At 38.8% G+C, this 1,153,433-nt stretch overlaps 1 protein-coding gene and 3 pseudogenes across 1 annotated transcript; 3 read left to right on the top strand and 1 right to left on the bottom strand.

The window, feature by feature from the left end:
* Nucleotides 1–154,449: 154,449 nt before the first annotated feature.
* On the bottom strand, nt 154,450–172,755 carry SLC10A2 (solute carrier family 10 member 2). The gene is made up of 6 exons (XM_062195258.1): nt 172,376–172,755; nt 165,342–165,460; nt 160,128–160,216; nt 158,906–159,081; nt 157,259–157,416; nt 154,450–154,571 (listed from the first exon to the last, which is right to left on the bottom strand). Exons 1-6 carry the CDS (start codon nt 172,753–172,755, stop codon nt 154,450–154,452), a joined length of 1,044 nt encoding a protein of 347 aa, XP_062051242.1.
* Nucleotides 159,974–160,067, top strand: LOC133762593 (U2 spliceosomal RNA; annotated as a pseudogene).
* An 18,851-nt stretch (nt 172,756–191,606) lies between the features above and the next one.
* LOC133762666 (small nucleolar RNA SNORA40) lies at nt 191,607–191,722 on the top strand (annotated as a pseudogene).
* Nucleotides 191,723–259,426: 67,704 nt separating this feature from the next.
* LOC133762586 (GTP-binding nuclear protein Ran-like) lies at nt 259,427–263,574 on the top strand (annotated as a pseudogene).
* Nucleotides 263,575–1,153,433: the final 889,859 nt, after the last annotated feature.

The following is a 1,153,433-nucleotide window of genomic DNA, read 5'->3' as shown; positions in this document are numbered from 1 at the left end:
TGGAGACCTTCAGCGAATGGGTAGAGGAGAGACATGAATGACATGGTCAGGGAAAAACAGAATCTTTTAATTATTTCAGGGATTGGCACTGTGGCATGGCAGATTAAGCTGCCGCCTGCAATTCTAGCATCCTATGTAAGTGCTGATTCTACTCCTGGCTGCTCCACTTCCGATCCAGCTCCCTGCTAATGCATCTGGGAAAGCAGTAGAGGATGGCCCAAGTATTTTGGTCCCTGCCACCCATGTAGGAGACCAGGATGGAGTTCCAGGCTCCTGGCTTCTGCCTAGCCCAGCCCTGGCTGTTGCAACCATATGGAGAGTGATTGAGTAGATAGAAGGCTAGTGGTCTCCCCCCACCCCCACCATTGTGTGTGTGTGTGTGTTAAGCAGATAAATAAATCCTTTAAAAACGATTATTTTGGTGCAAACACAAAGAGATTATTTTGGTGAAATACAAAGAGGGGTCTTGAAAAATTCATGGAAAATGCCTATTATGAAAAAAATTAGGTGTAGATTTCAAATTCTTTGCACCAAAATAACATTGTCTTTTAATTCCATTTCCACAAACATTTCAAAGTGTGTGCAAACAAAGCAGTGACCGATGTCCTGAGGGGAGCCTGGTCCTCAGCTCTGGGACAGTGAGGCTTCATGGAGAAGTGACTGTGGCTGGCAAAGGTGGGGAAGGAGGAGGGCAGGGAGGAGAGATGGACAGGGAAAACAGTGTGATCTGTGGGAACTGCTCACAGGGCGAGTTGTGGCTTCTCATAGCCATTGCAGAAATATCAACCACATCCATGGAACACTCACTGCTTGGGCTCTGTTTTAGAGATTTCCTCCTGAATCTTCTGGTACTTCAAGAGGCAAGAGCCCACAATTTACATATGAAGAGTTGCAGCTCAGTGGGATTAAGAACATCCCTAAATTATACACACAAGTCAGGAGGGAAATCTCAATCTTTATGGCAACCAAATCTTGCACTCTTTTGTGGGGTATTAGCGTGTGTATTTTTCTACTCTAATCCTTCCAAGAAAATCCTGAATTTGCATTATATTCTAGATAATTTGGAGCTATCCAAGTCAGTGAAAATTGTCTTTTCCTCCTGAGCACAAAAGTTAGCTTAAGTTAGGCTCTTGAGATGTACCCGGGAAGATAACTCCTTTTCATGCACTCCTTGATGAGCATGGCTTTGTGAATTAAATAAATTGTTCTTTGTGAGGAATATTGGACATACTAGAATAACTAAAGATACATGGTGATCTTAAAACAGCCAGTGTCGGAGACACAGAAGACCCTCTTGTAATAAAAGAAGTGTCCAGCTGGAGGCCAAAGCTGTTCCTTTTTTTCTTGAAGGATGGCTCAGGAAGAACAAAGTGAATGAAGTGCAAGATGTCCTCAGGCGACCTGTCAGCAGAGAAGGCCAAGGGGGTGGAGCTGAACTTTAGAATATCATCCGATATGTTTGTGCCGGGGCCCTGTGAATGATGCTGATGTTTGTAGGCCTGTTACTGGGTGGTAACGCTTAGTGCATCAGCAGAGAGTTAATCCTTGGGGTGAAGTGAGGACACCGGTTCCTGGAAACCAACTTTCAGCAGTCTCTCAAGTCAAGAGTGTTTATTGGCCCAGGTAGCACAGCCTTTTAAAGCAAAGGGGCAAAGGGGCTCTGCACAGGAAGCTGCCAGGCCACAGCATCTCCCAACGACAAAGTGCTCGTCTCAGCAGAAATGGCCATTGGCGTCCACAAGCCTGAGATTGACGTGATGACAGGCACCTGGCTTCAGGGACATTGCTACTGCAGAGTGAGCCTCACTCTCTGGCTGAAGTGCTTGGCAGGTGACAGACAGCTGATGCAGGACCAGGCAGCTCACGTGCTCCTGTGACGTTAGAGGTCCAGAGGACAGTGCTGGCTGCCCCTGGGGAGCGATGGTGAGGCCGAGCGGCCAGGGAATGTTCCAGAATTGTGAGGAAGAAAGACAAAGTACTTAAAACATCTGGTGAGAAATAGTCGCTCTGGCTAGTCACAGCTTCAAAGGCAGAAAGGCAAGAAAGGCAACCCTAGCTGTCTGATCTTATCTCATAAATCCTGGTCGACCAAAAAAACCCAAAGGCTGCCCACAGTTCTCTCTACCGTGCAAGTACTGATATGGAGTTTCAAAAATGCAAGAAGTCGAAGGCAGCGTCTGAGGACAAGTGAGCTTGCATGCAAATAATCCCTCTGGGATTAAACGCTCGCTTTCATTCTGCCTTATGTGCCTGTCAACTAGGTGAGCGTCTACAGGAGTGGGTGTCATTGCTGCAGAGCTCCCAGAGTTAAAATCCAAGTCTGAAGTTCCATACTGTGCCACTGGGAGGCCCCAGCAAGCTGCAGAGTTCCCAATAAACAACCGAAAATAAGAGAAATAATTTAAACAGGTGACTGGAATTAGGAAAGGTGATCGAGATGCATCAGAAGCCGCAAGGGGTAAATACACAGCAGTGTACCGTGATAAATGTGAGGCGCCATCCTCCTTAATTAGGGATTGTTGAAATTCCACCCTTGCCTCAGCACTGTGCATGCATTACCAAAGAAACTCCCCGAGAAAGGGACAAATAAGGGCTGGTTTCCAGTTCTTTGAACTCTCTGCAGGCATTCATTTGGGTGCCTGTGAATGAGGGTGCCTGAGCCTGTGTGTGCACAGGAGACTGTGTGTGCACAGGAGACAGCACTGCAATGGGAAGAGAGGTTTTGATTCTTAATGAAAATCTGGTCAGACTGGTCAGGCTTCAATGTCTTGAAATGTAGTGGTTTGCAAACTTGAGTGTGCATCAGTTTCACCTGGCAGTTTTGCTAAACCATGAGCTGCTGAGGCCTGATTAAGTAGGTCCAGGATAGTGCCCAAGGATTTGCCTGGCCCCAGACTCCCAGGTGGTGCTGATCCTGGCCTAGGGCTCACAGTTGGAGACCTACTGTTGTTGTAGGTCACACCTCAACCTTCAGAGCCCCGCATGTGCGACTGGGGCATCTTGGTGTGTAAGAGAGAAGCCTCCATGCTATCCTACTGAGTCCTCGCTCATTTCGTCTGCTGTATTTGCGTATTCACAGCTTTAAAATGCACCTGCCTCCTGGAAGGAGCACGCTTCCCCAGAAGGCCTTCCAAGAACCACCACCTAGGTAAATTCCTGTGGGCTCCATCATTCCGGGTTTCTGGGAGGATAATTTTGTAAAAAAACATTATTTAAAAGGTAGAGGGATGGGGGAGGGGGGAGACAGAGACAGAGAGACACACAGAGAGAATCTTCCATCCACTGGTCACTCTGCAAAAGGCCATCACAGCCAGGACTAGGCAAGGCCAAAGCCAGGAGCCAGGAATGCTATCCTGTTCTCACGTGGGTGGCAGGGGTCCAGGCACTTGGGCCATTTTCCATTGCTGTCCCAGGCCCATCAACAGGAAGCGGGGTTGGAAGTAGAGCAGCCTGGACTCAAACTGGCACTCCGATACGGGATGCTGATGTTGGAAATGGTGGCTTAACCCACTGTGCCACAATACTGTCCCCGGAAGACTATTTTATTCAACGTGGCATGATACAAGCTAGTTTTTCCTTGCATGTTAAGCGTGGTTATACGTAGTCTATGAAGTGAGGATGAAGTGAGAAAAATTGTGCAGAGATTATTCTAGAGTCAAAGACTTAGAATCCTTATTTGAGGACCCTGACTAGGAAGTGCTTGTACATGATTAAAGAATAGAAAGAGATAAAGTTTGGTTTTATTGTTACAGTATTTAACAGCTCTATATTCTGACAGGCTCTCAATTAAAACCATGTGTCGATGCTTCTAGTACTGGAGATTTGACCCCTAACCTCCACAGGGTCTTTGGAGGGAAGGTTTTTGTATTCACAAATAGCTACAGTGTTGGGGGTAGGATTTGTGGTGGTACAAAGGAGTTTGTCATGGCTGGGGTGCAGGTGTGCGGGAGTTCAACCAGCAGTTCTTGATTTTGTTGCTGTAGAGGTGTCCCCTGGGCAAGTGCTCTGTGTGTCACCCACCTTTGCCACCTGCTGGCTGAGCTGAAAGATGGTTGGCATTGCTGAGTTGTTTGTTGTTGTTGTTACTGTGGCAGTGGGGTCTGGTGATTTTTCTTTTCAAACTTGTGATGAATTAGAGTCATATTCTTTCATGAGGTTGGCATCACAATACTTCCCATTATATTATTTCGACAAAGTAACTTTAAAAGCTGGAACCCATCACCATAATTGAATTAAATAATTTAAAATAAATTAGGAAGTTCTGGAAGTGAGAGTGAAGGGAAGTGTTCATTTTTTCCCTAATATGAGCACATAATCATCAGAGTGGAATATGCTGGTTTACTTATTTGAAAGGGGGAGAGGGGGAGAGGGGGAGAGGAGGGGAGGGGGGGAGAGGAGGAGAGAGAGAGAGAGAGAGGGAGGGAGAGGAGGAGGGGGGGAGGAGGAGGGAGAGAGAGGGGAGGGAGAGGGGGAGAGGGGGAGAGGGGGAGACGGGGAGGGGGAGATGGGGAGGGGGAGGGGGGGAGGGAGAGGGAGAGGGAGAAACTCTCTCAGGGAGAGTTCATTGCCCAAATGGCTGCATCAGCCCAGCTGAGCTTGGCTGAAGCTGAAAGTCGAGAACTTATTCCCATGTGTGTAGCAAGGAATCCAGTACTTGGGCCAGCATTTGCTGTCTCCAAGGGTGTGCGTTAGCAGGAGGCTATAATCAGGAGTGGAGCTGGGACTTGCATTCAGGCACTCTGATATGGGGTGGGGGTATCCCAAGTGGGGTCTTACCCACTACTCCAAATACCACCCTCACTCGCAAACATGCTCTGTTAGAGTGGTGCTTCTCATCTCTGCTCTCGAACATAACATCCTGTGAAACATGGTAGAATACCTTTTCCTGGTCCTGCCTCAGTTCATCGAATTAAAACTGTGAGAGGCTAGGATGGGTACCTTTTGGTGCAGAAATCAGTGTTTTTAAAGTTCTCCACAAGATTCTTTGGGATGGCTGTTTGGGAGGAAATACTGGTTTAAAGTATGGGACTAATCTCGTCAGCCTTTCTCTTTGTGGTTCTCACTGTACTTTTTGTGGCTTGTGATTTAGAGAAACACTTATGAATACCCAAGTTTCCTCATCACAGGTAATGGCTAAATAGAGCATGTTCCACGTGAAAGACTCCAACTGTATTGAAACCGACCTCAGCCACATCCTAGAACACAATTCCCTGTGTGCTCATTCACTACATTTGTTTTTCGGGGAAAGAAAACACTGCTCACCCTGGCACAAAAGTATTAATCAATCTGATAAGAATCACAGTATTACCACATTAAGCACAAACTATGTCCTTTGCCCAGTGAGCTACAGCATCACTGTTTTCCAAGAACCCAAGAAGTTCAGCCTCTCAGAACAGGACTTCCGCCTTTCACAGAGCAGTGGTCAGATTCTGCTTAGGAAGTTGGTGGGAGTGAAAGCATGTCGAGGGAACCCGGGAGAGTAATTGCACAAGTCTGCAGCAACGACATACTCCAGGTTCTCGCTGTTTGCACAGCGTTTATTTTCATTCTCTGTCTTCATCAAGAAACTGGATGGAGGACAAAACCCGACAACAAAGCTCAACAATAGAAGAAAAGAGCTCTGTACAGAAAGGCACGTGGAAAGGTTCTCCTGTTATTTCTTTACATGTGAATCTACAGTTACCTCAAAATGCAAAGTAAAAAAAAAAGTTGTGGGTGTGCAAGTGTTCAGACACAGTTGTTTGCATGTGATGCACCCAGAGCTTCATATTCTTCGCCTTTCCAAGCTGCCCTCTGTCTCTGTGTGTGTCTAGAGTGCATAAAGAAAGTATTCCGACAGAGCAGGGACAGGCTCATTCCCAGCACAGGCAGTTGGGCTGTTGTGTGACCTGACACGTTTCTGATCACAGCTGCCCTGCACTGAGGAGTTTCTTTGAGCCCGGGGCCATTGTTGAGCAGCTGATCTTCATTATTCCATTACAACAATCTTGTGAGCGAAATAACGTTATTCCACTTTACAGATTAGGCAATTAAATCTTAGTGAGGTTAAAAGATTTGCCTAAGCCTAAGCCTAATATTGAGACTCATGCTCTCATGGTTTCATGGGCAACCCAATCTGTAAAGTAATGGAAATTGTGTAGACTGGCTTCAAATCAGGTATTTTTGATTTACTTGCAACAGTGTTGTAGAGTTGATCATGGCCAAGACAGAGTGCATTCTTTCTGAACATGCATGACCACCTTACTGATGGAACACAGGCACTGCATAGACACTGTAGCAACCAAGAAGTGCTCTTCCTAGGTGTCTGACTTTAGTTGGTCCATAGGAAAGCAGTATTGGAATTCATCGACGTCATTGTCTGGGTCTATCAAGTGTGGGATTTCCTGTGGAAATTCCTGCCCTCTGTAAACTCAGTTATTTGCTTTGCAAGGTCAGACTCCAATGTTTCCCTCTTAGTGAATGGTGAAATTACTGAAGCCACCCAAGGACTGGGTAATAGGTAACAGAAAATAGTCATCCCGAAAGGAGCTGGGAAATTTCAGGTTAAAGGTCAGGAGGGGATGCAAGCTTTATATGTGGCATTAGGCATTTTCCTGTGTTCGTAGAGTCATTTAGGGAATTAGAGGACCACATTCAGTGTTTTCTTAAAATCACTTATTTTTTTTTCCCCAGAAAGTTCAAGTTAAGTCACAGTAATAAATATGCTTTGGAGCATTCCTTCTAGAAAGAAATCTTACTTGCCACTCACAGCCTGATCATTTTCAAAATAATACAGAACCAAAGACAGCCATACTGACCTTTAGAGCTGGCACTTTTCATTTGAGTTGAATTTCCTAGTTCTGTTTATATTTCACTATTGAAGTAAATATGAAAGTAGTGTAAAAATATTACACTTCTCTCTCTCTCTCTCTCTCCCACCCTCCCTCTCTCTCTCTCTAAGATTACGAACAAATTGGCATGCTCTAGTCTCCCTAGAGAGCAGAAGATTATGTTAGTCCTTTGGGGATCTACTCTGGATTGATGGGAACTCCAGAGGCTTGCTTGGTCCTACAGAACATGTTGGAGGACCCCCCTGGACAGTTGGCACTGTTCCGATTGGGTGGGTAGTGTTTTTTCACTATGTGTAGGTCCTTATTCCTTGCAGACAGCAGAGATGGTTGACTCTCATTGGGAGCCCCAGGAGCCCTTGCCACCGTTCTCAGGATCTGTGCTCAGAGTCCATGTCCCTGCAGATACCCATGAGAGACACATTTATATTGGCAATGTAGCTTCTAAACAGATCATAGCACCCCTACCCCACCAAAATGTCCCCGAGGAAGGACTTTTATTTCTTAGAAAGGTTTTTATTTATTTTTACTGATTTGAGAGACAAATTGAGATTCCATCCTCTGGTTTACTTTCCAAATGCCTGCAAAACCAGGGGCTAGACCCCAAGGACCCACGACCCAGGAACACAATCCAGATCTCCCACATGGGCAACAGGGGCCCAACTGCTTGAACCAACACTGCTGCTTCCCAGGATCTGCATTGGAGGCAGAGCTGTCAATCAAACCCTGATATGAGATGTGGGCATCTTAACCACTATGCTAAATATCTGAACATCAACACAGCCCCCCCGTGCAACCAAGATTTTTGTTTTTTAACTCCTTTCAAAGAAGTTACTTCTTTTGGTCTATCAGCTTGCCATACTCTCATTTCAGGCTGTTTCAAGTCCTTTGTGGGAATAAGCACATGCAGGTGAGACCTTAAGTTTACTTGTTTTTGTTCTCACTATCCTAAAGTCAATCAAATAAAAATGGCCACTTGATAAAAAATGTTTAAGAGACATAGTTTCTCTCCTTTGTTGGCTGATATCTGCACACATGCCATTTTTTAAATTTTAATTTTTATTAGGAGCAAGATTTTTGCTACATTGAATGGTGTCCATATTTTTCTTTTCTCTTTCCTTTGATAGCAATTTAAAGATGAATTCCCTAGGTTTTTGTGCCTTATCATTTTGATGATTTCCAGCTTTGAACTGGCTTAAACAGGGAGTTCTGTTGGCATTCTTGTTTTATTTACTGAAGAAATACATAAAGACACTAATAAGCTGATTTGGAATTTGAAAGCCCATCAGCAAAATAACCAGGCAGCTGTGATTAGATGTCAAGAAATCTGTTGCCTTGGGAGTTAGATCCTTAAAATGGTTTGTGCAGGGCTCAGGAAGAGGAGATTGTTTACAGCTAACAAATCTCACCCAGACAGAAAGGAGTTGGAGACGGCATTGTCTTCTGTTCAGAAAGGCTCTGCATGGTGCTCAGTTCCGTGTGTCTCTTTTCTGTTTTCTTCAAAGCCTTTCTGTTTGCAAGAGAGTTCATTGGAATAAAAGCCTTCTTGAAAGTTAAGGCAAAATACAAATGCCAGGGCTCATTCACGTGGAATTCAGGTTTGCTCGTGCTTCCTGCTGTCTTTGGTTTCCATGATAAATCTAAGAGAGACAAAAACCAAAACCTAGTTTTTGTGGAAGTGGTGGAGATTCTGGTCTATTTGATTAGCTGCCCTGAGAGGTGTCACAGGAAATACAGTAAGAAAAATCATGGTCTTCACTGTGTGTTACACATGCACACGATTTAGTAATTCAGTTTGGGTTACACATTCAAGTCAACAAAGCAAAAATGAAGGTACTCTTCATAAATAAAGATTTACAGAGATAGACCCTCAATATTTGGAAAACAAGACCAGAATATATGGTTCTTGCATGAGAACAGCATGAATGAATTAAAATGAGAACCTCATTAAAATGTTTCCTGACTTTCCTGTGTTGACATTTGTAACATAAACATTGTTAATGCACATTTTATCCTTAATTTCCTGGAATTTGTGAGAGAAAAGAGAAAGTAAGGACATAGCATAAAACCTTTGCTAGAATCAGTTAGGAAGTAGTAAAGGTTTTACTGTTTAGTTTTTAATACAGATTAAAAACCAAATGAACTAGCTTATTGTGCAAAAAACATATTTAAGCTACTTATAACTTTTTAAAAATACTTTCTCCTTTTGGAATTGAGTAAAACTCCTGCATAGTACAGGGCTGGTGAGTTCAGTGTAAAATTGAAAAATTTACCTGGTTTTGAGTATTTAAAGTGCCCGAGGGGAAGCTTGGGAAAATGTGATTCAGGTACATTTTGCAAGGGGAAGTGACTATTAGCATAGCTATGTCCATCCATCTGTCCATGCATTTGAAAGTATGTGCCCTGGGAGCCAAAGGCAAAATGAATAATGTACAGGTCTGGATCCCACAGCCTGAGGCAGAAGCAGCAAAACTCTTCAAGGCCAAGGCAGTGGGAGGGGCTGGCTCTTGGCCCAGAGGAGCCATCTCACATTGCCATGGAAGGCGGTTGGTTCACCTTTCTATTATTGTTCATTGTTTCTGGACCTTGAGTAATTGCACAGGCACTGGAGTTCAAAGTGTAATAGGGAAACCATTAGGTGAGATGACATTGAGTTTGCATTGAAGGTTGGGAAGTTAAGAGTGGATGAGTGTGGGGCTTGAGCACTGAAATGCATTTTGCTCCTTAATTCCAATGTAGCAAAGACACAGAAACACAAACTACACCTTTGTGAAATTGCAATTTTTTTGGTAACATTTGTTTGAAATATTTATTTATTTGAAAGGCAGAGTTACAGAGAGGCAGAGGCAGAGAGAAGTCTTCCATCCACTGGTTCACTCTCCAAATGCTGAGCCGGTCAGAATCCAGGAAACAGGAGCCTCCTCCAGGTCTCCCACATGGGTGCTAGGGCCCAAGGACTTGAGCCATCTTCTGCTGCTTTCCCAGGCCATAGCAGAGAGCTGGATTGGAAGTGGAGCGGCTTGGTTCTCGAACTGGTGCCCATATGGGATGCTGACACTGCAGGCGGCAGCTTTACCAGCTATGCCACAGTGCTGGCCCCTGAAATTGCAATGTTTTAACAGGATACTTTCCTTGATTTCTATGTGACTCTTCTGGGTTAAAGTATTTCTTGGTATTCTCTGATGCAGTTAGGAAACATGCAGCTTGCTTGTGCCTTTCAGCGATAGGAGTTCAACATAGTGACGAAAATATTCAGGCTATTTTGAGCACCAAGTGTCTTTTTTTTCTGGAGTTAGAAATAGAGGGCTAGTGTTTTTCACATAGCCATTTCATCACCCACTGGGGTGTACCAGCCTGAATCCTCCCAGTTATCTTCCTGGTCATCTTCCCTCCAGACATGCAGATCATCTCTTCATCAGGGTTAATTTCATCTTCTAAGCACTTTTTTTTTAACTTTTATTTAATGAATATAAATTTCCAAAGTACAGTTTATGGATTACAATGGCCTCCCCCCCCCAATAACTTCCCTCCCACCTGCAACCCTCCCCTTTCCCGCTCCCTCTCCCCTTCCATTCACATCAAGATTCATTTTCAATTCTCTTTATATACAGAAGATCAGTTTAGTATATAATAAGTAAAGATTTCAACAGTTTGCCCCCACATAGCAACACAAAGTGAAAAAATACTGTTGGAGTACTAGCTATAGCATTAAATAACAGTGTACAGTACATTAAAGACAGAGGTCCTACATGATATTTTTTAAAAATTGATTTTCTATACAATTTCCAATTTAACACCAGGTTTTGTTTTTTTTTTCATTTTCAATTATCTTTATATACAGAAGATTGATTCAGTATATGCTAAGTAAAGATTTCATCAGTTTCAACCCACACAGAAACACAAAGTGTAAAAATACTGTTTTAGTACTAGTTATAGCATCACTTCACATTGTACAACACATTTAAGGACAGATCCCACATGAGACATAAGTACACAGTGACTCCTGTTGTTGATTTAACAATTTGACACTCTTGTTTATGGCATCAGGAATCTCCCTAGGCTCTAGTCATGAGCTGCCAAGGCTATGGAAGCCTTTAGGGTTTGCCGACTTTGATCTTATCCCGATAGGGTCATAGTCAAAGTGGAAGTTCTCTCCTCCCTTCAGAGAAAGATACCTCCTTCTTTGATGGCCCTGTTCTTCCCACTGGGATCTCACTCGCAGAGATCTTTCATTTAGGTTTTTTTTTTTTTTTTTTTTTTTTTTTTTTGCCGGAGTGCCTTGGCTTTCCATGCCTCAAATACTCTCCTGGGCTCTTCAGCCATATCCGAATGCCTTAAGGGCTGATTCTGAGGCCAGAGTGCTATTTAGGACATGTGCCATTCTATGAGTCTGCTGCTAAGCACTTTTCTTAAAGCAGCTGTCAAACACTTTCTCTGACTTTATATTTTGTTTATTCCAACTCATTTTTCCACACTGCTATTTTTAATTAAAAACTTAATTTAAAACATTAAAAAAATTGACAATTAAAAAATTATATACATTTATCATGTGTAACATGTTATTTTGAAATATGTATACATTATAAAATAGCTAAATTTAACTAATTAACATGCACTACCATGCATGCTTGTTTTCGTGTATAGTAAGAATATTTAAAATCTACTCTCAGCAATTTTCAAGAAGTTGTTATTAACTACAGTTACTGTGTACAATATATCTCTTGACTCTATTCCTTCTGTCTAACTGAAATTTTGTGTCCTTTGACCAACATCTCTATAACCACTGTTTTTTGTTTGAAAAATAAACCTACCCTGTTTATCAGGAAGCATTCGTCCATACATAGCTTCTAGGAGGACACTCAAGGAGTGAATGAGGAAGGCAGGCAACACTGCTTTGCTGATCAGATCAAATTGTCCTCCCAAACCATCTGATCGACTCACTCCCCTTCTCGAAACTCACTCGTGGTCCCTGGGCCTACTGGCTGGCATCCAAACTCATATTCCGGGTGGAACATGGGCCCTGGTCAGCCTTTCTTGCACATGTTTTCTTAGTCCACATTTCTCTGTCCTTCCACCCTTTCTGCCTCTGGTCTTCTCTACCATTTCTTTCCCTTATCAACCTGACACTCAGCTACTTACTCTTTGTCCAGTGCATCCTGTTCTCTCATGGCCCACTGTCTGTTGTGCTTTCTACTCTCATCCTGGAATGCCGTGAAAAGACATTCTGTCTCCCACCTTGGTTCCCTGCTCAACCTATGAAGACACAGCTCCAATGACCCCCACTTCAAGGACTCCCTAGAGCCAGTAACCACCTCCCTGTTTTTCCAGGGTATAGCCTGGCATGGCTGTTTCATGCTGCTCTCTTTTTGTTCTGATCTCAGCCTTTTCAGCTAAACTGAACTCTCTTTGAAGCAGAGGTCTTTTGTTTTGTTTTGTTTTGTTTATTTATTTTTTTTTATTGTTGTGCTTAAGTGCTGAGCACAGGGTTTGGCATACCATAAGTGTCAATAATTGTTTGTCAACTGAATAAATGATAGTGTGTCATTTCTCCAGGTATTATATATATTTTTCCATTTTGCTCCAGGTACATTAACCTTGGATTTTAATAGAGAGCATCCATTTGCCTTAATGAAATGAACTTGGTTAGTTGCTGTACAGTCTACTTTTCTAGCCTTTAGATGATCACCTCCAGTCATTTATCAACTCTTTTTATATAACAAGCAGTTGCTGACCATTTTTAACGTTAGATGTTGCACTAACCATTGAGAATAAAAAATATGAGTGGGCCAGATAACCTCAGCAGCTCATCTAGGAACCCTTCTTGGAAGGGAAAAGAAGACTAAAGAGAATGTATTTGTCTTCCATGGCAGTTGCGCCTCTTCAGGCATTTTGTTTCTGGGTTACTCTTTCAATTTCTACAAAAACTTGAGTGAGTTGAGGGCAGGACCGCCTGACATATCGATCTAGTTATAAATGGTCCTAAAAGGTCCCTCTTGGCTTTGGCTAATGTCTGGTCTTAGGCATCTCTGCAAGGCTGCATTTCTGGGTCAACCATTTCTAGGTTATTTTCTCCCACGGGAATGTTTTAAAAACCCAGAAAAGAGGCATTCTGAAGGAATGCAAAGGTGGAAAGTGTTTTTTGTTTAATTTTAAACTCATTGCTCTTCTTGGGAACACCCAGAGTGCAGACTGACATCCTGATAACTCTTGTTTATCTGTCGGGATTTTGTTAACCCATTGGTCACCCCCTTTCATATCCCTGTCTGCTCAGACTTCAAAAAAGGATTGGCATCTGAGTTAAGCAAAAGGCAGGAGTGCGTTTTGTCAGGTGGCAGAATGCCAACATCCCTCAGCCTTCTGTTGTCTTGTGAGTGACGCCAAGTCATCTGGCGGCTACTTGTAGCAGAGGGAAGGATTATTAATGGTTCCCTGGTAATTCTCCCAAGGATTTTTCAAACTCATGCCTTAAAGTAACTATGATAAAGATATAAGAATCACAAACACAAGGGCACTTAGCAGAATTAATATTCTGCAAAGACCAAAGTTTTGCACAGGTCTTATTTCATGTATTTTCACACTGCTCCCTCATGAGTTGTGAGGTAGGGAGGATGAATTTATGGAGAGGCGAGGCAAAGACAAATGATAACATCTTTCCACAGCCACTGGGCAACCCAGGATGCACAGTAATGAGTATGAGCAGTGTGCACTCTGAGGCAAAGTAGAGCAAAATGCTGACTGGGCATTTGTCTTGATTAGATTTATAATATTACAGGGAGAGCTTGAAAGTGGGAAAGCATGATGGGAAGAGGTGGGGTAATACCGGGAGAGGATGGGGAGACCTATTTATGGCTGTTCTGTGGTCATAACTCAGCTGCTGAGCTGACCTGCCTCAATACTCTAGTTTGACAGCCTGGGAGAATCAATTCTTCCTTAATCCACCTTCTAGGCCCAGCTGAGGTGGCAGGAACAGAGCAGCTCCACGCAGATCCAATAAGTTCACGTCCAGAGGCGAAAGGGTAATTCGTTCTGCCTGTTCACTCCATCACTGATCTTGCTGTTCGACCCATGCCTGGGGTACCAATTAGTGCTAATTGCTGCCGATGGTGGTGAAAGATTCTGGTGAGGGGTCTCCGCTAAGAAGGAGGCCGAGACCCCTAACTCATTTCATGTAGAGTATGCCCATGAGACCAGGTACTTTGGGATAGACAACACTTCACTGGAAAAAAGACCATCATTACCAAGAGTGCAGGCTGGTCTCATTACAGTCAACTAACAGCTACTGCAAAGCTCACTGTGATTAATTTTCCCAGAAAGAGGAATTTTGCCATTGCTTCTCCAGATCTTAACTTTGATGTGGAAGGATCCAAGAGTATATCCCCAAAGTAAGAGTCAATCTAATTATATCTGGGGTAAAAATTCACTGTTTCAACTCCATCTAGCAAAGCAGCAGGAGATCTTTATGCCCCGTGAAATAAATTTTCAACAGATGTGCTATAATGTGTCAAAGTTTCCTGAACGAAGTTGAGTGAGTAAGCATTGCTTTTAAGATCTTTCAATTTGATGGACGAGAAAATATCAGCGTAGAGAAGTAGGTCTCCTTATATCATTGCAATTAGCAATGTGATTGTGAGTGGAAAAATTCTCTCAAAAGATTGGTGGTCCTGGTGTCATATTTTAAAATTAATACAAAAAGAGCTGCTTTGTAGGAGGCAAGAGAAAGTTGGGAGTTTTCTAATTTGAACATAATACTCTTGAAAGAGGCAGTAGGTTTCCGAGACATATCTAAAGTAGTCAGAGGTAGCTTCCACAATTGCCAACTGCTGGTTATAAATAGCTTTCCCTTTTGAAACGCAGCCTCATCTTTCAAATTGCTACTTTCTTAAGAAAAAAAATCCTGAATGTCTTTCAGCACTCACCAGCTGTTCCAGATGTTATGATTACACATCTAGTACCATACTCTGAACTAGAAATATATACAGGAGCTTGACTTCTAACCTCTTTAGTAAAGTAACATCATAAATCGTCTTATTTACTCCTTAGTTATGTTCTAGAAGTGCTTTTAAGTGGTTTTAAAGGGGATGCATAACTTGATACTCATTTTTCCATGAAACCTATTATGACTAATAGTAAACTTCAATCTCAAGACTGTAACCTAGTCCATTAGAACTTATTCCAGACTTTTTACTTATATTGAAAAATCATAAGCTACACCATTGTTCTCCTATTTATAAAAACAAAGAGAAAATAAATAAATTAACTGGCAAGTATGTTTTAAAGTGGGACTTGAAAGAGTTTGACTAGAGACCGATTTGGGGGATATTCTGGAAAGATCTGAGTGTTTTCAGACTGAAAGATCAAACAGTTCCTGTCCTGGGCACCAGATGGTGCTATGAGACCAGAACTCGGTGTGGAGACCCACAGTCGTGGTGGCTGGGGCAGCAGCAGTAGTTTCTGGGTAGATGGAGAAATCAGGCAGAAAGTGTGTAGCTGCTCAGCTTTCATTTTTGCTGCATATCTCCAAACAATTTTCCATCTCAAACATTCATCAGCCAGTGTGATGGTTTAAAATTCAACTCTAATGATGACATTTCTTGCTCATAACTCTGTATGATGGCTTTCCAGCATGTGTAGAATCAACTTCAGTCCCCTGGTGCACAAAGCCCTTCAGGAGCTGGTGCAAATCTACTTGTCTGACGCTGTTTCAGACTACCTTCCTCCCACCCCCAAACTGCTACATTGCAGTCAAACAGCCTTTTGGTACTTCTTGAAAGAGCAAAGCTTGCTCCCTCAGAGCCATTACAGTAATTATTCCGTTTGCCTAAAGCTGTTACTCCTGCTTTCAAGGGGTGCAAATCTCATCCTTCAAACCTCAGCTCAACATCACTGTGGAGGAAGCTTCTAGATTGGATGGTCTCCATTGTGTCACTTTAATTTTCCAACCAAGGCTTACTCATGATTGCTCTCTCTTTCCCTTTTTTTTTTGTCTATCTGTCTTTCCATCTATCCATCCATCCATCCATCTCTCAATCTTTCATCTATCTATATGATAGGTGATCTGTCTGTTGTCAGTTCCTCTGCACTTGAGTACAAACCACACAAGAACAGAACTTTTTAGCATTCGCTGTCATTCATGTCATCACCAGGACAGTGGCTATTGTATATAGAATGAACGAGTGGGTATTTGAGATATTCATAAGTTAGGCATTTGTAGCCCATAGAATACCAATGCTTGAAATATTGTTGTAATAAAACTTTCCATAATTTATTTAAGGTTTTTTATTTACCGGACTTTCACTGAACAGCCACTAAGCACCAGGCATTGTGATGGATACTAGAAATAATCCAGAATGAATGCTGGAAATGAAAGTTATGTTTTGGAAGCTGAGTCTTTCTAAGGGCTTTTAACATATTATCTGATTTAGTACTTATAACAGTGTTTTGAGCAAGTGATTTCATGTCTAATTCTGTTACACAAACTAGAAATATGAATTTAGGGGCTTTTTTTTTAAAGTTTTATTTATTTGAGAGAAAAAGATACAAAGGGAGGGAGAGACAGGTCTTCCATCTGCTAGTCCACTCCCCAAGTGGCTGCAATGGCTAGAGCTAAGTTGATCTGAAGCCAGGAGCCAGAAGCTTCTTCTATGCCTCCCATGTAGGAGCAGTGGCTCAAGCACTTCAGCCATCTTCCACTGCTTGCCCAGGCTAAAAGCCACAGTGCTATCCCCCAAGGGCTGGCATTTTGACACAGTGGATAAAGCTGCTGCCTGTGAAGCTGGCATCCCATAGGGTGCCAGTTTGGGTCCCGGCTGCTCCACTTCCAATTCAGATCTTTGCTAATGGCCTGGGAAGAAAAGGAGGTCTCTCATGTGGGAGACCTGGGTGAAGCTCCTGGCTTCTGGCTTTGGGCTGGATCAACCCCAGCTGTTGGGGTCATTTGGGGAGTGAACTAGCGGTATTTCATGAAGAAGGAAATCAAACTCAGAAGGAAGCAGCGCCTGTAAGAAAAAAGGGTATACTCTATGTCAACAGCCTGAGCTGTTAACTAAACAACAATGATGACAATGACACAATCTCCCAGGTGCAGCCCAGTATCTGCATCTCAAACACCCTGCTCCCTTCCTCAGGTCTGATAACATTTGCATCCATAAAGTCCTTTGTTTCAGACCTTCAAGAGAAGTTTTTCTATTTACATCCAAAAAGCCCTTTGTTCCAAGAGGAGCAGAGGTGGGGAAGCAAGACCCATCTCCTTAAAACCCCCAGCCTCTTCACATGGGGTATATCCTAAGGGAGGTGTGAACCTCCTAGGGGAAGGCACTCTGTTGACTTTCATTACTTGGCTGGCCTGGGAATAGGAGGTTCACACCTCCCTTAGGATATACCCCATGTGAAGAGATAGATAGGCCTGGGCCTCTTAACTTACAAGGCCTAAAGCCCACCAGATTATTATCAAACCCCTTCTATCAGGTTCTATTTGCCTCTCAATCAGAAAAATTACTTGTAGCTTAGACAGCACCTTTCTTAGCTCCTCTAATAATGACTCTGTCCTTTGTTCTAGGCCCTGTCTAGTGCACTTGGGCCTCATTCCTTTATAATCATAACCTCTACCACCAATGGCTCTACTCCCAACCTGTGTGTACTGATGGTCCTCTTCCCCACTTAATGCTGTATAATTGTTCAAACCTGGTAAATGCCACTCTTAGGATCATTGGTTACTATCCTCACTCTTTTATGACCTTGTCTAAATATGATCAGAGTCGGCAAACTTGGAAGGCTTCCATAGCCTTGGCAACTCATGACGACAGCCTAGGATGGTTACTGGCGCCATAAACTAGAGTGTCAATTTGTTGGGTCAACAACAGGAGCCACTGTGCACTTGCTCCTCATGTGGGATCTCTGTCCTTAATGTGCTGTACATTTTCATTTAATGCTGTAACTAGTACTCAAACAGTATGTTTCACTTTGTGTTTCTATGTGGGTGCAAAATGTTGAAATCTTTATACTAAACTAATCTTCTGTATATAAAGAGAATTGAAAATGAATCTTGATGCAAATGGAAGGGGAGAGGGAGCGGGAGAGGGGAGGGTTGCAGGTGGGAGGGAAGTTATGGGAGGGGGAAGCCATTGTAATCCATAAGCTGTACACTGGAAATTTATATTCATTAAATAAAAGTTAAAAAAAAAAAAAACCCAGCCTCAACTGGACTGCGCGCTCAGCTCTCTGCATCTTTGCTGAGCCGCCCGCCTGGCCTGGCGTACTCTCCACTCACCCATGCAGCCCCGCTCTCCCCCAGTCTGAGGGACTGGGCACTCTCTCTCAGGTCCTGTCTGGAGAGGTGCCCATCCGTCCTTACAGATGTTCCTTCCTAATAAACCTTGCTATTTTACCTCCCACTAAAAAAAAAAAAAAAAAAAAAAAAAAAAAAAAAAAAAAAAAAAATCAGGATGGAACTAAGTTGCTGCTGTGGTAGATAGGTGCTTAGCATAGCATGTAAGATGCCACTTGGGACAAGCGCATCCCACATGAGTGCCTGAGTTGTCTTGGCTCTGCTCTCAGTTCCAGCTTCCTGCTAATGCAGACTCTAGGAGGTGAAATGGCTCAAGCAGTCAGGTCCCTGATACCTGCATGGGAAACCTGGATTGAGTTTCTACCTCCTGGTTTCAGCCTGGCTCAGCCCAGCTGTTGTGGGCATTTAGTGAGTGACTCAGCAGGTGTCTCTTAGTCTGTCTGACACCCAAATAAATAGATTAAAAAATAAATTACTGCACAGCCATAATATATATTATATGAAGGGGTACCTAAACTTAAATCAATCTAAAGTCATCTGAGGTTAGAAATTTTAATTATTTTTGTACTTTAAATATTCTTTTGACTATGCTGACATAGCAAACCCTGAAATTTCAGAGGGGCTGTGTTTAAAAAGATGACTCAGCAGTCCAAGCTTCTATTTTATGATATCACTGCCTCTAACACATGGCTGCTTTGTGCACTGCTAGTGGGGTAGAGAGCCAGGAAGATCAGCATGTGGTGGCCAGGCTTGGTCGTGGAGGACATCATTTGTATCCTCATCCTTTGCTTAGTACGATTCCTACCATTCCAACCTCACCGCCTATTTTTGTGTCTTAAAATGAGGAAAGTTTATTAAAGCACTAAAACACAAAACACTAAATGAATAGAAAGAGGATTTATAGCTTCCAAAGGAGTATAGAAAAGGAGAACTGGATGAAACCAATAGAAAGCCAAAAGGGAGAAAAAAAGAATCGAAAAAGAATGAAAAGGCAGCATTAAATACGATAGCAGAAGTAAGCACAATAAATACAGTTACATTAAATTTACCACTTATATTCAGAGATTATCAGAATGGATGAAAATTTCTTTATGGTCAAATAGCAAAAATAAAAAAAAAAATGGGCAAGCAGTTGAGGCATGGGTTGGGATACCTGCATACCATAAGAGTGCCTGGGTTTGAATTTTGGATCTTCCTACTAATACACACTCTTGGAGGCAAGAGATGATGTCTGAAGTAGTTGGGTTCCTGCCATCCATGTGGGAGACCTGGATTAAGTTCCCAGTCGCTGGCTTTGCCTTGGCCCGTCCTGTCTCTTGAGGACATTTGGGAAGTGAACTAGCAGATGGCAGATCTCTGTCTTTGTCAAATATCACTGTGTCTCATCCTTTCAAATAAGATGAAACTAACTAAATAAAAGTTTTAAAAAAACTTAAAAAACTCTAGCAAGCAATAGGTAGTTTACAAGAAACATAGCTAGAAAATGGAAGGTGCAAATAAATAAAGAAGAAAAAGAAAAAGAAACAATATGCCAGCTAAGTACTAACCAGAAGAAAGGCAGTGTAACTGTTTTGAGACATAGCAACATGGGTCTTAAGCCATAAAAGGACTATTAAGAATGAAAAAAATCACTACAACTTTATAAAAGAAATAATTAAGGAGGAAAATATAAGAACGTAACAAGTGTAAATTTGTAATCTCCTAAAAATGCAGCTTATTTTTAAACAACCAAAATTGATAAAATTACAAGGTAAAACTGACAAATCCACCATGACGGTGAGAAGTTTTTATCTCACTTCTGACAGTAATAGATCATGCAAAATAAAAATTGGTAATGTTATCATGAATCTGAGCAACTAATTAAAATATTTGATCCATTTTACCTGTCCAGAATCTGCTTCAAATGTAAGTATGCATATTTAGCAGGATTCTGCTTTCAGTTCTTCAGAGAGGAAGAGACTCCTGGCAAAAAAAGCATCCATGGGTTAAAAGGAAAGAATTGGAAAAAGTAATAAGATTGTCCACTTACAGAATATGGGGGTGGGGGAGGGGAAAACGTTGAGCTAAAAATGAACAAAGCCGACCAGGTGGGTAGTAACACCTTGCCTGCTGAGAATAAACAGGAGTGAAGAGGAAATTGGTGTGGAGTGGAGGGTGGAGTTCAGGTGGGATGGTCTGAATTAGGAGTGCAGTTCAAGGAGAAAGTCTAACTTCAGCTCTGTGGGCTTGTGTTGCTTGAGAATCTTCCAGCACACCTGACCTTCCACACAGACTTGATCAATACTAACATGGTGGATTCATCTCTGTTTAATAGCTCTTTGTTAATGCAAATGTTACATGATGAGTCGGGTAATACTTGGGAGTTCATGCTGAAGTAGCTAATTTTACTAATTGTTAAAAAATATTTACTATTAATGGACCAGAGTACTTTCATAGGTAAGAGCTTTTTCTTTCCAGTGGGTTATAGAAATAACTATTGATTTTTTGGAGGTAACCTATGCCATGAATCTGATAACAAAATGATAATTGCTCTCAGAGTAAGGAGTTTATATGTTCTTCCAAAATATGCTATCTATTATGATTTCCACAGCAATGCCAGGAGGTAGATTAGATAAGACTGATTATTATACCCATTTTGCAGATGCAGAAACTGAGAGTCAAATCAGACAACTGTATCCTTTGATCTTCAAGCCTATGTTGGTTTTCTAATTCAGACTTTTAGGATGAAAGGTTAAAAGAAAGACTAGTCACGTTCCATTTTCCTTTGGTGTTTGGCTCATGTGATTTGTTGTCTTAGGCTTACTATTTTATTGTCTGTATTTATGCAGAGAAGTTTTTATGCTGGAGTTTGTTTTACACATGTGGAGACATTTTTACACACGCTTTTCATTTACGTTTTTCCTATGCTGTTTTTAGTCTCTTCTCCTCCTCCTGACTTTCCCCCACTGTAATGGAAGTAAACATAAGAACTACAATTACTGGGTGTATTCTGTTCTCTGGACCAACAGTGCACATGTCCAATTTTCTGGAGAAATGGTCATTAATTCTTAACAAGGTTTAGAACCTATCAAAACTAAGAACCACTACAGAGAGAGAAGGGAATTGCAGTGAGAGAAAAATGTTTTAAACTATTACTAGGATTTTATTTTCCATTTCCACTCTTCCTTTGCAATTACCTGCTTTTATTTGTGGACCAGGGTGTCAGCTAAAATCGCAGAAACTGAGAGAAGAAGTTTCCACAATTTTGCCATTTCCGTTTGGAAGCAAACGATGCCTGGACACAAAATTTCTCTATAGTTAACCAAAAGGAAAATGGTCCTAACACTCCATACTGTTGTTGAAATTTCTGGAGTGAAATACAGATTGTACAAATTCATTCTTCTACAGGGTGAAATGAATGATAATAGCTATCATATTTGTTCTTTTATTTAGAATTTTCAAAAGCTACTCCCCTTCATTGGAATTAGCGCCTACAGATGCTAAAGAGCTCTGAAGTGGTTTCGGTTCCTTTCGGTCTCTGGGCCTTGGTCCTTGCTCTCCTCTCAGTTTCACATCTTCTCTCCTAAATCTCACTTTCCAGACTCATTCTGTCTCTCAAGACTCCCTTCGGGAAGGCAGCTCTTGACTCACCCCAGTCAGATAGGATCACGTTTAGTCTTCTTGCTTAAACTGTGTGATCCTGAAGCACGAGACCACATTTCTCACTCTCTAAGAAAACACTATGTAGCACTTTGCACAGTGTCTGGCATAAAAGGGAGCTAATGCACATTTTATTTTGTAAAATTTCACGTCAGTAAGTATCAATAGAAAATACGTAATTCTTACAAGTCTTTTCACCCCAAGATTTCTGAAAATGCATACATAAAAATGAGTGAATGATGGGAGGAAGAATGAATGCCACTTCAGCGTATGAGAGATTTGGTTGTGTTGCTATTGAGAGGACAGTCTTGAGATGCTGTGTCAGTTGAGTTTTGAAAACAGTTCCCACCAGACCACACAGCATCTCTTGTGCTGGCTTCACATTCTTATTTCTGAATGAGACCTGAACACAGTAAACCCTTGTTTGCAACAGAGAATCCACTTGCCATTCACCCACATTGGCTCATCAAACGGTTATTGACTAGTTCATTGAGGGCCTGTTAGGTGTGAGACACGGCTCTCTGCATTCAGAACTACAGAACAAAACAGGGAAGAAGCTTTTCTCACCAAGTTTACATTCTACTGCAAGGAGATCAAATAGGAAATGTCAATACAAGTAAATGCTACATGTTGTGGGAAAGAAAAAAAAAAAGAGAGTAAGCTCAGGAGCTTTGGGGTTCTGGGGAAGAGCGGTGTGCTTTGCTTTCAAATAGGGTGGACAAACGAGGCTCCTCTGAGAAGGTAGCGATGGAAGGAAGATGGAGGGCAAGCTAGCCATGAAGACCCCTGGGAGAAGAGCCCTGTGAGCTGAGCGAGAGTTGGGGTAAAGGACCCCAAGTGACCAGTGGGGCTGGAGCCGAGAGGAAGTGGGGAGAATAATAGGGCATGACTTGGTGGGGATTCTGGTGAGGGCAGATCCTGTAGGACTTGTTAAGCCATTTTGAGGATTTTGGTTTTTCTTCTGGGTGGAGGAAGCAGAGGAAGGAAGTCACTTGGGTCAGCAATTTTAAAGGCCCCCTCTGGCTGGCGTGCTGAGGATGGAGCAGGGGCCAGCAATGGTGGCAGGAAGAGGTGGGAGAGACCGCAGTGAGCCAGTGGCAGGTGAAGGAGGCCACAGTGGGGCAATGAGAAATGGCTCGACATAGAAATTATCCCCAGGTTTGGCTCAGAAGCTATGATTAATGGTGTTTTTAAACTAATCCTGGTTAAATGTGACCTTAAACTCCTAAGTTTAAACTCAGGAATGTTTTCAAAATGTATCCATAAAAGCATTAACAATAATGAGAATTTGTAAGGTTTTGGGACAACAATAAGGCATATATCCCATTTAGGTTAATATCTTGATTTTTAAGTGGGAGTCCTCTTCCTGTAAGAATTGCTGTTGATTTACTATCCATACCATAAACATAAGGTCATTTTGGTTGTATTGTATCAACCATGTGGAGGGAAAACTTCCTGGATTTGATTGAGAAGCATTGTATCTAACTAATTTATTGAGGAGTTTGAAGGAGTAATGTGTTAGGGATAATCCTTAAACTTTCTGAATAGTTCTAGCCAATTTTATGTACTATAAGCTAATCAAAAACGAATATCTTGGGGTAGGAAATATTTTAAAAATAAAACAGTAGGATAAATGAAATTTTTTCTAAGTTGAGGAATCTCAAGTATAGTGATTTTCATGGACTGTATGGTAAAGGATAATTTCTAGGAAAAATAGGAAAGCATTTTTCATGTGGATAATAAGCTGACAACTCATTAACTAAGAAGCTTATGTCTATGGAAAATATTAGGGAGATAATTTTTTTTTTGTGGATGATAACTTCTTAGTTTGGCATAAAAGATGAAGACACTTGGATACTTTTGAGATTGAACATTAAGGAAGACCAACAAGTTTCTTCTTGGTTAACTCACACAGAAAACTTTTAAGTTCAAATTCACTTGTTCTCCTTTTGTGCTTCTTATCTTGGAGAACTACCTCATCTTTCACCCACTGTCCAATCAAAGGATGAGTACTCGGGCAGCCACTGCAGCTAGCCAGGCCCTTTGGGCTAATTTCTCATCCTTTCTACCCTTTCTTTAATATTACCACTCCCACCTTCCTAGCTGCCACTTCTCTTCTGAAAAGTTTCTGAGCCTCCTGCCACATTTCACTGCCTCCAATCTAGCCCCAGCTTCGGCTGTCTTTCTCCCTATTACCAAAGTAAGAGTTCTTAACTACAAATATGAATATGCCAATTTCCTCTTCACATCTCTCGTAGCTTCCATTGCCTTTCATATAGAAGCCAAGAGCTGTCACATGTCACTGGAAGTCTCTGTTATCTGGTTCTTGTCTACCTCGTTCTCCACCTCTTTCTTACCACTCCTTTCTTTGAACTACATTCCCTCATCCAAGGACTAGTGCACAGTTCCCGTGTGTCTCAGAGCAATCACAACGCCTTTGTGCCTGCTACAATTTCCCTTTCGTGCTCATCACGTGCTCAGACCATTCCCACTCATTCCTGGCAGCCTGGAAGTCACAGCCTCTGGAAAGTCTTCCTCGACTCCTTCTGCCTTAAGTACCATTTCTGTATGTTTCCATAGCATTGTATGTGTATTGTTCTCGTCACAAGAAATTGCATTGTTACTATTGTTGGAAAAATTGTTTTAGTCTCTCACTTCCCTATTCCCTTAAACTTTAGTAAGTTTCTGGTACACAAAATGTGTCTAATAAATGTTTCATTAAAGAACAAACTCAGATCTTCCATGACACATCCCTGTGTATCATTATTAGACATGTCTTTTTTTTTTTTTAAGATTTATTTATTTGAAAATCAGAGTTAGAGAGGGAGAGACAGAGAGACAGAGATCTTCCATCCACTGGTTCACACCCCAAATGGCTGTAACAACCCAGGCTGTGCCAGACTGAAGCCAGGAGCCAGGAGCTTTCTCCAGGACTCCAATGTGGGTGCAGGAGCCTAAGCACTTTGGCCATCTTCTGCTTTCCCAGGAAAATTAGCAGGGAGCTGGATGGGAAGTGGAGCAGCTGGGACTCTAACTGGCTCTCATATGGGATGCCAGTGTCACAGATGGCTATTTAACCTGGCATGTCACAACACTGGTCCCTGTTGGACACATCTTTATTCTCAGTACAGTAGGTTGAATCTACTTGTGGAAATGCTATTTTTATGTGATAGTATTTTACACAGGTGGCTGAATAGACCAAAGTCCCCCTCAGTACTTACATTATATTCTACTGAATGCCATTAACATTTCCACATTTTTGTTTTGCTTTCTTTCATCTTCATTTGGAATGTAAATATTTTATAAAAAATATTATAATACAAAAATTCCAAATTTGTGTTACAAGACGGAAGTGTGAATCAACTTGTGTTTCCACATGAGGAATCCTTGGGAGTCATTGTTTACAATGACCCAATTTAAATGGTTTTGAAAGAAGAGAGGCAAAGGCAAATTCTTGTTTTCATTCCTTCGCTTTGTCAGCCTGTGTGAATAGTTACTATGAGCTTCTTGGCCTTGGGACCAATACCAGTGCCATAGTGTTTTTTAAGAGTTAATTCCTTGGACATCTCAAGATGCTGTGGAAATGCTCTGTAATGTGTGCTGTCCTGTGGAGCCCATCACATGTAACCCTTTTGCCATGACACTGCAGCAGAAACAGGGCCTGTTTTATGTCATGCTTCCTTTGCTCTCCATGTGTTTCAGACCCTACATGGCTGTAATCCCTCTCAAGCTTATGTGACAGCATTCATATTCGAAAGTGGGTCAGTCCACTGTGGCCAAATGAGCAACGCGGGAGATTGAGGTTAGCCCAGATGGATAGGCCCAAGGAGAAAGGGCTATGGTTGGAATGAGGCTAGAAAAGTCTGGCATTATGCAGAATTCTGGACCTAAAACTTTACAGGCAGGTGGGAGAAAACGTCATTGGAGCTGGATATAGCATTATAGCGTGGAGAACACGCAGAAAGATTAACCGCTTCGATAAAGCACTGTACTGAGCCCTTTTATCCAGGGCAATCCAGATATATTTAGCTGGCCCTGTTCCAGGTAGAGACATATTGGCCTAAGAGGGCTGTTTTTTTTTTTTTTTTTTTTTTTTTTTTTTTCAGTCAGGGAGAATCCAGTTCCCTTCAAAGGAAAGGCCTCCCCGTGTGTGGCTCTGCTCCTTTAGTAGTCAGAAGAACACAAAACCCATACTCCTGCTGGGCTGGGCGTTCTTTGTGGAGGAGATACTTATTCTATAGGAGGTGGTTGTTTTAGTTGGGGCAAAATTCTCATTTTTCCACTTGCTCAGATGTCCTCTCCGAGACCAAGTCACCCTTTGGAACGAAGGGAGAGACGTGGCCAGAAGGCCTCTTGGTACCGCTTTTCCACAACTCTTTCCATGTACTTTCATATGAGTCTGCTGACGCATGGGTTTCATTAAATCAAAAGCCTTTAATGACTTCTTATTGTCTGTATGATAAATTCCAAATCCCTAGGCTTATATTTAACACCTTTTATTGTCTGGCCCTAACTTTATCCCCTCTCCCGCCCCGGCAAGTCTAAAGCTCACTGAAGCAGGCATTCTTACTGTTTGGTGAATCCTCTCCAGCAATTCTTGGCTTTGTGATTTTGTCCATCCTACTGTCATCCACTGAGAATGCCCCTTCATCCTTCTCCACTTGCACAAAACCCAGAGGACAAATGCTCAAATCCTGCCTGCTCCATCCTGTACTCCTGTGCAACCTGTTGGGCTTTTGTTTACCAGATGCCCGAGTTTGGTGATTTCTGGTGAGAAAACAGAATACCAAGGTTTGATGTGAATGAACTACATTTTCCAGAGGTAGGCTGTCTAAACGTCCTCCAAAAAATACATGCCTTTAAGTCATTTCTCTTTGCCGTTTTGAGTACCAAGTGTCTTCCTCTCTCAATATGTACTTGCTCAAGATCCACTAGACAGATTTTTGCACCATCTCCTCTGAGCAGACTTTGGAGACTCGTGGTGGTATGCTCTCTGGGCACTCTCAGTGTCTTGAGTACAGGAGATTCGCAGTAACTTGTAACTATCGGTTTTTGAGTTTTTGTTTCAAATGTACAGATGCTCCTTATGCAAGTCTGGCCTCAGGGCACTTGACTATCAACAAAAGTAGGGCAATTAGTGAATACGGAAAGGCACATGCAATAGAGATTCTGAGCATAACGATGGGAATGTTTCACACTCTAACCCTTGAATTGCTACATTAAGCTCAAAGATTCAAGACAGAGGGTCTTGGTGGTGAGGGCCGGGAAAAGTGGGTTGGCATGGTGGTAGAAAAGTCCTCTTGTAAATAGATTTAGTTTAAATATCCAGGCCTGTTGTAATACACACTCCACCTACAGAGCCCACATATGAGTAATGGGAACTGACTAACTTTTCAAAACGTTGAGACAGTTGGACTTTGGTCTGGTGGGGTCAGAAGCATCCGAATAGTCTGAGACGTTCTGAAGGCGCTGTGGAAGTGCTCGCGTTGATGCAGCAAATGTTCTGTAGATAATATCTTCCTGCAGAGTTACATCAGATGGAAATCGAGCTGGGTATTTTCTTAGCATCTTGGGCCACAGTACCCTGTTGTGTTTAACTCAAAACTCTTTAAGCCATAATGGAAGGCCCTTAATGGATCATTTGGCATATGTGGTGATGCTTACATGAAACAAACTTCTAAAAAATTTAAACTAAACCTTTTAGAACTTCCCACAAGGGAGCACAGATGTGTTGAAAGGTAATATAATTTGTGGCATCAGAAGCCTGTTGTTAGTCTCTTTAGAAAGCATTCTTCTTTTCCCGACTTCATTTTCTTTTTTATTTCAAAAGAAAATTTATTATTTCATTAAACCAAATATTTTAGCATGCATTTATTTTTTTTCCAGAAATCACATGCAAAGGTAATAGGCTCTTATGATTTCCATCCGGCACAAGTTGCATGCAGGTTTTCTCATCCATTATTTTTATAGGAAAAGCTATATTTAGGCAGAGGTGATGATGTAGTGGGGAAGACAGGCTGAGATATTAAAGTTAATTTACATTTTAAGAAATGTGTATTGCCTAAACTAAAAATTTGAAAGATTTTTTTAAAGATTTATTTATTTACTTACTTGAGAGGTAGAGTTACAGAGAAAGGGAGAGACAGAGAGAAAGGCCTTCTATCTGCTGTTTCACTCCCCAAATGGTCACAAATACCAGAGCTGGGCCGAAGCCAGGAGCCAGGAGCTTCTTCCAGGTCTCCCATATAAGTGCAGGGCCCCAAGCACTTGAGCCATCCCCCGCTGCTTTCACAGGCCATAGCAGGGAGCTAGATCGGAAGAGGAACAGCCGAGACACGAACTGGTGCCCATATGGGATACCATCACCGCAGGCAGAGACTTAGCCTACTGTGCCACAGCACGGGCCCCTGAGAGAGATTTTTATTCAGAATTGCTAACTTCAATAATTTGCTTTTTAAAATATAATCTTATCCTGACTTGATTAATTTGGAAAATTAGCATTTTGTGTTATGCATGTATCCAAGGTATTTATTTCACAGAGACAAAATTGATAGAATTCTCTTTTTTGTTATTTTGCCCTATAAATTCAAAAGAATTTAGCAAGCAAAGTGTCTAGCATGATCCTCTCTTTCTTTTTGTACAAATGAGTTTTGATGACTCTGGGGCCATACAGGCTTAAATTGAAGACAAAATACAACCAAGCCTCTTCCTGTAAAATTTTTAATGGTCCCTTTAAGTGATTGTAGCTGCAGTTATAAGGAATATTATGGTTCATTTTTTCATTTGATCATATATACACAGCAATTTATTTCCTATACAATCTGGATACATAACTCAGTAATTATGACTCAGCTACCCAAAAATATTTGGGCTATGTGAATTAAAAACTGTTCATAATAACCTTGTATTTCTTTCTAAAAACCTATAAAAAGGAATGATTGCTTTTCAGAGAGGCAAAGGATTGTCCGGGAGCCCCAAGGGGGAAAGTATCTGTCCTCTTGGCTTTGCTGGGACACATCCATCTGCTGCCTCTGTTCTCAGCTGTCTGTGGTTGCAAGCAAACAGGCTCATGTTCAGCTTCTGTAGGGAGGCCCACACTTGTCACCTGTAGCATGAATCAAGGCTTCTGACATGAAGCTCAGTTCCATTCATAGAGGATCAAGGTTGGAACTCTTTATTAGAGTTATTGGATTCAAGTTTTACAGCCAGAGAGCTCAGTGATTCTTCACATATCTTTTTGTTTAAAATATACATAATATATTTTAAGTCTGTGATTCAGAGCAAGTTTTCTTGGTAGAGCTTATGCTTTAATTGCCTCAACCACTTTTTTTCTTCCTTCCTTCCTTCCTTCCTTCCTTCCTTCCTTCCTTCCTTTCTCTCTCTCTCTCTCTCTCTCTTTCTTTCTTCCTTCCTTCCTTCCTTCCTTCCTTCCTTCCTTCCTTCCTTCCTTCCTTCCTTCCTTCCTTTCTCTCTCTCTCTCTCTCTCTCTCTCTTTCTTCCTTCCTTCCTTCCTTCCTTCCTTCCTTCCTTCCTTCCTTCCTTCCTTCCTTCCTTCCTTCCTTCCTTCCTTCCTTCCTTTCTTTCTTTCTTTCTTTCTTTCTTTCTTTCTTTCTTTCTTTCTTTCTTTCGAATAAGTAATGCTTAGTCCTTGCATGATGCGTGCAAAACACCTTTCAGATACATGATGAACGCCTTTAATCCTCACAGTGACTCTGTGATGGATATGGTGACCATTCCTGGTTCACAGATGGCTAAGTCACATGCCTAAGGTGACAGAGCTAGAAGGGAGCAGAGCTGCCCTGGAGTCCGTCCCCTGAGCCCTGACCTCTGCTGCGTTACACCACACACACAGATGGCCCCCTGCACCACTGACTGCATGGAACTTCAGGCCACCCCGCAGGGTGCTCTTCCACAGTGATTCAGCAGTCCCAGGAGAAACGCCACAGCCCCATGATACCCCATGATACCCCATGATACCCCATGATACCCCATGATACCCCATGATGCCATCTCCCCCTCACCCCTGATAGTCCAGTCATAGGAGAGGTCGGGATTGGCGCTCTCATCCCTCTGTGCCTCCAGATCCCCTTCAATGGGAGGTCTCTTTGTGCCTTAATCATAAGATACTCTCTTAGTCTTTTTCAGGCTTTTCAGTCATTTTTCAGCTACCAGAGCTAGTTCAGCTTTTATCTCTTTGGGCCTTGGCCTCCTTCTGGCAAAGCCAAGCACAAAGGCTTTGACCACATCCTTCCACTTTTCCACTTGATCATGGCCCTCTTGTCAGTGTCCAGCCCGATCTGAGTCCTTTTGGACGGAATACTGGATTTGACTTCTGGCTCAAAAGGCCCTGGAGGCTGATAATTCTGGAAGGTAAATATGGTCCCAGGTCCTAGGCCCTCCCCTAATGAAACCCTATAGAACAATAGGAAGCTGACCACCCTTTGTTCTGTGACTTGTACCTTCTTAGATGGGTCAGCCCATCTGTTGTAATAGTTCTCACATGGGCTGGCACCGTGGATCACTTGGTTAAACCTCTACCTGTGGCACCGGCGTCCCATATGGGTGCTGGGTTCTAGTTCCGGTTGCTCCTCTTCCAATCCAGCTCTCTGCTATGGCCTGGGAGTGCAGTGGAGGATGGCCCAAGTGCTTGGGCCCTACATCCGCATGGGAGACCAGGAGGAAGCACCTGGCTCCTGGCTTCGGATCGGCATAGCTCTGGCTGTGGTGGCCATTTGAGGGGTGAGCCAATGGAAGGAAGACCTTTCTCTCCTCTCTCTCACTGTCAAAAAAAAAAAAAAAAAAAGAAAAAAAAAAAAAAAGAAATAGCTTCGCCATGAAGTCAAAAGCAGGAGCCAGGAATGAGTCATATTAGGTACACATAAGGGTGTTTCAGAATGCAATCTTCAAAATACAGACATATCACTAGGAAGAGCTATCAGTGCTTACATTGGAAAAACATGGGTATTTATAAGAATCTGACCAAAATTATAAGAACAAAAGGAAAAAATAAAAAAGCTCAAAACATTAAAATGAGAGAATATTAATTTCATACTAAACATAGCTCTCATAAACTTGTGGCTATACAACATTACGATTTCCATATGAGCTGGAAATACTAAATGGTTAATAGTTTCCTCAGTGATTTCTGTCTTGTTATGGCTTCTCCAGTCAATGGTAATAGTTTTGGCAAAATGAAATAACAATATATTTCTATAACCATAAAAATCTACAATAGGTATTTAGCCTGGTTTTGGTATTACACAATAGATATATTAATTTCATATGTAAACTGAGGATAAGAAAAAGTAAAAATCCAGTTTATTAGCCAAGTGTGTGGTATAACAAAGTTTTTAAACATCTTGAAACATTCTTATGGTCAGTACCCTTATGTGTACCTAATATGACTCATTCCTGGCTCCTGCTTTTGACTTCATGGCGAAGCAAAATTTATTAATAATTGCAGGAAAAGAAAAGGAAATGGACATCTTGTATCAAACAAGCCACCATGTGGAACCCCTTGTCTAAAGTAGAGTGGGCACTCGGACCTGCTCATCTATGCCAACTACAGGACAGATCAGGCAGAAACAAAAGGTGCCCAGTAACAGGGAGAGGGTAGGATGTCAGCCTTCTCAGGGGCTGGCTGTGTGATGGGGATTTGTGTGGTCTCATAGCATGACTGCCGAAGCAACTGGAATAATCTCAAATTTTCTATTTTCCTTCTTGCACTGGTAGTGTAGGGTCATAGCTTGAACAAACAGGAAGAGAATAAATAAATGATCAACTGCAAAGTTTTTTAGGAGTGTTTGAATATTGTCTGTCAAAAAAGTTACCTTGGCTGAAGAGGTTTGGGTTTATTTTTTTCTTTGCCACTTTCCTAAGTGCATTCAGTAAAGATACTTCGCGTTTTTGCTGCTTTGTGGTTATTGCTGAGTGTTTACTTGTGGACGCGAGTGCATTATGAGGAGGCAACTTTTTACAAGTAATTTGAAAAGTGAGACGAACACAATTCTGTAAAATGAAGCACACAGTTGTCAAGGATGGTTGACCTCTGACTTCTGCCTGAATTGCTTCACTATCGAATTGAACGTAAACTTCTTTTGTCAACAGACGAAATGAAGTGAAAAAGAATCTGCATACCACATGTTGGTTCTCAGGAAGAAAGAAACACTCTTCTGCTAGTGCGGTCTCACAGGGGGTTATGCCTTGTATTTTTACCAAAGTTCTTGAAAATGAAATTTGCTTAAGAGCCATCATAAATATTCCTCTTCTACATGATAAAGGGTTTTTGGGCAAATTCATAAATTGCTATAGAAGGGAGGTTTGAATCTATTTGCTGGCACTTTAAAATAAGAAATTAGGTGCATACCATAAGTGCAGCTGTGCAAGAAACTGCCATCTATCTCAACCTGAATTTATTTTATCCAGTTCCTATCTGGAAGGCTTTTTTTCCCCCAGTGCAATTTATTAAGCAAACAGGCCTGATGTTGGTACTTTTGACAGATTACAAGAACAAAGGGCTTTGCGTTGGGGCTTTCATGGGTCTCATAAGCAGACAATCCTAACAAATCCTGCATAGCCAGTCTTTTGATTCTCCCTCATCACTTTAGCCTATCCCAGTTGGTTCTGGTCACCTCAGGAGACTGGCTGCTTGTGAATTTTCCTGTTGCTGTTTGCATTTCCTCTTTAGTATTAAAGCCAATCAGTTTCTCATTATCCAGAGGATCCAGTTTTGGCATTTTAATTTTAGCCAGAATTTTCAGAGTCTCTGTTACAAGGTGCTAACTGTTTTTAAATATCAGTTTTAAGAACAAAGGAAGGAAACTTTTTATATCGTTGCTGTCTAATAATAACATATAAAACATGTTGAAATAAAGCTGTGGTCATTATGACGTTGAGTCTTATTAATACATTATTTTGTTATTAGCATACTTCTTTGTAAAATAGCATTCTAAGAAAGTTTCAAACAATTTAGGGAATCTTTATTTTTCCTTTTTAAAAATTTTATTTTAGGTATACAAATTTCATGTATTTTATATATAGAGATATATAGAGAACATAGTGATACTTTCCATCCTACCCTCCCTCCTGCCCATGATCCCACTCTCTCCTATTCCCATTCTTATTCTTTCACAAAGATCTATTTTCAGTTAACTTTATACTCATAAGATTAACTCTACACTAAGTAAAGAGTTCAACAAATAGTATGAAGAAGAAAAAAAATACTGCTATTCAGCCCAGTTGAGACAAGGGCTGTTCAAAATAATCACATCTCAAAGTGTCAATTTCACTCCTATAGATTACCTTTTTTTTTAAGATTTTATTTATTTATTTGATAGGTAGAGTTACAGACAATGAGAGAGAGACAGAGAGAAAGGTCTTCCTTCCATTGGTTCACTCCCCAAATGGCCGCAACGGCCAGAGCTGTGCCGATCCGAAGCCAGGAACCAGGTGCCTCTTCCCAGGACTTGGGCCATCTTCTACTGCTATCCCAGGCCACAGCAGAGAGCTGGACTGGAAGAGGAGCAACTGGGACTAGAACTGGCACCCATATGGGATGCCAGCGCCACAGGCGGAGCATTCACCTAGTATGCTATGGTGCTGGCCCCCTATAGATTACCTTTTAGGTACTCTATTAGTTACCACAAATCAAAGAGAACATACAGTATTTATCTTTTTGGGACTGGCTTATTTCACTAAGTATAATGTTTTCCAGTTGCATTCATTTTGTTGCAAATGACAGGATTTCTTTCTTTTTTTTTTTTTTTTTTTTTTTTTTTACAGCTAAGTAGTACTTCATAGTGTATATATACCATAATTTCTTTATCCAGTCATCAGTTGATGGACATCTGGGTAGATTCCATATCTTAGCTATTGTGAAGTGAGCTGTAATAAACATGGGGGTACATATAACTCTTTCTTATGCTGATTTCATTTCATTTGGGTAAATTCCCAGGAATGGGATGACTGGGTATATGGTAGGTCTGTATTCAGATTTCTGAGGTATCTCCATACTGTCTTCCACAGTGGTTGTACTGTGGAAGTTTATATTTCCACCAACAGTGGATCAGGGTACCTTTTCTCCATGTCCTCATCAGCATTTGTATATTGTTGATTTACGTATGAGAGCCATTCTAACTGGGGTGAGATGAAACCTCATTGTGGTTTTGATTTGCATTTCCCTGATGGCTAGTGATCCTGAGCATATCTGTTGGCCATTTGCATTTTCTCTTTTGAAAAATGTCTGTTCAAGTCCTTTGACTTAACTGGATTTTTTGTTGTTGTTGAGTTTCTTGATCTCTTCATAGATTCCAATTATTAATCCTTTCTCAGTTGCATAGTTAAAAATAATTTGTCCTGTTCTGTTGGTTGCCTCTTCACTTTGCTATGAGTTTCTTTTGTTATGCGGAAGCTTCTCCACTTGATGTAATTCCATTTGTCAATTTTGGCTTTGATTGCCTGTGCTTCTGAGGTATTTTCCAAGAAGTCATTGCCTACACCATTGTCTTGCAGAGTTTCCCCAATGTTCTCAAGTAATCTGATGGTATTGGTTCATAGATTTAGATTTTTTGAGTGGATTTTTGTGTAAGGTATAAGGTAGGCATCTTGCCCCATACTTTTGCATGTGGAGATTCAGTTTTCCCAGCACCACTTGTTGAAGAGACTGTCCTTGCTCAAGTGATTGATTTTAGCTCCTTTGTCAAAAATATGTTGGTTATAGATGAGTGGATTGATTTCTGGAGTTTCCATTTTGTTCTGTTGGTCTATACATGTTTATTTTGCCAGTACCAGCTCTTTTGATTATAAATGCCCTGCAGTATTTCTTAAAATCTAGGGTTGTAATGCCTCTGGCTCTGTTTTTGTTATATAAGATTGCTTTAGCTATTTGGGGTCTGTTATGTTTCCATATGAATTTCAGCACATTTTTTAGATCTGAGAAGAGTGACATTGTTATTTGGATTGGGATTGCATTGAATCTTTCAATTGCTTTGGGTGGTATGGACATTTTGATAACAATTCTTCTAATCCATTAACATGGAAGATTTTTTTCCTTCTTATATTTCTTTCTTTAATGTTTTATAATTTTCATCATATAGATCTTTGATATCTCTGGTTACATTGATTCCAAGGTATTTAATTTTTTTTTGCAGCTATTGTGATTTGGATTATCTCAGAAGTTCATTCTCAGCCTGGCATTGTCTGTATATATAAGGGCTATTGATTTTTGTGTGTTACTTTTATATCAGGCCACTTTACCAAACTCTCTTAGTGAAATCTTTTGAATCCTCTCTATATAGAATCAGGTCATCCGCAAATAGGGATAGTTTAACTTCCTCCTTTCCAATTTGTATCCTTTTGATTTCTTTTTCTTTCCTATTGGCTTTGGCTAAGCCTTCCAGGATTTTAATTATTCCCCTCCTTATTATTATCTTTCTTTTAAAATTTCTCCCTGGCTCTTTTTTTAAAAATTTTATTTTATTTATTTGAAAGGCAGAATTACAGAGAGGCAAAGGCAGAGAGAAAAGAGAGGTCTTCCATCTGCTGGTTCACTCCCCAGATGGCATCCATGGCTAGAGCTGTGCTGATCCAAAGCCAGGAGCCAGGAGCTTCCTTCTGGTCTCTCATGCAGGAATAAGGACCCAAGGACTTGGGCCATCTTCAACTGCTTTCCCAGCCTGTAGCAGAGAGCTTGATTGGAAGTGGAGCAGCCAAGACTTGAACCGTTGCCCATATGGGATGCCAACACTATAGGCAGTGGCTTTACCTGCTATGCCACAGCACTGGCCCCTCCTCATGACTCTTTGGTCTCATACTTCCTCTGCAACTATTTTATTTATTTATATATAGGAGGCAGATTTCATATATTTTGTATATACAGTTTTAAGAACATAATAATGACACTTTTTTCCTCCCCCTTCCTCACACCTCCTTCCTTGCTTACTTTTTGTTTAATTTTTACAATACATACTTTCAATTTACTTTATAATCACAAGCTTAATCCACTACTAAATAGTCAACAAGTAGTAAGTAGAAATATCACTATTCCTCAGGAGACTAGAAGGCAGCTGTAAATAATAATAAAATCTCAATATGTCAATTTTACTCAATTATGTTATAATTTTTTGTACTCTATATTGTAGTTACCAAAATCAGAAAGAACATGATATTTGTCTTTTTGGGACTGGCTTATTTCATTAAGAATAATGGCCTCCAATTGCATCCATTTTGTTTTGAAAGACAGGAATTATTCTTTTTTATGACAGGGTAGTATTCCAGTGAGTATATATTCCAAATTTTATTTATCGAGTTATCAGTTGATGGACATCTGGATTGATTCCAAATCTAAGTTATTATGAATTGAGCTGGGGGGTACAGATAACTCTTTCTTTTTTTTTTTTAAAGAATTGTTTTAATTTATTTAAAATAGTTACAGAGAGAGATAGATCCAGAGAGAGAGAGAGAGAGCAAGGTCTTCCATTCTCTGGTTCACTCCCCAAATGACCACAATGGCCAGAGCTGAGCTGATCCGAAGCCAGGAGCTTCTTCTGGGTTTCCCATGAGGGTGCAGGGGCCCAAGGACTTGGGCCATCTTCCTCTGCTTTCCCAGGCCATAGCAGAGAGTTGGCTTGAAAGTGGAGCAGTCAGGACTCGAACCAGTGCCCATATGCGATGCTGGCCCTGCAGGCCAGGGCTTTAACCCACTGCACAACAGCTCCAGCCCCAGATAACACTTTCATATGATTTCCTTTCCTCTGAGTAAATTTCTAAGGGTGGGATAGTTGAGTCCTGCAGTAGGCCAATTTTCAGATTTCTTTTTTTTTTTTAACTTTTGTTTAATGAATATAAATTTCCAAAGTACAGCTTATGGATTACAATGGCTCCCCCCCCATAACTTCCCTCCCACCTGCAACCCTCCCCTTTCCCACTCGCTCTCCCCTTCCATTCACATCAAGATTCATTTTCAATTCTCTTTATATACAGAAGATCAGTTTAGTATATAATAAGTAAAGATTTCAACAGTTTGCCCCCACATAGCAATACAAAGTGAAAAAATACTATTGGAGTACTAGCTATAGCATTAAATAACAGTATACAGCACATTAAAGACAGAGATCCTACATGATATTTTTTAAAAATTGATTAATTTTCTATGCAATTTCCAATTTAACACCAGGTTTTTTTTTTTCATTTTCAATTATCTTTATATACAGAAGATCGATTCAGTATATACTAAGTAAAGATTTCATCAATTTGCACCCACACAGAAACACAAAGTGTAAAAATACTGTTTTAGTACTAGTTATAGCATCACTTCACATTGTACAACACATTTAAGGACAGATCCCACATGAGACATAAGTACACAGTGACTCCTGTTGTTGATTTAACAATTTGACACTCTTGTTTATGGCATCAGGAATCTCCCTAGGCTCTAGTCATGAGCTGCCAAGGCTATGGAAGCCTTTAGGGTTTGCCGACTTTGATCTTATCCCGATAGGGTCATAGTCAAAGTGGAAGTTCTCTCCTCCCTTCAGAGAAAGGTACCTCCTTCTTTGATGGCCCTGTTCTTCCCACTGGGATCTCACTCGTAGAGATCTTTCATTTAGGTCTTCTTTATTTATTTTTTTTTTTTGCCGGAGTGTCTTGGCTTTCCATGCCTCAAATACTCTCATGGGCTCTTGAGCCATATCCGAATGCCTTAAGGGCTGATTCTGAGGCCAGAGTGCTATTTAGGACATGTGCCATTCTATGAGTCTGCTGTTAAACTTCTTAACATTTCTGTGTCCTATAAGTTTGATGTGTGTTTAATCTTCATTTGTTTCTAAGAATCCTTTGATTTCCCTTTTGGTTTCTTCTATGACCTACTGTTCATTAAGAAGCATGTTGTTGTCTCCATGTGTTTGCATATTTTCTGGAGTTTTTTTTTTTTTTACATTATTAATTTCCAGCTTCATTCCACTGTGGTCAGAAAAGATATATGTTATGATTTCAGTTTTCTTTGAAATTCTTGAGATTTGTTTTATGGCCTGGCATATAGTCTATCCCAGATAATGTTCTATGCATTTATGAAAAGAATGCATGTTCTGTAGCTGTGGGATACAGGTATCAATTAGATCTATTTGAACAACAGTGTAGATTAGCCCTGCGTATTGATTTCTTTGTCTAGTTGAGCTGTCCGTTAGTGAAAATGGGGGGTGTTGGAGTCCCCCATTTTTATTGTACTGGAGTATATGTCTCCCTTTATGTCCATTAACATTTGCTTTAAATAGCCAGGTGCCCTAGAATTGGGTACACATCCATTTACTGTAGCTCATCACCCTGTTGAATTGGTCCCTTTATCATTACATAATGCCCTTCTTGCCTCATAACAGTTTTGTCTTAAAGTCTATTTTGTCTGATATTAGGACAGATACTCCTGCTCATTTTTGGTTTCCATTAGCATGGAATATCTTTTTTCCATCCTTTCACTTTCAATCTGTGTGTATCTTTGTTGGTGAGGTCTTTTACTTTTGGGCAGCCAGGAGCGTCATCCAGGTCTCCCATATGGGTGGCAGGGGCCCAAATACTTGGACCATATTCTGCTGCTTTTCCTAGGCTATTAGCAGGGAACTGGATTGGAGGTGCAACAGCTGGGATATGAACTAGTGCCCGTATGAGATGCCAGCATCGCAGGCAGCAGCTTTACTTACTATGCCACAATGCTGACTCTCAGATAAGAAAGATTAAAATAAAAAACTAATGAAAAAAACTCAAGTGCTTTCTAATTCATATTACTAGATAAAATATATACAAATAAATGACAAAATATATATTTTTTAAAAAGAACATAGGAAAGCAATCTGTGAATGTAACTTCTCACTTGGTATTCAGTGGTCAGAAGGCCCAATTTTAAACTTCCTTTTCAACATCAATCTATATAAAGATGTTTGGATTTCTGTATGACTTATTTGAGGAAGTTCATGTTATAATTTCTTACATTTTATAAATTTGGTTTCTAAATGAGTCAGGTTTTGATTTTTTGACCTGTGTTCCTAATGATATATCTATTTTTTTTTTGACAGGCAGAGTGGATAGTGAGAGAGAGAGACAGAGAGAAAGGTCTTCCTTTTTGCCGTTGGTTCACCCTCCAATGGCCGCCGCGGTAGGCTCGCTGCGGCCGGTGCACCGCGCTGATCCGATGGCAGGAGCCAGGTGCTTCTCCTGGTCTCCCATGGGGTGCAGGGCCCAAGCACTTGGGCCATCCTCCACTATACTCCCTGGCCACAGCAGAGAGCTGGCCTGGAAGAGGGGCAACCGGGCCTAATGATATATCTATCTACTGTGTAGAAGCATATTGTGGACTCAGGATGATGATAAGACATGAACATGACAGTCTGATGGGACACGGCTATGTCAGGCCATTTTCTGTCACTACAACACAATACCTGACACTGGGCCCTTTTTAAAAAATAAGGATTATTTAGTTCACAGTTTTGGAGCCTGGAAGTCCAGGATCAGGTTGTGCCACATGCTTGGACTGTGGTTGGGCCCACATGGCAGGTGGCATCACAACAGCAAGTGCATAGAGAGATGAGAGCTTATGGCAGGACGGGAAGCCAGAGAAATTCCTCAGTAGGGCTTGCTAGTCTGTAACAACCACTCTCCCAGGAATTAAAGTTCCATCACCCTATTGTGGCACTGGGGCCAATCCCTCAGCACATGAACCCTTGGGATACAAAGCACACTTAAATCATAGTACCAGCCTTTGGGCTTCAGGACAGGTCAGCAGGCATTCTTGTGTTTCCTGTTGGAATATGTAACTCAGGAAGAAATCAATGGGACACTGAAGTTATGGGGGAAAAGCAAATGGCTTCCCATCCCCCCTTGATGGCTACAGCTGCTTCATCCTGGGTCAGCAGGATTTCACAGTGACACAGGAAATATTTTATGTATCAGGCTAGACACAACCACTGGTTAGGTTGCCTGCTGTGCTTCTGCTTGTGGCTAAAGCTCAAAGTGCTCATTCTTTTCTAATTCTGCTGTCCCCTACTGGAGATGATCCAGGCTGATCCTCAGCAGAGCCTCAGATCCTTAGGGGCAATTTCATCTGAGAACGAAGGTTCTGATGGGGCTGAGTGCTGGTGGTGCATTGTGGAGACAAGTGGTCCCCAGGGCCTGTGACTCAAAGAATTTGGTGAGTCAGAATGGGGGCTTCCAGCAAACATTAACTGGGTACCCACCCACTTATTATAGGACTGGGAGACAATGGTGGATGGCACATATCCCTTATATAGCATGAATTCTTCTTCTGGAAGTTAGCATAATCACATAAGGGCTGTGCCACGGAGGGACATTTTTTGCCCGAGAGAGTCATACAAAATCTTTAGAATGGATAACTTACTTACCTACTTTTTTTTTGATTAACATGTAGTACTTGTACATTTCTATAGAGTTCACTACAATATTTCAGCACATGTATACTGTATAAACTGATCAAATCAGATGATTAGCATTTTCATTTCCTTTTCTTTATGTTTGGAGTCTCTGAAAGCCTGTCTTTTAGATCTTTATGAAGTTTGTGTTATATTGAAGTGAACTATGGTTTTCCCTCTCTGTAGGGGAACTCTAGAACTTATTACTTCCTTGTTTTGATACTCATTAAAATAGTTAAGTTCTGAGATGGTATTTGTGGCATGAGGGGTTCACCACACGAGGAAACACAAGAATGAGAGCAAATGACATGGACATTACTGTTTGTGCTTCGTGCAAAAGCATGTGTCATGAGTATACATGATACATTTGTGGACTTACATTTGCAAGCTGGTGTAGCTGCTGTGTAAGTATGTTGGAGGAAGGAGTATGAAAGGAGGGTGGGAGTGGGAGTTGATGTTGGAGTGTGAAGACAATTCTGCCTGGAAAGCATGGGGAACTGTTAAGCTGGAGGATGGCATGATCACGTATCCATTTGGATGAGCTAACTCTGTTCATCTCCGAGGATGGATTAAAACTGGAGAGAGCCTGATAACGGGAGGGCAATTACAAAGCAGGTGGATGACTGGTACAGAAGGCCTGAGCCAGCAGCATGATATCAAATTGAGATAATGGATTTACCATAAAATTCTGAGTTAGAAGCAAGTGAGCCAAAAAAGAGAGGTTGACTCTAAAGTCTTGAACTTAAGTATCTGGGAGATGGTTGTGTCTTTAACAAAAGAGAATGTAGGCAGGGAGCAGCTTGGATTAGTGTGGAGATAGGATTCCCAACTGTAGAGCCCCTTTTATGGCTCAGTGCAGACCCAGAGCCTTCATTTCCGGGATCTGAGCCTGTCCTGGCATCATCACTGTGATCAACAGAGTGCAGAAGACAGCAGTTTTTCTGTTCAATGGATAAAGTCAGCATAGAGAAAGGAAGTTTTTGTTTTTCCCAATAGAACCATATTTGTTTTTAAATTCTAGACTTACAGAAAATTGAGAAGATAGAACAGAAATTTTCCATATTCTGTGTACCCAATTTCTTCTATTATCAACATCGAAATGACTATGGTGTATTTGTTTTTTTTTTTAAACTTTTATTTAGTAAATACAAATTTCCAAAGTACAGTTTATGAATTACAATGGCTTCCCCCCCATAACTTCTCTCCCACTTGTACCCCTCCCATCTCCCGCTCCCTCTCCCATTCCATTCACATCAAGATTCATTTTCAATTCTCTTTATATACAGAAGATCAATTTAGTATATATTAAGTAAAATTTCATCAGTTTGCACCCACACAGAACATAATGTGTAAAATACTGTTTCAGTACCAGTTATACCATTATTTCACATTGGACAACACATTAAGGACAGAGATCACACATGAGGAATAAGTACACAGTGACTCTTGTTGTTGACTTAACAATTTGACACTCTTGTTTATGGTGTCAGGAATCTCCCTAGGCTCTAGTCATGAGTTGCCAAGGCTATGGAAGCCTTTTGAGTTCACTGACTATGATCTTATTTAGACAAGGTCATAGTCAAAGTGGAAGTTCTTTCCTCCCTTCAGAGAAAGGTACCTCCTTTGATGACCCGTTCTTTCCACTGGGATCTCACTCGCAGAGATCTTTCATTTAGGTCTTCTTTCTTTCTTTCTTTTTTTTTTTTTTTTTAGCAGAGTGTCTTGGCTTTCCATGCCTCAAATACTCTCCTGGGCTCTTCAGCCATATCCGAATGCCTTAAGGGCTGATTCTGAGGCCAGAGTGCTGTTAAGGACATCTGCCATTCTATGAGTCTGCTGTGTATCCTGCTTCCCATGTTGGATCGTTCTCTCCCTTTTTGATTCTATCAGTCAGTATAAGCAGACACTAGTCTTGTTTGTATGATCCCTTTGACTCTTAGACCTATCAGTGTGTTCAGTTGTGAACTGAAGATGATCACTTGGACTAGTGAGATGGCATTGGTACATGTCACCTTGATGGGATTGAATTGGAATCCCCTGGCATGTTTCCAAGTCTGATTGAGCATGCCCCAAATTGTACATCTCTTCCCTCTCTTATTCCCACTCTTATATTTAACAGGGATCACTTTTCAGTTAAATTTAAACACCTAAGAATGATTGTGTATTAATTACAGAGTTCAACCAATAGTATTAAGTAGAACAAAAAAATACTAAAATGATAAAGTATTAAATTGTACATCAACAGTCAGGACAAGGGCTGATCAAGTCACTGTTTCTCACAGTGTCCATTTCACTTCAACAGGTTTCCTTTTTGGTGCTTGGTTAGTTGTCACTGATCAGGGAGAACATATGATATTTGTCCCTTTGGGACTGGCTTAATTCACTCAGCATGATGTTTTCCAGATTCTTCCATTTTGTTGCAAATGACCGGATTTCATTGTTTTTTACTGCTGTATAGTATTCTATAGAGTACATGTCCCATAATTTCTTTATCCAGTCTACTGTTGATGGGCATTTGGGTTGGTTCCAGGTCTTAGCTATTGTGAATTGAGCTGCAATAAACATTAAGGTGCAGACAACTTTTTTGTTTGCCAATTTAATTTCCTTTGGGTAAATTCCAAGGAGTGGGATGGCTGGGTTGTATGGTAGGGTTATATTCAGGTTTCTGAGGAATCTCCAGACTGACTTCCATAGTGGCTTTACCAGGTTGCATTCCCCCCAACAGTGGGTTAGTGTCCCTTTTCCCCCACATCCTTGCTAGCATCTGTTGTTGGTAGATTTCTGAATGTGAGCCATTCTAACCGGGGTGAGGTGAAACCTCATTGTGGTTTTGATTTGCATTTCCCTGATTGCTAGTGATCTTGAACATTTTTTCATGTGTCTGTTGGCCACTTGGATTTCCTCTTTGGAAAAATGTCTATTGAGGTCCTTGGCCCATCTCTTAAGTGGGTTGTTTGTTTTGATGTTGTGGAGTTTCTTGATCTCTTTGTAGATTCTGGTTATTAACCCTTTATCTGTAGTATAGTTTGCCAATATTTTTTCCCATTCTGTCGGTTTCCTATTCACTTTCCTGACTGTTTCTTTTGAAGTACAGAAACTTCTCAATTTGATGCAATCCCAAATGTTAATTTTGGCTTTGACTGCCTGTGCTTCTGGGGTTTTTTCCAAGAAGTCTTTTCCAGTACCTATATCTTGCAGGGTTTCTCCAATGTTCTCTAATAATTTGATGGTGTTGGGTCACAGATTTAAGTCTTTAATCCATGTTGAGTGGATTTTTGTGTAAAGTGAAAGGTAGGGGTCTTGCTTCATGCTTCTGCACGTGGAAATCCAGTTTTCCCAGCACCATTTATTGAATAGACTGTCCTTACTCCAGGGATTGGTTTTGGATCCTTGATCAAATATAAGTTAGCTGTAGATGTTTGGATTGATTTCTGGTGTTTCTATTCCATTCCATTGGTCTATCCATCTGTTTCTGTACCAGTACCACGCTGTTTTGATAACAACTGCCCTGTGGCATGTTCTGAAATCTGGTATTGTGATGCCTCCAGCTTTGTGTTTGTTGTACAAGATTGCTTTAACTATCTGAGGTCTCCTGTGTCTCCATACGAATTTCAGCATCATTTTTTCCAGATCTGAGAAGAATGCCTTTGGTATTTTGATTGGTATCGCATTGAATCTATAAATTGCTTTTGGGAGAATGGACATTTTGGTGATGTTGATTCTTCCAATCCATGAGCATGGAAGATTTTTCTGTTTTTTGGTACACTCTTCTATTTCTTTCTTTAAGATTTTGTAATTTTCATCGTAGAGATCTTTAACATCCTTGGTTAAGTTTATTCCAAAGTATTTGATTGTTTTTGTAGCTATTGTGAGTGGGATTGATTTTAGAAGTTCTTTCTTAGCCATGGCATTGCCTGTGTATACAAAAGCTGTTGATTTTTGTGCATTGATTTTATATCCTGCTACTTTGCCAAACTCTTCTATGAGTTCCAATAGTCTCTTAGTAGAGTTCTTTGGATCCCCTAAATAAAGAATCATATCGTCTGCAAAGAGGGATAGTTTGAGTTCTTCCTTCCCAATTTGTATCCCTTTAATTTCCTTTTCTTGCCTAATAGCTCTGGCTAAGACTTCCAGAACTATATTGAATAGCAGTGGTGAGAGTGGGCATCCCTGTCTGGTACCAGATCTCAGCGGAAATGCTTCCAACTTTTCCCCATTCAATAGGATGCTGGCTGTGGGTTTTTCATAAATTGCTTTGATTGTATTGAGGAATGTTCCTTCTATACCCAGTTTGCTTAGAGTTTTCATCATGAAAGGGTGTTGTATTTTATCAAATGCTTTCTCTGCGTCTATTGAGAGAATCATATGGTTTTCCTTCTGCAGTCTATTAATGTGGTATATCACATTGATTGTTTTGTGAACATTGGCCTGTCCCTGCATTCCCCACCACTTGGTCCGGGTGGATGATCTTTCTGATGTGTTGTTGGATTCTATTGGCCAGAATTGTATTGAGGATTTTTGCATCTATGTTCATCAGGGATATTGGTCTGTAATTCTCTTTCAATGCTATATCTTTTTCCGGCTTAGGAATCAAGGTGATGCTGGCTTCATAGAAAGAATTTGGGAGGATTCCCTCTTTTTTGATTATTCTGAATAGTTTGAGAAGAATTGGAGTTAGTTCTTTAAATGTCTGGTAGAATTTGGCAGTGAATCCATCTGGTTCTGGGCTTTTCTTTGTTGGGAGGGCCTTTATTACTGTTTCAATTTCTGTTTCGGTTATGCGTCTGTTTAGGTTTTCTATGTCTTCCTGGTTCAATTTAGGTAGGTTGCATGTGTTCAGGAATCTATCCATTTCTGATAGATTTCCCTATTTGCTGGCATACAAGTCTTTGTAGTAATTTCTGATGATTCTTTTTATTTCTGTGGTGTCTGTTGTTACGTTTCCTTTTTCATCTCTGACTGTATGGATTTGGGTCTTTTCTTTTTTTAGTTAGTTGGGCCAATGGGGTGTCAATTTTGTTTATTTTTCAAAAAACCAGCTCCTCGTTTGGCTGATTTTTTTGTAATTTTTTTTTTTTTTGGATTCAATCCTGTTGATTTCTTCTCTGATTTTAATTATTTCTCTTCTCCTACTAGATTTGGGTTTGGTTTGCTGCGGATTTTCTAGATCCTTGAGATGAATTAAAAGCTCATTTATTTGGTGCCTTTCCAATTTCTTGATGTAGGAACCTATTGCTATAAACTTTTCTCTTAACACTGCTTTTGCTGTATCCCATAAGTTTTGGTATGTTGTGCTGTTATCCTCATTTACTTCCAGAAACTTTTTGCTTTCTCTTTTTATTTCTTCTATGATCCAATGTTCATTCAGGAGCATGTTGTTCAATCTCCATGTGTTTGCATATGCTCTAGGCATTCCTGAGTTGCTAATTTCCAATTTCATTCCCCTATGGTATGACAAGCACATCGTATGATTCTAATTCTTTTGAATTTGCTGAGACTTGCTTTATGGCCTAGTATGTGGTCAGTCCTAGAGTAGGTTCCATGTACTGCTGAGAAGAATGTAAATTCTTTATGTGTAGGATGAAAAGTTCTATAGATATCTGTTAGATCCATTTGGGCTATAGTGTCGTTTAAATCTACTGTCTCCTTGTTGATCTTCTGTCCTGTTGATCTATTTCTGAGAGTGGAGTATTGAAGTCCCCCAGTACTATTGTTTTGGAGTCTAAGTCTCCCTTTAAGTCCCTTAACAAGTCTTTTAAATAAACCGGTGCCCTGTAATTAGGTGCATATGCATTGATAATCATTATATCTTCCTGTTGAATGGATCCCTTAATCATTATATAGTGTCCCCTTTGTCTCTCTTAACAGTTTTTGTGTTAAAGTTTATTTTGTCTGATATTAAGATGGCTATGCCCGCTCTTTTTTCATTTCTGTTGGCATGGTATATCTTTTTCCAGCCTTTCACTTTCAGTCTGTATGCATCTTTGTTGGAAAGATGTGTTTCTTGTAAGCAGCAAATAGATGGGTTTTGTTCCTTAACCCAATCAATCTATGTCTTTTAACTGGACAGTTGAGGCCATTAATGTTCAATGTGACTATTGATAAGTAGTAATTTCTTCTATTATCTGATATTATCAACACTGAAATGACTATGGTGTATTTGTTATAATTGATGAGCCAATGTTAATACATTGTTGTAACTAGAGTATATAGTATATAGTTATTCAGACTTCCTTAGTTTTTACCTAATGCCCTGTTTCTGTCCCGAATCTCATCTTGGATTCTACTTTACATTGAGTCATCGTGTCTCCTTATGCTCCTTCAGGCTGAAAGAGTTATTATCAGATTTCCTTTGTTTGGTTCACCTCCACAGTTTTGAGGAGGATGGGTCAAGTACTACGTTTCAGTAGGTTTTGCCTGATAATTTCCTCATAATTAGACTGGGGTGATAGGATTTGGGAAGATCATGGAGGTGAAGTGTGATTCTTATCATATTATCTCAAGGATACATACTGTTAACATGATCTATAATAATTAGTGTTAACCTAATCAGCTGGATGAGGTGATGTTTGTCAGATTTGTCCACTGAAAATTTACTCTAAAAATCCCTTTTCCATTTTGTACTCTTTGGAAATAGTCACTATATGCGGGCTGTAGTTAAGGACTGGGGATTTGTGCTCCATGTCCTTAGAGTAGAATAACTTTATCTATTATCTGCATAAGATATTTGTCTCATTTTCATTTATTCAATTATATACATCATATGGACTCGGATATTTAGTTGATACTTTGAGTTATGTTATAATACCTGTTATATGTTTTGTTGTTCACATTGCTTCAATTTTGGCCACTGGCAACACTTTCAGTTGACTCCTGAACCAGGAATGAATAGTTTTAAGCATACCATGTCTCAATGCCATAGTCTGTGCTTGAGTTATAGTTGGAAAAAATCTGTTTGAGGAAGGTATGGGAAATGGGATAGCAGATGTTGGAAGGTCCAGAGTTCAATGCTTAGCAATTAATTGGAAGATCCTCTGCATTCTTAAGCATGGAAAGGACATGATGACTAGTATGTTGGAAAATTACTTTGAAAGTCCCATTAATTGCACAATCTCACTGATTCATTCATTTACCAAACTTTTATGGAGACCTTATTTTATCACCTGCATTGTAGAGGAGGAACATGATGGAGAATGAGAGCTAACATTTACTGCACATGTGCCTGGTACATGGCAGTTTACATACTCAATTTGTGTAAGTCTATCAACCTAATGAGATCGATATTGTTTTCAACATTTTATAGGTGGTACCACTGAGTTTGTTTGTCCTGGGAGAAGCCAGAAGTTATGTGGAAAGTCTAACTATCTTGAGAATATCATGCTGTGTGGGAGCCCATGCTAAACAAATGTAGACATTTGGCCAGTTATCTTAACACAGGTGTCAGAAGTGTAAATGAAGAAACCTGATTATTCCAGTCCCCACCAACATCTACCTTCAATCGCATGTGAGTTTCTGAGTAAGAACCAGATAACTGATGACAGTTAACACATGAGAAATAATCCACAGAGTTTGGGGATAGTTTGCAGCAATACCTAACTGTAACTCTAGCAAACAAGGGTATTAATTCTCTGCACTGCCCTCTTTCAGTAGCATCTACTGTTCCTATAAAGATCCTAGACTGAGGCAAAGAATATGGGGGACCATTACATTAATTTGTTGAGAGTTCTATGGTGGCCTGGCTTGAGTTGGGTTCTCTTCTTTTTTTTAGAGATTTATATATTTATTTTGAAAATGAGAGTTACAGAGAGAGAAGGAGAAAGATATAGTGATACAGAGATATAGAGATACTCATAGAGACAGACAGATAGATAGAGAGCCTCTACCCACTAGTTCATTCCCCAGATGGTCTCAACAGCAATTACTGGTCCAGACTCAAGCTAGAAGCTTCATCTGGGTCTCTCTCATGGATGGCAGGGGCCCCAAATACTTGGGCCATCTTCTGCTTTTCCCAGGACATTAGCAGGGAGCTGGACCAGAAGTGGAACAGCTGGGACACAAATGGGCATCCAGATTGGGACTTTATTTACTTCACCATGATACTGGTTCCAAGTTGGGTTATTTATGGGCAAGAAGAAGCAGATTTGCATATAATCTTACAAAAGCTTACATTACAGTAGAGTAAAAATTGCACTCCATCATTATAGAGTGGAACATCATTGTAGAGTGAAGTTTGTTATCAAATAGTATTAAGTTGGTGGTTGCTTTCTCAATTTCTGGTTGTCTGACCTTGGGCAAATACTTTAACTGATTCTCAGCTTTAAAGTGGAGATGATTTGGTGATAATAATTGTTCCAATGGTACAATTATAGGTGCTCAGTTAAGGTTTTCTCATAGTTTTCTAAGCATATTTCTATTATAATGCTGTTACATTGCATTAGAATTTTATTTATAGTCTGTCTCCGTAGACTCTCAGCTTTGTTAGGAAACCCAGTTTATATTAAATATTTCTTATTCTTGTTGATTAGCACAGCACGCAGAGTTCATTCCAATAGCTGTTGAATGAAAGAAGGAATTGATGAACCAGTAAGTAAAGCGTCATTGTTTTGGAGGAATGAAAGAAGGGCAAAAAAAAAAAAAAATTCAGTGGTAATTAGCCTATTTGGTTAGGCATTTGGAAATTCCATTAGTTAAAAGAAAAAAAAAACTAAAGGGAGAAAGAATGAATTCTAAGACTAACAGGAATTTGTTGGTAGTGAAAAACATGTAATATTTGGTCGAGAAAGAGATCTGGCCAAGAAGAAAGTTTGAGGAGTGTTTGTAAGCTTCACATAAAGTTTGTAAGGGAGAAATGGGTGCTGATCTCTAGAGTTGGTGGGGTGAGTGGAGACAAATGTGTACATACACAAAACATCTGTTTTATCCCCTAAAGGGATATTTGGAGCAAGGTAGGATATATTACACTGCATAATGCCTTAAGAACTCATTTATCTACTCATTCTATCATCAAAGTCATTTAGTATATTGCAGGAACCATGATTGGCATGGGAATACCAGGGTGATACAAACATATAGTGCTCCTCCCTTATCAAGCTGATAGGTAAAAGGGAAGACAGACATTGAATGAAATGTCAAAAAGATAAACATGTGATCACTCATTAAAAAACATCTTGTGGAGGGAAAGTATAGAGGCTGCTCATTTTCCACCAATGTCCATTCTGTACACCTTAATAACAACAATCTCCATCTTAATATTGGAGTGCTGGAGTTTTAGCTGAGAACATAATCAAACACCTATCATCTCTTGGCAGCTTTTACAAGTGACTGAGTTCTGGCCAATGAGATGTAAGCAGAAGATGGTGATGATAATGACTTCTTTTACAGTGTGCCCTAAAAAAGAATCATTGTTCTTCCTTTGCCTTTACCTCTTCCTGATGGAGGCAAAATGGTGAGAACTGAAACAGAAGCTTTGCATCCCAAGATGGAAGGCACATATTGAAGACAGGAATGCTTCCCATGTAGTCTTGAATTAATGGATTAAAATGTAGAATGCACTTCCATCTTATTTAGCCTTATTGTGTTTTTGGATGTCTTTAACATTGCTGCTTACCTCGTATCTTAACTAGTATAGGAAACTATGAAAAAGAATGTATTAGTTTACTCAGACTGTCATACAAAAATACCACTGACTGAGTGGTTCTAAATCACAGAAATTTATTTTATTACAATTATGGAGACTGTAATTCTGAACTCAAGTTATCAATATAGTCAGATTCTCATCAGGACTCTTTTCAGTCAAGCATGTTTTTTGTCCTGTGTCCTCACATGTTTGGGGTTGGGGGCGGAGAACAGACTAGCTCCCAATGGCCTTTTCTTATAAGAGCATGGCCTCATTTAACCTCTCCAAAGTCCCATATCGAAATATCATCACACTGAGGGTTAGCTTCAACATATGATTTTTTTGAGACACAACTCAGTCTATAGCAGAGGGTATGAGTGGGCACAGTTTAAATGGGAGTGGAAGGTCAGAGAAATCTCCCTGAAGAAGTATCTTTGAAGCTGAATGATGAAATATTTGGAGGAAAATCTTCCAGGCAGAAGGAAAAGCATCTATGGGAAAAAGGGAAAGAATTTGTTATTTCTGAAGACCAGAAAGTATTAATAGTGAGTGTAAGGAAAAGTAGGGGAGAAATGGTCAAGAATAATCTCAAATAAAATAGGAATTTGCTAAAGGATTTTAAGGAATTGATAACATAGTCTGATTTGCATAATTAAAATATTGTAAATATTCCTTTAGCTCCACTATAGTGAAGGGAGAAAGAAGGAATGTGGGAGATGATTTAGCCTACCCTGGAGGTAGAGCTGAAAGTACAAAGAAATGATGGATTTGAATACTATTTTGCAGGTAGAATTTCTAGGTCTTTTTTGTGTATAGGAGGTATATTAGGAACCGGAAAGGTATACTTCAGATGATATTCCCAGTTTGCAAGAGACTAAAGGAGGCAAAGAATTGGAAAAGAAAGACCAAGAATTTCATTTTTTTCAAATATGTTATGTTAAAAAGAGCCAGAAATCTAGGGTTCAAATCCTATTTTTGTCAGTGATCATCTGTTACAATTTTACAGACAAAGAAAATCAGGTTCAGAGAATGTGAATCTAATCAGGCTACTTCAGAAGGTTCATGGGAAAGTGGAGTTAGAAGACATATTTATTTTTGTGCAAAAATAAAAAATTTTGAAATCTGTATGTGTTTTTTTTCATCATACATATTTTACTTGAAACTTTTGAAGACCCTCTACCCCATAAATTCAGCATTTTGAACTTAAAATCCAGGGAGGTAACCATGGACTGTGAAGACGGATGACTGATTAGGTTATCTCATTACTGGGAAACCTTGAAAAAGTCATTTAAACCATTAGAACTTTAGATTTCTCTTGTGAAGAAAAATTAGAGGACTTATCAAGTGGATTAAAAATGATAACTTCTACAAAGAACCTACTAAAATATATGGCACAGTGAGTGATCATTCAATATATATCCTTTTTATATTGTTCCAAGTTGTTTTCTAGTTGTAACTGACACTGGGCATTGTATCTGTATAAATATAATTTAAGCATATGTTTATGCTCAAAAACCCAGAAAAAGAAGAGATGGAGAGACAACTTCAGGCTGCTTTGCCTGGACCATTGTAATCACATTAGGCCCTTGTTCTTTCTTGGTCCAAATGCCCAAGCCAGGAGATGAGTCCATGAGGGACAGTGGACTTGGGCCCTGTAACTCATTGGTCAACCTGTTCTATATTGAAATTTTCCAGAATGTAAAGGTTGTTCTAGAAAAGTTGTTATCAAGTACTAACAGTGAAATCTGAAAGCAGTTTCAACAGATGTCAGTGCCATTGATTTTTTTTTTAAACTTTTTTTTTTTTTTTTTTTTTATAGAAACTCCATCCACCTTCCTCGAATCTGGAGCCATTTGTGCAATGTACTGTGGGGAAGTGGTTTGAGCCTAAAGCAAGAACCGTATTCTCAGAGTAAAATGACTGAGTGATCAAATAGGAAACTTTTTGGCTGAGGTATTAGGACTAGAACTCAGTAAGTGCCTAAGGTATATCATGGATATTTGATGAAAGTACCTGGTCATCACTGTGATTTTTAAATTCATCCAGTGACCTGGAAATTCTGAAAGATGGTTTTAAAGAGACTTATTTTCTTTCTTTCTTTATTTTTAATGTCAGAGTGTTCCTTTTGAAAAATTACCCACAGGCAGTCTTTCATGTAACAAGGGAAGTGGAGGCAGATCCTGAGGTAACTGAACATTTATCTGGACTTTGGTGAGAGACCCTGTCTCCTTGGTACTTTGGGAAGACGTGGGGGTGCTTTTGTAGTTTAGATCGAAATCTTCTGAAGTTCAACACAAGAGGAATCATGGGAATTTGCTTACATAAGGGTATAATTTTATTCTTTTGGAAATCAGCATTTTTCCTTTTATAGAGTTTTGTCCATATCAGATTATTGTAATGAATTCCTTCAACTTCTCCTTAGGCATTTTTTCCTGTACCTGCCAACAGTGAGGGCTGAGTTTTGTTTGTGCTTGGGACCCCATTCTCTCTCATTCCCAGTGCTGGGTTTTAGCCAGGCTCAAACAGAAAGCCAGCCATTCTGTGGCCACAGGTTCTCATCACTTGAGGGGTGAGATGCGTGGAGCAGAAAACTGTTTGTTATTTACTATTTTAATTTTTTAAAGCAAGAGTAACTGAACAAATTGCAAAGAATGAGAACACAATTAAATTGTGCTGAAGAGAAAAATCTATTCTTTAAACTTTTGGACTTGTATTTCATACAAGTAAATCATCTATAGGTTAAAATAATTATAAAACTTGGAATTTATCCAGTTGTGTAGTGGCTAATTACAAAATTGCTTTGCTTAATTATGTGGTATTTTATAGAAGGGCATTTTTAACCTTTGTCACTGGTGCCAAGTGGAAGGAGACACAGCCCTTCCTGATATGTCATAACTCTAATTACATTTAAAATTTATTTAGAAGCAATTCATTTTTAAAGACTTTCTCCAGTTTGTGTATTTTTTTTAAGCAGGTAAAATCTGCCAAAGTAAATTAGTTTGTGGTAACAAAAGCAAAACAAGAACAAGTGCTTGTTAATAATCTAGCTCACTACTCATGTTTCCTGAGGTCCAGCTCTGGCTAACAGACACAACAAGTTTACTCCCAAAGCATGAGGTAAGGCCTTATATGATCAAATGGGTAATTAGAGTAGATTGGAGGATGTAGGAGTACACCTTAAACATCAGAGATAAAGCACCATCTTTAAAAAGAAGATCAAAGTGGACACCAAGTCCGGAAGATCCTTTGCAAAAATTACCCTTCTGTATTATTGTTGGAAGTGACTTTCGCTGACATTCACTGAAGTCCATGCACGTACTCATGATAGATTAAACAGTTAAACCACTGCATTGATTCATCCGACATGATAATTGGATGACTTATGTGCAAAGCCACGTGAAACCCATTACTGTAGCTAGTGTCTTTTCTGATTCTTCTGTCTTTGAAATGCTACTACAAAAGGAATACTTTCAAAAGAAAAGTCATGATACCTTGTGTGTTTTGTCTGGGGTCAGGGTTATTTAAAATTAATAGACATAGAAAATGTATTAAAATTTCTAAAGGTTTTAAAATGTAAATTTAACCAAATTCGCACTGTTAACTAAATTTGAACATCTCTTGAGCACTTCATAAGTGAGGTACAGGGCTAGACAGAGTGGGTGGGGCCAAGAAGAATAAAATACAGTCTTTGTCCTTGAGAAGTCTTTGGTCCAATGTGAAAAGTAATATATGCACATCTATGATGTCATGAGGGCTGTAGGAGTCAGAGGCAAGATGCGAAGTGAGCAGGCAGGCAAGGGGAAGTGCTTTGTCCAGGGCATCAGGAAAGTCTTGTGGGGACAATTTGAGTCAGACCTTGATGGGGAAGTGTTAGGAGTACACAGATCATGGTAGAGCCTTCTCCATGGGCAATGCTGTAGACAATGGCTGGAGGGTGGAGTGCACTGATGTTTAAGGAACAGTAAGCATTTCAGTGTAGCTCTGCTGACTGATGCCTGAGGGTGGTCATTGCAAGTGTGGAGGAAAAGGGACAGGATAAAAAGGGACGTTCAAATGATCTGAAAATGGAGATCTGAGTTTATAGTCCTCCTACTCATTAACCATATGTTGTGGTTTCCTTGTGTCCTTTGTAATTGTGGAGGAGCCACAGAGCCTGGATGAGGGTGGCAGCAGGGGAATGAGAGACATTACCGTGGACTGAGATATTTTATTCATGTTTATTCATGTTTGTTTCCAAGGTACCTTCACAAGTTAATTTGAGGAATAAACCAATAGCAACTTGATGAATGGATGAATAATTGAATCCCATTTTGTAGAGCAGTCAATTTTGCCCCATTCTCCCCATATAGATGATCAATTATTTGAAGTTGGGACTCATTTACTTTTTCATTATGAAAGATGATATAAGACTAATATGCACAAATAACTTGGGACTATGTGTAGCAAGAATTCTTTGTACATGCAAATAGGGGAAGAGGACATTGTAGGTGAGGATCCTCCTGGCCACACCAAGCCCATGAACATAGGGACACATAGTCATTCTGAGATAGAGAAGGGAAATTTGCCTATGTAGTTCGCACTTCTCTCTCTTTTTTTTTTTTTTTAAATTTCAGCACAAGTTTCTCATTCATCAGCATGGCATTTTAAATAACAAAATAATTTGTTAAAATCTAGAGGATTATGTGAAATAAATACTACTTTACATAAGAAGCTCTAAGTTGAAATAAATGAATACTGTAAAACTTTATGCATGATTTTACTAAAGAAAAAGTATAACAATAAATCTGCTTGCTTTTCAATTTAAGTATAAAATCTATGTAAACAGAATATTATCTCTATGTTTGCTTCACTATTGAATTTGACTCTAATCCTTACAATTTTAGGAATTTTGCAATTAGTGAAACATTTCTTTTGCATTTTCTCTATTTTTCTAATGATTTGTTTTGCATCTGAACTAACTAGATTATTGGTAGACAATTTCATAGGAATCAGTAAATGTACCTGAAATTGTATGATACAGTTATCACATCAATTACAGGATCAAAATTGATTAATTGACTCAATAAATATTGATTGAATTTCTGCATGAAAAACTGCTAAGGTTGAGGGATTTGATGGTAGGTTTACCATGTGGTGATGAGTTATAATCTCTGTTCTCAAAACAGGGACAGCACCCAGGTGTCTTCCTTTCGAAATACTTCCAAATATTTTTGGCACATAGAACTTTTAAATTGGGAAATAGCAATTTTCCCTCCACCTTTAAGAAACTAATGTTTATATTTTTGTAACTTTATTAACTAATTGATTTTTAGTTCATGAAGTTGTGTATATTTATGGTATATAATTTTTAGAGTTTTGAACTGTATAAGATTTTAAAAAGCTAGTGCACTTGGGCCTCATTCCTTTGTAATCATAACCTCTACTCTACCACCAATGGCTCTACTCCCAACCTGTGTGTACTGATGGTCCTCTTCCCCACTTAATGCTGTATAATTGTTCAGACCTGGTAAATGCCACTCTTAGGATCATTGGTTACTATCCTCACCCTGTCTTTTATGACCTTGTCTAAATATGATCAGAGTCGGGGAACTTGGAAGGCTTCCATAGCCTTGGCAACTCATGACGACAGCCTAGGGTGGTTACTGGTGCCATAAACTAGAGTGTCAATTTGTTGGGTCAACAACAGGAGCCACTGTGCGCTTGCTCCTGATGTGGGATCTCTGTCCTTAATGTACTGTACATTTTGATTTAATGCTATAACTAGTACTCAAACAGTATGTTTCACTTTGTGTTTCTATGTGGGTGCAAACTGTTGAAATCTTTACTTAATGTATACTAAATTGATCTTCTGTATATAAAGAGAATTGAAAATGAATCTTAATGTGAATGGAAGGGGAGAGGGAGCGGGAGAGGGGAGGGTTGCGGGTGGGAGGGAAATTATGGGAAGGGGAAGCCATTGTAATCCATAGCTGTATACTGGAAATTTATATTCATTAAATAAAAGTTAAATAAAAAAAAGCTAATTAACATATTTATCTCTTTACCAAACTTACCTTTCTTGTAGTAAGGGTGTTAAAAATTTATTCTTTCAGCAAATTTGGAGTATACATTAATATTAAATATAGTCATGTGCAACAGAAGAAATAACTAAAACTTATTCCTCCAGTTAACAGAACTCCATACCTTTTGATGAACATCTTCCTTTCCCCCATCAGTCTGGTAAACTTTCTACTCTTTGATTCTGAAAGACAGGCTTTTTAGGATGCCACATACATATAAAAGAAATCATATAGAATCTCTCTTTCTGTGCCTGGCTTATTTCACATAGTGTTCTCTAGTTCCATCCATGTTATCAAAAATAGCAGAGTTCACTACTTAGTAAAGTCTGTAGAGTATCCCATTGTGTATCCCATTGTGTATTAGTCAGTTTTTAGTCTTTTGAGGAGCTTCCATGCTCTTTTCCATACTGGCTACATAAATTTAAATTTCAGTCAAAAGTGTCACCATCCTCACTGGCATTTGCTGTCATTCATCTTTTTGATATTAGCCCTTCTAACAGGTGTGATGTGATATCTCATTACAGTTTTTTGATTCGAATTTATTTGTCTGATGAGTAGACAGGTTGGGAATTTTTTCATATATCTTTTGGCCATTCATTTATCTTCTTTTCTATTACTTTTAAATTTTTTAATATATACAGAACAGATTTCATGAATTTCATAGGTGATTCCAAGAATACAGTACTTTCTTCCCTTTGTTTTCTTGCAATTTAGTTATTTGAGTTTCCTTATGTATTTTGATAATAACCTCTTATCAGATGTGATTTGTAAATATTTTTAAAAAATTCTTGGAAAAATGGAATAAAACAAATTTACTTTGGTATAAATAATTTTGAAATCTATGCATAGTTTTTTCAAAATATGATGTTTCTATGAACTTTTTAAAGAGCCCCTCACTTTTTCTCCCAATTTGTGGGCTATCTCTTCACTCTTTATTGTTTCCTTTGCTATGCAGTAAATGTTTGGCTGGTGCACATTCAAATTGTCTATTCTTGCTTTTGTCACCTATTCTTTTGGAGTATCATTCAAGAAATCACTACTGAAACCAATGTCATGGAGCTTTTATCCTATAATTTCTTCCAATAGTTTTATAGTTTCAGGTCTTACATTTAAGTCTTTTATCCATTTTAAGTTGATTTTTGTGTAAGGGACTAATGTGAATGTGAATATCCAGTTGTCCTAAAGCCTTAAAATTGGGAAGACTATTTACATTTTTATTTTAGAGTGTGCTTATAATAATGATTAAACCATTGTTTCAGCTATAACAAGACCAACAACAAAATTGTTATCAATTTTTTTCTTCCTAGGATTCCTAATTGTTTTTGTTATAGAGTTAAAATAACTTGTATAATGTTTCCATAATAAATACATATGATATATTTTCATAATATATCTTTCCACATTAAAATAATGTGTGCTGCACTGTATTTTCAATAGCCTAGAGTGTAATAAAATTCTAAGTGCATTCTTTGGCAAAGTAAATGTATGAATTACACAGGGCAATCCTCAAAACTTCTTTGTTCTATTGTACTACAACTCTGTAAGTGTTTTTCAGTATCACATATTTGATATTGCAACAGTTTAGTCAACTAGAGATTAGGTGTATGACTTAAATGTAACTCTGCAGTTAATGGAATGATTTGTTATTTTGTAGGTCATTGATGAAGAGAACAGATGCACATGAGCCTCTAAGTATTGCACTTTCTCTAGGTTGTCAAGGTCTAGGACCATAGAATCCTCATCCCATGGACATATTTTCAAAGCACATCTAGTCAGAGATTAATTTTATTCAATTATAATTTCATTTGTTTTCTTATTATTCTATAGTGACTTTTAAGTGAATTAGACAGGCATTACTCATCTCAGGAACAGAACAATGGTTCTGGGAAATGTGTATCAGGGTTCCCCAAACAAGAGTTATCTGATCAGATTAGCTTGGGCTAGACTGGGCTAGGTTGCATGTTAGCTTTCAAAATACATATTGACACATTAAAATATCCAGAAGGGCCCCAGTTAAAAAAAAAATTGAACTTAGCTTGCAGTTAATAAACTAACTTAATCATACAAGGAAAGTCTATTTTTCTTGGCATAACAGTTAGCACTACACTATTAAAAAACTTGAGTTTTTCTTTGATACCAGTTTGGGAAGTGCTACATTAGCTAATTCAGTCTGTGGCTAATACTGTAAAAAAGCTTAATCCAAAATTGAATATATTGATTTAGTTTCATGACTGTCTGAAAAAAAACAAGACAAAACAGATGTTAATGATGATCTGGCTACTCTGTTCTACTGGACTTTTTCTAAGTGCATTATGTTGTGACACCTCCATGCCCTTCTATGTATGGTTTTCTTTGTCTCTCGAAAACCATTATGATTAATTTACACATGCCGATGAGTCTTAGCTCAGTTAGGTGTCAGGACCCACCTGAACCCATCTAAATATCAGGAACTGTGAAGATTCTGAGATATACCTGTTTGCAAGGTAATGCTTTAGCCTGTCATAGTTCCAGGATGCTGGTTGAAGAGGTGACACTCCTGGGCAGGAGACAAAGGACTTTCCTACTCTCTGCCTAGCAAGCAGCATGTGCTTCGAGTACATGTGTGTTCCTCTTGTCCACCTGGGCCAACGCAGAGATGTCATGGATGCTGCTCATGTAGTTGAGGAACAATGAGTTTAGGAAACTTAGTCTTTTATAATGAATAGGCTGCAAGCAAACTTGCTTAAGTTTTGCCCTGCAGGGAAACATCTGTATTATATTAGACAGCAAACATTTCTACCCTCTGCCCCAGAAGAAGACACCATGATATACTCCATCTGTTCCCTGTACAAATATCCTTGATCAGAAAGGGTTGACCACATCTCTGCTCAGAAGACATGCAAAATGGGAAAGACTTAGGGCTAAAATCTAGTTGCTGACTAGGTGTTGTCCTTTGAGTTACCATATCCACCTGTCTGTTCTATGATTATTGATCTTTCTGAAATGGTCCAAGTCTTGGTTTTCTCAATGGGATGTACCTTTCTTTCTGTATTTATTCCACCCACCTGAATATCACAGAGTCGGTATTTGGTAGTTTTGGGGATACAAATTGTTGTCTTCTAACATATTTTGAATCAGTGTTCAAGTTTATTGCCAGTTGCCCTAGGAGAAGGAACAGAGGAAAGGAATATGCAGGCTTTCACTAAAAGCCTCAAATGGCTTCAGTTACTGAGGGAGAAAATTTTCCTTTAATATATTACCACCTGTGCTGCAATAATATTAATGGAGGTTGCAGGACTTAACAACCTGGAACTGTTAAGACAGGGAAGGCCCATAGCCACTGGAGAGCTGGAAGCCAAATAGAAAAAGTGTTGGAGAAAGTGGTGACAACAGCAACTGTGTGAGGGACAGAACGAGCCTGGCAGGCAGCCATAATATCAGACAACATGCCGGAAGCCTTCGGGCCACGAGTCTCCTGTTTAGGGGTTTTCTGGCCACAAAAAATGGGAAAAGGAAAAAGGTACAGCATTTGGGAAGAAATAGATAGCTTGTCTGTTGAGAGAACACCAAGTAAATAAATATATAAACATTTAAAAATTTTTATATTTATTTATTGAGAGGCAGATAGATAGATAGAAAGTGGGTGGGGGGATCTTTCATCCACTCCTCAAATGCCAGCATGGGTCAGGTCAAAGCTGGGAGTTGGAATCTTAGTCTAGATCTCCCACCAGTATGGCAGGAACACAGTCACTTGAGCCATAACTGCTGCCTCCCATGGTCTGCATTAATAGGAAGCTGGAGTCAGGAGCTTGAGTAGGATATCAAACCCAGGCACTCTGATACGGGACATGGCCGTTTCAACCACATCTTAACTGCTACAGATATATACCCCCTATAGATATAAACTTTGAAGGAAAAGTTGGAGTGTTGGGAAAAGAGCCCCTAATCAGGCTTCTCAAAGGGTAGTTCACAGTTCAGCAATGGACTGTCTTGGGGCCATGCAGAGATGGTACAGAAATGGGGAACTCGTGTTTAGAAACTTCCACAGCAATTTGACAGCAATATGCCCATTACATCTAACAATTGAAGCCTTTGGCCGTTACATTGTATGTGCTTGCTTTTGTATTAAAACTTTCCAATAATTAGATTTTTTATGGTATTTTACAAAATTATGTTTTTTTTTTTTTTTTTTTTTTTTTTTTTACTAAGTTTTGATCAGGAAACTACTTGGTCTTCAGTTCAAATAGTTTGAGAAGACAGCTGTAGGTGAGGGGATTTCAGAAGGGGGTGGTAATAGTGTACTAGGCTTTTCTGTTTACCCTAATTTCTTGGCCAGAGGTGGGTGATTGAATAGAAGAGGTGATGCTAGAGACTCTAAGCTAGAATGATGATGCCCCTTGTACCCAAAAAGGATGGAAAGAGCCTGGACTGAGGTAGCAAGCAAGCGAGATGGAGAGAAAAGGAAGGGTTAGAAGGCCAGTAACAGCTAACTTATCAAAGCACCTTTTGGGTACCAGGCATAGTCTAAGTGCCTTCCATACATCTCACTAAGTTCTTCAACAACTCAGCAAGGTAGTACCATTTTTATGGTCACACAGCTAGTACGTGGTAGGGGTGAAACTTGAATCCAAGCAGTACAGCTCTTAAGCATGGAGTTATATTCCTAGGCAAAAATCATTGTGACTTCATGATGAATTATCTGAGTGAAAGGAAAACAACATTAAAGAGGAACCTCAGGTTTGTGTCCTGTCTCACCTGGTTGTTGGTGCTGACAGTTTCAACACTGCAGACAGAGGAAGAAGTACATAGACTTTGGCAAGAGGCCCAAAAGGTGATGAGCTTATCCACAGATACTTAACGTTTGCTGAATCAAATAGAAGAAATGGAATTAACTGAATTTGATTATTACAAAGCCCTTTAAAAATAAAAGGACTATGACATGATAGGCAGTTTGCCAAGGGCTTTAACATAATTCTTTACCACAATGCATTAGGCTGGCAGGTTGCATATGGATGGATAAGTGAAAAGGAAAATTTGGAAATGACCACATTGTTTCCACCAGTCTGGATGATTGGGAGCATATCAAGAAAAATTTTTTTTAAAAGGGAATAGATTTTCCTAGGGAAGTGGTAGAGAATATAAAAAATTCACTGAATGCCTGTTTGTTAATTGCTGAAAGTACATTATCTTGTTTAAATCCCCAAAACTCCATGAAATATTTATTATTACTTTATCATAATTAGAAGGAAGTCATCCTCAGAGATGTTAAGTAACTTGACCAGAATCTCACAATAAGTAGAATTGAAACTCACAATAGGTAGAAACCTAGTTTTCTAGATCCACTATGGCACACTGTCTATTATGATAAATATCATCATCCACGGAAACTTGGGGTTTGGTAGGACACTGCATAGAGATGTTTAGCAGGCAGTTGGAAGTAGGGTAGGAGATCAGAGTTTGAAATAAAGTCCTTGGAGTGTGGGGGGCTGATTGCATGATGACCTCAACATTCATGCAATTTGATGGGGGAGTTTGTACCTTGACTCTGGCTTGGCCAATGGGGTAGTACAAAATGTGAGTGAGCAGGGCTTGAGCATTCAGAACATGGGCACTAGATTCAGTCTTTTTGCTCTGGGGACCCTGAGCAGCCTTGGGAACAAGACCAGCCTAGCTACTGGATAACCGATCCATGACCTGGTTGCCTCTGTGGTTCCAGCTTTAGCTAGCTAAGTCCCAGAAGTGAGGCACCCAGTGGGACTGACAGCTGACTGCAAGCATGAATAAGCTCAGCCCAGTATTCCAGAAGAACTGCTCTGCTGGTCCCATACAAACTTCCTGACCCATAGAATTCAGTTAGACAAGTAGATGGTTGATGTTCTAAGCCTTCATAATGTGGGTGATTTGTCATGCATGCAGCAACAAATCACCAGTGCAGAAAGCCACTGCATAAATGGGACAGTTGTAGACTGCAAAACTGACAATGAGGGAAATCAACAGAGAGAAGTATTGAGATTTGAATAATTTATTGTTTCTTTTATATAATTTCACTTATTTTAAAACAACTTCAAACTCACACAAAATTGCAAGAACCGTTCAAAGAAAACTAGTTATTTTCCTCCTCATCTTTTTACTTCTTCCTCCTCTCCTCTTTTTTCTTCCTGAATCATTTAGTGCTCATAATTCCCAAGTATGACCTTCAAAGTCAGAAGATTAACATCAATCCATTACTGTCATCTAATCATCAGAACCTACTGAAATGTGCCAGTTGTTCTAACAATGCCTGTTGGAAAACAATGACCTAGTTCAGATTCATATTTTTTTTTTAAGATCTTTATTTGTTTGAGAGGTAGAGTTGAAGACAGAGAGAGGGAGAGACAGAAAGGTCTTCATCCACTGGCTCACTCTCCAAATGGCTGCAATAGCCAGAGCTGGGCTGATCTGAAGCCAGGTGCCAGAAACTTCTTCCCAGTCTCTCACATGGGTGCAGGGGCCCAAGAACTTGGCCTATCCTCTACTGCTTTCCCAGGCTATTAGCAGCGAGCTGGATCCGAAGAGGCACAACCAAGACAGGACTGGCGCCCATATGGATACCAGTGCCACAGGAGGAGGATAACCTATTATGTCAGTGCTGGCCCCTGTTTCTTGAAATCACAAAACCCACTCCAACCTCAGGGCCTTTGCATTCCCCTCTGCCTGGATGCCCCCTCTCTGCAGCCTTCACAAGGTTGGCTTTTTCTGGTCAATTAGGTCTTAACAGTCCCCACAGGCTATGCTCCTTGTAAGGCCTGTACTGATAAAATGATTGTCTCTCTCTCTCTCTTTTTAAATAAAGATATATTTATTTGAAAATCAGAGTTGGAGAGAGAGAGAGAGAGAGAGAGAGAGAATCTTCCATCTGTTGTTTCACTCTTCAAACGGCCACATTAGCTGGGTCTGGGCCAGGCCAAAGCCAGGAGTCAGTAGATTCATCCAAGTATCCCGTGTGGGTGGCAGATCCCTAAGCACCTGAGCCATCCTTCATTACTGTCCCAGGCCATTAGCAGGGAGCTGGATCAGAAGAGGAACAGCTGGGACATGAACTAGCACCCATATGGGATGCTGGCACTACAGATGTTGACCTAGCCTGCCACACCACAGCGCCGGCCCCAGATTCATATCTTCCGGTTGTCTTGCTCTTGTTTCTGTACTTCATTGTGGAAACATTTTTAAAAGGATTTATTTATTCATTTGAAAGTAGAGGGAGAGAGAGAGAGAGAGAGAATCGTCCATCCACTGGTTCACTCCCTACATGGCTGTAGCAATCAGAACTGGTCCAGACTGAAGCCTGAAATTCCTTCTAGATCTGCATGGGTGGCAGGGACCCACGCAATTGAACTATAATCCGCTGCTTTCTCAGGCACATGAAGAGCTGGTTCACAAGTGGATCAGCCAGGACTCAAGCAGCACTCCAGTGTGGTGTGCTGGGGTAACACCTGGAAGCTTAACCAATTATACCCCAAGGCTTGCTCCTGTGCAATCATGTTTGAGCCTTTTAAGGTTGGCCCCTTGGAAACATTTTCGAGCCTTTCATACCCCTGACTCTTGAAGAATGGAGACAATTACTTGTAGTATATTTGTCAATGTGTGCTTGTCCCATGTTTTCTTATAATTAGATTCAGGCTATTCAATGTTGAGGAGGATATCATGGAAGTGTTGCTGTCTTCCTTTTATCCTATCGAGTGGTGAATGATTAATATTGTTCAAACACTAGTACGCATGTTAATTAGTTGATTAGTGTTGTTACCTTCTACACTGCAATTATTTTGTCATTTGTAAAGAATAAAGTATTTTCTGGTGAGAACTTTGAAATAATGGAAGCAACCCATTTCTTATATATATATATATTTCTTATATATATATTTCTTATATATATATTCTTATATATATATTTATTTCAGTTGAATTCATGTTTTTCTTTCTGTCTAATGGGTTGCAATGCATTATTATCATTATTCATTTTGATGCTGAAATTGTCACTAATTTGGCTGGTAAGAGTTCCTTCAAGCTGGCTTATCTTCTTTGAAATGACTCCTTTCTTTGAAAACGTCATTGCTGTCAAAATTTCCCATCCTTCATCATAGAATCAGCAATTTCTTTGAGGATCCTTTAGTGGAGAATGGTATCTAGAAGACAGGACATGGGTACTGCTTGTGCTCATTGCTCCTGGAATGTTACACCTTATAGGCTTTCTCAATAGATAGCACCTGGCACTAACGCGCACACACACACACACACATACATACATACATATACAAGCACATATAAATACCAACATAATATATATCCAGGTGTGAAAAACATGTTAATAGCAGCACCCCAATTCCAATCCAGTGTCAATTTTACAGTGTTTAGTTTTCTCCCTTTGCCCATTTGTATCCCTCTTCTCAGTGAGAAACATGGCTCCCCTCACCCTTCATGTCTTCGTGTATCTGATCCTCCTGTGTACAGAGATCTGTCACTGCTACAGTTTCCTGATTCCTGTGGACAGCCTCCTCCCCATACCCAGTCCCACATCTGTGCCAACTCACCCATGCCCTCACTTCATATTTGTGACCCATATTAGGCCACTGTGGTTCCCTCTCCTCTGGCTCTGTCCCTTTCACCTCCTGCTAAGGGCACAGGACTAAAATGGTGTGAAAGGGAAGAAGAGGATCTAGATTGGTTAAAAGCTGCAAAGACGGGAAGAAAACTCATGAAAAACAGCAGAGCTATTGTCCTCTGCAGGAGAGTTCACATGGGAATTTGATGAGACTAATCAGTAACAACATCTTGAAAATAGTAGTATCCCAAACAAATGCAAACAGAGCCACACCACAGACTGTTTATCAGAAAGGAACTAGAGTATTTCCTAGGGCTCAATTAAAGGGAAAAACTGATCTGAGGGTTAGTAGCTGCAGGCCATCCCCTGGCTACTCTCCACCAGGTCAAGGGTCCAGGGAAAGGTGCTGTTCTAGTGACCTCACAGAACCCCCACTTTGGATCTGGGCTCTTTCCCCTTTCTCCCTCCACCCCAATAAACACAGATTAAAAAGAACTCTGGCATGCCAGTGATGAGCTGAAAGTTAGACTATTTTGCCAGGTGTTTTTAGAAGATAAACACTCTTCGGATTTCAGGAAACAGTGATATATTCTCTCTCTCTCTTTTGTAAATGCCTCTCTCTCTCTCTTTCTCTCTCTCTCTTGTAAATGCCTCTCTCTCTCTCTCTCTCTCTCTTTTGTAAATGCTATTGAAGTAAATCATTTCCAGAACGGAGGTAGGGGAATGGTATTGATCAGGGAAGTGGGAATTATTTTTCTCTTCAAGTTTCTTGGGAGGTTATCATCTCTTTGGCTTTTGTCCCACGCCTTCCTTACCTGAATGGCTGGTGCCTTATCACTTCCACTGGTATAATTCGCCAGTATTTTCAGGTGCCTCATAAAACTCTTCTGGGCTGATGACACCCCCTATGAATACACGGCACTTTTATTACTATTTAGTAATGTTTTCGAGGATTGGGTTAAGTATTGGAAGTGATCCTACAGTCTCCTAATCTGATCAAAGAACAAAAGCAAGTGTAGGGAGAACCTGCTGGAAACAAGAGATGGCTTCTGTGATTCTTTGTGCTCATTCAAGAATTACCAGTGGATTTCAGGAAGCTTCATGGAACTTCATTACCAGGAGGTAGCTGTGTGTGCTAAAAAAAAGAACAACTGGGTGATGGGGCTGGGAGGGGCAGAATGGGGGGCCCGAGAGAGAGGCAAAAGTGTGTTGGTTTGGCTTTTACCAATAGAGTTTGCTTAATAATATTTTACTATACTTGTTAGGTTCTTATTGCTCTCAAACTTCCATATTCATTTTATTCTCCTTATCTCACCTTCAATTAAGAAAAAGCAGGAGAGTTAGAGATAATTAATTTTCAGTTAATGTCTACATCTTGAAACATATCCCACTTTTCTCCAGATATCTAATGATTAGGCTTCAGTAATTACATTTGGAGATTCCTGCAGCAGAGATGGGAGTCAGCTGTGTATTTGGTCACAGGTTGTGTGCATCATTGTGGAGTCTTTCTCCATATGTTCTAACTGCAGGCTCTCTCCTCTAACAGTAACTCACAGAAAAACAATGGCTGCTCCAACAAAAGTGTTAATGATATTTCACCTTCCTCTGGGACCCTTAGAATGTGCTGAATCTCTTCCTAGGTCTAAGCAAATCATATTAACATGAAGTAAATGCAGAGTATGCTACACCTGATGGTAGCCACTCAGTCTGGTTGTGGTCGATGCCAGTGCTGTAGCTCCTTCCAGAAGCCATGAGGGGCATTCGTAGCTTAACTTCTTTCCATCAAATCTGGACAGGATCAAAGGAGGGGTGTCCCTATTAAGATGGCCCAGTGAATATAATTCAACTTGTAGTTATTGATGATTGAATCTATAGGAATATTTTCCCCCTTTTTTTCATTAAAATTGGGAATGGCCGTGGGTGAATTAAGCCGCTCAGAGAGCCTGTAGGAATTCATTGATAAGTGCAACTTTGTAGGTAAATTCTCTTTTCCCTGCCAGCAGGCAGGTGTTGGTTGGAAACTACTGGACAAAGTGGGAGCTGTATCTTTCCAAAAAGCTTTGAGCATAAATAAAATATAATTTCCTTTGTTCTTCCTCCCTGTTATTACCTAATGTAGAGCAATGGTTCTCAAACCTTAATGTGTATGTTTTACCTGGGGATCTTGTTAAACTATGCCTTCTTATTCTAATAAACCTGTGATGAGGCCTGAGGTTCTATATTTCTAACCAGCTCCTAGTTGATGCTAATACCATGGACCACATTTGAGGGAGAAAAAGCCAGGGCAGGCATTCTCAAAATATGGTTGCTAGGCAGCATCAATGGCATCACCTAATAACTTGTTAGAAGTTCAAATACCAGGGACTGAGGCTGGGATCTCTTTGATAGTTAGAATAACCTCTCAAATACATCATTTCCTTATCCTTAGATCTTATAAATATATTACATGAAACAGTACTTTTCTGGTAACTAAAGTTTATGGACTTTTAAGATAGGAAGATTATTCCTATTTGGTGGGCCCCATTTAATCACAGTAAATCCATAGAAGTGGAGAACGTTCTCTGGGTGGAGTCAGAGATGTAGCAATAGGAAAAGTCAAGGAGCTCCCAAGTGTGAGAGGAAACAGGCTTGATGGAAATAGCTTTATGGAAAACAAGAGTCGGAATGTGGCAGCCTCTAGGAGTAAAGACTAGCCATTGACAAACAGCAAGGAAATGGGGACCTAAGCCTTATACTCCCAAGGAACTGAATTGAGGCAGCAATCTACATGAGTTCAGAGGCAGATTCCTCCTAAAATCCCTCAGAAAGCACATGGCCCCACTGACACCTTAATTTCAGCCTTGAGAGTGTCTAAGCCAACGACCCAGTAGAGATGTGCTGTTCTGAGCCTTCTGACATGTAGAACTGTTGGACAAACATGCTGTGTTTCTTTAAGCCACTATATCTGCAGTGATTAGTTGCAATAGCAATAGGAAACTAATAGACTGACTGGACCAGAAAATCTGTGCACAGAGCCCAGCAATGTGTTCTAATAAGCTCTGCACGTTGTTGTGACACATGATGTATAAAGAGCTTGCTTTGGAGTTCGACATAAAGAGTCTGACACTTACTAGCTGTTACAGCACTGACAAGTCTTGCTAACATTTTTAGTTTTTCTCATTTGCAAAATGGGATTAGTAAAAGACTGATGTGAGCTTTTGATTAGAATCTGGTAGAATATTTAACATTTGTAGTGTAGGTCCTCAAATGTTACCTTCTTTTCTTTTCATAACTTACTTTCATGGAAACACAGTAAATACTAACAACTTTGATGATTCTCATGTAAGCTTTCTGAGATTTAGTGCTTACAACTTGACCTTGGTCGTCATTGAGTAAATACATCCTGGGAAAGACAAACAGAATTGCAGGAATGAGAGAAAGGTCTAATTTATGAGCAATTGCCCTGCTCGGCTTAATTGCTACTCTTCAAAACGAGAACAATGACTATACATCCTTTGTTTTCAGGAAAAATTCAACACTGGATATAGAACATTTTGTTCTGACTGTGACCTTTTAATCATTGCAAGAGTATAGTTTGGTTCTTGACATTGTGTGGTCTTGGCAGTGGGACCACAAAAGCTATGTTGCATCTACAATGTGCACCTTTTTGAGAATGCAATGTACTAATTCTAATTCGCTTGTCTACTGGAGTGCTTTAATACTCATTAATTTTTAAAATTTCAAGTGTATTTTCTTTCAATTGTGTCCACCAGTGAGCTGAAAATGTTTACTAATTCTTTCCTCTTATCCACTCTGCATGGTGAGCTGCTTCCTCTGAAGATTATATATTCTTCTCCTCAGTGATCCCTAGAGCCATTCCTTTCTGACCATCAATCACTGTGTGATGAAATTTGTTGATCGGGTTTATTTTGCAAATGATGCAGTTTGCAAAGTCCCAGGTTCATAGTCATTTCCATTGCTGTCTAGACGAGACTAAAACTCACCATCAATCAACACTTCCAGATTAATTTTTCCCTCTCTGAAATAAAAAAAAAAGTGAATTAAGAGTTAAATTAGGTTTCCTGGCTTATGTATTTATTAATCAATCAACCTTCCACATAATACTAAATTAATGTTTATGGAACAATATCCGCATACTGAGTTCTGTGTCTGCCAGCTTGAAAATAGTGCTGTGCCGAAGCAAGATTCTATCTGCTGTGAACATTTTTATAATGAGCTGTAGCCCCAGAAACACTGAAATCCATTTAAGTGACCTGAGTAATCTCTCAGAGAAAATTAAATGGGTGAAAGATCATGAGTAAGAAGTAAATATATATTTAAATAGCATCAACATGACATCTCTTCTTCACTGTGTCATTTTTTCTTTTACTAACATAAAACCACTTCTGGGTTATTTGGAAAGGGTTTGGAGAGCGAGTTCTAGAACTTGCATTCGTCCCTTAAATATGCACAGAGTCTACAAACCCTGTGTCCAGATGACATTTTTTATTATTTGTCTTAAATCTCTTTCGTGCCCAGAGAATGATGTTGAATATCCTTTTATGTCTAACAAGATTTGCTTTTCTCTGACAATGGGGGTACAGAGTGCGTTTAGTTAGCTAAGGTGTAGTCAGCATTGATATCACTTGGGAGCTTGTTGGAAGGCTAAATCTCAGATCCTATGTCTTCTGAACGAGAATCTGTATTTTAACAAAGTCCTGGATAATTTGTGTGTACCATAAACTGTGAGAACTACTGGGGTTAAAAAAATGCCTGGGAGGTGAAGATGTGGGGCCCATGGGGAGAGTCAAGAATGGAGGTGGTGGAGATCGGCACTGGACAGCAATGTGCGCCTCCCTAGCCTGCTTGTCCACAAGCACAGGGGGTGGAGACACATTGCTTATTTGCTTTTGTCTTTTATCCTGGTGTTCAGTAGAGTGCATGAGTCAAGCACATGAGTAGATTTGAGGGTATCTTTTATACTGGTGCACTGACAATTTATGTGATTTGCATTCCATTCCCTAAGTGGTACCTTCAGATTTTTAGTTGTGACCTTCAAAGAGAAGCAGTGCAGGGTCGTGGAAAACCTGAGGATTTGATCGCTACCAGAGCTAGACTGACTCTAACTCTGATAATAGAATATGTATTGATTCTGATGACAGTCTCCTTATATGTAAAACAGGTAGCTCAGCCGCATCCATCCCAGATGACTGCATGAAATGATGCAAGAAGCTCCAAGTTCAATGATCAGTACAAACGAGGTATTTTCAGAAGTGTGTAATTGCTTCTTCTTTCATACTGACCACTCATCCAACCATGTACCCAGACTGTTCCTATTTCCACTTAGATATAAATACATGTTTGTGTCTATGCATCTGCCTACCAACCAACCTGCCTGCATATGTTATCTATTTAACTTTTTTCTTCCTTCTGCCTATACTTTCCTTCTGTCTTCCCATATCAGTAATAATTTTCTGTCTTTTCATTAAGCGTGCCACTATCACTATTTCTACTCCCCTTTGCATGCTGGCAAATGAAGACATTGAGGCAAGTCAAGGCACTTGGGAAAAGGTGTTCCAAACAGCTGAGTCTGCAAGGTATTGAGAAATACATTATTATGTTGTTTGTATGGTGTCTAGCCTCATGGATCGGTAATTTACTTCCTCCTAGAAGATGGCTAGCCCTCTCAGAGCCCATTTTACCCCTTTCAACATGTTCTTGGGAATCCTCTGGCCAAATAAGATGGGCATTGGCCTAAATTATATGAGGTCTTTCTTGCATTTTTCTTCCCCAGCCTGATTCCTGGTCTCCTGATACTTCTGTCATAGTGTTAGGGAGCAGGGTGAGCCTCAGATTGGGCTTTTGTTGGAATTTAGGTTCTTAACACACCCATAAAAATACTGGATTCTTGGTTCCCTCTTTTCTACTCTGGGTACTTTATCGAAGAGTGAGGAGAACACATTCCATGAGCTTAGGTTTGCACAGGGATGACTCTTGAGCCAGCGTGTCTTCAGATAATTGGTACCGCGGATACTGGCGTTGAGAGAATGAAATTCTGATGCTGAGACTGATCCTGCATATGAACTGGAATTATTCCCTGCTGGGCCAAATTGCTCATTTATCTTGTACGTGACAAAAAATCGGCTCTAGCATATGGTTTCACCTTTTATAGGGAAGAAAAGTCATTTTAATTGCTAGTTAAGACTGCTGGGTTACTTTAATGTGCAGGCTTTTTATTAACTGTGATCTATTTCATTTAAAGCAGCAATAAATGAGATTTGGTGTTAGCCTTCCAATTATTAAATTTCACAGGCACTGTTAAGAGACTTGAGGTCACCCTTCTGAGACTCTGAACTGTTTAAATATAAGGGCTTAACATACTTGAAATGTAGGCAGAAGGGTCACACATAGTAGGTCTTCATAAATGTTTGAAAAGCTGAAAAGGTGTTACGTGCCTTAGCCTATCTAGATTTCCCTTTGATTATCTTGTTCACAGCGATGCATTGTAAGATGAACTTTTCCTTCATTAAGTCTCTCAAACTGAAACATATGTGGCAGCAGTTGCTTAAAATACCTACTTCAGGTACTGAAACTGTGTATTTGCTTAGATTTAGTCCAGCCTAGTCCCTTATTCTACTCTTACCTGAGTGAAGTCAGGCGAAGCAGTGGCTACTTCCAATAGTGCGCCCACTGTGGAATAGAGAGTAAATGGGCTTTTAGTTTATGGGGAGTAAGTCTTCTTGACTTATCTTAGAAAAGAGAGAATATGCTTTGATGAAAAGAATGCAAGCTAGAATCTTTTTGACCTCTATTCTTATCCAAATTCTACTTGTCACTGAATTATGGCCTACAGCAGGTCTCTTACCTCAATAGATCACAATGATTTTACCCACAAAATGTGAGGCTGGAGATGAGAATATTGTTTACGTCCATTAAGTCTCTAAATCTCATTCCTTTTCATTTAACAGTCAGGCATCAGAACCTGGAGTCTCATTTTGGCTTTATCTCCAACTTGCTATGTAACCCTGCCCTGATATTCTAGGTCATCAGACTAAAGTTTTGTGGGAGATAATCCAGTAATTTAGCCTTGAAATTGTTGCTTGAACACATTTTTAAAAACCATGAGAATCCTGTTTAGTGTAGCTACACATCATGGGATCACCGGAAGATGTACCACCTGCTTCCTTCCACTGGCTCAGAGACAATGGTTGAATGTTAGACATTGTGCTAACGTGTTTTGATGTGTTTGCTCCTTTGAGGACATGGAGGTACCTTGACCTATTCACCCCAATTAAGGACACAGAGCAGTTGTAGTGTTTTCTTTCTTTGATTTTGTCCCTTGCTGTCAGTTGTCACTTTTTTGGCTGTTGGAATACAGGTCATTAAGCTTAAAATCAATAACTTTATACATCCTACTAAGCCCACAGCCTCTGACATGAGGGTGACTCCATTTCTTTCTCTTTGGAGTGAAGTCCGTAAACTTCTTGACAATTTTCCTTGCAATGTACAGGCCTTGGTTGATGGCAATGACTTGCACGTCTAGCGTTTCCAGAAATCTAATTAATCTAAGTAAAAGTTAAAGAGGAAATCTTTTATATGAATGCATGCAAGTATATATTCAGTAATACATGGCTTCCAATAAATGAAAGAAGCATGTTTAAAATATCTTTTAAAACCCACAATGCTCAGCATACTGTATGTAGGAGGGAGCCAATAAATTTTGTTAAAATGCAATCTGAGGCCGGCGCCGCGGCTCAATAGGCTAATCCTCTGCCTTGCAGTGCCAGCACACCGGGTTCTAGTCCTGTTCGGGGCACCGATCCTGTCCCGGTTGCCCCTCTTCCAGGCCAGCTCTCTGCTGTGGCCAGGGAGTACAGTGGAGGATGGCCCAAGTGCTTGGGCCCTGCACCCCATGAGAGACCAGGAGAAGCACCTGGCTCCTGCCATCGGATCAGCGCGGTGCGCTGGCAGCAGCACGCCTACTGCGGCGGCCATTGGAGGGTGAACCAACGGCAAAAGGAAGACCTTTCTCTCTGTCTCTCTCTCTCACTGTCCACTCTGCCTGTCCAAAAAAAAAAAAAAATGCAATCTGAACCTGATTGTGTGGATTATAAGCAATTCACATATATTAGATGGTCATTTTTGTGTATTTTAAAGGCAAATCTATCTTCTGTGAGTCCTCAGGCCTCTTGGAGTTTTGGGTACAAATGGGGGCATTTTAACAGTAATGAGCAAATTTCACTTGTCCCAAAGGCTCATGTAGGACTTCAGATACTTCAGGAACTCCCTAGCTGTGCTTACAAGCTTGTATGTCACTGGCAGATGCTCACCCAAGCCCTTGACTTTAACAAGGTTTCACTGTAGTTTGCAGGTAATCACCATCTCTTGCAGGATGGGAAGCAATGGAGCCTGGAGGTGAGTGGTGCTGCCTTGCATTTTACCATGAAGTCCAATGGCTACTGCTCTCTCGTTCCTGTCTCTTTCATGCCCACCTTTATTTTTAAAGACTTTTTGCTTGGGTAGAGGGAAGAGAAAGTGTTTGCAAGTGCTTTGTGTGAAAAAGCTCTTTTGGTTCTCATCCCCTCCTCCCAACATACCCTCTCGCTTCAGGCCTCAATCACTTATTTACTGTGGGATAAATTGGGAGGCAGGGCCAAGTGAGAGAACCTTTTATGCTCAGACTCCTCCTAGGCCAAGATTTTCCTGCTGTGACATATTCACAAGTTTCACAGCTGAGAATACTAACCCTAATATGCACACATACACACACAGACACACATACACACAGACACGGCAATTGATAATAGAACATACTCTTTTATTTTTTACAAGTTTCATTGTATTTATTTGAAAGGCAGAGAGAGAAAAAGAGAGTCCCTCCATCTACTGGTTTACCCCCAAATGGCCACAATGAACAAGATTGGGCCAGGCCAAAGCCAGGTAGGAGCCAGGAATTTCTTCCAGGTCTTCCGCATGGGTGCAGGAGCCCAAGCACCTGGGCCATCTTCTACTGCCCACCCAGGTGCATTAGCAAGGTGCTGGTTTGGAAGTGGAGCAGCCAGGACTTGAATCGGCATCCACATGGGAGGCTGGCATGGCAGGTGGCTGCTTCACCTGATATGCCACAATGCCAGCCCAACCATGGTCTTTTCATTCCACCTGGAATATGGTTGAAAGGCCAAAGACTAACTCCTCTTGAGTTTCATTCCTCAGCTGTGTAGAAAGTGTCTCTGTTATGCTTCCATTTTGTACAATAGTATTTTGTAGTATCTCAAAAGTAAAGCCAAAATGTTAGTGGAAGGTGAATGTGAGTGTGTGTGCACGTTCTGTTTTCCACAGCTGTCATCTGCTTTGCAAAGATGTTCTTAAAAGGTGCAGATAAGCCCAAGGCACTGCCCATGATACACTTAGGCACTTAGCCTTGAGTCATTCTCAGAATGACCTTCTCAAATCCAATAAACAGTAGCTCTGTGACTATTTTATTACATGCTGTGATGCTCACAGTCATAAGTGGTTACCCTGAACTTTGGCCCCTTTTTGGTTTTTAAAGTTATGAATCAATGAACTTGAAGTGACATATATAGAGAGAGTCTGCTTTAACCTGCTCCTAAATGGTTTCCTTCTGCACGGTGTCCTGAACCAAAGTATGAACTTATTCCACAAAGTAGATATATCCCTGATGTAACTAGTGGAGAATAAAAGAGAGTAAGGAAGAATAAAGCCCAGGAGTCATATTTCAGATAGATTTCTTTAGTTCTTTTGAAAACACTAGGATCTTGTAATAGTGGGTGACACTCTAAAATAACCCTGAAATTGTCTGATTGTTATGGAGTTCTATCAATCAAACATTCAACCAACCAACCAACAAATCAATCAATTGGTTAAGCAGTAAGGAGATATTTGAATAGCTATTGTATGTACAGGATCATTTGATTATATTGCAGATGAATGCATCTATTTATGTATCTGACAAATGCTTACTAACTGCCGTCTTCGTATTGATAAGGCATAATAAGCTAGGTATTTCCAACACTACAAGGCACAGATAGCACTATTAAGGAGCTCCTAGTCTTGTCAAAGGAGTCAGACAAGTAAATGCATGGTGAAAACCCATGATAAAAATATAATATTGAAATTTTCTGGGTAGTGAAATTCACTCATTCATTTACTCATTCAAGTTTTGCTTATGTTCTAGACATTGTGCTAGAGTCTAGCAACACCAGTGTTGTAACAAGACAGAGCAAGCCACTGGCTTTATGGAATTTATATTTTCACAAGGGAGAAGGCATTCAACAAACAAATGCATTAAGTAAATGCATTTGAATAAATAAATATCACAAAATTGTGGTAAATGCTATGGAGGAAAGCAGGAGGATTTTTGAGAATCTGTGGTAAAGGTCCCTTAGAGGTACTTAGAAGCATTTGGTGAACAAGCAAATAGCTTTGCTTTGAGCTGCTATCTATTCACTAGGTAATATGTGCAGCTGTGAGTAGATCCCAAAAGCATTAAAGAATGGTGGATCCATTGAAAGGTCTAGTTCAGCTGCATACCTCCACACAGTGTGGTGGGAAGGGAGATGGTATAGGAATTAGTTGATCTGTTGTTCAGTTTTGGCTTGGATACCAATAACATTACAACATTATTTAACATTCCTGTTACCCAGTTTTCTCATTTGTAGTCAGAGAGATGTGGACTGATGATCTGTAAAACCCTGTCAAGCTATAAAATTCTACAGTGCCAGCAGTTTAAATAATTCCCTTTTAGCAGAGGGCTCATTTCTACATTGAGACAAAATACGTACATATGCTTGGTAATTCCTAGAACATTCTATAATATAATTGTTGCAAGGATTAAGCTGTGCTGAGTATTATGAAGACCACCTGCCCTATGCAGTTTGTAGGTCTACCTACTTTGTAAAGTGCGGGTGGAGGAATCACCAGTGTACCACATACACTTCCACATTTATCTAAATCTGAAAAAAATAACCATGAAGGTGCCAGGGCTGGGACTGAAAAAAAGTGTAAGAAGTGGCAGAGTCCTGAGCAAGTACTGTCATGAAACAGAAGATCGCAGAGGCCTCTCCCGCTTGAGTGGCTTCTGAGCCCTGGTGACTTCTGAATGCTGGGAGGTTGACTGTACTCTGCTCATGGCTTCCATATTCCACCCACTCTTCTTTAAGTGAATGCTGGCTGGTATTTAGGGCAAGCTGGAGGGTTAATTATAGTCCACAACAGTGATTTAATCCTGCATTAGGTAAAGACGCTGTACAGGCTGTGGAACACTTGACTTATGCAAATATGACCTTACACAGATTGTTCTATGGGGCCCATAATAACCTTTTAGAGATGGAAATTTTCATTGTGGGCAGAAACACACAGTTCCGCTGTGTATGGATGACTGCTGTGAAGCCAGGGTGCTGGGCAGGCAGCAGCCACCACAAGCAGAGGCTTTAGCCCTGGCTTTCAAGTTTTTCTGTTTTCCTATGGGTTTTTGCTATGGCTGCATGCGTTATGAGTATTTTACTATTATTTGTGTTGTTATCCCTTTTATTGCATTCTTACTGTGGCTAAATGGAAACCAGGTAAAAGCAAGGGGGTATATTAGAAGAAAAAAAAGTTTAAAGGGACTTAGAATTGCCAAAACCTTTATTCCATTGTGTGTAGATTTCATTTGGCTACTTTAACATTGAAAAGTATTGTGCATAAAAGCATGTACATAAAAAAAGCACATAAAGTTTTCTGCACACGGTACAATGCTTAGGAGTTTATATTCTGGATATAGACAGATGGGATTCTGAATTTTTGCCTCTTCTTAGCTATTTGACCTTTGTCAAGTTGCTTAATTCCTCCTACTTCCAGTTTCTCGTCTGTAAAGTGGGTGTGATGATCCCAGCCCCTGGTAAGATTGTCCTAAAGATTAAATGAGATAATGACACATGCAAAGTGTTTAAGTATCTGCCTAGTACTTCCAGAGGCCAGGAATTCAAAAGTAAATTTCACTCCTCAACTTGCAGGTGCTGTTTCTGTTTCATAAGCAGTTTCTGCTTTGATATCACTATGGACCTCTTCTTTTTTATTGGAGTACTTACAAAAGCAGGATTTAATAGGAAAAGCTGGCAGTACTGTGGATGAAGGAAAACCAGGAGAAAAAGAAAGCTAGGCATCAGAAGCAATGGGTGGCAGGCCTATTAATGGCTGATCTGTACGGTGATCTGCCCTCAAGGAGACCCAACAGGCCAGTCCACTGCAGTGGCTTTCAATGTGGTAAGTCTGGGCTTCAGCAGAAGTCAGCTTGTGAAGAGCCCTGGCAGCTCTGCCAAGAGTTGGGTCACTGGAAATGGACCTGCCCTGGAGTCGAAGGATGCCCAGGTCAGAGCCACAGATCTTATTGGCTCCAAGCTGAAAAGCCCTTCACTCAGCCCAACTTCCAAAGTGACCACTGCAGCTGAGGGGATGGTCAAGTAGGGTCAGCAACATTGCAGGCAGAACTGTAAATTTCTTGTTAGAGATGCCCCCTGCCTTTACCTGGCCAGCTCTCCTCCCAGGCCAGCCAAGTAATGAAAGTCAACAGAGTGCCTTCCCCTAGGAGGTTCACACCTCCCTTAGGATATACGCCATGTGAAGAGATAGATAGGTCTGGGCCTCTTAACTTACAAGGCCTAAAGCCCACCAGATTATTATCAAGCCCCTTCTATCAGGTTCTATTTGCCTCTCAATCAGAAAACTTAATTGTAGCTTAGACAACACCTTTCTTAGCTCCTCTAATAATGACTCTGTCCTTTGTTCTAGACCCTGTCTAGTACACTTGGGCCTCATTCCTTTGTAATCATAACCTCTACTCTACCACCAATGGCTCTACTCCCAACCTATGTGTACTGATGGTCCTCTTCCCCACTTAATGCTGTATAATTGTTCAGACCTGGTAAATGCCACTCTTAGGATCATTGGTTACTATCCTCACCCTGTCTTTTATGACCTTGTCTAAATATGATCAGAGTCGGGGAACTTGGAAGGCTTCCATAGCCTTGGCAACTCATGACGACAGCCTAGGGTGGTTACTGGTGCCATAAACTAGAGTGTCAATTTGTTGGGTCAACAACAGGAGCCACTGTGCGCTTGCTCCTGATGTGGGATCTCTGTCCTTAATGTACTGTACATTTTGATTTAATGCTATAACTAGTACTCAAACAGTATGTTTCACTTTGTGTTTCTATGTGGGTGCAAACTGTTGAAATCTTTACTTAATATATACTAAATTGATCTTCTTTATATAAAGAGAATTGAAAATTAATTTTAATGTGAATGGAAGGGGAGAGGGAGCGGGAGAGGGGAGGGTTGCGGGTGGGAGGGAAATTATGGGAAGGGGAAGCCATTGTAATCCATAAGCTGTATACTGGAAATTTATATTCATTAAATAAAAGTTAAAAAAAAAAATGTGTGCTAAACATTCAAATTGGTGGCTGGAGCCCAGTTACTTGGGCCATGATCTACTGCTTCCCAAGATTCACACTAGCAGAAAACAGGAACCAGGAGTGGGACACCAATCCCTAATCCTAATTTTCAATTCTAGTTTTCCATGACCTGGTTTGGAATACCCTTGTATGCATTGGAGTCAGACACGTCTCACAGGACAGCCTGGGAGCAAAGCTGGCACAGAAAGAGATTGTGGATGCTGGTCCCTGAGATGAAACCCAGCACTGGAGGTCCTAGGCTTTCACCTTGTGAGATCTTTGCAACAGAATAATCATGGATCTTAATGGCTTAGAGTTGCCTGAGGCTCTCCTTCCACTATGTGAGTCTGCATTTTTATTTTCTTGACTTTCAGGTGCTTCTGGGTTCTCCCAAATGGACTGCATACATTCCTGTTCTGCTTTCTTTTATTTCGAGTACACCTGGGACCTTGGAAAGTGCCCTTACCAAGGCTAGTGAATCAAAGGCTTTATTTATCTACAGTTGCCAAATATCCATCTTTGTGCAGAGGGTGCACTGGCAGGACCTCTGTGTAGTGAGTTGACACTGCCTCATCTGTGCCTCCGTCCCAGAACTCCATCAGTCCATCTTTATTTACAAAACAAAGAATTTATTTTGTTGTGGTTAGAACACTGAACATAACATCTATCCTCTTGACAAAATTTTAAGTGTGCAACACAGTGTTGTTAACAATAGGCACAATGTTGTACAGCAGCTTCCTGTAACTTGTTCATCTTTGTACCTGTTAAACAGCAGGTGTTCAACTTTAGACTTGTCCCACAGCACATCTGCATTTCCCTTACCTGCAGTCTTTGGTAACTGCCATTCTACTTTCCATTTCTATGAATTTCACTGTTTTAGATACCTCATATAAATGGAATCATGCAGTACCTGCCCCTGTGTAGCCACGGCTAACCTTGTACACGCTGTCAATGGCTCAGATCAGCTGGGATTTTTCAATCTGTCAGCCCAGCTCACTGCTTAGAACATAGGAGGATTCGTAATGCATGCTTTTCTGTAACAGGATTGTGGTTAAATATACATATTTATCAATGAAATCAATTCATGGATCAATATTAAAGAGTAAACAGTAATATATGACAATAATAAGCATCACATTCATTTGTGGAGGGAAATACATGCCAGGCACCGTGCTGACAACAACCTTGGAGCAGAGGCACTATGTTCTTTGTTTTATAGACCAGTAACATTTTAAAGTTTGGAGAACAGCCAGAGAGATAACAATATTGCTGCAATTGAGCTCATGCCTTGGAGATCATGGAATTATTGGTAACTGTTACTCTCCTTCCTTTATGGTCCCCAGCTCAGAGGGATACATGAGCAGATCACCAGTGTTGCCAGCTGGGCCAGCTTTTCTCTCAGAACCTAGGTCATTTGATCATTTATGTTTGGTCTTTACGTTGTGAGTAACATGTATTTTAGATGTTCCTATGTTTTAAAGCACAAACCCCTGCACAGGTGCTTTTCAAAATTAATTCAGTTTACTGAGATGCATTCCTGATTCTTAAGCATATTTCCTTGTTCAACCATTACAATTTGATTTACTGCTGAATTTGGATGAATCAACTGTTTTCTTAGAGTAAGAATTTTTGCTTCTTGTCCCTTAAGCAAGGCCCTTGTAAGACAAACTAGATGCTCTTTGGTGGAAGGGTGGTGAGATTATTCTAGAGTGCTTTCACTGAAAATGTGTCTCGCCTTCTTTCCCTAGTGTTCTTTTTCTCTCCATTATATTTTGGGGAGCACCAATCCCATTAGTAATAAAAATCCTCACGAAGAATGTTTGTGGTCAGAATAGCTCTAAGGGAAAATTCTCCAAGAAACATCACAACATTTCAAAGCCATGAAGAGGGCAGCATTATTGGAATTCACCTTGTATCCTTCAACAGTATATAAGTAGAAAGACTTTTGCTTCTTAATTTTAGATCAGAAGATGTTATTAGTAGTGAATTTTCAAAATCAACTCAAGTGTATTTGGTGTCATTAATTTCATGCTGATTTTTAGTGCTTTATAAAAAATTGCTCTGAACTATGGGCCTGTGAAGAAAATTCATGGACAGATGTTCTGAGTAAGTTCAGAGACATTAGGTTTCAAATACTTGGCTCAGGAATAGGCACACCTTTTAATTACACTAAACTATGGTAGGTCAACATTTCAAGGTCTATCTGAATTGTGTGTTACTTTGAGCACTGTCATCACTCTAAGGACTGTTGCCGACCTTGAGGGAAGAGAGTTCACCACGAATAGCAATTCAGCAATTGGCCATGTCACGAAATAACTGGAGGGAGTGTGTGTGTGTGTGTGTGTGTTGGGGGGGTGGCTTAAAAATGTGAAGTTAGTGATTCCATGCAAATATTCCTTGGCCTTTATGTTTCTTTTGCAAGGTGGTATAGGTGTGCACCCAGCCATCCATGTTTCCTTTCTTCTTCCCTTGGTTTCCATCTAGGGAAGTTGTATTAGGATGTGTCTTTTATTGTGTCATCTAGACTGGCTAATACTGGTATGAAACATGTCAGATTTGTGTCTATTGCATAACAGACAGCTAAGAGTGTTGGTTGAATTGATTTAACCCCAATTTAATTGGGCTCACTCTCCAACTTGGAAATGCAACTGCACATAGAAGCTTATGATACAATTTTTCCTGTTTTACTTTTTAAATTTTTTTCTAAAAAAACCTTCTTTTTCTAGGATAAAGAAATTATCTTTAGTATAGAGAATTATTCACTTTTTTTAAGGCACAAAATAATATTTTATTTAGCTTCCTACTAGTACTAAGAAATACTCTGCTAAAACTCTGGGTTATGAGTATGTCTTTAAGTAATGTGTAGAGTACCATGGAACGTGTACCCCTGTAGTTGCTAGTGAAGGGGGATAGGCAGTCAGGGCAAAAGTGGGGGCAAAGATTGCCTGCCTGCCACAGGCCTGGTCTCTTCTGGGCCCCCTGACACAGTGTCCCATCTCTGTTTATCTTCCCACAGAAGCGCCCACGAGAGCTCTCTCAATTTCAGCCTCACCTCTCTGACAGGGCATCTGCGAAGAGACTCGTAAGAATTCCTGCCAAGTAAGCTACTGCATGCAAAGTGGTGTATGAATATGTAACAGCAGCCATTATCGGTTGCTCCCCGTCTTTGGAAGGAATCATTTCATTCACTGTGGAGAGAATGAGGGGCAATTTGAGATGGCCTGAGGTAAGTGGCATTTCATATATTGCCAATCAAATTAACCTTGAACCTTTCTCTGCGACTTATAATTCTTCTTCTTCTTTCTCTATCATGGAAAATTAAGATGATGTGTATAAAACCACTTTTCACTCTGCAGTATTGCACTTCATCCTCCCTCCCCTCCCCAGGGAGGAGGGGGAGGAGCAGTTCTGGGCATCAATCAAACTGATTGAGACTTAGAGTGGGGAAAAGAGAGACTCTAACAGACAAGATGGCTCATCAGCTTCATCACAGTAATTGTTCCTCCCAGCTTCTTTCCCTCCGGCACTTGGTCTGCAAATCCAGCCTGATGTGAGTTAAGAAGTGTGATCTCAAATCACATCTGCCAAACATGAACTTGAGAGATTTTACAGGAGAGTGGATCCATGCTATTCTGTCTCCTGATTCTCACACCTGCAATTTGAATCTTTGCTCCATGGTGGGTCTCCTCACAGCTCCTGGTGGAATTTTCCTCTATCCGAGCAGAAAGCTGTCTTTGTGTAAGTGTGTGCAGTGGTAGACTATTTAGTCTGCACAGTTTGTAAGCAATCACTTAGTAGTTGTGCACATTTTCAATAAAATTGTAGAGACACTTGGAGCCGGCGCTGTGGCACAGTGGGTTAATGCCCTGGCCTGAAGTGTTAGCACCCCATATGGGCACTGGTTCAAGACCTGGATGCTCTACTTCTGATCTTTCTGCTATGGCCTGGGAAAGCAGTAGAAGATGGCCCAGGTCCTTGGGTTCTGTACCCGCATGGGAGACCTGGAAGAATCTCTTGGCTCCTGGCTTTGGATCAGCACAGCTCCTGCCATTGCGGTCATCTGGGGAGTGAACCATCGGATGGAAAACCTCTCTCTCACTCACTCTCTCTCTCTCTCTCTCTGTAACTCTGACTTTCAAATAAATAAATAAATAAATATTTAAGAAAATTGTAGAGATGCTCACATACACACAACTGCTGTGGCCAGATAGTTTCCTTTTTCAGTCTTATCCCCCCAGATACAATAGGCATATAAGAAGTCTATGGTTTTTAGACAGTCTTAGGCTTAAATAGTATCTACTGGTTTGAATTACAGGTTTTTTTTTTTTATTTTTGACAGGCAGAGTGGACAGTGAGAGAGAGAGAGACAGAGAGAAAGGTCTTCCTTTACGTTGGTTCACCATCCAATGGCTGCTGCGGCCAGCGCACTGCAGCCAGTGCACGTGCTGATCCAAAGCCAGGAGCCAGGTGCTTCTCCGGGTCTCCCAAGGGGTGCAGGGTCCAAGGACTTGGGCCATCCTCCACTGCACTCCCGGGCCACAGCAGAGAGCTGGCCTGGAAGAGGAGCAACCGGGACAGAATCTGGTGCCCCTACCGGGACTAGAACCTGGTGTGCCGGCGCCGCAAGGCAGAGGATTAGTCTATTGAGCCGCAGCACCGGCCTTGAATTAAAGTTTTACTCCAATTTTACTTGCTTCCTCCAAACTCCCATTCCATAATTTTTTAAAAATATTTATTTATTTATTTGAAAGAGTTACACACAGAGAGATAGTCAGAGAGAGAGAGAGAGAAAGAGAGAGAGAGAGAGAGAGAGAGAGAGAGAGAGAAAGAGAGAGAGGTCTTTTATTTGCTGGTTCACTCCCCAATTGGCCATAAGGGCTGGAGCTGTACCAAAGCCAGGAGTCAAGAGCTTCTTCCAGGTCTCCCCTGCAGGTGCAGGGGCCCAAGGATTTGGGCCATCTTCCAGTGCTTTCCCAGGCCATAGCAGAGAGCTGCATCAGAAGTGGAGCAGCTGGGACTCGAACTGGTGCCCATATGGGATGCCAGCACTGCAGGTGGTGGCTTTACCCACTATGCCACAGTGCTGGACCCCTCCCATCCCATTATTTATACTCTTTCTACCTGGACTATTCCTACCCTCAGCAACCCTGCTCTCATAGAACCTTATTATAGAAGCTCAAGACATGGTACAATGCCATGCACTGCTGTTCTTGTTGTTTTCTCATTCCTGCACCAATGCCAGTGATTTTTTTTTCTTTTTGAACCTTAATAGCACTTTGTAGCTACTTCGTGGCACTTACTCTATCACATTTTGTAGGACAGCTGCACGGTTCCTGTTTTCCCTGTTAGTCTAAAGTTTAAGATCTGTGCAGGAGAGAGCAGTGACTGATTACTCACATGCTTCCCAGCTTGTGGCAGAAGGATTTAAGAAGGTTTCTAAAACTTTACAGCAAAATAAAATAAATTGAAAATAGATGTAAAAATTAAGGCCACATGATTTTTTTTGTATCTGGACAGTATCTAGACAGGGGTGGCATGATGAGAGCCTCTAGATGGAGGACTGAGGATGGAGAACCTCCCAAGCCTGCCTTACTCACTATACCACAGCGCCGGCCCCATCTTCCTCTGCTTTCCTAGGTGCACTAGGTGGATTGGAAGCAGGGCAGCCAGGACTTGAATAGGTGCTCTGATATGGGATGATGGTGTCAAAAGCTGCAGCATAGCCAGCAGTACCACTATTTTGACCCTGAGAGCCAATTCTTGTTTGGGAAATGGTTTGGATACATATGTAAAAGTGGTACCAGTAAGATGTTTGGTGTGTGTTGGAGACTTGGAGAGAGAGAGAGAGAGAGAGAGAGAGAGAGAGAGAGGGAGAAGGAGAAGGAGAGGGAGAGGGAGAGAGAGGGAGAGAGAGAGAGAGATAAAGCGAGAGCGAGAGCGAGAGCGAGAGTTATTGATTTGTTACTGGATTAGGGTTGACTTGACTGTTGCTGACGACCGCACACTTCCTGGTTACTCTTTCCAAGACTGAGGACTACCAGAATGAAGAAAGTACCCGAGATGGTAGTTTTCTTTAAGTAAATATTTCCTATGTCATAATTCTTGCCCTCTGAGTAGGGGTTCATTAAAACTAAATGACTGTATAATATGTTGTCCAAACTGGCACAAGACGCAGACTGAATGGTGACAGTGTTTTTCAAGCCAGGGTATCAAGTGTCCTCTTGATAGTGACTGTCATCGCTGTGGGCAGCAATCAAAAGACCAATGTGAGAACTGAATTTTTATATCAAACTGAAACATTGTAGGTTTACCTTCAGTTGCTTTTGTAAAAGCTATTTACAAAAAAAAAAAAAAAAAAAAAAAAAGCACAACCTCTCAGAATTACTAGATACTATCTGGTACTCCACATATTAGGTGCACCTGCTTGTTTTCCTGCCGTGTTTCCAGATGCCCATAGGATGGCCAAATGACCTCATTGACTTTGGACGGCCTTCCTCTGTGATATCCTTTTTCCTCTTGCCTTCACTCTGAACAATGGCTTATGCGGGCTTTCCCATCACCCTATTTCTTCGCATTGCCATTTCAGGGACATTGGATTATGACAAGTGTTGCTTTAATCTATGGCTGTGTTCTCTGTTGCTGTTCTTCTGCCAGATACAATTTAACAGGGCTTGGCTGATGTTGATTAAAGTAACCAAAAAGCCAGAAGCAGAAGAGCCTAGTTTCAGTGCTCATAAGGAAAATTAATAACAACAGTGCATTAGAATCCATTAGTTTGGTTTGGGTAGAATAGGCTGCTATAAGGGTGGCAATTTGAATGGCAGGTTTTTCTAATGAAAAAAAAAAAAAAAAAGTTTTCCCCCTATGTTCCCTAAAGCTTCACGCACATTGACAAAGAGAAATATAGAGTTATTTATCTTGAAAATCCAGGCTGAACACTTTTACTACCAACGACTAAAATTATACTGTCCTGAATCACCTGTATTGAAGGCTCACATTGATTAGATCCCCTGAATTATTGCCTAAATCTTTAGTTCATTTATCTAGTGTAGAAAATAATGCAGAGGTGCTCTGTAATCTCACTCTCGACTGGGTGAATAATACTTCTCAGAGTTTCCAGTCTCAAAATGTAAGCCCCCTTTTACGAGCAAAGAGTGACAGCAATAGCAGTCAGAAACCTAAAGAATTACTTCGGAAACCAAGAATGTGCCACTTTTTTTGTATGATTAAAATTTTGAAGCTAGAAACATTATCTTAACATTTGAAAGTGAGCTATGAATGACTGGAACTCAGGAACTCACTGTTCTTTTATTGTCATTGTTGCTTAGCAAAGGGGAGGCAGCTAATTTGATGGCTTACATGAATGCAAACAGTAAACACATAAATAAGTTTTACAGTATATAATAATCTGTAAATGGATACTGATTTACTGTGAAAACAATTATCCCTGTACAACATGTTTCATAGGTTTATTGTGGTTGCCTCAGATCAAGGATCAAATCTGATTACATAAGAGATATGCACAGTTTGCTTGGACAAATATCACCTGAATCGGAGTTTCGCTGACTACTCCGTTGGTTGATAATAGGCGTTTTAGAAACACGTCAAAGAAGCAGAGAGAAGGGCTCTGCCAGCATTTTCTCTTAGCAATGGTAAAGATAAGAACTGGCAGGAGGAACCTGTCCCTTTACACAGTATGTCTGGAGAGCTCCAGCAAGGCATAATGATTTTTTGTGCATTCGTTTTAAGAAGCCAAGTGCTCTGAACATTGCATGCTCAATTCATAATCAGTTTTCACATTTTCCATTACTCAGAGGAAACGGGAAGCCTGGATTTTAGATATAAATAATCAAAAATGGTTATTCACTTTTCATATGTTGCTGTTGATGCTTGGTTAATATTGCACACACAGGGAAGGCCTCAGGATGGAGGGCGGAAATGGTTGAGTGGGTGATGTCAGCGAAAAGCTGCTGCCTTCATTGGGGAGAAATATTGTCAAGGACTTCATTATTTGGTCAAAAGTGTAATCATTTCTTTATCTCCATGGCCCTAATTCCAATTCTGTATCAGTGTGGACAAGGACTAACTCCAAAATGATAATATTTTTATTTCCCTTATTTATTCTGTTTGGTAAATTTGGGCGCATTAATTCTTTTACCCTGAGAAGTTTTCTCCTTTTATATAATTATAAAGGGGTTGCACACTTTTTATATTGTTTCTTCTTCAGTTGCGTAGGACTCCTTACTAACACAATATCACAGAAAAACACTGAACTTCAAATAGAAATTTCAATCAAGGAAACAAACTTTAATTTAGACTCTGGCTGCTCATTCTCCCAACAAATGCTTACCATATCTTTTTTAAGCACTTATCTTCTCTGATGAGATAATAAGAGGAAAAATTTGGGATCACTTCCCTGAGGAGCTTAACCTCTAATAAGCAAGAAAATTGTAGAAGCCGTGCAAGTCACCATGATGGAGGGATGGAATTCTAGACAAGAGGCACACAAACAAACTTACATGATTTTGGGCACTGTTTCTTTCCAGGTGGGCAGGAGAGATTTGTGGAGGAGATACTGTTTTAAAAAGTATTTGGGAGCCAGGCTGGTGCTGTGGTATAGCAGGTAGAGCTGCCACCTGTAGTGCCAGCATCCCAGTTGGGTGCCACTTCAAGTCCTGGCTGCTGCACTTCAGATCCAGCTCTCTGCTATGGCATGGGAAAGCAGTGGAAGATGGCCCAAGTCCGTGGGCTCCTGCACCTGCGTGGGAGACCAGGAAGAAGCTCCTGGTTCCTGGCTTTGGACGGCACAGCTCTGGCTGTTGTGGCCACTTGGGGAGTGGGCCAGCGGTTGGAAAACCTTTCTCTCTCTCTCTCTCTCTCTCTCTCTCTCTCTCTCTCTCCGCCTCTGCCTCTGCCTCTCTGTAACTCTGGCTTTCAAATAAATAAGTAAGTATCTTAAAAAAAAAAAAAGTATTTGAGAGGCAGAGAAAGAGAGGGAACTATCCATTGATTCATCTCCCATCTGTTGTTTCAGTTCCCAAATGCCCTCAAATCAGGAGGAACTGAGTCGGGATCTCATGTGGGTGGCAGGGACCCGGCCATTTAATTTTCCACTGCTGCCTCCTAGGGTCTCCATTACTAGGAAGCTGGCACCAGGAGTGGACCTGGAACTTGAATCCAGCACTCTGATACAGGACCTGTACATATATATTTTTAAAGATTTATTTATTTTTTACTTGAGAGTCAGAGTTACACCAAGAGAGGAGAGGCAGAGAGAGAGAAAGAGACGAAGAGAGAAGTCTTCCATCTGATGGTTCACTCCCCAATTGGCCACAACAGCCAGAGTGCGCCCATCTGAAGCCAGGATCCAGGAGCTTCTTCCAGGTCTCCCACGTGGGTGCAGGGGCCCAAGCACTTGGGCCATCCTCCACTACTATCCCAGGCCACAGCAGAGAGCTGGATCAGAAGTGGAGCAGCCAGGACTAGAATTGGCACCCATATGGGATGCCGGTGTCTCAAGTCAGGACATTAACTTGCTGCGCCACAGCTCTGGCCCCAGGACCTGTACATCTTAAATGATTGCTTAATCACTAGCCTATGTTCAATGCCCACCTGAGATATTTATTCTCTGTCTTAAATATATTTAGAATTTAAATATTTGGCTATCGATCAGTCATATAAGATTACTTAAAGGATCATGGAAAATGTAAATAAAAGATAATTTTGTTGCAAAAACTTTTGAAACCCATACTTATATATTTGAGGGTCTTCAAAAAATTCTTGAAAAATGTGTATTGTAGAAAAACTGCATGGATTTCAAAAACATTTTTGTACCAAAACAAACTTACCTTTTAATTTTTAATTAACATTTTCTGTGAACTAACTTTCTTTTAAAAAAATATTTATTTTATTTATTTGAAAGAGTTACAGAGAGAGGTAGAGACACAGAGAGGTTTTCAATCCGCTGGTTCACTCCCCAGATGGCTACAATGGCCGGAGCTGCGCTGATTTGAAGCCAGGAGCCAGGAGCTTCTTCTGGGCCTCCCACGTGGGTGCAGGGGTCCAAGGACTTGGGCCATCTTCTACTGCCTTCCCAGGTCATAGCAGAGAGCTGGATAGGAAGAGGAGCAGCTGAGTCTAGAACCAACACCCATATGGGATGCCAGCGCTTCAGGCCAGGGCTTTAACTCACTGTGCCACAGCGCCGGCCCCATCTGTGAACTTTCTTTAGTATTCTTGGAGTTGTTGATTCGGTATTGTATTATTAGTTATTGCTGCATAACAAATTAAATCTCCGCCCCCGCAAAGGGTGGCTCAAAACAACAAGCAGTTATTGTGTTGCAGTTTCTGTCCGGACACAGAAGCAGCTCAGCTGGGGATCCTGCTCAGGTGTTTCATGAAGTTGCAGCCAAGCAGCTTGCCCAGGGCTGCAGTCATCTGAAGGACAGAAAGAGGTGGCAGGAGCTTGGTGCAGACGGACCACTCTCATGGCTCTGGCAGGAGGCCTCTGTGTTTACTATGTGGGCCTATCCACAGGAATGCCTGAGTGTCCTCAGAGTGTGGCAGCTCCCAGAGCTGGCAGTTCAAGAGGAGGGAGTGGGGAGGGGAGACGGAGAAAGGCAGCACCTTGCTATGAAGCAGTTTTGACAATATTTTCATCAGTCTGCTTCACTTTATTCATTGGGAAGTGAGCTATTAAGTCGATTCCACATTCAACAGGAGGGAAATTGAATCCTCTCCCTCAAAGAGGGAGATCTTAGAGAATTTGTGGATGTATCTCTAAAACCTTGGTGGGGTTGGAGGAGATGATGGAAGAACTGTCAGCCGGAGGGAGGGAGCTGGTCATGGTAAAGGACAATACATGGAGATTTGTGCTAAATACTTGGGAACCCAGTTTGCAGGGTCTCATGCTAAGATAATAGCAGGAAATAAGACAGGAAATCTAGAGAGAGGGGATTTAGACTCAACAGGACCTGACCGGGAATCTTGTAAGGCTTTTGAGCAGGATGGAGGCATAATCAGAGTTCTGCTTTAGAGAGATGTGTAGCACCAGTGAGAATCTGGCCTTGGCAATGTGGTGGGATTGGAAGAGGGGACCAGGGACGGGGGCATTCTAATAATCAGGGGCGTGGATAAGGAGGGGCAGAGTTGGAGAATGGTTCCAAAACGAATGTTGCTCTCCTTCTTTCAGACTCTACACGGGAAAAATCTACAAAGATTAATACACTTGTATGTGTGTGACCCAGCTGTTAATGGAATCTGCTTGTGTTTTAGATGCTGTTCTTTCAGAGCTTTTGGTGACTGGTGAATTAAGCTGTAAGCTTGATGCATGACAGAAGTTCCTGTTGTGCTAATTGAGGGCAGTTTGTCCCTAGGATGGAAATTGCCCCTAATACCCACAGAGCACATTTCTGAGACTGCTTCGAGACAGTAGGAAGAGACGGAAGTCCTTGTTAGGATGAAGCTCTCTGAACTTGGAATTCTTCCTGGCAAAATTGCTACCCTTACTTCCTTTGTTACCAGCATCTCCTTTACTAGGCATGATGTTGTTTTCTTATTGGGCAAAATGTTCATTTACTCGCCTTTATAGAGTCATGTGCTTCCATTTGCAATACAAAACTGCCTGGGCTTCTTTTGCAGGTAACCCAGGTAAACCAGGTCACTGAAAAGCTAGAGACATAATTCTAACATGGACTCCTTGACTTACCCTTTTCTCTAGGAACTCAAGATCCCCAGTCTGTGTGCTAATTTTCCCCCCAACCCTCTTATAGGAATTCATGGTCTCCATTGTGGGTTGAGCATGAGTGTGTTTTCTTACCAACTTGGCTGCAATCTCACAGAATGTTCAAACCAATGTTTTGTGCATTCTTTTAACTGAGGTTGGGAGGTTTGTGCCCAATACATTGTGGGCACTTAACAAATTCCCAGTTGTAGAATGCCATTTAGAGGAGACTGGTCCCATTTATTATATCTTCTCAACACATTCATCCTTTTACAGGTACTTAATTCTTTCCCCCTTTACCTCTAAACTCCAACTGCAGTTTAAAGCAAGGGTTGTAATCTATGGCATCTGCCTCCCTCCTTTATCCTGTCCACTTTTTTAATGCTACTTAATAACTAGATGAAAGCATTAAGTGATATTTCATCTCCCCAATGTCCATTTACATGTGGGTTGATTTAAATGGCAGTAATGTGATGTCCTGGAAATATCTGTGATTCTGAATATATTTAGTTTTTCTTTGCATTTTAATGTTATCAGGGAGTTACTGCAATATAAACCATTGCTCATTTATTAGCACTCCCAATATTTATCATAGATGGATCTTAGAGTTGCATCAAAGTTTAGCAGTGGAATAAAACCCTTTTTTATACTGCTGTTTTTGTTGGTGCTGCTTACCCTCATTGAAGCATTCTGGATTCCTCAAAATATCTTCCAACTCTTAGAACGTCAGTAGATACAAGTTAGAGGCATGTAGAATGTGATCTTGGTACACCATTTTTGCTTAGGTCGTTAAACAGGGAAGTTGTACATTACCATGAATAACATGTTACATTATCAGGGGATCAGAGAGCCTTCTAGCCCAACTCCATCATTTCACTTGTGAAAAGAGCTGTGTGTGTCACAGGGGTATTGGCGTGGTTTCTCAGGGATTCATGACCAAGTCCTAAGGGGTCATCCATGCCTTAAACTGAGTTTCCCAGATCCAGTACTCTATCCAATAAAAACACATAAAAGAACAACTTGGCTCTCATGAATCTCTCTAACCCTCCTCTTCCTAAGTCAAAGAATCTAACACCAAACCAAACCAAGATGATAGACCTGAGCTTGCTAGTTTCTTTCATTTTGTAAGTCATCAGCTTTCACAGAAGAGGTAGAATTTGAAAATGGCTTCCTTCTATGCCTGTTTCTTACCAAGCAGAGAATACCAAAGGCCCTTTATTGAATAATCTTATTTGAGAGAAATCATCTAAACTAATATAGAGTACAGCAATGAACACAAACACTTAAGTTACTAGAAATGTTGGAATGTCTTTCAGGTACAAACATAAAATACAAATTCAAAATCAAGTATTTTGGAATCATTGCTAATATTTTAAATGATTAATTCTAGAGGTACTAGGCATATTTTATAGAGAGCTGTGCTTTCCAGTTGTTTCGAAGAGAGAAGAATGAGGAGGAGGAGAGAGAGGGGGTGGATAAGAAAGACTAAAAGGAGACAGTTTTCTACATGTAGAGTCACAACTGAACAATTATAAATAATATATTGTTCTGTCATGGATTTTACAGAAATCATAGTGGAGTGGGTATTTCTGAGGAGGGTAGCAACTTGGACATGATATACAGAGGTTTAGCAATAGGTCTACAGGTTTGTAGTTAAGAATAGAATTCCTGGCCAGCTCCGCGGCTCACTAGGCTAATCCTCCGCCTTGCGGCGTCGGCACACCGGGTTCTAGTCCCGGTCGGGGCACCGGATTCTGTCCCGGTTGCCCCTCTTCCAGGCCAGCTCTCTGCTGTGGCCAGGGAGTGCAGTGGAGGATGGCCCAAGTCCTTGGGCCCTGCACCCGCATGGGAAACCAGGAGAAGCACCTGGCTCCTGCCATCAGATCAGCGCAGTGCGCCAGCTGCAGCATGCCAGCCGCGGCGGCCATTGGAGGGTGAACCAACGACAAAAAGGAAGACCTTTCTCTCTGTCTCTCTCTCTCACTGTCCACTCTACCTGTCAAAAAAAATAAAAAAAGAAGAATAGAATTCCTGAAATGCAAACTAATAAGTTTGAACATTATTGTTTGAGCAGGGACAATCAGAGGGTATAGGGGTAGAAATACTTGAAGGCTAGAGGGATATGAGCACAGTATCAGTGACAGGCAAAAGGTTTGGCTCTGTGTTACAGAGAATTCACAGCATAGACTTGAAAAAGGAAAAATGCAATATTACTGAATTTATAGCTGCAATGGTTGACAAGGGATTCCAAGGCCTGCTGTTCACTAATTCACCATTTTAGTGCCTGAAAGTGTCCCTGGTACATAGTAGCTACTGGATAGGTATTTATAGAATAGATAGATAAACCAGGCATTTGTGGCAGCAATAGGGAGGGCTAGAGAAATCTGATAATATTATGGACATGGGAGAGACAAATTTTCAAATAAGAACAAGTGCAAAGCTAAAGAAGAGTCTTAACTTGAATGTGGCCAAGTTGATGAATTGAGCTGAATTGTACTAGGAGCTGATGGTGTTGGAGGGCAAGGACATTGGAGTCTGCACAGACAACATCTGGAGGACTGAGAAGCAGCCTCACACAGTCCTGTTTTCTTTCAGTGTCAGTTCTGGAGCCCATAGATACTTTGATATTTGTGTGCTTCAGCTGAGCGTCAGAACCAAAGACCTTGAGGTCCTCTGAAGATTCATTCCCCAAGATGCTATAACCTCTGGCACAGTGCTCACATTCCAAGAAGTGCTTAATGTTTAACATGCTGCTGACTTCCTTAATCACCTTCAACATTAGAATCCCGTGCCTTGTCAGATAAGCCATTTTAGCACATAGCAAATGAGATGGAATAGTCCAGTCTTTAGTCTTTAGTGCTGATTCAAGATCTTCCACCATATTCAAATGTCCCGTTCCTTGCCCAGGGTGGAAGTTGGAAAAATGTTGTGTGAATATCGATTTACTGTCTCATCCTGAAATTCTGAAATCCAGTCTCTGATAGGCTTGATGTGAGTTGTATTCTGTGGTTAGTTATATAAGCTTGTGTTGTGGCTGTTTGGAAATACTTTAAACAACCTCCTTAAAAAAAACCCTCAAAGTTCTATGCTATAAAAATATTCTAAGTAATGTGCAAAACAGACATCATCACTCCATCTTTGAGTTTTAGTTTATTACTGAATCTGTCCCCCGAGGTGAGGATTGAGGTCAGGGATGGAGTACAGCTCAATTTCTGTTATTTACATTATGGAGTAAAAGAAAATGGTGCTTTTAACATTTTGTCATGTCTGTTTTTATGCAACTTCATAAATACAGAAACATTGAAATGCTTGTGTCAAATTATCTATGTCAGCATGTTCTGCTTTATTTCCAGATAAAGATAGATTTTAAAAAGAGCCTCTTATCTCCCTTAGGAAACAGAAGTTTCCGGAACCTGCCTCTAATTTTCACTCTCTGTTATGGAAGCTCTGTAGACTTTCTGATTCAGGATCTCGTATTCTTGCTGGAGCTGATTGGATTACCAAAAGTCATGTGTTGTTTAATCAGTCTTGAGCAGGGTTGGCCCCTGTTGTATAGAATAGTCCTTAGACATCACCTTCTCTACTGCAGAAGGGTTTGAAGTAATGAGTTAGCAATGTGCACAAAGTGCTATGCTGCATTAGCAACAAACTGTACCTCCTATATGTTGCTGGGAGTGGTCTACCCTGTCAGTATAATTTACAGCACTCTGTGATAAGATCTCGTAATTGTCCATCTTACCAACACCATCTCATCTAGTATTGATGGAGTGGGTGTAGTGAGGACAGTGGAATCTCCACTTGAAACATCTGTGCTTGTTAAGTTACACGAACGGAGAACTTGAGATCACTGGCCAGGTTTTATTGTAAATAAAAAATGAAATATGAATGTTACACCCTAAATGATCACTAGTGTGTTTTGTTGTTGGTAGTTGGTATTTATACCACATAATGGGGACGGCAAGGCCTCAGTATATCTAATCCATTGCTTTAAGTTGCCAAGGGCCAAATGCACACTAAGCCAGGCAGCTCTGAGCCTCATCTTGCTGTGAACTGGCATCTGATGAAGCCCCCTGGTGGAGGTTTTATTGGATTCTGGTGCTAGTTCTTTCCTCAGGCCCAGTCAACAAAGACAACCGTACTTTTTTTTTTTTTTTTTTTGACAGGCAGAGTGGACAGTGAGAGAGAGAGACAGAGAGAAAGGTCTTCCTTTGCCGTTGGTTCACCCTCCAATGGCCGCCGCGGGTGGCGCGCTGCGGCCAGCGCACCGCGCTGATCCGAAGGCAGGAGCCAGGTGCTTCTCCTGGTCTCCCATGGGGTGCAGGGCCCAAGCTCTTGGGCCATCCTCCACTGCACTCCCTGGCCACAGCAGAGAGCTGGCCTGGAAGAGGGGCAACCGGGATAGAATCCGGTGCCCCGACCGGGACTAGAACCTGGTGTGCCGGCGCCGCAAGGCGGAGGATTAGCCTAGTGAGCCGCGGCGCCGGCCAAGACAACCGTACTTTAAACAGGGACAGCAGCTTACCTGCTTTAAGGAGTAAAAACCCCTGGTCTTCCAAAGTAGTTCATTTCTTTTTTTTTTTTCTTTTTTATTAGGCAGAGTTAGTGAGAGATAGAGAGAGATAGAGAGAAAGGTCTTCCTTCCGTTGGTTCACCCCTCAAATGGCTGCTATGGCTTGTGCACTGCGCTGATCCAAAGCCAGGAGCCAGGTGCTTCCTCCTGGTCTCCCATGCAGGTGCAGGGGCCCAAGCATTTGGGCCATCCTCCACTGTCTTCCGGGGCCATAGCAGAGAGCTGGACTGGAAGAGGAGCAACTGGGATTAGAACTGGTGCCCATATGGGATGCCAGTGCCACAGGTGGAGGATTAACCAAGTGAGCCATGGCGCTGGCCCCAAGTAGTTCATTTCTAATGGAGGGGTGAGAGTTGGACTAGAAGGGTCAGGTGGTTCCATCCTTTCAGGCCTACACAGGCTGGGTGGACTGGAGTCAGTGGATGTTAACTCGATCCTGCAGCAGGCTCCTCGGGCACACAGAAGCCCTGAAGTAGGTTTCTGGTGGTGTAAATAACCCTCAGAAGTTCTTTTGAGGAAATTGCGTTGTCAAGCCTTATTCTCAACTGGATTTATAATTCTGAGCTAAACCAGAACTGAATAAACTTCCAGAGACTGGAAAAATGTACATAACATGAGGAAAACTTTGGGAAAATGTTCAATAATCAGTGAATTTCATTTGGACGTATTCAGTCCTACCATGAAAAGACTCACAAAATTGTGTAGTATAAGTTGTGAAAGGCTTTGAAATTTAGCAGGTGTCTGACTTGCTTGTCCATATGGGTTATCTCTGCCTGTATTTTCCTTTAGCCAAGATTTTTTATAACCTCTTGGAGACAAAAGTTGCCTTATAGACAGCTGATAAGAACTTGGTTGAAAATTCCTTTTCAGAAAACTGAAAACTGTTGTTGGTTTTATGCAATTGATTATTGTCCCCATGGATACTACTAATTTTTCACTACGTGTAAAATAATTTTGGCATTTTATTTGGCTATGCATTTATCTCTATATCTATGGATATGTCATCTTGTATTTCAGTTGTGTCAGTTCTTATTATATACTGGATACAAATCCTTCGTGTTCTGTATGATTTGCATGTACTTTTTCCTGTTGCATGGTTTGTCATCTCATTTTTTGGTAAATATTTATTTATTTATTTGAAAGGCAGAGAGTTACAAAGAGGCAGAGGCAGAGAGAGATGTTCCACTAGTTCACTCCCCAAATGCTGCAACAGCCCGAGCTGCACTGATCTGAAGCCAGGAGCCAGGAGCTTCTTCTGGCTTTTCCATGTGGGTGCAGGGGCCCAAGGACTTGGACCTTCTTCTACTGCTTTCTCAGGCCAAAGTACATAGCTGGATTGGAAGTGGAGCCGCTGGGACTCAAACCGGTGCCCATATAGGATGCCGGCACTGCAGGTGGCAGCTTTACCTGCTATGCCACAGCGCTGGCCCCTCATTTCATTTTCTAAATGATATTGTTTGAAGTGCCAATGATTTTAATGTTAATGAAAGTTATTTTATAGTTTTATTGGTGTCATATCTGAGAGCTCTTTGCCTAACTTAATGTCATAAATATTTTCTCACCTGCTTTTAAAGCTTTGTAATGTTTACTTCTTTATGTAGGTCTATGATCCATTTTGAGTTAATGCTTCAATGGTGGGATTCCATTCTCAACAAAGTATTTATCTAGAATAAACCCAAAGTGTGGTTTAACCTCTTTTAAAAGTTAATATACTTAAAAAAGTTTAGTACACACTTTATCCTTTCAAATTGCAGCCTCATTTGCTTATTGGACATGGCCTTTTATTGACTTTTTCTCAAGTTTGATTTCGAAGGTTTTGGTTTTGTTCTAAACTGCATAAACATAAATTAAAGTCATATTCAAGCAGGCCAGAGACTCCTGCCTGATGCAAATGAAAAGACTGTTTGAGGTGTCTTAAAAAATAATGCTCTCTGGTTCCTTTTAAGTTAGTTTCTTTTAAAGAGCTTAGACTACCTTTGAGTGAATTGGATAGCTTCTCTTCTTTAGAAGACAGAAAACCTAGTATGTATTTAACTTTTATTATCGTGAACTGGGAGTGCCCTGGAAAGACAGAAAATAAACCTAATTATGGCCAGAAGGGCCACAGATTAGTATTCTAAAACCAAGCTTACTACACATTCCACAATATGTAATTGGGCCACAAAAATAATGTAACAAGTGTTTGTCCCATTAAAATGTTGACTTTCTAGCTTATTCAAAAGGGTGCTTAATCCTGCTTCTAAGGAGGTGTGGTGTGGGCGTATTGCTGACATTTTTCTTGGAGAGAGGTAAGTTAGTATTTACATCCACTTATGAGGTTGACTAGGCTGAAATGTTGTGAGCAGGAGAAGTATGGGTTCTTGGATGTTCACTTGGTTTTATGAGGCACAGCAATGCTTTATGGAGACTCTTGGCCCTGCCTGTGGTTATAGCTTGGCTCATTTCTCAGGGAACAGCAATGGTTTTCTCGTCATGTAAGAACACTCATTAGGCTCCACAGTTTTCAGAAGACCTGTCAACTCTACCCTCAGCATGGATGCTCAGGCACAGAGGTTTGAGCTTAATGAATAACATAGACTGTCAAGGCAGAGTGGTCATGCGATATTTTTTAGAAATTCCATTGGGGGAATTTTTGAAGAATATGCAGTACACCTTGAAGTCCAGCACGTGACATCCCATCAGCAGAGGCCTCCTACTGCTGGCATTCTGCAGAATTGCTTTGCTAGGATGCTGGCCTGGCCCTCTCAGGCTGTCCTGATGGCCACTGGAGAGGAGAGCTGTTTGAAGGTACAACCATGTCAGCTGTAGGAATGTAGCTGAATGTCTCGCTTAGTGTGAAGCAAAACCTTTTCCACATCCCTTGTGTTTTTCTCCAGCTTCCCACAGCCAGAATTGCTCCTCATTTCTCAGGAGATGAAGCAGGTCCCCAGGCTGTGATCTGCCCTCATCTACAGCTGCAGTTCTCCAATCCTATTAATTAAAGAGTGATTTTCTCCAAAGAGATTCTCTCTTTTTGTGACTTATTGATGTGGAGTTACTCTCCCACTTTGTTGCTGTACTTGGAGGGAAGAGGGATAATTTCCTTCTTTGCTTTACTTTTAAGATTTGTGTAAAAACACGTTGTATTTTTTTATTATCAAATATGCCTTGGCTAAACAGGCAAGTTAATTTTTTTTAAAAAGCAACTTATATATTTATTCACTTATTTATTTATGTATTTGTTGGTGGGAGAGTGAGAGGGAGAGGGAGAGAGAGAGGGAGAGACACAGAGAGAAAGAGACAGACAGACAGACAGACATACCATATGTCCTGACTCATTCTCCACTTGGCTGCAATGACTGGGACCAAGCTGAGAGCAGAAAGCCCCATCTGAGTCTCCCACATGGGTGACAGAAACCTGATTCCTTGAACCACCGCTGCTGTGTCCCAGGGCCTGCACTAGCAGGAAGCAGGAGTCAGGAACCAGTTAGCAACTGAACCTAGATTTCCAATATGGGATGAAGATATCTTTACTCCTATGCTAAATGCTCACTCTGTAAGTTGTTTCTTAAAATCATGTTACAATTTTTTTCACTGAGAAGAAGTTTTTCAAAATACATAAGCCATTACATGTCATTGTGTATAAATGTTAGGTTCATAGACTGTCTACTGAGGTCTTTTTTATTTATTTTCCTTTTATTTGAAAGGCAGAGAGGGGAGAGAGAGGCACAGAGAGATCTTCCATCCATTGGTTCACTTCTCAAATGTCCATAAGGGCCAGGACAAGGACAAGCTGAAGCCAGGAGACCGGAACTTAATCCAGGTTTCCCACTTGGGTGGCAGGGAGCCTAGTGCTGGAACCATCACAGCTGCATTCTATGATGCACATTGGCAGGAAGCTGGACTCAGAAGCAGAGCCTTGACTTGACCCAGGCATTCCAATGTGGCATGTGAGTGTCCCAAGAGACACCTAAACTGCTGTACAAAATGCCTGCTCCCATTGTCTTGTATTACACAACTTCATCAGATATCAAGACTTTTTTCATGTGATATAACTATGTGTTTTTTACTTTTTTGTTTATCATCTGATCAGCTTATATTTTGAGAAGTAGGCTTACATTTTTATGCACCCAAGTTCATCTTTTCCTTTGTGATTTTTTGTGTTTCTTTTATGCTAGTTATGTTTGTATGCATTTTAAAATACATTTTCTACCTGAAGGTTCAAAAATGGTGATGTAACTTTTTACTGGGCTTATTCCATAAACAGACATAGTAGAGTGATTATATGCAAAAATGCAAAGTAAATATTTCTTGACCTATTGATAAATTATATATGATTAATCTATGGAGTTTACATTTCCCTAAAAGATAGACTGCCAAACTGATCAGAAGCAAAATATTCATTTGCATCAGCATTTTCTTTTGGACTCTTGCAAAGAGCTTTTTAAAAATTATGCTTTTGGAAGGAGGTACCTTTCTCTGAAGGGAGGAGAGAACTTCCACTTTGACTATGACCCTAGCGGAATAAGATCAAAGTCGGCGAACCCTAAAGGCTTCCATAGCCTTGGCAACTCATGACTAGAGCCTAGGGAGATTACTGATGCCATAAACAAGAGTGTCAAATTGTTAAGTCAACAATAGGAATCACTGTGTACTTACATCTCATGTGGGATCTGTCCTTAATGTGTTGTCTAATGTGAAGTGATGCTATAACTAGTACTAAAACAGTATTTTTACACTTTGTGTTTCTGTGTGGGTGCAAATTGATGAAATCTTTACTTAGTATATTCTGAATCGACCTTCTGTATATAAAGATAATTGAAAATGAAAAAAAAACCTGGTGTTAAATTGGAAATTGCATAGAAAATTAATTATTAAAAAATATGTAAGATCTCTGCCTTTAATGTGCTGTACACTGTTATTTAATGCTATAACTAGTACTCCAACAGTATTTTTTCACTTTGTGTTGCTATGTGGGGGCAAACTGTTGAAATCTTTACTTAATATATACTAAACTGATTTTCTGTATATAAAGAGAATTGAAAATGAATCTTGATGTGAATGGAAGGGGAGAGCGAGTGGGAAAGGGGAGGGTTGTGGGTGGGAGGGAAGTTATGGGGGGGGAGCCATTGTAATCCATAAGCTGTACTTTGGAAATTTATATTCATTAAATAAAAGTTAAATAAAAAAATTATGCTTTTGTATAACATTAACAGAAAACTACTACTTTATCCATATTCTTGGTTGCATAAGGTAAAACTCTTTGTCACGTCTTTCAACTTGCCTGGCTTACCAGAAATCACATCTCACTTGTATTGAGCCTCTTGTGTCCAGCTTTGCCACATGAAGCATCTGGCAGAGAAACCGGAAAGGATTAAATCGTAACATGACTTCACATCTACTGAATATATTTCAGTCAATTTTTGCGCATGACTGTGTGACTATTGAGCCAGTTAGTATTGCATTCGTGGTCCTGGAAGACTAACTCCCGGAGAGGAGAGAAATCCTAAAATTTAGATGGAAGACTAAAGTCTTAACAGAGTTATGAGAACTTTGAGAGGCAGGTTAGGAAGGAACGAATCACTAAGAAGCCAGGAGTGGAGAAAATGTGTTTCACAATTTTGTTTTTGCTTATTTTGGTATACTATTTAAATGCAAAAGAACTATAGTTTTACAAATATTAAGGTCATTACTTCACATCGTATCTTAATAAAGCATGCGGGCAGTGTATGCTGATATACATATTGTGATAAATAGAAATATATGGCAAAATCAATATGTCATTTTTCCTACTATTGATTACTTGATCATAATAACCTCTGAGTTTGAGAAGTGACTCATCACAAAACTTAGAGAAGTTCTGTGCTTTAGCTTTCCCATAGCTGTATGATCCTGAACTTCCTACCTGGATTTGACCTGCCCATTCTAGGTAGCTGCTACAGTGTGAAAGACCTTTCCATGTTCAATCTGTTGACGCTGATGGGACTAGTTCACTTAAATGCCTTACATCACAAATTTGGTTCTTGTACTCTTGCCAGTTTTTTATTACCTGCTTGCATCCAGAGGCCACCTAACTGGGATTTGGCCTTTGGTTTTCCTCTGTGGTCTCAGGGACATTGCCAGCTCCCAGTTAAGACCTCCCTTCAGGCAAGAGGCATCCAAGGCATCAGAGAAGAGGCAGGGTTTTCTCAACATCTTAAGGCTATCTCTGGGCCTTGAGGATGGCACCACTGAGCAACTCCTATTCTATTGTGTCTTCTTGTAGGCCTGACTCCAACTTGCCATCAGGGGCATACTGTTGAAGAGCAAAGGAGACATCTTGGATATTTCATGAGGGGTCAGTCACTCCTACACCTTATTCTGAGAATGAGCTGGAGTTCTGCAAAGGGAAGACCCAAAATAGAAAGTGGGGCAGGTCTGGTTTTCCTCGCAGTAATCCACTCCACTTGCCCATGCCATATATTATAAAATGTTCTCTGGAAATCTTCCAAGTGAAAGAAGAGACTGTCCCTGTAGCCTTGAGTTTCCCAGTCACCTTTCTTATTGTTGCCTCTATCTCACTTTACCTGATGCACCAAGACCCTGCCATTTACCTTGGCTCTGGTGGTTGCTTGACGAAAAAGGGAACCAGTAACTGGTGCAGGATGCACTGCACTCCTGGTCATGTGGCACAGGCAATCCAATAGGAACAGTGCTTCTCATGAAGAGATTAGTGGATTCTAACCCATGAGGCTGTCCCCCAGGTGTCTTACTGAAACACAATGTTTTGCCATGCAATTGTGGACTGGAGGTGGTAGCAGGGGTGGTATGTGAAACAATGCCTTCCAACAGCAACTTCTCTCACTCCAGTCTTCATCAAGTTATGCTACCTAAAGGATCTTTCTTTTTTAAGATTTACTTATTTGTTTGAAAGAATTTCAGAGAGAGATGAAGAGGCAGATGGAGAGACAGAGAGAGAGAGAGAGAAGGAGAGAGAGCTCTTCTATCCTCTGGTTCACACCCAAGATAGCTTCAGTGGTTGGAGATATGCCAGGCTGAAGCCAGGAGGTAGGAGCTTCATCCAGGTCTCTCAAACTAGCACCCATATGGGATGCTATTGTCACAGGTAGTGACTAACTGCTATGCCACAATGCCGGCCCCAGGTCTTTTTACCTTGTGTTCTGAACATATGCAGTAGTTGTTACTTCCTGGATCAGTATATTTTGAATCTAATCCATTCATTCATTCTCCTATTATTTCTGCTATATTGTACTAGATAGTTTTCAAGGTCACAAAAATATACGAATATTGCCTTAATCTCGTCCTTTCCCTGCTGTAAAGTCAGAGCCAGCTCCTGGACCTGCATTGGGTTCGAGCTCCAGGTCTTCCCAAGGTTCAAGCAGACTTGATTAAAGAGTCCAATCAGGTGTTTATGAGGTGTTCGTGTTGCTCTGGTTTGGGGAGGAGTCCAGGGGCCACTTTATTTCTGCAGGAGGGGTGCTTCGGAGAGGACAATGACTTACAGATGATCTTTGCCGAGATGTGCACAGGGCTTAGGCTTTCTCCTGGTGAAACTTGAGAGCCAAGAACATTCACTCCATCTTCCTCAGTGCGTCTGCCACCTCAGCCCGTGGATGATTTATGTAAAAGCCTTTTGTTGTTCCTCATAATATCATAGAACATTAAACCTGGGGAGAGAACGGGAAAGAATAACAAGGAGACTTCACGCTGAGATACTGAGAACACTCGCCTGCCTCCTCGACCTTCACCCAACTCCGATTTTTTTCCCTACGGGGTGTGTACTTTCCCAGTCTTTCTACAGAAAATAAAATATATGGTGCTCCCTGGGGTACAGTTACTATTAGGAAAGCAAATAACTGAAGGGGACCTCAGATTCAGACAAGATTATGTAAATACTTCCCAAAAGACCTGCCTCACTGAGGAGCGAGGACTAGAAGAAGATATTTTGCATGAAACACGCTTTGTGGGTCTGCAGGGTGTTCTCGCACAAACACCTGCCCCGTCTCAGCCTGTGTTGGGCAGCTCCTCTCTGCCATGCAGAGCACATCCCTGAATACTTGTGATGGTGGAAAGGCTTCCTTAGATCTCTTTACCGTCATCGCTAGGACCTCAGTTCTGCCCGAGAAATCCATTTTATTTTTACTCAACAGTAATTTATTGAGCAGCTACTTCGCTCCAGCTTAGTGCATTTGTGCATTTCCAATGCAAGGCTTTTTTCTCATTATGGTTTACGGACAGGTATAAAGTGAATGTGGAAATAGTGCTGATGTTTACAACTGAATTACCAATGCTGAGATAAGAGGGTTCTTAAGTATCAAATGGACACTTAGTTCAATAGTTTGACAAAATACTTGGGTGAAGTAGATGAGTAGATGTAAGTGCTCATGTAGCTTGAAGAAGTAACGTTGCTCCAAATAGAGACAAAGGCATTGATCATGGAATAGCAGACTCATCATTTCCCAGAGGAGTTGTTAATGTATAGTGGTCAACATCTCTCCAGAACCATGGTCAATATTTTCTAACGCATCTTTTCTGAGGTGTGTGGCATTCTCATGAGGTCAATTACATAGTTCCCTACAATGAAGGCACCATAGCGTAAGATTTGTGGGTGCCCCCATAAAGGAAGTCTACTGTGAGAAAGGTGTCAAAGTCAGGTTTAAATGTTTCTGAAGAGGTCATTTGTTGATTTGTTCATCTCTGTTCTCCAGTTGTTTGGAGTTCTCCTCATAAGCAGAAGATAAAGTGGCAGATCCTGGATATTAAGAGAATGTGGCTCACCGGCAGCACTTCTGAGACTTGCAAGCATCTGAGATTGTACAGGAACAATGACTGGATTTGCCTGTCTACCGTGGATTAGTCTCAGAAGACCTTAGGACTAATGGCTTCCAATCCAGCGCAGTTCATCCTTCATTCCTTGGCTAATGTTGATTGATGACAGCCAGGAAATTGTCACTGCAGGGAATCTTGAAGAACATAGGTGCAGATTCTCCTTGTATTGCCTTACTTATCTCTGTTCTTAGAGATAAGACTGAGAAGGACAGGAAGTATCTTGGTTCTTCACCTTTCCTTATGAAATGATGGACTTGGAGGGATTCTTACTGTCTGAGTCATGCTGAGCAATGTTCTGTAGCTGGCAAGATGTCAGCTTGATAAGCAAGCCCCTTGTTGTTCAGTCTGGGCTTCCTATTTTGTATTTATGACCATGTGAGAAAACTTGATCAGCTCATTTTCTTTCCTAATGTACAATACTAGTGCCTATGTTGTGAAATGTATGAGAAGCAGTACTTTATGGAGTGAGAAATCTGTGAACCAGAGACCACAGTGCTTGCAGGCCTGCTCCTGTGCTGTTGGGAGTGCTAAGAGAGGGGGACACGATGGAAGTGAGCTCATTGATAGGAAAGACTAAGTCAGCAACCACTTTATAGGAAGGCAATTGAAGGTCTTCATTGACATCCCAGAGACTGAAAGCCATTCTTACATTCCAGCACCTCTGTCACCCACAGAAAAATGGCAGTTAAAAGGCAAGATGTGCATATCAGAAAAAACTAAGATTAAGAATCAGAAAATCTGAATTTTAATCCGTTTTTTTTTTTTATTTACTGGGTATGTTCTTGAACAAGTGACATCACCTCTAATATATTTTTAAAGACTTATTTACTTATTTGAAAGGCAGAGTTACAGAAGTGGAGGCATAGAGAGAGAGAAAGGTCTTCCATCTGCATTGGCCAGAGTTGTGCAGATCCGAAGCCAGGAGCCAGGAGCCAGGAGCTTCTTCCATGTCTCCCATGCAGGTGCAGGGGCCCAAGGACGTAGGCCATCTTCTGCTTTCCCAGGCCATAGCAGAGAGCTGGATTGGAAGTGGAGCAGCCGGGACTCAAACCGGCACCCATATGGGATGCTGGCACGGCAGTGCCGGCCCCATCACCTCTAATATTGACATCTATTTCACAGGTTTTTGTAAGCATTAAATATATGTGCACTACTTTTGTGTAAAATAGAATATCCTACAAAAGGTCATGGATATTCGTTTTCTCCACAACAACAGTCGTGATAGATCAAGAGTCTTTGAGGTAGATGTAGTCTTAGTGAGCAATGAAAGTGTCTGTTCTCTTAGGAGGCTATTTTGTTTAGACCACAAAGAAACACCAGCCCTCTCTCAAACACTCTAAGCTGCTCAGTGTGTCGGCATTGTGCAAAGCTCTGTTTAATACCAGCGCTGCACAAGCTGTGTACAGCGAGCCCAAGAGCTGGGTTTCAAAGCAGCCCCACTGAAACCACAAATATTCATCTTGGTCAGGACCAGGCAAAAGTATGCATGTGAAAACCACTGCAAAGAAGTGAATTAAGGAAGTTCCCCAGTTTAGGAGCTGACATGTTCAAAATAAGGTTGAAAAGTTACTGTGTCAAAGCAAGTCCTGGGCTGCTCACATGGACCCGTAATTCCAGGGCTAGTGCCTCTGCCTGCTTTGGGTGGGTCGCCAGGTATTTGACATCAGATTCAAGATTAGGTAAATTGGAGGCTATAGCATTTCCAACAATTGGATCTCACAGTTTCCATCTTCATGCCATCCTACCTAAAGTGAAAGAAATTTTTTTTTCGGTATCATTTGATATTTCATGCTTATAGGACCACATTGGTTCCCTCAGCTACTGGCTGGGATCCATCTTTTAGTGGAAATTATACTAATGTAAGATGAATAAGGAACATCTCATTTTTCACCTATTACCCTTCTTGGTACACGTACTTTAGTGATCTGATTTCAGGATAAGGCTGTCTTCATTTATTTTTGCATCCCTGGATTCAGTGAGTTGGGATAACTCTGGCAAAAAACCCTAGATGTCCAAGAGGCAAGATTAGTCCTTTCACATGTCAGTGTGTCTCCTACTTCCACCATATGCCACCATCTTCCTTTCTTTTCTGGGCCTATAGAATAGCCTAATAAGGAGAGCATACTGTGATCTTAGTTAGAAGGGAGTAATGTCAACTATTGTGCATTACTCCACTAAATAGTAACTTTCTTCTCTTAACACACGGAGGTAATTGTGTGTCTCCTTGAGAGAAAGTTTGTTTTTTTTCCAGCCAGGCTTCTGTGTTTAGCTTTAGCATTTCTTTCACAGCAGCCCCCCTGCCTTCCACTATTAAGTAGAAATCCCAGCCATGGCGTTCAACAAAGAAGTGGCAAGCCTCCAAGAAATATATTTCCTACAAATACACAGCTGAGAACATTAAAAATTGGGTAGGTCTGGTTTATGTTTGGTTCACCTCTGAATGTCTCATGTATAACTTTACAGTTGAATGGGCCAGTGACAATTCAGTGAAATCACTCAAGAACTCTGGGATCAGTGTTCCAACATCCAGCACTTTAGTCTTTGTCTTGTGTGATAGCTCAGGGTTTGCTGACAGAAGACAACGCAGAACAGGGACCATGCTGAGGACAGTTTGCACTGTCTTCAATCATTTGGTGAAAGCTCAGGAGGATTTGTTCAAATTCAGCTCAATAAAAATCCTCCACTTCAGCACCTCGTCCAGGCAGTATGAGAACCAGATGGGCCTGTGCACACTGCCTGATGGCTACTGACTGATGCAGACAGTCGGAATTCGGCACATCTGTGCCGTGACATCAGGGAACGCCAGGGCCCTTCATTTTGCTCCATAGACCACACTAGAGCATTTGCCCCTAATTCATATAAGAATGAAAACTGTCATTCAAAAGGCACCTTGTCCGAAGCATTTGCAAATTAATTTGTTAATGAAACATTACATCAGGGTAGCACTTTACAGTTTACAAAGTGCTTTCATTTCCTCATTTAATCCTTAAAATAACCTTGTGAAATAGGCAGGGCTGTTGAAAGAAGCTAAACAGTGGAGGAAAAAAAGCCAGTGTGCTACTATTCATGCCTGTGAATGTTTGCTGGTAACTTAACTACAGACTAGCACTGAATTGTAGCAAAATACACAATAGAGCTGTGGCCCTAGAATATGTTTCTTCCTAAAGGGATTATCCTTCTCGTTACCTAATTTATAAGGCACTTGTATTCTCAGACTTCTCCATTTCTGTCCCCATAACTAGACAGAAGAATAAATGACCTTGTCCCTTGCAAGTGGAGTGAAGAGTGGGAGAAGACTTTGAATTGCAGGTTATAACACAATGTTTAGAAGACCATTTAAAAATTGTTTACTTATTCAGAAGGCACAGTTACAAAGGGACACACACACAAACACACACACACAGATCTGCTGGTTTATTCCCCAAATGGCCACAACATCCAGATCTGGGCCAGGCTGAAGCCAAGAGCCAGGAACTCTATCCTGGTCTTCCATGTGGGTAGCAGGGACCCAAGTATTTGGGCCATTATCTGCTGCCTTCCCAGGCACATCAGTAGGGAGCTGGATTGGAAGCAGACTAGCAGGGACTTGTACTGGTACTTCAATATGGGATGCATTCAAAGAAGATCGTTTTTGAAATCTTGGAATATTATATCAATTTTGAAAATTATATACATGTTTATTTCTGCTATTCAATTTTGGGCACAATTGGCAAACTACGAAAATATGCCATATTTATATGCAGCTCTGTACCCAGGCTCAGAGACTCAGATTATAAGACCTCTTCACAACGTTCATGGAAAATAATGTGCATTAGGAAAAAAAAAACCCTGCATGGACCCTAAAAATCTTTTTGCAACCAAACTTATCTTCTAATTCTATTTTTCCACAAACTGTTTGAAGTTTCCTCCTATTTAGGATGTCCTTATTGTTCAAACAAGAGTCATTTCCTTTGTTTTTCTTACCCCTCAAGTGTTCAATGCTAATGATAGTAGAGTGACATTCGGATGGATTTTTCATTAGGTTGTTTGGGTCTTTATCATTAAGGTGTCTGTGCTGATAATATGGCCATTGTAGTAGTTAATGGCTGGCCAGTGTCTCCGTGGAGAAAAAAACACAGGTCTGCCGACTCTGATGATTTCAGTGCAGTTTTTGTGAATCAGTAGCCTAAACTGGGCCTTCTTCTCACCTCCCAACAAGTGAATATGGTAAAATATCTCTTCTCACAATACCTTAGCATACAGAATCCAAATACCTTTGCAACGGAACTGCAGACTTTTGTCGTCTGCCCCACCCCAAATGTCTCTTCATTTTGCGCCACATCCGCTTTTCTCCTCTCCAGTACTTGAGTCTGTGTATCTCTGAACATGAGAGAGTCTCACATCCCTGCATCCATCCATCTGTGCCTTCCGTGCTCTCCAATAGTCTCCTGCACTGCTAGTGAGAACGGGAAAACACTCCGCCTTCCAGTGTGGTTCCGGCTTCACTTATTTCTGTTCATGTCTTCCTGATATCCTGATGCAGGCTGAGAGTGGCCTTCAGGATGTCCTCTCCATACATATATATCTCACTGCAGTACCAATCATATTTTTCTTGCTTGTCTGTCTGCATCCTTGGCAGATTATAAAATATTTAAAAGTAGGAGCCATTGGTCATTGTGTCTGGAGCAGTGGGAGTACTGAGATGAGGATGGGGGTAGTGAATGAAGGACCCTGAAATTCTGCAGCGGCCATTTTCAAGTTGTTCTTTTAGATGCCACCCCAAAACATCAGCCAAGGGGGGAAAACACTTTTTCTTCTTTCTTCTCTTTAAGTTGCATAATATATTATTTTGAAAACTATAATCTTTTTTTATTTTTATTTTTTTAATTATTATTAAACTTTTATTTAATGAATATAAATTTCCAAAGTACAGCTTATGGGTTACAATGGCTTCCCCCCTCCCATAACTTCCCTCCCACCCTCAACCCTCCCCTTTCCCGCTCCCTCTCCCCTTCCAATCACATCAAGATTCATTTTCAATTCTCTTTATATACAGAAGATCAGTTTAGTATATATTAGGAAAAGATTTCAACAGTTTGCCCCCATATAGCAACACAAAGTGAAAAAAATACTGTTGGAGTACTAGTTATAGCATTAAATAAGAGTGTACAGCACATTAAAGACAGAGATCCTACATAATATTATTTTAAAAAATTAATTAATTTTCTATGCCATTTAAGTCAGCAACAGAAGTCACTGTGTACTTACACCCCATGTGGGATCTGTCCTTAATGTGTTGTCTAATGTGCAGTGATGCTATAACTAGTACTGAAAAAGTATTTTTACACTTTGTGTTTCTGCGTGGGTACAAACTGATGAGATCTTTACTAATTATATACTGAATCGATCTTCTGTATATAAAGATAATTGGAAATGAAAAAAAAAAACCTGGTGTTAAATTGGAAATGGCATAGAAAATTATAATCTTAAATATAACATTCTTAAAAAGTGATTTGGCAGAGCCGGCACTGTGGCGTAGTGGGTAAAGCTGCTGCCTGCAGTGCCAGCATCCCATATGGGTGCCAGTTTGAGTCCCGGCTGCTCCACTTCCAATCCAGCTCTCTGCTATGGCCTGGGAAAGCAGTAGAAGATGGCACAAGTCCTTGGGCCCCTGCACCCATGTGGGAGACCTGGAAGAAGATCCTGGCTCCTGGCTTCAGTCTGGCACAGCTCTGGCTGTTGCAGCCAACTGGCGAGAGAACCAGCAGATGGAAGAACTCTCCTCTGCCTCTCCTTCTCTATCTGTGTAACTCTGACTTTCAAATAAATAAATATATCTTTAAAAAAAAGTGATTTGGCTTCTAATTTGGTTTTACTAAAAGCAATATTTTGCTGAAATGCCATTAGGAATGTCATATATGAATAAAACCCCAAAAGCATAGGCAAGAAAAGCAAAATTAGACAAATGGAATTATACAAAAATCAGAAGCTTCTGCACAGCAAGGGAAACAAGCCGTAGAGTGAAGAGACATCTGACAGAATGGGAGAAAGTATTTGCATACTACTTATCCCTCAAAGGATTAATATTCAGAATATATCAGCAGCAACAACAAAAAACCCCACAAACAATCCAGTTAAGAAATACTTGTCAAGAGAAGAAATACAAATGTCCATAAAGTATGCACAGGTGTACACACACACACACACAGCTGGGTGGGGATGTACATTATTGCAGCCACTATAGAAAATAGTACAGAGATGTCTTTGAAAACTAGAAACGGAGCTGCTGTATGATCCAGCAATCACACTAATGGGTTTATACCCCCAAAGACATTGTACTGAAGGGTTACGTGCTCCACCACGTTCAAAGCAGCACTGTTTACGAAAACCAAATTAAGGATTTTGAGTTTGGCTACCTTAAATGAAAACAATAAGATAACTAGTAAAGATGGGCAGTGTGATCATCCAGGACTGACAAACACATGTAAAGCAACATAGTCTGCCTCAGTAAACTATTGGAAACCAAATGACCTAATGTCAGTCAAATTAAAGAAGAGACTTAATTTGTGTATTCAGTAATGGCACTGAATGTAAACACTGTGTGTTTACATTTTCACTTCTTATTTCTTGGCAGTAAATAAAATTTCAAGGCTATGAAATTAGTTTGAGATTGTATAGCTTTTTTAGTCTTAGTTATACCCAGAGATTTTTGTGTAATATGCACCGAAAGTGTCAGTGGAAACAAAACCTCCAGGCAAATATGTTGATTCTTATTGTTATGAAGAATGATTGTATATGAATGCATTTGGTTAATAGGAATATTTTTCAAGTTATACTCTCTAGAATCTTTGAGTTTCCAAATATGGTTCCCTGAGAACTCTGCCTTAGGACATTTATATATTTGTACAGTTTGTTCCCTCATTGTTCCAGGGTTGGTCTGTGGCTCATGTGAACTATGGGATGCAATAGGAGAGACACTGTGTTGTTTCTGAGTCTCTCTCTTAAGAGATCGTCAGTTTGTGTTCCCTCCCTCTTGGTACAGAAGCTTTTTGAGACACCTGCACCATGGTAGGAAGTCTGGCTTATTTTGCTGAAGAGACCATGTACAAAGCCGGAGCCTTTAGACAGAGGGACAGAAGCCTGGTCTCCCAGTTCCCATTAAGCTTCCAGATGACTCCAGCCTTAGGTGACATCCAATTACAGCCTCAGTAAAGACTCCAGGAGAGACCATCACAAGAATCCCCTGGTCGATTGGTCACTAAATTGTGAGAGGCAGTAAATAATTACTGTTTTTTGTTTTTTTAAAGAAAGTAAGATAACTTGCTATGTAGCAGTAGATAACCAAAATAGTACTAATATATAAAAAATATACCATAAAATCTCTGATCAAGAAAATTCTTAAAAAGTAATTGGGTTTTTGGCTTCCCAGAGGACTCAAATTGCTATTGGGGAGAATGAGGCTGTTAGAAACCCAGTTCATCTGATTTAAGGTAGAGCTTGTATTGCAAAAACCCAATGACTTGTTTCTTTTTTTTTTCTTTTTTTGACAGGCAGAGTGGATAGTGAGAGAGAGAGAGAGAGACAGAGAGAAAGGTCTTCCTTTTTGCCGTTGGTTCACCCTCCAATGGCCGCTGCGGCTGGCGCATCTCACTGATCTGAAGCCAGGAGCCAGGTGCTTCTCCTGGTCTCCCATGCGGGTGCAGGGCCCAAACACTTGGGCCATCCTCCACTGCCTTCCTGGGCCATAGCAGAGAGCTGGCCTGGAAGAGGGGCAACTGGGACAGAATCCGGCATCCCAACTGGGACTAGAACCCGGTGTGCTGGCGCCACAAGGCGGAGGATTAGCCTGTTAAGCCCCGGCACCGGCAATGACTTGTTTTTAAGAGTTCTGAAGAACCCTCAAATGACCTGTATATTTCAGGCATCAATGATCAGTCAGGCACTGCTCCCTTCCATCCCGCCCAGTAGATTGGCCTAAGAAGTCAAAATCAAGTCTGTTTGACCATGTTTTGTGTTTCTTAGCCCTCATCCTTACAGACACATTCTTCTTTCCTTCTTCTAATGTTCACAGTCTAAGTCTTTGTCAGAAATAAAAGGAATGGAAGTAAGGATAAGGATACCAAAACCATGATTCTGCAAACAGATTGAACCTGCAAAACACAGGGTGGGATGGATGGATGACCAAACAAGAAAGGGAAAAGAAAAGCATAATTAAGATGAATTGGCTCTTTCTTGAATTGCAGATAGTTTCTTAGTTCTTATCATTTTGGCTTTATACTTATACAACTCCTCATAATTTTCAAAGCCTTTTCACTTGCAGTAAGTCATTTGATTCTTTTAACAATTCTGTTAAGTAGGCAGAGCATTATTCCTCCTGCTTTAGAAACTGCATTGAAAAATTCCTTGCGTTTTATGGGTGCTTTATGGTCGTGAAAATTGTTTGCATATTATTTGTAGGACATTTATAAATGGTCACCTGATTGATTTTTTTTCTCCTTCAGGTTACTGTGAAGTTAAAAAGTGATCAATGCTATTGATCAATGCTATTCTAAGGCCTGACTGAAATTTATTGAAGTGTTCATTCATTCTTCATTTTTTTTGTCTCTTCAATAAAACAATATATAAAAGTGTTACCAGCATAGTTATTCTGGTTCAGCCATGGGACTGAGGGAGCAACTTCCCTTGATTTGTCCCTTATTTTCTCCTACATCATCCTGCAACAAACCCTGAGGTCCTTTTGTAGAACTAGAGTAATACAAAAGCAGGCGTTTGTACTTATTTATTAATTTTTAGAAGATTTATTTGTTTTTCATCTACTTGAAAGGCAGAGAGAGAGGGGGGAGAGGGAGAGGGAAAGAGAAGGAGAGAGAGAGATTGATCTTCCATCACTGATCCGCTACACAACTGTCCTGCAACAGCATGGGTGGGGTCCGGCTGAGCCAGGACTACGGAACTCAGTCCAGGTGTCCTGTGTGAGTGGCACATGAGCCATCACCTACTCTCTCCCAGCTGGCATTAGCAGAAAGCTGATGGGAAGCAGAGTTGCTAGAATTCAAACCAGCACTCCGTGAGAGTGTGCCAAGTGGCAGCTTAACCCTCTGTGCCTTAATGCCTGCCCCTGCATTTTTGATTTAATATTAAACTTGGACAACCAAGAAGCCTCAAGTCTTCTTCCAGCCAACACTACTCACTTCCAATCCAACCTAGCTCTTCCTTTTGTCTCTATGGACTTTCTGTTGGCTAAAGCTCCTACTAGATGTCATTTAAGATTCTTGTGGACCTATTTGTACACATGGTGTATTTGGTCAGGATCAGCAGGGCCATTCTTATATTTTCTCATCTATTTTTATTTACACCCATCCATTATTCCATTCACTTACCACCCACTCATGCATTTTCATATTCATATACTCTCCACCTATGCACTTACCTCCCATCCATCCACCCATCCATCCATTTTCCATTTGCCTATCTTTGTTGGAAGTAACAAAAATGGAAGGAAGGATAAGATACACAAGATTATGGAATATAACTATCCATTGATCCAACCATCTGTTCATCTATCTATCCATCCATCCAGCAAACAATATAAAGTAGCTGCTCTCATAAAGCCTAAATATCATGAATAAACTATAATTCTTTAAAAAAGATAAATTTATCTATTTGAAAGGCAGAATTACACAGAGGCAGAGAGAGAGAGGAAAAAGAGAGAGAGAGAAAGAGAAACCTTCCATCCCTTGGTGCACTCCCCAAATGCTGCAATGGCTAGAGCTAGGCTGATCCAGAGCAAGGAGCCAGGAGCTTCTTCTGGGTCTCCCATGTCGGGGCAGGGGTCCAAGGACTTAGGCCATCCTCCACTGCCTTCCCAGGCCATAGCAGAGAGCTGCATTGGAAGTGGAGCAGCCGGGACTCAAATCAGTACCCATATGGGTTGCTGGCAGTTCAGGTGGTGGTCCCAACAGCATGCCACAGTGCCAGCCTCTGTGTAAACTGTAATTCTTAGTAAATTATGAAGTAATACATAGGCAGGCATGTTGCTTTACTGGGTAGAATTGTTCACATGAAAGAAATAGCTTCAAGTTTTTACCAGTGGTTGAGTCATGATATTTCCACTTTCCAGGACGTCTGTGAGGACTCAAGAGATAAAACACTAAAGAGTCTTGCTTAGAGTTCTTTGAAGAAAGATGCCAGTGGAACAAAGAACTAATGCTCTCAGTAACTTACATTTATGGCCCTAAAGCAAAAACTAAAGCTGATAATTCAAGTCCAGAGTATGAAATTCCGTAATGATCCTCCAGAGAGGAAGAAATGGAAGCAAAGTTGTGCCAAAAGTAAAATATTATAGTTAAAAAATAGATAATTATTTTTGGCTGTGCTAGTTTTTCTTGGTCTGTCCCTAAGAACGAGGATAGTTGACCATTATTGGTTGACAGGAAGCAAGGGAAGCAAGCTGCCGAATTTACAAGTTGCCTTTTAAAGTGAGTTTTACAGCATGGGGAACTGGAGTAGTTTGTCTACTGCTCACAATCACCATTGAAAGTCGGATACTTAGACCTGTTGGAGAAAGGCTAGGAAATGAAGTAGTATTTTAGGCTCAGATTCAGGAAAGAAACTACCCAGACTCTGGATGTAATGTCTGATAGGAAACAGCATATTCCCTTGCTACTTGTGGAAATGCCACTTGATAATGAGTTCTGACCCAGTTTCTTTCCTCGTAGCAGTATAATAATGTAAATCACTGGGGATATATTCTGATGCTTAAAATAATTTTTCTAGATTAAACCAAAGTAGCCTCCTTAATCTGACCTAGCCTTATACAGCATCCCTTTCTCACAGAACACATTACTCAAGATTACATAGTGATCCTGACTCACAAACTATGACATCAACTTTGAAATCAGTGGTATTTTAGGGTTTGGGGAGACTTTTTCTAGATATGCTACACGGTCATGAAATTTCTACTTATATGTAATTTGTAGAATATTTATATACATGCACTTGGGTTAAGTTTTTTCATGCTCAAATTACTTTCAAGTTAAAATATGACCAATGTCATTGATTACTGCTATTGTAAGATCTGTTAGAAAACTGTTTAAGTTTTCATTCATTTATTCTTCACTGTTTTTGTTTTTTTCCAAATAGCAGAAGGGTAAATAGGACAGAAGTGCTCAGCGTTCACACAGTATGAACAATGGAAAATCCTTGCTGTTCTGTTTTTCATAAGCTGCTTTTCAGAATGTGCAATGAGATTACCATTTATGTGAGGGCTGCAAGGTCAAATTTCAGAAACAGTCTCCAGTTTTATAAGATCCATTTGGAAGAACGTATTTGAAAGGACAACAGTGCAAATGGGGGATGTCATCAGAACCAGTGGAATATTGTAGACAATGATTGGATTTGAAGTCAAGGGGAGTTTACTGTTATTACCTGTACTGCTTAGTCCAATCGCCACCTTTCCGAATCTCCTTTTCCTTAGTCTAAAAGGAAAGTGGTGGGGCTGGCGCTGTGGTGCAGCAGGTTAACACCCTGGCCTGAAGTGCCGACATCCCATATGGCTGCCAGTTTGAGTCCTGGCTGCTCCACTTCCAATCCAGCGCTCTGCTGTGGACTGGGAAAGCAGTAGAAGATGGCCCAAGTCCTTAGGCTCCTGCACCCACGTGGAAGACCTGGAAGAAGCTCCTGGCTTTGGATGGGCACAGCTCCGGCATATGCGGCCAACTGGGGAGTAAACCGGCGGATGGAAGACCTCTCTCTCTCTCTCTCTGTAACTCTTCAAATAAATAAATATAAAAAAAAAGTCAAGTGGTGATTAAACAGGCTGGAAAGAGCACGAATTCCTGGTTTGAGGATGCATAACACTGATGAATCAATTTATTTTCTCTTTGGTTTATCACGAAAGCAGCAGAAAAAGGAGATACCCAACACTGAGGACAGGAGAGTGTACTAGGTCTCTGATGTCATGCCCTTGTCCCCTAGGGACCACTGCAGAAATCAGAAGTCTCCTCTCTTCCCTTCTGCTTGGGCAGCATTGTGAGTGCCGCTCTGCCAGCACTGTTTTCTCTGGTTCTTCGGCTGTCTTCCAGTCTGCATCACAGTGGCTTTTGGCTCTTCCCTTCTACCTACCTGATGGATGCTGGGGTTCTTTAGAGACCTGGTATCATTTTTGTCTCAGGTTTCACCCCTCCCTCTGTAAGTTCACCTTTTCATGATCTCCCACCATTGTCCATGGAAATGCAGAAGATATTCATGTTAATCTCTAGCCTATACCTATAGCCTTGATGTCCTAATGGGAAACTATGTTAATATCTTTTAAGAAATCAGAATTTGTTCAGTTCAAACTCAATCACAAAACTCAATCCTCCTCAAACATATTCTATGTCAGTGAATGCAACCTTCCTTGCCTCCTTCTCTGAAGCCAGGAGTTTGGAAGTCACCCCTGGTTTCTCATTGCTTCTTTTAAAATTATTTTTATTGTATTCTTTTTAAACAGAAACATTATACTGTTACCTTTAATATTTTTATTTGTTTAGAAGAGAAAGAGAAACACACAGATACACACACAGAGACAGAACTATCTTCTGATTTATATTCTTGCAATATCTCAATATCTGGGTCTGGGCCAGGCCAAAGTCAGGAGCCTGGAACTCAGTCTGGTTCTCCCATGTGGATAGCAGGGATCCAGCTCCTTGAGCCATCTTAGGCTGCCTTCTATGGTGCACACTAGTGGAAATCTGAATAAGAAGAGGAGCTGGGACACCAACCTTTTGTTTTTTTTTTTTAAAGATTAATTTTATTCATTTGAAAAGCAGAGCTAGAGAGAGAGCCTGAGTGAGTGAGAGAGCAAGAGAGGGAGAGAGAGAGAGAAACTTCCAGCCACTTGTTCACTCCCCAAGTGGCTACAAGGGTCAGGGCTAGGCTAGGCAGAAGCCAGGAGCCAGGAGCTTCTTCTGGGTCTCCTATGTGGGTGTAGAGGTCCAAGTACTTGATCCATCTTCTGATGCTTTCCCAGGTGCATTAGCAGAGAGCTGGATTGGAAGTAGAACAGCTGGGACTCAAACTGGTACCCATATGGGATACTGGAGTCACAGGCAGTGGCTTTACCAGCTATGTCACAATGTCGGCTCCATCCTCTGCTTTTTTTTTTTTGTTATCAAATAATTATTGTAACAATCACAGGTAGACACTATTAATATTTGTTTGTAGGTGGTCAGCTTTTTTAAAAAAAAAACTAATAATTACTTTTATGAGAGGCAGAGAGAGAGAGAGAAAGCAAAAGAAACCAAGCTCCCATCTGCTGGTTCACTCCCCTGTGGCCCAGGAAACGCCATCCAGATCTCCCACGTGGGTGGAAGGAACCCCACCAGCTGAGCTATGACCCTGCCTTCCAGGGTCTGTATCATCAGGAAGCTGGAATCAGGAGCTTGGGTTGGGCCCTGAATCCAGTCACTCCAGGATAGGCTATGGCATCTTAATCACCAGGCCAAACTGCTGCCTCCTCTCTAGTTCTATTCAGTCGGATTAGCTCTGCTTTCATCCTAGTGATTACTCAATTCATCCTGCAATGATCTTTGAAATGTTCCAGTTAGATCATGTGATTTCCTTGTCCCGAATGCTGCCATACCTTTCCATTACCTAAGGGTGAAGTCTTAATTCCTTTGTAGGAAATACCAGACTCTCTGTGGCTGGACTGTCACTTCTTCTATCATTGTCCCCTGACAACTCTTGTGTAACTGATGCTCCAACCCTGGCAAAGTAGTCTCAGCTCCCTGACCTTAGTGCTTTCCATCTCACTTCTGAGCCTCTTTAATTGTCCTTGTGCACTTGCTGTCTTAAATGCTGTTATTCCTTTATCACCATGCTGGATTTTTCAACTTCAAAACTCAACCTCTGCATCTCCTTCTTAGGCTGCAATTCCCCAAGGCTGGAATTTCTGCCTTGTTCCAGCCCTTCTGAAGTGCTTCTTCTGTCAAAGCACTTGTCCCACTCTCCTGTAGCTGCTTGTTAATTTTTCTATCCCTTTGCTGGACCTTAAGTGAGCCCCTTGATGGCAGGGCTGTCCTCACATCTGTTCGTGCCTAGCCCCAGGTATATTGCCTGGCACACAGAAGGGGCTAAATCGTGCTTTAAGGAAGTGAATATGTCAATTAAAAGTGATTGTATTCAGTAAAATATCAATGGGGCATTGCTTGCCCTGTTGCTTTACACCTGTGTTATTCCTCATGTTTTGTGTGCGATACAGGAACCACCTGTACTGGAAGTTTGTGAGAAAAAGCTGAGTTGTCATTTTCAAATCTCCATCTGTATTACTCCGAGTTCTTCAGAAAAGCAGACATGGTAGGGTGTAGATTGTAAATAGGAGAAATTTATTCTGATAATTGGCTCACATGGTCATGGAGGTTATAAAGTCCAGCAATGTGCCATCTGCAAAGTTGAGAACCTTAGAAACTGGTGAGGTGTGGTTCAATCTGAGTCTGAAAGCCAGAGGCCCAGGCGATCTGATGGTGTAAGTTCAAGTCCAAGTCCAAATGCCTGAGAACCAGGAGTGTTGATGTCTGAGGGTGGAGCTCCCAGCTCAAATAGAACTTAACCTTGCTCCACCATTTTGTCCTATCCAGGACCTCAAAGGATTGAAGTGCACCCACACTGGTGAGAGCGGATTTTCTTTACTGAGCCACATGCTGAATCTAGAATGCTCTTCCTGGGTCACCCTCACAGACACACCCAGTGACAAAGTTTTCCCAGCAAACTGGGCATCCCTCTGGCCCATCAAGATGACACGTAAAATTAATCATCACACCTCATCACTAGCAAAGCAAGCCTTCAGCTTTTGAAGAGTGAATGAATGTTAGATGACTAAGAAGGAAGCTGGTAGAAAAGCCATGAGCTAGGGTCGGCGCTGTGGCGCAGTGGGTTAACGCCCTGGCCTGAAGCGCCGGCATCCCATGTGGCTGCCAGTTTGAGTCCTGGCTGCTCCACTTCCAATCCAGCTCTCTGCTGTGGCCTGGGAAAGCAGTGGAAGATGGCCCAAGTCCTTAGGCTCCTGCACCCACGTGGAAGACCTGGAAGAAGCTCCTGGCTCCTGGCTTCGGATGGGCACAGCTCTGGACATTGCGGCCAATTGGGGAGTGAACCAGCAGATGGAAGACCTCTCTCTCTGCCTCTCCTCGCTCTATGTTACTCTGACTTTCATATAAATAAATGAATCTTTAAATTAAAAAAAAGCCATGAGCTGGCAGCAGCCTCAAGAGTCTATAGTCAGTTCCCTGTCCTGGTGTGACTGCAGATGAGACTTTATTAGAAGAAATTTAGCCTCTGTGTATTCGACAGCTTATCTGCTGATGCAATGGTACCTGAGAGGTTGAGAAGGTGGACACCAAAATGTAGGAGGAGAAGTGAAAGTAATGAGTAGTAGGGGTTTTGGTTATTTCAGCACTGATCATAAAAAAAACTGCTGGAAGTGGTGTTGTTTCAACAGATGTTGATGAGCACAGACGGAGGGAGATAGATGTTCACAAGGTATGTAGATCAGCACTTATTAGGCTCAGTTTGAGTGAGTTTTTAAGAGGAGTGTGATGGGGCTCTCTGGAAAGCTGTGGGAGAGCCCTTTCCCAGGGCACCGAGAGCACAGAAAGTCCTCAGAGTAGGGATGGCTTTCCTGGATCTCTTCAAACACAATTAGGTGAATCTGAAATCACATTTTAAACTCTCACAACGCCTTGACATCAGAAAGCCATGAATAAATAAAATTACAAAATCAAACGCAATTCAAAGGGATTCTGAGTGATAATGCCTTCTGTGATAAATGCTGCAGGAAAGGAAACTGTGTGATAAAACATATCATTTCAATTTTCTCCTCAGGGATTTCATAACCATATGCTTTTATGTAGAAAAATACAGTTAAAGAAAGCTCTTCCCCTGAGACTCCCGAATCCCTGGTGGGTGTTCACCGTGGGCCTGGGCACAGAGGGTGTCTGTGTGAACTGACTCATTTCCTGAAGACATTCTGCGGGGCTCTCTTCTCCCCGCCAAGGGATTGCCATTTGTAGAAGATGCTGCCTCCAGGGAATGTGTTCCTGGGTAAGGTATATTTGTAAGAAGTTCAAGTTAAATTACAAATACATTACCAGGGACAAGTAGCATATTAACTCAATGATAGCATTAAGATTTCCATGCAAAATTTCCCCAAATGCATTTCACTGAACATTATTTCTGAGAAGCATTATGTAAGCACAGGGATCGGTGGCCTGACAAACTTGCACATCCTGGGTTAAATGGGAACAAATTCTTCTTGTTCTGACTCTCCTTTGCTCTTTCTCTCCCTTTCTTCCCCCTCCTCCTCCTGGGAGGGAGAGGGAGAGAGGGCAAAGCAGAGAGAGGGACAGAGGGAAAGAGGAGAGAGTGAGAAAAAAAAGAGGGGGAGAGGGAGAGGGAGGAAGAGAGGGAGATGGAAGGGGAGAGAGAGAGAGAGGTAAAGAGAGGCAGAAGGAGAGATAGAGTTCTCCCGTTTGCTATTTCCTGCCCCAAATACCTTCAGTGGCTGGGGATGGGCCAGGCCTAAGCTGGTAATCTGGAACTCAGTCCAGGTGTCCCACATGGGTGGCATGGACCTGACTACTTGAGCTGTCACCTACTGTCTCCCAGAGTCTACATTTGCAGGAAGCTGGAACTGGAAATCAGAGCCCTGACTCAAACCTAGATACGCTGATGTGAAGTGAGTGTCTGAAGCAGTAGGCCAAATGCTTGCTCCTGAAGTTTTAATTTCTTTTTTCTTAAAGATTTATTTATTTATTTGAAAGTCAGAGTTGCACAGAGAGGAGAGGCAGGGAGAGAGAGAGAGAGGTCTTCCATCTGCTGGTTCATTCCTCAATTGGCCACAATGGCCGGAGCTGCGCTGATCCGAAGCCAGGAGCCAGGAGATTCTTCCAGGTCTCCCATGAGGGTGCAGGGGCCCAAGCACTTGCACCATATCCCACTGCTTTCCCAGTGGAAAGCAGAGAGCTGGATTAGAAGTGGAGCAGCCAGGTCTTGAATCGGTGCCCATATGGGATGCTGGCGCTTCTGGGCAGGCTGCTGTACCACAGTGCTGACCCTGAAAAGTTTTAATTTCTAAAGGTTACTGTACCACTGGCCCTGGGTACTTAATAGTAACAATATAGAAGAGTACTTCAAGAAAGTTCATGGAAAATGGAATTAAAATATATTTCTTGTGGTACAAATATTTAAAAAGCCATGAGTTGTTTTTCATAATACTCGTTTTCCATGAATTCTTTGAAAAGCCCTCCTATGTCTGGCCTAGTAATCCTTAAGTTTGCATGGTGGTATCTTTGAAATTCTCCAATTATTCACAAATGCTCTCTCACCTCTTCGCAAAAAAACTTATAAGAGAAAAATGAGGTAGTGTTTTGTTATTTATTCTTATCTTGTTAGATGTGAAAGCAATGGTAAGGCAACTCTCTTGGAAACTGTGAATTTAGAGATAGGACATGAAATTCAGCCAAAAGTGAACACAGTTCTTCTCACTCCCAATCTTTGGCTAACCCATGAGTAACAACTTGATGCTCAATATTAATAATGAAGCGCATGATCATGATACTAGTTCATGAGTTTCCTAGTTTGAACAATTCAGCAGGCTTGTTCCAAGTCCCTCATCCATTTTTTAAAACAGACAAGCAGTGAAAGCTAAAATTAGGAGTCAAGTTGGTTCTTCCTTCTTCTTTATCCCTAATCACCAGGAACTTGTATTTCAGAAATGTCCATCAGTTTTGCTTTCTCATTTCCAGTCTCATTGTGGTCTCCAATCATCGCTTTCATTACACTTCACAAAGACTGTTGAAACAGCTTCCTAGCCTACTTCTCTGCTTTCTGCTTCGTTCCTTTTCATGCCACTCTGCATATGATTACCAGGACACCACCCCATGATACCTCTTTCTCTTTGTCTCTTTTCCTCAGAACCCACTGCATTTAGCCTAATCTCTCTGCCAGACTTTGAGACTTTTTGGATATGGGGTTTGTCTTATCTCTCGTTGCTGCTGTAACAAAATACTATTGACTGGGTGGCTTAAACAACAGAAATTTATTCTCACAGTTCTAGGGATTGGGAAGTTCAAGATCAAGGTGACAGCAGGGCTGGTTTCACTCTGAGATTTCTTCTGTTGGCTCGTAAGTGCTACCATCTTGCTATGTGCTAGAATGACTTCTCTCTCTTTTTTTTTTTGACAGGCAGAGTGGATAGTGAGAGAGAGACAGAGAGAAAGGTCTTCCTTTTTGCCGTTGGTTCACCCTCCAATGGCCGCCGCGGACGGCGCATCTCGCTGATCCGAAGCCAGGAGCCAGGTGCTTCTCCTGGTCTCCCTTGCGGGTGCAGGGCCCAAACACTTGGGCTATCCTCCACTGCCTTCCTGGGCCATAGCAGAGAGCTGGCCTGGAAGAGGGGCAACCGGGACAGAATCTGGCGCCCCAACCGGGACTAGAACCCGGTGTGCTGGCGCCGCAAAGCGGAGGATTAGCCTGTTAGGTGCTGGCCTAGAATGACTTCTTTATGTATGCTTAATGAGGGGCAGGGGGTGAAGGAGAGGGGCATGGAGTGGGGGAGGGAGATGGATATGGAGAAAAGAGAGGAGAATGCATTCATTGAAAGATCTCTGGTGTTTTTTCTTATAAGGGCACTTATCCCATCAGACTGGAGTCTCATTCTCATCTAACCCTAATTTCTTCTGAAATACCAATACACTGGGTTTTAGGACTTCAACTTCATGAAGTGCAGTGGTGGGGCACAAACATTTACTCTGGAACATACTTTTCTAAACTTCCAGGTATAATTTGTTACTTCTTGGCGTGGCCTCTCATCTCTATTTTTCTTACTGCCAGTACTCTTCCATCATACACAGCGTGCTCTACCTGTATGTTTTTGCATCACCAGCCTTTTCCCTCCCTGAATTCCTTTCCCTTGCCTCCTACACAGATGACTTTACTTCCTTATACTTTTTCAAATGGAGTAGATCCTTTAAGGTTCACCTCAAATTGCACTTGTTCCAAAGAACACTTTCTAATCTCCAAGTCATACAAATATCTTCTTTCTTGGGACTCTTATAGTTATAGCCCACCATAATTTAGCACTTAATTATTAGTTAATTCTTTTATAATGTTAATGGAAACATCTTGTTGGGTTTGTACTCTACAGAGTACTTATATATCCATAATCTCATGTGATATCCTCAAAATCAGTGAGGTAGTAAGTATTATAATTTCCATTTTACATAGAAGAAAATGGAGGCTCAATAATATTGAATGACTCACTGCTGATTATAAAACCAGTAGCTTAGGACACAGACACAGCTGTCTGAGACTCATAGTCCATCCTCTCTTATTCCATTTATGAACCTTCATGTGAGTTTTCTCCTTTCTCACTTATTCTGATTTAGGTTATCTTGTATCTCTATAGAATAGATTTAAGTTTTTTGGGGAGAGAGGACAGAAACAAATACAATGAATTTCCCTGAAGGAGTTCAAATTATTCCAGTTGTATTTCTTTATATTAAATCATATGCTAGGTGATTCTATGATAAGTAGTAGAGGATCCATTTAATAAATGCACAAACTTCCAGCAATAATGATTTTAATGTCTGAATTCTATCTACTAGATTAGGCAATTCCTCTCATTTTTTTCTTAAGTTAAAAGTGCTAATCAGAATCTCTTGGCAAAAGAATGCATCTATTCAACCATGGAATACAAAAATTTTCTCTTGTCATAATTGAAACACATAGATTTATCTTCTTTAGGGCTTCAAAAGAATATTTTGGCCTCCCATACTGAAGATGAACTCTGAAGTTGTAGCCACTAGGTGGGAGTGAGGGAGTGTGAAATAATTTAATAGTGGAAACTCACCAGCCCACCTGACCCCAACTGGTCCAGACATTAGTAAGTAGAAACCTCTTACAAATTCTTTTAGAGTGATACCAAATCAGAAACATTTAACGCACATTGAAAAAGCCAAATTAAGAATCAAGTTCAGACATATAGAGGTGTGATATCTACAGTCAGAGCCAAGTTAGAAAAGGTTTAGTCCTTTAAATGGCCAAATTAAACAAGGCACAATTGAGGCTAACTCATCCCTCTAGGCACTTATAAACCTACTTGTGGGAACTTTTGAAAATGAAGTTAGCACCAATTGTGTCTTATTTTCCTTGGCCATTTAATGGGCTAACCCTTTAGGAATTTGGCTCTGAATGGAGATATCACACTTTTGTGCGTCTGACCTCTTCCTTCAACTTTCAAATTTTTTTTGTATATACATAGAATTAAAAGAATCAGATATAGTGTTACATAATTAAGTTTAATAAGAGTGAAGGACAAAAACAAAATATGAAAAAAGAACATAATGTGCTGAAATAACAAAGAAATTCGACTACCCAGGACATACTGCTTTCTTTCTGGTCTGCTTCAAAATTAGAGGTTGTGTTGGGTAGCACTGGTCAAAATCAACAAAGAAGCTGCTTGGAGGAATTCCCAGATCAAGTCTCATTCATTCACTGCCAATACACACATAAGCAAGTGTGCTTGAAAGGGACAGCAAAGTACATGGACATGATATAGCATGAGTAAAGAGACACACAGCAGACAGACAACGTCTAGTGTCCTTAGTGTTTGAAGCTAGTTGATTGTGTGTCGTCACTGTAGAGCTGGCAGTTTGGGGCTCTATGCATAGGGCGGGAAAGAGAATGTTGAGAACATGATGAAAAATTGCTTTCAAGGGTGTTTTTCTATTATGATGCTCTGTGTTGTACCTGTCAACAAACTTCCCTTGCTTGAAGTCCGTAAATTTAAGCACCGCTGATTTGCCAATGCAGTGTTGGTTGCATAGATTATCAAGGAAAAGTTTCACTTGATTAACTTGTAGATATTTCTTGCAATGCTGTAAAGAAGGCACCTCTACTGAAATCCTTTCTGCACCCAGTTCTGAGTCACTATCCCAAGAGACCTCTTTTTAAGATAAATTTATGTGGAAAACTCCATTTTGTTTTATGGCCAATAACCACCTAACCAAACTTTACCATTCCTTTAAGAAGGCATTTGGTTGAAACGTAAGTGAAGGTGCATTTTTACCCTGATATCTTCCTGATTTAGGTCCTGCATATTGCTATTCCTTCCTTTTAACATTCACATTTTCCCAGCATTGCTATACATATGTGGGAAATGGCCTCAACAGCTCTTTATGATCTGATTTAAAGTTTTGTCTTGGAGTTGATGATTCAAAACTCGTGAAAGATATTAACTATTGTCAGACATTAAGATTCAATACACTGCATTCAGAAAAAGGACACTATAAATATATACATTTTAATCTGCACTCGGTTCTTACTGTTGTGCAGCTAAGGATAATTTTCTAAAAATTTTGTTGGCATATTTTTATTTGGCAGTTTCATGCTGAGGTAAGTGTTGGCAAATGAACAAACAGCTTCTGTTCCAGCTTCTTTATGGTTCCATTCCAGCTCAATCACAGGACTCTGGCTTAATTTGAAAAGCTTCTGCTGGCTCCATTAATTCTGCCCAGGGGGACCCCTGTGGGGGCAAGTTAGGCCTGTGACTGCTCTGTTGATCTGTCCCCATTGAGCAACTGTCTTGGAAATCTATTTTTCTTTCACAAGATTTTTTGGATCTATCTATCACTGAAATTCCTGGGAGCAAGACACCATGTTGTGTTTGGATGAGTCATTGTTTTTTCTTTGTATGTGTGATTTTTTTTTTTTTTCACTTAGAAGATTGGGTGTAGCTTGGCTAAGCATCTGTTCTACTGGACTCTATTCCCTAGGACTTATCTATAAAAATCAAAGACTTCTTTGAAGTGGCTCATGCTATTAAATGATGATACTTTTGCTTTTCTTTTTCCAAAAACCATCAGAGGTTTTAAAAATTTAATTTTATTAATTGATAATTAAACATTGTACATGTTTGTTGTATACAAGATGATGTCTTGAATTATGTACACATGGAGGGTTACTCAGTGGATCTAATTAACATAGTTATTACCTCACATCCTTAACATCTTTTGCAATGAGGAACTTAGAACCTACTCTGAAAGAGATTTTCAAAATATAATACACTATTATTAACTACAGTCACCATGTCATAAAACACATCTTGCTTATTCCTTCTATTACATAGGAATTTTACATCCTTTGACCAACATCTCCCTGAACGCCCAACCACCCAGCCACTGCTAACCGTTATTCTACTTTCTTTTTTTGACAGGCAGAGTTAGACAGTGAGAGAGAGAGAGGGAGAGAGAGAGAAAGGTCTTCCTTTTTCTGTTGGTTTACTCCCCAAGCGGTCGCTAAGGCGGGTGCGTTACAGCAGGCGTGCTGCGCAGATCTAAAGCCAGGAGCCAGGTGCTTCCTCCTGGTCTCCCATGCGGGTGTAGGGCCCAAGCACTTGGGCCATCCTCCACTGCACTCCCTGGGCCACAGCAGAGAGCTGGCCTGGAAGAGAAGCAACCGGGACAGAATCTGGCACCCTGACCGGGACTAGAACCTGGGGTGCCGGCGCTGCAGGTGGAGGATTAGCCTAGTGAGCCGCGGAGCCGCCACCATTATTCTACTTTCTATGTCTGTGAGTTCAACATTTTTTTTTAAAGATTCTACATATAAGTGAGATGATGTGATATTTGTTTTCGTGTGTATGGCTTACTTCATTTATAATACCCTCTACATTCATCTACATTGTTCTTTTTAAGACTGAACAGTATTACACTGTGAAAATGTACCACATTTTCTTTCTTTCTTTCTTTCTTTTTTTTGACAGGCAGAGTGGACAGTAGAGGGAGACAGAGTGAAAGGTCTTCCTTTTTGCCGTTGGTTCACCCTCCAATGGCCGCTGCGGTAGGCGTGCTGTGGCCGGCGCACCACGCTGTTCCGATGGCAGAAGCCAGGTGCTTCTCCTGGTCTCCCATGCAGGTGCAGGGCCCAAGGACTTGGGCCATCCTCCACTGCACTCCCTGGCCACAGCAGAGAGCTGGCCTGGAAGAGGGGCAACCGGGACAGAATCCGGTGCCCCGACCCGGACTAGAACCCGGTGTGCCAGCGCCGCAAGGCGGAGGATTAGCCTACTGAGCCGCGGCGCCGGCTACCACATTTTCTTTATCCAGTCACCTATTGATGGACATCTATGTTGATTCCATTGTGAATAATGCTACAAAAGAGCATTATTCCTTGGCTTTCCTCCTATCAATTGATGTAATATGAACCCCATAACACAGGAAAAGAGCAAACAAATCAAAATGGCAGTGTAGACTCACAACAGAGGAAGCAGAACCCAAAAATTTGGCTATGCATAGGGGAGAGAGAGGATCTAATCAGTTTCTCTCCAACTTGGCACTGAGTCATTATTATCAACCACATCCATGCAATCAATTCCCATGATCAATCCAGGTCTTTCCAAATACTGAGAGAGTGCCATTGTGTTAGACTTGACTAACCATGAACTCTATATCCATTTTGGCAATTCTTTATGGTCCCAGTCAGTTGGTCTCATCCCAGTCAATTGAATGGGAGTTGAATATCTTTCTTTGATATACTGACTTCATTTCCTTGGGAAATACATGCAATAGTGAAATTTCAGGATCATATAGCAGTTCTATTTCTAAATTTTTTTAAGGAAACTTCATATTGTTTACCATAATGCCTGTAATAATTTACAATTAATATCCACCAGCAGTACACAAGGGTTCTCATTTCTCCACATTGTAACTAACACATATTTTTAGCCATTCTAGTTGATGTGAGTTGTTATCTCATTGTGATTTTAATTTGCATCTCTCTATTCAATAATTATGTTAAACATTTTTATTTGTTTGCCTTTTACATTTTTTTCTTCTGAGAAATATTTACTTAGGTCTTTTGACTATTTTTAAAATGGGTTATTTGTTTTAATTGGGTTGTTTCTTGCTATTGAGTTGAGTTCTTGTATATATTTTTGAACATTAGTCCATCATCATATGTATAGTTTGCAAATAATTTCTTGCATTCTATTGGTTGTCTCTTTGCTCCATTGATGGTTTCCAGGGATGTGCATACTGTTTATTTTGTATTTTTTTAAATATATATTTTATTTATCTGAAAAACAGAATGACAGAGAGAGGGAGACAGAGAGATAAAAACATCTTCCATTCTCCATTTTATTCCCAAATTGGCTACAACTTGTTGGGGCAGAACAGACTGAAGCCAGGCACCTACAACTCTATCTGGGTATCCCATATGGGTGGCAGAGGCCCAAGTAATTGGGCCATTTTCCACTGCTTTTCCAGATGCTTTAGTAGAAAGCTGTATCAAAAGAAGAGTAGCTATGACTTGAATCAGCACTCTGCTATGGGATGCCAGCATTGCAAGTGGCGGCTTTATCCTCTGATCCACAATGCCCAATCCAATTTGTTTTTCTAGTTCTTTAAGGTATGAAGTTAGATCGTTTACTTGAGATTGCTCTTCTTTTTTGATGTAGACATTTTTTTAAAGACTTATTTGTTCATTTGAATGTCAGAGTTACACAGAGAGAGGAGAGGCGCAGAGAGAGAGAGAGAGAGAGAGAGAGATCTTCCATCTGATGGTTCACTCCACAACTGACCACAATGGCCGCAGCTGCACCCATCTGAAGCCAGGAGCCAGGAGCTTCTTCTGGGTCTCCCACGTGGGTGCAGGGGCCTAAGGACTTGGGCCATCTTCCACTGCTTTCCCAGGCCACAGCAGAGAGCTGGATTGGAAGTGAAGCAGCTGGGTCTCCAACTGGAGCCCATATGGGATGCTGGAGCTTCTGGCCAGGGCGTTAACCCGCTACACCACAGAGCCAGCCCCGATGTAGACATTTATTGTCATATACTATCTTCTTAGAACTGTATTTGCTGAATCCTGTAAATTTTCATATATGGTATTTCCATATTTTTTGTATCAAGAAATTTTTACTTTCTCTTTTAACTTCTTCATTTACCTGTTGGTTATGCTTGAGGAGCATATGCTTAATTTCCATGTATTTGTAAATTTTCCAAAATTCCTCCTCTTTTTTCAAATTTCATGCCATTTTGGTTGGCAGTGTTACTTGATATGATTTCAATTTTTAAAAAATTTGTTGAAACTTGTTTTGTGGCTCAACATGTGATATAGCCTAGTGTATTACATGTGCATTGGAGAAGAAAGTGTATTCTAAGCCCGAGTTGTGGCACAGTGTGTTAAGCCACCACCTATGGTGATAACATCCCATATCTGAGGGCTGGGTCAAGTCTTGGCTGCTCTGCTCCCAGTCCAGTTCCCAGATAATGCTCCTGGAGAGGCAATGGAAGAAGGCTCAACTACTTGAGCTCCTGCCACTTACATTGAAGACTACGTGGAGTTCCAGACTCTTGGCTTTGGTCTGGCCCAGCCCCAGCTGCTGCAGCCATTTGGCGAGTGAACCAGAGGATGGAAGATCTCTCCCCACTCTGCCCCGACACGTGGCTATTTATATCATCAAATAAATAAAATAAATCTGCATGCTGAACTGTGATCTTTCTACTTTTTACTTGTTGTCTCTTTTTCCATACTTTTCAAAATAATTTTAAAAAACTAACAAAAATGTTTAGCCCACTTCCTTCCACATTGTACCTCTTTTGGGTCATTAGTCACATCTTTAATCAATTACTACAACATTATTGTTTTCAATAATGTGGTCTTTTAAACCTTCATACTAAAGGCTAATGATATCTCCACTGCTCTTACATTATTAGATTATTCTGAATTTGTATACTTTTACCAGTGAGCTTTATATTTTTATGTTTTTATGCTACTAATTAGCATCTTTCCTTTCAGCTTGAAGAATTTTTTCTTCTAGGATACATTTAGTGATTGACTCCCTCAGTTTTTATCAGGTATTTTATATGTATCATACCACTCTGCTGGCCTACAAAATTTCCACTGAAAATCTGCTGCTAGCATTAGTGAAACTTTAAATGTTGTAGTCCACCCTCAATATCTGTAATTTCCACATCCACAGATTTAGTCAATGGCAAATCTTTGATTTTTGCATCTACTGAAACATGAATAGACTTTTTTTAAATTTTCATATAAGCCATAGTATAACAAGTTTTAATATAACATTTATATTGATTAGGTGTTATAAGTAAGCTAGAGATGATTTAAAGCATGTAGGGGATGTGCAAGGGTTATGTGTTTGCAAAAACCATGCTGTTTTCAGGTTTTGGTACTCAAGAAAGGTTCTGGAACCAATCCTTTGCCGATTTGCTCCTTTGCTGATTTTAGAATCTTCTCATTGTCTTTGACTTTTGACAGTTTTTTTTTTTAATAGTGTTTGCTACTTTAGTCTTATTGTGATTGAGTATTATTGTAGACTTTTAGTCTTGTATGAACATTTTTATATCTTTCTCCAGATTTGGAATATTTTTTGCTATTATTTCTTTAAAGGAGTTTCTGCCATTGTGTTTCCTCTTCCTCTTGAATACCTTTAACTGGAACATTTGCTGTTTTTGAAGCTTCTCATAAATCCTGTGAGCTTTTGTCATTCTTTTTCATTCTTTCTTATTTTTCCCTAACTGTATCCAAATAACCTGTGCCCAGAGTCTTCTGATCATTTCTGCTGTTGATGCTCTGTATTGTGCCTTCATTTCATTTATTCTCTTTTCCAGCTCTGAATTTTTCCTTAAAATAATTTCAAACTGTCTGTTAAAATCTATTTTTGGTTACTTATTATTTTCCTGATTTCATTGAATTATCTTTCTGTACTTTTTTGAGGTTTACTGTGCTTCCTTAAACTTTTATTCTGAAATCCTTAACAGGAAATTCACGTATCTCCACATTTATGGATCAGACACAGGGAGAGGTTTGTTTTCTTTTTAGCAGTGTTCTATTTGTTAAGTTTTTCATGTTTCTTGTCTTTTTTTTTTCTTTTCTTCTCCTCCTCCTCCTCCTCTTTTTCCTCTTCCTTCTTTTGTTGTATATGTGTGTGTATTGATGTTTATACAATGCAGAAGGTGAAACAGGGACTGACTAGGACTGTGGAGGACTTTGAGCCCAAGTCTGCAGGGGCCAGCCAGGTACTTGGATGGGCCTAATGCTCTAGTCAAACCTGGAGCATGAGTCCATGGAGGTTGGCCAGCGTCTGGGGAGATCTGGGTCCTGGATCAGAAATGTGGACCTGGATACTCAGTCTGTGAGGGCTGGCCAGGTTTGAAATCTACTGGGACAGGTCAAAATCCTAGGTCTGTTGGAATGTGGGCTGACAGGGGCTGAACTTGGCCTGAGGCTTGTGTCCACTGGTTCTGGGTCAGTGCCTGAAACCAGGAGTACCAATCTGGTGCTGGTGCAGGGCCAAAGCCTGGAGCCAGGTGGATAAACCTGGTTCAGGCTTGTATAAAACTTGGGTCACATTCTTAGGCTGCAGGGGCTGGCCTAGAGCCTGTATTGTGGAGATAGAACTAAGGTGGAAGCTTGATGAAGAAGTTCTCAGAGCCTGGCTTGGTGTTGGTACAGGGCTAAATAGAACTCTAGCCTGAGGCTGTGGGGCCCAGTCTGGTGTCAAGAACCTTAGACTTGGGCAGGCCTGGAGCCCGAGAGGTAAGCCTAAAGAGATGAAGATCCTAGAGCCAGCAGTGTCAGCATGGCATGGGCTAGTCTACCAGGTAGTCATGGAATCTGGGTATGTAAGATTCTGCATGTGGCTGAGGCAGTTTTAGAGGCTCAGACAAAAAAATGGCTTAGAGCTTGGAGCCACAAGGGCTGACCTGCTGATGGAGTAGGCCTAAAGTCTGGGGCCATGAGGACTAGCTTAGTGATGCAGGTGGTATAGAGCCTGGGGCTGCTAGAGTCAGCATGGTGGTGGAGCTGTCCAGCTATGAAGTCTATACTGCAGGCTATGGGATCTTGCCTGACATGAGGATAGTCCTGGAGGTAGAGTCTATGGCAATCAGTTCAGAGTTGGCTCACAGAGACTGACCAAATGCCACTGGGATTTACTGGGGTGGGTCTGGTGTTGGGGTGTAAGGCAACATTCAGTGCTCACTTCCCTTTCCTTCCCCAAGCAGAGTTTATCTCTGTCAAAGCTGTGCAGTCTGAGCTTGGTGGAGAGGTAACAATTGCAATGTAATCCTGAATCTTTTCTTATTTTTGTGCTATACCCAGGTGCTATACCCATTGTTGTGCATGGATAGTTGTTGAAATCAATGTTTCGGTGAGGGGAGAATGGGTGCTGGAAGGTCTTATGACACCATAGTGCTGATGTCTTCCCACACAATTTTTCTTTTTTTAAAATTTTATTTAAGGAATACAAATTTAATATACTCATATATACAGATTTAGAAACATAGTGATACTTCCCACCCTGCCGTCCCTCTCACCCATGCTCCCAATTTTCCTCCTCCTTCCTCTCCTAGTCCATCTCTTAATTTTTACAATGATATACTTTCAGTTTATTTTATACTCATAAGATTAACCCTACATTAAGTAAAGTGTTCAACAAATAGTAAGAAGAAAAATATTCTTCAACAATAGCGACAAGGGCTGTAAGCAATCATTGAAGCTGAGAATTTCAATTTCGCTTCTGTATTTTACATATTTGTGATCTACTAGTTACCATAGTTTAGGGAAAACATATATTTGTCTTTTGGGACTGGTCACTAAGTATAATGGTTTCCAGTTGCATCCATTTTGTTGCAAAAGACAGGATTTCAGGTTTTTAAATTTTTTTTTTTAAAGCTGAGTAGTATTCCATAGTGTATATATACCATAATTTCTTTATTCAGACATCAGTTGATGGACATCTGGATTGATTCCATATCTTAGCTATTGTGAATGGAGGAGCAATAAACATGGGGGGTAAAGATAACTGTTTCGTATGCTGATTTCATTTCCTTTGGATAAATTCTCAGGAGTTGGATTGCTAGTTCAAGTGGTATATCTATTTCAGCTTTCTGAGTTATCTCAGTACTGTCTTCCACAACAGCTGTACTACAATTGCTGTAGTAGTTACATTCCTACCAACAGTGGATTAGAGTACCTGTTTCCCCATATCCTCATCAGCACTTATCACTTGTTGATTTCTGTATGACAGCAATTCTAATGAGGTGAAACCTCATTGTGGTTTTGATTTGCATTTCCCTGATGGCTAGTAATCCTGAGCATTTTTTCATGTGTCGGTTGGCCATTAGAATTTCCTCTTTTGAAAAATGCCTGTTTAAGTCCTTTGCCAATTTCTTAACTGGATTGTTTGCTTTGTTGTTGTTCAGTTTCTTGAGTTCTTTATAGATTCTGTATATTAATCCTTTATCACATCCATAGTTAGCAAGGATCTTTGGTTTCTCTTCATAGTGAAACCATTTAGTATGTTAAAATGTATACTAACAGAGAATTTTAGAATACTGGAATATTTCCTCAAGTAGAGAGATGAGAAATTAAAGATAAATTTATGCATTCACCAGATATTAATTATGTAGCTGCTTTGTGAAAAATGCATAATAAATGCATATTTCCTGAGGACATTTATATTTTATTTTATTTTATTTTTTTTTCAACTTTTATTTAATGAATATAAATTTCCAGTATACAGCTTATGGATTACAATGGCTTCCCCTTCCCATAATTTCCCTCCCACCCGCAACCCTCCCCTCTCCCGCTCCCTCTCCCCTTCCATTCACATTAAGATTCATTTTCAATTCTCTTTATATACAGAAGATCAATTTAGTATAAAGATTTCAACAGTTTGCACCCACATAGAAACACAAAGTGAAACATACTGTTTGAGTACTAGTTATAGCGTTAAGTCAAAATGTACAGTACATTAAGGACAGAGATCCCACATCAGGAGCAAGCGCACAGTGGCTCCTGTTGTTGACCCAACAAATTGACATTCTAGTTTATGGCACCAGTAACCACCCTAGGCTGTCGTCATGAGTTGCCAAGGCTATGGAAGCCTTCCAAGTTTGCCGACTCTGATCATATTTAGACAAGGTCATAAAAGACAGGGTGAGGATAGTAACCAATGATCCTAAGAGTGGCATTTACCAGGTTTGAACAATTATACAGCATTAAGTGGGGAAGAGGACCATCAGTACACACAGGTTGGGAGTAGAGCCATTGGTGGTAGAGTAGAGGTTATGATTACAAAGGAATGAGGCCCAAGTGCACTAGACAGGGTCTAGAACAAAGGACAGAGTCATTATTAGAGGAGCTAAGAAAGGTGCTGTCTAAGCTACAATTAAGTTTTCTGATTGAGAGGCAAATGGAACCTGATAGAAGGGGCTTGATAATAATCTGGTGGGCTTTAGGCCTTGTAAGTTAAGAGGCCCAGACCTATCTATCTCTTCACATGGGGTATATCCTAAGGGAGGTGTGAACTTCCTAGGGGAAGGCACTCTGTTGACTTTCATTACTTGGCTGGCCTGGGAGGAGAGCTGGCCAGGTAAAGGCAGGTGGCATCTCTAACAAGAAATTTACAGTTCTGCCTGCAATGTTGCTGACCCTACTTGACCATACCCTCAGCTGCAGTGGTCACTTTGGAAGTTGGGCTGAGTGAAGGGCTTTTCAGCTTGGAGCCAATAAGATCTGTGGCTCTGACCTGGGCATCCTTCGACTCCAGGGCAGGTCCATTTCCAGTGATCCAACTCTTGGCAGAGCTGCCAGGGCTCTTCACAAGCTGACTTCTGCTGAAGCCCAGACTTACCACATTGAAAGCCACTGCAGTGGACTGGCCTGTTGGGTCTCCTTGAGGGCAGATCACCGTACAGATCAGCCATTAATAGGCCTGCCACCCATTGCTTCTGATGCCTAGCTTTCTTTTCCTCCTGGTTTGTGTTAAAGCAGACCAGAGGATGCAAGTCAAGGGAGTGCCCATGTCCCATCTCTAATCTTCGGTGGCCTGAACTACAAGTCTATAGTCACAGGCATGTTCTGTAGTAGTTTTTCTAAGGTAGACAATGCCCATGAGGAAAATTATATTCTCACTTTAAAACTTTCTTTCCCTTTGGTCTGAAAGGGAGGTTTTTTTTTCTTCTACTTACTGTATACTTCACTGATGGCGATGTGAATCTAGCTATGAGATTATTATTTAAGTTCTTATTTTGGCTATGCTATTACAGAAAAATGTTAGCCATCTCTTATAAGGTCTAAAGATTAAATTGTGTGTCCTACAGATTCCTTCATAATAGAATTAGTTCCCTACCTTGAAGAGAATAGAGAAATGAAAGAACAAGTTGGGCTTAGAATAGAGAAATGAGGGAGCAAGTCCTAGATCGCTTGCTGACAATAGCAATATTACATGAATACTTAGCAAACCGTTTCAACCCTTAGATAAGAACTTAATAAAACATTTACCAGAAGGTCCAATGCCTTCTATAAATTTTAAGAATCATGTATTTGAAAATACCTCTTAAATATCTAACATGGTGTAGTTTGTTTAACCAGTAAACTTAAGCACAACCATATAAAATGTTTTTAGTTTCTTTCTACCAACAAGTTTAAAACATATGATACACAGATTCAGGTCACACAAATTAAAATGTATCTTTGATTGATTTTAGCAGCTTAAATTTATGGACAATCTTATCTAAAAGCCATTTAAAATAAAACTCTTAATAAAATTTCCCCATGTGGACATACAATATGTACGCACATATAACATAGCATAATAGACCAATATCAAAATCCAAAATATCTGGTTGAACTAAGATTCCTTAAAATCATGACATAACATAGACCAAATTTGATCATTGTTACAAGGTGATTATTCAAGTCTTTGAAAATAAGCACATAGTTAAATAACCCATAGCTCTTAATAAAAATTCAGCTGTTTTTGAACAATTAGAATTTAACAGACATCAAGAGAACATAATAGATTACTTTAACACATTGCTCTAACAGTGCATCAGAGTTTAATTCTATGTCAAAGAGAAATTGAGCTTCCTGTGATCTTTTGCTGTGAGGTTTCCTTCCTTTACCTTCTTTCATATTGGTGACCATGTTTCTGTGTTTCTGTGTGTAACACATCTTTAAGCATCTTTTGCAGGGCAGGATGAGTGGCAACAAATTCTTTCAGTTTCTGTTTGCTATGAAAAGTCTTAATTTCACCTTCATTCACAAATGAGAGCTTTGCAGGATATAGTATTCTGGGCTGGCAGTTTTTCTCTCTTAGTACCTGGGCTATGTCTCGCCATTCCCTTCTAGCTTGTAGGGTTTCTGATGAGAAGTCTGCTGTGAGTCTAATTGGAGATCCTCTGAGAGTAATTTGACGTTTCTCTCTTGCACCTTTTAGAATCTTTTCTTTATGTTTCACTGTGGTGAGTTTGATTATGACGTGTCGTGGTGAGGATCTCTTTTGGTCATGTTTATTAGGGGTTCTATAAGCTTCCTATACTAAGATGCCTCTTTGCTTCTCCAAACCTGGGAAATTTTCTGCTAGTATCTCACTGAAAATGCCTTCTAATCCTTTCTCCCTCTCCATGCCTTCAGGTACTCCTAGAACCCGGATGTTCGGTTTTTTAATAGTATCCTGTAGATTCCCGACAATATTTTTTAGATTTCTAATTTCTTCTTCTTTTCTTTGGTTTGATTGTTTCCTTTCCTGTTCTCTGTCTTCTAAGTCTGATATTTTAGAATGATCTGGATATTGCATGAGGTTGATTGGAATGTCCTGTATTTGAGAGAACATTGTTGCTGAAACCATGTGTAAAAGGATTTCCTGGGAGAAATGAATGACTCTATCACATGAATTTGAAAGAAGAAGTCTTGATTTAGTAGTGACAGAGCCAAAAGAATATTTTCTAGCAAACAATAGTGAAATAGTTTAAAAAGGAATAAATCAAATATGCCTTTATAGCATAAAGGCTTTGACTAATTGACTTGACCTAAAATAGTATGTATGGTGTCTTGGAAAATGTGGTGAATTAGATAATGATGTTGGGGAGGCAATAATACTGAATATCATAGCTAAGAAGTCAGTTGGACAGCATCAAATGGTTGAAGGGTTAATTTGAACTTTTTCGTATGTTTAGACCTATCTTCTGGAATGATAAGGCTTTCCTTTTTGATTTGTGAATAAGATTATCTTAGTTAAGGGTCACAAATTTGAAAGAGAATATGTAGTATCCCAAAGAAAGGCAAATGTTCTACTCCCGGTACCTAGTGTAGTACCTGGAATATAATGTCGGCTCAATAAATAAGAAATATTCAGGCAGAAGATAAGTCCAGAGTAAGTTCATTTCCTCACCACCCTGAGCATTTATTGCATACATTCATTGTTGATCATCAATTCCACTTTCTCTGAATAATCACCACTCTTTATATTTTGAAAGCTTGCTCTTAATCAATTCATAAAATCTGAGAAACTTTCCTAAATAGAAACACTCCATCTGAACTGCAGTAAACAAGATGTTAAAGCTTGTGTAATGGAAAAATGGAAAACAAATTACGCATAGGAACTGTGTGCAATGACTAAGAGAGGGAAAAAATGACAATTTGTAGCCTTCTCCTGCTTCTTTAATTGTTTTGGCATATGTGAGTATCAGAATCACGCAGGCATAGGAACTTCCGTACACCAGAAGATGCCATGGGGCTGCTCAGGTGTCTTTTTGGTATTCCTCTGCATTGTAGAATAGACTTGAAGCAAAAAACAATAAGTTTTAGATTTGAAATTACTGAAGGTGTTTTTGAACTTTGCAATGGAAGCAAGTGTCGTGGGGTTAAAGACTGACCAAGTCTGCAGTGAACCATAAAATTATCTCTAAACCAGGATTGTGTTCATCAGCAAGCTTGGACACCTACCAGGGACTACAAAGTAATATTTGATCATCAAGACTGCTTGTGGTATCATTTGTTTGGGTTTTTAAACTGAACATAAATGTTTCCTTTCCTTTGTTTTTATTGCCTTTCTATACTTTTTTCTTTATGAGTTTGAAAGAAAAGCTCCAGAAAACCATAATGATAAGAGCCAATAAATTTGCCAAAGAGTTTAATGGAACAGTTAAGATTTCTTAAACATAAATTTAAAAAATTCTCCTTGCCACCATCAGGGCTGTTCTGGTTATGGATGGTAGAAGGGGGCTGTTATGATGACCACCATATCACTACCATTCCAACTGCACTATTGACAGTAGGAGAGGAAGCCCACATCTACAAATGCGGCAACTGGGGCAGATGGACATTAATATACAGAAACCAAGGTCACATTGCCCTGCTAGTAAATGGAAAAGCCATGATTTGAGACTAAGTTTTTCTGTCTAGGCTTTTATAATATATGCATGAAACAGATACTTATTGAATTCCCAGATTTTTTAAAATTATATATGAATATACATAATCCTGCTATTCTTGGTGGTTGTGTCACACAATGTAAGACATATGCTGCTTGCTCTTCAGAGACTTTATACTCTTGTCATTGAGACAAGAAATGTTTTAACAAAAACCTTTCAATGGGGCTGGTGCTCTGATGTAGAAGGCCAAGCTCTGCCTGGCTCCTGGCTTCAGATCAATTGAGCTCTGGCCATTGCGGCCATCTAGGGAGTGAACCAGCAGGTGAAAGACTTATCTTTCTGTCTCTCCCTCTCTGTGTCTATAACTCTACCTACTAAATAAATAAAATCTTAAAAAAGCCATCAAAGTACTAGGCAATGAATAAGACGTGAAGACTTAACGGGATCTCTACACAGGAAAGTCAAGAAAAGTGTTTATTGTAATTGAAGTAGCCTTGTGGTTTTGGCCAAATTAGTTGTCTTTTTAAAAATCAAACATGCTGGCTGGCACCGCGGCTCAATAGGCTAATCCTCTGCCTGTGGTGCCAGCACACTGGGTTCTAGTCCCAGTCAGGGCACCGGATTCTGTCCAGGTCGCTCCTCTTCCCGTCCAAAGGTCTGCTGTGGCCCGGGAAGTGCAGTGGAGGATGGCCAAAGTCCTTGGGTCCTGCACCCTCATGGGAGACCAGGAGAAGCACCTGGCTCCTGGCTTCGGATCAGCACAGTGCGCTGGCCGCAGCGGCCATTGGGGGGTGAACCAACGGAAAAAGGAAGACCTTTCTCTCTGTCTCTCTCTCACTGTCCACTCTGCCTGTAAAAAAAAATAAATAACAAATAAAAATCAAATATGCTGTCATTCTTCCAGGACCCACAAGTCTACTCAAGGAGGCAAGACCTAGCATTTGCACAAATGTAGCTCTGCAGGATTTCAGAAAAGACTGATAGCATCAGGGATGGCTCTCCAGAAAGGTGGGGCTTGAGTCAGGGACTTTGAAAGAAAGGGAGAGAGACAAGAGGGAGATGGACCAGGCCACAGGAATTGTTCATAGAAAGGCTTGGAGCCAAGTCTCTGTGAGGAATGGTAGTAAAATATTGCATGGGTTGGCTTACTATTATCTAGGTTTTCCTAGGAAGTAGTACAGAATAAGAATAGAAACATAATGACCCACAGTGCACAGCTGGCGGGAACAGGGAAGCAGACTGTAGGAAAGGAGAAGACGGACAATTCGCCTCCTGGAATTGCCTGGGGTTGGCTCTGTTCACATATTCTTGCTTTGTCCAAGTTCTTTTCTTAAAAAAACTTTTGTTTTATTATGAGGCAACAAAGCCAAATGAATGTTGAAATAATTATCTAAAGAACAAGGTATACAAATTGAAGAATTATTTTCATTATAGCAGGGTATTTCCTGAGATGAAAAAAAGTGAGCTATTTCCTTTATTATTTTTAATACTTTACTAAATGCCCGCTAGTCTTTGGAGGATCAAACATGAGCTCTGATCTTCAGTCATTCTTCTTATCTTTGAAACTTATCTGATAAAAGCATTTTCAGCTTTTGAGTTGCAGGAACAAGCATTCTTAATAAAATTATATGGTACTTTCTTTGATATCTGATTTCTTCTGACATTACTATTACTGGATGCTTTTAAAAAACAGATTGTACAGATATTTTATTCTTAAGTACATAAAGAAACTTCAAATAAAATAGACATTTATTGTATAAGAACAGGAGCGAGTATATACTATTTTCCCGCTTCAATTGACTAATAGTAAGCAAAGTTAGTAGGCCAATTCTGGACATTTCAGAAAGCAATAATAAAAAAGTAAAATGATCTATTTCCAAATGTAATATTTTTCTCCATCTCATAGCTATAACTGGGAGCATTTAGGAAATTCTACATACAAACGTCCTCTTGAGATGTATGCTCCATGTGAATAAATTGGTATGGAAAGTGTAGTTTTTCTCTCCTCTCAGGAGCCTGTTATGTGTAGCTTTTGTTCTACTTTCAAGTTAGTTTCCTTTTGATTGTTCAAGGAAGTATATGAAGCTAAAAAGAAGTATATAGTCAAATAATTACTCGTTTAAATCACTGAAGTCAGACAAGCAAAGACCTTAAAGAAGTAGGCCCTTCAGGATTATCTAAATCTTGGTGAGGGAAAAAATACATGTACTAAGAAGTGGTGAAGTGACGCTGTGGATGAGGATGCCCAAAATTGTTACTATTATTTAAACAATGTTACAGGAATTCAGAGAAGATATGAGGTCCATGAGGGGTACAAATCATTCTGGACAAATATTCATAGAAGTAATTGCGCAACCTGTTCATGTGTGATAGCAAGAGAGGTGCTTTTCAGAGTTAGGGAGACTTGAGTCTGGCCTGGTCAGGGGTGGCTACCTGGAGTAGTATGGTAGCTTGGAAATAGTGGGTGAAGTTAGAGTCAGGGGCTGGCGTTGTGGCATGGGGGGTTAATTCCGTATCTGATTTGAGTCACTGTCACTCTGCTTCTGATCCGGTTTCCTGCTCCTATGTGTGTTGAGGCCGTGGAACACGGCTCATACTTGGGCCCCTGCCACCCAGGTGGGAGAACAGGATGCAGTTCCTGGCTCCTGGCTTCTGCCTGACACAGACCTGGCTATTGCAGCCATCTGGGTAATGAACCAGTGGATGGTTGATCTCCTGCTCTTACTGTCTCTCCTCCTTCTGTCTCTTTTACTCTGCCTTTCAAATGAGAAATGGATGAGAATGAGAATGAATGAATGAATCAGTCTTTAAAATACGCTGGGGTAAGACTTGAAGTTTAGGTTCAGACATTTTGGAACGGGGATGGCCATAGTAAACTCAGCATCTCAGGCACAGTGTAGGATACATCTACCCATCAATTAGTTACCTTAATAGTTCATTGAACAAATGGTACTGGACTCCTAGTGTTTGTCACACACACTGTCAAGTGTTCCGTGTCCAGGATTTTAGGGGGAAGAAAGACTAGAACAAGAGGAACTAAGAGGCTGATGTATTTGTCCAGACAGGAGAAAATAAGGATCAGTAGTGGAAGATGGTGATGGAGATGAAGAAGAGGGGTTGTGTTTGGATGCTTTCATATTAACATGAAGCTGGTCATTTTAAGTGATTAACTACAGGGCACAAAGGAAACGTAGAAGATAGCTGTTGATTTTTGATGAGATGACTGAGAGAATTCTATTGGTAGAAAGAATGGAAGTAGGTAAGAATCCAAGTTTTGTATGAAGATGAAGTATCAATTTATTTATTTTTTAAAGATTTATTTGAGTTACACAGAGAGAGAAGGAGAGGGGAGTGGAGAGGGAGAGGGAGAGGGAGAGGGAGAGGGAGAGAGAGAGAGAGAGAGAGAGAGAGAGAGGTAGGTCTTCCATCCGCTGGTTTACTCCCCAATTAGCTGCAATGGCTGGGGCTGGGCCAATCAGAAGCCAGAAGCCAGGAGCCAGGAGCATCCTTGGGGTCTCCCACAAGGGTGGCAGGGGCCCAAGGACTTGGACCATCTTCTACTGCTTTCCCTGGCCATAGTAGAGAACTGGATTGGAAGTGGAGCAACCAGGACTCGAACCAGTGCCCATATGGGATGCTGGCACTGCAGGTGGTGGCTTTACCTGCTATGCCACAGCATTGGCCCCAGGTATCACTTTAAAGTAGCAGCACTCTATGTTCAAATAGAGATGTGGGGTCAAAGCCGAAATGAAAAATCAGAGTTGGAATTCTGGGTATTAGAGGAATTAACTGTATAAAGTTAAACCTACTACTGAGTCTAACTTGAAGAGACAGAATATTTTCCATGGTAAAAGATCCAAGAAAAAATACTGGAGATCTTCATATCTGGTATGGGCAGACCATGGAAAGATGAAGACATAAGAAATAGAGAAATTGGAGGAAAATGGGACAAGCAGAAGGATTCATATGCTGAGATTTTCATATATCTGTGATATATAAATATTATTGAGTGCCTACTGTTAGGTGCTATTTTAGTATTTTTTGAGACTTATTTATTTGAAAATCAGAGTTACACACACACACACCAAAAAAAAAAAAAAAAAAGAGAGAGAGAGGAGGGGAGAGGAGGGGAGAGGAGAGGGGAAAAGGGGGGAGGGAAAGTGAGGAGAGGAGAGGAGAGGAAGATCTCTCATCTGGTGGTTTGCTCCCTGGATGGCCCCAATGGCCAACTTGGGCTAGGTCAAAGCCAGGAGCCAGGAGCCAGGAGCTTCATCCAGGTCTCCCATTTGGTGGCAGGCCATCTTTTGCTGCTTTTCCCAGGCAGTTAGCATGGAGCTTCATCAGAAGGGGAGCAACCAGGACACAAACCAGAGCCCATGTAGGATGATGGCAGTGCAGGCGGTGGCTTTACCTGCTATGCTACAATGCTTTTTAGGTATTGTTTTCATAGAATTGACTATAAAAATCTCTGACCTCATGTAGTAGATGAAACTATAGTTCCATGCAATACAACACACATTTTAATTAACTGACATGCAATATGTTATAAAGATTAAGAATAAGGGTGTAACCCACAAATAATATAAAAATGTTTTTAAATGTAATATTTCCCCCTTACCCTCTTAGGTTTATGACTCAATGATAACAATGACAATAAAAGATAGTCATAAAAAGGAGATAAGATGAAGTGTGGAATGAAGAGAGCTTTAGATGTATGACAGATGTATATCATCATCATCAGATACAATATAGTTTCTTTACAAGACTATAAAATGTGCAAGTCCTTGAAAAAGAGGGTTGTGGAGGGGTGGGGCAGGATGAGGCACTTAAGACATTACCTTGGGGAGTGTAGCTGCTGAGTCTGTTTTAACTACTAACCTTGGCCTTTTCTGGATTGTCAGAAGAGTGTGTAATAGATAAAGGAAATCAAGCTTCGGTAGGACAGACAACACCTCCAAATGGTAATCAAGTGTTCCCTCCTTTGTAATTCTACAGTTTGCATTTGGGAGAATAGTGTTGTTTGTCAATGAAAATATGGCAAATATCAGAATGCTCTTTATACTTACTAGACACGTGACCTGGCGGGCACATGCATGCATGTGCCAGTGCACCCACACAGAGGCAAAACCACCCAATTTGCCCTTTGGTTACTGACATCATCACTTGTAATTCTTTTCAAGGAATTTATGATAATTTTGTTGTGATCACTCTGATCCCAGAGTAAATATTCGTTTAAATAGGAGGCATTTTGTATGAATAGCAAGGTATAACTGTAAATGGGCTGCTGGTGTGTATGTGTGTATCCACTGCGTACTTTGTGTTATGAAATAATATATGGTAGGGCTATTATTTGTTTTAAAAGTCAGAAATAAGCTAGGTGGCATGGAAAAGAAAGAAAGGCAGTTTCAGTCTTTCAAAGACCTATAATACTTTAGAATGTCTATTATTCAATGAGTATACATCAAACACAATTGATTTGCCAGGCATGGAGAAGGAGAAAGAAAACTAACAAGACAAGTCTTTGGGAAGCAGAAAAAGACTGTGCAGAAAAAACAACTATGGAGGTTAGAGGAGACAGAGGATAATAAGGAGATAACTAAATCTAAAAACTAATTTACAGCATCTTACCTGATATAGCAGTATATGGCAGGTAAGATAAAGTGATTTCCTTAGAGATATTGTTCGTGCTGGATGAGTGATTTTCTTCTTACCTCCTTGGCTGTAGGGAGATGGGTGGAGATTCTCCATAAGTGAGGCTGGATTAAGGAGCAACTTCAAGAATAGAATATTGTTGATTGGCCTGGGGAAGGCATCAGTGTTTAGATTGAGGGAATTTCTCATGGTGAAGAGCAGGCTCTTCACTGGAAGAAGAAAGAGATAAAATTTCATAGTACGGCTGGAGATGCAGGGGCTAGGAATATTTTGGCAGATAATATAATGTGGAATTTAGAGATCAAAGGTAGTAAAACTCCTTATAATGTCGGATTTATCAGTAGCCCTTTATCTTAAAAGAATTAACACTTAGATTATAAAGTTAATCATATTATGTTACTGCAGAATTTTGGAGAACATCATTTGAGACAGCACATTAAAATTCCCTGACATAATGAGTATATTAGTTTAGGATTCTAGCAAGGGCTAATGAATAAATATAACATTTCAGTACATTCCCAAGAACCTACTCTAGATTCACTTGATAAACCAGATAAGCTTACTGTTAATGGTTTTGTTCTGGTTGACTGGGTTAATAATGTGTGCTAAAAACATGCCTAATGCATATTTATTCAAAAGTCTTAGACGAATCTGAGTGATGACTCTATGTGCTGTTGGAAACCTAATGTAACAAATACAAATTTGAAAGAAAAGCTATTATTAGACATTAGAATTACATAATTTTCATTTTTTTTGCTATCTTTCTGCCCCCACCTAATTGCTATATGGTGGGACTTCATTTTCATTACAATAGATATATAGTGTAATTATCCTTTAAAAGAATTTGTATATTTGGAGAGAACTAGTCAAATTATTATAATCATGTTGTGTGCAAAATGAAATATTTCCAACACAAATCTCAAGAGTAACTATTGGAAAATAAAAAAAAGTAATTCCTATTCTCTGTATCTGCAACTTATGTTTATTGCTTTGAATTTAAATCTATAGGGGAAGATTCTTTTGGCATGACAATGAGCAACATTTTTTATAATCTGAGGGTCAATATATTGAATTTCACAAGTATGAATTAAGCTTCTTTTTTTTTCTTTTCTTTTTTCTTGACAGTCAGAGTGGATAGTGAGAGAGAGAGACAGAGAGAAAGGTCTTCCTTTTTGCCGTTGGTTCACCCCCCAATGGCCGCTGCGGCCGGCTCATCGCGCTGATCCGAAGCCAGGAGCCAGGTGCTTTTCCTGGTCTCCCATGCGGGTGCAGGGCCCAAGCACTTGGGCCATCCTCCACTGCCTTCCCGGGCCATAGCAGAGAGCTGGCCTGGAAGAGGGGCAACCGGGATAGAATCCGGCGCCCCGACCGGGACTAGAACCTGGTGTGCCGGCGCCGCAAGGCGGAGGATTAGCCTGTTAAGCCACGGCGCCGGCCCGAATTAAGCTTCTTTTATGATAATGAGAGAAATGGCAAATTAAAGCTATCAGCCTTACCACTATGGGCTTTCCACATTTTTGTACCTCAAGTAAAATTCTATGTGGAACAATTGTGTCTCGACCTTTCCCCTACTTTAGGTTTTTTTTTTTTTTTTGTCCACCGTCAATGATTCCATGAGTGTTTGCGTGAGTACTAAGACAAATAACTGAGACAAATCCATTTACAGTGATCATCAGGTCTGAAAGTTAGGAATGCTCCTGCTTGTGAGAGGAATATGTCTATGTAAGAGCAGTTTAAGTTAGCGGGTGTTTATTTTACTCAGGTGTCAGGAAGCCTAGAGACAAATGGCTGTTGGCATCGGACAGCTATTGGCATGGCTCCAGCCACTCAACCCTTCAGGGCTGGTCTCTGTGCTGTTCTGTTCCTGCCCTCATGGTCACTACTGCAGCACCAGACAACTATTTGTCTTTTTTTTTTTTTTTTTAAGATTTATTTTATTTATTTGAAATACAGAGTTACAGAGAGAGGTAGAGACAGAGAGAGAGGTCTTCCATCCGCTGGTTCACTTTCTAGATGTCCGCAATGGCCGAAACTGTGCTGATCCCAAGCCAGGAGTCAGGAGCTTCTTCTGGGCCTCCCACGTGGGTGCAGGAACCCAAGCACTTGGACCATCTTCCACTGCCTTCCCAGGCCACAGCAGAGAGCTGGATCAGAAGTGGAGCAGCCGGGACTAGAACCGGCGCCCATATGGGATGCAGGTGCTTTAGGCCAGGGCTTTAAGCCACTGCGCCACAGTGCTGGCCCCACAACTATTTGTCTTTAAGGTGGAAGGACAAGTGGGAAGGAGCGATGTCAGATGCATCCATTACTGTTATGGAACATTGACAGAAAGTACCGAAGACTGAGTAGGCTTCCCCTGAAGAGGTTCCTGCCTCTGTGTAACTGTCTAGATCTTTGTCACATGGTCACATAGCTGTGGGTGAAGGTGGAAACATGAACTTTAGTTGAGATGGGAATGGCAGAAGTGAACTGGAAATGAGCATTGGATTAACTGGATAATAGTGTTTGCCAGGCCTGCAAAGCCTGTGTTTTACTGATTAGGAGTAGGTGCCCTAGAAGCAGTGGGAAGAAAATACAGATTACAGGGGTTTGTCAGGGTTTCCTCTTTCCTTCCACCTATGTTTACCAAGACTGGGATATTGGTGCAAGGGGACCCATGTAAATCCTTGAGCATACACTTATTGTTTTTTTTTTTTTTCCCACTTGATTTTATTTAGTTCTCATCTATCATATAATTATAAGGAAAAACACTGGATAATCAACCCACAACCTTATTTCTTTAAATATATATTTTCATGCCCATCATTTGCATGATTAAAATAAAGACAGTTCCAGTATATGTTTTCACTTAACACTATTTCATCACCCTTTCTTCTCACTGTCTCATTTTGTTCTTAATGAATGTCTGTGTTGTCTTTATTGATCCCTTTAAAGGATTGAAATTAGTGCTATAGTTTAGTAGCCTTGGCTTTTATGAGACATAAAAGAGACTTCAGGCTCACTCTAGAAAAAGAAAGAAAGTTTTAAAAACTCCCCTGGTTGAGAAGAGTGTAATGATGATGACTTAAGAATCAGCCAGTCAGATGAAAACCTTGCTGGTTCAACAGGCAAGTAATCTTTGTATGTAAATATCCAAGTTGCTACTTATAAAATTTTATTTATTTAATTTTTTTTTACTTATTTGAAAAGCAGAGAGATGGAGACAATGAGAACCCTTCCATAAACTGGCTTATTCCCCAAATGCCTGTAATGTCCAGGGATGGATCAGGCTGAAGCTGGGAGAAAGGAACTCAGTCAGGTTCTCCCACATAAGTGGCAGGAACCCAAGTACTTAGACCATCACCTGCTGCTTCCCAGGATGCAGAAACTGGAATGGAGAGCAGAGCTGGGACTCAAATCCCAAATATGGGATGTGAGTATCTCAAGTGTTGACTTAGCCACTGCACCAAACATCCACAACCCAAATTACTGTTTTAAATTTTATATACTGATAGTATCTCTCTTATTCTGCATACACACATACACTTGATTGTATTTTATTCCCATGAAAGACAATGATTATCCTTTAGAATGAGCTCTGTCCTATAACTTGGTAACAGGCTTTTGAATATAATATTAGCAAGTTACTGGAAGGCTACATGGTTGAAATTTAGGAAAAAATGGAAATTTTATTCGATATCTTCAAAAGATTTTTTTTTATTTATTTGACAGGTAGAGTTATAGACAGAGAGACAGAGAGTTATAGACAGTGACAGAGAGAGACAGAGAGAAAGGTCTTCCTTCCGTTGGTTCACTCCCCAATGGCCGCCATGGCCGGCACTGCGCCGATCCAAAGCCAGGAGCCAGGTGCTTCTTTCTGGTCTCCCATGCAGGTGCAGGAGCCCAAGCACTTGGGCCATCCTCCATTGCCCTCCTGGGCCACAGCAGAGAGCTGGATTGGAAGAAGAGCAACTGGGACAGAACCCGGTGTCCATATGGGATGCCAGTGAGCATCACAGGTGGAGGATTAACCAAGTGAGCCACAGCACCAGCCCCAAAAGAATTTTTAATACCTGTGTACGCCTTATATATTTTTCAATGATATTTATCATTTTTCACCATAAGATTAAATAATTTCAGGTTCCAATTTGGATAAAAGTTGTAAATACAGCTTTTAAAATACTGAAATCCTAAAATTAAGCTATTAGACCACTTACTTTTAACTGTATTCAATGGAATCTTGTGCCTCTTAGACAAAAAATACTCATTGTCTATTTAGAAAAAAAAAAACAAGGAAATTCTGCTTTCATATTTAGGATTTGTCATCATTTTTCTTTTTTCTTGAATTTATATTTTAATTCCTTTTCACTATGGAATGTAATGACATATTCATGAAAATTTTGACATTTCATGTATGTGTGGATGAAGAGTGCATAGTTTATAGTGCTGTGGTCAATAGGACAGAATGTAGAATTCTTGTGATCACGTTTTGCTCACTTATCAGATGAGTGTCACTGGAAAAGCCAGTTAACCTCTCTCAGCTATAAAAGGCTGGGGAGATGTTCCATGTTCCTGTTGTTGTTGTGAGGGCTAATGAGCTTAATATGTAAATAACTTAGAAGAAAGCCTGGAATGCTGGAAGCATTAGGTGAAGTTTGCTGTTATTGTTAGATTGAGGAAGTTTTCAACATCTATTTAACATCTGTTTTGTTCCTTTTTGGTTTTTATAGACTTAAGTGCTGATAAACTTTGTTTACAAAAAGAGGTAGATGATAACGGGAGGACTTTTGATACATATTGCCACTCAAATTTGAACTCCTTGCAAGTTACACCCAAAAATAATAAAAATAAATCACATAGTGGTCTGACATCAAAGGTTTTTTTTTAAATGTAAAAATTGACAACTTGATGGGATCCTTTTTCAGTTTTATTGAAAACAAAGAGTTGGAAATACCCATCTTTCAAAAGATTTCTGTAACTGCAGTCATTCACTGTTTCAATTTCTGGGAAGTAGGCTACCAAAAGATTTACTCGACATATCAAATAGCTCTTAGAGCCTGTTATTCTTCCACTCAGAGCCTCCAAATTTAATTCAGTGTTCTCAGAAAGGGTTGAGAAAATACAAATGTTGGATACATTTCCCTGTTACATCTTGGTCAATAAACTATCCATCAGTTTTATAATGGTAAAATTTACATAAAATAAGATTCATTAATTTTAAATATACAGTTCTATTATTTTTGGAAAATGGATAAAGTTGCGTAAAAACCATGAAAGTCATGATCTAGATGGTTTCCATTACCCAAAATGTTTCCTTATACCTTTGTGCTGTCAAGCCCCTCCTAGATGTTTGGCTTCTGATTGGCTTTCTGTTACTATGATTTTACTTGTAGATATATTGAGTATATACCTAAGAGTGAGATTTCTGGGTTCTATGTTTACTGTGTATTTAACTATAAAAAGATGATGAATTTTAATTTTTTAGAAAAATTATTTGAGAAAAAAAGAGCGAGCTTCCATTTGCTGGTTCACTCTCTAAATGCCTACTATGACTGGGACTGGGCTGGGGCCAAAGCTGAGAACTGAAAACTGAGTCCGGGTCTCCCACATGATGGGAAGACTTCAGTGTTTGAGCCATCATTGCTGTCTTTTAGGGTCTGCATTGTGGGAGGTCCCAATCAGTAACCAGAGCTAGGAACTGAACCCAGATTCTAATATGGACGGCAGCCATCTTAACTGGTAGGGCTGAAAGGCTGCTCTACTAAAGTGTTTTCAAAAGTGGCTATGCTACAATCTATAAACATTGCTATATACATTCCAGTCCTCCCTACTACCAGCATTTTTTCGTGTTAGCTATTTCACTGGACATGTGTTGGTAACTTATTGTGGTTTACTTTACATTGATCTATTATTGAGCATCTTTTGGTGTTGTTGAGGATAGATTTTCAAAATGTTTTTGCTTAGTGTACATTACTTGTCCATTTTTATAGGGTACAGTACAATATTCCCACCCATGCATACAGTATAAACTAATCAAGTCAGGTAATTAGCATTTCCATTTCCTTTTCATTATGTTTGGAACCTATGGCTCCCTTTTTCTAGTTTTCTATACAGTCTCTACTACATTCTTATTTATTTATTTATTTGAATGAATAAAATTACAGAGAGAAAGGGAGAAACACACACAGAGAGGGCTTCCGTCTGCTGATTTACTCCCTAAATGGCCTCAATGGCCAGGACTGAGCCAGGTAGAAGCCAGGAGCCAGGAGCTTCCCCCAGATCTCCCATGTGGGTGCAAGGGCCTAAGGACTTGGGACATCTTCCTCTGCCTTCCCACACATTAGCAGGGACCTGGATCAGAAGTGAAGCAGCTGGGAATTGAACCAGCACCCATTTGGGATGCCTGTATTGCAGGCAGCAGCTTAACCCGCTTTGGCACAATGCGGACTCTCTACCGCATTCCTACTGACTGTAGTCACCACACTGTGCTGAGGACACTCAGACTTAGTACTTCCAAAGGTAGACACCTCCTTGCCATTGGCATGACCTTATGGCTTTATTTTCCATTCTTTACTGAAGCATGTATAAAATTTCTTTTGCTCTTTTTTTTAACTGGATTGCTGGACTTATTATTGACTTTTTTTTTTATTTTTATTTTTTTTTGACAGGCAGAGTGGACAGTGAGAGAGAGAGACAGAGAGAAAGGTCTTCCTTTTGCCGTTGGTTAACCCTCCAATGGCTGCCACGGCTGGCGTGCAGCAGCTGGCGCACCGCGCTGATCCGAAGGCAGGAGCCAGGTGCTTATCCTGGCCTCCCGTAGGGTGTAGGACCCAAGCACCTGGGCCATCCTCCACTGCACTCCCGGGCCACAACAGAGAGCTGGCCTGGAAGAGGGACAACCGGGACAGAATCCGGTGCCCCGACCGGGACTAGAACCCGGTGTGCCGGTGCCGCAAGGTGGAGGGTTAGCCTATTGAGCCATGGCGCTGGCCTGTTATTGACTTTTTTTTTTTTAATTATTTTTTATTTTTTTATTTTTTTATTTTTGACAGGCAGAGTGGATAGTGAGAGAGAGACAGAGAGAAAGGTCTTCCTTTTGCCGTTGGTTCACCCTCCAATGGCCGCCGCGGTAGCGCGCTGCGGCCGGCGCACCGCGCTGATCCGATGGCAGGAGCCAGGTGCTTATCCTGGTCTCCCATGGGGTGCAGGGCCCAAGGACTTGGGCCATCCTCCACTGCACTCCCTGGCCACAGCAGAGAGCTGGCCTGGAAGAGGGGCAACCGGGACAGGATCGGTGCCCCGACCGGGACTAGAACCCGGTGTGCTGTTATTGACTTTTAAGAGTTCTTCATGCTTTAGAGCAATTATTTTATAGTATTCCTTTTATATGATTATGTTTTAAATATGGACTTAAATTTTGACAATGCAGATTGAGCTCACCTAATTTATAAAAAATGACCTTTATGTCACCTAAGTGGCAAAGCAAGAGCCATTGTGAAACCAGTCAGCCAAATTAGACTTTCTTTCTGTCAGAAAGATATATCTGTTCTAATTTTCAATTCTAAAACATACCTGAATATGGGTCCCTCTGTGTTGACAGCATTACATCGGAGTTCAAATTCTAAGAGAGTTAGAGAAAATGCTGACATTTGCCATGGTGTGTTATCTCCTAGCGGGGAAAACGGTGTGTGCTCTTCCAGTGTTTCAAACCAGCATTTCTATGTTTGTGTTCATAGGATCACCCCTTAGGGTGTTGCTGTGTCTGGGTAAATAAGTGGGGATGGAGTGCTGACTTCACATTGATAAAGATTCTCTTCATGTTCATGGAGACTCTTTTCAAACCCAGCCCCCTTTCTAGAATTTTTCTGTTCCAAATATTGCCACACAGGGCAATAAACTATTTCTAAATTCTTAAATAAATATGCATATAATAGGTAATGAAGTTTCTCTCAGATATCAAGAGTTGTTTGGTGTTAAAATATCTTTCTCCCCTGTCCAATGAACTATAGTAATAACAGAAATGAAGAGAATAAGTGGAGAAACTCATCATGAAGGAGTAAAAGAGGAGAAATTAAGACAACTCAATTTCTGGTCATTTCAGGCAGGGCAGTTTTGGGAAAAGACACATGTAGAAATTGAAGCATGGAAATTGATTTGTTATTTATGCGTGCACATCCCTTGGATGATCTCAAGGACTCCCATATCACAGTGTGATGACTTGTTCTAAACATATATGTGTTTGTTTTTTTTTAAGATTTTATTTATTTATTTGAGAGGTAGAATTACAGACAGTGAGAGGGAGAGGCAGAGAAAAAGTTCTTCTATTCACTAGTTCACTCCCCAAATGGCCACCACGGCCAGAGCTAGACCGATCTGAAACCAGGAGCCGTGAGCTAGGAACTTCTTCCAGGTCTCCTATGCGGATGCAGAGGCCCAAGCACCTGGGCCATCTTCTGTTCTCTCAGGCCACACCAGAGGGCTGAATTGGAAGAGGAGCAACTGAGACTAGAACTGGCACCCTTATGGGATGCTGGCACCACAAGTGGAAGCTTAACCTACTTTGCGCCACAGTGCTGGCCCCGAGATGTGGTTTTTGAAGAGATAAAGACTTGAAGAACAATGCAATATCAAATATTCTGAAGGTGATAAATAGTTTCCTGCTGGAAGAGTAAGAGTTTCCTAGTTGGAGAACACAGTGATGACTTCAAGGAGTCAAATGAAGTTAATAACCTGAATGTCTTCCAGTCACACTGTTTTTAATTTTAATGCTTGACCTCCCTATCTGAAGTCTCTCTGTCTCTCTCCCTCCCTCCCTCCATCCTTCTCCCTCTCTCTCCTTCACTTTATTTTAGAAGATGGTGGCTTTATTTATATGTACATAAAATACTCTTATTATTTAAATCAACTATCATTACACTATTTAAATTTTTGTTGATTAATGTTTCCCCTGTATGATTTTCTTAGGGAAATCCTCAATCAATATCAGTAGGAGACATAATTGTTCAAGTATTTAATTAAGAGTTTCTTTCAGGCACTATTCAAAGGATAATTTAGCATCTGAGAAATTCCACCTTTCTCTCAGATTGAACAGTGAGGAAATCTGGGCAATAGTCATAAAGAAAGATGCAAAACCACTAAAATTATAAAAATTATCTTCATTTATTCAAGCCTTTAAAATATTCATTTTCCATGATACAGAGGCAATAAAATACATAATTTAATCAGATTTTCAAGCTCATTTAAAAATAGAGAGCTGTCATTTTAGAAAGCTCAGCTATTTTTTTTCCCTCTAGCACATTAGGGAAAAAACACAACTCACAAGATACCACATTTGTACAAAAGCCGAATTCTGTCTCACTTATCTTGATCAACAGGGAGAGAAAACCTGCTGCTGCAGCTGCTGGCATCCGGGTCCTTGATTTTGGGTGTGTTGAAATTATGATATGAATTCAGAATGTGTCTTTACTGCACTTGTCTGTTTTCTGTTTGATGAAGAAAGTGTAGGGCGTACTAAACAGATAGACTGAGTGTCTTCCTTTCACGTCATTGGAAGCATATTCTTTAATATTTCCTAAGAAGAAAATCTGTTCTTCCTTTTCCCCATAACCCCTTAAAAAATCCCTTGTCCACTTTAGTATATTTGTCAGATGCTATGAAAATGTGGGAACTTATTCAATTGTAAATGTGAACCTGTTGTAAAAAAATACTACAACTTTTAAAAGCAGAACACCTCATCCCTCTATTAGAAGAGCAAAGTTGAGTTCTCATTGCTGGAATGCTAATTTGTATCAACAAGGTTTAAAATGAGGTCACCTAAACGCAAAAAATCTTTTGGAACCAAAACATTTGAAAGGCAATCTATGAGACAATGAAAATACCCAAATGGAAAATGGAACTAAGCTACTAATTACTGGGTTAAGAATATGCATGCATTTTGTTGCAGAATGTGATAAAGAAAGTTAAATTAGATCTCATAGTGGAAAGTCCAACACCTGAACAATTATTTCCCTGGGCACCCATAAAACCTGATGCTACTGGTCAGACCCTCTTTGCTTCCAATGGTTATATCTACTCACATCATCCAAAGAACTCAGTTAGCAGTGTCCTTGCCACTTTGGGCTCTGGGACATGCCCTCTCCTTTAAATACTGTTTGATATTCTTCTTTTGATTCCTTCCTGAGTTGATTCTTATTATAGCTACTGACTATTGCACATCTAACTAATTCCAGTGAAACATTTCAACTAGGGTTTTGTTATTTGTGCTTTTCTATGCACTTCCCATTTTGTACCACTGAATTAATTCATCCAGTAGTCTTGATGCTTCTCCCAATACTTCTATTATCTTTGCTCCTCCTGTCACCTCCCTGTTCATGCTTCCTATGACCTGAATAGCAGTCATAATAGCTAACATGGACCTATTTCACACAGGCAAAACTTGAGGAACTCCCTCTCCATGGATCGATGGGCTCTGCAAAATTCAAACTGTTCAAAAGAATTCTGTTTTTCCTTGAGAGATGTGATGGCCATAGTGGATCCTGAGGTAGAGCAGTGGAGGTACACTATCCTTGATGAGTTATGAACCTGATTCTAATTTAGGTTTTGAATTCTGTATAGTAACACTGTTCATTCTTTTTTGTTTTTTGGGCTGCCATTAAAGAGAGATTTTTTTAAATATAGGAAGTCAGATATTTGGCCATGTTTTTCCATAGACTTATATAAATATAAATAAGCTGCAAAGTTTTTAAAATAATGATTAAAATGGCAGTGGAAGGCATTTATGTCCATATTTTACAGTTATAAATACTGGAGAAAAATCTTGATTATATAATCATTAATCATATCTGTTTTAATATACAAAAAGTCAGGTGCTCATTGCTGGGTTATGAGAGTCTGAATAAGAATTCAGTTTAGGTGTTACAAGGTTCCCAGTATCAGATTTATTCTTAGAATATTTTGGGGAATACAAGGCAATTTCAAAAATAGTGTGGAAAATGAAATTAAAGATGTTTATTTTGGCATGAAACTTTTGAAATCCACACATAATTTTTTCCAGAATATTCATGTTCCATGAACTTTTTGAAGACCCCTTGTATGTCAATGACAGGGTACTTATAAATACAGTCAGAACTCCATAGTTGTGGGTTCTGCACCTGTGGATACAACCAACCCAGGACTGAAAATATTTTAAGAAAAAAGTGCATATGTATCAAACATATACAAGCTTTCCTTTTCCTTGTCATTATCCCCTAAACAATACAGTATAACAACTATTTACACAGAATTTACATTGTAATATGTATTAGAAGTGATTTAGAGATGACTTAAAATATATGGGACGTTACATATGAATACTGTGACATTTTATGAAAGGGACTTGAGCATCAGTACATTTTCATACCACTGGAGGGATGGGGAGAGTGTCCTAGCACCAATCCCCCATGGATGACTATATATATGTGGAACATATACAGAAACATATATATGTGGAACATAAACATATATATGTGGAACATAAACAGAAACAGTGTTTGCCACCTTCAGGAATCGGACTGTCAGTGACTTTGTCCTCAAACCAATATATAGAGTCAATAGTGATTGAATTTTTACTTCAACTTTTTCCTACTATCCTACCAAAACAAATAATTAAATACATTATATCTTAATAATATTCTGTGCAGTTTTTCTTTGTCCATGTGGTGTCTACTTTCACTCTGGTTGAAATCCTCCATTCATCTGATGAAACGATGACTCCGGCTCTGTTTTGGTGTCTTTGATGTCTGGAAATTCTGCATCATTTTTCCCATAACATTTCCTATATGCGACATATACTAGGAAATAATACACAACAGGTTAAGTAAACTCCATAATGATAAACTGCAAAATTACTTTGGAGAGTGATTATAATATACTACCCATAAAGCAGTTAACATTTTCTGTAGACTGAAAGCCACATAGAGAAAGCAATCACCCTCAGTGCTGCGACCACTCATGTCATGCAGAATGACTGCACTTCAGGAAGATCCAGTGGAAAACTCTGGGGATGTTTGTTCAGGGCAATCACGTGACTTCAAGCATCCAGCCCTGCATGTGGTACTTGACAACAAGAACTATTTTTTTCTGTATCTACCACATCCCAGTTAATGTACTAGTCTTCAAGAATACACTACATGCTATGGTCAGTGTAAGGACCTTGGTGAGCTGGTCCTTTGGGAAGGACTTGGAGGAGAATATAACACTCCTGGCCTCCCCTTGCCTTCAGTCACTCATTCCTTTTGTAGGAACAGCCCTGGCTGATTGGTGTTCAGCTGTCCTCTCCTCTGTGGAACTGCTAATCTCTGGTAACAACCTTCGCTCAGCTTATTTTTGAGGCCATGTGACTAGGACTGGCTCTGCCCTGCAACAGAACACTGGACGTTTATGAGGTGTGTGTGTGTGTGTGTGCGCCTGCACATGTGTGAGGCAGTAGAGAGGGGGTGGTGTTAGCAAGACCATTTAGTTGTATACTCAAGCCTTATTTTCTAATTGAGTTTTATGTGTAATAAAAGTGCTATTTTGTTATTTAAATATCACTTTTTTTCTTCTACCTCTTTTTGATTCCAAAGTCAGTAATGGAACAGAAGGTATTATTTACTGGACCCTTCAAATTCCAATACATCACCTATCAAATTGCAATAATACATTATCTATCTGTTCGGGCAATTGTAAATTTTAAATGATATAAAATTAAATATCTAGCACAGCCCATGGAGAGTCATTGCGACACACAGCAGAGAGAGTGTCCTGCTTCAAAGATCTTAAATAGTAAAGAAATTAAATAATAAAGAAAGCAAGAGGCAGGGTGGGAGCATGGGCCAGTGGGAGGGTAGAGTGGAAAGTATCACTGTGCTCCTATATCTGAATATATGAAACACATGAAATTTGTTTACCTTATATAAATAATTTTTTTAAAAAAACTCAAGACCTGTATCTTTTTAGAATTCATCCCTGCACTCCTAGTCATATGAGTTTCAAAGCCACTGAACCACACTGTTGAATTCAATTAAGCCTCTGTCAATTTAATGATCTGACACTTAATAAAATCTGTTCTGAACTGTGTCTCCCTCAACTTATATTTATGCCAATGGTTTTATTTAACCAAACTATGCATCTTATCTGTGCATTTTTAACCTTTCCTTACTGCTTCCTTCCTTCCTTCTTCTCTTTGGTCCAAAAAATATTTAGTTTTGTAATTTATGTTTCAAGATATTCTATACACTTAATGAAGATGCCTTCTTTGTTTTCACATTTACTGATAAAATGTGGGAAAGTACATGACCAATTCTAGAGCTCCCTTTTTCTCATTCCTTTAAGTTGATGTTCTGTTAGCCAATCTCTTGTGGGTTAATTGTTCAGCTAGTGCAGTTACCTAACTGTTCTATCAGCCAGTCTATTTTATCTGATTTGTCTAGAACACATAAGCTAATTATTTAGAAAAATTTACCAATGTGCCATATTAGAGGGATGCCCATATAATACAATAAGTTTATTAAATAAGCAGATGTGATTATTAGGCCATGTATCTATGCCTCCTAGTCCTCTGATAAATCAATGGGTGTTTTTGTTGATCCAGAATTTCCTGTTCTAGAAAGGAGGCCTCTGATTTGAGAATGGCAGCCCAGACAGTAGTGCACAGGGCTTTGGGACCCTCAGGCCAGAGGAGATCCCACTGCAGCTAAATAGAAAATAAAAGTCTACCCTTGGCATTTTGTAACTTAGTTTTGTCATTCACCTCCACTTTACATCTCCCATTAAAATGCCAAAGTAGCTTCTTTATAAAAAGATAAATTTTAAAAATAGAAGTTAAACATCATCAGCTCCTGGAAAGCAAAATGTAGGGGAAATATTCAAGTAGGTAAAAACCAGTGGGACCAAATGCGAGAGGATCAAAACTTTCTGCTACAGCAGAAAAAAATTAAGGGTCAGATGAACCACCCTGGTGCTTTAAATCAAGAATTTTTTTCCTTAAATTTCTTGCTGAGTATTTAAAAAAGATTATGTGTGTGTGTGTGTGTATGAATGTGTCTATATATACATATCTGCCGTATCACTTAGCCTAAGTATCCTTTGTGTACCACTTTTCTGAGAAGCATGCTAAATTTACAAAACTCATCATTACAATGTTTTGCAAAAAATCACCACATCCTGAGTTCCTTGGAAGCATTGGGAAGGCACAAAATACAATGGTCCTAACAGGTCGCTATGCCTCTCTGATTCTTGCAGGAAAGAAAGTCAGTGGAGAAAGTTGGCCTTCCCTGTTTTTTACTGAAAGAGAATCTTCAATAGGACCTTTTGGTAAAATTATGATCTTTCCGCCAGCATTGAGAAATCATTGTGATAATATGGGTGACTTTTCTCTCATATTCATTTGTACAATTCACTGCCAAGAACAAAGAATTTTAAAACTTGCTATTTTAGCAAGTCCAGGATTTCTCAAAGAAGAACATCATAATACAATGTGATCGGCACTAATCCTTACTTCCTAAGAAGATTGCTGCGAAGGCGATCTGGAAGATGCTGTAAATGAGCGGGAAGGTGAACACATAAGTAAGATCCTCGGGGCTGAAGGAGAGCTGCACGATTGTCGAGCACAGCTGTGTGTTCTGCATCCCTGTTTCCAAAGCAACTGTTCGGCACCTGCAAGAAATGTTCAGAGAACAGACGTTTCAGATCACTGTTTTATTTTGTTATTGGAGAACCTTAAAAGCAGATGGAAGGAGAGTAAGGACCTATGTGTAGGAGTTTTGTCTTTGCTGTTAATGTACATATATAATAAATCTTCAACAAATAACTTTCTATTGGACAATATACATTATAGAGCAATATATAAGTATAAACATCATCTATACATAATATGAACATATTTAACATATGCATATACCAGGAACAGACTCATTTATAGTAGTGTGGCATACATGGCAAAGGCTCCATCCTTTTCAGTTATGTCCTTGGGTAAAGCACAGAGGAAGGGCTCAGAAAATATTCAAGATATAGATTGTTATAGTTGCCCTGTTGTTAAATTAGTTTTGTTCTGATTAATTTCTGATTTAAAAATCTGCAGGGTAAAAATCACTTTCTATGTTCTACAGATGAGAAAGCTTGGAGAGAGTGGGTGGCTGGCCTGAGCCCCACAGTCGATAAATGGCAGCGTTAGAATGCAAGCCCAGATCTATGCTAAGCATTGTGCTTTTGTTGTGCCCAGTGCCGCACTTGTATTTCCTGGCATCATACGTGCACCATTTCCTCTACCTGCTTTTCTCTGCCTGTTGACTTAGATGGATTAGTGGGAGAGAAAATGTTTTTACCCAGTGCCAAATCCATAAATGCTAAACTCATTCTAATATTCAGCACTTTTGTGTGACGACTTTATCCTGTTGCTGCCTGGGAGAACCCTCCGATATTACAAGACCAACCTCATCAGCAGTTTTCTGAAATTCATTCTGCTTGGAGAGTAAGAATACATAACAATGGAAGTGCCTGACCTGCACTGGATAGGGAATGGTCCAGAAAAATTTGAGCAAAAACAGGCAGTCAGTATTTTCTTTTTTGGTGACTTACATCATTTAAGAATGAATGAAGCTACTTAGAATAACATACTCAGGAATTGAGTGAAGATGATTAAACATGAAGGATTTTGTCATCGGTATATATAATCATTATTGGTTGAGTCTACCCCCCACCATCACCCCAACTACATTTATTGAAGTCCTTAGCCTCTGGTATCTCAGAATGTGACCCCAAGTGGAATAGGGTCAGTGAAAATGTCATCCATTAAGGTGAGGTCATAAGGGTGTGTGTTAATCCAATATGACAGGTGTTCTTCCAGGAGGGGAAATCTTGACGCAGAAACAGGTGTGCACAGAAGGAAGATGATGAAGAGATTCAGGGACATGATGGCCTTCTACAACCAAGGAGAATGTGCTACAGTAGGTCTTTCCACAGAGCCCTCAGACAGAACCAATCCCGGAGCACTTTTATTCTGATTTGTGGTCTCTGAAACTGTGAAATAATACATTTCAGTTGTTTAGCCACATAGTTTGTGGTACATTGTTATGGCAGCTCGCGACATCAATATAACAGCTGTTACAATTGAGAATTCCCAATATGGTTTACCCAAGTACCATACCTGTACCATGGCTGACCAGCTATTCTAGCCAAAAAAAAGCCCAGGGAGTAACCAGCCATGGGAAATATCGTCCCTATAATCCACAGCTTGGGTTCGATGATCCAGGCACTTTGGTACAATATTCCTCCTACCACAGCTATGAGCACAATAAGGATTGCACCTGCAATGGATCCAACCTAGAAAAAAAGGTATAAATGAGCACAGCAATCCTGTGTCAAAGCAAATGCAAATATGTTTGTCAGAGATGCAGTCTTGGGGGTCTCTTTTCCCTCAGGGAAGTATAATGAAACTGGCTAGGTACTGAGCTCCCTGGGAATATTGGTGTTTGTCCCATGTTTTCATTTTGAAGAAAACCACAGGACACGGAGCTTCCTTGCTCAACTGGCCTGAAGAAGATTTTCTAGCTTGAAAATGATTCATGTCAGAGAGAAAGCAAACTCATTGTAAGTGACTAGAAGACTGGACTTCCAGATGGAACATTGCCTAATCTGTCTCCTTTGGTTGATCATGAACCTTTCTGAATCTTAGTTTCTCTGCTCACAGTTGGGGATAAAATCTTGTCCAGCCACATTTTCTAACTGTTTTAATAATAAGAAAATGGGTTTAGTACTCAATAAGAGTTTAACAGGCAAATGCAAACATAAGCCACTATTGTTATTTTTTCCTTTTCCCACTTTAAATATATTGAGACACTGTAAGTTTGCCCAGAGAAGCACAGAAGAGCAGCCAGCTTATTCTGCCCCCTGAGCAGCAGAATCTGTCTGTACCATCTCTTCCAGGTCCACACTATCCAGACTATAGCTGGTGAAAGGCAATGGATGCTTACTTTGTAAACAGCATCCACCAATTGCCAGGCACTGAACTGGCCATATGGTCACCGAAGTAAGCAAGATAAGTTCTTTTTCTACCACCGTTGCCTTGATGTATTTTATAACAGAAATTCAGCAAGCAGAGAGAATAGCAATGTGCTTTGAGTGTAGAACAAAGTTTTCTAGAAATTGGCCCTATGGGAGAGGGGACTGAGTGACAACCTCAAGCCCACATGCAAGTTAATAATATAATGAGAATATCACTTGTTGGCCTTTTGGCTAAGATCAAGTGCAGCATATGTTCTTATCAGTTTGGTATAATGAGAATAAAATAATTTAGTAGATGAACAATTGTGTCATTTCAATTCTCACTGTTGGGTGCAACCATGTGGCTCATAGCATGGAAGACTTACTTTAAGTATGATCTTTGCCTTTTGGGGCCACTTGTGATTAACAAACATTCCAATGGAAACAGGAACAACAAGAGCGACCAAGGAAGTACCTATAGATGGCAGAAAGACAACTTGGATCAACAGAACATGCAGCACCAGAAAGAGAACAACCAGAGTAAGCAGCCTGAAGAAGACTTAGGTCATATTTCAATCTTCCTTCTGAAAACACAAAGAATACAGAATTAAATGTACACATATGCACATACACATGTATGCACACATGGACACAGCACACACACATATACACACACATACATACATACTCTACTTGTTTACTTACCCACTCAAGTAAATAATTTAATATTACAGATAGAAAATTGGAAATATAAATCCTTTCCCTAAATCCTAATGCTGCCAGAATCCTTTAGTTTCAGTTTTCCAGAATCTTGGCTACTTTGGTCTATTGGATCTTTATATTCTAGAAAAAAATAACTTGCTAAAGTGTGTGTGTGTGTGTATGTTCCACTCATAGTCATAGATAATATTTTATATCTGTATTTTACTTCCTGGTAGTACAAATAAGAGAAGTATTTTAGATTTTCTTAAAATAAAAGAAATCAAATATTGCAAGTTAACTCAAGATCTCCAGGCATTCTGAAGGCTAATGACTTCCAGTTAGAGCCAACTTCAGCTATTCACATCTAGAGCAGAGAGGTTAGAGAAGAGGGTGGAAAATCATGCTTTAAATTTTCTGTGAGATGATATATTTGGCGACCTCTCATGTAATTATAATTCTTTGTAGTAGTGTGCTCACCCAGCCAGATAAGAGAATCATACTTCAATTTCACTGTGTTAAATTTACTGCCATTCTTGTGACATATGGTTTGTTTCTCCTTACTATTTAATCCACATTTGTCCAACAGCTGCTTTTATATAAAGTAGCACCAACAGCTTCTAACATCTCATGGGCTGTTTCTTTTTCAAACATCCTTTTAAAGCAGTAAGAGAAAGTGAAATTGAATAATGAAATTCTCAGAGTGGATGTTGCCTAGTATTGCGTAAATTGACCTAGGGCTGGAAACACATTCACAAGAACATGAATGTTAATTTAAAATGAATGCAATAATGATAAAAATATAATTTCTTTGTAGCCTTCTAACTGCTTGGAAAAACAAAGGTCTGCAAATACTTTTGCCCAGAAATTACTTGGTGAAATTCAGTAATGGCTAAAGAAATCAAGAGCAGGAGAAGAAAAAGACGGACGGGAGGGAGTAAAGAGAAAATGATGGAATGAGGATATGGGAAATGCCCTGATTCACTGGTTAGATGCTCTAGAGAGAGCTCCTTTGAGTGTCCTTGCCTCCAGCTATTTTGCGAAGAGACTTCCTTTGTTGCATGCCTAGACCATTTTCCAAATTTTGTGCAGTTTGCAAGCCTTAAATTAAAACCATCTTGACACAGTTAGTTTTTCTTGTGCTAGCTTAAGTGTGGGTGCAAATACTATACTTTGGACATAGTGTGGTAAACTTTGGTCATATGTTCTTTACTTGATGGATCTCTGGGGCTCTTCTTGTTCAGGGTCCCTGCCTTTTAGGGGCAGCTCAAGACAACAGGATGAATGTGCAAGCAGGATGCTGGCCAACATCTGAAATCTTTTCCTCTCCTGAGCAGAGGAGGCCATGTGAAGTTTCCTGGGATTTAGAGCTGCCTGGGAAAGGCAGCCCTGGTTCCTGCAGGTAGAAGTGGGATATGGTCAGTCTCTTCTCAGTGTGCCAGGGGACTGGACTGGCTCTCTTCTTCACCCAGGCTCAATGTGCTTTATTTATTCCTCATTCAAGGAGACTTCTAAAAGTTCATGGAAAATGAAATTATAACATTATGTGCATTTTCCCATGAACTTTATGAAGACCATTTCTATGCCCATGCTTTTTTTTTTAAAGATTTATTTATTTATTCGAAAGGCAGAGCTACAGAGAGGCAGAGGCAGAGAAAGTGAGAGAGGTCTTCCATCCGCTGGTTCACTCCCCAGATGGCCACAATGGCTGGAGCTGAGCCAATTCGAAGCCAAGAGCCAGGAGATTATTCCAGGTCTCCCACATGGGTGCAGGGGCCCAAGGACTTGGGCCATCCTCTACTGCTTTCCCAGGCCATAGCAGAGAGCTATATCAGAAGTGGAGCAGCTGGGACTTGGAGCAGCTGGCCTATATATGGGATGCTGACATTGCAGGCACGGCTTTACCTGCTATGCCACAGCACCAGCCCCTGCCCATGCTTTCTATGTAAAATTCTGGTTAATGCAGATGAAAAAGCATCTGCTCACAGTTCAACCATTGGAACTGTCACTTGGTGGGTAGTCAAATTTGCACAGTGGGTATAGGAGGAAAAAAAGAAAGAAAGAAAAATGAGCATGAAGGAGAGTGGTGAGCAGATTCATGTGGGCAAGTGGAGCCAGATAGGCTTGGAGGAGACCTTGCTTTGTTCACAGACTGGGGAAGCTGTGTAAATCATTGAACCCCTCTGAGCTTGTGTTCGCCTATTGGTAAAATGGGCAGAGGAGTGAAAAATTGTGTCTGTCTCACAGAGTTGTCGTGAGAATTAAATGATGGCATGGTTATGTTCTTGGAGTGAGACACTCACAAATGTGAGGTCGAAAGGCATAGGTACATTGACTCACTACAGCATTTTTTAGTAGTTCTAGCTGTGCAGTGGCTTCCTCTGTACAGGTATCAGCATTGAGGGAACTCTCCATGTATGTACTGAACCATCAGAGCATGCTGGGCACCAGGTGGAAGCTGTTCCATACACAACCCCTGCCCACAGAACAGGGTAGAGAGCTGACCAGTGAGCTGCTTCCAGCTCTGCAGAGGTGGCAAACAGATTAAAGAGTTAGCCTGAGCCTCTGTTTCCTCATTTATAAAATGGTGATAATGTCTTCTGAAGCAATCAGCTTACATGTATTTTCTACGTGAAAAAAAATTAGGAAAAGCAACAGCCAAAAGTTAGGTTGGGGAATGGGCCTGGACAAACATTATGGTAGACAAGCAGGGTTAATGTCTTTGCTTTTTAAACTCCTCTCTACTCTTATTTCTTTTCTCTCTTTTTTTTTAAGATTTCATTTATTTATTTGACAGGTAGTTACAGACAGTGAGAGAGACAGAGAGAAAGGTGTTCCTTCTGTTGGTTCACTCCCCAAATGGCTGCTACGGCCAGAGCTGCGCCAATCGGAAGCCAGGAGCCAGGTGCTTCTTCCTGGTCTCCCATGTGGGTGCAGGGGCCCAAGGACTTGTGCCATCCTCCACTGCTTTCCCAGGCCACAACAGAGAACTGGATTAGAAGAGGAATAACCGGGACTAGAACTGGCACCCATATGGGATGTTGGCATCACAGGCGGAGGATTAACCTAGTGCGCCACAGCGCCAGCCCCTTTTCTTTTTCTTTCCTTTTCTTCCTTGACTTCTTTTTTTCTTAAACTTTTATTTAATGAATATAAATTTCCAAAGTACAGCTTATGGATTACAATGGCTCCCCCTACCCCATAACTTCCCTCCCACCCGCAACTCTCCCCTTTCCCGCTCCCTCTTCTCTTCCATTCACATCAAGATTCATTTTCAATTCTCTTTATATACAGAAGATCAGTTTAGTATATATTAAGTAAAGATTTCAACAGTTTGCTCTCACATAGCAACACAAAGTGAAAAAATACTGTTGGAGTACTAGTTATAGCATTAAATCACAACATGCAGCACATTAAGGACAGAGATCCTACATATTTTTTTTAAAAAATTGATTAATTTTCTATGCAATTTCTAATTTAACACCAAGTTTTTTTTTTTTTTCATTTTCAATTATCTTTATATACAGAAGATCAATTCGGTATATACTAAGTAAAGATTTCATCAGTTTGCACCCACACAGAAAAACAAGGTGTAAAAATACTGTTTAAGTACTAGTTATAGCATTACTTCACTTGACTTCTTTTTTTTAATTTTTGATAGGTAGAGTTATAGACAGTGAGAGAGACAGAGAGAAAGGTCTTCCTTCTGTTGGTTCACTCCCCAAATGGCTGCAATGGCCAGAGCTGCGCCGATCCGAAGCCAGGAGCCAGGTGCTTCCTCCTGGTCTCCCGTGCAGGTGCAGGAATGATAGGAATGCAGGAGAGAGAAGAATTGGAAACTTTGCAGTACAGTTCCTCCCCAATTAACTTCCACAAAGTCTATCCTCATTTAATTGTATAGATCCTGATTCATATTCAATTGCAGAAATCATCTTAGAAGTGCAAGTGCATTTAATCCAGTTCCCCACCCTTCTGAGCCACTGCTTGGCCTTTACTTACTTCCCCCTTTCAGTAGGAAACATAGACCTTTTGAACATAGCTAATCAACAAGACACTTGTGTCTGGTGCCAGCTTAAAGACTCTTTAGCATGTAATGTAGTTGGTTATTGGTACTGATACATTATGTCACTACATTTTCCCATTTATTATGGTAATTCTATGAGAAAGCATGCTTTGAGTAGTCCAGGAACTCCCTTGTCTTTCCCTTGACCCATATGCACAACTTAATGTTCCACCATCATCTGTTCTCCCAGAGATAGAAAAGAAGCTCCTTTGGGATAGGGATGAACAATGGGAGTTGAAATGAGTGGAGACATACTAGCAAATTTGACTTCCAGGGCAGGAAATATAGACTGTGCCATTAATTCATATTTTGAATCAAGATGTGGCACAGAGTTGAGGTTAACAAAAATATGTTTCATCTGGTGGTTTCCCACTGTGACACCTGTGATTGCTTACTAGGTAGTCTATTTTGAAATCACTATCTAAATATTTTTGCATTTCTCCCAAATTTAGTATCTGAGAACAAACTCCTGCTAGATAGACTCACTACACTGTGGGGTGAGGTCAAGATAGAGGCCTCAGGCACCAGCAGCCTAAGCCTCCATGTTAAACTTCTGGGGGTATGTGTAGGAGGATGGATCCCTTAAGTTGGGTCTTCTTCCTGGTGATTGAATTGAGGAAAAATCATGTTCTCCCATCTTTTCAAAGCTTGGAATTTACATTCTGTAAATAATCATACAAATACAGGGGTGACTTTGTAAGGGAATTCTGATCAAGTGAAAACTTTAACTTGTGTAAAAGTTAAGTAATGGTTGCTCAAGAGCCTGGTCTGAGATCCTGGCAGAGAATACGCAGAGTTAGAGGGTTATGTTCGACAGTCTTTTAGAGGAATGACTTACCTATGTTATCATAAGGAATTATAATGGTCCCAGAGTCCACCCACATTTTGGTGTAGACATAAAGGCATAGCGGCATCATTCCGAGGGCAAGCAATGTGGAGCAGGTGGTCATGCTGACGCTGAAAGGAAATGGGCAGGTTGATGCATCCACCTGTTTTTCTAGGGGAGCAGCTGTTTCATTTTCAAAGCATGATTAGAAAGTCCTACAAGAGCCTTTCTCAACCAGTACATCATCTGTCTGATGGACAGAAATACACGGACACCTAAGTTTGTGCAGGGCCTGGCTTGGGGCAAAAGATACCATATTTGGTGCCTTTCTACTTTGCCTTGTGCCATCCTTCCCTCCTCATTGTTCTCAAGAATCAAAGATGGCTGATGATGTAAAGACGGTTTAAATTGTTAAACAAGGTACAAATACCACTTTCGAACCTTCATCAGAGAATAACAAATGCATTTGCATAGGCCAAGACTCCAGGAGACTTCATACATATATCTGTGCTGGTATGAGAGGAATGATCCTGGGTTCTTATAAAACACGTATCTGAGGGAATAGGCCACAGTGTGTTTTCATAAGGCACACAACTATTACCCAATTGTGATGGCTTGAGAAGAGAGGAAACTGATTTAAAAAAGAAGAAGAAAAATCATCAGAAGACAAGGTGGGCTTGGATTTTTAGGAGTGAGGAAGAAACATGTTCAGAAGACCCCAGGGCCTGATGTTTTTCCCACTGTTAACATTGGTATTTTAGTGAGGCAGTCTGTTTGATGGGTAGAGTTTGGCCTTTGATACGGAGGGCTCAATATCAAGTTATGCTATGACTGTGGGTAGAAGAGATTTTGGGGAGTGGGTCTTGTTGCTCCTCTTCAGAATTTCCTGTGCACCAGGGCACACTCTCTACTTATGTGTCAGAGTAGTTTAAAGACTGGCTTCTCAATCCATACACTGTCTGGTTCAGATGCAGACCATACCATTTACTTTGTGGCTTTGGGCAATTTACGTGCCTTCTGTTTGTCGGTTTCTGATAAAAAATGAAGATAATAACTGTCAGTAGGTACCAGATAGGCCAAGAGGGCTAAATGAGCCAATGGCATGTGGTACTTAGAACAATGCAAGGTACTTCTTAAGAGCCAGTTGCTATGATTATTTCTATAGCCAAGAGTGCATGTGTTTTGTAAGTGATGCTACAATATATATGGAACCAGGGAAGTTAGAGTGGTTTTTCTGAAAGGCCCTTTTCCCAATAGCTGTGGCTTTGAGAAGATCACACTAATAATTTCCTTAGGGTATTATTATGTGTGTACTTGAAGGGCAGTACTAAATTTTACACTTCCAGCAAACAACAACAACAAGAACTGTACATTACATTAAGGAAAACAGTTGAAAGGAAAGAATGCTGTTTGAATGCATCTGACTAACTTTGCACAGTTTTGGCAAAATAAAGGGTGGGGGGCACACATTCTCAAAGAGCTTAGCTTCCCTAATAGTCACTTTTTAAAAAAAATTTTAAAATTTCATTTAAAATGGGTTTTATGGTTTTAAATAAAAATGTTTGTGTTAGTAGATCTTAAATCATGTAACAGTAGCGAATGCTGAGATGTATTTATAATACCTTCAAAGATTTGCAGCCTATTATGGTCATGATTAACTTACGTTAGATATAAAATAGTTTGCAAAGGCAGAGTCTTATGCCAGAAAAATTAGTTAATTTTTATTAATCATGCTTTGTCCTATTTATAACTAAAGTACTGAAATTTGTAAAATGAGATTTTTTTTCTTCCTCCTTCCCTTCCTTTGCTATCTTATCTTTAATTTTTAAAATATATTATAATGGTTTTAAAATTTCCCTATAATAAAACTATTTTTATACCTATGTGTCCAATATGCTTTCTATAGTAAGGATGGGTCCTTATCTGAATCACGGTGAAGAGGAGGCTGAGAATTTTTTGTTGTTACTGTGAGAGTAGAAGGAAGTCAGTTTCTCTGCTTTCAAATGTCCTAATTCTAATTCTGAATTATTGCTAAGACCTTTTGAAGTTACGTCATTGTTTTGAATTTGATGAGAGCAGTTTCTTAGAGACCATGCGAAGTGATAATGTGGGAGCTGGAGAAGGAGGTGGTTTAAATCTAATGAGCACTCTTGCTGGTAAGATGCTACCGAGGAATGACAGAATAGGTGGCTGCAAGTCATGGCGGGAACTAACAAAGGATCAGCGTCAAACCTCTCAACAGATAAGGAATTTAGTGAGCAAGATAAGGGAATAAATGAGCAAAAAGTTTTTTTATGTGAAAAAATATGAAGTTCTATAAGGGATATAAATGTCAGAAATACTACCATGAATTATATAATGAGAGTAAGTGCTAATATATAAGACCATAAAAATACTTTGCTTTTTATTCTTGGCTTTAGCTTTATTATCTGCCAAGGGGAATTATTTTTGTGTTTGGGAATCAAAGAGGACAAAAATGAAAAATTAGTGAATATTGTGAATTTCAGTGAAATTAGTGATAAGCAATGCAAACGGCTGTAATCATATTAGAAGTGAAACGCCCACTTTGGAAGATTAACAGATGTATATGTAGGTGGTACTAGCTGTGGGAGAAATGAAAAGAGAAATAATGTAGAGCAAAGTTGAGGGCTTGGATGGCATAAGTGGGTAGATGTGGATTCCAATTCTAACTCTGATATCCACTGATTCAATGAACTTGGGTAAGATCAGGAACCCTAAATTTATCTGTGAAGTGCAGAAACCAGTAATACCAACCTTTGAAGGATTAAATAAAGCACAACGCATGGCACATGATGGTGTTTAATAAATTTTAGCATTAATTTTAATTAACTAATGCCACATGAGAGAAACAAAGCAAGCTTGGTTCCTTTGAGAAGAAAGACAAGAGTCAAATAGGGTTAAGCTAGTTCTTTCAGAGCAGAAGAGAGATGGAAGTTCATGTGGTTGAAATGGGAGGAATTGCTTTGAATTTGTGATACACCAGAAGAATGTGGATCTTGAGAATAACTGAAATATCAGTGAACACTGAACTGGAAGATGGAAAATGTAACAGTATTTGGGTAAAGAACAAAAAATATTGCAGGAAATTCTAAAAAATAGGCAATCTAGGAAATAATAAGAAGACATTGCAGAGAGTAGGTTCTAGTGAGAGAATTGGTGAATTATTCTAAGAAAAGTCAGTGAAAGGAAACTGAGAAGTCCTTGCATGGCATAGAGAAATCAGGGGATACAGCAGATGCAAAGGAGGTGGAAAATCTGTGTTCCTTATGCTCTGGGCTTTGGCCACCAGGATATTCACCTGCAAAGTGTCTTCCTGTCTCCCTGACACTTTGGTGCCCATGGCACTGGTACATATCATGCCTAAAGCATTGCTTCAACTTGGGTGACTGCACTGATCAGATTCACAAATGACAACTGGCTGATTGTGATTAGAGAATGAGCTGAAATATCACTTGCTGTATTTCAATGTGCAAGGGAAACTATCTATTGTTATTATGATTTTTAAAGTCACTAGAGATTATAAAATTCAGTGAGTTCCCAGATTCAGAAGAAATGATATATTTTGGAACCATGTCCAGGAAAATGAAAGTCAGGTGGAGTCATTTTTCTAACACTGTAAGAGCTCAACTGGTGAAGGTTTCTCCGCATAAATTATCATGTTTTGATTATCATTTTCAGAGGTCAAGTGGAAAGGGAAAAGATAAAAGTCAGTCTATGAGTACAGAATTAGAAATACAAATGGTTGATAGACTTGTACTTAAATTACCATAAGACTTGAGTTATTCAATACTCACTGTAGAAGAATAGAAAATTTTGGAAAACTGATACACAGTAGCTAAACTTTTGTTCCCCTAATTTGCTTTAAAGAAATATTTGAACAGTTTCATCTGAACATGTGCAATGCATAAAGTCATCTTCTTACATAGTGGCATAATTCAATGATTAAAGGTCTACTGTAATAAACATTACTATGCTAAAATGTGATGACGTCCTCTAGGCTGTTTATGGAGTTGTTTGTCTATAGAATAAGCAATGGGAAATGCCATGCTTTGTAAGTTGCTTTCTTGGTAGTACAGGCATTTCGGTTGTCTTTCCTGCTGCTGCAGGATATAGGCTTCCCTCTCTAGTACCTGCTTTCTCCCTCATTTCTTGTTTAGGGCCCTGTGCACTGGGGAACAGAACAAGAGAGCTTAATATTTAGGAAAGGTGAACAGGTCTGGCAGAAGGATGTTTATGAAATTAAGTGGGATTTGTTTCAGCTGTGCAGGGTTTGATTGGATCTTAACTGTGTTCTGAATGGGTGAGAGTTCTAGAAAAGTGACCATCAGACTGCATAGATGTTGGTGTTATTCATACTTCACAAGACAAGGGGGATGTTTGGAGTGTATCTTGTGAAACTAAAGTTGAATTTTTCAATGCTGTATGTACATTTGAGGGCATGTATGGACTTGTTGAAGGGTTCATTTCTACTATTTCAGCTGGAACCTTTCTACAAAGTTTATATCCTACTTTTGGTTCTTATTTATTTAAAAAGTAATTTTTTGTGATGGGTATATAGGTAGACAGATTATATAATCATCTCTTATTTCAAGATAAATAAGATTTCTTTAAAACCGTAGAAAAGTATGACTTGGATCTTGCAGATTTAGGTTGTAGCCTGCAGATGAAAGTTTATTGAAATATGGTCAAACACCATAACATCACACATACTTTTGCTATCTTATGAAATGATTCATGTGTGGCATTATGTTGAGGTGCAAGTTTCTTGCGTGTTGTTTAAAAGCTACAGATATTATATAAAAGCTGTTCATTGAAGGTCTGTTTCATTCATTTCCTTCTGTTTAGTAGGTACTAGCTCTCAAAATTCTTGCTGTGTGCCTGGGTTCAGGTAGCGCTAACTTGAAGTCTAAAAAGAACTTACTGCTATATTGCGGTTCACAGATTATCTAAACCTGAAGAGAACTTGCCTCCAGAAATTTCCTGGGAAATATATTGCAAGGTAGAAGCTATATTTTCTTATGTGAAAAATAAATAATATGAAGGTATAAGGGTACTCCATGAAACCCATCATAAATTGTATTTAAAGATGAATTCATTTTGGTGAAAAATTTTTGAAATATATGCATAGTTGTTTCTTAATACCCATTTTAATGGACTTTATAAAATGTGTTTATTTGAGACGCAGAGGAACACAGAGGGAAAAGAAAGAGAGAAAGAGATAAAGAAGGAGAGAAAGAAGCAGAGAAAGAGAGAGAGCCAGAGTATGAAAACCAGAGAGAGACATCAGAGACAGAAGGAACACCCATCCTCTGATTCATTCCCCAGACGCTTACAGAGTCTGGAGCTGAAGCCAGAAGCTAGGAACTCAACGCGAGTTTCCCACCTGGATGTCAGGATTCCAATTATTTGATCCATCCCTGCTACCTCCTAGGTTCTGGAGTCAAGAGGCAGGGCTCATATCGAAACATTCTGATATGGGACTCAGTTGTCTTAACTGACATCTTAACCATGAGATCAAGCACGTGCCCTTTTTCATGAACTTTTGGAAGACCCCTACTATAAGAGGATTTCAAATTTTTGCCCCCAAATAAACTGATTTTTAAATTCCAATTTCCATGATTTTTTTTTTTAGATTTATTTATTTATATCAAAGAATTACACACAGAGAGAAAGAAGCCGAGAGAGAGAGAGGTCTTCCATCTGCTGGCTCACTCCCTAGTTGGCTGCAACTGCTGAAGCTGTGCCGAACTGAAGCCAGGAGCCAGGAGCTTCCTCTGGGTCTCCCATGCAGGTGCAGGGGCCCAAGCACTTGGGCCATCTTGTACTGCTTTCTCAGGCCATAGCAGAGAGCTGAATCAGAAGCATAGCAGCCGGGACTCATACCCACACTCATGTGGGATGCTGGCACTACAGGTGGTGGTTTACCCATTATTCCACAATGCTGGCCCCAGTTTCCATGAACTTTTGAAGTGCTCTTGTATAAGGAGTATAGTTTTGTGACTTTTGCCCAAAGCTCCTGGAGAAATCAGAACCACTTGAGATGAAACAGAAAGTCCCTAATTGCTCACTAGACACTTGATCAATCCAGTGCTTACATTTCTACACATTGAACTTTTCTCCTTTGCACAGAGTAGCTGGGGATGAACAGAGCTGATTGTCTACTGGACAGCATTTAATGAGTATATGTTGCATTAATACCTGGATGGTTGGCAGAAATGCACACCTTTTATAGGAAATGAGGACGTGAGGTAAGGAAAAAGGCATTTGTCTATTCAACTTTCAGAATTAAAATTCTCAGTCTAGTCACATCAACACTGCTGCTTATTTCTATTAGTTTTTTCCCCCAGTGCTAGTTCAGGCTGGCACGAGATGAATTGGGCAATCATTACATTTAGATTACTCAGTGGGAAGTGGAGAAACCATTTTCTGTTTATCTTATAGCAAAGTAAGCATAATTTTAAAAGAAGTTGTTGCGGGTTTTTCCCCCCTTTCTCTGCCAGTGAAAGTAAAGCAAATTTAAGACTTTTTCTTTAGGTTTTATTCTTAGGAAATGTTTGCCCAAATAACTTGCTGTGTTTATGGTGCTGGCTGTTGTTTTACCTTAGGTTCCAATGTAGGATGAATAGTCTAATTCCATGATTCATTAATAGCTCTCACCATAAAAATAAAGTATTTTTTTTTTTCTGATACCAACAGGGCAGGCTTTCTCAGCTGTAGCTTGTGGGTTGGAAAATAGGTATTTTTTTTTTTTATAATGCTCTGAATTGTTTTCAAGAGAAAATCAGTAATCACACAACTCTTTGTGAGCTATTAGATTTAAAACCACAAACACTACATATAAGCCTCACGTTCTCATAGCTAACAGCTGTGGTGGGAAGTGTGCGGACGCCTTCTTTCCTGTTTCATTCATGACCGAGTCCCACCTTTGACCCACGGCAGCTTAGATGGGCACTAACAAGTCTGCACAGGCTTCAGAAAAGCTTAAGCCAACACCAGTGCAATAGCTGCAAGTGCCGAGAACTTACCTCAAGTCCATGTCTCCATCGACCCAATAGGCCAGGATGTTGGAGGCCGTTCCTCCAGGGCAGCATCCCATGATGAGCACCACCACGGCCTGGATGGGCATGATGCCAAAGGCCACCGCTAGGACAAATCCCGTGAGGGGCATGATCCCAAACTGGCAGAGGAAGCCGATGAAGATGCCCCATGGCCGCTTTATGTGCCCCAGGAATTTCTTGATTTCCACATTGCAACCCATGGAGAACATGACCAGAGCCAGAAGGATGGTCAGCACGGTACTCAGAACCACGCTGAGGATGGCATTGAAATTGCTCTCAGGTGCCACACAGGATGCACCTTCACAAATTGTTGCGTTGGCCAAGCAGCTCGCTGTCAAATTGCTCATTGCTGGGTTTCCTGTTCAAATGGTGGCGTCTGCAGAAGCCTGGTGCCCTGGTCCTGATGCTATTGCCAGCCAAGAAAAGTAACACTCACTTCCACCACGGCAAACTTTTAAACCCTTTCTAAACATGTGTCACTTGGTGTCTCTTTCAAAAGCCACCTTAGAGAAGCAATAAAAAACAATAAATGCTAGAATGTCAGTTTCAAGAGGGACTATTACAACACAGCATAAATAATGAATCACAGAAGTCCAGCAAAATTACTGGTCCAGACAGAAAGTTATAATTAATCATTTATTGGCATGGTAATGAACTATGCCACATAAAAATAGCCCTGTTAATGTTTAATGCCAGGAGGGTTTGTGGAATAATTTGCATTGTGACACTTAAAATCAACTCTGAAAACTATTGAATGTTGTAGGCGCTGAGGTTTACAGAGCATATTGTTCCCTCATCTCTCATTAAATAGGGAGAATTGGGTTCCTGAAAAGTTGAATGCGCTGTCCCAAGTTATATTGTAAATTAGATGTCAGATACCAAACTGGAACGCAGACCATCACTTTCCTATTTTTTGACTGTTTTGTTCCGTTTTCTCATATTGGTCCACGGTGCTCATAAAAAAATACGTGAGCTGGAGAAACTTTCAGGAGTTTGGTGCAAGCCTGTGAGAGAGTAACATTAGTGGGATAGAATGTTTCCTAGTGGAAAACACAGAACTTGTAGCGCCACCCTCAATTACATGCACATGCAATTATGCAAGCGTTGCCATAGCAACAAAGTGCTTTATGGAGACAATACAATTATTTAGAGGATGAACCTCAGAGGATTAGGTCAAAGTGACAGGATCTCTTTGTGCTTAGAGTCAGGAATGAGAACTTTTCTTGTGGGAGAGGGGCTCTCAGGGAGATTGATTGTTGTAAATGTCAAATATTCAAACTCGTTATAAGCAGAACATTGTAGTTAGGTGTGTAGGGAAGACAAAAAAGTGGGAGATGAGAAATTGTCCTGTTTTCAGGAGTTTACAAACCAATTATTGAGTGAGAACTCAGCACAGGAATAAAATTGAGAATTTCTAATGATTCACAATTTGTAGGCCAAATTCTAATTTATTGTTCACTTCAATCAAACTAAGTAGGAATAGCATCCCCACATTACAGGTGAGGAATTGAAGGTTGAGAAAATGAAGTGCACTAGGCAAGGTTACGCAGCTGGAAACCAGAAATAACTAGAAATACTGGAACTTGGCCTTGTGATTCTCCGCAGAAGATAGTCAGTTTGACTCGATGGAGATGTGGCACAAAACCTTAGAACAGAGCTTTTGAAAACTCAGCATGCAGAAGAATCTCTAGGCCTGGGCAATATGCGGCTTCTGCCTCTGGAAACCCGGAGTGGGCTTTGATTTTTTTATTTTTTATTTTTTTGACAGGCAGAGTGAACAGTGAGAGAGAGAGACAGAAAGGTCTTCCTTTTGCCGTTGGTTCACCCTCCAATGGCTGCCGCGGCCGGCACACCGCGCTGATCCGAAGCCAGGAGCCAGGTGCTTCTCCTGGTCTCCCATGGGGTGCAGGGCCCAAGGACTTGGGCCATCCTCCACTGCCTTCCCAGGCCACAGCAGAGAGCTGGCCTGGAAGAGGGGCAACTGGGACAGAATCCGGTGCCCCGACCAGGACTAGAACCCGGCGTGCCGGCGCCGCAAGGCGGAGGATTAGCCTAGTGAGCCACGGCGCCGGCATGATTTTTTTCTAACAAGCTCAGAATTGACGCTGCCACTGCTGATCCTGGTACTATGAGTTCAAAGCGTGTGGCTGTCATTGTGACAATTGTACCCACCCTGGTGGAAGATAACTTAGTGGTCACAATTGAAAGCAGACTTGCAGAATGTCTCCATGTGGGGAAATTCACCGTTTTTGTAATTTGAGTCAACATGAGCTGCGGCTGATTGAGTGGGCCACTGGGCACAGGAGTGAAGAGACTTAACTGTCCCAGTTACTGGGTGCCTAGAGATGTCCTTTTAATCTGAGATAGAGCTACTGAGGAAAATCCAAGTCCTGTTCCTCAAGGGCTGACAGTAATATGCACTCACTGTGGATGCAGCTGCTGACCCACCCTTCTTGCTGTCATTTTGCACAGCCTGTCTTTTATGGCACAGGGGCAGGGCTGGGGGTACAGGGCTTGCTGGTCACACTGGACTGGCTGCCTGCCAATCCTCCAGTCCCTCCGGCTGCCCTCTCCACCCCAACAGTTAAATGATTAGCAGGGTAATTCCCAAAGAGGCCTCTGCCCCTATTCCTGGCCCTGGAATGACTTGTCCCTGCCCTGCTAGACTCTTCAAACATCTCCTGGGATTGGCCTCTGGGTTACTTCTTCCTCAGGTGCCAGCCAGCCAGCTCCTGGTGCAGGTGAGCCCAAGGCTCCCCCTGCTGCTGTACCTTAAGGCTGTCAGGCTTGATATGTTCAGGCTGTCAGGCCATGTTCTCCATGGGATGCAATGCAGAAATCAAGATGTTCCTAGGGCACAGAAAGTGGCCATGGAACCTCTTCATGGCTTCCTCTGCCAGTTTGGAATCATGCCCTTTATGGGATTTGTCCTATTGGTAGCCTTTGGCATCATGCCCATCCAGGCCACGGTGGTGCTCCTCAGTGGCTGCTGCCCTGGGAGAATGGCCTCCAACATCCTGGCCTATTGGATTGATGGTGACATGGACTTGAGGTAAATTCTTGACACCTCCAACTATTGTCTCCCAAAGCTGGGTAAGGCAGATGTGTGTGTAATGAGGATCAGTTTTCTCCCTCTCAGCCCAGATTTCATTAACCTCAAACATTAGATGAAAGCCAGAAAGCTCACCTAGGGCCTTACAGCAAAGCACATATTTATTTCACTAGGTCTTGCCTGCAAAGAAAAATTTGAACCCTGCAGATCAGAAGGATTTGCCTTTTGAAATTTCTCTAAAATTGAGGAAGGTACAGGACACGGCCAACACACAGGACTCAGAAAAACTCAGCAAAGGTTGGCCAGGGCAAGCTTCATCCTTGGTTGGGGCTGTGCTTGTTGCTGGACTGACCAGGTGTAATCCACACTTAGCCCTTTGCCCACAGAGCTGGATGCAGGGAAGAGGAAGCAAAGAGAAGAGAAAGCAGGTTCAGAACAAAGCTCTTCTCAAATTTCAGTTGACTTGCTAAGGAGATTTTAGGCTCCCAGGGGCAGAATGCTTTGCATATAGACAACTTGCAAATGAGCAGTCTGTTTGACTAGACAGAGTGCTACAGTTATGGTTAAAAAAATGTGCCAATGCATTTCTAATTTTCACATTGTTTTTACATAAATTTGCACATTGGGCTCCAGAGGCCTCCTATTCAAGTATTGGAATGATTCACAATTAATTAGTGTCCTTAACTTCAGCTACATCCAGGCATTGAAAATATCTGAATATCTGAATACATAAAAGTCATGTTCTTTATTTATAACATGGAATCTGGGGGCAGATGTATTCCAGTGGTAGTTGGAAAGTTGGAGCTTAATTTTTCCTTGTTGCCTTTCTCAGTCTTTCTGCTCTGTTTCTTCATGCACTGGGTTCAGAGTTAGGTAATCCCAAGAAACCAGTGGGGATGCAGACACTGTGGTTTAATTTGAGCTCTGAGGCTTCCCTCTGGCTCCCACGTATCAGTTTGGAGAACTAAGGTTTCAACAGCTCCTGTGTTTGCCCTGAAGTCCAAGTGCTACAAAATGAGCTTTCTATCTTCTGTTATGTTCCCTGGGCAAGGTGCTGTTCAGGTCAACAGCCATCTGGGATTTGAGAGATTCTGTTCAACACTTGATTCTGACTGAAATGATCTCCCTCGCCTTTCTCTTTAGTTTCTTACTATGGTTAGGGTTGTTTGGAATCTTCCCTGACCCTCTTTGAAGCAAAAACACCCTGGGGAGAATATTTATGAGTTAAAGGTAAAAGGCAGCATGATATTCGGGAGAGAAAGAAAGCATAGAGAAGGATCTAGAAATAATTGAATAGGGGGCCAGCACTGTGGCGTAGTGGGTAAAACCCCACCTGAAATGCCCATATCCCATATGGGTGTTGGTTTGAGTCCCAGCTGCTCCACTTCTCCACTTTCAGTCCAGCTCCCTGCTACAAATGTGCTTGAGAAAGCAGCAGAAGATGACGCAGGTCCTTGGACTCCTGCCACCTCTGTAGGAGACCCAGAAGCTCTCCTGGCTATTGGCTTCTGGCTTCTGCCTGGCTGAGCCCTGGCTGCTGTGGCCATTTGTTGAGTGAACCAGCAGATGGAATCTCTCTCTCTCCCTCTCTCCCTCCCTTTTTCTCCCCCTATAACTCTGCCTTTCAAATAAATAATGTAAAAATCTAAAAAAACATATAACTGATAGGATAAAGTTCTGGATTTGATATTAGAAGACCTGAATTCCAGGTCAACTTACTTTGAAAATACTGTGCAGACTACAGAGGTTTTCATGAATGAATGTGAATTCTACGTCAAGGTCTGGACCATGGTTCAACTGCTTCAGAAAATTATTAAATATAAATGATGCCATCGCTCCAGTCCTAGTATTAAGGCAAACAGGAAGAGAGATAGGAGCCCAAGTGTGAGAGAAGACGAGAATGGGAGTTCATGAGGAAGCAGCCTGGAGGTCTGGAGAGCAGGCTGATGCTTGCACATTAAAACATGCTTCCCGATACCATTCCAGGGGAGGTCTTGTGCTTCAGAGAATTTCCTGCCGGATACCATTCCAAGTAAGGGGGCCCATGCCCTGGAAACTTCTTGCCCAACAACATTCCAGAGGAGAAAGGAGTAGGAAAATCAGTGGGAAGACAATCACCCTTTCCCCATAAAACCTCCCATCTGCACACAGACAAGGCACTTGGTCCTCTGCAAAGCTTCCTCCCTGGTCTCTCAAGTGTAACCCTCATTAACCTTCACCGGCTTGCTTACTGGTGATATCTTTCTCTCGTCAGAATTATTTCCTATGGAGAGACAAGGGCTGACAACCTTTCAGTCTTATTGGTAACAAACCATGACATAATAAAATACTGTTTGGTTAATCAATTCTAGATAAGTCTTCAAGCAAATCCTCTTGATAGAAGGCAACCTTTGTGTGCTTTCGGGTTCACTGGTAATATGATCGTAAAGTAGGAAATTAATTCATGTGTTTGTTAATGTTGTCTGACACTCTTGACGAAATATTTGTTAGTTACATTTTTGACTTGGCATTTGGAGCCTGCATGAGTAAATAACTTCATGGGAAGCCATGGCCAATCTTGAAGTAGACTGACTATGTCTCTGTTCATTGTGTCTCACTTCCCTCTGATGCAAATCTATAGTCACACCTGTGGAAATGAACTTGCAGTGCTTCCAGTAGAAGGAACATGGCCAGTTGCCAAGTGAGGGTGTCAAGCTGTGGGAATTGCTTTGGCTAAGTAAATAACAGTGATGCTGCCTCCAAGCAGAAACTCTTAGAGCCGTTGTGTGTTTGTTCCTCACCTCCTGATTCTTCTGTCATTGCTGTGAGAATGGAAGACCCTGGGTAGAAGCAGCTCCTTAGTCTGTTTCTGGGATGAGAAGACATTTGGAAAAAAGCCACAGTGACCCATGGGCAATAGGAGATTGTTTTGGAAGCCATTGAGAACTTGGGGACTTACTACAATCTAGTAAAGCTGACTGTTACTTATCTATTGTGATTTTTCAAATGAGTTAGACAAGCACTTCCTATGAGCTTTTAGGAATTATCTCTGTTAAGGGTTGATTGTGTCCCCACAAAATCATGTATTGTAGCTCTAATTCCCAGCACCCCATAATGTATGCTCATTTGGAGGTAAGTTCATTAAAAAGGTGATTAAGCTCAATGAGGCCATTAGGTGTCCTCACAGAAGAGCATACTTGGATGTTGTGAGAGACAAGCAGAGATGCCAGCACATAGCACACAGAGGAAAGACCTCGGGAGGACACATGAGAACATTGCTGTCTGTAAGCCAAGAGAGGCCTCGGCAGAAACCAAACCTGTTGACACTGTTCTTGAGCCATTCTGGTAACAGCACTGATGTGGAACAAATATTAAGTGACTCAAAAATCCCACTTTGTCACCAATTTCTTATTGCCAGTAGGTAGAGGGGATGTGCAGAATTTTCATTCTTACTCAGTTTGTGACCTTCCTTCCCCAACCACACCATTTCCCCTGGCAAATTTCCCATGGCCTGGCAGCAAAGGAAATTGTTGAAACTTTGATCTCTGATCTCAGAGAAATGTACTCCCATATGACTTAAGGTGGACCAGGCAAGCTATTTAAATAGCACCTCTAATATTCACCTTGATCTGATCTATTTAGCAGATATTCCCTAAAAACTCGACTTACCTTCCTCACATCTACAGTTTCATAGCAGGAGCCAGTGCTTAGTCCGATGTCACTCATGTTATTAACAACTCTTCCCTCTTACAGATTGCTTCTCAAGACCCTCTACCACTTTCTTCACCAGGCACATCACCATATATCCCAAGGGCGACCCTCATCACCTCCCCACTACTGCCCCACCCTAACGTCAGCATCCATCATCTGAACTGCAGCCCCTCCCTCCTGTCTCTTGATCTAATCCCATATCTGGTATCCACGAAGCAATCCTCCATAACAGAAACAAGAAACAGCAAATCTAATCACTAGGTGATGCCATTACCCATTCAAATGCCCCACTATGTTTCCAGTACAACAGAATGAGGCCCCAGCTGTTGTGTTGTTGAAGGCCCTGATCAGTCTGCCCCTGTCCGTCTGATCTTCCTCACTCTTGCTCCAGTCGTTCTGGGATCCTCGTTGTTCCAGATAAAACAGCTTCGTTTCTGCCTTAGGATTTGGTACTTGTTGCTGCCTTGCCCAGGATACATGAATTCTCTCAGTTCATTTGTCTTCAAGCACGATTCCTCAGAGATTTCCTGATGACCTTGTTTTACAAAGAGCCCTTGCCCCCGGTTGAATCCCTCTTCGTGTTCCTTGAAATCCTCTCTTCTCCTGGGAGTCACTTGTACATTTATTTCTCTACTCATTACCATCAGTTTCAACTGTATGGTTTCCTATAGCTGCTGTTAACAAAGTACCACAAGTGGGGTGGCATACACAATGGAGAGCCTTCAAGTGTCTTTCTCTCTATGTCCAAATTTCCCCTTTTGATAAGCATGCAGTTGTATCAGATTAGGTCTCACTATAACAATCCCGTCGTAGCTTGATTACCTTTGAAGACCCTATTTCCAAATATGGCACATTCTGAGGTGCTAGACATTAAATTAAGCTTCAAGCAGGCGTGTAGGGAGTGGGGAGACAAAGTTCAACCCAGAACATCACCTCTATAATTCCTTCTCATTACTCTGTTTGGCTCCAGAAAACTGTCAGGTTGGCAGTGCGTGCTGACCACATGAGTGGTAACTTTCTCCTGCTCGTTCAGTTAGGCCCTTGCTTAATGCCCTGGACTAGGTGTGAGAACCCTTCCAGTGGAGGTTACCATGGCCAACGTGCGGATATGGCTGTCCCTGTCCTGATCATGTCAATCATCTCCAGGCTTTCTTCTTGCCTCACCTTCAGGGATGTCGTTTGATTAGCATGACTTTCACTCAGTAATGAGAGGGTCCTGCTGAGTAACTTTCTCTCACCATCTCCAGCCTCAGACTTATTGTCAGCCCCAGCCTCACAAACTCTTCATGATAGTTTCTCTCTGATCTCTGCTTCCACTCTAACAATGCCTGGATTGTCATTATCTCTCTTGGATCCCAAGGAGTGAGGGTGTGTGGACCTGGTTATGTCCACCACAGCTCAACATCACATCCATGGCAGAGGAACTTTCTGGCTCACTAGGCCTGTGGGGGTTCTGGGCCTTGGCCATGGCACATCAGTCATGTCAGGAGGCCCATGTCCAATGACACTTTGAAAAACAAAGTTTAAGGTGACAATCTTTCCATGCCTTCCCTATGAGCTTGCTAGAGCTGTCATAATAAAGTACCATAGCCTGGGAGACCTAATAGAGATTTATCTTCTCATAGTTCTGAAGGCTTGAGGTCTAAGGCCAAGGTGCCATCCAGTTTGGTGTTTCCTGAAGCCTCCTCACTGTGTCCTCACCTGGTCTTTTCTCTGATGTCTTCCTCATCTTACAAGGACACTAGTCCCTGTGAGTTCATATTAGCATAATTATATCTTTAAAGACTTTATCTTCAACTATAGTTGCCTTCTCAGGCACTAGGCTTTAGGGCTTCACTATTAGATTTATGAGGGATGCTTTTCAGCCCATGCACATTTTATATTAGCACATTTGCCATTGCCATAATACCAGAAGCCAAATAACTTATAAAGAAAAGAGGTTTATTTAGCTCAAAGTTCTGGAGGCTGAAGAACATGGTACCAGTTTCTGTGCAACTCTGGTAAGAGCCTATGGTTTGGCATGTCAAGGTTGAAGGAGCACATCTGAGAGTGATCTCATTGTGAGATAGGATCCAAGAAAGCAGAGAAGGGCCAGAATTGACCTCATAAGAACCTATGCCAGAGAGAACTAACTCACGTTGTGAGACCAGAATTAATCCCTTCCAAAGATAGCATCCCTGATGACCTAAATAATGTTGCTCTAAGCCCTACCTGTTAACGGTTCTATCACCCCTTCACAGTGCCACATTGCAATACATGGACTCCTGGAGGACACACTCAAACACTGTGCAAACCACAGTACCTCCCAAAACACGAAGAGTGGGATTCTGATCACATAACTTTCTAAGCTGCAGGGGCAGCTGATAGAGTGGAGGGAGTCACAGTGGATTTGTGCCCCATCATTGCCCTCATTTTCAAATTTTTGACTTTGTTTCCCCTTTGGGTTCCATACGTCCCTCCCATATTCCTCATATTCTACCTTCCTTGGAAACCTCCAGCTTGAGGGAAAACTGAGACAAGTAGATAGACAATCTTCCTTTACTTTCCCCAGCATTTATGAAACAGGAGTCTTTTCAAAGGGAACTTTGTTAAACACTAACAGAAAAGGAGATAAAGATAGTGAAGTATAGGGAAGTGAAACCAGAATGGTTGTCTAGGGTTTGAGAATGCAAGAGAGGTTCTTAGGCTGGGGAGAGATTTTGAAGTGGGAGGATAGGTCAAGGATGGAGTCTCGAAAATTATAATGTGTGAAGGAATTTGTATTTCTTTCATTACAAGGGTTTTGATCATAGCAGTGGAATGAATGGAGGATCAGAAATGGATCAGAAACACTAAAGTGAGGAACAAAGTGTTATGAGAATTATGACATGGACAATGAGGGCAGTGAGCAAATTGAATTAAAGTAGATTTTTATTGAGAAACTGAGACCCCCGCTTGCCTGGAGGGGTACCCAAGAGAGTGCTCCATCAAGGACTGGGGATTGGGAGGTTATTTAGGAATGCATATTAATTGATCAATTCTTCTATGTGGTGGGGGGGGTCTGTTTTGCTTTTTTTTTTTTAATGATTTATGTATTTATTTATTTGAGAGGCAGAATGTCTCGCTTACTGAACAGTTAACAAACCTTACCTTGCCAACCACTTGAGACATGACATTTTAGGACATGTTGCTTTGTGGTGTATTCTGGTCAGTAACCTATGGGTATGTGAGCCTTTTTGTTCTGTAACGATCAACCTTTTGATTTTCTTGGGGTAATGTCTTTTGTCTAATAAGAACATGGTGGGTTTCATACAAACACCTGGTCCCACATTCCCACAGGGGCTCTTCCTAACTGCCCATTAACCCTTCTAATCCCACACAAGAAGGCACTGGATAACTAGTTGCCTTGTAATACAGAGAGTCAAAAACAGATTTTAATTTCAAGTTTCAATGTCATAAGTCTACCTCATCTTTGATGTAGCATCAGAAAACAAACCTGGGGTGAAAAGCGTAAGGTGAATAATTTCTTTGTACACGTTAAATATTAGTTACTTTGAGGACACATGGATAGAAATGACTCAGTAAGCAGTGAGTAATTTATTTTTTAAATTTAACATTATAGTAATTTTTATAACTGATATTTATAATAAAGAATTTAATTTTTTTAATTAAACTTTTATTTAATGAATATAAATTTCCAAAGTACAGCTTATGGGTTACAATGGCTTCCCCCTCCCAAAACTTCCCTCCCACCCACAACCCTCCCCCCTCCCGCTCCCTCTCCCCTTCCAATCACATCATGATTCATTTTCAATTCTCTTTATATACAAAAGATCAGTTTAGTATATATTAGGTAAAGATTTCAACAGTTTGCCCCCATATAGCAACACAAAGTGAAAAAAAAAATACTGTTGGAGTACTAGTTATAGCATTAAATAAGAGTATACAGCACATTAAAGACAGAGATCCTACATAATATTTTTTTAAAAATTAATTAATTTTCTATGCCATTTCCAATTTAACACCAGGTTTTGTTTTTTTTTTTTTTCATTTCCAATTCTCTTTATATACAGAAGATAGATTCAGTATATAATTAGTAAAGATCTCATCAGTTTGTACCCACGCAGAAACACAAAGTGTAAAAATACTGTTTCAGTACTAGTTATAGCATCACTGCACATTAGACAACACATTAAGGACAGTTCCCACATGGGATGTAAGTACACAGTGACTTCTGTTGCTGACTTAACAATTTGACACTCCTGTTCATGGCGTCAGTAATCTCCCTAGGCTCTAGTCATGAGTTGCCAAGGCTATGGAAGCCTTTAGGATTTGCCAACTTTGATATTATCCCGATAGGGTCATAGTCAAAGTGGAAGTTCTCTCCTCCCTTCACAGAAAGGTACCTCCTTCTTTGATGGCCCTGTTCTTTCCACTGGGATCTCACTAAAAGAGATCTTTCATTTAGGTCTTCTTCTTTTTTTCTTTTCCATGGTATCTTGGCTTTCCATGCCTACAATACTCTCATGGGGTCTTCAGCCAGATCCGAATGCCTTAAGGGCTGATTCTGAGGCCAGAGTGTTGTTTAGGACATCTGCCATTCTATGAGTCTGCTGTGTATCCCACTTCCCATGTTGGATCTTTCTCTCCCTTTTTGATTCTCTCAGTTAGTATTAGCAGACACTTGTCTTGTTTGTGTGATCAGAGGGTGAGCAATTGTCCAAATATCAGTCACGAGAAATAACATTTTTTGTTATTAAGTGTACATTGATTCAGAGTCGCCCAATGTAGATAAACAGAGAAAGATAAGATCTTTGTTTCTGTGTAGAAAGGGATGATTACAAAATTGGGATTACGTTATGCTCACTCTTTTATAAATTAGATGTACTGAAATATCAGTTTAACATAAAAATATAGAATTAAAGGAATTATAGAATGTAAGATAAATATTGTGAAGTTATCATGGAAAACACAATATGGTCAAGGTATTTAAACATATACTGAATTTTGTGCAATGTTGACTCCCTAGCAATGAAAGGTGGGGAAACCAATATTCTCCTATTTCCTTCCTCCCTCCCTGACTTCTGTATTCCAAATTATAGTCATACACAGATATTGAGCAGTTACATATAATGAGGCAGGAGCCTAGTCAGGAGACAGACAGAAAATAAAATAAATATCAAATAAATATCACAATAATGTAGTAAATAAAAAAATAGGAACAGCTGAAAGCAGAGGGAAGAGTGATGAGGAATAGTACCTGGAGTAGGAGTGAGATGAAGGATTTTCTCCTAATTAATTATCAAGGCAAGCTAGGAGATGGGTTGAGACCGTTACTCAATCCAACATCCAGGTACAGGAAAGCCAGGTCAGATCCTGAGGGTGTGCCTGGCCATTCTAGGACCAATGGAGAGAGGACTGAGTAAAGGGAGTAACAGGAAAGAAGAGCAAGCGGGAGGGTGGAAGTACCTATGGAGTAGGGCGTGGGGTCCAGGCATGGCAAAGACTTTGGCTAGTGCCCTAAGTGACATGGGAGCCATTATAGTGGAGATTTTTTTCTCATTGGTATTATAATAAATACATTCTGCTTTTATAGCAAGAATTTTTTCAGATGTTTAGTGTTTTAAATGCATTTGGTACTTACTGTCTACCCTTTCATAATACTGTTTTAGTTTTGCAATATTATGAAACAAAACACCTGGAAACTTAAAGATTTAGAACAGCATCCATGAATCTTCTCCCATGATTATGAGGAGTGGCTGGGTTTCTTACTGCACCCCTTGTGGCACAAAGGGGTTGCATTCGTCAGGCTGGAACATCTAAGGTGGTACCCACGTGCTGGTCCTTGATGTTGCCTCTGCCTGGAAGCTCAGCTGGAGCAATTGCCAGCAGCAGCTGCACATGGCCTCTCTAAGAGGCTGGCATATCACAAGAGAGGATTTCATGTATGTAGAAGCAAAAGTTGCCAGTCCACTTAAAGTCTGGGTCTCAACTGGTACAGCACCATTTCTGCTATAGTTTCAGAGTAGAAGGAAGAAAACTCCAACTTTCTTTGAGAAAAACCAAAGAAGACATATGACCAATTGTAATTCACCACACATGACTTTTGTATTTTTGAGGACTTTTTTTTCTTAATTTCCTTCTTTTTAATGATGTGTGTTCTGATTAGTTTCATCTGGAATGGGTTTTGTATTCCCTGGCTCTTTCCTGTTTGAGAAGGTATCTTTTTTTTTTTTTTTAAGATTTTATTTATTTACTTGAGAGGTAGAGTTAGTGAGTGGGAAAGACAGAGAGAAAGGTCTTCCATCCACTGGTTCACCCCTCAATTGGCCACAACAGCTGGAGCTGGGCCAATCCGAAGCCAGGAGTCTGGAGATTCTTCTGGGTCTCAGGTCTCACTCTTGGGTGCAGGGGCCCAAGCATGTGAGCCATCTTCTGCTGCTTTCCCAGGCCACAGCAGAGAGCTGGATCTGAAGAGGAGCGGCCGGGACTAGAACCAGCACCTAGATGGGATGCCTGCATCACAGGCGGCTGCCCCACCCGCCACGCCTCACCTCCTAAGCGCCATGCCAATGCCTCAGGTGGAGGATTAATCTACTATGCCACAGTGCCAGCCTGAGAAGGTATCTTTTCATCTTCTTAATCAAACAACAACTTGAGAGGTAAAAATATTCTTGCTTCATAGTATTGCCTCTGACCTTTACAGACATTATTGTGTTATGTCTGGGCACTGAATGTTGTTTGGGAAAAGTCAGCGACTGACTTTTTTTAATGTTTTTTTTATGTTTCTCCTCATAAGCAGTATTTTTTCCTGTTTGTGTACTTGAAGAATTTAGTCTTTGCATTGAAGTTCAGGAAGCTAATCAGAACAGGTCTCTGGGGTGATCACACTACATCAACGTACATTTTGTTTTCATCAAGAAAATTTTCTTATTTTCTGTGTTTAGATATTTTTCCTATTTTAGCTTCTTTTTTTTTTTTTTTAAGATTTGTTGGAAAGACAGAGTTACAGAGAGAGAGAGAGAGAGAGAGATCCTCCATTCTGCTAGCTCACTCACCAAATGGCCACAACGGCCAGGGCTGCCAGGACTCCAGGTCTCCCATGTAGGTGCAGGAGCCCAAGCACTTGGGCCATCTTCTACTGCTTTCCCAGTTCATAGCAGGGAGCTGGATTGGAAGTGGAACAGCTGGGACTCCAACTGGTGCCCATATGGGATGCCCGTACTGCAGGTGGCGGCTTCATCTGCTACACCACAGTGTCGACCCCCTATTTTAGCTTTTATATTTGAGGAAAATCAAGTGTCTTATCTGGATTACTTATGTTGGCGCTTTATCTATGTTACCTATTATCTAATTTAAGAGCAACCTTGGGCGAGTGCTGCCCTACAGTAGGATAAGCTGCCACTTGGGATGCCTGCTCCCATATTGGAGTACCCGAGACCAAGTCCTGCTTTGGCTGCCAATCCAGCTCTCTGCTAATGTGCCTTGGAGGCAGCAGGTGACTGTTTAAGTACTTGGGCCCCTGCCACACATTGTGTCACCCAGATGGAATTGCTGTCTCCTGGCTTTCAGCTGGCCCAGCTTTGGCTATTGCAGGTATTTGGAGGAGTGAACCAGCTGATGGAAGTTCTCTCTCTGTCTCTTTCTTTCTGTCACTCTGCCTTTCAAATAAATAAAAATAAACATAAACTTTAAAAAAGAGAAATCTATCCCTCCTTCCCTTTGTATTTTTTTTTTTTTGACAGGCAGAGTGGATAGTGAGAGAGAGACAGAGAGAAAGGTCTTCCTTTTTGCCATTGGTTCACCCTCCAATGGCCACTGCGGCCAGCGCATCTCGCTGATCCGAAGCCAGGAGCCAGGTGCTTCTCCTGGTCTCCCATGGGGTGCAGGGCCCAAGCACTTGGGCCATCCTCCACTGCCTTCCTGGGCCATAGCAGAGAGCTGGCCTGGAAGAGGGGCAACCGGGATAGAATCCGGCGCCCCAACTGGGACTAGAACCCGGTGTGCCGGCGCCACAAGGCGGAGGATTAGCCTGTTAAGCCACGGCGCCAGCCGTCCCTTTGTATTTATAATGATTATCTCGAGTCTTGAATGTATCTGACTCCTTATCATTTCAAAATTATTTCTTGCTCTGGAAATGATACATTGTTTACTTAATTCTACAATATCCATTTTCATTTAATTCTATACTTTTGCTATTAATCTGTTACATGTTACTTCATTAGATTTATTTTTAACTGTTCTCATGTGAAAAGTGCTCAGAAAGAATTTCCTTCATTGACTGAGTTAGTTTCCGTCCAGACTAGGTTCTTTAGTGTCTTGAAAGCACTGTTTCTTTCCTTTCTCTTCATTTGACTTCCATTTTTTTCTATATACTTTCCTTTTTCCTCCTTCCATATCTTTTGCTTTTTTGGATGTAATATCAATTCTGATTTTATTCATGTTTGTATATGAATTATCAGGAGTGCATGTTTTATATTTCGTCAAACAATTCCACTGACTTTAAGTTTTTGGTCATTTATCTGGCATATTTTTCTTTACTTTTCTGAATGATAGTTTTAGAGCTGAAATTGTATTCTATTAAATTTTTTGTGACCCTTAGTACAGAGCAGAATTTGTCTAGTGTTGTGTGTTCCAATAGTGAGGATTAGTGTACTTTTCAGATTTGATGAATACCTTACCTTTAGCAGAATTTGTCCTTGGAATTGGGGAACACGCATTCTACGATTCTAATGTGTATACCCTGACTCAGCTCCAAGAAGTTCTCACTCTTATATTCATCTTTTCTCTTTCATTGAGAAGATCTGAACAGAAAAAGTACAAGCAATCACATCAGCTGGCTGGATTCCATGTTCTAGGATATTGACTCTAATTATCATGGGAGAGTGGATGGTGAATGATAGATGGGCTTAGGAGCCTTGCTGGGACAAAATCTAGGATGTTCTTTGATTTAGCTTTGACATTATGTGTTGAAATTCTTTGCTTTTATGTGTCTCAATTCCTGCTCCCAGAATTTTTTTTTTGGTAGGAGGAAGACATGTTGGAGTTTACTATTTTTTGAGGCAAAGTGTCATATTTTAAGGTCTGTAGAATTTCTAAAGCACATTAATTTTTCTCTTGACTATGAGTCCCAATTTTGTGTTTCTTTGCATGTTTAGGTGTTGCTTTCTGTAGTGTGTACTGGAAATGGTTCATTACATCTTGCAGAGACTCTGGTCATGGACTAGCCCACTAAAGGTTATTGCTGATTGTCCAGCAGGGAGTTAAATTACTAGTTATTATATTGACTTTTTTTAGGTTTAGTTTTTCACTTTATGAGGATGAACTTTCTGATTTCACACTTGTTTTTTCACAGACTCTTAGTACTGAAACATGGGTTTTGTTCCTAAGGCACGGCCCTTCTTAGATACTGCTGGAAAACCTATGGTGTTTATTAAACCCCTCAAATTTGAACAAACTTGAATCTAAACTTTGTTTCACTGGAGGTGGGCAGAAGCTAAAATCGCTGATCAGACATCCCAGCTCTTTCTATTTGGGGTCTCCTCTGCATATGAGCTCTCCAGGGATCAGCCAAGGATTGGAAGGGAAATTAAATGCACAAATAGAGGGTATCTCTATATGTGCTTCCTCCTGGGATTTCTCCGACAGCCCACAGATGTGCTAGCAGATCTAGACTCCCTTCTCTCAGACCTCAAGCACATGTGGCTTTCTGCTTTATTCCACCCACTGTGCTGCATGAGTTGATAGCAGTCTTCAAGGGAAAAGCTTTGCAATGATAGATCTCACCCAGAGTGGTTCCTTTTATGATGAGCCAGATTCCTTTTGGTGTCTTCCTGCCTTTGCTGGCAATTCATTACCTTCAAGCAGCACCATTTAATGTTTTGTCTAGAATCTATCTGACTGATACCTGCAGGAGTATGAGTTTATTATAAGCCACTCTGCCGTGACTGGAACCAGTCCTATAAGATTTTTGCTCACTGAAAATGCAAAAAAGAGGAAAAGCATATGGTTTTGGGGATACATGCTTAGGCAGCAACATTTTAGAGAAAGCAATGAAGTGGTTACCTTGAAAATCATGTCATCTTTGAATAGAGGAAGGGAGCAAATGCTGGGATGGGGGTCCATAGAAGGCACCCTGGGCTGCTGCAGATGTTCTATGAAACTTGAGTGGTACTTATGAGAGTGTTCACTTTATTAAAGGTTAACCAAAAGTATGTTTTTAATGCATTTTTATTTTTAGGCAATATATACTAAAATTTAAAAAAACAGTTTAAAGGAAAACTGGAATCACTTTTTAATCACTAAAATCTGACCCATTTCAACATAATGTGGGAGTGCATTCAGTATTTTAGACCATCTACAAAAAGTGTACTTTAAAAATTCTATCTTCTTTCTGATGATTACATTTTAATGTTTTTACTTTAAAACAGAAAACTGTGTGATTTTATTTTGTATAAAATAATGGAGTATTTAAATATATGTAATCACTAAATGTGATATCTCACATAGTTGTTATTTTTGTAGTAAGAGGGCATAGTATCCACTTTCTTTAATATGTTTCAAGAATATAATATATACTCATCAACTATAGTAATCTTGCTGTACAATAGATCTCTTGAAATTTATTCCTCCTGCCTTTAATTGTGTAACTTTTTAACCAACATTTCCCCATTATTTTTTCCCATCTACTATCACCATTCTACTCTACTTTTATGATATAAACCTTTTTAGATTCTAACTATATGTATAAATGAAGTCATGTGGTATTTGTCTTCCTGTGTCTGGCTTATTTCACTCCACATAGTCCTACAAGATTATTCATGTTGTTGCAAAAGACAGACTTTTATTTTTAATGGGTGAATAGAATTCCATTGTGTGCATGTGTGCATGTGGGTGTGTACATCAAATGGTAATAATGCTATAATGAACAAGAGAGTTCAGATCTCTTCAAGATATTGATTCCACTTCCTTTGGAAATGTAGCTAGTGAAGGGGTTGCAGGATTAGATGGTAGTTCTGCTTTTCATTTTTTGAGGAATTTTTATACTGTGTTCTATGATGGTGGTACTAATTTACATTCCCACCAGCATTGTGTGAGTTTTCCTTGCTTTATACCCTTGCCAACATTTGTTTTCTTCTTTTTGATAACAGCCCTTCTATCTGGGGTGAGGTAATATTTCATTGTGCCTTTAATTTGTGTTTCACTGATAGTTAAACATTTTTGCATAAACCTATTGGCCATTTGTATGTCTCCTTTTGGAAAACATCCATGAAGTTCTTTTGCCTGTTAATTTTATTTTTTCAACCTAGAAACCTTTTATTTAAGGTATACAAACTTGATGCATTTCAGATATACAAATTTAGGAACATAGTGATTCTTCTCATTCAATGAAATTAATTTAAATATGTCTTTTTTATACCGTTAGAGTTTATTTGTTCTGAAAATTTGTATTACTTACATCTAATGTGATTTAGTATATATTTGAATTTAAACCTTTAATTTACCAAATGCTTTCTATTTGAATACATTTTTGATGTTTCCTTTTTCTTTTTTGCCTTGTTTTGGATTTATAATTTTCTATGATTATGTTTTCCTGGAGTGTTGCTTGGGAGTTTTAAAACTGTTACTAGTGTTGGTATTATTTTAATTGTTTAGAAGTTACAACATGCATCCCTAACAAACTGCTATCAAATAACATTGTTGATACTTTTGTCTAAATCTCAGATAGTACAAGCAACCCCCATCCTGACCTCTGCCACTGTTATTGCGGATTTTATGTCTTTTATATAAATGAAATATAATTTTCATCTGCCAGTCAGTATTCATTACATTTATCCAAATTAGCATTAGTGTTAGTATCGTTCAGCATCCCTTTTGGATTTTTTTTTGAAGAGAATGCTGTAAAATTCTATTTTGACGGTGATTTACTTTTAGCAGTTTGGAATTACAATCACATTTTCTTCTGAATTCAGGAATTAGCTGAAGGCTCATTGCAGCTCTTTGAAAGTTCATCTCTTCTCCCCTCTGGCTGATTTATTTATTTCTTTGCTCTGTGTATTTGGTTTTCAGTATTTTACATAATATGTTTACATAACATACACTTGCAGTTTTGTTTATCTTGCTTGACTTCATAGTGATTTTAAATGTTTTGTTCAGAATCTTTTCTCGGTTTTGTCAAGCTGTCAGCCTTGCCTCTGTTGATGTTGCCGCTGACCCTTTCTGCCTCAGACACAGACTGACTTCCACACTCTCTGTGCCTTTTGAGTAGTGTACTTTCTCATATTTTGTCCATGGTATTTTTTTACATCCTTTATTCTGAATCTGTTCTTCTGGTCTATCTACCAGTTCACCAATTCTCTTTTCATTCAACTCTATTTCAATATTGTAGCTTTTGCTTTTAAAATTTTCTTTAGTTTTAGATTCTCCAGTTTTCTGATGAAAATATGTTTTGTCTGTGGTCTTGTTGAATACAGTAAGTATACTTCTTTTAAAATATAGACTCTCCTTTTTCAGATAGTGCAAAAAAAAAAATGCTCTTTTCACCCAGAGCTCATTGTTCAGTATGAGTTTTGATTCATATTAGAAGGAATATTGTGATAAAAGAAAAAATATATATACAGTCTCCAGTACTGGAATTATGGCTTAGATTTCCCTGCGCGCCCTCCACCCCACCCCACTCCCCTCACTGGGTTTCACTTGTGTTCTGTTTCCTGGAGCTCTCTCTGATTTTTCGTTATGTACCAGTCCCAAACATCGTCTTCCACTCCTCAGCTATGCAGCAGAGCCTCTCTGTCTTCCAGAATTCGAAGACTAAACCTTATGTGAGTGTGTGGAGGGAATGGCCTCCCTCTTTTCTTGTATCTCCTTGGGTGTCTGCATTTCCTGTCTAATCCGGCTTCTTTTATCTCCAAGCAGGTCTCCTTAAAAGGGTTATACATCTTTAGTCTCCTGGAACTCTGGTCAAAAATGCTTATTCTGCCTTAACTTTGGTACTTTTATTTGATGAATAATCAAATATTCCTGTTTTGGTTTTACTTTCTTTTATCTCTTCTTTAATTATTAATACATTTATGTGAATTAAATTCTGTTCGGGAACTTATCAATTTGGAATTTGAAGTTTATGTGCAAGATGTCTTCTGAAGATATGATCGTCTGTTGTGCTTGGTACTATCACCTCAAACTTCAGAATGTAGTTTGAATGTGTAGTTTATTGCTGTCTGCTTTATTTCTGTTACTCTGCCCATTGTATTATGTTCCAGGCTCATCTGGTCCCTAAGTAGTGTGGGTGTCATTGTATTTAGAATTTACCTTACCCATCCACCTTAATTTTTTTCAAGATTTTTTTAAAAGATTTATTTACTTATTTGAAAGTCAGAGTTACACAGAGAAGGAGAGGGAGAGGGAGAGGGAGAGGGAGAGGGAGAGGGAGAGGGAGAAGAGAGAGAGAGGGAGAGAGAGAGAGAGAGGTCTCCATCCACTGGTTCACTTGCCAAATGTCTACAACAGCTGGAGCTGTGCCAGTCTGAAGACAGGAGCCAGGAGCTTCTTCCAGGTCTCCCACATAGGTTCAGGGGCCCAAGGACTTGGGCCATATTGTAATTCAAGATTTCTTTACTTATTTGAAAGGCAGAGTTACAGAGAGAGTGAGTAAGAGAGAGAGAGAGAAAGAGAGAGAGAGAGAGAGAGAGAGAGAGAGAGAGAGAGAGAGAGAGAGAGAGAGAGAGATCTGCCAATGTACTCCCCAAATAGCCTCAATGGCTGGAGCTGGGACAACCGCCAGGAGCCAGGAACCTCCTCCAGGTTTCCCATGCAGGTGCAGGGGCCCAATGATTTGTGCCATCCTCCACTGCCTTCCCAGACCACAGCAAAGAGCCTGACTGGAAGTGGAACAGCCGGGACTTGAACAAGCACCCACATGGAATGCTGGCGCTGCAGATAGCAGCCTCACTTGCCATGCTACAGTGCCAGCCCAGCACATTAATTTTTTTTTAAGATTTATTTATTTCAGAGTCAGCGTTACAAGAAAGGGAGACACACACACACACACACACACACACACTCACACACATACCCATACAGATAGAGAGAGAGAGAGAGATCTTCTATCCACTGGTTCACTCCCCAAAGGGTATGCAATGGCCAGCTCTGGGCCAGGATGAAGCCAGGAGCCTAGAACTCCTACATGGGTGCAGGGGGTCCAAGGACTTGGGGTATCTTCTGCTGCTTTCCCAGGTGCATTAACAGGGAGCTGGATCGGAAGTAGAGCATCCAGTATTTGAACCAACACCCAAATGGGATGCTGGTTTTGCAGGAGGCAGCTCAGCCCCCTGTACCACAATGTGGGCCGTTATTTGATGGAAGTGGAGTTTGCTATCACACAGCATGAGGCATACTCCATTTCCTCTCATCAAACTACTCTCCCTTTAACCTCAAAAGTGAACTCTTCCAGGAAGCTTAATTTCAACCTAGCAATTGATGGGAAATAGGAGATGGGCACAGAAGCTTCTCACTCTCATTTTGAGTTGATTCTCTCTTCATACTATGAGCTCTTCCAGTAAACTTGTTTTTAAAGTATATTGACATGAACAAACCACTGAAAGAAAAGTTAGTTATCAAAGTTCCCAAGAATAGACATCAGAGAAGTATGAGAAATAAGTTAACATAATTTAATGTTATGAAGAGCAAATATTTTAATTTTCATATATTAAATGTATAAAATATTGTCACTATTGTCAACCTTTCTGGTATTTGGGACATGTTAATTGAACCTAATTATAGAGTGAGTGAAGCTGATGATGTTATGTGGGAAAGCCTTGTTTAAAAACATTCTTGAGTTGTGGTAAATGTATAATTTCAAAAATCAATGGGTGTCAATTCCCATAAAGAGTTATGAGGTACCACAATTCACTCACACATGGGCTTGATTTTCCTATGGCATATCTCATTTCCACAGACAGCAGCTCTCATTGATCTGGAAGTCATCCATCAGAATGCCCTTCTCTGTTTCTGTGAACCTATTAGAGCAGAGCTTCTTGGATGTGGTAAAAATTCCAAAAATCTTCACAACATCTTGAGGAATATTAATCTGGAATTTTGGACTGTCTGGAAAGTTGTTGTAGCCCTAATAAATGTTTAAATATTTAACTGTAACTTATTCCATCTGTGTCCCTGAGAGTTGTGTTAACATTTGATAATTATCAAGAACATTTTGAATTTTTGTTGCATGTGTGGCAGAATAACTTTTGAGATATTAACTTTTTGCTTTTGCTGTCAGAATTCATCTTTATTCTGAACAGTTGGCTCCTTTTTGGTTTCTATAGCTCAGGAAGTGCTAAGAGGATTGCATAGCTAAGCAGGAACCAGGGCAAGGTCTCCCCATGCGTATCTTAACTTCTGCTCTGCTGGAGCCACGTAGCTGGAGTTGATCAGATTCCTAAAGGCTGACACTTTAAACAGCTTACAAAGTAGTGGTATATGATCTGCAGTGACAAATTATTAATTGCAAGAAGAAAATTTATTTCCAGTGTCTCAATCTACATGGCTCCTTTGCAGTGTTAGGATACCTTACAGACACCCCAAATTTTGTTTGTTGATATGGACAAAAGTGAAACAGGTAATCGGGAAGACTGTCTATCTGTACCCTGCTCCCCCCACTGCCCCCAACTCCAAGTCTATGGAAAATTCAGGGAAATGTTTTGCCTTCCAGATACCCCAATTCTAGAGCTTCCTGGAGAAAGCAGAGTATCTGTCCTAGAGTATTACTTTATTTTGAGTGATATTGATTAATTTCTCTGCTTTGCATTTGCTTTTCTTTGGCCCCTTCCCAAGAATTCCCTGGATGTTTAAATATTATTCCTTCAGAATGATAATGCTATTGATTATTCATTGATATTCTCAATATCCAGTTAAGTATTTTTTTGGCTTATAGGACTTTCTTTTTCAGAGTTTTACCTAGAAATATCTTTATTGAGACTTTTGCAGCAGAGCTGTTTTTTACTTGACGTGTTTATTTCATTAATTTAATTTAATTTAATCTCGAGTTTTTGGTGGGCATTATATAACTCTATGAATTATGTTTATAAGTTAATAGGTACATAAAAATATGCACAGATGTTTTATGTCAACTACCCCAAAATAATACCCCCTACCATGAAATATCTAAGTTCCTTGTTCAAATGAAGAGAGAAAGAAAATCACTTATTTGAAATGTAAATTGTCTGAGTCATTGACAGGCTTTCTTGAATGAAATCTTGAAATAAAAATGGGAAACAATTATTGGGAGGAATCAACATTCCCTGTCTAAAAGTACTAGGTGGGTGATAACTGGACTGGCTTATTGGGGTCTTAAGCCTGCCTGAGGCTGGCCCCTGACCAGCAGGGGACAGCACAGGCCCTCCCCAACATGGCGAACGGGAGAGGTAAGGTTGACGGGTGATGAACACACCACAAGCACCCGTGAGTTCTGTCGAAGCAGGAACTACTTTATTGAGGAAGTGTACAGGCTTATAAAGCTTGCAAAAGACATGCGCAGTAGGGGAGCCAATCAGCGGAAAGGTCATGCAGGCATGGGTGGACCACGCACAGGGGCATCTCGAGCAAAGTATAGGGATCACACACTGTCCACGTGTCTGGAACTAAAACGGACCTATCCCTGCCGGTGGTCTGATCTTCTGTAGCTTAACCGCAGTAGACGCAGACACGCCCCTCGAACATCCGCCAGGTGCTATATGGTAATGGAGAATTTAGGCAATGCCCAACACTGGCTATTGTCTTTGAAGGACTGTACAGAAAGAAGTACAGTGAGGCTTGGCCTTGCCTTGCTCATCACAGAAGCCAGCCGAGGTTGTCCCCAGCTATCTCTGAACACTTTGAAGAGCTACTGCAGAGAGGCCAGAATTGGAACAGGCCATTGAAAACAATAGAAAGCAATATGGTTAAGTAAGAAAACCTTGGGATTCTTCAAAAGATGAAAGAATTATCAAATAATCAAGAAATTCTACTTTTGGGTGTATTTCTAGAAGAATCAGAAAAAAAAAAATGTTGAAGAAAGAGTCATTACAGCTGTGTTCACAATAGCCAGGGGTTAGAACCAACTTAAATGTCCATCGACTGACATATGCATGAAGAAAATGTGGTGACTCCACAAAACAGAAAAATGCTCAGCCTTAAACCAGAAGGAAATCCTGTCAACATGCGTACTGAAGACATGTTACAGAATGAAACAAGCCAATCACAAAAAAGACAAATATTGCATACAAAACATGTGCCAGTAGGTAGTGTCTAAAGTAGTCAAACCCTTAAAAATGGAAAGCAGAAAGGTGATGGCCATGGGCTGGCGGCAGAAATGGGTCACTGCTATTCAGTGGGTACAGAGTTTCAGTCTTACAAGATGAACAAGCCCTAGAAATCTGTTGCACAGCAATGTGAATATACTTAACACTATTGAACTGTGCACTGACCAATAAGTTGGTTGGTAAATTTGATGTTCTGCATTTTTTACCAGTTACAAAAAGAAGGTTGTTGATCCTATAGCTGATTCCCACCGGAGCAATGCAGGGGCACCTGCTGCCCTCCATCAAAGTGCTGCTATCCCATGGACCCCCACACCTGTTCCTGACCTGCTCTTATTCTATTTGAGTTTCTCTATCCATGGTTCCTAGTTCACTGAGGCACACTCCATGAGTATCCAAATTTTCTTTCAAGCAGTTGGAAGGCAAAGAAGGGACAGAAGAAGAAGGAGACGACAGCTTTGTTGGAAAAGGGGGAAAGAGGTGTTTTCAAAGCCCTTCTCTGATCTTGGCTTCACTTTCTTGTTCTTTGTCTTTAAGCAATCCTACTGTAGATTTTTGGGTAGTAACATAGTCTGTGAAGTTCTAGAAAATACTGTACAGTCACCTATATTCAAACTGGAACTGACCAGATCCTCAACATCATACTACACCATATTAAAATGGGATAGAATGACCTTTAAAAATCTTTCAAACTCTAAGATTTTATTATCTGCTCCCAAATCTATTTATCTTTTATTGTTACAAATACAGGCCTTTGTGACATGTTTACTCAAGATGTCTCTGTAGACATTTTATATTTTTCTAAATGTTATACAATTATCAATTATATATGAACTTCATATTAATTTACATATATGACATTTACCCTCAAATAAGAGTATTTTATAGATTTTGGATATTTTGAGTCACTTGATTTATATGAGGAATTAAACAAAATTTGCTACAAGTTCCCGTTTCTGTTTATCTTCTGAGTCTGAAGATGAAAGAGGCAATAGATTGTATTTATTTATTTTTTTTGACAGGCAGAGTGGACAGTGAGAGAGACAGACTGAAAGGTCTTCCTTTACCGGTGGTTCACCCTCCAATGGCCACTGCGGCCGGCGCACCGTGCCGATCCGAAGCCTGGAGCCAGGTGCCTCTCCTGGTCTCCTATGCGGGTGCAGGGCCCAAGCGTTTGGGCCATCTTCCACTGCACTCCCGGGCCACAGCAGAGAGCTGGGCTGGAAGAGGGGCAACTGGGACAGAATCCGGTGCCCCGACTGGGACTAGAACCCGATGTGGCGGCACTGCAAGGCAGAGGATTAGCCTAGTGAGCCGCAGCGCCGGCCTAGATTGTATTTTATAGTTAAACAACTTTCTAAAAAGACTGATAGAGTCTTTATTTTCTTGTCTGTATATCATCTAGGGACAAACAGATCCTCCTTAACAGTTTTACTTATTTTTTCTCCATTTTTTTTCTATTTTAAAAAATGTTTATTTATTTTTACCTACATGAAAGGCAAAGTAGAAGAGACATATAGATAGATCAATCGATTGATAGATCTTCCATTTTCTGTTTTACATCCCAAATGCCCTTAAGAGCCAAGGCTGGGCCAAGATGAAGCCAGAGCCTAGAACACCATCTGGGTCTGCAACATTGGTGGTAAGGGCCCAAGAACTTGTAGCATATGCTGCCTCCTAGGATGTATTAACAGGAAGCTGGGTGGGAAACAGAGGTGCTAGAACTTATTGGTACTCTAATATGGCTTGCAGGCATCCCAAGTTTCACTTTAACTCACTGTGCCACAACACTCTCATATTTCATTTTTTTTTACAAAGATTTATTTGGGGCCATATTGTGGCATAGTGGGTAAATGCTGGCATTCCAGATGGGCACTGGTTTTTGTCCTGAATGCTCCACTTCTAATCCAGCTCTGTGCTAAAAGCCTGGGAAAGCAGCAGAAGATAGCTCAAGTGCTTAGGCCCCTGCGCCCACATGGGAGACCCAGTTGAAGATCCTGGCTCCTGACTTCAGCCTGGCCCAGACCTGGCTGCTGTGGCCATTTAGAGAGTGAACCAGTGGATAGTAGGTCTTTCTCTCTGTGTGTCTCTTCCTGTTTCCCTGTCTCTCTGTTTCTGTCTCTCTCTTTTTCTCTGTTTCTTCTCCTCACCCCCCCAATCTTCCCTTCAAATATACACATATATACATACATACACATATATCTTTTTAAAAGATTCGCTTGTTTATATTTATTAGAAAGCCAGAGTGACAGAGAGATGGAGAGGCAGAGAAACAAAGATTTTCCACCTACTGATTCATTCCCCACATACTCACTACAGCCAGGATTGGGCCAAGCTGAAGCCAGGAGCCATGAACTCTATTCTGGTCTCCCACGTGGGTGGCAAGGGCTCAAGTATTGAGTCGTCTTCTGTGGTCTCCCAGGCACATGACCAGGAAGCTGGATTTGAATCAGAGTAGCCAGGACTGGAACTAGCACTCTGATACAGAATGCGTCACAAGCAGCCATTTAACCTGCTGCAAAACAACATCAGCCCCTATGTGTTTTTCTCAACACTGTAATTTATTAGCAAAGATTGTTCTACACTAATCTAGTTCTAACATAATGCATTAACCTAAGTGGGACTTAAGCACTGAGGGCAAACCACAACAATCTGTGTTATTCCAAGCAAGACAAATATTTCGTGAAGATGAAAATCTCTTTATGGGCACTATCAATTTTTTATCTCTTCCCAGAGTAAAAATTGTTTTTATTTGGTTCCTACTGGTATTCTTGGTAGCTGAAAATTAAATCATGGCATATTTGTAGAAGTCTCATCTGTCAAGAAGTGAGAACAAGGGAGTATCCTATTTAGGGAATGGGGGTTTGGAGTGCTTCTAGATGAGTTTCTTTAGGAGTTAAGTATCTTCATTCTACACAAATGGAAAAATGGGAACTTTACACATTCTTCAACAGCCTCACACAGGATATATTTCAGAAGTAACTAGTACTTTAGAATAGTCAGCTCAGCATTCTTCGGTTTATAGTTTTGTATGTGTTGAATGAAATAAATCTGGTCTAAAACAGTCTCCACACTTAGCTAAGTTTGGTTCAAAGCAGACTCCGTACCAAGTAAGGTGTCATTTCGCTTGATGTATAGACAAATTGTAACCTGACTGAAGAGTGTACACTTACAGCCAAGCAACTGAGCTGAGTCTCAGCAAGACACAATGGCTGAGCTTTTAGCCAACTGGGGGCTGAAAGCTGCCAAAACATGACCAAGTTAAGTAAACACCAACTGTGTGTAGCCAATCAGGTTGCTTCTTCATGTCACTTCTTTTTCTCTGGTTATAAATATAACCTGCACAGTTGATTAGGTGGGGAATTCTGAAACATCTTTGGTCTTCTTTATTTTTTTTACATTAAATTTTATTTTTTTCCTCCAAATAAAACTTTTATTTAAGGAATGCAAACTTCATGCATTTCATAAGTACAACTTTAGGAATATAGTGATTCTTTCCACCTTACCTACCCTCATACCTATTCTTCCACCCCTCCTCCTTCCTCTCCCATTCCCAGTCCCATTCTCCACTAAGATCCATTTTTGACTAGCTTTATACGCAGAAGACCAACTCTATACTAAGTAAAGTGTTCAACAATTTGCACACACACAAAAAACCCAAAAGAAAGAAACAAAACTGCTCCTCAACCGTTGAGACAAGGGCTATTCAAAGTTATTGCATCTGGAAGTTAATTTCACTTTTTTTTTTTTTAGAAACTTAACTAACTTTAAAGAAACACCCAAGAATGATACATCTTTTGCAAACACTTAGACCTAAGTATAATACAACTCTTTGTGGGCAGAGGTCCTAAATGGGAAGTTAGTGCACAGTGACTCTTGTTGATAATTTAACTTCTGTGATCATCTGAGGTTCTTGACTTGAGCTGCCTATGCTGCTTGTCATGGTCCAATGGAGCTCCTCAGGGCCAGCCTGGGGAGCTCAGGGGCTGAGCGGGATGATGAGTGTCGGCGGCAAAGGAATCACACCGGAGCCGGGAGATCAGTCAATGCCCAGGGCGCAGCTGGGTTCTCAAGGGGGGAAAAGCTTCTATAGATACAAAAAGGGGGCTGTCCAAGGCACAAGGGAACCGAGCCAAGCAGCTGAAGGGTCAGGCAGGACACGAGCCGGACACGCCCTCAAGGGCCTATCATAGCCGAGGACACATACTGTTCATGAGTACGGAAGTCTCCTGTCAGGCTAGGTACCTCCCCCAGGGGCCATCTTGGATTGTTAGAAATGCTGAGTCACTGGAATGTGGAAGTGTGGCAAACGAAGCGAAGGCTTAGTGGTCTTGTTTCCTTTTCATTTGGAGCCCCCTACATGCCTAGGCTATGGAAGCCTTTTGAATCCACAGACTCCATCAGTAGTTAGACAAAGCCATAAGAAAAATTGAAGTTCTCTCCTCCCTTCAGAGAAAAATACCTCCTTCTTTGATGACCGCTTTTTTCCCCTGAGGTCTCACCCACCGAAGTCCTTCATGTAGGACATTTTTTGCTACAATGTCTTGGCTTTACTGCCTGAAATGCTCTCATGGGCTTTTCAGCCAGACCAGAATGACTTAAGGGCTGATTCTGAGGTCAGAGTGCTTTTTAAAGCAACTGTCATTCTGAGTCTGCTGTGTGGACTGCTTCCCATGTTGCAGCATTCACTCCTTTTTAATTCTATCTATCTATTATTATCAGACACTTAATGCTATCCATATGATCACTTTAGCACTTAAGAGAGTATTTTTACCATCCTTCTTACGGGGATTTGGGGTCCTATGGTGAGTTTTAAAACTGTACCCTTAATAGAAAGTCTGTGGTAATGTATGCAGAACTACACAGCTTTACAGTTACAAACATCATATACTTTAAAATAACAACTTTAGGAACACGGTGATTCTTCCCACTGTGCCCATCTTCCCACCCCTCTTCCTCCTCCCTCACTTATTCCCACTCTTATTTTTGCTGATATTTCTTTTCAATTGACATAATACACATATGTTTAACTCTATATTAAATAAAGAGTTCAACAAATAGTATTAAAAAAACTGTTTCTTAACAGTCAAGACAAGGACTGTTCAAGCCATTGCTTCTCAAAGTGTCAATTTCACTTCTACAGATTGCCTTTTAGGTGCTCTGTTAGTTGTCACAGGTCAGGGAGAACATATGATATTTGTCCCTTTGGGACTGACTTATTTCACTAAGTATGATATCAGGTAGCAGATTTAGATCTTTAATTCATTTTGAGTGGATTTTTGTGTAAGATGTAAGGTAGAGGTCTTGATTCATACTTCTGCATGTGGAAATTAAGTTTTTCTAGCACCAGCACCATTTGTTGAAGAGAATGTCCTTACTTCAGGGATTCATTTTAGCTTCTTTGTCAAATATAAGTTGCTTATAGATGCTTGGATTGATTTCTGGCATTTCTATTCTGTTCCATTGGTCTATCCATATGTTTTTGTACCAGTACCAGGCTGTTTTGATTATAACAGTAGTATATCTTTAAATCTTATATTGTGATGCCTCTGGCTTTGTTTTTGTTGTATAAGATTTCTTTAGTTATTCATGATATCTTGTTTTTCCATATGAATTTCAGTATCATTTTTTCTATATCCGAGAAGAACATACTTGGTATTTTGATTGGTTGAATCTGTAAATTGCCTTTGGAAGCATGGGGATTTTGATGATATTGATTTTTCCAATCCATGGATATGGAAGATTTTTTCCATTTTTTAATCTTCTTCTTTTTCTTTTTAATGTTTTGTAATTCTCATCTTAGAGATCTTTGACATCCTTGGTTAAATTTATTCCAAGGTATTTGATTTTTTTGTTGCTATTGTGAATGAGATTGATCCTAGAAGTTCTTTCTCAGCAGTGGCATTGTCTATGTATACAAAGGCTATTGATTTTTATATTTTGATTTTATATCCTGATACTTTACCAAAATCTTCTATGAGTTCCAATAGTCTCTTGATGGAGACTTTTGGATCCCCTATATATAGAATCATGTCATCTGCAAATAGAGATAGTTTGACTTCTTCCTTCTCAAATTGTATCCCTTTGATTTCTTTTTCTTGCCTAATGGATTTGGCTAAAATTTCCAGGACTATATTGAAAAGCAATTGTGGGGGTGGGCATCTTTGTCTGGTTCCAGATCTCAGTGAGAATGCTTCCAACTTCTCCCCATTCAATAGGATTTGGGTTTGTCACAGATTGCCTTGATTTGTTAGGAATGTTCCTTCTATACCCAATTTGCTTAGAGTTTTCATCATGAATTGGTGTTTTTTTTTAAAGATTTATTTATTTATTTGAAAGGCAGTTACAGAGAAGAAGAGGCAGAGAGAATGAGTGTGAGAGATAGAGAGAGAGAGAGATCTTCCTTCCACTGGTTCACTCCTCAAAAGGTTGCAATGGCTTGAGCCAGGCGTATCTGAACCTGGGAGCCAAGAGCTTCTTCTGAGTCTCCCACGTGAGTTCAGGATTCCAAGGATTTGGGCCATATTCTTTCTGTTTTCTCAGGTTATTAGTAGAGAGCTGGATTGGAAATAAAGCAGCTGGGACTCAAACTGGTGCCTATATGGGATGCCGGCACTATAGGCAGTGGTTTTACCCACTATGCTACAGCACTGGTCCCATGGTGTTATATTTTATTGAATACTTTCTCTTATCTATTGAGATAATCATATGGTTTTTGTTCATGTGATACATCACATTGATTGATTTGTGAATGTTGAACCATCCTTGCATACCAGGGATAAATCCCACTTGGTCTGGGTGAATGATCTTCCTGATATGTGGTTGGATTCAATTGGCTAGAATTTTATTGAGGATTTTTGTGTCTGTGTTCATCAGAGAAATTGGTCTGTGGTTCTCTTTCTCAGTTGCATCATTTTCAGGGTTAGCAATTAAGGTGATGCTGGCTTCATAGAAAGAATTTGGGAGGATTCCTTCCCTTTCAATTATTTTTAATAGCTTGAGAAGAAGAATTGGATTTAGTTCTTTAAATGTCTGGTAGAATACAGCAGTAAAGCCATATAGTCCTGGGCTTTTCTTTGTTGGGAGGATTGTTTTTACTGATTCAATTTCCTTCTTGGTTATGGGTCTGCTTAGGTTTTCTATGTCTTCATGGCTCAATTTAGGTAGGTTGTATATATCCAGGAATCTATCTATTTCTTCTAGGTTTCCTCGTTTGTTGGCGTACAGCTCTTCGTAGTAATTTCTAATGATTATTTTTATTTCTGTGGCATCTGTTGTTACATTTCCTTTTTCATCTTTAATTTCATTGATTTGGGTCTTCTCTCTCCATTTTTTGGTTAGTTTGGCCAATGATGTATCAGTTTTGTTTATTTTTTCAAAAAATCAGCTCTTCATTTTGCTGATATTTTGCATTTTTTTGTTAGTTTCAATTGTGTTTTTTCTCTAATTTCAATTATTTCTTTTCTCTTACTAGTTTTGGGTTTTGTTTGCTGTTGTTTTTCTAGATTCTTGAGATACATTGATAGTTTATCTGGTACCTTTCCAATTTCTTAATGTAAGCACCAATTGCTATAAAATTTCCTCTTAACACAACTTTTGCTGTGTCCCATAAGTTTTGTTGTATTGTCATCTTCATTTGCTTCCAGAAATTTTTTGATTTCTTTTTTCATTTCTTTAGCAGCCCACTGTTTGTTCAGGAGCATATTACTCAGTATCCATGGGCTTGTATATGTTCTAGAGACTCCAGAGTTGCTGATTTCCAGCTTCATTGAATTTTGGTCAGAGAAGGTGCATGGTATGATTTCGATTTTTTTTTGGAATTGCTGAGACTTGTTTTATGGCTTAGCATGTGATCAATGTTAGAAAAAGTTCCATGCACTAGTGAGAAGAATGTGTATTTTGCAACTGTAAGATGAAAAGTTCTGTACATATCTGTTAGGTCCATTTGGTTTATATTATTTATTAACTCTATTATTTCTTTGCTGATTCTCTATCTGGTTGATCCGTCTGTTGCTGAAAGTGGGGTATTGAAGTCCCCCATTACTATCGTATTTGAGTGTATGTCTCCCTTTAGATTCATCAACATTTCTTTTAACTAGCTAGGCACCCTGTGATTAGATGCATATACATTTATAATAGTTACATCTTCCTGTTGAATTGATCCATTCATCATTACATAGTGCCCTTCTTTATCTCTGTTAACAGTTTTTGTGTTAAAATCTATTTTGTTGGACATTAGGATGGCTACACCAGCTCTTTTTTGGTTTCTGTTAGCATGGAATATCTTTTTCTATCCTTTAACTTTCAGTCTGCATATTTCTTTATTGGTGAGATGTATTTCTTGTAGGCAGCAAATAGATGGGTTTTGTTTTTTAACCTATTCATCCCGTATGTGTCTTTTAACTGGAGAGTTGAGGTCATTTACATTCAAGGTGACTATTGATAAGTAATGACTTTGTGCTACCATTTTTCCATAAATATTCCTATTTTTTTATTTTGGATTTCCTTTGTACTTTTACTAGGAGATTTTCTGCCTTCACATTCTTTTGTAGTGATCGCCATGTTTATGTGTTTCTGTGTGCAGCACTTCCTTAAGCCTTTTTGCAAGGCTGGATGAGTGGTGACAAATTCTTTCAATTTCTGTTTGCCATGGAAGGTCTTTATTTCACCTTCATTCATAAATGAGAGCTTTGCAGGGTATAGTATTCTGGGCTGACAGTCTTATTTCTCTTAAGACTTCAAACATATCTCACCATTCTCTCCTAGCCAGTAGGCTTTATGATGAAAAATCCACTGTGAGTCTAATTGGAGATACTCTGAAAATAATCTGGCATTTCTCTCATGACATGTTAGAATCTTTCCTAAATAAATCTTTAAAAAAAGATTTATTTATTTATTTGAAAATCAGAGTTACATAGAGAGAGAAAGAGAAACAGAGAGACAGAGAGAGAGAGGTCTTCCATCCACTGGTTCACTCCCCAGTTGGCCACAATGGCCAGAGCTGCACTGATCCAAAGCCAGGAGCCTGGAGCTTCTTCTGGGTTTCCCACACAGTTGCAGGGGCCCAAGGACTTGAGCCATCTTCCATGCTTTCCCAGGCCACAGCAGAGAGCTGGATTGGGAGTGGAGAAGCCAGGACACAAATCAGTACCCACATGGGATGCTGGCACTACAGGTGGCAGCCTTACCTGCTATGCCACAGTGCTGGCCCCTAGAATCTTTTCTTTATGTTTTACTGTGGAGAGTTTGATTACAGTATGTCATGGTGAAGATATTTTCTGGTCATGTCTATTAGCAGTTCTATGTACTTCCTGTATTGAACATCCCTTTCTCCAAATTAGGGAAGTTTTCTGTTATTATTTCACTAAAAAGGCTTTCTCTCTTTTCATGCCTTCAGGAACTCCTAGAACCCATATGTTGTATTGTTTGATAGTATCCTCTAGATTCCCAATAGTGTTTTTTAGTTTTCTAATTTCTTCTTCTTGTTTTTTATATAATGTCCTGCAATTTAACTTCTAAGTTGGATACTCTCTCTTCTGCTCACCTATTCTGTTGTTAAGGCTTTTTACTGCATTTTATATTTTTGTTATTGAATTCTTCAAGATTTCATTTTGCTTTCTCTCTCTTTTTTTTAAAGATTTATTCATTTGTTTATTTTATTTTTTTTAACTTTTATTTAATGAATATAAATTTCCAGTGTACAGCTTATGGATTACAATGGCTTCCCCCTCCCATAACTTCCTTCCCACCCGCAACCCTCCCCTCTCCCTCTCCCTCTCCCCCTCCATTTGCATCAAGATTCATTTTCAATTCTCTTTATATACAGAAGATCAATTTAGTATAAAGATTTCAACAGTTTGCACCCACATAGAAACACAAAGTGAAACATACTGTTTGAGTACTAGTTACAGCATTAAATCAAAATGTATAGCACATTAAGGACAGAGATCCCACATGAGGAGCAAGTGCACAGTGGCTCCTGTTGTTGACCCAACAAATTGACACTCTAGTTTATGGCGCCAGTAACCACCCTACGCTGTCGTCATGAGTTGCCAAGGCTATGGAAGCCTTCCAAGTTTGCCGACTCTGATCATATTTAGACAAGGTCATAAAAGACAGGGTGAGGATAGTAACCAATGATCCTAAGAGTGACATTTACCAGGTTTGAACAATTATACAGCATTAAGTGGGGAAGAGGACCATCAGTACACACAGGTTGGGAGTAGAGCCATTGGTGGTAGAGTAGAGGTTATGATTACAAAGGAATGAGGCCCGAGTGTGCTAGACAGGGCCTAAAACAAAGGACAGAGTCATTATTAGAGGAGCTAAGAAAAGTGATGTCTAAGCTACAATTAAGTTTTCTGATTGAGAGGCAAATAGAACCTGATAGAAGGGGCTTGATAATAATCTGGTGGGCTTTAGGCCTTGTAAGTTAAGAGGCCCAGACCTATCTATCTCTTCACATGGGGTATATCCTAAGGGAGATGTGAACCTCCTAGGGGAAGACACTCTGTTGACTTTCATTACTTGGCTGGCCTGGGAGGAGAGCTGGCCAGGTAAAGGCAGGGGCCATCTCTAACAAGAAATTTACAGTTCTGCCTGCAATGATGCTGACCCTATTTGACCATACCCTCAGCTGCAGTGGTCACTTTGGAAGTTGGGCTGAGTGAAGGGCTTTTCAGCTTAGAGCCAATAAGATCTGTGGCTCTGACCTGGGCATCCTTCAACTCCAGGGCAGGTCCATTTCCAGTGATCCAACTCTTGGCAGAGCTGTCAGGGCTCGTCACAAGCTGACTTCTGATGAAGCCCAGGCTTACCACATTGAAAGCCACTGCAGTGGACTGGCCTGTTGGGTCTCCTTGAGGGCAGATCACTGTATAGATCAGCCATTAATAGGCCTGCCACCCATTGCTTCTGATGCCGAGCTTTCTTTTCCTCCTGGTTTGTGTTAAAGCAGACCAGAGGATGCAAGTCAAGGGAGTGCCCAAGTCCCATCTCTAATCTTCGGTGGCCTGAACTACAAGTCTATAGTCACAGGCATATTCTGTAGTAGTTTTTCTAAAGTAGACAATGCCCATGAGGAAAATTATATTCTCACTTTAAAACTTTCTTTCCCTTTGGTCTGAAAGGGAGGTTTTTTCTACTTACTGTATACTTCGCTGATGGCGAAGTGAATCTAGCTATGAGATTATTAGTTAAGTTCTTATTTTGGCTATGCTATTACAGAAAAATGATAGCCATCTCTTTTATAAGGTCTAAAGATTAAATTGTGCGTCCTACAGATTCCTTTATAATAGAATTAGTTTCCTACCTTGAAGAGAATAGAGAAATGAAAGAACAAGTTGGGCTTAGAATAGAGAAATGAGGGAGCAAGTCCTAGATCGCTTGCTGACAATAGCAATATCACATGAATACTTAGCAAACCGTTTCAACCATTAGATAACAACTTAAGAAAACATTTACCAGAAGGTCCAATGCCTTCTATAAATTTTAAGAATCATGTATTTGGAAACACCTCTTAAATATCTAACATGGTGTAGTTTGTTTAACCCGTAAACTTAAGCACAACCATCTAAAATGTTTTTAGTTTCTTTCTACCAACATGTTTAAAACATATGATACACAGATTCAGGTCACACAAATTAAAATGTATCTTTGATTGATTTTAGCAGCTTGAATTTATGGACAATCTTATCTATAAGCCATTTAAAATAAAACTCTTAATAAAATTTCCCCAGGTGGACATACAATATGTACACACATATAACATAGCATAATAGACCAATATAGCAATTTTAATAATAGCTTTTAAAATCTTTTACTCTTTTTGTAGATTGCCAATTGATTTGAATTGCTTTTTGTTTTTAGTAAACTCAGTTAACCATACTTTCTCTCAGTTGGTACTGTTAATACATTATTGGCTTCATCTGTTTACAGAGCCATCCCAAAGTACTGAATACAATAGAAGTGGCTGGAAAAAGTCCATAGGAACCTATAGGAGGACAGCTAAACACAGAACCAACAACGCTTTAGTTTTATGAGCAGCAAATCATATATAACTGTGGATGACAAAAGACTTTAAGTCGCCATGTTTAAAATTATAAACTCATCAATCAACAAGAGGCACTTGCTTACTTCACAGTATTTTTGAAAGCACCTGTAGGATTTTACAAGTATTTAACCCTGTAGGCTTCTGGGGCTTTCTCATTAAGATAACTATCATGTCTAGTAACACAAGATCATTAGACTTTTTAATTCTCAAACATTTGTATTAATAGCATTTTCCATTATAGAAACTTAAAGTTTGGTACCACATCACATCTTGACAGTCCTTCTAATATAATCCAAATAGACTGATTAGTTGGTGTCTCTATAAGATGAGAGACATAGGTCCTTCGATTTTTTCAGTTGGGTCCAAACTGGAAAAACCAAAGTCCAGGATTTAGTGGAAATTTTAGAGACCAGATTGTTTGAAACTTTGATGTTTTGAATGCCTGTCAAGAATGCCAAGAAGGCTCAAAATCCAAAATATCTGGTTGAAATAAGATTCCTTAAAATCATGACATAACATAGACCAAATTTGATCATTGTTACAAGGTGCTTATTCAAATTTTTGAAAAAAGCACATATTTAAATAACCCATAGCTCTTAATAGAAATTCAGCTGTTTTTGAACAATTAGAATTTAACAGACATCAAGAGAACACAATTTCATGGGAGAAATTTTTGTTCATGTGATGTACGGATTTCATTCATTTGTGCTTTGCTTCTGATTACATCTAAGTAATCCTAAGATCAGTTTTTTGAATTCCATTTCTGGCACTCTTCATTCTCTTCATTTTCACAATCTAGTCTTGAAGTACTGTATTCTTTTGGAGGAATCGTGTTGTTTTCCTTATTCTTGTTTCTTGAATTGGTGTGTTTATTATTTGGCACTTGTGGTGCTGGTTGTTGATTTCTTCTTCTTCTTTTTTTTTTTTGTGGCTTTTATCTTTGGACTATGTCTGTGTGTATTAGTGGAGTTTCTGCTTTCAGTGGATACCTTGAGGTATGTTGTGGGTGTGTCCAGGGAGCTCTGTTCAGTGCTCCAGGGTGAAGGGAGTTGTTAAGGTAACACCCAGGTTGGGTGTGGTAAATCTCTCTTTCTCTTTTTTTTTTAATCAGAGGGGAAGTTTGTTCTGATCTGTTGATGTAGACTCAGCTTACTTCTCTCTTTGAAGGACACCAGTGCCTGGGTGCTAGCCCTAGTGGGTATAATAGTTGTCCACGCTTTCACAAGGACCACACAAAGCATCTGTGCAGTCCTTGGTATAAGAAGATTCTCCAGCAATGTCCCTCACCAGAGAATCAGGGAGCCCTGAGCATGTGGAGCCTCAAACAATGACTGCCCAAAGTATTTTAGGGTGTTTTATCTTATTTTAAATCCAGAATAATGAACTCTGTATCCAGTTCTTGGTAAAAGTTTTCATAGCTCTGCTTTATCTACAATTCAATCTACTTTTTCCGGAAGTAACCAGGTCCAAAATGGTGCCTGCTCTCTATTGGCTTGTTACAGGGCACTGTTGCAGGGTGATTGGGGGAAAGAGAAACGTGCCCCCCCCTTTCTTCTCTAGTTTGGCAGGTACACTATCCCCCACAGGGCTTCAAGCCGATTCCCTCCAGGCTTTTTGTGCACTGGCTTGGGCTGCTGCAGTCTAGTTGTACCTCACTCTCCAAAGCTGGTACAGAGACTCTTGGCTGCTGGGTCTTAATTTGTGTGTGTCCACATCCTCCATGTAGGTCCACTGTGTTCCTCTAATTTGTGTGGCATTTCCTCTGCCATTTTCTCCCTAATCTTTCCCTGAGACGCACTCCTCACTTTTTTTTTTTTTTTTTAATTTTTGACAGGCAGAGTGGACAGTGAGAGAGAGAGAGACAGAGAGAAAGGTCTTCCTTTGCCGTTGGTTCACCCTCTAATGGCCGCCGCGGTAGCGCGCTGCGGCCGGCGCACCGCGCTGATCCGATGGCAGGAGCCAGGTGCTTCTTCTGGTCTCCCATGGGGTGCAGGGCCCAAACACTTGGGCCATCCTCCACTGCACTCCCTGGCCACAGCAGAGAGCTGGCCTGGAAGAGGGGCAACCGGGACAGGATCGGTGCCCCGACCGGGACTAGAACCCGGTGTGCCGGCGCCGCAAGGCGGAGGATTAGCCTAGTGAGCCGCGGCGCCGGCCACTTTTTTTTTTTTTTTTTTTTTTTAAGATTTAATGATTTATTTGAAAGTCAGAGTTACCCAAAGAGAGAAAGAGGTGCAGAGAAATAGAGGGTTCTTCCTTCCTCTGGTTCACTCCCCAATTGGCTGCAATGGCCAGAGTTGGGCTGATCCGAAGCCAAGAGCCAGGAGCTTCTTCCAGGTCTCCCACGCAGGTGCAGAGGCCCAAGGACTTGTGCCATCTTCTACTGCTTTCCCAGGCCATAGCAGAGAACTGGATCAGAAGTGGAGCTGCCAGTACTCGAACTGGAACCTATATGGGATGCTGGCACTGGAGGTGTGGCTTTAGCCACTATGCCACAGCATCGCTCTACTTTTTAAAAACTATCTTCTCCTAGATTAGAAAAGTAAGCTCCCCCCTTACTCCACCATATTAATCTAGCTTTGTATTGTTTTAGAATCTCTTCCAGTAAACTTTGTCAAATTGAAATGTCCTCAGTTTTTCTTTTCTTATCTTTCCCATGTTAGCTTTCCTGTAAATTTCTTATTGGTTTTGAATCTCAATTTCATCTCTAGTACTCACTGGACTCAGGGCAAGTTAATAGAACCATTTCATACCTTTGTTTCCTCTTCCATAAAATGAATCCTTTTTGGTTCGTGAAAACTGTGTGAGGGTTACATGACTGGGATAGCACATGGAGCAGTCTGTCACATTTAGTATGTTGGAAGAGGCACAATTTCTCACTTTGGTAAAAGTGAAACTAACCAAATCCAGTCCTGAGGTTATCTTTGTAATTACCTAAGTAAAGGACAAATGAATGGAATAAAAGCTTTTGTAACACTACAAAAGGTGGGAGAAATTATAAAGCAAACTATAAGCCAAGTTCTGCATCAGGAGAGTTGAGAAGGAAGAGATGTAGGCCCAAGTGTGGACATATGGTGCAATTAGGTAGGGGATGAGAAGGATTGAGAGCCAGCAGCTCTACATGGAGGCTATTACAGGGAACTTCCAAGGTTCTCTGTGCATCTCTGTTTCTCATGACAGGTGGTACCCTGCATCATTATTGCCTACCTCCAAGACCAACTTCTGTCTTTCAGTTGTTCAGCTCTTTGTTTTATGCTCAATGTCCCACAAAATTGCTGGAGGATAATGAGAGGGGCCCTGAGAAGTAAGACTAAATAAGACCCTGGAGATAAGAGACCAAATAAACTTCATCTTGAACATTAACTTTTCCCCTAATCAGACTTCTTCATTTCACAGCCTCTTGCCTGCATGTTCAGATAGGATGTGGTACCCAGCACTGACAGCCCAGGTGCACCCCCATTCCAGCTAGCCTTGGCATTAAAAAATTCCATCTAAAATGCCCTTTTTTTTGAAATCCTGTTGAGAAGAGGAGCAAAGCTTTATTAGGCAGACAAAAAGCTCCCAGGAGCAGGAGGAGCTGGTGAAAAGAAACGAAGCCACAGAGGGCTCACAGTCTAAGGGTATTTATGATGCTCCTGGGGTTGGCTTCTACAGGCAGATGGGGCTGAGACTGACTGGTTTTACTGTTGTTACTGAATTTCAGATAGCTAATGAATCATTTTAAAAATAATTATATCCCAAATATTGCATGAAATACACTTTTCGTAAAAATTATTCATTATTTATTTGAAATTAAAGCTTATCTAGATGTCCTGTGTTTCTGGCTGCTAAATATGGCAATCTCAATTGAAGGAATAGGAAACAGAAGAAATTTTAAGACAAACAAATGCCAAGAGAAAATATGAGTGCATGTTGCTCTTAAGTCAATTTAAATCCTTGAGCAGAAATGTCTGAATGGAGAATTGGGAGGAAGACAATGCATAAAATGGTACCTCTTTTTCCTTACTTTTTTCTTTAGGAAAATATGTGTATGATTTATGAGTACCCTCTCCCCAACCTATTCTGTTTTTACATCCTCCAGTATAAATGAGGTAAAGGACAAAGTGTTTCCAAGACACTTAGCCTTTTGGTCATTGAACCTGTGAAGTTACCTCACATGCCACTGTCTGCAAAACAGAGAGGTATAAAGTGAGTCACAATAAGCATATATTTAGGCATTTCAAATGGCTTTATTGAAGCTCTTCAGTGTAGAAATTGATCAAATTGCTTTCTTTAGATAAGTCAGCCCTGGACTTTGACAGGTGCTGTGTAAGTTATTTGGATGTCTTCCCGTTGCTCTTTCAATTTGCTTATTATAAAAGACAGCTTAGATAACTCTCCCAATGTCAGCATTTCTTTTGTTCATTTTCCACTGATTTGGTATATCAATGCTTTTTAAAGAATTTGAAAGTAACCAAAAAGAATTCATTGTTCTTATCTTTATCACGTTGTCTGTATTAAATATCCTATGTTCATTATAGCATGTTAGGTTCTGAAGGCCTTATAAAAATCTATTTAAACGGAGCCAAGATGGCGGAAGAGTGAGGGCACGCACCAACAGTCCAGGAAAAGATAGTTTAACAAAAGTGGAGTTACTGTACCCTCAGGAAGAGACTCAGAAAAAAAAAACTGCAGAGGAAACTCTTCCAGATCTAGTGGATGTGACACAGAAGACCTACGGGGAGAGCAAGGTGGCCCACTGCTGTGCCGAGCCACACCGCGGGAGCAGAGCTGTGAGATCGGAGCCGCAAGAGTGGGGAACCCAGCGAGCCCAGCCACAGAAGCCCAGCCACAGAATTTGAGCCCCCGTGCTGGAAGGAAATGTAATCCGAGACATTGGCCGGGAAGGTTAGAGCGTGGTCTGATTCCCATGGAGGGGGGTGGGGAGGACTGCACCAGGCTGACTGGAGGAGAGAAAAAAAAGCAAACAAACAAGGGGAACCGGAAGGGTCACTAGCATCTCTCTCCACTCACCTTACAAAGTCGAGCAAGACAAAGAGCAGGCACCATTTTACATATGTAAAACAAACTCCGTAACCTAGGCAACCCGGTGAGCTGTGTGGAATTTCTTCCCAACTGAGTCTAAAAAAAAAAAAAGAGAGAGAGAGAGAGAGAGAGCAAGAGAGCAAGCCAGAGAACAATCTAGGTGAGTCACCTTGGGCACACCCTTAACCCTGAAGAACCAAACAGAGCTCTTTGGCCACAGCTCCAAGATGCCAAACAAACGTAGAAACCAAGGTAACAAGAGCAAGGAAGACACTATGATGCCCCCAAATGAAAAAGACACCCCAATTCAAGATTATGAAGATGATGAGATAGAAGAAATGCAAGAAGCAGATCTCAAAAAATTGGTAAGATCATTAAGAAGTTCTCAAAAACAAATTCTTGAACTACAGAAATCCTTAGTGGAAAAGATAGAAAATCTCTCTCATGAAAATGAAATATTAAGGAGGAATCAAAATGAAATGAAACAACTAGTAGAACAAGAAACTGTGATAGTGACGAGAAACCATAATGAAATGAAGAATTCAATAGATCAAATGACAAACACATTAGAGAGCCCTAAAAACAGAATGGGTGAAGCAGACGAGAGAATATCGGACTTAGAAGACAGAGAACAGGAAAGGAAACAGGCAAATCAAAGAAAAGAATAGGAAATTAGAAATCTAAAAAATATTGTCAGGAATCTACAGGATACTATTGAAAAACCGAACATTCGAGTCCTAGGAGTTCCTGAAGGCATGGAGAGGGAGAAAGGATTAGAAGGCCTTTTTAGTGAGATACTAGCAGAAAATTTCCCAGGTTTGGAGAAGGACAGAGGCATCTAAGTACAGGAAGCTTAAAGAACCCCTAATAAAAATGACCAAAAGAGATCCTCACCACAACACATTGAATTAAACTCACCACAGTGAAACATAAAGAAAAGATCTTAAAATGTGCAAGAGAGGCCGGCACCGCGGCTCAATAGGCTAATCCTCCGCCTTGCGGCGCCAGCACACTGGGTTCTAGTCCTGGTCGGGGCACCGATCCTGTCCCGGTTGCCCCTCTTCTAGGCCAGCTCTCTGCTGTGGCCAGGGAGTGCAGTGGAGGATGGCCCAAGTGTTTGGGCCCTGCACCCCATGGGAAACCAGGAGAAGCACCTGGCTCCTGCCATCGGATCAGCACGGTGCGCCGGCCGCAGCGCGCCTACCGCGGCGGCCATTGGAGGGTGAACCAATGGCAAAGGAAGACCTTTCTCTCTGTCTCTCTCTCTCACTGTCCACTCTGCCTGTCAAAAATTAAAAAAAAAATGTGCAAGAGAGAAACGTCAGACCACCCTCAGAGGATCCCCAATTAGACTCACAGCTGACTTCTCATCAGAAACCCTACAAGCAAGGAGGGCATGGTGAGATATAGCCCAGGTACTAAGAGAGAAAAACTGCTGGCCCAGAATATTATATCCTGCAAAACTCTCATTTGTGAATGAAGGTGAAAGAAAGACCTTTCATAGCAAACCGAAATTGAAAGAATTCGTCGCCACTCGTCCAGCCCTGCAAAAGATGCTTAAAGATGTGGTACATGCAGAAACACAGAAACACGGTCATCAATATGAAAGAAGGTAAAGGAAGGAAACCTCACAGCGAAAGATCACAGGAAACCCAAAAATGGTAGGGCAAAGTTACTACTTATCAATAGTCACATTAAATGTTAAAGGCCTGAACAATCCAGTTAAAAGACACCGAGTGGCTGATTGGGTTAAGGAACAAAACCCATCTTTTTGCTGCTTACAAGAAACACAGCTGTCCAACAAAATGCACACAGACTGAAAGTGAAAGGCTGGAAAAAGATATACCATGCCAACAGAAATGAAAAAAGATCAGGCGTAGCCATCTTAATATCAGATAACATAAATTTTACCACAAAAACTATTAGGAGAGACAAAGAAGGGCACTATATAATGATTAAGGGATCCATTCAACAGGAAGATATAACGATTATCAATGTATATGCACCTAATTACAGGGCACCGGTTTATTTAAAAGACTTGTTAAGGGACTTAAAGGGAGACTTAGACACCAATACAATAGTACTGGGGAACTTCAATACTCCAGTCTCAGAGATAGACAGATCAACAGGACAGAAGGTCAACAAGGAGACAGTAGATTTAAACAACACTATAGCCCAAATGGACCTAACAGATATCTACAGAACTTTTCATCCTACACAGAAAGCAGTTACATTCTTCTCAGCAGTACATGGAACCTTCTCTAGGATTGACCACATACTAGGCCATAAAGCAAGTCTCAGCAAATTCAAAAGAATTAGAATCATACCATGCAGCTTCTCAGACCATAAAGGAATGAAGTTGGAAAATAGCAACTTGGGAATCCCTAGAGCACGTGCAAACACATGGAGACTGAATAACATGCTCCTGAATGAACAATGGGTCACAGAAGAAATTAAAAGAGAAATCAAAAATTTTCTGGAAGTAAATGAGGATAACAGCACATCATACCAAAACTTAAGGAATACAGCAAAAGCAGTGTTAAGAGGAAAGTTTATATCAATAGGTGCCTACATCAAGAAATTGGAAAGGCACCAAATAGATGATCTTTCAGTTCATCTCAAGGATCTAGAAAATCAGCAGCAAACCAGACCCAAAGCTAGTAGGAGAAGAGAAATAATTAAAATCAGAGAAGAAATCAACAGGATTGAATCCAAAAAAAAAATTACAAAAAATCAGCCAAACGAGGAGCTGGTTTTTTGAAAAAATAAACATAATTGACACCCCATTGACCCAACTAACTAAAAAAAGAAGAGAAAAGACCCAAATCAATAGGATCAAGGATGAAAAGGGAAACATAACAACAGACACAACAGAAATAAAAAGAATCATCAGAAATTACTACAAGGACTTGTATGCCAGCAAACAGGGAAATCTATCAGAAATGGATAGATTCCTGGACACATACAACCTACCTAAATTGAACCAGGAAGACATAGGAAACCTAAACTGACCCATACAGAGGCAGAAATTGAAACAGTAATAAAGGCCCTCCCAACAAAGAAAAGCCCAGGACCAGATGGATTCACTGCCGAATTCTATCAGACATTTAAAGAAGAATTAACTCCAATTCTCCTCAAACTATTCAGAGCAATCTAAAAAGAGGGAATTCTCCCAAATTCTTTCTATGAAGCTAGCATCACCTTAATTCCTAGGCCAGAAAAAGATGCAGCATTGAAAGACAATTACAGACCAATATCCCTGATGAACATAGAGCAAAAATACTCAATAAAATTCTGGCCAATAGAATGCAACATCACATTAGAAAGATCATCCACCCAGACCAAGTGGGATTTATCCCTGGTATGCAGGGATGGTTCAGTGTTCGCAAAACAATCAAAGTGATACACCACATTAACAGACTGCAGAAGAAAAACCATATGATTCTCTCAAAAGACGCAGAGAAAGCATTTGATAAAATACAACACACTTTCATGATGAAAACCCTAAACAAACTGGGTATAGAAGGAACATTCCTCAATACAATCAAAGCAATTTATGAAAAACCCACGGCAAGTATCCTATTGAATGGGGAAAGTTAGAAGCATTTCCACTGAGATCTGGTACCAGACAGGGATGAATACTCTCACCAATGCTCTTCAATATAGTTCTGGAAGTCTTAGCCAGAGCTATTAGGCAAGAAAAAGAAATTAAAGGGATACAAATTGGGAAGGAAGAACTCAAACTATCCCTCTTTGCAGATGATATGATTATTTAGGGGACCCAAAGAACTCTACTAAGAGACTACTGGAACTCACAGAAGAGTTTGGCAAAGTAGCAGGATATAAAATCAATGCACAAAAATCAACAATCCCATCAAGGTGGCATGTACCAATGCCATCTCACTAGTCCAAGTGATCAATTTCAGTTCACAATTGATGGCTCTGATAGGTCTAAAAGTCAAAGGGATCACACAAAGAAGACAAGTGTCCGCTAATATTAACTGATAGAATCAAAAAGGGAGAGAATGATCCAACATGGGAAGTGGGATACACAGCAGACTCATAGAATGGCAGATGCCCTAAACAGCACTCTGGCCTCAGAATCAGCCCTTAAGGCATTCGGATCTGGCTGAAGAGCCCATGAGAGTATTGTAGGCATGGAAAGCCAAGACACCATGGAAAAGAAAAAAAAAAAGAAGAAGACCTAAATGAAAGATTTCTGCGAGTGAGATCCCAGTGGAAAGAATGGGGCCATCAAAGAAGGAGGTACCTTTCTCTGAAGGGAGGAGAGAACTTCCACTTTGACCATGACCCTGTCTGAATAAGATCGAAGTCATCAAACTCTAAAGGCTTCCATAGCCTTGGCAACTCATGACTAGAGCCTAGGGAGATTACTGAAGCCATAAACAGGAGTGTCAAATTGTTAAGTCAGCAACAGGAGTCTACTGTGTACTTACATCTCATGTGGGATCTGTCCTTAATGTGTTGTCTAATGTGAAGTGATGCTAAAACTAGTACTGAAACAGTATTTTTACACTTTGTCTTTCTGTGTCGGTGCAAACTGATGAAATCTTTACTAATTATATACTGAATCGATCTTCTGTATATAAAGATAATTGGAAATGCAAAAAAAAAACCTGGTGTTAAATTGGAAATGGCATAGAAAATTAATTAATTTTTAAAAAAATATTATGTAGGATCTCTGTCTTTAATGTGCTGTTCACTCCTATTTAATGCTATAACTAGTACTCCAACAGTATTTTTTTCACTTTATGTTGCTATATGGGGCAAACTGTTGAAATATTTACTTAATATATACTAAACTGATTTTTCTGTATATAAAGAGAATTGAAAATGAATCTTGATGTGAATGGAAGGGGAGAGGGAGCGGGAAAGGGGAGGGTTGCAGGTGGGAGGGAAGTTATGGGAGGAGGGAAGCCATTGTAATCCATAAGCTGTACTTTGGAAATTTATATTCATTAAATAAAAGTTTAATAAATGAAAAAAAATCAACAGCCTTTGTATACACAAAAAATGCTGCGGCCGAGGAAGAACTTCTAAGTTCAACCCAATTCTCAATAGCTACAAAAACAACCAAATACCTTGGAATAAACTTAACCAAGGACATTAAAGATCTCTACAATGAAAATTACAAAACCTTAAAGAAAGAAATAGAAGAGAATACCAAAAAATGGAAAAATTTCCATGCTCATGGATTGGAAGAATCACCATCATCAAAATGTCCATTCTCCCAAAAGCAATTTACAGATTCAATGCAATACCAATCAAAATACCAAAGGCATTCTTCTCACATCTGGAAAAAATGATGCTGAAATTCATATGGAGACACAGGAGACCTTGAATAGCTAAAGCAATCTTGAACAGCAAACACAAAGCTGGAGGCATCACAATACCAGATTTCAGGACATACTACAGGGCAGTTGTTATCAAAAGAGCATGGTACTGGTACGGAAACAGATGGATAGACCAATGGAACAGAATAGAAACACCAGAAATCAATCCAAACATCTACAGCCAACTCATATTTGATCAAGTATCCAAAACTAATCCCTGGAGTAAGGACAGTCTATTCAATAAATGGTGCTGGGAAAACTGGATTTCCACATGCAGAATCATGAAGCAAGATCCCTACCTTTCACCTTACATGAAAATTCACTCAACATGGATTAAAGACTTAAATCTATGACCCAACACCATCAAATTATTAGAGAGCATTGGAGAAACCCTGCAGGATATAGGCACAGGTAAAGACTTCTTGGAAAAAACCCCGGAATCACAGGCAGTCAAAGCAAAATTAACTATTGGGATTGCATCAAACTGATAAGTTTCTGTACTGCAATAGAAACAGTCAGGAAAGTGAATAGGAAACCAACAGAATGGGAAAAAATATTTGCAAACTACGCAACAGATAAAGGGTTGATAACCAGAATCTACAAAGAAATCAAGAAACTCCACAACATCAAAACAAACAACCCACTTAAGAGATGGACCAAAGACCTCAACAGACATCTTTCCAAAGAGGAAATCCAAATGGCCAACAGACACATGAAAAAATGTTCAAGATCACTAGCAATCAGAGAAATGCAAATCAAAACCACAATGAGGTTTCACCTCACCCCGGTGAGAATGGCTCACACTCAGAAATCTACCAACAATAGATGCTGGAGAGGATGTGGGGAAAAAGGGACACTAACCCACTGTTGGTGGGAATGCAAACTGGTTAAGACACTATGGAAGTCAGTCTGGAGATTCCTCAGAAACCTGAACATAACCCTACCATACAACCCAGCGATCCCACTCCTTGGAATTTACCCAAAGGAAATTAAATTGGCAATCAAGCTGTCTGAATCTTAATGTTTATTGCAGCTCAATTCACAATAGCTAAGACCTGGAACCAACCCAAATGCCCATCAACAGTAGACTGGATAAAGAAACTATGGGACATGTACTCTATAGAATACTATACAGCAGTCAAAAACAATGAAATCTGGTCATTTGCAACAAGATGGAGGAATCTGGAAAACATCATGCTGAGTGAATTAAGCCAGTCCCAAAGAGACAAATATCATTTGTTTTCCCTGATTGGTGACAACTAACTGAACACCAAAGGGGAAATCTGTGGAAGTGAAATGGACACTATGAGAAACAGTGACTTGATCAGCTCTTGTGCTATCTGTTGATGTACAATGTAATACTTTATCCTTTTTAGTATTTGTTGTTGTTGTTGTTCTAGTACTAGTGGTTGAGCTCTGTAATTAACACACAATTATTCTTAGGTGTTTAAATCTTAACTGAAAAGTGATCCCGGTTAAATATAAGAATGAGAAAAACAGAGGGAGGAGATGTACAATTGGGGACATGCTCAATCGGACTTGCCCCAAATTATGGAGTTAGAAATGTGCCAGGGGATTCCAATACAATCCCATCAAGGTGGCATGCACCAATGCCATCTCACTAGTCCAAGTGATCAATTTCAGTTCACAATTGATCACACTGATAGATCTAAAAGTCAAAGGGATCACACAAACAAGACAAGTGTCTGCTAATACTAACTGATAAAACCAAAAAAGGGAGAGAAGTATCCTACATGGGAAGGGGGAGACACAGCAGACTGATAGAATGGCAGATGTCCTATATAGCACTCTGGCCTCAGAATCAGCCCTTAAGGCATTTGGATCTGGCTGAAGAGCCTATGAGAGTATTTTAGGCATGGAAAGCCAAGACACTCTGGAAAAAAAAAAAGAAGAAGAAGAAGAAGAAGAAGACCTAAATGGAGGATCTCAGCAAGTGTGATCCCAGTAAAAGAACAGGGCCTTCAAGGTAGGAGGTACCTTTCTCTGAAGGGAGTAGAGAATTTCCACTTTGACTATGACCCTGTCGGAATGAGATCGAAGTCGGCAAACCTTAAAGGCTTCCATAGCCTCGGCAGCTCATGACTAGAGCCTAGGGAGATTACTGACGCCATAAACAAGATTGTCAAATTGTTAAGTCAGCAACAGGAGTCACTGTGTACTTACGTCCCATGTGGGATCTGTCCTTAATGGGTTGTCCAATGTGAAGTAATGATATTGCTAGTACTAAAACAGTATTTTTATAGTTTGTGTTTATGTGTGGGTGCAAACTGATGAAATGTTTACTTAGTATATACTGAATCGATCTTCTGTATATAAAGATAATTGAAAATGAAAAAAAAAAAACCCTTGAAAATTAATCAATGTTTTTAAAAAAATATCATGCAGGATCTCTGTCATTAATGTGCTGTACACTGTTATTTAATGCTATAACTAGTACTCCAACAGTATTTTTTCACTTTGTGTTGCTATGTGAGGGCAAACTGTTGAAATCTTTATATATACTAAACTGATTTTCTGTATATAAAGAGAATTGAAAATGAATCTTGATGTGAATGGAAGGGGAGAGGGAGTGGGAAAGGGGAGGTTTGCGGGTGGGAGTGAAGTTATGGAAGTTATGGGGGGGAAGCCATTGTAATCCATAAGCTGTACTTTGGAAATTTATATTCATTAATTAAAAGATAAAAAAATCTTTAAACAAGAATAGTATGTTCCTCCAGGTGCTCCTGTTGAAAAATAAGACAAAATATTTGAACTATTTATTAAATTAACAGCCACCGGCTTCGTACTTAAAATATTGACTACAAAGTCACAGTGTCCTAATGACAGTAAATCTTTTCATTGTTCCCACCTTTTAACTTTTAGACCTGAAGGCATTGAAAAGGCACAGATTCTGAAACCAGAAACCACAGATATCATGAACAAGGTGTGAGGAACATAAAGAGATATTTATTTATTATCAGTATTCATCACTTTTTATTATTAAACCTAATGCCATTATTCTGCATTTGTTAAGTGAATTATTTACAATGAGAGAGAACACTAAACTCACGGAGCTCATCTCAATCCATTTTCTGCTGCTATAATAGAATACCACAGTCTGGGTAATTTATAAGGAAAATAAATTTGTCTCCCAATTCTGGAGGCTGGAGAGTCTAGTGTCACTTTGTGGAGCCCTGGTGAGGGCTTCTTGCTGATTCATAACATGGCAAATTGTAAAAAGACAAGTGAGCATGTGCAACGGAAAAAGCATGAAGGGAAGACTCGCTTTTCTGACAAGGCATTCCCATTACAGCAATGTTAATCCACTCATGAGTCTCTGCACTCATGGCCCAATCACTTCTTTTCAGGCTCACCTTCCAACATTGTTGCATTAAAGATTACATTTTCTAACACATGGGTCTGGGGATACATTCAAAGCACAGCAGGAATGAAAAACTCTTTTAGAGATAAAACAAGGAATAATTGAGATGTACCATCCCAAAGGATGATAGTGCAATTTTGTTTCTAAGCTTTATATTATTATTTCAGTGGATCCATAGCCTGGCATGTTATGCTGACACCTGAGAACATGAAATACTGGTGGAGTCCCATTTGGAAATATTAAAAACAGTGTGGTTCTCCATTTCTCTCTCTCTCTCTCTCTCTCTCTCTCTCTCTCTCTCTCACACTTTCCCTCTCTCTCTTTCTCCCTCTCTGGTTTTTCAATACATAGATACAACCTACTGAGAATATTGGCAATTATATGGAACAAAAGAGGAAAATATTGGGTTGATATAATTGGTACTATTTGAAAAATAAATAAAATTAAATTTAAATAAATACAGATCAAAGGATATTTCTCTATCATAAATGTTCAATTCAGTTTGAAAAATGTTTCTTCAATGCTTTTGGTATGCCAAACTCAGAATGACAGGTGATATAGTGAAACAGTCTTTATCCTCAAGGTGAGCATGGTTTGATGGTGGCAACAACAAAAAAAAATTCAATCTGCAGATGATTAGCACATAGAGAAGAATGTGATTAGGGCCCAAGGAGGGGTGCCTTCAGCGCTGAGGGGTTTGATGGAGAAGAGATTAGATCTTACTGTGAGAGTGGGTGGATATGATGATTGTGGTCAGAAAGGAAGTAGAATTTGATGTGGAAAATGAGTAAAAGTTTGGGAGAACTGGGAAGAGAAGTTCCTCGTAGAAAAGCTATTGTGCATCTCTGAGTCAGATTCACCTTGCTGGAGTCTATAGTATGTGTAAGCAGTCAGCACAGATGGGGCCAGAAAGTTAGGTTGTGGCGAAACATCAACTTCCACAGGACCTTGAATGTGCAGTTCCTACTTTACATGGCAGGCCATAGGCAACCACTGAAGATCTGAGTGTAAACAAGATGAACGTGGCATTGATTTGAAAGACTTGGAAGCTTTTACAACCCAAGTTAGAGGTAATAGGCCCTGAAGGTTGGTGGTGCTAACAGTGGAGATGAGGAGAGCCAAGGGCACGAGCTGTGTTACAGCTGACTGCTGTCAATCAGAGGCCTGGCTAGACTGAGCCAATCAACACTCTGTTTCTTCTGGATTTGGGTGTGTCTCATTTCTTCCTCCATTCCTAGCTGGCCCAAGAAAGGGAAATAGGAATATAGCACGTGCAAAGGTTGCCATCTAGTTGAGGGCAAATTTTCTGTCCATTCAAATGCAATGAAAGTAGCATTTAAAAATATTATTAATTTCTCTTTAATCCACAAAATTATGCAAAAAAGACAGCTCAAAGAAGCTTCAAAAGTGCATTATGCTGATTTCCCCAGGGCTGCTTAATCCGCCTTTTCCAAGCACATGCTCCTGAACAGCTCCCTCCGGGTACACAGGTACCTGCTTGTCCTAGTTTCCTTATTTTGCCAAGGGTGTTTGAGGGTAGGCATCCCACAAAGTTACCTACAATAGCCAGGAGAGATTGGAGCCAGAGGACAAATACAATAGCATGGCAATAGGGAGTTTGAAAGAAAAGCCACAGAACCAGGGATAAGTCCAAAGTCAGCCAATGAGGGGAATATTATTGATGAAACTGATCGAGATAAGCACGTCTAGGACTGAGATATCTGGAACATGAGCTTGCTGAATGGCAGGCTTTTAGTAATAATAATACCTAATCCTTGTTGAGTATACACCATGTAGTACAAAATTTCAGTTATTATAAAATGAAATGTTTTCTTTCTCCCTGATGGAGATATTGAATCTGAGGATGACCCAGGTCTGCTGCACTTCAGCTCTGCTTGCTTTTCAATATATGAACATAATCAGTTATTCTGCCAACTCCATGAGGTGGGATCTCTCATATTCCACTTCTTCTTTTTTTAACTTTTATTTAATGAATATAAATTTCCACTGTACAGCTTATGGATTACAATGGCTTCCCCCTCCCATAACTTCCCCCCCACCAGCAACCCTCCCCTCTCCCGCTCCCTCTCCCCTTCCATTTGCATCAAGATTCATTTTCAATTCTCTTTATATACAGAAGATCAATTTAGTATAAAGATTGCAACAGTTTGCACCCACATAGAAACACAAAGTGAAACATACTGTTGGAATACTACTTATAGCATTAAATCACAATGTACAGCACATTAAGGACAGAGATCCCACTTGAGGAGCAAGTGCACAGTGGCTCCTGTTGTTGACCCAACAAATTGACACTCTAGTTTATGGCGCCAGTAACCACCCTAGGCTGTCGTCATGAGTTGCCAAGGCTATGGAAGCCTTCCAAGTTTGCCGACTCTGATCATATTTAGACAAGGTCATAAAAGACAGGGTGAGGATAGTAACCAATGATCCTAAGAGTGGCATTAACCAGGTTTGAACAATTATACAAAATGTAGTGGGGAAGAGGACCATCAGTACACACAGGTTGGGAGTAGAGCCATTGGTGGTAGAGTAGAGGTTATGATTACAAAGGAATGAGGCCCAAGTGCACTAGACAGGGCCTAGAACAAAGGACAGAGTCATTATTAGAGGAGCTAAGAAAGGTGCTGTCTAAGCTACAATTAAGTTTTCTGATTGAGAGGCAAATAGAACCTGATAGAAGGGGCTTGATAATAATCTGGTGGGCTTTAGGCCTTGTAAATTCAGAGGCCCAGGCCTATCTATCTCTTCACATGGGGTATATCCTAAGGGAGGTGTGAACCACCTGAGGAAAGGCACCCTGATGACTTTCATTAATTAGCTGGCCTGGGAGGAGAGCTGGCCAGGTAAAGGCAGGGGCCATCTCTAACAAGAAATTTACAGTTCTGCCTTCAATATTGCTGACCCTACGTGGCCATCCCCTCAGCTGCAGTGGTCACTTTGGAAGTTGGGCTGAGTGAAGGGCTTTTCAGCTTAGAGCCAAAAAGATCTGTGGCTCTGACCTGGGCATCCTTCGACTCCAGGGCAGGTCCATTTCCAGTGATCCAACTCTTGGCAGAGCTGCCAGGGCTCTTCACAAGCTGACTTCTGCTGAAGCCCAGGCTTACCACATTGAAAGCTACTACAGTGGACTGGCCTGTTGGGTCTCCTTGAGGGCAGATCGCTGTACAGATCAGCCATTAATAGGCCTGCCACTCATTGCTTCTGATGCCGAGCTTTCTTTTCCTCCTGGTTTGTGTTAAAGCAGACCAGAGGATGCAAGTCAAGGGAGTGCCCGTGTCCCATCTCTAATCTTCGGTGGCCTGAACTACAAGTCTATAGTCACAGGCATGTTCTGTAGTAGTTTTTCTAAGGTAGACAATGCCCATGAGGAAAATTATATTCTCACTTTAAAACTTTCTTTCCCTTTGGTCTGAAAGGGAGGTTTTTTCTACTTACTGTATACTTCGCTGATGGCGAAGTGAATCTAGCTATGAGATTATTATTTAAGTTCTTATTTTGGCTATGCTATTACAGAAAAATGTTAGCCATCTCTTTTATAAGGTCTAAAGATTAAATTGTGCATCCTACAGATTCCTTTATAATAGAATTAGTTTCCTACCTTGAAGAGAATAGAGAAATGAAAGAACAAGTTGGGCTTAGAATAGAGAAATGAGGGAGCAAGTCCTAGATCGCTTGCTGACAATAGCAATATTACATGAATACTTAGCAAACCGTTTCAACCATTAGATAACAACTTAAGAAAACATTTACCAGAAGGTCCAATGCCTTCTATAAATTTTAAGAATCATGTATTTGGAAACACCTCTTAAATATCTAACATGGTGTAGTTTGTTTAACCAGTAAACTTAAGCACAGCCATCTAAAATGTTTTTAGTTTCTTTCTACCAACACGTTTAAAACATATGATACACAGATTCAGGTCACACAAATTAAAATGTATCTTTGATTGATTTTAGCAGCTTGAATTTATGGACAATCTTATCTATAAGCCATTTAAAATAAAACTCTTAATAAAATTTCCCCAGGTGGACATACAATATGTACACACATATAACATAGCATAATAGACCAATATAGCAATTTTAATAATAGCTTTTAAAATCTTTAACTCTTTTTGTAGATTGCCAATTGATTTGAATTGCTTTTTCTTTTTAGTAACCTCAGTTAACCATACTTTCTCTCAGTTGGTATTTTTAATACATTGTTGGCTTCATCTGTTTACAGAGCCATCCCAAAATACTGAATACAATAGAAGTGGCTGGAAAAAGTCCATAGGAACCTATAGGAGGACAGCTAAACACAGAACCAACAACGCTTTAGTTTTATGAGCAGCACATCATATATAACTATGGATGACAAAAGACTTTAAGTCGCCATGTTTAAAATTATGAACTCATCAACCAACAAGAGGCACTTGCTTACTTCACAGTATTTTTGAAAGCACCTGTAGGATTTTACAAGTATTTAACCCTTTAGTCCTCTGGGGCTTTCTCATTAAGATAACTATCATGTCTAGTAACACAAGATCATTAGACTTTTTAATTCTCAAACATTTGTATTAATAGCATTTTCCATTATAGAAACTTAAAATTTAGTACCACGTCACATCTTGACAGTCCTTCTAATATAATCCAAATAGCCTGATTAGTTGGTGTCTCTATAAGATGAGAGACATAGGTCCTTCGATTTTTTCAGTTGGGCCCAAACGGGAAAAACCAAAGTCCAGGATTTACTGGAAATTTTAGAGACCAGATTGTTTGAAACTTTGATGTTTTGAATGCCTGTCAAGAATGCCAAGAAGGCTCAAAATCCAAAATATCTGGTTGAAATAAGATTCCTTAAAATCATGACATAACATAGACCAAATTTGATCATTGTTACAAGGTGATTATTCAAATCTTTGAAAATAAGCACATATTTAAATAACCCATAGCTCTTAATAAAAATTCAGCTGTTTTTGAACAATTAGAATTTAACAGACATCAAGAGAACATAATAGATTACTTTAACACATTGATTTAACAGAGCATCAGAGTTTAATTCTATGTCAAAGAGAAATTGAGCTTCCTGTGATCTTTTGCTGTGAGGTTTCCTTCCTTTACCTTCTTTCATATTGGTGACCATGTTTCTGTGTTTCTGTGTGTAACACATCTTTAAGCATCTTTTGCAGGGCAGGATGAGTGGCAACAAATTCTTTCAGTTTCTGTTTGCTATGAAAAGTCTTAATTTCACCTTCATTCACAAATGAGAGCTTTGCCGGATATAGTATTCTGGGCTGGCAGTTTTTCTCTATTAGTAGTTGGGCTATGTCTCGCCATTCCCTTCTAGCTTGTAGGGTTTCTGATGAGAAGTCTGCTGTGAGTCTAATTGGAGATCCTCTGAGAGTAATCTGACGTTTCTCTCTTGCACATTTTAGGATCTTTTCTTTATGTTTCACTGTGGTGAGTTTGATTACAACATGTCGTGGTGAGGATCTCTTTTGGTCATGTTTATTAGGGGTTCTATAAGCTTCCTGTACTTAGATGCCTCTGTCCTTCTCCAAACCTGGGAAATTTTCTGCTGGTATCTCACTGAAAATGCCTTCTAATCCTTTCTCCCTCTCCAGGCCTTCAGGAACTCCTAGAACCCGAATGTTCGGATTTTCAATAGTATCCTGTAGATTACCGACAATATTTTTTAGATTTCTAATTTCTTCTTCTTTTCTTTGGTTTGCCTGTTTCCTTTCCTGTTTTCTGTCCTCTAAGTCTGATATTCTCTCTTCTGCTTCGCCCATTCTGTTTTTAAGGCTCTCTAATGTGTTTGTCATTTGATCTATTGAATTCTTCATTTCATTATGGTTTCTCGTCACTATCACAGTTTCTTTTTCTACTAGTTGTTTCATTTCATTTTGATTCCTCCTTAATATTTCATTTTCACGAGAGAGATTTTCTATCTTGTCCATTAAGGATTCCTGTAGTTCAAGAATTTGTTTTTGAGAACTTAATGTTCTTATCAATTTTTTGAGATCTGCTTCTTGCATTTCTTCTATCTCATCATCTTCATAATCGTAAATTGGGGTGTCTTTTTCATTTGGGGGCATCAGTGTCTTCCTTGTTCTTGTTAGCTTGGTTTTTGCGTTTGTTGTTTGGCATGTTGGAGATATTTGGTTTCTTCACTGTGGGGTTTTTTCTTGTTACACTATGGCTCTATATTAAGTGGACTGTCTGCTTTCAGTGGAGCCTTAGAGGCTTGAGATGAGTGTGGACTGAGAGCTGTGTTTGGTTTCTCAGGGTTGAGGGTGTGTCAAAGATGACACTCCCAGGTTAGGTGTGGTAAATCTCTCTTTCTTTTTTTGATTCAAAAGGGAAGTAATTCTGCACAGCTGAACGTAATTGGAGGTAGTTAGCAGGCAAATGATATACCCACAGGAGCCAGAGATCGGAAGCTCTTTCCCAAGGACCACACAGGGAATCTCTGCTGCCCTCAGTGTGGGCTCCAATTCTCCTGCAGTCTCCCACTGGGTTGCTAAATTAGATGCTATTCTCCTGTTATTTCACCCCTCCCCCCAGAGTCAGGTGTTTCTGCTAGGCTCAGGGCCGGTGCAGACCTGAGGTCGCCCTGCTTATGACGTATGTCCAAAATGGCGCCTGCTTTGTCTTGCTCGCCTTTGAGAGGTGAGCGGAGAGAGAGAAACTTGTGTCCGTATCGGTCACCTTTTTTTTATTTTTTTCCTCTCTCTCTTCTAAGCCTTCTCTTTCCGCTTGCCCGCTGGTGTCTTGGGCTATTGAGGTTTGGCTCACCTCGTGTACCAGCGCTGGTGTGTTGATTCTGCCGCTGGTGTCCCGAACTTGGGCTCCCACGCTCTCCACGCAGGTCCACTGTGAATCACTAGTTCCAGAAGAGTTTCCTCTGCTGTTTCATCCCCTACTCTTCCTTGACCCTGCAGTATCTCTACTTATATTAAACTGTCTCTCCCCCGGACTAATAGTGTGCTCCCTGCCTATTCCGCCATCTTGCCGCTCTCCTCATATTCCACTTCTAAAGTGAAGAATGTCAGGCAGAGGATGTAAAGTGACTTGCTCCAGGTCATATAGCCTGAAAGTGTAGAAGTTAGGATTCAGTTGGTAAAGGAAAATAGGAAAAGATAAAATCATGAAGATAAGTTTCTAGGAAAGTTAAAAATAGTAAAGCCAGTGTTTCAATATTACAATCATAAAAGTGTAGGGAAAATGTGCACTTGAATGTTATCTAAGACTTACTGGATTAGCATAAATGAATGACACTTAGATTAGGTACTTGAAACATTAACAATCAGTCTCCAAAACAATTTTTTTGCACAAACCATATGCACAAAAATGTTAAAATTGGAATAAGAAGTCTTTGGTGCAAATTTGTTAAGCCTTGTTACTTTGTAGGCCTTGTTGCTTTGGTTGAAATCATACATAATACATGCATAATAGAGATTTATTTTTGCTCTTCCCATTCCCACATGGCTAGATTTTGCATGTAGCTCTGTAATGGGAGCACATACAGTTGTCTCTGTGATAGATGGGCTCTCAACTATTAGGCATTTGTTTGGGAGCACATTCAAGATCTAGGGCACACCACACGTGGAGGCCTCGCACATCCCTCTGAGTCAGCTCTGTGAGGGCAAAGTGTTCATTACAGACACAGAGTTGGAAGAGAGTCTGCTGACAAAATGTGTCTGGGGAGCAACGTGCTGAGCTGGAGGGGGGCTCTGCTCCTCCAGGAACATAGAGTGATCCTGTTGCTTGGCCAGAAGTAATTGTCAAGTCGTCTTTTGGTCCTTTGAGGGAACATGTTGGATTCTCTCCCTGATAAGCCAGAAACTCTGATCTAGTTTCCAGAGGGCCAGGCATGTCAAGACACAATTCACTACCTTGTGGAGGGAATGGGGAGTCAAATCAGAGTGGAGTACAATGTCTTTCAACAGTGAGCACTGTGTAAGCATTTTGTTGAGTGTATGTTAGCTTGCTGTTGACTTTCCATAGAATATAGCTGTTGTAAACACAATTTTTTTTATGTAAGACAAGCTGCTTTATTTTCTTAAAACACACACTGGGTGGTGATTTTGTCCTTTTCGATGATGTGGATGATGACCCCCATGCCTGACACTGTGTCCTGGTCCACCACGTTCAGCGTGGTTTGGGAGATGGTTTCAAATGGGGTTCCGGGTCCATGTCGGGCTCCCGAGGGAGCCAGGTAGAGTCCACTCTGCAGAAGCACATGTGTCCTCTTCCTTAGCCTGTGAATAGATCCACAAGGCAGACTGTGTCAGTTCTTACGGTGAATTGTGACGTAACGTTTCCACGAACATCAAACTTGCATTATCTTTTCCTATGAACATTAAAACATTAAAAATGCATCCCCAAACTGTGACCATCTCCCACTGTTCCCATGGGGTGGTGCTGTGTTTTCCCCCCTGCAACCTTCTCTAAGTTTAATCCCGGTGTGGCAATTCTTGCTGCTGCTGTCATCCAGCTCACCAGGAATCAAGGGGCAACCTGGTTTACGGAAGGGGTGAAGGAAGTTACTGGTCAATGCTAATCCTCATCACACAAATGGAAGGTATTGCTGGTGCAGAGGTGAGGTTTATATGGATGAAGTGCACATGTTGAATAGGAAATTGTTCCAGCAATTTAGAATGAATAAGGCTCTTAAGATTCCAGATTTGTCACCACTCTCTCTCCCCCGTGTCCTTTGTTCTAGGCACCTTTTCAGTACAAGCTTAGCATCATGCTTATTACAAAGTGGTTATGTGGGTTGGAAATGATGAAGAAACTTTCAAAAATTTATGGAAAACCAGAATGAAAAGATAATGCAAGTTTCCCATAAACATTTGAAATAACCTCATATTTAATGGTCCACTTCACAATACTCTTGATTTAAGGACATGTCACTTAGAGTTGCCACTACATGAAATTTTTTCCATCTGTTCTTATACCTGGGTATGCAATTCATTTTTAAAAAAATAGATTTCATTATTTACTTGAAAGTCAGAGTTACAGAGAGAGACAGAGAGATGGATAGACAAAGAATTTTCATCTGCTGGTTCACTGCTCAAATGGCCACAATAGCTGGGGCTGGGTCAGACTGAGGCCAGGAGGCAGGGGCTTTACCTTGGTCTCCCACATGGGTGCAGGGGCCAAAGCACTTCCCTAGGTGCATTAGCAGGGAGCTGGATCAGAAGTGGAACAGCCAGGACTCAAACTGGTACCTACATGGGATGCTAGCACCACAGGTGGCAGCTTTACCTGCTATGCCACAGTGCTGGCCTCCTGCAATTAATTCTTATTTATTTGTTTGGAGAATGAATACTCATTTTTGAGTATAATAAGTTCTTTGCAGTTCTTCTAGTTCACCTATTTTTGAGTCTCCTCTGCTTATTAGCTTTTTATGTATAAGCATGAGCAGTAGAAATAGAAGAATATCAATTTTATATCATTAAAGTGTGGTAGATGTTGTAAAGAGAAAAAGAAAGGAAAAGTTTTTGGAGGGCAGGATAGTCGCCTGCTCATTAATTTTAATTATGTTGTTACCTATTAGAGCAAATAATTAAAAGCTGGTTGTTTGTAGGAACTTAACAAGAGACATAAAAAAACTTTAGTGAGTGGCTAACCACCAAAGTCTATCTTGATGTATATGCAAGCTAGTCACTTTAATACTAATACTACTACTAATAATAATGTATCTGAAGTTGTAGTTGTGACCACAAAAGTTTTAAGTTTATTTTTCATAAAAAGGTTAATTCTTTGAATAGCTAAAGGAATAAATCTTAAAGTAGAAAACCTATGACATCTCATTGGGCATGCAGGATAGCGGCTTCACTAAGATTGTGATGTGATAAAGATTCACTTCATTTTTTACCAAGCTTGAAAGGATTGACAAAGTACAGGAAGAAAATAGTTAAGCATAAATGCTTAATCTGACATGCTAATATCAGGTGAAAGACACAAATTACTTATCACCATTTAGGAACAGAGGAAAACATATTCAAGTTATATGATCTTGAAATGACAAGATTATATTCATAGTTACAGGACACAATAGCAATAAGCAAAGAGCTATTGGTTGGTTAATGGTTTGTTTAGATGTATTTTTTGTTTTGATTTAGAAAACATTTGTTGAACATCTACTGTGCTAAGGCACTACAGTATAGAAATTCTTCATTCAATAACTTATTTGATTCTTGTAATAATCTTGCAATTACTGACAAAAGGGAACTTTTATTTTTGTAAACATTCATTACCAATAGTAGATGTAGTGAGGTGTAGATCAAATGATAGGATGTTGATGATAAAGTATAGATATAGATCTGAGAAAGAAAATTAACATTTAGGATTGCGTCAAATTGAGAAGTTCTTCTACTTCAAAAGAAAGTCAGGAAAGTGAAGGGGCAACTGACAGAATGGGAAAAAATATTTGCAAACTATACTACAGATAAAGGGTTGATAACCAGAATCTACAAGGAAATCAAGAAAATCCACAACAACAAAACAAACAACCCACTTAAGAGATGGGCCAAGGACCTCAATAGAGATTTTCCAAAAGAGGAAATCCAAGTGGCCAACAGACACATGAAAAAATGTTCAAGATCACTAGCAATCAGAGAAATGCAAATCAAAACCACAATGAGGTTTCACCTCACCCCGGTTAGAATGGTTCACACTCAGAAATCTACCAACAATAGATGCTGGAGAGGATGTGGGGAAAAAGGGACACTAACCCACTGTTGGTGGGAATGCAAACTGGTTAAGCCACTATGGAAGTCAGTCTGGAGATTCCTCAGAAACCTGAACATAACCCTACCATACAACCCAGCGATCCCACTCCTTGGAATTTACCCAAAGGAAATTAAATTGGCAAATAAAAAAGCCATCTGCACATTAATGTTTATTGCAGCTGAATTCACAATAGCTAAGACCTGGAACCAACCCAAATGCCCAACAACAGTAGACTGGATAAAGAAATTATGGGACATGTACTCCATAAAATACTATACAGCAGTAAGAAACAATGAAACCCGGTCATTTGCAACAAGATGGAGGAATCTGGAAAACATCATGCTGAGTGAATTAAGCCAGTCCCAAAGAGACAAATATCAATTGTTTTCCCTGATCGGTGACAACTGAGCACCAAAGGGGAAACCTGTGGAAGTGAAATGGACACTATAAGAAACAATGACCTGATCAGCTCTTGTGCTGACTGTTGATGTACAATGTAATACTTTATCCTTTTTAGTATTTGTTGTTGTTGTTGTTCTAGTACTAGTGGTTGAACTCAGTAATTAACACACAATTATTCTAAGGTGTTTAAATTTTAACTGAAAAGTGATCCCGGTTAAATATAAGAATGAGAAAAAGAGAGGGAGGAGATGTACAATTTGGGACATGCTCAATCGGACTTGCCTCAAATGGGGGAGTTCGAAATGTGCCAGGGGATTCCAATACAATCCCATCAAGGTGGCATGTACCAATGCCATCTCATTAGTCCAAGTGATCAATTTCAGTACACAATTGATGACTCTGATAGGTCTAAGAGTAAAAGGGATCACACAAACAAGACAAGTGTCTGCTAATACTAACTGAGAGAATCAAAAAGGGAGAGAATGATCCAACATGGGAAGCGGGATGCACAGCAGACTGATAGAATGGCAGATGTCCTAAACAGCACTCTGGCTTCAGAATCAGCCCTTAAGGCATTCGGATCTGGCTGAAGAGCCCATGAGAGTATTGTAGGCATGGAAAGCCAAGACACCATGGAAAAGAAAAAAAAAAAAAAGAAGAAGACCTAAATGAAAGATCTCTGCGAGTGAGACCCCAGTGGAAAGAACAGGGCCATCAAAGAAGGAGGTACCTTTCTCCGAATGGAGGAGAGAACTTCCACTTTGACCATGACCCTATCGGAATAAGATCAAAGTTGGCGAACTTTAAAGGATTCCATAGCCTTGGCAACTCATGACTAGAGCCTAGGGAGATTACTGGCGCCATAAACAAGATTGTCAAATTGTTAAGTCAGCAACAGGAGTCTACTGTGTACTTACATCTCATGTGGGATCTGTCCTTAATGTGTTGTCTAATGTGAAGTGATGCTAAAACTAGTACTGAAACAGTATTTTTTACACTTTGTGTTTCTGTGTGGGTGCAAACTGATGAAATCTTTACTAAGTATATACAGAATCTATCTTCTGTATATAAAGATAATTGGAAATGGAAAAAAACCTGGTGTTAAATTGGAAATGGCATAGAAAATTAATTAATTTTTAAAAAACCTCATGTAGGATCTCTGTCTTTAATGTGCTGTACACTGTTATTTAATGCTATAACTAGTACTCCAACAGTATTTTTTCACTTTGTGTTGCTATGTGGGGGCAAACTGTTGAAATCTTTACTTAATATATACTAAACTGATCTTCTGTATATAAAGAGAATTGAAAATGAATCTTGATGTGAATGGAAGGGGAGAGGGAGTGGGAAAGGGGAGGACTGCGGGTGGGAGGGAAGTTATGGGAGGGGGAAGCCACTGTAATCCATAAGCTGTACTTTGGAAATTTATATTCATAAAAGTTTAATAAAAAAACAAGTGAGGTGGAAAAAACACGAACAGTGAATGCAAGTCCATGTCACATGGAGAATTTTGCGTGTAGGGGCAGGTGGTATGGTGCAGCAGGATGACTTGCTGGTTTTCACACCCATATCCTCTAGCAGAGTGCTTGGGATTGAGTCCAACCTCTGCTTCTGACTCAGCTTTCTGCTAATGTGCATCCTGGAAAGTAGCAATTAATGGCTGAAGTATTTGGGTCCCTGCCGTCCACACTGGAGGTCTGGATGGAGTTCCTGGCTTCTGGCTTCCTGATTCAGTCTGGCTTAAACTTGACTGTTGTGAGCATTTGGGGAGTGACATAGCAGATAAGAGATGTCTCTGTCCCTTTCTGTCTCTTTCTATCATTCTTCCTTTCAAATCAACAAAAATAAATAAATTACACCTAAAAATAACTTTGTACATAAAAGGCAAGTAAGCAAAGTATCAGGACTGGCAAATTATCCATTGTGTATTCCTAGTAACCTAAATTTGAGAATGGAAAAGTGGTGAAATCTCTTCTATTTGTGTCTCTATAAAGGCAGATTAAGTGAGAGTGTGGGGATAACAACATATTACATATCAAGTATTGCTTACATTCTATCAGTGTTACTGTGATTCAGATATTAGTTTGGGTGGCCCTAGAGGTCCATATGTGGAAGGCATGTCTCAAGGTTGGGACTTGGTGGAACTTTTAAGAGTTGTGGTCTAGTGGGAGGTCTGCAGGTCAGTGAGTGTGTGCCTTTGGAAGATGATCCAAGTACTGCATCCTTTTCTCCCTATATCAGGATCTGGATGGAATTCCATGTTTCTAGCTTTGGCCTAGCCATTGTGGCCACGGGGGAGTGAACCAGCGGATGACAGATCTCTCTGTGTTTGCCTCTCTCTTTCTCTGTCTCTAACTCTGCCTTTCAAATAGATAAATAGTTTTTAAAACGAAAAGGTTGTTCTTACAGGAGTACTGTTCTAAAAGCCTGAGTTTGGGCATAGCCTTTCTTTGCTTTCTGGCTCACCATGTGATTCCTCCTCTGCATTCAGTCAGCCATTGCCATCTGCTGAGATCAGAGAGACCAAACCATAGGAACTGTCTGAGTGTGGACTTGAACCTCTAGATCTGAGAGCCAAAATAAACCCCTTTACATTGTAACATTACCTTGTCCAGGTATTTCATTATAGGGATAAAAATGACTAGTACATGTTATCTGATTTGTATAGGTCTGCCAAGGAAAGAAGTTCACACTTTTCCTGCTTTTTACTAATTTTGTTGGACTTGAGATATAATCTAGTTCAAAGTATTGAAGTCAAGAATCATGTAAAGAAATACATAGGAATAAAGGTAGATTTATCTGATTAGCATTAAGCCACACAGTTCCATATCTGAAGGAAGCAGAAGCAATGATGGGAAAACAAGGTCAATAAAACATAAAGCTGAGGCAATTTGCTAATACACATCTGGAATTCCCAAGGCCAGAGTCAGGAGAGAGGATACATCACATATATCAATTCAATGAACACTTCTTATCAATGCTAATTACCTGCCAAGAATTTTGCCAGATTTCAAGTTCTATAAATATGAAGGATAAATGTTCTTGACCTTTATATGGTCTAGTGGAATACTGTAGATTAATTTTTAAAATGAGTATAATGCAAATGACCTATTATATAGTGAATGTATATGGAAATGCATAAGAACTCTAACCATGAAAGAATAAGTGATATGAGACTCATCCCCTTCTATGATCCATTATAATGTTGGGCATTACATAGGGAATAACTGTTTTCAGATATTTGATAACAGGCAGCTCATTCTCCTGATGCATCAGGAAGAAAAGCTAATGATGCAGATCCTATGGTTGCCTCAGATTTCTGCCTGAAAGTACTTTATGGACCATGGTGGGAGAACACAAGTAGAGCATAGCAATTATACTGAGCTGAGAAGATGGAGGAAGAGAAAACTGACATGTGCAGGCAAGAGTACTGGATAGAGGGGAGCTACTCAGAGAGCTACAGAATGCAAATGGTGTCCCGATGAACTTGGGATGACCCCCGCTCTTCATATGCCTAGGATTAATTTGTACAAGGCTGAGCCAGATATAACTACCATGGGGCTGTAGCTGAATAAATCCCAGGCCTGAAACAGCACTGGGAGATAATGGACATGTTGGACAGCAAGACCTTCTTGAGTACCCAAAGCGTTCAGTTGAGACTATAGAAAATCAGGTTTGGTAGAGGTTCTGGAAGGTCAGACCTAAGTAGCAGATCTCAAGTAGCCACATAGCAAAGGCTACTCCAGGCCAACTGTATTGAAGCACAAAAATAAGTGTCTAAAGGATCAAGCTGATATCCAATTGAATGCCTAACCAGAGAAACCTAGGACTCTTTAAAGGAGACAGCAAAGTATAACAATGCAACATTTGCAATATCATTATTATCTTACTAAAAATTAATAGACATGCAAAGAAGCAGAAAAGATGTGACCCATATTTAGGGGGAAGACACATCAACAGAAATAGACTTGGAAATAGATGTAATTAAAAAATAAGGAATTTAAAGTTCAAATATAAAAAACATTTTCAAAGGATAACACTAAGCCAAAAACTCAACAAAGCTATGATGATCTGCAGTGTCATCAACCAGTCTAAAATTGTTGTAGTTCCATAGTTGTGAGAACACAAAATTAATTGAAAAAATTGTTTATATTTTTCTAAACTTGATAAAGTTCTTGTAAGCATAGCTCCAATAAGCTTAACAAAGTTTAAAAAGGATAAATAGATACACATACAAATATACACTCCAAGAAATATCATAATTAAATTACTTTATAACTATAAAAAGCTAAACTTTAAATGAAAGAGAAAAATACATTGCACAGATGAGAACAAAGTTAAAAGCAGCACTGATTTCTCAAATGAAATGATGCAAGACAGATTTAGTCAACACCCCCTTGAACAGGAAATGCAAAAATCCTTAACAAAATACCAACAAATTGAGTTGAGCAAATATATAAAAAGGATAATGCATCCTAACAAAATAGGGTTTTCTTGGACTGCATTGTTGGTTTAATGTTTGGAAATACATTGATGTAATTATTTGTAATCAGACAAAATACTTGAATAAGCACTTTATACAAGACAATATGTGAACTGCCAAGAATGATAAGAAGAAATGGCTGGCATCATTAGTTATCAGGGAAATACAAATGAGAGCTACAATAAAATACCACTTTCTATCATTTAGGGTGGTGACAAATAGTAATACTCTCAACAATAGAAGTCACTGATGGTGTGGAATACTGGAAATCACACTTGCTGGTGGGAAAACAGAGAGTAACTTGGTGGTATCTTATATACCTGCCATATTAACTAGAAATTCCACACAAAGAGAAATGAAAATATATGTCCATATGTATGGAAACACTCATGATAGACAAAAGATGGAAACAGCCCAATGGCCACATACAGATGAAGCTACACACAAAGTGTGGGACGTCCACACAATGGAATACTACTCAATAAAAAGGAATGAGCTAATGATGGATTTAACAATATGGATCAATCTGAAAAACATTAAACAAAAGAAGCCATAAAAATTAAAAATATACTGTGGGATTTGATTTATACAAACTTACATGAAGAGCCTTCCAAAAGTTCATGGAAAATTTATTTGATCTTCTGATTCCATTTTCCCAAGACATTTTGAATCTTCCCCATGGGTCAGGAAAAACCGAACTCTAGAGACAGAAAGCGAAAAAGCAATTGCTTTAGGTGGGAGGAGAGTAAGCTTGACTGGACAAGGACACCCGGGGTCCTGTCAGAGGTGATGAATGTGTTCTGTGCTTTGCATGTGGTAGTGGTTACAATGGTATATGTATTTGTCAAAATGTATCAAACTTTACACATAAAATGGGTATATTCCTATTGAATGTAAATTATATCTCAACAGGCTTGGTTTAAAAAAAGCAGTGATCTATAGGGGAAATCATAAATTCATCATGGAATCATAAATTAGTTCAACATTTTTAAGAATGGAATACATTATCTTGAATGCCTCAATTATTTTTATGGAGTCCCATAAACATACAGTAAGAAAAATAATGAGATCTGTCTGGACAGTTGTTGAAGATATGTGAAATATAAAAGTTGTAAACAGTGTATTATAATAACAGTAGACTGAAATGTATTAAGCAGCTATAATGTCATACATGTTAAGTGCTTTGAAATAATATTATTTCATTAATTATAAGAAATCTATTTTTTTTTTGACAAGCAGAGTGGACAGTGAGAGAGAGAGACAGAGAGAAAGGTCCTTCTTTGCCATTCACCCTCCAATGGCCGCCGCGACTGGCGCACTGCGCTGGTCCGAAGCCAGGAGCCAGGTGTTTCTCCTGGTCTCCCATGCGGATACAGGGCCCAAGGACTTGGGCCATCCTCCACTGCACTCCTGGGCCATAGCAGAGAGCTGGCCTGGAAGAGGGGCAACCGGGATAGAATCCAGGGCCCCAGAGGTTATTTTTTGAGTTTATTTTCCAAATTTCTGAGAGCACATAAAGTCTGCTACTGTTTTCTGTGGGCTGAACTGTTGCAAATCTGCATCTCTGCAGTTTGTATGTTGAAGTTATAACTTCCAAAGTGATTATAATTGTAGGTGGGATCCGGAAGGAGATAACTGAGGTCGTAAGGGTGGGACCAGGATCTCATAGGTGTACTGTTCTTAAATGAAGAGACATCAGAGCTTCCCTCCCTTCTCTCTCTCGCTCTTGCTGTTGCTCTCTCATTTCCTCTGACCCCAACTCCCTTCCCTTTGAGGACACAGTAAGAAGGCAGCCATCTGCAATTCAGGAAGAGAGCCTTAGGCACAAACTGGGAATTAAGTCAGTTAGCACTTTGATCTCTGACTCCCAGAGTCCAGAACTGTGAAAGTTTTGTGGTGTTTAAGCCACCCAGTTTATAGTATTTTCTTATGACCAGAGCAGATTAAGATACCACTACATCAGTCTCACATAGAACTTACAGTTTCTTCTTTCTCTGCTTGGTTTTCTTTTCTTTTTTTAATTTATTTGACAGGTATAGTTATAGACAGAGAGAGAGGAGACAGAGAGAAAGGTCTACCTTCCGTTGGTTCACTACCCAAATGGCTGCTATGGCTGGCGCTGGGCCAATCCGAAGCCAGGAGCCAGGTGCTTCTTCCAGGTCTCCCATGTGGGTGCAGGGGCCCAAACATATGGGCCATGCTCCACTGCCTTCCCAGGCCACAGCAGCGAGCTGGACTGGAAGATGAGCAGCTGGGACTAGAACCTGGTGCCCATATGGGATGTCTGCACTGCAGGAGGAGGATTAGTCAAGTGAGCCATGGCGCTGGCCCCCTCTCTGCTTGGTTTTCAATGGTGATATGTTAATTATAAACATTTGTGGGTTAACAGTGATGTTTTAATGCTTGTATGCATTTGTAAGTTAGAATCATCTTGCATTTACCATTCTGTTCCTGGAAACTTTTGAATCTTTAACATCTGATAGGCACTGTGGAAAACTGTTAACCTAAATTTACTTCCCTACATTTACTACTTACAGTAACTGGAAAATGGGGATTTTTTTTTTCATTCATGTCAGTTCTGTTTCAGGAAACTGAGGATGAGGGTGATTCAGTAAATATTGAAAGGGAAACCAAGAAGCAGAATGAAGTCCACTGCATCCAAACTCTATACTTTCAGCTGCCATGCAACTGAATCACAACTACAAATCCAAATCTTGGCACCAGCCTTTCATTGTGTGCCACGTACTTGCAGCTGCTGATGCAGTTTCTCTTCTGTTGTGCTTGGAGTTGATCGTTTGGTGCAGGCTGTGGGGTCTGCTTAGAGGGATGCTGAAGATAGGGGTCATTGCTGTGATTGTCCGTTGGCCAAGCTCCCTAGGTATAAGCGCCTGCCCATGCAACCCCTGACAGTCTTGTGACAGAGTGGCTAGCAGTGTGGGACAGCCATTTGCTGTGGAGTGCATGTCAGTTCCATAAATACTATCACCTGTGCAAAGCCTTGGTGAGCTATTAACCAAACTGTTGTATCTTTAAGGGCAGCCCATGGAGCACACAGGGACCCGTATAGCTCAATCTTGACTTACAGAACAAGCACTCTTTGGGTAGAATCCAAGTTAGCCTGGCTCAAAATGAATCACAGGACCACCAATCTGGGAGGAAAAGGGCTTTGCAGTGTAGAGACTTTTCAGTGTAGAGGCTGTGAAGTCTGTGGCCTGTGACCTTCCAACAATTGCATGTACACTTCTGAATGAATGTACCTACATGTATTTTCATTTATTTCTTCTTAAAGCTGTCTGAGAAAGTCGAGTCCTCTTTTATAAGAGTCGTGGGCTTCTACTTATCATAGCTGAGTGCAGCTTCTGTCTGCCTAGCTGTCACTGGCGGGTAGCAGCTGCAAGTCCTGATCACAGACAGTTAAAGGGATGCAAACTTACTTTCTGTTGGGATCAGAAAAGGCTGATATTTTAAGGCTAAAAACAGTGACAAACACAGGCCTGCAGGGTTCCTGCCCCCTGGTGGTTCACATTCTCTCGTGTCATAGACCAAATGTGGCAACATGCGGACTCAGCCTTTACTGTGTGTTTAAAGTACGTCATACCATGTTGTACATACTAACATATTACACACACACACACACACATACGCAGATGCACTTAGGAAATGATGAGGTTATGGCATCTTCTTCACCTCTTCTACAGGTTTCAAATTGGCCCAATAATTTTCTGGGTATTCTACCCTGCCCGGCGAATCTGATGACACGGTGAATATTGGCAAAGGGCAAGGATATGAACTAACCAAGGTGGAGTCACTTTGCAAGGGTGGGATGGAGCCCGGCGGCCTCCGCCATTGACGTTTTTCACTTGCTAGGCAGGGTCCGCCCCCACTCAGAGCTGAGCGTTTCCTGAGCCCTGCTGTGTCTGTGGGAGCAAGCTCTGTACACCGCCTGTAGTAGCTGTTTCTCATCTGGACAATCTGTAGCTTGAGCAATGTGTCCTGATGGTGTCTGAGAAGGCCAATCAAGTGCTGGCCGGGGGCTAAGTGGGAGGAAGCTGCAATGTACAAGGTGAGTCTTCGGAGACTCTGAAAAACCCATTAACGCAGAAGTTATTAATGTCTTTTTTTATGCAGTTACAGTGCAGAGGCAGACCCCAAAGAAACCAATCCACATTATGAAACGTTTCACTGAAATCCATTTTTAAAAATAGGAGAATGCTAAAAATGGAGTATTGAGGTGGGAGCTGAGGACGTGCCCAGCCTCCTCGGCCAGTCGTAGATTTTCTAAAGGGTAAAAGGAAATTCTCCTTTGAGCCTTCACTCTGAGGCAGAGAAATAGAACGAAGTCTCTCCCTGTAAATTTTCATTACCTTTTTTATTCTGTTTTGCTCAGATTTTATTTTCTTCTGTTCTCTCTTATGTCTTTTTTTTTTTTTTTTGACAGGCAGAGTTAGAGAGAGATACAGAGAGAAAGGTCTTCTTTCCATAGGTTCACCCCCCAAATGGTCGCTACGGCCGGCGCTGCGCTGATCCGAAACTAGGAGCCAGGTGCTTCCTCCTGGTCTCCCATGAGGGTGCAGGGCCCAAGGACCTGGGCCATCCTCCACTGCACTCCCGGGCCACAGCAGAGAGCTGGACTGGAAGAGGGGCAACCGGGACAGAATCTGGCGCCCCGACTGGGACTAGAACCCAGGGTGCCAGCGCCGAAGGCGGAGGATTAGCCTAGTGAGCCGCAGCGCCAGCCTCTCTTATGTCTTAATATTTCTTATTCTTAATATCTGTGGGACTCTGTTAACTTGAACTTAACTTTAAAACTACCGAATTATAAACACTTCATTAGGTGGAGATGTGACAAGTAGTCAGGTGGGTTTCTCTGAGAGTGATGGAATTACTGGCCCCATACATATGATGCCTCTTACCTATTAGCAAAAGGGAGTGGACTTTGATAATCTTTTCCTCTAAAGGATGACCACTGTGTATTTAATTTTCGTTAGGCTAAGAGCTCTTTGTAAACAGAAGCTGGGGCTGGTTCATTTTTATATCCCTTCCTCATAGCACAGACCTGATACCCAGGAGTGATCAATAAGTGCTTGTCAGGTGAATAAATTCTACATCCATTAACACTATAGTTCAACCATTACACAGAGGCTGACTTCCCTTTGTTAAAACTTCTGCAAGATACTGGGTCTATAGAGACTAACATGACATGGTCCTCTCCTTCAATGTCCCCAGCGTCTGTCTGAAGGGGTCACAAGGAAGGGGGAGCCCTTTCTTCTGCTGATGGGGTCAGGGAGAAGGAGTAACTCATGGCAGGTGTTCAGATGGACTGGGCCTGAAGGCTGTACAGAGACAAGGCAGCAGGAGCTCTGGCAGGGGGCATGAAGCTGCCTTGCCAACATTGCTTGTGATCATGGCAAGGAAGCTGCTGAGGACTAACGCTGTGACTGTGGGTGCGTGTGTGTCTCAGAGAAGGGTGTGAGGATCCTCTGACCATGAACCTGACACCCCAGCAGGTACTGAGCACCATGTGAGTAGGTTTCTAACGTTCTCTGGGCCCTTTCTCTAATGGTTCATCAGCCCCTCGACATGCACCCTGGCTGGGTGTACCTTTTGCTGTGGGAGGAGATCAGACCAGAATTTAGTGCAGAGACTTTGATAAACCATTAACAGTGTTCACTTATTCAAAGGGGCCATGGGAATCACCCATCCGTTTGAACACTGCAGTAATTCCTTCTTTGACCTTCATTTGAAAACCATTGCTGTGTATTCGGTATCTTTTCCCTTTACCTAGCTGGTTACCTTGCTTCACACTCCAGTTTGGTTTTGCCCTCTTGCCTTTGTTTCTACCTTTCTTTCTCTTTAACTTTTTTCCCCAGATACAGAAAAAAAAAAAAAAGAAATTTCCCTTTGGTTACAACTGAATTTAAAACACAGTTATGAGAGAGATTATTTTTAATAGTTTGAGCTGTGCTGCAGAATTTAAAGAAGATATTTCTGACTCATTTGAATTTTATACTTTATTAAGATGGGTTTTAACCTTTTGTTGTGAATCTGATAAAAGCTGCTCCCACGCCTGCTCAGTCTCTGTGCGGTTTCATCTAATGACAGGAAAGCATCTCTGTAAATACACCCAGGGAACACAGGTGAGGAGCCTTTTGCACAGCCAGGAGTCAAAGGCGGGCCAGGGAGTGGGAGACTGCCCATGCACGTGTTGAGTTTGTTGGAGGCATGCCTGCTTTCCTTCGTTCTCTTCTGCTTTTTCTAACTCTCCTCCTCCACCTCCAAGCCTCACACAGTGGTGGTGATGGTGGGGGAATAAGTTGCAGCTTTGTCAGCTGTTCAGTTGGAAACAGCCACACACGGGTGCAACCCTGTATGCTCCCCAGGGAAGGGCTGAAGCCCCTGCCGCAAGCCACTCAGCTGGGAAAGGAATCCCGCAGATTCAGGCTGCAGGGAAGATGCAAACCTGATGCTGGGCTTCCAGAGAGAAAAGGAGTAGTCTTAAAACACGAGCAAGAGTACAGCTGTGGGTACGGCTTCCCACTGAACCCTTTTCGTTTTATGACATATCCTAAGCCTCCTGCTTTACATCTTACAGGCTGTTGAGCTGGAGATCGTGGGTTCTACCTCCTGCCCCGACAAGCTGAGGCGGCTGAGGTGGACATGTGTTTGCTGGCTTTGGCAGCCAGTAGTGAGCGTGTCACATAGATGGGATTCAGCTCCTGGGAATTTAGATGGGGAGGTGAGCTAGGGGCCAGGGCCTGACGAAATGTGCCAGCGTGGGTGCCACTGTGTGTGTGCGTGGCTCACTCATTAGCCCAGCTCTCCCTGCCTGCGCTAAGGACTCACGGAGCTTTTTTGCTTCTCCATTTTTAAACCTTCAAGTAAAAATTGACAAGTGAAGACACTAAAATAGCACCAACCTTACTCAAACATCTGGTTCATCCGGAGGACTTTTTGGAAATAAAAATAACTTTCTTAAGAGGTAAAGAGTTTCGTTTTGAAACTCCAACATGGCAGCTATCAGTAACACTTGCGTTGCTCCTCCTCATGTTCGAGCTAAAGCCAACAGGAAAGCAAGCCATTGCTCTTCAAAGAACATCCTGGCTCTACTCCTTCTCATGAGGCATACTACAAGGACTGCACAGTGTTTCAGAAAAGAAACTTTTCCCCCTTTGTTAACCTAGGAAATGATAGGGTTTGTTCCTATTCTCTAAGTTCTCTTTTTTTGTTTTATTTTTTAAATGAATTAAGGGTTGTCCCATGCAGACTTGTAGCAAATGATCCTCATAGGCCTACATGCAGCCTTGTTTGGGGTTATGGAGGCCCCTCCCTCGGGTACTGTGGCTAGACTGTGGGCCATGGAAGAAATTAAGGCTACTCTGATGCTCCCTGCTATGCCACCTGCAAGTTCGGAATGAGAGATCATCAGTTTGATTGGTCACAGGTTCTCTTCTCGGTAAATTGCCTTCATTCGCGAATCTTCACTACTCTTGGTATAAGCATCAGCACACCAGCCATTTGATAGGAACTACTGTTGAATGGGAAATAACGTCTCCCGCTCCCGCTCTGCTCTGTCTCTCAGGATGGCGTTGGGAGGTCTCCTGCTTTTAGCCCAGGTAGGCATGAGCATTAATTTCCTATGCTGCTGTAAGAACTGGTGCCGGAATCCAGATTTAGAGAGGGTGGCACTTTTTTTTTTTTTTTTTTTTTTTTTTTTTTTTAGGAAGAATTATAGCAAGAAGGCCAAAGGGAACATAGAAGAACACTGCAACAGTGACAGAGGTCAGCAAAAAAGGGCCTTTCTCTCTCTGTGTGTCATAAGATTTATTTTTTATTTATTTGAAAGGCAGAGTTACAGAGAGAGGCAGAGAGAGAATCTTGCATCCACTGGTTCACTACCCAAATGGCCACAACTGCCAGGGCTGGGCCAGGCAAAAACCAGGAGATAGGAGCTTCTGTCAGGATCTCACATGGGAGCAGGGGCCCAAGCACTGCTTTCCCAGGCACATTAGCAGGGAGCTGGATCAGAAGTGGAGCAACTGGGTCTTGAACTGGCGCCCATATGGGATGCCAGCATTGCAGGTGGAGGCTTAACCCACTACGCCACGAATGCCGGCCCCAAGGGCTTTCCTCTTTTAAGAGACTATAAGCAACCTAAAGAGAACCAGGCATATGAAAGGGGTGAGGAGGAGGATGGCATGACAGAACAGATTAGGGAACCTTTTTATCCCCAGATTATCTTCTTCTAAGATCATTATTGAGGCGTGGTGTGCTGCCCTCTGGTTGAGGGTGTTAATATTTCAGGTGCTTAGGGATGGAGAGAAGCTCAGCTGAAGTTTGCTTCACATGCATTTTTTTATTTTTTTAAAAATTTTAAAGTGTAAGTTATACAAGTTTCATGTTTTGCATATATATAGCTTTAGGAACACAGTGATACTTCCCACTCTATCCTCCCTCCCACCCACATTCCAACCCTTCTTCCTCCTCCCTCTCCCATTTGCACTCTTAATTTTTACAAAGATCTACTTTCAGTTTACTTAGTGATGGTAAAGTTCACATGCATTTTGTTCCATTTGACAATACACAAAACATCTCAGCTAATCATTTACAAGGTGGAGGTGGGAACTTGAAAGCCAGTGCCCGGCCTTGCCACAGGCAGGCTGGAATGTGGCCCCGTGTTTTCATCTAAGTCATAAGAGGAAGAGTTAATTCCCAGCAGTGAGTCATTTCCCAGCATGCAGAATCATGAAAGTATTTTTCTTTTCTCTAGGGTTTCCAAGTCTCAGGTAAAGTTCGATGTTGGCAGTAGCTTGAAACCTCACAGACTCAGCAGCTAACAGTCCTGGAAGTCAGAAATGGGTGCTCCTGGGGCCGGCGCCGCGGCTCAATAGGCTAATCCTCCGCCTTGCGGCACCGGCACATCGGGTTCTAGTCCCGGTTGGGGCGCCGGATTCTATCCCGGTTGCCCCTCTTCCAGGCCAGCTCTCTGCTATGGCCCAGGAGTGCAGTGGAGGATGGCCCAAGTGCTTGGGCCCTGCATCCCATGGGAGACCAGGAGAAGCTCCTGGCTTCGGTTCAGTGCGGTGCGCCGGCCGCAGCGGCCATTGGGGGTTGAACCAACGGAAAAGGAAGACCTTTCTCTCTCTCTCTCTCACTGTCCACTCTGCCTGTCAAAAAAAAAAAAAAAAAAAAGAAAAAAAAAGAAATGGGTTCTCCTGGGTTAGGATCCAGGAGGTGGCAGGTGGTAGGACTGTGCTCTTCGCTGCTGTAGGGGACAATCTGCTTATTTATGTTCTCTAACGTGGAGAGACTGTTGCACTCCTTGGCCTGTGGCTCCTTCTCATCTTCAAAGCCCTGATGGCCAACCGAGTGTTCCTCTCAGGGATTACCCTCCCACTGACTTTTCTGCCTTGGCTTTCCACCCTTAACGGCCCTTGTGATTATATTAAGGCCACCTGGATTATCCTCGCTACAGCTGAGTAGCAACCTTATCTAATTCCCTTTCACCACCTAAGGTAACACATAGGCTCTGGGAATTAGAACTTGGATGTCTAATGGCTATTATCCTGCTTACTATTGAAGATATTCTGAATAATTCAAGCAAAATAGAAAGAACTTTCATGACAAACATTGCTTTTTGAGTACATAGATTTTTTTTCTCTTAAACTCTGTCATTTCAAATCCTTTCCATGCTCTTAAGATTTCTTAAAGATCCAAAGAGCTTTTGTTCATGTGGGCTACATCTATTGCTATTTACTGCAGTAGGAATTAAAATGGAAAATATTGGCACTATTTATTTTCTCAATCATTTTAAAAGGTCTAAAATAAATGCATATATTAATATGAATAACAAGATTGTTAAGAATAACCATATTATAAAAATTGAGTGAAAAAGTAGAATCACTTAACATTTTTGAAATCCTTTAAATGTCTGTTTTTGACAGAAGAAAGCTGGATTGTGTACTTGATTCTGTAGTTGATCTACTGCAATGTGCTGCATGGGTTAAAACAGATGAAGGATATCCAGCCTCTTACAAATGTGTGGTTGGAAAATGAGGGAATATTTCAATAGTTTTCATAGATAGCTTGAATGTACTTCTTTGACACTACACCCAAATGTGACAGGTGAGACAAGTGGCAATTTTTAAAAGGTCATTTGCAACGTGGAATCTGAAAACACATCAGTGAGATTTTTGTAGTCTATTGCTTTAAACCCAGGGGTCTTGCACTTTGAATAGTTCTTTTATCCATGAACGAGTTTCATAATACCGTCCTTTATTAATTTGTAAAATGTTGGCTCAAGAATCATGAAGATCTTCTAAATCTTGTCACATTTTAAAGTACACCAAAGAAAAAACAAACCCCACATTTGTCAATGTCATTATTAATTTCATCAAATAAACCTGTAAATATTTGAAGTTCCTAGTGATGAAACAAAATTTCTAAATTTCCATTTTTTAAATCTTGAAGGATCAAAGTTTATCACTGGCAAACATGTTTTGTTTGTGTTGACATTTGCACTGATGTTGCAAAAGCAAGGATGAATAAACCTGCTTCCTTTGTACCAGTCAAGGGAATGACAGCAAAGTGTCCTACATATCATTATATTCTTTCTGCTCCACACTAACGGTAAAAGCTAAGAAATAAACAGAAACCAACTTCTCTTAAATAGATCCAAAGGAAGCAACAGAAATCATTCATCTTGTTACATGTCAACCTTTTAGCACATTTAAAAACTATTTTGTGATGAAATGACAAGTAGGTATATGAGGGTACTTCAAAAGCTTTTCTGGAAAGTAGAATTAAAGGGTAAGTTAATTTGATACAAAAATGTTGAAATCCATGCATATTTCACATCTTTTAAAAAATTCTTTTTAAAAAATTCTAAAATTTTTTATTTCTTTATTTGAAAGAGAAACAGAGATCTCCAGTCATGATTCACTCTTTTTAATTTATTTTTTAAGGAATACAAATTTCGTAAGTACAACTTTGGGAATATAGTTATTCTTCCCACCATACCTGCCCTACAACACTCCCACCCCTCCTCCTCCTCCCTCTCCCCTTCTCAGTGTCATTCTCCATTAAGATTAATTTTCAATTAACTTTGTTCACAGAAGACAAACTCTATACTAAGTAAAGATTTCAACAATTTGCACACACATGCACACACACACACATGGTTTGAGAGCAAGTATCACATTTAACTCATAATACAACTCAGAGGTCCTGCATGGAGAGTTAGTGCACAGTGACTCCTGTAGCTAATTTAACAATTAATACTCTTATGTATGAAGTCAGTGACCACCTGAGGCTCTTGACATCAGCTGTCTAGGGTATGGAAACATTTTGAATCCACAAACTCCTTTCAGTATTTAGACAAGGCCATAAACAAAGTGGAAGTTCTTTCCTCCCTTCAGAGAAAAGTACATCCTTCTTTGATAGCCACTTCTTTCTTTTGGGATGTCACTCGCACAGATCCTTCATGTAGAATATTTTTTGCCACAGTGTCTTGGCTGTCTAGGCATGAAATTCTCTCAGACTTTTCAGCCAGGCCAGGAAGACTTTAGGGCTGATTCTGAGGTCAGAGTGTTACTTAAAGCAATTATCTTTCTATGAGTCTGCTGTGTGGACTGCCTTCCCATGTTGGAACATTCTCGACTTTTTAATTCTATCTACTATAACTATCCCACACTTGATCCTATTTATATGGTCATTTTTAACACTTAATTGTATCTATATGTTCAATTTAACACTCAAAATAATCACTTTAACACTAAAGATGACATTTTTATCATCAAGCTTATTGGGATTTGGAGTCCCATGACAAGTTTTTAAACTGTACCCTTAAAAGTTAGTTCTTAGGAATGTATGCAGAACTATACAGCTTTACAAGCTCCCTCCTTCCTTCTCTTATTTCCACTCTTATTTATTACTGAGATCCATCCTCAACTGACTTTATTCACATATGATTAATTCTATGTTAAGAGTTCAACAAATAGTATGAAGAGAAAAAATGAAAAAAACAAACAAAAAATAAACAGTCAAGACAAGGGAAGCTCAAGTCATCCCCTCTTGAAGTGTCAATTTCACTTCTGCAGATTTTGTTTTAGGTTCTCTATTCATTCTTGCAGATCAAGGAGAACATATGATATTTGTCCCTTTGGGGCTGGCTTATTTCACTAAGTATGATGTTTTCCAGATTCATCCATTGTGCAAATGACTTTTTCTTCCTTTCCTTTCCTTTCCTTTCCTTTCCTTTCCTTTCCTTTCCTTTCCTTTCCTTTCCTTTCCTTTCCTTTCCTTTCCTTTCCTTCCTTCTTTCTTTCTCTGCTATGTTGTCTTCCATAGTATACATATCCCATAATTGCTTTATTCAGTCTTCAGTTGATGGGCATTTAGGTTGGTTCCATGTCTTAGCTATTGTGAATTGAGCTGCAATACACATAGGGGTGCAGATAACTCTTCTATTTACTGATTTCATTTCCCTTGGGTGAATTCCCAGGAGTGGGATGGCTGGGTCATATGGTAGGTCTATATTCAGATTTCTGAGATATCTCCATACTGTCCTCCAAAGTGGCTTTACCAGTCTGCAGTCCCACCAAGAGTTGGTTAGGGTACCTTTTTTCCCCACAAGCTTGCCAGTTCTATACCAAGTAAAGATTTCAGCAATTTGCACACACACACACAAAACTGTTTGAGAGCAAGTATCACTTTTAAATTTCATAATACAACTCATTGAAGACAGAGGTCCTGCATGGGGAGTTTGTGCACAGTGACTCCTGTAGTTGTTGTTTGTTGATTTCTGTATGAAAGCCATTCTAACTGGGGTGAGGTGAAATCTCATTGTGGTTTTGATTTGCATTTCCCTAACAGCTAGTGATCCTGAACATTTTTTCATGTGTCTATTGGTCATTTGGATTTCCTCTTTTGAAAAATATCTGTTTAAGTTCTGCCCATCACTTAACTGAGTTGTTTGTTTTGTTGTAGAGTTTCTTGATCTCTTTGTATATTCTGGATATTAATCTTTTATCAGTTACATAGTTTGCAAATAATTTCTCCCATTCTGTCGGTTGTCTCTTCACTTTCCTGTTTCTTTCGCAGTACAGAAACTTCTCAATTTGATGTAATCCCATTTTTGAATTTTGGCTTTGACTGCCTGTGCCTCTGGGGTCTTTTCCAAGAACCCTTTGCCAAGTCTTGCAGGGTTTCCCCAATGTTCTCTAATAATTTGATGGTGTTGTGTCATAGATTTAGATCTTTAATCAATTTTGAGTGGATTTTTGTGTAAGGTAGGTATCTTGCTTCATACTTCTGCATGTGGAAATCTAGTTTTCCCAGCACCATTTGTTGAAGAGATTGTCATTGCTCCAGGAATTGTTTTTAGCTCCTTGGTCAAATATAAGTTGGTTATATATACTTTTATTGATTTCTGGTGATTCTGTTTATTTGAAAGACAGAGTTTTATATATATATATGGATGTTCCATTCACTGGCTCATTCTACAAATGGCTACAACTGCCAGGGCTGGGCCAAGTCAGAGCTAGAAGCAAGGAACTCCATCTGGGTCTCCTACATAGGTAACAGGAGCCCAAGTACTTGGGGGTATCTTCTGTTGCTTTCCAGGGCACACTAGCAGAGAGCTGGATCAGAAGTAGAACAGTCAGGACTCAAACAGGCATGCATTTCAGATACTGTTATTTCAGGCTGTGGCTTAGCCTGCTGTGCCACAACACTGGCCACTTCCACGGACTTCTTGAAGACCACTTATATGCCTAGATTTCAACATTTTCTTGCACTGAAATAAATTAACATTCCCCACCTCCCAACTCCCCTCACCACACTGGAGAAAGACAGTGCTCCCATCTGCTGGTTCGCTTCCCAAATGCCTGCAACAGCTGAAGCTGGCTGGCAATTCAGGTTCACTTCTTTCATGTGAATGGCAGGGACCAAACTACTTGAGCCATGACCTGCTACCTCCCAGGGTCCACGTTAGTGGGAAGTTGGAATCAGAGCAGAACCAGGAACACCCACGCAACCTGCTAATCAACGTGGGTGTTCTAATTGGCATCTTAAATGCTAGGTAAACCATTGTTCTGAACTTGTCTTTTAATTAAATTTCCATGAACTTTTCAAATACTGTCACATTATACTTCTGTTACGTAGCAAAATATGATGTTTATTTGCAAGAAAAGGCCTGTGCCTATGTTTGAGTTCTGAACTGAATTACCACTTGTGGAGTAATATTTTTACTTGAAAAAATTGTGGAAAGTAAAGCCACAGTTTTCAAACCTGAGTATTTTGCAGAAATTTTCTTGAAAATGAAGGAAATGAGCTGGACTGGACACTTTAAGGTAAACAGCAAACAATGAAAAAGGCAAACAATATTTTAGCATTATTCATATTATGAAAATAGTTTTGGCCTATGGACCACTGAAAGTTCTTGTGAACTTCCTGGGTTGCCACAGGCATTTTATGCAAACCTCTAACAAAATTTTATCTACAGAAGTAGCTAAGAATGTTATCTTTGCTTATATTAATGTAAAAATATTTATCAGATTATCTAGACATCAGAGTATCTTTCTTATGAAAGAAGACAGGACGTAGGCAAGTTGTGTTTGGGAATTTGGGATCAGCAAGATTTGGAGAACAAACGAGTACCGCAATACCAAAAACTCTCTTCCACAATTAAGATCCAGGCTGAAGGCAGCAGGTTTCTTGCAGAGTTGAAAGGAACAGAAAGTATTTATGACAGGAAATGTTCATCATTGCTCACAGGACATTGGCATGGCCTAAAGGACTGGAATCATTGAACATCTCCTTACTCACATGAATAGGAAATTGGCTCTACTTTATAATTGCGTGATGAAGGTTGGATGAAATAATGCTGCTAATTGGACCAGTGCAGGGTGGATGTTGCAGAAGGCTATTGTTTGTATAACTTCACAAGCTTTTGCTTTTTGGCCTGGCCAACATTCATTATTGCTCCGAGAAGTTGTGCTGTGTAGAACGCAGAAGTTGGGGTTTATTCTCCACCTTCAACCCTGTCTGACTCACACTCTTGGAGTTGCTCCATCATGGCTCACCCTGCATTCCCTCAGCCCTAGGGAGCGAGAAATGTACACTTCAGGGCTCCCTTACAGATGGGGTCTGCTCCCTGGATCCAGAATCAGAGCACACTCCTGGGTAAAGAGCCCATTGCCTGCAGGAAGCCAACATCTTCCTAAGTCAATGTGTTTCCTAACTCTCAGATAAAGGTCAGATTTCTCCTTTAACTGCTCTACTTTTGGTGATAACGATAGAATCTTGAGTCCTACTTTAAAGATTGCCAGTGATGAGTACACTGCGCCTACTGCTCGCCATACCTACCAAACCGCAAGGCACATGGCACATGTCCTCTGCTTTTAAGCTCCCAGATTCTCTTTGAGGCAGCTGTCATGACACCCGTTCAACAGATGGAAGCCGAGGTTCTGCAGCAATGGTGGGGGCATTCAGGCCGCATGGCCAGTTTTGAGGAAAGCTGAGTTCAACTCATAGTCTTTTACAATATGCTCCCATCTTTCCACTGATTAGCATGGTGTTGGTGTTTTCTTCAACAACTTAGTAAAGTCACGAAGGAAACAAGTTTCTTTGCATATTGCACTTTTAATTTTTGTTTGAGGCTTCCTCACATCATTTCTGAGCAGAGAGGCTCAAATTCTTAGCAGATTGAGAAATACGGTTTCCCCACAACAGTTGTGTCACCATCTAGGCACACACACAACTTAGTGTCTCAGACGTTGGTGATGTCTTGAGGGTGCTGTTGTGGCCGCCCAGGTGTGGGTTCACGGACAGCACATTTACTCTGCCAGTCTGTCCTGGGTCAGTGAGGAGGAGGCAGTGGTCGGCTCTGGCCTCAGACTTAGTGATGCCCTTGATCGAGGCTCATGATACCATGAGTCTGTGAGAACTGAAAGATCATATGCTTGATGGAGTGGAAAAAGGATTACTGAAGCATATTCCTGGGTGAACATGAGTTTGAAAGCCTGACCGAAGGCTTCTCTATGCTGAAGCTTCTGTGAAGATCTAGATTATCTTAATAAAAAAAAGTTCTCAGTCTAACAGACCCTTTTCTTTTTTGTACTCAACATCCATGTAGCCTCCTGACAATGCTTGCAATGAACTCTTGGATCCTGCCAGCCCTAGCCACAAAACTGATTTTGCTCTGGCCAGTCTATCCAGAAGTTGAATTCTACCCACGTCAAGCAAAAATCTGATATAGCCCAGAGGGAGTTTATTTATTGCAGCAGCCAGGTGTTTGGGTCCCCATGCCTTTTCATGAGCCAGAAAAACAGTATTTGTCTATTTGTCTCTCCTCAACTAATCTGAAATTCTTCAGGCATGATCTGTAGCTGCTGAGTCTTAATGTTTCCTTTCAAACTTTAATCAGCTACCCGAGGCAGATGTGTTTGTCTCCTGTGTGTCTCTCGTCATTTATAAGTGCCAGTTTGTAGTTTTAATATCATCTGAAATGTCAAGGCTCTGGCTTGATTCTAATTTTAGTTCCTTTCTATCTTTCTTCCATTGTTTATAAAAATGGCATAAACCCTCCCTGCTCACTAAGGATATGCCAAGCATTTGCCACATTTATCTTAATGTTCTGAGTTCATCTGCTCCTTTAAAGATGTTTGATTTTTTTTCTTTAATCTTCAAGGAGATTACGTTATCACCCAGAGGCATGCGGTTGGCTCCTATGAGCAGGCATAGGGTGAGCAGGAATGTTCTGTGGACTTCCTAGGCTTCCCCATTTCTTGGCATTGTGGAGCCATGTTCTCACAATTTAATAAGTGACTGGGCTTACCCAATGATGTGATCGGCTTGCAAGGGCCTTGGTCAAACAGTGTTTCATTTCCTCTTCGAGCATGAAGTGTGGGCAGGTCCCATGGTTCTCTGATGATCCTGTGCCCCAGCCTCCACCTGAATTTCTGTGCCCTCTACCTTTCCTTATGGCTTTTGTCTTCCCATTGACCACCTCAAGGTTGTAAGATAATAGCCTTAGCCTTTTTTTTTAAATTAAACTTTTATTTAATGAATATAAATTTCCAAAGTACAGCTTATGGGTTACAATGGGTTCCCCCTCCCAAAATTTCCCTCCCACCCACACCCCTCCCCTTTCCTGCTCCCTCTCCCCTTCCAATCACATCATGATTCATTTTCAATTCTCTTTATATACAGAAGATCAGTTTAGTATATATTAGGTAACGATTTCAACAGTTTGCCCCCATATAGCAACACAAAGTGAAAAGAAATACTGTTGGAGTACTAGTTATAGCATTAAATAAGAGTGTACAGTACATTAAAGACAGAGATCTTATTTTTTTTAAAAAAAATTAATTTTCTATGCCATTTCCAATTTGACACCAGGTTTTTCCTTTTTTCATTAAAATATATATTTATTTATTTGAGAGGCAGAGTTAGAGAAAGACAGAGAGAGAGGTCTTCCATCTGGTGGTTCACTCACCAGATGGTCACAATAGCTTGAGCTGGGCCAATCCAAAGCCAGGAGCCTGGAGCCAGGAGCCTCCCCTGGGCTCCACAGGTGGATGCAGGGGCCCAGGGGCCTGAATATCTGGTATATCTTCCCCTGTTTTCTCAGGCCATCATCAGGGAGCTGGATTGGAAATGGAGCAGCTGACACTTGAACCAGTCCCTGTATGGGATGCTGGTGCCACAGGTGAAATCTTAACCTACTACTCCACAGTACCAGCTCCAAGTCTTAGCTTTAGATTAATAGCCATTCTCCTGGTTGGAATAAGGGCCAATGTCTGCCCTCTACAGAGGTTGTCTGCTTTTTTTTTTTTTTTCTTATTTGGGTGAGTCTGGTTTTCTGTCCACTTCACAAGAGCCAGAACCATCCTCTGGCCCTGCCAACCATCCTCACACTTCTGCCCCTATCATGAGAACAGCAAAAGAAGCATTTCCTGTAGGACTTGGAGGTGTCCTGAACCAAACTGAGATTCTCCCATAAGCAAAAGGGGAAGTGTTTGCTGTATGACAGATCTTAAGTTAGTGTTTTAAGACACTGAGCTTAACACAATTCTCTTCTGAGTCCAGTCGCCATTCTTTCTTTCCTCTGGCTTGCCTGAAGCTGGGTTGGTGTTGTAAGTTTTATTATGTGCTTCCTTGGAATCTCAGTGTTTCTCTAGGTAACCCCATACCATTTCACATTCAGAATCATTAATTAGTTGCAGGTACCTAGAGACAAAAATCTCAGGTGTCTCGACTCTATCTTCAAGGCTGGGTGCCTTGATTATATGCACAGTTCTTCCTTTCAAGACCTGAGACACACTCACGCTGCCTTGTCCCCATGAGTCTCCTAGTTTCCCAGCCCGTGTTTCCTGTTGAGCCTCAATATTTGCATTCTTGTGAGATTTACTCCCTTAGACCCTCAGCTAGTCTGCCACCTGTTCTGAAGTCCGTTTTGTATGTTAGACCATTAGAAAGTTCTCTGCCCCATAACCAATACCTCTCAGAGAGGCTCAGAAGCTTTAAGCTTTGGTCCTCAGTGCAGATCCCAGAAGGCAGACCTCATGCCAGGTGTTTTCTGTATTAAGTGCATAAACCCTGAATGCACTCTAACCACATTCTCTTCACTTAATGTATTTGAATTGCCAGGGGGACCTAGGGAGAGGCTCAAATGGAGGATTTTCCCTCTAGTCATTGCTTCTCTTCTGGAATGACCTGTAGTCAGGAGGGGGCCTGATGCAATCATTTGGACAGGAAATCTGAACTAGTCATTTTCTTCCCAAGCGGAATGACTGTTGTGTGGGAACTTAGGATTCTGGAGCTACCATTGGTGAAATGCCTGTGTTTTGCACATGAGGGTGACTTATTTTGAAGGCTGAGTTATTAGAAGTCATCAGGAGCAGATTGAGACCAGGAGGCCAAGTGTCTGCGTGCCTGGTCACAGGGATTTCACCCTCCATTACTTTTTAGTGGGGAGATTTTACCATTCTATGCATGTCTGCTTCACCTAGCAAGGCTGGACTCACCAAGAAGTCTGTCTGACAGAAAGTGCAAAGGGTGGCTTTGAGATACCAGCCCTGGGCACCAACAGATAGAATGGAAACAGCATCTGCGAAGACACAGAAGGGTCACAACTAAATATTTTTGCATTTTCTGTTATGTTGAGAGTTTTAGCCTCCCCTTCATCTGCACTTGAAAAGTATCTTGTTGTTGCATATCATATCTTTGCAATGGCTTTATATAATTAACCTGGAAGAGAAAAAAGGTGAGTGATTTCAAAGGGGATTCAGAAATACATTTAATTCACCTTGGTAACTGACTTTATTTAATGCAAAAATCTTCCATGTATGTAGATATCAATCACGCCACAGAATTTCTTAATTGTACTTTACTCTTGAGTGCAATAAAAGCATCAGCATTGTACAACTTAATGATATGATTCCAAGGCTTTACTGGGAGTTACTGGACAGGTCCTATGCTATAGACAATGTATTTAAGAGATATTCCCCTGCCCTGTGCCCTCCAAGTTTTTATTTATTTGGCACTGGGTGTGTGCCAGACATTGGAATTTTTGAAAGGTAACAGAGAAAACAAGAGCAACAACCAGTGAAGCCAACGTGTAGTTAGGGTAGCTATGAACATTTCCAGTGTCCATCAAATCATTACTTAAATTTGATCAGTTTTTATGAGATTTAGTAAACAATATACCTCTGTGTGAAATGCCAAGCATAGGCCACTTAGTGTGACTTATATGAATGTATTCTTATGATATCCATGATAAATGTAGATCTTGTATTCAGTGATATCTGTTCTGCAGTCATGGTTTTATTTTTAGGACAAAACTAATCAACTCCACAGAGGGAAAGCTGACTGAGCATAGGAAAAGGAGGTGGTCAGATTCCACATCTCATTAAATGACCCAAATCATTACTTAACAAAAGTAATTGGTTCTGTGGCAGTCTATGATCATTTTCTCTCAACATCCATGTTCTCTTCTTTAATCGTAGAATTTTAAATGCAAGCTGGGAATAAGAACTAAATTCCCTAAGTTCTTTCCCAGCTGGTGTGGCCATGTAATTAATCTGGCCAAGGTGCTGTTAGCGGCACTGGGATAGGCATCTCCCTGGAAGGTTCCTCAAAGGAGGGAGGGTGTACTCTGCCCTTTGCTCGCCCTGTGACTCCTTGGGGACACACATGTGGCTAGAGCTTTATCAGTAAGGTCATTGCCAAGTAGGGGGGATGTCTGGTTTCCAAATGATGTGGCGCCTTCATACTTAGTAGTCTGCTGTATGAAAGGGAGACATTATTTCTTGCTCAAGCCACTCTGTCTCACTAAATTAAACTGAATTCCTCACCTTCTATAATGTAAGTGAAAGTGTTAGTTCTAGTTAGGAGGGAATGTCCAGGAAAGAATGTCTGTTTGAGTCCATAGATGCATCCTGGAGAAAGTTCATGGTTCTGTAAAGGCCAATTATACACGGTTGGTACTTTTGCAGAGTCCCTATCCTTCATCCATACTCCATTCTGTTTTGATGTATTTTGGTTTTCCTGGTTTTCTTACTATGTACTCTTCCCGTTTAGGTAGGCTTTAATCAAAGTTGGTAAAATCAAGAGGCAGAAGAGCTGATGAAATTTTCTGCTTCAAGTAGGTAAAATCACTTTTCTAGGTACCTCAGCCACCACCTCCTATAGGCCCATCCCAGCAAAGTGTGTACAAAGAATAAAATTATCAAATGGATTGGAACTGAAAATGAATGAAAAGTATTCTTTCAAACTAGATCCAGCATGTGAATTGCTAAATTGAGTTGGCCATAGGGGTTTTGAACTGATAACAATGGCATAGTGGCTTTTATAAGATATAAAAATGAATATTGAAATCCAAAGTACACAGAAACAGAACCAAATTCAGAAGATACCTGGAGGACATGATGTTAAGTGAAATAAGCCAGACATAGACAGACAAATACCACAGGCTGTAATATGTGTAGAATCTAAAAAAAGTTGGAATCACAGACATAGAGAGAATATTAGCTACCAGAGGTTATAAGGACAAGGGTTGGGAAGATGTTGGTCAAAGAATACAAAATTTCAGGAAGATAAAGAGAAAAATTTCAAGTAATCATTTATTATTATTATTATTTTTGCATGTCTTCATTGTTTGATTAATGGACTGGCTGGGAGGGGCAGGCACTCAGCTTTGGTTAGTCAGAAACTCCCATTAACTGTGTACAAAATATGAATGTTACAAAAATCACATAGAAGGCACTGCCAGGAATGCAACAAGTTATTGTATTCTTAAATTATCTTGAGAATAGATTTTAAGTGCTCTCAAGCATGTTCACATGCATACACACACACACACAATGTGAAGCAATGCATATGTCAATGAGCTCACTTTAGCCATCTTCAAATGTATATAAAATTCAAAACACTGTGCTGTACACAATAAACATGTATGGTTTTTGTCAAAATAAATAAATAAGTAAAACTTTAAAAAAATACAATGAAATGACCTAAAAGAGTATGACAGGAAAACACTCACATGCATCCTCAGGTCAGTCATGGTCTGTACTACCATCAGCATGTTCTTTCCACCTATGTCATTTCTCCTGGCCACCATGGAACTTGGTCATGTGCACACTCTGTGTAGAAATACTAGATGGGCTAATGTAATACAGAAAATGTCTCAGAACTTATAAAATGACTGGAACCAATAGAGAGTATTTGATAACAGCAGAAATGTGTTTAAAAAAATAGAAATAAGGAGAGCAGCAAGATGGCAGAATAGGAAGGGAGCACGCTGATAGTTCGGGAAGAGACAGTTTAATAAAAGTGGAGATACTGCAGGTTCAAGGAAGAGTAGGGGAAGAAACAGCAGAGAAAACTCTTCCGGAACTAGTGATTCACAGTGGACCTGCATGGACAGCGTGGGAGCCCATGGTTCAGGACACCAGTGGCTGAATCAACACCTCCCGTTTTCAAAAACAAATGCTTGAGCTAAAGAATTCCTTACTGGACAGGATAGAAAATCTCCTTCAAGAAAATGAAATCTTAAGGAGGAATCAAAATGAAATGCAGAAACTAGTAGAACAGGAAAGTGTGATAGTGAAGAGAAATCAAAATGAAATGAAGAACTCAATAGATCAAATGACAAACACATTAGAGAGCCTTAAAAACAGAGTCAGTGAAGCAGAAGAGAGAATATCGGACTTAGAAGACAGAGCACAGGAAAGTATACAGTCAAACCACAGAAAAGAAGAGGAAATTAGAAATCTAAAAAATATTGTTGGGAATCTACGGGATACTATTAAAAAACCGAACATTTGGGTTCTAGGAGTTCCTGAAGGCATGGAGAGAGAGAAAGGATTAGAAGGCCTTTTTAGTGAGATACTTGCAGAGAACTTTCCGGGTTTGGAGAAGTACAGAGGCATCCTAGTACAGGAAGCTCATAGAACCCCTAATAAACATGACCAAAAGAGATCCTCACCACGACACGTTGTAATTAAACTCACCACAGTGAAACACAAAGAAAAGATTCTCAAATGTGCAAGAGAGAAACGTCAGATTACTCTCAGAGGATCTCCAATTAGACTCACAGCAGACTTCTCATCAGAAACCCTACAAGCTAGAAGGGAATGGCAAGACATAGCCCAGGTACTAAGAGAGAAAAACTGCCAGCCCAGAATATTATATCCTGCAAAGCTCTCATTTGTGAATTAAGGTGATATAAAGACCTTTCATAGCAAACAGAAATTGAAAGAATTTGTCGCCACTTGTCCAGCCCTGCAAAAGATGCTTAAAGATGTGTTACACACAGAAACACAGAAACACGGCCATCAATATGAAAGAAGGTAAAGGAAGGAAACCTCACAGCAAAATATCACAGGAAACTCAAAGCATATATTAGAAAATATCTTTGGCAAATGGCAGGGCAAAGTTACTCCTTCTCAATAGTCACATTGAATGTTAATGGCCTGAACTGTCCAGTTAAAAGACACCGAGTGGCTGATTAGGTTAAGGAACAAAACCCATCTTTTTGCTGCTTACAAGAAACACATCTTTCCAACAAAATGCACACAGACTGAAAGTGAAAGGCTGGAAAAGATATACCATACCACTTTGTGTTTCTGTGTGGGTGCAAACTATGAAATCTTTGCTTAATATATACTAAATCAATCCTTTGTATATAAAGAGAATTGAAAATGAACCTTGATGTGAATGGAATGGGAGAGGGATCTGGAGATAGGATGGGGGTGAGTGGGAGGTAAGTTATGGGGGGGAAAACCATTGTAATCCATAAACTGTACTTTGGAAATTTATATTTACTAAATAAAAAAATTTAAAAAAAAGAAAAATAGAAATAAAATAATTTGTTCTCATCTTGGAGAAAGGAAATGTAAGAGTCGATCATCTCAAAGCATCTGCTGACAAAACGACCCAAAGAGAGCTGAATAAAACAGTCTTAATTAAGACTCATCAAAGACTTCCAAATTTACATTAAATAAAGTGATTTGGGAGACTGCATATATTAGAAGAAAAAAATTTAAAAACATTTTGCTATGAATTGAGATTAAAAATTCCAAGTGATTAATCAAATCACTTTGACTATGATCAATTCACATTATTTTCATTGAGTCAAACCAGTGTCTAATGCAATTTATTACAGAGAATAGTTAGAAGGCAGCAGAAAGTATTTTATTGACCTAACCAGATGTGTTTAGCTTATTTCTTGAAAATGTATAGTAAACCAAAAATTTCTTCTAATTTTTAGGTACTGAAAATTAGAGTAATGATTAATTAGATTGGGACTTTGTCTCTGTAGTAAAAGATTATCTTGAAAATAGGTGGAAATAATGAAGTTTCTATTTTAAGAAATATTCTCCCCCAAAGCAATCTTACTTTACTGGGAATAGATAAGCAAATTTTGATATTATTCCCTTCAGATTTCTAAAGAGGAGTGAACTCATGAAAATAAAGAAGTTTCAGTTTAAGCTATCAACTAAGGAAGAGATGAGACTAACATGCTTGAGATGAAATCCAAGCCCATCAGTTGCATCATGGGCTTTATTTTACCAAAGTGATCAGCATGATTTATTCCCTATGTCTTATTAAGAGACTGAAGCTAATTGAGTCTGTTATATACATTTGAAAACTTGAGGTCCATGATTCAGCATGACGGCCATGTAGCAGATCCTTTGCTTACTTTTATGTTTTAGCTTCCTGTGAAATAAAAGATGATATACAATGACAATAAGTTGGTTTGTCTTTCTAAAGAGATAAAAGCAGATCATATTATGCAATAATAAACAGACATGAATTCATGAATAACTGGTTAATTCGCACTGTGTGAAAAATTGAGTGGAAAACATTGCAATACCTCACTCCTTTAAAAGTCAAATGACAGGGACCTTTTTCAAATCTTAAAAAAATAAATAAAAAACCCAAATCCTGTGAGTCTATCAACTTGTCTTTACATATTGTCTATACAATGAGACCATATACCAAAGTTTTTCTTAGTAGGTATTTCAAATGTTACCTGCAGGATTTGCTTTCCAAATTTGTAAACGTATTAAAAAATGTTCTAAACAATCAGTTATTTATATCTCAATATAATTCTTTGTAATTGACTATACAGAGAAAAGAAAATAAAAATAAATAAACTCGATTGAAAATAGAGTTTAAAAATTTACAGTAGATAGTCACTAATCTTAAAGATGGCTCATGGAGACGCTTCTGGAAGAAAACGCGATGGCCGTGCAGGGGAAGCACCCAGTGCAGGTCATCTGGATCTGGTCAGCCACGCTGGGACCGGCAAACTACATTCTTTTTTTTTTTTTTTTTTTTTTTTTTGGACAGGCAGAGTGGATAGTGAGAGAGAGACAGAGAGAAAGGTCTTCCTTTGTCGTTGGTTCACCCTCCAATGGCCGCTGCGGCCGGTGCATCGTGCTGATCCGAAGCCAGGAGCCAGGTGCTTCTCCTGGTCTCCTATGCGGGTGCAGGGCCCAAGCACTTGGGCCATCCTCCACTGCCTTCCCGGGCCATAGCAGAGGGCTGGACTGGAAGAGTGGCAACCAGGACAGAATCCGGCGCCCCAACCGGTACTAGAACCCAGTGTGCCGGCGCCGCAGGTGGAGGATTAGCCTGTTAAGCCACCGGCGCCGGCCCAAGCTACATTCTTGAAGCTGCACCTGACTGGCGAGTTCGAGAAGTATGTAGCCACGCTGGGCGTTGACGCCCACCCGCTCGTGTTCCACACCAACCAGGGCCCCATCAGGGTCTGGGACCCGGCCTGCGGGATGGCTACTACATCCAGGCCCAGTGTGCCATCGCATTGTTTGATGTGACATCCAGAGTTACCTACAGGAGCGTGGCTAACTGGTGTGCGTGTGTGAAACATCCCCATCGTGCAGGGTGCCACAAAGTGGATATTAAGGACAGGAAAGGTAAGGGCAAAGTCCATCTTCTGTACTATGATACGTCTGCCAAAAGTAGCTACAACTCTGAAAAGCCCTTCCTCTGGCTGGCTGGAAAGCTCACTGGAGACCCAGCTTGGGGTTTGTTGCCTTGCCCGCTATAGCCCCACCAGAGGTGGCCATGGACCCAAGAGGTGACTCAGACAACTGCTCTCCCAGATAAGGATGAGGATCTGGGAGTGAGTGAAGCTGGGGCTTATAGGCCACTGTGCTGTGATGTCGGTGGTGCTGCCTGAGTGCCACTGTTGCTAGCTTGCTAAGCGGACCAGAGCTTCATCTCTGGAGTGAATATGGCAGTCATGTTTTTGGACCTCTGCACATTTAGCTGTTTTAGATTGCAGCTGTTTTCTCTCAAGTTTCAAATACAAGGCTGCCAACAGTCACAGCACAGTATTCGGTGGTGGAATCTTGTTTGTTACTGTCATTCCCATTCCTTTGTGTTGAGAATCAAAATGAAGTTGGATTTCAAATATCTAAGCAAGCAAACTCATCCCTTGTTTATAAACATTTTAAAATCACTGGAATTGGAAAGCTGATGCCATGTAATGTCTAAATTAGGTTTGCTGTTACTACTGGTTAATTGGAAATCTATAATTTCTCCTTATGTCTACTTTGTGTGTTTGAGTCATGTCACGAACTAGGTATGACAGACGATGAGTTGAGAGGTATAAGTGTTACTACAGTTCATTTTGGCCAGGTGGTGTCCCTTGGGGAAGACCTGTCAGAATAAGTGATGCATGATTTGCACATACGAATAGCTAGTTTAAGGGTATAGTTGCTTTTATGGCAAAGTTAACCATTTTTTAATGTAGATCTTCAAATTTGGACAGTGTGGTTGAAAATGGCAGCTTGAGGGAGTTCCCATCTATTAAAAATGAAAATAAAAAAATGGTTCAGATGCACTGGCTCCCTTAAATTTAGACAGTAATTGTAGTAACACTATTAGAACAACGGAGTCATTTATAACTGGAGTCACAGAGATCTTCTAGTTCAACCCCTCATTCTAGTTAAGTTAAATAAAAGGTAATGTTAACATTAGTGTTCTTCATTTGTATTGATAACTGCTTATGACCCAAATTTTGAGAAACTGAGAAAAGAATAAAGAAGAAAATTCTCAGAATCTCAGCACTTCATGATGCCAAATTTTTTCTTATCTCATTCTCTTTTTCCCTCTACTCCAATTCACTTCTACTTTTCCAAATTATTCTCCAGAAAATTAACACTTCCACTGTCAGTGAATCAACTTATCATGACTTTGCAAATATAACACTGATGATGTTGACAAATGTAATATGTGAAGACTAGTATTTGATAGCATAACACATACTTTCATTCCTAATCATGATCCTCTCCCCCTAATATTTAGTCATTCAAATTTTCTCTTTCATGAATTTCTGGTTATTTGCTTTTTCATTGGCCACTGGGATCTTAGTATTCTTCTAATTCAGTTTGTAATTGTCATGCATTGCATATAATATTTTTCTATAACTGAAAACATTTTCATTGACAGCTCATTTTATTATTGTGGCAAGCACATCCTCTTTTATTGTTCTTTATCAAATATTTTAGTAGTCATCATGTTTATATTCTTTTAAATTTTTGTATTCTTAAAATTCTTTTTTTTAAGTTTTAAGCTTAAGATTTTAATAGGAATTATGTTCAAGATATTTATTGAGTTGCAAAGAATCAACGCCCCTTTTCTGACATACAGATATCTATAAGTATAGAATGCTTATTAAAGCAACCCAGTGTCTATCTGATTTCAGTAGATTATAAATTTGCAATTATTTCATTTAGGACTTTTGCATGTATATATATGTACAGAAATACATAAGATTGACCTTTAGTTTCTGTTTTGTTCATTATCAAACTTTGTTTATTAGAGTTATGGTAGACTCACAAGATAAATTGCTTTAGAGACCTTATCCTGGGTGTTGAAAAGATGTATAAGTGACTGGAATGATCTAGCATGTTAAAGGTTGAAATAATTCACCTGCATGCCCAGACACATACTTGGAAGTAGTATTTCCCTCATGCATTCTTTGATTTTAGACACATTAAGGTTTTCTACTGCCTTAAAACTCTTATTTCTTTGAAATATGCCAGATTCTTAACATGAAATTACATAAAATGTTTATATTTATAACATTTTATTGATTTGGCATTTCTTTTATTTAACTTATTCCCTAAGAAGCAACTACTATATTAATACATCTTAATTTTATTTGGAACACTTTGTGTTTCCATATCAATTATGGGAGTATTTGTTTCTGTGAAAAATGTCACTGGTATTTTGATATAGATTGCATTGAATCTGTAGATCATTTTTAGTAGTATGCACATTTTAGCCAGGTTAATTCTACCAATCCATGAACATGGAATATTTATTCATTTTTTTTTCGTGTCCTCCTCAGTTTCTTTCATCAGTGCTTTATAGTTTCTATTGTAGAATTCTTTCACCTTCTTAGTTAAATTTGCTTCTGGGTGTTTTACCATATTTTTATTTTGTAGCTCATCTAGATGGAATTGTTTTCATGATTTCCTTTTCAGCTCATTTGTTATTCAGCTCATTTGGGAATGGTAGTGATTTTTTGTGTGTTTTCACTTATATGCAGAAGCAAAAATGTGGGTCTAACAGAAGTAGAAGGTAGAGTAGTAGCCACCCAAAACTGGGAAGGATGTGTGTTTGGGGGTATGGGGTGAGGGTGGTTCATGAGGACATGAGTGCATCTGGCTGGACAGGAGGAGCATCTTACAGTGTTCAAGAGTACAGTAACCTAACTGTGATTATTTCTTAATTGCTAATATCAATGATTTCCCAACGTAAAAAGTGATCAATTATGGTGATGGATATGCCACTTAGTTTGGTGTATTTATTATTATATACGTGTATTAAAATATTGTACTGTATCTTTTTATGATTTTATTTATTTACTTGAGAGGCAGAGTTACAGACAGAGAGAAGTAGAGACAAAAACAAATGTCTTCCATCCACTGGTTCACTCCCCAAATGGGTGTAATGGCTGGAGTTGGGCTGACCTGAAGTCAGGACCCACGAGCTTCTTCCTGGTCTTCCATGTGGGTGCAGGGGCCCAAGCACTTAGTCCATCATCCAGTGCTTTCCCAGGCCATAGGCAGAAAGCTAAATCAGAAAAGGAAGGGCTGAGACACAAACGTGCACGTATGTGGGATGCTGGCACCACAGGCAGTAGATTAGCTTACTATACCATGGCGCCGGCCCCTACACAGTATCTCATAAGTGTGGACAATTATTAGCTATCAATAAACATAAAATAATAAAGACATGTTCACTTTGTTTTTTTATGCACTGATTTCTCATTTTATTTGCACACAGATTTATTATATATAGTTTTTTACATTAATTTTTAATTTTCTACTCATACATTTATATTTTTACTATTTTAAACTATTAAATCACATATTAATATCTTTCTATCTTTAAAATATTATATATAATATATTCTTACATTTTAAACATTCCTTTGGTGGCAGTATTTTTATCTATTAAGTATTTGAATAATTTTAACTATTTTATTGAATAATTTTAATACTTTTTTGTATTATATGTATATATTTTTTATATTTTAGTTTTATATTCAAATATCTGACCACTATAATGTCTATCCTTATAATTATGAAATATTTTTTGATCAAGTTTTAGATCAATTTTCTGTCATTGATTTTTCTGTAGAATGCAAAACTTGATTATCTTGAATTTATTAATTACATTATATAATTCTTTTTGTGTTTTTTTTAAAAATATTTTACTTATTTATTTGAGAGATAAAGTTAACAGAGATGGGGAGAGACAGAGAGAAAAGTCTTCCATCTGCTGCTTTACTCCCCAAATGGCTGCAAAGGCCAGAGCTGAGCTGATCTGAAGGCAGAACCAGGAGCTTCTTCCAGATCTCTCACACTTGTGGACCATCTTCCACTGCTTTCCCAGACCAGAAGCAGAGAGCTGGATCAGAAGAGGAGCAGCTGGAACAGGAACGGGGGTCCATACAGGATGCTGGTGCCATAGGGTGCTGAGATTAACCTACTATGCCACAGTGCTGGCCCCAATTCTGCATGTTTTTTAATCTGTTGGATCTATGATGTATGGATATTGCTATACTAAAAGGGTTCACTGGGGCCAGCACTGTAGTAATATAATTTTAGTTTTTGTTCATTATTCCATTTTTAATGAAGATTTATAATTTTAAAATATATAAGTATATACAGTTATATTTAATATTTAACTATGACATTATATTATATGGCATGTGAATTTATTGCCTAGTTGGCTTAATTATAGAATAAATTTATGTGATTGATACAGTGTGATGATTTGACTTTTAAATTTTAATACATTTGATATTGAATACTTATTTTGGCATTAGTGCTCTTTTAGTTGCTGTTTACTTCATATCTTGTATATCCTTTTACTTTTTTATTTCTTTACTTTTGATATATTTGACATCACGTAACTTTAGCCCAAAAATGAAATGAAACTTAATTAAAACAAAAAATAGTCAAGGGGCTAGTGCTGTGGCATAGTGGGTAAAGTCACCGCCTGCAGGGTTGGCATCCCATATGGGCACTGGCTTGTGTCCTGGCTGCTCCACTTCCTACCCAGCTCTCTTCTATGGCCTGGGAAAGCAGGAGAAGATGGCCCAAGTCCTTGGCCCTTGCACCCACACGGGAGACCAGGAAGAAGCTTGTGAATCCTGGCTTCAGATTGGCGCAGCTCCAGCTATTGTGGCCATCTGGGGACTGAACAGCGGATAGAAGACCTCTCTTTCTGTCTTCACTTCTGTAACTCTGCCTTTCAAATAAGTAAATAAATAAATATTTTTAAAAATTAGTCAAATCCACAAATCTCTGTGCTTTAATATAATATATTTAAGTCGTTAAGTTATTCTGCTTATCTTGTAGAATTCTTGAAAGGTTAAATGAAATAATAATAATCTCTCAATAAACATTTAGTGAAGGCCACATATTCTAGCTCTGAGGGATAAACTTCCAGGCTAAAATGCCAGTTCTAACACTTTTTGTCTGTGAGCAACTTACTGTATCTTTCTGATCTTCAATGTCATCGCTTAAAAATGGGACCAATAATAGCATATACATCATAGAATGTATTTTGGGGGTGGGGAGAGAGAGGGACAGACAGACAGACATACCTGCCTAGAACCTGCCATAGAGCGAGTGTTAAATAAATATTGGCTATTTTTATTCTTTGCAGATCATGAGTCTTTTTCATTCTGTAGTGATTTGGAGAACAGATATGCTTCCTGTTTTTAAATATACTGGCAATTACCCATGAAATTTTTAAAGAAACACAGTGCAATCTAAATTTTTTTTTTGAGGTTATACCAACCTGGATTTATTTATTTATTTATTTTTTAAACTTTTATTTAATGAATATAAATTTCCAGTGTACAGTTTATGGATTACAATGGCTTCCCCCCCCATAACTTCCCTCCCACCCGCAACCCTCCCCTCTCCCGCTCCCTCTCCCCTTCCATTCACATCAAGATTCATTTTCAATTCTCTTTATATACAGAAGATCAATTTAGTATAAAGATTTCAACAGTTTGCACCCACATAGAAACACAAAGTGAAACATACTGTCTGAGTACTAGTTATAGCATTAAATCACAATGTACAGCACATTAAGGACAGAGATCCCACATGAGGAGCAAGTGCACAGTGGCTCCTGTTGTTGACCCAACAAATTGACACTCTAGTTTATGGCGCCAGTAACCATCCTAGGCTGTCGTCATGAGTTGCCAAGGCTATGGAAGCCTTCCAAGTTTGCCGACTCTGATCATATTTAGACAAGGTCATAAAAGACAGAGTGAGGATAGTAACCAATGATCCTAAGAGTGGCATTTACCAGGTTTGAACAATTATACAGCATTAAGTGGGGAAGAGGACCATCAGTACACACATGTTGGGAGTAGAGCCATTGGTGGTAGAGTAGAGGTTATGATTACAAAGGAATGAGGCCCAAGTGCACTAGACAGGGCCTAGAACAAAGGACAGAGTCATTATTAGAGGAGCTAAGAAAGGCGCTGTCTAAGCTACAATTAAGTTTTCTGATTGAGAGGCAAATAGAACCTGATAGAAGGGGCTTGATAATAATCTGGTGGGCTTTAGGCCTTGTAAATTCAGAGGCCCAGACCTATCAATCTCTTCACATGGGGTATATCCTAAGGGAGGTGTGAACCTCCTAGGGGAAGGCACTCTGTTGACTTTCATTACTTGGCTGGCCTGGGAGGAGAGCTGGCCAGGTAAAGGCAGGTGGCATCTCTAACAAGAAATTTACAGTTCTGCCTTCAATGTTGCTGACCCTACTTGACCATCCCCTCAGCTGCAGTGGTCACTTTGGAAGTTGGGCTGAGTGAAGGGCTTTTCAGCTTAGAGCCAATAAGATCTGTGGCTCTGACCTGGGCATCCTTCGACTCCAGGGCAGGTCCATTTCCAGTGATCCAACTCTTGGCAGAACTGCCAGGGCTCTTCACAAGCTGACTTCTGCTGAAGCCCAGGCTTACCACATTGAAAGCCACTGCAGTGGACTGGCCTGTTGGGTCTCCTTGAGGGCAGATCACTGTACAGATCAGCCATTAATAGGCCTGCCACCCATTGCTTCTGATGCCGAGCTTTCTTTTCCTCCTGGTTTGTGTTAAAGCAGACCAGAGGATGCAAGTCAAGGGAGTGCCCGTGTCCCATCTCTAATCTTTGGTGGCCTGAACTACAAGTCTATAGTCACAGGCATGTTCTGTAGTAGTTTTTCTAAGGTAGACAATGCCCATGAGGAAAATTATATTCTCACTTTAAAACTTTCTTTCCCTTTGGTCTGAAAGGGAGGATTTTTCTACTTACTGTATACTTCGCTGATGGCGAAGTGAATCTAGCTATGAGATTATTATTTAAGTTCTTATTTTGGCTATGCTATTGCAGAAAAATGTTAGCCATCTCTTTTATAAGGCCTAAAGATTAAATTGTGCATCCTACAGATTCCTTCATAATAGAATTAGTTTCCTACCTTGAAGAGAATAGAGAAATGAAAGAACAAGTTGGGCTTAGAATAGAGAAATGAGGGAGCAAGTCCTAGATCGTTTGCTGACAATAGCAATATCACATGAATACTTAGCAAACCGTTTCAACCATTAGATAACAACTTAAGAAAACATTTACCAGAAAGTCCAATGCCTTCTATAAATTTTAAGAATCATGTATTTGAAAACACCTCTTAAATATCTAACATGGTGTAGTTTGTCTAGCCAGTAAACTTAAGCACAACCGTCTAAAATGTTTTTAGTTTCTTTCTACCAACAAGTCTAAAACATATGATACACAGATTCAGGTCCCACAAATTAAAATGTATCTTTGATTGATTTTAGCAGCTTAAATTTATGAACAATCTTATCTATAAGCCATTTAAAATAAAACTCTTAATAAAATTTCCCCATTGGACATACAATATGTACACACATATAATATAGCATAATAGACCAATATAGCAATTTTAATAATAGCTTTTAAAATCTTTAACTCTTTTTGTAGATTGCCAATTGATTTGAATTGCTTTTTCTTTTTAGTAACCTCAGTTAACCATACTTTCTCTCAGTTGGTACTGTTAATACATTATTGGCTTCATCTGTTTACAGAGCCATCCCAAAGTACTGAATACAATAAAAGTGGCTGGAAAAAGTCCATAGGAACCTATAGGAGGACAGCTAAACACAGAACCAACAACGCTTTAGTTTTATGAGCAGCACATCATATATAACTGTGGATGACAAAAGACTTTAAGTCGCCATGTTTAAAATTATAAACTCATCAACCAACAAGAGGCACTTGCTTACTTCACAGTATTTTTGAAAGCACCTGTAGGATTTTACAAGTATTTAACCCTTTAAGCCTCTGGGGCTTTCTCATTAAGATAACTATCATGTCTAGTAACACAAGATCATTAGACTTTTTAATTCTCAAACATTTGTATTAATAGCATTTTCCATTATAGAAACTTAAAGTCTGGTACCACATCACATCTTGACAGTCCTTCTAATATAATCCAAATAGACTGATTAGTTGGTGTCTCTATAAGATGAGAGACATAGGTCCTTCGATTTTTTCAGTTGGGCCCAAACTGGAAAAACCAAAGTCCAGGATTTACTGGAAATTTTAGAGACCAGATTGTTTGAAACTTTGATTTTTTGAATGCCTGTCAAGAATGCCAAGAAGGCTCAAAATCCAAAATATCTGGTTGAAATAAGATTTCTTCAAATCATGACATAACATAGACCAAATTTGATCATTGTTACAAGGTACTTATTCAAATCTTTGAAAAAAGCACATATTTAAATAACCCATAGCTCTTAATAAAAATTCAGCTGTTTTTGAACAATTAGAATTTAACAGACATCAAGAGAACATAATAGATTACTTTAACACATTGCTTTACCAGAGCATCAGAGTTTAATTCTATGTCAAAGAGAAATTGAGCTTCCTGTGATCTTTTGCTGTGAGGTTTCCTTCCTTTACCTTCTTTCATATTGGTGACCATGTTTCTGTGTTTCTGTGTGTAAGACATCTTTAAGCATCTTTTGCAGGGCAGGATGAGTGGCAACAAATTCTTTCAGTTTCTGTTTGCTATGAAAAGTCTTAATTTCACCTTCATTCACAAATGAGAGCTTTGCAGGATATAGTATTCTGGGCTGGCAGTTTTTCTCTCTTAGTACCTGGGCTATGTCTCGCCATTCCCTTCTAGCTTGTAGGGTTTCTGATGAGAAGTCTGCTGTGAGTCTAATTGGAGATCCTCTAAGAGTGATCTGACGTTTCTCTCTTGCACCTTTTAGGATCTTTTCTTTCTGTTTCACTGTGGTGAGTTTGATTACAACATGTCGTGGTGAGGATCTCTTTTGGTCATGTTTATTAGGGGTTCTATAAGCTTCCTGTACTTAGATGCCTCTGTCCTTCTCCAAACCTGGGAAATTTTCTGCTAGTATCTCACTGAAAATGCCTTCTAATCCTTTCTCCCTCTCCATGCCTTCAGGAACTCCTAGAACCCGAATGTTGGGTTTTTTAATAGTATCCTGTATATTCCTGACAATATTTTTTAGATTTCTAATTTCTTCTTCTTTTCTTTGGTTTGCCTGTTTCCTTTCCTGTTCTCTGTCTTCTAAGTCTGATATTCTCTCTTCTGCTTCGCCCATTCTGTTTTTAAGGCTCTCTAATGTGTTTGTCATTTGATCTATTGAACTCTTCATTTCATTATGATTTCTCGTCACTATCAGAATTTCTTGTTCCACTAGTTGTTTCATTTCATTTTGATTCCTCCTTAATATTTCACTTTCACGAGAGAGATTTTCTATCTTGTCCATGAAGGATTTCTGTAGTTCAAGAATTTGTTTTTGAGAACTTCTTAATGTTCTTATCAATTTTTTGAGATCTGCTTCTTGCATTTCTTCGATCTCATCATCTTCATAATCTTGAATTGGGGTGTCTTTTTCATTTGGGGGCGTCATAGTTTCTTCCTTGTTCTTGTTAGCTTGGTTTTTGCGTTTGTTGTTTGGCATGTTGGAGATATTTGGTTTCTTCACTGTGGTGTTTTTTCTTGTTACACTATGGCTCTATATTAAGTGGACAGTCTGCTTTCGGTGGAGCCTTAGAGGCTTGAGATGAGTGTGGCCCAAGAGCTGTGTTTGGTTCCTCAGGGTTGAGGGTGTGTCAAAGATGACACTCCCAGGTTAGGTGTGGTAAATCTCTCTTTCTGTTTTTGATTTAAAAGGGAAGTAATTCCTCACAGCTGAAAGTAATTGGAGGTAGTTAGCAGGCGAATGATATACCCACAGGAGCCAGAGATCAGAAGCTCTTTCCCAAGGACCACACAGGGAATCTGTGCTGCCCTCAGTGTGGGCTCCAATTCTCCTGCAGTCTCCCACTGGGTTGCCAAGTTAGATGCTAATCTCCTGTTATTTCACCCCTCCCCCCAGAGTCAGGTTTTTCTGCTAGGCTCAGGGCCGGTGCAGACCTGAGGTCGCCCTGCTTATGACGTATGTCCAAAATGGCGCCTGCTCTGTCTTGCTCGCCTTTGAGAGGTGAGCGGAGAGAGAGAAACTTGTGTCCGTATCAGTCACTTTTTTTTTTTCTCTCTCTTCTAGTTAGCCTGGTGAACTTTTCCCCACGGAGTTTCAAGCCTCGTTCCCTCTAGCCTCCTCTTTCCGCTTGCCTGCTGGTATCTCGGGCTATGGAGGTTCGGCTCACCTCGCGTTCCAGCGCTGGTGCGTTGAGTCTGCCGCTGGTGTCCCGAACTTGGGCTCCCACACTCTCCACGCAGGTCCACTGTGAATCACTAGTTCCGGAAGAGTTTCCTCTGCTGTTTCATCCCCTACTCTTCCTTGACCCTGCAGTATCTCCACTTATATTAAACTTTCTGTCCCCCCGGACTAAGTGTGCTTCCTGCCTATTCCGCCATCTTCCCCCCCGCCCAGAAAAAAGTACCTGAACCAAAGCATCATAGAAGCCCTGTTGCAGCTTCTTTGCATCCCCCATACCCAGCCTCGCGGCCGCAGTGCTCTCCACCGATGTCCATGTGGTCTGCGCCTTCAGAACTGGCCAACCCAGCACCCCCTTCTTTGCAGCCCCGGACTTTTCCCAGCTCTGGGAGCTCCCTCATTTCCATCCACCCGTAGACTCCCTTCCTCTACCTGGTTTACCTCTGCCGTTCTGGCTCCTACTTCCCTAATGCTAATTATCTACTATTTTTTTTTTTTTTTTGACAGGCAGAGTGGACAGTGAGAGAGAGAGACAGAGAGAAAGGTCTTCCTTTGCCATTGGTTCACCCTCCAATGGCCGCCGCGGCTGGTGCACTGCGCTTGATCTGAAGGCAGGAGCCAGGTGCTTCTCCTGGTCTCCCATGGGGTGCAGGGCCCAAGGACTTGGGCCATCCTCCACTGCCTTCCTGGGCCACAGCAGAGAGCTGGCCTGGAAAAGGGGCAACCAGGACACAATCCGGCGCCCCGACCAGGACTAGAACCTAGTGTGCTGGCGCCGCTAGGCGGAGGATTAGCCTGTTGAGCCACGGCACCGGCCCTAAATTTTTCTAATTATCAATAAGCAACAGTATAATAACTTCTTATTCTACACCATGTAAAACTCACCTCAGCACATTTTTTAGCAAACTTTCAGGTTAGGTTATCATTTTTATAATAAATCTGTATTTTATTGGTTCATATTTTTAGTAACTACAGATATTTTTACATTTTATCTTATTATTTAAAAGCAAATTTAAAAATTTTATTTTATGTATGAAAAATGCTTAGAAATGTAGCTATTTGTTTAATTGTGCTTTGTGCCCTGGCTCAGTTTTTTTTTTTTTCTTTATGTAGTACCCTTCATCTTTATGGTTTTCTAATTTTCACTAAATTCTTGGTGATCTGAAATATAGTCTGACATCTTTCTTCAGGTAATCTACATGAAAATTATTCTTAGTGTCCAATATCTGAAAAAATATCTTTCCTTCAATTTATATATGAGCAGCTAGTTTAGTGTAGGGAATTCTTTTTTTTTTTCCTCTATTTTTTATATGAAGTCTATTCCAGTGGGGAAGAAATATGAGGTTAACGGCCAGTGCTGCAGCTTACTAGGCTAATCCTCCACCTGCGGTGCCGGCACATGGGGTTCTAGTCCCGGTCGGGGTGCTGGATTCTGTCCCGGTTGCTCCTCTTCCAGTCCAGCTCTCTGCTGTGGCCCGGGAGTGCAGTGGAGGATGGCCCAAGTGCCTGGGCCCTGCACCCGCATGGGAGACCAGGAGAAGCACCTGGCTCCTGGCTTCGGATCAGCATGGTGTGCCATGGCTGCCGGAGCGGCCACTGTGGGGTGAACCAATGGAAAAGGAAGACCTTTCTCTCTCTCTCACTGTCCACTCTGCCTGTCAATATATATATATATATATATATATATATATATATATGAGGTTAACATGATTTTTTTATATTTCTGAAAGCTAGAATTCGTTTTTCTTCATTTTTGAATTTTAACATTTCTGTTGAGTTTTATATTCTCTTCCTGGGATAAGGTGAACTCTTAGGATCTACAGATGCAGTTAAATTTTTCATCTCAGGATTTGTTTTGTTCCCTTGTTGCTTTTCTTTCCATTTTTATCATTTACTCCTAATAGTTGCATTCTGAAGAAAGAGTTCTTCCTTCAGTGGAAACTAAATAAATGTAAGTGATTCTCTTTAAAGATGCCTACCTTTGGATTTTAATTCTACTTTTGCAGTTTCAGAGCAAACTTTTCTGAGCTCAGATTGAATTTCAGCCTTTGCATTTCATCATGTCTTGATCTCTTTTTTAGGGCAGTATTACTTTTTTTTCAATGGAATCTATGAATTCTTGTGTATTTTTGAGAAAATGGAAAAGTATTTTCCTAAAAATTATGCTTTCCCATGTAGTGAATATTTTTCAGAGATATGACTCCTTGATGTCACAAGACAGTTGACATGCCCCCTCTGTATGCAATAATAAAAACACAAGGAAAATGAGGACTTAGTGCTTGTTCTTTTCTACTCAAGAAGGCCTGGGTCTTGTTTTGTTTTTGAAAAGGAACACGTGATTTCCTTTGGCTGATCTCAGTGTCCACTTAGATGCTTGTTGAAAACCTGTTTCAGAACAAGCACAGAATGTGTTATTAAAAGTACAATTTATCCAGTAAAGATCTTCTAGACTTACATGAACTCTTCTCTCAGTTTGTAACTTCAGTGATGAGATTGAGAAATTCTGTCTCTACAATACCAGTGACAGACTGATTCTTTTGTAATCAGAAGCATTTATATGAACATATAGATTTTCTGATAAGTGGGTTTTCTTTTTTTAACTTTTATTTAATAATTATAAATTTTCAAAGTACAACTTTTGGATTATAGCGGTTCCTCCCCCCCCCCATTACCACCCTCCCACCCGCAAGCCATCCCATCTCCTACTCCTTCTCCCATCCCATTCTTCATTAAGATTCATTTTTAATTATCTTTATATACAGAAGATCAACTTAGTATATATTAAGTAAAGATTTCAACAGTTTGCACCCACACAGACGCACAAAGTATAAAGTACTGTTTGAATACTAATTTTACTATTAATTCGCATAGTACAACACATTAAGGACAGAGGGTTCTGTTGATGCCTCCAAGTGTACTCTCCAAACATAATAAATTGGAAAGGCTGAATATGCAGACAATTGCTAGAGTTCATATAACAACAGTTCTGCAATGGCCAGCCCAGGAAACCAGCTCATTCTCTACAGTAGCCTGTCCCTAAAACGATCCGCTGCTAGTAGGTCAGAAATGAAGAAGTCAGAGTACTGTCTCTAGCAAGCAATGCAGGAATCTCTCCAATAATCTCTGTAATGATCAAACCCAAATGGCCAGAAACTCATTAATAACTGACAGATTATCTCTTTTTTGTCTGTGTTATCAAGGTAGGACCATCCAGAGAAAGCCAAATGTACCCCTTAGTTGACCATGTAGAAAACCCTGCTTCTAGTTAACCCCTTTACATCCTTCCCATGTCTAAAGCCTCCAATCAAATATCCAGACCTTTCCTTTTTTTTTTTATTAAACTTTTATTTAATGAATATAAATTTCCAAAGTACAGCTTATGGGTTACAATGGCTTCCCCCTCCCAAAACTTCCCTCCCACCCACAACCCTCCCCTTTCCCGCTCCCTCTCCCCTTCCAATCACATCATGATTCATTTTCAATTCTCTTTATATACAAAAGATCAGTTTAGTATATATTAGGTAACAATTTCAACAGTTTGCCCCCATATAACAACACAAAATGAAAAAAAAAATACTGTATTTGTAGCATTAAATAGGAGTGAACAGCACATTAAAGGCAGAGATCCTACATAATATTTTTTTAAAAATTAATTAATTTTCTATGCCATTTCCAATTTAACACCAGGTTTTTTTTTTTCATTTCCAATTATCTTTATATACAGAAGATCTATTCAGTATATAATTAGTAAAGATCTCATCAGTTTGTACCCACGCAGAAACACAAAGTGTAAAAATACTGCTTCAGTACTAGTTATAGCATTACTGCACATTAGACAACACATTAAGGACAGATCCCACATGGGATGTAAGTACACAGTGACTCCTATTGCTGACTTAACAATTTGACACTCCTGTTCATGGCGTCAGTAATCTCCCTAGGCTCTAGTCATGAGTTGCCAGGGCTATGGAAGCCTTTAGGGTTCGCTGACTTTGATCTTATTCAGACAGGGTCACAGTCAAAGTGGAAGTTCTCTCCTCCCTTCAGAGAAAGGTACCTCCTTCTTTGATGGCCCCGTTCTTTCCACTGGGATCTCACTAACAGAGATCTTTCATTTAGGTCTTCTTATTTTTTTCTTTTCCATGGTATCTTGGCTTTCCATGCCTACAATACTCTCATGGGCTCTTCAGCCAGATCCGAATGCCTTAAGGGCTGATTCTGAGGCCAGAGTGTTGTTTAGGACATCTGCCATTCTATGAGTCTGCTGTGTATCCCACTTCCCATGCTGGATCTTTCTCTCCCTTTTTGATTCTATCAGTTAGTATTAGCAGACACTTGTCTTGTTTGTGTGATCCCTTTGACTCTTAGACCTATCCAAGCCATCGAATGTGAACTGAAATTGATCACTTGGACTAATGAGATGGCATTGGTACATGCCACCTTGATGGAATTGTATTGGAATCCCCTGGCACATTTCTAACTCCATCATTTGGGGCAAGACTGATTGTGCATGTCCCAAATTGCTCATCTCCTCCCTCTCTTTTTCCACTCTGAAATTTAACAGGGATCACTTTTCAGTTAAAATTTAAACACCTAAGAACAATTGTGTGTTATTTACAGAGTTCAACCACTAGTACTAGAACAACCACAACAACAAATACTAAAAAGGATAAAGTATTACATTGTACATCTAGAGTCAGGACAAAAGCTGATCAGGTCATTGTTTCTTATAGTGTCCATTTCACTTCAACAGGTTTCCCCTTTGGTGCTCAGTTGTCACCGATCAGGGAAAACAATTGATATTTTTCTGTTTGGGACTGGCTTAATTCACTCAGCATGATGTTTTCCAGATCCCTCCATCTTGTTGCAAATGACTGGGTTTCATTGTTCCTTACTGCTGTATAGTATTCTATGGAGTACATGTCCCATAATTTCTTTATCCAGTCTACTGTTGATGGGCATTTGGGTTGGTTCCAGGTCTTAGCTATTGTGAATTGAGCTGCAATAAACATTAAGGTGCAGATGGCTTTTTTATTTGCCAATTTAATTTCCTTTGGGTAAATTCCAAGGAGTGGGATGGCTGGGTTGTATGGCAGGGTTATGTTCAGGTTTCTGAGGAATCTCCAGACTGACTTCCATAGTGGCTTAACCAGTTTGCATTCCCACCAACAGTGGGTTAGTGTCCCTTTTTCCCCACATCCTCTCCAGCATCTATTGTTGGTAGATTTCTGGATGTGAGCCATTCTCACCGGGGTGAGGTGAAACCTCATTGTGGTTTTGATTTGCATTTCTCTGATTGCTAGTGATCTTGAACATTTTTTCATGTGTCTGTTGGCCATTTGGATTTCCTCTTTTGAAAAATGTCTATTGAGGTCCTTGGCCCATCTCTTCAGTGGGTTGTTTGTTCTGTTGTTGTGGATTTTCTTGATTTCTTTGTAGATTCTGGTTATCAATCCTTTATCTGTAGTATAGTTTGCAAATATTTTTCCCATTCTGTCGGTTGCCCCTTCACTTTCCTGACTGTTTCTTTTGAAGTAGAGAAACATCTCAACTTGATGCAATCCCAAATGTTAATTTTGGTTTTGACTGCCTGTGCTCCTGGGGTCTTTTCCAAGAAGTCTTTGCCTGTGCCTATATCTTGCAGGGTTTCTCCAATGCTCTCTAATAATTTGATGGTTTCGGGTCGTAGATTTAAGTCATTAATCCAAGTTGAGTAATTTTTTTGTGTAAGGTGATAGGTATGGGTCTTGCTTCAAGCTTCTACACATGGAAATCCAATTTTCCCAGCACCATTTATTGAATAGGCTGTCCTTATTCCAGGGATTAGTTTTGGATCTTTGATCAAATATAAGTTGGCTGTAGATGTTTGGATTGATTTCTGGTGTTTCTATTCTGTTCCATTGGTTTATCCATCTGTTTCTGTACCAGTACCATGCTGTTTTTTTTTTATTAAACTTTTATTTAATGAATATAAATTTCCAAAGTATAGTTTATGGGTTACAATGGCTTCCCCCCTCCCATAACTTCCCTCCCGCCCGCAACCCTCCCCCCTCCCGCTCCCTTTCCCCTTCCATTCATGTAAAGATTCATTTTCAATTCTCTTTGTATACAGAAGATCAGTTTAGTATATATTAGGTAAAGATTTCAACATTTTGCCCATATAGCAACATCAAGTGAAAAAACTACCATTGGATTACTAATTATAGCATTAAATAGAAATGTACAGCACATTAAAGACAGAGATCCTACATAATTTTTTTTTCAAAATAATTAATTTTCTATGCCATTTCCAATTTAACACCAGGTTGTTTTTTTTTTTTTCATTTCCAATTCTCTTTATATACAGAAGATCACTTCAGTATATAATTAGCAAAGACCTCATCAGTCTGCGCCCACACAGAAACGCAAAGTATAAAAATACTGTTTCAGTACCAGTCATAGCATCACATGGCTTTATACGACACATTAGGGACAGATCCCACATTGGGTGTAAGTACACAGTGACTCCTGTTGCTGTCTTAACAATTTGACACTCCTGTTCATGGCGTCAGTAATCTCCCTGGGCTCTAGTCATGAGTTGCCAGGGCTATGGAAGCCTTTAGAGTTCGCTGACTTTGATCTTATTCCGATAGGGTCATAGTCAAAGTGGAGGTTCTCTCCTCCCTTCGGAGAAGGGTACCTCCTTCTTTGATGGCCCCGTTCTTTCCACTGGGATCTCACTCACAGAGATCATTCATTTAGGTCTTTTTTTTTTCCATGATATCTTGGCTTTCCATGCCTGCTATACTCTCATGGGCTCTTCAGCCAGATCTGAATGCCTTGAGGGCTGATTCTGAGGCCGGAGTGTTGTTTAGGACATCTGCCATTCTATGAGACTGCTGTGTATCCCACTTCCTATGTTGGATCTTTCTCTCCCTTTTTGATTCTATCAGTTAGTATTAGCAGATACTTGCCTTGTTTGTGTGATCTCTTTGACTCTTAGACCTATCAGAGCTATCAATTGTGAGCTGAAATTGATCACTTGGACTAGTGCGATGGCATTGGTACATGCCATCTTGATGGAATTGTGTTGGAATCCCCTGCACATTTCTAACTCCACCATTTGCAGCCAGTCCGATTGAGCATGTTCCTAATTGTTCATCTCCTCCCTCTCTTTTTCCACTCTTAGATTGAACAGGGATCACTTTTCAGTTAAAATTTAAACACCTGAGAATAATTGTGTGTTAATTACTGAGTTCAACCAATCGTACTAGAACAACAACAACAACAACAAATACTAAAAAGATGGAGTATTACATTGTACATCTAAAGTCAGGACAGGAGCTGATCAGTTCATTGTTGCTTATAGTGTCCATTTCACTTAACAGGTTTTCTCTTTGGCGCTCAGTTGTCACCGATCAGGGAAAACAATTGATATTTTTCTGTTTGGGACTGGCTTAATTCACTCAGCATGATGTTTTCCAGATCCCTCCATCTTGTTGCAAATGACTGGGTTTCATTGTTCCTTACTGCTGTATAGTATTCTATGGAGTACATGTCCCATAATTTCTTTATCCAGTCTACTGTTGATGGGCATTTGGGTTGGTTCCAGGTCTTAGCTATTGTGAATGAGCTGCAATAAACATTAAGGTGCAGATGGCTTTTTTATTTGCCAATTTAATTTCCTTTGGGTAAATTCCAAGGAGTGGGGTGGCTGGGTTGTATGGCAGGGTTATGTTCAGGTTTCTGAGGAATCTCCAGACAGACTTCCATAGTGGCTTAACCAGTTTGCATTCCCACCAACAGTGGGTTAGTGTCCCTTTTTCCCCACATCCTCTTCAGCATCTATTGTTGGTAGATTTCTGAATGTGAGCTATTCTCACTGGGGTGAGATGGAACCTCATTGTGGTTTTGATTTGCATTTCTCTGATTGCTAGTGATCTTGAACATTTTTTCATGTGTCTGTTGGCCATTTGGATTTCCTCTTTTGAAAAATGTCTATTGAGGTCCTTGGCCCATCTCTTCAGTGGGTTGTTTGTTTTGTTGTTGTGGATTTTCTTGATTTCTTTGTAGATTCTGGTTATCAATCCTTTATCTGTAGTATAGTTTGCGAATATTTTTTCCCATTCTGTTGGTTGCCTCTTCACTTTCCTGACTGTTTCTTTCGAAGTAGAGAAACGTCTCAATTTGATGCAATCCCAAATGTTAATTTTGGTTTTGACTGCCTGTGCTGTTGGAGTATTTTCCAGGAAGTCTTTGCCTGTGCCTATATCTTGCAGGGTTTCTCCAATGCTCTCTAATAATTTGATGGTTTCGGGTCGTAGATTTAAGTCTTTAATCCATGTTGAGTGAATTTTTGTGTAAGGTGATAGGTATGGGTCTTGCTTCAAGCTTCTGCATGTGGAAATCCAATTTTTCCAGCACCATTTATTGAATAGACTGTCCTTATTCCAGGGATTAGATTTGGATCTTTGGTCAAATATAAGTTGGCTGTAGATGTTTGGATTGATTTCTGGTGTTTCTATTCTGTTCCATTGGTCTATCCATCTGTTTCTGTACCAGTACCATGCTGTTTTGATAACAACTGCCCTGTAGTATGTCCTAAAATCAGGTATTGTGATGCCTCCGGCTTTGTTTTTGTTGTACAGGATTGCTTTGGCTATTCGAGGTCTTCTGTGTCTCCATATGAATTTCAGCATCATTTTTTCTAGATCTGAGAAGAAGGTCTTCGGGATCTTGATGGGTATTGCATTGAATGTATAAATTGCTTTTGGGAGGATAGACATTTTGATGATATTGATTCTTCCAATCCATGAGCATGGAAGATTTCTCCATTTTTTGGTATCCTCTTCTATTTCTTTCTGTAAGGTTTTGTAGTTATCATCGTAGAGATCTTTAACGTCCTTGGTTAAGTTTATTCCAAGGTATTTGTTTTTGTAGCTATTGTGAATGGGATTGATTTTAGAAGTTCTTCCTCAGCCGTGGCATTGCCTGTGTATACAAAGGCTGTTGATTTTTGTGCATTGATTTTATATCCTGCTACTTTGCCAAACTCTTCGATGAGTTCCAGCAGTCTCTTAGTAGAGTTCTTTGGGTCCCCTAAATAAAGAATCATATCATCTGCAAAGAGGGATAGTTTGAGTTCGTCCTTCCCGATTTGTATCCCTTTAATTTCTTTTTCTTGCCTAATAGCTCTGGCCAAAACTTCCAGAACTATATTGAATAGCAGTGGTGAGAGAGGGCATCCCTGTCTGGTACCAGATTTCAGTGGAAATGCTTCCAACTTTTCCCCATTCAATAGGATGTTGGCCGTGGGTTTTTCATAAATTGCTTTGATTGTATTGAGGAATGTTCCTTCCATACCCAGTTTGCTTAGAGTTTTCATCATGAAAGGGTGTTGTATTTTATCAAATGCTTTCTCTGCGTCTATTGAGAGAATCATATGGTTTTTCTTCTACAGTCTGTTAATGTAGTGTATTACGTTGATTGTTTTGCGAATGTTGAACCATCCCTGCATACCGGGGATGAATCCCAGTTGGTCTGGGTGGATGATCTTTCTGATGTGTTGTTGCATTCTATTGGCCAGAATTTTATTGAGAATTTTTGCATCTATGTTCATCAGGGATATTGGTCTGTAATTCTCTTTCAATGTTGCGTCTCTTTCTGGCTTAGGAATTAAGGTGATGGTGGCTTCATAGAAAGAATTTGGGAGGATTCCCTCTTTTTCGATTGCTCTGAATAGTTTGAGAAGAACTGGAGTTAGTTCTTCTCTAAATGTCTGGTAGAACTCAGCAGTGAATCCATCTGGCCCTGGGCTTTTCTTTGTTGGGAGGGCCTTTATTACTGTTTCAATTTCTGTGTCAGTTATTGGTCTGTTTAGGTTTTCTATGTCTTCCTGGCTCAATTTAGGGAGGTTGTATGTGTCCAAGAATCTGTCCATTTCTGATAGATTTCCCTGTTTGCTGGCATACAAGTCCTTGTAGTAATTTCTGATGATTCTTTTTATTTCTGTGGCGTCTGTTGTTATGTTTCCTTTTTCATCTCTGATCCTATTGATTTGGGTCTTTTCTCTTCTTTTTTTAGTGAGTTGGGCCAATGGGGTGTCAATCTTGTTTATTTTTTCAAAAAACCAGCTCCTCGTTTGGCTGATTTTTTGTAATGTTTTTTTGGATTCAATCCTGTTGATTTCTTCTTTGATTTTAATTATTTCCCTTCTTCTACTGGGTTTGGGTTTGGTTTGCTGCAGATTTTCTAGATCCTTGAGATGGCTTGAAAGCTCATCTATTTGGTGCCTTTCCAATTTCTTGATGTAGGCACCTATTGATATAAACTTTCCTCTTAACACTGCTTTTGTTGTATCCCATAGGTTTTGGTATGTTGTGCTATTATCCTCATTTACTTCCAGAAAATTTTTGATTTCTCTTTTAATTTCTTCTATGACCCATTGTTCATTCAGGAGCATGTTGTTCAATCTCCATGTGTTTGCACGTGCTCTAGGGATTCCTGAGTTGCCAATTTCCAATTTCATTCCTTTGTGGTCTGAGAAGCTGCATGGTATGATTCTAATTCTCTTGAATTTGCTGAGACTTGCTTTATGGCCTAGTATGTGGTCAATCCTAGAGAGGGTTCCATGTACTGCTGAGAAGAATGTAAAGTCCTTAGATGTAGGATGAAATGTTCTGTAGATGTCTGTTAGATCCTTTTGGGCTATAGTGTCATTTAAATCTGCTGTCTCCTTGTTGATCTTCTGTCCTGTTGATCTGTCTATCTCTGAGAGTGGAGTATTGAAGTCCCCCAGTACTATTGTATTGGGGTCTAAGTCTCCCTTTAAGTCCCTTAACAAGTCTTTTAAATAAGCTGGTGCCCTGTAATTAGGTGCATATACGTTGATAATCGTTATATCTTCCTGTTGAATGGATCCCTTAATCATTATATAGTGCCCCTCTTTGTCTCTCCTAACAGTTTTTGTGGTAAAGTTTATGTTGTCCGATATTAAGATGGCTACGCCCGCTCTCTTTTCATTTCTGTTGGCGTGGTATATCTTTTTCCAGCCTTTCACTCTCAGCTTGTATGGATCATTGTTGGATAGATGGGTTTCTTGTAAGCAGCAAAAAGATGGGTTTTGTTCCTTAACCCAATCGGCCAATCGGTGTCTTTTAACTGGACAGTTCAAGCCATTAACATTCAATGTGACTATTGAGAAGGAGTAACTTTGCCCTGCCATTTGCCAAAGATATTTTCTAATATCTGGTTTGAAATTCCTGTGATCTTTTGCTCTGAGGTTTCCTTCCTTTACCTTCTTTCATATTGGTGACCGTGTTTCTGTGTTTCTGTATGTAACACATCTTTAAGCATCTTTTGCAGGGCTGGACGAGTGGCGACAAATTCTTTCAATTTCTGTTTGCTGTGAAAGGTCTTAATTTCACCTTCATTCACAAATGAGAGCTTTGCAGGATATAATATTCTGGGCTGGCAGTTTTTCTCTCTTAGTACTTGGGCTATATCTCGCCATTCTCTCCTGGCTTGTAGGGTTTCTGATGAGAAGTCAGCTGTAAGTCTAATTGGAGATCCTCTGAGAGTAATCTGGCATTTCTCTCTTGCACATTTTAGGATCTTTTCTTTGTGTTTCACTGTGGTGAGTTTGATTACAATGTGTTGTGGTGAGGATCTCTTTTGATCATGTTTATTAGGGGTTCTCTGAGCTTCCTGTACTAGGATGTCTCTGTCCTTCTCCAAACCTGGGAAATTTTCTGCTAGTATCTCACTAAAAAGGCCTTCTAATCCTTTCTCCCTTTCCATGCCTTCAGGAACTCCTAGAACCCGAATGTTGGGTTTTAATAGTATCCTGTAGATTCCTGACAGTATTTTTTAGATTTCTGATTTCTTCTTCTTTTCTTTGATTTGACTGTTTCCTTTCCTGTTCTCTGTCTTCTAATTCCGATATTCTCTCTTCTGCTTCATCCATTCTGTTTTTAAGGCTCTCTAATGTGTTTGCCATTTGATCTATTGAGTTCTTCATTTCATTGAGGTTTTTTGCCAGTATCGCAGTTTCCTGTTCCACTAATTTTTTCATTTCATTTTGATTCCTCCTTAATATTTCATTTTCACGGGAGAGATTTTCTATCTTGTCCATTAAGGATTTCTGTAGTTCAAGAATTTGTTTTTGAGAACTTCTTAATGTTCTTATGAATTTTTTGAAATCTGCTTCTTGCATTTGCTCTATCTCTTCATCTTCATAATCTTGCATTGGCATGTCTTGTTCACTTGGGGGCGTCATAGTGCCTTCCTTGTTCTTGGTACCTCCGCTTCTATGTTTCTTGCTTGGCATGTTAGAGATAATTTGTGGTGTTTTTGTTTTTGTTTTTTTTTTTCTCTCATTATACTATGCCTCTAAGTGAGCTGTCTGTTTTGTTGGAGCCTTAGGGGCTGTGATGGGTGTGGCCAGAGAGCTATGCTTGTTTCTTGAGGTTTAAGGCTGTGTAAAAAGTGACTCTCCCAGATTACTTGCTCCTTGCTGGGATGCTCTCTCTCTCTCTCTCTTTTTTTTTTTTTTTTCTTTTGACTCAGTTGGGAGTGGAGTTGAGGGTAGTTGAAATCTAGCCTCTGTGAGTATTCGTTTGATCTACCCCTGGGACCATACACAGAGTTTATGCAGCCCTCAATGTGTTCTCCAGTTTCGCTAAAGATACTGAGTTTGGCTGCGCTTTACATATGTAAAATCGCGGTGCTTTTGTTTTGCTTGGTGAGTGAAGGGAGAGGCCTCTGTTCCCCCTCCCCCCAATGTCTCGGACTTCTCAGGTCTTTGTCTTACCGTCCTCCGTTCCCGCGCTGGCGAGATTCTGTGGCTCTGGCTCCTCTCCCGCCGCTGCTGCTCGGCTCGTCTCGGTTGGTTTTCCAAGCGGTGGGTTCCCTGTAAGTCCTCTGTGTCTCATCCACAAGATCCGGAAGCGTTTCCTCTGCAGTTTTTTTTCTTGAGTCTTTTCCTGAGGCTACAGTAATTCCACTTTTATGAAAGTTTATTTTCCCAAACTAAGGCACACGTCCTCACTATCCGCCATCTTGGCTCCGCCCCGATCATTTGCCCAGTACCATGCTGTTTTGATAGCAACTGCCCTGTAGTATGCCCTGAAATCTGGGATTGTGATGCCTCCGGCTTTGTTTTTGTTGTACAAGATTGCTTTGGCTATTCGAGGTCTTCTGTGTCTCCATATGAATTTCAGCATCATTTTTTCCAGATCTGAGAAGAATGTCTTCGGTATCTTGATTGGTATTGCATTGAATGTATAAATTGCTTTTGGGAGAATAGACATTTTGATGATATTGATTCTTCCAGTCCATGAGCATGGAAGATTTCTCCATTTTTTTGGTATCCTCTTCTATTTCTTTCTGTAAGGTTTTGTAGTTTTCATCGTAGAGATCTTTAACGTCCTTGGTTAAGTTTATTCCAAGGTATTTGATTGTTTTTGTAGCTATTATGAATGGGATTGATTTTAGAAGTTCTTCCTCAGCCGTGGCATTGCCTGTGTATACAAAGGCTGTTGATTTTTGTGCATTGATTTTATATCCTGCTACTTTGCCAAACTCTTCGATGAGTTCCAGCAGTCTCTTAGTAGAGTTCTTTGGGTCCCCTAAATAAAGAATCATATCATCTGCAAAGAGGGATAGTTTGAGTTCGTCCTTCCCGATTTGTATCCCTTTAATTTCTTTTTCTTGCCTAATAGCTCTGGCCAAAACTTCCAGAACTATATTGAATAGCAGTGGTGAGAGAGGGCATCCCTGTCTGGTACCAGATCTCAGCGGAAATGCTTCCAACTTTTCCCCATTCAATAGGATGTTGGCCGTGGGTTTTTCATAAATTGCTTTGATTGTATTGAGGAATGTTCCTTCCATACCCAGTTTGCTTAGAGTTTTCATCATGAAAGGGTGTTGTATTTTATCAAATGCTTTCTCTGCGTCTATTGAGAGAATCATATGGTTTTTCTTCTGCAGTCTGTTAATGTAGTGTATTACGTTGATTGTTTTGCGGACGTTGAACCATCCTTGCATACCAAGGATAAATCCCACTTGGTCTGGGTGGATGATCTTTCTGATGTGTTGTTGCATTCTATTGGCCAGAATTTTATTGAGGATTTTTGCATCTATGTTCATCAGGGCTATTGGTCTGTAATTCTCTTTCAATGCTGCATCTTTTTCCGGCTTAGGAATTAAGGTGATGCTGGCTTCATAGAAAGAATTTGGGAGGATTCCCTCTTTTTCGATTGTTCTGCATAGTTTGAGAAGAATTGGAGTTAGTTCTTCTCTAAATGTCTGGTAGAACTCAGCAGTGAATCCATCTGGTCCTGGGCTTTTCTTTGTTGGGAGGGCCTTTATTACTGTTTCAATTTCTGTGTCAGTTATTGGTCTGTTTAGGTTTTCTATGTCTTCCTGGCTCAATTTAGGGAGGTTGTATGTGTCCAAGAATCTGTCCATTTCTGATAGATTTCCCTGTTTGCTGGCATACAAGTCCTTGTAGTAATTTCTGATGATTCTTTTTATTTCTGTGGCGTCTGTTGTTATGTTTCCTTTTTCATCTCTGATCCTATTGATTTGGGTCTTTTCTCTTCTTTTTTTAGTGAGTTGGGCCAATGGGGTGTCAATTTTGTTTATTTTTTCAAAAAACCAGCTCCTCGTTTGGCTGATTTTTTGTAATGTTTTTTTTTGGATTCAATCCTGTTGATTTCTTCTTTGATTTTAATTATTTCCCTTCTTCTACTGGCTTTGGGTTTGGTTTGCTGCAGATTTTCTAGATCCTTGAGATGACCTGAAAGCTCATGTATTTGGTGCCTCTCCAATTTCTTGATGTAGGCACCCATTGATATAAATTTTCCTCTTAACACTGCTTTTGTTGTATCCCATAGGTTTTGGTATGTTGTGCTGTTATCCTCATTTACTTCCAGAAAATTTTTGATTTCTCTTTTAATTTCTTCTATGACCCATTGTTCGTTCAGGAGCATGTTGTTCAATCTCCATGTGTTTGCACGTGCTCTGGGGATTCCCGAGTTGCTAATTTCCAATTTCATTCCTTTGTGGTCTGAGAAGTTGCATGGTATGATTCTAATTCTCTTGAATTTGCTGAGACTTGCTTTATGGCCTAGTATGTGGTCAATCCTAGAGAAGGTTCCATGTACTGCTGAGAAGAATGTAAAGTCCTTAGATGTAGGATGAAATGTTCTGTAGATATCTGTTAGATCCATTTGGGCTATAGTGTCATTTAAATCTGCTGTCTCCTTGTTGATCTTCTGTCCTGTTGATCTGTCTATCTCTGAGAGTGGAGTATTGAAGTCCCCCAGTACTATTGTATTGGGGTCTAAGTCTCCCTTTAAGTCCCTTAACAAGTCTTTTAAATAAGCTGGTGCCCTGTGATTAGGTGCATATACATTGATAATCATTATATCTTCCTGTTGAATGGATCCCTTAATCATTAAATAGTGCCCCTCTTTGTCTCTCCTAACAGTTTTTGTGGTAAAGTTTATGTTGTCCGATATTAAGATGGCTACGCCCGCTCTCTTTTCATTTCTGTTGGCATGGTATATCTTTTTCCAGCCTTTCACTCTCAGTCTGTGTGCATATTTATTGGAAAGATGGGTTTCTTGTAAGCAGCAAAAGGATGGGTTTTGTTCCTTAACCCAATCAGCCATTCGGTGTCTTTTAACTGGACAGTTCAAGCCATTAACATTTAATGTGACTATTGAGAAGGAGTAACTTTGCCCTGCCATTTGCCAAAGGTATTTTCTAATATATGCTTTGAGTTTCCTGTGATCTTTTGCTGTGAGGTTTCCTTCCTTTACCTTCTTTCATATTGGTGACCGTGTTTCTGTGTTTCTGTATGTAACACATCTTTAAGCATCTTTTGCAGGGCTGGACGAGTGGCGACAAATTCTTTCAATTTCTGTTTGCTGTGAAAGGTCTTAATTTCACCTTCATTCACAAATGAGAGCTTTGCAGGATATAATATTCTGGGCTGGCAGTTTTTCTCTCTTAGTACTTGGGCTATATCTCGCCATTCTCTCCTGGCTTGTAGGGTTTCTGATGAGAAGTCAGCTGTGAGTCTAATTGGAGATCCTCTGAGAGTAATCTGGCATTTCTCTCTTGCACATTTTAGGATCTTTTCTTTGTGTTTCACTGTGGTGAGTTTGATTACAATGTGTTGTGGTGAGGATCTCTTTTGATCATGTTTATTAGGGGTTCTATGAGCTTCCTGTACTAGGATGTCTCTGTCCTTCTCCAAACCTGGGAAATTTTCTGCTAGTATCTCACTAAAAAGGCCTTCTTTTTTTAATTGTAAATGGAGATATTTATTACAACAAAAATAAGATTGTGACCCCAAAATGATGAATATTCTTCACACTGTGGTCTAAGTCCAAATTTCATCTGCTGGCAGAACAGATGGTTTGCTGGTCTCCTGGGGCTAAGCTCTGAGGTCATGAGTAATACCCTGAAAGTCAAAAAATGAGGACCAGATAAACTGTTGCAATCCTCAGTTCTGACGATTTGTAAACAATGCGTTGGTAATAACTGTAGTTTCTGAGTTGAAGTCAGTGTGAAATGTGCCAGGTCATTCCAGGACTTCTTAAATCAATCAGCAACTGCTTGAGGCCAGTACCTCTGCCCAAGTGGGCAGGTTCCTGGGGTCAGCTACTGGCTTTTTAGTACAGGGGAGATTTGTGTAGTTTTATTCGCATCATGGCTAGAACTCACCACAGGCCTTCGTCATAGCAATGTGTCTGGATTTCAAGTTCCTCCACAAACTATAATGAGAGGAAGGAATCTAAGTAATAGAGAACTCAACATTAATTGGATTAAGAAGAATTGTGTCACTAAATAAGTCAGAAAACCTCACTAATTAGTATATTATTCTCAATGGGTAAAAATACTGTCAGATTTTCTTTTATTTTTTAAAAAGACTTTTACTTTATTCAAGAGGTAGAGCTGCAGACAGAGGCAGAGACAGAAAGAAAGGTCTTCCATCTGCTGGTTCACTCTCCATACGGCTGTAATGGCAAGAGCTGAGCTAATCTGAAGCCAGGAGCCAGGAGCTTCTTCCAGGTCTCCCATGTGGGTGCAGGGGTCCAAGCACTTGAGTCATCTTCTACTGCTTTCTTGGGCCTGGATCAGAAAAGAAGCAGCTGGAATATGAACCGGCACCCATATGGGATGCCAGCGCTACAGGCAGAAGCTTAGCCTATTATGCCACAGTGCCGGCCCCTGGATTTTCTTTTATTGTTTTATTTAGGAAAGGAGGGAGAGAGGGAGACAGAGAAAGAGACAGAGTGCTCCCATCCACTGATTCACTCTCCAGATGCCTGCAATGGCCAGAGTTGGCTGAGGGCCAGAGCCAGGAGCCAAGAATGCAATCCAGGTCTCCCACAGGCTGGCAGGAATCCAGTGAATTGAGCCATAACCACTGCCTCCAGGATCTGCATTGGTGGGAAGCTTGAGTCTGGAATTAGAACTGGGAATCGAAGCACTCCAGGATGGGACATGGGCCTCTTGAGTGCTGGGCTGAACATGCAGTCCCAGGATTCCTGATAATGAGAGTACATTTTCCTGGGGCAAATGGATGTTTCTCAGTTCCTGGAAATTTTTTCCTCCTCTTAATATAAATGCTTTATCTTACTGCATTACATCTATCTCTGTAAACCACCATAGGTAACTTTTTAGACCATGGTGAGAAAACAGAGGGAATGAATGAGTGACATTTTAAAAATCTATGTTAAGGATTGCATTAATGATCTAATTTGAGTTAATGAAAACATGGCAGGGTCCTATAAGTAGATCATTTTGATGTGGTAAAGAGCAGGTACTTTCTGGGGAGGGGTCTCTTGATTGACAGGTAGCTGAACGTGACAACACAAAGCAAAGGAGTTGCGGCTTCCAGCTCAAGAATTTAGATTTATCTAACTAATCTTTACCACATTAAAAAGGCCTTCTAATCCTTTCTCCCTTTCCATGCCTTCAGGAACTCCTAGAACCCGAATGTTGGTTTTTTTAATAGTATCCTGTAGATTCCTGACAGTATTTTTTAGATTTCTGATTTCTTCTTCTTTTCTTTGATTTGACTGTTTCCTTTCCTGTTCTCTGTCATCTAATTCCGATATTCTCTCTTCTGCTTCATCCATTCTGTTTTTAAGGCTCTCTAATGTGTTTGCCATTTGATCTATTGAGTTCTTCATTTCATTATGATTTCTCATCACTATCACAGTTTCTTGTTCTACTAGTTGTTTCATTTCATTTTGATTCCTCCTTAATATTTCATTTTCACGGGAGAGATTTTCTATCTTGTCCATTAAGGATTTCTGTAGTTCAAGAATTTGTTTTTGAGAACTTCTTAATGTTCTTATCAATTTTTTGAGATCTGCTTCTTGCATTTCCTCTATCTCTTCATCTTCATAATCTTGCATTGGCGTGTCTTGTTCACTTGGGGGCATCGTAGTGTCTTCCTTGCTCTTGTTACCTCAGCTTCTATGTTTGTTGTTTGGCATGTTGGAGATAATTTATGTTTTTTTTTTTTTTTTTGCTGTGGTGTTTTTTTTTCTCCTTATACTATGCCTCTAAGTGAGCTGTCTGCTTTGTTGGATCCTTAGGGGCTTTGATGGGTGTGGCCAGAGAGCTATGCTTGATTCTTCAGGTTTAAGGCTGTGCAAAGAGCGACTCTCCCAGATTGCTCACTCCCTTGCTCCTTGCTGGATTGCTCTCTCTTTTTTTTTTTTTTTGACTCAGTTGGGAGTGGAGTTGAGGGTAGTTGAAATCTGGCCTCTGTGAGTATTCGTTTGATCTACCCCTGGGACCACACAAAGAGTTTATGCAGCCCTCAATGTGTTCTCGAGTTTCGCTAAAGTTACTGAGTTTGGCTGCGCTTTACATATGTAAAATCGCGGTGCTCTTTGTTTTGCTTGGTGAGTGAAGGGAGAGGCCTCTGTTCCCCCCCCCCCCAATGTCTTACCCTTCTCCGTTGGTTCCCGCGCTGGCGAGATTCTGTGGCTCTGGCTCGTCTCCCGCCGCTCGGCTCGTCTCGGTTGGTTTTCCACGCGGTGGGCTCCCTGTAAGTCCTCTGTGTCACATCCACTAGATCCGGAAGCGTTTCCTCTGCAGTTTTTTTCTTGAGTCTTTTCCTGAGGCTACAGTAATTCCACTTTTATGAAACTTTATTTTCCCAAACTAAGGCACACATCCTCACCATCCGCCATCTTGGCTCCGCCCCCTCCTTTTCTTTTTCCAGTATAAAGCTCTCCTACTTCTCTTCCTGCCTGAGTTTCTCTCTGGTGCAAGTGAAAGTCATTGACTCCCTTGGAGTAGAAGGCTCTGAATGACCTTTTATTGTTGTCTTTTGGTTGGTATTCACTTACTTCCACAACTTATACTGTCTTCTTGTCCACCAGGCTTTAGAACATCCAGAAATTTCAGAACACCTGTTAAAAGGGACTGCTAATATGTGTATGGCAAACATAGTGCAGGTGGTAGCCACATGGAGGATCTAACTTTTACAATCTATGAAGTAGTGCCTGGATGTAGTGAGGCTTGGTGGCTGCAAATGTCTCCCCCTACCCCACCTCTTTTTTTTTTTTAAGTTTTGCATATTCTCTAACTCCAAGCTGGTGACAGGAAGGCAGAAAATGGGGCCATGGTTTGACCCCTTCCTACATCATCTAACCAGGGTGCAGTGTTCTGTTTGAGAGAACAATGTAAATCTAGGCTGGAAGTGGTTGACCCATCTCACACAATGTTTTACAAGTTGGAAATCCCTCCCAAACTTCATAAATGATTTGTTATTATTCTTCATTTCCTGGAATAGCACACACTAAATTTTTCTATTTTCATAACTATTTTAATGGGAGACATATGAAGAACCCAGGAATTGCTACACAAATGCTATCTTAACCCAGAATCATGTACAACTTACTCCTTTTAGGAATGGAGAAGCTGGGGCTTAGATCTCTTGATTCCTTGTTCATTCTATCCTCCAATGTTTGTTTTTTAATTGTTTTTCCATAATTTATCATATTCCTGTTTGGAATGAGCTTAGAAAATTTTCTCCTCTACATAATTGTTCTATACTCTTGGACAAGTTATTTAATATTTTTAAGCCTTAAGTTTGTCATAAAAAAGGGTGGTTGCTAATAAGATGTGAAGGAAATAAACATGTCAGAAGCCATTTTAGGTACTTTAATATATATCATTATGTATTATTTTTAATCCTCTTTAAAACCCAATGAGACCAAGATGGTTAGCACCCCTAATCCACAGGTAAAAAAACTAAAGTTCAGAGAGGTGGAATGATGTGTCCAAGGTCATACATCTGATAAGTGGTAGAGCTAGGACTTGAAACCAGACAGTCTTAATCAAGACTTGCTTTAAAAATCATAGCACAGTTTTCTAGACCACAGTTTTTTATTGTGCTAAAACCTGGCTATAACTAAATTTGGAAGATGCTGTGGGACAAAGCTAGCTAGGTGAAAATACCTACCTGAATACATGGTTCTTCCCAGTATTGAGAGTATCTAAGGAGGTTCTAGTAGTTCCATTGGCAAAGTGTCCATGATGGGGAACTAATGCTGTTGATGTGGCCCAATGCGACTGTTCAGGGGCACAATTTTCAATGGTGGCATGACTTTGGGAAATCTTTATTTCTACAGTTTTCTGAAGAATGTTTAACTCCAAAATAACCCTATGTGGTTTAAAACATTTCCATTTGCTGTAGGGAGGAATCTGGTAGTTCTGCCTCATATCCAGTACAGACAATCTGAGGGCTATAAAAGGCCTGGAGAGTAGTTTATGCTTTCCTCTTAAGTTTTCTGTTTGATTCCTGTTCCCTTCTCATGTTTTGGGATGTGGTGAAGAGGGCTTTATGGGACTCTGTATAGTTTTCTAAGGTCATAGTCAATGGCAGAATATGAAACAATTCAGCAGTGGAACTTTCTTATTTCTTTTGACTGTCTAGCATTTGATTTCCCTATGTTTAGGGAATTCCTTTTATAATGAGTGTCTGTGGAGGAGAGCCAGCTTCCTTTTGTAAAAGCAAAACTACCACACTTTCCCATCATGGTGCTGCTGTGATAATTAATCAATGTTGTATATGAGAAATACTCAGATGGGAGCTGGATGCGCAGACCCTCCCCAAAAATACTTGTCCTCATAATTCAGATTTTGTCAGGCACAGCATTACATTGGACCTAGGGGAGTCCAAGTTACGAAGCAGAGATCAGCTTTTACATAGTAGGCATTTCATCTTCTGAGTTTGAATTTGGAAGCTGGAAACACAGAATTTTGAGTCATTTTCCTTTCTTCTTCCTGTCCACTGTAAATTAAAGCTCTATCTGTGTGTTGTTAGTCTTTTTAGTATCAAACTATGCATGGTAATTCCAATGTGCACCTAAGCTAATACTCTCAACACATAATTGATACAAATAATGTTAAGAAAGAAACTTAGGCACTGGCAGGTATAAATGGCAGTAGTTTGCATAAGCTGATGCTTACAGGATACATGCTCCAGGACAGCAAGTTTGGAGGCTGGAGGTATCTGTTCTCCAATGAGACTTCTACCTCTCCAGGTAAGAGGTTGGCCACCACTACATCAAGAATCACTTCACTGATCCAGTCATTTTGCATTGACTCTTCCTCCTCCTCTTTCTTGGCTTCTTTCATATGTTATGTTTTCTGATAAGCTTTAGCACACAGAATCAATCCTCTGTCTTGAAGTAACTGACTAGATGTTGGAGAACAAAGCCCTTGGGAATTACCATAGATCATGCAGCTCTGTACTAAAGAAATATGCCATTCACTTTGTCCCCACCTTGTAAGACTCACAAATCGAGGGTAAAGGTACAGGGGATTAGGTAGAGCCAAGGAGAGGGCAAAGATACATGGTGATTCTGTGGGCCAAGCCCTTCACCTGTATTTTCTGATTTAAGCCCATCGAATGAGGAAAGCGCTGTCACTGTTTTGTATTGCAGGCAACGAAAGCTTAGGGGGTTATGCAACTTGCATAATTTGAACCAATTACTACACAAAATACTAGGGTTCAGACTCAAGTTGGTCTGACTTTAAATCAAGACATCCTTCTGCAACCCTTCCATGTATCTTGCCATTTTTAATAGCCTCCATTTAACAGTCTCTAAGTCTCCATTCCTCTCCAATTGAGCAGTAAGACAAATGGGGAAGGATTAAACTATTTTGGACTTAGAAGGTTTCAGAATGCAAATTACTGCCTATCATTTTCTGTCAGGGGTGGACATTCAAGTCCACTCCTGGGTGGTTGTGTTCTCTACATAAGTCTGGAAGGCTATTCATACCTTGTTCAAGGCTGTAGAGCATCACTTCCCATCACTTCCCATTGACATGATGAGATTAAACCATTATCAGGTGAAACCACATGCTATTCCAATTCACAATATTTCTGCTTTCAAATGACTTCTCTGGAGGAAAAGGGGCCATAAATCCCCTAAATAAATAATAATAAATGTTCTGGTCTGTGTCTGTATCACAGAGAGATTACTTTGGCATGCTGGCACTTAGCAAATGAGAAATGTCAAAACAAATAAACTGCTTAATCCATATTGGATCATGACAAATTGATTTGGAAATCCTGTTTTCTCCTATCAGGTGCTGCTTCTGAGATGGATTGTTTCACATTTTTATATGGGCTTTGAGGCCTTTGACTCATGGTATTGAGAATAGAAAGGCAATTTAGCAGTTCTAGAAGGTATCTGACAAAATGCTTTAAAAAAAGTTTTTATCATCCTTTTCCTGAATTGATGTTTTATGTCACCCTTGTACACAGCCCATGGTTAAATCAGCTTCGTATGCTGGGCAAAACACTCTAAGTATCTGTAACTATTTCCATCAAATTCCTTGTTATTATTTCATCCTGGATATCTATAAAGAAATATATGCTCCAAAATTTGACAAAATTCTAATGAGTTTAGTGGCTGTCATTCAATTACTGCTGAAAAGATTCTTAACAAATTAACGCATTTGAAAAGAATTAGTAGGAGGTTATTACCTTCCCTATCAAATTAAGACTTTTAATATTTATGATCATGATTTTATTTTCTTAGTCGGTTACTCTTCCTCAACAATACTATTAATGTACTTCTCTTCACAAAAACTCACGGCAATAGCCTAAAGCAGATGCTATTGTTGCTACACTAGAGATGAGGGAACAGATATGCAGATTAAGTAGCTTTCCCAAGGTCACAGGTGATGAGTGACAGCACCTGGATTTGAACCAGGCTGTCTGATCAGGGAGACCATGCTGTGTTTGCTTATTAAGCGGAAGAAGGAAGCTCTAAATTCTCTTCTGAGTGCAAATCTGAGGGAGCTTTTTAAGGTTCATGGGGAATGGAATTAGAAGTATGCATTTCTTTTGTTCCAAAGTTTTTCTTTGTTCAACAAAATTTATTGGAAAATTCATATTATGAAAAACTTCCTGGATCTCAATTTTCCTACACCAAAATAAAGTCACACTTTTAATTTTGTTTTCCTTTTGAAATACCCCTGTGTGCTTACCCGACTTTTACTTTGTCAATTTAAAGTAAGTTCAGAGCATTACAAATACTTTGTAATTTTCTTTTTCCCTTCTTTGTTTTTTTTTTTTTTTTTTTGGACAGGCAGAGTTAGACAGTGAGAGAGAGAAAGGTCTTCCTTTTTCCATTGGTTCACCCCACAAATGGCTGCTACAGCTGGCGCGCTGTAGCACCAAAGCCAGGAGCCAGGTGCTTCCTCCTGGTCTTCCATGTGGATGCAGGGCCCAGGCACTTGGGCCATCCTCCACTGCCTTCCTGGGCCACAGCAGAGAGCTGGACTGGAAGAGGAGCAACCGGGACAGAATCCGACGCCCTGACTGGGACTAGAACCCGGGGTGCTGGTGCCGCAGGTGGAGGATTAGCCAAGTGAGCCGTGGCACTAGCCTGGAGGCATTTTCAATGCAGGTATTATTTCAAGAACTGCAATGGCATTGGTAAATCCCCACAACCAGGCAGTATTAATGAGGGGGACTGGCAGTTATTGATCTGGGAGTTGGGGCTCTACTCTGTCCTTCCTTCTCATTCCCAGATCATGAGCTGTGAAACATAACAATAGTGAGAGCTATTACTCCTTTACCCTGCCTTATGTGCAGCTTGTCTCAGTCCACTGTATTCCTGATCGTGGCAGCTATCCTGGGATGGTAAGGTGGAGTGTTCACACCAACATCCCGTGGGAGACTGGACTGCCATTGACAATGTTTAATAGGAACAACAGTCCATGCCAGAGCTTGTCAACCAGGGTCTGAAGACCAAGTGTTGTACAAAAATTAATGGGTTTACTTTGGTCAGTGGAGTACTTTACTTTGCACAAATAAGATGCCAATGTTTAAACAGTGGAAGGTTTTACACACTCAAATCTTGTGAAACATCAGAAGATCTGACAACTCTAGGTTCTCAACCACAAATGCCAACAATGGGTTGGATATGAAGGCAGCTACCCTGCTTTGATGAATTGTTAATTGTTTGATTTTCCGCAGTCCCAACCATGCACCATTTTCTTATAGTGCACCTCACACCCAATTCACCCATTTTATGTATTAAGGGAATTGTTGAGCTTGTGGTTCTGATTATGCAAATTGTTGTTGTGATGAGTAACTATTTCATGCTTGATCAATTTCACCTAACATAATTAGATTTTTTTAAAAATATGAGAGAGTGGAAGGAACATGGATATTGGAATCAGCCTTCTCTGGATTCCAATTTGTACCTTGTAAATTTCCAGTTATACAACTTTGGACAAGTTCCTTCTTTTCTTTTACCATTGGCTTCTTTTTGTATAAAACTGGAAAAATATAACCTGAAACAGAATGAGGAGTGCATGTTTTGCACCCAACAGATGTCATGTTTTCTCAAAATTTGCTGCTCCTTGTGTTATTAAACAACCTGGAAGGACAAAGATGAGTAACACTTGGACTTGCTCTGAACAATTTCACAGTCTGGTGAGGGGGACAGTTTTCCTTTATTGGTGATGCTAACTTTGATCATTAACTGAGAATGGCTTCTGCCAGGTTTCTCCACTATTGAGTTACTATTTTCCCTTTTGCAATTAGTAAATAGTTTGCTGAGAGATATTTTGAACTATTGCAGATATGGTAATTCCCATTGACCTTCACACAATAATTTTAGGATTTATAAACTCTTTTTTTTCTTCTTGCCTGAACAAATTACTATTATGATGGCTTTCAAGACAACATCTGACCAAGGTGTATGAAGCCAGAGAAAATAATCAGTATTTTCCCAAAATGAGCCTGGAAAGACTTTTTTTTTCATTTTCCTTTTCTTCTTTTTTTGGCTCCTCTATATTGTAGGGCATCACTGTCACTATCCCAGCACTGAAAGTAATTCAATCTGCCACTTGTCTTGGCACTGCTTTCTCATTTAATGACTGAGGATCAGGTCTAGAAAGATCCTGTCCTCTAGCAGTGCTGGTGTAGGGAGAGGAAGACCTGGGGTCTTTTATGATTGGACATGGTGCACTGACTTCCATCAAGAATGTACATGGGAAGGCAGGCCTTATAAAAGCTGCACAAACACATGGAACATCTCACACTGGCATGCCAGTGGCACTCCTTTAAAGTCCTCTTAAGAATAAAATCTCACATCTTTTTCAAGAATTAAGTCCCTTTATCAATTTTGTAAAGAACAAAAATAAATTACTTTATAAATATTGAACATTATGATGAGCATTTTTAAAAAAAAAGATTTATTTATTTATTTGAAAGTCAGAGTTACACAGAGAGAGGAGAGGCAGAGAGAGAGAGAGAGAGAGAGGTCTTCCATTGCTGGTTCACTCCACAATTCACCGCAATGGCTAGAGCTGCGCTGATCCGAAGCCAGGAACCAGGAGCTTCTTCCAGGTCTCCTACACAGGTGCAGGGACCCAAGGACTTGGGCCATCTTCTACTGCTTTCCCAGGCCATAGCAGAAAGCTGGATTGGAAGTGGAGCAGCCAGGTCTTGAACTGGCGCGCCCATATGGGATGCCAGAGCTTCAAGACAGGGTGTTAACCTGCTGTGCCACAGCGCCAGCCTTGGGCATTTTTGAAGTTAATAATTTGTGTGCTGGTATATAATCACTCTTAGAAAATATATGAAAGAATTCTGCATGAGGTATAACTGAAAATAAATACAGTAGAGGGCAAGAATATTATTTTTGTATATGTTCTGCCAATTTCTAAGTAGGAAATTTCTCTGGTCCTGTTTTCCTATTATAAAAATGATAAAATTCGGCCAGCACCGAGGCTCACTTGGTTAATTCTCCACCTGTGGTGCTGGCATCCCATTTGGTCACCAGGTTCTAGTCCCAGCTGCTCCTCTTCCAGTCCAGCTCTCTGCTGTGGCCCGGGAAGGCAGTGGAGGATGGCCCAAGTGCTTGGGCGCCTGCACCCACATGGGAGACCAGGGAGAAGCACCTGGCTCCTGGCTTCGGATTGGCGCAGCACCAGCTGTAGCGGCCATTTGGGGAGTGAACCAATGAAGGAAGACCTTTCTCTCTGTTTCTCTCTCTTACTGTCTATAACTCTACTTGTCAAATAAATTAAAAAAAAATTCGGTAAACAAGAAAAAATAATTTCCACAGTTTTACTTTGGTTATCAATGTATATTTAATGTTATTTTGTTTTTATAATGTATAATTTAATGCCTTTCAATGATACTGCACATACAATTTTCACTTTACATTATTATTATTATGAATCACATAATCTTTAATATCTGCATAAAATTTAATTGAATTCATATAGCATAGTTTCTTACCTACTTTTCTATTTTTGGATATATGTCTTGATATGTGTGCTAATTACAAAAAATTCTATAGTGAACATTGTTTTGTGTCATGATTTTGTGAATTTAATAATTTTAAGCTAAGGAAGCGGTATTTCACCTGAAAAGATGGAACACATTCTAAGAAACTTTTATATGTATGATGGCATTGATTTCCAACATCCTTGGGCCATTTTACATTGCCAATGGTAATGTATTAGTCTGTTAATTTAGTAGAGTTAAAATCATGCTTTTAGTATATTAAAAAAAAACTTCTCTTTAATTGGAAATATTTATGGTATTGATTTTGAAGACTTAAACATTTCTCTTATGCTTTCCCATGAAAAATGCAGCTTTTACTTGTTTGGCTCTCAGTGTTTTCCTTAGAAATGTGTTTGAGGTCTTTATAAAACTTAGATACTTCTACTCTCAGCTTATGGCTGCAAAATAATTTTAGTATAGATGGGGCCATTTTGGTCAGATTCACAGAAATTTGCAACTCTCCAATGCCTCCACTTAGGAATCTCCAAAGTAGTACCTAAATTATATTTGAATCATCCCATGGGAGTTTAACTCTTGCTTTTCTGATCACAAACTCAAAACCTGACCTGGAATGTGGACTCTGAGTGGAACAGAGGCTACACCTTTTGTCTCAAGCCTTTCAGTTCCCCTTAAGTACTCATGTCTCCAAATAAAAGACTTCCCTCACTCATGAAGCAAAACTGCTAACCACATCGATGGGCATAAACAAATATCATGATCAGGGCAATGGCTAGTACCAACCATGTTAAAGCATAATTGTCTACAACCATCAGTCCTTTTTCTTTCTTACCATCTAAAAAAAAAGAAGGCTTTGTTCCTTTTGCTTCTTGACATTGTTTGTGCTGATATTTTTGAGGGGTAAAGGCAAACTTTAAGACATTGCAGTGGAACTAAAATGGTGACAGAAAGAGAGTTGAGGAAACATACACAGCACAGAAAATGTGAGCTTGGAGTGGAGAGAATTTAGATGAACTGAGCCAAAGAGGTAAGGAACCCAGCTTGGACTGGAATTTAGGAGCATAAGGAGAGCTCCTGTGAGCTGTGGGAAACTGAAGACTGTGGACTGTGGATGACTTACCAATTCTAGATGGCTTCTGTCCCACAACCCCCTCCAGTGTGCATTTCTTTTTCCACCTCCGTCGTCAGAACTTCTCTTCCTTACAGTGAACCGCATTGATGTTCCTTGAATTAGGGGGATATATCTTCTCCCACCACAGAGGTGGATTTGCAAATCCAAAAGGGCCAATCACAGAGCTCTGAGATGAACAGCTGCAATGACCATGAGCTTGTAGTACGCGGTGGCCATCGGCCATCGTTGCCAAACCCTGGTAAAGATTATCTGATGTTAAAGGGAAGAGGGAGTGGGAGAGGGGTGGGTTGCAGGTGGGAGGGAAGTTATGCGGGGTGGGGGGGGAAAGCCATTGTAATCCATAAACTGTACTTTGGAAATTTATATTCATTAAATAAAAGTTTAAAAAAAATAATGAGGTAGCTATGCCAAATCCAATAGGTAGCTGAGCCAGGTGACAGAGGAAGCCCCAGGGTCCTAATGTCACCATTAGAGTCACCAAATTCAGCCATGAGGGAAGCAGGTCCACCCGGGTCTTTGAAAAAATAAAATCTGCATTTTCTTATTCTAATTTGATTTAGTCTCCAAAACTTGTAATCAGCAGGGTCCTATCTACCCCAGGTGAGAAATTAAGTGATAGTGCAGATAGTCATAGAAATTCTACTCTGCATCTGTGCTGGCACCTCACCTTCAAGGTATCCTCAAGCAGCTTCAGTAACATTCAGATTCTTGTTCAAGGCTTTTCAGAATTGGGTTTACATCTATTCTCTTATATTATTAAATAATTGTATTTTGTGTGGTGTGTGGTGATATAAAGGAAGAGAGAGAGAGGCAGCCTGCATCCACTGATTCACTCCCAAAATGCTCACAATGGTCAGGGTTGGGCTGAGGCTGAAGCCATCAGCCAGGAATTCAACCCAGGTCTCTGACATGGGTGGCAGGAATGCAATTACTTGCATGATCACCTCTGTCACATAGTCTACATGGGTGGGAAACTGGATCAGGAGCTGGAGCCTGGAATTGCACCCAGACACTCCAATGTGAGATGAGGGTGTCTTCACCATTATGCTAAAAATCCTCTGTGGCTTTCCATCTCTTCTGAATGGATGAGAGGCAGAGTTATACAGTGAGAGAGACAGAGAGAAAGGTCTTCCTTCCATTGGTTCACTCCCCAAATGGTTGCTACGGCCAGCGCGCTGCGCCGATCCGAAGCCAGGCATCAGGTGCTTCCTCCTGGTCTCCCACGCGGGTGCAGGGCCCAAGCACTTGGGCCATCCTCCACTGCTTTCCCGGGCTACAGCAGAGAGCTGGACTGGGAGAGGAGCAACTGGGACAGAATCCGGCGCCCCAACCGGGACTAGAACCTGGGGTGCCAGCGCTGCAGATGGAGGATTACCCTAGTGAGCCATGGCGCCGGCCCTGAATGATCTTTAAGGATAGAGCAGGGAGCTTCTTCAGGATAAAGAAGTGGAAAAATGTTTCTGTATTTGTGGCCTTTGGGCCATAGTTCAGCCAGCTGGAAGTACCTAAAAACATTAACTCTTACAGCAAGGATCTTTCCCAACATTATTTGTGTATTGTATTCCAAAGAGGTTTGAGGGGCCTAATAAGATTGAACATCATAAAAAGAACAATTGCTTTGAAAAACAGGATCTGATGATTTAGATATTTCCAGACAGCAGAAATCTGTTCTTATTTATTACTACCCATTGAATATAGCTTTATGTTTTCTGGAAGCTATAGGCAAAAGGGAGTCATCAGAGTCTATTTGTCTGGCTCACTGGATTTAGCTACACAATGGTACTGTATATTATGCTCTTCAAGTAGTAGAATCTTTACATTTTTGTTTATTTTCATTGCATTTGGAAGGCAGAGAGAGATAGGAGATAGAGAAACTGAGTATGAGCTACTCATCCACTAATTTATTCTCCAAATGCCTATAGCAGCCAAGGCTGGGCCAGGCCAAAGCCAGAAGCTCAATCCAGGTCTCCCACATGGGTGTGAGGGATCCGAATGTTTCAGCCATCACCTGATGCCACCCAAGATGAGCATTAGTTGGAATCTGGAATTGGAAGTAGAGCTGAGACTCAAAACTGGCACTATCATATGTGATGCAGGTGCCCCAAGAAGAATCTTAACCATCGTGCAGGTTCTGAGAAGACTAGCATGCACAATGTTTGTCTAATGTTCTTGGGCTCATCACCCGCAGAAATTCAGAGAAGGAAGTAGGATTGGGCAGAAAGAGAAATCAGGCTGCAATGTCATCTCAGTGAGACCTTAGGCAATTCTATGGGGAGTTCTGGAGCTTGAGTGACCGTCAGAGCTATCCTGAATGGGAATCACCCTGGGAAGGAGTCGTACCTTAGATGAAACTGTTCTTTTCAGCCAAAGCAATCCCAAAGAAGGCTAATCTCCCACCCCAGGGCTGTCCACCAGCAACAACCCCTGTGCCTTCAGGAAACTGTGGGCTTCTCATCATGGCCTCTGCTGCAAACTATATCTCACATATAGTTTTGCAAGGAAACAATGGAAACCTACAAACCTGAAATGAGCCACTGTGGTTTCTAATGTGCTGTAAGTGTGGGAGGCATCCCAGGTATATATATTGACAGGCAGTTCTTTCCACGAGTCTCCTATAGCCATTTGGAAAACTCAGTACTTTCCAAAGCATGAACTAAACACTTCTGAGTTCCTGCAATGCCAACCTTTACTTCTTCATAGTTTGATCACCTCACCCTCAAGGGTACTATAATTATTTTTTAGCTGGCTTCTTTACCTCCCAAGTAGACTATAAACTTCATGGGGTTTGGAACTCTTGTTTTAAGTCATCTTTTATTCCTTAAAAAGGATTTACACAGGGTTGAACACAAAGTAGATACTTAGTAAGGTGGTGGGACTAAATGAGTGGTAAGAGAATTGAGGGTGATGTAAAAATAATAGCAAATTAATATCAAGAAATAATTTTGACTCCACCCTCAAAGTATACGTAAGAGATGAATAAATCCCTATCCTCCCAGCCACTACCCAGAGCCATGCCTGGACTGTCGTTCCTGGATTGCCTCCCAAGTGTCTTCCTATTATTGTCATTGGACCCCTGCAGGTCTCAACAGAGCAGTGAGACCAGCCCTGTTGAGAGGCGAGTCATAAAGCCTTCCCCTCCTAGTGAATGTCTCATATGGTGCCTGATTTCTTTCAGAAAAACCAATATTTTACCTACATTTCCACATGGCTCCCCTCTTCTTCCTTAAACTGTTTTCTTGTTCCTACTTTGACCATTTATTTAAAGTTGCAAAAGCCCCCAACACTTACAACTCCTTTTACACTGTGCTGTTTTTTTTTCAGTAACCATGACAAGCCATATAACAACTTGCTGTAATGTCTTAATCAGCGCTTACTAGAATGTAAATCCTGCAAGGGAGAACTTTGTTGTCTAGTGTCTGGAACTGTGTTTAGTTCAGTAAATATTGTTGAGTGATTAAATGACTGTATGATGGTTTCTGTTTAGAGTTCAGTGATGGGGCAGGTTTCCACTTGAGTACAAAATAGAAGAAAAATGAAGCAATCTGGGAGATGGAGAATTCTCTGGCAAGGTTGCCTGTGAACACTATCGGTCAGGACGCCTGTGCCCTATACATATGCCTCGTGTCTAATTCATCTGCCGTGGGGCTTCTCTGCTTCATGGCTGGTGGGTGGGGAGCTTCCACCCTTCTGACCCAGTCCTGTTCTTACAGTGCAAAGCAGAACAGTGGCCTTTAGGTATTAGTATGCTCACATGCCACAGACATCAGCAGGCAGAAAGGTGTGAATTTTTCTGTTAGCTTTTTAATTGTAAACTCACAGCAGGGACTGGTGGGTTGTTTCTGCCCATGTCTGCTGCCATACCCCATGCTCTCCTGGCTGAGAGGGGAAATAGAAGCCGGAGGCTGCTTGAAGCCACACAGTGGGCATGGAACACTGGCAGGAGCAGTGCATCTACTTAGGAGCTGCTTATGTTAGAGACCTGGGTGCACTGTTCCTTTGCTGCCTTTGTTGCGCAGAGCATCTCATCCTAATTTGTCCCTCCATCTCTTCTATGTCTCATTTTCTGAGTGCTTCTCTCTGTTCCTGGTAAGGTAAACACAGCAGCCCAGGTGAGGCCTGATGCTTGCCAGAGGACTCCAGGGCACAGGGAACATGTGTGAGGAGGGTGCCTAGGCTCTACCAGTAGTCTCTGAAAGGAAACAGGTCTGCTCTGGTTTGAGGCTCAGGAAGACCCTGGAATCCCCGTTGGTAGTCCCTGGTCCTGTTACATTTTCCATTTTCATTGTCTTGTAGGCTGTGCGTTAACCCCAAGGGGGCATTGCAGAGAGCTAGAAGAGCCTGATGGGAGTGAGGACGCCCTGACCTGCTCCTCTGCTCTTCTGCTAAAAGCTGGCGAGGGCGCAGTAAGCAAAAATCAGCTGCCTTAAAGACCTGCCTTGCTAAGAGATGAGTTCTTTGTTCAGGTTTATCCTCAACCGGCATAAATGGAATTGCGGAGAATGAAGTAATGGTATTCTATTGTGCCCTGTCCAGAGTAACCAAGAAAATAATTTATAACCACTTGTTATTTTTATTCTGCTCTTCAAATTGAATGTGGAGATGATCAGCATTGTTAGGCTTCACCTAAACCTGGCTTTGTGTCACTTTTTTTTTTCTCAGAAACTCCAAGATTTTTATAAATTTGATTTACAAATTTAAAGTTGATTGTAAGGGGACTGGACAGGTATGGACAGCAAACAACAACATACGCTCAGGTGCATTTTTGAGCTGTTGCTCAGGCTGGAGGTTTTGTTCTCATAAGAGGACATTTCAGCTGGGCATTTTGCTGCCATGCAAGGAAATGACCTCACACATTGAGCTGCCCCTGTTCTTGTGGGACAATCCATTTGGGGGTGCTAAGAACACTTCTGATGGGCTGAGAAAGGAAAAAAAAGTCATCCTGAACCTTCCTGGTCTACATGAGTCACATATCAAGTGGACTCCGTGGCTGGCCTTTGAATAAAAAACAGATCAAGCAGCTCATTCCGGCAGTGGGAGGTCTCACTGAGTGTGAGCCAGGGCCACAGCTCAGTTGAAAGAGAGAGGATGTTAAGGTTGATATGGGTGCTCTAGGTTAATGTGAACTGAACAGCTTCATCTGGAGGCTGAGGGGTCATGGTAGATGGGGCGCTGCATGAAGGTGGAGAAGCCAGAGGCTGGAGGGAACGCTGAGAGTGACAGGCGGAGCCAGTGAGCTTGGTCAGAGGCCCACGCCTCAGGTAGAGCTAACTGTTCTCTGTTAGAGGAGAAGAGAAGCAAACACTCAGGGCTCAGCTGCAGAAAGCTCCATGCACCAGCTCCCTGCCCTCCTTAATGCAGGAGACATTGCAAACAAACACACAAACAAAAAGTGGACAATCACCTGTGTGTTTCACAGGGCATTTGCAGCCGTTAGGCTATTTGTAAACTTATGCCAATCATACTTTTAGTGAGTGAGTGAGTGAGTGAGTAGAACAATGTACTCTTTCTTGAAATTTGCTAACAGAATTGGTCATACATATTCTGAGCACATGCATGAAAAATAGTGACTATGTGATGTGATGAATATATTCATTAGCTTGCAAGGATAATCATCTCACAATGAACCTGTATGTTAAAGCATCGTATTTTACGCCTCAAATATATATAATTTTTTAAGATTTAATTATTTATTTGAAAGTCAAAGTTACACAGGAGAGAAGGAGAGGCAGAGAGAGAGAGAGGTCTTCCATCTGCTGGTTCACTCCCCAAATGGCTGCAACAGCCAGAGCTGTGCCAATCTGAAGCCAGGCGCCAGGAGCTTCTTCCGGGTCTCCTACATGGTGCAAAGGCTTAAGGATTTGGGCCATCTTGTACTGCTTTCTCAGGCCATAGCAGAGAGCTGGATCGGAAGTGGATCAGCTGGGACCTGAACCAGCACCCACCTGGGATGCTGGCACTGCAGGCAGTGGTTTTATCCACTATGCTACAGTGCCGGCCTCAATACATATAATTTTTATTTGTCAATTTTGCCCCTATAAGACTGGAACAAAATCTTAATACTAAAATATTTTGCTGGATGCTTTGTTGTTGGGGTATTGCCCTTCACGATGCTGGCTTTATCCTTAGGTGAGACTCAGTGTTGTCCTCGTGATTCCAGTTAAGATGATGTGACACGGGAAAATTCTTTCCCTTCACACCTGCTGCTTATGTTTGATGTCCTCATTCTCTGTTCTAATGCTGTATTAAAAATCAAAACTTAGAGAACCATCAATGCAGATGCTGGTTCATTTTGTTCAGCTATCAGGTGAGAACTCAAATTGTCTATGGGAAGAAGGTCACACACTCCCATCCTCCTCTGACCTTTTACCTAAGACTTAATGTTTAATCAACCATAGCTAAATTCATGTCAAAAAGTAACAAATTGGAGGGTGGAGTTCTTTTGCAAGCCTATTATGTTCTCTATTGGGTGTGTGACAATCTCAGCATCTCTGGTTTTGAAATTGAAGCCCATTGCAGGGATGCTCTGAGAGCCAAACAGGGTAATGCTCCCCTACCCAAATTTCCACCAAATCTTTCCTACATAGGACTTAAAAAAATTCGTGGATATATGGAATTAAAAGATAAGCCTATTAGGTGCAAAGATCTTAAATACATGCATAGTTACTTTTTTGGAATACACATTTCCACAAACTTCTTCAAGAACCTTGTATATATAGATTTCAAAATTTTTTGCACCAAAATAAACAGGTCTTTTAATTCCATTTGTCCACAAACATTTTAAGGTACCCTCATGTATCTTGCAATTATTTGGAACATTTGTTTTAAAAAGTTATACTTGATCAAAAAAAATCACTGTTGCCTGAAAATTGATTCTACATTAACATTTGGTCTTTGCAAAAATTCCCATGGCTTTGCTATTATGATTTGCATTTTAAAGATGACAGAATCAAGACCCAGAGGGTTCACTTTGCAGAGGTCACAACACTGGTGAGTGGCCTCCCTGTCAGTGTTCTCCACAGGCTCAGATGTAAGGGAAGAAGGCTCTGTGAGGACTCACTTGGAAGTTCAGACACCGTCACTCATGTCTGTTGCTCATAAAGGAACCCTGACTTTTGCTGATATCTTCCTTCACCACCTTGGTGTTGGTCATGATTATCAGATTTCTACCCCTGTGCTCAACAACTTTCATCAAATGTTGATCAGAGTCCACTAGAAGTCTGCTTAAACCCCCAAAACAAGGCTGTGGGGTTAGAGGGGGAATGGCACAGGCTTTGCAGGGATGACAGAAAGCAAATGATAAACCATACACTGATCTTCAGTCTTGGGAATACTGAGTCTTCTGTAGATGAGCACGATAGAATTTATGGGGACAAAAGAGTGCTGGAAGCACACCGGGAGAAGGGAATGAGGGAGCTACCAGGCAGACAGAAGAGCTGGGGGAGGGAACTGCAGAAGCAGATCCAAAAGCTTCCATTTCTCTGGCTGTGAACAGCTATTTTCTATTCTGTTCTTACTATAGAATTATTAATTCTTCCAGCAACTCTGAAAAAGTCGTGACTATGAACATGTGTTGATGATACAGAGGAGAAAGGTGAATTCTAAAAACTTACATAGCTCCCTGAGGTCCACTGCGCGGGGGTGGGGGGATGTTGCCAGCAGCTGGGAGCCCTGGAGCTGGTGGTCCCAGTGGTAGAGCTATCAGCAGCCCCGATAGCTCTTAGGCAGCACAGCCGTTAACACTGCTGCAGTGGTGTCCAGAATTCACACCGTCCTTTTTACTGCAAATCTAGTTTAGACTGCTTGTTAGCCCCAAATTGGATCCCCATGCTCACTTTTCTTTCTTGCTAGAGGCCTGATTATCACTGGTCCCTTTCCTCTGTAGAACTCATAGAATTCACTTGGCCTTGTCAGCTCCCCACCTGGCACATCCGACTTGTTCCCCTAAGACAAGTGCTCAGAGCCTCCTATTCTAACACAAGAGCTCTAACTGCAGTAGCATCATAGGCAGGGAGAGACTTGCAAACATGCCTGGGGGAGCTCTTGAGCTTAGGACACACTGTGTAGTAGGGATCCTAGATTGAGGGTAATGACCAGTTTGTGAAAACAATGACCCACCTGCTCCTGAGCCCCCTGCTGGGTACTACATCTGCTTAACATCCTTTATTTCTCACTGCGTGGGCTTGAAGGCAGGCTGGGACCATCGTAACTGGGTGGCTGTTAATAGCCTCTTTTAGAGAGACTTTTCTGTGTCTTTGCTGGAAGGTTATGCTTAGTTGAATTCCATAAAGCTTATTTCTTAAGTTTGAGATTAGACTATTCTAAATGTTCTTTATGAACATCTTACTACAAAACAATAGTAAACAGTGCTTAAAATGTCTAAAGGATATAATTCAACAGATGGAGGTCACATGTAAATGTCTTTCCATACCCTTGTGTAGATTCCATAGGGCAACAAACTCCTTCAGGCTCCAAGTTCAACTTTACAATTTTTAATTCAGAGGTTTTTGTATACCTCATTTGGGTTACAAGGTCTCAATGCCTAAGGGAGAAAAAAAATATTGTCAGTTGATCAGGAATCCCCAAATCATAGCTCTGTGGCAGCATTTATGCCTGGCTTGTCATTGATTTATTATTCATTAAGTGCTTCATTATACCAGGTAACAGGGTGACCCTGTATTGACTAAAACAGATGACGGGCCTGGTTGCATTGAATCTATATTTTAGTGGAGGGACACAGATAAAAAGACAAACAGTTACTTAACAAAAGGTTAATTTCAGATAGCAAAAAGTAATATGAAGAAAATTGGATTGTGTGATGAAACCTGTTTATAGCTGGGGGCAGGGAACTCTACCTTAGGAAAATTGATTAGGGAAGGCTGTTAACTGTGCTGACTGTTAATACCTGAATGACCAGGAAAAGCCAACCTCGTGAAAGTAGCAAAGAGGGGTGATCTAGGCAGAGAAAATGCAAAGGGCCTGAGGTCGGAGTAGATTTTGTGATTCTAAGAAACAGAAGGGCTCATGTGGCTTAGTGAAGCATAGTGAGTAGGGGAATTTGGGGAAAGATGAGGTAGAAGAGGAGGCTGGGCACAAATTGGTACCCTAATAAGGAGTTTGAATTTTATTCTGCATGAGGTAGGAAGCCAATGGAAGGTAGTTTATGTTTTTTGTTTGTTTTGTTTTCTGCAGGGGACTGATACACTTTGCAAAAGGTTGTAGGGCAGTAAAAGTGGAAGTAGAGCCATGTGTCAGGAGGTTAAAGATGTTCAGCTAAGCTAGGATGATTGTCCTTGGACAAGAGAGGAAGCAGTGGAGATGAGGAAAAGTGGGTAGAGTCCAGCTCTATTTCAGAAGTTGCTAATGTCATTTACTGATGGGATTGCATGTGGGGATTAGAGGACGGGGCAGGAGGTGATGGGGAAGACTCCTATGATTTTGACTTGAGAACTGGGTGGACAACTAGTGGTTCCACTTACTGAAAGGCAGAATACGGAGTGTTGACTTGAGCTGCATTTCAATGGTGGTTGTGAGATTATATCAGATATCATAGCAGAAGTGAAATGATCAAAAGGGAGCAGAGAAGAGGCTTTTGGAGACGTAAGTGATGAACTAGTGAGAGTGTTGTCATAGAAACCAGCAGACAGTGTTCCCAGCAGGGAGATGTAGTGGGTTGAATCAGGTGTCTATAGTTAGGAATATCCTAACTGGAAGAGTGACTACCAGACCCTCTCACACGGGATCTCTGTTCTTGGTTTGGTGAGTTTATGGAAAGAATAGAAATGTAACTGGTCTCAGTGGTACAGTAGGATAGTAGAAATAGCAGGAATCATGAGTCCTTACTTGAGGCTATACCGTGAAGAGATGCGTAGGCATGGCTGGGGAAGATACCCACATGGTCTTGTTAAGGGTAGGCGAGAGTCATAGTACATTTGTGCTTTAAAGGGTAAGTTCTGGCAGCAAGGGAGCATGTGTGGATGCAGAGGAGACTGGAGCTTGGATAATTCCCAATGGTAGCTGGGCAGAGAGTTTGTGAAGGTGTGTGAGGGTAGGGTCTAGAGCACCAATGCAGGGGTAGATTTTGATCCAATGTGGATGCTTGTCCCAGGCTATCAAGGTTGAAGGCAGAGCAGAAACATAGACATGAAGAGGCTGATCAGCTTGGTGTGAAAATGAGTGAATTCCTCCCAAGCCTCTTATTTTCCCAATATTACAACATAAGAAACAAATCTACAGATGGAAGCAACTGCAGAAAAAATTTGCAGAAATTATTCTGTTACACATGCAATGGGGCTTAGGGAGCAGGTTTGTTGCTTGAAGTGAGTTAGCCATCAGCTCTCTGGAATGAGCTATGGCCCTGGGTCCCTACGTAACTGAGGACTTAAGCAAGGGTATCTTATTAGACATCAACACCTACTGGCAACATCCGGGCATTGCAGTTCAGGGGTGCCAGATATGAATGGTTCAACAATTCATGTTTCGCAAAGATAAAATCCAAACTGTATCTCAAGACCCCATATCTGGAGCTAGCCTCCTCTTTTCCCTCAGCTCTTCTGAACATTTTTAGGAATTTTAGCATCAGGAGGTAGCTGAGGAGAAACCCTAAAAATGAGAAAGACACCAAAGGGAAGTGATAATAATTAAGGAACTGCTTTTTTTTGGCTGATTTCTTGGAAAAATATATTCTTTGAGAATAAAGTTTACATTTTATAATTAGATCTGTTAGCTAGTAGAACTTTTCAGGAATATAGATAAATCCAAGGGCCTTGATCTGTTAGTTATTCTGATGGGCCTATTGCTTCAACTTCTGCGCAGCTGACTTTCATTGCTTCAGTCTACTTCCCCACAATTGTCCAGGCAAGAAAGGAAGAAATTAGGGTCTCTGTTTCTAACTCTAACACCTGGATGGTCCTTAGCATCTCTTAAATCTGTGTCACCTTCCCTTTCCTTCTCTCCTGTTTGCTGGGCATTACAGCAGTTGTACCAGATAGTTCTGTGTCTAGTCATGCCTGCTCCACTAGTCATGCCTGCTCCACATCCCTGTCCCCTTCACTTACCTCTTCAGTTCCATTTCTTGTTTCTCTTCCACAAAGCACAAGGTTTAGCTTAACCAAACCACTTATCACTTTATGAATTCTTAATATCTCTCACTTTCATGACTGGCACACCCTTGAAATACTCTTTATTTTTAATTAATTCATCAATCAAATAATCCATCAATTAACTATTGAACTTTATAATTTATATTATTTTGATTTATTATATAAATTTATACATGTTATTTCATACTATATTTTTTAATATTTATACTACTTGTTTACTTCATTTGCCTTTAAATTTTTAAATTTTAATTTAATTTAATTTTTATTTTTATTACTACAAAGAGAACAGATTTCATGTATTTTGTATGTACAATTCAAAGAAGATAACCTACTCCCTTCTCCCTCCCTCAATCTTCTTCCTTCTTCCCTCATTTCTTTTTAAAAAAATTTTAAAAGATTTATTTATTTGAAAAACAGAGTCACAGAGAGAGGGAGAGAGAGAAAGATATTCCATCTACTGGTTTACTGTGCAAACAGCTGCAACACCCAAGACCTGGACAGATCAAAGCCAGGATCCAGGAGCTCCATCTGTATCTCCACTTGGGTAGCAGGGCCCCAAGAACCAGGACCATCCTCCACTGCCTTCCCAGTTGCATCAGCAGGGAGCCAGATCAGAAGTGAAGCAGCCAGGACTAGAAGTATTGCCCATATGGGAAGCCAGCATTGCAGGTGGTGGCTACACCCACTACCCCACACAATGCCGCCACCTTTTTTCTTTAATTTTGCAAAACACACATTCAATCTACTCTATCATCACAGGCTTAATTCACCACTAGTTATAATAGTCAACAAAAAAGTAGGCAGACCATTGTTCCACAGGAGTATTAACAAGGGCTAAAACAACAATCATATCACACGATGTCTGTTTCATTTCTATACATTTTTATATTCTATGTTAACTGCTACATATCAGATAATATGTGATATTTGTTTTTTTGGGATTAGTTTATTTCACTAAGCATAATGATTTCTAGAAGCAACCATTTTGTTGCAAAACCAGGATTTCATTGTTTTTATGGCTGAATAATATTCTATAGTGTGTATTTATCACATTTTCTTTGTCCAGTCATCAGTTGAACATCTGGGTTGATTCCCTTTCTTAGCCATTATGGATTGAGCTACAATAAACATGGAGGTACAAGTAACTCTTTCATATGATGATTTCATTTCATTTGGGTAAATTCCCAGGAATAGGATGGCTGGGTCATGTGTGGTAGATCTATTTTCAGATTTCTAAGGAATCTCCATACTGTCTTCCATAATGGTTGTACTAGTTTCCATTCCCACCAACAATGTATTATAGTACCTTTTCCCCTACATCCCCACCGGCATTTATTAGTTTTTGATTTTTGGATGCAGCCATTCTAACTGGGTGAGGTAAAATCTCATTGTGGTTTTTATTTGCATTTCTCTGATGGCAAGTGATCCTGAGCATTCTTTCCTGTCTGTCAGTCATTTGAATTTCATCCTTTGAAAACTGACTGTTCATGTCCTTTGTCTATTTCTTAATTGGATTACTTGTTTTGTTGTTGTGTTTTTTGAACTCTTGTTAGATTCTGGATATCAATCCTTTATCAGTTGTGTAGTTTGCAAATATTTTCTCCCATTTTGATGATTTATTTTATTGAGTATTTCCTTTGTAGTGCAGAAGCTTCTAGCTTGATGTAAATCCATTTGTCTATTTTTGCTTTTATTGCCTTTGCTTCTAGAGTTTTTTCCAAGAAGTCTTTGCCTATGCCAAAGTTTCTCCTATGTTTTCTCTAGTAATTTGATGGCTTAAGGCCATAGATTCAGATCCTTGATTCATTTTGAATTGATTTTTGTATGAAGTGTAAGATAGGGGTCTTGTTTCGTATTTCTGCATGTATAGATCCAATTTTTCCAGTACCATTTGTTGAAGAGACTCTAGAGATTTATTTAAGCTTGTTTGTCAAAGATTAGTTGGTTGTAGATACATGGATTAATTTCTGGGGTTTCTATTTTTTTCCATGTCTTTTTTTTTCAACATCAGGCTGTTTTGATAGTAACTTCTCTGAAGTATGTCTTGAAATCTGGTATTGCAATACCTCCAGTTTTGTTTTTGTTGTTTAAGATTGATTTAGCTATTCAGGGTCTTTGTGTTGCCATATGAATTTTAGCATCATTTTTTTTTGTAGATCTGAGAATATCCTTGGAATTTTGATTGGGATCTCATTGAATCTCTTAATTTTTTTGTTTAGTATGGACATTTTGATGATATTAATTCTTCCAATCCACAAACATGGAAGATTTTTCCATTTTTTGGTATCTTCTATTTCCTTCTTTAATATTTTATAATTTTCATTGTAAAGATATTTGACTTCCTTGGTTAAATTTATTATAATGTATTTAAATTTTTTGAAGCTATTGTGTATGGGACTGATCTTACAAGTTCTTTCTCAGCCATGGCATTGTTTGTGTATACACAATCTATTGATTTTTGTGTGCATGTATTGATTTTATATCCTCCAACTTTACCAAATTCTCTTATGAATTCCAACAGTTCCCTAGTAGAATCTTTTGGTTTCTCTCTATATAGGATCGTGTCATCTGCAAACAGGGATAATTTGACTTCTTGCTTTCCAATTTGTATCCCTTTGATTTCTTTTTCTTGCCTAATGGCTCTGGCTAAAACTTCCAGATCTATATTGAATAGAGGTGGTGAAAGTGGGCATCCTTGTCTGGTTCCAGATCTTAGCAGAATGCTTCCATCTTTTCCCCATTCAATAAGATGCTGGCTGTGAGCTTGTCATATATTGCCTTGGTTATATTGAGGAATGTTCTTTCTATACTCAATTTGCTTAGGGTTTTTTTTTTTATCATGAAAGGATGTATTTTATCAAATACTTTCTCTGCTTCTACTGAGATAACCATATGGTTTCTATTCTACAGTTTGTTAATGTGATGTGTCACATTGATTGATTTGCATATGGCAAATCATTTCTGCATACCAGTGATAAATCCCACTTGGTCAAAGTGAATGATCTTTCTGACATATTGTTGGATTCGATTAGCTAGTATTTTGTTGAGGACTTTTGCATCTGTGTTCATTAGGGATATTGGTATAGAGTTTTCTTTCCTTATTGTATCTTTTTCTGGTTTTGAAATTAAGGTGATTCTGTCCTCAAAGAAGGAGTTTGAGAGTACTCTCTCCCTTGGTTTTGAATAGCTGGAGAAGAATTGGAATTAGTTTTTCCTTAAAAATCTTGTAGAATTCAGCAGTGAAACTATCCAGTCCTGGACTTTGTTGGAAGTTCTTCATTATGGTTTCCATATCTGTCTTGGTTATTGATCTATTTAGGTTTTCTATGTCTTTATGACTCCATTTTGATAGATTGTATATGTCCAGAATGTATCTATTTCATGAAAATTTTGCAGTTAATTGGCTTATTGCTCTTTGTATTAGTGTCTGATTATTCTTTTTATTTCTGTGGTATCTGTTTTAACATACCCTTTTTAATCTCTGATTTTAATAATTTGGGTCTTCTCCCTGCCCCCCTTTTTGAATACTTGTGCCAATGGTGTATCAATTTTGTTAATTTTTCCCAAAAAACAGCTCTTCATTTCACTAATCTTTTGTATTGTTTTTTCCCAATTTTGTTTATTTCTTCCCTAATTTTAATTATTTCTTTCCTGCTACTCATTTTGGGTTCGGTTTGTCCTCATTTTTCTAGATCCTTGAGATGCATAGTTAGATCATTTATTTGATGCCTTTCCCTCTTAACACTGCTTTTGCTTCATCTCGTAGGTTTTGATATGTTGTATTGTTATTCTCTTCATTTCCAACAATTTTTCAAGATTTATTTTATTTATTTGAAAAGTAGAGTTACTGAGAGAGGAGAGAAAGATAGGGGTATTCCATCCACTGGTTCTCTCCCCAAATAGCCACAATGGTCAGAGCTGGGACATTCTGAAGCCAATAGCCAGGAGCTTCTTCTGGATCTCCCACATGAGAACAGGGTTCCAAGCACTCGGGCTTTCCTCTACTGCATTCCCAGGTGCATTAGCAGCGTGCATGGTTGGAAGTGGAGCAGTCAAGACTCAAACGGGTGCCCATATGGGATGCCCACACAGCTGGCAGTGTCTTAACCTGCTACACTACGATACTAGCCTCTCCAGTAATTTTTTGTTTCCCTTTTTACCTCTTCTGTGACCCACTGATCATTCAGTAACATGTTGTTCCATCTCCATGTGTTTGCATATTTTCCTGAGTTTCTTAAATTGTTAATTTCTGGTTTCACTCTGTGTATCAGAAAAGATGCATGGAATGATTTCAAATTTTTGTTTATTGATTTGTTGAGACTTGCTTTATGGCCTATCCTAGAGGAAGTTTCATGACCTGATGAAAAGAATGTGTATTCTGCAGCTGTGGGATGAAAGGTCCTGGATTCATTTGATCCATAGTATAGGTTAGCTCTGTTGATTTTTTTTCTAATGCATTGTTTCAGGAACTGAAGTGGGGAAGCCAGGAGGGCCCTTGTTTTTTTCTAAGGTCCAGAAAGAATGAGATACTTAGGTACCTCTATGACCTTTCCTCTGATGTAGCAGCCTTGGTAGGGTCTTTCGTGTGCTCTCAGGTAAATATCACAACCATTCCTCAGTGCCTGGTGCATAGTATGTACCTGTTGACTCGCTAACTTGAGAAACCTGGGATCTGTATCTCAGGGGACTCTGCATCTCTGTCCCAGACAGATGTGCAGTGTGGCTGACTAGTAAATGCTGATTTCACAAATGCAAGAATGAATGAAGGAATGTTTGAACACTCTTTCCCTCTATTTTTAGTGGCTTAAAAATGACAGTATTTTTAATGACCCATTTATTCAGGCTTCCAGATAGCCTGCTATAAAAGCAGAGGCATATGATCAAGGGATCAGGGGTCAGATTAAATGGAATGTTAAAAGTTCCTCTCCGTTCCCTCTTGGTAATAGACCCATGGATATGGAGGGTTATCCAAGGGGATGAAGCTGACAAGAGAGCTAATGCAATCCTAGGCTGCATTATAGAGAGAAGAATGGCATCCTGCTCACAGAAGATAATAAGCTCCCTGCACTTGGCACTTGCAAACCCACACCAGCAGGACTGTGATTCATTCTGGGTGCCTTATTGAGGCTGAGAAGCACCTTCGTGACACCCATCTAAAGAGGTCGATGGATAATGAACCCTGTCTTACATAAGCAATGGCTGAAGGTACTGCAGATGTTCAGTGGTAAAAGAGACATCAGCACAGAAACAGGTCTATTTTGAGGCCTATTATGTGGAAAAGGAATTAAAAGTATTCAGCCTTCAGTGCCAGGCTTTTTACACAGAAATTGCCCACAGAGTAGCGTTCAGCTAATTATAAGTAAGAATGTTTTAACAAGTGGAATGGGATGCCTTTTGTAGTATTGAGTTTCTCAATGGTGACAGTGTGCAAGAAGACTGTCTTAGTAGATAGATAAGCTCAAGAGATCAAAGATTCTGCTGTTCCATGTTAGTGACATTTTCATCATCTCCAAAAGGGACTCAGGAAAAAATGGAATTTAGGTACATTAGAACAATTGGGTGATGGAGAAAGACATTCCTGAATGACAGTGATGTTCACGCGTAGATCCATTTTGGGAAGTCTCAATGGAAGATTAACTTGAAAAATGATCTAGATAATCATTTACTAAACTAATTAGCTACATTTGTTTGAAATAAGAAGAAGCAAAACGGCAGCTTTTATTGCCTCTGGTTTTACTTATGATTTTCCATATTGTTTGGCAATTTTGAGCCTGGGAATATTTTAAGCAAGAAAACAATGGTATTATCAATGAACAGAACAGAAAGGGCACAGGAGTGATTAATGCTTTATCAATTCATCGACTGTATGCTAGCAAAACACTTTAAAGAATGTGATTGCAACATCTTACTGAATCCAAAACAATTTCTGATTTCTAAAAATTATGCTCTTATTCTAAAAAGAAATCTGGATACTAAATTCATTTTATATTTCAACTCAATGTGGACATTCAAACATTCAAATATTTTTGAATGTCCAGAGGTTTTTTTCTTTTGAGTAATTTTCATCCATTAGATGGCATTCATGCAGACAATTTTATTTTGACAAATCGGTATATTTATCTTTTATTTTGCTATTAGGCTATGCAAATCCAAACTCTGGGTTTTTTAGATTGCCTATATTCTGTTTGCTTGTTGCATGCATGCAAATTCCATTATCATTAATAAAAGTTATAGGATGAAGCATATACTCATTAGTGTCTTAATGCATCTCTCAAGGTCATCCTAAGGTACAGAGGTTTAATGAGTATCTAATGAAAACTCCAGTATCACTGATTAAGAATATCTATCATAGTTGTGATATGGGTATCACAGTCTAACAGAGAGAAGCTAGTAAAACATTTTAGCACCAAATAGCCTCTTTTGTTATTAATCATATATGTAAAAAACAATTTATGTTGACAAAGTTATAACCTTTAATTCGCTAATTTGATAAGTAATTCATCACAATTTAAATTTTCATGCAGTATGTGACACTTTTGTGATAAATAATGTGACTGGAAAAAATCTTGAGTCATGTTTCAAAATAGAACTTTCATATAGATTGTAAATCTGCCTGCATAAAATTAAGAGTAGAATTTTTGTTATTGCTTTGAAGAAAAATCTAGAATGGAAGAATCAATGATCTGTTATATGGTGGGAGTGAAGTCAGGCCAGGTAATTCAGATCAACGTAGTCTTTCTGGACATAGTTTCCAAATTGTAAATCCTAAGGAAGAGAAAAAAAAACGTTTCTAATTGTAGAAGACAGTCTGAAAGCCCCAACTAATGGTTTACTTGAAGCTTTTGATCTAATTTGCCAGGCTAAAACAATTCAACTAAAATACAAATTGAAATTGTTTAAATAGCATCCTCAGTACCTTTGCATATTTTCAGCTAAACAAATTTTTGACATCTCCTTTGTTCTTGACTAGCAATGATTCCCAGGGTGACTGTTGCTTTTTAAAGCACTTACTGAAAACTTTCTTTCCCATAGAATTGATTGGTTAATGAGCCTCCTCTTACACAATGTGATGGTGGTAGTAATGATCAAATGAGGTAATATATGTAAAAGTGCCTTATAGCTGTTAAAGTCTTTATAGTTATGTAATTCGTTTTTGTTGGATATCAGTGAAAGTGGTCTATAAAATGAATAGCTTCTGAATGAGAATTTGGTAGGTTGTAATACATGTATGGAATGGTCAGCGTCTACCCATCTATTAAGTAGTATTCCAATGCTTGATGGTTTTTTCTCTCTCTTTCCTTTTTCTCTCTCTTGTCACTTTTTCTTTATCTCTTTCTGTCTCTCTCACTCATATACCCACACACACACATTTCAACCAAGTTTTCATTTTTATGTATATTTACTACACCTAGGTCTAAATGCCACAGAGTTGGAGCTGTTTGGTGATATATACATGTGTACGTGTGTGTGTGTGTGTGGGGGGAGACAGAGAGAGCGAGCTTCCATGTGCTGGTTCACTCCCCAATTGGCCACAATGGCCGGAGCTGCACCCATCCAAAGCCAGGAACCAGAAGCTTCCTCCAGGTCTCCCATGTGGGTACAGGGGCCCAAGGACTTGGGCCATCTTCTACTGCTTTTCCAGGCCATAGAAGAGAGCTGGATTGGAAGTGGAGCAGCTGGAACTTGAACCGGCACCCATATGGGATCCTGGCACTGCAGGCAGTGGCTTTACCCACTATGCCACAGCACCGGCCCCACCATATCCTTTCTAGAGCAGAAAACAAAGAAAGTAAAGTGTGTGGGGGGAGGTTCTTCAGTATAATGCATGGGATGGGAAATAGGGAAAATCCAGAGCAAGTGTCTGTATGCTCAAATAGAAAAGTGTGATTAATAGATCCTATAAGGAAAGGTGATATTATTTTCATTTATGCCATTTACTTTATTGTTTTATTTATGAACTGTCTTGGTCAGGGTTGGATGTTATAACAAAGCACCATGAACTGGATAGCTTATAAACAGCTGCAATCCATGACACTTCTAGAGGCTGGGAAGTTCCAGATTAATGTGTTGGCAGATTTGGTGTCCCTAACCAAATCCCTTTTCCTGGTTCGTAAGTGGCCAACTTCTAATTGTATCCTCACAGTGGAAAGGATAGAACTCTCTGTGGTTTTGTAATGGCACTACCACCATTCATGTGGGCTACTCCCTCATGACCTGATCACTTATCCTAGGCCCCACCTCCCAATTTCAGCTTAATGGGAATTAAGATTTCAAGGTATGAATTTGGGGCTAAAGAGTCACAAATATTCATTCAGTCTGTGACCTCAAGCATCATGAACATGAAGGAGCTTTAGAATAAACCATGGAATCTCACTGAATATCACCGAATTTCTTTTTGGGAAATACAATTTTACCTTCGTTATAGTGAGAGACTTCTGGCATACTCACCATAGCAGCAAAGCATTTGATTATTTTAATCTCACTTTTTTATTTTCTTGTAAGGGGTAAACAGTTTCAAGATGGAAAAGAGGGAAGAAAAGGAAGCAGATGCCTAAATGAATCATAACTGTATCATTACTGCCTGTAATGATTTTGATATGTATTTTAAAGCATATGGGATTTAGTACATCTTTCAAGTTGACATGTACATAAACCATTTATAGCTGTAACCTATTTTAACCTCTTTTAGATTAAATGGCTGGATAAATCTTGAAGATACCATATGCCCTGAGACAGATAAATGTGTTGGAGAAGTAAAGTAACTGCTAAACTTCATGTCAAAAATTGCACATCAAAAATTGCATAAAGCATGAATGGCTTAATTCATGTTTACAATGTTTCCATGGGTAGAAAAATAGAAACCTTGGTGAGAATACAGAGTAGGGGGGTGATGCTTTACCTGTAGAAGTCACAGGATATCCTTCATATCAAAGCTAGAACCAGTCTGCTCTTTTTTCAAATAACATTGTGATTATATTTTAACATAGACATTATCTTTATTTAACAATTAAAAATATTTCTTTATTTATTTGAAAGGCAAAGTTACAGAGAGAAGGGGAGAGACAGAGATCTTCTATCTGTTGGTTCACTTCCCAAATGGCAGCAAGACCCATGACTAAACCAGGTTGAAGCCAGAAGTCTAGAAATCCAAATAGATCTCCCCCATGAGTGCAGAGGTCTAAGAACTTGGGCGATCTTCTGCTACTTTCCCAGGAGCATTAGCAGGGAGCTGGACCAGAAGTGGGGCAGCTGGCATTTGAACTGGTACTCCTATGGAATGCCAGAAAGGCAGTTGGCAACTTAACCCCTGGCACCACAATGCTGGCCCCTGAACTTTAATTTTAAGAGCAGTTTTAGGTTCATAGCAAAATTGAGAGGAAGGAATAGATATTTCCCACATGATTCCAGCTCCTACATGTGCACAGCCTCCCCCACTTATGAACTTTGTACACCAGAGTGGCCCATTTGTTATGACGGATGAGCATACCTTGGCAAATTATTATCACGCAGAGTCCGCAGGGGGTGTGGACAAACCATAACGGCATTTATCTACCATTCCAGTATCATCCAGAACAGCGTCCCTGTGCTAAGAATCCTCTGTGGTCTACCTATTTAGCCTACTCTTTCCCCTGGGATTACTTTTCAAGTCAATTATTTATTTGAACATTTATTAAAGAAACTGACCCAGATAAGTTCATAGCTGATGAAATGCAAGAGTTAATTATAAAGCTTTTCCAGCCAGTGACTTTTATAGCTGATAACCCTGTCTGCACATCTGCTTGGTCATTTACACTACCTTTAATAGTTCTGAGTACTTGGCATTTTGCCCTAGAAATGTTACGGAAATCATATCCAGATTTTTGAAAGCAAATCTGTTAGGATCAGCATTTATCTGAAAAAAGTCTCAAAGAAATGATTCAGTCTGTGATTTTAAAAGTTAATATGTTAGCGAGAGATGGAGGCCTTAAAAACATTAATTTGTAGACCAGGTGTAATGGGATAAGTTCTGTGAAATGAGAAGCTTAGGTCAAAATTTCAACCTCTACTACCTGGAGGCTGTTGCCACACAGATAATGTTGTATGGTCCCAGCTGCTAAGAGAATTCATAAAGTGACAGGGATAAGAGGAAAAGTTCAGTCTTTTTAAGGAATTACTGGTTTCCCAATACATTTAGTAAAATCAGAATTAGTATCATTAATGATGGATGAATGACAGATGTGTGTTAGTGCAAATCCTTACAACTTTTCCTAATTCTCTGTTCTTCTTTTCTGTATACCATGAGCAACATTCTTGTTAAATCATATTTAATACACAAAATTATTTTCCTTCTTAAGCTACTGCCAGAATATGTTTTCTATTTAATATCACAGTAATCAATGAAAAAAATGAGAATTGCAGGAAATTTGTCTTTTAACATTCTTTTTTTTCTTGCTCATTGACTTAAAAAATAACTAAATTGAGTAATCCTGTAGGAAATCAGTCCCTATCCGGTATTTAGCTTGTTTATCTTGCTCATATATTTGAACAACTTCATAAGAATTTCACAGCTGTGCAAACACATGCGATACAATAAAACAAAGCATACATAAAATACTTTAACATATACATACATATATAAAACAAAGATAGGAAAGTAAGATGAGTTTATGAGGAAATTAGTCCATAAAAATGCATGTGCAGAGTGTGCTCGCCTAGTGAAGTTGAGCTAAAACCTCTGAGTTTCCATAAAAATAAAAATAAACACAAAATCCTCTCAGCTACAGATTTTTTCTGTCCCCAAGCTATGGGCTCACGACAAACATCACCTGCTGGTGTCTGTTGAGGACACCGATATCTATGGACAGCTTCCTGAGCCCCTGTCTTGCACCAGGTGCTTTGAATCTGGTGTTTCAATTCTCATAATAACTTTTGAAGGAAATATTGTCATCCTCCTTTACCCAAATGAAGCTATGGAGCCCTAGAGAGTTTGTATAACTTATGCAAAGTCATAGGAGCAGTAAGCTGTGGGGTGGCTGTTTGAATGCAAGTTTCCCAGAGGTCAAGGTGCATGCTTTACCTTCCACACCGTTCCTGTATTCCACATACGTTTTTTACATATTCAGTTGTGTGAAGGTTGTGATTATGTTTATAAATTCACGTATTCAGACCTCAGTGACTATTTTATGGAGGACTCAATTGCTTGGGTATCAATTCCTGTGTCTAATTTTGGGCAGCAATTATTTTTCCTCCAACAATTTTTCTGAGATTAAAGAAATGAATCAGCAAATTTCCAGGAAGGACTGAAATATTCCAAACACTGAGTGCTTGAGTGTAGGTGAGAGTTGGTATGGATATTTGATCCTTAAATTTTTCAATATTATGAAGCTTAAAGTTCTGGCTAACTCCTAAGTATGGAGAAATAATAAAATATTAAAATAACACTTAAGTTAAAAAATAGAAGAACTATCATGAAGCAGTATAAAATTAATTGACACATGAATAATATAGCTCGTAACTTCTAGAAGATTTCAAATAGAGGAGACACCACTTCTGTGCAGCTGATTGGGAAAGGCTTAAGGAAGGTAGCAGAATTTTTAAGATCCTGTCTCCAATCAAACATTTGTTTGTTTTTTGTTTTCATTTATAAAAGTTCAACAGAAAACTACATGATGAATCCACACTCAAGAAATGACATTCAAAATATTAGACTGTGACCTTTTAGAAGATTTCCAATAAATGAAAGTAGGGTGCATTGATTTTTTATGTTTGCAATTTGCAAGTTATTGTTTTGAGGTCTATTGACACATAGTAGAGAAACCATTGTGCTTAGCAGCTGGAAGACATGGACAAATCCAAAGACACCTGTTGGGACACAGTGAAAGAGAATTTTCCTCAGTGAATAGCTAAGAAATTGAAGAATGGAAACTATCATCAATTTTTCTGTGTATGCCTATTAGGGCAAATGAATCCAGTTTAAAATTTAGTTCCTGATTCAGGATTCTGAACTTGGAAAGGGCTGGACCACTTAGTAGGTTGTTGTCCTTGTGAAACCCATTTCAGTCATTATGTGGTTGTCTTTTGACATGACGTAGTTCATATTTCTGTTATAATGAGAGTAGCACATTTTGATCCTTTTTACTTAATAAAATGAGCAGCTATTTCATAGATTAATTCCCATGCTGTTAACACCTCATAAATTACCATGTATTTAGGATGAGATCAGCTTGCTTGATTAGTTCTCACCTCTTTTCCAGTCCATGCTTGAACACCTACATCAGACAGGCATCTGAAAATTCACCTTTTCTGCATTCTTAAACTTTCTGTTACTTTAAGCTGGTAGCAGACTGAGGCCACCATGGATTTCTTTTTTTTTTTTTTAAATTCAGACATTTAATTAGATTCTCAGAAGTTTTCTATTCATATGGAATCATACATGTCTGGTTTGATTATATGTTTTATTTTTTGAGAGATTTCCAGAATAAAGTGATGATAGATAGCCCATGACCTGGTCAGGTGAATTCACTGGGCTCCAGGAAGATGCTCCGAGGGGAAAAAATGACCAGGAAAGGACAAGAAGTCTGAAGAGAAGCATTGGTCTTCCTTTTATTGTTCTCAGATGAACTGAGAATATTAAAAAGTCAATTAGATAGAAATATGAATCGCTATTTCTTTCGCTTCACGTTAGACAAATCTTATTTATCTTCCAGGGCCAACCTCATGACACTTTCTGGGGCCCATGTTGGCTTCAGATACAGCAGTATTGGCTCATGCTGCCCACATTCTGTATACACATCTTTTTTTTTTTTTTTTTTTTTTTTTTGGACAGGCAGAGTGGACAGTAGAGGGAGACAGAGAGAAAGGTCTTCCTTTTTGCCGTTGGTTCACCCTCCAATGGCTGCCGTGGTAGGCGTGCTGCAGCCAGCGCACCGCGCTGTTCCAATGGCAGGAGCCAGGTGCTTATCCTGGTCTCCCAATGGGGTGCAGGGCCCAAGCACTTGGGCCATCCTCCACTGCACTCCCTGGCCACAGCAGAGAGCTGGCCTGGAAGGGGGGCAACCGGGACAGGATCGGTGCCCCAACCGGGACTAGAACCCGGTGTGCCGGCGCCGCAAGGCGGAGGATTAGCCTACTGAGCCGCGGCGCCGGCTTGTATACACATCTTTCTTTAGCTCCCTTTCCCACTGCCCTTTGCACTAACAAAATAGCATAACAAAAATATTTTCTGATTTACTTTCTTTCTTATCAGATTGTTTGTTTTGTGAAGAAATGTTCTTTGTCTCTTTTATTTACTACTTTATCCCCATTTCTAAGAACAGTTGTCAGGTACATGGTAGACGTGCAGTGGCACTTGTTGTGAATAAATGGTTGTCCACATCCTTCTTCAAACCACATTATCATCACTCTCACAATCTCCCAACTTTGTGATTGGTTTTAAAGTAAAGTCGGGCTTTCATGAAAGTACTGTTCACTGTTTCCCCCTCTTTCTGCTTCACTTTTGAGTATCACTTAGCTGGAGTGTGAGCCAGGTTCACCACCCAGCAAACCCATGTCAGGAATACACAAGGAAGACTACAGTGAGACTGATGTTTGGGTATACCACGAAACTCTCCTGATGCTTTCCTGTGGATGCTCATGCTCTAGACTGTAGTGAGATGTTCAGATGTTCCAATTCCTAATTTATAACTGAATTGCATGTTCTATGAGGGCAGAGGTGATGCCAGATATGAGTGTGTTTGTGTGTGTGTTTGTGTGTGTGTTCACGTGCATACACACATATATGCTACTATAGTTCATCATAAGTGGAGGACATATTTGATGCTGAAGAAGCATCTGTAGATGGAAATAGTATAATAAATGAATGGATTTTTAGAGCAACATGTCTTAAGTTTTGCTAAATAAGTACATATTTAGAGGGCTATGAATGCCTGCAGTTTATAAAATTTTGATTTGAATATTTCTGAGCCATATTTTGTCATGCATATTTAGCAAAGAATGCTGCAGAGAAACACACTCTACAAATGGAAGAATCTGAAGTCATATTAGAGCTGAAGTTCTGCAGCATTGGCTATTCTGTTGATCTTTAAGTGACAGTGCAATGACAAAATAATTGGAGTATATCTCAATTTAAATTACCTTTAGCTTATTGATATTCACATTGAAAAACCAAAATTAGGCATTTATTTCATGTTTAAATAAGGGAATTGTGGCAACAATATCATATTTTGGAAAATTTGTAGCTAAAGACATTTTTAGTTTGTTTTTAACAAAATAGTAATTTTCACATAATTTATTTTTGGATTTGTTTGTTTTGTTTTTTGTTTTGTTTTGTTTTTTATGCTTTAATTTAATGAATATAAATTTCCAAAGTACAGCTTATGAATTACAATGGCTCCCCCCCCCATAACTTCCTTCCCACCCGCAATCCTCCCCCTTTCCCGCTCTCTCTCCCCTTCCATTCACATCAAGATTCATTTTCAATTCTCTTTATATACAGAAAATCAGTTTAGTATATATAAAGTAAAGATTTCAACAGTTTGCCCTCACATAGCAGCACAAAGTGAAAATACTGTTGGAGTACTAGTTATAGCATTAAATCACAGTGTACAGCACATTGATGACAGAGATCCTACATGATATTTTTTTAAAAAATTGATTAATTTTCTATGTAATTTCCAATTTAACACCAAGTTTTTTTTTCATTTTCAATTATCTTTATATACAGGAGATCGATTCAGTATATACTAAGTAAAGATTTCATCAGTTTGCACCCATGCAGAAACACAAAGTGTAAAAATACTGTTTTAGTACTAGTTATAGCATTACTTCACATTGGACAACCCATTAAGGACAGATCCCACATGGGACGTGAGTACACAGTGGCTCTTGATGTTGATTTAACAATTTAATACTCCTGTTCATGGCGCCAGTAATCTCCCTAGGCTCTAGTCATGAGTTGCCGAGGCTATGGAAGCCTTTAGGGTTCGCCGACTTCCATCTGGCCTCAGAATCAGCCCTTAAGGCATTCGGATCTGGCTGAAGAGCCCATGAGAGTATTTTAGGCATGGGAAGCCAAGACACTCTGGAAAAAAAGAAGAAGACCTAAATGAAAGATCTCAGCGAGTGAGATCCCAGTGGAAAGAACGGGGCCATCAAAGAAGGAGGTACCTTTCTCTGAAGGGAAGAGAGAACTTCCACTTTGACTATGACCCTGTCAGAATAAGATCGAAGTCAGCGAACCCTATTTTTGGATTTTTTAAAATGGAAACCTAGGGGACTGTGTTGCAGCATAGCAGGTAAGGCCTCTGCCTGTGACACTGGCATCCAGTATGGGTGCTGGTTCATGTCCCAGCTGCTCTGCTTCCAATCCAGCTCCCTCCTGAAGACCTGGGAAAAGCAGTGGAGGACGGCCCAGGTGTTTGGACCCCTCAACCCAGGTGGGAGACCTAGAGAAGCTCCTGGCTCCTGGCTACAGCCTGACCCAGTGCTTGCAGTTGCAGCCATCTGGGAAGTGAACCACTGGATGAATTCTCGTTCTCTCTCTCTCTTTGCAACTCTATCTTTCCAATAAATAAATAATTCTTTTAAAAAAAAAAGAAATCTATACTTGACCTAAAATCAATGACATTAGCAGATAAGAGCATTATACACTGGCCAACGCTGCGTCTCACTAGGCTAATCCTCCGCCTAGTGGCACCGGCACACCAGGTTCTAGTCCCGGTCAGTTTGCCGGATTCTGTCCCGGTTGTCCCTCTTCCAGGCCAGCTCTCTGCTATGGCTGGGAGTACAGTGGAGGATGGCCCAAGTGCTTGGGCCCTGCACCCGCATGGGAGACCAGGAGAAGCACCTGGCTCCTGGCTTCGGATCAGCGTGGTGCACCGGCTGCAGCGGCCATTGGAGGGTGAACCAACGGCAAAGGAAGACCTTTCTGTCTGTCTCTCTCTCTCACACTGTCCACTCTGCCTGTGGGGTGGGTGGGGGGAAGAGCATTATACATTTTTAGGTGTCTTCTTCTATACTTTTTAAATGGGCAGCTCAAATTGCATTACAACCCCTTCAGTCATTTACTAAGTATTTCTATGCATTTCTATAAAGTGTTATCTTGTCACTCACATTTACCAGAAAGCCACTGACCCAATTAGAAGCCCAGGTGCTGAGATATGTTTAGCAGTACATCTTGGGTGTGCTGAGATTGGAAGGACTTAACTCTCTCCAATGGAACCCTCTTACTTCTACAGGTTTTTTCTTTGTATCAAATGAGGGATTCTAACTGATCCCCTCATGAATGTGTGGATATTTACAGAAAGAGTAGCCTGGTAAGCCATGACACTGTGTTATTAGATGCTTGGGGCAAGTTGTGACTTGGAATTTAAAAAGAGAAGAGGTAAAATACAGCTTTACTTGTACACCAAGGTCCCCCTGTATGACCTTGTCTTGAGTGTCCTTGACAAATTCTATCCATTATATTTTCCAGTTTTATGTTCAACTTGCAGCAGAAAAATAAGGTATAGTACAATATTCCTTAAAAAGCTATTTATAGGAAATGAAAGGGTTTTGTGGTAAATTTATTTGGAAAACGATCGAGTAAATAAAATCAATTTTTTCCTGTGAAAATTTGGAAAACGCTGGGACATTTTCCAGCCAGCATCATGGAAATCTAAGCTGTATTCTCTGTAGTTTAGCTGTAGAGATTGGGTCAATTAATGCAGTGTGCCAGAGTGTCATGTGTAGGCTCCTATCTTTTGCTGCTGCTCTTGTAATGAAATAATCTCATGATGCAAAGCATCACACTTGGACAATGGTGGGCACTGTCAGAATATCAGTCTCCACCTTCTTTTACCTTTTTGTCCAAGAATGTCAGACCAGTACTAATCAAAATTTCATATTTTATAATTTTATTTTTTATTCATTGGTCTTCAGACATTTACAAAGAATTCTTACAGGCAATATTTAAGCAGAAATATTTCCATCCTTTCCCATCATGCACTTGATTAGTGTAAATGCCTCTGTTTATTTCCTGTGAAGTGTTTTTATATGAACTTATTTGTATGAGTGTTAATATTTAAATGATATGGTAATAGTTCAATATAAAAGGGAATGGTAGATTTGAAGTGTGTTTAGATGATAATTATTTGTCTTAATGTTAATTACTTGGATCATATGCAAATTTGAAATAGAATATTAAATAGATGATATTCAAATTTATTTAATGTATGCTGTAGGTTACTCCAAGATCTAATTTTTCTCTTCTTTAAAATCCAACTTTTTACGATTGCAGCAAGCTTAAAGTTTTCATGTATCTTGTCTGGTCATCTGAAATGAAAATTGGGTTCCCAAGGCATGCATATGTTTGTTTCTTAAAGCTCATTTTTAAAGAAAAATTGAGCTCAATGATTATAATAAGTGACGTTTATGAACATTTGATCAGAACTAAAGAATTCTGCAAAATAACAGTTGCACAGAGAGAAAGACTTAAATTTTCTTTTTAGTCACTCCCCCAAATGCCCATAGCAGCCAGGATTGGGCCAGGCCAAAGCCAGGAGATAGTTTATTCTGGGTCTTACATGTTGGGAGGACAGACCCAAGTTCTTGAGTGATACTGCTGCTTCTCACAGTGCCCATTAGCAGAAAGTTAGGTGAAGATTGAAGCTTGGAGTTGAACTTTGGCAGTGTGATATGGGATACAGACATCCCAAGCGGTGATGCCTGCACCAAGTGCTGCATTTTGGTGTAGTTTTTTGTTTGTTTAAATGTTTATGGTATCTCTGGGAGTTTTATGGGTAATACAATGTACATTCTTTGGGGGGCCAATCTAAGCAAAGAATCAGATAAGGAGATTTGGAGATGATGACACTCTATTGTGTTTTGACCTTAAGTTTCTCCCCTTCAATATTAGTTCCCTTTAGAGGTGTTGTTTCCAACTGTATTTTTAAGTGTTCCAGGCACAGTAAGGGGAAAACACCCCTGAATCTTACTGACAGCACTGCAAGAGCATTGGCACAGACTCAGAATAATGAGATGTGTACTCTCTTGATAAAGAGCAGCTTCCAGAAACGTTTCTCAGCTCATTGCACACAATTGTTGACATTTTGCCATTGAAATCCTTTTAATGTTGTAGCCTTTTGAAATGTGTGTAAAGGCTTTGCTTCACATTAAAGTAGATGAGACTATAAGGAGAAACTAAAAATAAAATCTTTCAAAGCATGCTTGGTATTGTAGGGATTTATAGTGGTATCACAACATCCATGGATCATTGAGCAAAAATTTGTGAATAAGAAAGCACATTCTTACTCAGAGAGTTCCAAAGAAACTGTCTAAAGCTGGATAAAAAAAATGCACTGGTGGAACTCAATAGATTTGGACTAAGCACCACAGCCATGGGATGTGTGAGATTTACTATTGGTTTTGGCTCTGTAAGGTGATGTCAGTGGGCTACAGCGTACAACCAAATCTGTCAAATCACTTTGGTTTGATGTGGCCAGTTGTCCCATACACAGCTGTGAGAGTTTGTTTGAACTTTCTGTCCCACAGTTTCTAAGAGCAATGGCTAAGGAAAAAAAAAAATCAAGAATCCAGGAAGAACCTCTTGATATGGTACTCATAGGATACAGATACTGATACAGATTCCAGTTTTCTTTCTTTAGTTTCTTTTCTTTATTTTTCTTTTCTTTAGTTTATTCTAATACTTTTTTTATTAAACTTTTATTTAATGAATATAAATTTCCAAAGTATAGCTTATGGGTTACAATGGCTTCCCCCCTCCCATAACTTCCCTCCCGCCTGCAACCCTCCCCTTTCCCGCTCCCTTTCCCCTTCCATTCATGTAAAGATTCATTTTCAATTCTCTTTGTATACAGAAGATCAGTTTAGTATATATTAGGTAAAGATTTCAACATTTTGCTCATATAGCAACATAGAGTGAAAAAACTACATTGGATTACTAATTATAGCATTAAATAGCAATGTACAGCACATTCAAGACAGAGATCCTACATAATTTTTTTCAAATTAATTAATTTTCTATGCCATTTCCATTTTAACACCAGGTTGTTTTTTTTCATTTCCAATTCTCTTTATATACAGAAGATCACTTCAGTATGTAATTAGTAAAGACCTCATCAGTTTGTGCCCACACAGAAACGCAAAGTATAAAAATACTGTTTCAGTACTAGTTATAGCATCACTTTGCTTTAGACGACACATTAGGGACAGATCCCACATGGGATGTAAGTACACAGTGACTCCTGTTGCTGATTTAACAATTTGACACTCCTGTTCATGGTGTCAGTAATCTCCCTAGGCTCTAGTCATGAGTTGCCAGGGCTATGGAAGCCTTTAGAGTTCGCTGACCTTGATCTTATTCCGATAGGGTTATAGTCAAAGTGGAAGTTCTCTCCTCCCTTCGGAGAAGGGTACCTCCTTCTTTGATGGCCCCGTTCTTTCCACTGGGATCTCACTCACAGAGATCATTCATTTAGGTCTTTTTTTTTTTTTTTCCATGATATCTTGGCTTTCCATGCCTGCTATACTCTCATGGGCTCTTCAGCCAGATCCGAATGCCTTGAGGGCTGTTTCTGAGGCCAGAGTGTTGTTTAGGACATCTGCCATTCTATGAGTCTGCTGTGTATCCCACTTCCCATGTTGGATCTTTCTCTCCCTTTTTGATTCTTCTTACTGTAATACTTAAATATTTTATTCATTTTATTTTATTCTTAAATGTCTTCCTCTCTCTCTCTCTCCCTCTCCCTCCCTCTTCCTTCCTTCCTTCCTTCCTTCCTTCCTTCCTTCCTTCCTTCCTTCCTTTCCAGTTTACCCATTTATTTGAAAGCCAGATTTACAGAGAAGCAGAGGCAGGGAGACCAGAGAGGTCTCCAGAGAGGTCTTTCCCGCCACTGGTTCACTTCCCAAATGGTTACAACGGTGGCTGAACCTGTGCCAATCTGGAGCCAGGAGTTTTCTCCGTTTCTCTTCTTTAAAATCCAAACATTTTAAGATTTCAGCAAGCTTTAAATTTTCATGTATCTTGTCTGGTCATCTGATGTTAAATTCCCATGGGTGCAGGGGCCCAAGGACCTGACTTCCACTGCTTTCCCAGGCCATAGCAGAGAGCTGGATAGGAAGTGGAGCACCCAGGACCCAAACTGGTGCCTTTAAGGGATGCCAGCACTGCAAGCAGTGGCTTTACCTGCTATGCCACAGCTCCAGCCCCTAAATGAGAAAGAGAGAGAAAGAGATCTTTCATCTGCAGGTTCACTCCCCAAATGCATACAAAAGCTGAGACTGGGACAAGCCAAATTCAGGAGCCCTGAACTCCATCCAAGGTGCCGATTTATGTGGCAGGAACTCCAGTACTTGGGCCATTACCTACTGTTCCCAAGGCACCTTGGTAAAAAGTTGGATTAGGAACATGAAGTAGCCAGGACTCACTCTAACCAGGCACTCTGGAATGGGATGCGGATGGCCCAAGCAGTGGTTTACCCTGGTATGCCACAGAGCCAGCCTCTGATTTTGTTTTAATGTGAAGTGTTAGGCATAAACTCAATTTCGTTTTTTAGTTTTTGGCAGCAGTCTCTTTGAAATCCACTTCTCTTACTGATTTAAAATAATATCTTCAAAATACACTGAATTCTTGTACATACTTGTGCCTAGTTTAGAACTTCCTATTGCATTCCATTGATCTCTCTGTTCATGTACTAGTACCACACATTTTACATTATTGACCTTTCAAAAATATATTTTAATATCTAAGAAAGGTAGTTACCTCTCACTGCAATTATTTCTCAGAGTTTCTTTGGATGCCCTTTTTTATTTTTAACAAATTTTCTACATGGTATGTAAAATCAGCATATCTCATTCTAAGTAAAATCCTGTTGGTATTTTAATTGGAATTACATTTAACTCAAAAATATTAAGAAGATTTGAATTTCTTCTTCTTTAGCCATTTAAAATATTCTTCACATGAACTGTGCACATATTTTGTTAACAGTATAATCTCTTTCTATCTAGGCGAATCAGTATATTAGGGTTAAATCCTACCTCTTCTAAAACTTCCCCCTTTAAGCCTTCTATTCTAGGAGAAACTTTTCCTTCAACCATGGGAATAGGCTTATGAATACTTCAAAAATTAGAGAAAATGGAATTAAAATGTTTATTTTGGTGCAAAGTTTTTTGAAATATGCATAATTTTTCATAATACAGATCTAATCTTTCTCTTATTTTCCATAAAATTTGAAGACTGATTGACAGAAGGGCTGTGAACCTTTTGCAGTGAAGCATCAACTGGGGCATTTTCCATTCAAATAGCCTGTCACTTCTCCCTTGTAGGTGGTCTTAGACAACTCACACAGACTAAGCGCCAATTCTCTCACTATACCTGTTTGCATCTCTTACTTCATAGGACATCTCAGACCCTAATATGACCTTGTCCAAAGAGTGAATGCCCTGTGACTTCTTTCTCTGAAGACATATTTGCCCATACCAACACTGATATAGTACACTAATGAATTGTCTGCTATAGCTCCCTTATCCCCCAATCAGTCTTCTCTACCCCAGACTCATTTGTTTCCACTTTTCAACATCCCATTTTTATTTCTTAGTCTACATCATGGTTTCTCATCTCAGCATTAGTGACATTTGGGACTCCTTCTATGGTGACCCTGTCCTGTGCATTATAGATTTTTAGCAGTGTCCTTGGCTTCTACCCACTAGAGGACATACCACCCTTCCCCAGCTTATCAATCAAAACTGTCCCCAGGATGATAAAATCATTGCAACTGGGGTGCTACTGTTGTATACACCTCCTCTAGAACCCACTGCTTGTCTTTGTTCATTGTCTGCAGAGCTTTAACTTTGACCTGCCTGTCTCCTACTGGCCACACCAGCTCTCTGGGGTTTCCCATTCCCTGAGTCAGGAAAACTTCAAGTCTCTAACTGTGAGATCACCCTTTCCCCTTGGCAACTCCAGAATCCGTGGGGACCCCTGGCATTAATGTATAGCATCCTTGAGCCTGCTAGGTGGTGCCTTGAGCAATTATCATGCTTCATGTCCTGACTTGCAGCTGGGTTTCCCAAGTGCAAGCTAGGATCAAAATAACACTGAGGAAACCTTGTAGGGATGCATGTGTGTGTGCGCATGCGTGTGTGTGTGTGTGTGTTTATGTGTAAAAGACAGGGGAGAATGCTGATTCAATGTAATTTCTTGGCAAAGAACACATATTACAGATCTATTCATTGTTAAATCTTAAGCCTGTGTTCTTCTTTGTAAATAACTTTGGGTTTCCAATGGAATTTAATAGGAACAATAGAGGAAGGGCAGAGACCTCTGAGATGTTTTCTCCCTGTCCCTGCACTCATTCATTCAACACCCTGACAGCATTTTCATTCCATACCCCTCTCTCTCAGTTGGCAGCTTTTTCTTGCAGCCTTTCTAATTATATTCTGAAGTCTTTTACAGCTCTTTATTTGTCTTGTTTTTCTAGGCTGGTTACAACCTAAAATATATTTTCCACCTGCGTTTTACTGTGTTTGCTTTTGCCACTTAATAATATTTGTTGTGCACTGATTATTTTTCAAGATTTTCCCCTGTGGGAGACAGGCTTCTTACCGTCTGCTGCGTTCAGATGACCGTGCCTTTAACGCTCCTGCTGTTTCTTTTGTCTCTTTGACAAATTTAGAGCAGCAGTTTGGAATATTTAGTGTGCTGTTTCTCACTGAAGTTAAAAAGAAAATGTCTCTGTGAACCTGCCTTTTAAGGTTCACCGTGCATCAGCATTTTCTAAACAGGTTCTCTCCTGGGTAGAGGCAGCCGTGGGTGGTGCCCCACTTTCTCTGAGATAAAAATGTCTTTGAGAGACTTCTTAATTCTCCTCTGTTAATTCTCCCCTGATGCCATGACTTGGGATGGCCTGAGAGATTTTAGCACGTTCTCTCTCTCCCTCTCTCACATGCACACGTGCACACACACACACACGATATGGCATAGGAATGCAGGGCTCTAAATGCACAACCAGGACTCCTCATTTTGGAGGATCGTCTGTTCTAAAGGCTGTGGAGCAGCTGTGACTGAGACGCCAGAAGTCAAAGTACCTGAAGCTTTGTCTGTATAATCTGCTGCTGCTCTGACTCATCCTGACGTCCTCACGCTGGCCGAGCTGCACGGTGATAATTCAGCGGCAGGCCATCAGGCTTGGAGACCATCGGAATGCATGTTTCACATGGTTTCCCTGCAGCAGAGCGATCATTTGGGAGGCACACGTTCCTTGATACAAAACTGTAGGATCCAGAGCTTAGCAGCAGGTCTCAGTCCTTTAGGAGAGAGAGGGACGTACACAAGGTGATGAGGTTACAAGGTGCTGATGTGGTTGTGTTGAGCTCTGCCTCCATCCCTCTCTCTCCTGCCTTGTCCGTGTGGTCGCTGCCCTGGTTGGTGTGCATGGAGATCGCTGATAGGTACGGCAAAGATGGATACAGTGCAAAATCTGGGACCAACACTCTCACAGTAGTGTGCTGAAGTCAGTTCTCACTAGCTTGAGAAAGCCAGACATAAAAATTTTCAGGAATTCCATGAGTTGCTTGTCAAATGCAGACGTTATTGTAAATCAAATTACAATCCTGCCTTTCTTATGGAAGTGCATCTGGACAAGCATTGTTGGATTATTTCACTGCCGTGAAGATATTCTAAAAAGCACTTACACAAACCTAGATGGAAGAGGTCTGACTCATTGAGGCCCCTTGGAGCCATCAAGAGACTCAGCAAACAGATGTGTGAGGCTGCTGTAGGTATAGCACAGCACATTGTTTTTCAGTTTTTTTTTTATTTGTAGGAGTATACTGTAAAATGACAAGAAAAAGTGTGGTCTAGTAAATAGTATATCAAGTATATAAAGTCATTTATCGTCATTATCAAGTGTAATGTACTGTCTGGAATTGTATTGCTGTCCTTTTATATGACTGGCAGCACTGTAGATATGGTTCATCAGCATCACCACAACCTCATGAGTAATGCATTGTGCTGTGAGGTTTTAACAGCTACAACATCACTGGAGGAAAGCAATTTTCCAGCTCTGTTACAGTCTTAGGGGACCACCATTGTATACTGAATGTGGTCTGTCATTGACTGAAGTGTCGGTGGGAGGCACAGGACTCAATATAAGCTTCCTGATGAAATAAGTAACATTACGACAAAGGTAACAAATACTAAAATGCATCATGTTCTGGTCGAGTAAGTATATTTAACTACTATATATGTTTTAGGATACTTCTATTTCTTGTACCTTTACACAAGAAATATTACGTAATGGTATGCTGCCATACATCTCTCCCCATTCCCTAAGCAGTGATGTCTCACTGATAACCTGAAATTGGCCATGGAGGCTGTATTTATTCAATGGAAATCATTAGTTTAAGTCAGACTTCTCTACACTCAACGCAATCTTCTTCCCCTACAGTTGCTTGTTAAACACTTCTCAGCACAACAGTGGAAACTTTTTGGTGTTTTATAAAAGGAAAGGTGTGATAGAAATGATCTTGTTAATAAATAGAAGTACAAGTACTATTTGTGATGATTTCTATTAGTCCATATATGACATAACAATGTCAGACTAAAAAAATAGTTAATTCTTTGAGGTTAGGACCAAAATATTGAGACCCCTAGGTATTGGAACAGAGACCCGGTTACTGAATAGTTTCCTTGAATTGAATAAAATTGAAAATAAAATGTTATAATCGCAAAGAAATGAGGGGAGGGGAGAGAGCAAGAGGAGAAATGAGTGGATGTTGGAGTAAAGGGATGAATTCTGAGAAATTAGAAACGTGCAGGATCTATTTCAATATGCACATACCCATCTCTTCTCCTGGGAAATTACTTTAAGCCACTAATATTGGATAATGTAGAGTCCTTGAGAATGAGGAGCTATTTAAACTTTAGTGTCTTTAGGTTAATAAAACATAAGGCAATGGAAGGATCTCACTGCGTGCCAAAGGAGCTGGGGGATGTAGTGACAGACCAAGAGACTTCACAGTGGACTGTGTCAACAGAAAATGTCCCTCCATTCTAAAGCCCATCAGGAAACAAGAATTCAAAGCCATCAGCAGGGAGCACCTGTTGGGAGTTTATGAAAACTCCAGATCCTTTGTCCCTCTGAGGCATCCCTTTTTGGTGAGAAGGTGACCAATACAAACAAAAGGTAGCAGAGCTTCGGAAAGGCAGTCCAGAGTGGCCGGTGAGTATCTCACAGTTTACTTGCCCCATGCTGGTGCAGTCCATAAGGGCATTATTTTCCCCCAGTCCTTATGGACTCTCCTAATCTGAAACACTCTCATAGGGCTTTTAATTTTCCAACAAGCAGTAGAATGTTCTGTCTTCCACTTTCAAATCACATTCTATGCCAGTGACCTAGAAATGACAGAAATGTCCTTGTGAATTGTGCTCTTTTTTTTAAAAAAATCTATTTCAAGAGAACATTCTAATTCAGGAGATAGAAATCCCCAAGAGCTGCAGTTTTTGGCTGAAAGAACTCCATTATCTTTCAAGTGAGACTTTGAGTGTCAAGAACTAAAATTCTGAAACTCTTAGCTCTCCAAATCTTGGTTCATTGTTAATTTTTTGACCAAATGTGGTATCTTCAAAGTCCATTATACACTTCTCTATGCCATTGATTCTCAAAACTCAAGCATGCTGCAGAATCACCCAAAGAGGTTGTTAAAAACAGACTGCTGGGATCCACTCTCAGAGTCTCTGGTTCATAGGTCTGGACAGAAAACTGGTTACTGAATAGTTTCCTTGAGTTAAGTAAAAGATAAAAATAGATATAGAAGATGTACTTCTACCAAGTTCTCCAATTATCGTGATTTTGCTGGTCTGGGGCCACAGTTTGATAACACAGACACTGGTAGAAGGCTGTACTTTAAAGGTTATTCCTTTTTGGAAAGGAGAAATGGAGATAAGAAAACAGGGAGCAAGGGAGGTAATTGAGAAAAGTGGATCTGAGGGCACAATGCTGTGAAGAATTGAACTGGCCATGAAGGGCCTGGGGATCAGAGAGTCTGGCCAAGGACTGAACACTCAGGTGCCATGGAGAAGCTATGAGCTGGCTGGAGCAAGACTCCTTCCCAACTGCTTTCAGGTGTGGGCATAATTAATGGGCACCATGAGGCTCAGCACCAGGCCTGCCAGCTTCGAAGCTCTAGGCTAGTGTTCCTCATGCTGGTTGTGCTTTAGAACCACCCAGAGAGCTTTAAAACTACCTGTGTAGCTTTTACTACAGACCCACCCTGAAGCAGTTGAAGTAACTTCTAAGGCTGCAGTGTGGGCAGTGGATGTTTTGAAAAATATATGCAAGGCCCTACTCAGAGATTCTGACTTAATTTGAGGACTATTTTGAAAAAAAAAAAAAAAACACTATCTATAGTTTTTGAAGTTGACATGGGTGATTCTAATGTGGTTATAGGGTAGAAAAACAGCTATATGGAAACAAACTCCATGAAGCCAAGAACTTTGGTCTCTGCCATATGTGATCCTGGGACAGTGCCTGGCACTGAGCATTTTTTCAATAAATGTGTGTTGTGTAATTTGGACACTTATGAAACTAGGACACTGGCAAAACAACTTGAGACTTAACTTGGGATGTTTCCCACTATGACTGGGTCATATATGGAGAGAGGCAGAAAAATGAGTTACCCTGGAATGTATGACCCTTGTAACTCTCTTTCATTTACACCACAGCCTACTGCCTTCAGGACAAATGTGATCCACTGCCTGTCTTTGCGCAGCTTTAAAATAGAGAACAGATGAAAAAAAGTAGTATTATTCTTGAAAGTCAATTTTTCAGCCTTTATATATAAGGCTTTATTAGAAAACAGCCATGCCCCCTTTAAATTAATTCCATGCTCATTCATTTTCATACTTTGTATGGCTACTTTTGTGCTACAATAGCATGGAGTAGTGTGCCAGTCCTTATGGCCTGTAAAGTAAAAAAAAAAAAAAAAAAAAAATTACCAGGCCATTTACAGTAAGTTTCTGATTCCTGATTTAGAGGATAAGTCTTCCTATGAATGCAGTAGTTAAAATAGAACATTGAGAAGTCTAGGATGCTTGCCAGCAGAGTTTTTTTTTTTTTTTTCAAGCATAAAGGACAAGATTATTGCTACCTTAACAGGGTCCCAGTAGATCTGTTTGCAAGGTTTACTGCATCACTTTTTTTTCTTATATTAAATTGGGGAACATTAAAATCTTTGGAGCAAAGATAATGTGTAGTTTACAAATTCATGGTCTTTTGGGGACTCTTTAGTTTATCAAGAAACACTGGAGATGTTTCTGAGTTCTGCTTTTTGATTTGGAAAGATGCTCGGAGAACTGCTTCCAGACAGCAAAGACGCCTCTCCCTCCCCTGTTTCTTCCCTTGCCTCCTGCTCTACACGTGGGCAGTGAGGGATGGTGATGGCACAGAGGCAACAGATAACACGCTGTGGTTTATAGGCTACCACTGAGTACTTTGCAGGTCATCATTCCAAACACCTCGAACGCCTGGAGGCTTCAGGCCTTTCGTCTGTGGAGCAAATTAAATCCAAAAGCCACTTTGGATGAATTCCAGTTTCTGAGATTATTCCTGGTATTTTAGAAATTTTTCCGTCATTTTCCTCAATTCCTCCAATGCCGTTTTGGAATATTTCAGCTACTCACGATTAGCTGCTCTGGGTTCTTGCCTGTCTACAGACTATCTTTCACACACTCTTTAGACTTCTTCCACCTGAAGAAATCCTGAGGACTTCCCAAACATTTGCACATCTGAGCACAGAGATGAACCCAATAGATGGCTCAGGATCCCAGGATTGAGGGGAAGGGGTCAATATTTAAGCTCATCTGTAATATGCCACACCTTTGAGAAGCTCTGACCCATGGGACTAACCAGTGAATAATACAGGCTTAATGTTCCCCTCTGCTTTTCCAGACCTTAACCAGGCTTCTTCCAGATGATAGGACCATGAACTTCCTTTCCTTGGGGAATTTAGTTAGAAAATTTGCAGCTGTGAATTCTTTCTTTGCCCCTTTTTAGATGTAAATCACCTACATCCCAGCAATCTCTTTCTCTAGGACTAGGAGCCATTCTGTTGAAATGTAGTCATCAGGAGGGTAGGACCCTCCCAGTCCATGAGGGGGAGGGTAGGAGCCTAACTTCTGTAACAGTCAATTGGCAAACTCAAATGGCCCAATCACAGTGCCCGGCCTCGCCTCCCCTCAATGCCCCCTAGCAGTTTTCCACAGCCCACCTCAGCACTGAAAGACTCTCCCAATTCAGGGTTCGAGCAGTTGATTTCCATCCCTGGCCCTGTTGTAATAGCCTGGATCCCCACTGAAGCCTTGGCGAATCAAGGCTTCCTACCTGTTCAATTTGCCTTTGGATCAGTTACCTTGGTGTTGTGGGGTGAATTGTCTCCCATGTTAAAGTCCTAGTATCTGGATGCGATCTTATTTGGAAGTAGGACTTTGCAGCTATCAAGTTAAGAGGAGGCCATACTGAATCCAACATGACTGTATATCCTTATAAGAAGAGGAGTGGACACACAGAGACAGACATTCACACATGGAGAAGGTCACATGAGGGAGAGATTGGCATGATACTGCTGCAAGACAAGCAATGCCTGGGGCTGCTAGAAGCCAAGAAGGGATTCTTTGGAGCCTTGATTCCTAACTTCTGGTTTCCAGGACTTTGAAAGGGTACATGTCTGATGTTTTGAATTCACCCAGCCCCAGGTTCTTTTGCATGACAGCTGTAGAAAACTAACACACTTTGGATCGACACTTAGATCAGCCTGTCTCTCATTGCAGTTTCATCTTGTGTCACTTCCTATCAGCACCCCGTGCTCGGATACTAAATTCCACACTGTTCATGCTCCCACTTCCATGCTCTTCCTTACACAGGTCTATTTGCCTAGAGAGCTTCAGTCCTGCCCACCAATGTGAAGTTTGGCAAAGTCCCACTTGTCTTCTCAAAGATAAAAATGACCTCCTCTGGAGCCCTCCACTAATCTCCCAGGCAGAGAGTGTTGACCTGTCTGCCTATCAGACACCACTTTTTAAATATGCTGTAAAAATATCAAAACACCAAAGGAATATTAACCATTTAAGAAAAGTCCAAAATATCAGCATGGAGGGTGATCAGTTATAAACTCTTCCAAGGTAAAATATCCTATACTGTTCCCTCTAGTTTACTAAAGGACAATAATGTGCAAGAAAGGCTTTCAGTATATTTTGAGTTTTTAATAAAAGGCCCTAAACTGAGGAACTAAGAACTTAGATTTGCTTGCTTTTTGTTTGTATCCAGAGAAACAGAATTGATCATGAAACGACCTCATGCCTGTTCTTCAGGTTCCCAGCATTCCATAATGACCAAGCCTCTGCTATCGGAGGACACAATCATTTTATCTTCTCTTAAATGATAGAGGTGGAAGGGACAAAATAATGAGCATCTGATTGTTTTGAAGACTGTCATTGTCGGCCTCAAAATGCCATAGGTAACCACTCAGGATCTTCTCTTTGCTTCCCTGAACTCTCCAAGAAACCCAATGCCATCTCCATGGTGGAGGCTTCAGAACCTGAGTCTTTAGAATCCTGGCTGGACATTCCCAGCCCTGAAGATTCATATTCCTCCCTGCTTCCCTTCTAGTAATTCCATTCCCTCCTCCCGAGGAACTGCCCATTTCCCACTTTCCGTGATCCTAACAAGTGCCTCATCTAACACACAATGTGTGCCTCCTTCCTTGCACCCCACTTGTGGGCCCCAGCTTCCAGTCATCCATGACCAGCCGCCGAGCCTATCCTGGCCTGTCCTACCCATGCCTCTAGGAGAAACTTGTTGTGGTGCCACTGATACCATCCTGAGGTTTCATTTTGCATTTTCTTCCTAAAGGGTGTTGTGCACAAATAAATCACATTGGTATTTCTTTTCAGTCATATCTTAATATCAGTAGTGATTAGACAATTTAAAATCTAATAGAACTTTCCCGTATGAATCAGGGAAGATATATCACAGTGAAATCTCGGAGTCTGTAGGAAGAAGGAGGGAACGCTTCACTCTCACTACTGAGTCAGCAGATAATAGTAATTTTCTGTGTCCTCATAATAGATACTTGAGAATAATTACTGACAGCCTGCGGAGAATTCATCAACTTCGGGTACCAAATAATAAGTTATACTATCGTGGTAACTGTGTGAATTAAGTCAGGAATTCAAAGAATACTGATGAGGTCTCCTGCATGCTCCCCCAAGAAAAGCCAATCTGCATAATTGATGCCACAGGTAGAAAAACATTTTTCTATGATGACATCCTAAATCAAATCGTCTTTAAGAAGTGAGAGGTGCATGATCACTGGAAACTAACAGTGGCCGTGTGGGACAGCAGGAACAGCATCCCTAATTCTCTGGCACAGGAGACAGTGCTGGTGTTTGCTTTCCAAACTCTGGCATACCACATTCCAATGGGTAGCCCCAGTAGTCTGAAAGAGATGGACTGGGGAAGGGCAGCATGGGGGGTGGGCAGTGGGAGGACTGCAATGAGGGCAGGGACGATGCCTGATGAGTGACCAAGCCCCAGAGCAGGGAGATCTGATAGCTGAAGGTATGGCTTTTTCATTTGTATAAGGGAGTCTCAGAGTTATGGTGGAAAAATATACAGGTTTACTTTAAAAAGCTTGTGATAAATGCATGTTATGAAAAAACTGCATTGATTTTCAAAATTTTTTTGTACCAAATTAAGCTTATCGTTTTAGAAAAATTATTTGTGTTTGTGTGTGTGAGAGAGAGAGAGAGAGAGAGAGAAAGAGAGAGAGAGGAAGGGAGAGAGGGAGAGAGAGAGAAAAGGAGAGGGAGAGGGGGAGAGAAAGAGAGAGAGAAAAGAGAGAGGGAGAGAGAACTCCCACCCACTGGCTCATTCTGCAAATGCCCTCAAAGGCCAGCTCTGGGCACGGCTTGAGTCAGGAGCTAGGAGCCAGGAACTTAATTTGGCTCTTCCATATGCATGGCAGAAACCCAACTACTTGAACCATCACTGCATTAGCAAGAAACTGCATTAGCAAGAAACTGGAGGACCTAGAGCCAGCACTCAAACCCAGTACTCCCATTTGGGACACAGGTGTCTTAGCTTCTAGACCAAATGCCTTCCCCTTCTGCAAATTTCTTTTCTTTTTTTATTTGACAGATAGAGTTAGACAGTGAGAGAGAGAGACAGAGAGAAAGGTCTTCCTTTCGTTGCTTCACACCCCAAATGGCCGCTATGGCCAGAACTATGCTGATCTGAAGCCAGGAGCCAGGTGCTTCCTCCTGGTCTCCCATGTGGGTGCAGGGCCCAAGCACCTGGGCCATTCTCCACTGCCTTCCCGGGCCACATCAGAGAGCTGGACTGGAAGAGGAGCAACTGGTTTGGAACCCGGTGCCCATATGGGATGCTGGTGCCGCAGGTGGAGGATTAACCAAGTGAATCACAACACTGGCCCTCCCAAACTTATCTTTTAAACTATTTTTTCTATGAATTTTGTTCAAAGTACCTTTATATATGTTTTTCTATTTATTGATTTTTTTACTGATATAAAAAGAACAGATTTCAAGTAGTTCATGGATACAATTCTAAGAATAGGCTGATAATTCCCTCCATCCCTCCTTGCTTCCCTCCACCTTCTTTTCTTTCTTTTTTTTTAATTTTTGAAATAACATTTTAAATTTTCTTTATAATCACAGGTTTAATGCTCCACATGTAAAGAATTCAACAAGTAAAAAGTAGAAGGAGCACTGTTGAGCAGGAATATAGACAAGTGCTATAAACAATAATCAAATCCCAAGCCATCGATTTCACTCATATGTTTGTATTTGTGTGTATATGTACTGTATATATTAGCTATCACAAATCAGAGAAAATATTTGAGATTTGTCTTTTGTGGTCTGGCTTATTTTACTAAGCATAATGCTCTCCAGCTACATCTGTTTTGTTGCAAAAGACAGGATTTCATTCTTTTTTATGGCTCAATACTCTTCCTTTGTGTATATGTGCACCATATTTTCTATGACAAGTGGATGTTGCACAAGTGAAATCCATTTTGTATCCTACCCTGAGCTTTGAAATGTAGTATGCACTTTTGTAATCTTTCCATTCAGATCTGGAGACTGAGCCAAGCTTAGATCTGAGGTCGAGGGTGCAGATTCTTGCTCTTTTGGCTGCATTGCTGCACATCTTCCGTCTCAGCCTGTCTGGCTTGGGGAGGCTGCCTTGTAGGAACAGGACCAACAGCATCCAGGACCTCTTGGGTCTGGCTGGCTTTGGCCAATGAGAAGCCCTGTGAGGGATCAGAGAGGGAGACGTGATAGTGCTTGAACTCTATTACTTAGGAATCCTCGGGTACCCTCAGGCTGACTGTGTCCCTTCAGCTCCAGAATTCCCTCTCTGTGTGTCCCACCTTCCAGGGCCCCTCGCTGAGCTACCCTCACAATCTGCATACCTTGGACTGCGAACAGCTTCTCAGCTCTGCTTAGTCTTGAGTCCTGCACTCCAGTGTGGTATCCCAGCACTCTGCCGCCATGTTTGGAAGAGATCTTTTTTTTTTTTTTTTAATATTTCATTTATTTGAGTGTTAGAGTTGCAGACAGTGAGAGGGAGAGACAGAGAGAAAGGTCCTCCTTCCGTTGGTTCACTCCCCAAATGGCCGCAATGGCCGGAGCTGTGCTGATCCGAAGCCAGGAACCAGGAGCTTCTTCCGGGTCTCCCACGTGGGTGCAGGGGCCCAAGGTCTTAGGCCATCCTGCACTGCTTTCCCGGGCCATAGCAGAGAGCTGGACTGGAAGTGGAGCATCCAGGACTAGAACTGGCACCCATATGGGATGCTGATGCTGCAGGCAGAGGATTAACCTACTGCGCCACGGCACCAGCCCCAGTGGAAAAGATCTTTTGTTAAACCCTCCTTGAGTTGAGTGAGTGAGCTCTTGGTGTCTAGTCTCAGGGATTCTGACTGATGCGGGCTTTAGGATCTTTATCTTCTTTAGTTTGTTTCTCGCTTGCTCTGATTGTTTATTCTTCATTGTCTGCTTTCTCCTTGCCCATGGAAGGTTAATGTTCTCCTTATGAATCTGAGCTTGGATCTTTGTTACTGTCTGACTCCACCTCCTTCACTCTGTGTGCCATGTCCATTACCAGAGACATTTCAGGGCTCACACATCTGCAGGGATCCAGAAACTCGGAGGCTCTCCCCATGGAAGCTATAAATGCACCTCAGTGTTCTCACTCATTGCTTGCATGCCCTTGTTTTCTGGTATGAGGTTTGCATCCTGACTGAGTTAAGTGCACACAGTTACAGGATTTTCTTTTCACCACCAGCCCATCTTCCTTCTCTGTATTCTGTTCTCGTATTATTTTTTTCCAATTCAGCCTCTGAGATCTGACATTTCTTTTCCATTTCCTTGAATACAAAAAACATATGTCTGGCAGCCAAGAACATTGTCTAAGCACACAAGTTTTACTACCTTTGAGGTTGGTATTTATTGATTTTCATCCTCATGTGTATCCATTATCACTGAACTCCCACCCCACCCCCATATCAATCATAGATGTTCAGAATAGAGAAAGAAGCCTTAGAGTAAGATGTAAGTGGGTGATGGTTCAGGGGGAGAAATGGGCAACCCTGCCCTATAGCATGGTAAAAAAACCTCATTTGCTTGGAAATATTTCCTAATCGTATCTGCTGCTAGATCAGATATTTATTAAGAGCCCCATTAACAACTTAAGAATCATGAAGTGTGGGGGTTTTGCCCACACAAGATGGGCCATGGAATTTCTATAGTTTCTCTCTTATCTTCCACATAATTGTCATCTCTAAGATGAGTCCTATAAATAGAGCATGTCACTGTAGGGTCCTGTTTTTAGACAAGGCAGGGAGCAGAAGGGTAAGAAAGTCCATCTCCAACCCAGATACCTGGTTGTCCGTTACTCCCCAGTGTCACCCTCTTGGTATTGACATACACTCAAACAGTGTTGGACACCTAACTTTTCAAATACAAGAGAAAGACGTTGTTGATTCTTCTTGTCCTTTGCCTTTCACTGCTTGTTCCCCCAGACACTTTCTATCGGTTCCATCCTGGAAGATATCAGTTTTACAAGGTACATTTCTCAAGTTCACAACACTATGTTTTATAGGTTATGGTTTATGAATCTTTGTAAATTTTGATGTGGTACTTCCCTTTCTTGAGCTGTTTGGAGCAAAAGCCAGTCTTGTTAATATTCACAGACTGGGAGAAAGGGGCCCTATCTTCTTGATGATTACATCTTAAATAGCTTGCATACTACTTGGCTCAAGGGAATTGTAAAAAAAAAAAGTTGCAACAGTCAAACAGGCAATGAAGTCTTTATTCAAAACTGCTGCAATAAAGGTGAGAGATTACAGCTCTGATGAAACAAAAGGTGGGGGGTTTTAAGTACTGGGGAAAGTGTGGGAGAAGGGGCTAGAGGACAGACAGGAAAGGAAGCTGGGCAACATGATTAGACAACTTGTGTTTGCTAATTGGTATTGCTGTAAGGTAGCCTCCTACCCTCCTACACAGACTGGGGCCCTATCCAGAGAGGGGCCCTATTTTCTTGATTACCTTTCAAAGACTTCCTTGAGAAAGACATTGCTGGGCTGTGCAAGATTTACATATCAAAGAAGCTAAGAGAAATTTATAATTGCTAATGTAAAATAAATGGCCTAGGAAAAGGAAGGTCAGGGGCCTTGAAGACATTCTAGAACTTGATCAAACCAAGGCCTTTTCACTCAGAACTTCTTGGTGATCCAGTGACGTGGGCACGATCGTGCTCATTTCAAAGTTCTAGAAAATCTAGTGTGTGCGGTGCAGGGATTGGGAAGGCATTGCTGTTTTATTTCTTAGGCCAAATATTTCCAGGCAGTTTTTAAAATTACTATCGCGGAGAGCAAACATGAATCCTCTGCATTTTTCCTAAAGTGAAATGAGGCTTTTTCGTGTGTGCGAGATCAAGCAGGATGTCTGTCCTCCCAATCACCTGGAGCAGTGTTTGTTCAGTGGATGTTCAATGAATATTTGCTTTTGCAGTCAAATGCGAAAATCTGGCTCCCTTCCATAAGACCCAGCAAACAAATGCAGGCTCCTTTAGAATGGACTCTTCACATAATGGAAAACACCTGGGTCTCAGGCGCGTCGTTTGGGTTGGAGTTCTGGTTGTGTTACTTCATAATTATAGGTACCCTGGCAAGTCACATAAACTCTCTTAGCCTTTGTTTCATTATCTCTAAAATGAAGCTGCTGCCGATTTCAGGAAGGCTGCTGCAAGGATTAAATGAGCTGTTGCTTACCAAAGTACCCTGTCAATCTCAGTGCATGGCACGGAGGTGGCTTGTTGTCCTTTCTGCATGGTTGGTCATATTTCTCTTTCAGCAGTGCTGCATTTATAGGTGAGTGGGATAAAGGTAGCCATGGAGAGCTCTGTGTGTTGCCTCCCAGCCTTTTGATTTGTAATAATGAACCCTCATTATGTTTTTGTATAAACTTGTTCTGCTTCAGTACTTTATTGTGTGCCTTTGTTTCTGCTTAATTGTTTTATTTTTCATGACACTTTGGTTTGATTCAGAGAGGAAGGCATTTCTTTGTTTATCTAATTATTTAATTAAGTCACCCTACAGTGTGGTTAAAGCCAGTCCCTCTGGGTGCTAAATAAGAGAATCTAATCACACTGCAAAGCCCTAGGCAGAAGCTGTGTTGGGTGTGAGCTTGGTTCTATTGGCAGATGTGAGTGCTATTTATCTGAGTCAGTTGGTATTTGAAGTCAGCACTATGGTCAAACATCTGGATGCATTGTTTTAGACTGTTGAAAATAAGGCTGTAGATTTAATTCCTCTTTTCATTAGAGCCTATTCTTCTCTACCTGAAGCTATATGTACCACTAAAATAGGTACCTCTTATTATTTAGGACTTTAGACTTTTCAAGTCTGAAGGACGTGACCACCCACAGAAGTGTTCCTGGATGAAGAAATGAAAAGGGAACCTGGCATGACTTAGATCAAGCAGCTAGAAAACCACGGAGCTCCAAAGCAGCTGGGAGGCTGTTACTACCACAGGGATATGTAAATAATTTAAAAAGAAATGGGGGCTGGTGCTGTGGAATAGTAGGCTAAGCTTCTGCTAGAGATGCCAGCATCCCATATGGGTGCTGGTTCATGTCCCATGGGCTCCTCTTCCGATCCAGCTCTCTGCTGTGGCCTGGAAAAGCAGTGGAAGTGGTCCAAGTGCTTGGGTTCCTGCACCTGTGTGGGAGATCTGGAAGAAGCTCTTGGCTCCTAGCTTCAGATCAGTGCAGCTCCAGCCATTGCAATTATGTGTGGAGTGAACCAGTGGATGGAAGAAATCTGTCTCTCTCTGTCTCTACCTCTCTCTTTCAAATAAATAAAACAAATCTTTTAAAAAGATATTAATACAACATTTTCAGATTGTAAAATGATAATTACCAGAAGCTGAGCAAGGGGAAGGATTGGGAGATGTTGACTGAAGGATTTCAACCACAGGAAGCGTAACTGCTGGACATCATTGCACAGCATGGTAGCTATAGCTAATAATAAATATTATACTGCATAGTTGCAAGTTGCTAAGAGAGGAGATAGTCGCTTAGTAAGCTGTTATCTTTGCTTTAAGAATGATGATGCTTTAGGTATTTTTTTTCCTTTTTTTTAAATTTTTTTTTATTTTTGACAGGCAGAGTGGACAGTGAGAGAGAGAGACAGACAGAGAGAAAGGTCTTCCTTTGCCATTGGTTCACCCTCTAATGGCCGCCGCGGTAGCGCGCTGCGGCCGGCGCACCGCGCTGTTCCAATGGCAGGAGTCAGGTGCTTATCCTGGTCTCCCATGGGGTGCAGAGCCCAAACACTTGGGCCATCCTCCACTGCACTCCCTGGCCATAGCAGAGAGCTGGCCTGGAAGAGGGGCAACCGGGACAGGATCGGTGCCCCGACCGGGACTAGAACCCAGTGTGCCGGCGCCGCAAGGCGGAGGATTAGCCTGTTGAGCCACGGCGCCGGCCGTTTTAGGTATATTTTAAAGGATGAACAATTAAGGGTATGTACCCATAACTGTTCAGTTTTGGACATGTAGACCTGAGAGTCTCCATATCAATACGCGCGTAACTGTTTGAGAGGTTTGTCTCAAGTGAGCTGCTGCTGCTGGTACTTTAGGCTAATTTAGGTTAGCAGGAACTCCTTCTGTGGCTCCCTCATGGGTAGCAGGTGCCCAAACACTTGAGCCATCTTCTGCTGCCTTACAACACATATTAGTATGAAGCTGGATTGGAAGCAGAGTAGCAGGACTCCAACGGAGATTCTGATAGGAGATGCTGCTGTCACAAGTGGCAGCTTAACCAGCTGTGCCATGACACTGACCCCAAGTGATGTGTTCTAACGCTAGATAAGCACATGCTGTGGGTCATTTGTCACTTGTTCTTCAAAATAACGCATATTTTTTCCATGACTCTTACCTATATTTGGCAGTTAGTGTACCTAGTTTACTGTTGTCAGAAGGGCTCTATTCATACATTTAACTGGGCAGCTCTTGGGTCAATCAGCATCTACCAAATGAGTACCCTATGCCTTAGGAAGGCATTGAAGGAAATGAAAATAAAAACAACCACAACAACAGCAACAGCCACAAAAAACCCAGAAGTTGATTAAGACCCGACTTCCTTACCATGGGCTCAGAACAGAAACAGCATGGGGACATTGCCTCCTGCCTGCATTCTTCTAAGAATGTTTGGCTACTTCTACCTGCTACAAGTGTGGATAATTTCCAAGTCTAAGGTATGACATTCAAAGCTGTACATGATTTGATTTATGCCCTCCCTTTCAAAGCTTATCACCTATCATATGAGTTATTTTCCAGTCGCACTGGGCTCTTTGCCATCTTTCTTTTAACATCTCCTTTTCTCAAACTCATCTTCTCTTCAAACTTCATATACCACATTCTCCAAATTATTTTTACCTTGAAGTTTTCTACAACATGCTCCAGTAGATCAGCAACTCCATAGTTCAGACCCTCTATAATGCCCCATATTAATTTACCTATAATTAGTCATTTGTGGATATCATTATCTCTGTTCTGTAGATTAAAAGTTCCAGAGAAGGAACTAGGAGGAGGAAATACATCTGTTTCTTTTACTATCTAGTACAGAAACTTGCAAATAGTGGATTTGTCAAGAGTAATTTTATATGTTCACTGAATTCCATTGTAATTTTTTCTTCTTGGGCACATAGGAAAATTATATTTTTAGCTTTCCTTGCAATAAGGTTGGGGCTTGGTGTTTGAACGTCAGCCAGTGAGAAATCAATAAAGTGTGGGTAACTACTTCTTGGCTGGGTTATTGATGATTTCTTCTCTTTCTTTAACAACCTCAGAGACCATGAGATGAAGATGGTTCTGTAAATAGATGGAAGGAATTTGGGTCTATGTGTTAGTGCTGGAAGAAGATCTGCCCATGAGAACTTATCACTAGACTATAACATGGTGAAAATGCATCTTGTTGTGTTCAATTGCTGAGATTTTAAGGTTTATTTATTATGTTGCTTTTACTAAACTATCCTGACAAATAACCTATAAGCTCTTGGAGGGCAGGGACAATGCCTACCTGTTCCAATGTTGTATCCTGATCACTTAACCCTATGTCCACAGCATAGTGTGACCTCAATGAATATATATTAAATGAATGCGTAGATTAAATATTTGTCAAATCTTAGGATATCTCTGTATTTCTTCCTATGAAGACCAATGTCGAGTTCTCATACTCTGAAAACAAAGTAAAAAAAAAATTTACCTAATAACAAGAAAGCTTCTCTTTCATGGCATAGATATTAAGGCATATTTAGTTTTCTTTTATGGAAAAGTCTATTACTGAAGATCCCATTAGATGATTTTTTCATGATCCTGCTGCTAACCTATGATTAGAATCAGGAGACCCTGGGTTGTGGGGGATAAGGTTCTAAAAGAAGATTAAATATAATTTTTTAAATAACCACTTAACTGACTGTAATAGGGATAATGAATTGCTAGTAAGGAAGGAATGCAGCCAAGAGAGAAAAGCTAGGAATTAAAGCAGGAGAAGACAGTTGATATCGGTTCAGTGCTTTCTAGATGCCAGACCTTCCTTCTGGCCCTTCACAACTCCTGGCTCCCCATACTCCCCACAAAAGCAATGTGAGGAGGTTGTAAGCACATGTACCTTATGGGGACATGGGAAAACTGGCACTCAGATGGTGTGAGTAAGGTCCTCAGTGCCACACACCTAGTCAAATGTAGAATGGGGTTTGAACTTAGGTCCATCTGCCTTAACATCCATTCATGTTTTTTTCAAGTATGCCATTTGACTCAAATTATACCAAATGAATATTAAACAAAAACTGAGCTATCTGCTGTGACCCTGAGACTTTAACTTGTGATGAAACACAACCTCAGAGTACCCAAGACCCAGAGAAGTGACCTCTGGGTGTCTTCCTCCTGCCCTCTGTGACATTTTGTGCCTTTTTACCTATTTCTTCCTTTTTTTATTCCTGAGATATGCTCCTAAGTATCTGGTTATGTTTGTGTGCTGGATCTTACACTGGCCTCTTGGGCTGGATGACAGGTTGAGTATATGCTGTTGGTCTTCCTCAACTCAGCACCTTACATGGATTTACTATGGGTAACTGCCACTCTTTTCTTGGTTCTGAGCCATGGGACCCACACTTAGCTTGGGTCTGCTTAGTTTTAACTTCCTAGGGTCAATTCTAGTTTTTATGACAGTATCATACAACATCTAATTAATTAATCTATTAGTTAAATTATGTATTAATACGTGTACCGAAGAGAAAATAATGAAGAGACACAATCCTTTACTTTTGGAAACTTGGAGTTCAGTGAAACATACGAAAATGCATTATGTTTAAAGAATTTCCATGCATATTATCTGATATACAACCCCTGGGGTATTGTTTTTATATGAGCAAATTGAAACACAGACTGGTTTTCCCAACTTGCTCTCCTTAATATAATAATTAAATGGGAAAAACATGTATTTGAATGCAGGCCCTCTTATTGCAAATATCTCACTTCTTCCGAAACACAACATTACCTTTGTGAAAAAGCAGTTTTCTGCGATATCTGAAAGATTAATCTGCTTCTTGTTGCTATTTGTAATGTCAGAGAGTAGACACATACATTTACAATGATAAGGCTAAAAAGGATTAATTTGGCACAATACAAGTGTTACCTTGATAAAGGCTCTGTGATGTATGAAGATGCTGGGAAATCTTGAGATGTGCCGCAGTTATACAGGGCAGATTTTTAATTCTGTAAAAATCTGTGGATTTTTATTTTCACAGACCTCAGAGGAAGATGTCGAGATTTTGAGGCTGCTTCCCCAGTAGTAATTGTGGTTACTGGAATGTTAATGTTCTTGCAGACATTTTTATTTTCATTCACCAAGATAAAGGAAGAGTAACTGGGCTTTTATTGCGCTCACAGGGAGCCTGGCTTCTGTCTTACAATGTCTCTTGTTCACATCTTTCACTGTTCTTTTTCCTTTTCCTCCCTTCCCCGTCTTAATATCCACTGCCCCTTCATATACGTGGGGTCATTTTGTGATTACTGGCAAGTAGTTTTTATCTACTGCTGGCTGTGTTTTGATGGAGAGGGAGGGATTGTCTTTAATTATGCTGGCGATGGACAGTGAGGCCATCTGTTGGACCTAGGAGGAATGTACTGTCACCAGCAACATTTCTAGACCACACACACAAAAACCTGAGTAATGAAAGTATCTAGTCCTTGGGCTATGTGCAACCTAATGTTAATTAGAGAATGATCTGGGGATGCCACAGTGTTAGTTTGGTTAAGCTTTATTCTTTTCATTTAGAAAATAATGGCTCTTCTTGTTGACTAAATGCTTTTTTAAAGTGACAATGAGAGGCATAGTTTAGTTCTTATATTAACCAGAGTATAAGTATCCCGACTTATACCCACGTGTGAAGGATAAACTTAGAGCTATGTCTTCAAATGGGAAACATTTTCAACAAGTGTGTTAGTTGGGTTCATATATTCTGCTTGTGTTTAAATCTAGGTGATGCTCAAACTTCAGGTTAAATAAAATGGCTTGGGTTGCTGGTGAAAATGTGTATTTCTGGATATTGTACTTTAGTAGGTCCAGGTGGACTCCAGGAATCAGCACTTGGTCATTCTGAAGCTGATGTTCTGCCCTAAGTATTATCTTTCTGGGGGCAGGTTTGAATGGCTCGTTAAACATTGTGGAGGCCTACACACCACGTGTATGATTCAGCAGGTTTGGGTCAGGGGCCAATGTCTTGCTTCTTATCAAGTTCCCGGGTGAGGCTGCTGCTGCTTTTTGAGATCCCACTTTGAGAACCATTACTCTAGGGTATTCCTGCTGTGACCTCTTGTAAGTTGGGAAAGAGCTGGACAGCGACAACACTGAGTAGTCAACTCCTCACTGTGAGGAAGCATGCGTGCCTCAGTCTACAGTTTGTTGCACGGTGAGTCATACAAGACACAGACTTCTTTTTAGGTAATGAATTACTGTTTACAATTGGACTTCATACTGGACCCTCATTAGAAAAATCACTCATTTTCATGGCACACATTTGATATTGTATATCTATAAGGGGTAATACAGAGACTGCCCATGCCCGCTTTCAAGCTATCTATTTAACCTGATATTATTTTTTTAAAAAACAAATAACATCAAATTATCTACTTTTTTTTAAAGATGTATTTATTTATTTGAAAGTCAGAGTTACACAGAGAGAGAAGGAGAGGCAGAGAGAGAAAGAGAGAGAGAGAGATCTTCTATCCTCTGGTTCACTCCCCGATTGGCAGCAATGGCCAGAGCTGTGCTGATCCAAAGCCAGGAGCCAGGAACTTTTTCCGGGACTCCCACGTGGGTGCAGAGGCCCAAAGACTTGGGCCATCTTCCACTGCTTTTCCAGGCCATAGCAGAGAGCTGGATCAGAAGTGGAGCAGCCAGGACTTAAACCGGTGCCCATATGGGATGCTGGCACTGTAGGCGGTGGCCTTACCTGCTGCACCACAGCCCCGGCCCCAAATTACCTACTTGAACAGGAGATGCAATTCAAAGCTTCATCAGGTCTTATTAATATAAGGTGAACAAATTTCATGTACTTCATGCATACAGATTTAGGAGCATTTTGATACTTCCTACTCATAGTTTTTGTTTTTTAATTTTTGTTCATTTTAGAGGGGGAGTGGGAAAGGGCGGGGAAAAGTGGGGGAGAGAGGGAGAGAGAGAATGAGAAATGATTGTCTCATCACTGGTTCACTCACCGAATGCCTGGCAATGCTCAGTGGCTGGTAGCCCAGACCAAGAGTCTGTGCCTCAATCCAGGTCTCTCACGTGGGTGGCTGGGACCCCAACCACTCGGTCCATCACTTATGCCTCTGCACATTAGTAGGAAGTGGAATTGAGAGCAGAACTGGGCCTCGAACTCAGGCACTCCACTTTAAGATGTGCTGTCTTAACCTCTAGGCCAATCACTGCCCCTGAAGTACTGTTTTGAGAGACTAGTCATATGTAATGTGATAGGCAGTTAGGCTGAAAAGAGAGCTATTTACATTGGCATATCTACACTATGTATCAATTACTGAATATTTTATATATATTAATTAATTATTCTCTACCAACCAATTGCTTCCTTTATGTAGGCAGTCTGCTGATATTCTCACTATTTCACAAATCAGCTAGTCTGATATTAACTGGAATTGTTTGGTTCAATCTTATACTTAAAAGTGACTACAAGACTTACTTTTCCTATCATTAGCCTTAGAGCATTAAGGTTTATTTGAAAGACTGATACTTGTGAGATTCTGCTGCTGCTCACTCTGATGTGAATTTTCTCTCATATGGATGTAGTTGAGTAACTTTTAAACAGCAAAAATAATGACTTCAGAGATTTCATGATGTGGAATAAAAAATAAGAGGAAAAGCATCCATTCACTTTTCTCACTTATTATTTTCCTCTGCAAATTTATCATAGAATGAATGAGAGTTTCAAAGGTGAATAGCAGAAAGCACAAGCAGTCTGGATGATTTGTAAGGTCTAAAAAAAAGTGGAGGAAGAGATTACCAAATAGTACAAAACAGCCTTGTAAGTCAAGAGCTGAAACACTGAATCACAAAACTTACATATGAAGTTGTTTGTCATCTATCCATAACAACATGAAGCTGAACTATTTAGAGTAGGTTTTCTTTTTTAATTCTTAAATATTTTTCCTGCTTTACTTTGCAATTCTATAAAGAGAGGAAGATGTAAAATTATGCTAATTTTTACAAATTTTTTAATGAAATTTTAACCTCTGTTATATACTAATTGCAGTAAATATTTTGCTTTTGTGTTGAGGATACATATTGAAATCCAAGCCTTCTGTTTTTAATGAGGCCTACAACAAAATTGTAGCCTTTAGGTTATCATACTCTATTATACCAGATAAGAAAGAGAAGGAAAAAAAAAAAAAAACTTAAGAAGAATTGATGGTAATTGGACCCGGTCTGGATTGGAAAGGGCAATTATCATTTCTCACTAATTCTCTTCCTCCTACATGAAGTTCATTTGCACGACCTTCTGCCATTTTTGCTTGATGACAAAGGGTACCCTGTGCTTGGCCTGAGTGTACCCCAGTTAGTCTTGTCAGAGAAGTGTTCCAGCAGATCCTGCATTGCAGCCACAATCAGAAATCAATGCATGTGCAGACAAAATTATGTTTACTCTCAAGCAAACAGGCACTTTTATTTGTCCCGTTGTACGCTGGGGCTTAGGGACCAGTACAAGAACATGCAGATTCAGATGGGTCAGAGAGCAACTCGGAGCCATTTGTGAGCTTATATCTCCTTTACTCACAGTGGTGGTGAGAAATGCGTGAGGAACAGCCACTTACCCCCAAGGGTGGAGCCACAGCAGGTGTCCGCCTTTGTGACCATGGCAGTTGGACACACACACAGAGACATCTACACACAGCCACACATGCACACACATCCATATGCAGCCACATGTAGCCACACACAGCCACACAAGGCCACGTGCAGACACTCATCAACATCTAGCTATGGCCTACAGTTGCTTATATGAGCTTGTAGACAATAGTGATGCAGAGCCAAACCATTCTATAACTGGGTTGTGGGCAGCTATCCAAGCAGGGGCACCTGTTCATTACCATGGCACTGGTTACCACAGAGAGGCAGAGATATGGGAGCAGTGATGAGGGGGCAAGGTGGGGCAAAAGGTATGGGAACTTGATAACTTCACCTTCCCAAGTTCATCTCCGCTACACCCATTGTGTTCTAAGCCTGGACACACACAAATAAGAATTGGATACTGACTTTTCCAAAAGTCAAAGCAAGAATACTAATGGCAATTGTATTTCAGAAATCTCCCCTACAATGAATATTACTTTTTAAAATAAAGTATGTACTTAAAAGTTAGCTATGAGAGGTAGAGCACACAATGGTTGGTAGGGGTAGATCCTTCATTGTGGTTCCGCTGCTCCAGAACCCATTATTTGTGGGAGTTGAATATGGAAGTGGATGGGGTCTGCAAGAGTTCCTCATGGAAAAGAAAACAGTTAATTTTAACTTTCAAATGTTGGCCATCCTTCATGGTAGAGAGCAACAGCCTGGTTTTGTCCAAAAGGAATGGTGATTTCTATTCTATAAAATACAATCATATATGTAGGTAGTTTAACACTGCACTTACCTGGGCTGTTCCGGTTAAAGTTCTATTTTAGTCCAAATTGCCTGCTTTGGGAACAAGGATGTTTTTCTCTGGGGGTAATTACAGCGTAATCTCAGCACCATCTGCTTGCCTTATGTTTGTGGATGGCTCAAAGGAGATAGTTTCAAGAGAGACCTGGAAAAGTAGCATTTCAGGAGGGAGGAAATGAAGATAACTGAAAAGAAGGTAATAATTAGGGAATTAAAGAGGAAAAGCATATGGCATTGAATGTATAACTCAGAATCCAGCATCATAGACCCTTTTCCCAACTGGGGTTTCCCCAGAAGTAAGAACCAAGAGCAATCCAAGGCTACAACTGAGAGTGGCCAATTAACTTGAAGGAACCTCCAGAGAGAAGTAGGGAAGAGGAATAGCATATGGGGTTCATTTGTGATTTAGTGGTGAAGAAGTAGCCCCAGGCTAGGTGCAACCAGCAGAATCTTGTTTTCCAAGTTCTAAGATGAAACTAAGAGGAAAGCCTGAGTACCCAGGAGAATTTTCATGCAGTCATCGTTCATTTAAAAAACATGCTTAACACCTCCTAAGCAGGATGTATTTCACCAGGCTGTTAAAGCTGATATGCTGATGTGTATGTTACCGTTCTTCCCCTTGGGGACTTTATGATGCAACAGAGAAGCACGGGAAATAAGATGTGTGCATGTCCACATAACTACCATCCACAGCACATAAGTGCCACATTAGGGAGACAAAGTGCTGGGGGATTTCACGGAGGTGCAAGTTAATTCATGTGAGGGCATGAGGGGAAGCTTAGTGGAGGATGTGGAATTTGAGTGGGAACTGTGTGAATGGATAGGATTTAGCTGAAGCCTGCCTAATGTGGATGTGGGAGTTAACGCAGAGATTCAGGGACCTGAAGCAGAATGGTCCAGGATCTTAATATTTATCTGATAAGACAATATTTATACAGATATTTTTCACACTTTAACTACATCTGAAATTGATTCTGCATTCCTGGGAGATTAAGCCACACTTGAAAAAATGTGCACAATCAACCTCCAGAGGAACTCTAACTTTAACATATGTTAATCCTGCTCCTGCAGCTGTGGCCCCAAAATAGAAACTTAGCAAGAATTATTTTTCTCATTTCTTTAATTCTCTTGAATGGCTTGAATCACAAAAGTCACTGATGTTGTCAGATTCCTTCCACTTTGGCTCAGGTTGGGGTCTTTTCTGTTGTCACCCTGGACCTCCTGCTCTGTGGGACTTAGTCCATGTCTTACTCTCTCAGTGTCAATTTCTGAATCTATACAAGGGGAACACTTGAATCTATCCTATTTCCATTGTCATGAAACAAATTATAACTCCCTATAATATTTGAGACTAGTATAGGAAACAAGGTAATTTTTCATGAAGACAAATTATTTGGTGACTTTTTAAGAGGGAAAACATTGAAATTACCATTGTCAGTACAGCAAAATCATATTTACCTATAAAATATTCATTGAAATGTATTTCTCTTTTAATTTTGATGCCTATACCCAGGTGCCCCATCCAAGTGCAGGTCTCCTTCCTGCACAGTTCCTCCCCTGACATTCTCCAAGTCTGACAGCAGCAGAAACTGATAGGATCAACTGAGGTGTGAATTATGTTTAATTAAAACCTATCACTTGGAAGTAAGTGAAAGAACATTTAACCTTTGCTCATTCCGCCTCAACTACTCCTGGCTTCCTACTGCTCCATTCCAAAGGACGAGCCCGCTGCTGTTGGCCTGAGCAGACCACCAGTGGTCCCTCAGCATCCGTGAGTTAATTCTCAAGGGGCACATTCCAGGGCCAGTGTCGCAGAAGTCTCATCTCTCACTGATCTCTGTTATTGTGCAGGTGTGCACTGTATGTATGAGAGGCCACAGTCCCACCCTTCCATCCTCTGAGGGCTTCGTCCTTTTATGAACACTCGGCTGCCCCACAACAGAATGGGCACTCACGTTTCACTGTCATATGTAGTGGTATTAACTGAGGATAGTAGTCATGAACTCTGCCAACTTTTTTTAAAAGACTAATTTTTTATTTGAAAGGCAGAGTTACACACACACACACACACACAGAGAGAGAGAGAGAGAGAGAGAGAGAGAGACTGAGATCTATCTATCTATCTATCTATCTATCGAGAGACCTGCCTTCAGCTGGTTCACTCCCCCAATGGCCAGGAGGGCTGGGCCAGCCCAAAGCAGGAGTCTGGAACTCCATCTGGGTCTCCCATGTAGGTAGCAGGGATGCAAAACTCAGGTCATCTTCCACTGCTTTCCCAGGTGCTTTAGCAGGGGATCTGGATCAGAATTGGAGCTACTGGGATTTGAACAGGCACCCATATGTGATGTTGGCATTGCAGGGGATGGCTTAACTGCACCACAGGGCTGGCCACCTCTCTCAATCTTTTTAACTGAATTATGAACTGACTTTTTAGTTGGCAAGTCTGCCAAGAAAGTGCTGTTTAGAAGATGGTGGAGCTGAGCTGAGAAAGTCCATTACCTGAGTCGGTGAAATCAGTGGTCAACCAATGGGGAGACATGAACCATGGGTAAGTGGGGATGGTGGTGAGCTAATCAAGTGGGAAGCCTGTTTTAACTGTTGGGAAGTTAGAAAGAGAAGAGAGTAATTGAAACATGAACAGGTGTTAATAAGAGAAATGATTTCTTTAGGATTAAATTGAGTAATGGTTATTTAACTCAGATATCCTCTGCAGATAAGTTGGCACACTTATCTGTGTCGAGAATGTGCCAAAAGTTTATAGACATGCTAGAAAATTTTGTATGTATGGAGATGGAAATGAACTTTTCCATTTTCTTCTATCAGGTTGCCTCTGAATATCATTGTGACTCTCCTAGTTATTCAAGGCACTTCAGGTCCTTTCTCCTTTGCTTCTCCCTCAGACCTACTTACTAAATCCTGTTAACTCTGTCTCAGAGGTGCCTTTCCTGGCCTTTGACGTCTTCCTTTCCTCACTTGCTGGTCTATTACAGTAATGTCCTAATGGTCTCATCTCTAGAGGTGCTTCGTGCCACTTCTTACACAACACACAGTTGGCAATCTTCTTGATGCCACATTGATTATTTACTCACATGCTCCAAATCTTTCAGTGATTTTTTTCACTTTCTTTAGAATAACAGCAATTCTACAAGTGGAACGTTAAGTTGTTTTTGATCTTGTTTCAATATGTTCTGTCTACTGTGGCTTCCATTTCTCCTCTTCTTCATGAATCGTCTCTGGTCGCTAAACCCATCCCTCATGTTTCTCACTTTTGTTGGTCCTCTTTCAGCTAGCCTGTCATTCTCCTTTCAAGCTCTCCCTCTGTTCTATCCAAATTATCAAACCTGTTTTTCAGTTCAAGTGTCATATTCTCTGTGAAGTATTTCCCATATTAAGTGCTAGATTGAAATTAATCTCTGCCTCTTCTGAACTCCAAACCATTTTATTTACTATTCTCTTGCTTTAGTTCTTTTGAAATGCATGTTTTATTATGTTTAATTTTAAAAATTTGTTTGAGAGGGAGAGATAGAGAGCTCTTATCTGCAGGTTCACTCCCCAAATAACTGCAGTGACTTATCTTTGGCAATAGCTGGGATACCAGAACGCAATCCAGGTCTCCTAGATGGGTATAGTGGGAACCCAATTACTTGAACCATCAGCACTGCCTCCCAAGATCTCAATAGTAGGAAACAGGAGTCAGAAGCTAGATCTAGAAATCAAATACAGATACTCTTATATGGGACACAGGTGTCCCGATCACACATTAAGAGCTAAACCAAATGCCCACATGGGATATATTTGATAACACCTTGCAGGACTGAAACATCAGTCAGGTTAGGATTATATTCTGCTCATTTTTGTAACCACTGTACTCTTATTGTAGTGCTTTGACCATGGGCACTGTACAAGAAATACCATTTGAATGAATGCATAAGTTAATGAAATAAAGAAAGAATATCCAGACCTGCATCTATGTGTGTTAGAATTTTACCATTCATATTTCTTGGGGAGCACAGTTTTCTGTAACTATGTCTGGCTCCGTGCTTTATAGAATCATGAGAGATGCAAACAAACATGACAGGATGTTTGAGTTACACTTAGAAAGAGCTGAAAGGGAATCTTGTACTTCTAAATTGTTTGATCTGGGAGGAAGTTATTGTTAAAGCCCCTTCTGGAAAGGTATAGGACTATACGATGATTCACACAGAAGATCGATGCACGCCATGGAACTCAGTATTTTAGAAGCTGTTTTCAGGGAATTGAGCCAGTAGGCACACGTTATGCCTGCACTTCCATAAGGCTGCACATTCTGTTTCCTTGTGTTTTTGCTTATCCACTTACCCAGTTCACAGAAAAGTGATTTTCTCTGGTAGCTAAATTAAGACACTAAAATTTGCTCAGAAAGAAAAATGGTAGCATTCTTTAAGTAGGTTTTGTAATTCGTTCAATGTTCCCTGCATCCCTATCAAAGCTTAGGATTCGACATCTTTTTCTTACTGATGCTGTCAGAATATAAGCTGTCCAATGATTTTGGAGAAGAGCAAGCAGCTTATCATGGGGAATATCATGTCCTTTATGGGACTGGGGGTTTGGGAAAGCTTAAAAGGGGAAGAGCAAATTCTAGATATCATACTGGTATGAAAGAATGGGATTTCAGAGTGGGTGCCCAAGTAGAATGCTTTAGGAAGCTATAATAATTCAATAAATACAAGTTAATGGGGCTATATGGAAGTAAAAGAGTATTCTGAAATAACTGGATGGAAGAAATATAACGTAGAAAATGGACTAAGCTCGGAAAAGTTAAGTATGTTGGTTAAGTTCTGCTGAAGGCAGCCACTCTCTGTACTTCCACTGGTAGAACCATTCCAAGTTGGCAGGCCAGTTGAAGATGACAGTGAGCACCTACTGACACAGAGCCATGGCAGCTTTGTAAGACATGGTGGCAGACTACAGAGGGGGCACTTCTGCCATGGAGACAGGGTGACCCATGCTGAGGGAGGGGGCGGGAATAATTAAAAAGTAGTCTCACGGGCAGCAAGAGAGTGAATATAGAAGGAAATGTGTGTACTGGATACTTCTAGAAGGTGTCTCAGGTGGGAATTGGTCCTCTTGCATAGTCTCGGTGAATGAGCTAGTGACTCCAGGGGTGGAATGCCTGCGTGCTGTTTCCTAAAACTTAACTGAAGCCCTCAGTTGAAGAACTGCTTTAACCTCCAGCATCCCTGTGTGTTTAATTAGTAAGAAGTCAAGAGAGGTGATATTTTGAGGGGGGATAGCCCAGCTCCAGGAATAAAATAGGGTCATTGTTATTTGGTAGGAACGAAATTGTCCTTTCCAGGAATGCTTTATCTTCTGGTAGAGAAGCAATTGCTCTCAAAAGCTCTGGTGATGATCATAATGCCATTCGGCACACCACACCTGGAATTGCTTTGGCAATTTACCGACAAGTGTGCGTGGGACTCAGAGTACCTGCTTCTGTTCTGTTAGGCTGGGCCCCAGAGGAGAGGTGTCCTGAAAGGAAGTCCTGTGATGGCAGCATTCTCATCGAATAGCCAGGGTTGTTCTCACCTGCACGTGTGTGGCTACTGGTAGGTGTGTAGGTGGGAGAGTGAGCCTCGGTGTACATGTAGGTGTGTTTGTGTGTGTGTATGCATGGAAGTTTCTCTGTGCATGTTTCTATATATGTAAGGTTGGTGATTATAAAGGGGAGAAATGTGGTTTATGCTCACCATGGATTGGATGAAAGGAAAGTGTACACAGATGATTCCATTGTAATACTTTTGGTTACCCAGTAGTGAATTGTTTCTGTTTGTTGTAAACACATTTATTGTTCCTCTAATCTGAGGTTCTGCATAAATTATTGTAATGCCTTTATATATGAGATGAAGGACAGTAAAATGATATTAATAGAATTTACAGTGTAGATAATTCCAAACATAGTATTGTCTTCAGTACCTGTGTAGGCTGATTTACTTAAGACAAAGTTTGGTTTCAGTTGTAAATATTACAAAATATCTATGAACTTAAAAATGAATTCTTCAGAAGCAAAATGCTACTGAGTTTTAGAAGTGTGATGGTGGAGTTTGGCAAGCTCACCCCTGCAGAACACATTGCATTGTGGCATTACACATCATTTCCAGATATCTTCGCTTTATGATCTTCATTTTGAATGATTTGATGGTTCAGAGGTGTGGTAATAGATATGAATTTTATTTTGACAAGTGGAAGAAGGCATTTAGATGCGGGTGTGTGTGCACTGTGAAATGATTAGAAATTATTATGGGGTAGAAAATTTGTGATTGAGTTTGAATGATAGAATCTATTTAAAAATATGCAGAGCTGTTAGCTTTCAAAATACTTTTGCAGTCAAAAGAAATCAAAATTCATTTCAGTGATTCATATTTTATTTTTGAAATAAGCCATAGTTATTTTATTATTTTTTAAAGAGATGACTTAATGACAACCATGACTCAAAGAGGAAGGAGTCATCTGGAAATTACGGTGAGATGGTGACATTCTTCAAGATGGAATTATGAAAAACCGGTTGTTTATCTTTCAATTAATTTTTTTTAATTTTATGTGTTAGAGGGTGAATGAGTAAGAGACAGATGGCAAAGGCCCAATGACTCGCAGAGCAGGCTTCACATTTTAGATGAAAAATAAAAAATTTGGAAGGCTAATTTAATCTTCCCTACCTACTTCTTGTGTTTTCTCACATGACTGCTGTACAGAACAACTGCAAAGGGCTTATTTATAAAACCAAAATTTGGAGTAGGAAGAGGGAACCCTTTCATTACTTAGACTGACTCCTAAGATAGACTCCTGTTTGTTTTCTAATTTCTGGGATTGCAATCACCTGTCTTTTTTTTTTTTTTTTTTTAAGATGTATGTACTTATTTGTAAGGCAGAGTTACAGAGGGAGGGAGAGAGAGAGAGCGAGAGAAAGAGAGAGAATGTCTGTCTTCCATCTGCTGGTTTGCTCCCCGGATGAATGGCTGTGATGACTGGAGCTGGTCTGACCGGAAGCCAGGAACCAGGAGCTTCTTCCAGGTCTCCCATGTGGGTGCAGGGGCCCAAAGACTTGGTGCATTTTCTACTGCTTTCCCAGGCCATAGCTAGACATGGAGCAGCCAAGACTCCCCAGAATGGGATGCTGGCCCTGCAGGTAGCGGCTTTACCTGCTATGCCACAGTGCCAGCCCCAGAATCATCTGTTTTTACAATGATTTCACAAGCATTCAGTTGCAGATTCAATGAAAGGAGTTTTAAACTGTTGTTTTCGGCATTATGGAACATAATATGAAAGGAGCAAAGAATGAAGATGATAAAACGTTTGGAGCCTGGAATTTCCCTTTTGAGTGACCTTGAATTCCAGCGTTAGCTACTGTGGAAGAAGGGATAGGATTATTCACTGCAGCTTGGTAATACATGCTCCTTTTTGCTAGGGAATTCATTGGAGGAGGCTCATTTTGTGCAGGTCATAGAGAAGTCAGTCTGGACATTGGCACTTGCTATTTATAGAGCAGGTGATTTTCCTGTGGAGGCCTCGCTGGTGCCCATAACGGAAGTGAATGACTTTGCGCTAAAAGGTTCAAAACCCTCACAGTCATTCTAGGAAGAAATGAACACTCTGAATTCCTGCCCTCTCCCTGCTCCTGAAAAGGATGCCATTAACTAGGTAGGGCTAGTTGGCCCCCTGGAGCAGATGTTTGTAATTTGGGTTTCAAAGACTATTATCAAAGATAATAGCAACCCTCTGAGTCACCTGGGTAGCTCTGTGTCTTCACAGAAGAAATTTGGGACTGAAGAAAATTGCATGAAAGGAATCCATGCAATTCTCCCTTCAAGGAGAAGTAGAACCTTGGGTATCCTGAAGTCCAGGACCACGCGGAACGGCACGGAAGGTGGAGGTGGGCCGCCTTGGCGTCTGTCCAGTGTTCTGAGACAGCAGCACTTGTTTTGGCCTGAAAGACATTCAGTGTCACAGGAGAGATGCCAGAAAGGAGAGATGCCTTTCTCCTCATGGGGTGCTCTTACCTGTCCTTGTGAGTCAGTCCCGCTTCTCCGCTTCTCCATGAAAATGACCTATCATTGAAAGATTAATGTCACCGAGTATAAAGCGCCATGCTGTTTATGACAGGGCAGCTTTCTGCAAAGGTCCCTGACACCCAGGAGGGAAGTGCTATGGGGCTGAAATACGAAAAGAGGCATAGAAAGTCAAAAGACATATGCCAGCCATGTGCCTCACAAAGAACAACCCCTTTGTGTTTGCAGGATGGTCATTCACTATCAACCTCACAACAACTGGGATTTGATGACAGTTTGATGCTGGTCTAAGGAGAACATGAATCTTAGTACAGGTTGGAATTCATGATTTGCTGAATTTGCGTAAAACTGGTTAGAGCTCTCCAACCATAAAAGCTGAAATGTATTCCCAAGAAGTAGTGAGAGTCATTATCCTAATAATACAGCATGTTAATAATTTACTGCTCCAGAGAAAATGATCAAAAAATGATTCTGGGGCCCCAGGAGCTCTGTATTGAAAAATATTTGTGTAGAAAAACTACACATGTACTTTCAAAAATAAGATGTTATTGAAACACCCTTCCTAATGGAATTATTTTTTTTGATGCTCAATAAGTCATGAATAATATTTAAAAAGCAGAAAACATACTTCTTTTATAGTCTTTGCAAATCCAGTTGAATAGTAAGCTTTCCTTAAGCTGTATTTACAAAAAATCATACTAGTTTTCAACTTGATATGGTGGATTTATTTCTATGCAATTGGAAAATCGACTTTTGCACTCCTGAGGGCATTTTTTAGTAAATTGGATTTCATAAATTCATTATTTTTCAATAAAATGTATAACTAATGGTATTAAAGTTTTTCTACACCTACTGCCTTTTATTTTTGTTTGAAGTAGATAGGGGTTTGTGGGCTGATTTTTAGGAAAAGTCAACTAGAAAATACTCTAAAATTAGGATCTCACATTCTCCAGTAGGGGGCAAGAAAGTTCTACATATAAAATTGTGAATTTTTTTCTACTTGTATCTTTGGAAACCAATTAATTCCTGAATTGTGAATACTAAGCATAATAGGGAAAAATATATTCAAATTCATTAAATATAATCTTTTCCGTATATCAGAGAGCTATTAAGCATGATCTTTAACTGCTCAGAGAATCCCTCTGGGAGAGACCAATCAATTTGGGAATTTGGGGAAGGACAGGAGAATAGGATGCCTTGGTGAAGATGTCTTGTCTGCACTCCAGTAAACACATCCCAAACGCTCTGCAATGATGCTCCCTCCCCCAATAAAACAAAACAAACCAAGAAAGAAAGATCTGCCCTGTTACAATGCCCGGTATGTTGTAAGACACTTGCTGTACTTGCACACGCAGGCACAGTCGCTCAAGCAGCCTCATCTATGGCGCTGCTTATTGTGTACGTCAGTGCAGAGCCCAGGCTCTTTATGTCATGGGTAATGAGCTCACATACACGTTGGCCAAAGAAAGTGAGACAATCAATGACTCATAATTGATCCAAGCTGTAAACCTGCTAGTGTTGTGCTGGCATTTTCTCATCATCCATAGAATTCTCCCAGACAAATTTCTATACTCAACCTGGAATTTCTTAATAGATACTTTTTTAAAGACCACTGATTCAAATTCATTTTCCTGTTCCATTCCCCTCCCCTACGTTCTTAATTTTGATGGTTTGTCTTTTACTGTAGTTTTCATAGGAGAAATTATCTTTAAAATCACACAAATTTACCACATGATACATTTGGTGTAAATAGTAAAAATATATAGTCAAAGATAATATTTGGAAAACCATAATTATTGCGTTTAAAGTATTGGCAATCATTTTGGTTTTTTATAACATCTAAAAGGAAACAGAATACCTTACCACTGCTTCTTGGTTTGTATAATATTTATTAGCTATGTAAGTCAATGGCTTCCACATGAATAGACTGTGTTCACTTGGTTACTTGAGGACCAGATGGCTATCTGAACATAAACTGAGATACTTAGAGGGAGACATTTAAGGGACTGTGATATAAAACCTGTGGCAAAGTTGTCTGAATCAGGTAAGTGGCTTCCCAAAGGACAGTGTCATATTCTATAATCTCTTCCTTGGGAATAGACTCGTTTGTTTATAAGACAATTGCATTTTGTATGATTTACACAGTCACTGAAATGGAATATTAAATTCAACTTCCTCTTAGAAGTAGTTTCTTTTAGTATGCTTGTTTCATTTGGAATGCAAACGTAGAAGATCCAATTTAGGGAAAAGGCGCTTGGCGTATTAGAGTAACGGTCAATATCCTCTACCTCTCAGGAAGCTTCTGCAAAACAAGTAAGCACGGCTGTCAGACAAAGCAAGGAATCAGTTTATATGCATTTGGGAAATTATTGGGCTTTTGTGGAAACTCACTCATCTACTTTTTCTCTTATTGCTTTTATTTTTTGAAGTATTTGCTTTGTTCTATTTCTCCTTTTCCAGGCAAGGTTTTGAGTGGCTCTTAGTCAGCCATCTGCGGCAGGGTCACTTTGAAATGCTTGTCATTGGCCATTCCTGGACCTGTTTTCCTCTCCAACTTAAATTTTATGACATTTTTCTTGCCAGCTAGAAAAATAGGATATATGGATTTAAGGAAGAAACACAAGGACTGTTCAGTTTATTTTAGTTAAAATACCATTCATATAAAAAAGACAATTGAAGTGGTTTCTCACAGAGCTCTGCAGCAGACAGGAACTTATTTTTACTTATTCTCATCTGTGAGCTTGAATTCCTTCCCTTATTTGAGAAAAAAGGAAAAGGAAATGTTTTTTGAGTAGCACATAGACCATATTTTAAAAAAGATTTACTTATTTATTTGAAAGGGAGGGAGAGAGAGACGAGAGAGAGAGAGAGAGAGAGAGAGAGAGAGAAAGAGGAAGATTATGAATGATCTTTCATCTGCGGGTTCACTTCCCAAATGACTGCAATGGTAGGGGCAGGGCCAGGCTGAAATCAGAAGCCAGGAATTGCATCTGAGTCTCCAACAGGATGGTAAGGGCCCAAGTGTTTGGGCCATCTTCCACGGGCTGCCCAGATACATTAGCAGCGAGCTGGATTGCATTTGGAGCAGCATGGAACCAGTACTAAAATATGGATGCAAGAGGCAATATAACTTGCTGTGCCACAATGCTGGCCTCCAAAGATAACATTTTATTTATTTTTAAAAAAAATTTTAAGATTTTATTTATTTGAGAGGTAGAGTTACAGTGAGAGGGAGAGACAGAGAGAAAGGTCTTCCTTCCGTTGGTTCATTCCCCAGATGGCTGCAACGGCTGGAACTGTGCTGATCCAAAGCCAGGAGCCAGAAGCTTCTTCCCCATCTCCCACGTGGGTGCAGGGGCCCAAGCACTTGGACCATCTTCCACTGCTTTCCCAGGCCATAGCAGAGAGCTGGATTGGAAGAGGGGCAGCCAGGACTAGAACTGGTGCACATATGGGATGCCGGCACCGCAGGTGGAGGATTAACCTACTGCACCACAGTGCCGACCCCTGAAGATCATATTTTAAACCATCTTTCTTAATTTCCTTTTTAGAAAGGACTTTCTATACACACATCAAACTGAACCTTAAAAATATCCTCATGTAAATAAGTAAGGTCTTGCATACTCCAAAGAGGGAAACACCTTGAAAACTGATTGCAGTAATAAAGAAGGAGGAGATGTACAATTTGGGACATCCTCAATCGGACTTGCCCCAAATGGTGGAGTTAGGAATGGGCCAGGGTATTCCAATACAATCCCATCAAGGTTGCATGTACCAATGCCATCTCACTAGTCCAAGTGATCAATTTCAGTTCACAGTTGATCACACTGATAGGTCTAAGAGTCAAAGGGATCACACAAACAAGACTAGTGTCTGCGAATACTAACTGATAGAATCAAAAAGGGAGAGAAAGATCCAGCATGGGAAGTGGGATACACAGCAGACTCATAGAATGGCAGATGTCCTAATAGCACTCTGGCCTCAGAATCAGCCCTTAAGGCATTCAGATCTGGCTGAAGAGCCCATGAGAGTATTTTAGGCATGGGAAGCCAAGACGCTCTGGAAAAAAAAAACAAAAACAAAAACAAAAACAAAAAAAAACACACCTAAATAAAAGACCTCTTCAAGTGAGATCCCAGTGGAAAGAATGGGGCCATCAAAGAAGGAGGTACCTTTCTATGAAGGGAGGAGAGAACGTCCACTTTGACTATGACCCTGTCTGAATAAGATCGAAGTCGGCGAACTCAAAAGGCTTCCATAGCCTTGGCAACTCATGACTAGAGCCTAGGGAGATTTCTGACGCCATAAACAAGAGTGTCAAATTGTTAAGTCAAAAACAGGAGTCACTGTGTACTTACTCCTCATGTGGGATCTGTCCTTAATGTGTTGTCCAATGTAAAGTAATGCTATAACTAGTACTGAAACAGTATTTTACACTCTGTGTTTCTGTGTGGGTGCAAACTGATGAAATCTTTCCTTAATATATACTAAATCGATCTTCTGTATATAAAGATAATTGAAAATGAATCTTGATGTGAATGGAATGGGAGAGGGAGCGGGAGATGGGAGGGGTGCGAGTGGGAGGGAAGTAATGGGGGGGGGGAGCCATTGTAATCCATAAACTGTACTTTGGAAATTTACATTTACTAAATAAAAGTTAGAAAAAAAATCTCCCCACATGTCATTTTATATAACACATTAAAAGTAGTTACTTTCAAATAAGGTTTTCCTTCACATAATGTTAGAATATGAAGAAACCATTACATTCAGAAGAAAAATGTTTTATATTTATTTTGTTCAGCTTTTTAAAAAGTAACCAGATCCAAAGATCTTGTGAACTTAAAATTTTAAAGGGTGGTGTTTAATTTTCAGATAAGGGAATCAGTAGGCTTTGTTACAACAGCAGTGCTTGTCTACATGGTTACACAAAGTAAAACAGGAAGATCAGACTAACATTTAAAGCACACACCCTCGTAAATCCAGGAGTTGATCCTGGTGCCTCATTTGGAAAGCCTGAACCGTAGAGTCTCATTTGGAAGTATTGGCTTGTGGAGCAGGAGTCCTGCTACTGCATGAGAACAAATCTCTCATGAAAACAAGTCTTTGTGGACCCCAGGTGGAGTGAGCCAGAGGAAACTGCAGAAACTTCTTCCTGGTCCAGCCTTTGCTTTATTTTGCAAGAGGGTCTGCCAAGAAATGGTGTAGGGAAATGGAAGCTGTTGTGACAAGTTCCGTTAGTAGGCAATGTGAATTTCAGAGGATGGAAGACACCTAGATGGTTTGCATTTAAGCAACTGGTTTCAGTTGGTATCTGAATCAATAGGCAGGGGGAGCCCATTGTGTACACTCTCAAAATACGCTACTCGAACCTCATATTTTCTCTCTGTCACGGTTTTCTCCTGGCATTTGTTCTAGAAAGGATAATTCACTATTTATGGCATGCAGAATTTATTAACGTTTGTCACTCCTCTGAAATTTTTAATCAGCAACAGCATGTATTACAGGGCAACAACGTGCAACTGTCATGCGTGTCATTTTGCAGTAGTTTCGTATCTGTGACACTTTTATAAAGACCATAAATGTTAATAGTTTGGACACCAGAAAATACACTCTTGATTGGTTATGCACCCTGCCCTTCCGTGGACTCCTCCGAGTGCTAACAGAAACCCGTTTTCAATAGTTTCTGTTCATTTCTATTTGGCTAATATACATGCTTGCTTTGGTTTGCCATCTATCCAGCAGAACAGCCCACTGAGGCAGATCCTGTGTGATATGACCTATGTGGGTCTAGAACAAGGGACTTTTCTGTGCAGACCAAGGACTTGACTGGGTGCTGTTGTGGTCAGCACTTCTTAAAGCACAGTTACTTTGGCGTTGGATACATTTAGAATTTTAAAGTGAAAGTTTCCCATTTTCTTGCAGTATCCAAGATTTTGCATCTTTCAACACTGCCCCTTTCTCGATAAAATGCCTAGAGACATTTTATTTACATTTTGGAGACTATCTACAAGATGGTCTACAAGATGTTCAAAATGTAATGATATGAATTTTAGAACAAAGAACAGGCAAGTAGAAATGGGCTTTCAGCTTCAGAGCAACCCCCAAATCCCTGGTGTTGGTAAGAGCAAATGAAAACTGTCTCTTGGTTTTGGGCCACTTGGAGACAGGCCCAGACACAAAAGTATCAGTCATTTATAAAATGATTCTTTTCTTCTTAACTTTGATTGGACTAGAAAGAGGAAGGCAGTATAAAATCTAACATAAAAACGCTTCCAAGGAACAGGGCCCAAGGGATAACACTAGGTCCAGTGACCTCCACACCATTTAGGGACCAACTGGGATGAAGAGATGTTCAACTCAATAAAAAGAATATTTATCTCCCAAATGAGCTTTCTTAGGGGCTCTAAAGTTTCTTGTCCCTGGAAGACCAGTTGGTCCCCGGGGAACCATGTGTTAGAAACTGTGAGCTGTATTGCAGCTCAGGCATCCTTTTAGTCATCACAGTCAATGTTCCTATACTTGTGCAGAGGTGGGAAGCAGCGCTGTTGGTGAGACACAGGTATTTCCTGTGTCTTACTGTGATGGATTAGAAACCACGCAGACAGCCTAGGAAATGATATGAACATGCAGAACTGCATCCATGGTCCACAACCATTCCTGAAGATAGAAGTGCCTTCTCCTTTTCCCTTGCCTTCATTCTCCTTTCTCTCAGTTCAAATTCTCCCCCAAATACTAAGAAGTCAGTGTTATTTCTCACCAGGGACAAAATGGGTCAATCACTCTTCCAGGGGTGTCTCTGGTTCATTAATAGCTGTGCTCCAGGGGGAAAGTAATTAAGGTAGCAAAAAAAAAAAAAACACATAAAAACCTACCTCCTCCCCCCCCCCCCCAACCAGCAGAAGAGTTTTATGAGGAGTTGACTCTGTGGAATACCTGAGATTTCCAAAGCTGCCAATCTGGCTGGTCTTCAACAGTAAATTTCTAAAATTTAAAAAGAGGAAAAATACCCAACCTGCCAAATATCTCTGTATCATCAATAAAATCAAATAAAGTGATTTTTTCCTGAATATTGGCACCTGAGGAGAAGAGCACACTGATTGCTTTAAACTTATCACAGATTCCTTTAAAATGCTTTATCCCAGGTATATTTTACTCTTTAAATATTTTATTAAGAATGATCAAATATTTCCTATTAAGAAATTGACCTTTTGGCTAAATTAATCATTCATATTTTAAGGATCAGAGATCATGGCAACTTTGGAGCCAATTTTTTTCCAAGCATGGTAGAGGTCTAGTGAAAGTGAATTGGAATGTTATATATATGAGTACTGTTTTATTGGAACAAAGTTTTCCTACTTTTGGATATTGATGTAATATTTATATATTTTCCAAGAAGTATTCACAGAGAACTCAATCTGGAATGTTGACAATGAAAATAAAATAAGGAAAATAAAAATTTGACTTTCATATGAGAAGGAACCAAAGTAAAGTTATCAATGAAAAAGTGTAAGTACTATAAAAAGGCAATCCAAAAAAATGAGCTATTCTCCAAAACACACAGTGGAGAAGGTGTTTCTAATGGCCATTTAATGAGGAATAAGTTGCTGAAACTCCAGTTATTGCAGTGTTCACTAGACGGAAATGAAAACGTGGAGCTAAAAGTAAAATATCATTTGATTAACTACAACTTCAAAATCAAATTTAAAAACTGTAACATTATAAACAGAATGGGTAAAATAACTAAGTTCAAAAGGTTTTTGGGACTCATACTTGATTAGTAGTCATATGCTCTTAATATGTGGACTTAATATCCACAGGGCAAAGCCAGTTCTGTTTGTGTCCTTTTCTAGATGGTTGAGTGAATTCAAGCATACAGACTGTGAAGTGTGTGGATGGCTTTGTAACTGATCACATCTGAAGCTTGTAATGATGGTTCTCAAAGCAAATCATGCGGTTCTCATTGTAAGAACCTTTTCTTTCACTACAAGTTGATGTACAAAGTATACGCTTACATGAATTTACTTCAGTCATTTAAATAATAATGTATTTGAAGGTACATGCAATCACCTCTTTTTTAAGATTCATTTATTTATTTGAAAGGCAGAGTTACAGAGAGGCAGACATGGTTTATATATATATATATGTGTGTGTGTGTGTGTGTGTGTATATATATAGACAGAGAGAGAGAGAGAGAGAGAGAATCAGTCTTCCATCTGCTGGTTCACTCCCCAGATGGCTGCAATGGCTAGAGCTGGGCTGATCTAAAGCCAGGAGCCAACAGCTTCATAATGGTCTCCCATGTGGGTGCAGGAGCCCAAGCACTGGGCCATCTTCTACTGCTTTCCTAGGTCTTACAGAGAGCTGGATTGGAAGTAGAGCAGCTGAGACTCAAACAGGTGCCCATATGGGATGCTGGCACTGCAGGTGGTGGCTTTACCTGCTACACCACAGCGCCAGCCCCACCTCTTTTATTTTATATCTTAAATAATGAACTCTGCTGGTGCAAAGTTCAGGTGATGACTCATCCACCCATGGGGACTGAGAACAGCAAGAGAGTGACAGCCCAGAAAGGTTAGTGTCTGGGGTGATATGGATCACTGATTTGTAAAATAATCACATACAGCTCTCCCATTGATTCATTCACTTCCTAACCCTTAGCCTGGCCTCTGATGATCACAGTGGAATCACATAGAGGTTGAAGCTCTGAAGTGTTTACAGGAACTAGAGAATACTTCTGACCCTGAACTTGTGCCTGACTCAGAGATGGCACTATATGTACCCAGAATGTGATGAGGATGTGAGGATTCTTGTCAATAAAGGAGAGCTGAGGAACAGAAACAGTTTTCATAGAGTAGCTCAATGCTTATAGAATCAGGCTTGGGAAAATACAGGTATAGGAATACTGCAGAACTAATTATGTAGGAGAGAAGAGCATGCAGGTGGAAGAACCTGAACATCAGGTCAGGAGGCATGCGCTGGGGCTCATGTTTAAACATTTAAGCACTATGTGTGCTTGGTTATTATCATTATTTAAAAAATTATTTGAAAGGCAAACACACACACACACACACACAGAGAGAGAGAGAGAGAGAGAGAGAGAGAGAGAGAGGAACTAGAAGACTGAGAAATCTTATATCAGCTAGTTCATTACCCAAATGCCTGCAATAGCTAGGGCTGGACCAGATCGAAGCCAGCACCTAGAACTCAACCATAGTTTCCCTCATGGGTGCCAGGGACTCTTGCTGCCTCCCGGAAAGTGCATTAGCAGGAAACTGGATTGAAAGTGGAGTCAGGACTCCCACCAGGCACTCTACTGTCATCTCAAGCTGCAGCTTTGCTGCTGATCCTAATGCCTACCCCTTTGGCTTCTCTTTTAAGACAATTTACTTGGACAAGAGCAGTGGCTTGTGTTCTGTCACGTCATGGCAATATTTATTGAATCTCACAGGGACTTTGTACCATGCCAAGTGCTCTCTCTGAGAGAATCATTTAATTCTGTCACTCATCCTTGCAGGAAATATTATGATTTCACTCCACAGTTGAAAATACTGGGCTCTGGAAAGCTGGAAATATTTACCCAGGGCTAGTAATTGGTAGAGTTGGGCTGGAATGTGTCCGTTGTGAGTGGATAACCAACCCTCAACATGTTAATTTATAATGTGGCACTGGAACTGCATCACACACAAACACTTAATCATCTTAGCATTGTCTATTTTGCCTGCACAATAGTTTTTACTAAGTGCATTGATACCTTCCTGTGTTTGAAGTTTAACCATACCATTGCTAATTTAATCCTACTACTGCCATATCTATTTTTCCCCTTTTGGGAGGTTTAAGTAAATTTATTTAAAAATGAGTAAAGCATTTTATTTCAATCCAAAGACATGTGTAACTTGTGTCTACTGTAGCATAAATCCACCAGGGCTGGCTGTACTCTTTTTCTTTCTTGTTTAGTTTTTGATATGTTTTCAGAGCTTATAACAATGTCTAGATATATGCAAAGTAGGAGCTGGAAAATATTTTTGAACAAAGACAACAAATATCTCAGAATATAATTTTAAATAGTTTTACTTTAAGAAATCCTACCAAGTAACACAACCACACTCTACTCATCATTTCAGGCAGAGAATATATTTGAAGTCAGAATTAAGTTTGCATCCACCTCTATGGCCTAATTGGTACGAGCATGATTATCTAGTTCAGTTCTGAATTTAATTTTTTTCATCTTCCTTTGTTTGTACCTAAGATTTTTGTTCTGAAATGTACATGACACAATTTAATAAGATAGAGAGAACACTTAGTGCTTGACACACAGTGGTGAAAAATATTTGTTTCTCTTCTTTCTTTTAGGACTTCATGACAAGTCTGCTTATAATGTACCAATACTGACATTTTAAAATGTCTGGACAAACTATAACAGAATTATGTCATTGAGATGGGAAAAATTCTCATTTGTTTTAACAAAATGCATTATCCCAGGTGGAATAATGCATTTTCTATTAAAAAACAGGATGTTTAGATTCCAACCTAGAAGAGCAGTAGCTGTTCTTTTGTTGGAAGGTTTTGTAAACTGTATTACTTTTGTCTTCATTTTGTTTGACTTCACCCAACAGACAGTCTAAACATAAACAAAAGGAAACCATTTAAAAAAATCATATGTAACCATCAACATCTGAGAACACTAAAATTTCTTGGTTTTAATTCTTTATATTCTCATTCCTTGCAGCCGCTTACCTTGTCATTCCCTCTTCATGATTTGAAATGACCACTGTGCCTATGCAAAATTGCTTCTGGGAGCTTCCCAATGTTTATCCCATATTGTGTTACAATTACTTTTGGCATCTAGAGGCAAAATTTGCCTCTCAACCTAGACTTAACATTTTTCAATCCTCTGCCTTTGAAACAACATATTGGCAGATTGTTTGTTCTTATCTGAAGTTCTGGGAGTTCCCTGGAGTTTTAAAATGTACTTTTTCTCATAAGCCTCATGTGGAAGCTTCTGCTTTATTTCATCTCCTCCACATGCTTCTTGCTTTCTGTTGCAGAATGAATTCCTCACTGCTGTAGCTTGCTGCTTACTCCAGGCTGCAAGCAGGCTAGTCATGTCTACTGCACCGTGGTCAGACTCTCAAAGCTCTAATCCTGCTAACATCTATCACCTCAGTGAGACGGCCTGGATGTTGTCCCTGGAAATACCCCATGGCCTCAGTGTTGAGCAGCAGAGGTAAACACTCAGAGAGAGGGGTCTTTCACATTTCCATTCAGTGTTTGCGAACCTCCCAACCCGGTATTTGTGTTTGTGGGGTATCAGGACTGTAGGGCAGGTAAAGACTTCCCCAAGGTCTAGAGCCTGCTTTGCCTGTGGAGTGGGGAGCAATGGTTCTGAAGCTCAAGGGACTTTGCACAGGTGGGCTCTGATTAGATATTAAGGGAGAAATGTTAACAAAAGTGACATGGGAACACGCTATGCAGTTAGATGCACCGGCAAGGCACTCTGCCGCCTGGCACTCTGCTCTGAGTATGTCCTCAGCACCTCTGCTTTCCCCAGCATAAAAGGGGAGACTTGAGATTGGCTTCTCTGTTTCGAACTCCAGGACCATCTACAGGATCACTTTTGGTTATTGCACACAAATGCCAAAGTACTCTTGGGAAAAGTGTGAACTTCAGTGTAAAACAATACTGTTAGTGTCCATAGTGTGTGGCAATGACTCTATGGGAGCTATTTTCCCACCCTGTGGGACGCCTACACCTGACAGCAAGGCAAGAACACTCCCCGACTGTACACATACAAATTCTGTCCAATGGATACAGTTCGATTGGCTTCCCTCCCTTGACTGTAGAACATGCCACATTTGTCTCTGTTTGCACATTCATGTCAATGTGTTGATCTTTAAATACAGATTTAGTATCCCTTATCTGAAGTGCTTGGCACCAGAAGTGATTTGATCTTTCATTTTCTTGTATTTTGGATTATTTGAATATATATAATGAAATATGTTGGACATGGAACCCAAGTTTAAACACAAAATTCATTTCTGTTTCATAGACACCTTATATACATAGGCTGAAAGTAATTCTATACATTTTTAATTTTGTGCAGGAAAAAAAATCTTATGGCATGAAATTTCTTACAGTACTATGTACTATGTTGCTTCTCAAAAAGTTTTGGGTTTTTGGAGCATTTCTGATTTTTGGATTAAGGTTTCTCAACCTGTATACTTTTAAAATTTACTATTTCTCCTTTAAATTGGTGGTTATAGCTTCCTAATATCTTCACTCATGACTTAGAACATTTAATAGCATGGATTCATATTATTCAATGTCTTATCTACAAAGCAGCATCTTTTTTATTTTCTGTTCCCTGTGTGATTTATTTGCACATGAAGAAAGATTTCATTGACAATACAGATTTTCTTTTGAAACTGTGGGTGCATTTTCTGCCATATTTCCTTAGATTGAAGTCTGTCCAGACCTGGTGTTAATGGCCACAGCTCTGCTTGTATCTATTCCTGCTGCACCATGGTGTCTCCCACTGTTGGCTCTTGCACATGCATGGCTTGCACTCTTCCTTCTGGGCCCCCATCCATCCCATTCATTTTCCTAGTAGGTCTGGGGTTACCCTTGGTGGGGAGAGGCCCAAAGCGACAGAGCTTCCTTTGCTCACATTAGTGCAGAATAAGGTAGAGTTCTGAGGTATATGTGGGTTTGAGTGAGTGATATTTCTCAACATGGATCTCTTTCCTATGAGACCCACATTCTTCCATTTACCACAAGAACTACCATGTTTGCTACAAGAACTAACATGGTAGCATCCTGCATCTTAGTTGTCTATACTACATTTAGAATTCTCCTGGGAGAACGCAGCAGTGGCATTGCACAGAGCAAGGATAGTCTTGTCTTGCCGGGTCTGAGATGCTATCCCTACACCACATACTGCCCTAAATCCTGCCCTTGCTCTTCCATTGCTGACAATTGGGTGACAGACCCTTTGTTATTTGTCATGTATGGTTGCCATTCTGTGCTGCTGCAATGACTTCTTGTGATACACACAGGTAGATACAGATTTGTTTTTATATGTTCATCTCATTTACTTCTCTCTTATTTATAGCTACTTCTCATATGCTTAATTACAAAGATAATAATAGTGGTTGGTCTTCATCATTATAGCAATGTCCCAACTGGTTTTTATTGCTTTTATGCCTTTTTAGCTTTTCAAATATGTTATCTCTACTGTGGCTATAATGACCTTTCTAGAACATAAACATAATCAATGACTTTTCTCTAGTTTTAACACAGAAACAAAATCATATGACAATCAGGATAAAAGATACTTCATGTTTTGTTCTCCACTTTGCTCTCAGGTGCGTCTCCATTACAGTTATTTATTTCCAACTCTCCTGACTGCCAAGCTTTCATGCCCTATACTAGATTGTACTTTCTGTGCAGAATGCTTGTATACTCTTTCTCCACCCATTTTTGGCAACTTTGTATTCCATCTAGAATTTACTTCCTTTAAGAAATATTCTCTTGGAGCTGGGGCTGTGGCGTAGTGCATTAAGCTGTAGCATAGTGGGTTATGCTGCCTCTTGCAATGCCTGCATCCCAAATAGGTGCTGGTTCGAGTCCCAGCTACTCCACTTTTGATCCAGCTCCTTGCTAATGCTCCAGGCAGTGCAGCAGAAGATTGATCAAGTGCTTGGGACCCTGCATCCATGTGGGAGACCCGGAGGAGGCTCCTGGCTCCTGGCTTTGGCCTTGCCCATCCCCAGGCTGTTGTGGCCATTTGGGAAGTGAATCAGCAGATGGAAGATCTTTCTGTCTCTCCCTCTCTCTTTCTGTCACTCTGCATTTCAAATAAATAAAATAAGTCTTAAAAAAGGAATGTTTTCTGATCCATAAACTTATGAAATTGCCTTACATGTTGTGACAGAGCTTCTTATACTCTCAACAAAATTTTGTCATAGGATATGACATCAAATGGGCATTTTAAGTGTGTCTCTTGTTCATTGTTGTAGCTCCAGCATCTATTAGGAACTCTAAGTAGTATTTTAAAACCATGTAACTTCCCATTATCAAACATTTTACCGCGTGTGTGCATCAGACATTTTTGTTGAACTAGGTTACTTTATCTTGTTAAATTCAATGAAATTAGTTTTTGTTTTATTTTTAAAGGATGATGAAGTTGAAGCTTGAAGAATTTAAATAATTTACTCTTATTTCTGTTAACTGGTCCAAAATTGGACTTGAGTCTGGGTTTGATTATTCTGAAAGCCCGTGATCTTTATCACCACAGCTGACAGGGCAATTTATTGAGATCCCAAGTTACCAGTCCCATTTATTTAAATTTAGTTCCACTGGATCATAGTGCAATTCTACTCAGATACCTTCTGTGTTAGTTTCCTGTTGCTGCAGTGAGAAATGACCACAAGCAAAGTGGCTGAAAACAATGCACTTTATTGGTTTCTGGCAGGCTAGGAGGCTAGTTTGGGTCTTATTGGGCTAAAACCACAGTGTGGGCAGAGCTGTGTCCCTTCTGGACACTGCTGGGGAGATTCATCCCTCTTTCTTTGCCTGTCTCCCTATTTCACTTTAAAGGACCCTGTGATTACTCTGCATCCTTTGGATCATCCAGGGTGATCTCCCTACTGTTTGAAACCTTGATTTCCTTTTGCCATGCAATCTAACATAGTCACTGGACCTAGGGACTAGAAGGGGGCATATCTTTGTAGGAAGATGAGTGGGGACAGGACTCTACTCACTACGTGTGCATACAGCATTATTAGGCTTTGCCTCTCCACATCTTTGATGAAGTTAAAGAATGAGACAACAAAGATGATAGAAATGGGTATGGACCAGTGAACCATACAAGGCTTAGAGAGGGAAAAATACTTTAGTTTGAATGTTTAGTGTTCCAAGTGTTGATCAAATTTTATGGCCTGACAGCACTGTATGTGACACTAATGAAAACACTAGCAGGCACATACAGCTTTAATAGGAAGCTTTGCAAACTGATTCTGTCATCTGCAATCCAGGCATTCTGTCCCAGGGAAGCTAACACATCCCTGCCCTGAGGATTCTTAGGCTGCCCTGATGGACAAAGGCTCAGCAGCTCCCTTCCTTGTCTCATCATAAGATGAAATCTGCCAAGATCCCAGAATTCCCTTTTTTCTGTCAGATAAAATAGCATTTCATTTGCTTATATACCCTCTTTCTTGGGCCATTGCCATCACTGAGTTGTTCTTTCTAGAGGTTTCACTCTAGAATTCATCTTTAGATGGGCAGAAATCCTTGATTTTTTGTTTGTTTTGCTTGTATTTGAAATCATGTCTTTTACAATGACTTTAACGTAACGAAACTTCAAGCATTCAGTATTTCTAGTTTAACTTTCACAGAGAAAATTACTTGTCTTTTCCCATGGGGCATTTCCTTCATTGGGCACTTCTTTTGACCTCTCTCTGGCTATAGGGATCACATACTTTTTAATAACCTCGTTCCACCAATGCCCTAGGGCATTGTACATTTAGATTCCCTCCAGACACTTGTTCTCACCTTTATCAGGGAGATCTATTATTTTTCCCAGAATCTGCCTTGAGCATTAACTGGTGGGTGATCCTTTATATTTTCCCACTCTCCTAGGATTTGCGTGAATTCCTTTCCCATCCTCCAGGCCTCTCACATCTGAGATACTGGCCTTCCCCACCCAGGGACTTCCCCAGGAAATCTTTTTCTTCTATTCCCTTAAATTCTATCTCTTTGGACTCTTCTGACAGTTTTCACCACCATTCTTAATAAATTTGTTGGGATTTATATTCTTTACTTCAATGAAGAATTACTTCTTCAAAGTCTGGCAGAAGACCAGGCGAATGGAAAGTGCACAGTGTACAACATTTGCCCATGAATGATATTTCCACTTCTACACAGGTCCCTTTCCAGGCACAAACAGTGCAGTTCTGCTTAGAAGTCTGTATCGTATTTCACTCAAAGAACTTCCACAAATGAGGGAAACAACTAAAACCCAGCATCTTTTGAAATCCATCTTTCCTCTTTGTTTTCAGAGGTGAGGGATACTAAATGGCATCCAGTACCAGTAACGTACAAATTACTTACAAAAAACTTACAAATCACTGTAGATTGTGTAAAAACCAATGGGGTGGGGCCAACATGAAGTTTTTAGTGTCAGACATAGCAGAACAACCAGCCTTTGGGAGAAGTGGAGAAAGGTTTTGGGCAAATTATCTCTGTCCTTTTCTGCATTGTGGGTAATGCTGTAGGAAGGAGCAATGAGTTCCTGGTTGGTAACTGGAGGCATTGGGCATTTTTGTGCCTTTATATGCTGATTATTTTGCCATTGTAATACTAAATCTATCAAAACATTGTAGGACCTGGTAAATAGAATAAATTATATTAGTGGATGATATTATTCTCATTTGGCTTAATTTATAAGTGATTTATAAGTGTATTGAAAGTATTTATAAGTGATTGAAAGAAAGCTTGACTCTTGCTAAGATATATAATCAAAATCCAAGAAATTGATTCAGAGGTAACTTAAAAAAATCCTTGAATCCGAGGTGCCTTGATTTTCACTTCCAGTAGTTTAATATTAATTTTCTTGGTCCTACTACAACTGCATTAAAGTGAACTTTAGAGTAATAAAATTAGAGAAAAGAAAATAAATGATGGAAGTTTATAAGGAAATAGGGGATTCTATGCTTCTTGGTTGGAACTCAAATCCTGCATGTTTTCATATAATTTATATTGTTAATTTTGCAAGTGTTGATCTCTCTTAAAGGGATTTGATTTCTTTATGAAAATGAGTGCTCAAGTTCTGAAACATTAAAGGCTCATTTTCCAAAAAAAAATTCTATAATAAATACTGTTTTAATTTTTAGGAAAATACACTACTAGAAAGAATGATTATTTCATAGGACAAGGAAACTTTAAATTTGGATTCACCATGAAGGAAAAATGTGTTAGCTCTCTGCACCCACTCTCATTGTTGAAGGAGATCATTGGAAAATGGGAAATTGGAAACCCTCAACTTTGGCTCCACTGTCAATTGTTTAGTCATAAACCTATTGTTTATTAATTAACTCAATCCAAGTCTCTCAGTGAGCACTTTTTCCAGTTAGCGACTTAGAAACATATGGGGTATTAATAGGGAGTTGATTAAATGAATATTTCTTAAGCTGGTCATGACTCTTCTGAGTTGAGTTTCTCTGGATTTAAAGTGGACAGCTTAAATCCCAGCAGGAGTGAATTTCTCAAGTGAAAGAAAGGCATTTATTAGACCAGTTACCAGTGCGCTGGCTGTGAATCACTCGTTTCCTGCAGGGGTTCATAAACCCTTTGTTGAGGACCTGTGGAACCAGGCCTGAGGTCCAAGCTCCCTGGGACTTTGTTCCCAGCTCTCCTGAAGCTCCTGTCGCACAATCAGAACTGTGGCTTAGTCCTCAGTCCTGAAATTGCTTTCATCAGACCACATTGTGGGCCTTTCCCCTTGAAACACTACCTCAGTATGTGAGTTCCTTGACATTCCACTGGTGTCTTCAAGAGAAACTGGGTTGACTTTAGCATTTGGTATTTGAGAATATGGCTTCCTTCTTCTCTGTGTTGATTCCTTACTTATTCCCTCTGTCCATTTCTTTTCCACTTTTTCTGCTTTGTTCCTCACTCAGTCTACTTTCTGTCCATTGCTTTCAGTGTATGCCATCATACATTTTTCTTTTATTTTAAAGCATTCATAAAATCATGTACTTCTCTAGGCATTGGAATGAACCCCAGGTGCTCAAATATCACTTAGCCCTACCCCACCCTTGATGGATGATTGGCTTCTATCCCATCCTTGTTTATCTATTTCCTGTTTCAATGCTTTCATAGATGGGGATTTATTATCTCATAAAGCATCTACTCTTCTTTGGGGAAGTAACATAACTCCTTTCTTTTCCTAGTATTTCTTCCCATGACCTGGTTTCTATTATTTTTTCTGTCTCTGGTGAAAGCCTGTGATGGAACCCATGCCATACTTTCATTCTCTCTTTGTCCTCATGGACTATTTTGTTTCCACAGGTATGGGTCACTTTATAGGGTGCCAGAAATTTCCTCTTTATTTCCTTCTTTTGCTAGTACTGAGACACTTCAGAATGCTCATGAACCAAGAAAAGTGAAAGATAAGTTATTTTGGTGCAAGGATTTTTTTCAATTCCATGCATAATTTTTGCATGATACTGAGTTTCCATTAACTTTTTGAAGACCTCTCATGCACATGCATTCACATTTTTTTGGTACCAAAATAAACTTCTAATTCCTTTGAATTATGCAATTATCTACATCTCATGTTAACTCTTTCTTTTTTAAAAAGCTATTTATTTCCTTCTTCTGTTTGTCCAACTAAAGTTAATGTTTCTTTCTGGGAATTTTAATCACTCAAAGTTCTCTAAATACAAAATCTATGAATAAAATTTTCTAGAAAAACTTTTTTGTGCTCTTCTGGCTACTAATTGATTGATTACTTTCCTCTGGTCTTGAGTGATTCTTTGATGATGGGAATACTTCTTTAGAGTAAAGGGTTGAGCCTTGTGTACATTCATCAGACATCTATTTAGTATAAATCTAGCCAAGCCATACACATCTCCAGGAATGCTTTTCCTTCCTTCCTCCATTTGCTCATTCATTCACATAAACATTATTAGTGTCTTTTTAAACAGAGACACAAATATTTTCAGTCCCAGAAGGGTAGTTTTGGGTGGTAATAACTCAAGCCTCATTTAAAAATATTGAATATGCTTAATACTTGTATATTAAACTATAGGCTACTGAAAATAGTGACAGTTTTGTTCCTGTTTGCAGCTTCCAGGATTTAATGTTGTGACTGACATCAATAAGCAATTGTTGAATATGAATGGCTGAAATGATAGGCCTCAAAATATGCTTGATTGAATCAATAGTCATTCTTATGTAGCTAAAGTCTATGAGCATAGCTAAATGGAAATATTGATGACAAATACCATTTATCCTGGAAAAGATATTTGATAATAATCGGAATTGGCAAAAAGCCAACAAATCATATTTTCTTAGTTACTGCCCAAATAATATGATATCTGCTTTACAAGTTCTTTCTGTGGAGAGGGAATGAAGATTTTATTAATGCTCTGGATAATGGGGAAGATGAACTGTCCAAGCATCCTGCTGTAGTTACCACAGACAGCTTTTCAACTGCTTCTGAGGCAGGCTTATCCGATCTGAAATTAAATCACATTCTCATGGATTTTCTTTTGCTTAGTTTTTCTGAAGCTCAAGAATTTTGGATCAATAAAGTATAAATATCTGGTTGATATAGATGCCAATGTCACATTTGGTATCTTTTGTTGGAAGCCCCATGTTTTCACATCAGTCTAACTTATTTTATGCCTCAACTTCAATGCTTAAATCCTCATTATAGTATGCATTTGGGTGTATGAAAGAATTTTGATATTTTGTTTATTGTAAGAAGTGTCATTTTAATTTTTGTGTCAAAAGAGTTTGTATTAAGGCTCTCGTAGAATCACATATGATCTTGGTCCTTTTAGAACTTTTGTTTTTGTGAATTAAATTGTTAAACTGCAGAGGAACCTAACCTTCAGCAATAGAGAGAGAATATTACATGCTTACTCAGAAGTTAAATTATGCTAAAAATACCAAAGAGGAAAAATTATCCTTTTGAGAATCAAGCATAATATGCTGAGAGTTTGATGTATGCTAGGCAGTGTGCTAACCATGCTATTATTTTTTTTTTTCAACAGTTCCATGCAGTATGGCCTTCTGCCTTCATTTTATGGCATTCAAAGAAGGCAAACAACCTACCCAAGATAACAGATCCCCTGAGGCAGGGCTAGAATTCCAACTTGGGGGTCTGTCCTACTCCAATCAAAGAGTAAATTCTTAAACAGGAGCCATATTTCATGAGGGAGGATGTAGAAAGAACTAAGGGTTCTACGAACTTAGATGAGAAAACATTTGCATGCTTGTTTTCACTCATTTATAACTGAAATTGAATGTAGTCTTTAATTATCAGTGATTACAGACTCATCGCAGAAATAGCAGCAGCATCTGTAGACTTTATCACCTGTAGAAATCATGGTGCTGTTCTATCACAATTTGGTTGTTGCAGATATCTTGTCATTTCTTTTTTTGTGATCATATAAATTATAGTCATTTCTTCCTAACACATTGGCATATATATTTCAAATATAATATGTATGTTTCAATAAAATTATTTTCCCTTGAAGTTTTGCATATTTTATTTTTGTTTCATATTCATTACACAAATTTATTGTATTTCTATTATATTTATAATATCTAATGCATTTAAAATCATTATCCTGAAATAAGTCTATTAGTCCAAAAATTCATTATTCCAAACCTTATAGCCCTGTTCTAAAGTTTTACATACCTAAATGTAGAGCATCAGTCTAATGATTTACACACAAGCCAACTTAGCTACAGTTGGATTCAGTTTAGTGTCAGGAAAGGAGGAGCTAAAGCGCTTCTAGAACATTCAATGCATCTATTATTTTTGAACACATGTGTATTTGCACAACACTGAAGGGATTATGTTTTCATTTCCTTCCAGGTATGATATCCAGACACAGATTTGGTTATCATAGGCCAGTACCAATTGGATGAAGGTTTTTTTTCTTTCTTTTCTTCTGGTTTTGAGTTATGATCAAGTTATTAATGAATCTTTGTTCTAGTGAGTCCTAATTATAAACATCCGCCTGAGGCTTCCAATGGGGCTGACCTGTATCTGGATCTGGGCTTTCTCATCTGAGTTGAGTTTACCAGGCATAAACCAAAGTGAAGATCCCAGGAACTTGCTAGTATTTTCCTAAAGTCATATTGGTTTCATTCAGTAAAGTAGTGTGGACCTATTTTCTTGTATTTGTAGGTTTCTGAATCCATTGATGAGCATCGATTAGAGGTTTATTTAATAAGACTACTAAATGCTAGACATCTTTTAGGTACTAGAGATATGGGGAAGATGACACCTAGGAGATCTTTGAGAACATTAAGACAGTTCATTAAATTATTACTCACTCAGTAACAGTATTCCTGCATAACCTTATGATCGTGCTCAGATTCCGAAATGTTCCCAGTCAGTGGGACTACAAAGCTTAGAAGCCTAGACTTCTCTTTGATGCTCACTCAGGAAGATGTCCATATTTCATCCAAATGCTTCCATCTCAAAGTTAGTAGATTGACTTCTGGTCTGTATCAGGGCAAATTTAGCTGAAGCAGTTTAAGGGTGCATTGAAAAGTGTGGGTCTGAAATAGTGAAAAAACCTATGTATGATTTGTTCTCAGTAGACTGCCACAGTGGGAATCAGGTGTGTGCATCTTTATGGGTATCGTTACATCAGAGTCAAACACTAAACTTGTGGAGGGCAGGACATGTGGATTGGCTGGGATGTTTAATTCCCTGTCTGCCTCTAACTGCTTCTGTGACCTTGAGAATGATAAAGTCAATTAACCTTGCCAGCTCTCAGATTTCTCATTTTTAAAGTGATGGGATCGGATTATGAATTTTAAGTATCTCCTCCAACTTTAAAATTTTATGTTTTTGAGGCATCACAACTGTAGTAAGGCCTTAAATTTACTTGTCATGGATGTTGAGAAGTTAAAGCTTCATTTCATAAACATCTGTTCCATGGAGTATTATCTTTGAATTTTACATCGTAATTGAAAAGTAATTGATTTGGAATGTTCCTGTTGAAGCAAGATTGACTGGTTACTACCATAAATTGAAATAGCTTTGTACTCTATCACTTAGGGATCAATATTTCAGCCAAACCAAACAGAATAGTATAAAAATATTTTGCTACATTTTTCTCCATATAACATAAATATTTCTGAATACATAATTATTTTGTACTAATTATTAGATAAAAAGTAATGATAGAATTGAAGGCCTTTACAATGATCCTGTAATTTTGCATAATATATGTGCTTTATCATGTATAATAGTAAATATTAGGTTTTCTTTATTGTTGGGTAATGGCTAATTTCTTTCTCACAGTTTGTTATTAGAATATTGTGTTACTATGTACTACTAAGATTAGCAAATGGTTTTATGTGAAACCAAGTGAAAATGATGACTGCTGTAAATTAAATGTTGACACTACCACCTGTTGACAAGGCTCTGTTTTAGCACAGTACTTTCTGGAATGTCACTGAGAAAGTTGTCAGGCAAGGCATGAGCTTTCTGTCTGTGCATTTGCCCACAGGCTTCAGTGATATAAATCTAAAACAGAATGTATGTGTGAAGTTCTACTGTCACTCTTGGAATGGAGGCTTTAAAGGGGACCCACTAGCCTGCAGTAATTCTATATGAGGCAGTACTATCAGGTAAGAATAACTATGCATAGTTTGATGACACACATGATTTGAGTTTGTTTTCTAACCAAATTTCGTTTTTGTTCATGATTGACATGAGCAACAGACTCTTTGAAAAGTCTTAAAACATGTTTTTCCCCTCAAGGTAAAATTTGAAAGACTGAAGCAACAATGATAATTATAACTCATTCCTTCTTGGGCATACTATCAAAATCAAAACGGTAATAGATGCATTTTATAAACTATCTGACTTTTCTGTTTTCATCTTTAGTAGAATTTACATTGGGCTAAACCCTTGGAAATGCTCCTACCCTTATTCTGAGGAGAAAAGTAGGGAGAAGGAAATAGGTTTATCTTTAGCAGTTATGTTAACTCAGTTTGTAAATATACTTTGAGAACCTGCTAATAGGTGACTTGACAGCTGCGAAGTCCTACATAAACTGGTGGCTATTAAACTTATAAACAACTATGATAAATTCCAAAGCCCACATTTGATAGTTTTTTTTTTTTTTTTGGCTGTGTATTGAAAAGAGATGAACCTCAAGGAAGTGTGTGAACTTGCCCTCCATTTCTCTGATATAAGATCTAGACCAAGATATATGGAGAAATTTTTGATTTGAGAAAATTGATATGCAAATCATATCAGAGATCTGATACCAAAAATCAACCTTACTTGTTTTTTATATAAATGTAGATTTTTTTCTAGGAATCAGACTCTCCTGGGAATTTTTCAGGGCTTCTCATTTACACAGGCATTTTGCTTTATCATTTGCTGTAATCAGTACGAAAACAGAGTCCTGATTTACCTCCCTTCCTTACATTTTCCTAGAAAAACTGGTGAGAATGCTTGTATTTGTGATGAGAGAGGGTCACCTATTTCCATTTTGGAATTTTTTTTTATCAACTGTCAGTTGTTTGGGATTTAATGATAATGCTTTTTAATTACAGTAAATAGATGGCATGTCTGCAGAATTAGAAGAGGGATCCACCTGTCCTGACAATGTTTTGTGACTCTGGGATGTGTGGTGGTGGCTTGTGAGTGACAATAGATAAAGGTGGAGCAGCCTGTGGCTAGCTGGTCTCAGATGTTTATCTGCTTGTAATTCACCTGTCTATTTGGTAAGCTTCCTCCTTTAAGTGTTAGTCTGCTTGTAACTCACCCATCTTTTCATGCAGTGAGTACTTCCAAGGGGCTTCCCTTTCCATGCCCAGGAAACCTGTAGACTCATCACACACCTGTCAATATCCCAGATCACAAGCAGTCCAATTCTGGATAGGAGCCAGGGTCATGCCTGTCATGAAGAGTAGACAAGGAGGTATCTGTCTTCCTCATGCAGTACTATCAGCAGCAGACAACCAACTGAGAAGAAAAGTAAAAGCCAATTGATTGATTTTTTTAATCAGACCAAAGAAATCATTCTTGTTATTTTTCTAATGATCTTTGTTGTATATTTTGTCTGTCTCTGAAAAAATATAGCACTGCCTAATACTACTGTTAAACCTACCAGATAATTTTTGAAAAGTAGATACTAAGAGTTAGCATTTAGATTGGAAATATGTTCTATACATTCCACATTTCAAGTAGAAATGCATGTCTCAAAAGAACACAAGGGATGTTCCAATCGTGTGTGTTTACTTCATTAGATATTGAGACAAAGACGCTGAACTGTAAACACTGAATTCTTGGTTCTGTCCTCTTGATGTATTTCCTTAAGGGTTGATTTCTTCTTGGATAATAGATCAGAGTTTACTGCTGTTCTTATGAGTTGTTGTGTTCTTTGATAATGAAACAGGGCTTAAAATGTAGAAATATTTGGTATATTATTTTAAACTGAATCTTTAAATAATAGTTCAATAAAAATGTGATGCATTCAGTGGGCTCTCTCCCATAGGAAGTCACTGACTTAAAAGTTTTGGAAAAGGCTTCTTTTGTTTAAAAAAAGATTTATTTATTTGACAGTCAGAGTTACAGTGAGAGAGGGAGCTTGTCCATCTACTGGTTTGCTCCACAACTGGCCACAATGGCCAAGGCTGGGCCTGGCCAGGAGCCTGAAACTCCATCTGGGTTTCCCATGTAGGTAGCAGGGTCCCAAGTACTTAGGCCATTTTGCACTGCTTTCTCAGGAGCATCAGCAGGGAGATGGATTGGAAGTGGAGCAGCTGGGACTTCAAGTGGCACTTGTATGGGATGCTAGTGACACAGGCAGCTGCTAAACCTGGTGCTCCACAATGCTTGCCCCTGCACAGGGATCCATAAGCATCAAACTATTAGCATTTCAATATTCATCACCTTTATTAGGTAACAAGTAAATTTACAGTACAACAGATTCAAATGATGCTTTTACATTCTGAGAGCACTTTAGATGAACCAGTTTACCTGGTCACTCAACAGATACAAAGCATGTGCTATTTGCATACAATGGCAGTTTTGATAATCATTGAAGGGCGAAGAAAGGTGTTACACTGGAAACCTTTCTTGGTTTCTCTCTCACAGGCTGTCAATTTAGAGATCTGAGTAACTGTGACAAGACAGGCAATGCCAAAATGCTCTGAGAAGGATTCTCATCAAATAGGCCAACTTCAGAACAGTTCCAGGGTGTTGCCAAACTTGAGAACAGATACTGAGGTCAGGTGAGAAGTGGATATACTTTCACATACCTGTGTCACCGGAGCATCTCATCATTATGCAGATGTTTGAATGGGCTTGTTTCGGGTACAGCCTGAAACCCTGAATTTCTAACAAGTTCTACAATGGTGTTGGTTCATGGCCCATACTTTGAAAAGCAGAGGCTATTAAAGAATTGTTGGTGGAGGTAAGTCTGTAGTGGGTTGAATGTGCCCAATAACCAATTCATTATCAAGAAGAGGATAAATGAATGTGGCATATAAAGTACAGGTTTTAGAATTTATGTCAATACTTTCTATTCTCATTTGGAAGATGAAATGTAAAAAAAAATTCAAAATTTATCCACCTGTGTAGCAGCACAGAAGTTGAACATTTAACTTTCATATAATCGTCCATTTTCATAAAAGTGCCCCTTTACAACTACGTGATGACTTTCACTATTTGAATGTGAATTGGTAGGAAAACATTCAAGAAATGCTACATACAATGTAGTTTGTTAATGCAGTTCTGTGCATACTTCATTCCTAACTCATCCCAAGAGGTTATCATCATTCTTGTCCTACTTTGGATTTGTTTCATCCACAATTCCCATTGAATCCCCTGAGACCAGGGAGATTTACTTATATAGATATGGTGGCCATAGAAGAGAAGAGAACTACACAAGCCACACAGGAATTAGACCCACAACCTCGGTCTCATTTACACAATGCTCAGCTCAACTCAGCTAACAACCCTCACATTTGTAGCTGCCCAGGCTAAGGGAGATGAATGTCTCTTCTCTCTTCCTGCAGTTACTGAAGATGTTTCAAATGGTCCCAGGGGGCTATAGAGATGCATTTGCCTAGAGTATCTGCCAGGTTAGCCTAGAGTTTGAGATTTGTTGATGTCAAATGACAGCCTTACTCTGGTAAATCAAAGAACCTTTTTGGACAGCATTCCCTGTCAGCTAGGTAACTGGGGATTGAAATCTTGCAAGAGTTATAGTACAGTCCTGACATATCTTTGTAAAACATATACAGCTGTGTGTCCTGTCTTCCGTGTACTTACAACCCAGGTGAAGTAATGAAAAAAATATGAATGTGGCCAGGACATACATTTCTCATTACCAAATTATCTATAAAGATGTTTGGCTAATACAATTGCATACATTTCCTTCTCACAGCTAACCTACCATGGCTTCCTAAAGCCTCATTTTCTGAAGTTGCTGCAATGGCCAGAATATCTGTTTGACTTTGGATAGAAGGACATCGGGTCACCATCAATGATTTTTTTTCTAATGATTCCCTAAGTGAGTATTCTGCACGGGCATTACCTGCTGGATTATATACTTTGTACAAAAATTTTACTGAAAATTATTGTTTTCTTAATCATTTTTCTGTCAGGCCAAATGAACAACTGGGGTTTATCAGATAGAACTAGATATTTACTAATGATTTTTGGTAGACCATGTATTTTTTTAAAGCATAAAACTGGACAATCAAGCTGTCATTATATACATGTGGTATTATTTTATGCACAACAGACTACTAAGGTAAAAGTTTTCATTAAAATAGAAACTTTTTAAATAATCATAGGGAATAAAATTAAATGGAATAAGTCTGAAGTAACTCAAGTCAACCAAAACGGCTTTAGTGCTGTTTTTCTCATTTTCCTCTGCCCCATCACCTGAAGAGGATAAAATTCTTGGGAGTGTATTGGCAGAGCCTGAGTGGATTGGAGCCTGCCTGCCCCTCCTTGTCAGCCTAACTGCATGGCACCTGAGCAGTCCGGCACCATTCGCTGCTCCCAGCCTCTGCTTCAGGCCTCCCCTTCTGAGATGTTTATCCCTTTCCTTTTATTTTTTTTTAAAAATTCACTCATTAATATTTATTTATTTATATATATTTATCTATTTTGAAAATCAGAGATACAGAAAAAGAGAGGGAGAGAAAGAGATATCTTTGATCCTCTGATTCACTCCTTACATGGCTGTAACAGCCAGGGATGAGCCATGCCAATGAAGGCCAGCAGCCAGGAGCTTCTTCTGGGTCTCCCAGTTATGTTGCAGGGGCCCAAAAACTTGGGCCATCTCATGCTGCTTTTCCAGGGCTGTTAGCAGGGATCTGGATAGGAAATGGAGCAGCCAGAACGCAAGCTGGTGCCCATATGGGTTACGAGTGCTGCAGGTGGCAGTTCTACCTGCTACATGACAATGCTGGCCCCTAACCCTCTCATTTTTCTAAACAATGGGTTCTCAACCGTGGGACAAAAGAGATTTTGCAGTAGATGATTCTCTGATGTGGCTGGCTATCCTGTGCATTTTTAGCTGCATCCCTGGCTTTTCTAATGAGGAGACACCAGTAATAATCCTCCCCTTATAATAACCCCAAATGCCTCTAGACGTTGCCAACTGTCTCAAGGGGCCAAGTTACCCCCAACAAGAACCCTTCCTTTAAGTTCTTTTTATTCCCCAAGTTCAAGTATCATCTACTCTAGGATGCTTTTCTTGATCATACAGACTAGTCCATGATGATTTTATGGGAAATACATCCAACAAGAGATACTCATGGTGAAAAATGAAATAACAGAACTCCAGAGAACAAGACAATTATGGTCCATATTTATTTCTTTCCTAGCTCCTCTCTTCTTTTTAGAGGTATTCACTACTTTTAGCAACAGGTGCTTTTCACAGCCATTTCCGACCATCAGAAGGCTATAAAGTGCTATCTTATGGTTTGAATTTACTTCCCTTTCACTGCTACTGAATTTGAGCAAGTTTCGATACATTTTCTCGCCATTTAAATTTTCTACTTTTGTATTGTCTGTTAGTTTCTTTAATGCAATTTTACCTTGTTATTTTTCATTGAAATCCATATTCACTTTATAGTTATAAATCCTTTGCTTGAATAATGTTGCCAAAATTTGCAAAATATTGCAGATTCTTCTCTCAGCCCATATGTGTTTGTTGTATACAAGTACATAGTACAAAATAACAAGCTTTTCTTTCATGGACTCTAGATAGATCTCATATTTTCTTTAGAAAATCTTTTGCTATGCAGACATAAGCATCCTATTTTTTTTCCTAATGCATTTATAGATTTCTCCCATTAGTGAACTTATAGTGAAAAATAAGGTTTAACTTTTTCCTCCCTCTGTTTCCAGTGATAGCTCTATTAGTTTAGCCTAGTATAAGCTGCAATAACAACCAACCAACCCTGAATTTCAGTGACTTACAACTTCCTAGGTTGGCTAAAGCTGTGCTCCATGTCCTTTTTGTGCTAGACTCAAGTATTAGCCTTTACCTGGGACAAGCAGAGGGAAAAGAGAAATGGTAGGTTTACACCTTGGCTATTAATCAGCTTTTCAATGCTGTAACTTAAATACCTGAGCGTGGCTCAACAGGCTAATCCTCCGCCTTGCGGCGCCGGCACACCGGGTTCTAGTCCCGGTCGGGGCACCGATCCTGTCCCGGTTGCCCCTCTTCCAGGCCAGCTCTCTGCTGTGGCCAGGGAGTGCAGTGGAGGATGGCCCAAGTGTTTGGGCTCTGCACCCCATGGGAGACCAGGATAAGCACCTGGTTCCTGCCATCGGAACAGCGCGGTGCGCCGGCCGCAGCGCGCTACCGCGGCGGCCATTGGAGGGTGAACCAACGGCAAGGGAAGACCTTTCTCTCTGTCTCTCTCTCTCTCACTGTCCACTCTGCCTGTCAAAAAAAAAAAAAAAAAAAAAAAAAAGAAAGGAAAGATTTATTTTTGTTCATGGGTTTGGAGGTTCCCAGTCCTAGATCAAGTGACACCATTAGTCTGGTGTCTGATGAGGAAAGTGGTTGCTAGAACCACTTGGAAGAATCACACGGTGAGCTGGGAAGGACAGAGATGGAGCACACCCATCCTCCATGTCCTGTCTCATTATAAAGCCACCATGATCCAATCTCTTTCAAAGCCCTATCTTCGGACATCATAATTAGATTAAATTTTGTCCTTAACCCATTAACCTAAGATGCTAGAGATCAGTCTCTTTTGTTAATCAAGATTTATTTATCTGAAAGGCAATGTTACAGATAAAGAGAAACAGAGACAAGAGAGAGAAATTTTCCATCTGCTAGCTTGCTGCAATGGCAAGAGTGGGGCAGGTCTGAAGCCAGGAGCCAGGAGCTTCTTCCCACAAGGGTGCAAGGGCCCAAGCATTTCGGCCATGTTCCACTGCTTTCCCAAGCCCAATAGCAGGGAGCTGGACCAGAAATGGAGCAGCCAGGACTCAAACCGACGTCTATATGGGATGCCTGTGTCACAGAGTCTTAACCCACCAAACCAAAACTCTGGCCCCAGGGATCAGTCTCTTAACTCATGGGCCTTGGGGAGATACCAAAATTATTATCAAAAAGATAACAAATATTAATCCTTTTGCTCAAATGTGGCAAATTACTTCCAATTATATTTTATTGCAGAAAAATAATCCATGAATGTAACATGTTATTCTTAAGAGATAGAACCTGGAGTAAGTGAGTTCAGAAGGGATAGTGAATATCTCAACAATAGTAAAATCTGACAAAATAATCAATTTCTTTGACACTATTAATGGAATATTTCCTTAAATTTCCATTGATTGCTGTAGCACTTACCTGGAATTAGCTTATGTTATTTTGTATTAATATTATTCATCCATTTTAAAGTATATTCTCTTCACAACTAGTACAGTCCTTGAGAAAAAGGACTATCTCCTGTTGGGATTATAACAGTTATTCACTGATGTTCAGGAATTTGGAGAGTAATGGTTGAGCCAATGCTGAAGGTGCATGTAAATGTGTACAGTTAGTTCAACTGCTATGCAGCCCAGCCACCGTGTTGTAGATGGATGGATTTTTCTCTTTTAACTTTTATCTGAATCTCATATTCAGCAAAATTGAGTCTCAAATATAACAAAATTTATGGGAAAAATAGAATTGGGGTATGCTACCCAAAACATATATGCAATAACTTGAATATACTGAGAAGAATATTTTACTAGGTGTATTAATTATAAAGAAATAGCAAAAGTTTTTGAAAAGATTTATTTATTTATCTGAGAGAGTTATAGTGAGAGAGGAAGAGACAGAGATCTTCCATCTGCTGGTTCATTCTTCAGATGGCTACAATGGCCAGGGTTGGGCCAGATCAAAGCAGGAGCTTTATCCTGGTGGGTGGGGGACCCAAGTACTTGGGCTATCTTCTGCTACTTTTCCCAGGCTATGAGCAGAGAGCTGGATTGGAAGTGGAACATTCAGGATTCACAATGGTGTCCATATGGGATGCTGGTGTTGTAGGTGGCAGCTTTACCTGCAATGCCACAATGCCGGCCCTGAGAAATATCAAAGTTTTAATACATACAAAAACACTAAGGTGCATACACAAGCCTTGATTCTAAAGTGCAGAATAACGGAAGGGAGTATGAGTATGTATTTAGCCTGCTGAATTTGTGACAGACACCAAAAACAAAATAAATGGGGCAGGTGGTAAAGCAAGCCACCTTGGACTTGGTTGTAATCTATGACTGCTTCTTTCATCTGGATGTGTGCTTTGTGATTGGCTGCTTCTATTTGGTGTTCATAAACATGAGAAAGTTAAGAAAACTGCTTGCAAGGCAATGTAAAGTCTTTGTTATCTTGACATCATTCCCCTTTTTACCATTTGTGTATGAGCTAATTTGCATTATAGTGACAAACTACATTCAGAAACATGGATGAGTTTGAAAAACATAATGCTGAGATGAAAAGGTAAGAAACAGCAGGGAATTTATTGCACAATACTACTCATGTAAATTAAAAACACAAACAGAGCACTACATATTTTCTAAAGATGCACACTTATTTAAAGGTCTGTTTCATGCACATTAGAGGAGGTAGCTGTCTAGGGGGATGGAGTGGAATTGAGATGAGGATCCAGCCAAGGGAATAAACACAAAGCTAAACAAGGGAGGAGGAATTTAGCAGCTATCGAAGAACACAATGCACCACATACAACAGCATATAATTAACTCGACTGCTGAACCTGAGAAGAGAAATATCACCCGTCTGTTGCTAGTGGTTAGATACTGAAGACGATAGTTGACACACAGTCCGGCTAGCTCACCTCTTGTCTGTTTGATTGGTGGTTATCATTAAAAGGAATTTCTAGTGCATTCCAATTTCCTCAAGATTTTTCTGGGTTAGAGATTCTAATGAATGGCTTTACAATTAAACTGCAGATGCTTCTGGGATGTGGTTTCCTGGGCCCTGTGATGATGTCTGCTCTGGTTACCAGGTATCCATGGGCAGGATGTGTGCATTCTCCCTGGATATGAGTTACTCTTTTCCTTGAAATTTGTCTGACAGTGCATCACACAAGATGTGCTTGTTTCTCTCATCCTGAAAATCTTCTCCTTCGCCATGCTTCTCTACTCAGTCAGCAGCTTAGTCTGCTTCCTGCTTCTCATGACAAAACATATGGAAGGTTCTGTGTTCACATACTCAGTTTGGAACTTTCTCTCCAAGAGTGCAAGAATGTATTACTTTATTTATTGCACCATCCACAGTGTCTGTCATTGTGCATGACAGGCAGTAGATGATCAGTACATGAACAACTGAATTGATGAAAGTCTTTTCTTTCCTTTGCTTTGCTTTCTCTCTCTCTCTCTCTCTCTTTCTTTCTAAGATTTATTTATTTATTTGAAAGTCAGAGTCACAGAGAGGCAGAGGCAGAGAGAGAGAGAGAGAGAGAGAGAGAGAGAGAGAGACATCTTTTTTTTTTGACAGGTAGAGTGGACAGTGAGAGAGACAGACAGAAAGGTCTTCCTTTTCCATTGTTCACCTCCCCAATGGCCACTGCGGCCAGTGTGCTGCGGCCGGTGCACCTCGCTGATCCGAAGCCAGGAGCCAGGTGCTTCTCCTGGTCTCCCATGCGGGTGCAGGGCCCAAGCACTTGGGCCATCCTCCACTGCACTTCCGGGCCACAGCAGAGAGCTGGACTGGAAGAGGAGCAACTGGGACAGAATCTGGCGCCCCGACTGGGACTAGAACCCAGTGTGCCGGCACTGCGGGTGGAGGATTAGCCTATTGAGCCACAGCGCTGGCCCGAGAGACACCTTCTATCCACTGGTTCACTCCCCAAATGGTCACGACAGTTAGAGCTGGGCTGCTCCAAAGTTAGCATCTGAGGCCAGGAGCCAGGAGTTTCTTCTGGATCTCTCATGTGAGTGCAGGGGCCCAATGATTTGGACCATCTTCTACTGCTTTCCCAGGCTGTATCAGAGAGCTGGATCAGAAGTGGAGCAACCAAGATTACTAACTGGCACCCATATAGGATGCCTGCCCTGCTGGCAGTGGCCTTACCTGCTACACCACAGCACCCGCCCCAAAAGTCATTCTTTCAACTTCTACTCTACTTCACTATCTTCTAGTACATTATGGTTAAAAAATTTCTCCCTGAACATACTGAAGCTGCCATATTTAATAGCACAAATTTTCTATTTGGCCAATTGGATGCTATTTCTTTTGGCTACACTTAACTTTTTTCTATAGTTTTGACTAAGTGGTTTATTCATTTCTTAAAATTCCACTATTCCTTGGGCTTCTAGGACCCCAGCCCATTCTAATTCTTCCAATAGGATTCTGACATTTCTTTTTGCTTGCCTTTTTCTGAACTTCTTCCTTCATTAATACTTCAAATATTAATGATTGCCAATTCTTCCTACTCATTATTCAGCCTATTGACTCTGCTGGTGTCTTATAAATATACAATGGCAGTCTTTCGGAAATACCAGACCCATATTTCCAGAGATTTATGACATTCCTTTCATTGAATGTTTCATAGCCATTTCAATATTAGTGCTTTCTAAATTATACAAACTCCTCTGCCTAAACTAAATTACTTGCCTCTTCTCCTGAATTTTCTTGGTCCAGGATCACTTCAAGCATCTTGTCTTCCAAACTGTATATGCTGGTTGTTGGCTGGCTCTTTTCCTTCCTCCATCTTTTCCTTAATTAGGCATGAAGATGTGTCCATTGGACTTAAGATATGTCCCTCAGGTCTGGCCTTTATTCTTTATTCCCACTGCCAGCATCTTTGCCGTGTTTCAGCATTTCCTTTCTGAATTATCTTTTCTTTGTGCTACTACTAAAATTATACCCTGAAAATGTAAATATGAACCCTATTATAAACCCTAATCTTTTTCAGATTACTCCATCCTAAAGTTCAAACTAGTTATATATTAGACTTAAAAATTTGGGCCTATCCTTTTCCCCCAATCTCATTACCTGTCTTTCCTCAGTTTACTTTAATTTTTTTTAACTTTTATTTAGTAAATATAATTTTCCAAAGTACAGTTTCTGGATTACAATGGCTTTCCCCCCCCCCCCCCATAACTTCCCTCCCACTTGCAACCCTCCCATCTCCCCCTCCCTCTCGCATTCCATTCACATCAAGATTCATTTTCAATTATCTTTATACACAGAAGATTGGTTTAGTATATATTAAGTAAAGATTTTATCAGTTTGCACCCACACAGAACATAAAGTGTAAAATACTGTTTGAGTACATCCTTCCTTCACCTTAAATACTTTTTTCTAGAATTTTTTATTGGCTTGAGTTGATGATCAAGAAGGATCTCTTCTGATAAAAGTTCACAGTTATAAAATTGTCTTTTGAGAAAGGGTTTATACCTTCATTTTGCCTATTTGAATTTTCGTATCTAGAAGAATGGCCTTAATTCATTTTCTCTTGTCTACCTTGATGTATGCTGTATCCACCATCCTTCCATATCTGTCATAAATCCTATATAGTTGAATATCAAGTGGAAACATTAAAGTGGACAAACTATTAAATTTTATACTATATTGAAATCTACAAAGTTATATAAGTACACAAAAGATTATAAATACAGCTTTTCCTTAAATGCTACTCTTGAGAAGAGTTATTTTGATGCTCCAATTTTCTTTAGTGCCTGGAGTCAGTAGGCCTGGTAAACACAGCTGGTAGACACAGAACTTATACATTTGGAACTAAATAATTTGGAGCTGGGGATGTTTATACCTTCTGGCAATGCTGTGCACATGAGAATTCTCACTCTGGTCTAAACTCACAATGGACATCTCAGAAGCCAATGTGTATGTGTCAATTAGGATGTCATAGTAGTGTCATATGAACAGAGTTTAGTTCACCTAAAACCATATTCTGTGGTTTTTAGAATAATACATAAATGAGAGGTAACTCACATTGCATTTCCATATGCCAAATGTATCAGTCATATTCCTGATTTACTTATCCTTTCTCTCAGAATGTCCCATATTCATATATCTAAAGAATTAGATAGGAAACTGATTTACAAATATCCAATGAGAGGTTCCTGTCTTTGTATTTTTTCTTTTATGCATCATTGTACAGTCAATACAGCTGGAAGCATTGATTTTGCACGTGGAAATCTAATTATGTTACCTTATGTTTAAAAGTACCACTTTTTTCTGAGGTTGACCTAGGATTAGACTCCTGAGGGAGTATGTATAATTATAACTGAAACACAAAAATCATATATAATATAGGTGCCATGTGAGCTTGGCTGAACCCACATGCCAGGAACTCAATCCATATCTTCCACATGTGTGGTGGGAACCCAGTTATGTGGGCTATCCCTGCTGCCTGCTAGGGTTTACACTGGCAGAAAGTAGAGTCAGGAGCTGGGGCCCTATACTATGATGTAGGACACGGGTGTCTTAGCCAGCAGGTTAACTGCAAGGCTAAAGATCCCCCTAAATGCCTTGTAGCCAAATGCTCTACCTCGGTAATCGGATAAGGATAATTTCATTCTGTAGCTCTTGCTTATTGGGTTCAGGCCCCTCTGTATTTATGGCTTCACAGGGCTGTATGTTCAATTTCTACCTCTACTATGAAGGAGTAGAGATATCTGCCCAGGATATGTGTGTCTTCCTCAGAACTGTCTTTAGGAACAGTTTGCTGCCATGTTGGGAGGGAACAGGGGCTCTAGGAGTAAGCTTTGATCAGTGCCTCCCATTTGCCCAAACGCAGAAACACAGAGTTCAAGCATGTATAGCCAGCATGGCACTACTAATAGCTATTACCTTAATAACTGTACAACACTGGAATAATACATTTTTTTCATTGTGAATTAAAAATGGCAGTGTACTGGCTTTGATGTTGTCAGAATGAAATCTACATTACCAAAATTTTGTGAACCAGAAGATTAATTATATTTGTACAACCTTTTTTCTTAACTAGTCACTAACAAATTGTAGAAGTGCATAGTCTTGTTTGGGAAATAATTTGGGGTTATTATCTCAAATGGAGTGCTGCTAATTTTGTTGGTCTAGTCAATGTGCTGATTGCAATACTTCTTAATTCTACTTTATCTTTCAGAAAAGAAATAATATTAAAGTCTTTAGAAAATAAAACCAAACATTGCTTAACTGTTAGAATAACCTTCAGTGAGCCAAGATTCCTATGCATAAATCCACTGCATTATATTTGGTTTGATTTTTAAAAACAATATCAGCGTTAACTGACAATATAATGAAGAGTTTGCAAGAAGTACTTTGGACTTATTTTTCCTTTTCCCTTTTCTATTTGTTTCAGAGTTAGAGTTAGGCTCAGTTTTTGTGTAATATTTAGTTTAAGTCCCTTCTTGCTGAGCAGGGCCAAAAGTAGACTGGCCCTGCTTATTAAGGAGTAAGTTCTCACTTGGGCAATTGACCAAACTTGACTGCAGTGGTATCAATTGTAGGTATATTATTGTATTCATTTTACTAAAGGGCATGTCACTTTGTCTTCCTCTAGGAATTTTTAGCAAGTGGTTAAAAATAACCTTTAAGAAAGGTTATATTACTGCTGAGGCCTAGCCAAACCTTTGGGTGGAAATCTGCATCCATCAACCTCAGATCTGTCAAAGTGAGTCCAGTGAGCAGTTCAGTAGACATAAGGTTGAATTCAAATGTCACTGCACCATGTTTTGTAAAAAACGGGCTGGCCGAGGTAACCTTTACGTGCCAACATTCCGTTTTGTAGTTTGAAAGACCAGCAAAACCTAGTCCACAAAATTATTCAGTATTAGAACCAAACTTGAGTGCCAAGACAGGTTCAAATTTTAATTTTGAAATTATCAACTTTGGCCAAAGATGAGCATGTATCTAATTACTTCTTACATTTTCATTCAATCTTAACTGACAACAATATTTTAGGACTGAATAATATTGACTGTTCGTCAAGAAGGTGTTAGTGTAGCAATTGTAGAAAAAGCTGTTTAACTCTTCATTAGTTACTTGTTTCTGTAAAATATACTCCCGAATTTTATAGTTATTTTTTTTGGACAGGCAGAGTTAGACAGAGAGAGAAAGACAGAGAGAAAGGTCTTCCATTTTTCGTTGGTTCACCCCTCAAATGGTCACTATGGCTGGCGCACTGCGCCAATCCGAAGCCAGGAGCCAGGTGCTTCCTCCTGGTCTCCCTTGCAGGTGCAGGGCCCAAGAACTTGGGCCATCCTCCACTGCCTTCCCGGGCCACAGCAGTGAGCTGGACTGGAAGAGGAGCAACCGGGACAGAATCCGGCATCCTGACCGGGACTAGAACCTGGGGTGCTGGCGCTGCAGGCGGAGGATTAGCCAAGTGAGCCACAGCACTGGCCGCACATTCTATAGTTTTGAACCATGCCTATCAAATTCCCAAAAGTTAGCATCTAAACCTAGTGAAAATTATAAAGCAAAGTTAGCAATTAATCATTATCAAATAGTTGATAATGAAGAGTATTCACTTTGAAATTAATTGAAGAATACCTGTTGCGTTTTAAATTATTACAGAGAAAGAATAAATGAGTAAAAAGAAATAAACAAAAAACAAAAGACAGAGATGAGCCTGTTTTCACATGTTGGTGGAAAAAATAGTTCAGCGAACATCTGTTATTCATATTGTGTGCGGAACTATTTGTAGGTTGGTTCTAATTGAATGGTGCACAAAACCAAATAATCACTTTAGTGATATTCTACCTAAGTATGCTGAAATGCTTAAAAAATAGATGTCCATAGAGAATAGCAGCCATCATTTTATTCATCTGTCTTAAAATCCAAAGGGGTTTAGCAAAGTGTTGACTAGTTTTGTTTCTACATTTATCTTTCTCTTACTGATTATCTCAGAATATACATATGGAACATACACGTGCCTTGAATGCTTTGGACATATGGGATAGTGGAACATTTCTTAGTGGGAGGGAGAAAACCATTGCCTGCATGACTGTCTTCGTGTGTTTAAGTGCCATCTTGCTGGGACTAGGAATAGGATACTCATGTCCTGCCAAGATTGTCTTTGTGACTATTGATTCCTTTTCTTCTCTTATGCCCTTTTCTAGGTAATTTCATTTACTCTTTTGGCTTAAACTACCATCTATTTAATGAGGAGTCCCCAGATAATCCCATCCTTTCTATCAGTCTTCTGTCTCAAGACTGCCATAGGCTCTATTTATGGCATATCTCCTGTCATGTGTTCTTTCTCTTTTAGGAAACTTGATCTCTTATTTTCAGCTTCAGGACCATTTTAGATAACTGAGGAATATTTGGGAGGGAATATAGCGCTATCTGTGTTAAGTTAAGAAGGTGTGTGTAGCACATCAGCTGTATGACCTGGCTGTTCACAAAATCTGAGATCATCTAAGACTACATCTTCCCATTCATCTCATCATAAGTGGTCAATTATTTTTCTGCTTTTACTTTCCTCACTTTTTAAAAAGATTTATTTATTTACTTATTTGAAAGGCAGAGTTATAGAGGCAGAGGCAAGAGAGAGAGAGAGAGAGAGAGAGAGAGAGGTCTTCTGGTTCACTCCCCAGATGGCCACAATAGCCAGAGCTGTGCCAATCTGAAGCCAGCAGCCAGGAGCTTCTTCCAGGTCTCCCAGGTGGGTGCAGGGACCCAAGGACTTGGGCCATTTTCCACTGCTTTCCCAGCCATAGCATAGAGCTGGATCAGAAGTGGAGTGGCTGGATCTTGAACTGGCACCCACATGGGATGCTGGTACTGCAGACGGTGGCTTTACCAGCTACACCACAGCACCAGTCCCATTTTACCAACAGTGAATAAATACAGAAATTTTCCCATTTATTAATGACTGTTAAGACTCAAATAATTTGAGTTCCCCTTACCTGAACAAATGGACTATTTAATACTCATCCAATAGTAATAGTTAACTTGATTAAAAATAGCTTAAAGCAAAATACTTAGTAGAATATAAACAACTGTTGTATAACAGGAGTTGGCAAACCCTGCCATGTAGGCAAAATACTTTCTGGTTAGTGTTTTATTTTACAACATGAAAGATAAAAATGAGTTTATATATATTTTTAAAGATTTATTTTTTTTATTTATTTGAAAGAGTTACAGAGAGAGGTAGGGACAGAGAAAGAGGTCTTCTGTCCGCTGGTTCAATCCACAATTGGCCGCAACAGCCAGAGCTGTGCCAATCCGAAGCCAGGAGCCAGGAGCTTCCTCTGGGTCCCCCACATGGATACAGGGGCCCAAGGATTTGGGCCATCCTCCACTGTTTTTCCAGGCCATCGCAGAAAGCTGGATCAGAAGAGGAGCAGCCGGGACTAGAACCGGCACCCATATAGGACGCTGGCGCTTTAGGCCTGGGCTTTAACCCACTGCGCCACAGTGCCAGCACAGGCTCTGAGTTTATATTTTTTAAAGGTTGAGAAGAGGACACATGTGTACATTCACAAAGAAAATTCTGAAATGGGGATAATATCTGATGTGGCCCATAAAGTCTAAAATCTGTACTATCTGACCATTCACAGGAAATTGTGCTGACCCCTGTTGTACTAGAATAAGTATCTAGAGGTCACAATTGAAATAGCTACTTGATATTCTGTTACCAACTCTTATAAATAATCTAAACTGGTCCTGGAGAAGGTAGTAAATAAAATTAAACTTGTTCAAATATTTTGTACTTTGTTTCTAAATAATGACGATTATAGTAATACTCTTTACATTTCATCTTCTAATTTAGTGGAATGAACTAAACTTGCAGTGAACATATGAATCATATTGAAACCGTATTCTATAGATAGCTGTAAAAACTTGAAAGATGAATGAAAGATATTTAAGGTAACTAAGCAATTTCAAAATGAATTAAACACCACATGGGCTGATTTCAAAGTGAACAAAAAATCCATTATGTTATCACTGAAAGACATCATGAATGTGCTTTGGGATATGATCACCAATCAGTTCAATAATTAATTAATTTAATCCGTATACATTTAAGTAGTATGTAATTTTTTCTTTTGCCAGAAATTATAGCAAGGTGCTTAATGCCAAGGTTGTGAGATACACACAAAACTGTTCGTGGTGAAATGAGATCATTGCTCTAAGAGAGAGATGTATTAGGTGGAACAGTAGGAAAAAACGGGAAAGGTTAGCTTTCCTGGGTGTTTCCATGCAAGATGATGCTTAAGCTGGCTCTTAAATGATGAATAGGAATTAACCATATGGAGCGGTGTGGGAAATGCAGGAGAATACTGGCAAAATGAATAACATACCTAGAGCAGCCAGAGCAAAAGCATGTGAATCCCAGCAGGGTGGGTTGTACAGCATGTGTTCTGTTTTTTTTGTTTTTTGGTTTTTTTTAAGATTTTATTTATTTATTTGTAGGGTAGAGTTACAGAGAGAGGGAAAGACAGAGAGAAAGGTCTTCCATCTTCTGGTTCACTCCCCAAATAGCCATAAAGGTTAGAGCTAGGCTGATATGAAGGCAGGAGCCAGGAGCTTCTTCTGGGTCTCCCACATGGATGTAGGAGCCCAACCACTTGGGCCATCTTCCACTGCCTTCTCAGGCCATAAGTAGAGCAATGGATAGGAATAGAAGAACTAAGAGAACTTTTCCTTAATGGTCTAAGCAAAGGCTGTTCTTTGTTACTGCTTCTCGAAGGTGATTTTACTTTTTTTTTCTTTCCTCCTCTTTTCCTTTAATTCTTCCCCCTTCTTTCCTTTTTGAAACTTAATTGTCTTTAAAGAACAACCCAAGGATGATACATCTTTTGTGAGCTCTTAGACTTAACTGTACCTTATAAGACATCATAAAATCCTCCATTTAATACGCTGGAAGGAAATGATTCTTGAGATCAAATCTCATGATATAACTCTTTGTGGACAGAAATCCTTCATGGAAAGTTAGTGCACAGTGACTCTTGCTGTTTAATAAATAACACTCTTATCTATGACATCAGTGATCACCCAATGCTCTTGACATGAGCTGTCTCAGCTATGGAAGCCTTTTGGAAACACTAGCTTCACAAGGCCATATGCAAAGTAGAAGTTCTCTTCTGCCTTCAGAGAAAAGTACCTCCTTCTTTGGTGGCCATTCCTTTCCACCGGGGTCTCACCCACAGGGTCCTTTATGTAAGATATTTTTTCCAGAGTGTCATGATTTTCCATGCCTAAAATATTCCCCCCCTGGGTCTTCTAGCCAGACTGGAATGACTTAAGGGCTGATTCTGAGGTCAGGGTTCTACTTAAAGCTATTGTCATTCTATGAGTCTGCTGTATGGATTGCTTCCCATGTTGGAAGCACTCTGTAGTTTCCTTGCTGATTTTCTGTCTGATTGTTCTGTCCATTGTTGAAAGTGAGGTATAGAAATCCCCCATTACTATTGTATTTGAGTCTATGTCTCTCTTTTAATCCCTTAACATTTCTTTTAAATAGCCAGGTGTCCTGTAATTAGGTGCATATACATTTATAATAGTTACAACTTCTTGTTGAATTGATCCCTTAATCATTATATGTGGTGGAATGAGAAGGCCATGCCAAGATGGCCACTGGCAACAGAAACTGCCTGGCAACAGGCTGTGATTGGATGGTTTCAGAAACCACTTGACAGCAGAGTCTGCCTGGCAACAGTCTGTGATTGGATGGCTTCAGAAACTGCCTGGCAACAGGGTGTGATTGGTTAGGGCATAGACTGCCCCTTGACCGGATTGGCTGTCTTGGCTAAATAAGCTGCTATACCAACTGAAATAAACGAGTCTATAGGCTGCTTGCCTCAGGCCTGCTTTCACCCGACTCCTGGGATCTGTGTGGTGACTCCACACATCTTGCCCCCACCACACTCCTCCTCCCAGAAACAAATCCACAGCAACAATTATATAGTGTCCTTTGTTTCTTTTAATAGTTTTTGTGTTAAAGTCTATTTTGTCTGATGTTAGGATGGCTACAACAGCTCTTTTTTGGTTTCTGTTAGCATGGATTATCTTTTTCCATCCTTTCACTTTCAGTCTGCATGCACCTTTGTGAGATGTTTTTCTTGTAGGCAGCAAATAGATAGGTTTTCTTTTTTAATCCATTCAGCCAGTCTGTGTCTTTTAATTGGTGAGTTGAGAACATTTACATTCAGGGTAAGTATTGTTAAGTAATGACTTTGCCCTGCCATATTTCTGTTAGTAGTCTTATTTTTTACTTTGAGTTTCTCTTGTACTTTTACTGGGTGATTTTCTGCCTCCATTTTTCATAGTGACATTCCACTTTCTGTGTTTCTATATGTAGCACATCCTTGTGCATCTTTTGTAGGGCTGAGTGGGTGGTTATAAATTCTTTAAATTTCTGATTATTATGGAAGATCTTTACATCACTTTAATTCATAAATGAGAGCTTTGCAGAGTACAGTATTCTGGGTTCACAGTTTTTTTTCTCTAAGGACCTGGAGAATATCTCCTCATTCTCTCCTAGCCTGTAGGGTTTCTGATGAGAAGTCCTCTGTGGGTCTAATTGGTGTTCCTCTGAATGTGATCTGGAGTTTCTTTTGTGCACACTTCAGAATTTTTTTTTTTTATGTTTTACTGTGGAGAGTTTTATTACAATGTGTCATGGTGAAGATCTTTTCTGGTCATGTCTATTGGAAGTTCTGTGTGCTTCATGTACTTGGATATTCCTTTCTTTGAATTTGAAAAGTTTTCTGTTATTATTTCATTAAAAAGACTCCTATCCTTTCTCTCTTTCCATATCTTCAGGAACGCCTGGCACCCATATGTTGGGTCTTTTGATAGTATCTTGCAGATCCCCAACAGTGTTTTTTAGTTTTCTAGTTTCTTCTTTTTTTTTGGTATGACTGTAAGATTTGTAGACATTTGTCTTCTAATTTGATATTCTTTTATCTGTCTCACCTATTCTGTTGCTAAAACTTTCCACTGCATTTTTATTTGATCTATAGAGTTCTTCATTTTTAGTATTTCATTCTGAATTATCTTTAATATCTCAATTTCATGGGAAAAATTTTCATTTAGTTTGTGAATTTGCATTTGATTGCTTCTAAGTAATCTGATGATTAATTTTCTGAATTCTGTTTCTGGCGTATACTGAATGTCTTAATCTTCGTCTTCTACTATTGAAGTGTTGTAGAGTTCCTTTGGGGGCTCATAGTGTGACTTCAACATTTGTGTGGCTTAGTGAGAGGTCTATACTTTCAGATAGTACCAGGAGGTGTGTGGTAGGTGTGGCTTTGTTGCCCTTTTCAGTATTCCAGGGTGGAACAAGTATCCAAGTAAGGCCCCCCATTGGGCTTTGTAGCTCTCCTCTGGTTATCTGGATGGAGGAAGGTGTTCACCTCTGTTGGTGTGACCTGCTCTTCTCCTCACAGCTGTGGGATGCTGTGGTGTTAATCCCTGATGCTTTCAGTACTAGTTCAGACTACCTAATGAACTACTCCTTTGATCTGTGGTGACTTTCCTGTGAACATGGTTCCCTCTGTTGTGAGCTGCTATAGGTCTGTAGGTTGCAGGTGTGTGTGTGTGTGAAGCCCCTGCCTATTGGGGCCCAGCTCACTTCTCAATGGTGGTGGGCAGGCATGATTGGCGGGGCTCCCCCTTGCCATATCGCTTGCATGATGGGGGAAGGAGTTCTTCTGAATTGTTTTATTCCTTGCTATTTGGGTGGAGGGTGAAGCATCCCCTGATATTGTGGGGCAGGGGCATGAAAGGCAGAGGCAGACCACCTCCTGCTGGTCCGCTAGGGCAGGCATTCTCAGAAGCAGCTCACTAAGCACTCACTCCTGCAGTTATCTTCAGCTCCACAGACCAATGGATTCCTCTCAAACCTGGTTTGCTGGGGCCAGCGCTCTCCTCTCCAGGTCAGAGCCTTAGATGTTTTGTGCTTTGTTTTGTTTTGTTTTCCCTTATTCACTCTTTTGGTGGGAACCTGGACCATTTCTGGTGTTCTCAATGGGTTTCCTGCTGTGATTCCCTATGGCTTTACCTCAGTCATGTAGTTTCAACCCTTTTTAAATATTAATTTTGCCCCATGTGATTTGGACCATCCTGTTGCTGTTCTGCCATCTTGGAAAACCTCATTTAATTCTAACATACACTTAGCATGAGAACAAAACACAGCACATCACATAGGAAAACCCAGAAAAATACTTCCAATAGTGGTTTTTCTTTTAAGATATTACTGTTATTTGTAAAATTAAATATACTCATCTCCACAGAGCCTTCTGTACTATTTGTATAGAGTGCTAAGGTTTTACCCATACCAACATATTTCACTAGGTGGAATTTTCTGCATTTGCAAAGTAATGCAATATTGTACTCAGCAGTCCAGCAAGGGGCTGACACTGTGGGATATGTACTCCGTAGAATACTGCACAGCAGTGAAAATAAATGAAATCCAGTCATTTGCAACAAAATGGAGGAATCTGGAAAACATCATGCTGAGTGAAATAAGCCCACTCTTATTTTTTACATTGATTTATTTTCAGTATACTTAATGATTATATAGTTAACCCTACTCTAAGTAAAATAGTTCAACAAATAGTATGAAGAAAAAAAAACACTATTCCTCCACAGAAGAGACAAGGGCTGTAAACAACCATAGATTCTCAAATGTATATTTCACTCCAATACATTACATTTCAGGTACTCTATTAGTTACCTTGGATCAGGGAAAACATGGTATCTGTCTTTTTAGGACTGGATCACCTCATTAAGTATAATGGTTTCCACTTTCAACTATCTTGTTGCAAAAGACAGGATTTCTTTTTTTTTTTAATAGCTGAGTATTACTCCATAGTTTTTATATACCAGAATTTCTTTATCTAGTCAACAGTTGATGGACATCTGGGTTGATGCCATGTTTTAGCTTTTGTGAACTGAGCTGCAATGAACATGGGAGTACAAATAACTCTTTCATATACTGATTTCTTTTGGTTTGGGTAAATTCTCAGGAATGGAATGGCTGGGTCATAAGATAGATCTCTATTCAGATTTCTGAGGTATCTCCACACTGTCTTCCACAGTGACTGTACCAGTTTACATTCCCACCATCAGTGGTTACCCACATCCTTACTAGCACTTGTTGCTTGTTGATTTCTGTATGACAGACATTCTAGATAAACATTTTATTTACCTAAGGGGAAGGAGGGAAATGAATACAGAAAGGTCTCCCAATCTCTGTTTATCCCCAAATATTTACAGAGACTGGAGCTCAGCCAAGCAGAAGCCAAGAGCCTTAAACTCAATCCTGGTCTCCCATGTGTGTGGCAGGGACCCAATCACTTCAGCCATCAGCAGTTCCTCTCATAGTGCATATTAGCAGGAAGATGGAGTCAGGATCTGGAGCTAGATATTGAACCCAGGCATTCCAATGTGGCATGCAGACATTTCAACTGGTAGGCTTAACACACAATAAAGATATTTATTGTTAACTATTGAATACTTCAGACAACTCGAATATTCAGTCATGTAACTGCCTGAATACTAGTGAGCTTGCTTCTTCCTCTTCCAAGGTTGCAGTATGTGCAAGTAGACACATGGTCTATGTTACAATGGATCACCTGTATACTAAATCCCACCTTCGGTTGTGTGAACACTGCTAGAGAGGATAGCAAGTCCAGTGCTGTAGGCAGCCTGAACTCACCCTCAAGGATTCACTGCCACTTAGTGGAGTGACAGATGAGTGCCATTGCCCTCTCTGCTTCCCCCTGGCTTTTCCATATCCTTTGGGTCTGTGACCCACTGAGCTGAGGAGCAATTAAATCCTGTGCTTGCTGGGTTCCATGTCTGAACACCTTGATGATCCAAGTCCAAGTGTCTTGTCCCAGACTCTCTTTTCAGAGAGAAAAAAATGGTTGAAAAAACGGTGTTTCCACTCAAGTGGAAGCTCAAGTTCTGAAGGAACACTCCAGAAATTTCTGTAGAACACACCAGTGCACTGCTGTCCTGATGTTTTCCAAATGGCTCTGAACAGATCCTAAAGAACAGACAGCCACATCTTTCCTTAGAAGTTGTGGCACCGTTTCAGTGTGGAATGGAGAGCAAGGCAGGACTTTGCACTGCTCTCAGGGTGACAGTCAGTGAGGCTTCACGAAGTAAAGCCATCTGGGGCAACGTGGCTCTGTCAACTGCGACTTTGCAGGCAGAGCAGCAGATTATTTTTATTGGAAGGCAGTAAACTCCAAATACCATCATTACAGGCTTTCTCCCGGCCCCTTCTCAAGCTTTCATTATTATTGCACAGCAGCCTCAGCAATCGTATTTGTCAACACCGTGGGGAGAACCGTGCAACCTGTTGGTGGACTCAGTAAATTGGGATTTGTCTTGTGAATACTGATGTTTTTGAAAGCTTTGTCCTGGCAGCTTGGGAAGAACCTGCCGTTCAGAATGACATTTCGTTCTGTTTATTGTGATTAGTTTTTGCAGTAGAATTTTAAAAGTGTAATTGCTTTTGTAGTCTGAGGAAGAAAGGGGCACTAGGCTATGTTTAGAGATGTATATGATTGGTGAGCAGGTTTGAGAAGTTAAGGATAGTGAGATTTAAAAAAATGATAGTGTATACATTTAGATACATGAACTTGTTTATCACAAAACTTTTTAAAAGGCCATGTAGAAAATAAAATTTGAAAATTAGGTGATATTAAAATATGCTAGAGAAGACCACGGTGCCTGGGTGCTGATCAATTGATTGTAAGGGAAATTGGAGACCATGGTTCCAATGTTTGGACATAAAGTAAACAGCTCATGGGGATAAATCAGTAAGTCAAGCAATACAATTCAAAATTGATGGTGCATTTATGTTAACTAGTCATGTGCATATAGAACTGTTATAATGTCTAAGAAAATAGTAGAATATGCTAACACACATCAAGATAAGAATGTTCTATGTGTGTAATATGGGTCAGATCCTCATCTCAGGTGATTAATTTTCTTTATAACAAAGAAAATATTTGGAAAGAAGATCAGGACCTATTCTTCTACTTCCTCATTTTTTAGCTCATTCAAAGATGTTTACTCTGCATCTGCTCTATGCAAGATCCTGTTTTAGACACTCATGGAGTAGGTTTGAGCAACTACATCTTTATTTCACAAAGTTTATAATCTAGAGAAGCAGGCAAACAATAAATATGATAAATAATATTTATATAATTCAGGTAGTAGTGTGTTCAATGAAAATAAGAGTCAGACACTACTAAGTGACTAGGGGATGGTGTTTAGCATGAGGGAGAACATGTGATGATCTAAGAGTGATGATCATTACAGGAGTAAGATACCCAACGAATGAAGGGAACTGGAAGCCAGGGAATAAGGAGTTTTGGGTCTTCATGGGAATCAGGGAGCTCATCCATTATGATGGGAGGTTTACTTTTGATGGGTGTCATCTGAATTCGGCCACTAACTGATTTTAAAGAACTGTCTGTTGTGGATGTGCTTAGACTAAAGTTTATGTGCGTGTACATGTCTATCAGGAATAGGAAGTCCTTTGAAAATGCCACTACAATGGTGCATATGAAAGATTTTGAAGACATGGAGGAGGATGGAGATAGGAAAACAGTGGAGATAGGGAAAGTGGCTGGTCCAAAAAAATACGAGATGGGAGAGCATACCAGATGCTAATATATTGGAAGTCAACTGTGAAGAAAAGGGGATTCAAGGATCACTCTCACGTTTTTCACTTGAATTACAGAGATGACATATGAGTTACAGAGATGAAAAAAAAAAGTCAGGAGAAGTAGATGGTGGTGAAAGGATTCAAGATTTTTTTTTTTTTTGGTACCCCAGAAGTGTTAAATTATGTATGTTTATAAGCTATTATAAAAATATAAGTATTGTGAAAAATGATTCTCAGGGGCAGATGGTGTAGACTTTAAGTGTATATAGATTCTGGAGCCAGAATGCTTGGATCAGGCAACTCATGGTGCTCCATGGTGCTCATCTATGAAAGGAAGATTATAACAGTGCCTACCTCGGGAATTAAATGATAGGTAATGGTAAAGCCCTAGAATGTGTCTAGCACAAGCTAAGCTCTTGAAACATGTATTTAGATTTTTTGTTGTGGTAAATCTACTGATATTACCAAGAAGTTTTGTAGTTGATCCTATGAGATGACTTCTATGCAGACATGAAATTGATTATAGTTGCTGAGGACGAGCAAGAGATTTCAAGGTTTTAGTTCAAGATTTTTATCCCTAATGTGACACAGAATGTTTGACAAAACACTGGACTCCAGAATTTATATATACTTCTCTCCTTGTTCTTCCACTCCTAAAAGTGGACAAAGGGGAACTGGGTCCCATCTCTACTGAACGTTTATCATTTGTCCTTGGATTGAACTACATCAGTGGGAACACAGTTCTTTGAAACTGACTAATGCAATACAAGAATTCCCTTAATTAGAAAATATTTCACAGGAAAATTCTGGGAAAAGAAGCCTTTCCATCATATTTTAGTAGTCTTATGAATTTCATGGCTTCTCCCTGAAGCAATCACTTACTGGCAAAAATCTATAATCCCTGGGCTATATTTTAAGCTATCTCTATTTAATGATTCCTTTCATTGTGGCTCAAATTCATTTTATTGACTTCATTTGGCATTTCCATAAGATAATATAATATACTAACACTTTGTTGTGACAGTACCTAATGGTAGCCAATAAAGCTTTATATTATTTGAAATTATGACTCAACATGACGAGAAAATAATAAGAGGTAAACAGATTTAATAATCCAGTTGCATAAAATGACTATTCAAATAACTGATAGATTTTACTGTCATAAAACTAGATAATTTCAGACTTGGAAAATACTATTAAGTTCATCTACTAGTCCTAACACCTATATGTTTATAACCTTCATGAAAAATAAGGTTAAAGAAATCTAGAGAGATAAAGTGACTTGCCCAAAGTCGCACTGGCAGTTTTAATCTGCAAAGCAAAGTGATCTCCAGTAGAAATTGGCTAATGGGAAAATGATTAGTCAGAGATTCCAAAGCAATTTTTGATATCATTGTAAAATGGTTAGGAATCTGATAACCCAGCTTCAAATATTTACCACTTGGGGCAATTAAGATATTTAATATTTCTGTTTCTTTCCTGCAAAATGTGGTTGAGAATACTACTTGGTAAACCTTGTTTGGTTTTTTAATCTATTATTTCTTTTGAACTTATTTGGAGATGCAGAAGTCAAAAGAAGGCACTTTCTTGTTTTTTTTTTTTTAAGATTTATTTATTTATTTGAAAGTCAGATACTGAGAGAGAAGTGGGGAGAGAGAAAGAGAGAGTGAGCGAGCAAGCGGAAGAGCTCTTCCATCCACTGATTCACTACCTAAATGGCCATAACAAATAGGCTGGAGAAGGCTGAAACCAGGAGCCAGGAGCTTCCTCCAGGTCTCCATGTGGGTAGCAGGGGCCCAAGCACTTGGGCTATCCTCTGGTGCTTTCCCAGCTGCGTTAGCAGGAAGTTGGATTGGAAGTGGAGCAACTGGGACTCAAAGCAGCTCCCATATGGGATAGCAGAACTGCAGGCCAGGTCTTAACTTTTACACCACAGCATTTGTTCCAGAAGAGGGAATTTTCAACCCTTTACAAAATAAAGGTCAAATTTCCATTGGTGGTGTGGCTATTCCTTAGATGAAGCATGCACAGTACATGGCCATCCTGTAGTATTTCAGAAACATTATGCTGGATTTTATTATGTTCACAGATATTTTTAATGGTTAGACCATATTTATGTCATCTAACTTAATTAAATCATAGAGTGTCCTTGTAGATAGAAAGCATTACACATTAAAAAATATCTTTCAATGCATACATTCAATTAGGAATAATATGTAATTGAAAGAGAAACAGAGATAATTCTTTTTGGGCTTTCTTCCTCCTCACTTTAAGAAACTGGAATAATTGTTCCCAGAAGTCACTACACTGTGAAGCCCGGACTGTCATCCTTTGATGTGTCTTTCCAATAGTAAGATCAAATAGTTTCCATAATTGCATTTGGTAATTTTGGAGTCATTATTTTTGTTGTTAATATTTTCTGCACTCAAAAAAATTCTAGGTCAACAAGTCACTGTGTACAGAAGTAGCAGCATGATAAAAGTGAGGAAAGAATGAGAATGTGTTCAATTACCTTTGTTTGTGGATACCCTGGGCCTTACCTCAATTTCCTAAAATGCACAACCCCAATAACAGAATTTGAAAATTATTTTACACATGTTATTAAAGAACTTGTTTCATGATCTACGTCTAATTACAGTGAATAGTCTTGGTGGTCATGCTGAAGTCTAGAAAGCATTATTAGGGAGCACTCTAATATTCACTTGAAAGAATTTGTGAAAGTACAAGAAAATGCACTTGAGCTTGATATAGTTTGTAACAAATTTCCTCTGGTGTTATTGTGAGCCATTGCTAATGGTTTTCCCAGGTATTTAGGATTTCATGTTTAAATTATTTGAATGCATACAAAAGTAAAAGCCTGCAATTAATTATTATTTTTGAAAATATGACTCATTATAACTTGGGCCATTTAGCTGCTACGCAGTTTGCATATTAACTTTCAGGTGATGGTTACAAGAGGGGCCCCCATATATCTTGCGGAAGAGTTATTTACGGCAGGATAGGTCTTGCTCAGCAAGTTTTCAGGGCAGTCCTGTCTGAAGGCAGGCAGAGGGTGGAGGTGATAGTCTCTGGTTCTCAGCAGCTTTGTGGATCAGAGGACTTTCAGTTGGGGTCAATCTTGTGGCAGCAGCTGTGACAAGCCACTGGCCAGATGGCCAAATTGAACTGAGGCAAAGCCTCCATTAGCATCCAGATTAGTCATATCTGTTATGCCCAGTATTACACACCCTATAATCATTCCTGTTTGGCCTCTCTGTATCTAAATACAGTATACCCCCCCCCCCCCGACCTATTTTATTTCACTCCTGTTGGATAGTTGTCCTTGTCATGCATGTGGCCTTCTGACTTAGGACCAGGTTCTTGTGGAGCAAGAGGAGAGGAAGCCAGACCTGTTTCTCCCTTAGTTAAAAGGCTAAAACTGGGGAAGCCAACAGTTGTCAGCTTTGAGTGGTGGAAATCATTTCTTTACGTGGTGCCTCAGCAGTTTCTTGAGAATTTCATAGTGATGGAATAAAAATACAAAAATTGTAGTTTTTAAGAAGACTTTTAACCTCTAGGAATTCATCCAAAGAATGAATTATGTATGTTCCAAGAATTTAAACACAAACAAGTTCATGACAGTGTTATTTAATACAAACTAATGGGGAACAACTAAGTGTCTATTCAATTCACTTATTCATTCAGAAATACACATTGAGCCGCTGGTCTGTAACATATACTCTTTATTTTCTAATCAATGATAAGTTGATTAAGTAAAAATGATAGTTTACACAATGAAATATTTCAAAGCTATTAATAGTGCTGAGAATATTCAATAATATGGCAAGATGACGATGAACTATGAGTGTAAGGGAAAAAGTAGGTACTATAAAAGGATGTAACTTTTGAGGCTTGATGTTTTAAAGTGTGATACTATGAATTGCTATTAATTTCCTAATGAAAAAGATAAAACAATATACTTTATTTCCAAACAGCTAGCTAGCTCGCTCTCTCTCTCTCTCTGTCACACACACATGCACACACATACACTCAAACACACACACACATCAACCAAGTTGAATAGCCATGTATTTGGAACTTCTAAAGGAAAGGACAAATTCAGCAAGCATTTATTGAGCTCCTACTGTGTGCTGCCTGTGCAAGATGCTGGGATGCATTAGTAGTGCCTTTGAGGATCTTTGGTTATGCTCAGTTGCAAAAGGATATGCGTATAACGGCTGTAGCATCCCTGGATTCATAAGTAAATCCTATCACTTGTTGTACAGTCTAAGGCAAAGGCTGGTGTATTGCTCCATTCGTTTTCACAAAAAACCTAACTTTCCTGGATATTATGCAATCATTTTATTGTATCTTCTCTGCTTTCTTTTACTTTACTCAAACTTGACTTTATGGTGGTGAATCGTTTGGTGATATTGAGTTCTTTTGTCTCGCTCAAGTTTTCAGACTTTGCTCGCTTTGATACCTGTGAAGCTACTTGAAGATCTTCTTGAGTGATACTGGTAGCATTAAATGCTGGTGGTTAAAAGAGCTAGAAAGGGGGAAGGGGAATTTTACAAAAACTCAAGGATAGTCTTTGAGGAGTTGGCAATGATTCTCTGGATTTCAGATACATTTTTGTATATATCACGTTAGATTTTTCTGTTTTTTTTTTTTTAAAGATGTATGTATTTATTTGAAAGGCAGATTTACAGAACGAGAGGGGGCGGGGGTCTTCCATCTGCTGGTTCACTCCCCAATTGGCTGCAATGGCCGGAGCTACAATGATCCAAAGCCAGGAGCCAGGAGCTTCCTCCAGGTCTCCCATGCGGGTGTGGGGCCCAGGGACTTGGGCCATCTTCTACTGCTTTCCCAGGCCATAGCAGAGAGCTGGATTGGAAGTGGAGCATCTGGGTTTTGAACTTGCGTTAACCCACTGTGCCACAGCGCCAGCCTGGACTGACATATTGATTTACATTTTTATGACCAGCACAAGAAACTCTGTACAATTTCTTCATGCTCCAAATCCTACGAAGACGAAAGAAAGAAGTCACTTCAATACTCAGGGTGCTCAACCTCAAATCCTCTTGTTCTCTCTCTCTCTAAAGATTTATTTATTTACTTATTTGAAAGGTAAAGTGTGTGAGAGAGAGAGAGAGAGAGAGAGAGAGATTGATTTTCCATCTTCTGGTTCACTCCCCAAACGGCTGCAACAGCTGGGGCTGGGCCAGGCTGAGAAGCAGGAGCCAGGAGCATCTTCCAGGTCTCCTACATGGGTGCAGGGGCTCAAGCACTTGGGGCCACCTTCAGCTGCTTACCCAGGCACAACCAGAACTAGAACTCGCACCCTTATGGGATGCCAGTGTTGCAGGTGGCAGCTTAAACTGCTATGCCACAATGTTGAACCCCTCTTACTCGCTCGCTCGCTCGCTCTCTCTCTCACACACACACACTCTCTTTCTTATTGACAAGTTCTTGCTTTCACTTGTTCAAATTATTCAGTTTCTGCCTCGCCGCCAATTCAAGCTAAGCATCTCCCCGCTTTTTCTGTCTTTAAACCGAGTTTCTAGTTTGGATTGCTCTGGGATTGGGGATTTGGATGTGCTCTTATCGGGGTCAGTGCCCCTAGAAACAGTCTCATCATGTGTTTTCTTTCTAAGTGATGCCATCAGCCTTCCTAGATGTGTGGGCATGGTTTATACTAGGTTTTGCCATCATGTAGTACCTGTTTCCCTCTTCGGACACTTCTTCCTCCATGTTCGCCTCCCTGGCACCAGCTCTAATTGATGTTATGCCCTGAGGACTTAATTGGGCCACCCCTCATGCCTGAGAGTGGTGTCTCTTTCTACCCACCAACCTCAGTATGGCAGAGTTAATTTCAGGTTTTATTGTCTTCTAGCCAGTCTTTTATAAATATCTTGTATTTGGGAAATATGCTCATTCTGTTCTTTTATATTACTGAATTTCCTAATGAAGCAACCAAAAATGGAATAATTTTATCCACTCTTATAATACAAACCAATAAATAATCATATAAATTATTGTATGTATTAAGTCATACAAATGATTATAAACTACAAATAAACAACCCAGCATCAAACAAGGCATTGATAGGATAGGCTTAAGATTATCAGGTTTTGGTGAGAAGAAAAGAGCTAAAGAGAGAATGAGTATAAACTGTTACCTAGTCCTAGATGTATCCATTTTCTAGGCCACAATAATTCTATATAACCAACAATCATAACATCTCAGTGGGAATATGTTGTAGATACTTATTTTTTTTTTTTATCTTAAGCCTGTACTTGAAGGTGTCTGTATGGCTTTGCTGATGTTGTATACACTCTTTTTCATGTCTGAACCCATCCTGTCTGGGATGAATGAGACACATGTCTGTTCCATGTATGTTCTTCAGTAGGATAGTCTATGTATGATCTCAAAGTGAATGCGGAGAATCAAAAGTGAGGAAGTCAAGACATGTAAGTCTCTGCTTATAAATTTATTGCTGTCCCATTGATCAAATGTCATGGACATGTCTAGGGATAGCATTGCCAACGAAGGTGTGCAACTATTGGGAACATCAGTATGTTGTTGGTAAGGCAACTGTGCTTAGGTACTGCAGTGGATAGGACAATGCATTTATTAGGGAAGAAGAGAGGAAGATGTATTGCTCAGACACAAAAAGTAATTTTATATAACAGATTCCCTAAGGAATTTGATGATTTTTCTGAAATCTCCCATTATTGTATCCAACTCTTATGATATGAAGTAGGGAAGAGTTGATATTGCAGCCTTGAGTCTGGTTGGATGGGGTACACTTTCAAGATAGAGGGTAATTTGCTTTAGTCAAAATCTACTGATTTCAATGCTGATCATGTCTAAGAAACATCCACACAACATCTAGACTGATATTTGACCAAATAATTGGGTGCCATGCCTAGCCAAGTGGACATGTAAAATTAACTGTTATATTCCAATATATGGTTCTACATTCTGGTTTTTACTATAATAAATAAATGAAAATAATGTTCCTGGTCAATCTGTATACATTTTAAACAAGTTTATTATACTGATTAGAAGAGGGAATCAAGGGTTCAGTTATGTAAAGCATGTTTACTGATGATGAGGATGAAGTGGTATCTAAGAGTCTAACTCTGTGGCATGGGTTCTAGCTCAGGGGGACTTCACTCTGCCTGTTTATGTCTCCATTATTTTCTGCACAGTCGCTCATGGTGTGGCACTAACAGTGGAGCCAAGGCATTCAAGAATGGATGTCCAGAGGCTGATGGTCTAGGAATGGGTAGATAAACATCAACAGCTCTAGAAGGCAGAGGTTTCTCTCACAGTCTCAGACTCAATTTAAGGCTTTCAAGGACTGAAAGTTCATATTAGAGATTGTGGTTATTTTCATTATTATTATTATTTTTTTTGACAGGCAGAGTGGATAGTGAGAGAGAGAGACAAAGAAAGGTCTTCCTTTTTGCCGCCGCGGCCAGCCCATTGTGCTGATCCAAAGCCAGGAGCCAGATGCTTCTCCTGGTCTCCCATGTGGGTGCAGGGCCCAAGCACTTGGGCCATCCTCCACTGCCTTCCTGGGCCATAGCAGAGAGCTGGCCTGGAAGAGGGGCAACCGGGATAGAATCCAGCGCCCCATCTGGGACTAGATCCCGGTGTGCCGGTGCTGCAAGGTGAAGGATTAGCCTGTTAAGCCACAGTGCAGGCCTATTTTTTGTTCTTCACAGTCTTCTGATGATGTTGATACTATTAATATAACCAGTTTTAATTAAAGAAACTGAGTCTTAGAGAAGGAAAGGAACTTGAAAAGTAGTATCCTGGTCCCAGAATATGAGTGCTATCCTTTCCCTTGCCAGGAAATGTGAGGCTGATAAAACCTGGTATTGGAGGAATTCTGGCTGTTGTGATTTCATAGTGGCCTTAAGAACCGACATATAGGCCAACACCTTGGTGTTTTGGGTTAAGTTGCCACCTGCAGTGCCAGCATCCCATATGGGCACCGATTTGAGTTACAGCTGCTCCACTTCCAATCCAGTTCTCTGCTATGGCCTGGGAAAATAGTAGAAGATAGCCCAAGTCCTTGGGCCCCTGCACCCATGTGGGAGACCGGGAAGAAGCACCTGGCTCCTGGCTTCAGATCGTAGCAGCTCCAGCTGTTGTGGCCAGTTGGGAAGTGAACCAGCGATGGAAGACCTCTCTCTCTCTCTCTCTCTCTCTCTCTCTCTCTCTCTCCCTATCTCTCTCTCTCTCTCTCTTTTTCTCTGCCTTTCCTTCTCTCTCTCTAACTCTGACTTTCAAATAAAATAAATAATTCTTTAAAAAAAAAAAAAAGAACTGACTTTCACACTGAGAGTTGTAATGACCAAAGAGCATTGAGATCTGAGGAAGCGTACATTCTGGTTGATTATCAAATATTTAGATATTATACCATTATCTTGTTGGAAAAACACGTGGAGGTGTGTCTCTGAGGGGAAAAATCAGTGTGTACTTGCCATTATTGGGGTAACAATGAAAAGTGACAAGTTTGAAAGTAAACGTTTGAGTGACACATGTCCTTGAAGTACCATGATAACATGGAGATAAATTAAAGAATTATGGAATATTAGTGCAGGAAGGGACCTCTGAGACTATCTAATACAACCTCTTTAATTTATAGGTGAGGAAGCTGATTCCTGCACAGATTGTGTTCAACATTTTTCAGTCAGTTCTATCCAATATTGCATTGATATAAACTAGTAATTTTACACTGAGAATATGACTTCAGTGAACATATATCTTTGAATTTTTTGGACAATGTCATTTTAAAATCTACTGTTTTCTCAAATCTATTGATGTGTTCTGGACACTCATATTTCAGGACTCAAACTATATCCCCAATTCCATATTTCACTATCAGAAGTGGCACAAGGGTTCCAACTCAGACTTTTTGTTCCAACAGTTTTGGGTATGGAAAATATGTTCACCATAATCATGATTGAGTGTGCTTGTTTCCAGGCCAATGGAGAAAGATGAGTCATAATTTTATTTCTCAAGGTGTTTTTGCTATTTTCATGGCACTTTTAATCTTGTTCCCCTTGGCTTCCTCTTCTCTGCCTTTGCATTCTTTGGTTACTGCCTTTGTTTTACACCACTAGGACTTTGCTTATCTCTATTGGTAGGATATCCAGGAATTGGGAAGGTGTATTAACAAGCCATGTTGAGCAATATAGGTGTTAGAGTTTGTAGAAGGAAGTAACCTACAATGTGAGCACAATTAATTGGGAGGCGTTATTAGATTTATCTATAACAATGTCCTAATTAGTACCCACATAGCTGCTTGGGTAATATATGGTCCTTAATAACTGAATTAAGTGATATATTTATTTGATGGAAAAAATAGAATCCAAGAATAATTTTTTATCAATATGCATTTTCCATGAACTTTGAAATCTTTTTTTGCACCAAAATAAACTTACATTTTAAATCTACTTTTCATGGACTTTTTGAGCTAAACTTAAAGAGGCAGAATTCAAATTCATCTTAGAAATCATTACTGTTTTGCACCCCATGGGAGACCAGGAGAAGCACCTGGCTCCTGCCTTCAGATCAGCGCGGTGCGCCAGCCGCAGCGCGACAGCCGTGGCGGCCATTGCAGGGTGAACCAACGGCAAAAGGAAGACCTTTCTTTCTGTCTCTCTCTCTCTCACTGTCCACTCTGCCTGTCAAAAAAAAATCATTACTGTTTAACTTTTCCAGCAAAAATAACAAAAAATAAAAAGACAACTTCCTTGGGAGAGAACCACAATAATAACATCATATTCTAGGAATCTCCAGATGTGTATAGCCAGTACACATTTAATATTGTAACAAAGACTGCTGGTGACTCCTGTTAATTCTACTTTATAGATAAAGTTAAACCTAGGATAATTATCAAGTATATCAAAAGCTGCATGGTGTTTTTTTGGGGCAAATATACAGACCGTGGCACTACATTTTGGATTCTCTTCCTTCTTTTTTTCTCAGAAAAAAAAAAATCACCCTCCTCACCTACCAACACCAGCAGAAGGGAAGAAGCATGCTGCTGCAGGCAGTAATCAGAAGGGCTTCCCCAGGATAAATGGAGCCATTGCGAGAATCCATCACTACTGTATTGAACTCTTTCTTCATTAGAGTTGAGCCAGTGGCAGACGGTTCTCCCCCAGTAACACATCTCTGAATTGGAGAATAGGTTTTCTACAAGAGTGAGAGATCTGTAATCAAGGAAATCGTTTATCTTTCTTCCTTCTTCTAGAAGCTCTGTGCCATTTAGTTACATGACTGGTAGTTTATCTTGGGTGATTCTCATTCCTTCCCCCACAGAACAGCTTAATCCAGCATCGTTTTCACAACTTCCAGTCTGTGGCAGGCTCTTGAGATTTTGTGCACATGCTTAAGCTCTATATGAATGAAATTTCTTGGCTGATGTCCTATTAATGAAACCCAGAAGTATAAAGTTTCTAAGCCACTAAAGGTAATCATCACGTTTCTCTTGTTCCTACAGGACTGGTGTGCTATTTCTGCCAGCTGTCAATGAAGGAGACAAGGAAGATCATATAACTTACCACATCGAGGGAAAAAAAAAAGTCAGTAGAGGTAAAAGAAAGAATGGAAGGGACCGAGGTTACCATTCTATTGAGATGGGGGAATGTTTGGAGGAGGATATACACCACCGCCTCAAGGTTATTCCGCTAGCCAGAAGCTTCTTGTTGTTGATTAGCACAGGAATGAGTGAGCTCAAGATCATATTCAAACCTTAGGTGACCTAATTCACAGCTCTGATTTCATCCAGTTTTTCATAAGTAGTATTTTCTTATACAAGAGGGATCCTCGCTGAAGAACATGAATGAAACTGTAAAAATCAAGCTTTAGTATTAGGAAAGCATCCCAGAACAAATGTTTGGCCAACAACTGCTCTGACAGAACAACTTTTTATACAAAACCAGCACACGTTCTATTTTGGAATTCACTGGAGTTGTTTTATAGAGGAATGATGAATAGTCCCAGATTTCATTCACGAATCTGCCTTTCAGAATTATGACACGGAGTAGGTCACTTGAATTCACAGGGTCTCCATCTTTTCCTCTGCAATGTGGGGATAATGAACTAAGTGTATAAAAATCACTCAGTGAATCTCCTCTCCCTGTTCTGTGCAGCTCTTGTTAAATCTTTAGCTTATGGAGTTCCTAGGAGGATTGAGTGGACTTCTATATACTAAAGTACTTTATAAATATAAATTCTTACACATATGTAAGCTATTAATATGGTTATATCCTTTTTGTATGTGTGTGCCCACGTGCAGGTGTGTGCAAATACATATGTATGAGATACGGAGACAGTATGTACTGCTATATGTGTTTGTCTGTTTGGTTTCCTGTCCCATGTATGAGAGTACTTAATGCAATGTGAAAAAGCAAGCAATGCCATATCTAATATTTTTAAATAATCAATTCCATTTAAACCACAGACTCACAGGAGAATTACATCAGTCTCCTGGAGGCTGCAATGTGGCTCTGGGTGAGATTGGATCTGCCACTCTGAACCTCTAAGCTGAGCAAATGTGCGTGTGTGTTTTAATGGGTTTCCATGGTGGGTTGACCTTTCCAGTACGTAGGTGAGCCGACTTCAGTTCCTGGATCTGAAACCTTCTGAGGCATGCTTGGCCCGGAGGGTAGAAGGTATTTTCTAATCAATAACACTTCAAGTCAGCAAAAACCTACATAAGCTGAATTTTGCAAAATCTTATAACACTTTGTGACAAAGTCATTTATGAATGTTCTATAGCATTTAAAAGGCTCTTTGTGTACCCTGTAAGAATTCCAAGCAATGAATTTTGCTTAGTTTTTAAGGGGGAGAAAAGTCTTCCATTTAATTTTTAAAGGAGTACATGAATAAATTTCATTCGGCTTTAGTTGGCAACATCTGTTGTTTATTTCAGAGTTGGAATCATGAAATGTTAGATCTACCAGGGGCCTTAGAGACTTTGAGTCCAGTGGTTTTTGAACTGGGCTTTGCAGAGCCCTAGAAGTCTTTGGAGGTACCTCTGGGGTCCCCATAGGCAGGGACAGATGGTTTGCTGGTTGGAAGAGTTCCAAAACCATGAACCCATGCAATTAGAGCAGCATCATTTGAAAATGATTCATCTATTCAAGTTCCCCCATTCTCCCATCTTTTAGAAAACTGACAAATCACCTATATACTCTGAATCCTTTATTTTATCATTGAGGATTTAAGGCTTCAAGAGCAATGGTTTTTAAGATTGTGAAGAATAGTAGGCAAGTAGAATCCAGGTATATTTGCTCTTATTTTAGTATTATTTCAACTGAAGAAGAGAGTTATAGGTAAAGGAGAACAAGCAAGTCTTATTTTTCATTTAAAGACAGGGAAAGTGCTCATGAATGGATGTTTAGGTATTCCATACAGACTTACTTATTTATTTGTTGAGTAAACTGGGCAATTCCCATGGGGGAATACAGGAAAAGAAGACCCAATTTGTGTCAGAGGAAAACAAAGAAACAACTATTTATTATACTACACAAGACACAAAAATGGACAGGATAAAGAAAACTTCAAGTTCAGCACTACGTTTAAGTGTTGTTTAATTTTTGTGGCATTTTACTATAGTGAAGCAAAATTGTTCACATTCAACATCTTGACAATTCGAGGGGGGATTGACTGTGAGAAACTCAAGAAACTGGGGTGATCCCAATGGGCTAGAACAATGGGATAAAGAGGGAGAGAATATGTTGAGGGATGGAGGCAGATCCAGTACTCTTGTGTGCTTTATAAGCATAATGAAGTGTTTACATCAAAATCTTGAAGCTGATGAAGGACAGTTGAAGGGCCCTAAACATGGGAATGGTATGGTTTCTCTTTTAAAATATGGTCCATCTTGCTACCATGTGGAGAATAATTATGGATGTCAGTAATTGAAACAGAGATTTGGTTTAGCAGACCTTGCAATACAATGGGTGAGACAATTGCCTAGTAAAGTTCAGTGGTTAGATGTATATCGGAGAAGGTGACCAGATTCAACATACAATTTGTAATAGAACTTGCTCATGTTTAAATACACATAGCAAAGAAAAGGGAGGGTTCAGAGATGGATTGGGGATTTTTGGTTTAAACAACATGCTAATTGTGGTGACTTGGGAGGCATGGCAAATCCTAACAGAACAGCTTGGCCATGCTAATTTTGAGATGCTTATTGGATCTCCAGATGGAGGAAGCGTCTCGTCTTTTGTAGTCCAGAGTCTGGATTTAACACGTTATAGACTCATATTTGAAGAGAGTTACTCCTGAATACTTTCTTTCAGTCATGAAAAGTTTAACTTTATTATCTAAGAATTTTGAGATGGGAATGACTGATGGGAATAATTGGAAAAGAAAGCAATTTGGCATTGTCAATTTCAGAGGAAAGTAAGGCAGCATGTGGGATACAGGGGGAAGATGTTTGTGATGTAACCTTGGGTAAAGGAAAGGGTGCAGGATGCTGAGGGAAAGTAGATGTGGGCCTTGATACTCTTGCAGGGAGAAGAGAGCAAAGATGCATAAGAGGGACTGACATGATTTCGGCTGAGTCCTCCCTTCTCTGGAGAGGTTCAATGGCATCCCATTCTAAGTATCAATTATCGGTAGTTTAAATAAGAGTACTTCCACTTAGTATTTTCCTAACTCAAGTATTGAAGTGATTCTGTACCTATGACTATAGCAGGATACAAGAAGTAGAGGAAACATTCTAGACAGATACCTTCAGAAGATACTGGATATTTGGGTTGGAAACAGACATTCTATGATAATGCAGAATAAAAGACAAAAGAGTGGAAAATATATTGTTGGAGATAAAGGGAATAAAGATTCTGAACATTTTCTAACAAACAAGGGGTTGTGCCTATATAGGAAATTCATCATATTTGTTGTTAATGTTTTTTTAAAGAACTCTGTTGAATTAAACATTTGGGCTATCTGCTATGCTTTTTATGCAGTGTAGAGTTGGGATTTCTCTGTTCTTAAGAACGTTACTCTCCAGTCAGGATGACACTGACTTAAAATGTTCACACACAAATATTTTATAAAAATTATAATTTATAATCATGCTATAAAGAATAATAGTATACATTGAAGAAGAAAATAATGGGAAACAACTCATTTGAGGGACGAAATGTCATTTGGGATAAAAGGCAAAATTGGGCTTGTGCACACATTGTATTCTTGTATCTTTGTCAGTGTTTACATTGATTGCCTGAAGTAGATAAGAGAATGAGGGAAATCATGCTCCTTCCCTGACCTATCATGGCATCAATCTACTGTTCTGTCTGCTCTGAATTGTCTCCATTGGAACCTGTCTATTGGAGAAAAATACTGCTCCTATTTTATAGCAATGGCCAATGTATAAAAGTGGAGAAAGAACATGAGTCAATGAGTGGCTTTCCTACAGAAACTACTATTCAAATACATTACATTCCCTGGAAGTAGAGAGAATGTTTGAGTTTGCTGTAGTCCTTTTCCAAGCACACATTATCACCACTAAGCCACCGTCAACACAACTTCTCTTCCTAATTTATCAGATTATCTAATTTTCACTTGCAGAAAGCAGAGGAATAAAGACTATTGGGTTTTCTTTATGGCTACTGCTGCTCCATTATCATGACCAACTAACAAATATATGATTTGGGGAAAACAAAAGCAACATCATCTCAGTTGGTTAGTGTCTCTTGGGAATTTATTTTAGCACTTTCAGAGTTTCTTCATGCCAATTTTTCCACGTATATAAATAATGTTAGCATGATTTTTTTTCTAAATAACAAAGGAGAAAAGTAATGCAGATTCAGATGTAACCTGGGAATAATATGATTTCCCTATTTAACATGTTAACCATTTCCAGTATTTCAAACAGAGGCAATTTTTCAATGAAAATAGAATTTTCCTATATGTTTATTCAGAGTAAGTTGAGACAAGTATTCCTGGGAGGTATACAAACTTCTATATTTTCATACTCTAAAGACTTTTCTGGCCTTGTCCAATCTCCCTTCCCCCACAAAGCGAGAATTATTTTCCTGTTTTCAGACATTGCTAAAACATTTTATTTACTTTTCTTGTAATGACTTTGGTGAGTGAGTCATACATCAAACTTAATCATCAAGCCTCAGAAAATGAACAAGGACTGAAAAACACATACAAGGGGGAATGATTTGACCTTACTAATTATGAAGAGGAAGCTTGGTGCAGGTGTCTTCCTGTAGTTAAGGGCAATGCTCCTGAGGACATGAGTGCATTGCATGTTACAATGTGTTTCTACTCAAAAGACAGTTTGCGGAAAGTGAAAACACCCTGTGCACAGCTCAGTACTTATTCTAAAATATAGTTGGATGTTGATAATCACCTACATGTCGAGATAGTGTATGTTGTGTTTGATGCTGGTATAGGCAGTTTAATTGGCCTCCATAGAATTTGAGCTAGCAGGGGAGGAGAAAAGCAAATAGGAGGCTTAGCAACAGTATTCATCTGGAAGGAATGCGGAGTATTTTGTTTTCTAGGATCAAAGCAGCTCTGGTTTGAAAATTAAAATACATGTACACAGTATACACACACATGGACACTAAAACAAACATCTAATTTTGAAAAAGGCATAATAATTAAAGCCAAGCCAACAAAAATCTTCAATTATAAAGATTGATCCTTCCCACCAGTGAGCTGTTCTTATGGTACTAGTAATTGGGAGGAAATCCAAGGCCCTAACTAAACTGGGACGCTTCCCTGGAATGGCCATTAAGTATTCATGATCCTTCTCACTCCACTGAAGCTGTTCTTGTCAGAATCTCTGATGACCACATTCGTGCTAAATCTACTGTCAGTTTTCAGTCTATGTCTTACTATCCCTATCAGCAGCACTGACACAGCTCATCACTGTCTCCTTTCTGGAATTCATTCTTCGCTTGGCTTCCAGGAACACATGCCCTCTTGGGCTTTCCTCTCCATGACTGGCTTCTCCTTCTCTTGTCTCCTTTACTGATGCTTCTCTATCTTTCTTTTGTTTTTCTTTTCTTCTTATTCTTTTTCTTTTTCTTCTTCTTTTTTTGAAGATTTATTTATTTATTTGAAAGGCAGAGTTACAGAGGCAGAGGCAGAGAGAGAGGTCTTCCATCCACTGTTTCACACCCCAAATGGCCACAACAGCCAGAGCTGAGCAGATCAGAAGCCAGGAACTTCTCCCAAGTCTCCCACGAGTCATCTTCTACTGTTTTTCCAGGCCATAGCAGAGAGCTGGATTGGAAGTAGAGCGACTGGGACTTGAACTGGCACCCATAAGGGATGCTGGCACTGCAGGTGATGGCTTTATCAGCTATGCCACAGCACCAGCCCATCCTCATATTTCTTATTACCTAATTTGGGAAGCTCTCAGTTATTCTGTCCTTGGGTCTCTCCTCACTACTTAGACTCTTTATTTTTATTTTTTAAAGATATTATTTGTTTATTTGAGAGGCAGAGTTAGAGAGAGAGAGAGAGAGATATAATGAGAGAGAGAGAGAGAGAGAGAGAGATAAAGAGAGAGGGAGAGAAAGAGAGATTCCATCTGTTGGTTCATGCCCCGAATGGCCACACAGACTGGAGCTGGGCTGAACTGAAGCCATGAGCTGGGAGCTTCCTCTGGACCTCTCACATGGGTGCAGAGGCCCAAGCACTTGGGCCATTCTCTGCTGCCTTCCAAGGCCATTAGCGGAGAGCTGAATCAGAAGTGGAGCAGCAGGGACACAAATAGCACCCAAATGGGATGCTGGCACTGCAGGTGGAGTCTTCGCCTACTACACCACAGTGCAGGCCCCACTGCGTAAGACTCTTTTGGTGGTCTCATCCAGCCTCATGGATATAAGTAATCCATATGTTGAGGGCTCCCTGATTTTTCTATCCAGCGCCAATGTACCCCCAGGATTTCTGAGTTCTTTGACAAACTGCCTCTTCAAGATTTCCACTTATCCCATGAGGCTCTTCAGTTTAGGTTAAAAACAGATTTTAGCTTTCCATCCCCCGACCCTATCCTGCTCTTCCTGCAGCCCTTCCATCTCACCTGCTAGCAACTCCCTGCTGCCAGCTGCTCTGGATAAAAACTTTGCAGGATCCTTAGTTGCTCCCTATGTTTCATACCCCATATCCTGATCAGTTTGGGATGCTATAAGAAATTACCATAGACTAAGTGTTTTGCCAACAGCAGAAATTTATTGTAGAAATCCGAGATCAGGGTGCCAGCTTGGTCGGGTTCCTGTTGCAGGTTTCACATTGTGGACTTCTTGTTAGAGAATAGGACACTAAACCTATAGGAGCTTACATTTCCAAGCCCTTACCCCAGAATATCATTGAAGGGACACAAATATTCAGTCTGCAATACCCCACACTTAATTTGTAAACAAATCCTATGAACTGTACCTGAGAATAGATCCAGACTCCAACTCATTCAAACACCATTACTCTTATTACATGGTCCGTGTCACTCTCATGTCTAGACAGGATTATTATTGTGGCCATCTTCTCCTCCTCCCCCTCCTCATCCTTCTTTTTACAACTTACTCATTTATTTGAAAGGCAGAGTTACAGAGAGGCAGAGGCAGAGAGAGAGAAGTCTTCCATCCACTGATTCACTCCCCACATGGCCACAATGGCTGGAGCTGAGCCAATCCGAAGCCAGGAGCCAGGAGTTTCTTCTGAGTCTCCCAAGTGAGTGCAGGGGCCCAAGGACCTGATGTACCTTCTGCTGCTTTCCCTGGCCATAGCAGAGAGCTGGATCAGAAGTGGAGCAGCCAGGGCTTGAACCAGCACCCATATGCAATGCTGACGCTGCAGGTGGCTTTACCCACTTCGCCACAGTGCCGGCCCCTACTATGGCCTTCTAATTGTAGAAGGCTGCAGTTTTCCCCTTCTTCCACACTTACTTCCAGCAGTTTATCTGGAACATACTGCCTAAGTGGTTTGTTTTTAAAATGAGTAGTTGGCAACCCTCTATTCAAAACCCTCAAGGATTTTCACATTCTCCCAGAAAAATCAAAGTCTTTACAAGGCTCCTCTCCAATTCCACTGCTAATAACTCCCTCCTTGTGCCTGCCAGGCTAAACCGCAGTGGTATTCATTTGTATATATGTGATTAATATGTATATATAATATATATTATTATATTTATCATATATTTTATATAGTATGCAATTATATATTTTGCATATTACTTATTATATTTATATATTATTTATATGATATATATATATATATATATATGGAATTGGGTCACTTGACAATGAAAGCTGAAAAGTCCCATGGTCGCCATCTACAAGGTGATGGCCCAAGAGATGATGGTGTAATTCACTCTGAGTCTGAAGGTCTGAGAACTGGGGCAGCTGATGGTGTAAGCTAGACTTACGTGAATTTTCCCTCCATCCACCTTTTGTTCTTTTCAGGCTGTTAGCAGGTTGGATAATGCCTGTACACCATGAGGAGAACCATTTATTTTACTGAGTTCACCGATTCATATCCTTACACCTCACAGACACATCCAGAAATAATGTTTAACCAAGTACAAGGGATTACAACCCAGTTGGGCTAATATACAAAATGAATCATTACAGTATGCATGTAAAGCTTTCTAGCACAAAATATAAAGTTAAGTACTTTAGTAAGACAGATGAAATGAAGCCTCAGCACTGGAGTCAGGATTTCACTGAGTCATAGGCTGTAGCTAGGATCAGTCTTCTGCTTTGTGTTAGCTCTTTGAACTTGGTTGAATTACTTGACTTTTGATTTATAGATTAGGATTGATGATGATGATGGTGATGATTTTCTCATAGGTTTGTCGAGATTGAAAGAGGCCATGTATGCAAAGGACTTACAGTACGGTTGGCTCATCCCCCAATCTCAAATAGAAACTTAATGCAGTAAGAGAATTTGTGTGTCCAGAGGAACTCCTGTGGGGACTATTTTTCTTTATTTTTTTTATATGATGTGACAGGATACATTTTTTAAAAAGATGAGAAATATGTAAGTAATTGTGGCAAAGAAAATTGAGAGTTAATTTTTTGGCTCAGTTTGACTTTTGCAGTAACCGCATTACTGTATGTCTTCCATGTGAATTCTCTTTGACTAGAAAGGCAGACCTGCATGTATATTTTTGATGAATGGGGCAATATACTAGATTGAAAAACAAAATCAAGTTTGTTTTTATAAATTGATTTGATTGTTAATATCCTCTGAGGACTTAGACTGCAAAAATACATCAGGATTATAGAGATTCTACTAAGAAACAAAATTGAGCTCCTTAATCAGCTATAAATCTACCACTTTGCTGTTAGCCACCGAAACAATGAGCGCCCCTTCTTTTCTAACCGGATCATTAGAAGATGTGCCTATGCTTGTGCAACACATTGAATTTTTCATATTCTGGATCATTTCTTTTGATTAGTCTCATCAAATTCCATTTTCAAGACAAAGAGGTATGCTATTTTCTATATTTTTTCAACATCTTCATCTCTGCTTCTGGATTTTCAAGTATTTGATTTCCCTTCAATTATTGTAAAATAGTCACCTAACTTAAATGTTTCATCTGGTATGTAAGGTAATTGTTATAAATCCTAAAATTTCTTCTACAATATATTCCTTCTGAGGAATTCATAAGCAGTTTTAAAATGTGTCATTTTTAAATTAACAAAATGATTAATAATTATCTCCTGTTATTTAAATAATTATCTCCTGTTATGTATTCTTAGCACAATTTTTTTTGACAAGCAGAGTGGATAGTGAGAGAGAGAGAGAGAGAGAGAGAGAGAGACAGAGAGCAAGGTCTTCCTTTTTTTCCGTTGGTTCACCCCCCAATGGCCGCTGCGGCAGGCACACCATGCTTATCTGTAGCCAGGAGCCAGGTGTTTCTCCTGGTCTCCCTTGCGGGTGCAGGGCCCAAGCACTTGGACCGTCCTCCATTGCACTCCCTGGCCATAGCAGAGAGCTGGACTGGAAGAGGGGCAACCGGGACAGAATCTGGTGCCCCGACTGGGACTAGAACCTGGGGTGCCGGCGCTGCAGGCAGAGGATTAGCCTATTGAGCTGCGGTGCTGGCCTCTTAGCACAATTTTTAAAAGGTATGGAGATATTTGAACCCAACTGATGAACGAAATGCATTTGTAGAATCATTGATAGCATTAACAAATTGTCCACTTTCTTGAACCATATATAAAAGGGCTAGTTTGAATAAGTCTCCTCAGTGTTCTTCTATTACTTGGAGTCCAAGTCACTCTTGATCATCTCATCCTGTTCTTCCCATCATAACACTTACCGAAATGTGAGTTGTTTAATGTTGCAGCTTCCCTGGAATGTGAGTTTCATGAGAGCAGGAACTCTATCTGTCCCATTCTCAGCATCAAAAAGTATAGCTCACATTGGCAAGAAGCTTAAAAAATATGTGCTCAGTGAGCTGAAATTGATGAAATTCAGATTTAGTTAAATATTAGTTTGTAAGTGCAACACTGGACAGCTGTTATCATTGGTGAATCATTTTGCTTGACCTGTAGAAAGTAAATAGTGTAGTTTAGTTGTACCAAGTTTTCAGGAGCCAGGAGAAGATAGGTTGAGAATATTTCAGATCAGGTATTTGATCAGTGATATTCTAGTAAATCAGCATTTTGTGATGAGGCATACAGAGGAGGCCAAGCCCAGACAAGGTGAATTGAGACTTCTGTCTCCTTGTCAATGTTATAGCAAAAGAATTAATTTGTGTTGACCACGTGCTGAAATTCTCTGTGTTTGTGACCATTATTACTGACTTCGTAATAAGAATAGTTAATGGAGAAACAGAATTGGCTACTCACTTTCACTTCCCACATACCACCACAATTTATCCAAGCATAATTTTTTCTTGAATCATTGAAAGTTTTTGATAAAATTTGAATTTGTTGCACAAAGATAGTTGCCTGAAAGGAAGTAATGAAGCATATACAGACTGAAATACTGTTTAGAAAGTAGATAGAACAATGCAAACAGATTTACATTAGGCTTAGCTTTCCAGGAGTTTACAAAGAAGAGACTGATTATTTATTTTTAAAGATTTATTTATTTATTTATTTGAAAAGTGGAGTTACAGATGCAGAGAGAGAGACAGAGGGGGAGAGAGAGAGAGAGAGAGAGACAGAGAGACAGAGAGAGAGGGAGAGGTCTTCCATCCACTGGTTCAATCCCCAAGTGGCTGCAAGGGCCAGAGCTGTGCTGATCCAAAGCCAGAAGCCTGGAGCTTCTTCTAGGTCTCCCATGTGGGTGCAGGGGCCCAAGGACTGGGCCATCTTCTACTCTCTCTAAGGCCATAGCAAAGAGCTGGATCGGAAGTACAACAGCCAGCACGCAAATCAGTGTTCATATGGGATGGTGGCACTGCAGGCAGCAGCTTTCCTCGGTATGCCACAGCGCCAACCCTGAAGAGACTGATTATTATGGGAGAAATGTGGAGTGTGCAGTGTAAGACCATCAGAGGCTTAACATGCACAGGATTCTGATGAATCTTGGTGCCAGGGATCTCTCTGCTTTACCTTCCTTACCTGGGAACCTTGGGTGTAGCTGACCATTTCAAGTCTGTCTATGCTTACAGATGTTGCTTACTGTTTCCTTTTAACATAGGCACCCATGTTCTCCTCAGCCTGGAGCAGAGGAGAGGAGGAGGCTGAGAACACAGCTAGGGAGCAGCAACCATGGCAAGAACAAAGGTTTCTGATTGAGGAAAACCAGATTTTCATTTCAATTCCACAAACTGAATGGTACCTGTCACTTTTTTTTCCCCCTGAGCTAGACTTCTTCATTTGCTAAATGGCAAGTCTAGTGACTATGTATACTGCAGATGTGTTACGTATATCATCTCCTTAGTCCTCCCAATCGCCTCATGGGATGGGTTTTTGATGTATTGCCTTGACTAGGATTTGTTTGATCCCATGTCACCCAGGGTTCCCTCTCCCATGTGTTCTGGTTAAGGAGGACCATGAGTGATACTCTCCCTTTCCTGAGAGCGAGAGGGTAGAGAGAGGGGCAAGTATTTTATAGCATGTGTGCCTCCTTTCAGTTATTCAATCAGAGAGCAATTTGCTGCTGTGATGGCATTTTGCAGATGCAATTAATGTGTCCAATCAATTGGCTTCTTGCAAATTAAAAAGAAGATTATACCGGGTGGGCCTGACTTAGCGAGTTGGAATATCTTTAATAAAAGAGGGTTTTAAAAAGTTTATTTAAGGTATACAAGTTTCATGTCTTTCATATGTACAGATTTAGGAACATAGTGATACTTCCAACCTACCCTCCCTCCTGTCCATGCTCCAACCCCTCTTCCATTCCCATTCTTAATTTTTACAAAGATCTGCTTGCAGTTTATACTCATAAAGTTAGCCTCACACTAAGTAAAGAGTTCAACAAATAGTATGTAGATAAAAACATCATTCCCCAACAATAGAGACAAGGGCTGTAAACAATCATCAAATTTCAAAATGTTCATTTCACTCCAATTCATCACATTTTAGGCACTCTAATAGTTACCACAGATCAGGGAAAACATATGATATCTGGCTTTCTGGGACTGGCTTATTTCACTAAGTGTAATGGTTTCCAGTTTCATCCATTTTGTTGCAAAGACAGGACTTCATTTTGCTTTTCTTTTTACTGCTGAGTAGTATTCCATTTAGTTCCTCTTCCTTGAGCTCAAAAATTCTGCTATGGATTTCGGTGTTGAATGTTTCCCAAAGGACCATACATTAAAGGCTGGGTCCAAGGTGGAACTATTAGGAGGTGTGGAGTGGGAAGCCCTGGGGCCTTAGGGGCATGCCATTGGAGGGGATTTCTCTGCATGGGTTGTTAGAAAAGCCAGGGGTATGTCCCCACATACTGTCTTTCTCTCTCTGCTTCCTGGCCCATCATTTGGTTGTTCACCTACATTGCATTGTTTGCCATGGGGCTTTCTAAAGAACCTTTATCATGCCATTTGGACTTTCAGGTCCCAAAACTGAATGAAGTAAACCTTTCTTTCCTTCATCGGTAGCTTGTCCCAGGTATTTCATTGTAGTAACAGAGTCTGACTAGTCCAGATCCCAGATGGCTGCCGAATCTACAGTTGTTCTCTGTTCTCCCTACATCGTTTTCCTTAAGTAAGGAACATGTGGATAGTAGACCACCTGTGAGTGGATAGTAGGCCTTAGCCCCTGCCCATGAGGCTTCAGCTGGTCATTACTTGCCTGACTGCCACCCCAGGGACTTCACACTTGCTTAGTAAGCCCTACTATGGTTGAGGATAGTTCTTATCATTGCTTTACATTGAGCCTTTGCTGCTACACCCCATCAAGAAGATAATATTTTCAACACTATTATGGATGGAGAGTTAACTATGTCACCCTGAGTTTTGCAGTTAGTAAACTCCAGAGCCTGGAGCCTCAGACTTTAGGCTCCACTGCCTAGGATCCCAGTGACTACCCAGTTGTCCTGAAAAGGTCTTAGAAGATCAAGCAAGAAAACAGACCAGATTCCTGAAGGCAGGCATCGTGTTATTCTGCTTATGCCTGTGGTCTCATCTCTTAGGAGTCTGGCATGTGTTGCTATTTGTTGTTGAAGGAATGGATACATGAAAAGTGCAAAGTGCCAATCACATGTAGGTGTTATCATTACAGATGACAATATTTCAGTTTTCTTGAGATCTAATAAAATCACACTTAGACACAGCACTTTTTGCATGCTTAGGGGAAAAACTTTTTAAACAAATTTTCCTTTAGCTCAGTAATATCGATGGAAATATAATGATTCACAATGTTGTCTCAGCATATAAAATAGCAAGCCCAATAGTAGGCCCTGTGTGTGTCCCCAAAATGTCATTTAGGATGTATAGATAAGATCTAATGCCTGGGAGGCTTAGTTCAAATTTTGAGCATCCAAGGTGGGCAAGACTTGATATTTGACACTGAGGGAGCTCCAAGGAGGGTGAGGTCCCTGCCCCAGAGGGATTTACATCCTAGGTAAGACAGGATAGCATACCTGAAATGAGCAGAGCAGACAGGCCAGAGCGAAGTGCAGTGTGCTTTTGTGTAAATATATGGATGGATTTTATATACTTTTAATGGAGAAACTTTTTTTAAAAGATTTATTTATTTATTTGAAAGGCATAGTTACAGAGAGACAGAAGCAGAGAGAGAGAGGTCTTCCGTCTGCTGGTTCACTCCCCAGATGGCTGCAACAGCGAAGGCTGGGCCAGGCTGAAGCCAGGAGCCAGGAGTTTCTTCTGGGTCCCCCATGTGGGTACAGGGGCCCAAGGACTTGGGCCATCCTCTGCTGCTTTCTCAGGCCATAGCAGAGAGCTGGATCAGAAGTGGAGCAGCTGGGACTCAAACTGGTGCCTATATGGGATGTCAGCACTGGAGGTGGCAGCTTTATCCACTAAGCCACAGCACCAGTCCCACAACTGGGTTTTAATAGATTAAAATAGCAAATTTTTATTAAGACAGGGATTTTGCTTTTTAAATTTACTTCTGTATCTCCAGGATCTAGGCCATGTATGGCAGATAGTAAGAAATTAAAATGATAAAGTTTTAGAGGAGTTTAAAAGAACAGTTTGTCAGGAAGAAGGGCAGTGAACATGCTAGACAGAGTGATGTATGGAAAACTCCTGAATCTTCAAATGCCCTTGAACTCAAGTGCTAACAGTTCTCTGTTGTACAATATTGGATTTACCAGGGTTGTGTTCAAAGTCAAATTCTGATTCTGAAATATATCATTTCCTGAAGAAAGAATTCTAGCCTTAGGCTGTGAGGTTCAAGCTATTTTACCAAAGAGGTTTCCCTAAAGTGTAACATGAATTTCTCCTATAACTCTAAAGAGCAGGCACAATGGCAAGGCCTGACTTCAGGGATTCTTCTAGAGGTACCTTTGCTCCTGCTTGATTGTTTCTCACAAGGCCCTAATTACCTGGGAAGCTTTCAAGCCCTTCCAAGGGACTCGAAGATCATTGGGGATTTGAAAACAGCTCTAATGGCAGAGATTGGAATGCGGCACCAGGGTGCTCTGGGCAGAGGATTTCTGTGGAAAGTTGTCTCACTGCTTCTTTCCAAATTAAATATTCTCCTGTGCTCTCCAGGTCCAGGGTAGGCCCTTATTTCTGCGTGAGCATGGGTACAAACCCAGCAGGGTGAGGTGGTGCTGCTTGTTGGGGCAGAGAACTTTGGGACTTTGATTTCATTTTGTTTGGACAGCCAGATCCATCTTACTGCCTTCCTGTTCTTTGTTTTCCGTCCCTGTCTTAGGGCGTTAATTAGACTCCCTCTCACCTTACTCCGAGAGAGAGTCTGTCTGAAAGTTCAGGGCTGCCAGCAGAAATCTGTCATCAAGCAGCACCAGCATGATACTAGGAAAATACCAATAAGCGCATTCAACAAAAGAGAAGTTAAGAGGCAATAAGACACATTTCTTAGATAGGGACCATTTCACTGCAAATCCACTTTAATATCCTCCAGGTTACACTTGACTTGTGCATATAAAGCATGTGGAAAGCAGAAGGGAAAGTTAATAATTCAGAGAACCAAATGTGACAATGTTTTCATGATTGATCAATTGTTCTGTTGGGTTAAGAATAAATTGGAATTGCTAAAATTTTAATTTAGCCAGCTAGACACACATTTTGTTAAGAAACAAAAGACCTTGTTTATTAATGACCTATAAAAATGACCTTGTTTATCAATGATCTATAAAGGATCAAAGAGAAAGATGTAAGGAAAGATGAAGGTACTTACAGTCCTGGCTGATAGACAGAAAAGGAATCATTGGCTGGTCTCAAGCAAGCTATTTAACCTTTCTGTGACTCAAATTATCCAAACTTTGAAATGGCAAACCTGTTATTATCAAAAGAATTTTCTAAGTATCCAGCTACCTATGGTGCTGGGATGTGAAAAAGGAAAAAAAAAATAGAAAAGAGAAACTTCCAGAAAACATGAACAGTTATAAAGACCTGGCTAAATTCAGTGTATTTAAAAAAGAGGTCATGCATTAATGCACATAGTTTTACTTATTTTTCTTCAAGAATTAGTGAAAGTTATTTTTTAGGTGGAAATTAGAATATCTTGTTAGATTTAAATCCAAAAGATATATATATATGTATATATATATATATATATATATATATGATCTATGAACATCTTCACTGGCTCTAATTTGGTAAAAATTCCAATGTGTTGGGCTCACTGAGTGCTTTCTGCATGCCAAAAGCTATGGGCACTTCAGGTTTGTTGATTATTTAATCTCCAAATTGACTTTATGGAGGAGGTTTTATTAGTTCTTTACAGTCAAGGAACCAAAGTACAGAGAAAGTTCATAGCATAGCCAAATTCCACATGGAAGTCAGTTCCAAGGCAGGTTTGGCTGATTCTACAACCTGAACTCCTTTTATTATCTTCACCTTCTGCACTCTGGAAAAGTGGCTCTACAGCATTACCAATAGCTGGCACGCAGGTGACTGATGACAGCAGCACACCTGTGAGCTGTGCTGTCCATTGCACCCCCCACCTGCTTGTCTGGAGGAGGGCTACAAGGCGCTTGCCGGGGTCAGAAGTTGACCCTCAGTTTGGCCACCTTGAATGGGAATAGAAGCAGCAAAGCTATACAAGGGACCTCAGGAAGGTCATGGAACATGCCTACCCTAGTAAACTGAGGCTGGAAATCTGGACCACCATCAGACAGACACAACCTGAGGAGAACTGTGGTTTTGATGGACTTGGAACAAAGTTTTCCAGGTCACCTGTCTGCGTTGATGAAAATCCCTTCATGAAAACAGGCTCTTCCCTCCCAGACACTCTCCTTATTTGCTGCCACAGCAATGAGCTGTCTTGAGGAGGAGGGAATAGACACTTAGGAGATGTTGGAGAAAATGAGTCCTTAGGTTGAGAATAATGAGGGTGAGCTCTGGGCAGAGTTCTCAGAACTTTGTTTTATTTGTCTTGTTCTTCTCCAAGCCATGCTTCACCTAACAAAGCATGTGTAGCTTATTAGACATCTAATTCCAGCGAACCCAGGCTTAAATACTCTTTATATCACCTCTGGCTATATTGAAAAGGAAGTTAGGCCATGATAAGAGACAAGAGAGAGAGATAAGACCCCTGAGGAGGACAAATGCCCTAATCTCTGTTTACTGCAAACCGTGTTCCAGTTCCTATAGGTATTGGCATGTCAGTGCAGTCATCCAGATTCTCTGTTCCCCATAGGTATAGACAAGTCTGGGTAGGTGTCCTAATCTTGGTTCTGTTCAACCATTGCCCTGCTTAAGCTCCCCATAAGCAAGGTCTCAAGGTCTTCATGTGTGGTCCTCAATCCTGCAGGCTGCATCGAACCCACCAATGCTGTAACTGTTAATGCATGATGCTGATGAGCCTATAAATATTGTAAGGAACCTGGATCGGATGCCCAGTCTTGGGAAATGCTTCCACTGGGCCCACCAGTGTTAACAAACTGCTTCTGCTGATCCTCCAGCCAGCCTCTGGTGCCTGTTTGAACTAAAGGGATTTCTACAGTCTAGCTTTCTGTAACAATAAGACTTTGAGCAAATTACTTTAAGATTCTGAATCTCGATTTATGCAAGTATATATTCCTAAATGGGAATAACTCATTGGATTATTTGAAGATATAAACTTTATATCACATGTCATGCACTTTGCCTGGTACTATTATGGTAAATACCTTGTAAGTGTTAGGTTATTTTCCATTTTTTAGCTCATCTAAAACATTTTGTCTCAAAAAGGTGGGTGAATTTCACATATGCTGCCAACAATGCAAACATCTTGGATTGACATGAAGACTAAGCTGTTGAAGGTGAGCAGAAACCAGCAAGCAAACACAGCAATGAAAGAAATGAGCCATTCTAGCCATCAGTTGAGGAGGAAGAAGAAACGTTACAAGAGATTTTTAAGCACAGGTAAGAATGGTGCACTGTGTGGAGTCCTTAAAAGGTTGCGTAGCATGTGAATTGATTTTAGTGAAGTCATACAGACTGTGGGATATAATTATACAAGGTCACAAGAGGGGTAGGACAGAAGCCAGATCTCGAAAATATCTGAGAACCAAACAAATGAGAATGGAGATAGGGAAGAGAGGAGCAGGCAGAAGTTCATCTTCTATCCAAGATATCAAGGATAGAATTCCAGGAACCTGGACAGGAACATCTTCATTCCACTAATCTGTAATTGTAATTTCCTGTAAATAAAACTTGGATAACAAGCTCTATAGTATTAGCAGTAACCCTGATTGGTCAGTCACAGACACCACAAGCACTTTTAAAATCATTTACTGTTATTGCTGGAATTGTATTTCTTATTCTCATTATGACTCTAAAAGTAGGGCAGTTACTAGAGCTGCCACTAGCTTTGTGAGTTAGTTCATTAATCATGAAGTACATGAGGTTCCATGAAGGAGGAATAGTGACAAGGTGGTCTGATTTATGTGAAATTAATATAAAAAAGTGGAGAAAGTATACTCTCAGGGTGAAGCTACAGGGGAAACTGCAGTGGAAGATCCTGTGAAAGCATCAGAAATGGTCCAAATCTGTGCAGAGATTTTCAGACACGCAGCAAGGTAGAGAGAGACAACAGAAAACCCAGCAGCTTGGATCCAGGAAAGAAGTCTCCTGCCCTGGAAAACCAGGTGAGATCAGCCTCCACAGGCCTGCACTGCCACTTATACAGCAGGAAGGAGAGCTTAGTAAACTGTACCTTTCTGAGTCTGGTTGGGATTTCTCAGGACAGCAGGGTGACTGCACACCCAGGATGGGGAGGGTTTTGAGGGGAAGCAATGTATCTCTCTTTCTCCCCTGCAGTGGTGGTTGGAGGGCTGGTACCATTTTTGGAATTAGGCACGTAGTGGCCACACAAGATTATGTGCATGTACCCAGCAGTTGGTGGGGTCTCCCTCTACCCTGTCATCAGGGGCACCCACAACAGTGAAGGAGCAGCTGACAGACAGTCTCCATGGTGCTGGCTGCACTCAACTGGCAATGAGAAGGGAGGGGATCCATCCCTACAGAAGAGAAGTGCTTCCTGTGGGACTTTCCTATGTGTCTAGCACAATTATGAAGTGAGCAGGGCTGCAGCTATAGGTATTGTGCGTCCCTGTGACCCAGAGATCTTTGCATAGAGAAAACCCCTCATACCCTATTGGCATTGAATCTGGTTGGGAGGACCGGACTTGATTCATTGAGCTGGAACACATGTGGACATAGGCCCTGGGGCAGCCTCAGTCCCCCTGCTGTCAGGATGCTAGTGGGGCAGAGTGGTTTCGCTTGTACTCCTTGACCCTGAGAACCATGTTTGCTAAGACTGAGAAAACACTGTGATTATGTGAGAGGAGGCAGGGTGTAGCAGGGTTCTGGGCAATCACAGAGTGCTGCAGTGCACTCTCAGAGCTCCTTGGTCACCTAGAACAGCTCATAGTGGAGGGAACCGTGTTCACAGGAGGGGCTGTGCAGATCATATGTGTGGTTCCTACAGTGGTTCAGTTGAGTGTTGAACACAATGGGGGCTAACTGCTGGGCACACCTCAGCTTGGAGGGGGAGTGGGTTGCACCAACAGAGGTGACCATTCCTCTCCATCCAGTTAACTAGAGGAAAGCTACCATGCCAACTTGGGTGTTACCCCAGATACTTGCCCTATCCTGGAGCACTGACCAGAATTCCCTGGTCACACCCACCACACACCTTTTAGTATTCACTGAAAGTGAAGACATTCCACTAAGCCACAGAGGAATAGTTCAAAGATAAAAAACCATCAGAGGGGAAAAAACATTCTACAAATGCCTAAAAATAAATGCAAAAATTCAAAAAACAAGAATGAGGAAGACATTATGACCTCTGAAAAGGAGTACAACATTTCAATATTAGAATGTGAAGATTAAGAGATTGAGGAAAAGCCAGAAATTGAATTCAAAGAATTAATCATAGGATTACTCAAAAGTAGTCAGAAGCAAATCCACAAACAAAAGAAACCCACATATGATATGAATGAAAAATTTTCCCATGAAATTGAGATTTTAAAGAGAAATAAAAATGAAATCCTAGAAGTAAAGTACTCAATAGACCAAATAAAAAATGCCATAGAAAGCCTTAACAACAGAGTTGGTGAAGCAGAAGAAAGAATATCTGAGCTAGAAGACAAATCTCCGGAAATTTTACAGTCAGACCAAAAACAACAAGAAGAAATTAGAAAACTTAAAAATTTTATCAGTGTTGGAGATATATGGGATACTATGAAATGACCCAACACAAGTCTCATGAGTACCTGAAGGAGTGGAAAAAAGGAAGGGAATAGAAGGCCTACTTTGTGAACTAATTACCGAAAACTTCCCTAACTTGGAGAAATAAAGGAAAGTCCAAGTATATAGGACTCCTAACAGATATGACCAGAAAAGATCTTCACCATGACACACTATAGTCAACCTTTGCACAGTAAAGCTAAAATGTGCATGTGAGAAATGCCAGATTACCTTTAGAGGAGCTCCAATTAGACTGACAGCTGACTTCTCATCAGAAACCCTACAGACTTGAAGACACTGGCAAGATATAGCCCAAATCTTAAGAGAAAAAAAAATTGCCAACCCAGAATACTACACCTTGAAAAGATCTCATTTACAAATGAAGATGAAATAAAGACTTTACATAACAAACAGAAATTGAAAGAATTTGTCACCATGAAGCCAGCCTTACAAAAGATGCTAAAGGATGTGCTGCACACAGAAACCCATAAAGAAACCCACCATCATGAAAGAATGTGAAGACAGAAAATCCTTCAGTAAAAGTACAAAAGAAATACAAAGGATATGATAAAGATATTCATGGAAAAGTGGCAAAAATCCTCAACAAAATACTAGCCAATAAAATCCAACAACACATCAGAAAGATCATTCACCCAGACCAAGAGGTATTTCCTACTGGTATGCAAGGATGGTTCAACATCTGAAAATCAATAAACATGATTAATCACATTAAGAAGCTGATGACCAAAAAACATATGACTATCTCAATATATGTAGAGAAAGCATTTGGCAAAATTCAACACCATTTTATGATGAAAATCTTAATCAAATTGGGTACAGAAAGGACATTTTTCAATATAATCTAAGCAATTTATAATAAAGGCACAGCTGCGGCCGGCGCCACAGCTCAATAGGCTAATTCTCCACCTAGTGGAGCCGGCACACCAGGTTCTAGTCCCGGTCGGGGTGCCGGATTCTGTCCCGGTTGCCCCTCTTCCAGGCCAGCTCTCTGCTGTGGCCCGGGAGTGCAGTGGAGGATGGCCCAAGTCCTTGGGCCCTGCACCTGCATGGGAGACCAGGAGAAGCACCTGGCTCCTGCCTTCAGATCAGCGTGGTGTGCTGGCCGCAGCACGCTGGCTGCGGCGGCCATTGGAAGGTGAACCAATGGCAAAAGGAAGACCTTTCTCTCTGTCTCTCTCACTCCCTGCCCACTCTGCCTGTCAAAAAAATTAAAATAAAATAAAATAAAATAAAATAAAATAAAATAAAATAAAATAAAAAAAATAAAGGCACAGCCAGAATCCTACCAAATGGGAAAAAATTGGAGGCATTCCCATTAAGATCCAGAACCAGACAAGAATGCCCACTCTCAACATTGCTATTTAATATAATCCTGGAAGATTTAACCGGAGCCATCAGGCAAGAAAAAAAAAATCAAAGGGATACAAAAAGGGAAGGAAGAAGTTAAACTATCCCTATTTGCTAATGACATGATTCTACATATAAGGAACCCACAGACTCCACTGAGAAATTATTGGAACGGATAAAAGAGTTTGGTATAGCACGTTATAAAATCAACAAATCAATACCCTTTGTATACACAGACAATGCCATAGCTGAGAAAGAATTTCTAAGACCAACCCCATGAACAATAGCTACAAAAATTTAAATACCTTGCAATAAATTTAACCAAGGACTTCAAAGATCTCTACTATGAAAATTATAAAACATTAAAGAAAAAATATAGGAAGACATAAAAATGTGGAAAAATCTTACATGTTCATGATTGGAAAACTCAATATCATCAAAATGTCCATACTACTGAAAGCAGTTTACAGATTAATGAGATATCAGTCAGAATACCAACAATATTCTTCTCAGATATAGAAAACATGATGCTAAAATTCATATGGAAACACAAGAGACCTTGAATAGTTACAGAAATCTTTTTTTTTTTTTTGACGGGCAGAGTGGACAGTGAGAGAGAGAGACAGAGAGAAAGGTCTTCCTTTTGTCGTTGGTTCACCCTCAAATGTCCAATGCGGCTGGCGCGCTGTGTCCCGCACACCGTGCTGATCCGAAGGCAGGAGCCAGGTGCTTATCCTGGTCTCCCATGGGGTGCAGGGCCCAAGGACTTGGGCCATCCTCCACTGCACTCCCGGGCCACAGCAGAGAGCTGGCCTGGAAGAGGGGCAACCAGGACAGAATCCGGCGCCCCAACTGGGACTAGAACCCAGTGTGCCGGTGCCGCAAGGTGGAGGATTAGCCTATTGAGCCGCGGCACTGGCCAGAAATCTTAAACAATAGAAACAAATCTGGAGGCCACAGTACCAGACTTCAAGACATACCAATTGGCAGTTATAATCAAAACAGCCTGGTAGTGGCACCAAAACAGATGTGTAGACCAATGGAGCAGAATAAAAATCCCAGAAATAAATCCACACATCTACAATCAACTTGTCTTTGACAAAGGAGCAAAAATCAACTCCTGGAGTATAGGCAGTCTCTTCAACAAATGGTGATGGGAAAACTGGATCTCCACAAGCAAAAGTATGAAGCAAGACCACTACCTCACACCTTATATAAAAATCCACTTAAAATGGATCAGAGACCTAAATGTACAATGTGCTACCATCAAATCACTAGAGAATATTAGGAAAATCCCTCAAGACTTGCCAAAACTGACAAGTGGAATGACATCAAACTTAGAAGCTTCTGCACTACAAAAGAAATACTCAGCAAAGTGTAGAGTCAGCCAACAGAATGGGAGAAAATATTTGCAAACAATGCAACTGACAAAGGATTAACTGTCAGAATCTATAAAAAAACTCAAGAAACTCACCATCAACAAAACAATCCAATTAAGAAATGAGCAAAGGACCCGAACAAGCATTTTTTAAGAGAGGAATTTCAATTGGCCAATAGACACATGAAAATAATTCTCAGGATCATACCCATCATGGAAATGAAAATCAAAACCACAATGAGGTTTTACCTCACCTGCATTATTATGACTCATAGACAGAAATCAACAAACAACATTTGCTGGTCTCTGATCTGTGGTATCTAACAGAGTACTTAAAATGTAATCTATAGAAGTAAAACTGACATGTTGAGATGCAATGATTTTGAACAGCACTTGCCTTGACTGTCAGGGAACAATGTTTTCCCTGTTTGTTTTTGTTCTTTTCTTCTTTCTTTTTTTAAAAGATTTATTTATTTGTTTGGAAGGAAGAGTTACAGAGAGGCAGAGGCAGAGGCAGAGAGAGAGAGAGAGAGAGAGAGAGAGAGAGAGAGAGAAAGTCTTCCATCTGCTGGTTCACTCCCCAGATGGCTGCAACTGCCAGAGCTGTGCCCATCTGAAGCTTCCTCTGGGACTCCCATGTTGGTGCAAGGGCCCAAGGACTTGAGCATCCTCTGCTGCTTTCTGAGGCCATAGCAGAGAGCTCGATCAGAAGTGGAGTAGCTGGGTCTCAAACTGGTGCCCATATGGGATGCTGGCACTGCAGGCGGCTGCCTTACCCACTATGCCACAGTGCTGGCCCCAGGAGGTATAGTTTTAATGGAGACTGAGAACTGGATCAGAGTAAAGGCTTAGGAATTATAAAAATTTAGAATAGCCATTGAGAAGTATGGAAGAAAGTGCTGACTTGGGACATAAACTAGGCTTCCTGAGTTAAGTAGAGTGATATTTGACCAGGTTCAGTCGTCAAGAGTTACATGACACTTGATTCACAGCCCACTGAAAATTCTCCTTCATGTGGTTATTATAACTTTCAATCAGCCTCCTTGGTCACATGTTATGTACCATTCCTCCTAACCCAGTTCCCCTGATCTCTCAGTGATTGGATCACTCCCCTCTCTTGTGCCCCTTCTATGGCATTTATAAATCCTGTGGCTGCTGAACTCTTGCGCATCCATGGGAGGTACTACGTTTTGTCCAGTTTCAACTTTTTCTAATGACTGTTATGATACTCAGTAAAGGACAAATTCCTTTCTATTTAGGTGGAGAAATCCAAATAATGGAAATGAAATCTCTTTTTTCTTGTTGGTTTAGCCATTGAGCACTTTGCAGGGGGTATATCAGTGACAGAGCAAACAGGACTGAGCCAAAGTGCTCATATTTCATTCTTTTTTAGTTTCCTGGGTCCTTTTTCTTAGTCACATGTGGGCCATCACTGCCAGTGCTGGGATGTGTCCTCAAGAGGAAGGGATTGCAGGTGAAGAAGCCCAAGGATTGTCATCTGTCTCTTCCTAGGGCTCTAGAGTACACACAGGGGACTCAGGGCTGCACTTGATTCTAGTTGTCTCACTTTATCATCTACTGTGGTTTAAATGGCCCCTTCAAAACTCATTTACTTGCCACAGAATTAAGTTGTTAGACCTTCATGATGTGCCAAAATCATCAGGGCTCTGCCCTCAAAAATGATGAATGCCTTAATGTTGGAGTGGGCTCCTGATAAAAGATAGGAGTGTCTTGATTTTTCTTCCTGTGTTGGATGTGCTCACTTGTCCTTCTGTCATGTTATCATGCATCAGGAGGGCCCTTAGCAGATGCCAACACCATACTCTTTTTCCCAGCCTCCAGCAGTGTGAAAAATAAATTTCTTTTCTCTATAGATTACCCGGTCTGTGGTATTCTGTTATTGCAACAGAAATGGACTGAGACATTATCCATGGGAAATTTCCTGCTTCTGAGCACCAATCTGGTTGTTTATCTCTCCAGTGCTGTGCTCTGCTTTGATCAATTTTCTCAATTCATGTTTGTTTCATGGATAAATATGGGGCAACAATCATAGGACATGAGTTACTGTGTGTCCATGTGGCACACATGGAAAATGGTAAAGAATTGCCTAATTAATTTTTTTTAATTTAGTGAATATAAATTTCCAAAGTACAGCTCATGGATTACAAAGGCTTCCCCCCCCACAACTTCCCCCCACCCGCAACCCTCCCCCCCCCACTCGCTCTCCCCTTCCATTCCCATCAAGATTCATTTTCAATTCTCTTTATATATAGAAAATCAGTTTAGTATATATATAGATTTCAACAGTTTGTCCTCCCATAGCAACACAAAGTGAAAAAATACTGTTGGAGTACTAGTTATAGCATTAAATAACAGTGTACATCACATTAATGACCGAGATTCTGCAAGATATTTTTTTTTAAAAAAACATTGATTATTTTTCTATGTAATTTCCAATTTAAAACCAAGGTTTTTTTTTTTTCATTTTCAATTATCTTTATATACAGAAGATCGATTAATTTTATCTATGGAGAAATTCAAACTGGAAACTGAAAAAAAAAAAAACCTTTCCATGTTGTTATTGTCTATTTTGAAAAACAGATCTATGAATTTTTCACCATTTTTTTCTGTGAAAGTGTATTGTGATTTGTCAACTATTCTCTCAAAAAACCAGCAATAGAAACTATATTCCCTAATTAGGTTTAGAGGAAAAAAGAAAAATAACGAAAAGTGCCATATGTTCAGTTTGCTATTAAAAATCTGTACTGGTGCATTGAAAAGCAATCACACTTTAGAAAACATGAGTATACATATTTCTAAGCTTAAAGACAAGGAGCCATATTAAAGAGGTTGCATTTCTAACCTGTGAGGATGTAGACTTTTATAATGCATTCAATAACTTAGGAAAGGTGAGAGGGTACCATCTATGTTTTATCACAATTACAGGCCGGCGCTGTGGCTCAACAGGCTAATCCTCCGCCTTGCGGCGCCAGCACACTGGGTTCTAGTCCCGGTCGGGGTGCCGGATTCTGTCCCGGTTGCCCCTCTTCCAGGCCAGCTCTCTGCTGTGGCCTGGGAGTGCAGTGGAGGATGGCCCAAGTCCTTGGGCCCTGCACCTGCATGGGAGACCAGGAGAAGCACTTGGCTCCTGGCTTCAGATCAGCGTGGTGCACCTGCCTCAGTGTGCTGGCTGTGGTGGCCATTGGAGGGTGAACCAACGGCAAAGGAAGACCTTTCTCTCTGTCTCTCTCTCTCTCTCTCTCACTGTCCACTCTGCCTGTCAAAAAAAAAAAAAAAAAGATCACAATTACAACAGTCACTGGATTTCTTCTAGGGGGCCCACAATTTGTGAGGTATGCAAATCCCATGCAGTTTCAAACTTCCAGAGTGAACCATTGACAAGCTTCAAAGCATTAGCTCTATTTTGGTCTACACCCCCCCCCCCACTTCCACCCCCATCTTTAACACCTCCTTCTTAGGGAAAAAACCAGGTGGGAGGAACTCCTGAGTTGCTGGATTATTTTGAATGGCACGAGCTTGTCTCCCCTGTTCAATGTCATTGCAAATTCAACAAAAACGTTGGACTTTCCCAATACTCCCAGCTTCTGAAACTGTGTCCGATCTATCATGCCCACAATTTAGAGCAGCCTGGGTGTTATTCCTCTATCTCAGTGTTCAGTTTAAAATCTTGTACTCAGTTACTCAGGGGAAGATCCAGGGAGTTAAGGTAAGCTGTAACCATTCCCACCTCACAAATGGCCTGTGAACTCTGAGCCCAGACTACAGTCCTTGTCAGATCCCTATCATCTTTCCTTGGCTGATCTCACCTCCTTTTCTCAGAGGTCACTTAAGACCGTCCAGATCCATAGTATAGCTAACTGTTCAGAATGAACACTCAAGGGCTTATGCCCTGCTTCTCAAGAAGCATTGCAGGCATTCACAGGCCCACTTATCCACCACGTCTGCAGTGGCCATGCTCTCAGTTCATAATGTGCAGATGAGCCCAATGCAAGCAAGGGACCTGCAGTTAACAGATTCCCCCCCTAAAAGATGTGTAGGGGCTTTTCACACAATGTTCCAAGATTATAAAGGAGAGAGATAGCCCTTTCCTCATTCTCCAACAGTTAGACCTGGACTTTCCATGACTTAAGTCTATATTTATGAATTCTAAGTTTGCTCTTAGAAAGCACTGCCCACTCAAACATTATACCCTGAGTGTCACTGTCCAGTATGGTAGGTGCTGTCCACATGTGCATGGAGCACTTGAGATGTGACTAATGTGAGTGAGGAAATGACTTTTCAACTCTGATTTAACTTTATTTAATTTAAATTTAAGTAGCCACATATTTTGGACCATGCGGTTTTAGACTTTAGCTATCATTTTATTTCATGGTTGTTTTAAATAGCTAGAAGCAGCGGGTAAACCATGTTGAAAATACTTATGCAAAGTCATGGTAATAATTCTTGCCCAAATACTAATCAATGTCTTTTATTTATAAGACTACATGGGTTTCCAATTTCAGGTGATAAACCAAATGCCAGGTTTCCTTTCTCTCCTTCTCCCGCATGCATTCCACAACCCATTCCTCACCAAATCCATGACAAACACAACATAGAGTTAGCAGTAGGAGTACAATCATAGCAACAGACAAAATAGGATGGAGGGCAATAATCAAAAAACTCAAGAAATTTAAATTTTCTTGAATTCTTATAACAAATGTATGTAAATGTATTGAGGGACAAAATGGGATGAAGAAGCAAAGGCTCAGAGTGGGATAGTGAAAGTGGTGGAAGCTAATGAAAAACTCCTGAGAAGAGAATCTCTAGACTTGAGATCCACCAGCCGTGTGATATGGGAGTGAGATGGCTGGAAAATACGGAGTTGCTTCAAACTTTACCTACTGAATCGTTTCCCTGATATCCCCATCTCAGAGCAAAGTGACTGGCAATTTCAGGCTTTATCTTTGGACAGACACCTAGAGAGCTTCCGTTTAAACCATCTCTCCAAATCAAATATATTTCATGAGAACAAGGCTTGCTAGTGTGAGATGGGCAGCCCAGATTAGAACCTCCTAGAGCTTGCTATATTCATTCCTCAGAACATAACTGGCTGTTGGCCTGTCCACCTAGCCTTCAGCCCACTTGCTCATATTAACAGTTTCCGGTCAGGTTGCTACTTAAAGAAAAGACCAGCAAGAAAACACAGAGATTCATGATGGAGGAAATAGACATTGACAGTCATCAACCACTATGAAAAAAGAAGAGTATGGAAAAATAAACAGGACAAAAACTAAGAAGGAAGCAAAGAAAATTGGGAGATGGGTCAAAAGTTTTAAGATATTATTGTTTATTTTATAAAACCTCCAATCATCCTCAGTGGAATCATGGAAATATCAAATTTAAAGAATAATCACAGAATACTATGAAATGGGAACAATTAAGGGCACAAGACTCTCTTTAAAATTAAAAAACATGTTTGCTAAAATAAAAAATAGGATTACTAAACAGGATGGCTAGTGGGCATAGTTGAACCCCATGCAAAAATCAGCCCAAATAACTTATATAGTATAGCATATATTAGAGAAAGATCAAAAGCATACTGGGCTAATTTATAGGGAAGGATCAATGTCTGATAAATATGAGTTCCAGAAAGAAAGAACAAGAAATGAAAACAAAAACTCTGGGCAGTAAATTAAAGAAATAACAAAATCCATTTCATGGAGTATGGTCCACACCTCTAAATTAAGATTATAAATCAATACTGCAGGAATGAAGGAAATAAGAAATATCCCAAAATGACATAGTCCAAACAGGCTATAAAGTAAAATATGGCATGGATCTCATAGCTGACAAATCTTCAGCTGTGAGAAGCCATTGATTTCTAGGCTTACGTGTCCTGTGAGGCAGGGGAAGGATGCACATTGACTTCTGCCCAGCATGGCTCCTCAGGGGAGTAGTATTTACTACAAAGTCTAAATTCTTGCTAATTTAACTTGAATGCTTCACCTACAGTCAAGGTTCACATGTCAACTATGATTTCAAAACAGAATATAAATATTATTGATCTTAATCATGTAACACTTTGTTAAGAAGGGAGTGGTGAATCAGGCAAGTGGGAGGAAAGGGCTCTCTCCATAGTGTTCTGTTTATAGGCTAAGTACCCAAGTGACAGTGCTCACCATTGGTGGAACAGTAAGTAGCAGTAGAAACATGTTATTTGATTTTACAAATGGAGTTACTAGAGTCATAACATAATACAATTGTCACAAACTGGAGGGAAAAAAAATTATTGAGAAGGGTTATCAGAGTTAAATTCACAGCTTCCATGCTCTGGAGTCAAGAGGGAATGTCAATAGAATTATTGTTGTACTATTTACACTTATGAATGTAATAAAAGAAAAAATACAAAATCCCACTAGAAATTACTGAGTCCCAAGAGTAAAGGAGCGAATGAGGGGTGAAATGACGAGGACTGAGTTTCTTCTAAGCACCTCTATTAGTTTTCCTTTTCACCATGTTCACATGCTGCTTGGTTTAAAGCAAGTACACAGCGTGGATGCCTTCAACTTTTGGGGAGCACCTGACATCTTTGACTCCATTTTAACTATCTAAGGAAATGGTGTGGATCAATGGATATAACCCGTGAAGGTTTTGGATCATTTAGTCAATTAAAATGATATGGGTCTTGATACCTGAGTACAAGAAAAAATAGGCTAATACATTAAGTGATAAATGAGCAAGAAGTTTACATAAAGAGAATAATAAAGCTTAAACTTTTAATTTATGTTCAGTTGGCTGAACTAATTATATAATTTAAGTTCACATCATTAAATTTAAAGAGTTGTACTATAAATATTCCAAGCCATAAAAAACTCAATGATATTGCCTTTTCAATGGGTAAACAGGGCCATAATTTTTAAATGTTTTAATCTAGAAATGTCACACAATAGCTTTGGTAGGAAATGAAGGCTGTAGACAGCTATCAACCAAATTTTACAGCTGTCAAATTATACTCCTAGGTGTCTCCCATTGTCTTACGCAATGTGTCTTATTTATGTTGACCCAGGGAGCCAATGTTGGACTTCTGTCTTCTGTTCTTGGCTTTTGGTCTTGTTAGCCATTATGCTCCACTTTGCCTGTTATGTCCATTGGCTGTCCGGTCCTGATCGTTTTCTTTGTCTCCACAAGTCACAAGTATCCAGACTGATGCACTTGAAACGCACACATTTACTGAGTAATTACATTGTATCTGTGTAGGGCCAAGCAGTATCACTTATAGACATTGCCAACCACCCAGCAGTTGCTAATTGCTTTACTTACGTGTACTACTAAATATTATTAATCTGATCAACCTAAGGAAGAAGCAGTATCTGCAAGTGCTGTCTCATTCAGTCACATGATGGTTATGAGACAGAGCTAAGATTTGAACCCAGAAATTTAGAGTCTGTTTTGAATGTTTTCTCTCATGCATCATAGCCTCTTGCAAATCATCCATGTGTATGGATAATTTCTCTTTCCATGTGTTGGCAGTTATGTGCAGGAGGGGAAGATATTTCTCAATTCTGTGTCTCTCGGTCACAAGGGAAATGGAGCCAATTCATATTCCAGAGAGTAAGCAAATTGTGTTTGTAATTGTGTAGAAGCAGGTAGTTTGATGAAGTGGAGATTCATGGCTTTCGGTCACACAGGCCTTTCCCTGCAGTTTGGAGGAAGCCACGTTGCTTCTCTGAATTTCAATGTCCTGGGATCTACAACAGGAGAGATGAGTGTGGCAGTGACCAGGAGCCCGGCTGCCCTGTGCCTGTCAGGAGTGGATGCTCCATTAGTACAGCCCTCCTTCTGCCTTCATTCCCTCCCACCGTGTTCCCGATGAGTCACTTTTGTCTGCTTGGAGAAAAGATACTGATTTCTCCTACACTTAGTGTGAGTTCCACCTTGAGCTATTTTGCTTTTAATTATTTCTCTCTGTTCCCTTGTCTCATTTCCTGTGTAATTAAAACGGTTGTGGCTGTTTGTTTCTTACTGTTTTTCATCCACGCTGTAACACTCAGTGAGGCCTGAGTTGGGTCTGCATAGCCCAGGGAAAATCCAGGGGGCCCCTCCCTGTCTCCTTCAACTCCCCTATCTCAGACAGGCCTTCGTGTTCCCTCGCACGCGGCAGCCCGTGGTGACATGAGTGAGTGCCCCTGTACACTTTGCAGCGTGTCTCTGCTTATCACCGACAGAGTCAGCCGGCCCATCGCTCTTCCTGTCTTAGCGGTTCTCACGAGCAGACACTTGTTAACCTTGACAGCGTCTCACAGCAGTCGTAGCCAGCAAAAGGGTGTCCTTCAGTGTGTGCTTGCTGGCTCTGCACAGGGATTGAATAAGCCCATATCCGGGTCAACATTCTCACTTCAAATCCAGAAATTCGGCACCATGCCTTTCTTTTAATAAGCTACAATGAGCACCGTCTTTCAGGAGGCTGGTGCCTTTTTCCCTGCAGAATTTCTCATGTCGGATTCAATGTAATTTGCACTACTCAGTTTCAGTGGTATTTCTTAAATGGCAGCATCTCGACATGGGGGAATTTTTAAATTATTTCTGAAAGACTCATAATGTTTTCTGTGACAACAAAGTCAGAGGGAGGTATTTGCAGCAGTATATGCCCAGGCTAACTTAAGCGTATGGTGGGTTACACAATCTAATGTCTACCCCCAGAACTACTTTTGCATAGGAGCAGCTCAAATTCATTCATCCCTCACCCTGTGAGTGCTATGCTTTCTAGGCACTGGGAAACCTACTAAGTGAACTTAGTAGACAAGATCCCTACCCTCATATCCCGGAGAGACAGACTAATGTGTCACTAAACAATATGCATTGTATTGCAGTAAATTCTAGGAAGAGAAGGAAGGAAAGGCAATGGCTCATTTCTGACTGCTTTGATAGCAAATAACCAGAATTTTGGTGGCTTCCAACAACAGAAATGTATTCTTTCACTGTTCTGGACACCTTCAGTCCCAAATCAAGGAGCCAGAAAGGCCGGAGCTCCAACCCCTGTCTGTGGGGGAGGAAGTAGCCTGGCCTCTCACAGTTTCTGTGGCTCCAGGAGTTCTTTGGCTCGTCTCACCAATGCTCTGCCCTTTCTCCCATGGCCTTCCCTTCCTTATAAGGACACTTGTCATTGGATTTAGAAAACCCCTCAGGGCATGATGGTTTCATTTCAATACCCTCAATTTTGTTACCTCTACAAAAACCCTTTTGCATTTACAGTTCTTGGGATGTGGATGTATCTATCTGGGAGTCACCACTCAACCCACAACAGGTAGGGAATTAGAGACCAGTGAGAGCAGTGTGATCAAGGGAGGACTTTCTGTAGGGGAGATGTGCGCAGAAACACTAACTCAGGGACTGAATCCTATGCACAATGGGTCTTCAATAAGCTCATGGAAAAAGCATAGTGTGAAAAACTGGCCTTGACCTGCCCCCCCTCATTGTGGCCATATTGGGGGAGTGAACCAGTGGGTGGAAATTCTCTGTGTCTCTCCTTCCCTGACTTTCAAATAAAATATCTTTTTTTTTAAAAAAAAATAAAGATATACAAAGATAAAGTGGAATTAATGGAGGGAGAATGGAAGGAGATTGGAGGTTGGAGAAGTACTCCTGTATCAGAGCACAGTTTTGGGCCATTGTGTGCCCAGACACTGATATTTTTCTACAATGTCCCCTATTACTATGAGCTCAGCACTGTAGCTGTTCCCTGGTGTCCTCAATCACTGTGTTGAAGTTTTCTGGCTCTCAAGAGGTGATTAATGTCATGTGGCTGCTTTTGCTCCTAGCATCAGGGGTCTTTGATGCAGCTTCCTGTCTGCCCAGTCCTCCCATGGCCCACTGGGACCATTAGTTATCTGGTGGAGAGAGAACAGTAAGATCTACTACCTCCTCACCCCACCTCTTCCTGTTCCTGCCAGGTCTCCTGTGCTGGTCTGGATCCTGGGTGCTCACCAAAATGCTTCAGACAGTCCGAGATTCCTCCTCATTTTACAGTGAGATGATCTTTTCTTCTCGAGATGCCCATTGGTTTTTCACCGATTTCAAGTTGTGTCGGTAAGCCCCCATCATGCAGTAAGGCAGTGCTAGTTTTCCCGCTTTGCTGGCTTCTCAGCTAGGAGGCCACGTTCGTTATTTTTCTGTAACTTCCTCATGTCACCAGCAATGAGATTCCTGGGGCTGAGATGTACCACTCACTCCAGGGTACGTGGAGAATTTCAAAGACCAAGGTCGTCCATCACTGGGCCTTGTGGGAGTGCTGGAAGTGCAAAGGCTGTCTGGGCCACACAAGCTGCTTCCCAGTGCTCTCCAAGCAGGGTTCACAGGGAGGATTTACCATGGGTGAGGAAGAAAGAGTCTGTTGGGTGACATCCGTCATGTATTACCAAGCATGTGGCTCCCATGAGCACAGAACGGAGAGAGGAGAAAATGTAATACGCACCACCTGTTTGGGTTGTTAAATGGAGCTGCTTTTATTTTGTGGCTTCAAAATGTATCTATCATCCTAATTAAAATCACCCTGGGTATTAGATTAAATTGAAGTAAATAAGTGAAGTAAATTTATTTTATGTCTCGCCAATCAACCATGTGTAGGAATAAGTGGAGAGCCCCCCTCACCCCAGAACATTTTTTTCTCTTGATTTCGACCTGGGCTCTCAGACTTTTTATTACCCAGGACGCTGGAAGTGAATAGAATTGAATGCATTCTTTTTTGCATTTGTTTTAGTTTTTCACTCTTCTATCAGTGAAAAGATAATAATTATCAGGTCAACATAAATCTTCTCCTAAGCCTTCAACAAAGGCAATGAAGCAATTTTTTCTTAATGTATTATGGAATATCATCAAAGAAAGGTTGTCCAAAGGTGACTCTGAACAAGAAAAATATGTTCTCATTAATGGTTGTATGACCTTGGGAAACATTCGATGAAAATGGACTTTCATTGCTTCTGTTTAGCTGGCCAAACTGGTATCTATTCTTGCTCCCATAACTTCTGAGCAAGCCACTCAGCTGGAACCCTTTCTCATGACAGCGCAGTTCTGGCCTCTGCCTCCTGTGCCTCGGGAGAAAGGATTTGGGCACACTGGTTCAACTGCCAGGGACTGGTAAGCAGTCAAGGTATCCTTCTAGACCCCAGAGGTAAAAACAGCTCTGGAAATGTTAGCATATCCTCTTTATGGTGGAACTGTTCAAAAGAAAAATAATGGAATAAGTCATTTGATGCAGCCACTTTTTTCCAAGTCCAACTTCAAAATTATATCACTCAATCACTTGTTTTTTTCTTCTACATGAAACCAGGACTGGACCATTTTGGAGCGATGTACAGTGTCTGGAATTGGGAATTGTTTTCTTGCTTTTCTCCATCAATATGAGAACTGAACACTTTTCCTAATTGAAATAAAATAGCGACCTGTTGTGTAATCTGCATGAAAATGTAGCAGAGGCAAATTGCAGCCATTGGTAATTAGGAGACCAATCCTGGACCAACTCTAGCACCCCAGCCTGGCCCCAGCCTGTGCAATTTGGAAGTAATGCAGATTCCAGCTGGAGCAGGGAACATTTTCATCCACTGAGCAGCAGGGGAGAGAATTTAAAATTTCACATATTTTTTATGGTAGAATTTACAACTCAAAGCATTAATTGGAAGGAAAAATGTGGTTGTTCTCCTGAAGAGTCACACACAGTTGCATTGTTGGTTCCCTCTCACATGAAGCCAGAGGATTGTTTAAAGCAAAGCAAGGCAGAGGAGAGAATAACAACAGGACAATGCAATCCTTATGCTATTGATGCCATTACACTCTCTATTTTAACTGTTGAAAAACATTTTAAATTTTTTAAAAAGCACATTTACAAGTTAGAAGCCATAGTCGGCAAACATAATTTAGCAGGTTTCTCTGCAAGGACATAAAAAGGTCAAAAAGAATACCAGAACCATGACAGATTGCTGGGAAGTTTGCCTTGAACACTAGTCTGAAAGGCCTGTAACAGTTCCCATCTGTTCAGTGCACACTTGAGGAGTCCAGGAGCCTAAACAGTAGCAAGAAATTACCTGTGATGACACGGTCTTTCTGGTGATGGCTGTTTAATTTTAACTATGCTGTTTGGGGACCAAAATTTTTTTTTCATAAATATTTAATTTGCCCTTCTTTCTGGTTGAGATATCTACACATACATATGACAGCTGGGCATTAAAATCTATTTTCAATTTTATTTGGAATTCAATTGAACTGTTGGGTATATTTTGGTCTGATGTACACAGTAACACTGAGATGGGAAATTAGAAGTGATAGTGGGAGACATGGGTTTTTGAGCTGGAAACTTCTTAGGCAGCAGTGATGTACTGGCATATCCTTTACAAACACCAATGGAAAGAAAATGGAAATATGTTCTGAGGTGTGCAGTCACCAGGAATGTGCTACACATATTTGAAAAATCATTGCTTATATGGTTAGGTGCCATTATCTTGAAAAATTTAATAGCTTGCAGTTTGGACTTCTTTCATTCTTTAATTGCTTTTTTTAAAAAGCTATGAGACACTATTTCAACTGCATGTTGTTTCTGTTTGATAATGTTTTAAGGCTGTGTAACTTAAGTAAAGATGACTTTAGTTTTCTCTGGAAACTGGCTCTTGGCTCATCTTCTTTATTTTTCTGGGTATGAATAGAAATCAAAGACCCAGAACCATTGCCTGGCAGAGAAGCATGCTGGTACAAGAGGCTAAATGAACTAGGGTCTTCTTACTCTTTCTCTAGTGCTATATTAATAGACAACATGACAGGTAAATATTGTTAGGTTGGTTAGGTTCCATCAGTTCTGTAAGAATTCATTTTGAATCATTAGACATTTGAAAGCATTGCTACATTGTTTTAAATTAAGGCTATCTGGGTAAACATACAGCGGTAGAAAAGACTAATAGAATACCTAAAAGGTAATCTATAAAAGTGAAATGGACACTTTGAGATGCGATGACTTTGAACAACCCTTGTCTTGACTGTTGAGGAACAATTTTTTTTTTTCATACTATTTGTTGAACTCTTTACTTTGTATAGAGTTAACCTTCTGTGTATAAAGTTAATTGAAAATGATCCTAGTAAAAGATAAGAATGGGAATATGAGAGGAAGGAAGAAGGGTGGAGTGTGGGTGGGAGGGTAGGTATGGTGGGAAGAATCACTATGTTTGTTAAGTTGTGTTAGGAAAAGAGTTGTGCATTGGTGACTCTTCACAGGGGGCACCAAAAATGTTAGAAAAGGAGCACAGAATAGAGAGGAGGCAGTATATAAATCTACAGCCAGACCGAATTTATTCAGAGAAAATAAATTTGTAGAGGTGGATGACCAATTGCCAGCATGCACATTGTTGGAACACATGACAGAAGGCTCTGACCCCAGGGGCCAGGCTTTTTTATATTTTAGGAGGGCTAGAGATGGGGCTGGGGGAGGGGGCAGCAGATGAAGGTGAATTTCTGGAACTGGTCTTTCAGGTGGCCTTGCAAGGCCTGGGGAACCTGGGGAAATATTCGGGGACATGAAGGTGATAGGGTGTGAGACCCAATTGAGATTCAAGGGAAAAAAATAAATTCCAATGTTTATGTCTCTTTTGGGCAATGAGCGAGAATGGCTGAGGCTTACGTCTTTGTTCCATCAAGTTGTATTTACGAAATTCATGAAGTCTGTATATCTTAGATAAAAGGTTTCTGGGGAAAAAAAAAAAAGGAAAGGTGTTACTTTGCCCATTATCACTCATTTTTCATTTTGTTAATAACAAAATACGATTTCTCTTTTCCATGCTTTTTGCTTCATGAGAAGATACTTGCTTTCCAGAAGATGACATTTTATAGGAAAAGTACAATTAATTAACATTGCACAAATATTGGACTATCGTCAGAAACACTGCTGTTAAAATTTCCAGAAGACTGTGAAGTCATTGTTTAAAAACTCACTTATTCTAGTAGAAATAAAAGGACTAGGGAAGACCAGGATTTATTAATTCTAGCTATAAGAAGAATTATCCAATAAATATTTGCTTGGGAATCTGACTCTAAGAATATTTGGTGAAAATGTGCCTAGAGTTCCTTAATGAAGAAAGCTAAACAAAAAACAATAATAAAATATCCAAGCCATGTTTTAGAGGATTTCAAAAGTTCATGTAGAATGCTTATTATGAAAAAATGATGCATGAATTTCAAATTTTAAAAGCAAAATAAACATCTTTCCATATCATTTTCCTCAAACTTTTTTAAGTTTGTATATGTTGCTTTTTAAATTTTTTAGTTGGATTCAGAAAGTCTCTTTCAAGAGACAGGGAGTAGCTCTTTGATTTTTTCCAGTGATTAAACATAAGTTTCACAAAAATGTGAGGTCATAGATGAGATTAAAAATATCTAATAGAAGAGAAGGGGAAAAGTGGTTAAATATTAATACAAGCTATGCTGTCATCATTGAATTAGTCAATGATTTGGTTGCAAATGAAACCTGAGCTCCTCTTTGGTGAATGTTTGGGGGATGTGTTTGCCAATCGAATGGAAACATATGTGACTGAGTCTCAGTTCCAGTGACAACAGGTCATAAGCACCACAGGAACTTGCGTTCCCTCTCTCATTTGGCTTCTTTCTGTAGGTTGACTTCTTTTTTAAGATCGGGCCTCCACTGTAGTGAATAGAAATATGAATACTTGACATTCACCATCTCTATTACCAGACAGAATGGTACTCCTAGTTTTTGTTTCCATATTCAAAGTCACAGAGGGGCTGACACCGTGGCACACACCAGGAAGAGGCTCCTGGCTCCTGGCTTTGGATTGGCGTAGCTCTGGCCATTGTGACCATTTAGGGGATGAACCATTGGATGGAGGACCTTTCTTTCTGTCCCTCTCTCTCTCTCACTGTCTGTAACTCTACCTGTTGAATAAAAAAAAAAAAAAGTCACACAGAAGGGTTGATTCATTGAGATTGCATCCAGTGCATGTTCCCAAACCAATCAACTCTTGCCTGGGGGATGAGTTCTGTAATAAGCCCATGAAGCCTACTGGCCAATCCCAGGATCCACCACTGTGGCTGGGGGAAGGAGGTTTAAGGTAATTTCAGCTAACAGACCTCATACTGATGCAGGCTTTATTGCTCTTTATGTATAGTGCTCTTTCTTATGGAAGATTACTATTTGTTGGTAATATTTAAAAAAAAAAAAAAGGGAACCTAAGTAATGAAAACAGTTTAGAAGAGACCATAATATAGTTTGTGAATACAAGTAAGGAAATATTAGGGAACATAAACATAATTAGAGACTGGACATAAAATAGCCACATAACAAGAAATCTAAATGTCTTCCTCTGACAGCACATACAAGACCTGGGCTTCTTCTACCTGCCTGGAGCTCTGGGTTGTAAGTGCCTCCCCCTAGACGGGAGATGAGCTGATGCTTCTGGGGTTCTGGAGATTGCATCTTTTCCCATTATTCTGGCTGTGATTCACCGAGAAGTGCTGCAGGGCAGGTGACCAGAAGGGATTAGCAATGGCTGTTTTGGAGTCAGAAAAGATGAGACAGCTTTCAAAGACATCTCAGAGTCCTGTTATCTACAACAGCTTTGGAGGGAAAATTTGAAGTTGATTGTTTAATAAAATTCATTGGATGAAACAGTTTGCCCATTGTTTTGCTAATCAATCAAGCGCATAATTATGTCCCTTCATAATAGCTATATAAAAATTCACTCAGCATTCTTTTAAGTGGAGACTTTCATAAAAATTTAAAAAGGTATTTAGGAATGTCTTGTTTTTTGCCTACACTTAGCACCCCCTTTAAATATATTCTTGTATTTCCAATAGATGTATGAACTAAATACCTATAATGCTGATAAACTTAAGCATGGTATTACTGATGGTCACAAGTCTCAGAGTGTGTGTTACACACACTGGTTACTAAATCATCTGAGTCCAGTGAGGCAGGACACACCATGCACAAGTTAAGTGAATGGGTTTGCTGTCTCCATAGGCAACATTTGTTGTGATTTGATTGTCCACAGCTTAGAAAGTTGCGTAGGGCTGATGGAGTCCCATTGTTGAGTAGCCCTCTTATACTGTAGATGAGGAATTCCAAAGATAGCCTCCTTGCATGGTATATCTCTCAGGTCCAGGGCATCCTGTTCTAGGGCAGGCACTGGGACGGAGCCTGGGCTGCTCTGGCCAGCTCCCCATTTAGCTGATGGCGTTTCATTCCTAGCACATTCTGTGGTTATTCTTGAGAAATACAAAGAAAGAGTGGGAGAACTGAGTTGACTTGAGGCTTCCCAGAAAACTTACATCACAGCAATGTCATATTATGTAAATCAACTAGCCAGAGAGAAATAGTAGGATTTCCATCTTTGATGTACCTATTCAATCAATGTTTATCACACACCTACAAAGTGCATGGTTCTGGGTTAATGGTGTAAACAAAAACTATAGCTAACATGAAGGAGCTCTTATTGTAGTGACACATGTATGTATAGGACTGTAGTACAGATGGCTACATACTGTAATGTGGTTTACAGATATATGGGAATATGGAAAAGAAAACAAGAAGAAAACTCCTGAAAATTTTCTGTTATTCAAAAGACAGCTGTTCTTTAAGACGCATGTTAATGACATGGTGCTTATGTCCATTCGTCCATTGCATGATAGTACAAAATGGAAAGTCTGAATGGCAGTCAAAACTGCAATTTCATAGACCTTTAGCAATATGTGAAAATCTCATTGAGTGCTGGGAACAGAGTAGAATGTAGAAACTGAGGCACATTTTAAACTTCCACATTCCTCAGAGCTTTGTAATTTTCCTCCCTTGCTCTTAGAAAGTGAATTGTCACTCCATGACCAAAGCTTAAGTAGATGTTTGGTAATTTCAGTGTAACTATTAAAGCACTTCCATTACAGGGCCTCCATTGATAACATCAATGGATCCAGGGCTTGATTCTGGTTTTAAGTTTAAATAAATGATTCCAACAAACCATGTATAGGAGATGAGGCTGAGTTATAATAGGGACATTTCTCACATTATCTGGTCAATGCTGAAGGCATACCAAGTAACTCAAGAATTGTTCATTACATTGTGATTTAATGCTATAACTAGTACTCAAACAATATTTTACACTTTGTGTTTCTGTGTGGGTGCAAACTGTTGAAAGCTTTACTTAATATATGCTAAATTGATCTTCTGATTATAAAGATAATTGAAAATGAATCTCGATGTGAATGGAAGGGGAGAGGGAGTGGGAGAGGGGAGAGTTGTGGGTGGAGGGAAGTTATGGGGGGGGGGGAAGCTATTGTAATCCATAAGCTGTACTTTGGAAATTTATATTCATTAAATAAAAGTTAAAAAAAATATATTTTCTTTCTAATTAAGTAGAAAAGTGGAAAGGCAAATGGCTTTATTCAGATATATTCGACATCACTGATACACATACATATAAATATACTGTTTTTTTTTTTTTTATTTTTTGGCAGGCAGAGTGGACAGTGAGAGAGAGAGACAGAGAGAAAGGTCTTCCTTTTGCCGTTGGTTCACCCTCCAATGGCCGTAGCGGCCGGCACTCTGAGGCCTGTGCATCGCGCTGATCCGAAGCCAGGAGCCAGGTGCTTCTCCTGGTCTCCCATGGGGTTCAGGGCCCAAGGACTTCGGCCATCCTCCACTGCCTTCCCGGGCCATAGCAGAGAGCTGGCCTGGAAGAGGGGCAACCGGGATAGAATCCGGCGCCCCAACTGGGACTAGAACCCGGTGTGCCGGCGCCGCAAGGCGGAGGATTAGCCTATTGAGCCGTGACGCCGGCCTATACTGTTATATTTTAAATCTTCTATATTTTCATTTAGGCTATAATGACAGCCTATGATAGGCATTTGTAGTTATGTTTGCACTATGATAACTTGGGGAAAAAAGCTAAATGAAAACTTGTAAAAGGATAAGACCTTCTTAGGCCTCCAATAAATTATTTAGGCAATGAGAAAAAAGATATTCTTAGAAAATGAAACCACTGGGGCAGCACTGTAGTGTAGTGAGTAAAGCTGCCTCCTGCAGTGCCTGCATCCCATATGGACACTGGTTGGAGTCCTGGCTGCTCCACTTCTGATCCGGCTCACTGCTATGGCCTGGGAAAGCAGTGGAAGATGACCCAACCCCTTGGGCCCCTGAACCCACAAGAGAGACATGGAAGAAGCTCCTGGTTCCTGACTTTGGATTGGCCCAACTCTGGCCATTGAGACCATTTAGGGAGTGAACCAGCTGATGGAAGACTCTCTCTTTTTCTCTCTCTGCCTCCATAACTCCACCTTTCAAATAAATAATAAATCTTTTAAAATAAAGAAATCCTTGAGACCTCTTACATGCAAAGTTAGCTGTTTAACACATCACGTAGAACTGTATCTTCATTCTTGACATCCAGTTTTGAGTCAAGTGCAGGTAATGATGGTAATATTACAGATAATGACAGGTTTCTACTGTCTTATTTCAAAATCTTTTTCCTTTTAATGTGTCTTTGTAATTGACTTTGAAATAATGTGCATTGCAATTGGCATAATCATAAAAATTATCAACAAACAATAACAAAACAAAAAAAGTGTTTATGAGCAACAATAGAGCAAAATGTTGATTGATGAGGTAGTACTCATACACTTTATTGTATATTATGCAGCACTGTGTGCCTTCAGTTGCCAGGGATTCTGTATTCTTGGATTCAAAGATATAACCCTCCCCCAAACTGCATCAGTTCTGAATAGGTACAGACTTTTTTTATTGCCCTTATCTCCTAAGCCATACAGTATAACAACTTTGTACATAGTTTCTCCATCATATTAGGTATTATAAGTAATCAAGAGATTACTGTATTTAAAGTCTTCAGGAAGATGTATATAGATTGTATGCAAATACTAAGCCATTTTACATAAGGGATTTGAACATGAGAATTTTGGTATCACAGGGGATCCTGGTACCAATCCTCCATAGTACCCAGGGACAACTGCTTTATATTATGTTGCATTGTGTTCTGTCTCCAACTTGGTTGGAGAGAGAAAAATGAAGTGGTAATGATAGCATTAGGAGGAGGGTAAGCTGGCTGATGGGGTATGCAAGACAGCCCAGATAGCAGAGCTGAGCTCACCTCACAAAACCTAAGGGCAAGGGTTGGGATGGATTAGTGATGTCTTCTGCAGTGCTCTGGGGTGTGGCAGTACTTGAGAAACTCCTTTGTCCTTCCTTTCAGTGTCATTCCTGGCTTCATCATTTCCTTGGAATGTGTGCTCCCATATAAACCTAAACAAGAAAGTTGAAATTCTAAACCCAGGAGATACCTACTGCCCTGCACCAAGACAGATTCTTGAAATAGGCAAAGTGCTTCAGTTTTGTTTTTTGACCTTCACCTATAACTCCAAATGTAATTAAATTTTCTTAAATATGAGATCAACTTATCAATGAAAGCAAATCCTTTTATCTTGTAATAATTCAGTTTCTCATTCTGGATCTCCGTGGCCTGTCACAAAGGCCTGATTGCAGCCATCACTCACTGAATATTATGGTGTCCCCCTTGGTGTCCAGGTCAGATTTAATAAATGTTCTTTTCTCTCATTGCCTTGTTTTAAGATTTTAGAGCCATCACCTCTTGTGGATACTCAATGACTCCTTTTCTTCCAGCGCCTTAAGATCCATTTAAAGATTTATATGATAGCACGATTACAATCTATTTGTTATGCTGATGATTTTTATACAACATATACCTTTTGTGAGACACAAAAGGCTGGAGGGTTTGAATTTATTTTCCTCCCTTAAGAGAAAAGCTGGCTTTTGGTAAGTGTTGGCCAATATTTTATCCTTGCAACACTGATCAAAGGCCACATAATTTTTATTTTAATTCAGTCCTTTGTGACTGAGACAAGATTTAGAGTGGGGTAGATGTGTCCTCAAAAGCCAGAACATGCATGAGTTTTCCCGCTTGTGACTATGGATCTGTTTTGCTGCCCAAAATGGAAGGAGAACTCTGGTCTTCCTATCACTTTTCTGTTTTGGGAGATTTTCTATTTTTTTATTAATAGTAACTTGAGCCATGAGGTAATAACTATATGTTTAATTTTAAACATATGTGGAAACTGAAATACCCATTGTGAAAAAAAATTTTGAAAATGTCATTTAGTTGATTATTTTTCCTACTGAAACAGACAGCCCAATTATATAGTCATCTTTAGTTAGCTAATTATTACCTGTACAACTTCCAGAAAAATTCAATGACCCCTCTTGAAATGGAAGGTGGTTTAATCTTCTTCAATCAGTTTGTTGTTTAGTACAAGCACGGAAAATCCCAAACGAGGAAGATTATTTTGGTTACCATTATTTTTCTATTTATAACAAGTTTGAATGCTGTGAATTACTACTATTCTGGAGAAACTGATTTTTTAATCTTGTTGAACAGGAATAGTCCAGCTTTTTCCAGAAAGTTCAGCTAAGGTCACCCTCCATTCATTCTGTGTTTCCTCTGAGTCAGGCACCTTGTCAAGTCAAGGGAATAAAAGATGAATATGAAAGATCCGTGCTCATGAGGCTAATAGTTTTGTCAGGGAAATGAAAATAGCAACAGAAATGTCTACAACAAATGGAAACACGTAGAATGAGAGCTATGGCCATTGGTGTGATGGGATGAGGGGAACCCTTCGCTTCATATGGAGTATCGTTCAAAGAGGGCTGGAATCTCTGGAGGAAGATCCTGAGCCACACCTGGAAGCTGAGGAATTGGTTAAGACACAGGAAGAGAGCACAATAGCAGAGGCACAGAGCCAGGAGCCACGGCCCATGGGAATGAGATGATATTGCTCTCAGTATTTAAATCACAAGAGCGGAAGTAGTAGATGAGTCTAGACCTGTGGGTGGGGTCAGGCTGTGGAGGTCCTCGAGTGCCATATGGGAACAATTGATGAAATCCAAGAAGGAACGTCATGTGATCAGATTTGCATTCTGGAAAAAATGTGTTGCTGGTGGTTTTATGCAAGCTGAGTTTCAAAGGAGAAAGACGATAGTTAGGATCCAAATGAGGATTTATATTTCAGTACTATAGTGATGAAAGAGGTCCTATATTTTATTGGCAAGCTCTGGTAATTGACTAGGTGTTGGGTAAGAGAGAGGAATGATGATACTAACAATGTTAGTTAACATTAACAGTATTATGCTTCAAGCTCTGGGACAAGTCGAATGAAGAGAATGCCTTCGTCCCTTCTTTTGTTCCTTACTTACCTTTCATTTGTTTTGTCTTTTTGAGTTTATGATCCACCACAGAGACAAATAAATGCATGGATTTTTACATTTAACATTATGACACATTTATACTAAGGTACGCTATAAGATCTCAGAGAAGTAAGTCTTTTTGACAGATGCTTTAAAATGGTCTACATAAGATCACATTTAGTAAGTAAATATGTTACTTGCTCATTATGGCAACTGATATTTTCTTAATCAAACCCCATAGACAGCTGTCATTATTTAAATAGAGGTTTATATGTTGATAATGGCTGAAATCAATGTTTATATAGAGGTGACCTATATGGTAAAGTTTCAAACTGACTCACTTTTTCCCAACTCACACAAGCACTTGCCCATACACCTGCCGATGAGATTTATCTTTGTCACCAGTGTCCCATCAGACACTTGAGGAGTTTCATCAATGTCAGCCAAGAGCCATTTGTAGCATTGAATGAGTACAACTTTGAAGCTAGACCTCATGTAATTCAGTTTTTGCAGAGCTGGAAATGTGCGCAGGATAGATGGCAGAGCTCAATTATGAGACGTACAGGGTGACTGCAAACAGGGCAGGAAAGGGATTCTCTAAGGACATCCTGGAAGCCAATTGCCTGCAATGCAGCACAGCCTATGGCTGTTATGGAACAAAAGCAGCAAATAAAGCTTAGGCATAGCAATGAGAGGTGAGGCAGTAAAGAGGTTGCAATGACTTGGAAGAAATAGGAAATTATGAAGGCACTTCACAAAGTGTGCAAAAATTGAAATTAAAAGGTCCATTTATTTGCATGCAAAAATATTGAAATCCATATATTTGAGAGGTCTTCATAAAGTTCTTGGAAAATGTGTATTTTGTAAACACTGCATGTTGGTTTTCACACAGTTGTGACTTGGCTGGTGTTGTGTAGCATTCAAGATGAAATATATTTCCTCTTGCCATAGCTATGTTAACATCTTAGTATATTTACACCTCTTAAAATCACAAATTTGAAATGATACATTTTCTTACACATTGTTTGTTGGTGGTTTATAAAGAATTTCTTTGGTTAATGCTATTTTCAATTAAAACAAAAATTCAAAATATGGGGTAACTGAACTAATTTTCAAAACGTGATTTTACAGGCAAAAATAAGCCTGGACATAAAGGAACAAAAGATAGCATTTTTTCTTATTCTCATCATAAAATTTCCATAAAATGGCATATCTCCATTTGTTTAGAATGGACAAGAAAGTTAAATAAAACAAGACAAAAATTTCCTGCACAAGCTGTTCTTTCACAGCGGCTCCGTGGCAGCATGAGATGAGGCCTCACAATTCCTCTAGGATCTCTCCACGAGGAGCAGGGAGATCTGTGTCTCTTCTAGCTTTTACCTCTGCGACCACAGCCATTCATTATGGTCTTGAGGCTTGAGTTCTTCCATTGGTAAAATGGGATTGACAAAGCACTGTCTCACTGGTTGGTGGTGAGGTTTAAATGAGTTGGTGTTTATGCCTTGCACATGAAAATAACAACTACATACATATTGGTTAGTATTGGGTATAATATGGTAATATGACTGTTCTAGCTATTCTAGAGTTGAGCATTATTCTATACAGCAGAGTTTCAGTCTATACTATTCCAAAAGGCAGAAAATTCCATGTAGCCCAGAATGAATGTTTATGTCTTGATAAGTGATGCAGAGAAGATTAAAATATTATAAATAAATAAATATAAATAAATAAAGCAATCACTAATTAGTTTGCTGTTGAGACTATGAACTTTCAGGAACCTAGGAAGAGACTTTATTTGTTTTTTGTTGTTGGTGTTTGGTACCATACTCTGCTACGTATAAATGATTGAAGAAAATTAATTACACTTGTGATGTGCATCCCAGTGTAAAATGAATGCATTTTAGTTTTAGAAAATGCATCATGAAGTGATGACTTTTAATACAAAGCTTGTACTCCCCCCCCCCCCCAACTACAAATTCCTTGGCAGAAATGCAGGCATGCCATTTTATTTTCAGTTTATCTTCTGGTATTAGAAGCCATGAGTGCTACTGATACAATCATAGAACATTTTTAATAGCAGAAAAGAAAAACCAGGAGTGGGTTAAGCTAGCCATTAATATTGTATCTGTGGCCACTCATTTTTTTCCTCTGAAAAGCAAATAATCCATTTTAAAGCCTGTGGCTACCTGACCAAAGGGTTTCATTATCCCACGATTATTATGAGAATTTGGATAGCTCCATAAATCCAGACACTGAAATGTGTCTGAAAGTGATTTCAAAGGAAGGCTTTTTTTTTTTTTTTTTTTTTTCTGGATTCAGTGTCCGATTTATCTGTAGGATGAGCATTTACAATAGTTGCTTAGGAAAGTATATCTTCATTGGTGATGTCCACCAGAAAGATGAAAAGGAATTCTGTAATCACCAAGTCATGCCACTGATGAATAGAGAAATTTTCTTCAATAAATGAAATTGTTAGACTGGTGTTTTATATCTTTTCTTTACTTCTATGCTTTCTTGTGTATGATTTCAGGGCAGAGGATCAAATTGGGAGAAGCGAGCAAGACACTAAATTTAGGTTTGGATCAAATGGAAACATTTATTAGGTTTTTTAAAAAAACATTTTGGATTTTATGTTATTGTGATGAACTGCAGTTTCAGGTTTTATAATAAACAACTTCTGATTTTTCAGCGGTATGTCTAGAAGAGAACTATGTAGGAAGGAGAGGTCTACATGCTTTTTTTAAAAAAAGTGATTTGGGAGCCAAAGGAACTGTTTTTGCTTATTGTAAGGAAATGTTTCACCCAGTTTTAGACTTCAGCTGCACATGAGGTAGAGATTTTTCTTTCATCCTTGTGGTCTAGCACACACTGAGGTTCCTGCTGTCTCTATAATATTTTCTATCTATGCACACCTAAACAAGAGTGTCTACTGGCTCCACCTGTTAGACATTAGCATGAAACCAGGTGCTTTTTACATTTGTAGCAATGATCAGAGTTCCAAATTAATTTCTGTTATTTTGTAATGAGTATATATTTTGTTCACTAAAGTGTAAAAATCTGTGCAGAGCTGTGTTCCATTTTGTTACCCATCACCAGCACCTCACACAAAAATACACACAGAAACTCTCCTAAAATAATGACTGATTATTAACAAAGAAATGTCACTTGCCCTGAAGACTGCTGTGAATTTTCCTGCAAACCAATAATAAGTCTGAAATTATATTAAGTACTGACTTCTACAGAAAGATCCCTAAAATGAGCAGTAGAATATTCTAAAAGAATAAATCCCACTCCCTTGAAATAGTATATGCATTTAAAAAACAACTGATCGAATTAGAATGTGTTTTAAGAAGAAAGGTCCAGAACTCATCAGATGACTGTTTCCTCATGGACATGCACAATTCTTTAAAGCATTAGTGTTCCATAGTTTGCATAACTTCTTAGACTGACGCTGAACCACTTTATTTTTTTTAAACTTTTATTTAATAAACATAAATTTCAAAAGTACAACTTTTGGGTTATAGAGGCTTTCCCCCCCACAACTTCCCTCCCAGTGGACACTGAACCACTTTAAAAGCCATTGTCCTTCCTAATGGCTTTTAAGTTCCCACCTCACCAGCCTCCTCTACTCCTCAGCTCCTTGGAGTAGCAGGAGCCTGGTAATTAGTGTTTTATGTTTCCAAGTGAGCTAAGACAGTGAACACACCACGGTGGTGGGGCTAACTGAGTCTAAGGAAGTTGTTACAAGTTCAATATCTTAGCAAATGATTATGGTTGCAATAGCATGACTGTTCTACTCTGTGTCTCATGACATTTAAGTATCATCTTCCTTTTGCCTCTATGTCAGTGCTTCTTTGAGAGGGCTGCATATTTAGAGAACAAAGCTGGTTTCTTTAAAATAATTTCATCTATGTCATAGTTAGTGAACTCAGATTTATTGTTTGCTGTAGTTGGCAAGAAAACAATACAGTTTTGCGGTCAAATCTCCTTATTTGTTTGTCTGGGATTTGCCTTTACTGCTCCCATATTTCTATCTAGAAATACATCACCTGTGGTATCTTGAGTGTTTACATTTATTCTTTCTATCTTCCCTTTTAACATCTTAGTTAAGAATAGGATTTTAATGAAAGCAAGAGACCAGTTTGGGAATCACTGTTAGAAATTCAGGGGGCAGGGTGACCATGCTGGACTGAAATCTCAGACCCTCAGGTAACAAAGCCTTAGGAATGACTCTTCCTGTAGAGTTCAATCCTGTTAGCAATGGTGCTTTTCAGATCAGTCCTGCAGGAAGAAGGAACATCAATCTGCAGTGATGTTTGAATTTCTCCCTAAGCTTCATGCATTTTGGTAGTTTCCCTATAGCTGATTCCTCAGGTGACCAAACAGGCTTAATCCCTTGTTCTTTCCTGTAGCATTTGATGATCAGAGTGGTGCTCTGCTTCCCATATTGCAATGATAGAGCCATGAGCACCAGTTCACTATTCTACCAGGGCCCGTGACACCCCACAACAGCTCCATATGCATTGAGAGGCCAGATAGTATAGGGGAACTGATTTCTTCATTCCACATCTAGTAAGCATTTTCTTGGTTCAATTCTCTGTCAGATGTTATAACACAAAGAAGTACAAGGGTACTTCCAAAAGTTCATGGAAATTGGAAATAAGAAATAAGTTTATTTTCTCAAGAAAAATTTGCAAAAAACTATAAACCCATGCAAAAGTTTTCTATAGTATATATTTTCCACAAAGGTTTTTGAAGACATCTCATATGCATATGTGAATTTTGAATTTTTCTGTGCCCTAACAAACTTACCATTATATCAATTTTCCATGTTTTTTTTTTTTAAGTATTCTTGAATAATCCACCTACTGCAACACAGGCAGTCCATAGCAGGGCTGAGTCGTTGGTCTTAATGGGTAGACTCTGAGATCATAACGATTGGTCTGATTGTGAACTTGGGCAGATCAAATGTCCTCTCTGGGCCTCAATGTCCTCAGATGGGGAGATACTGGTCATACCTGAGTCATAGGGCTGGTGTGAGGATTTAATCAGCTAGAACACATGAATTACATTGTTCAGTAAATGCTCCCATTATTATAATTGTCAGGCTATACTGTTTTTCAAGCTTATCTTTCATTTTATATGCATGCTTATCTTTTTATAATTTTTATTTATAATATTTATATTTATATTATAAATTTATCATATCCTCTTGCCCACAGTGTCCAAAAACCCTATAGTATTTTTTGGTTTCTAATCTCCTATACTAAATTCATTCTGTTTTCCAGAGTCCAGGAAACAAGTTGTCTTCTTGTAATGACAACTCAGAAACTATTCCCTTGAGAAAATGGTTTTGTTTTGCATTTTTTGGTGTTGCCAGGATTGCAGGGAATGTGAACCCATTATGCTGGTGAGTAGACGCAGGGAAAGGATTGTGATTTGGACTTGTTAATGTTCCCCAATGTCTAGCATTGTGCTGTCCACAAAGCAGGTGTTCTTTAAACATAGAATAATTTTAAAGTATCTGTTACCTCCTGGGTGGTCTTTCCTATCTATAAAGAGGAAGAGGAAGTCTTCTAAATAGCTTAGGACATCTAAAGATAAATCAATGAGAATTAAAGAAGGAAGACTGAGCCCCAATTTTTCATTTCTTTTTTTTTTTTTTTTGGACAGGCAGAGTGGACAGTGAGAGAGAGACAGAGAGAAAGGTCTTCCTTTGCCGTTGGTTCACCCTCTAATGGCCGCCGCGGTAGTGCGTTGCGGCCGGCGCACCGCGCTGTTCCGATGGCAGGAGCCAGGTGCTTCTCCTGGTCTCCCATGGGGTGCAGAGCCCAAACACTTGGGCCATCCTCCACTGCACTCCCTGGCCACAGCAGAGAGCTGGCCTGGAAGAGGGGCAACCGGGACAGGATCGGTGCCCCGACCGGGACTAGAACCCGGTGTGCCGGCGCCGCAAGGCGGAGGATTAGCCTGTTGAGCCACGGCGCCGGCCCAATTTTTCATTTCAAATCTCAGTAAAATTGATTTGGAAATCGTGTGAATATCAGAGTGGTCCAGTTAGATGGGATGGGTAGCTGCTAAGTTAATATGATTTCTTTCATCCTTCTCACCTCATGCTTCCCACCGGGGCAAACTTACATTAGCAATGTTCTCAACAACAAGTTTCTGCGAGACCTAATTCTGTGCCTTGTTGGTGTCTTCTTTGTGTGCACCTCCATGCTGGCCCATGTGATTGCAGCAAGAGCAACTCAGTGTCAGGCAACCCAGCAGAGGTCTACTGGGGCGTCAGTGAGGTTCCAGAAGCTTTGCTGGAGCATTGTTGATCCACCGGCATATTTGTCAAGAAACACCTGAAAGAATGGGTGAACCAGATGTCCTCTGAGAAAACTATCATCTACTTTTCCTTGAATTGTGATGACTCATTAGTGAAGGTGGTACATTTTCAGGTTGCTCTGGGAGGAAATTGGGCTCAAGTATAGCTATGGTGTCTTCATGATGCTAAGGAGCTCACTAAAGACCTTATTCAGAAATTTATCTATAATATTTCACTTCAATGCTTTTAACAGACACACAAAATTGTGCATATTTATGGGGTATGATGGCGTGTTTTGCTGTATTATGTAACGTCCAGTCAGGGTAAATACATCAATCTCCTCAAACACGTAACATTTCTTTATGGCTAAAAATATACAAAATGCCATTTTCTAACTTTTTACTTTTTGATAGAAGTGGACAGTATATCACATTATCTAGCAGGGATGAGGAATCTTTTTCCTGCCAAAGGCCATAATTCATGTTATAAAATTATCAAAATTATCCACTTAAAAATTAGCCTGCTTTAGATTTATTGAATTTCGAGTCTGAACCGTGATTACCTTGGCCGGGCTGGACCAAATGGTTTTGACTCAGATCCAGTTTGAATTTGACTCCAGCCAGCATCAGGCCACCTCACCAGACAGGTGGGAAAGTGGACTGCTTTTGCTTCTGTTTTTTGGGGAATCTCACTCTCCTCCACAACAGTTCTCTCACTCTCAGGAACACCAGGTCCCTGTCAGCCAGTTAACAGTGGTTAGCATGGCAGCTTCCAGTCTTAAGACTCATGGGTTAGGCTTGCTGATTAGACTGGGGCAATCCTCTGGAGCTGAGAATCTATTCTAACACCTTCCCTCCCACCCTCCAAGACACATACAACCTCCCTCTCTGTTTCTCTCTCTCTTGGGTTGGCCCTGACACTACTGAGTAATTCTGGCTAGGGAACACCTCCATGTTTTACAAAGATTTGGCTGGACCCCCGTCCCTGACAAGCCCGTGTGGGTTGTGGGTGTTAGGCTGTGAAGCACACTTCCTACAGAGAATGACACCACTAAGACTGCGCATGGTTTGCAGTGGGGCCATGGGCTCTGTGCCCCAGTGCCCCAATGAATGTTTTCTTAATTCCAGACTCTGATAAGATCTGTCTCTTTTTCTGAGTGCTACACTCCTCTAGATGCTCTCTTTACTCTGCCAAACCTCCTTAATTCTTACGAACTCAAATTCCTGGTCTGGTTAGTCAGCATTTCCCTAGACATCTGTTTAGTTCTGGGTCAGAGTTTAGGTATCCCTTTTGCAGACAGGCAGCCTTTTCCATTTAGACTCCTCATTAGGTGTAGCTCTCATGACCTGAATTTGTGGAGACAGGTCCTCCAGCATGTTCTCTGGTCTCTCCTTCCTTCCTTCTCAGATCTCTCCCTCTTTTGGGTACACCTATGTCAGGTCCATCCCATGTAGTCAATACTCGTGAAGTAGTACACTGGGGAGACTTTATTCCCCCACCATGCTCCCTTATCCCTTCAACCTGCCTAGTCACCAACTGAAGCAGTGTCTAGAACTGGTGCCCTCCCTCCAAACTTTAACTCAAGACATCTTTTGTTAAGGCTCTTGTTGTGAAGACTCATTGTTGAAATCAGGCCCATAAGATACAACTCAAGGTTAAGAGGTGTAGAGCAACTAAAAGGCAATCTTATATATTTGACCAGGCAGAGGATGAGTTCTCACATGTCGCCAGTGAAGAGAACTGCCCACTCTCTGCATGTGCTGTTCTGACAAATGTATACTCTAAGTTATAGGCATGGAAGGCTAAGCTAACATGGATAGTATAGACTAGTCCCACCTGTGCCTTTCTCCCATCCCTGTGGACTCAGTGCATGTCTGGGTGTGGCAGGCAGTGAGAGAGTTTTAAGAGATGTTTCAAACTCAGAAAGGATAAGACTGAGGGATGCTTCTGTTTTTAGCTCCTCATTCCAGATGGGAAAGAAGCCATCTACAGTATGCATTCTCCTAGAATGCATCCGTAGACATTAGGATTCTTTTGACCCCTAGAGCTTAAAGAAAAAAAAAAATCTGATCTTTTTTCTGCACCACCACCTGGTCTAGTTACAAGCTAGAAGATGGATTAAGTTAGCCTAAGTGAGTTGAGATTCTTTATGTTCAGGTTTTCTTTGTGCTAAATTATCCCTGATAGATGAGAGGCCACAAGAAAATCCTCCCTCTTTCATAGAATGCTTGAAGGTGACTTTAAAGAAATATACTCCATTAGATCCTGACTCTGTAGAGGGAAAGCCAATTTTAAAAGATGGATTCTTAACCCAAGATGCTCCAGATATTAGGAGAAAGCTCCAGAGAGTTGCAGTGAGACCCAAGAGTACCCTAGATGACCTCTTAAAAGTGGCATCTTATAACAGAGATCAGGACGGGATCAAATAGCATAGCAAAAGGATAGGAGAGATGTGTTCCTGGTGATATCTCAGCTCCAGTGAGAGCCCTAGGGACCTTCCAATTGCTTTCACTGCAAAGGCAGTGGACACTTCACCAAGGACTATGGAAATGGAGTCCCAGGACTATGTCCAATTTGCAGAGGAGATTGGAGATTTAACTGCCCTTGAAGGGCAAGTATGCTGGGGTCAGGCATTTCTGATAGAGATTCTATGTGGGAATGAAGAGGCCCACAGTGCTCCTTCCAGGCTCTGGTGGTAGATCTGATCAGAACTCAGGAGCCCTGGGTAGTTCTCCTAGTGGAAGGAAAGACTACAAATTTCCTTTTGGACACAGGAGCAACTTTCTCTGTTCTTCATTCTAGCTTTGTTCGCCTCTCCTCTCACACTGTGACCATAAAGAGTGTCTCAGAAACCCCCCTGAGTTAGATATTTCACACAACCTTTGAGCTGTGTCTGGAATGGTATAATATTTACTCACTCATTTTGACCATACCAGAGAGCCCAACAACTTTACTAGGTAGAGACCTGCTGGCCCAGATGAAGACCACAGTTCTTATAGTTTCTGTGGAGACTTTGTGCCTCCCTCTGACAGAGACAGATATTAGTCCTGAAGTTTGGAGTGTACAAGAAAAAGTTTGTCAGGCTATAACGACTCAGTCTGTCCAGGTTCATCTTAAAGATCTGTCCCCCTCTCCCCATGAGAGACAGTGTCCATTAAAACTGGACATTTGAAAAGGACTAAGAGCCATAGCAGACAGTCTCCAGGTGCAGGGACTTTTACAGCCATGCACTTGTCCCTGCACCACTCCAGTTGTAGAGGCTGAAAAGCCAAATGGAGAATGGAACTCTTCCCCATTAATGATGCAGCAGTGCCTATATATCTGTGGTTCCTAATCCCAAAACCTTGCTATATTGCTTACTGCTACTCTCCATCTCACATCTAAATACTTTCTTGTACGAAGACAAAATCTCCCTTTCAGCCAGTCTGTTGGCCACACTCATGCAGGAGGAGCATCTTAAAAGAGGCCTAGACCAACTTACTCTCTCAAGTTCTCACCCTAGGCCCTTCTGCTTTTGGCTTGCCTGATTGGCCAGCTGCTGTTCGTTTCCCCCTTCCCTTCATCTCAAATGTCAGGAAATGTGTGGAGGAGGATGTTGCATCTGTTCAGCAGCCATGACCTAGAACTTGACCTCAGTTGGCCCTCCATAGCCAAGGATGACATGTGTCTCATTTTCCCTACCTCTTTAGTCACCATTTGAGAAGACACTAGCAAGAACTGGTAATAACATGGTTTGTTTTAAAATGGTGGTTTTTTTTTTTTTTTTTTTTTTTTTTTTTTTTTGAATAACTGACCAGACTCCTTGCAGGGCCATGTTTTCTAATTACTCGCTTGAGTTTTTTCCTGGACTAACAAAAGTGGGCACCCTGGCTGCTCTGACTCAAAAGGGTTCACATTTTTTTTTACTTGCTAAATTATAGACATTTCTCTGCCCACTCATTAAAGATTCCTTTGTTGTCTGATTGTCCATAAAGGCTTTGTTAAGGCGTAGAACTCTCTGATTGATTGTGAGTGTCCTAAAAAGTATAAAGGTCTGTAAAACCCTGTTATACTTCCTAAGATGCTATAACCTGTTGAGTTGTTATTGTAAATCATGACCAGTTTAAATCTTTTGCCACCCACAAAGTGATTCTCAAAACATTTGTGTATGTATTTTAACAAGGCATCATGGGGACTATGTTTGAATGTCTTATCTTGTGGGCTAAATATTTTCCTGAGATTCCTAGGGCTTGTAACATGTTGGTAAAGTATAATTGTATAAAAATCCTTTACCAGTTTCCTACCTGGATTCAAAAACTGCTTTAGCATTTTCAAGGTTCAAAACTACCTTAAAGGAATTATGTGTTGAAATTCTGTACGTTCTTTTAAAAGATTATTTTTCTTAATTTAGAGCTGTTGAGGATTGTTTACGATATGAATTGAAGGAACCAATAAACAGGAAACAAATTTGTGGAGAAAACTAAAAGCATGAGAGTATTTCTTGGTAAAGAATGCTAAAAGAAATTTTGGATAAAAAGGATTTTTGATAGAAAGAGGAACTGAAAGAAGAAGCATATTGTAGGAAGACTGTGGAAGTCAAATGCTGTGCAACATCAGTTTGAATGAGATTAGAAGGAGATTACTTTAAAAGTTAGCTCTTTTTAAAAGACAGCAGTGTTACCTGATTATGTACCTATTTGTTCCATTATGTAACTGTCCTAAGTGATAGGTTTATATGCTGATATTGCATGCTAATCTTTTCAATTAAAGTCTTTCTATGCTTTGTAACTGACGTAGGTAACATGTTTTTATGGATCTCAGAGAAGTTTCATATGTTTTCTGTTGTCTTTATTGAGTTTAATTGCTTTAAAAATTTGAGTCGTAAGGTAGTTAACTTTTATCTACTTTGAATAGGTCTGGTCCACAGCTTTGGCTAAAATGCTCAGGATTAACTTACTTTGATCAAATGGTTTAACTCTCCTACATTTCTTCTATATCCAAAGTTCTAAATCTGCATCTTTGACCTTGAAGCTTCCAGTTGGCTCACTGGAACTCTCAAAAGATGAGGCTCTCAATTGGGAGAGATAATAACTGTCTTGCAATGCTTTATGTTATCCAGAACTAAACAACTAGAAGCTATCAACCTCCAGGTGATACTCCAGACAATGCCCCTGAAGAAATCTGCATTCTACCAGCTCTGCTGCTGTCCCTCAATGACATCCCTTTTCAGCATGAAGCAGCCAGAGCAGTCATCACCCTCATATCCCTAATAGCAGGTAGGGTCCATTCTCAGTGGGGGTGGTGGTGGTGGTGTGACGAGGTAGATGAACTAACAGGTGGTTAGGTCAGGTCCCTATTGGAATGAGGAAAGGTGAAGTAAGTCCCTTTAAGAGTGGACAAGATGATTACTTCTGCACAGAAAATGCCTTTTAGTGAGAAAAAATTAATGATCCTTACCCTTCTGAGTTTCCAGTTTTATCATGAGAATAGCAAGACTCACCCTTGTGATGGCTTTTTTATTTTATCGTGAGCAGGCTAGGCAGGGTTTCAGTTCTGGCCTTCTGATGGGTTTTGTCCTCATGCTCTGGTTGATTGTTAGCTGCGATTCTGTTCCTCCCCTGAACTGTTCTTAAAAGCCAGCACCTTGACAAGTTCTCAGATCTTCTCTTAGAACCCCCTCCTGATGATGCAGCAGGAGGTTTCTGACATAAATAGATCTTGCTTTGCTCACTGTCCTGTCCACCTGGAAATTCTTCTGAGTGAAACAAGAACCGAGGTCCCCGTCTTCATCACCATTTTCCTGTAATGATTTGATGGGCCTTTCATAGCCCATGGGATGAATGTTCCCCACCCATGTGTTGTCACACTATTGTGCAATAGAACCCCAGAACATCTTACTTCTGTCTGCAGTAACTTAGTATCTGTTATCTAATCTTTGTCCAATCCTCACTCTCCTTCCCCCCACATCAAGCCTCTTCTAATCAACACTATACTTTTCTATGAGATCACCTCTTTTTAGATGCCACATTTGAGTGAGATTCTGCTGCACTTGTCTTTCTGTGCTCGCTTTGTTTCACTGACATAAAGATTTCCAGTTTCATTCCTGTTGTTGCAAATGACAAGTTTTGTTCTTTTTCTGGCTGATTGGTATTCCATTAGGTAGATGTACCACATTTTCCTCATTTACTCATCAGTGGATAGACACGTAGGTATTACATGACTTGGGTATTGTATATAGTACTCCAATAAACATCGGAATGCAGATGTCTCCAGTGTTCTAAGTAGGCCAGGATGCTGCTTAAACAATTATTTTAAATTTGCTCTGGTGAATAGATAAATTGGCCACTGAAAGTCCAAAGATTTTAATCTATATAGCATGGGTAAAATATTTTTATGCTAAAACACTTTTAAGGTACATACAAATGTTTACAACTCATGGCTTCCTTGAAAATGATTTAAAAATTAATGTTGAAGTAGCAAAATGTTACCTGGTTAAATGGATTGTTATATCTGTCCTAAATGATGAACATCAGCCAATAATTTCATTCTTAAAACATTTGATAATGAACTATTTTCATTTGTAATGAATCAGTTAGCAGGATCATTTATATGTCCTGAATCCTTTGATTATAAAACATAAAACATAATAATATGTGTATAAAATATGATATGGCAATTTTATTTTCTTTGTAGCATGGTCATTTTTGACATATTCAAGATAGTATAGATTAAGGACCAAGTTCAAAAGAAAAGAAACAAGGCTTTCAGAATTCATCAATTGAAAATTTAGTTGCTTGGTAAGAAGATCCTTCCAGTTTGGACTCTCAGCAGCAAATTGAGGATCGTGTGCCATTCATGAGTTACTAGTCTAGATCTAGGCTAAGAACATGTAGCTTAATCCATAAAAGATTCCTCCCTACAAAGTCAAAGGCCAAAGAAAGATCAATAAAAATTCAGTCATTGATTCAGTCAATATTTATTGTAAACATATTAGAGGCAAGGTTCTGTTCTATTTATGGAATACTTACTGTGAGCACAGTAGTAAGAGAGACAGAAGTGCACATTTAACATCTGCTTTTTGCTCAAGTTAACAATGGCTTGAACTACATAGACTGAGTGTTTTTCGTTTGTTCAAGGTGCAAATGTTTATTTAAGGCACTCTGATAGGTGCCAGGGATATCCTGTAGAATAAGAAAGATAGAAGTCTTGTCAACTGGTGTTGAAGACAAATTACAGATAAGTAAATGTAAATGCGTACCCAATTGCAAATTTATTCAAGTGTTGGGAACAGTGTTTTGCAATGGAAATAAGGTGGGGGAGGGCATGTGAGTCACTGCAAAAATAAGGTTATTGAGAAATCCCTGCCTGAGAGAATAATCTTGAAGCTGAGATTCAAGGCTGAGAAGGAGACAGCCATGTGAGCATCCCAGAAAGACAGCAAATCCAGTGAGAAGCTGTTCAGGCAAATGGAATGGGAAACATGTTTCCAGATCTGGTGGGAAAAGGCGATGGGAGCTGCTTATACTTTCAATGTATCATATCTGAAGTATGGAGAATGGATCGGAGAAGGCAGTGTGGAAAACTCAAGACAAGGGAAAGAAGGAGAGGTGAGGATGTCAGTTGTAATAAGGTGGTATTAGCTTTTGTAAGACAGAGTGGTGATCTGGACTATAGAGGTGGCATGGATATGGCAAGAAATGCACAGAGGATGTTTGTTGAAGGCAGAATGGCTAGGTTTAACATAGCATTATGTGTGGGAGGTGAGGAAAAGTCAAGAATCAAGTATGCCAATATATAATCCCCTAAGTGAGTGGTGGCATAGTGAGTGAGGTGTAGAAGACCCCTCAACTTTGCAGAGAAATGATGATTGGTGTTGAGATGATCACAGTCATTGGGGATTTTCACAAATTCCGATCCTTTTTCATTGTTTCAGACACATGATAGGCTTGCATATCACATACTTACTAAGTCACACAGGGCTGAAACAAAGCCTCTTGCAATGCCTTTGATGCAGATACTACTAATATATTAGGTCCTAGTCTATCACAGTCTCCTAGCCTTTCTCCCTTAAAGTTTCCTTTCAGTGTTTTTCTAATATTAAGTCACTAAATTGAGGGTGTGGTGTGGTCAGCCCTGGTAGGTCTCTGCACATATGACTTATAATGTCGTTTCTCTCTCTTAGAAAGACTACTTTGATGTTTGGTCTTGTATCAAAGATAATCTTTTCCAGGAACCATGGGGCCCAAGCAAAAAGTAACTACCACCTGCATGCAAACTCCACATGGACTGGAGTCCACTTTTCCATTATGAAAATTTCCTAAGGAACATGCTATCACTGACCAATTGATGAGGGCCACTAGTATTACAGATCAACCATGGACTTGGATATGAGCTGAATGTACACCCGTAAACCCCAACTTCATTCTACAAGAATCTCACTTTGCACCCTTAAGAAGTTTTGTATGAAGCCACAGCTGCCCAGCTCCTTGCTCCACACTTTACAATAAATATCTACTTTCATTCACCCCTGTGGTGTCAAATGATTGGTATTCTGTGTGTCTGAGTGAATGAAACTGTTACGGTAGCTAGGTAGACATTAGCCTATGTGTGTAAGAAGGGCCTAAGAAAATGGGAAGTTTTTGAAGAAAATGTAAACTTTTGCGTGTTGGAATGAGGAAAATTTAGAAGCAAGCCTAACCAGCAGTTAGATATCTGAAGTATTGCTGTTGTCCAATAACCTTGTTAGGTGGGTTCCAGCCTCTTCCTGGGGTCAGCCTAGGTGAATTTTCCCCTCCCTGTACCAAGGAGGCTTTTAGGTCCAATTACACTGTGCTGACAAGGTCCTGGGAGGATTTTTTGGAAGTCTACACCCAGAAAACCCTCCACCAAGCAATTTCCCAGAAGAGGAAGGAGGGAGGAGAAATGGGGAGATCTATACTCAGAGCCATAAAAACTGGAGTCCGAATACAGACTGTGTGCTCAGCTCTTTCCTGAGATGCCCAATTGGTCTATCAGGTTTAATTATCTTCATTAAACTTTGCTGTCTCACCGGTCACTACTCCCAGTTTCTTATCTCAATTCTTGTATGCAGATGAGATCTTCTGAGTAGCCACCTCTAGCAATAAACCCAGTTGGGGGTGGGGGATCCATAACTCTTCTAATCAGTTTTTGGGACATCTTGTAATGTGGCCAAATGACCTGCCTTGGTGAACTGAATGGGAATGGAGGTGTGCCATTTCTGGATGGAGGCTCTAAAAATCAATGAAATCTTCAATATCATCTTTTTTTAGTCAACAATCAGTTGGATATAAAATTCTGGAAATTTCAGAAGAAAATTGAACCAGAAATTTAAATGTAGAAACCAACAGCTTTCCATGGTATCTAAAATAGTTTGAGATTGCTTTGGCAAAGATAGAAAGAGAAGAGAGGGATTAAGCTGTAAGAAACTCCTTTATTTACATAAGAGTAGACAAGTTGGGATTGTTGAGGAACAGTGCAAGATTTGGAAGAAAATCTGGAGAAAAAGCTTCTTTGCCTAAACAAAATGCTGTGTATTAAGTGGCTTAAAGAACAGCATTTTGGGGGCTATGCTCTGGCACAGCAGGTTAAAGCCCTGGCCTGAAGCACCGGCATCCCATATGGGTGCCTGTTTGAGACCCGGCTGCGTCACTTCTGATCCAGCTCTCTGCTATGGCCTGGGAAGGCAGTAGAAGATGGCCCAAGTCCATGGGCCCTGCACCCACGTGGGAGACCCAGAAGAAGCTCCTGGCTCCTGGCTTCGGATTGGTGAAGCTCCGCCCGCTGCAGCTGATTGGGGAATGAACTAGTGGATGGAAGACCTCTCTCTCTCTCTGCCTCTCCTTTCTCTGTGTACTCTGACTTTCAAATAAATAAATAACAGCCTTTGTATACACAGGCAATGCCATGGCTGAGGAAGAACTTCTAAAATCAATCCCTTTCACAATAGCTACAAAAACAATCAAATACCTTGGAATAAACTTAACCAAAGACGTTAAAGATCTCTACGATGAAAACTACAAAACCTTACAGAAAGAAATAGAAGAGGATACCAAAAAATGGAGAAATCTTCCATGCTCATGGATTGGAAGAATCAATATCATCAAAATGTCTATTCTCCCAAAAGCAATTTATACATTCAATGCAATACCCATCAAGATCCCGAAGACCTTCTTCTCAGATCTGGAAAAAATGATGCTGAAATTCATATGGAGACACAGAAGACCTCGAATAGCCAAAGCAATCCTGTACAACAAAAACAAAGCCGGAGGCATCACAATACCTGATTTTAGGACATACTACAGGGCAGTTGTTATCAAAACAGCATGGTACTGGTACAGAAACAGATGGATAGACCAATGGAACAGAATAGAAACACCAGAAATCAATCCAAACATCTACAGCCAACTTATATTTGACCAAAGATCCAAATCTAATCCCTGGAATAAGGACAGTCTATTCAATAAATGGTGCTGGGAAAATTGGATTTCCACATGCAGAAGCTTGAAGCAAGACCCATACCTATCACCTTACACAAAAATTCACTCAACATGGATTAAAGACTTAAATCTACGACCCGAAACCATCAAATTATTAGAGAGCATTGGAGAAACCCTGCAAGATATAGGCACAGGCAAAGACTTCCTGGAAAATACTCCAACAGCACAGGCAGTCAAAACCAAAATTAACATTTGGGATTGCATCAAATTGAGAAGTTTCTGTACTTCAAAAGAAACAGTCAGGAAAGTGAAGAGGCAACCAACAGAATGGGAAAAAATATTCGCAAACTATACTACAGATAAAGGATTGATAACCAGAATCTACAAAGAAATCAAGAAAATCCACAACAACAAAACAAACAACCCACTTAAGAGATGGGCCAAGGACCTCAATAGACATTTTTCGAAAGAGGAAATCCAAATGGCCAACAGACACATGAAAAAATGTTCAAGATCACTAGCAATCAGAGAAATGCAAATCAAAACCACAATGAGATTCCATCTCACCCTGGTGAGAATGGCTCACATTCAGAAATCTACCAACAACAGATGCTGGAGAGGATGTGGGGAAAAAGGGACACTAACCCACTGTTGGTGGGAATGCAAACTGGTTAAGCCACTATGGAAGTCTGTCTGGAGATTCCTCAGAAACCTGAACATAACCCTACCATACAACCCAACCATCCCACTCCTTGGAATTTACCCAAAGGAAATTAATTTGGCAAATAAAAAAGCCATCTGCACCTTAATGTTTATTGCAGCTCAATTCACAATAGCTAAGACCTGGAACCAACCCAAATGCCCATCAACAGTAGACTGGATAAAGAAATTATGGGACATGTACTCCATAGAATACTATACAGCAGTAAGAAACAACGAAACCCAGTCATTTGCAACAAGATGGAGCAATCTGGAAAACATCATGCTGAGTGAATTAAGCCAGTCCCAAAGAGAAAAATATCATTTGTTTTCCCTGATTGGTGACAACTGAGCACCAAAGGGGAAACCTGTTAAGTGAAATGGACACTATAAGCAACAATAAACTGATCAACTCCTGTCCTGTCTTTAGATGTACAATGTAATACTTTATCCCTTTTAGTATTTGTTGTTGTTGTTGTTCTAGTACTATTGGTTGAACTCAGTAATTAACACACAATTATTCTTAGGTGTTTAAATTTTAACTGAAAAGTGATCCCTGTTAAATCTAAGAGTGGAAAATGAGAGGGAGGAGATGAACAATTTGGAACATGCTCAATCGGACTGGCCGCAAATGGTGGAGTTAGAAATGTGCCAGGGGATTCCAACACAATCCCATCAAGATGGCATGTACCAATGCCATCGCACTAGTCTAAGTGATCAATTTCAGCTCACAATTGATAGCTCTGATAGGTCTAAGAGTCAAAGAGATCACACAAACAAGACAAGTATCTGCTAATACTAACTGATAGAATCAAAAAGGGAGAGAAAGATCCAACATGGGAAGTGGGATACACAGCAGACTCATAGGATGGCAGATGTCCTAAACAACACTCTGGCCTCAGAATCAGCCCTCAAGGCATTCAGATCTGGCTGAAGAGCCCATGAGAGTATAGCAGGTATGGAAAGCCAAGATATCATGGAAAAAAAAAAAAAGACCTAAATGAATGATCTCTGTGAGTGAGATCCCAGTGGAAAGAACGGGGCCATCAAACAAGGAGGTACCCTTCTCCGAAGGGAGGAGAGAACCTCCACTTTGACTATGACCCTATCGGAATAAGATCAAAGTCAGCGAACTCTAAAGGCTTCCATAGCCCTGGCAACTCATGACTAGAGCCTAGGGAGATTACTGACGCCATGAACAGGAGTGTCAAATTGTTAAATCAGCAACAGGAGTCACTGTGTACTTACACCCCATGTGGGATCTGTCCCTAATGTGTCGTCTAAAGCGAAGTGATGCTATAACTAGTACTGAAACAGTATTTTTATACTTTGCGTTTCTGTGTGGGCACAAACTGATGAGGTCTTTACTAATTATATACTGAAGTGATCTTCTGTATATAAAGAGAATTGGAAATGAAAAAAAAAAAACAACCTGGTGTTAAAATGGAAATGACATAGAAAATTAATTAATTTGAAAAAAAAATTATGTAGGATCTCTGTCTTTAATGTGCTGTACATTGCTATTTAATGCTATAATTAGTAATCCAATGGTAGTTTTTTCACTTTATGTTGCTATATGGGCAAAATGTTGAAATCTTTACCTAATATATACTAAACTGATCTTCTGTATACAAAGAGAATTGAAAATGAATCTTTACATGAATGGAAGGGGAAAGGGAGCGGGAAAGGGGAGGGTTGCGGGCGGGAGGGAAGTTATGGGAGGGGGGAAGCCATTGTAACCCATAAGCTATACTTTGGAAATTTATATTCATTAAATAAAAGTTTAATAAAAAAATAAATCTTTAAAAAAAAACCAGCATTTTCTTATTTCACAGTTCTGGAGGCTAGATGTCCAATGAGAAGGTGCCAGCATGGTTGGGTTTGGGTTGAAATCTTTCTTTCTGGCTTAGAGATGACTACTTTGTTCTAAGATAATCTGTCCTCTGAAAATGTGGAGGGGGAGAGGGAGAAGGAAGCGGGCTCTTTGATATTTCATTATAAGAACACCAATCTTATTTGATCAAGTCCTACTCTTATATCCGTTTTTTTTAGAAAAAGAATTATTTTACTTATTTGAAAGAATTACAGAGAGTTAGAGCCAGAGAGAGAGAGAGAGGTCTTCCATTCCATTGATTCACTCTCTAAATGATCACAATGGCAGAGCTGAGCTGACCCAAAGCCAGGAGCCAGGAGCTTCTTACAGGTCTCCCACGTGGGTGCAGGGGCCAAAGGGCTTGGGCCATCTTCCACTGCTTTCCCAGGCCATAGCAGAGAGCTGGATTGGAAGAGGAGCAGGGACTTGAACCTGTGCCCACATGAGATGTCGGTGCTGCAGGCTGAGGCTTTAACCCGTTGTGCCACAGTGCTGCCCCCCCTTATGTCCTTTTAAAACCTTAATTGCCTCCTTAATGAACTCATCTCCAAATACAACCATACTGGGTATTAGGGCTTCAACACATGAGTTTTCAAGGCACATATTCAGTATAGAAAACTGGCATAGAGGAATCCTTGATGAGAAAGTGATACAGGAAGCAAGGATCAGTCAACTGTTTCAGTGCTGCTTGTGTGTAGTAAAATAAGGACTGTTTATTGGATTTGGAAACACATAGGTGAATGATGGCCTTGGAACAATCAGTTTAGTTGGAATGGTAAGGAAAAAAATCCAGGTAGAAATAAGTCAAAAAGTAAGAGTCAAGAGATTAATGATTAGGCAATGTTTAAAAACATAGCCCTTGGGGCTGGCACTGTGGGGTAGTGGGGAAGGCTGCCACCTGCAGTGCTGGCATCCCATATGGCCACCAGTTTGAGTCACGGATGCTCCACTTCCAATCCAGAACTCTTCTATGGCCTGGGAAAACAGTGGAAGATGACCCAAGTCCTGAGGCCTCTGTACCCACCTGGGAGACCCAGAAGAAGCTCCTGGCCCCTGGCTTCGGATCGGCAAGCTCCGGCCATTGTGCTCAATTGGGGAGTGAACTCTCTCTGCTTCTCCTCTCTCTGCATAACTCTTTCAAATAAATAAATAAATCTTTAAAAAAATAAAAAGATAGCCCTTAACAAGAGGCAGAGATGTGGAAGTATATGAAGGTTGAAAAATCAAGGGAATGATTCATGCTTTTTATCCTTGTTGATCATGTGTAAAAGGTTGCTTATTAGAAAAGAAAGCTCAAATAACCAGTGATTAAACATCCAGGAGAGAGAAAGAGTCACTCCAGGAAACTCCTTCAAAGACTGAGTAAACAGATCCTTCCTCACTGGTTAAGAAAAATGGTGCTTCCTTGGGGCCGGTGCTGTCGTGCAGTGGGTTGGCGCAATGGCCTAAAGTACCAGCATCTCATATGGGCGCTGGTTCAAGACCCGGCTGCTCCACTTCCAATCCAGCTCTCTGGAATGGCCTGGGAAAGCAGTGGAGGATGGCCCAAATCCTTGAGCCCATGCACCCACTTGAGAGAAGTTCCTGGCTTCAGATTCGCGTAGCTCCGGCCGTAGCGGCCAATTGGGTAGTGAACCATCGGATGAAAGACCTCTCTCTCTCTCTTTCTCTTTGCCTTTCCTCTCTCTGTGTAAATCTGGTTTTCAAATAAATGAATAGATCTTTAAAAAGAAGAAAAAAGATGCTTCCTCCATTTTCACAAAGGGAAAGAATGAAAGTGTGGGTGAAAGTGCAGGAATCAGGAACATTACATTTCTCTCAGGGTTGTCTCATGAAGTAGGAAGAGATGTGCAGAGCAGAAAGGAGGGGGGCAGATCTGAGGAGTGAGAAAATGAGAGGAGACAGTCTCTCCAAGGAGCGGAATGTATTTTCATCATAGAAAATAAATACTGAAGCAAAACTATACAAAATTTATCCACTTGAACAGAACATGAGTATTTTTCTAAACATGAAAGATGTATCAGGGAGACAAAGGAATGAGAAAAGAGCGATTTTACTAATGTTATTGGGAAATGCATCTGGACACTTAGCTGGAGTTGAATCTCTTTTTTTCTAACTTTTTTCAGCAGTTCTCAACTGTACCAGTTTGAACATAGAGAAGTCAATGTGTTATCATTTTAATGCTTGCTTTCTATTTCCAAGTGACAATGATGGAGGCACAAAAGAGGATTGGATGTGTTTACAATGGATAGAACATAATGGCGGATTCTGAATTTTAGCCAAAAGAAGAAAAGTATAATAGAAAATGGGAGAGGGGAAGAGAAAATGCAGAGATCACTAGGTTGTGAATCCTCAAGATGTTGGTGACTTACTGCCATGATCATACTCGTACTAGGATTTGAATAGTAGAAATTAGTAAGATAACTAAAATTTTGATTTTGACAGTGGATCTATTTCAGTGTAGGGCAAATATCAAGTAACTCTCAGATGTAGAAATTAAATAGACTTAGTAAACAAAATAGCTGGTCTATAATTGTGGCCTGGAAGATGACTGACCTTTTAAAAGACAGAGTAAACCGTGGGTCTACATGCATGCAGAATTAATAAAGTTCCCTGAAAAAGCAAAAAATAATTTCAAAGTAAATTTTTCTTCTGACAATATTTAAATCAACAGTGTATGATAGTAGACTGTACCAAGTTGTTGATCTTTTTTTTTAAAAGACTAGGTTTCCAGACTTCTACCACCATATTTAGAAGATTAATTAAGTAAGTAAGCACTTACCCAAGTATGTATCTATTACAGAATCTTCTGGTCTGTCTTAATTTCTCCTTCAGCATTGCAGAAACCTGTAAGAAACTTAAATTTCAAAAGATCTTGGATGGATACTTCCAAATTTTGTTTTACATGACACCTTAAAGATTTGATTGGGTTGTCATCAAGTCAACCTAGTTTTAGGAAACTTCTGTTTGTATTTGCAATTAAAAACTGAGTATAGGGCATGTTGTGGTGAAAAAGGTTAAGCCACAGCTTGGGACACCTTATCAGAGTGCCAGTTTGTGTCCTGGCTACTCTACTTTGGACCCAGCTTCCTGTAAAAGATGAAGGCTCAAATGCTTGGGCCCCGTCACCAATGTTGGAGTTCTGGGCTCCTGGTTTATCTTTGACCCAGTCCTGGGTATTGTGGACATTTTGTGGAGGAAGCTGGCAGTTTGAAGATCTCCTTCTATTTGCCTCTATTTCTGTTTCACACTTTTCCTTTCATTAGCTGCAAATAGACATTAAAAAAGTAACACTGATTATGAGTTAGCCTCAATCTGCTTTTGGAAAATAGATGAGGAAATTCACACTTGGGACATATGAGGCAGTTAGAACATTGCTCAGTCCAAATGGGGAGTTCCCCAGACAGATTCAAATGTTCCTGATTTGTCTTTCCTCTTTGTTGCTCTTGTTCTGAGAGAGATTCTTTCTTTACTGTCTTAGAATTTAGCCTTAGCTCATTTTAGGGCATCCAAATCTCAGAGCCTTGCAGAAATAGAAGTCCATGCTGGCATGGATGGTTTTCAGAATATTTTACTTTAGCCTAAAAGAATGTTCTACTTTAACTTAGCAATTTCTGGATGTGCCAAACCTCCTGCATACCACCCTCCATTAGTTTCCAAGCTAATGGGTCTCTATCATCAGATATTGGAGGTTTCTTAGCTTAGTACTATGAAGTCTCCCCTTCTGGCTCCTTGGCCACTGAAGTTAAGCATCATATTATTCTTTGATCCTGTGAAATGCATTATAATATCATGTCTTTGAGAAATCTAGATTTTTAGTAAAAACATTTGTCTATATTCAGAATCATTTGCCTTTTTCTCTTTCTTACTTTGGCAAAAGTAAAAATGGATTGCTTATCTTTATCTTTGTCAGCCTTTGGAAAACTCCTGAGCTGCGTGGTGTAAGTGGGAGAAATCTCTTCTTGACAGATTTGATTCCATCTCCTGGCAAGCAGTGTGTAATTTGTCATAATGTTCACTTCCTTCTACTGAGATGCATGGTACATTTCAACACATGGTCTCCATTCCATGACCTTTTAAACTTAAATTGTCTATTCCACAGAAGAGCTAATTTTTGTGGAGTACTGAACTAAAAAGTTTGCATCAGTCAGATGAAATACTAACAGGAGCTGAAGAATGAATGGAATGTTTTCAGAAAATAGTATTAGAAATAGGCACATGAATTAAAAAGCTATGAATAAACTCATTTATAAACATGGCAATATAACATTGTATTGGGTATAGCACGTCTGGAAATAATTTTAGATATCATTGTAGTTATAACCTTATGTGTCTTACCATAATTAGAATTCAATATCTGGGGGAAAAATGGTCAGTTCTCTCTTGTTTTCACCCTGGAAATAAGTGGCCCGGTGCTGGTCAACACACACTAAAAGACTAAAGAAATGTGGCCTTTTTCCAGCGGCAGAACGATGCATTGAATGACAGAAGGGACAAACAGCCCCTGAGCAAGACGTGCTATTGTGTTAGATAAAGTGTTATGTCAGAAAAGAGTACCCCACCAACAAACAACAATAAAACTAAGAGACTAGCAGAATGCAATTGCATGAAGGATTCATAAAAGTCCTAAATCCTGCATTTTAACCAATTCATAATTTGGAGATTAGTTTCCTCATAATGGTATCTAATTTTCTTCTCAAAGCAGTAAGCTATTAACTTATACAGTGTCAGTCATTTTCCTATCCACCAAGAGTTTTTGTCAAGACAATTTCTCATGAGAACTGAGAAGGGTCTTTATTTTTATTCAAAGGGCTTTCCCTATGTAAATTTATGATATATGAATTAAATGATATTTAAGATAAAAGGAAATTTCCAGAGCTTACAAAACAGACCCTATGACAATACTATTTAGTCACAAATTACTTAACAGTCTGTGTTCTGAGAAGTGAGAAGTGTTGTTACACGGCTTCATCTTCATGCAAACATCCTACAGTGTACTTACACCAACTGTGATGGCCATGATACCACTCAGCCATAAAAATCCTGTGAAACCACCATTGTACAGTCACCATTATTGACTGAAATGTTATTATGTGGCACATGACAGTATCTTAGTGTTCTGGTTCTGACCATGTGGTAAGACCAAAATGTTCTAAATTTATTCTCCATAAAGAATATCTACTGAAAATAGATCTTTGAAAAGAATAAGAATAGGAATAGGAGAGGGAGGTGGAAGAAATTTGGGAGCATGGGTGGGAGGGAGGAGAGGGTGGAGAGAATCACTGTGTTCCTCAATTTGTATATATGAAATGCATGAAGTTTGTATACCTTAAGTAAAAGGTTTCTAGGTTAAAAAAAAAGAATATCTCGAAGTAGTTTCTAATTATGTTGTTACAGAAATTCTACAAAATTATATAAAATAAAAAACATAGTTTAAGGTGCATAGGCAAGTTCACTAAATATGTGTCCAAAATATATTAATATGTATAATAAAGGATATTCCTAGGATTCAACACTTAAAATTGAGCTGAAAACTGCATAGTAGGCAAATTGATATTTCCGTTGTTTCTGGTTTAGCTACACAGAGATAGATGATAAAGTCTGACCCTGTAGAAGATGAAGGTAAGAACTTGGGTTTCTTCACTCAAAGAACTATATGTGTAAGGCAAGATGCAATTGGAATAAAATAACCGATCTCTGGAAAGGAGAGATATTAAGGAAATTCGGCTCCCTTAGTCCTAGAACCAAGAGAAAAATTAATATATTAATAAAAATTTCTTCCTCCTTTGGGTATGAGGTTTAAATTGACTATAATTGCATGGCTTAGGAAGCCCCAAACGAAGGATTAATTTAAATGACTTCTAGGTTGAGAGTGCCTTGGGGCAGCCAATAGAAGCAAGCAAAACTTTGAAAGAAGAAACCCTCAACCTAGGGGCCCAAAGATTACCACTGATTAAACTCAGTTAGCTATAAATTCATAATCTTTAATTGTATAATGCATAATTAAAGGAGCTGTCACACATGAGGCCAGCAGAAACCACAAACTGCAGAATTAGATCAGTAAAGGGTCATATTTTGGGCAGTGCACACATCGAGAGATAACTGTTTGAAAATAAATACCAACTTAAGGAGCAAGAATTAGAACCCTAAACTGGGAGCACAGTTTCACAGAGGGCCCAGATAGTGAACCAAAACTAGGGTTCATCTTCAAATAGCCGGGAGAACGTGCTTAACTAAGCAAGCTAGAACTGAATTTCACAAGATTGCCCAGCACCTCCAAACTGGGAGCCCTGTGGAGGTGGCAGGAAGGGGAGGAAGGGCTCTGGGCATGGCAGATATGAGTCACCTGAACATTAACAATGGCCACAAATCACTACTTACTAATGTGCAACTGAAGGTGGAGGTCACTGGATTATAAATCCCTATGTAAGAATTGACATTGGATCAAGCAAAGAGAAAAGTGACATTTTCTCCTATATCCTTTGAAACTTAGCAAATACTTTGTTTTGATTTTCTTTTTTCCACAATTCCTTTCATCCCCCACCCCCAGATCAATAGCTGAACAGTATAAAGAGAATCTATTTTTGTCAGGAATTTGGAAATTCAAAATCAGAGGAAAATATATTTTCATAAATAAGGATGCATCTTCTGGAGGATGTAACCCCAGAGACTGTATTTACCACTGTAGAGCGTTAAAGTAAATGCTGTAAATGGATTCAGGCATTGTGTTCGTGAATATTGGCTGAGTTAGAGATGAGTGAGTTTTAACAGATAACCTTTGATAGTATTAAGTTATATAGACTTTTTAAAGGGGTACAGAAAAGGGCAGGGGAAAACCCATTAAAAGTAGATCGATAGGGGCAGTTGTTGTGGCAAAGTGGGTTAATGCCCTGGACTGAAGTGTTGGCATCCCATATGGGCACCGGTTCAAGACCTGGCTGCTCCACTTCTGATCCCGCTCTCTGCTATGGCCTGGGAAAACAGTAGAAGATGGCCCAAGTGCTTGGGCTTCTGCACCCACGTGGGAAACCTGGAAGAAGCTCCTGGCTCCTGGCTTTGGATCCTGGCGCAGCTCCAGCCGTTGCAGCCAACTGGGGAGTGAACCAGCGGATGGAAGACTCTCTCTCTCTCTCTCTGCTTTTCCTCTTTCTGTGTAACTCTCCTTTCAAATAAATAAATAAATCTTTTTTAAAAATAGCAGACTTTCTGGATCTAAATTCAGACCCCCCCATTTCAGAGAGAGAGAGAGAGAGAGAGAGAGAGAGAGAGATCTGCCTCGCCTCTCTCTGTGTAACTCTTTCAATCTTAAAAAAAAGCAGATCAATAAAATCAAATGTATTTCAAAATATTCTCATACAAAGATTTCCTGTCTGTGAGATAACACCATGTTGCTAAATAAGAAGAAGAAAGAAGGAGAAGGAGAAGAAAATGAGAGACATGTAACCCTGTTAATATTCTTTTTCCATCCAGGAAAATGAACTTGGATGGGAGGAAGCGTTTTCGGGCAGTACTGAGAGTAACTGAGCAGCACTGGGAGACATGCTGAATGGTGATCCAATCAAATTACTTAGATTAAAAACCATGAAAAGAATTTCACACTGTGTCTGGCTAAACAAACAGTCTTTCAAGTGCAGGATCTTAAATGTGCTGAGATTTCTTTTTTTCTGGTCTCTTTTCACTGTCTTGCTTCAGTGAGTGTGCTACCTGGAGGAGTGAAAGGTATTGTTGATGACAGTTCCTTAAGTGGAGGAAGAACAATGAATGGCATGTATGTGTTGAATGCTGAGTCTGGGGAGATAGTGAAGAATCAGTTTTTAATGACTTGGTATATTTGAAAAGCATGTATTTCTATGTACATTCCCACAGAAGCTTTGATTTTCATAACTTTATTCTTTCATTTATTTATTTAGAAAGTGTTAAAGCTGGAGATCCTGTAATAGATGCCCATACATGAACATCAGTCATTCTGTAGGAATGCCTTGAATGTAAAGTTTGTATTTCCCCAGGTACATTTTTTTCCCTCACGTATGGGGTGCATAATAATTTTTCATGTTTTCAAGTTTATGACTAAAAAACTCTTTAAAGCATAGTCTTGGGCCGGTGCCGCTGCTCAATAGGCTAATTCTCCGCCTGTGGCGCCGGCACCCCAGGTTCTGGTCCCAGTCGGGGCGCCGGATTCTGTCCTGGTTGCTCCTCTTCCAGTCAAGCTCTCTGCTGTGGCCTGGGCGTGCAGTGGAGGATGGCCCACCTGCACCCGCATGGGAGACCAGGAGAAGCACCTGGCTCCTGGCTTCGGATCAGTGTGGTACGCCAGCCGCAGCCGCCATTGGAGGGTGAACCAACAGAAAAGGAAAACCTTTCTCTCTGTCTCTCTTTCTCTCTCACTATCCACTCTGCCTGTCAAAAAAAAAAAAAAAAAAGCATGGTCTTGGGATATGTTTCCTCTTGCTACACTTGGCTAGCAGGCGCTCTGCCTCCTGCCCTTCTGCTTCTTGGCATTAAGCTCGTCTCTGTTCTCCTCAACTTCATATAGGATCTCCAGGAAGACACCATTATTCACAAAAAAGCAAAGAGGGAGAACCTTCTTCTTGAGTTGAACCTTTGGACAAAATGGACAGTGTGGAGGTCAAGTTCAGGAGAATGGACAAAACCGACCTGGTCATCAGGCCAGAACATGGGGGATGTCTGTATCCTTCTGGCACTGGCATTCATCATAGACTGAGATGCATTGTTGTGGTACCATGCAAGGATGAAATCCCACATCCAGTAATATCCAATGAAGACAACACGTTTTCCAAGAGGAAACAGAGAAGTATAAGGCTAGGATTTTTTTCTTCTGAAACACTGGGAAGACAACAAGAACGGCAGCACATGTTCCCCTCATTAGGCATTTGTTCCTGGAGATTGTGGGGCTTGGGCTGTATGGGCTGCCGTTTGCCCAAGTGGTGACGGAATGGTGGTGTTGGATGCATTGTCTCCACAAACTAGAAGAAAAGCAAATACTAAATGCAGATATTTTAATCAAGAATGTTAGCCCTGAAAGACAAGCATGAAGCTAACAAACCAAAGCAAAACAAAAGACTGCTTTTGGTTATGTTTTTCCAGTTGTCATAGTGGCTAAAATGTTAATAATCACCAAGAGAGGAGGCATAAAATTGAAAAAAAAAAAAAAAACTCCCCCACTAAAAAAACCACCTGGTTTCCAAGTATTAATATTCTTTTCTTCCTTCCAAACCTCCTCTTTCCAGCACGGGAGGAAGTTTAAAAGTCCAGATGGATTTAAAGCTAAAGATTTTCCCTTACAATAAAATTGGTTACCTTATAAAAATCAACAGATCTTGAGATTGCAAAAGGTTTTTCTAGTATATCCGTTTATAGCTATAAATGTCTGAGTCTCAACTGCTATCCACTTAGGACCTATGTTCTTTTTATTATCACTTTTTTTTTAAATTTCTAATTTTTATTGATATTTTCTATTAGGCCTGTGGGTTATTCAGGAATACAATTCAATTTACAGTATATTTTCCTATCTTCTTACTATTATTATTTGTTATTAATTCCTTACTTAATATGCTATGGCACATATATATTCTGTGTTTGATTTCAATCTCAAGCTCTGTTGAGACTAGCTTTATAGATCTATATATGTTTTGCTTCATTGCATCTGCATTTGGAAATTACATCGATAATGCACTTGCTCTATGCAGGATTTCATAAAAGTCTACTGAGTTATGTTGCTTAAATATTTTATATCCTTATGAAATTGATTTTTATTTGATTTCTTAGCAGTTACACAGAGACTGTTAAAATATCCCACTATGACAATTGCTTTTTCTATTTTTTCTTTTACAATTTCTGATCATTTGAAAATATTTTAACATTATGTTATTAGTTTCATGGGCATTTAGAAATTTTATATCTTCTGGATGAATTGATACTTTTATGAGTATTATTTGCCCTTCCTTATTTCTGTTTCTTGCCTTAAAGTATGAAATATTAGCAAAACTAACATCAGGTTTCCTTTGGTCAGTGTTTGTATGGTTCATATTTTTTCATTCCTTTACAATTTTCTGTTTTCTTAAGTATAAGGCATGCTCTTTGCATGTAGCACATGTTTGATGATTGCTTTATATCCAGTCTGATAAGGTGGACTATTTTGAATTGTAAAATTTTTATGTGGCTCCTGTTATATTTGAAATAAAATCTTCCATTGTATTATTTAGTTTCTTTTCACATGTTCTATATTTAATTTTACTTTCTTTCTTGACTTAGGTCAATCAAATTTCTTCTTCCTCAATCCGTTTCTTTTTCTTTTAGATAGTTACATATCATTTGATTACTTTTTACTGTCTACCCTAGAGTTGACAATTTAAATCTGATTAATAACCTTGACTTTTCATATATAATATAAATAAGTACATTAGCTACTTCTGAAAATATGAAACTCAAAACATGTAAGTACATTAAACCTTTCATTTTTATTTTTCTCTCATATATTTTTATTTTTAAACACTTATGTCCCTAAATCATATTTTATCATCTAATGTTATCAATATTGAAATTAGTTTTGCACATATTTGCTCTTTGATTTTACATTGATCTTTATTTTTTCCTTTATTTTTATGCTTTACTCAGAGATTATATCCTTTGTGCATAAAGTCACTTTTAGTACATCTTTAGTTGTGGACCTACTGGGAAAGACTTTTCTCAATTTTGTGAACCATTGTCCTGATGCAACCTCTATTTTTTATTGATATTTCCAAAGATATATGACTCAAAGTGGGCATTTATTTTTTCCTAAAGTTTACATGTATTACTTTGTTTTTCTGCAGGATTAATCTCTGCTATGGTTAATTTTGTGTGTGAACTTGCCTGAGCCAGGGACTGCCCAGTTAGCTAGTAGAACAACACAGCTGAATGTTTCTGTGGGGGTGTCACTGGTGAAAATTAACATTTGAGTTAGTACACAGTAAAGCAAATCTCCCTTGTCAACCTGCACAGGCAGCAGCCAATCCAGTGAGTGCTTTTATGGGACAAAAAGGAGGAAGAAGCATGAATTTGCCACCTCTACTTGAGCTGAGGTCTCCATTTTCTTCTGCCCTTAGTCACTGGCACTCTGGGTTTCTGAGCATTCACACAAGGACTTGCATCATTGGCTCCCCTGGTTCTAGGGTCCCTGTGTATGGATTGGAGCTACTCTGCCAGCATCCTGGGCTCCCATCTTACACATGCAAGGTTGTAGGATTTCTCAGCCTCCATTAGTGCTTGAGTCAGTCCCTTATGGTTCTAATTCTCTGGAGAATCCTAATGCACCTGCTCCCTCTTTGATTCTTTCTGAAGAACATGAGTTTCGCATTATTTTTCCTCCTTTGAAGATAATGTTTTTTAGTTGCTGTTGTTCTTGGTGTTCCTAATGTTTATCTTTGATTTAAAAATATTTGTTATGAAATGTTTAGGCAAAGTTGTGTGTGTGTGCTTGTGTGTGTGTACTCTTCTGGAGGGTTACTGCATTTCTTGAATTGATGGGTTGATCTTTCATTAATTTTGGGAGATTCTCATTCAGTATCTCTTCACATATTGATTGTGCCCCTATCTATCTCTGTAATAAACACAATCTGTATTTTTTGGATATGCTTCATTTGTTTATAAGCTTCTTTTATTAATTTTATAACATTTTATCACTTTATCATCAGCCTTTTGATCTGAAATTCAGAATTTCTACCTACCTTTTAGTTTCAGTTTCAATCAACTGCATTTAGTAGGGTTAGACATCACTGGGGTCTTAGCTTTAGTTCCTGCATTTTCAGCAGTAGAATTTTATTTATTTATTTTTTTAAAGTTTTTTTTTGTAAAGATTTATTTAATTTATTTGAAAGACAGAGTCACAGAGAGGTAGAGACAGAGAGAGAGGTCTTCCATCCACTGGTTCACTCCCCAGATGGCTGCAATGGCCAGAGCTGCGCCAATCCAAAGCCAGGAGCCAGGAGCTTCTTCTGGGTCTCCCACGTGGGTGCAAGGCCCATGGACTTGGGCCATCTTCCACTGCTTTTCCAGGACATAGCACAGAGCTGGATCGGAAGAGGAGCAGCCGGGACTAGAACTGGCACCCATATGGGAATGCCAGCGCTTCAGGCCAGGGCTTTAACCCGCTGTGCCAGAGCGCCGGCCCCTCAGCAATAGAATTTTAAACTGATTTTCCAATTATTTCAGGTCCTGGTGAACTTCTCCGTTTTCCCTTTTATCTTACTGAGTGTATTAATCACAGATAAAGTACATGTCTGATAACTCTAATGTCTGGAAAACTTATAGATGTATTTCTAATGTTTATGTTTTCTCCTGGTTCTGTTTTGATTAATAATGTTTTGTTATTGCTGGAAGTTGTGTATTTAAAACATTGTCACAGTTCTGGATGATGTTATCCCATTCCAAAAAAAATTTCCTTGAGCTCCCAGCAGACAGGCAAAGTAGAAGAAAATTGCTTTAATTACATGATGGATTGAGCTGATTTAGGTTTGGTTTTCAATCTTAGTAACGTCTGTTCTATTTCTTGTTAGCCTTAATTCTTAAGGTATAATGCTTTGGGGGTGTCAGTTGAAATCTTGAGGTGTTCACTAGGCGTCCCTCCAGCTTGGTTGGCCTGAAACTCCAGTTATATTTCCTCGGCATCTGGGAGTAGTTATTCTTAGGTCTCAGCCTGACAACAGAGACTTCTAGCCTCCTGTGTCTTGGTCCTTCAGAATCTGGCAAACCTTACAACTCTGATGCTATCGAATGGGCTAATATAATCTTACACACTTTTCTTCTAGTTTGAAGGGGGAGAATCCATCTGCTATAAACTACTGCATCAAACCTTGGAGTAGTAGCTTGTGTTTGCATTTAAATGTGTGTATAAATGTGAATGTGTAGGTGTGTGGCCTGCAGTCATCAGGTGCTTAGCTGACAACAAACTGGACCTCCCTGCTGCCCCTTCAGCCTCACCTGACCAAGTTTTGAGCCATGCGTTATAAGTAGAAATACCCCCACAGCAGGCAACGGGGAACTTCCTAACCAAAAGGCTCCTCTTCTCCTTCAGGCTGGCCTCCAGACCTGTAGATGAAAGCACCCAGTGGGCTCATCTGGGACCAACATCTCACTGGGGGAAGATGCACTGGTGGGGACCCAGGTGCTGTGCCCTGGCAGGGTGGAGTCACCATCCAGCCCTGGGTGCTCACCTACAAACTAAGCTCTCTCTCTCTGTCTCTCTCCCTCCCTCCCTCTCTCTCTACCTCTCCCCCACCCCCCCACCCCACCTCCATGCAGTCTTCCCTTGCCTTCCCATATTTACATTTTCTGCTACTTCCTATATTTTATGGAAATACTACAGCACTAAATTCTAAAACATAACCTTTCCTTCTCCCCAGTATACCTTTCTTTTCTCAATTTTTTTTTGTATTTTTAAGTTTACTGAAGCTTCATGAAATATTTACCTGTAAACATAAATATTCCTCCTTATAATACTCATAACTTTTTCCTGTTTCAACTATCTTACTCTTCCTTGGATTTACTTTTTGTTTTGTTTGAATTTTTTTCCAAATATTGTTATGGCTTAAAAATCTCCTAGTCCTTTTATATAAAAAAATCTTTGAATAGGGGCTGGTACTGTGGCCCAGGGTTTAAGCTGCATCTTGTGACACTGACACCCCTTATCAGATTGCCGGTTCCAGTGTCAGCCACTCTGCTTCCCATCCAGCTTCCCATTAAAGTAAGATGTCTCAAGAGCTTGGGCTCCTGACACCCATGTAGCAGACTAGGATGGAGTTTCTGGCTCCTGGCTTTGGCTTGGCCCTGACCTGGATGTTGTGGCCATTTGGGGAATAAACTAGTGAATAGAAGTTCTATCTTTTTCTTTCTCTCTCTGTTGCTCTGCCTTTCAAATAAATAAACATTTAAAAAAATATTTTAATATTTTCACAGTTGAGTCCTAGTTTGGATATATATATATAAAATTTTGGTCAAAATATTTCCCCTCAGAAATGTGATAATACTGTTACATTTCTTCAAATGTGTCATTTTGTTAATGAGAAATTTAGTGCCAATTTGATCTTTATTCTTTTTTAGATACTGTCTATTTTTTTCCAAAATGGAAAGTTTACATTTTTTTTTAAAGCTAGGTAAAATTCAAATACCATAAAATTACTTTCAAGTATAAATCAGTGTTTTTATATATTTTAGTATATATAATTTAGATGATACAAATGCATAAGATATCTCTATCATATTTTTAGAATATTTAGTGCTTTCATAGGGTTGTGTAATTACTTCTGCTATTTCCAGAATATTTTTCTCACTCCAAAAAAGAAACCCTGTACTCATTTGAAGTCACTCCCTGTCCCTCTCTTCTTTCAGCTCCTGGAAACTGCTAAGGGAGTTTGATGTAAAGATTGCCTATTCTGGGTTTGCGATATTTGTGGAAGCTGCAATATATAGCCGTTTGTGTCTGGCTTCTTTCAGTTAGCATTACTGTTTCCAAGATCTGTGTAAGCTGTGTATCAGTTCCTCTTCCTACCGCTTTCGTTTATTCATCCATAGGTGGACGTTTGGGTTATTTCTACTTTTTGGCCAGTATGGCTAATCCTGCTAAAAACTTCTCTGCATAAGTTCTACGTAGAGATATCTTTCCAGTTCTCTAGAGCACATGCCTCACAATGGAATCACTGGGTCAAATGGCGACTTTATGTTTCTTCCTGAAGCTCTGCCAGACGGTTTTCCAAGTTCTTTGGACCATTTTACATGCCCAGAACAATCTGTGCATATTAAAATCTTCACATGCTTGACAACACTTGCAATGATCCAGATTTTGATTATCGCTATCCTAATGTGTGTGAAGTGATATCTAATTGTGCCTTTGATTCATTTCTTTTTTTTTTTTTTTTTTTGACAGGCAGAGTGGACAGCAAGAGAGAGAGACAGAGAGAAAGGTCTTCCTTTTCCATTGGTTCACCCCCCAATGGCCGCTGTGTCCAGCGTGCTTCGTCTGGCGCACCGCGCCAATCCAAAGCCAGGAGCCAGGTGCTTCCTCCTGGTCTCCCATGGGATGCAGGGCCCAAGCACTTGGGCCATCCTCCACTGCACTCTCGGGCCACAGCAGAGAGCTGCACTGGAAGAGGAGCAACCGGGACAGAATCTGGCGCCCCGAGCGGGACTGGAACCTGGTGTGCTGGAGCCACAGGCGGAGGATTAGCCTATTGAGCCGCAGCGCCGGCCTTTGATTCATTTTTTTAAGGACTAAGGATTCTGGGCATCTTTTGAGATACCTATTGGTCATTTGTACATTTGAATGGTTTTCTATTCAAATCATTTTTCCAATAGTTGTCATTTTAAAGTTGAATTTTGGAAGTTTGTTGTATATTCTGGATAGCAGGCCTTTGTTACGTATGTATGGATATGATTTTTTTTCCTTTTTATGAGTTATCTTTTCACTTTATTGATAGATTCAGAAGCTTAAAAAAAGCCCCATTTACCTATTTTTTCCTCTCTTTGATGTGCTTTTGGTGTCATACCTAAGAGATCACTGCCAAACCAGACTTCATGAAGAATGGCCTCCACTGACTTCTTACTCTTCTCTAGTGTTATCTATAAATTTTAGGTTATGGAAGTATTCAGAGAGAATTTTATGTGTTATAAGATAGGGGTCAAATTTCACTTATTTGCATATAATCACCTAGTTATTCTTGCATAATTTATTGAAAAGATAAATCCTTTCCTATTGTCTTGGCATCTTTATCAAAAAGCAATTTGCCATACATGTCATGATTCATATTTGGGTTCTAGACGATGTCTCATTCATCATTATTTCAGTACCACACAGTCTTTATGACGATAATTTTGCATTAGTTTTCAAAATCAAGAAGTGCATATCTCCCAAATTTATACTTCTTTTTCAAAATTGTTTCAGAAATTCTGGGTTTGTTGATTTCCATATTAGTTTTAGAACCAGCTTGTCTTTTTGTGCAAAAAAGTCACTGTGATTTAGATAAAGATTGTGTTGATTATGTTGGTTAATTGAGGGAGTATTTCTGTTGTAACAATGTCTTCCAACCCATAAACATGGGATATATTACTTTTTCATTAAAAAAACCACATTTATTTATTCATTTAGAGAGCAGAGTGACACAGAGAGATGTGTAGAAGGAGTCTTCTACATGCAATGGCTGGATCTATGAAACATTAAAGCCAGCAGCAGGGACTCATCCAGTTGTCTGGGTGGTAGGGGCCCAAGTACTGGGAACATCATTTGCTGCCTCCCAGTTGCATTAGTAGGAATTTTGGATCAGAAGTGCAGTAGCTGGGACTCGAGCTAGTACTCTGACATGAGATACTAGTATCATGAGTGGTGGCTCCTAACCCAGTGCACCACAATACAAGGCTCCCAAATATTTTATATCTATTGTAATGGAGTTATTTTCTTAATTTCATTTTCAGATTATCCATTGCAATTGTATATGAGTACTGTTGATTTTCAAATCATTTTATATTTTGTAATTCTTTTGAACTTGTTTCTTATCTCAAGTGTACTTTTGTGAACTCTTCAGGATTTTCTAAATGCAAGGTGAAGTGCTCAACCACTATAGATAAATTTATTTTATTTTACCCAATCCAGATGCTCCTAATGTTTTTTTCATTGCCTGATTCTCTTGGCTATTTGGGAAAAATTTAAGGTATTTTTCTTTCTCCTCATACTTCTATAATTTACCAATATATGTTTAATTGTAGTGTCTGTTGGGGGGGCTGAAACCAGTCTTCTCTCACTGAGTATTTGGACATCACACGTTTTGAGCATTTCATCAACTTTCAGTTGTTTCATTTTCTTTGTATTTTACTATATTGCTTGTATTTGTTAGCTGCCTTCTCTGCAATTCCCCCAGACATATATTAAATCTTGAAACACATATTTCTCTTAAGCTTCTTTATTTTTTTCTCAGACTTTGCCTCTCTTTGTCCTTTGTTCTTGCTTCTACTTTAGAATTGATCTTCAGCTCTGTGTGAGCTGTTAATTCTGTTCATCTATTAAGTTTGTATATTGTGGTTTTTATTTTGCATTACCAACAGCTCTGATTTTTTTCTCTGCATAGCAATCTGTTTTCAATGGCTTTGAAGTCCTTTATAATATCTTTAAAATATTAATTATAATCATATGAAAGATTTATTTTGATTCTTATAATTTTTAGATTTGTTATATATTGAGTTATGCAGATATTTTATTTGCTTTATTTCCATTCATCCTTCAAATAAGAGTTTAGCTTAAGCAAAAATAATAACTGGAAGTGTATTTCCTCAGATGAAGGGAATTAGTTTTACCTGTCAGTGAAAATAGCTTTGTACCATTTTCTCTTTCGGGGCCACTCTAGGGACATGGGGGCTTGTGTCCATGTAGGGTTTCCTGTTTATATTCTGGAGGGGGCAGATTCAGAGAGCAGTGAGGTCTTTGGGGCTTCACATGCAGCGGCTAGGGGAGTCAGACCAACACTGGCGTCCTCCATAAAGAGAGACTTGGTATCGGCTCACCTGTCACACCCTTGTGCTGCCAACCACCACTTCTCTGCCTATGACTCCTTCTCATAGCTCTATGATGCCAATTGGGAGGTTGTTCCAAGACTTTGTCAGAAAATGCCTGTTTTGGAAAATATTTGCTCTCTTGCCTCTCTGGAGATTTTAGGTTTACTTGGGCTTTGCTATCAACCTGTTCTCATTTGCTTTATTTCTTTCAAAAACTATACTTGTGGTTTCTTGCACAATATTATTTGGTTTTACTACACTCTGATGAATTTGTTTCATCATAAACATATATATTATCTTCATATATATTTGTCATTGAATGGAATCTTTATTTGGGGAAGAAGTAATATTGACATCTTAAATTGATGGAATACCCTCCTTAATTATTCCTGGTGTTCTATTCCACGGTGTTGTGAATATAAGGAACAGTAATGCAATGACTGTTTCAACATGTGGATAGTATCATCTTCCTTAAAATGCACTTTTCTCTGTGTGCTACTGAACACAGTTGTATTGAAGGGCCTATGTAGAAGTTTTACCACTACGTTTTAATTGAAAACTCATTTCCCATAAAAAAGAAGCTTTTTTTTTTTTGAACGTGACATTGAAATAAACATTTTATCAGAAAATACTAAATCATATCAAAGTCTGTCTGGTTTTACAGACACAAAAAAGCAAGATTCTCTTCAAACTTTTTAATTATATGATGAGAGAGAGACAGAGAGAGAAACTTGTCTAATGCTGAAGTAGATTTTCATTTACTATTTTATACACAGAAAAAATTAAAAGATACATAATTATGATTCCAATTGCATTCTTTATGCTGTAGCTAGTCATAATTTAAAATAAAGTTTGTATGAGAGAATACAATTTTGTATTGCACTAAGAGCTGACGAGTGATGTGCTAAGGTAGAAGTCCAATTTAAAGGCAGGATTACAATGGCTCTAAGGATCAACTAATGGTGACTCTTCATGAAATGTGTGTCACTACATATAAAAAGTCATGTTTTTCATAAGACTTCTTCTTCCAAAAGTCTTCCATCTTCCCATTTCTTTTGGTATTCAAATGGAGTGGTTTGAGAAACTCCGTTCGCAGCTGCTAAGCCATAGGAAGAGCTGTTTCTTCATTTCTTTCTGGGGTCATGAGTGGAGAAGGGATGGACGTTTCCCCCTCCTGCTCCCATGAGTACAAATACGCAGTGCTTGGTTTTTTTTTCCTGCTGTTTTCTGGTTTCTAATGTTTCTCTTTGCAGCATGATGTTAACCCTTGGCCCTTGAAATTTTCCCACATGTGTGACAAACTGCTATTAATGTTGGACTATATTACTGAGGTGCTATTTTATTGAAGTTTTGGGCACTAAAGAGGTTATCACATATGAAAACAAAACCCAAAAAAGGAGCAGTGGGATGGGCTTTGTGGTGGGGTGGTAAAACCTCTGGTTGGAGAGTCTGTATCCTGGATCAGAGTGTCTGATTCAAGACTTAGCTATTCTGCTTCCAATTTTGCTTCCTGCAGATGCACCTTAGAAAGCATTGGATAGTGGCTCAAGTACTTGGGTTCCTGCCACACACGTAGGAGACCTGGATGGTGTTTCTGGCTTCTGACTCTTGGCTTTGGTTTAGCCTATCCTGGCTTTGCACATCTGAGGGGTGAACTAGTAAATAGAATTGTTTCTCTCTCTTTCCCTTCTTTTCAAATAAATAAGTAAAACAAAGGAATAATAAATTTAACCTAAACCATATTGAAAACACAACCAAACAAATTATATGTTATTATTTAATTGACACTTTAATTTCTAATCTTCCTCTCTCAGGTAAAAGTCCAATATTGAGATCTTTCATTCCCTCTATTTTCTCTTGATTTTTTTCATATTAAATACTGTTGAATTCTTGTTCCTTTATGTCATAGTTTTAAAACATTTCCAAGGAGGGACTCATAGGAGAAAACATACATACACACAAATACTCACACATGTAATGTTTAGAATAGCCAACACCATGGAACCCAATGTCCCATCTTCTCAGTTGCTGTCATTCTTCCTAGCTTCAGTACCAGACCATGAGTGAAATGTCCCACCAACCATCTGACTCTAACCACTCATAGACTTTTTTTTTAAGATTTATTTATTTATTTTGAAAGTTAGAGTTACACACAGAAAGAGAGGGAGAGGGGGAGTGGGAGGGGAGGGGGAGGGGGATGGGGAGTAGCCAGAGCTGCGCTGATCCGAAGCCAGGAACCAGGAACCTCCCCTGGGTCTCCCATGTGGGTGCAGGGGCCCAAGGACTTGGGCCATCTTCCATTGCTTTCCCAGGCCATAGCTGGATTGGAAGTGGAGCAGCCGAGACACAAACCAATGCCCATATGGGATGCTGGCACTGCAGACAGCGGATTTACCCCCTACACCACAGTGCTGGCCCCCACTCATAGACTTTTAAGAAGACCTTCTTCCATGAGTACAGTTAACCTCACATTTCTAAGCAATGTAAATTATTTTTTTTGATCATTGTTTTGAGTATTTATTATGCAGCAGCAGAGAACTGGAACACTTTATTATGCAAAGATAATTTATTATTTTTTTAAAGTTCTTTTTTCTAAGTTATGCCCAGTGAGATACTTCATTTTTCTTACAGAAAGGCTGATGAATAGGTTGCCCTCAATAAACAAGCCTCAGGTTTCTGAATGTGTGTTCTCTACAGATGCCCAACAACCCTCCCCTTCCTGCTCCCCTCCCCTCCCCTCCCCCCTCCCCTTCTCTCTCCTTTCCCCTCCCCCCCCTCTCCCCTCCCCTCCCCTCTTTTCCCCTCCCATCCCCTCCCATTTCCTTCCCTTCTTTCACAGATACTCAATCACATGCATGTGTTCAAGGACTGTGAGTAACCAGTACTATAATTGTACTAATATAATCAGTGCATTGTGATATCCTATATTATAACTATATCTTTTAACTAAACATTCTCTTAAGTTTTATTCCTCCAGTTGCTTAAGGGTGTGATACCAACCAGACAGGGACAAACCAAGATGTACTCTTATTTATGTACTTAAGGAACACTGTTATTCTTTGAGTTATTTTTTTATTATGAGTGCATCATTTCCATGTTGGGTAAAGATACAGAAGTATATTCTACTGAGGAATAAAAATAATATATATATATTTTTTCTTTTCTCTCTTTCCTTCCTTTGTCTCTCTTCCCTTCTTTCTCCTCCCTTTTGTCCTCTCCCCTCCCTTCTCTCCTCCTCTCTCCCTCTTTGTTTTCCTAAGTAATATTGTTTATTCCTTCCTGTTACAAATGTCTCTGATTTTGAGAGGAAAAACACTTTTTTAAAAACTTTTAGGTATATAAAATAGGAACAAAAACAGTTTTAAAAAAATTCCTAAAAAACATGCTTTATGGATTCCAACTACCTGAACGACCAGATTCATAGTAATGTGTTAAGTGAATTCCTATATCAATGATCATCTAGTTTTCATAAAAGCATATTTTTCTGACATGAGGTTACAAAATATGTGGTAAAAAAAGAGTCCCGATAATTTAGTTCCTGAACTGACTTAGAACAAAGTTTGGAACATTTATCTTTTTAAGGTTTTTTTTTTTTTTTTGACAGGCAGTGTGGACAGTGAGAGAGAGAAACAGAGAGAAAGGTCTTCTTCTTCTTCTTCTTTTTTTTTTTTTGACAGGCAGAGTGGACAGTGAGAGAGAGAGAGAGAGACAGAGAGAAAGGTCTTCCTTTGCCGTTGGTTCACCCTCCAATGGCCACCGCGGCCAGTGCGCTGCACTGATCCAAAGGCAGGAGCCAGGTGATTCTCCTGGTCTCCCATGGGGTGCAGGGCCCAAGGACTTGGCCACCCTCCACTGCACTCCTGGGCCATAGCAGAGCTTCTGACATATGCTGAGCCATATTTTAGAATAACTCTGGTTACATGTTTAAATTCAAGCAAATAACATTTTTCTCACCTGAAACTATAGTGATCAGAAAACTACAGAAATTGATGTGGAACAAGTGAAACAATGACTAATGAGTGAATATTCAGAAGCTTGTTTGGAGGTGATCATCTTGCCTCTCAGGTCTGTGAATGACAGTCAGTAGCTCTTGCTTCCCTGGAATAGACCAATCACTGCTGATCCTGCCTCAAACTATGAAGACATTTTCCACTTGCGAGGTCATTTTATTACCTGTGTCCTTGAACATAACTTGTAATTACACCTTTCTCTCAGTACTGAAAAACACTGCTGTAATTAACTGAAGAAGAAAATCAATGCCTGTTTACTCCAGGGATGGAGAATAATGATTCACTTCATAATTTCCCAGTTCTTAGTACCATCTCTTTCCTTTCACAGAAGAGCAAGATCACAGAAATAAAAATGGAAACTCCCAGCTGAGCTGTCTCTTACCTTAATCATTTGTCCATTCCATTTCTCTCCTTGCTTTCCTTAATATTAACTGATGCCTTGGTTTGTCTGCAAAAAGCTTTTTTTCTTTTCTTTTTACTCCACTTTTGCTTCATTACTGTTGTCATGCCCATGGCTTTGAAAAACAAAGCTTGCACAGGGTTGCCTAATAAAAATAAACTCCCTTTTATTTCTAAATTTGCTGCAGGTTCTTAATTACTATCAAGCCCACTCCACAGCACTACAATGAATCAGTGTGGGGTGTAGTGGACAGGCTAATAATCCTTTCATTGGTCCTTTTCACCGATGAAAATGACTGACTGAATTCTGTGAAGATCGATCCTGTGAAATCCTTGTATTGGATATTCACTTTGGCATTTAAATAGTAATCCTAAATATTATATATAATAATACAGGGGGAATACAAGGGATCACCCTTGTGTTTTCAAACTCACATGACTCTTAAAACCATATATGATATACATAGGCATCTCAGATATATCTCTGTTGTCTTTTAAATGTCTATGCCTTGCATAGAAGTTGTCACCACTTGGGTATAGGTCAGCAGCCTCATGTGCCACCTTGTATGAAGCAAGGAGTGGATCGCAAGATGCATGTATGTAGACACTGTGATAACTGCTGTCCAACTCTGAAAAAATTAGCCCAGCCTGTGCCTATAACAATTAAGCTTGGGTATTCAAAATTCAAAACCTCAGTATCTACTTGGATAGAATTCTCACATTTTGGGTTGATTATTATCTTGTTCCTTTACAAAAGAGTAAGAGGAAAAGAGGAAATTTCTGATGCTGATTATATTAATCTGAGACAGTGGGAAAGAAAGGGAGAAAGATTTTTTTTTTTAACTAGTTGATGTTCTTGTCAGGACTGGAAAGTCTTTTTTTAATATTTATTTATGTATTTATTGGAAAGTCAGAGGTACAGAAAAAGAGGAAGAGACAGACAGAGGGAGGGAGATCTTCCATCTGCTGGTTCACTTTCCAAATACCAACAATAGCCATGGCTGGGCCAGGTCCAAGAGCCAAGAGCTTCATCTGGGTCTCCTACATGGATGGCAGGGGCTCAAGTATTGGATCATCTGTTGCTTTTCTCAGGCCTTTAACAGGGAGCTAGATTGGAAGTTTAGCAGCTGGGATGTGAACTGGCACCCATATAGGATGTTGGCATCCCACGCAGTGGCTTTACCGACTGTGCTACAATGCCGGCCCCTAAAGTCTTAAACCTATAGAGCTGACCAGTAGGCTGCAGATTCAGGAAAGTGTTCGTGTTGTCATCTTGAGTCAAAATTTCCAAATAAGACCAGAAACTCAGGCAGAGTTTCAGTGCTGCGGTCTTGATAATACTTCCTTCTACTTCTAGAAATCTGAGTCTGTGCCCTGAAAGCTTTCAAGTGGTTGTAGAGCAATCTGCTTTACCTAGAGTCTACTGATTTAAATATTAATCACATCTGAAATATGTCTTCACAGCAACGTCTAGAGTAGATTTTGACCAAACTACTGGGAATTACATCCTGGCCAAGTTCACCCCCAAAGTGAGGCATCTCACTGATCTTTATACAAAAAATGTAAACCCCCCTAGAGATGTGCATGATATTTAATACTTTTGCTGAAAAAGTATGCCATAGGGTTTTTTGAATTCCAAACTGAATTTTAAAAATTCCCTCTATTGGCCCAAGTCCTTGGGCCCCTGCATGTGCATGGGAAACCTGGAGAAGTCTCCTGGCTCCTGGCTTCACATGCACAACTCTGGCCATTGTGGCCATTTGAAGAGTGAACCAGCGGATGGAAAACTTCTCTCTCTCTCTCTCTGTCTCTCTGTCTGTCTCTCTCTCTCTCTCTGACACTGCCTCTCTGTAACTCTGCATTTCAAATAAATAAATCTTTAAAAATTAAGTTATAAACTTTAATTTTTAAGTCCACTTGTCTTTGTACCCTCTCTACTAGAAATAGTTAATAGATGACTTAACCAGCTCCTATTAAATTAAAATGCTTCTGCAAGCAAGTTTTAAAATGATCCTCTAATATATGATGTCTACATTTCATGAATGACACTATTTACTTGGTTTGCAATTTGCTTATAAACTAGTGGGCTTAGAGTTTTTTAAAACATGGTTTTATTACAATATAATTCACATATGATTGCCTATTTTACCTGAATGCTCCAATGGATTTTTATCTACTTTAACTGAATGCTCCAATGGATTTTAGCACTTTCAAAGAGTTGTGTTATCATCAATATGATCAATTTTGGAACATTTTCATTACCTGACAAGAAACAATTTGCCCTTATCCATCACTTCACATTTCAAGTCCCCTTCCTCATAGCCTAGGCCAACACTAATGTATTTTCTGTCTCTTGGATTGCTTAAAACTTTGGAGTTTTCAAACAAAATCATCCAATATGTGGCCTTTTGTAACTTGTAAGATGCAGTTTTAAAGTTCCAACTTTTTTTTTTTTTTTTTTTGACAGGCAGAGGGGATAGTGAGAGAGAGAGAGACAGAGAGAAAGGTCTTCCTTTTTGCCATTGGTTCACCCTCCAATGGCCACTGAGGCCAGCACATCTCTCTGATCCGAAGCCAGGAGCCAGGTGCTTCTCCTGGTCTCCCATGCGGGTGCAGGGCCCAAGTACTTGGGCCATCCTCCACTGCCTTCCTGGGCCATAGCAGAGAGCTGGCCTGGAAGAGGGGCAACCGGGACAGAATCCGGCGTCCCAACCGGGACTAGAACCTGGTGTGCCAGCGCCGCAAGGTGGAGGATTAGCCTGTTAAGCCACGGCGCTGGCCAAGTTCCAACTTTCTTAACTCCACAAAATAAAGAGAATTCTAATGGGCTGACTGAGAAAGATTGTTAGTTTCAAGTGATCATTGGTCAGTTTTTTTTTTTTTTAAACAACTCCTTTCACTCACAATAACCCCCATTAGGATGTGATTTTATTTATTTATGTTGTGTCATAGTTATTTATTTATTTATTTGACAGAGTTAGACAGTGAGAGAGAGAGACAGAGAAAGATCTTCCTTCCATTGGTTCACCCCCCAAATGGCCACTACAGCTGGAGCTACACTGATCTGAAGCCAGAAGCCAGGTGCTTCCTCCAGGTCTCCCATGCAGGTGCAGGGCCCAAGCACTTGGGCCATCATCCACTGCCTTCCCAGACTACAGCAGAGAGCTGGTCTGGAAGAGGAGCAACCGGGACTAGAACCCCGTGCCCATATGGGATGCCGACGCTGCAGACGGAGGATTAACCAAGTGAGCCATTGTGCCTGCCCTGTATCTTAGTTTTAACAGGATTTTGAGTTGTGCCCTGGTTTTTGAATGCTGAAGTAAGAGTCAATTTTCAGGAACAGTCATTTTCCTTCATAATCTCAGTGCCCTGCTTCTCCTGAGAACTGGACAGGGTTTGACACCCTCCTGATGACAAAGCCACATTGCCTGCCCCAGCACTTCGAGGCCCTTCCGCTCTGCTGTGACTTGTGCTTGCTCAATTCCCAAGCTTCTACTTCGGCAGCTGCTTCTGGAATGCCCATTTCCACCTTAAACTACTTAAATTATGATTCTGTTATATATAAAATTTGTCTCAATTATTTATTATCCATGATATCCTAGAATTTCCTCTATATTATCCTATTTTGTGTTACATGTTTTCACCTATACATTATTCAAAAGTGATTGTCAATAATATTTGATAAGATCTAGGATCTATTTACAGTTATTTTCCATATATTCAAATGAAATTTTTATTTAGATATGATATTTAGAAAAATATTTTCCATAACCTTGCAGTCATAATTTTCTATTAAATGTAGATATTTGTTTATTTATTTTTAAAATATTTATTTATTTGTTGAAAGGCAGAGTTAGAGGGAGAGACAGAGAGGCAGATTTTCAACATGCTAGTTCACTCCTTAAATGTCCACAGCAGCTGGGGCTGGACCAGACTGAAGCTAAGAGTCAGGAACTTCATCTGGGTCTCCCACGTGGCTGTAGGGGTCCTAGCACTTAGGCCATCTTCTGCTGATTTCCCAGGTGCATTAGCAGGAAGCTGGATCGGAACTGAGGCAGACTTGAACAGTTGTCCATATGGGATGCCTGTATTGCAGGCAGTGGCTTAACTTACTGGACCACAACACCAGCCCCTATTTGTAGACATTTAAAAATAAAATATGAGAGTAAAGTATCAAAGGACTAATTACTATTATATTAAGCAATTAAAAAAATTTGTTGTCCAACCATGTAGATACAATTAGGGAGTGATATTTGTTTTTCCACAATCCATGCATTCTTTTTTGAAGAGGATGGTTGTTGAAAATCTAGGCAGGTTCTAATAATTTTCCTACACCTTACTACTGGGAAGCATTATTTCTAGTTATATTGTGTGAGTCAGCCAGTAGCAAGAAAACAAACACTGATGTTAGTGGTAACTGGTGTCTAGGGTGTTACCAGGAGAGTGGCATGGAGGACGTTTATGTGGCTGACTCTGATTTAAGGACAGAGCTATCTGTGCGTTGATAATTGCACTTATCAAAGAACATGTATTAATTGTTTTACTCATAGGCAGTTATAAGAGTGGATATAGAGGATATAGATTTCCTTCATTAACTTCTCTGTTCACATGTATATTCGCTTTGTCACTCACTTATGAGCGCCTATTTTTGTCCTAGGATCTACTGTTGGTGTTGAGAGGACCATGATGAATAGACAGGATTTGCCTGCATAAAAACTCTCATAGGCAAGGCAGACTTCAGCCCAATATTCAGACTAATGATTAGAAAATGATACCTTCTGTAGGCACTGAAAGTGGAGCACATGCTACTGTTCAACTTCTTAGACAAAGGAGATATCACAACAAATTCTAGCTTTAAGGGACTGAATGTTCTTTGCTTTATTTTTCAAATATTACCAGCTGGCAGAGTAAAACAACATTCTCTCCACATTTCAGCATCATATTGACAAATGCCCAATCAAATATGTTGACAATTTTGCTTTAACTGACCTGTTTTAAAGATTTAGCATTGCTGCCAGGAAAACCGGAACAGGGCACAGGGGGATGGAAGGCAGTGAGAGGCATTTCAAAATTTATCAAGATGGGAGAGGCTTAGCTGCAATTCTTGATAAAAATGAAAGACCTGTCCCGTATTCTATTGTTCTGTGGTCAGAGGCACAGATTCAGCTCTTAGGAATCAGCTACAGAGCATGTCTTTGGACTAGTGAAGGGTTCATCTGTCCTGGCTTGGTTCAGAGGGAGAAGGGGCCAGGCAGGACCCTCTGTAAGGCCCTCTGTTATGTGAAGAATGCTCAACCTGATCTGCTTCTTTGAGCTCAGACCAGTGACTTTTTAGTATAATGCATGCAGCACCATAGTGGTAAATGAACATTATACATTATTTACAGAGCTTAATCATTGAGGATATGCCATTGTGTTCTCTAATGACGTAAGCATTAAAAGCTTACTAAAAACTACCTAGTTTCCATCTCTTATCACACCTTTACACCTTTCTCCAGAGGTAACCACATGCTGAACATTTCTCCGATTCTTCTCTTGCTTAAAAAGCTCATCACTGCATATGGTGCCGTCCCCAAACCCTTGCTTCGTGCATTTGTTTCTGAGTGAGTCTTAAAGAGCCCAGCTCTTTCTCTCAGTGCTGCCACTCTCCCATTCTCATAGAATGGGGAAGGACAAGAGGATGACACTAAAGCTAAATCTTTAAAATGGGAATGTAACTTGGAAAAGGAAGTTGTGAGGACCTGTTCAGGATCCTGGGACTACATAGGACACAGGATGGTGCAGAGTGTAAAAGGGCCATGAGAGACAAGAGATCATGAAATTAATATTTTAGAGTTTTGGCTGCCAAGACAATAAAAGGGAAAATCAGGATGAGGTGGTGGGAAATGCTGTGGGCTCTGTCACTAGGCAGACGTAGGTTTGACTGTCAGCTTTTATAGTTAGCAGCTGGAGGACTCTGAGACTTTAACTTGCCTTTCTGTACTTCTGTTTCCTTCCTGGGAAGTTAAAGTGGAAATGCTTCTGTGGCAGGTTGTGAGGTGTGAGGACCTCTCAACTGGCCAGGCTTCAATGAATGATAGTTTCTTTTCCTCATTGCAACATTCACTTAAACATAAAGCTTCAGGCATTGCTTTTCTCTCTTTCCATTTCTTTTAAAGAGTGCATGCTTTGTCTTGCATTGGCTATATTTGAGAATTTGCACTACCAGACCACATTCCAGAATTGTATCCAATTCTTTCTTCTATACCAAAATTTCTCCCAAATCTTAGAATTTTTCAGCTACTCTGTCATCATGCCACTTAGCTTAGTTAGCCCCCTCGGCATTTTTGCTTATGTCTCAAAAATAAAATTTGAGTGTTCTCTTATGTCATAAGTACCTACAGCAATTTTGTTTAGAGTCTCCACGCTCCAGCTAAGCTAGACAAGCACAGCAATGTCAGGAAGGGCCGATGCGTCCACACTCACATCGATTCTGCTGGGACCAACTGTCTGGAAGAAACCTACTCACACCTCTTCCTGTCACTCACAGTGTCTCAGGGATGCTGTGCATGTGACCTGCAGGACCCTGGCTACACACCCTTGTGCTGTGTTTTATGGAGAACTCACATTTAGTCCTGCGGCTAGGGGTGCCTCTGGTACATACAATCGCATGCTGTGAGTTAATATATTGACCTCATGGGTGACTGAATAATGTGGATATTTGAGATTCAGAGGAGGATGTGAATCTGACACAAAGAATGATTATTGCTTCCTGCAACAAGAGCTGCATTAGCAGGAGAGAAGTGATAACAGGGTGATGTGTCAGAAAAACATTGGCAGGAGCAAGGGAGAATATAAAGTTCTCCTTAATACATTTTCTTATACGGAGTTGCACTTGTTTCAGCAAATTCTTCCAAAAAAATTGGTGGATGACAAATTTTGTGGGTAAAATGTCAATATTGATCAAAATGTTAGAAAGTGCTATTCTCTTCCAGGACATATGCTATTGATTTATTTTATTGAGTTTCTCAGGTCTATTAGGACTATTCCTCAGTGGGTGTTTTACATCTGAAAGCACAATTAAAATCCATTTATAATATCTGTTCAAATAAAACATCTGCAGATAACAGCCACAGAATTACCCTTCCCAAGCCAGCTTTTGATGAAGGACACATAATTTTGCATGTGCACATGTGCGGCTTCTCTCACTTAGGCACCTGGGAGATGGCTGAACATCGGTTGCCAAGTGTGAGGGCAGCAGGGAGGATGCTAGGTTTTCACATAAAGGTCAAAGGAAATTGTTTTGGAAACCTTAGGGATCTTTAAAGCAGTTTTCTAAGACAGAAGTTTCTTACTGTAGGTGGTCCAGGGCTTATTGAAGATTATAGGACACTAAAGGATGGTACCCTTGTATAAACCTACTTCATTTATTGAAAGGAGGATGTTGCTTAGAGAATAGATTCACTGTAGATGGCAAAAACCTGAAGACACAGGAATCTAGGAAATTAAGAGTTCCAAGTGATCTATTCCAAGCCACACTCAGGACATCTGGGGGAAGGTATTTGCAGGCCACACTTGCCTTGAGGCTGTGTTCATGTGATGGAAAGTAGGTGGTAAATTCTTCATCTGTGTCCAGAACTGAGTGCTCCCACTATGCTGACCCTGAACTATCTCCACGGATGTCTTGAATAGGTAATTGCTAAATTTCATGGGAAGATGAAAAAGTTTAGAAAACGTGAACTGAATCAAGAGAGAAGGGAGAAGCAATGAGCGGCTACTACAGGACACAGCACGGATAGGGGACTTACTCCTTTTAAAAGCATTGACAAATGACAAGTAAGTGATCAATGCTGAAGCACTGGTGCAATTTCTCTTCTTTATTTTCTATCAATATTAGTGCAAAAAGCACAGCCCGAGACCAGGAGGTGGAAGAACTAGGTGCTAGTCCTAGCCCTCACTCAATATCTAGGTTTCTTCATTTGTCTCATCTGTTGTTGGAAAGCTCAAATATAGGAGTCAATATTTTTAGTGTAAAAGCAGTTTCTTAAGCCTTATGAAAAAGTTATATGTTTGAAAGGCTGGTAAATATCATGAATGTGAACTAAATAATTCTGCACCAATTGGCTGGTTAATTGATGGGATACTGACCCGTGTCTGAGCTGTGAAGGCAAGCCATCACTCCTCCAGATCCTGAGAATGAGTGAGTCAATGTGGCCTTGGTCATATGGATGGGCTGAATAGCTATAAAACTGTCCAGTATGTTCATAATTAATTTCTGCCAATCAAATTCAACTCAGACCTTATGGTAGAGAATGAGACACCTAGAAACTCTGGGAGTCAGAGAAAGAAAATAAATCCACCATAATGATCAGTAACTTCTAATCTGTTTTAGGATTGGAATTATTTTTCTTAAGTTAGATAGTGAATCACAATAGGAAATAAAAAATGTGACTAATCATATTAATGTTACTAATATTTTCTTCAGACTCAAGTCATAATCTCTGTGAGGTTTTGTAGATTTTTTTAGAATTTTTAGTCCTCAGAGCATGGAAGTTCCAGCATGGATTTGGCTTTGACTCTGAATTCTCCTGGGCTTTCTGTTTTAGGTCACATTTCCCATCAATCATGTCACTTGCTGGGACCCTCCCCTTCTGTCCCTTTCTTTATACATTGTCTCCTATTTCAAGTATTTCTTACTTCTGGCCAAAATGACATATTGCATTATTTTACTAAGTGTTGTGATCTTAGGAGATGCATGATTTTAACAACCAAATAGACAAATTACCTCCTAAAAATCTGCTATTTAAAAATGAATCTCAAGGAAGCTCACTATGTGGTTTGAGTTAATCATTGAATAAATAGGCTTTTTATTTTATTCTTCTTTGATTATTATACTTCTGAATTGATGCCATTAAATTAGAATTTCCCTTCCTTGAATGGACTCCATCTTGAATGGTGAGCCAATTATTATGAAACATTTAACTTGATGAAGATACACCACCATTGCCATTTACACATTTGTTTTCAAAGCATGAAATTGTATGTACATATTAGTGATTTTGCGGCATGCACTTGACTTTCTAAAGGCATATTTGTTCAAAGACTCAATACAAATGAAATAAAACTGCTTCAGTTCTACCAAGTATCAAAAAAATTTCCAATCAAATTCCATTTTTATAGTTGTGTATTAAAATTATGTTCATTTAACTGCTAGTTTACTGGAGGAAACATTAAGATGATTATTATTCCCAAAGCAACAATTGTTGAAAATTCTTAATTCACCATGAACCTTGTGCTCTTCATATTTACTAAAGGAAACAGCTCTGTGAAGTGGGCATATATTACTATGCTAATTTTCAGTTGAGGATTTGAAGCTTGATATGCTTAGAAACTTGCACAAAATCACACATATCACAAGGGAGAGATAGAAGGTTGAAAGCAGCTACCCAGACCACATTTTCTGAAACCAGTATTCTACCCTTGCTCTTGATCCAGGGAATCACAGTGACACTTTTTGGGAAGTGCAGATTGTCAGGAAGGGTGACAGTTGATGGGGTGCTTCTGAGGAATCTCTCAGGCTTAATAGAAATCCATATGTCTTGTCACCCTAATCTCAGTATCTGGCTGAACTACTGACTCAGTGTCTTGTATTTTAAGCATCATAGGTGACTAATAAATATACCATAAATGAGTGGGATTGTTCATTTTTCCATTTTTTTATTAATGTAAAGAGGACAGATTTTTATGCCTTCCATAGGTACAGTTCCAAGAAGAAACCAATACTTCCTTCACATACCTGCTTCCCCCCAGTCTCCTGCCCTCCATCCCTTTTCTTATTCAGTGTTTACAAAGATGTAATTTTAACCCACACTGTAATCACATGATTAATCTGCCACTATTCATAATATTAAACAAGCAAAAAGTAGGAAGACCAAAGTTCCACAGGAGTGTAACAAGGGCTAAAAATGACAATCATATCCCAAAATGGCCATTTCATCGCTTTATGTTTTTTTGGTCTTCTATATATTAACTGACACATCAGAGAAAACATATGATATTTGTCTTTTTGAGACTTGTTATTTCACTAAGCATAATAGTTTCCAGTTATATACATTTTATTGCAAAATACAGGACTCCAATCTTTTTCATGGCTGAGTAGTATTCCTATTTATCTATCTATCTACCTATATCTATATATTTTCTTTTATATATTTTTTATATATTTTCTTTATTTAGTCATCCATTGATGGACTTCTGGGTTGATTCCATATCAGCAATTGTGAATATGGTGGTGCAAATGCCTTTCCTATGCTGATTTCATTTATTTTGGTTAAATTCCCAAGAGTGGGATGGATGTATCATATGGTAGATCTATTTTCAGATTTCTGAGGAATTTCCATACTGTCTTCCATAATGGTTTTACTAGTCACATTCCACCAAAGTGGATTAAGGTACATTTTTCCCCACATCCTTACCAACATTTTTGTTTTTTGGAGATAGCCATTCTAACTGAGTTGAGGTGAAACATCATTATGAGTTTTATTTGCACTTTCCTAATGGCTAGTGATCCTGGACATTTTTTCCTGTGTCTATAGGCCATTTGCATTTCATCCTGTGAAAATTGCTGGTTCATATCCCTTTTCCCATTTATTAACTGGATTGTTTTGCTTGGTTGATTTTCTTGAGCTTTTCATTGATCTTCATTAATCCTTTATTGGCTGCATAACTTGCATATATTTTTGACCATTCTGTCAGTTGCCACTTCACTTTGCTGGGTGTTTTCCTTTGCTGTACAGACGATTCTTAGCATGGTGTGATCCCATTGGTCTATTTTTGTGTCTGTTATCTGTGCTTCTGGGTTTTTTTCCAGGATGCCTTTGCATATGCTAATGCCTTGCAGAGTTTCCCTGATGTTTTCCTTTGGTAATTTGATGATATCAGATTATAGATTTAGATCCTTGATTCATTTAGTGGGGATTTTTGTATAAGGTGTAAGATAGGGTCTTGCTTCATACTTCTGCATGTGTAGATCTAATTTTCCTAGCACTATTTGTTGAGGACACTCTCTTTTCTTTAGGGACTGATTTAAGCTTGTTTATCAAAGACTACTGGTTGTAGATATGGGGATTGATTTCTGGGGTTCCTATTCTGTTCCATTGGTCTACGTGTCTCTTTTTTGTACTGGCACTAGGTTGTTTTGATTATAACTGTCCTGTAATATTTCTTGAAGTCTGATATTGTGATGCCTCTGGCTTTGTTTCTGTTGTTAAGATTGCTTTAGCTATTTGGGGTCTCTTGTGTTTTCATATGAATTTTAGCATCATTTTTTTTTCTAGATCTGGGAAGAATGTCATAGATATTTTGATTGGGATCATATAGAATATGTAAATTTACTTGGATGGTATAGACACTTTAATGGTATTAATTCTCCAATACATGAACATGGAAGATTTTTCAATTATTTTGATGTCTTCTATTTCTTTTTAAAAATGTTTTATAATTTCAACTGTAATGATAGTTTACATCTTGGCTAAATTTATTTCAAGATATTTAAGATCTTTTGTAGCTCTTATGAATGGTATTGTTTTTCACAAGTTCTTTCTCAGTCATGGCATTGTTTGTATATACAAAGGCTACTGGTTTTTTGTTTGTTGATTTTATATCCCACAGCTTTACCAAACTTTATTATTAGTTCCAGCAGTCTCTTACTGGAGTTTTTTGTTTGCCTATATATAGAAATCATGCCATTTGCAATTAGGGATAATTTGACTTCCTCCTTTTTAATTTGTATCCCTTTCATTTCTTTTACTTGTATTTTCAACATCCATAGGTGATTAATAACTATGTAATAAGTGAGTAGAAATGTTCTTTAAAAATTCACTTCCTTAATGCATATTTTCTTAAAAAAGATTTCTAGAGAAACCAAATCTTGTATCCAGCTTTTATTCTTTAAATTGACAATATCTCTGTTGACCTGGTCACAGAGAGTGTTCAGATGTTTGATTTGTTTGTCTTAAGAAATTCACTTTTCCTCTGGCAGGAAGAAGTTGTCTCATTCTAAAACAGAGATAAACTATTCAAATTAATTCTGATTGGCTCACAATGCTACAAAAACTGAAAAAAGGGGAAAGAGAGCCTGTGGGATTATTCACTCTGATTGTGGCAAGAAGCATTGTAGGTTGTCAAAAATTGTAATTTTAACTGAAAAGTGACATATAAATGTATTGATATAGTACTGAACAGATCTGACATCTGTAGTGTGAGTCTCCATTTATATTCTCACTGGATTAAGAAGCTGTATCACTTTATTAGTGGAAGGCACACTTGTCATACGCCAGTTTAAGTGGTATGGCTTCTTTAATAAGCCTTTAATATTTCACTTTTATGCCTAGGATTTTCCAGATAAAATTCTCCCAGCATGTGAAATCTCAGGGGACACATCTCAAATACTGAGAAAGTTGGCAATGACTATTTCTGTCTTGTGGTGTAGATTTAAAACAGTTAGGCCTTGCATGGACTTTGGGGAAAATATAGCCCATTTATTTAATGGATTAAGAAATTGAGACCTAGCAGGGCCAAATGACACCCTGTGGCCCACCAGCATGTTCACAGGACAAATAGACCCTGAACTGAGTGAGACTGAGGACAGAACTGGCAGTATTGGGTTTATTTTGAGTGAACTTCATGTTACTTGAAATACAAATGATTAGCCTTTACCTTGAAAGAACATTTAGAACTATTATTGAAAATATATGATTGACAATGTCTATTTAAATGAAAATGATAAACAATATTCTGGAGAGCTGGAGAGCCATAGTGATGATTTGTTCCGATGTAAACCTTTTCCATTCATGACTCAAGTAGAACATAGTCAGCAATAATTGGTTCAAGCCTCAGAGAATATTTTGCTTAGTCCATTCTGGCTAGTATAAGAAAATATCCTTGAATTGGCCAGCTAACATACAACAGCAGCTTATTTCTTAGAGACCTAGACATTGGGAAGTCCATGGTCAAGCTGCCTAACAGTGAATTTGATGTCTGGTGAAGACCCATTTGTCCGGTTCATTGATAGCACTTTCTAGCTCTGTCCTCTCATGGTAGAGGGGCAAAGTTGCTCTCAGGTAGCTTTTTTATAAGAGCCCCAGTCCCAGTCATGAGGGCTCCACCCTCAAGAATTAAGTACCTCCCAGTGGCCCCACCTCCTGATAGCATATCATTGGGGGTTAGGATTTCAACCCATGAATTATAAGGAGACACAAATATTCAGATTATAACATTTTTAATCTGGGGAAAATTAATGATTTCTTCTGTATCTTACTTTAATTATCTCTAAAGTAGTTTCAGAAGCTGTTCTCTTTCACACTAAAATGATTATTGCAAAAATGCCATGATTAAAGTGTCTAAAGCAGGACACTTTGAAGAGGGCATCAAGGAAGTTTTCTCATTGTCATGTAAATTCTCCTGCCAGAGAGGAGAAAGAAGAGCATAACATGGACACTTGGAGGCTTGAGAGAAGGGGAGAGAAGGGGAGAACAAAGTCATACTCAAAACCTGAAAATGCATTTCAAATTTTGAGGTCAAAAAAAGTAGAACAAGAGAACAAATAATGGGAAAATAGTAAAAGTAGTAAGGGTTTTAAGTCATTAAAAATAAAATTTCAAACTTTATAAGGATAGTAGAAAATGTTTTAATTTCTTAAAAAAAGAATGAACAATCTCTCTCTCTCTCTCTCTCTCTCTTTCTCTGTGTGTGTGATTCTGTGTTCTTTAGTTACTGACAGAGAGCTCTCATTCACTGCTTCACTCTCCAAATACTCCCTCCCAATAGACGGGGCAGGGCCAAGCGGAATCTGGGAGCCAGGACCTCAACCAGATCTTCTGTGTTGGTGGTGGGGACCCAAGCACTTGAAACATAACTTCTCAGGGTCTGTTAGAGCTAGAGCTGGGAATTGAATGCTGACACTCCAGCGTGGAAAAATGTTTGCCTTAACCACTATGCCAAACTGTTATCCCTCATTCAGATTCTTAAACAGGCACTTTCATTTTTTAGCAAAACATTGATCTCAAGGCAGATTTATTTATTTTTTAAAGATTTATTTATTATTTATTTGAAAGGTGGAATTGAGAGTCAGGGAGAGACAGACAGATTACTCTGCAAAAAGCTGCAATAGCCAGGGCTGGGCCAAGCAGAAGCCAGGAGCCTAGAACTCCATCCAGGTCTCTCAGGTGGGTAGCAAGGGCCCAAGGGTGATCCTCTGCTACCTTCCCAGGCACACTGGCAGGTAACTGCATTGAAAGTGGAGTAGCAAGGACTTGAACCAGCGCCCTTATGGGATGCAGGCATTGCAGGTGGTGGCTTAACACACTGTTCCACAATGACAGCCCCTCAAGGAGTATTTATAATAGAGGTACATACATAAGTGTCCATAAGTTGACTTTTGTCAGGGAATCATTGATTAGAGAGCCCGTGGAGATGACACAGAGACGTGTTAGCAATCATGGATGCCCAGCATGAAAGCATACAATAGAAGCTGCAGGAGTAGGCAGCTTATGATTGATTTGTGAAAGACATTTTTGAAGAAGAAAATGAAAATGGATGGCTGAAAGTGCTATGTAACAGCAGCATGGTGAACACCGTTATTTACAAATAAAATGGTTTCTAGCGACAACATATGGCATATTTAAAAGACATTGAACAACTACATCAACTAACAAACTGCATAACTTTAGATGTAGGCTAGGGGATAAAAATAAGTGGAAGATTTTGGCTAAAGGAAATTGGAATTAAAAACCTGTTCCGAAACTTCTCCCAGGGAGTGCCTGAAGACATACTGGTTGTCGGCAGTGAATGCAGAGCAAGTCCTCCTACCTCAATACTGGAGGTGGGAGATGAAGACGTACAGAAGCACACACTGATTTATGAAGTTTGTGCTATCATGGAGAGAAAGGATAACTCACTGGTTTATACTGAGAATACAATAAATGGAGCAGGGCTAAACTGCCATTTGAGATATCCACACACCAAACTGCAGTGCCTGGTTTTGTGTCCCTGCCTAGATATCCAATCCAGCTTCTTGATATTACACACCAGTGAGGCAGCTGCTAATAGCTCTCATACTTGGGTCTCTGTCACTTGAATGGGAGCCTCAGATGGAGTTTTGGGCTCCTGGCTTTGGCTTGACCCAATCTGGCTATTGTGGGCACTTGGGGAAGTGAATCACTGGATGGGAGATTTCTTTCTCTGTCATTCTACCTTTCAAACAAACAAACAAAACTTTAAAAAAAGAATAGAATTTAAGGGATAATCAGGAGTGAGTGTACTTGAAAGAAAGAACTTTCCATACTAATAGGCATTTATTGATCATCAATTATTTTTGTGAAACTGCAAAATACTTACAATGGGTTGCTTAATCTTTAGGATCACTCTACAGGTAGGATTTATTGTTTTCTTGCATTACAGATAAGGCTTAGTCTCAGCAAAATCAACTAATTCATTTAATATCATGTGAGAAAGGCAGGCCAGGGGACTGGATGTTGACCTAATGTCTTTGAATCCACAATGTGTATTATAACCAAGTATATTAGTTCAGGTTTTCTACACTGACGCTATTACGGAGGCCAACAAGCCCCATGAACTACCATCTACAAGCTGGCGACTCAGAGAAGCTGGTGGTTTAATTCAGTCTGAGTCTGAAACGCTGAGAACTGTGGGACCCGTGGCCAAGGGCAGATGAGGAAATTTGCCTTTTTTTCCACTTTTTTTTTTTATTTATTTTTGACAGGCAGAGTGGACAGTGAGAGAGAGAGAGAGAGACAGAGAGAAAGGTCTTCCTTTGCCGTTGGTTCACCCTCTAATGGCCGCCGGGGTAGCGCTGCGGCCGGCGCACCGCGCTGTTCCAATGGCAGGAGCCAGGTGCTTCTCCTGGTCTCCCATGGGGTGCAGAGCCCAAACACTTGGGCCATCCTCCACTGCACTCCCTGGCCACAGCAGAGAGCTGGCCTGGAAGAGGGGCAACCGGGACAGGATCGGTGCCCCGACCGGGACTAGAACCCGGTGTGCCGGCGCCGCAAGGCGGAGGATTAGCCTGTTGAGCCACGGCGCCGGCCTTTTTTTCCACTTTTTGGTTCTGTTTGGCTCTACATAAATTGGATGATGTTCAGCCACACCAGGGAGGGTTATGGTGTTGTCTTTACTCAAGCTACCAATTCAAAATTAGTTGCTTCTGGAGACATAGTCACAGACTCATCTGGAAATATTTTACCAGCTACCTGGGAATCCCTTAGCCCAGTCAAGTCAATGCTTAGAATTACCCATCACAAGTCCCTGGGAGATGGTGCAGAACAGTGGTAAAGAACACAGACTTGGAAGCCAGACGGCCTGAAGTTTACCAGCTGCGTGGCTCTGCAAGTTGGTGGACCCCTCTTAAAAACAGTTTCTTGCCTCATCATTTACTCAAGATGAATACCAGCTGTGGCTATATTAGGAAAAGCAGGTGAAAGGTCGAAAAGAAAAGGTATGTGTCCATTTGTCATCATTCGCTTGCTGCAAACCACTGGACTGGCCATTGAACAAGATTTCACCAGTCTCCTCACATGGCACTTCCCCTATCAGTCCCTAACACACTTGTGTCTGACTCCCACTGCTGACGACTTTGTCTGCCCCCAGGAACTCCTCACTTTGACTTTTGGTTACATTCCAAATGCATCTTTGATTCCGCCTCTTCCCCTCCCCCCACACCAAATTCTCAAAATATCTCTTATGTTGCTGAAATAAAATCTCAAAACACCCAAATTAGCTCATTACATCAGGCCTTTTACATTCTCACCCATGTTTCTTAGAAGTTCTCCGCACACGCTTCCCACTCTTGCTCACCTGGCCCTTTCGAGCTTTGTTTATTCTCTCTGTGGATTGGGCAATCCTGTTTCTGCTTTGGACATACCTTTCAGGACCTCTTGTAAACTTGTGTGTACTTCACAGCATTTTCCTGCTCTGAGTCCTCTTCCTCTTTAGCTTTGGAGAGATTATTTTGACACTTTAGTGTTTACAGAATAAGGCCTGTAGCTTTTAATTCTATTTCATACTTTGCTGTCTCTTCAAGCATAATAATCATAAACACTGGAGCATGAAGAAGCTATTGCTTTGCCAGCAGGGGCTGTGTAACAACATGATGTAGGATAAAGGATAATCTTCAAAATTAACAAAAAAACACATAAAGAATGTGACATAATCAGAGAAAAAAATCAGCAAGTCATCAAGATTTGTAAAATTAGTTGAACACACGTGGTCAGCTGAAGGAAGCCTTCAGTGGCTGGAGGGTTGAAGATGATCCCCAATCATAGGTGATCCATATTCAGAGGGGGGGTTCCCTTTCATTCCTTAGAGGCTCCAAGAGAGAAAGCAGATTGCTGTGGTGCTACCAAAAGCACTCTGTTTCAAGAAAAGCCGTTAGAAATAATCTTTGTCACATGTATGAGAACTTTAGTCACAGGTAAATTACAGTCAATGCACAGAGGATGGGTCAAGCAATGAACAAGGTGTGGATTCATCCTACGTGTAATGGGGGAGTTCCTACAGTACCACTGCTTCCACAGAGATACCAGCAGTTGTACCGATGGGAGAGACATTGCTTCTGTTGGTTTTGTCTTCCTGGGCTCCCAGGGTAAAACTGTCACACCAGCGTGGGTATTTTCTGCACCTTTCCCATTCCACCATAACAATCTTCTGATCCATCACCAGGCAGGCAGGTGACACAAGATTCCCCCTGAAAGATCATCGTGAAATGTAGTGGGCAGCAGAATGACATTTGTGAGGTCTCTGCTGCCCCTCACATGAGCATGAGAAATACATTTGAGAGTTATCTCCATATCTGGGCACTACAAGATGAATGTTCTGAGGAGAATGTTGTGGCATGACAGGAAAAGCTGGTCCCAGCAGGGACTGACAAAATAAAAGTTACATATGAGACGAAGTCTTTGGGATTTTCCTGCAGAAAGGGGAAGATAATATCCATACCATATGCCGTGGGGATTCACTTGAGAAGAAAATATACAGCAAATTGAATTGGGGGAAATTGTTCCTTGCCAGGAAAAAAAAAATGTTGATATTGTGGCATGGAAATTCAAGAACTTGTTTACCGTAGCAGTTTGCTTTGGAAGGAAGAAATCTAAAGAAGGGTAAACAAATCCAAGGGTGGGTTGGGTGAGTAAAAACCCTTAGTGGGAGAAATATTTGAAAACGATGGAGGAAAGGCAGCAAGGGATGGCGACAAAGCAGACAATTTAGGAATGAAATCTGCCCTTGAAGCTGAGAGAATGTCTGTGGAGGTACACGAGGGAGCAAGAAACCACTTGAATAACAGATTAACAAACAGTTAAGAAAAAGTACAACAAAGGACATGGGACAGTGGCCGCAGGTGAACTTGCGGGACAGCAGGCTCTGAGGCAGACGCCATCTTGGTGCAAGGCCTGTATTCCTGACATTATTTGGCTTAAAAAAATATTGCTTACAAGCAGGTACTAGAAAAAGTTGTTGCAATTTGTAAGGCATATACGGTTAATTGATTTTATATACTTAATTGAATACAATCGTAGGAAAAAACAGGTAAGAATTACTGAAAGGACTTGCTATATAAATTAGTGCTAGGGTTTTGTCTTTCTTTTAAATTTTAAGTATATGTAATTTTAACAAATGTTTCCAGCTATACACAGAAAAGTAATTTCCAGGGAAGCACAGGTTAGATCTGGTAGGATGATGCTCTGTATAAATCATTCTAGGGAGTGTTCATCATCTGTCCTTGCCCAGGCTCTGTCTGCCACGCTGTAATTACTCAGAAAATGTTCCTCCCGCTTAAAGGCTGATAGGAGTTTCATAATTCTATGTCCATATTATGATAAAAAGAGAAAGGTAAGATTTGTGAAACAGATGCTGCACATGAAAATAGAAGAAATTTTAAAATTTATTTTAATGTTACAGGAATAGGCCCGAGCACATTGATAGGCGATGTTTACTTTTATATGACTCTACACTCAGATTTCTTTTCCTTTAACTCACATACTCAACAATTTTTAAGCCCTCACTCTTTCAAAAAAGAATGTAATTGACTGTGAGAGTTACAGAGAGAAAAGGAGAAACAGAGAGAGAGATCTTCCATCTGGTGGCTCACTCCCCAGATAGTTGCAATGGCCAGGGCTGGGCCAGGCTGAAGCCAGGAGCCAGGAGCTTCATCTGGGTTTCCCATGTGTGTTCAGGGGCCCAAGCACTTGAGCCATCTTCCACTGCTTTCCTGTGCACATTAGTAAGGAGCTGGATTGGAAATGGAGCACCCAGGACTCAAACTGGTGACCATAAAGGATGTGGATACTGAAGGCAGCAGCTTAAGCTGCTACACTACAACACTGGCCCCAATTAGTTTTTCTACCCCTTTGCCAGACCTTAAGTAAGCCTCAATGGTGGGGCTGTCCTCACCTCTGTTTGTCCCTAGCCCCAGGTATATTGCCTGGCACAGAGTAGGGGCTAAATCATGCTTTAAAAAAGTGAATATGTCAAATACGTGACAGTAAAATATCAATGGGACATTGCTTGGCCTGATGCTTTACACATGTGTAATTCCCATGTTGGCACTGCAGGCGGTGACTTTGTTGGCTATGCTACAACACCAGCCCTGGGCTCTCACTTAAAAAAAAAAAAAGTATTTAAATATTTGAAAGGGGGTGGGGTGGGGAATGAGCGAGTGAGAGGGCGAGCAAGAGACAAAGAGAGAGAGAAACTTTCATCTGCTGCTTCACTCCCCCAGTGGCCGCAGTGGCTAGGGCTGAGCTAGGCTGAAGCCAGGAGCCAGGAACTCCATCTGGGTCCCCTAAGTGGGTGGCAAGGGCCCAAGCTCTTTAGCTAGCCAGCATTGTTTTCCCACGCACATCAGCAGGGAGCTGGATCTGCAGTGGGACAGCTGGGGCTTCAACAGGCACCTGTGTGGGATACTGGCTTTGCAGTTAGCACAACCTGTTATGTCACTGTGCTGGCATTGGCCAGAACTGATTGATGTGAAAATGGGAAAAAAAATGAATTGGAGAATTGAAGGCCAGTCCTGGGGAGGCCACTGAAGGCAGAAGTGGGAGTCAGGCAATTTGTAGAGAGGGCCTGGCTGAACCACAGACTGCCAAGACGAAAACTTCCGCTAACCAACTGTGTCAAATGAACGATGATAGATATTGATGCTAATGGTCTATTTTACAACATTTCACTTACAAAATGCTTTTATATGTATGTTCACCGATGTTCATCCCCTCCAGGTAATTGCAGGCAGTCACTGCTCATCTTCCTTTCAGAAAGGTAGAGAACCTTTAAATTAGGTACCTAACATCAATCCCATGCATAGTAAGAAGTACAGCTTAGAGTGGAACCCAAGTCATCTGATCAGAAGCCTATCAATACCCTTCCCTGTCAGATTTTCTCCCCCAAATCTAGACATACAAAGCTTCACCATTTAGAGAGTCATCCTGACATGTAGGATTTCACTGTGGCCAGTTGGGGTGATAATATTGTCGTCGAGGGGAGCACTGCTAACAATTACAATCCGGTCTATATGACCCTATTTGCAGGGAAGTGGAGAGAAAAGAGAAGGTGAATAGATGTCTCACACAGGTGCATAGAAATCAGAGGATCATCTGAGCACAATATTTAGTTTTTGAACATATTGTCATTTATTTTGCTAAGAAGTTGAGTTGGCTGATGAATCTATGCAGTATGGAAACTAATAAATAATAAAATAATAAAAATAAAAGGCCGATATACTACAGATGAGTGAATCCACATATTCCTAATGTATATAAAAGTAACAGATTTGAAAGTAATGCTTGGGGGATAAACATTCAATGAATATATTGGCAGTGGCATTTATTATTTTTGAAACAATAAATATTTGGACCATTGATGACAGAGAAAAAAGCCAATTTTTGCAAGATTATGATTGAATATACAGAGCACTCATAGTTCAATATCAATAAATATGTAGACAGATTTATTTTTTTGAGAAAATCATAATGGTAAAAAAATTAAAATTGTAGCCATATTCAAAGGCAATTCTAAAGAAGTAAATACATGATTTAGGGTAGAAAACATTTTCAGAGCAAATATGTCTATAAGGAATTATGAAAGGGAGCTAATCGCCCTCTCTTTGGAGTAAAAGCAACAAGATTAAATCTGTTTGGAATTCCATTACTGTACAGGACTGGCTTAGGAGAGTCAGTTCAAAGAGTGGCTGGGAAACTGTCTACTTCATCCTCCCCTGCAGGCCAGAGCCATGGGAGGAAGACAAGCCAGTGTTTGATATTGCACAGCCTTCTTGAGTTAAAAGGCAGGTGGCTGTGTTTAAACACACAACCTTGCACAGGTTGCACCAAAATTCCCTCCAGGAGAGAGGACGCCAGCCACCCCCTTGTTCATCAATTCTGTGGGCTAGGGAGCAAGCAGCCTTCCTCTGCCTGTGTTCCTGGAAGATGCCTGGATTTCTACACACTCCTCTTTTCTCCTGTTCTCAATAGCAGTGAGAATTGGGCCACTTGTAAACTTGAAAACTCAGCTCATTTCTAATAAGTTCAAGTTTTATGATTTAGAAAACTTTTTATCAGTAAATAAAGGTCACCCATCTGGCAGCCATGTGTCTTTTTGGCTCAGCTCTGGTTTTCGACACTATGTTATAAAAATATTACAGTCTACTATGACATTAGCAGAGTGTGACATCTGGGCTTATACAAAACATAAGAGTTGGCAGGGGGGCTAATTTCCCTTCTGAAAAATTGCCACGCAGAAAGGGACAGAGGACAGCCCAATGGCTGATAATATAGCCATGGACTTTGCTGCTCGTCAGCCAGGCTGGCCAGCAAGCTTAGTAGCATCCTCCACATGCCGGCTGGGAAAGGGGCAGGAGGTCTAATTACTCCAGCGGCTCCTGTTAAAGGATTGCTTAGGGGTCTTTGAGACAAGAACTATTTTGGTGCAAGGGAAAAATGCTATCTTCCTGCAGGGCTAGGTGGTCACACATTCAAGAATTGAGAGAAACTGCCTCAGAAAATGCTGTAGGTTGAACAGTAAGAAAGCTGGGCAGCTTTTCAGTGGGTTTAGATGCTAGAGTATTTACTTTGGGAGTTGAAAAAAATGTATAATTCTGGCACCGCTTTTTGGAGGTAATTTCTTTTATTAAATTCCCTTTTGTATGACGCCTTATATGAATTCAAGACAAATGCCATATTTATTTTTGCCCCCTAGGCTGTCTGGATAAATGTTAATACACCATACTCTCAAAGATATCAAGTCACTTACAAAAGAATGCAGGTGGGCCTGGACTGTGGCATAGTGGGTAAAGCTACCACCTGCAGTGCTAGCATCCCATATGGGTGCCGGTTCAAGTCCCTGCAGCTCCACTTCCTATCCAGCTTTCTGCTATGGCCTGGGAAAACAGTAGAAGATGGCTCAAGTCCTTGGGCCCTTGCACCTTCATGGGAGACCTGGAAGAATTTCCTGGCTTCTGGCTTTGGACTGGTGCAGCTTCTGCCATTGCGGCCAACTGGGGAGTGAACTAGCAGATGGAACACTTCTCTCTCTCTCTCTGTCTTTCAAATAAATAATCTTTACAAAATAATATATATGCAAATGAAAAGAGAGAAGCTCAAATTTAAAGAAAATTTCTTTCCTCATTTCTGAGCGCTCAATTCTTGTGAAGATTCAGGCATTCTTACTGGCTTTTGGTACTTCCACAGGTAGGAAATGTGTAACAATTCTGCAATTTTTTTTTTAACAAGGGGATGAAAGAATCCCTATGCTTTAAGGAGTTTTGGTATCTAAAACTCTAATGTCTCTTCAGGGGAAACCAGGAAGAATATTGCTTGATGAGCCATTTAGTTTGTCAAAACCAGGAAAGCCCTAAGTGTGAGCTGCTTCCTTGTGGCGGCTGGGAATCGGCCTGGGGAGTATGGGGGCAGCATGGTGTTGTCCCTTGTTTCAGGCCAGTAATGGAGCCAAGACCAAACTTGCTCCCTGCCCTGCCATCCATACCCGTCCTTATTCAGAGTTGAGACAGTGCATTGTTGCCGGTCTCCTTGCCGGGGAGCAGCTTTCTCCGGGACCTACACAGACAGATTATCCAGGAAGAAAAGAACAAGGGGTGCCAGCCCCTGCCCTGAGCCAGGGCACCTTGGGGGCTCATCTCAGAACAAAGGGAGAGCACAGGCTTCCCACATTCCCAGTTTCATTGGAGGAACTCCTAGCAGGATGAGAAGAGATTAGCTGACAAGCCTGGTCAGTGAGGCAACTGGTGAGCAGGACTGGAGGGCAGGTCCCTGGGCTCCTCCCCATTAGCTAATTGCTGCTACCCAACCCGCTGCTGGCTTATCATTTGTTAGTTTCCCCAGACTCAATCATTTCCATTCCAGTCGCGGAGAATGACTGTGTGCTTCTGGAATTTATGGGTGTGATTCCTGGGGTCAGGAAGGGATCCAGGCACCCGGGTGGTTTGCACTTTCTTTTAGTAGTTCTGTCTCTGTGAGTTTGCTGCATAAAGAGCCTCGTAACCCCTCAGTCGTTTTGCTGTTACAGACAGACAGCACTTTTGTGACCGACCAGGGAGGCTGTGAGCTGTAATGGGCACCTTCGCTGAGGGGTTGCACTGCCTGCCGTTGGATGTGCCCGTTCTTGCTGCTCTTCCGCACTTAATGTTTCCCTTCTCCCTCAGGAGGTCCTCAGGTCGGAGCAGGACCCTGTCAGGACTCTGAGGGGCTCAGCTGGACAGGAGGCAACCCCAGGGTGCTCAGGGAACGTGGAGACTCCCACAGAAATGACTCGTGTTCACCATCTGGATTCTCCTGCTCCGTATCCAGAGCCCCAGGCAGCTCTAGGGTTGCTCTGCTAACAGGCAAGTTCTGGACTGCCTGTCTCGGTGCTTTAAGTGAATAGCCTCTCCCTGAACCTCTTCTGTAGCCATGAGGTTTGAACCTGAGGTTCACGAACAAATTGGGAGTTGAGTCAGTGGTTTACAAGTGGTAGCATTGTATGTTACAGGTGACACACACCTGAATTACATCCAGCCCTTCCCTCTTTCTTTTTATTGAGATATGATCTACACACCACACAATTCACAGCTTTTAGTACATTCACAAGGTTAGGCTGTTGTCATCAATCCAGAACATTTTTATCACCTGGAAAAGAAACCCATGACCGTTAAGCATCATTACCTATTCCCCTTTATCTTGCTGCCCTGGCAGCTAGCAATTTACTTTCTGTCTCCATAAACTTGCCTGTTCTGGAAATTATAAGTAACTGAACTCACATAATCTGTGGCCTTTGTGTCTGACTTCCTTCATATAATGTAAGTTTTTCAAGGTCCACCCATGTTGTAGCATGTGTGAGAATGTTCTTTTTATGGCTGAATAGTATTCCTTTGAATGTAGATACCCTAAGTTTTCTCTCATCCATCTGTTGTTGGATAACTGGGTTATTTCTATTTGGGGAGTATAAAAATAATGCTGCTAGACCATACAATTTCCATTTTATCTTCTCTAGTCATTTTTTTTTTATGTTCTTAGGACACAAGACTGGTTTCTTGCCTTCTTATTTCATGTATGTATTTATTGAGAATTAGTGTATATTGTAGAAAGAATATGGACTTTTTAGGAAGCACTATGTAATTCTGTGGAATATCCAATTCTGCTATCTAATATTTTTGTCTACATTTTGCTATCTATAAAATGAGAGATACTACAACATTTTACAAGCACAGTATGGTCTAGGTGAGACATGAATTCTCTAATAAGTAAATATAAATTCTTTGTTTATTAGCCTTTATTTAATTTTCTTCAGGTTTAACCACCCAGAGTTTATCCTTCTTTTTCCCTAGTATGATCCAGAGACCAGAGGCTCACATTAGCTTTGCCAGAGGAACTGCACTGCCCCACGGGGACCTTAGATGGTCTGAGTTGCTTTCTGGATTGAATCCTGCAAGAATAATGCCGTGTGAGTGAGGCCTTATACTGAGATTTCTCAGGGACCTAGCTGTTTCTAGTCCCTGGTGCCAGCCCAGCCACAGGAGACTTCTCCCTGGGCCTGGACTCCTACCTGGGCCTGGACTCCTAGATACTTTGCTTCCTCTCCAACCCATCTCTGATTTGAGCAAGCTCAGAGTATTTTGTAGTCTGAAACTGAATTCAGAGACAATGAAAGGAAGAAATTAACATATATTAAAAAAGGTTTTTCTTCTCTTCTCTTCTCTTCTCTTCTCTTCTCTTCTCTTCTCTTCTCTTCTCTTCTCTTCTCTTCCCTCTCTCCTCTCCTCTCCTCTCCTCTCCTCTCCTCTCCTCTCCTCTCCTCTCCTCTCCTCTCCTCTTCTTTCTTTCATTTTTTGGCCATGGAAGGTGGGTGAGGGTAGAACTATACCCAATGCTCTGCAAATATTGTTACATTTCATTTTCACCAGGATCCTGTAAGGAAAGCACCCCTTGCCCACAATGGGAAAATGAAAACTCAGAGAGGTCAACTAATTAGTTAAGGTGGGTATAGATAATAAGAGGCAGATTTGGGATCTGATCTTGGGTAAGCTTCATGTACAGACTCCATTCTATAACACCATAAGCTTTGGATCTGTGAGCCACAGCTCATCCCATGACTGCACTCCATACAATAAGACAATTTCTTCAGTTTTCCCAGGTTATACTGTGGATAAAATGCACACTCCCAAATCTTGGTGGTTTACAGCAGTAGAAGTTTATTTTTATTCATATTCAGGGTTGGCCAAAATCTACTCTTCTTATCTTCATTTGGGTTTGTACTGAGGGAGCAAGTCCTATTTGGGAGTTACCATTCTTGACGCTTAAGGAAAAGAAGCAAGGTAGAACCATATCATGGCTCTTTAAGTTCTGCTTTGCTATACAATACTTCATGTCTGCTTAACTACATTTGCTCAAGCTCATCATGCAACCAAACCCTAAGTCAATGTTGTGTGACTTACAGTCATCCCAAATTTCCCACTCTGGGCTGGGGAACTGTAGAAAGATAGTGAATATGATATCCAAATGATGCCATCTAGCACATATGAATTTCACATTATCATGCTCATAGTAGAATTTATGAAGCCATGACTCATGGACCTCTCCTTACCTTGGTAGCTTCTCTCTTTGGGTCTCTCTTGCTGCCTCTTCCTCTCCTTCTGGTGAGTCTAGATATCAGGGTGTCCTAGGATGCTTTCCATGCTCTACTCTGTCTCTGCACTCAAACTCCAGATGACCTCATCCCAGCATGGCTTTAATTACCATCAATGTACTGATAACTGTTTATAATTTATCTTTCAAGCCTGCCCTCTCTGGGATCCAACTGTCTTATCACCACTTGGAATTCTAATATGCAGCTCAAGTGTAATGCATTCAGAATGGAACTTCTGATTCCCACCTATCCCCACCCAGCTGGCAGTCTTCCATGTTACAGTAAATGGCACTGCCCTCCACACAGTTACCCAAAACAGAAATCTAGATTCCCTCCCTCCTACTTCACATCCATCATCAGCACACATTACTTATATCCTTCAGATAGTTCCAAAAATGTCATTTCCCTTGGATACCATGCACTAACTCAAACCATTATTATCTTTCACTATGATTACTACAGTAGTTAACTGACTTTTGTACTCCTTTTATTTCATTCCTGTAGCTCACACCTCACGTGGTAGACAAATGAGCTTATAATAGCATCAATGAGGTTAGGCCTTTTCCTTTGCTAAAAGTCTTCTGTTGATTACCTTTTCACTTTGTTGAGTGTTTCTTTTGCTGGGCAGAAGTTTCTTAGCTTCATACAATCCCATTTACCTATTTTTGCTTTGTCTTTGCCTGAGACAATATCTTACAGTATTTTCCTTTAGCAATTTCATGGTTTCACGACTTAGGTTTAGGTCCTAGATCTATTGTGAGTTGATTTTCATATAGAGTGTAAAGTAGGGCCCTTGTTTTATGTTTCTGAATGGGGAGATCTAATTTTCCCAACATGCTTATTGAAGAGACTGTTCTTTCTTCATGGAGTGATTTTGTTTTATTTGTCAAGGATTAGTTGGTTGTAGATGTGTGGATTAATTTCTGAGGTTTCTAATCTGTTCTGATGGTCCATGTGCTGATTTCTGTGGCAGGCCAGGATGTTTTGATTATAACTGCCCTACAATAAGTCTTGAAATATGGTATTGCAATGCCTCTGGCTTTGTTTTTATTGTTTGATTGCTTTAATTATTCAAGGTTTATTCTGTTTCCATGTGAGTTTTTGGGTCATTATTTTCTAGATTTAAGAAGAATATCCTTGGTATTTTTAAACTTTATTTTTATTAATATAAAGAGGACAGATTTTATGTATTTAAAATTAGTATGTCTAAGAAATAACCCCACTTTCCTTCCCCCTCCTCTCCTTAACCCCTCCTTCCCTCCCTTTCTTTTCATTAATTTTTGCAAAGACATAATTTTAATCTACTCTAGAATCACAGATTTATGGGATGGCATTGAATCCGTAAATTGCTTTGGGTAGTATGGACACTTTGATAATGTTAATTCTTCTGTTCCATGAACATAGTAGATTATTCTTTTTTGTTGTTTTCTTCTATTTCTTTCATTAATGTTTTGTGATATTCATGGTAGAGCTCAGTCCCATCCTTGGTTAAATTTATCCCAGGGTATTTACATTGTTTGAAGCTATTGTGCATGCTACTTATTTTTCTTTCTTATCAATGGCATTGTTGGTTTGAACAGCCAACTGGAAGAATGGGAGAAAATATTTGCAAACTATACATATGATAAAGGATTAATATCCAGGATATATAAGGAGCTCCAGTAACTCAACAACAATACAACAAGTAGTCCAGTTAAGAAATGGGCTAAGCTTGTCTCTTTTGTTCAGGAGCAGTGGTTTTTTTCCATACTATTTGTTGAACTCTTTACTTAGTGTAGGGTTAACTTTATGAGTATTAAGTAAACAGAAAATAGATCTTTGTAAAAATTAAGAGTTGTAATAGGAGAGAGAGGAGGAGGAAGGGTGGGCATGTGGGCATAAGGGAGGTAGAGTAGGAAGTATCACTATGTTTCTAAATCTATGTATATAAAATACATGAAGTTGTATAACCTAAGCAAAATAAAATAAAATGGGCTAAAGATATAAAATGGTATTTTTCCAAGAATAAAATACAAATGGCCAACAGATACAAGAAAATCTGCTCAGGAACCTTAGCCATCGGGGAAATGCAAATCAAAATCATGATGAGGTTTCACCTCAACCCAGTTGAATGGTTATCATCCAAAAGTCCAAAACAAATGTTGAGGAGGATGTGAGGAAAAGGTGCCTTAATATACTGTTGGTGGGAATGCAAAGACAGTATGGAGATTCCTCAGAAATCTGAAAATAGATCTGCTGTATGATCTAGTCATTCCACTCCTGGGAATTTACCCATAGGAAATGAAATCAGCATATGAAAAAGCTATCTGTATCCTCCTATTTCAAGCAGCTTAATGCACATTAATTAAGATATGGAATCAACCCAGGTATCCATCAACTGTTAACTGGATAAAGAAAGTGTGAAATACTAACTTGGCTATAAAAAAGAATGAAATCCCATTTTTTCACAATAAAATGGAGGTGTAATTGTGACCATTATGCTTAGTGAAATAAGCCAGGCCCCAGAAGACAAATATATTTTCTCTGATTTTTGGTAACTAATATATAGAGTACAAAAATTATGTACATGAATGAAATAAAATTCTTAAGATATAATTATTTTTATAGCTCTTGTCTACACCCTTGAGGAACAGTGATTTTTCTACTTATTTGTTGTTGAATTTGTTGAATTCTTTACTTAATGTAAGATTAAGCTTGTGATTATAAAGTGAATTGAGAGTATGTCAACGTAAAAATTAAAGGAAAAATAATGAAAAGAAAAGTGCAGGGAGGGTGGGAGGAAAGGAGGAAGGGTGGCATGGGAAATATCATTATGCTCCTAAATATATATATATATATATATGAGATACAGTTATATGAATGTATAATATTTATTTAATATATAAATAATACAATATATAAAATAAATATATATTATATTCATACAAATATATATTTATCTATATAAATAAATATTAAAAATTAACTCTGAAGATTCAACGTCACACTTAGAAAAAAATTCCAAGAGCCATGTCATAGTTAACCACGCCCTGCATGGTCTTGTAAGTGCTCACTGTACTAGCTGAACAGTGTTCCCCAAAAGTCTGCTTATCTGGAGCCTCAGAAGGTGATCCTGCTTGGAAATAGATTTCTTAGTTATATTAACATGAGTTCTTGAGGCTTTCATTGTGGCTTAGTAGGGTGAGCCTCCACCTGTGGTGGAGCCAGTTTGTGTCCTGGCTGCTTCTCTTCCAATCCAGCTCCCTGCTAATGTACCTGGGAAATCAGTGGAGGAGGCCCAAGTGCTTGGACTCCTCTACTCACGTGGGAGACCTGGAAGAAACTCCTGGCTCCTAGCTTTAGATAGCCCCAGCTCCAGGCTTTGGGACCATTTGGGGAGTGAACCAGTGAGTGGAAGAAATTAATTAAAAGTATAAGTTCCTGCTGGGTTGACAGAGGTTCCTAATCTTATGTGTCTGGTGACTTTATAAGAGAATGGACACACAGAAGAGACACACAGAGAATACCACATAAAGCTGGAAGCAGGGATGAGAGAAACACAGCTATAAGGCAGGGAACACTAAAGGCTGTTAGCAACCACCGGCAGTTAAGAGAGGCATGAAACAGATCCTTATCCACGGCCTCTAGAAGGAACCTGCTCTATAGACACCTTGACTGCAGATTTTACCTTCTAAACCCTGGAAGAATAACTTTGTTTTGTTCTTTTAAAAAAATTTTAAGCTGTGATTATAAAATAAACCGAAATTATGTCATTGTAAAAATTAAAGGAAAAGTAAGGAAGGAGGAGGGATGGTAGGAGTGTGGGTGGGATGGAGGATAGGGTGGGAAGTATCATCACATTCTTAAATTTGTAATATGAAATACATGAAACTTATTCACCTTATATAAATAGCATTTTTGAAATTAAACAAATTTAAATGTAATTAAGAAAGTAATAGCTTGCCATTGAGAAATACATCCATATGTAATCTATAATGCATATACATGCATCAACATCAAGACAGCTTGAAAATGAGATAATCTATTCAAAAATATTTTAAAATATGAATGAGAGGATATGGTAGAATCAGTAAATTAATAAAATACAAAAAATATTTGTAAAGTTAGCAGTTGGTCAAGAGATAAGTTTTTATCTGGAAAATCATGACATTTTGAACTTTATGAAGAACACACTTTACTATAAGTGCTGAGTATTGTTACTACTGGCTGTTGTTAGTACTGGAAATTAACATGATTTTATCCTGTTAGATATTCTAGAAACTATTTAAAAGGCTAAACGTTGGGGTTGGTGATGGCCAACTAGTGGTCTGTGGTGCTAGCATCCCATGTAGGCACTAGTTTGAGTCTTGGCTGTTCCACTTCCAAACCAGCTCCCCACTAATGGACTGGGAAAGAAGTGGAAGATGGCCCAAAGGCTTGGGCTCCTGGACCCATGTGGGAGACCTAGAAGCTTTGGATTGCCCCAACTTCAGCTGCCAAAGAAATTAATAAGTGTAAAACAAGATAATGAGTTCAATATTTTTAAAATATTTACTTTGTACCTTGCACTGTGCATAAAACCCTTTCTGAAATTTGGAGCACAAAGTAGGAAAATAGAAACTCTGTATTCTCAAGTAGTTTATATTATAATCAATGCAATCTCTATTTTGCCATGTTTTCATTTCTTAGTTCATTCCAACATCAGTTGAGTTGCTTTTTATTTGTTAAAACCAACAGTTAGAATTTTTTAAGGATTTATTTATTTATTTGAGAGGCAGAGTTATGGAGAGAGATAGGTCTTCCCTCCTCTGGTTCACTCCCCAAATGGCCACAACAGCCGAAGTTGAGGCAATCCAAAGCTTCTTCTAGGTCTCCCACATGGGTCTAGGAGCCCAAGCCTTTGGGCCATCTTCCACTCCTTTCCCAGTCCATTAGTGGGGAGCTGGTTTGGAAGTGGAACAGCCAAGACTCAAACTGGTGCCTACATGGGATGCCAGCACCACAGGCCACTAGTTGGCCATCACTAACCCCAACATTTAGCCTTTTTTTTTAAATTTTTTTTAACATTTAGCCTTATAAATAGCAATTTTTAAAAATTAAAAGAATGAAAAATTTAGTTTTCTTCAACTCATAACCATTTTTATATTTTAGAAATTTAATAGATGAATGGATTTCAAATCCCAAAAGAACTTTGCTAGTTTTTACTTTTTCATGTGCTTTGGGACCCAATGAGGAGAAGAAATTCAAACCCTTGAACAAGACTGGACTTTGGAACAAGAGGAAGGCCAATTCGGTATCCCTGCCTGGTCAGGGATGGAATGAGGTGGGAAGAGGAGATTGTATGGTTTCCTAGGGTTGACACAGCAAATTAATACAAGATGGGTGGCTTCAAACAACAAAGCATCACACTGTCACAATACATACATAAATTTTTATCAAGTTAAATGTTAAAAAATAAAATTTTTGATTAAATTGAGCTCTGGGATATAACAATGATACTTTTTTTTACAGTTGTCATCCATTTCTATACCTAATAAATTGAAATAAGGAGGCAGGTCTGTTTTAAGCATCCTTACATAGTGAGATTAAGTTGGTTCCAACTGCAGTTTGAATATAATGAGGGATGTGTATAGAAGGGAGAATATTACTGAGTTCATGACTTTCTCTTGGATCTGTTTTCTTACCTTTAAAAGTCGATGGTAGGGGCCAGCGCTGTGGTGCAACGAGTTAAAACCCCAGCCTGCAGCATTGGCATCCCATATGGGCGCCAGTTTGAGTCCCAGCTACTCCATTTCCGATCCATCTCTCTGATATGGACTGGGAAAGCAGTAGTAGATGACCTAAGTGCTTGGGCCCCGGTCATCGCATGGGAGACCTGGAAGAAATTCCTGGCTCCTAGCTTTTGATCAGCTCATCTTTGGCCGTTGTGGTCAACTGGGGAGTGAAACAGCAGATGGAAAACCTCTCTGTCTCTCTGGCTCTACTTCTCTCTGTAACTCTGTCTTTCAAATAAATAAAATAAATCTTTAAAAAAGTTGATGGTAACAGATCCCTCCTACGGTGGCTGTGTGACAGAGACAGAGGGCATCCATGCCATGGCCTCAGTGGGGATCTTTCCTGTGAAGATGGTGAGGGTGGTCAGCATTTTCAGAGTTCATCACTGGAAGAAATTTTCAAAATATATCATTTTGAAAAAAATACTTTTCACAGTATTTCTGAATTTGAAAGAGTGTTGGTGGAGAATCTTGTAATTCTCTAATGTGTGTTAAAGTCTAGATATGAAGATGCTGAAACTCCAAGACAGAGATGGCCTCAAGCTGAGTTCATCAGCACTGGTCACTAATTGCACAGAGTTATGATTTAGAAAAAGAATATTCATGTGGTTCCCAACATTGGCCCTCATTTCTCCTGCTTGATCACTCCTGGCTATGGCATTTGTCAGTTTCCAGGGTGAAAATAAATGGGAAATGAACATATGAAACAACTGTATATTATTTGTGTTTTCCAATGCATACTTAATGTGATCTAGGTTAACTAATTTAACAAACTGCTTATAGTTCTCCTTTCAACAGTATGTGTGGTTATTCTCATGAAATCTTTCAACATTTTTAAGTCAAAGATCCCTTTAAAGTGTTACAGAGCTAAATGTCAAAACCTAGTTCCACTTGACTATTCCAGCTCAGTATCTGGTCTACCAAACAATGAATTGTACCATCATGGTAAAGCAGGACTTTCAGGGGCTGGCCTTGTGTCACAGCTGGTTTAGCTGCCGCCAGTGAAGCCTGGCTTTGGCCTGGACTAACCCTGGCCATTTGGCCACTTGGGGAGTGAACCAGCAGATGGATGATCTCTCTGTTTCTCTAACTCTGCCTTTAAAATAAGTAAATAATTTTTTAAAAAGAAGGACTTATAGTATAGCCTGTCCTCTCATTTAAAGAGCCAAAAAATTAGCCTCTGTTGGGTGGGGTGACACTATTTTATTGGCTTCCATATCCACACCTCCCTGAACGCTGAGTCTCGCGTGGTGGTGCTTCTGTGAGGGTTTCTCAGGCTCCTGAAGCCCTGGATTCTTTGGCTTCAGCACACTAGCACTTCTTGCTGAGGGGATCCCAAGTTTGAACTTGCATTTCAGAAGGGGTGAGTCAATGTGAACAAATTGACGGAGCTCCCAGGTGATTCAGTTCGGCAATATTTTGTGTTCTCTAGATGAAGAGTCACACATTCAGATTCTTGATGCTAATGAGCACTAATATGGTCATGTTCATGCTTATACCGGAACTGTAACTTAATTTTTATTTATTTTAATTATTTTTTTTTTATTTTTTAGAGAGAAAGAAAACCAGACACATACATATGCACACACACACGTAGAGAGAGAGAGAGAGAGAGAGAGAGAGAGAGAGATAAAGCGAGTGAGCTTTCATCTTCTGGTTCACTCCCTAAATCCCTGAGGTGGCAGGGGAGAGGAGTGGCAAAGCCAGGAGGCAGCAGTTTGATCCAGGTCTCCCATGTGTGTGGCAGGAATCCAATTATTTGTTTCCCAGAATTTGCATTAGCAGAAAGTTGGAGCCCGGAGTCATAGCTGGGAATTGAGCATAGGTACTCCAACATGGGGCTTGGTCTGAATGCGAGCCCTAGAACTGTGTCTTTGAATCTATCACAACAATACCTTCACTCTTTCTTTTTAATTTGTTTACCACAGCAACTGGATATGACTTCACCTCCTTTAACTGACATGGAACTACACTTGCCTTGTGATGGGTTGCCACTAAATCTAAGCTCAGGATCAGATTGCTTCTAAAGTGGCTCTGAATCTGTAGCTCCTATCAGACATAACTGTTTATAAATACGCAGGGTCCTTTTCCCACCTGTCAAGAACCATGGATCCAGTGTCTGCAGGTGTCTATCTATTCACCAGGGTTTCTGAACACCCATGTACTGAAGTATCCTAGAGCAGCCAAGAGCAAAGTGAGGTTCTTTTCACTGGTGTCTTTGAGAGCAGGGTGCTAATGCCCTGCAGTGTACAGCAAAGAACTACACAAATGAGATGGAGAAAAGCTAGGATTTTCAAGATGAAAAGTGTTTTGAAACAACTAGGCGTAATAATAAATTCTTTGTAAAAAAGTGTTTCACCAGATTTTAAAACTGGAACATGTGAAATTGCAGAATTATTTTTATTATAAATCTACTACCTCTGGGGCCCCCTTGATGGAAATGATGTAGCATGCATTCTCCTGGGGGAATGACGGATTCTCACATCTATAAAGCTCCATTTCCCATTATGGAATAGGAAGCAACCCCTCAGGCATCAAGCCTCCAGAGGGCAAATTTCCTTTGCTTTCCATCTCTGTGTTCTGTTTCCCTTACCACCTTGCTTGCTAAATTTTTCTGAATTCTACTTATAAAATGAGCTTAAGCAAACTTGATTCAGGAAGCTCAATTTAAAATAAGATATGTTATATGCTCAAAAGCTTAAAATTTAAAGACAAGTTTGAGAAATGCTGAAGTAAGTCAACATCTTTCTTCTTCATTATTGTGATTTTAGCATTTTGGTTTGTTGTGTTTTTTGTAGCTGATAGAAAAGATTTTAGATATTTCTTTATTGAATTGATAATATTCATTTTAAAGATAAGAACAGAAGTGTCATATTTGATTGACTTGTGAGGTAGTTGTCCTTGTTAAGCCACAAACATGTCTCAAAATTCCATTTTGCCAAAATGGTTCCAAATTCTCAAAGTAGATCACAATAAACATTGACATAAACATTCAAGTGAATTTGTAGTATGAATTCATTTTGCAGTTCTGTATATTTCTTCTCTTCTGGTAATTGGGCTATTATTATTTTTTTAGAAAATTAAAACATATTCAGGATGTGTTAGAATTTGTTTACCCTGATCTTACATCATATAAAAAATAAACTCAAAATGAGTTAAAAACTTACTCAAGATTGGAACCACGATGGTGGCTGAATAAGAGGCTCTGGTGACCACCTCCCTTCGGTGACACCAGTGTGAACAACTGTACACACACCAAGTCACATTCACAACAGCTACAAAAGCCAGGTGGGAGACCACAGTGCCTTCTCTTATTATAATCATAAAAAAGTCACACTGAAGAAAGCATGAAGGAAAGGGTCGCCTGGTGTCTCCCTCCCCCGTTACCAAGGTGGGTGGTGGAGAGAGATGGCTCCCGCTGGGAGATGGAGAACAATGTGAATCCCAGTGTCAAATTCAGTGAGAATAACTGAATAATACCCCCAGGCCCATACCCTTGGAGTAAATACTTAGAGCTTTCAGAGCCAGGAGGCTTCTGCTATTTCTCCCCCAATCACTGAAAAGAAGCAAAACTCCAGCTTTGCAAAGAGGCCAGGAAGAACTTAGGTCCTTGGCTTGGAGCTCAGATCCCAGTCTGTTGGATTGAAATCGAGCAGCTGATAAAGCCTAAGGTTTCTACCCTGGCCAGTGCTCACAGAATGAGCCCAGCATCATGCACAAACCTGCACTCCAGGGGGTCAGATTCATTATGGTGGACTTGCCAGACTCATTTGGGTATTGTAAGCATATCTGCTTGTAGGAACCAGGTGTGACCAGCCTGTGGCCAGTCTAGATGTCCAGGGGGCAACCCTAATCACTCTCCTCCAACCCTGGGCAGACAGCAAGGGGCCATGGAACTGCATTATGGGATTCAGTACTGAGCTGTTAATGCCCAATGCTAGCTTGATCCTCACAGTTTCCGTCATGAGGCAAGTACCTGTGACCAGTCTTTGTAATTGTCCCAGTATCAGGCAGTGACCTGTTCCCTGCTGAGACAGACTTCTTTTTGGCATGTGTCACTACTATCCTCTTGTAAATATAGTGTGCACAATCAAGATTACACAGACCTTGGTGACTGTGAGAGCCAGATGTGACTTACCTACAGCCTACCTGAGGAGTCTGAGCATCTACTTCTATCATATCTCCTATAGTCTTGGGCAGACAGCAAGGAAGAACAGAATTGTTTTGGGACTCGGTGTCAGCCTATTAAAAACTAGCATTGAGCAGATCCTAAGGTACCTGTATTCAGGTCAGTTCCTGCAAAGAGTCTTGGCACCTGTTTCAGTACCCAGTGGAATTCTTCATCCCCAGTTGGGCAATCTATAACACTTCAGATAACATCACCAGGAGCACATAGGTGTGGCATTTGGCATAAACTTGCCTCAGCAGCAGACCATAGAGGGTGAGCTTTGATCTTACACCAAGTTGCATTGGTCTTGGTTGGGTGAGTGATCTGGGTTTGCCTAGCATATGTGATTCATGGACACTGGACAAGGAGTGTGAGTGCACCACCAGGAGGGACCCTGCCAATATGGACTATTCCCTTTGTAACTACTTATCCAAGTCATGCTGAATAACATATTAACTGTAGCTTAGGGACAGATTTGAGTCTGGGAAGTGTTTTAAGACATATCAACAGTGAATCTGGGGCAAATGTAATGCACTGTGGTATCTAGTGCTGAAATAGCAGAAGTATCCATTGAATCAGAGAAAATAAACAAACTGCTTAGAATATTTAGAAAGATAGCTAGATTATTGTAACTAATCATTCAATGAATGGATGATGTCATAGATCAACAAGCATCAAGACTTTCCAGGTAAACACGACACCACCTCAGGAAACCAACCACCTTGGAACTCCAATTTCAAAATGCCTGGATGAAGGTTTCAAATAGTTGTTTAGGGGCCAGTAGTGTGGCATAGTATGTAAAGCCACTTCCTGAAGTGCCGACATCCCATATGGGTGCTGAGTTGAGTCCTGGCTGCTCCTCTTCCGATCCAGCTCCTGGTTGTGGCTTGAGAAGGCAGTGGAGGATGGCCCAGGTCCTTGGGCCCCTGCACCTGCATAGAAGACCAAGAAGAAGCTCCTGGCTCCTGGCTTTGGATTAGGACAGCTCTGGCCATTGCAGCCAATTGGAGAGTAGACTGGTGGATGGAGGACCTCTCTCTCTCTTCCTCACTCTCCTCTCTCTCTCTCTCTTTTTCTCTCTCTTTCTCTCCCTCACCTTCTCTCTGTGTAACTCTGCCTTTTGAATAAATAAATGAATTTTAAAAAAGTTATTTAAAGAAAATTTGATAAAATTCAAGAGAAGGCAGAAAAATGATACAATATTCTAGCACTGAGAAATTTGATTGAAAGAAATAAATTACAAAATTAAACAGAAACCCTCTGACTAAAAAGTATACAAATTGAAATGAAAAATATAATGGAAATCATCATTAGCAGAATAGAACAAATAGAAGAATCAGTGAGCTTGAAGACAATTTATTTGACAATAGATGATTAGAGGAGAAAAATGGAAAAAAAGGAACCAAGAAAAATGACAAAAGCTTACACAAAATATAGGATAGCAAGAAAAGAGCAAATATTTGAGTAATTTGGATTCAAGAGGGACTACAGAATGTCAAAAGGGATGACAATATATTCAAGGAGATAATGATGATAATTTTCAAATGAAGAAAAAGATACAATGATCAAGTCAAAGGTCACCAGTCAGACCAATTCAGTGTAGTCTAGTTTAAGACAGAATATTCATGCTCTAAAGGTTAAGGACAGAGAGATGATTCCCAACTTTGCAAGAGAAAAGAGAAATGAGGCAAATTAACATATAAAAGGGTCCCAGACTTCTTTAGAAAAACCATACAGGTCGGTATATAGTGGGAAGAAAAGTTCATAGCAGTGAAGAAAAAAAAAAAATCCCAGCTGGGAATGATACATCTAACAAAAGTATCCTTTAGATATGAGTGGAAGATAAAGACATTGTAGATCACAAAACAAGTATCAATACATTTAAAAGATAGAAATCACATAGAGTTTATTTTCAGACCACAAAGCAATAAAACTAAAAATCAACAAAAAGAAAAATTTCAGAAACTGAAAAAATACAACAAAATTCATTACGGAAGTAGAACTAAGAAGGAAATTTAGAGCAATCAATATCTGCATCCAAAAAAAGAAAAGAATCTCTAATTACTTATCAATGCACATGAAAAATGAGAAAAACACACCAAAAGCAAAAACTCACAGAAATAAAGAGTCAATGAAACTCAGAGCACAGATAAATGATTTAGAGACTAAAATAAAATAAATATCAATGAACAGAAGAGATGGTTCTTTAAAAAGGTAAACAAAGCTTATAGACCTTTAGCTAGACAAACCAGGAAAATAAAAAGGAGTATTCAAATACCCAGAATCGGAAATGAAAATGGAAAATGGAGACATTATAACCTATACCAGAGAGATGCAAAAGAATATTAGAGATGATTATGAACAATTATATGGCAACAAAATCAATAACTTTGAAGAAATGGAAAAGTTGTTGACAAGGTAGAATCATGAAAAAATAGTGCTTTTGCCAAAAAATAAAAATGCTTCTACACAAAAAGGGAAACAATCAACAGAATGAAAAGGAAAGTTGCAAGTGAGATAATATTTGGCAAAGTTACACCTGATAAGAATTTAATAAAAATATACAATGAACTCTAACAAATCAATAGCAGAACAAATGCAACAAAACAAGGCAAACCACAATTAATCCAATTAAAATGGGCTAAGGATCCTAATAGATATTTTTTAAGGAAAATATACAATTGGAAACAGGTATGTGAAAAGCTGCTCAATGTCTCCAGTTACTGGGGACATGCAAATTAGAACGGCAGTGGCACATCACCTCATACCTATTAGAAAGGCTATCACCAACAAGATGAAAGGTAGTAAATGGTGTTGTAAACATGGAGAAATGGGAAAACTGCTGGGCTGTGTGCAGTGTCAACTAGTATTGCCATTATGGGAAACAACATGGAACTTTCTCAAAAGTTAAAAATAGACACTGTTGATGAGAATAGAAACTTGTACAATCATTACAGAGATTCCTCAGAAATCTGAAAATAGAGCTATCATATGACCCAGCTCTTCCTACTTATAGGAATTTACCTAAAGGAAATGAAACCAGTTTATTGAAGCTCAATTCACAATACCTAAGATGAAATCAACCAAAATGTCCATCAACTGATGACTAAATAAATAAAAATTTGGCATATATATATATATATATATATATATATAACACTCTGCCATAAAAAGTTATGCAATTTTGTCATTCATAACAAAATGGGTGCAATTGGAACAATTATGCCTACAGAAATAAACCAATCCACAAAAGACAAATATATGTTTTCTCTGATTTCTAGTAATTAATATATAGAGCACAAAAATTGTAATGTATTTGAGTGAAATTGACATCTTGAGATTTGATTATTGTTTATAGCCATTGTCTATTCTCCTTATTTATTAATTTTTTAGAATATTTAATTATTTATTTGAAAGGCAGAATTACAGAGAGGCAGAGGCACAGAGAGAGAGAGGTCTTTCATCTGCTGGTTCACTCCTCAGATGACCACAACAGCCAGAGCTGTGCCATTCCGAAGCCAGGAGCCAGAAGCTTGCTCCAGGTCTCCCACATGGATGCAGGGGCCGAAGCACTTGAGCCATCTTCTACTGCTTTCCCATGCTGGCAGAGAGCTGGATCAGAAGTGGAACAGCTGGGACTCAAACCAGCACCCATATGGATGCTGGCACTGCAGGTGGATGCCTTACCCCGCTATGCCACAGTGCCGGCCCCTATATACTACTTTTTAAATTCTTTGTTAATTGGAGAATTAAGCTTGTGCTTATAAGGTTAGTTGAAAGTACGTCTCCATAAAAATTAAAATTAAGAAAAGAAGTTAGGTGAAAGCTGGGAGGGTAGGAAGCATCATTATATTTTTAAAAACTGTGTATATGAAATACGTGAAGTCTGTTCTCCTTATGTAAATAAACAAAATATAAACATAAATTAAAATAATAAATAACATAAAATAAGATAAATAAAAAGAACTTCCATTTGGTCCAAAAATACTACTAAGAGATTTTGCATCCAAAGAAAGTGAAATTAGTGTGTCAAAGAGCCATCTGCACTCTGGTGTTCTTTGCAGTGTTATTCACAGTAGTCAGTGTATGAAAGCAAACCTCATGTCCATCAATAGATGAATGCATAAAGAACATGAAGAATATATACACAATGTATGGTGCCTCCAGCTTTGTGTTTTATGTTTTTCTCAACATTGCTTTAGCCATTTAAGATCTTTTATGTTTCCATACAAATTTTTGGCTTTTTTTTCTATTTCTGTGAGGAACACCGTTGGAATTTTTACATTGCATTAAATCTGTAGATTAGTTTGTGTAGTAAGGGCATTTTAATAATATTGATTCAATCTATGAACATGGATATCTTTCCATTCCTATCCCTTAGTAATGCTGTATAGTTTTCAGTATACAAGTAATTTATGTGTTACTGTTGTTTGAAATGGCATTTTTTAAAATTTCTGTTTTTGGCTAAATCTTTGTTAGTATATGAAATCACTACTTTTTTGTATACTGATTTTTATTAGTTTTAAACCATATTTTGGTGGAGTCTGTAGGGTTTTCTTTATGTAAGACCAAGTCTTCTGCAAACAAGGACATTTTAACTTCTTCCTTTACAATTTGAGTGCTTTTTATTTACTTATTTTCCCTCCTAATTTCTCTGGCTAGAATTGTCAGTATTATATTGAATAGAATTGGCAAGTGTTAGTGTTCAGATATTTTTTTAACTTGAATGTAGTGATGGTTTTTAGTGTGAATGCATATGTCAATATACACTAAATCACAAATATTGAATATATTCAGTTTTTTGTTCATCAATTTTATCTCAGTGAAGGTGCTAACAAATTATTTGTTAAGAAATTAATTATAAGAATGAAAAAAGTTGGCTAGGGGACAATCTCACCAATCTTCTGAATTCATAGGCATTATGGGTTCACATTTATACACAAGTAAAGCGTTGCAATCACCAGAGTTCCTTTATCCCTTAGTTGAAACTAAGGCCCTTCTGAGAATTTCCTTTGGTCAGCAGGTCAGTAAGGGCTCCAGGATACTCACAAAAATGAGATTTTGAGATACTCCAGGGGTCGAGAAAGGTGGGGCTTTGTGGTCTGAAGTTAGCAAATGTTGTTGAGGCTAATAACACAGAATCAAAATGGTTTCTAGTATTTGGTCAACAATTAAGGACCTATTGTTTTTCAGGAGGCTATAATGTTCTTCCTCTTAGCTATAAGCATTTAATGTTTTCTGGTTTGATAGGGGATGCATGGACACTTCTGTGTCTTGGGAGGCAATTTTGAATGTATTTTCACACTGCACAGCTTAGTAATGGTTATATCTCTTATTCTAGAGACCATAATTTAATATTAAAGTATTATTACAATATCAAAGCTAGTAGATAATGATAGCAATGATGGAAGTGCTAATGATAACAATGGTGATGATGCCAATGAAGTTATGTTAACTTATCTATGGACCCCCGAGTAATTGGTTTTGGTATCAGGATTGTATGGAGAATGTGTAAAAAGAAACTTACTCAAGTGGTGGTATTGGGTGCACCTGGGGACCCTGACACTGATAATACCAGTGTCTAGCACTACCTTTGAAACATGACACAGAGAATCACACTCTCTGAGGACAAAGGAGTGATTGTTTCCAAGCCACATTTATCTCTTAATAACATAAAAGATCATATGAGTGTGATTCTCTAGTCCCTCATTTTGTCCCAATGACTTTACTCTTCTTTCCTGAGCCCTTTTATCTCTCTAAACGTGTACAGTGATTTCCAAATATCTTTAGCATATATAATCCCATTTGACCTCAACGTCTGTGCAGTTTTTAATCAAATTGTAATTCAAACTCAGAATTCTTTCCACTTTACCATGGGAGCATCCTCCAGTTTGGATTGGCAAACTGCTACATATTTTACTTAGATCTGGATTGGACAGTTAGTTACCTTAAAATTCTTCACATCTCTATGTTTTGATCTTTTTCTTACTCAAAAGTATAATTCTAGAGTTCTGCATACACATATATGAAAACTTAGTGAACTGAGATACGGTGTTTTGGGTTGAAACTGAATCTCTTCACCATAATTCGTATATATTTCAATGGTGCATCTATTGTAAATTAACTGATACATTTTTAAGAATGAAGAAAAATCAAAATAATTTCCTTTCAAGGAATTAAAATATTACCAACTAAATTTTTGACCTAGTCTTAAACCAACCCTAGCCCCATTCATTCTACTTTTCATTTTATGAACACTCTAGAGATTGTAACTCTCTCAACCAGTCCAGAGATAGGGGGTCCCAAGGGTTCCTTTGGATACCTTCTCATGCTTTGGAAGCATGATTCATGTTGCTAAACTTCAAATTGTTGTTTCATCATGTGCCTCGCAAAACATTACCTTATCCTGTGACTCACTATTGTCCGCTGGAGGTTACCTCAGATGTAAATTATTTCATGCTGGCAGTGTGTGCAAGAGGCTCTGACTTTGGTAATTTTTCTCAATTTGCTCAAGCAGTTTATAAAGGCCCAGATGGAAATGAACATATTGAACACTTAAAAATAAATCTTTGTATTGTTTATGCAGGAAGTAAGACTCACTTCTTATTACACAGAGAAGGTTGTTTCCCTTCCTATTAGAAGTTCCAAATGAAATAAAATCTTGGACCTCTGCATTTCCCTGCAGTAGTTAAGCTGATACAGCAGATCCTTTGGTTTTAATTATTTATGGATGAACCATGTGCAATGCCTGCCAAAGGTAGCAAAGGGAAAATAATGGCTAGAACTACACAGCTGACCTTGAATCCAGCTCTGATTGAAATTAATTACCCAAAGTCTTAAAATCTCAGCTTCATACATTGTTGTTATCGTCCTTCTCTTGTGATAATGAATAGTCCCATTGTCTTACCATAATCTTTGCTTAGCACAAGTATTTATTTCACAGTATTTTGTACATCTGATCTTTAAAGCGAAAACAGTATTAATTGACTTGTTTTTTTTTTTCTGATTTCTGCATATTGTATTGCCCTAAAGTCCAGCCCTTGACATTCCATTAAGACCAACTGTTATTTTATGGAATAATTGTAAAAATTAGCTCAACTTTGGGCTGACCTTTAAGACATTTCTCTACTCAGAAGGTACAGACAGATCATCCCTTATCATTTTTTTGTTTCCATGTTATAAATATATATACATTTGATGTGAGCAACTGGATAAGGGAAATTATTATTCTTGTACATTATAATTAGTTGTCAGTCTTCCAAGGAGAGAGTGTTTGGTGAGTACAGGGATGGTGCTAACTCATGAATATATAATTCAGTCTCTACAAATACTGGCTTTGAAGGTGCAATGATTTCTTCTATTAATTTGAAAGGCTTACTTAGCTTTTATATACTTGAATTTCAACAGCGATGTTGCCTCCAGCATTCCAGGTGCTGCTCCCCACAGTCACTGGACCAGTGCATGCTTGGGATAGTATCATTGGTGGCTTGGGGCAAAGGTTCCATGATAGGAAACTTCACTGACAGAAAAACGAAAACTGCCACACTGGAATGCTGAGAGAATTCATTTATAATAAACAGTAATTAAACAGGGATTATTAGGGTGGCACATTTACGATGTGAAAGTAGAAATTGTGTCAACACCTTATAAAGCCCAGAAAGTAATTCAACTGAAACATTTGCTCTGGGCTGAAGAACAAGGCTCTATTTTAGGAAGAAGTAGGTTTGTTGCTTGTTGTATTGAAAAGCTCTTCGTAACAGTCTTTGGTTTCAGGCAATAAGCACAGCTTTTCCAAGGTTTAATATCATATATGAGTACTATGGCGTCAAAGAGCCTGTTCATTCATTATCAAACCTTTCTCCAAACCAGCACAGCTTTCTTTGTAAGTTATAATTAAAACATGCATACTATGCATACTAACTTAATTCCTGTTTTGTGCATACAGATTTCATGTGAGATGACTGAACTTAATAATCATTGTTGGGAAGTTCATATCTCTTTTTGCCTTTTTCATCTATCATGGCCCTTTGCTTCATTTTTCTACCTCCTGGCCTCACCTATCATTGGAGCTGATTGCCTATACCTCAGACAAAAAATTAAGCATCCCCTGATGCTTAATATTTGTTTAACCACTCCCATTCTTTTCCTGGAGAACTTCATTAAAACTCAGCTCTTCTCTGTTTTAGCTTCTCAGAGTTGACTTGATGAATGACTGTCTTCTGATTTACTAATGGACAAAGGTATAAAGAATGCCTGCTTTTCAATATATCAACATTTATCTGAATTTGTGGAAATATTTCTTTTTAATAAAATGAATCTCTTTAGTTACAATTACAACAGGGTAAGAAAAGGAGACCAACAAAATGATTACTAAGTAGGGTGTAGTTGGAAGGTTATGTCAGATATGCTTGTTTGCTTCTTTCATACTATGCTTTCTAATTGGACATTTTACAATACTGATGCATTAGACTTAACCTATAAGGATAAAATAAGATTCATTTGTGAATGACTTCAGAAAAGAAAAGGGATAGGTGAAAGATGGAAGGGTGTAACAGAGAGGACAATATATCTGTCAAAGCCCCAACACCCATTTTCTAGATTTTATTTTGAATTTAAAGAATATTTCGCTCTCTTACTGTTAAAACACTGCCTACGTAAGAGAACTATTAATCACATAAAGGTCAAATTTCCCCTTAGTTCATATTCATATATCCTTTCTATATTCAAGCAACTCTATAGTAGTGATACAGAGATGAATAAGAAAGAGAATCAATCTTCAAAAAGTCTGTAGAAAGACAAGCAAGTACCGCTGGATTTGTTATTCCAAAATTCCATATTATGCCTTATTAAATAAATAAGATTTAAGTAGCTTTAACTATAAATTAATTGGACATTCATCCTAAATAAATGTCTTGTGCACAGATAATCCTTGATGATTGTTGGCACTTAGTTTCTCTCTGATGTTTCCTTGGTACAAATTGTTTCCTATAAGAGAAAAAATTCCACAGGAGCCAAAAGGCTGATTCATGCAGAGAGAAGACGTAAGCCTGTCTTTCTTGCCATCTCCTGAACAGTGCATTTATGTTTCAATGCCCACCGAATGGCTGTTTTGTCTAGGAAAAGCCAGCTGGGCCTGCCTGAAAACAGAAAAGTTGATCGGCAGGTGTATTTATGGGGGATGGAGATTTAATATTTGTCAAATTTTTTGGAAAAAGAAAATTAGTATGTGGTGCATAGAGGCCTATTGTGGGAAAATAAATAGGCTTGCTATCAGATGTTCCCCCAAGAAACAGTGCAAAGGAAGCAAAGAACAGAATAGCGCATCAATAGCAAAGGAGGATATGTGAGGGAACAGGTGCATAAACATTTCGAAATATTTGGAAACATTGAGAGTGAAGAGCTTGGTCAAGGTAACTTAAAAGGCCAAATAGACTTTGTAATTGAAGGACCCCTTGCTGTTTGCTTTCTCTATTAAGTACTATTTGTGGTACACGCAGCAATGTTCCCAGGATCTGTCTTCAAATTAATATTGAAGATCGAAAAATTTCGTATTCACTTACAAATATTAAAATTTTCCCTATAATAGTCTTTCTAAGTAGATTCTGTCTGTGATGCCCAGAAAAATGCATTTGCTAGGATTCTTAGTTGGAGTCTTTACAAAGATAAACAGAATTCTGACATCATTCCTTGTCAGCTCTTCTACAAATAATGTTCGTCAGGATTCCTAATGATAAAGGTATCTTTAACACAATACTTACACATGTGCATTGTTTACTTATGAGAGTGTAACTCACAGTGTAGTGTGGTGAAAATTGCCTAAATTTGAAAGTCAGATAGATCAACATTCAAATCCAGATTCAGTAAGTCACTAACTATATAACCTTCATTGCCTGCCATAATAGACACACTTGTGATGTTTCCATTCCATTTTTCCTTGGCAAACTAAGAATAATTGCATGACTTCCTTCTTCATGATGCTGGATTGCCGGCTCCTGCAATGTACTTGAACCACTGTTTACACAAACTTCTTTCCCTGAAAATTGCAGCCAGCAAATTAATTCAGTTACTGTTCAGAATAAATATTCAGGTAAGTTCTACTGTGTCAATTTTGTAATTTACCAGAAACTCAAAGGGATTAACTAAGATTGCCCTTGAGCATGTTGTATTGCTATCAAAACTCAGAATCAACAACTTTATTACTGTAAGAAGCAATGCCCACCTGCTGGGTAAAGAGAAAAAAGAAGAAAGCAATTTATTCACACATAAGTAATCTTTTCCTTTACTAAAAATCTGTTATTACTAGCAATTCCCTTAGTATAGTCCATATTCTTCATTACATCATTCTCATGCTTACGAAAATTTTACTGGGTTTTACTTCACTGTTTATTGGCTTTCTATACTTAAATGTTTCTGAATAACACTTCAGGAAACTGGTATATATTAATAAAGTACAAAATACTAAGATAATGTAAAATAAATGTTTTTTCAGTGACACCATTTTAAGCATTATACACACACACACACACACACTTGAGTTACAGATAAAGTATAAAAGGAAGTTGAGTGCTATCAACTAACAACCAGACATATAAATTTTTATGTGTGAATCTTCTTGCTACAGGCCTAGATTTCCCAAACAACAAATAAAAATAAGGAGTCAAGACCATATAAAAAATTGAAAAACTCCTGAGTAGTTTTACAATGTAAATGAAATAAAAGATGATTAATATTTGTTCAACCTCCATTCATAATTAAAAGCTCATCTATCGTGTTTATGAGCCTGAAGAAGGAAATCCATTTAACCATAAGATTCCTTGTTCTAATTGAACTACATTGCTTTTTTAGATTATCATTCTTTAACATACTAGCATTCATGATTTTATTCAGAGTACAATATCAAATCTATAGCTATCTCTCCCCTCTTATAATTTTATCTAAAGAAACACTAATTGAAATTCACACAAAAGGCCAGCGCCGCTGTGGCTCACTAGGCTAATCCCCCACCTGTGGTGCCAGCACCCCAGGTTCTAGTCCCAGTTGGGGCGCTGGTTCTGTCCCGATTGCTCCTCTTCCAGTCCAGCTCTCTGCTGTGGCCCGGGAAGGCAGTGAAGGATGGCCCAAGTCCTTGGGCCCTGCACCCGCATGGGAGACCAGGAGGAAGCACCTGGCTCCTGGCTTCAGATCAGCGCAGTGTGCCGGCCGTGGCGGCCATTTTGGTGGTGAACCAACGGAAGGAAGACCTTTCTCTCTGTCTCTCTCTTTTACTGTCTAACTCTGCCTGTCAAAAAAAAAAAATTCACACAATAAAAAGAATTAATATAATTTGCCACAAGACACCATTAATTGTAAATACACTCTTTACAACTTAAATTGATGACCAAGTTTTCTTCTTTATATTTTAAGCCACAGACTTATGCAAATTAGGGTAGGGTGGGAAGTTTCATTATGCTCCTACATCTGCATATATGACATACATGAAATTTGTTCACCCTGTATAAATAAAGCAGTACTTTAAAAAAATCACATTCTACTTGGTGTGGCCACTGTGGCAACTGAATATTACTATAGTATGATTCGAATTCTGAAGAAATGATCATGGTTGTTAGGAAGAGCACTGATTTCTCAGTTGTCTTTGATCTAAAAGATAGCATCCTCTGAAAGGACAATATACGACTATATATCAAGTTAGTCATATATCCATTCACTCATCCATCCATCCAACCATCCTTCAACACACAATGAATTTTTCCATGGATCTCTGTCTATGACAATAGTCTGTTGAGTGACTACTGCATGTTGGAAAATGAGCCAAGGACTACCATTATAAAGATGCATAAAATAAAGTCCCTAATTTTAATTTGCTTAGGATTTATGAAAAAGAGTAGGCATGCTTACACCTAAAACATGCCTACATATTGCTAAAAAATACTACATACTGAGGTCCAAGTCCTATCTCTTATCTTAATATCTATGTGGTTCTGGACAAGTTACATAATTTGGGAGGCAGCACTGTAGCACAGAGGGTTATGCTATTGCCTATAATATCAGTATCCCATACAGTGCTAATTCTAGTCTTGGCTACTTCACTTCCAATCCAGCTCCCCGCTACTATGCCTGGGGAAGCAGCTGAAGATGGCCCAAGTAATCACATGGGAGACCTGGATAAAGCTCCTTGCTCCTGGCTTTGGTCTGGCTCAGCCTTGGTTATTGGGGAATGAATTAATGGATGGAAGATCTCTCTCTCCCTCTCCACCTCTCTCTCTCCTGTACTCTCTTTCCCCCTCTCCCTCTCCCATTCTCTAACTCCGCCTTTCATAGAAATAAAGAAATCTTTTAAAAAGATGCATAATTTTACTGAGCCCCAATCTCCTCATTTATAGTGCCACAGAGAAGTATGATGTTCTTGAGAAAAACCTTAGAAACAGCAAATAAATGTATTAGTTCTTTGGGGCTAAATATGTAAGAAACCAGAAAGCAACAGAACTGTTGACATATTAAAGGGATTTTGAAGTTAACTGATGACTGTAGGGGATGAAGGAGTACAGGACAGAGGGTTATAATACACAAAACTTGGGCTCATCTTTCTGAGCGAAAGGATAATTTAAACAAAGGCTGTTTGAAATGGCTGAACCACAGGGTATATTGTGGCAGTGGGAAATGGGGGTGGCTGGATCACAGAGGAATTTGTTAACATACTGAGACATTTGGACTTGAGCTTGAATACCAGCATTTCTCAGACTTAGAATAGCGCTTATGACTTCCATTGTTCACTACAATTATTTTTATCATATTCTTACATATGTATACATACAAACCAAAGCAGAAATTTCTTACACTGAAAGTTATTATATAACCAAAACTAAATTTCTAAGTTAAAACAAATAGAACTATAAAAGCATCATGGTTTGAAGTTGGAAGGATGTTGCTTTTTTTTTTAATTAAAACACTGCTTTGAGTGAATATGATCTTGGTTGCTTTGGTGCAGGTTGTTTGATGTTGGTATGCCTATGCCAACACTAATATGTACCATGTTATGGCTTAATTATCTCAGTACATTTCTCTGTTTAAATCATAAGGAAATCTTTCTTTGTTTATACACCACAGAAAGATGATATTTTGATTTAAGACGTTAAGTTCCCCTATATTCTTTTTGTATCTTAGTCACAGCAATGAATTTGTTGCTGCTGGTTGATAATGAGACAATTAATCCCAAAAGCAATGCAGATGCTGAATCCTTGTGGCACTGCCTGGTCATTGTTATCATCTGGAATATGCTTATATTTAAGCTTTGGATTCTCATTGGAAAATGAACTATTTGTAATTGCATAAAGAAGCCCAGGACCCCTGAAACTATGGCCATAGAAATACCTCTTAGAAATATTGCCAGAGATAACAAAGCAAGCACTGAAGAGCTGAAAACAAACGAGAAATGTGAAAGAGATTTTTTTTAAAGATGAGTCTGTGAACATTTAAAAAACTTAAAGCATGCTAGGAAAAGATGAAAAATTTGTAGTAGTCATGGGAATCTGGAGGAAAATACATATTTCAGATAAGGGTATATTTGACAGAATTTGGTCTCAGACTTGATGTAGGAGGTAAAAGAAATTGAAAACTCAAAGATTATTCTCATATTTCTAACGTGGTTGCCTGGGTGGTAGGGGATGCCATTGGCAAATGGAGAGAATGTTGCAGACATAGCAGGCAGTGGGTGGAAAACAATGAGATTGGTTTTGGATAGATTCCATTTGAAATGCAACAGCTGTGATGGAGTAGACAATCAGAAACATGAGCCTGGAGCTTAGGGCAAGAAACTAGGCTGTGGATAGCGGAGAGCAGAGCTGTGGTTGTTGTGGCTTTGAACTTGTATGAGACTCCTACATTGAGAGCATCAGGCATTAGAAAAAATCCAAATACGGTCTCCCAGTGGGTAGTGACACTTCACCATGGGCAGATGGAGGAAAAGCTTTGAGAGGAGGTTGTGGAAGGCCAGAGAGATGAGAAGACAAAAGAGAGCAGGGTGTCACTGAAGTTCCTGAAATGTCTTACCTGAGTCACTGCAGCTGCCTAATAAATTATCCATCCTGCTTCGAGTGTGGCTGTCCTCAAATCCGTTTACCTCTCCGATGCCACAGTGAACATAAGCCGACTGTTTTTCTCCTTTGTAATCTAATGTTTATTGGATATTCATGGTTTTCTACTTGTATTTAACTTGTGGTCCTCTACAAGTGATGAGTTTTCAGCTATGTATATGTTGGAAAACATAGTTTAAATAGGGATTACTTAGCATATTTGCAATGCAAGACTCTCAATAGAACCATGGTTCCTTGACTCCTACATGCTTTCAATTTTTGAGTGCCTCAAGTCACAGCCCTAAACCCTCTTCTTAATTCTCTTCCATGATGATCAATACACTGGTAATTTTCTTTCTATCTATCTATCTATCTATCTATCTATCTATCATCTATCATCCTTAGTTCTAAAGGTTATATTCAGCTACCTATTTTCACTCCCTGCTTGGTCTCATATTGATTATTGCAATTCTGAATTTCCTTATTCTCCAAACTGGTTTATTGCTAACTAGGAACATCTGAGTAAGACAAATATTTGAAAATAATGTTTGATGGTTATTCTACTCTCACCCCCGATGTTGTTAAAACGTCAGCTAATTCTTAACAATATATCCTTAATTTAAAAATTTCTTTCCTCCTAGTCCCCAGTAGCTATCACCTAGATTCTATATTAGTCAGGAGATATAGATGATAGATAGATGATAGATAGATAGATAGATAGATAGATAATAGATATAATATGGAATTGCTCATACAAGTCTGACAAGTCCCAAGATCTTTAGTTGCCAAACTGGAGACGTGGGAGAGTTTTTGGTATGGTTCCAGTCTATGTCAAAAAGTCTGAGAACAAGGAGAGTTGATGGTATAATTTGCAGTGAGTCTGAGTCCAACGGCAGGAAAAAATCAATGTCTGTTCTTGAAAACAGTCAGGCAGAGAGTGAATTCATGCTTCCTCTGAATTTTGTTCTATTCAGGCTTTCAATGGATGGGATGAGACCAACCTTCATGGGGGAAATGCAATCTGCTTTGTCTACTGATCCAAATGTTCATGTAATCCAGAAATATCCACATAGACATACCCAGAAATATGCTGAATCAAATATCCTGTGGCCATGTAAACTTGACATATAAATTTAACTATTACAGATGCTCCTCCATTCCACAATTTTCATTGCTTTGTGACCTAGTGTTCACACAGTTATTTGAATGATATTCTAAAATGAATTCAGATCATATCATTCTTCTCCCTGCAACTCTCTAATAACTTCCCAGGGCCTAATAATAAAATTCAAACTCCTTACCACAATGCCTAGGACCCTATAAGAAAGTTCTGACATCATTGGATGTCTTGCTACTCATTGTAGTCTAGTTACATTGGCCTCCTCTGTTTTCTGCCACTTGTATGTTTCTTAAGTAGGCAAAGCATTCTGCTGTCCTTGGGCCTTCAACTAGTTCTTTCCTTCTATCTCATCTCTTAGTTTTGCACAATTAGCTTCTCATTACTCTACTCCAGGCTCAGCTGAAATATCATCTCCTTGGATACAGCTCCTATAGCCATAACCATACCTGGAGCATCATTCTGGTCTTAGTCTAGTCACTCAGTTATATCAGTTTATAATTCTATGCATTCTGGCAGGATAGAGGAAGAAATGTCCCCACAAGCTGGGGAGTCTGGAGAGCCATGGAAGCTTATGGACAATGTTGCCTAAGTACTTCTTAACAATGTGGCTAATTATCAAACATTTCTGAGTCTCTGTCTTCTCACTGAAAATGAGGAAATTATTATTTCACAGCTGTAGTGAGAATTAAGTGGATACAAACATGAAAAACATGGACCATGCTCAAATCCTAACACATAATAAAATTTTAATTCCTTTTCCAACACCCGCATAGCTACTCCTTTGCTCTTTTTGCTGGGGAACTGTCAGGAGTAGGGTATGGTAGATAACACAAGGACCATAGCTGATATCTTGGCTCAGTCCCATTCTCTGATTTCTTACAAGTATAAACATTAACATGGGTTCAGGCAATTGGCCTTGCAGGTAAGGTGTATGATTTCCATATTGAATACCTGTATTCAATTCCCAGCATCGGTTCCTGACTGCAGCTTCCTGCTAATGTAGACCTGCTTGGCAATGGTGATAGTGGTTGGATCCCTGACATTCATGTGGAAGAGACCTGGATTGTGTTCTCAGTCCCGTCTTTGAACTTGGCCTGACTCTAGTCATTGCAGGTTTGTGGGGAGTGGGTAGGCAGATACGAGTTCTCTCTCTATATATTTCTCTATTCCTTTCTGCTTCTCAGATTGAAAAAAGAAAGAAAAGAAAAAATAACTGAATATCCTGGGGCATTGGCCATTGAGGCAATGAGGAGGTTTTGAAAACCATTCAGTGTGCACAGTGTTCTACTGATAACCTCTGCCAACACCTGGCAGAAGACCCCAACAGTAATGCATCTGGAACTACGAGACAAAATATCAGAGGGATCTTTGCCAGTTCTCCTTCAGGTTCCACAGAGGACTGTTGTGTTGTCCCTTGGATTTGCTGTGTCCTGACTTTGCAGTTCTGTAAGCATGACCCTAAACCACCAGAAACTCTGCTTTTAGACTGACTAGGTCTAATTGGACCACTGTTTGCAAATGCTAAACCAAAGGTCATCAAATCACAAACCTGTGGGCTACATCTGGCTACAATCCTGATTATGTAAACAAAATGTTATTGGAAAACAGCCACATTCATTCATTTATGTATTGTCTAAAGCTGCTCTCACACGCTAAGGGCAGAGACACCATATGGTTTACAAAGCTGTAACTATTTACTATTTGGTCCTTTACAGTAACGCTTCCCAGACCACGTGTTATTACATACACAACCCTTCGTATTGCCCTCTTTTAAACAACAAACCGTGTGTTGAGTACTTACGGGATGTCAGTTCCTACTTCCCTGTCACCCAGAGTAGGGCAGGGAATCAAGAAAACTCCTATCCTCAAAGAGCGCACAGTCTATCTCAATACTCCCAGGAAATGAATGGAGATAAACTTCTCTCACTCACCCTCTATTACTGGTCTCCACTCAGAGAATAACATTGAGGAAAGTAGCAATTAACAGAAATGTGTTTCATACACAAGTCCTCCAAATCTCCACTTAAAATTTGCCCTAATTCATGTTCCCCTGGCAGAGAAGTTTCCATGGTAGGAATAACTCTTACAAAGAGGAAGAATACCCTCTCCTTCCCTTGCCCTAGATTCTTGACTCCAGCATGACTGTTAAGTCTGCGGGCTAAGTTAGACTTTGAAATTTCAAAGACTTTTCTTATTTAAGACAATTTGCTCATTAAAATTAAAAAGTTTCTTCTTTCCATGAAACCTTTCATGTTTGATTATAAAGTCTCTAAGTTATATTGAGCATCAAGTGTTGCTTATAAACTTGGAAATATGTAAAGTGTTCTCTATTTTGTTCAACTATAGGGGTAGCATACTGGAGCTTCCAAGCAGCAAAAAATAGTAATTGGGATGTGGTTGCACTGGCAGCAGGGTTCAAACAAAGCTTTTTCCCCAGCTAGCAAGATGTGCATGAATGTAAATTATCATGCAAATGGGGCTCAGGTTACAGAATTATGGTTGTTCCTTTATTTACACCAAAAAGACATAGCAGAAGAGGCATGGGTTGATGGATCAACTCAGCCTCAACAAAATGATAAATTTGTTTGCTTTAAAATAATTCAATCTATGACAATGAAAAGCAAAAAATAAACAATGTTATGATATCTTGCTGTTTTTAAACTGCTTACCATGGATCTCCACACCTCAAGTTGAAAGGCACAAGAATTTAAGAGTTTTTTTTTATTTAAATCATCATTACCCAATTTATTTATGAATAGAATTTTAATGCAAAAGAAAATAACAAGAGAATTTGATAATGTTATATGTGAAAAGTAGTGCATTTGATAACTTGCCCAGTTGTTAAATAAAATATGTGAAATGAGAGGGCTTTCAAGAATTAAATATATGATGATATTGGAACCAAACCCCTAAACAATTCCTTGAATGCATATGCTAGAACATCAGGCCCTAGTCTCTCATCGTCTCCCAACCTCTCTCTCTCAGGTTTAAAGTTTCCTTGCTCTGCTTTCAGTAAAATTAACTCACTGAATTGAGGGAGTGGTGCAACTGGCCTTGAACTCACGAGGTCATTTATTTCCCCTATGGGTGTCATCTTGATGTTTGGTCTTGTCTCAAGGGGTTTCTTTTTCAGGAACTTCAAGCCCTAAATGAAAAGTAACTGCCATTTGCATGTAGCCCCCAGACTGACTAAAGCTTCCTTTGCCATCATCCAAATTCCTTAAAGGGGGTCTCTGTTGAGGTGCCACAGGTTGAGCTAATTCCCTGACACCAGCATCCCATATTGGAGTGCTGGTTTGAGTCTTGGCTTCTCTGCTTCCTATCCAGCTTCCTGGCAGTGTGCCTGGGAAGGCACAGGAAGTGACCGAAGTGCTTGGGTCCTTGCCAGCCACATGGAGATCAGGATGGAGTTCTTGGTTCCTGGTTTCAGCCTGGCCCACACCTGGCTGTTAGGGCCATTTTAGGAGTAAACCAGCAGATGAAAGGTTTCTCTCTGTCTCTCCCTCTCTGTCACTCTGCCTTTCAAATAAATTAATTAATTAACAATAAATAAATTCTCTCTGTTTTTGCTGAACAAAGGGAGGTCACAAGCACCACTGACCAACCAAGGACTTGGAGCTGAGCTGAAATACACCTCTTAACTCCAACTGCAATTTATAAAACATTCACACTGGGGCCAGCATGGTGACGTAGGAGGTGAAGCCTCCAACTGTATCATTTTCATCCCATTCGGGCTCCAGGGAGTCCCAGCTGATCCACATCTGACCCCTACTAATGAACTGGGAAAAGCAGTGGAAGAAGGCCCAAGTGTTTGAGCCCCTGCACTCATGTGAGAGATCTGGAGGAAGCTCCTTGCTCCTGGCCTTGGCCTGGCCCAGCGCTGGTTATTGCGGCTATCCAGGGAATGAACCAGCAGACAGAAAATCTCATTTTCTCTTTCTCCTTATCTCTAAGTCAGATTTTCAAATATATAAATAAATCTTAAAAAAAAGAACCTTCACCCCAAACCCCTCACAGAACCCAGGAATTAAGATGTAGCTATTGGGGTCCTTGCTCTCTGTTTGCAATAATACTGACTTTCTTTCACCACCCTAGTGTTAGTAATTAGTTTGCTCCATGTCAAGTATGTGAACCAAAACTTCTGGCCTTTATAAAAATGCCTCCAACAAGTTTTGGGGATGTCCTACATTTGATCTTAGCCAAAAGGCTGAGAAGTGATAGGGAGTGTTCTATATTAATATATAATTCTACTTGCTTACTTTTAATTGTGCATTATTTGTTTTCTTTCCTTCACTAAATTTAGAGATTTCTTACCTTCATTTTCACATTGAAATATTTTATTATTGTTTACTTTTATTTTTCAAATTTCTTATGTATTACAAGGACTTAAATGAACTTAAGTATTCATTTTTGCTCAAATGTTTTATGATCAATGAAAAACATTCAATTTGATAGAAATTATTACACAGGAGATGGGACAAAGGTGGTAGAGTGAAAGTCACTCCTTCCACCTTTGAGTCTTGTGTAGACTCCACCTTTGAGTCTTGTGTAGACGCTGCATCCTCTACTGACTTTGACCTCTCTGATCTCAGATGTCCTTCACTTTCCCTCTCAAGGTCTGCACTGTTCCAACAAGTGACTTACGACTCAGCATCTCTGATTTTCAGTCCAGGGCCCTGCTGGCTACACTGACCTCATCTCACTCGGTGAGAAGTCACAGGACATACAAGGATCTTGGTTGTGCTGGCTGTGAGAGCAGCCCTCCCGCTCTCTTCTCCCTGGGGTACATCTTCCTTTAGGCATTCATGCGTGCCTTTGAGGCCCGCCATACTCATTGATGCAATCACTTTGACACAGAGGAATTTTCTCTCTTACCCCCTTTCTGCTAATATATCAACTTTCTATTTCTTCCCCGCACTTTTGACTGAGGGCTGACAACTGTGGTGAGGCCAACAACAATTATGACGATAGTGCCTATCATCCCTGACACAGTGACAAATCATGGACATTCATAAAGTTCTCTTAACCTCATAATCTCTTGTAAGGTGGGTATTACTAGACCAATTTAGAGTTCGTGAAGCTGAGGCTTAGGAAACGGGTTTTCTCAAATTTCCTGGTGAGGCTCTTCAGAGTCTCAGTCTAGCTCAGTTCTGGGCTCATATCTTTGTGCTGTGCTACTCTGTTTCATTTTCCTACTTTATCCTCTTCCTTCAACATTTTCGTGGACATTCTGAGTTTTTAACCCTGAGTTCTGTATCCATTCCTCTGGCTTAGAGAAATCTCAGCACTCCAATCTTCATGATCTCGTGTTCTTTTTTTTAAGTCTCTGCCCCAGCCCACAGAAAGCTGAATTCTTATCTCCTTTTCTCTCCTCTTCTTTTCCTCCTTCCTTCCTTCCTCCCTCCCTCCCTCTCTCCCTCCCTCCCTCCCTTCCTTCCTTTCTTCTTTCATTCTTTCTTCTTGTTAGAGAAAGAGAGAAAGAGAGAGTCTTTCATTTGCTGGTTCACTCTTCAAATGCTCCAATGGCTGGGGCTGCACCAGGCCAAAACCTGGAGCCTGAAGCTCAACAGTCATCCCCATGTGTGATGGGGGCTCACGTTTTTGAGCGATTGTCTGCTGTCCTCTGAGGTGCTCAGTGACGTGAAGCAGGAATCAGGAGTAGAACCAAGATGAAGAATTTAGGGACTCCAATATGGAATGTGGACATCCTAACTGATGTCTTAACATCCAGGCCAGGCACTAAGCACTAATTGTGGTTTTCTTTAATCTTTATACTCTTTGCTTCTCTGACTTCAAGCTGTTTTGTTGAAAGTTCCCAAAGTTTCATTCTGTCTGTTGTATTCTCTTCCTTTTCTACTTTTCTTCTTTCCTATTTTACTGTGCTTCAGTTGTTTATATCCATTTCTGTTATCCTCAAATATGAGTACAATATCTCATTTTATAGATGAGGAGACAGTTTTATAAAATGACTAAGAAATGTCCTTAAGTCCTCATAGCTGGTGTTAAAATTGGTGGAGCTGAGTTTAATCTAGTTCATGAAGTTTCTACCTCATCACACTGGTTAAAAAAAAAAGAATTATACTAATTATTTTGTCTGGCATCATGACACATTGAGGGTATTTCAAGCAAATTATGTTGGAGGCAATTAGGTTTGGTTTGGTTTGGTGATTTCATTGGGAGAGATGAAGAATGAACCTGGGACTCCAAAGCCAATAACAAGGTGATTGCAAAACTGCTGGAGTGTTCCTCCAAACACAGCTGTCTTAATGTGTGCAGTGTCTGGGGTTCTATTGCTGTGACCTCCCGCCGAATCTTACAACTGTTGTTAGCTATAAACTCCCTAACTTTCTCTCAAAGTAGTGGATAATGGATCTTTTCCTTTAAACTTCTCTTGATGCAGCCCTGATCATAAAAAGCAGTCCCAAATGAAAAAGGGAAGGATGGGGCAGTTAATGTTAAACTTAACATTAATTTGTCTGATAACAAACTTTCAATTTACTTAAAAAAAGACAGGGAGTGAGGAGGAAAGGATCCTTATGTTCTTAGAATTGTATCTCTGAAATACATGAAATCGGTTCTCTTTATATTATTAAAAATACCAAAAAAATCAAGTTAGGACAAGATCATGCTCAGCCAGCAAGTTTGTTGGTTTTTCACTCTATTCTCTGGTTCACCTGGCAGTGAGCAGTTTTGTCTAGGTGGGGGAGCGACCAGCAGGAGGAAAAGTGCTTTGTCCTCTCTTTCTATAAATTTAAGCCTGTTTCCTCTTGTCCTTTCTCAGGGGTAAGCTTATATTTCCATTTTAAATATGAGCTCCCAAAGGACATTACCCATGCCATTGTTACTTAACTGCATGCTCTTTTCTCCAGTGTGATGCTGTGCTCACATAACTGATCTATGGTCACAGGAAGAAAATGACGAAAACTGCATTCCAGTGACCATGCACTAATATTTTATAGGCCACTGTAATGAAAGGTTTGATCACTAGTGTAAATCATACCTGGAACATACATAACCTGAGGTCTGTATTGACAATGCTGTGAGTATATCATATAACACTAGGCGTTTGATCTGAACTCCCCTAATTGGGGTTTTGTGATAATTAACCGGAGCAGCAAAACATTTACTTCTGAAATGAGGACATTTATAGCCAAGAAATTGATAGTATAAACCAAGGCACAGGGGCATGTTTCACTTCTTTGTGCAGCTTTATAGAAGTAGATTATACTGTTGTAAATCCATGCTAATGACCACATACGTATTTTAAAACAAGGAAAAGTTCAGCCTGAATTTGAATTCTGAAGTCACAGTATTTATAATACATGAAAGCAATTAAAATGTACTTCTTTGTTAGTTACTGGTTATGAAAACACTCATGTAAATTCACTTTGCTGTGATTTTGTGCAAATTAGTGAGATTGTACATCTTTTAGTTTTTTCCCCTCCTTTCCTTTCTTCTTTTGTGCCTGTATGATGCTTTCTTTTCTCTACTTTTCTTCCTTATATAAATGAATTTCAACTAAAGCCATTTTAGTATACTAGACAATTTCTTTTTGCAAATCTTTGAAATTAGATGGTGGATCAGTTTGAGCCCATGTATTCATGTATGGATCATCTCGGAGAGAGAGTACCTTCACTTTTTCCCTTATCCTATGCATTCTCTATAGAAAGCACAATTCACTTTGGTTTCCTGACATAGCTCAGCGGAAGACACCTTTTTCTCTGGTTTAGGGATTTTTATTCTCCAAACCCTGGGGGGTTAAAAACTTACCTTCACTGATTAACCAAGAAATGAGTAACTGCGTGCCTGGAGAGAGGTGGTGGTAGAGTTATGTACATGTTAAATGAATTCTGATTTTATGAAATTCATTTGCATAATTGGAAGAATGCATATGCGTTGCATAAAATACTTCTTTAGGGTATGTTGCTAATCTTCATAATTTCTACAATTTTGTTTCTATGAATGTCTAATAGATTTTCTCTGTTTTTTCTCTCCCCTCCCCCACAGTTTTTAATGGGTGGTTCTAATTCATTTGTGCTAAATTAAACCTCAGAAGATAAAAATAGCTTTCTCAGCAAAGAATGGTCTTCTTGCCAGGAAAATGCAGTTTGCCTCCTTGCTTGTACCAGTGACCTCCCTATCGGGCACCATTGGACAAAGGTCACCCCAGCTGGCAAGTGCATTTAGTTGACTGATGAGGGCCGGGCATCCTGGAATGCTCCTGTGGCAGAGCGCTTAATGAGGCTGGAGTGTGTTAGTAACACACTAGACTAACTGTCTATTCTTCCCCCTCTGCACTTTCCTAACTACAGTATTGTTGTCTAGTCAGACACAGAAGACAACCCTATACAACAGAAAACTAAAGGAAATTAGGCCAAATGTGGGCAGCAGAAGCAAACAAGGAACTGACAAATAGCTGGCATTGACTGACATCCACCAAGGGGGCTCTGGACTCATGATTCTCTTTGTGTCAGACCACAAATCTGGTTTTCAGTCTTGGTCTCACCCATACCCTTCTGAGAAAGCCCGCAGGGAGCCAAATACGACTGTTTTCTTTCCTTGGATGTACAGCATGCTTCGCTTGAATACCATGTGAGTATTTCTGGCTCTGTAATCTGATTAAAGGAATGCTCATAGGTGTTTAAGAAAATTTCACACACAAAAAAAAGTCTAAATGGGAGTGTGGACAGAGCACAGGCATCAGAGTTGGGAAAGATTAGCCTGGCTTATCCCTCTATCATTTACTGGCACTAGGGCAAGGAGAGTCATTGGCTCTCATTTCAGGATTCATGTGATACAATTGTTGATAGTTGTCACAAAAAACACAAAACCCAGCAACAATCAACAAACAACTAAAAAACAATGACTGTTGGAGTGTGCTGTTTATTTGTCTCCTTTCTAGTTCTCAGGATGTCTGCAGGATAATACTGTTATTGCCATTTTACCCACAAATAATAAGTCTCAATAACTTGCTCAAGACCTCCCAGAGTTTGTCTTTAGTGTTTGTTGAAATGGCTAAAAGAAGCAAACAAGTGTGTAACTCTGAAAGAGAAAGTCGGAAGACGATGGCCAGTTTTCAATTCTTCCCTAGTGTTTTGCTTCCCCACAGCTTTTGAACAGCATCCAAGTTTGCTGAAGAAATAATTCTACTTTGCATTTTATGTCCCTTCTTACACTTTTCCCCCCTGGTAAGGAAATAACATGTAGACAGTCTTTGCAGTTAAAGTTTTCATCTCCAATTATCACCTCTAGGCCCATGGCACTGATCAGAGAATCAGTGGTTTCCAAGACTTATTTTCAAGAGAACTATGTTGTCTTGCATACTTCCATGAGAACTGTGTGTTGTAGTCATGGGACCTATTAGCAGCAGACCAAATGAAATTTAGCCGAGAAGGAATCCATTTCCTAATACCCACAGCCCAGTTAAGACAACTACAGGCCTCCTGAGACTCTCTGCAAGTTCAACAGTACTTTCCTAAGATGTCTAGAAGCCTAGAATCACCTAGGATAGGTTTCAAAATACATATTCTAGGCTCCTTCCCTAGACCTACTCTGTCAGAATCCCCAGGAGGAGCAGGGCAGTCTTAACTGAGACCCTCAGCCAATTCCGCTCTCTCCCATTTGAGATTCATGACTCATGGTGAGGGTCGGCTTGGTTGGGGGGTGTCCTGTTGTGGGGAGGATGTTGATAGAATAACCGGTAAGAAATGTCATATGTTGCACTCGAAGAATGGATGTGACTTTCTTTTTTTTTGACAGGCAGAGTGGACAGTGAGAGAGAGACAGAGAGAAAGGTCTTCCTTTTGCCGTTGGTTCACCCTCCAATGGCCGCCGTGGTAGGCGTGCTGCGGCCGGCGCACCGCGCTGATCCCAAGGCAGGAGCCAGGTGCTTCTCCTGATCTCCCATGGGGTGCAGGGCCCAAGGACTTGGGCCATCCTCCACTGCACTCCCTGGCCACAGCAGAGAGCTGGCCTGGAAGAGGGGAAACCAGGACAGGATCGGTGCCCCGACCGGGACTAGAACCCGGTGTGCTGGCGCCGCAAGGCGGAGGATTAGCCTAGTGAGCTGCGGCGCCGGCTATGACTTTCTAAGTATATGTGTTACCAGAGATGCAAAGGATCCTTGTTTTCGCACAAGGAAGAATTCAGGCATGAGACAGAGAGCAGTGGAAAGCAAAATAGCAAGGCTTATTAGGGTAGGGACATCTGTAAGAATGGCTGGGCACCTCTCCAGACAGAACCTGAGAGAGAGAGTGCACAATTCACATTTAGGTTGGGATTTATAAGGGGATGAGTCCTGTCTTCCTGCCTTTTCTCTCCCCTTCTCCTTCTTCTCCCTAACAAAGGATTTGTTGGGTGTAAATACGGAAACTTCCGTTCTGAGTTTTCCCCCTGAAGTTATCAGACAGGGGAAGCCTGGCTGGCGTTGTCCCACCTTAGAGGAAGGATGGTTATCAGGCCAGGTAGAAGGGGCAGGACCCCCCGGAAGGCCGTCAGGATCCAGGCAGGACTTAAGTGCAGATACTGGGCTGCTGCTGGAAGGTTATAGGGTAGAAGGGGCAGGACTCCCTGGAAGGTCATCACGATCTGGGTGGGACTTTGAAGTGCAGATACTAGGCTTCTGGAGCTTCCGCAGTGGGTGCTGGTCTTCAGGCCTTTCTCATACACACATAGGCTCAATTTCTCACTTCCTACCTAACATATGGATCTGAACTGTTCAGTTCTGCAGTTAGGTTTGATATTTAGAGGACAGCGGATATGAGTTTTCTACTGTGGAGCTGTTCATTCAACCACGCCTGCAAGTGGTAACAATACATCTGGCAGCTGCACATTCTGTTGTGTAGTCCTTCTCTTCTGTGGCCTAGTTCTTGCTTATCTGTAAGCAGCAGTGGCTATGAAAATTGTTCTAAAAAATTCTACTCTGAGGTTTGTTTTTTGTTTTCATTTATTTGGAACACAGAGAGATAGGAATATATATCAGCTGCTGGGTTTCTCCCCAAAACTGCTGGTTTTCTCCTAATGGCAGGAGCCAGAAATTCAATCAAGGTCTCGGTGGCAGGAACACAAATAGTTAAGCCATCACTGCCTTCCAGGGTCTGACTAGCAGGACACTGGAGCCAGAATAGATATTGAAGCAGGTGCTATGAGGAGGGATGCAGGCATCTGAACTGACTAGATGCCCACCCTTCATCTAGTTTTGATGTTTGCTATTGATGCTTTTATGCCCTTACTCTCGGTTTTAATGCAGATACTACTTTGCTCACTTGAAGACTTGAAGCAATTATTCAAAATTATAATCATTGCTGGAAGAATGAGGACACAACAGAGTGAGACTTATAAAATCCCTTCAGCTCTTTTACTTGATGTTAAAAAAATCTTGTGAAGTTGATCAGATTATTCATCAAATGCAGCGATTTTTTTCATTGTTTCTGCCTCTGGTATTTGTTGTTGTTCCTTGGTTACTCTGACGAGATCATATCTGATAAGCCCAGAATTGGGCTTTCTCTGTCACTGATATATGAGAAATGCTGTCCTTTTTACTAAGACTTGTATTTTATATTATAAATCCATCCTACTTATATTTAGCACTTGTTTGGATATATTTAACTTATCAACCCAGAAAATCAGTCCTTAGGAATGGACCATTTTACTCTAGTGCTTCCTTTGGGGTCTCTTTAAGATCTTGTTCTATATTATAATGGCATATTCATTTTCTCCCTAGTGATACATATGTATGTGTGAGTATATATATATATATATATATTTATACATATATATACATATATACATACATATTTTTAATGGTAGAAAGTGTCAGTGGATTGTCCCTATGTTAATACAGCTTTTAATACAGCTACTAAACCTTTGGAGGCATTTTCAATACTGAGAGTGATCTTATTTCTAATATTAAAAATCTTCATTGTTCTCATAGTAGCTTAAAAGCCCTGTTCATTTCTGTTGAGCTTTAAAATAATTTGCACCACTAGCAAACTAATTCTATCTCAATTTTATTCTTACCTAATGTTATTGCATTGTCATTTACATTGGAGCCAGTTTTCATACACAGAATAATTTCTTAGAGTGTCTTTAAGTTTTCTCAGATCCATTACCTTGTGCCCAGTGTCTCTCTGAAGCTGGATCTTCTACTGAGATCACGTTCTGCCTAATCTGATATGTGAGCAAGTGCGGTCAGCCTTATTCTGGCCTTGGCTGTAGAAGCGCCCATATGATATTCTACTCTCACTCTCAGCATCAGTGTTGGCTAGATACATAAAACTAGCAAAGTCTGAGGCTTACTGATAGTGTCATTACAAGATGAACACATGGGCAGGTTAGGACTTGGGGTCTTAAGGGACATTGTGGCCGCCCACCCACCACATGCACTGAACTGGTGTGTTAGCAACAGGTAAACTTTGTTGTAAGAAGTCACTCAACTTTTGGCCATTTTGTTTCAGGGATTAACCTTCTTAACAAATACAAGTATACAAGTGATTGTCTTCTTGTTGAGTGTAGTCACAACACTCCTTGGTGTGGCAGTCTACTCCATTGGCAATGATATAAAATAACTAATTTGTGCCTGTTGGTGACATCAGTATAAAAGGGATAATGTTTTAACAAACTGATGTTGTGAGTTTAAATTGTAAAATCTTTCTGAAAAGCATTGTTATCCCAAAACCAATGGACTCATTAATGTCCATTCCCTGTGACCCAGCAATTTTTCTTATGGAATTTTCCTAAAAGACATATGAAGGAGCTTTTTAAAAGATGACTCAAAATATGACATCAGTATTTCATCATTTTAATTAAAATTAGAGAATTATTAACACTCTGAAAGTACAATAGACAATTGGTTAAATAAATTGTAGTATCCTTAAGATGTACTAATAGAGAGTTGAAACTCTCACTGCATCTGAGTATACCTAACAGAGTTGTTTGAAAAACAATAGGTATAATATGTGTAGAATATTATCGTACTGGAAATAAATGTGTCAATATACCAATGACTTTGATTCTGTGTTATAATAAGCTTTTTTCTGATTACCAAGCCCTAAAGATGAGCAGAAATTTCTTTTGTAATTTAAAAACTATTAAAATGTAAAAATATGTATCTTTTTATGTATCAACCAATTTATATCATTTGGAAAATACATTGAACCTTAAGAAACTATGTGTTCATTGTGCTATGAATTAACTTTTACCCAGATCATAATAAACCAGCTGTACCACACGGATTGGATATCCACACCATTACATTTATCTTTCATGAGGACTGAGTTTTAAAATCAATGCTTTAGGGGAAAATGGCACATTGATAAAATTGCCCTCAAAAATTCCTTAGGAAATTGATGTATAGAACAAGATTTTGCCCATTTTTTTTCCCAAAATTACATCAAATCCCATCCTTCAGCTGCGTGACTGATTTACTTCTATTTAGGGACCCTTGGGGAGCAAGCAGATCCTAATGCAAGAGACAATAAGAGATCAGCTAGGGCACCAGAATACTCCATCTTACTCCCATTCAAGACAAGCACTTACTGAGTCCCGGGGTGGCTAGAGTCATCGCATCACCTCCTTTCACTCCCTCTCTCCAGGCAAGCACACAGAGCAGAATCATCAACGATTACATGCACATGTGTTTTGACTTCATTGAGCTGTTTTCAGTCTCTCCTCTGTTAAGGTGAAACCTGCATTAACTTGACAATATTTTTGGTCTTAGTTTAGTTTGTGAAAAATGTGTTTGGCTGGCCTCTGCTAGTTGAAAGCATGCATTTTTAAAGAGACTCTATGACCTTTTTTCAGAACAAGAAGTCACTTTTGGAATTCAAAATTGCAAAGAGGTAGCATCATTCTTGCTAAGACTTTGGTATTAGGGATATTTATGATACTTTAAAACCTTTCATTCTGTCTCCACAACTTATTTTTTTCTGATCTAATATGGCCTCTGACTGACATAACTAAAATTAGAAGGAATTTCAGGTGAATACTCATCAGAATATTTTAGAATTATCTGCACATGCATTCAAGTTCATGCATGAAGTCCCCCTTTTTTTAAATGAAGAACGATTTGCAAAGTGTTTAATGAGGTGTCAGACCTGGGGACACAATACAACCTCCTGTGATTTCACACCCATATTATATGCATTTTGTATGGAGAAAATGAAAGTTTCCAGCTGCTGTTGCATAAGATGCAGAAGTCCCCACTACACATATAAATGAGATTTCCCTTCACATGGAAGAGATTAGGGCCACATCTGCTGCAGTTTAGTTGACGGACAAGGGGTAGGTGGTGTCAAGAATCATGATCCACTGGAGCCCAGTTAAAAGAACAGGAGGCCACCACCCAGGGAGGGAATGGGTTTGCACAGTTCTTATGGGACACCCCTCACTTTGGTTCATTCAATAAGATGAATCATTACACAATTTCTGCTCGCAAACTGAGTCATGATGTTTGTGTACAAATGGCATTGGTATCTACTTGCTGATTTGATGGAAGCCATCAATTGCAATGTGTGATAGTTATCAAATTTATCAAAGGAACAAAGTATTGCTATTTGCCACTGTAGGCCTACAGCATGGGGACTTACTAGTTTCCACAGGAAGTGACAGCTGAAATGTGTGTGGGTGAATTACCAAGACCCCCCAGCAGAGGGGATGAGGGTATTGTTCTGAACCCCAAACCAATATTACAGTGAGATCTGTCACACTAGTATAAAAGAGGACATTGTTTTAAAAGTTGCACATATATGATAGCAAAGCAGCTATTTTCTACAGGGAATTTTAGGTTAAACACAATAGTAAAGGCATGAACACAATCATCACAAGTCATTTTGATGTTCTAAATGATATTTAGCTTTGGCCTTTATACAATAACCCTCTTTAACCTTTCACAAAAAGCATTGGTCTGACTGTTTTTGGCTTCATTGTCATTAACCCTTGACCTTGTGATTTCCTCTATAATTTGGAGTTTTGGCTTTTAAAACCTTGGATCTCCATGCAATGTTTTTAGCATAGCATAGAATTATTAATACAACATAAACTCAAACTGATTGAGGTTTGCCATAATGAGAAAGCTAAGGTCATTCCAATTTTCATTTTTTGTCAAAATCTTTTTTGTTTGTTTTAATTGTGATGCATCTTGTTATCACTTTGGATGTTGTGGCATTCTTTCAGTTGACTGGTCTATCATTTGATGGTTCAAAGTTTCAGGGGTCTGTCTTTTCAGGATTGAAAATTGATGGCCATGGCAGAGCTTAAGCACTTGAAATATCTATCTTGTGGGTAATGACGATGATGATTATCAGCAGTGATAAGTTTACTTTGGGGATGCTACCTTCTTTTCATTTTATCTCTATTTTCTGCCTTGAAATTGCTTTTGATTATAAGTTTATAAGCAATGATTGCTATGAGTTTTTCTTTAAAAACCTCTAGGGTAACATTTTGGCTCAAAACTCTTCCACCTTAATTAGTTTGCTGAAACATTAATCCATGTATTCAGTGCTAGAGGACTCAACTTCCATAATTGTTCATAGGCCTCCAAACCATCTGTAGGCTTTAGAATTAATATAGTGTCTGGCCACTAGATTAATTTAAGGAATGTAGTGTGTAATGAGAAAGCCCTCAGTAAAATAGGAATTGTACTTTATGATTCTGAAAGGTAGCATTTTGAATTAACTGAATACGGGTTTATCACTCTTAAGCAGTTCCTAAGACCATTTGTTTCAATCTGATTGTCCTCTAAAACTTCTCACTCTGTCTCCTTTCTGTTGTTACTTCTGTATACAAATTTCAGGTATTTCAAATCTGGACTATTGTTTCCTACTTAAAGATATATATATTTCTTTTCCTTTTATAAAGTTACATGCAGGAAAATAACAAGTGTTTTTCTGGAATAGCTTTTTCAATTTCACACTACAGGTACAGATAACATGTTCAATGCCACCCAACTGAGCATATTCCCAGTCTTTCCTATGTGTCCCAGTGGCAAGATTTTCAAGGCAGGTCCTTGACCAGTACCAGCGTGTTATCTTATATTACAGCTTCTTGGTGCTGTGCAGGAGGGATTCATGGGCATATGTGAATACATCACCCCCAGAAATTCAATGACATTCTGTTTCCTCTTCCCTGATGGTGCAAACAATTCCTAAGCTGCCCTTGTTTCCTAGCATGGGCATGATTCCTAGAACAGGCATGATTCCATCCTCTGGAGTATTGGATGACCTGGAGATGTCCTAACTGCAGGCTCTGGGTCACTAGACATTTGCGCAGAGCCTTCTCTGGGTTTCTCACTCCATGACCAAGGGTGAGAAAACAGGTGGCTCAGAATAGAGCCCTCCATAGTGTGGGGACGTAGTTCCAAGACCACGGGCCTTTCACATTATGCTGACACCACTACTACCTGGAAGTGTATGCACAGGAACATGCGACATGTAAACGAGACTTTTAAAATGATCAGCCTTATATATGAGATCAGGTTCTGTTCAGCAGATTGACCTGTAGTGTGATGATATTGGGGAGTAGTAGAACCTTTAAGAGGTGAACACTAGTGGCAGTCCATCAGGTCATCAGGGAGATAAATCTCAAAACAGATTTTGATTAGTCCTTGTGACAGAGTTGGTGTGAAAGAACAGGACGGGTCCTTCCTCCTTTCTCTGGCTTCCTGCCTTGCTCTGTGTTTTCTCCTCAAACATGTTCTTGTCATGATGCACCCATTATGTGGTGATGAAGCCAGAAGGGTCACTGGCAGCATATCTGACTTGCAATCCCCTTAGTGGGGGCTAAATAAATGTCCTTTCTTTACAAAGTACCCAACCTCAGATATTTCGTTGTGCCAATAGACAATGGACTCACACACATGGGCCTGCAAGGAGAGGAGATTTTCAAGCTGAGAATATGTGAGAAGTCCCTGAAATAGAAATAGGTGGGTCAACAACTCAGAAAGCAAAGCAGGGTGGTTAATTTTGTTGTAAAGGTAGGGAAAGGGGTATGTGATTGGCATAGTGATCAAAATGGTTAGGATGCCTGAATTCCAGATCAGAGGTCTGGGTTTTAGTTCAGGTTCTGTTGCTGATTCCAGCTTCCTGATAACGTGCACATGAGGAGGCAGAAGGTGAAGGCTCAGTTGGTTGGAGCCCTGCCACTCACATGGGAGAACTGGATTTAACTCCTGGTTCTTGTCTTCAGCCTGGTGCAGTCCTAGCTGTAGTGGTCACTGGGGAGTAAACCAGTGGAAAGGATCATTTTCTTCCTCTCCTCTCCTCTCTTTCTCTCTCTCTCTGCTCTATCATATATCAATCAATCAATATTAGAAAGAAAAGTAGGAAGGAGCCAAATGAGGATTTTGAATTTTACCTGAAGTACATTGGAACAAATGCAAAGTTTCAGAAAGGTGATGGCATTATTAGAATAGTCTTTGCATAGCCCTATATTTTCAGGTGAACAGAGAATATAGCCTGAACTAGGGTGTACAATGCAGATGGAGGGGCCAGCACTGTGGCATAGGGGTAAAGCTGCCACCTGCAGTGCTGGCATCCCATATGTGTGCTGGTTCGAGTCCTGGCTGCTCCACTTCTGATCCAGCTCTCTGCTCTGGCCTGGGAAAGCAGTAGAAGATGGCCCAGGTTTTTGGGCCCCTGCACCTGTTTGGGAGACTGGAAGAAGCTCTTGGCTCCTGGCTTCGGATCAGCACAGCTCTGGTCGTTTTGGCCATCTGGGGAGTGAACCAGCAGATGGAAGACCCCCCTCTCTCTCTCTGCCTCTGTGTATCTGTAACTCTGACTTTCAAATAAGTAACCTTAAAAATAAAGAATGCAGATGGAGAAAAATTGCAGATTTGTAGATTCAGTAAGAGTCTGTAACAAACTGAAGGCAAAAGAACAAATAAAATTTCCTCCAAGTATCTGGCACACCCAACTGGTTTGCTGATGGTTATTGCAGGAGAGTCAGTATTTACAAGAATATTAGAGTTTCAATTTTGAACAGAATAACTTTCATATAATTGGACATCCAATGGAAATGTCATATGTTAGCTGAGTAAACCGACAGAGCTCTGAAGTGTGGTTTGGTTTGATGGCATGGAATAATACAGAAAGGAATATGCAAGAGTTCGTGACATTCACTGTCTGAAAGAATAGATTTGAGTCCAGGAACTACCTTAAAAAATCACCACTTTCTAAGATCTAGAAGGATAAGGAAATTCCATAAAGATGGGACCAATGCCAAAATTACACATCATGGGAAGTAAGAGAACGCTTCACCAAATAGAAAATGGGAGCTCCCTATAATCCTGATACATCAAGTAAAAATCAGAAACAGAAGTTGTTCATTAAATATAGCAATAGAGATGTCACTAGTGATTTGAGGTTTTGTGGGTTGGTGGTGCTGCTAGAGATTGTATTCAAGAGAAGGAAAACCTGAATGAGTAAAGCAGCATAAATACCATCTGTAAAACTGACTTTCTCCTGATCTTGATTATGGAGAAAGGAAAGAAAGCCATAGCTACAGTAGACTATGATATCCAAGGGAAGATATATTTTATTTTTGCTTTATTTTGTGAGAAAAACAAGGCACATTTTAATATTGGTGAGAATTATATAATCCTCAACATAAGCTAGAAGCTTAGACTATTCAATGGATGGTTTACACAAGAAAGAATCTAGCCTGTGGTGGTGGGAGAGCGTGGCTGTTGTAGAACGTAGGCATCGGTTTCACATAGGAAGTCATAGCACCTGAAGGCCAGAGTGTCTGGGGCACTTCTGTGGAGACACTGAAGCAGACAGGAACCAAAGCCCAGGAAAGTGGGCAGAGGAGGACTGAGAGCCAGGCAGAAGTCATCTCTGTGCGGGAGGAAGTGTCCTACACCTGCCAGTCATGAGGAGCTGAGAGGCACCCTCATTTTAACACAATTTTACTAAACTCACCATACACTCGAGTTAAGGGAAAAGAAACCCATGGGTGATCCTGTGCCTGGCTGGAAGACTGCCTGCCTTGCCTATGCAGGAGGTCAAGAGGGCATGGCATACCATGTCCTCTGGGAAAAACCCTGATTGAGGACTCCGCACACTGAGACCCCCATAGGATCTGACTGCTGGCAAGCGGCAGGGGCCAGGCACATTTCCACCAACCCCTCTTCCTGTTAAGGGGCCTCATAATTGTCAGCTAAATAAACAGCTCCCGATGTGGCCTAGACCCATAAGACCACGTGGGAGGCCTCGTGGGCTATGTGACCTTCAAGCTGATTGGAGAAGCATAACGGTGCCAATATCGGTTTTATCCTATAGAATTAGTGTTTCTACCCTGAGCTACCTACTCCCCTACTCCCCTTTGCCTGCCCTATAAAAACTTTTGCCTAACTGCTAATAAGTGGACATGTTCACTGAAACTGTCTCCAGTGCTTCGTGTTGAAGAACACTGTTGCCCACCATCCTGACAGTGTGGGCCTCGCAGGACGAGGCCCACAAAAGCCCACTGCTCTTGAATACTTATCTGTTCTGACTCTCTGGTCTGTGATCATTACATTTCTTGAATGTAGAATTGTGTTATGACATCATGACTATGAACGAAAATTGGAGTATTTTAAATTTCAGAATTGTGAATAGTTTGGAATTTCTTGGGGCCTGAGCCAGCCCTCCATCGATTGCCTTTTCTGTGACTTACTGATCCCTGATATTAAGGCTCCTATCATATATTCTGCATGACCATGGCTTTTCTTGCTGAAGAAAGCAAATACTGGGGCAACTCTGTTCTGTGTCATGAATTCAGATCCTTTAAGGAAGCCATCTCTACTCTAAACACGGAGGTTGTGTTTGGACTGAGGCACAGTTTTAAGGCATCTGCTATGTAAAAGAATGAGCACAAAGCTTTGGCACTGTTGCCTCATGTACTTAATACACAGATTTGCTGTCTGGTTTTGGATCTATTACAATGAAATGAGACTACTGATAATTGAGGAAGAGATATTTATGCAACTTTATAATTATAATTACAATTGCAAAAACAAGAAACATTGCACAAATGTCTCATACGGTAATAATTCCAAGACTTAATTTGGAGTGGCTTTTCCTTATTTGCCCAATAAATTCTATTTAATTATTTGCTAGAGCATTAAACTTCCAAAGGGAGCTATGCATGATCTCCACCTGTTTTAAATACTATGTGTCTCAATTACAAACTTACCCTTGTGGAATGTTAGAGTCACAGAATTCATGTTAAAGGTAATGTTTAACTGGAAAACACATCAGTTAAATTTTTCTTTTCAATTTTATGTTAAATTCTTATATGCTGGCACTTTGTATGCCATTAATAGAAACTAGAATTCTATTATTTTTTCAGAGTTCATTTTCTTTTTCAGTACCATGAAATAGCAAACTGAACTTGACCCCAAACCAGCTCTCAGTTTCAAACTGGATATGAAAGTCATTTAAGAATCCTGTGTGAGTCGATTTCATTAAAAAGGAGAAACACTTAAAATTTAAGTCTTTTTTGAGTTGCTTAGACCTATATTCAGTGATGTAGCCTTGATATACACAGACTAGGATAATCAGAGCAGCTACAGAGGGCAACAACCTCCTTGTATCGATATTGCGTTTCACCTCCTCAAACACTGACCTGCTATATTTACAATCACATTTATTGCCAAATATGCTGCAAAGGGGACAGATGGTTACTGGTTCCCCCACAGGTATGTGCATATTTCTGACCCAGTCAAAATTGAACAAGAAATAAAGTTTGACTGGGATCCTGCAACTAGTAAAATAGTCTATAAATGTATAATTGTGTTTGTAATTTAAAATATGTCTTAGTTACACAATAAATGTAGGGAGGAGGGAAAGTGGTTACTTTGAAGTAAAAATGTGACCACAAAAGGCAGGGAAATGTCCAAGATGATGTGGTGACTGCTCTGTTTGGAGCCTGGTGGGGAGGGCAACTGGCATCAACACTTGTCTGCAGCAATAATAGGACAAAGGGGAAGAATGCCAGCAACTAAATAGGGTTTTGCTTCCAGATACTCCTGCCTGACAGTGTACAAGTAATATGCCACAGAAAATTTAAGAATACTAATACATCTTGAGATACTTCACCAAAAGTAAAAAATATGTGAATACGATCATAAATTAAAGAAAGATGCCTCATTTTGGGAATATAATTTACAATTCCAAGTCATCAATACAGATTTTGATTTGAAATATATGTATAATTTTAAAATTATTTTATTTGTTGTATGTACGTATATGATATATTTTATGCTAGGCCTTGTGCTACTCAACAAAAATGTGACCTTGAATAAAAATCTTTTCAATTAGGAAACTCAGTTCAGTGTGAAGACAGACACTAAAAGTTAATATTACAAGCACTTGAGGGTTAACCCACAATAAGAATAATTTTTTTCCTCTCTTTTTTCTTGAAGTTCTTCTCTCTCTCTCTCTCTCTCTCCATCTCTTTCTAATTCAAGATTTCCTGTTATGGAAAGATGAATGTCTTTTCCATATGGAACGATGATTGACCATTTCCACAATGGTCAATTTAGGGAGCTGCAACTGAAAACTATAAACTGAGTGGCTTGTAAACCGAGTCTGGTGGGAAGAACTGATAGGGCACCAGGTGCTGATGACTGTGGGAGGCTTGTGTGCTGGGATTGTGAAAGCATTGAGGCTGTGTGGGAGGGCTCGACGTGTAGCTGGGACTTTGGGCAGTCACTGTGGAAAACTCCACATGCTCAGGGCTCCTTGATTCCGTGGTGAGGGACACTGCTGCAGAATCTGCACTTGCCCCGAGGACTGCACATATCCTTTGTGTGGTTGTTGTGGCAGCGCAGATGAGTATCATACCCACTGGGGATAGTGCCCAGGAACTGGTCTCCTTTGAGGAGTGCAAGTGAGCTATCTATGCCAACATAGATCTGCTGGGAAAAAAAAGGAGGAGATATACCAAGCCAAATCTGGGTGTCACCTTAGATAGTCCCTTCACCCTGGAACACTGAATAGAGCTCCTGGGCAGCACCCACCACATAAATGTAAGTATCTCTGAAAAAGCAGACACTCCACTAATCCAGGGAGGCATAGTCCAAAGATAAAAGGAACAACAGCAAAAAAACAAAGAAGTAACCAATGAATGTCTCCACAAACGCCAAATAATAAATACACCAATTCAAGAAACAAGAATAAGGAAGATAACATGATGTCCCCAAAAGAACCCAACACTTCAATACTAGATTATGAAGATGAAGAGACTGAGAAATTCCATAAATGGAATTCAAAAAATTGATTGTAAGATTACTTATTCAGAAGCAAATGTACAAACTAATGAAATTTGTACATGACTTGAAAGAAAATTCCTCTCACAAAATTGAGATCTTAAAGAGAAATCCAAATGAAATGAATTCAATTGAACAAATAAAAATTGCAGTGGAAAGCCTTTTAAAACAGATTCAGTGAAGAACAAGAAAGAATAGCTGACTTAGAAGACAAATCATAGTCAGACCAAAAACAACAAGAAAAAATTAGAAAACTAAAAAACACTATTGGAAATCTACATGATACTATCAAATGACCCAACATGTGGGTTCTAGGAGTTCCTGAAGGCATGGAAAGAGAGGAAGGATTAAAGGCCTTTTTTTCTGAAATAATAACAGAAAAGTTCTCTTATTTGGAAAAAGAAAGGGACATCCAAGTATAAGAAACACATAAAACTCCTAATAGACATGACCAGAAAAGATCTTCACTGGGAGTTTATAAGCAAACTCTGCACAGTAAAACATAAGGAAAAGATTCTAAAATGTGCATGAGAGAAATGCCAGATTACTTTCAGAGGATTTCCAATTAGACTCGCACTTGACTTCTCATCAGAAACTCTACAGGTTAGGAGAGAATTGTGAAATATATTCCAAGTCTTAAGAGGGAAGAAAAAAACTGTCAACACATAATACTGCGTTTTCAAAACTCTCATTTATGAATGAAGGTGAAATAATGATCTTCCATAACAAGCAGAAATTGAAAGAATTTATCACAGCCTATCTAGCCTTGCAAAAAAATGCTTAAGGATGTGATGCACACAGAAACACAGAACATAAGTATCACTATGGAGAAGGTAAAGGCAGAAAATCACCCTGTAAAAGTACACAGGGAATCCAAAGTAAAAAAAAAAAAAAAAAAGGACTATTTGTGGAAAAATGACAAGGCAAAGATGTTATTCATCAATAATAACCTTGAATGTAAATGGCCTCAAATCTCAAGTTAAAAGACACAGGTTGGCTGAATAGATTAAAAGAAAAAACTCATTTATTTGCTGCCTACAAGAAACACATCTCATCAACAAAAATGCATGCAGACTGAAAGTGAAAGGATGGAAAAAGACATTCCATGCTAACAGAAACCAAAAAGAGCTGGTATAACCATCCTAATATCAGACAAAAGACTTTAACACAAAAATTGTTAAAAGTGACAAAGAAGGGCACTATGTAATGATTAAGGGATCAAATCAACAGGAAGATGTATCTATTATAAAAGTATGTGCACCTAATTGCAGGGCACTTGGCTGTTTAAAAGAAATGTTAAAGAATCTAAAGGGAGACATAGACTCAAATACAATAGCAATGGGGGATTTCCATACCCTACTTTCAGTAAAGGACAGATCAACCAGACAGAAAATTAGCAAGAAACAGCAGAGTTAATCAACACTATAGACCACATGGACCGAACAGATATCTACAGAATTTTCCATCCTATAGCTGCAGAAGCACATTCTTAGCAGTGCAGGGAACTTTCTCTAAGAATGACCACATAAATGCCATAAAACAGGTAGAATCTACAAACTGTTTTCAGAAGTATTCTTTCAATCCATGAACATGGAAATTTTTCCATTGTTTTGTATCTTCTATTTCTTGAACCATTCATCATATTTGGGATGGCCTTGTCTCAGGTGGCATTTTAACCTGCTGTCCCACAACACTGGACCCACAATACATTATATTCTAGAAAAAAGTTGAGAGTTGATATAGCATCCTTGCACCAATAATAGTAATTATTTAAGGTAATCTATTTGTTAAATAACTATTTTGACTATTCCACAATGCATACTAGCAAAAATCATATTGTTCATGTATGATTTATGTCAATATAAAAATGAATAGATAACAATATATATATTTTAAAGACATTGTTAGAAAAATGAGAAGATAAGTATAGAAAACAAAGGAGAAAAAAAACAGACTGACCATACCAACTGTTGATGATAATATGGAGCAACTGGAACTCTCATATGCTGCTAGCAGGAATGTAAAATGTTGCAAATATTTTGGAAATCAATGTAATTATTTCTAAAAATTAAATATACATCTATTATATGAACTTGTCTTATTAGTCCTAGGAATTTATTCAAGAGAAATAAAAGCATATGTTCATACATGGGCTTTTACATAATTATTCATATCACTTTATTTTTTTGTGTGTGTTTTCATTATTTATTTGACAGGTAGAGTTATAGACAGAGAGACATAGAGAAAGATCTTCCTTCCATTGGTTCACTCCCCAAATGGCCTCTATGGCCAGCACTGTGCCGATCCAAAGCCAGGAGCAAGGAGCTTCTTCCTGGTCTCCCATGCTGGTGCAGGGGCCCAAGCACTTGGGCCATCCTCCACTGCCTTCCTGGGCCACAGCAGAGAGCAGGACTGGAAGAGGAACAACCTGTACTAGAATCAATGCCCATATGGGATGCCGGCGCCGCAGGCGGAGGATTAACCAAGTGAACCATGGCGCCGGCCCCAGCACTTTCTTTTTACTATAGACCCAAACTGAAAAGAACCAAAGTGTTTATCAAAAAGTGAATGAATAAATAGATTGGAATTTATTCATCCAGTAGATGATACACAACTGCAATAATGAACAACTACTGCTAGATCAACCAATATGATTGAGTTCACAAATTACTATTCTGACTGAGAGAAGATAGAAAAATATGTGATTATGACTTATTTTTCAATAACTCTAGAAAATATAGACTAATTTATAGTTCCAGTATATTAATATTTGCCAGGGGATGGTGTGGCATACTTCATAGATGACTTTCTTTGTTTTTATGATTTTACAGGTGTCTATACCTCTTTCTTGTTTGTCAATTATGTACCACTAAAATGGAGGGAAAAGGACATGGAAAGGTTTATTTTTGTCTTCAAGTTTATAGGGTTTCATTTTAATATTGCAGATGGGGCCAGCTCTGTGTGCATAGCGGGTTAAGCCACCACCTGCTGCACTGGTATCCCATATAGGTACAAGTTCAAGTCCCAGCTGCTCCACTTCTGATCCAGGTCTCTGCTAATGTGCCTGGGAAAGCAATGGAAGATAGCCCAAGGACTCTGTCCCTGCACCCATGTGAGAGATCCAGAAGAAGTTCTTGGCTTTGGACTCCCACAGCCCTGGCTGTTGTGGCTATTTCAGGAGTGAACCAGCACATGGAAGATCTCTCTCTATCTCTGTATCTCTCCCTTTCAAATAAATAAATAAATCTTTAATAAAAGAATTGTAGACTTAAAATCACTTTGTCATATTAGTTGATATCGATTTATTTGGATTTAAGGAGGAGAAGGTGTGTAGATAAACTATCAACAAGGGGATTATAGTCTTAATCTAATAATTCACATAAGAAGGGATGAGATGTGAGCTCTGAGAAACTCAGTGATATGGACGGAATGTGCTAAGCACAATATCTAGAGCTAGGAGAGCTAGAATTAAATCCTGTCACTCCCCAACTTCCTGACTTTTGAAATAGTTTATTTCCTTGGTAAAGTTTCTTCATCTGGAAAAAGTGCATACTGATTTAAGTATTAGATTAGCAGTAATAATATTATTAGCTACTAATTTGAGTATTAAAGGAAATAACATGGATGGGGTAGTTATTCAAAACTAGGGTGGTGTATGTTATATTTGCTTACTCTGTCACTTAGTTTAAGTCAAATAAGAGCTGTTTACACCATTACATATTCTCAGGCAGAATGAAGAGAACATCCATATTGTTGGTGAATGGGCATGCAGGTTCAGCTGTACATGATGAAAGTAGTTCTGGAGATTGGTAGCTCAAGAAACTCCATACAATTAACATCAGTCATCTATTCTCAAAAATGGCTAAGATACCACAATCCTTGTGTGTTTTACCTTAATGAAAAAGGAAAAAAAAATTAGGTCAATAAAATACACAGAGTTTCTTAAAAACCAGTGCAATATTAAAATCATACAATTGACTCAGGCACGGCTGCTTCTCGTGTGTGATTAAGTCTCTCTCCCAGTCCTGCAAATCTCAAGCAATGTGACCCTTGTGCAACCAGCTATGTGGCCCAAATATCCATACAACATATTTTTGTCATCATTTTTCTTTTTCTGCCAAATTGTTCTACCTTATTCTCTGTATGAAAACCCCAAGTTTGGGATCTTATGGGAAGATGGAGCTACCCATGTCCTCCAACAGCAGAGGAAGTGAAGCCAGAAAAGGAGCATGAAGAAAGGCAACTCGAAATGTGTGGGAAATTGGTTTGAAAACAGGGATTATTTGTCTACGTTGCTAAGGTTCCACCCTCCAGGACGGCTCGGCCCATGCACAGAGACAAGGGAGACTCACTGTGCACTTGAAGCTTTACAGACATTCACTCATTTGCTTCCCAGCTCTCTCTCATGAGGTGGTTTTCATTATCCACATTTTACAACTAAGGAAACTGAGATTGAATATTGGCCCAAGACTACACAGCTAGGAATCTGGAGAATACTTATCCAACTCACAATTTTATTTAGTACAAAATTCACAATCTTAACCTATATTGTATGTGGGTTTGGGTGCATGAATCAGTTGGGTGGGCATAAATTTTGGTATGTGTACTTCAGGAAAAATGCACAATATGTAAATACATATATATATATATATATAGTAACAAAGAATATAATCCTGTTGTTTATTTCATTTGTCTATAAAATCAAAATAGTAAAATTCCAGAGATAATAGGAAATTGGGTCCCAATGCTATCATCAAATGTTGTTTAAAATTTTTGGCATGTGCTTTAGCATAGCCTCAGTCAAGTCTTTAGTAAAAATTATTGAAGTGTTTCATTCAATAATTTATCATAGTCCCCATTTTCTAAAAGCTTTCACTCTATACAAATAATAAATAGATTGAATACATTATCCTATTTAAAATGTTTAAAATTCCCTACACATCCCATATATATTTCCTTCTATGTAAATGCTGTAAAATATATTGAAAAATATATTTATTGTTGTAATAAAAACATACTATGTGGTCTGGAGTTTGAAAAACAGTTTTTGCAAATGTTTTTTACAGAAGCACTAGGAATATAGCATGCAATACATTATCTGAATATCATAGGCTTTTGTAGGTCATGTTTATTCAAGATAATCTAAAATAGGCTACTGTATGCATTTTATTTTCAAAGAGAGATTTGGAGCAGATCTCTTTATAAACTCAATAATGGAATCTGCTAAGGATTTGATTGAATGTGTTTAGCTCTAGGTAAAATGGAATCATTACCATAACAACGGTATCATTCCAGAATGATAATCCAAAATGTAATTAACATTCCTCTTTTGTTGTTTCAGGGTCAACATGGTGGCCTAGCAGCCCCACAATCCATCTTCTTATGCTAAACATTCATAGAGTAGATTGATATGGCCTTTGGCCTTGTTCTCTGAGCTGGATCTGAATTTTGGTGGTTAGAGGCAGGGAAATTAATGAGTCCACCATTCTACTGCATTCCCTTCTCCCCCCTTTAAGTGGTAATTATTGTGACACCATTCATGTTATTATGGTTAAGCATTTCCATTAGAAATCCGTCTTTCTTCTGAGATTAATACTTCATCCATAAATTCTACAAGTTTAAATTAGAAGGAATTATGTACATTAGTAACACTGAAACTATAAGCTTGCAAGAAAAAATTGAAAAACAGTAAAAACCTGGCTGTAAAGTAGTGTAGTATTAGTTGGGCACTGAAAAGTTCCAGAGAATGTTATTCACTTAGAGCTATGACATAATTCCAAGTTTCTTACTTTTTTCAACAAATTAAGTAGCCCAGCAAAGAAACTACAGCTGTGACAGACTAAAAGCTAATCTGTGAGTAAGTACTTTAGAAATAATATGTTAAAATTATCGATGACAGAGTCTTATAGGAAACTTTTCTAAGGAGTTGAATACTATATGTGACAGACAAAGCAGGGTAGATGCTACCCAAGGTGATAGTATCAGAGCTGATCATTAAAACACGGGAAGCTCACATCGCATCATAGGTGAGTGAGAAATCCCTGCAGAGTTCATCTCTCTTTCATGCTTTGGTTCCTTTACTTGTAACCAAGGGAGTAAAGGTCTCCTTTTTAGCGGGGGCTATGCAGCTGACAAGGTGCATCAATTGCTCTGAACTGTGAGAATTAACTAGATATGTTTATTTAGAGATTAATCCTTCTATCATGACAGATGGTCTGCCTAATATGGTGCCTTCTATTTTTTTTTTTTTTTAGAGCATAATTTTTGGCTTTCTTGTTTTCATTTAGGCCATGATACCAGGTGTTCTGAAATTCCACTAAGAGTAGTAGTAAAGAATTAATTTTAAGCTTTTTATTTTTTGTAATTGAAGAGAATTCAGTTGAACCATGCTATGGAGGCCATTATTAGGAGGATCTGTCAAACAAAAACTGTAATATTTTGCATAGCTCATCTTTGTTTTGCTATTTGGTTATAAATTCTTACTTAGCTTTTGGGTTTATATATTGTGTTCCCAACTGAAAATGTAAATAAGTTTTAGTTCCATTTGTTTTGCAGCTGGAAATGTGTTTTTCAGCCAAGAACAAAGGGTTGGATCCCAAGGGGAGGAGGGTGAGAAGGCCTGAGATCCGAGCTGTGCTGGGATCCATGGAATCCCAGAGACCTGTTTCCCTGGACAGTGTACCTGGACATTCATCAGCAACTGCCATCCCAAGGGTGAACACCTGAACTCCGATGGAATACTAACTGCTCCCTGCAATGCCTGGGGCTGGAGCAGTGACAGGAATGGGCCAGGAAAGAAGGTGAAAATCGTGACTCTTTATGCTTCAGATCTCTGGGGCTGAGCCTCAGCCTCAGTACATTGCATGCCTGGGAATTGTCCTGTTTCTGGAGCAAATAACTGAATACATAAACGATTGTCTTTCCACACGCATTTTTTCATTTGATCTGACAGCAGGCTCTCTTGAATTTTTATTTCAACAAATATTATCAAGCACCAAGAAGACTGACAAAAATGACCAAGAAAACATCTCTGACACTAAATAGGCGTTTTTAAGGGTGTCATCATTTTGGAGACAAATACAGGTGCATAGAATTGGAAATACGGCTACATCTGACTCTGTGGGGAAACTGGAGGTTAGTGATGGAAGGGTGTAAGTGCCCCTTAACACAGAGTGCAAAGCCTAGTGAGACTGACACTGGCGGTATAGGAGCTGCACTTTGAAAATCAACACTGGAAGAAAACTTGCATTTAGAGAAAAATAAATGGGTGGTTATATGTCCCATAGGACAGACCAGATGGGGGGTACGAAGGAAATATCATAGCCTCTTTAATTTTCATGTGAGCTTCCAAAAGTTTCTATTTTTATCTATGCTGAACAACCATGATGTATTGAAACAGTTTTATCTGTAGAAGACATACCAAATGATCTATGTTTGTATGATTGAGTATATGCTTAATGTTTTACTAATAGGGGTTAATGCTAAATGCACAAATGAGGAGTGTGGAGAGGCCTGGGCTAGTCCAGGGAGCAGGCAGGGCATAGATTGCACTTCATTTTTCAGATGAAGGCACAGAGATTCTGAGATACCAACTGATTGGCCCAGGTTCGCAAAGCTGAGGCCCGGAAGCAGACCTTTGACTCCAAGCAGAGTGCTCCTTCTTTCCCTCTGTGCCTTAGGCACTTGGCCAGAGAACAGAGCCATAAAACAAGTCAGAGTAGAAGGGGAAACCCTGACTACAAATGCACTTTCCTCTGACCTCTCGTAAAACAATCAGAAAAGGAGGGTTGCAAGAGCCAGATTGTCTTACACGAGCATCTCATTTGAGATAAAACCTTCCTTGCTGCTGTCGTTCATCACCTTACCCCTTCCCTTCCTCTAGGAATCCCTGGTGACAGAGCCACCACACGCTGTTTTTATCTGTGTTGCAGCTATCTCAAGATCAAATAGTATTTTTCACAGAACTGCCATGTGGTAACATGGTAGGGAATGCACACAAAGTCGATCGTGGGGCCACAGTGTATGTCTTAGTAGCCTATAAGCATGTAGGGGACACTCGGATGGCCTCCACACATCTTATGGTGCCAGCTTGAGCTGGGAATATGGCTAGTTAGGACTTCATAGTAACAAAAGATCCAAGTCCTACACTGGGGATAAGGAGAGGAGAAGGACAGAGACGCATTGCCCAAGGACGTACATGCTTTGTTAGCTGTCTTGCAAACAAAGGGATCTCATTTGAAACTTTAGTAAGTCACCTCCTGTATCCGTCCCTGAGCTGTACTGTTCTTGCCTGCCCAGTGTATGAAAAGTAAGAGCGCACGTCACCTTAACGAATGTTTAAGAACTCTGTCTAGAATGTGTGCATGTTCCCTCCCTTACCAGAACGACCGGCTTTGTTGTTTTTGTTTCCTCCTGTGTTCTGCAGGGACTGGGCATTTGCACTTGTGAGGACCCGGGTCCTTGGAAGGGCTGGTGTGGCACTGCTGACAGGGTGCTGCTCATACAGCACACTTTCACATGTCCCTTTCCTTTGCCTGTGGGATCCTTGACTATCTCACCACCCTGAGTATGAATCACTCTAATAATTTGTCCCTGTAGCTTGATTGACTCAGTAACTCATTACTCACTTTTCTAATTATTAATTTTAGCAAGCAAGCCCTGCCTAACACCTACTAAGGGTCACTGTGAGATGTGTGGGAGAAAAAAAAATAAATGCCATCCTCACCCACCAAGAGACCCCAAACTCTTGGGAGGCAGCTGATCAAGGAATCACTGTCAAGTGGGGTGCAGAATGGCATGGAATTGAAGCAGTGATGGAGAGGAGCTCTTTCTAGTTCAGATGCAGCATGTGTTAGCAGTGGGAGACAGTGCATCTACACCTGATCTTAGCCAAAAGGCCGAGAAGCGATGAGACTGTACTTCTGAAAGGCTTGTTGGTCTTTGGCAACACCAGAAGATGAAAAATGTCATCTACTGTAGATAGGTCTACATTTTATATAAATATTTACCTAAGTAGATGCATAAGCAATACTTTGAATGCAAACATGTATGTGCCTGTTTGTGTACACATAAGGGTATTTCAAAAATCTCATGTAGGGGTTGACATTGTGGCATATTGGGCAAAGCCACCACCTGGGATGCTGGCATCCTATGTGGGCACCAGTTCAAGCCCCAGTTGCTCTACTTACAAACCAGCTCTCAGCTAATGACCTGGGAAAAGTGGTGGAAGATGGCCCAAGAGCTTGGGTCCTTGCCACCCATGTGGGAGACCTGGGAAAATCTTCTACCTCCTGGTTCCTGGCTCCTCTTGCTCCTGCTTTCAGCCTGCCCAGCCCGTCATTGTGGCCATCTGAGGAGTGAACCAGTAGATGAAATTCTCTCTTTGTCTCTCTCTCTCTCTCTCTCTCTCAGTCTTTCCCTCTTTCTCTCTGCAATTATGACTTTCCAAATAAATAAGTAAATCTTCAAAAACAAGACAGAACAAAACCCAAAGCAAGAGGTTCATGGAAATGGAATTAAAAGATAAGTTCATTTTTGTACAAACATTTTTTTGAAATTCATGCTTACAAGGGGGTCTTCAAAAAGTTCATGTAAAATGTATATTATATAAAAAAACTACACGTGGACTTCAAAATTTCTTGCATCAAAACAAACTTATCTTTTAATTCTATTATTCCACAAACCTTTTGAAGTATCATCAAATTTGTGCACATATAAATATACACATTAACATATATGGATGTGAACACACATATAAGCACATTATTATATACTTATATGTATACATATAAAACCTACTTTATATTTTTGCGATATAAACATTTAACATAACATCTACTCTCACAGTGACTTTTAAGCATAAACTACAGCAGCATTAGCAAAGTTCACTGTACTGAATAAAAATATAATTAAAATTTGTTTATCTTGTATACCTGAAACTTTGCAATGTTAACCATCACCTCTTATTATAACCTCCCCTCAGGCCCTGGCAACCTCTGGTCTACTCTCCGCTTCCATGAGTAACTATTTTCCACTGAACGTACAAATGAGATCACACAGTATTTGTTTTCCTGCATCTGGCTTCTTTCACTTAGCATAAGGTCTTCCAGGGTCATCTATGTCACTGCAAATACTTTTCCCTTTATTTTCCTTCACAACTATCTTGAGATAATATTTCCATTTAAAATGAGTCAATTAAAACTTACAAATTTTAAGAGTTTGCCTAAGTTACTCTGAGTGCTCATAGTTCTGACTCCAGAGCCAACAATATTTCTGAAAATACTTCCTGAAGAAGAAGCCACACTGCCTGGTTCCCAGAACTTCACAGTAGATGCTTTAACTGAGGATACGGGAAAGAAGCACAGCTGTAGTCTTTCAGGCTTCCTTGGGTTCCTTTGGCTATGAGACACTGGCTGTCTCCTTTCTTGTGCTGCAATTTTAATTCCCTTCCCAGGAGCTCGTCTCTCAGTGAGAAAGTACCAGCCCCCCAGATAACAAGATAATAAAAGTACCAGCCCCCCAGATAACAAGAAGGGACTGCCCAGATAACAGATGTTTCCTTGTTACTCTTTTTCTCTCATGGTGTTTGGTTCCTACACAGTCCAGTTTCAAACATTAGGAAATAACATTTGAATTTCAAGAGGGCAAGTCCCATACTACGGTATAAGTTGCTTGGTGGCTATGAATCCGACATTTTGGAAAACCATTTTCATGGACCATGCTGGAAACCAACAGGATCTGCAACCAAAGGACATTGTCTGGGTTTTGGAGATTAAATGCTCTCCCGGGCAGGATATTTGAGAAGTCCTTGACTTGAGAGGGCAGGAAAGGAGAGGCATAGTGGGCATCAAAGCACTTTCCATTTTCCCAGGCTGTGGAGGCTACAGGTCTTTCCAGGACTGAGAGGGCACAAGCATACCTCACGGCACCTCGGACACCAAACAGTCACCATCCCATAAGGCCTGCCACATGCCTGAGTTTTCAGCCTTGAGCATTTGGGGATGTGCAATGTTCAAGTTGGTGAAAGACACTCTCCACACCTGAAGTCCTGACACCTCAGAGCAAAGTCTCAGAGCCTGGACTGACCCACCCAGATGGGCAGTTGCAAGTAAAATGCAAGAAGCCAACAAGGGACATCTTCTCTGGCTGTTCACAGAAGGATCAGTGAGAGCACCCTGGTCTTGTGGGAGGCAGGCCATGAATCTCTCCCATGGGTTTCTGTATGTGCAGGCTGATCTCCCAACCTGTCTCACGGGAGCAAATGCAGATTTATCTCCAGCTCCTCTTGATATTTCCTCCAGTCTCTGGTTTTTCAAGGTACTTCTTCCTTGCAGAAGCCTCCTTCCTCTTCTTCCTCCTTTTCCATATGCTCCATCACCACAGGTTTTGAGGATCTAATTGTTCAACAATTACAGTGTTTTCCCTAGATAGAAGGAAAGGCTTTTTCTGCAAATACTGGGGGATATCACAAAGTTTGTTGAAAATGGAGTTAAAAGATAAGTTTATTTTAATGCAAGAAATTTTTGAAATCCATAAATAAGCAGTTAATAATAAACATATTGTTTGAACTTTCTTATCCTCATGAACTGCTATTTAATTATCTTCCCCAGGAACAGTCTGCTATTGTAGTCTTTGCTGTTCTCTCTTTCTCTCTTTTTTTGAGATAACATATTTTTAATTCACATTGGAGTCAAAAGCTTAATGCTCCACTAAATAAAAGCTCAACAAATAAAAAGGACCAATAGTTCAGCATGAATATAGATAAGGGTTCTAAACAATAATTGAATGAAAAGATATTCAACTTCATGCATATAAAATAAATTTTAAAACAGCTTTGTATCATTAAAACTATGTGGTATATAACTCTTAATTTGTTTAACAGAGATCTAAGACAAAATTGACAATAGATTTGCAGCAAATATGACACACACAGAAATTTTGGAGATGAAAACTTCAATTAATGAAATAAAAAAATACAAATCAGAGCTTCTATGAGCTTTGGAAGGTCCTCTGTATTACCAAGAGTTGGGAGAATGGGAAGGGAAGAAGCATTTTCATTTTCATTTATTTTATATCTTACTTTGTTTACTTATATTTTAAACAAAGAGAAAAAATCAAGGTACCACATTGTCCTATTAAAACATTATTCAGGCCGGCGCCTCGGCTCACTAGGTTAATCCTCCACCTGTGGCACCGGCACACGGGGTTCTAGTCCCGGTCGGGGCGCCGGATCCTGTCCCGGTTGCCCCTCTTCCAGGCCAGCCCTCTGCTGTGGCCTGGGAGTGCAGTGGAGGATGGCCCAAGTGCTTGGGCCCTGCACCCGCATAGGAGACCAGGAGAAGCGCCTGGCTCCTGGCTTCAGATCAGCGCGGTGCGCAGGCTGCAGCACGGCAGCCGTTGGAGGGTGACCCAACGGCAAAGGAAGACCTTTCTCTCTGTCTCTCTCTCTCACTGTCCACTCTGCCTGTCAAAAAAAAAAATCATATTACCTGTTAGAAATTAACTCTAAAATAACCTACATAATATGATAATTGATGGTAAAAATTAAACAAACAAAAGATCAATCAAGTAAATCAACTTCATTGTTGTTTTACCTGTGGAATATCTGTGTCTTCTAGAGGAAGGTGAGCATCATGTCCTGTGTGAGGCCAAAGTACCTACCACATACCTCTGTTTTTACATCTGTCACAGTGTTTTGCATTTGCTTATTTTCATGTATGTTGCCCACACTCACTTTCAAATTCCTTGAGAGTAGGGGTACTAATGCATTCACTATTGGTATACTTATCGATGGATAGGACATTAGAGGTTAGGACATTAGAGATTGCATTCATTGAAGACAATTATTTGAAGACCATAAAAATATGTCCGGCTCATTCAAAGTTAATTTAGCTTCTAATATGTATGAGGTAGATGACATTATTTCATTTCCCAAACTTACCAGATTAGGAAATTCTTGGTATTTAATCAGCTTGTCAACTTTGCCACATTGCTTAAAACAAAAAAACCCTAGCTTTTGTTTTAGCCATGACGTGATATAGAAAGGCCCAGTGACCACCATCATCATTTAGCAAAGTGAACTGTGGTAGTTTCTGTAACTGCTAGGCTCCAGACTCATCTGGAAATAGACGTTTCTGTAACTGCTAGGCACAGATTCATCTGGAAATGAATGAAAGCAAGGTAGCAGCTCTTAGTATGCTTAGAGTATCCAAAATCTATGCTTTCATGTGCAACTATGGTAAGTGGTAGACATTAAAAGAAGTGGGATATTTTCATATGAACTGCGTCGTCATGTGGGTTTGTGGAAATAGCAATTGTATTCATTTATGGAATTTGCCATAACACAGGAAAAAATTTCTTCCTCTTAATTTTTAAGAAATTGCTTTAGTGACAAAGTGGGATATTATGGAAAGCAATATTTAAACTGAGGAGACTGTCAGACTCAATATCTTTGGTAACACTTAGTGAAGTTTTCCTTCTCTTAAATCAGAAAATTACTATTAGCTGACAAAGGAAAAAATAACAATATGCATTAGCTATTAACCTATTACCAAATCATAATATTTATTTGACAGGGGCCAGAAAATCAAGTTCTAAGTGTTATGCCTAATTTTTTAAAAAAATCTGTGAGGACAATATATGTGCATGCAGTTCACATCTCAGTACTGCATTTACAAGAACATGCCTGTCATGATAATGAGCTTTTGCCACTGCTCAGACCCAGTGACAACTGGATCCACAAACAGCAGTTCATCAATTGATTGCAGGTGTTTCCCCTTGGAAAATAAAAACTGCATGTACATACCAAGAGGTGAGTGAAAGTCGATTTTCAACAGCCACACAATCTGTGAGTTAAAAAATATAACTTTGGGAAACAGGTTTTCTTTCTACTTTGTTCATATATAAATATATTCTGTTTACAAAATTCCAGTCCAAAGACATAAACAGTAATGGAGATTCATATATTGAAAATTAACTACAACATACCTAGAAAGGAACAAAACCTTTTTTTCCTACTTCAGAGCAAATAAAAATCTCAAAATATTACCTGTTAGTATCCATTATTATCCTTGTGGAGGCCAGTTACATGTCATTGCATTCCCATTTCTAAGTTCCTGACTGAAATATTTCCCAGCATCCATAAAAGAACAATTTGATAAAAAAATGCCCAATTTCAACTTAAGAAGCTATAAGTAATATACATTATATTACATTCAACAAGCTCAGGATTTACTTTTATATTTTTATTTTATTTAGCTTCTCAATAGATGTTTGAGACAGTCAAGTCTCACTGCCCCCTCCCTCCCCCTGCCGCCACGGGTGACTTTTCTCCAGGCAAACATCATCAGACTTTTAGTGAAGATCCTCTCTTTCTTCCTCCTTGAGCTCTCTGGATTTGTCCGTCCCCACGGTGCTCAGCTGTAGATGCTTCCACTGTCTGTGTCTTCCATCAGTATTCTCCACACCACAGTCCCACTGTCGGAGTCTCAGTTAGTAGGCCAGGAAGTTTAATGTTAAATATTGAAACTCTTTCCTTTGAAAAAAAAATGTACACATAGTGGACTATTTCTGAGTGGTGATTTGAATGTTCATTGATAAATTTACAAATATATTCATGTTGAATTACCGGTTGGTAACCCAGAATCCTAGCAGTCAATCCCACTAATGCCTCTAGTTTCCTGTTATATCCAAGATTCTAGATATCTAGATTCCAGTTATATCTAGTTTCTAGTTATATCTAAGAACTATGCACATAAAAGCTACTTAGAAGATATCTCAATGTTCTGAAATGTACCTGTTACTGTTGCTGCCCCTTGATTTTTTTCTAGAACAGGGATTCTCATCTTCAGCACCATGGACATCTCAGGCCAGGTTATACTTAATTAGACGATTGTCTTGTGCACTGTATGATGTTTTGCACTCTGCAAACTAGATGCCAGAATCAGCCTTTCCCCCAGTCCCAGAGCTGTCTACTCCAAACAGTTTCTAGGTACAAAAACCGTCTTCAGGTTAGAATCACTGCTTTAAGGACTTGAGGAAGGAAAATGTTTTGCTTTCCTCTGTATGTGCACATTACAGTAAGTTTACAGTAAATGGCAATGGAAAAAATCACACACACAAAAATTCCTACTCTCATTTCCTCCTCTGGCACATTTTGGGGATGATGCCAGTTTGAGAGAAAGAACATTGTGCATTTTGACCAGGAGATGGATTATAATTGCTATTTTTCTCACTATTTCTGTGATTTTGAACATGTTTCTTAAACTCTAATAACTCTGCTTTCCTCACTCATGAGCTGGGAACTGTGACAGTATGGAGTCTCTGTTCTATGTAATGCAGAGGTTGTATGCTACCTATTCTACACACATTTATTTTAAGAACACAGACTGATAACTGAAACTAATATCAAGACTTTGTAACTTTCTGTAGAGATACATGTGCTATCTGTTCGTTCCTCTTGTCTGCCAGTCCCTTGCATTTCCATCCCCTGATAAGCCCAATTTTAAACCCATTTTTCCCAAAAGTAGTTTCCTGATTAAGTTGACCCTTGTTCCAAACTGTGTAACTTTCTCTTTGGAATTTTCCTCAGAGCAGTTTATGAGTCATCCAAGGAAATAAGTCTCATTACTTCGTAATCACACCTCATTTGGGACCCCAAATAGAATTACATAGCTTGATCACTCACTTAATTTACTTGTTTTGGCTCTAAATGACTTCCACTGTTTCCCCAACCAAAATCAATGTTCAAAGATGAGAACCTGCTATCTTAGATTGTGTTTCAGGCTCTAAAGACAATGACTGAGGAGAAATTTCGTATGGATTTAAGACAGAGAACTTTGTGAGATTGAACATGTTGTAATGAAAACCTTGCTTTCAATGTGTATAGTGATCATTTGAGTTTAGCTTTTGCTTAAAAAGTCTATCCCACAGTTTTTTGTACATTGGATATGTTTGTGTGAAGCTATTTATTCTTAAACTGCAGCTTCCATCTTCAAATGTATTACCCCTCTCTTCTGTTTGCCCTCTTGCCTTTTCCATCTCCATGGTTAATTCAACACCATCTTCATCTGTGCTTTCTCTTATACACTTCAATAGGACCAAAGTGAAATCTCCATCCTTCATTTTCTTGGATGATCTGTTGTTAATACAATATCCGAAGGGTCCCCTTTAGGCAAATTGTTCAGCAATGTCAGTCCTCTACTCAAACCATTTTGCAAAGACCCAAAGTATAGAGATCCACTCCATCTGCCCGTATCTCTGTTTCCTACCTACTTCACTTTCAGACGAAATCGGGAGTGTTCAGGGTGGTATGGCCGTAGACCCTGCTTCACTTTCTGTAACACCCATTTCCCTTGAAATTCCGAGCACCAACTTCTTGATATTTGCCAAACATTCCACAAATTGATCTGGACATTGCCTGGAGTCTTTTTTTGAGATACTCCCAATGATAAGTCTTTCAACGTCTTCAGCTATTTCCAAATACCACCTTTTCTCTGGAGGCCACCCTAGCCCCTCTGTTTAAAATTACAGCCTGTGCCCTCCACAACGCTCTTTACCTGCACTCCCAGTGCTCAAAATTTCTGCCCTCCAACTTCTGTGGCACTGATTTTCTTCCCTTATATAATCTAAATATTATTATAATTCAGTTATTACTTTCTTTTTTTTTAAAGATTTATTTATTTATTTGAAAGTCAGAGTTACACAGAGAGGAGAGGCAGAGTGAGAGAGAGAGAGGTCTTCCATCCAATGGCTCACTCCCCAATTGGCTACAAAGGCTGGAGCTGTGTCGATCTGAAGCCAGGAGCCAGGAGCCTCCTCCGGGTCTCCCATGTAGGTATAGGGGCCCAAGGACTTGGGCCATTCTGCACTGCTTTTCCAGGCCACAGCTGAGAGCTGGATTAGATGTGGAGCAGCCGGGTGCCAAACAGGCACCCATATGGGATGCTGTCGCCCCAGGCCAGGGAGACACTGCGCCACAGCACAGGTCCCTTGGTAATGGTAGTTACTTTCTTATTGTCTGTTTTCTAGGACAATATGTACTCCATAACAAAAGGGAATTATTTCTCTTTCTGTTCTGTTCTCTGATGTATCCCAAGGACTAGACTCAATCTCAACCCATACTATGAGTTCAGAGAATATTTTTAAATGAGCAGCAATTATATTTCCATAGAGTTGCCTCCTTGATGACAGAACCTATGTCTTTGCATAAACTCAAATTTGCCTGAGGTTAGATACTGCCCTGTTGTGCTCCTAACTTGTATGGAACAATTAGAGCATATTTACACTTGGAGAAGTCGCTCAATAGATGCTTTCCAGATGATAAACATTTACCAAGCAGTCTTTTCAAAGTCCTTTTCAGTGTGGCATTGTCTATAATTAGACCACTTTCAGAACATTGAGTAAAAGTGAAATAGACGTATACATATGGCAAAGTGTCCTGGATAATGTAATGTTTCTCCGTTTCCTTTATTGACTAGCAATTATCACAATAGAAATGTCATTGCAACAATATGTACCATTGGCATATGGAAACATTGGTGCAAAAAGCTTGAAATTATAAACATTTTCCACAGAATTATTCGACAACTTCCTCATAAAAGGGAGTTAAACAAATTACCTCCATAAGCAAGAAAATTAGGGAATCGATGGAGCAAAGCTTGAATATGCAAAAAGTAGTAGAAAATTGGGATACAATTTTGTCAAATTTGGGTAACACTAGCTAAAAAAGAGGCAATTGGGAGGTACGGGGAGCGCGCACAAGCCTTGCTAATCAATAAGACCCCAGGAGAGGTGGGAGAGGGAAGCTGTGAGCTGAAAACAGAGTCAAATGCACAATTTCTTAACTTTACTGAGAACAATCAGAAACAGATACTTTTTCAATAGTTCAGTTTGAAGGCTTTAAATTTTCATTCAAAAGATCTTTTGAAAAAAGCTATTCCAGAAGTGAATAAATAATCTGTTTCTAGCTTGATCCAATCCCTCTCTGCATTCTGTCTCCCAGACCCACAGGTAATCTCTTTGTACCACTTCCAGTAGATCAACCCATCCATTTTTTCATATATCTACACATGCATGTATAGGTGTGTGTGTGCATAAACGTATACACATAGAAATACGCATGCATATGTTTATATTTGGATAAGTATATATGTGTGTGTGTGCATAAACGTATACACATAGAAATACGAATGCATATGTTTATATTTGGATAAGTATATATGTGTGTGTGTGCATAAACGTATACACATAGAAATACGCATGCATATGTTTATATTTGGATAAGTATATATGTGTGTGTGTGCATAAACGTATACACATAGAAATACGCATGCATATGTTTATATTTGGATAAGTATATATGTGTGTGTGTGCATAAACGTATACACATAGAAATATGCATGCATACGTTTATATTTGGATAAGTATAGTGTATCGTAAATATTGACTTAGAGATCTTGTTTTCTCTAATTTTGTGTTTTAAAGATCTGTACTGGATATTATCTATAAATCTACCTCATTCTTAATAATGGCTATATAATATTCCAAAAAAGTAACCATCAAAAAGTTTTGATTATTCAAATGTGGAAAGATATTTCAATTTCTTTTCATATTTAGAATTTGCAAGCAATGCACAGTGAATATTTCTCTGTATGTATTTGTGCAAGTGTGCCAGTGCTTCTGTAGGACTGACTTTTGAAAAATGCAACTGCCGGATCAACCAGAATATGGATTTTACACTTGATGGCTACTGTTAAATTACCTTCATAAAATTTTTTTTCCAATTAAGGTTCCCATCAAAAGTGAGTTCCTATTTCCTCATTTTCTCACCAAGACTATATTTTATCCATTATTTACAAATTTCCCATGCGTGAGTTCTGGTTGTTTTGGGGTACTTTAGGTTTCAATTATTTGGTATTAGAGTTTTCTTGTATACCTGAAGAATAAATTCTTCATAATGAGAAATTTAGGTTAGTGCTAGTTAGCTCTGACTATGTGTATTAGAATTGCTTGGGCCCTTGTGTTTCTGTTTACTTTGTTTTGGTTGTGATGTCTAACCATGTCTGCAGAAATGTAAATTTAATTGTTCTGATGACGGAGCTGAAGAAAATTACCCCCCCTCCCCTTACTTCCCATGTCTTGGTGTTAGGGACATCACTTTGGGAGCCCATGTATTATTCTAGTGTCTGTTCAAACCATCTGAGCTGTACTGGGAGTTGGGTATAGATCTACTGTGCACCCCTAGGTGGGAAGTGACCCATGTCTGTTTGCATGGTGTGATTCAGGTTACCTCACTTGGCTAGATTACCTCCTCTATGTCACAGTTTATATTTACTGTGTAAGCAGCAAAGGAAACATAAGAATTTTATTTTTGAACTATATATCTATAAATACATAATATATAAATATAATATATATATAAATATATAAATATATAAATATATATATATATAATGTAAAATCAAGTACTGTGTTTTGGATTCAGAATCAAGATTCCAGGTTCTATCACAGGGTCGAGGATACTTATACAGGCAGCTACATGGCAAAGGCAATAAATTCCATGGCTCTTTGCCACTCTGCAGTTACTACCCTTCTCTTGAAATGACAAATAGGCCAGCGCCGTGGCTTAACAGGCTAATCCTCCGCCTTGCGGCACCGGCACACTGGGTTCTAGTCCCGGTTGGGGTGCCGGATTCTATCCCGGTTGCCCCTCTTCCAGGCCAGCTCTCTGCTATGGCCCGGGAAGGCAGTGGAGGATGGCCCAAGTGCTTGGGTCCTGCACCCACATGGGAGACCAGGAGAAGTACCTGGCTCCTGGCTTCGGATCAGCGAGATGCGCCAGCCGCAGTGGCCATTGGGGGGTGAACCAACGGCAAAAAGGAAGACCTTTCTCTCTGTCTTTCTCTCTCACTATCCACTCTGCCTGTCAAAAAAAATGCGATTTTCCTACATACATTTATTTATTTATTTTGCTAATCTGTTAAGGATTTTAGAGCTGATGAAGTGACATATTTTTGTTGAAGGAGTGACATCTTCTTCATATAGTGTGCAGACACTTTTATTAGTCACTTACATCTTGAAGTGTTTTTATTCATTCAGTGTATGTTGGGGAGATTTCACCAAGGGATCTGAGTTAAAAATTTCCCATACAAATGTGAACATTACAGGGTATCTTTTGGAAAGCCATGCATTCTAAAAATCATTATAATGATGTGTTTCTAGCCATATTGCAGGTCTCAGATGAGTCTCTATTTTTTGACTTTTTTATTCGTTGAGCCTATGTAATAAATATTATTAAATACAAATATATAATGCAAGCTAGTATCAAACTCACCCTATTGTTTGCCAGGAAATTTAGGTCAGGAGCTGCTGCATGCTTCTTGAATTGTTTTAATTTAACAAAGCAAATGTCCTCTGTGTGTGAGGATGATGGGAGGCATGACTCATTTCAAGAGCGTGCTGGGCACCTGTGAGATATGACACCCGGAGAACAGGATGCCAGGGTAGGGATTTCAAATGATATTTTCAAATGGTTTTCTGACTGTGTGAGCACACTTTTCTTGGATCATGTAATAAGAAGATTTTTTTTTTTTTTTGCCAGGTAGAGCTAGACAGTGAGAGAGAGACCAAGAGAGAGTTATAGACAGTGAGAGAGAGACAAAGAGAAAGGTCTTCCTTCCACTGGTTCACTCCCCTAATGGCTGCTACAGCTGGCGCTGCGCCGATCTGAAGCCAAGAGCCAGGTGCTTACTCCTGGTCTCCCTTATCAGTACAGGAGCCCAAGCACTTGGGCCATCCTCCACTGCCCTCCCAGGCCACAGCAGAGAGCTGGACTGGAAGAGAAGCAACCAGGACTAATACCCGGCACCCCAACCGGGACTAGAACCCTATGGCATCTGGGGGCCAGCGCTGTGGCTCATTTGGTTAATCCTCTGCCTGTGGCGTCAGCATCCCATATGGACACCAGGTTGCTCCTCTTCCAGTCCAGCTCCCTGCTGTGGCCCAGGAAGGCACTAGAGGTTGGCCCAAGTGCTTAGGCCCCTGCACCCGCATGGGAGACCAGGAGGAGGCACCTGGTTCCTGGCTTCGGATCGGCACAGCGCGCCAGCCAAAGCAGCCATTTGGGAGGTGAACCAATGGAGGGAAGACCTTTCTCTCTGTCTCTCTCTCTGACTGTCTAACTCTGCCTGTCAAAAATAAATAAATAAATAAATAAATAAAAACTATCTTGTTTGGAAAAAAACAATACAGCATCTACAAAATGAGTAGATCTTTTATAAAGATGTTGGTCTCATATGACTTTTCTGCAATATCACAAAACAAAAAAAGCCAATCACACTATACAAGAAATTCACTTTATTACTTTGACAACTTGACTCTCAGTAGAGATAGCCCTTTTTGATTTTAAGATGTGTCTTGGATTTAGAGATTTATATTGTTTCGGTAATTCTTAACAATAACACTTGTTTTATTCTTAATCTTGAAGAATAATACATTCAATCTCTATAAACAGATTAAGTGAACTGATGGATCAATCATAGCAATATATCTACTTCCTGTAGAATGATAACACTTGTAAATAGAACCCTAATCTTACCATGATCTGACTTTCTAAATCCAGTATACTGTTTCTGTAATTGCAGCAGGAGCCGGGCACACACAGCAGCTCTGCAGCTCTCAGTGCTGAGCGACACCTCGCCAGCCCATGGTGCTGATTAAATACAGCAGTTCTGGGTTCAGTGTCAGCTGTGTTCTAACCCTCATCCCATTCTTCACTACCTGTGTGTTCTCAAGGGAGCCATCATGCCTCTGATGCACTTCTGTAGGATAAAGCTACCTGACTTAGGATGAGGAGTAAGTGAGATGTTCCTGGGGCCAAAGCTGTCATACTGCCACGTGTGGAGTAGGCCCTGGGTAAACACACTTTCCTTCCTCTCTTAATTTCCTAAAACACAGAATCCTCATTTTCCTTTTCTATTGTTTCTTAGATTCTAAGCAACTCTAGTAGCTAATGTTTCTTTTTTCTTCCTTTTTTTTTTTTTTTTTTTTTGACAGGCAGAGTTAGACAGTGAGAGAGAGAGAGAGACAAAGAGAAAGGTCTTCCTTTTTCCGTTGGTTCACCCCCCAAGTGGCCACTACAGCTGGCATGTTGCGGCCAGCATACTGCGCTGATCCGAAGCCAGGAGCCAGGTGCTTCTTCCTGGTCTCCCATGCGGGTGCAGGGCCCAAGGACCTGGGCCATCCTCCCCTGCCTTCCCGGGCCACAGCAGAGAGCTGGACTGGAAGAGGAGCAACCGGGACAGAATTCGGCACCCCAACCGGGACTAGAACCCGGGGTGCTGGCGCCGCAGCTGGAGGATTAGCCTAGGGAGCCGCAGTGCCAGCCTATAGCTAATGTTTCTTAAGCACTCATATATCTTTTGTCTTATAGCTGCTTCCAAGTCCATATTCTTAGAAAGTAATATATACATATGTGTGTGTGTGTGTGTATACAGAGAGAGAGAGGAGATCTCATCCTCTAGCTCACTCCTCGAGTATCTCCAATGACCAGCTAGGGCTAAAACCGAGAGCCCGAAACCCAACCCAACTCTTCCACTTGGGAGACAGGAACTCAACTACTTGAGCCACCATCATTGCCTCCCAGTGACTACATTGGCAGGAAGCTGGAATCAGGCACCAGATTCAGGCGTCTTAACTGGCATCTTAACTTCTGGACCAAGTGCTTGCCCCTGTTGTGGTACAGCGTGGTTAATCTGTCCTTTGGGGTTCTGTCATCACATTTTAGAGTGCCTGATTGGAGTCAGCGCTACTGTGCTTTGAATCCAGCTTACTGCTGAAGCATACCCTGGGAGGTAGCAGCTGATGGCTCAAGTAGCAGATTCTCTGTCGCCCAAGTCGGAGACCTGGATGGAGGTTCTGGCTCCCAGCTTTGGCCTGCCCCGTTCTTTTCTGTTGTGGAAATTTGGGGAGTAGGCCAAGAGATGAGATCTCTCTTTTTCTTTCCCTCTCGCTCTCTCTCATATCATTGTGCCTATCAAATAAGTAAAAATAAATTAAGTGACTTTTAAAAAGTAAGATTACTGAGGTGAAAGGATGGGTAATCGACCCTATATCTTGTGCCATTAATCATTAGTTCATAATACTATTAATAAGTCAGGCTTAGAAATATCTATTACTAATTCCCTGTATCTGAAGTTTTAAGAGCTAAATGACAGCCTAGGCCTCGGAGGACTTGATCAGATTTATCTAAAATTGCTTGATCCATATTAAAAAAAGCCACATTCTCCTGTAAACAACATAGCAAAATAAATGAACTGTTTTATGAAATGCTTTTTGAGCCATGTTTTATTTGATGAATATTAAAAAACTCAATTATTGAATAATTATTATGTGTTCGATTCTTCACTGGCCCTTTTATGCTGCTGTTGTTGTTGTCAAAATGATTTATTTATTTACGTTTGACAAATACAAATTGTGTATATTTCTGGTGTAAAACATGCATGTTTCATTTATGTATACGTGGTGGAATGTTTAAATCAAGTAAATTAGCATACACATTAAGCTACATACTTTTTTGGTGATGAGAATACTTAAAATCTTTCCTTTTAATTTTATATATATTTTTTTCTTTTTAGTTACTTTTTAACAGGTTCAATATAGCAATTTTATACAGTATGCAATCTTAGCAATTTTAAATTGTAATTATAGTCACTGTGGTGTAAATAGATCATGAACATATTACTCTGTTGTAACTGAAATCTTGTATCTGTTGACCAACAATTCCCCAATCTCTTACCCTGCAGACCCTGGAAACTACTATCCAACTCTGTTTCCATGAGTCTGACTTTAGATGCACATCTCAGGGAGATTAAGTGGTACCCACCTTTCTGCATTTGGGCTGTTTCAGTAATGTGATGCCATCCAGGTCCATCCACATTGATCAGAGAGCTTTGCCTGCTTCAGCTCCCGTGACTGGCAGATCAGTGTTGATTGGCAGACCAGCCTTATGGGAGAATTATTATCATTCCTGAATCTTATGGAGGGAAACCGAAGGTTGCAGAAAGGGAGAATCTGACCTAAGAGCTTGTAGTTACTCAGTGCATTTCCAGGCTCACCCAGGCCTGCTCCTCTGTACAATCTGGGTTCGTATTTCTGTGGGCCCTTTGAGCACGGTGCTATGTACACTTCTTCCTTCTTTTTACTAAGTTCTGGGATATCATAGAGAGTTTTAGATAATTACTAATGCCTTGCTCATCACTTAAAAAACTAGGTGAGTAATGCAGTGTTTTAATTGGGGTGCAGATACATTTGGTTGTCATAACTGAGATGTGGAGAGGGGCTACTCCTGACACATAGGAGGGAAACAGTGGTCGAGGATGCTGGTTACATCCCAGAATGTACAAGAAACCCTTCTCACCCCCCACCTCCTGCAACAAGAAATAACTGCCTTGTCCAAATGTCAATAGTACTGAGGCACAGAAATCCTGCTCTAGAAAATGACATTTTTTTCATTTCCTGAAAACAACATTTTTAATCTAAAAAACATAACAGAGTCTGGAGATAATATATTACTAAATGAACTTTGAATGCTGGAACATGTTTTTGTTTCTTTTCTGTCTGAGAAAATAATAATATAAATCCTATCTTAGTTTTTACATTCAGTGGCTATTTTTACAGGTAAATAATTTTCATCAATTAAATTATAAGAACATTAATTATGAAATTGTGAACCATAACTAAACTTTGATTAGTAGAGATTCAATTTACCCAATTACCTTATAATTGTGCTTTTGTGTATTTTGAAAATGTGTTTGGTGAAGTGAGACTGCAACTACAACTGAGATGTGCAGGATTATCTTTTTCTTCTGTACATATGTGAAAACTAAAAATTCTAAGTACATTTCTCATTGTGTATATCTAGTCATTAATTCACTTTCCATCTCAAGAACTTAGAAATTGAAAGAAATGAAAAAGAAATATTCCTAAGACCATGATAATTTGGTCTTTTCCTATAATAATTTTAATTCTAATAAATTCAATTCATTTGTCCTCTTTATCAATTTTATGGAGACAAAATCCCTGCAGAGTTCGTATTTCCTAATCTCTCCTCCCTTTTCGTCAGTGACTTGGAAGCAGGTATTGCAGACACTTGACATTTTAAAGCTGCTCTTTGGCTAATGGGATCCAGGAGGAGGCCTGCTCCTTGCGTCCTCAGAGTTGGTGGAATGTCCCGGCTTGCTTCCTTCCGCCTACACCGTGTAATCAGCTCAGGAATAGTTTTGCTAAGGGAGGCAGATGTCTTTCCCAAGCAAAGAAGAAAATTAGAAAGTAACAAAGTGGCATGAAATATATTTTCACAGAGGTAAAACTAAAAGCATGCAACCAAACAGCTTCTGATAGAAAGCTTAAAAAATGAATCTTTTATTTTTTAAAGCAAACTACTTATGGTACAAATAGACAGTGTATGTTATGACAGTGTAGGCTGTCAACCCAAGAAAATATATAATGTAAGCTTTATGAAGAACATGCTGCATTTATGAAATAAAAGCTTTCTTTTTTGAGAGCTCTATGGTCTAAAAGCCACATATTTTCAATGTTGAATTGTGTATTTGTTTAGAAAAGCATCCATTTTTATCATTCCTATGTATTTCTATGTTTAGTTAAAAAGCCATTTATTATTTATGGTAAGAAAGTGACTAAATTCACCCATCCATCAAACACTGAAAAATAAAAGCATGAATGGAATTTTTGTTACCCCGTCAACTTTTTCAGTTAAGAATTGGGGTTGCCTTCACCATATAGTCACTCCAAAGATGAAAAAGCTATGTATCCAATCAAGACCAAGACCCAAGCCCTCACTGAAGCAACAGTGACATGAGCATTGTTATGACACTGCCTTCCAGGAAATCTTCCTCTGCCACATTTTCATTTATTCTTTAACATTTATTAAAGCACTTCTATAGGTCTGGTATCACCTTATGCCTCAGGATTCAGTGTAGACAATGATTGAAAAGACAGGATCCTTGTTCTTAGGGCATTCTTAAGGTAGAGTGATGTGGAACGGGAAAGCTAACCCCCTTGCAATAGATGTTCCCGAAGAGCAGACAGGTGCTGCAGCATCTTGGGAGTGTTACGGGGAAGAGTCACATGTGTCCTGAAAGGCTAGATCTCTCTGCATAAAGACGAGAAGGAGACTAAAAGAGGAGGAGCGCGGAAGCTCAGGCAGAGGGGAAATTACAAGCGATGAGAGAAATCGTAGATGGTCCAGGTAACTGTGAGAAGCTGGACACTGGAGTTCAAGGTCAAGCTGAGAGGTTTGCTGGGACAAATCAGCAAGGGCTTGTTCACCACCCCATATTATTTGTGCTTATTCTGTGGCTGATGTGTGTCATTGTAGAAGCCGTGTAGGGAGTCTGGTACTTTGGGAAGAAGACTGGCTACAGCACAATGTTGATGTGTGAGAGTGGCTCAAGGAGGCACGTTCCTCAGCTGTGCAATAACTAGCCCAGGGATGACTGAGGCCTGAAGTGAGTGATGGTGGCAGATGAGAAAAAATGGACAGATACACAATAGTCACAAAGGGAGAGTTCAGAAGGTTTGGACATTGGTTAAAAGTTATTGTTGAAAAAAGAGGTAAAAAAAAATCTATCCATGCATTAAACAGCTGGATAGATAATGATATCTTGTTTCCACAGGGAATATAGAAATGAGAGCTTATTTTGAGGAAAAGACCACCGTCTTTCCACTTAGCAATGTAACTTTATATCTCCATTTTAGTCAGGTAGATTGTCCAATAAAAAGCTGAATAAAATAATCTGATCCATAGGAGAACATGGATTGGACAAATGTATTGGAAGTTTAAACATAGTTAATGATGTGGTGAGGCCACAGGACTAACTGCTTGTTGTGTGATGGAGAGGAGAAAGTAGGAGAGGTTTAGAAGTTTGGGAACTTCTTATCTAATTGTTTTTGTTTCAATGTTTCTCCAAGAGAAGATGGGATTTCTGAAAGTACTTAAGTGGATTGAGGTGGGAAAGTAGGTGTGAGTTCAGCCCAAAGTTAATTTAACTGACAGTTCTGTATGTGCAGTTGTGCTAATGATCAAAATTAGCCAAAATGAAAGCAAGTTATCCAGATTCAAAGAAATGAAAAATAGTTGCTTGCTAGATAGTATCTCTGTCTCTCTTTCACACACACACACAGGATTCCCAAATTGTCAAACTACTTTTTTCACTTGCTGCTGGCCACACACACAGACACACACACATGCACACACATTCCCAAATTGTCAAGTAGTTTTTTCATTTGCTGCTTGCTGCCATTCTAACTTACCCCTGTCTATTGGAAAATTCCAGAAAGCATCCTAACTGACTTCTGTAGCCTTAATTGCAGAAAACTTACTAAATTTTCTTCTTTTTAAGACACTATATCCCTCCCCTTCCTCAAATTAAAGATAAAATTTTGGTCCCAGTCAACATTCTGACAAAAATTTAAACACACAAAGACATTGAAATGCAATTTTAAAAATAAGGGAGGAACTAAATGAAAAACTTCATTTCTGTACAAAGAATTAGAAGTGCATAAGTATAATTATCAAGGTTGGGGAAGCAAGTTTATGTAGTTGAGTTTTTTTTCTGAATGTTAATATAGATTTCCATTAAAACCATCTAATTTAACAGTTAAAGTTGGACAGTTTGTGCCAACTTCTGGCTTTTGAGGATAAATGGCCAGTTGCTAGCACCCAGTGATGATGTTGATTTTACTAGAGTTTAAACAAGCACTTGAATGCAAAGCTTCTTAGACACAGAACCTCAGATTCTATTTCTGTTCTCTTGAGCTCAGGATGACAACAATGATAAACTGTGTCACACTGTGAGGCAGCTTAGGTTGAAAACAATCTTCCACCAGGGACAGTAACACAACTTTAAGTTCATACTCTGGTAAAACACTCACAGGTGTACAATGGTCTCTTCTTTTTCCTTCTTGTCTTGTGTGATTGTTCAATTTCATAAAATCCTTAAGTAGAGAGCTAAAAAAAATTCATCTTTTTCTACATAGAGATTAGGTTTTCTACTTTTTACAAATATTTATATACATCTGTTTAGATGTGTTTATTTATATCATGTACATTTGTAGCAGTATATTTTTTAAAAATCATTCAATTTAAAGAGGTAGTAGAAAATAAATGGATGGGGATTTTCAAGATATGGATGGGATAAATTGTGGATGTAGAGAAACTACACACACTTGAATAAATGATAGTTTTCTTTTGAAACTGGACAATTAAACATCCATGCATAGTTCTATCTGTAGATATAGAGTAGTGGTTAGCATGTTACCAAGATTATTTTTCTTAAAAGAGCTAATACTTTCCTTTACTATCTTAAGAAGTAGACATTTGGCATAAATCTGATCACCTGCCCACTTGTAAGGAAGCCTGTTTTTTTGGTCAAAGTAAACAAAATTGGTCCCTGTCAAGGGAAAATGAAATGACTTTTCAATTTTCACCATTACATATCTTGCTTGCAATCATGTAAACTGGTAGACTCTCCTGGGGTCTGATTGGCACCTTAGCTGAATTCCTTCTCTAAGTACCCTCATATTTATGGAGCAGTGCCAGAGAGCTCTAGAACACTGGAACCCCCACGTGGAGCTCAAAGCACGGCTACTTAGCACAGGGCCATTTCATAAACTGTAGGTTCCTCAGCCAGGTACCCTCAAGGTCTTCAAGGCACACCCTGGTTTCTCTGTGCACCTTTGGAACAGGCAGGGATATAAATGCCTTCTGCTGCTCCCTGACTGCTGCTTATTCATTCATTGATTCACTTCTTCTTCCAGGAATTTACTGAGCTCTGTGAGGTTTATAAAGAAATAAAATGCTTGGGTCTTACTCTCTGAGAATTAAAAATCATGTTCAGCTAGTATGTGGGGATAGGAATTTTGGGTGTCAGAATGAGTTTTATTTTAATAATTTAATAATAATGATCAATAGCCATAAATATTAGAAAAAAACAAAAGGATGAGGTGTAAAGGGGAAAGATCATACTGAGAAGTTTACATGAAATAGAAATTTATGAAAAAGGCATGTGCTATGGGCCAGATTTTGTTCCCTACCTATTCCTTATGCTGAAGTCCTAACCTCAGTGTCTTAGAATGGAACATATATGGAGACAGGAACTTTATGTAAACAATGAAGGTAAAATGAAGTCATTAGGATTTTTCTTAATCCAATTAAGAGTGTCCTTTTCAGAACGGGACACTTGGATTTAGACACTCACAAAAGCATGATGATATAGAGACTAAGGAAGAAGATGCCCATGTACAAGTCAAGGAGAGAGGTCTTTCTCTAGGAAACCAACTTGGACATTTCTAGATTTTGGACTTCTAACTTTAAACACTGAAGAAATAAGCCTCTGTTGTTTAAGTCACCCAGTGAATAATGCTTTGTCAGAGCAGCTCCAATAAGTTCATACAGCATAAAACCAGGGAAGCCAGTCAAAAGTATTTAGTGGGCAATTAATTTAAATTTATCACTATGGTAAATATTGTGTAGTAGAAATTGATTCTTTCTGATCTTAAACTGGTTACACTTCATTTTTCTGATGAATAAAATCATACAGTAAGAACTAGAAGAACACATACACATAGGGGGAACTCAAGTCCAGTAGGAAATAGCATTTATGATGGTTAGATAGGAATAAAGAAATGCGAGAGAAGCCAGCACTGTGGTGCAGTGGGTTAAACCATGGCCTGCAGTGCAGGCATCCCATATGGGCACTGGTTCGAGTCCTGGCTGCACCGCTTCTAATCCAGCTTCTTGCTAATATGCCTTGGAAAGCAGCAGAGGATGACACAAGTCCTTGTGCCCTTTTGGCCTGGCCCAGCCCCAGTTGTTGCTATCATTTGAGGAGTGAACCATCAGATGGAAAACCTCTCTCTCTGTCTCTCCGTTCTCTCTCTCTCTCTCTCTTTCTCTCTCTCTCTCTCTTTGTAACTCTGTCTTTCAAATAATAACATAAATCTAAAAAATAAGAATTGGGAGAATCTCAGTAATTGTAATGATGACAATGACAATAGCAGTTGCTTTATAAGAGAATTTTATTTCTGTTCTATTTGAGGACCAGAACCATAGAGAAGCTGTCTTTTGTTCAGCTGGAATTTTTAACACAAATTTATCTGTGTTCTAACCTGAAGTTCACAGACCGAAGGGACACAGTGTAGGCACTTGTTCTTAAGATGTGGCAGACAGTTTCAAAGAGCTCACCAGCCCCAAGAAAAGTCAGCTCTGCTCCCAGGTGCTCACCAATGCTCCTTAGCAGACACTGGGTTTTACTGCTTACTGAGAATTCAGAAATCCCTACTAGCCCATCAGGGTGCAAGTTACTCCTGGAGACTTGTGAGTATTTAGGCCTAAATAGATGAATCAGGCCTAAATAGGAGGAGTATTTCAGATCATTAGGAAGTTGTCCTTCTGCTTCCACTAAGCTCATCCAGTCACTTTGAGAGGAACACACAGCAGACCTTTCCTTTACCTAACAGTTCCGAAACAGGAGGAAGGAATTTGTTGCAAAGGTCTTCACAAGGTCACAGCCAAATATATGAACTAGGCAGGAGGACCACATGTGAATTTGCATAAAAATATGCCTCCAATTTGCATCTAAATGCATCTTAATCTGCATAAAAGTCTATTATTATGCCTTTAGAGTATAAATTTTATAATTGTTCTTCTTTAGAGCTGTCATTTAGCTTTTGTGCCTTGTGCACCCACCCCCATCCTGCCCTCCATTCTTCAAATGATCTCTTCATTCTCAAACATGCCTTCTTTTGTGACTCCACCACACTGTAATGGAGGTGCTGGCACTTTTACCCAAGGAGTTCATGTGGAAGCATCCTCTATTCTTCTGCCTTATCATAAAATCTACTACACACTCTTTTTCCCTCTTTCTATCTAGTGTTCACCCTCTTCAAGGATTGTTAAGTCCATCGCTGTTAAAACGAAGTTGTTCCAGACAGTTAGGCAAAGAAGTGTTTATTTAAGACTATTGCCAAAATGGAGAGAGGTTGAACTTAACTTCCTTGAAACAAAAGATGGGAAAATTTTTAAGCTCTACCATGAGGTAGTGGAATAGTGCTTGAGGGCATTAGGCGGGGGCAGAGTTGGTCAACAGTTATCAGGTCTGAATTTGTCAGTCAGTATTGGTGGAAATCAGGTTCTAACTCTCCGAAGAGACTGGGTCATAGAGGCTCTATCTTTCTTGATGATTACATTTCAAAAGGATGCCTCTCCGGTCCTTGAGAAGGTCATTGCTGGGAAATGACTTATGTTTAAAAGAGGCAGAGCAAGAATATGCAATCACATATTTCCTAAAGGATGGTTTTTCTACAAGAAGGAAGGTCATCAGCCTCAGAGGAAAGCTGACTAAAGTTTAGTTAAACTGAAGGGAATGTTGAGTCAATTTGTGGCAGACCAATAGCAGGCCAAGTAATAATTACATATGCACCCATCTAGCCTCTTCTCTACTGCCTCCTCTCTTTAGCAACCCTAATATGAAGAGCTTTCTTCATTTATGTTGTTCATGTAGAGGGAAGAAAAAAAGTAACAGACGGGACTTGCGCTGGGAAGGGGTAGAGCTCAGAGCAAGTAGCTGCTCTTCAATTCAATGTAAAGGGAAGGCTAGTTTTTCAAGAGTCTCCAGTCAATGAACTGAAATTCAGAGACTCGCTCATTTTTGTATAGGATAATGCATTCGCAATTACAGGGTGTACATTTGCTTGCTTGCACCTTCTGGAGAAATATCAAGACTATGCCCGATGTCAGTAAGGGTGATCCATCATAAACTGGACCACTGCCTATTCCTCCCAGTCTCTCTGTGCTCCACTTCTAAGATATCCTCTTTCATTCGTTTGCCTTAAAAATTTGCCACTCCCATAGCTTCTCTTTTTGAGACAGAGAGAGAGAGAAGTCATTGTTTCATTATTATTTTATATTCTATTTGCTTCTTACAAAGTCACACATACATTTATTCTTCTGTATACATGGGTGATTTGTAAATCTAATTTACTTTCTGAATTTATATTCTTAATTCTTGTCTGTAGAACAAAAGATTGGCAGGGTGCTTCTCTGTCCTTGGCTCTGTGAACATCACAACACCCATTTCTAACTGTGAAGACATCTAAGGATCAACACTGGATTATATTTTGTGAATAATTAAGTTCTATATCAACTTTATTACTTCTTTCCCCACAAATGTGAGCTTTTGATGGAACAGAGTGACTATAATATATGCTAAGGGTGACAATAGGCAGCTCAAAGTATATAAAAGAAAACACTTTCACCTCAGTTGTTGGAATGGTTCTGAAATGCTTTGTTTGTTTTTGAATATGTGATACTGTTAATTTCTTTTGGTGAAATGAAACATAGACTTAAAAGGGGTTATCAGAGGCTAAATGCTGTCACTCAGCCTCTGTGCTGATATTTCGGGCATTGTTCCAACTGATCATAATCTGAGAGATAATGACTCTAGTTCTGTTTTTCCCAGCTGTTCTTACTAGTGGGAACAGCTGCCATTGTTACACCTGTAAATTGCACGCTTGGCAGGACTTGTGATAGACTCTGAAAATGTATTTTGTTGGGGAGCTTCTTTTTCTGCATGCAAAGGTATGCTCAGATTGGAAACAGGGGCAACTCCATCGTGTCTAGTTGACATTAACAGTGCCTAGGAGAAATCAGAGGGACTCATTTGCACTAAAGACACATCACCTTGAATTTTCCCTTTTCTTTGCTTGAATGAATCACTTGTGTTATACTTATTTGAATAATTTTTCAGTACATGAATAAAGAACATCAAGGATAAATGTGGGTGATGGAGCCCACAGTCCATTGATATGTTATGAGATGCAAGATTGAAGTTAGAATTTCCTGCTACTTTTGGTGGATGATGGTTCCTCATTAGGAATTCATCTTCTCTCACCTGGGTCCCCTTGTGCCCAATGCCAAACTTGGAAAGACAGCTGGACTTGATTAGAGGCTCATACACAAAACGGCTTTCCCTAGGTGGAGCCTGTCGGCAGCACTAGGACTGAACCAGTAGCTTTGGCCTCATTAACATTGTGTTCTACCAGTTGGCTCTGAGAAAAAGTTAATGTTCATCATGGAATGATATTTTTGAATGATCAAAATAAAATAAAATGGATTTGAATCACAGTGTGTTTTTAATCTGAGTAGTACAGTATGCAAAGAATCTTCAAATTTCCTGGATCATAAATCATAAAATGGTACCATCCATCTCACCAGATGTCAGCACCATCACGTTATGGGTTGTGGTTACCTTACCATGGGGTTTTCTTTAAATTATCATTATTTTTTAAATAGATAAATATTTTGCCAGAGACTGTGTTTTAAACCTTTTGTTTAGCTAGATTTGAAAAATCATTCAAAAATTCCTTTTTTGAGAATACTTTTATAGCATAGAATCTTGAATGGACACTGTTTATAAAAGTTAAAGTGCTCCAAACTCAATAAATGTGGACATTGTCCAGGATTCCTCTCCCTTTTTGTTTTCTGTCCTAGAACTTTAGCCTTGAGACAAGACTCAAAATCCAGCTTTGGAATGTTTTCTAAATGTCAATCTTCTATACATTCACTGGCAGGATTTCCAATTTGCATAAATACTTCATTTTATCAAATTGTAAGATACATCTCTTATCAACTATATTATTTCTTAAAGTGGTTTTCCCATTTGACTTTTCAGTTTCTGCTCATGAAGCTCCTTTTGCTCAATCAGCCACATTTTAAATCTAGGCCATGATTGCTTGTCAGCTTCTCTCACTAGACTGCATGTGCCTTGGATACCAGAATTGTCATTCTTTATTCTCTCTTGCCTGGTACAGGCCTTGCCACACTATAGTTGTTGAATAAACATATTTTCAATAAATGAATATACACCTATTTTAGCCTTTGCTTGCTCTGGTACCCTTCTATTGATTAAAGAAATTGAATACAAGATCAAAAACTTTAAATGCAAAATCAAAATTAGTAAAAAGATATGGAATTAAAAGTCTTTCATTTACATTCTCCATCTGCACAGCCCTCCCTCCCTCAAAGTGCACATGAGAACCAGGTTGTCAGTTTCTTATCCCTCCATCCGGAGTTTAGCTTTCCATGGGCAAATATACACATGTATTTTCTGTATATTCCTCTTTCCTTTTGCATGCCACATGTGGTATGTGTAGCATATCTCACACCTTACTCATAAATCTCGATCCTTATTATAAATATCTCATAAAGAAGTAGTCCTACATTAGAATACAGTTCTTTTACTTTAAAGCTGTATCACACTGCATTGTGAGGAGTCACCATCATTTATCAACCATTGGGCTGTTTCCTGTTGATAGACATAAAGGGTGCTTCGGTGAGAAACCTTGTAACACTTCACATTCGTGCAGGTGAATTCCCAGTATGTAGTTTCTGCGACCAGATTCAGAGTGATGCCATTGTCAAATTGCCCTACAGAAGAGTGGTACAGATTTACCCCAGGAATGTCTGAAATTATGTGCTTCCCTATAACTTCATAATGGGTCAGATATCCAAATATAGCTTGTTGTTTTTCATACATATTGCGGAAAACTTTATGCAAACACAATTTTATTTAGCATTTTATGCATTGCAGGTAAGGCAGAACTCCCTTTCATGTATTTAAGGATCCATTACATTTTCCTTCTTTTTAAATCTTTTAATTTATTTTACTTTATTTGAAAGGCAGACAGACAAATAGAAAATCTTATATCCACTAGCTCACTCCTCAGATGACGGGAACTGGGAACTCAATCTGGGTCTCTCACAAGGGAGACAGGGACCCAGCTACCCAAGATGCAAGACAGCAGGAAATTGAAATCAGAAGCTGTGCCAGGATTTGAACTCTGAAGCTCTGATTTTGGGGTAGAGACATCCCAAGCAGCATCTTAACTGCTGCACTAAATGTCTACCCTTGTATTTTCTTCCTTGCTGTTTGTTTATAAACTTGCTACTGGGTTTGGAGATCATTTTTTATTATTTGAATAACCCAGGCATGGCCTTTGTGGTAAATTTGAACAACCTCTCTGACCCTTTTTACGGTTTTTTGAAAGTTAATTGCAATTAGGTTGACTTGGTTTGGGTGAACTTTATCCATGCGTGAAGTTTTTATTTCTATGTCATGAAATTCATAGAACTTTCCCATTGAGTTTATCAAACTCTTCATTTGAGTTTTGAGTATTAAAGACTTTTCCTACTTTATTATGAAAGGATGCATTACATTTTATTGTAATAATTTAATGGCTTACTTATGCCACATATACACTTTTTTAAAAAGATTTATTTATTTGAATGTCAGTTACACACACACAGAGAGAAGGAAAGGCAGAGAGGAAGAGAGAGGTCTTCCATCCACTGGTTCACTCCCCAAATGGCCACAGTGGGCAGAGCTACACCAATATGAAGCTAGAAGCAAGGAGCTTCTCCCAGGTCTCCCATTAGGGTGCAGGGGCCCAAGGACTGGGGCCATCTTCTACTACCTTCCCAGGCCATAGCAGAGAGCTGAATCAGAAGTGGAGCAGCAGTGACTTGAACCAGCGCCCGTATGGGATGCTGGCACGGCAGGTGGCAGCTTTACCCACTATGCCAAAGCGCTACCCCACGTATGCACTTTAAATCACTGGAAGCTTATCATAGGGTAGATTGTATCATATGGATTCAACTTTGCACATTTATTTCCAAATCTCTTCTTAATTTTTCTGAACATACATTGAACAGTCCCTGTCCATTGATTTCTTGAAGTAGAAACAATCTTTGGTTTATACTAAATTCTATTTTTTAAATTGGGATTATTCTAGGTATTTTAGAGTTTGAATTGTCTTTACTTACACATCAATAGTACATGACTACTATTGATACCCATTACTGATATATGCATTTATCAAGTAAAACCAGTATTATCAGTGGCTCATCTTTTAAAATTTCTTCACTACATTATTCATTTCTCCATATCAATGTACAACTACTGGTCTACCTATAAATATGGTATTTTTTGAATTTATTTAGTACATGCCAAATTAGCAGATAAATTAATAGATAATTCATTTGTGCATAATATTGAGACATCTCAGGAACACAGTATATCTTTCTTTTAGTTTAATTCTTTTTTAGATTTATTTATTTATTTATTATAAACACTTTAATTTAGTAAATATAATTTTCCAAAGTACAGTTTATGGATTACAATGACTTCCCCCCCATAACTTCCCTCCCACCTGCAACCCTCCCATCTCCCACTCCCTCTCCCATTCCATTCACATCAAGATTCATTTTCAATTATCTTTATATACGAAAGATCAATTTAGTATATATTAAGTAAAGATTTCATCAGTTTGCACCACACAGAACATAAAGTGTAAAATACTGTTTGAGTACTAGTTATAGCATTAATTCACATTGTACAACACATTAAGGACAGAGAATCCCACATGAGGAGCAAGTACACAGTGACTCCTGTTGTTGACTTAACAATTTGACACTCTTATTTATGGCATCAGAATCTCCCTAGGCTCTAGTCATGAGTTTCAAAGGCTATGGAAGCCTCTTGAGTTCACTGACTTCAATCTTATTTAGGCAAGTCATAGTCAAAGTGGAAGTTCTCTCCTCCCTTCAGAGAAAGGTACCTCCTTCTTTGATGGCCCATTTTTTCCTACTGGGATCTCACTCAGAGACCTTTCATTGAGGTTTTTTTTTTGTTTTGTTTTGTTTTGTTTTGTTTTTCCCAGAGTGTCTTGGCTTTCCATGCCTAAAATACTCTCATGGGCTCTTCAGCCAGATCTGAATGCCTTAAGGGCTGATTCTGAGGCCAGAGTGCTGTTTAGGGCATCTGCCATTCTATGAGTCTGCTGTGTATCCCACTTCTCATGTTGGATTGTTCACTCCCTTTTTTATTCTATCAGTTAGTATTAGCAGACACTAGTCTTGTTTGTGTGATCCCTTTGACTCTTAGACCTATCAGTGTGATCAATTGTGACCTGAAATTGATCACTTGGACTAGTGAGATTGCATTGGTACATGCAATCTTGAAGGGATTGTATTGGAATCCCCTGGCACATTTCTAACTCTACCATTTGAGGCAAGTCCAATTGAGCATGCAACTAACCAACCACAAAAAAGGAAACCTGTTGAAGTGAAAGGGACACTATGAGAAACAATGACTTGATCAGCCCTTGTCCTGACTGTTGATGGACAATTTAATACTTTATTCCTTTTAGTATTTTTTTTGTTCTAGTTAATACTATTGGTTGAACTCTGTAATTAACACACATTTATTCTTAGGTGTTGAAATTTAACTGAAAAGTGATCCCTGTTAAATATAAGAGTGGGAATAAGAGAGGGAGCAGAGGTACAATTTGGGACATGCTCAATCGGACTTGCCTCAAATGGTGGAGTTTAATTCTTAATATTTATATTTCAGTGTCATTTAAAGTTTTTTCAATAAATTTCATACAAGTATTATTAAATTTATTCTTGGTGGTTTATAATAGTAATGTTTTAATATAGGATATTTCTAGCTGGCTATTGTTTGTGCATATAAAAACAACAGATATCTTTATATTAATCTTGTTTTCTGAAATCTTTATGAAGTCATTTATTGTTTGCAGTTTTTTAATTATTCTTTAGTGTTTTTACATGTACAAAAATCAGGTAAATAATTTCAATTCTTTCTTGTATATTTTTAAAACTGTATTTCTTATTTATTTTGATTTGTTTTTGCCTAGTTCCTCATTTATGACATTTAATGATGGCCTTCACAGTGGTTATGCTTAATTTCTTCCTGGCTTTAGTGAATGTATTAGTCAGCTTTTCATTATTACAACTGAAATACCCAAGACAAGGTCGTTGGAAAGGAAAGTTTTGTTCTGGTTTATGGTATGAGAATTCACAGTCCAGGATCAGATGGTCCCATCGGTCTGGCATTGGTTGGAAGCTGGCAATGGTGGAGGATGTGTGGGGAGAAGATAACAAGGTGAGCTAGGAGGCAGACAGAAGCCAGGCTGAACATGGCTGAAATAACCAACATCTGGTGAGCACCTCCTTCTGAGGGCAAGCCCCAATGACAAAAACCTTCCCATTAGGCTCACTTCCTAATGTCCACAATTACAACTAGACTCCACCCTAATCCATGAGCCATGAGCACGAATCTATTCACTGTTATCAGACGATGCTGGAGTTCAAACATCAGCATGGGTTTGAACAACCAAGTCCTGTTCAATCTGTGACGGGGGTTGTCTCTGGTTTCTTATCCAAGCACTTTGTTGAATTTTTGGTTAGATTGAACTATCTACGTATCTCTGTACCTCTGTCTCTGTCTTTGTCTCTGTTTCTCTGTATGCATATGTGCAAATGTGTATGCATTTATATATGAACTATGGTTTAGCATCTATGTAGTTCTATTTCATACTTGTGTCAGTTTGGGTCCTCACAGAACTAGACATTCAGAAAGAATTATATATGCTATGGATTTGTTGCAGGAAATGCTTGAGAAGGAATAAAGGGCTAAGAGCAGGAATATGTCAAAGAGGTTTCTCACTGCACTGTAGGATAACACCCATCACATGAGAAAGGAAGGAGGATTTGACAGGAAGAACCTCAGACCCCGGGGCTACTTGGAGAAAGTCTGGACATGATGACTGAGTTTCTCAAAGTAGAATTATGTGACTGGATCTTCACTAATGTCCTTTCTGCTGTCTCTCATTGATTGGGAAGTTTGGTCTTGGTATGCACAGTGGTCACCCGCTCTGTGCAATATTTCTAGAGGCAGTACTGAGAAGTGCATTTGTATAATTTCATACTTCTAGTTTACTGCTTACATCTGTTTATGGTTTATGTGGAATATTTGCATTTCCACATTCAGGGAAAGCTGTAGTTTTCCTTATGGAGGATGGAGTTCTATGGGATTTTAGAGCTCAAGCAACTGTCATGTTGATATTCGAACCATACATCTTGTGATAGATATGTTTCCTTCTTACTAATGCACACTTAAAGTTCAAAAACTGGAATAGACAGCTTAAATAGAAACTTCTATATATAAAGTTATGGAATGTTGCAGTAATGTCTTACAACTTTTTCAGTAACAGAACAGCAAGAAGGAGAAAAAGTACAAATATTTCTTTAGGGCTTCAGGGTGATAGAAGCATTTATATTTTAAAATCTGAGAGGCAGTTTAGAATAGAGAAAACATGAACTTTGGAGTCACAAAAACCTTGGTCCTGAACCTAGTTCTTACCATAAATTATTTAACACATGGGACCCTCAGTACTCCTTCTTTGGATACACATAAAGAAGTCATTTCCCAGGATCCCTTGCAGTGGGTATGATCTCGGGACTGAATTTTTTCCAGTAGAGTAGTAAGGAGTGAAAGTGCTGCACATCACTCCAAGTCTGCCATAGAAGAATTCAATATGAGATTCCCCTCCCTCTACCTGCAGCAGATAATGATGGAGCAGGAGGAAATGCAGAGCCGTAAGATGTGAGGAGCCCCTGCTGCAGGAAGGCTGCCATTCAACCATAATCCCACTCAGAGCACATTAGGTTGAGTCATTCATTTCCTGGGCCTCTTTATTACTTAGGGCGCAGATACATGATCTGGTGAGAACTCACGCTAATGCATTAGAATATTTAATTCATAATACATGCTCAATAAATATTGCTTCCTATTCTCACTGGTGGCATGCCCACAAGGAACTTAAAAATGTATTTTACAAATAATAGAAAAAATATTTAAGCAATCTAAATTCAGTCTGTTTATGGGAACTAATCAAACCACAAGCCAATTCTTATTAATTTATTGTTTTATAGCATATTACTATTCACCTTCAGAGCAATAGCAACACAGGAACTATGAAGCTGAAATATTTTCACAGTTGACCGAGATGTGGCAGGATGATCACTTAGGTATATATGTAGGATTTCAAGAAACCTTCATGCCACAGGTATGGATGGTTCTACAATAATAACATAGAAATAGTGTTTTGTAGCTGATCTTTTACTGAGTCATCTCTGAGGACAAGCTACACTGTGGTAGCTTTTAGGACTAGATAATATCTGTACGAGATCAAAATCAGCAATATTAAAAACATGTTTTGAGTAACTTTAAGCTTGTATGCTTTACACTATATGACATTGGCAAAAGACATATAATTACACACTCTAATTATAGGAGTAAGAAGTTACGGGATTCTATTGCACAACAGGCTGAATACAGATAATGATAATTTACTATATATTTCTTTATCAAAAGAAAAACAGGAGATAGAATTTGAGATGTTTTTGCAATAAAAAATTAAATGTTTGAGAAGATAGATGTATTTACCCTGATTGGACTTATTATTTGGTACTCTATAAATACATAGACTTTTACATGTCTGTTAATTTTTTAGTAAAAAAATGGAGGTAACAAAGATTTCCAAATCATAAGCTGTACTATGAACTCTAACTCTTGCTTCTGATGTTAACTCTAACTCAACTCTTGACTGTCTGTGTGCAGCTGAGTATTTGTGCACAACTACACAAAATAACAGAGTAGAATTCATGTCCGGGTTGGGAGAAGGCAATTTACACATGTAATATCATTTAAGCCTCGTGCTAGCCCTTTGAAATAGGCATTTCCCACCATTTGTAATCTGTGTAAATGAGGTTCAGTGAAGGTAAATAATAAATACAGGCAATGGGCCCAAGAGTACAAAGTTAAGCTCAGATTTGATTAAAAATCTGACTGTTCTTAAATCCATGTTTCTTCCACAAGACAACACTAATTTATCTGGGATTATTTCTACATGTTGGAGTGTATCCCACCAAACAACTGAGGTTTACCATTTGAAAACCTGAATTTTTAATGATTCATTACTAAGATAACCTTTCTAAAACTCGAGCCTGTCTTAAGATGGATTATTGTCCTGCAAATCTCTTGAGGTGTTACAAGGGGGCAGTGCTGTCATCACAGAAAGCCAAAGCCCTTTAATTGCTTCATTGGAACAAAGTCTATAATGGCTAGCCTTGGTCACAGTTCCCACATTTGTTAATTTTGGGAAAGGCAGGAAGTGCCATGCACTTCCCAAGTCTCATTTTCTAGTCAACAGTCACTGCTTCCACAGAAGTGCTCACTTTGTTTAGACACAAAAATTACCAATGTCCTAAAATACCTAAACTGATTTCTGCTACTGCCATTTACTAACTGTGGGTTTTTAAAAATTATACTTAATAAAATATAATTTTGACAAATGTGGCCATGAATACCTTTCTCATAGGACTGCTGTGTCAATGCAATGGATGCATTAAAATGTGTTTTGGAATCTCTAAACCAATGTGTAAAACAAGCATTTTTTCCACTAAGAACAAAGATTTCAATCTTAAGATAATGTGAACTTCATCTCACATCATTGAGTAGTTCAGTCATCTATTTTACACATGGCTGAACTTCTAGTGTAGCATATTCATCCACTATTTGTTTTGGTTGCATGGGGCCAGGTAAAGCAATGATTAGGATATGGTGTGTTCCCAAAAGAAAGGTTCATGGGTTGGAGGCTTAGCCAACAATTTTGAGAGGTGTTGGAACTTCCAAGAGGCAGTGCCTAATGAAGGTGGTTAGGTCAAGTGGGAACCACCTTCAAAAGAGTTTATTCCCATCTTGAAGGAGTGGGTTAAATCTCTTGGGGCTGGAGTGGTTACCGAGAGGAGTTTTTTTTTTTTTTTTTTTTTTTTTTTTTTTTAAGGTCTATTTATTTATTTGAATGGCAGATATTCAGAGAGAGGGAGGGAGGGAGAAAGGGAGGGAAGGAGAGAGAGAGGGAGAGAGAGAGAGAGAATCTTTTATCTGCTAATCTGCTAGTTCACTCCCCAAAATAGCTGCAACAGCCAGGACTGGGCCATGCTGAATCCAGGAGTCAGGAGCTTCTTCCAGGTCTCCCAGGTGGGTGTAGGGGCCCCAGCATTTATGCCATCTTCTGCTGCTTTCTCAGGTGCAGTGGCAGGGAGCTGGATTGAAGCTGCAGCAGCTCCTATATGGGATGCTGGCCCTGCAGCCAGAGGCTTAGCCTCCTATGCCATCCCCACTTCCTGTCTTTCCATGTGACGTCTCTCTCTTGCACATACTCCTAACCTGTGACGCTGTCCTCCATGTCATGATGCAGCATGGGGTTCTTACCAGGTGCCGATGACCAATGTTGAATTTTCCTGAACAAATATTATTCTTTTATTTCATCCTCAGCAATTTTGTTGTAGCAACACTAAGACAGGGTGTATTTTGGTTATGTTTGCACGTCAATGTGTGTGTGTATGTGTGTGGGTGCGTGCATGTGCTGTGTCAAATACTGGCAGAAGCACCCTTATCTTCGATTTTTATCTACATATTTGTAATTTGAAGATACCCTTTTGACTTTTCTTTCAATGCAACAAGAGATTCTTCCTTTAAGAGTCTTTTCTTTAGCTGCCTTTTCCATCTTCTAGCTGTTGAATTCTACTTTCTGGGCTTTGCATTGACTCACGAGCCTTCTCCAGCACTGAAACTCTGATTCCACGGCTGTCTGTTGAACAGCTTCCAGGTTTCCCCTGTGCTTTTGAAGTTTGTGGGCACAGCTGACTGAGTCAAATCGGAGAAGCGATGAAGGATGCCCCAGCAGTTTATATATGTATTTTCAAATAGTTGATCATTGTCACTTCACAATAAAAGTTTAATCTCAATACTATATTTAGGTTAAATGAAAGTTTTTTTTTAAATTTAAAAATAATTTAAAATCAGTGATCACCTAGCCATTTTGACAGTGGATATCTAGGTATGCAGAAGATAATTACAGATTTTTTTTTTAATATAACGTGATGGGATGAGTATTGTGGTGGAGTGGGTTAAACCAACACTTGTGATGTGGCGTCTGGTATAGGGGTGCTGGTTCACGTTGCAGCAGCTCTGCTAATAATCCAGCTCGCTGCTCACGCTCCTGCGAAGACAGCTCAAGAGGCCCATGGACTTGTGTTGCTACTCACATAAGAAATCAAGAGAGAGTTCCTGGCTCCTGGCTTCAGCCTGGGTCACCTCTGGATGTTGGGGTATTTGGGAGTGAACGAACAGATGGAATATTCACTTCCCTCTCTCTCCCTCTTTTTCACTTTGTCTCTCAATATCTGTCATTCTGCCTTTCAAACCAATAAATATCTATTTATAAATAAATTAAAAATACAACATGAAGTTTTAGGAACAGAAAATTGGGGAGAAGTTTTTTAACACAAAAGGCAATGTGAGTAATGTCACAATCAAATGCTTGTATTTATGGGAGTTCTCCTTATGGCCAGATGGATAAATTATTAGCAATAAATACATTTCAATCTATAGAATAATGAACAGATAGATAGATAGAGTTTGGATAGAATTTGGCTGGAATATGTGTGTGTGTGTACACACACTCTCCTACATGTATGCTTGCATACATATGTACACATATACACACGTATAGACCCACATATTATAAAATATAGTATTCATTAACTTCATGTTCTCAATACCATGACATATACCTATGGAGATAACTATCGTGGCAATGTTTTGCGCAATAGATATGTTTTCATTGTATTCTAACTTTTGAAGTCCTTATCAGTTCTTACAGAAGGTTCTATTTCAGACAGAGAAATGCTGGCTAGCCAGCTCAGGGTATAAAGGGCAGCTCATCAGGCTTTTCATGCTGGCACACCTGCTGTGGAAGCTTCTGTCACCCTAAAACCAAGCTCTGAGAGCCACTTGTGTGGAGCCAAGCCATACGCTAGAGGCATGTATCAGAAGGCACATTCTGCATCTTCACATGCCAACATGACGGAACTTCAATATTAATGTCCCAAAGACTGAGCTGGATCCACAGGGGCAGCCGAGTAAGAGACAGAGGGCAAAAAGGGTGTGTTCAGAACCTCTATGAGAGTTAGGTGTTCCCACTGACTGGCCAAAATGAGGATAAGAGGCTGTAGACCAGTGATGACAGACCTCAATACAATACATTTGCAGCCTGATGGTAACTTCTAGAATCTCTGAATGTAGTAAGCTTAAGGATGATTATCCCAAATCTAAGGACAGTGAATTGAACCAAAGTTAAGCTAAGTTTCCTTTACATTTTGCACTATAATCAGCAAAAGAGAGGTTTTGTATTAAAAGTTTAAATATTGCAGATTTTGAATCAAGACACAGTTCCATTGAATTTTGTAATAACGTTAATTTTTGGCATTTAAATATTGTCATTCTGTTTTGCCTAATAAATTAAAAGAAAAACAATCTCTGAAGGGAAAATTAATCCATCTGACCATGTTCAAGTATACATGCAGAATATTTTTAAAGTTATAAGAAGCTGGTCTTTTAATGGGAACAAAGTACTTAATAAGGGTAAATGCTGTGACCCTCTCCCTTTAGTGCTGGCATCCCATATGGGTGCCAGTTTGAGTCCCAGCTGCTCCACTTCTGATCCAGCTCTCTGCTATGTCCTGGGAAGGCAGCAGAAGATGGCCCAAGTGTTTGGGCTCCTTCACCCATGTGGGAGACTTGGAAGAAGCTACTGGCTTCAGATAGGCGCAGCTCTGGTTGATGTGGCCATTTGGGGTGTGAACCAGCAGATAAAAATAGCTTTCCCCCTGCTTGTAATATCTACCCCTCAAATAAGTAAATAAAAACTTTTTTTAAAAAAAGTTCATAATGGTTTAGATACTAAATTGTACGTTATCAGACCCTTGTAAAAGGAGAACTGAGGTCACCTAGAGTGGGTTTGCTACAGGGTGTTCTCTGTCTTGGACCTGCACACAGGACTTTCTGAATGTTTGGAAGTGGTGAATAGAACATAGTTCTCCTTCCAAGAAATGTGATAGGAGATGAATAACAATTTGTCAGTAGATTCCTTTTATAAATTAGGAACCCGCTTTTGTATAAGAACTGGACCCACAGACAAGAGCTACTGCTCCACGGCTGCCCTCACACGGCACCCTCAGGGCCCTCGTGCCAGAACGTACCTCCTGTGCCTACTCATTGTTGCTGGGCGTTCACTTCAAGCAGCACTGGGGAGTGTTTTGTTCAGTGAGCATTTTATTTGTTCTAAGTATTTACTTACGTACATTTTGTTCTTTCCGAAAGAAAGAGGTCAGAGGATTCAAGAGCTTTTTTTCTAGTTCCGCTGATGTTGATGTTTTCCAGGCCAAACGCAGGAAATTTAGATTCTGTTTTAATTGCTGTTTTTGGCAGCCTCTCATGATAACAGGTGTGTTATCTTAAAAGATGGCCATGTTTTCTGTTTGTCTCGAGCTGCTTTGAGATCCCTTGAACCAGTAGAATATTTGTAATTCCTTACTTGCAAATCATTAATATATGCGGAGTATTCACGTTGCTAATTAGTCCACAAGAAGGTTAAATTATGAATAACACATATCACAGAACCTGAGGTGGTGTATATTATAAACCCACCTGATTGCCTTTTTCATTTTGATTGCTGGAAAATCAGTTATTTCCTGGAAGTTAATCAGATGCCACAGAGGTTCTCACTTTAGTTCCAGTTATCTTGCTTATTATTTTTGATTCATAAAAGATTCATTATTACCATAAGAATTTTTCAGATTTCATTGTTGGGGAAGTTAACAAAGTCAGACTTAGCCACACACCTCTTCATCTTAAGCAAGCCATAAGCAATGGGATTCTTAAATGCTATTTAATTAACAAGATATTCATAAATTACAATTTACTACATACTCTTATAATTTATTGCACACTATTCCAATTTTTGCATGTAAATCTCAACTAGGCAAATACAATTATATGAGAAAATATAGAGGCTTCTCTCCTTGTCATCCCCAGAGGCATTAATATCCCCCAGGAGAGTCATGTTGAATCTTTGATTTTCAGTATGACTCAGATCAACAGGCATTTATCAAAATTCTACCTGTCCTTAATTTTATTATTTTTATTTTTCTTCCATTTCTACGTCTCTGATCACTTTTGTAGCAGTTCCTTTAGCTGACTTTACATATGACCACTTTTTCCTCAATTTTTGTTAGGATAAAATACATATAACAAAACATCTGCAAATTTAACCAATTTTGGTGTATGATTCAGTGTTATTAAATACATTCATGTGTGCAACCATCGCCAAACATCCATCTCCAGAATTCTTTTGATCTCATAAAACTGGAATTCCGTACGCATTAAACAACTCCTTATTTCCCCCTCTCCCTAGTCCCTAATAATCATCATTCTTTCTGTTTTATTTTAACTTCTTTTGGTATCTCCTATATGTAGTTTCATACAATATTTGTCTTTTTATGTCTTAATTAGCATAATGTCGCCAAGACTTCTCCAGAGTACCATATACAAAGATTTCCTTCCTCTGTGAGGAAATTCCACTCCCTATCTATCTATATTTGTATCTACCTACATCCGCGTCTGTATCTGTATCTGCATAGCCCATTGTTTTAATCCATTCACCTGTTGCTTCCACATTTGCCTGATCACATGCTGTGGCTGTATCTAATTGTGTGAGGAAGCACCATCCTGTTGTGCACAGCAGCCACATTCCTGTTGTCAGCAATCCTTCACATCCTTGACAACTGTGCTATTTTCTGTTTTGTTTTTGTTTTTGTTTTGGATAGAGTGAGGTGGTATCTCCTCACAGGTGTTTTTTTTTTTTTCATTTGCCTAATAATTAGTGATATATATATATATATTTTTTTTGACATGCAGAGTGGATAGTGAGAGAGAGAGACAGAGAGAAAGGTCTTCCTTTTTGCCGTTGGTTCACTCTCCAATGGCTGCCGCGGCCGGCGCATCTCGCTGATCCGAAGCCAGGAGCCAGGTGCTTCTCCCGGTCTCCCACACAGGTACAGAGCCCAAGGACTTGGGCCATCCTCCACTGTCTTCCCGGGCCATAGCAGAGAGCTGGCCTGGAAGAGGGGCAACCGGGATAGAATCCGGCGCCCCAACCGGGACTAGAACCCGATGTGCCGGCGCCTCAAGGCGGAGGATTAGCCTGTTAAGCCACGGCACCGGCCATTAGTGATAATATTATTTATGTGCATTTGTATATCTTCTTTGAAGAAATATATTTTACAATCTTTGGACCATTTTTGCATTTATGTTTTTTTGTAGGGAGGAGTTATAGGAGTTATCTATTAATATTATTCCTTAAAATTAATATATTAATCCCTTAGCAAATAGATTTGCAAATGTGTTCTCCCAGTGTGGTGTTAGTATTTTTAATGTATAATATTTCTTTGTTTCCTTTGGTGTGAAAATGTGACTATTTTTAAATATTTCTTTGTGTGTGTGTATGTGTGTGTCAGAAGACAGAGAAAGAGAGAGAGGGGGATTTCACTTCAATATTCTTGTTCTTTGGTTTTCCATATTCCTTGTAGTTAACTACTCTCCTGGTATTAAATACTATTCTTATGATGTCGACACCCTAAACACAAATGTACAATGATCTGAATGTATATGCCTATGTGTCTATAAGCTCCATTTCTCTATTCACATAATTACTAAATACCTTAAATACATATCTTTCATAAGTGTCAAAATCTCAAAGTAGTTCTAATATGGGCACACTGATGGGAAAATGTTTTCAGTGCTTTTCTTGTATCATGACCACAGTATTAGAAGGTAGAAGATTGGGACAAAGTGTACCCTCTTTCATACAATGACATTTGTGACAGGTGAGTGACTCACAGGTGACTATGACAGGTATGTTTGAATGGCTACCTATTGTTTCTCATCCTCCATGCTAACTGACTTAGTATATCTGTTGGATCAGTATGTCCTTGGCTCAGTACCCTTTGTGCAAATAAATTTAGATACTTTCATTTTAGCATGGATTGAAAGGATGTCTACTGTGAATTGATATTGAATATCTTCGAGTATCAAGGGCTAACAAGCATACAGTCTGTCTTAAAGTTGCAGCAGATTACTATTTCAGTAGATGAACTCCTTGTGTGCTTCCATATTTCTTTTTTATATATTATATGGCTGTTTATGAGAATAAATTTGATATTTTAAATGTCCCTAAAATATTTGTCAAAACATGTGTTTTTGTGTTAGGTGGTTTGAGAATTAATGTGACTTACACAGTATCTTTGATGACACAAAACAGCAAACCATATCTGGACCTCCTTTACCATCTTTCTTTCTCAAATTTAAATTTACTCTTGAAAATCCAGCCCCAGAGGCCTACTTGTATGAAGCTCCGCACAGCTTTATCACAAAGAATAAGCTACTCTGTTTTCTGTGTGCCCACAGGCTGTGAGTAGAACTCTAATCGCTCTTTTTCCAAAATTCCTCTCTTAATATTGTGTACAAAATAACCTAAACAAAACTAGAGGGCATTGTGTTGAGTGAAATAAGCCAGGTGCACACAGGCAAGAACTTCATCATCTCACTTACATGTGGAATTAAAAAAAAAAATTGGACTCGTGGATGTGGGGTGTGGGATGGTTGGGGAGGGACTGCAGAGATGTTGGTCAGAGGATAGAAAAGTCCATTAGAAAGGATGGGTACATCTCAAAGATCTATTGCTCAATACAGTGACTATAATCATATATTACCTTCTTGAAAATTGCTATTGAGTAAATGTTAAGTGTTCTCATTACAAAAAAAAATGATGTGTGTGAGGTAAAACTTGTATTAGCTTAATTTAGTCATTCCACAACATATCTGTATTTCAAGGCATCATGTTTACAGGATAAATATATACAATTGTTTGTCAATTAAAACAAATAAAAGTATGCAAATCTCTTATTGATACACAACTATTTATGCATATTTTGTATTAGTATAAAGAGAACAGAATTAATGTGTTTCCTAGATATAATTTAAAGAACAAAACAAATAGGTTATATTTTTATTTTTAAAAGATATTATTTTATTTGAGAGGTAGAGTTACAAACAGTGACAGGAAAAGACAGAAAGGTCTTCCTTCCCTTAGTTCACTCCCCAAATGTCCGCAATGGCCGGAAACACTTGGACCAAACTGCTTTCCTAGGCCAAGCAGAAAGTTGGATTGGAAGAGGAGCAGCCTGGATTAGAACCGGCACCCATATGGCAGGCAGAGGATTAACCTACTGTGCCACAGTGCTAGCCCCACAAATAAGTTATTAAAAAGAAATAGATGTAGTCTGCTGAAGTTCATTCCTAAATTCCACAACTTTGCTAGAGTTTTCACTGTAGTAGTGCTGGAATGCTAGAAGTCTATTTTACACAGTATATTTGAAATGAAAATAGTTTTACTATTGAAAATCATGTCTATATTTTTAAAACTTTATTTTTCCATGTACATTCATCTGTGAATGGGGGCTGCAATTTTTTTTTTTTGACAGGCAGAGTTAGACAGTAAGAGAGAGAGACAGAGAGAAAGGTCTTCCTTTTTCTGTTGGTTCACCCCCCAAATGGCCGCCACTGCTGACCCACTGCGCCGATCCGAAGCCAGGAGCCAGGTGCTTCCTCCTGGTCTCCCATGCAGGTGCAGGGCCCAAGGACCTGGGCCATCCTCCACTGCACTCCAGGCCACAGCAGAGAGCTGGACTGGAAAAGGAGCAACCAGGACAGAATTCGGCGCCCCAACCAGGACTAGAACCCTGGGTGCCTGCGCCCTAGGTGGAGGATTAGCCTAGTGAGCTGTGGTGCCGGCCCAGAGGTTGTGATTTTGTAAACAGTATATGAGATGTATCCATTTTTTAAGATAAAAAGATATATTGTGAATTTTTAAGGCACATAATCAGAGGCTTTTTAAGTGTTTGCAATTGATACAATTGAAAAAGATAAGAAATAGCATTATATCATGTATCACTGAGATTTTCTAGATTTTATTATTTGCAATAAATAGGATCACTTAATGAAGAGAATTTGGGAAATGTCTATTTGCAGTCCTTTCATTTCATGAAATATTAGTCTTTACCATACAGCTTTGTTTTTCAAGACATTTTGCTTCACAATTTACAGACTGCCTGATTCATCATACTTTCCATTTGATTGAAAAAAAAATCATAGAGGTATAGAACATTAGGAGTCCAAGAAAGATTGTGTGTTTAGAGCTATAGACACTTACCAGGTGACAAGGAAAGATAAGATGAAGTGATACATTTTCATAGTTTTCTTTAAGTAGATAATTAGCTTACTTAGAGTTAACAGGTGAACATTCATTGTGCCCAAACTAAAATCAATTTTATGATGAATTCAAACATCGTATGCATAAATAATTATTAGTTAAGCAATGATAGATATCTTTGAAATAGCTAAAAATAATTTTCATGGGAAAGCACTTTGAGCCACTGAGAGTTATTTTCCCCTTATATAAATGCTAGAAAAACAAATGTAGATGAAAGGCAAATCTCAGGGCTATAATCAACATACTGAAAAAACTGTCCAAATTCTAGAACCCCTGAAGGACAGTGTAGCTATGAACACACTTCTGAACCACTGGGTGAAACAGTAACAGCATGTAGAATTAAAGTTGGAAGGAATATACATATTTCTTGAAGTTATTTTCAGATATTCCTTAGTGGAACCAGTTTCCTTCTCAAGTTGAAGAACCATTAGGAACCTTTAAAAGTCGCAAGTCTAATAAAGTTTTGTCAGGATATATAACTTTTTCAATTGGCTGGGTAAAGAGATAGAAATAACTTCATTTGCAGTTAAATACATGTATATCTCTAAATGCCAATTAGCAGGGCCCGTTGACTCTCAGTGATCCATCCTTTAATGAAATCATAAATGTTTCTTTCTGTGGAGCTATCCTGCACACGTCCCTAGAGGGCAGCAAAAGAATCACCAGACGGATCTTGGAAGTCTGCCATCGTCCACCTGCGGCAATAAGGCTGACTTCCTGGAGCAGCAGTGGACAGGTGCAGCAGGAACGCGCAGGGCATCTGGCTTACACATCATGTACTGTGTACATATGGAGAACTGTCAAGCCATAATTAATATAAAGGCATATTATTTCATTATATGTTGGAGTTCCCATGTCCCCAGAGCAGAACCCATCACCATGTCTTCTGAAATTTAGCTCTTTGATATCCTGAATAATGCTGAGCCAAAGGACAACTTTTATAATTGCTGTGTTCTTGCAGCTCTATAGAAGCCTATTAAAAATAACATTTGAATTTAAAAATAATTTTATATTAGTTATTTAAGATTTAAAAATTCTTAAGAAAGTTCACAGTTTTAAGAAAATATTGTTGGGAGTAAGCTCTAGAACATTAACCTTAGTTGTCCCAAACAAATTCAGTGAGACAGAAAACAATAAATAAACACATTTCAGGAAATATCTATGATAAATACAGTATAGAAAAATATTTTAAAAGAAAAGCAATTTATTAAAGCTGATTCTTCTTATCAATTATTTTTAATTATAAAATAATGTCTTTATGCCACTTTTTTTTAATACTGCTTATCTAACAATGCAGATAAAATATCTTATCTGGCTTTTTAGTTCCACCTCCTTCGATGATAAATCCAAAATCCTCAATTAAAAAAAGTAAATGTCCATTACTAGAGTTTTTCCATAGGAATTAGGTGGTGGCATTGTGACATAGCAACTAAAGGTGCAGCCTGAAATGCCAGCATCCCGTATGGACACCAGTTCATGGCCCAGGTAATCCATTTGCCATCCACATCCCTATTAGTATGCCTGGGAAAGCAGCAGAGGATGGCCCAAGTACTTGGACCCCTGCACCCACTTAGGAGACCCAGAAGAATCTCTGTGCTCCTGGTTTCAACCAGGCCCAGCACTGCTGGTTGTGGCCTTTCAATGGGTGAAACAGCAGATGGAAGATCTCAATCTCTGTATCTCCCTCTCTGTAACTCTGCCTTTCAAATAAAGAAATTCATCTTGGCTGGGGCCGGCTCACTAGGCTAATCCTCTACCTGCTGCTCCGGCACCCTGGGTTCTGGGCTGAGTTGGAGCACTGGACTCTGTCCCGGTTGATCCTCTTCCAGTCCAGCTCTCTGCTGTGGCCCGGGAGTGCAGTGGAGGATGGCCCAAGTGCTTGGGCCCTGCACCTGCATGGGAGACCAGGAGAAGCACCTGGCTCCTGGCTTTGGAACGGCACAGCGCGCCAGCCGTAGCAGCCATTTGGGGGGTGAACCAATGGAAGGAAGACTTTTCTCTCTGTCTCTCTCTCTCACTGTCTAACTCTGCCTGTCAAAAAAAAAAAAAAAAAAAAAAAGAAATGATAGATGAAACATCATGACTGAGTGAACTGTTTAAGCAGATAAGTTTTCGGACAAACACAGATTTTTAAAATCGGTCTTGCTTGTGTAAGGGCACTTTGCAACTATTGCTCTATTAAAAGTGTGAGAGTCTAATTTATCTTTACTAAAAATTGGATTTTTACTAAAAATTGAATTTTACTAAATTTTACTTAGATATGTGTGGAAATATTAGACAATGGAAGGAGACGACAGTCAAACTGGCCTTTGTGGGGAGGAAATGGAAGATTACTATACTCATGAAATTCTTGTTAGAAGCAACATTGAGTAGAAAACTATGAGCAAAGCAGCCGTATATGTTGTACAGGGGCTAGAGGGGCAGCATTCTGGATAACAACAAAAAATATGAAGGTACTTCAGAAAGTTAGTGAAAAATTGAATTAACAAGTTTATCTTGGTGCAAGACATTTTGAGACATATGCATTTTTTATATATTATGGCTTTTCCACCAGCTTTTTTTTTTTTTTTTTGGAAAATCTCTGTATGGAAGACAAACATAAGAGATACAACAAATCCATACTATATATTACTCAAAAATGTGTCAGAATAAATTAAAAAGAAACATTTAAAGATATTACAGAAAAAAAGACCTGAGATATAGGGAATTTGAAACCATTCTCCAGACCCCAGCAAAAACTGAAAATGGTCAATTTCAGAAAGTACCTGGGAAAGTAACCAAATTCAACAGCTGGAAAAAGGACCCCACATGTATTTACAGAGGTCAAAAATGAGCAGAGGGAAATATCAGGCCATGTTAGAGTTCTCTACAGCAATATTCAGTGTCAGACTACAGGAGTGCTTTGTCTAGAAAACTTCCAGAGGAAGCTATAATTATTAAATTATATACTAAGTCTCAGCAATCCAAAAATCCTTAGAAATACATAATTTCTAAGAGATTAAAATATTTAAGAGAATTAAAAATCTACCTGATGCCAATTTAAATCATCCAAGATACCCATCAAAGTCAAATAGTGGAGCCATATGAATTGACTAACAGTGCTCTCAAAATCTGTCTGCACTTAGAGTTGAAATTTCCACCCTACCAGCAATGGCAGTATTTCCTCTGGAGGATTTAAAAGCCTTCTATTTCTGATTAACCTTCTCCCTGCCATTCCTCTTCACATCTGAGGCAGAGCTGACACACTCCTGAGAATTTTGACTGAAGTCTGAAAGGGACATGGGCCCTGGGCAGAGGAAAGGACCAGCCGGGGAGAACTTGATCACCAGCTCTAAGGGGGCCCTTTTTTCTTGCAGGGGACTAGCTACATTGGAGAAAGACGACCTTCCAGACAAGTGGGCCTCAGCTCCTTGGAGGAGGCCCTTTTACTGGAGGTTTAGGTAATCTCAGACGAGTTATGACCTCCTGGAGCAGGACAGACCTCCACATACTCCCCTCCCCCACTCTGACATACTCGCTCTCTCTGGTACTGCAGGAAACAGGCAACAATTGATCTCCAATTGTAGACCAGAGGGGAGAAAATACTCAGATAGCAAATAAAAATGTCTACACAGAATCATTGTTAGATATAAGCGTGGTTAGAAGAAATGGGCCAGAGGCCAGCGCCACGGCTCACTTGGCTAATCCTCCGTCTTGCAGCGCTGGCACACTGGGTTCTAGTCCCGGTCGGGGCGCTGGATTCTGTCCCAGTTGCCCCTCTTCCAGGCCAGCTCTCTGCTATGGCCTGGGAAGGCAGTGGAGGATGGCCCAAGTGCGTGGGCCCTGCACCCCATGGGAGACCAGCAGAAGCACCTGGCTCCTGCCTTTGGATCAGCGCAATGAGCCGGCCGCAGCGGCCATTGGAGGGTGAACCAACGGCAAAGGAAGACCTTTCTCTCTGTCTCTCTCTCTCTCTCTCACTGTCCACTCTGCCTGTCAAAAAAAAAAAAAAAAAAAAAAAGAAGAAGAAGAAGAAGAAATGAGCCAGAAACTATGAGAAGATTCTACAGTCAAGACAGACAGAAGGGAAAGGAAGGAGAGGGAAGAGAAGGAATGGAGACAGTAAGACTTGCCCTAAAAAAAAGAAGGAAAAGATAGCCTGAGAAACAGATCATATGCTTGTGCAGTGCATTATATAAATTAATGAATAAAAATCCACAGACATTAAGGTGCAAAAATCAAACAAAAATCCACAATGAGTGTAAGTGATACATCTAAAATTAAAACTGCATCATTACAGATATATTCATTTGGATCTGCAGAAACAGAATAGAAACAAGAATTAATTAAGAATTAATGCATAGAACAGCTTGAAGCTCAGGAGAAATATCGAAAAGAGAAAAGACAAATGAAGATTCCTAGGACGCCTAGAGGAACAAACAGCTCTTAGAACCAAAGACATCACTCAGGCCCAGATGTTTCCAGGATAAGAGAGGCAATAGAGGATGTATATATAACTTAGAGGGAAAGAGAAGTGATGCTAACATCTTATGCAAAGGAAAGCTGTTGCTGGAATATCAAGTATAAAGGCATTTTCAAACAGGATTCCTTATATGCCAATTAAGGGAGCAACTGCATAATCAAATACAATCAATCCATAGATGAGCAAAAAAAGAAATCCTGAAAATATTTGTATAAAATCTACTGATGTTTAGAATTAAACTCATTAAATAAAGGAACAAAATTACTAATCTGAACTAAATATAAATGCAATAAAACATGACAAAGATAAAAATAAGCAATAAAAATAGGCAAGTGGGGAAGGGGAGGTAGAAGGAAATATATGACTATAAAAATCTCATTTATAAAGCTTGAGATCAATCTCACAGTAGTTAAAATATAATCATGTGTGTTAAATAAAGCCATACTAATTGCAAACTCAAAACAGATATCAGACTCTCTTCAATCTTAAAGAGATTTCTAAGGAAATAATATCTTGTATGGTGGAAAAATGCTTCAGTGAAGTTCGAAAATCTTTTCAGTACCTGTTGAGTTTGGATTCAATTAAAATTGAATTTAATATATTTTAAGTATGTTTCCTCTAATCGTATTATGATCAATCTTTTCTTTTCTCTGCTTTACAGCCTCCCCATTATTAATGATCAATATGTTTCTCCCTCCATATGTGTCAGATCATCACTCACAGCTAGGTGGGAGGATTTTGTGCTTTGTTGTTTGTCTCTCATTTTATAGCCTTATACTTTTAAAGAGTGCATATTATTTTGATAAATCAACACACTCTTTTCCAAAAACGTATTAGAAAACACCCCAAAGTAGATAAATGAGGAAAAATATGCAGATAATGAAAAAGCTAGGAATCATGAATACTTTATGAACACAAGTGTGATAGGTGAAGTTTAACCTCGTTGAAAGCAGAATGAAGATACCACATTTTTTTAAAATGCAGGAGGAGATAGTTCAGCACTTCTAATAATCTTCAAAAGAAGTACCGTGGTAATAGATGACTGTACAGACAAAATCAAGTGAGTCCTGAGAGTTCAAATTATACAACTTTCCAAAAATAGTCTGGAATTTCCAAAATGTGCACATGGTTTTTCACTTTTACCTCTGCAACTCACTTTGAGAATAAATCCACAAAATTAAAGTGAAATGTAGGCAAAAATTAATATTCAAAGAGGCTCATCTTTGCATTACTTATGATATAAACAAGTAGATGCATCCAATTATTCCCCAGAGAAACATGCAAATAGATCATATTATGCATTAATGATATAGTGCTATATGGACACCAAAAATTAATTTGGTTTCAACAATTTTTAAATAATTGAAAAAGATTTTCTTTTTTTCTTTAAATATTTTATTTATTTATTTGAGAGGTAGAATTACAGACAGTGAGAGGGAGAAACATAGAGAAAGGTCTTCTGTTCGTTGGTTCACTCCCCAATGGCTGCAAAGGTCGGAGCTGCGCCTATCTGAAGCCAGGAGCCAGGAGATTCTTCCAGGTCTCTCATGCAGGTGCAGGGGCCCAACCACTTGGGCCATCTTCTACTGCTTTCCCAGGCCACAGCAGAGAGCTGGACTGGAGGAGGAGCAGCCAGGACTAGAACTGGCGCCTCAGGCAGAGGATTAACCCACTGCGCCACAGCGCTGGCCCAGAAAAAGATTTTCACATTCAAAATTATCAGTATGATAAATTGCAAAATATGTCCTTTATAAATGTGTTTGGATGTGGAGCTCGAATTTAGCATGTCAGTAAATTACAATGCTTTATTCTGGATTATTTGATTATGAACATCTATTTTTACACTTATAATTTCTCTATGGAATTTGGAAATAATTTACAAAATTTTCACCATGATCTTTATTATGTTACTAATCAATAATGAAATTTTTAGCTAGATAAAGTCTGACATTTTATTATTTTTACATGTTATATGAATGTTTTGCAATGAAAAATAATTTATGTAATGATTATGCCTAGTACTTAATATTCTGTATTGGAATATTTCTTTTCTTACATTCATTTCTGATGATCTGTTTGTGTCTACAATGATCTTGTACCGTTTTGAGTCTTGCTAAATTTTTACAGTGTTAGTGAAAAATCTTACAATTTAATTATGCTAGGTATGTAGCAACTGAAGACTAAGAACTTGGTGAAAATGAAGTGAAATTTTTTTAGTGAAACATTGCTTAACGAGTTTAATTATTTCAAAACAAAACTAAGTTCAAAATGAGGAAGTAACAGTCCAGCAGGTAAACAACTATTCTCAGTGAAAAAGTACCACGTTTCTCTTTCCTTTATAGGAAACTGTAAAATTTGTCACTCTTTTCCTTGATAAAGTGATTATTATGGTTCTTTTTATCTACTGACCTTGCAGGGATGCTGTGAGGATTAATGAGATCATTCCTATAAAGAATTTGAGTTCCTTAGAGATGAGAGATATAAAAATGTTATTATTACCCTGTCATTCATATATTAGCTTGCTCACTCTTTCAGGACCTGAAGGTAGAATCAAAAAGAAACAAATTTTGTTCCACAGTGAGAAATATTTAACGAGAATTTTCTCACTTTTTTTCTGTATTTAAAACCTGAGTTTCCCAGAGCTTGATATATTAAATTCATTACAAAGACTTTTTGCATACTAGTATGGTGTCTTTTATGTATAAATATGCTTGACTTTAGGCAAAATTGAAAGTGAAATCAGATGTGTATTATTTTCATTTGTACTAAATGATATCCGCTACTTTTGACTGGATTAATGTATATTCATAATTATACAATCAAGGTTTAACATTATGCCGTTAAAAAACATCCATGCATCTATGATCACAGTTCAATTAAATTATAAGTTCAGTTCTATGTTTTCTAAGATTTTCATTAGCTCTTTTTCAAAGTCGCCTTTTACTTTTATTTTTTATTTTTTATTTTTTTTTATTTTTTTTTGACAGGCAGAGCGGACAGTGAGAGACAGAGACAGAGAGAAAGGTCCTCCCTTTGCCGCCGGTTCACCCTCCAATGGCCGCCGCGGTAGGCGCGCTGCGGCCGGCGCACCGCGCTGATCCGATGGCAGGAGCCAGGTGCTTATCCTGGTCTCCCATGGGGTGCAGGGCCCAAGGACCTGGGCCATCCTCCACTGCACTCCCTGGCCACAGCAGAGAGCTGGCCTGGAAGAGGGGCAACCGGGACAGGATCGGTGCCCTGACCGGGACTAGAACCCGGTGTGCCGGCGCCGCTAGGCGGAGGATTAGCCTATTGAGCCGCGGCGCCTTTTACTTTTATGTGTTCAAGAGATAATAACAGAAGTAGAATGATCAGTCAGCTTTAAGAACTTAAACATAAATTTTTATAAAGACAAAGAAAGTATTAATATCTGCATTATAGATCATTCATTGAGGCTGAATTATAGTTTTTTCAAGTGTTCAACACCATTCTTTAACCTTACAAATATATGTGTAAGTATATTCACACTCTGCCGTTCTAGGGAGCCCATCAAATGCAAATACTCTTCTGAATTGTATGCAATTCTCAGCTTGTCCGAAATTTTATCTAATTCTCTGTGATTGATTTTAGACTTCACAACCTATGAAAGATGCAAATCAATTACTAATTTCTGAATCAATGATTAAGATCAGGTTTCAATATGCTATTCTAATTTTAAATTTCCATATATATTTATTAGCTTGCATTCTGTTTTTTTCTTTTGATATTTGTATGAATTTGACTTACAGGATATACTCATGGGTTTCTTTTTAATTCAGCATGCTATAATCCATTGTCACAAGTATTCTTATACACTTAAACTGTCTTAATTTTATAAGTATGAGGTCCCACAAGGGAATTTTTATTTTTGTCATAATTTGGGGATTTAACTTTTATATTCTAAATGATTTGTTTTTATAAAATTTATTGCTAACACTAAATTTTTTTTCACATTCATTATTAGCTTTAGTAAAACTGTGAGACTAACAAAATGGGATTGCTATTTTTAAAGAGAAACATTTTCCACACTTTCAAATTCTAATATTAACAAACCTTGAACATAATTTCCATCCAACATTTATATTACTACCAATAATATCTAACTCATATTTTTAAATTATCAAGAGTTCTATTATACAAAAACAAATCAATGTTTTTATTTCTTTTTTGCTTTATTTTTCAACAGTTTTATAAGGTGCTTGAAACTTCGGATTTTTTTTCTCAGTATCAGTTACTTGGCTTGTGGTATATTTTTCATGCAATTTCTTTTTATTTTGATTCAATAGTTTCTGAACGTTCATGCTTGTGATGTTATAGAGAATGCCAAAAATGCATATCAACTTTGATTTCTTTTGAGGTTTTGTGTTTTTCCCCTAAAATAATCTTAATGAGCTATAATTTATATACAATAAAATACACACATTTTAAAAGAATTGTTTGATGAATTTTAACAAATTAACATATCCAGATAATCAACACTAAAATAAGGTTCACAGGGTTTCCTTCACTCCACATAATTTTAGCAATACCTCTTTGCAATGAGTTTTACACCCACCACTAGGAATTCCTAGTTTCTATCACTAAAAACTAGTTTTGCCTTTTCTAGAATTTATGTGAATATACCCACACAACATGTACTTCTCTCAGTATAATTTTCTATATGTTTATGTTGGTAAGAATATTTGTAGTTTATTCTTCTTTTGTTGTCAACTAGCATTTCAATGTGAGTATATCACAAGCTGTTTATCCACAATTCATTTATGGACATTTAAGTTATGTCTAGCTTTGGCTACCATGAATAGAAATGTTGTGAATGTTTGTGTACTAGTCTCTGTGTGGTTATACATTCTCATTCCTTTCAGTAAAACAGCTAGAGCCAGAATTACTGAATTCCATGGTAAGTGGATGCTTAACTTCATGAGAAACAGTTTCTAAAATACTTGTATGCTTTTACATTCTTAATGCATGACAATTTCTGTTGCTAGACTTATTCCTAGGAATTTGTTCTTAGTATTATAATGTTTTTCAAGCTATTGAATATAGAAACGTTTTAATTTGCATCAGTGTGATGAATAACATTTTTTTTTTTTGACAGGCAGAGTGGACAGTGAGAGAGAGAGACAGAGAGAAAGGTCTTACTTTTGCCGCTGGTTCACCCTCCAATGGCTGCCGCGGCCGGTGTGCAGCGGCCAGCGCCCCACGCTGATCTGAAGCCAGGGGTCAGGTGCTTCTCCTGATCTCCCATGGGGTGCAGGGACCAAGCACTTGGCCCATCCTCCACTGCACTCCCGGGCCACAGCAGAGAGCTGGCCTGGAAGAGGGGCAACCAGGACAGAATCCGGTGCCCCGACTGGGACTAGAACCCTGTGTGCCGGCACCGCAAGGCAGAGGATTAGCCTATTGAGCCGCGCCGGCCGAATAATAACATTTTAAGTGCTCATTAGCTACTTATGTTTTATTTTATACAATTACCATTCAAATATTTTAAAATTACTTATTTATTTATTCAAGAGGCTAAGAGGCAGAGACAAACAGAGAGAGTGCTCCCATTCACTGATTTTTTTCCCAAATGGCTAAAATAGTTGGGACTGGGGTGGGGCCAAGCTCAGAGCAGTGAACCCTCTATGTGGGTGTGGGGAATTCTGTTACTTGTACCATCACTGCTGCCTCCCAGGGACTGTTCTGGTGGGTAGCTGGACTCAGGAGAGACAGAGCCTGGAATCAAACCAAGGTCTTTCCAAGTGGTGTGGGCATCTTCACCACCAGACTAAATGCCACCCGCCTAAGCACAGCTCACTGATTGCAGTGGTCACTTCATGTTAAACTTAGCTATTAACCTCTCTCTAAAAACTGTTTAAACAGAATTCTAAAGTCTTGATTGTAGTATTTCCAGTATATGTCCATTCAAAATATTTTTAATGTCCACTATAATTTCCTTTTTGGTTGATAAGTGCTTTAGAAAGTTTTGTTTCCAAATACATAAAACTTTTATATTTTCAGAAATGCTCCACACGACAGTCAAAATTTAGTATATCCTCCTTACGTGCAATTTTCTCCCTACGCGCTTTAGATTAGGCTTGTTGATCCTTGTGACAGTCACAAAGTTATTGCCTCTTCATTCCAAATCTACCATCTTTGCCCCTGGAATATTCTTCTGTTAACAACTGGTATTAAACTCTATCAATAGCTACATGGACAGGGGCTTAAACTCTATTAGTAGAGGCATGGGGAAGAGCTCTTCCTCCTGGTTCTAGAGAGGCCCTCTGAACTGACTCCTGTGTTGTGTGTGGGCTGTGCAGAGGGCCGCCTGTTCACATAGTAGCTTTCCTGCATGGAGCTTCCTCTGGAGGTTTTACAACAAGGTCTGTGGGAGGGCACCTCCTGGAAACTGGCTCTTCCTGAAAGTTCAGACAAAAGTTGCCCAATGAGTTCTGCCAGTATGGCACCCACCACCCTCTTTTGTCATTCAGCAAACTTTGTGGTCTGCCCACCAAGGTCTTAAACACGTCTGGGGAAGCAGGGCAGGGGAGGGCGTGTCTTTTAAAATCTTTCTTTCTTTATTATTGTGTTTCATTCCTAGAAGTGAAGGGTGCTATGTTCTTTAATTTTATCCATTATAACTCTATAACTTATAGTTCATAACTATTAATACATAAAGGAAGTCCCTGTTCAAATTGCTGTGAGATTTATGTCTCCTTATTGCGCGCTAATACAATAATGCTGTTCTAATAGATAATTTGCTATGATCTACTCGCTTCATCTTAGGAAGGCAAATTACAATTTCATACTCTAATGAAGGTTTGTACTACATTCATTGGACTTTCAATACTTGCTAAATATATCTTAAGACAATAAGATTTAAAGAATATATAGTTAAATGTTTTTTCTTGTTCTGGTTAATGGTTTCTTTTTTATTATTATATAGACCGACATTATATTTTATATAATTTTATCCTAAAATTTAGTTAATCTGATATTGATAACTATATATACTTGTTTAGCATTTACCTCATATATGCATTTGTGCTTTATCTTCAGAACATTCTATGCCTTGATACTTTACAGGATCCTTTGTGTTCTGTTGAATATATTTTAATATTTTTTTTAGTTTGGAAATTTTAATCATGATCTCTAACTTTAGTAGTACAGAGTATAAAATAATCTAAGTTCATTAATACTTTTATCTTATTTTAAACAACAAAAGAATCATTATTTTAATTTTAATTATTTTTCTCAAATTATAAACCACTGAAATTTATTTTACTTATAATATTTCCTGTGTCAGATGTACTGATTAGACAACTTCTAGGATTGTTATGGATGATGAGTTTATGTATATGTTACTTACATATCAAAAAATAGTTAACAGTTATTTGTCATTGAGTTTATCTTTAAATGAGTGGTCGTTGGAGGAATTCATTACAGTGCTTTTAATAAACTACATGCTGGGACAAAACTACAGCTTAGAGGATAAGATACTGGTTAACATTCCCATGTCCCAGATGGCGTACCGACATTCCAATATCAGCTCCTATACTTGATTCCAGCTTCCTGAAAATGCTGTCTCTGAGAGGGAGAGGTGATAGTCTAATTAATAGAGTTCTGCCATCCCCATAGGCGATCTGGATTGTGTTCCTGGCTCCCAGCTTTGGCCCTCAGCCCACTCTTGGGTATTTCATGCATTTGGGGAGTGAACCAGCAGGTGATACCTCCTTTTCGCTCCCCCATTTGTAAAGAATGTTTTTAAAAAACATTCCATGATCATATTTGTTTTAAATTGGACAACATTATAGTCATTATAAGAATATAAAAGAGGGCTGGAATGCAAGAAGACTAATTGTGCAGACTATTTATGGAGACAGAGGTAAAAATATTAGAGTTTCAAGTTAATGGAGTGATAATAGACTTAAAATGGGAAGGGACAAAAATCCAAGATATATGGGAACTAAATTGGCTCCAATAATTGCATGTTATTCAAAGAGTTATGGTCAAAGAGTTACATGTGGTTGTGGAAAAGACAAGAATGGAACATGATTTCCAGGTTACGGGTTCGTTTTCCTAGACAGAGGGAATTGGCGTGGAGATTAGAATGGATACACTAAACGGGCACATTCCTAAAGTTGTTTGTGGTGTGTTTGGGACATCCAGATGGAAAGATCCAAAAGCGAATCAGATATTTAGTTGGAGGAGTGATGTTGACTGGAGTCACAGACTTAGGATCCTTCCTGTGGAAGGGGGTGAGGGTAATGTAAACTGTGCATATCTGGGAGACACTCACTGGGCTGTGGGTGTTGCCATCTGCAGCTCCCTTCTTGAATGAGAGACGGATCAGAGAGGAGCTGGACTTCAGGTGGACCTGCTCATTCTGGGGTTAAGGGTATCACCTTGGCGGCTCTGCTTTACAGTTTGGAAATTTTAGGAAATGGGGCTTTGGGAACATGCAATCCCTTTAAAGGCTGGTTTTTCTTATGCTCTCATCATTTTTTTTTTCTTGTCTTTTTGGTCTTGACTCTCAATATGCTCCAAGTTGTAAAAGGCAAGTTTTTCTGTATATTTTATAGCATTTTTATCAAGAAATACTCTTCTATATCAGTGAGAAAAATGTTTCAAAGAAGATTTTTTTAACAATAAATATAAAATGATAGTGATTTTAGACTCATTTAAGTTTCCAAGTACTGTAAAGAAAACTGTAAAATTTAAAATGAAGAAATCAGATATTCAGATCTTCTGACTGTAGTAATTTCTCACCTTTCACTTACTCAGAAAGCTTCCTGTAATTTAAGTTTTTGCCAAGCACATGTCTTTCAACTACCAACTTTCACACCTACAATATGATCCAGATGGAGAATTTATGCTGCTTGAATACTGAGGCAGATCTATACCACATTACACAGTAACAGCATTCAAGACAGCATTTAGTTTGATATGAAGCTGAAAAGTTTAACAAAATTCTCTTTTTCCTCACATGTCTTAGTCCTGAGGCAAAGCTGGCCAGAACCGGAATCAGAACTTGCTTATTTGCTCTTCAGGGAATTTACAACATCCCATTTTCTGAATCTTGTTTGGAAGCGCTTTTTTTTTAAAGATTGATATTTATTTATTTATTTGACAGGTAGAGTAAGACAGTGAGAGAGACAGAGAGAAAGGTCTTCCATCCAATGGTTCACCCCCCAAATGGCCACAATGGCTGGAGCTACACTGATCTGAAGCCAGGAGCCAGGTGCTTCCTCCTGGACTCCCATGTAGGTTCGGGGGCCCAAGCACTTGGGCCATCCTCTACTGCCCTCCCGGGCCACAGCAGAGAGCTGGACTAGAAGAGGAGCAAGCGGGACTAGAACCCGGCGCCCATATGGGATGCTGGTGCCACAGGCGGAGGATTAACCAATTGAGCCACAAAGCCAGCCCCGGAAAGGTTATTTTTTGAAGATAGAACTTTTCGTTGGGGAAAATGTCTGAGGTCTACCAGCTACAAGGGTCACAGGGTACATCAATTAGGCAGATCCTAGAGCCTTCACATGCATTTCGGCTTCTACAGCTAATGCCACCATTTTTCTATGTTTAAGAATGAATTTGAAGGCCGGCACCGCGGCTCACTAGGCTAATCCTCTGCCTGAGGCGCCAGCACACCAGGTTCTAGTCCCGGTTGGGACGCCGGATTCTGTCCCTGTTGCCCCTCTTCCAGGCCAGCTCTCTGCTGTGGCCCGGGAGTGCAGTGGAGGATGGCCAAGTCCTTGGTCCCTGAACCCGCATGGGAGATCAGGAGAAGCACCTGGCTCCTGGCTTTGGATCAGCACATTGCAGCCATAGGAGGGTGAACCAACGGTAAAGGAAGACCTTTCTCTCTGTCTCTCTCTCTCTCACTGTCTAACTCTGCCTGTCAAAAAAAAAAAAAAAAAAAGAATTTGAAGATGCCCTTCTTTTCTGTTGGCCTTAATGTTTCAATCTATTTACCTATTTGAAAGACAGAGGGGAGAGAGGTGAGAAGAGTGAGACACACAGAGAAATATCTTTCATCTGTTCTTTCACTGGTCAAACGGCCTAAAACTGCAGGGTGTAAGAAGGGGATGGTGGATGGGTAACTGGACTGAAGACTTGCGCTAATGACTTTATATGCAAATTTTGCTTTTCTAAGAAAAGGTTTACTTACTTATAGAGTAGAATGGTGAGTGATGGCAAGAGATATCTTCCATCTGCTGTTTCACGTCCTAAATGGCCACAGTAACTGGGGCTAGGCCAGGTGGAAGCCCAGAGTTAAGATCTTCGTTAGGGTCTCCCCCATAGGTTGCAGAAATTCAAGTACTTGAAAAATATCTATTTTTGGAATTCATATAGTGAAGATATGAATGTCAGTACTCTAAAATATATGAATAACAAATATCACTTTTTCTTTTCCCTAACCCATGTTAGTTTCAATTCATAGAATATATTCCTATGTTCACTCTGATAGAATGTCTTACTGAAAGCATTCTCAGGGAAAAGGAATTTGATCTTTTTTAGGAGCTCTTTTCTTACCTATATTTTCATAATGATTTCTATATATATATTTTTAATTTATTTGACAGATAGTTAGTGAGAGAGAGAGACAGAGAGAAAGGCCTTCCTTCCATTGGTTCACCCCCCCCCCCCAAAATGGCTGCTACGGCCAGCACTGCACCCATCTGAAGCCAGGAGCCAGGTTCTTCTCCTGGTCTCCCAAGTGAGTGCAGGGGCCCAAGCACTTGGGCCATTCTCCACTGCCCTCCTGGGCCACAGCAGAGAGCTGGACTGGAAGAGGAGCAGCCGGGACTAGAACCCAGCACCCATATGGGATTCCGGTGCTGCAGGTGGAAGATTAGGCAAGTGAGCCACGGCATCGGCCCTCTGTATGTAATTTTTTTTTTTTTTTTTTGACAGGCAGAGTGGATAGTGAGAGAGAGAGACAGAGAGAAAGATCTTCCTTTGCCGTTGGTTCACCCTCCAATGGCCGCCGCAGCCGGCGCATCGTGCTGATCTGAAGCCAGGAGCCAGGTGCTTCTCCTGGTCTCCCATGCGGATGCAGGGCCCAAGAACTTGGGCCATCCTGTACTGCTTTCCCGGTCCATAGCAGAGAGCTGGCCTGGAAGAGGGGCAACTGGGATAGAATCTGGCACCCCAACTGGGACTAGAACCTGGTGTGCCGGCGCCACAAGGCAGAGGATTAGCCTGTTAAGCCACGGCGCCGGCCCTGTATGTAATTTAAAAAAAAAAAAAAATTTTGACAGGCAGAGCAGACAGTGAGAGAGAGAGACAGAGAGAAAGGTCTTCCTTTAGCGTTGGTTCACCCCCTAATGGCCGCTGCGGCCGGCACACTGCGGCTGGCGCAACGCGCTGATCCGAAGCCAGGAGCCAGGTGCCTCTCCTGTCTCCCATGCGGGTGCAGGGCCCAAGGACTTGGCCATCCTCCACTGTACTCCAGGGCCACAGCAGAGAGCTGGCCTGGAAGAGGAGCAACCGGGACAGAATCCGGCGCCCCGACCGGGACTAGAACCCGGTGTGCCGGTGCCGCAGGTGGAGGATTAGCCTATTGAGCCGCGGTGCTGGCCTGTATGTTATTAAAACAAAATTATTCCTGGTGGAGAAACCCTCCTACATTTCTGGTCATTTTTGTATGATTGTACAAATAAAATGTCTTCTGTTATAAAGAAAATTATTTTAAATATGATATCATATTATCTTCCAGCATGGTCTTTTAATACCCAGAAGGCCTTTTCTACTTAAAACCAATATGCTAAGCCAAATAGTAAACAAGTAGTCAAAATGTAATTTTTATTGTTTAGTGGCTATAAAGTTTCAATTGAGGCAAATGAAGACAATTCTATATGTAGATGATAATAATGGTTATACAAAAATATGAATGTACTTAGTGTCATGGAAATATTCACTAAAATGATTGAGAGATAAAGGACGTAACTTTCAAAAAAAAGTCTTAGATGTTTTCACAGCAAATTATCAGATACAATTAAGGTAAATGTCATTTTAATAAGGTTTTACAGAATAGTAAAAAAGAGAAACCATTGCACATCCATTTCATGAAGCTATGAGATATTTGATACTCCAATGAGATGAAGTGTTTTCAAAGATGACTAATTATAGAATGCTCTCATTTACTGACGTAAGTGTAAAGAGTAAAATAGACTTTTTCAAGTATTTGAGTTTCTGCGACCCATGTAGGAGACCCTAATGAAGTGTAGGAAACAGATAATCCTTTGTTAACAAGTCAAGTGTGCTCCACAGTTCAAAGGATATATAAACACCAGAGTCATTGATGCGATTTTCTATAGTTATAAAGGATAAAACCATTTGATGAGGCCAACACATACTATCAAATCTCCAAATACTTATAATTTAAAAAAAATGCAGACCAAATCTTAACCAATGAAGGAGAATATCTTACCACAATAACCAATACCTTCCCAGAACTTAGAGATAACACGGTGCTTCCCTTGAAACACTGGAGACGTTCTGGTTAAAACTGAGATCAAGATAAGCATGTCTGCAATCAGTACTTTGCTATAATATTCCCATGCAGACCTCATTCAGAGAAAAATAATAAAATAAAATAAAATATGTAATCTCTGACAATAGAAGAAAATCTATTTTCACAAGTGATATAAATTTGACCTTGAACCCTACAAAATCTCACAAAATCTCAAGTAAGTAACCTGGAGTCGGCATTGTGGAACAACGTGTTAAAGCGTCTGTTTATGATGCCAGCATCCATATCAGAGGACTAGTTCAAGTCTCTGTTGCTTCACTTCTAATCCAGCTCCTTGGGAATGTGCCTGGGAAGGCAGCAGAAGATAGCTCAAGTTCTTGGTTCCTTGGCACATGGGAGACCCAGATGGGGTTTCTGGATTCTGGCTTTGCCTTGAACTAGCCCCAATCATTGTGGCCATTTGGGAAGTGAAACTGTGAATGGAAGATGTCTCTCTATCCCTGCTCCCAGCCTGCATCACTCTGCTTTTCAAATATAATAAATAAATATGCACAAGTAATTAATATAAGTAATCAGTTGATTAGGTTTTCTGAGTATACAGTCATTCCCCAAATCCCAGCAGTTTGATTTACTTGACTTTGATGAAAAAATATAATAATACAATCACTGTTTTTCATTGCAAATACAACATTAAATAGATTATACAAAATATTCAACACTTTATTATAAAGTATACTTTGTGGAGGTTGACATTGTAATGCAAGGGGTTAAGCTACTACCTGCAACATCAGAATCCCATATGGTCACTGGCTTGAGTCCTGGCTGCTCCTCTTCAGATTAAGCACCCTGCTCATGCACCTGGAAAAACAGCTGAAGATGGCCCAAGTCTCTAGGTCCTTGCATCCATGTGGGAGACATGGATGAAGCTCCTGGCTCCTGGCTTTGACCTGAACCAGACCTGTTTGTTGTGGCCATTTGGGGAATGAACCAATGGATGGAAGATCTCTCTTTACGAATATCTCTCCCTCTCTTGCTCTGTAACCCAGCTTTCAAATAAATAAAATACAACCTACTAAAATATACTTTATGTTAGATTATTTTGCCCAATTATATGATAATGTGAGCACAAGTAAGGTAGGCAAAGGGACCAGTGAAAAACAGGTATTTGTTTATATATTTATATGTATATATGCACATATGTATGCATGTATTTATATACATATATGTATATATATATATATATATATATATATATATATATATAACCTCCAAATTAATTGAAAGCACAAAGCCTGCACATGGAGATTTGTATATAGTTGCCAAAACTTGGATGTCCAAATCTATAAATAAATTGTGATACATTCACACAATGGATTACTATTCAGGGCTTCTAAAAGTGGAGTTATTAAGACATGAAAAACACATGAGGGCAACTTAAATGCATATTGTTAAGTGAAAAATGTCAGTCTGCAAGGGCTACATACTCTTTGATTCCAACTATGCAATCTATGATATTCTAGAAAAAGCAAAGCTATGGAGACATGAAAGCATCAATACTTTGCAGGGATTCATGAGAGTGAGGGATGAGTGGATAGAGAACAGAGGATTTGAAGGAAAAGAAAAGTACTCTATATACTACTACAGTGATGAGCATATCTCATTTTACATTTTTCCACATCCATAGAATGCAGAATCAGGTTGATAGTGCCATGTAAATGCAGACTTAACCAATGCAAACATACCACTCTGGAGGGGGATTCTGATAGTGGGGAGTACTATAAGTGTGCCAGGGCAGAGGGTATATGGTAAATCTCAGTATTGTATGCTTAGTTTTCAGTGACTTTAAAACAGACCAACAAAAATAGAGTCTATTTTCAAATTAGCCATTAGAAAAGCAGGGATTTTCCACATATACTAAGTAAGTGAATACTAAATGAATTAATCCATTAATTCCCAAGTTTTAAATTCTGAAACTATTTAAATTTAGTTGGTATCCATGCATTAAAGTAGGTTGGAAATAATAATCTAGAACTTATATATGATATTATTATCATTAAGAATATTATGCGCCGGTGCCACTGCTCAATAGGCTAATCCTCCTCCATTCTAGTCCCGGTCAGGGCACCGGATTCTGTCCCGGTTGCCCCTCTTCCAGGTCAGCTCTCTGCTGTGGCCCGGGAGGGCAGTGGAGGATGGCCCAAGTCCTTGGGCCCTGCACCCCATGGGAGACCAGGAGAAGCACCTGGCTCCTGCCTTCAGATCAGCGCGGTGCGCCGGCCACAGTGCGCCAGCCACGGCGGCCATTGGAGGGTGAACCAACGGCAAAGGAAGACCTTTTTCTCTGTCTCTCTCTCCCTCACTTTCCACTCTGCCTGTCCAAAAAAAAAAAAAATATTATGCTAGGGGCCAACACTGTGGCATGGCAGGTAAAGCCGCCACCTGCAGTGCCTGCATCCCATAAGGGAGCCGGTTCATGTCCTGGCTGCTCCACTTCCAATCCAGTGCTCTGCTATGGCCTGGGAAAGCAGTAGAAGATGGCCCAAGCCCTTGGGCCCCTGCACCCATGTGGGAGACCCGGAAGAAGCTCCTGGCTCCTGGCTTCAGATAGGCGCAGTTCCGGCCATTATGGTCATTTGGGGGAGTAAACCAGCCAATGGAAGATTCTCTCTCTCTCTCTCTCTCTCTCTCTCTCTCTCTCTCTCTGCTTCTCCTTCTCTCTCTGTGTAGCTCCAACTTTCAAGTAAATAAGTAAATCTTAAAAAAAAGAATATTATCCTACAAACAGACACTGGGACAATATAGTATCCTTTCTCTCGCTTTCTCTTTCACACACACACACATACACTGTTTTATAAATATGAATTTGGGCAAATATGAGATCCTCTTATATATAACATAATATACAAAAAACAGACTTTCATGACCTGTTCAACAATTATTTTTGGAGTAAAGGAACAAAACACATGAATCGGAGGGCTACATTATATTTTTGACAAGATGTTGTCGGTTTCATATGTCATGGCTTGCTTTGACATCGTTGTTGTTCTTATTTGAGACAAGTATGCCTTCTGATGTCAAATCTGATATCTTGGACAGCAGTACATCCAGGAACACTATGCTATCTTTTTCCTGATGGTTTCTCATGGTGCCATTTTAATTATGCTGAGCACATGTCTCTTGAAGTGCAACACATTTTTGAGAACTTTCTTGTCTTTGTTCAGAAATTTGTGAATAATTCACACATTTACAGTACACATATCTAACATTTGAGTTATAAAACAGGCCAATGCCATTTTTAGCTCAAATGATGGGGCAAGAATTGTTTAGGAAGTACGAAAACACAAGTGACAACTTGTCAACAAAGAACCACAAGTAGCAGGACCCTAGAGTTTGTCAGACAGCTGTGCAGTGGGCTACGCATTCCTATGCAGTATACATTGTCCCAGCGTCTGATTCGTGGGACAGCTATTTTTGAACACTGATAATTTGAAATACAATTGCATTCCTCTAAATAAAATTACAACCTATTTTTAGAGAATACTTTCATGAAAGCATTTCATACATTACATGTAAGTAATGGAATCTTTTTTTCAGTTGAACATTTGGTAAAAGTAAATTTGCAATTGCGGTTTGCTATTTTCATAATGATTTTAAAATAATTTTGAATGCTCTAATCATTCATCTAGTACTTTTCTTGAAAGAATATAACTCATTTAACTCATATAACTTTAAAATCATATTTATTTCAAAGTTACTATAAACAGTTATTCATTGCTCAATTAGATTTTATAGGTGTCATATATATGTATGTATGTATATATATATATATGATGGAACATAATAGGTTTATATTATCTAATTCATGGTATTTGTGATTTCAACTGTTTCTTGAGAAATATCTCAGCAATACATCTTAGTTACATTGAGATAATTCACCATTCGAGGGGAATGTACAGCTTTAGAACTTTTGTTCAACTTTAAGGACTAACGTCTTAGACCTTTAATCTTTTATTTGGAATGTCTATCATTTTTGAAAAGACACCTCCATAGATGGATACTTTTTCTTTTGGGACATGATGATGAAGGAAACCTGACATTTATTATCAGTTGGCAAAAGGACAGCTCTGTTGAACAGCAGATGAAGTTCACTGATAAATCTAAATATCTTTTCACCACATTTTGGACTGTTTTTCTTTAGTTATTTTTCTTAGCCCTGCAGCAAGCAAAGGAAATTATTTGTAATGCCATTAAAATGTTCTTCACACTTCAAGTGCAAATGCTTATTTGTTCTTAGTGTTTCTCTGAACTCAACAATTGTCTGAAAATAACATCTGGCATGTTTTTCCAGAGAAAGGTTAGCAGAGAATGGGCTCAAAGCACAGACATAAAATTCTTTTCTCTGCAGTCTATACTTTGGGAAACAGTTTAAAGTAGTTGAAGTACTCAAAAAAGTGCATGGCAATGACAGCCTACTTTAATGTGTCTTGCTTCTTGAAGTTTGTTTAACCAGTGTGCATTACTGAATGATGGTGTTTTTTCCTTAAAACATCAAGAGAAATGTAATCTTCCAGAACAAACTACTCTTTAGCTTTTGAACTTTTTATTCTTCAGTAACTGTCAAACTTCTTCGTCAAAGCTGTAAACAATCACTTTCCTTATTACATATGGAAAATTGCACTTTTGATGGGCTTTATTTCTGCAGAATTTTCAGTAAGTTGAATTAATTTTATTGAGGAATTATTCCATCATAAAAGACATTTTACTTAAGATTTGGAGACTAGTATTTAGGGAAATGCAATGTTCATTATAATAGTTGAACTGTTTTTCAAGTGATATGGGATGATATACATCTCCTGGAGAATTGCAACTAACTGCAATAATTTTATATAACATGAGTTAATACAAGTGTATGCGCTAAAAGCTTCTAAGTTTTAATGATTTTGGCCTCTTTTTTTTTTTAAACAGTAATTAAATCAATACAAGTTGTCTTAGATTTTGAAGTATATTACCCACATTTGTCTGAGCTTTCATTAAAGAAATTACTATGTTAGCTTTGTTTCACAATATGAACATCCCAGAACTTGTTTTGACTGATCTGTAGCACTCTCAAACTCACATTCAATAAATTGGCTCAAAAAAGACTTTCTCAAATCATTTGTAACTCTTTAATTTTATGTTACTATACTGGACTAAAATCTTCACTGGGTAAGTATCTATTTTATGTTATTTTAATAATTTAAAAATAAGTTGAAAACAAGAATGCAAGAACCCAAAAGTAATATATATGAAAGAGTATACTTCATCAGCATCATCCACGCTAGCTCTGCTCTAATTAACACTGCCAGCTTTCAAAGAAAAAAAAATTATATTGATTATGAATGAGTTCAAGTCCAAATAGCAATAACAACCACAGCACACACACACATGTGCACATGCACACCCAGACAAACTACAGTTTTTATGAATTAATTATCAGGGATTTATTTTCATTTATTTTACTTATTTTTTCTTATAAAACACATTTTCAAATAACAAGGGTTTCTCTCATATTGCAGGAGAGCTTAGACACTTTTAAGGCCAGTGACCTAGTAATTTGAATGGAATGTTTTTAATGAGCACAAGGTATATATTGAGCAAGGTACTTTTGTTTCCAATACTCATGTTTACCTTTGTATATCCCCTTTTAAATGGCTTTAGTAGAATTATTCCCCAGAAGTATATTCTACATCTTATGTGTTTGAATCAGTCACATTTATACTTAGAAGTGGTGTCAAAGAATGAAAACACGTCTTCAAGTCCTTTGGTGAGAAGGTGACACATGATGATGCTAGGGAATCATTTTTGGGTTGCCATTTTTATGTATGCCACTTTGTACTCCTCTTTTGATTTGTCTTTAGGGACTAAAGTTATTAATTAACTTTGTGAAGAATTCAGTCTGATTTTCTGACAATAAATGTAGAACATCAGTACCAAAGACAAAGTCTTTTGTTTCTTTCTCTTCCATTATTCTTTTAAATTCTCATTAACTTGTGTTAAATTGAAAATTAGAGGAAACGTAAGAAATCAATCTATGTAATTTGGTAGACAGAGAAAGAATTTTGAATTGAAACTCAAAATTGAGTTGCTATCATGTCAATTTGTGTTCCTGTTGACTGATACAAGTATGAAATATAGCATATATTTCTCCAATTCATTAAAATAGCAATAAACAGAATTAAATCTTATAAGTATTTTTTTTTAAAAATCTGCTTTTTTAAAAATTTGACAGATAGAGTTAGACGGTGAGAGAGAGAGACAGAGAGGAAAGGTCTTCCTTCCATTGGTTCACTCCCCAAATGGCCGGTGCTATGCCAATCCAAAGCCAGGAGCCAGGTGCTTCTTCCTGGTATCCAATGTGGGTGCAGGGGCCCAAGCACCTGGGGCATCCTCCACTGCCCTCCCGGGCCACAGCAGAGAGCTGGACTGGAAGAGGAGCAGCTGGGACTAGAACCCGGTGCCCAAATGGGATGCCAGCGCCGCAAGAGGAGGATTAACCAAGTGAGCCACGGTGCCGGCCCCAAATCTTATAAATATTAACTATCTTAATTAGTGTTTAAAAATGATAGTTAACTAACAAAACCATTTCTCAGTAGGCTGTCTTTACCCACTTATATTTTTAGCTTTATATTCAACTATTTACATTTGCACCCAGTTTGTTACTTGACAAACTCTGTAATAGGGAATATATTAATGCTGAATCTTAGATTTTGGCCTAATGACTAGCTTTGTTGATTTTTTCTTTCTTCTAGAATGTCTAAAATTCAATTTCTCTCTCTTTCTCTCACTGCATATATATGTATGTGCACGCATATGTATGCATTTATGTGTGTATATATAGATATTATTTTACCATATCCAGAGTAAAAACATTTGAGGTGTAATGTATATTCTTATTTTTATATCTTTCAAAACAAACTATCTCATGTATCAGTAATTATCACGTTTTTTGTAGTTATGTCTTTTGTTGATGAATTCATTAAAATATTTATATTAGAATATTGATATACTATAGCATTTATTAGAAAATTGTGTAAGGACCATCAAGTAAAATATAAGCCGTTGAAGCAATCTAAGTTTAAGAACTATCCTTTTGTGATAGAATGTCTCAAAATAACAAATTTACTCCCTTATTAAAAGTTTCAGGGTACAGAACAGCATTACCAATCTCGTGTCCATTGCTCTAGAGCAATTATCTGGAGTGTGCTTTGTGACTGACACACTACACTCACTGAAGAGCAACTTCCACTTCTCTGCTCTCAGTCCCTGGCTGCCAACACTCTGCCTTCTGCTTCCGTGAGCTGACAGCTTCAGACACTTCCTGTGAGGGGAATCCTGCAGTTACTTGTACTTCAGTGACTAGTGTATTTCATTGGGCATAGTAGTCCCAAGATTCATCCATAGCATGAGACAGATTTTTTTTTTTCATTTTTAAGACTGAATAATATTCTCTGCATATACATAACACATATTCATTATCCATTAATCCAGTGAGGACAAATTTAGCCTTCAGGGTGTTTCCCTTTTGAAGAACAGCATTAAGCTAAACTGTGAAAGGGAGGGACATTCATAAGAGTTCATTGAATGTATTTGCCTTAATAGGACAGTCATAAGAATTATTGAAAACTTACTTTGTGTTTGCTAGTGTTCCAGACATTGAGCAAAACAGAATGAAATGAAAAGTTAAATTCTCCTTTACAGAATTTTTTAATAAACACACATCAGATATATATATATATGTATATATATATAATTTATATTAAAATAAATATAAAGAAAAAGAACAAAATAAAATAAAAAATACTTTTAGAGTTTGAATTAAAGTGACTTAATGGGGCCCTAAAAAGGTTAACAGGCAAGGTAATGTATGCTGTACAGTTCTTTATACAATTGTGAATTTGCAGTGTTAAGTAGCAGGACAACTGCTTATGAAGTTGTTCTTCCATGGTGAGAAGAAAAACTGTGTCACCAGCATGGGTAAGGTGCTCATCTTTGTATTTCCTATTAGAAGAATTCTCTTGTTTTAAACTAATATGAACTAAATAAAACTTTCACGAGAAAATACTTTCAACCCTTCACCATATATGTTGGCTGCTCAGAATATGGCACACTACAAGTGATTCCATGGATATGAGTTGAAGTGTATGCATGGTAGAGTGAGAAGGAGATTTCTGCACTTCCACACTTAAAAAACAAATTTCGCAAAAAATGAAATGGAACTTTTCCAAGGTGACAAGTTGTGAGAGCCTTCTTTTAACAAGTAGGACTGACTTTCCTTTTCTCCTGAGATTTCCCTGAATTGCTTACACATCATTTTGTGGTTTGGGACAAATAATGAGCCAAATGTTTGAGAAATTCTGCTGTCATACACCCTTTGTGGCTTTTAATTCCTCTTTTCAAAGTTGGAGGTCTTGAAACAGTCGTATCTTAACAAATTCCTATCCCTGCTCCTTTGGGTCGATTTAGCTTTGACCACCACTATTTCCTTCAGTGTTACCACTGGGTTTTCTGACATCATTCGATAAATGTGTGTGTGTGTGCATATGTGTGTGTGTCTACATCTATCCCACAATTTGCACAGACTGCAATTTTTAAATAAACAGAATTAGAATTCTACCTTAGCCCTACACTAGTTTAATTTCTCAATGATACAGTCATTTGTACTTTAAAATCATGATGACCTCACAAATCACTTGCAAAAAAAAAAAATACATAGGAGAGTTGTAATCCTCTAAGAAAATAAACAACCTCAGTAATTCATTATGTCATAAAACTTTGGTATTTATTGTTCTAAAATGATTCTTTTTGCATCTACAGAATATTTTAGGATCATTATTGCAACATTGTTATCATTAATTGGTTCACTTACTGGACAGTTAAATATGCCCATGTAAATATCTATACCTCCACATTAGTATTATGGAGTGTTTTTACTTCAAAATTCTTTTGGAACATTTACTGTACATAATTTTATTTTTTCTTAGTAAACAATTAACAATAACATAATGTTAACTTTTCTTAATAAACAATCAACAGTAAGGTATGTGTTTGCCTCTGATTATAAAGATCAATAACACTTCTCCAAAGAAGAAAAGCAAATGGCCAATAAGTACATGAAGAATGCTGAGCATCACTAACTTTCAAAACAACAGTGAGATGCCATCCTACCTCAGTTAGAATGACAGTCATCAAAAATAGAGAAATAGCAAATGTGGTGAATATTTGGATAAAAGGGAACTCTTAATCACTCACTGTTAATGTGAATGCAAAATATCATCACCACTATAAGGATAGTATGCTGTTTCCTAAAATAAAAACCATTGTAACCCATAGGCTATACTTTGGAAATTTATATTCATTAAATAAAAGTTTAATAAAAAAATAAAGTTCAGATAAAAACATCAAAAAAAAGTCATAATTTTGAATTTTCTTTGAAGAACAAAAGTCACAAATAGGTTGGCAGAAGGAGATATGTCTCATGTGCCAAGTCAGGCAGTACTAACCACAGGTAGACTTTCATTCAGCTTCAACCTGCCAGCAGCTGTGGGCTGTTGACGCTTTGTCTCATGTTCAGCCTTTTCCATGTGGAGTTTTATAAGCTGATTCAAACAGTGCTGTCACTAAGCATTCGTGGATGGAAAGGTGAGCATCACGCTAAGTCTGTTAGATTAGCTTCACGTTGTGTCTGCTGCTAGTGAGGCTCATCCTAGCTGGCCCCAGAAGTGTGCTGACACAGTACCCCACAATATGTGTTCTCTAGGATCTTCTCACAGAGCAAGGCATAACACATCATCAAGAGCATTCCTGGGTGCTCTGGCAAAAACAATTCATCTTCATGACAACTCACCAAGGACCAGGGATAAACTCTGTGTTTGGACCTCTTTAGAAAATCCTGGTGGAGAAGCTTTTGAAGAATGCAAGCTTTGTAAGTGACCTTACTCATGAGTTTACATTAATTTGGCTATTCAATAGGAAAATTACGTTAGAATGTTTTCGAGTGTCCATGTTACAGTATCAAAACTTCAAGAAGGAACAAGGAAAGAAAGCCCAGAAAACTATTAATGTGTCCCTTCAGCTTTTTGTTTCACAGAAGCTGGTGTGGAAACCTAACACATATCACACGTAAGTGTGTTTTAACAGGATTCTGTAAATAAATAACAATGCTTACGATGAAAAAGAAAGGAAGCAAAAACATTCCTTATTAAGGAAGACGGAGAATTCTGTTGTCACCAAGATATTGTCTACATTTAATTACTTTTATCTTCCTTCCATGGTAAAAACATCCTTGTTTAAAGGGATTCATGTTTAAATCCAAGTGTCACCATTTAGTGTCATCTCTCCAAAGGTGTGCTTTGACATGTGACATTATCAAGAAGAGTTGTTTTACAGAGGTGGAACTAACAACCTATATGTGTAATGCATACTTTTTTTTCTAAACTCTTTTAAACACTTCTTTTTTTCACTGGATTGGAATAATTTAGTTGTGGTGTGCCTCCATGTAGCTTTCTTCATGTTTTTTGGGGTAAGAGTTTCTTGTCATTTTCTGATCTCAGGATTATGATTTTTTAAAAATTGGATTTGGGAATTTTTCAGACATTAATTTATTTGAATACTTTCTTGTCTCATTTTTCACCTTGGAACTCCAAATTTATGTACATTTGGTCACTGGAAATTGTCTCACAGCTCATTGATGCTCTGGTTATTTCATTTAGTCTTGTCTCCTTTAAGGGCTCTATTTTGTGAGTATTGTGTTGCTATGTCATTGTGATAGGAATTACACAGGCCTTCCCCCAAATTGTCCACATTCTGAACACAGGAATTTAAATATATTATCTTACATGGCAGAGGTATTAAGGTTGAAACGAGAATTAATATCACTATTTTGATTATGAAAATAGAGAGATTGTCTTGGTTTATCGGGTGGGACTGAGTTAATCACATGAGGTTTTGAAAGTAGAAAAATAAAGTCTTGCAATGTGACATGAACTTGATTCACCTTTTCTAGCTTTGTACATGATTGAAGGGACTCATGTACCAAGAAATGAGGACAGCATCAATAAGCTAGAAAGAGCTAAGGATTAGGTTCTCTTCCAAAACATTCTTAAGAAATACAGCTCATTAAGTATCTTGATTATACTCCAATAAAACCTGTTAGGCTGTAGATCATAAACATGTTTATGTCACTCAGTTTGGGTAATTAATCATCACGATAATGTCAAACCAAGTAAAGTCATTGCCTTTACTAATTTTTCTTCTGCTCTGTTGAATTTGCCAGCAGACCATCCAGTGTGGTATTCATGCTAGCTATTGTAGTTCATAGTGCATAAGTTCAATCTGATTCTTTTTACACCATCATATCTCTATTTAAATAAATTTTATTTCTTGTGTATTCCCTTCTTTAAAGTTTTTTGCTTTACTTTTATTTATTTGAAAGGCAGATTGAGGAAGAAGAAGATGGCTAGGGAAAGGGAGAGTCAGAGACAGAGGCAAAAGGAGAGCGATATCGTCCTTCCATTGGTTCATTCCCCAAACACTTGCAACAGCTGGGGCTGGGCTATGCCAAAGCTAGGAGCCAAGAACTCAATTCAGGTTTCCCATAGAGGTGGTGAGTGGCAGGGGATGGGGAATAGACTTGATTCCAGACGCTTCAATTGGGGATGCAGGTGTTCCAAGCTATACCCCAATGCTCACCTGTCCCTCTTCTGTCCTCATCAGCACACATGATACAATGGTACAACTGTCTTAATGTTGTTGGCTACTGATTGTATTTTCTCTGCCATTAATGCAACTGTCTCAATGGGCTGATTTTTATGAATATCCATTGTAAGATATCTTGTGATATCTAGTTGGTTGCTGAATAACATGAATGCCTTGTGATGCTGTACATATGCTAGAAATTCTACAGCTGTGTATTAGATCCAGTTAAATTACTTGGAAACAATTTGCTTCTTTCACATCTTCCTTTGAAGATTTGTTAGATGAGATCTGTTCTTCATTATCTACAGGTCTAATTGCTTGGGAAGACCCTTACTCTGGCTATTGAATCCAAGCTCTGTTACCACTAGCTCCATTTGAGCCCCAGACACTATTCCCTTTCATGATTTCTGTGTTTCTTTCCTTGATCTCAAGTAGTCTGCTCACATCAATGCATCTGTGAGGAAGACTATCTTCAGGTCTCTGATGACCCTGACAGCTCTGTTCCAATTGACTTTTTTGTGATCCATGGAATCTTATGGCTTTGATCTGTTTTCCTTCCCTGAACATTGGCCTGAAACTTTTTTGAAACGTTAAATAGGAGCAATGTTAGGGCTTACTTTGTTCATTTCTCATTTCTCAAACATCATGGCCCTTCCTTCCTTGCTATCTAAGTCCTGAGGGCTGTTGTTTAACATATTTTGTTTTCATATTTAGTTGTCTCAAGTGGGTGGATAAATCTGCTGCTACTCTATCTTGCCTGCAACCAGAGATCTCACAGGATATTTTGGTGCACATCTTCTCCATCCTTTTTCTACATATTTATACTTAGACATTTTTCTTTTTTCAAATTGCTCTTTACACATAAAATATGAGAACATTTTGTTCTTTTTACAAAGACTTCCTATTATTCTGACTTTTGGAAATGAATATCTTTCTAAATGTCTCATTTTGTACCTCTCCGATTATTTCCTAAAATTAAATAACAAAACTGACTTAATATTTTATTTTCTTTTTTAAAGATTTTTTAAAATTTATTTTAAAGGTGGAGTTACAAGAAGAGAGAGAGAGAGAGAGAGAGAGAGAGAGAGAGAGAGAGAATGAGGAAAATAAATCTTCCATCTGCTAGTTCACTCCAAAAGGGCTGCAACAGCCAGAGTTGGGCCAGATGGAAGCCAGGAGCCAGAAGCTTCTTTTTGGGTCTCCCATGTGGGTACAGAGTCCCAAAACTTGGGCCATCCTCTGCTGCTTTCCTAGGCACATTAGCAGAGAGTTGGATCAGAAGCAGAACTGTCAGGACTCAGACTGGCTCCCCTGTGAGGTGCCGCCGTTGCAAGTGGCAGCTTTACCTGCTATGCCACAATGCCGGCCCCTTGACTTAACATTTTAAAGCAATTTGTTTTCTAACTGACCCGCCCAACCAACATATCTCTCTTATTTTCTAAGCTTGTTGTAAATATTAGAGTTTTCTAAACAACAATCTGATAAAAAAAATTTTAACCACTAGTTTGTGTTACTTAGATATTACTAAGGTAGAATTAACACAGTATGCTTATTAATATTTGTGAACATTATAATGGCTTTCTTCACATCTTTCTGTGTATGTTTATTATCCTTTCTTGATGAGTTATAAAATATTCTAAATTTTTAAACAAAATATCTTGCTTATATTTGTGTTATTTTTAGAATTTGAGGAGTTGGTGCCAGCATTGTAGTGTAGCAGGTTAAGCTGCCACTTGCAAGGCCAGCATCTCATATAGTTGCTGGTTCATGTCCTGTCTTCTACATTTCCAATCAAGCTCCTCGCTAATGTGCCTGGGAAAGCTGCAGAAAATGGCCCAAGTGCTTCGGTCCCTGTACCCGTGTGGAAACCTGGAAGATGTTCCTGGCATCTAGCTTTGGCTTGGCTCAGCCTGGCAGTTGTGGCCATCTGGGGCGTGAACCAGCACATGGAAGATCTCTCTCTCTCTCTCTCTTTCTCTCTCCTCAATCACCTTTTTCTTTGTGTTATGGCTTTGTTCAAAATGCCATTCAGAGAAGTAGATGAGCAGAGGCACTTTGGCATTTAGTTGTGCTATTATATTTCCATAATCCATTGAGATTGTTTTCTTGATATATAATATATAATGATGATCTAGTTGTATATTTTATGCAAGTAGTCAACTGTTTCAATGCATTTTAATACATTTAATTATGCTATATGGTATAGTCTTCAAAGGATACATTTGAAGTAGACAAAGTAGACAAAGTAATAGTGATACTAATGCACACAAAGTATAAACTATTTTTCTATAATATGTGTAGAATCATTGTTGTATTTATGTGTTACTCTACAATATCACATAAGATAAAAGGCACTATTCACAGATTTTTGTATGGTTGTTTATAACCAGAAGTAATATACTACTGTTTCCTTAAGAATTGCTAGGATTAGTGGATTTTCTATGCCTAGGACCAATGTAATCTCTGGAACTATAATCAGGTGCCTATAGGATCAAAAGATACTCGTTGGTAGCAGGGTGAGAGTCTAAGATTCAGCTGGATAAAAAGAGGCCTTTATACAGATCAGTAGGGCTTAAATGCACACCAGCACAATCTCAGGCACTGTTATTATTCATTATTTCACGAAAAAGTCCCCAGATGCATTCAGTGATGCAGATTAGCAAAGCATCTCCCTTCTTCTCTTCATGGATATTATTAATAAATTGAAATCTTTGACTCAAAGAATTGGACTGTTCTTCATTTAAATAATCTCTACCTTGTATCAAAGGTATCTAATTTAGAGTTAAGAATGGTATTGTGACGTAGTTGGTTTCTGTTCCCATGTATATTATTTTATGCATTAAAATATTTTGAGATGAGATTCATAGAATTTTCAGACTATCACAAAATCTGATAATAATCCTTAGCAAATGTAGATCATTTTCAAATATTTTTGCCACTTATTTTATGATTCTGAAAGTACATGATATGGTTCCTTAGTTAATATATAATAAAAAACTTAATGCTAGTGGATGATTAATTACTGTCAGTATAGGTTGTATTAATTTCTTATTGTTACCATTATAAAAAAATTAGTGTCTCAGCATAACAAGAATTTAGTATCTTTGGGGCCTGATGATCAGAATTAAAATTTATCTCACTGGACCATTGCTAAGGTGTGGACAGAATCAGTTCCTTCTCATGACCCTAGGAGAGAATCCCATTCTCCTGCCTAGTCCAGTTTCCAGGAGGTTGCTGCACTCTTTAGCAGGTGGCTCATGTAGCAACTGGAAAACCAGAAGCTGAGCTCTCTGTCCCTGTAAGTGCTTTTGCCATATGTCTCTGTTTTTTTCTTTTTCATTTGCCTTCTGGCTGTCCTCTTATAAAGGATCTTTATGATTACAATGGGCCCACATAGTTAATCCAGGATTATTTCTGGATCTCAGGATGCTTAATATGCCCTAGTAGTTCAGAGGCTATGATCTACATCCAAGCACCTGAGTGCGACACCAGGCTCCAGCTCCTGAATCTAGCTTCCTGGGCCAGCGCCGTGTCTCACTTGGTTAATCCTCCACCTGCAGCGCGGGCATCCCATATGGGCACCAAGTTCTAGTCCCGGTTGCTCCTCTTCCAGTCAAGCTCTCTGCTGTGGCCCGGGAGGGCAGTGGAGGATGGCCCAAGTGCTTAGGTCCCTGCACCTGCATGGGAGACCAGGAAGAAGCACCTGGCACCTGGCTTCGGATTGGTGCAGTTCTGGCTGTGGCAGCCATTTAGGGAGTGAACCAATGGAAGGAAGACCTCTCTCTCTGTCTCTCTGTCTGTAACTCTACCTCTCAAATAAATAAACAAACAAACAAACAAAAAAACCACTGACTCCAGTTTCTTGACAATGCAGACCCTGGGAGACAGCAGGTAGTGGCTCAAGTAGTTGGTTTCCTAGCTTTGATATGGGAGACCTAGATTCAATGCTTTGGCCAGCCCTGGCCATTGGAGGCATTGGGTGACTGAACTATAAAATAGAACCTCTCTATCTAACTACCCAGCCTCCCACAGGGAGAAAAATAATTCCTTTAATCACATATGCCAAGTCCCTCGTGCCATGTACACAGGTTCTGGGGACTAAGGTATGGGAATTTTTGGGTGTCATTATTTGGTCTAACGAATCAATCATACGAATTCCAGCAATGAAATAAAAAATAATGGGGAAAAATCTGTAACTGAAAGAAGCAAATACCCAACTTTGTCCCTAAGCAGAGCCCCCCAGTGCCCATGTTCTCATCTCCCAGGCCAAGTGTGATGTAGAGTGTGTGGATAGTAATTCTGTTATTTACCGTTTCTGTCTCTCTTCCTCTTTTCCCTCAGAACTGTGGATCTGCAGTGAGGTCATGGATCTGGATTTTCAACACGTGACCCTGGTGGTCCAGACAGATTACCCGTGAAATAGGTCTCCAGTTTGTGTAACTGCTAAGGAAGGGTGCCTTGAAAGTTAGAATGATCCTGCCTCTGATGGGCGGGATTGATTCTAAAAGTGAGGATGAGTTCAAATATATCTTGTACATTTATATATCACTAAAATGCACAATTATGAAGTTAATGTAGCTTGTAGCACACATCTGTGAGTTGAAAAAATTTCAAAGAAAAGACACAGAACAGTGTGAACTGGAAGAAGTCTTCTCAGGAAATGTGCAGACTTCGATTTACTTTTTGTTTTGTTTGTTATAACGCATTGGATGCTTTTTCTGTGAAAAGGAGGCTGAGATTCCTAAAACGGGTCTTTACCAGAAATACAGCTGCTGTGATAAGCTCGTTTTTTGGTCCTCCATTTCTGTAATGTTTGAAAGAGTGAAAAATCTGATTTACATAGAAGGCATACATTGCATTTCTTCTACAGCAGTTCTCTTATCAGAAAAACTGAGGCAAAAGTGTCCCCCACTTCGCTTGCTAATTTCTTCCCTCTGTTCTCACCTGTCTGGTTCTCCTCACCTGTCAGACGCTGCTTAATAACACCCCAAAGAAGCTAATGATACAATACGTGTTAGTGGGACTTCTATACAGATGCCCTTGTGATTTTTGTTTATGTATTGCCCACTTGAAGACTGAGGTCTCTATAATTCCCAGGGTGAAGCCATTTTAAATGTGACCAAATGTAGTAGAATCACTGCGGTGAATTGTACAGTGATACTGTTTTAAACACATTGATTGTTAACTGCTATTTTACATATGGGCACAGACTATGGCTTTTTCAAATAGGCTATTTTTTCATCCACTTGCTTTCTACTGACATTTTATATTGCATTTTAACTATTTCAGTAGCTTACATATTCATTGATTTTCTTCAAGAAACATTTCTTTATTTTCTACTGCAACCCGGGCACTCTCAGATCTTGCACCTAAGAAGCATACTGACTTATTCAGAATGGACAAATAAATACAAGGGCACTAGGAATGTTTGCAGAAAGTAAGCATGGTCTTTTTATTCCATTTTTCATGACTTTTTGAAGTGCCTTCCTATGGGACTATATCATGGCATTATTATTTATGCTATGCTACAAAGAAGTCCTGGGTTGTGTTCAGTTCTTAGTACAAGTACTTAGCCCTTTTTTTCAGAGAGTTATTGAAGGCTTGTTTGAAGAGATGGAATCTTAAGTTGTTTTCTGAATAATGAGTCAATTGAATGTAGACTACTGGGGGTATGAAGAAATCATTCCAAGGTGAGAATTTGGTCTGTACAAAGACACAGAGGTGAGATAATGCAGTACCACAGGGGTGTAGCAAAAAATGACTGGTAACTGAGTGAATGAATGAGAAAGATTATTTAGATGGATAAGTTAAGCAGGCACAATATACCATTGAATTTTAAGAGATGGTCAATTGTAGTGAATAATACTTATGAAAATGAAGCATGTAGGGAGCTGTACTAGCTAAGAGAAGAAAGGTTGGTGGATTAATCATAGTCATTGAAGTAGCTGTAGAAGTGGAGAGAAATGGAGATATTGGATTTTCTGATGTGGAGAGAGACACATATTCTGAGAGTTGCTACAGAGAGTAAGAGAACCTGAAGGAAAACTCCTGGCTTCTACTCTTGGGCTGAAGATAATGTTGCTGTTTATTGAGATAGGGGTACAAGACAGGGAGAAAATTGAGGATGAAATCAGAGTGAAGATGATCCCAATGCCTGAATTCATAGCCAAAAAGTTATTCATTTCTCTCCTGTAACATTTACAACCACTTTATATATATAACCAGTGTGCACATGGACTGTAAAACAAATTCCCAATTAGCAAGATCCCTATGATTTGAGATTTTAAAAAGGTTATTCTTACAAGAATGCACTATTGTAATCAATATGTGTTAGGAAAGAATTAACACTCAGCATCAGTGCTTCTCCCCATTTATAAATATGATAGTGCAGAAGTCTCTTCAATACAATGTGCTCATATATTTTGGGTATATACCCAATAGTGGGATTGCTGGATTATGCATCAATTCTAATTCTAGTTTTTTTTTTTTAAGAAATCTCCATATTTTTGCCCAGAGTGACTGCAATAATTTACGTACCCATCAACAGTATATAAGAGTTCCCCTTTCTCCACATCCTCACCAGCATTTGCTATCTCTCTTTTGGATAATATTCTGACAGGAGTAATGTAATATCTCATCATGATTTTGATTTGCATTTCAATGATAATTAGTGATTTTAAGCACTTTTAAAATATATTTGTTGATAGTTTGTATTACATCTTTTTTATGTAGTAGTATATTTTTAACTTTTATTTAATAAATATAAATTTCCAAAGTACAGCTTATGGATTACAATTGCTTCCCCCCCCCCCCATAACTTCCCTCCCACCCGCAACACTCCCATCTCCCGCTCCCTCTCCCATTCCATTCAAATCAAGATTCATTTTCAATTATCTATATATACAGAAGATCAGTTTAGTATAAATTAAGTAAAGATTTCAACAGCTTGCACCCACAAAGAAACATAAAGTGTAAAATACTGTTTGTGTACTAGTTATAGCATTAATTCACATTGTACAACACATTAAGGACAGAGATCCTACATGAGGAGTAAGTGCATAGTGACTCCTGTTGTTGACTTAGCAAATTGACACTCTTGTTTATGGAATCAGTAATCTCCTTAGGCTCTTGTCATGAGTTGCCAAGGATATGGAGGCTTTTTGAGTTCGCCAACTCTGATCTTATTTAGACAAGGTCATAGTCAAAGTGGAAGTTCTCTCCTCCCTTCAGAGAAAGGTACCTCCTTCTTTGATGGCCCGTTCTTTGTACTGGGATCTCACTTGTAGAGATCTTGCATTTAGTTTTTTTTTTTTTTTTTTTTTTTTTTTTTTGCCAGAGTGTCTTGGCTTTCCATGCCTAAAATACTCTCATGGGCTCTTAAGCCAGATCCAAATGCCTTAAGGGATAATTCTGAGGCCAGAGTGCTGTTTAGGGCAACTGCCATTCTATGAGTCTGCTGTGCATCCCACTTCCCATGTTGGATCATTCTCTCCTTCTTAATTCTATCAGGTAGTATTAGCAGACACTAGTCTTATTTATGTGATCTCTTTGACTCTTAGACCTATCATTATGATCAATTGTGAACTGAAATTGATCACTAGCACTAGTGAGATGGCATTGGCACATGCCACCTTAATGGGATTGAATTGGAATCCCCTGGCACCTTTCTAACTCTACCGTTTGGGGCAAGTCTGATTGAGCATGTCCCAAATTGTACATCTTCTCCCTCTCTTATTCCCACTCTTATATTTAACAGAGATCACTTTTCAGTTAAATTTAAACAGCTAAGAATAATTGTGTGTTAATTATAGAGTTCAAACAATAGTATTATGTAGAACAAAAAATACTAAAAGAGATAAACTATTAAGTTGTTCATTAACAGTCAGTTCAAGGGCTGATCAAGTCATTGTTTCTCATAGTGTCCATTTCACTTCAATGGGTTTCCTTTTTGGTATTTCTTCTTTTGAGAACTGTCCATGGAGATACATTGCACATTTCTTAACTGGAATGGTTGTTTTGTTGTTGTTGCTGAGTTTTTTGAGTTGTTGAAATTCATGCTATTTATCCTTTGTAAGAGAGATGGCTTGCAGGTATTTTCCCAATATGTTGGGTGTCTCTTCACTCTATTGATCATTTACTTTGCTGTGTAAAATCTTCTGAGTTTGATATAGTCCCATTTGTTTAGTTTTGCTTTTCTTACCTGTGCTTTGAGGATCTTGTCCAAGAAGTCTTCCCCTATGCCAATGTCTTGGAGCATTTCTCCTATGTTTGCTTCAAGCAATTTTGTAGTCTCAGGTATTAAATTTAGGTCTTTGATCCATCTTGAATTGATTTTTGTATATGGTGAGAAGTAGGGATTTAATTTCATTCTTTTATATATATGCATCCAGTGTGCCATGCACCATTTTGAAAAGGTGATCATTTTCTCAATGTGTGGTCAGGACACTCTTACAAAAATCAGTTGACTGTATGCATGAAGATTAATTTCTGAACTCTTTATTTTATTCCACTGATATGTGTGTGAGTTTTTAATGCCAGAAGCATGCTGATATAATTACTATATTTTTGTAGTATTCTTTGAAGTTAGGTATTTTGAGGCTTCCAGTCTGCCTTTAGGATTGTTTTCCTAATTCTGTGAAAAAAAAAAGCCATTAGTATTTTAATAGAGATTGCATTGAATCTGTAGACTGCTTTTGGTAGTGTAGACCTTTTAATGATATTCATTCTTCCCATCCATGAGCAAGGAATATTTTTTTCATTTATTTGTGTCCTTGATGATTTCATTCATCAATGTTTCCTAATTTTATTCCTTAGTGGTGTAAGAAGATTCAAGGTGTGGTGTTAATCTTTGAAAATTTACTGAGACTTGATTTGTGGCCTAGTATATAGTCTATTCTAGAAAATGTTCCATTTTCTCATGAGAAGAATTTGTATTCAGTAGCTGTTGGGTGAAATGTAGTGTAAATACGTTATGTCTATTTGACCAATATTCTGCTTAAAATCTGGTATATCTTTGTAGATTTTCTGTCTGGATGATCTGTCCATTGATGAAGTGAGATGTTAAATATCCCCTATTATTATTTTATTGGAGTCTTTTGGAGTCTATCTCTCATTATAGATCTAATAGTATTTGCTGTATATATCTGAGTGGCCTTATGTTGAATATGTATATATATTTATGGTTGTCATATTTTCTCACTGATTTGATCCTTTTATCAATTTTTATTTAAAGTCTCTTCTATCTGGTATGAGGATCATACTTCTCATTTTTGGTTTCTGTTTGGTGCAGTTCTTCACTTTCTGTCTATGTGTATCTTTATTGTGTGAATTGAGTCTCTTATAGGCAGTGTATTGCTGGATCTTGTTTTTTTTTTTTTTTTATCCATTCAACCAACCTAGGTCTTTTGGTTGGGGAATTTGGTCCATTTACATCCATGGTTAGCACTGACATATAACAACTAACACCTTCCATTTTGTTGATTGGTTACTCATTTAACCTGCTGTGTTAGTGAATTTAGAAGTGTCATGGGTTTCATGAAGTTTACTTCTGATATAAGACTTAACTTAAGAATGTCTTGTAAGGCTAGTTTGGAAGTGATGAATTATTAAGTTTTTGCTTATCAGAAAATACATTATTCACATCACTTCTGAAAGACAACTTTGGTAGATAGAACATTCTTAATTGGAAGTTTTTTTTTTTTTAAGACTTTGAATATATCATCCTATTTTCTTCTGCCCTGTAGAATTTTTGGTGAGAAGTTTGCTATTAGTCTAATTGATTTTCCTTTAAATGTAACTTGACAGTTTTCTGTTACTGATTTATGATTCTCTCCTTGTCCATATATTTTGAGAATTTGACTACAATATTCCACGGAGAAGATCTTTTTCGGTTGGGTATACCTGAGGTCCTTTGAGGTTCCTGCATATGGATGTCCATGTCTCAAGACTTGGGAACTTTTCAATAATTATTTCATTTAGTAGGTTCTCAACAATATTTTTCTTCTCTTCTCCTATGGAAATCATTATAAAATGAATATTTGGTTGTTTATTGGTGTCTCATATTTCACATAGGCTTTCTTCATTCATTTTAATTATTTTATCTTTAGTTTTGTTTGATTGGGTTATTTTGTAAGTCTCTTATTTGAAATCAGAAATTCATTTTTTTATTTTGAGAGTTTTATTTTTTAAATTTTACTTAATCTTTAACAGATTCAGTATGGTATATTGTGCTGTTGAAGCTCTCAATCTTATTCTATATTTCATTAATTAAAATTTTCATCTATAAAATTAGTTTGGTTCATCTGAACTGTTTCTACCTACTTAGTGAACTTTTTCCTTCATGTCACCCTGTGTTTTTATCATTTCTAACTGTATTCTATTGCATCATATTGAGTTTCCTTACAGTCATTATCTTGAATTCTATTTCTGGGACTTCAAAGATTTCCTCAGATCAAGGTCTACTTCTGGAGCACTATTGTGTCCTTTTGGAGGTATGATGCTCTTGCTTCTTCATGTTTCTGTTGTTTCTACATTGACACCTGCCAATCTGGTGTCATAGTCTTACTATGGAGTAGGTTATATTGGAAAATAATTTATTTTATAGATGGAGTGCAGGGCATCACTTAGCTTGTTGCTTTGGTTTTGATTCTAGGTGAGCCCAGAAGTGTAACCTCTGAACAATTTCTTTTGTTCCAATCAATGTTGACTGTGTCTATAAGTGACACAGTAGTCTATTATGCAGTAGGAATAGCAGCGTGACTTTGAATGTGGGCTTCCTGGGGTGTGTGTCTTCAGTCCTCAGAGAGAGTTAGGTATCAGTCACACTAGGCATTATGAAAGCCTGGGGTCATTCTTGGTGCCTAAGGACACAGAGGGAGCTGGATCCCTGTCTCACTGCAAGCCAGAGTGATACTATGGCTTGTCACACCAAGAACTGTGGCTCTAGGGTGTGTGATGTGGATAGGACCTTCCCAAGGCCCTGCTATGATAGTGTGACTGGCTCTGGGGTTTATCGCATCACATCAAAACACTAGTCCCAGGGCTGGGTGATGTGAACTGAACTCTGATCCCATCCTGGAGGTTGACTATAAGGTATATAAGATTTTGCAATGGCAGGTATATGTCCAGAGGTGGAATGCAGAGGTCCTTCCCTAGGTCACAGTAAGGAAGAAATCAGTGCAGATTGTTATAATCCTGATGTTGCAGGATACAATGAGGTCATTATACAGATCTGCCAGTGTGGGAGCCGGGTGTTACAGAAGATGGAATGCACCTGCCTGAAACAGTGATGAAGACAGAAGACTTCAGATACCACAAATCAGTGTAAATTAATGCAGAGATTCTAATACCAACGTGAACAATCCGAGCTCTGCAAGGCACAGAAGGAGCTGGCCCCAGGTCTCACACAGCCTGCAAGGATGGTGCTGGGACTTTGGCCCTATTCCTAGCAATGTGAGCTAGGAGGTGTAGAGAGGCCCTCATCAGGGTGTGCCTCAATTTTTTATGAGCTGCTGGTGTTAGCCCCAAGAAGCTAAGGATAACTCCTGGATCATAAAGAGAGAGTGAGCACAGTTTTGTGCTTACTGCAAAAAGTCCCACAGTTGCAGAGGCAGGTGGTCTGCTCTCCACCCTGTATATTGCCCTGACTCTGGCTCTGGTCACTTCTGGCAGTGGTGTGTCTCTGCTTGTTGTCTTCAGAGTCAGATTTCAGCCATGACTCTAACACTGCGGACTAGCTGGTCTGGTGCTTTAGGGAGGGGGATGGGGAGTGAGCACACGTGGCTTCCTTTTTCAGAGTAAAGAAGTTGCTTAGACCCCAGTGAGCTCCACTGGCTGGGCTTGAAGTCAGAGGTGGACTGTGGAACTGTCCTGCAGTAAAGGCTGCTGGTGGTGAGGAGCTGCAGCAACTCGTCTTGGGGAGATGGTGTCTTCCAACTGGCAGCCAGCTGCGTAGATGCAGGGCTGGCTGGCAGCATGGCTGTTCGCTTTCCTGAGTCTCTGTCCTGTTCTGTCACTTCTCCACGGTAAATTTCTCTCAATCCGTCTCCTGGAGATATGGCCCTTCCTTTGACTTTCTGGTACCATGTTGTGGCTGAGGTCAGCGTGGCTTCTCACTATTCAGTCATCATGGATCCACGTTTGCCATTTCTTACAACCAAGCTCTTCCCTAATTTCAAATCCCAGTTTTGTTGTTGTTTTTCCTCTGTGCTTTGCCTGGGATTTTTTTTTTCTTCCCTTCAATATCTTCTTTCTTCCATTTTTCTAACTCAGAGTTCAGGAAACATTGTTGACATGAAGGGACCGATGTTGATATCTCTTCTTTGCAGATGACGTGGTCTGTGTTCTGAATTTTCAATCCTGTCATTGTACTGCACAATCAGCCATAGGCAGTACATTAAATGAAGGGATGGGGCTGTGGCCATCACAACTTAATTCACAAAAACAGAAACAGGAATAATTTGGCCCATGGGCTGTATTTTGCTGACCCATCCATTAACTCAAAATAATGGTAAAATGTTATATCACTTCTTTATCTTATTCATTGTTAAATCCCACCTAGATCTGTTCATGTAGACACACACAGATTGCTGTTCACAGTTTTCTATTTTTGAGAGTTTCACATTGCTTCTACATTCCTGTACAGAAACACTTTACCAATTTTATGTTTTCATTTTTTTCAAAAGAGATTTATTTATTTATTGAAATACAGAGTTACAGAGAGAGAGAGGGAGAAGAGAGAGGTCTCCTATCCACTGGTTCACTCCCCAGATGGCCACAACAGCTGGGGCTGGGCCAGGCCAAAGCCAGGATTCAGGAACCAGGAGCTTCTTCCTGGTCTCCAACATGGGTAACAGGGGCCCAAGCACTTGGGCCATCTTCTACTGCTTTTCCTTAGCCAGGAGCAGATTGGGAAGTGAAGAAGCTGGGACATGAACCAGCACCCATATGGGGTGCTGACCTTACAGGCAGCGACTTTACCAGATACACCATAGCGCTGGTGCACAATTTTATATTTTCTATACCAGAGAGAATGTACCTTAGCCCTGGCTTCAATTCATTTTTCTCCTCTGTGCAGATTTTCTTTGCTCTAATTTTTTTAAATTTAAGTTCTCTGTAGATGGGGTGAGGAAGGGAATGTAGCTGAGGACACTGAGGGTATCAGAAATATTTCCTTTTTATGTTTTCTCCATGTGTTTATTGATTATATGTTAATGATCGTTATTTTTATAGCCTGGATAAAATGTAACATGAAGATTTCAGATTATCTGAAAGATTTGGCCAGTGCTCTAGGTAGATGGTCACCCATTTTACCTTTTGACAAACTGATAAATCTAATGGTGCCATTTCTCAGCAGTCAGAAGAAACCCAATATTTGTTGGAGCTGTCTCTCAGAGAACCTAAGATTTCTGACCTCAGAAAATCTGCCTTTGGTTGCACTGCTCCAGCTACATGCAACCAAAGCATAAAATACCTAAACATTAATAGAATTATAAAACTACCTGGAATGGCAGTCATGCTGTTAAATTTTGTATTCATTTCATTGTGATTCTGACAATAACTTTCATATATAAACCCCTTATCAGTCAACAAAATGTCTTTTAAAATTGAGCCTCACTCAAGATTTCCACCAAGCTATGAACTCAGAAGTAATTGTTATTTTTTCTGTTTTAGTTGAATAAACTAAGAAAAATAAAAGAAAGTGACTAGATTAATATTAATCTAAATTAATCATGCAATTGTAGTGAAATGCAATTCCTTCAAGTATATATATATATATATATATATATATATATATATATAGGATAAAAATACAATATGTAAGTGACATCATTTGCACAAAGATTTATTAGAAAATATATAATAGAATGTTTCTATATGTGTGGTCTAGGAAATGCTAAGGTAAAAACTTTCAATCAGTAGACTGATTGAAACAGTAAAGACTTTCAACCAGTAGAATGACCTTAATACATATACCAGATAAGTTAAAGATGAAAATTTGAACAGGATAGAAAAAAATTGCACACATAAAAAGCTCATTGCTCTTTTTTATCAATTATCTTATACATCTTGTTATTGTCTTTTGATTAATAAAGTTTACAGTGTTGTCACAGGAGAGTGTTTAAGGAAACTTACAAATTCAGTGTAGTTATCATCAGTATTTGTACTGACATACTCATTACAAAGAAAAACACAAGAAAACCTTAATATCTAAAAAAAAATTAAAAGTTCTCAAAGTTTTACCTGAAGAAGTTTCTCTTGTTACTCTTTGATCATATGTGGGGAGTTCTCTCAAGATGGTCCCTTTCACTAAAATAATATTTTATTTAAGAGCTGATTTTTAAATTCTGTCTAGATAGTTGTATTCATATTCTGTTCTTCACATTTTGTCAAATCTATATATTTTTTAAGAGATTTAATTATTTTATTTGAAAGTCAGAGTTGTGAGGCAGAAGCAGAGAGAGAGAGAGAGAGAGAGAGAGAGAGAAAGAGGTCTGCAATCTGTTGGTTCACTTCCCAGATGGCTGCAACGGCTAGAGCTGCGCCGATCCAAAACCAGGATCCAGGAGCTTCTTCTGGGTCCCCATGCAGGTGTAGGGGCCCAAGCTCTTGGACCATCTTCTACTGCTTTCCCAGGCCATAGCAGAGAGCTGGATCAGAAGTGGAGCAACCGGAGGCCAGCGCCACGGCTCACTAGGCTAATCCTCCGCCTTGCGGCGCCGGCACACCGGGTTCTAGTCCCAGTCGGGGCACCGGATTCTGTCCCGGATGCCCCTCTTCCAGGCCAGCTCTCTGCTGTGGCCAGGGAGTGCAGTGGAGGATGGCCCAAGTGCTTGGTCCCTGCACCCCATGGGAGACCAGGAGAAGCACCTGGCTCCTGGCTTTGGATCAGTGTGGTACGCCGGTCCGCGGCGGCCATGGGAGGGTGAACCAACGGCAAAAGGAAGACCTTTCTCTCTGTCTCTCTCTCTCTCTCACTGTCCACTCTGCCTGTCCAAAAAAAAAAAAAAAAAAAAGAAGTGGAGCAGCCGGGACTGGAACTAGTGTGCATATGGGATATATGGGATGCTGACACAGCAGGTAGTGGCTTTACCTGCTATGCCACAGCGCTGGCCCCATAAAGTAGTTTTAATTATCTCCAGTAGGCTAGAGATTTTCAAATGTCTCTTTCCAAACTGCTACTCATTTGAACTTTAAAATCTTACTCCTAGTTACCAGTTGGGTGTATGCCTCCACATTTAGGTTCCTAAACCTTACTGTGTGGAAGATGGAGTCATTCTCCTGGTTTCCAATTTAGAACTTTTCATTCATTTGTACTTATGTAAAGGAGCTGCCCAGCATCTGTCACGAGTTGAGCTGTGTCTCCTTAAAGTTCGTATCTACCCAGAACCAAAGAGTGTGGCCTTGCTTGACAATAATGTCTCTGTAGATGTGATTAGGAGCACCCTAGGCAGCTGGCTCTGGGAATGTCTCAGCCACTCTGTGGAAGAGACAAGCTAGCAGCACAGTGTGAATCCTCTGCAACCTGTGACTGTGGCCAGCCTGAGTGTTGAGTCTGTGGGGACTTTATTGCTGCATGAGAGGGTTCATGGTGTAGCTGGGTCTCTGGACAATTGCTGTGAGTGGCTCTATACACCCAGAGCTCCCTGATTGCTTGAGTCATTGCAGTGGGATCCATGCTCACACTGAGGGCTGCACAGATCCTTTACTGAGTTCATGTGGCAGCGTGGATGACTATTGAACCCATTGTGGGCTAACACCTGGGAATTGATCACCTTGGAAGAGAGGAGGTAAGGGTGTGATTAGGCCAACAGAGGCTACCCCACCCCCTTCTCCTAACAACAGATCTACTATGCCCAACTTGGTGTCATCTGGATACTCACTCCACCTTGGAGTACTCACCAGAGATCCCTGGCCACACCCAGGACACACCTCTGGGTACTCACAGAAAGAGAAAACGTTCCACTAAGGCACAAAGGCATAGATCAAAAGACAAAAGCAATTAGAGGAAAAAAAAAAAACAAATAAATATATCCACAAACACCTAAAAATAAACAGAAATTTAAGAAACAAGATTAAGGAAGAAAACATGATCCTCCTCCCCCCAGAAAAAGGAACACAACAGCACTGCAATATAAGAATGTGAAGATGAAGAGCCTGAAATGGAATTCACAAGATTCATCATAGGCTTACTCAGAAGCAATGAGAAGCAAATCCATGAATTAAAGAAATCCATAGCTGAAATGAATAAAAATTCCTCCATGAAATTGAGATTTTAAAGAGAAATCAAAGTGAAATATTAGAAATGAAGAACTCGGTAAGTCAAATAAAATATGTGGTGGAGAGGGGTTCCAAGATGGCAGAATATGGATAAGACAGTCCAAACCACACAGGGCTAAATTAATAGTTTAAAAAGGTTGGAACTACATGCCTGACATAATGCAGTGGGGAATTCCCAGTGGGAAACCCAGCAAGAAAAACAGAAACAGTCCAGGTTCGCACTGAAAGAGGGAATAAGAAAACAAACAAACAAAAACAGAATAGCAGAGGTCTGACCTGAAGAGAAGAGTGCTGGCCCCAGTGGACCAGATTAGAGGGGAATCCATGGGTCATGGAGCTGCGGATAGCAGTGGGAGGGAGTGCTTGGTGAATTGTTTCTCAAGTTCAACAAGGGGGGGGGGGGATAAATGAACAAATAGGGAGGCGATACACCTCCCTCTCCCTCCCTCCACCCTGCAGGACCAGCAGGCCACAGTCCTTTGTTTGGATTATTTTTTCCTTCTATTTTTGGACACAGGTAGGTGGCTTGGGCAACAGGAAGCCATGCCTATCAAAAGCTCGTGCCCAACCATCATCGAGAAGTGAGCTGGGCTCCAGTAGGCAGAGGCTCTGCAAACTCATCCACAACCCATAGACCTACAGCAGCTCACAACAGAGGGAACCGTGCTCACGGGAGAATCACCACAGATAAAGGGAGCAGTTCATTAAGCAGTCCAAACTAGTGTTGAAAACACCAGGGACTAACAGCAGACATCCCACAGCTCTGAGAAGGATGAGTCACACCAACAGAAGTGAACAACCTCCTCCATCCAGATATCCAGAGGAGAGCTACAAAGCCCCACGGGGGCCTTACCTTGGATACTTGCTCCATCCTGGAATACTGAACATAGCAACCGGGACACACCTACCACATGCCTCCTGGTACTCATTGAAAGTATACACGTCCCAGTAAACCACACAAATGCCTAAAAACAAAGGAAGGAACTTAGATAAGAACAAGGAAGACACTATGAGCCCCCCAAAGAACCTTACAACACTTCAATAGTAGAAGGTGAAAATGAAAAGATTGAGTATATTCAGGAAATGGAATTCAGGAAATTAATCATCAGATTACTTAGAAGCAACCAAAAAGCTGGCGCCGCGGCTCAACAGGCTAATCCTCCGCCTTGTGGCACCGGCACACAGGGTTCTGGTTCCAGTCGGGGCGACGGATTCTGTCCCGGTTGCCTCTCTTCCAGGCCAGCTCTCTGCTGTGGCCAGGGAGTGCAGTGGAGGATGGCCCAAGTCCTTGGGCCCTGCACCCCATGGGAGACAAGAAGAGGCACCTGACTCCTGCCATCGGATCAGCGCAATGCGCTGGCCGCAGCGTGCCAGCCGCAGTGGCCATTTGAGGGTGAACCAACGGCAAAGGAAGACCTTTCTCTCTGTCTCTCTCTCTCACTGTCCACTCTGCCTGTCAAAAAAAAAAAAAAAGAAGCAACCAAAAGCAAATTCATGAACTAAATGAATTTTTTCCCATGAAATTGAGATATTAAAGAGAAATCAGTATGAAATATTAGAAAAGAAGAACTCTATAGATTAAATACAAAATGCAATGAAAAGTCTTAGCAACAGAGTAGGTGAGGCAGAAGAAAGAATATCAGAACTAGAAGACAAATGTCTGGAAATTTTATAGTCAGACCAAAGGAGAAGAAAGAAGAAGAAAGAAGAAGAAAGAAGAAGAAAGAAGAAGAAGAAGAAGAAGAAGAAGAAGAAGAAGAAGAAGAAGAAGAAGAAGAAGAAGAAGAAGAAGAAATTGGAAACCTAAAAAACACTGTTGGAGACCTACAAGATACTATCAAACTACCCAACAAACGGGTGCTAGAAGTTCCTAAAGATGTTAAAAGATATAAAGGATCAGAAAGCCTTTTTAATGAAATAATAACAAACAACTTACCCAGTTTGGAGAAACAAAGGGACATCCAAGTGCAGGAAGCACAGAGAACTCCCAATAGACATGACCAAAATAAGATCTTCATCATGACACATTGTAGTAAAACTCTCCACAGTAAAACACAAAGATTCTAAAATGTGCATGAGAGAAATGACAGACCACCTTCAGAGGAACCCCAATTGGACTTACAGAGAACTTCTCAGCAGAAACCCTGCAGGCTAAATAATGAGATATATCCCAGGTCCTTAGAGAAAAAAACATGTCAATCTAGAATACTTTACCCTGCAAAGCTCTTATTCGTGAACGAAGGTGAAACAAAGATCTTCTATAACAATCAGAAATTGAAAGAATTTGTAATCACCTGCACAGCCCTACAAAAGAAGCTCAAGGATGTGCTACACACAAAAACAGAAATATCATCATGACTACGAAAGAAAGTAAGTGAAGGCAGAAAATAGCCCAGTGAAATACAAAGGAAATCCAAAGTAAAAAAAAAAAAAAAAAAAAAAAAAAAAAAAGGACCACTAACAGAAATATGGCAGGGCAAAGTCACATTTGTGATAGCAGCCTTAGGAGAACAGCTCACTGTTTGTTCCCATGGCCACTAACTCTCATTTGTTGTGAGAATGGTTGCTAATTTCTTTTGTCCTTACCTCTGAAATGACGCTTGAATGAGTTCTCTTCATCTCTACTCAAGTTTTGGCGACAGTCTCTTGGAGAGTTCTTACTATTCCTGCCCTCATATGCGCTGTTGCAGATTTTTTGAAAATTATGTGTTTTGCTTAAAAACAGCAATAGAAGCTTGAAAAGTAGGGTCTTGGCTGTTTTCACCATAAATAAGTGTTAAATATTTGAGAATATAGAAACATTTATTCTGAATGGACATTACATAATGCAATGTATACATAAATTAAAAATCACATACTATCAAATACATATATAAAATTTTTATACGTCCACTAATTTTTTTAAAATATTTATTTTATTTATTTGAAAGACAGAGTTAGAGAGAGAGGTAGAAACAGAGAGAGCGGTCATCCATCAGCTGGTTCACTCTCCAGATGGCTGCAATGGCTAGAGCTGTGCCCATCTGAAGCCAGGAGCCAGGAGCTTCTTCTGGGTCTCCCACGCGAGTATAGGGGCCCAAGGACTTCAGCCATCTTCCACTGCTTTCCCAGGCCATAGCAGAGAGCTGAATCAGAAGAGGAATAGCCAGGACTAGAACCAGTGCCCATATGGGATGCTGGTGCTTTAGGCCAGGGCGTTAACCCACTGCCCTGTAGTGCCAGCAACCCCCCCCCCCAGTATTTTTTAAAATAAAAATGTTTTAAAAGCACATTTCTTGTATGGGTTTATAGTGAGTAATTACTATATTCCCATTGCTGTGCTAGTGCTTTGCCTGTATTAAAGTTAAAACAACAAAGCATGGAAGAGATGTTCTATTAATATCATGATTCACATAGTGCAGAGGAGGAAAATGAGACATCAGAGGGTTAAGTAACTAACCAATATCATATAACTACAAGCATCTAAAAAAGGTACAAAATGGGATACATTATTTAGAGTCTGATATCTAGCCAACAAAATTATTTCTCAAGATTTTGCTCACGCCTACAGCTTTTTGTCCCCCAGTGTTACCAGAAATCAGCAATTTGTTTCTTAAAATCCAGATTAAGTTCCACCACACTCCATTGTGTGTTTTGTTTACTTCTCTATGATTTCTCAACACAGTGCCAAGTTCATGAATGGGACTCAATATGTTTTAATTGAATGAGTGATTGATGGCTACTGCAGTAAATCCTTGCCCGAAGCAAGGATTGTCAGAGGTGCAGCCTTTGTCCTTTCTGCTCCTAGATGGTCATGATCTGGTCCTATCATATGTCTGCCACGTTTCAGTGTAACTTATCCTTTTCCTTCATGTTTGGATTCTGATAAAAACAAGGACCTTAGCTTCTTCATCCTTGCATATTCATGAACACAGTGAGTACTTAATGTATTAGGTAAATGCATTCAGGTAATACACACAATATTATTTGTTTTATCGTTTTCTGTTAATTTTTTTTTGGTATATTTTAGGGTATTCATCTAACCATGTTTTCTTGAAATCAAATCTAAGTAGTTGTCATAGATTTTCCTTTTATCATTAACTTCTCCTTAAGAACATCATTTTTAATGTTTTTGTGTCTGACTAATGGGAAAGATTGTCCAGCAATTTCCTATCCTTGTAATGTACTTGACAGGTTTTAGTTATCGGGTTTATGCTGGTCTCATGGAATGAACTAGTAGAACTTTTGTTTTGTTTTGTTTCATTTTTTTGACAGGCAGAGTGGACAGTGAGAAAGAGAGACAGAGAGTAAGGTCTTCCTTTTCCATTGGTTCACCCCCAATGGCCGCTGCGGGCAACACGCTGTGCTGATCCAAAGCCAGAAGCCAGGTGCTTCCTCCTGGTCTCCCACGCAGGTGCAGGGCCCAAGGAGTTGGGCCATCCTCCACTGTACTCCCGGTCCACAGCAGAGAGCTGGACTGGAAGAAGAGCAACAAGGACAAAATCCAGCACCCTGACTGGGACTAGAACCAGGTGTGCCAGCGCCGCAGGTGGAGGATTAGCCTATTGAGTCGCTTTAAATTGTTTTTTAACTCATATGCATTTTGTTGTGCATGTTTGTGGTTTATAACATGAAGTTATGGCATACATGTGGATAGTAAAATGGTTAGCAAATTGAAGCAAATGAACATATCCACCATCTCACAGCTACATTTTTATAAGAGCATCTAGAATCTACTCCATTAATAAAAATCCTGAATACGATTTAATGAACTATAAGCCTTATTCTGCACATTAGAACTCCTAATTTATTTATAGCACATATTTACTACTTTGTTACCTTTCACCTACATTTTCCCACTTCCTACACCCACCCCAGGTGGCTGTTGTTTCTTTTTCTTCATTTTATAGTACCATCTGATACTTCATTTTTTCATGTTAATATGATATTAATACAAAGAGAATAGGTTAGATGTAGTTTTAGTTACAATTCTAAGGTTATAGTGATGTTTTATTCCTTTCTCCCTCCTTCACAAAGATGGTTTTGACAGCTCTGTCATAATTACACTGGCTATAATTAGATTATTAAATTGGAAAGTTCGGCTATTTAGTTCAGAATTTTGTTTATAAAAAGGTGAAGTCGTGTGGATGGTAACACCTTCATTGTGATTTTGTGGGGTGGAAGACAGAATAGGATATAATATAACAGAATAAAACAACAGAGAATGAGGCAAGAGGAGACTGCCCCAGAACTGAGCATAAGGAACTCTGGGTCAGTTTTCATCTTTGACTCTCATTTAAATTAAACTTAGTGTGGGTGAAGACTGCATCACACTTGTCATTTTATTTTCTGTACTCTTTACAGAACTTCTCACATAGAAGAGGCTCAATACATGTTTAATGAATGCAGTAAGAACATTTAGTACAATTCTTTTATCACTCTAAATCCTAAGGAATTGAAATTCCCACTATAATGTGATAGAACTGGGTCATTAGCAGGTCCACAACTGGGCCACCTTCATCTGAGAGCCAATACTTGTAGATGTTTTATGCCAAAGTAGGATGTCTGGACTGTTGATTTAACAACAGCAGTGACAATGTAAACACACACTTCTGAAAGTATTTGGCATGTATGCACATCTCAATCTACATAAACAAGCTGATGATATGCAACCCAAACATTTTGAGTTATTGTGTGTGTGTGTGTGTGTAGAGACAGGCAGAGAACCTGTAGTTGTTCTTATCTGTTGAACTTGTTACCAAATCTTGGGATTAACATTATTTTTCTTCAAAGGACTTAACTGCTTTTAAAGGGAGCATTAGCAAACAGTCACTGAGTAGCCATCTCTGGTTTTCCTTGTGAATCAACGACAGTGTATTTTCAGAGTTCTTTAAACAATGAGATAAAGTGACCTGTGTAAAAGAAACACTGTACCAGAGACCAGGGAAAAGAGGTAAGAAAGAGGTAAGCAAAGCATTTTGTTGTTATAAATTAAACATAGATGCCTCAGAGCCCTGAATGATGACCCTCGTAGGCCAAGGTCTCCAGTGGATGAAGGCAGCAGGTGCACTGTCAGTCTTACAGCCTGTGCGGCTTCTCCTCTTTGTCTGCTTTAATGCAAACTTTATCTTTTAATGAGATCTCAGCCATTAGAAATCTTTTCAGGTTGTGCTAAGGTTTAAGTTCTTTAGGCATGTTCCCTTTTGATTACTTTGGCCTCTATCAGCATATTGGATTTTAAGTATTACAGGGATAACTCTCAGTTAACTGTGAATTATACCACCTCTACCAGTGAATTACACAGGCTTATGAAGGTACCAAAAGCTGCAGAAGTTCCCAGTAGTTCACTTAGTTTGGATGGGCATTCAAAAGGAAAATTAGAGAAAGTAGCATGTGTAAGGTACATGAGGGTACCATTTCCCGAACCCCTAAACACACAAGCTGGTGTGTAAATGCATGCTCTATCTCTCTTTCACACACACACACACACACACACACTGCCTACAAACTAAATGTGACTTCTGACTTCTGTGTCTGCTTAGCAAATGGAAAGTGCTATGGAGACCAGTACTGGGTTTGCATGGTGGTGGCGGGGAGATTAGACATTTCAAGGTCCAGTTTATTATGAGGTTAGAACATTTATCAATCACGAGGTTTTGTTCTGTTATACTCATTTTTGATAATCAATTTGATTTTATTACAATATCAAATAACATCATTTGAAAACCTGTCTCAGATAAGACTAGACAACTTCAAAGAATTTCTTCAGATACTGTCCCTTTTATCAGCCTTCTACACAGAGCGGCACACATCAGATAGGAGCTTTCCTTGAGTATCTTTCCCTGTCACCTGTTCCTGCTGTATGAGACTGAAATTCAGACCTCAGGTTTACTTGCATCATATGTCCTATTTGGCATTTTTGTTGAATGGTTCATGATTTGTTATACACCCTGGAGTCAAACACAGATACCAGCCCCCAGGAAGCTCTGGAAACTCTTCCAAGTCTTAGCATTTTCTGAATGATCACATTTGGAGTCTAATAGCAGCTTCTCAACTTTTTATCATTTTTTAGGCATTTATCAGTAAATTGAACTATACTAGGCCAACTTCTCCAACCTGGCTCCATGAAAACTATATAACGATGCCCAAAACTCCTTTAAGGATGATAAGATCACAAGCACCTCTTTTTGCTTACCAGCTTCCCAAGGTCAATTTTATTGGTAATTTCACACAGCAGACTTAAAATAGCCTCACAAAACATACAATATGAATGGAAAGAGAATTCTAAGCCTGATGAGTTTGAGAGGTATCCCCTAAAGTGTACCAATGGAGTATGCTATCACTGCTCAGAGATACAATTGCATTTTAGCATATGGAGGACATAATGAGTGTTCTCATGAATTTTAAATCTTGCTTTGTAAATTTATTAAGTTGCCTAATTCCATTTTTCAGTCATAATCTACCTATATATGGTTGAATTCATATCACAGAATTTAGGGAATGTTGGCAAAAACTATTTTCAAATTTGACATAGCAGATAAACTATTAAAATATTGTTTTATGCAATTGTTCTATTGTCTTAGAGAACATGTTTACTGGTGAAAATGGTATATTGTGTTATGTGATTCCATGAGGTACTACTATTCCACAAGAGTCAAAGTAGAAAAGTGAATTAGAACAATGAGACTGTGTGTTGGAAGATTGAAAGGCAGAATACAGCAATAGTGTTGCATATAGCTCTAGATATAACAAGTCCATGGAGTTGTGCTCAGCTTCCACTCCCTGCAATCAGGAGACTTCCAGAGAAACATTCTGCTTCATGGGTAGCCTAATTAGCACAGCTCATGAGCTATACTTAAACTGATCTAACAAAAGAGTTTCCTGAAAAATCGTATGTGAGAATATAGCCTATATGAGAGAATTAAATCAGTGTTCACCTGTTGGTATGGGATAGAAATATTCTTTCTGGAAAATGCAATGCAGTGACTATCCACAGGATGGGAAATACAAAGATAGCAAGGGCACATTCAGCAAAATTGTAAACACAACTTCCAGGAATGAAGCAGGCTTGGGGATGATGACAAACTGAATACAGAGAAGAGACAAAACTGTGTCTTTGGACCCAGCATGGTAAAATTACCTATCTATAAGGATTAGGGTCTTTTTTTTCTGATTAGTATAAATGTCTGAATGAAGCCTGCCAGTGCTGTTGAGGATGTATTGTTCAGTAAACTCTCAGGGGCTCTGCTACTCCCAGTTCACTTACTCTGCCACTCCCATGCTGTCATCCCTTGAGTTGGTCTCTCCTAATCATGGTCAAAGGTAGTTACAGTCAGAACACATTTCTAGGGACTGGCATTGTGGCACAGAGGGTTAAATCACTGCCTGTAAGGTCTGTATCCTATATAGAAATGGAGCACCAGATCAAGTCCTGGCTACTCTACTTCTGAGCCAGCAGCTCCCTGATAATGCATCCTGGGAAACAGCAGATAATGGCTCAAGTGCATGGGCACCTGCCATGCCCCATGGGAGACTCAGAATACATGGCTTCAGCCTGGCCTAACTTCAGCTGTTGCAAGCATTTGGTGAGTGAAACATCAGATGAAAGATTTTCTCTTCCTCTCTCACTCTGCTTTCCAAATAAATAGAAATAAATAATAAACAAAACAATGCGTTTTTGGAAAGGTAATGGGGAATAGAGAATGAAGACACAAGAGAAAAGTGCATGGCAGCAATCTTTTAAGGGATGTTTTCTAGGGGCAGACACACAATGCTTTTACTTCCATCCTGTGTCATAGGACATAGTCATAATACCCTGTTGGGATGCAAGTTAGATGATGAAATGTAACCTTTATTCTTGGATGCCACATATCCAGCTAGAATTTTTACCACGTGGAAGAAGGGGGGTTATCTTGGTTGTTTGAAAGTCCATTGGGTCATTTACTCTCCCTATCCAATTATTGTTTCCACCTTACATTCCAGGCCATCTGGATAATGTGCAGTTCTTGGTTATCACAGCATATGAATTCTCATTATTGGTCAATTACCTACAAATGTAAATAAAAGTCCTTTGCTATCACCACTTGCAATACACATTTATGGAGTAAGAACAGGATAACCCCTATTACAAATTCACCCCCGGAGATGGAGTCACTGTTCCTTGCACTCATCATATAGATCATTTAGAGATAGATTAGTGAACATTTCATTTTTGGTAGTGGAATGCTATTGTTGACCTCTGGCTGCCTATGCTTCTGCAGCCTGGAAGTTTGCTTGCTCCCTTGTCCTCGGAAAACACTGGTTCACACTTCTGAGAGATTTTTCTGCTACCGTGTGCTCTACATCCACATCTAAAGTGCATGTGGGAATCTATATCATATTATTATATTAGAACTAACAGCTTCCTCAATGTGGCTTTGGAGATTCAGAGTTTTGTTTTTTCAAATATTTATTTATTTATTTGAAGTCAGAGTTAGAGAGAGAGAGAAAGAAAGAAAGAGGAAAGAGAGATCTTACGTCTGCTGGTTCACTTCCCAGATGGCCGCAATGGCCAAGGCTGAGCCAGGTCAAATCCAAGAGTTTCAATCTGGTCTCCTATGTGAGTACAGTGGCCCAAATACTTGTGTAATCGTCTGCTACTTTTCTCAGGCCATGAACAGGGAACTGGCTCAGATGTGGAGCAGCCAGGACTCAAACTGGTGCCCATATGGGATGCCAGCATTGCAGGAAATGGCTTCACTTGCTGTGCCACAATGCCAGCCCCTAGAGGTTGTGTTAGAGTTGAACAAATATTTGCATGCCAGGCTGCCCTGTTCTTTCGAAATATAATTTCTTCTCACATTTAGCAGACATCAATGAATTTCTCCTGGTAAGTTCCCAAATAGGTGGTCTAAAACACAGTTCTTAGGCTTAAGTCATATATTTTATGTTTCTATTGTTTTGCTCAGTCTCCTTCACTACCTCCACCAACAGAATGTGAGAGAAACTGGGGTTTTGCTATTTGGAGACTTCGATAATCATCCTGGCAGCACTATTGGCTGACCACATCCTCTATCACAGAACCTGAGTTCATGTCCCATCTCCACTCTGATTCCAGCTTCCTGCTAGTGCACTGGGAGGCAGTAGGTGATGGATAAAGTAGTCGAGTCACTGCCACACTCATGAGAGACCTGCACTTAGTTTGCTGGAACTTGGCTTCAACCTGGTCCATCCCTGGTAGTTACAGGCTCTTGGAAAGTGAACCAGTAAATGGACAGTGACTCTGTCATCTCTCTGTCCTTTGGCTTTTCAAATAAAATGAAATATAATATTTTAGAGAAGATAAATAAATTGCAGACACTCAGACATAGAATTTTGGACCCTCCTAATTATGGCTAATAGCATTTTTCACTTCTTTTGTGGATTTCAAACTTTAATTCAAGCTCATCAGGTCCCAACCAGTTTGTAATCTTTCCATCCTGAATTCTTGCCCAGAGGACTTTAAGGTTGCTCATTAAGCACTCACAATTTCTTGTAAGTAGATAAATGATCTGTATCTACAGATCTGTGTATTTCTCTGCCTCTGGCTCTATAACTACACATCACTTTATTTCTACACACATAAAAATCTCCTATGGGTTCTACTTTCTTGGTTGATGTTCTTTTAAGGGCGTCTCAAAATAGAGGCTTGAGTGGGAAAACAACTCTAATCTGAGTCTGTGGCTGGCTGACACCCACTGTCTAGCAGAGAACTCTTAATGGAAGACACTCAGAAAAGCTCTGGCCTCAGTCTCCTACTGAGGCTGCTATTTTAGAGCCACAGAAGGTAACTCTTCCAGCTTCAGAAACAGGAGTTCATCTTTTCAGATTTGCAAGGCCCCGGATTACTAGACTCCTGTCAACCTGCCGACTCACACTCACCCATAACTGTGTACAGACTGGCTGCACAGAAAATACTCATCTCTCCTTTGGGCTCTGCAAAAAGCAGCCAATAGAAATCAATAATCTGAATTTTTCACAGCCTTTTCCTTAATGTTGCCAATCCAGTTGACAGGTGAGTTGCTTTTAAGAAACAGCAGGGGATACTTTAACCAATGTTTGGTTTCAGGTATAATAAGCTTTCAGGCTACATTCACGCAGATCAAGAAATATCCTATTTTACCAGTTCCATTAAGCAGATGATGTACGTTTAGGTCTTTACTTTTCATTTGAGAGATAGAGCTTTCTTCAGGTGATTCACACCCCAAATGCCTGTGACAACAAAGGCTGGGTCAGGGCTGAAGCCAGAAGTGAGGAACTCAATGCACATCTCCCGTACAGATTCTATTACTTGAGCCATCACCACTGTCTCCCAAGGTCTTTATTAGCAGGAAGATGGAGTCAAGAGATGGCACTTGGGATTGAATCCAGACTCTCTGATGTGTGATTCTGGTGTCATACCCACTGGACTAAATTACCACTGTCAGGTCTTAAGTTGTTTTGGTCTTGTGTTTTGGATGTTTAGTGGTAATCTGTGTCAAGACTGCATGGGGTCAGAGATTCAGGACATATTATTATTATTATTATTAATTTTATGATATTCTTTCCACAGGTTATCTCATGATCTGACATGGCTGTTGGCTCCAGTCATTGAATCCCATTCGTGACAGAAAAAATAAAGAGTCCAAAGGAAGGGAACAGCTTTTCTTTTAAATACACTTCCTAGAAACGGGTTAATTCTTTGCTGTTACACATTGGGGAAGCCATTTGAGTGTCACAGGTCCAATGAAGTGATGAGTAGTTGTTATAGGAGCAGAAACTAGGAGTTCTTGTGTAGTTTCACCCACGTCAGCACAGGTATCTCAACACGAAAAAAGTCAAAATGTGTATGCAATTCTACTCTCCTTGAGGTAGTATCTTTTATGTTTGTATCCTCGAATTGAGGATATTTAAGAAAACAAAATTGTTGCTGGCTTTCATTTTTGGGTAGACATTATCATTGTTTCTGTTGTTTCAGATCACTAGGAGATTAAAAAAGTAAAGAGAAAGGAAATTTGAATTTCAACATCACTTTGAGGCTCAGTGGTGAGAAAGAAAGGTCACTTATATATAAAACTGTTTACATCTGACTTCCCATGGGGAAGCTGTGAGCCAAACAAGAGAATGATTAGACCAAATTGGAACCTAATGTTAATGCTTCTTGTTAGAATGAAAAGGATCAATTCAGGATATCTGGAGGCCACTGAGAATTCCTTCTATGTATGGCTAAACAGCCTTTTCTGAAAGGACAAGTTAAGTAAATTGAATTGGCACTTTCAAACTTGCCTGGCATCAGTAAGTTTCAACAAGCACAGTTTCAGCTTGAACTGGAGATTTGCTATGTGGCCCTAAAGAACAGACTCACCCACAAAGAACCAAGCGCAGTGGTCAGATGAAGAAGTGATTGGGCTCACAGAGCTTGCTGAATTGGTACAGCCCAGTATGATTTCACTTTTATGAAGTACCGTGAATTGCCAGCATATACATTAAATCCAGCTATTTTCTCATAGCATGGTGAATTTAATATCCAGAAATTTCATCCATTGCAAAACACCAAGATAATACTAGATAAATATAAAAAGGCAGAAAAACATGAGAAATGTTTAAATATCTCAAAATAAGATGAGGAAGTGCTTATCTACAGAAATGAACTAGCGTTAAGTAGAGGGTATGGAACAATAACTAATACCTGCTGATGAGAATTTCCATATTAATCACCTTCACTCAAGATATAGATGATCAACTTAAGTTGACAAGTTTGAGATCCTTGAATAAAGCTTAGATAGTTATATGTGTAGTGCAAGTTTACATAATCTGACTCTCCTTACAATACAAAATGGTAGATATGTTTGCTTGCTTTGGTTTGGGGCTAGACTATGAAAAATAAGATTTCTTGGGGCTCGCGCTGTTGGGTAGTAGGTTAAGCCTCACCTGAGGTGCTGGCATCCCATATGGGTGCCAATTGAACTCCCAGCTACTCTACTTCTTCTTTTTTTTTTTTAAAGATTTATTTATTTATTTATTTGACAGGTAGAGTTACAGACAGTGAGAGAGAGAAACAGAGAGAAAGGTCTTCCTTCCGTTGGTTCACTCCCCAAATGGCTGCAATGGCCGGAGCTGCACCAATCCGAAGCCAGGAGCCAGGAGCTTCTTCGGGGTCTCCTATGTGGGTGCAGGGGCCAAAGGACTTGGGCCATCCTCTACTGCTATCCCAGGCCATAGCAGAGAGCTGGATGGGAAGAGGAGCAGCCGGGACTAGAACCAGCGCCCATATGAGATGCCGGCACTGCAGGCAGAGGATTAACTTACTGCGCCACCACGCTGGACCCTGCCCCACTTCTGATCCAGCTCCCTGCTAATGGCCTGGGAAAGCAATGGAACATGGCTCAACTGGTTGGGCCCTTGCACCCATGTGGGAGACCCGGAAGAAGCTTTTGGCTTCAGATTGGCCGAGCTCCAGTCGTTGCAGCCATTTGAGGAGTGAACCAGCAGATGGAATACCTCTTTCTCTGTCTCTTCTTCTCTCTGTAACTCTGCCTCTAAAATAAATAAATACTTTTTTAAACAAAAACAGCAGTGGCTGAGACAGGATGATGTCTTCTTGGCAGTACTGGTAGTAGTTGTGGGGAGACAGCAACTTTCGTCTTGTGGCTCTTGTTTAAGCACGTGATCCAGTGATTCTAGCAGAGGGAAAAAGCTGCAGCCCACACTGACTTTGAGCCTGGCTGTGAGATGGCTGGGCAACCACAAAGGATGCTGAGGGGCCTGCAGCCTCCCAGGAGCAAAACACCTAGGCAGAGCTATGGCAGGGAACACCTGCCTCTCTCCATTGACTAAACAAGATGGGAGGACAGAGAGAAACCTGTGCACCTAGTGACCTTGAGAGCCTCTCGCGCAGAGACCGTGGTGACTCAGTGGTTATATGAGAAGGTACAGGGTGTGGCAGGGTCTCTAGGCAATAACTGGGTGCAGCAGCACACACGCATAGCTCCTTGGCTGTCTAGAGCAGGTCATTGCAATGAGAATCTTGCTCAGAGTGAAGATGACACAGATCATTCCTGTGGTTCATATGGTGGTGTGGAACACACTGGTGGCTAATACCTCGGCATTGAGGTCTACCAAACCCGACTTGGGTGTTACACCCCACCCCAGAGCACTGGCCAGAGCTCCCTGGCTGCCACTACAACACACTTTTTGGTATTCACTGAAAATGCAGACATTCCACTAACCCACAGAGACATAGCTCAAAGATAAAAATCATCAGAGGAAAAAAACAAAAATCCACTCCACAAAAGCCTAAAAATAAATGCATTAATTCAAGAAATAAGAATAAGGAAGACATCATGAACCCCTAAAGGAACACAACAGCATTTCAATATTAGGTTGTGAAGAGGAAGAGTTTAAAGAAATGCCAGAAATGGAATTCAAAATATTGATCATAGGATGACTCAAAAGCAATCATAAGCAACCCATAAACTAAAGAAAAGCATACATGACATGAATAAAATTCTTTCCCATGAGATAGGGATTTTAAAGAGAATCAAAATGAAATATTAGAAATGTGGTGGAAAGCCTTAACAGCAGACTTGGTGAGGTAGAAGAAAGAATATCTGAACTAGAAGAAAAATAGTTGAAAATATTCCAGTAAGACAAAAAAAGAAAAAAAGAAAAGAAAGAAAAAGAAAATAGAAATCTTAGAAGCAGTTTTGGAAATATATGGGATACTATCCAATGATTCAACATATGGGTCTTAGGCATTCCTGAAGGTGTGGAAAAAGAGAAGGAACTAGAAGGCTTATTTAATGAAATAATTACAGAAAACTTCCCAATTTGGAGAAAGAGATGTCCAATTACAGGAAGCACATAGAACTCCTAAGAGACATGACCAGGAAAGATCTTTACCACAACACACTGTAGTCAAACTTTCCACAGGAAAACTTAAATAAAAGATTCTAAAATGTGTACTAGAGAAATGCCAGATTACTTTCAGAGGATCTCTAATTAGATTCACAGCTGACTTTTCATCAGAAACTCTACAGGATAGGAGAGATTGGTGAGATATATTCCAAGTCTTAAGAGAAAAAACTGTCAACACAGTATACTGTACCTTTCAAAGCTCTGATTTATGAATGAAAGTGAAACAAAGACTTCCATAGCAAACAGAACTTGAAAGAATTTGTAACCACTCATCCAGCCTTACAAGAGATGCTTCAGGGTGTGCTACACACAGAAACAGAAAGATAGCCACCATTATGCCAGAATGTGAAGGTCGAAAATCCTCAAGCAAACCTACAAAAGAAATCCAAATAAAAATAGGAATATTTTGGAAAAGTGACAGGGCCAAATTGTTACCTATCAGTAGTTAACTTGAATGCAAATAGCCTTAACCCCCTGGTTAAAAGATACAAACTAGCTGAACGGATTAAAAAACAAGACCCATCTCTTTGCTACTTACAAGAAACATCTCACCAACAAAGATACACACAGTCTGAAAGTGAAAGGATGGAAAAAGATATTCTATGCTAATGGAAAGCAAAAAAGGGCAGGTGCTATCATCCTAATATCAGAAAAAAACAGACTTTAACACAAAAACTTAGAGACAAAGAACACTATGTAATGATTAAGGGATCGATTCAACAGGAAGATGTGACTTTAATAAATATATATACAAACAACTACAGGGCATCTGGATAATTTAAAATAAATGTTAATGGATCTAAAGGAAGATATATACCTCAATACAATAGGAATGGAGTAATTCAACAACACACTTTCATCAACAGACCATCAACTAGACAGAAAATCAATAAATGAACAGCTGAACTGTTTAACACTATAGACCAAATGAAGCTGATACCTACAGAACTTTTCATCCCACAGTTGCAGAATACACTTCTTCTCATCAGTGCATGGAACTTCTCTGGGATAAGCCATATGCTAGGTCATAAAGCTAATCTCAGCGAATTAAAAAAATTGCAATCATACCGAGCATCTTCTCTGACCACAATGGAATGGAACTGAAAATCAACAACTCAGAAATCTCTAGAACATATGCAAACATGGAGACTGTACAACATGCTCCTAATGAGCATGTCACAGAAGAAATCAAAAGAGAAATAAAAAAATAATTGTGGAAATAATGAAAACAATACATAATATCAAAACTTATGGGATATAGCAAAAGCAGTGTTAAGAGGAAAGTGCCTACATGAAGGAATTTGAAAGGAACCAAATAAATGAACTATCAGTGCATCTTAAAGACCTAGAAAAACAACAAGACACCAAACCTAAAATTAGTAGGAGAAAAGAAATAATTAAAATCAGAGAAGAAATAAACAAATTCAAAAACAAAAAAATGTAAAAATCAGTGACATGAAGGGCTAGTTGTTTGAAAAAATAAGCTTTATATGCCATTAGCTCAACTAAAAAAAAAAAAAAAAAAAAGAAGAGCCAAATCAATAAAACTCAGAGATGAAAAAGGAAATGTAACAACAGAGACCACAGAAATAAAAAGAATCATCAGGAATTACTACAAAGAGCTGTATGCCAACAAACTGGGAAACTTAGAAGAAATGGACAGATTCTTGGACACATAAAGTCTGCCAAAATTGAGTCACAAAGACATAGAAAATCTAAAAAGATCAATATCTAAGATGGAGATTGAATCAGTAATAAAGACCCTCCCAGCAAAGAAAAATCTCAGCTCCTGATGGCTTCACTGCTGAAATAGACCATGTGTTAAAAGAGGGATTAATCCAATTCTCAAGCTACTCAAAATAATTGAAAGGGAAGGAATCCTCACAAACTCTGCATCACCTTAATTTTCTAAGCCAGAAAAGGTCACAATAGAGAAAGAGAACTATATACCAATATCCCTGATGAACATAGATGCAAAATTATCGACAAAGATTAGCTAATCAAATCCAACAACAAATGAGAAAGATCATTCACCTGGACCAAGTGGGATTTATCCATGGGACACAGGGATTGTAAATATCAATAATTCAATCAATGCAATACATCACATTAACAAACTGAAGAAAAAAAATATATAGTTATCTCAATAGAGACAGAGAAAGCATTTAATAGAAATACAACATCCTTTCATGATGAAAACCTTAAGAAAATTGAGTATATAAGGAACATTCTCTAACAAAACAAGGCAATTTATGACAACCTACTGCCAAATCCTATTGAATGAGGAAAAGCTAGAAGCATTCCCCCTAATATACAGACACAGAAAAGTATGCCCACTATCATTATTGATATTTGTTATAGTCTTGGAAGTCATAGCCAGAGACACTAGCTAAGAAAAAGAGATGGGCCAAGGACCTCAATAGACATTTTTCAAAAGAGGAAATCCAAATGGCCAACAGGCACATGAAAAAATATTCAGGATCACTAGCAATCAGAGAAATGCACCTTAATGTTTATTGCAGCTCCATTCACAATAGCTAAGACCTGGAATCAAGCTAAATGCCCACCAACAGTAGACTGGATAAAGAAATTATGGGACATGTACTCTATAGAATTCTATGCAGCAGTAAAAACCAGTGAAACCCGGTCATTCACAACAAAATGGAGGAATCTGGAAAAAATCATGCTGATGAAATAAGCCAGTCCCAAAGGGACAAATATCATATGTTCTCTCTGATCGGTGACAACTAACCAAGCACCAAAAAGGAAACATGTTGAAGTAAAATGGACACCACGAGAAACAATGACTTGATCAGCCCTTGTCCTGACTATTGAATAACTTAATACTTTATCTCTTTTAGCATGTTTTGTCCTACTTAATACTATTGGTTGAACTCTTTAATTAATACACAATTATTCTTAAGTGTTGAAATTTAACCTAAAAGTGATTCTTGTTAAATATAATAGTGGGAATAAGAGAAGGAGTAGATGTACAATTTGGGACATGCTCAATTGGACTTGCCCCAAATGGTAACATTAGAAACATGCCAGGGGATTCCAATTCAATCCCATTAAGGTGGCATGTACCAATGCCATCTCACTAGTCCAAGTTCAGTTCACAATTGATCATAATGATAGGACTAAGAGTCAAAGGGATCACATAAACAAGACTAGTGTCTGCTAATACTAACTGATAGAATAAAAAAGGAGAGAACAATCCAACAGGGGAAGTGGGAGACACAGCAGTCTCATAGAATGGTAGATGTCCTAAACAGCACTCTGGCCTCAGAATCAGCCCTTAAGGCATTCAGATCTGGCTGAAGAGCCCATGAGAGTATTTTAGGCATGGAAAGCCAAGACTCTCTGGCAAAAAAAAGACCTAAATGAAAGATCTCTGCGAGCGGGATCCCAGTGGAAAGAATGGGCCATCAAAGAAGGAAGTACCTTTCTCTGAAGGGAGGAGAGAACTTCCACTTTGACTATGACCTTGTCTAAATAAGATCAGAGTTGGCGAACTCAAAAAGCCTCCATAGCCTTGGCAACTCATGACAAGAGCCTAGGGTGATTACTGACACCATAAACAAGAGTGTCAATTGCTAAGTCAACAACAGGACCACTGTGCACTTACTCCCCATGTGGGATCTGTCCTTAATGTGTTGTACATTGTGAATTAATGCAATAACTAGTACTCAAACAGTATTTTACACTTTGTGTTTCTGTATGGGTGCAAACTGTTGAAATCTTTACTTAATATATACTAAATTGATCTTCTGAATGTAAAGATAATTGAAAATGAATCTTCATTTGAATGGAATGGAGAGGAATGGGAGTGAAGTTATGGGGGGGGAGAGATGTCTTCCATCCGATGGCTCACTCCCCAGTTGGTTGTAACAGCCGAAACTGTGCCAATCTGAAGCCAGGAGTGAGGAGCTTTTTCCAGGTCTCCCATGTGGGTTCAGGGGCCCAAGGATTTGGGCCATCTTCTACTGCTTTCCCAGGCCATAGCAGAGAGCTGGACTGGAAATGGAGCAGCCTGGTCTTGAACTGGCACCCATAAGGATGCTGGCTCTTCAGGCCAGGGTGTTAACCAGCTGTGCCACAGCGTCGGCCCCTAAATTAAAAAAAAATAAAAAAAAAAACAAGAATAAAGCTAGAGATCTCACCAAAAAAGAAGGTAACTTTAGAATCTCATATACATATTTATATATTAGAAATAAGACAAAATTGAACAAAAACTGTTAATCATATAAAGAGATTGAAGTAAAATAAAGAATATGTCCTTCTTAATCTAATTTTCATATTTTATTTATACAAATTTAATATGAGTTGAATGGAATTTAGGCCATTTTCATATGTGGGTTTTTTCTATTTTTGAAAAAAGAGATTTATTTATGGGCCGACATTCTGGCACAGTAGATATCAACTGCCTGCAACGCTAGCATGCCATATGGGTGCTGGCTGGTATACCAGCTGCTCTACTTCTGATCCAGCTCCTTATTGATGGCCTGGTTAAAGAAGTGGAACATGGCCCAAGTGTTTGGGTTCTGCCATCCACATGGGTGCCTGAAATGAAGCTCCTGGCTTCTGATTGCAGCCTGTTTCAGCCCTGGCTGTTGCAGCCATTTGGGGGAGTGAACCAGGGGATGCAAGAATCTCATTTTCTCTCTCTTTCTCTCTCTCCTTCTTTTCTCCCTCTCTCTGTCACTTTTTCAAATAAATTAATTAAATAATTTATTTAATTAATTGAAAGGCAGAATGAATGGGAGAGAGGGCAAGAGACAAAGAATGAGAGAGATCTTCCATCTGGTGGTTCATTTCCCAAATGGCTACAACATCCAGAAACGGGCCATGCTGAAATCCAGAACCAGGAAATCTGGCCGTGGACTCACATGGATAACTGCTGTACAAGTACTTGGATCACCTTCTATTGCCTTCCTGGGTGCATTAGCAAGAAGCTTGATCAGAAGCAGAGTAGTTGGGACTTAAACCAGTACTTCACTGTGGAATGGCACCATGGCAATCAGCTTAACCCACAGCACCACAATCCAGCCCACATAATGTGGGATATTTTCTAATGTTCACAGCAAGCCTTTTTTAATCTGTATAATTTCTTCCATATTGTAGGGGAATAAACATAATTTGTTTAACATTGACACAGTCATCTAAGTTGCTGTAATAATTAATATTGTGAAGAGGAATGAAACTTCTTGGATTTTCATATCATTCTCTGCAATTTTATAATAATGATTGAAAAGGCAAGGTGAGGGGGAAATACGGATGCCATATGAAATATTTTCAGCCAGCACTGCTTGTAAGTTCACAACATTGTAGAATCTGTCATTTCTGCTACAAGAGGAAGGGGAGGAGGACTTGGGGCTTGGTGCTGCATGCAAGGTCAGCCGGAATGGTACACAAAAAGGGAAGCTAGAGTTGTGCAGGGAAAGTTTGGATAATGCAAGAAGAGAACTTGTCTAGTAGGCTGGGCTGTCCTGGGGCAGCTTGACTGTGGCTTTCAAACCATTGCCTGAAGCTGTCAATTAGCGGCCTGAAGGGATCAGCCGACACTGTCAGTTAGCAGCCTGCACTGTCTCATGGCTGGTGGTGGGAGCTGTCCAATAATGGCTTGTCTGGGGGCTGTCAATCAGGGACTTGCACAAGGTGCAGAAGGTTGGGGATGGGGAGGCACTGTCCAACAGCAGTTGTACTGGGGCTGTCAGAAGTCAGCTCCCTTCCCCAGCTACTTACATTCCAACAACAGTTGGACCAAATCAAAGCCAGGAGGCAGAAACTCAATCCAGGTCTCTATGTGGGTGACAAGGACACAACTCCTTGAGCTGTCACCACTGCCATCCACAGTACACATTAACAGGAAGCTGGGAATGAAGTTGGGACTGGAACACAGGAATCCCAATGTTGGATTTGGGCATTCCAAGCACCATCTTAGCCGCTACCTCAAATGCCTGTCTCTGAAGACCATTTTATAGTTGTGGTAGTGAGGTCCTAATTTTTACAGTTTTGATATCTTGCTAAAAACAACTAAATGATTGTTTAAAATGATTAATTCCACTCTGGGCTAATACGATCAGTAAACAAAAAGTGGAAAGAGTGCAGTTTGTTTTTAAATTGATATGTACATACTCTGAGAGTGTAAAATTAAACACTAGGGTCCATTGTTTTCAGGTTTTCATCATTTTACTAAAAATCTTACCATTTGTATTATCGCTATGTACTATATTTGGATAAAAATCAGGGAAGTGTAACAGGTTTGTATTTAAATCAGGAACATTTTCAAACTTACAACACATCCAGCTTAAGTAGATAGTATGTGTCTAAATTGCAGGGAGTTAAATGATGAAATTATATGGCCCATGTATTAGAAAACACAGGGTGCAGTTTCACAGGTATTCTCGCCCATGTTACTAATGAAGCAATTTGCTTGGCGTCCATTCCCATTTCACTTGCTGTCATCACGATTATAGAACGCCCCTGAAGGGTCGCTGTGGATTAGCACCCTGTCTTTGCAGAGATCCCACTTAAAGGAGAAGGGTTTTTATTTCTGCCTGGGTGATGCCACAGGTGAAACTCATTCAACAAGAAGAGTATTCTCTAATGTTTTCATTAAGCAGTTATCATCGAGAAAGACAAATGTGGAAACATCCTGAGCTGAAACACTCTATTCACATGGCTCTGAAGCATTCTTAACACAGGAATGGAGTACAACTGAGCCACCATCCCCGGGGCAGAAAGCAAATGACGGCATATAAGCAATCAGAAATAGGCAAACCTGGGAGTGTTGACACTTAAGGAAAAGGACTGTTGTGCATCCACCACTCATATATTTCCCTCTGAGCACCTTACCTGGGGGAGATCTTGTACTGCTTCTTACTAATAGAAAAGCAATGGCCATACTGGTATTATTTCCCCCTTTCTCTTCCTCTTCCCATATCTCCTTTTCTACGTTTTTATATAACTCATATCTGTTTTATGTCTGCTTTAGAAGAAGGTAGTGAAAAATACAAGTCACACAATGTGGCACTCATCTCAGGAAATGGAACATTAACAACAGATGTCAGAAGTACAGAACTTTTTTTAAATGAAAGAGCTATTTAGTCATACAAGTAATTTACATCATCTCTAAAATACATTCGGTGTTGTGTATAAACTGTAAATTTTCATTGTTCCTGGACACAGGCATTTACTTGGAGTGTCACCAATCATCTCAACCTTGGTTTACATGTGGCAAGGAAGGAGACAGTAGGAAGATGCAGTTCCCATAGGAAATTGCCTCCCACAGAGGTACTTCACTGATGCTTTTGTAGCAAGGGTGAGGAGAGGGCTCAGGCTGTGACGAAGGAGTTTGCAGCATGTAACAACTTCTATCTTTACGTATTGCATGTTCAAAAGCCTGACTCTAACTTGATTCTTGCAGCTTAAACTGCTCCTTGTCTGTGGTTGTCTGGTCCCTCTGAGCACGCATTCCAAGATAAGCTGTCCTGGAGCATCCTCTGGAAAGGAATCTGAAGCAAATAAACTGTTATAGAGTCTCTGCCTGTGTTCATGTGCCCCACGTTGTCTAAATACTAGTCTTAGTTACATAATCAACAGAAATAAATAATGTCAGTGTAATAGAATCTCCAGTAGCAACACATGAGTGAAATGACAGATCTATAACATAATAACAAATAGTTATTGGACACTTTCCAGGGACTAAACACTGGTATTAGCTGTCTACATTAATCATGCCATTTAATTGTTGGTCTTTAAAAGAAACACTATGTAGTAGTGTTAATTTAATATTTATTTTCATTTCCTTGAAAGGCTAAGGGACACACAGACACAGACACAAACACACAGGCAACACACAGAGATCTTCCATCTGCTGGTACATTGGTCCCCTCCCCAGTACCTGCTAGGACTGAGCCAAGTAAAAGCTAGAAACCAGGAACTCCATCTAGGTCTCCACATGGGTTGCAGGATACATTAGCAGGAACCTGAACTGGAAGCAGAGATGCTGTTGTGTCTGTTGATCACAGTAAATTGCAGCGAATAAACAGTTCAGAGCAGTTTCAGACCTAGAAAATGAATTGTAAGCAGAGCTCATGCCTTTAACCATATGCCAAATACAGGCAGTGACTGAATCAAGTATTTGGATCTGGCCTCCAAGGGGGATTTGCAATCAATTTCACGTTCTTTGGAGAGCAACTGCAGCCACTAATCAGAGGGCATGCATTTGCAACATTAGGAAGGAAGGAAATAGCCTTTTTGGTCTCAAAAAGCAAGTGCATAAATAAGTTTAGCATAATAAATAACAATTTTAAAAGTAAGAGCATATATAAGATGGTATGTTGTTCATTCCTTTGTCTCCTTGACTTAAAACCAAAAGCATGATTTCCTAGTTCATGTTCTAAACACTTATCAGCTGAAAAGTTCTTTAATATGCCCACGAATGGAAATATTTCTCCATCTAAAACATTAAAGAAAACCTTTGGTAACAGATGCAATTCATTATTAAGGTTAGAAAAAAAATCTCAAATAAATTGATGTGTGTTTATGGAATACATATTAAAATATTTAATAATCAATAATTCTTCAGAATATGATCAATCAGGATGGACTTTTGCTATAAACACCATGAGTGAATTTATGAATTGGGCAGATTTTTAAACAATTAGATGTGTGTATTTGTGTAGATGTTACAGACCCAGTTGTGTTACCCTCTCACAACATGCACACACCAAATTTATGTATTAAAGCTTTATCCCTCAGTGTGACTCTCCCTGGGGCAGAGCCCTTACGATGTAATTAAGGTTAAGTGAGTTCATAGATTGGAGCTCTATTCTAATAGAACTGGTATCCTCATAAGAACAGGAGATGCCATGAGTCCCTTCATACAAGGCAAGAGTATCTGATGACACAGGAATATGCTAAAAGCCAGCCATTGATCTACATGCTAAAAGGGGCAGCCTCATGAGAAAGCAACTTTGCTGGTCTCTTGAGCTTGGACTTCTTGTCTGCTGAGTGGTGGGAAAATAAAATTTTGTTGTTTGAGCCATCAGTCTGTGGTGTTCTGCTATGGCAGCCCTAGTAGATTTATATAGTGAGAATAATTATTTATGTTTAAATGATTTTTTAACTTCCATTTTCAAAATCAAAATAATACATGAAAAGAATAGATGTAGTGAAACAATTGCATCTTTTAGAGTAGTAAGATAATAACAACCTAAGAATGGCCCTCACTTCGTAGAGGCAACCAATTTATAGTATTTTAAATATTCATCTTGGCAGGTAGCTTCATATTTGTAAGTAAACTATTTTTATTCAGTGCAGAATAAGGAGCTCTCATAAAAATACAAGACACAAGTTGAACACATCATTTCTACTTGTATCTCTTTAACAATCTTGTAATCACAAAGCTCTATCAATGGCAATGGAAACTCTGAAGAGTACATGTATTAAATCCTTATTACACGGGTGACAATGTAATCAGATAAAATTTTGAGAAGTGAAAGTTTCCACTACTGGAAGGGAGAAAAATAAAAAATGAATATTATTTAAAAGTTAGTGGTGACAACTACAAGAGCCAAGAGCTGTGAGGTGGACCTTTCACATTTTAGCATGTAAATTTTTCACTTAATTTTGCTAATTGATACCAAACTGTGATTTTGATACTAATTGTACTTGATGTCCATGTCAAGAATGTTTTCACCTTATGGCTTCTTTGATATTTAGTTGGTTTACTTGTTTTTTAAAGATTTATAGATTTATTCGAAAGAGTTACACAGAGAGAGAAGGAGAGGTGGAGAGAGAGAGGTCTTCCAACTGCTGGTTCACTTCTCAATTGGCCACCATGTCAGGAGCTGTACTCATCCAAAGCCAGGAGCTTCCTCTGGGTTTTCCTACTCTAATGCAGGGGTCCAAGGACTTGGGCCATTTTCCACTGCTTTCTCAGGCCATAGGACAGAGCTGGATCAGAAGTGGAATGGCCAGGACTTGAACCAGCACCCATATGGGATGCTGGCACTGCAGGCGGCAGCTTTACCTGCCAAGCCACGGCACAGGCCCCTACTCATTTGATTGTAAAGCTCCTCTGGGGTAGATTAGTTGCCAGCCTCATTAGTTGTAAAAGAAAGGGACTGGCTCAACTCTTTTCTTCATACCTGTTCGGACAGGTCCTCCCTTTCAAGATTTAGGGGCCGTCGCCGTGGCTTAACAGGCTAATCCTCCGCCTTGCGGCACCGGCACACCGGGTTCTAGTCCCGGTTGGGGCGCCGGATTCTATCCCAGTTGCCCCTCTTCCAGGCCAGCTCTCTGCTATGGCCCGGGAAGGCAGTGGAGGATGGCCCAGGTGCTTGGGCCCTGCACCCGCATGGGAGACCAGAAAAAGCACCTGGCTCCTGGCTTCAGATCAGCGTGATGTGCCGGCCGTAGCGGCCATTGGAGGGTGAACCAGCGGCAAAAAGGAAGACCTTTCTCTCTGTCTCTCTCTCACTATCCACTCTGCCTGTCAAAAAAATAAATTAAAAAAAAAAAAGATTTAGGAAGAATTTTTACTCTAAAATAATCCGATGCCTCTGCTTTTTGAACAATCCTTGATGCCAGGGTTGAGTTGGCTGTTTTCTGGACTTTCTATAGTTTTTTTTTTTTTTTTCCAATATCTGGGTATGGCTTATGATTAGCTTTCTCCTAATCCTTAAGTTATGCATCTGCTTTTTAGCAGCCAAAACTCAGTGCAATTGATTTCTCTCCTGCTCTCTTTGTCCATGTAGGTTTCTGACTAAAAAACCCCTTTATTCTATTTTTAGCAGTTTTTTTAATACCTGACAGAGAACTATTGTTATGTATCTTGGTAGCAGATAGAAATAATAGAGTACAGAAAGTATAAGACAGATTGCTCTCTGGTCTTCTTCCTAGTAAAATCAGACAAGGGAGAATAGCGTAATTGAAACCTAAGGAAAATATATTCATTTCTGCATGACAAAGATATTGCATTTTTGACCCTAAACATCTTCCTTTTCATATTGCTGTGTCTATGTAATTTGGTTGCAAAACTATGTAAACATAAAGGAGTTGGGATGCTGACCTAAATAGAGTGGGTAGGCAGATACTTTGACTCTTACAGTGCTGAATCCCTCAAGCAATAGTTTATCTGCTGTTGGTATGATGAGCTGTAGCAAGGAAAACCAGGAGGTACAGGTTATGCAGGCTTAGGAGAAGAGTCTTGAAGACATTTATAAGCAAAATCTGCCTGGTGGGGCTTACATCATGGCATTACTGGTGGAGCTCACAGTAAGAAGGCAGAATGCCTGGTGAATATTGGTAAGTGGTTCTGAGAATTCTTGGGTATGGAATTCAGGGTCTATCAAGGGCAAAAGGTAGACCCATACCTAAGATTTATGATTAAGAATCTTCACTTGTGACAAGCTACTGATTTCTAGAAAAAAAAATGCTAGGGATACAAATATTTGAAAATCTTATAAAGCTAACAACTGTTATTCCTAATGGAATAAAAGATAAGGTGCATTTTGATATTAAATAAACCTGAGGACTTGCAGATGAACCCAAAGGGATCAGGTAGTTAGTGCAGAATTTCAGTCACTAAATATGCAATGTAAGAATTAGACTTTAGAAAGATTATGGGTGATGCGGCTAGTTCTGTGGTTTGGTGGTTGAGGCTGTCACCTGCAGTGCTGGCATCCCATATGGGCACTGGTTCGAGACCCAGCTGCTCCACTTTCAATCCAGCTCTCTGCTGTGGTTTTTGGAAAGCAGTAGAGGGAGACCCAGAAGAAGCTCCTGGCTCCTGGCTTTGGATTGGCCCAGCTCAGGCTGTTGCAGCCAGTTGGGGAGTGAACCAGTAGATGGGAAGATCTCTCTCTCTCTCTCTCTCTCTCTCTCTTTCTCTCTCTCTCTGCCTCTCTATAAGTCTGACTTTCAAATAAATAAATAAATCATTAAAAAGAGAAAACAAATAATGGGTGAATAGCCTGTGACTAAATCAGCACCTTGTGTTTGTTTATGTTGGTAGTGTGGGTGATTCTGTGACTGCCTGCCTAGCCCATGAAGAAGTTTAGCCTGACTGTAGACCAGCAGCAGGAGTCCCAGGAACATTTCCCCCACCCCTGCCTTGTGCCAATCAGGTAAACTGCTCCTAGGTATGGCCCATCAGGAAGGCTCCTAGCCTACGTGACCTTCAAGCTGATTGAAGAAGCATAGTGATGAAAATATTGTCTTCAAACTATAGAATTAGTATTGCCCTGAATTAGCTACCCCCCCTCATCTTGCCCTTTAAAAGGTGAGCTTGGTTGTTAATAAAGCAGCAATATTCACCAAAACTTGTCTCCGGTGCTTCTTGTTGAAGAACACAGTCGCCCCACCATGCAGACAGTATACGGGCCTTGCGGGTCCAATCTGCATGGTAGTAAGTTCTAAACTGATCCTGAAGCACCAAGGTCTAGCACTAAGCTACATAAAAATAGGGCTGGTCCAGAGTTTAAGAAGCTAATTTACAGGTTTGCATTTTGTTGACTCAGTCATAGAAATTATACAGTGTCTGAGGGTTAGCCTTAAGAAAATGATACACGTTCCATTTCTCTTGAAACCCCCTCATTGTTGCCTGTGCCTTTGGCTACAATGTGTCATTGCCATCACTACTTCACAAAACTCCAGGAGCATAAAGACCACATTCTTTAGGTTATATAAAATGTAATGTGGTAGGGCCTCTGGATCTGCCGGAGATGGCTGCGACAGGACTGTCTCAGTTCTTAAAGAGCCAGATTAGCAGCACTTTTCTCATGAGAGCCAATAAACATCAAAGAGCAAAGAAGGGTTTGATGCTAATAGACTTTCATGGAGAATGAAGCAGATGTAGCACAATTTTCTCCTTTTCTGCACCTCACAATGGGCACAAGACAGATTTTCTCTCAAATTCCCTTCATTATGGCCCTTCATCTCTATTTTCGTAGCCACTTTCTTGGTAAAGACACTCATTCTCTTTCCTTATTGTGTTACTTGAAATGACTTCTGTGTTATCTCCGTATTTCAAACTCATCCTCACTGTGGTATGAGAGCTATGAGCCTGAAAGCTGAATATAACTATGTTGTTACTCCAGTGCTAAAGACATTTTAGTGGCTTACTGTGTGATAGATCTATATTCAGCATCGCGTCATATGGTACATTTCACAATCTGTTTCATACCTACCTTTCTAAACTTCCCAACCAACTCTTATCCTACGATATCTTTAACGTCCATGAATATCCATTGGTCTTGAAAATATTCAAACCTCTCAATGTAGCAGTCTCCATCCTATGCCTTTGATGTCCCTGGTCCATTCCATGAATCAGAAAGCAAGCTTTTCTACACAGGGAAAAATCTGAGAAGAGACAAGGGAAGGCAAGTTTCCTACTTGATACTGTTTAGAAAGAAGTGTTTGTTTTTTTTCTTAATTCCCCTGCTTAAAACTCTAAGCATTTTTTTCATACCAGTTTGAAATAAATCTCTGGCTGAGATATGGTACATGTCAGAACTAGAATAGTTTCTCCCTGCCTCTAAATTCCCTGTACCCTATCCAGACAGATAGATTGCAAATTTTGAAGAAATAAATTACTGCAGTGGATAAAGTCAAAGTAAAAGCAGAGACATAAAAATTAATTAAGTTAATTAGAAGTCTCCGTGGAAAGATGAGAGTAGGGTTGAAGCACAGGTAAGAGATAAGCGCTGGCAGGTTGTTTTGCAAAGGAATGATCTTTGAATTGACTTGCTTGTTACGGTAGCCATAATATACCTTTGATACCCTGTATCTTCGAAAGGACACATTGCAAGAAAGAGATGCATGAGAAAGCTTCAGTCTATGCAAACTCCTAGCAGCTAAAATACTTGGTTTGGCAAAATATTTCAATTAATTGCATTGCTTATATTGCTTTTACTTTGAAGATGAAATTGAGACTTGAAAAACAACACAAATGTGAAAGTATTTCAAAAAATTTGTGGAAAAGTGACATTAAAAGATGAACTAGTTTTGGAGAAAAAAGTATTTGAAATCTATGTATACTAGGTATCTTCAAAAGGTTCATGGAAAATATGTATCATGCCTTGGGGGATAATTATCCACTTTCTAAGAAGATCTCTTTTTCAGAGCTTACTTCAAGGTTGGGCCTGAGCCTCCAAGTAGTGGAGGTGGTTGGGAACCCAAGTAAATAAGCCAGCATGCTCACCCTCATTTGCTGAAGGTTTCAGCTGCACAGCCTCCCCTCTTCTCCAGAGAAGATTCCTGGCGCCTGCTCCTGGGAGGTCACAGCCAACCTTGTTGTCTCCTCCACCTCCATTTGCCCTTGTGTCTGGGATGTCTTGCAGTCCAGGATGGACAGGCTATTAGGGGGTTCAAAGCACCATCCCCTTTTCTTCCTGTTGGAAACAGTGCTTCATTAGTTAATTTCTGAGCTCCCTGTGGACCAGGCCAATGACCCACAGTCTCAATAAGTCTTGTACCCCCAAATCTCCACTTTCCATAGGTTCTAAGACATTCTATGTGCTGCTATATCTATCAAATCAGTGCATTTGATCTCATAGGATATCAGGGTGTACTTGTTCCAGACTTCTTATGTTTCTGGTTTGGAAAGTTTCAGTTAAAGGCCAATAACACAAAAAACAGGACTAATTGGACAAATTCATAATTAGACATGAAGGAGCTGTTGGATATATAAAGAAACCTGAAGTTTCAAATCTTTTTTTTTTTTAAATTTTATTTAAGGGATACAAACTTCATGTACATGGTGACTCCCCCCCACCTCCTCCCACCCATACTCCCACCCTCTTTTCTCCTCCCTCTACCTTTCCCATTCTTATCTTTTACAAAGATCAATTTTCAGTTAATTTTATACTCATAAGGTTAACTCTACACTAAGAGAGTTTATTGGATAATATGAGGAAAACAGAAAAAAAAGAGAACAAAAGCAAGCAATCAAGCAAAAGAAAACCATTGTTTCTTGACAGCCCGGACAAAGGCTGTTCAAAATCATTGCATCTCAGGGTGTCTTAATCTACATTGAATGAGAATAGGAGTAGAGCTCAAAATAAGCTCTGCAGTCTAAGAGCATCAAACAGGCACTTAATTTTTTTTTGAGATTTTATTTATTTATTTGATAGGTAGAGTTACAGCAATGAGAGAGAGAGAGACAAATCATCCTTCCGTTGGTTCACTCCCCAGATGGCCACAACAGCCAGAGCTGCGCCGATCTGAAGCCAGGAGCCAGGTGCATCTTCCTGGTCTCCCATACGGGTGCAGGGGTCCAAGTACTTGGACCATCTTCTACTGCTTTTCCAGGCCACAGCAGAGAGCTGGACTGGAAGAGGAGCAACCGGGACTAGAACTGGCACCTATATGGGATGCTGGCTCAGCAGGCGGAAGATTAACGTAGTGTGCCATGGTTCCAGCCCCAAAACAGGCACTTTAAACACATGGATATGTTTCTACTGTTACTACATCAGCAAAAACAGTGGGGGCTGCAAATAATCTAGTACAGCTGAAACAGGGTTAGTAACGCTAGAATCTATTGGAAAGCATCTTTTCAAAGCCACCAAGGCAATTAGAGATGGCTGTTGAAAACTTGGCAGTCATAATAAGGAAATGGTACAAAGGAATCACTTTCAGAGGGAAACATCAGGAAGACTAGGTGCAGTGCCAATAGAATTACTGGGCATGTCTTGAGGTGACCTAATTCATGAAGGCAGGTGTTGCTTGTTCCCCCAGAGAACATTCGTGAGAGATATCAGACTCCAAGGAAGGAACAAGGAGGACAAACCACATTTAAAATGGAAGCTTCTGTCAGCATGGAATTTCTACCAAGAAAGTTTAGTCTGTAGCTAACCATGAAGGAAATAATAGGGCAAAATCCTGTAAAAGACAAAAAAGAGATAAGCAGCCTATTGGATTAAAACACACTAAAGAGGCATGACAAAAAATATCAGGATTCTTTATTGGATCTTGGATTGACAAAAGAAATAAGCCAAAAAATAAAACAGCTCAAAAGGATGATATAGGAACATTTGGGGAACATTTACTGCGTTCTGTGTTAGTAACAGTATAAAATTAACATTGGCAGTCTTAACTAAGATCTTTATATTGTGGATGTTTAGAAATTTCTCATAAAGGCTACATACTGTAGTATTGTGGTGTGGAATGTCATTATGCCTACAAATCATTCTCAAATGTGTCAGCAAGAAACAACAAAAATGTACACATAGAGAGAAAAAGGCAATGTAGCAAGTAACTAAAAATTGCTAAGTCCAGGAGAGGAGTAATAGCTGTTCATTGTGTTTCTTTTTCAACACTCCATAGTGCTCACATTGATCACTATTAAATGCTGTGATAAAATTCATTGCTTGACTTGGAAAATACGTTTTTTGTCTGTTTATTTCATGAGAAAGAAAGCTTTCGGGAAAGCAGAAGGCTGAGAGGCAGGCCTGGGTGGGAGGCATTCTGATGGGAGAACAACTTAAGGGTGCAGTTTTCCTGTGCAGAAGGAGAAGGTGGGAAAGACGATGTGAACCATGGGTACTGTTGGCAGAGTCCCAGAACTTTGTAATCCTGTACATTTCGCTATGGGAGAGCCTAGAAATAAATCAGCAAGAGACATGTGTGGGCCAGAAAGCAAAGACAATATAGTAACCAAGCCAGGTATTCAAATACTACAAATGGTGCTTGCCCTGTATCATGTATGAAAGGAAAACAGCAAATAAAAAAAATTATTAAAAAATTAAAATAAAAAAGTAAATCCAGTGAAAAAGTCAGAAACAGCTGAAAATAGACTCCAGTGCTGCTGGGAATGCTGTATGTAGACCCTGTTATCTGGCAGCTACCAGGGTAATTTAATGACCATCACTGGACCCCTAGAGTTGCAGCTTCCAGGAAATTGAGGGTGTCTTCAGCTCTTAATGGAGGATGATTCTTCCTCAGTTACACAGGCATGAGTTTGGGGAAAGCAGACATCACAGGGCTGGGAGGCAATGGCAGTTAATGTAAAGTCAACCACTGAGAAGCCTTTGCCCAAAGGGAGTGTGGACCAGGCTGTCACTACACATTTTTTGATAGAAGTTGACTTTTAATATCTTTAGACTTTAAAGTTGAGATTTTAAACTTGAATTTTGACCTATAAAAGGAAAATCAATTAATTTGAGCAGATATTATTTTTCCATTAATAAAATAAAGCTTTATTTTTTAACATTACTTATTTGTATTTATTTGAAAGGTAGAGAGAAAGGAGAGATAGACAGACAGAGACCAAGATCTTCCATCCACTGGTTTGCTCCTCCAATGCCCACAAAAGCCAGACTTAGAAGATCTGAAGCCAGGAACCAGGAACTCATTCTAGGTCTCCAAGTGGGTGCCAGGGTCCTAAGTACTTGATCCTTCTCAGGTGTGCACCAGCTGGAAGCTGGAATTAGAAGCAGAGCTCGAATTTGATTCTAGGCACTTCAATGTGGGATATGGGTTTCCCAAGCCATGTCTGAACTGCTGTCCCAAATGTCCATCGTGAACATTATGTTTAAATTAAGACATCTCTATGTTAATTCACTTGAACTTTTGGCTAACTTGGTGAAATATATGGGATAGATTGTGAATAATTTGGCACAGACATTGGAATAGAGGGTAAATCTTCAACCTTCAGGTGAAATATGGCCATGGAGTAAATTAATATCCTTCGCTGACCAACTTTAAGGCTTTGTGAGCAAATGATATTAGACATCTGCTGGTCCCATGAGCAGACGCACAAGGAAGGATGTGGAACTGAAAAAGTACTTCTTCCTTTCCTATACAAAACTGTTTAACATTTAAAAGAAAGACTTCATGTTCATCCACAGATCTATTAGGCCTCTCCACTGACATTCGAGTAAATGAAAAGTTGTTACACAGATTTTTCTTGTGTGTGTGAAGTATTTATTTGTTTATTTTATTTGAAAGAGAGAGGGACAAAGAGAAAGATATTTCCAGTTTGCTGGTTCAATTTCTGCAAAGGCCCACAACCACTGGCCTTCCAAATCTGTATCCAGAAACTCAACCTAGGTCTTCCATGTGGATGGCAGGGACCAAACTACTTTAGCCATCCCTTCTTGCTCCCCAGAATGCATATTAACAGGAAGCTGAAATTGGGAGAAGATTTAGGATTTGAATTCAGGCATTCTGGTATAGGATTAGGTCATCCCAAGCAGTCTGTTAACCACTGTGTCAAATGCCTGCCACAGCAGGTTCTTAAATGACCAAATCAGGGTGAAGTGATTGCTTTCCTCACTACTATACTTGCAAGGAGTTCTTCTGCAAGAAACTCTTTCCATGCATAGTCTGCAGTGAAAGCTTGCCTTGGGATTAGGACACCAGTGAAATTCTCTTGATTCCTGTGGCCAATTTCTCTTCTAAGAACCATGTTTATTTAATTAAATAGGTAGAGTACTGCCTGCTTATTTAAAATAAACAAACAAACAAACAAACAAATTCCACTGTGCTCCAGATGGAAAGCAAGCAGTCAATGATAAAATAGATTTAAGTGGCTTGTTCCTTTCTTCTTATTTGCAGCCCTAGCTCGGGGGATTTTTCATTTGCAAGAACTTTAAGATAGTTTCTCAGTCAAATCTTTCATTTTTTGGCTACCTCCATGGGTTTAATGAATTTGCTGTGATCCAGGGGCACTGAAGTCATTTCCCTAGAGCTGGCATTTGACTCTGATGTTGCTTCAACAGGCTCAAAATGAGATCAGGGAATGTGAATTCAACTCTGCTGTTCAGTTGCATGTCTCTTGCTATGTGTTTCCTTCAAGTGTCTCTTGCTGTTGGGAGGAAGCTTTCCCTCTCTGATCATCGGCCCCTTCTCTGAGGTTCCGTATATTCCACGGCTGGTTTAACAAAGCCTGTGGCTGATTTCAGTGGACAGTGAATCAAAAGCTGAAGAAAGCTAACCAAAGGTTTGGCTCGCTTCTCCACTCTTCCATTCCTAAGCAGAGGAAGAAAAGTAATTTGTTTATTTTCAGATTAGCAAATTTGGAGAAGAAAACATTTTTATGCTTCTTTTAAATCTTATTTTAGATGAACGTGGTGCAGACAGAGTACATTTTTAATCTGATGTTCACCACGTTGTTAGTTCAGTGAGGAGTGAGGTGTGACTGCTTGTTGGCAGGGGAGAATTAGTGAACCAGATAGTGATTTTAGACTCAACTATGCTTCCGAGCAGATCAACAGTGATAATGGTATTCCTAATCTGGCTCATTCATGCATTTTCAGATTTTATTATTTCTGAACATGGGGAGGAAGGAATTTGCCCCTCAAGGATCTTAGCAAGTGGAGTTCAGTGTCCATGTAAAGTTCTTTTTGTCTCCTTGTGCAACACCTTTAAGCCTGGTAATGGGTTGGGGGAAGGTCTTTAACAGTGTCAATTAGAGATGTTGGGGATAACTGCAAAAGGACTGTCTCCTTAGGGACCACATGGACTAATCTGACAACGTGCACATCCATGCTGCAAGAAGAATGTTGGAAAGAAATGTCAGGTTTAAAGTGGGGTAAAAGTGGACTAACACCCTACCACTAGTTAGTTAATAAATGAGTTTCCTTTGGGTCAGGAGACATCACTGGGCTTGATCATTTGGGCCTCAGTATTGTTACCTTACTGTACAAAAGGGAAAACAGATTAGGAAGAAGAGGTCTTGGCAGATATGCATGTATTTTTTTCATATCCAAATACTCCAGAAATGAACATTTGTCATCATCATTGACACAGACTTTTCTTCCTGAGTGATACCTAAAATAATAATGTCTCTTTCCACTTGCTAGGCTGTCTCTAACATAGCTCATTTAATCTTTGCCTCCTGGTAGTTATGCCTTTGTGTCTGGGCTCCTTGAGTGTAGACTACAACTCAAGGTACAGTTTTAAAAAGTGATGATTTCAGGGCTGGCATGGTGGTGCAGGGGGTAAAGTTGTCACCTATGATGCTGGTATCCCATATGGGTATTGGCTAGTGTCCCGGCTGCTCCACTTTCTATCCAGCTCCCTGATAATGTCCTGGGAAAAGCAGTGGAAGATGGCCCAAGTACTTCTGTCCCTGCTGTCCACATGGGAGGCCTGGAAGAAGCTCCTGGTTCCAGCCTGGCCCAGCCCTGGCTGCTGTGGTCATTTGGAGGTTGAATCAGCAGACGGATGCCCTGTCTGTTTCTGTATCTCTGACTTTTAAATAAATAAATAAATCATTTTAAAAATGAGAGTCTCGGCTGGCACCGTGGCTCACTTGGGTAATCTTCCTCCTGCGGCGCCGGCACCTCAGGTTCTAGTCCCAGTTGGGGCACCGGCTTCTGTCCTGGTCGCTCCTCTTCCAGTCCAGCTCTCTGCTGTGGCCCAGGAGGGCAGCAGAGGATGGCCCAAGTGCTTGGGTCTCTGCACCTGCATGGGAGACCAGGAGGAAGTACCCAGCTTCTGGCTTCAGATCAGCATAGCACCGGCCGTGGCGGTCATTAGGGGAGTGAACCAATGGAAAGGAAGACCTTTCTCTCTGTCTCTCTCTCACTGTCTATAACTCTATAACTCTCTCTGTCTCTCTCACTGACTAACTCTGCCTGGCAAAAACAAAATAAAAGAAAAGAAAAGAAAACAAAACAAAACAAACTGAGAGTCTCTATTGTTTTTTTTTTTTTTTCTTCTTTTTTTCTTAGGTTGCTTTTTTGGTGCAAATCACTTCCATATGATACAGCTCTGGGTAGACACTCACCTGGAAGAGGATGAGACTGGCTAGCAACCATGTGAGTGGTTCTGCTCCCAGTTGACCCTTCAGCTAAGAGCACATCCTGGCTGGCAGATGGTGCAACCGTATGGAGACACCTAACAGTATGCTACAGCAAAATGCCACAGACTGGGTCCCTCAAGCACAGAAGTTTGTTTTATCACGCTTTTGGAGGCTTGAAGCCCAACATCAAGGAAATTGCAGGGCTGGTTTCTTCTAGATGTTCCTCCTTGGTTTGCAGGTGGTCTTCTTGCTGTTTCTTCACATGGTTGTCACTCCTTGCATACATTTCTGATGTCTCCTCCTCTTGTGAAATCACATCAGTCACACGGAAGGAGGCCCACCTGAATGGACGCATTCGAACTTGATCATCTCCTTAGTTATCCTGTCCCTAAATAAAGTCACAATCTGAGGTATTGGAGCTTAGGGCTTCAGCATAAAGAATTTGTAACAAGACATACATTATTTTATAGCAGGTATCCAATTAGGTCTGGATTTCAGATTCACAGACATCTTGCTACTATTCCTCATTTTAACTATGGAGGTTATAAGTAAAATTGTAAATTATGAAATGTGGGGATATTTGTTATGTAACAAACGGTGACTTTAACAATAGATGGAATTTATGTTGTTGAAATAAAGAATCTAGGGTCCAGCACCGTAGCTCACTTGGTTAATCCTCTGTGGCACCAGCATCCCATATGGGCGCCAGGTTCTAGTCCCAGTGGCTCCTCTTCCAGTCCAGCTCTCTGCTGTGGCCCAGGAAGGCAGTGGAGGATAGCCCAGGTGCTTGGGCTCCTGCATCCGCAGGGAAGACCAGGAGGAAGCCCCTGGCTCCTGGCTTTGGATAGGTGCAGCGCGCTGGCCATGGTGGCCATTTTAGGGATGAACCAACGGAAGGAAGACCTTTCTGTCTCTCTCACTGTGTAACTCTTCCTGTCAAATAAAAAATAATAATAATCCAGGTTTCCTGATGATCTCCTCATATGCTCTCTTCTGACTTGAAGCAAAAGGGAAACTCCCCTCCAAGCCCCTCCTTTAGAATAGAGTGATTTCACTCATCACTAACAATTACCAACTACTAATTCTTGTAACAACTCTCAAAAAATAACTTGTATTTTCAGTCTTCAAACATTTATATATTTGGTGCAATTCATGAAATTTTGTGGATCAGGTCCTTGAAAACATTTGTTAAACATCTCCTAAAAATTATATTGCTAGATCATATGGTAGTTCTTTTTATAATTTTTTGAGAAACTTCCATACTGTTTTCTGCATTGGCTGAACTAAGTTAGACTCTCACCAGCAGTGTTCCATTTTTTCCATTTCTTCACATCACATGTTATCTTTTCTGTTTTTGATAATAGACAATCTTTCTATACAGAGTTTATATCTCATTGTGGTTTTGATTTACATTTCCCAGATGCCAAACATTTTTTCATGTACCTGTTGACCATTTGCATGTTTTCTTTGAGAAATGTCTATTTGGATCAGCTGATCGTTTTAAAAATATAATTGTTTGTATGATATTGAGTTGTTTAAGTCCTTTATGTGTTTCAGCTATTAACACCCTTTCAGATACATAGTTTGCAAACATTTTCTTACATTCTGGAGGTTATTGTTGATTGTTTCTTTGGCTGTGCAAGAAGTCTTTCGTTTGGTGAAATTGCATTTGTCTATTTTTGCTTTTATTCCCTATGCCTCGTGGGCTGATTCAGAAAATATCTGCTTCTTCCCATATCCTTCAGTGAGTTTCCTATATATTCTTCTTAGTAGTTTTGAAGTTTCTTGTATCTCATAAGTCTCTAATCCACCTCGAGTAGATTTTTGTGAAAGGTAGAATGTAAGGATCTACTTTCATTCTTCTACACGTGGATAACTAGTATTTCTAGGTATATAACCAAGGGAAATGCAAGCTTCTTGTGAGGGAGACATTTGCATGCCTATCTTTATTGCAGCATTTTTCACAGTAATCATGAAATGGAAAGAACCCAAGTGTCCATCAACAAGTAGATGGATAAAAAATCTGATACATATACACAGCAGAATATTACTCACTTATAAATAAGACAGAATCTTATCATTTCCAACAATATGGATGAAACTGGATGCCAGCAAGTTAAGTGAAATTAGCCACAGACAAAAATATAAATATCATGTGATCTCACTCATTTGTAGAGTCTAAGAAACAGTTGATCTCATGGGAGTTATAAGTATCATTGTGACTCTCAGAGTTAGAAGGTAAATGGAAAGGGAGGCAGTGAGAAATCTTGACTGATGGGTGCTAGGTTAGAGCTAGGTATGATGGAGAAGTTCTGGGCTTCTAATGCACAGTATGGTGATGATAGATAATGCTAATTCATTGTATATTTCTCTATAAATAAAAGAGAAGAGAATATTTTGTATGTTTTCACTATAAAGAGATGTTAAATGCTAGAAAAGAAAATATATTTAACAAGACTAAACTTTACACAAGGTATACATATAAATATCTATATTTTTAATATCCTTATAAAATATTTTAAATGAAAAATGAAAGCAGTTGTATTATGGGATGGACCTCATTATGAAATGGAATATTTATGTTGTTGAACACTTAACTAAAATTAATCTAATGTTCTGTTGTGATCTTCATTATATTAACTCTGTTATTGTCCAATTAATGGGTATGTACAAAGTATAAAGTTATGTAATATGTAATTCAGACTCAATAAAGACTTCTTTAGGTTGATTTTGCAATTACTGTATTGTGTTGTCAATTTTGCCTCTATAATCTGAACTTCTAGCACAGAGTTATGCACAAAATGAGTTCCAAAATCTATGGACAACAACTTTGATATTAGTCCTAAGGATACAATATTGCTTCTGTTCTCCAAATTCTAGTGTGTCATCATACTCTGCATTTTGCAGCTGTTAATGCTAGTCTTCTTTTTTTTTTTTATTTTTGACAGGCAGAGTGGACAGTGAGAGGGAGACAGAGAGAAAGGTCTTCCTTTTGCCGTTGGTTCACCCTCCAGTGGCTGCCGCGGTAGCGCACTGTGGCCGGCGCACCGCGCTGATCCGATGGCAGGAGCCAGGTGCTTCTCCTGGTCTCCCAAGGGGTGCAGGGCCCAAGCACTTGGGCCATCCTCCATTGCACTCCCTGGCCACAGCAGAGAGCTGGCCTGGAAGAGGGGCAACCGGGACAGGATCGGTGCCCCGACCGGGACTAGAACCCGGTGTGCCGGCGCCGCAAGGCGGAGGATTAGCCTAGTGAGCTGCGGCACCGGCTTATTAATGCTAGTCTTCTATTTCATATCACACATAATAGACTCCTATCACTTCCAAACTCTTCATTTTGTGCTACTACGTCAGTTCCCTTTACTGGTACAGTGTAAATATTTGCAACACCCCTTCATATAATTTGCTTTAAGCTTAGTTCAATGTTAGGAATAGTCTGTCACAAGTTTTCTCACATCAAAGCTGAGATAACATAACCCTAGAATGTCCATGGATAATTGTGAAGTCAAGGAGCGGTAGACCAAAATATAAACAAAAATAAACAACAAAAGAATAATAGGGAAAATAAACCACAAACAAATGACAAAGGAAAGCAAAGTTTGCAAATCTATACCTATATCTCTATCATTTGTCTATCATCTAACTATCTATTTTGCTATTTTTTGTGGGTGTGGTTGGTTGTTTCTCCTAGTCCAGGCTCCACTCATCGTACCAAGGAGATAGAAGGGGATAGTAACCTCAACTCATTGATGAACTGTTCTAGTGAAATTGGGGAAAGAAAATTATTGTGAAGGTGCTGAGTAGCTGAAAATATTAGCATGGAACATATTAACAGCTGTAATGTAATATCTTCCTCTAGTTAATTAATTGTAATGCAGAAAATAATATAGTCTCTCTAAATCACGTTTTCCATAATATTTCGTAGGATTCAGTATACAACAAAGACTTTCTATTATCAAATCAGCATCAGAACTCTGTTGGCACTTTCATAAATTTTTATTTTGCTCTTTCTTGCACTTTGCAAAACTTCACTTGATCTGTGGCAATAAGAAAATAACTGAGGGTAGTGAAAAGACAAGACATGGTCCTTAAAATCAGCATGATAGAGAAAATATCATGGATGGTGAGAGATTCACTTTATATAAGAAAGTCTTTTATTCAATTTTTTCTTCTAGATTAAAATTTTGATACACTCATAATACATGACAATAATAGATTTCCATTCTGGCTAGAGTGAGAAAGCTGAGACGATGGAAGAAAAAAAAAAAAACAGGGTTCAGATTAATAGAAGATGACAATTTGAGCAAACAGGAGGTGGCAGTCCTGCTGGTTCCATGGCTCAGTGACTGCGACAGGCAATTAAGGACCAGAGCCAGCCGGATGCAATGGGAGGCGGCAGCGGATCACCGAGTGCTTCCCGGCTCCTCTGCTGCTTCTATCATTCATATTGTTTGCAGAGACAAACAAACGCTAATGCATGCTCTACCACACAGAGCTAGGTTAGGAAGAAGGGGAGAGGAGTCAGTCATGAGACCAGAGAAATCCCAGTTCAATGAAAAAGGAGGACAGTCTGCCCACTGCACAGCATAAAGAAAGGGAAGAAGATGATCAAACTACTTAACAGAAGATTTAACTTTTTTTCATGACCTCATAGAATCTGAAGCAATTTCTAGACATTATCAGGCATTCCATCACATAAACCATAAGTTGCTTTTCTACCTGTGTAGCAGTTAGATAGACTTTTCCTCTAATTTGTACCTTAGTTCTGCCTCAAACATAAGCACATACAAATAGAAAAATGTCCATAAAAATAACTGTTTTCTTACTAATATGCCCATTTCATTAAAAATGTAACATTTTATGGCCGGCGCCGTGGCTTAACAGGCTAATCCTCCGCCTTGCGGCGCCGGCACACAGGGTTCTAGTCCCGGTTGGGGCACTGGATTCTGTCCCGGTTGCCCCTCTTCCAGGCCAGCTCTCTGCTATGGCCCGGGAAGGCAGTGGAGGATGGCCCAAGTGCTTGGGCCCTGCACCACATGGGAGACCAGGAGAAGCACCTGGCTCCTGGCTTCGGATCAGTGAGATGCGCCGGCCGCAGCGGCCATTGGAGGGTGAACCAGCGGCAAAAAGGAAGACCTTTCTCTCTGTCTCTCTCTCACTATCCATTCTGCCTGTCAAAAAAAATAAATAAATGAAAATTTAAAAAGTAACATTTTATATTTGTAGAGAGATGAACTTGAAACAATGGCAGTTATTGCAGTCATCTGTGTAAATTTAACTGCATAGCAATCTATTGCTGTTTTTGCATAACATTGTTTGTTTCACGATGCCTGTAGTTCTGCATGTTCATCTATGTACTCAATCCCACTAAATGGGCAAAGAAATGAACAATGCAACTGGTAAGCAGTCTATCAGTCAAGAAAATTCATAATTTTTCCATATACACATGGGTGCATCAATCACACACTGCATTCTCAAACTCAAATTCAACTTATTCAAATCAGACAATGCTTGAATACTTTTCACAAAAGTGAAATAACATACTACACACCAACATGCAACAATTTAAATATAAGTATGGATAGTGCAAGCTGTCAGACAAGATCAGTAGTTGGTCTTATTGATATGTTTTCTATAACCAGCAGAATTTATAAAACTTAAAAAAGCAGAACTCATTTCTTATAAAAGAAATATCAAAATTCTGGACACAATATTTGCCAGGTATGCAATGTGCAAGGAAGATAATATAAGATTGCTATTACGTTGAACATATGCATTCAGGACTCATCCACTGGAAAAATGTGCTACCATTCCACATTTTCATGATGTTGAAGCAGATGTTTCTGAACATTCATTTAGACACTGAGTATAATGAAATGAAAATATAGAAACATTTACTCAAATGCAACAATCTGCAAAAACACAAGCAGTAGAGACATATTTAAATAAATCTGCACACATTTATTTCTCTACATGAACATTATGGGATTATGGAATTTGGGATTTCAGTCCAAGACAATTTGGGTGTCAAGCATTAAAAATGTCCATCTTACAGCCCTACAGTCACATCTACTTTTTTTTTTTGGACAGGCAGAGTGGATAGTGAGAGAAAGAGAGACAGAGAGAAAGGTCTTCCTTTTTGCCATTGGTTCACCCTCCAATGGCCGCTGTGGCCAGCGCATCTCGCTGATCCAAAGCCAGGAGCCAGGTGCTTCTGCTAGTCTCCCATGCGGGTGCAGAGCCCAAGGACTGGGCCATCCTCCACTGCCATCCCAGGCCATAGAAGAGAGCTGGCCTGGAAGAGGGGCAACCGGGATAGAATCCGGTGCCCCAACTGGGACTAGAACCCGGTATGCTGGCGCCGCAAGGCAGAGGATTACCCTGTTAAGCCACGGCGCCGGCCGTCACATCTACTTTTTATAAAAGTTTATGCATCTAGCATTTTGATTAATCTTATCACTGAACTAAATCCCAAATTATTTTTTAGTGTTCCCAATAAATAAACAACTTACTTTTATTTATTTATTATTTATTATTTTATTTTTTACTTTTAAAGAATGGATGAGGAGCTAGCACTGTGGTAGAGTTGGTAAAGCTGTTGCCTCCAGTGCTGGCATTGCATATGGGTGCCAGTTCAAGTCCTGGCTGCTCCACTTCCGATCCTACTGGGAAAGCAGTAGAAGATGGCCCAAGTCCTTGGGCCCTTGCACCCATGTGGAAGACCCTGAAGAGGCTCCTGGCTTCTAGCTTCAGGTCAAAGCAGCTCTGGCCGTTGCAGCCAACTGGGGAGTGAACCAGTGGGTGGAAGACCTGTCACTCTCTCTGCCTCTCCTTCTCTCTGTGTGTAACTCTGACTTTCAAATAAATGAATCTTTAACAAAAAGAATGGATGAGAAGTACTTTTAAAGATAATGACAATAATGTATTTTACATTTTTATGACAATGAAAACTGAAAATTCAAACTATTTTGAATCCTAATGCTAACACTGATATAATAAGCTTCTCAGTATTCTAACCCACATTCAGATAACATGCTTCCGTTAAACCAAGTTTGAATTTCTCTTATGGTCTAGAGATGAGTTTCCTGAAACAACAGACAAAGGGTAAAAAAGACATGTTATTTTCCCACTTGGAGTCCACAGTATAATAAAAGAAATTAAAGCAAAGCACATAGCTGATAAAATAGAGGAATATTCATAGCATAATGAAAAGAAAAAAGTAGGAGTTGATTAGGGAGAAAAATTCCCAGATAAACCTCCTCATTTTCATGAATTTATTAGTCTAAGTTATGTAGTGCAACTGTTCTTCAGAATACAACTAAAAATGCTCGATAAAATGTAAGATGTAGATTCTTAAAGCACCAGAAAAGGAATAACATTGAAAGAAACTTTCGTGTGAAATTAAAGCATCATGAAGAATCTACAGGGATAACTAGATCACGATGGCTATGTTTGTCCTGGTGGATTTCCCAGGCCTGGATAAAACTGATTCTGCATCTAGAAAGTTTCATGGGAGACAGGGGTGACTCTTCAAGTTGAACATTATTCAGAGACCCCCTTGGAATTAACTTTGGGAGGTAAAAGGCATATCAATAGGATCAGAATAAAAAAAAATAGAAAGAGAAAACTTTAAGGGAATTTATTCTGAGGCAAACCAAGGCAGCAGAAAAATACAAAAGAAGACTGAGAGCAAAACTATAAAATGAACTTTGGAAATAAAATCCCCAAACATAATCAATGGAAATTCCAAAATAATTTTAAGTGATTCTGGATAAGGATTGTTTACATACATAGTTATTTTTTAAATGAAGCCAAAGAATTAGGTACTTCAAGTATGAACCAAAAATATAATCTCCAAACACTACTGATATTAGAAGTATGACACACACATTTATTAAATATATATGCTTATGATGTATAATAATAAGAAAGACCAAACTGTAAATCTTCTCAGGGAAAAAAGTATTGGAAAGAAAAAAAATATATACTCAGCAGATTGGAAATAAAACCAAATAATTGTATGAAAATTTAAAATCCAACAATTTAAATGGAAACAAAATTGAATCATTGACCTAAATATCATAATAAACAGTTAAAAAGAGAATTGGGTAACTAGAAACCTGATCAAAACACAATTACAGAAGGAAAAATAAAGTTAGGGACTATAAAAGAAGGATTGAAAGACAAGAGCCATAGAGTGAAAATGTCCAGAATATATCTGATGTTAGTACTAGAAGTAGAGGAAGAGGAGGATAAGGAGGAAGAAGAGGAAGAAAAAGAAGAGGAGAGTGGAAAAGGTAATGTTTAAAGAGAAAAAGCCATGACAGTGCTGTGGCATAGTGGGTAAAGTCACTGCCTGCAGTGCCGGCATCCCACATGGGCGCCAGTTTGAGTTCTGGCTGCCCCACTTCTAATCCAGCTCTCTGCTATGGCCTGGGAAAGCAATAGAAGATGGCCCAAGTTCTTGGGCCCTTGCACCCATGTGGAAGACCCGGAAGAAGCTCCTAGCTCCTGGCTTCAGATCAGTGCAGCTCTGGCCATTGTGGTCAATTGGAGAGTGAACCAGCAGATGGAGGACTTTTCTCTCTCTCTCTCTCTCTCTCTCTAGCTCTCTTGCTCTCTCGCTCTCACTCTCTCTTCTTCTCTCTGCCTATCCTTCTCTCTATATGTAACTCTAACTTTCAAATAAATAAATAAATATATCTTAAAAAACAAAAAGAGGAAAAGCCAGTCCCGACTGTGGCTTCATAGACAAAGCCTTCGCATGCAACACTAGCATGCCACATTGATGCCAGTTTGTGTTCCAGCTGCTCCTCTTCTGAGCCAGCTCTCTCCTTATGGCCTAGGAAAGCAGTAGAGGATGGCTCAAGTGCTTGGGCCCCTGCACCCATGTGGAAAACCTGGAAGAAGGTCCTGGCTACTGGCTTTGGATCGCCTCATCTCTTGTCAGCCATTGTGGCCACGGAGTGAACCAGTGAATGGAAGATCATTCCGTCTCTCCCTCTCTCTGTCTGTAACTCTACCTCTCAAATAAATAAATAAAATCCTTAAAAAGTAAAGAGAAAAAGCCTCCAGGATCTATAAAATGCTTAAAAAACTTAGCAATGAGGAAACAGTTAAGAAATGGGCAAAGGACTTGAACAGGCATTGCTTAAATTAAGAAACTCAAATGGCCAACAAACACTTGAAAATATTCTTAGGGTCATTGTCTATCAAGAAAATGCAAATAAGACTACCATGAGGATTCACCTCATTGAAGTTAGAATGGCTCTCATACAGAAATAAGCAAGCAATAAATGCTGGTGAGGATGTGGGATAAAAGGTACCCTAATCCACTGTTGTTGTAAATGTAAACTAGTATAGCCATTGTGGAAGATAGTATGGAGATACCTCATAAAGTTGAAAATGTATATATATATATATATGTGTGTGTGTGTGTGTGTGTGTGTGTGTGTGTGACCAAGCCATCCCACTCCTTAGAATTTACCTTAGGAGTATAAAATAGATTGAGAGTAGATCCTTGTAAAAAAAAAATTAAAATAGGGAAAGGTAAAGGAAGAAGGATGGAGGATGGTGTAGCATGTGAGGAAGATACAAGATCATACATATTTTTCTATATATCCATCACAATGCCTAACATAAAGAATGACCTTCCAACATGTTATATATTGTTGCTGTTTTTATTTATTTCTTCATCCACAACGTAGCAACATCTTCTAAACTTGAACTGAGTGGGTATATGTGTGTAGTGTGTGTGTGTGTGTGTGTAGCTGAATTGTGTTTATCTATTTCCTGGTAACGAGAGTCTGACTGCCTTGCCATGAAGAGTTCCCAGCTCACCTGCCACTGCCACTCACAATGGTTACTTACATTGTGCTACAGCTGTGTGGTCATTTCATTATGAAGGAAGGTATCATATAATAAGAGAGGATTCTCAAGCACATCATTCCTTCACTGTCAGACTGTCTACTTTTGGCTGTCCACCCACCCATCCCACTCCTATCTCGCTTCTTCCTGCCTTCTGTGGACACAGATAGTGCTAGGATTACAAAGGCCCATTATTCACTGAGCCAATGTATTGTTTTCAGCTATTATCTCTCCTGTCTTATCAGTAGAATGGCTGTATGGGTCCCTAAATTATTTTCCTTCCCAGCCTCTATGAAGCCATGCTTTCAGCTCACTCCTCAAAATTTGCGATCTTCTTTGACAATTCTCTTTTTTCTTGGAGTTTGATAAATCTATTCTTTTCAGAAATTTGTCCCAGATCCTCTTCTCTTATAAGCTTACACCCGTCTCCATACACAATCTCGGCTTTTGCAAATATCTGCAAATTATTATATATGAGATAAACATAACTTTAAAACAATAGCTTGGGGATTTTAGACCAGGGTATTGCTGCCCTTGAAATTCCTGGTTCCTGGTTTCACTGTGGCTTCTAAGTCACGAGTCCAGACTCACGCAGTGATGTCAACCGGTATCAAAATCTAGGGCATACGAGCATTACTGAGCATATCATAACTTTGCACAAAGATGTACAAGGTACACAAAGCTTCTTTGTAATCACTTATTGTTGCTCATATGTTTAAAATGTGCATTTTAGTTAGAGCTGGGGACAGTGGGTATAACACTTAAAATTGGTGATTTGCAAGCATCTTAGGAATTTTTACTTCACGTTTTCTTTCTTGCAGTCTATATTTTTAACAAATACGATTTTGTTATTTTTTTCTCCATATTTTTATCCTGTGTAGGATTTTACATATAGGCTTATGGCCTCCTTTGAAGCAACCTGTGTCCCTCAAACATTTGCAGCTCTCTTGTGGAGAGTGGCATTTGTTTTTTGCCATTTGGCGTCGTGATTGCTGAGAAATGACTCACCACATGCGGCATTTGGGAAAATACGTTGGTGTCACACCTGAATTTCACGACCTAAAATATCTGCTCCAGATCCCACAGTCAGACACAAGTTTCTTTGCCAAATACTAGCACTTTAATGATGCCCTGGTTTCCTTGACACTTCTGTGGTCCCTTACAGAGGCATGCTGAAATTTCTAGTCTCAGAATTCTGGTCTTTGTTCTGGGACTGGCAGAATGTAGGACTCCTAAGGTTTAGGCCAATTTGGTGTGACTGGGGTTGGGTTGATGCTCTATTCCCATACCTGGCCCATCACCTAGCAGCCTCTCCTGTTTCTCTCTCCCCAGGAGGTATTTCTACTATGAGGACACAAGTTCCCAGAGCCTTTCTTCTCTGTCTTCTTTGCTCTCACTCTCCCTGGCTTGGGAATAACTCCACTTCTTCTTTGCAGTAAACATAAGCCCCTTTTCTTCTCCAGTGTTCGTTCTCAGACTCTGGGGGCACAATGGTATTCTAAACGATTATCTCTGACTCTCAAGATCAAAATTACTCATCCATCTTTGTGATACTCTAAAAATACTTTTCAGATCATTTTGATATGCGAGAGCAATAGGGTCCGAGAAGAGAAGAGAAGAGAAGAGAAGAAAAGAGAAGAGAAGAGAAGAGGGGACAGTGTCTCCTCTCCACGGGTGCTGTGCTCAGTAATGTTCCTGGAACAGCATTCTGCCCCAGCCTCCGGTTTCTTACTTATTTGTGTTTTGGCCCTTTCATGGCAAGACTTGCTGCTCTCACATGAGCTAAGTGGAGCCCCTCCATCAGATGTCAGAACATCTCCTCTTCGAGGTCCTAAATTCTGGTACCAAATTCTCTCCTTTTGTTCCTAAGCACTAAGGTTGGTGGCTGCTTCCTGCAATTAATGCCTCAGGTTCTTTGGTGCCCCTTTGAGCCCTTTGTGTCCTACATCCCTGCATCACTATTTCCCTAGGTAATTTCCTTCTGTTGAAATATAGACTGTGCCTTCTCCTTTTCTAGCTGGAAAGGATTCCAGTTGATTAGAGAAGCACGTGATGGGTTAAGTAGCAGTCACCAGAGATGTCCAGGACCTCTGACTTTGTAATTTACATCTAAGAGGGAAATGAAGGCTCCAGGTAGAACTAACGTTGGCAGTCAGCTAACCTTGAGATGAGGAGACTAGCTTGGTTTATCCTGGTGGTTCCCAATTTATCACACAGGTATATGAAAGTGAAAGATGAGAGCAAATAGAAAGTGGAGCTTCGAAAAGGACTACAGAAGGAAGGCTCAGAGAGGTGCAGCATTGCTGACCTTGAAAATAAAAGAGGTTGTGAGCCAGGGAATAAGGGCCAATGCTACAAGTTGGAAAGGACAGGAAGCAGGTCTTCCCCTAGAGCCCCAAGATACAAATGCAACTCTGCTGACATGTTGATTTTTGGTTCCTGAGACCCATGTTGGACTTAGAAAGCACACAACTGTGTGATAATAAGTTTGCATTCTTTTCAGCCACTGAATATGGTTATTTGTTGCCACAGCAATAGAAAATCAATTAAATGATTTATTGCATAAAGACTGGCAAAATTATATCCATTAGAACTCCTAGTTTTTATTATAACACTATCTTCTGGAATTCAGATGATTATCCATAATTTCCCAATAGATACATGTGCCTCAGTTACTGAAGCAGGCATTTCAAAGTTAGCATCTAGAAACAGAATTTGTCTTAGTTACCCCTAAGGCTGGTTCATTTCCTACGTTCCTGATCTTATTCATTTTTCCATACCAGCAATCCAGACATCAGTTTGAACCTTCTCCGTTCCTTTATAAAAGTAAGATATATTTATTTTAAAGGATTTCTTTCTGAAAGAGAGAGAATAATCTCTCATCCTCTAATTCACTCCCCAGTGGTTCAGCAAGCAGTGGCTGGCCCAGGCTTAAACTGAGTTAGTAACTCCATCTGCGAGTTTCATGTGAATGGTAGGGAAACAAGTACTTTCATCCTTATTCAGGCCTTCCTAATAGCATCAGCAGGAAGCTGGAGCAGATGTGGAGTAGCCATGACTTGAACCAGGAACTGCAATAAAGTATGAGCGCTCCCAAGCAGCTTCTTAAGTTGTTGCACCATAACACCCACCTTTATCCAATCTTTGTTTCCTTTCTATTTCAACCAATTACCAATTTTGTTGAGTTTTCTTCTTTATAATTGTTTTTTGCTTATTTCTGCCATTAGTGCCATTCCTGTAACTTAGGTCACCATGATCTTGGCAACAATCTCTGAATTTAATCTCTTCACCTGATCTTTCTTAATTACAGTTCTATCAGGAAACTTTGCCTTTTTTAAAAAAAAATATTTATTTGTAAGGCAGAGAAAGAGAGAAAGAGAGACAGAGAGAGAGAGAAGATTCACTGATTCGCTTCCCAAATAGTTGCAATGGCTATGGGTGTGCCAGGTGGAAAACAGGAGCCCAGAGCTTCATCCAGATGTCCCATGTAGGTGCAGGGGCCCAAGAACTTGAGCATTCCTTCACTGCTCTCCCAGAGACATTAGCAGGGAGCTGGAATGGAAGTGGAGCAGCCAAGTCTCAAACTGGCACCCATATGAGATGTGGGCATTGCAGGCAGTGGCTTAACCCGCTATGCCACAATGTTAGTCCCCTCTCCCTTCTTTTTTCTAGACAAATATCTATTATCCACTAGTTTCCAACTCTTAAGTCATTTTCTCCATTAAGACTTTCTTGACTTACCAGGTTTGATTTAATTTTCTCTTTGCATGTTTCTACAGCATCCCCTTAATCTTGTTTACTCAATGAACTTGAATTGTTATTCTTTTCTACTACCTTGTGAACTTCACAAGGATACTCCTCATCTTCATATCTCTAATATTCAGTGTGGTGTCTGGTGCTAAAGAGACACTAATAAATATTTGCTACTGTGTGAATCAATGGAAGAGTGAGTGTCTTGTAATGTATGTAATTACACTCAACAAGTGAAATAAAGAGGAGCTCCATTATCACTTATGATTACAGTAACAAATGGCACCATCTGTCTTCTTGCCTATGTAATATTAAAAACAGTCACCATTCAAAAACTACGGTGGGTAATGACCACATTGGCTTTCAATTGTTGTGTAACTGGCAATAGTCCAAATTTCCAATAACACTGGTACAAGAATAATAATAGACTAAATTTATAAATGAAGATTGCATTGTCAATGAGGCACCAATTATAATCCAAAATACAATCTACATGTATTAAAAAGTCAATGAAATAACAAACAAGAAATCCATGAATGAAGGAGATACCATTGTTTCCTTAGCAACTTAAAATAGCATAAGTTTTATAATATATGCAATTTATTGATGTCCCATGGCTGACATAGTGAACTTCCATAATCTTAATGGCTTCAAATAACAGAAATTTATTCTCTAAAGGCTTAGTAGGTCAGAAGCCTGGAATCAAAAATGTCAGCTGGGTTGGTTCTTCCTGTGTGTTCTTAGGGAGAAACCATTCTATACCTCAATCCTGGCTATTAGTTCTTGCAACCTGTTGCTAGTTTTCCTTGGTTTATAGATGAATCGCTCCAATCTATGCTGATGTCTTCACATCTCCTTTTCTCTTGTGCTTCTGTCATTTCCTCTTCTTCTTAGGACACCAGTCATTGGATTTAAGGCCTGACTTTAATCATGATTTTTTTTTTTTTCTTGACAGGTAGTGTGGACAGTGAGAGAGAGAGACAGAGAGAAAGGTCTTCCTTTTCCATTGGTTTACTCCCCAATGGCCGCTCGGGCGGCCTGCTGCGGCCGGTGCACCGCGCCAATCCAAAGCCAGGAGCCAGGTGCTTCTCCATGAGGGTGCAGGGCCCAAGGACTTGGACCATCCTCCACTGCACTCCCGGGCCACAGCAGAGAGCTGGCCTGGAAGAGGGGCAACCGGGACAGAATCCGGCACACTGACCGGAACTAGAACCTAGTATGCTGCTGCTGCAGGTGGAGGATTAGCCTATTGAGCCGTGGCACCAGCCTTTTAATCATCAATTACTTCACCTCCAAATCCTTAGCTAGGTTACCTCTGCAATGACTGTTTCCAAGGAAGTCTGCATTCTGATGGTCCAGAAAATTATAAATTGTGTAGGGACAATAGTCAATGCATTACACAATGATCTCTAATTCTTCACACTTTTCAATTTATTTTATATGAAATTTCTGAAAGTCCTGAAATGACATTAGAAATAATTACTCATTTTTAAATAAAGTTCAAATGGTACTAAAGTGCTTCAAAACATCATGGGAAATGGAATTAAGGTGTAAGTTTATTTTAGTTCAGTTTTTTCTTTAAATACATAGTGTATTTTGGTACAACTTTTTTTCAAAGCCATGACTGATGTTTTTATGAACTTTTTGAGGACACCTGAAAATGTATGAATTTCAAAAATTTTTTGCACCAAGATAAATTTATCTTTTAATTCCATTTCTATGAACTTTTTGGAGTAGGTTGTTTATATGCTTTGGTTGAGACAACTTAACATCTCCTGGACTTCAATTTATGTTGTGGAAGATGGGAATGATTACTTCCCTATTTTCTTGTAACTTTAAAATGTTTCTCCCTACAACCTAACTGGGTAATTAAATTCAATTGATTTTTTCAATAGTGAAAAGGATTTATTTTCTAAATTATTTTGTGTTTGTGGAATAGTCCCTAGTATTTGTTACTATTTTCACATTAGAAAGATTTTGATCACATATAAATCTGGAATTAAATGAAACTTATAGATTAGCAATTAATAAAACACTTTCACATTCAAGCTGAGTGGAAGAGCCTTTAAGTACAGTATTATTTAAATGCTGGCTGAGATACTTTTTTAAGTTTTTATTTAATGGATGCATTTTTTTCATAGATGCAACTTTCAGAATATAGTGGTTGGGTTATAAAAATTAGCAGCATCATGTTCATATTTACTAACAAAGATATTCTCTGTTGAATTGTGTATTTAGAGATATGCAAATTCACTCTCAGTTCTAAAGGGATAGACAGTTTTGTAATGCATGTTTATCAGTAAAAATCTGGATATAGTGGTGAATACAGATATTCCTTACTCCATGAGTAGAAGACAAATCAATATTACATACATGATTTTTTCTAGGAATTATGGATTTTGGAGACTTAATTTGTTTGTTATTGCACTCCTTTTGTTATGAATCTCAAATGTTTCATGCGTGTTTTGGTGAAAATCAGGCCTTCTTTATATATTCAATGGGGTTCAGTCTGGAAACATTATTTCCAATATTTTCAACCCAGTCCTCTTCACATCGCAAGCTTTCGGATCATTTTGTAGACTATCTCTTATTTCTAATACCAAATTGAAGTGTACAGAGGTTAAAAAAAATCCAAGAAACAGTTTCTTTTGATTTACAGATGCTGTAGCTCACCTCATTAAAACATTAAAAAATGGGAAACTAATGCTGTAAATTTTTCCTGTCATTTAAAAATGTATTTAGATTAATTAAATTAATTCATGTGTTGTTAATGATTTAAAATTGTCTTACTTTACTATCATGTAAGATAATAAGAAAATATTTATAAATACACTGAAGATTGTTGGAACTGAAACAGTGAATCTTGACATCAAGCACAGTATGAAAGTTGGCATAGCATTGTGGGTGACAGCTACACCACTGTCTTGTTGACCACCATGGTTCCAAGTCTGGAGCCCCCAGCAGACGTGATGCCCTATGTGGATCCTGATCCATCACCTTCTTTTTTTTTTTTAATTTTTGACAGGCAGAGTGGACAGTGAGAGAGAGACAGAGAGAAAGGTCTTCCTTTTGCCGTTGGTTCACCCTCCAATGGCCGCCGCGGCTGGCGCGCTGCGGCCGGCTCACCGCGCCGATCTGATGGCAGGAGCCAGGTGCTTCTCCTGGTCTCCCATGGGGTGCAGGGCCCAAGGACTTGGGCCATCCTCCACTGCACTCCCTGGCCACAGCAGAGAGCTGGCCTGGAAGAGGGGCAATCGGGACAGGATCGGTGCCCCGACCGGGACTAGAACCCGGTGTGCCGGCGCCGCAAGGCGGAGGATTAGCCTACTGAGCCACGGCGCCGGCTCTGATCCATCACCTTCTAAAGATGATCTCATAAACTAGTACAGGATGTCTTCTTTGAGATCTAATATTTACAGTTTCAGTAAATTTGAAGCATTGAAATTATGCACAATATTTTCTCTAATTACAATGGAATTCATGGGGAATTCAATAGCATCAGGAAATTAGAAAAATTCACAAATGTGTGGAAATCAAAAATTCAAGAAAGAAAGAGTGAGAAAGTTCATTTAAATAACTTAAGTACATATAATAATACATATTTGGACCAAGGAGGAGTCCTTTCTGTGTGATTACACAGCCGAAGGAGTTACAAGAATGCTGTAAGTTTCTAACATACCTTTGGGAAAAAAATGATATTTTGTGTATGATCAGCCTCATTAGAGATAAAGAATAGAGAAGATAATGTTTCCTCAAAGAAAAATAGATAGATATTAGAGAAAAATTTCATATCAACAATACAGTTAAAATAGCAAGCAAATAAATTTTAGCAAATGTTAGAATTCAAGCAATATATAGATGTTTCAAAGAAGGATGAAGACAGTAAAAAAAAAGAAACCTTGATGACAAAAAATTGAAACTTTTGAAATAAGAGGTATCTTTAAATGGTTAACCTAGCAGGCTGGGCACAATAATAAAACATATTATTGAATGATACATTGAACAAATAATTTTCTAGAACACAAAATAAAATATGTGGAGAAAGTCTATATATAAAAGCTAACCTGAAATGTAAGGTCCAAACTTCAAGCTCCCAGCACTGGCCTAGGTATTCGGGAGGTAGACCACGGAAAACATTGTGCCCAGAAGGTATACTAAAAAACAAAACAAAACAAAACAAAACACCACAGGAATTTTTAGATAGTAAAGCACCACTATGTGCTTTACAAAATAGCAAAAATACCAATAAATCTACAAATCTAACATAAATCTCCAAGCTGCAAGAAAAATACCTAAGAACATTTTTTAAGTCAGAAGGAAGAAGCAGATTGATTGCAAAAAAATAAGAAACATTTGCACCAGATTTTTTATCAGCAAGAGTGGATTTGTACAAGTGGAACAAAGATTTCAAAGGGCTGAAGGAAATCAAATTCTCAAGATCAACTCCAATGCTGTTTAAAAAGTGAGAGTGAAGTTAAGGCATTTTTGGGGAAAAAAAAAAAAAAACAAGCTGAGGGAAGATGACCACTTCACTTTAAACTACTATCATAATTGGCAAAGAAGAAAAAAATAATGTTCTTAGAGGCAAGGATGGAATGTCAAAGGAACAGTAAACAATTGGTATATCTAAGTACATTTTAATTAATGTGAAGAATTCTCAGTTCCGGGAGCACTAATTGCCTAAAGGACATTGGAAATGTGTTAGGACTTTGTCAGCTGTTAAAATGATGGCAGGATGCTTCTTGTGTTTTATTCAGCAATACACAGGACACTTTTTAAAGCAATGATCCATTCCAGATGGGAGTCATACCCCTGTAAGAGTCACTGTTGTAAGTAATAACAGTTATATTACTTATAAACCTAACAACTTAGCTTGCAAATGTAACCTTCAAGTGAAATTTCAAAATCAGTAATGTGGGAAAAAGGTGGGTACACAGCCATAGTTTATTCTTGCCTGAGATGAGCAGAGCACACATGTAGAGGACCACATTTTCCTGTGTCTCACAGCATCCCAACATTCGGATTTCACATCCCAGGCTAATTCGGAGGAATCCTGCCATGGAGCTAGATAGTGGCACTGAAGATGAGTTTGGGGGCATAGATGTTGCTGGGTAGATGGTGCTGCTTTGTCTTCGCACAAGAGAAAAAGAGAAGCAGCCACATAATAAATGTTTTTAACTTCTTATTTACTTACTTTTAAGATTTATTTATTTATTTATTTGAAAGACAGAGTTATAGAGAGGCAGAGGCAGAGAGAGTGAGAGAGGTCTTCCATCACTGGTTCACTCCCCAAATGACTGCATTGGCTGGACCTGGGCTGATCCAAAGCCAGGAGACAGGAGCTTCTTCCAGGTCTCCCACATGGGTGCAGGGGCCCAAGGACTTGTGTCATCTTCTACTGCTTTTCCAGGGCATAGCAGAGAGCTGGATTAGAAGTGCAGCAGCTGGGACTCAAACTGGCAACTATATAGGATGCCAGCACTACAGGCTATGCGATGGAGCCGGCCTCAACACATAATAAACTTTAACAGTAAATACATAAATAAGGGATGATGACTTCTGGGTGTTGGTAACACAATGTCATTTTCTTCCTTGTTCCACTATGTTTTAATATTTCCATGTGAGAGATGTAAACAAAGGCATAAATAAATATTGAAACTAATATGGAATCTGGTATTTACCAAAAATAATCCCATTTATAACTTCTGTGATTGGTTATCAATGGGAATGGGCAAAGCAAAGTATAGAAGAAAGTATAGAAGAAAGGACATGAAAAATAAAATTTGTAAAAATGTAAGAACATAAAGACAGTGTGCCTAAATGGACAGAAATATTGAACCTTTTTGAATTAACACTTGGAATCCTCTGTTAGCTGCTGGTGGTTCTCGGCATTGTTTAATTGTTGTTGCAAAAACTCCATCTCTTCCGTTGTTTGCACGTGCCCTGTTCTTTGCGTCTATATCTATTCTCATCATTTATAAGGACATTTGACATTGGATTTAGTATCTCTCTGGATCTTTAACTTAATTAAATCTGAAAGATCTCTTTTCCAAATGTCACATTCACAAATTCTAGGACACAGGCATATCAATTTGAAGACCATTATTCAACTCACTTTGATAACAACTTCTTTTCCATTTTATAATAACCAAGCCTGATCTAATTACCTAGGTGCAATTGACTGGGCCTCTCAAGTCTAGCTGAAGATAAATGACTCAGCAGTGACCAATCACATGATTGCACCCCTCTGACCACAGTGATGATAGATTCATGTGGCTTAAATCTTCTATGCATAGGGTTGCATGTCTATGCCATGAGTAGAAAAAGAAGCTAATGCCTGAAAATGGAAAAAATTCAGAAAAATTATTCAAAACTTCTCATTGCATGGGCCAAGTTCCCAAACCCATTGCTTGTTTAAATCCCTAGCTTTGCTGTGCCAGCATTTATTTTAAATGTTTTTTGATGTTTCTCAAGCTTTAAAAAGAAAAGATGCTTGAGTGTTGACTTTTCATTGTAATTGATCTGTTAAATACGCACAGTGGGCATTTTATACAGAAGTGTGTATGTTATAGTTTCAAATTGTTCTCTGCTTTAGGCAAAGGTTTTGTATTTAATTATAAAATAAGTGCATTTAGTTATTTAAGTCTGGGAATAATCTTACAACAATAAATATAATTTGATTGAACAAAAGGGAAAATTAAACTAAATAATATCACTACAGTAAAATGATCAGAAGCATGGAATTCAGCTAAAACCATGGCATTTAATTTCACACTAGAAATCATGTAAGTACAGTTAAATGTAGAGCAGAGTGATTATATGATCAGCAATAAAGCAAAATATGTCTGTTTGCCTTTAAGGTCTATAATGGGACTTATAGACTGAAACATTGAATTTCTGGGTGAAAATATCTCAGCCTAGGTAACTGAGACATGAATCTACTTGAATATGTAGTAGAATTAAAGTATCTCTGAAGCCTGAGGAAACGTCCTGGAATGAAATAACAACCACTGTGTGTGGAATAGAGAATGTTTCAGTCTAAAATGAATTTTTAGTAAGCTTTCTCTCATCATTTCAGGAGGAGCTCGTAAGCGATGTGAAAACTGGAAAAGACTGGGCAGCATACACGCTTACATCACTGCTCTCTCCCATCACTCATAACACAAAGCTAACTGTCACTGCAGCCAGAGCATGGATTAATGCATAACTTTCTGTGGCCTGACATTCCCATCTATCTTCAACTGTCCTGCAAGCCTGAGGCGGCTGAATGGAAGATCGCCTGGAAATGATGCAACTCACTCATGCCATGAAGAACCTCTTATCCAGAGCGCATTTGACCAGAGCCCCAGGGCTCTTTTGAATTAAAGAGGAGAAAAAATAAATAAATAAGTAAGTAAACTAGAAAATGATGGAGTGGGACACATAAGACTTATAGACCGTATTGGATTTCAGAAGCCATTGTTAGTGTTTCAGTTTGGATGGTGGATTCCAAAGCCATATTTACTGGAATCATATGCTGAAATGTTCCTCATCACTTGGTACACTTAAAAGACAAAAAAGTTTATGAGAATGAAATTAACATTTGAAAAGGAATTCTTTTATTTTCTCAAAAATATCCCTCCACTGTATTTCATTTCATTTCTGCTGAGTCTAAACAGTGTACAATGGTAGGCTGATTTGGTTGTTTTTTCATATCTGATGCTCAATTTCCTATCTTGAAGATACCAAAACTGTTATACACCTATTATATATATATATATATATATATAAGGTATATTATATATGTGTGTATATATAATACATATTTATATTTATATAGCACAAAGTGAATTCCTGTTTCAACATCTTGTAACAGACGTTATTGATGGTGAAAATTGAAATCTGGACTTGTTTTCAACATGATACTTTCTGGATACATAACTGACTTGAGCTCTTGATCTTCCTTGAATTTCTGAGTTCTAAAGATCCACTCTCTTCATTGCAACTCTGAGAAATTCAGAACATAAGTACACACAATAATAGTTTTGCTAGATTTGATGACTCCCAGGTTACCCACCCCCCCATGTATTTATTTCATTAAGACTATTCAGGGAGTGGAGAGGAGTTTCAAGATGGCCATATAGCGAAGGCCAGTGTTTGCCTCCTCCTCTACCAAGATGTTCTAAAGCAGCTGTTTCTAGAGGTGAGTACACCAGGTGGAGAACCAAGGGCAGTAGGAATGAAGTGGGAATACAAAGGGACATTGATAGCAGGCACAGAAGCTTGGAGAGAGGAGAAAGAGGAAGACGGCCAATCCCAGTGGTTTCTGAGTCCCGAGGGCTGGGGGATTCCCTATTATGGGGGAGCAAGAAAGCTTAAATTTAGCACAGACTTCTCACCCAGGCGATACTCCCCAGAGAGGTGCCCAGCTGTCATAAACCGGCAACTCAGTGAGGAGCACTCCCTGGATGATATAGGAATTTAAGGCTCCTGGACTTCGAAGGGGAGAACTACATGCTTACCTCATCCATTTCTCAGAGCACAGACTACAGTGGTGGTGGTGATGGTGAGGGTCACTATCTTAAGAGGGAAGCTGCTCACAAAGAGTTCTTGTCGGTCATTTTTCCAGGGGCTTCAGAGACATTCCTGTGCTGTAACAGCTTATACTGAGCCCTACAGGTCCAGCTGGTTCCAGCTGGGCAGCTACAGATCCAGAGACCAGGTCCAAAAAACACTCTGTGCTGTGCCATACAATGGGGGTAGGGCAGCTGGAATAGCCCCTAGGACTCCTCCCCTACCCACTTGACAATTCATTGCAGCTTGCACTGTCTGCTCACTCTGACTTGTAAATCAATTAGTTCACCTTGGCACAGGGAAAATATGGGACTTGGAACATACCAGTTGGCTCCAATATCCTCTTCCCCAGTGACCATAGTCAGAAATGCTCAACCGTACCCCATCTCAGAAGTCACTCTGGACTCTTACTCCAGCCACAAACAGTAGCCAGATCTCCCTAGCTTCACCCAGTGCACAGTCCTAGAGCTCAGATATAGGCCTTAGGTGTGTCACATTGTGCAGCAACACCTTGCTAACCATGACTTCCAACAGGTCTATTTGTATAGAGCCTAACACAGTGAAATATCCAAGGCTTGCTGGGATCTCTGACCTAGATAATCCACACTTGGCCAAACCCAGCATGGGGCTCAGCACTCCAGACTCCAGCCACTCCCACAGAAGCTGCCAGAGTTTGGGTACTATTTCTCATTCTATGCTCAGGCCTAAGCTAACTGCACTCAACCCAAACCAGTAAGCAGCACAGGAGAATGGCCTCAGACAGCTTTGTTCTGCTGGTATAGAAGCCGAAGTCACTCACGTCTACAGCCATTCACTCAGATAACATCTGTGGGCCCCATATCCTCCACCCAATGTTAGTGCTGCTCTTGGGGCTCTGGATCAGGGTAGCAGTTAGGAGTCTCTAAATCCACTCAGATCCTAGAGCCAGTACTGACTTCTTAACTGCCATGCCTGACTTGGATACCGGCCGAGAATTCACATGCCAGAAATATCCACAACACTGGGAAAGCTGGCTCCCAACACGTAAGAAGCAGACAATGCTAGTCCATCCTTGAGAGACATCTGGAGACCTGTATAACAGGAATTGCAGTGACCACACTGAGTCACAAGAACAGCACAGATCTTTACTATGGATACCATCAGATACAGTGAATAAAGGCATAGGGAGCTGATATTACAAAATCTAACCAGAACTAAAGATAAAGCACTCCACCAAACCCATTTCTGGGAAGAAAGCCTACAGTCAACAAAAACCACACTCCAGAAGTGACAGAAGCAAGACATCCCCAGATGTGCAAAAACCAAAGTAGGAACAAAAGGAATATGGACACTGAAGGCAATATCATGCACCAAAAGCAACACAATGATGCATTCCTATTGCAATAAGAAGAAAGGGAGATTGATGAAATCTTTGTAAAATAATTCCAAAGAATGATTATAAGGTTACTCAAAAATATGAACAAAAAAAACCAAAAAACCAAGCTAAATGAAATTAGAAGAAATAGATAGATTTCTGTATTCATATAATTTACCAAACCTGAGCAATGAGGATATATAAAACCTGTAGATAAATAGTCAAGGCTGAGACTGAATCAGTATCAACAACAACAACAAAAAGCATGATGGCTTCACTGATGAAATCAACCAAACTGAAAATAGATATACCATAAAACCCAGCAATCCCACTCCTGGGAATTTACCCAAGGGAAATGAAATCAACATATAAAAGAGTGATCTGTACCTCCATGTTCATTGTAGCTCAATTCACAATAACTAAGATATGGAATTGACCTGGATGTCCATTAACTGGATAAAGAAATTATGGTATTTATACACTATGGAATACTACTCAGCAAGAAAAAAAAAAGAAATCCTGTCTTTTACAACAAATTGAATGCAACATTTTATTTAGTGAAATAAGCCAGTCTCAAAAAGACAAATACCATACATTTTCCCAGATCTGTGGTAACTAATAGAGTACAAAAATTTAATGCAGAAGTAAAATTGACATTTTGAGATTCAATGTTTGTTTACAGCTCTTGTCTCTCTGTTTAGACACACTGTTTTTTTTTTCTTTCTATTTGTTGAACTCTTTACATAGTGTAGGGTTAATCTTATGAGTATAAAATGAACTGAAAGTAAATAATTGTGAAAATTAACAGTGGGTATAGGAGGTAAAGGAGGAGGAGCAGTGGGAAGATGGTTGGGAGGGAGGGTGGGGGAGAAGTATCACTGTGTTCTTAAATCTGTATTTAAGAAATACAAAAAAAACTGTGCATTGTAAATAAAGTGAAAATAATAATAATAAAATAAAACATTTTAAAACTAAAAAAAAAAAAAAAGAAAGAAATCAACCAAACTTTTAATGAAGACTTAATCCCAATTCTGCTTAAATTATTCAAAACAATTGAAGAGGAGAAAACTCCTCCAAACTCATTCTATGAGCTAGCATTGTTAATTCCAAAATCAAATATACAACAAAAAGAAGACCATATCCCAAGAGATACCAATATCCCTAATGCACATAGATTTAAAAAATGCTCACCAAAGTGCTTGGAAATGGAAGCCAACAACTCATCAAAAAAAATAATCCATGCTGCCCCACGGATGCAGGAATGGCTGATCACATGCAAATCAATAACATGATACATCACATCAATAAAATGAAGGCTAAAACCCTGTGATTACCTCAGTAGACACAGAGAAAACATTTGATAAAACACAGCATCCTTTCATGATTAATAACCTTAAAAATTGGTTGTAGAAGGAACATACTTCAACATAATCAGTACTTGACGATATTTGACAAACCCACAGAATGGAGAAAGGCCACTAAGATCAGGAACCAGGCAATAATGCCCATTCTCACCATTACTATTAAATATTATTCTGGAAGTATTAGTCACAGCGATCAGGCAAGAAAAAGAAATCAAAGTGATACAAATTAGAAAGGAGGAAGTCAAATTATTCCTGTTTGCACATGACATAATCCTTTATAGAGGGTTACCAGAAGACTCTATCATGAGGGTTGTAGGATATAAAATCAACACACAAAAATTAACAGCATTCGAACATAGACAATGCCATGGCTGATAAAAACTTGTAAGATTAGCCCCATTCAGAACAACTAAAAATTAAATTTCTTGGAATAAATTTAACCATGGATATGAAAGACCTCTACAATAAAAATTATAAAAGTTTAAAGAAAGAAATAGAAGACACACAATAAATGGAGAAAGTCTTCCATGTTCATGGATTGGAAGAATTATATCATCAAAATGTCCATTCTACGCAAAGCAATTTATACTTTCAAGGCAACTCCAATGAAAATTTCAAGGACATATTTCACAGAACTAGAAAAAAAAAAGCTATCTTGAAATTCATACAGAAATACAAAAGACCCTTAAAAGCCAAAGCAACCTTAAACAATAAAGCAAAGCTGGAGGCATCACAATATCTGATTTCAAGAGATAATTCTACAATTCTATATCTAGAGATATATAGGGCCAGCACTGTGGCATAACGGGTGAGGTTGCAGCCTGCAGTGTCGGCATCCCATGTGTGCACAGGTTTGAGAACCGATTGTTCCACTTCTGATCCAGCTCTCTGATATGGCCTGGAAAAGCAGTACAAGTGGCCCATGTACTTGGGCCCCTGCACCCATGTGGGAGACCTGGAGGAAGTCCCTGGTTCCTGGCTTCAGGTCAGCACAGCTCAGGTTGTTGTGGCCATTTGGGGAGTGAACCAGTGAATGGAAGACTTCTCCCTCTCTGCCTTTGCCTCTGCCTCTCTGTAACTCTGCCTTTTAAATAAATAAATAAATCTTTAATAAGAGAGAGAGAGAGAGAGAGAGAGAGAGAGAGTAGAGTGATATCAAAATAGCCTGATACTGGCATAAAAATAAGCATGTAGAGCAATGGAAGTGAATAGAAATCTCAGAAATTCACCTATATATCCACACTCTAGTAACCTTTGCCAAATGAGCTAAAATAAATCCTCAACAAATGGTTTCAGGAAAGTTGGATTTCTATGTGCAGAATTTTGAAACAAGACCATTATCTTATACCCAATACAAAAATCAACTTAAAATGGATCAAGGATATAAACTTAAAACCTGAAACCAGAAAACTACTAGAGTTAAACAGGACATATGCTGCAAGACATTAGCCTAGGCAAAGACTTCTTGGGCAAGACACCAGAAGTAAAGGCAATGAAAGGAAAAATAGACAAATTGGATTACATCAAACTAAAAAGCTTTGCACAGAAAAGGAAGCAATTAACAAAGTGAAGAGGAAACAGACAGAATGGGAGAAAATGTTTGCAAACTATGCATCTGATAAAATTAAATCCAAAATACATAAGGAGCTCAAGAAACTCAACCACAACAGAGCAATCAATCCAGTTAAGGAATGGGCTAAAGATATGAACAGACACTTTTCAAAGGATGAAATGCAAATGGTCATAGACATATGTAAAAGTGTTCAAGATCAGTAATCATGAAGGAAATGCAAATAAAAAACACAATGAGGTAACTCCTTATTTCAGTTAGAATAGCTATTATCCAAATATTAAAAAACAAAAAAAATCTGGCAATGTTATAGAGAAAAAGGTATCCTAATACAGTGTGGATTGGGGTTCTCATTGGTACAACTATTGTGGAAAACAGTATGTAGAGTCATTAGAATACTAAAAATAAATCTACCATATGATCGGGTATCCCACTCCTGGGAATATATCCAAAGGGAATAAAATCAGCACATGAAATGGTTGCCTTCACTTTCATGCTTATAACAGCTCAATTCATGATAGGAAAGATATGGAATCAACTTAGATGTCCATCAACTGATGATCAAATAAAGGAAATATTTTATATATATATACACATATATATATATGAAGAAATATTACTTGGCCATAAAAATTAATGAAATGCTGATATTTTCAACAAATGAATGGAACTGGGGGTCATTATGATATGAGGAATAAGTCAAACACAAAAAGACAAACACTATGTATTTTCTCTTGTGAAAGTTAATATTGAATACAAAATTGTGTGGATGTCACATCATTTGGTATGTAGGTATAAATATTACTTCATTGAGTCATACTATGTAAATAACAATATGCCTCTATCCTCAATATCATTCTCATGAATCCCTCACTTCATGATTTAAATATATCCATTTTTTTAAAGATAGTTTGTGTATGTAATGTCAACATTTGAGATGCATGTAGAAAAATTTAAAATTGTTAAAATTCTTACAATATTTAAACTCAGAAATCTGAAAATAGACCTACCAAATTACCTCAGCAATCCCACTCCTGGAAATTTACCCAAACAAAATGAAATCAACATATGAAAGTGTTATCTGTAACTCCATGCTAATTATAGCTCAATTCACAATAGCTAAGATAGAGAATTAATACGGATATTCATCAATTGAGGATTGGATAGAGAAGTTATGGTTTATACACAATATAGAATAATACTGACTGGTTAAAAAAAAAAGAAGAAAATTCTGTTTTTGCAACAAAATGGTTACAACTGGAAACCATTATACTTAGTGAAGTAAGCCAGTCCCCAAAATACAGATAACATATATTTTCCCTGATCTGTGGTAACTAATAGGGTACCTAAAATGTAATGTATAGAATTCAAATTGATATTTTTAGATTCAATGATTTTGAACAGCATTTGTCTCTTCTGTTGAGGAACAGTGTTTTATTTTTCTTCATATTATGTGTTGAACTCTTTACTTACTATATGGTTAATCTTATCAGCATAAAGTGAACTGAAAATAGATCTTTGTAAAAATTAAGGGTTAGGATCATGGGCAGGAGGGTGGGTAGGGCAGAAAGTATCATTATGTTTCTAGATATGTATATATGAAATACATGGAATTTGTATAGCTTAAATAATTTTTTAAAAAGCTAAAGAAATAAACATAATTTTTAAAAAGTCTGTGTTCATTCCATACACTAAGCACAGTTAGAAAAGCAAGAACGAGAAAGCAAAACACAATAAGTCTGTTCTGGAGGAACTGAGAATTGCCTGGCGGTATGATGTTTTGAGTGTGGACAGAGACTCTGTAATGACCTCCTTCAGGAGTTACCTTACAAATGAGATAATTGAATCTGAGAGATATCCAGCCACATATGATGAATGTGGCACCACCAAAGAGTTAGACATTAAATCTCACTGATGTGCTTTACAATTTTCCACAGATAATACAGTGATAACCACAGAGGGGATAGGAAGAAGAAAGGGAGCACGGCAAAGCACAAATTATGCATGCACAGTTAAGGGAAGAATATGTGTCGCACAGGGTGCTGCCTATCAAGGGGTTGCATGCACGTGAATTGGCCAAGAAATTGAAAGCAACTCCAATCATGGGATATCCCTATGCTTTAGTCCATGGATGGAGACGAAAAGAATGTATCTAGGAGATATTAAGGAGACCTACATGAATATAGTGATTTTGTCGTCTGCATATATGAGTTTATCATGGAAAATAGACAAGCCAAAATGTATTTGAAAGTCCTTTGACATTCAACCAGAAACCGTGTCTAAGAGAATTACAGAATTCATACAATTTTCGGAGTGTATGTTTAGTTGTGCACACTTGTTTAAAAATTAAGTAGAAAAGCTGAATATAGAAGTCAACTATGCAGATGTATTCAGTTTGAGAGAGTGGAATGTCCTTCTGAGAAAAACAGTGAATAAAAAATATCATATTAAAAACTAGGGAGCAGTGTGCTATAAAGCAGGTTAAACTGTTTTTTTGCGATGTCAGCATCTCAGAGTGCTCACTGGAATCCTAGCTATCCTGTTTCAGATATGGCTTCCTGCTAATGTGCCTGGGAAGGCAGCAAATGATGCCCCAAGTGATTTGGCTCCTGTTGCTCATATGGGAGACTCACGTGGAGTCCTTGTATCTTAGCTTTGGCCTGGTCCAGCCCTGACCGCTGGGACCATTTGTGGAATGAAAAACTAGATGGAAGAATCTCTCTCTCTCTCTCTCTCTCTCTCTCCCCCTCTCCCTCTCCCTCTTTCTCTCTCTCGCTCTCTCTCTCCCCAAATCTTTCTGATGCTCTGCCTTTCAAATAAATAAATATAAAAAATTTTGATACCTCAACACATTCAACTACATAAGCATTTAAAACTTTTGTGTGTAAAAAAACCTTCAAATTCAGCAAAAAGAAGTCCATTTCAGAGATGTTGAGAGTTGAAAATGAGAATCATGCCCACTCAAGCAAAGCAAATAGAAAAATAACAACTTCTTTGAACCATATAGAGAACTGAGGTGCAAGGACAAAGACCTACCTCCAAATTTGTGTAAGAATACCCTCAAATCTGGACTAAGACAATTGCCCTCACGCAGAAACACTGGGGCATTTGTTTGTCTGAAATAGATTCTGCTGAATTCCATAGAAGCTGGTAATAAGATTCATTGAGAAATACAAAAAAAAAAAATTGCCAAATACACAGCATGTTGTACTGTAAGAGCATGAAGTGACTGGAGCCTCTAGACATAAGGCATTCATATATTGCTAGCGACACTCGCTTCTGCAAACCCACCAGGGCCTCACGAGAAGATGGGGCAGAATCCCCGGTGTCTGGATGAAGAAGGGATCAGGAGCCCACACGGATTTCCGAGTCAGGCAGATGTATAAAATGACCAGCAGGATTTGTCTTCCATCTGCTGTGCGCGCTCTACATAACCCCTGGGAATAGGAACATGATGCATTTTACTCCTGTTATTAGGTTGCGTTCTGTGACACAGTTGTCCCTAAAACATGGAGATCATTTTGGCAGGACTGACTCAACCACAGAACGCTTTGTAAGGGGGAAGCTTCTTTGTTCAGAGAAACTCAAATTCTGATTTGATACACTGGCTTTGTGGGTGAAAGGTGGCACAGGCTGGAAATGTGTCTTCAAAGGATCGAGGCCTGATCTCGGCTCACAGCCAACAAGAGAAAGCGGGCCACGGTCCTGCAACTATAGGAGCTGGATTCTCCAGACAAGAATGAACCTGGCAATAAATTCTTATATGGAGCCTCCAGACGAGAACTTAGTAAGCAACAAAATTCATGATAGCTTGTTGCATGTTTGTAGATACATACACATCCTAATGGAATTCTCCTTTAGATTTTGAGAGAGAAAGGGAAATACTCTAGTCTTGGGATAGCTACATCTGCTATCACAGTGCCTGGGCTCCACTCCCAATTTCTACTTCCTGCTAATGTGATTTCTGGGAGGCAGATGGTGATGACTTACATTCTTGGGTCCTTACCACTCACATGGGAAATCCGGATTGAATTTCCAGCTCATGTCTTCAGCTTGATCCAGTCTTGACCATTGTGGACATTTGGGGAACAGAAGCAGCAGATGGGAGTTTCTCTTTCTCTCTCTCTCTCTCTCTCTCTCTCTCTCTCTCTCTCTCTCTCTCCCTGCCTTTCAAATAAATGAAAAATTAATTAAAATAAATAATCCAAAACATTACCACTTTAATGTGCTAGTGGAAAACTGTAGCAGCTCAGGGAGAGAGAAACGGGACAACAAAGAAACAAAGAGAACAACAGGGCCAAGAATACCTGCTAGGTCCAGTGTTCCAACTGGGTGAGGGGTGGGGTCATTTGAGGAGGTAATATCTTAGAGACTCAGCATCACAGTGGTTCCTGCCTGAGGCCTAGTCTACAGCTCTGTGTGTGTGTGTTGCCTCCAGGTCCCCACCATGCTAGCCAAGTGTAGAGTCAGATGTAGTGAAATACAGCTGCAAGATTCTCCCTGGGAAGCAACACAGAGGAAATTCAAGAAGGAAGATCCCAAGCCAAGGAGGGGGGCAGACATTATAAAACCACTCTTACAAAGTAGAACACAACATAACAAACAAGGAACATAAGAGGTTTTTGAAGTCTTCATTGTATTGAGGGTAACCACAGTGACAAAAACTTCAAAATCACCCCTAGCTCTATGTAGATGAACAAAAATCCATGCATGAAAATGTGTTCCCCTTTCTTTACTATACTGTACTGTACAGTATATACTGTACAATTGGCAGGTCTCAGCAATGAATGAAGATACATAAAAAAGCCAACAAGCACATTCTTGAAACATTTTACTAAGTTGGCAGGTGTTTATTTCCACAGTTAAGACACTGGTTCATATGCCCACATCCCATATTGGAATACATGAGTTCAACATCCAGGTCTGGCTCCTGACTCCAGCCTCCTTCCAGTGCAGAACCTGGGAGGGAGGGCAGGGTGATAGTTCATTCTCTTGGGTTCTTGACACCCACATGGGAGGCCTAGACAGAGATTCTGGTCACAGCTTCAGTTTTGGCTCATTCTAGGTTGCTATAGACATTTGGAGAATGAACCAGTAGATAGGAATTCTTTCTCTTTGTTTCTATTTATCTCCATCTCAAATAAATAAATACAAATTTAAAAAAGAAACACTGTTTAAGAGTGATTAAGTGAATTATAAGTATAAATATACATTTACATATTATGAAATCTTTGAAAGTATCATGTTTGCAAGATTAGCAAGATGTCAAAGTCTGATCACAGTGCTGTTAGGTTCTGTGATTGAGCTATGTCCACTAATTCAATTTGAAATCTTGAAAGATACGATATGGTGCCTCAAGTCTGTAAACCTTAAAAAGTTATTTATTTAATAAGAACTGATTTCCAGGACAATTCCAAAGAAAAATGGTCACTAATCAGGACCAGAGAAGATCATAGAAAGCTAGATAAAAAGCATTTCAACTGAAGAACAAAATCGGGCAGGCTATTCTACCATTGAATGATCAGTTCACAGCCAGGGCAGATCCAAGGTGTTTCAGATCTTAATTTCAGAAAGGATTTGATTCAGTGCCATATTAATCTTCATCAAAGCAGTGACTTTTGAATTGGAATTTGAAATAGATAACACCAATAAGTAGGATTCTTGTGTCATATATAGATTATGAATCATATATTAAAAAATCCAAATTTATTACTTTAAGTTACATATGGAGATTTGTCACTATGTTAAAAATTGGCAAGAAAATTACTTGGAAGATGTTTGATAAGTACCAAACTACATACCTAATGAGGAAAACAGTCCATTTGTAATTGGGCCAGTCTAGGGAAGGAAGAATTTGCCCAGATTGAATGAAAGCTTTCTTAATAATAAATAACATAATTTCATAAAATGAAATAAAATAGTTAGCATTAATGATTCTTCAGTTGAGAAGAAAGACTTTTTTGGAAACAAATACAGGGGTAGTTTTGGATAGAATTTATTGAATGTAAGTCATGGATAAATGAATTTAAGTATTATTAGTAAACAAACTGTCTCATATACAATGTTTGGTTTGTATTTTGAACTCATATTACAATATTATAAATTTCAAATAAATTATTTTCTTGTACTTAGCTGTTATATCTGCCCATTTACCACAGGGCTGGACTGCAGTCGGCAAATTTTTATATTGTGTAGTACTCAAAAAATTAAAATGTTATTTAATAAAAAATATGAAAAAATATTCTGACATTTTAAAACTTTCCAGATAATTAATATTAAAAGTACTTTTTATTCTCATTGACAATTCTTGACAGAATCAACATTTAATAGGATGGAGAGTAAATAAGAAATTATCATTTGAAGCCATTGGAATTATTTTGGACAAGAAGAACTTTCAAAATGAAAAAGTTATTATAGTGACAGCATATGTGTGTATACTCATTAATTGTAGGCTAAACATAAAGATTAAAAACTGTAGCTTTAAGGTTCTACATGCATATGTACAGTTTTTTAAAGGATATCTATATTGAAGAAGAAAGTTTCTTCCATTTCAGTTTTTTGCTATATGATAAATCATTTAGTATCATTAATTTTCTTAGATGATGTAATAGTTACAACGAGGAACTCGTGAATATATTATGTGTAAATTTATTATTGTCTCCTTTAATCATTCACATAGCTGGAGATATCTCTAAAAGGCAGGATGGAGCAAAAATTAATTTTCATATGTCTAATGCTACAACATAAGACTATGATGCTTGCATTCACTGAAGTTCTGGAAAAATTGAGAGATTCATACATTCTATTGCCAAAGAATAAAAAAAAAATCATGCTACATATGATTATACAGGATGATGTCGTATGACTACAAAAAGCAGATCCAGACAAGGTTTTAAAAAGAATGAAAAGCATGATTCACTTACATGGTTTATACTTACTTTTCTTTGGAAAATGGAGATAGGCAGAATGCAATTTAAAAGTCACTTTATCTTTATTACATATGCAATTGTTTGTTGTTTCACTATCTTTGGGAAGTGAAGATGTACAAATGACATTTATGATGGACTGAAAATCATCCTTCTTTTGATGACAAAAGTAATTTCTTTTTTTTTTATAGATCCAGTATTGAAACACTGTAGACAAATATTTGAAACAACAATGTTTACATAATAGTTACTATAGTCCTCCATTCTAAATGCTACATCTGCTCAAAATGTTTCAATATACCTGGCTACACAGGAATCAATATTGAGCACTAAAAGACAAAATCAACATATATTTGGTGGTTTCATTGTTGATAAGTTATCTATCTCCTATTACCACAGCTGTGATCTCTACAAGTGTGTGAGTTAACAATTTTTATGGTAACAATAAACATTTCTCTCAGAATTTTGTCTTTTTCCACTGAAGCCTCATAGATTCCTTTTCTGCTCATCTGTCATTTTCCTTATGCAGAGCTCTTCGTCAATCTTCTTCCTTCTGTAATCTTCATTCCTGCTTATTTGCAGGGGATGAGAGCCTTATTCAAACCTGTACAAAACCCCTCATTCCAGACTTGATAAACCTTTTCCAAGAAATTGTTCTCACCAGCATGTATACGTTTAGCACAGATATCCAGAATTGTGTGTTGTTTTTGTTTCCATATTTATAATATCAGTGTATGATTCTTATTTAATGACTTATCTTTGCCTTAAATGATCTTTCAAAGAACAAAAACTTGATGCTCTTCTCCAGATACATATCTTCAGTTGTTTCTTTAGTCTTTTATTTGACATGGCATTTGAAATACCTAATGCAACTTGTGTTTTTACATCCCATCAGAACTACTTTGTCTCGCTTATATACCACTGTTAAGTGAGGAATGGGAAAAGGGTAACACTTTTATATGTTTGCATTTATACTTTAGATACTTTCATATAAATACACACAGAGATAGATAGAAGAGAGGGAGAGAGAGCTTGTAAGATCTTACCACTAAAAAAGCCTAAAACAAAAAATGAATTTTCACAGATAATTGAAAGAAAATAGTATTCACCAAGAGGTTTGTGATTTCTGTCACACTATTCCAAATGAGGGATCTGTGTGAGAGTCAATATCAGGGAAGAAAATCAGTTTCAACCCCTGGATGACTCTATGAGTATGTCACTGAAGCAAGCTAACTTTTGCCCAAGTGCATGCAAAAACAAGGAGTTTGATTCAAATTGTTGATTGAGCCTTTCCCTGGCTCTTTAGCACGCTTTCTGGGGGACTTTGAGAATTTATCATAATTATTATGAGTTGTTTTCAAAATCTGGATCTGGAATGAGCACGCAGAATCACTTATCTACTAAGATGGATGTTACTGACAAACAAGCTCTCTCGTACAGTCAAAGGATTTCCATTAGGTCTCTATTTCTCCTGATGAAATTGAGTGCTATGTGTGCAATCAGAGATAAATGCACCAAGTCGAAGTCCTTGGTAACGTCCTTAGAGTAGCAAATGTGCTTCATGTGGCACTTAAATCTTTATTACAGTCACCATTTTCATACAACAAAACCCTAAATAAACAGAATCAGCAGTTTGCTAAAAAGAGGCACAATACTCACTGAAGATTCATGCTTTAAAACTTGCTTAGAAATGTCCTTGATAAGTGGAATTCAGAGAGAGTTTGTGTATGGATGATATTTGAATTGGGAGAGATTCTTAACCAATTACTACAATGTGACGCAGCCATGTATTTTACACATAGCAATTTTTTGCTACAGTACTTTTGGTATAATATGAGCTTTTAATTTTGAAAGTACCATGTCAAAAGTTTATCCTTTTCATTTGCTTTCATTTGTTTTTCTTTGATTATTATTTTGAAGACACTGGTTTCCGTAATCCATCTTCAACATTTCACCAAATGTAATCGTGATGCAGCAGAGATATAATTATATTTGTGCTGATGGTGCAGTGGTGCCCGTTACTTTTTAGTGATAGGACTTGAAGGGTTGCTGTTGATGGATGTAGGGTGCTGCTGAGAAGTGTTACTCTAAGAATCAAAAGTGAAAACCTATGAACTAAGACTGGGAAAGCCCAAGTCTCCATTCTAACAGAAGCAGCAGAACAGTGTGTTTAGGCTGTGCACAAAAGTATCCTACTGACAAACACAATCTGCATGTGTCCCAAGAGTCATTCTTCTGCTGATGACAAATAATGATTAAGAAGAGCTTATGTGTATGAAAGGTGGCTGAATGCATTATAAAAAGTGGAATCTGTGAATTGTGTTGTGGAGGAAAGAAACTGCTGTTAATTTTGCTAAACTTTGCTGTTACCAAATGTTTTTAAAAGATCAGGAACAAATTCAAATTCCACACTTCATCTAGGAATTTATTTTAGATCTTTTATTTTCAAAAAGTCACCATATGGGGCAGCATTTGGTGCAGAAGTTAAGGCTCACTTAGGATACCCACATCTCACATTTGGGGAGTGCCTCCATCAGAGCCCTGGCTCCATTTCTGATTTCCACATCCAGTTAATGTGCACCCTGCAAAGCAGCAGTGTTGGCACAAGTAGTTGAATCCCTGCCACTCTTGTGAGTTCTGCATGGCTTGACCTCAGCTCTATGGACTCTTAGGGAATGAACCAACAGAAGGAAATATCTGTCTATGTCTCTATCTTGCTGCCTTTCACATAAAAAATGAAAATAAAAGTTTCCATACATTAGGATATACTTTAAAATTTTGTTTTATTTAAGGGAATATAAATATATACTTAGAATTTTATCTATGAACTATAATGAACCTGTTCTTTTTGCATTATCAGATTAACACGAAAAAGTATCAGATGGCACAAAATAAATATATAGAGAAATAGGTTTCATTTGGAAGACAAGTATTCTTATGTAGAAAGTGCATTATTTAACAAAATAAATGTTCATTTTCATATATGTGAAGAATTAACACCAAGCCAAACAAGATCCTATATCTCAAAGTTGAAGCCTTTATCATTTACAAACCACTTTTTATAAAAATTTATTTATTTATTTGAAAGTCAGAGTTACACAGAGAGAGGAGAGGCAGAGAGAGAGAGAGAGAGAGAGAGAGAGGTCTTCCATCCGCTGGTTCACTTCCCAATTGGCCACAAAGGCCAGAACTGTGACAATCCGAAGCCAGGAGCCAGGAGCTTCTTCTGGGTCTCTCATGGGGGTGGGGGGGTGGGGGGGTGCAGGGGCCCAAAGACTTGGGCTAGCTTCTGCTTTCCCAGGTCATAGCAGAGAGCTCAATCTGAAGTGGAGCATCCAGGTCTTGAACCAGCGTCCATATGGGATGCTGGCGGGTTTTAACCCACTGCATCACAGCTCCAGCTCCTACAAACCACTTTTAATCACTCTGCCAATGTGACACTTTCATTGCTTTTCAGTATAATTAAAATAATTGGAAAGATAAAATTTTGCCAGCTTCTATTTTATGTAAATATATTAAATAAATATTATTTTCCTTTCTAAATAAATATGGGAATTTCTGATCTTCAGATAAAGGTAGACTGAATATTTTTCTTTTCCTTTCTAATCATGATTATGCTTTATATTTCATATTAGTAGTATCATTATTCAGTATTTCTCTACTATTTACTATTAATAAGATATTTTAGGATGAATTAGGTGATTTAGGTAAATTCAACATTAATATGAATAATGTTGTAACTTAGGCTTCAAAAATATTTTTTCTTCTGAGTATTTCAAGCTCTTTAGGAAAGTTGTTGTTGTTGTTGTTGTTGTTGTTGTTTTTCTTTTTTTGCTCTGTGTAGGATTTCCTGAAGTTAGAAATGCCTTAAGGGTTGCCTATCTCATCCAATTCACCTGTTTCAATGCAGTTTTCACCTAACCATTGTACACTGTAGTGCATGTCACCTTCCTGAGCATCTGTGTTCAGTCTCAAATTACACCACTGTTACGACAAAACATAATAATCAAGTATTATTACTTTTCTTAGATCTTCAACATTCAAATAGATTCATAATATTTATAATGAGTGAAACAGTTGTTAGTGTAGTAATTAAGAAATGTTATCTCATTTTATTTATATCATTATCTACCATTAAATTCCTTATTTTTTTGTAAAGTAATCAAATGTGTAAACCAGGGATTTACCAATCAGATTCACATGTCAAGCAGTATTTAAATGCAAGATATGCATTTTATTTGCTGAATATTTTAATGTTCTACCAGTATCTCTCATTTTTATAGAGGAGATAGATGAATATCAATTAAACATAATATAGTGGTCATATTTCAAAAATCATTTGCCATGTTACACTCTACCAAAATCAGATAATTCTTTAATAATCTCTCAGTTCTCTTGACTTCCCATTTACATAAATAGAATACTTTGGTATAGAGTAAATTGTAGTTGATCACTTTTTGTAGACATCTTGACAATTGTTACCCTCTTTTCTAGACTTTAGTAATTTTAGTAAATTACTGATGACAGGAGACATTTCATGGTGCTATTTTATAAATATTGTATGGGAAATTACTTTGATGCAATGGTATTCTTCAACTATCCTACCAACTAAATTATCTTAAATACTGAGAAAAAAAAATATTGTGCACCTAATGGGTATGCTTAGATCTCATGATTTGTTAACTTATTAACTTAAATTGTATGTTATGTCTTTTTTTAATTTTTTCAGGTTTTATATATTTACACTTATCAATTTCCTCAGTAGATTAATTCCAAATATAAAACCATTAATAGAATTGATATTTAATAGGTTGATTATTTAAAAATTATAGCAACTATTTTCCAGTGCTGTGTTCATGTCAAGACATGATAAAATAAAGACTCATAATTTGTTTTTTTAACATAATTTTTATTTATTATTTTGAAATATCATATTTTAATTTCTTTTTTTCATTTTTTAAAAAAAATATATAAGGTATACAAGTTTCATGTATTTCATATATTCAGATTTAGGAACATAGTTATATTTCCCATCCTACCCTCCCTCCTGCCCACATTTCAAAACTTCTTCCTTCCTCTCCTATTTCTTCTCTTAATTTTTACAAAGATCTATTTTCAGCTTAGTTTATACTCATAAAGTTAACTGTACACTAAGTAAAGAGTTCAACAGATAATATGAAGAAAAAAACACTGTTCCTCAACAGTAGAGACAAAGGCTCTAAACAATCATTGATTCTCATGTCTATTTCACTCCCATACATTGCCTTTTAGGTCTCTATTAGTTACCCCAGATCAGGGAAAACATATGATAGCTGTCTTTTGAGAACTGGCTTATTTCACTAAGTATAACGGTTTCCATTTGCATTAGCTTTATTGCAAAAGACAGGATTTCTTTCTTTTCTTTTTTTTTTTTTTTACATCTGACCATCTTATAGCTGACTAGTACTCCATTGCATATATATAATATAATTTCTTTATTCAGTAATTATTTAATGGGCAATTGGCTTGATTCCGTAACTTAGGTATTGTGAATTCAGCTGCTATAGCCATGGGGGTACAGGTAAATCTTTTTTATGTGCTGATTTCATTTTGGTTGGGTGAATTCCCAGTAGTGGGATGACTGGATCATATTGCAGCTCTACTGTATGATATGTCTTTAAAGATTATTTGAGCACCAAAAGATAGAGCTACCAGTCCAGGGGCAGCTTGACAATAACTTCATCTTTCCATTATCTTTTATTTTTATACGACATATAAAAATATGTCTTGTTCTTTTTTTGATGTTATTTTAAGATGTAATCTTATTGCCAATACTTATCAGTTTTTCAGAACTATATGTTTCATAAGGAACATGCTTCTTCTTTACACATGTTTTAAAAATTCCTCTGACCCTTGCCCATGTCTCAAACACTTTTTAATTATCTTTAAGCTGAAGGTTTGTTGTGCATGTGATATACTTCATTTGTTTTCATATCTTCTATAGCAAAATTGATCATTCTTTATATGTTAAAATATGTTTATCAACCAACAAAAATATTAATAACATATTTAAAATAAATATTATCTGTCTCAATTTGTGTATTATTGGGAAAATTTTAAAACTGTACAAAATGCAAGACAGAGGAGTGCTGTAGTTTGTTAAAAGACAACAAAGAGGGGCCAGCGCTGTGGTATTGCAGGTAAAGCCACTGACTGAAGTGCTGGCATCACATATGGGTGCTCTTTCAATTTCTGGCTTCTTCACTTCCAATCCAGCTCTCTGCTGTGGCTTGAGAAAGCAATGGAAGATGGCCCAAGTCCTTTGTCCCCTGCATCCACGTGGACGATCTGAAAGAAGCTCCTGTTCCTGGCTTCAGATGGGCCCAACTCCAGCTGTTGTGGCCATTTGAGGAGAGAATTAACAAATGGAAGACCTCTCTCTTTCTCTCTTTCTCTCTCTGCTTCTGACTCTCTGTAACTCTTCCTGTCAAATAAATAAATAAATAAATAAACAAATCTTTAAAAATTATAGCAGAGAAAATGAAGTAAACCCTCAATCATCATTCACTTCTTCATTTACATCAGTGTCTATACTTAAATGTACTACAAAAAATATTGGTTAAGTAAATAAATAAGATTTAATTTGAGAAGCAAAAATAATTAGATCACAAGAGAGTCTTTCTAACTTTTCTAAATGAATTTCTTTCATGAGTGGTGAATATTATCCCAGTCCTTTGCAATACATATATGAAAGCATTGAGCTTCAGTTAAGATTTCTTGAGTGGTCATAGAAAATGTAGAATAATATTCCTTAAAAGAGACAAAATCATAGACAGACAAGTGTGTTTGATAATCAAATAATAAAAATCTAGAATGGATGAAAGTGTTTTGTGTTGAGAGTTTAGTAGCAAAATTCAATCATTTTGAATGAACACTGCTTAAAATCAATTAATATCATTGTTAGAATTTTTAAAATGGCAACTTATGAGGGGAAAGTAACAGTAGGCACAAACTTGCTTAGGTTACAAATAAGTAATTAATTGAATGTCCTTGGTATCCTGTGATCAAGGAGGATAAATATGAACTAAATTTTAGCATACTTTGGTTGATATTTAATAGACAATGTCCATCTGCAAAATGGTCAGTGGAAAGCAATCTTTGGTGTTATAGAATTAAGTTTTATTAAGTACCTGAATAATGCAGAGAAGTTAACTTCTCTGCTACACACACACACACACACACACAAACGCACACACATATCACATATTTGCAGAGAATAGAAGCCACAATGAGTGGATAGGTTGTCCAGGCCAAATTAAACTGAGTGTTCATTACTGGACATTATGTTAGGGGAAGGACTTTGAAATCTGCACATGATTTAGAAGAGGGCACCTGGAAGGTTAAGGTTAAAGTGTGTGTTCTTTTTTAACAAAATTATTACTACAAAGAGAACAGATTTCATGTATTTTATAGGTACAATTCTAAGAAGATAACCATACTTCCCTCTCTTCCTCCCCAATCCCCCAATCCTCCCCCTTCTTTCCTTCTTTTCTTAATTTTTGCAAAAACTTAATTTTAATCTACTCTGTAATCACAGGTTTATTGTACCACTAACTACAATATGCAATGGGTAAAAAATGTCAATCAAATAATCAAATCTTCAAGCTGTTAAAGAGATCATGAGGGAAAAGGAACAACTGCAAAACAGTCTATAACACTGGCTTTTTAAAAACAAACAATTAAAAATACACATGTAGCCCAATGGAACAGAAGAGAAACTCCAGAAATCAATCCATACACCTATAACTAACTCAACCTAAATATAGGGGCTAAAATGAATCCATGGTAATGGGCATTCTGTTCAATGAATGATGCTAAGAAAAGTGGATCTCCATATGCAAAAGTGTGAAACAAGACCCCCTCATACATACAGCTTACATTTTATATAAAAACAACTGAAAATGGATCAAGGATCTAAATCTTTGACTTGATACCATCAAATTAATAGAGCAAAACAATGGGAAATTCTGCAAGACATTGACTTTGGCATTGGCATTGGCATAGGACTTCATGGAAAAGAACCCAGAAACATAGGCAATCAAAGCCAAAATTGACAAATGGGATTACTGCAAGCTGAGAAGTTTCTGCACTGCAAAGGAAATACTCAGCAAAGTGAAGAGGCAACCTAGAAAATGAGAGAAAATATGTGCAAATATGAAACTGATAAAGGATGTATATCCAGAACCTATAAAGAGCTCAAGAAACTCAACAACAGCAGAATAATTGATCCAGTTAAGAAAAGGGCAGAGTATTCCAAAATGGCTGACTAGGGAATGACATACTGCACTAAGAGACTGATAAGTAGTAAAAAAAAAAACAAAGCAAAACAAAATTGTGGGAGATTCACTCTCAGGGGAGAATTGGAGAGAAAACCATAATGGAAATCCTACAAGAAGAGGTGGAATGCCAAGGATCTGTGTGGAGGGTGCAGACATACAGCATCCAACACAGACACAACAAACAATTGCAGCAGCCCAGAACCAGCAGCTTGGAGACAGAGATGAGTGGTACTGCAGCAACCCATGGTGATATTGCCAGAGGAACAGTGTGCCTTGAGTCTGGCCTTGAAACCTGAGAGCTAGTGGTTGTTAGTGGTTGCCTGCAGACCAAGTGGTAGTAGAGGGGGCATGTTTATCTCACTCCAACAACCCACAACAATGCCCGCTGCCTGGCTGAGAACTGTCTGTGTGGTTTTTACAGTGGTGTGGATAAGTGATGAACACACTGGGAGCTAACACTTAGGCATTGCTCAGCTTGGAAGAGGTGAGGTTGGGGGACCATTCCTCCCCTTCTGGTAACAAAAGATCTGCTACTCCCAACTTGAGTGTTATATTGGATACTCCACCCACCCTGGAGAACTGAACAGAGCTCCCTGACCACACACCACACAGCTCTTGGTATTCACTGAAGGTGCAGACATTCCACTAAGGCACGGAGGCATAACTCAAAGATAAAGGCCATTAGAGAAAAAAAAAATTAACTCCACAAATGCCTAAAAATAAATGCAGAAATTCAAGAAACAAGAATAAGGAAGATACCATGACTCCCTCAAAGGATCTCAACATTTCAATATTAGAATGTGAAGATCAAGAGATTGAGAAATGCCAGACATGGAATTCAAAAAAACTAACCATAGGATTACTCAAAAGCAGTTGGAAGCAAATGCACAAACTGAAGAAAACCATATATGACATGAATGAAATTTTTCCCATTGAATTGAGGTTTTAAAGAGAATCAAAATTAAATATTAAGAATGAAGAATTCAGTCAATCAAATAACAAAATATGGTAGAGCGCCTTAACAGCAGTTTTGGTGAGGCCAAAGAAAGAATATCCAAGCTTGAAAATAAGTCTTTGGATTAGCCTATTTTTTTGACAGGCAGAGTGGACAGTGAGAGAGAGAGACAGAGAGAAAGGTCTTCCTTTGCCGTTGGTTCACCCTCCAATGGCCGATGCGGCCAGCGCACCACGCTGATCCAAAGGCAGGAGCCAGGTGCTTCTCCTGGTCTCCCATGGGGTGCAGGGCCCAAGAACTTGGGCCATCCTCCACTGCACTCCCGGGCCACAGCAGAGAGCTGGCCTGGAAGAGGGCAACCAGGGAAAATAAGTCTTTGGAAATCTTTCAGTCACACACACACACACACACACACAAATAAAGTAGTTAACAGTGTTGGAGATATATGGGATACTATATAAAAAATGTGGTTCTTAGGAGTTCCTGAAGGTATGGATAGAGAGAATGGGCTAGAAGCCCTATTTAGTGAAATAGTTTCAGTAAACGTCTCCAGTAGGGAGAAAGAAAAGGATGTCCAAGTATAGGGAGCACATAAAACTCTTAATAGAAATTACCAGAAAAGATCTTCAACATGACACATTGTAGTCAAACCTTCCACAGTAAAACATAAAGAAATTCTAAAATGTGTAAGAGAAACATCAGAATACTTCAGAGGTTCTCCAGTTAGACTCTCCAATTAGTTTATGATTTCTCATCAGAAACCCTATAGGGTAGAAGAGGCAGCCAACAGAATGAGGAAAATATTTGAAAACTATGCAAAGGTTAAAGGCTTAACACCCAGAATCTAGAAAGAGCTCAAGAAATTCCACAACAGTAAATCAAACAATCCAGTTAAGAAAAAGGCAAAGGACTTGAAGAGGCTTTTTTTTCAAAGAAGAAATTCAAATGGCCAATAGACACTTGAAAAAATGCTCAGGATCACTAGCCATCAGGAAATGAAAATCAAAGCCATATAAGGTTTCACCTCACTCCAGTTAGAATGGATTTCATTCAGAAATCAACAACCAATGCTGGCAAGGATGTAGGAAAAAAAAAAAAAACCAACACATACTTGAATACACTGTTGGTAGCAACATAAACTGCTGCAGCCCCAGTAGAAGACAGCACAAAGATACCTCAGATATATGAATATAGACTAAGGTATGACCCAGCCATCTCACCCCTTGGAATTTACCCAAACCAAAAGAAATCAACATCTGAAAGAATTATCAGAACCCCAATGCTCATTGCAATTCAATTCACAATAGCTAAGATATGGCACAAACCCAGATGTCCACGAACTATTGACTGGATAAATAAATTATTACATATATGCACTTTGGAGTAGTAATCAGATGTAAAAACAAAACAAGTAAATTCTGTCTTTTGCAACAATCTGAAAACAACTGGAAGCCTATATGCTTAGTGAAATAAGGCATTCCCAAAATGGCAGATACTGTATGTTTTCCCTGATGTATGGTAACTAATACAGTAACTCAAAGGTAGTATTTTGAAATAAAAAAGGACATTTTGAGATTCAGTGTTCCTTAAAATCCATCGTCTCTTCTGCTGAGGAACAGTGTTTTCTTCTTTATGCTATTTGTTGAACTTTTATGTAGTGTAGGGTTAACTTTACAATCATTAAGTAAACTGAAAATAGACCTTTGTAAAAACTAAGAGTGTAAATGGAAGAGGGATGAAAAATAAGGGATTGACCATGAGCTAGATGAAGGCTAGGGTGGGAATTATCACTATGTTTCTAAATCTATATATATGAAAAGCATGAAGTGTATAACTCAAATAAAATTTTAAAAAGGAAATAAAAAAGAAAAGGGCAAAGGACTTGAATGGGCATTTTTCCAAAGAGGAAATCCAATTGGCCAACAGACACATGAAAAACTACTCAGGATTACTAGCCATCAGGGAAATGCAAATAAAAACCACAATGAGGGTTCACCTCACCCCAATTAGAATGACTCTTATATAGAAATCAACAAACAATAAATGCTGACAAGGATGAGGGGGAAAAGGTACTTTAATCCACTGCTATGGGGATGTAACCTAGTTCATCCATTCTGGAAGAGAGTATGGAGATACCTCAGAAAGCTGAAAATAGATACTCCATATGACCCAGCAATCCCACTCTTGTGAATTTAACCAAACAAATGAAATAAGCATATTAAAATGTTATCTGTACTCTCTTGTTTATTTTAGCTCCATTCACAATAACTAAGATATGAAATCAATCCAGACCCAAATGTCCATCAATTAGTGACTGGATAAAGAAATACTAGTATATGTGTGTGTGTGTGAGATAGACAGTATACACACACACAGTTTTCCTCAGCCATAAAGAGAATGAAATCCTGTCTTTTGCAACAAAATGGATGCACCTGGAAACTATTATACTTAGTGAAATAAGCCAGTCCCAAAAAGACAAATATCAAATGGTTTCCTCAGTGTGTAGTAACTAATAGAGTATCAAAAATGTAATGTATATGAAAGGAATTGGTATTTTGAGATTCAGTGACTGTTTAGAGCCCTCATCTCTACTGTTGAGGAGCTGTGTTTTTCTTCTTACTATTCATTGAAGTCTTTACTTAGTTTAGATTATAGAGTAAACTTAATTTACATCATTGAAAAAAATTAATGCAGGGAATAAGAGTGGAAAGAGGAGAAATTGTGGGAACAAGGGAGGGCAGGAGGTTAGAGTGGGAAATGTCACTATGTTCCTAAATCCATATATTGAGATACATGAAATTTGTATACCTTAAAATAAAAAAAAAATTAATTGTAGTTGAGAGACAGAAAAAGAGATGGAGGGAGGGGGAGAGACAGAGAAAGAGAAAGAAAGAGAGAGAGAGAGAAAGTCTCACATCTGATTGACGACTCCCAAAATGCCTGCAACTACTATGGCTGGGCCAGGCTGAAGCCAGTGTCCAGGACTCAATCTGGTTTCTCAGGTAACAGGGACCCAAGGAGTTTGGCCATCACCTGCTACTTCCCAGTTCACACGTAGTAGGAAGCCACAGTTTGGAGTGGAGCTGGGGGTTTTAACAAGGGACTCTGATGTGAGGTACAGGTGTCTGAAGAGGTGAATTAACTGTTACTTCAATTTGCACCCAAGGCTTTTTTATTTTGACATTTTCAGAACATTCACATTTATAGTGGTTATGGATATCTTTGAATTAATATTTATCATATTTTGGATTGTTTTGAAAAAACACTTTTGTTCCTTATTTGCCATTCTTTTATTACTTGTCATATTTTAATTGAGAAGCTTATATGATTTATTCAAAATTCTCTTTTATCATGTTTATTTTGTCTTTGCTTAATGTTTTTAATATTAAGAGAGCATATTTCATGAATTTCATAAGTAATTTCTAAAAAGACATCACATATGCCTCCCTCCATCTCTCACTCCATTAATTCACCCCTTCCTCTCATTTTTCTTTCCATTTTTGCAAAATGTGATTTCAATCCTATCCATAATCACAGGCTAAATTCACCAATAAACATAATATTCAACAAGTAAAAAAAATAGTAAGAACACAATTCCATAGGAGTAAAATAAGGGCAAAATTAATGATAAAATCAAAAGATGTCAAATTCATCACTATCTATTTTTTATTTTATGTAGTAATTATCACATAGGAGAGAAAACATATGACATTTTTATTCTGGGGACTGGTGTATTTCACTGACAAAATGGTTTCCAGTTGTTTCCATTTTGTTTCAAATGGCTGGATTGCATTCCTTTTATGTAGTGTATACTTACCACATTTTATTAATCCATGTATCAGTTGATGGGCATTTGAGTCAATTCTACATCTTAGCTACTGTGATTGAGTTGCAATAAATATAGGGGTACAAAGAATTCTTACACCTGATATTTCATTTCAGTTGGGTAAATTCCCAGGAATGGGATGGCTGAGTAAAATGGTAGATATATTTTCAAATTTCTGAGTAATTGCCATAAGTATCTTCCATAACTATTGTACCAGTTTATATTTCCACCAATAGTGGATTAAGGTACTTTTTTACCCACACCCTCACCAGCATTTATTGTTTGTTGATTTCTGTATGAGAGCCATTCTAACTGGGTGACATGAACCATCACTGTGATTGGATTTACAATTCCCTGCTGGCTAGTGATCCTGAGAATTCTGTCATGTATCTGTTGCCATTTGTATTTCATCCTTTGAAAAATACATGTTCATGTTCTTTGCCTGTTTCTTAACTGGGTTATTTCTTTTATTGTTGTTGAGGTTCTTGAACTCTTTATAAATCCTGGACATTAATCCTTTAACAGCTGCATAGTTTGAAAATACTTTTTCCCATTCTGTTGATTGCCAGTTCACTTTGTTGAGTGTTTCCTTTGCTTTGCAGAAGCTTCTTAGCTTGATATAATCCCTTATATCTATTTTTGCTTTTATTGTCTGTGTTTCTGAGGTCTATGCCAAGAAGTCATTGCCTATGTCAATGTCTTGTGGTATACCTTATGTTTCTCTCTAATCATTGATGACATGAAGTCACAAATTTAGATCTTTGCTCTATTTTGAGGTAATTTTTATATAGGATGTAAGATAAAGGGTCTTGTTTCATATTTCTAAATTTATAAATCCAATTTTTCCTGAAACATTTGTTGAAGAGGCCTTCCTTTCTCTAGAGATGGATTTCCATTCACTTGTGAAAGATTTGGTGATAGTAGCTGTGTGGATTAATTTTTGGAGCTTCACTCTGTTGCAATGGTCTGCATGTCTATTTTTTAGAGCCAGTACCAGTATGTTATAACTATCTGGCAGTATGTCTTGAAAGCTGGTCTTGTGATAGATCTGACTTTTTGTTGTTTAAGATTGCTTTAGTTATCTGTGTTTTCTTGTTTTTCCATATGAAGTTTAGCATTGTGTTTTTCTAGATCTGAGAAGAATATCATCGGTAATTTGATTGGGATTCCATTAAATCTATAAATTCCTTTTGGTAGTATGAACGTTTTGATGCTATTAAGTCTTTTATTTTTTCCTTAATATTTTGTAATTTTCATTATAGAGTTTATTCACATTCTTGGTTAAATTTATTCCAAGTTATTTAAGTATTTGTAGGTGTTGTGAATGGGACTGAGCTTAAAAGTTGTTTCTCAGCCATGGCACTGCTTGTGTAAGCAAACAATATTGATTTTCTCTGTTCATTTTACATATCCTGTAAATTTACCACACTCTCTTTTGAATTCCAAAAGTTTCTTGGTGAAATTTTTTGTTCCCTTATATAAAGGACCTTGTCATTTGTAAAAAGTGATAATTGAGTTCCTACTTTCCAATTTGTATCTCTTTGTTTTCGTTTTGTTGCCTAATTGCTCTGGATAAATCTTCCAAAATTATATTGAATAACAATAGTCAACATGGGCAAACTTTCTAGTTTTGGATATTAGGGGATATGCTTCCAAATTTTCTCTACTCAATAAGATGCTAGCTGTGGTTTACCATATATTTCTTTGATCTTGTTGAAAAATATACATTCTATGGCCAGTGCCGCTGCTCACTAGGCTAATCCTCTGCCCAGCGGTGCCTGCACACCCGGTTCTAGTCCCAGTTAGGGTGCCGGATTCTGTCCCGGTTGCCCCTCTTCCAGGACAGCTCTCTACTGTGGCCCGGGGGTGCAGTGGAGGATGGCCCAAGTCCTTGGGCCCTGCACATGCATGGGAGACCAGGAGAAGCACCTGGCTCCTTCCTTCGGATCAGCACGGTGCGCCGGCTGCAGTGCGCTGGCCGCAACGGCCATTGGAGGGTGAACCAACGGCAAAAAGGAAGACCTTTCTCTCTGTCTCTCTCTCACTGTCCACTCTGACTGTCAAAAAAAGAAAAAAGAAAGAAAGAAAAATATACATTCTATACCCGATTTGCTTAAAGCTTTTATCATGAAATGATGTTATATTTAATCAAATTATTTCTCCTCATTTATTGAGAAGATGATATAGTTTTTTTCTTCAATTTGTGTTGTGTCACTTTTACATATTTGCATATGTTGAATTATCCCTGAATACCTGGGATAACTTCCACTTTGGGTGAATGATCTTTGTGAAGCATCGTTGGATTTGATTAGCTAGTATGTTGTTGAGGATTTTTGCATCTACATTCATCAGAGATATTGGTATATAGTTCTTATTGTTTATCTTTTCCTGGTTTGGGGATTAAAATAATGCTGGCCTCATAGAAGAAAGTTGGAAGGACTCCCTCTCTTTCAATTGTTTTGAATATTTTGAGAAGAATTGGAATTTTTTCTTATTTATAAGTTTGATAGAATTTATCAGTGGAGCCTTCCATCCATGGGTTTTTCATGTTGGGAATGTGTTTATTACTGTTTAGACCTCCATGTTGTTTATTTGCCTATTTTTTTCTATATCTTCACTACTCAATTCTGTTAAATTGTATGTTAAAATGTATTTCTTCTAGATTTTCCATTTGTTGGCCTATAGCTCTTTGTAATAACTCCTAATGACTCTTTTTACTGATGTGATATCTAATACCTCCATTTCCATCTGATTTATTATGTTATTAATGTTATTTATTTTTTCAAAAATGACAGTTCTTAATTTTACTGATCATTTGTATCATTTTTATTTCAAATTTATTTCTTCTCTAATGATAATTATTTCTTAACTCCTATTAATTTTGGGGTAAATTTGTTATTGTTTTTCTAGGTCCTTGAGACACATTGTTAGATCATTTATTTGGTTCTTTTCCAAATTTTTTGTGTATGCAGTAATTGCTATAAAATTTCCTCTTAACACTGTTTTTGCTTTTGTAAATTTTGATTTGTTGTGTTTCATCTTCATTCATTTCCAGGAATATTTTAATTTTCCTTTTGATTTGTTCTATGACCTGCTGTTGTTTCAGGAGTGTGTTGCTCAGTATCCATGTGTTTATATATTCCCTAAAGTTTTTTAATTTGTTAATTTCCAGCTTCATTCCCTTGTAGTCAGAAAAAGTACATGGCATGATTTATATATATATTTTTTTGCATTTGTTGAGACTTGTAGGTAGCCTAGCCTATGCTCTATGTTCAAGAAAATTTCCTGCCCTGATGAAAATAGTGTGTATTCTGCAGCCGTGGGATGAAATGTTCTGTAGATATCAGTTAGGAACACTTGGTACATACTGCAGATTAGCTGCTTTACTTCTTTGTCTAATTAGTCTATCTAGTGATGAAAATGGATTTTGAAATCTCATTATTTTTGTATTGGAATCATGTCTCCTTTTAGATCAATAACATTTTGCTTTAAATAGACAGGTGCCCTGGAATTAGGTGCATATATATTTACTATAGTCACATCTTTCTGGTGAATTGACCCCTTAATCATTACATGATGCCCTTCATTGTCTCTTGTAACAGTATTTTTGCGTGCGTGTGTGTGTTAAAGTCTAATTTGTCTGATATCATGATGGCTACTCATGTTCACTTTTTCTTTCTGTTAGAACAGAATATTTTTCCATCCTTTCATATTCAACCAGTAGGTATCTTTGTTGATGAGGTTAATATCTTGTAGGAAGTAATTAGAAGGTTTTTGTTTTTTAACCCATTCATCCAGTATGTATTTTGATTGAGACATTTATGCCACATATGATGAGTTTATTATCAATAAATAATGACTTGGTCCTGTCATTTCCCCATAAATATTCCTATTGCTTGCTTTGAATTTCCTTTGTCCTTTTACTAGGAATTTTTCTGCCTTTACATTCTCCCAGGATGAGTACTATCCTTCTGTTTCTGTGTGTAGCACATCTTTAAGTATTATTTTTAAGGCTGTAAGAGTGGTGACAAATTCAATTTCTATTCATTTTGGAAGGTCCTTATTTCACTTTCTTTTAGAAATCAGAGCTTTGATGGTGCAGTATTCTATGTTGACATATATTTTTCTTTAGGATTTGGACTGTATTTCTTCATTCTCTCGTAGCCTCTGTGGTTCGCAATGAGAAATAAGTAGTCAATCTAATTGGAGATTCTCTGAAGGTATCCTGACATTTCTATCATGAACACTTTCTTATACTTTCTCTATGTTTTACTTTTAAAAGTTTGGCAATAATGTGTTGTGGTTATGTGTCATGTCTATTAGGAGTTTTATGTGCCTCCTGTACTTAGATGCCCGTATTATTCTCCAAATTAGAGTTTTCTGCTCTCATTTCACTGAATAGGTCTTCTAATCCATTGTCCCTTTCCACACTTCCAGGAACTTCTATGACACATATATTAGGTCGTTTGATAGTATCCCATAAATCTTGAACACTGTTTTTGGTTTTCCAAATTTTTTCTTCATTTTTCCTGACTGAGGTGTTTCCAAGAATTTTTCTTCTAATTTGAATGTTCTTTCTTCTACCTTATGGACTCTACTGTTAAGGCATCCCATTGTATTTTGTTTTACATATTGAATTCTTTATTTCTAACATTTCAGTTTGATTTATCTTCAAAATATACCTCCCAGCAAAATCTTTCATCTATATCATGTATGGATTTCTTTAGCTCGTGTATTTCTTCTCTATGTTTTTTTTTTTTTTTTTGACAAGCAGAGTTAGACAGTGAGAGAGAGAGAGAGACAGAAAGAAAGGTCTTCCTTCCTTTGGTTCACCCCCCAAATGGTTGCTATGGCCTGCACACTGCGTCAATCCGAAGCCAGGAGCCAGGTGCTTCCTCCTGGTCTCCCACGCGGGGGCAGGGACCCAAGCACCTGGGCCATCCTCCACTGCCTTCCTGGGCCACAGCATAGAGCTGGACTGGAGCAACCAGGACTTGAACCCGGGGTGCCGGCACTGCAGGCAGAGGATTAGCCTAGTGAGCCATGGCACTGGACTCTTCTCTATGTTTTTGAGTAATCTTATTATCATCACTTTGAATTCCTTTTCAGGCATTTGATCAATCTCTTTGTCTTCACATTCTAATACTGAAGTGCTGTTGTGTTATTTTTTATGGTGATATAGTCTTCCTTTATCCTATTTCTTCTATTTCTGCATTTATTTTTAGGCATTTCTGAAGACCCTTCGTTTTCTCCTCTGAAGTCTTTTTTCTTTGAAATATGCCTCTTTGGCTTTGTGGAATGCCTGCTCCTTTGATGAATAACCAGAGGCATGTGCTTTCTGGGGCCAGGGAACTCAGCCAGTGCTTGACAGTGGTACAAGAGTGCAGAGTGGCACCCATGTTGGGCATGGTAGATCTTCACTATTAAGGCTGGAAATGGTGTGATCAAGCCAGCTGGTGTGATCACAGTCTCACCCCCTTCTGCCTGCCAATGTGCACGAACTGTGCAGGGTGAGCCCACAGTGATTACACACCCCACCCATGCAGAAGCACAAATAGCACGAAGGACCTGCGTGTTCCTCAGTGCAAGCATGGAACCTTCTGATATGACCCATCCCTGGCATTCAGGAAACCCTGAACCTCTGATGCCAGACTCAGGGAGGGCTCAAAGCAAGTCTCAGCCATACCCCATGTACTATTGCACAGTCTTGGAAATCTCACAGTCACAGCAAAGAGTGTTCCTACAACCACAGGAGCAGGGGATCCACTCACAGTTCTGTGAGCTCCCCCACCCACCTGTGGAGTAAGCCATGTCATGAGCCAGCTGCCCACCCAATAGAAGTTGGTTGGTGCTCTGCCCTGGCAAGATGAGTCCCAACACACTGATAGAGTGAGGGGCAAAGAGCACTTCAGAGGCCTGAATGCGCACCCCACTCCCTACAGACTCTCAGGTCAGTAGGGACCATGGATTTATCTCCCCCCACCCAAAATCCTCTTTTGTTTTAGGCCACATCACCCTTCACTCACCTTAATAAAATGGAGCTTGCTCCCTTCTAAAAGCTGGGTACCCTTGTGGAAGATGGGAAGAAAACAACGTGCTCTCCCTTCCTGTTCCAGGCAGGAATAAAAGTCGGTAATGTTTGCAAGGTTCTCCCTCAGGCAATATCATCAGTGACCTAGGCTGCTGGAGGTTTCTCTCACCTTGCTCCAAGAAGATGGTATCTCATCCAGCCTCTGGCTGCAGAGTTGATGGTGTTGCATTCATTGCTAGGGTGTCCTGCTCACTGCTCTGGGACTCTACCATGTCCACTACTCCACAGCACCTCTCTGCTTGCTGTGGAATTTCCACCGCAAACTTCTCTCCAACTGTCCCTGGGAATACAGCTCCTCCCTTTTTTTCTGTTGTCTTTTCATGGTAGAAATCAGAATACCTTTTCCTTATTCAGCCATATCTATTTTCAAAACCCAGTCAGTGGTGTCCCAAGATTTTACAACATATATTATTAAGTAACCTAAGTCTACTTTTAAGTAATACCATTGTTTTCCTTTCACATTATTACTCATTTCATTTGTCCATTATTTACAATAAACAAACACATTTTAACCATTATTGCTTTGCACAGTTATCTTTTTTAAGGATATTAATTTAATTTTATTTATATTTTCTTCTACCCTCTTTCTTTTATTATGGAGTTCTAAGGTTTTTTGCCTATAATTTTTTCTTCTAATAGCATGTCTGCTAGCAACGAATTTCTCAAGGTTTAGTTATTTGAGGAAGTATCAACTTGCCTTTCACTTTTGAATTCTATGTACTTCCTTGTGAACGATGTAGAATGCTTCTTTCAACACTTTAAAATTTTCTCACCAATTTCTTCTTGCTTGTTTTTAGCTGAAAATTTCACTACAATTATTCTTGTCTTTCTATGGGTTTCATGGTGTTTTTACTCTTGTGCTACTTTCCTTTAGTGTTCTTCTTTTCAGTTTTCTAATTTTGGTGTTTATCTGTGGAATGTAGGTGTTATTAGTTTTGAGAAGTTCCCATTGAGTAGTACTTGAAGCGTTTCTTATCCATTTTCTCTTCTTTCTCCTTTGATATTCTAGTTAAGTTAAATTGCTACATTCATATCAGTTCATGAAGTATTTATTTAACTGTTTTCAGGTTTCCTGATTTTTTCCTCAGCCATGTAGACTCTACTGATGGATTTATCAAAAGTATTCTTCATTGCCTTTACTTTGTTTTTGCTTCTAGCATGCCCCTTCTTTGTCAGTTTCCATTTCTCTATTTATGTTACCCACCTTTCTTGCACACTGTGTTCTTTTTCCTTTAGAGCTATTAACATGTCATTCATTGTTATTTTAAATTCACAGGTTGATAATTTCAATATCTTAGTCATATCTGAATTTTATTTTCATTACTAGTTTGTGTTTTCCAGACTGTTCTTTTGTTGGTTTACTTTGTTTCTTTTGGAATATATTTGAATTTTTTTTTTTTTTTGTGGTTCAAAGCCAGACATGTGGTGTTGGGTGATATATCTTAAGGTAAATTGCCATTTTGTGTGCACATGCTTATTAACATACTGGAAGTAGGCATGTATTCAATGTTATGCATAGTTATAGGCACTTCCTGTATCTCTAGCATCCTTGTTTTGGTCCATTGGCTAGGCTTTGAGACTTTACTATGCAGTTTTTTTAGTGTCTGTGTTTGACAGATATTTTAGAAATGATCCATTGACATTAATTTGTAGCATTGTTTGTGGCAGAGGAGTGTTCTGTAATCATCTGATGGAAATTAAATGCTTTGGTGGGCTTCTGGCTTGCTTCTCTGGCTTTTATAAATGTTATGTCTCTCAGGGGCATAGCTTTCCTCCAGTCCTTATACCTTTCCTAGATGTAGCATTCACAATTTGTTCATTAGAAGTCCCGTCCCGTCTGAATGATGGTTCTTACTTGATACAGGGAGGTTGGAGGGAGCTGGCATGGGGGAAATCTTCATCTCTGGCTGAGATAAAATTTCAGAATTCCATTCTGGGGAATGCTTTACCTTGGAAAGAAGGCCTTATTACTGAGAAATTTCTGGTTGAGTTTTATTATATTTGCTGTTCACTTCCTTGCCAGGGTCAGGCAAGATTCTTTCTTAGATCTTCACTATCCATGCTCCTGAGGTTCTACAGCCCAAGCCCCTGAGAGTGTAGTGATCTCTAAGGCTGAGGTTCTGAGGAGTTGTTTACTCATAGGTTAGTATACACTCAATCACCAGAAAATCTCAAAATTATTATTTGAGTACTCCTACCAATTTGGATCTAATGACTTCTGCTCCAGGTGAGCAAATCATGACTGCTGTATTACTAACAAGGCATATTGAATACGTTGGAATTAAAAACTCGAGATATAAGATGCACTTGTGAATTGTTCCTTGAAATCGATGTGTCTTCAACTGAATTATGTACTCCATAAGAGCAAAACTAACCATTATTCCTCTTAATATTATCCAAACATTTCATTAGGAGTCTCACATTGACTAAATGTTTGATGTACTTTTGATTGATGTGTATCTTGAAATCAGTTATTGACGATAACTAGGATTTCTGTTTGTTATTTTTATTTACTTGAAAGGTAGAGTTACAGAGAGAGGCAGACAGACAATGAGAGAGAAAGAGAGAGAGAGGGAGAGATGTTATCTGCTGGTTCACTCCCCAAATGGTCACGGTGGCCAAGGCTGCGCCAGGACTAAGCCAGGAGCCCAGAGCTTCTTCAGGGTCTCCCATGTGGTTGCACAGGCCCAAGAACTGGCTTTCTCAGGATCATTAGTGGGGAGTTGTATTAAAAGTATAACAACCAGATCTCAAACCAGTGCCAATAAGGGATGGTGGTGTTGCAGGTGGAGGCTTAACCTGCTACTCCACAACACCACTCCCACTCCCTAGGATCCCTGTTTTAAGGAACCTGTAGTGATCACAAAGACAATCTTGAGTGCTACGAAAATCATCTCATTAGAGCTTACTGATTATGAAGCAATATCACTACTCTTAAATCAATGCACTGTTTTGATTACAGTATGAGATGGGTAAGGATTATTGTTTTCAGTTAGTCAGTGAATTAGGATAGAATTTTTACTTCATTTTAATGAAAGTTAAAGTTTAATAATAGTAAAAGGTAAGAATGACTTGCCAGTTTAACGTATCTTCTAAGTAGAAGAGTTTATAATGATGAGGTCAAAGTTGTCACTAGTAACTGAATCCTTTCCACACATCCACAGTCACAATTATTTATGATTAATCATTTTACCTCTATTGTCATCTATTGCCTTTTACATATTTCAAAGTGGAAATACATTGAACAAATCAATATTACATACTTACAATTTGATGAGATCCGAGGTGATATCTTACATTCAGATTTATGGCCTATTTTCTACAGAGATGCTTAGATAGTCACTTATGAGAATCAATGGGAACATATGGTAAGGTACTTAGTGATTTCCAGAACCTCTCAGCACTTTGTTTTAAAGACTAGGTTTTTAAGACAGATTAGCTGCAGTGTTTTCAGGAAACATTAAATAATTCAGCAGATATTAATCTAACCTTTAAAGTCTTTTACACAAATTATAAGATGCACTCTATTTTCTTTTGGATCATCTTTCATTAGTTAATTTTCAATGTATGCTATGATACATACATTTTTTTTTTATTTTTTGACAAGCAGAGTGGACAGTGAGAGGGAGACAGAGAGAAAGGTCTTCCTTTGCCGTTGGGTCAACCTCCAATGGCTGTCGCAGCTGGCGCGCTGTGGCGGGCACACTGCACTGATCCGAAGGCAGGAGCCAGGTGCTTCTCCTGGTCTCCCATGGGGCGCAGGGCCCAAGCACTTGGGCCATCCTCCACTGCCTTCCCGGGCCATAGCAGAGAGCTGGCTTGGAAGAGGGGCAACCGGGACAGAATCCGGCGCCCCGACCAGGACTAGAACCCGGTGTGCCGGCGCAACAAGGCAGAGGATTAGCCTAGTGAGCCACGGCGCCGGCCTATGATAAATACCTTACATTATTATATAATATATATATATATATATATTTTATAGACAAAATAAACCTTCGAGCTTCTACTTTGTTTTTTCTAACTTTTGTCAATTATAAGGAATATTTTCATTAGCAGTATTTAAATGCCTTTTATGTTTTGCATTTTTTAAAAATTTATGTATTTTTAAAAATTTATGTATGTTATGTACATAACTTGAGAGAGAGAGAGAGAGATGGAAAATCACCCATCTGTTGCTTCATTCCCTTAATACCCAACATATTCCTTCTGGGCCAGGCTGAATCCAGGAGCCAGGAACTTCTTCTGGGTCTCCCATGTGGATGGCAGGGCCCAATCACTTGGACCATTATTTATTGTGTTCTCATGAATAGAATCAAGAAGCTGGTTCAGAAGTGAATTGTCTGGAACTCAAATCAGAACTCCAATATAGGATTCTAGATGTGCCACAATTCCAACCCTTATATTGTTCATTTTTGCTTAGTCATGGACATAATGAAGACAGGCAGAAATATTAAATTGTTATTAGTGTTTGTTTAATCTGTGATTTCAGCATATAACTCCATTTATCCTAGAAGAAACCTACCGATTTCTTGTCATCTATGTATATACTTGTGTATCAATCAGTAGACAGAACATATTATTTTACCATGTCTTCATCAGTTTCTGTAGTTGAAATGGCATGAATAATGTATCTGTAAATGTAGTTCAAATTCAGCCTATGTACTAAAAGTGAATCTCAAATCTCTCTTATGGTATTTTTATGTTGAAAAAAAATCAAAACACATAATAATATTCCTGTCTCCAAATTTTTTCCTGTTATAAAATGTGATTTTATACCTATGACCTCAAGTAGTACGTTCTATAAATGGATTTAAGATGACTCCTGTTTTACAGTGGGCCTAAAGTACATTTGACCATGACCTTCAGGCAGAAGTCCCATATGACAATCTCTGTTTCATCAGGGCATTGTCTTCTTCATTCGAATTACACAAATACTTTCTCTTTTTTATGTGATGAAATTCAGTTTAAATGAACAAAATTCCATTTTGGTCAACTAAATTTCCTTATATTCCTATAGAATGTAATGAATGTAGTTGATAATTGAAAGTTACTAAACTATTTCCCATTACTTAGAATTTTGTAGGAACATATAATATGGTCAACTTATGCCAAGATTTTTTAATATTTTTATGTAAAGAATTAAATAAATATATTAGTAGTAGTATTAATGTGTTTTTTTTAATATTATGGATAATCTGTAGAATACATGGAGGGCAGGCATTAGGAATTTCCAATGGTAGATTTCGTGAACATTTTTTAAAAGCCCTTCTCTGTAGGAAGTTTCACACAGAATTTCACATTAGCTTTTGCAATACATCATATCATGAGAGAGTTTAGCCAAAGAAGATGAGAATACAGTTCCTATAAACACAACCGGAAATTATCTCAAAGTCCTTTAAAACCTGTTTGGAATCCCAAACCTCTGTTATATTGTATTTGACCTTGGAAACAGAAGGAAAATAATATTTTAGAGACGACCTCAAAGCCTTCCTGTGTTGGGGCCAATTTCAGGCCCCACAGAGCGACTGTTGCCACAGGTGCAGATGGTGCATCGCTCACACCTCGTCAGCCCTGAGATCTGTTCAACACATGTTTGCACGTGCTGCACCAACACCAGCCCTCAGAGACACATAGAGAACCCAAATATTTTTACGGTAAAGATTATATTTTTTGGAAATACAAGTTGTCTAATATGTTATTTCAATGAATGGAATTTTAAAGTAATGATTCATTTTATATAGCATAAAGAGAGTTTATGTCATCTCAAAGGAGATATTTAGGGTGTACAGCAGTTTATAACTAAAACTGAAGAATATGAATAATCCCCAAATTACAGTAGATTTATTCTGCATGTTTAAGTATTATTTAAGCAATATTTCATGAAATTGTAGAGACATGCACATTCCCTTAAATTTATATGATGTCTAAGATTTTCACTTAATGCTTCTGTGATCAAATTCATCTTTCATGTTTATTTTTCTTAAATAAAATTACCTTCTTATAGGAAAACAGAAGATAGAAAAGTAAAATCCTCATGTTCATTACTTAGCTTAAACCTAGCTGCTGTGATTACCTCCAGAAGTCAACACATTGCAGTCCATTCCCAGCTCATGTAATAACCCCGAACAGGTGTTCCTGGCTTGCTGATGGCTTTTTCCATGTGTTCATCCAGAGCTTTAACTTCCTGGCATCTTCTAGCACCACCCCCTTCTGCATGCAGCTGGCAGTGGAGGGGAGAGAATTCCAGGGGCAAATTTTCTTGATGAAAGTGACAGACACATTCTTGCTTAGACCCCTTTGGCAAAATCTCAAGTTGTAATCATGACAAGTGGCAGGTGAAGTAATTCTCTGGCTTGGTATCACGGGCTTGTGACAATCAGAAGATGAGGGAAAGCCCACATTTTGGTAAGCACCTGGCCATCCTCACCACATTCTGTGGTGTGAACATCCTCATTTGTAGCCTGGGATATGCTGGAGCCAGTTCATTCCAGCTCCCAAGACATGTTGCTGAATTCTCAAGAATTTGTGAGCCAGTCATGAAACATAGCCACTATTAATTTTTTGAAGATTTATTTATTTGAACTCAGAGTTACAGAGAGATGGAGATCTTCTACCTACTAATTCACTCCCCAGATGGCCTTAACAGCCAGGATTGGGTCAGGCTAAAGCCAGGAGCCAGAAGCCTCATTAGGGACTCTCATGTGGGTAGCATGGGCCCAAACACTTGGGCCATCCTCTGCTGTTTTCTCAGGTGTATTAGCAGGGAGCTGGATTGGAAGTGGAGCAGCCAGGACTTTAACCGGTTGCCATGTGGGATGCCAGCATCACAGGCGGCAGCTTTACCTACTATGCCACATATATCAGCTCCAGCTTTTATTAGAATTAAATTATATAAATTATATTTATATTAAAAACAAATATAGTAGGTAATCAAAACCTTTACTCCTAATTATTTTACTACGTCTTACTATTATGCTTTTGAGAGTCCTTGCCTGGATCCTTTCTCTGTGTTGGAAACACCATGTAGTGGCCAGCTGCTGGGCAGCTCTTCTCGACTCCACTCAGTGACACACAGTGATGACTTCCTTGGATTGGCTGTGGCACAGGTGTTTCTTTTTCTTTTTTTCCCCATATTTGACAGGTAGAGTTACAGACAGTGAGAGAGAGAGAGAGAGAGAGAGAGAGAGAGAGAAAGGTCTTCCTTTGCCGTTGGTTCACTCCCTAATTGGCCTCCATGGCCGGTGCTGCACTGATCTGAAGCCAGGAGCCAGGTGCTTCCTCCTGGTCTCCCATGCAGGTGCAGGGACCCAAGCACTTGGGCCATCCTCCACTGCACTCCCGGGCCACAGCAGAGAGCTGGACTGGAAGAGGAGCAACCGGGACTAGTACCCGGCACCCTTATGGGATGCTTGTGACGTGATCGGGGGATTAACCAAGTGAGCCACAGCGCTGGCTGTGGCATAGGTGTTTCTAACATGGGACATAAAAACTAAAAACCACAGGGTACTACAAATCAGTGATTCTTGTTTTCGGTTTTGAGCAGCCAGTTGTTAAACATTTGCCAGTACACATTGCTGTGTACAATCTTTCAGATTTATCAATGTCAATATCTCAGTCATTTTGTTTACTTCTATATTTGCCTATATTAGTATCTATCTATCCATCCAATTATCATCTATCTATTTTTATATCTATGTTGAACACTGTATTAAAATACATATAACAGGGCAGGGCTAGTGGTAAGGACATTGGTTAAAACATACATGTCCCACATTGGGGTACATGGGTTCGATTCCCATCTCTAGCTATTAATTTTAGCTTCCAGTTACTGTGTTCTCTGTCCATCCTCAGCTATTTCAGGCATTTGGGGTGTGAAGTAGCAGATGGGAGTTATTTTTTTTCTTCCTTTCTCTCTCTGCCTCTAAAATAGACTAAAATAATAAAATAAATCAATAAATCAATAAAATGCATGTACTTCATAAACTGCTTTTGGTAAATGACATGATTTAGACATTTTCTTGACAGTTGATCAGCATTGCCATATTGAATGACAACATAGTTTCCATTGCTGGTTAGTGAATTCTCTAGTGTTAGAAAACTGGAATGCACCAGATGTAAGATATGAGGGAGGTTTATTATTTAAGGATTTAAGTAAGTGGGTTGTGATATGTATGTATTTAGATCCTTTAAGTTCTATTTAGGTAAAGAAAAACATTTAAGCATATTTGAAAAAACTGGCATTTTAATCTACTTGTTTAACTTTGTGTTGTTTTAAGTCTAAATCAATCTTTTTTTTTTTTTTGGTGAAAATGTAATGTGTGAATTGAGTTGGGATTTTAGTGCAAAATATGTCCTAAAAGACAAGGACTTACATAAAATTTATAAATAGTATCTAGCTAATATCTTCATATGGATTATGTAATAGAATTATATTATTTGAATAAAGGAAGCTAAAATTACTACTAACTTTATTTTTAGTAGTAGTAAACGTATTAGAAAAACTATAATTACACACGTAACTTGCATCATATTTTTATTGGATAAAACTTTAGATTGTGAGTGTTGGCTTTCATTCTTTATGTGTTTCTTACAAATAAAATTAACAATTATAATTACTCTTAATTAATGAGCTATTTTCCTATTAGCAGTCCATTGGGCACAGAAATCTTTTGCAGCTCCAGGCTTGGATTTGCCCTATGTGGGTTGCCAGGATGTGTGCCTCCTCTTCTGTTCTGGTCTTGGCAGTTCTATTGGACTGATCGACATCTGCTCTCAAGGACACAGTCAAAAGGGAAACACACATAGCTCCCTAAGAGTGTTAAAGGGTCTAAAAGTTTTTGATGACTCCTAAATTCTTTGCTTTGTCAATATTTTCATTTCTGCAGAGCTGGGATATTGCCATTCACTTGATGCCTGAAGTTATTCCTTGGTCTACCAAGCTTAAAGTGCTTCCATTAGGCAGGCAAGCAAGATGGGGGTGATTCTATCAACTTTTGACCTAGTTAACTACTGCCATAGCAAGATGATTTTATATCATGAGGTATTATTACCAAAGAATAAAATATGTCATAAAACAATTGCAAAAATAAATCTCCATTGTTTCTTTAGGCTGCTTACCAGGGTCATGTCCTGGTTACAATGAACAGGCTATTATGACACAGAAAAATAAATAGGATGTTTCAGTCGTTTCAATTCCTAAGTGCCATTCATGCTGCTGGGTGTGAATTTGTAGATCATTGTGTGTGTACATTTCTCAAATCACTGTTCTTTACTAGTCTACTAATTGGAAATAAGTCTTTTATTATATTGTGTTTTTCATTCTTTTATAGTATTTCTGGTGCTACAAATATTTCAATTTGTTAGTTACTGACATTTTTCTCTTACATAGTCTATTTACAGTTTCATCTTTTTTCAACTTGAAGCATATATCCTGATTTTTAGAATATACAGTTTATACTAAATGTATTATATACTTATTCAAACAAATTGAACATTTTTTATATTTTAGGAATTTTGTTATTGCACCTTGTTATCTTGCACCTCTTAACTCACTTACATAATAGTATATATTTAGCAGGGAATCAGCAGCTGCAGTTTAGGCTATAGAAGCTAAATGCTCAACAGTAATTAAAAATAATAAATAATAGAACGTGAAATTTCTTTTTTTTTTTTTTGGGACAGGCAGAGTGAATAGTGAGAGAGAGAGACAGAGAGAAAGGTCTTCCTTTGTGAAATTTCTTAATGGATGTAGCAACTTTGAAATTACTGTTTTCCCCTTTCCAATCTCATGTACATGAGTGAGACACTGAGTGAGAAAAAGAAAGCAGCAGAACACTAGTGTGATTGTTTCCTTTACATATCAAGGAAGAACATGAGCTGGAAAACCCTTAACGTGGAAGGCTGAACCAAAACGTTCTGTGTAGAAAACGTGCGCCTGATGGCACAAAGTGTTTTCCGGTCTTGGCTCCACTGAAAATCAGAAACAAGGTCTGGAGCCAGAAGTGGACCAGGGGATAACCACAGGGGATTCGATGACGGTACCAATGGGATCTGAGTGTGTCCTTGACATAGTGCACCTTCCACATTTAGATCTTGGCAAGGGAGCATTACTGAGAACATCTGGAGGAAGAAAGAGCCCCTCCAACAGCACTAGGTCCACCGCCAGTGGCCCTGGTGTCAGACATTCCAGTCGTGAGAATGTGGGCACTGTCATGCAGTTAAGATGATGCTTCTTTGTCAGTGGTTCATTCCTACCATACCTGGGAAGCATTCAAAACTACCTGAAACCAATGAGAGCAGTGGTAAGAAACCCCTCAATTTTTGCTGAATATGTACTCCAAAGTGCTGGCATCAATCATGAGGTGACAGTAATGTTGAATTGGCAAGAGCAGGTTTTCATTCGTTGTTTTCTACATTTGTGGCTCAGATGATGAAGTTATTTTCAGCCTGATAATTAATTCCCATTCAGTAGGCCATTTGTCACTGTTTCCCCAAAAGAGAAGATAACTTTTCCCTCTTCTTGAAATTATAGCAAAACATACTGAGATGTATTCACACTTATTTCCTTTTCATTCATTTTAACTGGTGCTCTTTGGATTTTGTTATTGTGAAGTCTTCTTTGGTTCAACTCTCCTTCTATTTTATTACTACTTGTCTTTTAACTTTTTGTTATTTTTAACTTGAATTTTGGTTGTGTATATTTTCTAACCTCTTGTTGGATAATGTGACATCAGTGCTATGACCAGTATAAAATATGAGTATAATGAATAGTTTTTATACACCATAAAATTTATGATGATTGAAGTTACTCAACTTAGTAGTGTCTCACTTCTCTCATATCTAAAACAGGTCTAACTTAAGAGTTTATTTCATAAAATTTTATAATTTCATCTAGTGATAGTTGTATTACATCTGATTTCCTCAAATGCTCCATCTTTGAACCGTGTCCAGTGATAATTATGTCTTTGTGCATGCTTACAGGAAAACCTTCTTTTTGCAGCACTGAGATTTAAGCTAGCTAACCCACTTTCCACTCAACTCTCAGTTAAAACATTTCTTCCTTAAATAGCTTCCCCACATACTCTCCCCAGGTCAATATTAAATTATGCTGGGTCAGTCTTCGTATTCTCTGCATTACAGTTTGTAATTTTCCTTTATGGTATTTATACCAGTATGAAACTAAATAATCATTTGTTTGGTAATTATGAAGCCAGAGTCATGTCTTGTTTTACTGAATACATCTTTGGTTGAGGACATTGCCTGATGTGGAAGACTTATTGAATTAATTTGTGGAATGAACAAGTCCCTGTTCAAATATTTAACCAGGACACGTATTTAATTTTTAAATGTATTTTGAGAAATCAGCATGTGAATTTTTCACTGGCATATAGAATGGGCTGTGAGGAAAGCTGTTGAAAAGGAGAAAATTGCAGCCACGGCTTCATCTGGGGTTTGCCAATGGAGGTACAGAAGTGGCTTCATTATGGCTGACTCTTGAGCTATTTTGGTGCTTCCTCTGCATTTACTGTGACAATCCAAGGTACTCAGGAAACAGCACTCATTCTCTGCCAGGATACTTCAAAATTATGTGGAAGACAGAATGAAAACATGTTTATTTTGGGGTAAAATATTGAAATCTACATACAGTCTTTATGATATGCATTTCACATAAACTCCTTGAAGAATTCCCATATTAAGGTATACATCTCAGTCATGAACTCTCTGCTCTCATGAACTAATTATCTACCCAAGGGCCCACCTCTTCACGCCATCAACTTGGGGGTTAGGATTTCGACCTCTGACATTCATGGGGACATACAAACATTCATACAGTACCAGATGGCCAAGTATAGTTTTGGTTGCTCCAACAGGCTATTTGAAACTGAGTAGTTTATAAGCAAAAGTGGTCCATTGTGGATCAATGTTTCCAGATTCTAGGAAGTTCAAAATCAGGCAGTTGCATCTGATGAGGGCCTGTTCTATGCCCCATCATGGTGGGAAAGCAACGGGAAGAGGGGACATGTGAAAGACAGATGGCAGCCTTGCTTTAAACAACTCATTCTCACAGAAACTCATCTAGTCCTGAAAGAGTGAGAACTCAGCCCCATGGAAAAAGGCATTTGTCTATGCATGAGGGCTCTGTCCCCATGAACCAAAATTTCTCCCTAGCTGCATTGAGGAATTAGGGTTCCAACACACTCAAACCATCTCACCTGGGTTCACACTTAAACCATAGCACCTCAGTTTTCTTCATGAGTTCAGTGTAATCATAGGGTCTTTAAAACTGAGAAGTGAGAGAGTCGGCACTTTAGAGAAAACAACTCAGCATGGAAGTAGAGGTTAGAGAAGACAGAGGATACCATGCTGTTGGCTCTATATCTGGAAGAAGGGCACAGGAGTCATGGAGCATCGGTGACTCCCACACGCTGAAAAAATCCTGGAAATAGAGTCTAATCTATAGTGTCCAAAAATAATATGGCAACGTAGACTCGTTTTAGATTTCTATCTCCAAAACCATATAAATCTCTATGGCTTGAAAACACAAATTTTGTGGTTATTTATTACATCAGAAACAGGAAATAAATACCCTTACAATCAAATAAGTGTATATTGAATGGGATCAGTATTCCAGTTGATTCCAAAAGTTCCATGAATAATGTTTAAAATATAATACCCTAAATATTTGGCATCAGGGATACAAAGTAGATAGATTAAGAGGAAGAAAAAATTCTTTCAAAGATCTGACAGTGGATGGACATAGCAGTATCATGGAGTGTGGTGGTGCTTTGGGATCAAGGAGGGGCCACTAGTCCCTAGGTGGGTAGGATGTGGGCTGGGAAGTACAGAGTAACACTATGGATTGGGGCAGGTTTTAGTGAGTAGCATGTGTAAAGTCACCAAGACCTGAACCATCATCCAGTGTGCAAGGAATTATGCAGCCTATCTGTCTTATTGATTTTGGTCTCTGATGAGACTAGAGAACTTGATAGCGGTACTTGTATATTTTTTGTGTCCTTTGTTATAGGTGATAAGGAATGGCGTGAATATTTTCACAGAGGGGAGGAACAAAAGTTCATTTTATGTATTAGTGGACCTTCACCATCAAGAATGCCTGAAGTAAGGAAAACTGCTTTGAACGCTATTGTCACTGCATAAATCATGGACAATGAATGTCTACATCAAAGAACTAGCAGTGATAACAATGAGAAAGGGACAGCTTTGAGAATTAACAGATGAACTCTGGAAACTGATTATTAGTAAGACATTGATGAGAGTATAAGGTAATAGTTTTCTGGGTTGCATAAACTGGTGAATCCATCATATGAATTTGAGATTCATCAGATTTAGAGAGGAATATATAAGGGAAATAATTATTCAATTTTTAAATAATTCAGCTCTGTTAGGGGATAATTAATATACTTTGAAAATTCATATTCTTCATGAGTACCATTTGATGTTTGGACAATCCATACACTCCTGAAGCTTTCACCACTACTAAGGCAATTGAGACATCAAACACCTACAAGAATTTGTTTATGTCTCTTGTTTGTTTTTGATAGCATTTAACATGAGATCGTTCCTCTTAAGTTTAAGGTGCATAATAGTATTGTATGCTGTAAGTACCATACTGTCAAAGGATCTTGAGATGTAAGAGATTCAGTGTATGACATTCTCAGATTTAAATGTCCACTGGATATTCAAGTGAAGATAGTTGATGAGCAGTTATATAAGGTGTCATCTAAACATTCATGGGGAATGAGTATTATGTAAAACTAACATAAATTTCAAAATTTTTGCATGGAAGTAATTTAACTTTTAATTCCATTTCAAATGAACTTTTCTAAGAATTATTATAGATATATCTGAATTTTTGTGGATTTATGATAGAAATCACAGCTAAAAATTTTTGGTATAATAAAAATATGAAAATGGATGAAATTGCCTAAAGAAAAATAGACATTGAAAGAATAGCAGAGGGTAAAAGAAATACAGCCACAAATTCCAACATTCATTGCATGGAGAAGAAAAGAAGCCCTTAATGTAGAACATTTAAGAGAAGAGGACTAGAATGAAGATCAAAGGTCTGTAAATCATCATTGTATAAATAAAGAGTATAAACTGTTCCAGTAAGATATAAATTTATAGATAGTGAGACCAAGGATGACTTTGCTTATGAATGGTGTCAGTGGTTGGTGTAAGTAGAAGTCATGAGGCAAAGGACTGGACAGTGTTTGTAAATTTGAGGAAATTCTTAGAGGAATTGTGATCTGTTCTGTCGGAACTATTCTGAGAAAAAAAGTAGTGTTCCTGTCAGTGAGAGGCATGATCAAAGGAGGTGATTTGCTTCCTTCCTTCCTTCCTTCCTTCCTTCCTCTCTTTTTTTATTTTTCCTAATTGAGAGTATTTAAATAGAGTAATAAGAAATGATCAACAGAAAAACCAAACAAACTCAGAATGTGTGAAAGCAAATTACACAGAGGAAGGAGAAGAATAGAAAACACGTTTACAGAAGGACTGAGAGTCACTGTCATAAGAGCGACGTCATTATGTGAAAACAGGAAAGAAGACAGGGTTTTTTTGTTGTTGCTGCTGTTGCTCTTTTTTTTTTTCTCATGGGTGATGGCAGGAGGTGGGGACAGTATGCAACTGAGTTCTTCAATTTTACCTACCAAGAAGGAAATAGATTAGATTAGTACCGGGTAAATAGAGACTTAACTTAAAAAAAAAAAAAAAAGGAAATGAAAGTATTATGGTATGACAATAGTGTCGTGAGGTTGGAGATGAAAATACAGTTACCCCACCAGTGGAATATATTGTGGAAATCATCTGAAAAAAGAGAAGAGCAAATTTTGAGATTGCTTCCACAAATTAGCTTTGCAGAGTGTTTGCACCAGGATTAGACTTCACTTCATGTAACAGAAGAATCTATGGTAATGCTCGCAAGAGTGTTCTGATTGAGAGGACCATGTGGTGTGATGTTTCTCACTGCAATGGTGAGTGTGAAGAAATTTCAGGAGATTTAGCCTTGAGACATCTGGAAGAGGCTATTTCTCTATGAACTCCCATCTGGGTTCTATGAAATATGCATCTTTAAGTCAACAAGATCTTCAATGATCAGAAAATTGAACTTAAATTAGACTATAACAAAAGAAATGCAGACCATGAAAAAGAAAATGCCACTGTTCTCTAATCTTGCAGTAGACTTTTTGTGTCATCTTGCCTGTCATCATATTTTCAAATGGGACTGTGATTAATAAGAACACATCCAAATAGGAGTGGTGATAATGGTGAACAGTTCTAGGAAGAAAATGCTAGGGATGTTCAGTACAGAAAATATCTGGAGAAAATGATTAGCTACCTGATTATATTAGCCTGCTGATACATGACCTTAATTGGATATAGTCCCTATTGGTCAAAAGGAAACAGTCATAACCAGAGGATATAAATTGCACTGATTCAGGTTTAAACATAAAAGGGAAACTTCTGGCATTTGATATGACTTCAGTATTGAATGAGTTTATTTCTGAATTTGCTAACTTATTGGAATAGGAATATATCAGGTGGAGTCCTTTGAATATCAATCAGAAATACATTGTGCTATGGAAATGCTTCTAAAATGGATAGTAAGATAAGCTAAAATTCTGTTGAAATTATTTTCTACTTCTCTCCAAAGTTCTAAGTGATCCGATCATTCTCTACAAAATCCTCTTAAAATTAGCTTAACCTATTAATGTCTTCATAAGTGTGCTATAAAAACATGAGTTTGGGCCGGCGCCGCGGCTTACTATGTTAATCCTCAGCCTGCGGCTCCAGCGCCCCGGGTTCTAGTCCCGGTTGGGGTGCCGGATTCTGTCCTGGTTGCTCCTCTTCCAGTCCATCTCTACTGTGGCCTGGGAGTGCAGTGGAGGATAGCCCAAGTTCTTGGGCCCTGCACCTGCATGGGAGACCAGGAGAAAGCACCTGGCTCCTGGCTTCGGATTGGTGCAGTGCGCTGGCCGCAATGCACCAGCCTTAGCGGCCACTTGGGGGGTGAACCAACAGAAAAAGGAAGACTTTTCTCTCTGTATCTCTCTCTCTCACTGTCTTACTCTTGCCTGTCAAAAAAAAATTAGATTGGAAATTCAGAAATACAAGTTCTAGTGATGATTTTCATTTAATAAATTAAATATTTGGGCAAATTTTTAAAACTGTCTTTATATCATTTCTGTTTTATTTAATTAGTGACATGAAGGTCTTGGTAAGGAAAATTAATATCTGAGAAAAAACCCCTTCATTCTAATGAATTCTACTTCACTAGTAGAAACAATCATTTTGACAAATTGATTTTTTATTTGACATTGACATAATTAATATAAAGAAGAAAATACAAATGAGTATATAAAAGTTATTTGCTTGCTTTTCCTCTTTGAATTATTAACCTTTCAAAGATAAATAAATGTCTTATACATAGTTTCCTAGCAGTACTTAACACAGTAATAGAACTTTAATAAATGTTCTTTCAGTTAATATGACTGAGGACCTGTCCCATATACACACGCATATAGAGTAGATGGTGAAATAAATTCAGTTAAGGAACTCTGAAGATTTTTGTTTGTTTGGGGCAGGAGGGAAAAGGAACTCCCAGTGGTATTTAAATTTAGATAAGAATAATATAGTATGGGTGGAGAAAATTTTGTTGAGCTAAATGGTCACACGAGCCCACACATATGGATGGTGGACCGCTGTGTCAGCTATGCTTTAGATCAAATAATGTCCGCTCCTCAAGGTGGGTAAATGCCTCCTGAGTCCCAGTCCTGAAATTTACACTAAAACATGAAGGGTGCACTTACTGGATAGCAGCGTTGAATATTGGACAGAATATTGAGCTTAGAATGAGATATTGCTAGACTCTGGATTCCTTACTTACAACACATGATTTAAAACACAGAAATGCAATGCTGTAGAAGTCAGTTTCCTAGTCTAACCAATGATCTTTCCTGGAATTGCTTTTGGATTAAAATGAGATAATGCAGGTAAACTCACCCAGCTTAGTGTCTAACACACACTCTATACTCATTGTGTCATCTAGGGACAATGAGATCAATGACAAACTTTAACTCACAGGATTTAAGGGTTGGATTGTGACTCTGAGACCCTAAACTTTATAGAGAGCCCTGGAACCTGTGAAAATGGCTTGAGATACAGATGTGTTTCAGAATATAAATCAGTGCTTAAAAATATGATTTCTTTCATCTCTTGCTATAATACATATGAATGCTTTTTCAGTTTTATTGAACAATTTGTTCTGATTTTTGCTATATATATATTACATTTTCCCTTGAGGCCATTAAGTGAGAGAAATGCTATGAATACATTATGGTCAGTTTATCATTTTCTCTTTATTGCCTAATACAATTCTTTTCTACCAGAACAGTCAGATCATCTATTTTAAATGTTGTTTAAACATTTTCTTTTGCAGTTTTTTCCCTAAATTTATTTGAATTATCAATGGCAAGTTTTTAACAGAGTACTTGAAATTTTCGATCCTTGGTATATATCTAAGTGGTCTTTAGAGCAATTCCACAGTATTTAATCTCTCAAGTTCTATATTTCTTCCATTTGAATTATGAATGTTAGATATCATTATAATTTGTCTACAGGACCCATAATTCTTTGCACAATTAATTCTCAAAATTTTCATCATGTGATTTAAGATTGATATCATAGTTTTCACAGATACATTTTACACTTTAGGACAATGTGTGTCTACTCCATAAGTGGCAAATATGCTTTGAGAACCCCTCTACTTTCCACTTTATCAAAAAATATGGTAGAGAGGACAGAAATCTGTCCTGCATTTCTTTTAAGAAAAATAATACTACTTGAGAAATTGATTCTTCCCATTCATGTTTTCTTTTTCAGGTTTAACGCTTGGAGTACCTCTTCTCCCTGGAATAAAAACACATACAGTCAAAATTTTCACGTATACCAGTTTTAGATGAACAAGAAATGACAGGTTTGCTCAACTAAATAATTCTTCTGGAAGCTAATGGAATAAGTACTGATGAAAGTTGTTCACTTGATCACAAGTTCCTGCATCAAGCTGCTGATTAAAGATTGAACCACATATTTTGATTTCCATATTTTATAGTGTCTACTTTTTTACATAAAACTTCCAAAGTCATTTACATATCAAAGATTTATACATTTGATTTAGAGTAGCTGTCATGCACATGGAATAACCTCGACTTTATAAACTAACATTTTAAAATCCATAGCTTTTAAATGCCCATCTTCATTGAGTAGAACTCTAATGATTCCTATTTCATAGAATTAATATTTTCCTGAGGTAGCTATATAAAACAAGGATGGAATTGATGATGCAGATTTGAATATAATTCTGTTTTAAAGATTAGTGCTAATCAATCCTTAAAAAAACTTTCAAGCTTTCTGAATATCATGCATTAATCTGCTCAAATTAGCTCCTTCCTGTCTACCTACAGTAGCAGAGAGCCTACCTGATTATATTTAATTAATTTAAAACTCTTTGTTCATTCTCTCTGTAATTATTTTTATAAACATTTCTTGATCTACACTGTAAAGATGAGAGAGGAATTTGATTTTCATATGCTTGATTTCCTGCATTTGATTTAGAAAGAAACAATGAAATTCATTCTTCACTGATTTTTCAAGCATGTTGTTGCAGCTGGGATTCTTTCGGAAGAGGACTGTGTTTTGAGGAAGTGTCAGGAGGACTAAATCATACACTGCTACTCCAACAGATTTAGGAGGTATAGTCAGTTGAGGCTGAACAGCCATATAAAAGTAAAATGTGGATATAACACATACCTCACTGGCTTATTCTAGAATAATTCAGCAAGAAAATGCATGTAAAGCTCCTACATGCTTAGAAATGCAAAATTGAGCATCTACATTACCTTTGTGTAAACAACTTGTTGAAGAAGCAAGGCTTAAATATTCAGTGAACTCTAGGAGTCTTTGAACTGGCCTAGAAAAGCAATATAAAGCCAAAGAATGCAAATCAACCAGTTCCCTAAGAAAATGCTGGAAGTTATGATGGTCATTTGAATTACAGGCAGATACTAATAATAAAAACTTGTGTATGTGTTCTTTTTAATGGGAAATGGGACTTACAGATACAAGAATCTGTAAATTAGGAATCTTGAACTGGGGCTGGGGGGATTTTCCAGATTCTCCAGATGAGCCTGACAGATTACAGGGATACTTATAGGAAGTGGACAGGACGGTTAGCGTTAGTAACAGGGGAGGTGATATTGGAAGCCAAAGCAAGGAGCAATAGGAAGAAAGGAGGTAAGGAATGCAGACAGCCCTGAAAAGTTGGGAAAGATGTCTCCTCCAACCCACAGAAGGAACAAACTAGGTGGCAGCTTGTCTCTATCCCAGTGAGGATGGATTCTGAACTCTCGCCTTCAGAACTTTATGGTGACAAATATTTGTTTCTGTAAGTCACTTGGTTTGTGGTATTTGTAACATAAACAGGAAAAAACATACAGCTATCTGAATGTATTCTTTCAATGACAGTAGAGAAGACTGAGATACATCCTTTAAAAAGAATAGATTATACCAAGATCGTTTTCTACACTTAACTTCATTTTCATGTTGTCATTGACTTCACACACACACACACACACACAGGAATCCAGCTGTTTTTTGTTTTCTTCTGGCTTGGGGATTGGCTAAATATGTCCTGGAAAGCCACACTTGAAAAACCACCTGCTTACACAGCTTTGTGGGAAGAATGATTTTTACAAATCAAAGCTGGCGATCAATTGACTGTAGAGAACACTAACTTTATATGCCTCTGGGTTAAATGTTATCACTCCCTTCAAAAAAATATATATATAAATAAGGGAGTCAGTTCTTATCATTAGCCTTGTTTTACCAAAAATTTACCCATTTATTTTTTTTTGTTATTCCTCAATAAAGTCGTTATGAATGTTTCTTCTGTCTTTCTGGAAGTCTATACATAAAGATTATGAGTTCGCTTTTTGTGGTCTGCATAGGCTCAGGGACCTTTAGAGATGACATTTGCTGATCAAGGTACCTGGGGGCTCCTTTTATTCATGCCATTCCAAAACATATGATGGTATTGTGTGCAATTCCTAAACATGGACAAATTATACAAAAAGGTACTAACTGATATTCGAAGGAAATATTATGTATGTTCCTGAATGGGTTGAAACTCCAATCCTGTGGAAAAGCTTGCCTTCACAATGACCACGTAGATGAGGTTCCTAAGGGTTGTGTAGGTTTGGCAGTCAGCTCTGATTCAGCAGTAAGCCAGCAAGGAGGCTGTTCAAACACAGATGAGTATGAGTCTGGCCTCTTTCTATATAGTGCTTGGCTGAAACGCATGCTGTAGGATCACTTAAACTAAAATGTCCTATTTTTGAATTTCAGAGAAAAGAGGGATCATGTTATAATCCTTCCACTCCCAAAATTATTTTAAAATCTTTTCTTATTTGGTTATTTTCATACTGGCTAAAAATGGGTAATGTTAGTAAAAGGGTAAGATTTTTAAGTAGGAAGAAGAACTTTTAAAACCAATCACCTTTTAAAAGATGTGATATTCAGTGAGCACCAAGGAATGTTTCAGAAGTAATCAGCAGAAAATGAACTCAGAGTGATTTCTCTCTGCATATCTTCAATTATCTTGTCTGAATCAACATCACTGTGCTATTGGTATTGTTTGTAGATAGGATATGTTCTGAGGGCCAGCAAAATTGCTAATACAAATTCAGCCATGAAATACAATATTTAAAATACATTTATCAAAAATTAAATAGTGATACTAAGTTATAACTAGGAGAAATAAGTTCTGGTGTTTCATAGCATGGCAAGTTGAAAATAAATAAAACTAAATTAAGGTACTTTGCGATAATACAAACTAAAGGGGCTACCTGCCTGATCTGGGCAGTGGTAGTGATATTGATCTTAAATAGCTTCATTTTGCAACCATCCACCTGATTTTTATTATTGTTTGCTCCAACTACACTCGCCTCATCTCTGAGTGCTTTCTGTTGGTGTGTTTGTTTTGTCTACTCAACTGGCTTTCCTCATCTTGCTTCTTCCTCCTGTAATATGCTTCATTCTAATTCTACTTGCCCAAATTCTATGAATGCATTAGAACACAGTTCAAACACTATCTTCATCATGATCCACTCCGACTCCCCGGACTGGAGGAGGCAGATCCTTCCTGTGAATTGCCATTGGAATGTGTGAATGTGTCCATCTTTTATGAGTCGTGATGCATTCGCGCTTAGATATTGCTATCTAGCTACTCACTTCCTTATTTATTTTTCTTTTTAAAATTATAAAACAGCAGCACATGTTGCTGCAGTACATATATTTAGGGATAACATGTAGAAGAGGATTTATTATTACCTTTTAATGTCATTAATGGGTATAGTTAAAAAGACATTGGTTAAATAAATAATAAGAACGATGAAATTATATAAACTATTTCCTGACAACTTCTCAATGTGTGTGGGGGGGCTAGAATCTTGAACTGTGTGATACCAACCATTTTGGAACAAACATCTGCAAGGAGAACTTTCAAAAATTAAAAAAAAAAAAATTAGGTTGTCTCACTTTATTTTTTGAGCACTAAAAATTAAGCGTAAGAGCCAGCTGTAGGAAGGTCATTGAGCAAGTCCCTGCCATGGGTGCAGGTAGGAGCGGATGGGGCTTTCTTCTGCCTCCTAGTGGCTTAGCTCAAGTGTTTAGGAAACTGAAGCACTGCTTTCTTAAGTAAATTTGCAACCGAGTAAAAACTAAAATGACATATGGACAGTTGATATCTATCCATTAAAACATTTCAAAAAAATGAATATTGTGTATCAAGCACTTAATACAGCCTACATTGAACTCTGACTCATTTTTATAAATTTTTATCAATATAAAGAGGATGGGACCATGTATTTCAAAGGTATAATCCTAAGAAATAACCATAATTTCCTCCCTCCTTTAATACCCCCCGTCCTTCTTTTCTTTTTTTTTTTTAAATGCTTGAAAAGATGTAATTTCAATCCACTCTATAATCAGAGGCTTAATTCACCACTAACCATAACATTTAACAAGTAAAAAGTAAAAACACTACAGTTCCATAGAAGTACAAAGGAGGACAAAAAAAAAAAAAAAACAATAATCATATCACATGGTGTCCATTTGTTTCCTATACTTTTTTTGTATTCTGTGTTAACCGCCACATATCAGAGAAAATATGCAATATTTGTCTTTTGGGCACTGGATTATTTTATTATGCATAATGGTTTCCAGTTGCATCCATTTTGTAATAAAGCAAGATTAATTTATTCTTTTTATGGCTGAGTAGTATTCTATATATATATTCTATATATATATTCTATATATATATTCTATATATATATTCCACATTTTTTTATCCAGTAGTCAGTTGATGGACAGCTGGGTTGATTCCATATCTTAGCTATTGTAGATCAAACTCCAATAAACATGAGGGCACAGATAACAATTTCATGCATTGACTTCATTTTGTTTGGATAAATTTCTGGGAGTGGGGTCTATTTTCAGATTTCTGATGAATCTCCATGCTGTTTTCCATAATAGTTGTACTAGTTTCCATTCCACCAAGCTTACCTTAGGGTTCCTTTTCCTCCACATCCTCCTCAGTATCTATTGTGTCTTTGATTTTTGGATAACAGCCATTCTAATGAGAGTTAGTTGAAGCCTCATTGTATTTTTGATCTGCATTTCCGTGACAGCTAGTGATCCTGAGCATTCTTCCTGTGTCTGTTGGCCATTTCAATTTTGTCTTTTGAAAAATGCCTGTAAGAGCAAAGATGAATTTCCCAATCTTTTATTTATCAAAGAACTCATAAAAATTTTCTTGATATGTACCTACTGTTATTTTCTGAGAGTAAATCATCATTTGAAAAAATGCATATTCTCTGTCAATTCACTATTTGAAGTTTGGCTGTTATTTGTTAAGCCAAATTAAATTTAGGTGAAATAAATTTAAATATCAGTATTCTAGATTTCTGAAAGAAAAAAATATTTTGTTTACTAATGAGAAAGCAACTTATACCAAAAATGACTGAGTTTTTGAGATGTGAAAACTTAACTCATAATATTGTGGGGCTTTATCTGATGACTCACATACATCCTTAATACTTTACAGACATGTTGTAGATTAAAATATCCTAAAATTTACAGAGCAGTGTGTTTTATCATCATACTCTTATTTCATGCTAATCATAATTGAAGAAATATATCTGCACATAACAATACTCTATCTACTCTGATATAAAGCTAATATGATTATTTTCCAAAAGATAGAATTATATATTTTTAAAATTCCTCAAAATAATAAAAGTTTTTATGAGTTATTATAAATACTATAGAGTTTTATCAATATTGAATCTGCTTTTTTTCTTATTATTTGTTTCTTAAATTGACAGATATTATATTCATCATGTGAAACATTTTGCTTTGAAATATTTACATACTTGGGGCCGGCACTGTGGTGCAGTGGTTAGGGCCCCAGCCTGTGGCGCTGGCATCCCTTATGGGTGCTGGTTCGAGTCCCAGCTGCTCCTTTCTGATCCAGCTCTCTGCTGTGGCCTGGGAAGGCAGTGGAGGATGGCCCAGCTTCTTGGGCCCCTGCACCTGCGAAGGAGACCTGGATGGGGCTCCTGGTTCCTGGCTTCAGATCAGCTCAGCTCTGGCTGTTGTGGTCATTTGGGGAGTGAACCAGTAGAATGGAGGACCTCTCTCTGTGGCTCTACCTCTCTCTATAACTCTGTGTTTCAAATAAATAAAATAATTCTTTTAAAAAAGGAAATATTTACGTACTGTGCAATGAGTAAATCTAGCTAAATAATATGGGCATTACTTCATGTAATTGTCATTTTTCTGGTGAGTATACATAACATCCTGCCAGCATTGTGAAGAATATACTGCATTGTTATTATATTGTAGTATCAGTAGATTGGTAAATATAATCACCATGTATGATTATATTGTTATTTCATAAATTTTATTATATTATTATATATTCACCATATATAGTTTTATATTATTATATTACTAAATATGGCTATTTTTATTATATTGTATATAGTTACCATGTTGTTCAATAGATATCTTGAACTTATTCCTCCTGTTTACTGATCTAATTCTATTGGGTCAGCTTTCTCAGTTTCCACATATGAACAAAATCATATAGTATTTATCTCTCTGTACCTAACAAAATGTCCTCCGTGTTACAACAAAAAACTCCCAAGCTTTTGCATGTATTTGGAATGGCCAAACATTTTAGTGGTGCCAGCTTCCTTATTGAAGAAAAACATATTTGTAGTAACTGTCACCAATGGTGTGTGCTGAGTGGCTTATCAGGACATGGGAATGAAATGTGCTACTTCAGACATTAAAATCATATATATATATATATATATAATATACATATGTGTATAAACACACAACACAAATATGCATATATATACATATCTATATATAGATATAGATATATACATTTATATACAATACCATGTAAGGATATATACCTCTATATACATACATAGATAAATACATTATATATATATATATATATACACACACACACACAGATCCATTAAGGATATAAATATGTATATACACAGAGGCAAGTAAGGATATATATATATATATATATATATATATAATGTGTGTATATATGTGTGTATGTATGTATGTATATGTATAAAAAGAGACAGAGAAGACAAAAAATTCTGTCTGTATGATGTGTCTGTATGTGTGTTTATTTCCTGCTGCAACAACCACTAAATTACTAGATAGAAGAATAGAAACCTATCCTCTGTGTTCAAGTGACTAGAGCTCTGTAATGGGATTGTTGGCAGGGCGAAGCCTCTCTGAAAGCTCTAGTGGAGATGTCTTCCTTGTTTTTTCCAGCTTCTGTTGGTGAAAAACAATCGCTGGCATTGCTCTCCATTTGCTGCCTCTATTGTCTCATGTTGTTTTCCCTGTTTGTCTCTCTATATTTCCACATTCCCTTATAAAAACAGATGTCATTGAATTCATGCAATTCAACCGCCAGCAGTATGTTAGGTTACATCATTATAATACTTAACAAATTTTATATCATGTAGGATAATGATGAGTTGTAACATACTCCTTTTGATTAACTGTAGCCCATCTTACCTGAAAATATGCTTTGTGTTCTAATTTCCGACTAAAAAATTAGAAGTGTTTGTTACCAATAATCAAATATGTTTGGAAATTAACAATTCGATGATGAAAACATTTTCCATGTTTCATTACTTTTTCTTTATTCAGGAAGCTAAGTAGTTAAATATATGTGTGGTCCCTACCAACCTACCCTTCTTCACATCCACATGATTCAAGTTGAGGGGCCATCTGCCATGGCCATGATCAACACACATGTCCTTAGAATGCCTAGAATGCAAAGCTGTGACAGCTTTTACCAGGCCACTTCTGAAGGCTGTGTTGCAGTAATCACAGATGAGGTCGCATTTTATTTATGAATCTGAATGAAGGGTAGTCATGTTGCTATGTGCTGTGAGGTGATGGATCCCCCAAGCCTGGTGGTTTTCTCATGCAATGCAGCCTGATGGAACTAAGTGTTCATTAAGGCCCAAATGCATTATCTCTACAGGACTTTGAGACATAGGCAAGTAAAGCCAGCCAACATCATGCTCATGTTACTTGTTGACCCGTAAGCAACAGTCCCTTTTCTGTGATCCAGGAGCTTCCTATATTCAGCCTGCACTGATGAAATAGTACCAGGTTAACTTGCAAGCTTCCAAGTGGAGTGAACATCTCAGCCCTTCAATAAGTCCTGGCATTTATAGAGTGTTGCAACGCACAGGGGGTTATAATCCCTTCTTTACATACTTATATCTTCTTGGAGGTGTTAAGATAATACACACCAGGCCTGCACTGTGGCACAGCATGTTAAGCTGCTGTCTGCGGTGCAGGCATCTCATATGGGTGCAGGTTTGAGTATTGACTGCTCCACTTCTGATCCAACTCCCTGCTAACGTGCCTGGGACAGCAACAGAAGATTGCCCAAGTATTTGGGAGACCTGGGAGCTTCTGGCTCCTGGCTTCAGCCTGGCCCAACCCTTGCCAATGCAGTCATTTCTCTCTCTCTGTAAATGTGCCTTCAAATAAAATGAATAAATCTTTAAAAATAATAATACACATCTATTATTTTTATATGAACAATTTTATTAGTTTAGACATAAAGCATTTCAATTTGTTTTAAATCATGCATTATGTAGCACAATGTCAAGCCATATTTACCTTAGCTAAATTGACTTTTAGTCATCCATACTTTGATGTCTGCTCGGTTGTCCTTTGTTCTGGGAAGATTATTACTATTCTCTTTACTATTAATTTCTTTACTTCCCCAGAACATATAGCAATTATAATTATACACTCACTGTAAGTATTTTGGAGAATTAATTATTACTATTTAATTGTAAGCTGTGTAAAAGTAGAGCTTGTTTTCTTTTTCTTTATTTTTCTCTTCCTCATTCCCTTCTTCCTTAATATGTTTTTATCAGAACCTAATATGCAGTCTTACCTCAGATAATAGGACCTCATATAGTATAACTCATAGGCAATGGTTGGTATTACACTGTCATGTCATCCAATGCTTGTGTCCAAAGCACACTTTATTAAAGTACTTGCAAGACTCTTCTTAATGAGCTCCTGCCTAAACATTCATGGCTGTCTTCTTACATTCCCCATCTCAGACACTCTGATATCTTCACCCCAAAGGTGCCATGATCTGTCTCAGTGCATGCCTTTGCTTGAGAGCCCTCATCTCACACATCAACAGGCTTACTCCAATCACTCTCCAGGTTTTATATTGGGATTATTTCTTCAAGAACCTATCTCTGGGATCTCCCAGCCTTAGCCTCTACTGCAAGACCCTACCTAGCATTCCTTTCATAAACTAATGTTTCTCTAGTTCTCTGTATTTATTTATTATAGCACATAACACAGTGCTAAAAAAAAACTTTGTATTTGTCAATTCAATCTTCAGAATAGCAGGTTAAATATAAATGAAAGCTGGAACTTTGCTTTATGCATTGTTATGGCTTCTAGAATAGGAGAGTGTGTCAAACAAGTAGCTAATGCTGAACAAAAGAAAGAGCGCATGAGTACCAATTAAAGTATCTCACACTGAAATTCAGTCAAATAATATTAATTTGACTCATTATTTTTATATCCTAGACTGAACTAAAAAATTTAATTCATACTACATTTTCCATAACACTTTCTAAAATGAAGTATACATATAATTTTATCATATTGCATTTATTAATACAACTTGTAATGGTTTTTGACAAGATTTTTTTTTTGACAGGCAGAGTGGACAGTGAGAGAGAGAGACAGAGAGAAAGGTCTTCCTTTTTCCGTTGGTTCACCCCCACAATGGCCGCTGCGGCCGGCGCACCGCGCTGATCCGATGGCAGGAGCCAGGTGCTTCTCCTGGTCTCCCATGGGGTGCAGGGCCCAAGCACTTGGGCCATCCTCCACTGCACTCCCTGGCCACAGCAGAGAGCTGGCCTGGAAGAGAGTCAACCGGGACAGAATCCGGCGCCCGACCGGGACTAGAACCCGGTGTGCCGGCGCCGCAAGGTGGAGGATTAGCCTATTGAGCCGCGGCGCCAGCCGGTTTTTGACAAGATTTTAACAGCTAATAAATTAATTGGATGTTAACAATAAGGAATATTCTAAGAGCTATGGACATAAAAATAATGCTTCCATAATGCATCTTATTCCATAGTAGAAACATCCATGTTTTATTGATAAGGAAATTTAAGCAAAGAGAGACAACATATATTGCCCACAGAAGTGGTAGGACTATCAATGGAATGCAGTGAGACTGTCTCCAGGGTTGATGGTCAGAAAGGTGCAAACTTCCATTTGTCTCTCAAATAGCACACCCCACAATCACCCTGCTTGTTTGCCCTCTGGACATACTCTATAGTCCACACAAGTGAGTGGAGCTATAGTCGTGCTGAGTTATGCATAGTGTTTGCAGAGTATGATAAATGAATGATCAATATCCATCACAAATATGGCATCAGAATGTGAATATGATATTCTAGACATGACGGAGTAGCATAAATAAAGTGGGGGTGTCACCATCCTTCATTTGGGTTATTATTCCTATCAAAAAGACCTAATGAGAGTTTAAAACATCTTTCTGTAAAATGTAAAGTTCCAATTTTTCAAGCTATAATTTGGAATTTCATTATAATTCTTTTTTTCTTGAAATATGAGTTATTAGAAGTACTATTTTGGAAGACTTTGTAGGAAATCTGCCAAAAACACTTCCATCACTCTACATCAGAGTCCTTAGAAGTTTGAGTGGAGCTTGTTCCTAACAAAATGTCTATCCTTCTTGATCAGCTACGTGGTTATAATCTCCTTGAGGAGGGCCCAGCACTTCATCTTAACTACCACAAAGGCCTATCCTTAACTGCACTGAAGTCTAGGAATCATCAGTGTAGACTTTACCTTTCACCTAGGCAATCATCAACAAATCGTACACCAAGAGTTTACTCATACCAAACCCTACGTGACTGCTTTCAGCCCACCTACATAAGGATACCTGAATGCTGATTTCAAGGATATAGTGAAGAATCACTCTCTGATGTTGAGGATATTACTAATTTAATCACTTAGCATCCCATTAAAATGCACCCACAGGATTGTGGGTCCAAGAGCTGACAGCTGGGAAGGCCTTCTTTCTCCTTAGTCAATAGTGCATGTGTACATGTAATTGTGAATATATGTGTGGCTTGCATTTATTTATGTGGTTGTGTATGCGTACACATATATTTGTCATTGTATGTACATTGTATCTTTATAATTCGCCTGCATACACACAGGTTGCCATCTCTACTTGTTTTTTTTCACAACCTGGCTGTCATTTGTTTACCATTTGTGTTTTGAATTTGTGCTATTCATCTGATTACTTTGTGTATGTTCACATAAAAACCTTTAGAAAGGAGACAGAGTATGGGTTAAATGAGCAGGTTGAAAACAGAATGAATAAAATAGCAAGTCACAATAGTGAAGCAGCAGATGCTATAACTGAATTTTTGTGCTTTTAAGTAGAAACAAATAATTTATTTGCATTTGCAAATGACTCTTATTCAGCGGGAAATATTACATTGCACCAGGAGGTGAAACATTAGGGTTAAACATTTTAAAAGATTTTAGATGTTACAAAAAGTCAGGCTATCAAACTCACTAACAACGATCCATTCATATTGTTTTAGTTGCAAAAGGCAATCTCAAATTCAATCAAGGATAGAAAAGTGGTCTCTTTGTGAGATCAACTACTCCAGTCATCTAAAAGGTCAATGGCATCTGCCCTTTTGCAAACCACTTACAGAGCATGGGGGGCCTTGGCATCTGTGCGCTTATCTTCCTGGTCTTTCTATAAATAAATCATCTTACTAGAAGGCATGGGAAGCAGAGACTTTTTATGTCAGCGACGAAAAGGTGATTGAGAACATTGTAAAAAAGTAACTAGGTCAATTCTAACGTGATTACAGAAATAAACTAAAGAGGGTAGAATCAGAAATTTACTAGGCTTAAATTTTCAAACATAATTTTTAATTTTTTCATGGTTTCTATGACAATGATGAAGAAAATGTTTCATCAGGTCACAATAAACACTTAGGATGCCAGAAGAACTTACAGTTTGAATCATATCAGCTGTATGATTTTTTTTTAGTTTGACAAATGATAGAAATATGAAAAATTCTGATATCAAAAGTTTATGATTTTGAATTTTCCCCTTAAAGCATGCTATTAGGGAGAAATATAAATGACAAAAAATAGTTATAAACATTTCCCAAGCATGAGACAAAGGTTTTCAAAACATTTATTGTGAAATTATTTTAGGTAGGGAAAGGACAAAATTAAAAGGCAAAATCTCTAAATTTCTCATGATAGACATTGTTGTTTTATCTTCTAACAGTTATATTCTCTCCAATTGTAGATGATTAGCTTCCTGACATATTTATAAACCTGGCTTGAATTTCTTACAAATCACGTCAGCTACAAAAATAATATTGTGTTTTTCTTCCTATTGTGAGCACATCTACATTTATTAAAAATGAAAGTTTCAGTAGGAACTTCACAAACATCCTGTAAGTGGCTTTACTTACAAGGACAAGTGATACAAGCTTACCTTTCTTCCTGACTACCGTAAATTGGATGGCACTCTATCATCTCTTCTATATGTGCAGCTTACAACTAACAATTAAAATATTCTCACTATATGTGACATTAAAATATGTCCTAAGTTTTACTGCTCATGATTGGCTGCTAACATAGTCACAACACTGAAATTTCTTAAGAGATACAAAGTGAGACATAGCAGTAGTGAGACATCAGTAGGGAAACACAGGAGGAGTTGATTGACTAACTATATAACAGAACCTGAATTCATTTAACTTTAACTGGGAGGAGTCTTTAAATCATTTTATTGTGATGTGTAAAGAAACATTTGTTTTTCTGCATTAATATAATTTCTGTGGAAATAAAAGATTATTACTAGAGGAATTGCATTTAAAATATTTTTTTTTAATCCTAGAAGCAAGCAAAAACATTTTCTAGCACATACACTGCTTTATTTTCTGGGTTTGTGAGTTGTGCTGTTCTGACATGGTCACAGAAAGGAGTGGTCTAGTTTGTGTGAGACAGGAAGGACTAACTGCTCGGTTAGCATGCCTGCAGAGGTACCTGTGCTGATCAGCAGGGAGATGAATTTACACATCAACTTAATCTTTGACCTTTTAACTTGCCCATTGTTTTTGTGATTCCCTGCAATGGGCACCTGTAAACTGGGAATCCCCCAGAGACTGTTGGGCTCCTTTTACTTGCTGTCAATGGCACATAAGATTGTAGCAATTTTTAGCCACTATTAACTGAGTCTGGATTCAAATTGTTGACCTGTAGGTCAGGAGCCTATTACTAATCCCTGGAGCAATTCAGTTTCTTGGTTATTATGTGTCATTTAGGAGGCTTGATTCATGTGCACATCTCTTGGCAACATCAATAGAACTTCTGTGTGGAGATCAAGAGTGATGAAGGGCCCAGATTTTATTGAGAAAATGAGGAACAATAGAAAAGCTGAATTTGTTTTGTGATTTCAAGACGTAGTTAAGAAGGGGAGTCTCTATTTGCAAAAAAAAATGATTGTGGTCACAGCACAAATTACACAGGAGATACACACATCGTTTGTGGGAGCATACAATATGAGTCATCTTTCATGTTCTCTAAAGCAATTAGTATATGTGTGTAAGTGAGCTGTGCTATATTTAATCCTCGTTTTGTAGAAAAATCTATTTTAATTGACTTACTATACATGATTTTTGTATGGATTTCTTTTGCAAGAAAGGCATTATTTACTCAGGTTAAATAGTAGCAGTGTATTACTATAGCTTTGAGAGAATATTTCCGAACAATGATTTAATTGTTCTTTATATACATATATAGTTTTGGGGAAATCCACTCAAATTAGCTTTATGTAAGAGGAGAAAAGTCATAGTCTTTATTAGAAGTGGAAATGCAAGAGTTAGGAGGGTTAGAGAGTGAGTCGATTGGTATTCAGAGCTGTGTTAGGGAGCAATATGAGCAAATACTCTACATTTTCATGGATAATACAGAGTTTGGGTACAGAAAGGGAGAAGGGACTCAAATCTAAGTCAAATCTAAGGCCCAGCATGTTGAAGGGAGGGGATGGTTATGTACCAATTAACAAATAGTGACTATCACAACCACTGGCACAAAGGACTGCTTACTGTTAACTGTATTATTCAAAGCATTCAGCAAACACCAATACACTTAAGATTAAAAGGACAAAGCAAAACAATCCTCATGATGGCTGCTATTGTTTTCTGTCTTCAAGGAAGCTGAAGGTGAGGCACTGGGGCTCTGAATCCTGGGCCAGGGTTGCATTGCTGGGAGATGTTGGACAGGTGCGTGATCAGTCAGTCTCTACAGCCTCAGCTCCTGAGCTCTGGGCCTCGTAGGAAACTCCGGTCTGCATCTTTCGGATGAAAGCTGGCACTCACCCCATTGATCTGCTCCTTTCTTCCAGACCAACATTGTCATCCGCATTTTCATATCCTTTCAGTGGATAATTGTATAATTATTCCTATCTCATAAATTTAAACCCCGCACATTATCCCCAAGGACTTTTCATCCTCCAGGCTCTGTGTTCATTCACCCACGATGTCCAGTGCCTAACACCTGCACATCTCCTGCCCCTCATCCTCCTGCTGCCCCTTGAAGCTTGTCATTACATCTTTCCTAAAAGGTTGCCAAATCTATATTCTTAGATTATATATTTGCCTGGCCTCAGACAAATCTTTGTAGAGATCACTTATGTTTGCATCACGTTTCTCCTTAAAATCTCCAGAACTCTTCATTTTCATTAGAAGAAAGAATAAATTGGGAGTTTAACCCTGTTATTTATGATCTTCTAGGCTTGTCTCCCGCTCATCTGCCACACAAGCTGATAAACTTTCATATACTGGATTACCGAGGTCCTAACGAATTTCTTTTACATTTTTTTTGACTTGACAATGGTGTGAAAGTGACATGCTTCCAGTAGCAACTGTGTCTCAAATTTTGAATTTGGATCTTTTCCCAGGCTAGCGATGTGCATCCCATCCTTTCTGGTTGTGCTGGGCTGCAGCAGCTAGCTCAGCTCCTCGTCAGCAAGGGGAACACTAATACTTTGGGGTGTGCTGCTTTGTTAGTGGTTTTTTTTTTGGATACAAGTATTCAATATATGAAATGAGATTTTCAATATTTGCTTTAAAATATGTTTGTGTTAGATGATTGGATCCAGCTATATGATAAGTGAAGTGTTGTCATCAGGTTAAAGATAGGCTAGGCTAGACTATGAAAATCAGTAGGTTAGGTGTAGTAAATGCACTTTGGACTGAGGGTATTTCCAACTTACGATGAACTTATCAGGATGTAGTATTATCATTGGTTGAGGAGCATCTGTATTTGCATATCTGGGATGTGCCTCACTATTTTTCCCTCAGCGCATCCACTCTGGAATGCACTTGACTCCCGTGTGACTGCTGCAAATCCTTGCCGTGTTTCCAAACTGTTCTGTGACTCGCTTTCCAAGCTCAGTGATCATACAGCCCCTAAATGCTCAGTTATCACAACCCTCCATTGCTGTTATCTACTTTTTTTCTCATTCTGTGTGGTCTTCTAATGGAACTTCAAGTACTAGAAGAGAATTTATGAAATATTGAATAATTTTGTCACAATAATCTGTGCACTTAGCTAAAATTTCTGGTTCTTAGACTCTACTCAACACATACCAAATAAGACGCTGCAGCAGCACTGCCTCTTTCCAAAGAGGAAGCTCTCCTTAATTCTCAAAACAGGCAACAACCATTGTGGCACCTCAGCATTTTATTTGGCAGTTGGTTCAGTGCCCCTTCCTACCTCTGATTCTAAACATGGTTCACTGGTTTAATCATGGCTCATGACAGCATGGGTAATAAAAGCAGACGGCCCCTGTCTCTACTACATTTTTTAATTTACTGCATGACATATCACAGATCACCTAATGAGTTTCCTATCTGAAGAGTGCAGTTAATGAATCATTTTATTTCCTTTCCCCTTCCCCAAGTATCCCTATTGGTACAACAATGCTTAGAATCCAGAAGCAGAGTGGACCCTACAAAGGTACCTTCTCTCTACTAATGGCCAGGCAGAGCATTCCTATTCATGGGTAAGGTTCTGCATTGAAACTCTCAATCATAGATCCCATAACCATGTTATTTTCCATATGGCTATGGACAAAGGTGTCTCTCTGGTATTCTTTCAGTTACTGCTTTGCTTGTCTTCAACCTGCTGAGTTCTTATTTCTTTTAAGACTTATTTATTTATTTGAGAGGCAGAATTACAGACAGAGAGACAAAGAGACAGAGAGAGGTCCTCCATCTGCTGGTTCACTCCCCAAAGGCACACAACAGCCAGAGCTGAGCCTATCCAAAGCCAGGAGCCAGGAGCTTCTTCTAGGTCTCCCATGTGGGATCTGGAGCTCAAGTCCTTGGGCCATCTTCCACTGCTTTCCCAGGCCATTAGCAGAGAGCTGTATTCAAAGAGGGGCAGCTGGTACATATACTTGCACCCACATAGGATGCCTGCACTACAGGCGGAGGCTTAGCTGGCTATGCCACAGTGCTGGCCCCTAGCTGTGTTCTAATTTAAGAAAGCAATCAAATTTACGCAGTATAAATTTTGAGAACCCACGTCTTGGACTTTCATTTATGCCAACAGGAGGAGGTGTGTGCCTAAGGTTTTCCTGACCCACAACAAATACCTTCTTGCCCAGTGTGGGGATTGGTTAAGAACATTTAACATTACTGCAGCTCACTTTTTCCTTGTCTTCACTTGGGAATGAAAACACTATTCTACTTAAAATATCCAAGCCAGGCTCCCTGTGCTTGGAGCTCTCCACTTGTATCTCCCTGTGACTAAACCAAAGGGAGCATTGGAGAGGTGACTTGTGAAGCCTTCTTAGAAATTAAGAGAACAGATGGCTGTGAGATAGGTTCCTGCCAAAAATGATGAAAGGGAAGCATTGTTAGTTGTATAGTTGCAACAATCGTTGCTTCAGAACTGTTTTAATTTTTTATAAAATTTATAAAAGAAATGTAACTATCTGTTGTTTTCACTTTCTAAAAATGCATATATTCTTGGCTTTCTTTGAAAAAAATAAGAAATATTTTCATCCTAAAATGCTTTCACATAAGACAAATGTGAATGATGTTCTACTAGCAAAGGAATGATATTCCACTAAAGTTGGATCTTTTCACTATGAAAAAAGTTATTTAAAAATATGCCATCCAGAGTGAGGGAGAAAGAGAATATCTTTATATGCTTAGAATTATAAATCTTTTCTCTTTGTATTAATAACACATTGACATGAAAGAACTATCGGATCATAAAAAAATCAAAAAAATTATTCAGATAGCAACCAGGAGGTAATTGACCATGTTTTCTTCTTCATTTACCTTGACCTTATGAAAACCTAGTGCAGGAGGCAAAGGACTAAAATATATTTGTCCCCACAAGTGCTGTTAGGACTCAGTAGGCTTCAAGCTGCTTCAGGTAACAGGAGTGCTTGGCGGGCTGTAACTTCATGTGTTGCACCTTACACAGCAACACCTTACTAATCAAAACGGGAAGAAAAACACTTGGACTTGAGCATTATCACTAGAAATTATAATCATAGTCAATTATGAAGCTGGGATTTTGCATGAATTCATGTATTGTAACTTTTATCTCACGTATTTTCACTTTGGCTTAATTGAATTTATTCGTGCTTTAATTTACAATTTCATTTGTATTTTAATTCTAAGTTTCATGAATTTTGATAGTGTTCCTATAATTTGAAGATTTCCCTAGGCCTTCAGAGCAGAGGTACACTATTTTGTTGTGAGAAATACCATTTTCCTTGGTGAAGAGCTCTAAGTAAGTCTCTTTGCTCACACAGAAATGTTTTTAGCACACTTTAATAAAAAAAACCTCTTACTGCAGGAAGTGTACTGTATTTCTTTATACAATTATTTTCCATTATGTCATATAGCAATTTCAACTTATTCCAACCCAAATATTTTTCTCTTATTAAAAATATTCATCTGTTAATTAGGAGTATATCATATCATATTTCTGTTATTTAATAATTATAACTACAGAATTTTATCTGTGTAAGCTCTTGGTGTAAATAAGTACACAACACATAATGACTGTTAGAAAGATAGAATAGGAGCATCAGAAAGGAGCACTGACTACAGGGTAGCATGAATGGCAATTGCATACTCTAAGATGAGAAAAAAAGCCAGTTGCAATTAGTATAATGTGAGAAAAGATCAGAATACATATCACCTATTTCCTAAAGGAATAATATATATTAAAATAAAGTTATTTTTATATGGCCATTATGTATATGTCAGTAACAGCAATCGTTAGGAAACTACTCAGCTAACAAAAAAATAAAGAATATTTTGAAAGCAGATGTAGTACTTTGCTAAATCATGATATTTATATTACATAATCACCATATCACTGTATAATTAGATATAGTCTCTAATTTGTATGTTTTATACTGCTCTATATGGCACCTGTAATCGTTGTCACCCAGCACTATGGCATGGGTAATTAAACCACAAAACAGAGTAACAGTCCTTGAGTGGACTGTATTCATGGTCTAGCTTCCTGAATGCGCATGGATCGAGGGTTTTAGAAGCTCTTGCTGAAGTTGTGCTTTTGTTCTTTTTCATTTTTGCTCGTTTGTTTTCTTAGTAGTGGAGTAAGCTAGAATTGACTGGCTCCTAAGCTCCTCTGTTATACCTTTGCTTCCCTTCGTCTCTTAAAGCTTTCCTCAATGCTTTCAACAGACCAGAAATCCTAAAATTAACTTGACTTCTTCTAGCTCTGTGCATATGCAGTTTCTCAACAAATCCCTAAGCTCTAGGCTCACAACCTTCAAAACATGCCCAGAACTGGACTGCTTCCCAGCACATCTTGCTGCTCCTTTATTAAATTTCAACCCAGTCCTCAGCTCCCCGACCTGTACCCATGATTCATTGCACCTTGCAGTGCATTTTTTACATATTTATCACATTGTACCCTCTATTGTACTATAAAATTTGATTACTATTATTATTTTTCTCTCTTTTTTTTTTTTTTTGGACAGGCAGAGTGGACAGTAGAGGGAGACAGAGAGAAAGGTCTTCCTTTTGCCGTTGGTTCACCCTCCAATGGCCGCCGCGGTAGCGCTCTGCGGCAGGCGCACTGCGCTGTTCCGATGGCAGGAGCTTATCCTGGTCTTTTTAAATTATTTCTTTGCTGAAATATAAGCAGAGGTCACTTTATGATTGGCTCCCTGATATATCTTTTTTTTAATTTTTTTTAAATGTTAGTTTTAAAAAAATTTAACAGAAATATAAAATGTGTATATATTGTGGGTTATTATGTGATGTTTCAATACATGTATACATTGTATACTCTCCATTCAGGGTAAATATATTAATTATTTCAAGCATTTCATATTTCTTAATAGTGAACACATACAAAATCTTATCTCCTAGTTTTTTTTTAACAGATAAATATATGGTACAGTAACATTATCTGTAGTCACCCTGAACTTCTTACCCCTAGCTAGTTATGATCCTACTACCTGTTAACCACCTTTCCTCTCAAACTTTCTCCTAACCACCACCCTCCAGCCTTTGGTACCCACCACTATATTATCATCTTCTATGAGATAATCTATTTTTTTCTCTCCACATATGAGTGAGATGGTGTGACGTTTGTCTCTCAGTGCTTCTCTGTGCTTGGATTATTTTACATGGCGTAATGACCTTCAGCTCCAACTGTGCTGTTGCAAATGTCAAGACTTCATCTTTTTTATGGGTGAGTAATATTCTATTGTATATATACACTACTTTTCTTTATTCACTCAGCAGAGGATGGACACTTGGATGCTTCCATTTATTGTCTATTGTAACTAATGTGGCAATAAACATGGCAATTCAGATGATTCTTTGGCACATGAATTTCATTTTCTTTGAATATATACCTAGGAGTGGGATAGCTCTATTTTTCATTTTTGAGGAGCCCTCATACTATTTACATAATGGCTTTAGTAATTCCAATCCAATCAATGGCACACAAGTGTTCACTTTAGTCCATATCCTTAACAACACGTGTTATCTTTTCCATTCAGTAATAGTCAAACTTACTGGTGCCCTTAATTGTCTGTTACATGAAAGGTATCAGTAAATATTTGTTGAATGGATTGTTGCTTTTCATGTATTGTGACAATGGTTTTTCTCTGGGGCTTTAAAATTTTTTCAACTCTTTTGTAAAGTGTTTTTGGTGCATTTTAAATAGAGGTATTGCTTACATATAGTGAAATGTGTAGGAGTTAAGTATATATTTAAAGAAGTTATTGAAAAATGATTACATGCACATAACCCATGAGTTTATCAAGCTATGAAACAGTGTTATTTGTATCACTGCTGATTCATTTAGCATATTCTAGAAACTTATATAATCATGTATCAAAATCATACAATATATGGGTTATCATCTTTTCTTCAGCTTTATGTCTTTGGGATTCATCCATGTTACATGTATCAGTAGCACATTCTTGGTATAATTTATACTTTTCTCATTTATATTATGCAGTTCAAGTTGTACCTTGCGAATTAAAATCCTTGCTTTTAGATCTTTGAAAAGCACTCATTTAGACTGCTGCTGCTATCTTATATGTGTGTCATTTAGCATTTTTTGCTATAAGTAACGTGCTGATTGATAGGCATACAAACAGTATTTGAGATGACTACAGCAAAGCGGTTGGAGAATTGGTGTCTATGATTACTATTTGTGACTCTTGTTTACATGTACTCCATCTCTTCAAGGGTGATGGATGAAAATGTGCATGGATCTGCCTACTGTGCTGCAGTGCTCTGTATCCTGTGATTGTCTTAAAAGCTCCTGATCCCATTTGCTCTCAGAGCATCACCTCTCCACTACTTCCATTTCCAAGGCTTCCTGGTATTATTCATTTTGTTTAACAAATATCTTCATGGACACTCATATTTACAGCAGTTCTGCCAGTTTTACCTAAAAGGTGCCTACATAGTTTCAGCAACCTTACTTAAAGTGATTCTGAAAATTAATTTTTCATGCAACTTTTTTCCATGTGTGCTGAACTGACTTCAAATTGAACTGATTTTATCAAAATGCTGAATCCAGTGCTAACCTCACTTACTAACTACTTAATTGCAGTTGGATACCCATGCCACAGGTTCAAATGGTAGATCTTTTAAATATTAGATTATTATTTGATGAACCAATATTCCATTGAATTTTATTAACAATTATTTATCAACCTTAAAAGAAAACCCTACCTCCTTTTTAACAGGTTCAGACTAAACTTATTTTTAAATAGGTCACCATTTCATGAGTGGCAAATATAATGAGGTAAGCATAATATTTAAATGTAAGTAAGCTGAAATTATTTTTTAAAATTAAATGTAGTAAAGGGAATAGATCTTCAGCACTATAATGTGAGTGAAAGGTTTTTCTTAAAATTAAAAAAATAAATCAGTGATGAGCTATCCTAGAATATATTTTCCCCAAGTCAATTTTCAGGAAATTCCTCACAGTTCTGCATTTCCCCCTTCATCATTGATTACACAAACACAAAATACTCTCTGGGCTAATATTTTGGGTAGTAAATTTAAAGATTTCACAAGTGACTAGAAAAGTCTTCAAACAGAGGAAAAATATTTGTTTGCTTTTTAGGCAGGATTGGCAAAAATCTTCATTTCAGCTGTGACCAGAACAGAAGAAGTTTGGCCTATGAGATATTCCCCCATTCAGAGCAAACTTTCCAAACATTCCCAGGAGAACCTCTTGATTCCCAGCCATGCCAGTCCATAACCAAAGGCACCATTTGGAAAAAAAATGGCTCAGTTTATTTGTAAAATAGACAATGGAGTAGGGAACGAGAAATCTGGAGAAGCTGCCTGATTTGAGACACATAACGGAAGAACTGGAGGAATTGGAACTTTGGGGATATCCCGCCAGAGGACATGAGAAGCACCAGGAGTTGCTGGGCTGTGAGCAGCTCTGGGGTCAGTTCCTACATTCTGAGGACTATTGGCACAGCTCTCCTTTAGGCCAAGGGGTACTAAGTATCTAGACCCCAACACAACACGCAAACTTCATTCTTGAGTCTCACACACAATTGCTAGAATCTTATGGGTAAATGTACTAAATGGAGTATGTCTTTGACAGACAGCAAACTGACACCCTACTCACTTCAACTCCCAGACTACTTGGAGATGAATTTTGCGGCACTGACATTCTCCTTTTAGTGTTGGTTATTGTTTAAGTAACATCAATTCATGTACATGGCAATGACGCTGGGTGTGGAATCCCTTAGTTTAAGCAAGCTAGAAATAAGTTTCCATTATTGCTAATTAGCCAATAAAATACATTTCTATTGTGAAATCAACCCAATCTTTCCTCTTATTAATGCACAATAAATTACTAAAATGCAGAGAAAAGATATGTGTGAGACTCAAACTACAATATTCATTCCAACATGCAGTGCTGTACACAACAGGGTGGGTCACAGGGATGTTATCTGTGCTTTGCAGGTTTAGGGACTCCTTTTTCCCCTTAATAATATTCTGCTTAGAATCACAGGCCAAAAACTGACAATGTATTTCTATTAAGTCATTGTTATTACTAATTTAAAAAAATTAATGGAGGGAGAAGTTAACGTGAAACAAGCACAAAAATGGATCAGATGTCACTGAATATACATTCTGATCTCCTATTCCAAAAAGAAAGGAAAATATCAGCGAAGGATTCTGCAATGCAAATAGGTGTGTCAAGTGTACTCATTTTTCTCTTTATTTGTCTTATTAAATGAAAACTTGTTTTGAAAAAAGATGGGGGGGCCATCATTGTGGTGTAGCTGGTAAAGCCACCTGCAGTGCTAGCATCCTGTATGGGTGCTGGATATTGTCTGCTGCTCCACTTCTGATTCAGCTCCCTGCTAGTGTGCCTGGGAAAGCAGAAAAGGGTGGACCAAGTCCTTGGGCCCCTAAAAGCCCTGTGGGAGCACCAGAAGAAGCTCCTGGCTCCTGGCTGCAGACTGGCCCATCTCCAGCCATTGCAGTATTTGGTGAGTGAAACAGTAGATGGAAGATCTCTCTCTCTCTCTCTCTCTCTCTCTTTCTCTCTTTCTCTGTAACTTTGCCTTTTAGATAACTAAATCTTTTTAAAAAATGAGTATAATAAAGAACATCTTTTCAGATACTTCTTTGGTGTATGCATGCCCAAAAGGAAGTTTTACATATACATCTTTGTCTTATTTAAGTTCAAGTAAAAACATGTTGACATCAAGTGATACTTCTATTTATAAATAAGCAAGAAAGGGTAAATTCAGAAATTGACACTAACTTTATTTAGGGCTTATAAATATACTTTCCCCTTAGTCAAAATGCATTCTTTCTAAAAGTCAAGTTAGCATGCTTTTGTCTGTGTCTGTTTTCAGCGTTATCATGTCGCTGTTAAGAGTAGACAGTAGAGAGACTTGGTAGCGTGACTTCGTGACAGATTTCATTAAAAGTGAAGTATTCTTTAAGAAAAAAAAAGAGCAAAATAGAGAGATGGGGCAAGTGATGTCAATAGCCTCTCTTGAAATTCAGTGAACTTTCTTTCTACTAACTCAGCTTTCTTGCTTTCGCTTTGTAAAGCCCCAGTGTTTCAAATGCAGCAGCCTGGTAGAATGACTGCTCCCAGGTATCCATCGCAATGAGCAGCAATATACATGCGTGTGAAGAAGTAAATGGTGTGCACAGAATGGCCTTTTAAATTATTGCCCAGAGTTATTGTAAAATATTGACTTTCTTACAACAATAAATTCACTTTTCGGGTCCTCAGCGCCATGTGAATTCCAATGCAATGCAAATGAAGAAGTGACACCTGGTGATTGGCATTCTCTTTACTGCCAGCCTCTCACTGGGCATGCACACATAGCATGCTATTGATTTGTATGCAGGGCTAAATCATCCTATCCACCAGTGGCAAGGTATTTGACCAGAGCCTCTGATCACAGTCTGTAAGTAATTTCTAGTTGAGCTGTTTACTCAAGTGCTTGACTTCTTTGACTCTGTTTGCTAACAGCTCTGCAAACTGGGGCTGTAATATCTACCCAGAGTCAATCTTCCTTCTCCATTCTCCTATTATCTGCTTGCACTAGATATGCACAACTGGCATTCTTTCTATAACAGGATAAGTTTGATGTTTTAATTTCATTTTCAATTAGGAACACAAAGATGGGTTCCATTTTTCTTAACTGCCATCCTTCACATTGCTTAAAGCTGCTACAGTTTATAAAGACCATCTTGATTTCACCTAAATGTTTATAATATTCAATCTTTATAGGCAAGGCTTTTAGCACAAACTCTTGAAGGAAACATTGTAATATGGGTAATAGATACATAAAGATAAGTACTAATGGTATTGTCTTTTACATGCTGTGCATGGTGAGGTTGGTCCATAATGAAGTGACACAATGGCTTGGTCTCAGAAACTTTCTTTCTCTAGGATACACTGGAGCAAATTTATACATTATTTTAACTTATTCGTTTGAAAAGTAAACAAAATTCCAGACTTACGCAATTATGACATAGATATTTTAATTTCTTAAGTTTTTGTAATTTACCTGGATTAACTAGATTCATCAGAATTAGTTAAGGATAGGTACTATAAAAAGAAATAAAATTTTAACATGAATTATTTAGGCCATTCTGAAAAGTTCTCAACAATAATGTGGAGCGATACAGTTGCATTTAAAATTCTCTTTGCAATTTGCTCAAATACATCTCGAGAAACAGACACAGTCTCATACACAGATTGTTTCTTCTCTGGGAACCTCATAAAGACAAGGGTTTCAATGGCGAATTTAACTCTTACCATTTACCCTGAGAATACTTACACCAAATTCTTAATGGAACACATGTCCAAGTTCAGAACAAGTGTTCAAGAATCTGTGACATCACTGGGATTCCTTGAGAAAAAGTCCAAACCCTAGAAGAGCGTCCTGGGGTAGTTTTTATAGAGTACGGAGCACAGTAGGAACTTTAGTTACAAACTAATAACGGTATGTAGATTACAATGAAAGAAATGGTCCATAGTTACCCCTGGGTGTTTACAGTCATATAAACACAGTTGTATTCTCAGTTTTGTATATATAAAAGAGCACTGTCTCATTCATTATTATATAGTAATACTGCAATACATTAGGTATGCGTCTCAAAATAAGATCAATTCCTATTGCAAATTTCCTAACTAGCTTCTATAACATATTTGGATACTTTTAAATGAGAGTTTCTTCAAAGTATTACACATAACTGAGTACCTCTATGAGTTAACACATTAAGTTCTTAGAAACACACTTGACCCATAGCAGTCCTGTATAAATGTTGGCTGCTATAAGTGTGTGCAGTTGAAAGAAATATTTTATTCCTCAGTTGTTGAATGCAATGCTCCATAAATATCAATTAAACCACTAGTTATTTTATTGATACTGATCTAGATATTTTATCAACTGCTTAGACTGTTAAAATGTCCTACTGAATGGGGCTAGCTCTGTGGCACAGTAGGTTAATCCTCCGCCTGCTGTGCTGGCATGCCATATGGACGCCAGTCCTAGTCCCGACTGCTTCTCTTCCAATCCAACTCTCTGCTATGGCCTAGAAAAGCAGTGGAAGATGCCCAAGTGCTTGGGCCCCTGTAATCATGTGGGAGACCTGGAAGAAACTCCTGGCTTCGGATCGGCACAGCTCTGGTCTGGTCTTTGCGGCCATTTGGGGCGTGAACCTGCAGAAGGAAGACTCTGTCTCTCCCTCTCACTGTCTGTAACTCTACCTCTCAAATAAATAAATAAAATCTTTAAAAAAAGTTCCTACTGATTATGGATTCACATTTTAATTTTGCCAATTTTATTCATATATTTTGTAGGCAAATCTGCATTTATTATTCTTTTATCCTTTTGATGAATTGAATAAACTATTTTTCTCTGTAATATCCTTTGTCTAGAGGTTTAATTTATTTGAAATTACTATAGCCACTCTAAACATCTTATGTTTATTGCTCATTTGAGCTTGGTTTCATCTATTGTTGTGGACTGATTTTTTTCCCCTAAGGAAAATGTAACTGAGACATTTATTTTGATGTAAAATTTTTTTGAAATCCATGCATAGTTCCTTCATCTGTATTTCTGTGAAATTTTTGTTTTTTTTTTAACTTGTATTTAATGAATATAAATTTCCAAAGTGTAGCTTATGGATTACAATGGCTTTTACCACCCCCGCCATGACTTTCCTCCCATCTGCAACCCTCCCATCTCCCGCTCCCTCTTCCCTTCCATTCACATCAAGATTCATTTTCAATTATCTTTATATACACAAGATCAATTTAGCATATATTAAGTAAAGCTTTCAACAGTTTGCACTCACACAGAAACAAAAAGTGAAAAATACTCTTTGAGTACTAGTTATAGCATTAAATCATGATGTACAGCATATTAAGGACAGAGAGCCTACATGAGGAGTAAGGGCACAGTGACTCCTGTTGTTGACCTAGCAAATTGACACTCTTGTTTATGGTGTCAGTAATCACCCTAGGCTCTTGTCTTGAGTTGCCAAGGCTATGGAGGCCTTTTGAGTTCCCCGACTCTGAACATATTTAGACAAGGTCATAGTCAAAGTGGAAGTTTTCTCCTCCCTTCTGAGAAAGGTACCTCCTTCTTTGATGACCTGTTCTTTCCACTGGGATCTCACTAGCAGAGATCTTTCATTTAGGTCATTTCATTTTTTTTTTTTTTTTTTGCCACAGTGTCTTGGCTTTCCATGCATTTGTGGACTGATTTCTATAATTCTACTTAAAATATATTTCATGATAGCATATAGTTGTATGTTGTATATTAATCTATGCTAATAACTGATGTTTCCAGTGGTTCCCACTACAAGATGCACAGGCGGGATCTGTGCCTGCAGCTAAGCAAAGCAGATCTGTTTAGAATTTTCAGAATTGAGCACTTGAACTTAGTCCTTCCCAGGAAAATGCCATGCACAACTAAATGTAATAACTGAAAAAAGTTAAAGGCTATAGAACAAAATTAAATGTGTTATAATACAGGAAGATCCTTTCAAGATAAGTAGACTTTTAAAATGATGAGATGAGTATACTACCAAAGGATTAAAAAAAAATAATTAGTCTGGGTGCAAACAATATGTTACATCTTTTGGCACAAAGTGAGTAGGCGATGAAAGATAATGTAGAGCAAGGTCTCAGAGAATCTTGAGAGCCATGAGAGGAGGTTGAACTGTGAATAAAGGAGGCCTCTCCAATGTGCATTCCAGAGCCTACCATCATTGGGGATGTGAACAATCCATAGTTGCAGAAATCTGTAGAAGTCTAGTGTCACACATATATTCGGCAATGTGGACCTGACATATATTGGGCAATGTGGACCTGACCTGGAGCTTTAACACTAAGTTTGGAAGAAAAGGGTAATTATCCTGTTTCATTTCCCTGATCTTCTCATTTCATGTATGAGCCACCCCCAACATCTCTGATCTCTTCATTTTATCCTGTTTTTCTCATGTACCTGCTTCTACATAAATGCTTTTCAGACCATGAGGTAAGCCCTTTCTTCCATACACCTTATAAACACTCCTTTATTAATCAACGCAACAGAGTTGTTGTGCTTGGGAAAATATTATCTCTCCACACTATATTATTAGCTACACACCTGTGTCTTCCAGGAAAGAAGAGCAGAGAGCACACAAATACAATTTGAATTTAATTTCCAAGGAAAACCAATATTATTCAGACACAGAATCACACTGTAATCCATGATCGCAACTCATTACTGAAATTAATTGGAAAATTTAACACAATGTGCAGTTGCTATAAAAATAGTACTGAAATTGTTCATTATATAAAAGAAAAATGAACTTTTCATGACTACAATTATCAATATTGTCTAAATTCTCTTTATGTACATATATATTTTTGATTTTTTAAAATAATCTGCCACCTCCTTTTGTCGATTCTTTCATGAATGTATTTTTCTTCGTTTATTATATTATATTTGCTCCCTCACTACTACTACATATCACTTTGGGTAAATTGATTGAGACACTTTATTTTGCCTAGAATCTCTTTTTTCTTCAAGTTGTGTATATCTGACATATGTTCCTAAAGAAATGTTTTCAGAGTATCCCTGCAATGTTCATGATCATTTACTTTTTTCTGTAATATTTTGAAACTCAAGTTAAACTCTAAAAGCTCTTTAGCATCCTGTACCCCAACTCATTTTCCTAATACAGTGTGTCACCATACTCATTACCATCCATAAAAATACACACGTGTGTACTCATTTATGAATTTGTTCATCCTGTTACTTCCACATTAAATGCCTTGTGCGATTCCTTCTAGTTTTAGTTACAGCAGATGCTAGCTTTCATAAGAGACAAAAATTTCAGTGGCTTAAAGAAGAAAGAACGTTACTTCACATGCAGTTACCTCCTCTATTTGATGGGCTTGGACACTGGTGCACATGGGCCTGCAATGATGTGGCTTCCTTCAATAATCCAGTTTCAGTATTACTGAGGTCCTCATACTAACTTATGCAGTCAAGTAAGTATATATGTATTGTAGCTGTCATAAATAGAAATCTGGAAAGGCCATGTAAATAATCCTCTTTCATGCAAGTAGGGTAGAAGCAGCTCTACTCATTGTGCAGAATAGTTTGGTAGAGATGTAATTACATCACTATTCACAAAAGACAGCTAGAAATGTACACTGCTGACAAGTGGCTGTACTACCCGCCACATACTTCTATTCTACTATTAGGGAAAAATAAAAATAGGGAGAAAGATCTTGATGACCAACCACAAATTTCATACATCGTCCTCTTAGCACTTCCTACCAAGCCCATCTGCCTATACTGTTTTACTGGAGATTAATTTTTCAATGTGCTTTTTTTTTTTGGTGGTGGGAGGGAACATTCAAACCACAGCAAATACCTAAGAATTCATGTATTTGTATTGCTGTCAAGGTGAATTCACTAGGTCAGCTAGGTCACAGGTTAACATCAAGTGTGATGCCATGCTGATAATACATGCCCTTGAAATAACGTGAGAGGGGTACTTGGCCTCAGTGCACTGCTTTCCTAAAATACAAAGCCACAGCCTGGCTATGAGGAAACATTTTGCCAAATCTCAGTTTGGACACATTCTTCAAAACGCTTGATCAATATTGTCAAAATTACAAAAACAAGGAAGCCCAGGAAAAGTCATACCCAAGGGAAGGCTAAAGGAAACATGATAACTATGATGGTTAAATTTATAATTCACTTGACTGGGCCCTGGGATGGCCAGACATTTCATCAAATATTCTTTGGATGCATCTCTGAAGATGTTTACCCTCATGTGATGCAGCCTCCTAAAATCAACTGAAAGTCCGGGTAGAACAGAAAGGCTAAGGAGTAGGGAGAACCTTCTGCCTGACTGCCTGAGGTGGGACGTTGGTTTATTTTCAGCCTTTGGACCAAGACACAAACACACAGTGTTACCCTGCAAGCTTTCAGGTTAGGGCTCACACTATTTTACTCTTGGTTCTCAGAACTCCACCCATGGACTGGAGCTTGTCATCAGCACCCCTGAGCCCCAGCTCGCTGCCTGCGGCTCTGGGACTTCTCAGCCTCCACAATTACATGAGCCCCTGTCTCATAATTAATCACATCTAGCTACATCTATTGATTCTATGCCTCTGGGAAACACTGACGGGCTTAGTGACTAACTGCAATGTGACATTCTTCATCCTGTGTGATAGCTTGGAACAGAGAAAGATTCAGGAAAAAACAAAGGAAATACAAATAGAGTACAGGTTTACTCACTAGTCATGTATCAATATTGGCTCATTAAATGTGGCAAATGTACCTTATTCGTGTGAAATATTAATAATGGGGAAAACTGGATATGGAGTGTGTGGAACTCTTGGTGATACTAACTTGTCATATTTCAGTAATGTAAATTTTCCTAAAGAATAAACTTTATAAAACAAAATCCATACATGCAGTTTTAGTAATTGGCCAGGTCCTAAATTGCTGCCATTGAGAATACAAAAACATGACTTGAAACTTTAGAGATAAAAAACTAACTTAAAAGTGTGTAACTGTACAGAGCTAGCACTGTGGCACAGCGGGTTAACACCCTGGTATGAAGTGTTGGCCTCCCATAGGGGCACTGGTTCTAGTCCAGGCTGCTCCACTTCTGATCCAGCTCTCTGGTATGGCCTGGGAAAGCAGTGAAAGATGGCCCAAGTCCTTGGGCCCCTGCACCCATGTGGGAAACCCAGGGGAAACTCCTGGCTCCTGGCTTCTGATCGGCACAGCTCCAGCCATTGCGGCCAATTGGGGAGTGAACCATCAGGTGGAAGACCTTTCTCTCTCTCTCTCTCTCTGCCTCTCCTCTCTCTGTGTAACTCTGACTTTCAAATAAGTAAATAAATCTTTAAAAAAAAAAGTGTATAACTATGGACTGGAGTTGTGGTGTAGTAGGTAAAGCTGCTATCTGTGACAGTGGCATCCCATGTGGGCACTGATTTGTGCCCTAGCTCTTCTATTTCAGACCCAGTTCCCTGATAATGGTCTGAGAAAAACAGCAGAAGATGGTCCAAGTGCTTCAGCCCCTGCCACTCATATAGGAGACCCAGATAAATCACCTGGCTCTTGGCTTCGGCCAGGCCCAGTGCTGGCTGCTGTGTCCATCTGAGAAGCGAACCAGTAGTTGGAAGATCTCTCTCTTTCTCTTTGTCTCTACTTTTTTCTCTGTAATTCTTTCAAAATAAATGAATAAATATTTAAAAGAAAAGTAACTAAAAACTCCCTAATTCTGATGTGAAAGCCAAGGAACAATGTCATAAATTTAGCTTTTCTAAGTCATAAAAGTAATTCTTGATCTGTCTTTCCACATTTGAAATTTGTTCCTAATTCTAAATGAGTTTGTTTTTATATTTAATTAAAATATGAATTCTTTATAAACAAATGAATATTTACAGATATATTCCCATATCTAGCTCAACATAAATTACATATATTCAGCTCCTACTTGGTCATCAATCTGTATTTTATATGGTTAGTTCTGTACATTTAATATGTTTAAGACAGAGTGAAAATGTGAAACATGATATTTGAGTATTTTAGAGAGACCCAAGGTCCACAAATGTGTGTCCTCATGTCCCAGGACCAGGATGATTTTCAGATATGCACAGTACCCCCAGAGATTTATACATTCTGCTAAACGAGACACATAAAAATGTGATGATTGCCCAGCTTTAATTATGATGGATTGTAGGAGGCATTGGAAAGATGTTAGACCACACTGAACCTGCAAATGCAGGCAGGAGTCAAGTTGTTAAGGATGGAAAAGTCAGGCAGAGCAGTCTTACTTTTTTAACGAATCAATAGGGATTTGCTAATGATTTTGAAAGTGCTTCTGAAAGTTTAAGGTGGAAATATTGCATATTACGCATGTGTGTGTGTATCTGGGAGGGGACTATAGAGACGAAAGCCAGACAAAAGGTTAAGTTCATTTTTCAGGGATGAGAGGTTAGTAGCTCAAACTAGGTCAGTGAATCTACAAGATAAATAGAATCTAGCACACCTTGGCAACTAATCGCACCTAGGGATGCTAATATCAATATTCAAATTTCATATCAGAATGTTGGAGAAATGATTGGATATGGTATTAGGTTTATATTGCTGCCTTTAAAACAATCATAAACCTAGAGGCTTAACAAACACACACACACACACACACAAACTGTATTATTATCTCACAGTTTTGGAAGGCCAGTTGTCTGGCCACAGCAGGGCTGTACTCTGCTCGTGGTCTCTCTGGGCGGAAATGTAGGTGGCAACCACAGCTGTGATTCTCATCTGGACTCAGGGTCCTCTTTCTAGTTCATTAGGTTTGACAGAACTCATTTCCTTGTAGGTTTAGAATTAAGGCTCCTGTTTTTCTCCCAGCTGACTTCCTGTAATTTCTATAGGCTGCCCAGAGTTCCTTGCTAAGTGGCCCTTGGGGTCAGTTAATTACAGGGATCTTTGCTCTCCCCCATACCAGCTAGAATGCAACCTCTGATGTTCTCTTTGATGAACATCTGGAGAAAATTCTCTGCTTTTTAAATTCTTTTAAAAATTTTACTTATTTATTTGAGAGGCTGAGAGAAAGAGATAGACAAACAGAAAAACCTATGCCATATGTTGATTCACTCCCCAAACGCCCACAACAGTCAGTCAGGAGGCAGGAATTCAAATCAGGTCTCCCACATGGGTTGCAGGGACCAAGTACTTAGGATCACTGCTGCTTTCAAAGGATAAACACTAGTGGAAAACTAGAATCATAAGTGGAGCCAAGACTCAGACCCAACGTTACAATATATGGCTGTCCGAAGTGGCTTCATTTTAAATTTATTTTTCTTTTAAAATTTAGTTATATAAGGTGAACAAATTTCCTTTATACAGATTGAAGAGCATAATGAAACTTCCCACTGTATCCTCCCTCCTACCCACACTCCCACTTTATTCCTCCTTCGTTTCTTATTTTTTCTTTGAGTTTTTATAGTGACACACTTTGTTTATTTTAAAATCACAGTCTTAACCCTCCACCAAATAAAGAATTCAGTGATTACTAAGTAGGAAAAACAGTTTATCAAGAGTAAAGACAAGGAGTATAAACTGTATCCAAATATCAAAATATCAATTTCACTCATATATATTATTTTTATGCTCTGTATCTTGATTACCACAAATCATGGAAAACATATGATATTTGTTCTCATGGGGACTGGCTTATTTCACTAAGCATAATTGTTTCCAGTTATATCCATTTTGTTGCAAAAGACAGAATTTCATTCTTTTTTAAGGTTGATTATTATTCCATTATATACATATATACATATATATATATATACACACCACATTTCGTTTGTCCACTCATCAGTTGATGGAAATCTGGTTTGATTTCATAGCTTAGCTGTTGTGAACTGAACTGCAATAAACATGGTGGTACAGGTAACTGTTTCATATTCTGGTTTCATTTCATTTGGGTAAATTCCTAGGAGTGTGATGCGTGGGTCATATGGCAGATCTATTTTCCAATTTCTGAGGTGAAAAAAAGACAGCAAATATTTGAGAGAATGTGGGGAAAAAAGGTACCCAAGTGGCTACTCAACCTCTGCACCAAATATCTGACCCTTGATCAAGTTAATGATGCCCAGACCCCAGTCATCTGATGGTCAAACAAGGGGTCTGCAAAAAGTTCATAAAAATGGATACTTTAAAAAAAAGAAGAAACTTTGTACAGATTCAAAAAGATTGTGCACCAAAATAAATTTAACCATTTATTCATTTTTTAAGTTCCCTTGAACACCAGCAACTGTTTTGCTTTAAGTTGCTGGTGGATAGTATCTTAGGATTCTGTCTTCCACAGATACAATCAGTGAAATATAAATTTTTTGTGGATGATCAGGCATTCACAAGTAGTAGTTATAATTTTCAAACAAGACATCCAGATTCAATAATAACATAGGCTGCATAGATAATGTTACTAAATAGCAATGACTGAGTGCTAGGAAATTAGAACAACAGTAACAGAGAAGATAGAAAACAGAACCACAAGGAACTGAATGTGATGAGATTACCCAGAGAAAAATTAGACTTGTCATACAGAAAGAACGCCAAGTTTGCCAGATCTTTGGACTTTTTAAAAGAAGCCAGAAACCCAGGTTTTATGCATCTCCCAATTTCAAATGTTGGCAACTATTTCAAAAGATTTACAACCCCGGACAGCCAAAAATTATGTGGGCCAAACAAAACATATCTCAGGGCAAAATCCAGCCTGAAGTCTGCCAGTTTTTGACCTCTGCTCTACAATAATAAGATTGATTTTTAAAAATTGCTTATTAAATCACTCTCATTAATGTGTAGTCATACCCCAGGCTGGTTTCAGAATAACTCAGACTCTGTTCTATTTTGAGTGACCTGCAAATCACACTTTCATACTTCCCTAAGCTAATTTAAAATGCCCTAATTACAGGTATTTCATAAGGTTGTTGTTTTAAAAAACTGAAATTTTACATCTTGTTTTTAAAAATCAATAGAAGGTTTCTAGGAACTTAATTTGATTGGTGTTGCCAGTAATTGCTGATGAAAATAGAATTGTAGAATTGTAAAGCAGTTTAGCTCAGAGTTATGACCAAGAAGAGAAGGAACCAACTAAACTTATAGTTGCATATTTTGCTTTGTTTCAAAGCCCTACTTCATTTCAGAGCATTGGGACATATCTTCTCTAACATTTGCATTGAGGTGTATTGTGTATGTGTTAGCAAGACATTGTAGGGGTCGGCGCTGTAGCTCACTTTGTTAACCCTCCGCCTGAGGCCCCGGCATCCCATATGGGCACCGGATTCTAGTCCGGGTTGCTCCTCTTCCAGGCCAGCTCTCTGCTGTGGCCCGGGAAGGCACTGGAGGATGGCCCGAGTGCTTGGGCACCTGCACCTGCGTGGGAGACCAGGAAGAAGTACCTGGCTCCTGGCTTCAGATGCGCACAGCGCCAGCCATGGTGGCCATTTGGGGGTGAACCAATGGAAGGCAGACCTTTCTCTCTGTCTCTCTCTCACTGTCTGTAACTCTACCTATAAATAAATGAATAAAATCTTTAAAAAAAAGTCTCTGTGTGTGCCCACCTCTATACCGATACATATATAATTGTATAAATATAAATAGATAGATGATAGATAGATAGGTAGATAGATAGATAGATATAGATTGTCATGTCATAGTGATCAAGAATAGGGATTACTGTGTTGGATTCACTAAATTCACTGCTATTCTGGTCCATTTGTGTTTCTTTAACAGAATACCTGAGACTGGGCAAGTTACTAATAATGTAAGTTTGTTTGGCTCATGATTATAGAAGCTGTGAGGTCCAAGAACATGGCAGTGGCATCTGGAGAGAATCTCTATGTTTCCTTATGCTTCATTACCCTATGATAAAAGGCAGAAAAGAAAGAGATTTTGCAAGACAGGAGAGAGAAGGTGAAGAGGGAGGGGAAGGAAGGAGAGAGAGAAAAGGAAGAGAGAGAGAAAGACATCAAACATCCTTTTATCAGGAGCCCATTCCCACATCAAGCAACCCATTTGTGTGCTAATTGGCAATAATCCATTTATGAGGGTGGTGTCTGCATGATCTCATCAAAAGGTCTCATTTCTTAAAACTGTTACAATATCAAATTTCAGCAAGAGTTTTTTTCTGGGGTAGGGGCACATTCAAACTGCAGCACCCAACTTTTATTCCTGATTGTAAGCAGTGCCATTAAATTCTCTAAGCTTCATTTTCATCTTCTGTCATATGTGGCTACTAATATTTTATGATTTGAACTAATGCAACTCATGTAAAGCACTTAAAATAGTCAGACCTATATCAACACTAAATAGATATGAGAATCGAGAATGAAATGTATACTTAAGAAGATTCATATATTAATTTATAGAGATATGGTTATACTAACAAAGTATCATTTTATATTATTAGGGGTGCTAGGAAAAAAAAATGACCTGAATATCTTGTTTACACTATGTTTGCTACTTTCCAGATTAATGTCCTTATCTGGAAAAAGATTAAAATTTTGATAAATGACCAGATCTAGGAAAAGAACATCTGAAGGATAAAGGGTATTTTCAAGGTCATTGTGAGTCATATTTATTGAAAAACTAGTGCTGAGGCTGCCATTCAATTATGTAGAGAGCATAATAGAAAACAGTGTGCTACATAGATGGACAGGACCACGCAGACCATGACATCAGTGTACAAAATTTCAAATGCAGAGAAAGGTTTTGGTGTGTCAAAATTACAAACCAAAAATTTTCATTACTGAATATAACACCCACTGAGTCATTAGAAAAGAGGGAAGTCTTGAGTGTCAATAACATTCAATAACATAAGGCATTCAGTGTATTCTCTCCCTGAGTCAGTCAATAAGGCAATGTGTTTGCCCTTAACAGGGGGCAGATTGTTTGGCACAAAGGTGAAATAAACACATATCTAAGATAAATGATCTGGGTTTTGGTACAATTTCCAGGCTCTCCGAGGTCAAAGTTATCCAGCAGGAAAATGTGAAGTTCAGGTAACCTTTTCCTCTTGTGTTTTTTATGACTACACTGTGTGATTATTTTGAATCAATCAGCACACATGTATATTTATAGATCTCTCTTACCTGCAACTTATACCCATCATTATTTTTACACATTTATTCTCTTTAGTTCAGGCTTTTATTATTACCCTGGGTTATTTTATAGCACTGTAAATGATTTTCCTGATTTCAGCCACTTCATTTTCACATATGCCATTCTCTTTGCTATCTGAATTGCCTTTAAGAAATGCGAAGATTATCAAGTCTGTCTTTTTGCTGGCATCCTTCATAGCTCTTTCTTGTTAATAATATTATCTGAAGTCACATTGCAATGTATGGCTCTTGCCATTTATATTTGTATTCTACCCTCTAAGAATTCTTATCTTTACAAGGAGTTTTCTGGCTCCTTGGTTTTGAATACCCTTCCCTATTAGCTTGCAGTAAATACACTTCTAGTCCATGATGTACTTCCCTCTGGAAACCCCGCTGTCCCCACAGGCTAAACAGCATGAAAGCCACTCCTTATAAGTCATTTTATGATTAATAATCCTCATACCAGCATCCACCACTTTGTAGAATGTGGCATTGTACTTTTGGCTGGGTGCTTCGCATGGATTGTCCCTAACCTTTGCAGTCTTTTTATTGTCTATTTCTATTGTCTCTAAGCTTTACAACTTTTCTATCCTTATTTTGCCAATAAAGAAATTGGATTTTAGAGATATTAATTATTCATCCAATGATATATGAATAAAAACTAGCAGAGCCACGACAAACATCTCATTTTTATTACTAAAGTCTTTTCCACTTCCATAGAAATGTAATTGTGCGTCTGTAAATACATTCCCTTGCTTTTTGGTGAATGTATACAGTTCTATCTGCATATCAAATTATCTACTCAAAAACTAGGGATCGCTTATGTTTTCCCATGCCTGGAGAAATTTACTCAAAAATTTTTAAACAATTTAAGTAATTAATATCTGCATATAATTCTATAATTTAAAAATGATACTCAAAAATGCTATTTTATCTTCCATCATCTTCTTGAAAGAGAATGTGAGGTACTCAACAAATGTTATCATTCTACTTAGTTAATGAAGAAATAAAGGTTTAAAATTTGGTCCTGCCCAGATAAATATAGTAAGTAAATACTTGAGTAAGTATTTGAATGCAGATATATTGCTAGGAGTATAATGCTCTCTAAATTACCATATACTTCTTTTTATTGCAACACCAACATTATAGACATTGGAAATAATCTAGGAATTAGAATTAAAACTTCATCTGTCATGAAGATACTTGAAAGATAAATGATTGGAAGGATAGTTGTTTTCCTCCTTGGGTATACAACTCATTAAATAATCCAATCAATTATTGTGAGGATTAAGCTATTACAATATCATGCTATTTTTCCATATACCTTCATGTATTTTCAGGCTTTGTTTATTTGAATGTATCTTTAGGTTTTCAGGCTTGTTAGATGTCCCTTTTCTAAGAAAGTGGCTTCCCTTGGTTTTTTAGCTTAGTTTAGGTTTTTATGTTCCTAAGGTTAATTTTATTTAATTGAACAGCAGAGTGACTGAGTGGAAGGAGAGAGAGAGAGAGAGAGAAGGAGAGAGAGAGAGAGAGAAATAACGTTGCATCTACTGATTCAGTCGCCAAATGGATGCAATGCTCAGGGTTGGGTCAGCCAAGGGCCAGGAGTCAGGAACTCCAGCTGGGTCTCACACTGTGGTTCGCAGGGACCTAAGCACTTGGCTATCATCCGCTGCCTTCTCAGGCCTATGAGCATGAAGCTGGATGCAAAATGCAGTAGCTGGTGCTCAAATCAGCTCCCCAGTGTTGGACTCCAGAGTCATGAGCAGCAGCCTTACCTGTCGTGCCACAATGCCAGCCCCAGCTTTATGGCTTTTAATCTGCGTTCACTGATGTTTCCAGGTTGATGTCTTTTTCAGCACTCAGTTTGGAATTTATCAGGAAAAAAATTAATCTAGAGGTCACCATCCTATAACTCCTTGGATGACTAGGTTCCTAGAAGGCCAGCCTTTTTATCTCTTTGAAAATGTTCTTCTATTTTGTTTTGCATAGAGTATTCCAATATTTCAGTAGAGGGAAAGCTATCTACTACCTGTCCAAAGACTAGATGTCACATGTAACTATAGACAACTTTTTTAATAAATAGACGTTATTTGAAAATTCCAGATATATTAGAGTCTATATTGTTAGAATGGAGCAGAGGACCAGATTCAACACCAGGGTGGCCCTAACATTTAAAAGGTTTCAGGAGGAGCTGGTATTTGGTGTAGCCTTTAAGACACTGCTTAGCATGCCTACATCTATATCAAAGTCCTTGGGTTTGAGTCCTGGTTTTGATTATAATTCTAGCTTTCTGCTAATGCACACCCCAGGATGCAGAAGACAGGGACTCAAATTTTTGGGTCCCTGCCACTCCTAGGGGAGACCTGTGATGATGTGGATTGAGTCCAGCTTGACCCATGACTATTGTGGGCATTTGAGTGATGAATTAGCACATAGAAAACTCTCTCTCTTTTCCTCCTACTCTCCATCCTTCCCATTTTCAATAAATCACATAATTGTTGAGGAAATAATGTTATTACAAAAGCAAAAATCAATAAGTGATACTGAATATAAACAACCAGAAGTGAATAGGTTGTAACATTTTGAAAACGAAGACACAGATGTTTTTCAAGAATGTAGGAATGATCAATGATCAATGAGGATGAAATATTGAATTAAGATTAATATTAAAAATTGACCACTGTGTGGAGGGGGTAGTGTAGGGGGGGAAGTCTGTACTTTCTGTTCAATTCTGTGATTAAACTGAAAATAAAAATAAAACTACTTTTAAAAATGAACAAGCCAATTTTTAATAAAACATTTTTAAGGAAAAGTGTGTGTTATTGAGGAGTGTGAGAAAGGGAGCAATAGACATTTTTGAAGAAACTTTGCTCTGAAAAGGAGCACAAAATGAAATGGTAGCTGCAGGGAGACGTGGGCTCAATGAAATTTCTTTCTTTCTTTCTTTCTTTCTTTCTTTCTTTCTTTCTTTCTTTTTTTTTTAAGATAACAAGTAGTAAAACAAGGCATGTCAGAGGGCAAAACTGAAAATTTAAGAGAGAAAACAATTCCAAAGCAACAGGACTTAAGCAAGTGAGAGGAGAAGAACCAGTTACAGGAGAGAATTAGCCTAACTTTGTAGACAGAACTTCATATGATGAGCTGTAGAGATATTTATGCAGAGGGTTATAAGCAGGGAAAGCAAAAGAGAAGAACTTAAATTGGAGAAATAGCTATGCCATTTGTCTTTCAGTAACTGACACTCAAAACCATTTTTGTGTGTTATTTTAAAAACCATGGATACCAAGAACTTACCTGGGAGTCAGAAAAAATAAAGCAGGGAGGCACTTTTTCCAGAGTCAAAAATTGACTCAGGTTCAGAATTGCTCCGAATACTAGAAAATCATAATAATAAAATTTCATATCCAGGAAGTGTGACTTCCTTGGATGATATTAATATATTTTGTCATATTTATACTGCAGTTATAAATTGTAGACATATAATAAAATGTTTATTTCCTTTGAAATGACCCTAAGAAAAGAAGGGACATTTTGGTGTTGTGCTCATATAGTGCCATTTATCATATTTAGCACAAGTAGACCAAAATGATTAGTTTCTTTTTTTATTCTTGACCATTTTAAATTTTGTGAAATACGGTGGTTCCTATTTATTAACTACTTAAACTGTCTTTTCTCTAAAGAGTTTTCCCTACTTCCTTTTTCTACTCTACAATTTTGGTCAAAAAATGAACTCAATTAAATGCAAGAACAACAGACAAGATTATTGGTTATTTTTATGGTAGATACGTTAGTCAGTTGAAGGGAATGTAGTGCCAGCTCAGCTGTGAAGCGGTGTGATGTGATGCTAGAAGCTACTGAACATATTTTATGCTTGACAGTAATAATATTGAATTAATATGTCTCTGCAAGGCTTAGAAAATCTGGTTCAAATTTAGCCCAATTTATCAAGGTTTGGCAGAGTTATAAGAATTAACAAATCATGCTGTGACTTAAAATTAGCATTATGAATATTTAGGAGCTGTTAAAACTATGGACTAAACATATAAAATGCCACTGTCATCATATAAAAACATAGCTTCAAACATAAGGGAAGAAGGCTTATTACACAGTCCAGTAGGGTAAAAAATACAGCATTTGATTTTGCTTTTCAATTCAACATTCATGAAAATATTTTCCTTTTAGTAATAAAATGCCCTTCACATGTGCTGCAAATCTGTGAGTTCAGAATACTTTTGTGTTCCGATCTCTTCCTTTTCCATACTCATTCCATGTGGGAAGTATATAGTGAGATTTATCCTTTTTACAAACAGGACAGAGAAGGTGGTGTTTCTCCAAAGGGGAATGTTTCTTCCCTTTCCTACTGTGGAATTAATGGCCAATATCCAGGTTATATTCAGTTATTCAAGCCGTAAGTGAATAAAAGTAGAAATGCAATTTTGATAATTAAATGCATATAACATATAATTATCTCCTACAAATTCAAATCTCTATATATTTACATCACAAATTATGGAACTTTTGTTGTCAATTTATTACTGGGGTTTGGAATTTAAAATAATAATAATAATGATAAAAATTTAAACATCTAGGGTAATTTTCTTTTTAGCACAATGACATAAAAAATTCCATAGAATTATAGATAAGCACTTATACCCACAATGAACTTGTAAAAAAAAAATACTGGGAATAGGTTTTATTAATTACACAAATAAATTTATTTCTCAAGAAATAAATTTGGATTGGATTTTTGTTCCTACTAAATATTTCGATATACTTACAAAGACAAAAATGAGGTTATCAAAATATTTTAGCCAAAAAATAAGTATTTTTAGTTGGTCATTTCATACAAAGCATTCTTTCTTCAATAGTTTGAACAATCTAGACAATTTAAGCTATTTTGTGTGTGTGGTTTAAACATCTATTAATTTTCTATGTGACATTTTAAGTATGTAAGGAATACTCGTGTCTATTTCTAACTTTTGAACTCATAAGGATGCATCAATTGATAATTATTTTTTTTTTACTTTTGGAAGCACCGTTGATGAGAAACCTATGGTTTAAAAATGAGAAAGAAATTAAGAAAATCAAGTAAGGTAAAGTCAGTGATACACTACTAGAAATGTAGTTTGGAAAAAGAATGATTAATACTAATTGTATTGAGAAAATCAAGCAATTTTTCTGAAATTATCAAAACATAATGTATAAAAAAAAGTCCAATGAGTAGATATAAATGTGTAAATAGCAAAAGAAACTCTAATGCAACCTCATCATGATTTTTTCCAGTAACAGCCAAAACAGTGTCTAGCCTTGTTGAAAAGGCATTCATACCCCACATAAGAGTATTGAAATTTGATTCCTGACTCTTTCTTCTAACCACAGCTTCTTGCTAATGCACACCCTAGGAGGTGTTAGTGATTCTTCAAATAACTGGTTTCCTACTACTGGATTACTGGGTGATAGACTTGGATTGAGCTCCCAATTCCTGGCCCATTCTGGCCCAGTCTCAGCCATTGTGGGCATCTGAGGAGTAAATCAGCAAATGAAAACTGTCTCTCTATCTCTTTCTCTCTCTATGCCTCTCACATAAACAAAATTTGAAAACAAATAATATTGAGGCCCTAAAAAAAGCCCCAAGAATTTGGAGAAGAGAAGAGAAAAAATGTCTGTGGATTTCCAGTTCTTATACAAGAAAGGGGGAAAGTTAGGTGAATTATTTTCCAGCTCTCTTAGTTCCCTAGGAGTTGGAGGAGGCAGAGTATGTCTGATGCTGAGGCAGAGGTTTCTGTCCAATTGCCTGGATGGAGCTGTGCCATGTAATGGGATCCAATCAAATTACAGAGCCAATGTTTCACAAGTGGCATTAGAATTGCATTGATGATTAGGTCTCTGTTTCATAAGTGTGTATGGTTGCCTGAGGGCTCAGAATACACAAGGAGAGGTCGGCATAAGTCCCTGCAGTGCTCTTGTCCTTCAGGCAGTAAGGGGGAAGGGAGCTGGGAGGGAATACAGAGTGTGACCTTGACAAAAATAGAAAAATGACTGTGTCTTTCCCAGAGAGAAGTGATTACTTATTTACACAGACTTGTGTTGTGTGAACATTGAGCCATGCACGCTGGGACTGTCATGTGCTCTGGACCTCGGAGAAATCAAAGGCTTATGATACCATCCTCTTGGGTGCTTGTCTCCAAAACAGATTCTATTAATGAATCATTATTTGTGATCAATAATTGTTGATTTTATTTTTGTAAGATAAGAGTTGCCAAATGAAAGAGTTGTTATATATGTCAGCCTGCATTTGCCGAAAGTTAATCTATAAATGTCTTCCAGTTGCATACTCTCTTGAATGATTGTTTGTTAACTCAATACTGATTTAATTGCAAAAGTGCATGCCATAATTGGAAATGTGCCATAAGCACTCACATGATACATTGCAACACACCTTAACAGATTTGGTCATCAACTGAAAATCGCATACATGCATAATACAGGCCCAAATTGGCCTAAAATTGGACAAATAGGTATGCTAAGTTAAAGCTAAGACAAATAGTGTTCAAATACAATATGCCTACATTGCCTTAACATATCTTTCTCCTTCTTTTTAATGACAATTAAATATATCAGAGAACCTGGTACCAAATGATCTAAAAGGGTATCTAAGTCTTCCAATATCAGTGGCTTCACCATATGAATCATCCAGAATGCTATTTATAGATAAGAAATGGAGTATTATCCATTATAATGAAAGATGTCCTGACAGATGCTACAGTTTAAGCATAATATTTTGTATGAAAAAATCTAGCTAAAGAAATATAAATACTAATTCCTCTGTGTGTGGTATCTAAAATATTTAAATTCATGGAGCAGGAAATAGAGTTGATTTGCCATCAGCTGGAGGAGGGAAGGATGGGTAACTTCTGTGCAAGGGTATGAAATCTCAGTTGATCAAGATAAAAAAAATCTAGAGAATTACTCTACAATACCGTGGTTAGAGTTAGCATTTCTTCACTGATGCATCCCAAGAAATTTTGATGAGACTATCAATCTCATGTTTTGTGACTCTTACTGTGATAACATGTTAAAGGAGATAATGATGGAAATTGACATTTTTAAAATTTGAAATCATGATCTCTATGCTTTCATGAGTGTCTAGTGTAACTTGTAAATAAATTCTGATCATATTCTTGCCATTTTTAACCCCTAACTGGCATGCCAACCATGTCCTGATAAATAGGAAGTTGGCTTTAAGAGTGGAGATAAAAGAAGAGGCAGAGCTATTTGGTTCAATCCTACGGGTTTGTGTATCTGTAGCATGGCTAGAGCTGTAGGGTTTCCCAAAATTCAAATCAGATGGTGTCAGATATGAGTGGAAGAGTTTTGAATTTGGCAATCAGAGTCTTTAAATTTTTTTTCTGCCATTAACATTTTTTTCTTTTTTTCAAACTTTTATTTAGTAAATGTAAATTTCCAAAGTACAGTTTATGGATTATAATGGCTTTTCCCCCCCATAACTTCCCTCCCACCCGCACCCCTCCCATCTCCCGCTCCCTCTCCCATTCCATTCACATCAAGATTCATTTTCAATTATCTTTATATACAGAAGATAGATTTAGTATATATTAAGTAAAGATTTCATCAGTTTGCACCCACACAGAACATAAAGTGTAAAATACTGTTTGAGTACTAGTTATAGCATTAGTTCACATTGGACAACACATTAAGGACAGAGATCCCACATGAGGAGTAAGTACACAGTGACTCCTGTTGTTGACATAGCAATTTGACACTCTTCTGCCATTAATATTTTTAAAATATAATTCCCTTAATCTAATTGATTCAGTGTTTAAAACGATGTCGTGAGGATTAGCAAATATGTACTCAGAAAGTCTGAAATAGCCAAAAGAATGTCTTTTTGTCCAAGTTAGTGTCACTGGTTATATTTCACCACCTTGTGATTCACTGATTCCTGTTTAAAAAGCTCTTGATCAGCTACACATTCAGATCCTAAATTATTTTGTACTGACATTAACTTCCTCTCTCCTGTACGTGTTACATCTGTTGTGGGATTTTGATGAGCAACATATTTGAGAGAGTCCTGTCATTTTCCTCTCTTTGTCTAAAATGCAAACACACTATTGTCAGTGGGCTGGCACTAGAAGCTTGGTTTTTAAGAGTTCCTATGGTAATTTGTTGCCTTGCATTGGGGTAGTATTAGCTCAGTGTTTCCCTCTACTAAAAAAGACTGCATCATAAAAGGATTGTGATGCATTAATATCTAATTCCACCCTACATTCCATGTACCATGTTGCCTTCCCTGATAAATCCTACCTTTTAATCCTTTTATAATTGCTTTTTCTTTCTTTTCAAAGTGTTTTCCATTTTTTTCCAAGTTGAGAGGTCAGAATTCTGCCAGTTAACTTGAGAAAAGTGTAGCCCCTAACAAAATATTTGCAAAGAAAGCATCCCTTTAAAAAGAAATACTTGCCCTTTAAATTCCTTCAAATATCTTAAGCTACATATTTACATTTTACTATACAGCTTCCTCTGGAAAAGAAATATGGTTGTGCCATTGCACAGCTTGCAAATTCAACATGAGATCTCTCTGTGGAAGCCTGCAGATGCACAGAAATTAAATACAGTAAAATTATGTAGGAAATGAATGATCTGTAAATTCATTTGAAATGCCCATAGGTATCCCCCCTTCCAATCTGGGGTACTTTTAGTGATATGCTGCATTGATTTTCTTGTATGTCACATTACATTGGGTTTGTGTGTCTCATTATGTGATGTTATCACTTTATGGTGCTGTGGCTTATGTGGTGGCACTGTGAGCATAATGTAACGTGATGTGCCATGGCTGTGAAATGCCATTAAACTATGACACTCTAGAGAGCCAGTGAATTATGCTATGTCACTGCTGCGGTTTCAGGAGCTCAGTGAGCTGCAGGAGGCTCTTGCCTTGCAGGATTATCTGAATTTGTTTATCCACCTCATATGAGTCGCGCCAGGTTGCATGTTAGTAGAATTATCAATGCCACTAGCACCGTCACCATTTGGATGTGCTGCTAGGAAATCCACCTGTTCCTAAAATGGGTTACTATTACACTTATTTCAGCAATTATGGAACAACAATGAAAGAAAATGTGCTGTGTCATCACATCAAATATTTTCCTCATATTATTCAAAAAAAGGCGGAGAAAGAGTCTTCTCGGAGTATAAAAACTGCCTGGGAAGCTTTGGCCTGAATCCTATAGAAACAATTCGGGGGGTTTGTAATTGTCATGTGTACTGGGGTTTACTTTCTGTTTCATGCTTCATCAGGAAACTTCTAGTCCACAGACACCTTAATACTGATACAGCCTCATGTTTTTCTTCCTTTTGGTGTAACACTATAATGAAACGTGCCAGAAGAACTTACACACCATTCACAGCACTGAACAAGAAAAGGGCGCTTGATCTCTGCTCATTCACAGGAGTGGCCTCTTAAAGGACAAGAGAGCATTCCTTTAAAATCAGCTTTTATCAGAGCCTTTCAGAACTGATCCCACCAAGACAATTCTCAAGTTGATACTATTTGCATCAAAGAAGAGGATGACTGTGGTTTCATTTAGAGATTAGATTACTTAAAACCAGAAAGAGGGGCAGATGTTTGCTGCAGCAGGTACGAAACTGCCAAGCATCCCAGGTTAGAGCATGTGTTCAAGTCTTGGTTCCAGTTCCAATCTGCCTTGTGGCTGATATGTACCCTGGGTAGCGACAGATGATAGCTCAAATACTTGAGTCCTGCTACCTTTATGGGAAATCTAGCTGTTATGGGCATTAGGGTAGTCAACCAAAATATGGAAAACCTCTCTCTATCTCTCCTCCCTAAAAGTAAATGAATAAGTATTGAAAATGTAACAGTATTTGAGGAAATAGAATCTCATTTCCTTTTAAGACAATCTTTTAATAAACATAATATAATTTAATTTTCATGATAATTTCATACATTATGGTATTTTTGTTGACCACAAACTAGAATTAATGAAACTATATATACTCCTGTCATTCTTACAGTTCTGTTTATGAATCGAATCTTAGTTGTTGCTATTACTCCACTCTGTTAAAAGTTATGAGAGTTTAGTATACCTAATTACATATTTCCTGATTTCCTGTTCACTTTCAGTGCAATGACAACAGTTTTCACCATGATATAAAGAATACCAGTCTGTTGTATTTGTATAGAACAAATCATTAGTGTAAATGTTTACCCAAACAGCATTGTCATCCAAATGTAATAAAGATTCAGAGTGTGTGTTTTGTAGACAAGTGATATCACAAACTCATACTTTAAAATCCTCTTTCAAGTTAAATTTGAGGCTCAAAAGCAAATGAAGGGTATGGGTGGGATCAGATACAAAAAGTCATTTTTTTAAATTTTGCTCTCAATTTTGTCCTCCACAGTTTGTATATATTTATTGCCTGAAGAAATATAATATTGCTTCATTATTTTTGATGATTATATGGATAAATAACTTTCTCCTACATTTATATATACTTCAGTCAGTAGTATATTTTCTGAATCAATTAAAATGTCCCTCCCATGCTGTTGATGAAAATGTTATTTACAACGCAGCCATATGCTCCTTTAAAACTTGACCTGAACAATACTTCAATGGTTGCAAAATGACAACGAGTGGATGCATTAGTCATGGTTCTTTCTTGCCAAAAACTAAAACTGATTAAACAGAAATTGTGTCCATTAAAAGAAGACAAAATTTTTGCAGTAAGAGACGGCAGATTCAGGCGAGGTTTCCAGGAATAATGCCGAAACTTTCTTGCAGAATTCACCTGATGAGTCTTTGGTGAAGCTGCTACTACTCCATGGCATGATTTTGGTGGGCACTCTGCCCGCCGCTGCCTGATTTGAGGCTATGTCTGTACCAAGGAACTGTGGTCACTTCTGCCCTCGTAATTCGCTAGCTAATACTGCCTTTGGAAACAAAGTGGAAACTTACTTCCTAAAATTTTTCACAACTGAATTGAATTTCATGAGCTTTTTATGCATTCTACCTTGAAGGTATCAACTCATGTCTGGAAATTAGTAAAACAAAACAAAATGTTCTAAAGATACTAGACAGAGAATGTAGATGACATTCATCATTTCTTATTAGTTTCAGCAGACATACTGAAGGTTTATTTGGTATTTAATAACACTGAAAAAGTTTACAAATCCTACATATAGGTTCTGTAATTTCACAAGAATTCCGTTTTTTAACTAGCTTAAATGCCTGAAATTTTCAAATTGTAATAATTTCTAATGGGCATCCACTTCTAAGTCTGATGGCACACTACTAATAATGTCACTTATATAAAGATAATCATTTTCACATACATGATTTCAATTCATCTTAACCAAAACTCTTTGATGTTAGTGTTATAATTCCTTTCACTTAACAAATCAGGAAGTAAAAGGGGAGTTTGTGACTTATTCAAGGTACATTTATTCTACAAAGTAGAGATGAGAGTTGAGTCCAAATTCTTGATTTCAAAATACATCTTCAGCATGCTGCATTCCAACTAACTATGCATTGATACGAGAGAAGGGTAGGTTTGTAAGGAATGAGAAAAAGGAGGCCATGGGAGAGTGGTTTGAGGTGAGGCAGTAGGATTTGAAATATAATTATTCTGTCATGGTGAAGTGTTGAGAATCCCAAATTACCTGCACCTGCATGAAGGTTCACTGAAGGAAAGACAAATGGGTTTTGGAACTCAGATAAGATAAATTAATACTACATACTTTCTACCAACAAGTTTAAAACATATGATACACAGATTCAGGTCACACAAATTAAAATGTATCTTTGATTGATTTTAGCAGCTTAAATTTATGGACAATCTTATCTATAAGCCATTTAAAATAAAACTCTTAATAAAATTTCCCCATGTGGACATACAATATGTACACACATATAACATAACATAATAGACCAATATAGCAATTTTAATAATAGCTTTTAAAATCTTTAACTCTTTTTGTAGATTGCCAATTGATTTGAATTGCTTTTTTAGCAACCTCAGTTAACCATACTTTCTCTCAGTTGGTACTGTTAATACATTATTGGCTTCATCTGTTTGCAGAGCCATCCCAAAGTACTGAATACAATGGAAGTGGCTGGAAAAAGTCCATAGGAACCTATAGGAGGACAGCTAAACCCAGAACCAACAATGCTTTAGTTTTATGAGCAGCAAATCATATATAACTGTGGATGACAAAAGACTTTAAGTCGCCATGTTTAAAATTATAAACTCATAGACCAAATTTGATCTTGTTACAAGGTGATTATTCAAATCTTTGAAAATAAGCACATATTTACATAACCCATAGCTCTTAATAAAAATTCAGCTGTTTTTGAACAATTAGAATTTAACAGACATCAAGAGAACATAATAGATTACTTTAACACATTGCTTTAACAGAGCATCAGAGTTTAATTCTATGTCAAAGAGAAATTGAGCTTCCTGTGATCTTTTGCTGTGAGGTTTCCTTCCTTTACCTTCTTTCATATTGGTGACCATGTTTCTGTGTTTCTGTGTGTAACACATCTTTAAGCATCTTTTGCAGGGCAGGATGAGTGGCAACAAATTCTTTCAGTTTCTGTTTGCTATGAAAAGTCTTAATTTCACCTTCATTCACAAATGAGAGCTTTGCAGGATATAATATTCTGGGCTGCCAGTTTTTCTCTCTTAGTACCTGGGTAATACTACATACTTCATAACCAACCAAAACTTACAACTACTGTTTACTAGCATCTTAGATTTTCCTGCAATCTGTTACAACACTAATATCCCACTCAATCTTCTTTCTAAAAAATAGAATTTGGCTGTTTTCTTTAAATTTTCTGTCTCCTCTTATGTTAATTAGTTGTCTAAATACTAGCATTGTGTAATAGTACCATGTGTTGGTCATTTTAATATCCATTCATGTGAATGATACAGTTGAAAACATGGTTTTTCAAAAATTCTATTTGAATTGTAGTGACTACATCTTACCCAATAATTTGCTTGTTTTTCAGTTCAATCCAATAACCATGTGGCATTGTGATATTCTTGAAGTATGTCTTCAGTTTTTATTACATTTGTAAGAAAATGAATTGTAAGAAATATGGAATGGTAGTTTCGATATTAGTATCCCTCTCAGATACAGTGCATTGAGGGAAAGCTCCTCCCTTGCAATTTACTTTTTGGTCAAAAAATTGAGAATATTTGCAATTGGCCACTGTGGACCAGCATCATATTTTCTGCCAACACTGAGTCAGCCAATGATTCTGACCTGCCTGTTTCAATATCTACAGCATTTATGGAAATCTCTGTAGCACTGTTCACTAAAACAGTCAATAAGCAACAGCATAAAACCATTGATTGTCAAGTTCTACTTCCTACAAATGGTGCATATGATAATTCCTAAGAAATCCTGTAGCCATGCAGGGCATCTGCTGCCACTTTATTAGTTGAGAGAAAATGTAATGGCTAGTTGTGCTTCCAATAATGCAGCAGTCTTCTTGATATTAATCAGGCTTCTGTTCTTTTTAAAACCTACCTATCTTTTTTAACGAAGATGTGACTACATAGTGTGGATTTATAGTTCTAACTTTCCTGTCATATTGTATTCCTTACCTTACATTTATTTAGACACTGGGAGTCGATGAATGAAATTATGATTTGAATGCCAAATTGAATTGAGTCCTACAATGAGTTGTTCTCTGACAGAGAAGCTTATTATTTTTATTATGTTGACCTTTTCACTGCATGTCTGAGATTTTTATTTTTCTTTATTCCTCAACTGTAATTGCAGGCTCAAGGTCTCCTGAACTTTAAAACTTTCAGGAAATGTTAAAAGTGCAGGATTAGTTGTGTGTGTTTGCATTACTTCCATGATGAAATTTCATATTATTTTAGGGATAGGTGGCTTTTATTTCCTTAATTTTTTTAAATTCCCTGGTCTTATTACTGCCTCTCTTTCAGAGAGCTTTCCCCAAGTCTCCATGCTTCATTTGGTTATTTTATTTGCTATGGGGATGGATTGCTCTTTTTATGAATATGATGTGCTTATGTATCTCTTACAGTGAACTTATCTGTAGTAGTGTCAAAGCTGTCAGCTAGGTAGACTAAGATTAAAGAAACTCAAAATCCAGCTTTTGCACAACAAAGTTTATACAAAACAACAGCCAGCAAGAGATCTTCTCTTGATTGAACAATCTTTTGCTGTGCCTTCTTTCTGTGTGACGCTCTTCTGTATAATTGCAAAACCAAGGTCATGGAGGAACGCAGTCCAGAGGTATTCTGGAGGGCAGGGGTTTTCAGTCATTGCTCCCTTGAATGTTTCATTTAACTTCTGAGGAGCATTGATCAGCCATGACCATTGTTCTTTAGGACTGATTTATAAGTGCTGGAGGACCCTGAAAGCACCACACTGCTGAATTCAAAGTCAGGGATAGAATGGGAAAGTGTTCAAGAAGAGAACCCACAGCATTCTATGTTAAGAGATAACTCCTTCGCCACCTTGGAAATGTTAGAGTTAACCAGGGCTTGACTTCTGACTGTTTTTTATTCTCATTCCATACTTCTCTCCTAGTCATCAATTCATTTTCATTGCTATTGAGGATGTCAATATGTTCTAACACCTAAATTTACATCTCCAGGCCTGATGTCTTCTCAGATATGTAGACTTACACAATGGTGTATTGAAGATTACATGGAAATATCACCGTTATTACTTATGTGACACATAAACGAGATATCTTCTGCTGAATTTAGTCTAGTTTTCCCACCTCAGTAAAGGGCACATCTATCCAAATAAGTGCCCCAGCAAGTTACCTGAGAACTGTTCCTGTCACTTCCCTCCCCTAAACCCCAAGCACGTTGGGTTGATTTTATCTACAAAATATTTCCCCAATCATTTTTCTATTTATATTGCTAACCTTTCCAATTTGGGTTATCATGGTCCCAGTCTCTTATTGGGTTTTCAGTTTCCCAATTCATTCATTCTCTCTCTCTCTCTCTCTCTCTCTCTCTCTCTCTCTCTCAAGATTGATTTATTTATTTGAAAAGCAGAGTTACAGAGAGATAGAGGTGGGGAGTGTCTTTCATTAACTGGTTTATTCCCCAAATGGCTGCAATGACTGGGGCTGGGCTAATCCGAAGCCAGGAGCCAGGAGTTTCTTCCAGGTCTCCCATGTAGGTGCATGGAGCCCAAAGACTTGGACCATCTTCCACTTCTTTCCCAGGTGCATTATCAGGGAGCTGGATCAAAAGTGGAGCAGCCAGGGCTCCAACTGGTACCCACACGGGATGCTGGCACTGCAGGCGGCAACTTTAACAGCTATGCCACAACACCAGACCCCCAATTCATTCTTACCTGGCTTCAATTTACATGCTGCATAACAACCAGAAATCCATTTAGAAAAGCTATAGCACACTTATTACTGTTCGACCTTGAGGCACCATTTATTATTTTTAGAATAGAAGCTTAAATACAAACTTCCCCTAAAATGCCTGCAAAGCATTCGAGAGAAACATCAACTGAGATTCACCTGAGGATTGCCCAGACAGACCTCTTCATATCATCCCTTATGCCAACTTGACTTGGGTGATGCATACAGAAGGTCTACTTTGCCATTCCCATGTGGAGCAATCTTGATCAACATTTTTCGTAATCTATTCACAGAAATGTTCTTACAATTACTCAGCTGCCTTCATTCTCTGTCCTCCTTTCAGAGTCAATACCCTCCTTGTGTCCGAAGGTGCCTGTAGCCATCTGTATTCTAAAGATTTTCTCAAACCTATCAGAAATTCACCCCAGCTTACCTGTAGTGTTGATTCTCCACATTAGCTTTAAAGTTCCCTGTAAGGAGGAATCTTGAATCTTCTGTTCACCATTGGTTACTCAGTGCCACACAAAGGACTTGGAATACAATGACCATCAGTAAATACTAGTTGAAAATGATGAGTAAATTCATTATTATCTAAATGAATTAATTATACTAACAAATAAGTGATAATAAGTTTTATAATACACCATACAACAATATGCTGCATGGCAGCAAACACATTCTCTTTGAAGCAATAGCTCTTGCTTTATTTCTTTCCTCTTTCTCCCTCTTTTGAGTTACTCCTTAAAAATAACTTCATACATTTACTTATATTCACACTCTGACCCTGTTGTTCTTCATTAACTCTGAAGAGGGGCAGTTGTACTTTTCTTCACCATATTTTTCTCCTTCAGTTGTACATATCATTCCTTAAAGAGAAAAACAAATCTTATGTTTTTCTTACCCTTGCGTGTGAGATAAAAAGAAGTGAATAATTCTATAACTGTTCTTGATGGTGCAGATAAGAAGAAATGCACAATTTGGAACTGATGAGAGAAGCCTTCAATAACGGTGCTGTTCTTTCAGCCTGTAATTGCCACCATCCTCTTAAGCATAGGAAACAACACTTGGGAGAGAAATCTAAATGGACAACTAAAGGAGAAGTTGCCGCTCTTCAAACATTTTAAGCCTATCATTTCAGACACGTAAAAGTGAAAACACATCTTCCACAGAAGCTGAAAAATAACCAAGTTTATATTCATTGAAGATGCATCTAAAGAGATATGAAACTATATTGAGCTTGGGAACACGTCTTCTATGTTGAGGACTGTATGCAACAGAATTGATTTAAGTGTATTTCATCTGTTTTAATTTACTAAATCTATATTATATTGATCCTTTCTCTCCTTCCATATTTAATTTCATTTTATTTTTAATAGGAACTATAATGTATGCAGAGAAAATGTCTTACAGTGGTTAAGAGCAATGTACTCTCCAAACTTAGACTGTATATCCTTATGAGCAAAACATTTCTGGGCACACTGTAAAACTCAATCATTCATTTTCTTAATCCATATTTGCTGCTGTATTAGAATGCATTAGATTGGGCAATTCATAAACAACAGAAGTTTATTTCTCATAGTTCTAGAGGCTGGAAGTTCCCAAATCAAAATGTCAGCAGATTTAGAGTTTGGGGTGCATCCTTTCATAACAAACGATGATTCCCATGTGTCCCTACATGCCAGAAGGGGAAAGGAGGCTCCCTCAAGTTTCTTTTATGAGGTCACTATTCCCACTTACAAGGGCAGACTCTCGTGACTTAATACACCTCCTCAAAGTCCCAACACTTAACACCATCACTTGGGAGAGGATGGGGTTCAACATATGAATATTGGTCAGCTACAAACATTCAGACTATAACACTCTATCTATTATCTAACTTTCTGTCATCTATTTATTTTTACCAATTTATACTGGACATTATTCAGTAAGATAGCTATAATATTCACAAACTGCATTATTTTGAATGAAAAATAAGTATAAGGTAACCATAAATTTCAAATAATTCTATTTATTTACTTTTTGGGTAGGGTAACATCCTTTTCATATCTGGGCAGATATTTTGTTTATTGGTGATACTAACATTTTAATGAGGATATCTTAATTTAGAAAATGGATTTATTGTTTTATCCATTTCCCTCCATCTACTTTCTCCTTGAAGGAAACATATTCACTTATATCAACATATCCACAAAGCTGTTCTTGTTGTTCTATGAGACACAGAATAATGAAGCTTACACTTAATTTAGTTTACTAACATGTTTGTTTCAGTGTTTGTAAGTTTTCAAAGATGTGACTACATAACTAAACAACTTCTCTGAAGAATTCATTTGCTAGATCATCAAGGTTGTTTCACAGACTTACCTACCAAGTAAGGATGTCATTTAGATTTGGCTAGCAACAGTTTGGTTTATTTTGTGTCCATAATTTGTTCAGACAAACTCATTGGAAACATTTGCTCCTTATCCACCCATGCATTTACTAATTGATTCACTCATTCAATTTTATTTTTTAGCATGTATGTCCAATATCCTATGAATTCTATCTTGCTCTTCACACTAGCCCTGATTTCCGTCAAACATATTGCATTCATTGCCTCAACTTGATATCTACAAATTCTTTCACTGATTTCTCTTGAAATCACTCCAATGATGTTTGCATTTTGGTCATTCCACTAACTTTCTTATCAGTCAAGCAATTACATCGTACTGCTAAGTCCATAGTTTCTTTTAGTTCTCATCCAACCAGACCTGTCATCAGCATTGGATATGACTGATCACTAAATTATCCTTGAAGTATTATCTTCAATTGATTCCCTGAATAGCTCAATGTTTTTAAGATTCTTCATATCTTTCTGGCTACTCTAATCTCTTTTGCTGGTCTTCATTATAGCTCTGACCCCTCAAGTTCTTGACTATCTTGTTATTATTAACAGTCTCTAAAATTGACATTCCAACAACCAAGACCTATGTGGTGTAATCATCTGGTACCAGCTTACAGGACTCAATTGTGTTATCTCTTCCTAACTCTGCCACACTGGTAACTTGAAATGGGCTATTGGTGAGATTATTCATATAGAACCTGTTGAACAACTCTCAAATGTCTCTAGATGCATAGGCATATGGTATTGTATGTCTGTGTGTGATTCTGTGTGCATCTTTCAGATTTTCAGTTTTTATTTTTCACTAATTGTGCATTTGATAAATCCCCTTGAACATATCTGTTTTCTTAGACTGAATTTGCCCAAAACAGTGCTCCATATAACATCCCACAACAAAAATCCTGTCTTCTGTCTGCAGTCTTTCTGAAATCTAGCTGTCAAGTATTCTGGCCCAGGATCTTGGTGCCCTCTTTGATGTTTTTCTTTCGCTCATTTCCCTAGTCTTCAAGAGAGCCTTTGTTTGACTCACTGCAAAGAGCATGTGCACTCTAATTCTTACTAGCCACACTGCCACTATCTTGCTGCACTCACCTTCATTGTTACCTGAAACATGTTAAATGGCCTCATGCCAGATCTCCTTACCTCGCTCTCCTATTCAGTCCATTTTCCACCCAACTGCCAGAATGTTCCTCTTGGAACTATAATCTCCCTACGTAGATGATCTTGTGTCAGCTCTTTTATGTGGCTTCATCCTCTTAATTCCTCCTCCTCCAACCCATCACTCTTCCATTGTTCTCCACCACACCACTCACATTTCAAACAACACAGCACCTTTGTATTTATTTTCCCTCAGCCTTGGCCACTCTTTTTTAGATAAATTGATTGTCATCCCCACACTTCATTTAGGAATTTTTAAAAATCATTTTGTCAATGAACTATTTCTTAACTACATTAAAATTTCAGTTCTAGTATAAAAATTTATATTTCCTTTTTTTCTAGTCTACACATACTTCTCTTTAGTATTCATCAATCCTTTACATTATAGTTAATATAGTTTCTTTTTTCCATCACTGGGATATAAATTCCATTATTTTCACATCATTGTTTGCTCCTTCTCTTCAGCCTTCTCTCCTCTGTCACTCCCTCATTTTTGCTTCCTATGTACCTATTCCTCTTGCTCCTGCTCCTACTTCTACTCTTCTTTTTTCTCTCTGCTGTATTACAATTTCCAGTACGTTAGAGACACTTCATATTAATGTTTGGATGAGTCAAGCATGAATAAATAAATGAGAATATATAAATGAAAAACGTATTGTAAATATTTATTTTAAATATTTTTAAACAAAAAATTCTAAGTATGGGGAACTTATGTTTGGGAGGATTGTGTAATGCATGAACAGCCAAGGAATCAGTCCAGGACTTTTGCTAATTACATACACAGATAGAGGGATTCTCTTCTCCAGAATTCCTTCTACACCCTTCTGCTCTTGGCATCCCCATTTCCTGTTCATGTAGCCATAAAACCTGAGTTTTATTTTTCCTGCCAGCTGCATCTCCTTGCTGGGACTGCACTTGGCCACAACTAGGAGAGAAAAGGGAAAAACAAAGGAAAACAAAGGGAGAAAGGACTCTCCCCTTGTCCTTCCCCGCCCCCACCCTTGTGCTCTCAGTGACTCCCATTGTCCCTCTGTCCAGAAAGGGGAAGCTTTTCTAGGAGGTTTTGTTGCCTATTCAGTTCCCCTAGGAATTCAGCCTCAGGTCAAAGTCAGAGTAGAATGTAGAAAGGAAAGAAAAGACAAAACTCTGAGATTGTACCCCATACGGGTGCTCCAAATTTTGACTTCACTCTCCAACAAAATTGATTTTGATTACTTTCAGTCTCCTGGCAATTTCTTTTTCTATATCACAGATAATTTCCAAGTGTGGTACTCTTATTCCACTTCTGACAACTCTGGATGCTCATGGGTTCCATTCTTAAAATCAAAGATTTTAAGTTATTGTACTATGTATGAACCAGTTGGATGTCAATAATTGTGCAGAATATTTAAGATTAGAACATTTGAATCAAAATTTATATAGATTCAAGTATTTGATAATTTTACTAAAAGTCTTTTGAATGATAGGTTATATAAATTAAATCCACAGAATAGTAGAAGAAATTGGACATACCTGTCAACATAGACTATGAGAACTTCCATACTTTAGCATTTTGCATAAAATGAAGTTATCGTGTGTAGCAAATGTTAGCCTCCATAAATATCTGCATATTAAATATAAGTAAATCATGCTTTCTAAAGATAAAAATAAATGGTATAAAAATGGTAACATTTGTTTCTATAAAAACAATAGGTCATCTTGCACATCCCTTGAAGTTTATCCATCAGTAGAAATTACTGGTTAAAGCATATACTTTGGAATAAGTTCAAATCTCACCTTGGCATTTGTTAGCTGTTTGATCAGAAACACATTATGATTGTTAAAGTGAGTTACTTAATCTGTAATATGAGCCTTGTTGTAATGCTTAAATGAAGGAAAATAAATGCATTATATAGAAGGACCCACTTAGAGAGACAGAGAGAAATACAAAGAAAGTGTTTTATATCATGTTACAGTAGATGTCATTTACCAAAGTCACTAAAACCTTATGAGCTGCAGTGACCATAAGTGTAAAATAAAATTGAGTAGGATTGCTGAGTCTCCAACTCTGGCTCATAGAAAGGATTGTCTCTTCAACACAGCATCTTTGTCATTTGTCTTTGTTTGTACTTTGTCTGACAAGTAGAGACACTGAATCACCGTGCCCTGTAATTTCTTGACATCTTGACACTTAAATACTAACCACAGGAAGTACCCGATGAGGAGGGTTGGGTTCAGGTCCCTTGTATCATTTCTGATAAGCTCCTCCAATGCATCAAGTTCTCTGGACCTACTTTGGGGCTTCAGATACTTGAAGTCATCAACTGGGGTTCCCTGAAATTCTTGAAATTCTTAACTCTTTCACCTCAGTATTCTGGCCTTTATTTCCTCAATTCTTCCAAATGCTGTGCAGTCTTTGACTAAGTTTATTTAATCTGTCTCTACCAAAATCAATGACAGAGTTTGCTGATCTTACCATAACTCGTCAATGTGCAGAAGATATAACACATGTGATGGTCCTCCTAGAAAAGCATAGACATTACATCAGTGTTATTTTCTCTCCCTTCTGACTTTATTTTCTTTTGGGGAAACAAATCTCATTTCTCATATGAGTTACTATGCATTCTTCTTTTGTATTATCTTCCTAAGACATAATGAAATAGTGTGCAAAATCAAACACACAAAAAATTTCAAATTGAAGACTGCATTATTTATAATGTATAGTTATAGTAGCCATTTATAGCTATATAAGAAACAAAACCAGGGCCAGCGCCATGGCTAACTTGTGTAATCCTCTACCTGCAGTGCCACATCCCATATGGGCACTGGGTTCTAGTCCCGGTTGTTCCTCTTCCAGGCCAGCTCTCTGCTGTGGCCCAGGAATGCATTGGAGGATGGCTCAAGTGCTTGGGCCCTGCACCCACATGGGAGACCAGGAGAAGCACCTGGCTCCTGGCTTCGGATCAGCACAGTGCTGTCTGTAGCGGCCATTTTGGGGGTGAACCAACAAAAGGAAGACCTTTCTCTCTGTCTCTCTCTTTCACTGTCTAACTCTATCTGTCAAAAAAAAAATTAAAAAATAAAAAAGAGAAACAAAACTACTTTCATTTGGCATAATTAAATTATTGTAAATTTATCTGTTGGTGGTTGCTTCTTCGAGATGATCTGGTGCAGAGATTTTTTTAAAGAAGACAAACATGTTGCTACTATGCTAGCATTTGGGGGGAGAAAATGTCAATACAATTAAAATAGACTGTTTTGGTTCATAAAACAGCTTTGAATATATACAAGGCAGCTCTGGATATATGACTGACCTCTTTTAGGTCTTATCACCAAAGGATAGTAATGAAATGGAAAATGAAGGTTATTCTGATTATACTACCAAAGGATCTATTGCAGAAAATGCTCACAATATAAATCCCACAAGCTTTCTCTGAAAATGTAGAACTAAATATGCCATAATTTGAAAGGTTTTAATGCAAAGAATGGTAATGGTAATGAAGAAGATGGATAATGGGCAAAAAATAATTCTGTATAATAATTAGTGTCCATAGGGGAAAGCAACTCCAAGTATTGGATTAACCATGTAACTTAATGCGAACATGTGGACATTATTCCTGGAGAATGCCATAAAGGCAGCTCAAGGCTGCAATGAGACAAGCTCTCTGATTCCCAGGGAAGCCAAAGACTGGAGCAATGATAATACAAAGTCTAATGTTTATTGCCTGGGGAAACATTCTCAAAGATGGCACGAAGCCAAAAATAAATTACTTTTAAACAATCCATGAACCTTCGCTCTCAGTGGCTTCCCTTTAGTGTCTTGACAAATATCTCCAGTCTCAGATCCTATTCCATATGGAGACTTGAACTTCCATGACATATCTTGGGACTGGTGGGGAAAATTCTTTTTGAATTCCATTCAGATATTTTTCTAAGTTCTAGCAGTGCTAGCATTATCAGTATCTCCAGAATCTGGGCTGTCAGATACTCTAGGACAGCACAGACCAACAACTAGCCATGACTATTTATATGCTTATTTAGTTTAACCTAGAAATATTTCAGTGACAAAAATCAAAAGGGAACTGAATAAATTACCACAAATTGTAACCACTGTTTATTTCTAAATTGCTGTCTACTATATCATAAGCTTTAATAGTATCAATTCAAAATGTGCTCCATGTAAAATCAAATAAACTAGAACTATATTTTATATTACTTTTGACACAGAGTAGAAATTTTTCGGAGTCTTTTTGTATGCATCTATCATAATAACCAGAATTCACCTACTGTGAAGAAGTGGACTTTAATTCTTATTAAATATGAAACTAGATACACAGGATTCTTAAAACTAAGTGAGTTGCAATACAAAACAATAGAAAAAAAAATCATAGAACAACCCCGACTAAGAGGAAATAGATCTCAGTCAGGAAAGTGTGAATAAGAAGAAATCAGTTGATATATAGAAGTTAAAAATTTTAAAAAATCACACTCTTCATTGGAATTACTCATATTCTACTATGAGCTACATATAATTATCTCTTATTATCAGAAATTTTTAAAATGTCCATTATCTTTGCTATAAGTGAATTTAAACTGAATGGGAAAAAAAGGCACATAATGATAGTGCATTCTAAGTCATAAATATATTTGCTATCTAATACCAAATATCATTCAAATTAATTACCAAGAGTGGTGGTAGAATACAGATATTTTCAGATATTCAAAGATATAGAAAGTTATCAGAGGTTATACTCTAGCAAAATGAGAAGAAAAAAGTAAAAAAGAAAGATGACTCAGAAAAGAATCTAAGGTACGTCCTAAAATATTGCATTCAAGCTTGAAGCAGAATGACATTAATTTCTAGGGTAAGCAGTCAACAAGATAAAATGATACTGTGAAATTTTAAATTCAAATACAAGAAATACATGAATATAAGAGTAAATTAGCTAATCAGAAATAGTATTAAACTTCAGGGAAAACAAATAAATTGAAGGCATTAAAATCTTTATAACAAAAATTAGATCAAATAAATTAATTATATGCAATTCATTGATTCATTGAATGTTACTACAAAACTCAATTTAGCTTGACATATGTAAAATCATATTTTCAGTGGTATATCATAAGTGACATGTCACAGATTCTGGGTCAACATTCTTCTCAATAGCCATGGTACATTTCCCAGGATACATCATTTGATAGGTCACAAAATAAATCTAAATAATTTGAAAATAATAGAAATCATGTAAAATATAATTTCTGAACACAATGTAACAAAACTGAAAATCAATCACAAGACAAACTTTGGAAACTACACAAATATGTAGAAATAACCAGCTTATTCCTGAAGAACCAGTGGATATAAAAAGAAATCAAGTAGGAAAATTAAACAAAAAATCTTAATTCAAATGAAAATGAAAACACAACATCCCCAAACCTATAGGATTCAACAAATGCAGTAGTAAGAGGGACGTTTATGGCAATGAATGTATGCATTAAAATATATGAAAATATTAAATAAACAAATTATTGCAGCATCTTGAGTAACTGGAAAAGCAAGAACAAATCAAACCCAAAATTGGCAGAAGGAAATAAATGATGAAACTCACAGCACAGATAAATGATATAGGATGTTAAAAAAATCAATAAAACAAAGAGCTGGTTTTTTGAAGACAAAATTGTTAAACCTTATATAGATAAAGAAAAAAAGGGAAGGGATTCAAATACATAAAGTCAGATGAAACTGGGCACAATATACTTGAGACATCAGAAATACAAAGGATTATTAACAATTACTATGAGTAATCACATGGGAACAAATATGATGAGTTAGAAAAAATGGACAAGTTAAAGTTCACATCATCTTAGCTAGATTGAATTATAAGGAAATAGAATATGTGAGCAAACCAATAGCAACTACGATTATATAGAATTTTAAAAAAATCATTCTTTTTTTTTTTTTTTTGACAGGCAGAGTGGACAGTGAGAGAGACAGAGAGAAAGGTCTTCCTTTACCGTTGGTTCACCCTCCAATGGCCGCCACGGCTGGCGCACCACGCTGATCCACAGGCAGGAGCCGGGTGCTTCTCCTGGTCTCCCATGGGGTGCAGGGCCCAAGCACTTGGGCCATCCTCCACTGCACTCCTGGGCCACAGCAGAGAGCTGGACTGGAAGAGGGGCAACCAGGACAGAAGCCAGCGCCCAGACTGGGACTAGAACCTGGTGTGCCAGTGCCTCAGGCGGAGGATTAGCCTATTGAGCCACGGCACGGGCCAAAAAAAATCATTCTTTAAAAAAAGACCAGGGTTAAATGGCTTATTTGGTGAATTCTACAAAATACTTTTAAGAAAAATTAACTCCAAGACTTCTCAAATTATTTCCAAAAATATAAGGAGTGGATTCTTCCAAATTCCTTCTATGAGTCGAGCATTACCTTGATAACAAAACTAGGCTAGTACACAACAACAATTAATGAAAACTATAAACCATTACCTGATGAACATAGATTAAAGAAACTCAACCAAATATCTGCAAAATAAATTCAGTAATACAAAATAAAAGTGTCATTCACCATGATCAAGTGGTACTCATTCAGGTGATTCAAAATGGTTCAGCATATGAAAAGTGATAAATGTTATATAATACATCAACTGAATAAAGGACAAAACGTGGCATCATCAATAGATACACAAGCATTTGTTAAAATTCAACATTTCTAAGAACAAAGCCTTCCTAAATGCATAATAGCAAAATGTATAAAGTTTGTAACTGTAAAGCTTCAAGTTCCGTATACATCCCTATGGGTTTACTTCTAAGGGTACAGTTTAAAAACTTGCCAAGGGATCCCAAATCTCCTTAACCTGGGTGTTAAAAGTAGTATTTTAAGTATTGAAGTAGTAATATGGATAGGATTAAGCAGTAAAGTGATCACATAGATAGGATCAAGTGTTAAAGTGATCACATATATAGGATTGAGTATTTGGTAATAATAATAGGTAGCATTTAAAAAGAATGAATGCTCCAAAGTGGTAAGCAGTCCATATGGCAGACTCATAGAATTACAATCACCTTAAGTAGCACTCTGATCTCATTATCAGCTCTTAAGGCACTCTGGTCTGGCTGAAAAGCCTATGAGAGCATTTCAGGTATGGAAAGCCAAGGCACTGTGGTAAAAAGTGTCCTACGTGAAGGACCTCTGTGGGTAAGATTTCAGTTAATAGTAAAACTTGTTCTCAAAGATTTACTTCATTTTGGAGTGTTAAGTGGAGGTTATTTTTTTGTCTCATAAGTTATGTTTAAGTACATGCAAAAGATGTATCATTCTTGGGTTCTTCTTTAAAGATACTTAAGTTTCTAAAAATGCTTAAAAAGGAAAGAACAGAAAAAAGAATGAAAAAAGAAAGAGGAAGGAAAAAAGAGATTAAGGGAAGGGAGGGAAAAAAGAAAAAAATAAAAAGCAAAATTAACTGGAGATACAATGACTTTGAACAGCCCTTTTCTGGACTGTAAAGAAACATTTTTTTTCCTTTTTCCTTTTTTCTTTCTTTCTCATTAAACTATTGAATGCTTTACCTAGAATAGAGTTAATCTGTGTATGAAGTTAACTAAAAATAGATCTTGGGAAAAAATAAGACTAGGACTAGAGAGGGAAGAGGAAGAGGGTGGGAGGGCAGGTATGGTGGGAAGAATTACTACGTTCTTAAAGTTGTATTTATGAAATGCATGCAAATAAGTAAATAAATAAATTTAAAAAAAGAATAAAACATTCAATAAACAGATCAAAAAAAAAATTCCTAGACAAGATAACAAGCAATCCTCTAGTTGTGTAAAAACCAGGTAGACACAAGAAACATAAACAAAAAGAGGATAAAAAAGGAATAAAAAAGAAACACAATAATACATTGGAATATACAGAATTGTAGATTAAGGAAATGCCTGTAAAGAAATGGAAAAAGATATTCTACACAAATGGAAATTAAAAATGAACAGGGGTACCTAGTCTCATATCAGACAAAATAGACTTTCAGACAAAAACTGTTAAAAGATATACTGAATCGATCTTCTGTATATAAAGATAATTGGAAATGAAAAAAAAAAAAAAACCTGGTGTTAATTGAAAATGGCATAGAAAATTAATTATTTTTTTAAAAAAATATTATGTAGGATCTCTGTCTTTAATGTGCTGTACACTCTTATTTAATACTATAACTAGTACTCCAACAGTATTTTTTTTCACTTTGTGTTGCTATATGTGGGCAAACTGTTGAAATCATTACCTAATATATACTAAACTGATCTTCTGTATATAAAGAGAATTGAAAATGAATCATGATGTGATTGGAAGGGGAGAGGGAGCGGGAAAGGAGAGTGTTGTGGGTGGGAGGGAAGTTTTGGGAGGGGGAAGCCATTGAAACCCATAAGCTGTACTTTGGAAATTTATATTCATTAAATAAAAGTTTAATAAAAAAAAAGAGAGAGAAAAATGAGGTCATTATGTAATGATTAAGGGGTCAATTCAATGTTACTATAGTAAATATACACCCAATCCTGAGGCATCCAGGTTTATTATGCAAATGTTACTGGAACTAAATGAAGACAAAAACTCCATTACAATAATAATGGAGAACTTTAACATTCCACTTTCATTATTGGATAGATCATTCAGACAAAACAAACTCATTAAATAAGCATCAGAACTAATCTACACTATAGACCACATGGAACTCAAAAAATTCAAAAAAATGAAATCATACCATTTGTATTTTCTGAAAATTGAAAATGAACAAAACAAGAAACTTTACAAAATATACAAACATATATGAACTGAATGAACAGTAAGTCATTGAAATAATCAAAAGGAAAATTTTAAATGTCCTTGAAATGAATGAAAATGAAAACATAATGTATCAAAACTTATGGGACATAGTAAAATTACTATAAGAGGAAAGATTATAGCAATAATTCCCTACATCAATACATTAAAATGGTATCAAATAAATGATCTAACAATGCATGTCAAGGACCTTTAAACCAAGAAGAAATCAAACCCAAAATTAGTAGAAGAAAAGGAATTATAATAAAAAGTACTACACATATTTTGAATAAATAAATAAAATTGGTAAACCATTGGACCAATTAACCAAGATCAACAAGACCCAAATTAATAATATCAGAAATGCAAAAAGAGATGTTACAAATGTTACCATAGAAATACAAATGATCATTAATAACTAATACAAACAGTTATACATCAACAAATTGGATATCTAGGAAAAAATAGTAGAATTCTGGACAAATAAAGTTTACCAAACTGGGACATAGAGATAGAAAACTAAATAGACTAACAACCAAAACTGAGATTGAATCAGTAATAAACACCCTCACAACATAGAAAGCCCAGGACTGGATGGTTTCATTGATGAATCTTAACAAATATTGAAGAAGAAACAATTCCAATATTTCTTTTTTTAAAAGGTTTATGTTATTTGTTTGAAAAGTATTGTTACAGATAGAGGTCTGCCATCCTGAGGTTCACTCCCCAAATGTCCGCAACAGCCAAGGCTGGGCCAGACCAAAGCCAGGAGCCAGGAACTTCACACAGGTCCCCATTTTGGTGTGCAGGCCCAAGTACTTGGGTCATCCTCTACTGCTTTTCCAGGTGCATTATTGTGGAGCTGGATTGGAAGTGGAGTATCTGGAACTCGAACTGGCACCCATATGGAGCTCTGGAACTGCAAACAGCAGCTTAACCATCTATGACACAACAAAATGGCATCATCTCAATACTTCATAAATTACTCAAAACCATTGAAAGGGAGGGAACCCTTCCAAATTCATTCTTTGAAGCCAGGATTACCTTAATTCAAAAATGAGAACTGAGGGAATCCTCCCAAATTCTTTCTATGAAGCCAGCATCACCTTAATTCCTAAGCCAGAAAAAGATGCAGCATTGATAGAGAATTACAGACCAATATCCCTGATGAACATAGATGCAAAAAACCTCAATAAAATTCTGGCCAATAGAATGCAACAACACATTTGAAAGATCATCCACCCAGACCAAGTGGGATTTATCCCTGGTATGCAGGGATGGTTCAATGTTCGCAAAACAATCAATGTGATACACCACATTAATGGACTGCGGAAGAAAAACCATATGATATTCTCAATAGATGCAGAGAAAGCATTTGATAAAATACAACACCCTTTCATGATGAATACTCTAAGCAAACTGGGTATGGAAGGAACATTCCTCAATACAATCAAAGCAATTTATGAAAAACCCACAGCCAACATCCTATTGAATGGGGAAAAGTTGGAAGCATTTCCACTGAGATCTGGTACCAGAGAGGGATGCCCACTCTCACCACTGCTATGCAATATAGTTCTGGAAGTTTTAGCCAGAGCTATTAGGCAACAAAAAGAAATTAAAGGGATACAAATCAGGAAGGAAGAACTCAAACTATCCCTCTTTGCAGATGATATAATTCTTTATTTAGGAGACCCAAAGAACTCTACTAAGAGACTATTGGAACTCATAGAAGAGTTTGGCAAAGTAGCAGGATATAAAATCAATGCACAAAAATCAACAGCCTTTGTATAAACAGGCAATGCCATGGCTGAGGAAGAACTTCTAAGATCAATCCCATTCACAATAGCTACAAAAACAATCAAATACCTTGGAATAAACTTAACCAAGGACGTTAAAGATCTCTATGATGAAAATTACAAAACCTTAAAGAAAGAAATAGAACAGGATACCAAAAAATGGAAAAATCTTCCATGCTCATGGATTGGAAGAATCAATATCATCAAAATGTCCATTCTCCCATGAGCAATTTATACATTCAATGCAATACCAATCAAGAGAGCGAAGACCTTCTTCTCAGATCTGTAAAAAATGATGCTGAAATTCATATGGAGACACAGAAGACCTCCAATAGCCAAAGCAATCTTGTACAACAAAAACAAAGCCGGAGGCATCACAATACCAGATTTCAGGACATACTACAGGGCAGTTGTTATTAAAACAGCATGGTACTGGTACAGAAACAGATGGATAGACCAATGGAACAGAATAGAAACACCAGAAATCAATCCAAACATCTACAGCCAACTTATATTTGATCAAGGATCCAAAACTAATCCCTGGAGTAAAGACAGCCTATTCAATAAATGGTGCTGGGAAAATTGGATTTCCACATGCAGAATCATGAAGCAAGACCCCTACCTTTCACCTTACACAAAAATTCACTCAACATGGATTAAAGACTTAAATCTATGACCCGAAACCATCAACTTATTAGAGGGCATTGGAGAAACCCTGCAAGATTTAGGTACTGGCAAAGACTTCTTGGAAAAGACCCCAGAAGCACAGGCAATCAATGCCAAAATCAATATTTGGGGTTGCATCAAATTGAGAAGTTTCTGTACTTCAAAAGATACAGTCAGGAAAGTGAAGAGGCAACCGACAGAATGGGAAAAATATTTGCAAACTATGCTACAGATAAAGGGTTGATAACCAGAATCTACAAAGAAATCAAGAAACTCCACAACATCAAAACAAACAACCCACTTAAGAGATGGGCCAAGGAACTCAATAGACATTTTTCAAAAGAGGAAATCCAAATGGCCAACAGACACATGAAGAAATGTTCAAGATCACTAGCAATCAGGGAAATGCAAATCAAAACCACAATGAGGTTTCTCCTCACCACAGTGAAATGGCTCACATTCAGAAATCTATAAATAACAGATGCTGGCAAGGATGTGGGGAAAAAGGGACACTAACCCACTGTTGGTGGGAATGCAAACTGGTTAAGCCACTATGGAAGTCAGTCTGGAGATTCCTCAGAAACCTGAATATAAGCCTACCATACAACCCAGCCATACCACTTCTTGGAATTTACCCAAAGGAAATTAATTTGGCAAATGAAAAAGCTGTCTGCACATTAATGTTTATTGCAGGTCAATTCACAATAGCTAAGACCTGGAACCAACCCAAATGTCCATCAACAGCAGACTGGATAAAGAAATTATGGGACATGTACTCTGTAGAATACTATACAGCAGTCAAAAACAATGAAATCCGGTCATTTGCAACAAGATGGAGGAATCTGGAAAACATTATGCTGAGTGAAATAAGCCAGTCCCAAAGGGACAAATATCATATGTTCTCCCTGATCAGCGACAACTAACTGAGCACCAAAGGGGAAACCTGTTGAAGTGAATTGGACACTATGAGAAACAGTGACTTGATCATCCCTTGCCCTGACTGTTGATGTACAATGCAATACTTTATCCATTATAGTATTTTTTTTGGTCTGGTACTAGTGGTTGAACTGTGTAATTGACACACAATTATTCTTAGGTGTTTACATTTTAACTGAAAAGTGATCCCTGTTAAATATAAGAGTGGGGAAAAGAGAGGGAGGAGATGTACAATTTGGGACATGCTCAATCGGACATGCCCCAAATGGAGGAAGTAGAAACATGCCAGGGGATTCCAATACAATCATCAAGGTGGCATGTACCAATGCCATCTCACTAGTCCAAGTGATCAACTTCAGTTCACAATTGATCACACTGATAGGTCTAAGAGTCAAAGGGATCACACAAACAAGACTAGTGTCTGCTAATACTAACTGATAGAATCAAAAAGGGAGAGAACAATCCAACATGGGAAGTGGGAGACACAGCAGACTCATAGAATGTCAGATATCCTAAATAGCACTCTGGCCTCAGAATCAGCCCTTAAGGCATTCGGATCTGGCTCAATAGCCCATGAGAGTATTTTAGGCACAGAAAGCGCAGACACTCTGGAAAAAAAAAAAAAAGAAGACCTAAATGAAAGATCTCTGTGAGTGACATCCCAGTGGAAAGAACAGGGCCATCAAAGAAGGAGGTACCTTTCTCTGAAGGGAGGAGAGAACTTCCACTTTGACTATGACACTGTCGGAATAAGATCGAAGTCGACGAACCCTAAAGGCTTCCATAGCCTTGGCAACTCATGACTAGAGCCTAGGGAGATTACTGACGCCATAAACAAGAGTGTCAGATTGTTAAGTCAGCAACAGGAGTCACTGTGTACTTACGTCTCATGTGGGATCTGTCCTTAATGTGTTGTCCAATGTGAAGTAATGATATAGCTAGCACTGAAACAGTATTTTTACACTATGTGTTTCTGTGTGGTTGCAAACTGATGAAATCTTTACTTAGTATATACTGAATTGACCTTCTGTATATAAAGATAATTGAAAATGAAAAAAAAAACTTGGTGTTAAATTGGAAATGGCATAGAAAATTAATTAATTTTTAAAAAATATCATGTAGGATCTCTGTCCTTAATGTGCTGTACATTGTGATTTATTGCTATAACTAGTACTCCAACAGTATTTTTCACTTTATGTTGCTATGTGGGTGCAAATGTTGTAATCTTTACTTAATATATACCAAACTGATTTTCTGTATATAGAGAGAATTGAAAATGAATCTTGGTGTGAATGGAAGGGGAGAGGGAGTGGGAAAGGAGAGGGTTGCGGGTAGGAGGGAAGTTTGGGGGTCGGGAAGCCATTGTAATCCATTAGCTGTACTTTGGAAATTTATATTCATTAAATAAAAGTTTAAAAAATAAAAATTAAAAATAACAAAAAGAAAAAAATGAGAATTGTGGGCCATTATTTCTGATGAACATAGAAGCAAAAACTCACAACAAAATACTAACAAATCAAATTGAACAACTTATCAAAAATATCATCCATGCAGACAATGTGGGATTTATATCAGCAACGCAAAGATGGCTGAACATGTACAAATCAATAAATGTGATATATCATATCAGCAAAATGAAGGATAAAATATGATTATCTCAATAAATGCAGATAAAACATTTGCTAAAATACAACATCCTATTTTTATTAAAAAGTTTTATAATTGTGTACATAGGGAACATACCTTACACAATCAAAGCTATATATGACAAACCTCCAGCCAGCATGGGGAACAATTGCAAGCATTTTCCTTGATCTGAAACAAGACAAAGATCCCCACTTTCAACATTATTAGTCGCTATAATTCTGGAAGTTTCAGCTAGCCATTAGGCAAGAAAAGAAACTAAAGGGATACAAAGTTGAAAATAGGAAATCAAATTATTCCTGCTTGGAGATGACATGATCTGCTATATAGCAGAAACAAAAAATTCTGGTAGTAGAATCTTGGAGCTCATAAGAGAATTTGGCAAATTTGTGGGATATGTAATCAACACACATCGGTGCCAGTTCGTGTCTCAGCTCCTGCATTACCAATCCAACTCCCTGTCAGTGTCCTGATAAAAGCAGCAGAAATGGCCCAACTGCCTGAACCCTGGCTCCGTATGTGGGAAACCTGGGAAAAGCTTCTGGCTCCTAGCTTTGGCCTGGCCATTGCAGTTTTCTGAAAGTGAACCAGAGGATGGAAGGTCTTTCTCTCTTGCTTTGTCTCTCTCTGCCTCTCTTTCTCACAATCTCTGTCTCTCCCATCCCTCTGTGTAACTCTTACTTTCAAATAAATAAGTGAATCTTTGAAAAAATCAACACACACAAAAAAGTAACATTCTTATATGCCAACAATGCTCCAGTGGAGAAAGAATTAGTAAGACAAGTCACAATCACAATAATTATGAAAATGCTTAAATATCTTAGGTTAAATTTTAAAAAGTATGTGAAATATCTCTACAGTGAAAATTACAAAACATTTATTAAATAAATAGTAGAAGACACAAAAGTGGAAAATTTTCATGTTCATGGATTGAAAGAATAAATATTATCAAAATGTCCATACTTGACAAAGCAGTCTACTGATTCAATGTGATCTCAAACAAAATATCAAGGCCATTCTTTACAGAACTAGAAAAAGTATACTAAGATTCATATGGAAATACAAGTGACCCCAAATTGTCAAAACAATCTTAAACAATAAAAACAAATGTTGAGACATCATAATATCTGATTTCAAGAAATATTACACATCTGTTACAATGAAAACATACTGACACAAAAGTAAACATGTAGACCAATGGAACAGAAAAGAAACGCCTGAAACTAACCCACATATATACAACCAACTAATCTGAAAAACATGGTAAAATCATAAAGGACAATCTCACCAATAAATTGTGTTGTGAAAATTGAATTTCCAAATGATGAAGTTTGAAACAAGACCCCTACCTTACATGCTATAGAAAAATCACAGTAGATCAAGAATCTAAGCCTAAAACCTGAAATTATCAAATTACTAGAGAAAAAAAGAGGGAAAATGGGGTAAAACGCTGGATTATATAAAAAATTCTTGGATAAGACCCCTGAAACATGAGCAACAAAAAACACAAATGGACAAATGGGATTGCATCAAGTTAAGAAGCTTCTGCACAGAAATAAAAAGATCAAAAAGAATCAACAGAATGGGAATAAAATGTTTGCAAATTATGCATCCAATGACATATCAATATCAAGAATATATAAAGAGCTCAAAACACACAATGAGGACAAAACAAATAACCATGATAATAAATGCACAAAGGATATGAGCAGGCATTTTTCTAAAGGAAAAAATGCAAACGGCCAGCACACGAGAAAAAATGATCAGAATCAGTAATTAAAAGGCAGATGCAAATAAAAACCACAATGAGGTATTGCCTGTTAGAATCCCTATTATCCAAAACTCAAAAAAAATAACAAATGCTGGAGAGGGTGTGGAGAATAAGCACTCTAATGCATTGTTGGGAATATAAATTTGTACAGCCATTATGGAAGATGCATGTTGATTACTCAGAAAACTAAAAATAGATCTACAATATGACCCAGATTTTCCATTCCTGAGAATATGTCCAGAGGAAGTAAAAGCAGCATTTGAAAGAGTTACCTATACTCCCATGTTTACAGCAGCTCAGTTCACAATATCTGAGATCTGGAACGAACTTAGATGTGCATCACCTGATAACTGGATAAAAAATGTGTGTATACATTTATATACATATATATGTATACGCACACACATATATACAAGGACTACTACTCAGCTATAAAAAATGAAACCCAGATAGTTGCAACAAGATGAGTGAACTGTAGATTGTTATACAAAGCAAAATAAGCCAGAAACATGCAAAAAATCATATTTTCTTTTATTTGTGATAGTTAATATATACAAATATACTATTATACTTTTAATTATTTGTTATTATTTTAAAATTTACTGAACATGAATAAAATGGACATCTTTCCTTTCACTATTGTTTATATTCCTTGCCTTTATTCTTGCTGAGGTATTATTTTATATTTTTATTTGTTGAACTATGTATATAGTAGATTATTAAGCCTCTGACTATACTGTAAGTTAAAAATATATTATAAATATATATATATATACATATAACTCCTATATGTTCTCTCCTTTTATAATTTCATACATTCCACATAATGTTCTTTAGTTACAAGGATCTTTTCAGTTACAATGCCATATTTAAAACAGAGCCATACCTCAGTTTATTTCATCTATTATGAAACTCATTACATTTCACCAACAAACTGGTTCTTCTTACTGACCATTTATCTTGTTATCCTTTCCTTCAACAGAGCTTCAGTCCTCATGTAGCCAACGTCATCCTCTTGGTCTTCTGTATTCTGGAATTTTACCCGTTTGTTCCAATTGTTCATGTCTGTCTTCCCAATCCTGTTCCTGTTTATCCTCTACCTCCAGTTTCAATTTCCACATGTTTTGTAAATTTTAATTACCCAAAAATGCTTATCACTAAATTCTTTTTTTTTTTAATTTTTGACAGGCAGAGTGGACAGTGAGAGAGAGATAGAGAGAAAGGTCTTCCTTTTGCCGTTGGTTCACCCTCCAATGTCCGCCACGGTAGCGCACTGCTGCCGGCGCACCGCACTGATCCGATGGCAGGAGCCAGGTGCTTATCCTGGTCTCCCATGGGGTGCAGGGCCCAAGCACTTGGGCCATCCTCCACTGCACTCCCTGGCCACAGCAGAGAGCTGGCCTGGAAGAGGGGCAACCGGGACAGGATCAGTGCCCCAACCGGGACTAGAACCCGGTGTGCCAGCGCCACAAGGCGGAGGATCAGCCTATTGAGCCACGGCGCCGGCCTATCACTAAATTCTAATTCTTAAAGCATTCTTCTCTGAGTATTTTTAATACCTCCATACTCACAATCTGACAGGACTTGGATATGTCATGAAGTCCAAAATTTATGACAGATGCTGGATTTGAAATCTAGCCTATATTTATGGCCTCCATTTTGCACTAACATATTTTCTTCTTTTTTTACCTGGTATGCAGAATTATCCCAAGCACCCACTGATGCTAGAAAATATAGCACTTCCCTTAGTCCCTGGATCTGGTTTAATCTCCTGGATCTGATTTGATGAAACATCTCTACTAAGTGCCCAGGTTGCCAATCAAAAATGGCATTCACTTGCTGGGTTTGGATCCCACAAGAAACCAGCTATCTATATCCAAGAAACCATCCCTCCTGTGTCCTCCTTCCCCAAGGATGTAATATAATCCTTATGGACACCCATTCTCTGGCCAAAGTCTTGCTGCAGTTGGATAATTTCCTCCAAAAGATTGCTAATAAATGGAATTCCGATTTAAGTCTTCAGCATGGGTTTCCCAGTGATGTCATGTTTTCACCTGACTTGTACTACTCAGTTCCAACAGTATACTGAGTTCTGCCTGAGACTGCCGCATTTTTATATATCATTTCTTTTCATTCCCCTTTGAGGCCATCTTTCAAAGATGCTTTATTTCCTTTTGCTGTCAGCTTAGAGAAATGAAATTCAAAGTAGATTTCAAATACCCTCCTTGTCCATTGTCTCATTTTCTGTGATTCCATAGCTCAAATATAAGTTTCATGATGATTCTAAAGATTGATTTATATGAAAGGCAGAATGGCAAAGTGAGAGTGAGGAAGAGGGAGAGATGAAAGCAAAAATGAAAGAATGACAGAGAGAGAGAGAGAGAGGGAGAGGGAGAGGGAGAGGGAGAGGGAGAGGGAGAGGGAGAGAGAACACTTCCATCTATTGGTTCACTCCCCAAATGCCCATAACAACCAGGTGTGGGTCAGACCAAAGAGTCAGGAACTCCATCCAGATCTCCCACAAGGGTGGCAGGAACCCATGTATTTGTGTAATCACCCACGTCCAGGTGCGTTAACAGGAAAAAGGATTAGGGGCTGGTGCTGTGGTGTAGCGGGTTAAGCCACCACCTGCCTCTCAGGCATCCCATGTGGGCGTTGGTTTAAAACCCAGATACTCTACTTCCAATCCATCTCCCTGCTAATGTGCCTGGAAAAGCAGTGGAAGATGTCCCAAGATCTTGGACCCATGCATCCACGTGGGAGACTTGAAGAATCTCATGGCTACTGGCTTCAGCTTGGCCGTGGCCATTGTGGCCATCTAGGGAGTGAACCAGGAGATGGAAGAATCTCTTTCTCTCTCTCTCTCTCTCTCTCTCTCTCTCACTCTCCCCCTCCCTCCCTCCCTCTCTTGCTCCCTCCATATCCCTTTCTATAACTCTTCCTTTCAAATAAATAAAAACAAATCTATGAAAAAATTTTAAAAGAAATAAAATGGATAGGAAGTGTAGAGTCAGGACTCAAACTGGCACCACAATTAGAGATGAGGACTTCCCAAGTGTCAGCTTAACCTGTGCTCCAATATCTACCCAAATCTTTATTCTCCATCAGCGTTAACTAATAATGTTTATATTTGAGTTACTTTTCTAAAATTGAAGAATATTCATTTGTATAAACTGTTATTTCCTTTTTAGTTTACCTATCCTACATATATTAATTCCATGTGAATTCAACATTTACCAATCCAAAAACCATGAAACTGGGCCAGTGTTTTAGTCTAGCAATAAAGATGCAAGTTAGGCCTTGGTTTCCCATATTGGAGTACCTGTTCCAACACATTGCCCTGTTTCTGACTACAGCTTCCTGTTACTGCAAACCCTTGTAGGAAGTGGTGATGGCTCAATCAGTAGGCTCCTGCAAATTAAATGGGAGTCCTGTATTCAGTTCTCAACTACTCCAGTTAGTCCAGCCTAACCTAGTCATTGCAGACATTTTGTTAAACTGGTAAAAGGGAGATCTCTCCCTCTCCCTCTCAATTTGTCTCAGCTTCTTTGTCACTCTGCCTCATGAAATAAATTAATTTTGAAAATAACAGTGTTAAATTAATCTAGTATTTTCACTCTAAGATACCTTTTGTGGTTCGCTATTTGCCATAAAAGCAAAGCTCATGGAGCCAGTGTTATGGCAAAAAGGGCAAAGCCACTACCGACCAAACCAGCATCCCATATGGATACCAGTTCATGTTCTAGCTGCTTCACTTCCAATCCAGTTCCCTGATAACGGCCTGAGAAAAGTAGTGGAAGATGGTGCAAGTGCTTGGACCCCTGCTACCCACGTGGGATACCAAGATGAAGCTCCTGGCTTCACCCTGGCCAAGCCCTAGCTGTTGCAGCCATTTAGGAAGTGAACCAGCAGATGGAAGATCTCACTCTCCTCCCCTCTCTGTAATTCTGTTTTTTAAGTAAATAAATAAGTTTTTAAAAATAAAAAAATAAAATTCAAAACCCATTTTCTTCATATTTCATTTCTTCTGAAACCTTGTTTCCAACTACTTTACCTGTATTATCATCTTTTTTACCATCTGAATTTCATTTTTCCACAGTGATTCTACACATAATATTTCTGTCACAGACAGAGGCTTTCCATGTCCACATATATCCAAGACTAAGACTTATTGTATAGTTGCCAGTATAGATACAATACCAACAGGAAACTTTACCAGATATTTGACCATAGGAGTAGGGAAAATCACTCTCTCCTCTCTCTCTCTCTCTCTCTCTCTCTCTCTTCGATCTGAAGATTTCACTTTCCTGTTTACAATCTTGTTGCTTTAATATCTCAGAGAAATATAAAATAACTAATATGAAGTGACTATTTGGTATGATGTACACATACTAAATTATTAAAGAATATTATTTTTTTGACAGGCAGAGTGGACAGTGAGAGAGACAGAGAGAAAGGTCTTCCTTTGCCGTTGGTTCACCCTCCAATGGCCACTGCGGCTGGTGCACTGCAGCCGGCGCACCATGCTGATCTGAAGGCAGGGGCCAGGTGCTTCTCCTGGTCTCCCATGGGGTGCAGGGCCCAAGCACTTGGGCCATCCTCCACTGCACTCCCTGGCCACAGCAGAGAGCTGGCCTGGAAGAGGGGCAACCGGGACAGAATCCGGCGCCCGACCGGGACTAGAACCCGGTGTGCCGGCGCCGCAAGGTGGAGGATTAGCCTATTGAGCCACGGCGCCAGCCGGAATATTATTTTTATTAATTCCTGTAGGTGTCAGATTTTTTTCATTTAAGTATAATGAGGGCATAATTAAATTTGAGCTTCATACCCTTCAGGATATTTTTACAGCAGACATGACAGTAAAAATAGTATTCTGGTATTGGTTGAACTTTGAAATTATTAAATACATAAATAGGAATGATATAATCACATTCTGGTCCTCTCTGTTCCAGTATGTTAAAAATCTTAATGATCAGCATAAATGTAATAAATGCACATTAATATTTTCACTATAAAAAGTTAAAGATCTCAGTGTTAAGTTCTCCTAATTAATTCAGTAGATAAAATACAAAACTCTGACATTATTTCACTTTTTATTGATAAAAATAACTGATAATGATCTTATTTTTAATTACACTTAAAGTCACCACTAAGAAAAGTGGCAGAACTCAGAATCATACATCACTGATAAAGCTGCTTATGCTATGAGCCAAGTGAGCTTTCTGTAAATATACACGAGTACTTATATAGCCAATAAATGATGTAAGTTTGATATGAGTAGTTTTAATGTGAAAGGGAGGGAAGTATAGAAGATCAAGGAATTGATAATAAAGCAAACCCATGGAAATAAAAAGCAGAAAGATATTTTCTTTTTTCCATCCAAAACTTCAAGTTGAACCCAAGAACACAACAATTAATGAAATAGAGGTGATTCTTGCTTTCATATGATGTTAGTAGTAGGGCAGATAAGTAATAAGCTATTAAAATGAATGAATGTTATAATAGTAGTGATGACTGCTAAGAGAAAAATACAGTAGTATTATATAAAAGCAAAACAGTTCATGGCTTGTCAAAGACAGCCTCTTCACTAAAACACTGGAACTGAGAGTAAAATGCCAAGAAGGAGCCAATCATCAGTATATTCTAGGCAGTAGAAAGTGCCTAGAATATACTGACTTCAGGTGACATTGGGAGTTGGTTTCTAAAGGACAGAAAGAAATTAAAATGTGCTCTAATAGAAATAAATTAGGGGAAAATGGCATGATATTAAACGTGAAAGGGATAATTTCATGTAATGTCTCATAGGCCATGTAAGAGAGTGTCTATTTTTTCTTAATATTTCACTAAAACATAATGTTTTCTTTTGGCTAACAGTGAAAGCTTAGTGGCCTTTGACCACAAAGTCTATTTCTGTGTAATACAAAACGAATGGATCCTGGGAAATGCAGACACTCTATTGTACTTTGTGTTCATTGTATTGTATGAAAAAAATTTATAGACTTTGATTTTATTGATTTTTCCATTCCATAGAGTCAAATACAGTCTGAAATTTTAATTACGCCTACGTCTTATTATGTTTACTTTAGGAAACAGGTGGGCGTATTTTCATAAAAGGTTGATGTTATTGAACAAACCATTGTGTTCGCTAAATTAACTGTGTCATACTCGTAACTACTTAGGTAAATCATGTTCAGGAACCAAATGGGATGTGTCAGGTTGAGACACAGAAATTTCCATTTCCCTCTGAGATGTGACCTCTAATATCACTGGTAGAAAGAAAGAATGGAATCACAACTGCCCATGCCAATCAGTGTGGATATAGCTTATTTTGTTGATCTAGTTGTTGTCCTTGCACCTTGGTTGCCAAGTCCTTAAAGCCATAGATTTCTTTTATATAAAAATTTTGGTGCACATTGCTTTTCATATAATAAGGGAATAAAATAAAGCAACCAACATGTTTATGTTTCCCTTTCATTAGCACCTCTCATGGAGCGATGAAATACTTAGGCAAACCTCTGTTTTCTTGAAGATTTCCCTAGCACAGGAAACAAAAGATGATGTAAGATCTTTCTGTATCAAATGTAAACCAGAAAGAAAAGCTCCAGGCCCAGCATTGTGGCACAGTGGGTAAAGCTACCTCCTATGCTATCGGCAGCCCATGTGGGCACAAGTTCTAGTCTCCACTACTCTTCTGATCTAGCTCTCTACTGGTGTGCCTAGGAAAGCAGCAGCAGATGACGCAAGATTTTCGGTCCCTACAACAACGTGGGAGACCTGGAAGAAGTTCCTGGCTCTTGGTTTTGGCCTGGCCCAGCTCCGCCCATTGAAGCCATTTGGGGAGTGAACCTGCAGATGGAAATTTTCTTTCTCTTTGTCTCTCTGTCCTCTCTCTGTAACTCTGACTTTCAAATAAATCAAATGTCTTAAAAATGAAAAGAAAAGGTATTTTATTAGAAAATGATATATAGTTACAAAAATAAATGTTTTGATTTTATTACATAATTTTGATATATAAAAATGCCATCAAATTATTTAACAAAGATAGATAAATGACATTTATTGCTTTGAAAGTGTAAACTAAATAACTCCAATACATTGTTATTTAAGAATAGAGATATATTCAACACGACATGTGTTTGCTTCACTTAGCCCTGATTTTGAGCTTATGTTATCTGAGATTGGAACTGTAGATTCCAATAGTCTGATATTTTCCTTTCTTTTTATGTTGTAGTATAAAAATAATTTTATATGTTAAGTGGTTGTATTGTACAAACTACATGCAGAAAGTCCAAATCAGTAGTTTCAGGTGCATTAAATTCCAAACACATTAAATGGTTGTTTAAACAATTATTAAACCTTGCTGTGTAAAGATTATTAGAGATGTCAGAATGATGAGCTCTGTTGTGATATTGAATGGACAACTTTGGCACCAGATCCCTAAAGTAATGATTATATCTCTTTCCCATTAGACAGCCTGGACAGGATTGTGTGAAACTTCCTGCCTCAGATTGTCCATGCCTAGGGCTCCAGACCTAAGGAGACTCCACATCCCTCCAAGATTCCATGCTGTCAGAGGAAAAAGGGACCCGAGCCTGTCATGTTGGCTCTGTAAGCTACAGCCTGAAAGTATCATCTGCCATTTCTGCTCCAAGTCTTTGACCAAATGAAGTCAAACACATACACCTAGCTCCAAGGAGTAAGGATCTTAATGTTGTCTTCTGTTTAAAGGGAGAATCAGAACTATTTGGCAAGCAGCTCCTAAACTTTCCTGGCTGAATGTCAGGATTACATACAAAATCTTTCTTGTCCACAAGCTTGTAATCTATTTTCCTCTACATTTACAGTCCTGTTGCCATCATTTTATCTCTGTCAAATTTCCTACTGTTCACTGAACACACTGTGTATTAGATCATTATGAAGTTTTTTGCATACTACCATCTTTTTCATGCCTGATATTGTCTATGCTTTTCTCTTATTGATCTGAGAATCACTCCTTAAGAGAAGTCAAGGGTCAAGTTCTCTAAGAATCCTGTGTGACTCCCCATAGGTGGCTCAGCTACTATCCTCTAGGGCACCATGATACTTCTAAGCATATTATTTTAAGACTTTTCTCATGCAAATTGCAAGTATAAAAAATAATTTAACAACTGTAGGTAGTTCTCATGCCAAATAATAATTTGTGTCAAGTATTATTAATACTTAGATGTATTGGGCCAGTGTTGTGTCATAGCAAGTAAAGCCACTGTCTGCTACCCCAGCATCCCATATGGGTGACTGTTTGAGTCCAAGCTACTCCACTTCTGATCCAGCTCTCTGATAATCCTGCTAGTAAAGCAGTAGAAAATGGCCTAAGTGCTCGGGCCCCTGCACCCAAGTGGGAGCCCCTGAAGAAGCTCCTGGCTCCTGGCTTTGGCAACTGGAGCAGTGAATCAGCAGATAGACCTCTCTTCGTTTCTCTCTTTCTCTCTCTCTCTCTCGGCCTCAACCTCTCCCTTTCTGTAACTGCCTTTCAAATAAGTAAACAAATCTTTAAAAAATGCTTAGATGTCGCTGTGAAAACAAATATACACATTTCCTGTACCACTAGAGTTTACATTTTAGTCTGGAAGCTGTGTCTACACACACACATATATTAAGTATTTTATGTGTAAGCTGGATATACTATTGACTTTCTGCCACAAGACATTGAGGAGTAAATATTGACCTAGTAATTATTATTTTCAGATAAAAATACAGCCTGGATTGTTCATTTGAACTAAGACATAGTTACTACAATTTTTTTCTTAATTAGACCCAGGGAAGAGCTATCTAATGTAGATGTCAGTATGAATACACTTCTTAACTTGAAATTTTAATAGCATGGACCCTGGAAATGTGATATTAAGCAAAGTCTGAAGAACACAGAGAGTCCTGTGGATGTTTGAGAAGGTTCCATCAGAGGCAACAGCTGGTGTAAAGGCTCGAACTCTAAAGATCCCACACATTTGAAGAAATTAAAGTGACCAGGGTGGCAGTAGATGCCGGGAAAATTTTGTAGGGAGAGAAAGACATGAGGACAGAGAGGAGGGATAGACCAGGGCATGTGACACCTTGAATGCCCCCTTGAGCTCTGGGGTTTTTAATCTGAGTGAAATGAGAGACGTGTGGAGGATTTTTAGCAGATGAACATTATTTGGCTCGTATAGCAGAGAAAATAATCTGATTATTCCACTGAGAGCTGATTCTAAGTCTGTGTTGGGTGGTAAAGGAAAACTGATTGAATGGTTATGGAAACAACACAGGTTAGAAATGATGATGATCTCCGCCTAGCGGCGCTGGCACACCGGGTTCTAGTCCCAGTCGGGGCACTGGATTCTGTCCCGGTTGCCCCTCTTCCAGGCCAGCTCTCTGCTGTGGCCAGGGAGTGTAGTGGAGGATGGCCCAAGTACTTGGGCCCTGCACCCCATGGGAGACCAGGAGAAGCACCTGGCCCCTGCCTTCGGATCAGCGCAGTGTGCCGGCTGCAGTGTGCCGGCCGCGGCGGCCATTGGAGGGTGAACCAACGGCAAAGGAAGACCTTTCTCTCTGTCTCTCTCTCTCACTGTCCACTCTGCCTGCCAAAAAAAAAAAAAATGATGATGGCTCATTATTGTGGCAGCAGTGGGGGTCATGAGATGCAGTCATTCTGAGTAGTTTGAAGGTTGAACCAAAAGCATTTCCTGGTTGATGAGATGTAAAGTATGAAAGTGAGAAGTTGAGGATTTTGCCAGGGAACAGAAAGGATCATGTTGAGGGCAAGGTTGTGAGTGGGGAAGGTTCACAAGGCAGGAATGCCAAAAATTCAGGTGTGGATGCTTTAAACTTGTGACCTAAGCTAGATATCTAAGTGAATATGTTGAGTAGACAGTTGGATAGTGTGAGCCTGGACTTTGGAAAAGAAGATCTTGCTTGAAGATACAAGTGTTGGTAGCACTTGGATATAAATAGTATCTAATATGATGAGGCTGGATAAACAGATAGTAGGAGTGAGACAGACGAGAAGTTGACAAATGGAGCCCTAGGAACAACTCACATCAGGAGCTGAGGGGAAGGAAGTTTATAACCCAAGGAGACAGAGAAGTGGCCAGTGAGAATGCATTAACCTGAATGTCAAATGCAGAGAATGTATTCAAGAGAAGCAAGTATCTATGTCAAATGCTATTAAGAGCTAGAATGATCATATAAGTATCCTAAACAAGGACATTTTAACAGTGAAAGGGATGGTGTGTGTTAAAATTATATGCTTTCATGAAATGTTTTATTTATTAGCATTCAAGTAGATTTTTGTATATTTGTTAAGACTTTAAAATAGTCTGTTTAGAAATGAATAACTTTGAAAATAATATAATTTCTAAAATTAAAAAGAACATATTTTCATGTATATTTAAAAGATTTTTGTTGATAATTTGAATTTTGAAAGAATAAAGCCAGAATACATATTGTGAACACATTTTCATGTACTTTAATCAATTTTTAGCCACAGGCTACCTGAGTTTTCCTGAAGATTATTACTTTTTTCAACAAAGCATTTTTTTAAGATTTATTTACTTTTACTTGAAAGTCAGAATTACACAGAGAAGGAGAGGCAGAGAGAGAGAGAGAGAGAGAGAGAGAGAGAGAGAGAGAGAGATTGGTCTTCCATCTGCTGGTTCATTCCCCAATTGGCCACAACGGCCAGAGCTGCATCAATCTGAAACCAGGATCCAGAAGCTTCTTCTGGGTCTCCCACGCTGGTACAGGGGCCCAAGGACTTGGGCCATCTTCCACTGCTTTCCCAGGCCATAGCAGAGAGCTGGATCAGAAGTGGAGCAGCTGGGACTTGAACTGGCACCCTTATGGGATGCCAACACCACAGGCAGGGGCTTTGCTGCTATGCTACAGCACCGGCCCTTATTTTTATTTTTCCAGTAAATAGAAAAAACAAAGTTTTTGATATTAATTGAAGGAATTAATGACCAGTTATAAATTTGACAACATAATTTTTTCCAAAGTTCGTATTATTTTATTTTATTCAACTTTTATGCAGAAGAAAATTTATATATGAATATTAAAAAACTTATATAAACTCAAATTGTGTTCCCCAAAATTCATTTAATGAAACCCTAATCCCAAGTACCTCAAAATGTGGCTATACTTGGGGATAGAGCCTTTAAAATGTGATTAAGTCAAAGTTATCTGCACAGTTGTGTCACTAATCTAATGTGAATGATGTCCTTATAAGATGGGAAAATTAGGACACACAGACAGGGATGGGTGCACACAGAGGGAAGAACACGTGAGGTCACAGCAAGAAGGCCGTCACCTGCAATCCAAGCACGCACATTTCAGAGGACAGCAGCCCTGCTGACACCCTGACCTTGAACACACATACATAGGTGCTTACATATTTCCATAGCTGTTTTGTGTACATTTGCCTTCAAAGTCTAAAATATTTCCCATCTATTCCTTCATAGGATGTTTTTCATCCCCTAATATTAGCAAAATTGTGAATTTCACAGTACAAAAAAAGAATGAAAGAGATTTAATATTTGTTATCACTTTTCTTATCAACCATGATGTTATATTACTTATATTTGTTATTTCTTTAACTCTTAATATTGACATATAGTGTGCATCATATACTCATTTTAATATGGCAAAATTATGACTGAATTAGGAATTTCTTGAAATCATTTAGGTACACCAGGACTTAAAATTTCAAACTACTAAGATCTCCATCTTTTTCCACTAAATAAATTAATTTAAAAAGAAAAAAAAATGAAAGATTTAAAGTACAAAGGGAATCCTCAATGCATCATTATAAATAAAATGTGTTAGAAGTGTATGTCAGAAAATGTGTGGTCATTTGTTGCATTACAATGCAAATATAAATTTCTATTTTCTGCATCCAGTAAACACAAGAATACTTCAAAAAGTATGTGGAAAAATTAAATTAATAGATCAATTTATTCTGGTACAAAAAATTGTGAAATCCATGCCTAGTTCTCTCATGATAATCATTTCCCATTAACCTTTTGAAAACCTACTCAAATTTACTAAATTTAGTAGTATTTATCTTTGTCCTTATGGTCCTAATCCTATTATAAATTTGTTATGAAATTTGTTTCTTGGCTCAGTTGTGGAAGAATCTACCTATCTATATGTATGTATGTATGTATGTATCCATCTAATATATGTTATCTAGCATCTGTTTATCTTAGTTTAAGAAAAGATGTCTTGATGTATGAAATGCTCTGTCTCTAAAACAGCAGTTCAATGGCTATGAGTCACAACATTATAAATTAATGCTGTGGCTTCTTGCCCTCATGCTCTCAAATAATGAGAATATTATTAGATAATAACTGTATAAAAAAGCAGAGGTAAGAGTCTATTATTTTTCAAGTGGATGCTTTTATCTAGTGAGATTTTATTTGAAATTGCAACTCAATCTTTTTTGGTAAGTATACATTTCCTTGTGCACTGAAATAAAAAAAAGTTGTTACAGGGACATCGCATGAGCAGGTGACTGGGTCAGTTTTTAAGATAAATTAATAATTTTGCTGCCTGGTCACTATAGCATGGATGGTCAACAGACTCAGTCACAAAATAAGACCATTGAGATTTCAATCTTTTGTTATGTTCATAAAGTTTAGTTTCTGTAGAGGATTTTCCAACTCAATTTCTTAACAACTATAAAGATAACAGGTTTGGTAAGAGGATTCAAAGGCAAGAAAGAATGGAAAGCAGATTAGTTTATCTCAGAAATGCTGAAAAGAGAGGACTCAAGCAACATGAATTAAGTGGTTATACTATAAATATAATGCTAAATAATATTTTGCTGATTGAATAGGAAAATTTATAGTGAAGAAAAATGATTAGCAAATTATCAATGTAACCACTAGGATATTTTCCTTGACAAGTTATTATTTTTAATAAATATACTGCATTATGTGTAAGAAACAAGTTAAATATTTTACTAAATACTCCATTAATATATTTTCACATCCAATTTGTGTATTTTTATGCACAATTTCATAAGCTACACAAAGTTTTTAGTTTCATTCACCATTACACTTGCATAGCATTTCTTTTTAAAAGTTCAATGCAAAAGCATTGATTTTGTACCTAGTTCTGTTTTTCTCATGATAGCTTTTCCTTTGTTAGACTTTAAGTCGACAATTTGCAAAATCAATAAAAACACAGCTTTCCCTAAGAAAGAAAAAGTCCTCCAGAGGTTTACCTGAAAGTGTCTAGGGCAAGATTTCTGTGACCTTGAACTATTTGTAAAGTACCAGTGGTGACTTTTCAGAGTGTCACATCAAAATTGGTTTTGTGTCTCCAAGGAAGGTTCAGCATGTAATGTCAGTAACAGCTGGGGTAAAGGCAACAATTATATGTCAGCTCCGCTTGCTTTTCAAATACAGCATTTTCCCAGGCTGACACATTGCTGGGGAGAAAAAGGACACATACAAAAGTTTGTTTTCATTTTCAATTATTTTTGGAGATATGGAGCCTGTGACAAGCCAATAATAGTAAACAAAAATGACAAGGATTGACACCGGTGACCAGAACATGTGGGAGCTACTGTGGTTAGTAAACATTTGGTTTGACCACTTTCAATTTTATAAATTTGGAGAGGAAAGAAAGAAATCCAGAAAGCTATGGATGTGTATTTAATAAGATTTCCCTCGCTATGAAAATGCACACTCCCCCATGCTTTTAAAACTTTCACCTTTTAGGAAATACAGAAATAATTGCTCAGCATGAAATCACTGCAGAATAGTTTCAGATGGACAAAACCAAGCATCCTCACACTTTATGAAGCCTAAGACTGTGTGTGCCATTGTTCACACATTATAGGAACTTACTTGTGTTGTTTGAGAGCTAGCTATAAAACGGAAATGTTGAAACTTAGCTAGGACTAATTAATGTTTAATATACACTTTATAAAACTGAAAAAAGGCAAAAATGGTTTCATTTATTGAAAACAGTTGTGTGGGCTTGCTGGCAGGAGGAACTGCTATGTTATTTATGAAATAATCAGAGGAAAAAACCCTCTAATGCTCTTTTCATAACACTTAAAGGAGGTATTCTAATATCACAGAAACCTTGGGGGAAGGTTGCAGACAAAAAAGCAACATAATTAAGTTTCAGTTAAAGGCCTGCCAGAAAGGGATTAAATCAATAGTGCTGTTATTCTTGGTAGGTTCCAAGGAGGGCTCTAGCAACACAGTAAACACGGACCATGAGAAGTTGTCCTGTCTGAGCTTTGCTTGATCAGGATTTTCTGATATTTATTTTCAAAATTTATTATAGATTTTAAAATGCAAGGACAGAATGCTCTGGGTTTACTGATGAAAAATTAAATATCATTTTAGAGAAACTCCATTTACTTTGAATGCTTGCTTCTTTACATTATCTGATGAAATGAACTACTGGAAGAAGGAGAAAACACATCCAAATTATCCTTGACTTATGATTTATCTGGGGCTGTCATTCACACCAGGCCAAAGCCAGGTTTACTTGTTTACTTGTTTTTTAACATTTCCCATTTAACACTTTCCCCCAAGCATTAATTCAGGGTTTCCAAATAAGTTAGGGAGGAAGGGGTGGGCCTTGAGCCCAAGGAGGTGCCCAGCAGGAGGCCTGTGTAAGCTTGGGCCAATAAAATCACACTGCGAGGCTTTTTCATGGCCAATCTTTAGGATCCTTTCTTTTCATACACTGTTTGGTAAAGAAATCCAAAAGTAAACAACAAACATAAAAATTCGGCAAAAAAGACCAAGCTTCCCTCTGAATTCTGAATGTAGGAATAGGCTCCCATGTCTGAATGGACCAGGACAATTGGACATGAAAGCCTTAGCTGAATGGGTGCAGGGGCATGAGTTCCTGGGCATGTTCATAAAGCATTTGCTGATACTCTCAAAGATCATTCAAAGAGAGGGATTCAGAAAGAAATGATTAATATGGCAGCATCGTAAAAAACAGCTTGTTCTTATTTGGCCAGAGCATTCAGAGAGAAACTACTTTTTATTTGATTTTTTATTATTATCTTTTTATTTATTAATGTATACAGAACAGTTTTTGTGAATTTCATAGATAAAATTCCAAGAATACAATGATACTCTCCTTCCATCTCCTAACCCCCCTCCCTAGCCCCTTCCTCCCCCTTACTTTCCTTTTTTTAAAAAAATTTTTGCAGTAACACACTTTCAATTTACTTTGTACTTGTTGGCTCACAGCTCTTCTAAACAAAGAGCTCTACAAGTGAAAAGTAGTGAGACAACTCTTTCACAGAAGTATAGACAGGGGTTAGAGAAAACAATCAAATCACTAGATGTTAATTTAGCTCAGTATTAATTAAGTTTTTTGTATTCTGCATACTGCCACAACCAATTAGAAAATATAATATTTATATTTTGACTTATTTCACTGAGCATAATGGTCTGAAGTTGCATCTATTTTGTTGCAAGAGACAGGATTTCATTCTGTTTTGATTGCCTAAAGCCATAGAGCTCAAAAATTTCTGCCTTTTCAGCTGCAGACAGGAATTTATGGAAATTTTTATTCGGACATTTTTCCTGAGGGCATTTACAAAACACCCCCAGCAGTGGTCCCACTTAGAGATTCTCAGGCAAAAGGCAAGAGAAATAACTATTGCTACACATTGCAAATACTCCCAATGAAGTCCAGTCTTTTTTTTTTTTTTTTTTTTTGACAGGCAGAGGGGACAGTGAGAGAGAGAGAGAGAGAGAGAGAAAGGCAGAGGATTAGCCTATTGAGCTGCGGCGCCGGCCTGAAGTCCAGTCTTAACTGTCTACTGAGCAAGAGAACACTTGCAATAACATATTAGCGCTAAGCTGAAAAAAAATCTTGATATTAAGGGAGGAGATTAAATCAGTGAGGGATAGAAGCAGTCAGGATGGCCCAGAACCAGAGATGAAAAGAGAAGTGGTTTCTCCTGAATCCAAATCCTTCATCACATTGGTTAAACATTCTAGAGTAGTGGGATTGGATTTGACAATAGATATATGAAAGAAGCAATAATTAAGCAATGTGCATTGTTAACAGTCATATATATACACTGAATATGTAATATATAAACAATATTAATATATATGTTTTAGTATTTTGTATGCTTATGTGCCTAGATATGTGTAGGTAAGTGTATCCTCACAGGTTTTAGTCTTTTCTACAAATTATTTTATCTCTTTAAAAAAATCCAGGAGCAGACATGGTAGTGCCAAGAGTTAACCTCCACTTGGGTCGCCTGCTTCCCATTTCAGCATGCCTGGGGTAGGATCCTACCTCTGCACCTCTGCTTCTAATCCAGCTTCCTGCTGATGCCTGGGAGGCTGCACATGATGGCCTGAGAATGTGGGTTCCAAGACCCCACGTGGGACACTCAGATGGAGTCCGTGTCTCCTTGCTTCAGCTTTGCTTCCGACTGTTGTGGGCATTTGTGGGGTGGTAAAGATTTCTCTCCCTCCTCTCCTTTTCTCTCTCTACCTACAAATAGCTAGCTAGATGAATAAATAGATAAATGAATAAATCTTTAAAAATCCAGATTAAATAATCTGCCCAGGCAAATAAGGTCTTCTGAGCCTTACATGGTAATGCAGGTAAGCAACGTCCTTTGGTAAGTGTTGCCCACAGTTGCCACTCTTGACAACAGCACTGGAGTCACATGTTCCACCCCCTTGCAAACACAGTCCACGCTGCTATTAGGAGACTGCTGGACTCCTTTTTCTGAACTATGTGATTGTGACAATTATAATCTCTGAGGAGTAATTTCCTTCACTCGACACAAATTAGATAAAGTCCTATTTAGGAGAATTAAACAATAGTGAACTAAATGCAATCATCAGAAATACATCTGGTGAAATGTACTGAGATGCCTGTGGGATCAGATGCCTTCAGACTTGGATACTTTCAAAATCAAATTCTCATAATATTTACTGAGTATATATCATGCACAGACATGCTACATTCTTCAATATTAAAGAATTATATGCACAAGCACATGTCTGATAAGAATTTGTATCCTAAATATATGAGGATTTCTTCAATTGAGGAGTCAGCAAACTATCCAATAAGTAAATGCCCAAGATATTTAAAGACACACTTTGCCAAAAAAGATGCATAAATGGCAACATTCGTTCATGAGAAGATTTTCTACATTTCTAGTGAAACAAAAATGAAGTATACAATTAGGTATCACCACACCCCAAAATAGCGCATTTGTACTTTTTAATCAAATGTTTTTCAGAAGGTGAGACACTCAAAACTCATACGTTTTTTGTTGGAATTCAGCATGGTAGATCCACTTGAGCACTTATGTATAACACATGTTGTATAAGCGAGCGTTACTAACTGTAGCTACTTTACCAGGAGGAATGAAAACAAAGGCACAGACTTGTGACTGAGTACACTAAGCAGTCTCATTTGTAATAGCATTAAAGTGGAACAAACCCCACGGCTATCAAGAATATGTAATGGATCAATGAACTGTAGTATATACATATACAGAATACCTAGGAATAAATAAATAAGCAAAAACCCAACACACACACACACACACTCACACACACACGCACACACAAAGAAAGGTAGAAAGAAATCCCTGATGTATGCAACTGCAATCTCAAAAAACATTATGGCCACTGACAGAAGCCAGAAACAATAAATTATATGCTATATGATTTCATTGAAATGAAATTCAAAGACAGACATGGTTACAGTGATGGAAAGCAGATCAGTGCTCACTTGGAGCTGGGACGTGGGGAGAGGTGACAGGCTGCCAAGGGGCAGGAGGGAAATTTAGAGGTGATGCATTTGTCCTGGATGGTTTCTGTAGTGCTGAATATGTGACAGTGTGTATTTGTTAAGACTCATCAAATTGCGTGAGTTTACCTCAAAATGTTCATAAAATACAAGTTTAATGCAAGAGTTTTTGAAAGCTGGTCAAAAATTTTTTTTCAGCTTTTCATGAATTTTTGAAGTTATCTTCTATGCATGAATTTCATTTTTTCCACCAAAATAAGCATTTCTTTCTTTTTGTTTTGTTTGAAGTTTTTCACTGTTAAAAGATCAAATTTTTTTGTTAAGGACAAATACATATATACCATAATACTTTATCCTTTGAGTGAGAAGCAATTTCATTTTGCCTTTTTAAAACACGTGAGAATGATCACCAATAAGAATCAATATGCTACTGTGGTTGTTATTGTAATAGTTTGATTGATAAGGCCTTATAAAAATTTCAAATATTTTTCTCTTCTATATATAATAAGTTGAGCTTAACAAATTGGAAAAATTAAAAAAAAAACTTGGTTATGTATAATACTGGTAAGGAAAATACATTTGCTGCACATTCTTATGAAGTGCATTCCAAAAAAGCTAATTTGTTTAAAAAAGTAGATAGAGAAAGTTAATTAAGTGTACATATAAACTAAACATGCAAATCATTAGTGATCCATTCCTTCAGTAACTATTTGCAGGTTGGATGAACTATGGCACTCCAGACTTTCACTGGGAAAATGTAAGAATGAAAAGAAAATTTGCTCAGAAAATTAAAAGTCTAGAGGACATCACCATGCATTGTTTCTTGACAGATATTTGACCTAAAATTTAGATTTGACTTTTTTTTCTGTAGTCTGATGTAAAGACTCCAGGTTGGTCCCGATAGTCCCACCCAACTACGTGTTCAGGACTTTATATACTCCATCCCTGTGACTTGCTTCTAAAAGTAATTATAGATTAACTTTTGTATACCTAAAATTGGTGAATTTTAAATATTATTCTTCTATAAAATTGTTGATGAATCTTATTACTCTTCTACAGTACACCAGTAATAGAGTCCATGTTAACTCAATTCCAGGAGACTAAGTTAAGTAAATCACCCAAAGATGGGCAATTAAATAGTGCCAGAACAAGTGCGTGGACCGAGCGCAATGTTGAAGAGTAAACGTAGGCTGTTTCTGTTGCTGCAAGTCCTCCAGCAGGCACAACCTCCAGTTCTGTCTTCTGTGACCATGTCCCAGATATTGGAACGACTTTCTCAACCTCTACCATACTTAACGTCAGAATTCTTTGCATAATCTACCAAAATATTTTACTCAAAGAAGTGTAATCTTCCAAGTTTTGGGTGGTATCAACAGCCTCTTAAATATATTTTCCACCATGCTTCAAAGAATAATGTGCAGCCAAAGAAAAACTCTTTTTACTATCACTGATGTAATTTGCAATGACTTGTATGTGCCAGTGTGGGATTGGAAACCGAATGCTATGAATTCTAATCTTGACTATATAATTGTGCTATCCATTATTCTATGACATTTATTCCATGATATTTATACCATGACATAATTGCACTAAAATGTCATATTACTTTTCCATCTCTAAGTTCCAGAAGTTCATGCTTCTAGACTATTATGTCACTTACTTATCCGGTCTTACTTCCTTATGACACTCGGCTGCTCATAATTCTCAAAACTGCACTCAGGAATAGAATGTGCCTGTCCCTTACTTTCTATTCTTCAATGCTCTTTTGCCTTCTGGGAAAAATCCTGTAACAATGTTGAGACCATTGAAATTTCACTGTGCCCAGACCTTCTTCTATTCCCCTGAATGCAATGAACCGCAGCATCCCTTGGGTCTTCTTTGTAATTATTGTAAATCTCTGAAGAACATTTACTTTGTCCTGGAGCTTTTTAATATCTGTATATTTATAAAATTACATTATGAGCTTGTAAGACAGCAGATATGGCATATTAATGTTTTCAATCACACACAATATGTGGCACATGTCTTCTCGAGTGTCTAGAAATGCTTTTTGATACCGATATTTAGAAAAACAAGAGTTGTCACCGATGTGTAACATTGGTTTCATAAGAAAAGACATAATACAATATACATACACAATTTGACATTGTCAGATATTGTTAGAGGAAGAGACCCGCTACACACGGGAAACACAAAGATGACAGAATAAATTGATTTTGGAAGGCATGGAATTGAGCGAAAAATAAAAATTTTCGCTCGCAAATTGTACTCCAAGAGATTCTTATTCTGGTGCAAGGTATTGGTCAACAGGAAGCATGAAAAATAACAAGACATGGGAAAGGGGTATTTAAGACGTTCCAGTGGTATGACTCAATAAATGAATTTCTAATTGGAGATTAAAAGAAAAGAGGAACGGCATCCTAAAAAATATTGGAGCATTAAATGATGCTACAGTTTGAATATTTACAGCTTCCTCAAATTTCTATGTTGAAATTCTAAACCCAAGATGATCGGGTTAGGACATGGGGCCTTTAGTGAGGGGATTAGAGAGTGAGGACAGCACTATCCCAAATGAGACTGGTGTTCTTATGAATGAGATCCCAGAGACCTGCCTTGCCCCTCCCACTATGGGTACCATGTGTGGACACAACAAAAGGCATCATCTTTCAGCCAGAAGTAGACAAATCATCAGACAACAAGTCTGCCTGCACCTTGCTCTTTGGCTTCACAGAACCCCAAACTGGAAAACAAGCATTTGTTGTTTATAATTCACCTAGATGATGGAATTTTTATAGCGGTCCAAATGCACTAAGACACATGGAAGATGATTTCTCACGGAGTTCTTCATTAGTCACCAGATAGTCCATAATAGGGAAATAAAAATGCAGGAAAACTCCAATGATCAAAACCCATGAATTCCAATATTTTAAAAATTAACCTGAAGAAAGACAGAGATGTTATAGTTTACAAGCAAGGTAGCCACATCTATTAACTACTTATACTATGGACATTTTATTTAGCTTTTGATTAGATATTATATTCCCATAGTTTACTATTCAAAACATGAGAGCATTGCACATATATCCTGATCAATATCGCCCTAAACCCAGCACAGAGTCACTGGATTCACCTCCAGAAAGCAATCAGCATTGAGGTCCCTGGTGTGTTTTCCAAGTGTTTCACACATATACAAGAAAATGTGATTCTATGCACCTTTTTGCCTATCCGTCCACGTACACACCTGCCCACCCACCCATCCTCCCATTCACCCATCCATTCTGCCTCTGTCTTTCTCACAAACATACACAGTCTTTAAAAATACATCTGAGGGCTGGCGCTTGGCTCATCAGGTTAACGCCCTGGCCTGAAGTGCCGGCACCCCATTTGGGCACTGGTTCTAGTCCCAGCTTCTCCTCTTGTGATCCAGCTCTCTGCAATGGCCTGGAAAAGCAGTAAAAAAATGGCCCAAGTCCATGGGCCCCTGCACCCGAATGGGAGACCAGGAAGAAGCTCCTGGCTCCTGGTTCCGGATTGGTGCAGCTCCGGCCCTTGCGGCCAATTGGGGAGTGAACCATCGGATGGAAGACCTCTCTCTTTCTGCCTCTCTTCTCTCTGTGTAACTCTGACTTTCAAATAAATAAATAAATCATTTAAAAAAAAAATACATCTGTGGGCCAGCGCTGCGGCTCAGCAGGTTAATGCCCTGGCCTGAAGCGCTGCCATCCCATATGGGCGTCAGTTTGAAACCCGGCTGCTCCACTTCAGATCCAGCTCTCTGCTATGTCCTGGGAAAGCAGTAGAAGATGGCCCAAATCTTTGCATCCCTGCACCCACGTGGGAGGCCCGGAAGAAGTTCCTGGCTCCTGGCTTTGGATCTCGGTTGCAGTCAAATGGGGAGTGAAACATCACATGGAAGACCTCTCTCTCTCTCTTTCTCTCTCTCTCTGCCTCTCCTCTCTCTGTGTAACTTTGAAATTCAAATATATAAATAAATCTTTAAAAAAATTAAAAAAAATATCTGTTTTGTGCATGTAAAATTTTTACGTAATGACCCTTAATGCTTCCATATTATCATCTAAAAGTTTTTTTCTTCATTGTCATGTTACAATTTAGTTTACTGTACAGATGTATAAAAGTCCCCTATTGTTAAACATTGATTTGCTTATCATCTTTTACTTCTATAAAAAGTTCTGAAATATTAACATTACACATTCATTACCTTGAAAGTATACAATTTTATCTGTATGGCAGATTCCTGCAAATGACTTGCCACTGGCAATGTATAAAATTGAATTTTATACCACTCACCAAGAACACATTGACCTCATTTTGGATCTCTTGACTAACAACAGCGAAAAAAAGTGTTGAGTGCATTAGTGCATTTTTTTCCAAAATGTGTGTTTGTTTTGTAGATTTATTTTACTTATTTGAAAGGCAGAGTTACAGAGAGAGAAGGAGATACATACAGAGAGAGAGAGAGAGAGAGAGAGAGATCTTCCATCCACTGGTTTATTCCACAAATGGCTACAACTGCCAGGGCTCGGTCAGGGCTAAGCAGGAACCAGGAAGTCAATTTGTGTTTCCCTTGTGGGTGGCAGGAACACAATACTTGTGCCTCTTGGGGTGTACATTAGCAGGAAGCTTAATTCAGAAGCAGAGCCCAAGCTGGGACTTGAGAACTCCAGTATAAGTTGGGGATATCCCAAAGGATGGTTTAACCATTTACCAAATGGCTACCCCTCAGTGCGGTTTAATTTGTATTTAATTTATTTAAATATTGAAGAACAATTCCTGTTCTGTGTATAGGAGGATCATATTCTTTGGTTAGTCTTTTCATCATATGTAAGTAACAAATATTATTTCTGGGTGTTTTGTTTGTATTGCAATTGGTTTTATCACTCAAAAGTTTAACTTTTACATAGGTTTTTTTTTTTGTAGTATATTTAAATGCACCCATAATTTGAGCATTTTGTGTTCTAATTTTTTTTGTAAGATTTATTTATTTATTTATTTGAAAGGCAGAGTTAGAGAGAGAGAATCTTCTATCTATTGATTCACTCCCCAAATCCCCAAATGGCCTCAAAATTCTGGGTCACCCACATGGGTGCAGGGATCCAAGGACTTGGGCCTCTTCTGCTACTTTTCGTAGTCCATTAGCAGGGGGCTGGATCAGAAGCAGAGCAGCCAGAACTGAAACTGGCACTTACATGGGATGCCAGCATCCATCGTAAGCAGCTTTACCCACTTCACCACAACATCAACCCCAAAGATGTTTTAAATGTGTTTTTTTAAATTTAAATTTTTCCTTTATTTCTCTGATTATTTCATCTTCTATTTTTTTAAGATCTATTTGTTTATTTGAGGAAGGGTTACAGACAGAGAGAGGGAGTGACAGAAAGATCTTCCATCAGCTGGTTCACTCCCCAAATGGCCTAAACGGCTGAGCTGAGCTGATCCGAAGTCAGGAGCCAAGAGTTTCTTCTGGGTCTCCCACATGGGTGCAGGGGCCCAAGAACTTGGGCCATCCTCTGCTGCTTTTTCCAGGTGATAGCAGAGCTGGATCAGAAGAGGAGCAGCCGGGATATCACTGGCACCCATATGAGATGCTGGCACAGCAGACAGGAGCTTAGTCCTCTGCGCCACAGTGTAGGCCCCATTTTTTCTTTAATCCTTCTAGTTTTACTTCCAGGTGCTTTGGTTTCTTTTGACCTATCTTATCTGCCTTCTGATTTATGTTTTTTGTCCAATTAATTAAAATCACTCCTGACAATTTTTCTGGTTACCGTACTTACTGATTTGAGAACATTTCTTTTATATTCTGTTCCAATTCCCTTTCTCTTTCTTGTATTATATTCATGAAGACTATGTTTTGTTACACAACATGGAAATAAAGGAATCCCTCTTCCAGTAGTTACTTGCAAATGAAGTATTCTAGGAGTTGCCTGGACATATTCCAAGCTAATTGGAGTTTTGATTGTTAAATGTTTGTTTTCTTAGACCCATTGTTTTTGACTGAGTTTGATCATGCTCTTCTTCTTCCTAGTTTAATGAGATAAACAGCTTCTTACAAAAAACACAATACCAACATTCTCTTCTAATTTTCTGTAAAAATGGCATTGTTTCCTCTCAGTGAATCCTCATGTACTCTGCCTCCTGTTTTTCTAAGGACCAGCTATCTAAATAGTAACACAATGGTTTTGCAAATAAATGGGTGCTTCTGAACTTTTGACAGGTGTACTTCCTCTGTCTTTGCCTGGGATTTGCTGGAACTGAACTTTCTGCTTGTAAGTTGGCTCCGCTTTTTCCTGTATGCCAGCCTCATCTATATTTTCATTAGTAGCCATTCCATCTGTTTTGGTGTCTGGCTTCCCAGCTGTCTCTTTGTTTCATTGAAAATCAGTGTTCCTATTTTATTTGTGAATTTTTCAATGATCTCCAAAACTACACAGTAGAAAACTGAATTTTGTATCTATGTTCAAACAGAAGTAACTCCTAGTTTCTTAACTATGTTTACAAAGTATCTCAACATACTTCTTTTTATAGAAAATTTTAATGATGATACTTAGCAATAATAAATTTGAGTGTATGGAATATTTTGTATTGGAAGTCTATCTAGTGAGGACTTTTAGGGTACTAGTAGTGCATGTTCTTCACTTGAATATTTATTATGAGAGTCATCAGAGGACAAAAACTCATTTATTTGTACACTTAACTATGTGCATTTTTTGGTATATATATTTCAATAAAATGCTTAAATAAAAAATCTATCAAGATGGATAAAACTACAAGAATATCATTTTAATATCCTCAGATGTTTAATCCATATGGTAATACAAAATAGCACTATCTGAATAATCCTGTACCATACAATAAGCCATCTTTATAATGTTATGTGAGAACGAAGTAGATATTTTGATAGTCAGTAAAATATTCATGCATAAGTTCTACTCTTAAGATATTCTTCAAAATATGGTAAACACAAAAATCACGGTTTCAAATCATCTATCCTTTACACTATCTTTCAATGGCAGATCATAGGACTGACTGTAGGGATCCTTAAAAATCATTGCTATCTCTTCCAAATATTTGATAAATTTGTCCTTGCACAGATGAAGTTTCTAGATATGATATACTAAATTTGTCCATATACTGGGGCCGGTGCTGTGGCATAGTGGGTAGAGCCGCCGCCTGCAGTACTGGCATCCCATATGGTCTCCAGTTCAAGTCCCGGCTGCTCCACTTCCTATACAGCTCTCTGCTATGGCCTGGGAAAGCGGTATAGGATGGGCCAAGTCCTTGGGCTCCTGCACCTATGTGGGAACCCGGAAGAAGCTCCTGGCTCCTGGCTTTGGATTGGCACAGCTCCGGCTGTTGCTGCCAATTGGGAAGTGAATCAGTGGATAGAAGACCTCTCTCTCTCTCTCTCTCTTTCTCTCTCTCTCTGCTTCTTCTCTCTCTGTGTAACTCTGACTCTCAAATAAATAAATGAATCTTTAAAAGAAATCATCCAAAGAGCAATGTACATGCATTTTCCATAAATATTATTCAAAATGACTTCTATGACAAGAGTTATTTCATATGGGGGAGCATTTTTACTTAGTAAAATTGAAGGAATGAATGAGTACAAAAGCCCAAAAAGTAAAACTTGTGAAGCTACACCACTTAGGTGTAGAATCTAGGGACAACAATAAGCTTGTAGAGTGAAGTAAATGGTAGATGTGCGATTGAATTGCAATTAAGAGAAAAGGGCATGGATCTAATCTGCAGTGCTCATGTGTGAACATGACTACAGCTTCCCCAAAACACCTGTAGATCAGCTTTTGGTTTTGTTTTCTTAATCCTAATAGCAGGGTCCTTAGGGGCCCAGCAGTGATTCCCTGAGCTAGGGGCGGAGAAAGAAAGCTCAGAGGGCAGAAATGAGAAGACAGAAATGAGAAGAGAGCAAGAGCATCTTTGGAACATTATCTATCCAAACAAAGTATGCAAAATGTCACTTAGAGAAAGGAACCTGAAGCTTAAAATATTCAGATAGTACTCCTTTGAGCTAAATTAAATTAAATTACCAGGATATTCTGTGTTTCTAGCAGCACTGTAGTTAAGCTAAATCTGGTAGACAAAGAGATGAAAGAATTTCATGAACATGTTTGGTTCTCAGTTGCTGGTGCAGCCTGCACAAGGCTGGAGAATACCAGGCTGCTCACTGTAAGAAGAAATCTACTCCTCATTGCCTGATTCCTGATGTGTTAGCTTGTTATCTTAAGACCGGGAATTTATTTATTTATTTTTTATTTTATAGATTTTTTTTTTACTTGAAAGGCAGAATTACACACACACACACACAGAGAGACAGAGACAGCAAATGTGTTTCATCCAATGATTCATTCCCCTAATGACTGCAACAGCTGGGGCTGAGCTGGTCCAAAGCAAGGAGTCAGGAGCTTCTTCCCAGTTTCCCACATGGGTGGCAGGCATCCAAGCACTTAGACCATCTTCCACTGCTTTCCCTGGAACATTAGCAGGGAGTTGGATTGGGAGTGGAACATCTGGGACTCAAACCAGCACCCATAGGAGATGCTGGCATCACAAGTGGCAGCTTTACCCACTACTCCACAACACTGGTCCCCAGACTGAGACTTTAGATTTAGTTTTGTGTTGCTTCTGTTGCTTTCCTTCTTGACCAGTATGAAATTCAGAGACAATTAGCCATCAACAGCATCTAAGCATGAAACAAAGTTTGTCTTCGAGAACATGTTGATCGTAAGGCTAACACTGACACAATTAATAATAGTCATCTGGCATGGTTGATGTGACACAACTTGTTAAGTCATGACTTGGGACACTGGCATCCTAAAGTGGAGTCCCACTTCCACTTCCAATCCAGTGTCTCACAAATGTGTACCGTGGAAGGCAGTAGATGATAACCCAAGGACTTAGGACCCTGCCACTCACATGGGAAACCTGGATAAAATTCCTAGCTTCTGGTTTCAGTTTGGGCCAGCCTTCGTTTGTTGGGGTAGTTTATAAAGTACACCTGCAGATGGAAGTTCTCTCTGTCTCTCCCTCTCTATCAGTCTGCTTTTCAAATAAATAAATAAATCTTTGAAAAAATAATGATCATTTTTGCATGTGTTCAACAATGAGTAATAGAAATTTAGAATTCTGGAAAATAGATTTAAATGAGTTAGGTTTTATCTTAAATATTTTATGTTAGAGAGAGGGATTATTTAATTGGAATTGGCTCACAGAATGGTGGAGACTTGGCAAGATCATACGCTAGGGAGTCTGGCAGGCTGGAGAACAGCAATGAGTTATAATTCAAGTTCAAATCCAAATGTAGTTTGTAATCTGCTTGCAGAATTTCTCTGTTTCTCAGGGAATCAGCCTTTATCTTAAAGATTTTTAAATGATTGGACTAGGCCCTCCACTTTATGGAAGGTAATCTGCTTTATTCAAAGTACCGATTTAAATATTAGTCTCATCTAAAAAAAATCTTCATAGAATTTTTGATCAAATATCTATATAAGCTGGCCTGGCTCAGCTGACAAAGAAAATTAGCCATCAGAGGTGTGAGGTGGGTAACCAAGGGCGTGTATGGCAGCTGCCTGACTGCTCAGAGACCTAAAGTCTATCAATATTTCTGTTCCCTCACAGTTAACGCATGCCATCATCTTCCAGGCTGCCTCATGGTTACAAATGGCTGCTAATGCGCATGCAGCATAGCTGTGATTCTAAGCAGGACAGAGGGAAAACAAAAGAGGTTCCATCATTTGGAAGTGTCCACCTTTTAGAAGTTTTCTTTGATGCTGCACTCCCAGGCTTCATGGCATCCTACACTGTATCTATTTCACATGGTCACTTATATCTATAGAACATGCTAAAAATGTAGAATTTTAGTGGACACAATGCAGCTCCCAACAAAGCAAGGATTTGTCCATAAAAAGGAAACCATGTGCGTTACTCAGACCATTGGCAGCCTTTGCCACAGTAGCTGATTTGTAACAAGACTTATTCTGAGACAGCTATTGTGCTGCACACCTTGTGTACACTATGCCAATGAATGTTAGCTGCAACACTGGGAAACAGGAAGGAGGATACGAATCATCATGTGGAATGAGAAAAGTGTAGGCTTAAAAGTGGAAAGCAGTTGAATCCAAGAAAAACATACATTGAGAAACACACCTGCAAAGTGACCTTAGAGACTCTAACAGTTCTACATTGTATTATTGCCATCCCATTCTCTTTTCAGTCAACTGATGATTGCTCTTCACTTCTGAGGTTTTGAGTATTCAGAACATGTGACCTGTGTTTTAAACTCTAAACCACATGGTTAAGAGAGTCCTTCTATTTCCTCTAATTGCATGGGAAAGTGTGCCCCAAATTATCACTTACATTAAGTATATAAAATCAAACCTCCTCTATTCCTTATCTCAAACTTAAAGTTTTTCACAAATGTTCTTACTGCAATGTTTTAAATTACAAAACACATTATATGAAATACAGATTTTATGCCTGGGACTCACGTGTCTGATCTCCTTCTTCCAACCTATTATGTCAATAGCATTTATTTGGTGTTTGCCTGTGTCAGCTACATTTTCCTAAGGGATTCAAGCCACTGAGAAAAATCAATGGCTTTGTTAATCTTCAGCTGTATTGAACCATAATTAAGAAATAAATATTGCAAATATTTAAGATGTACAAGATGATGTTTTCATATATTTATATATTGTGGAATTATTGCCACAATTAAGCTAATTAACATAATCATCACCTCATATAGTTACTTTTAAGTATATTTATATCTTAACTATTTAAGAAGAGTTAAGAGCTACTCTCTTAGCAATTTCCAAGAACCTAATATAATATTTTCCCCTTGAGTTTAGAAATCTGTTTATTTTTGCTTTTTTATCTCAAAATGTTTCTGATAGCTGCATAATCATTTTAATTATAAATTTATTTTTAAAATTAGTATTTAAGAATTTTTAACATTTTGCTACATTTATTTTATATAATATAGATATTATATGTCACTATATATTTTTCTTGAAATAGAGTTATGTTTATCACATTATTCATGACAATGACCATAATGTGATGAAAGAAGGGTATGTTGTCATATACATAATTCAGTGAAGCAATATTTGTAGTTTTGTAGCAAATACTATGACATTTTATTTGTCTTGCTGGGTGTAGCTTATTTCAGTTAGTATAATGATGTCCAGTTCTCTCCATTTTTTGAGAATGTCACAATTTCACTCTGTTTTATGGTTGAATAATGTACCACATTTTCTTTATTCAGTCATCAGTTGTTGGACATCCACATAGATTTTACATCTTGGCTATTGTGAGTTGGGCTTCTATTCACAGGGAGTGCAGATATCTCTTTCATATGTTAATTTCACTTCCTTTGGATATATTCTCAGGAGTAGAATAACAGGATCAATATGGTAGATCTATTTTTAGCTTTCTGAGGGCTCTCCATACTGTTTTCCATAATGACTGTACTAATTTGCATTTCTGAAAACATTGCATTAGGGTGTCTTTTTCTCTACAACCTCATCAGTCACTTGTTATGTTTTGATTTTTGAATAGCCATTCTTAGAGTGAGATGGTAACTCATATTATGGTTTTCATTTGCATTTCCCTAGGGGCTAGTGATCCTGAGCATATTTTTAATGTGTCTTTTGGTTAATTGTATTTCTTCTTTTCAAAAATGTCTCTTCTATTCATATCATTTACTCTTTCATAACTGGGTTGATTTTTATGCTGTTGAATTTTTTGAGCTCCTTATATATTTTAGATATTAATCCTTTATCATATTATTTCCAAACATTTGATCTCATTCTATTGGTTGTCTTTTGTTAAATGTTTCCTCTACTGTACAGACATTTCTTAGCTTGTTTTTGCTTTTATTGCCCGTGCTTTTTTGTTCTTACCCAAAAAGTTTTTGCCTACACCAATGTCTTACATTGTTTCCCTTTGTTTTTCTCCAGTACTCCAATAGTTTCAGGTCTTAAGTTTAGATCCTTGATCTATTTTGAGTTGATTTTTTTTTATAGGGTATAAGGTAGGAGTCCTGTTTCAAAATTTTTTATATAGAAATCTAATTTTCCCAATGCCATGTATTAAAAAGACTGTCCTTTCTCAAGGGAATGTTTTTAGCAGATTTGTCAAAGATTAGTTGGTTTTGGATGTGTGGATTTATTTCTGGATTTTCTGTTCTGTTCTATTGGTCTATAAGTCTATTTTTATGCCAGTACCCTGCTGTTTTAATTACAGTAGCCTTGTAAATACATTACTATTAACTGTAGTCACCATGGTGTACACGAAGTCTCCATAACTTTCTTAATTACAAAACTCTTAAGTTAAGCCAGTGTAAGTATTCTTGTGTGCTCCTGTCTTCTCACCAACCAGTCCTCTTAGCCCTGCCTTAGAAAACTCTATGCCAGTCCTGGACTGGTTTCCATCTTGTGACCATGGATAAGTCATGGTGCCCTCTAGTGTGCTCCTGGGTACCACAAAACCCACAGAAGTTGGTATGGTCCAGAAGCTCAGTTACCTGCAGCTGTTCTCTTTAACATGTGCAGTATGTTTCATTACTTTAATTTAACTTGTTTTAGATTTTGCTTTTCTACTGAGCTGCTATTGTGATCTCTGGCCTGTCTTCCACTGAGGCCATTAATTCTAGTTTGACTTGGCTGCCTTCCTGATCCTGGGTTAAACAGTCAATGCCACCAGTGGAAAGTGCATGCCAATCATGGCAATTTTATCAGTTGATCATCAATGCAGGGTCCCTTGGAAAGCTGACTGTGTCCAATAGACAAGAAATTAATTTCCCATTGGCTTGTCTCAGAGGTTTATGGGGCTTTCCTCAATTAACTTCTAGGTAGATTCCAGGAAATGGCTGTGTGTTTGAGTAATCTTTTTTCTATGTGAGTCCCTAACTTCTTGAGTGACTCTCCCCATGTTTAACACAGAATAAATATTCCTCCCAAATAAAATGGTCATGATAAACTCAACAATTGTTCAAGGCCCTTTCAGCTACTCAATCAGTCCTACAAAGAAGAAATTTAGTAATCATCATTAACTCATAGAGAGTTGGGGGACTGACTAGAAAGAATCCTGAGAGCTGAATTGTTTCCCAGGTGTTAATATTGCCACCAGTTTGAAGGAAAATGTGCATAAGGAGTATTTCCAATTAAATTCACACTCTATCTAAACACAAGACAACTTGTCTCCACACTTCTCTATTGGACATCTTGTCCAAACACATGGAACTGAAAAAAGTGGAGGATACAAGGGTCATATTTGCCCCTAACTTGACCATTTTTGGTTTTACTTTGTAAGTTTAGTAATTACTGTCTCATACACAGAATGAGAGAGAAGGTGTTGGGGATGGGGGTGGAGTCATCCAAGGACAACCACATCAAGGTACAGGGAGAATTCTCATATTGCTCAAAGCAGAACTTTCCTAGGCTGTCTATTCTAGCATTGTCTATAGCAAAGATTTTCTCTCAAATGGAACACTACACAACGTTACTCTTTCCAAAGAAGCTACACAGGAAGAAACCAGAAGAAATGCAGATGGATCTTACAAGAATGAGAAAGCAGAATTGAAATCAAGGAATAACCACTTCCTGAGAATCACACATAGCATTTTTCTTAGTACTTTGGTCTGACTATGAGTATGTGCGCTTGTATTGATCATACAAGTGTCAGCCCTGGTGCTCGAAATGAGTATGCATATGAGGTAAAGGTGGTAGGTAAAGAGCTTTTCTTGCATTGTCATATTTTGGCTCCTGGTATCATTTAAACATTAAATACATGTTTAATTACAATCCCTAGGAAAAAATGCTTCCCTGTCTTACAGCAGCAACTTTACCTTGAATTCTATAAATTCAAGAAGTTGTCTCATAAATTTCTAGTTGAGTTTATGTCTTGGTGGTTAGAAGGTGCCATGAGTAATAAGATATGTCATTTCTCTCCTCCAACTTCCCTCCTTAGTCTGAACTGACATAGTATTTTCCCCTGAAACCTTCTCTTATTAGGTAGAGCTGAGGGTGTCCCACTAAATCTATCATTGCAATGGAAGATATAATTAGGATTGTATAATGGTGTCAGCTATGATCTCTTGTAGCCCAAAATGTTTTAATAAACTTAAAGGAACACATGAGATTTCTATGACAGAGAAGCCCAGGGCACTGAATCTCCAGTAAGACTGATTGAGAAACGTGGAGTCCGAGGATCAGAAAACAACAGCTGCAGAGCAAGAACTCTGATGTGGTGCTCCAGTAAAAGGCACCCTGGATGTCAAAGATCACCTGTTGACTCTGGTCTGCTTATGATATGGGCTCATTGAAAGTTCCTGCCTAGGTATCTGTCTTCTCAAATATAGTGTAATGGCAATGAGTCTTAGCCCACGGAGCTGTTGAAATTATGTACCTGGTGTGTAAATGATGTCCTGTGACTTGGGAATTTGTGTGTAAGAGCACATACCTCATGATTCTACTGGTCAATATGTCTGAGACAATCATTATAAATTACTTGAGAACCACACTCACAATATCAAACCTCCTTCAAACACAGAAACTTGTTATTACCACAATGTCCAACAAATAAGAGAATATGTGATGTAAATAAAACAAATTTAAATTAGCTATTTGTTTAAATGTTTCATGTACTTAATCCTTCAATCTGTGACCTCTACACTTGATCTTAGCCAAAAGGCTGAGAAGCGATCAACCTGTGACCTCTGGAGTGGCCTCAAATACACACACATACAAATACATATACATACAAATGCAAATGTATTGCATACACATACAACTTCTTGAATGGATGGACATGCACAAGCACACACAGACAAAAATCAAAACCTAAAGAGATAGATGCTGACACTATAGGAGCTACACTGTACTAACTGGACTAAGAATGATTTTCCTATCTTTGTTTTCAAACATGTTTTCTTTACCATGATAAAAATAATGTAAGATAAATAGTTGGTGTTTGAATGTTTTAATGAGAAAATATCACATCTATAATCCTGCTTTCCTTGAAATGTTTATTTATTTTCATCAACTTGAATGGAGAGAGAGAGAGAGAGAGAGAGAGAGAGAGAGAGATCTTCCACTCACTGGTTCACTCCCCAAATATCTGAAAAAGAGGAGTCAGGAACTACACCTAGGTCTCCTACACAGTGGGACCTAATCACTGAACCATCACTACTGCCTCCAAGGATATCTTACCTGGATGCTGGATAGAAAGTGAAGCAACTGAGACTTTAATTAGGCACTAGGATATGGGATGCAGGTGTCCCAAGTGACAATTTAAGATTCGGTGTCAGATTTTGCCCCTACTCTCTCTATTTTTTTAAGATTTATTTTATCTATTTGAAAGACAGAGTTACAGAAAAAGAGAGGTCTTTCATCCACTGGTTCACTCCCCAGATGGCTGCAATGCCCGGAGCTGTGTCGATCCAAAGCCAGGAGCCAGGAGCTTCCTCCAAGTCTCTCACACAGGTGCAGGGGCCATCCTCCACTGCTTTCCCAGGCCATAGCAGAGAGCTGGATTGGAAGAGGAGCAGCCAGGATTAGAACTGGCACCCATATGGGATGCCGGCACTTCAGCCCAGGGCTTTAAAGCACTGTGCCACAGCGCCAGCTCCCCGCCCCCCATTAAAACATGGTGTGAAGAAAAGGTGACTGTTGGGAACTGGCCTTTAATGGCATGGTCTTTGGATTTACACTGCCTGGTTTCAGATCCTGTCCTTTCCACCTACTGTCCATTACTTCATCTTGCAACCTTGCTTTACTCAATTCTGAAGCAGTGATAAATGGAACATACTGCTTGGTGCAGAATGTTGCTGTGGGAATTAAATGAAATAATGCCTCTAGAATCCTGCTAAAGGGATTGACAGAGTAAGCAATATATGTTGAGTAATAGTAGTATTCCTCTTTATAACATTTTAATCCTGCAATGTTGATAGCACCAAGGTGAAAAATACCCTCTTTGAATTAAACAGATAAATTTTAACTTTTGATATGACAGAACAGCATCTAATTTTGAAAGAAAACATGGTCTTTTTGTCATAAAAACATTGAATATAAAGAAGATTTAAACACAAGGAAAGCAAAACTCTCTGCTTTCCTGAGAGGGCTGAGCAAAGAAAGCTGGGGCTTACATGGGGAGGGTAACAGTCTGTAGGGCTGGGAATCATATGGATACCTGCTAATCCCAGGGTAGTGCTACACAAAGGTGGGTAGAGGCACAGACAGAGGGAGACAGAAAGAAAGAGAGAGCAGGCACTTTCCTGCAAAATTCCCCAAATGCTTTTTAAGGAATACTCAGAAAATGTAAAATAAATGCCTACAGGTGTTTAAAGAGTCTGCTTGGTTGTCCCATTGGACACCATACTTTCAGAATTCATAGCACGTGAGGGCTGTCAGAAACCTGCTAGCACCCAGCTGACCAAATCAGTTAGATCAACATGCTGGAGTTTTTCATAATCTCCACTGCTCAGGGACACCTTAGTTTCCTTTCATAAATGAAACAGACAATCTACAAAGATCATTATTCCCATTTCTCCGTAAATGGATTCACTGATGATAATAAGAGCCAGTTGTCCTTTCTCAGACTATTTCTATAAAAGATTCTAGAACTTGGATCAGCATTCCCCAGCTCAGTTCCTTAGAATATGAGTGACTATAAAAATGCATAAATATGCACGCCAAAATTCAAACCTTAGCCAATTTTGGAAAAGTTAACTGATAATTAGACAAGTTCCTTCACTCCATAACTGGAATCGCTAATATGCTAATTAGCCCTGTGATGAATACAGATTATTTCGCATAGGTACTTGAGTCTGTGAAGGCCTCAGATAAGTAGGCTGCCATTTTGTGTTCCACCAAGTATTTTAAGTAACTCTACAGTATCTTTTGTATTCAACAAGAGGTCATTCATCAGAATGATGCAAAGAGCAGATTCTGGAGCCAGGCTGCCAAGGTTCAAATCTAAGCTCTGCCACATTGAAGCTGTGATATCCTGAGCAATTCCTTAATATTTCTCTCCTCCCCTCCTCAATTTTTTTCTTAAAATGAGGGTGATAAAATTACCAACCTCACGCAGTGCCTATGACAAACAAAAGAAAAATAGTTTACAAAGCACAGCTTTCTGGCACATAAGAAATATTAAATAAGCTATAGTTTCATATATGAAGAGAAATTACATGGAGAACAATTTTTGCACAACCTACAAATTATTATAATTATTTAAATATGCATTTATTTATTTGAAAGGAAAAAAGTTATAGAAGATAGGGAGAGAGAGAGAGAGATTTTCCTCTGCTGATTCACTCCCCAAATGGCCGCAATGACCAGAGTTAGGCCAGGCTGAAGTCAGGAACCTGGAACTCCTTCCTTGTCTCCCACGTTTATGCAGGGGTCCAAGCACTTGGGCCAGCCTTCTGCTGCTCTCCCAGGCACATTAGCAGGGAGTGGATCAAAAGAGCTGCTGACTCAAATTGGTGCCTGGTGCACCACAGTGCTGGCCTAGAATACAAATTATTTTACCACACTTTTCCCTTATCTGGGTGTGTTAGAAATATTTGAATCTGCCTCAGGCTATAAAAAAAAATGTGACTATAAAGAGGGAAGGCAAAATAAACCCTAGTTAGGTCACGGAGAAATGATGTGCCTATGGCAGCTTCCGAACAGACAAGTGGAGATCCACAACCTTAGGTGGGCTTGAGCAGCCGCATTTCCATGTGCAGGCTCTACACAGGACAAGAGTCAGACAATATTTTTTATTGCAACTCTCTTGAAGGTGAGTGATTTGAAAAAGGGAGACATTACATTCTCCGTCTCAGTATAAACTTCAAATATTTGGCAAAACTGAAATCTAAACACTGGAATATTTGGTCTGAACACGACTCTACTCGTCATTACATTTTGAGCTTAACCTTGTAGTGACATCTCAAGCAGTTGGTTTTATCTATGCAGGTTGTCATGAAAAGATTGTTGGCACAGATGAAATGACGCCCTGAAGACTCAGAAATCTGGCAATCTTTCCTTTCCACTCTTCTCATATTTTCCTTTTCTCCCCCACTAAATAGCAATAATTCTCTGCAGCTGGTCATGAAAATTCAGTTCTAGACTTGGCAATGGATATTTGATTCTAGCCACACATGTTTTGTTTTGTAGCTAAATTTTATAATAGCATAATTGCAGTTTAGATTATAAACTGCTGTTTGTCACATTTAATTGATATTTTGGTTGTTTCCATGTTGTGAGGGTGTGACGGCAGTGCTATGGCACTCTTGGGTGCTATGAGCAATCCCTGAACCTGCAGAAGGATGGGGCTAGTGAGAGCTATTTTGGGAGGTGGTGAAATAATTTCGACAGGAAGACATCCCAAAACTCAGATACCGAAGAAATGTCTGACATTCCATTCACTTACTTGACAGCTACTCCCCATGCTGAACGTGAGCTGGAATAAGAAGCCATGTGGCATGCCTGTCTTTTGTACACATGTTAACACCCAAATTGTTCTGAGTGATCTGTGAGAATGTGAAATCAGATTTTCATTCCTTTAGCACTGCTCTTTGCTCTGTGCATGACTTGGTAAGGAGAGGGAACTTATGATGTTAAATTTTACTTATTCACACACAACCTCTAGCTGTACGCAGTTCCTTCTTGGTTATTTTATGGGAGATTATATGGGAATTTCTGAGGTCACTTGTACAAAGCAGAGCACTTGATCTTTCCTCTCTATCTTCAAACCTTTCCATTCCACACTAATTTGCATTTCAGCAAACAATCTTGCCATTCACTCAGTTGCCTAAGCCAAACTCATGCGAGGTGTCTGTCATGCTTCCTTTTCCTGAAGTTATCAGGTCACTGATTAGAAATCACGGCCAATGTCATCTCCCTAAGGTAGCAGAAACCCATCCACCTAACTTGCCATGTCTCAGCTATCGCCTTAATCCAAGCCATCACCATTCAGAGAATCTCGTCTTCTCCTCTGTTTAGACTCCTTGCTTCTATTTTATTACCCAGCATTCATTTCTCCACACAGCAGCCAGAATGATATGTAGCTTTAGACTACATTAATAAAAGCCTGAAGAACTGACCCATCTATTAATTTCAACACTGAAATGTAGGCATGAAGTAAATTATTAGGAAGGAGATTCTCTAAGGCACAAGAAAAAAATTCTTCTGCCATATGGAGAAATTAATCAAGTTCAAGATTTTACAACTGCTGGATGAGAAGAGGTGTTCGGGTATTGTGATGGTTAATTTGGGTGTTGACTGAACTGAAAGATATCTAGAGAATTAATAAGGCATTGCCTCTGATTGTGTGTGTGAAGCTGTTTGGCTTTGTGGGTCAGTGAGCTGAGTGGGGAAGACCCAACCACTGTGTGGGCAGGTAGCATCCTATTTGTGAGGTACCTGGGTGGAACAGAAAAGGGGCAGACAGGAAACTCCTTCTCTGGTCCTTGCTTCAGCACTTGATGTGCTTTCTTCTCCTGTTACCCTTATATCTAAGACTCCATGATTTTCTGCCTTTGGACTCTGGGACTTGCAACCATGGCTATCTGGTATGCGAGGGGCTTTGCCCTCCTTCATTGTGGGGATTTCAGCTTTTGGATTGAGCCAAGCTGCCAACTTCTCTGAAACTCTGGCTGCAGGTGGCCATCGTGGAACTCTCTGGCTTCTATGAACATCTGAGCCCATTGAATGAATACACAGAATCCAATATGTGTGTGTGAGTGAGTGTGTGTATCTTCTGTTGATCCTGACCAACACAGATGTGTTTCTCACACGTTATCCACTGACCACAAGATAACAACCTTTACACCTATTTAGTATGATCAACATAAGCACAGTGGAAGTCCCACAGTCCAACTTTTCTTCTTCTTTAACTTTACACTGGGAAAATTAAGAGAATTGGAACCAACAGTTACATCCACAGCTCTTCACAGAGTCCTTGGCCACTCTCGAGAATCTCTATTTTCTACATTGCTAACATGCCACACCATCACCACCATGCTCTTCACCTCAAGGGAGGAAATGCCATGGCAGAGGTCATGGCCAAATTGAGCTCTTTAATCCAGAGAGAAGCATCAGCAATGGTTTGGATCATTTTGAGAAGAAGGTAACTTTCACATACAGAACATAATGGGGGTAAAATTGTATTGTTGGTATGATGATTTCTTCAGACTCACATATCTAGGATGGAAAACTGAAGTAGGAATTTATTCCAAATTTTGAGGTTCTTTTTCAAAGTACAGAGTAGAACTGGCTAAGATCAGGCACAGTAAAAAAAAATCAGCAAAATATCTCTATTTCACTTCTACTTTTTTCACTGGAAGAGAGGTCCTAAAGCCTATATGTAATCTTGTCTGTGAACCAGAACATGTTACCAGAGGGCTTTGGGCTAAAAAGTTTGGCTGTGGCATTCTGATTAAAATATTTTAGATTCTGGATTTTTTTTTTTGAGCCATGGTTCATAGGTGTTTAATTTTCTTTTTTAAATTGGGATGGATTCCCTAAATACTTGTATTCAAACACTGAAGGGAGGTGGAGGGCTGACTACTAGCATCAACATTTAGTTTTCAGAGCTATGTCATCTTAATCAGACACCCCCTGATTGATCTCCTGTCAACCTGTCGACCAAAAAGGATGGATGACAGAGAGCAGGTGGCGTCCTTATGAAAGGGCTTCAGTGTTATGTGTCCAAAAGATATAGGTTAAGTAATGTTATTTGTCACCTAAGCAAAAGATTCCCAAAGCACATTTCTGTGCTGTGATGAGTTAAGTGCGCTGAGCCATTCTTCATCAGATTAAACATGAAGGAGTAAAAGAAGCAGCTCGACACCATGTTCTATAGTATTATGGCATTTTATCAAAGATTAGCAGGCTGTCTTCCATTATCTAACATGCTGGAGCTCTCCCAATCCACAGCCTTTGGAAGGCAGAATGACAAAATTCAAATTTCAAATGCAGCCAGAGAATGAATAGAGTGGAAATGACTAAGACTGGAGAAAATATGACTGGTGGAGTATTACCATAAAACAGGCCCCACATTCAAGCTGTCAACACAAATACCCAGGGCAGGAAGAAGGGCTGTGTGGAGAAGAGGGCTCTACATGAATATGGAGCATTTTTCTGTCTTTCAAGCTGCTTAGAAGAAGAGGAAGAAAAAAATTTGTGAAGGACAAAGAAGCTTCTTAAATGTTTAAATTTAAAGGGCTGACTTAATTTTCATTTTCATTTGAAGAATAAAACGTATACTTTTGGGAAACATCTTGTCAGGATTCTGTGCAATAGTTCCATCTTAGAGCTGTACCTGATTAGACCTTGGGTGAGTAGTCTATTGATTCAGAAATATCCCCAAATTGATAGGTGATTTCACTCATTCATAAAGGTTTACAAATTTTTTTTCAAAATATTAAACTCATGGAAGTAAAAATACTATATGTTATGAAATATATGGACTGTGATTTTGCCAGTTATCTTCTAGAGGAGAATTCAGCAATAATATAAACAATGGTGATTGAGAATTGCCTGCTATTGATCATGAAGGATTAGCATAGAGGTTTTTTTTTTTTTTTTAACTTTTATTTAATGAATATAAATTTCCAGTGTACAGCTTATGGATTACAATGGCTCCCCCCCCCATAACTTCCCTCCCACCTGCAACCCTCCCCTCTCCCGCTCCCTCTCCCCTTCCATTTGCATCAAGATTCATTTTCAATTCTCTTTATATACAGAAGATCAATTTAGTATAAAGATTTCAACAGTTTGCACCCACATAGAAACACAAAGTGAAACATACTGTTTGAGTACTAGTTATAGCATTAAATCACAATGTACAGCACATTAAGGACAGAGATCCCACATGAGGAGCAAGTGCACAGTGGCTCCTGTTGTTGACCCAACAAATTGACACTCTAGTTTATGGCGCCAGTAACCATCCTAGGCTGTCGACATGAGTTGCCAAGGCTATGGAAGCCTTCCAAGTTTGCCGACTCTGATCATATTTAGACAAGGTCATAAAAGACAGAGTGAGGATAGTAACCAATGATCCTAAGAGTGGCATTTACCAGGTTTGAACAATTATACAGCATTAAGTGGGGAAGAGGACCATCAGTACACACATGTTGGGAGTAGAGCCATTGGTGGTAGAGTAGAGGTTATGATTACAAAGGAATGAGGCCCAAGTGCACTAGACAGGGCCTAGAACAAAGGACAGAGTCATTATTAGAGGAGCTAAGAAAGGTGCTGTCTAAGCTACAATTAAGTTTTCTGATTGAGAGGCAAATAGAACCTGATAGAAGGGGCTTGATAATAATCTGGTGGGCTTTAGGCCTTGTAAATTCAGAGGCCCAGACCTATCTAACTCTTCACATGGGGTATATCCTAAGGGAGGTGTGAACCTCCTAGGGGAAGGCACTCTGTTGACTTTCATTACTTGGCTGGCCTGGGAGGAGAGCTGGCCAGGTAAAGGCAGGTGGCATCTCTAACAAGAAAGTTACAGTTCTGCCTGCAATGTTGCTGACCCTACTTGACCATCCCCTCAGCTGCAGTGGTCACTTTGGAAGTTGGGCTGAGTGAAGGGCTTTTCAGCTTAGAGCCAATAAGATCTGTGGCTCTGACCTGGGCATCCTTCGACTCCAGGGCAGGTCCATTTCCAGTGATCCAACTCTTGGCAGAGCTGCCAGGGCTCTTCACAAGCTGACTTCTGCTGAAGCCCAGGCTTACCACGTTGAAAGCCACTGCAGTGGACTGGCCTGTTGGGTCTCCTTGAGGGCAGATCACTGTACAGATCAGCCATTAATAGGCCTGCCACCCATTGCTTCTGATGCCGAGCTTTCTTTTCCTCCTGGTTTGTGTTAAAGCAGACCAGCGATGCAAGTCAAGGGAGTGCCCGTGTCCCATCTCTAATCTTCGGTGGCCTGAACTACAAGTCTATAGTCACAGGCATGTTCTGTAGTAGTTTTTCTAAGGTAGACAATGCCCATGAGGAAAATTATATTCTCACTTTAAAACTTTCTTTCCCTTTGGTCTGAAAGGGAGGTTTTTTCTACTTACTGTATACTTCGCTGATGGCGAAGTGAATCTAGCTATGAGATTATTATTTGAGTTCTTATTTTGGCTATGCTATTGCAGAAAAATGTTAGCCATCTCTTTTATAAGGTCTAAAGATTAAATTGTGCATCCTACAGATTCCTTCATAATAGAATTAGTTTCCTACCTTGAAGAGAATAGAGAAATGAAAGAACAAGTTGGGCTTAGAATAGAGAAATGAGGGAGCAAGTCCTAGATCGCTTGCTGACAATAGCAATATCACATGAATACTTAGCAAACCGTTTCAACCATTAGATAACAACTTAAGAAAACATTTACCAGAAGGTCCAATGCCTTCTATAAATTTTGAGAATCATGTATTTGAAAACACCTCTTAAATATCTAACATGGTGTAGTTTGTTTAGCCAGTAAACTTAAGCACAACCATCTAAAATGTTTTTAGTTTCTTTCTACCAACAAGTCTAAAACATATGATACACAGATTCAGGTCCCACAAATTAAAATGTATCTTTGATTGATTTTAGCAGCTTAAATTTATGGACAATCTTATCTATAAGCCATTTAAAATAAAACTCTTAATAAAATTTCCCCATGTGGACATACAATATGTACACACATATAATATAGCATAATAGACCAATATAGCAATTTTAATAATAGCTTTTAAAATCTTTAACTCTTTTTGTAGATTGCCAATTGATTTGAATTGCTTTTTCCTTTTAGTAACCTCAGTTAACCATACTTTCTCTCAGTTGGTACTGTTAATACATTATTGGCTTCATCTGTTTACAGAGCCATCCCAAAGTACTGAATACAATAAAAGTGGCTGGGAAAAGTCCATAGGAACCTATAGGAGGACAGCTAAACACAGAACCAACAACGCTTTAATTTTATGAGCAGCAGATCATATATAACTGTGGATGACAAAAGACTTTAAGTCGCCATGTTTAAAATTATAAACTCATCAACCAACAAGAGGCACTTGCTTACTTCACAGTATTTTTGAAAGCACCTGTAGGATTTTACAAGTATTTAACCCTTTAGGCCTCTGGGGCTTTCTCATTAAGATAACTATCATGTCTAGTAACACAAGATCATTAGACCTTTTAATTCTCAAACATTTGTTTTAATAGCATTTTCCATTATAGAAACTTAAAGTTTGGTACCACATCACATCTTGACAGTCCTTCTAATATACTCCAAATAGACTGATTAGTTGGTGTCTCTATAAGATGAGAGACATAGGTCCTTCGATTTTTTCAGTTGGGCCCAAACTGGAAAAACCAAAGTCCAGGATTTACTGGAAATTTTAGAGACCCGATTGTTTGAAACTTTGATTTTTTGAATGCCTGTCAAGAATGCCAAGAAGGCTCAAAATCCAAAATATCTGGTTGAAATAAGATTTCTTAAAATCATGACATAACACAGACCAAATTTGATCATTGTTACAAGGTGATTATTCAAATTTTTGAAAAAAGCACATATTTAAATAACCCATAGCTCTTAATAAAAATTCAGCTGTTTTTGAACAATTAGAATTTAACAGACATCAAGAGAACATAATAGATTACTTTAACACATTGCTTTAACAGAGCATCAGAGTTTAATTCTATGTCAAAGAGAAATTGAGCTTCCTGTGATCTTTTGCTGTGAGGTTTCCTTCCTTTACCTTCTTTCATATTGGTGACCATGTTTCTGTGTTTCTGTGTGTAAGACATCTTTAAGCATCTTTTGCAGGGCAGGATGAGTGGCAACAAATTCTTTCAGTTTCTGTTTGCTATGAAAAGTCTTAATTTCACCTTCATTCACAAATGAGAGCTTTGCAGGATATAGTATTCTGGGCTGGCAGTTTTTCTCTCTTAGTACCTGGGCTATGTCTCGCCATTCCCTTCTAGCTTGTAGGGTTTCTGATGAGAAGTCTGCTGTGAGTCTAATTGGAGATCCTCTAAGAGTGATCCGACGTTTCTCTCTTGCACCTTTTAGAATCTTTTCTTTATGTTTCACTGTGGTGAGTTTGATTACAACATGTCGTGGTGAGGATCTCTTTTGGTCATGTTTATTAGGGGTTCTATAAGCTTCCTGTACTAAGATGCCTCTGTCCTTCTCCAAACCTGGGAAATTTTCTGCTAGTATCTCACTGAAAATGCCTTCTAATCCTTTCTCCCTCTCCATGCCTTCAGGAACTCCTAGAACCCGAATGTTGGGTTTTTTAATAGTATCCTGTAGATTCCCGACAATATTTTTTAGATTTCTAATTTCTTCTTCTTTTCTTTGGTTTGCCTGTTTCCTTTCCTGTTCTCTGTCTTCTAAGTCTGATATTCTCTCTTCTGCTTCGCCCATTCTGTTTTTAAGGCTCTCTAATGTGTTTGTCATTTGATCTATTGAACTCTTCATTTCATTATGATTTCTAGTCACTATCAGAGTTTCTTGTTCCACTAGTTGTTTCATTTCATTTTGATTCCTCCTTAATATTTCACTTTCACGAGAGAGATTTTCTATCTTGTCCATGAAGGATTTCTGTAGTTCAAGAATTTGTTTTTGAGAACTTCTTAATGTTCTTATCAATTTTTTGAGATCCGCTTCTTGCATTTCTTCGATCTCATCATCTTCATAATCTTGAATTGGGGTGTCTTTTTCATTTGGGGGCGTCATAGTTTCTTCCTTGTTCTTGTTAGCTTGGTTTTTGCGTTTGTTGTTTGGCATGTTGGAGATATTTGGTTTCTTCACTGTGGTGTTTTTTCTTGTTACACTATGGCTCTATATTAAGTGGACTGTCTGCTTTCAGTGGAGCCTTAGAGGCTTGAGATGAGTGTGGACTGAGAGCTGTGTTTGGTTCCTCAGGGTTAAGGGTGTGTCAAGGATGACACTCCCAGGTTAGGTGTGGTAAATCTCTCTTTCTTTTTTTGATTTAAAAGGGAAGTAATTCCGCACAGCTGAACGTAATTGGAGGTAGTTAGCAGGCAAATGATATACCCACAGGAGCCAGAGATCGGAAGCTCTTTCCCAAGGACCACACAGGGAATCTCTGCTGCCCTCAGTGTGGGCTCCAATTCTCCTGCAGTCTCCCACTGGGTTGCCAAGTTAGATGCTAATCTCCTGTTATTTCACCCCTCCCCCCAGAGTCAGGTTTTTCTGCTAGGCTCAGGGCTGGTGCAGACCTGAGGTCGCCCTGCTTATGACGTATGTCCAAAATGGCACCTGCTCTGTCTTGCTCGCCTTTGAGAGGTGAGCGGAGAGAGAGAAACTTGTGTCCGTATCAGTCACTTTTTTTATTTTTTTTCTCTCTCTTCTAGTTAGCCTGGTGAACTTTTCCCCACAGAGTTTCAAGCCTCGTTCCCTCTAGCCTCCTCTTTCCGCTTGCCTGCTGGTATCTCGGGCTATGGAGGTTCGGCTCACCTCGCGTTCCAGCGCTGGTGTGTTGAGTCTGCCGCTGGTGTCCCGAACTTGGGCTCCCACGCTCTCCACGCAGGTCCACTGTGAATCACTAGTTCCGGAAGAGTTTCCTCTGCTGTTTCTTCCCCTACTCTTCCTTGACCCTGCAGTATCTCCACTTATATTAAACTTTCTCTCCCCCCGGACTAAGTGTGCTCCCTGCCTATTCCGCCATCTTGCCGCCAGCTCCAGCATAGAGGTTTTTGTCTTTTTAGTCAGTATTGATTGTGGTCTTAAAAGATCAAAGTGAGCTTAACTTTTAAGATATGTTTATTGTAGCTAAGATATGCGCATACAAGAAATCCCTGAAGCAAAAAAATTCAGTTAACTGTCTAATACATTGATTAGCTCTTGTACACAAACCACAGTCATGGATCGGTCAGTTTTATATTTAAAACAACATGTTCCATGTTAACAACTGGACATTTGGTTTGTTCCAAAATCATCCTCCACGTGATGGTATTTGGAGATGGGATCTTTGAGGGCTAGATGAGGTCCTGAGCATGTAGCTCCTATGGTGTGATTTGTGCCTTGGAAGAGATACTCCAGAGATTTCTATCACACACAGGGCACCGAGGAAAGGCCATGTGATAAGTAAGCAAGAGGGTAGCTGACTGCAGCCCAGGGAGAGAGAGCACTGACCAAAACTGGTGTCTGATCTCCAGGTCCTGGAACAGTGAGAAATCCATGCCTGTTGTTTAAGGCACCCAGTTTATGCTGTTTTATAACGGGAGCTCAAGCTTATCGATAAACTCCCGTATGATGAAGCCTACTCCACAGAATTGGGAATAGTCATCTAAGGTACTACATCAGTTATTTGTTTGTGTCCCCGCTAAGTCCAAAGGTCTGCAGTGACAAGGACAACAAAGCTGTCATTACAGTGCAGACTCATCAGCACCCAGCATCTGGTAGCATCTACCTCTGCTAGCAGGGTATCCATGACCATACAAGGCTTTGCCCCACATCTCACTTGTCCAGGGCTACAGTACTGACAAGTTGCGTGTCTTTCCTCATTCCTGGAGAAGCTCTGGCCCTGAGAAGCACAAGAACTACACTTAGGAAATGGAAGTCTTTCCATAGCACACATGATGTTTTTGGCCCTTCTTGGGGTGAAAATTGTTTCCTTACTTATACAATTTGTTTCAGGTTTTTCTTCATTTTATTTGATTCTACCATATTCTTTTTCTCTTCAAGCTAAGTGTCAGCTTAATTCTTTTAACTGTTTCTTGTTCTACAAAAATGTCACTTAAGGCTGTAGTTTTCATTTTAGTCCGGCTTTTGCTATATGTGACAACATGTTGTCCAAATGCATTGTTGTCATTTGATCCCAAGTATTGTTGTTGTGGTTTTTCTTTTTTTTTTCTTTTTTTTTTAAATTTTATTTAGTAAATATAAATTTCCAAAGTACAGTTTATGGATTACAATGGCTTCCCGCCCCCCCCCATAACTTCCCTCCCACCCGCAGCCCTCCCATCTCCCGCTCCCTCTCCCATTCCATTCACATCAAGATACATTTTCAATTCTCTTTATATACAGAAGATCGATTAAGTATATATTAAGTAAAGATTTCATCAGTTTGCACCCACACAGAACATAAAGTGTAAAATACTGTTTCAGTACTAGTTATAGCACTAATTCACATTGGACAACACATTAAGTTTATTCTCTGTATTTTGCAAAGAATAGTGTCCATTTAGTTCCTAGACTTAAATACATTAGTAAAAGATTACATATAATGTTTCTTTTTTTTATTAAACTTTTATTTAATGAATATAAATTTCCAAAGTATAGCTTATGGGTTACAATGGCTTCCCCCCTCCCATAACTTCCCTCCCGCCCGCAATCCTCCCCTTTCCCGCTCCCTTTCCCCTTCCATTCATGTAAAGATTCATTTTCAATTCTCTTTGTATACAGAAGATCAGTTTAGTATATATTAGGTAAAGATTTCAACATTTTGCCCGTATAGCAACATAAAGTGAAAAAACTACCATTGGATTACTAATTATAGCATTAAATAGCAATGTACAGCACATTAAAGACAGACAAACTGATGAGGTCTTTACTAATTATATACTGAAGTGATCTTCTGTATATAAAGAGAATTGGAAATGAAAAAAAAAAAAAACAACCTGGTGTTAAAATGGAAATGGCATAGAAAATTAATTAATTTGAAAAAAAAATGTAGGATCTCTGTCTTTAATGTTGTTGTGGTTTTTCATCTGATATTATTCTTCGGCCAATGGCTTTGAGGGACAGCATTGTGGCTCAGCTGGTTAAGCAACTTGCCGTGATGCTGGCATCCAGCAGTGGTGCTGGTTCATGTCTCAGTTGCTCCACTTTCTGTCTAGCTCCCTACTAATGGCCTGGGAAAAGCAGTGGAGGATGGCTCAAGTGCTTGGGTCCCTGCCAACCACAAGGATGACCTGGTTGAAGTTCCTGTCTCCTTGCTTTGACCTTGCTCAGCACTGGCTGTTGGTGGCCATTGGAGGAGTGAGCATGGAAGAGCTTTCTCTCTCCCTCTCTGTAACTCCAACTTTTAAACAGAAAATAAACTTTAATAAATGGCTTGGGTGTTGGTTGTTTCCAAATACTTGGAGATTTTATGTATTTCCTTTACTTATTATCATGGAGGTCACACATGTACTGCTTAAAGTCTTGAAAGTACATAAAGAAACCCTGTGAAAAAAGTGTCCCCCATCTACCCGCCTATTGAACTACAATCCTTTCCTGGTTCGTGGATGTCATTCCCAGATGTTTTGTTGACACAGTCACTCTTGAGAGTCCTACCAGATGTTTCTATGTACCTCCAATAGTTATGTGTGTGCTATTTGTTGCACACATATAAAACATGGCATGGAATTTAATATTCAATTTAGTGTATTGAGATGCTATAAACCATGCCATTGCAATTGATGTGACATAGTTTATTTAACTCGTGGTCAATGGGTAAGTGCAGATAATTTTACTATTTCATAATAACAAAATGTCTGTTATGGAAGTCCTTATACATGCAACATTTTACAAATGTGTAGGATAAATGTCAAGGAAAAGGACTTGCTGAGTCATGAGGTATATCTATTTATATTTTGATAGTTATTGTCAATTATATTTCATCACAGTTGAACAAATGTAGATTCTTATCAGAACTGTATGTTTTTAACAACACTATGTTTTTTGTTTGTTTGTTTAATTTCTTCCTGTGAATTACATTTTGTTTCTCTAGGTGCTGTTTTATTTTATCACCACTTTGAATTTACCAGAGTACTTTTATATAAGAAAATTTATTATTCTAATAGTGAATTGAAAATATTTCTTCAAATTAATATTAATCTTTGCATTTGTGAAATGTTATGTAACAGATTTTAAAATGTGTATTAAAACTTACCAGTGCTTCATTTTGTGTCTTCTGAGCTTTGTTTCATACTTAGAGATGCCATGCCAATTATAAAATTACAAAATAAAATCTATTTCTCCTTTTTTAAAGAAATTTTTTTTATATTTTATACAGTTTCAGCCATTGATCCATTTGGATTTGTTTTAAGTGAAGGTGAGAAATGAATTTTCAAATTGCCATTTTTCTGCAAATACTATTTGTTTTTCTCCTTTGTTGAGTAATGTATTTTTCCCATTGATATGTCATCTTAGCATATTCTGAACATCCTCCTCTCTTTCACCCCCTCCACTAGAGTGCATTGCTGCCTTTTACTTCTATCATCCCAGTCTTTACAAACAAACAGCACCTCTTAAATCTCCTCCCAGGCAAGAAAGACCCCAGGCCCCTAGACATAGCTCCCTGCTTACCTACTCTGTGATGGGCAGAATGCCTTTCATTCTTTCCCCACTAATCTAGAGAAAAACAAGTTATGATTGATAACTTTATCTAATGGTTCTGTCACACACAGACTAGGAATAGCAATAAATGCAAGGGGAATAATTACACTCAAGAATGCTTGCTCCTCATAAAAACTGCTATCTTATAAATCATTGATGTTATAATTCATTGTAGAGTAGGATGGTTGGGATTTTCTAATGTTTAATCAGGGGAAATTGTGTGAACCACTCTCCTTGCTTGGCTTTTTCACTTGGGAACCACTGTGGGAAGCATAGTGGTCTATGGAGAAGAGTGAGAGGGATTTGCCGATATGGCTAGGTTCCACTACATCAGCTGAAGCAGCCAGAGATGCACCTGCTTCATTCAGTTGAGTTTGTTATAAAATGGTATTTGAAAGAACTTCTGATTCTAAAACACTTGAAAGATTAGGAAGTGTGGTTATGTATTTAACTTGATAAAGATAAATTTGCATATATCTTTAAAATTGTTAAATTAAGATTCATGTTAAATGAGGAGTTAAACTCCTCATTTCATTGAGGAGCCATCCTCATGTTGAAATATATGATCTTTCTTCGAAAAAATTAATTGGGATTTGCAGATAAATAAAAGCAGTAGAACGTGGGTGTGTGCTTGTGTGTGTACCCATATATATCTGTATCTAACTATCTTTCTTTTTTCTATCTGTATATGTATGCATATATATTTATATATATATATATATATATATATGCAGAGAGAGAGAGAGAGAGGGAGAGAGAGAGAGAGATTTAGTATGAATTAGCTCACATGATTAGAGAGTTTGATAAAGTGCAAGATCTATAGGTGAGTGGGCAAGCTGGAGGCCCAGGTTTCCATCAAATACATTCAGACAAGAAAAATTTTCTTTTATTCAGGGAAGGTTCAGCCTTTATTCTAGTCAGAAACATCCCCATAGATATGCCTAGAAAAATTCTTAAAAAAATATCTGGGCCAGCGCCGCAGCTCACTAGGTTAATCCTCCGCCTTGCGGCGCCGGCACACCGGGTTCTAGTCCCGGTCGAGGCACTGATCCTGTCCCGGTTGCCCCTCTTCCAGGCCAGCTCTCTGCTGTGGCCAGGGAGTGCAGTGGAGGATGGCCCATGTGCTTGGGCCCTGCACCCCATGGGAGACCAGGAGAAGCACCTGGCTCCTGCCATCGGATCAGCGTGGTGCGCTGGACGCAGCGCGCTACTGTGGCAGCCATTGGAGGGTGAACCAAGGGCAAAAGGAAGACCTTTCTCTCTGTCTCCCTCTACTGTCCACTCTGCCTGTCCAAAAAAAAAAAAAAAATCTGAGCACCACTTGTCTCAATGAAACTGACATGTACAATTAACCATCACAATCTCCATTAGGGGATTTATCACGTTTTGTGTCTAGAACTCTGTACAGGCACAGACTGAGTCAATGACTCTATCTGTCCATTCTTGGTAGCAGGCACTGTGTGTTTTATCACAAGCTAAAAAGAAAGCAGAATGAACTAAAAAAGTAATTTACACTGGATATAATCTTTGGCAAGTATTTGAATTCTCTCTTGAGACAAAATTTAAATAAATTTTCCTAGTTGAACACATACTTATTAGACTATGTTTTTAGTTAACTCACCATATTTTTTAGAATACATGGTTTGGCTGGCTTCCTTATAAAACTGATCCTTGAATCTCCAAAATGATAGCTATTAAACTGCAACTCAAATAACAGTGTCTAGATATATTTGTAAAATTCCTCTAAGAGAACTGTTACCATAAATATATATATAAATACACCTAGGTATTTATTTAATTTTTAGATATAAAATTAAATATATTAAATGTTATATAGTTTATATGATATGCTTTATACTGTGTAGCTTTATATATTTTTATAAAATATACAAATAACATATATAAACAAGTATAAACAAAATAGATATATAAATAATATATGGCTATATAATATTTTATATAATATTATTTTAGTTCAAATATTTGTTTAGTTAACACATAAAACCATTCAATATATACTTTTTTTTTATTTGAGAGTCAGAATTACAGAGAGAGAGGAAGAGATGAAAAAGATCTCCCATATGCTGGTTCACTCCCCCAAATTGCCATAATGGTCAGGGCTGGCCTAGGTGGAGGTCAGGAAGTACAGATCTCCCATGAGGGAGACTTTTATGAGTAACATTGTAGATTGTTTGAGCACAGACAAGACCACTTAAATTTTTAAATTTTTTTTTGAAGATTTTTTTAAGGCACTCGGGTCATCTTCTGTGGCTTTTCCCAAGCCATTAATAAGGAGCTGTATTGGTGGAGTAGCCAGGACTCAAACTTGTGCCCATGTGCGATGCTGGCATCCCAGACAGTGACTTAACCCGCTGTATCATAATCACTGGCCCCAATTTATAAGATTTTTGGTGCCTTTCGTATCTGTTGACGTATTTGTCCATCTTGTATTTTTTTTCTCAAATGTAGGCTCAACAATGTGAAATGGATGTGATTAATGAAATCTCTCTTTGAGTGTCTGGAGAGAAAATTCTTGGAGCTCAAAAGTATATTTGCAAAATTAGTGGACACTGCAATGTCTTTGACTTCTGCCAGCATTTTCTCATTCATGTAGCTCTATTTGTGATGTACAATTTATGGAAAGTAATGTTAAGATTTAAAGATCTAAGGGGCTGGAGTTGTGGCGTAATGGATAACACTGCTTTCTACGCCACTGGCACCCCATATGAGCCCTGGTTTGTGTCCTGGGTGCTCCACTTCCAATCCAGCTCCCTGTTAATGGCCTGGGAAAAAGCAATAGAAGATTGCCCAAATGTTTGGGCCCCTTTCCACTCATGTGGGAGAAGTGGATGAAGCTCCTGGCTCCTGGCTTAGGCCTTAGCTATTGTAGCCATCTCAGGAGTGAAGGAGCAGATGGGAGATATCTCTCTCTCTCTTTCTCTCTCTCTGTCTCCCTCTCTCTCTTTGTAATTCTTTCAAATAAATCAATGAAATCTTAAAAACAAATTTAAAGATTTGAATTGTAATGTCTATGCTCAAACAATCTACAAGGTTGCCCATAAAGCAATGAGTAGCAAGGCAAAACTGATTAATATGTATCCCACAACTTGCGTAAATGTGTGCTACCAGCACTTAGTTGGAATTCTTCCTGGGTGGAATATAAGCCTATCTCCCTTGCTATAAACTTTTGTTACTATGTTGGGAAATTACTTTGGTCTTAAATTGTCTCTGTGAGTGATAAAACTGTCCTTGGAGATTTGGTTCATAGGCAAAATGTTTTTAGAAAAACATCACTTGAATTTGCCCACGCCATGGCTTAACAGGCTAATCCTCCGCCTTGTGGCCCTAGCACACCAGGTTCTAGTCCCAGTTGGGGCGCCGGATTCTATCCTGGTTGCCCCTCTTCCAGGCCAGCTCTCTGCTATGGCCCGGGAAGGCAGTGGAGGATGGCCCAAGTGCTTGGGCCCTGCACCTGCGTGGGAGACCGGGAGAAGCGCCTGGCTCCTGGCTTCGGATCAGTGAGCTGCGGCGGCCGCGGCAGCCATTGGAAGGTGAACCAACGTCAAAAAGGAAGACCTTTCTCTCTGTCTCTCCACTATCCAATCTGCCTGTCAAAAACAAAAACAAAAACAAAAACAAAAACAAAAAGAAAACAAACAAAAAAAAACAAACAGAAAAACATTACTTGAATTTGAAACATTTGTAAAACCCTCGCTCTTTGAGACTACTGGCCTCTGACCTTGGCATCCTCATAATTATACTTAGGCTGAAGCATTATATAGGCCATTCAGTGGCTCACTTTATTCTTCAGTCACTTTCTGCTTCCAGAGCTTGCACTTCTTTTATCCTGATTATAGTTCTCTGGGCTGTGGTCTGCATACTGTGCAATCTTCTGCAGTTAGCTCCTAATCTGTGTCCAACAACAGGTTTCAAACTTCATTTTCCATGGAAAATCCATGCTTGGGCTCAGTTTTCCTATGTTTAAAATGTCTCCACATATAAACACTGACATAATGTATGTATTTTTTTTAGCCATTTTTCATAAAATAAGGGAGGTACCAAAACGTTTAGTGGGTGACCAAACTTAATGAGTGGATAAAAAAGTTTATATTGAGGCTACCTAAGAAAGAGCTGTCAATTTACATTTAATGTAGGATATCAAGTAAAAGAGTTAAAATAGTGTCTCTGATAATGTTGAATTTCTTAGGGAAGAATAAAGAAAAATGGCAGTGGTTGATAAGAAAATACAAGTATCCATATTAACTTAGAGTTCTATTTTAATTAAATTATTTTAGACAACTTGCTGACTGTCCTTTCCCCCAAAAGATTAGTGAAAATTCTGTTAATTAGCAACGTCAGTTCATTAGACTGGAGAAGCAAGAAGAAAACCACCAAGACATAGTCTTAGTAGCGTCTCCTTGTGGTGATTTTAGGAGTATATTTAAGGATGTTTCTGTTCTATTTCTTTGTCCCCACTTCACAAATCCACTGTTACACTATTAGCTGCTAGAAGATCTCATTCTGGTTTTCAGAATGGAGGTTGCCTTGATTCATTGAAAATATAAACCGGTTTGATGTTTTAAAAATGTTGGGATAAATGATGTTATGGTGGATAGTTTATGGTGTGGAGATGGTTGTGATAGGGCATAGTTTATAATATAGTAGCCTTGGTTTCTCAGGCACAGCAGAGATGAGAATCTTGAAGCAAGTCCTGATGAGAAAATTATTCTTGATAAGTACATAGTTTACTTGGTTCACATTCTTATCTTCCAGGAACAGGTGATTCCTGAAGCAGAAAGAAAAACTCTCTTTACCTGATCTCAGTATAAGTATGTTTGGTTTTAGTATTTTTCAACAGAGACAGGAAGTATGCCAATCTAAGTTCTTCTTGTATATATGATCTAAGATAACATCACATATATGGAAAATTTACCCAACTACCTACCAACACACACAGCAACACTCAAACAGAAATTCAAAGAACCAGAATTACCACAGCCAATATTTATGAAATGCTTCTGGTCTCAGAGGAACAATGAATACTCTGTATCCCACTGGAGAGTGATTTGATTAGTAGTTTTGGGGGTACATAGTTTGAATAACAGTGTGCCCTACTAGTTTTTTTCATGTGTACTCTGAAAGCCTTTCTGGGGAAATATGTTAACACCATTCAATTTCTCTAGTTTGAATGAGACAAAGAGATCTAAAAAAGTCAAGTCATTTGAATATTTTAACAGTTCATTTGTGATGGATGATGATGAAAAAAACATTCAGAGATCTGTACTAACTGTTACTTTACATAGATTTTTTTGTTAGTCTTAGGCCAAAAAATCCTTACAGGAAGGTTGAAGAAAAGTTAATGTTTTTGTTTTTGCCTAATATCTTTCTTATTTCGAATATTCCAAAAGAATCAATAATACACCTACCATAAATAAATTAAATCATTGCATGTCTAAAGAACTCTGGATATCACAGAAAATCTTTGTGTCACAAATCTCATCTTACTTTTGCAAAAATCTCACAGGGTTGGACAGGCAGCAATGTTTGGAGACAGCGATGCAGCAGTGCTCAAGGTCATCCCATTAGCACAGGAGAGAGCTGAAAGTGGAACAAGTCCTTGGATCATGAGTTTGTGCTCTTTCAATTAGGCTGTCCTACTCTGAACATTTGAGTGCGAGTGCAAGTACTGGGCATAACGAGATATCAAAAATGTTCTCTCTTAAAGAAAAGTAATTATCTTTATTCCTTGGATGCCTTCCTACTCAATTTGGATGAGTTTGGATACAAAGAAAAATAATTAAATTTCCTAGTAGTGATCTGAGCTGTCTTCAGGTATGGCCTTATGGGATGGGTGAGTGAGAAAGAGATTTGGCCTGAGGCCCTCCAGTGCTGTATGTTTAGTTGTGGGCCTTTTCCAGAAGGAAGTCCTATATCAGAGCATTTCAAGTACTTGAGAAGATTACTTTAATTTTGCAGATTTCAATAGCTCATGAACTTATAAACTAGAAAAATATAATGAAAATAAATTAATACAAAAAAGGAAAAGTGCATATAAAACACACATTTTTAAAACTGTAATGACATTCAGTGTACTCTAAATTGTTAAAATTATTTTAAAACTTTCAAAATTCTTACATTCAGTTCCTGTATTTATCTAGTTGTGTACCTACACAGTGCACAGGAATCACTGGTCCATGGGCTACACCTCTTTTAGCAATGGCTTAAGTGATGGAGGGATCTAGGGTTTAAACGCTGTTGTGTTTGAGACATGTGAGGAAGTGCTCTACACAGCTCAGGATTTTGGAAGGAAGAGAATATTCTTCCTGGCTGACCACGGCTTTGGTGGGTAAGCTTTCTTACATGGACACCCCCTTCCTCTTGGAACTTTATCCCTGAATCTCCTAGGGCACTGATTGTTTTCCATTTTAAATGGGTGATATTTTATGTTTGATTTATTTCTATTTCTAAAATATATATTAATTCCAAAGAAGATCTGTATCTAACTCACATTTATTGGCTTCACTGCTCAGCTCAGCTTGCCTATGATTGATTAGTAAATGCTTTCTAACTCAATGCATGCATCCATACTCATGATACGAGTACAGCAAAGTAATATAAAATAAATCACAGACTAAATCAAGTTAGGGGCAACCAAATACAGTTAGCTTATTCTTAATTTATAAAAGGCTCACATCTTTCTATTACAAAGAATTTCTTTTATAAAGGAAGATTATTTTTTAATTTGAAAATCAGAGTTACAGAGACTGAGAGGAACATATTGACACACACACACAGACACACACACGGAGTAAGATCTTCCATCCACTGGTTTACTCCCTAATTACTTCAATGAGCAGGCCTGGACTGGGCTAAAGACAGAACCCTGGGTCTCCATCTGTGTTTCCCACATGGGTGGCAGGAGCCCAGTCACTAGGGCCACCTTCTGCTGCTTTCCCAGGTACATTAGCAGGGAGCTATTTGGGAAATGGAGTAGCCTGGACTCAAATTAGTCCTCCTATAGCATGCTAGCATTACAGGCAACAGCTCAACCTAATGGGCCACAATGCCAGCCCCTGGAAGGCATTATAATCTGAAAAATCAGTAACTTTAGCATTTTAACAATGCTGAAAATAGGAGACAAAGGCAAATCTAAAGAAAGTTTGGCAACCAGAAAGAGTAAATGAAACATGAAAGGTACTAGCCTATTTAACATTTGCCCTGTGGAAGACACTCTCTAAAAGTGTTATATAAATTGCTGTTAGCTCTTTAATCTTCAAAAGTCCTCACTGGGTAGACACTACTTTATAAATGAAAAACAAAGATGTTAAGGGTTTAACTTACTTCTCTGAGGCCACAGAACAGCAGATCCGGTATCCTCACAGCCTCTCTCAAGTTCAGTGACCACTTCTTGACAACTACTGGCATTCTGAAATTTCTATTAAGTCTGAGCTGCCTTCATTTATATGTAAAGACTTTCATGTTGATATTCAGATGTTTTTGAGAATATTTCAGTTTTTAACCATGAGACACTAGAAATGCGATGTGTCATTATATAATATTAAACAAATTGAGAACAAGGAAAATCTATTAGGTATAATAAATTCCTTTTTCCCTTTATGCTTTACAAAGATTTTTTTTCTCCTATTTCAAAGCAAACAACAATGCCTATAATAAACAACATGTTCTGTGTGTGCTCATTGATTTCATATTGATTTCCATGTCCACACACTAGCTTCAAAGTCAAAAATGTGCAAAACTTTAACCAATGCAACATGTTAGAATAAGCATAGTTTCCATGTATGACAACACTTATTTAAACAGAAAACTGGTGGTAGGTTTGTTACAATATCAAATTTGTTACTTCAAGCACACATTAAGACATCTTTTCATTCATTAATTCATATTTTTTAAAGGCAAAGATAAGTCATCTGCATGCAGAAATATGGATTTTGGATGTAATTGTTATAACTAGACTCTTCAGCTGTATCCAATAGATAAAAGAGAGATCAATGAGAGTTAGAGTCAGAGCTAAAGAGGTATAAGAAGTATTTTGCATTTTTATAACCCAAAAACCTTGTACGCTGCCCTCATTGAAAGATTGAAAGTTGATTCAAAATAAGATGGGATGTGTGGAATATACCAAGTTCTGAATTTAACATCCATAAAATTACTTAATCATTATTCATTTTAAAATAAACACATACTGTTTTAAAATTAGCTTAGTTGGCTGAAGTAAAATGTGAAGTTTGGCCTCGCTTGCTCATCACATTCTTTCCTGATAAACAGCTGAGGTTGCTGTGGCTGTGGGGCTGCTCACTGTTTTAAGACATACCACTGGGCAGAGCCAGGAAATATTTTAAGGAAATGTGTAAATGTTTTCATATTTATATATTTAATGCACTCTTTTAAATGTAGGCGTTTTACTTATGTTCTCTAGTATTTTTGTCTTCTTCCACTGAAAATTTTAACCATGCAATTTTTACTTGCTATGTAATGTATCTATCTATTTCCATCTATTTTTCTATGTATATACCACCTCATAATTTCAAGATATATTATAGCATAATTAAAATCAAAACAAAGAAAAACTTTTTTTCTGCTCTTGGAACAAATCAGATATATACGAATTTATATATAATGCTTTAAAATCATCTGATTAAGGTCACCAATACAAGAAAGAGTTAGACTAAATTTAGGTCAGATAATTCTAAGGTTCAAACTTAGTCTTAAAATCATTGATTGTCAAAGAGAGATGTTAAGACCTGATCAATGAACTTTTAAGTAAAAATAGTATCGTTTCAGAAAAGATTATAATTTTACTGTGCAGTTATATTTCTTTAAATAACAGAATTTAGGAGTTTTGTTTTCCCTGCAGTATTTTGAATCACTCTGCCCAGGTGCTGTGCAGTATCTTCTATACAGCAGAGGCAAAGAGGCAAGACTAAGGAGCCCCCAGTCCTTCTGGTTAGGTCTTGGTTCCTTCTCTCTATTCTTTTTCCCCTTTCTCCCAAAATGACTTTTCTGAATGCACATAATATTTAATTGCCTCACTTGTTCTATAGTTGGAAGGAAAAACGGATCTGTGGAAAGTTGTCATCATGATCACCTTCTTTTTTTAACTTTTATTTAATAAATATAAATTTCCAAAGTACAGTTTATGGATTACAATGGCTTCCCCCCATAACTTCTCTCCTACCCACAACCCTCCTAGCTCCCACTTCCACTCCCACTCCAGTCACATCAAGATTCCTTTTCAATTCTCTTTATATACAGAAGATCGATTTAGTATATATTAAGTAAAGATTTCAACAGTTTGCACTGACACAGACAGATAAAGTATAAAATACTGTTTGAGTACTAGGTATAGCATTAATTCACATTGGACAACACATTAAGGACAGAGATCCTACATGAGGAGTAAGTGCACAGTTACTCGTGTTGTTGACTTAATAAATTGACACTCTTGTTTATGGTGTCCGTAATCGCCCTAGGCTCTAGTCATGAGTTGCCAAGGCTATGGAAGCCTCTTGAGCTCGCTGACTTCAATCTTATTTAGGCAAGTCATAGTCAAAGTGGAAGTTCTCTCCTCCCTTCAGAGAAAGGTACCTCCTTCTTTGATGGCCCCGTTCTTTCCACTGGGATCTCACTCGCAGAGATCTTTCATTTAGGTGTTTGTGGTTTTTTTTCTTTTTTTTTTGCCAGAGTGTCTTGGCTTTCCATGCCTAAAATACTCTCATGGGCTCTTCAGCCAGATCTGAATGTCTTAAGGGCTGATTCTGAAGCCAGAGTGCTCTTTAGGACATCTGCCATTCTATGAGTCTGCTGTGTATCCTGCTTCCCATGTTGGATCGTTCTCTCCCTTTTTAATTTTATCAGTTAGTATTTGCAGGAACTAGTCTTGTTTATGTGATCCCTTTGACTCTTAGTCCTATCATTATGAACAATTGTGAACTGAAACTGATCACTTTGACTAGCGAGATGGCATTGGTACATGCCACCTTGATGGGATTGAATTGGAATCCCCTGGCACGTATCTATCTTTACCATTTGGGGCAAGTCAGCTTGAGCATGCCCCAAATTGTACATCTCCTCCCTCTCTTATTCCCACTCTTACATTTAACAGAGATCACTTTTCCGTTAAATTTAAACACCTAGGAATAATTGTGTGTTAATTACAGAGTTCAATCAATAGTATTAAGTAGAACAAAAAAAGTTCTAAAAGAGATAAAGTATTAAGTTGTACATCGACAGTCAGGACCACCTTCTCTCCATGGACAAAACCACGCACCTCTCTGTCCTATGCAATCACTTGGCCTCATTCTCTAAGATGATTTTATAGGGATAGCTATAGTCCCGTATAATGATGATGCCAACTTTGGTTTAATCAGCATAATTTTTATTTTTTGTTTTTAAAGGTTTATTTATTTATTTGAAAGGCATAGTTCAGAGAGAGAGAGAGAGAGAGAGAGAGAGAGAGAGGAAGGGAGAGAAGGGTCAGAGAGAGAGCTTCCATCCACTGGTTCACTCCCCAAATGATAGCAACTGCCAGGATGAGACCAGGACAAAGGCAAGAGCCAGGAGCTTTCTTTTGAGTTTCCCACATAGCAAGCAGGGGTCCAAGCACTTGGGACATCTTCCATTGTTTCCCAGGAGCATCAGCAGAGAGTTGGATCATAAATTAAGCAGCTGGGACAAAAACCGGTGCCCATATCTGATGCTAGCATTATAGGCAGAATCTTAACCTGCTGCTCCACAATGGTGGTCCCAGCCACAGAATTTTTAAATCCTGGAGCTTTCGTAGGTAATTTAGCTAAACATAATAAAATGGGTATGTTTTCATTTGTTTAGATAACCTTGAACACTGTGTAAACACAATGGTTCTTGGAAGAAGAGGAGGGAGAGGTACTAGAAGTGAGTAAGTAGGAAGATAAGTCGGATAGGTGTGTATGGCAGAATTCCAGAGATTTTTCTGGTATGTTCTCTGCCGAAAGAGGACCTTTTTGTATTCAGCACAGGAACAGTCAATGGGCTATAGGGGTTAAGAGAAAAGACTGAGAGAGTAGAAGGAAAACTGGTGCATGAGAAAGAGTGCCTAATTGAAGTCAAGCAACCAACCAAGGTTTAGGCTCCATTCTAGCATTTAATTATTATGTGAACTTGGTTGCATGATTTATATATTTTTTTCTTCACAGCATGCAAGATTGTTGTGAGAATAAATTTTACCAATAAGACAATAACATATAGATGATATTTCAAAGTATTTATTGGAAAATGAAAAAGGAAAGCAGGAAGAGGAAGAGAAGGGAGTAGGAGGGAAGGAGGGATAGAAAGATGTGAGACTGGGAGACCAGGAAGCACAATAATTCCTCCAGTACTTTCCACAAGCAAGAAGTATCACATTCCTTTAAACACAAAATTGAATTATTGCTTTCTGTTTACCTTGATGTGGACCTGAAGTCTAATGTCAGTTGCTTATATGGATCTTCCACTTCCTTTTATTAAACAAGAATACCTGGATGGACAGGTTCCCAGTGGAAGAAGAAACTAGTTCCCTGATTTCTTGTGGTAAATTTGGGGCTTAGGACTGGCCAGATTCACAATTTGACTCGAACCTGGGCTCCAATCACTGAGACAAGTGATCTACAGAGGTACTTCCCCAAACCTTTCCTGTGTGAAGGCATCAGCAGAGTCTTTAGGACATCACTGCATCCAAAAGATGGGGTTAGTGAGGGCTCAATTCTTGCTACTTCAAAGAACCTGTATCCATACGGCCCCTTTTCATCCTAGGGCAGCTTATCCCATTTCCTTCTCTGTATTGCTGTGTTGTGAGTAAATGTAAGGAGATTACTACTTCTCTCTCTCCCTCTCTCCCTCCCTTCCTCCCTCCCTGTCATAACTTTGAAACAAAAGCACTGCATTCCCAAATTTCCACCAGCCAGAACCCTCTAGAATGATAAAGGAGACTTCTGTATTAAAGCACAAGGCTTAGCTCTGATGATGGGTGGGGAAGGAGCCAGGGAAGAAAGGGCAGAATGTGTGCACATTCCATCAATGATTGTGTATGTTGGACACATTTTCAACACTGACATTACATTCATGAAAAAAAAAAAAAGGAAGAGGAAAAGCATCTCTTAGAGAAAGTACATTTTGCCGAGTCAGAATTTAACTGAACAAATGAAAAAAATAAAGGAGTTTGAGCTTGCAGAAAATTGTGTTGTAATTGACATTATTTAGAACTGTACACGATGAAAATGAAGAGTGAAAGATTTTGATGGATTTCGGATGTCTGATTCTCTATAATTGCACCTGTTGATAGCCTATACCTAGGTAGAAGCACTCCCTACTCCTTTGGTGAGAACCACTGGAAACCATCAAATGGAGATGGGTTCACAGAAGAAAACAGTGAGGACAGGGGGCACTGAGTATGAAGGTGAGGGCATGGGGATTTTAACGAGGGCAGTCACAAGTAGGCATTTAACAGAGGGTGTAGCAAGAGGCCTTCGGTGTCCCTCAACCCAAACTTGTATTTTGAAGTAACTGCAGCAACGTTTTTGGTAGGACAGATTCATCTTGGCTAATGATATTTCACCTGGAGCACTCGTTTTGAGTCTTCCTGTTTGCCCCGTGGCTTTCTCCATCAGAGCAGGAGCCCGCCACCAGTCCGAGACAGGAGTTTCTCGTGCTGATTTTGCCAGACAATTCGGGAGACCTTGTAAATGCTTCTTGGCAAGCCTGGCAGAATAGGCTCCACTGCCCACAGGGGTGAGGTAGGCAATGCATCCTTGTTTGGATTTTTCCTCTGTTGGATCCTTCCACTTAGTGATGTTAGTATCTCCTGTGGGAGAGCCCAGTGAAAGCCAAGTGATATGTGTGATAGGAGCGTGTCCCAGGCTGAGAGAAAAAAAAAAAGCATGGAAAAGGGAGCTTCTTTCTCAGATAACAGGACTAATCAGAGGCCAGTGTGGTGGGCAAGTTTGTGCACAGAGGAAAATAGATGTGCTCAAAGGTAATAATGGACAACTAGTACAAAAACAATGGACAAATAGTGCAAAGACACCCCCCTGCGTTCCTTTTAGGGAAACCTGAACACTGTGAGATGAAGCTCAGAGTAACAGGCAGCAGCAAATGCTGTAAAACGCTAGGAAATCCTGTGCCATGAAAAGGAGACTTGCCATCAGATCCTCTGGGTTCAGGGAGGAAATCAACCTGTTTACCTTGGGTCTATACCTAAGTGTTCTCAAAGGCCACCAGGACAGTTTTGACCTTTGTTCTTTCAGCTGCCTTTGAAAAACCAGCTTCCTGTCTTAGCATCCCTTCCACTCATATGATAGTCATTGTTTTTGTCTGTTTCTCCTACTGAAATGTCTTTTTTCCAATTTCTGTTTTGGGTAGCATACAAATCAAGCAATATTTAGAACTTTGTTCTCCCTTATTTTTTAAAGCATGTGACCTTGACTGAGAGACAGAAAAAGGAAGAGAGGGAAAGATAAGATAGTTTTCCTTAACTTCCATGCTATAAGGTAGTAAATATACATCACGCAGCCAGATTGTGATAAATTAGTTTTATGGAAGCCTTCAGATAGATACATTTATGTTCAAAGAAAGAACTGTAAAGCTAAATTATCATAACAAGAGTTTCTACTTTAGAGTCCCAAAAGTGTTTTAAAGAACCAACTCACTAAAACTCGCTATGTTTATAAAGAATACACTATATAAAGTTATTTAGTAATCATTCATAGCTCCAGATCCCTTTCCAAAGAAATGATACAGCATCTGCTACATATTTACACACAGAGCATTCTAATACTTACTTTATGAGTTGCTGCCTGGCAAATAATGTGGGCTATTTGTATTTAGATTGTAAACTCTGAAAAAGAAAGAAGAAATTGGACTGGACAGTTAATAAAGGATATATGCACAAATGTTGACTAAGAGCGTGAAGCTGTGCTTGCTAATAGTCCCTGCTGTGTGACTTCTGCTGAGCTCTCTCTCCTGTTAGGCATAGCCTTACCTCCTTACATCGCTTTCACCAAAAGGACTACACTGACATATTTTCATACCTTATTTCCTATATTTTATGTTTAATATTTTTATTTAAATGTACTATTTGAATATCATCATGAGGCACAACGCAATATTTCAGCAATGCGCATAGTGAAATTGATTAGCTCAAACAGCCACTCTCCATTACTTCCCACACTTCCTCTGTGTTTGGAACCTAACAGTTCCTCTCCTCTAGTTCCTTATATAGCACATATTACTGCATCCATAGTCTTTCCACTGTGCTGTGCAACACCAGAATACTGTTACTTTTGTCTGAATGTGCTGATATCTATTTCCAAACCTCTTTGACCTCTATCCCCCAACTTCATGTTTTCTCTCAAATGTGGAAGTCTAGCAAATGCCAGTCTGAACTTTTTTAGTGATTATTTCCCCACATTTCAAGCAGAAAACTGACTTTCTATATCCCTTTTTCTGCCAGATTAAGAATAAGCTTTGGATTCACGAATAACTTTGGCAAAGCTAAAAAGTTTCAATCCTTGCTTTGAGACTGTAAGAATTCACCACTCTATAATCTTTGCAATATCCAATTTAAAAAATCTCGTGTTTTGTGGAAATATTCAATGTATTTTATTAGATTTGTTAAATTAGTAAATATATATTTTATGTTGAACATGTTTCAAGAAGTCTTACTGATGCCAAAGGCATAGGAGTGAGAGAAATAATATATCCTGTGCAAAGTTCATGTTCCAAAAGTGGGACCAGGTCAAGAATATACAAGCAAATGAAAATATGCAAGATTACTGGAGATAAAGGTAGAATCAATAAAGAAAGGGATTTGATAGGTTGCAATTGATAAATAGTGAATGGGGCTTGGCTAATTTTGATAAGGTGATGAGGATAAATATATTTGAGATGGAACTGTACAAGATTCTCAAAACTTTGAACTCCAAGATATATCAGCATTTTCCTGGTCTCCTCAATGAAACGTTTACAGAATCTTGTGTTCATGTCACAATCTAGAAGAGCAAGCCCAGAATGATGAAGGAATATTTGAAAGTATTGGAGATGCTTAGGTGAATATATAGAAAGGGGAGGAAAAATGCTTTACATAGCTGTGTTTAAATGATGCAAGGGATTGTTAGAGGGAAATTTCTATGTTGGTTTCGTATTTCTTTAGTGTAAAACCTGTAGACAAAGGAAAGAATATACAAAACAAAAGAGATTTATCAAATACGAATATAACAACAATGTTGGTGATACAGCAGACCCAGACTTTAAAGCAGAGGTTGGGACTGCCTGTTACAGAGGCAGGAGGGAAAATCCTTCAACAGGCAAGAGACACATCCCAAAGCTGCATGGTGACTGTGGTTCTTTCCAAAACAAACACCAAACATATGAATGAATCAAGGAGTAAATGAATCAACCCTTTGAAAGCAAGGCAGTGCATATAATCAAAAACAGAAAAACTGTAGTGAAAGTTTTAGGAATTGGTATTTAGCCAGGTGGTTAAGATACTTGCATTCCACATTGGAATACCTGAGTTTGATTCCCACCTCTAGCTTCCTGCTAATACAGACTTTGAAAGGCAGTGATGATGGCTCAAGAAACTGGGTTCCAGCTACCTACAGAGGGAACCTGGATTGCATTCCCAGTTGCTGGCTACAGTTCTGTACTAGCTCCAGACGGGGCAACCATTTGGGAGTGAATCAGTGGGTAAGAGCTCTCTCTGTCTCTGTCTCTGTCTCTGTCTCTCTCTCTCTCTCTCCTCTCTTCTTATCTATTTCTGATTCTCAAATGAATAGTTCAACAGAGAGTTTTATAAGCAAACTTCTAGACCAATGAATGAAACCTTGCCTCTGTTTCCACAGTGGGACTCTCCTGGTTGATGGCCAAATGTTTTGATCTTCTGTTGTATATATCCCAATGAATGTTAGCTAACATGGAGCACTTTACCATATTTCCATACTATCTTATTATTATTTTTTTTAACATTGGCCCCAGGAAGCTTCAACAATGTCAAATTTTGCAAAATATTTAAAACTCAGAATGTAAAATTCTGAATAAACCATTATCTTACAACTCACTGTTCCTCAGTTAGCCAAATTTGGGCCATTTTACACCTCTGTCCCTTTGCTTCTTTCATTGATAACATGGAAATTGCTTTCACTTGCAACCATCACTGATGCATGACCTCCACCTTGTTGAAGTGGAAAGAGTTTGAGTTTCATGTCTGTTCTAATGAGTTAGAAGCCTTTGTGGTCTTAGTTACTCACTAACTAGATGACACAGGTAATTCCCTTTATATATCTGGGCTCAGAAAGTGATAAAATAAGAACAATGATTATTACCTTAGACTTACTGCAAGTTTTGCATTAAAATGAGTTGTTGAAGACAGTTGAAATCCTAACACTTAATTACTAGTGCATAGGTAGCTTGTTTCTTTGTTCCATAAGTATCTTATTTCTGAATATAAATATAATGATTGTAGAGTAGAAGATATTCATGTTTTATTTTGGGGAGTTTATTTTACTCCTCAAGTTGTCAATTTCTTCTGGATATATAATGTAGATAATGCTGCTCTAATTCCATTTGGAGTTTGCAGTATCTAATTCCTTAATCAGTGTTAAATAATTTAAAATCTAAAGAGAATTAACTCTGAAAATTACAAGTGAAAAGAAATATTTTTCTATAAATGATGAAGTCATCTGATGAACATTATTATATTAGATTTTTTCTTTATTATTTCATCTGTTTAGTTTTCATTCATTGATTCATTTTTACATAAGCATTTTTTGATATTTGCTGCAGGCCTGGAATGATGAAATATTTTGTTATTCATACAACCAACTATAGGCTTTTATTGATGGAGTAAAATTTTAACTGAGTGTGTCTTCCAATTGTCATAAATTTTTCAAGACACATTTTTGGAAAAGTTCCAACAGTGGAATTCAAATAGACTATCATAACTTTTATAACATTAAAGTAACTCAATGTAATGCCTATCTTTGGAATTTTATTTTTTTGGAACATAATTCTGAGTGAGACATGATTTAAAGAAGACTTTACAAGACATGTATGAAAGATATAAAAGATCAAATTAATTCTTTGTAATTTCTTAAGTAATGTTTGCTTATGTGTGCGGTAAAGTTTTAAAACCATGAGAAGGAAAAGTAAACTACTCAGATGATTCAGGAAGAAAATTACTTTTCAGTGTATTTTTAAATATTTCACATAAACTAGACCTCTATTTAAACGTTACCTTAGGTTTAAATGAGTTGTTCAGGCTTTTTGAACCATTTTTTTAAGTGAATAGTCATTACTAGGAGGACTAGCTTGTTCAGAATGCATTACTTAGTTTTCTGATTTTTATGAGTCATGCAATTCAAAGTTAAGTGCAACACTTCTCTACTTTGATTTTCCAATGGAAGAAACTATTTTGCATATTTGATAATAAGACTAATGGATTCTTAAATGATGCAATGCAAAAGCACTCAGCTGTTTGCTGCCAAGAATGGAGCAAAAGTAATGTGGAAGATGGCTGCTATATGCCTGCAGGGACAATTGTTTGATTGCACAAATGCTCTGACATATAGCTTGCTTATATTTGCAGTTAAGTATTTAGAGGCAAAATAAATGACATTTTAAAGAATAAATGAAGTAAAATGTTGCATTCAAGATGAAATCGTTCTCTATAAGTTCCATGGTAACGCATTTCTCTAACACTTCAAATCACTTCATTCTTATGAACTATATACCCTCAAACAGCATCAAATATATGATGCTTAATATATGTAAAATAATATATATCCAAGTAAATATAACTAAAAATATATTTTTCCAACTATTTTTAAATGGATTTATTTATTTGAAAGGCAGAATGACAGAGATGGAGAACCAGAGAGCCACCTTCCATCTTATTGGCTCAACGCCAAATGTCCACAACAACCAGATCTGGGCCGGGATGAAAGTACGAGTCAGGAGCTCCATCCTGGTCTCCCACATGGGTGGCAGGGCCACAAGTACGTGGGCCATCTTCTGCTGCCTTCCAAGGTGCATTTTCAGGGAATGTGATCAGCAATGGAGCAGCCATGAGTTGAATCAGCACTCTGATATGGGATGCTGGCAATGCAAGTGAAACCTTAACCCACTACATTACAATGCTTACATGTTTTGTTATTTTTGCAAGCAATAATGAATAGCAAAAGTGAGTTGCATAAGAGGTATAATACGTAGATCCAGGACCCTTCACTATACATGAACTGTGAAAGATACAGCAAAAATTGTCAGAAAAAATATTTGGAAATATGGGAAATGGTCAAAAGTGTAATTTTTAGAAGTGATACTAAAAGCATAAGAAATAAAATTTTATTTTATTTTTTAAAGATTTTATTTATTTATTTGAGATGTAGAGTTACAGACAGTGAGAGGGAGACGGAGAGAAAGGCCTTCCTTCCAGTGGTTCACTCCTCAGTGGCTGCAATGGCCGATCCGAATCAGGGGCATGTGCTTCTTCCTGGTCTCCCACATGGGTGCAGGGGCCCAAGGACGGGCCATCTTCTACTGTCTTCCCATGCCACAGCAGAGAACTGGATTGGAAGAGGAGCAGCTGGGACTAGAACTGGTGCCCATATGGGATGCTGGTGCCACAGGCCTGCCCAAGAAATAAAATTTTAAAGTGTATAAATTAACGTTCTTCAAAAATAATGTTTGCGCAACCAAGGGCATTATCAAGAAAGAGAAAAGATAAACTAAAGAATGAGGGAAATATTTTTTAAAGATTTATTTATTTATTTGAAAGGCAAGGTTATGAGAAAGAGAGAGGGAGAAACAGAGACAGAGAGATCGTCCATCTGCTGGTTTACATACCAAATGGCCAAAATGTCCAGAGCTGGGCCAGGCTGAAGTCAGGATCCAGGACCTTCATTTTTTCTACCACATGGATGCAGGGCCCATGCCTTTGCAAGTGCAAAAAAGCTAGATCAAAAGTGGAACAGCTGAGACACAAACCAAGGCCTATATGAGATGTTGGCATTAGAGGTAGAGGTGCACCACAATGCCAGCTCTGGGAGAAAATATTTTCGAAATGTATCTTGGATGCCAGTCTAGGAATCAAAATACAAAGATTTCTTACAATTCAACTCAAAAGGTCAAATGACCCAATAAAACTGACCAGGGACTTGACTAGAATATAAATGGAAAATAAATGTATTAAAATAACATTCATCATTCGGAAATGAAAACCAAAATAAAAGGATGCCACTTACCCAATAAGGATGGTTGTAACTAATTTTAAAAGCTCCTGAATAGAAAATAACAAGTGCTGGCCAGGATATGTGGACAAATTGGAACCCTCGCATTACTAGTAGGGAAAAAACAATGGTGTGGCTGCTGTGAAAACAGTTTGGCCATTTCCAACAAGCTACAGTTAGATTTTCATGGGATCCAGGAATTCCACTGCTAAGGGAAAATACCAAAAAAGAATTGAGAACAGGTGTGCACGTACATGTACACAAAGATGTAAAGGAGTGTTGTTCACAACAATTGAGACAGAAGTAACTCAAAATTTCACCTGTGGATAAATGAACAGGGAAGACATGATGCATACATGCAAAGAAATCAGAAGGAGCAAGGCACTGGTACCTGCTACAATATGGATAAACAAAAGCATGGGAAAGAAGGTAGACTGTGTGAAGTCCCTGTGTGATTAAATTTGCATAGGATATCCAGAATATGCAAATCCGTATAAACTGAAATTGTGTTGGTGATTGCCCAGAACTGTGGTGGAGAAGAGAAAGGGAGTTTAACAGGTAAAGGGTTTTCTCTCCGCGTGACGAAGATGCTTTGAAAACAAGTGTTGGCTACATAGCAGCACACATGTGCTAGAAGCTAATGAATTATACATTTTAAATGGTTAATTTTATGTTATGTGAATCTAACCCTAATTAAAAAGGCCATTCCATAGATGTTGAGTGGATTGATGTTATGCTTATTTTTCGTGCAGGCTTCCATAAACTTTGTTTGTCTATAGAATTTTGCAACTATTATTCAACTCATCCTTATTAGAAGTAAATTTTACTTATAATTGGTAACTACTAACTTAAAGCATTAATACCATCTTAACTGTATTGAAAGTAAAAAGGAAAGCAGACTTATACTAATGCTTCACTGCCCCAAATTGCATAACATTAAATGAAATCTTTGCAAAATTATTTTTATTTAGCAATGTTTTAATCATCAATGAAGCTTTGTTAAAATTAATTATATGGAAATTTGATAAATCAACCAATAAAAACAACTTTATCAGTTATTTGACATTAGCAAAACATCAGTTACCATATAAAACAAAGAAGGTATTTCTCTTGCTAATTCTTTTTTTTAAAAAAATATTTATTTATTTATTTGAAAGTCAGAGTTACTCAGAGAGAGGAGAGGCAGAGAGAGAGAGAGAGAAGTCTTCCATCCAGTGGCTCACTCCCCAACTGGCTGCAACAGCCAGAGCTGCGCTGATCTGAAGTCAGGAGCCGGGGGCCTCTTTTGGATTTCCCACATGGGTGCAGGGGCCCTAGGACTTGGTCCATCTTCTAGTGCTTTCTCAGGCCATAGCAGAGAGCTGCTTCGGAAGTGGAGCAGCAGGGACTTGAACCGGCCCCCGTATGGAATGCTGGAAATGCAGGCAGTGGCTTTACCTGCTATGCCACAGCATTGGCCCTCTAATTCTATTTTATAATCTTCATTTTTTTTTGGGGGGGGTGATTTAAGGTGGAAAACTTTAGTTCACATTTAATTTATGGTTTTTCTTTTCATTATCATATTCTTTTCATAAAAATAAATCTTTATTGTGATAAAATCACTTTCATAGTGGGTTACACATCAAATCCATCTGAGTGCTATATATGAGGTATATCTAAAAGACAAGATTTGGAAAGTTTGAGAATTCAATATATACCGAGGAAAGACAAACACAAAAGCAAGGGTGGGTATATTTACATCATAAAGTGAAAAAAGAAATAATATTATTATATAATGAGTATATTTCAGTGATGACAACATTTATCCATATCTAAATATCAAATAAAATAACATCAAGATTTTTAATTTAAAAATATGTACCTTAAGCCAACCTGTTAAAATACTTAAAATACTTTTTATCAAATATTAATTGACATAATCATACTTGAAAAAAGCAAGTACTTGTTGTTATGTAGAGTTCTTATTTACTGCATGCACACTCTTTTTGATAATATAACGAAGATTTTACTGAAGCTAATTAATATGTATATTCTTGACTAAGGTAGATTCTGAATAGGAAATGCTTGACTTCAATTGTTTATATACTTGTAAAATCACCAGTATTTTCCGTTTGTGATGATGCAATATCAATCTGGTGAGAGAAGAGTACGCCAAGGACAGTGGAAGTTTTCTGAGGACTTCAGTGTTGTTTAATTGTAGAGGAAGGTAACTGGATTGAAAAGAAATACCCATTGATTCAGGAATTTTCATTGTAGCTGAAGTGTCCTCACATCATGATCTCTTATTCGAATTGGCTTAATTAGGTGTTAAAGTTTCAGAAATTATGTTTGGATTCATTAATCTGTAATATTTATTGTGAAATTCTAATGCCAGTACATAGCAGTAAAATAAGCCAGAAACATCAAGCATTCAATTGTATATTCCAATTTCATATTGCTGTTGTATACCAGTGGCAATTAATAATAATTAAAGCTATATCATAGCATGGCAATAATAGTGCTACTACTATATTATAGTATTATTCATTTTTAATGCATTTGATGTTTGGTGCCAGCTGTATAGAGATTATTGGGGGTTAGTTTGCCTCAGATCATTGACTTTGATCAAGAGGGTATAGAGCGAGTGTTGGGAAGAGTTTACTGGCCACAAGCCTGAATCACAGCAGGAGCCAAAAGGTGGTGTCAATAAGAATGTGGAAATGTAAGGCATTGATTGACACCTGTGGCCCTTGACCCACTGAAGGACTTCAGAATTATTGCAATATGGAAGATTCTAATATGCGATAGCATTGCACTCAGACATACTAAATAGTAACACAGTAAAGGTTTTCTGAATTCCTACTATACTCTAGCAGTTGTTGTAGGTGTTGGAGTTATTGTATGAGAATAACTATGCTGTGTGTCTCTGATACTTCTGTAAAGGCATAAAGGTGCTGTCTAACACCAAAAACTGCTCATTCTTAGTAGGAGCAGATCAAGGTCACATTTGGGGTCTAGAAATGTTTTGCTAAGTCACATTTCAGACTGTGGACTAGAATCATATGGCCATCTAACTGTGTGCTGTTTCCGGGTCTTTATTTCTCTTTATCTCTCCTTTTATCTACCCCACCAGGTCGATCACTGTGCTGTCACTCCATGCGTTATTCTTGACTCTGGTACTGGAAAGCCATGGGAAAATCCTGAAACACACATTTGCTTCAGTTTTTATTTTTTTATTTTTATTTTTTTTTTATGTTCCTGAGAGGGGTAGACCATTTATAATAGGGCCAGATCTATAAACAGTATTCATAGCAAAACTTCAGTAAATTACTAGCAAAGTTGTTCACATGTGAGTGAGTGTAGGGAACACCAGCAAAGTAAGGGACATATTTTTCAGATATGTGTAGCTGCTGTTTAATGTTGAAATATTATAAGGGTTAATGTTTTCATTTTGCATATGCTTGCTGAGTTCTTTCTATGTTCCAGATTCCAATATTTTTAAGATCGTTTCTCAATCAATGAATACCAAGAGCACAATAACCATCACATGTGATTCATAAGTGCTTTTTGTCATCAAAAATACGTGCTCTTCTGAAATAATAAAAAAAGTGAATCAGGATAAACCTATCAGATGTTTATTACAATGTGGTTTATAACAATGAAACCTGTGAAACAAACCTAAACAATAGAAGCATGATTAAGTGCAGTATGGGATAAAATGATACACTGTAGAGCCATCAAAATTATGATAAAGAATCAGTGAAGTGGAAAAATGCCTGCAATACTCAGTAAAAAGAAATTACATTGACAATATCATGCATTGTGAGACCATATTAACCTTTAAAAACCTATCTTTAAAAGTAGTTTCCTCTGTATTTATTTCCAGCAATTTTCTTTTGTTCAGGTAGTGATTCACTTCCCCACCACTTTTCATATCCCACTTGTATTCCTCTGCCTTGTCCATTTCACAACACTGTGAACATGACTTTTTCTTACACAGAATTTTTAAAGATAATTAATGGTTGGGTGGAACAGTAAGCTCTTGCCACTCAGCTAAAAATTGACAATTGAAAATATCAAATCTTTTTTCCGTGAGCTTCTCATTTTCACTCTGGTCACTTCAGTATTTTTGTCATATTTTTATATTTAGCCTTCTATGTTGTCCTAGGTTTCTCAAAGTTTCAATAATCTTTATTTCCTGAACTCTAATGGAATACCTCAATTCTTCCTTAAAGCTACTTTTCCATAAACATTAAAGTTTTGAATTAGCTACTGTCTCCTTGGAGCACCCCATAGAAATTATGATTAATTTAGCCACTGCTCCTTTTCTCTGTGTTTGGTTTCCCGACCTGAAGATCCTCTCCTGGACCTCTAAAAGTTCATTCTCTTCACATCAGTTTTCTCCAGTCACTTTAAATCACTTCTTCTGCTTCTCCTGATCCACATTGTCTGGGTGTTCCTTCTCTTTTTAAGTGAATCATTTCTTTAAAAATTCCCTAAACACTATTTTACGTCCCAGGATCACCCGTGAGCAGCTTGCCCTTGGAAGCCTATAGTATTTAATGTGTAATTAAGACAAGATAGACAGACTTAAGAGAAGGCCTGGCTTCATGTTCCGTGTACCTCCTTGGCTTCCATCTACCTGCCACTCTCATCTAATTTGTGAACCTGATTTTTCTAAGAGACTCAAAATGCAGAGCAGAGCGTTGTGAGGACTCTTGGGGTACTAGTAATATTTTGTTCTTATTTTGGGTGTTGTTTATGAGTTTGTTCTGTGGACAAAACTCATTTATCTGTATGCTTATGTTCATTTCTTAGTATGTACACTGTATTTCATAAAATGTTAAAAAAGAAAATATTGTATATAACTACAATGGACTACTATTCAGCCACGTCAAATAATTAAAGCCTATCTTTTGTGGCAAAACTGATATAACGGATGGGCAACATGTTAAGTGAAATAAGCCAGACACAAAAAGCCAAACACCACATATTCTCTCCCATATGTGGGAAATAAATAAATAAACAAATAAGCAAAAAATCAATCTGAAGAGCGAATGTTGATTACTAGAAGCTGAGAGGGATGGCGGGGATAGAGGAGTTTGGACAAAGAACGTAGGGAAAGCTTGGTGTGATTCTTAACTGGGACAGGCAAACTAATAGGAGATGTTAACAAGGGAAGCTGGATGTGGTTTATAGATTGTTACAAACATATCAGAGTAATGTAAGATGTTAATAGTGGCACTGGGTTAGGAGTATATGGGGAGTCTTAGTATTTGTTCAAACTTTTTGTTTTATAAATTTTAAACTATTTTGAAATAAAAAGTTACTATGTTTAATTAGATCTTAGCAGATACCTGCTGCTACATATCATTTTGTACACTAAATAGAGAATATTCAGTGTGAGTGGGTCTGGGAGGAAATCACATTACAAAGGTGACTGTGGTCAAGGCCAAACAGCTGACGCCTCGGATGTACTATAAATGTCAGAGATAGTGAGATGGAAACATGGAGACACATGTGCATTTTTCCAAAACAATCTCTTGCATTTCAATCCAATAACATTATCAGTAGTGACAGTTGTCAACATTTTCCACTTTGACTTAATTATCAATTTGTGAACTCACTGCTTGCTACCAGATTAACCATCATGGAAACAAACAGGACCTAGCCATTAATATATTTATTGTGGTCTAAGTGGATATGTTCTGTAAATAATTGCAATGAAATAAAGTATATGGTATTCATATAAAATTTGCCTGAATTATCAAGGAACAAACTTTCTTCTCAAATTTTATCCTAGGATTCTACTTTTTTGTTATGAGTGATTTTAGAACACAGTACTCTAAATACTGAAAAGTATGACAAGTATGCTGCTACTCCTATTGGGCACAAATATTTTGGTAAATTGAAATTAAAGACACCACTTGAGAGAATAATTTAGAGATATGACATGGCTTTGGCTATTGATTAATCCATTAGATTAGTGAAGGATTTTTCAGATATTGTAGTAGAAATGGAAACCAGTGCTGAAACCTTCAACAAAAACCCACCTTGATTAGACACCCAATTACAGGTGACATTGCTCAGTACGTCTGAAACTCAATATCTGGTGCTACTTCAACACAAAACCACAACCTTGGGTAAGCTATTTAAACTTTCTGTGCTACAGTTTGCTAAATGATGAAATGGAAATGATACTTTCTGAAATACTCTCCTTAATTTATGCCCCGATAATAAAACAGCCTGATAATATGGAAAAGTGATAAAGATGAACTTTATAAAAGTTACATATGCATTTTACCTTATACACGTGTCCACATTTGCTAATACATACAGAAGTATGATTTCCCTTTTTTGGTGACTATATCCTAAAGAGTTGTTACTTAGAAATTTTGTTGTTCAGTTTTAGGCAAATTTTGCTTTTAATTAAATATTACAATCAGTGGGTTTCAATACAGATTAATGGCAAATTATTCTCCATCTGGAAACATAAAAGATTTGAAATTTGTTTCTGAAACCCAGTGCTCTGGAGTCAGGACAGTAAAGTAGAAAAAAGTAAGTTCTTTACAACATTTTATAGAGCATTAACTTTTGAGGTTAAGCTACCCCCAAATCAAAAAGGTTTAAACAGTTTGAATCAGATGAATTTACTTCGTCCAATAACTTCAAAAATCAAGAGAAAATTGCAAGGTAATACGGTTAACCCATTTCATTGTGGTTCAAATGAATCCAATTTTAGTAAGAAAAGAAAATATAAAGTAAAATTCTTTTTCTTTTGAAGGCATTGAGGTCATTTAAAATAATAATAGCTAAAAAGGAAGGTAAGGGCATGTAGCACTTTGGAATAATGGGGCAATTGGTGGCTTCACATTGGAAGTGATATTAGGCATACTTTAGTCAAAGTTCACATTGAAAGCAATGGAGAGTGAACTAATCTCCCACGGATCAATGGCCATGTGCACTCATTACACCCTGAAAGCAACGATGTTAGACTTCCCGAAGCACAGCCACAAAGTATAATTTCAAATCCAACCCTTTGAGGAGAAATGGAGAAACAGAGAGATCAGGATGATAGAAAACTCTCCAAATAGAAAGGGAGGAAAGAGACTATCATCCTACTTGACATGAAAATGATCCTGTTTTGTATTAATTTTCAACCCTGCGATTTTAGTATATGTTCTGAAATCTCTTGAGAAGCAAGCTGTCAATGGAATTACCTTGTAGCTATTAGGCTCACCTAAAGACACATTTTCTCCTGGCTTTGTGTCAGACCTGTTCATTGCTGGGTGTTCTTTCATTGGTGATGTTAAGCCTTTTTTGTGTGTTTGAGTGTGTCACCATCCCTAAAAGAGTATTTTGCACAATATAGGTAACAATAATTTGAATTGATTAAGTTTTCACTCACTCAGATCAAACCAAGAAATACTATGTTTCATTCACATATATCTGTACTGACTGCTTAACAGAAGAAAATAACAAAAATAATAAGTGTTTTTATTTAAAAAGTAAATTATCTGCTTTTGAAGGTGACATTTGACGCAGCGATATGATACTATTGGGATGCCCTCATTGCATATTAGAGTGCCAAAGTCCAAATATCAGCTCCTGCTCTCAACTCCAGCTTCCTGATAATGCACACTCTGGGCTACAACAGATGATGGCTCAAGTAGTTGACTTCCTGCCATCCACATGGGAGACCTGGATTGAGTTCCCAGGTTCTGGTTTCAACTTGGCAGAGCCTTGGCTCTTATATGCCTGTAAGGCCTGAACCAGTGAATGGGAGATCTTTCTCTACCTATCTCTTTCTCTGTTTCTGTCTCTTTCTTTCAAAAATTAAGAAATAAAATAGAGTGAGGCTCCTCCTGGACTGTGAACGACAAATCCTACATATATGGAGAATCCTCGAGATTAATTAATTAATTAATTAATTCTTCCTTAATATGGAAGAACTTTCTTGCTTATTCAGAATTACTTTCACCCTGAACAAATGGTCTCAGTATCCAAGTTAGTTTCATCTTTTCTGTGTGTGTGTGTGTGTGTTTAAGACAGGAATGAAGATATTTAAAGATGAACTTTATCCTTGCTTGAAACAATTCAAACCTAATAATCATCAACTTAAATAATACTGTGAGATATGTGTGACATTTGAGAAACATGGAAATGTACAGAAGTACAGAGATATGGGTATCTGGAATCATGAACACTACAGAAATTTATAGTTGATTTTACATGTACTGCAAATGAGATAGCTTCAAATCATTTCTTGACTAAATTTTTCCATGAAACATTAAAGTAGATATCAAAGTGTTTCCTGTAGAGGACATTGTAGTTTACCTGTGGAAGATAAAATTTTCAGGCTATCTGAGACCAATCACAAAATAGAACAGCTGACATAGTAGATTTTCTAGTCCTCTTCACTGGGATACAATGACAAGGTTGTGTTTGTCTCGGTAATATTCAAGACACATTGGTCAAGGCATATAATTGTCTACTTGGCAAGCTCAGCATGAAATATGGAAGTATTCAAAGATGAGCATTAAAATTCTCCTTCTAATACTACTTTCAAAATGATGTTCAGAATTCATCTTATGCAGGATGCTTCCCTGACAGTTTTGGCAGGGAGAATCATCTTTGCGTCTTCAAATGTCGCTGTTGAGAAATGTATTTTGTTCTAAAATTTACATAAAATCTTCATAAAAGAAAGAAATGAAAGAAGTGAGACAATCCATCTAGATAAGGAAGAAAAACAACTGTGATGGAATTATTTCTTATGTTGATGCTATGGAGGGACTTCTTTCAAGCGATATGGTTGTGTGCATCCATCCACAGACATGTGTGAAAACTTAGTTTTCATCTTCCAACCCCATTAGAAGCACTAGAAGGGTGGAGATTAGCAAGAGAATGTGTTGACATATCATCACATAGGCCTATGGAAGTTTATTTGAATTAAGTTTAAGAGAGTATAGCGTTGTAATTTGAGCAATCTCGATAAAGTATAAAGTCTGTGTGATTGTGGCTACCATCACCCATGGTAAACACAACCTCAGGAGTTTCCTGATGAGAAACAGATGGCATCTCCAGCTACACACAGCTTGTCCCTGATGTGGAGCAAGATTCAGAGAAGTGGGGAGCAAAATGAAAACCTATTTGGAAAAGGGCCTTAAAGAAAAAGCATTTGATGTAAGACATTTGGTTTCATGAAATTCACAATCTATTGGAAATTTTGATTTTTTTTTAATTTGTGATCAACAAAATCCCAGAGTAGAGACATTGTGTCAGCATAGAATACCATATGCAGAATCTTGTGATTCTAAGTGAGAGGTCCAGAGACGCCACAAGGATGATGTGACATTTGAACGGGTGTCCTGAAAAAAGGGAAGGAGATAGTCATTGGAACATCTGACAGGTAAGGGGAAATCTTTTCAGGCAAAGACAATAAAATTCATTTAAAAATTATTGGTAACTGCTATGTTTTGTGGTTGCCAATTCTCACTGAAAGAAATTGATCCCAATACATGATGATGGTAGACTTGAAAAAAATATGGCCGGCACCGTGGCTTAACAGGCTAATCCTCCGCCTTGTGGCGCCTGCACACCGGGTTCTAGTTCCGGTTGGGGCGCCGGATTCTATCCTGGTTGCCCCTCTTCCAGGCCAGCTCTCTGCTATGGCCCGGGAAGGCAGTGGAGGATGGCCCAAGTGCTTGGGCCCTGCACCCGCATGGGAGACCAGGAGAAGCACCTGGCTCCTGGCTTCGGATCAGCGAGATGATCAGCGAGATACGCCGGCCGCAGCGGCCATTGGAGGGTGAACCAATGGCAAAAGGAAGACCTTTCTCTCTGTCTCTTCTCTCACTATCCACTCTGCCTGTCAAAAAAAAAAAATGTTGTCTTTATTTATAAATGAATATCAGGAATGATAGTATTTGTAAGTGGAATGTGAGAGGAAATACACCACTCAATTTCTTTACATTCCTTAAGACAAAGATGGTACCCTTCAGTGGAGAATAAATGGACGCTTTTCTCTTTAAAAGCAACTAAATCACAATTGAAAGGAGTAATCATTTGAAAGAGCCCTTTTACAGCATCGCCATTGATCAAATACATATTAGTTTTCCTTATGTTATCTGCATTTGCTTAATGGAAGTTGTACGGGACACACGGAAGTTAAATATCTAGGACATTAAAAAAAAGTCCAGCTTTATTTTATTTATTTGAAAGGCAGAGCAACAGAGAGAGGAGATACATACAGGAGAAGAAATCTCCCATCTGTTGATTTACTCCCCAAATGGCAACAATGACCAGGACAGGGCCAGGCCAAAGCCAGGAGCTGGGAACCCCATTTGGATCTCCTATGTGGGTGACAGGGTCCCACCCTTTTGGGAAATCATCTGCTGCTTTCCTAGGCACATTAGCAGGGAGCTGGATCACAAATATGGCAGCTGGGACTGGAATTGGTGCTCTGATATGAGATTGCCAGTGACAAAAGCAGCGGCTTCACCAGCTGTGTCACAGTGCTGGCCACTATTCAAAATATTTTAAGGTGAAGTTCAGTACATGTTTGAAAAAAATCAAAAGTTTAAAATATGTAACTAATGAAGTTTCAACTAAAAACAGAATTATAAAATACTGGCAAAGTGTTTTATTAGTAGTAAAATTATTTTAATAGAATTATTTATAATTTTAATAATAGAGTATTTATAATGACCTCTCTTGTGCTGCAGAATGTTTTGAAATTCTACATTAAAGCAGGGTTCAATCCTCTTCAAAAGTCTCATTTACCTTCTAAATTTATTTGCTAGAATCTATTTATGTGAAGGTGACAAAATATTTAAATTTATTTATTTTACAACAGCATTTTATTTTCACAGTCTCTGATTTATATATAATAAAATACATAATGTATATGTGTATATATACTTGTCTTTCTTTAAACTCTCAATTCCAAGCTTTACATTGCATTCAATAGACAATTTATTAATGTGCCAAGGAAGAATCCTTACATAAACTAATCCCTCTAATGGTGTGTTGATGGTTTCTGTAAGTGATCTAGATCACATCAGTGTTTAAATAATCTGTGGTTTTAAACTTAAATGAGATCTGAAACAGAAGACTTCAATTCCAAAATTTCATGATAGTATGTAAGAGAACTGGTTTAAGACAATGACTCTGGAAAAATTAGATTACACTGAGAACCAAATAGCAAAGTCTAAAAAGGGGGAAATTTTGGTTTCTGATGTGATTGTTTTGGATTTATATTTAAACAACAGAATTGGTAAAAAAGCAAGTACACTTTTCATATGTTCAAAGATGGAAGTCAAGAATAATTTTCTTGGGATGAGAAGAAATGAAATAGAACTTGATTTTGAGGAAGTCCTGGTGCTGAAGTGTGCCCAAATAGAGAAGATGGCTTGAGAAGAGGATAGTTAGTATACGTAACGTTGAGCCCTTTCACTGGTCTCCCCTGCGATGAATTTGAGTAGCACTAAGATTAGAAGCAGAGCTAATAGTTGGGAATATTTTTGCTATTCAAGGTAACACTCAAAATCGCCAGTGTAAAGAAACAATGCCTCCGGTAATGTCTTCCCTGAGTTTCCTTGTGGATTATCCACAGGAGGTGCCCACGTGGGAAGTGAGAATTTTGTTATCCATCACCTGAATGTTCACACTACTTTCCTTTGTTTCCATTAAATGTTCAGGACAGTATTAAGTCCCCTCCCTGCCCAGACATTTGCAACAGAAAATTGGGTGGTATTTTGACCCACCGAATGGCAGTGTTGGGTGAATGGGCAAACCAGGCAACCGACCAGTAGATTTATAGTGACAGAAAATTACTTTTACAGACTCTTGTTCATGAAATGTTCCCATTTCTTTCCACCTGATCATCTTAAAACCAAGCTCAGAAAGTGCCAGACACTCACCTTCAAATCGGGACTCACATATCTTAGCCAGGATTTTAAAAATATAAGTTGTTTTGGAAAAAATGTTTGTACTTTTGTTTAGTTTTTTAAATGTGTATTTTGTCTATATTCTACAATGTCCAAGTATATTCAAGTCTACAAAATCCATGCTTATTATTTTTCTGACGATGCATGTAAGAATAAGAAATATATGTATATTTATATATGTATAGACTTATCTTGTAGTGTGATTACCAGTGATACTTTAAAAAAAAAACAAAATTAAAATATGTTTTTGAAATACTAGATGAGGAAAAAGATTCAAAGGGAGCCCATAAATTAAATTTTTCTCAGTGTTTGCTAGCATTCCCTGTTTTACGTTCTCACAACTGCTCTCTTAATTCTTGCTTGGGAAGGATAATACTAATAGACACTGCATAGATATGAACTAATGATGCAGATTCCCCTTTTTTGTAGTTTTGTTAATGCCAGTAAATTTATGAAACATATATTTCATTGAAGATACTTACAAAAGACTCATTTTCTTCTTGTGGTGGTTTCCTCGACTGCTTTATATACTCTAAAGCTTAAGCAAGGGAGTTGTGAAAAAGAAAATGGAATTAAAAGATAAGTTCATTTTGCTGCTAAAATTTTGAAATCATGCATATAAGTGAGCTTCAGAGCATTCATGGACAATGCATATTATAAAAAAACTATGCACAAATTTCATAATGTTTTTCACAAAATATTTTAATTCCATTATCCATGAACTTTATGGAGTAATACTCTCATGTATTTCCAGAAATAGATCTACTTTAAAATTGCATGCTTAACTCAGGTGAAAAAAACCTGTATGAATTGGCTCCTTGCAATTCAGGCAAGCTCCTCGATCTCAGGATGTGGTACTTCCAAATGAGATATTATCATCCTCACCGCATCACCATTTATCCACCCATTGTGAGGTGAACACCTCATCACTTCAGTCCTTTGCTCTGCTCTATGACTCTGTGTTCTCAATTTTTAGCCCTTTCAGATATCCTTTCTGTGCTTTCACGTGTATGTCTGAGAATTCAAGTCTGTCATTACTTGATAAGTACAGTAAAAATATTCTTTTATTGCACTCTTCAGATTTTAGTGCCTTGTCTGACACTGTAGGTCCAGCTGCTGCTCAGTCCTCCCTAGACATATTTTGCATGGATAATGCATTTGCATTTTCAGAGTCATCTGTTCTTTTGATTCTCTCTTCCAAAGCAATTTGTTTGATTTCTTGTCTAGCAAAATCATTTTCATCAGAGTTCTTTCTATTCGAGTTTCTGCATTATTTTACTAGCTGTGGAAGTTTGCTATTGAGACATCTTGTCACCCTTAGGACAAAAACTGGCTGTAGATCCTTAGGCATCAGCGGATCAATCACTCTTCCATTTACCAGCAGAAACTGATTTGGCAGAGATGTGGTGTGAGAATGAGAGAATGGGCCTTGGGTTTTGAATTATTGTCACATGATGCTATGTATAACTGATGCTGTACTCTACATAGCATTCTTTTTAAATTTTACAATTCAAGGCATTTAAGAAGGCATTGCACTAACTTGACAAAATAAATTTTAGCTATCTTAACAAGCATAAACAAACAAAACAGGGATAAAGAATGTGATGTAAAGGAAGAAACAAAAAGAAGCAAGCAAAAAAATTTGTCGCTATGCTATACCAGGTATATAATTTGAATTGCCACAATATTTTTGAATCAAGACAATCTATTTATGAGCCCATTTTTGCAACCATGTGTTGACTAAAATGTACATAAAGTTATAACATATGTATTTAAAAATATTAAAGCTTAAAAGTTCACAAAGACTATATGCTTAAATATTAGTTTCCCTGTCAGTATCAGAGCATGCTCCATATCTGTTATACTTTCATTTAGACAATGTGCACTTGACAAAAGCATTTAAGTGCACTATTTTCAATATTTGCTCAGGCCTAGAAACATGCATGTAAAATTTCATTTTCAAACATTATACACAGAACAATGAATTTTCCAGCTAAATATGATTTGTTGTAGTTTAATGGGATAATCTGAAATCTGCAAGTCTAGTGTCCACGGCCCCTGCTCCAGTATTGAGTGACCCGGTAACTGTGGGCTACTCTGTTCACCTGAGTGAGATTTAGCTTACACCTAATGATAAGTAACATAGACTATTGGGACAGTTAGTAGTAAAAATACTCTAAGAATACTGAACACTGCGAAGTGGAAATTATCCTGGGTTTACGCAAAGGAATAGATAAAAATGATGAGCAATAATAATTAATGATTTGTTTTCATGCATGAAGCTCTTACATGAATTTAAACACACTACATGGATTGGCTCAAGCGATCTACTGTTAAACTTCATGGGCTTGAGGTTATTAATTCATTCTGCCTGTGAGGGAACTCATGTATTCGCCCTTTGTATGCTATTCTGGATCTATGTAGCTAAAGGAGGAAGCAAAAATGCTTCCTCTGCAGATATATTTTATTTCTTATTTTTCTCATAACTGAAAGTGTGCTTCCTGTGTTACATACTTTATTCCAATCACAATATGTGTTTATCAAGTGTGATGACTACTGTGCTCCCTTTTGTGGTAGCACATGGAAAGTGTTAGCTTTATTACTAATATATTTGGAATACTACGTTATAAAGATTCTTAAATATCCAATATAACTGCAAATTACCAAAATATAATTTCATGATAATCTTTCACATATTCAAAGAAATTTCTACATGTTTAGAGTTCATATTTTTATTAGTGACCAATAATATTTATTTAATTAATTTGTAAGTTAATTAGTTATTAGATTTAGAGAGAAGAATTATTGGACAACTAATAAAATCTTATTATTGGCATGTGTGCAAAGATCAACTTAATCATCATAAAATCAGAGAAAAAATTAGAAGAGATAAAAATATTCAATCATTAGGGTGTTGTCAAATTCTAGGCTTGAGACATGAAAAATTAGAAGAAATAGTATGAATGAAGGTCAAAAGACATTTCAGTGGGATTTACTAGAACTAAAAATTTCTTCACAATAATTCATAGAATTTCTGATAAATAGATATAGATATATTAACTTCATCACATTCATTTTCAGAATTGAAAAACAAATCAATGCTTTGAAACTTGTTAAATTTAAAGTTTGGTCAACCTTATGTAAGTGTACCTTTGTATACACACACAAAGATAGATACTAAAATAAAATTTAAACCAATAAGAAATTAAGACAAGTTATTCCATGCTATGTGTTTCAGTAATTTTTTTAATGAAGTATGTAGAGAACACAACAAGTTTAGAAAATGCAAGGGTCTTTTTTTCTGCTTTTGTTGCCTGTGTTTTGGGAGTCACATTCAAGAAGTTGGCACCTATACCAATGTCTTGAAATGTTCGCTCTACATTTTCTTTCAGCAAATTCATAGTCTCAGGTCTTACATGTACACATTTGATCCATCTTGAGCTGATTTTTGTATATGGTGAGAGGTGGGGATCTAATTGCATTCATCTACATATATGCCAGAATGGTATCCTTTCTACAAAGTCTGTGTTGGGCACTTTTGTCAGCAATCAGTTGGCTGTCTGTATATGAATGTATCAATAGTTTCTGGGGAGCTCTGGGCGTATCCCAGAGAAGTGCTCACTCATTCAAACTGCTCCAGGGGATCCCCTACGCTTCTTGGAGCTACCACAAGCAACATCCAAAAAAAAAAAAAACAAAACCATCCTGACCGAACCATACAAAGTTTGTCCAGTGCCTCCTAGCTCACTGTGTGGGGAGACAGGGGCACAGACCACAGCATCACCTGTGCATGCTACATGAGAACTGGAGGCAACTCCATCTATGCCTTGCCCAATTTGTACTGGCGATGATTATGTTAATAAGACGATCTTTGTAGTAACTCAAATCCACGTCCAATACCTGGAGTGCTTTACTGCATCATTCTGCATCAGGCAGATGGCATCACCATTACCCAAACCTGGCTCCCCCCTGGGAGATCTGGATAATGACCCCACTGTATCCTGCAACACCAGGACTAATTGCCTCAAACCCACTGGAATCTATCCAGTTGGACCTAGAGGTGAGTCTGCCTGTGCTCTACACCTCTGAACCAATAACTGCAACTGAAAAATCTCCTGTATATCTTTTGATTATTCACTGTGAGACTGGAGTGGGATTCAACTCACGTTCCCCAGTACTGGGACAAGGGATTTTGGTGGTTTAGGCCAAATACTAGTCTCCCAGAAGGACCTGGGGAAGGGTCCCAGCCACATCACACACTCATAGAACCACAGCTATTGATATCATAAGCCACAACATCACACAGGCTTGCTAGTTGGATAATAGGACAGCCCCATTGAGTCCCTCAACACCAAGTACAAGGCCCTGGTTAACACAAACCCTAATGTAGCTGACATCCATATCTCTATGGACTGAAGATAAGCACCCTAGGAAGCCCACATTAATTTCAAAATCTCATCTACTCTATGAACTGTTGCAGTGTTACTTATTTTTTTAAACTTTTATTTAATGAATATAAATTTCCAAAGTACAGCTTATGGATTACAATGGCTTCTCCCTCCCATAACTTCCCTCCCACCCGCAACCCTCCCCTCTCCTGCTCCCTCTCCCCTCCATTCACATCAAGATTCATTTTCAATTCTCTTTATATACAGAAGATCAATTTAGTATAAAGATTTCAACAGTTTGCACCCACATATAAACACAAAGTGAAACATACTGTTTGAGTACTAGTTATAGCATTAAGTCACAATGAACAGCACATTAAGGACAGAGATCCTACATGAGGAGCAAGTGCACATGACTCCTGTTGTTGACCCAACAAATTGACACTCTAGTTTATGGAGCCAGTAACCACCCTAGGCTGTCGTCATGAGTTACCAAGGCTATGGAAGCCTTCCATGTTTGCTGACTCTGATCATATTTAGACAAGGTCATAAAAGACAGGGTGAGGATAGTAACCAATGATCCTAAGAGTGGCATTAACCAGGTCTAAACAATTATACAGCATTAAGTGGGGAAGAGGACCATCAGTACACACAGGTTGGGAGTAGAGCCATTGGTGGTAGAGGTTATGATTACAAAGAAATTAGGCCCATGTGCACTAGACAGGGTCTAGAACAAAGGACAGAGTCATTATTAGAGGAGCTAAGAAAGGTGCTGTCTAAGCTACAATTAAGTTTTCTGATTGAGAGGCAAATAGAAGCTGACAGAAGGGGCTTGATAATAATCTGGTGGGCTTTAGGCCTTGTAAGTTAAGAGGCCCAGACCTATCTATCTCTTCCCATGGGGTATATCCTAAGGGAGGTGTGAACCTCCTAGGGGAAGGCACTCTGTTGACTTTCATTACTTGGCTGGGCTGGGAGGAGAGCTGGCCAGGTAAAGGCAGGTGGTATCTCTAACAAGAAATTTACAGTTCTGCCTGCAATGTTGCTGACCCTACTTGGCTGTCCCCTCAGCTGCAGTGGTCACTTTGGAAGTTGGGCTGAGTGAAGGGCTTTTCAGCTTAGAGCCAAGAAGATCTGTGGCTCTGACCTGGGCACCCTTCGATCCAGGGCAGGTCCATCTCCAGTGATCCAACTCTTGGCAGAGCTGCCAGGGCTCTTCACAAGCTGACTTCTGCTGAAGCCCAGGCTTACCACATTGAAAGCCACTGCAGTACACTGGCCTGTTGGGTCTCCTTGAGGGCAGATCACTGTACAGATCAGCCATTAATGGGCCTGCCACCCATTGCTTCTGATGCCTAGCTTTCTTTTCCTCCTGGTTTGTTTTAAAGCAGACCAGAGGATGCAAGTCAAGGGAGTGCCCAAGTCCCATCTCTAATCTTCTGTGGCCTGAACTACAAGTCTATAGTCACAGGCATGTTCTGTAGTAGTTTTTCTAAGGTAGACAATGCCCATGAAGAAAATTATATTCTCGCTTTAAAACTTTCTTTCCCTTTGGTCTGAAAGGGAGGCTTTTTTCTACTTACCGTTTACTTCAATGATGGCGAAGTAAATCTAGCTATATAATTTAAGCTCTTATTTTGGCTATGCTATTACAGAAAAATGTTAGCCATCTCTTTTATAAGGTCTAAAGATTAAATTGTGCATCCTACAGATTCCTTCATAATAGAATTAGTTTCCTACCTTGAAGAGAATAGAGAAATGAAAGAACAAGTTGGGCTTAGAATAGAGAAATGAGGGAGCAAGTCCTAGATTGTTTGCTGACAATAGCAATATTACATTAATTCACATAGTACAACACATTTAGGACAGAGGTCTTGCATGGGGAGTAGGTGCACAGTGACTCCCATTGTTGATTTAACAATTGACACTCTTATTTATGACATCAGTAATCATCGAAGGCTCTTGTCATGAGCTGCCAAGGCTATGGGAGCCTCTTGAGTTCACAAACTCTGGTCTTATTTAGACAAAGCCATAGTCAAAATGGAAGTTCTCTTCCCTACAGAGAAAGGTACCTCCTTCTTTGATGGCCCGTTCTTTCTGCTGGGATCTCACTCACAGAGATCTTTCATTTAGGTTATTTATTTATTTATTTATTTTTTGGCCACAGTGTCTTGGGTTTCCATGCCTGCAAAACTCTCATGGGCTTTTTAGCCAGATCCTTAAGGGCTGATTCTGAGGCCAGAGTGCTGTTTAGGACATTTGCCATTCTATGAGTCTACTGTGTATCCTGCTTCCCATGTTGGATCATTCTCTCCTTTTTAATTCTATCAATTATTATTTTCAGACATTGGTCTTATTTTTGTAATCCCTTTGACACTTAATCCTATCTTTTTGATCAATTATGAACTGAAACTGATCACTTTGACTAGTGAGATGGCATTGGTACATGCCACCTTGATAGGATTGAGTTGGAATCCCCTGGCATGATTCTAGCTCTACCATTAGGGGTAAGTCCAAGTGAGCATGTGCTGAAATGTACATCTCCACCCTCTCTTATTCTCACTCTTATATTTAACAGGGATCACTTTTCAGTTAAATTTAAATGACTAAGGATAATTGTGTGTTAATTAAATTGTTTAACCAATGGTATTTAGTAGAACAAAAAATACTAAAAGGAACAAAATAGTAAGTTGTTCCTTGACAGTCAGAACAAGGGCTGATCAATTCATTGTTTCTCATAGTGTCCATTTCACTTCAACATGTTTCCTTTGAGGTGCTCGGTTAGTTTTCACTGATCAGGGAGAACATGTGATATTGTCCCTTTGGGACTGGCTCATTTCACTCAGCATGATGTTTTCCAGATTCTTCCATTTTATTGCAAATGACCAGATTTCATTTTTTTTTTTTACTGCAGTATAGTATTCTAGAGAGTACATATCCCATAATTTCTTCTTCTGTTGATGGGCATTTAGGTTGATTCCATGTCTTAGCTATTGTGAATTGAGGTGCAATAAACATTGAGGTGAAGACAGCTTTTTTGTTTGTCAATTGAATTTCCTTTGGGTAAATTCCAATGAGTGGGTTGGCTGGGTTGTATGGTAGGGCTATATTCAGGTTTCTGAGCAATCTCCAAACTGACTTCCATAGTGGCTTTACCAGTTTGCATTCCCACCAACAGTGGGTTAGTGTCCCTTTTCCCCACATCCTCGCCAGCATCTGTTGTTGGTAGATTTTTGTATGTGAGCCATCCTAACTGGGGTGAGGTGAAACCTCATTTGCATTTCCCTGAATGCTAGTGATCTTGAACATTTTCTCATGTGTCTGTTGGCCATTTGGATTTCCTCTTTTGAAAAATGTCTATTGAGTTCCTTGGCCCATCTCTTAAGTGGGTTATTTGTTTTGATGTGGAATTTCTTGATCTCTTTGTAGATTCTGGTTATTAATCCTTTATCTGTTGCATAGTTTGCAAATATTTTTTCCCAGCATCTGTTGTTAGTTAATTTCTCTATGTAAGCCATTCTAATCGGGATGAGGTGAAACCTCATTGTATAAAAAAGCGTTATCAGAACAGGCGTTCTTCTAGAAAATAAGCTTGCAGTAGGATCACTAGCATCCCACATTGGAGTGTCTGGGTTCAAATCCTGAATCCATTTTTCATTTCAGTATTTGTCTATATGCTTCCTATTAGTCAAAAGGTTATGCCACCCACATGGAAGATCTGGATTGTGTTCCAGGCTCCCGGTTTCAGTTAAGCAGAGTCCTGACCAAGCATCTAATGATAAAATATTGGATTCTAAGTCTTGAGTTTGTTAAAATTTTTAACTTGGACATTTTCTTTAAAATTATCTATTAATATAATTCCTCTTGTATAATAAGGCCAAATTGAGTTATAAGTATAGTTATTTTATCACTTGTTACTTGCATTAAAGTTGGATTGTCCTCCTCTTATCAAACTAGCCTTACTTCCCATTTAATTGGAATGTTCACATTTATCTATAACTGAAATGATTTTCTTAGGTCATAATTTTACATGGTCTTTCAAACAAATAGAATTCTCTCCCTTCTCTCCTATCACTGTTCATTTTCCACGGTCTCCTAGTAGAGTATCGGGCTTTGGCCAAGACACACGTGTTTGTAAATATTTGGGTGTATGTAGCTGTATGTAAGTACCTGTGTCTTTATATGTGTGTATGTTGATGGTAGCTATGGATATGGGTGTTTGCTGGACAGTTTATATCCCCAAAATAGACAAGATTACAATCCTTACAGGAGAATTGTATTGGAACCAAGCTCTCAACCTCTATCCAGACTAATAGCCCTACAAAATGTATTGAATATTTCCCATATATATCAATCTTGCCTCCTTTCTATCTCCCTTTCTGTTACTCTTTCTTATGACTTTTTATTAGAGATTCTTTCAGGATCTGATAATTGAAGATTATTTGTTCAGTATTTTGTTTTTAATTTTCTTTTACTTCTAAATTAACATTTTCTGAATTGATTGCATTAATCTTCATAGTTTCAATTACTATTTTTTTTTTGACAGGCAGAGTTAGACAGTGAGAGAGAAACAGAGAGAAACGTCTTCCTTTTTCCATTGGTTCACCCCGCAAATGGCTGCTACGGCTGGTGCGCTGCGCCGATTCGAAGCCAAGAGCCAGGTGCTTCCTCCTGGTCTCCCATGCGGGTGCAGGGCCCAAGCACTTGGGCCATCCTCCACTGCCTTCCCAGGCCATAGCAGAGAGCTGGCCTGGAAGAGGAGCAACCAGGACAGAATACGGCGCCCCATCCAGGACTAGAACACGGGATGCTGGTGCTGCAAGCAGAGGATTAGCCAAGTGAGCCACAGCGCCGGCCACTTTCAATTACTATTGGCTTTCAAATTTTATCTCTAACACAAAAGTCTCCAAATATCTTCAAATATATATATTTAAGTATTCACTTGGTAGCTCTACTTGTCTATCTCATGGACATATCAAAGAACTAATGCTTATAATCAAATGCTCTTCTGAACATATTCCCAGCAAAGTTCTTAGAAAAAAGTTATCTTGCATATAATATTGTATTTTTGACATTATTCTATGTTTTCATATAGTTTATTGGATTCAGATTGCAACTGTGAAACATATTAGTCGTGATTATTATAAATTAAATAAAAATAACCTTTGCCATGATAATTGATCCATAATAAAAGATAAGTAAATTATTTTAATAATAGCTAGCTATTAGTTCTTCTGATTTGCATAATCTATTTTCATATTTTGAATTCACTTAATGAGCCACATTGTTCATTAAACATCATTAAAGCAAAGATCAGATGTAACACAAGAGCACATGCTTTGATTAGTGTCTGTCTGGTTATTTAGCCACTAGAAAAAAGTCTGTATACACAGATGAAGTGGATAACAGAATCAATTTCCTAAAATATCAGAGAAAACGCATATGCCCTAATCATCCAGATAGCATGCCACTGTCCATTGGAATTTCTTTAAAGGATGGTGTCAACACAAGATGGCCTTGTGGTTTATTGAGGAGATGATCCACATGCCTATTATATTGCATTTTGGATAGTGGCGATCACCTTGCTTGTGAGTTACCTAATTCAATGATGCAATCAGCTTATATTCTGAACCTATAAACAGTCAGAAATTGGAAAAATATGAATAGTTTTGGCTATACTCAATAAAATAATTTACTTATGAATTCAGTTTTGAAATAAGGCACTCATTGTGAATGACTCTGATAAATTCTGGCACAAAGTCATGTTGTTATAGGCAATCATTAACGTATTTGCAGAACACTGGGTTTTTTTTTTCATTTAACATTTTTTTAACTTTTATTTAATGAATATAAATTTCCAAAGTACAGCTTATGGATTTCAATGGCTTCTCCCCACCATAACTTCCCTCCCACCTGCAACCCTCCCCTTTCTCGAGAGCTCCTTCTCCCCTTCCATTCACATCAAGATTCATTTTCATTTCTCTTAATACAGATCAGTTTAGTATATATTAAGTAAAGATTTCAACAGTTTGCACCCACATAGAAACACAGAGTGAAACATACTGTTTGGGTAATAGTCATAGCATTAAATCACATTGAACAACACATTAAGGACCGAGATCCTACATGAGGAGTAAGTAAGTACACAGTGACTCCTGTTGTTGACTTAACAATTTGACATTCTTGTTTATGGCCTCAGCAATCTCCCCTGGCTCCAGTCATGAGTTGCCAAGGCTATGGAAGCCTTTTGAGTTCACCGGCTCTTATCATATTTAGATAAGGTCATAGTCAAAGTGGAAATTCTCTCCTCCTTTCAGAGAAAGGTACCTCCTTCTTTGATGACCCGTTCTTTCCACTGGGATCTCACTCATGGAGATCTTACATTTAGGTCATTTTTTTTTTCAGAGCATCTTGGCTTTCCATGCCTGCAATAATCTCATGGGCTTTTCAGCAGGATCCGAATGCCCTATGGGCTGATTGTGAGGCCAGAGTGCTATTTAGGACATCTGCCATTCTATGAGTCTGCTGTGCATCCCGCTTCCCATGTTGGATCGTTCTCTCCCTTTTTTGTCCTATCGGTTAGTATTGGCAGACACTAGTCTTGTTTATGTGATCCCTTTAATTCTTAGTCCTTTCATTATGATAAATTGTAAACAGAAATTGATCACTTGGATTAGTGAGATGACATTGGTACATGCCTCCTTGATGGGATTGAATTGGAATTCCCTGGTATGTTTCTAACTCTGCCGTTTGGGGCAAGTCAGCTTGCGCATGTCCCAAATTGTACATCTCTTCCCTCTCTTATTCCCACTCTTATATTTAATAGGGATCACTTTTCAGTTAAGTTTCAACACTTAAGAATAACTGTGTATTAATTACAGAATTAAACCAATAGTATTAAGTAGGACAGACAAAAAAATACTAAGCAGGATAACGTATTAAGTTGTTCATCAACAGTTAGGGCAAGGGCTGATCAAGTCACCATTTCTCATAGTGTCCACTTCACTTTAACAGGTTTCCTTTTTGGTGCTCAGTTAGTTGTCACTGATCAGGGAGAACATGTGATATTTGTCCCTTTGGGAATGGCTTATTTCACTCAGCATAATGTTCTCCAGATTCCTCCATCTTGTTGCAAATGACCGGATTTCACTGTTTTTGACTGCTATATAGTATTCTATAGAGTACATATCCCATAATTTCTTTATCCAGTCTACTGATAATGGGCATTTAGGTTGGTTCAAGGTCTTAGCTATTGTGAATTGAGCTGCAATAAACATTAAGGTACAGACCACTTTTTTGTTTCCCAATTAAATTTCCTTTGGATAAATTCCAAGGAGTGGGATGGCTGGGTTGAATAGTAGGGTTATATTCAGGATTTTGAGGAATCTCCAGACTGACTTCCATAGTCGCTTTATCAGTTTGCATTCCCAACAACAGTGGGTTAGTGTCCCTTTTCCCCACATCCTCGCCAGCATCTGTTATTTAGATTTCTGAATGTGAGCCATTCTCACCAGGGTGAGGTGAAACCTCATTGTGGTTTTGATTTGCATTTCCCTGATTGCTAGTGATCTTGAACATTTTCTCATGTGTCTGTTGGCCATTTGGATTTCCTCTTTTGAAAAATGTCTGTCGAGGTCTTTGGCCCATCTCTTAAGTGGGTTATTTGTTTTGTTGTTGTGGAGTTTCTTGATCTCTTTGTAGACTCTGGTTATTAATCCTTTATCTGTTGCATAGTTTGCAAATATCTTTCCCATTCTGTCGGTTGCCTCTTCACTTTCCTGACTGTTTCTTTTGCAGTACAGGAACTTCTCAATTTGATGCGATCCCAATACTTAATTTTGGCTTTGACTGCCTGTGCCTCCAGGGTCTTTTCCAGGAAGTCTTTGTTGGTCCCAATATTTTGCAGGGTTTCTCCAATGCTCTCTAATAATTTGATGGTGTCGGGTCATAGATGTAAGTCTTTAATCCATGTTTAGTGGATTTTTGTGTAAGGTGTAAGGTAGAGGTCTTGCTTCATGCTTCTGCATGTGGAAATCCAGTTTTCCCAGCACCATTTATTGAATAGACTGTCCTTGCTCCAGGAAATGGTTTTGAATCCTTGATCAAATATAAGTTGGCTGTAGATGTTTGGGTTGATTTCTGGTGTTTCTATTCTGTTCCATTGGTCTATCCATCTGTTTCTGTACCAGTACCATGCTGTTTTGATTACCACTGCCCTCTAGTATGTCCTGAAATCTGGTATTGTGATGCCTCTGGCTTTGTTTTTGTTGTACAAAATTACTTTAGCTATTCGAGGTCTCCTGCATCTCCATATGAATTTCAGCATCATTTTTTCTATATCTGTGAAGAATGTCTTTGATATCTTGATTGGTATCACATTGAATCTATAAATGGCTTTTGGGAGAATGGACATTTTGATGATGTTGATTCTTCCAATCCATGAGCATGGAAGATTTTTCCATTTTTTGGTATCCTCTTCTATTTCTTTCTTTAAGGTTTTGTAATTCTCATCGTAGAGATCTTTAACGTCCTTGGTTAAGTTTATTCCAAGGTATTTGATTGTTTTTGTAGCTGTTGTGAATGGGATTGATCTTAGAAGTTCTTCCTCAGCCATGGCATTGCCTGTGTATACAAAGGCTGTTGATTTTTGTGGATTGATTTTATATCCTGCTACTTTGCCAAACTCTTCGATGAGTTCCAATAGTCTCTTAGTAGAGATCTTTGGGTCCCCTAAATAAAGAATAATATCATCTGCAAAGAGGGATAGTTTGACTTCTTCCTTCCCAATTTGTATTCCTTTAATTTCTTTTTTTTTTTTTTTTGCCTGATGGCTCTGGCTAAAACTTCCAGAACTATGTTGACTAGCATTGGTGAGAGTGGGCATCTCTGTCTGGTACCAGAACTCAGTGTAAATGCTTCCAACTTTTCCCCATTCAATAGGATGCTGGCCGTGGGTTTTTTCATAAATTGCTTTGATTATATTGAGGAATGTTCCTTCTATACCCAATTTGCTTAGAGTTTTTATCATGAAAGGGTGTTGAATTTTATCACAAGCTTTCTCTGCGTCTATTGAGAGAATCATATGGTTTTTCTTCTGCAGTCTGTTAATGTGCTGTATCACATTAATAGAATTGTGAACACTGAACCATCCCTGCATACCAGGGATGAATCCTATCTTGTTTGGGTGGATGATCTTTCTGATGTGTTGTTGTATTCTATTGGCAAGAATTTTATTGAGGATTTTTGCGTCTATGTTCATCAGGGATATTGGTCTGTAATTTTCTTTCAATGCTGCATCTTTGGCTTAGGGATTAAGGTGATGCTGGCTTCATAGAAAGAATTTGGGAGTATTCCATCTTTTTCAATTAGAACACTGGGTTTAAAAATATCTATTAAGTAGTTTCTTAGATTATCAAAACCAAAATATATTCTCCTTCCCTTTCTATCTATAAGCTGTCAAGTCCAGGCAAACGTGCTTTAGTACCCTTATTACAGATGTATGTCTGTCCACACTCCTCAGCAGCACTTTTGCTGGTTCCTTCTTAGTCTCCTCTTCTTGGCCTATAATTTTCTATTCTTTCCTTAAACAGCTCCTTCCAATGACTTCACAATGGTGATATCCATTTCTGAATCAGACTCTTTCAGGCTCTTAAAGTGATTGGAGCAAATGTTGTCTTGGACAAAGTTAATTATCTTCTTTTGGCCACTTATCCTTGCCCCAAGTCACTAGCCTCCATTTTCCTCATCTATTCAATGAGGCAATAGCAATATCCATATTATAGTCTTGTTTTGGGTTAGATATGTTAATGATGTGGTGCCTAGAACATCACAGGGAATTAATAATAAACTCTATGTAGTAAGTATAACCTCTTATTCCTTTTATCATCATTATCATCAACAGTGATCACAGTAGCATGATGTTAGCTTAAGCTGAGAAACACCTACCTCCCACTACTTGGAATTTAGCTCTGCATATGGTGAAAATCAGTCCTAATTGTACAAGGAAATTTACATGTGTCTTAGTCCTAATACCAGTACCAAAAATGGAAGTGGAAATGACTTGTAGAGTCAATGTGTTCTTGAGAAAGAAAGATGACCCCTTCAAGCTTTAGGAATAGCTCAGATTCTTTGCTCAACACCATAAACAATGTGGGTATAATGTCAAGATAACTGCCATGCAAGAGCAAGCATAGACACTTAACCTCTTGGCTGCAGGTCAGTTACTTGGAGATGCTGAGAGCCTTTACTGATAACTCGCAACTGTGGGAGTCCTGAGCCATGAGGTCTGGAGCTTCACTTGCTCATTTTCTGTGATCCAGGGTGATTCCCCTTAACTTCTAGGGGATAGCACCAGCAGAAACCCATGAGAAAATCCATTCCCATCACAGATTATTTAGATAATGACCTTACTGTACTATTTCTGCAACACCAGAAATCTAAGAATCAGCTCTATTTCCCTCAGTTCCATTGGAATCTACCCAATGGATCTAAAGAAAAACACATTTGCATTCCAACTCTCTGGGCCCATACCTGCAAGAGAAAAATTTCCAGTATACCTTGAAGTCATCCTGCATTACTAGAGCAGGGTTCAGTTTAGATCCTCCAGTCCAAAGTCTATGGATGTTGCCTTCATAAGCCACAGCACTAGTAGCACTCTCCTAGCAGGACATGGGAAGGGCCCATCCACATTACACAATCCTAGAAGAAGAGAAGCCATATCATTGGTGCCATAAGCTCCAACATCACTCAGACTTGCCAGAGAAAAAAGTAGGCAGCTCCTTTTTCTCCCTCAGCACCACAGAAAATGCCTGAGCCATCACAATCCTCATTGTGACTCTGACATTGAACTCTCTGTGGACTAAAGACCCACACCCTAGGAAACCTACTTCATCTCAAAGTCATACTCTGCTCCTATGAACTGCAGCGGACTATATCACTGTGCCACTTTCAGGCACAATTGGCATTGAATAAAACAGAGGAAATCACTGAGAGGCTGTACTTCTGGGCTGACTGAAAACCAAAGCCAAAGCAATGAGCTAAATGATACCTGACATTTCATCTAAAGCATAATTTCTTTAAAAATAGAACCTACTCCATGAAGAAGTGACTATTACACCAGATACACAGAATCAATGTAGGGACACAGAAAACATGAAGAACCAAGGTAGCATGACATCTCCAAAAAACACAGTAAGTCTCTAGAATCAGATCCTGATCTGAAAGAAATATATGAAATTTCAGATATAGAATTCAAAACAATGGTTTTAAGAAAAAAGCAATATAATGCAAGAAAGTATAGATAGACAAATAAGAAATGAGGAAATAGATGACTGATATGAATGAAAATATTACTAAAAATCATTAATAACCAAACGAAATTTTGGAGATGTAATCTTCAATTAGTGAAATAAAAAATACTATTGAGAGGGTTTTTTTTGAGGAAAAGGGTTTATTGAGAGTTTTAATAGCAGAACAGACTAAATGGAAGAAAGCATTTCTAACCTCAAAGATAAGACTCTTGAAATAACCCAATCAGCTAAAAATAAAGATAATAGAATTAAAAAGCATCAAAAAAGGCTTCATGAAATAATGGGACACCATTAAACCAACAAACATTCACATTATAGGGGTTCCTGAGGAAGAAGAGAAGGGAAAAGGCATTGAGAGGCTGATAAATGACAATTTCCCAGATTTTTAAAAAGACAGGGACACCCAAACACAAGAAATTCATACCCAAGCAGACTCAACCAAAAAGATTTTCTTCAAGGCATGTTGTAGTCGAATTTTCAAAAGTGAAGGATAAGGAAAGCTTCCTAGAGATAGTGACAGGAACACATTAAGTTACATATAAAGGAAAGTCAATCAGACTAAAAGCAGACTTTCCACAGGAACCTTACAGACCAGAAGGGTGGGATGATATATTCAAGGTCATAAAAGAAAAAAAGAGATTAAAAGAAAGCAGAAAACTTCCAATCAAGATTATTTTATCTAATGAAGCTACCTTTTAGAAATGAAATAGAAATACAGTATTTTTGCAATAAGCAAAAACATAGAATTCACCACCACCAGACCAGCCTTGCAAGGAATTATGAAGGTTGTCCGTATTAGAAGTAAACATTAAAAAAACCTAATACCACCAAATTCACTAACAGAGCAAGTATAAGAGCATGTACAATCACTATCCACTCATCAAAATGTCAAGTGAGAGTTCTTACCTATCAGTATTAACTTTAAATATAAATGGATTAAATTCTCTAGCCAAAAGTCTTAGGTTGGTTGAATGGGTAAAAAACAAATATCCCACTATATGCTGCCTACAGGAAACTCACTTCACAGATAAAGATGCACATAGACAGAAAGTAAAGGGTTGGAAGAAAATATACCAAGCAATTGAAAACAAAATATGAGCTGGATTAGCTATCCTTAAATCAGATAAGCCAGATTTTAAATAAAAAAAAAAAAAGAAAAAAAACGAGCCGGCGCTGCAGCTCACTAGGCTAATCCTCCGCCTTGCAGCGCCGGCACTCCGGGTTCTAGTCCTGGTTGGGGCACCGATCCTGTCCCGCTTGCCCCTCTTCCAGGCCAGCTCTCTGCTGTGGCCAGGGAGTGCAGTGGGGGATGGCCCAAGTCCTTGGGTCCTGCACCCCATGGGAGACCAGGAGAAGCACCTGGCTCCTGCCATCGGATCAGCACGGTGCGCCTACCGCGGCGGCCATTGGAGGGTGAACCAACGGCAAAAGGAAGACCTTTCTCTCTGTCTCTCTCTCTCACTGTCCACTCTGCCTGTCAAAAATAAATAAATAAATAAATAAATAAATAACTATCTCTTGCTCCAATTGTAGCAGGAAGGGGCCAAGAGCATGCCCACCACTAGGCTGCTGCTATTTAGCCTTTGGGCTTTGTTTTCCTCAGGGACTTGGATCCCCAATGCCTTAACTGTAAACTACTGATGACAAGATCCTGTCTATAAAATACCAAAGGCATAACTGAATCCAACCTTTTGGCTAAAACATTTTGGGACGATCTGGTTTCCGACAGGGAATTTCAAGCAACAGGACATGAGTGTAACACCTCAAGGCCTGAGTAACTGACACCTTCATTTCAGAGTACTAACACAAGGACCTGAACTGAGAGTTCAAATGACATTTGGACACGAAGGATTGGAATATGAAAAAGCACAGGTTTTTTTTTTTTTTTTTGACAGGCAGAGTGGATAGTGAAAGAGAGAGACAGAAAGGTCTTCCTTTGCCGTTGGTTCACCCTCCAATGGCCGCTGCGGCCAGCGCATCTCGCTGATCCGAAGCTAGGAGCCAGGTGCTTCTCCTGGTCTCCCATGGGCTGCAGGGCCCAAGCACTTGGGCCATCCTCCACTGCCTTCCCGGGCCATAGCAGAGAGCTGGCCTGGAAGAGGGGCAACCGGGATAGAATCCAGCGCCCCGACCGGGACTACAACCCGGTGTGCCGGCGCTGCAAGGCAGAGGATTAGCCTGTTAAGCCACGGCGCCGGCCAGCACAGGGTTTTGTTATTTGAATGATTATGATGAAAGACAAAATTTTTCAAAAAATCTTGGATTCTTTCCTTTGAGCCTAATATTCTAGTTGTATATCATTTTTGGATTCAAACTGGGAGAAGTCCTGTGTTTTGGTAGTCTTTACATTAATTTACTACTTAGTAAAAATGATTTTAAAAATCTTTGACTCTTTGTTCTAAAAATTACAATTCACTTCAGTTCAATTCCATTCTAGGAAAAATACATGGTGCATTATTGCAGCACAATCCCTTTGTTCAATGAATAAAATGATGAATTCCCTGAAGGAACCAGTTGGAGAACACTTTCTCTTAGATTTCTCCCAACCTATTTCAGAAAGGCAAGTGTTTATATAATAGATTGGACAAGGAGATAAGGAGTAAACAAATGTAAACTTCTGAAGAATATATGCACAAGTAACTAATTCTAAGTAAGCTGACTACTTGAATGAAATCATATAGAAGAGGTAGCATGTGAATTAAATATAACCATAAATACAGTAGTAATGATGTTTTAAAATACATTTCAATCTTATTTCTACCCATCATATTGTATTTGAGGTCTTGCAAATTCCTTTTTTCCTGCAATTCAGCACTTTTATTTCTGTTTCATAAGATGTGGAGCAACAAAGACATGAAGTTCTGAATATTAAAACTCTTCCCACTTGTCTGCAGGTTGAGATGATGCAGAAGACTGGCCAGGGCACTTGCAAGAGTGCAGAGAGCTGATAGGTCCTGACAGTCTGGTTAAGTACAAGGTCCCCCACAGGAAGCCATGGAGGTGTCAGGAATCTGCATTAGAACCAGATGTCCAAGTACAATTCAGAGTTCAAAAAAATCTACAGTGAAAGAAAGTAGCCAGGTCTCAAGAAAGGAAGCTAGGTTGAAGTCTGAGATACTGTACCTGTGTCTCCTATACATCCCTTGAGAGTCATTTCACTGTTTTTCTCAGTCTATTACTCTTTAATGATGCACATACTAGGTATCATGCCTGCTGAGTAGTGAACTCTATTTTCTTTCCTCTCTGGTGTATTTGAAAATGTATTCCGTTTTATTAGGGTTAGTTAAACTGTCTTTTGATTCCATCAAGCCACAAATCTTTGAAAACATTTGTCATGCCTCATTCATCATTGTGATAAGTCACCAAGTTCATAAATAGGAAGCATATACTGGTTGTTGGGTAATGTCAAAGTGACAGGCTGAAGGGATTCAAGCAGATACTACAGCCAGTTTTCTTTTCTTTTTTTAGGTCTATTTTTTAAATTTTATTTAAGTTACACAAGTTCCATGTGTTTCATATATACGAATTTAGGAATCTAGTGACACTTCCCCTTTCAAGCATATCATAGAGCCAGTCTTTAGAATGACTGTGGTTTGTAAAGCAGATCAAGCTTAGTATTTAGCTAGACCTGAGGTCACGGTTCAGGACAATTATGACCTAAACAGAATAAAGAAATTCAGGAGATAGCCGTCAGGGATTCTTTGTGTCCATTTCAAATGTTTTATGCACAATTTAAGTATGTTGAAAACAAGGGTACAATATATACTAATTATTATGGAAATATTAACAAATTATTTAAATTAACTTAAGAGAATTTTAGTCATAATTCAGCTTTCAATTGATATAATTATACAATAAACATTTCTCAGTATCAATGCCAACATTAAATAAATTTATATGATATTTTGGAAACATGGTTGGTTTTGTGAAAAAAAAAAAACTCATAGAAAAAAATTAATTCCAGCTTAACTAGATTCCATTAATAAGCAGGATAAATTATGATTAAGTATAAAAACCTATGATTTAATAGAACAAAACATCACACAAGCATAATGGAAATGACTTCATTGACTAATTCCTTAAACTTGGCTATTTGGCTTATATCATTTTAAATTTCATTGAAATATGAAACGTCACTTTAATTTATGACTTGTATACCTGAATAAAAACATAGATTCTCACTTTCTAAAAGACCCATTTCTTAATATATAATATCTATATTTTCTTTTGGGATGGTTACCATTTATGCATTCTATGAGAGTCCAGGGAATTTACATCCTGGATAGAAAATTAACATAGAATCTGTACTTAGCAAGATTAGATATTTATTATTATTATCTTATTAAGAAAGCATTTGTATAATATACAATTAATCATTTCAAAGTAAAAATGACATTAATACATTCAGAAGATTGTGTAGTCATCACCTCCGTCTAATTCCAAGGCAATTTCATCTCCCTAAAAGGAGTTCCTGTAGCATTAAACAGGCACTTCCTGTTTCCTTTAGCCCCTCACCCCTGGCAAGCACTGCTTGGCTTTCTCTCTGCATGGCTACCGATTCTGCATGACTAGTACAATATGCAATTTCTTTCTGGTTTCTTTCATTTAGCCTGATGTTTTCTAAGTTCATGTATATTGCAATGTGTCCCAACTTCATTCCTTCTTTGGTTGGATGATACTCTTTAGTATGGATGTACCATATTTTGTTTATCTTTTCATCTATAATGGATATTCGGGTTATTTTTCAACTTTTGTCTGTTAGGACTACTGTATCTGTGTGCATTTCAGTACAAGTACTTGTTTGTGTACCTGTTTTCAATTATTTGAGTACAAACTAGCAGTAGAATTTTTGAATCATGTGGAAGGTCTAGGTATAATTTGGTGAGGACATTGGTAAGCTGCTTTCCACAGTTCTGGCCTCACTTTGCATTCACACCAACAGTGTTTGAAGGTTCTTATTTCTCTACAACCTAACCAATACCCGTTCTTTAATGCATTTAATTTTGTGTTTTGTCTTTTCAACTATAGACATCTTAGTAGAATCAAATGCTCATGGGGACACTATGGCTTTTATTCACATCTCCCTAATATCACTAAGGATATTGAGTATTGTTTTGTACATGTTTTAATTGGCTTTATATTTTATCTTCTTTAGAGAAATGTTTGTCTAAATCATTTTCCCATTTTTAACTTGGATTATAATGAGTTTCGTTGTTGAGCTGGAAAATTTCTCTGTATATTTTAGATACTATATCAGATATATGATTTCAAAATACTTTATTAAATTCTTCACAGTTTCTTTTGTTGCAGGAAATATTTTTATTGTTTTAATTTTGAGGAGTCTAATTTTCTATTTTTAATTTCATTTTATGTGTCTTTGGCATTATTTTCAATCATTAATTACCAAGCTTATGATTATTAGGAATTATTACTTTAGCTTCTTTATGGTGCATATTTTAGCTCTTATATATAGGTCTTTGATCCATTTCAAATTAATTTCTGTATGTGGTATCCAGTAGTGTTCTAACTCCAATCTTTTTGTGTGTGTGGATTTCCAAAGCATTAGATTCAGAAGTTGAAAAGTTATATCTTTGTTGAATAACCCTGGCATCATTGTCTGAAATCAATGAAGCATCGATGTTTGGATTCATTTTTGGACTCTTCAGCACTTGATATTCAAAGCTAATTAATAATTCCATACAGCCAGCCCCGCGGCTCAGTAGGCTAATCCTCTGCCTGCGGCATCAGCACCCCGGGTTCTAGTCCTGGTTGGGGCGCTGAATTCTGTCCCGGTTGCCCCTCTTCCAGGCCAGCTCTCTGCTGTAGCCCGGGAGTGCAGTGGAGGATGGCCCAAGTGCTTGGGCCCTGCACCCGCATGGGAGACCAGGAGAAGCACCTGGCTCCTGCCATCAGATCAGTGTGGTGCACCAGCTACAGCGTGCTGGCTGCAGTGGCCATTGGGGAGTGAACCAATGGCAAAGGAAAACCTTTCTCTCTATCTCTCTCTCTTTCACTGTCCACCCTTCCTGTCAAAAAAAAAAAAATTCTATGCATCATATAAAAATACCCAACAATATTATTTGAAACATAAAGGCATTTTTTTAAAGATTTTTTATTTTATTTATTGAAAAGTTGGAATTCCAGAGAGGAAGAGACAGATTGAGAGAAAGAGAAATCTGTCTGTTGGTTGACTTCCTAAATGGCAGCAACAGGCAGAGCTGGTCCAGACTGAATCCAGGAGCCAGCAGCCAGGAACTTCATCAGAGTCTGCCATATGGGTGGCAGGAGACCAAGCACTTGGACTGTTCTCCACTGCTTTCCCATGAGCATTGGTAGGGAGCTGGATTGGAAATGGAGCAGCCAGGACACATACCAGCACATATCTGATGCTGGTGTTGTAAGTAGCAGCTTAATCCGCTGTGCCACAATGCTGGCCCTGGTCAAGCAGAATTTTTTAATCCTGGAGCTTGCTTAGGTATTCCACAGTTAAAAATAATAAAACATGCATATTTTATTGCTTAGAGAACCTTGGACATTGTATAACCTTGAGCATGTAAACAACAGTAACTGAGATGGTGTCATTGGCTGAAAGCTGCAGTAGTTCTTTGGGGACACCATAGGCGCACTTCACAGCTCTGCCTTAGCCAAAGCAACCAGAAGTCAGACTCCCAGATACAAGCCCACATGTAGACAGTGGCAGTTTCCCTTCCCCAGGTTACATGTATTTGCAGGATGCAAGTTGCTTTCACACTTACTATCTTCCCTAAATCTTAAACACCTTCAAAGAACCTAGTAACAAAAACTGAGCCAAAGTATGTCATTTCACTAAATTGAGTGCAAGAATTCAAGAGCCAGAAAAAGAATGGGAAACTTAAAAGTCAGGTCTCATTAGTAATTTAGAGTACAGCCACGTGAAGGTGAGGACCCCAGTGAGGACCTGGAGACTTAATTCCAGGGATAATAATCGTATGAGCTGTGAGAAGTGGAGATAATCTAGTGATGTAAGCATTGGCGTTAATGCAGGGGAAGTTGCTAAAAAGCACATTTTCTCTTTATATAGTGTGCTTCATTTGGATAAATTTTACAAGTTGTCTCATCTCTACCATGTAAGAGTCTTTTCTTTAACACTGAAAGTGTTACCTATATAGGAAACTTAATAGTCTAAAATAGACACATGTTCAAAAATATTCATTATTGCTCTAAAATTACTTAATCTGAATTGCAGTTATGCCATACAAAATTATTCAACCCTTACTGGGATGATGTGGGTGCCAAAATACTTTTGAATAAGTGATAATATTAAGTTCAACTTGATTCTTTTCCTTATATGCACATATTTTCTTCTGTTAGTTTTTCTCTTTGATATGAATGAGTGACTATTGCATCTTGACTACAAAGTGGCCCTAATGTAGGCACTGAGATAACAATGTAACCAAAAAGAAATAGAAGTCATCAACTGAACAGTAGTTTCCAAAGTTCTCAGTCCTGTCCCAAGCTGTGCACCTTATTTTCAATCTAAAACCGAATATATTCTACCCTTCAAATCTTTTTCATCTCCTGGTGTGTCTATCTTCATGAATTTACTCATCACCAACATGGTCACCCATGACTATAGCCTCTGTTACAGTATCCTCTGTTATACTCATCTATCCTTTCTTTCATATTTTTATGCCTCCAAATGTCAGTCACTACATTTTATCAAGTCAGTTCTCCAATATATTTTACATTGGCTTCTGCATTTCTATGGCTACCATTTACTGTTTGACACAAAATCTGTATCCATCTCTGGTGGTGGCTTTCAGGTCTGTATCAACTTATTCCTTGCAAAATTGTGAAAAAACTCAAAATGTGTAATACATAAAATTGTATATAGACATAGTGGTACAAATAAATAAACGAGAACAGAGTTCATAAATAGGAGACCCAAACAGGAAATCTGTTCTATTTTCCTAAAAATGAAATTGCTTTTATTATCCATTCATACATCAAATCTCAAGAATAAATGTGTGTTCTTCTGTAATGGATTAATTTAGAAGTCGTGAACATTATACTCGGTTAAACAACAAGGTCATGGAAGATTTACCTCACTTGAATTAAATCAATACAATTTTGTTAGTGTTTATCCTAGGCTCAGAAGACTACATAAAAATCAACAATATATTGATGTAACTAAATTTTCTTCAGTGAGATTTACGAGACAGAGATATGAGAAAAGATATTGGCTCAGTAGTATAACCAGGGACACAAACTGTTCATGTGAGTTTTAAAGCACCATCATTTATTTGTGTTTTCTCTATTAAAATTTAAAACATGTGCATCAAAAGCATATAGCAATATTTAATGAATATCAACAACCCTTATTCTGAACAAAACTTTCAGTAATTATAAAGATATCATATATTTGATACTGTTTTTCATTTATAAATGTAAACCAAAGTGAATTTTATAGGTGCAATAAATGCAAGTATGTAATATGACTGAATATACATAACGCAAATATGTGAACATGATTCATTATTAGGAAATAATTGGTGAAAATAAATAAATAAGGCAGATTTTAGTTGCTGAGTGTTTTAAAAGTTTCTCCATACTGATCTATTTTTGTCCATGAGAAAATGCCTCTTTGAGTTATTGTTTATTAAATACACATTTTAATTGATTTTGGATATAACAACCACACAGATTTGTTTACAGAGTTGAAAATTACTTTGTTAGCTAGATTTTTAAAACATTTTTATACTTTACTATTTTTTATTTCATTATTTTATAGTTTTCACGTACCTTAATCATTGAGTAGCAAAATAAGAATAGAAATTACAGTTGATTTTACAAATATTTGAAGACAGTTTGTAAGTTTGTATGATGATTCTTTGCTAATCAAAGAGCATATTTGCTCCCAAAACTTTATAATTTGTCTGTAATTAGTAGGAATTGGCTCGGTTTTATATCCTTGTTTACCTGGATATTTATTTATTTATTTTTTAATTAATTAATTAATTTATTTTTAATTTTATTTAATGAATATAAATTTCCAGTGTACAGCTTATGGATTACAATGGTTTCCCCCTCCCATAACTTCCCTCCCACCCGCAACCATCCCCTCTCCCGATCCCTCTCCCCTTCCATTTGCATCAAGATTCATTTTCAATTCTCTTTATATACAGAAGATCAATTTAGTATAAATACTTCAACAGTTTGCACCCACATAGAAACACAAAGTGAAACATACTGTTTGAGTACTAGTTATAACATTAAATCAAAATGTACAGCACATTAAGGACAGAGATCCCACATGAGGAGCAAGTGCACAGTGGCTCCTGTTGTTGACCCAACAAATTGACACTCTAGTTTATGGCGCCAGTAACAACCCTAGGCTGTCTTCATGAGTTACCAAGGCTATGGAAGCCTTCCAAGTTTGCCGACTCTGATCATATTTAGACAAGGTCATAAAAGACAGAGTGAGGATAGTAACCAATGATCCTAAGAGTGGCATTTACCAGGTTTGAACAATTATACAGCATTAAGTGGGGAAGAGGACCATCAGTACACACAGGTTGGGAGTAGAGCCATTGGTGGTAGAGTAGAGGTTATGATTACAAAGGAATGAGGCCCAAGTGTGCTAGACAGGTCTAGAACAAAGGACAGAGTCATTATTAGAGGAGCTAAGAAAGGTGCTGTCTAAGCTACAATTAAGTTTTCTGATTGAGAGGCAAATAGAACCTGATAGAAGGGGCTTGATGATAATCTGGTGGGCTTTAGGCCTTGTAAATTAAGAGGCCCAGACCTATCTATCTCTTCACATGGGGTATATCCTAAGGGAGGTGTGAACCTCCTAGGGGAAGGCACTCTGTTGACTTTCATTACTTGGCTGGCCTGGGAGGAGAGCTGGCCAGGTAAAGGCAGGGGGCATCTCTAACAAGAAATTTACAGTTCTGCCTGCAATGTTGCTGACCCTACTTGACCATATCCTCAGCTTCAGTGGTCACTTTGGAAGTTGGGCTGAGTGAAGGGCTTTTCAGCTTAGAGCCAAGAAGATCTGTGGCTCTGACCTGGGCAACCTTCAACTCCAGGGCAGGTCCATTTCCAGTGATCCAACTCTTGGCAGAGCTGCCAGGGCTCTTCACAAGCTGACTTCTGCTGAAGCCCAGGCTTACCACATTGAAAGCCACTGCAGTGGACTGGCCTGTTGGGTCTCCTTGAGGGCAGATCACTGTACAGATCAGCCATTAATAGGCCTGCCACCCATTGTTTCTCATGCCTAGCTTTCTTTTCCTCCTGGTTTGTGTTCAAGCAGACCAGAGGATGCAAGTCAAGGGAGTGCCCGTGTCCCATCTCTAAACTTCGGTGGCCTGAACTACAAGTCTATAGTCACAGGCATGTTCTGTAGTAGTTTTTCTAAGGTAGACAATGCCCATGAGGAAAATTATATTCTCACTTTAAAACTTTCTTTCCCTTTGGTCTGAAAGGGAGGTTTTTTCTACTTACTGTATACTTCGCTGATGGCGAAGTAAATCTAGCTATGAGATTATTATTTAAGTTCTTATTTTGGCTATGCTATTACCACACCTAACCTGGGAGTGTCATCTTTGACACACCCTCAACCCTGAGGAACCAAACACAGCTCTCAGTCCACACTCATCTCAAGCCTCTAAGGCTCCACCGAAAGCAGACAGTCCACTTAATATAGAGCCATAGTGTAAAAAGAAAAAACACCACAGTGAAGAAACCAAATATCTCCAACATGCCAAACAACAAACGCAAAAACCGAGGTAACAAGAGCAAGGAAGACACTATGATGCCCCCAAATGAAAAAGACACCCCAATTCAAGATTACGAAGATGATGAGATCGAAGAAAGGCAAGAAGCAGATCTCAAAAAATTGATAAGAACATTAAGAAGTTCTCAAAAACAAATTCTTGAACTACAGAAATCCTTAATGGACAAGATAGAAAATCTCTCTCGTGAAAGTGAAATATTAAGGAGGAATCAAAATGAAATGAAACAACTGGTAGAACAAGAAACTGTGATAGTGACGAGAAATCATAATGAAAGGAAGAATACAATAGATCAAATGACAAACACATTAGAGAGCCTTAAAAACAGAATGGGCGAAGCAGAAGAGAGAATATCAGACTTAGAAGACAGAGAACAGGAAAGGAAACAGGCAAAGCAAAGAAAAGAAGAGGAAATCAGAAATCTAAAAAATATTGTCGGGAATCTACAGGATACTATTAAAAAACCCAACATTCGGGTTCTAGGAGTTCCTGAAGGCATGGAGAGGGAGAAAGGATTAGAAGGCATTTTCAGTGAGATACTAGCAGAAAATTTCCCAGGTTTGGAGAAGGACAGAGGCATCTTAGTATAGGAAGCTTAAAGAACCCCTAATAAACATGACCAAAAGAGATCCTCACCACGACATGTTGTAATCAAACTCACCACAGTGAAACATAAAGAAAAGATTCTAAAAGGTGCAAGAGAGAAACGTCAGATTACTCTCAGAGGATCTCCAATTAGACTCACAGCAGACTTCTCATCAGAAACCCTACAAGCTAGAAAGGAATGGCGAGACATAGCCCAGGTACTAAGAGAGAAAAACTGCCAGCCCAGAATATTATATCCTGCAAAGCTCTCATTTGTGAATGAAGGTGAAATTAAGACTTTTCATAGCAAACAGAAACTGAAAGAATTTGTTGCCACTCGTCCTGCCCTGCAAAAGATGCTTAAAGATGTGTTACACACAGAAACACAGAAACATGGTCACCAATATGAAAGAAGGTAGAGGAAGGAAACCTCACAGCAAAAGATCACAGGAAGCTCAATTTCTCTTTGACATAGAATTAAACTCTGATGCTCTGTTAAAGCAATGTGTTAAAGTAATCTATTATGTTCTCTTGATGTCCGTTAAATTCTAATTGTTCAAAAACAGCTGAATTTTTATTAAGAGCTATGGGTTATTTAAATATGTGCTTATTTTCAAAGATTTGAATAATCACCTTGTAACAATGATCAAATTTGGTCTATGTTATGTTATGATTTTAAGGAATCTTATTTCAACCAGATATTTTGGATTTTGAGCCTTCTTGGCATTCTTGACAGGCATTCAAAAAATCAAAGTGTCAAACATTCTGGTCTCTAAAATTTCCAGTAAATCTTGGACTTTGGTTTTTCCAGTTTGGGCCCAACTGAAAAAATCGAAGGACCTATGTCTCATCTTATAGAGACACCAACTAATCAGGCTATTTGGATTATATTAGAAGTACTGTCACGATGTGATGTGGTACCAAACTTTAAGTTTCTATAATGGAAAATGCTATTAATACAAATGTTTGAGAATTAAAAAGTCTAATGATCTAGTGTTACTAGACATGATAGTTATCTTAATGAGAAAGCTACCTGGATATTTATTTATTTTGAATAAGATTTGGACGTTTCATAATTACTATCCCATCACTCATGAGTTGACTATCCTTCTTAAAGTCTTGTTGTAAACATTAGGAAGGAACCTCAAATTAGATGCAGGTGAGTAATTGTACTGTAATTATCCCTGAACACACTGGGGGCAAAGACTGTGATGGAGAAAGACATGCTGTTGCTTATGATTCTATGTCCTGGGGTTATTTTATTAAATTCAAATTGAGTGATTTGCACATGTCTTTCTTACATTACTCATGTCATTAAGTAGCATTGTTTTTTTAACTTTCGTCTAAATATACCTTATGTTGGTACAATAAACATTTTGTTCCATTGATTATAAGAAGTTAACAGTATATTTATGCTCAGATAGAGACATTTCTGAGAGAGAACAGAATTGAAATAGTAATTATGTTATGTTGGAAACCTTAAATAGAATCCAGGACTGTCCAAGGCAACCAGGACACACACTAGTACTAAGATATGTATATAAAAAGTAGCAATGTTGTTGACAACTGTGCTGATCTTCTTGAATAATTATCTATATTGAATTAAATGGGCAACATGAATGTATATAACTTAGTTGCCTAAATCTAAACATCATTGAGTCTAAACTGAGAACTAGATTAGTCTTTAATTAATGTCCATGAACTAAAATTTTTTGTAGCAATACAACACTAGATGGATCCTCAATAAGATTTAGTTACTTTTGTAAAACAGGGAGAAAGAGAGAGACAGAGAGATAGGAGAGAGAGAGAGAGAGAGAGAGAGAGAGAGAGAGAGAGAGATCTGGGTCAGGCTGAAGCAAGGAGCAAAGAACTCCATCTTTGTCTCTCAAGCTTGCAGCAGGAACTCATGGATGTGATTGATCATCTGTGCTTCCCAGCCTGCACAACAGCAGGGAGCTGAGTAAGACCAGGGTACCCAGGACTTGAACTGGCACTCTGGTGTGGGACACTAGCACTGTAAGTGGTGGCTTAGCTTGCGCCACAACCCCATCCCCTGAAATGGACTCTTGCTGAAGCTATAGGCATTAGAATACTTTTAAAAATACTCTTTTTAGTTCTTTTGAAGAAGTTAATTATAAGGAAGAATCTCTCAGATGTGATTTATGTAATAATACCTATAGAATACATTTTATTTATTGCAAATATATATGAGCATTTGTTTCAAAAAGTTTTGCACAAAAATGAATTAATATTTTAATTGTATTTTTCATGATATTTTGGGAGAACTCTTCTATATATGTCAAAGCTAAGAAGGGAAAATTAGCAATTTATAATGAGTATTACAAAAAAGGAATTTCATTAAAATTTTGTTCATTTACAAATGGATAAATGATGTGAAAACAATCCACAAATGAGAAAACTAAATAACACCAAGCATTAAAATGTTATCAGAAACCGAATTTAGAATAATGCTTACATATATTTAAAGACATGCATTTAAGTGTTAAAACTCACTACTGGGCCAGCGCCGCGGCTCAATAGGCTAATCCTCTGCCTTGTGGTGCCGGCACACCAGGTTCTAGTCCCGGTTGGGGCACCGGATTCTGTCCCGGTTGCCCCCTCTTCCAGGCCAGCTCTCTGCTGTGGCCAGGGAGTGCAGTGGAGGATGGCCCAGGTGCTTGGGCCCTGCATCCCATGGGAGACCAGGAGAAGCACCTGGCTCCTGCCGGATCAGTGTGGTGCGCCGGCCACAGCATGCTGGCCGCGGCAGCCATTAGAGGGTGAACCAATGGCAAAGGAAGACCTTTCTCTCTGTCTCTCTCTCTCACTGTCCACTCTGCCTGTCAAAACAAAACAAAACAAAACAAAACAAAACAAAACCTCACTACTAACAAAACTCTAAGAAAAATTAGGACAGTGAATCCAGGTAACTTTACTAGAAAAAAGAGACAAAAATATTTTTAAAAAATAACATATTTAGTTTTTATAGTATATTTTTAATTTTCTTGTCAGTAATGTTTAATCTGCCTGTCAATATACTCAGAGGTAGCCACTGCAGCATTATTTATTTAAGGCAATGTTTATCAATATAAATATGAAGCATTAAATAAATGATTAAATAATCATAGGTAATATATTGGAATACATAAATATAATCAGCCCTCCCTATCATAGATTCCTCATTCAAGGAATCAACCAACTATGAATCAAAATATTCAAAACTGAATTGGATCTCAACTGAATATGTGCAGACATTTTTCTTGTCATTATTCCCTAAATGATATAATAAAACAACTATTTACAAAGCATTTATATTGTGTTATGTATTATAAATCATCTAAAGGTGATTCAAAGTAAATGAGAGAATATTGAGCAGGATATATGAAAATACTATACCATTTTACATAATGGACTTCGTCACCCTCAGATGAGGTTACCACCGTGTCCTGGACCAATCTCTTGTAGATACCAAGGGAAGATTATGTTCACCAAGCACAATCAACAGATTATATGACCTTTGGTATTAACACCACAGGGAATGTCAGTTTTCACACAGCCACAATGGATTTCCCCGGGAATGGGGCCTGGAACTAATATTTTTTGATATTGAAATGCCATGCTCTTTGGCAATCCCCTAAGTGGGCAGGATTGCATTGACAGAGCAGTAATAAATCCATATAGAAAGGAGATGAGAAAACACTTTAGCCTTATGTTGTTACCTTAGCATTTTGCTTATTTGCAAAAAATCCTCGTGGTGATGGGGTATATGTTTTTCTGTAGAATGTATCAAGTGTACATTCCAGGCTTTCCTCCCACCCTTGGGGATCTTCTTAACTGTTTCCATTCACTCCTATGGTGGTTTCCTAGAGAGGTAGATTCCTGGCTAGGTGGACAGGAACCGTGGGGCCCGTCCTCCATCATCTGCAGATGAATTTCAAAGGATCTGAGAAATGTCAGGCAGCCAGCCTCTGCGAAGGATGTCAGTGTCACGTTCAAGTCCTTGTAATCGATGTTTCTCTGCTGTTGTAACTAATCCAGGTAACAAGAATCTTGTGCATATTGGCGGAAAGTTCCTTGTGTTTTCTGCTGTGGCTATTGAATCTTGATTTGAAATTTCACCCTATTACTCAATCAAAACAACCCAGAAGAATCACAAGAACTTCTCCTTCTCCAGCCTAGAAAATCCCTGAGCGCTTAGCTTGCAAGGGCTCCTTCTTCAGGAACCCCTCTTGGTGCTTCTGGGAGCTTTTCCTTCCACTTTTACGGCTTCTGCTTTACGCACTTGCCTTGTTCTTGCTCTCATTCTTCACAGACACAAGATTTGAGTCCAGTAGAGAAAAAGAATTGTAATAACTGCAGACTCCTGCAGCATTTCTTAGGTCTGAGACGCAAACCCAAGAGATTAGAACTGCAGACTCCTGCTGCATTTCCTGGGGGCACATTCGGGATCACGGGAAGGGTGAGGACAGACTGCTTCAGCTTCTTTTTCAGAGATCTTTGTCCTCCAGCATCGTCCACTGCCTACAGAACACACAAGGACTCTGTCAGCCAGTTAAAAGACATCAGTGTGGCTACTGGTCTTAAACACTCAGAGGGCAGGATTACTGGGGGAAGCCTGTCAAATCCCCCTCTGCATTTTGGCACTGGGAATGGTGGTGTTTTCCTGTCTCAGTTTCCTTTCAGGGAAAGTCATCCAACATGTGAGATTGGAGTGAAGCCTTGGACTAATTGGAGGTTGCTGGCCAGGGCAACTCTGTAGTGTGGACTGAAGGCTCTTGATTCCAACTTCCCATTGCCTTGAACTAAAATCTTCCCTTCCCAATCTGTCTCCCTCCTTCCTATTTGTTACCCCTCCTCAGTGGGTCTCAAACGTCAAGAAGAGAAGTAGCCAGTTTTCCCACCTAAACTAGCAAGACAGAGGCCTTAATCCATTTACCCTCTGCAACCTGCTAGATGTTTTTTCTCCCTCCTCTTCAGTTTACATTTTGTTGGTGACTTTTTTCCTTCAGTTTTTGACAATGGACTTATCTGATTCTCTATTGCTTGGGAGAACTGAGTGTTAAAGGAGTTAGCCTTATTTGCCCATTTTTAACCCCTTGAATGATTGCCATAACTCTGATCAGATCTGGCTGACAACTTCAGTTACAATACTCAGGTCAAATGAGTTATGACTACTTTTACTTTGGCCAAACGGCTTGAACTTCTGAAAAGTCTTTATGTTTAAAGCACTAAACTGAGTCTTTTCATCTTGAGGCATCCAGTTGGATCCCTGGAAGACTCCCAGGGTACGGCTCTCAATTGGGAGAGATAATAACTGTTTGAATTAATTTAAAATGATACCCATGGGGCTGGTGCTGTGGCACAGTGGGTTAATGCCCTGACCTGAAGCACCGGCATCCCATATGGATTCTGGTTCGAGACCCGACTGCTCCACTTCTGATCCAGCACTCTGCTATGGCCTAGGAAAGCAGCAGAAGATGGCCCAGGTCCTGCACCCACGTGGGAGACCCGGAGGAATCTCTTGGCTCCTGGCTTCAGATCGGCACAGCTCTGGCCGTTGCCATCAATTGAGGAGTGGAACCATCAGATGGATGGAAGACCTCTCTCTCTCTCTCTCTCTCTCTCTCTGCCTCTCCTCAATCTGTGTAACTCTGACTTTCAAAATAAATAAATCTTAAAAAAAAATGATGCCCAACGTTTGTTGTGCTGATATCAAAGTCTGAATATTTACACTCTGGGGTCAATGAGACATGGTTCCAGAACAGATCCTGCATAGTTTTATAACAGGTCACTTGTCCTGTGTGTTATGTTGGTTGTGTGATGATAAGGGGTAGTGGGAATATGTGCTCTTTCTCCCACTCCCAGTATTTGACTAGGGCCCAGTTAGTACTGTAACAAGAAGCTGGCTGTCTTTTTCCCTGCACTCTCATCCTTGCCCACAATCCTACCCTCCCTAGCACATCCTGTCAGTAAAGCTTAAAACCTCTGAAGGAAAGGAATGTCTCCATCAGCCTAGGGATCAGAGGGATGCATGCATAAAGATCTCTACCCTTGCATGGGGCGCCCACATCGCAAACAGGGAACTTCCTGGTAGAAATGAGATAGGTGAGAGCATACATCATACTGGTTTCCTGGCCACAGCTGCCCGAACAGAAAGGGAAAATAAAAGGTCTATGCTGAAGCTGGCTGGGTCAGCGAGCAGCCCAGATTCTTTATAAGGGGATTAACAAAGGCACAAGTAAGCTCAACATTAGGTAGCCAGACATTGCCAGATTAAATATGCATGGAAAAGAGAGGTCCAAACAGAGGGATAGGCAAAGTTAGGCGCAGGTAAGGGTGAGAACTGCTGACAACTTAACCTTGCTGGATCACGAGTGCTGTGTTGCACATAGACCAATGATCTACAGGATCAAGTCTCCCAGTAACACATGGGAAGGGGTGGAGGTACAACTACAAGCATCCAATACCTTTCTCTGGCCTCTCCCTTCTGTGAGTTGCAGAACATTTGACTTCCGCAGCCCAGGAACTTGAAGGATGCCTCAAGTGGGCATAGACAAAAGCTCAGGGATCTATGGGTAATAAGCCATCTTTGTTATGTGCCATTTTGGAGTGCATCATGGGGTACTAGGATTCTTTTGAACCCCAAACTTTGAAAAAAAATATGCCTGACCTTTTTCTGCACCAACACATGGTGCTTCCCAGAAGGAAGTACTATAGCACCATCCTCCAACTAGACCTCTTCTGTCACACAGCAGGGGAAGGGTTTGAGATCTCTTATGTCCAAGCATTTTTTGCCCTGTGAGATAAGTCAGACATTTGTCAACTCTGTAAAGTAGACCTGTGCCCCTTAAGACCTTCAAGGTCCTAGCTGTCCCCTCCCTTCACCTGCTGCACAGTCTACACCAATCCTTGTATCTATCCTCTCATGCTCATCACCTGAGACTGCCTATTAACAAGCAGAAGACCCAACACTCAGCTTCTACTTTACCCCTCCAAGAGGTTCCTAGAGGGTTCGGCAGTGCTGCTCATATCCAGATCCTTTCTTCCTTGCAGAATCTCACATAGACAGAGGAGGAATTGTGAAGATTTTCAGATGATGCTGATGGCTATGTTGAGGCCTTCCAGAATTTCTCATCTATGAGCTCACCTGGAAAGGTGTAATTATAATTCTAAATGAGACCCTAACAAAGACCGAGAAACAGGATGCCTCCAAGTTGCAGAAACATTTGGGGATGAATTTGATATGACATTTGCATCCTGACCTGATTAGAGAGGGCAGGAACAGTTACATCCCTCTGGAAAACAGCTTCACCCTGCATGGACACCAGATGACCCTGTAGATGAATTGAAATGAAAATTTCTCTGTCTTGTGTCCTGGGGGCTTGAGGAGGACTTGAACCAAGCCACTAATCTATTTCAAGCTGTCTGTCTGTGATAGATGAAAGTCCAGAGGAGAACCCCTCCACTGTCCTAGAAAGATTGAGGGAGGCATTGGTCAAGAATACTTCTGTATATCCCAATTTTTTAAATTTATATATATATATATATATATACATATATATATATATATATATATATATGAAAGGCAGAGTTACAGAGAGGCAGAGGCAGAGGGAAAGACAGAGAGAAAGGTCTTCCATCCTCTGGTTCACTCCACAAATGGCCACAACAACCAGAGCCGAGCCGATCTGAAGCCAGGAACCAGGAGCCAGGAGCCAAGAGCTTCTTCTGGGTCTCCCACTCAGGTGCAGGGGCCTAAAGGACTTGGGCCATCTTCCACTGCTTTCCAGGCTATAGCAGAGAGCTAGATCAGAAGTGGAGCAGCTGTGACTAGAACTGGCACCCATATGGGATGCTGGCACTTTAGGTGGCAGCTTTACCTGCTACACCACAGTACCAGCCCCATGTATCTCCCAATTTAATAGGGCAGACAATCTTAAATGATAAGCTCATTACTCAATCAACTCAGATATAGCAGAAAGCTTCAAACATGGACTATTGGACCTGATAGTACAATAGAAAACCTCAAGAAGGTTGCCACTGTGGTGTTGGAACCAGAAGGACAGAACAATGAGAGAGACAGGATAGGAAAATGATTACAGCTCTGGTAGTGGCCTTAAGGCCATGGCAACTTGAGAATTCCCAGAAGTCTACAAAGTGTTATGGCTATGGGCAAGTGGGGTCACTTTAAGAAGTAATGTCCATATTCCCATCACCACACTGAACCCCCTTGGCCATGTCCAGTTTGCACTGGTTATCACTGGAGAGTTGACTGTCTCGGGATACCAAGGCCTCTGGGGGTTGGGCCCCCTTTTTCGGATGATCCAACAGGATTCAATGGGCCCAGGGCTTCTCTGCAGGCTCCTGCTACTTAGACCAGCAGCACTCAGGACACCCGGTGGTCCTAATCACCAAAGGGAAAAAAGTTGATATTGGAACCATCTTTTCCAGCCTTTCAAATCTTGATGTCCTATCTTCCTTGAGAATCAGAGTTATCTCAGGAAAACCTTAGATATTTCACCCAACCACTATGCTGTAATTGGGATAACTTGTTTTACACACATGCCTTCCAGTTCATACCAGAAAACCCAACACGCCTGGTTGGGGAGAAGTCTTATTGGTGAGATGGGAACAACCATCCCCATGACTCCAGGGCTCCTTATGCCTTCTCCTAATTAAGTCATATATTAGTTCAAACTTTTGGGGCCCCCCCCCCAGAAAAAGAAGCTGAACTATTGCTGCTTAATCAGAATGGATTCATATTAAGAATTTTCTTTCTTTTCCCGATCAAAAATATTATCTCTTAAAACTGAATATCCAGGGAATAGTTAAAAGCCATAATAAAATATTTAAAGTCATAGGGCATTTAAAGTCAAAAGGTCTTTAAAGCATTGCAATTGTCCTGGGTAACACTCCAATCCTGGAATCCACAGAATTCTGTCAGTTGTGGACTCTTGGAGGTAGGGAAGTAGCCCATTCGTTTTACATACTGATAAAAGATACCCAGACAACAGGGACCATATTTTGACATGTGACCCAGAGGTCCAGCAGACCTTTATCTGCTTTAAACAACTCTTACTCAAGGCCCTGACTTTAAGCCTCCCAGTGTGCAAATTCTTCAATCTATATGTAACAGGGAAAAAGGGATGGATTTAGAATGTTGACTCAGGTTAGTGTTGACCCAGCTCAGCAGTCTATAGAGTATCTTAGCAAGGAACTTGACCTTACGACCAAAGAGTGGCCAGTCTGTCTCCACGTGCATGAAGCATTTAGTTTCCTAATTCCTGAAGCCATCAAGCAGACCCTGGGACAAGATCTAATAGCGTGCAACTCCCATTATGTGGCAAGGTTCGTAGCCTCAAAAGGAAGATGCTAGTTAACAGACAATGGCCTCTCTCTCTCTCTTCCTTCCTTCCTTCCTTCCTTCCTTCCTTCCTTCCTTCCTTCCTTCCTTCCTTCCTTCCTTCTTCTTTCTGTTAAAGATTTATTTATTTATTTGAAAGGCAGAGCTACAGAGAGGCAAAGGCAGAGAGAGAGAGAGAGTGAGAGAGAGAGAGAGAGATGTTTTCCATCTGCTTGCATTTGGTTCACTCCCCAAATAGCCGCAATTGGCATAGCTGGGCCGATCTGAAGCCAGGAACCAGGAGTTTCTTCTGGGTCTCCCATGCAGGAACAGGGGGCAGGGACCTGGGCTATCTGGGCAGGGACCTGGGCCATAGCAGAGAGCTGGAACAGAAGTGGCACAGCTGAGACTTGAAACGGCACCCATACGAGTTGCTGGCACTGCAGGTGGCAGCTTTACCAACTATGCCACAGTGCAGGTTACAGACAATGGCCTTTCAAAATACCAAGCGTTACTACTGGAAGACCCTGCAATCCAGCTCAAGACTTGTTCCTCCTTAATTCTGTGACTTTTTCCCAGAAGAGTTGGACAGCCCAGAACATGACTGTGAATAGGTAGTAGTACAGTCCTTTGCAGCCAGAGATGCCACAAGGAGGCACATTTAGAGTACCCAGACTGGTTTCTCCGTATAGACAGAAGTTCCTTCGCTGAATAAGGAACGCACGGGGTGGGGGCAGTTCATAGTCACTTCAAATGAGGCCACCAAGAACTCTCTTTTTTGTTCTGGCTCAATCTTCAGAGCTGGTAGGTCTGACTAGAGCCATCAAGCTGAGCAAGGATAAAAGGGTGCATGTTGACACTGATTCTAAGAATGCCTATGAAGTACTCCATGAATATTTGGAAAGAAAGGCACTTCTAAACACACATGTGTCCCCTATCAAATACCATCACATTGGAAAATGGCAATTACACTGTTAGAGACATCAGAAGGAGACCACTGAAATAGCCGAGGGACACTTGTTGACAGGTCTTGAGGCCAGATCAGCAGCCAAGGACGCTCTCTTCCTTGAACCCTTAGTGGTCACTATGATTTGGAAACCCTCCTCCCCAGGAGATCAGTTTATAATACTCCTCTGAACAAAGCCGGTGGGCACTTTCTATAGGTTAAAGTCTCCAAACCAGTGATCGCTTAGTCTGAAGAAGGAAGGCCAGTGCAAGCCACTTTAAACTTTCTATCAAGCTTTCCACCTGTGGAGGGATAAGGCTTTTCAGTTGGTACGGAGGCTATTTATGGAAAACAGACTTCCTCAGGACTGTAAAACAGGTAGTAGAGTTTATGAGCTTTGTCTCAGCACAATCCCTTAAATCAAAGGCTTCCTCTCCCTGGAATATACAGAAAATGAAGCTATCCAGGGAAGAACTGGCAACTAGATTTTTACTGGCATGCCCCAAACAAGGAATATCCAGTACCTCTTGGTACGAGCGGACACCATCACTATTTGGGTGGAAACCTTCTTCTGTAGAACAGAGACGCCTACTGAAGAAGGAAAAGTACTGATCTCTAAATTTGCCACTCAAGTTGGACTTCCTGCAAGCCTACCACATGACAGCGGCCTCTCCTTCAAGGCAACCATTGCTCAGGGAGTCTACGAAGTGCTTGGTATGCCATACCATATCCATTGTGCCTGGAGGCCCCAGTCATCAGAGAAGGTAGAAATGGCTGATAGCATCCTTAGTAGATACCCCAAGAAACTATCTTAGAAAACTCAACTTTTCTGAATCTCTCTTGCCTATAACCTTTGCTCCTATTAGAAATACCCCCTTGGGGCTGGTGTTGAGGTGTAGAGGCTTTCCACCCCCTTGACGACAGCATCATGTATAGTCGCTAGTTCAAGTTCTGGCTACTACACTTCTGTTCCAGCTCCCTGCTAAGCTCCGTGGAAAGCAGTAGAAGATGGCTCAAGTGTTTGGGCCTCTGCACCAACATGGGAAATCCATAGGAAGCTTCTGGCTCCTTGCTTCAACCTGTTCTAGCCCCTGCTATTGTGGCCACCTGGGCAGTGAACCATCAGATAGGAGATATCTCTCTCTCTGTCTCTCTCTCTGTGTCTCTTGCTTTCTCTATGTATAACTCTGCCTTTCAAATAAAAACAAAGTAAACCTCAATAAAAAGAAATTTCCCCTCCAAGTTAGGTTTGAGTCCTTTTAAAATGTTGTATGATCATCCTTTCCTTATGAATGATCTCTCAATAGATAATGACATCTCATACATGATCTGATCTGCTATAGCACTTGCCAAATTTCAACAAACTAACTCAAGAGCTTGTAGAGACATAACTCAGTAGATGGAGAATCCCTCAGTATATATCAGGAGACTTAGTGTTTTTTAAGTTCCTTCCAACTCACTCTCTGTCTGAAAGTTGGGAGGGACACTATTCTATTTTTATTTCTACTCCCAGTGTGCTAAAAGTGTCCACATGAGACTCCTGGATCCACCATTCCCAAGCCTGGATTTCTGAAATGAACTTAGATTTGATATCAGAGGATGACTTCAGTGCCTACAAGGATGATGAATACTTGTGCCAAGCAACAGAAAGATTCAAAACTCTTCTTTCAAAAATATAATACAGGCCAGCATTATGCCACAGTAGGTTCAGCTACTGTCTGTGATGACTGCAGCCCTTCTGGGAACCAATTCAATTCCCTACAGCTCCATTTCCAATCTAGCTTCCTGCTAATATGCCTAGGAAAGCAGTGGAAGATAAATCAAGTATGTGGACCCTCGCCAACCATTTGGGAGGCCCGGAAGAAGCTCCTAGAGATCTGCTAGAGGCTCCTGGCTCCTGACTTTGGCTTGGTCCTGCCATAGCCATTGCAGGCATTTGGGGAGTATAACAGCAGATGGATGATCTTTCTCTCTCTCCCTTTCTCTCTTTCTTTCTCTTTCTCTCTTTCAAATAAATAAGCTTTTCAAATAAATAAACCTTTCAAATAAACAAATCTTTACAAAATTAAAAAGTCAAATAAATCTCTTATGCCTACTACTACACATTCATCACCCTTCAATCTCATTATCAAGCTATGGTTATTTTGGGAATAACCTAGCTACTTGGAGTGCTAGTTCTTTTCATCTCAGTTGTCATCTACTTACCTGCACTAATGGTACAGTGCCATAGCTAGTTTTTGCTGGGGTTTAGACCTGTTGACTGAGTGCAACACAGTGAAGGTTTATGAACAATGCATTTATTTTGGGAGACATGCCCATGACAACTCCCTCTTACTTTCTGGAATGACTTATCTCTGTCTAGAGGTGATCAAACCCCAGATGGTCCCTCAGATGGAACCACAGATGCAGGACTTCTACCATAATATCCTGAAGACCTCTGGAGGAGGAACCCTGACTGCTGTCTCCAACTTCACCATTCTCCAGCTTGAAGTAGCTAGAGCAAGCATCACCCCTTCTCTTTAATGGTAGTTAGGGCTACCTCTTCAGTTGGGGACTTGATAGAGGGAAAAATTCCTAGCTAGGAAGACAAGGACTGGGGACCCCTCCATACCATCTGGGGATGAGATTAAGGGGAGCAGAAAAAAGTCCAGCAACAAGCTCTGGGAAGAATGTGGAAGTCATGTGCTTGTCCTTGTAATCAAGGATTTTCTGTGTTTTTGTAAGTGGTCTAGGTAATGAGCATTTTATGCATCTTGGGGGAAAGTTTCATGTATTTGCTGTTGAGTCTTGATTGGAAATTTCACTTAATTACCCAATCAAAACCCTACCTCTCCTGGAACAATCATGAGAAGTTCTCATTTACAGCCTGTAAAATCCCCTAGATATCAGCCCACAATGCTTGCCTTCTTCAGGGACCCTGCTCAGAGAGGTCTGGCCCTTTTTCTTTCACTTTTGCTTTCTTTGCTTTCATTCATTAAACTAATTCTGTTTTCTTCCTTGCCCATACTCTTCATTCTTGGTGGACATGAGACATGAATGTGGCAGAGAAAAATAATTATAATAACCACAAACTCCTTCGCTATTTCCAAGTCTTTGCATAGTTTTAATACCAGTGGTATACCAAATATTCCAAATCTTAAGAATACAATAAAAACTTTGCTTTTGAACTCTGTGTTCACATGAGTTTGGATATAAAAGCAATTTCTTTTTTTTAAAGCAATTTCTTTTGGATAAAGTAAGATCTCAAAGTCTATCTGTCCAAAATTAATTACTCCTTTGTCCCCCAATTTCAAATGCACAAGTTCTCTTGAAACAGCCACTTAAAGAATTTTATTTTGATTATTGAGAATTGAAATTTGTACAGTGCTCAAGACAAGTTGGATAATTTATGGTGCCCAGTGTGAAGTGAAACCGCAAGGACAAGCCCTTGCACACCAATTATTAATTCATATTTTCACCATTATAAAGGCTGAGTGACAGTCCTTACTATTTCCCATTTATTTAATGGAAAAGATCAAGAATAAGGAGGGAGAAAAGGTGGTTAGAAGAAAGAAAAGCAAAATATGTTTCCTAAGAGGTGAAGGATGATAAAACGTGGAAGGTAGTGAAGAGGAAGTGGGGCCATGCAAGCTCTGCCTTCTGTCATTCACTTGAGACCACTGTTCTGAGGGCTAGAGTGTTGACTCAGCTCCAGGCTTATGCAAGCAGAGAAGAATGTGGAATACAGGACCTTAATTTCTTTTGCTGCAGGAAGTCCCATCTCTATATTAGCAAAGACTATTGCCTTTTTATTTTTTTTTTTTATTTATTTTTTTAACTTTTATTTAATGAATATACATTTCCAAAGTACAGCTTGTGGATTACAATGCCTTCCCCCTCCCATAACTTCCCTCCCACCCGCAACCCTCCCCTCTCCTGCTCCCTCTCCCCTTCCATTTGCATCAAGATTCATGTTCAAATCTCTTTATATACAGAAGATCAATTTAGTTTATATTAAGTAAAGATTTCAACAGTTTGCACCCACATAGAAACACAAAGTGAAAAAAATACTGTTGGAGTACTAGTTATAGCATTAAATCAAAATGTACAGCACATTAAGGACAGAGATCCCACATGAGGAGCAAGTGCACAGTGACTCCTGTTGTTGACCCAACAAATTGACACTCTAGTTTATGGCGCCAGTAACCACCCTAGGCTGTCGTCATGAGTTGCCAAGGCTATGGAAGCATTCCATGTTTGCTGACTCTGATCATATTTAGACAAGGTCATAAAAGACAGGGTGAGGATAGTAACCAATGATCCTAAGAGTGGCATTTACCAGGTTTGAACAATTATACAGCATTAAGTGGGGAAGAGGACCATCAGTACACACAGGTTGGGAGTAGAGCCATTGGTGGTAGAGTAGAGGTTATGATTACGAAGGAATGAGGCCCAAGTGCACTAGACAGGGTCTAGAACAAAGGACAGAGTCATTATTAGAGGAGCTAAGAAAGGTGCTGTCTAAGCTACAATTAAGTTTTCTGATTGAGAGGCAAATAAAACCTGACAGAAGGGGCTTCATGATAATCTGTTGGGCTTTAGGCCTTGTAAATTCAGAGGCCCAGACCTATCTATCTCTTCACATGGGGTACATCCTAAGGGAGGTGTGAACCTCCTAGGGGAAGGCACTCTGTTGACTTTCATTACTTAGCTGGCCTGGGAGGAGAGCTGGCCAGGTAAAGGCAGGTGGCATCTCTAACAAGAAATTTACAGTTCTGCCTGCAATGTTGCTGACCCTACTTGACCATATCCTCAGCTGCAGTGGTCACTTTGGAAGTTGGGCTGAGTGAAGGGCTTTTCAGCTTAGAGCCAAGAAGATCTGTGGCTCTGACCTGGGTATCTTTCGACTTCAGGGCAGGTCCACCTCCAGTGATCCAACTCTTGGCAGAGCTGCCAGGGCTCTTCACAAGTTGACTTCTGCTGAAGCCCAGGCTTACCACATTGAAAGGCACTGCAGTGGACTGGCCTGTTGGGTCTCCTTGAGGGCAGATCACTGTACAGATCAGCCATTAATAGGCCTGCCACCCATTGCTTCTGATGCCTAGCTTTCTTTTCCTCCTGGTTTGTGTTCAAGCAGACCAGAGGATGCAAGTCAAGGGAGTGCCCGTGTCCCATCTCTAATCTTCTGTGGCCTGAACTACAACTCTATAGTCACAGGCATGTTCTGCAGTAGTTTTTCTAAGGTAGTCAATGCCCATGAGGAAAATTATATTCTCACTTTAAAACTTTTTTTCCCTTTGGTCTGAAAGGGAGGTTTTTTTCTACTTACTGTTTACTTCACTGATGGCGAAGTAAATCTAGCTATGAGATTATTATTTAAACTCTTATTTTGGCTATGCTACTACAGAAAAATGTTAGCCATCTTTTATAAGGTCTAAAGAATAAATTGTGTGTCCTACAGATTCCTTCATAAGAGAATTAGTTTCCTACCTTGAGGAGAATAGAGAAATGAAAGAACAAGTTGGGCTTAGAATAGAGAAATGAGGGAGCAAGTCCTAGATCGCTTGCTGACAATAGCAATATCACATGTATACTTAGCAAACCGTTTCAACCATTAGATAACAACTTAAGAAAACATTTACCAGAAGGTGCAATGCCTTCTAGAAATTTTAAGAATCATGTATTTGAAAACACCTCTAAATAACTAACATGGTATAGTTTGTTTAACCAGTTTCTTTCTACCAACAAGTGTAAAACATATGATGCAGAGATTCAGGTCACACGAATTAAAATGTATCTTTGATTAATTTTAGCAGCTTAAATTTATGGACAATCTTATCTATAAGCCAATTAAAATAAAACTCTTAATAAAATTTCCCCATGTGGACATACAATATGTACACACATATAACATAACATAGTAGACCAATATAGCAATTTTAACAATAGCTTTTAAAATCTTTAACTCTTTTTGTAGATTGCCAATTGATTTGAATTGCTTTTTGTTTTTAGCAACCTCAGTTAACCATACTTTCTCTCAGTTGGTACTGTGAATACATTATTGGCTTCATCTGTTTACAGAGCCATCCCAAAGTACTGAATACAATAGAAGTGGCTGGAAAAAGTCCATAGGAACCTATAGGAGGACAGCTAAACACAGAACCAACAACACTTTAGTTTTATGAGCAGCAAATCATATATAACTGTGGATGACAAAAGACTTTAAGTCACCATGTTTAAAATTATAAACTCATCAACCAACAAGAGGCACTTGCTTACTTCACAGTATTTTTGAAAGCACCTGTAGGATTTTCCAAGTATTTAACCCTTTAGGCCTCTGGGGCTTTCTCATTAAGATAACTATCATGTCTAGTAACACAAGATCATTAGACTTTTTAATTCTCAAACATTTGTATTAATAGCATTTTCCATTATAGAAACTTAAAATTTAGTACCATGTCACATCTTGACAGTACTTCTTTTATTTATTTATTTATTTATTTATTATTTATTTATTTATTTTTTGACAGGCAGAGTGGACAGTGAGAGAGAGAGAGACAGAGAGAAAGGTCTTCCTTTTGCCGTTGGTTCACCCTCCAATGGCCGCCGCGGCTGGCGCGCTGTGGCCGGCAAACCGCAGTGATCCAATGGCAAGGGCCAGGTGCTTCTCCTGGTCTCCCATGGGGTGCAGGGTCCAAGTACTTGGGCCATCCTCCACTGCACTCCCGAACCACAGCAGAGAGCTGGCCTGGAAGAGGGGCAACTGGGACAGAATCCGGCGCCCCGACTGGGACTAGAACCCTGTGTGCAATGCCACAAGGCGGAGGATTAGCCTAATGTGCCGCGGCGCCGGCCAGACACTGCTTCTAATATAATCCAAATAGCCTGATTATTTGGTGTCTCTATAAGATGAGACATAGGTCCAAATTGGAAAAAAAAATCCAAGATTTACTGGGAATTTTAGAATTTAACAGACATTAAGAGAACATAATAGATTACTTTAACACATTGCTTTAACAGAGCATCAGAGTTTAATTCTATGTCAAAGAGATATTGAGCTTCCTGTGATCTTTTGCTGTGAAGTTTCCTTCCTTTACCTTCTTTCATATTGGTGACCATGTTTCTGTGTTTCTGTGTGTAACACATCTTTAAGCATCTTTTGCAGGGCAGGATGAGTGGCAACAAATTCTTTCAGTTTCTGTTTGCTATGAAAAGTCTTAATTTCACCTTCATTCACAAATGAGAGCTTTGCAGGATATAGTATTCTGGGCTGGCAGTTTTTCTCTCTTAGTACCTGGGCTATGTCTCGCCATTCCCTTCTAGCTTGTAGGGTTTCTGATGAGAAGTCTGCTGTGAGTCTAATTGGAGATCCTCTGAGAGTAATCTGACGTTTCTCTCTTGCACATTTTAGGATCTTTTCTTTATGTTTCACTGTGGTGAGTTTGATTACAACATGTCGTGCTGAGGATCTCTTTTGGTCATGTTTATTAGGGGTTCTTTAAGCTTCCTGTACTAACATGCCTCTGTCCTTCTCCAAACCTGGGAAATTTTCTGCTAGTATCTCACTAAAAATGCCTTCTAATCCTTTCTCCCTCTCCATGCCTTCAGGAACTCCTAGAACCCGAATGTTGGGTTTTTTAATAGTATCCTGTAGATTCCCGACAATATTTTTTAGATTTCTGATTTCCTCTTCTTTTCTTTGCTTTGCCTGTTTCCTTTCCTGTTCTCTGTCTTCTGAGTTCGATATTCTCTCTTCTGCTTCGCCCATTCTGTTTTTAAGGCTCTCTAATGTGTTTGTCATTTGATCTATTGAATTCTTCATTTCATTATGATTTCTCGTCACTATCACAGTTTCATGTTCTACTAGTTGTTTCATTTCATTTTGATTCCTCCTTAATATTTCACTTTCACGAGAGAGATTTTCTATCTTGTCCATTAAGGATTTCTGTAGTTCAAGAATTTGTTTTTGAGAACTTCTTAATGTTCTTATCAATTTTTTGAGATCTGCTTCTTGCATTTCTTCGATCTCATCATCTTCATAATCTTGAATTGGGATGTCTTTTTCATTTGGGGGCATCATAGTGTCTTCCTTGCTCTTGTTACCTCGGTTTTTGCGTTTGTTGTTTGGCATGTTGGAGATATTTGGTTTCTTCACTGTGGTGTTTTTTCTTGTTACACTATGGCTCTATATTAAGTGGACTGTCTGCTTTCGGTGGAGCCTTAGAGGCTTGAGATGAGTGTGGACTGAGAGCTGTGTTTGGTTCCTCAGGGTTGAGGGTGTGTCAAAGAAACTCGTGTCCATATCGGTCACTTTTTCTCTCTCTCTCTCTCTCTCTTCTAGTTAGCCTGGTGAAATTTTCCCCACGGGTTTTCAAGCCTCATTCCCTGTAGTCTCCTCTTTCTGCTTGACCGCTGGTGTCTCGGGCTATTGAGGTTCGGCTCACCTCGCGTTCCACCGCTGCTGTGTTGAGTCTGCTGCTGGTGTCCCGAACTTGGGCTCCCATGCTCTCCATGCAGGTCCACTGTGAATCACTATTTCTGGAAGATTTTCCTCTGCTGTTTCTTCCCCTACTCTTCCTTGAACCTGCAGTATCTCCACTTTTATTAAACTGTCTCTTCCCGGACTATCAGTGTGCTCACTTCCTATTCTGCCATCTTGAACACTATCTCCTTTATAGTAAGATAAGCACCAAGAATGGCAGCAGTATTTCTGTTGCTGGGAGTCTTCCACATTGTTGAGTACAGTGATGCCAAAAGGCTAGAGTGTATGTACGGCTTCTATTTCTTCCACATCATGTAATTATTTTTGTTAATGTTAAACTTTATCACTGGTTCTCCTATGGCTCTAATCTCGGTTAAAAAATGTAAAATTTCTACTTAATTCCATTGGTTGAACTCCTTAATTAACACACAATTATTCTTAGGTGTTTAAATTTAACTGAAAAGTGATCCCTGTTAAATATACGAGTGGGAATAAGAGAGGGAGGAGATGAATAGTTCAGCACATGCTCACTCAGACTTACCCCTAGTGGTAGAGTTAGAAATGTGCCAGGGGATTACAATTCAGTCCGATCAATGTGGCATGTACCAATGCTATCTTACTAGTTAAAGTGAACAGTTTCAGTTCATAATTGATCATAGTGATAGGATTAAGTGTAAAAGGGATCACATAAACAAGACTAGTGTCTTCTAATAATAACTGATAGAATTAAAAAGGAGAGGATGATCCTACATGGGAAGCGGGATATACAGCAGACTCATAAAATGGCACATGTCCTAAACAGCACTGTGGCCTCAGAATCATCCCTTAAGGCATTTGGATCTGGCTAAAAAGCCCATGAAAGTTTTGCAGGCATGAAAAGCCAAGACACTGTGGGAAAAAATGACCTAAATGAAAGATCTCTGTGAGTGAGATCCCAGCAGAAAGATGGGCCATCAAAGAAGGAGGTACCTTTCTCTGAAGGGAAGGGAGAACTTCCACTTTGATTATGGCCTTGACTAAATAAGATTGGAGTTTGTGGGCTCAAGAGACTTCCATAGCCTTGGCAGCTCATGACAAGAGCCTCGGGTGATTACTGATGTCATAAATAAGAGTGTCAATTGTTAAATCAACAACGGGAGTCACTGTGCAACTACTCCCCATGTAGGATCTCTGTCATTAATGTGTTGTACTATGAGAATTAATGGTAAAACTACTACTCAAATAATACTTTATACTTTGTGTTTCTGTGTGGGTGCAAGCTGTTGAAATCTTTACTTGGTATATACTAAGTTGTTCTGTATATAAAGATAGTTGAAGGTGGGTCTTGGTGAAGAATGGGATGGGAGAGGGAGTGAGATATGGGATGGTTGTGGGTGGGAGGGAAGTTATAAGGGAAAAAGCTGCTATAATCCAAAAGTGGTACTTTGGAAATTTATATTTATTAAATAAAAGTTAAAAAGTGTAAAATTCCAATCTCATTCTATATGACAATTTTATAGGTATTTTGTTGTTTATCTTGTGAATTAGAGTTAACCCTCACTATCTCAATGATGCATAGAAACGCATTCATCAGTATAATTACATGCATCAGAAAATATATCCATTGGAGATTAAATGATCTCCCATGTCAGCCAATGGCTTTCAGTGTCAGAATCTGAACGCTTCCCAAGAAGATGGACACCAGGGTCTTTAGTTTCCCTGCTATAGGGGCTGTTCATCTATTTTATCTTTGCTAATTTGAGGAATAACTGTGATTATATCATATATTTACCTGGGAAGAAGTAGCATGACATATCAAACTCATCCTATTTATTTTTCTTGAGGATATCTATTTTGCTATTATCTTCCTCTCTCTGTTCAAACCAATAGAAAATAACTTGTCTCCTATCTGTCATTTTTAATGACATACTGATTTTCCACTCAAGGAATTCCTTCCTACTTTCTTGCATAGGATCTGATTTTGATCAGAATTAGGTAAGGTTATATTTAGCATGAACTCGAGATTTTTAATTAATTTAGCCTTTCAACCAATAAGAAAAATTAATATGTTACAAATAGTATACAGTGAGAAATTTATAGCCATGTTTATTTAGAATCCTAACTTGGAGGAGTATATATTAGAATCATAAAGAGTCTAAAGAAATTTCTAAGTGCACATAATTTGTATGAATTTTAAGGGACTCTCAGATGTTCCATGATGTAACCCATCCTGTGAGGCCATACTCCAGACTGTACACAGCAGTCAGATTGCTGATTAGAATTTTTAGCATTCAGAGTCAAGTTCAAAACAGAGAAACTCAGGAATTCTACATTCTGAAATGTGCAATATATAAATGAAAATATATCAAACATGTTAGATTAATTTATGATAAAATATGATAGCAATGATAGCAAACTCCTATAGAAAATTATGATACATTTCAAAAAAGTTTCCATAAATTATAATTTGTGAATTACCATTAGATTCTTAGAATATATAGATAAAATATTCTAAAAGTATAAATGGGTTCTATTCTATATTAAACCTTGCATGAATTTTTCTTAATAAAACATACTAAGTGAGAGAGCAGACATTTAGCTTACTGGTTAGGATGCCTGTGTTCCTTATTAAGGCACTTAGGTTCAGTTCCCAGCTCCGGCTTTTAACTCCAACTTCCTGCTAACACAGGCCCTGGGAGGAAATATTGGTGGTTCAGGTGGTTGGGTTTCTACCTTCCACTGGGGAGAACGGCACTGGGTTCCTGCCTCTCAACTTCAGCCCCAGCCCAGCCCTAGCTGTTGTAAGCATTTAGGGGAGTGAACAAGAAAATGAGAAATCTCTCTTTCTGTGTCTCTGTCTCTAAAATTAAAAAAACAAATTAAGTTGCTTTTCACATATTTGCAAAGATATTCATATTTGGTTCTCTGAAGATCAGTTTTCATAGGCGTTAAAAATCTATGTAAAGTTTTTCTACATTTTTGCAATAAATCCTTTAAAATGTTGATTTTAGTTAGATTAATTTTTAATACATTATTAAATTTTATATAACTATAGACCAAAGTTTAACTGCAGGTTATTTAAATTAACCTCCTGATAGAAAGATGTAAGGATTTTCATAAAGGAAAATAAAATTGAACAAATAGATGAATTTTGTATATTTATTGAGAAAAATTAAGCATGCTATTTCTCAAGTGCTTGAATTTGTAATCTAAATGTTTCAGTTTGTACATTTCAGTTACATAAATTCCAAAAATCTATGTTTTTGTAATATTTCTGTGTAACTGTTTGTCAGTGGTCGTAGCTGTTTGATTCATTCTATTCATAGAATGAGTATTGTTTACTGAAAGGGTATAGGCTTTAGTATTTACCTCTTGGTACTGATCTGCAGTCCCCTCACCCACACAAAATGATGAAGAATAAGAAGCCCTTGGTAATCATTTTATTTTTCACTTGTAACTGACTTTTTCCTCAAAACAGCAAGAAAACTGCCATTTCTCATTGGGTCCGTGTGAAATGATGCTGGTATTTGCTCAGGGCAGTCTGTCCCATTCCTTTTGCAAGGCACCCTAGAAAGAACGGTTGCAAAACATACGTAGCATCGTGATAGGGGTTTCCATCCTAGTACAGGGCATATGTTGACATCACAAACAGCAGAACCACATTCAGAGAGAGTACGTGCCAGAGGTAGTCGCTGGGTTTGAATTGCAACTACATCACTATTACACTATTACACAGCCTGACAGCCTCAACTCAGCTAAACTGATTGTTTCATGAAACTTCGTCAATATATTTTTGAAGTAGAAAACCATTTACCCTTACCAAGCACATGCACATCACTCTGGTCACATTACTTAAAATTAGAGCCTATCCTTTCTCCCATTGTATTCCTTATGACACCTGCCTTTGCCTGTCTTATTTTTCCATAGCAGTCTTCTTCTTATAAGTTAATATGTACTTGATTTATTATGCTTATGGTTTCTTTTTTGTCTCTCTCTCACTAGAATAAAAGATATTTTATTGTTTTGACTATGTATGTAGCCCAAGCACCCGCAACAGTGACTAGAGGATAGTCAGTCTTCATTAAATATTTGTTGAATAAATCAATGAAGACGAAGCCATGATGCCCTTCTTCACTGGTCCACATGGCTTTAGTTTTCACGGAGATCGTTCCCTATCAAGACCAGGAGTCCATCATTTCCCATGCTTTTTTTTTATGGTAATGAGCTTTATCTGATGTGAGAGATTCAATGCAGTGGGGGACCTTGAAGAATTTGATATGAGAGTCATCCAAGAAAAGCTATTGGGTTCACCAACTCTCATACAAGCCATCAAAGACAGTGGTAACTTCAGTACATGCATATTGAAAGCACTGTTCAGAACAGGGCATAGGGACCCGTGGCCTATCCAAGCAGAGTTAGAACTACTGAAACCTCAGAATGGGATCATGCATTTTTCCGTAGTACTATTCTCATCATACTCAACCCCATATCAGTCAAGTTTTTCTCAATGATTCACACGTTTTGCCACTTACCAAATGCCGGACTCCAGGAAAAAGCTTCCAATCACTTTTTTATAAAACTTATTACTACTTTGTAAGTAGTTTTTGGCATAGTGCCAGCCTGGAATAATTGAAATATCCAGATAATATAAATGAAAGCTAATATATCAATAATGTTTACGTAACAGAAACTGAACTGAGATCATTTCCTTTATGAAATCAATTGGACATCAGAATTTGAAAATGACTACTTAAATCTTTGATTACTTCAACTGATAGGAAAGACGACTGTCAAAATTAATTTTTATAATTTCAGCACTTAAAATAAAACTTAAGTTAAAAAGGAGGTGTAATTGGGGCCAGCACCGTGGCTCACTTGGTTAATCCTCCGCCTGAGGCACTGGCATCCCATGTGGGTGCCAGGTTCTAGTCCCGGTTGCTCCTCTTCCAGTCCAGCTCTCTGCTGTGGCCCAGGAAGGCAGTGGAGGATGGCCCCTGCAACCGCATGGGAGACCAGGAGGAAACACCTGGCTCGTGGCTTCAGATTGGCATAGTGCTGAATGGGGTAGCCATTTGGGGAGTGAACCAACAGAGGAAAGACCTTTCTTTCTGTCTCTCTCACTATCTGTAACTCTACCTGTCAAATAAATTAATTAAAAAAAAAAACTTTAAAAAAAAAAGGAGGTGTAATTTTTCAACCACTCAGAAAAATACATTTAGTAGACTTGGTAGAGTGTTTTAAAATTTGAAATAATTTGGGAAACTTAAATTATTGTGAAATCAGTTTTCCCTTCATCATTACCAGACTAGGTTGATTTACTCTTTATGAAAAAGATTGACTTATCTTCATAAAATCGATCCAGTTGTTGAAAGGTCACAGGTCATGTGAGGAGGGTAGTGGCAAAGCGAGGTCCTTGATAAAAGGCACATTTTACAGCATGGAGGTGAGCTCTGTAGTGCACAGTGAGATGTCAGGCTGGCAGGCTGCAAGTCCTATAACTGTGCACCTGCTCCAATTACACTCCTACAGAAAACAACAGGAAACTCAAGGAGGTGTTCCTATTCACTTTCCAGTATGAGTTGAAACCATTCTGCTATTGCTTTCACTGTAAACAAATTCTTTGCACATATGGCCTAACCTATATCATCCTATTGTAAGATGTGGGCTAAAACTATCAGAGAGCTTTTTATAAAATATAAACCTATTTTTAATCAATAAAGAATTGATCTTAGTTGTGTACTTTCACTTTTTATTGTATGAATTCATTTTATTACAAAAGAGTTTGAACATACCGAGAAGCAGGGAACATTTTAACAAATGTTTATGTTGTTTTATCTCAGGCAAAATTAAGGCTAAATCTATGCAATTAGCTTAGGTTTTGTAGCATATATTCCTAGAAATGGAACCGTTGAATTTTCAGCACTACTTAATATTGCCAGATTTTTCTCCAAAATGTCTCTAGCACTAATATTTGCACCAGAAATATAGGAGATTCGGCGTCCCTGCTGCTCCCAATCTTTGAGTTATCAGAGTGGTAAATCACAGTGCTGTTTTACTTTACAGTTTTTTGATTATTGGTGAGGTCAACAACATATTTTAGATGAAAAATAATTATTCATATGTTTTGTGGGAAAACACAACTGTATAACTGTATTATATACAAAAGTATTCATGGCTTAACATTAGTATAGTACTTTGATTATGAAGTTCTCTATCATATGAATATATATATTTAGTAGAGTTGGAAATAAAATGCTATTTTAATACTGTTAAGATTGTTGAGCTGCTATTTATATTATCACACAGAGGGTTTTTTAAACTGGTTGTTGTATTTTGACCGTTTTATGCATTGATAGATTGAGACCATATTATTGTTATTTTTTACTTAACAATATCATAATTTTCTAGTGTTAAATAGTTTTAGGCAATGTATGTATTGTCTAGCTACAAGATAAAATAATTTATTAATTTAATCTTAATTATTCACCTATCATTAAATGGGATGAGTACAGATTTATTCATATTAATGCTTTTTACATGACAGTTATTTTCATTTTTTGATTTTTTAAAATGAGAGATACAGAGGCTAATTTACCATTTTAAAACAATTTCTAACTATGCATTTTACCATAAATATTTGTGTGTGAGTGTTTAGTTTTTATTTTTATTACTCCTAGCTAATTAGAACGAACAGCAATGTTTTGAGTTTCTTCCACTTATTTATTACTAACTGAAATATCTAGCTTGACTCATGGCCCTCACTCATAAATTAAAGCATTAATTTTCTGTCATGAGTATGCTCTTTCTGTCAATGTAGAAAAATAGCTGATAGGTACATGAGGTGTCTTTGAATCGCTGTGGTGAGCAACTGTGAAGTCTTGCAGACCCTATCACTTAGACGTCCTAATTTCAGCAGTGAGCCGTGAGGCGAGCAGAGAAAGCCAAAGAGAAGACAGGAGGCTAGGGAGCCCTGGCTGAACCATGTCATTCACGCCTGCGGGTGTGAGGCAGAGGAGGGCAGACAAGCCTCGGAGAGCAGGGTGCTCGCGTGAGTCTCCGGATAGGGAGCAGCATCAACTCATCGCTTCACCACGCGACTATGGACAAGGCCCTTTCTGTTTAAGATTGTGTGCTCCTTCTGCCATGTCATGTGTCCCTGCAGTCAGTGCGTTGGCTGAAACCTAGGCTTCTTTCCAGAGCAAAGTGGACATTGGGATTTAATCTTTTTCCTGTTGCTTTTTGATAGCATGCAGAGGACACATTACTTATGCAAATAGTAGTATCTGGCTTATAGCTTTGCTGATACAATTTAAGTTCCCTTGTCAGCACAGGAAGCAAGAATATATCCTCCTCTCCAAAGACATTCCCAATTTTGCAAATGATGGAGACACTAAGGACATCTTTTGTTGGTGAGCTTATAAAATTTGGGGGCAATCAGTCTGATTAGGATTAAGTTTAGAATTTTAAAAAACCTTTATCAGACTTCATTGCTTATGCAGGATTCATCTTATAATTTTTAGCAGTTTTTTAGATTTTGAAAACGTAAAATCGTGGCAAAAGAACTGATAATAGTTTACATGCGTGTGAAGAAGATTGGATTGTTCAGAACTGAAGATCTATTTCATTCACAGCATTGCGACGGAAGGAAATACAAGTAAAATGTAGGGCTCCAACCCCAGCAGACTGAAGAAAATTGGTTTCTCTGCACAAATTACAAAGAAGGTGAGTTCAGCAGAGATTTTCACCGCCAGACAAAAGTCCTCTTGGGATAACCAGCCCGGCTTCAGTTTTCCTCCTCGTTCGGCCTGAGAAACATACAAGGCACTTGGGAAGGAAGGGGTTCTACTACCTGCTGACTATACTCTTCAACAGATGTGCCCTTCCAAAAGAAAAAGCAATGGTCTTTAAACAAGGCTACTGAGTCAGTTAGTCCTTACAATCAATTTTAAAATACAGGTGTAAACTCAATAAAATTGCTGTCAGCTGAGTCCCTTAACAAGCCCCTATACCATGAAGGATCCACCGGGCTTTGTGTGTAAGTCCTATCCTCCCTGGCACATTGCTTTCTATCGCATCCATGATCACGTTCATCGTTTATACGTATGAGGGTTACCAGTGATACTGAGAAATTATCTTTTCAGCTTTTCTAAACTTGAGTAAGTAGTGCAACAGAAACAATGCATGGCTTGGATCTGCGTAGGTGTAACAGTCACACGCTACAACGTTTGTTTCTTTTTATTTTTTTCTTGAGCTTTCTTCCATGTCCTTATCACTCAAGAATACGGTAAACGCCCTGACAATCAACTGCTTTTTTCATAGGACGATAATGTACTTGCTTCTTCACTGGGGAGCTAAACCATCTCTAGATACCAATATTTAAATGTTTGCTTGAAAACATCATTTTTGCATTTTGATCATTGGATCTGGACATCTATTTCAAATGATGGCTTTTGTCCTTTGAGGGGATAGTAGTAGCAATTCTACGACTGGTGATAACTCTTTTCTGAATGTGAGTGAACAGAACAGAATACAAACTAGAGCACATAACGCAATAAAATAAATATTAGGTCTATGAGCTGTTCTTTAACAGACGTATGTGGATGTATGTGCTGATGCCCTGGGTCTCACTGCGAATGTGTATCTGTTATGAATAATAAGCAGAAAAAGTGTGTACTTCACTTGCTCTAGGGTATTTTATCTTCTGTGTTTCAATAAAGATTTTTACTCACACAAAAATTATTTTTAGCTTAACTCTAATAACGTGGTACATTTTATTTGACAGCTTGCCATTCCTTTGTGTTTGTGCCATGGATATCTTCCTCAATTCAACAAAATTCAATAGCAATTATTCGACATCTAAATGTCATTATCACTGCTCATCCTTCTAATTTTGTTTGAAGAGTCCTCTCTCTCTTAGTATTTACATTCCATTGGCTCTTTCCTCCAGCTCCCCACATTTCCTTTTCTAAGCATCGTTTCTGCCTACCGTTCAAGAATGGGTCAAGTTTAGAATGAAGGGAGTTTATTTAGGATTTATTCTAATTGACAGTAAATAGCCTGGGGATTTAGCTGCCACAGCTGTCCCTTATTAGATCATAGTTCAGGTCATCAAATTAAAATAAGCTGTCCTAAATTCTGCACTGTACAAGGGACGAAAGAAAATGCATTAGGCCCTCTCAGAAAGCCCTTTAGAGTGAATTATGTTGATGGTTTGTGCAGAGAATGGGCCAGATGACAGCTAAGTTAGAGCAGCCTGTCACGGCAGCTAATGCTCACGTGTCATGTTCTAGGCTGGGACATGGCTGAGGCTCACAACTGCCTGGCTGTCGGCTTTGGTTCAGAAGGTCAGGGTGCACCGGGTGAGCTCTTGCCTGCTGCCGTGGACTTCCGTTCCTAAAGTCTGGGTTTTGTAAATTATAGGATATTGTGGGTTATGTGTTGAGTTTTAAATCATTGTCTGCTTTGAAAGCCATTTTGCTTTTACCCAAATTTTTGAAAATGATTGATTTGGGAGATACATCTAAAAATAGAGAATATTGAGAAATGCTGTTAGGCAATGTGATATAAGATTGCTTGCAAATAGTGAAAAACAATTTATTTGCTGCCATTTTCCCTATTAATTTTACATGTGGTTCTACAGTACTAGCTCTACAGAGATATTAATGCATAAGCGCTTAAAAAGAATGGACTATACTTTCTTTCTCTTTTGTTCAATCCCAGCTGCCAAGTAGTGGCATGATCAAAATCTGAAAGACATGGTGGGGTTTAAGAAATGAAGGGGATGAGCCAATGTGTTCACTTTTATTTTTCTTTCGCCTACCTAAAACTAAATGACATCAAAGAAATTTGAAAAATGGACGTTTATTCAAGCAGCTCCAAAAGTTCACCCAAACAGTTCTCTCCAGCATACTTGCCAGTGCCAGTGCAGTGTTGAATTGTAAATTAATATACCTAAAAAGGAATGAATGGGATTCAATTAAGCAGTGAGGCTAAGTGTTCCCCTGACCACTGCCCATCACTGCAGCACTGCATTAGAAAAAAGTGTTTCTCTCCGGGAAGATATGACGGTGGCTTAATGCAATCAATGGCACAGAATAGCATAGCTTCATAACCTGGGAGGAACTGACAGTCTGTCCAAAATCTTGTGATGCGACACCAGTTCTCCTTTGCAAAACACAAAATGGGCCATTGCAAACGAAGAACTACGCATTGCATATAAAACTCTGAGTTATTCGTTGGTATAGAGCACCTGTTTTCTTTGATATTTAGGAAATCAGAGATAAGACACCCAATTTTTTCCCATGGAAAGTGAAAAGAAACATGCTTTGAGGAATCCATATTCTGTGTGACTATTTTGATAAGTAAGTGGACATGTAGTTTTTCGCTAAACACCCAGGTAAATAATAGTTGTTAGTAAATCTCAAATGCTTCCGTCAACTACTTAAGACTCCACTAGTAAAATCTTAGGCACACTAATCTACAATTTTTCTCTAGTTATTCAGTATAACACTGGTTGCCAAGTTTAAATTCAGTTCCCAAAGTATGTTTGTGGAAGTTGTCTTCTATCTTTTAACTTGGTTGTTCATCTTGAACCTATTGAATATCACACAACACCAAGTCAGACAAAGTATTTCTCATTTGGAAAATGCTGTTTCAGTAATAATAAAATACATCTTTATCATCACACCTTGTAACTTGAGAACATCATTCCTTTCTTAATTTTTCCTTCAAGTGTTGATTTAGGCAGAGAAGATTCTTAGAAATCTCAAAAAAAAAAGGGGGGGGGGCAGCATGGCATCGGCATAAAAGTAGTAGTCACAATAGTCACAATAAGCATTTTCCATGTGTCAAAATTATTAATACGTTTTTCTTTAGCATTGGATAAAGATAAAATTAGTATGGAAGAAATCAGTACCACAAAAAAGTTCCCCCCCCCCTTTTTTGAGTAAATAGCATTTATACAAGCTAGTGACAGTTCATGGAAACAATTTAAAACAACTTCAAGTTAACTCCTTATTTATTATTTTCTAAAGTCAAATATAGGGAAAATCAAAATGTAATGCTTATTAATCAGCTCTGTTTTAAGATGATTTATGTCCTGCAAATTATTGATATTGTATCTTGAATATGAATTTGCTTGATATCTTGAGATTCTGAGGAAAATCTCTCCATGTATGATTGAGATAAAGCATATACTGGTGTATCAAAGAGCCTAAGGCCACTGAGCATGGACCTGGAGTGCAGAATTCGGGAAGTATAATTGACATAATTATATTTGAACCAATTTGACTGAATTTATTATAGCCTTCATATTCCCTGAAATGTTACACTCAATCTTTCAAATCATCGTTACACACATAATATTTTTAGTTACTATTTTACAAGTGCTGAATGTGTTTTTTTTTTTTTTCAAACTATGAAAGACCTCCTATTTTTAGCCTTGCTTTTAATCGAGGGGTAGGGGTGGGCTGGCCTGTATTTGAACTCTAAATAACCCCCTTTCTCCACATTTCCATGAGGTGCTGCTAACATGTTGTAGGCACCGACCTGAGTTTTATCTTTGCTTGTTAAAATATTTTCTAGTGTGCAGCAAAGTACAGCTAAAGTACAGCGTAAGGATTATTAATTTGGAATCTAAAAAGCTTCTGTCTTAGTAAGTGGCCATTACTCTTTCATTTGATACAAAAATGCCATATCTTTAAAGGGTGCCTGATAGTAGAGAAAAGCTATTGTAAGAATTTGAGTGGAAACAAATACTTCATTATTTTAAACATGGAAGCATTTATCCCATTAATTGAAAAAAATCCAAACAACCTAATAGCAGACTCTATTTAACTTCAAGGTATGTACTTGTCACATTTATTCTAGTACATTTTCGAATAATCAAAAACCATTCCTCTAATTCTGAAATATTTCAGATCACGGAAATACTTGCAAAAACAATGGTTATTTTAAATTGCTGTGATTATAAAGAATGCTTCTCCCTTACTGTTCTTGACCTCACAGTACTTCACCACAAGGTTTTGGACTACTTGTTCTCATCAAAATTTAATGATAGGACATTTCAAGAGCTTTCTAATATTTTTGTTCAATTTATTTATGTCTTAAGTCTTCATGGTGGAAATGTTTTCTCCTGAAAACTCTACATGCAGGAAAAACAATAAAATTTTGACACAATCATGTATACTTCAGCAGTTATGATTTTTAATTTGATGCTGACAAATTGATCAGATAGTTTATAATGATTGATTAAATTTGTATCCATTCAGAAAGGTATTGACGTTCTGTTGAATATATAAAAATATTAAAGAGTAGAAACCAGAAATGTCCATAATCTCATTTGAAGAAAAAAGTAATAAATCTTAATAATAGGTTTATTTACCAAGCACTTCAGAAAGATCATGCATTTTTAGATAGTTTATTACATTTAACTTGTGAAAAGATTCTGAAACATAGATAATTGTACATTCATTTGAAATTGAGAAAACTAATATTTTAAAATTTTAATTTTTTTTAATATTTGAAAGGCAGAGTTACAGAGAGAGAGAAGCACAGACAGAGAGACAGAGTTCGTCTATTCACAGATTACTCCCCAAATGTCCACAGCAATTGGGGTTGGTCCAGGCAGAAGCCAGGAGCCTGAATCTTCTTCCAGGTCTCCCATATGGGTGCAAGGGCCCAAGGATTTGGACCATCTGCTACTGCTTCCCAGGTGCACCTTAGCAGGGAGTAGGATCAGAAGTGGGGCAACTAGGACTGGAACCGATGCCCATATGGGATTCTAGTGCTGCAGGTCACAGCTTAACCTACTGTGCCACAAAGCTGACCCCCAAATTTTAACTTTACTCTGTTAATTGCCTCATTCCAGGAGCTGAAAAATGTTGAAAAAAGATCTGCAATGCAGTTTAGTAACTGAAAATCACATGTTCATTATGATGTGAAGATCCTTTTTATTATCTCTATTTTGGTTTGAAACATACATGATAGGGAAGCATTTAATAGTTAAGAAAAGATTTAAACAGCAATGAATCAAACAAATTTGAACAAATATATTGTAGAATTGCCATTGAGGTCATTGAATTGGTACTAATTTTCACTGTTCAATGGATTTCTAAGTATTTGGTATTCAAACATTGAGATTGTTAAGACTAAGCTTAACAATAAGACATTTCTTATTATGTTGTAATAGCTATGTTTGCAACAAAATATTATAAGATGTGTATGTAACTAAAATTTTATAAATGCATGATTAAATTAGTTTAATAGACCATAGAGGCATACATTATAAGGTATGAAAAATGGTTTCTGAGACTTAAGACATAAAATTCAATGGCTGAAATACAATGTACAACTATTGAGATTAAACATCTAAATGAATTTTTCATTTCTGACAATCTTGAGAGAATATTCAAATGTGCATTAATCATTTCTTTTTGTTTGTTTGTTTTTAGTTAAAAGAGCCTGGGATAAGTAACTCATATATTCAATGGTTTGATTAGTCAAAAATAAATAAAATGAATTGGGATTTTAAAAAATAACAAAAATTAGGATTTAAATAGGAATTAGAACATTAGAAAGAATTGAAATCCTAAGAATAATATGAAAATGTACAGATTCAGATTTGGATAGTAAGAAAATTTCAATTACATTTCTAGTTTTTTTTTTTTAAATGTCCACTTTTCACAGGTCTATAACAAATGCAGAGCTTACAAACAATTTTCAATTCTATAAATACTTGCCCAAAAACATGCCATGTCCATATTGCACGGTTGGATGAGGCTGAGACATGTTGGGAACATCTTGCAGAAAACGTGTGTGAACCAAGAAACTTGCTTCTGATGCTGAGTGTGGCTTGTGATTTTTTTAAGTGAGCTACGAAATCCCATTTTCTGAAAGAATGCGAGGCATTGCTGCAAAGCACTTCCCCAATTTAACAGTGCTAGAAACAGATCAAACAAAATCTTAATAAATACAGGAAGAAGAATTAAGCAGATATCCAGCTAAGAAATAAAAAAAAAAATCATTTATTAACAAATTGTACATCTTTAGGCTAATCAAAGTCTCTCAGTCTTTCAAATTTTTCTAATAATATTTTTGAATTTTCAACCTTATAGAAATGTATGAGCTACTAAGTCAAATATTTCTGGAAATATAAAGACTGACGTATAATGGTGCTACAATATTATGAAGTGCTTTCTTTAAAGATTTATTTATTTATTTGAAAGTCAGAGTTACACAGAGAGAGGACAGACAGAGATAAAGAGAGGTCCTCCATCCAATGTTTGACTCCCCAATTGACTGCAATGGCCACAGCTGCACCTATCTGAAGCCAGGAGTCAGGAGCTTCTTCCAGGTCTCCCACATGGGTGCAGGGGCCCATGGTCTTGGGTCATCTTCTGCCACTTTCCAAGGCCATAGCAGAGAGCTGGATTGGAAGTGGAGTATCTGGGTCTTGAACTGGCACCCATATGGGATGCTGGCACTTCAGGCCAGGGTGTTAACCCTCTGTGCCACAGCACCAGCCCCTTAAAGTGTTTTTATACTAATGGCTAGAAAAAACTATGATAGAGAGATTAAGATTTTGAGATAATTGTATCTATTTTCGTTTCTTGTAGTAATACCAAAAATTTAGAATTTTTTTCATATTCTCCAAGTTAACTGTAATAGTTTAAGAAGTTAGATTTCCAGCCATGCACATCGTTTTCTAACTATTGCTTTAGTAAGGCAATGTGAGCATTGGCTGTTAGCTTACTTATGGAATACAAAAGAACATTCACAAGAATTTATTTACAGTAATACTGTTTTACAAACCAAATTAACATAATGGCTCAGGTTGCTATTTCTCCATTGTTTACTCTAGACTTTAAAGTTAACATAATTATCATCATCTATACTAGTGTTTTTACCTTATGTCTACAGAAGCAATGATACACAAAGTTAAACATATGTGAATAAAATTATCACAACATTGACCAATACTCATAATTCAGGGGAAAATGTCTCACAAACAATCTCAATATCAGTATAATGCAGGATATTTACAGAGGCCCCTATGACAGTGTGTTGGAAAGTGCTAGGGGTCCAAGTGTGAAAGGAAAATAAAGTGGATTCCACAACACTGTGAGCTTTCACAGCTAAAGGAGCATATTAGACTCTATATTCACTGTTGTCACCTAAGGAAGTGATAGTCATGGCATAGAAGTAAACCCAAATTTACTCTCTTTCTCCAACTGTTGCTGGCCTATTTCTGGCCCACAGCTTCTTCCTCTATTACAACAATCTCCTAGTTGCCAGGGTGACCTCATCTGCAGTCTACATCTCCGTAGTTAGGAGCCCAAATCTGAACAGTATCACTCCATGACTAAAATCCCTTCTGACTGTCATTCAACAATTAAAAAAAAAATGCTGGTGAAAAAATGGGAGAAAATGTACCCTGATATACTGTTGGTAGGAATGTAAACTAGTATAAGCATTATGGAAGATAGTATGGAGATTCCTCAGAAATCTGAAAGTAGATCCAACAAATGACCCAGTCATTCCACTCCTATAAATTTACCCAAAGGAAATAAAATAAGCATATGAAAGAGTTTTTTGTACCTCCATGTTTATTGTAGCCCAGTTCACAATAGCTAAGATGTAAAATCAATCCAAATGTCCATCAACTGATGTTAGGTTAAAGAAAATGTTGTATATAGCTGTTCTCTCTGTGCACGGGGAGGCAGCCTGTTGGGTTCCCCCACTCAACAATAAACTTTTTCCCTTATTCAGGTGTTTGGTGTGTTTTATGGTGGCCTTTCCTTTTATTATTGGTGCTGTAACTTGGATCCAGGCTCTCCCATCGACTTTGCTTTACCTGTCCTGTATTGGGATCCTGGACTTCTGCCAACCATAAAACTCACTCCTAGACCTTCTTTGCCACCAAACGCTCTGTCATCTCCATCCACACACCAGCCCTCCAAATTCTGAGGTAAGAAGCAGAACAGCAAATTCTTACCGGCGATTGCTATTACAGGTTGTGATTCTTCTCTCTCGTCTCGAAGTCCTGGGACTGGGCACCACACCCTCTACGGACACCATGTCTGGGCATCAGAGGGTGTGGTGATGACTCAACTTCCTATTTCCTTTCTACAGGCTAAGCCCTGGGCTTCAGGGGAGCTTGGGTGACGACCCCTGCCCTCCATTCACATATCATCTACTCAAATTGATGTGATCTTGAGGATCTACCATTCTGATCTACCGGTTGCCATGGGAACTTCATCGTCCCTCCTTCTGTCTGATCCTCCTCTTGGTTGTCTCCTACCTTGACAACCTGTTAAAACAGAAAGTTTAACCCAAACATTTTGGGGTCTCTGCCACTTCTATGAACATTCAGAATAGTGGAAGGAGTTTTCCTGTGTCTAAGCCTTCTATCTCCGCTCATGTTCTCTGGCTCATACTCTTAACTTCCAAAGCTCTTGCTAAAAAAGTCAAAACTCCAGCTCTCACTGTATCTCCCCCTCCCACCCAGGAATCCTAAGCTCCTACTCACCCTTATCTCAAAACCATCTCTTGTCCAAGGTCTACTACCTCAGCCTTATTTATGATCCTCTTTGACAGCCTCCTCTGAGAGAAGCAAAGTCAAGTTTGAGAACTGACCATCTCTATGCCTTCACCCTCATCCTCCAGCTGATCTTTGCCCCTCCCTCTCCTGTTCCAATCTCAAGTATAGCAAGGGAGTGGTGAGTCCATCCTTTTGAACTCACAGTTTACTGTAAACAAGTCACCTAGCCCACCCTTCTGATGACTCTTTTGTTCTATCTTGAGCAAGCCAGACAGGATAACTAAGTCTTTCAATGGGTTTTGGCCTCCCACTGTAACTGAATGTGGAGCTGACCTTGCCAGGACTCCTCAACTCCTACAAACTCAATTTCTTGGTCCCATCAAACCAGCTGACTCACTGGGTTAATGATTATTTCCACTTGAAAGTAACGAGGGTTGAAATTCAATATTTATCTTATTTTAAAATACTGTCTTAATTTGGAGATTTTTAGCAGGTTATTTCAAAATGTAAATCAAGGAAATTGGCAGATGGAAAACATCACAAGTATAGAAATGTACTCTTGGTAAGAAAGGTTAAGAAGGAAAGAGTGTTCTTGGTAAGGGAGGCTAAGAAAGAAAGTTTTTTTGAATAAAGGAGATGGTTTGTAAGAATTACTTCATCCTGATGGCTAGTTTACTCTAGAATGGAATGGAAATGATGGAATGTTTCCAGTAAGTTAAAGAGGGTGTGTGGAAGTCACAGAAGGTTATGAAAGAAAGAAATTCAGATACAAAAGCTATTAATCTATTGCTCTTTGACATAGAATTAGAATCTAATCCTCTGTTAAAGCAATGAGTTAAAGTAATCTATTATGTTCTATTGATGTATCTGTTAAATTCTAATTGTTTAAAAACAGCTGAGTAAGGCCAGCACCACAGCTCACTAGGCTAATCCTCCCCCTGCGGTGCCAGTACTCCAAGTTCTAGTCCCAGTTGGGGCACTGATGTGGCCCAGGAAGGCAGTGGAGGATGGCCCAAGTCCTTGGGCCCTGCACCTGCATGGGAGACCAGGAGGAAGCACCTGGCTCCTGGCTTTGGAGTGGCGCAGTGCGCCGGTCGTAGTGGCCATTTTGGGGGTGAACCAATGGAAGGAAGACCTTTCTCTGTCTCTCTCTCTCTCTCACTGTCTAACTCTGCCTGTCCAAAAAAAAAAAAAAAAAAAAAAAAAAGAGCTGAGGTGTGTGTGTGTGTGTGTGTGTTTTTATTAAGAGCTAGGGGTTATTTAAATATATACTTATTCTAAAACATTTGAATAAACACCTTGTAATAATAATCAAATTTGGTCTATATTATGTCATGATGTTAAGGGATAGTTTAAGCCTTTTTGGCATCCTTGACAGGCATTCAAAAAATAAAAAAATACCATGTTCCAAAGAATTTAGACTCTAAAATTTCCAGTAAATTTGGACTTTGATTTTTCCAGTTTGGGCCCAAAAGGAAAAATCAAATGATACATGTCTCTCATCTTGTAGAAACACCAACTAATCAGGCTATTTGAATTATATTAGAAGTGCTGTCAATATGTGAAGTGGTGCTAAATTTTAAGTTTTTATAATATAAAATGCTACTGATACAAATATCTGAAAGTTAAAAAGTCTAAGGATCTTTGTTACTAGACATGATGGTTATCTTAATGAGAAAGGCCTAGAGGCCTCAAAAGGGTTAAATGTTCTGTAAAATCTTACAGTAAGCAAGTGCCTCTTGTTGGTTAATGAGTTTATGATTTTAAATATGGCAATTTAAAGTATTTTATCAATCACAGTTTTGTATAGGTTCTGATGGACTTTTTTGAGACACTTCTATTGTATTCAGTACTTTGGGTTGGCTCTGTAAACAGATGAAGCCAATAATCTACTAACAGAGAAAGCACGATTAACTGAGGTTGTTAGGTAGGAAGTCAGAGATGAGCTTATGTGTGTGACCAAGGCCTAAGGAGACATTTAGGTCCAGCATGTGCATCTCAAAGTCATCCCGATAACCTGCTGGGGGGGGGGGGGTGGGGGAGATTCATTTGACCTGAATCTCTGTATCAGATGTTTTAAGAAACTAAAAAAGTTTTTATATGTTTGTGCTTGAATTTGCCAGTTAAACAAGCTATCCCATGTTAGATATTTAAGAGATGTTTCCAAATACATGTGTTATTAAAATTTATAGAAGACATTGGACCTTCTGGTAAATGTTTTCCTAAGTTGTTATTTAATGTTGAAAATTGTTTGCTAAGTTTTCATTTGATATTGCTATTGTCAGTAAGCGTTCTGGGACTTGCTCCCTCATTTCGCTATTATTTTTTTTTATTAAACTTTTATTTAATGAATATAAATTTCCAAAGTACAGCTTATGGGTTACAATGGCTTCCCCCCTCCCATAACTTCCCTCCCACCCGCAACCCTCCCCTTTCCCACTCCCTTTCACTCCCTTCCATTCACATAAAGATTCATTTTCAATTCTCTTTATATACAGAAGATCAGTTTAGTATATATTAGGTAAAGATTTCAACAGTTTGCCCATCTAGCAACATAAGGTGAAAAAACTACCATTGGATTACTAATTATAGCATTAAATAACAATGTGCAGCACATTAAAGAGAGATCCTACATAATATTTTTTAAAATTAATTAATTTTCTATGCCATTTCCAATTTAACACCAGGTTGTTTTTTTTCATTTCCAATTCTCTTTATATATCTAAACCCAACCTTTTTCCCTCACTTCTCTATTCGCTTCAAGGTAGGAAACCGATTATACTGAAGGACTCTCTAGGACACACAATTTGATCTTTACATCTTATAAAAGGGATGGCAAAATTTCCTGTAACAGCATAGCCAAAGTGAAAGCTTAAATTATAATTTCACAGCTAGAATTACTTCATCATGGGCACAGTAAATAGGGAAAACCTCCTTTTCAGAACAAACAAAGGGGGAGAAAGTTTTAAAGTGAAGACATAGCTTTCTTCATGGGCATTTTCTACCTCCGGAAAAAACACTATCAGAACTTTCCTGAGAGTACAGACTTCTAGTTTAGGCCACAAAGATTAGAGATGGGACTTCAGTACCACCTTGACTTGCTTTAACAAAAACCAGGAAGAAAAGAAAGCTAGGCATCAGAAGCAATGTAAAGATAGGTGGCAGCCTATTAAAGGCTCCTTTGTACAGTGATCTGCCCTCAAGGAAACCCAACAGGCCAATCCACTGCAGTGGTTTCAATGTGGGAAGCCTGGGCTTCAGCGGAAGTCAGCTTACGAACAGGCCTGGCAACTCTGCCAGCCAAGAGTTGGATCACCCTAAATGGAACTGCCCTGTAGTCAAAGGATACCCAGGTCAGAGCCATAGACCTTGCTGGCTCTAAGCTGAGAAGCCCTTCATTGACCCAGCTTCTAAAGTAACCACCACTGCTGAGGGGATGGCCAAGAAGGGTCAGTAACATTGCAGGCAGAACTGTAAATTTCCTGTTAGAGTTGCCACTTGCCTTTACCTGGCCAGCTCTCCTCCTAGGACTGTTAGGAAATAGAAGTCAACAGGGTGCCTTCCCAAGGAGGTTCACATCTCCCTTATTATGTACTCTACCCACCAGATTAATATCAAGCCCCTTCTGTCAGGTTCTATTTGCCTCTCAATCAGCAAACTTAATCGTGGCTTAGATAGCACCTTTCTTAGGTCTTCTAATAATTACTCTATCCTTTGTTCTAGACCCTGTTTAGCCCACTTGGGGCCTCATTCTTTTGAAATCATAGCCTCTACTCTAACATCAATGGCTCTACTCCTGACCTGTGTGTATTGATGGCCCTCTCCCCCACTTAATGTTGCATGATTGTTCAGAAATTCTCTACAGACAAACCCCTCTACCTGCAAAAGATGAGTAGCTCTTCTTCCAGCCTTGGTTGGGATCAGCTTTAAACCACATTCATCAAACTCTACTCACAAGGGTCCGGGGACATTCCCTTATTTCCTCTCTTCTATGAAATCCTCTCATTACCTGGTTGATGCCACTCTTAGGATCATTGGTTGCTATTCTCATCCTGTCTTTTGTACTACAGTGTCTGTTTAAGTGTTTACAGGAAGTGATAAAGGAATGAACCAAGGCCTTCAGCAACCAGATGGTCAACCAAATGCTGCTGCTACTACAGGGATATACTCGGCTCCCCACCCAGGAGACAGAGGCTTGAGACATCGCCCCATGCCAGGGAAGAGTAGCTGGTCACTCTATGTCAGCAGGAAGTAGCTCTAAAGACAGATCATTCTCCGTCTACCCCTCCTGGACTTTGGGGACTAATGTAATCCCATACAACTCCTGCTTTATAAAAAATGAAAGGGGGGAAAGTTAGTAAAATGGCACAGTCTTATCCGTGGTATGATCTATACTCTGACACCATCGTAGGCTCTAGCCCCCACTGCCATTACTGGAAGCCAGGTGGCCACATGGCCCAACCACCAGGGTCAAGCTCCACTCGCATCCTAATGGGATTTGCTGCTCCTACTTCCCTGCCTGCCCCCTGGCAAAGTTTTAAAAGAACCTGCTCCTTAATACATCTCTCTCTCTCTCCCTCTTCCTCTCTCTCTCTCTCTCTCTCTATCTCTACACCTCCCTCCGTCCCCCTGTCTCCTGATCTCTCTGTCTGTCTCTCTCTCTCTCTGTCTCTTGATCTCTCTCTGGATCTCTTTCTTACACTCTCCTTCTCTTTCTCCTTCTTCATCCCCTACCTCCAGTTAGTCGGGTTTCCTCCAATAAATTCTTTCCTTTAAAAAAAGTGGTGTATACACACACACACACACTCATTATGGAATACTACTCAGTCATAAAAAATAATGATATCCTGTCTTTTGCAATAAAATGGATACAACTGGAGATCATTAGGTTAGTGAAACAAGCCAGTTCTGAAAAGACATATAATATATGTTTTCTCCTATATGTTGTAGCTACTATAGAATTAAAAAAAAAGTATAAGGATTAAGTTGACATCTTATAATTGAATTATTATTTTTAGCCCTTGTCTATACACCTGTGGGACAATGGTATTTTACTTGTTGAACATTATGATTCATGGTACATTAAGCCTATGATTATAAAGTAAACTGAAAATATGTTACTGCAAAAATTAAAGGAAAAATAAAGAAGGGACAAAGAGAGGGAGCTTGAGGAGGAGAAGGTGGAAGAGAAATATAATATGGTTATCTTCTATGAAATATGTGAAATCTGTTCTCTTTATATTAAAAGTTATTTTAAACATTTGCTAAAGGTAATAATTCTCAAAATAATTAATGAATTATCCAATGTGGGATCTGTCCTTAATGTGTTGTCTAATGTGCAGTGATGCTATAACTAGTACTGAAACAGTATTTTTACACTTTGTGTTTCTGTGTGGGTACAAACTGATGAGATCTTTACTAATTATATACTGAATCGATCTTCTGTATATAAAGAGAATTGGAAATGAAAAAAAAAAACCTGGTGTTAAATTGGAAATGGCATAGAAAATTAATTAATTTTTAAAAAAAATATTACGTGGGATCTCTGTCTTTAATGTGCTGTACACTGTTATTTAGTGCTATGACTAGTACTCCAACAGTATTTTTTTCACTTTGTGTTGCTATATGGGGGCAAACTGTTGAAATCGTTACCTAGTATATACTAAACTGATCTTCTGTATATAAAGAGAATTGAAAATGAATCTTTACATGAATGGAAGGGGAGAGGGAGCGGGAAAGGGGAGGGTTGCGGGTGGGAGGGAAGTTATGGGAAGGGGGAAGCCATTGTAACCCATAAGCTGTACTTTGGAAATTTATATTCATTAAATAAAAGTTTAACAAATGAAAAAAATAATTAATGAATTATTACTAAAAATATCATTGCCATAGTCTGTAATTAATATTACCACATGATAGAAAATATGAAAAATATTTTACAACATATAGATTGCTAAAAAGTAAAGAGATGGTGAAACTATTTAGAACAAGTGTTGTCAAATGTCATCCCTAACTGTTTAAACCATTTTCATGGCAGAAAAGAAAAGACACAGAGACATTTTTCACCTAGTATTAGCAGCATATGTAGCAGGGTAAAATCTGATAGCATACTGAATCCTAACAAGCTATTAGAGATAAATAAACCATCACAGAACCTGCCAAAATGTAAACATGCAGTCCATGAGATAATATTCAAATGGCTATTGAAATAGTTTTTCGAGCAATAAATGTCAAAATTAAACATCTATATGTATTGAAAACTTAAAAGCCCACCATCTAATAATCTACTATACCCTCTATTCAATAGCGTTATTTTTGTAAATATCTATTCTAAATAAATAAAGGGATGACTACATCAATGTCTTCTCCAAAATTAAAGAAAATAAAAAAGGAGAAGAACAGAAAAGAAGAAAGACAAAATCAATGACAAGGACCTAATAGCCGCTCAGTGGGGGGTGTGGGAAGGTTTGGATAACTGCACTGAATCATGTTTAGAATACAAAACCGCACTGTGGAATATTATGTGAAGACAAAGTGTAACTAGTTAGGGCTATATCTTTTTGTGTAGTGTCTACAGCTGACAGTAATGCTTATAACATATATTAACAGCTATTGGATGAAAGCAACCTCTACTGAACCTTAAATCATACAAAGCAAGGTGCATTGAAAGCGACGTGAAGGCATAGCAACCTGGGTGTTGTACAAACTACACCGGATACCTCGGGATATTCACTCTTCTTCACAAATGGCACATTGAGTCAGTGTAGAGAGAAATTTAATAATTATACTGCTAGACAAATTTCTCTACATCAACACTATGATAAAGATAGTAGAGATGTTTAAAAAAAAAGGTAAACGCTGAAAATGCCTTGCAACTCTTATGACATAGAAGGAGTTTTTGCTTCATTTTATGCAGATTTTTAGGGTCTTGCACTGTGGAGTAGCAGGTGAAACTGCTGCCTGCAATGCCATTATCTGATCTAAGCACTCAATTCCATTCCTGGCTTCTCCACTTCAGATACAGCTCACTGCTAATGTTCCTGTGAAAGCAGCAGAAGATGGTCGAAGTGCTTAGGACCCTGCACCCCAGTGGAGACCTGGAAGAAGCTCCTGGCTCCTGGCTTTGGTCTGTTCCAACCCTGACCTTTGTGACCATTTGGGGAGTGAACCAGCAGATGGAAGATCTCTCTCTCTCCCTTTGTGTGTGTGTGTGCATGTGTGTGTGCGTGTGTGTGTCTCCCTCTCTCTCTGCAAGTCTTTCAAATAAAATAAATAAATATTTTTTAAAAGGTTTTTATAAATCAAAAGGGAAAATAAAGTATCAAATACTCAATAACAATATGAACATGCAATCAATAAAATGTCTACATGTCAGATCTGTTTTCCTAAGTAAGAACCTATTAATAGCTAAATTAAAGTGAAATTTGCCTAAAACTAAGATATGTTTTTTTGGGGGGGGCACCGGATTCTGTCTCGGTTGCTCCTCTTCCAGTCCAGCTCTCTGCTATGGCCCAGGAAGGCAGCAGAGGATGGCCCAAGTGCTTGGGCCCTGCACCTGCATGGGAGATCAGGAGGAAGCACCTGGCTCCTGGCTTCGGATTGGCACAGTGCGCCAGCCGTAGCAGCCACCTGCGGGGTGAACCAATGAAAGAAGAAGACCTTTCTCTCTGTCTCTCTCTCTCTCTCTTACTGTCTAACTCCGCCTGTCAAAAAAAAAAAAAGATATGTTTTTAATTATGGGCTGGGATAGGTTGCCTTATAATTTTTATTAATCAGAACATGTTATAACTTTATAGTCATAAATGAATAATAAAATTATATTTTATTTTGCTCCTCTATAGGTAGAAAAGATGACCATTTTAATTCAATTTGATTAGATTCCCTCCTCCAAATATTCTAAAGGTTTTTACTCTAGGAAAGGCCCTGGAACTCACTATTGGGAAGAAAGGAATAAAGGAAACTCATGCCCTGCCATCTAACAACATACAATTTAGTAAGGGCAGTGCTGACATTTTCATCATTGCGGATTGAGGTTTGTTTGGGTACATGCTTTGACGGATGCAATGTTGGGGAAAGGGTCCTATTAGACTAATGGACTTGGAAATGCATAGAAGGGGAAACTTGGCCTCCATAAATGGTGGAACCCGAGGTGGACAATTGAGTGTGATTTGTAACAGAATGCCAACAGTCAATTCAGTTGTTTAAAATTTTTTAAATTATTTTATTACAGTTGTGTATCTGTCATGTTCCAATCCAGAAAATAGAAATGACTGTATTTACTTCAAGTGGAACTACACTTAACCCTAGAAATTATGTTTTGCAAGAATGCTGGAAAAAGCAAATCAATGAAGTCAGCTATAAACTCTCCATTTTGCCATTCTCTTTCACAGAATTCTGCATTCTGCCACCATTTGAGAAACGACCATTCCAGTCACTGAAGCCTGCTCTGTCCCAATGGACGTTCCACTGGGAACTGCCAAGCTGCCTTTGCACAGCCTCGGGTTGGCTCAGGGTCACGGGGGCTTCAGTGCAGCACCATACAGGTGCAGAACCTGAGCAAATCGAGATTGGGAGAAATTTAAGAATCCTACTTCCATGTGTTCCCAAGGGCTTGTGCTCCTTGCAGTCTTGTATAGATTTATGTACTGTCTTATATGATTCAATAAATCCAGTCTTTTTCCTAAGGCAGCTCCAGTTTTGTTTCTGTCACATGAAATCAAAGCATTAATATGAGCCCCTAGCTTTCATGGCATTTTCCCTTATTCACAAAGCTTTATTCTGATGACATTTCCCGTTTCACAAATTATTCATTCCCTCCTCAGCGGAGAGTAACAGGGCTTGCCATTAGGTACAGATACTCATGCTCATTCACAAAGCTTCTGCTGCATTGCACATTTCCTTGATGAGTTTCGGAGGCATCATTGTCCAGTTGTTAAGGACAGCAGTCTTGGAGCCAGGAGCCAGGGTGTGTCTCTATCTTGTAGACCCTCTTGGTGCCTTGGAGAGGTCAGCTGCCTGCGGAGCCTCGCATTCCTCACTTGAAGGAGAAGTGATGGAGGTTGCAGTTTCAAGCTCTAAGGACTGAGGGGCTGGACCGTGCACAAGGAGAGCAGGGCACACTGACGGCATGAGGCAAAGGCACTGTAAGCAGCAGCCTCTCTGTGGACATTGCCTATCTGCTAGTGTTCCACAGTGAGAACCTGTCCACGAAATCATGCGAATGTGATTGAGAATTCAGGAAGGAAAACTCAGAAACATCCATCAACACATATGTTTGTTCTTTTCATGCTTTCAGAAACAATGTTCCTTCTTCTCATTGCTTGGAATAAAGCCTCCAGGCTTGTACAGTGTGGACAAGGGAACCAGAAACACTTAGTTTTTCCACTAACCACTGTACTGAATAGGTTACTATCCACATTTCAGGTTGTTATATATACAAATAAGGGTTGATAATAGAGCCTACCCGTGGTTTCTTAGGGAGATGAAATGAAAAGATGCAGGGCTGGCACCGTGGTTCGCTTGGGTAATCCTCCGCCTGCGGGACCAGCATCCCACATGGGCACTGGGTACTAGTTCCAGTTGCTCCCCTTCCAGTCCAGCTCTCTGCTGTGGCCCGGGAAGGCAGTAGAGGATAGCCCAAGTGCTTGGGCCGTTGCATCTGCATGGGAGACCAGGAGGAAGCACCTGGCTCCTGGCTTCAGATAGGCACATCGCGCTGGCCGTAGCGGCCGTTTGTGGGGTGAACCAACGGAAGGAAGACCTTTCTCTCTGTCTCTTTTTCACTAACTCTGCCTGGCAAATAATAATAAAAAAAAAAAGAAATGAAAGGATGCAGAGATGTGTTTTACATGATGAATCACGTAATATAAATTCTTAGGGAATGTAAACTGTGATGGCCATTATCCTCACCGTCATTGTTAATTTACCTGAACAATATCTTTGAAGAAGAAAATCTAAATAATTTCTAAATGAGAGGGAAGCCAAGACCCACAAAAATTTGGGGATAATGTTTTATCTTGGCTAGAGATGTCTATGTTTGATATTCTTAGAGAAGGGAAAATAGTTCAGATCAGTTCGTAGTCTGACCCTCCACTAGAACTTCAGCTTGGGAAGTTTTGTCCAAATCATCTCACCTCTACCGACCACAGCAGGGTCTTTGGAGAAGAGATTTGGCTATTTGAACTTTGAGATACTTCTCATATGTACAATGGATCTAGAATTGAGAACCACTGACCTCAATATCACTCATAAATTCCTTCTCTCTGCAAAATCTCAAACAGGAGGAAAAAGGTATGTGATTCGGTGACAAGAGACCTGGCATGCTGTAGAACTAGGTGCTTCTAACCTCTCTACCATTAACTATTTTGTCCTGGATAAACCTTCCCATCCCTGAGCAAGAAGAGACATACTATATATTATGTGGGGCTGGGGCGATGCAGTGGCTCACTTGGTTAATCCTCCACCTGCGGCACCAGCATCCCATATAGGTACTGGGTTCTAGTCCCGGTTGCTCCTCTTCCAGTCCAGCTCTGTTCTGTGGAGGGCAGTGGAGGATGGCCCAAATACTTGGGCCCCTGCACCCGCATGGGAGACCAGGAGGAAGCACCTGGCTCCTGGCTTCGGATCAGCGCAGCGCCAGCCATAGCAGCCATCTGGGAAGTGAACCAACGGAAGGAAGACCTTTCCCTCTGTCTCTCTTTCTGTCTAGCTCTATATGTCAAATAAAAAAAAAATATGTGGAGCATTATAAGCATGGGGAGAGTCATTAAATGTTGGGCTGATTTCAGATGCCTAACTGCATGACTGTGGGAAGTGAAAAAAGAGCTTTGGGAAACTGTACAGACAGACACCCAGGGCAGAAACTGGAGGCAAAACAAGTTGAAGCCTTAACTATATGAACATTTAGGGTCATTGACGGTGTTTGTACCTTACTTACTTTAAATCATCCAAGTGTTTCCCTATTCTTTTTGCTTTGCTTGATACACAATGTCTAAGCTGACCTCTATTATAGGAGGTTTGCTCTTTGAAGAGATAATAACAAGTTGAACCCAATTTGCAGAGTGAATCTGATCAGGCCTTTTGCGCTATCTTATTTCTACATTTTCCATTATAAAATCACCCTACGAAGAACTTTGATATAAATTACTAATAATGGCATTTGCATTTTAATTTAGCTATCTGCAGAGCAAAATGTTGCTTCCTAGTTAAACTATTCAGGAAACCAATGAAAGAAAACTATTCTCAGACTGTGCAATCTATGAAATTATAATACTTGGAAACTATCTTATTCCCAATATATGATTACTACTTACTTGTATTACAGATTCATTTCTCAAAATTAATAAGGCCTGTCTTTGGTTATCTTATACACAGTTGGCCCTCGACACCCACAAATTCCTCAGTCAAGGATTCAGACAAGCACAAATCAAAAATATTTGGAAAAAATTGTGTCTGTACTGAACATGTACAGACTCTGTTCCTTGTCATTCTTCTCTAGAAATTACAGTCTAATTACTATTTATATGTCACTTACATCACGTCAGGTGTTACAACTAATCTTGAGGTACATTTTTAAAGATGTGGAATGTGGGCAAATATGATGAGAGGTTACAAACAAATACTGCACTATTTGAAGTATGGGAGCATGGGAGCATCTATGGATTGTGGTAACAGCAGGGAGTCCTGGAGCCAATTCCCCCAGACACCAAGGGCAAACTGTTAGGAAACTGGCACAGTTTTATCTATGACGTGATCTACACCCTGATTTACATCCTATGCCCCGGTTCCCGCCGCCATTGCTGAAAGCCAGGTGGCCACATGGCCCAACCACAGGTGTCAGCCCCACCCCCATCCTAATGGGATTCACTGCTCCTGCTTCCCTGCTCACCCTCCGGCAAAGTTTTAAAAGGACTTGTTCCTGAACATGTGGCTCTCTTGGCTTCTCTCTTCTCTCCTGCTCACTCTCTCTAGCCTCGTCCTCTGGTCTCCCCTCTCTCCTCTCTCCTCCTTCTCTCTTACTCTCTTTTTCCTTCTTCACCCCTTCCCTCCAGCCTGCTGGGTTTTCCCCAATAAACCCTTCCCCTTACTCCGGTCTTTGGTGTGTTTTGTGACAGCCTAACAGAAATACATAACACAAACTATAATCCTATACATGTCATGGTGCCTAATGAACACGAAAAGTAACGTGGCTGATCAAAAGAATGGAAGTACATTATATTAAAATTTAAAAAAAAAAGACATATAGCAGACATCCAAATTTCTTTCCTTTCCTTTTGGTCAGTGGTTTTTCAGGATCTAAAATGAATTAATACAATATATAATCATATAATCTAACAAAATATAGAAAAGAAATATTAACAAACTTCTGAATACATTTATAGCTGTATATCTGTATCTATCTGTCATTCAAACATATAGATGTTAAATATTCATAACTCATGGACATTGATAACTTTCCTTCATTCCCGATACTGGTCACTATTTTGAAAATTTAAAATCAGTGCAAGCAACAGAGAGGGAGATGGGCAGAGTAACAAAGTGCAGTTCCAGCACGGTGTCTCTGTAATGTGCTCCCTCTGCAGGAGATAAGGATTTGAAGTCCTCTGTGTCACCCTCCTTTGATTTACCACCTGTGGTGCCTCGTGAGGTTCCTCACTCCCTTTCCATAGAAGCCTGTGAACCCAGGTGGTGATCTGCACAGGCCATCGGCATCACAGCCTCCTCTGTCTACTTCTGTTCTCACCAGCCCCCGAAGTCATCAGTAACAGCTGCTACTACTGACTTAGTCTGTGTGTACAGGAAAACCTACTGATTATTCACATTTTACACTAAGATTGGTTTCCTGAAAACTGATTTAAAAATTATCTTAACTAAAAACTTGAAACACAGCCACAATATAAACCGCTTAGTCCAGTTGAGTAATTATTATTTTTTGGTCCAATTACAGAAGAAACTTATTTCCTCCTTATTCTAATAAATCAGAGCCTATGGATTCTGATAAAGTTAAATCTCAATTAGCAAAGTGGAGTGAAGGTCAGAGACTTAATTTGGATAATGAGGGTTTCAGATAAGGATGGGAAGTCTTAATATAAATGATGCATGTGGAGAAACATGGTTTGATAGAGGTAGTAGAGCTGTTCAGATAAGAGGTGCAGATTATCAGGGGCCTGTGCTGTGACATAGATGGTAAAGCTGCCTCCTGTACTGCTGGCATCCCAAATGGGCACCAGTTTGTCCCGGCTGCTCCACTACCAATCTATCTCTCTGCTAATGGCCTGGGAAAGCAGTAGAGGATGGCTCAAGTCCCTGGGTCCTTGAACCCACGGGGGAGACCCAGAAGAAGCTCCTGGTTCCTGGCTTTGGATCGGCACAGCTCCGGCCTTTGCAGCCAACTGAGAAGTGAAGCAGTGGAAGGAATACTCTTTCTCTCCCTCTCTCTCTCTGCTTATGCCTTCCTGTAACTCAATCTTTCAAACAAATAGATAAATCTTTAACGGAAAAAAAGTTTCAGATTATAAACTTTTCTGGGAGTTGAATAAAATTTATACAAATTTTGAAAAAGCTAAGGCTAGGGGCTGGCGCCGTGGCTCACTTGGTTAATCATCTGACTGTGGCGCCGGCATCCCATATGGGCACCAGGTTCTAGTCCTGGCTGCTCCTATTTCAGTCCAGCTCTCTGCTGTGGGCCAGAAGGGCAGTGGAGGATGGCCCAAGTGCTTGGGATCCTGTACCCACATGGAAGACCGGGAGGAAGCACCTGGCTCCTGGCTTCAGATCAGCCGTGGCGTCCATTTGGGGAGTGAACCAACGGAAGGAAGACCTTTCTCTCTGTCTCTCTCTCTCACTGTCTACAACTCTGTCAAAAAAAAAAAAAAAAAGAAAGAAAAGAAAGAAAGAAAAGAAAAAGCTAAGGTTAGATTAATAAAATATATAGGCAAGATATATAACAAAACTCAGTCACGTACATGGCAGCGTATTTCTTTTAGTAAACAGGGCTTCCATTTTACTTGAAAAAGAATTGTCGCACGCTATTATCCTATGGGGGATTTCTTCAGGGGCAGGGTCCTTATGGGATACAGAAATTGGGGATTGAGACAAGCTATTCTAATGAACACTGAGACAGTGTTTTCCTTTCTGGTCCTCATGGACTTTTGTCAAATTATTCTTGGTTCTCCTACAAACCTTTTACAGTATCTTGGATTCCATTCTATACTGTGCATCTATTTGTCATCTAAATTAACTATTCAGCTTAGTTGATTCACCCAAAAACAGGCAATCTTATGTCATTATTTTTGTTTTTTTTTTATAATCTATCATTAGCTTTTAAAAAAGAGAGAGAAAAAATATTTAATAGTTTTAGAAGCACATTGTGTTTATTGAAGAAATAATCTAATGGTGGAAAATAAGCATATCTTAAAAGTTCTTAGTTGAGAGAGGGAGGAGATGTACAATTTGGGACATGCTCAAGTTGACTTGCCCCAAATGGTAGAGTTAGAAACGTGCCAGGGGATTCCAATTCAATCTCATCAAGGTAGCATGCACCAATGCCATCTCGCTAGTCAAAGTGATCAATTTCAGTTCACAATTGATCATAGTGATAAGATTAAGTGTCAAAAGGATCACATAAGCAAAAATAGTGTCTGCTACTACTAACTTATAGAATTAAAAAGGAGAGAATGATCCAACATGGGAAGCGGGTTACACAGCAGACTCATAGAATGCCGGATGTCCTAAACAGCACTCTGGCCTCAGAATCAGCCCTTAAGGCATTCAGATCTGGCTGAAGAGCCCATGAGAGTATTTTAGGCATGGAAAGCCAAGACATCATGGGAAAAACAAAACAAAACAAAACAAAACCTAAATGAAAGATCTCTGCTAGTGAGATCTCAGTAGAAAGAATGGGGCCATCAAAGAAAGAGGTACTTTCTCTGAAGGGAGGATTGAACTTCCACTTTGACTATGACCTTGTCTAAATAAGATTGATGTCCGCGAACTCAAAAGGCTTCCATAGCCTTGGCAACTCATGACAAGAGCCTAGGGAGATTTCTGACGCCATAAATAAGAGTGTCAATTTACTAAGTCAACAACAGGAGTCACTGTGCATTTACTCCTCATGTAGAATCTCTGTCCTTAATGTGTTGTACAATGTGAATTAATGCTATAACTAGTACTCATTCAGTATTTTACACTTTATCTTTCTGTGTGGGTACAAACTGTTGAAATCTTTACTTAATATATACTAAATTGATCTGTATATAAAGATAATTGAAAATGAATCTTGATGTGAATGGAATGTGAGAGGGAGAGGGGGATGGAATGGTTGCGGGTGGGAGGGTAGTTATGGGGGGAAAAAACCACTGTAATCCATCAACTGTACTTTGGAAATTTATATTTGTTAAATAAAAGTTAAAAAAAAAAGTTCCTAGTTGAGCTAAAACACTGTAGTTTTTGTATTGACAAATTAGTCAAATCTATGTTCTATTTAGAAATCTGTCTATATTTTGATGAAATTAATAATGAAATTGGGTTTTTTTAAGCAAAAAAATTTACAATATATGTATTCTTATGTAAGGGGATGCATTTTCAAGAGAGCATTTTGCATAAACATTAACTTTTAATCACACAGATAACCATATGTACATCCACATTTTTGTACATTAGTTCTGTTTCAACATTCATCTGACTATAGCTACAGTATTTTATTGTTCTTTCTTTTTATAACTGAAATGTTATCACTAAGTGCTTTCATAGACATGGAGAGAATAGCTTCATCCTGAAACAATCTCAAGAAAATAAGGTGATGTTTCCTTGTCAGTGACCAGAAAATTATGTGGACAAACCAAATTCAAGTCTGACTTCACGTTAAAAGCAGAGAAGACTTGTTTTCTTTCATTATCTGAGTAAATTTTGGTAAAAAACAAAGGTATTTTCAAATGGATGTTCTCTTTGGAAAAGGCACAAATGGGGAAGAATAAAGAACTAGAAATTTCTGAGCAAATATATGGTTCCCAAGTACAGTCCCTATTAAATCTGATTTCATAAGAAATCATATAGCGTGAACTGTACCCTCAGGTTGGCTTCCCACTGGTGTCAGAGTTTAGATGGCTTCTTGCATCCACGTATTGATCAGTCCTTGGCTAAGGCTGAATGTGTGGGGCCACAGGGTGTCAAGGGGGGATTGCTGCATAATCTCAAGTACATGGTGGCATTGATGGACCCAAGGCAATTTTTGCAGCCAATGTTCATTGTAGCTGGGGAATGGACATGACAGTCCAGTGAGAATGGAGACAAGGCACTGGAAGTAATACTATCTTCTTTCATTTTATATATATATATATATATACATATATATGTATATAATTTTAATTATTTTTAGCATATCCAATGTAATTCATAAATACAATTCTAAGAATATAATGATATTCCTTTCCTCCCTCCCTCCTTCTCCCTCTCTCCTTACCACCTTCTTTTTTTTTTATTTTTTACAGAGAATATATTTTAAAATTACATTTAAAAAGGCTAAATACTTCACTGAATAAAAAGTTTAACAAATAAAAAGCAAAAAGACCCTAGTTTGGTGGGGATGTAGAAAATGGCTAAAAACAATAATTGAATTGAAAAATGAGCATTTCACCAACATATTGGAAATTTTAAAATCATCACAGATCCTTAAAACTATAGTAGTAAAGAATTCTTAACCATTGGTTGGTCAAAGTTATAAAACAAAATTTAACAAAATATATTTGTAGCAATACTGATCCATACAGACTTTTCTTTCTTTTTTCTTTCTTTTGTGTCTTTTTTTTTTTAATTTTAGTTTCTACCTATAAGGAAAAACATTTGGTATTTGTCTGAGTCCAGCTAATTTCACTCAACATGATGTCCTTCAGTTTTGACCATTTTGCTACAAATGGCAGACTTCATTTTTTAGGTGAATAATATTGCACTATATACATACACACACATACACACATAAAATCACATTTTCTTTATTCATTCATCTGATGACAGACATCCTAGTTCTTTCCAAATTTTGTCAAATAAGACAGTGCTGCTGTGAATATGCTGGTGTAGATATCTCTTTTGGTTATGAACCCAGTTATGCAATTGCTGGATCACCTATTTTTAGTTTTTAAAGATATTGCCACACTTTCTCCGCAGTGCCTGCACAAATTTTCAATCCAATCAGTAGTGTCTAAGTGTTTTTATCCATATCCCTTTTTCCACATCCTTACCAGCATTTGTTACTCTCCGTGTTTTGGATATTATCCATTTTTACAGTGGTGAGGTGGTATCTCATTGTGGTTTTGATTTGCATTTCCTTGATGGCTAGCGATATTGAGCATTTTTTCAAAGATAACCCTCTAGCCATAATAATAAAGAATAAAAAAAAAACTCAAAAAGGTAAAATTAGAAATGAAAAAGGAGACATTAGATGAAAAAGGAAACATTGAAATTGGCACCACTGAAATGTAAAGGACCATAAGAAATTACTATGAAGAACTATATGCTAATAAACTGGAAAACCTCAAAAAATAGATAAATTTCTGGATTCATATAACTTACCAAGATTAAATCAATAAGATATAGACAATCTAAACAGATCCATAACAAGTAAAAAGATTGAAGCAGTAATCAAAGTCTTCCATCAAGGAAAAGTCTGGGTCCTGGTGGCTTTATTACTAAATTATACAACTCATTAAAAGAGGAACTAGGGCCGGCGCCACGGCTCACTAGGCTAATCACATTTTCTTTATTCATTACTAAAACCCGGGGTGCGGCTCCGGCACCCCATGTTTTAGTCCCGGTTGGGGTGCCGGTTCTGTCCCGGTTGCTCCTCTTCCAGTCCAGCTCTCTGCTGTGGCCCGGGAAGGCAGTGGAGGATGGCCTAGGTCCTTGGGCCCTGCACCCGCATGGGAGACCAGGAGAAGCACCTGGCTCCTGGCTTCGGATCAGCGCGATGAGCCGGCCGCAGCGGCCATTAGAGGGTGAACCAACGGCAAAAAGGAAGACCTTTCTCTCTGTCTCTCTCTCTTTCACTGTCAAACTCTGCCTGTCAAAAAAAAAAAAAAAAAGGAACTAACTCCAATATTCTCCAAACTATTCCAAAATATTAGTCAGGATGGAATTCTTTGAAACTCTTTTAATGAAACCACCATTACTTTTATACCAAAACTGAAGAAATGACACACACACAAAAAAACTACAGACTTGTATCATTTAAAAAAAAAAAAAAGATTTATTTATTTTACTTGAAAGTCAGAGTTACACAGAGAGAGGAGAGGCAGAGAGAGAGAGAGAGAGAGAGAGAGAGAGAGAGAGAGAGAGGTCTTTCATCCAATGGTTGAATCCCCAATTGGCTGCAATGGCCAGAGCTGCAGTGATCTGAAGCCAGGAGCCAGGAGCTTCTTCCGTGTCCCCCAAGCAGGTGCAGGGGCTCAAGGACTTGGTCCATCTTCTACTGATTTCCCAGGCCATAGCAGAGAGCTGGATAGAAAATGGAGCATCTGGGACTCAAAGTGGCACCAATATGGGATGCTGTTGCTTTAGGTCAGGGTGTTAACCTACTGCACGCAGCGTTGGCCCCTACAGACCTATATCCTTAATGAACATAGATGAAAAAACTATCAGCAAAATATTAGCAGATCAAATCCAAAATACATAAAAAATATGCATCAAGATCAAGTGGGATTTATTCCAGAAATGTAAGGATGGTTTAACACTTGGAAATCAATAATCATCATCAATGAGAGAAGAAACATTGGCAAACCACCTGTCTAACAAAGGATGAACATCCCGAATACATCAGCAACTTCAAAAACTCAACAACAAAGCAAACAATCCAGTTGAGAAATGGGCAAAGGACTTTAATAGACAGTTCTCAAATGAAATAATATAAAATTTCCTCCTATTTATATTATAAAATAAGAGAAAAATTTTTTTCTATAGTAGAGAGATAGTAAATAGTTTTGGCTTTAGAAGTGATCCATGGTTTCTTTCAGAGATTCTTTATTCTTATTGTTTATTAAAATGCTTTTACAATATCTTGATAATTTTTAAAAGATTCTAGCTCTTGGTCACACAAAAATATCGCATGGGTTTCATTTGATTTGCTGGTCAAAATTTACTCTAAAGACTTAAACTTGACGCCAAATTATAAATCTATATACTGCTTATTGACAATGTACAAAGTTTTAATTAGAGAGAAAATGGTAGAGTTGGAGGCTTCCAATTTGAGACCAGACATGACAAGTTGAGCAATGACTTCAACAATTGGTAAGAAAGTCACAAAGTAAATAGAAAGTATGTTATTATAAAAATTAAGAGGAAAGTATGAAAGGAAGGAGGAGTGAGGGTGGGAGTGAGTGAGGGAGGGAGGGTAAGGTAGGAAGTATCATTATGCTGTTAAAACTGTATATATGAAATACGTAAAATTTGTTCCCATTGTATAAATAGAAAAGGAAAAACTAAAAATAAAACAATAGTCTGGATGGGGCAATAAGATCAAAGGCATGAAAATTATTCTAATAAAACTCGGAATCGTCTTTCTGTTCCCCAAACCGATTCTCAGAGGGCAACTGCTGTGGAAGGGGCAGACCTACTCCACTGCAAAACTTCAGACTGTAGCTAATTAGCACTATGATTGTCATCTAGTCTAGAAAATCATCTTGCTCCAGTCATCAGGAGGCCCAAGTGTGTGGAGCCAAGCTGAGCTCAGCAAAGTCAGAGCTGACCAAAAAATCAAAATGAGCACAAGTGAGCAATAGAAGTTGTTCTTGTAAGCCAAAGTGTTTTGGTTGGCTGTTAGTGCAACAAAGGTTAACTAATACAGAAAACCTGATAATCTCATCCCTTGACTCAAAGAGATTTTCTCATCAATATTTGAAATGAAGTAAAGTTAGTTATTTGTCTTCCTGCAAGAGGAATTAACATCTGTATGCACAGGTACTGCTTTACATTTTTAAGATCAGTTAATTAGTTAATTCTCGCTGAAGCAGTTCTGAGTCAGAGAAAGGTTAAATAGTGTGCCAAATTTTACCCAGCTGGCAAGTGGCAGAGCTGAGATTGGAAAACAGGCATTCTGCTTCTAGCAAGCACTTATGTGTAAGACTTATGCTATCCAAATGCTATAGCGAAAGATGTAAAGTTCACATAAACTCTGTAATCTGTGAGTACCATTTTGTGGCTATTTTTAGACAAAACAACTGTTGAACAAATCGAGAATTCATAGCAGATTGTGAAAATGAAGAGAACCAAGATATAGAGAACTGTAGAATTGAGCAGCAATATGTTGTGAGAAAGATAGAAATCCAAATCCCTTTCCTCTGATGGAGGGAATGATGTATTTCATTTCGCAGGACGCCATTGCTTATCCACTGTTCCACATAATCGGTATAGATTTTGCCTGAGGAAGATTGAATTGTCTCTGTTCTGAGCTACCAACTGATACCTAAATATGCCAAATGGTACAATGTTGGAATTGCATTATATAGGATACCAGATGTTGAAATGAAGCCTAAGAGCCATGAAATAAGTGTTTAAAAGTAATTTTAAACTAATTATTCAGGGGAATGGGAATTCAAAGACAGCAGAGAGATATTAGGATTCTATGTGAAAATGTAAGTAAGATAAACATTTTGGTAAGGTAAATGGTTGAGAAACTTCAGAAATAATGAAATGGACAAAATACCTGGAGAGTCAGATAGAATTAATGATGCAAAATCAAGTGAAACTATCTGTATCTTTGAAAGTATTTTTTAGGAGATGTCAAACAGCATGAGAGAAATTAGTTGTATCATTTGAAACAATCAATAGTAATCATTGGCAAAGATTTCCTAGAAACAAATAAGAAGAATGTAGTCGACAAAGGATGTGAATAGATAATCCACACAAGAAGAAAGAGACTGCCAATAGGCAAGTGGAAACAGACTCCACTCCAGGATCACACCGGGGCATGCTCTTTATAATGTGAACATACTATCTCTCTCCTATTTATAGAGTTACACTGGTGTAATTAGAGACATAACAACATTCTCATAGGACATCAATTGAAATGTAAACAGTCAAAATTTTGCATTATGAATTGACAGCATCCATTAGTGTTGGGTAAGTACATATAGTTATGATCCACAATTTAATTCAGAATATTCTTCAGGAGAGATGATTTGATATGGAAGGTAAAAATAACATACATATTATATATATGGTTTATATATATATATGGTTTTATTATTATAGTATATTCATGCAATGAAATATAAATCATTCATTTAAACACACAAAAAACCATGAATCATGGTGACTTAGAAAAAGAATCAAGAAAATGCTGTGGCACATCATTTTGGGCAACAGCTGAATTCAAGTCCCATTACCTGTACTTCCTATGCAGCCTCTTGCTAATGCATCTTGGGAGGCAGTGGATGATGGCTCAAATGCCTAGGCCCCTGCCACCCATGTGAAAAACCTGGATGAAATTCCAGGTTCTTGGCTTCAGCCTGGCCTCATGCAAGTTTATGTGGGCATTTGGGGAGTAAACCAGTGGATGGAAGCTCCTCCCTATGTCTTTCTGTCTTTCAATTAGGATGAAAATAAATGAATAACAGATGACAAAGAATCAAACTGAGATTCAATTTCATGGCATGATTTTCTCTTAGTGAAATAAAAATGGATACACACATTTATATACATATTTATATAGTTTTACAAGTTTATAGAGCATTTTGGCCCCCATGAAAAAAACAACCATCATGTGTTTGGAGTCTTCTCTCATCATTTCATATCTTCTTTAAGATTAAATTCAAAATGGAGAAGCCACCCTTGTCATTACCACTAGAAAGAGCTTTGATGTAAGGAATAAACAATGAAACAGCTGTTGGAAAGGCCAGGAAGCAAACACTGAGAGAACCAAGGAGTCAGGCTGTCAGGGAAGCTGGCATTTGTTATCTCATCTTCCTACAATGAAAAAGCAAATAATTTTTTGAACTCCTCTTGAAAGTTGTTGTATAATCAGTGTGCTATGGCAAGTTAAGCTGCTTCTAACTGCAGCTGTACACTGATGTCTTCTTCCATCTCTTTCACTTTCCAAATCTCAAGCAAATACCTTCATTTCTATAATTTAAACTATAGAGGATGGTACACTAGAAAATGCACATTCCCAAATTGTGGTGTAGCAGGCACTGTAGAAAGGGGTAGCAATAATGATAGGTAAACCACAGAAATCATGACCCAGAACCATCTACCTCCTTGTCAAAACAGACATGTGGAGGCTGACATTGTGGCGTAGCTGGTAAAGCTGCCACCTGCAACAATCACATGGCATATGGGCTCTGGTTCCTGTTCTGGCTGCTCCATTTCCAATCCAACCCCGTGTTAATGTATATGGGAAAGCAGTGGAAGATGGCATCAGTGTTTGGGCACTTGTCACCCATGGGGCAGACACTGATGAGGCTCCTGGCTCCTGGCTTCTGCCTGGCTCTGCCCTGGCTGTTGACCCATCTGGGGAGTATACCATTGAATGGAAGAGATCTCCCTTTCTCCCCTTCCCCATCTCTGCTGTATAACTGACTTTTAAAATAAATAAATCTTTAAAACCATACACACATTTAGCTGCAGTTCTATTGTGCTAACTCAAAGATAAGTGTTCATCATTTCTCAGAATTCTGTGGTTTGAGTGGGTGGGTCCTCTGTTGGTTTCACCTGGGGCCACTAACGCAGTCATATACAGCTGAAAGTTTTATGTAGCCTCCATCACCAGTCTAACAGTTAGTACTGGTGGATGACTGGAGGTGCCTGCGTATTCTTCCACAGGGGCTCACATCCACAGAAGGCTTCAACCAGCTTCCCTTCATAACAGCAATCCAAAGAGGGAAAGTAGAGGCTATAGGCCCTCTAATGGTCTAGTCTCAGTAGATGCAAAGCAAGAATCCACTATATTATGTCAAGCCAACACAAGTCCCCGGCCCACTCTAGATTCAAAATTCTTTTTGTTGATAGGAGACAAGACAAAGTCAAATGGAATAGAAATAAGCAATCTTAGATGGTGGAAATGTGTGATCTACCACATATTTCTACTCATGGCTCAATACTCACAATGTCCCAGTATAATTATCATCAAGGAGAAGAAAGCTGTGCCTCACACAATGACATCCTAACCCTCTCCCTAAAATAGAGAGACCACTAATGAGGTCTCTCACTTCAAGATTGATTACATTACAGTGAAAACAAGGAGGATATGCTTAGCTAGGAGGATATACCATATATATATATAAATGCACAAACACACAACAACAACAACACTGCCTTCATTTCCTTAGCTGGTCATGAGCCATATTGGTGTTTATAGTCTCCTGCTTCCTCTCTTCATTCTATGGCCCCTTGTATCCATTCATCAAGGATTTCAAATTAACCAACTGTACCTAAATCTCTACTTCATGTAAGTTGTTATATTATCATGTCTGTTTGGATCCAGTAATAATCCACACAGTTACTAGACAGAAATTACATATAAATAATTATTTTAGGACAGCAAAAAACAGCAATAGCTTATCAATACTAGTGTCGACCTAGTAAGTTATGCTAGAACTGAGGAAGAATACTGAAAAATGGACAAAATTGGTAGGAACCCTCTTCATGCAGACTGGGGCTTTGACATCATTGGAGATGTTGTGGTTGCAGAGCAATGACTGACAGGCTGTTTTGCTGGTTTGCCCAAGGCCAAGCCACTGTGCAGTTTCTGTGAAAGTGGGAAGAACCCTTTGGGACACAAGACAGGCAGTGTTCAGGGGAACAGTTGCACAGAGGGAAGAGAGAAAATGCATAGTGTTGTCTTCAGTGTAGGATATGGGAGACAGACATAGAGGGAGGGGGCACATATGCAGAGAGGATTGGACACAGAGCGTGCAGAAGTCCCAGAGCACATGGTGTCTACAATTAATGTAAAGGCAATTGCCATGCTGCTCTGGGGGCTGCAAGACCTTGTACTCTAAGTGCCCCAGGCTTGTGGCACCATCTGATAACCTCTTCCTCATCCAGGTTTCACAGATGCATAGGGGAAAATTTGTCTTTCGAAAATTTTCTCCCAGTTCTTTCTACTGAGAAAGCTTATTATCCAGCACATTGCAAAGAAATGTAGCTGACACTGAGAGGGTGAATTTAGAGATGAGGATGCTTAATAGAACAGCTATGTGAGTAGTACGTTCTTTCCTAATTAACCCATTAATAGTTATAGGATTCCATTCACTGTCACCTTATTCATGAATGCAAAGATATGGAATCAACCTAAGGTTCCATCAATGGATGAAGAATCGGTGGTGTACATATATAGCACAAAAGCTATTTATCCTTAAGAAGAAGAGTAAACTTTCTTTTCCAGCAACATGGATAAGCCTGGAGGATGTTATGTCAAGTGAAATCAGCCATGTGCAGAAAAACAAATACTGCATGGTCTCATTTACATTATGTGGAGTGTAGAAAGGTACATTCATTGGAATAGATTAGAATGGTGGTTACTGAAGTCAGGAGGGAGAAGATGGAGGAATGTTCAAGGGATACAAAATTTTACTTACAGTAAGTTCAAGGGATTATAGTACAACACATGTAGTTAACTGTTAGAGCTTGTATTCTTGAAAAATCTATGAGAGATTTCGTGTTCTCACAACAAAATTGACAATGATGGGAGGTGATACTTGTGCTAAATAACTTGACTTAGATATCTACAATGACTACATATTTCAGAATATCATGTTGTTCACAATACACATACACAATTTTTTTTAAGATTTATTTATTTGCAAGTCAGAGTTTCAGAGAAAGAGAGAAAGACAGAGAGAGAGAGAGAGAAAGAGAGAGGAGATATCTTCCATCTGCTATGACTCTCCAGATGCCTACAATAGCCACGCCTGAACCAGGCTAAAGCCAGGAACCATGAGCATCATCCTGGTCTCCCATATGGGACAGGGGCCCAAGGACTTGGGCCATCCTCTACTTTTTTTCCAGGCACTTTAGCAGGGAGATGGATCAGAAGTAGAGCAGCCAGGACTTTACCTGGTACCCATGTGAGATTTTGGTGTTGTAGGTAATGGCTTTACCCACTACAACACAATACTGACCCCTATTGGGTAATTATAATTAATTATTTCCAAAAACAGAAATCCTACTCCCTCTGTGCTAAAGCATTCAATTTAATGTACAAAGGTTTTCAGTGTTACAACTTATTGTGTTCCTCCAATATAATACATGGTCAGCATGAGAAAACTATTAAATGAATTACTGGTTTATAAATGAGGAGAATTTTTAAATATAATACTTTAAGTATGTATTTATTTTACTTATTCATTTAATTTGTAGTTTTGCTAAAATTTAAATACCTATTCTATTACTCAAAGAAAGCAAAATGATAGACTCAAAACTCCAAGCGCAACTGTAACAGCTCAAAGTGATTATAATAAGCTAAAGTGGGGCTGGCATTGCGGCACAGTGGGTAAAGCCACTGCTTGCAACATTAGTATCCTATATGGGTGCTTGTTTGAGTCCTGGCTGCTACACTTCCAATCCAGCTCTCTGCTAACACGCCTGGGAAAACAGCGGAAGATACCCAATTGCTTGGGCCTTTGCACCCAACACTGGAAGACCAAGATGAAGCTCCTGACTTCTGGCCTTGTTCCAGCCCAGCCTTGGCTGTTGTGGTCATCTGGAGAATGAGCCAGCAGGTGGAATCTCTCTCTTTCTATCGCACCCTTGCTCTCTGATTTTCTAATAATTGAATAAATCTTTTAAAATAAAACCAAAAAAATGTCAATGTTCTGATTGGTTTTGAGGTCCCCTCTGAAAAAAATTTCTTGGCCTTCTTTTGCTTTATATTAACAAAATTATTCATCAAAAATGCAAATTTTATCATAGTAAGAACTCAAAATAAGACCTTATATATCTGGCATCATTGTGGTCAGGGATCATGAATTTCCTCTGAGGAAAAATGGGTAATATGTTTCATTTTGAAGATCCTGGTAGAGACATTTGTGATTATTTTTCAATGAATGAAACTGGAGAGTTGAATTATAACTTGAAAATATCAAATTTCTGAAACTGCTATTCACATTTAGTGAAGAAAAACTGATGTGGGCATCAATGCTGAACTGGCGAATAATTTCTGTCTAAGGAGATTCTGTCTTTAAGAAATACATTTTTTTTGTGTGCACTCTTTTCACTTTTAAAGCTTATTCTCTCTTTGAAGTTGAACATAAGTATCAGTATATGATTTTTGGGCCAGCACTGTGGCTCACTAGGCTAATCCTCTGCATGCAGTGCCAGCACCCCAGGTTCTAGACCCAGTTGGGGCGCCGGATTCTGTCCCGGTTCCTCCTCTTCCAGTCCAGCTCTCTGCTGTGGCCCGGGAAGGCAGTGGAGGATGGCCCAAGTCCTTGGACCCTGCACCTGCATGGGAGACCAGGAGGAAGCACCTGGCTCTCAGCTTTGGATTGGAGCAGCGCGCCGGCCGTGGCGGCCATTCCGGGGGTGAACGGAAGGAAGACATTTCTGTCTCTCTCTCTCTCACTGTCTAATTCTGCCTGTCAAAAAATAAAGTATATGATTTTTGTCAGTTTAATGTAAATGAACAATGAATGCATGATCTAAAGAAGACATGACATTATATTTCAAGTTTTGTTCTAAACATTTCTAATGAAAAAAATTGAGGAAAATGAAACTTGCAAAATAATAGAGCTCATTCTTGAGCTGTGTGCATCAAACATTCTTATTTTGTTGCCTCAAAAATAAGTTCATGTTTACACAAACTTCTGTGGTTCATCAGGAAGCTCTTTCCTATCTATTCATTTACTATATTTTCACACTTGTATTTGTAGGCAATGTTAACTTATCAGCACAAAAGAAGGCAGAGTAAGCGTTCAATATATAAACCATATTCTCATTTTAAAATTTATTCCTTGCTTTTCTGTTTTTAATTTGCTTTTTTGTTTTGAGCCATGGTTAACAGAACCACCACCCTTCCAAATATCCAGTAGAGCCTCACATCTTTATTAATTCCAGAATAAAGTTGATGACAAAATTAAAGAGTTAATTATGAAGTGCTACTCTTAAAAATTATTTTCTAAAGATTACATTTACAATGGCATTGTGGATTAAGTCCATGCAAAGAATGAATATTTAAACTATTATATCCAATCCCATATCAGTGGCTTTTATGATTTTTATTTTGTCTTTGGCTACTGTCCTTGATCAATAAGTCTCTTAGTCAAACAAAGCCCATTGTCATCTCTCTGTCAACTTTGGTTTGTGGCTATTGCAACATCCAACAAATTGTCAGCCATGTCAGCCTTATGCCTGGTTTCATTTTGGCGATCACCTTCTTGATTAACAATCTTGACAGTTACTTAAGTCTTGTTTTAATTAGCAACAAAAGATGTTTCTTTGACTTAGATAGAAGAATTTGATCTGGATACAAAAAACAATGGAAATCCATGCCACAACTCTAACTAGAATAATGACAAACCCTGTGCCAAGCTGAGTATACTGTATCAAGGGATATGAGATGAAGGATGTCAAACTGTGAACTGTGTAGTAAACAACAGCTATTTGGAATAGATTCTGGGTGAAATGAAGAGAGAGAGAGAGAGAGAGAAAGAGAGAGAGAGAGAGAGAGAGAGAGAGAGAGAGGAAAATGTTGTTGTCACACAATTAATAGCAGATCCAAAAACTGAATACCAGACTCCTCAACCTAGAATTTGTATTCTGAATCTCTACAAGTATAAATGCAATGTTGCACTTAAACACTACTTAATAGTACTCCTGAATAATTTGGATATAATCGTATTTGTGTCTGTAAATGTGTTCCACATGAACAGTCTGTCACACCAACCTTTAAAATCTAGCCTGGTGCCTCTGGTACATAACAGAACTAAACTTTCTGTGCAAGGATGGGGGATAATTGGGCCAAAAATTGCATATATAAGCCTTAAGTTTATTATATACTGCAGTTTATTAACCAACAGGCAGAAGTAAGAACCAAGTTGCTTTGGAGATTGAAGAATAAAGTAAACTAAATGGCCCAGCCCAGTCCTGGTCATTATAGGAGTTATGAGCTGACAGAAGTGATCTTTGTTTATCTCAAATAAATATTTTTTTAAAAAAAAATTTAAAAGACACCTTAATTTTTTTCTCATTTTATTCTCATCAAACGCTGGTTAGTGTCCGGCTGTTCCACTTCTGATCAGCTCTCTGCTGTGGCCTGAGAAAGCAGTAGAAGATGGCCAAGTCCTTGGGCCCCTGCACATGCATGGGAGACCTGGAAGAAGCTCCTGGCTCCTGGCTTTGGATCAGCGCAGCTGCAGTCATTGCTTCCAGTTGGGGAGTGAACCAGTGGATGGAAGACCCCTCTCTCTGCCTCTCTTTCTCTCTTTGTAACTCTCAAACAAATAAATAAACCTTTAAAAAAGAGGAAACATATTTCTGTATATAATTCTTAAATATATTGTACAATGTGGTCTTCATCTATTATGCATTAATTAAAAGGGGGATCTTATTATGTTAAACTTTATAATATGAATTATCCCGTTATGTTCATATTATCACACCCTGCTGTTTGTGGTTATGTATTTAAACTGCAGTGCCTCTTTCACTGTTTGATCCAGAACCACTGACTTAGGTGGAGACATAGAGGTGATGCATAGGGAAGAAGACAATGCCCATAAAGCATCATCCCCTATCAATACAGTTAGACACAGACTCCTTTCAAGTGGAACTTGATGAAATTCCAAACGTGTAGTAAATACCTTAAAATATATTTCTCCAGAAGATTATATGATTAAAAGACAATTCTGAAAGCTGTGAGAAATAAATGAAATCACTTATTCAACCGCTGTGTGGAATTCTTTCTGGGATATGAAAGGCTGGCACTAACCACACCCCTTCTCTGGCAAGCGAAGTCGTTGTCATTCAGTAGTGCAATGGAATGCACCACTCATACACCATATGATGAAATCTCTGACTTGGTGTATGTTGAAGCTTCTAAACAACTATATTATAAGCCTCTCTGCCTTGGGTGAGGCAGAAGTGAATATTCCACTAGCATTGTACCAGTCTCTTATGAGCCGAGTTCCTCTCCTTATTTGAGAAAGTAGTTATAGCAGAGGAGTCCACATCGCACAGTTTTCTCTTGCAACACTAGATTCTCTACTAGTATTTATTGGTGACTTAGGTGAATCTTGTCTAAATTTGCATTAGACAATCCAGTTAAAAACAAGTAAATACTTATAATTACAACTCTGCTTTAAATTAGGACTGTTAATTTGCAGCAATAATAATTTAGGATTTTAATTATAAGCCTGAAAAGCAGTTTTAGAAATGTAGTTGGCACAGCTAATGTTAATTTGTCCTTTAATGTTTATTGAAAGCAATATATCCAATGTAATTACAGTGCATGTCAAATAACCTACTATTTTATTTTTTAAATGTATGATCCTTTAATTTGCTTGATTAAGATGAGTTACCATCTGTTTAGATTTTTGTTGTGTGGATTTTCTGGGTTTTATGACAATAGAAGAGTATCTAGAACATTTTTTGCTGATCTAGTAATCACTTTCCTGGTGCTTATGCATTAAATTTCTCCTTGTACTAGTCATCATCATTTTCTCTATGCATATTATGTCGAGGGTCATGCAATGTCTGCTGCACTAAATACTGCAAATATTGTTTTGGAATCAGATGTGTAATCAAATATGAAATCAATGCCAAGCATGCAGTATCTGGATTATTTTCAGTTGAAACTAGTATAGTTTGTCAAGAATTCCCACCTCCATAATAAGAAAACTGTTACCAGCATATCTGTTCTGGGTTAATCTTCCTACTCCTTCATTACTGCTTCAGAAAGTTCTAAAGCTATTAATGCAATGTGTGTTCCACTTTATGAGTTTGCATTCTTAATATCTTTGGCTGGTAAGTTAATAGAATCTATGGATGGAATTGAGCATTCATGGATATAATTGAACATAAAGTCTCATTATTACTTAAAAATGCTTTTCAGACCACTGTTATAAATGCTTTCTAATTTTTACTTATTATATTTAATAATTACTGAAAAGATTATAAATGTACTTTCTCTTATTTCAACCAAAAGATGAGCATAAACTAACAAATTTAGAACTGAAGTTTAAAGAGTTCAAATTCTTTGATTTAAAAGTATGTTTTATAGTTTAATTTGTTTTTACTCACTAGATTTTTATTGCAGTAATATTCCTTTAATAGTTTTCAGTGTCTAATAATAACTTACATGGTTACTCCTCCTATCCTCACTCATAAAATAGTCATTGACAGCCGCATGCTACTATTTTATTCTAATTGGATCTCAGTTTAGATACTTTGTGAGTGCTTCACATTCTTTGCAGTGAACTTTAACAAGATTTTATCAGTCATCAGGGTCATATAAGATTGATTAGTCTTTGTAGACATTTATTTAAAATCAATGTCTGTTATATAAGCTTGCTTAAAATAAACTCATATCTGGAGAAAAAATGAGTTTAGGATAAGATTAACATATGTTTCAATGATTACAGTGGCTCACTTGGTTAATCCTCCACCTGCAGCGCCGGCATCCCAAATGTGTGCCAGGTTCCAGTCCCGGTTGCCCCTCTTCCAGTCCAGCTCTCTGCTATGGCCCGGGAAGGCAGTGGAGGATGGCCCAAGTGCTTGGGCCCCTGCACCCGCATGGGAGACCAGGAAGAAGCACCTGGCTCCTGGCTTAGGATCAGCACATCACCGACCGTGGCAGCCATTTGGGGAGTGAACCAATGGAAGGAAGACCTTTCTCTCTGTCTCTCTCTCTCACTGTCTACAACTCTACCTGTCAAATAAATACATAAATAAATAAATAAATAAATAAACAAATATACAATTCCAGATCATCTAGCCTTTAAAAAATGAAATTTATAGAAGACAGTGGTATCCGAGAATGTTAATGATTCTAGTTCTTTTAAAAATATAATCTAGAAAATTGTTCTTTACATTCATCCTAGAAATATCAAGGGCCCACAGTTTACTATAAAAGAGCTATGCCACCACTTGCATGAAGCCAGGGAGCTGCTGCACATGGCAGGGCACTACCATGGCATATCCGTCTCTCACAAAGATCGGAAAAAACCCTCCCATTATTTACATCCATGAAGAGATAAAAGGATACTATTCACATTCCAAATAAATTTTCAGATGTATTGCTATTAATTTACTATAAGGAGAGAGCCCAGAGTTTCCTATTTTAACCTAGGTGTCGATGTTTTCCTTTTTTTCCCTTCACTGGAAATCAGGAAGGCTTATTGAGTACCATAACACTTTCATTTATTCAATATTTACGTGACTACTCATAAGCAACACACTGTTGTTTCCTGGATTGGTTAGCATTCGTATCAAAATATTAATAGCTGCTATCAATTGTTAGTTGCTCAATAGCTATGTGCAATGTGGAGGAGGCAAGGTATTCGATGATTAATGAATGTTATGTTCATTAATGGCAATAATCATTCAACATAATTATTATGAGCCTCATTTCGTTAATGAACAAATTCGGCCTTACAAAGATTATGAGGCTTACCTGAGTCAAAGTGAAAGTGATCAGATACGTTCAGTTCAACTTACACATTTCATCTATCCTCATAGTCTTAAGAGAACTCTATTAAATATGTTCATAGTTTGAAAAATTAACTAGTTCTCATGGCAATATTTTCTCAGCTCAACTAAAATAACTTTCAATAATTCATATAAATAAATAATTATTTAGGGGTCAGCACCATGGCTCAGTAGGTTAATCCTCCAGCTGTGGTGCAGGCATCCCATGTGGGTGCCGGTTCTAGTCCTGGCTGCTCCTCTTCTGATCCAGCTCTGTGCTATAGCTTGGGAACGCAGTAGAAGATGGTCTAAATGCTTGGGCCCCTGCACCAGTGTGGGAGACCAGGAAGAAGTTCCTGACTCTTGGCTTCACATCAGCCAAGCTCTGGCTATTGCAGCCATTTGGGGAGTGAACCAGAGGGTGGAAGGCCTTTCTCTCAGTCCCTCTGTCTGTAATTCTACCTCTCAAATAAATAATAAATAAAATCTTTTAAAAAATAATTATTCACAGATGCAAAGATAGATTTTGCCATTATTCTAACAGAGAAGTCACTCATGTTGACTATTTTCCAATGGTGTTATAAGAAAATTGTAATATTAAAGGATTGGGGCACATAGTACTTGTCTTGAAACACAATTATGCATATATTGAAATGTGCTGTGGCACTGTGGCGGAGCAGGTTAAAGCCCTGGCCTGAAGTGCCAGCATCCCATATGGCTGCCAGTTCTGGTCCCGGCTGCTCCTCTTCCGATCCAGCTCTCTGCTGTGGCCTGGGAAAGCAGAAGATGACCCAAGTCCTTGGGCCCCTGTACCCATGTGGGAGACCCAGAAGAAGCTCCTGGCTCCCGATTTTCTGATCAGCTCAGCTCTGGCTGTTGTAGCCATCTGGGGAGAGAACAAGCGGATGGAAGACCTTTCTTTCTCTCTCTCCGTCTCTACCTCTCTCTGTGACTCTGTCCTTCAAATGAATAAAATAAATCTTTAAAAAAAATAAAGTGGGAATTGTATTCTTATTGAATAGTACACAGTCGCATATACACACATGCAGAAATAAACATGCAGTTTGTGGAGACTGACATCATATTCTGAAACCAAAACTTTCTATTGACTATTTTACGTTCACTAAAGCCTGTCAGAATCCCTGTGCTGATATTACTGCGTTAAATTATCTCCAATTTGTATAGATTATGAGAAGGTGTAGATGGTATGTAGGACTTTGCTTTAAAGAAACAAGACTATCAGCAGTTATATTCTCTCATGTAAATGACATTCAAAGTTCAGATGTTAAAATAGAGGCATTTTCCAGACACAGAACAATTCCTTGTAAATTATCTTAGGAGGCACTTTAAAGGAAAAATATGTTTGGTACAGGAAATTGCATTTAACTAAAAGCATTTTTAAAAAATGGGCACTAACAAATTAGCAGGGCATGCATCATTCCTGTCGTACACTCTCAAGCACTTACTGTGGATGGACCTACAAATCACATTATCCTCACTTCCCATACCTTCATCAGATGTCATAGCAACAGCTGCCCTAGTAACTCTGTGTCTGCCTTAGGCTAAAGGAGACATCTGTTTGCTGACAATCTCAGATCAAATGACAAATGGGAGACAGAGATGTTGGTGGTTGGCAAGGTCACAGGCCTTAGCGATTTTTTGATGTCATTTGTAGACACTGGGTTTTCTTCGATTGATGCACAGACAAGAAAATGAGCAACATAAAGGCAGTTAATGATGATCCAAATTCTTATTCAGTTAAAACTAAATATGATCTGGAAAGGAAAAGTGTTAGCCTTTTTGTAATGGACAGGTGTTTGCTGATACATCTTTCAGTTTGTGTTGACTTTCTTTATATTTTAAGAACAATCACAGATGTTTCTTTTAGTTCCATCAAGATAGAAATGGAGACTACATATTTCATTAATTTTGAGTTATAAGGAGAGTGATTTTTTAAAAGATTTATTTATTTATTTGAAAGGCAAAGTTACAAAGAGGCAGAGGCAGAGTGAAAGAGAGAGGTCTTTCTCTCTGGTTCATTCCCCAGATGGCTACAATGGCTGGAGCTGCGCCAATGTGAAGCCAGGAGCTTCTTCCGGGTCTCCCATGCAGAAGCAGAGGCCCAAGCACTTGGGCCATCTTCTACTGCTTTCTCAGGCCATAGCAGAGAGCTGGATCAGAAGTGGAGCATCCTGGACTTGAACAGACACCCACATGGGATGCCAGCACTGCAGGCAGTGACTTTACCCACTACACCACACTTTAAAAGACAAACAAAATGGGGATGGCCTTGTAGCATAGTGGATAAAGCCATGGTCTGTGACACTCACATCCCATATGGGCACTGGATTGAGATCTGGTTGCTCTCTCTTGATCCATGTCCCTGCAAATGGCCTGGGAAAAGCATAGGAAGATGGCCCAAGTGCTTGGGCCCCTGCCACCTATGTGGGAGACCTGGATAAAGCTCCTGGCTCCTGGCTTGGGCTTCAGCCTGGCCTAGTTCTGGGTGTTGCATGCATTTGGGGAGTAAACCAGCAGATGGAAGCTATCTCTCTCTCTCTCTCTGTCTCTCTCTCTCTCTCTCTTTCTCTCCCTGTGTCTCTGAAACTCTTTCAAATAAAATAAATAGAACTAAAAAAAAAACTTGCTGATTTAAAGTAGTTCAGTTTTATTGACAATATTTATAGTTCATACTCACTGAAAATGAACACTGATATTTAAATGAAGCTAATAAATGTAAATATCAAGCACTTTCATGCAGGAATCATTTTAAGTTAACATTTTAAGTACAGTTGATAGATTTCTCTACAAAATCATCTAGAAGGATATTTTGCAATTTACTACTCATTATATTGCTTTTTCTAAAAGTGGTAAATATGGATGCCATATATAGGAAAAGGTTTCACTGCTTATAGAACGATACCAGAAGCTTTCCATGTGGAGTTTTGATTTTATTAGGTAGTATCAAGCAAGATTGAGATGACAACCTTCACTGAAATTCTTGAAGATACAGAAATGCTACTAAGATTCTTTCACAGATGTGTTTTATCTTTGACAATGTGGTATTTTGTAATATTTCACACATTATCTTCATATGTTTCTACGTTTCTGTATCAATCTCTATTTTTGTTTGAGTTTAATATAATCAATGTTATTTAATAATTTGCTGGTATTATTAAATAATGATTAATTTTGAAATCTGCATGTTACAATGGATTTTTTTTTTTTTTTTTTACTTTTTGACAGGCAGAGTGGACAGTGAGAGAGAGAGAGACAGAGAGAAAGGTCTTCCTTTTGCGGTTGGTTCACCCTCCAATGGCCGCCGTGACTGGTGCGCTGCGGCCGGCGCACCGCGCTGATCCGATGGCAGGAGCCAGGTGCTTCTCCTGGTCTCCCATGCGGGTGCAGGGCCCAAGTACTTGGGCCATCCTCCACTGCACTCCCTGGCCACAGCAGAGAGCTGGCCTGGAAGAGGAGCAACCGGGACTAGAACCCCGTGTGTCGGCGCCGCAAGGTGGAGGATTAGCCTAGTGAGCCGCGGCGCCGGCCTACAATGAATTTTTATGTGCAAATTAATTTGTCGGATGTTCATACATTTGGTTCTTTACTTGTCTCTCAAAGCTCAATATTCTATTTATCCAGTTCACAAAACACTGAAGTACAAGGGAAACCTCTGAAGGAAATAACTTTTTTGTTAAAAACATGAGGGAGGGCTGCAAAATTGTCTCCAGCATTTTATCCATTCCCAGCTATTTTCTTAGGAAAAATTTTTGTGTATAGATTTTTTTTTTTACTTTTTACTCATTTGACTATTTGCAAATAGATTTCAATTTACAATCTATTCAATAAGTAACAGTGTATCATACAACTATAAGTTCTCAATAGACAGGTATAGTGAATTTTGGAGTTAAATTCCAAGTCATTCTGATGAAAACACTTGGAGGATGAGTATTTTTCACTCATTGCCTTATTTGGAACACCTGCATTTGTTTTCAACTATGATCTAAGTAAATTAATAGGATTTGGGCACAGAAATATGATTGGAGACAAAACCAATTAAATATTTGAGTAATATTCACGTATTTTGTTAAAATGTAATAACAGGGTAATCATAACATAGTGACTAAAGCAAATTAACTTTCACTGGATAAGTTCAGGAAGGATTCATTTGTATTCGATTTTCTTAAGGATTTTGCCTTTTCTCCTTGCACTGTACTCACTTATTCCCTTTCCGCTTATATATTCTGTTTAAAACTTCTATTGTAATATTGTATGTGCTAGTATCTATACCTCAGGCCATTTTTCTAAGTCAGACATCCTACATTTCAACTGTTTTCCAAGTGAAATCAACCACACAAGAAAGCATTAAGTGTCTGTTTTTAGACAAGCATTCAGATTCCTAAAATATAAAGCACAGGACAATATTTAAAAGGACAGAGGTTTAAGAAATAATTGAAAACATAGTAAAATCTCTTCCCTTGATTTTCACAAGATTCACATTAATGAGCACCCTAATTGACCAGCTATTATTTATTTTTTAAAGTTTTTTAAAATTTATTTGAAAGGCAGAGTTACAGAGAGGCTGAGAGACAGACAGACATGGAGAGAGAGAGAGAGAGAGAGAGAGAGAGAGAGAGAGAGAATCTTCTATCCACAGGTTCACTCCCCAAATGACCACAACAGCTGGAGCTGTGCTGATCCAAAGCCAGGAGCCATAGAAGAGAGTTAGAGCAGAAGTGGAGCAGCTGGGACACAAACTCAGTGCCCATATGGGGTGGTTACACTGCAGGCTGTGGCTTTTCCCATTACACCACATCACTGGCTCTGACCAGTTTTTATTAAGTGCTATATTAATTTCTTTTTTTTTTTTTTTTTTGACAGGCAAGAGAGAGAGGGAGACAGAGAGAAAGAAAGGTCTTCCTTTGCCGTTGGTTCACCCTCCAATGGCCGCCGCGGTTGGCGCGCTGTGGCCTGCACACCGCGCTGATCCAATGGCAGGAGCCAGGTGCTTCTCCTGGTCTCCCATGGGGTGCAGGGCCCAAGCACTTGGGCCATCCTCCACTGCACTCCCTGGCCACAGCAGAGAGCTGGCCTGGAAGAGGGGCAACCGGGACAGAATCCTCACCCTGACCGGGACTAGAACCCGGTGTGCTGGCGCCGCAAGGCAGAGGATTAGCCTAGTGAGCCGCGGCGCCGGCCAGTTTATTTTCAATATTTTGACTTGTTGAGAACTCAGACATTTTTTCACATGAAATGCTTAGTCTGTTCTTGGCCATTTTGTAATGGAATTTCAGAATTTAACACTTTTCTGATGTATTTCAAATTTATTAATGTGAGCACATTTATTAAATAATTCAATGCACATTAAGATGTGAAGTACTTAGTTATAAAATTATGGGCAACACAAAGCACATTTGATGAAAACAATGATGCATAACACTTAGGATACAGAACTGCATGAAGACATGAATTATAGTCCAGATAAGAAGCTAACAAGTTTTTTCAAATATTTAGTTAATTTCCAACTAAACATCCAACATGCATTTTTTCTGTTAATATTTTTTGCAATTTAAATTTTTATTACATGTAATACTTGTAAATATTTATGGGGAACAGTGTAATACTTCCAATACATCTCACAGACTAATCAAGCCACACAAACAGCTTTTCTTTTTTTTTTTTTTTTTTTTTTTTTATTTTTTTTTTTTTTATTTTTGACAGGCAGAGTGGACAGTGAGAGAGAGAGAGACAGAGAGAAAGGTCTTCCTTTGCCGTTGGTTCACCCTCTAATGGCCGCCGCGGTAGCGCGCTGCGGCCGGCGCACCGCGCTGTTCCGATGGCAGGAGCCAGGTGCTTCTCCTGGTCTCCCATGGGGTGCAGGACCCAAGGACTTGGGCCATCCTCCACTGCACTCCCTGGCCACAGCAGAGAGCTGGCCTGGAAGAGGGGCAACCGGGACAGGATCGGTGCCCCGACCGGGACTAGAACCCGGTGTGCCGGCGCCGCAAGGCGGAGGATTAGCCTGTTGAGCCACGGCGCCGGCCAAACAGCTTTTCTATTTCATCTCTTCCTATGTTTGGAACTTACCAACTGCTATCCTGCAGTCCTTTGGAGAAAATAGAATGTATCATTGTGCTTTATACGCCTACACTGTGCTGTAGAAGAGTAGAACTTTTCACTCTGTCTGCCTTGGCACCTTCCTACATGAATTTCTGATAAAATTTTCAAATGATTCTGGAAGAGAAAAGATGAAAGCAAAAATAATGAAGATAATTTTCATTTTTAGATATGGACACTACCAGATGATTTCAGTAATGGATAAACTCAGTATGATAGTAATTTGGGAAATACAGGTTTAGGAATAAAATAGTTATTTTCAGAAATAGTTTATTTTTTGTCCTAAGGATACATTTTAAATCAGTGTGATAATACTTTGTTCAATAACTTGTAATAGATTCATTGCTCTTCTGAGATAAATGAAAATAGATCCCATTAGTGCAAAATTTAAGATTAGATACACTGGAGCGAATGCCTGGGGTGGATAATGGGCTCTGTTCCTATCTCCAGCTTCCTGATAATTCAGACCTAAGAGGTGAAGGCTCAAATAATTGGTTCCCTGCCAAACATGTGGGTACTTGTGTTGAGTTACTAGCTCCCAGCTTCAGCCTGGCCCCCAAACTGCTGCACCACGATGAGGATGATCTCAGTTCTTGTCTCACATCAAATAAGAACTTCCAAGTAGACAGGGACAAGTGAGCAAAGCAAGAGTTATTGAAAGCAGGACTCATCCTACCCCGTTAGTCAGGAGGGAGGATTTGCCAAAATGCTGTGGGTGTCCGCTCTTTTCAAACATGAAGTGGCTCTCTCTGATTGGCTGCTTTCTAAAAATCAAACCAAGAATTAACCAATCAGGGTAGGAACGAGCGATAACCAGTCAGACGGCAGGGCTTAAAACCCTATGTAGTTCTTCAAAATTTAGTGCAGTTAACTGAACTTACTGCTTTTCGACTGACCTGAGTTACAACTGACCTAACCAGCCATGCAACCCCCCAAGCCCCTACCTCTTTCATGAGCACGGGAGGCATTTGGAGAATGAACCAGTTGATGGGATTTTCTTCTCTCTCTCTCCTCTCTCTCTCAATCTCTCCCTCTTTTTTCTTCCTTAAAAATAAATAAACAAAAAATTAAATTGAGAGAATGAAGTACTTTTGCCCCACTTGTAAAATACAGAAACAAAATAAGACATTCCTAAATTTTTATCCAAGGCCTTAGCAGTAGAACAATTGAGACTCTCATTCATGGAAGAAAATTAGGAGCAATGCCAACTAATGGGCACTTAATTGGCTGTGGTGAAGCATAGCCCTAGGAGGTTTCACCACCTCTTATTTCCAGGTTACATATGCACGATATTTGAGCCCCAGCGTGTAAGCGAGGTGAACGAAGCATGAGGGTGAAACAGTACAGACTCAAGTGGAGTTGAGTGAAGCAGACCCATTTTATCCGGCAGGAGATAGAGTGAGTGCTGAGATGATGAAGAAGGAAAACAGCACACGTGGAATTCTAGGTCCAGTAATCAGTATTCACTAAAAGCAAGAGAGTGAAGAAAAAGAAGAGCAAATCAAATGAAATAATAAGAATGGTAAATAACTAGATGGTGATTTTAAACTAAAATGTCTTAGCAATCTATATGTAAATGAACTTATATCTTAATGAACAGTAAGCATTATCAGAATAGATTAAAACAAGATAAAATAAAAACAGGCATTCTACTTTAAAAAAGACAGATGTTCCATATATGAATGCAGAAGTTTATAATCTGAAAGACTAAAAAAATGTTAACATGCAAACTTAAAAGTGAAGTGGTATATCTCTAACAACTTTAGAACAAATCTAATTTAAGGCAAAAATCATTATTAGATATACAAGGATATTTCAGAAGCCTAAAGAGCCCACTGAAAAGGAATATATAAAAATATGTAAACATATAGATTGAAAATAAAGCACACAATTAAAGAATTGCAACAGTAAGTAGACAAATCCACATACATAATGAAACCTGTTAACACATTCACTTAAGTAAATGTTAAATTAATCAGCTGTCTATCTGTCAGATCATGGGACATTTGATAACATTATTTGATACTAGATCTAAATTATATAAACAGGAGTTGTTCTACGCAAAGATTCATTCTACTCAAATATTTGTCTTACTTTCAAATCTTCCAGATCATTAGACAACATTGACCATATGCTTAAGAACATCTCATGGGGTGGACCTTTCTGCCTTGTGGTTAAGAAGCAGATTGGGGTAACAGCACACCATACTGTAGAACCGGGGAGTGCTACACCTGACTCCAGCTCCTGGCTTCAGTTATGCTTATGGTGACCCCTGGAGGCTGCAGGACAGAAGACCCCCATGTGTGGGTCCCTGCAACCCATGTAGGATACCTAGATTAAGTCCCTGGTTCCTAGAGTAGACATGGTCCAGCTCCTATGGTAATGGGAATTTGCAGTTTGAATTATAGAATGCAAACTTTCTCCATGTTTTTCCTTTTTTTGCTCTGTCACTTGAATAAAATATATCTATAGACAGGTAAATATAGATATAGATATAGATATATTAAAAAGAGAGAAGATAGCCGGCGCCGCGGCTCACTAGGCTAATCCTCCGCCTTGCGGCGCCGGCACACCGGGTTCTAGTCCCGGTCGGGGCACCGATCCTATCCCGGTGGCCCCTCTTCCAGGCCAGCTCTCTGCTGTGGCCAGGGAGTGCAGTGGAGGATGGCCCAAGTGCTTGGGCCCTGCACCCCATGGGAGACCAGGAGAAGTACCTGGCTCCTGCCATCGGATCAGCGTGGTGCGCCGGCCGCAGCGCACTACCGCGGCGGCCATTGGAGGGTGAACCAACGGCAAAGGAAGACCTTTCTTTCTCTCTGTCTCTCTCTCTCACTGTCCACTCTGCCTGTCAAAAAAAAAAAAAAAAAAAAAAAAAAAAAGAGAGAGAGAGAGAAGCTGGTAGCGGCATTATGGTGAGGTAGCATCTTCCTTCTCTGGATATATGAGAACTATTGCATTTTTTTCATCCATTTTTGAGTTGAGCAGTAGCATTTTTAATCACATCTTTATATTTTCTTCCATGATGGTTTGCTTATAAGGAATTTAGGTCCATTATTTACAATGAGAAATATCTATTATCGAATATTAATCAGGGTTATATGAGAAATTTAACAATAATCATTAATTCTATAAAAATTAAAAAGTCTAAATAAAAGTTACTATCTGAAACCATCTTCATATTCTGTAAAATACTAACAGTTCACAAAAATTAAAAACCTTCCATAGCCCTCAGTGTCATCACAAGTGATTTTTATCTCTTTATTAGGTTAAAGTGAACTTTTTTTTTCAGAATCATAATAAAAATTAACTGTAATTATACAACCAAAACTGGAAGCTATTGACACAGCCTTATGTTTATAAAAACTAAATTATTGCAAATAAAAGACAACTTGATGTTATTAAAATATTATTGAAACATTCAGAGAAAATACAGTACCACATTTTAGTCTTCAATGAACATTTTCACAGCAGGAATTGCATCAGCCCAGATGGGACAAACCACAACTATACTTTCATTGTTGGAAATATGTTTACTTATTGAGTTATCATAGATATTTTCTCCTTTGTTAAAGGTCCTCATTAGTTTTTATATTTATTAATTTTTATTTAATTCATAATCTTTCATATATACCATATGGACGACCAAATCTTAAAGTAGACAAAACATTGAGACATTTCATCCACTTAAACATTTCTGCTTTGATATAATTTATGTAATATACATAAGAATGTTGCTTATACATGCATATATATGTATATACAAGGTTACTTCAAAAAGTTCTGGAAAATGAATTGAAAAGTTTATTTTAATGTAAATTTTTAAAAAAATTATTTATTTGAATGTCAGTGTTACAGAGAGAGTAGGTACACACACACACGTACACACACACACAGAGATCTTCCATACACTGGTTCACTCCCCAGATGGCCACAATGGCCAGTGTTGGGCCAACTGGGAGCCAGGGGATTCATCCAGCTCTCCCATGTTTATGGCAGGGGCTCAAATACATGGACCTTCTTCTTCTTCTTTTTCCAGACCATTTGCAAGGAGGTGAATTACAAGTGGAGCAGCTAGGACAGAGCCCATATTAGATGCTGGTGTTTCAGGCAATAGTTTTACCCACTATGCCACAGTGTGGATCTCTTGATGTAAAAAGTTTGAAATCATTCATAGTTTTTTCATAATATGCACTTGCCATAATTTTTTTGGATATCCTTCATATGCATGGATTTGAAAATTCATTTTTAGGCATTAACTTTTCAAAAATTTTAAAGGAATTTAATACGTTCGATTCTCAGGATAACAAGAAATGCATGATAATTCCTACAACACAGTTCAGATCAACTCTCATATGGACATTTTCTTGATTGAAAAACCAGAAATGTGAGGAAGTAATTAGAACAAAGGAGTGGAGACATGTCCAGCCCTTACTGTTTTATGTACACATGGTATAAATTTTTACTTAAGAACAATAAATACTTAATCTCTTTTATCCATCTTTAGAGTCCTATATCTTGGTTTGAAATTGAGAAGATGAATATTTGACCTTTTATTTTGATTCTGAAACAGCTTCCTTGAAAAGACAACAGATTAGAAGCCGGCGCCGCGGCTCATTAGGCTAATCCTCCACCTTGCTGCGCTGGCACACCGGGTTCTAGTCCCGGTCGGGGCACCGATCCTGTCCCGGTTGCCCCTCTTCCAGGCCAGCTCTCTGCTGTGGCCAGGGAGTGCAGTGGAGGATGGCCCAAGTCCTTGAGCCCTGCACCCCATGGGAGACCAGGATAAGCACTTGGCTCCTGCCATCGGAACAGCGCGGTGCGCCGGCTGCAGCGTGCCTACCGCGGCGGCCATTGGAAGGTGAACCAACGGCAAAAATGAAGACCTTTCTCTCTGTCTCCCTCTACTGTCCACTCTGCCTGTCAAAAATTAAAAAAAAAAATGTTTAAAAAAAGTTTAAAAGAAAAGACAACAGATTAGAATCAAATATCAGTATATTTTAATTTATTTTTATTTTTTTATTTTTGACAGGCAGAGTGGACAGTGAGAGAGAGAGACAGAGAGAAAGGTCTTACTTTGCCGTTGGTTCACCCTCCAATGGCCGTCGTGGCTGGTGAGCTGCAGCCAGCGCACTGTGCTGATCCGAAGGCAGGAGCCAGGTGCTTCTCCTGGTCTCCCATGGGGTGCAGGGCCCAAGGACTTGGGCCATCCTCCACTGCACTCCTGGGCCATAGCAGAGAGCTGGTCTGGAAGAGGGGCAACTGGGACAGAATCCTCACCCCGACCGGGACTAGAACCCGGTGTGCCGGCGCCGCAAGGTGGAGGATTAGCCTGTTGAGCCACGGTGCAGGTCTAGTATATTTTAGTATTAATATATTTTTCTTAACTTACACAGAGGAGTTTTGTATATAATAAGCTTATTTCTGTAATTATTTTCTTTGTTAAATTAAACAAAGATGTTTCCAGCATTTTAGTTTAAAGTGACACTCACATTCTCAACTTCCTGCTTACAAAGTAAAATTATCTAGGATCTGAGATAAAATGTATTATTTCAAAGCCTTTGTAATTCATCCAACGTGTCTGAGGTTTATGAAGCACAATTGACAAAGCACATGAACACAATGCACTTAAGTAACTTATGAAGAACAATAAAAAGGAGGAAATATCTTTGATAAGTAAGCATAATATGAGTATTTAATGAGGTTGCAAAAAACATCTTAAAATAAATACAATTTAAACAAAATAATAATAGAAAATGAAAAAATAAAAATAATGAAAAAGGAATATGACCAGAAGACAAGGTTCAGAAAATAATGCAGAAATGTAATAGAGAAGAAATGTAAAAATAAGTAGATGACTAGATTACTCAGGAATACTAGACTCAAAATGCAGATTGGATTCTCACAGAAAGGACCAAAGGGAAATGAAATAGTTCTCAAAAAATAAGTCTAAGGTCCAGAGTTGTGGTGCTGTGGATAAGGTATCCTCCTGCAACACTGGTACTCCATATGGGTGCCAATTCAAGACCTGTCTGATCCACTTCCAATCCAGCTTCCTGGTAATGCACCTGGGAAAACAGCAGATTGCCCAAGTGCTTGGGTCCCTGAACCCCCATGGTAGATCTATAAGAAGCTCTGGACTCCTGGATTCAGGCTGGAACAACCCCACCCATCTGGCCATTTGGGGAGTGAACCAGCCTTTGGAAGATCTCTGTCTCTTCCCTCTCTGAAACTGCATTTCAGATAAATGAAAGATAAATATTAAAAAAAAAAATAAAGAAGACTAGGAAATGCCTCCAAAATGAGATTGGTGATTGTCCTGGATGTTAAAGCCAGCTAGCTTCCAATGAATAAATGAAAATAACACTGCAGCAAAGCACGTATTTCCAAATTTGAATTTATTGGTGGAAAATATAACCCTAAAAACTCACAGGGAAAACATTTTCCCTGTAACTGGGGATCCTACAAATCCAGCAGTCATTACTACAGAGAAATTATACATCACACATAATTGTCCATAATTACTACAGGGACCATTCAAAACTGGAAAAATTAGAGGTAATTTATTTTCTCTTGACACTACTCTATTTTATCAATTTTTAAAATATCCTCAGGTAAGATATTGAAAAACTTGATTAAAAGATTTTTATTACTCTGATTTGTTCAAATGTTTTCTTTTCTAAATTTTATTGTATAGTTGTGCCAAATACATAATTAAAGATAAGCTTTAAAAGCAGTTTTATTTCTTTCATAAATTAAAAAATACTCAGCATAAAAGGAATATCTTCATTTAATGACCAAGAAGGAGCAAGAATACACCTTTAATGCATGCCAGCAGCAAGCGTGCTGTTGAGTTGTTACCTAAAGGGATAGATTAAAATGCAGTTGCTATCAAAATGTCATTGCATTAGCTTGATTCACTGCTTCTTATTGATTTGAAAAATCTGTTTATTTTTTCATTTGGTTCCCTAACAGGGATTATATCTGAATATTCATGATTTTACAGTCAATAGCCATAGAAATTATGGTGTTTCTTTGTGAGAGGTGGAAGCGTAAGCTATTTACTGGTTTGTTGACTCTTACCTCTGCATTCACTTCTTAATACTTGGATTGCTTGATACACTTGAAATAACCTTTTATAGATATGATTTTTATTACCTAGCATAATGCAGTCATCAAAAATGTCATTTCAGATGATAAAGTCACAAGTTGCTGAAATAAATATACATGCACTTATGAAGAGCATAAATAATGGATTTTTCAATGCAAATTTGAAAGCTAGGAGTAGAATCCTCAGACATTTTTATTTGTAGCCTCTCTTTTTATTGTGTTCTAGAAGGTAAATATATCAGAAAATGCTTGGCACCACTACAGATATTGGTCTTACAATATCATCTAAACTGGGCATTATAACAACAAACAAATCACCTGCACTTAAATTGGTCATTTTTCATATATATGTGGCTGTTCTCTTCTTATCTGACAATTTGATTTGATGGCTTTTGACAGTTATTGATTACCTGTACATATACAACATTGTATTTAGAAATGGATGATATATCCATAGAATATGTAGGATCACTTTGTGGCTTCCAACAGCTCACAGTAATGTAACAAATACAAAAATAACTATAATAAAGAAAAGAAAACTCTTGGTTAAGTCTGGTAAGAACAAGATATTAGAAGGCATTAGAAATGGAGTTTTGGGTAACCTGGCAGATTTGCAACTGGGGCTCGAGTCCTTCCGAATTTATAAGATTTTTTTTTAAATATGGAGCTGGTGCTCAAACTGTTGGAGTGTGAATAACCAGTCATGTGTATCAGCATTTTCTGGAGTGACAAAAAAATAAATCGTCCAGTGCTGTGACCATTAGCCATGTATGGCTATTTAATACTTAGAGTGAAGCTTGGGAAACATGCTGAAATGGCACTGTTTTGTGTATAATGAACAAAATGTGATAGAGGAAAAATTAAAGTCTACTTATTTGAATTTTGGTTCTATCACTTAAGAACACTGTGGGCTTGGTAAGAAATTAGCTTGTCATGAATTTGACTTACTTCTTTTGTAAAAGGTGGTTAATTGTCTCAACTTCCAGTGATTGGTGAAAAAACAAAGCATACTCTGAATGATCAGACATGATGTTGGGTCCATGGAAAGTTTCAAGAAATGGAAACTAATGTTGTAACCAATTTAAAGGTGAGGACATTTTGAAGTTCTTATGAATCAAGTATATTATCCAAGGTAAGAGCCAATGAGAGACAGAGCAATGGAACTCTAATAACGATCATGATTGGACTTCATGTGTGTGTCCTTAGGCAGATCTTCCTGAATTATCTGTTTCCCCAATAACTTCTAAAATGATGAACAGATGAGACATTGATCTCAGCCATACCCACCTTTGGTATTTTCCAATTTCTCCAGTATATCACCCAGGAGCCAGATCTTGCAGTGATAATATCTGTGTCACACTGCTCACAATTTGGGTGGCAGTGGAGTGTGGGGCAATGCAACCCTGGATTGAATTCCTTCATATACAAGACCTCTGGTCCGTCTACTCTGAAATTGTTTGGGGGGCAAAGGAGGGCACACTGGTACTAAGTCTGAGACATGATAATTACATAATTACATTTTCTTAGGATAATAGAAAAAATTGCTGCCCATTGCCCTGGTGCACAATTTTGTAAACCTATGAGTTCACTGGAAGAACTTCCAATATACGTATGTATTTTTGAAAGTGCTGTTTCTATTCATATCCCATGTTAAATGACCCTCAGTAAAATGTTTTCAAATTTATGTTTCAAATATGCATGGGAACTTCAAGTATATTTTGATGCAAAAATTTTTGAAATCCATGTGTACCAGGAGTCCCTGAAAAGTTCAAAGCATAGGGATAAACTTTAAATGATTTACAAATTTTTTGCAACAGATAAACTTATCTTTTAATTTCATTTTTCCATGAACTCCTTGAAGCAATCTCATGTGGAAATAATAAAGATATCTGTACTTTGCTATTACATTTCTAATTTTTTAAAAAATATTATCTTAAATAGGAAATTATCAGAGGAAAGTTTAAAACATTAGATCACTCTTCAATTTTCCTTTTCTTTTTTCATTTGTATTTATCTCATAAATAGAACATTAGGAACATAGTAATTCTTGCCTCTTACCTACTCCTCTCCCCTTTTCTTCCTCCCCTCTGTTGTTTGTTCCAAGAAGGAAAAAAAAAGAAAAAAGGAAATGAAAAGAAAGAATGGAATAAAAAAGCTCTGAGAACTGTTCCTCAACAGTCCAAACAAGGGCTGTTCTTTGTTATTACATTTCAGAGGTGACTCAGCATTTTTTTCTCCCCTTCCTCATTTTTCTTCCTCTTGTGAGCTCTTAGACATAACTAGGACATATAAGACTTCATAATATCCTCCATTTAATTCACTAAAAGGAAGTGGCTCACTAAAAGGAAGTAAAACAAGTTTTATTATTAAGTCTCATGATATATCTCTTCCTACATGGAAAGTTAGTGCATAGTGACACTTGTTGTTTATTTAACAAATAACACCTTATGTATGACATCAGTGATCAATCAAGCCTCTTGACATGAGCTCTCTCTGCTATGGATGCCTTTTGATCCACTAGCTCTACAAAGCCGTAATCAAAGTGGAAGTTCTCTGCTACCTTCAGGGAAAAGTACCTCCTTCTTTGGTGGTCACTTCATTTCACTGGGGTCTCACCCACAGGGGTCCTTTATGTAGGACATTTTTTTTTCAGAGTGTCTTGGCCTTCCCTGCCTGAAATGATTCCTCTGAGCTTTCCAGCCAGACCTCACCTTTAAATTGCATGTGGCAATCCAGTTTTCCCAGCACCATTTGTTGAAGAGACTGCCCTTGCTCCAGGGGTTGATTGTAGCACCTTTGTCAAAGACAAGTTGGTTGAAGATGCTTGGATTGATTTTTGGTGTTTGTATTCTGTTCCATTGGTCTATCCATCTATTTTTTTGCCCTGTTGTTTGTCTTGAAATCTGGTATTGTGATACCTATAGCTCTGTTTTTGTTGTATAAGACTGTCTTAGCTATTAGGGATCTCCTGTGTTTTCATATCAATTTCAACATCATTTTTCTATATCAGGGAAGAATGTCTTTGGCATTTTGATTGGTGTCAAGTTGAATATGTAAATTGATTTCAGTAGTAAGGAAATTTTGATGATATTGATCCTTCCAGAAAATGTTTCCATTTTTTAGTATCTTCCTCTATTTTTTTTACTGTTTGTAATTCTCATCCTAGAGATATTTGACATTCTTGGTTAAATTACTCCAAGGTATTTGATTTTTTGGTAACTATTGTGAACTTAGAAGTTTTTTCTCAGCTATGGCAGGCTACTGATTGTTGTGTGTTGATTTTATATCCAACTACCTTTCCAAACTTTTCTATGCATTCCAAAAGGCTCTTGGTGGAGTCTTTTGGATCCTCTATGTATAGGACCATCTCATCTGCAAATAGGGGTAGATTGAATTCCTCCTTCCTGATTTGTACCCTTTGATTTTTTTTCATGTCTAATGGCTCTGTCTAGAACTTCCAGGACTGTATTGAAAAGTATTGGTGAGAGGGGCATCTTTGTTTAGTTCAGGATCTCAGTGGGATTGCTTCCAACTTTTTCTCTTTCAATAGGATGTTGGCCATTGTGTTTAGAAATGTTCTATCTAACCCCATTTCACTTTAAGTTTTCATCATTAAAAGTGTTGTATTTTGTCAAATGATTTCCTTGTGTCTGTTGAGATAATCCTATGGCTTTTGTTCTTCAAGTTGTTAATGTGATGTATCACATTGATTGACTTGCACATGTTGAATCAACACTGCATACCAGGAATAAATCCCAATTGGTCTGGTGGATGATCTTTCTGATATGCTGTTGGATTTAATTGGCTAGTATTTTGTTGAGGATTTCTGCATCTATGTTCATCAGAGAAATTGGTCAGTAGTTCTCTTTCTCTGATGTATCTTTTTCAACTTAGGAATTAAGGCAATGTTGGCTTCATAGAAAGATTTTGGGAAGATTCCTTCCCTTTTGTTTTGATTAGCTTCAGAAAAATTGGAGTTAGTTCTTTAAATGCTAGAATTCAAGGCCATATGATTGGGCTTTTCTTTGTTGGGAGGGTCTTTATTACTGATTCAAGTTCCATCTTGGTAATAGTTCTGTTTAGGTTTCTATGTCTTCATTATTCAATACAGGTAGGTCATATGTGCCCACAAATCTATCCATTTCTTCTACATTTCCTGTTTTGTTGAAATACAACTCACTGTTATAATTATTAATGATTTTTTAATTTCTGCTTGGCAGTTGTTTCATTTCCTTTTTCATCTCTGATTTTATTAATTTGGTTCTTCTCCCTCCTTTTTTGATTAATTCAGCCAATGGTTGTCAATTCTATTTATTTTTTTCGAAAAACCAGTTCATCCTTTTGCTGATCTTTTTTATTATTTTATTGATTTTGATTTTGTTGATTTCTGCTCTAATTTTAATTACTTCTTTTCCTCTATCAGTTTTGGGTTTGGTTTGCTCTAGGTCCTTGAAATGCATACACAGCTCATTTATTTGGTGCCTTTCCAATTTACTGAAGGAGACTCCAATGTCTATAAACTTTGCTCTAAACACTGCTTTTGCTGTATGCCATCTTCATTTGTTTTGATTTATTCGATGACTACTGTTCATTCAGGAGCATGTTGTTAGTCTCCATATGTTTACATATCTTCAGGGATTCCTGAGTTGTTGACTACCAACTTCATTCCATTCTGGTCAGAGAATATGCATGGTATGATTTTTTTTTTAATTTGCTGAAATTTGCAAAATGGCCTAGCATGTGGTAAATCCTAGAGAAAGTTCCGTGTGCTGCTAAGAAAAATGTGTATTCTTTGGTTGTAGGGTAGAAAGCTCTGTAAATATCTGTTAGGTCCATTTGATCTGCAGTGTTGATTAACTCTGTTGTTTCCTTGCTCATTTTCTGTCTGATTGATATGTCCATTGCTGAAAGTGAGATACTGAAGTCTCCCATTACTATTGTATTGGATTCTAGGTCTCTCTTTAGAGCATTATCATCTCTTTTAAATACCCAAGCACATGTATATTTATGATAGTCACATCTTCCTCTTGAATTAACCTTTTAATCATTATGTAATGCCCTTTTTGTCTCTTTTGATAGTTTTTGTGTTAAAATCTATTTTGTCTGATATTAGGATGGCTACGCCAGTTCTTTTTGGTTTCTGTTAGTATGAATCATCTTTTTCCATCCTTAACTTTTCAGTTGGCATGCACCTTTGTTGGTGACATGTGGTTATTGTAGGCAACAAATTGATGGGTTTTATTTTTTAAACCATTCAGCCAGTCTGTATTTTTTAACTTGTGAGTTAAGGCCATTTATATTCAGAGTGACCATGTTAAGTAATAGCTTTGTCCTGCCATGTTTCTGTTGGTAGTCCTATTTTTTTTTTTTTGACAGATAGAGTGGACAGTGAGAGAGAGAGAGACAGAGAGAAAGGTCTTCCTTTGCCATTGGTTCACCCTCCAATGGCCGCCACGGCCAGTGTGCTGCAGCCGGCGCACTGTGCTGATCTGAAGCCAGGAGCCAGGTGCTTCTCCTGGTTTCCCATGGGGTGCAGGGCCCAAGCACTTGGGCCATCCTCCACTGCACTCCCAGGAAACAGCAGAGAGCTGGTCTGGAAGAGGGGCAACCGGGACAGAATCTGGCACCCCGACCGGGACTAGAACCCGGTTTGCCAGTGCGGCAAAGCAGAGGATTAGCCTATTGAGCCGCGACGCGAGCCGGTAGTCCTATTTTTTACTTTGGGTTTCCTTTGTACTTTTTTGTGCAATTTTCTGCCTTCACCTTCTTTTGTAGAGATGTTCCAGTTTCTGTGTTTCTGTGTAGCACATCCTTAAGCATCTTTTCTAGGGCTGGGAAGATGGTTACAAATTCTTTCAATTTCTGTTTGTTATGGAAGATTGTTATTACACCTTCATTCATAAATGAGAGTTTTTCCAGGAACAATATTCTGGGTTGACAGTTTTTTTCTCAAGTATATGGACTATATCTTGCCATTCTCTCCTGGCCTATAGGGTTTCTTATAATATGCCCGCTGTGAATCTAATTAGGGTTCCTCTTAATGTTATCTAGTGTTTCTCTCATGTACATTTTAGAATCTCTGTTTTACTGTGAAGAGTTTACCACAATGTGCAATGGTGTAGATCTTTTCTGGTTGTGTCTGTTGGGAGTTCTTTGTGCTTCGTGTACTTGGATATCCCTTTCTTTATCCAAATTGGGGAAGTTTTTTGTTACTATTTCATTAAACAGGCCTTCTAATCCTTCCTCTATTTCCATGCCTTCAGGAACTCATACGACCTATATGTTGGGTCATTTGATAGTATCTTGTAGATCTTTAGCAGGGTTTTTCTTAGATTTCTAATTTCTCCTTTTTTTGCTCTGACTGTAAAATTCTAGACATTCATATTCTAGTTCTGATATTGTTTCTTCTGTCTCACCTACTCTACTCCTAAGACTTTCACTGACTTTTTTTTTTATCTATAGTGTTCTTTATTTCTAGTATTTCATTCTGATTTCTCTTTAATATCTCAGTTGCATGGGAAAAATTTTTATTTAGTTCATGAATTTGCTTTTGTTTGCTTCTAAGCAATCTGATGGTTAATTTTATGAATTCCATTTCTGACATATACTCAATCTCTTTATCTTCACCTTCTATTATCAAAGTGTTGTAGAGTTCCTTTAGGGGGCTCATAGTGTCTTCCTTATTCTTATTTAAGTTTCTACATTTGTTTTTCTGCATTTGTATGGTTTAGTGGGACATCTATTCTTTCAGTACCAGGATATGTGTGGCGTGTGTGGCCTGGTTGCTTGGTTCAGTATTCCAGATTGGAGCAATTATTTAAGGTAAGTCCCCCATAGGGCTTTGTAGTTCTGCTCTGAATATCTGTATTGTGAAGGGAGTACACTTCTGTTTGTGTGACTTGCCCTTCTCACAGCTGCGGGGCACCCTGGTGTTGGTCCCTGATGTTTTCAGCATTAGTTCTTAATGAACTTTGACCTGTGCTGACTTTCCAGTGAGCACTGTTCCCTCTGTTGTGCATCACTATAAGTTTGTGGGTCATAGGCATGTGCTCAGAGTCCTTGCCTACTGGGGCCTGGCTCACTTTTCAATGATGGTGGATAGGCACAAGCTGTCCTAAGCAGGGCCTCCCCTTGCCATACCATTTGCATGGTGGGAGAAAGTATTCTTCTGAATTGTTGTGTTCCTCACAGTTTTGGTGAAGTTATTGCTGGTCATGGTCACGGGAGGCAGGGGCAGCTGCCACCTGCTTATGTACAAAAATAGAGAAAAAAGAGGAACAAAACAAAAACAAAAAACAAAACAAAACAAAAAAGGAGCAAAATGGTTTCTTCCCAGCAGCTCTTGGACTCTTCAAGGTGGGAGGAGGGGTAGGGAGGTAGGTGTACCACCTTCCTTTTTGTTCATTTATTTCTTCTCCGTGTGGAATTTCAGAAGCAGTTTACCAAGCACTCCCTGCCACTGTTATCTGCAGCTCCGCGGACCCGTGGGTTCCCCTCTAACCTGGTCTGCTGTGGATCTGCTCTCTGGCTCAGAGCCTCCACTTCTTGTTTTTCCTTATTTGCTCTTTTGACACGAACCTGGACTGTTTCTGCTGTTCTTGCTAGGTTTCCCGGTGCTAATTCCCCACAGCTTTATCTCAGGCATGTAGTTTCAACCCTTTTTAAATATTAACTTTGTCCTGTGTGACTTGGACCTTCCTGTCACTGTTCTGCCATCTTGGAACCCACCTCAATTTTCCTTTTAGATGTTCCTTCTTTCTGCAATAAATTTATTTATTTATTTATTTATTTATTTGAAAGTCACAGTTACACAGAGAGAAGTAGAGGCAGAGAGAGAGAGAGAGAGAGAGAGAGAGAGAGAGGGGTCTTCCACCCGCTGGTTCACTCCCCAATTGGCCACCAAGGCTGGAGCTGTGCCAAATTGAAGCCAAGAGCCAGGAGAGTCTTCCAGGTCTCCCACGTGGGTGCAAGGACCCAAGGACTTGAGCCATCTTCTAATGCTTTGGCAGGCCACAGCAGAGAGCTGAATTGGAAGTGCAGCAGCAAGGATACAAACTGGAGTCCATATGGGATGCTGGCACTGCAGGTCCCAGCTTTACCCACTAATCCACAGTGCTTTCCCCAACAATAAATTCTTCAACAGTGATATATATCTTATTTGTAATATATTCTGCTACAAGTATCAAAGATCTTTGGCTGACTATTTCTAGATAGATTTAATTTTTCAGTATGATGTAACTAAGCCTAATTTCTCCCAATAAAATATGAATCTTCTAGAAGGTTTTTACTCGATAATACACAATATATTCCTTCCTTATTGAGTTCCATGCTTCTTAAATATTAACCTTTATATATTCATAATCAGAAGAATAGGGTGAACTGCAAACATCCTACAAATATTGAATGGAAGTTGTAATGAGCTCTTAATAATCCCATAATTGAAGTGAAGTATACTAGTCTCAAAACAGTTCCGTCAAACGCTCACAGGATGAAGCAGTGGGGATTTTTCTAGCCTCGCAGATGCGTTCTCTTTCTGCTAGCTGAGCAGGTACACCCAGTTGCACAGAGCAAACCATGGGAACTAGGATCTGATGCTTCAATTTCTTCCCAGAAGCCTATGTGCATTATTTTAGAAATCTGCCTCTGGATGTCCTGATTGAAGGAGAGCTGCTGTGAGCTGTTTACTGGAGGTTTGAACTCTGGCTGATAAACTCTTCCTAGCTGACAGTGCTACTCTCATTTGCCCTGTGAGAAAAATTTTAAGTGCCTCAAGAAAGCAGGTAGAAAGTGGATGCTCAATTTTAATTTCCATTGGCAAGGCCCCCACTGCAGGCCTGTTTTGAATATCAATAACAAAGGAATAAAGAATAAAAAGGAGCAAAGCAAAGCTCAGCTCAGAGGTGAAAAAAAAATGAGGTGTGAAAATAGGAACAGGAAAGCATTCAAGCACACATCTGCTGGTTCCATATGGTGAGACCACAGCTTTGATCCTTGGATTTCTAGAAGCAAGTCAGACCGGAACTTATTACAAATGTCTTCTAGAGTGGTAGATTCTAGAAACACCTTCAGAATATCCATGTCACCTACAGGAGGTCAAAAGATTTCAAACATGCATGTTGGAATCCTAAAACCACAGATACAGGAGAGGAAAGGTAGTGACCAGAGCTGGTGCTGATGACTCCCCATGGGTTTGCTTCCCAGTTTCTCCAGAGGACAATGCCCATGAGGGGAATTGGCAGGAACAGGTGTCCTGAAAGCAGGGCCCTGAGTGCAGAGGGAGGGAGCAAAGAGCAGAACCCACACTGAAAACCCCAAATTAGCAAAGTAGAGCAGGTTCCTTCTTGTTATAGCCACTTCTCCCATGTGTCACCCAGTTCAATCCATGTTCCTTTCCCAGCAACCTCATGCACACTAAATTTCCTAAAATGTTGAACTCTCTCAGGCTTCTGAGTCTGTGCCGATGACACTAGAGAATAAATAAGTCAAATTCTGCTTTTCTGCCATCTTCACCGTATTTGACTCAGCTAATTACTGTCAGCTCAGATGTCAACTTGCCTTAGTCTACTTGAGCTGCCGTAACACAAAATCAACCTTGACAATCTACAAATAAAGGGAAATTTGTTTCTCCCAGAGCTAAAAGTCAGGGACGACCGGCGAAGGAGACACTAGGGGGTTTTGTGACTGGAAGGCTGCTTCCTGCTTCCCCGAGGGAGCTGTGACGCTGCCTCCTTGGGAGTTCAGGATCACTTTGTGCTCACCTGGCACAAAAGTAAAAGAGCACAGTCTTGTAAGTCATTTTAGCAGTGGCATTTGTCTTTATGAGGGAGTATGCCTCATGTCACAAACGCCTCCTCTTAGGTCTCAAAGCCTACCACTGTGGCACTGGCTCTAAGTTTCTGACACATTAATTTTGGGGGTCACATTTCGAGCAGAATGCAGCCTTTGCAGAAAGCCCTCCTGACTTCTATTACCTCCCACTTGAGACATGGAAAGGTATCCATCCTTGCGTCCTCAACGTCGTGCACGTATCACAAGGACAGAAATGACCACTATGCCTGATCGATCTCTCTTTTATGTCTGTCTACGCTAAATGAGCCTCATTCCTGAAGACAAAACACTCATGTTCAGTATCGTATCTTTGTGTCCTAGTACAGATTCCTATATATAACACATACTTAGTAAAAATTACTAAGTGAAAGAACTTTAAAATAGTGCTGAAATTGCTATTCCTGGTAAGCACTATCACCCATTTGAGTCCCATCAGATGATACATATATATTTATACAAATATAATACAGATAGATATACAGATACATGATATTTACCAACTTGGGCACACAATACTAATTGCTAAGATTTAGCCTTCAGCAAACACTATGAATAAAATTATTGACATTAAGATACACATTGTAGGCCGGCGCCGTGGTTTAACAGGCTAATCCTCTGCCTTGCGGCGCCGGCACACCAGGTTCTAGTCCCGGTTGGGGTGCTGGATTCTATCCCAGTCGCCCTCTTCCAGGCCAGCTCTCTGCTATGGCCCGGGAAGGCAGTGGAGGATGGCCCAAGTCCTTGGGCCCTGCACCCTCATGGGAGACCAGGAGAAGCACCTGGCTCCTGCCTTCGGATCAGCGGGATGCGCCAGCCGCAGCGGCCATTGGAGGGTGAACCAATGGCAAAAAGGAAGACCTTTCTCTCTGTCTCTCTCTCTCTCTCACTATCCACTCTGCCTGTCAAAAAAAAAAAAAAAGATACACATTGTAGATAATGAAACATACAACTAGACCCTGATATCCAAAATAATCATAAAAGAGCTCTGTGTGTAGAAATACATGAATCATGGAGTGCCAGTCCTTCAATGGCACTGTAGTGGCAAAAAAATGTCATGAATCACACTTGTGTAATAAATGAAAAAGCTATGAATTCAAGTTCAGGTCTGATTTAGTTCTTCACAAATCTACTGAACTTGTGTTTCTAACTGTCTTTAGCTTGTTTTTTTCTTCAGTTTCCATGCGCTCTACCCTTCTCCCAGTATAGATCCATATGGTGCTGCCTCTAAGACTGCCTCAAAGGCTCAAAGCGGCCAAATGGCTTCCCTGCCAGACTGCAGTCCACTCAGCGCCTCGTGTGTACCCACCAGATGCTTACTCCTAGCCTTAAGAAGGGTTCTTGGAGGCGTATTCGTCAACTACTGCCTTGCGCAACAACTAGCCATCTGTCTTGCCAGTACTCTAAGAGGCTACGGATTGAGCTTCCAGAAATTTCATATGTACACTCAATAAATTTTCAGAGATGTTTAGATTAACTACATTCTGCTAAGTGATGTTTACAAGAGATGTTATGAGACTTAGTGATCAAATCACAATATACAGCGAAAAATGGTGCTGTCATTCATGTATTCATGCAGCCAATGATATAAGTTCTCGACATGTGCAGCTCACCATATGGATTCATCAATATTGATACCAAATCTGCATACACATGTCTACTATCGATTATCTAACTTGATAGAGAAGGTCCATATGTAAAATTCATTACTTTTTCCACAAGTGTATAAGGATTGATATAAATTACAAGATATGACCTAAGGTCTATTTTAAAAGAAGTGATTATTATGTTTCAAGACATTTGATAAGAAACTAACTTTAAAAAATGTAACACATTTAATGAAGCACTGTGAGTTTTCTAACCAGAAATTTGAGATGAAGAGAATAATGGGTAGAATTGATTTCAGCAGTAAAACTCGGCATATCTTGAACCCACCTACGTTAGGTGCTTCTCTTATGCAGTCCTCTAATATGACATATACATGATTTTGCTCATTTTATGAGTGAGAAAATTGAAGTGCATAATTAACCAATCACCTGGCTGCAGTCAAAAACTGAACAAGGAAGTCCTGAATTAAAACATTGAACATTGGAACATTGATTTGGTATACCAAGTTCATAGTTCTGTTTAAAATTTTTTTATATAGGCACAACTGACATTCAATAAACTGTAAATATTTAAAGTATAAAATTAAATCTTTGAGATAATAATCACTATTAAAAACATTACTGTGATCTAAACTGTGATTATGCTGATCCCTTGTCAAAATCTATCTTGATCCTTTTTATTGCTTTTTTGTGCCCTTCCTTATAGACACACTCCATCTCCAGGAAGCCACTGACCTTCTGCTGTCCCTATGCACTGATTAACCTTTCTTAGACTTTCCCATAAATGGAATCAGATAGTATTTTTTTAAATTTTCAAACATACTTTTTCTAGAATCATCCAGTTGCAGTATGTATAAATTTTTAAGCAATTCAATGTCACTTTTTATTATTTTTTTAAAGATTCACTTATTAATTTGAAAGGCAAAGCAAGAGTGAAAGGCAAAGCATGTGAGTGAGAGAGATATTCTTCCATTTGCTAGTTCTCTTCACAGACAGCCACAATGTTAAAGGCTGGGCTATGCTGAAGCCAGGAGCCAAGAACTCTCTGTGGATCTAACTATGCAGGTGGCAGCCACCCAGGATGCACCTGAGCCATCATTTGCTGCTTTCCCAGGTCATTAGCATGGGGCTGGATTGGAAGCAGAGCATATAGGATTGGAACTGACACTCCAGTCTAGGATGCCAGTGTTGCAAGCAGCTGCTTAACCCTCTGCACTGTTACTTTGGCCCCTTTATTTTCATTTTTTGATTATCATGTGATCCTTGTACATTTTTGTAGATACAGTGCAAGGTTTCAATATGTATAGATAGACTATACACACACAGACACACACACATGCACACAAACAGCAGTAAATTGAACAAATCAGGTGAGTACAATTTTCATTTCCTTTTCTGTTGTGTTTGGAGCCTGTCAGTTATTGCTATTCCTTTTTCAATATAGAGTAATACTCTTTGGTATAGATATACCAAAAATTATTTACTCAATCACCATGCTGGTGGACATATGGAAAATTTACAGCTTTCGACTACACAATTAAAACTTTCATGAGCACATATATTGATCGATTTGTGTGGAACCACACTAAGCTGAGTTGAGCTGATATAACAATAGGCATATGCTTGCTTCTTAGCAAATTTCCAAACTCTTTCCTATTTCACATTCTAATCAGATGTGTATGAGTGGCTCTGATCCTCCACATCCTCAATACCACTCTGATCAATTTTTAAAAACTTAGTCTTTGTAGCAGGTGTGTACTCATATCAGGTTGTGGGTTTAATTTGCATTTTCCTAATAGCCAAAAATATTAAGCCTCTTTTCATGTGCTTATTACCCATTTGTATTTTTTGAAATATCGATTTAAACTTTTTCTTGTGCTGCTTGTTTAATTTAATTTTTTGAAAATTCCTTACATAATCTGGGTGTAAGTCATGTATTAAAACATGATCTGTAGAGAGCTGCAAGATGGTGGAAAAGGAGGGAGTGCACTGATAGTCCAGGAAAAGATAGTTTAATAAAAGTGGAGATACTGTAGTCTCAGGGAAAAGTTAGAAAAAAACTGCAGAAGAAACTCTTCCGGAACTAGTGGGACACAGTGGACCCACATGGAGGGAACAGGTGCGCACAGCTTGGGACCCCAGCCGCCAAGTCTACACACCAGCGCTAGAAAGGGAGGTGAGGCAAAACTGCAGTAGCCCAAGACACTGGCAAGAAAGTGACAGGAAGAGCCTGGAGGGAATGAGGCTTGAAGCCCCATGGGGGAAAGTTCACCAGCCTAACTAGAGGAGAGAAAATAAATAAATAAATAAATAAATAAATAAAAAGGACTGGTATGGACATGATTCTCTCGCTCCACTCACCTAACAAAGACAGGGAAAAAAATGCAGCAGGTGCCATTTTGGACAAACTTAACAGCTGCACCAGCTCAGGACTGTGTCTGCCCTAAGCCAAGCAGAAAAAGCTGACTCTGGTGGAGAGAAATAACAGGAGATTAAGACCAGGTGAATCTGTGAAAAAAAAAAAAAACTGAGGGTGTGTAGGAGAACTCATGGAGTGCCTGGGACCTGAATACTCTAGATGGGAGATGCCACAAACTCGGGTGGCCTTGGCAACCTGGTGGGAGACATTGCAGGCGAATCTGAGCTTACACTGAGGACTGCACAGATCCTTTGTGTGATCCTGGGACAGAGAAGACCAATATTATACCCACTGGGGCTAGCCCTCAGGCACTGATTGCCATCAAGGAAAAGAGCTCGGCTGAGTGGAATTACTTCCCTTCTGAATAAAAGAGAGAGAGAGAGAGGGAGCGAGAGAGAGAGATTTACCACACCAAACCTGGGTGTGTCACCTTTGGCACACCCTTAACGTTGAAGAACTAAACAGAGCTCTCAGGCCACACCACAACAAGCCTCTAGAGATTCACCAAAAGCAGACAGTCCACTTAATCTAGAGTCATAGTATAACGAGAAAAGCCACCACAGCGAGGAGAAAAAAAAAAGAAGAAACTAAAGAATATCTCCACAATGCCAAACAACAGATGCACAAACTGAGGAAACAAGAACAAGGAAGACATTATAATGCACTCAAATGAATAAGACACTCCAATACAAGATTATGAATATGATGAGTTAGAAGAAATGCAAGATACAGATTTCAAAAAATTTATGATAATAACATTTAGAAGTTATCAAAAATAAATTCATGAACTACAGAAATCCATACTGGACAGGACAGAAAATCTCTCTTATGAAAATGAAGTCTTAAGGAGGAATCAAAATGAAATGAGGAATTTAGTAGAACATGAAATTGTGATATTGAAGAGAAATCAAAATTAAATGAAGAATTCAATAGATCAAATGGCAAACACTTTAGAGAGCCTTAAAAACAGAATCAGTGAGATAGAAGAGAGAATATCGGACTTAGAAGACAGAGCACAGGAAAGTATATAGTCAAACCAAAGAAAAGAAGAGGAAATTAGAAATCTAAAAAATATTGTTGGGAATCTACAAGATACTATTAAAAAAAAACAACATTCAGGTTCTAGGAGTTCCTGAAGGCATGGAGAGAGAGAAAGGATTAGAAGGCCTTTTTAGTGACATACTAGCAGAAAACTTCCCAGGTTTGGAGAAGGACAGAGACATCCAAGAACAGGAAGCACATAGAACCCCTAGTAAACATGACCAAAAGAGATCTTCACCACGACATGTTGTAATCAAACTCACCACAGTGAAACAAAAAGAAAAGATTCTAAAATGTGCAAGATAGAAACATCAGATTACTCTCAGAGGATCTCCAATTAGACTCACAGCAGAATTCTCATCAGAAACCCTACAGGCTAGAAGGGAATGGCAAGACATAGCCCAGGTACTAAGAGAGAAAAACTGCCAGCCCAGAATATTATATCCTGCAAAGCTCTCATTTGTGAATGAAGGTGAAATAAAGACCTTTCACAGCAAACAGAAATTGAAAGAATGTGTTGCCGCTTGTCCAGGCCTGCAAAAGATGCTTAAAGATGTGTTTCTGTGTTACACACAGAAACACAGAAACACAGTCATCAATATGGAAGAAGGTAAAGGAAGGAAACCTCACAGCAAAAGATCACAGGAAGCTCAAAGCATCTATTAAGAATATCTTTGGAAAATGGCAGGGCAAAGTTACTACTTATCAATAGTCAGACTGAACATTAATGGTCTCAACTGTCCAGTTAAAAGACACCGAGTGGCTGAATGGGTTAAGGAACAAAACCCATCTATTTTCTGTTTACAAGAAACACATCTTTCCAACAAAGATGCATACAGACTGAAAGTGAAAGGCTGGAAAAAGATATTCCATGCCAACAAAAATTAAAAAAAAAAAGCAGGTGTAGCCATCTTAATATCAGACAAAATAAACTTTAACACAAAAACTGTTAAGAGAGACAAAGGGCACTATATAATGATTAAGGGATCAATTCAACAGGAAGATATAAAGATTATCAATGTATATGCACCTAATTACAGGGCACCAGTTTATTTAAAAGACTTGGTAAGGTACTTAAAGGGAGACTTAGACCCCAATACAATAGTACTGAGAGACTTCAATACTCCACTCTCAGAAATAGACAGATCAACCTCACAGAAGATCAACAAGGATACAGTAGATTTAAATGACACTATAGCCCAAATGGATCTAACAGATATCTACAGAACTTTTCATCCTACACATAAAGAATTTACATTCTTCTCAGCAGTACATGGAACCTACTTTAGGATTGATCACATACTAGGCCATAAAGCAAGTATCAGCAAATTCAAAAGAATTGGAATCATACAGTGCAGCTTCTCAGACCATAGGGGAATGATGTTGGAAATTAGCAACTCAGGAATCCCTAGAGCACGTGCAAACACATGGAGATTGAACAACATGCTCCTGAATGAACACTGGGTCATAGAAGAAATCAAAAGAGAAATCAAAAACTTTCTGAAAGTAAATGAGAATAACAACACAACATACCAAAACTTATGGGACACAGCAAAAGCAATGTTAAGAGGAAAGTGTATAGCAATAGGTTCCTACATCAAGAAATGGGAAAAGCACCAAATAAATGAGCTTTCATTTCATCTCAAGGATCTAGAAAAATTGCAGCAAACCAGACCCAAATCTAATAAGAGACGTGAAATAATTAAAATCAGAGAAGAAATCAATAGGATTGAATCAAAAAATACAATACCAAAAATCAGCCAAACGAGGAGCTGGTTTTTTGAAAAAGTAAACAAAATTGACATACCATTGGCCCAACTAACTAAAAAAAGAAGAGAAAACACCCAAATCAATAAAATCGGAGATGAAAAAGGAAATGTAATGACACCACAGAGATAAAAAGAATCATCAGAAATTACTACAAGGACTTGTATGCCAGCAAACGGGGAAATCTATCAGAAATGAATAGATTCCTGGACACATGCAACCTACCTAAATTGAACAAGAAAGACATAGAAAACATAAACAGACCCATAACTGAGACAGAAATTGAAACAGTAATAAAGGCCCTCCCAACAAAGAAAAGCCTAGGACCAAATGGTTTCACTGCTGAATTCTACCAGATATTTAAAGAACTAATTGAAATTATTCTCGAACTATTCAGAACAATCAAAAAAGAGGGAATCCTCCCAAATTGACTGGATAAAGAAATTATGGGATATGTACTCCATAAAATACTATACAGCAGTCAAAAACAATAAAATCTTGTCATTTGCAACAAAATGGAGGAATCTGGAAAACATCATGCTGAGTGAATTAAGCCAGTCCCAAAGGGACAAATATCATATGTTCTCCCTGATCAGCAACAACTAACCAACCACAAAAAAGAAAACCTGTTGAAGTGAAAGGGACACTATGAGAAACAGTGACTTGATCAGCCCTTGCCCTGACTGTTGAGGAACAACTTAATACTTCATCCCTTTTAGTATTTTTTGTTCTAGTTAATACTATAGGTTGAACTCTGTAAGTAACACACAATTATTTTTAGGTGTTGAAATTTAACTGAAAAGTGATCCCTGTTAAATATAAGAGTTGGAGCTGGCACCTCAGCTCAGTAGGCTAATCCTCCGCCTTGCGGCGCCGGCACACCGGGTTCTAGTCCTGGTCGGGGCACTGATCCTGTCCCGGTTGCCCCTCTTCCAGGCCAGCTCTCTGCTGTGGCCAGGGAGTGCCGTGGAGGATGGCCCAAGTGCTTGGGCCCTGCACCTGCATGGGAGACCAGGAGAAGCACCTGGCTCCTGCCATCGGATCAGTGCGGTGCGCCGGCCGCAGCGCGCCTACCGCGGTGGCCATTGGAGGGTGAACCAACGGCAAAAGGAAGACCTTTCTCTCTGTCTCTCTCTCTCACTGTCCACTCTGCCTGTCAAAAATTAAAAAAAAATATGTAAGAGTTGGAATAAGAGAGGGAGGAGATGTAAAATTTGGGACATGCTCAATTGAACTTGCCCCAAATGGTGGATTAGAAATGTGACAGGGGATTCCAATTCAATCCCATCAAAGTGGCATGTACCAATACCATCTCACTAGTCCAAGTGATCAATTTCAGTTTACAATTGATCATATTGATAGGTCTAAGAGTCAAAGGGATCACACAAACAAGAATAGTGTCTGCAAATACTAATTCATAGAATAAAAAAGGGAGAGAATGATCCAACATGGGAAGTGGGATTCACAGCAGACTCATAGAATGGCAGATGTCCTAAAGAGCACTCTGGCCTCAGAATCAGCCCTTAAGGCATTCGGATCTGGCTGAAGAGCCCATGAGAGTATTTTAGGCATGGAAAGCCAAGACACTCTGGCAAAAAAAGAAAAAAAAAAAACCACAAACACCTAAATGAAAGATCTCTGTGAGTGAGATCCCAGTGGAAAGAACGGGGCCATCAGAGAAGGAGGTACCTTTCTCTGAAGGGAGGAGAGAACTTCCACTTTGACTATGACCCTGCCTGAATAAGATCGAAGTTGGCGAACTCAAAAGACTTCCATAGCCTTGGCAACTCATGACTAGAGCCTAGGGAGATTACTGACGCCATAAACAAGAGTGTCAATTTGTTAAGTAAACAATAGGAGTCACTGTGTACTTACTCCTCACGTGGGATCTCTGTGCTTAATGTGTTGTCCAATGTGAATTAATGCTATAACTAGTACTCAAACAGTATTTTACACTTTATATTCTGTGTGGGTGCAAACTGATGAAATCTTTACTGCATATATACTATATCGATCTTCTATATATAAAAATAATTGAAAATGAATCTTGATGTGAATGGAATGGGAGAGGGAGCGGGAGATGTGAGGGGTGCGGGTGGGAGGGAAGTTATGGAGGGGAAAAGCCATTGTAATCCATAAACTGTACTTTGGAAATTTATATTTACTAAATAAAAGTTTTTTAAAAAGGTGCAATAATCAGGAATTAATCATCTTTTGGAATAGATTAAAACAGATTTTTAATGATTGTTTCTGCTAATAGTATTTACCATTTAATGTATTGTATTTTGTATACAGGGATTGGGGAAGTTTTGTCTTTCAAGTGCCTTTTGGATATTTGTAACATTATTCATGAGACATACAAAATTATCTAGTTAAAAATTAACCTGCTATGGATTTGCTGAATGTGAGTTCTGACTATCGTTGCCTTATGAGGTCAAGAACAAGTGATTTCATATGCTCACCATGGGCAGGATATTCCTCACAACTGATAAAAGGTAGAGAGACAGAGAGAGAAAGAGACAGACAGAGACTTGCCTCTCACTAGTCATGCCCCTAATGTCTCAAAAGCTTAAACTGGGGAGCTGAGATGAGAACTCAATCATATCTCCCACATGGTGGCAGTAACACAACTACTTGAGCCATCACTTCTGCCTCTAAGGGCCACATTAACAGGATGCTGGCAGCAGAGGCTGGACCCAAGAACAGAGTGCAGGTATTCCAGTAAGGGACAAGGAGATCTAACATGCCTGCTAACCACTAGGTCAAACACCCACCTTCAGTGCTTGAATTTATGTGAACTGATATAATTTATCATCTTGGAAAAGTATATTGCACTGTTGTTTTCAAAAGTTTATCATTTGTCTTTGTGGAGTAGAAGAATGGTTATTATGAGGTTAACTATCATTTGTTACATATGCTTTCCTCCTTCAAAAAATATTACTTTCTTAGGTGTATAATGCTTCATTAATTTTGGCAAATTAATATGGACTCTATGAAGGAAGATGTATCTATCCCCAATGTATGGGGAAAAACTTACAAAGGAGAAGTTATATATCTAAATGTGGGCTAGAAAACCAAACATGCTGTCTTAACTTTGTATTTGTAATCAATTAGAGATTCACAGAAAGTTACAGACTGTGTACACAGAGATCTTCTGTGCATTCTTCCAGTTTCCTCTGATAGCCGTATCGTGCAAACAGTGTACAAAAGTAGGAAATTCATGTTGGTACCTTTGTGCAGGTTGTTTGGATTTTTCCTTGCACTCTTTGTATGTGTGCAAACTTCTATGCAATGTTATCACATATGTAGATGCACAGCTCCTCACCCCAGGGCTACCTCTTGCTCTTCAGCACTGTCCCTGACCTCTGGCATCTACTATTCTGTGTCTATCTCTGTAACTCTCTTTTTTCATTTTGAGAATGTCATGCAAATAAAATCACAAAGTATGATTCACACATGTCTTTTGAGATCAGCTTTCCTCACCTAATATAATGCCCTTGAGAGATTCATTCAAATTGTTGTCATACATATCAATCGTTAGCCATTCCTTGGTGGTATATGTCTTTTTGTTTTTAACTATCCACTTATTGAGGAATATTTTGGATGTGTTGAGTTTTTGACTAGGCTGAATAAAATGTACATATATAACATGTGGGGTAGCATAACTTTCCATTTCACTGATGTAAGTGGCCAAAAGTCACTGCTGGGTTATTTGGTGAGCAAATGAAGTTATGCAGATAACAGTAGATAGACTCAGAGACACTGGACCGTATAGCGAGTAAGGGTGTGCTTTCTGAGGCCGAAACATCCTGGCTTCATACGGCAACTTCACAGGTTATTGCTGTTGAGATCATCATTGACAAAAATGGAGGTTATAATGATATTAATGCTATTTCTATTAGACTATTGTAATGATTTGGTCACCTAATTCCTTGACATTTTAAAATCATATCTCACAAGCAATTTCTTTCAGTAATAAATATTAGCAATTACCACAATTGTACAACTTTGGCTACAAGTAAGATTAAACATTTTCCTCTGTATTTGTTAATTTGTTGAATTTTTTCTTCTGTGGACTAACTATCCATTGCTTAAGAAGTTTCATTTGCAACGCGTCAGTTGTAGCGGCCACTTGGGGGGTGAACCAACGGAAAAAGGAAGACCTTTCTCTCTGTCTCTCTCTCTCTCACTGTCTAACTCTGCCTGTCCAAAAAAAAAAAGTTAAAAAAAATAAGTTTCATAGTTGATTTGTTTTATTTTTATAGTTTTAGAAGCAAATATATTCAAATGTCATAAATTAATATTAAAAATATCATTATTTATAATAATCAGCAATAAAACTTGAAAATTCCTGGGGTGGAGATCTATAATAAAATTAAGTACTTTTATGTTTGAGAATCCTAATTAACACATTATAAGATGGCTCCAATGAGCCTGTCAATATGGGGATGAAAGGTGTGGTGCTGGAATTATTTATGCCTTCACAATTTAATGGCAGTCTGTCAAAATCAGCCTAGCTTGTTTCTATTTAATACAGTGGTGGTATTCAAATGATTTTAGTTCTGGTTCCAGATAGAATATAAAAGTGTGTTGAATATAAGGAAAAGGAAACCTCAAAACCACCTTTAAAACACATTGAAACCTTAAAACATCTCTGAACTTTTAAAACGTCCCAAGAGGAGAGAACAAGTGTGTGGATAGTGTCTTGGAATGAGCAGACAAAAGCACTCTGGCCATAATTCCTGAGGCCAAATAGATTGTGTGATTTGGCCTACAGCACTGTTTCCGCTTTCTATTTTGCTTAGCACTAGTATATTTAATAAAATTCAACAAAGAGCAAATATTTTTCCATTGGCTTATTTTTCTAACGCCTGTCGAATGCACTCAGCTTGTGCATGCATAGTAAAACCGTTGTTATTATGAAATTTGGATTTCTGATCCATTCATTCATTTACACATTGAGTGAGTCCTTACTGTACATGTGGTACTAATCTGGCCACTAGGATCACCTGGCTGACCAAGAAAAACAAAGACTGCTTCTTTGAGACTTATTCTATTGAGGACACTGATGATCACCATGATACACAAGCAAATGAACATGAGATAACATTTTTGGTAATGATGTGCACATTGAATGACATCGAAGCAGAGTCAGGGCAGGGCAAGGACAGATTACAGGTGATCAGGGAAGATCTCTCTGACAAGCAAGGGGAAGTAGCCCAGATTAAATAAGTGAGCAGTGTGGTTAATATTTTTGGAAGTTTTTCAACCAAAGAACAGAAAGTTCACAGGCATTTTAGTAAGATGAGTGAGTGATCTAGCTCAATAGTAAAATTATTTAAAAATGTGTTAAATTTTAAAATATTTATTTATTAATTTGAAAGAGTTACACAGAGAAAGGCAAACACACACACATACACACACAGATACTCACACACACAGAATGAGATCTTCAACCCACTGGGTCATTCCCCAAATGGCCCCAGCAGCTGGTGCTGGGCCATGCCCAAGCCAGGAGTCAGGACCTTCCTCCTAGTCTCCCTCTGGCACACAGAATCCCAAACACTTGGACCATCCACTGTTGCTTTCCCAGGCAGATTATCAGTGAGCGAGATTGGAAGTGGAACAGCTGGGACATGAATCAGCATCCACGTGGGATGCCAGCCTCTCAGGTGGCAGCTTAATCCACTACACTACAATGCTGACTCCAATAAAATTATGAATGGTTTACTATGGTACATGATTTTTAAGTTCATTTGAAAAAATTCTAATGTGTGTCAAGAGTTTGGGAAGTAGTCTCAAAACCTCTCTGTGTTCCCAATTAATTGTCTGTAAAATGGCAAAGCATTGACGACTATTGTAATCAGTGTTCACACACCCATCTTTCCCATGGGAGTGTGCAAATCTCAAAGTGAAAAATGCTATCTTACTCACTTCTAAGTCCAAAGAAATCTAGATTTATGTGGAATAGTTTAGGCATCAAGTCAATATGTGCTGAATAAAATATTCTAAAAGCCTTGTGATTAAGTACATTTTCTGCTGTTGTAAAGAAAAAGATGGGGCTTTATTTCAGTCTATTGTTACATATCAAATATCTGTCCATTCCAAGACAACAAGAGATGAATAGACTGATATTTTCTTCTCTTCTTAATTTCTTTCTATTGACCACAGTAACTACCACAAAACCATATGAACCAATGTTCCAACATTGCAAATGAGAAGGAGGAGCCAAGTTTACATGTGGCTACTTCTCAATTCCATGTGGTGAGACTACTTGGTGAAGTCAATATGGTCTCCTAAGTGTTAATCAAGAACCACCTGTTATATACTTCGTATGTGCTAAGCAATGACTGTGACACTGGCGATATGCAATAATATTACATACTCAATTTCTGGAACTTACACTTTATGAAGGTTAAGTAAATGATGAACAAAAAGGTTTAATGTATGTAGCATCAGGTGTTATCATGAAACAAAATTACACAAAATAACACGATAGAGCAAGACTACATTTTGGATAGTTTCTTTAGACAATACTCTTATTTAATCAATAATACAAATAAAATATTTGTGAGTGATCATTTCGGGAATGATTATAAAATTCATACTTTTGATGTCAAAATGGTAATAAAAATGAATAACTAAAGATCAGTCAAAATAATCAAATAAAATAGATGGTAAAAAGAAAATGTAAGTTAACATGATCATCAAAAACCCAAATTTATCAAGCATGGCAATGGATGAAAATGACATTTTACATGCTCTGAATACTCAGATTAAATTAATATTTGTGTTACAAATTACTTATAATGAAATGTAATAAAGATGTGAGAATGTTTGGATGAATATTTTGGGCATGGGGCACTTAGCCTAGCAATTAAGAAGCCCACATCCCACATCAGAGTACTTGGGTTTGATTCCCTTCTCTGCCTCCTGACTCTAGCTTTCAATCAATGTAAACCTTGGGAGGCAGTAATGATGGCTCAAGTAACTGAGGTCCTAACTCACACGTTAGGACCAATATTGTATTCCAAGTTTCCAGCCTTGGTGTTGGTCTAGTACTGGATACCGTGGGCATCTGGGGAGTGAGACACTGAATAGAAGCTTTGCCTGTTTCTTCTGCCTACTTTTCTGTCTTATAAGTAAACAAACAAATAAATAGCATGCTTTTGAACATTGAATATTTATTCTAGAAAACATTATTCTAAGAAAATAATGAAATAACTGTAGATAAGCATTAATATTAAAATGTACGATAAAAATTATTCCAAGGAATATTAGAAATTCTACATAGTGATAGAACTTTAAAAAAAAAAAGTCCTGGAACCACAGAATTTTGTGATCAATTAGGCAAGGTGTGAGGAAAAATATTTGAGAGTGAATTGATTATAAAATTTGTTGTATGGCATAGTATTTATTTTTCTTGGAATGGAGAATCCAGGAAAATCATTGTCACCAGCCTGTTTTCAGTGGGAGATATCTGAGTAATTGCACACACACAAAATGAAATCAAGTTCAGTGACACACACCTGCCACTTTCAGAAATGATGGCTGCCAAGCTGTGACTGTGCCTGTGTCTAAGAATATACTCCCCCCCCGCCCCCCGTCTCTACCTGCTCTGGTCTCTGCCATACGGAGGTTGGGAATAGAAGCTATCAAGGAGGAAAAGAGACAACAGAGAAACAAGGAAGATGCAACTCAAATGGTTTCCCTCTAGGGATGGATACCTAAACCGGGTCCATGTGAGATAATAATGACCCCTCCTTTTCAATTTTATTTAAGGTATACTAATTTCATGTATTTCATAGATACAAATATAGGAACTTAATGATACTTCCCATCCTACCCTTCCTCCAGCCCATGCTCTTACCCTTCCGCCTTCCTCTCCTATTCACACTCTTAATTTTTACAAATATCTATTTTCAGTTGAATTTATACTCATAAGATTAACTCTACACTTAATAAAGAGCTCAACAAATAGTATGAGGGAAAAAAACACTGTTTCTCAGTGCTAGACACAAGGACAATAAACAACCATCAAATCACAAAATGCCAATTCTACTCAAATACCTTATATTTTTAAACAAATAAAAAAATAATTTTACACTGGCCAAGACTGCAGAATGTGATGACTCCAATGATTGAAATGGAGGTGACTATGATTGTGAATCCACCTACCAGAGCTGTGCACATGTAGAAAAAGAGCAAGGCCAGGTCAGTAACAGAGGGAAGAGAGCAGGATATTATTTATTTTATGCTTAGTCCACCTCATTTAATGAAATACTTATAGTCCAAATAATTGAAAGGTTTTAGAAACTATTTCAATATGGAACTGTGTTGATTGAAATTTTGTTTCATGAACTTAGTCTAGTACTTCTGAGAGAGAGAGAGAGAGAGAGAAAGAGAGAAATCTTCTGTTCACTGACTCCATCCCCGAGACAGATGTCTTCTGTTCACTGGTTCACTCCCCAAATTCCAGCCACAGCCAGGACTGAATCAGATTGAAGACAGAATCTTGGAACTCCATCAGGATCTCCCAGCTTGGTGGCAGGGACCCAAGTACTTGGGCCATCACCTGTTGCCTCCCAGATTATATATTACTACCAAGTTATAATCAGAAGTGGAATTGGGACTCCAATCCACGTCTTTGAACATGAAATGCATGTGTTCCAAGCATTTTAACTCTTATGCCAAATACCTGGTATACACGTGAATCAGTTTTGTCGAGGGGTATTTTTTAAGACTTATTTGTTTGCATGCTTATTTATTTACTTATATGAAAGGCAGAACAACAGGGAGTGGGGGGGGGTTAGAGACTGATCATGCTTTCTCTTGTTCATCCCCAACTTGCTCATCCCCAACTGGCTAGGAGTGGGCCAGATGGAGGCAGCAGTCAGGAAATCCATCCTGGTTTCCCACAGGGATCCATGGTCCATCTTCCATTGTATTCCTTGGCACATTGTCAGGAAGTCAGATCAGAATGAGAGATGGAGGAATAAGAAGGGTTGTAGTGTGGGTGGGAGGGAGGGTAGGGTGGGAGGCATCACTATGTTCCTATATATATATATATATATATATATATACATATATACATATATATATATTAAATACATGAAACTTGTATAACTTAAACAAAGTTCAATAAAAGGAAAAAAGAAAAAAAAAAAAAGAAGAAGCAGAACATCCAAGACTTGAACTAGCACTCCAATATAGGATGTTGGCAGCTCAAGCAGCAGCTCTCAATGCTGCATCACACACGGGTACCAGTATAATTTTTTTATCAGAATTTTGGTAAAAATCATTTATTCATTAGAAACTACATGTATACCATGGTACCACCAAAATTATTGGAAAAATTCACTAAATAGTATTAATTTGGTTCAAACTATATTTGAATGTTTCTGTGCAGAGTTTCTTAATAATACAAAGGTCTTGTATTTATTCTGAGTTCTTCTGGGTTTCAACAGAGGTACTCAGTGTGCATTGATGGACAAAGAAATTACTTTCTTTCCATATGTGAACTTGGGTCTAATAAATTTGCCTACCGAAGTCCACAGACACTTAATTCTGTAAATCTTCTTTATCTCTGTACATGAACTGTATAACATGGCCTATAGATGATTTTCTTAATATTTTATTTTCTCATGTTTGCTTTGTTTAAATACACCCAATGTATTTACTTCCTGGGAAAAAATGAATGAGGGATGAATGCTTGTCCTGCCAGTTAAATCACTGTACACCACGGCCATATCATAGTCCTAGTGTTCAAATTCCAACTCTAGCTTCAGATTCCATCCTCCCACATGTGTAAAATCTGGGGCATAGAGGAAGCAGATGATGGTCCAGGTTATTTGGTTCCTGCCATCCATATGGGAAAAGTGGATTGTGTTCTTTGCCTCCTTCTCCGGCCCCTGTTCAGCCGCACCTGTTGTGGGCATTTGAGAACTGGGCCTGCAGATGAGGGCTCTCTCTCTCAAATGAAAAAAGAACCAAGACTGAAGTTCTGAGTCTCATGAACAAATATACATGAGTGAGAATTTGAAATTACAAGGCATATGAAAGTGGGGATTCTTTATTCTCAGTTGGATGTTCAATGAACTTAAAACGAATAAATTATGTGCTTAATTGTGAATAAAAAGAACAAATTTACAAAACATGAAAAATGAATAGTTTCATCAGTCCATGTGTCCGGGCAATTTGGGTTTTTGCTTTGTATAAATAGAGTTGACTTTACAACATATAGTATATTGTTTATGGTTTCACTGCCACCCTCCAATCCTTGTCATTCCAAATCAAAGGTTGAAGCCTCATCTCCCATTGTGAAGGTGTTTGGGAAAGGGTCTTTGGGAAGATATTGGGATTACATGAGGTCCTACAGGTGGAACAATCGTGATGGGATCTGTTCTTTTACAAGAAGAGACACAAGGCTGCTTACTCCTTTTTCCTTCATGTGAACAAAGAACAAATCATGTGAGTACCCAGCAAGATGCTGACCACTCTTAAGGCAAGGGGATTTCTTCAAGAAGACCTACAACAGAAACTGATCGTGCTGGCACCTGAACTCAGACTTCCAGTCCACACATTGTGAAAAACGGGTTTCTCTTGTTAAAGCCACTCAGCCTGTGGTATTTTATGTGGAAACTTGATATGCACACAGCATCCTGTATCCTGTCTCCCTGAGACTGAGGCAGGTGTTTAAACTCTGATGTCTTAATGTTCATGGTTGCTGAATTAAGAGTAAAGAAAGGATCTAATTATGTTTCCTGGAGTTGGGATTAATGGTGAGTGAGTGAACAAGAATGGGAATCTGTGTGATGGGACAAGGAAGCAACCTTGGGAAGCAAACCAGTGTGTCCATATCAAAAGTCTTGCCATTGTTCAAGAACCTGATTGGGGAATCTCATCTGCCTTTCACCAAGGGGACTATTGTGAAGCTCTGGGAGGGATTCCACACCCAGGAAACCCTCCACCCAGCATTATTTCAGAAAGGGCATAGAGGGAGGAGGAAGAGGACGAACAGTCAATACCCCTCAAAGCTCCAGTCTGAATGCAGACTGGGCTCTCCCTTCTTTACTGAGAGCCCGCCTGGTCTTTCAGGTGTACTCTGCGTTACTTCTCTTCGGTCTGTTAGCATGCTTACCAGTACTCTCTTTTCTCATGTCTGAATTCTTTCTTGCACGAAGACAAGAACCCCAAGCAACCAGTTGACGGGAACCATGGGGGGCCTTTAGGTCATTTTCAGTGTGGTTTCTGAGGGTGGTTCTGGCAACAGAGTTAATGCTTCCTGGCTCACCATGCAATCATTCCTCCATACCTGCTGTGCTAGCTTCCCTATGACCCCACACTATGGAGCCACCCAATCCTTAACTATAACCTCTGAACTGTCAGCTGAAATGAGCTTTTCTTTCAGGTATTTTAGTTAGAGTAAGGAGAGCAAACCAATGCATAATTCAAGTTAATATAATATAAATAATATTTTTTCTATTTTATTCACTATTCAATTTTTTTCTCCCAAGGCACACAAGGTTTTATGTGTATCACCTAAATGAAACAAACCAATTACTCACAGTACTCAGATTTAAGTACTGGGGTTAATACAAGGGATTCCTGAGGTTCTCTAAGATATACCTGTTTTTAGATGCTTGATTTCTCCATCCAGAAGTCCACTGACTTCAGTAATGTCAGGTCACATGTCTCTAAATACAAACACCCAGTGGAAGTGAGTCAGAGCTGGTTATGACCTTAACATCAGATCAAGCTCAAACTTGCCAGGAAGTCCACAGAAAATTTCTCTCTCCTCTTACGGATCTTGAATCCTTCACTGTGTAAAGTGCTTTAATTAGATCTTTGGTGGTCTACATCCCTGGGGTCAGGGTGAGATCCAGGCCCACAGGTCACACACCTTAGAGTTAGGGAAACCTACTCAAGAAATATGGAGCAATAGCTGGCCCAGCAACTTGCTAGGCTAATCCTCCGCCTGCGGCGCTGGCACCCAGGGTTCTAGCCTCAGTCAGGGCGCCGGATTCTGTCCCAGTTGCCCCTCTTCCAGTCCAGCTCTTTGCTGTGGCCCTGGGGTGCAGTGGAGGATGGCCCAAGTGCTTGGGCCCTGCACCCGCATGGGAGACCAGGAGAAGCACCTGGCTCCTGGCTTCAGATCAGCACAGTGCACCAGCCGCAGCGGCCATTGGGGGGTGAACCAACGGAAAAGGAAGACTTTTCTCTCTGTCTCTCTCTCTCACTGTCTACTCTACCTGCCAAAATAAATAAATAAATAAATAAATAAATAGTAATATGGAGCAATAAAAATGAAGAACCAACCGATGATGTCTGCTAGAGTGGGAAAAGAGAACACTGTCTATATTATTGTTCGTATGTATGACTTTGCCATTCATTTCAGTGGTGTCGGTAATCACCTTCCTAACAAGATAGGTCGTGATTCCTCCAATCTGTAGGTGTTTAAGAATAGCACTGAGGGGATTGAGTTCCAGTCCTCTCAAATCTTAAGCCTGTGATCACAGTTGTCATTTTGTCTTTTAAAGTTTCACATTCTGAGCACACATTGGAGACATTGATTTTCTGCCATAATGTGACTTCAGGGTGTCTCTCAAATATATTTCCATATGTAAAGGGAAATACTAAAATAGCCTATTTTTTCTTATTTGAAGAACTAACAGGACATGGTTTCTCCAGCACCTCAGGGGGTATTGATAATTATGAAGACTGCTCATGTGGAAAAGACTGAAGACCCTGGATCCTACTCACTCCCAGTGCTACCATCTATTCCACTTTTGTGCTTGTGGCTGCCAAATGGCTGCCCCATCTCCAGGTTGCTGTTTACACAACAAGCAGCCAAAAGTGGGAAAGGACAAAAAGACAAAGGTATATGACAGCTAAGACTGTTTTCCTCAAAAAATGATGGTGTACAAGGGCCCCCACCTTGTTAAATGATCTCCAACTGCATTGCCCCCAGCAGATTCACATTTCCAGGCCCAAAGCAGGTTTGAGGTGTGTCTCATCACCACTGTAAACAAAACTGAGGATCTTAGAAAGTAAAACGGGGTGGCGACACCTACAAGGTAGGTAACTCCCACTTATAGATGTCAGGCACAAAGATTTCCTTCATGTAACTGATAAATAGTATTGGTAAAGTTTAGGGAAGGTTGTGTATAGATACATGCTCTTTCTTTAAAAACATGCTCTGTTTAGACCATAGAATCACATCTTTGCTCTATTGATGTACATTGCCCTTGACAATGCCTGTGTCCATTTTGGGAACAGAATGATGAAAATCAAAGAAAAATGAAAGTTGGGAAAATAAGAAACCTCAAGGTAAGCCCAAATTATTTGATTAGCCTTTCTTCGTAGCATTGATGAATTTATATGCCATAGAGGAATGGCAAATGTTATTTCATAGGGCCCCCCTTTTTCTCCTTTGCAGAGTTTTCTGGCAGTTTTAGGCACACGGAGCAACATTCATCGCACTGATGCCTGAAATGAGTCTGGACTGTAACACTGCTGTTCCACATGCTAGGAAGTATTTGTTGGTCTCTGTCTTGTGGGTCAAGGTGCAGAAGTATATAAAAAAGGGTCAGCTACTTCTTCTTCCCAGGATCCTTCAATTTTTGACAGTCAAAACAGTCCAATAAAATATTTGTAGAGCATTAGCCAATGTAGGAGTTAGAAATAGAATACAACATGGTTATTTTCTTTACTTCTTTTGTATTTGAAAGACAGAGAGAATAGGAGTGAGAGCAAGGAAGAGAGAGATCTTATCAACTGGTTCACTTCCCAAATGTCTGAGACAGAGCGCACTGGCTGAGGCAGAAGGCTTTTCTCAGTATAAATATTTATTCTTTTTGTGATAGCTATTTATTGTGTCTTAAGCTTCTAAACTTTTAAAAGTTTATTTGAGAAGCATAGAGAACTCCCGTCTACTTGTCCACTCTTCAAATGCTTGCTGTAGTTGGGACGGGGTCAGGCTTAAGCCTTGAGTTGGTAATTCAATTCAGGTCTCACACTTAAGTGGCAGGAACCCAAACACTTGACAAACATGCACCATTTCCAAGACCTACACCAGCAGGAAGCTGGAGTCTGGAGCCAGAGTATCAAACCCAGGAACTCAGGCATAGGCCACATGGTAACTACCAGGCCAAACATGCACCCCTATTCACAGAATAAATTTGATTAAATTAAGAAGGTGATATATTTTTTTTTTTTTTGATTTGCCACCATTAGTTTACTGAAGAAGTCAATGTTTGAATCACTTTAAAAAGATGTTTTTCCAGGGCCGTTGCTGTGGCATAGTGGGTAAAGCCACTGCCTGCAATGCCGGCATCCCATATAGGTGCCGGTTCAAGGCCTGGCTGCTCCACTTCTGATCCAGCTCTCTTCTATGACCTGGGAAAGCAATGGAAGATGGCCCAAGGACGTGGGAGACCTGGAAGAAGCTCCTGGCATTGTTGCCGTTTAAAGAGTGTACTAGCAAATGGAAGACCTCTCTCTCTTTCTCTGCCTCTCCTTCTCTCTGTGTGTTACTCTGACTTTGAAATAAATAGATAAATCTTCAAAAAAAGATGTTTTATCAATATGAAAAATTAAGTATAATTATTTTGACGTGGGATGTAAAGAAAATACCAAAAGAATACATCAATAAGTTCATGGAAAAATGGAATTAAAACATAAATGTATCTTGTTGCGAAAATTTTTGAATATATGCATATTTTTCATAATATTAATTTTCCATGAACTTTTTGGTTTTCCTTCTGATTGTCCCTTGTACTTTCTCTGTTTCATTATTATTTAATTTAAATATTTTATGCAAAATGGTAAATTGTGCAACTGGAAGCAAAAAAATCAATGCATTTAAATCAGGTGAACTTTTTATGGTAACACCCAAATAGCCTGCAGGCCATACACATTTATCTGTCTAGTATGATAATCAGCTCATAAATTAGGCTCACCTGAGCCTTTTTCACCTTAGGCAGTTTCAGGATTCCAAAAAAAATCGTCATTGCCGAAACAAACTAATTCATTCTGCAATGTTGACTATTAAAAGTAAAAAAGAAAAAAACTGTTTTTCTTTTTTACCCCAATAGGTAAACATGTCTGCCTTTCTAGCTTTGAAGTCTTCCAAATTTGCCCTATGTGTATTTTACCAAAGATAGGATTTATTTTCTCACCAAAGATAGAGACAGTTGCCCCCAAAATGTTTTTGATAACAGAAAAGGAAATGCACTTTGAAGAAAGAAGGCAAATTTCAAAGAAACTTGCAAATGAAGCTTTGGTGGAAAGTGGCTGATAGGACGAAAACAACACTGGCTAAATATTCTGATGATGTGGCCCATTCACTGTGACACACAGAACAACAACAACAACAACAAAAATAAAACCAGAGAATTCCCAAAGTGATCCACCCACTGCTGAAACATAAATGTTATCTATAAATGATAAGGACGCAGCCCTTTTCCTTAACTGGGCATGTTTTTTGTAATAAAGATTAGTCAATTTCCAATTAATTCATCTTAGCTATTGCAAAATTACTGATCTCTACGTATCTTTTATTAAAGAGTTAGTTATTTTCTCGATATCATACTTATATGGTGCTTATTTTCAGTGAAAATGAAACGATAATGGAAATGATTTGAATCTAAGGAGAAATAAGAAAAATATTGAAAAAACTCCTTATATGAACCATTGAAGTATGAAACATTAATAAAGTTTATACTTGAAATTTTTTCTGTCAATGACAATGTGTTCCCTTATCAGAAGCCTGCTGGAATTATAAATAGCTCAAAGTGTAACCCAATTATTTATATGGCCTGTAATTTGTATTGCTGTATCATGCAATTACCATATGGTAAGGACTGAGGTCTACTATCTATTTGGTTTCTATTTTTTTTTTTTTTTTTGGACTGGCAGAGTGGACAGTGAGAGAGAGAGACAGAGAGAAAGGTCTTCTTTTGCCGTTGGTTCACCCCCCAATGGCCGCTGCAGCCAGCGCACAGCAACCGGTGCACCGCGCTGATCTGAAGCCAGGAGCCTGTTGCTTCCTCCTGGTCTCCCATGTAGGCGCAGGGCCCAAGGATCTGAGCCATCCTCCACTGTACTCCCGGGCCATAGCAAAGAGCTGGCCTAGAAGAGGGGCAACTGGGACAGAATCTGGAGCCCCGACCGGGACTAGAACCCGGGGTGCCGGCGCCGCAGGCGGAGGATTAGTCTATTGAGCAGCAGTGCAGGCCTTGGTTTCTATTTTTAGCCCTGCTTGTTGTACTGTTAGAACACAGATACTCTTTGATATTGCACTGAGAAATCCTAAAGTATTTGAAGCTGTTTAACATGTTTTTCTCTGAGAACATTCTCCCTTCTAATTTAATCATCTAATACATTGATCTTTTTTCCTATAAATCGTTCTGCACCAATCTCCTGTTCATATATCAGGCCCAGTAGTTCATATTATTGCAGCTTAACATTCCAAGAAGAGGTAGTACTTTGTACAGTTCTGTATGCTCAAATTTATTAAAGCAACATATGTTTGTCTTTTGACAACCTGTTGGCATTGTTGGTGATTATTGAATTATGGCTAATTCCAACCTGATAACCAAGAAATACAGCCTGTATTATCTACTACTTGCATGTCTTTTGCTTTAAAAAAAAAAAAAAAACTACAAAGCATGATTTCAGAGTCATCCTCATCAAATTATGTATTCTTAGTATTCATCCAGCATTCTAATCCTTTAGTATCACCTGGATCTCAATTTCATCATCAACTGTTATTACTGCTCATTTCTCCCAGTTTTGTACCATCTCACATTTGGGAAATGACCTGTTCAGCTTTGTTCATAGTCTGCACCCTTTATCTCCCTCACACCTGGGGCCAACTGATGCAAGTCATAAGGTATAGCCTATTGCCTAATTCCAAGAGCTATCTTTATTGAACTGGAAATATTTAAGCAGTTTCAGTCTCACTTTTGACAGATATTATGTGGATATGATGCAGATTATTATTACATGGATTTTAAATATTACTTAATATCTGCATCTAAAATAATGCTGTTTGAAATATTAAATGAAAAAGTAAATACAACAAATTTCATATCAAATTATAGTCAATGCAAATAATAGTTTCACTATATATGTTTTAAAAATTAACCTACATATTAAATAGTACATATTTTTTAAAAATGAAGTTGGAAACAGAAAACAACAACAACAAGAAAAAACTAACATTATGTCACATAAATTTTCCTAGAATTTAGTGAGGTTGTCAGAGCGAAAAAGCTTCCTGATATTCACGTGATTAATTTACTGTGTAAACTGTATTTGGCAAGTATTACTTTTCTCTGATTTTATTTGTTACAGATTTGAAATAGTTTCCAAAATATTTGTGGTTTGTCTGAAAATATATTGCCACATTAAAAGAAATGATGCATTAGTTTCAAAAAGTCTAAGCAATTTCAATTTAAGCTTGAGTAATTTTTTTCGTTGTTGGTTGCCTAGGAAGCAGAGATGTTGTTTTCTATCTTGTGGAAACTCCATTACAACATCCTGATCTTCTTTCTTCTGATTCATGTTTCTGTATTCTCAGGGAGGATAAAAGGCATCTCTCTGGTAAGCATTGGAGAGCAGAGTGGGCTGCTCCGCTGAATCTCTCCTCTTCCTGTCTTCAGTATCTGCGTGGCTATGTATGATGCTCACTCTCTCTTTTGTGTGTCCCTTATGTTAATTACAGAGAAATGCAGTTCTCAGGTGAGTATTAGAAGACCCAACTTCTGCAATGTAAACTTGTTCAATAATAAAAAAATGTACAAGTCTTCACCTAAGTTCTGTGATTACCTCCGAGAAGAAAAGCTTTCATTTATTTAGCCCTCAGAAATACAATGTTTATTTATTAATTTATTTATTCTTTGAGAATTTAAAAATTTTACTTTATTGTTATAAAAAGAGCTAACATGAGATCTATCTTCTTCACACATTTTTAAATGTAGAATAATACATTGTTGATCATGAGTACAATTTTTTAAAATTTTTATTACTATAAACAGAACAGATTTCATGTATATCATAGTTACAATTCTAAGAAGGTAACCATATTTCCCTCCCTTCTTCCCATCCCTCAATTCCTCCCTTCTTTCCTTTCTTTTTTAAATTAATTTTGCAAACCAAATTTTAGTCCACTCTATAATCATAGGCTTAATACATCACTAACCGTAGTATTCAACAAGTAAAAAAAAAAAAAAAAATGGAAGACCATAGTTCCACAGGAACAGCAAAAAGGGCTAAAAACAGCAGTCACATCTCAAGATGTCTGTTTCATTCCTATACATTTTTTGTATTCTATATTAACTAGTACATATCTGAGAAACATGGAGTTTCTCTTTTTGGGACTGTCATTTCACTAAGCATAATGGTTCCCAGTTACATCCATTTTATTGCAAAAGACAAGGTCTCATTCTTTTTGTGACTGAGTAATATTCTATAGTGTACATATACCACATGTTCTATATCCAGTCCTTAGTTGATGGTCATCTGAGTTGATTTCATATTTTAGCTATCATGAATTGAGCTGCAGTAAACACGAGGGAACAGATAACTCTCTCATATGCTGCTTTCTTTTCCTTTGGGTAAATCCCAGGAGTGGATGGCTGGATCGTAGAGAAGGTCTATTCTCATATTTCTGAGGAATTTCCATACTGCCTTCCATAATTGTTGTAGTAGTTTACATTCCCACCAAAATATATTAAGGTACCTTTTCCCCACATCTTCACCAGCATTTGTTTTTTGATTTTTTGCATGACTGTCATTCTCACTGGTGTGAGGAGAAACCTCATTCTGGTTTTTGCTTGTCTTTCCCCGATGGCTAGTGATCCTGAGAATTTTTTCATGTATCTGTAGCTTATTTGTATTTCAGCCTCGGAAAATGCCTGTTCAAGTCCTTTGCCCATTTATTAACTGGATTGTTTGTTTTGTTCGTGTTGAGTTTCTTGAGCTCTTGATAGATCCTGGCTATTAATCCATTATCAGTTGCATCATTTTCGATTATTTGGTACAATATTTTACAGAAGAACTGGAGAACTTATTTATTTATTTGTGTATGTGTGAATTTATTTTGAGAGGCAGAGAGACAGAGAGAGAGAAAGTTTTCACCTGCTGGTTCATTTTCCAGAGGTTCACAAACCTGGGCTGGTATTAGTAGTAGGAATCCAGCTTTTTAACAAGCACATCATGTACTGCCTCCCAGAGTCTGAAAGAACCAGACTCATTATTCAAACTCCAGCTAGCTGTTCAATATGAAATGCATGCTTTTTTTTTTACTTTTATTTAATGAATATAAATTTCTAATGTACAGCTTATGGATTACAATGGCTTCCCCCCCCCCATAACTTCCCTCCCACCCGCAACCCTCCCCTCTCCCACTTCCTCTCCCCTTCCATTCACATCAAGATTCATTTTCAATTCTCTTTATATACAGAAGATCAATTTAGTATATATTAAGGAAAGATTTCAACAGTTTGCACCCACATAGAAACACAAAATGAAACATACTGTTTGAGTACTAGTTATAGCATTAAATCACAATGTACAGCACATTAAGGACAGAGATCCCACATGAGGAGCAAGTGCACAGTGACTCCTGTTGTTGACCCAACAAATTGACACTCTAGTTTATGGTGCCAGTAACCACCGTAGACTCTCGTCATGAGTTGCCAAGGCTATGGAAGCCTTCCAAGTTTGCCGACTCTGATCATATTTAGACAAGGTCATAAAAGACAGGGTGAGGATAGTAACCAATGATCCTAAGAGTGGCATTTACCAGGTTTGAACAATTATACAGCATTAAGTGGGGAAGAGGACCATCAGTACACACAGGTTGGGAGTAGAGCCATTGGAGGTAGAGTAAAGGTTATGATTACAAAGGAATGAGGCCCAAGTACACTAGACAGGGTCTAGAACAAAGGACAGAGTCATTATTAGAGGAGCTAAGAAAGGTGCTGTCTAAGCTACAATTAAGTTTTCTGATTGAGAGGCAAATAGAACCCGACAGAAGGGGCTTGATAATAATCTGATGGGCTTTAGGCCTTGTAAGTTAAGAGGCCCAGACCTATCTATCTCTTCACATGGGGTACATCCTAAGGGAGGTGTGAACCTCCTAGGGGAAGGCACTCTGTTGACTTTCATTACTTGGCTGGCCTGGGAGGAGAGCTGGCCAGGTAAAGGCAGGGGGCATCTCTAACAAGAAATTTACAGTTCTGCCTGCAATGTTGCTGACCCTACTTGGCCGTCCCCTCAGCTGCAGTGGTCACTTTGGAAGTTGGGCTGAGTGAAGGGCTTTTCAGCTTAGAGCCAATAAGATCTGTGGCTCTGACCTGGGCATCCTTCGACTCCAGGGCAGGTCCATTTCCAGTGATCCAACTCTTGGCAGAGCTGCCAGGGCTCTTCACAAGCTGACTTCTGCTGAAGCCCAGGCTTACCACATTGAAAGCCACTGCAGTGGACTGGCCTATTGGGTCTCCTTGAGGGCAGATCACTGTACAGATCAGCCATTAATGGGCCTGCCACCCATTGCTTCTGATGCCTAGCTTTCTTTTCCTCCTGGTTTTTGTTAAAGCAGACCAGAGGATGCAAGTCAAGGGAGTGCCCAAGTCCCATCTCTAATCTTCGGTGGCTTGAACTACAAGTCTATAGTCACAGGCATGTTCTGCAGTAGTTTTTCTAAGGTAGACAATGCCCATGAGGAAAATTATATTCTCACTTTAAAACTTTCTTTCCCTTTGGTCTGAAAGGGAGGTTTTTTCTACTTACTGTTTACTTCGCTGATGGCGAAGTAAATATAGCTATGAGATTATTATTTAAGCTCTTATTTTGGCTAATGCATTCTTCTTAACTTCTAGGCCAAACCTCTCATGTATCTTTTTTAATTATTTATTTACTTATTTATTTGAAAGACAGAGTTACAGAGAGGCAGAGAGAGAGAGAGAGAAAGAGAGAGAGAGAGAGAGAGAGAGGTCTTCCATCAGCTGCTTAACTCCCCAGATTTCTGCAATGGCTGGAGCTGCGCCGATCTGAAGTCAGGAGCCAGAGGCTTCTTCCTGGTCTCCCATGGGCCATCTTCTACTGTTTTCACAGACCATACTAGAGAGCTGGATCAAAAGTGGAGCAGCAGGGTTTTGAACTGGCATCCATATGGGATGCTGGCACTGCAGGTGGCAGCTTCACCTGCTATGCCATAGTGCTGGCCCCATCTCATGTGTCTTTTTAAACTGAAGCTTATGCCCATTGATTAATATAACCCTATTTCCCACTCTGTAAGTAACAATAATAATGAGAAAAGCGCCAATAACTAGATATATCTGACTTCAATAGAGTTACACACTTAAGCAAAAAAAAATGAATTTGATTTTTTTAATTTTTAATTTTTAAAAAATTATTTAAAAGAGAGAGAGAAAGAGACAGACAGACAGACAGACAAAGGGCTCCCATTCACTTGTTCACTCCCTAAATGCCTACAGCAGTAAAGTCTGGACTGGATTGAAGACAAGAGTCCAAAATTCAATCCAAAGTAGTGGCAGGAACTAAAACTTGCGTGTCATGACTTGCTGCCTCCCAGAGTGTATAGTACCAAGAAGCTGGAATCAGCACAGGAACCAAGACTCAGATCTTAGCACATATAAGTTGATTTGTAAAGACACTCAGCACCAATAATTAACTCAAAGAATTTTATTCTAGTGAAGAAACTAGTGAATTCACTCACTAATTACATTATCGTCTATTATTTTCCCCTATTCTAAACTTTAAGGCAGAAATCATTGATCTCTTGAACTGAGAATCATGGCTGAAGTATACAGTTCAGCATCTTCTTGGGCAAAGATAAATGTCTAACAAAATTCTTCCTTTAAAAGATATTTTCATTGATAAATTCTTATAAATATCAACTTTATCAAGCTCAAATACCATTAGATTATTTTTATCTAATCTGTACTCACAATGTAATATAGAGATTGTTTAGGAAGCATATGTGTTTAAGCTGTATTGAAAAATCAAGACTAGAAAAACTTTGTAAATCATCAGAAAAATAACTTTTGAAAGTTAAGTGTAGGGGCCAGTGCTGTGGTGTAGCGGGTGGATCAGTGCAGTTCTGGCCTTTGCAGCCATCTAGGGAGTGAAGCAGTGGATGGAAGACCCCTCTCTCTCATTATCTCTCTCTTGTTTTTTTTTTTTTTTTAATTTAATTTTATTTATCTTATTTTTTATTTTTTAAATATATTTTTAATGAATACAAATTTTGTAAGTACAACTTTAGAAATATAGTTATTCTTCCTACCATACCTGCCCTCCCACCCACACTCCCACCCCTCCTCCTCCTCCTTATCCCCTTGCTAGTCCCATTCCCCTTTCAGATTCAGTTTCAATTAACTTTGTAACAGAAGACCAACTCTACACTAAGTAAAGATTTCAACAATTTGCACACACCTGCACACACACACAGACTGCTTGAGAACTAATTTTCAAGTTAACTCTTAAAAGATTTTTCCAAGAACTTTTTTAGGACCCCTAATAGAAGGTTCCATATGGATTCATTTTATTATCTTTCATTAGGGTTCTCACACAAAATAGAAATAAGTCAGAGGAAACAAGTACACTTTTCCTTCAATTTCATTCTATACTTTGTTAGCACTTGAAATTATTAGACTACTTCAATACTATTTAACATTCTCAGAGTCACTGGATATTATTTTATCAGATCACTTGAAAAATTTTGTTTAAGCTAAAACAAGTTATGCTTGTTCTAATTTTATGATAGTAGTAATATTTCTAATCTTCATTCATCAGTACTTGACATCACATTTAGCTTGATATTCCATAGACCATGTTATACTGAATATCTTGGAAAAACCACTTTTCCTAAAGAATTTTAGAAAAAAAAATGCTTATTACAATTTATAAAAGATGATTATCAAATCCCTAAACTTTTTAAAAGTTGATCTCCAGTGATTTTTTTCAATACTCATTGTTTTCTAAATTACGATTGTTTTAATTTTTTGTTTTAAAATACTAATACTAGAAACATAATATTAAAATTTGCAAGTAAATTTTCAGAATGTTAGAGTAGAATCGATCATCAAAGCCCTCTGTAAATAAGATGTATATAGGTAGGTGCATGAAAGAACAAAGAATGCTAACATATTTATTTGAAAAATAGCATAGAAAAGAATCCAAAACTTTAGGCACACTGTTTTTCTAAAGAAAATCAAATGAAAAAAATACTCTTAAAAGTTTATTCCTCAGTTCTTTCAGCAAAATTTATCTTTCAATGACATACATTGAATTAAATAGACATTCATTGAAAACATAGTAATATGTGCATTTCATTTTTGCCTTTTAATGCTTAAATTATTTATCAGTTTTCATCTCTTTATTTGATAAAAGTAACAAATTACAAAAACCACAATGCAACAAAAGGAAAATACTTGTTTTACATGAAAAATAAACAGGAAGGAGAATGTTTTATGCGCACAATATGGATAAAACTTTAAAGTATCTTATAAGAAGGAAAAAAAAAAACTAGGGTTTCCAATTTTGATCATAAATGGAATAACTATTGATATTTTTTACCAGTGTCTACTTACTGAAAAGTCAAGCAATCTAACATTCAAGTAATTTCTGAATAGCACGTTAAAGTCATGCTTATACTTTGTTTGCACTACTATGTCAGGTCTGTTATACAACTAGTTAACAGGACGCACCATCTGACAGATCCACAGGTATAAACGAAGAGTGTTGAATAAAGAACACCCACCTCTACTTCTGGTGAGCAGGAGCCCTCCAGCCTTTAAACCACTCTCAACACTAGGGAGCACACTTTCTCCAGGAATTACCCTGGGAAAGGCAGAGCCAGTCTTCTAGTGCGAGTCAGCATCAGGCAGTGTGCCAGTGCACGCTCTGCTGTGTAGAGTGACAAGGCACACAAATATGACAGTGCTAATGGTAAACAATGACAGTTCTGTCAGGAATCTGAGAGGCTTTTCATACTTCTGCATGTGCCGAGAAAGAAGCAGACTTACTTTATTTGTGGCATATAAAAATGACGGCATGAACTCTTCACCCCATTTTTTTCCTTTAAACAAATCAAAATTAGAAGAGTGTTAGCAGTTTTATGGGTGTGGGAATGGAAAGTAGGAAGCTTTAGGAGTTTGAAAATTCAAAAAAAAAGTTTTCCTTTAACTAAAACATAAACACATATTACTTAATGTATTTTTTAATTTAAATGACTTTAGATGGGTAATGATCTCACCGTAAAGCTCGCTCTTACTCTCAAGGCTATGCTAGTGTCATCTGGAGGTTATGGAAGTAACCGACACAGAGCAGAGGCTGTGAAGGACACGTCTAGGGTAAGCTTGGGTGCAGCGTGCTCTGGCAGAGGCACAATACATTGTAGGTCAGAAATATTACCGGGTTACCCATGATGTGACACAAATCTGATCATTATGTGAGCTCATTCAAAAGTTCATGATATATATGAAGTGTGTGAACATTGCATAAACTCCTTTCAGAGATAAAAAGATCAAGGTCTGCACTTTGTTTTGGGGCAGGTGCCTGTTTCTCAAGGAAAAGGAAACATAAGCGTTGTGTGGTGCACAAAGACAGCACAGTACGGCGAAGAGTAAACTATCGAGTGTTTAATTTGTCCAGAGTGTCATACTAGGTATCGTGGGCATGCAAGGGTGCAAAGTTATGGAATCACAATGCATGAGCTTATAGCACAATGACTGAAATAAGATGTTGACAAGCGTAGGCTACTTTCATTGAAAAGATGGTCACTGACAGAGGGAAGGAGGAATAGGAATCCTGACGTTGGTAACTAACAACAAAGTGCTTAAACTCTGAGAGAAAACATGGTGCATTGCTTAAAAGAAATTATCCCAGATCTCCCATTGGATAAACAAGGACATAAAAGGCTAGAAGGGTGGCTGGCTCTTCATAGAATGCATATCAAACACAAAGATTTAAAGGTAATCATTTCTCTGTTGCTACCCCCACGGGCATTTGCTCCAGCAGGATTTTTTAATTATTTGTCCAAAATCCCTTTCCTATTTTCTGATAGATACCTTTGTTATTGTGATTCTTGTGGATGTCAGCAGCAATGGTCATCCATCAGGCCTTAAGTGTGGATCTAAGACCAAAGCCCCCAAGTCCCACCAATTAGACCAGAAATAAAGAAGGGTTAAGATTAGTAAAATTCCTTCCTCTCAGCTTTCTCTTCTGATTTTGGTAGAAGAATCGTCTCTTTTTCCTCTTGGATTCCTATTTGCTAATACCACTCTGCTCAGTAAGTGTCCCACACTTACTGCATACAAACACCCATGCATGCAAGAAAGGAAGAAGCCAGAGCTCAACCTTAGTCTCATTTCACTGGGAGATCGCCTCAGAAGTTAATTTGAGTTGTGTTGCTATAATTTGCAATCTTACCAAAAGCCTTGTTAGTGCTTGGAGGATGAAAGAATAAAGCGAAGTGAAATGCATTGTACAATCTGGGATGTGAATACTACTCCAGTGAAGATCATTCCAGGGAGACAAGGATCAACAGTGCACAAGAAGAAAATTACAAGACAAGATTTAAGCTCTGTGTCAGGTTGACCATATATCCCAGTTTGCCTGGGACAGATTTGGTTTATGCTTGTCACCCCCATGTTCTACTCTGTGATTTTCTCAAAAGTTCCCTAACTTTTATTATAAATCATATGATATAGTTACCACAATTCTCTTTAAAACTGAAACCAGTGGCAAAGAATGCATACATGATATCTATTAGTGTAATTAAGGAATTAGGTTTGAGCCACCTTATGAAGTTCCTTAGGTATTATGTTAAGTATCTAAGTAGTAACATAAATAGAGAAGAGATCTGATTGTAATTTTCAAGATTAGTGTAGATAGCTAGTAGTATTAAACTTGGATTGGTAAAGTGTGAAATAAGAGAATTATTGTAGTCTCTGTAAGAGATGATTAATCTCTGAAAAATAGTGGTGTAACAATGAAAACCAGGGTTTTTTTTGTTTGTTTGTTTTGTTTTGTTTTACTTCATTGAGCTGAGAAAGTTCTTCATTAGCCTGGAATGCTAAGAGTTACTGACATAAAGGATAGAGGAAAGCCACACCTTCCTTCACCATGGAGAGAGGGTTGAAAGAGCTAGAAAAAGGTTTTAGGCCTTGCTTAAATGACCTGATATGAAACTATATGTATACTCAGTGAATTATAACACAGTCTCTCATCAAAAATTTCTAGAAATCTATGGCAGTCAATTAAGCCCATAGATTTCCTGGTAAGTAAGTTATTTGTTAGGTACATTCTGTTCTGTGCTTATTATGTCATAACTACCTTTAAGATGCATTAACACTTGTACCTAATATTGTTGCCTCCTTCAGTTAAAATTGCCTCCAGGTCTATACACACCTTGTCTACCTCAGTGGTATGACATGTGTCTAGATAGCATGGAAATTAACTAATAGGATGATGCAATTAATGGGATGTGGAGATCAAAAATAGGGTAGAAGTAGCTATAATTAACTCTGGTTCTGTAAGCCACATGAATTAATAGATACTAATTCCTTAAAAATGCATAGGAAGGTAGGACACACAGATCTATGAGGAAAGTGGTAGGGCAAGTGATAAAGCCATGTTAGATATTTAAGTTTGAGATAATGATCAAATATTCTACAGGAGGTTTTTCGCATCAGTTATTAAAATTTTAATTTTATTTATTTGAGAGACAGAGAATCCAAAGAGGGAGAGGAAGACAACGACTGAGAAAATGATAGAGCCAATCTTCCAATCTGCTCATTCATTTTCTTTTTTAAAAACAAAGATTTATTGGCCGGCGCCGCAGCTCAATAGGCTAATCCTCCTCCTGCGGCGCTGGCACACCGGGTACTAGTCCAGGTCAGGGCACCGGATTCTATCCCTGTTGCTCCTCTTTCTTTCTCTTTTTTTTTTTTCTTTTTTTTGTTTTTTGTTTTTTGACAGGCAGAGTGGACAGTGAGAGAGAGAGAGACAGAGAGAAAGGTCTTCCTTTGCTGTTGGTTCACCCTCCAATGGCCGCCGCAGCCGGCGCACCACGCTGATCCGAAGGCAGGGGCCAGGTGCTTCTCCTGGTCTCCCATGGGGTGCAGGGCGCAAGGACTTGGGCCATCCTCACTGCACTCCCGGGCCACAGCAGAGAGCTGTCCTGGAAGAGGGGCAACCGGGACAGAATCCGGCGCCTCCAACCGGGACTAGAACCTGATGTACCGGTGCCGCAAGGCGGAGGATTAGCCTATTGAGCTGCGGCGCCGGCTCCGTATGCTCCTCTTTCTGTCCAGCTCTCTGCTGTGGCCCGGGAGTGCAGTGGAGGATGGCCCAAGTCCTTGGGCCCTGCACCTGCATGGGAGACCAGGAGAAGCACCTGGCTCCTGCCTTCGGATCAGTGCGGGGCGCCGGCCACAGTGTAGTGGCCGCAGGGGCCTTTGGGGGGTGAACCAACGGCAAAGGAAGACTTTTCTCTCTGTCTCTCTCTCACTGTCCACTCCGCCTGTCAAAAATAAATAAATAAATATATAAAATAAAAAAGGATTTATTTATTTATTTGAAAGTTAGAGTTACACAGAGAGAGGAGAGGCAGAGATAGAGAGAGAGAGAGAGAGAGAGAGAGAGAGAGGAGAAAGAGTTCTCCATCCCTTGGTTCACTCCCTAACTGGCCACAACTGCCAGAGCTGTGCCTATCCAAAGCCAGGAGCCAGGAGCTTCTTCTGGGTCTCCCACGTGGGTGCAGGGGCCCAAGGACTTGGGGCATCCTCCACTGCTTTTCCAGGCCACAGCAGAGAGCAGGATCGGAAGTGGAGCAGCCAAGACTCGAACTGGCACCCATATGGGATGGCAGCACTGCAAGCAGTGGCTTTACCCACTACGCCACAGCGCCGGCCCCTGCTCATTCATTTTCCAAATGCCCACAATGGTAAGAACTGTGCCATAGTCAGCAAATGGATCTGGAAACTCAATCCAGGCCTCCCATGTAGGTAGCAGTGACCCAATTACTTGAGCTACCACGGCTACCTCCTCTGGTCTAAACTAGCAGGAAGCTGGAATTAGGAACCAGAGCCAAGAGCTGTACCCAAGCTGGGCCACAGACATATTAATCACTAGGTTAAATGTCTACTCTCTTACAATTTACTTTTAATGTGAATATGACACTCAAGAGGCTATGGTGACCAATAAAATAAAAGGAAATTAGGTCTTTGCGGAAAGGTTTGTGTTTTTATGTTGAAAACACAAAGAAGGAACAATTAGAAAAACCATTCAAAGAGATGCCGTGTAACTGAAGTTAGAAATATCAGTAAGGGGCTTGTGCTTTGGCATAGTAGGTTACGATTTTGCCTGCATTGCTGGCATCCCATGTGGGTGGTAGTTTGAGTTGGCTACTCCAACTTCTGATCCAGCTCCCTGCTAATGGCCTGGGAAAGCATTGGAAAACGACCCAAGTGCATGGGCTCTTGCACTCACATGGGAGGCCTGAAAGAAGCTCTTGGTTCCTGGCTTAGGATCAGCCCAGCTCCAGCCTTTGTGGCTATTTGGGGAGTGAACCTGTGGATCGAAGAGCTCTCGCTCTCTCTCTCTCTCTGTAACTCTGCCTCTGTAAATAACTATATCTTAAAAAAATCTATCAGTAAAGGACAGGTGTTTGACAATGTAAATTGTTCTTGTGGGGTAAAGAAGAGGAAACTGATTTCAAAGTTCTAAGGTAATGTTTGAATAAAAAACTTCAATAAAGCATAAAATATTAATATAAGAAATTGAGAAATAAAAGGTCTGGGTAATATAAAAAGCAGTAAAGTAATCTGTATCAGTAAGATATTTGATTGTGAAAGGTAAGTAGAGCGTAGAATTGCCACTCGAAGGAGCAGAAAGGTAGAAGGAACAATTTGTAGAGCAGTCTCAGGACAGCATAAGTTGTGCTAAAGTTACAGTTTAATTGATCAACCACAGAAGTTTAACAGAAATTTGTATTTCTGTTCTAGCAACCACTAGGACAACCATCCTCCACGGAGAAACCCTCAAACAGATTTCTTCCAATTAACTCTATAATATCAACATGTGGCTTGTGAGACCATCACAATGCAGCAATCATAGATAACACACCAACTTCTCTCTACTTTTGTGTAGAATTGTTACACATCACTTCCACATACCACCTATTTGCCAAAATTAGTCACATTGGTATTTCTAAGTGCTAGCAATGGGGAAATGCATAGACCCCAAGACGTTTGCTAAGAAGCAGATGGTCACATTTTTATTTGCGAGAAAAAATATTGGGACATGGGAGACTAACCTTAGGCACAGACAAAAAGTTTAATACAAATACTCTATTTTTAGGAGTTAAGAGAAATTTTACAGGAATTGCTTTTTCAAACTTGCAGGCTATTTAAATGACAAACTCTGTCACCGCGAGGTTAACTCACTTACTTCCTCTGTATAGTAGATGGCTCTGCTATAAATGAACAGTTCAGAAAGGATAGTATCAAAGATTTCAACTGTAAAACTGTAGAATCTGCAGATATTTATGACTTGAGATCAATTATACCTTTAATAAATATTTAATATCCAAATAACTATATTGAGTGTTATAATTAATCAAGAAGTATTTGAGCCTTGTAAGGTATAGGGATTGAAGTACAAAATTATGGGGAAATATATGTTTCCTATCAGTTTTATATTTTACTGAGTATACCAATAATTTTTGTTTTCTTTTTTTAAATATTTATTTATTTATTTGCAAGTCAGAGTTACACAGACAGAAAAGAAGCAGAGACAGAGAAAGAGAGAGAGAGAGAGAGGTCTTCCATCCAATGGTTCACTCCACAATTGGCTGCAACAGCTGGAGCTTCTTCTGGGTCTCCCACTCGGGTACAGGGGCCTAAGGATTTGGGCCATCTTCTACTGCTTTCCCAGGCCATAGCAGAGAGCTGGATTGGAAGTGGAGCAGCCGGGTCTCGAACCGGCGCCCATATGGGATGCCTGCACTTCAGGCCAGGGCGTTAACCTGATGCACCAAAGCACCGGCCCCTAATTTTTGTTTTCTTACAAAAAAATTGTCATATTGTTACTTAGCTCACTTTGGTACATACAGTTAGCAGTTGAGGTTTTTTGTTTGTTTTTCTTTTCAAATTATTTACAATTGCATTTGTGAAAATATTAATAAAAGATAAGAGAGAATCATATTATGGAAGTAGAGTGGACAAAGAAATGAAACCTCAGATTATTTTTTCTAGTTAACCTCTTGGGATTTACAAAGCTGCCAGAGTTTGACATCTTTATTGTTAGTTCAAATTGAAGTTTATTCCATCAGCTACATAAGTAATCACTTACAATGTAAGACAGGAAAATTGTCAAAACTTAATCTGATTCTTGCGTATAATATATTCACAATAAACCTTGCATATACAAAAATGGCTCAAATAATCTCATTCTTGTAGGAAATTTGATTGAATAAGTCTAGGATACCAACCTTATTACTTGCAACAGAAAGACATTTCGAACAAAAATTATCCTATGTGAGATGAAATCTGGTTAGGAATAGCAAAAATCATGAAATTGTAGGAATAACAATTTAATTTCAAGTGGCTAGTGGTCGAGCCTTTTCAATCTTTGTGTTTAGGAAGTCATAAAGATTAGACATGTTATAGGTCCATGGGTAAATAATATGTACTTTGTAAGCTATGAATTGAATCTATATTTGGTCAGCTTGTACATATTTTTGTGTGCATTTAAAATAACATGTAAAATAATAAAGAGATAAATATTATAGCAAACTAAAATATTTGACTTATAAAATGTTGCTGTCTAGCTATTGCTTTATATGCATCAAACTTGGTTTAAAGACAGGCTTTTGGGGCCAGTGCTGTGGTATAGTGCGTGGGGCTACCGCCTGCAGTGCCAACATCCCATGTGGACTCTGGTTCAAGCCCCAGCTGCTTCACTTCAGATCCAGCTTTCAGCTATGTACTGGGAGGTTGGAGGAGGATGTCTCAAGTCCTTGGGCCCCTGCACTCATGTGGGAGACCAGGAGAAGGCTCCTGGCTCCTCGCTTTGGATCCATACAGCTCCAGCCATTGCAGCCACCTGGGAAGAGAACCAGTGGATGGGATGGTAGACCTCACTCTTTCTCTCTCTCTCTCTGTCTTTCTGTCTCTTTGTCTCTCTCTGCCTCTGCTGCTCTATGACTCTGCCTTTCATATATATAAATACATTTTTAAAAAAAGACAGACTCTTTATAAGAATTTTAAAGAGGAATAAGAAAAGTACACAATATAAACTTTAATTATGGATGAATAAAATATAGTCCATTGCTTTTATAGCATCTCATTCAACTAAATATTATATTTATGTTATTATTTTAGTTTTTGAATACCATTTTCAGGATGCAGTACTATGAAGTTTCACAAGAATTAAAAATTACATGTCATAGCTTAAACAGAAATGGGACAAAAATCAATACAGGAAACAAATTGCACTTATCATTTTTAGTGTACTTTATTTTGTTAGTTCAGGGTGAACAATATAAATAGAAAACAGCTTTCATGGACTCCTAGAAATTTGTATAGACTTCAAATTCTGTGGAAATATCCTTGTAAAGTTTTTTTAAAAATTTTTTTTATTATTTTATTTTATTTTATTTTATTTTTTTTTATTTTTGACAGGCAGAGTGGACAGTGAGAGAGAGACAGAGAGAAAGGTCTTCCTTTTGCCGTTGGTTCACCCTCCAATGGCCGCCGCGGTAGGCGCGCTGCGTCCAGCACACCATGCTGATCCGATGGCAGGAGCCAGGTGCTTCTCCTGGTCTCCCATGCGAGTGCCCAAGCACTTGGGCCATCCTCCACTGCACTCCCTGGCCACAGCAGAGAGCTGGCCTGGAAGAGGGGCAACCGGGACAGGATCGGTGCCCCAACCGGGACTAGAACCCGGTGTGCCAGCGCCACAAGGCGGAGGATTAGCCTAGTGAGCCGCGGCGCCGGCCCTTGTAAAGTTTTTAGTCAGAAAATATTTCAATAATATATCAATAATGAACATGAAATTGATGGATTGAATAGAGACCCTTTTTAGTTAGATTTAAATCATGATATTTGGTTCATTTAGATTATTAGTGAAAGGAAATACCATTCTTCATATGCTTTGGCAAATGTTGTCTGCAGCTTACTTTCTTCTTTATTCTTACTTGAAATTGGTTTTTTTTGAATATGCTTCATGAATTGTTCCCAGACAATATAGATTTTAGATCTCTTTCCTGTATGATAATGACCCTTACTTTAGTAATTACAAGTTAAAAATACCAAGCATGTAATGAATTCCTCTGCAGCATTGTTTGTATTCCATAATCATATCAATATGGGTAGCTGGAGGAGCATGCGCATTTTCTCTTTGTTTAACACAAACACTAGTCTTAGGGTAAACTCAGTCTCCATCATCTAAGGGAAGGTGACATGTAAGAGAATTGTATGGCGTGTTATCTCCTTCGTAGTCTCAGGAAAGAACTGTCCCCTTGTCAGTACACAGCATTTTAGCAGCAAGTAGTAAGTGTGTCTGGTTTGTGGATGTGCTCCTAATGCTTAGAGAATCCTTGCAGCAGTAATGCTTAGCTAAGTTTTGGGCTCCTTTCTATCTCCATTTTGGTTCCTAAAACTTACTTCCTAATAAACAAGCAAAGGGTTATGGTTGTTTTCATGGGCAGGTTATTAGTATTTAACTGAATTGTTGTGTTCAATAGTTTATTTTAGTTATGCTACCATCATGTGCATGGTAATCATTGAATTTACTTATCCTGGATTGGTATTTTTAACATAAATCAAGCCTTTGTTTCAAGGGTCATTTATTGCATCACACAGCAGTAAGACTCAATATACATAACAAGCAGTTTTAGTTTTTTCTGCCTTTTTTTTTTTTCTTTGTGGACTGGTTTTGTTTCATTGGATGAAAAGCTTTGTCTAGAAAGATTATTAAAATAGAATGAAATTAGCATTAGAATTAAGACTTAGTCTCAATGATGATCAATCTACATTGATATTCTTTCTAGGTTTAGTTAAACATATTGGAATGAGTTTCTCAAGGAAACTGTTTCAGCCTCTCCAAAGATTCAAATGAGCTAAATTCAGTGTGAATTCCAAAATTAAATTTATCTACTTTCATTTTCATCCACTTTGGAGCAGTTAAACTTTTGGCCGTATAGAGACACTACTGTTTATTTCATTATAATTATACATTACATTTGATACACTTAATGTATCATTTCTCTTGCTCAGCTTCTAAACTTTATATTAATAACAAAGGGAAGAAGAAAGAGAAATTGAAACTTTCCCTTCTTTATCATATCTTGCAATCTTTTATGTATTGTAACTTAGAGAAAAGTAATCTGTTTAAACATCTAGTTCAGCTTTATACAAATTATAATGTACTCAAGATAAAAATTTAATCACACAATCTAATGTATAAAGTCAACTTTTATATTTTTTTATTAGATGTCTTTATAAGTCCTCAATTTGCTTAAGCAGAGGAAAAGATTAGATTTATCCTTTAATTTGGTCTGTTTTATCTTGTTTAAAGAGCTTCTTTTGGTTAAATTTTCAGTTCATTCTAAGTCCAACTCAAGACAGGAACTTTTTATGTTTTCTCATATTCAAGGAAAAGCATGGGAAATCTGCTGATATTTCCTGCCAATGAGGTAAGGTTAGCAAGTGTTTGTCTTTTCCTTCTTGGCTGCCCCACATCATCAGATACTGAGTTGACTGGTATCCTTACTGTTGTCTGAGGTTAATGCATGCATCTATCTCTTGCAATAACAGAAACATAGCAGTTGTTAATCAAATCCAACTCAACTCCAAGTCTCTGCCAAAGGAGTGATTCGTTAAGCAGGTAAATGGGCACTTGAGGGTACATAGAAACGTCTTGATTATCTGAATGCCAAGAACAAGTTGTGGGGCAATTTCCTCATCACCTACCTAGTAAAATTTCTGTTACTATACTATTGTCACTCATCATGTAGGACGTAATTGCATATAGTACTTCACCTGGAGGGTTAAAAAACAAAAACAAATAAAACAGTTTCTGGATTGCTGAAGTTATCTTTATGTTTATACATTCTATGCTTTCCTCATTTTACCCATTAATTTATCCATGTTCTACAACTCATTTTCCATCCTGCAGAAGATCCAGAAGTTTCTTCTTCTCAGACCAAGACTATACCTTTCTTGTGATATCTTGAGTTGCCAAGCATCCATGTAATAACATAAAGAAGATTATTTTTATCACCAAAATGAAGATCTGAGAGTAAGCAACACTCAATTGCCGGACAGAGCAAGAATACCAGAACTGAGATCCATGGATTATCATAAAGCAAATTGAATATCCTTTAAGTCTTCCCAAACATTAACCAGCTTGTACAAATGTGACGATAATATTCTGATCCTTTTCCAAAAGTATTTGGACTTAGATGTAATTAATTCAACCCATATGGAAATCTACAAAGTTGAACAATAGAAAATTGTTAATTTTGCAGAGTGGAAATTGCTTTTACAAATATCTGATAAAATGCAAACACACACACACACATGAATGCACCAACATCATCCTCTTTATTAGGGCTTTACAAGTAAAGTGGAAAAAAAGTTGACTTACAGCCACATTACTATAAAAATTATCTAATTTATAAATCACATTGTGTTATCACTTTACTCATGTCATCATTAAAGCAATGCACTCAAATACCCTATAAGTTATATAAATAAAATATTTAGTTTATATGTATATATACAGCATATAAATATTTGCATAATATGATCCAGACTGTACTAGTATTACACATAATTTCTTATTATGTTTTGTTGACTCTTGTTTGTCATTTGCTTTATTATTTTCATGTCAACATTTTTCTTACATGTAAGCATGCTAACATGTTTATCGTTTTCCCCAACGGACTTCATTTTGATGCCTCTATAAGATCTAGCCTGGTTGCTTTTCAGGTGTTTGCACAACCATCTCCAGATTTCATCATTTGCTTTCTGAAGGGTTTATATTATTATCTAGATACTGTGTCTTTGTATTTTGTAGTTTAATTCCTCATTCGTCTGAAATACATCCCAAGCAGATATTAAGACATGAGTTTCAAATTAATGAATTTTTGTTACCTAAAAATATCTTTTATTAGTCAGCTTTATGTAACAACAATGCAATACCATAGACAACAAACCTTAAAAAGAAAAGAGGTTTAATTCATTGAGTTTCGGAGACTGAAAGTCCAAAATATGGTACAGCCTCGGACTGTGGCAAGGAGCCATAGAATATAGTGGATAATAGATTGAGTATCGAGGAGTGATCGTGTGACAAGCCAAGAACCAGAGTGAACAGGGACAAACAGGATTTTTATAGCAAGTTTCTTGGAAGAATTAAACATGACAGATGCTATCTTGTTCAAAAAGACTGCCCCCAGTGACTCCTATTAAACCCAACTCCCCAAATATCCACCATCTCCCAACAACATGACCCTGGAGTCCAAGCCTTTAGTCATGAGTCTTTGAAGAACTTCCAAACCGATATCCAAAGCTTAGCATCCTTATCCTGTCTTTATTCATGTGCCTTTGGGAGACTCCCAGACCAGTATCCAATCCAACCTTATCCTAATTTAAAATATCTCTGTATGGAGCACTAGGTCGAAAATATTCTTCTTAGCATCATCTATTCTGATAGATATTTTGTCTTTGTTTTCTCCACCCTCATGGCTAAGAGTTCATTCCTCATTACATTCACTTATGAAATCACTTTGTTTCTCACCTCTTAGCACCATGTATATTATATTTCTAGGGCTCCCATAACAGCATACCATGAACTGGGTGGCTTAAAACAAGAGAGAAATTTGTCCTCTTGTATTTCTGGAGGACACAAGTCTGAAATCAAGTTGTCAGGCAAACCATGCTCTCCCCCAAGTTCTAGGGAAGCTTGCATCATTGCATTTGCCCTGACCATGGTGCCACGAGCAATCCTTGGAATGCATTGGGCTGTACAGCATCTTTCCACAAGTTTGTCTCTATTGTCACATGGCATTCCCTCTATATGTTTGTGCATCCCTTATCCAAAAATTCCTCTTCCTCTAACAAAGTGAGTCATTGCACTTAATTAAATCATTTCATTCTTTATTTAAAAAACCCTCACAATTGAGATTTAGCATTCACTTGGTAAAATATATGATACAGTTTAGAATAAAATTGACAAACTGTTGTCACATTGTCTGTTTTGTATTAATCTACACATGTCCCTGATTTTGCAATAATGTTGAAATAATGTATTAAAGTCAGATATTATCATTTCATACCAACACATTTAAGGAATAATGAGTTATTCTAATTAATTTCTTAGTATTTAATGAATATTACATTAGTCTGTGGAAATGAGAGAGATTCAAATTTTTAGGCTTATCCAAAATAGTGTTTTATTTTGCTACTTACCAATGGAAAATTTGAAGAAGTCTACAAATAAAGAGCCTATGTAAAGACTTCACTTTCTAGGCAATAATTTCCTTTCTTTTACTTTTTTTAAGAAAATAATATGAAAGGTGAAAAATAATATCTCAGTTTTAATTGATTTTGCTTTCCTCTGTTAATTAATTTTTGCTCACTTATGATATATTTTTTATATTTGTAATGAGTTATCTGTTCATGACTTTTGAATAGTTTTTTCTATCATAGTTGTTTGTTATTCCTTGGTTGTATTAATTAATTAATTTATTTAATTCTTTTTCCCAGCCTTACCAAGAAAAACTTTAACAAAATTTATTTGTAATTTATACAATATGAAGTTTTGGTAGATACATGCTGTGCATTTAAAAATAATCACCTCAATCAAGTTAATTGAAACTTCCCTCATCTTTCTTACCCTCTTTGTTGTAAGGATGTTTAAGGCCTATTTTCTGAAAATTTCAAGTACACACTGCAGTCTGTCTACCTAGGGTTACCCTGTTGCACATTAGATATTCAGAACGTACTCTTAACCAACATACATTTCTACCCTGGTAAGCACCCTTATCTCTTTTTTCTATGGTTTTGACATTTTTTAGATTTCAAATATAAGTCAGAACAGGTGGTATTTTTATTTCTATGTCTGGGCTACGTTAATTAGCAAAAGGCCCCTAGTTTCATACATTTGGTTGCAAATGATCAGGTTTTCCTCTTTTTACAAATGTGTATATATATTTATACATAATATTTTCTTATTCCTCTACTACCGACACTGATTTCCTTTGCATATAAACTCAGAAGTGGGACCACTGCATTACATGTGTTCTACTGGAGTTTCTTGAGGAGCCTCTATACTATTTTCTCTAACTAGATCTCTTGCCCATACTTAGTGTACAACAGTTCCTCCCTTCTCTTCTCTCTATGTCTTTACAACATTTATCTTTTGCCTTTTTATAATAGATATTCTCTCCGGTGTGAGGTGATATCTTCTTATTGTTTTAATTTGCATCTCCCTGATGATTAGTGAGGCTGATCATGTCCCCACTTACCTGATATGTTTGTACGTCTTATTTAGAGAAATGTAGACTCAAGTCCTTTGCTAATTTTCTAATCAGTTTTTTGAGCTTCTTATATATTTTGGCTATTAACCCTTTATCAGGTGTATGATGTGCAATTTTTTTCTTATTCTATAGGTTGTTTATTCACCCTGTTGATATATAATATATATATATGTATATATATATATATATATATATATAGTCATTTGCATGGAGCACAGTAATTTCTAAATTTCTGCATATGGCTATAATTTTGTGGACTTACAACAGTGAAGATTTTGTAATATCAAATATTATGAGACATATTTTCCATATTGTTAAATATCATAATTTCATTGATAGGGCAAATACATAACTGAATGATGATTTAAATGTATGTAATTTAGGCAAATGGCACATTGCTCGATAAATCGTACAGAAGCCAAGAACTGAAGCAGTGACTTTAGCAATAACTAGTTTTAGAGGATTTTTCAAATCCTTTTGGAAATATTTATAGAAAAAATATTGAGGATTTTAATGAAGCACGGATGGAAGACTCAGCAGTCTGAGATGATGCACGCTATTTCCCTCACAGCAAAGGAAAATGGATGAACAGACACTTTGTCTGTCCCACCCGCTGAGCTGTCAGTGCCCAGAACTCCCAGTAACCTCTGTTTGACTCTTCACTCGCGAGACAAATTTACTCATATATCATGACTGTCAGAATCCCTTTTCAGTAACTGTATCAGTAATTAGCTATGCCTTGTTAGTGCTCAGGGCATGTGTATCTGTCACGTTGATAAAAAAAGATCTAATTTTATCTATTGTTGCTGTTTTCAATTCCAGCAGTATGTTAGCCCCTCAGCATTATAAAATCATCAAAGAGGCACAACATTGATTCAGATCCCACTGAAAACCCTTCACAGTAGTTAAATTGTTTGAGAAAATAAGGATCAACATTCTATGTTACACCGAAGAGGTTTAGCATTTGAAAAAAAAAAAAAAACTTTCAGTATTTAAAATCATTTGGAAAAAATTTTATAAGTTCACAGGGTAATTTTACTAATCGAAACAATGTAAACTGTTTTCTGGGAAACCTTAATTGTTAAAATTTAACCATAATTTGGCTATTTTTAAAGATTAATTTAATTACAAGAATTTCAAATCTATTGAGGGAAATGTCATTTCCAAAAATTTTTATAATATTCAGAACAAAGTAAAAGGTAGGTATGGAATCCAATATATCACAGATTTTAAAACTGGGACATCAGCAAAACTGAATTTAGCAGTTAAAATGTCTACTATATAAAATTTGAAATGAATTATTTGTAAAAGAAGAGACACAATAAACAAAGTAAATTAAGAACAATCTTGGAAAAACTATTTGAAAAAAAGTATATAAAAGATGATAGCTTTTAATCTACTTCTTGTTCCTATCTCATATAAGACATGTCCTGTGTTATTAAAGATAATTTTACTGATTTATTTAAAATAGGTATGATTTCATTTCATTTTCTTGCCTCGTTTTCCTGATTAGAATTTTCAGTACAAGGTTATGTAGAAGTGCTGTGGGTTGAGTGTTGTGGTGCAATGACTAAGCCATTGCTTGGGACAGTCACAGCTCATCCTAGAGTATTCTCCTTCTTTCTCTTTTTCTTTTCCTTTTTCTTTTTCTTTCTCTTTCTCTTTCTCTTGCTCTTGCTCTTGCTCTCACTCTAGCTCTCTCTCTCTCTACCTTTCCCTACTTTCAAGTAGCTTAATGTAAATAAACATATAAACATTTAAAAATACAGTTGTTGACAGCAGACATCCTTATCTTGCTCCCGATACTGATATGAAAGCTTTTAGATTCACCCCCATCCTGAAAAAAAGTATGTATATATTTGATAGGCAGAGACAGACACAGAGAAGAGAAAGCTCTCATTTGAAGGCCAACTCCCAAATGCCCATAACAGCTAGGGTTGGGCTAAATGGCAAGGAGCCTGCTGTATCAACCATAACCTGCTGCCTCCTGGGGTACACATTAGAAGGCAACAGCAATTAGAAGTAATTAGAAATGTAGCCAGCACTCAGACACACGCACACACATGCACACCCACACACACACTGAAATGAGATATGGATGTCTCAAGTGGCATCCCAACTGCTAGGCTGCTAAGTCTAACCCATACCCATGCTTTAAAATTTTTAACAATAAATATTTCAATACAAAAGATCTAGGCATTTCATAGATGTCTCTTATCAGAAAGAGGAAGTTCCTTTTGATTTCTACAGAGTTTTAAGTATTCAAAATTTGAAGTTTGAGTTTTAACCATTTAAGACTAAAGAATATATATATATATTATAATAGTAATAAAGGCAAACTTAAACATTGTATTTCATAGAAATAACTCTAAAAGTGGCTAGAGAATTCACTGAATAAAATAATGAGTAATCAAAATTCATCAAATTAAAATTTGTATGTGAAAATAAAGCAATAGAATAGGATGACTATAAAATTCATGTAAAAATACAAAAGACCAGGAGACACCATGGAATTCTTGAACGGAACAGCAAATCTGGAAACTGGAAGCTTCAGATACCAAAAATTACTTTAATTTCTTTTATTTTTTAAAGATTTATTTGCTTATTTGAAAGGCAGAATTACAGAGAGGCAGAAAGAAAGGGAGAGAGAGAGGGAGAGAAAGAGAGAGAGAGGCCTTCCATACACTGGTTCATTCCCCAAATGGCCACAATGGCCAGAGATGGGCCAAGCTGAAGCCAAGAGCAAGGAGATTCTTCCAGGTCTCCCAAGTAGGTGCAGGGTCCCAAGGACTTGGGCCATCTTCTACTGTTTCCCCAGGCCATAGCAGAGAGCTGGATTTGAAGTGGAGCAGCCGGAACCTGAACTGGTGCCCATTTGGATGCCAGGACTTCCACAGGCAGCTTTACCCACCTATGTCACAGTGTTGGCCCCTCAAAAATTATTTTAAAAAGTTAATGATTAATGCATTTAGGAATTGTGCTATCAATAGATGGTTGCAACAAACAGGGTTGAGCCAGATCAATGACAGGAGCCAAGACCTTCTTCCAGGTCTTCAACATGGGTTCAGGGCCCCAAGCAATTGGATCATTTTCCTTTGCTTTCCCAGGTGCACAAGCAAGGAGCTGGATCAGAAGTGGAGCATCTGGGACTCATAACTATATAAGATGCTGGCACCATAGTGTGGGTCCAAGCCATATGATATTTTAAGACAAAAATCTGTGCTAATCACTTTTATATGGCTGACAGAATCCTAGTCTTTTTATTTCATAGTGAACTAAGTTGGAGAACAAGGATCTATGAAAAAAGCAGAGGCAGTCCATCTTCACACATTGTTCTTAAGATCCTGGACAAGCCTCCAAGAAATTTTGCAGGAATCTACCATTAATATATTTGTTTTTCTACACAAGGTTTGTGTCTCATGTCCACAAGTAATGAGGATTATAGACAATGAAGAGTTTTTAAAGCTGAAGTAGTTCATTAAAAGAAAGCAGAGAAAGCAAAAGCAAAAGCAAAAGAAAAAGCTACTGGCAGCACCAAGGGGAGGAGCCGCATCCCTGGAGAAGGAAATCATTGAGGCCTGATTGTCTTGGGGTTTTTACAAGGAGTAAGAGGGAAAGTTCTCAGTTCTCAAGGCTGGCGTGTGAGAGGGATGGGTTTTATTGGGTTATTGGGTGAAAGTTCAAACTGAGACAGAAAACACACGAAACTTTCCCCTAAGATGCATAAAATTCTCATTACCTTGATCAGTTATAGCATAGAAAGTCCTAGATTACAAAGACTAACATATGACATCAATATCCTTCACAAAAACTGACTGTTTGGCTTTTCTCAGGCCCTCTGAAACTCATCTACAGATGGCAAGGTGGGGCCCACTGGTCCATGTCTACCTAGCCAGGAATCGAGCTATCATTATAACCTCAAAAGAACTTACCATTAAGGAAAACATAATGAACAGAACTGTATTACAATTCAAAATCTCTCTTCACTAGAAAAGACCAATGAGATGTTGGTAAAGTAGCGCATAGTGAACGAATCATCTCAAATGCATTGATTCAACAAGTGTGTATGTCTGTAATATATTGCTAAATTCTACAAATAATAAGGAAAAGTGAGAAAATCTAATAGAAAAATGTCAATAGCCTTTATAAAATACATTGATAAAGATATGTAATTGATCAATAAATATATGAAAGAAGATTTTTACTCATTAAAGCAACCCAACTTGAAAACAAAAGAAACACCATGCATCTCCAAGTAGCCTTCAAAAAAGAAACATAACAGCTATCTACAAGAACTTAAAAAAAAATTCAAATCACAGTACAGAATGTTTGCAAGATTGAAGTAAAATTAGTTTCTGATACTTCTTTCGAAGTGTTAATTTGTAAAATCCCCTTGGGATTATCATGAAAACTCTATGACTGTGTTTGTTAAAGTGTATTTCACATCCTTTGAATTCCAGAGCTGAATATGAGCACAGAAAAATGCCTTCATTTTTATACCAAATACACATACCAGAACATGTGGTAATAATCACAGTAGTGACCAATTAGAAGCTGTCCAAATGCCCACCATCAGTTTAATTTCACATTATGAAATGTAAGGTGGCATTGAGAATACACAATCTACAGCTATCTGCACCAAGATGAATGATGTCACATCTAGACAGGCATTCACTGTAGGATTTGATTGGCATAGAGAACAAACCACAGCAAAATAACTGCTGGTTAAGCTGAAGAGGAGGAATAGTGACGGATAATGGCACAGAATGGCGCATTGGTATTGGGCACATTCCCTTTCTTGGTTTTGAAAGATTGATTTTACAGATCTTCTTTTGTGAAGTGCACAGCTGTACATTTATAACTTGTGCATGCCCTCTGCATGCAGTCTTTTGGTAAAGATAAATGCAAAGCCAGAGCAGAAGACAATGTTATTCCTGAGAATAGGTGAGGCAACTGCATTCCCTCATCATATGTACTTGATCTAGAGAGTAGACAACGTTGCATTTTCCTAAACCCCCGTGTGAACCATTCTAGGAGACAGACATCATCGCATCTCCCAGAGGGAGTCTTACTTGTGGTTCCTTGACGTATATGGTGTTGTGGTTTTAAAACCATGTAGTCAAATTTTCACTGAGTTGACTTTTTATCAAAACATTCATTCTGAGTGAAAAACAAAATACTTATTTTAAGTAATACTAGAAGTCTCAGATATAATTAAATTGGATCACCACGTTAGTTATTTATCATTTTCCAAATAGGTCTCATTTGTGGAAAATAAGTAAAGGAATAAGAGTGCTTCAGACCACATGGAACAGTGTAATTTATTGAGGACATTGTCAGGCAAGTGAATGCATTTTACAAAATGTTTAATCCTTCCACAAGTGGTATTACAGAATGATTGTGCTGATGTTTAGGCAGTTCTGGGAGTTTTCATTCAATGTATTTATGATTATAGAACAGTAGGAGGATGATCATTCTTTTTAAGTTTTAAATGCATAATGTGCTGCTGTCTTTCATTTCAGTTTTAGCAACATTTATTATGCCAGTTTGTGAGATGTTGGCTTTTGGTTGAGTCAATTAGGATATTAAAATTTTTATATTTTCAGTGTGGTTTTCTTTAAAATTTCCAAACTTTTTTTTCCAAAAGAGTTATTTGTTGTTTTCCTTGATATTCAAGTTACACAAGAGAAAAAAAAAATCCTTCGTTCAGAGACACACCAAATGCACATTGACAGTTGCTGACATTTTTGTGTTGATTTGGCCATCCCATCTTACAAACTGTCAGGGGTTGAACTGTGTCTCCCTAAATCCATATGTTTGAAGCTCTAACACCAAATATACCAGCATGTGATTGAGTTTAGAGATAGCACTCATAGGGTTGGGCCATCATTCAAAGTGACTGGTGTTCTTTAACAAAAAAAGTATTAGGAAACAGAGAAGCCCAGGCCTTAGCTATGTTCAGAGAAAAGACCCTGGGAAGACAGCACAAAGGTAGCTATCTGCAAGGCAAGGAATGAGACTTCAGAAGAAATCACATCTGCACACATGTTAATCTCGTAATTACATCTTTCAGAAATGTAAGAAACCTAATTTCTGTTATTGAAGCCATCCAGTCTATGATATTTTGTTAAGACAGCCCTTGAAAACACACAGTATGCAAACTAACAAACCTCCAGTAACTAAGTAGTGTTAATAGATGAATTGGGCTAATTCTGTCTCTAAGCAATGTTAGAAATGATAGGATTTAGCTTCATGATTAAGCTGATCAAGAGCTCCTATAAGCAGGGTTCATAAATTCAAGACCTTTTAAGAAGTATCTTGGAATGTCTATATTTTGCCTCACTCTGCTCCACAGAGATGATAAATTGTTGAAAAATAAACTTGTGTCTTTTGTGCTATGGTAAAGTTATCTACTTTAGAATACAGCAAATCTGCTGATGCAGGGGCCCTTAAACAGCAGAATGCAATGTATATTTTACTAAACCTACCTAGCTAAGAACTAATTTTCAATTGCAGACTTGATACAATTTCTTTTCTTTGTCTCCGGTGCCCAATTGTGAGTGGAGGTTTTATTTGGGGCTCTATTTTAAAGCCTAAACCATGCTCTGAACTGCTGGCTCTATCACATTTTCCTTATTTTATTAATTGAGGGAGGAGAGAGAGACATTACACTTGTTAGTTGGTAGTTCACTCCCTAAATACCTGCAAGATTTGAGGCTGGACCAGATGGAAGCCCGGAGCTGGGAAATAGGAATTCAATCTGGGTCCCCCATCTGGGTGACAAGGCACCAATTAGTTTAGCCATCATCTGCTGTCTCCCAGATGGAGCATTAGCAGTAATCTGAAATCAGGAATTGGAGCCAGAACCCAGACCCATTCACTCCAATACAGGATGCAGGCTTCTCAGTGAGTATCTCAACAGAGAGACCTAATGCTCTACTCCCACTTCTGCTTTTGAATACTGAGCTAGGAATAACATTTCCTGTGCTGGTGTTCTTCCTGATGTCTTGTTTAACAGCCACCAACATGAGAAAATCTGTCCCTGAATGCTTAAATTAGATTCCCCACAATTTGGAAAGAAATTGTTTTTATTTGAGAGGAATAGACAGTTTGAAAATATTTTGGACGATATCTTGTTTTGTTTTGTTTGTGCATTTCAAAAATTTATTTAATTTATACAAGTTTCACGTATTCCATATATACATATTTAGGAATATAGTGACACTTCCCTCGAACCCTTCCTCCCACCCACTCTCCAACCCTTCCTCCTCCTCCCTCTCACATTCTCACTCTTATTTTTTATAAAGATCTAGTTTCAGTTTACTTAATAATAATATAGTTAACCCTACACTAAGTAAAATAGTTCAGCAAATAAACAAGTAGAATAAAGAAACAAAGAAAAAAATAGTGTTCCTCAATGGAAGAGATAAGTGCTATAATCAATCATCAAATCTCAAAATGTCTATGTCATTCCAATACACTACATTTTAAGCATTCTATTAGTTACTTCATATCAGGGAAACATGACTATCTGTCTTTTGGGAACTGACTTATTTCACTAAGTATGATGGTTTCCAGTTGAGTCCATCTTGTTGCAAAAGTCAGGATTTCATTTTTTTTTTTTTACAGGTGAGTAGTACACCATAGTGTATATATGCAATAATTTCTTTAACAAGTCAGTAGTTGTTGGACATCTGGTTTGATTCTATATCTTCCTGATTATGAATTGTGTTGCAACAAAATGGGGGTACAGATAGCTCTCTCATACACTGACTTCTTTTGGTTTGAGTAGACTCCCTGAAGTGCAATGCCTGGATCATCTGGTAGGTCTATATTCAGATTTCTGAGGTATCCCCATTCTGTCTTCCACCTTGGCTGCACCAGTTTACATTCCCAACAACAGTGGACCATGGTACATTTGTCCCCACATCCTGCCAGCATTTGTCATTTGTTGATTTCTGTATGTGGGCCATTCTAACTGGAGTGAGGTAAAACCTCAGTGTGGCATTGATTTTCATTATCTTGATGGCTAGTGATCCTGAGTATATTTTCAAGTCTGTTTGCTATTTGAATTTCCTCTCTTGAAAAATGCCTGTTTGAGTCCTTTGCACATTTTTAACTGAATTGTTTATTCAGCTGTTGTTGAATTTCTTGAACTATTTATAGATTCTAGAGGTTAACCCTTTATCCATTGTATAGCTTGCAAATATTTTCTTCCATTCTGTTGGTTGCCTCTTCACTTTGCTGATTGTTTCTTTTGTAGTACAGAAGATTCTCAATTTGATGAAATATCATCTTTCCATTTTGGCTTTGATTGCCTGTGCCTCTGGAGTCTTTTCCAAGAACTCTTTGTCTATACCAATGTCTTGCAGAGTTTCCCCAATGTTTTCTAGTAATTTTATGGGAATGTTGGGTCATAAATTTAGGTCTCTGATCAATATTGAGTAGATTTTTGTGTAAGCTGTAAGGTAGGCATCTTGTTTTATACTTCTGAATGTGGTGATCCAGTTTCCCCAACACCATTTGTTAAAGAGACTGTCCTTGCTCCACGTATTTATTTTAGGTCATTTATCAAAATTAAGTTGGTTGTAGATGCGTGGGATGATTTCTGGAATTTATATTCTATTCCATTGGTCTAAACATCTGTTTTTGTGTTGGTACCAGGGCATTTTGATCATAACTGCCCTCTAGTATGTCAGGTATTGTGATGCCTCCATCTTTGTTTTTGTTATATAAGATTGCCTATTAAAGGTGTCTTGTGTTTCCATATGAATTTTAGCATAATTTTTCTAGATCTGCTAAGAAGGTCATTGGTATTTTGATTGGGATCACATTGAATTTATAAATTGCTTTTGAGAATATGGACATTTTAATGATATTGATTCTTCCAATCCATGAACTTGGAAGATTTTTCCATGTTTAAAGTCTTCTATTTCTTACTTTCGTATTTTGTAATTGTCATCACAGAGATGTCTGATATCCCAGGTTAAATTTATTCCAAGGTATTTAATTATATTTGGAGCTATTGTGAATGAGATTGATTTAAAAAATTCTTTTTCAGCCATGACATTGTCTGAATACAAAGACTAGTGATTTTTCCATATTGATTTTATATCCTGCCATTTTATCAAACTCTTTTTTGAATCAAAAGAGAAATAAAAAAAAAAAACTTCTGGAAACAAATGAAGATGACCATACCATACATCATATCAAAATTTATGTGATACAGCAAAAGCAGTGTTAAGAGGGAAGTTTAACCAATCAATGCTTACTTCAAGAAAATGGAAAGGTACCAAATATTTGAGCCTTGAATGCATCTCAAGGGTCTAAAGGAACAAGAATCCAAGCCCAATTAGTAGGAAGAAGAAATAATTAAAATTAGAGGAAAAATTTAAAAATTGAAACAAAATAATACAAAAGGTCAATGAAATGAAGAGTTGTGTTTTGAAAAAATAAACAAAGTTGATACACCATTGGCTCAACTAACCAACAAAAGAGGGATAAGAACCAAGTCAATAAAATCAGATCTGGAAAAAGAAATCTAACAATGGATACCACAGAAATAAAAAGAATTAACAGGAATTACTACAAAGAGCTCTATGCCAACAAACTAGAAAGCTTCAAGAAATGGATAGATTCTTAGACACATACACTCTACCAAAATTGAGTCATGAAGACTAGAAAACCTAAAAAGACAAATAATCAAGGTGGAAATGGAAACAGTGATGATGACCCTCCCAACAAACACAAAGTCAGGCCAAACAGTTTCACTGCTGAATTTTACCAGACATTTCAAAACAATGTAATTCCAATTCTTCTCAAGCTACTCAAAATAATTGAGAGGGAGAGAATCCTCTCAAACTCCTTCTATAAAGACCGCATCACCTTAATTCCTAAACCAGAATGAGATTTATCCCTGGTATGTAAGGATGGTTCAACATTCACAAATCAATGTGATACTTCACATGAACAAACTGAAGAACAAAAACTAAATGGTTTTCTCAATAGATGCAGAGAAAGCATTTGAAAAATTACAACATCCTTTCATAATGAAATCCTTAAGCAAGTTGGGTATGGTGACATCATAAATAAGAGTGCCAATTGTTAAGTCAACAACGGGAGTCATTGGGTACATGCTCCCCATGTAGGATCTCTATCCTTAATGTGTTTTACTATGAAACTTAAAGGCAACACTACTAGTCGAACAATACCCTATACCTTGAGCGGTTGTGTGAGTGCAGCCTGTTGAAATCCTTGCTTAGCATATACTAAGTTGATCTTCTGTATATGAAGGTAATTGAAAATGAAACTCGAAGAAGGGCGGGATGGGAGAGGGAGTGGGAGAGGGGAGGGCCGCGGGAGGGAGGGAGGTTGGGGGGAAAGCCACAACAATACAAAAGTTGCACTTTGTAAATTCACATTTATTAAATAAAAAAAAGAAAGAACATTTCTCAACACAATCAAGGCAATTAATGACAAACCCATGGCCGGTATCCTATTGAATGGGGAACAACTGGAAGCCTTCGAAGATCCAGAACCAAACAGGGATGCTGACTGTCCCCATTCCTATTTAATATAGTCCTGGAGCCATGATTAGAGTGTTCTCTGTTGCAGACCTTACTTTTCTGCTGATGTTTAATGCATTTTTGACATTTATTAGAACTAGAAAATTATCCAAATAATATAATTTACTCAATATATTTTTATATCTTTCCTGTTTGTTATTTCAACAAATCAAATCATTGATAAAGTAAATAAACAGGAGGATGCATCCATTTTGAGAATAAGGAGACACAGTTTCTTTTAAAATGCAATTTCTTCAATGTATGGCCCTATTCATTTGTTACTTAAATCATTTCTTGTAGAATGCAGTACTTCCAAGGAAACTGGGAGGTCATACACTAATACAGTCTCATGCTAAATTTAACAAAGAGATAATATACTTTTTATAAATTAAATTTAAGTTGTTTTTTGCATGTAAGTCCAGCATTTAAAACATACTTAAATTGGAATTAATATTTATACTGTTGTTTTAATGGATTTCCATAGAGGTTATGCCATTTTTAGGACTTATACTGATAGTGGAAGAATTAAAATACGTGTTGCTATTTTACTTAAATCATAGTGCTCACATCTCCCTTTTTTCAATATTTGTTTTATTTATTTGAAAGGCAGATTTACAGAGAGATAGAAAGAGAGACACAAAGAAAGATAGATCTTCTATCAGCTGGTTCAATTCAAATGGCTACAAAGCCCAGGGCTGGGGCCCTAGCACTTTGTCCATCTTCCACTGTTTTCCCAGGCACAATAGCAGGGATCATTGGATCATTGGAAATGGAGCAACTAGGACTCCAATCAGTGCCCATATATGAAGCCTATGTTTCAGGCAGTGGCTTTACCTGCTACACCACAACAATGGCCTCACATCAATCTCTCTCTCTTTTTTTTTTAATAAGATTCATCCATGTATTTGAAAGCCAGAATTACATAGAGAGAGAAGAAGAGGCAGAGAGAGAGAAAGGTCTTCCATCTGCTGGTTCTCTTCCCAGTTGGTTGCACTGATTTGAAGCCAGGAGTCAGGAGGTTCCTCCGGGCCACCCAGACAGGTGCAAGGGCCCATGGACTTGGGCTATCTTCTGTTGCTTTCCCAGGCCATAGTAGAGAGCCAATTTAGAAGTGGAGCAGCTGGGACTCAAACCAGAGCCCATATGGGACGCCAGCACTGCAGGAGGTGGCTCTACCCGCTACACCACAGCACTGGCCCCAGATATCATCCACTTTTTAAAACATTACTTAGATATGTGCATTCTCTCTGGAGTCTTTACCTAACTGAGTTTTGTAATGGTGAGATACTATCTGGAGCTATTGTTTAGCTACTGATCATTTGCTAGTGCAATCCTTCTTCATCTTTCCTCCCAAAAGAACAATTTGAAGAAGTTCACTGTATTAAAAAAAATACATGGAGTAATTGTCTGTATTTTTTAAAGGTCCCTGACCTTGCTACCTTTACCTTTATAGAATAATGCATCTTCATAAAATGAAAATTATTTATGTTTATCTAATATATTATATATTTTATATATAACTGTTCTTTAGCCAATAATGTTCTTTTTTTTTTTTTTTTTGACAGGCAGAGTGGACAGTGAGAGAGAGAGACAGAGAGAAAGGTCTTCCTTTTCCATTGGTTCACCCTCCAATGGCTGCTGTGGCCGGCGCACTGCTGCCAGCGCACCGCGCTGATCCAAAGCCAGGAGCCAGTTGCTTCCTCCTGGTCTCCCATGTGGATGCAGGTCCCAAGGACTTGGGCCATCCTCCACCGCACTCCTGGGCCACAGCAGAGAGCTGGACTGGAAGAGGGGCAACTGAGACAGAATCCAGCTCCCAGACCTGGACTAGAACCTGGTGTGTTGGCGCCGCAGGCAGAGGATTAGCCTATTGAGCCCCAGCACCGGCCCCAATTATGTTCTTGTGGTGTGTTGATTCTCTTTACTTCAATATCTCCACCTTTTCAGAAACTAGAGCTTCCCATATATTTTATCTAAGTCTGAAATTCCTTTTATTTAATTTTGAATTGATGGACTATAATGTTAACAATTCTAGGTTTAAATATTACTGTTCTAAGATCTTCAAAATTCCATTTAAATAATTTGATTAAGCATAAATATACTTAAAACTTCATTTTCTATTTGATAAAGAGCAAATTTTTGAGGTTTGAATTATATTGTGCATTTTCACTAAATACATTAAGGAACGAAGACACCATTTTCATTATAATTTGGAGACAGTTCATATGAGATCCACACATACACACACACACACCATACTATTTTGAGAAAATAGGTTTGTTTTTGATTATATGGTGTGCTTTTGTTATGTCATTTATCGTGATGTTACAAAGGATATATTTAACTCATAGAATTTATTTTTAGGTTGCCCACTTAATGGTTTTTGTAATAAACAGCCGAGGCAACTTATTAACTTGTATTCATATTTTGTGAATATGGGTCTGTACAGCCCATTATTTATTATGTGAATTGGATCTCTTAATGGTTCATCGAGTTCTTCAGCTGCATTGCAATGGAGTGAATTCTTTTGCACCTTTGCAGAACAGGAGCCATAGCCTGAGGTTCCTGTCCATGGGAATTACTGATATATTACTGATATAATTCCCATGGGAAGCAAAAGTGCCACAATCAACTGAGTGCTTGTTGAATATATATTCTCCTTTTACTTAAAGGTTATAATGACTACTAAAATCACTCTGTAAACTACTTTATGCTACACTGATATTTTATATATAATACTTATTATAATCGCTTCTGTTTCTCAAGCTTTTCCTTGACAGCATAAAATATATATTATTAAAGAAACAAAGAACAATTGATATTCAAAGTAATTTCTCCAATATATTTTTAAAATGTCATTTTTATTGACTATATTTCAAATTTGCCACTTGATTATATCCTCCCAGATATCAGAGAACTCCTGACATACAAAGATGTAACACGGGATCATGTTAAAGTTATCTAGACCATTCTTAGCTAGGGAAGCTCAATGATTTTTATATGACTTTCTCAAAACATCTGATGCTAGGTTGAGTATAATTCATGAATGAAAATGTTCAGATTTAAGAAAATATGTTTAGCACTACTCCGGTGTTCGTTCTCATTTATTTTACATAACTAGAGATTGCTTAGGATCAGAAAGGTTCTTCCTGCTTGTCTTCCTGGGAAATAATATTTTAAGGAACATTGGCATGACAAACACATATTAACTTCCTGGAGTGATTTTGATACTTCCTATTCCAGCATCTATGGAAAACAAATAAGCACTAAATCCATAAAATACAAGTAAAATAGAAATAATAACCATGTCGTTCCTGATGTGAATGGAAGTGTTTCCCAATGTGAAAGATGATCGCTATTTGTTTAAGGGCATAAATTCCAGCTCTGAACTCCTCTTGCTGACTTTCAGAATGGCAAAACAAATATTGCCTAATTATCCTAGAAGTGGCTGTACTATATAAACATTCTCCTCTTCATGTGTGCATCTTTCAATTTCTGAACAACACATTTTAGCACTTTGGCCCTAAACAAATCACAGACTTAAAAACCCATTGTAGTTTTTAAAGTCAAACATAGCCAGACAATAAATCAATGGTAATTCTCAAATTCTTTGCATGTTTTAAGATTAAAATCAATAAGGATGACATATTTGGCTACATTTATTATGTATTATTGCTTTTCTTCAAATTTGTATACCAAGCAAGGTTAAAAGTTCACATATAATCTATGTTCTTTTTTTTGTGGAAGAAAAGAATGTTTTAAGAAAATATCAATAGCATAAATGATAGTGACAGCTATTTTTATATCACCACAGGTAAATATTTTTGGCATAATGCATGTGAGCATGTATTGTATCTTTTTTGTATTTTTTAATTTGGCACATAGTAGGTACTTATTCAATATTGAATGGATAAATGAATGAATGGAAAATTATGCTTCTAGCTGAGGGCCTTTTATTTCAGAAAATGCCTTTACCATTTTTGAAATTCAAAGATTCTTAACTTACGACTTCAAAGTTTAATTTAAAGACACAACTCTGGTCTTCTGTGGTTAAGGAATGGAAATGCGTTAAGAATATTGATTGAATTGAATAACAAATTTTAAAGCAAGACTTGAAACATTACAATTATTATACAGTTCCCATGATTTAAAGCTTGAAAGCATGTGACTTATTTATTGATATATTTTAAGCTTTATATTTCTAAATGATTGTATTTAATGGCTGAATTATCTTCATTGTAATTAAGGAGGAGAAACTGTTCATTTACTGGTGAAATGTCAATAATGAGGATGTGCTTTGAATGTTACACTAAAAATCAGATCATCTGGTTGTTGATATGAGAGCAATTTAAATAATTGTGCTGTAAAAATAGAAATTTTAATAGCAAGAAATCTCTAAAGTGTGTATGTCTTAAAATCTAGAAAAATATTTCAACCAATTTTCTAATTTGTTCTGGGAGATACATATTAGAGGTCACTCTATATTTTAGGCATGGAAAGCCAAGACATGCTGGGGGAAAAAAAAAAAAAAGATGAAGAAGAAGAAGAAGACCTAAATGAAGGATCTCAGCGAGTGTGATCCCAGTGGAAAGAACGGGGCCATCAAAGTAGGAGGTGCCTTTCTCTGAAGGGAGGAGAGAACTTCCACTTTGACTATGGCCTTGTCGGAATGAGATGGAAGTCGGCGAACCCTAAAGGCTTCCATAGCCTCGGCAACTCATGGCTAGAGCCTAGGGAGATTACTGACACCATAAACAAGAGTGTTAAATTGTTAAAACAACATCAGGAGTCACTGTGTACTTACGTCCCATGTGGGATCTGTCCTTAATAGGTTGTCGAAGGTGAAGTAATGATATAGCTAGTACTGAAACAGTATTCTTACACTTTGTGGTTTGTCGGAGGCCACCCGACAAACCACACGGAGACACGCAGCACTCAGTCAATTCATCACCACGTTTATTGCCTCATCGCGTTCCAAGCCAAAGTAGGGGGCCCAGCGATGAAGGACTGGAGGCAGTCTCCCTAAGGAAACCCTTCAGTCTCCAGCCCCGAGCACACAGAAAGACAAGGATATATACCCCAGACCCCATACAGATAACATTCATTGTGTGCAATCATGCATAGCACAGGAATAGAGCAAGTTTACAAAGTAGCAATGATCAGGGAACAAGCTCTGCAGATAGAGCAAAGAACATCATAAACCTTCATCAGAAGTCACATCCTGCCTGCAGGAATGTGGGATGAAAAATCTTGTGCCTTCAGCCTTCAGGACAATAAGCACAGGAAACAGGATTAGCTAAGGGACAGCCTCAGCCTGCTGCATCTCATGTTGGGCCAGGGCCACTGGCCCCGACATCTCCCCCTTCTTGTTTGTACAAGAATGGCCTGGTGTTTATGGTAACCGGTGTTTACACTGTCCAGAGGGCCGCGGGGGAGGATCCATCCCCCACAAGTCCCTCGCGTTAAATGCTGAACGGCGTGGACTCGTGCCTGTCTTAGGTGCCCCGCAGCGCTTACTCTGCTTACCTGTCATCAAGGATACAGGAGGCATGTCCTGCCCTCTGTCTTAGGTTGCTAGAGAAGCCTGCAAGTGCTTACCCGTCGTTGACTACCAGTCCACCCTAAGAACAGTGTAGGAGCAAGCGGTCAATGAGGCAGTTAGGAAGAGAGAGAGAGACCGAGGCTTCCATGGCATATCACATACCACAGCCCCCTGTTTTAGAGAATGTCCTTCAGGGTATGTACTGTCCTTCTGATAGCCTCTCTGCGCACATTGGAACGGTGGGAACGTTTGGTTGTTTTACTTCACATCAGTCTACCGGCAGGGCTAGGCAGGCAGGCAGAAGACAGAGGTTGTGGGGGCTGGCTCCCCACAGTGGTTATGTGTGGGTGCAAACTGATGAAATCTTTACTTAGTATATACTGAATTGATCTTCTGTATATAAAGATAATTGAAAATGAAAAAAAAAAAAACCTTGGTTTTAAATTGGAAATTACATAGAAAAATAATCAATCTTTTTTTAAAAAAAAAATATCTTGCAGAATCTCGGTCATTAATGTGATGTACACTGTTATTTAATGCTATAACTAGTACTCCAACAGTATTTTTTCACTTTGTGTTGCTATGGGAGGGCAAACTGTTGAAATCTATATATATACTAAACTGATTTTCTATATATAAAGAGAATTGAAAATGAATCTTGATGGGAATGGAAGGGGAGAGCGAGTGGGAAAGGGGAGGGTTGCGGGTGGGGGGGAAGTTGTGGGGGGGAGAAGCCTTTGTAATCTATAAGCTGTACTTTGGAAATTTATATTCACTAAATAAAAAAAAAGTCACTCTAAGTAAGATTGTCACTCAATCATGTGTACTAATAATGTCCCTTATTTCAAATGACCTGAGTTAGCAAAGCATAAATGAAAATTACTTGAAGAACCATGAGAGCTGAGTGGGAATTTCCACTTTATGTGCATATTCCGTGTAAATTGAAGAAGTCCTTAATCATTTGTCTTATTTATACTAAGAATTTGGCTTCATATTTGGTTCTCACACTTAGAGAATCATTTGTAGAGGGTAAAGAGTACTTACAATTAGCAATTTTTATAGATTCACATAGATATTTCTGGAGAACCCAAAATGTAATGTATTGGAGTGAAATGGACATTTTGATATTCAATGATTGCCTATAGATCTTGTCTTTCTTGTTCATGAGCAGTGTTTTTTTCTTCATATTATTTGTTGAACTCTTTTACTTAGTGTAGGGTTAACTAGATGATCATTAATTAAACTGAAAATAGATCTTTGTAAACATTAAGAATGGGAATGTGAGAGGGGGGAGAAAGAAGGGTTGGAGCATGGGCAGGAGGGAAGGCAGGGAGGGAAGTGTCACTATGTTCCACAATATTTATATATGAAATACATGAAACTTAATAAAATTTATTAAAAAACCAGTAGCTATGTTAAGCAATCTTTACAGATTCACATGGAATATTTCTGAGATGTGTCCTGACAGCTGGAATTGCTAACATGTCTACAGACCATTCTAAAATGCAGCTTAGGTTATGGACTTCCAGATTAGATGATCTCCGATTTCCTCTCAACTTTAACATTCAGTCCATTAGTTGGTCCATCCTGCCCCACATGCGAAGTCACATACACAAAAAATTGACAAGTCAGACCTGTAATTTAATACATGGGGACCACAGTAAAGTTTTACTGTATTGGGCATTTTGGCTAAATGAGTAAAATTTGTCTGTTCTTGCCACAGAAATGAACAAGCAATTTAAATAATTGATTTTTAAACTCTAGTAGCCATTTTGCTACCTGTCCTCAATATACACTATACAACATAGTTAAAATCAAGAAAGATGGCCTTAGGAGTATGCTCTTAGGAGGAGAAAAGGCAGAAAGTTGAAAAGTACACATTCTCTGATAAAATAAATGTGTTCATGCTATTTGTCTACTATTTGTATATTAACCATGGGAAAGCTTAATAGTGGTACACAGTTTAATTTTTTTATTATTTAAAAAAATTTTTTTGAAAGGCAGAGTGGACAGTGAGAGAGAGAGACAGAGAGAAAGGTCTTCCTTTGCCGTTGGTTCACCCTCCAATGGCCGCCGCGGCTGGCGCGCTGCAGCCAGTGCACTGTGCTTATCCAAAGCCAGGAGCCAGGTGTTTCCTCCTGGTCTCCCATGCGGGTGCAGGGCCCAAGCACTTGGGCCACCCTCCACTGCACTCCCGGGCCACAGCAGAGAGCTGGCCTGGAAGAGGGACAACTGGGACAGAATCTGGCGCCCCGACCGGGACTAGAACCCCGGAGTGCTGGCGCAGCAGACAGAGGATTAGCCTATTGAGCCTTGGTGCCAGCCCTACAGTTTAATTTTAAGGACATGATTTGAAGCATTCCTTTGAGAGTACCTGAATGAGTTCACCTCAGTTGAGTTGATCCAACTGAAGCAATCAGGGTTTTGTAAATGTCTTTCCTCCTCTGCTCGAGCATGAATGCAGTGATCTTTATTAACTTTTAATACAATAGCTCATTCAATATCTCGCAAATGCTTTAAGTTCTCTAAATAAATTAAGTGGTAAAAAAGCATAGGGTAAATGAAAAAGAATGTGAACTAGATGTTATAAGAGAGGAAAATATTAGTTAGAGGATGGAGGACAGCAGCAGTAGGGGAAGTTTGGGCGCTATCCTCCTTGAGAATCTCTATCTACAGGCAGGATAGCTGTGCAGTATATCTGATGAAGGCAGACCCTGGGCACCCAGGAACACATGAACGGAGACTGTTGCTACTATATTAGGAAAGAGAAATGATTTAAAGTTGCTTAGGCTGGCTTAAACTGTGAACATAAGTATCTACATGCTTCTACATACTTATGTTTTTCTGAAAGCAGGTTAGAGACTTCCTGAATGCGATTGAATTAGCCGAACAAAGCAGCTTACCTTAAAGAGGGAAAACTTGCTTCACTGCACCCTACCTATTTAAAGTGATATTTTTTGCATAGTTGCCATGTAGAGTTTGTCTCAAAGGAAGACAGACACTTCAGAAACATTCACTGAGCCAATAAGGAAGCACTTACATTTATGAGTATTTGTTTCTAGTTTTTAAATTTTTATATCTCAGTGCAATTTTAGAGCCACAGAAGAGTAGCAAAAATAATATAAAGAGTTGTCATACATTTTTGACAAAATTTCCCTTAATGTTAAAACCTTACTTGTAACTATAGGACCGGCATCAAAATTACATTTTCTTAAGTGTAGTTCTGTTAACTGACTACAAACTATACTTGAATTTTTCAGTTTTTCTGCTTCTACTCTTTGTCTGTTACAGATGCCTATCCAGTTTACTCCAATAGGTTATAGCTCCTTAGATTTTGCTTACGTCTAACAACCTTGACGCTTCAGAATTTAGAGAGTATGTAGAATCCTAGTTAATTTGGGTTTGCATAATTTTTAAATGATAAGATTCATAATGTGTTCCTGAGTAGACAATTTCACAAACAAGCAGCATATATCCTATATGAGGATATATGTCTCAGTACATCCTGTATGAGGCTGTATCGACATGAATTTTTATTTGTGAAATTAAATTTGGACATTTGATTGAGATAGTGTCTACTAGGTTTTCCTACTATAAAATTAATATTGTTTACTTTTAGTTTATAAATGTTCTGAGGAATAAACATTAAAAACCACATAATCATTTTGTCTCTTCTTAGCTTTCTCCTACTACTCTCAGTATGGATCTGCAAATGTTTCCTATAGCAAGTATTGCTCAAGTTTTCTGCTGGTGATCATCTATCTCCTTCAGTTCTTTGCATTTATGTCATGGGCTATTGTGCTAAGAACTCCTTTTCGCCCAATCATATGTTTATTCAACCATTTATTTATACCAGTATTGAATTAACTTTTTTTGGGGGGGGTAATCAATGTATGTTTTACAAACAGAAACAAGCGAAGCAATATTTTTCAGTCTTATTGAGAACGTACATTAGCATCCTCACTAGTGTAAATGTTGAACAATCTTCTGCACACTCAGAAACCAGTATCTGATGATGGACAGTATTCACCACATGATGAGGTTGGCAGTGGCACTTCCGTTTGTTGGTTAACTCATTAGCTCATTCAAAATACATTTGTTGAGTACCTGCTATGTGTCAGGACATGTTTTAAGAGATAAAGTAATCATTGCATGAAATAGACCTATTTTACCACAGAGACAGGGCTACAGTAGAGTATAAATGAAGGTGTTCAAGAAGGAGATTCAAGTGGTTTCCAGGAACTGTCTATTCAAAGCCTGGGTTTTGTTAAATATTTTTCTTGTAAGATTTCAGCAGGTGTTACTTAAGGGAGTAATAATATTTTAAAAGGCAGTAAACTATAGAACAAAGTAGAAAGCCTAGATACAGAAAAATATAGATGAGAAGTAATGGTGACTTGGGCTGGGAGTCTACAGCCAACATGCTCAGATTCAGATTACATTTGAAAGTTTGTGTCTTTGAATTGGCTGATCAATTAAATATGGGACAGGGAAGGGCAAATACCGAGGGTAGCTTTAAAGAACTGGAACAGAGCAACTTAGTAGTAAGTGTTTTTTGTTGTTGTTGGGAAGGTGGATTATTTGACTTCCAGGTAGAGGCAATTCTAGGGTATATTTGTAAGTCTTTGGCCATAATGAGTACAGATTTGTGAACTTCAGGTTCATGAATGTAGAAGTAGCTTTTAGGTCCACTGAGAGAGAAGGTTATGTGGAGTAAAAGGATGAGCTTCTGGAAAAATGAGGCATTGTTGAACTTGAATGTTGACATCGGAGAGTTGGAAAGGAAATGCATAAAATACATTTGGATATTTACAAACAGACAATAACAGGAGGAAAGGCAAGAGTGTATAATGATGTAGAAAAGAGGACAATTTTAGGAAAAATAATATGGTCATATTTTGCTAATATATCATGTAAGATGAAAAATTATAGTTTATCTTTGGATTTGGCAACCTGGAAGTGAATGCTGACTTTGATAAAAACAGTCCAAAGGAATAATGAAGATAAACCATGGACTAGATTAAGCTTAATAGATAATGAGAAAATAGGCATTAAGTGATACCAGGTACTGATGTTTTGGATGAAAGGTGGAATTAGTGAGTGAATAAGCTTTTAAAATATATATTTTTTCTTTTTTCTAATCATGAGTTTCAAAGTTTCACTGACAGCATCATGTCCAAAACCTACATTCAGGTTCTAATTTTTTTTGGCTAATATCATTATTTCAAACCTTTCTTTTACATTATTTTTACACTTTTTGTTTCATTACTTTTATTATAATTACCACACTTGATCTTAGCCAAAAGGCCGAGAAGCGATTTTTGTTACAATTACTATAAAGCAAACTATAGAAGGTGGTTCATTAGATAGCTTGCCTCTTTGTGATATCATACTCATTTTCAGGTGTATCCTACAATGATCAGAAAAAAATAAAATTAATCATGTTGGTTTTTTATCTTTATATGAAGTGTATCACCAAATAATCTTTCAAACTGCAGAGAATCACAAGATGTTTAATTTTTAAATAACTTTACCTTGCAATATAGTGTATTTTCTCCTTAAGAAAATTATATTTTTTTTTGAATTTTATCAGTTTGAATATATCTAATCTCTTTTTAAAAGACCACTTATTATGTTCTATTTTTATTAGTAGATAGAATTTAGATAATATGAGCTTTACCTGGAACACAAGTCTGTTTCTTTAAAAGTGTGGTATGGCATTAAATTCTAGAGAGAGAATCAGGTGTCACAGATTATATTTCCAGTTGCTCAATACTGATTGTTTATGACCTTGGGAAAATTAATCAAGTGACAAATTAAACAGCTTTCATGGCTTGAAGATATGTAAGGAATTAGAAAATAAAATATTTAAATATATTTTAAATGAATGATACATTAAATATGACCATTTCAGCTATCTATGTATGGACATAATACAGCTTATTTGAATTTTTATTTATGCCAATTTATGTATGAATCATGCTTAAAAGTTCTTTTGAGAATTCAGGAACTGGGTTCTCCAGTTGTTTTAGGCAACAAAATAGAAATTAACACAGTATATTTGCAAAGCTCCCAGGGCATTTACCCAATTTTATTGAATGTGTTTGGATCTGCTCTCTGTGCTACTCAGCAGGCTAAGAGGATGTAGAGCTACATTTGTCTGCACAAGGAGGATGCTTCTTTATCTGATAAACAAATGAAGTCACCACCTAATTGCAAATAAGTTGCAAAAGAGAACAAACACATTATGATTTTTACTTGCTTTTTTGTTAAATAAATAAAAATGCCACTGTTGAAAGTTACTTTCAAATCATCACAAAGATATAATTATTATTCTGGGGTAAGGATTCTTGTTTTCCTGGGAACAGGATATGAAATGATTTTAGATGTCAAAAACAGAATAGCAGAAATGAGGTGATTACTCATTTAAGCCAAATGGAAAACTGTGTTTAATTGTCTAAATGCTCCATTGACTTGAAATGTACTACAAACATTCACAGATTTGTGATATGTTTAATTATGTCACACAAGGAGTAAGCAGGCCTTCGCAATATTGAATTTCCAAGGGATTCCAAAACATGCCTCCTATTGATTCTGTGTTTCTTCGCATTATTCTCAGAGCTATTTTTTTTTTTACCAATAAAACAAATTACTTCGTTCCTAATTCCCTAAGTTCCTTAGAAATAGTGAGAGCTAGCAAAGCTTTACAATATCAAAACAAGATAAGAATACCTCTTTTTGCTTGTTTACATCTAAGAAAAACACAAGTACATCATTCTTGTTAATTCAAGTAACAGCATAATTATTATTAGACTTTTGGAATTTATTGAACCATTCATAAACTCATAAACTTCCTTCTTTTCCAACTTTATAACAGAGTTAGTCTTTCCACCAGCTAGGAAAATATTTCATGAGAGATATTAATATTGATTGCTTTTTTATTTTACTTTTAAATTGAAAAAAAAAATAGGCATATTTGGCAGTTAATAAACCAAAGGAAAGTGACTTAAATAAATTTAAATTTAAATAATTTCATTGCTTAAAGAATTGCTGATTGCTGAAAATTATTTAATGTTTTGGCTAGTCATAAATAAATTGTTATTAAAAACAACCAAAAATATTCAACACACAATTCATACAAGTCTAATCTGAAGTTGCTTTGGCAAGTATTTATTTTCAAGATATAATAGATATCTAAAACAAGGAAATTATTCATGCATTCACTTTTAAAATGACACCTCATATACCTCTAAATATATATTTAGACTGTAAATAATTCAAATAACAAAATAAAATTAAGATCAGTTTTCACATTGTATATGCATGTATGTATTTGCTTTATCTCCTATTAAAAGAAAGTGTTGTTTGACTTTAAAAAAAAAAAACCCTTTATATAAAGTGTATGGAAAAACTTAGAGAAATTGCAATGGAATCCTCAGATCAGGTGAAGCCAAAACATACATACTATTTGTTTGAAAATAATTTGTGGAAACTATATCTTTCTACCCAAGATTTAATGACATCTGAAGTAATGATTAACTTTTATGAAGTAATATTATCTTAAGTGAAGAACACTATCAAAAATGGACTTTACGACCATAGAATGACTGGCTCACTGAAACATACTTTATCAATGCAAATAAGGAGAAGTAAGCCGAAGCTAAACCTTACAGAAAAATCAAGATAGGTATAATTTGTGATTTAATAAGCCAAAGAGTGCAAGAAAATTTTTTTTTGTAGATTCTTAGTTTTCTTAGGGGAAAGTAAATACAACAGAATGAAAATACTTCATACAGAAATTAAAATTGCAAAAAATATAGTTCACTTAACAAGATTCCATCTACATGACCATCTGAAGCATGATTGATTGTAAATGAAGGACATGAATTGGGTTGAAGATTTAAGAAGCAAGGACTGAGGCTCAGGGCCATCAAGAACAAGAGAAGAGGGTCCACTAGAGAACTTAGCATCTGAAGAATGAGTGTTTTATTGAGTACCACCTTTCAGAGAAGTTATCTATCTGGGTCATGATGTCTTCAGCCTTATCCAGGTGCATCATCATCTGCCCTGTAGATTAGATGGCACCACAGGGTTAGTTCAGGAAGACAGGAGAATAAAAGGTCAAGGCAAACAATAAAGCAGAATGTGAAACTTCATCCCAATAATGTGTCACAATGGCGATAAGGCTGTTCCCTAAAACGACTCATGGAATGATTACTGATCTGAATGTGGACTTTGCTTCCTCTTGAATCCAAGAGTCCAGTCCCCAAATCTTTATTGTTGGGAGGGGAGAGAACCACCATGTAGGATCCCTCCCACACCTGCACTCTTACAGGGAGTCTTTGCAAATTTAAGAGCTTCTATTGTGCCAGGAATGTGCTGCGGACTTGGATGCAAGGTCTACTAATCCATTTCCAATTTTCATCTATCTCATTTTGATGCCCTTTGCAGTACATTATCACTAACTGTTGCAGGTGGATTATCAAATGTAATAGTCTATCAATACCCTGGTGATATTTAATAGGGGATACATTGGCCATGAGAAAGTGTCTGTCATTCCAAATAGCTGTATAAGTATGCAGAACAAAATAGGAAAACTTAGGGTCTGTGCAGATGTTAATCCTCTTAATCCTTCCTATGTTGAGGACCCTCACCAGAATTATCAACTCTGCCAGTTGGGCACCTGTACCTAAGTATACAATATCTTCTAGGTGATTATGCATGTCCCACTCTGTGAGTTCCTTGTTCCAAGATTTGCTTCTACATTTCTTCCCTCATACTTCTAATGTCACCCATCCTTATTTTACACAGCATTCAACCTTCTCCCACACACTTATCCTCTCTTTTCCTCTTTCTATCAAAAACATTTTCCTTCCATTGAGATCCCTTTTCTTAACCTTCCATCACCAAGGATACATTCTCATGCTTGTAACTTCCTCTACATTTTTCTCTATGAACTGGTTCCTCCAGATAAAATCAGGCATACTTTACTGAAGGTTGACAGAGTTGGGCCTTGGAGTTTTACTTCGTACTCCATCTCTGCTAGCAAGTTGAGAAGATTTACTGCCTTCTTGTGATGTCTGCTCAGTGGGAGCCCAGAAGAGTATCATCCACTTACTGCCCAATACTGTTCTGAGGATTTGTGAGTTCTGAGAGGTCTCTCAACAAGGTCTATACAAACAAATGTGGACTGACATGGCAGTTGGAGCTTGACCAACCTTTCTCTGGACTGTCCAAATCTCTGGATTCACTTCTGTCTCAACCAAAGGAAGACACTGAGTCTGTCCTGGGATTGTAAGTACGGTGGTTCCAATTTGGAAGAACCAAGAAGTCTCTTCCTAGTAAGGGAGTTGGGCTGTTGGGCATGAATAACGCAGGTTTCCCCAGCAACAACTAAGGGGCTGAGAGAAGCACCTCATCAAAGTTTTCCTAAGATACCTCTCATAGTCTTGCTGGGGTAGAAGGATGTCCTGGATTAGAGAGGAGGACTGAATAAGTGAATCCTGTTTCAGGAGGAGGTGTGTCTCCTTTAGAATACTTAGCTTACCTGGGGTTCCTGGCTGGTAATAGTTGAGTTAGTGCGAGCTGAGGGGGTGAATGTTGGGCACTTCAATCCTGTTTGATCACTTATGGAGAAGGATCTGTACCCAGGGACTTCCATATTCGGGGACATACCACTCACCAATGGTCTTGAAAGGACTATGTTGTGGCAGGTTTTTCTTCAACACTAAAAGGCAGAGAGCAGGGTTCATCAAGTCCATTTCAGCCAAGCTGTCTTCTGAGTCTTAAGACAGGCAGCCTTGCTTGTTGCTTTTAACTGACCGAGATAATCCCCATGTCTTTATTGGTAAAGGACTACAATGGTGGAGTATAGGGATTCTGGAAGAAAGCAACAGTAGCTCATTTCACTCACCTTTATGATGAGCCCCCAAGAAATGTAGTTTCCTTTTTGCTGAATTTTTTAGGAATGTTACAGCTCTTTCTGTTACAGCTATTTCCCCCCTTCTGGGTTTTTGTCTCCGGACCACAAAGAATAAGGCATGTAGACAAGAACAAATGAGCAAACCAAAGGACTTTTTTTGAGCAAAGAGAAAGTTTTCAACAGCTGGGAGGGGACCTGTAAAGGGTTGCTGATGAAGGGCTGTGTCTAGTGGTTTTTAGGTGTTTCTAAATGAGGAAATTCATGTGACTGGCTCATGCATATGCAAATGAGGTTAAAACTATGGGCTAATCAGGTAGTTGACATCCCATCAGCCTATTTTGCATAGAAGAAGATTGCCCAGTGATCCAGGTCTGAGATGGGCAAGAAGTTCAGCTAATGCAACATCTGCAGATTATATTGTATAGATCTCTCCTGTCTTCTGGACTCCCAGAAGGTACACAAGTATGTTTCTTCCTTTAGTACCCAGGGCTCCTGGAGTCTCTATCAAAGTGTTGTCTTTGTTTTAGCAATAGTTTTCTCAAAAATTCCTGAACTATTTCCTTCCTTTCTTTTCTTCCCTTTGTTCCTTCCTATCCTCTCTCCCTTCCTCTTTCCTCTCTTCCTTCACTCTCTCCTCTTTGCCTTTCTTCCTTGATTCCTTCTGTCCTTTGCTCTCTTCTGAACTATAAAGAAGTGTTGGCAACGTGAGCCTTACCAGTTCTCAGGCCTGTATCCCATATCTCGATGTTTCCAGATCTCTATGCTGCTATGGCAGCCAATGTCATAGTAACTGCAAGACCCAGTACTGAAGTAGCTCAGTTATGCCTCTGTTTGGCTATGTGCCACTATTGTCTGTAGGCTCACAAAAGCAACTGGAGGGCTTGGCCAGATGAAGATGCTTGTGGATGCCTCTGGATTTTCACCAGCCACCATGGACACAAGTGTGGACTGCATTTGTAGCAAATTGGCCAACTGGAAGTGGTTGTTTCCTGTATATTCTCACTGCCACTTTGAATAAAAAGAGAAATGAATTTACAAATGGCTCTTAGCTGTTCTCTGATTTGTCCGATTCAAATCAGCTTTCCTTGGGGCTCAGCTCTGGTTTTACAAGAAGTTAATCTATTACCTTCTGACTTTTGTGATTTTCACTGAGAGGTTGGCTGTCAAGCTTATGCTTGTCCAATGGGAGGAATAATGTTTTTAATCTGATTGTATTATTTTTTTTTTCATTTACTTAGCATACTTTTTATCAGCTTTTGTTTCTATCTTCTGTATATTATCTTCTAGTAATATAATCTGGAGCTATTAAATTCAGGTGTTCTATTTCTCAGACCCAGAACCTCTGTAAAACTCCCTTTAGGAATAATAGCTGTATTTTCATTTACTCAGCATACTCACACATTGTTATACTGTAGCCTAGTATGATCCACCCCCACCCAATTTATGACCCTTCCTGGTATGTTAGGACTTAAGATAAAGTCACAGTGCATCCTTTGCAGCCCTTCTCTCTAAATAAATTTTACCCTTGTCTTAGGAAACTGACAAAATGCTCTGTTTTGTTTTCGGCATACTGTCAACTTATATGTTTAACCTCGGCTCCATAGAATCCCAGCACGTTTCAAATATCTTTAGGGGAAAAGAGACTTCTCGCAATCCCTCTGATATCTTCAAAACTATTTGCCAATTTAGTTTTCTCTCGGAAGCTTTTCCTCTAAGAATAGATGGTCATCCTCCTGTATCATCCAGAATTAGCAATAGGAACACTGGTGGTATAGATTCACATCTCTCCAGTGTTCTCCACTCTCAGCAGCCTTAGCCCCAGTATTTATATTTGTAAATAATCTTATTCTTCTTCTCTGATTGATGGGAAGAACTGATCTGTCACCAGCAACTCCATAATTCTCAGTGAACATTCTGCAGTTAAATTTTATCTGGTTTTACTATATATGTTAGAGTCATGAGACGCTGTCATTTTATATTGTACATTCTTTGCATGTATGTGGATATTGTTAATATATTTAAGTAGAACAAATATGGTTTTCAATATCAGTAAATATATATTGATTCTTTTACAGCTTATTTCAAAAGCAGTCAGTCAATGAAACAGAAACACCTGTGCCTTATAAACAGTACTCAGGAATTGCCCTTCATCCAGAGGACAGGAATTACGTTACTACTCAATGTGCTTACTTTTGGAGATCTGCTCTGATTTGCTTCAAATTCTATTTTCTCCATCCTCCACAGTTGATTATCTTTAGAAAGATAAGTCTCCCCTGCAATTTATTTACAAAACATCTATATGCTACTGTTGTTATCAGAAATCCTTCATGGCCATTGATTGTGAATAATGAGTAAGGTTTATTATGAATATTTCCTTGTCCATCTCAGTAGTTGTTTAACAAAGCTGAACTTCTTTTGCTTTTGTCAATTGTTCCAAGTTCCAATGCTGCTTCCTAATTTTGAGTCATATTTTTCTAACTTTTTAAAGTTATTGCTTATTGTTTTATGCAAATGTTTTATTAAAGCAATACAGCATGAAGGGACTAAAATTTATGACGAAACTAATATGATCTAATTATTGGCTAGTTTTGTACATACATTGTTCCAAATTTAATTTCTCATGTGTTACTGGTATTTAATACATAAGAAACCTAAGCTCTAGAAAAATTACTTCCAAAGTAATATTGTTACTTTTTAAGCTTTACCGTTAGTTCTTTAATACATGTAAATATCAACGTTCACTTCTCACCTTGCAGGGTAATAAGGATCCTGCTCTTACTGTCCGTCATGATTGACTGGTGGTATCCTGAAGTCTGTTCCAATAATCTACTGGTGCATAAAATATCTTCTGATATTTAGTGGTTTCAAAAACTGTATTTTTTTTCAACGTTCTTCAATGGGCTTATTGGACACTGATAAATAGTTTTCATTGAAGTTTCTTTTGAACATAAAAATATTGCTATTGTCAGCAAGCGATCTAGGACTTGCTCCCTCATTTCTCTATTCTAAGCCCAACTTGTTCTTTCATTTCTCTATTCTCTTCAAGGTAGGAAACTAATTCTATTATGAAGGAATCTGTAGGATGCACAATTTAATCTTTAGACCTTATAAAAGAGATGGCTAACATTTTTCTGCAATAGCATAGCCAAAATAAGAACTTAAATAATAATCTCATAGCTAGATTCACTTCGCCATCAGCGAAGTATACAGTAAGTAGAAAAAACCTCCCTTTCAGACTAAAGGGAAAGAAAGTTTTAAAGTGAGAATATAATTTTCCTCATGGGCATTGTCTACCTTAGAAAAACTACTACAGAACATGCCTGTGACTATAGACTTGTAGTTCAGGCCACCGAAGATTAGAGATGGGACTTGCGCACTCCCTTGACTTGCATCCTCTGGTCTGCTTTAACACAAACCAGGAGGAAAAGAAAGCTCGGCATCAGAAGCAATGGGTGGCAGGCCTATTAATGGCTGATCTGTACAGTGATCTGCCCTCAAGGAGACCCAACAGGCCAGTCCACTGCAGTGGCTTTCAATGTGGCAAGCCTGGGCTTCAGCAGAAGTCAGCTTGTGAAGAGCCCTGGCAGCTCTGCCAAGAGTTGGATCACTGGAAATGGACCTGCCCTGGAGTCGAAGGATGCCCAGGTCAGAGCCACAGATCTTATTGGCTCTAAGCTGAAAAGCCCTTCACTCAGCCCAACTTCCAAAGTGACCAGTGCAGCTGAGGGGATGGTCAAGTAGGGTCAGCAACATTGCAGGCAGAACTGTAAATTTCTTGTTAGAGATGCCACCTGCCTTTACCTGGCCAGCTCTCCTCCCAGGCCAGCCAAGTAATGAAAGTCAACAGAGTGCCTTCCCCTAGGAGGTTCACACCTCCCTTAGGATATACCCCATGTGAAGAGATAGATAGGTCTGGGCCTCTGAATTTACAAGGCCCAAAGCCCACCAGATTATTATCAAGCCCCTTCTATCAGGTTCTATTTGCCTCTCAATCAGAAAACTTAATTGTAGCTTAGACAGCACCTTTCTTAGCTCCTCTAATAATGACTCTGTCCTTTGTTCTAGGCCCTGTCTAGTGCACTTGGGCCTCATTCCTTTGTAATCATAACCTCTACTCTACCACCAATGGCTCTACTCCCAACCTGTGTGTACTGATGGTCCTCTTCCCCACTTAATGCTGTATAATTGTTCAAACCTGGTAAATGCCACTCTTAGGATCATTGGTTACTATCCTCACCCTGTCTTTTATGACCTTGTCTAAATATGATCAGAGTCGGTGAACTTGGAAGGCTTCCATAGCCTTGGCAACTCATGACGACAGCCTAGGATGGTTACTGGCACCATAAACTAGAGTGTCAATTTGTTGGGTCAACAACAGGAGCCACTGTGCACTTGCTCCTCGTGTGGGATCTCTGTCCTTAATGTGCTGTACATTGTGATTTAATGCTATAACTAGTACTCAAACAGTATGTTTCACTTTGTGTTTCTTTGTGGGTGCAAACTGTTGCAATCTTTATACTAAATTGATCTTCTGTATATAAAGAGAATTGAAAATGAATCTTGATGCAAATGGAAGGGGAGAGGGAGCGGGAGAGGGGAGGGTTGCGGGTGGGAGGGAAGTTATGGGAGGGGGAAGCCATTGTAATCCATAAGCTGTACACTGGAAATTTATATTCATTAAATAAAAGTTAAAAAAAAAATAGAAGTAGAGTAGTGGTGTGGTATCTTCAGATTCTGTTGGCCAAGAGAGAAAATTATACATATCTATTTCCATGTCAGTATTCACATTCAAAACAGCCACAGTGTTGGTGCCTATACAGTGAAAAATGAAATTGCTGTAAATCAAGGCTCTCCTCCCATGACTCGGACTTTATGCCAATGCCTCATTATGATCCATTTCCCTATACTTCTTTCTTCTCTGCCTGGGTGAGTCAACTTTCCATCCTCCATAATTTAAATCTACAGATACATTTCTAAAAACCTCTCCATTTAGGGTTATTTGTTGCTTCAGGACCTTCTCAGTTCTCCCCAGTAGTTAATTTCCATAAATCTGATCTATTCCATCTCAAGTGATGACTGTGGCATGGTAGCAGAGAAATATAGCTTGACATTTCTGGATTTAGGCCAGATGAGATAGTAATATGAGAAGAAATCTCATTTGCTTCAAGGTCTAAACACTGTCTGAGTTATCTAGAAGCACTTTTTACTTTCAATTATCTATGGATAACTGTTGGTCCAGTTAGACAGAATCACAAGGAAAAGTGTTGATTATATGTGACAGAATAATATGAAAAGGGAGAAGAAAAAAACCACAATATTCAAAGTATCTTCTTCATAATGAAATAATGAAATATTTTAATTCAAAGGATTCTCACATTATGTTTGATAATATGAAGTGTAGCTTTTTTCTGTTTAAACCTCTCAGTAATTAATAAAAAGTAATAGTCTCCTTAACACCTTTACTCCAAAGAAAGCCAAAAAAAGATACTATTTCCACATGGCCACTTCAAAAAATACCATGCTTTTCCATGTGTATTGGTGTTTTTGTTTCTGTGCATGTGCATATATTTTAGGATCACAATTAAATACGCAAAAGGAACAATTTTTTAATTAGTTACTGACACTTCAAATTCATATAAGATGAATCACTATTATCTTCCAATATAAATGAGATAAGTCAAATGATCCCAAAGTGAGACTTTGGAAATGAATATGTGAATAGTTTACAAAATGATTTAAGAGTTTGGGAGTTCTGGCAGTAGAAAGATATTATGCACTCAATTTATTTTAATCTACTGTGAGGTGACTCCTTTGAAGGTGGAGACTTTCTTTCCACTAAGCTTTTGGGGGTGCCCCTTTTTCTGTCTTGTTTCTACCTGCAAACTCCCCCCATACCTTTTTGTCACTTTGCTTCTCAAATTAAAAACAAGCACAACAGAAACCTGGGAATACTTGATGGATTCAGTGTTTTGAAAGTGTGGGGTAGTAATTTAGAAGATATTATCTGATTCAAGTAGAACTGCATTGTAATATTTCATCACTTATTAGCTGTCTAAACTCAAGCAGATTGTTTTATCTCTAAATCTTGGACTTAAGAAGTAGTAAAAAAAAGTAGTATTTATATAAACTAAAAACAAACTTTCCCCCCAAAAAAATCAAGGGAACAATCTCCAGGATAATAGCTACTAAAAATAAAGTTTAATAGGAATGAATTTATCCAAGGAGGTGAAAGACTTGAACATTGAAAACTATAAAATGTTAGTTAAAAAATCCAAAGAAGACACGAACATAAGGAAAGATAACCTGTATTAACATCATTAAAATCCTATTCTAACCAAAGCAATATATAGATTTAAACACTTCCTATTAAATTCTGTGTCATTTTATAAAAATCAATAAAATAACTTTAATGCCTATAAAGTCTTGTACACATAAATTTAAAAAAAATATTTTACCTCTATATGTGCAAAAGTATTTTCTCTTGCAAGCCAACAGCACCAGAAACAGGCTAAGCTATGTAAAAGATTTTTTTAACTTAATTTGTCCATTATGTAAAAGTCATGATGAATTTAGAAACTCAAAAGAATCTATGTATTCCACTCTTATTATACTCTAAAGACCTGAATATCTACTTCATCACATTCATTCACAAAATAAATAGTCTAATCTATTCTCCATATTGAAAATAAAACAACTAGTCTCTCTTCAAATATTTAGTCTCTTTCCAAAAATGTTTTGGTCTCCTTCTCTCTCAGAAATCTACTTATAGCTGCTTTGAAGTTACAAAATACGAAACAACTATTTGTTTTTTTTTTGGAGAAAATTTTGGGAATTACCATTAGAAAATAAAATTTTGAGTTCCTTTAGACTTTTTTACTTTTTTTTTTTTTTGCTAACAGTCTTTGAACCTTCTCTCAATACATATGTAAGGCTTCCTGTGACATGTGGCACACTGGCCTCCAAAAGGATGTAATTGCATTTATAGTTTAGAGAAAACACAAAGACAATTCTGAAGGACTCCTTAAAATGCCCTTTGCTTTGACACAACAACATTAAAAGCAAGTGGGACTGTGCAGTCAGAGCCATGTGAGTTTTATGAAAACTCCTCTCTTCACATCCTTTGTTAAGGAATGCTGCACCCATGATCATGTAACATTATTACAATCGTGAAATAACATTATTATGTTCATGATTAACATTACCCAATAAAAGGCACATCTTTAAATGTTAAGAAAATCTGAAAGTCAAAGCAGTACAAGATACATGAAGAATTAAGTCCTTAATTTGTAAACCTTTATCAAATAACAGCCAATTCCAGTTTCTTCAAAGGCTTGTGAGCTATTTGTAAGAGTGGTCAGGGAGTATAGAACAAATTGGAAGACAGGATTTGACAACAAGGCCAAGACTGTCAAAAGATTCACTCATAACTTTTTATTATAAAAAATGAAAGTCACAGTACAGTTTAATTACGTTTATATGAATTAGCATCAGAAGTAATAGACAAGGTTTACAGTCTGACTCTTCCTACTAAATTCTGGAAATTTAATCTAGCACAGTGGTGCCTTTCTGTACAAATAACTACACCATTATTATAAAGTTTATCTCACTGGAAACCTTTCAGCTGTAACAAGAACTTGATTGTAATTGAATTTCAGAGTCTGAATACTGAAGGAAAAAAATTCCCCTTCAAATAAACTTTTGAAAGGGGGAGGCATGTAAGTAATGTCAAAAGAAATAATGTTCTAGCCCTATTTATTAAATGAAATATCACACTACCCATAATAGATTTCATTGATGGTAGCTGAGATGGGTAAGAGGAAGTCAACAGACTCTTCTGCTACTGTGTGACAGTTCTATGTCGGAAGTAGAAAGGATATCATTTCTAGAGATGAAGACACCTTTTGTGGGGTTTAAAATCCAATCCTCACACTTTCAAAGTTTGAAATTCAATTCAAAGTAAGTCAGTGCTAAAGGACATGGTCTTCTGGTCCCATTAAGGGAGACTGACAGTGATAAAATCTGTAATTCACACACTTGAAGAATAAAGACTACTTTATGGACAGAAAGGAATACACACAACACATTTGGACCTCTTAAAGCATAAGGATTCTTTGTAGGACAACCCCTACTACTATTCCTTTACCCTCCTGTCCAGTGGTTTATGATAGCCAGAACATTATAGAATTATAGAATATATATATTATACATATTATAGAATATATATAGAATATATAAAATTACATAATTCTATATATTATAGAATTATAGAATTGCCCTATAATCTTAATTCCAACTTCCACATTTACAGTCAAGGACAAATGCTCTCTAGCATCATCATGTATCATCTTCTGTTGTTGATCCTTGAGACATGGCCTTCTTCCAGCCAGGTCCTAGGTCAGCCATATTGGAAATGCTTGGACTTGAGGCTCAAATGATAGCAAGTCACAGATATGACTTTAAAACGATGAAAATGAAAACAGTTCCACAGCCTTATAAAACTCCAGGAACAGGGAATATCCTCTTTTCTACCTGGGGAAAAAAATCTCTTCACAGTGCATAATTTGAAATAAAAGTGCAATATGGGCAAAAGCAAAAGTTGATACTCTTGATACACATGAATTTAGTTTTTGGTCTTTGCCATTAATATTTGCTAAGGATTTTAAGCTAAAAATGCAAATTCATTAACACCAAAAGGTACAGGGGCACTGTGGCATTTCAAAATATTTTTATAAGTAGGGAGGCAAGGAGCCTCACATGTAACTTCCTTATTTTTTAAACTATTACACTTTCAAATCTAGTGCTTGAATAAAAGTACTTCAGTATAAAAATGAATTTTTAAGGTAAAAATCAATCCTCACAGTGACTTCACCTATTACATGAAAGCCAAAATAACAGTAAGCTTGAACAGAAAACTGGGAAAAGAATATTCTTATATTGTAACCTAGAAAAATTTTTCTTGGTTGCCCAATCATCTAAATTAATAAGAATGCTCAGTATCCAATCCACTGAGTAGTGCAGAATACAATGCAATTTATTCTACTTTGTACTTGAGAGTCACAAGGATGACATCCATAAGATGATTATAAAGCCTACTCTACGTTTTCAAGTTCTGAATCCAAACAAATGGATTAAGACAGGCCACATTATTGCTGGCAACACTCATGGAATGGCCAGTTTCTTCATCAAGACAGTAAGTTTGGGAGCTGGGCAGTGCCCTACTCACATGTTAGCAGAAGAATTAGAGAAGTTCAGAGGTAATTCATTTTTTCTTCTTTTTTTCTTTTAAAGTAGCAAAGGAACAACAAAAGGTTGGAGGACTGCAGAGTGACCCCACGTTAGAGTGCACAGCTGATCAGGATCAAGGCTGGCTTCTGCGAACAGTAGTGGGCATTTTATCATCTATGTTACAGATTTAACCCTGGAAAGTATTTAAAAGTACTTTGTTCTCATATGACAGCCTCTAAATGAGTGTGCATCCCTTCTCCTTGAGTACCCAAATATAAATCTGAAATGATAAGGTAGCTTCTTCAGTCTAAAGGCAGGAAATCCTCATAGCAGTGTCTCTAGAATCTCACAAAAGTAAATAAAAGCAGCAGTTAATGCCCCTTGAGCTTCTTCTTCTTGGTCTTTCGACATTTAGTTTCTCTTCTTCATGTCTCATTTACTCTAAGTCCTCTTGCATACCTGGTCTTAGCTTATTCCCTCTGCTGCTCTTTCCAAGTACTTTCCATGTAACGTAAGGCATAATCATTTTCATCTTTATATTTTTTTCTGTCATAGCCAAAGACTTCTCAAATGTGCTTAGAACTTCGTGAGGTTCTCCTTCATCTTCAATAAAATCTTCCATTTCAGCGTCGTATTCATGGTCATCATCAACTCCCTCTTCATATTCTCACTGTCTCTTATAACCAGCAGGGAAAAGAAGCCTTCGAGGATCTTGGGAAGATCTGCAGCCAGTCAGGGATGGCTTCATTCCATCCATCTGGCCACTGTACTACTTCTCACCCTCTCCTCCCTCCTGCCCACTGAGGGAGGTGGGGAGCCTCACATGTAACTTCCTTATTTTTTAAACTATTACACTTTCTAATCTAATGCTTGAATAAAAGTACTTCAGTATAAAAATGAATTTTTAAGGTAAAAACCAATCCTCACAGTGACTTCACCTATTACATGAAAGCCAAAATAACAGTAAGCTTGAACAGAAAACTGGGAAAAGAATATTCTTATATTGTAACCTAGAAAAATTTTTTCTTGGTTGCTCACTTCCACATTTCCTCCTCCTTCCTCTCATCTCGTCTCTTAATTTTTATGATGATCTAATTTCAGATTACTTTATACTCATAAGTTTAACCCTACACTAAGTAAAAAGCTCAACGAATAGTAAGAAGTAAAAAATGTTGCACCTCAACAGTAGAGACAAGCGCTGTGAAAAATCAATGAATCTCAAAATGTCAATTTTACTCCTAGATATTACATTTGTGGAACTCTGTTGCTTACCACAGAGCAAGGAAAAAATATGGTATTTGTCTTTTGGGGACTGGCTTATTTCACTAAGGTTGATATATAGTATGGAATACTACTCAACTGTAAAAAACAATGAAATCCTGTCATTTGCAACGATATGGGTGCAACTGTCATGGATTTTTTAAGTGCTATGTAACCTCTTTTGTGCTATGATGTTCTTAATTCTGCTATTTTGCTATGCTGACCTCTGCTAATCATATGTTATGCAACTAGAATTAATTTTCTTTTTTAAGGGATACCTAATGAAATACATTTCTTAAATAATTAAATACATGTAACTAATATTTCCAAAATACAGTTAAAATGCTCTCTTGTCACCAAGATATTCTTATAAATGTATTTTCACATCACTAAACTCCCTAAATTTAATATCACAGTTGAATAGTGATATGTGATTGAGTTAATTCAAAACTAATTCAATTTAGAAGCAACTTATCACAACAAAAGGAAGTTCCTCTTTGGTGATTCTACTAAGGTAATTAATTTTTTTCCATGTAGATTTTTGTATTGTATTTGGGCAATCAAGAATTCAATGGCTCAATTTTAATACATCAAGGTAGCTTTCTTCCTTCCTGTGTTGAGAATTTTTCTGGTCATCTTAAGATCCTGATTTCTATGTTTATGTTAGGTAATGATCAAAAATATTTTTGACTATCATATATGAAAAAATATCTGACTTGTCTCTTGTTAAAATTATGAAATTTTAAACCTATCTAAAGTTCATATCAGTTCCAAAATGGTTATCACATAAATACTGTCTCAGATATTTCTCAGTAGAGATTAAGGAAAACATTTTATTCTACAAGTGAAAATGTAGAACTATTCATTATTGCAAGTGGTATAACATTTAATTTTTTAAAAATTCATTCTTGTTATTTTCCTGAAATCATTGTAGTATTTACAAATTACCACTTATGCATCCATCTATCATGTGCATATCCATGTGTCATTTGCCTGTTTTTTAGCACCCCACTCAAAGTTCAATGAAACTATTATGGTGATCCAGTAAAAAAGTTGTCGCAAGATTTGTATCAATCATTATAGTTAATAGTTTACCTATGTAAGCTTTTTGTTACTATTGTTTCTTTGTAAGCATCCAGATCCCCATTAATAATTGGAAAATAAATGTGTGAAGATGCAGTTTATAAAGACCGTTTTATGGATAACAGTACATGTGTATATGGGAAGTAGGGGATCCAGTTATTTCTACCTTGAATATCATGTAGACTAGCATCTCTTGCTTTTGCACAGGGAATCATGTGAGGTAGTGGATATGATCCTAAATTGAGTTTCTGGTCTTAACTGATTTTGTAGCCTTAATGAAGTATTATAATTTATTCTCTACCTGGATACAACAACCAGTTATGAAACAACCTGATCTAGATACAGTAAAATATTATAGGTCTCTATACCTGTGTCTACAGGTGTACACACTCACACACACACATGCACACTGAATACTGAATGCTAGATTGTGCACATATTCAGTCACACATACTATACTGTCATTTAAATGTCACTTTTTGCCTTCTTTGGCAAAAGTCTCATGGGTTTTTCACCTGCTGCTGCAAGCTATGCATTTTTTTAGACATAAGGAACTGGCACACAGCTTCTCATCTGCTGACCAGCATGTTTTATTGTTGGTTGTCAATAACACTGCTTCCCACACTCCACCATTATTGAGTTGCCTGGGTCATTGCTTACTAACGCCCTAATATCATCCAAAAGAAAGTGAACATGTTGACAAATGTTCAAAGGTGTCAATCAGTTAAGTGATAATTGAAAGAGCTGAAAGGTGGCAATTGTAATAAGATGTCAGTCCCTGAGGGGAAAGAGATCTGACAGTCAATGTAATCTGGTCATTGAAATGTGGTGGCACTTAGAAGCACAAGTCTTTTCTCTGACAAACAGTGCAGCCACACAAACTTGAAGATATGAACATCTAAAAGCAAGAAACCTCAAGAGAGAAAATCATACACTAAACTGAGAAATGAAAGGCTTGGCGCAATAAGTCTTTTTCTTCTGTCAATCATTTCATATTTTTAACACCTCACAGATGACAAAGCATAGAATACATGTTTCAAAACACTTATTGAGTTTTTGGTGAAAAGAATGAATAAATGACTAGGCACCTGGACAGAAGGCAAAGGAACAGCTCCTCAAACAGCAAGACACAGGTGACTAGTATTTTTATAAAAAATAAATGCATATTATTAATTTGTAAGGCAATTCAAAATAAAGAATGTAGTTCACAAATTAGTCATCACAGAGTTTACTCAGTAGTAGTTGATATCAGCTATGAAATTCTTAAGACACTGCATTTAAAATAAATTATGAGAGGGACTGAGCTTGTGGCCAGGCACGTTAAGGTGTTACTTGTTACACCAGCATCCCTTACTGAAGTGCAAGTTGGATCCTGGCTATAATATTTCCAAACCAGATTCCTGATAATGCACCTAGGAAGGCTGCGGAAGAAGTCCCAAGAACTTGTGCCCCTGTCAACCATATGGAAGACCAAGAAGAAGTTCCTGGTTACTGACCTGGCTTTGTCCTAGTCCAGAACTGACTATTGTAGCTATTGTGGAAATAACCTCTCTCTTTCTCTCCCCTCCCCTCCACTCTACTTTACAAATAAATAAATAAAATATTTTAAACCCAGTCTACATATAGAAAAATAATAAGTGAACTTGTGAATGTACCTAAGCATTTCAGAATGAGTGAAAGAGCAAGCCCCCAACGTCTTCAAAATTTGTACAAGAAAAAAGTTAAACTGAGTAAAACTTGGAAAAGACAAAGTCAGTAAATTAGACTTAAATTGAAGAAAATGATTTATACATCTGTGAGAAATACTTAGTCCAATAATTTGAATTTGATGTCAGAAACTCATTATAAGAAGATAGATCATAAAATGCATATTCAGTCTGGCTTAAAAGATTCTTATGGTTGTTTTTAGAGTCATGTTTTTTAAATGATTTATTTATTTGAAAGACAGAGTTACAGAGAGAGGTAGAGACAGAGAGAGGTCTTCCATCTATTGGTTCACTCCCCCAGATGGCTGCAACGGCCAGAGCTGCTCCTATCTGAAGCCAGGAGCCAGAGGCTTCTTCCAGGTCTCTCACGTGGGTGCAGGGGTCCTAGGTCTTGGGCCATCCTCCACTGCTTTCTCAGGCCACTGCAGAGAGCTGAATCGGAAGAGGAGCAGCCGGGAATAGAACCGGCGCCTACATGGGCTGCCGGCGCTGCAGGCGGATGATTAACTTACTGTGCCGCAGCGCTGGCCCCTAGAATCACATTTTAAATCATTTTATGAGTAGATTTGTACACATTATTCCTTCCAGTATTATTTTTACTGGAGGTTAGGGGAAATTAAAACAGATAAGCAGTGCCCCTTATAGTGTTGTCTTATCTAGATTGCTTGGATACATTTTAGGTTGTTCTTCTATTCATATAACTCAGTATTCAAGTAATTATATTTTCAAAACTTCAAATAGAATATTCAGATTTATGTTGCCTGCTGCGTTGACAGCATTTGCTTTAGGCAAATTTCTAATCTTTTTCTATTATTTGTCTTTTAATGGGCTCCACAAAACAATTCAAATTAATTAATGTCATTTTTATTTATTGTACCATTTATCAACTCTAACACTTGTTTGGTCCAAACTGAGTACTTATGAAACATAAGTATTGCTATGAGGACCACCACTCCAACATGATCTTGTTGCTGTTGTTGTTAAACAGAGAATACTATTTTTCTTTAAAGATTTACTAATTTCATTTGAAAGTCAGAGTTACACAGAGAGAGAAGGAGAGGCAGAGAGAGAGAGAGAGAGAGAGAGAGAGAGAGAGAGAGAGAGGTCTTCCATCCGCTGGTTCACTTTCCATTTGGCAGCAAAGGTCAGAGCTGCACCACTCCAAAGCCAGGAGCCAAGGGCTTCTTCTGGGTTTTCCATGCGGGTGCAGGGGCCCAAGGACTTGGGCCACCTTCTACAGCTTTCCCAGGCCATAGCAGAGAACTGGATCAGAAGTGGAGCAACTGGGACTCGAACCAACGCCTATATGGGATGCCAGCACTGCAGGCGGAGGCTTTATCTGCTACACCACAGCGCCAGCCACTCAACATGATCTTATAGCTGTGTTGATATCCACTGAATTGAAATAAAAGGTTTCAACACTCATCTACTAGCAACATAACCATTGAAACCAAACAAAAAAATAATCTCAACCCATTTTTCTTAGAGACACTGAGAACTTCCACAGTCTTTTAAAGATATAGAAAAGGTTTTTTGTTTCTGTTTTTCATTTTCAATTATCTTTATATACAGAAGATCGCTTCGGTATATACTAAGTAAAGATTTCATCAGTTTGCACCCACACATAACCACAAAGTGTAAGAATACTGTTTCAGTACTAGCTATATCATTACTTCACCTTGGACAACCCATTAAGGACAGATCCCACATGGGACGTAAGTCCACAGTGACTCTTGATGTTGATTTAACAATTTAACACTCTTGTTTATGGTGTCAGTAATCTCCCTAGGCTCTAGTCATGAGTTGCAGAGGCTATGGAAGCCTTTAGGGTTCGCCGACTTTGATCTTATTCCGACAGGGTCATAGTCAAAGTGGAAGTTCTCTCCTCCCTTCAGAGAAAGGTACCTCCTACCTTGATGGCCCCATTCTTTCCACTGGGATCACACTCGCTGAGATCCTTCATTTAGGTCTTCTTCTTCTTCTTCTTCTTCTTCTTCCTTCTTTCTTCTTTCTTCTTTCTTCCTCTTCTTTCTTCTTCTTCTTTCTTTTTTCCAGAGTGTCTTGGCTTTCCATGCCTAAAATACTCTCATAGGCTCTTCAGCCAGATCCAAATGCCTTAAGGGCTGATTCTGAGGCCAGAGTGCTATTTAGGACATCTGCCATTCTATGAGTCTGCTGTGTCTCCCCCTTCCAATGTTGGGTCCTTCTCTCCCTTTTTTGGTTTTATCAGTTAGTATTAGCAGACATTAGTCTTGTTTGTGTGATCCCTTTGACTCTTAGATCTATCAGTGTGATCAATTGTGAACTGAAAAACCTTGGTGTTAAATTGGAAATTACATAGAAAATTAATCAATCTTTAAAAAAAAATATCATGTAGGATCTCTGTCTTTAATGTGCTGTACACTGTTATTTAATGCTATAACTAGTACTCCAACAGTATTTTTTCACTTTGTGTTGCTATGTGATGGCAAACTGTTGAAATCTTTATGTATACTAAACTGATTTTCTGTATATAAAGAGAATTGAAAATGAATCTTGATGTGAATGGAAGGGGAGAGTGAGTGGGAAAGGGGAGGGTTGCTGGTGGGAGAGAAGTTATGGGGGGGAAGCCTTTGTAATCCATAAGCTGTACTTTGGAAATTTATATTCATTAAATAAAAAAAAAGATATAGAAAAGGAAAGTAGAATAAAGAACTGTAGCAGAGAACACTGAACATTTCACATGCACAGAACATGAGGAACTAAAAATTAATTTCCTGGCCATTATAGGACAGAAGATGTAATAATAGAGCTATAAGCAGATTAGGATACATGTTCCTTCTGTAGTTCATCTTGCTAATATATAATAAAGCACATACTGTTTGTGTACAAGAAATAATATTTTATAATATCTGTGGAAAATACTAAAAAGAATACTTAGAGAAATAGTCCTACTGTCAGTTCTTAGTAGTTCTTAGGAGGCCATTGTTTTTCTTCTAATATTAAACTCTGCTTTGGTGTATGTGTGTCCTGAGTCTTACTCATTCTGCATGCATAATTTGTAGTCCTCTACTTCCTTTGTAAAATAAGAATTTTCTAACATCCAATGTACTTTTAAGAGATGTTTTTGGAGTCACTAATACTTCACCAGATTTCTGAATGCCATTTGCTTATTAGGTGCACCACAGGTAAACCTGAGGCCCTTAGCGTTATTTTTGCTAGCAATCAATATATGCCATCTGCAGATATATTTTTCTTACCACATGCTCTCTAGCAATGAAGAAAAAAATATCAGATTTTCAGATTTTAAGATGATGTTTAATTTAATATGCCTGAATTTGATTACTCGTTCCAATGAACATTTCATCTTGCTGTTATTTTAATTAATGAAAATTGAAGATGCATGTGGCATTTATTTTTTATTTTTAATTGGGGCACTAGATATTTTGCTTATTTATTTGCCACATGGTTGTTTATACTATAATTAATAATTCCTTGTCAACTCCTTTGCAAATATTTTCTTATTTAACAGTTTTCTTTTTCATCAATATAATCAATATTTCCCTCTGTCATTTTTTTCCTTCACATCTAATACTTTGGTACTTGATTCATTGCAAACTAGATTTTTCTATATATGTTTTGCTTCTGCCTTACTTATTTTGTTACCTAACCCCCCTTGTCTATTTATTTTGAGGTCTGCCTGACCAATGAGAACAGGAAGATAATTATGTGCTGTAGGATTGGAACAGTAGTTCCCGCCACGTCCCGCCACCTCTGTGGCCTGGCCTTGGCCAGATTCGAGTTTGCATCATCACGTGGCTCCGTTGCCTCTGCATCTCGCCCTGTCCTGTCCCCTGTCCCCGCCGGGGTGTCGGCCGTCACTCAGACCTCGTGTGCCCCTGCCCCAGGCGGGCCCTCCGAAGTCTGCTGTTCGTGTCTGACCCCTGACCCGTAGCCAGCTTGTGTGAGACCCCTGCAGAATGAGGAGGTGAACACGAGACCCGCCCAGTACTCACCGTCAAGTCTGTTCTAGAGTGTAGGACTATTAACACGGAGGCCTGCCTGGCTACTTTTTAACATATTGTTAAGTGATATTAAAATCATGTCTTTCTTTTTGAAAGATGGAAAAGAGAAAAAAAAGAATATTTTTTTTAAAATTTTATCATACTTACTCAAATAGGATTCAGGTTTATATATTTTGCTACCATCTTGTTTAGTACACAAATATTCATGTGTATATTGGACATTTTGCCAGTTTGAACTAACCCTATGTGTCTTTGTTAAATTCATTTTCCAAAATCCTTCTTTTGTCTACTAGTAATTTGCTTTATCTACAGGATGTTCTTCAGCCACATCCTTGTCACCTGCATTTAAGTTTTATGTTTGGAGACTGTTATTAAGTGAAGTGGTTAAGATGATGCTTGGTAAGCCCACTTCCCAGATCCTAGTCCTGGGGGTCAAATCTTGGCTCCAGTTCAAATCCAAATTATTGCTAATACACACTGTGGGAGGCAGGTAATGGTTCAAGTACTTGGTCCCTGTAACACAAAAATCGAAGACCTGAGTGGAGTTTTAGGTTTTCGGCTTTGGTCTGGCCCAACTCAAGCCATTGTGGGTATTTGGGGTATGAAGCTCACCCCCTTTGCTTAATTAAATGATAAATATATACATAAATGAACAAATAAATGCATACATAAATAAAATGCCATAACTGATATTTAAAAAATAAATTTCATGTTGAGTTATATGTGTGTCTTCAAAATAGCATTTATCATGTTAATATCTTTCATCTGGATATCAATTGGGAGATTTTTCAGTTTGTGGTCATTTTCACAAGTGATATAATTAGTTTTTGTTGTGTTGCCAGGAAACATTTATTCTTTAATCATATGGTTCTTCCTTGGTATTTTCTTTCTTTGTGTAAAATAAATTATACTCTATAGGTATAAGATATAAATATACAGGAAAAATGGTTACTATAGTGGAAGAAATGAACATATCCTTCATTTCACATTGCTACATTCTATCATCCCAGTGTCAGCTATGATCTAGTCAGTTAACAAAAATTCTGAATAGAATATTATTAACTACGGTCTACGTGTAGTAAAGTAAAATTTCCAATGCATCCATCCTACCTATTTGCTACTTTATATGTTTTCATCTTCATCTGCCCCCAATGCCAACTCAGGTAACTATTATTTTATTATCTGGCTTGATATATTTGACCTTTCTTGCTTTAAGATTCTCCATATAATGTATCATTCTGTGTCCGGCTTATTTAACAGCATACCATCTTGCCATGTTGCAGCAAATGATAGGATCCCCTTCTTTTTAAAGGCTGAATAACACTCCATCTATATTTGTGCATGTGTCATAGTTTCTTGATGCACTCATTCACTGATAGACACTTAGGCCACTTCCATATCTTGACTATTGTGGATAATGCTGTAATGGACATGAAATGCAGATGTCTTTATAAGGTGGGAATCATCCCCTGCTTTGAGATGATGGATTGTTATTCCACATTATAGTTCTTCTTTTAATTTCTTTACAAACCTCCATTCTGTTTTTTGTAATCACTGTGCCAACTGACAATGCCATCAACAATATACAGGAGTTCTGCTTTCCACACACCCTCACATACACTTATTATTGTTGGCCTTTTTGATAATACCTATGCTGACAAATGTGAGTATTTATTTCATCGTGGCTTTTATTTGCCTTTCGCTGGGGTTCTTTTCTGCTACACTTTTATGTCATGTCTGGAGAAATGTATATTAACTTCCTTTTTAAATACAGCTACATGTTTTCTTGTTATTGCACTGTATGAGTTCTTGTTAAGTCTTGGATATTAACTCTGTATATTGATTAATGGTTTTGCAAATAATTTCCTGATTTTTAGTTTACCTTTTGACTTTGTTGATTGTGCAGACATTTTTTTTTTTAGTTTGCTATACCCCCATTTATTTAATTTTGATCTATAGCTTGAACTCTGGCATTTTATCTAATAATTCAGACTTTCTCCACTCCATTCTATCAGTTTTTATATAAAAGTTTCATGGTTGGGGCAGTTATATTTTGTTACTAAAATTTAAAAAGTGCAGCTTAAATTTCCAAAAGCAGAAATAAACAATCAAAGCTACATTTCAGTTTCGTAGCACCCAGAAGCCTCTATCTTAATTCTTCCTCTTCTTTCAAACCCAGACTTCTTGTTTATACTTACTCTGCCAACATGGCCACTGTACTTCTTAACAGAGGTAAGCATGTGCCTTTTGGTTTTTCCAGTGGCATTTCTTTATCCTGAATACACCTCCCTCCCTGCTTTAGTAAAACTACTTGTTCATGCAAAATGTAGTTTGGAAGGGATTGATAATCATAACACCTCATCTGTGCTGTAAGAGCTTCATGTGAGGCAGGGTGACCCGTGACCCCAAGGCACATGAATTTTAATTGAAAACCATTTGGTCACTGTGACCATAGGTTGAGCAGACATAGGACACTGTTTCAGGCTGCAAGTCATGCTGGGCCTAGCATCTATTGCACTGCAAGTGAGGCTCAGGTTTGCTCTACACAGGTTCATTCTGCTGCTCACGCTGAATCGGCAGCACATACTCCAAGGGAATGCCTCAGTTCTAATGATTGAAATGCAAGAGAGGAAACTCAGGGGCTTGCATTTTGGTGTGGTGGGTAAAGCTGCCACCTCTGATGCCAGCATCCATTATGACCTGGGATTCATGTTCTAGCTGCTCCACTTCTGATCCAGCTCCCTGATAATGGCCTGGGAAAAGTAGAAGAAGATGGCCCAAGTGTTTGAGCCCCAACCACCCTTGAGGAAGACTCCAATGAAGCTCCTTGCTCCTGGCCCAGCCCTGACTGTTTGCAGCCATTTGGGGAGTAAACCAGCCAATGTAAGATATCTCTGTGTACCCCCCTCCTCTCTCCTACTTTCAAATAAAGAAATAAATCTATGAAAGAAAAGAGAGAGCCAGCAAGCTCAATAAAGCAAGCATATTTTAAGATTCTACCAGCATCAGGGCCTCTGGCAGCCATGTTTCCCTAAATGAGAGAAATCACATTAGAGTGTTAAAACTTTACACTCATAAAATCCAGGAATGAAATGTTGATTGTCTTCACATTCAAGACACTGATTCCTGCATTATGTGAGGCAATTACAATAGTAATTTATTTATTATTGCTAATGCATCTTTTGATTTGACTAAGATACTTAAATCAAATTTTTTTGTATTGACCTAAGTTTACATAAACACAATCACACTTCCCCTTTACAGCATTCTGGGTTTCCATGACACCGCCCAGTATTCAAACTGCACACCCTGCAGTTACCATGGTCTATTGTAGCAGTCCTCAATTTTTGTAGTTGCATGAATGATATCATCCTTTTTAAAGAAATCTCTTTGGTTTCAAAAATGCCTTCAAATTTGCCTTATGAAGCTCTTTCCAGTTTCATTTGTAGGGTTCTTTATGTAATCCTGCAAAAGTAATACTGATGGCCTTTGGGTTTCTGTTGCAGCAAACCTACCACATCATTTTACGGACTTCCCTGTGATATTGCATTCCTCATATTTATAGTACTATGGAAATGAACACGAGTCAAGAATCAATATTTTCAACCTATGCCTTTATTTTACTTGTAGATTTAATATTGGACCCATAAAATGCCAATATATTGCTATATCAAATATCAATCATTAAAATCTAAAAATAAAACAAATGAGGTTAATTTAACCTTTGCTTTGTTGTAAAGTTTAGATCCAAATTAGCAGCCAAATCTGGACATAGCTCTGTAGATGTTGAAAATGGTTTTCAACACCAGCAGAATAAAATTAAATTCATTTCTTCCCTCAAACTGTCTACACTTCCTGCCCACTGTCTTCCATGTAATTTATATTACCATTATTCAAGAATTTGAGTTGGTTTGGACTTTTCTATGATTTTTAACACAGCAAATTATTCAACAAGCAATTTTAACTCTTTTTTTTTATTTGACAGATAGAGTTAGACAGTGAGAGAGAGAGAGAGACAGAGAGAAAGATCTTCCTTCGATTGATTCAGCCCCCAAATGGCCTCTATGGCAGGAACCATGCTGCTCCAAAGCCAGGAGCCAGGTGCTTCCTCCTGGTCTCCCATGCCGATGCAGGGGCCCAAGCACATGGGCCATCCTCCTTTGCGTTCCTGGGCCACAGCAGAGAGCTGGACTGGAAAAGGAGCAACTGGGACTAGAACCCATTGCCCATATGGGATGCCAGTGCCACAAGCAGAGGATTAACCAAGTGAGCCATGGCACACCCCCCCCCCCAATTTTAACTCTTTAAATATTACCACATTCATCCTTTTTCTTCCAAACCATTGTCATTATTTCTCTATTTCAAGTTATTGCGATTGTAATATGGATCACTTTAAGAGTATCTCTGTGGCTATTCTGACTTGTTTAATACTTGTCGAACTATACACTGCATTGCACCTCAGATGTGCCATTATTGTAATAAAATCATGATGTCCTCCACTATGACGACATTCCAGTGCCTCCACTTGCCACATGAGGAAGATCCTCAAGACTCATGTGGTGCCATCAAGGGTGATCTGGTCTCCGATCCTTCCAAACTCTTCTCATCACTGTTTGCCAGCAGTCTTCAATTAAGCAACAGTGAATAGTTATCAATTTCTTTTTTAAAATTTCATTTATGGTATACAGATTTCATGTATTTCGTATAAATAGGTTTAGGAATATAGTGATACTTCCCACCCTATCCTCCCTCCAGCACACAACCGAACTTTTTTTCTTCCTCCTTCTTATTCCCACTCTTAATTTATACAAAGATTTATTTTCAGCTTACTTTATACTCATAAGGTTAAAACTACACTAAATAAAGGGTTCAACAAATAGGATGAAGAAAAGAAAAAAAAAAAAGAACACTGTTCCTCAACAGAAGAGACAAGTGCTGTAAACAATCATCAAATCTCAAAATGTCCATTTTCACTCCAATATATTACATTTTACTTGCTATATTTGTTAACAAAGATCAGGGAGAAGATGACATCTGCCTTTATGGAACTGGTTATTTTACCAATTAAAAATAATGATTTCCAGTTGCATCCATTATATTGCAAAAGAGCAGATTTCATTTTTTTCTACAGCTGAGTAGTACTCAATAGTGTATATATACCATAATTTCTTTATCCAGTCAACAGTTAATCGACAGTTGGGTGGATTCCATATCTTAGCTATTGTGAATTGAGCTGCTATAACATAGGGGTACAGATAACCCATTCATGCGCTGATTTCTTTTTCTTTGAGTAAATTCTCAGGAGTGGGATGTCTGGGTGATATGGTGGGTCTGTATTCAGAGTCCTAAGTATCTCCATACTGTCTTCCACAGTGGCTGCACCAGTCTACGTTCCCACCAACAATGGGTCAGGGTACTTTTGTCCCTACATTCTCACCACTATTTGTTGTTTGTTGCTTTCTGTATGCGAACCATTATAACTGGAGTGAGGTGAAACCTCATTGTGGTTTTGATTCGCATTTTTCCTGACAGCTTTTGAAACTCTTAAATCTATAATTTCTATCTTATTTAAGTCCTTCCATGAGCACTTACCACTCATTGCAAACCCTCAAAATTCCTTTCCTTCCACCCATACGGCTGCCATTATGTTCTTAGACTTTTATCTACAAATAATATTGAATCTGTTAAAATTAAAAGAAAAAAATATATTGCTCTAAAATATCAACACCCCATACATAAGGCAATGCAAAGAATTGAATTGTTGTTGGAAAGGAGGAAAAAAGCCATTAGCAGAGGTAAAAATGAATTGTTTACATATATAAACACGTTACACACTAACAATGAAAATTTCTGCATATTTTTATTTCTTCATGAAAGAATTCAAAGAACAGCTCTTCGTTTGGGCCATGGCAGAAATTTTTCTTTTTTTTAAATTTTATTTAGTAAATATAATTTTCCAAAGTACAGATTATGGATTACAATGGCTTCCCCCCCCCATAACTTTCCTCCCATCCACACCCCTCCCATCTCCCGCTCCCTCTCCCATTCCATTCACATCAAGATTCATTTTCAATTCTCTTTATATACAGAAGATCAATTTAGTATGTATTAAGTAAAGATTTCATCAGTTTGCACCCACACAGAACAAAAAGTGTAAAATACTATTTGAGTACTAATTATAGCATTAATTCACATTGGACAACACATTAAGGACAGAGATCCCACATGAGGAGTAAGTACACAGTGATTCCTGTTGTTGACTTAACAATTTGACACTCTTGTTTATGGCGTCAGTAATCTCCCTAGGCTCTTGTCATGAGTTTCCAAGGCTATGGAAGCCTCTTGAGTTTGCTGACTTTGATCTTATTTAGACAAGGTCATAGTCAAACTGGAAGTTCTCTCCTCCCTTCAGAGAAAGGTACCTCCTTCTTTGATGGCCCCATTCTTTCCACTGGGATCTCACTTGCAGAGATCTTTCATTTAGGTTTTGTTTTTTTTTTTTTTTTTTTTTTTTTTTTTTTTTTTTTTTTTTTTTTTTTTTGCCAGAGTGTCTTGGCTTTCCTTGCCTAAAATACTCTCATGGGCTCTTCAGCCAGATCCGAGTGCCTTAAGGGCTGATTCTGAGGCCAGAGTGCTGTTTGAGACACCTGCCATTCTATGAGTCTCCTGGGTATCCCACTTCCCATGTTGGATCGCTCTCTCCCTTTTTTATTCTATCAGTTAGTATTCGCAGACACTAGTCTTGTTTGTGTGATGCCTTTGACTCTTAGACCTATCAGCATGATAAGTTGTGAACTGAAATTGATTACTTGGACTAGTGAGATGACATTGGTACATGCCACCTTGATGGGATTGTATTGGAATCCTCTGGCACATTTCTAACTCCACCATTTGGGGCAAGTCTGATTGAGCATGTCCCAAATTGTACATCTCCTCCCTCTCTTATTCCCACTCTTAAATTTAACAGGGATCACTTTTTAGTTAAATTTCAACACCTAAGAATAAATGTGTGTTAATTACAGAGTTCAACCAATAGTATTAACTAGAACAAAAAAATATACTAAAAGGGATAAAGGAAATTCTTCTAAAAATTGGTTGAGAATGCCTTAGAACTCTCATTTCTTTCAGACTTCTATAACAAAACACATTGGACTGGGTAATTTTAAAACAACAGAAATTTATTTCTCACAATACTGGAAGCTAGTAGGTCCAAAGCAAAGTGCCAGCAGATTGAATGTCTGTTGAAGGTCTCTGTTCCAAGCTTCTGGCTTCTGGCTGTGTCCTTACATGGAAGTAGGGGTGAACTAGCTCCCTCTAACCCATTAGACTTGAGTACTAATCCTGATCTTGAGAGCAGAACTCTTCTCCTAATCACTGCTCAAAGATCCATTGTTTAGTGCCATCATCTAGGAGACTAAGTTTCTGCAGAATTTCAGAGAAAGATAAACACTCAGACCCTAAAAATCTATATTAACTAACTTCTTAATATAGTGAGTACTAAGTAAACATGTATATATTGTATATATTATTTATGAATAACAAAGGTCTAACACGAAAGAAAGCAGGAGGGGGACATTTCCTCCTTGTTTTCTATACTTTCCTCAAGTTTGAGAAAGAGAAAATGAGTTTAAACAAATCACTTGGACTTTCATTTTCAAACAGGAAACATAATGAAACAATGAGTTAGGAAAATATTTGTGAACATGAAGATAGATTTCCAGTGAATCTGGGTGGATATATTTTCAGATATGTGTTCCATTGGTCATGCACTGTAATGTGGAAAATGTACAGAACATTAATGGCATAAGACACTCTTACTGTTGTACTGCTACAATTGGAGGTATACTTTACAAATAGGTCACTGTAAAAATGGTAACTGCTATTATTGTTGAAAATGTACCTTCTCCCTATGAGGAACTGAATGTTACTCACTAAAGACCACTGAGACTATACCTGTAGTCTGAGAAATCAGGCTAGTATTGCTTGCTGCATGAAGGCAAAATACATCCAAGAGCAGAGGAGGAAACAACGCAGAAAGGATGGCTGGGAGGAGCATTTTGGAGAATTTAGATTTCTGCTGAATTGTCCCTGGGAGGAGTTCAGGAAGCTGTAGTTTTTTTCTGAATTGGATTCCTCTGGAATCAGAGACAATTCAGAAATTATACATCCTAAGTGTATCTAGGAAAGTGCAGCATTAAAGCAGGGCTAGAATGGTAGTTAGCTACCAAAAAAGCCATACTCATTCACTGTAGACAGAAGAGAGGAGGTATGTCCCATCATTGCTAGAACTGGGGGAAGTGTGCCTTTGCTGTTCTGAACATGCTTGAAGTGTGGCCTTATTTGACTTCCATTTGTGTCAGTTATGGAATAACATGTTCTGGTTGCTGGCAAGGTTATTTTTATTTGCACAGTAACAGTTATGCATTCCTACCACACTTAAGATGAGCTTGGCCATGAGTCTCGCATGATCAGTGGTTATGGACAAAAATGATGTAGGGGAAGCTTTAAACCACGATGTCATCTATTTGGTCTCTGTTTTCCCTCTGCTATAAAACTCACCATGGTGAGATACAGGCTGCTTCTCCAGACTGGGTTCTAGCATGAAGACAATGTGGAGAGGAACCATGGTCTACACTGAAGACTGTGGAATGCTTGTGTGCAAACAATTTTTGCTCTCGTAAGCTGCTGAGATTTAACAGTTGTTTGATTGTGTGCTGCTCCTGAGTCTAAACTCTAGGGCATGCATAGTTGTCAAAAACATATGAGTCTACTTACAATCATTCCTGAAAATTTCCCTAATTTACATTTTCTATTACCTCAGAAAGTAATATCAACCTGATTTGTAAGTATACTTACTGAATCTGCAAATAATAGATAGAACTAGGCTTCAACTTATATATTTACAAAGATAAATATCACATTATCAGGTTATTATCTTAACAGTGTATCTCATTTACAGAGAACTATCACTACTGGAAGGCCCAGAAGCCCCAAGTCCTGGTTAATGAGGCATGCAGTTTTCACAAATCCACAAGAAAAGACAAACAACAGTGAAAAATTTTTTTGGAAAACATCAAATCAATACTTAACAATTTAGTTAAATCCAATGCTTACTTTTATTAGGTTAGGATGGAATTAGCTCTAATGTTGAAAGTGTCTCAGCCAGCATGAAATACTCAAAAGTTGCTTGGTTACTTCTCTCTGGACAAGTCATGTTTGGGCATTGGCTGTAACATTTGCACTTAAATAGGATAGTGTGATTATGAAATAAATCCTCACCTATTTATTCACATCTGTAAGTAAATGGATGAACATATCATCTCCTTATTTTCATTTGGCATTCTGATGACAAAATAGATATTTACACTCCAGTAGGAACATATTTTCTTAAAGTCAGCACATAGGGATTGTGTTTTCTTGACAGTGACATTAAACCCTCATAAAATGATTGCGTGTTTCTAGCATCTCCTTCCTTTGTGCATCTATAAAGTACATCCCATAGGACCACTGAACATGGATTCTTTGTGAAATGAAGCTTTTCAGTGAGGCAATTAGAAAAAAATTATTATCACCCCAGCAGATGGAACATCAGTAATTTGGTACTAATCAGCTCAACTGGTTTTACAGAATTTCTGCCTTTTATGATCAATGCCTTCATTGTGTATGATTTACATCTAAGCTGAGAGGAGCTTCAAAGGCTGGCAGCTCTCAAGAGCTGGGTGATGCTATCTCCCTGTCATTAGACCTTCCATTGCCAAGTCTACTTTGGATCCGGTGACCACGAAGAGCTATAGAAGAGAGCACACCTGTAAAGTGATTTTCTCTGAAGTGAGCCAGATTAAGACTTGGAAGAATAAGTGGCTCACTGTATGCTTCAGACCACCAAGTGAAACACCATTATGGTATCAGCCATCAGGGATAAGTGAGAGAGATAAAGATAAAATACTTGCAGATAAAGTCACTTTCATCCAGCAAGAATTTTCCATAAATGTAAAGACTGGTTCAGCCATGGATTAAATATCCATTCATCTATGCATCCTTGTATTATCTATCATTTCAATATTGTAAAAATTTTATTTTGCTTTCACAAGTTTTTGAAAAATTACTTACCAACTGAAGTTATACAAAAGTAGTATAACTTAAGCTGAGTACCAGGCTTTGAGAAAGTCGCTATTTTATTTTCTTAGAGTTTCATTTCAAGATGTTGTATTCCCCAATGTGATTACATTGAACAGATGTTCAATAGTTTATCCAGTTTCTTTTAAATGCTTGAATTGAAACATTTTATCCACTCTAAAGTTCTCTAATTTCCTTTCAACTCGAAAAGTGGAATTTGCATTAAGTAAGATCCCAGAGGAATTTTGACTCTGTGATCTAATGCCATGCTGTTTTTGTTTAATTTAGCTACTGTCTTTAAAGACATGAGGGAAGCATCTTGGATATTGACTCATAAATGTTAAGAAATATAATGCTTTATTTTATTTTATTTTCAGTTTTACTTTAGCAAGATTTTCTCTAATGGGAAACGGTATTAAATGACTTCTAAATGAACACCAACAGTACTGTGATTTGGTAATCTGATATCAATCTGATAAGTAGAGATAAGGTAACCCTTTCATTAAATGAGAGATGGAATAGAGCTAATTTTTGAGTTAGTGCCATTGTAGAATGGGAGTAAACACACCCACACTTTGTAACAGTTATTTACAAAATAATTTTTTGCATCACTTTCCACTGTTGATTTGATCTCCACAGCTAAATGCCCATAAAGCACCAGAATCCCACTCTCTTAGGAGCTGGAAGTATACCTGTGTGTAATTGGATGCCAAAAGGCAGCCCTTAACAGTTGCTAAGAAACAGCTGCCAGAAAACTGGCTTCTACAGAGACAGCAGCAAGCATATTTGCTTAGTTTTGATGGGATAAATAGTGGAACAAAGAATCCATGGAACCTGGTAATCTTGTCTTTTTCATTCTCTTCTTGTGATAATCATACTGAGGTGATACGTTGGAATTTCACTGGCATCCTAGCACTGCTAAGCGAAAGAAGTGTCAGTCCTGTGTGGAGGTCAGAGAAATCGAGCTCATTTTTAGTAGGGTCCTGGGTGCTCTATACCCAGTTATCAATGCCACATATTTGATCCTGAAGGATGGGTGTTGTAAAGCATTTTAAATATAGAAAGCCTCAAGATAAATAAAAATATACAATATAATGAACCCATGCTTACTCATCTCCATGTCAAAGACTAAATGCTGTCCAAATTCATTTCATCTATATCCCCACCCATACTCCCTGAATTACTCCACTGAACTGGATAACAAATCTCAACATTATTTTATTCCATCATCTATCTCTGAAAGAAAATATGTTTAACAAAAAGTCATTTATCATTATTGTTTTACATTAAAAAATCCTTAAAGTCATTAAATATATATGATCCATGTTCAAATTTCCCTATTTGTTCCATGGATGATTTTGTTTCACAATTTGTTCAATTAAATCAGAGTTCCAAAAAGCTATGAGTAACTAGGTTGATGTGAATCAACCTCTTTTATCCTGCCAGCTTTTCCTGGCTGATGATCCTTAACAGTACATTTCTGAATGGGAGATCATCATTTACCAGTCTAAGTTTTTCTGATTTTATTTTTCCGTGTCATTTTAATGTCATCTGTACCTTGTCTTGGTGTGGCTATTTTTTGTAAATTGATAGGTGCTTTATCACAATAGAGCTTATTTATTTATTCATTTATTTGCTTATTTATTAAAATGAGTTACTAGTGCTCAAACAGTACTTTATACTTTATGTGTCTGTGGGGGAAAAAACTACTGTAATCCAAAAATTATACTTTCAAAATTTATATTTATTAAATAAAAGTTTTTTTAAAAAAAGAAAAAAAAATGTGTTAAGACTATTTCACCATCAGGGATTACTTACCTTTGTCAGGAAGTAGATATTTCCTTACTGATAACACATTTTCTTTCTTTTTTCCTTCCTTTCTCTCTCTCTCTCTCTCTCTCTTTCTCTCTCTTTTTTGTTTTTCTATATTTTTTCAGACTTTCTCCCCTTTCTTTCACTGGCACTGCAGAAGAATTGACAGCTACAAAATTATCACATAGATAATTCAATAGATCATTGGGGGTATGCCACGTATTAAGCAAGCTGCTTTTCCTAAGACAAGAGATCAGAGACAACAGTGTCCTTGCACTTAAGGAGCACACACTTCAGGGGTGTGAACAAACCTGGGAACAAAAATCCCAGCTTACCTGGCATTTGGGAAAGATAAGAGTCTATTCAAGATGATGTGATTCTTTGTCCACAGAATAAATGGGCAAAGTCCTGATGAAGGACAAGAACCTACTTAGAAATGGAGAAAACATGCAGCAAGGTCTGTTGGTGTGACAGACCTGTAGAGTTACATGCTAGCTCCTAAACTAGGAAGTTCTCCAGGAGGCTATAAAGAACAATCAAATATATCTTCAGAATTAAAATTCCAGTATGGAAATACAAGAATGATAAAACTGAAAGAAAGGTGGTAAGAATGGAAGGGGAAAAATAGTCAAGAAGCCAATAAATGTAGTCAATGGTTAGATAAGTACTAGCAGCACGCAGTTCCCAGGAAGGTGTCTAGGATGTCTGAATTCAAATACAAGCTGTGTTTAGGTCTCAGACTGTGCTTTGTCTTCCATGCTGTCAAACTATTTTTCTTCTCAGCTGTCTCCTTTGTTAACTGTGTATGACTATATTACTAAAGAGTGATCTGGTTTCAAGCGACAATAAACCTGATTCAAAATTGCAGCAGGAAACATAATGCATTGTGCCCAAGAAATAATATTCAAGGGAGTTTTCAAAGAGGTTTCGTTCCAGAACCAACTTGTAACTAGTGGCTGGTATTTCTCCGTCTCTGCACTGCTCACATCTGTGCTTTGGATACCACTGGTCTAACTGGGATTACTCAACCCTAGAGCAAAGTCTTCTGCTGGGAGATGAGACTTTACTAATTGACTTAAACTATGAACACTGTCTGTTTTTTTTTAAAAAATTATTTATTTATTTCAAAGACAGAATTTACAGGGGGAGAGAGAGAGAGAGAGAGAGAGAGAACTGTTATTCCCTCTGAGCTTATTTTTTCTATTTTTGCTCTAGCCAATACTAAGGCACCTAGGCTATGTAGAGTCTGGCAGAGGCTCAGCATAGCTGCTGTGCTCTGCCTATCTCACTCTCTGCCTTTGGGATTGTAACGAACACAGACATGAACTGATCAGATCCTCCTCCATAACAGTGGCCCTGGTGCCATGGGTGCTGTGGGCTGGTAGATCCCATTTACTTCTCTCAAAAATCACTTTAGATTTTAGTTTAAGACACATTATTCTCCATGTGGCCCCTGGACAATATTGGGACAATGTATGGCTGCTCAGGTTACACTTTTTTTTTACCTTTAATGGAAAGGAAGATATACAAGACTCCAGTCATGTCTTCCCCACCTGGGTTACTTCAGGAACGCATGTCGCCTTCTGATTCTCCAGTGGGCTGCAGGGGACTCTTCAGCTGTTGTCAATTACAGGAGGATGTGTATGGATTATATGCAAACAGTACACCATTTTACTTGGATTTGAGCACTTGGGGATTTGTAACAGGGTGGTTCTGCAATGAATCCCTCACATTTACTGAAGGAAAACTTCTTGCTGAAGCGGTTACATAACTTCCGAGGCCCAGTGCAAAATTAAAATACAGTCATACAGCCACTGGTGCTCAAAAAATGTTGAGAATTTGGACACCACAACAGCTTTATATTAAGCTAAACCAAGAGTCTCTAGAGCTTACGCCAATGCCCAGGTCACCCTTTTATGAAGCTAGTCCTAAACAACACAGTGAGACTTGAATATACTTAGATATACAGGATTTTAATGTGCCCAATGCCACTGCATAAGGAGTTCCACACTTAGGAAATATTGACTTAATCTTATAGGGCTATTAAATATATTTCATAGGGAATCAATCTTCCAAATAATTCTTAAACTATTTTTCTAATTAGTTTAATTTTGCCAAAATATTTACTGGAGTATTGATCTGTGCACCATATTTAATTTTATTTTTTATTATATATATATATATTTTTTTTTTTTGACAGGCAGAGTGGATAGTGAGAGAGAGAGACAGAGAGAAAGGTCTTCCTTTTTGCCATTGGTTCGCCCTCCAAAGGCCGCCGCGGCTGGCGCATCGTGCTGGTCCGAAGCCAGGAGCAGGTGCTTCCTCCTGGTCTCCCATGCGGGTGCAGGGCCCAAGGACTTGGGTCATGCTCTACTGCCTTCCTGGGCCATAGCAGAGAGCTGGCCTGGAAGAGGGGCAGCCAGGACAGAATCTGGATCCCCGACCGGGACTAGAACCCGGTGTGCTGGCACTGCAAGGTGTAGGATTAGCCTGTTAAGCCACGGTGCCGGCCACCATATTTAATTTTAACCTTCATGTAAAAAGAGAATGTTTTTTGGTACAAATCTTTCTTTGTTAGATGGAAGACTTCAGGAAGTTAAAGTGTGCTTCTCAGGATGTTTAATTTTCTCTTGTGAAAGTGGGAGCCAGTGGCCACAAGATAATGAATAAAGGAGAGTTTAGTAGAACAGTAAACTTGAATAGCTGCTATGGAGACCAGAATTACTAACAAATCAGCAGTAAAATAGTTTCCTAACTCTAGGTATCAGCTTGGGTGGACTATACAGAGTTCAGCAAATTTGAGGCACCCAGGTTGGATTTGGCACTTTTGTTTGATTGCTTGCTTGTAACAGTTGATCAAGCTGCATGCATGAGAGCAGAAAATACAGATAGTTGCAGGCATTCTTGCATTTTGCACACCTAGCTATGTGCAGTGGAAGAACAAAACTTTAAAATACTCTTAACAGGATGGCAGGAGTAGTTGAAGCAATAAAATTTAATTCCAGTTAATAAAATTGGGAAGATTATTAAAATACACTAAAGTACAGCAGATCAAAAATATGTTAGGCTGGATATAACAACTGTTGTCAACTAAATATTATCCAGGGTTTCTGAGTAACTCAGATGGAAAGAACACATGGTTCAATTAAAAAAGGTTGAGAGGAAACTGAAATTTTGTAGAAATCAGTGATAAAAGTTAGATGAAATGCATGCCAAAGAAGGGGTTTTGAGGTGTAAAAGATAAAGTTAAAACTGCATTGTGAAGCGTTGAAAGCAATCCTGCCATCAACCTTCCTTGCAAATATAGATAGAACACGACAATAGGCAGCTTTAACTCAAAGAGGCAAAGATGGAAGTCATTTTCTGGTAGGTGGTCCAGGTAATAGATCAATGAGGAAGAAAGAAACTCTTTTCTGAAACTAAAGCTGCTTTTACCAGAAAAGTAAAAACTTCAACAGTGAGAATGTTTGTTAAGAATATTAGCTGTAATGTTTCAGTCCATATCAAAGAATGGAAGAATACTATAGAAAATAGTAGGATCAAGAAAAAAAAAAAACAATTTAACATTGTCTCAAGAAATTATAGCTAGAAATAGGGAAATATTTATGTGGTTTTGAGAGTCCAAGTAGGGGAGGTTTGTTGTGGCAGAGCAGGTTAAGTCCCTGTTGGCAACACTCACATCCCATTTCACAGTGCAAATTCCAGTCCAGGATGCTCCACTTCCCATCCAGCTCCCTGCGAATGCACCTGGGAAAGCAGCAAAAGATGGTCCAAATACTTGGATCCCTGTACCCACGTTGAATTACCTGGGTGAAGCTTCTGGCTCCTGGCTTTGGCCTGGTCCAGCCTTGACCAAGTCCTGTCTGTTTTGGCCATTTGGGGAATGAAACAGTAGATGGAAGATCTCGATTTCTCTCTCTTCCCCTCTCCCTCTCTCCCTTTCTCTTTCTTTCTCTGTAATTCTACCTTTCAAATAAATAAATGAATCTTAAAAGAGAGAGAGAGAGAGTCAGTCCAAGTGGGATTTTGATGTCAGGTAGCTTATTGACATAAACTAGATGTGTTCTGAGGTCATTGTGTGCTCTGTCTTCTGATACTTTTGTCAGTCCTGAACCTAGAATTTACAGCCCATTTGTATGTTGTTATGCAATCAGCAAACCTTATTGAGCAGCACTCTTCCTGAATCAAATGCTATCTAGGTTGAGAATGTAGTACGACACAGCTCCTGCTTTAAGGATTTTATAGCCTCCTG

The sequence above is a fragment of the Lepus europaeus genome, chromosome 6, assembly GCF_033115175.1.
Source record: "Lepus europaeus isolate LE1 chromosome 6, mLepTim1.pri, whole genome shotgun sequence".
In the NCBI taxonomy this organism is placed as follows: domain Eukaryota; kingdom Metazoa; phylum Chordata; class Mammalia; order Lagomorpha; family Leporidae; genus Lepus; species Lepus europaeus.
Note: the sequence above shows the minus strand (reverse complement) of the source record. Positions and strands in the feature narration are given on the sequence as shown.

What these genes read in the sequence shown, in the direction of transcription:
- SLC10A2 (XM_062195258.1), bottom strand. Translation starts at nt 172,755, where the DNA reads ATGAGCAATTTGACAGCGAGCTGCTTGGCCAACGCAACAATTTGTGAA. An exon ending in GCTGGTCAGCCATGGTACAG is followed by an intron (nt 157,417 to 158,905) that starts GTATGGTACTTG and finishes CATTTCTTGCAG; the next exon opens with GTGCCGAACAGTTGCTTTGG. An exon ending in CGCAGCAATCTTCTTAGGAA is followed by an intron (nt 154,572 to 157,258) that starts GTAAGGATTAGT and finishes ATTATTTCCTAG; the next exon opens with TATATGTCGCATATAGGAAA.